Here is a 946,765-nt window from a genome sequence, read left to right as displayed (position 1 = left end):
TTTTGCTGTACCTATTTGAATTGGATTTCGGTAAATTGATATGGTTTGTTTATTTGTGTGACATAAGAATACTAGAGAGAATTATAAAATACGTCGAAACATCACATAATGTGTTGCTTATTTCTTCATATCAAAACAAAAGCGCCTGAAATAAATATGGCTTCATAAATAGGTTAATTTATCATGTAATTTTTATGTGTTTTAGAAAACGAGAAGGAGGTAACAATACCCATCAAGTATTTAAATAAAGTGTTATTATGCCTAGAGCCAGACGATCAACTGGTCAAACTGACTAAGGGTTCTGTAAATCATATCGATTTACTTTGGAAACTAATCGATGAACATCCTAAACTCAACATTGAGTACAGCGGGGTTCACAGCTGTCAAGTTAAAATAGATGCCGAAATATACCCTAAAACAATTATTGCTGTAGTCGCTCCAAAGCCACTAGAAACCTCCTCTCCGATACCAATGTATTTTTTTGACACTCCTTTTCCGAATGAGGAGGATGTGGATGAATTCCCCAACGGGCTGTTTCCCCTTCGTAGTCATTGGCAGTCTTTGAAATATGCATTTAGCCATTATTTGACGACTCATGGATACCAGAGGCTGGTGATTGTGTCTGATGACTCGTATTATAGTGCAGCGTTCGAGGCAGAGCTTATAGAGCATTTTAAAGATAAGGAGTTCGTGTTTGATGTACAACGAAAACCTAATAAAGGAAGCTTCGATCCGGTGAGTATAGCGCTAAATCTTGTTGTTTTTAGGATTCCGTACCTCAAAAGGAAAAAACGGAACCCTTATGGGATCACTCGTGCGTCTGTCTGTCTGTCTGTCTGTCCGACCATTCCCCCTCCGAAACTACTGGGACTAAAATTAAAAAAAAAATACACTAAATAGTTCTTTACCTTTATGATAGGAAAACCTATTAGACATGTGCAGTCAAGCGTGAGTCGGACTTTATTACTTAATTTTTGATCCGGACCCTACGGGTCTTTTAAAGACATTTCATTCACGCTGCACATAAAAAAATACATTGTTAAAAATTGGGTAATTTACGGAACCCTTGGAACGCGAGTCGGACTCTCATTTGACCGGTTATTTAAAATAAAAGAAACACTTGAACCAATAATTTTTGATTAAAGTGTCTCTTCTGATCTTAGAGGATATAACCAACGGAGACGCCATGTCTATAATTTTCGGTACAAAATAGTCTGCCGTTTTTTGCGGGGGAGGGGCACATCAAATGCATACGTAACGTAAACTTAGCCATGTCAGATAAACGTCACTCCATACATGTGGTTGACATGTCGTTGACCATTGGCCGCCTATTTTCGACAGAGGGGAACGCCTGTTAATAACCACTCCGTTTGGTTATATTCTCTAAGCTTCTGGTGGTCAAAAATCGTGGGTTCAAATCTCTGTTCTTTTTTTTCAGGTAATGGGATACATAAAAGACAACAAAGCGTACATAATAATTGTGAACATCGACAGTGTGAACGCGCACAAGCTGTTAGAAGCTGCAGAGAAACGCAGATTGTTGTCGAACCGATACTTGTGGCTCGTCAGGGATTGGCCATTTGACAACCTCAAACGAGTAAGCCCATTCATAATAATAATAAAAAAACGAAACGAGTAAGCAACGAACTAGACAACATGTGTCGACACCTTTGCACAGTCTCCCTTTAGCTGGTTTGTTACTGCACACCGTTGTATGGGGACCTTGCACTTTGAGACTATGCGCTGAAACTTGGCACAGTTGATTCGTAGCTGGTCTTGAGCAGATACAGACCGGGAGCCGTCGAGAGCCACCTCTCATTTAGTGGGGGGGAGGGGGGAAGTTCGACGCTGCCGCGCTTCACTTGGAGCAACATTTCTCCAAAACTATACCTATTAGGGCATGTAATATATCATTTTAGGATAAATTAAGGATGAGGAATCTAGTTTTAGAACAAAAACAATGCACTTTCTAACAAAAAAAAAACCACTTTCTAACATAAAGTAGAAAAGACTAAAAAACGTATTTTTGATTTTTTCATAATTACCAATTTTTTTTTAAAGTGTAGCAGGAATCTGAAAACAAAAAATACAGTCGTAAAGCTACACTTATTACGTTTAAGAAAATATATAGTTTAATATACAAAACTGTTGATAAATGGGAGATAAAAAATAATATTAAGCGTGGGTCAGAGTGATCTCAATACAAAATATTATGAACGTGGGAAAGTTACTTATAATTTGTTCTACAATCGTTTATTTTTCTTGTTTTTCATAAATAACTCGTAAACGGTAGCCCACAGCAAAAAAATATCTTTTACGTAAATAATCTGTTTCAGATTTCTTATAAAATAAGTACTACTGTTTTTCGCTACCATCAATATTAAAAAAAATATTGAAGGGAGAAAATAAATACTTAGGTCCCCTTTTTTAGTCATTCGTAAATAACTCGTAAACGATGGCCAATAGCAAAAAATTTTTTAGTACATGAATAATTTACATAAAATTTCCTACAAAAAAGGTCATTCAAACTTTTTCGCTAGGATCAATATTAAAAACGATATTAAAGAGAGAAAATAAATTCTAAGGTCCCCTTTTTAAATATTGATCCTAGCGAAAAAGTTTGAATAACCTTTTTTGTAGAAAATTTTATGCTAATTATTCATGTGTTAAAATATATTTTGCAATTGGCCATCCTTTACGAGTTATTTACGAATGACTAAAAAAGGGGACCTTAGTATTTATTTTCTCCCTTCAATATTTTTTTTATATTGATCTTAGCGAAAAAAAGTAGCACTTATTTTATAAGAAATCTGAAACAGATTATTTACGTAAAAGATATTTTTTTGCTGTGGGCTACCGTTTACGAGTTATTTACGAAAAACTAAAAAAATAAACGATTGTAGAACAAATTATAAGTAACTTTCCCACATTAATAATATTTTGTATTGAGATCACTCTGGCCCACGCTTAATATTATTTTTTATCTCCCATGTAACAACAGTTTTGTATAATAAACTATATATTTTCTTAAACGTAATAAGTGTAGCTTTACAAATATATTTTTTGTTTTCAGATTCCTACTACACTTTAAAAAAAAATTGGTAATTATGAAAAAATCCAAGATACGTTTTTTTGTCTTTTCTACTTTATGTTCTTTTTTTGTTAGAAAGTGCATTGTTTTGGTTCCAAAAAAAAATTCCTCATCCTTAATTTATCCGAAAATGATATATCACATGCCCTAATAGGTACAGTTTTAGAGAAATGTTGCTCCAAGTGAAGCGCGGCGGCGTCGAACTTCCCCCCCTCCCCCCCACTAAATGAGACGTGGCTCTCGAGGTCTCCCGGTCTTTATCTACTCATGACCAGCTAAGAATCAACTGTGCCAAGTTTCAGGGCATAGTCACAAAGTGCAAGGTGTCGTGCACTAACAAACTAGCTACTTTCAGGGGACCCGCATTCGGGCCGGCGCTGCGGCTGACCAGCGGGCCGATTTTTGAATTTCGATCGCTCGATTTCGTCACTCGAAAATCGGTGGAAAACGGCGAAATGCTAATTTTTGAAATACGAGCGATAGAAGTTTGGAATCGAGTGGTATTGACCACTCGTTTTCAATTATATTAGTAGAATTTAAATGCATAGTAGTGGAGATATTATTGAACGAAATACCTACATGAAATCGGCCCCCAGGCCCAAGTAGCTCAAGCGCCGCAAAACTCGGCGTTGCTCAACGACTATGAGTTTGCGGCGCTCGCGGTTGACACCACAGGGGACCCCGGAGGGCCTACGTTCGACGTGTTGCCTCCCTGTCATACTTACGACGTACGAATTTACAAGTGCGACAGAGAGGCAACACGTCGAACGTCGTTCGCAGTCCTCAGGGCTGGCGCGTAGGTACCTCTCAACGTATTTCCCTTGCGGTACTTACAGAGAGTTAACGCCGCCAGTGTCATGGGGTCCATGCCGCAGTCCGACTTGTTAGAAGGGGTATTCTCTTTATAATTGGTTTGGTTTTTATAGGTAAGTATATTTTATAGTCTGTGTTTTTATTTTAATTCTAGGTATAAGTACTTTAGTTTTAATATTTACATTATGTATACATTAAAAACTGTATCGTTAACTATAGGGACATCTTTACTTAGCCGTTTTTTTTTGTTTTATATTTTTATTTCAAAACTACACGTGTGTTTAATTAGTGCTTTAATAAGGTACACATTTCGTCCTGGTAGCTCGACGTAAAGCATATGGTTTGGACGAAATTTACCCAATCCTCTCGAGTAACAATAGCGAGTGCTGACAAATACTAGAAGAAAATTTGCGGTTTGCGATATACTTAACGATACAGTCTTTAATTAGTAAAGGATTGCAACCACTAACAAGAATTGAGGGCTGTAACCGCGAAAATCGAAGTTCGCAAATTGCGGGAATTTTTCTCTGTCAGTCTAATTACGCCTTCATTGGAGTAAAAGAGAAAGATTAACACAACTTTTTGGTATTTATCTTTTTCAATTTAGAATGAAATTTGTATTTCAGAAATTCAAGCTTATGATTTCAATGACGCTATCGCCCTACCCCATCCCACATTACAAAGCTAAATATGCTCATGATGGACCTAACCTGAACAGTGTTACGCGAGGGTTAGCGCTCATATCTGACGCTGTGGAGAGTGTGACGAACGTCACTGTAAAGGAACGCATTGATTATTACTACAAGTAAGCTTATAATATAAGTAACTGTAGGTATATTTAACCTTTTCGACGCCGTGTCATACCCAAAAGCTGTCACTCAGACGCCACGTCACCCAAGTGTCAAAACTGAATTGAACTTTATGCATATGCACGTAGATCTATGTTGCTCTGTGGTCTGTGACCGATTAATCGGTCTTTGGCGTTAAACCTGCGGTGCGGATATATCGGTCATTGGCGTCCAAAAGGTTAAAGGACTTTTTTACCTGAGCAACTCGAACAAGGGTACTTTGTTACTTAAAAACAGTGAGCAATATTGCATTTTGCTCGCAGTTTACAATGTGTGATGAAGTATAATTTCTGTTTTTACAATTTACCTTCATTCCGATTGTAACTCTTAATTCTAATTTAATTTTAAACCTTTGTTTCAGTGAAATATACAAGAATATGAACAGGTCAGACAAAACTGACCTATCAAAGGCGTATATACGTAAATTTATATCTGGCGGATTTGTTGGCATCAAAAGTATAATTATCCACGACTCAGGCCGCATTGACTCTCCTTACGAGAAGGACCGTGAATTGACGGGGAAGGATTTTTCCGATTTCGACTTGCCAGAGCCTTGCCTCCAGAGGTCCAGGGCCTTCAGCACTCCTTGTAATGACACTAATATTGTGATTATTTGTGTGGTGTGGCTCATGTTCATCGTTATGGCGATTTTGTTAATTTTCTTCTTTAACAGATGTCTTGTGTGGACGTAGAGTAGGTACATATCGCTAGTAATCCTATTTTTTCATTTAAAATACCATATTTCAGAAGAAATTGCAAAAATCTCTTTTTTAATAAATTTGCGATATGTATAACTTTATAACTAAGTTTTATTGTATTATTTCTAGACCTAGTCAAAAAACGCCAGAATACGAGTAATATTATCGTTAATATTAATATAATTTTCATCTTGGCTACAACTACAACCTCTGATTTTAACTTTGATAAAAAAGGTAACAAATCATTTGAGTCGCTTATTAACTTCATACTCGGGTAAATCCATAATATATGTGATGTCAGATTATGCGATTATGGTATTTAGAAAAGGTAATAGGATAGATATTTGTTGAGAGGGCCGAATGGATTTACCCGGGTTTGAAGTTAAGCGACACATTTTTACAAATAAAAGTTGTAAAATCGGACCACGCTAAGTTTACGTGCCAAGTGCTACGTCAAGTAAGGAGCTTATAAGGATATGTTATTAACATATAGAAAGGAATAAAAAATACGAGTGTCGTGCGAAACATCCGACGGAAGATTTGACGATCGCGCGGGTTTTAACGTTTTTCCTTAATAACTTTGAAATTATACTTCTGATTATATTTCGTCACACAAAACCCTCGGCTATGGGTATTACTAGCTATTTTATACTAAAATTATACTGCTATGGAATGCAGAGTAATGATATACAATTGAAAATAAATGAAAATTAGACATGATTTCGTAATTTTATTTCTATCAAGCCAACTTTAACCTTTTAAGGTTTTACTTGCAGTCTATAGCCTAGAAAATATAGTCTAGTTTCTATATGAATTTCTTCATTGCATTTGCCCTTCGTTAAAACTTGTAAAAATTCAAAATAAAAACTGCAATTTTGCGGGCGAGCTCCCGCTCTTAAAGCATTTATTTATCCAAGGTTTTTGATTAATTCCTTGAAGAAGCGGAGGTCCTGTTTGTCCCCTGGGCCCGTGTCCTCGCCGTCCAGGAGGTCGGGCGCGGGCGTGCGGGTCGGGGGTCTCTTGTCGGGCACGCTGCTGACGAACTGCAGGATCTACACACATGGGCATTTTCACTTAAAAGTGTAGGTACCATTTACGTTATTTTGAAAATCCATTAACTTTTGGGTTATTTGTACAGTCAACAACAGAGCTATGAATACAGGCAAAGTGCCAAAAATATGTATACACGACCTTAATGTACAGGCAATAAAGTACTGTATACATATTTTTGACACTTTGCCTGTACTCATAGCTCTGTTGTTGACTGTACTCAAAACCACGAGGACTATCGATTTAAAAAGGAAAAAAAAGTGTCCCCAAAAAATGACAGTTTTGTGACGCATTTGACCGTCACAAAACTGACACCCAAAATTTGTATGAAAAACTGGGGCCACTTTTTTCTTTGTCTCATTCAATAGTACTCGTAGTTCTGAGTCTAAATAACCCAAAAGTTGATGATTTTTCGAAAAAAAGTAAATGGTACCATTTTTCTCTGAAAACCCACACTTAGGTAGGTACACATATAAAATATATAAATACACGTAGAGCCCGTCTAAGTTAACCTTTTGGACGCCAATGACCGATATATCCGCACCGCAGGTTCAACGCCAAAGACCGATTAATCGGTCACAGACCACAGAGCAACATAGATCTACGTGCATATGCATAAAGTTCAATTTCAGTTTTTACACTTGGGTGACGGGCTTTTGTGTTTGACACGGCGTCGAAAAGGTTAACTGCACTGACTTTGACAAACAAAGTGTGCTAGTGTAATGACATAACTACTATGTCTAACAGTGGACGTCCTCTGGCTAATATGTAATGACATAAACGTCCAGGGGGCCAATCGTTTGCGCTACGACCATAGGCTACGACAACGTAACGCTATCTGTTTCTCTTTCGCACTAATATGAAAGAGTGATAGAGATACCTACAGATAGCGTTGTCTGGTTTCACAGATTTAACATTTTATGATGATTTAGTAACACTTTGTTATTACAAAGTTTGTGCAAAGTCGGCTCGGTCTGACTCTATCCATGTTATCGTCATTTCGTGATGGGTAGGTTACGTAACATTTGTATAACTATTGACATTATTAAAGTAAATTTTAATAGTTATTAGTGTTATTACCCTGTGGCTAATATCGCGTAGACCCTGGAGATTCTTCAAGGCCATCCTTTTTTCGTGGGGAGGGTATGTGTGAAACTCTTCAAATGACAGCTGGAGCTAAAAAAATACAAGTATCTAATGGTGTTTTCAACTTTGACACTAATGATTTGTGTTCAGAGGGCCTACCGCGAGAATTGGCAAATTTCTCTTTTACTCCAATGAAGGCGTCCATTGGAGTAAAAAAGAAAGATCCCTGTAATTTGCGAATATCGATTTTCGCGGTATACCCTCGGGTCTACTACTTATTTCAGGCGGTTACTAAAGAAATTGCACGGTAATTACTGTCGAAAGTATTAATTTATGACCCATTTCGTACCTGTCACAGTGACAATTAATAAGAAAGTCGCTAGACCTCATACTATTGGCACTGTGACAAGGTACAAAATGGGTCATACACGGGGCCGTCTTAACCTCAGCTGAGGCTCCTGGGCACATAAGTATTTGGGGCCCTTTTGGAAAGTAAAGAAAGCTAATTAAACTAACATTTAACATTTTACTACTATGACCTTCTATTTATTAAGGGCAAAGACATATGTAACTTCGTATAAGACGAATAAAGCCTAAGGAAAAAACGTGCCTCGGAATTCAAGTAAAAGTCATTCTCGAATAGATGCCGCACACACCTTTAGCCTATCCTCGGCTAGATGGCGTGACGACACCGTTTCATATTTAACAATTTTAACACATAGATATCAGTGAATGAACATGGATCAAAATGATATAAAAATAATAAAATCATTTATCCATATATACACATTTTTTGATAACTTTATACGTTTTCATTTTGAGTTTTACTCGTGTGTCGATAGATGGCAGTAAATTTACAGTGACTACAAAATTTACAATGACAGGACCCCTCTATACTATCTATTCTTTTTGTAATCAAATATACTGTTACTGTCTGTCCTTCAGGGCCCCCTGAGGATAGGGGCCCTGGGCACGGGCCCCGTGTGCCCTTATGGTAAACACGGTACTGGTCATACATTAAAACTTTCGACTGTAGGTACCTGTCTGGTAGAAGTTAGCCGGTTTTTGCGATTTAAACTAGTTTATTACATTTTAGGTAGGTACAAAGTAGAAAGGTAGGGCAAAAACATTCTAGAGACCTAAATATTCTAAAAGAAGACAAGGATGCATTCTGTCTGTTGTTAGTATAAAAAGGTGGCATTCTAAAAGATGTACCTAAGGCGCTAAGGGCTCTTATACAAAATTTGTCCTGTCGGTGCAAACTGTGGGTACTCAAATTCGTAGTGGTTTAAAACCATGCCCAGAATGCGCATTATCAATTTTAATAAAGGAGAAGTGAACAACAATAAATTCAAGTTCCTTTATGCCATATGGCATAAAGCAACTTACATGAACTTACTATAAAAGATATGAAAAGTGATGCTATTTCTCCAACTCCATTGAATATTGACAAAATGTTTGAGCAGCATTCAAACCTTTTCGAACAAAAAAACACTCATTCTAATGCGAAAGATGATGAAATCAGTAACAGTAATAATCTAGATATTAGAAAGAGAAACGTGTCCAAATTAACAACTAAAGAACTGATACAGACGCACATATTCATTAGGTATAGGTATATACCTATACCTAATGAATATGTGCGTCGTAATGGTATTTTCCTGTATGTGATAGGTATAAATTATAATAAAATGGAACTAGGAATTATTAGGCAACGTGTATGTACATGTTCTAATCATGTAGTGTCCCTATACCGCTAGAATATGATTTTGTCAGCACAGCCACGTAGAAAGCAGCCTCACAATCTACGATCACACCGAAATTTTTAAATGCCTAAGCTACAGTGGATATACTCGTATAATATTCTAATAATTTTCAAGCTACTTATTCTAAGAACAAATACCCGTTCTAGCAAGCATTTAGCGTCCCTATAACGCTGTAAGAACACAATAGGCGTGACCAGTGCCGCGTAGAAGGACACCTCGCGGTCCACCGAATCCATGCTTTCTGATAACCTGTTGATTGTGACCCGGTATCGTTGGAGGAGCGCAGCATTTCGGTGCTCGCGGTCAAAACTGCAAATTTACAGTAGGTTACATTATTTACGTACATTTACATATTTCGTAGTTCAAATAAAATAAAACATATACAAAATAGGTAGGTACATTGATTGATTTAATTAAACTAAAATGTTTGGAAAGTGATAAAAGTCGCAGACGAAAACTCTATACAGTTTAAGGTATTAATAGGTAGTAAAAGTTTTATAACAAAGTGTCTAAAGCGCTATCGCCAATTAAGTTTTTAAAGTTATGTAAATTAGCTAATATTAAGCTAATTCGTTAATGCGATTAATTCGTTTTAGTTGTTTATAAGTACGTAGAATCGAAAGTATACATTTAAAAAGTATATTTAAGTCTATTTTTCGACCACTCATACCGCCTCGCTTGTCAAAATATTATCGAGTCCAAAGCAAACATCACGCCTGACTAAGTTGTGTTGTGTAACAAAGCCATTAAAATGCAATTTCCTATTAAATTTCGGCTTGATGAAACGCAAATATCCGACCGTGTATTCAGGCAGTGTTTGTACACCGTGATTACACCTTTTAAGCTCTACATTAATTAACTGCGGGTAAAAATATTTAGCGCCATTTGCACCATTCCACTAACCCGGGGTTAACCGGTTAAACCTGGAGTTACCATGGTTACCAGTACAATTTGACACTGGGTTAACGGTTTAACCGCTTAACCCCGGGTTAGTGGGTTGGTGCAAGTGGCACTTAGAGTACCTAACGATGAATGGTTTTCTAGTGGATTATTTGCTTGTAAGTCTTTAGGTACTAAGCATACTGTTTTGCACGAAGGCACCGAGTAATAGTATACCTACTATACAGAATAGCCGTGCTTACCTTAGGGGATAAATTACATCCGGCAATCGGGTAAAAATGACTCTACTTACTACGGTATTACGGCACAGATCCGCCTGACAACGTCTCTAGGCGTGGGTTTGATCTTCTTGCACCGCGACCATGGTTCCAATGTGCTGCTTGTCCTATCCTTCCATCCTCTAGGCAATTCTTTTGGCATCAGCTCGTGGTCCAGGTATTGGCTTGAGTTTGGTAACTGGAAGATTGGTAATTTAATTAATTTAATTTATATCTCTCCTTCTTTTGGGTCTTGAGATTAAATAGTCACTCAAGTATTTTTAAGACGGGTACTTTCAGATCCTCAGATGTCAATTTTTATCATGATTAGAACAAATTTGTTTAGCTCGGACGTACCGTTTTCGATCTACAAGCAAAAAACTAAGAAAGAGCTTTTTATGCACACCTCCTGGGATGGAGCAAACTCGGATTACTCGCATTTAGGACCATATGATGGTATTAAAACAATTTACAGCTTCCTGGGAATTAATTCTTCGTAAAAATCTAATTTGATGGACCTTCGTAAAAATACCTAGTCGTTTAAATCGCACGTTTTTCTAAATCAGAAACTACACCAACTTACCGTTAGAGCCAACCAAAATATGACATGGTATAATTTCGGTCCCATCTCTATGTTCCCATTTTGGTCTCAACTACTTACATAATTGTTATTCGATTTTGAGATCATGTACTCTGACTAAATTGAGGTATTGATTTGCAAATTTATTACAATTGTAATAAAGTAATTATAATAAGATGCAGTGTTTAACTTTCATGATTTTCTGTCAATATTGGTCAACATGACAGCGAAAAGGTGGAGGTGATCTCAACACTTACTCGGTTAGAAAAAGAAGTATCTATGGAAAAGGTGGAGGTGGTCTCAACACTTACTCGGTTAGAAAAAGAAGTATCTATGGAAAATACAATCTTATTACCAGAAAGTGATTTCTGTAAACGATAAATTTAATTATGTAATACGTATTATTTCACAATGTTAACTTTCCGATATATCCGGAAGGCTCTATTACAAATAAACCGTCGGTAAAAATATCTTGACTGATTGTAAGTTATAAACTTTTTTGTGAAATGTTCTTGAGACGTGTTTTATGTGGTAAAAAATGCTTTTATTAATATCACTGTCAGTTGTTTTCGGTCATCTACAATCAATCGGAATTATTACGAGAATATTAGTTATTTATAAGTTTATTACTGTATGTTCTGCTAAGGGGAATTATAGTAAGCAAAATGTTATCTAAGTGCTAGAACTGCATCTTAGGATCCGACGCGATATCGGCCGTGTCGCCTCCGACACCGATATATCGGCAAATATTTTGGTGGTGGTGGATACGACTCGATACCTACACAGTCGTGTTCTTATGTGCTGTACATTGGCTGTACATGTATTATGTGTGGTGCATTGTTTTGTTATGTGATGTGATGTGGATAGTGCACTGTGTGGTGGTAATGAATTCTACGTATGCATTCCAGCCTGAAGATCCGACAGTATGTGCCACTTGAAGGTAGGTTTTTGTAAGTAGATTACCCCCATTAAAATATATTTCAAAATATCGTATACTTAATTTATGAGTAACACTCAGTTGCCATTCGATTTCCACTTTAGGATTGACGGCCCTGAAAATCTAAATTACTAATGTAAGTATTCATTAATTTTAATTCCATGCGAACGGTACAACAACTATATTAGGGGAGCCCACGATGGCCACGATGCTAAATCGGGATTTACTCGAGCGCTGCGATCATATATAACCATGGATACCGCCTTTAGGAACATTACCGTTCAAATTCTCGGGCCAAATTAGCACACATACACAATTACGCCTACATTCAAATAAGACGACGCGTTTACAGAGCCTGTAATCAAAGCTGGTAAACAAAATAAGAGTCATCTTTATTACACTAATGGTACATAGCTAAGTGTAGATGAAATGCATATAATGTCAATAACTACCAATCAGCGACATTAATCCGCTAATAACCTTCTTGCTGTACGTACTGGCCGCTGAGAGTTCGCGGTTCATATTTGATTAGAATATGACTTGGACAGGGATAGGTTTATGCCATACAGTGAAGAACCAGTCAAATAATTCACGTATAATAATTTAATGCAGATTAAAAGATAACTAGTTAAAATGTATTCCGCTATAATAAGTATTTTGTATATTTTATTATCAATCTGCATGGCAGTGCGAAGTCACGTTCAGGTATAGTCTGTCCGTTTTTCTAAGATCAAGTACGCCATAGTAAATGTATGGCGAACTTGATCTTAGAAATCGGTCTGGCTATACAGTCTGCAAAATTTACATGGGTACACGAATCGGGTCAAAAATATTTGAACAGGCGGAGTCACAATAAATCCCCACTTTCAGTTCAGAATATTTTATATGTATATAGCCGGTCAAGCAAGTTTGTCAGTAGAAAAAGGTGCAAAATTAAAATTTTGTATAGGACCACAGCCGTTCGCGCGCTTACATTTTCTAAATTTGCCGCTCTTATAATATTTTAAACTTTCGCGTTTTGAACACATATTAACTCACATTATACGAAACGAAACTGATTTACGTCGGTAAATCAAGCTAATTGAATATAATTCGCGTTAGACCCGTCTATAATGTGAGTTAATATGTTTGCCGCTCTTTTCTACTGACGGAAATGGCTTGAGAGAGAACCTACATATATGTGACAGTAGAGGGTGGATTCAAATGATCAACATTTTCAGATAATGTGTGTATTTGTTAAATTAATTCAGTGAAAGCATGATAGGAAAAATGTATCTACATATAGGAGACCGGGTATGATTATCTCACGGGTTATATCTCATGAATAGAACATATTCTAGATATCTTGCCAGGCATCCACTCAATTTCATGTCTCTCTAATTGGACAGCTTTTTTCCATAGTTCTCTGCGAATAGCATCTTGTGGGAATCTGAATGGAAAGTAATGTAAAATGACAATACCAAATTTGATTATTAATTTGAAATAACTAGGTAGTTTTTTTATAGCTCCATCTCATGAAATAAAAAAGGAAAATACAAATCTGTAAGAAGGAATTTATTACTACATTTATAATTATATAGAAAATACCTAAACCAAACACAAGTTAATAAAATAGTCTACTTCATTTAGCATAACACCATCCCTATTATCCTCCCAATTTAAAAAGTCGTATGTTGTTATGAAAGTCGTATGCAGTTGTTACGTTTTAGCTTAGCACGGTAGTATTGAAAACAAATCGTCATGTTTTTTCCAAATTCTACTGAAGTTATCTGTTTACTACAAGTGAAAAGTGATTCCACTGTCCTTGGTATGAACTAAAATAACTTCTGCACCACTTCACGACACATGAATATATTTTTAATTACAAAAAAACGTTGTTTTTATAAATCAATTTAGCCATTTGTCACTGACTGTCATCTCGGTGGTACTGAGATTGCCAATCGAGCAGTTTGTAAGTACCGCCTATCGCGGGGTAGTTTGCGTTGGGTCACTCATAATTGAGCGGACAGAATACTTCCATGTATAGCATTTCGCTGCTCGAGCGTCATACAGACGAATTGGAATCGAAATATTAGATGATAAGAAGGAAAAAAGTTATATAAATTTTTTTTTCAGCGAGCCGGAAAGCGTCTACAATTTTTTTTAAAGGACCATGGGCAGAAATGTCCCCACCCACCAACAGAAATGAAACATGTCTCATTTAATAGATCTTAGCAACCTGATGATTTTTTACTATGACGAGGATTAAAACCAAAATATTACTTTGCTAATCCGCGAAAAGATAACGTGCTAGTCAATCAGTGCTAACCCGTTATACTTACTTGCGTATTTTTACATGCAATTAATATTCCCACCCTCCCACCGCAAAAATAAATACGCAAATAAATATAACAAACCACCACCAAAAGAATAAACCTCGACAAGTGTTTCGCCTCTCTACGAGGCATCCTCAGGAGTTGTTGACGGTCTGACGCCCGGCAACGGAATGACCTGTCTAGAATGGTCGGCCATATTTATACCTTGACCACTCCCCGTCCCGTGCAAGTGTGAGTGAGATGGAAAAATTCGTAATAACGGCGATGACGCAACATTCAATTGTTCGTTAAGAATCATGCCCCTATTGTTGTACCTAATTATTTCCAGTTGTTCCAGAACACCCAAACGCAATCCCTTTTCGCAAACATGTAAAATATCGAAAGAATGATTCTCAGATAAAGTGTGACCTGTATCTAATAAGTGCTTTGCAAAATTGGACTTCTCTGGATGGTTATGTCTATATGACGCAACATGCTCTTTATACCTAGTAGTGAAACTACGGCCCGTTTGCCCCCACATACACTTTATTGCAATCGTCACAGGTAAGCTTATAAACTCCAGACTTTTTCCCATTCTCGATCTTATCTTTGCCATTGCAAAGCTTCGAGTGCAAAGTATTATTTGTCTTAAAGGCCACAGGAATGTCGTTAGACTTCAAAATTTTGTAAATTGCATCAGACAACTTGCCAACATAAGTTATGCTCGCTTTATATTTCTTAATCGGTTCAGAGGATCGTGCCGCATACAACATAGTGTTGACCATACTATTCCGCTTTTTCCTGATGATACCATCCACAACAGACTTATCGTAACCATTCAAAACTGCTAAGTGATAAATATTATTTAATTCAATCTGATAGTGTTCATCAGAAAGAGGCACAGTCAACATTCTATGCACATAACAATGAAAAGCAGCCAACTTATGCAACTTATAAAGGCAACTGCATTGTGATTATGGAGAAGGGACAGTATAATCAGAAAGTACTAGACCTTATTCAAGGTGACGGATTTTCGAGATTGCAAAGAGACCCAACTCCAGGGTTCCAGAAAGATCTTAGACAAGCAGTTAAGAATTCTTCATTTGTTTTTGAAACCGAACATCAGAAGAGTATGGTTGTGCCTATGAATCCACGAGCTCCTATTCTTTATGGACTTCCCAAAATTCATAAGGATAATATCCCAGTTCGTCCAGTGGTCTCATATTTGGGTGCGCCAACTTATAATCTGGCAAAAAGGTTGAATTCCATTATAAGAGACAAGTCCCAGTTCCAGCCGAAATATTGCTTGAAAAATAGCTTGCAGTTAATAGAAAAGATCCAGGACATTAACATACCAGATAATGCTGTTCTTCTTTCATTGGATGTAGACAGTTTGTTTACAAATGTGCCATATGGAGAGACTTTGGAGATTATTAAGGGTCTTTTTGAAAGGCAACGTTTACATCCAGGGGAAGTAGATGAATTGATAGATCTAACAGCGATTTGTATGAAACAAAATTATTTCAGATTTGGGGGACAGTATTATTTGCAAAGTGATGGTTTGGCTATGGGTTCACCACTAAGTCCTTTAATGGCTGATATTTTTATGGACCATTTTGAGAACCAGCATATTGCGGGCAACAATAATATATTATACTATTTTAGATACGTGGATGATTTGATTATTTGTTGGACGGGTAGCATGGGCCTGTTGGATGCATTTATTGCTGAAATTAATGGTAAGCATCCAAAAATTAAGTTTAAAAAGGAACTAGAGCAAGACAACTCATTGAATTTTCTAGATTTAACAATCACTAAAGTAAACAACAGGCATCAGTTCAAAATTTACCGTAAGCCTACACATACCGATACAGTTATCCCGGCTTCTTCCACGCATCCGTGGCAGCATAAGTTGGCTGCTTTTCATTGTTATGTGCATAGAATGTTGACTGTGCCTCTTTCTGATGAACACTATCAGATTGAATTAAATAATATTTATCACTTAGCAGTTTTGAATGGTTACGATAAGTCTGTTGTGGATGGTATCATCAGGAAAAAGCGGAATAGTATGGTCAACACTATGTTGTATGCGGCACGATCCTCTGAACCGATTAAGAAATATAAAGCGAGCATAACTTATGTTGGCAAGTTGTCTGATGCAATTTACAAAATTTTGAAGTCTAACGACATTCCTGTGGCCTTTAAGACAAATAATACTTTGCACTCGAAGCTTTGCAATGGCAAAGATAAGATCGAGAATGGGAAAAAGTCTGGAGTTTATAAGCTTACCTGTGACGATTGCAATAAAGTGTATGTGGGGCAAACGGGCCGTAGTTTCACTACTAGGTATAAAGAGCATGTTGCGTCATATAGACATAACCATCCAGAGAAGTCCAATTTTGCAAAGCACTTATTAGATACAGGTCACACTTTATCTGAGAATCATTCTTTTGATATTTTACATGTTTGCGAAAAGGGATTGCGTTTGGGTGTTGTGGAACAACTGGAAATAATTAGGTACAACAATAGGGGCATGATTCTTAACGAACAATTGAATGTTGCGTTATCTCTCACTTGCACGGGAGGGGGAGTGGTCAAGGTATAAATATGGCCGACCATTCTAGACAGGTCATTCCGTTGCCGGGCGTCAGACCGTCAACAACTCCTGAGGATGCCTCGTAGAGAGGCGAAACACGTGTCGAGGTTTATTCTTTTGGTGGTGGTTTGTTATATTTATTTGCGTATTTATTTTTGCGGTGGGAGGGTGGGAATATTAATTGCATGTAAAAATACGCAAGTAAGTATAACGGGTTAGCACTGATTGACTAGCACGTTATCTTTTCGCGGATTAGCAAAGTAATATTTTGGTTTTAATTAGTATGGATTTCCGCAAAGTAACGCCTGATTCTATTCACTATGACGAGGATGTTGGTGGGTGGGGACAGTGCCCATACAAATTTGCCCATGGTCCTTTCGGGAGGTTGGTGGAGGGTTAAAAAATCGTTAAGCAGTTTGTGGGTTTGGTCGTTTTTGTCCACTTTAATGCTATATTTTTTCTATAACTTAATATAACACTTATTTGTAGGCATTTTCTTAATCTGACGAACACAAGTTTGAAGCCTAGTTTTTACATTGTAACCGTCAGATTAAGGAAATGCGTGCAAATAATTATCAGATTTAGTAATAGCACAATTATAGCGTTAATTTGGACTAATATGACCAAATCCACAATCTGCTTAACAATTTGTTGAACCCCCCACCAACCCCCTACCAACCAAGGGCTCAACATAGATAATGGATAAAAGGGGTAAAGGTAGACTAAACGGGGTAGCAAGATATTCATATCTTAATCTGACGCGCTCGAGTAAATACAAAAATCCCCTCTTGGGCTCCCCTACCACTACGAATGCAATTCCTAGCTCTCGATAATTTATTTACTTATTACGTACGGTCAGCCAAGAAAGTGGTTTACCACTTTTCGACTCTATCAATCAGATGATAGAGTCACAAAGTGGTAAACCACTTTCTTGGCTGACTATACTTATGTACTTGAAGTTTGTAGTGACACCTATCTAAACATTGACGATATTAACCTCTTGAATAAGCTGTAATATTTCACGTCAGGGTTAAATAACTTACTCCGATCTTTCTCAAGCACTAAACTATTGATCTACACTAAAAAGACATATTGACAATATTTTCAAAGCAAACATACGCCTTTATAGAATAAAATGGCACCCATAAACAGCTCGCTACTTGATACCGTACTTATAACTTAAGATAAGTAAGCTCCGAGCTTTTAGTTTTTAAGTTATTTATTTACTTAGCGCAAACTTTGGCTGCAGAGTGGAAATTAGTTTCAGACCATTTCTCATTATCGTCTTTACCACGCTGTACAGTTACGGTATTTGAATTAAGCAGGTATTTATGAAAATATCTTGTGTTTGGTTTAAAGATAAACTTTGTTATCAATTACGTTCTAGACAAAGAAAAGGAGAAAGTACATTTTCACCACACCAGCGCGAAAAGTCTCACTTTACCTATTCTTCCTAATCTTAATCATAATTTGATGAAAAAGTTGCATTTTAACCACAAGAGTGACTTTGAGTGAATGATTGTAAATGAACAGTATTTAATAGCGTTCTTTTGATGAATATGAAGATTAAAATAAAACGAACTCGTTAATGCCAGAAAGTTGGATACATCTTTATTAAAGACAACAGAAAAATCGTTAACCGAAATGAAAGCCAGGTCAAGGTGATATAAAATAGGTAACGTATATTTACAATAAATAAAATCCTTTCTATTTCAGTTGAGACACTTAAGTGTTATATTTCAATATTATATCAGGTGTGCTCAGGGAGGAGTATATGGCCGGGTGGCATGGTTATATATAGATACTATATATTATGTTGGCTGGGATATGTATAAGTGGTCGCTTAAGCGCTAGCGGCTTGAACGAGGGCGGACTTGGCGATGGCAGCGGCTTGAGCTGGGTTACCACCTGAAGCGACAGCGCGGAGGAACTGGAATAAAAAAAGGTATACTTATTAGTAGTTGTGCAAGACTCACTGGCTTATCACCAGATTATTTGAACCGAGAGCCAAAGTAGGCGCTTCGCTTCTCTTTTACGGGCAGAATTTTATGTTATTCGGCTATTTTCCCGAGTCGGATCTTTCAAGCCGTTGTTTGAAGACGCACGCAGCACGCAGTAGTTCATCCCATATAAGATTTGGGTTGTATTCCCTTATATATAATTCCCTTTACTCCTCTTTGGTGGATGTCATTAATTATAGTAGGTAGGTAGGTTAAATATCCAATCCTTATAACTTAAGTATTTTACACGTCCTTTAGTCGTTAAATGATAACATAGAGAATACAGATAAGAGACCAAGTTATTACTCGGTTTGGAAAAAAACACTCGTAAATACAAGGGTCTACCCCGTTTCATCTCTATCACGCGATTATTGTAGAACGGACTTCGTGGTTAAATAAAATTAGAGTAACAAATACGTTTTTGGCAAAAATTTAATTTTTGATACAAGCTTTTATCGCTGACTGTACTTTTCTTTCCACAGGCAACTAATACTCATCGAGACAATTCTAAAAACCCCAAACACAATTAGGTTTCGTTGTTTTATCACAGAGTTCCTATCGCCACCTCCGGTCTTCATCATCATTTCAGCTCGATGACACCATAATATTGCATTGTCACCCGACTTACGTATGTATGCAAAATTTCAGCTCAATCGGAAACCGGGAAGTGGATCAAATTTAACTTGCAAGATTTGATTACAGACCGACAGACATAGACAACGGGACAGGTGAAACTAAATAAAAGCTTGTAAAATACATAAAATCTCTATAGTTTCCTTCGAGTACCAGGAGTGCAGAAGTCTGAGAAGCGCTCCTGTAGTTTGTTAACCACTATGACCAATATATTAAGAGCTCGAACTATGAAGAACTATAAAGCACTCACGTTGGCAGCTGGGGTCAGAGCGCGTCGGATGACGGCCACGACTTGTGGCACGGACGCGGCGGTGACGGCGGCTCCGACGTTGTTGCTGCGGCTGTTGAAGGCGCTGTACAGACGCTTAGCGGCGCAGTACTCCTCGTTCACGAGTCTGGGGGTGACATTACAGGTGTTAGGTTACAGAAAAATAAGCTGAGTAGGTGAAAGAGGATAGAAAGGTCAGTTCGGCAAGTTGAGCTCACATGGCCGAGTTTTAGAGATGAAGTCCGATCATCAGAATTGAGTTAATAGTATATTGTCAATGAAAGGATATTGCTTTTACTGGAGCATGTCTGTGGATGTACTGTACATTCGCTTGGCGCCGCAGTAGGTACTCCTCGTTGATAAGTCTGGAGGTGGGACAGCTGCGTTAATTCTTAGCGTAGGGCGCTAAAATGGACCCTTGTATCAATTATGATGCAAACGAGAAAGCGATAGAAAAGGATGATGTCTCTTAAGTTACTTACGGGAGAGTGTATGGGCTAGCAGCGTTAAGGACAGCATCCCAAGCTGCTTCGAATTGGTAGGCTCTGCCGCCACCAACGCAGTTAGAGCGTGGTCCAGTCTGGAATCACATTTAAATTTCAAAGATCATCTTTTTGGTGTTCAATTACCGGCTTCTCAATTTACTCAACAAATGAGAAGTATTGAGATCCAAAGCCAAATCAGCATTGGTACCTCTTGGAAATTCGCGGAACTGGTGATTTCTAATAACGCGGCTGGCTCTTCTTGTTGAAACCTTGCTGACTTACCAATGTAGCAAGATAAAATGAAGGCACTAGTGTCTAAATGCGAGTCCTCCAAGCGATAAAAGACACACGAAGAATTAAGGCCAGAGTACACCGGCTACGTATGCGTAGACGTGCACGTGCGCGTTATATTAATAAAAAATTGGTATCACATTGACTGGTGATCAGGCGGTGAAAAGACCATTTATAGGAAAACCGATAGGACGCCGCTCGGTCGGTCGACCTAGGTATCCATTGGCGGATGTGGTGGACGCTGATCTGCGCGAGCTCCAGGTTGAAAACTGGCGAGGAACAGCACAGGACCGGGATCAGTGGCGAGCAGTCGTGTTGGAGGCCAAGACACACTTTGGGTCGCTGCGCCAGAGGAATAAGTAAGTAAGTACATTGACTGGTACAATGTGTCTCTTCTTAAAAAAAAACAGGATACCTGTAAGTTACGTCGACAAATAAAAACCACAACTAATCATATAGTCTTACACAGAACTTACAGCATAACGGACAGAGTTAGGGTTGTTGGCGAGTTGCACGATCAGGTCGATGCTGGTTTGCAGACGGCGGATGAAGTTGGCGACGGCTTGTCTGATGGCGCCGGCGTTGCCGGAGGCGACTGCGTTGGCGACCTGGACAGGTTAATTACGTTCTCTTTTATATGTGACGTTCCACGGCAAAAGGCATCTTATGGCGGTTGGCGCTTACGCTATTATTAACGCCGCTCCATTATTATTGCGGCGCTATGCGACGTAAGCGCCAGCCGCCATAAGGTACCTTTACCCGTGGGACATGTGGATGTGGACGTGGTGATATAGGCTTTCGCTAAGATCCCCACGTCACAGGCTGAGCCTAGTGTGAGGATCACTGTACTGCCTCTCTTGTAATATTAATTTCTGAAATAATTACATTTTGAAATTTCTTTTTTCCTTTTTTTTTAAATATAGGCTTTCATAGGCAATCCGGCTTTAATCTATTATTATGCTTAAAAAACTCTATACATGTTCACTTCACTAAAGTCAGTGAAGTAACATGAAGTCATGAGAATCAAATAAACACGTGATTTTTGGTGTTACTCATGTCATAAAAGTATTTGTCAAAAGACAAAAAAAATCGTATCATTGTACCAAAATTCGAGGACAGAGGAAATTTTAATATATGCTCGTATTGAAGGAAAGACATTGACTTTCTAATGCCCATTCTTCATTTGGCGGTTCGGAATCTGCAGTAATCCTGATTGGCGCATCCTTGCAAATGCAAGCGATGTAGATACGCCAATTTCGCCATTGCGTTTCGATCGCTACGGAGCGTTGGCGATTGGCATATTGTCCTTGTCTCCGGGGCCTGCTGTCACGCCGATTCCTCATTGTTATAGGGCAAGGAAGTTTAAAGCTGGATACTTACAGCAGCAGCTTCGCAAGAGTCACCAGGGTTACCGGTGGCGAGCTCTCCGAGAACGGCGATGGTTTGACCCACGGCCAGGGCTTGGCTACGGGCGTCTTGTTGGTTGGCGAGGTCGTTCAGGATTTGTTCTATAGTCAAGATGTAGATGTTGGTGTCGCCACCGTCGACAATCTCGAAGGAACGGTCGGTCAGGTAGCTAAGAAAAAACGTTATTTAGAAAAGTGCAGGTATGAATGGAACAGAAGAGACATCCAAATTTAGAATTGCTCACAGTTTACATAATTCTGTATAGAGTTCCCCTTTTCAAAATTAGAATTGAAAAAATGAATGTCCTGAGAACAATAAGCACAGTTCATCTGGACTGTGAACTATGTAGGCATGTGTCAGGTACAATTAATTTAGCGTCGTTGGAATCTGACCATCACAAAAATGAGCCTGGACAGCTAGTGTGACGCTTAGGATTGTTACCGACTTTATCATTTATGCAACAGGTATATAATTAATAAGTGCTTCGCTTTGTTACGTAACTGTTACCTTGTTACTTTGTTACCTTTAATTTGTAGCGGTGTACCATTCTATACAATATTTTTTTCTATGGCAGTAAAATACATTATTTTAATTTAAGAATTTATTGCACAGACGCGGTCCAAACCTCCCGCTTTCTGAACCATCGTTGAGGATTTGCCCTCTTAGCTTACGCGCTAATTAATGTAATACTAATTTTGTTTCCCCTAGAGATGTCAAAGAAAGTACCGTATTGGAAAGCTATTCCTTAATGCTGATCTCTTACATATACACACAGGGGCGTATTTACCCTAGGGCCATCCGGGCCATGGCCCGGGGCGCCAACCTCCAGGGGCGGCATATGCCGCCCCTGGCGGATTGCATTTTGTTTTTCTTCCTTGACTTCTGGGCGGCGAAACGTATTGGCCCGGGGCGCCAAATTTCAAAATACGCCCCTGTATACACATAATATACAGTCAGCCGTAGAGGTAGGTACCTGACTACCCTTTACTTTTATCCAAGGGCCCATTTCTCGAACGGTATTAGACTAATATTACTAGTCCACGAACTGACTGTCAAATCGTATGGGTTACCATCGCTACATACTAATAAATATTAGACTAATACCGTTCGAGAAATGGGCCCCAGGGGTATCAGTCATTTTCATTTCTATAACCAAAAAGAATAGATAGTATAGAGGGGCCCTGTCATTGTAAATTTTGTAGTCATTGTAAATTTACTGCCATCTATCGACACACGACTAAAACTCAAAGTGAAAACGTATAAAGTTATCAAAAAATGTATATATATAGGGTCAGTTGTCCTAGGTTGAAACAAGCGGACACAGTAAAACTTTGCGATATCTCGGAAACTAGGTGTTACCAGCTAGTGCCGTCTGTCAAGCAAGGGCAGGCTCAGGGACCCCCAGCACCTCACCAATACGCGAGCACGCCTCGGAGAAGGAGCAAGTTGCTACGAGCGTTATTTATTTATTTATTTATTTATTTTAATCTTTATTGCACAATACATGAAGGTACAAATGGCGGACTTAATGCCTTAAGGCATTCTCTACCAGTCAACCAATGGGTCAAACCAGAAAGATTAAGTAGGTGCAGTGTCTTTAAAGTAAATGAATTTGTAAACAAGACTCTATATGAATATAAACTATGTTGATAAACTTACACATATACTTAATACAAATAGACTTACATACATAATATACATAATTATATACCTTGTGTGAATAATTAAGTTGACGAAGAAGAAAGTTTGTCAAGGAAATGTTTGCGCATGCTTGAATGTGAATTTGGTCTGCGCTTGTCTGATAGAGAGTGGGAGACCGTTCCAAAGCCTGATAGCCTGGACAGTGAAAGAATTGGACATGAAACCCGTTCGATGTTGGGGGACAATGAGCTTAAGGCTACGGGAAGAGCGGAGATCTGTGCCTGGACGTGGGGTAACAAATTTAAATTTCGAGCGGAGATACTCTGGGGCGGACGGATCAAACAAGATTGAGTAGAGAGTACACAGAATACGAAGGGACCTACGATCTCGTATAGGGAGCCAATTAAGTTTTCTACGAAAAGCAGAAATATGGTCATACTTACGAAGTCCAAAAACGAACCGAATGCAGCTATTAAGTAGCCGGTCAACTTTATTTAAAGAATCTTGAGTGAGATTAGTGTAACAAACATCAGCATAATCAAGGACAGGCAGAACAAGAGCTTGGACAAGGAGAGTTTTTGTGCTGACCGGAAGAAAATGTTAATGGCGATAGAGTGCTCTTAACGTATTAATTACTCTACGACTAACGTCGGACACCTGTGGTTCCCATGTGAGCCCACTGTCAATTGTTAGCCCCAGGTTCTTCACTTGCGATGAAAGCGGAATAACTTCAGTTTCAAAGAGAACTGGCGCCAATTCCACAGTGTTTACCAAAGAGAGTAAGCGGGTGCTGCCAAGTAATATGGCCTGGCATTTAGCTGGGTTGACTGTGATACCAAAGCAATGTGACCAAGTGGAGATATGGTTAAGGTCTAAGTTTATTTCAGCGATTGCCTGGTCCAGATCCTTAGCACTCGCTTGGGTATAAAGCTGCAAGTCATCAGCATACAGATGGTAAGAGCATTTAATTTTAGAAGTAATAAGGTTAATAAAAATCGAGAAAAGAAGAGGTGAGAGAATTCCGCCCTGTGGAACTCCAGAAGTGAGAGTGCACCAGTCAGAAAACGTACGATCAGAACGAACCGCCTGACGACGGTCCTGAAAATACGAAGAGAACCAACCAGCCGCAGATGAAGATATATTCAGATGCCTAAGAGTGGCCAGTAACAGATCATGGTTAACAGCGTTAAAAGCATTAGAGAAATCGATAAGGACCAACACTGTCAACAATGAGGAGTCCATGCCGAGCCTCACGTCATCGACCACTTTGAGCAAAGCGGTGGAAGTACTGTGGCCACGACGAAAACCAGACTGAAATGAAGAAAGTAATTGATTGGAATAAATGTAAGTGGACAGTTGTTTATGGACAATAGCTTCTAAAATTTTTGAAAGAAAGGGGAGAATAGAAATGGGTCTAAAATCTTTAAGTGCACTAGGGTTGGAAACTTTAGGCAGAGGAATGACATAGGCGTGGCGCCATAACGAAGGAAAAACCCCAGAAGACATAGAGAAATTAATAACATGCGTAATAACAGGGAGAATACATTCTAAAATGGAAGTAATCATAGTTCTACTTAACTCGTCATGGCCAACAGCATTCGTTATTGTGAATTCGTGCGGCAAAACTATTTTTTTTTCATTTACGTTTCGCAATTTTTTACCAAGATATAGAATAGAGTTTGGCGTTATTTAATTTTTTGTTGTGTTCTATGTGTATTAACGTTTATTTGGAGCTATATATTATTAAATTTAGTTCACTCTTTGGTGAAGTTTTTTTAAATTGTTTAAAAAAACACCCCCTAGTCTCACAATGAATCATTTGTATGTAGTATACAATGAAACATGATGTTCACTGAACACCATATACCAGTGCACAATGAAACATACTCATTATTTTTTTGTTATAACTAAAGAATATGTACGAAAATTGTGAAAGTAAAATATCATGGAAATTGATAATAATTTGTCTATCATATGGCAAAATATAATATACTTAACTTTAGAAACGGCTGAGATAGGATGGTTTATATGTTGAATGTTTCATTAATGGCAAGGTATAGGTCACATGTCTAACATTGAAACAGTCGTTTATAAAACACTACTTGCCAGAAAGTGTATGATATCAAGCATGGAGATGCTCAAAACCCTCCCGCGTCCACTTAGTTGGCAATCATGGTCCGTTGACATAAAAGACGCAGCATGCCGTACGTGCCGACCAGATTTTCGACTCACAATGAAACTCAGGTGTGTGTACAATGAAACAAGTCTTTCGCTTTTATATATTTCAGCAATCTTATAATAATTCCATACGTCGGAAACATTTTAAATAACCAATTTCAGCCTACCACTATTTTCTCCTTTCCTTTCTCATTAATTGATTGAAAGCATATATGTATTAATGTCACTTATTGATTACACCGTTTCAATGGTTATTAACGATGTTTCATGGTAGACTATAATTATTACATCTGTTTCACTGTAAAAAATTGAGTGTTTCATTGAAAACATGCCCAAGTACACAATGAAACAAAACTCATTTTTTTAAAAAAGGTTTGTAATACAGAAACTGTAAAAGATAAGTATAGTTGAATTATCGAGAAGATGGAATTGCATTTGTAGTGGTTGTATGCTGATAGTACAAGAAAATAGAAAATTCAAATATAGAATGCCTGTAAACAAACAATACTACTACATATGCAATTCCACGCTCTCGATGATACGACTATAGAAACCAAGAATGCCATACGATAGCCAAATAAATTGTTTATCTTCATTTGAAATATCACACTCATAACTTTAAAAACACCAGAGATAGGAAGGCTTGAACTTTTAGTGTTTCATTGATCAACAAGTTACCCTATGGATAAATGATTTTATTATTTTTATATCATTTTGATTCATGTTCATTCACTGATATCTATGTGTTAAAATTGTTAAATATGAAACGATGTCGTCACGCCATCTAGCCGAGGATAGGCTAAAGGTGTGTGCGGCATCTATTCGAGAATGACTTTTACTTGAATTCCGAGGCACGTTTTTTCCTTAGACTTTATTCGTCTTATACGAAGTTACATATGTCTTTGCTATAACCCAATGTACAAGCAAACAAAAAAAAATGTTCTTTAGTTACCTGGAGACAAGCCTGCCATTGTCTCGGCTTGGAGCGATCTCGTTGATTCCATATTGGGATACAGAGACTGATGGCGCGGCGAACGCGCTCTGAAAAAAATACGACACAAATTAAAAATCAGTCTTTAAGTTTTTCCGGTAGCTCTGTTGTCTATTGGCAACAGAATCGTTTGTTTGCAATAAAATAAATTCTCAACTACCAAATATAAACAAAGCTTTTTACTAACAATCATCGGGAAATATCGGATATCGACTTTGCCTGTCAAGCGGGCAACAGTTTTCATAACTCACGGGGGATCTGCATCTGCATGATGCCAATTACGTGTGGTTGTCGAATGTTGATCCGGACGTATTGCACTTGAATGAATGTTTATTGCAGTATTTGCCGGCTCTAAGTGAATGAAGTTTACAGTATACCTAAGCTTATCACGTAGTTTTTTTTTAATAAATACGCATGCTGATTTATTTTGGATAGTTTGGTCTTTTTCTGCTCGTAGATAATTTTATTAATTTTGTTATTGACTTATAGTCATCAAAATATTATTTAAATTAATCTTTCACGAATCACGCAAACGTTCTAAATGTCTGGAGAAACAAATACTTAAATGAATGTAACATACTACGCGGTGTCCCATTTAGTTTTTTTTTTGTAAATAAATACGACAAAATGAAACTAGTTAAGTTTAACTCTTTTCCCTATTCACCGTAAAGGTAACCTTACGGTAATATAAACAAAATTAAAAAAAAAATGGTACTCCGTAAATACATTTTTAGTTAGGTGTGGTCTATAAAAAAAAACTGCAAAACTATATTACGTAAATATCAGATTATAACTTGAGTATAAAATAAAAAGTTACTAAAAATAATGAACTGTGGTTTGCGATATGAATATCTACGTACGTAACTACTTTCAAAGATTCATAGATAAATTTCATAATACAAAAAACTAACATTTATTGCATAATATATTTTTCCGTTTATATCATAGGCAACACATTATGTAAAGGGCAATAAGTATGTTTTATTCCTTCAGTCTTTCTTTACAATGTTACAGTTAAGTAAAAAATGCAGACAAAATTGCGCAACGTTGTCACCCTAGCGCCTCAAGCGGGAGCGGGACGTCAGCAGCAGGACACTATTTCACACGCGTTCGGCGAAATCCAAAAATAGTCCTGACATTTTCAAGCATTTGTCGATATTTGGCGAGCATTTTAATAGTGCTAGGTTTAAGAATTTTAGCATAGAAATGGCGCGCTTTGGCACACACAGAACCTATAGGTAGCTTTAGGTAGCTATAGGAACCTAGCCAAATTTTATTTTTTATCTGGGCGCTGTTTGACTTAGAATCCATCTACTTTTCACCGATTTGAATAGAGCAAAGTGCGAGGTTGTCATTAAAATATCATTATTTTTATTGAAATTTAATATTAATAAGTTTTTGGCAAAAATTTCATTTTTGGTACAAGCTTTTATCGCTGACTACTTTTCTTACGACAGACAACTAATACCCATCGAGACAATTCTAAAAACCCCTAACACAATTAGGTTGCGTTGTTTCATCACAGAGGTTCTATGGCCACCTCCTGTCTCCATCATCAGATCAGCTCGATGGTACCATAATATTGCATTGTCATCCGATTTATACATGCATGCAAAATTTCAGCTCAATCGGAATCCGGGAAGTGGATCAAATTTAACTTGCAAGATTTGATTACAGAGTTAGTTTGGTCCGCCTCTTCTTCTTCTTCTCAGCATATTTGCGTCCACTGCTGAACATATGCCTCTTTCATGGATTTCCATGTTGTTCTGTATGCGGCGGTTCTATGCCAGGTCGGCCCTGCCGTCTTTCTAATGTCGTCCGACCATCTGGCTCGTGGTTTTCCGTCCCTCCGGCTTCCCAGTCGAGGTCTCCAGAACAGTACTCGCTGGCCCCATCGGTCGTCATCCCTGCGGCAGATATGGCCGGCCCATTCCCACTTCAGTTGCGCAATTCTTTTGGCGATGTCGGTAACTCTCGTGCGTTGGCGAATGTCCTCATTTCGAATTCTGTCTCGCAGGGAGATCCCGAGCATCGCGCGCTCCATGGCTCTCTGTGCCACTTTTAGCTGGCGCACCCTTCCGACGGTCAACGTCCATGTCTCGCATGCGTAGGTCATCACTGGGAGGACGCATTGGTTGTAGACCCTGGTTTTCAGTGACTGTGGGATTTTGGACTTGAAAACATCGCCTAGCTTTCCAAATGCGCCCCAACCCAATTGAATGCGCCTACTAATTTCGGCATCCAAGGGGTTACCGTCAAGCGTTATTTTCTGGCCCAAATATACGTAATCGCTTACTCTCTCCATCGTTTTGCCTTCCAATGAAATGGTTGCCTTTTCAGCGGTGCTCATCCACTTTGTTTTCTCCATATTCATTTTCAGGCCAACTCGCATCGATGCCTGGCTTAGATCATTGAGCATGTGTTCGAGATCTTCAGGTGTCTCTGCGAGTAAAACAATGTCGTCAGCAAAGCGTAGGTGGTTTAAGTACTCTCCATCTATCTTGATACCTCTGCCGTCCCAGTTACAGTGTTTAAATACATCTTCTAGTGCATTTGTGAAAAGTTTTGGAGATATTACGTCACCTTGACGCACTCCTCTTCCGAGTGGTATTGAGGTTCTGGAGCCTTGAATTTGCACTGTCATTGTCGCTGAGCGGTAAAGGTTTTTCAACAGCTGGATGTATCTGTAGTCTATTCGGCAACGTTTTAAGGAGTCAAAAACTGCCCAATGCTCCACCGTATCGAACGCCTTCTCATAATCCACGAAGGCAAGGTAAAGTGGTATATTGTACTCAAGTGACTTTTGTATCACTTGCCTTACTGTGAAAATATGATCGACTGTACTAAAACCGCTCCTGAAGCCCGCCTGCTCTTTAGGCTGGTATTCGTCCAATCTTCGTGATATTCTCGATGTGACAACTCGTGAGAATACTTTGTACACTTGGCTTAGGAGGGCAATAGGGCGGTAATTCTTAAGACTTGTCTTGGCGCCTTTCTTGTGAAATAATGTGACCATGCTATTCTGCCACTCTTCTGGTATTTCACCGGTGAACAGAGCTTCGTTAAAGATCCATCGCAGTTCTTTCAGTATCGGGCGTCCACCTGCTTTGAGCAGTTCTGTGGTAATGCCATCTTCTCCCGGAGCTTTGTATTGCTTAAGTTGTTTCATAGCCTGCTTAACTTCATAGGTACTAATATCTGGAATGTCTTCAGTGTAATGTTTTGTCAGAGTTGCACGTGAGCACTCTGTACCGCCCGTCAAGTAGTGTGTATTTTGTGACTCACATAGTTTCCCATAGAATTTGGCTGCCACGTTTAATAGCCCTGGAGTGTCCGTTACTATATGTCCATCTTCGTCTTCCAGTTTGTTAAGCTGGCTAGTGCCACTACTCGTGGCCCTCTGAAACACCTTTGGGCCTCGATGCTTTTCTATTAAGCGATGGATTCTTTGTGTGTTTCTTCTCCTGATATCCCGTCTTACTGCCTTGGATATTTGCCTGTTTAGGCTCCGGTGTTCCGGGGAGTTGTACTGCTCCGCAGACATATGTTCGCGCTGCTTGAGAAGCAAAAGCGTATCAGGGGACAGTTTGTCCTTATCTTTAGGCACCCGCCCGAATATCTCCTTGGCGCTGCTAGTGACGTTTGCAATAAATGTGCTGTACTTGTAGTCTAGGCTCTTTTCGAAGTAGTCAGCATCAGAACGAGCAAGAGTTAAGTTAAGCTCTCTTTCAAACTCTTCGTGAACTCCTATGGGGATTTGTAGGTTAGCCAGTGGTTTTGATACCAGTTTCCTCCTTTCCAGCTTGGTGTTGATGCATATCGTACTACGCACGAGGCGGTGGTCACTCATCTTAAGTTTCTTGAGGACTGTAACATCTGTAACTACGCGTTTCTTGTCCGCACATATAAGGTCAATTTCATTCTTTGTTTCCCCGTCCGGGCTAGCCCACGTCCACTTCCTTTGTAGTTTTTTGCAAAAGAAAGTGTTCATGGCGAAGAATTTCCTCGACTCCAGGTAGTTAACTAGTATCTGCCCCCTGGCATTCCTGCTCCCAACTCCGAATGGGCCGATATAGGTTTCATCATCGCTCTTGGTCCCTAGCTTCGCGTTGAAGTCCCCCATTACGATGTTAAATTGCGCTTTTACGCCTTCTCGCAGCGCTTTGTCGACGTCGTCATAGAAGGTTTCGACTGCGGCACTATCGTGAGATCTAGTGGAGGCAGGAGCATAGACTTGGACTATCTTAATAGAGTATCGCGCATTTATTTTTATAATGGCGTAGGCTACACGTGGTGAGATACTTCCAAGTGCCGTTACGTTGTTGATTAGTTTCTTGTTTATTAAGAAGCCCACACTGCCTACTACTGAACTTGTAGACCCTGTATGGAAGAGGATATTTCCGGAATTCAGTTTTATGGTATCCTCCCCTTCACGCCTGACTTCGCTTAGCCCTATGACATCCCACTTTATGCCAGTCAGATCTTCTTCTAACTCTTCCAATTTCGCTTGCAATCTCAAGGTCCTTGTGTTATATGTAGCCAAATATAGTTTTGTGTGACAGCCGGGTCTCTTCCAGCGATTCTTAGCACCCCTGTCCACCCTGTACTCGAGGCCGCTCGAGGGCGCTGGTCCGCCTCTAACACTGCCCAAGTAGCATGGAAGTGTCGGCAACATCAATATAGCAGCCAATTAAGAACTTAGAGTGATTTAAGGGACGTATAAGAGTGTCAGAAAAGATTTAAGCTGTATAAAAGGTACTTTACAGACATTATACAGCTCAAGCTGTATAAAATCATTATAAAGGATTCTGCGGAAGCATGGGGTGCTTTATCAGAATATAAAAAATCTACTATAAAACTAAAAGTGTTGTGAGAGACTACAAGCTAATTCTATCGTAAAAGCTGTATACAGGCTGTATTGTAGTAACACTTGGCACTTTTAGCTGTACAAAAGTATCTGTCAACTCCGTTTTAAAACATTAAGTGTTATGAAACACTACAAGCTAATTTTATCGTAAAAGCTGTATACAGGCTGTATTGTAGTATCACTTGGCACTTGTAGCTGTACAAATGTATCTGTCAACCCCGTTTTAAAGCTATTTCTTATGGCGTAATCTTACTCTCCTATAAGAATAGTAGTTGTATAACTTCTGTCTGTAAGGGTATTATAAAACCAAATGAATAAATGGCAGCTATAGTACAGCTTTTTTCTGTATTACTGATAGAGTCGCTTATAACAATCTTTTGGCGTAATTTTACACTCGTATAAGTATAGTAGTGTAATGATTTCTGAAAATAAGTGTATTATAAAACTAAAGGAATATATGACAGTTACAGTCTTCTTCTTCCTCGCGTTATCCCGGCATTTCGCCACGGCTCATGAGAGCCAGGGGTCCGCTTGACAACTAATCCCATGATTTGACGTAGGCACTAGTTTTAGTTTTTTAGTTTTTACGAATGTTTTTAATGAATGACAGTTACAGTACAGGTTTTTTATTTGTTATACGGATCTCTAAAGAGAATTATAACTTATGTACGGAGAACCGAAATACAGCCAAACGAATACAAATATTCTATTATAAAGCTGTTTTAATTACAAAAGCTGTAAAAGATACTCTATTTATTACACAGCACAGCTACTAAGATTATAATGCTCTCCAACTATCCTGTAGGCTGTTTAAAAATTGTCGCCAGTTTACAAGAAATAAAAAAACGTATTTGTAAATATAATTAAAGAAATACTTGCAAATATTTAGCAGACTAACGCCGTGTTATGATTACCAGCTAAAATAAATTGTTTAGCCTTAGAATTAATATTTATAAATATTTTTGATACTCTAACCTTAAAAACAAACAGTAACTTTGCCGATTTTTGATATTTTCCTTATGGTTTCTCTTTGTTATTTTGCAGTCGCGTAAATATTTTGCCAGAAAAGATACACAGGTTCACAATAAATAATAATCCGCACTTACCAATAATGTAAAATTCCATTCAAGTCCTGTATAATATTTACTTTTACTTTTACCATTCACTATAACACTTTATTGTCGCCATTACTATATTACGAATGAACAAGATTAAGACATTTTAGTTTCTTAAATGATTATTATTCTCTTGTAATTCTTTCTTATAACTCATTTAAGATTATCTGTAGTGTTAAGGTTTCCTGTTACACCGAAATATAGCTGTAATGCAGCTATTATGCAGCTTATGTATTGCTTATACAGCTACTCTACAGCTCTAATAACGCCAAAGTCTGTATAATTTGGGCCCTTTTTTTACTTATAAGGGCTGTATAAGCGCTTATACAGCCTTTGTACAGCCTAACTGTACAGCTTATAGTATACAAATAAACTTTAATACAGCTTATATACAGCTTGCAATGCTACTTGGGTGTCCAGTATATCCGCAAGACCAATAAATACATCAGAAGGCTTACCTAGCCAATCGTCTATCGAAAACGCTATATATTTGAAACTTAAATAATGTATGGAAATGACCACTTCACTTTTCGTTCGAATCTGATATCCCAGCAATACAATTTTACTTTGCGTTATTTTTTTCCCATAACGGCTTTTACTCCTCGCAAATTTTAGCAAGGTGGATTCAGCCAATGTAAAGGTGTGGACTTTTGACCAATGGGAGAAGGGAATGTTCGGTTAAATTTTCACTTTTCGATCGGCGTTTTCCTATAAACTATTGTCATCTTGTTTACATCCCTTGTTTGTCAGTAAGCTGTCAAATCAGTCAGATAATACTTTCATGTAAGATTAAATATCGCTAGCTAATTTGGAATATGAAGAAAAATTAAAATAGAAAAGAACTTACCGAAGCGACGAGTAATACCAAAGCGAAAGACAGCATTTTGCTGGTCTTTTATTGACCACACGGTATATACTATACGCAATCCATACTCGCTGCCACTACTATATATACATGCGTTGAGCAAACAGAAGTCGATGCATCTGTGTTAACAGAAGCAAGTTTGCGAACTGCTGGCAAACATATTTACAGTCGAATGCACCTGGATTGTTCCTTATTCTTTCCATAATACGGCATAATATCATTTGTTTTTTGATTAATGAACTGACGATGTAAGTTTGCTGATTGAACTGCTGGCAAAGATATATTTACAGATGTATGAGTTCGAGTGATATTTATTGTCTTATGATTAAGGTTGGTATTCTCTTGTTTTTTGGATATGTAACTGAATGTATAAGCTTGCTGACTGGACAGTTGGAACAATGGTTTTAATTGGGACGTGTTTGTCCATGGTTGAGCATTAACGCAAATCGTCTTTATTGAAGACAATGCAAAATTAAGATGTTATTTTTATGTTTAACGTCATACGTTGTGTATATTGGGACATGTTCAAGGGTGCTTCAGGGTTATTCAAACTTGATATGTTTTTTTAGATATTGTAGGTTTAAGGGTAATAATAGTCAACAAAACAATATCCCCCACGCCACACAGTCACAGAAATTGGAAATTGGATTGGAGCCTAGCCCTTGGCTCTAAAATGACACAGAAGTCTTGTAAGAAAATGCAGGAACAATACAAGACGAACTTTGATTAGTTAATTTCGACAATGCAAGGAATCAAAATCTATAGGCTACATCCCATTGACCTAGAACTCCTAGAACTATGAAATTTAGCAAACTTATTATTAAGGAGTTAAAGCTTTTATTTCACAATCTTTAACTCCCGCAGGAACAATAATACAGGGTGGGCCAAAAGGGTGTTGGTAGTTTTAATCTTGAATTTTTCGAAACCGCTTGGCGGGGTGCGGCGGGGGGGGGGGGGGGGGGTATGTTGCTATACGCCTCGTTTCGTGGAAATCTAATCGGCATAGAGCAGTACACAGGAGCGGAGCCTGCATTTTGTGTATGAGCTTTTTACCAAATCCCTAAATCGGTGATTCACGATGGGTGTATTGACAGGAATACCATTTACGAGATTAACGTGAGGTTCCAAGTGTTAATGTGATACGCAAATTGATCATAATGGTTTAAACAACCGGCTCGACCATAGCAATAATGCTAGGCGGACGTTCAGCCTCTGAGAGAACGGCCGACATTGTGGAGCAAGTTCGACGTTCAGTTCGGCAAAATCCGCAACAATCAACGCGTAAGAGAGTTTGGGCTATGGACAATAAAAAACTCAACATTGCGACAAGTTTTGAAGCATAATTTGCATCTTAAGGTTTAAAAGATTCAGTTTGTTTATGAATTAAAGCCAAATGATGCGAATAACCGACTTCTTTTTTCCAATCAGATGCTCTAATCTCATTTCCGAAAGGAATGATAATAACAAATGGCCACCACCCAGCCCCGATCTCGTTCCGTATGATTTTTTTTCTGTAGGATTACCTCGAATCTGTAGTCTTTGACAAAAATTCGAAAGATTTTGAGCAGCTCAAAAGGAAAAAATCGGATAATCACCAATATCCCCGAGGGGAATATTTCGAAAAAAAAATCCAGAATTTGTGACTTATTTTGCCTAGAGTGCCAAGAAACTCAGGTGGGCCACTAATCTACACATTATTTTTAGTCATTAAATTCCCATAACTTGTGTTTTTAAAAGTAGTATTACAAATGTTGTACGAATTGAAGTTTTTTTTTAATTTTCAAACTGCCAACACCCTTTTGGCCCACCCTGTATATACCTAGGCCTTTTCCCTTCAGTACACCTGCATGAAATAAGATCTTTTTCGAGCAAGTGTGATGAAAAGTAATCTATTCTTTTTAATTAATAGGAATTTCCGCAAAGTAACACCTCACTCTATTAATTACAAGTATTACAACATTTACAATTGATAGGTACTGACGGACGACCTAACAGTGTTATAGTCTCCAAACAAAGTCTGCAGCGGATTTGATAGCCCACGCAGTGTAAGTGTTATGTATACGTCATAATTTTATAGAAGTATGACGTTTAAAATGACACTAAACTTGCACTGCGTGGGCTATCAAAATCGCTGCAGACTTTTTACGGTCTGACTATAACATAATACTAAGGTTAGGTATTTCATTTTGAATTCCAAAAAAAACGGTAGAGTTGAGAACTTCCCCATTTTCAGAAATGAGTAGGTATTTAAGAGAATATATCCAACTGAAAATAAACCTACGTCCATTAATAGTTTTACCATTAATTCCACATGCTGCAACATAGTTACCATGCAGTTACGACTCACCTAACGTTTTGGTCGCTCGCATTTCCACTGCTCTCCTTCCAAACCGCTTATATCATTCAAACGTCATTACAAAATCAACCTTGATTCCATAATTATAGAGTTCAAATTCCAAAAAAAAATTAAACGAGATGAGAGGTTGATAAGGTAAGCGTTCGATTTGCAGTTAAACCATAACTATGGAAATAAAATGGCGGCTAACAGACATTTGACACTTTGTATGTTGCCATTACGACAAGTGTTTAGTAAGTCGCAAGCGAATGCAATAAACGGTCTTAGAGCGTTTAACTTTGTGCTTAACGTGAAATGTAGAAATCCTTTTAGAAAACCCGTCTGAGTACAAATAACATATGAAGCTCTACTGTAGAGCTGGGTCGTTTCGAGTTTTCCGTGAAACGAAACGTAACCGTTTTTTTAAATCACGTAACTGTTTTCAAAAACAGTTTCTAAAATAACTGGATTCCCAGTGTGTGTCGAACGAAACGAAACGAAATCGCATTGAATTTAGAAACGTACGTACTAGTTTTTAAAACAAAATTATACAATCAACTTCCCTTCGTACTTTGTTCAGGCTTAGGACTGACCGCAAGCGTTTTTACATTACAGGCGTACTTAAAAGTTGATTGTATATACATAATCAATTTATCATATGTACATATTTACAGTTCTTCGTATTTACAATTTTAAACATATTTGGACTTTTATATATTAAATCTATTCTCATCTAAATTAACATTTAGGAACATCAGTTGGCGAACTTTATCACTTTTCAGACTGGACCGCCTGTCAGAAATTATGAGGCCGGTCTTGCTAAATAATCGTTCGCAAGGAACGGATGTCGCCACAATATTACAGTTAGTTCTGTAAATTTGCGCCAAGTTCGGGTATATATGGCGATGTGCCTGCCACCATTTTCTAGGGCAGTTTTTGTTGCCCTGGCTGTCCACACGCAATAAAATGTCATCTTCAGTGTACATCTGGACTTCTTTGATGGCTTTTGATAAAGGTGTGCCTTGTTGTGATGCTATTTTGTCGCACATAAATTTGTCAAAGACGTCCCACGCCGACAGAGCCTTCGTGCTGGAGGGGGCGAGAGGCTCGGCAGGTTCTACCTGACGCTGCCTAGCTATAATTTCTTGAACCTTATCCTGTACCCTTCTTTTGGTTTTTAATGCCTCGCTCTGGTCCTTGAAGGCAGCCATTTTAAATCTGGGATCCAGAAACGTACATAACGAAAAGGATCCGCTTTTTTCGACTTTGTCAAAACGCTGATCGATAAACTTATCTAGTTCACCAATGAAGGCGGTAATTTGTGGAAGAATGTTGTCCATTTTGTATAGTTCTTCGCAAGTATTCTTTAATATTCGAGTAGTCACTATCACGTTCCCTCCTGTGACATACTTTTCGCCGCTCATCTCGGTTGTCATTTCCTCAAATGGCCTCAAAATTGTGCACAGTTGACTGAATGCCTCCCATTCCTCTTCAGATATTACTGGCAAATTTTCTCTATTTATTAGTGCCATTGTAATTTTTATTTCGTCAGATAGTTCCACGAATCTCTCCAGCATGTAGAATGTGGAATTCCACCTGGTTTCCACTTCTTGTATGAGATGTTTTGGATTTTTATTTCTCAATATTTGTTGTTGTATCAGTTTCTCCATTCCAATGCAACTTTTTTTAAAGTATGCAACTATCCTCTTAACTTTACTTATGCTGTGCTCAAACGTTTTTAGTGAGTCAGATAAAACTAAATTGAGCTTATGCCCATAAGCCATAGTGTTTCCAACGCAAGTGGTCATTGACAGCATTGGTTACATAACCAGCATTGTCGGTGACCGCAAAGTTTATTTTGTCTGTGACCTTCCACTCATCGGTTATTGCCCGTATTTTTTCGGCTATATTTTCGGCCGTATGATGTCCACTAAAATTGCAGCAGTCTAAAAGTATGGTTTTAAATTGAAAATCCTTATCTATATAATGGCCCGTCACTCCTAGGTAAGGCTCGGTTTTGCGTGACGTCCATAGGTCGAATGTTATGCACATTGCATCACAACCCGATGCTACTTCGGGTTGTATTGTGTCCTTGGTTTTATTGTATAACTTAACAAGTTGGCTATTGGACAACGTTTTTCTAGTAGGCAATTGGTACCCAGGTATCCATCTCATTAATTTTCGAAACGAACGTTCTTCAACAATACTGAATGGATGGAAAGAGTCTATACATAATTCCAAAACATCTTGGTCTATCTTTTTTTTTTGCTCCGTTGATATTTTTTTTGGGATGTAACTGTCCATAGTATTTTGTGGTCGTTTACGTGACACTTCCTGTGCTTGAATACGAGACGCAGGAGTAAACGTGCTACATTCAGCTTGAATTGTCGGGTTGTTCTGAGAGCTCGTCGCGGAATTAGTAGGCTCTTGATTGAAAGAAGCACTTGAACCTGAAGTCGACGGTATTTGTGAACTTAGAGAAGCATATTGTGCTATATGTTTCCGTTTCAAATGAGCTTTTAAGTTAGCTGTTGTTGACTTGTAACTAAAACTTTCATGACATGTTTTGCACTCGGCTTTGTAATCATCACGTTTTTCAAAAAAGTCCCATACTTCGCTAGAATTTTTTCTTGGCGCCATTTTTACACTTTTATACAATCAAGTTTACGAACACAATCTAATGATAACTAAAAACTAACCTAACCTAGGAAATGTTTTCTAACACTAAACTATTTACGAGTAGATATTTACAAAGTTTTACGTAGGTTCCCTACACTTCACAAGTTTATATACACATGTATCCAAAAAGGTCAATATTTTTGAATAAAAACAAAACTATCACAATACTCAAACTCGAGTAACTCGACAAATACAATCATATTAGTTTCTTATTGTCACGAATTCCCGCCAAGTCGCGAAACCAAAACTAAAACGATCTGCAATTCACATTTCAAAAAAACCTAATTTGCATCGTCTCACAAATGTCTAATATAACTTGACCCCTAACTTCAGTACTTTATAAAGATAAATCGATAGGTCACACATAAAATGGCCCCTCAATTCGTGATGCTAGGGAGTGTTTGTTAAGCGTCGTGAATTATTTTTAACGTAGTCCAACTGGCGCCAATTTGCCAATTTCGCTACTTGCTTTAATTTTACGCATTAAAAGATTCCTTAATTTAAACCCTAATGCTTAGAAAATAGAGCACTTATTTATCTAACGAACATTGAAGTTTTTGAATATAATGGCCTGCTAAAAAGCGCGATTAGCGTCTACCTGACAAAGCTCAATACGTTTCGTTTCGTTTTTATCTCTATCTCGCTCTTTCGTTAGCCGATAACCTATATCTGTCCCTGCTCATCGGAAAACGAATAAAACAGTTTTAGAGCTGCGTTTTGCTTTGCGATAGTTGCGTCCGTTATGCGAGGTTATGCGCGACTATGTTATCGTATGTCGCCGCCTCTTTGTCATCGTTTTTATAAAAACAGTTTGTCGTTCCTACCACAAACTGTTATTTCGTTACAGCACAAGAAAGTGTTTTTAAAAACACTTACGGAAAAAAACGCTCAGCTCTCAAGCTCTAGCTTGTAAGATAAACCAATTTGCGCTTTTGAATTTGGAACTTTCTTTTGTTTATATAAGTTCAAAACTGTTTGCACAAGTATGGGCCACTTGTGAGAGAAAGTCGTGAAAGAAAGAAAGAAAACCGGCCAAGTGCGAGTCGGACTTGCGCACGAAGGGTTCCGTACCATTACGCAGAAAACGGCAAAAAATATCACGTTTGTTGTATGGGAGCTCTTTAAAATCTTTATTTTATTTTTAGTATTTGTTGTCATATAGCGGCAACAGAAATACATCATCTTTTAACATTTCAACTGTCTAGCTAAGTATCAAGGTTCCTGACTTACAGTCTGGTGACAGACGGACGGACAGACGGACAAACGGACAGACGGACAGCGGAGTCATAGTAATAGGGACCCGTTTTTACCCTTTGAGTACGGAACCCTAAAAAGTAAGTACTTTAAGGAAACATGGAAAAAAATGAATTCATATTAGATTAACCCGGCTTTCTTCCAATACTTAAGTAGATATTGACACGTTCACAGCCAGCGCGAGCTACGCGCTACGAGCGTAGTCGATAACACGGGAAAACCCGTATGTAGCAACTAGCGCCTACGAACAGAGAACCCGCCTAGCGGGGTGGCGGCGCCTCAAACAATATTCGTAGGCAAGCTAATTTGTTTTTTATTACATTATATTAGCTGTAGGAAAAATACTTAATTACCATTAGAAGTATTTGAACAAATTAAATTATTTTTCAGTAAATATTTTAATTTGTTTTTATCAAGTAGAAACACTACTATATAAACTATAAACTGAAATAAATGTCATATACTAAGAAAAAGTGACCAAGGCCTCCAGTGCCCCAGGCTGGAATCGAACCAGCGTCCTCTGCTATCGCGGCAGGTGCCTAAGCCCCTCGGCCAAGGGGCCACAGCGGCATAGGTCGAATTTTCCAAGTATATGCACTTCTAATAATAATAAATAATTTAATTTGTTCAAATACTTCTAATGGTATTGATTGGCAGCGCCATCTCTCTCGCTAACTCGGTATCACATGAGTGATCCAGTTAGAAGATCCGAACCATACTGTTCTACCTTAGGAAGGCCAGGGGGCGCCATAAGCCTTCAGTAAGAAGTGCATATACTTGGAAAATTCGACCTATGCCGCTGTGGCCCGGTGGCCGAGTGGCGTAGGCACCTGCCGCGATAGCAGAGGACGCTGGTTCGATTCCAGCCTGGGGCACTGGAGGCCTTGGTCACTTTTTCTAGTATATGACGTTTATTTCAGTTTAAAATACTTAATTGTCTGAAAAATAGGCAAGCCGGTGGAGGTGGACATTGAGTTCTTAAATAGCCTCTCGCTATTGACCCGCCACGCGTTCTGCTATCTGCTTACAGGTAGGCTGTATGTTTTCTACTGTCGTAATATTAAAAAAGGATCAACGCAGATTAAATATAGACATTTTGCTTTGTGCATTGGGCTCATTGGGGTACCTACTTATTAAATGGCATATGTATCTAAACAATCAGAAGCACTTCATATTATACTCATGGACAAATTTAGAGAAACGCAAAAAAAGGTTTACTACTGGATTACATAACTTAGGTTCTGTAATCCTAGTAAGCCAGCCTAGTAATGTCAAAATTAGTAATTAAACTTTTTTTTTCCGTTCCCCTAAATTTGTCCGTGAGTGTAAAACGCTCACCAAGCCAAGCCATCTTGCTTACTGTTGCTACAGTAGAAAGTGATTCTAGTTTAGTCGATATTTGCCATTTTCAAAATTACCCCGCGTTCGTAGTTAACAAAATGCACCCAAATCATTCCAAAAAAAATTCCAAAATTCCAAATTCTTTATTCGTTCATCACAGGTACATAAATAGGTGATAACTTAATATTCTAAGGAACAGCCGTGATGTGCCTTTTGGCGTACGAAATAATTTCTTATTATCTAACTATATACATTTTTTTTACATTATTTACATGGGTAATGAGATTGGCATATGCAAATATAATTTATTGATACAATTCATATACTTATACAAAAATAAAAATGACAAATGTTCATGTTATAACTTTGCTCCGAAATAATTATGCTAATAGATTACAATTACAATTCACTACTTAGGCATATGTCAATATCATTAAAATAATCAGTTACACTATAATAACACTTATCTAGTAAGAATTTAAATAATAAGGACTTAAATTTATGTATTGGTGCCGTTTGCCATGATTCTGGTAACTTATTAAATAACTTTGGTGCCATCACCAGTACGCTTTTTTGCATCAAAGCTGTCGTAGTCCTACTCACTAATAGCGCTGGCTTTCTTGGGCGAAGGCTGCAAGTTCGCTGTTGCTCTTTGAAAGGAAAGAAATTTAAATTACTTTTGACAAAAACGCAGCACTCGAAAATATATAGACATGGAAATGTCAGTAACTTTAGCGACTCGAAAAGAGGCACGCTACTCTCCTGAGGGCTTAGACCACAGATAGCCCTTACGCATCGTTTTTGTGCCCTAAACAAAGAATGTCGATATGTAGAGTTTCCCCAGAAAACTAATCCATAACGTAGAGTTGATGAAACGAAACCATGATAAGCGGTTAGTACGGTGCTGCGGTCGGTAGTTTTCGCTAATCTGTATAGAGCATATGAAAATCGGTATAGTTTCTTACATACTTCTTCGGAATGAGTCTTCCACGACATATCGCTATCGATTGAAAGACCTAGAAATTTTGTAACACGCACCTTATCAACATTTTTGCCTTGATATGTAATATCAAGTGTTGGCGCTTTTTTTCTTTGACTAAATTGCATAATCTTAGTTTTTTCTAAATTAATTTTTAAATTATTACATTCTAACCATTCAATAATATGTCTTAAATCTGTATTTATTGCATTTTGATAGTCTATGTCGCTGTTTTTCTCTATAATAACGGTGCTGTCATCAGCATATAGTACCATTGGATACTGACTAGCTTTAACGATGTCGTTTACATACACTAAGAATAATAATGGCCCCAATATACTACCTTGTGGTACGCCGTACAGAATATTTCTTCGATTAGAAGTGTATGTTATTTCGTTTTTTGTACATGGACATATCTGTGACAATTCCGTGTAATGTACCCTATTTTCTAAGTATGACTTCATAAGGTTTAGAGCATTTCCACGGATCCCATAATGGCTTAACTTGTTCAATAATAGCTTATGATCCACGTGGTCAAAAGCCTTCGACATGTCCATATAGATGGCACAGGATGGTTTACCCTTGTCGAGACTATTGACAGCCTTAGAGACTAAGTCGTAAATAGCAACGTTTATAGACATGTTTTTTCGAAATCCCCTTTGCTCGTCAATTAGTATACTGTACTTTTCAAAAAAATTGTATAATTTGTTACAAATAAGTTTCTCAAAGACCTTTGACATTACTGGTAACAAAGCGACCGGGCGATAGTTGTTCGGGTCTGATTTATCACCCTTTTTGTGTAATGGTTTTATTACAGCTACTTTTAAGTTGCCAGGAAAATAGCCAGTAGTGAGGCTGAGATTTATTATATGAGCCAGTGGTGATGAGATGATATCGCTTACATATTTAACCACAGCAGTGCTGATACCATCAAATCCAACGCTATTTGTGTTGTTTAAGGAGGTTATAGTTTTCCTTACTTCTTCCGGTGTAGTTGGACTCAGAAAAATAGAGTTAGGATTCATAGGCATATTTATAGATTTTTTGCTATTATTATTATTTTGTGTAATTCCATCAATGAAAAAATTATTGAAGACATTTGCAATATCTGATGGATCTGTATAAGTTTTCCCATGAGCTATTAACGTACTTATAGGCTCCTTTGGTTTACAAGTTTTGGACTTATTTATGATTTGCCATGTAGCTCTTGTCTTATTTCTAGATGTCGACATAAAAAACTTATTTTGAGCTCTTTGGGTCAATGTTATTATAGTCTTAAGTCTCTGAGCGTACGTCTTATAGGCATTTTTATTTTCGCTGGATCTGTTAAGTCGATATAGCCAGAGAGCGTTTCGTTTCTTTTTACAACACAATCTGATTCCATTAGTTATCCATTTAGGTCTAACCTTTAGAGATTTCTTAATTAGCACATAAGGAAAACAAAGATCATACAAGCACTTGAAAATATCGGAAAAATTATCATAAGCTTTATCGGCATCATCTAACAAGTACACGTCATTAAAACTTAAACCTTTAACATGTTTTCGAAATAATTCAAGGTTTTCTTCTGTATAAACTCTGCGTCTGATGCGCCACATTTTTAATGAGCCATTTTCATAAATGTTTCTTTTAACAGAAAAGGTTAGAGTTTGGGCAGTATGATCTGATAGACCTGAATCTAGTACTTTACTGCTGTGCCCATTTTTTAAATTGTGAGCAAAATTGTCTATGCATGTGTTACTAGCCAGTCTCGTAGGCTGTTTTATTTCTAGATCTAAATTATAACTAGAGAGAAAATATTCTAATTGTAACGATACACTGTTTCTTTTCAAAATATTAATATTAAGATCTCCACATATGATAATCTTCTTATTGCTATTATTAGATATATTTTTTAAAATAATGTCTAGTTTGTCGTAAAATATGTCTAAATATCTAAGACCAGGAGTTCTGTAAATGCACATAATAACTGTTTTTTCAAGAGTTAGTTCAATCGCACAGCACTCAAATATTCCACTTACAGAATGTTTAGCAATATCCAACAGTTCCTTAAATTGATGGCCCGTTTTGACCAATATGCACGCTCCACCACGATTTTTTTCACGCGCGAAACACGCACCCAGTCGATAGTTTGGCACTGTTAAAAGGTCTTCATGGCCGGCTGTTATAAAGTGTTCTGTTATGCACATCACATCAACATCAATATTTTGTGTTCTCAGATTATCAATAAAGACAGCGAGCAGATCGGATTTATTTAACAGTCCTGCGATGTTTTGATGGAATATGGTCATCTCTGAATTAATATTTTTACTCACGAAAAAATGACGACTCGTTTTCAGTATCTCTATGTTCATCTTCATCGTAATCTTCTTTGTTATATTTTTGTACAGTCTCTTTATCTTCTTCGTAATGTTCTTGTTCAGTTTCTTTATCTTCTTCGTTATAGTCTTGTTCAGTTTCTTCTTCGTTATATTCTTGTTCAGTGTCTTTATGTTCTTCGTTATCATCATAGCCACCTGGGATGCAAAGTTGGTGCAAAAATATGGTTTCAGCCACATTATTAAGAATATTTTGTACTCCTGTATTCAGAAGTTTACCAGAAAAGTCGGAAAAAAGATCTAAAGTTAAATTCTCATTCGAGTCAAAGAACTGTCCATAGTTGTGGATTGCCATATCACGATTTAGGAGTGTGTTGAAAACCTCTACTCTATAGTTGTATATTGGTGCTCCGCAAACATATGTCGGCGCTGTTATAATTATATTAGTATTGGTGATTTCGTGTAGAACAGCTCTTATGGTTTCAACAATTGCTTTATAGTCTTGTGTGTCAATGAAATCCGTTTCTCCCGTCATCACTATACAGTAATCTTTTTTTGTATATCCAGATAACTTCTTGTGTATGTTTTCAAGTAAGGTAAGTATACCAGCACCAGGAGTAAGATAATGGCAGACCTCGAATCTATCGTAAAAACGTTGCCTTTTTATGTTTTGTAATAATTTCAATCGTTTGTTACCTGATAATATACATAGTTTGTTCAACTTCTTGTTATCTGATCCTATATCGTTCATGCTTGGCTTCATTGTTAGTTTAACGTTTCCTTCAGCATTCCTACTTTGTGTTCTTTGGTTTGGTTTTGATATAAGCAGCTCTTTCTCAAGATTTTTTATTGTATTAAGTTTCTTTGAAGTATTTAGACTGTTTTCTAGCTGGCGAATATGCTCTCTTAAATCTGCCAAGTTATTTTCCAGAAGTGTAATTTTTTTGTTCGTGTCATCAATATGAGAAGTTGTTAATTGCCGAATATTGCCCGTTTCAGTTTTCGTTTTTTCCGTGATCGTTTTAATGCTATCGACTTCAGTTTTTAGAGTTGTATAATTTTTGTTTAATTCGCCTATATTACTTTCAAGTTTATTAATTAGGCAGGTGAATTTTTGCTCTTGTTGCTCTAGTTGCATTGTGATTTGAGAGCGAAAGCTTCTCAGCTCTGTAAGGATAGTTGTAGATATCTCATTATTTTGTTTTGTAATATCACATTGTCCCTTTAACTCATTCAAGGTATTTTTATTCACACTTTGTTTAGGTCCGTCGTCTGTAGGCGGGCAAGTGGACGAGCTCTCCAAGGTTGTGTCTCCTAAACATGAGACGTTACTTTCGTCTAATGACATATTTGTCTCCTCTAACAGCTGTACCTGTCTCAATCCCGCAGGAGTTGCAGGTGTGTCGTCGTCACGGCGCCTGCGCGTAACGTTGTCACATTTAGGGCATTTCCATATCTTCCTTAACTCATTTCCGTGCTCTCTCATAAACGCTGAGGTATAATTAAAGCATGTGTAATGGTAACAATCTTTGCATTGAGAGCAAGACAATAATTCTCCCCTATCAATTTTCAAATGGCATCCTAGACAATTCATTTTTAGGGTTCCGTACCTCAAAAGGAAAAAACGGAACCCTTATAGGATCACTCGTGCGTCTGTCTGTCTGTCTGTCTGTCTGTCTGTCTGTCTGTCCGTCTGTCTGTCCGTCTGTCACAGCCGATTTTCTCCGGAACTACTGGACCAATCAAGTTGAAATTTGGTACACATATGTAAGTTTGTGACCCAAATACGGACATGTAACGTAAACAAATGAATTTTAAACATGGGGGCCACTTTTGGGGGGTAAATGAAAAAATGAAAAAAATTAATTTTTCAAACTATATCATGTTACATATCAAATGAAAGAGCTTATTGTAAGGATCTCAAATATATTTTTTTTATAATTTTCGAATAAACAGTTTAGAAGTTATTCAAGAAAATAGGCAAAAAATGACCATTCCCCCCCCCCCCCCCCTTATCTCCGAAACTACTAAGTCTTAAATTTTTAAAAAAATACATAAAATAGGTCTATACCTATAGATGACAGGAAAACCTATTAGAAATGTACAGTCAAGCGTGAGTCGGACTTAATTACAGTTTTTGATCCGACCCCTACGGATTTTTTAAAGAGATTTCACTCACGTTTCACATAAAAAATACATTGTTAACAGTGCCGGATTACTTAAGAGTAGTAGTTTTCTTAGAGTAATTGGTGATAATTTTCTGATAAGATAATCATTTTAAATATTTAACGGTCTTACCTACTTACGAGTAATTGTAAGGTCAAATTAAAAATAATGTTTAAAAAAATATGTTAAATTGAGAGCTAGCTCAAAGTTTTTTGTACTCGTCGACTTTAATGGTTGAATTAATAAAGACTTTGTAACCAATAAGCAAAACAAGCACGTGCTTACGGCACCACGTTCAGGGGGGGCACCAAAATGCCAGGTTGAAAAAGGTGAACAAATTTTAAAATTAGGGACAGACACATCGTTTTTACCACACGATTTTTTTAGCTGTCCAGAAGCTAATTTGCAAAAATAATGGCGCGTAATTCTTTGGGAAACAATCGGTAGCAGTAGAAGAGTCGTGATTACATGCATAGATTCGATTTCAACCCACTCTTTTGCGGTTCGGCGTTAGGTCTTATGCGAGGCCTTCTGCCTTACGGCAAAGTTGATCTTCTGCCTTAATTACACTTGGGCGTGGATGCAAATCCAAGCTTTCCTCTTTCGCAGCTGGGCCTACTGCCTTTCTCACACTTCGCCAATTCAATTCCAAGCTCTCTGCTTTCTTGCATATTTTATGCATGAAAACAACCTCGCTGAGACCCTTAAATATCGAGCCCTATGCGAAGCTAGGCTGATAGAAAACTGTCCCATCCCTTCTCTGTATGAAATCCTGGATTCGCGCCTGGTTGGGACTATAACTAAAATTGCGTTTTTATATCGAAAAATTTTCGCGCTCACTTCGCTCGCGTTTTCAATAACTTTATAAGGTATGATAAAGGTGACATTCGGGTGGCGACTGCAGCAACATTACTCTGTTGCAATGTTACTGCTGCAGTACTGTCAACTTCCGTGATAAAATGATGTGACTGATTTCCATACTAAAAGTAAAAATGTACAACTGTCTATCATATTGCGTTTTTATATCGAAAAATTTCCGCGCTCGCTTCGCTCGCGTTTCTATTACTTTCTAAGCTATGATAAAGGTGACATTGCAACATTACTGCTGCGGCACTGTCAATTTTCGTGATAAAATGATGTGACTGATTTCCATTCTCAGCTGTATTTAATGCGGCAATGAACTTCTCTCAATTTACCAAAAAATCAATGTAATCTTGATGACCCTAGGGAGAGGGGGCACCTAGAAATGCTTAGGGCATCAAAATATCTTAATCCGGCACTGATTGTTAAAAATTGTGTAATATACGGAACCCTTGGAACGCGAGTCCGACTCGCACTTGGCCGGTTTTAATATTTAACGCGCTAACTTCAACCGATAAAAAGCAGGCGGGCGCTCGATACAGTCGGCACAGGTCGCGACTCTTTCCATCAAATAAGCACTGTGTCGCGCAGTGCTTGGGCCGCTCTGCGCTTGCACCGATGACTCACCGATTGACACGGACGGCACAGAACCCGATCCGTTCCAACAACTGCACACTGTGTCGCACTGTGTTTGATTTGCTTTGTCGGTAATCACTAAATTTAACTTTTGATTCCTAGTTATTCGAAAGTTTAACGTCCTTTTTTTATAGTTTTTTCACAGATCAGTCACATTTTATACGGGGTACACATTAGTGTACCAGCATATAGGCGGCGGTAACTTTTAACACTTTTTTAGATTTTTATTTACGGAGACGGTCAAATGCAAGTTATCACGGTAGCTCGCGCGCGCGCTCTCTCATTGACATTGTTAACTGCTATATTCAGCATAAATCCGTTACTATAAGTATGTAACTTCAAATATTTTAGTTTAAATGCAAGTGTCAGTCACAAAGCTATCCATTTCCAACTGTAACCCATCGATTACCTATAATTGAAGTGACCGCACGTCGCGGATGTTCGTGAGGCGCACAATGCATTCCAAGTACTAACTTACTTCATCCATCATTCTGAACCCCTATCTATATACCTATACCTATAGGTAGTTCGTTTTTTTAGCATTAGAAAAAAGGTAAACAATCTTGACGTGTCTTTTTATTGAAAAACACTTTTGAAAAATAAGTCACGGCAAATATGTATCAATTATGAATCATATACGATTATTTACATTCTTTGGCTTTCATAAGTAATAGTTACTGATTTTTAAAACGCGTTTTTCTATTAAAAGACAGTCAAGATCGCGTAGTCTTTTTCTAATGCTAAAAAAAACGAACTATACATAGTCTAATAAAACATGGTCTTCCATTCCCAGAGTGACACGGGCCTACGTCACAACAACATGGCCGCTATATATAGCGCTATCGCATATTATCATATAGCGCTGTCGCATGATGACGTAGGCCCGTGTCAGTTAGGTGACCTAGAAAAGACGGGAATGGAGTACCAGGCGGAGTATATTATTATACCATGGAACTATAGTGTATGGAGGACTGTTGTCGTGTGCTAAATTTTTGAAAGATTTCTCAATTTCAACCAAAGGTTTAGTAGCCTAATTAGTACTAATATCACCCTAATAAAATTTTCAAAATATTTAGGTATTTATACATTGTTGTAACTGTAAAAACAAAATCTTTCTCTAGCGAATAGTTCCGACAATTGAAAACAAAGAGCAAAATCATCTCAGAATGGTAGTAAGTATGCTGTGAAAATATAAAATATTCCATCGAGATATCAAAGTTGCTGGAGATTTGTGTAATAAGGTACTCCTGAAGATATTTCTATAGTCTTACAAAGTCAAATCCTTCTGGATAAAGGTGTGGAGCGTCTTATAGCGGATAAATCACGACGGGAAAATAATAGATATAATATAATAGTACATTATTGTCGAGGCTCGGAAGTAGCTACTTGCAGGCTGAGGATTCGTTTTAAACGGACGACCTTGGGAGTCCGTTTAATTGAATCCGAAGCCAGCAAGTAGCCTTCCAGCCGAGTCATATATAGTGCTTTTCTCAAAAATGGTGCAAGAAATATAAATATCATAGAAATATTTTACAAAAGCAACGTTCTTACGTATATATTTACACAGAAAAAAGTAGAAACAATTGAAAAAATTAGCTATGCCGCCTTTTTATTTTTTTAATAAAAAAATAGAAGTGTATTTTTCTGCCGAAAATACGCCAACCTATTTGAGACAGCTAAATAGTCGCGGTACTAAAGTAATTATCTGTTTGGCTGTTTAATGGGCCTGTGCCTTCATTTGATATGGCCATTTTAACTTTTAAAAAGTTTGGAACTCGACAAATAATGGAATTTGTATGCAACATTACAGTCCCAAAATCGAGACTGCAATGTTTTTAACTTTTTAATTTTTGACTGACCATAAACTACGCGCTTCGCGACCTATTTTTTAAACGGCAAAGTCGACTATGCCGTCCATTTTTGAGAAAAATTAGTTTGTTTCCTTCACTACATTACAGTGGTTTCTATATGTATAGTGTGTGTTCCTGATTGGAGGGTAGATTTAGGTAGCTTAATATTGTGATATTAAAATTTGTAACGCTCGACCTATCCTAGTTCCCTCCTGGTTGCACACTAAAATTGCATTATCGTGAATTTAAGAATGGTGAACATATTTAGATCTGCTCGCTTAAGCGGTTTTCCGAATACGCTTGGGGGTAACCACTAACCACTAACCAAGTAGGTACTTACGATGCCGTCTAAACATATCGCAAAGGATTGAACAAATATGAATGTGATGGATTCGTATTAGATTGATTATATTGTAAGTATTGCTTTTAAATATAAGTTCACTTACAGTAAATACATTTTAGATTTTGGCTTCTTTATTTCATTATTATGTAATTACCTCAAAGTTTAACTCGAAGATAACTTGTTGTAATTACAATTTTCTGTTAGTCTGTTCGGGAAGAGAGGAGTCGTGAAATGTATTGGGATACAATCCACGAGTCTTCTCTTTCCGCACAGACCTTACTATGTTTTAGTGTCTTTTTATTTACACTAAGCACATATTCATATTATATACGTACTTTAAACTCTATCTACAATTTTTAAATTGCATTCTGGGAACGAGATCGATTGATTTGTTTAACTTATTTACACAAGTGTATCTCTTTATCCACCTCCAATGTTGCATCATCAGTGTGTATTATGTGACAAATACATTATAAATAACAACTGATGACAGTGACCATGTACGAGTATATATTAATGGTGTGTTTGACGTGTCACAAGTACATTGTCACTTGTAATGCCACACCGCAGGCATGCTAGATATTACATTCTAGTTGCGACAACATTGCTGCATGCTGTGCGGATATTATCCTGGACATTTCCAGCAGTCGTGCAGTCGCTTGCAAAGATACGTTGCGTTCAGGCTCCTTTCTAAGAAAATCTTGGTAATTGCTTTGGTAATCTTAAATTACTCGTACCCATGTAGGTATGCGTTTTTTTATTCCGTTTTAATGAGAAGAAATCTCCGTAATGAAATTTGAACGTGGAGTCATCGAGAAGCCAAGTCGCCATGGAAATTACCAATGGGAGGCGTAAGGGAAAGCTACCGCGCTCACATAGTGATTATAAATATTAGTGAAATGTAAGGCAACCACCAAAATTCCTATCTTTCCCTTCCCTTTGTATCAAACAACATAAGCCTGCTGGGGGCCCAATGGGGGCACTCCAAGAGAGTGTTGGGTACGTGACGTAATTTATTAACACTTCTAACAAAGCTATGAAGCCAATATTTGGCGAGATAACGTTAACTTAGCTTTAAACTCAACGGTACTTAATACTGATTTCTCCAGGTTATTAAGGTAGCTGGCATATAGTTACGTCACGTCTTTGAGAAAGTAGACCTTTATGTGAAATGTCCCAATGGCTGGCGACGCTCTTGCAAGACACCCGGAGACGTCGACGTCCCCGCCGACACTGCGGCCACCTCCCAACAAAGACGGATAATCCCGTCTTTCCGGTGGATCTTCTTTGTGATTGCAAACTGGGACTTTACTTCGCAAATAAAGAAACTAAAGGTAAAGTCGGGATTACTTTGATGCCAAATATTGTTCACTTTGTTCGGTTTAAGCCAATGTCTCCTTTGTGCGCCTTAGTTTCCATGGCAAATCGTGCCGCTGGTAACTAAATTCATCTTACTATTATACATTACTTTACTGTTGCTTTTCGGTGAAGGAAAACATCGTGAGGAAACCGAACTAATCTCAATAAGGCTAGTTTCCCCTCTGGGTTGGAAGGTCAGATGGCAGTCGCTTTCGTAAAAACTAGTGCCTACGTCAAATCATGGGATTAGTTGTCAAGCGGACCCTAGGCTCCCATGAGCCGTGGCAAAATGCCGAAATAACGCGAGGAAGAAGGAGACTATTGAACATTACTTAACTATTGAAACTTGAATAGAAGGCAAGCAGATTTCATCGTGATTAAATTTGGAGCAACCTAAATAAAATAAACTAGTGGCTCAGTGAGCTGTTTACAGTAGCAACACCGTCCTAAACATCATAGCTAATAAGCTAGATTATTCTCTGTAATAGGTTACTAACATAAATGATAAGCAATAATAACTAAAAAAAAATTGGACTATTATGATGTCTTTAATAAAAAAAATATTTAAGTTAGCATCGCGAGTTTTTGGTACGAATGCCAAAAAAAACGCCTTCAATTTTTATACGAGCGATCCAAACCTTGGAGCCTCAATTCTTACAAGTAAGTTTTGCTTGTCTGTTAGGCAAAAATGTAAAAAAAAAACATTGAATACAACACGTCAAAATTCCGACTTCCCATTTATTATCCAATACCATTAATACCACTATTCGACGAGTCATACCAGTTAAGCCATTTTCTCCAGGCAACCCGTTTCTTCCCGTTATTCTTCATTGAGAACAACTTCATTAAGGGGTTGTAGTGGTGCAGCAGAGTAATGATGGCACGTAATTTTTCTGTAAACAAAAATATATTAGCGACGACCGGTCTAGCCTAGTGGGTAATAGTGACCCTGCCTGCAAAGCCGGTGGTCCTGGGTTCGAATCCCGGTAAGGGCATTTATTTGTGTGATGAACACAAATATTTGTTCCTGAGTCATGGGTGTTTTCTATCATTTCTATGTATATCAGTAGGTATGTAATTATCTATGTAAGTATGTATATCGTCGCCTAGCACCCATAGTACAAGCTTTGCTTAGTTTGGGGCTAGGTTGATCTGTGTAAGATGTCCCCCTAATATTTATTTATTTTATTTTATTTATTTTATTAGCACAGAATAAGTGATAAGTAGTATACTGGAAACTCAAGGGAAACGCTAAAAATTTCGTTTTAAGGAGATTTCGTCTCATGGAGTGCATCAGTACAGTGCAATCGACTTAAGGGAAGTTCTAATAAGTTTTTGTTCGTTTTAATGATGTTTCGAGTTACTGAAGGAAAAAGTAAGAAAAATTTGAATTAGAGAAGTAATTCTACAAACGGGTGAAGTACAATTTTTACAGAGGTTAAATTTCTTTTTTCGAGTTATAAAGCTGAAAATTCAACTGGACAATCGTGAAGAGGTTCGTTGTTTACATCGGCTTAATGAGGTTAAATATTTCGAGTTATGGAGGTTTTCAATTTAAGGGAGGCTTTTATTTCATGATAATGAGGATTTCGCCTGATCGGGGTTCGAGTTATCCAGGTTCCACTGTATAACAGACGCGCTTCACCCCGCCCCAAATAGGATTATAAGTACTTCACTCGCCGCACTAGATTGACAGAATCTCAGTTCGGTTAGCAACACGATGACGGAACGTTCGAAATGCGTGTGTGTGTGTGTTGTGCCAAGTATGCCGCTTGCCTTGTACGCCGAAAAATACGTATTTTAGCAATGTCCGGTAATACCGAAAGTCAGGTAATTCCATCCTATTAGAAACGGAACCTATCTGACAATCTACAGTATTGAATTCTATTATTAATTTATTATGCCATTATTCCTGTTGCCATCGGTAACAACCAAGGCTCGGAACCGGGTTTCTTCAAAGACCCGAAATAAACCAATATTTTTTATTATTTTATGCTCTTTACGAAGGACTTAATCATGTATTTAGGTAACAACTTCGTGTTATTAGATTGCTCCGTTAAAAATGGAATAATAAAACAAAGAACGGAGAAGAAAGTAATAATACCGGTATTTTTTGTATGAAGAAAATACCGGTTTCGAGCCTTGGTAAGAAATTAACAACGCAGCCATGAAATTAAAACGTTACCGATCACTAGCTGTTGGTCAATACATATATGTACTCATATGTATGATATTTTTTCTCAAATACAGTTTTAAAGACCGAAATGTTTTTACCTTTATCAATTTTTCTTGGTTTGCCAGTTTTGCGACCACGACCTCGACTACGATACATATTGTAAACGCCAACATTGCTATTGCTAATGCCATTTTTGTCATCTAAATCATCATCGTTAATATAATTGTCGATAAAAAGGCCGCTTTCAGGCATATAATACACATCTTGGCCTACGTATATTTTGATCATGCCATCACCATCGTTACTGTCATCTCTGGCTCTGAAAATGCCATAGTCGTCATTGTAAATATCATCATTGTTTCTGTAATATTTGCCTTTATGAACGGCGTCAAGGATGTCATCGTAATTGTTAATGTCCTCGTCGAAAATGGTCCTATCATGATCGTCATGATCTGCGTTCGAACCGGTAATAATCTGAAAATTATTTAAAAATATTTAAGGGTAAACTACACACTAGTTGGCTCCGAAAAGTACCAGTAATTGGTGTCTATTTTTGTAAAAAAGTCACCACTGCTGGCTGGTGCTAAAATGTGAGTTTAGAGCACGCCGGCTGCGGGTGTGTAGACGGGGCACGTGCGTGTGCGCTAAAATGTTGGAGCCGCGCACGCACACGTTACGCAAGCGGTGTGCCGTCTCTCATGAGGTTCTGTAATTTAGATACTTATTACCTTAACTAGTTTTTTTTTATTAGTTCTTACTTAAATAATATGTTAGAATAGAGTCCAAAGTAACAATTAAAATAATATATTCGGTATCAAACCGTATGGTAGATATAAAAACGCAAAATTAAACACATTAAAGGTAAGGTCAAACTCTTAGGGCCACTAGCACCATCCCACTAACCCGAGGTTAACGGGTTAAACCTGGAGTTACCATGGTTACTAGTACAATTTGACATTGAGTTAACAGTTTAACCGGTTTACCCCGGGTGAGTGGGATGGTGCATGTGGCGATTACTGAAGTGGTTTTATTTAATGTTTTTTAGAGTCGTAGAAATTAAGTCATAAGTCGATATTACCAACTCCATACTATATATGTCGCAGTCAAAAGTGTGAACTGGTCAAAAGAACTTTTAACCGACAAAAACAGGCAAAACTGCTTTTGACTGAGCATGTTGGTCAAAAGTAGTTTTACCTGAAAATCATTGGTTAATAGTAATTGTGACTGTTACTAGTGTTACTATCAGTCAAAAGTACTCGCAGAAATAGGTAGGTTAGGGTTATTTTTTTTTTGCTACGCCCTAAAAACGAAACTGTTGCCAGAGATAGGTAGGTTAGGGTTATTTTGTTTTTGCTACGCCCTAAAAACGAAACTGCTGCCAGAAATAGGTATGATTTTCAGGTAAAACTACTTTTGACCAACATGCTCAGTCAAAAGCAGTTTTGCCTGTTTTTGTCGGTTAAAAGTTCTTTTGACCAGTTCACACTTTTGACTGCAACATAATTATATAAATTTCAAAATCTTAAAAAAAAACTTACCATGAGAGCAACCATGCTGCAAAAGCAGCGAGAGACAGCCATGGTTCCGATAAAAACTTACATTTCAGACTGAAGGAACGGTAAGCGTACGTAATTTTATGAGGCCAGCCAGCGCCGTAACGAATTAAAACATTAATTCTATTAAATCATTATGTATAAAAATTAAAGTGTGTACAATAAAACACAATTCATTAGTACGTTCACGAACAAGTTTTTTTTATTAATGGTTATTTGAAAAACATGATCCGAGTGAGCTCGGATAAATAGAAATAGTTATCTGGTTAGGATGTTCTTTGGAAAACAGTCATTTCTAATTAATAACACTGCGAACAGATTGTTCTCAAGTCAAGTAGAAAGTGGTGTGCTTACTAGGTAGTCATAGTCAATAGTTAGAGCACGGTATATAGTTGAATGCTATTTATAATACAAATCTTTGATTTAATAAAAAGTCGACTTTTTCATTTTTACGCGTTTCAAGTTTGCAACTCGAGAACTGAGCGGTTAATGGCTCAAATGCGATACCTAATTGAGTAGGTATGGTCAATGAGCGTGACAAATCGGTTTGCCATGAAATCAGAGGGCCTCGCGAACATTCAGATAAACTCTGGAATGAAATTATCGCCTGCGTTATTGTCGGACCGACCTTCAAGAAAATAACGTAGGTATATCTTAAAGGCCGGCAATGTACTTGCGACCCCTATGCTATTACAGAAACGGTATCATGGTCGCATTTTTATCACCTGTCATGCCATGCGTCACTTTTGCACTTGCATATTTGTTAGAACGTGACAGGCATGGTGACAAATGATAAGGAGCCGACCATCTTAGCCCTACAGGTGTCCATGAGCGACGATTATTTATCATCAATTCATCAGGGGATTCATCTACCCGTTTGCCTCTAGGTATATCATAAAAAAAACACCGAAAATCGAACGTGCATCAATCTCTGAATACCGCTTAGGTACTGATTCCAGAAAAATCGTATAGCATGTTGCAATAACATTAGTAAACCATAATATTACCTACTTTAATTGCGGATTTCAATTTCACTGTATAAATTGTAAAAGGACTAAACATGAATTGTAAGTTGGTTATGACTGATTTGACGCAAATCGTGTTAGTTGGTTTGTGTTAAAGTTTGAGTCTAAAATTAAAGATCACGACTCGTTTCAACGAGAATCTGAGCGTTTAGGTACAAAAATACAAATTGCAACGTGATTTGCCTCTCTTATCTTATCTTGTATTTGAAGTAATTTTTGCTTGACATACCTTAACTTTTTTTTTATTCTTAGTATATGAAATTTATTTCAGTTTATACCTTAACTCCACGGCCGATTCGGCCACGGCAACTGGCCGGTTGGAAATAAAAAACTAAGGGTTTCGCCATCTTTTGTTTTTTTCTTCGTAAATTTTTCCTTTGGAAATGTTGTCGGATATAGCACAATTCTGTAATTATTATTTTAATGCGACTGTATGGTTATAATTAGTGATAAAGTTTAATACTAGGGCTGCCACTAATGCAGGTAAAGTTTGTATAATTGTATATATAGCATTAAGTTTAGGTTTATGTTGAAATTAAACCTAATCCAAGTCTTATTTGTACGAAATGTACGTCACTGGTTCTCGTAACGGAATAAGGCTCGGGTTAGGTTTCGACTACAAGTCTAAGAACGTACGATTGTTCCAGCCCTTCCTTCTACCTTTAAATTGAAGAGCTACTTATTACTGTTGCTGCTTATTATTTGGACGTTTGCTGCTGAAGCTTTTCTTTACCCACGGACCTCGCTGAGCCTGCGTTGCCGATGCTGATTCCCGCACCCGCGGCCTAAGTTGATCGTACGGTTCGACAAAGAATGGGATTCAAGAACGTTAAGGCCAGTGACGATATTTTATTGGTTTAGATTCAAGTACTGACAGAAACTAGTGGCTCTGTGAGCTGTAGACCTCGCGAGCAGAGCTTTAAATAACATGGTGCTAAGAGCTTTAAATATAGTAAATCAAAAAAAAAACAATACGAAATTTATGTGTAAAAAAAAATACAAAAAGTTATAATATCCCAGCATACAATTACTAGGAATCGAACCCAGACCCTCTGTGCAAACAGAAAAAGCGAACGTTTACAAACTGAGCCAAATAGTTCTTAGACGGGTTGACGAAATTTAGCTACTCCTTCTCAAATTAAAATTAGTTAAAATTAAATATCTCAATACCTCCGAAACCAGCGAAATAAATTTTCTGAATTTTAGGCCATTTAATCTATAAACATATCTCAAAAAGAAAACACTCGTATGGTACCGATACCACTATTTGTTTAGGCGCGAGCTATCACAACTCCGCCATTTTAAAAAAATTCAAAAAACCGGACGGACAAAAAAAAATTATTTAGACATAGAATCCAGTCACAAAATTTCACGAGATTCGGTTAAGAATTGCGACTTGTAGAGGAGAACATCCGGACATACAAAAGCAAAATGCTCCAGTCGAAACGTAGACCTTCGCTACGCTCCGGTCAATTAGTTTATTTTATTGTACATATTTTCATATTATATTATTTACTATAAAGAACCTAGTTTTCATTTACCGCTCTAGCTAGCCGGTTACATTAAAAAACAAAAGATGGCGAAACCCTTAGTTTTTTATTTCCAACCGGCCAGTGCGCGCGGTGGCTGTACATGCAGGTTTGCCATGTTACAAACTCCGTTGCTGTCTCTACGGAAGTAGGTACAGTCACCAGCAGTAATATGTTACACAACGAAGGCAGCAAAAATATCTGACTTGATGTTATTTGTATATAGCACAGTAAGAGCGCGTCACAAATTTTTGCGGCCTTCACACTTCTACACAAGTAGGTACCAAACATATTATTGCAGGTGGCTGTACGTATGGTAGCTGAGCTGAGGTTAAGAGGATAATGGATGAACGCTTCCCAAACGTAGTCCCCTTTTTCCCCTCTGGATAATACATTATGGAAAGCGCAGCGCGAAACCACCTTTCCATACAAACTTAGTCCCCACACCATTTTCTTGAAGGGTGGTTCACGTTTGTATGGGAAACATTCAAACTCTAGCTAGAAGAAGCGGCACCCTCTCATTTTGTTACACTTATTATGTTGACTAAATATGCCAAGTTTTGTAATCTTATCTCAACTACAAGGGGGTGCTCAAACACTTTGAAATTTTTCAAATTTGTATAAAATCCAAAAAAAACAAGTTATTATTTTTTTGAGTTTTATGTAAGTAGTAGTTTTCACATTATTTGAAAGTGTGATTAAAAAGTTTTTTGGTGAAAAAACATTTTTATTTCTATTTTTTTATGATTTTTTTAGGTGAAATTCTAAAAATCTTACTTTTGAAAAATAAAAAAAAATAGAAATAAAAATGTTTTTCTACTTAAAAACTTATAAATCACATGTGCAAATAATGTGAAAACAGATACTTAAATAAAATTCTGAATAATAATTATATACTTGTTTTTTTTTGGTTTTCATACAACATACAAAATTTTCAAAGTGGTTGAGCACCCCCTTGTAGTTGAGATAAAATTACGAAACTTGGTGTATTTTATCAGCATAATAAGTGTAACAAAATAAGGGGGTGCCCCGTCGGAAAATAAAAAAAAATGTTTTTTGAACCACCCTATTCTTGAAATTAGTAAAATACATATTAACACTATTAAAAATCGTTTTAATTGATAATAGACCTTACTGTAAAGACATAACATCCATCAAAGGTCCCTTAAGATGCCTGTTATGGAGGCTGCATCTAGGCTGGGTGACTCTGACACCGGAAGCTTTTAGCTAGATGAGATATCCGGAAGATTACGGCGGCCATCTTGTTTCCGGAGAATTTAATGTAATATTTAATACACTGAGATTAAGTACGAAAAACATCTTGGGTAAACTTAATAAATAACGTTAAGTTGCGTTGAAAATTCTCGCGATTTGAGGCCTATTTTGTGCAATGGGTGCAATTTAACTAGCCCTGTTAGAACCTATGTAAGTTTGTTAGTGTGGGTCAAATCTTGGAAGCTAAATTTGACCCACATCCCGATTTCCGATTGAACTGGAAATTTGCATACATAATGTAAGTCGGATGACAAAGCAATATTATGGTATCATTAAGCTGCTCTGATGATGGAGACAGGTGGCCATGCTGGAGACGGAATAGTCCCTATGACGGAATTAGTCACATTGACCTTACCAAAAACTAAATTTTGCCAATAACACTTTTATTAAGCCTAATTGACTTTATCGCCATACGATTAAATAAGTAAATACATAAAAAATTCAGACCAATAACACCAAACAAAACATGCACGTTTCCACGGTTTTAAAACTGAAATATCTTCTATTTCTAAACCAATCAAAGCTTTTTGCGCTGTGATTAATTAAAACTCATAGAAAACTATTTTATTTTTCGATGTTAGATATCTTGTCGGTACCCAAATTTTGGAGCACGTTTTGAGCGTTACCTTTTTTTTTCATTCATTTATTAACACAAAATATTTATATACATTCAAAGAATTATGACAACGAACAAAGCCCCCTGAGGCTTAACTGCCGCTGTCATCGCTCTTAATTACTCTTAATTATTATATTAAACTATGGAGTATTTCATTTCACGAAGTCGGCAATCATTACTCAAGTCATCAATCATTTACAATAGCTATTTCTTAATAAGTACCTTTCTAAACGAATGAAACCAAAAAAATATCCTCCTAAGGCCCAAGGTGCTACCTATAGTAGGTACTTATTCAGTTCAATGAATTTTAAATCATATTCGATTGGAACAGAGTTGCTTTTGCTTTGTTTCGTTCAGTGTTTGAACAACGCAAAATCAATTCTATTTCCTACATTGTAGGTTCAAAATTTCTGATTTGATAGCTGTTAGTCCAAATTGTAATTCGTCCAAGTAGCGATTTGTCCATTACGTGGTTCGTCAAGTATCATTTACGCCGTTCGCCCATATCGCGATTCGTCCAAGTCGCCATTTGTCCAAAACTTAGTTCGTCAACTACGTGGTTCGTCAAGTATCATTTACGCCGTTCGTCCATATCGCGATTCGTCCAAGTCGCTATTTGTCCATTTTGTTTCTGCCGCAGTGGAAATGGAGCCTAATTAAACCCATTTGTAAATTATATATAAAAATATATATACATACAAGCTACAAAATAATTGAATGTATATATATTTTTTATATAATATTTTCTTACTACTGAGGTGAAAAATTGTATGTGTAACACGAGAGCAAAGTTATTTTACATCTCGTGTTTTTGTGTCCCTCACTACGCTCAAGATTCTAAATGAGAATCACTCGCTTCGCTCGTGATTCAATGATAGAATCTTTCGCTTACTCGGGACTCAAAATAAACACTCGCAAGAAAAACCAACTTTCCTCTCTTGTTGCACAAATAACTATTTACGCACCTTTCCCGCACCTATATACAGGATGTATTTTGACGTAAAGCGTGTTGGACGTAATGCGTGTTGGACGAAAAGTGTGTTGGACGTAATGCGTGTTGGACGAAAAGCGTGTTGGCCTAAAAGCGTGTTGGGCGAAAAGCGTGTTGGCCTAAAAGCGTGTTGGACGAAAAGCGTGTTGGGCGAAAAGCGTACTTAAATTCATTTGGACGAATCGCGTTTCGGACCAACAGCTATCAAATCAAATTTCTGTGGCCAATTTTGCATTTTTCATTTGTATGGCTGGGCCTTAGGAGGATAAAATAGTCTGGAAAACCAATTATGTCAGTAGAAAAATGCGGCCAATTAAAAAAAAAGAATGCGCAGACTCGATGTTCCATAAAAAAAATTGAGTTTCGCCTTTTTCTACTGACGAATTGATTTGCCACTTGCCAGACACACCTATTTTTATTGTGATCTTGCGACCACACACTGCGTACACAGTAAAAAATTAATAATGAAGTTGCTTTCAATGATGCCAGATTTTAAGATAATTAAGTTAAGAGGAAAGGTGACGACCGCTTCTCCATACAAACGTAGTCCCCATTTTCTTCTCTGGATATTGACGTTATGGAAAATATTTTTATCTAATACCTTTAAACGAGCAATTCTTGTTTATTTATTTATATATATATACATATATTTCGGGGATCTCGGAAACGATTTCGATGAAATTTGCTATATGGGGGTTTTCGGGGGCGATAAATTGATCTAGCTAGGTCTTATCTCTGGGAAAACGCGCATTTTTAGAAGTTTATTATTATTATGTCTTTCCCATCACGGAACAATGGTGTTCCGGACCTTTGGGAGGCGTGCGCGGAGCCGAAGCCAACACGTAGATGCCCTTTTGACACTTTAATGAAATGTAAGGGGTACACCGAGCGGATGCTGCCCTTGCCCGTGTCATGGGACGCACGCAGAGGCAGCACCCGCCAGGGTGTAAGGGCTATTGAGAGTTGATGGAATCTAAAATGAACTAGGTTATTGGGTGAAAGCGATGGACTAAGTACTGAGCTATGGGGTAAAAAACCGGACGCCTGCCTAATAAAACGGTATGCAATTTTATTTCCGGCAGACGGTGACTCGCCCTCACAAGATGGGCCCCCACAAAAAGCGACATCTAGGATGGCTCAAGGGCAACACCGGTGTGAGCGGCTCAGGGGTGTCGAGAGGTGTGCGCCGCTTTTTACCCAGTGGCTGTTAACAGCCTGGAGCTTATAGCTCTAACGACTCCACTCTGGCCGGCCGGCTAAGGCAAGCCAGAGGCAGAGAATCCTGTCCCACCCACCCTCCTTGCGGGTAACAGAACTCCCCAGGAGCACTCGGGTACGTGAGGTCGCTAATCCCCAACAGCTCGCCACAAGCTGCCCTGCGTTGACTGATTGCACTGGTAAAACCAGCGGGCGATGGGGTCGTCACATCCCTACGCCTATTATTATTATTATTATTTTTGAGTTTTTATATGTTTTTCGAGCAAAGCTAGGTCTCTCAGATATTATTATTTGATGTAAATTAACCATACCTATGCCCCTACGTTTGACTTTTTCGATTATTTGATTATTGTAAAAATTAAGAACGAAAAACAGCTTTCATACAAGTTTTTTTATGCTCCTAACTCTTATAATAAATAAAAATTCTAAAAAACAAACGTAGGGGGCTGTAGTTGATATACCTACAGCAAATTGTATCAAAATATTTCCAATAATGTTAATATCCAGAGAGGAAAATGAGGACTACGTTTGTACGAAAAGGCGAATTCGCACGGGTCCTCCACTTTCGCCTTAAGAGTCTCTCTTTCTAGCTTCTAGCAACAAAATAAAAGTGTAGCCAGTGTAGAAGCCCCTTTATAGGTCCTGCGAAGTTTTACTGGCATTCTCTTGAGAAAGACAACCGCCGGTATACATTATTTATTAATATATCTGCAGGCACGGGTAAGAAGGCTTTGTTCGAGCTTCTATCCGGTTAACCGGCATTCATTTGTTTTTTGTAAGAGCACGAATTAGGGTAACATTCCATTTCTACCGCAGCTGCACTACTAGTACGAACGCGTCAGTGTTATTGTCAATTTCCATAGTAAAATGAATGGTAGTGCTGCTGTCGTTGGAAATGGACTATCACCTTTAACCTAAGATACTGTAACTTTTAAAACCTATACCTTTGTAAACTTATATCCGATTGTACTTGGTACTAAATTATTGTATGGTCGTCTGTATTACATTTACCTACTTGTAGAGTATCGAAACTAATTTTGGATGTAGGTTAATATCCACTTGCAAGATTTTATTACATTGTTACAAGTGAAGATAATTAATTAATAAGTGTATTACGAAACGATTTCGAGGATAGGTATTTTTTGCTAGATAATTTAATAATTATGTATGTATTAGGTATACCAAAAAGAAAAGTGAAATTACATATTAAAAATAAAACACTGATTATAATAATTGTTTTAAGTCATAGCTTAAAACGATTTGTCCCAGACAACTTTCGGATTTTACAAATACGTAATTATACATAGGCGTGTAAGATAGCTACAGGTAATGTGATTTTGCTTTTTAAAGTTGGAAAGTGATATAGCACACCTTAGGTATATTAAATCCAATGTTAAAATTATTTTTTGGGCGTTAATTCTAGTTCCACAGAGGTACAGGCAAAATTGCAATCGTCGCTGTAAAGATATGATTTGTAAATAAAATTTCCATAGAAAAAACTTCCACCAAAATAGCTGGTTAATAATTGTGTAATGTTCAGTTCGCTCACGTACTGTCCCTGTAAAATAAAATAAAATTAGACCCTACATTAAATAAACAGTGGACCATATTATAAAAGGTACTTAAACTGAAAAACGTAATTCAAGACCAAAAAAAGTAAGATAATGTTGCCATTGCAATAATTTATTTGTAAAATAGTAAATTCCTTTTGATGAATAATCACGCCAAGATAATTTATTTATTGGTAATTTTACTCCTACGATTTAAAAAAGTACTTTTATTTACTTATTTTTACATAAATACAAGACGCGCTAGTAAAAAGTGGCAACATTGTCTTACTTTTTTTGGTCTTGAATTACGTTTTGCAGTATAGTGTAGGCGATGGTAGGTATCCTGTTTTCTATAGCCAGTCAAACAACTTTGTCAGTAGAAAAAGGCGCGAAATTCATATTTTCCTTGGACCTATTACCCTTCGCGCTTACATTTTTTTTAATATGCCGTTTTTTCTCCTACAGTGGAATACGTTTATTATGACTGCGCTTATACTGACCAACCGCTTACTATGACGTAATTACTGTGCGAAGTCTGGTTTTCATATAAAATTCTTTGTGACAAAGTCGGATAAAATGACTTCTCTTATAGTGACAAATCGCTTACTATGACCTATAAAATTATAAATCCTATTTTTATGAAATTATGTCCGGTTATACTGACACATTCGCTGGTTTTCGTGGCCATCCCCACGGGCCACGTCTCTCTCTGTGAGGACGTTTGGTGCGTGCGGTGTTTTAGTTTTGATTCTCAGTGATAAGTTGATAATTAGTACAAGGTTAATAAAATTCATCTCTGACAGAGGATTTAGAAATTAACTTGGAATAATAACAAAAATAAGAAGTTAATCAACTATGCTTTACTTATATGAAATCCGCTTATTATGACGGATTTGTCACTTCCCTTCGATGTCATTATAATTAAGGAAATCATTCAATAACTAAGGAAATCATTTTCAAATGCAGAATTGCAGATTGACATGCTTCTCGGTGTGATCTATGGAGTAGGCTGTCCAATCTAACTTTGCGCCGACGAAGTGTGACAGTGCCATTATGAACGTCATATTTTTAGTGTTAAAAAAAAAGGTGGGAAGTAGCTGACTCGCCCGGTTTAGGGCGAATATTGTACGTGCCCACAGGCTTCGGTCCGGTCACATTCCATTAAATAAGTTTGCTCATCTGATGGGGAAAGCAGAGTCGCCCAACTGCGATATCTGCGGCTCCGTCGAAGATGTACAGCACTTCTTAATGGAATGTGTCCGGACTCGAGTCAAGAGGGCACAATTATTTGAAGCTGGGGGCTATAAAGAAATTGATGTTGGGATTTTTCAGTCGATTTTGGCGGAACCCCTGTCTAAAACTGCAAAATTAGTGTACCATTTTTTTGTTAACTAGTATAACATTTATTGAAACTCATATAATGTAGAGGCCCAGCGGAGCCGACATGTCCCGTTTGATAAAGGTTCCTTTTAAAATACGTAGATTTAAAAAAAAAGGTTTCTATAGTGTCCACACTCTGTCGGTTGCTTGTGCAGGATAGCTTAAATAGATTGACTCTTTCTAGGTACAGTCGCCATCTGCAGTGATCGTACATTTTCCAGCATTTTTGGTGCAGCAGCAGTGATCAGCAGTGATCGTACATTTTCCAGCATTTTTGGTGCAGCAGCAGTGATCAGCAGTGATCGTACATTTTCCAGCATTTTTGGTGCAGCAGCAGTGATCAGCAGTGATCGTACATTTTCCAGCATTTTTGGTGCAGCAGAGTGAGTTAACGGAATTGGTATAGATAATTTCAACTGAAATGGTATATTAAGGTTAATATTAACGTAATTAACGCTAATTAATCATTAGGGTTGAAATTATTTATACCAATTCTGTTAACACCACTCCACTGCACCAAATATGCTGGAAAATGTACGATCACTGGTCATCAGATATATCGGAGCGGTCAAGGCGCTCACAAATATCTGAACACACCTCTATTGTTAAAGCGTTAGGCGTTAGGCGAGTGTACCACGAGTCACGATGTATTAAATATATTAAAACAGGTCACTCGTGTATCATATCGTATCGTGTATAGAAGGCGAAGATGGCTTGATACTTAGAGAATATAACCAACGGAGTGGTCATTAACAGGCGTTCCCCTCTGTCGAAAATAGGCGGCCAATGGTCAACGACATGTCAACCACATGTCGTTTATCTGACATGGCTATGTTTACGTTACGTATACATTTGATGTGCCCCTCCCCCGCAAAAAACGGCATACTATTTTGTACCGAAAATTGTAGACATGGCGTCTCCGTTGGTTATATCCTCTAAGGCTTGATATGTTACGTTTGTATTCAAACCGATTGTATTCAATGTGGCCAATGTGTTATTAAACACGAATGCGAATACAGTAAAATAGTTGCTATAAAGTCTGATTTCTTGTTATAAAAACTAAATGAACGTACCTACCTTCAAAATCTCACACTTTTTGGTGACATTGTACATTGAATCAAACACACTTCTAATAAGTGCATGGTGGCACGGGTTAGTCATCTGCAGTCTAGATACCTCTTTACCATTTGCCGACATTATTATCTTTCCCTGAAAATAAAGTGAAGATTATCATAGGTTTTTTTTTTCAATTTTTAATATTTTCCTTATCGTTACAAACCATTATGTAAAAATAAGTACATATAGCTGGTCAAGCAGATCTTGTCAGTAAAAAAAGGCGCGAAATTCAAATTTTCTATGGAACGATATCCCTTCGCGCCTACATTTTTCTAATTTGCCGCCTTTTTCTACTGACAAGATCTGCTTGACCAGCTATACTGCCCTCCTACGCCGAATAGCGGTATCTCGAAAACAAATGATGTTGAAAATTGAATTTTTAGATAAAGAATGTAAGGTAATTGTTTGCATTAAATTTTTATCTGAGATACAGCTTATTGGCTTAGCAGGGCAGTATAGTTATAAAAAAAACCGGTTAAGTGCGAGTCGGACTCACGTTGTAAGGGTTCAGTAGGTACATTCTACTCAATTTTTAACAATGTATTTCTTATGTGTAACGTGAATGGAGTCGGATCAAAAACTAAGTAATTAAGACCGACTCACGCTTAACTGCACATTTTTAAATTTCTAATACATTTTCCTGTCATCTATAGGTAAATAACTATTTTGTGTATTTTTTTAAAATTTTAGACCGAGTAGGTTCGGAGATAAGGGGGGGGGGGGGGGGATGGTCGGACAGACAGACGCACGAGTGATCCTAATAGGGGTTCCGTTTTTTCCTTTTGAGGTACGGAACCCTAAAAATTAAGTAAATAAAAAGTCTGTGCCGTGCCCTGCCTTTTAACCCTAATTACCTTAGTTGGCGAGCAGGTTTTAAGAACAGTCGTATTGACAGCAACGCTGGCAGGCCCTGATATACGAATATTCAAAACGGTGCAGTCCGTAGCTTTCGGTGAATGGCATACCTTAAACGATGTTACTCGTAACGCAAAAGGGCCCTTAAAATAAGTAAAATAACTATAGTACTTCAAATCTTCATTAAAACATTTTGGCAACATTTGAAAATACATATGTTATGTACAGACGCCATCAGATAGGTATATCAGAGCTGCCGGGGTGGTCAAAATTGTCTGAATCTGAACATGCACTTTAACGCCTTGACAATAGAGGCGTGTTCAGATATTTGTGAGGGGCTTGGATGCTCCGATATATCTGATGATGACTGTACCTATCTTGTCATCCATACAAATATGTAAGTAATTAGAGGAGTCAACACAAAGAAAATTATTAAAAAAAATGCAACTGTGTATGATTTGCATGAAGCATCCGAGTGGGAATGCTGCAATGATGAACTTTGCATAAGTTTAATTTTAATAAATGAAATATTAAATAAATACTAATATATTTCACACAAAACTTACATAGGCTTTGTTTTCCGCACATAGTACCATTGGTGCGGATATAATCATATAAAATATATTTATTTTTAGCATTTTATATGTGCTTCAATAACAAGCAACGAATTCAAAAATGGCCGCGATCTTTTTTTTAATAGGCTAAATAATATAAAAGTAAACGTTTACCTTATCTGATGATTTCAGGCTTGGTTGATTACAGACTTGTAATTGAGATGATTGATGACACGTGTTGAATTATAACAATGTAGTTAAATAGATAAAAAACAATGGGTTGCATTCCGGGAGTGCCGGCAGAAGTGAAAACTCAATGACATTGTAACAGTTTTTCGATCAGGTCACGTGTCCGTCTTACGGTCACGTGACCTGTCGCGAGTTTAACATTTTTTCCCCGCCACAAAAAGTCCACAGCGCCGCTAAATAAGTTTTCACTTCATAAAATTGGAAACAAGAAAAATAGGGCCCACGACCTCTAAGTTTCAAAATATAAGTAGGAATTTTAATTTACAAAATGAAAAAAAATAATGTACTTACTTACCCAAATTTTGACTGATGCGTATACTCGCAGTATTACTGGAGTATTTAGTAGGTATGGTAAATGCGGCCAAATCCGTTAAAATTTTGCTTTAAGCAAAGTTTAAATAAATTAATGTTTATATTTAAATCTATGATTAATTGATTATCTCTAAAATCTAGTCTTATGTTACCGCGGGTCATTTAATAGTATCTAAAACTGTCAAAAGATAAAATATTTCCGAGCAAACAAAAAACTTAAATGGTTTAAAAATATATTTATTTTTCAGTTCTAATATTTTGTAAATTCTTTCACCATTATTCCGATGTGGTTTCAATACTTTCAATGATCACTTTCTATTACTTATCAAAATGATCACTTTCAATTATCAAATAGTAGTCCGTGTCGATGTCCATTCTTGGCGTGGATCTTCTATCTCTCTCCATGTTACGTGGGGCTGTAATTATGTTATATAATATACATGGAGGCCGATTTCAACTTATATTTCGATATAAACGAGGTCATTTTGTTACCAATACATGTACAGTCACCTGCAATAATATATTACACAACAAAGCCCGCTACAGTATCTGACACGAGCTTATTTGTAGAGCCATAAGAGCGTGTCACATATTTTTGCGGCCTTCGAAGAGTAACATATTATTGCAGGTGACTGTAAGAACAAATACGAGCGAATGATATGATAAATAACAAAATAACTTTGTTTTGATATCGGATAGTACCTAAAGGGGCCCACTGATTAACAGTCCGCCGGACGGTATCGGCCTGTCAGTTGTTCGGAACTGTCAAAATCTTGTTCTAACTGACAGGCCGATACCGTCCGGCGGACTGTTAATCAGTGGGCCCCTTAAGTTTGAATTGGCTTCGGTGTCCGAGCATTCCATGAAATTGTCTACCGTTTGTCCCGTACAAACGCGAATTTTCTGAAGATTTGCAGGTACAAGAGTTTCCTTTTCTATGACAAATGGTCAAAAAAATGCACAGAAAAATAATCGCCCGCTTTAAATGCCGAAAAAAAGTCGCAACACAGGAAATAAAATGCGTTTGTACGGGACAGCCCGTCGAATAGAATGCCTTTGTCGCGCTATGAACCGAATTAGATACATCAAACATAATCAAACATCAACATTTATTCAGCAAATAGGCCATAAGGGCACTTTTACACTGATAGGTAGGTAACCCCAAAATCATTATTTTTTGCTGAACAATCAGACACGTGGGTCCAATCACTATTATTTTCCTCTATCGTTGGCCTTCATTTGATCTGCAACATCGATACCGTATAAAAACTATCTACCTACTATTCTGTAATAACTTAAGAGAAATAGATACATACTTATGTCGCGCGTCCCTTTGTTTCCCATAAAGTTTTAAGTCATAATGTATTGTTTGTCATATTATCGGTAGTCATAAAACTGAAATCGTTAACTTTTCAGGATTTTCGTAAGGTTATTCTATAGATAGGTTAGGTTAGGTTAGGTTAGGTTTGTTTTATGGCAATCCTGAAAAGTTACGCGTTTCTGAGAAAAACCAATAATGACTAACGAAAATTCGGACAATACATTATGACTTATAACTATTTGGGAAACAATAGAGACCCACTTATGTCTCTAGAATCTCTAGATTCTCTACACTGTGAAACTTTTGAACGCGAACTGTAGAAATGGATCTCTATTCCGAGGAGTAGGTAATCTAGTATTCAGTTAAATAAGCATTCGCTACTATTCACAGTCGCGTTCCGTGATTGTTATGCCATTGAGGGTTCTAGCTAGATTGGACATTCCATGGCGTAAGTACGGAACAACCAATTTAGCTAGGACGCTAAATGGCATAACAATCGCGCAGCGTGATGGTGATGTTACCTTTTAACCTTTCGTAAGCTCGTGTCAAAAAATTTCCATTTATATAGCAATCATGACAACTTAAGGAGAGGAGAGGCTTAGAAAATTGTGGCTTTCCGATACTTAATAATTTCGTTTTCCTCGATTATGTACCTACTTCTTTAATTTCTTTACTTTTCTGGTTCGAATTCATATCTATTTATTTATATTTTATATATTTATTTTTATTTATGTTATATTAAAATATGTATGCATTCTTGTATTGTTATATTTCTATTTATGTACCTATAAGTATTTCTATTCAAAACTTGCATTTCATTAATTTTAGTTATTGTACACTTTTGCTTTTGTTTGTTCATCGTTACTTCTGTCCTACTAATTTTCTCAAAGGTTAATTGGAAGAGAGAGTTCGCCTTTGTTGTATTTAATTCATTCTGCAACTGTGTTTCTTGTGTTTTTTTCTATGTACAATAAAGTATATACATACATACATACTTAATTTTTAAGTTGAATATATATGATGGAGTTAGGGTTACCAGATACAAATTTGGGATTACCTGTCAAAATTCCTGATTTGCGAATATTTTTTCTGACGCTCATATCAGCGACTTCCTGACATTTTTGAGAATCGGCCGCATTCCTGACCGGCCAAAATTCCTGACATCTGGTAACCCTATATGGAGTAGATCTGCTCCTAAACATATCAGAGGTTAATAATATTTACCTTGTAGAGCTTCTCTAATAAGTCGTTCTATATAATTGTCCGATTCTTCTGACACTTTCGGTTCGTAGTATTCACTCCTCGGCATATATTTGTACTTGAAATGTGAACTAGGCTTTCCAAAATATTTCCTCCATGAGACTGGTACGGCGATATGTACGGCTGTAAAGTATATGCCGATTTTTATTTTGATGTAATTTTTTTTTCGTCAGGTAAGGTGGGGTTAGACCATCACTTGCAGTGTTGCCAACTTGGCATAAAATACGCCAGATTCTGGCATATTTTCACTCGCTTTGGCATTATGGCGGTCAGCAAAATATAATCAGCATATATTAGATTGGAGCACGCGCTGAGCCAGTTAAGATAATGTATATGTATCGCCGCAGATTAGAGATGTGATGTTAAGATAACATGATGTATAAAATGCTTAGTTATGATGGAATAAATGAGTCTAGGTATACCCGTCAACGGGACCTGTTACTCACCAAACCCTGTTCCTCTAAAGGCATCAACATGTTTTAAGCATATTTCAAAAAACTTTAGCATACTTTTTGGCATATTCTAGACATTAGTCTAGCATTTTTGCAAAATCCGAGTTGGCAACACTGATCACTCATACTGTTTATCTTGTCCCGAGCCAAATAAACTATGTTAGTTTTACCCCACCTTACTTTAATTCGATATTTTGTTTGCTTTAATTACTTACTTAATAATTATTCTTACCATTAATTTGCGAGATCGGCAAAGCTTCCAAGGGTAGTGCAATCTGAAATTTTAATAAAGAAGCGTTTAAAATATGGAGCCGGACCAAACTAACTATGCATTTGTAATGACAAAGTGTTACAATCATATTAATGACAAATTACTATGAAAATATCACATTTATTCTCCCACTTTTTTCTGTTCAATTCGGTGTAATGTCAGCTTAGAGAGATTATACTCGTATGTTATAATAATTCCATGTAGGTATGTCACTTAATTTGACGATCATTAATTCATTATGGGATACTCATACATATTTATAAAGTGTCATTCTATGGAACTTGCTAACTATGTAAACAAACCGCCATCGCCATATTGAATTTGGTATGATGTATTTACTAGTGACTTTTGTTTATATAGTTAGCAAGTTCCATAGAATGACACTTTACCTAGGCATTATTAGCCATAATAATTATAAATAATGTTTTCATATTTGAAGTTGTTAATTTAAATTAGATTTTTGAAGAAAATTGTTATACGTAATATATGGCTTGACATTAATTAGCAGAAATCGCGAACCGTCTGGTTGACGTAACTGGTGACCGGAGAGCTGGCGGCTACCTCGCACAACGTATCAACATTGCGATACAGCGAGGAAATGCCGCCAGCATCCTTGGTACAATGCCTCAAGGGCCTATTTTAGATTTAAGCTAGTTATTAATTTATTTTAGTGTTTTTATTGTAGTACCTCTGTATAATTGACTATGTAAATAAATGGTTTTTAGTTTTCCAATTAAAAAAAGCAATAGTTATTATCTTTTACCCTTTTTATCTTTTCAAAAGTAGTTTTAGTTCACTCGCTCTCTTTAGAGATTGTATGCAGGCGCGATGCGCTTATAATATACTCACGGACAAATTTACAGGAACGCAAAAAAAAGGTTTAATTACTAGATTACAGCACCTAAAGTAAACTCAAAATTAGTAATCATACTTTTTTTGCTTTCATCTACAGGGTAGAAGCAGGCTAAGCGAACAAGAAGTGCCCCCAACGACGGATTTGGTCATTCTTTCATGTGGTGTACTGGCAGGTCCTAAGAACTCTCTATGCTTAATATCAGTCCTCGATCTTCTTTTGTTCGCTTAGCCTGAAAGGATGACCAAATCCGTCGTTGGGGGCACTTCTTGTTCGCTTAGCCTGCTAGACCCTTTGTCCATGAGTGTAGTTGCAGGTATATGCGATATACAAAGTCTAAGACAATATTCTATGTTATCTTACACGTTGTGTATCGCATATGTTCTGAATTAAGTAAGCACAGTTAAGGTATTAAATATCTATATCGACACACACAGCGCGTATTTGCGTGTGTGTGTTTTCAAAATATATTAAACTAGAAGTATTTTAAAATTACCAGGAATGCTATGACACCAATAGTTAATAGTCCCATATTTCTCTAAACTAAGCTTGAATTCACTACATTTGGATAGCACATGAATTTAGTCTTAAATACCTACATTTGAGATAATTAGTCAATGGCAATTATAAAAAACATGAAAGTAATTTCCGTGGCATGTATTGTATAATTACCTCATTTAGTTAAAACTGTTAAAACATGTGTGGCTTGCCATCAGAGAAGGTGCTTTGCGCAGTGAGCATAAGGACCCTTTAGGCGTGGAAGCATGGAACGCCACATATATACCTTTCATTTCATACCTTGAGCTAGCCGAATATGAAAATAAGGTTTAAGGGGCTACCCGAGGTTTTAATCGATTTTTGACAAGTTTTGAATCGTATCTCCTTTTTTTGCACTACAGATAGAATTATAGGACAAACGGTTATCGGTTTTTCAATCTTTTATCTCCGGTTTTGTCCACCGGAATTTGAAAAAAATGTTTACTTATTTTTTTATGAATTTTTTAAACATTGTATAAAAAAACACTTTTTTCGTCTCTAGTTTGCAGTGAAGGATCTTACAGGTACGAAATTTACATATTTGGGTTTGTCTTTGAGGTCTCGGAAAACGTGTCCAGGGTTTTAATTTTAAACTAATTAACGCAAAAGTTATGGCCAGAAAATCAGTTTTTTAGCCTAAAATTGTTCAACTTTGATGCCAAATATCTCGAAGACAATGAACTTTGAAGTAAATATGGGAAACTATGTTGCTTAAAGCCGTTGCTGTTAATATAATAATTAATAAGATACAAAAAACATTAGAAAACTAAGGGATTCAGATCGAAGGTCAATTGGCGTGGGGTAGCCCCTTAAGTAATTTAAAAATAATAAGTAGGTAGGTAATAGGTAAATTAGCGATATAAGACATACCTAAAACAATAATTATTTTGAGTAGAACAAAAATGTACTTAGGTATATGATTGATAGTTTTGCTACGATCGTTCGCGCTTATCGGTGCGCGCAAGATGCACTTGCACTGCAAGTCGTTTCATATTAGATGTATAACACGTAATATTACTGCACCAGCTCTTTTGAATGGATTGATAATGTGATAATGACGTAATATTAATACGGTTATCACCTTCGAGCAACACCGGCTTCCGACACATCGGAAGGGAGGGGCCCAAGCGATATCTCACCGTACAAATCTTTCTGCCATTTTTCGCGGGGGGAAAGGTGCACACAGTCGCACTTCTCACACACTTACATACAAAATCCAATCTGTAATGACGACACAAATACATAGAAAATGACACACGTCAAAGACAAATCTTGCAAACCTCGATCTCTTTTTGTGTACGGACGAGTGACAAGTGTCACAACACGCACACTAACACATTTTCGTTGAAGTATGTTATTGTATTCTGAGAGATGAGAAGTCGGATTTGTCGCTCGACCGATCCGCAATTAGTACTGAGCGAGCAAAATCGATAAATCCAACAATTACATGAGACTAAAATATAATAATTGTGTTTGAATGTAATTAAACGTATGATATGTAAAAAAAAATATTACATGTGAAATGTAACACTTTCTTTTTGTAAATTTGATGTCCCTGACCTCTTTTTATAACAAAAAACCGAGCAAACAGGCATTTTTGTGCTGCAGTGTTCACGCGCGCGTCTGGACTCGGTCTAGTGAAAAATCCAAGTGCAACTAGTTTTATTACCCGCGCTAGATTAGATTGACGCGCTAATCTTGTACCTCGGCAGAGGGGAAATAGTGCGAATGCCGCCTCCCTTCCGTGTTGCTCGAAGGTTATCACTGTTCATGCGTCAACAACTTAACATTAATTAGAAACCTATTTATACTCTAAGATCATATATGCCACTAAACGTCGAGACTCTTCGCTATGAGACCGTTCGCTGACACGACTATCGGAACAATGTTCGTCGACTTAACATCCCACATGGCGGTAATCTCGTGAGCCAGGTCTAGGTACTTACTGGATTTGTCCTTCTCGGCTTTCACGAGATTCTCATCATGGGGGATGGTGACGTCGACGAGCACGGCCCGGCGCAACAATATAGTCCTGTCAGTGATGATAGATCGATCCCAATTGAGCGTAGTACTTGTAGCATGTAGGATCGATAATTACATCAACACATATTTTATTGGTTATTTTTCTTTTGCTTTTTGCAAATTTACTTAGCAACATCTACTTTACCCTATATCTAACAAAGTACTTATCATTGACCGTAGTTCTGTAGAAAGCGACTAACTTTCTATTTTTGTCAAAGTGACTCACTGGATTTGGTCGCTACCTATCTGTAATACTAAATATTGCTAGACTAAGTCACAAAGGGATCTGCAGCTACACCATTATTTAAAGGGGCTACAAAAACTTTGACAGATACCAACTTGAATCAGAAATATCTCAAAATACTCCTGGGGTTTTCAGAAAAAAAAAATCATACCTATCTGAAATGTACCTACGGGCATGTGCACTGCACCACACAAAACCGCTGACGCCACCTCCGGGTACACTGCATTACTTATTTTTACACGAAAATTGCGCCAGCCGGTACACTCGGCCGCAGCCATCCGTCACGCCACCTGCTCTTTTATTAAACGTACAGTCGACTACAATTTGCTCCGTAGTAATAGAATTGTGAACGCTTGTGGAAGTGTAATTTTGAAATGCCGGGTTTCTCGTAGGTGGAAGCAAATACTATTTTATTAAGATGTGAACTAGCTTTCCAACTGGGTCTCTATTGTTTCCCATAAAGTTTTGAGTCATAATGTACTGTTTGTCCGCATTTATATATGTATGTTAGTGCTTTCTGATACTTTATTGAATTTGTTTCAACCCTATAAAAATCTTATCACATCGTTGTTATCCAAGGGACAAGCAAAATGTCCTACGGACCACCACTTCCGTTGTCCAAGTGTCTAGTTATCTAAAACTTCTCTAAAAATTTGAGCCGTATAATAAATACTAAAGATTGCTTGTGTTTATTTCACCCTTCCGGTAAAATATATGTAAAATGGTATCTGGTACAATACAATTTATTGTAATATGTTAAGTATTTATGTATTTGTGTTAGTGGTCCGATAGACATATAATAAAGCCACCCACACTCTCCTACAGTACTCGACCGACTGACGCCGCGAGTTTCGTGTAATCAAAATGGCGGGTAGGCCTATCTGCATACCAGAACCTTGAACTTGTAGTCAAGTATCTTGCTACGTTATCTATATTTAGATTTGATAACTAATTTATGGTTGTCCAGTTGACCTGCATGGCGGGGATAATTCAAGGGAGAAAATTTAAACGCAAGAAATTCATAAACCGTTACATGAAAATATAACAAATCGGTATGTTTTATTGATGATACTTATTCATAAAAATGATTATGTGTTTAAATATCAATTCCACAACAGTATTGTTTCATAATACAAAGTTTTATGGTGCAATGTTGCAAGGGGACAATCTGTCCTACTATGGAAAACCAACTTTTGGTCTTTTGGACAACCAATAAAGAACGGGTAAATTGTAAATAAAATGAAATGTTTTGTAATAAAATGTTACCATAACGGAATATTAGAAAAACTCATACTTTTATATACATTTGTATTATCGATTAGGGACTCTGTACGTGTGATGTTGAACACATAAAAGTTGATTCACCCTTTAATTGTTTTCCATCGTATTTTCACGGAAACGTACGAACGTGTCTTGCTATTTCAGTCAGTCTCGGTACAAAAAGTACCGAGGTTGACTGAAGTAGCATGACAAATACTAACGTTTCCGTCCGTCCGTTCCATTCCCTGAAAATACGATGGAAAATAATTCTGCACTACATCTGTAGCCACTAGCTGGCATCCCCAGGGTAGTCGAGGCAGAGGCAGACCGAGAAAGAGATGGCGGGACGACCTGGATGCATTCCAGCGGGATTGGCGGGATCTTGCTCAGCACAGGGAGGATTGGAAAGGGAGAGGGGAGGCCTTTGCCCAGCAGTGGGACACACACATAGGCTAATAAAAAAAAAACATCTGTACCAGTACCAGCCATACCACGCCGGTACTTACACATTGTTTAGTCATATAGCCCTCTAGGTGTTTTCGAATTGCTCAGGAATCCCTAATAAAATTCACATTTGTTCCAAAAATTCACTAGTGCCAAATACTTTCAGCCTAGTTTCATCTGAAAGCATGCAGCATTCCACGGAGTTTATCACCCGAGCGTGTTTAGTGGTACACCGTTACGCTGTTAGTGCATTGCGGTATTGCGGATATGCACCTGCACCCTATGTGCAGCAGCCTGTGAAAAATGTAAAAGTGCCGCCATAGGGATGATGACACAATGAATTTTACAATAAAATCTAGTAAAATAGATAGCAAATGAGCAATTTATCATAATAATGTAAATATTAAAATAACATATGGAAATAGTAAAAAAATACAGGACTTGAAAGTTTCAAAACTTAAGTTTTTTTTTTCACTTTCAAAAAGATAAAAAGTAATGGTACCATTCGATTTCTTGCATTTTATCTAATAATAAATTGTACTACAATTATATGCATAAAAGCAATATCTCACCGACAAAATCGCAATTTTCTTGTTTTCCATACTAAGATGTGTTCTCAGTTGGACCGTGACGTCCGTTCACTTATCGTTTTGTGTTCTTTCGCGAGTGTGGTACGACTGTCGGACTTTGACTATCATTTCTGACTTTTGTAATGCTTTAGTTTAATGCAATCCTAAAAACAAACCTGATCGACTGATACTATAGTTCGTATTTTTTAGCATTAGAAAGAACTTGAAAGAAGGCAAGCGATCTTGACATGTCTTTTAATTGAAAAACGCTTTTTAAAAATCAATAACTATTACTTATGAAAGCAGAAGAATAGAAATGATCGTATTAGATTCATAATTGTTACATATTTGCCGTAACTTATTTTTAAAATGTGTTTTTCAATTAAAAGACACATCAAGATTGTTTACCTTATTTCTAATGCTAAAAAAAAACGAACTATACTAACAAAAAATTGTCATCAGGCCTATTGTATGACTATCTGTCTATTTCTATAATCCTACGAATCAACAATATTTCTTCTATGCGGTAACCAATTACCTATATATTTTGCTGCACGTTAACACGCGATACATGCTGCCCAGGAAAAATACGGCCCACGCGGGCAGTTAATTCCCAAGCTTCATCACCCTGTAGATTTATAGCAGTCAACCGCTGAAAGATTGTTTGTGTACAGGATGCTTTAGTTTTTATTTCTATGTCGAATAAAAATTTATGGACGAATAAATAGGATTTACGATCGGGAAAGCTGAAGTGTAAACGTACTTTTGAATAATACATAATATATAAAATGTGAAAGGAGATTTGAGGTGTCAGTATTTCGATACGTGTAGGTATCTACGTGTAGGTAAAAAGTGAAGCTAGCTTTGCTGCACGTGCGAAATTAATACTTCATTTACACAGATCAACCTAGCCCCAAACTAAGCAAAGCTTGTATTTACTATCGGCTCGATTCGGGAAATGAAATAGAGATTCACTAGATATGAAATAGTAAAGATTTGTGACGTTCCACGACCAAAGGTACCTTATGGCGGCTGGCGCCGCAATTCGGGAAATGAATTACTTAGAGATTCACTAGATATGAAATAGTAGAGATATGGTACGTTCCACGGCAAAAGGTACCTTATGGCGGCTGGCGCTTACATCGCATAGCGCCGCAATAATATTAGAGCGGCGTTAATAATAGCGTAAGCGCCAACCGCCATAAGGTACCTTTATCCGTGGGACGTCACATATCTTTACTATATCGTATCTAGTTAATCTCTAATTCATTTCCCGAATCGCGCCGTATGAGTGCTAGGCGACGATATACATACTTATATAGATAAATACATACTTATCTGACTCAGGAACAAATAAATATCTGTGCTCATCACACAAATGAATGCCCTTACCGGGATTCGAACCCAGGACCATCGTCTTCACAGGCAGGGTCACTACCAACTAGGCCGGAACGGTCGTTAAAAAAATTTGAATAGACTTGTTAAGTATAGAAGTATTTGCATCTATAAAGGTGTCCATAAGTTCTGGTGGCCTAGTGGTAAGTGCGTGCGACTTGCAATCCGGAGGTTGCGGGTTCAAACCCCGGCTCGTACCAATGAGTTTTTCGGAACTTATGTACGAAATATCATTTGATATTTACCAGTTGCTTTTCGGTGAAGTAAAACATCGTGAGGAAACCGGACTAATTCCAATAAGGCCTAGTTTACCCTCTGGGTTGGAAGGTCAGATGGCAGTCGCTTTCGTAAAAACTTGTGCCCACGGCAATTCCTGGGATTACTTGTCAAGCGGACCCCAGGCTCCCATGAGCCGTGGCAAAATGCCGGGATAACGCGAGGAAGAAGAAGAAAGGTGTCCATAAGTATCATTGCTTTTGTGGGAACAGTCACTATGTCAACTACTTACTTATGTGCTATGTTTTATAATGTACCGGTAACCTGGGGCAAACTATTAATCGCTGAGGAAAATTGATAATCTATTTTTAAACTATAAGGAATTGGTTTCTGAATGTATTTGTGTTAAGGTTGCCAACCACATCATAAAATTCTTAAGCTTGCGTTCAAAAATCAACTCCCTTCTCAAAAACAAATGATAATCTATGTTTCTCCGCGATTCAAAGTAAGCCCAGTTTACGGTACAAACAGCGACACTCTTAACTGTCCATCGGTGGACCTTATTACAAAAGGCATAAGGTCCACCGATGTACAGTTAACTGTGGGCGATGGTACATGAAAAACAAAAATGTTATGTCAAAATTAACACACAAAGTGAAATAATTTCTGCACTCAAACATAGTTACTTATAAGTAAATGAACATTGAAAGGTATTATTAAGTACCTACTTATTTTGTGTATTTTCAGCCGTATTCGAACAATGAGATACGTCAAATACTAGATATTGAAACGATATGGATCCGATATATCAGTGTCAAACAAGTGTCAAAATTGACGTTACCTACTTCAAACAAAAACGTCACTTTTGACACTTGTTTGACACTGACATATCCGATCCATATCGTTTCAATATCTAGATTTGACGTATCTCATTGTTCGAATACGGCTGTAAGTCGCATTTTAATCTACAGTGCTCCCTTCCAGGAAAACTTGCGGGTCTCATTGACCGTAATAGTGTGGGGACATAAATCTTCGCACCCTGTATATCCTTGACTCCCGGCCTGTGTACGATGTGTCTTATGGGCCTTTATTTGTCTTTTTGTTGTTTCGCGTTATTTGTGGTTTCGAATGTGTATTTATACATTTTACATGTAATGCTTTTATGGGAAATATAAAATAAATGGACCATTTTATATACTGGCTGATAAAGTGTCTTGATCTTGAATATCAGAAATAAGATGGTTATAGTTGGTCAAGCAAATCTTGTCAGTAGAAAAAGGCGCGAATTTCAAATTTTCTGTGGGCCGAAAACCCTTCGCGCCTACATTTTTTAAATTTGCCGCCTTTTTCTACTGACAAGATTTGCTTGACCAACTATAGTTGATCATACTAAAAAAAGAAACCACAAAAACAATCTAATGGACACCTGAGGACCCGAAGTAGACGAAACGTAACTATGGGCCCAGGGGCATATTTTTTCACGATTTTAATACCGGTCCCATGGAAAACCTTGTTTAGTATGACCTTCTTCTTCCTCGCGTTATCCCGGCATTTTGCCACGGCTCATGGGAGCCTGGGGTCCGCTTGACAACTAATCCCATGATTTGACGTAGGCACTAGCTTTTTTACGAAAGCGACTGCCATCTGACCTTCCAACCCAGAGGGGAAACTAGGCCTTATTGGGATTAGTCCGGTTTCCTCACGATGTTTTCCTTCACCGAAAAGCTACTGGCAAATATCAAATGACTTTTCGTACATAAGTTCCGAAAAACTCATTGGTACGAGCCGGGGTTCGAACCCGCGACCTCTGGATTGAAAGTCGCAGGCTCTTACCGCTAGGCCACCAGCGCTTGGTTAATATGACCATGTTAATAATTTTTTGAAATTCGGGGTCACGACCCCAAAATCACCCAGTGACGTTTACTGGAAAAGTAACGGGTTTTAGTCTATGTATAGTAACTGGGAGACCGAGCTTTGTTCAGAAAACATATAAAAACACAAAAATGCGTGTTTTCCCAGAAATAAGAATTAGCTAGATCGATTTTAGAATTGCTCTTTTAAAGATATGCATGTACTTACGTAGTTAAGTACTTGAGTCGTTTTTATGAATGAGGTGGTAAAGTCGGACCAAAGTAACTCTGCACAGACTTTGCAACGACAAAGCGTGGGAATTTGGGAGCGACAAATATAACTCTTTGTCGGTCCAAAGCCGGTCGGTGCAAAGTTAACTTAAATTCAATCTAATTTTCAATTCATTTTTATGGCATTTTAATATAATATGATGGTTAATTTAATGAAATCACTGCAGTATTGTGAGTTTACTGCGACAAAGCACTAAAACCAGCAGCATGGTTCCAAGCCGTAAATCTCCACTAGGGCAAATTAAAATCCCGAAAATGCAAGCCGCATTGCGTTACTGCGACAGGAATAAAATTCATTAGGGACATCTGTTACCGGGGCCTATGGGACTTGCTTGTACATGTACAGTCAGAAGCAGAAGTTGCTAAGCGGCCTAGGTGTTCAAAATGATCTTGACGCGACTTTATTGTTAAGAGAATAAGAGCGTGTCAAGGTAATTTTGAACACTTCGCCCGCTTTAGCAACTTTTGCTGCGGTCTGTACAGAATCAGAAGTAAATAAGCGGGCCGGGTGCTTAAAATGACCTATACACGATCTTATTATCTAAATATAAATAAAACAGTTCAGTAATAGGTAATATAATATTGAAGGTTCTTGAAATTTTTAAACATAATAATTAGGTATCCATATCGTTAGGTAACAACCATTACCGTAAAACGGGGTCAACAGAAATCGCGGGGTGAATAGAGAAATTTTGAACTTTTTGTTTCAAGTTGTTATATTTAAAAACGTACATCTCTAAAATTTGATTTTTTGGTATACGTATATAGTAGACTATTTATGCTCTACATTGATACCAAAAGAACTTAATCAACCTGCCTAAAAGTTAGATTTTTTTGACTCTAAAGTACGCTCTCGCCGAGGTAAGAAATCAAGCCTGTCTGAACTTTGTTCTAGCAGTAAATGTTTTGACATTAACTAAGTAAAAGTTAGCTAACCTGGTAATATAGTATCTGTAGTACCTAATAAATAAATAATATCACTAATTTTCTCTATAATAAAGCATTTTTTTTGCAAAAAACTAATAACAAGCAATTTTACGCGATAAAGGGGTCAATGGACACCCGTATGGGGTGTACAGTTACGCCATAGGGGGTGATCAGATACAACAAAGGGGTGTAAAGAGACGCTTTGGGGGTTAAAAGACACGAAAAAATAATTTTGTGTCAAATAGCTGTTTAACAGATATATATACCATTTGCCAATAGATATCTATCAACATAATAACGACCAAATTCGATGCCTATGACAACTAAAACTTAATATTTCTATTCACCCCTTTCTTGTGTCTATCGACCCCGTTTTAAGGATATGGAGAAAACAGGTAGTTTTCTCTGATTTTCTCTGAATTGGGTAGGTAAACATTTATTTCACAAATGCAAAAGTGAAGAAACTAACCAAGACTCAAAAAATGATATCAAAATTTTTACTTTTATCATTTAGATTATTGGCGAAAATCGTCCTTGAAGTTGAAAATCGTGTCTTTTCACCCCTTTTTACGGTACTAATTACGCTAGTACTCTTTATTATACTGTGCTAATATGTAGTAATTTTTACTATCACAAGAGCCACCGAACCGTGCTAGTACAGTACCTAAATAAGGTTAATTTTTGTTTAATTATATTTTTTGCATTTAGTGAGTTTTGGGAGTCACGTGACGCCATATATGTTGAAGCATAATTACCCAGTGGGGAGCAAAGTAGGCACATTTCACGGAACTTCGGATTCATATAAAAACAAGATTTGTTTCGTTTAATTCTATTTGTTTAAAATAATTGGAATTATCCGTCTTCGGCTATCCACCCACTCCATTTTGCTCCAGTTGCTTGAATGGAAATCAACTTTTTTTTTACTTTTCCCTTTGAGAAGCAACACTTTTAACATCGGTTTTCTTCCCCTTCCGGATCTCAGGCTCTTCATAACACCAACGAAATAGGTATCTGTACAAAAGCATATTTTTTTATAATTCTACCGTTTTACTTGGGAAGGCGTCGTGGTAGAATATGTTCACGATCCTAGGACGCCCATGGAGGCCCAAACGGCACATTGTGGGGAACGCCAGTATAGGATTGGTGGGTAGGCTTCTCCTCCTCTTTCTCAGTAGAAAGAGCCGGGAGATGAGAGCACCCCCCCTCTCCCCCCTAAAATAGGTCTTCCGTGTATCTGAGTCGGTTGGTAAGAAGTTATTATGGCCAGATATGAAAGGCTATACGCGCCATGAAACTGATTTGTGCTAAATATGTTAAATAAATATGAAATACCTATGTGCTAAAACTTAGCAAACTTTTAAGGGGCGCTTGGGCCACTGATTACCAGTCCACCGGACGATGTCGGTCTGTCAGTTAAACGCAAAATTTGACAGCTCCGAACAACTGACAGGCTGATATCGTCCGGCGAACTGGTAATCTATGGGCCCCTTGAAGCTTGAAGGAGCAAGCACGCACCGCATGCCCTTAGAGTTGGTCAAAGGCGCCTTTGGGACGGGTCCCGCCGTGGCCGGGTGGTCTAGTGGTCAGGCTGAAGACGCGGGTTTCCCGCCTCGGCCACCGCCGGTGGACTTGGTCACTTTTTCTTAAGTGTATGAGCTATTTCAGTGTATACTTAAAGCTATGCTAAATAAAACGATTTTAATATTATTTATTTACCATGGTAACTTCTCGTGTCAGAAAAGCCAAAGTGTGATATCGCCTGGAATTGGTAAAATTACCATTATTAGTATATTTAAATATTATCACATGATTGCTGTCAATATTATCGAATAAAAGCGATGTTTGCACCAAGTTCCCAGTGGTGTAGGTTAAAACTTGGGTCCTTTAGTCTTCTGATTTAAGACTACTCAGACTCGTATGTAATTTACAACTTAGTCATGCAGAGACCCGAGTCTTTTGTACGTAGAGTCCTGAGTCTTTTTCAGAGAAGTTTTCATATAATTTTTGTTCAAAAATACTCAATAAAGGACTCGGGACTTACAATACTCCGAAGTTGTTTGAGCGCAGTCACGTAAAAACGAGTAGAGTTCTTCAAATTTAGAGTCACAAGACTAGCCTGCTAAGTCCCGAGTTCCTTTAAAAAGAACAAATTAAAATCGAATTCTGAACTATAATGGAATAAAAGAAGGTTCCAAATTCAAAACTGCAAAAATGACTCTGGGTCTTAGGAGGCTAGAGTTCCTATCAACACTAATTAGCCAGCGCCAATACATATATGGTAGCACCATGCTTAACAAGCACTTGGCGTGTAAACTTAACTACTATTCTCGTATTACTTTTTACTAGGTATAAGGGTCAAACAGATCACTGTGTTATGTCTTTCCTGTAGACATACACAAGAGTTAAGGGCTATAAAGGTTAATTTTCTTATTTAACCCTTATCCACGTGAAAAGGTCCTCCTTTTATTTAGAGAACTATGATAAAATCATTACTTACATGCCCACAAGCTCTTAACTATTGCCCACAGGAGAGAAAAATGTGCTGTTCGCGATAACACACTAGTTTTCTCTCCTGTGGGCAATAGTTAACAGCTTAGATTTCTCCCACTTTTATTATTATCTACTTGTCTTGAAATTTTTGGTAATATTTATGTATTTATTTTTATCGTTACGCCAATATGGTACTTTTATTTAAGAAAAATGAATACTCACCAAAATAATGAATACAAAAATCACTGCAATCTTCATTGCGCTTCAAGATAAGACTGAGTGACGCAGCATTGTGATGGACAACATCGAAGACGAAGAGACGTAACTAAACCCGTGTAACACTCGAAATTCGAACTTCACTAGTTGTATTAAGGTATAAATTTGAATAGAGATTAATTAGGAGTTGTAGCTTTTAAATTTAGCAACGCAGTTTTTGTACTTGTGTGACAAATGTGATGTCGCGTTCAGTTGAAAACTTCTTAATACCATATGAATAAGGTTTAATTATGCTTGGCTTACTCAAAATTTATTTACTTGCGTATGTAAAAGCGATAGGGTATAATTATCGGATTTATAAGGTATAAAGTTATTTTTCTTAAGGCTCTTACTAGTTTTCTGTGTTGTTTGCTTTAATTAGTATTTGTACGCGTGTACGAACGACATATAAGCTAATCCTACTTTTGTCTGAGTTACTCACCTACATCATCTTCCTCGCGTTATCCCGGCATTCTGCCACAGCTCATGGGAGCCTGGGGTTCGCTTGGCAACTAATCCCGAGAATTGGCGTAGGCACTAGTTTTTACGGAAGCGACTGGCATCTGACCATCCAACCCAGAGGGTAAACTAGACCTTATTGGGATTAGTCCGGTTTCCTCACGATGTTTTCCTTCACCGAAAAGCGACCAGTAAATATCAAATGATATTTCGTACATAAGTTCCGAAAAACTCATTGGTACGAGCCGGGGTTTGAACCCGCGACCTCCGGATTGAAAGTCGCACGCTCTTACCGCTAGGCCACCAGCGCTTGTTACTCACCTACATGATTACAAGAAAATGGCGATAAGTTTTTTATGAACTAATGTGTTTCTGATACAAGGATTTAACGACTACTGATGTACTTTTATTTTAAAACGTTTATCATTTACTCATGAGAGCAATTCTAAAAAGCCTAAACTCAATACGGTTGCGTCGTTTTGATACAGAGTTCAAATCGTTACCCTAGTTCACAATCGTACTAATTACGGTGAAAATGTTGTTGCAATTAGCACTATAGTGCACAAATATTAAGGTCTTTATTACAATCAAATTTTCCGCGTCATTAAGAGCCCATCAACGTGTACACTAGCGTTACTGCTAATTAATCGTGATTATTTAAATTTACAGACAGGTATTTAAAAAGGGGGGGGGGGGGGGGCTAGGTACTGTATTGTGTATTTCAGTACCTTTTGAATAATTCAAACTAGTTTTTATGTTGCTGGATTCGTCAATCTATGCATCCAAAGTTAAAACGGCCGTTTTTGTTTTGAGGTCCTAGTTCGACGAATCCAGGAACATAAAAACTAGTTTGATGTATTCAAAAGGTAAGGTTCTCAACAACTCCCACGGTTAACATTCGCACTGAAATAATTTAAGTTTTTTATAAAAAATACACATTTTTCTTTGATTAAAAATCAAAAAAGACTTTTCATCGTCCATCAACAACCGTCTAAATGGGCCTTAATCTTTAAATTTTGAACTCCTTTTCCTTACTTAACATTTCATCACTACGAAATTTTTTTTTTATACATTTATTGAATTAAATTAGAGTATCAACGCAGGTCTCCCAGCACTTCATAACCCCTGGGGTGTAGGGCATTATAGTAGATGATTCATCTGAAGAGGTAGTTTTCTCCCCTTTCCTTCGCCTATTTTGGAGCCTTCTTGAAACCTGTACACAGATAATATTATACATATTTTTTTATACAATTTACATCATGTAATAAATGCACATATTACAAATTATACATATAGAAAACACCCATATATGAACATATGTGACCCAAGGGTAAAGGTGCCTTATGGCGGTTGGCGTTTACGCTATTGTTAACGTCGCTCTAATACTATTGCGGTGCTATGCGACGCAAGCGCCAGCCGACATAAGGTACCTTTTCTCGTGGAACGTCACATATAACCTATATCAGTATTTATATAATTATAACTATATACATACTATGTAGTTACTTTTACGCTGCACAAATGCGCTCCGACCATGAATATTCAGAGTAAACGTTAAAATTTCTCAACGAGAATTCAAAATTTAGTATCAGGTTTCCGAACGCAACGTCTGCGTTCCCGCGCACAGCTAGAGCTGTCAACATCATTGTGTTTCTTCATGTCAGCCTAAGACCATTAGGGTTTAATAAACTAAGATAACAGACTAGGTAAAATAAGGGTAACCTCCAATTGTAAGTCCGGCGAAGAGCGAAGGGCGGTAGTTACTTCGGAACACTGGCATGTGCAGAAGTCGAGGTCCACCGGCGCGTTTGGGAGGCAGTTGTTGGAATTTACTGTAACAAAGTGCTTAACTAACTACTGAATTTTTTTTATTCGTTCGTCGTTAGTAACTACTAGCCGCCCCTACTCAGCACCCATCTTATCTATAGACTGCCGCCCCTGAAAATCTTGCAGCTCCAGGCCCGGGCCTACTGGGCCTTACGGCAAATCCGCCACTGCCAATAAATGTTATAACTACCCGAAAGTGTACAAATTGTATGTTTACTTTTATTTAAATACCTAGAGATATACAATATGTCGACGAGTACGTTTACTTGGGCCAGATAGCATCCTTCGAGAACAGGCGGTCTATCGAAATCGATAGACGTATCGGGAACGCCTGGAAGAGCTTCTGGTCCATGAAAGCGCTAATGAAGGGCGACCTTCCCTTGTGTCTTAAGCGCAAACTCCTTGACATGTGCATCCTGCCCATCCTAACTTACGGTGCACAAACTTGGTCATTAACTGAGGCTCTAAAATCTAAACTCAAGGTTTGCCAGCGTGCGATGGAGCGTAGTATACTAGGTGTTGGCAGAACTGATCGAATCAGAAACACGGAACTACGCTCCAAAACTAGAGTTGTAGATGTAGGCGTCAAGACCGCTAAGCTTAAGTGGGACTGGGCTGGACATGTCTGCCGCATGCACCCAGAAAGGTGGGCCAAAATGATTACTGAGTGGGTTCCACGGAACACAATAGACGGTGCAGGTCGGGGTTTAGGCAGACCGAAAAGGAGATGGCGGGACGACTTGGACGCATTCTGCCCCAAATGGTGGGAAAATGCCGATGACAGGGTCGAGTGGAGAAAACGAGGGGAGGCCTTTGCCCAGCAGTGGGACACCAAAGTAGGCTAAAAAAAAAACCTAGAGATACAGAGTATATATATAAAAACATACCCCAGTCATTTAGTATATCCTCCTGACAAATGCAGTACAACAAATTTACTAATAAAGTAAACAGCTGAAAAAGAAACAAGTTGCGTGAAAAGATTATTAATATGTTTTTATTGCAGACATAGGGCCGATACAGACGGACCGCAACCCGACTGCTATTTGTATGGGAACTGCACGCCAACTGCAACGCCGGCGTGCGGTTCCGATGCAAGTTGCAGTCGGGTTGCAGTCCGTCTGTACCGGCCCTAACGTGTTTTGGAAAATCTACGGGTTAAGTATCACAGTGGGCCAAAAGTTTTATGCGTCTCATCCCAAAATATAATAAAATGCTATTTTTATGTTTTCATTTCATTCAATATCTATATAATAAAAAACCGAAAGAAATCATGGCAGAGGAATCTTAAATTAAGACACCAAAATCTTTTGACGCGGTTGGTTTTTATGACCATAAACTCAATGTGGACCTAAATGGTGTATTGCGGACAGGGCCGGATTAAGCATGTCGGGGCCCCTAGGCAGTGCGAGGCTCGGGGCCCCCTACAGTCAATTCTGCACACAACATATTCAGTACAGGGAAATAAGTGCACTCGCAGTGCTAGTGTCATTTAAACGTCAAAACTTCTATACAATTATGACATATAAATAACACTTGCACTGCTTATGCTATCAAAATCATTGCAGGCTTTTTTTGGTTTACCTCTATTCATACACCAGTCAAGCTAACATGTAGATGATACAGGGTCAACTAAGGAACCAAAAATAAACGCGAGCGCAGCGAGCGCGAATTTTTTTTTAACTACTTATATCGCAAATTATGAAAGCTTGTTAAAAGGCCGGGTATTGATCTTCATCTGAGCCTAAAAGTCCGAAGTGCCCCAGTGAGGCGAGCCTTCATGCGAAGTCAAAGCCGTGCTTCATCAGGCTTCAGGATAAATAGTTGAGCACAGACACGAACCACTGTCCATTGTATTAAAAAGCGAGACCGCAGGCCGAGCTTGGCGCAGCGAGGCCAAAGGCGACTCTGAAGTAGAGATGGTACAAACCAATGGGTAAATTGAGGTAAAAAGTGAGGCTGAAGGTCGAGCATTCCTATGAAAAACTGGGGAGACGTTCGTCTTCTTTCTTTTTCTTTGTTTTAACAATAGTCCTCGTGATTCTGAGTCGAAATAACCCAAAAGTTGTTGGTTGTTCGAGAAAAAGTGAACCATTTTTCCTGAAAACCCCTATTATTACAACTTTACAACAGGTACGCAGAATACGCCCCGTAAACTGTAACGTATTGCTTAAATTTTATTGCAGTAAGTATTTCATTAATTTAAAGAATGGATCGAAAAAAAAACAAAAACAAAGCATACTCATTATTATAAGAATAAAAAATGTACTCATGAATTTTGACCCTATGGAACAAAATTTTTTTTGGTGCGCGCTGAGCCGCCGGGCCCCCTAGCCGAGGCGGGGCCCCTAGGCAGTTGCCTACTTTGACTTAGGGTTAATCCGGCCCTGATTGCGGACTACATCATTAGATCAGCTATGTACTTGCATTTTTAATTATGGCTTTCCCGGGCCGGGACAATGAAAATATCGTGCTTGAAATACTGGACATCCCGTAAAATACGGGACATTTGGTCACCCTACTTTCCCCTCTTGTGTGTTTTGGCAGGAGGGATTTTGCCAATGGCGACGTTTTCAGACTTTTAAGACGTACCAGGCACGAGAAGAATGTTCGGTGTATAATTAACACATTCATTGCCACTAAGTGCTACGGGTTACGCTCGTAGCGCGTAGCCACGGTTTCGCCGTATGTAGCGCGTAGTCGCTACGAACAGTGTACCCGACAGTCGGGTTCTTGGCCCTGAATGTTTTGATTTAGTAAAAGGAAGTTTGCATAATCTATTATTGCAAATGCTTGTTGTCTTAAGTACAAACATTCATTGGGTCAATCGGAAATTATCATTTAGTGTAAACATTTTTTATATAACTCCGTATGTACGACGAGATACTTAGCTATTAGTTTATCAGTAATAAAAAAAGACAATTTTTGAAGCCTTTTACTAAAAAAAAAACCGTTTTACTATCGCTAAGATAACACTAAAATCTTACCAGAGTATAGAAATGTAGAAATTTCATTTTTATACCGGTGTTTACAATTTGTTGATAGTATAACGAATAAGTTAAAAACTAATTGTGATTTTCACTGCCGCATAGTTAATTGATTTATTACCAATTACTGACTAATTAATATGAGTAATAAGACATTTGATTAGATTGATTGATTTTGAATTTTTAATTCTCACGAAGTCTGGTTTTTGTTAAAAATTTCGAAAAATATATTAATGGTAGGTGCATTTTTAAAAGTAACCTTTCCTAAGATCTAATTATTAATATTTCCCAAGGTCAGGATTACATTTTTTTTTGGAAATTACATATTTGACCTATAGTTCGTTTTTTTAGCATTAGAAAAAGACTACGCGATCTTGAAGTGTCTTTTAATTATAAAACGCTTTTTAAAAATCAGTTACTATTACTTATGAAAGCAAAAGAATGTAAATAATCGTATATCCCTTCAAGTGGCGCCAGCGAAAACGCAAAAAGTAGTCAAGTGGCGCCGCGGATTTGCGCAAAAGCAGTTACGTGGCGGGGCCCCGATGGGTGGTCAGCGCAGATTAAGCGAATTTTACAATATTGTCGATTGAAGCTTTTCTACATTTGAAAGTATTTAATATCACATATCGTTAGAATCAGCGTTAAATAGGCTATTTGAATATAGTATTATATTATTTGAATATTTGAAATAGGCATTTAAATTATTATAATATTTATACATTGGACCAGGCCTAATCAAACTCTGGAAGAATGACAGTTTTCCAGTTTCCTTGTTAAAAATGACTACTACCATAAAACAAATTGATGATTGGAGGTAATTGCTACTTAATTATCAAAGTAAGACTATTATTTTTAAGATTAAATCATTAAAAGCGAGCTAATATACAATTATTTTTGCAAAATAACCTTACAAACAATCAAGACTGAACTCGCACTAGGCGGTCGCTCCCGAATGAATGGTTCTCACCAGCAAATTTTATACCAAGTGTTTTTGTGATTCTTACGGTAAGCTATCTTTTTCTAACTCGCTACCTAATTTTGGGCGCTAGAAGAGCGTAACTATACTTAAATGCGTTTAATTTCACCTCTAAATACGGCAACACCTCATTAACTACTCACTGGTGGCCGATAGTTTACTGGTTTTCGCATCGACCCGTGAGTAGTGGGCCGCCAGTTTACTGCTTTTCGATGCGACCATTCTGGGGTTGACCGCCACTTCAAGGGATATGATTCATAATTGTTACATATTTGGCGTGACTTATTTTTCAACTGTGTTTTTCAATAAAAAGACACGTCATGATTTTTTACCTTTTTTCTAATGCTAAAAAAACGAAATATAATTAAGTACTGTCGTATTTGTAGCAATTCAATATTAACTAAAGATTTTTGTGACACTTATAATAACATACCTACTCGTACCAATCACACACTTTTATATTTATAATATAGGTAAGTTATAAAATTAACAATACCAGCGTCGGTCCGCAATAATTACCAAATATCCAGAAATAACAAAATCGTAGAACCTAAAAATAGTGATTGGAAAATAGAATTTCGATGCAGCCTTTTCAGTGTAAAAAAGCTGTGCTAGATTTTTTAGAGCCGGTATGATTTTCGCTTTGACGATGGCGGAGTGAAGGAAAATTGAGTAGTGGCTCACTTACGGCTAACTGTGTACGCGCTGTGCAGTGTGCACCTAGTGCCAAAGGTGTTGTAGGGTTGCCATTATATGGTTTTAGTATTTATGATATTTAGAAAGTCAATATTAATAGGTATAACTAGTTCGTTGCGCTAACCAAGTTAGGTGAAAATATATAAAGAGTAGGCAAGAAATATCTCTAGCCAGTATCAATGTAAATAAAAGTAGGTACACATCGTCATCGTCATCGTCATTTTTTAAGGTTAATTTTAAGGTTATCAATTCGGTTGTATGTTTTTTTTTTATAAAAACATATGGTGGTTAAAATGTATTTTTTAGCAATTATATTAGCAAACAATGTAACCGTTAATAGCAGTTAATGAATATACTTTGGCAAGCCAACTTTGGGCCCGATTCGGATTTTGAAATAGACATCTATTAGATATCTTTTAGACATCACCAAGATATGATAACGATATGTTTAAAGATCTAACCTGTCAAATATGACATTTGCGCGATTCTGGCGATACTCTTGAACGATTTCCTCAGGATATGACTTAGAGATCCAATTCACATCTAATAGATATCTTACGCCATCTAACGTAAAAGTGACATTGGTTGCCAGAATTGCGCTGCAAAAGACAACTAGTTGATATCTAAACTATAACGTATCTAGAATGGATGTAGTACGTGTCGTCTCTTGTGAATATCTTGAAGTTTGAATACGGCAGTTTATCAGTAGATAAAAGCGCGAAGTTTCATTTTTTTATGGGAAACCGATTCTTCGCGCCTACATTTGTCAGATTTAGTGCCGTTTTCTACTGACAACGCTGGCTTGCCAGACTATTTATATACTCTTGTATGTATATATTATTTATATTATATTATTTACTGTAGCAACCCTACTGATATGAAACGGAATTCCTAAAAAAATTCGATACCGAATATTCTGCGTTCAAAAAACTTCAACCGGAATGATATTAAGGCACGAATTCGCGGCGAAAGGCAGAGGGTCGACGTGTTGCCTCTCTGTTGCACTTGTAAATTCGTACGTAAGTGTGACAATTAGGCAACACGTCGAACGTGGTTCGCGGTAGGCCCTCAGGCTTTAACAAATTAACATAATTACGATACCTAGACTTACCCAGGGATATAAGAGTGGAAGTTATTAAGTACATTTTACTAAATAGGTTAAGCGCCACTTGCACCATTCCACTAACCCGGGGTTAATCGGTTAACCCTGGAGTTACCATGGTTACCAGTACATTTTGACACCGGGTTAACGGTTTAACCACTAAACCCCGGGGTAGTGGCATGGTACAAGTGGGCCGTATCTTATTGCCGTACAAGTAATATAATTAATTAGGCATATAACTTTTCTGGTAAAAAAAGGCCCTCTTTTTTACCAGAAAAGTTATAACGTTAAGGTAACATCGGTAACAGACATGTCAATACCGACATCCCGACCGATGTCTGTTATCGATATTACCTTAACGTTATAAATATTTTCAACATTGCTAAAGAACTTTTGGTAGTAGGTAAGTACATTTATTGTAAAAATAAATGAGAATTAATTAGAATGTTTATTATTTTGAAAAAGATGGAGAGCTTTACTGCAACGTAACACATAATAGTTATTTACGATACAAGTGCGGAAAAGAGGAAATTCGAAACCAGTGGCGATAAATTAAAACACGACCGAAGGGAGTGTTTTAAATCGACACGAGTTGTGAATTCCCTATTCGCACGTGTATCGTACAACGTTTTACAGTACATATGGCCCTTTAAACTTTTGACATACCTACGCACGAAAAGTGTTATTTTACGCACTAGTGCGGGAAAATAGGACCATATGTACTGTAAATAATATTATCAATACAGCAGCAAAAACAAGCATTAATTAAAATGAACGCGCACGCTTGAATTGAATTACGCAATCCAGCGCTGAACACTGTTTTTGCTTTATCAAATTAGGTACACTTGGCCCGAAATGTAGACACAATTTCATTTCCATATTTGTTTTTTAGAAACAATGCGAGGGAAAGTCAAATATTCCCATGGCTTTATTAAAAGTTTTCAGTAGCTACCATGAGTTTACTTAACAATGAGTTAAGTATATTATTGTGAATGTTTTTATTGTGCCGCGAATGTTTCCGCCATATCGCTTTTGAGAACGTATTGTGAAAGTAGCACCTATTCAACATGGAAAGGCACAGAGTTCATTATTAATTTGAATATAGGATGTCTATTTGAACCAGGGACTGAATACCGGTATATTATTATACAAATTAACCGGTATTCAATTTCGGTATCTTGTTTGTATAACTAATTTGATCAATCATTATCCTTACCAAAAACCTACTATATTCTATAATATCAAAGAAATAATGTGAAAGCTATGAGATATTTTGATTTTTAGTTACACCGGTAACGGTCCCTGATTTGAACATGGAAAATTGATATTATTGTGATATCATACGCAGTGCATCTTCCTTGTTTTAAATAATTGGCCAAGCACGAAGTCAAGACTACGGTGTTCAGAGCACCGTTCTCTATACGCCTTACTAACTCTATGTGCTCTATTGTAAAAAAAAAAACACAACGACAGTGAAGAACGGAATTCTTAATTTGTTTTTTTTTCAGATAAACTGCAATAATAAATATGATTCTTACTGGGCACATTGAGATAGTCAATTGGTTGGAAAGCCTGTTCGAAATTTAAACTTATTTGCAATATAATAAGGTTGTATTTTGTAGATCTCTCTCATACTTATAGTAGGCTATTCAGAAAAAAAAAATATCCCACAAAAATAAGCAAGCAGAATTAAACTTTGTATCAAAGACATAAGTCATAAATTTCAATGCCAAAGTTTTAACTAAGGATCTTTCTCGCAAAAACTACTTCCTAATATGAAATGACCAGTGTAAGCATCAGTTAGCTAGCCCTAAGCAACCAAAGATCAGGCTGCAGTTGAAAAACTAATAAAGATAAAGTTAAGCTGATAATTTTCCCGCCGTCTCCATGCTTCTTTAAGTTGGGTATTGACTGGTCAGCTGCCTGTTAGCTATAGTTTTCGCGAAAATCGCCAGGACAGAGGTGAAAATTTTTGTATGAAAACTTGCAACTTTAAATGCATTTTTTATCGAAACTATTGCACTCTAAAATGAAGTCATAATCAGTCCATCGACTCAATTTTTTGCAAGCTTTCTAATGGTACCCCACACGATTCTTACAAATAAAAAAAAAATCAAGCTACCCCTCTCAACCCCCTAAATTTCCCCCTAAAATCAGAAATAAGCAGTTTTGACTTATTCACAGTGTTAGTGATGGTACTTGCCATAACTATTCCAAATTTTAGGTACCTACATCAAACGGTCTTTGAGAAAAACGCATTTAACCGATTTGCAAGACCGAAGTGATCCCATAAGAGCACCGTGAACAAAGTTTTGTACGGTGCTCTAATAACCGATTTGCAAGACCGAAGTGATCCCATAAGAGCACCGTGAACAAAGTTTTGTACGGTGCTCTAAAAATCGACAAGTGCGAGTCGGACTCGCCTACCGAGGGTTCCGTACCTTTTTTAGTATTTGTTGTTATAGCGGCAACAAAAATACATCGCTATCACGGTTCATGAGATACAGCCTGGTGACAGACAGACGGACAGTGGAGTCTTAGTAATAGGGTCCCGTTTTTACTCTTTGGGTACGGAACCCTAAAAATGCCTACTTTGATGTGATTACCTAATGGCGCTGTTACGACCGGCGAAACACCTACATCTCGTGAACGTTTGTTCAGCAAAGAATTCATAAGATTTTAAGCTTGTTTTAATAAAGATACGTCTGATTACAATAAAACTCGGTGTTTGTTTTTGGCTTCTGGTGTTGGCCACAGTATTTAATATATAACAAAGGAATTTCGTAACAAAACAATTATGTAGCTTATGTTATGTAAGCTAAAAGTTCAATGGACAGGGCGCCACTGAACAAAATGTACTGATTCGTCTCCTTTCGTCTTAATGACATGAACGGATGACAAGAAACATTTTGCCTGATATTTTTACGTGCCCCGTTATCTAAAATATTAGGCAGGTACTGCAGGAGCTGTGCAAGCTTCCGTGCAGAAGTTATTTTATCCACAGGACTTTATCTACTGGTGCCGTTGCACGTCCCGACCGTTTGGCAGCGCCGAAGGATATCCTGACCCCGTTGGAGTCACGTCCTCAGTGTATATGCATTCTCGTGCCAGCAAAACAGTCTTTCATTTTTCATGTTCTTTTCAATCATTAAAGAGGCCCAGTGGAACTCTATTTACTACACCATCGGCAAATATTTCGTTATATAAACAAGAAAATGATTTGGCGTGTGAAAATTGATTTTTGCGGTGATTTCTACATGAAGCTAGTCATGGCGTTTTAAGATCGGCATGAGGTGCTAGCTCCTAGCTAAGAATAACGGTCAAATTTACCCACATTTCTTTATTTCGGCAATCACAGGAAAATTATAAACGGGTCAATTATTTTAAACGGGTTACTTCACGTATTAGTCGAATAAACGCTTGACATGTTCCGACCCAATTTTTGAGGATAAAATGGGGTTACCTCAGGCCTAGGGGGATGATGCATAACAGCATTCCCACACCGATAAAAAAGGATCTTCTTCTCGGAGCACCGATTGTAGTGCGCCTTTACTGGTAGTGGTGTTGGGTTACTTGTGGTGGTAATTTGAATATAGCTACATATTCTTACCCATTTCGTTGTGATAAAGACACACATAAATAATGCCTTTACCAGGATTTGAACCCGAATTTTATAAAATTTAAACCTTAAGTACCTATCTAAAAAAATTAAGTGAACACCTCGTATATTCGATTAACAAGTAGGTACTGTGTTAGAGAAGATTAAGTAAGTACCTACATATTAACTAAATTCTGTTCACTCACCTGTGTTTTATAGCTATATCGTTAACAAAATTAATTAAGTTTCTTCAGATCCTCTAGTAGGTACCGAAATAATATAGATAAGACTTCTACTTAAGGCTCACCACCTTAAAGTATCGAGTCGTGCAATTATGCTTTTATGTTTTTTTTTTGGTCAAAATAAAAAAAATTAATGATAAGACATGCGTCGCTTAATGACATAATCCGTCGGTCTCTTGCCACCATCAATGTGCCTGCTCTTCTTGAATCGACTGGCATTATCAGGGATGATGGCAAGAGGCCCGATGGGGTGTCCTTGGTTCCTTGGAGCTTGGGACGGATGTTAGTGTGGGATGCTACCTACGTAGACACACTGGCACCATCCCACCTCCAACGGACTAATGTAAAAGTGGGCGGAGCGGCGGAAAGCGCCGAAATTTTAAAACGTAACAAATTTAAGAGCCTCGGTTGAGTACCATTTTGTACAATTTGGAGTTGAAACTCTCGGTCCATGGGGTTCCAGCGCGCACAAGTTGTTCGCAGAAATCGCGAAGTGTCTGGTTGACGTAACTGGGGACCGAAGAGCTGGCGGCTACCTCGCACAACGTATCAGCATGGCGATACAGCGAGGAAATGCCGCCAGCATCCTTGGTACAATGTCTCAAGGGTCTATTTTAGATCTAAGCTAATTTTTAATTTCGTTTATTAATACCTCTGAATATATATTTTTGGTAAATAAATGATTTTTAACTATTTACTTCCTGCTGGAATTCTTGCTGTTTTGTCTATCACCTGTACCTCTAGTGTTAATTTCATTCGATAGCGTGACGTGATGTGTACGCGTTTGCGTTCAGTGTCATTTAGTATGAGATTTTGAGTTTCCAAAAGGTCCCGCTTGGCGCGCTGTTCAAAAAACCGGGCAAATGCGAGTCGGACTCGCGCACGAAGGGTTCCGTACCATAATGCAAAAAACGGCTAAAAAAAAAACGGTCACCCATCCAAGTACTGACCCCGCCTGACGTTGCTTAACTTCGGTCAAAAATCACGTTTGTTGTATGGGAGCCCCACATAAATCTTTATTTTATTCTGTTTTTAGTATTTGTTGTTATAGCGGCAACAGAAAATACATCATCTGTGAAAATTTCAACTGTCTAGCTATCACGATTCGTGAGATACAGCCTGGTGACAGACGGACGGGCGGACAGCGGAGTCTTAGTAATAGGGTCCCGTTTTGTCCCCTCCCCCGTCCCCTTTGGGTACGGAACCCTAAAAACCATATAAAAATAGACATAACGCAAACGCGAACGCTCGTCACGCTATTGCATGAAATTTACTGTGAAATGTACAGTCGCCATCAGATATATCGGAGCAGCCAAGGTGTTCATAATATCTGAACACGCGCCCTAACGCCTTGACAATAGAGGCGTGTTCAGATATTTGTGAGCGCCTTGGCCGTTCTGATATATCTGATGGCGACTGTACACTAGGGGCTCTGGTTATTTTTCTTATAAAACGTTAATATTTCATGATACACCTGCCCTTAACATGACCGTTTCTCTTTAAGCCGGATCCTAATTAAAAATACCTTATTTAAGGTGCAGTTCCTTTGCCCGAGACTGCATTTAATAAGGATTAGTCGGCATTAATTCTCCCAGAGGAATTACTTATCTTTTTGTCTCGTGTTGCAACTTTGAGGAGATTTAGTAACTACGAGCATAATTATAGGTCTAGCATAACTATATAGTCTGTTAATACCTATAAATGTATTTTTAGGGTTGAAAACCACTTAAGTATTCGCAAATTCAACAACGAATGTTAGAAAAAAGTTCAGGAGATGAATCCAACTTACAGGCCTATTCGAACGAACACTGACATCAGAATTATATCTGAATGATTTATGTATCGTCCGTCTCGGTTGCAGCAATACATGTACAAGTACGAGCCATATGCGCCCGTGAATGACAACCAGACATCTATGTCTGGTTGTCATTCACGCGCGCGTTTTTGCCACAAAAACTTCTAAGTTTTTGTGGCAAAAACGAGTGTTTGAGAAAACAAAACATCGATAAATCTGTTACCGATAAGTCATAGCTAGATTAGTATTTGAAATATGTAACTTCTACTTGCTGTAGGTAAGTTACCGAGAAATTTCAATAATGCAAATCAATCACAAAGTGGTAAGTACATAATTTCATAAAAATTAAAACGTAAATTGTAGTATAGTGCCAAAAGAATAGAAAACTACCAACATATTAAAAGAGAAGAAGATATCGAACGTGTTGTGTATTTCGCAGTAGCTATTTTCTTATAAAAATATATTAAATATCTAAGTATAACGTTAAGGTAACATCGATAACAGACATGTCGATATTTCATTTTGTCAATCACTTTATTTTGCCACAAAAACTTCTATGTCTGATGACAACTAAATTACACCATTTAAATATCATTTTGATGCCAAAGTGAACGTTAGAATTGGTCTTCAGGCTAATAAAGATCGTCTTTTTTATACAAATGTCCTCCCTTTCTCTGAATTTACAACTTGGAATGCGGCGGACGTTTTTTGGCACGGTCCCTAGAAGTTTTTGCATGGTGAATTAAATAGACAGATTAAAGAACGTGGCGAAACTGTTACGGCTCGGCCACGACATTGCGCGACAGGCGAGGGCGGCGGCGGCAGCCATAGGTTGGAGCCAGATACAGCGATTGGACCTTTCGGTCTCTTTCTGCCGCCGGTCGCGCAAAGTCGTGGCCGGGCCGTTAGACAGTCTATAATAAGGCGTAGGTACAATTGAAATGGCCGAAATGTAAAGAAGCTACCACGACTGCCTTAGCAGTCTTAGACATTTTTGGTAACATCTGCGTAACTTACTTTATATACCTACATCTCGCTCGCATTAATATCTAATCTCTCTCTTTAACTGAAATCTTAAACCTAATTAAAAACATTTCTCTAAACTTAGTTATTACTTTAAACTTAGTTAAAAGCACACTCGAAGCAAACTTCGGGAAGTATAAACTGCCATCAAAAATAAACCGACCAGTAACTTTGACTGCGCAAGTATCCGGCCATAATTCGGGGGCTTAATAACCGGTTATAACCGGCTATAACTAGAGTAGTGATGAGCCGTGGTAAACCAGTGGGTAGGTATTCGGTACCGGTACCTGAAAATTTCGCCCTATACCGGATTGTTGGAACTGCCGTATTGATAAGCGAAGCGGTGATCCCCTACAATCCTCGGAGCTTGGTCTCCATAGCCTTACATACCTACGAAGCTGAATGTCTTGGGTTCGAATCCCAGTTAAGTAAGGGCATTTAATTGTGTATTAAACATGCATATACTCGTACATATGTTTTTGAGTTGTGGTTTTTTTCTATGTGTTGTTGTACTCGTATGTAAGTCGGCGGCAGATAGTAAAATCGGGCATATCGAAATATTCCTAGGCATATCATGAAACGCCAGCATTTCATGATCTGACTAGCGACTACCAGCCATATCGTTCAAACCTCAATGTTTGACGATTTGCCTGGCGACTCGAATAAAGATATTCCTAGATTCTCGATATGCCCGATTCTACGATCTGCCGCCGACATATATATAGTCACCGTACCTCTAGTTCGACCGTTGCATCTGTATAAGATTGTCCCCATTTTATTTCTTTCTCGAAGTTGCACATCACTAATCTGGACGCAGCCGATTCCACCCGGTACGGAATGATTCAGTACTGGAAATCCGCGGCCTTTGCCAAATCCACTTAGCGTAAGTGCACTTACTGTTTTTTTTTCTGTGGCAAAAGAGTAATCGGGCGGCTTAAGCCGGAATACAGATTAATGTCTTAGGGTAATTTTCATTTTATTTAAATCTGAAAATCTAGATTATGTTTTTTGGGGATTTTGAAATGGGGGCGGATTAGCGGAATATTCTTTGATGCTTTTTGGGTTCATGTGTTGTTTTTAAATCTATATTAGTGTGTAGGTTTTGATTAAGAAATATACACTCGGGTGCAAAGAAATCGGACCACCCCAGCATTTTCAACATTTTTTCAATTTGTGTAAAAACTGTAAGCTCGATCATGATAATTCAAATACCACGTGGTAGATAATTTTCTGCCCTATCAAATGACATCAATATTCAGGGGTGGGGATGGATATTGTGCAAAATATGGGCCTGGACATCACCCCCCTCCAACTGCCTCATTAGCGCATGCACTAATTGACCGCTTATCATTAGGTATAAAACCAGTCATTATCGTTGTTTATGCATCATTCGTGATTGGTACGTCTTCCTGAACACTACTCTCATCGCCTGAACCTGGAAAAACTGGAGAAAAATGGATACTACCTCGACTGAAGCCGGCCAAGCAGTTGCCCTATTGCAGGGAGGGCTTAGTCAACGTGCAGTGGCTCGACAACTCAACCTATCGAAGTCATCGTTTCAACGTGTCTTCCAGAGATTCCGCGTAGATCACACGTTATCCAGAAGACCCGGAACTGGCAGAACTCGCATCACTTCTGAGAGAGATGACCGTTTCATCGTTATTACCTCGCTACGAAATCGTCGACTGAATGCCGTTCAGCTTCAGCAGAAGCTCCTAGAGACCAGGAATGTGTCTATCAGCCGATGGACAGTTAGAAGACGACTGAAGGAGAAGGAATTGACAGCTCACAGAGCTGCAAATGGCCCGAAACTCACCCCAATACATCGTGGACAACGACACGTCTTCGCTCGCGAACATGAAGAATGGACCCTTCAGCAATGGAGTCCCGTACTTTTTTCCGACGAGTGCAGGATAACTTTGTTTGGCAATGACGGACGGGCACGAGTCTACCGAAGACCTGGGGAGCGGTTCTCTCAATGCTGCATCGAGGAACGTGTTGCTTATGGTGGGGGATCAATCATGGTCTGGGCTGGTATTTCTTTGGAAGCGAAGACGGACATTGTGTTCATCACAGGGCCAGGTACCAGACCGAATTCAGGTGGTTTGACTGCACGTCGGTACGTGGAGGAAATTCTGGCTGATCATGTGGTCCCATTTGCGGGTTATATCGGCGATGAGTTCATCCTCATGGAAGATAACGCTCGGCCGCAATACAGCCCGGATCACTAAGGAGTACCTGGAGGAGGTCGCCATCAGAGTCATGGAGTGGCCAGCCCGCAGTCCTGACCTAAACCCGATCGAGCACATTTGGGACGAGCTGAAAAGAAGAATTCGGGCCAGAAATCCCGCCCCTGAAACCTTACTGGAGCTAAAGACTGCGATCGAAGAAGAATGGGCGGGCATCCCTCAAGACACTGTAAAAAAATTCATAAGATCAATGAAAAACCGTATGACTGCATGTCGTAGGGCTAGAGGAGGCAATACACGGTATTAAAATGCTGAAAATTGTTTTAATTTTTCCTTGATTTCCTTAGAATCGCAGTTTTCCCATAAGTTTCACTCCAGTACGCATTTTTAGGGTGACAAAGTTCTTAGCCCTGAAAGCCTGAAAATATTGAAAGTAAACCTGTGAAAGGCACATCAATTTATAGAGGAAAAGCCAACCTTTCATTAGGTATACAATATGTCACAGTAGCACTTACAGTTTTTACAGAAATTGAAAAAATGTTGAAAATGCTGGGGTGGTCCGATTTCTTTGCACCCGAGTGTACATAAGTACATAAATGTTGAAACGACATTTCGTGGGCAATTTCAAGCTAACCAGACTGTATAAGTATGTACTTCTCTAAAGTCATATTCTACTCTGGTCCTGTAGAGAACATGCCAATCGCTAACGCTCCGTAGCGAACGAAACGCAACTGTCACACTAAAGGTTCCGTGGACGAAGCCTTAATATGGAAGAGTGACAGAGAGACACAAAGCGATTCGATGGCGAAGCGCAAACGATTATTGTCACCTTGGTTCGGCCGGCTGGTCATCATATCAAGTCTAAAAAATATGACGATTTCAGTCAATTGATTGAAATGCCATAAACGGAGATGTGGAAGGTTCTATTGAATACTATTAATTGACAATTTCAGTATCTAAAGTTAAAATTCTCTTTAACATTTAATTACATCGATCCTTTTTCAAGTTACTTTCGAAAAGGGGCCGGTGTACCACGGTGTATTGAAAATATAGATAAGAAACCTAATAATATTAAGGCTATTGGTAAAAAGGCACTGATAGAGATAAATGTAAAAAGACTCAGTAGCATGTAAAAACACTTAATGGTAATGTTCAATAATTTTGATAGGGGTTGCTCCCCATGTCCCTTAGTTCTAATAATCTTAAAAATGTAAGATTAGTTCTTCAAGTTAATTGTATGTTAATTCTATTTTAAAAATAAAGTTTAAATTTTTTTTTTTTTTTTTTTTTTACGGATTCCTGATGGCCGGGATCGGGTAGGCAGAGTTCCATTTTCTTTACAGTATTAAGCGTAATTTCACCGTATCTCCTAAAAAACTTTCAGTTTCAATGAGTTTCGAAAAATTCTGTACTTTTTACCACAATACCAAAATAAATACATTACATTACTTTCGTACCTAACTCAACGGAAAATTACTTTTTGTTCGGGTAAGTTGTAATTTCATGTTTATCCCGCTCAAAATGAGGAGCTGTTCAAACAAACCAAATTTGATCGGAGTCTAACGAAAAAAACATCGACAAAAATAAATAATCGGCCCAGAAATATAATATTTTCTCACCTTTACGAGTGTCAGCAATGGCCGACTATAAGTGACAAAACGTAACACGATTAATTGAACCGGCCCGCCGGTCGCACCGCAATTGATTGCCATTGCAATTGATTGCTATTAATTTAAACTGTGAACTAGACCGGCATTCACACAGAACATATAACATCTATAGTCTGTATATTTAGGTATTTAAATAAAAGTAAATAAAAAAAAAAAATCATTTTTGGGTACTTATAACATTTATTGGTTAACCGACCAATTAACAAAATGGTCTGGATCAGTCACAGGTCACAGAACGACCTGACTTTAACCTACATTATTTGATCGTGTACTTAATGTTTTCATCTACCCTCAACTGGCTTAACGAGCCATTTTAGGGTAGATTTTGTTTACTTTTATTGAAAAACCTAAAGATACAGAGTATAGGTACTGCGTGATTTTGGGGTCGTGATCCCAAATTTCAAAAATCTATAGATGGTCATACTGAACCAAGGTTTCCCATGGGACCGATATGAAAATCGTGTAAAAAAATATACCATAAATTTCGTCGACGCTGGGCCCTAAACATCCATTACATTTTCTTTCGCGATTTTGGGGTTAGTTTAGTATCTTAATACATTTTTGACATTCAGCATCACGACCCCAAAATTACCCAGTAAGGTGTATTCGAGTAAATCCGAATGTCGAGAACTGTCGGATAATTCCGAAAAGAGACTTTTATTATGATGGAATTTTGGGTGATTTTCATCTGAATTTCGGAATTATCCGAATTTCGGAATTACCCGAGTAAACTTTATAAAACAAGATTAGGGTCATCAATGTCATCATTATACCCCTAACTTTGTCCAGGCATTTTTGCCACGGCTCACTTAGGGTGCCTTGCGGTCCGTTTGGTAACTTAACTCAAATAATTGACATAGGCACTAGTCTTTTCGAAAGCGATTGCCATCTGACTTTCCAAAGTTATGGTAGTGCGTAGTGACCCTGCCTATGAAGCCGATGGTCCCGGGTTCGAATCCTGGTAAGGGCATTTATTGTATGATGATACAGATATTTGTTCCTGAGTCATGGTTGTTCTCTATGTATTTAAGTATTTATATATTATATATATCGTTGTCTGAGTACCCACAACACAAGCCCTCTTGAGCTTACCGTGGGGCTTAGTCAATTTGTGTAAAAATGTCCTATAATATTTATTTATTTAGTTGAGGTCCGGAATCCTGAAAAGCAAAGTTCAGAAATCATATCGGTGTGAGTGGCGCCCTAAGATGTCGACCCCTTTCAACGCCAATTCCATTCTATTCTACTCGGCAACTTTGAGACTAGTGCTAACTTAGTTTTAATAGAGCTATCTATTAGCACTTCTATTCGACATTTCCAGGATAAACGGGGTTGAGTGATCAGTTGAACAAATCGTTAGCAGAACAGTCATTATCTAATAACTGTAGATAGGTGATAGGTAAATATGAATAGTACCTACACTAGATACCTATACCATTTACTTTTTTTACAAGTAAACATTATTTTTGATGAACAGCAATGAACGAACGGGGTTTGATCCTAACCTTACAGATGTAGGTAGTGCATAATTGTTTTCCATCGTATTTTCTCGGAAACGTTCGTATTTGTACTTGCACAGTACTTTTGTACCGAGACTGACTGAAATAGTAAGACACGTTCGTGTTCTTACGTTTCCATGAAAAAACGATGGAAAACAATTATGCACTGGATCTGTACTTACCTATAGTCCTATAGTCTGTATCTTTAGGTATTTAAATAAAAGTAAACAACATCTACCCTCAAATGGCTCCTTAAGCCAGTTGAGGGTAGATGAAAACATTATATGACCAATTAATAATGTAGGTTAAAGTCAGGTCGTTCAGAGACTGATCCAGGCAGTTTTGTATTTGGTTGGTCAACAAATAAATGTTATAACTACCCGAAAATGTACAAATTATTTTTTAAATACCTAAAGATACAGACTATGATTATATAAACCCAAAGTCATTAACCTTTTTCATTATCGCAACGAGCATTAGCTTTAGAGCTCGTAAAAATAAAGCGAGAAGCCCCGATAAGGTATAAAATGAGATTAAGCTCTAGTGCTGCTAGGTGACCCTAGGTTACATCCAGACAAGATAGTGCACTTCGCGTGAGAGTAGAAAAAGTTAAATGTATAAGTACATTATTTTAACGAAACTATCGGCTCGATAGACCCGGATTTGGACCCGGATATGTCCTTAAACTACGTCCAGGACCCGGGTATGTCCTTAAACTACGTCCAAGACCACCGGTGGACGGGGAGCAGCGTCCCTCAAATTCGGTGTACTCGACTGCGATCGCCAACCCGCCTGCCAAGCGTGGCGATTATGGCATACACCCCCCAAAGGGGGAGGCCTATGTTCAGCAGTGGACGTCTTATGGCTGAGATGATGATGATGATGATGATCGGCTCGATTCGGAAAATGAATTAGATTTCTACCAGACTTCAACAAGTTACGATACGGATAATTTAAAGATATTTGTAAGATAGATATGTCAGATTTGACGTTTCCGCGATTCTGGAGGTCCTCTTGAACGATTTCGACAAGTTATGACTTAGATATCCAAGTCACATCTAGTCGATATCTAATGTAGATCTAGTTGATCTCTAAATCGTCTCAAGATCTTGTGATTATCTCGAAATCCGAATAGGCCTGTGTGCCTATTTCGGGTTAGAGCGTTTTCAAAATGTCCGTTCCGATATCGGATGTCGGATGATCTTTGGAGAAAAAGATCATCCTTATGTAAAAGTTCAAATTTCTTCAACTTCTTCCCGCCATGTAGGTACGGATATCTTTTCAACTGGACTTTCTTTCGTTTTTCTATATGTGCCACTAATCGCCTTACATTAGCTGATCGATGCTTCCGTTCTTACAAATCGACTCGGAGCCAGGACCGAATTAATCTACGTTCCTTATTGCATAGTCGACTCCACTAAAATAAAGACCAATACTTCCGCTTCCTGTAAAAAGCGCTGGTAGCCTAGCGGTAAGAGCGTGCTTTCCGGAGGTAGCGGATTCAAACCCCGGTCCGTACAGTCACCTGCAATAATATGTCACACAACGAAGGCAGCAAAAATATCTGACACGAGCTTATTTGTAGAGCCATAAGAGCGTGGCACATGTTTTTGCGGCCTTCGAAGACTGACATATTTTTGCTGGTGACTGTACCAATGAGTTTTTCGTAACTTACATACGTAATGATATATATCATTTGATATGATAGTTGCTCTCCGGTGAAGGAAAACATCGTGAGGAAACCTGCATGTTACATCGGCGAAGAAATTCAAAGGTGTATGTGAAGTTCATTGATAAATTTTGCCCCCTTCCAAAAAACAAAAAGGGTAAATGACTGTATTTAAATTAAATTATTTTACACCATGCATGAAATAAAGCACCAGAAGATTTATAAAGACAGCAGTTATTTTTAGACACAATTTCTATTTTAAAACTCGTATAAAACTATGAAGAGTAAGTAATTTGATTGTGACGTCACATGCTAGTGTTTCATATAAATTCTACACCGTATTTTTCTTGAATTCCGTTAACTTCGGGGTATGGTTAAGTACGTTTAAGAGAATTAATTGGCATGGTTAATTTTCAAAAATAAAATATTTTTCCATTTTTTGTAAAAAAAAATTAAGTTTAAAAAGTAATTCAATGTAGCATATAACGTTGTTGTAACATGGGCATTACATTTAACTCAACCAAACAATTGAAATCTGTGACATATCAATGTTATTTCGAACATCGATCGACCGAGATTGTACTTGAGTTTAGTAGCAAATGTAGCAACTCATTCTAAACACTAATCAATATGTAAACCGGCCCTAAGGCAAGTGTACACGCTTGTAGAGGCCTTATAGGAAAAAAGTAAATTATTGATTATCTCCGAAATGGAGTTAATTAGAATATCGGTGTCTTTGGGAAAGTTACTTGATTTAAGCTCAGGAATGCACCCTTGAAATTAACGGAAATAAAAAAAAACACGGTGTATAGTAGCAAAATCGTTTTGACAGTTCGAAAAAAGATGCTGATTTGAGTAGTACTCAAAAGCCCTGCCCCAATTTCACCACGGTGACAGGTGCGACAATTGTAAAATCACTGTTGCTGACGTCACAGGCATCCATGGGCTACGGTTACCGCTTACCATCGGACGGGCCGTATTCCTGTTTGCCACCATCATTGTATTATTTAAAAAAACTTTATTATATCGGAAAAAAACAGATATTTCTTTTGCGAAGTTTCTGACAATTGTCAAGATTTAGAAGAATTGTAGGTAATTCTTGACAGGTAATGAGGTATATGTCGGAATTTCGTGACAATTGTAGTGTTTCTTGTGACAATTGTCATAAACTTAGCAAGAGAAATATCTGTTTTTTTCCGATATAATAGTTTTTTTTAATAAAACAATGATGGTGGCAAACAGGAATACGTCCCGCCCGATGGTAAGCGGTAACCGTAGCCCATGGATGCCTGTGACGTCAGCAACAGTGATGTTTTACAATTGTCGCACCTGTCACCGTGGTGAAATTGGAGCCAGGATGTCAGAATGACTGATAAGGACAAACGATTATCAAGGGCTTGTTAGAGTTGAGAACCGTGTATGAACAACACCAATAATAAATACAATAAGTAATCTGAACTAAAACTAAAAATAGCCCCCGCAGTCTGTTTATAAGATAAGAAGTGAGTCTTCTATCAGTCATTTGCCTTACGGCGCGATTCGGGAAATGAATTAGAGATTCACTAGATATGAAATAGTAAAGATATGTGACGTTCCACGGAAAAAGGTACCATTGCCCCGACTGCATATTGGAGAGGCGTTAGTAATAGCGTAAGCGCCAGCCGCCATAAAGTACCTTTTTCCGTGGAACGTCACATATGTTTACTATTTCATATCTAGTGAATCTCTAATTAATTTCCCGAATCACGTAGAATTAATTATTACCTACATCATATCCCTGCTATGAACTATTTAGGTACCTACCTATTAAGTGCGAGTACATATACGAACTTTAACTACTACCATTATGCGGTGATAAATTAATTAATTTGCTTATTTTGCAATGTGTTCAGGAAAAATAAGGGATAAAAATCGTCTCCATATTACAACCCTAAAATTTGGTAGGTCCTTACATACTTAAAAGAATTAAAATATTGAATATATTAAGAACGGGTCACTCACGGAAGTTTTGCAATTAAAATATTGTTCAGAATATTGGCAACAAGTAGCTCTCAAAACTATAATAATACGTATTTAATAAAAAACAAACTTAAATATAGCGTGCTTTCGAAAGCGCGCTCCCCTAAGGCGTGAGTGTGATGACGCGATGTGTGAAAGGGATAAACTAGGTCATGCGTACTAGAGCTTACGCGGATACCGATCGTAACTTTCAGTCGAGCTTCCGAGCGGTCCCATGGTGTAATGGTTAGCACTTTGGACTCTGAATCCAACGATCCGAGTTCAAATCTCGGTGGGACCTTCTTATTACGTCTCGTTTCTTAGGAGTTTTATGTCGTTTTCGTTTTTAGTTTTTTTTTTCATAAATTAAAATTATCATATAGAGAAAAAAATGAGAGTCTGTGCGGAAAGAGATGAGTCGTGGAATGTATGGGGCCCAATACGTTCCCCGACTCTTCTCTTTACGAACAGATTCTAGCTTATTTTTGTTAGCTATTATGTGCCCTGTTTTGTTAGGTAGATAATAGTTTATTCATTGTTTATTTATTGTTTGTTTTAGCTTGTAATATTTATGGATTTTATGGACAGGATTTGTTTTTCTTCTGTTTGGTTTATTATAACATAGTTGTCCATATATTATTTGACAGCGGCGGGTTGTGACAGCGACCCTTAAAATTTTCTGGGTTGAGCTTGTATGTGATAAATACAATGTTATAAATTCATTGTACCAAACTTTAACACTCATTAATTTTCTCTATAATATGTCCCAAAGTCTATCATATCATATAATAGGTATTGTTTTTTTTACGGATGATGTCACTCATGATAGTGCTGGTAGTGGTGGTAAAAGCGCTGGTGGCCTAGCGACCAGCGCAAGAGCGTGCGACTTTCAATCCGGAGGTCGCGGGTTCAAACCCCGTCTCGTACCAATGAGTTTTTCGGAACTTATGTACGAAATATCATTTGATATTTGCCAGTCGCTTTTCGGTAAAGGAAAACATCGTGAGGAAACCGGACTAATCCCAATAAGGCCTAGTTTCCCCTCTGGGTTGGAAGGTCAGATGGCAGTCGCTTTCATAAAAACTAGTGCCTACGTCAAATCATGGGATTAGTTGTCAAGCGGACCCTCAGGCTCTCATGAGCCGTGGCAAAATGCCGGGATAACGCGAGGAAGAAGAAGGAGATGTCACTCATGATATATACTCATGATAAGAAATATTGATTGGTTTAAGCTTTATATAATGAGGTGTAATAAATAAATAATATATTATTTCTTGGAACGGATTCTTAATAATCTGATCCACATAAATCAAAATCTAATTGACTCAGGAAAGGAATAGACAGACGATTGATTTAGCGCAATAAGCCCCCGTCGACTTATAAGGCGAGGCAATTACGGAAGCACTTCAAATCAGGAATCGGAAAAACGGGAGTTAAAAATAGGTACCTAGTAGTGCGAGCGGAGCGGGGCGTCCCTGCTAGGGCTGATGCAGACGGACTGCAACCCGACTGCAAGGGGTTGTGCACAAATCACGCGAGGTGTTTTCGGCTACTCTTTGACCTCCCTTCCCCCTTGGTGATATTTGGTGAGGTTTTTGGCTACCCCCCCTCCCCCACGTAACCCCACGTGTATTTTTTGAAATTTTTCAATCCGACGGGTCTAAGCCACGCGCTCCAATATTTCGTAAAATAGACTTGCTATTTTGAAGTGCGGAGTGAAGTTATGTTTGACAAAATAAGGAAAAAGTATCTACTCATGTGGTAAGTATTTTTACTTAGTTTCGTTCACTGTAGAAAAATACACGTGCGTTCTCCTTATAACCAACGTGATCTGTGATCGTGATCGTGATTTTTTCGTGACCCCCACCCCCCCTTTCGAACCTCGCGTGATTTGTGCACAAGCCCCAATTTGTATGAGATTTTTTATTTTATTTATTTCTTAACACAAAACTTATACATACAAAAAATTATGACAGCGAACAAAGCCCCCTAACGCTTAACTGCCGCTGAACTTGCACTCTACTTAGTGATAATTAATAATTATGCCTACCACATAGTGCGCTGTTAAAATAGAAAAGTTGTATTATAATTATGTATAATATAAATAATCGGTTACCTATTCAACAGGTAGTAACTTCACTCGCAGTCTTCTCTACAGATCGCAATTCTCAACCGATTTTCGTGAAATTTTGTAAGCAGGTAGGTAGTAAGCAAAAAGAATAGATAGTGTAGAGGGGTCCTGTCATTGTAAATTGTGTAGTCACTGTAAATTTACTGCCATCTATCGACACACGACTAAAACTCAAAATGAAAACGTATATAAAGTTATCAAAAAATGTATATATACGGATAAATGATTTTATTATTTTTATATCATTTTGATCCATGTTCATTCACTGATATCTATGTGTTAAAATTGTTAAATATGAAACGGTGTCGTCACGCCATCTAGCCGAGGATAGGCTAAAGGTGTTTGCGCCACCTATTCGAGAATGACTTTTACTTGAATTCCGAGGCACGTTTTTTCCTTAGACTTTATTCGTCTTATACGAAGTTACATATGTCTTTGGTAGTAAGTAAATAGTTTTTTTTGTCAGTTCATTTCTTTTTTCAAAATTAGTAGCCATAAATTTATTAAGTTTTATTTAAGTTATGCTGGCTAGTTGTACAGTTCACAGAGCCACTAGTTTTTTCCTTCAATACAGGAAAAAATTTGGCTGTTTCATACATTTTGGCTGATCCATTTTCTTTGGGAGGGTAAATCTTTTTTTCGCGATTTCTGGGTTGGTTCCATAGTAAAAGTTGCTTAGTATAATCCCAATACCTCCCTAGCAACGGGAATGCACTTATTTTTTGGCCATCTATATATTCTTTTAAGTAGTATAAGGTAAGAAAGAAAGTGCGACCCCACCCCTACGGCGATTTAGTCACTCCCGAGAAAGAATAGCTGCCATCTTTGCATTTTTATTGGACATTCCCTCGTCTTTCGGATTTGAATAAATACCAGGTAATACTGTTCCCACGCGTTGACAGAACTTGCCAGAAAGAATTTCCAATTATGGCCATATTATTGTCAGGATGGTGATGATGTGCAAATATCCGATTCTACGGGGCAAAATTTAATGACAGATAGGGAGTAGCTATCGATGATGATGATGTGCAAACATCGGATTATACGGGGTAAAATTTAATGACCTGTACCTATCGATAAACTCAATTAAGGTCACTGTGGGTAAGTCCGTCTACAAGGCAAGTCCGTCAACACGTTATAACTTTTGAATTTGAAGGCGTATGCGACTTTGGAGTCCAGTCGATTAACCAGTTCTTCACGCTAGTTCCGTCACTGTAAAACAGATGGCGCTCTGACAACCAACTTCAGAGCAATCCGCCTCAACAAGTCATTTCGTGTTTTGAACTCGAAGTCATAGTGCGACAGCCGTTCGAAAAAAATTTTTTTTAAATAGTTTTTGAAAAGATTGTGCATCAAAAAGTAACTACGTAGGTAGCCTAAGAACCAGTTGTCTTTATTCTATTTTTAAAATATCAGAAATTAGCTTAGTTTTGTAATTATACGTTCCACAATTAATCATATTAAAATTTGACTAAGTTGGAAAGTCCGTCTATTATGTTCAAGGCAAGTCCGTCATATGCCGGACTTTCGTTAAATCAGAGATTACCAACTGTTTGTGCGACTTTAATATTATAACGATTTGATAAGGTATCAAAAAATCCTCCTGACTTTGCGCATGATGTTACTTAATTAAATTTTGATCTCAGTAAATTAAAAGAAACGATTAAAATTCATTTTAAAATTACTATTGATCTTTTATTTCGGAAATAAAAAAAATAATTATGTTTAATTATTTGCCAAAAAAGGTTTACCACCCCATTTTGGTAGTATATGCCGGACTTGCCTTTGTTTTAGAAAAATGGTGTTTATTTCGAATCTGAACCGTATATTAACAAGTTTAAAATACACTTTTCATTGTCTTGATCCGTTCTTTTTAGGAATTTGTCTACGAACATATACACTCCCATAGATTGGCTGATATCATAACTAGACGGACTTCCCTTAAACTGCACGGGAAGTCCGTCTACTCGCCGAATTTTAAAAAATGCCATTGTTTTTGCTTAATTTGTGCTTGAAATGATCTGTCACTAAGGCTAAACTATTAATTATTAAATTCTTCATCGTATGCGATTACAAGCAGTAACATAGGTGAATAATTAACGGAACTAGATCACTCCAAAGTAAAAAAAAAAAAAGTATGCCGGACTTCGCCACATTGACCTTATGCTTCTTTCAACTAGTGATGGCTCAAGATTTAATTATTTGTACAAACATAATTTTGTTGAAAGTATTAACGTGAATGGGATTTTTGAAACTTCATTCATCATGTTTTTTGTATAAACTTTATCAACGACCCCAAAATAATACATAAGTACAAATAATATACAGTTACAAAGCTGGAGGCGATAGTATCGATAATTTAATTTAGCGATATAGGAACTCCTAACTCATTAAGTCATAAAATTTTGGCCCCTAGAATCCGATATGGTAATTGCGTCAGTGTATCGTCCAGTGCCAGTTTCCGTCCACTTGACGGATTAGCAGCTATACATTTCATTTTTAATTAGCTACTTGCGAAATATAATTTTTATGTAGATAGATAAATTGCAATAAGTCCAAAGTACAGCAATGAAGGTTTATATTCAAATTTCGTCAAGTGGACGGAAACTAGAGCCGGACGAAAACCAGCGCAATGACCCTATGTCTGATGATTTAACTCGCCGCCGACACGTGCCGAAAAATCGGGAATTCACACAACACAATAGTAAAAACAGATGTAGTGGATAATTATTTTCCATCGTATTTTCACGGAAACGTACGAACGTGACTTGCTATTTCAGTCAGTCTCGGTACAAAAAGTACTGAGGTTGACTGAAGTAGCATGACAAATAAGAACGTTTCCGAGACAATACGATGGAAAACAATTATGCGCTACATCCTGTACCCCGTTTTGCGTTAAGCAAGCAGGACTTGTTATTCTTCCTCGATTTCTCATGACTGAGGGTCGCGACCATATGAGGTCGTTATTTTGTGCACCAAGGCTCTCCATTCTGCACGATTTTCCGCCTTCCTAATAATAGGCGCCAGTGTAGATCCCTGGCAGGTCTTCTTTACAGTGTCCACCCAGCGGGTTGGTGGATGTCCACTACCCCGTCCTCCATCCACCATGCCTACCGTAATGCGCTTTTCAAAATTGTCCGGCTCCCAGCAAGCAGGACACAGCACGTATATTGATAGCGTTGTCTCTCTCAAACACGGGAGCGGACGACCGTGTGATAACCGCGTAAGTGCAACCATCGTACGGGAAACAAAATCCTCAAAATATGCTAAGATTTTCCATTAGAGCAAGCTACTCGTATTATAAATGGAGTTTGGAGAGGTTCCCAAAAAGCTTTTTTCAATAACGGCCAGAGGGTCCATAAATTAAGGTGATATCGGAGTCAATTCCGGCACTCTCGTCATTAAACTTTTAAATCCAGCTTATTTAAGGTCAAAACAGGCTGGCGACGTAGATATTGAGTTTCAGAAGTCGGCAATTGCAGGTCTAAAATAACACTCGGCTCCCTTCTCCCTTAATTTGGCTGAAATCCCGAAAGGGCATAAGATCAAAGCTCCTCGGCGCTCAATACGTGGGTCATACTGAAAGTTTCTGGATTCTGATATATGAGAAGACTTATTTTTTCTAAGTGGCCAGTCCAGAATTTTCAGTATGCCCTAAGTAGTAGGTATCAATGGTTCTGGTTACGAAAATCAAATACAAAAAGAGGGTCAAAGATTTTGTACAGTATTTTGGACACTGCCTGCCTGCAATTAAGGGCTAGAATCACCGCGCAACTTTCTTTACCAACCGCCTGATAAATATGCAACACTACTGTACTAAATACATCATCTAACAACTAAAGAGATCATGCCTATAACAAAAATTGGCCTAAAGTTTATGAAATATATTTTTTTAAGGCATAAGTTGTCCCGAACGGACCGAATAAATAGGTTGTGATATTTCCGAATAAATAGGTAGTCGCAGTTAGTTGTATTTTATAAAACTGTATGTAAATTCAATGTTGACGTGTAAGAGTGTTTGTTGCCTATTTGCTGAATAAATGTTGAAGTTGAAGAAGTTCAGCCCCCGTAGCACGGTCGCGTTTTTATCGCTTGTCACCATGCCTGTCACGTTCTAACAAGTATGTAAGTGCGAAATGGACGCGCATAGTGATAGGCGATAAAAATGGAACCGTGCTGAGCCCGCAGGATTGCTGGCAATATGAAAATTGGTTTGTCGAGTGTTATTAAAATTTTGACCGGCAAACATTTTACATAGCAGTGGTGCGCTTATTAAAAATATTGACAAAAAAAGTTGCACATCAGTAGATTCTGATTGACATCAGAAAAAAATATTTTTCATGCAAACAAAAATCGCCATACAAAAAAGGCTTTGAGAGAATGAGCCATACGCGTTTTAGGGTCATCTTAGCCTAATGAAAATGTATACAAACAAAGTCCCCCGCCGCGTCTGTCTGTTTGTGTGTTTGTTCGCGATAAACTCAAAAACTGCTAAACGGATTTTCATGCGGTTATTACCTATCAATAGAGTGATTCTTGAGGAAGGTTTAGGTGTATAATTTGTTAACTGATGCTCGATGTCTCGGTCGGGTCGCTAGTGAAAACAAAGAGTGACCGCCTCATTACTACAGTTTTCTCAAAACTTTCAGTTTACCCCTCATATAAAAAGGATACTAATAATAAATAAATATTTTCCTGGGACTCAAAATATCGCCATACCTTGTCCAACCGGAACCGGAACTGATTTAGATGAAGATGAATAATTCATACTTATTGATATGATATTCTCTTTCATACCAGCCGAGATTAAATTCTGATATCACTTTCTGTCCTTACATTTCACGTAATTTGTTAAGTGTCCCCCCCCCCCCCCCAAATCTCTGATGCGATATTATTAAATTGAATAAAGTAATTGACTCCTCAAAGGAAATCTCGTCTGCTGGCATTCGATATTAATAAGTTATTTAACAAAACTCATATCTCACACAGTGGTCTTGATGCAAAAACCACCCAACGGCGTAGCAGTTACAGTTTAATTTTGAATGAAAATTGAAGCTCCATTAGATTTAATTGAAGGTGATTCGATTCGTGGAAACGTACCGTAAAACAGCGATGTTAAAAACAACTTTTTCCGTGTACAGCTATAGTTCATCCAGTATAACTGTGAATTCGTGATTCATATTATAGGTCTACCATTTAATGAGGCGGTTGGCAAGAAATTGTGAAGAACCTGTAACCCATTAAATAAGGTCCCCCTTCCAGGTAAGTAACTGAACCTTGCTTTCGCAAAAACTAGTGCTTGATCTAATCTTTGGAACTAAGACAAGGATTTTGCAAGGCCAAATTAAATTACAACAAATTGATGTAAGTTGATCCCATTTTGCTGTCATTGTCGAATGTCTCCGCTTCAGGGGTCACAATTATACTGTTTACTGGAGGCAATGTGCTTGGTAAAGGAGAATAATATCAGGCCAGGATTGAGTTCAAAGGCAGGCAATAACAATAACGGACTCGATAAAAGCAAAGAGACCAATTCAATTATACTTGAAAATACGGGCGGTCAGATTCAAAAAGTTTTCGTACCGAGAATTTTAACTGGAACGGTATTCGACATTTTAAATGACGTTTGGGTGCGGAATACAGATTTTAATATGAGTAACTTCTGCCCGCGTTTTCTTCTTCTTCTTCCTACCGCGCGTTTATCCCGTGGCCACGGGGATATGGCCACGGCTCATGGGAGTCCGCAGTCCGCTTCTGCCCGCTTACTAGGCAAATGCCTACCGGATTTCCCGCAAATATACAGTCATTGTACATATTTTGTGTTAAATGACCTCGGTTTAACGCAAAATAGTGCTAACCTAGAGCTACTTAGGGCTGCTCTGACCACCCCAGTTCCATAAAACCTAGCAAGGTTTTCATGTTGTTAACTGCCTCCTTTACCAAAAACTCTCTCTGCTCTGCCTCCTTTAAAAATTACAAGCCTGTCAGTTGTTCGGAGCTATCACCTTTTGCGATTAACTGACAGGCTGATATCGTACGGCGAACTGGTAGATAATCTGTGGGCCCCTTTAGTGTCCGGGTACACTATGGCCATAGGTAGCTGGTTGCAGTCCAGCAGAATGTGTTTTATTCCTCTGTTTCCGCTCTGCACATGGAGCGTTTCACTGCATATTCGTAGCATGTACGTTTAAAAGTGACAATATCACCGGCGTATTCTCGAGTTTAGTTCAACGAAGTATTTGACAAATCTCGGGATTCTGGTAAGGCGAAGTCACGATTTAGAAGAAACAATGTGAAATAGCTCCTCTGTTGTAATGTGCTAAATTTCGTTTATTTTTTTTGTCCAGATTTGAATAAAACGTCTGTTTTGACCTAAATCCTAAATCTACAAAATAAGGAAAATAAATTAGTTATTTTGTCGCTACAATTCAAGCTTAGCAAAGAAAATGTTTTCGAACTCAAAAGGATTGGTATGAATTTATGGTGTATTTTTTTTTGCCAAACCGAAATCAATGTAAGAATGAACGTAAATAATATGTATTATCTAACCCAATCTAATGAACAAAATATAATGTACTGTATAATGTATATGTATAATGTAAGTACTAGGTAAGGTGCATTGGGGTAACTTCGAAGGCGGGATAATTTTTAAAATAGCAAATATGTACCTATCTACTAAACTAGAATCACATTCTATTACTATAGCAAACAGTATGCAAGATGCCTTGGTAAGCGTTGCATTTAGCGTGAGAGTTGGTAAATTATAGTCTGACAAAAAGAGTAGAAATTAAAAAGTGGCAATACTAAAGTGTCGTCCCGTTTTCTTAGATTGGTTTGAAAAGCAGGACACTACAGTACCTATTGCCTGTGCTTCTGGTTTAGTTGCCATTTTCAAAATTGCCCCGCCTTCGAAGTTATCTCAATCCATCTCACTAGGTACAAAAAATGAATTTTAGACGCACTCACAATTGAATAACGTACTTAACGAGGAAATATGAGTTTATATTATAAACCTTTTACCCCAGAAAAATGCCTGACGGCAAAAAATAAACTTGTTAAGCTAGAGTTAGTGTCGCTTTTGACGTTTTAAATTATAAAACATAGCGCAACTGCAATGTGCATTAAAGCACGTCTAAGTTATTAAAAAGCAGTATAAAGTTAATAACGAATGAAAGAACTGCTTTTTAATAACTTAGACGTGCTTTAATGCACATTGCAATTGCGCTATGTTTTATAATTTAAAACGTCAAAAGCGACACTAACTTTAGCTTAACAAGTTTATTTTTTGCCGTCAGGCATTTTTCTGGGGTAAAAGGTCTTAAGCGACACGGGCGTTTAATGGACATACGACGTTTTGTGCAAAATACTTTAGTATTTTCCTTCCACAGTGTAATCAGCAAGTTCTAGCAAACAGTGCAGGTTAACAACTGAAATTAACAATTCAATTTGCAGGTGTTTTATTAAACCCCATTTTTACGGGGTTGAAACAACAGTATTGTGCGTGAACAATGGATTGCCAGGCTTTTTGTGGCTGTGGTTTGCATTGGACTTGATTGTTGCCGGTTTTGTAGTTAAATTAAACGTGGAAACCGTATTTGAGAGTTTTGTTGTGAAAATGCTTTTGTAAGTACGCTATTGTAATGTTGGCTTTAATAACGAGTAATTTACGGGTTGATCAAATACGAGTACTTATGTAACCGACGTCACGGACATGCTAAATATTTATGTATTTTAAAGTTTTTAACGGAATGAGAAAAATATTATTTCTTATTTGAAAATACAGTTTTAATTTACCTATAGTTTAAAACATTAAATACTGTTAGAGGTTTTTTTATTTGCAGCACTATCCGTTGATAAAAAAACCTCTATTGTTATTGGCATCACTAAAGTCGCATTAACTAAATAAATCGAATGTAAAATCAATTTCCCGCAATTTGAACCAGTGTTAATATGAGGTTATATAATCACTGTTTTTTAAAAGAAAAAAAAATATTTGCTTAGGAAAGAAAATATTTTAAAATATCCTTATCTCTGTTTGAAAGTGAAGATTGCCTTTAGGTACCTTAACCTCAAAGTAAGGTAAAGGCAATTTTCACTTTCAAACAGAGGTTAGGATAGTTTAAAATATTGTCTTATGTACTGTGCCCTGACCGAATTTTTATTAGTCATCATACGGCGCGATTCGGGAAATGAATTAGAGATTAACTAGATACGATATAGTAAAGATATGCGACATCCCACGGGTAAAGGTACCTTATGGCGGTTGGCGCTTACGTCGCAGTGTTTCTCTAATTCATCATCATCATCAGCTAGTGAATCTCTAATTCATTTCCCGAATCGCGGCGCCAGTCGCCATAAGGTACCTTTTGCCGCGGAACGTCACATATCTTTACTATATCGTATCTAGTTAATCTCTAATTAATTTCCCGAATCGAGCCGTTTGTGCTTGTTTTTCGAGAACGATTTTTAATGCTCTATATACAGCACGACCGATATTTAATTATTTAAGCCCACGAATTTAGACCACCACACAAATTAACGGTTGATTAACCTTAACAAATTACAACAAGAATGATTCTGATTAAAAAAAAAATAAACATTAGAGTCTGTTCGGAAAGAGAAGAGTCGTAGAATGTATTGGGCCCCATACATTCCACGACTCTTCTCTTTCCGAACAGACTCTTACAAACGCGATGCACCACCGAGGTTCAAATGAGTGAAAAGTTGAAAACCAACAATGTCTCAATATATACGCCCGTCCACCCCAGTCAGTTGAACTGTCACACTCATTCCACCATAGCAACACAAATCAAACTTTAAGCGGTGGGAACAAGGTTTAATTTGGAAAGCACATGGGGTTTTGGTCATTAAAATATATGTCAGACGCAGGATCTTACGGTTGGTGCCCGTGGGAAAAAATACGTGAGAATTCTGTTTGTAGTTTGCGGTTTTGTTGTTATTACTACCAATAACTTATTAGGGTGGTGTGTAGGTAAATACATGTTGCTATTGCTACTAATTAATTGTTTTTTTTTTTTTTTTTTTACATAGAAATCTGAGTCGGCCGGCCCTATTTCTCATTACCCTAAATTAACTAATTGGTCACTTTTTACCAGATAGAAAAATGTGACTAATAGAGTCCGTGTAAGCTAGTTGTGTAGCTTGAACCGATTTACAGTCATTTTATAAACATGAGATTTTCATTTAAAAAATGACATTAATGGCGACATATTAAGTACTTATTATATTTTGCCATTGTAAAAACCAAGCAGAGTTAGCTTGGTTCGACTTTAGAAGCAATCATGTGAATGAAGTACTTTAATTTTAATTAGGTCATAGAAAGAGTCTGACTGCCTGCATAAATACATATTATCTATTTATTTTGTTGATATTTTCCAGAACTATTCGATTATCCGTTTCTCTACAAACTTGTCCAGCTTGTCCTGTTGCTGTTGTCCTGTTGTTGTTGTGTTGTGTCCTAAATTCCTAATTGATAACATAACCTACCTAACTTACCTTATCTGATCATTTGACGTATTACATGTGCATAATTTAAAACAGTACTTTTAATACAAAAAAAAAAACGGAGGTACCTATTTTAATCCCGATAACTTTAATAGGTAGGCATAGGTATAATAGGTATTAATATAAATTATGAAGCACTTAAGTATAAATCTCTTACCGCATATCAAAGTTAAATTTTAACTAATTCGTTAGAAATAATGACCGCCATTTAATCTTGAGGGTTTTATTTAATCACGTTTAATTAAAATGTAAATTGCTCTCTTACTTACGGCGGCGAAATGGGATCGTGGTAGCAATTACGCTTAGTAAACTAACAATAATATTATTATAGAATAATCTAGGTACTTAAGTGTTGAGTAATATTTTATAGGCGAATGCTTAGGATACCGTGGACGGCCAAGCGCACAAATGCGTCTATTCTTTCCCAACAGGCCGCGTAGCCAAGATGCCAATCGCTTACGATCCGTAGCGATCGAAACGCAACTGTCACTGTCGCACTAATATGGAAGAGTGATAGAGAGACATAATGCTTTTCGTTGTCGAAGCGATAGCGATTGTAACCTTGGCTAGGCCGGCTGGGCATCAAAACACGTTTGTCCACTATCTGCCGACATCGGTTGCTGGTATACTTTGGCCATGTAATGCCAAGAGGAGCTGAGAGTCTCGAGAAACTGGTCGTGATTGGTGGAGTGGAAGGCAAGAGAGGTCGCGGTCGCTCGCTAACCAGGTGGACTGACCAAGTTAGAGAAGCCACTTCCTCGAGCAAATTCCATCAAGCAGTGAGGGCAACAATGGATCGAGACCGATGGAGACAGCTGATCAAGGATGTGAAACATAGTGATCACGATCCTCAGGAATGAGGGAACGACTGAAGAGAGAATATTTTATATGGCAGAGGATTAACTAAGTCTTAAACTGACGACCAAGTGGGAAAGGGTGTTAACGAAACTGAACTTGCAATAAAAAATAATGCCTCACTTAAACCTTTTCTTGTCTAAAAGGAATTGTCCAGCAGTGGGACGTAAATATATAGGTTGAAAAGAAAATGCAATTGAAAACCCCAATTTATGTCTATAATATAAAAAATATTTATCTTCAAAATCGTGGAGAAAAAGCATAAGGTGCAGGGGGCAATTTCGACTGTGGGGTAATTTCAACTAATCGAAATATCTTCCATGTTTTACATTATTAACTAGAGTGCCATATAAATATGTCCAGATGAAAAAGATGTGTTGTGTGTGACTCTAGTTAATGCATCTTAAACAAATTCATTGTCAAGAAAAGGATTAATACTACTTATCCATAAATCATAAACAATAATGCAAAGGATACATTCCATACAGCATAGCATAAAAATTAAAAACCAGTAAAAATTCCCCCAAATGAAATTCCGCTTCAACACTGAACTCAACACATACGTATTACCATAATGACAGGCAGGCAATTGGTGGACTCGCGCGCACCGCGGCACGCGCCTCGCCACGCAGTTATTTGATATATCCCACATCACGGTCAATGCTTTACTGTCAGTATTTTAACTTAGCTCTGACTTGGCGTAACATTTTTTTTATAGAGACATTCTTACACAAATTGACTAAGTACCACGTTAAGCTCAAGAAGGCCTGTGTTGCGGGTATACTCAGACAACGATATATATAATATACAAATACATAGAAAACATTCGAACCCAGGACCATCGGCTTCGCAGGCAGGGTCACTACCCGCTAGGCCAGACCGGCCGTCAAACATAAAGTCAATGTGGAAAGACAAGCATATAAAATGTTGGCTTGGGAAGACCGTCGGGAGGGCAAGAACTCTCGTATTTGTATACGTACTTCGCTCAGAGCTTCGCTCCTCTTGGTCCGATCTTCTGTAAGTAAGTGGAATAATTGTATACAAACTCGAGAGTTAAAAGCGACAAAAGAGCTTTTGCAGACGGTCTTACTTATCTGATAGACGGTGACCCCAAATTAACCCAGTTTTTGTCTATACTGTGTGATATTGTCAAATTACTTATTAATATTTAAAATAATTTTTCTTCTAGTCTTAGAATTATTTTATACCTTAAAGGTGTATTTAGTCAGATTAAAAATAAATATATGAAATTCCCACTCATTTTAAAGAAATGGAATTGTTGCATACCTACCAAATTTGAAACATTGAAGAGTTATACCCAGTTATTGCAAATGTTGTAAACTAAGTTTACTTTAAGCATAAGTTTTTTTAATAAATTTCTTTAAAATAATATAATAATTCAGCCTATATACGTCCCACTGCTGGGCACAGGCCTCCTCTCGTGCGCGAGAGGGCTTGGGCTATAGTCCCCACGCTAGCCCAATGCGGATTGGGGACTTCACACACACCTTTGAATTTCTTCGCAGATAAACCAAAAAATATTTTCTTTATTTAGTATAAATAATACAATAATATTTACTTTAAGCATAAGTATGTTAAATCAAAATACTGCCTTCATTACACCGTTCCAAAGCTCCCAGTTCCCACGCGAAATATTCAGTTCCCTTGTAACCCTTCGTACTTCGTATCTTGTTCCCTTGATTGACATGTTCGTTTGAGCTCAAATATTTACGGCGACAAGGTTGCACAGATAATTCTTTTTTTTGGAGTTGCAAGGACGTGGGAAGTGTGTGTGTTTGTTTATTTATTAAGGAAGCTTAAGATTGGAAGGATTTTTATAGATTTATCAATATGTATTTGTATTTGATTGGCTTATAAAGAAAATAAATTTCATTAAAGTCTCTTTATGGTTAACTCTGAAAAATATAGGAGGAATATATATGGATTTTTAAGTATGTATTTGTGTTTAAAAAAATATATACATGTGGAATTTTAAACGTTGTTAAGTAAATGAAATTTCAGCTTTTTTGTAACAAAAATCTAAAACAAAGACATTAACTTATCATTTATTAAACGAATAAATTAATTACTAACATTTTTTTTAAATAACTAAATAGGTACCTAGTTACCTATCGAAAAGTATGTATATTATATTTAAATACCGCACTAATTTTTATTAAAAATCCTTACTCTCCCCCTTTCCAGTCGTTGCATAAAAACAGAAACGTTCATTAAATTTGCACAAGCATCCTAACCACTTTAAACTAAAAAAAAAACATTGCATTACTTCCCATTCCCATCCACGGTGCGTGTGAAATTCCGTTACCGGGTGAAGGTTGAACCATTTTTTCTGACCCCATCATTAAAAACGACACATGTTCACGTCACCGCGCTTTAGAAAAATGAGTCCTATTCACAGTGCAAACAGTTTATTTTCAAATGTAAATGGAATATGGTTAGGCTGTTGTTTTGAGTGGGGGATTTTTTGTGGGGGTCAAGTTCTCAGTCCCATGGATCGTGGGATGCGCCGGCATGGGAAAATATCTAGTTTGCTTGAGATATCTGCGACTTGAATTTGGTAAATATGGGTTATTGAATTTAAATATGCATTTGGGTTATCTGCCAGCGTATTATGGATGGCTTTATCCACGATTATCCACGTGATAAAATAACTGTCATGTTTTAACACCGCGGGATAGTAAGTGACGGATACCATTTTATCACATTGTTGCGTAGACAAGAACGACCATCATATCCCTGCTGCTTGTAAGCACAGTCAAAGAATTTAATTTCCGACCCATTTTGTACTTATCTTGTCACAGTGCCTAGTTCTAGTGTTAGCCAGTTCCGTATTGATTGCAACTGTGACCATGGTATAATAATATACTCCGCCTGGTACTCCATTCCCGTCTTTTCTAGGTCACCTAACTGACACAAGCCTTCGTCATCATGCGACAGCGCTATATGATAATATGCGATAGCGCTATATATAGCGGCCATGTTATTGTGACGTAGGCCTGTGTCACTCTGGGAATAGAAGACCATGTTTTATTAGACCATGACTGTGACAAGGTACAAAATGGCTCGGAAATTAAATTCTTTGACTGTGCAATTTTGTACATTTGACACTTTTGTCAAATGTACAATATACAACAAATAGGTAAATAAATTTTGAATTTTCTCCTGAAAGATTGCTATAATCATTATAACATATGTACATGTACACATAGGTAATAAAAAACGGTCGACATATGCAAAGAAAACTGCTATTATCATGTTGAAATAGTTATTTCCGGTTTATATTCTTATTATTCTGTTTATTATTCTTCGTTTATATCAATTCTCAGGATCGTAACATTTTAATAAATACCAATGTCTTTCTTACGGTATAAGGTACTTAAAAAAAGATCCCCTAATATTTGCCAAGGGGTTCAAATTGGTTGTGTATTTATTATAGTACCTGTAGGTACTCGTTGAATAGTCGAATTAAGACATCCTTTGTGACGTTTATAAAGGTACCCTTGGCACGTGCCATTATAGTCCCTTGCCTTGTGTATTGTATCACCCGGGAACCGAACCCACTTCCCACAGGAAAAGTAACCGACAATCCAGTTCACACGGACAATTGCGATATTTATGCGGCGTGTAATCGGACACGATGGAAATCATATTTCTGACTCATGTAATTGATCGTACGTAATTCAATGTATTAATTATATTTAGGAAAAAAAAACATTAATATTCTTAATTAGTCTTCGGAATAGTCTCCCTGTTAAAGTAGGTAGGTAGGTGTGTCCGAATAGGTTTGTCATTGATAATTATTTTGCTGGCAGAATCAAAAATTCTTAGTGTTTCTGTTTTGTAAGTTTCATCTGATATCTTATGTATTTGAATGTATGTATATTGTATGTATTTGTATGAATATTATATTCTGATATATGTATGTATGTCTACGTCTATGCATTATTTAAGTAGGTACTTACTAGTAGGTATATCACTTGTATATGTAGGTAATAATATGTTGCACCGCCTACAAATTCTCTGCTTTGCCCAAAGGTTGACTGGTAGAGAATGCCTCATATCATTAAGTCCACCTTTTTGAACGGTTGTATTTTCATTTGTGCAATAAAGATTAAAAAAAAAGACTTAATAAATCATTATCTCTCTATGACTTTTGACACGTGTAAGTTATATGAGTAGTAAATATTTTGGGGTCCCTTTGTTTCCCATAAAGTTTTAAGTCATAATGTATTGTTTGTCAGTTTATCATTAGTCATAAAACTGAAACCGTTAACTTTTCAGGATGTTCGTAAGGTTATCCTATAGATAGGTTAGGTTAGGTTTATTTTATAGCAATCCTGAAATGTGACGCGTTTCTGAACAAAATAAATTATGACTAACGAAAATTCGGACAAACAATACATTATGACTTAAAACTTTTTGGGAAACAATAGAGACCCTAAATATTTTAGTTTGGGTACTCCGTTGATAAAGTCCCCCTTGGCGCGTGCCGCCACAGTCCCCTTCTGTGATCACCCGGGAATCGAACCCGCTTCCCACAGGAAATGTAACCGACTATCCAGTTCACACGGACAAGTGGAACCTTTACGTTTCTCGTTTTATTTATTCGTTTATTGGGATTTAAGAAAAAAATGTTAATTTTCATGCGAATTGCGAAGTTTCATGTAAGGTCAATGTGGCTAATTCGGTCATAGGGACTATTCCGTCCACTAACGTTTTTCTCGAACAATGAACAACATTTATAATTTCGTCGACAAAGCAGCGATTGCTTTTAGCTTCAGCAATCAAAAGCAAATGGTTTTTTTCTACGATTGAAAATCAAATATACGCTCGTGGACGGAATATGCCCTAGATGACGGGATTAGCCACATTGACCTTAATTTATGCGTGTCGGTTTAAAATGAGAGCGTAACATCGATTGTATGGGAGCGGCATTCTGGCAAAGGGTACGTATTACTCTTTAAAAAAATATCTCTTCTCAGGTCTCTTGCTACACAAAGGTTGCAGGTTAAAAAATAACCCAACTAATAGCGAAATCGGAAAAGCAATATTAAAAACCACATACCCTAATAAAATATGATTCCACACCCACTTTATCAGAAGCCGGTGTTAACAACCATACGTTAAGGGCGAGCCCTTAGGGATACCATACCATTATCATATCGGAACATATCCCTCTGCTACAACACACTCTAAAACCAACTTTAAAATAATAACAATAAGGTTTATTTTCCAGTAAACGAGAGTTGTAAAAGTGAACTTTTGTTTACATCGCTTGGAAATGAGACTTTATACACAGAGGGTTAGGGTTCGATTTTGGTTGGAATGATTAATTAATGCATTGAATCGATGTTACAGCAATTATTTTAATGGGTTCTCGATGCGGTTTTTCCTCTGGGATGTGGACGTGATCAAAGCACGGAATGAAAAGAACAATTGATTATATATGCAGATTAAGAAATATACAGGATGATTCATGAGACGTGAGCAGGACTAATCCTGCACACTCAGTAACTGATAATTGATCGATCACCGTCGTATTTAGGAGAAACAACCACACTTTTTCCTTTTTTTTTTACTTTTTGGTGAGGGCAAATTTAATTCTCAACAATCATGGTCACCCTACAGGATAAACATAAAACCTCTTTAACCATTAAGGCATTTTGATTACGAAGAAAATAAACTGTCAAACTTGAGTGAGATACGAGTTTTCAAAAGTAACCAGACCGTGATGACAGTAATGACATTCAATTTGACACAGAATATCGGTAGTTTAGTATTCCAATTTTAGGGTGACCATGCATGTCGTAAAAAAATTAATAACTTTTTTTTTCAACACGACTAGAAAATTAACGTTAACCACACTAATATTGATACGAAACAGTTGCTTATAATTAACGATATGCGCAGTGTTAGTCCTGCTCACGTCTCCTGAATCACCCTGTATATACTTAGGTACACAAAGTCAGTATTTTCAGTAGGCATATTTAAATATTCTATTTATGAAAACAATTTTAAGTAGTAATATTCATAATCGTACTATGATTCCATTAAATGTATATTACCAACGTACTGCCTTTAAAATTCATTTTATTTGGTTCTGATACCCAATTTTTGAGAGCTTCTTTTGACGAATTAATATCTATAGTATCATGTGAATTTATATTCATTAATGTACCTAAATCGCAGGATTTAAAAAATGTTACTCTGTTGAAGTAAAAATTAAATTCCCAGTTAAATTGATTGAATCAAAGTCCTTTTTATTGTATCACCTTTTGATATGATAAAGCCTAAACGGATACCCAAGGGTTGTGACGTAACAACAAGCCACAACCCTCGATATGGTTATTTTTTAAATTAGCACTTAAGCCGTTAACTACCGTTAAAAATACAAACTTGGGGTCTTCCCGTTCCCCATTCAAAAATCGTATAATAACCAACTATTTACCACTTAACGAGGCACGCGCCAATGCCTTGACAACGAAAGATCTTAAGTACATACAGTGTCATTGAAACTTGTTACTTTTTGGAATGTAGGGGTAAAATGTCTCACGGGCCCTAAGTCCTGGGAACGGGAATGTTTTGACAAATTCACACGCAGCCTGGTGGGAAAATATCGGGACCGTGGGAGTTTCCGTTAGTGGGAATTTTAGGATGAAGATGAAGCGATGGTAGTGAAGTGATGGTGGTTTCACAATGTTGTCTACCTAACCGATTTATTATTAAATAAAAATAATATAATCACATCTAAGAACAACCTCTAGGTATACTTAGAAACATCATCCTAATCGGTTTACCCATTTAAGAGCTACCGTAACAGTGCCACAGACAGACACACACACATAGCGGTCATACTTACAACCCCTCTTTTCCGGAGGAGGTTAAAAAATGTAGAGTACAAAGCTGAAGTCCAAAAATACTGTAATTTTAGAAGCCCCAATCTTGGGGAGAAAGGAGACATTTAGACATACAGACCGAAATCTACGCAAGAAGAACCGCAGACACAGCTAATATTTAACATAAATTAACCGTTAAATACCGTTAAAAAGCATCCCGAGTCCCTATTTTTTCTGAATAAGCCAATACTTAAAACTATTTGCCGCTTACCGAGGCACGCGCCATAGTCGCAACAACAAAAGAGCTTAAGTGCCTACAATATTGTAGCAGCTTTTGGTCTTTTTGTCTGTTAGGTTAGGGCAACTGTCACACGGGCCCTAAGTCCTGGGAACGGGAATGTTTTGACAAATTCACACGGGTGGTGGGAAAATACCGGGACCGTGGGAGTTTCCGTGCGTGGGATATTTGAAGTTTGGGGTTAATTGGGATTTGATGTTGTATAAATATAAACAGTAAACTAACCCCGTCTGTGTACCTATTGAGGTGATGCTGTTTGATATAAACTATCCTATTCATTCATCAGTTTGAGCTTGAAGAGGTAACAGACAGCCATCGTTACTATCGCATGATTAGTATAGAGATTTACAAAACAAGGAATTTTATTTATGTAGGTACCATTCTGCTTAATTCCTTATCAAATTGAATGTAACTCGCAAAGATATCATATTATTTTCACTGTTCACAAGGTACGAAATAGTATATTTAAGTAAATTAAATTCTTTGACTGTAAAGAAAGATAGTATGTAATTCAATTGTTATTGTGGTACAGCTAAAGTACTATACGCTTCATAGTTGGAAATGATTTCATTATTTGCACTTCTACTTCTATGTACTTAGTGTACTTACCTACTGGAGAAAAAATAGTTTTAGCATTATGTCTACTTTTAGTAACTACCTAACTCGTCTACTTTAAAAAAAAGTAAATGCGCTCTTCAAAATCAAAAATCAAAATCAAAAATGTCTTTATTGCAAGATTATGGTACATTTACAATAGTAAAGTAAAGTAAAGATGTTACAATGTTTATCAGAACACATAATCTACCCGTCAGAGCATGCAATAGGTTCATCTCCTTCATCTCTTCAGTACTGAATAATACCTATAATAATATCTAGCATTTTTACATTTAGATTAGAGGAACATTAATTATTACATGAGATAATTAAAATTATAATCAAAATATTCATTTAGATTATAAAAACTTGCTTTTATGAGTATGTTCTTTAATGTAGTTTTAAATGTTGTTCCTGACATCATTTTAATGTAGTTTGGCAAATGATTGTATATTTTAATACTAGTGTAATACATCCCTTTACGTACCATTGTCAACTTTGAGTCAGGAACTTGTAAGTTGAGTAAATACTTATTTCTAACAGGCCTGTTTGTTTGTTTAACATGAAATTCAGAGGCGTTGTTTTTGATAAAAATACAGCATTGCCAAATGTAAATACTAGTTAGGGTTAGTAAACCTTGGGTCTTGAATATATTCCGACATGAATCGTCGTCTCTCAATCCAAAAATAATTCTAACACATCTCTTTTGTAGGATGAAAGTTGATGAGGCATTTACAGAGTTTCCCCAGTGAATGATACCATAGTTTAGAATGCAATAGATATAACCATAGTATGCTAAAGTCGCAGTTTTTGTGGTTGATACATTTACAAGTACTTGCAGTCCATAACAGAATTTTCTTATTTTACTATTAACCATCTCAATGTGTGAGATAAATAATCAAAACACTACTTGATATTCATCTTTTTTCACAGAAAACACATTAAATCCAACTCTTAGCTTCAGCCACACCTACCTACATCATCAACCCAAACAACTAATAAACAACCCTGAAATGTTAATAATAACGCCCCTTCCTGGCCCGTAAACAAAGTCTCCATTTCTTGCGAGTCCCGTTCCTGGCCTGGCCCTAAGGGAGATGTAAACGGATTTCAAAATGGAGGCAGGATGTATTGAATTATTTAGCTGCGCTTTTCGTGTAATAGAAACGGTATTGTATTCGTCTTGTCGTTATAATAAATACTTAAATGGGTGTAACTACTTTTTTTTGTTATTCTGTCTCGTCAGTCAGGCGACAATAGTAGCATTGTTGCTGCGAAAAAATATGTGTAGTAAATTATTTTTTAATAAGCAGAAACGTCTGCGAACGATGCTATTAACAAGCAGAAACGTCTGACGATATCTTGTCGAACGATGCTATTATGCTTAGAATAAATTTAAAAGTGCAAAGCAAAGTGCAAGCACAGAATAACTAATAGTACTACGTGCAAGGCAGTAATTTTTCCACTTTTAAATTTATTCTAAGCTTAATATGTGTGGTATGTATTTTAAATATCATGAATTTAAGATTTTAAGAAATTAAAAAAAGATTTTACAGAGGTTTGTAAGCGGTTGCTAAGTTTTATGAATAAGGGAGTCATCATTACCAAACCAACTCGATTAAAGCAGCCTAAATGTTTTCTACTCCAAACCTTTACTGAATTACAGTTAACATAACATAAATATAATAAAAAATACTTCCAACTTCCTTGTCCGATGTTTTCAACCGCACACGCCCACGTAACCAAGACCCCAATCAACGAACACAAACACAAACAGCGTGCTATCAAGCTATGGGTCGAATCAAAATGGCCGATTCCTCAGTTCACAAAGGACGTAACCGCCATATCATCGCCCACACTGTTAATAACTAACAGTTCGTAAACCTTATTACAAAATGCATAAGGTCCATCGATGGGCAGTTAAGAGTGTTGCTGTTTGAACATATCCATTGACATACAACATTTTGTAGTTACGGTTAGAGATGCCACGAATATTCGGCAACTATTCGGTATTCGGCCTATTCGGCCACTTTGCCAAATATCCGGTATTCGGCCGAATGTTGCCTACTATTCGTTGCCTACTGTTGCACCTATCTAAAAAGAAAAATTTCACAAAAAAATAACCAAAAACTAGGTACGTAAGTATAAGAAAAATAAAATATTTTAGTACGAAAGGATCACATATTTAAAATAATTTTATTGTGAAGAATTTTATTAAAATTTATTTGAAAGTAAACTATTTTGGTGTATTTAATATTTAAAATGTATTCTTGGAAAGTGGTTAAATACGAAGGCACGGTTTTGAGCATTTGTTGATTCCAAAATATTTTATTTTTATCATGGGTCTGATTTGATTGACTCTAACTACATTCATTAATTCTGTTCAACATAAAAATATATTATTATCTTAGCAAACGTTGTGCTTTGTTGGCGAACAGTTTTCGTAATAATTGTGACTCAAAATGTTCGCATGTCATGCCAAAATTCGGTCGCCTAATATTCAGTATTCGGCCAAATTCACTATACGGGGCATCTCTAGTTACGGGCATTCTAACCTCAGTTCACAAAGGACGTAACTGCCATATATTTGCCATTAACATACAACATTTTGTGGTTATCAACATTTCATCACTTGAAAATCAATCGCATACTGCGTGAAGCCTAAGAGGATTAAACTAACTCTTTTGAATGGAATTTGTTCGATTGGATTCTGTGTGGAATAGGAAAACTGTTTTTAACAAACTAATCCAGTTTTTAACATGTATAGCTAAAACCTGAATGGGATTTTCGAATGGATTTTATTGTGAAAGTTTGTGAGTTTATGTTTCGCAAAATTGCCTTTAGGTATTTACGAAATATCATTTGATATTTACCAGTCGCTTTTCGGTGAAAGAAAACATCGTGAGGAAACCGGACTAATCCCAATAAGGCCTAGTTTACCCTCTGGGTTGGAACGTCAGATAGCAGTCGCTTTCGTAAAAACTATGCCTACGCCAATTCTTGGGATTAGTTGCCAAGCGGACCCCATCAGGGTCCCATGAGCCGTGGCAACGCGAGGAAGATGATGAAAGTTGCGTTTATTTTTCATGACCTAAATAAATAGGTGCCTACTTACCTACCTATAGGAAAAAACGTTATACCTAATCACTTTGTCTTCTTCTTCTTCTTCGTCGTTCCGTCATGGCTGAGGATCGTGACCATCAACTATGTCCCTCCATTTATCGCGAACAAGGGCTATGTGGGCTACCCTCTGCATGGATGGAACCACATGAATCCGACCATCTTGCAGGGGCTCTTCCTCTAGCGCGCTTGCCTTCAACTTGCCCCAGTATGATGTCACGTTCGAGGCTGTGGTGTGGCGACCGCATTATGTGCCCAAAGAATCTAAGAGCCCTCTCCTGGCAGATTGTTGAGAGTCGCTTCACGTCGACTCACTTTGCCACGACAGTTAAAAGTAGGACAGACGAAAAGGAGCACTCGTGTAAAATAATTATATAAATTTTATTGATTTAACGTTTTCATCCCATAATTTCCCTGATAAGTATTAGGGAAAGTAATTTTATAACTGAAAAGCTAAAATTAAATTACCTATTTACTAACCAGTTTTTGATAATTTGCCTATGTATAATATGTTACACAACGAAGGCCGCAAAAACATCTGACACGATCTTAATTGTAGAGACATAAGAGCGTGTCACATATTTTTGCGGCCTTCGAAGAGTAACATATTATTGCAGGTGACTGTACTTTATGTGATGAATTATGAAATTGCCCCAATACATTGACGCGGGAACATATGAATACAGGGAATACAAAATTTTTATGAATGTATTCTCATCTGTGCCCGGCCGGGACAAAAACACACACTGAGAAAAAAAATCGTATAAAACAATTGAAATTGCATTAACGTTTAATGCTTTAAACAGTTCCATATGAGCCTATTGAACCAAGCAGTAAACTTTACTGTTTGTACGTTACGTACGAACAAACGTACATTAGTTGATATTGTAATAGCAGTTAATCTTAATGAAATAATTTTAATGTGTGCGCGATAGCTCATATTTTTTTCAGTGCAGATGAAATTACATAATAATATATACCTAGTGTGTTGTGCGCCACTGAAATAAAGAAAAACAACTTAGCATCCTCACGAAAATAAATAGCGAACATCATTCCTCGTCTTATAAGCTAACCTTTCGTTACCTTACGAGTATATAGTTACATACAATGGCCGACCTTTTTCACCATCTTTTTACTTAGAAGTGTAATTGTAATCGCTTAAAGAGATCGTGATTTTGAGTAGCAATAACAAAAATTTCGAAAATTGAAAATAAAAGAGGACTTTTTTATTTAAATAAATATTATAGGACATTCACCATTAACACTTTCGGTGTCGGGCGCTCCGCTTCCAGTAGCGGCCGAGGTGCTCAAAAATATCTGAACAAGCACTCTAACGCCTAGAGTCTAGGCCCTAGACACTAGAGCCGTGTTCGCCTTGTGAGCGCCTTGGCCGTTCCGATATATTTGATAGCGGCCTCCTAGCCTAGTCGGTAGTGACCCTGCCTACGAAGCAGGAGGTCCCGGGATCGAATCCTGGTAAGGGCATTTATTTGTGTGTTCATCACAAATATTTGTTCCTGAGTTCTGGATGTTTTCTATGTATATAAGACAAGTATTTGTATATTATATATATCGTCATCGTCTAGTATCCACAACACAAGCTGTGAGCTTACTGTGGGACTAGGCCGATCTGTGTATAATTGTCCTAAAATATTTATTTATTTAATTATTATTTATTTGATAGCGACTTTACCTAACTTTAGACTGGTTCACATTACTCAACTCACCTGAACTCGTGCAACCAATAGTAACACTCCGGTATTTACAGCACATCGACACTGCGGTCACATTCGGCGGAGTGTGACATGTGACAAAACTGTCACGCAACGGTCGCACGCGAGACCTTTGTCACGGCTTTTAAAAAAGGGGGCCATAGAACTGGCGGTATTAGTAAGGCGCAAGCGGAGAATGTAGCGGGCAAAAATGTGTAAATGGTTAATGGTGTTCCCACATCGTGTGACAGGGACAACATAATGAAACGCTATGAATACTATATTGGTGTCCCTGCTACAATGATGTTATATAACATTTTATATGAGCCAATGTGTGAGCACCATAAACGGAGGATTAAAAAAAGCGGCCAAGTGCGAGTCGGACTCGCCCATGAAGGGTTCCGTAGCAACAAGTAACATAATAACGTTTAACGTTAATAACGTTTTCTGCGTACTCTCTTCAGGAAACTGTACGGGTACTATCCTTTTATGTATCCGACAGCCTACCTGCAGGGCACGCTAGGATACAACGCACTAGTGACGCGCAGACTGTTCGACCAGCTGATAACCGTGCTTCGTATCCTGCGTGGTTGCCTGGACTGCCCCGAGTTAGTTGGCCAGGCGTGTCGACTATTTGTCCCGGACGAGCGTACCCGGTTTCGTGCTGACCGGCTGCGTCTCTTCGCGGTCCCGCCTGCCCGCACGGTCTCGCGGCGCAACTCGCCCGTTTGCCGAGCGCTGAACACGCTCAATAAGCTCGGTGCTGTACAACACTCCTGCGATTTGTTTGCGGACGGCTGGACGGTTATTGAGAAAGATTGTTTGAAAATATGCGAGTTACTAACCAAATGATTTAAATGTTTAAATTCGATGTATTGTATGACATGATCTGTATGTAATCGTTTTGTTTTAGTATTATTTATAATTGAACTTAGGTATAAGAAATGTAATGACTTAGGCTAGTCCTGTAAAATTGCATTTTGCGTTAATGAATTGAAATTGAAATTGAATAATAAAATTGCGGTTTACGATTTATGACGTATTAAAAAAACTACTTACTAGATCTCGTTCAAACCAATTTTCGGTGGAAGTTTGCATGGTAATGTACATCATATATTTTTTTTAGTTTTATCATTCTCTTATCTTAGAAGTTACAGGGGGGGGACACACACATTTTACCATTTTGGAAGTGTCTCTCGCGCAAACTATTCAGTTTAGAAAAAAATGATATTAGAAACCTCAATATCATTTTTGAAGACCTATCCATATGATAGATAATACCCCACACGTATGGATTTGATGAAAAAAAAAAATTGAGTTTCTGTTCTAAGCATGGGGAACCCCCAAAAATTATTGTTTTTTTTTTGTATTTTTGTGTGAAAATCTTAATGCGGTTCACAGAATACATCTACTGACCAAGTTTCAACAGTATAGTTCTTATAGTTTCGGAAAAAAGTGGCTGTGACATACACGGACAGACAGACAGACAGACGGACAGACATGACGAATCCATAAGGGTTCCGTTTTTTGCCATTTGGCTACGGAACCCTAAAAAGTAGCGTACAAAATAACGAAATTAGTGTGTAGGTAAGTATTATGCAATGATTTAGCAAAAACTGAAATAATTGTTTAATATGTTTTCAAGACAACATACCTATACCTACGTACCCGGGACATGGGGGTCATGGGGGGTTAATAATAGGTACTAGACTGTGATTTAAGTACTCGCGGGGTCATATACTAGAGATAGCAAATTGTCTTGTTTCCGTCGTATTAGACAAAAAGGAAATATTTAAAATCTTGATTTATCAGAAAGGTTTTTATTTATTTTCATATACTTGACCCTCTCACATCATTACTCAAACTATTATGATAGGTATTATAAAATTAAGAGTATTAAAACATCCCAAAAGATATCTGTTTCTGTATTTGATTTCTCTTACTTTATGGCCGAACACATAACTACCCTCCCAACAATCGGCTCAGCAGCATCCCCGTAATAGGCGGTAGTGGGTTAAAAAAAATATTCACACGAATTCTTTACGTTCTTGTGGGAATTCTTTTTTTTGGGTCAAGAGGGATGCGTTAATAATTTGTGAGGCTGGGAATTGATGTTTTGAGAAAGTTTTGGTGACAATTTGTGTGTCTTTGTAATTTTGGTAGGCTAGATAATATTTTTTTATAATAGGTAGGTAATTAAAAAAAGATATACGTCGGATTATAAAATGTCAGCCTGTTTTAATTCAACCGCTACACTTTTTTTTTCTTACATACATCCATACATACATCACTGGCTCAGTGACCCAAAGAGGATCTTGGCCTCTGACACAAGAGAGCGCCACTCTGCCCTATTCTGCGCCACTTCGCGCCAGTTGGGTATTTCGAGGGCGGACAGGTCTTTTTGGGCTTTTTTTTTCTTAGTAAAATTAAATTGAAAACTTGTATGCATGGACATGATTTTCACACTAAAATCCGATCAATCAGCTTAGTCGTCGGTTCTTTTCCCACGGGACATGGGTTCGGTTCCCGGGTGAGCGCGGCTCGGCGCGTGCGCACCGGAACCAATAGAGGGGTAGTCAAGTGTGTGTGACACTACTACTTAAGGGCTGATTTAAGCCGGGTTCCCACGGCCCGTTGTTTCACAGATCTGACAGCGCCTTTACAGGCCGATAGATCGTGGGAACGGTCGCATCCGACGAGGCCTGTGGTCGCCTGTCGTCACCCGTTCGATCCGTCGGGAGTCGGTAACTTCAAAGGCGCGGCGCGGCGCGGAGCGACCGTGCCTGTCGCGGCCTGTAGGGGCGCGTCTGCGTCGGTTCATTTCACCTGGGACAGCGCGTGCGCGTACAGTACACGCACACATGTTAGATTATCGGTAACGACAGGCGGGTACAGGCCGCCTCGCACCGTTGGAATGGCTCGGCGCGAGACGTAATCAACCGCACAGGCATCCACAGGCGTGGCGCGATCCGGCCTGGCCTGTAATAACACGGGCCGTGGGAACCCACCTTTAGACGGCGCGCGAACTCGCATGCGATTTTAGTTACATTGCGGACTGTTGGTTACGTCCAATTCAACCGACCGATCAAAACCCGCAATGGTATGAAACTCGCATGCGAATTCTCGCATCGTCAAAATCAGCCCTAATTCAGGCGGTTGGTTAGTTAGTTGCGGGGTGGTTTTCTAGTAGAAGTTAGTTTAGTTTGAAGTTAAAATGGATGTTTTCATTAATTTTTACCACTTATCGTAATAATACCTAATTAGATCGTCGCCAAGCGTCTGGGTGATTAGGTGTCTTATTTACCTCTACGCTAAACCATAAAACTAGATAAAACATTTTTGAGAATATTAATTGTAATACATCTAGTTTCAACGTTTTTATAAGAAGGTATATGTTTTCGATATTTTAAATACATATATTATTTAAATATAGGATTTCATAGATACGTTGTAACGAATTCATCCTTTTTAATACACCCTGGGCAATTTATTGTTTGTAATCAAAATTATTAGTACAAAATATTAATAACTACTTAAATACATAATTGTAAATTTGATTACCTATGCCTCATTAAGTGTTCTATCACAAAACTCCTTAAATCAATATGATACATAAAAAAGGGGTCATTAAAACAGCTACCTGCTCTCGGACAGAAATCGACCCTGTTACCCTAAACCAAATTATCTCACAGAACCAGGAATCCCACGGTTATGGTAGATTCCCACCAAAAGGTCGTGTGAATTTGTTAAAAATTCTTGAAATGTAACTGTCATAGGAGGCAAGGGGAGGCAATATGTAAATGCAAAATAACAAGAGGCTAAACTGATGGTGATATACATTGCTTTTCGTTCAGTTACATACTGTATGTTTATTAAAATTTGAATCAGGCGATACGGGCTATATTACAAATACATTATATGTAGATTAACATACATATGCATATAAACTTCATAAACTTATAGGTAACTGAATATTTCGATTACGTGGAATACCTAGGTAAACTTTAGGCACTTTTTAGTGATACTAAAATTACAATTACAAGTTCCTTGAATGTGCAATTAGGTGAAGCTTATATTTTGCTTTTATAATTGCCAGTTATTATTAAACGCATAGCTGCCGTAAGTGCTACTGGAAAAGTAATTAAATTAAACAATTCAATCTTGGTTTCTACCATCGCTTCATATTCATAATCGTTCAATCCTAAAATCCCCGCTAACCGCTAACTCCCACGGTCCCGGTATTTTCCCACCGCACTGCGTGTGAATTTGTCAAAACCTTCCCGTTCCCAGGACTTAGGGCCCGTGAGACATTTAACCAAAACATTTAAAAAGGTAACAAGTTTCAATGATACTGTATGCTCTTGGGCTCTCTCGTTGTTGAGGTACGGGCGCGTGCCGTGGTAAGTGGTAAATAATTGGTTATTAGATTGTATAACCGCACCCTTTTGAATAATAGGATATTAATATAGCAATGTTAGTTTCCTTTTTAGGGAATATTTTTCTTATTTTTGGTATTAACAATTAATGGCAAGCAATGAGAAAAAGTTTGTTAGGTCAAATAGGCTTTCCTTACCCTTGTGCTGCCAACTGTGCAGTGCGCCAATGTTTATTTTTTTATGTGAGTGTGTACAGTCACCTGCAATAATATGTTACTTACACAACGAAGGCCGCAAAAATATCTGACACGATCTTATTTGTAGAGTCATAAGAGCGTGTCACATATTTTTGCGGCCCTCGAAGGAAAATACCAGGGGAAATAAGCCAAAACTGCTTAATTAAATCTTCTATTAGGTATAGCATACATATAGGTAGGTACACATTTACTTTTATATTATTAAGTTTTTCAAAATGATACCTACCTGTTTTCCGATTTCTTATTTTGCCCTATAGCCATGACATATTTTTCCCTTCCTGCAGTTTTATTAAAGGTAAGTATACAAAATGAACTCCACTTTGAATTGTAAATTCCATTTCATTTAAAAATGTTTAATGTAAAGTTAAACATTTCCTTCTGAAGTAGTTTCTTTCTTTTTTGATCCATTTGAAGAGCGTATGTTTTATGAACTGAAGCTTTCAGGCTAAGTGTAGCCCTTTGAACGTTTTTCATTTGCATTATTCCTTTTACACTCTCCTGAGCTACTTAGGTACCGAGCATTTTTAAAATGATCTTAAAAATTATTATCTTAAAATTTGGAGTAATTTCGGTATTTCACCAACACCTGTAAATTTTCTACCGTTGTATGCATTAAAAGTTGAATGTCCTATTCGTCCTTTGTTTTCTATGTATTTAATAAAAGCTACTACAATTTGTTTTAATATTATCAACAAATTAAAACGATGGTTTTTTGCTCCAGTCATGGGATGTATGGCGCCATTAATTTTCAAACTAACAAGTAGCAATGAAATATTAAACTTAGTAGTACTAGTAGAAGTAGTACTTAGTAATCACTTTATTGTACACAACACAGGTTTACAAAAATAAATTACAGTAATGGAAGTACAAAGGCGAACTTATTCCTATAAGGGATCACTTCCAGCTTACCTTCGAGTAGATGAGAGGAACACTCCAGTTAGGTCAGATAGACAAACTTAAACAGCTGTCTGGCTCTTGTTTATGGTAAAATGTTGCCACTGTTAAAAAACTGATACCTACTTGTTTTACAGGATTTATCTATACAATCCCATTACTGGTGCCAGTGCCATCATATTAGGGGCGTTTACTATACGTGTAGGTATGCATCTTCTTCTTCCTCGCGTTATCCCGACATTTTGCCACGGCTCATGGGAGCCTGGGGTCCGCTTGACAACTAATACTATGATTTGACGTAGGCACTAGTTTTTACGAAAGCGACTGCCATCTGAACTTCCAACCCAGAGGGGAAACTAGACCTTATTGGGATTAGTCTGGTTTCCTCACGATGTTTTCCTTTACCGAAAAGCAACTGACAAATATCAAATGATATTTCGTACATAAGTTCCGAAAAACTCATTGGTACGAGCCAGGGTTTGAACCCGCTGAGGGATTAGTGTGTGGGGGGTGCTACGGACAGGAAACCTCCTAGAGTGCCGAGTCTCTTGTCATTCCTCTTGATCAGTTGATCCGGGGGAAAGGTAAGGGTTCTTGGACGGTGCGCCCCGGGGGCAACGGTAAGTAATCTCTTGGTTTTCAAGTAATTCCTTACCGGTGCTGCCAATGTCCTGTCGTGGGGGGGTTGAGGGGGTTCCGCACAGGGTGTCCTCTCAATGAGGGAGAGTTCACCCGAGTGTGTGCTGGAGGGGGCCTTCTTGCCGGGCGTCTGCGGTCGAGGATGGGGCCTTCGGGCACGTGAGGGCACAGGAATGCCGCTGACCTGTATAAAACTGCAGTCCCCGTAATTGTCTAGGCAGAGGGCCTATGATGACGGCCGGGGGGGTTGCCACTGCTGGCCGGCGCCGGCGTGGTGGCCACGAGGATGACCACCTCTATAAAAAATCGCTAAGACAACCTGAGGGGGTGGAACCCGGGATTTTTCCATCTCCTCCCGGCGTGGAGGTTGTCATGAGGGATCAGTGTGTGGTGTCGCCCTGCATACTACCTTCGAGAGGGGGAGCTTCAGTTCCAGGGCCTTCGGGTCCAAGGAGGGGTCAGCATCGGCTGTCGGCAGCAGGCGGTGTTCGCGGTAGAATGCTCTGCGATCCCGTGTTCACCGTCACCATTGCTGCGAGACGGGCATACCATGGAGGGTTTAGTCGGTATATGGCCCCTTGGCCACGAGTCCGACATATCCGTCCTTGTTCCCCGGCTAGGCGGAATGTCTAAATGCATTACCCCACGTAATAAATAAAAAAAAGGGTTTGAACCCGCAACCTCCGGATTGAAAGTCGCACGCTCTTACCGCTTTTTTGTCACAGTGACTATCAATATGAAAGTCGCTAGAGACCTCATACTATTGTCACTGCTACAAGGTACAAAATGGGTCATAAATTAAAATTTTCGACTGTACATTACCGCACTAATGCACATAATTAAAACACTGAAAAGTAGCTCTTAAGATGGCTTACCTACTAACATACATAACACAGCAACTACCACATCCTTTTTGAATCCCGGAGGATATGTTAATTTCACAACTATTACATGTTTCAACTGTGTCTGACATCGTAACGATGTATTTACCTTAGAGTAAACGTTGCCCATTAGTTACAATATAGCCCAAGTGACTAAGAGAAGGCATGCCACTTACGCCTTTTTAAAGAAAAGAAGAGTCTAACTTATTACGAGGAAGTGGCGTAAGTTCTTAGGAAGAAACGAGTCTCTTATGCCTGTTTTGAGAGAGGGGAAAAGAAAAGCATAGGTATACACACTAGCATTTCTTGCCTGCGTTGGAGGTTCTATAAAAATCAAGGGATGCATTTTCGCTATGTGATTGAAGTCTATTGTCACACTCTCAGGCAACCTCATTTGTTGTTTTTATGATTTTAAATATTATACATATACTCATGGACAAATTTGGAGGAACGCAAAAAAAGGTTTAAGTAATTATAATATAGTATGGAAGTACAGATGATGATACACGTTGTATGAAGGGTGTTATATAATATCATTATAATTATCATTGCCATTAGTTTCTGAATACAGCCTCATACACGTAGCCGCCGGAGGCAACATTGTGCACACCCCCTTAACTTTAACGGTTATTTCCTGCCCTTTAAGACCGTTAAGTGTTAACTTGCGAACGTAATGTGGTAATAATCCATTAGGATACATCATCGTTTGTGTTTTAGTTTAGAAGCTATCAGTACTTCAGTAGGGATTGCGGGTTATAAATAGATTAACGAGTCCTAATGGGATACATGAATCAGTTTGATGGAGACATTAAGCATTGGCATTTGTAATCATGAACATATATGTACATAAGTAACTGATAGTGTGGAAACCTTATTGCAAAGGAGTAAGGTCGTCTAACGGTCAGTTAAAATATTGCTGTTAAAGCTCTGGTTTCCTAGGATAGCGGTGCCGTAATATAGCGGCCGGGTCAAACACAAATCTGTGTTCGCGTCTTTCCTGTAGACATACACAAAAGTTAAGGGCTATAAAGGTTAATTTTCTTATTTAACCCTTATCCACGTGAAAAGGTACTCCTTTTATTTAGAGAAGTACCTATGATAAAATCATTCCCTACATCCCCACAAGCTGTTAACTCAGGAGAGAAAAATGTACAGTTCGCGCGAACACACTAGTAAAAACGGGACCCTATTACCACCTATTACTAAGACTCCAATGTCCGTCTGTCTGCCACCAGGCTGTATTTCATGAACCGTGATAGCTAGACAGTTGATTTTTTTACAGATGATGTAGGTAGATATTTCTGTTGCCGCTATAACAACAAATACTAAAAACAAAATAAAATAAACATTTAAGTGGGGCTCGACTCGCACGTGGCCGGATTTTTTTCTTTTTATAAGTTGTTACATTACTCATAACGCACTAAATTTAAAGGAATGTTTCTTTAGCTTACATTACCCGATATATACTTTTTGAACCATATGGCCATGTTCAAGCTTCTATAAATAGAAAATATTTGTAGGAGCTTGAACTTTTACAAATCATCTTAAGTCTATAATAGATTCTGAATATTTGACTTGTACGCTTTGGGAAGTACATTAGACAACCTGTAGTAAATCCCAATTCCGTTAAATTTTCCTCCTTCATCCTCCACTATATTTTGGGTCTCAATTTGCCCTCTCGAATACATTTCACGCCTCAAAGTTTCTTCGCACATCAATAAAGGCTTTTCAACCTAATGTTGAAGAGATAAAGTTGTGTTTTCTTTGGCAGGGAACTGACACTTTTCGAGTATGTTATATGCCTCGAAGTGAGAAATTTCATTTGAGACGATTTTGCGATTTCTTATACATGTTCCCTTGGGTGTTGGCCGTTGATTTATCTCCAAGAATATTTTCTTTTTTTTGTGTGTTAAAATTTGTTTTCTGTTACGCACTTTATGAGATGTTCTTTGAAAGTGTAATGTTCTCTGCGAAGTGTGCGATGCGTGTTTTATTATAAGATTTGATGTGCCATTTTGTTTCGGGACTTTGATTGGCATGCTTGTACGTTTTTAACTGGCTTTCAAAGGGAGGACGTCAATTCTACTATATGTTTTTGGGCGTTATTAGAGAACTATGTAATTTTTAGGGTTCCGTACCCAAAGGGTAAAAACTAAGGGTAAATGGTAAAGACTCCACTGACCGTCTGTCTGTCTGTCACCAGGCTGTATCTCATGAACCGTGATAGCTAGACAGTTGAAATTTTCACAGATGATGTATTTCTGTTGCCGCTATAACAACAAATACTAAAAACAGAATATAATTAATATTTAAGTGGGGCTCCCATACAACAAACGTGATTTTTTAAAATAAACAACGGGTTGCACTGCGTTGCCGGGAGTGCCGGCAGAAATTAAAACTCAATGACATTGTAACAGTTTTTCGATCAGGTCACGTGTCCGTCTTACGTCTTACGCATCTTACGGTCACGTGACCTGTCGCGAGTTTAAAATTTTTTCCCCATCACAAAAAGTGCACAGCGCCGCTAAAGAAGTTTTCACTTCAATAATCAGACGAATCGCCTGATGGTTAGCAGTAACCGTCGCCTATGGGTACAGTCGACGTCAAATATATGTTTACATTTTTGCACCTAAAAAAAATGTACCTAAACATATCTTTGACATCGACTGCACCTACAACGTAATTTAAGGTGACTGGTGACCGAAGAGCTGGCGGCTACCTTTTTTTTTTTTTTTGACGCAGGGGTAAATGCATTTAGGCATCTCACCCCCAAGGGGGAGGGGGTGGTATGTGGGACTCGCTCCTCCCATAACTCCCTCTGTTAAGCAGAGGGAGGGGAAGAGAATACCCACTAACATCCCCTGCGGCGTTGCCCGCGTTACCGTTATTGGGGGACGCCACGGGTTCGCAGACCATTCCACCGTGTCGTCCCCCCGGCTGCCCCGGATACAATACCGGGGGCACCCTCACTTCATTCGAGGGAAGGATCAGCAACGCACTGATCCTTCCCCCAGACGTCGAGAGGGCCCTTTAACGTGGGTCCCCAGCCCACAGGCCCTACTGGCGGAGTAGGCGATTGATATATTGTAACCGCCTTCTCCCCATCCGTCTACGCCGGAGCGGGTGCGCATTTGCTCGCTCTTCGCGCTCCCGTTCCGCTACCTCTTTTTTCTGCAAGACCTCTTCGCAGAATTTTGAGACGGCATCCCACGATCTCTCGCTGCTCAACATGCTAGACACCACACTGTGCAGAGAGAGATCATCCACCCCCAATATCGCTACCATTTCGTGGCGCTCTAAAACCCAGCTTGGGCAATCCGCAAGGGTGTGCTGGGCAGTGTCGTCCTCCTCGCCACAGTGATGGCAGACTGTTGACGGTTCCCGCTGAATTTGGTACAGATAATGACCAAAGCAGCCATGTCCAGTCATAACCTGCACCAGCCTATACGTTAGGCTCCCTCTTTTCCGGTCCAGCCAGTTGTCGAAAGACGGGAGAAGCGCCGCTATGGTGCGGGTACCATATCGGGCGTCCTCCAGCTGGTCTTTCCACCGGTCCCGCTCCCTTTTGGCTGCCGCCTTTCGCCTCGCATCTATCTCTTGTGGAGCCAGACGATCGTCATTGTTTCTGGCCTCCACCCGTTCTCTGTACCGCTCTGCCAAGAGCCTGGCGTCGAGCTCCCATGGCAGAGTGCCCGCGAGAGCGCATGCAGCGTCATATGCCACCGTGCGATAGCTCCTATTCATTCTCTGGGCTATTATCCTCTGCGGTCTTCGGAGGAGCGCCCTTGCTTTATCTTTTAGGCGCTCTGCCCATATCGGCGCCCCATATAGCGCCATACTTCGTACCACCATTGCGAAGAGGCGCCGGCATAGGGTTTGGGGTCCTCCCACGTTTGGCAGCAGGCGGCCCAATGCCGATGCCGTGCCGACGAGCCGAGGAGCCAATTGTAAAAAATGCTCCTCAAAGTTCCACTTGCGGTCCAGAATGAGACCCAGATATTTTATGTGGGCCTTAACCTGGACCGCATCTCCCCCAACGGGGAGCGCCTCGTTGGGTCGTAATCGCCAGCCCCTTCCTCCGAAGATCACTGCGTCCGTTTTCGGCAGCGCCACCCTTAGCCCCAAGAGGCTGATTCTCCCCACTGTCAGCTCTGTAGCAACTGTTGCCCGCCTCAGAGTCTCATTATAGTCCTTCCCCCTCACGGCCACCATAGTATCATCAGCATAGCAAATGGTGACCATGCGGGGGAGTTGTGCACCTCGTATCGCCCAGTCAAAGCCGACATTCCAAAGGAGGAGCCAGCTGGCGGCTACCTCGCACAACGTATCAGCATTGCGATACAGCGAGGAAATGCCGCCAGCATCCTTGGTATAATGCCTCAAGGGCCTATTTTAGATTTAAGCTAGTTATTAATTTCGTTTAGTAGTACCACTGTATATATATTGTATGTAAATAAATGATTTAAGGTAATTTTCTCCAAGTTCCATACCTTACTATTTTTCACCCAAGATTCAATAAAGCGAAACACAGACAGCGAAAACGAGACAAAACAAAACACAAAATAAATAGGTAAGGAATAATAAGCCACTTGCCGGAATGAGGAAGGCCTCTTTCCTATAAATCCTGTAAAACAGCCCCTAAAATTTTCATACCCCCGTATCTTATACCGCACCGGGATAATCACCCATAAATGTCTGCCAACTTATTAAACTAGCTCTTTAACAGGTCCCTTAACCACTATTATAGCACTAGCCAATAAACCAATAACTTTCTGCGGTCTTACAACGGCTTTATACAACACAACAGCATTATACTTTTATACAAACTTAAAAAACACCCTATAAAATATAAAAACACTCTTATTTATAAAGCTGTAGGGATTAGTTTTCAATTATTGGAATTTAAGTGACCGTAGAGTTATTTTTGTCGAACAGAGGACGCATTGGCCTCTCGGGGGTAGTATTGCCTCATAGTGAGACCACAGGTTTCATAGTTGTTGTTTTATATTGAAAAATATGATGCATCGAGTGAAGTAGAGTAGCTGGTATTTTATGGTGTTATTTAATGCATGAGAGATGGCACCAGCAGCGTTGTAGCAAGACCTGTTCGGTACTTTTGTATATGTACGCACAAATACTACGTATTTTCTTTTCATTATTTTTAAATCGGTTAATACTTTAATCGACTAGCATATTCCAAAACGGGATACGCCTGCAACGGAACGCTTTTTTGAAAGCGCGCAACACTGGAAGCTCGAGTGTTGCCATATACACATTCCTAACGATATCAAAATCGAAAACGCCGCCGCTGACTGCTCGCTCCGTAAGCTTGAGCCATATAAAAACCAAAATCAAAGATCAAAGTGTTCAGCACAAATAGAAGAAGTCTAACGACGCCAGCCTATGAGATTACTACATTCATCATCGAAGGACAGGGGCCCCTGGGTAGCGGTATCCACGTCACACACCAGGTTAGTCCCAAATTCTGGATTATGCTAGTCTAGATATCAAATTATTCAACATAATTGTGTTCGAACCGGATATTACTATCTGGGGCCTATTTCTCGTACGTTACAAGTTCACAAGTCTACAAGCTTACATTTAAAATTTCATTGTACAAGTGTGTTTTAATTCTGTTTCTCGTAGGAATGATTACTACAAGTGCTACAAGGCGGCTGTCTAAAGTTAGAAAATAGGTTTGTTTACTATGCAAAAAGGAAATGCAATGGCCATTATAAATGTTATCTTAATGTCAATGTCACTATTATGCATCATCATCTTAATAAGAGGAAAATAAAATGGCTGACTTGTGTTTTCGGAATATACAAGCGTATAATAATACAAGTAGTAATGAAAAGCGTTTCTCAAAATTATCAATTACAAGTGTAAAATCAAACTCAGTTTCGTCAGTCACTCTATGAATGTTTACAAGCTTCAGGGTGGGTCAGTTTTTTTTTATAATACGGGTGAATTCGTTAGAAAATTATTATGTTATTGGTCATTTACTGGTTCTTTCCCAATTATAATAATTTCATACGAATGAGTTTACTGTTTTTTTTTTGGAGAATAAAAGCTAAATTTAAATAATATTACTGATTTTAACGAAGTGCATTCAAAACTTACACGTTTGAGATCTTAAAAATGCAATATCTTCATTTATTTATTAATCGATTTTTACCAAAAACGCATATTAGCAGTTTATAGAGACTCCTCATTATTTCGTGATAAGTCACAAGCTACAAGTATAAAGTACAGCTTTTGAGAAACGAAATTACTATTTTAGTATATAATATCTACTAGTGTTTGTCAACTTGTGAAACAACAACACTTGTGAAAACTCTTTTATCCCCGCTCTTGTAACAATTATACATTTACGTGAAACGGAAACTTGTAAAAAATATTGAAATACAAACGTTACCATAGATACACACTTGTATTACAAGACTTGTAACGTACGAGAAATAGGCCCCTGGTATAGTTGTATACTTAATATTTGTGCTGTACAATAGTAATTTCAAGTAAATTCCTTTGTCTTTGTTCGTAAGCTTGCGAGAACCTACCTCCGCTTACAATTATAAATATCGAGTTTCCGACAACGTCGTGCGATATTTCTCAAAAATACTGATACGTACAGTTAGATCTCGGGTTAGTATCGTTTCGTCTAAAAAGCAGCTGGTCTATGTAGCATCTGGTCTAAAAAGCAGCTCGTCTATATTGCATCTGGTCTAAAAAGCAGGTGGTCTAAAAATCAAATCGTCTAAATAACAGCTCGTCTATGTAGCATCTGGTCTAAAAAGCAGCTCGTCTACGTAGCATGTTGTCTAAAAAACAGCTCGTCTATGTAGCATCTGGTCTAAAAAGCAGCTCGTCTATGTAGCAACTGGTCTAAATAGCCACTGGTCTAAAAGTACCTCCTCCTGCTCAGCCTATATACCTACGTCCCACTGCTGGGCAAGTGGGCACAGGCCTCCTCTCATGCATGAGAGGGTTTGGGCAATAGTCCCCACGCTTGCCCAGAGCGGATTGGGGACTTCACATACACCTTTGAATTTCTTCGCAGAAGTATGCAGGTTTCCTCACGATGTTTTCCTTCACCGAAAAGCAACTGGTAAGTATCAATGATATTTCGTACATAAGCTCCGAAAAGTTAGAAACTAGGTTTGAACCCGAGGCCTCCGGATTGAAAGTCTAGCGTACTACTGCCACGCCACTAGTGCTCGACAAAAAGTACATTTTATAATTACTAAGTGTTTTAAAACGCTGATGATGTAATTAGCAAGCAGTCTTAAAGTAACCAAGTCCACTCTGTATCCAATAAATCAATCTGTTTGCAATTCATATTGAAACTCCTTTACATCGGAAACATACTGGCCACTTTAGACTACATACTGATTCCGTATTTGATTAGATTAATGACAACTACATTCTATTATGTGCTGTTTTCCTGCGATAATGCAATATTATTTTATGGTTATGTGAAATAGTTAACATAAATTATGAATCCCGGACCGAGTAGTGGAGAGCATACACAGCAGGAACTGGTATTTATAGAGAGCCAGAGAGGAGGTAAATCGCTATTACATGACGGCTATAGATACAATTTGAATAAAACTAATAAAGACAGCACTACACTATGGCGTTGCGTAAACCGTGCCGACTGTAGTGCATCTATAAAATTAGGCCCGCAGCGAAACAATGTGAGGACACCCCCAACTCCACATTCCTGCCGAAGAAACAAATTTAGAAATGAAGTAGATTTGATAATTGATTCCTGTAAAAAAGAAGTATGTAAGAATTATGCCCCCGTTAAACAGATTTTTGAAGAACAAATAACTAAATTGAATTTACATGAAAAGTCAAAAAGAAAAATAATAGAAATGGATATGTATGTGTCGAAAAAAGATACACTAAATAGAAAACGAAGAAAATTTCTAAATTTACAAAAAACCAACCCCCTAAATTTAAATGACGTCGAAGTACCTGAAATTTTGGCCACAGACTTTTTGGTATGGTGTGATGGAGACAATAATGACAAAATATTAGTATTTTGTACCAAAAAAAGTCAAAATACAATAAAAAACATTAAGGGCAAACAGTTTTTCGGAGACTCCACCTTCAAAAGAGTTCCCAAACCCTTCAAACAACTTTTCACGTTACAATTGGATATTGGAAGTAACGAAAACCATACGAATATTGTTCCAGTTGTCTATGCCCTCCTCCCTGACAAAACAAAAAGAACATATATCAGATTGTTTGAGGCACTTAAAAGAGAATTATCGCTTGACATAGACTTTTTCAAATGTGACTACGAAGTAGGCCAATACAAAGCGTTCAGAATGGTATTCCCTCAAGCTAAGTTGACTGGATGCTACTTCCATTTTAACAAAAATGTATGGGATAAGGGTGAAGAAATGAATCTCACATCAACAAAGGAAGGACGCCACGCTGTCAGATTGACCGCGAATTTACCATTGATTCCCACCGCTTGTATAGCCGACGCTTGGATTAATATTATACAAATAACACCTGATACGGACGAAATGCGGGATTTCCATCGGTATGTAAACAAGCAATGGCTTTCATTACCCATGATAAGCTGTGCCAAGGAAAGACATCGCACGACGAACAGTGTCGAAGCTTGGCATAGAAGATTGAATAGTCGAGTGGCCCGAAAGCCCACATTTGTTTATTTCTTGCAAAAAATACGCGAAGAATCCAAAATCCAAGACATTAAACTGTGTAAAAACATTTTCAACGTCAACAACAGAAAAAAGGTTGATATAAAATTCGACACTGAATATACTAAGCTGTTGACTGCGTTGGAGGAGGGTTTGATTACGCCATTTGACTTTCTGGAGAAGGTTACAGAAGTGAAAAAGTATTTAAAAATATACAAACGATAGGAACGGGATAGGTGATGCAAGAATATGAGAAATGCCACATTAGGAGCAAGAAAGTTTTTAGTTTAATAAGAAGCATTCTTTAGTTTAAAAAACGCATTTTCTCTTTGATAACAAGCATTTTAGTCCAATAGTTTAATAATAGTTAAATTATTAAACTATTGGCAAGCATTTTAGTCCAATAGTTAAATAATAGTTTAATAACGGGAAGCGCCCGGACGGCTTAACGCTGGTTCCGTGGGCCAAAGGCCGCTGCTTGCTCTGGGATGCAACCTGCGTGAGTACTTTTGCGCCTACTCATGTTGCTCCCGGTAGCCGGCTGGCAGGCGCAGCCGCGGCAAATGCCGCGAGGCTCAAGCGATTAAAATACGCCAACCTGGAACCAGCGTACGATTTTGTTCCGGTCGCGGTGGAAACTGCGGGGCCGTGGTGTTCGGAGGCCAAGAGGTTGATTAGAGACTTGGGGCGGCGTCTACGTGACAGAGGAGGCGATCCCCGTTCAGGCTCCTATCTAGTCCAACAGATATCGCTTGCCATCCAGCGCGGTAATGCCGCTAGCATCTTTGGCACTTTTGGGCTGGGTGGGGGTCGGAATGGGGCTGATAGTGTAAGTAGGATAGTATATTAGTAATATGTTTAGATTTTAAGTTAGGAAATTGCATGTAAATTATTTAAGTAGATTTTAAGATTGACTTTGTATTTGTATTTGATGATTTCTGAAATTTTATATAATATATTTTTTACTAAAAGCTGTTTTGTATGGAGTTATAAATTACTAAGAAAAAAAAAAAAAAAAAAAAAAAATAGTTTAATTAAGAATAAAATGTTATTTTCACCTACAGCCTGGCGTATTATTCTTATTTACCTTACTACAGTCGCCATCAGTCGCAAATACTTCTGAGCAGCGTTAACCCATTCATTGCCGACGCTTCATATTTTTAATCATCACAGTGCCGCCTCCTTCCACGCGACGACGCGAATTCGCGTCCTCGGTATCACGTTTAGGCATAGACAGGACGCGAATTCGCGTCTTCGGCACTGAATGGGTTAACGCTGCAACCGGGCGACGATGTATATAATATATATTGACGAACACAAACACAGAAAACATCCATGACTCAGGTACAAATATCTGTGATACTTACACAAATATATACCCTCACCGGGATTCGAACCCGGGATCTCCGCTTAGCAGGCAGAGTCACTACCAACTAAGCTACGCAGGCCGTCAAAGTTATTTCTAAGTTTCAACTTACGCACTAAAAAAACACTTTTCATATTAAAATCAGTAGGTATTATTTATTATACACCGAGGCCCTGAGGAACCCAAAAGATTTTAACAGCGTACTTCAGATGATATTGATATTACTATTAATTAATGCCTTTATTGATAATAAATATGTACACTGTACAGCAAACTAACTACTTAAATCTAGAAATATTAACTAGCTTAAATCTAGAAAATTAAATAAAAACTTTAATTAATGTTATATCCAATTAAGTATTTTAACAAAATATTGTTTAGAACCAAACTAATTAATAAAGCTAAGCATGTCCATGTGAACAAATCATTAGATGAATGAAAGAAAGACAATACTATCCCTAGGCGAGAAACACGTCCCAATAAGCGGTTTCTGTAGCCTGTGGACGCCTGTGACGTCAGAAACACAATTTAGACAAAATGCATTGTAGACTACTTGCATTAAAGACGAATAGCGTTTTAGACAAGTTGCGTCTTAGACGAGAGGTATTTTTAGACCAGTTGCTTCTTAGGCGAAAAGCATTTTAGACCAGTTGCCATGGGCGTTTTAGACAAATTGGTTTTTAGACCACCTGTTTTTTAGACCAGATGCAATATAGACGAGCTGCTTTTTAGACCAGATGCTACATAGACCAGCTGCTTTTTAGACGAAACGATACTAACCCTTTATTTCCGATAACCGGGCGGTAGTTCCATACAACGGCGCGCGAGGGATCATTTGCCTAGTTGTAATAGGTCTAAATATAATTTGTCGCAACGCATTTCGTTATTTTGTACAACGTACATTACATTACATTTAGTATTTACGTACTTAAGTGTAATTTTAAGGTTCAGGTATAACGTACCGGAAAACCAAGTTATCGTTTGCTGTCACAATTACAGTATCGAATAAACTGTCGCTCGTATTGCGTACGGCACAGAGTTCACATTTCTTTAGCTCGGGTTCTACCGACAGGAAATACTATCTTTGTCTTTAACATTGCATGTTCAAATACAACTTACTTTTAATTTGCGACAAATTGTATTATTATTTTATTAACTAACTAACACTTTGCTAGTACCTAGCCATTTTAGAGATCTTAAAACTTAACATAACGTATATACTATACATAGTTTAATCATCTCTTATCTCGTGATAACATTATTATTTTACACAGTATAATAACTCAATTTCTTACAAAATGACCGCTATGGAGATTGAACAATTGACATTCGAACGTGATTTAGCGATTAACAATATTCAAAAAATTGTAGACTGTTCGAATAATGCAGCCGAATTCCGAGTTCGAGTTAAAGAGTTAGCCTCAATCAAAAAATCATTTTTCCAAGTTCAAGCGAAAATTGAAAAGTTATCGGCAAAGAATGAGTCATTCAACCGCGATGATAATTTAGCTGTTAGAAATCAATTCGATTCCTCGTATTTTAAGGTGCAAGTTGCCTTAGATACATTTAAGGAGGAGCGTAAACAAAGCATTGCGTCATTTACGTCTGCTTGCGGCGGACTTAATGGGGTGTCACATGCGAGTTGCTGCGCTCAGCAATCAAATCAATCGCATATTCGTTTACCGCGCTTATCGCTTCAAACGTTCACAGGTGTTCTAACTGAATGGAATGCTTTCTATGATTTATTTAAATCACTTGTACATGACAATGTCACTTTGACAAATGTCGAACGCTTCCGGTATTTGTTATTGTTTTTAAAAGATGAACCGTATAATCTTATCAAGTCTATTCCTGTTACGGATTCTAATTACGAAAATGCCTTACATGTATTAATTTCGCGTTATGAAAATAAGCGAATTATTTCAACAAAACATTTCGACAACATTTTTGACTGTGAGTCAGTTAACGAGAAAAATGTTGAATCAAGTTTACGTAACTTGATGAATAGTTATCACGAGAATATAACTGCCTTAAAATCCTTAGGTTTACCAGTTGATGACTGGAGTTTCGTACTTTTAAATATTTTGCTACGCAAAATTACACCTAATATTCGTAGGCGTTTTGAATTATCATTGAAAACTTCATGTGAAATTCCTGACGTGACCGAATTACTCGATTTTCTCGATAAGGAATTAGCGGCATCTGAAGTGATGACCGCGTCCGCGCGTACTGCAAGTACCTCCGCGGGGCCTGCGCAGCGCGCGGCGCCCGCGCTCGCTGCTGCTGGCGGAGCGGCCGGCTCGGCCCGGTCAGCTGCGGTGACGTCATCGCGCCATGCTATGGCGGGAAAACGTGCAATGTCGCTTACTCGCGCGCACTCCGATGTGCAATATAATGCACCGCGCAATACTAATTCTTCTTTTGCGCGTAACTCGCGGGCTATGAGCATACATGCTACAACTGCGGTGGATTATTTAAATAAAATTAAATGCGCGTATTGTAAGGAGAATGCACATCCCTTATATAAATGTGAGAAGTTTAATACGCTCACTTTAAAGGAACGAAAACATTTCGTGGAACAAAATAAACTTTGTACCAATTGTTTATTTAGTGGTCACGAGTCTAAAGACTGCAAGTCGCGCCATGCTTGCCGCGTCTGCACTCAAAGGCACCACTCTTCATTGCATGAAGATGCGCCTCCTCCAAACATCTTACTGACTACGGAGTCTTCTTCTTCCCCTGAGTTGCGCTCAGTAGCGGAAATTTCCACGCCCACTCCATTACATGGAGCTACGGGGCAACCTTCGAGTAAGAACTGTACGGTCTTACTCACGACTGCGCTTGTAAATCTACGACCCTTGAACCAGGGGCCTTACACGCCGCGGTCCGTGCGAACCCTTGTGGATCAAGGTTCGCAGACCACACTCATTTCTGAGTCGTGCGTCCAACGTCTCGGCCTGCCGCGGTACGCCGCGCAGCCGGGTACCACTCTCTCCGGTATTGGTGGCGAAGTCCGACCACGTGGTTACGTGTTGTGCGAGGTCACACCCCACAATAAACCCGAACCGAAGCTTCACATCGAAGCTTATATCATACCGGACTTGACAAGCTACATAGCTTACATTCCTAAATCGATTGGGAATATTCAGAAGTTTCAACACCTTCAAAAGCTTGATCTAGCGGACCCAGAACTGCGTTCAATGCGGCCTGTTGAACTGCTACTGGGATCTGATTATCTGGATAGCATACTGCTACTGGATAATATCAAGGGTCCACCGGGCACACCCGTGGCCATCAACAGTATTTTTGGTTATTTGATAGGTGGTAGAATTTCATATGAAAGTATGAAACGACTAAGTGTCAACTTGAGCACTTGCCAACTTGACATGAAACTTCAAAAGTTCTGGGAATTGGAATCCATTCCAGAACATCCACATCTTACAAAAGATGAATTACACTGTGAGTCGATCTTCGTCGATACTCACACACGAGATGCAAATGGGAAATATACAGTTTCTCTACCCTTCAAAGAAAATGCTCCGCCCTTGGGCGATTCTCGTGGTATAGCTCTCTCACGTTTATCTAAACTAGAGGCACGTCTGTCTCTCGACCCTGCCTTACGGGAGAACTATAACAAATGTATCCAAGAATATTTAGACTTGGGACATATGGAGCCAGTCACTGATTCAACGAGTCCTGGCACTCCCCCCTACTACCTACCACACCACGTTGTGGTGAAGAGTTCCACATCCACTACGGTTACTACGAAGTATCGTATCGTGTACGACGCTTCATGTAAGACTACGTCAGGTCGTTCTCTTAACGATAATCTTCTCACGGGTCAGAAATTGCATCAAGACATTTCTGAAATTTTATTGAAGTACAGACTTCATAAAATCGTCTTTACGGCTGATCTCAAAATGATGTATCGCTACATCGGTCTTTGTAAAGAACACCGTGACTTCCATCGGATTCTTTGGAGATTCTCTCCACATGATCCCGTAAAGGAATATCGTATGTGCTCTGTCACATTCGGCGTCGCTTCCGCGCCTTTTCTCGCTTTGCGAACACTTCGTCAATTAGCAATTGATGAAGCTGCTAACTTTCCACTTGCCTCGCAAGTACTTCTCAACGAAGTATTCGTTGATGATGTCGTTACTGGAGTTGATACAGTTGAAGATGCTATCACTCTTCAGCATCAGCTAACTTCCATTTGCAAAGCAGGAACCTTCGAACTCCGCAAATTAATAATCCTGAGTTTTTATCGCATTTAAACGATGATGCTTCCAATCACGATGACGCACTCATTCTGTCAGCACTTGACACTGACACGTCCGTCAAGGTCTTAGGGCTCAAGTGGAACCCTAAATCTGACGTTTTTTCCTATCAAACGGATGGAGTAGCTAACTCACGCAAATGTACAAAGCGTATAATGTTGTCAGAAATCGCTAAGATTTACGATCCCCTCGGATTTCTAAGTCCAGTGACTGTATTCGTGAAGCATTTAATCCAACTTTTATGGGTATCAGGCTCAGGTTGGGATGCTGCCCCTCCACAGGGTATCTGTGACTTGTGGTTTCGGTTCATCGACGAACTGCCGTTGCTACAAGATATTGCGTTACCTCGTCACGTGCTTCCTAGCACACATCAAGTGTCACTTCATGGTTTTTCAGACGCATCTGAAAAGGCGTACGCCGCCTGCGTCTACATTCGTGTCGTTGATTCGAACGGTGCCATCAGCACCCACCTTCTCATAGGCAAAACAAAAGTTGCGCCTTTGAAACGGCTCACTATCCCGAGATTGGAGCTATGTGGTGCTCATCTATTATCAAAATTGATAAAAAAGGTCCTCACTGCTTACAGCCGTAGATTATCTTTCGACCAAGTCTACGCTTGGTCCGATTCCACTATAACTCTTGCCTGGTTACGTTCGTCTCCAGACAAGTGGCGGACATACGTGTCTAACCGCATAGCGGAGACAACAAGCAACGTGCCTGCCTCGCAGTGGCACCACGTTCAATCCGCAGACAACCCCGCAGACCCAGCGTCGCGTGGTGTTCTCCCATCTCAGTTGAACCCTCAACTATGGTTCACGGGACCTGCTTGGCTCAGTAAAACTGAGCCTAAGGCTAACGTCATATGCCACACCGACGAAGAACGTCGCAAGCATGTTCTTCTCACACAAACCAATGAACCTAAAAGCTTAGAGTTCATTGAGCGATTCTCATCGCTTCCAAGGATGCTACGCGTCATTTCGTATATGTTACGATTCATAAACAAATGTCGTAAAGCCAATAGTCCTACGACTAAACATGTCACAGTTCCTGAGACGAAACAAGCTTTCAGTCGAATTATATCACTTGTCCAAAGTGAATGCTTTTCTGAAGACATCTCTCGTCTCAAAGACGACGACAGATGTACAAAACGTCTTCAGAAACTGAAACCTTTCTTGGACGAGGCCGGACTCCTCAGGGTCGGCGGCAGAATAAATCGGGCCAACGTACCGTATGATGCCAAGCATCAAATTCTGTTACCCAAGAAACATCATTTCACGAATCTTCTGATAGATTTCTATCATAAAACACATTTACATGTGGGACCTCAAACTTTACAGTTTGCCCTCGCACAGACCTACTGGATCCTGTGTGCTCGCGATGCTGTGCGTATGCGTACACGACGCTGCGTATCTTGTGTTCGTGCACGACCTGTCGCACCACAGCCATCAATGGCTCAATTACCTACTACTAGGGTTCGATCACTTCGTCCCTTTTTAAATACTTCCGTTGATTTTGCGGGACATTTCTTTCTTAAATCAAGTAAACTTCGTAACGCGAAAGTTTATAAATCATATGTATGCGTGTTCGTTTGCCAATCAACGAAAGCAATTAATCCATTTGGAATTAGTTCCCGATCTCTCAACCGAATCTTTTCTGAACGCATTACGTAGGTTCATATCCCGACGCGGGTATTGCAAAGCAATCCGTTCCGATTGCGGACGGAACTTTGTAGGTTGCGACAGGTATCTTTCCGAACTTTTCACGTTTCTGCGAAACGAATCAAATCAGACTGCTATAAACAGCCAGCTGACAAACATGCAAATCACCTGGCAGTTTAATCCTCCATATGCTTCGCATTTTGCCGGTCTCGTCGAACGAGCCGTAGGTAGTCTGAAACGACACTTACATCGTGTCATAGGTACACTAAAACTAACTCAGGACGAATTTAATACTTTAATCTGTCAAATTGAAGCGGTCTGTAATTCAAGACCCCTCTGTCAACTCAGTAATGATCCGACTGATCCATTACCCCTTACTCCTGGACATTTCCTCATCGGGGAACCATTAACATCTTTACCTGAATTCGACTTGTCTAACGACAATCCAAACCGCCTCGCTAGATGGCAGGTTATTCAACAAGCTGTTCAACATTTTTGGAAACGCTGGAGCGTAGAATATTTACACCAGCTTCAACCAAGAGGTAAATGGTTCCACGACAATACTAACACACCCCTTCGGGAGGGTTCTGTAGTAGTGTTAATAGATAACACACTGCCACCATTGCAATGGCGTCTCGCGCGCGTGCATCAACTGCATCCCGGCGCCGACGGTATTACCAGAGTCGTAACTGTACGCATCGGTAATACTCTTACAAAGCGACCTGTAGTTAAGGTCTGCCCACTGCCTGTTGAATAGGCATCTCTTAGGTATAGCATTACATGTTTTTAGTCCTAAGTTAGAATAGCATTCTGTATGATAGTTCTTAAATAAAATAAGCATTATTTTATGGCCGGCGGCATGTTCGGTACTTTTGTATATGTACGCACAAATACTACGTATTTTCTTTTCATTATTTTTAAATCGGTTAATACTTTAATCGACTAGCATATTCCAAAACGGGATACGCCTGCAACGGAACGCTTTTTTGAAAGCGCGCAACACTGGAAGCTCGAGTGTTGCCATATACACATTCCTAACGATATCAAAATCGAAAACGCCGCCGCTGACTGCTCGCTCCGTAAGCTTGAGCCATATAAAAACCAAAATCAAAGATCAAAGTGTTCAGCACAAATAGAAGAAGTCTAACGACGCCAGCCTATGAGATTACTACATTCATCATCGAAGGACAGGGGCCCCTGGGTAGCGGTATCCACGTCACACACCAGGTTAGTCCCAAATTCTGGATTATGCTAGTCTAGATATCAAATTATTCAACAAGACCCTTTATAAGTAATTGCAAAACTTACAGCGACGTAAGCTGACTCTTTTAAAATAGATTGACTTTTTTTTAATTTAATAGCATAAATTAGGTACATATTAACTCAATTTATAGACGGGTCTATCGCGAATTTACTTGACACGAGTTTCACTGGTTGTGGTGATAAATTCGCGATAGACCCGTCTATAAATGTGAGTTGTATGTGTCCAAAACGCGAAAGTTTTATATATTATAAATTAGGTAAGTAGTCTCAAAACTATTAAGGTGTTTTCCCATACGTTCAGTACCTAAAGTTAAAGTTATACTTACCTAAGTGTCATAACCACTTCAGTTTTAGACAAACGGTAATTAAATTTAAATATAATAATAAAAATACCGTAAGTATTTCACTTTGCAGCATTTGTAAAATTTTCTTCATCTCGTTATTTATATAACAAAAGGGCACCGAAAATGGGCCTCTGATTTTCAGTTCATTAGTTCTTTGAAATATTTCAAATATTGTGCCCGAGAGAGATTCTTCTCACATTTTGTTTAGTCATTTCTAGATTACTCACTGTTTAGGTACGAAGAAACCAGCGGGTAAGACAACTTTGGAAATTTTGGATATGATTTGCATTTTCTCTGGGGACGCCCTTGAGTTTGCCTTGGACGCACAATGGTTCAACGGCTATGTTAGTGTTAAAATAATTTTAATTGTAAGTAAGCCTACCTATATTTTAGAAACTATATCTATAATTGTATTGTTCTCAATAGAAATGAAAACGGGTCACTATTTCCATTCAGATGGACATGTTTTTCTTTTTATTGCTCTTGCGTAATCAAAGTGACATTTATACTTGTTTCGATACTCATCAATTTGTAAAACGTAGTTTGGAAGATCGTGTTAATACGATGGGCAAACATGAGATCTAGCTCAGATATATGGGTTTTTCGCCACTGTCACATATAGTAAATTATAAATAAGTACTCATTAACAATAATGATGTTTTGTAAAAATTTAACGGAAAAATATTTTTTTGTAGAAACTAAATCTAATCAAAATATTGTATTAATTTTAGCTCTCGCGTCAAATGATGGTCTTTATGACAGTTCATATTTAATATGAACTGTCACGTAAAATTTATGTAGGAATTTTTAGGGAGTTTAGCACACTAATTAATAATTACTTTTTTAATATTAAGCTCAACCAAAAGAGACTTGAAGGAACTGTCATAGGGACTATCATTCAACGCGAGAGGTATAGGTAACAAGCATCTTGAAATTAGTGTAGGCCATTTTAATAAATTGTCTTCTAACCTTTAGGTATAGGCGTCGCCAGTTTAATAAAAAAAATATAGATGTTTCTGTCCAGCTTTTCTTCTGAAATCACGCACTGTGCGAGATTTTTCAGGCCTATGGGACGTACATACTAACACACAGTTTGATTACGTCCGGGCATTCGGGGAATTTCGCGAATTCGCAAACAGAACGGCTGACTTGACAAGATTTATGATGTGATTTAAAAAATCGTGACCGTGAATTGTGAATATATTTGTTTTTTATTTCAACGTTTGCTGTGTATATTTTACTGCTCACTGATGCACATGTTATATGGAGAAACAAAGAATTTGAAAAATCCAGATACGGGAGGTCTAATTAAAAACGCCAATAGGTGGTGATTGGTGTCCGGACTTTTGTCATTGGTATTCCGTTTTTTCATATGACAATCCTATTTGTATCACATATAACTTACAAGATTCTGAGCTGTAAGGTTAGGTTAGGTTAGGCAAAATGGTTAGATATAGGGTCTCTTATTGTTTCCCATTAAAGTTTTAAGTCATAATTGTTTATCGTTTGTCCGCATTTTCGTTAGTCATAATTTGGTTTTTCTCAGAAACACGTAACGTTTTAGGGTGATTCTTAAATTGTGTCCAGAAAGTATTTTTTAAATATTTTTTTTTATTTTTCATATATTGTTATATATATCAAAAGTATATACAAAAAGCAATTTTTGATGCATATGGTGAAGCTTAAAACCCGCAGGCAAGGTAAATAAAATTAGTACATAAACACGGTTGTGACAAACTGTCCCTCAGTCGTGACATTTCGGCATTTTGGTGGCCAACTCGACTATTTTGATTTAAGTAGGTATATAGTAATTTTAACATAGCCTAAGTCACTCCTATGACTACGACAAACCTAATGATAGCTCATACGTTGAAATCCGTCAAACTAGAGCGTGAAAAAGAATTCTATACACATCATACATACATACATACAAGCGAAAAACATTTTTTTGCTTTGGCAGTCGGGCAATAATAACATATGATCTGTAGCTAATAAAAATCCATTTCTGAAGAGTGCATGTGCCTCTAAATTACTCAAGCGAATTAAGAATGTCGCGACCACGTGTCTATATGTCACGAACGTGGACTCAAAAGTCCGTGGCGGTGACAGATTTTTGAGGCCACGGTCGTGATAATTTGGAATATGTTCGATATTACATAAACATTTCCTTTGATTTTGCTAATGTTAAATAATTAGTTTAATCTGCAATGTATGAGTTATATCTTATGTTACAAACAATAACGTGAACCTGCTACTTATTTTTAAGATTCAAACACGGCGATGACGCGTTAAGGTTGACCGTTTTTCAAATGAACACATATAAATAATTTTCGACAAAACTTCTCAAAGATCATTTTCTACCGAGTACCGCATGTTTATATTAGCCACACGCGGCGGTGACACGAAAACTAATCACAAAATGCATGTTGTTAAAAATTATATAAAGTCGTTGTATCCATACACATTTTAAACAGTGTTGTAGAACAGGGATTAGTGTTTTATATTTGATATAAATTATTGCAAATACACTTCATATTTTTTCCAAAAAAAATATAATATCACAAAATCCGGGGAAGTCACACTACACGGTCCGTGACATTTCGCACTTGTAACTTTTTTTATATGTTTTTAATAGTACTCTTAGGACAATACATTTAGGTTGACCTAAAACTAGAGCTAAATTACTAAGTATATTGATATATAGTTTACTTATTTTCTTAAAAATAGATGCTATTCTTACATGTAACACAAAAAAAGGACACAAGAATAAGAATTACCCTTTAGGGTTGCCTTAAAAAAACCTAACCTAACCTATCTATAGGATAACCTTACGAAAATCCTGAAAAGTTAATGGTTTCAGAATTATGACTAATCATAATCTGACAATTATTACATTATGACTTTCAATAATTATGCCAAACAAACGGATACGTGGTTGGGTAATGTAAATCAGAATAGGTTTGGAAAACATAATTACCTACCGATTGCACGGTTAATAAAATCGCTTAATGTTTTATCAAACATATCATAACACTATCAGATAAACCACTATTTACGTAGGTAATGGGTTTACGGCGGTCTTCACATCGAATGAGGATTTGCGGAAGAGCGGGACATCACTATTATATATACGCGCATAGTCTGTCATGCTCATACACCGGAGTGACGTGGGTATCCGCGTGAGTTTGATAACCGCGTATGTGTATGATTGTATTATCAAATACTTATTATATTTAAGCAAACGTACCAACCTTGTACCTATTATTACAAACTAGCAACCCGCCCCATCTTCGCACGGGTCACACAAAACCATAACTAATTATACACCTAAACCTTCCTCAAGAATCACTATTGATATGTGAAAACCGCATGAATATCCGTTCAGTAGTTTTTTGAGTTTATCGCGAACATACGTAGGTACACACAGGCAGACGCGGCGGGGGACTATCTGCCCGATTCGAACTTTAAGATACGTCAATGAATAGATCTAGAAACGATATGGATTAGATGTGTCAGTGTCAAAAGTGACGTTTTTGTTTGAAGAAACGTCTCATTTGACACTGATATACCTAATCCATATCCATTCTTTATTTATATATTATATTATTTATTATATCATGACATTTTTACATGCCTGTCAAATCAAATATGATTTATTTTTATACAGAATATAGTGCATAATTGTTTTCTATCGTATTTTCTCCGAAACGTTCGTATTTGTCATGCTACTTCAGTCAACCTCAGTACTTTTTGTACTGAGACTGAAATAGCAAGACACGTTCGTAAGTTTCCGTGAAAATACGATGGAAAATAATTAGGCGCTATATCTGTATCTGTTTGGCAGTAGGTTGTTTACCTATTATGTGGGAAAAGTATCACGAGTTACCGCTTCTTGCAAGTACCTACCTTTTGTTCATGATGCTATTGATGCTAATTTAAGTGTTATTGAAAAATGAAAAATATTGATTACATTAATTAAAATGTACATAATAAGGTAACAGGTTGGGACTTCCTATTAAGTATATTATACCTGGAGGTCCCGCTCCTCCGTAGCAACAAGTTACTAGGTTTAAGAAATATAACAAACAGAAAGAACATTTAAGCTCATACAATTTTATCTAAATTTGTGTGTGTGTGTGTGTGTTTGTGTGTTACTTTTCGGAACTTCTTCGGAACGGAACTCTACAATAGGTACTGTAAAGCATAATATTGATATTTGTTAACCTATTAAATCGAACACTGCAAAAAAAATCTTCAAAAAAAAACACAACGATTGAAAAATGTATCATATTATATTTTTCAATAATACATATATCACTACAAATATGACTTCAAAATAATCTCACGTGATATTTGTTTAGTAATATCACAGTCTTTTTCAAAAACAGAACTGGCTTTAATTTTAGTCATAATAAAATATTTTATTTAAGTAGCAAAACTTAAATAAGTCCAAACTCAAAAGCAGTATCAATAATACCCAAGATCTTTTCTCTTAACTTAACAATAGTCGATACATCCAATAATGAGGCGTCCATCTGCGCCATTGTATCTTCCATCAGCTTCTCTTTATCGCCAGTCATTTCTTTCATATCCACTGCATCTTTAGAATCCCTTACTATTATAGACGAGAGCATCACGCTAAGGCTAACCATCAGTTTTCCATATCTCCTAAGGTCTGCGTCGAGTTGGTCTTTGGGAAATACGCGGTTGGCTTTAAGACCATAAAGGTTTAGTGAGTCGTCGAGAATTTCGTGGTAATAGTCGATCCATTCTTGGTAGTGCTTCAGTCTGGTGGCGTGGTCTGTGCAGTTGAATATAAGATATAGAAGGTCGGCAGCAGGATTGCCTTCTCTTGACAGCTGGTAGTCGATCATTACGTCATCAACTGACTTGCCGTCCTGGAATTATACATTTTTAAGTCATAGGTCATCATAACCAAATTCTTAGAAAAAGTCTCCTAAATCGTCTCTAACTCTATCTTATACCTTTAAACAAGCAATTCTTGTATATATGTATATACACATATTTCGGGGATCTAGGACACGGCTTCAACGATTTCGATGAAATTTGATATTATGGGGGTTTTCGGGGGCGAAAAATCGATCTAGTTAGATCTTATCTCTGTGAAAACGCGCATTTTTTAGTTTTTACTTGTTTTTTGAGCAAAGCTCGGTCTCCCAGATATTTATATTACCTACATATTATGTAATATTTCAAGAAAAGTTTATTCTAAAGTAACAATTAATTTATTCATAAAGTATTTGTTCCTCGAATTCTGAACATTAAAATGCTTCAGCAAGATTAATCATAGTTGTTCCTATTAACAATGCAAACAAAAATCAAAAACTTACCTCAAGCCGGAACAATATATTGTTATTCCAACAGTCACCTTGCTGGATTACAGAATATTCTGAACCCTTTTCGTAACTTTGCATTTTCTTAGCAATCGGAGCAATCTGTGTCAACGACCCTCTTAATACGTTCTTGTACTTGTCACTCACATCATGCATCATTTTGAGAAGATCATTCTCGCCCTTTTTTTTAAATAACTGATGTGCTTCAGGTTGAGCACCCATTATGACCCACATATTTAACAGTCTGTTTGAATAACTTTCATATATTTCCGGTTCAGAATTTTTGAACACATAAGAAAGTGAATGGTATTTGGCCAAATCTTTAACGACTAAACGAACACTTTCATTGGTTAAGGGTTTCATTCTGTCCAGCATCTCAAAACCTGCCTCGTTTAAATCTTCAAGCAGAATGAATTCGTACGGTTCTTCAGTCACAACTCCGTAGCAAGCGGGGAATCTTACCTTTACATCGTCAGTGGCACCGGCTGAGTTTTGAATATCATTCAGCTTAGGCAAAACTAGGTTGTACATAACGATTTCGTTATTAAAGAGAATCATTGTTTTCATCATTAGTCTTAATTGTTCGGCTACAGGTGCAACTTTTCCGATCATCTTAAATGTAGTTCCATCTTCCGATTCGTATATGAATCTCTTCACGTGTGCAATGTAATTATCCCCTTTTTGACCCACTTGTTCTACAACAATTTTTCCACTTGTGAATCCCTTTTTCTGAAGAACATTTTCAACTAGTTTTATTTGAGGGTCAGCAAGGATTTCAATATCGCCTTCAAATGCGAATTGCGCCATTTTCCTGTACTCTTTGAGCAAGTCTAAAATTAACATTACTTCACAACGCCTTTTATGCTTAGTGATAAAATATCAATAACAATTTGTTTTTGTGGGTAATTAAGATAAATAGGTAACGATAACGCAGGAGTTATCTCTCTGACAAATAAATGTTTGTTACCGAGTTTTAATAACTAGGCATGTCATACTTCCTACTACCTAAGTAATTATCCCTATTAAAACAAAATAATATGCATGTAATATTATGTCACGGGTTTTTCTGTAACTAGTGAGAGAAGAGTTTATTATTTAATATTTATTCGAATTGGAGATTTATGTAACGCTAAAGAAAAAAACATATGATTTGTGAGATTTTATGGAAAGTTGCAAACAGGGGCCAATTTTCATTGAATGTGTATAAATAATGCAGTGCCAACACTTGTGACTGCAATGGATTGGTTCCATTAATAACCGGGTATACTTATAATACTGTTATCTGTGTAAATTATGAAATCTTTTTGTAGAAGATACGAATGGGTAGGTATAGTAAGTTATGCTTAAAAGATAGACATACACCATCGTGGACTTTTTTGTAGACCAATGAAAGAGAGACAATCCCATCATACATTGTGTTGTTATACCCAAACGGATTGTGCAGCATTTTCGAATAAAGCGTTAGCCAGCGTGATTTTTTCCTGACTTCAATAACAAATATCGTCATATTTCAACCAATTTACACAAAATCTTAACAAATTATACTTCTTAAACTTTCTCAAGAATCACTGTTTTTTTTAGATAAAAACCGTATAAAACTCCGTTCAGTAGTTTTCACTGAAATTATTACGATTTACTTACTTCTGGCTTATTTAAATGAACGCACGGTCCCAATAAGATTTATGCTCGCGAGGTCTACAGCTCACAGAGGCACTAAAGTATAAAAATATCTTTACGAGTGTGTGTGAGTGTGTGAGTGTTGACGACCGGTCTGGTCTAGTGGGTAGTGACCCTGTCTGCTAAGCCGATGGTCCTGGGTTCGAATCCCAGTAAGGGCATTTATTTGTGTGATGAACACTAATATTTGTTCCTGAGTCATGGTTGTTTTCTATGTATATAAGTATGTATTTATCTATACAAGTATGTATATCGTCGCCTAGTACCCATAGTACAAGCTTTGCTTAGTTTGGGGCTAGGTTTGATCTGTGTAAGATGTCTCCTAATATTTATTTATTTATTTATTTTATTTTTATTTAATCGAACTTTGCAGAAAATAAACTTCAATAAAAAAATTAACTGCAATTTAAAAATGTTATATATTATATTTTTCATCAATACCTATACATGCATATATCAACATAAATATGACTTAAAAATATTCTCAGGTGGTATTTGTTTCACAGAGAAATAACTCAGTCTTTTTCAAAAACAGAACCGGCTTTAATTTTAGTCATAATAATTTAATTTATTTAAGTAGCAAATCTTAAATAAGTCCAAACTCAAGAGCAGTATCAATAATACCCAAGATCTTTTTTCTTAAATTAACAATAGTCGATACATTCAATAATGAGGCGTCCATCTGCGCCATTGTGTCTTCCACCATCTTCTCTTTATCGCCAGTCATTTCTTTAATATCCACTACATCTTTAGATTCCCTTACTAATATAGACGAGAGCATCACGCCTAGATTAACCATCAGTTTTCCATATCTCCTAAGGTCTGCGTCGAGTTGGTCTTTGGGAAATACGCGGTTGGCTTTAAGACCATAAAGGTTTAGTGAGTCGTCAAGAATTTCGTGATAATAGTCGATCCATTCTTGGTAGTGCTTCAGTCTGGTGGCGTGGTCTGTGCAGTTGAATATAAGATATAGAAGGTCGGCGGCGGGGTTGCCTTCCCTTGATAGCTGGTAGTCGATCATAACGTCATCAACTAGCTTGCCGTCCTGGAATGATAGAATTTTAAATGATCGATATTAAACTTTCGTGAGACATATTTTAAATTGTTTATACGACAACGGTTTCACTCACTTGAATTTTTAGTCGCTATTGGCGACATATTGTTAAAAATTCAAGTGAGTGAAACCGTTGTCGAATTTTAAATGATATAGCATCATAAACAAATTCTTGAAAAAAGTCTCTTAAATCGTCTCTAACTCTATTAAGTATATTATACATTATCTAATAAATATATTCTGAAAAGTTTATTCTAAAGTAATACCTGTATAGTATAAGTTTTACATTGTTTTTTATGGCTTAATATATCCGTGAAGATTTAAATGAAAACATATTAGAGTTAGACACGCAGTGCAAGTGTCATTTATACGTCATAATTTCATAGAAGTCTGACGTTTAAAATGAATCTTGCACTGCGTGTGCTATCAAAATCGTTGCAGACTTTTCTTGTTTCAACTCTATGTATATTTTCCTCGAATTCTGAACATTAAAATGATTAAGGAAGATTAATTATAGTTCCTCCTATTAACAATGCAAACAAAAATCAAAACCTTACCTCAAGCCGGAACAAGATATTGTTATTCCAACAGTCACCTTGCTGGATTACAGAATATTTTGAACCCTTTTCGTAACTTTGCATTTTCTTAGCAATCGGAGCAATCTGTGTCAACGACCCTCTTAATACGTTCTTGTACTTGTCACTCACATCATACATCATTTTGAGAAGATCATTCTCGGCCGATTCAAAAAACCGCTGTGCATCAGGTTGAGCACCCATAATGACCCACATATTTAACAGTCTGTTTGAATAACTTTCAAACATTTCCGGTTCAGAATTCTTGAACACATAAGAAAGTGAATGGTATTGGGCCAAATCCTTAACGACTAAACGAACACTTTCGTTGGTTAAGGGTTTCATTCTGTCGAACATCTCAAAACCTGCCTCTTTTAAATCTTCAAGCAGAATGAATTCGTACGGTTCTTCAGTCACAACTCCGTAGCAAGCGGGAAATCTTACTTTTTCATCGGCAGTGGCACCGGCTGAGTTTTGAATATCATTTAGCTTAGGCAAAACAAGATTGTACATAACGGTTTCGTTATTGAATAGAATCATTGTTTTCATCATTCGTCTTAATTGTGCGTCTACAGGTGCAACTTTTCCGATCATCTTAAATGTAGTTCCATCTTCCGCTTCGTATATGAATCTCTTCACGTGTGCAATGTAATTATCCCCTTTTTGACCCACTTGTTCTACAACAATTTTTCCACTTGTGAATCCTTTTTCCTGAAGAACATTTTCAACTAGTTTTATTTGAGGGTCAGCAAGGATTTTAATATCGCCTTCAAATGTGAATTGCGCCATTTTCCTCTACTCTTTGAGCACGTCTAAAATTAAAATTACCTCACAACGCCTTTTATGCTCAGTGATAAAATATCAATAATAATTTGTTTTTGTGGGTAATTAAGATAAATAGGTAACGATAACGTTGGGGGTTATCTCTCTGACTAATAAATGTATGTTACCAAGTTCTCATAATTAGGCACGTCACACTCCCTAGTACCTAAGTACCTAATTGTTATTAAAATAAAATAATATGCATGTAATACGGAATTAGAAAACTTTTGTATCACGGGTTTGTCTGTAACTAGTGAGAGAAGAGTTTATTATTTAATATTTATTCGAATTGGAAATTTATGTAACGCTAAAGAAAAAAACCTATGATTTGTGAGATTTTATGGAATGTTGCAAACAAGGGCAAATTTTATTTAATGTGTGTATACAGGGTGGTCCAAACCTTGACGTCCAAAAATAAATTTTAGATTCCTCACGCCGTGGGCTGTCAGAATATACCCCATGTATGTTAACCGATTTTTCGTAGTTTTCGAGTTGTGATTTTTTAAACTTTTAACTTTTGTTATGTAATTCCGGGGTTCCCATACAGGGTGGCTAAAAAATAACTGCATTCCTGTTGCCAGGGTGGTTTTGGGATTATACTGAGCAATTTTTATTATGGGACCAACCTCAAATCACGAAAAAAAAAATATTCTGATAGCCCACGACGTGAGGAATCTAAAAAAAAATTTGGACGTCAAGGTTTGGACCACCCTGTATAAGTAACGCAGTGCCAACGCTTGTGACTTAAATGGATTGGTTCTAATAATACCGGGTATACTAGTGGTATCAATAGTGGCATGCGAACATTTGAATAATGGGGTTGGCCGGTGGAAGTTTTTAGCAGATGGCGCCATCATAGCTTGCCCCGTCAATCCCTAGAATTGTGTCAAATTTTTGTTTTTTTAATACCCTGGATGCCAGCTCTTTAAGCCAAATCTCATAGAAAAAGGGGCAAGCTATGATGGCGCCATCTAGGCAAACCTTTGACAGTTGCCAACCCCATTGCTATAGTATTATTTAACTGAAACATTAAGGAACAAATAAATATAAATATTGTATCAAAACTTATAAACTAAACGTAGGTAACTAAGTTATAGTGTTTATAGTAGGTATCCTGAATTATTATGGTATATAGTGATCATAGCTTAAAGCATTAATTAATCAAAAGTAAATAACCAATACTAAATTAGAACCACATAGAGAACGATTATAAAACTAAACTAATATTAGAAATTAAAACAGCTTTTGAAAAGAAAAAAAAGGATCCACTTTCAAAACTATGCCTTGAAATGGTGAATTTGCAATATAAATTAATTGAAGATGTCAATACTTCTTTAAACAAAAAATATTTGTTTACTGAACAACACATTTTTTAATATCTATTTTATAATTTAACTAAAACCAGTTTATTTTGATTGTACACTGTCATCAGCATCACTGTCATCGGTGTAGTATTCTGAAACACAAACAAAATAGGCATAAACTAAAGATTGTTATTTTTTCTTTTTTTTTCTTAGTAAATTACGACCTAATGAAAATGTATGTCAAGAAAACGACGTAAATAAAACTTTTAAGTTTTAACATTTTTATATGTATATCAATGTATGGAGGAGACAGTAGAAGTTACATAAAAAATATAGATATATATATATATGTCACAGTCAAAAGTGTGAAATGGTCAAAAGAACTTTTAACCGACAAAAACAGGCAAAACTGCTTTTGACTGAGCATGTTGGTCAAAAGTAGTTTTACCTGAAAATCATTGGTTAATAGTAATTGTGACTGTTACTATCAGTCAAAAGTACTCGCAGAAATAGGTAGGTTAGGATTATTTTTTTTTGCTACGCCCTAAAAACTAAACTGTTCCCAGAGATAGGTAGGTTAGGGTTATTTTTTTTTGCTACGCCCTAAAAACGAAACTGCTGCCAGAAATAGGTATGATTTTCAGGTTAAACTACTTTTGACCAACATGCTCAGTCAAAAGCAGTTTTGCCTGTTTTTGTCGGTTAAAAGTTCTTTTGACCAGATCACACTTTTGACCGCAACATATATATTTCTTGAGGGATTTTCACTCTTCAGTATAATGTTCAGTAGAGGATTCCTGCTCCGTCTTCGCATTCAAAAGCTTTGATACGTCGTCTCGTGCCTCTGACTCTTTTTGTATGTATGTACCTACGTTCGTTTGATATGATTGACATTTAAAATGACCATTTTGCGTGCAATTAAGGGATTTCTAATAATCCCTACAATTGAATGTTTAAAAAATATTACAAATGCAACTTATTTGTATGAAATACAAATTCTTTCTTTATTTTTATCAATAAAGCTTCATATTTATATTATAACTATATTTGTTACTTACATAACTATTCTTTTTTTATAAATAAAAAGATAAAGGAAGTTGTTCAACATAATTAATGTTAATCAATCTCTCTTAACCTTCGAATTCCATAATATCGATCAATAATATCTTATCAATATGGAAAACTTTGATTGCAATTACATTGATAGTAATAATGTTGCAATGATTACCTTGTTTTTTCGGTCTTAATTTAGATTTGCGCCTTTTTTTAGTATCTGGAAATAAAATCAAATAATTGAATTATATTTAGCATATTATGCTCCTGTTTCAGAGTACAGGATATTTTAGTCTTAGTTTTTTTTTAGCTGGATATCTACTTGCAACTTCAGAGGTGTCAAAAGTGCATTGCCGATCCTTTATAGCCTATGCCCCCTTACACCTCCATAGGCTATGATTATAAACTACTTCTATCTATCTAATACCTTTAAACGAGCAATTCTTTTTTATTTCGGGGATCTCAGAAACGGCTCTAACGATTGCGATGAAATTTTCTATATGGGAGTTTTCGGGGGCGATAAATCTATTTGGCTAGGTCTTATCTCTGGGAAAACGCGCATTTTTGAGTTTTTATGTTTTCCGGGCAAAGCTCTGTCTCCCAGATCTATAATACGAGTATGCCTTCAGACAATTCTGAGGGACTACCCCGAAAATCGAAAGTCGCAAATCGCGGGGATCTTTCTCTTTTATTCCAATGAAGGTGTAATTAGAGTGACAGAGAAAGATGCCCGCAATCTGCGAACTTCGATTTTTCGCGGTTATAGCCCTGTTTAGCATGTTTTGAGTGATTGAGTGCAAACCTCCAAACATTGAAAGTTTTACATTCACGTGTAATATCCCTACTAATAATAAAAGTGAAACTAACTCTGTCTGTCTGTTATCTCTTCACGCTTATGTAATGTAACGTTCATTTCAAACAAATAGTCCATATACATAACAATAAATTACAAACAGAATTAAAAAAACTTAAATAATTAATCACAAATTCATTAAAACAACACACACCAAGTCGAACAAATTAAACTAACACTTAAATCGTAATAAAATCAAAATTCAAATTCAAAAATTCAAAATTCACATTTAGAATGACAAAGCTGAAGCTACTCCGATTTACTGAGATGAAAGTTGGTATGGAAACAGTTTGAAGCCGAAGACGTAGGATAGTTTTTATCATCATCATCATCATCCCACGCAGAAAAAGTCGCGGGCAGAAACTGGTTAGTACCTATATATACTGGTTAGTACCCAAACGTCTGCAATCCATTCTGGTGCAGGAAGAAGTGCCGTCGGCGGCGCAGACGCAGTGGTTACAGTCGACCTTGAACACTGTGAACGGCTTGCATTTCGGCCCGCTTGCTGCAAAATAAATCATAAGAGTGTTTTATTATTTGGGTTAATCAATTTTTTATTGTCACTAGTTGCCATGGTTACGGTCTCCTGGGTCACTCTTAAAATATTAGTATTTTCGTATTTAAATGAACCAAACTTGAATTTTTTGGTAGTTATAAGGTCTTTCCATAATGGGAGATCTACCAAGCACGTTTGTAGAACATGGTACGGCAGTTCTTCTAATAAACTATGCTACTGTTGTCTCCTGGCTGATGGGACAGAATAACAATAAGAAATAGTTGATCGACTTATTTATTAGCGACCCGCCCCGGCTTCGCACGGGTTTATTATTAAATACACCTAAACCTTCCTCAAGAATCACTCGTAAAAACTGGCGCCTACGCCAATTCCTGGAATTAGTTGTCAAGCGGACCCCGGAAGAAATTTGTAAGGTTGCTGTTTTAGAAATATGACTTCATGTTTTATGTACCTAGTACCTAGTACATATTTACGGCAGAAATTCTTACAAAAATACGAGTATAGGTAAGGCCTGAATTGCTACTCTTAGGGCCACCCCACATCTAGCGTCTTTCGAGCGTCGGCGTCTCGTCGGCGTCTACAACTCTATGGCCCTGCTCGACGCAACGTCGACGCAACGTCGACGAACTGCGCAGCGACGTCATTTTCCATAGCGCTGACCGACGCCGACGCCCGAAAGACGCCAGATGTGGGGTGGCCCTTAGTACAAACAGCAATACCCTTAAATGTCCATCGGTGGACCTTATGCATTTTGTAATAAGCGTCATTGCGCCTTTTGAATTTCAATCAAAATAGATGTACTGATGTATACTCGTAATAACTGAGTTTTAATATTTGACTTGATGCATAATAAATGAGTTTTAATACTTTTAATATTTATGTGTATATAGTTGTTAGAGTTTCGTTTTTATTTTCATGTTTAGTTTAATTATTTTGATAATACTGTTTTGCTTTCAATAAACTTCTGTATTATATTTGACTTGACTTGCATGTACTTACATGTGGTTAAAGAATTTTTTACTTACATCGTTTCCAGAATAGGAGCATATCCTCTTCAGCCAAGTCTATTTTAGTCGTTTTTGTGTTGATTTGTTCAAAGTAAAGCTGAAATTAAAATTACAGTTGACAAATGGATTAATAACAAGATCGTGTTAAAATTAAAAGTTGCGTATGACTAAATAATTATGTTTCTAAGCATACAAATTTCAGGGTCCAGATTTCACAATGCAATTGTATAGGTTGCGTACTTGGGCTCAGTTTCTCCCTATCTTTAATGTCCACATAGATTTAGCAAAAAAATTGTAAAGACATGTTGCATATTGCACAATTACGTACGTTCTACAGATGGCACTTCTTACGAAGATAATCTGATGATAACAGGATTTTACGTACGTTCCAGAGATGCCACTTCTTACGAAGATACTCTGATGATAAAAGGATTTTACGTACGTTCCAGGGATGGCACTTCTTACGAAGATACTCTGATGATATCAGGATTTTACGTAGGTACGTTCCAATGATGGCACTTCTTACGAAGATACTCTGATGATAACAGGATTTTACGTAGGTACGTTCCAGAGATGGCACTTCTTACGAAGATACTCTGATGATAACAGGATTTTACGTAGGCACGTTCCAGAGATGGCACTTCTTACGAAGATACTCTGATGATAACAGGATTTTACGTAGGTACGTTCCAGAGATGGCACTTCTTACGATGATACTCTGATGATAACAGGATTTTGCGTAGGCATGTTCCAGAGATGGCACTTCTTACGAAGATACTCTGATGATAACAGGATTTTACGTAGGTACGTTCCAGAGATGGCACTTCTTACGAAGATACTCTGATGATAACAGGATTTCGATGGTGCCCGTGTGATTTATTTCATGGAAATTGACCGTGATAAAAATGTGTAAAAAAATAATGTCTTAGTTTAGTTTAGTTTATTTATTTCATAATGATAAATTACAGTATACATTATTCTTACGCTAATCTACATGGTGTGTCTGACCATGGGGCTTTAAATCCAGGGCTTGATTTTACTCGCTAAACTGAGCTACTTTTACTATGGGACCAACCCTAAAATCGGGGAAAAATTTTTGGCTTTTCCATTTAAAACGTCGACATCTGATCAGCCAAAATGTATGAAAAAGTAAAAAATTTTTTCGGGATTTCGGGGTTGGTGCCATAGTAAAAGTAGCTCAGTTTAGCGAGTAGAATCGAGCCCTGGATTTAAAGCCCCATGGTCAGTAACACACAGTATATGAATTTACATTATGATCGTCAATAATTTAGCATGCAAACGTAATTATACAATGTCAACAATGATAATCAAATTACAAATATATAATTTAAAAAGAAATTTGAGAACAATCGTCAAATTGAAAAAAACTCAATAAATAACAAAATACATGTCTAATATATCATAATGATCGTCATACTAAAACTAAGAGCGGTAATCATAGGTAATAAGTTCAGAACGAATGTCAATCAATTTTACATAAGCTAAGTATAATGTCAAATAGTTATTTCAATTTTAATTCCATGTATTCGTCCACTGAATATAATGTGTTATTCAATAAAAAGTTCCTCAGTTGACGTTCAAATGCTTCGTCAGATATAGTTCTTAATTCGGCGGGTAGACGTTCGTAATAAGTTGGGCCCATTACTCGCGGATTATTACATGAAAGTGCCATGCGACGCGGCACTGTTCGCAGTCTTCCCGTCGATCTGATTTGTTTGCCGATGACTTCGACACGTTTGAACATAGACAAGTTTTTTCTCACGAACATCAGAACTTGAAACATGTATAGTGAATAATGCGTCATTATGCCATTATTTTTAAAAAGTTCCTTACAGTGGTGCATTGGCGCCATTAAGACGCGTTTCTTAAGTGGTCAATTCAGAAACTTCTTAAAGCGGGTTTTACTTTGTGTTGAAAATGAAATAAAACCTTACCAGTAAAATACACAATACGGCGCACTGAAAACGCATGCTGAAACTGAATTTTATTGCCAAGATAAAGCAATTCGTCACCTTGCGAATGGTTAATTGCGTTATGTAAGCTGGAAATACATACCGGGTGCTTCTAATATTTGTATCCTCGAATGATGATCATTACTGGAACTGAATAACTTTTTATGATGATGACAAAGAATCTTAAATTTTGAGGGGATAGTTCTGAACAGATTCCTAAGATCTTTACTAAATTTCAGATTTTCGTTAGGACAATAAAAAGTTATCGTCGAATAACAGAAAATTCTCTCCTTATATATGGCGTCGTTCCACAGTGCGATGTTCTGCTCACACACGCCGTAGCGTCGTATGGACCCGCAACATCTACAGTGTGATAAAAACGTACAGTCAGGTGCATAATTATTTTCACGGAAACATACGAACGTGTCTTGCTTTTCCAGTCAGTCTCAGTAGGTACCTACTGAGACTGACTACAAAAACTACTGAGGTTGACTGAAGCATGACAAATACGAACGTTTCCGAGAAAATACGATGGAAAACATCTACATCTGTAAAGTCTAGGCTTCGGTAGCGCATAAAAGTAAGCACTGTTTGATACAACACACAACAGGCAAAAATTGCAGGCTGTAGAGTATAAAAGCCATAGTTCGCCGTTAACCCTGTTTCTATGAGAGCTACATGGAGCTAAAACCCAATTATTACACACAGCAGCCAGCCGAGAACTTCGATAATAGCCCTAACTAATTGGGATCTATCTAGAGAAGATTTTACCAATCGTAGGCTAGTTTTACAAGAAACGAGCGAAGCTGCTCTAGCTCAAGCTACATAACTTATATCTTTGACATAGTCGTTAACTCTGCTTAGCATTTAAACTGAGAAAAACGCATTTAACTGATTTGCAAGACCGAAGTGATCCAATAAGTGTTCCGTGAACAAAGTTTTGTACGGAACACAAAAAAATAGCACATGACATGTAAGATTATTACATTGTTATACTACGAGTATACTACTATACAAAGTAGTCCTACCTAGCTATAAGAATACTTGCTATACCCTTTATAGGGTGCCATGTGATTCTATGTTTTTATTTACCAACTATGTACCATGGTTTGCAAATAAACGATTTCTAAACGATTTCCTGCAAATAAACGATTATACATGTAATTACCGTAAAGGCTCTTTTACTTTTGTGATACCTAATCTAGCAACAGAGTTGGAAAAAGACGGATCTTGGACGCCTATTCCACCTATCCCTACTGCGATATCCCCACCAGTGTGGACATATGGAATATTTTTCCATTTAGTTCTACTGGTAGGGATATTATTCCATTTATCCCTACTGAAATCCACTGCGGTAGGGACTCACGGAATTATTTCCAACCATCTATACTGGCTTCCCCCCTGGTGGGGACTCGCGGAATTATTTCCAACCATCTATACTGGCTTCCCCCCTGGTGGGGACTCGCGGAATTATTTCCAACCATCTATACTGGCTTCCCCCCTGGTGGGGACTCGCGGAATTATTTCCAACCATCTATACTGACTGCCTACCTGGTGGGGACTCGCGGAATTATTTCCAACCATCTATACTGGCTTCCCCCCTGGTGGGGACTCGCGGAATTATTTCCAACCATCTTTACTGACTGCCTACCTGGTGGGGACTCGCGGAATTATTTCCAACTATCTATACTGACTGCCCACCTGGTGGGGACTCGCGGAATTATTTCCAACAATCTATACTGACTGCCTACCTGGTGGGGACTCGCGGAATTATTTCCAACCATCTATACTGGCTTCCCCCCTGGTGGGGACTCGCGGAATTATTTCCAACCATCTATACTGACTGCCTACCTGGTGGGGACTCGCGGAATTATTTCCAACAATCTATACTGACTGCCCACCTGGTGGGGACTCGCGGAATTATTTCCAACAATCTATACTGACTGCCTACCTGGTGGGGACTCGCGGAATTATTTCCAACTATATTAACAGGCATTTATATACATATAACGAAATAATAGAAACAAAACCAAAAGAATAGTTTTATTTATACACAGTTAACATGTTACCTCAGTTACCTTAACATATCTAAGAAATGGCCCACTGTTATATTTCCTGCCACTAATTGGTTTTGAGCATTCTCAATGAACTGATCTCGAAGTATGTATTTCATTCCTCTCTTTTTAGGTGCCTTTTTTTGTACGGTAATTGCCAAATAGGTGTTTCTATTAACAACAGAATTTTTGTACAGTTTTTTTAAAAGGGCATACAAACTAATTTTTCTGTTATTTTTATCGTTTATTTTTAAATGCCACGCTTCTGCGTAGTTATTGGTTCTGTGTCTATATCTGAATACACACCACTGTGCGATGAAGTTATCATTTTTGAGCCAAAATGTTTTAAAATAATGTTGGAAATCTTCCATTTTCAGTTCTCTTCTCATTTGCGATTCAATATAAGACCCTTGATTCCCTTGATTTTGTGAAAGGGCAGCAATGGTAACGCAGCTGATAGTGATATTATACGTCTCATTTCTTTATTTTTAGTTAATTTTAGCTCCTTGCCCATTTTCCATATAGCTTTTGTAAAATGATAATAACATCCGTCTTTTTTAATGCCTGGTAATACGTCCTCCATGGCCTTGGTAATAGCTGGTTCAAAATCTGCCATTATTTGCGCAGGATTCCAAGCTGGGATTGCAGATTTAAGAAGTTTAAACATGATTTTATATGTTTCTGTTTTCTTGTCTGGCAATAATGCATATATCGTCGGAATTATTAATGTTGACTCCATTGAACTTCCAAGATCGCAATGCATTGTTACCAGTTGGGTAAACGGTTTAGGGCAGATTTTGAATGTTCCGTCTAGAAAAAAAACTTTACGCTCCGTCAACAAATCTTTTGCCCACTCACCCCCAAATATAATTATTCGTACGCCATTGTGATGATAATCAGCAATGAGGAATTTGTGATATGCAGGAGGTACTTCTAATTCTTGCAAGTTGTTGAAAAACATTTTCCTTGTTCCTGCAACTTTGTTTCTGTGGTTGTACATTGCTGATTTAATATTTTGGAATTGCGGAATATTTCCTACCAAGTCTAACCCGTCGTCTTCAATCCCGGCGACGATGTTTTCAAATATTGTCGGAACCGGAATCTCAGGGCTTGCAGCAATTTCTTTTTTACAATTACTTAGGCGTATGTCAATTTCATTTTTCGCTACGTCTTTCAAACACCATGACGAATGAGCCACTTCTTTTAAAATAGTCCGCTCCTAGAATAAAAAGGTTTACATTACTTTACTTATAGGAAGCGTACAAGTAACTTATTGAGTCAAGCAGACAAACAATTAAAAACCATAACGAAATAAGATGAAACGGAGTTCATAAAAACTTACTTTAATTGTTACCGATCCGACACATTTTGTACTTTTAGTCTTTGCACACTTCCAGTATTCGGCATTTTTGTAGATTTTTTTACGGTGATATTGATAACCATCGCTAAGTAATACTTCGCCCCGACCCCTTTGTAATATTATTATTTCCCTAGGCATTGTACATAAAATGCGTGTTTCTATAAATACAAATTTCCATTAAACGATATGACATCTGTCAGTATGTAAATTATATTATTGTTTATCTACTTTTAAATGACGTACTTGTATTACTGGCCATATTTCTTTATCAGCACTTACTTGAAACCTTTTTATTACCTACTTATATAAATTAGAGTGTTTATTTCGCGTCATCGTCAGTTAAGTCTAATATGTAGAGTAAAACTGATATCTGAAATATCTAAACATACATATATTAACTCTTTTGGCCCTTACTTATTTGCACTAATCATGAAAAACCTGTTGAGATGGGTTGGGAATCTAAATTTCAACTTTCTAGCTATCACGGTTCTTGAGATACAGTCACATGTCAGACGGACGGACAGACGGACAGCGAAGTCTTAGTAACAGGGTCCCGTTTTTTTTGTATCCCTGCCAAACAGCAAGTAAAGTCGGACTGAGTGGAGAAAATTCCATATTGCCCTACCAAACAGCAATTAGGTAGGGCTAAGTGGAAGAAATTCCATGTATCCCTACTAGGGGGAAAGTGATTGGGCTAAGTGGAAGAAATTCCATGTATCCCTACTAGGGGGAAAGTGATTGGGATAAATGGAATAAATTCCATCTTGCTCTACCATTAAAAACTGGGAGGGACAGATGGACGACTCGATTCCATGTATCCCTACCAGTAGAACTAAATGGAAAAATATTCCATATGTCCACACTGGTGGGGATATCGCAGTAGGGATAGGTGGAATAGGCGGATTTGGACTGTCGGTAGACACCTGATATATATTTCTTTGACATTTTTTTTTATTGACCGAGCGTTTTAGCTTGGGCAAAAATACTTTCGTATGTCCGGATATTCTCCTCTACAGGTCGCAATTTTCAACCGTTTCTCGTGAAATTTTGTGAGCAGGTTCAATGATTAAATAGTTTTATTGTCGATTAAGTTTTTCATATTTTTTTTTCTAAATGGCGGAGCCATACTTTTATCCAATTTTCAGTTCTTCTTGCGAGATCTACACCTCACAGAGAATATTTGATAACTCGCCAAAAACGGCATTAAAGGTGATTCAATGTAATAAGAACATTTGAGTAATAAGATAAAAATACGCTAAAAACATTTTTTTTACATTAAGCCCAACCAAAAGAGACTTGATGGAACTTTCATAAGGACATGATTCAACGCGAGAGATATAATAATACCTACTAATACTGGGTTGTAGCACCATGTAGGTGGTAATAGCATCTCTATGTGGCATTACAAGCATCTTCAGACCCGAGCGTCAGTATTGGCGCGCTGTAATTTTTCGAGAAATTCTAACTAATTACGCCCGACTACTCGCCCGCTATTATTCTTAGTTGAACTACTGCAACTCCTGAACTTTGCGCGGAATCTTCGCTGCATTAGGTGCTGTTGGGGAGTTTTACTTAGTTCAGCTTCTGCTTGTGAGTTTCTTGCAGCGGGAAAAATTGGTTGATAAAATGTTATGACATTTTTCATAGTTATCTCTTTTGTGTTAGGTGTACTCTAACTAGTCAAAAACATGTCATGTATTGTGTCTTTTTGGATTAATTTTTGCTAAGGCGACAGAAGTTGCCAAGCAAATTTTGGTGGCAGACGTTACCAAAAGTTGCAAAATTTAGCATCTAAGTTGACTATTTGGTAAGTACATTCAAAGTCACATTTTTCGCGACTTTTAGCCCTCGTTTGTGCGACAATATGCGTGACACCTATGTTTTGGTCGTGAATAAGGAAATTATTCTACAAATCCAATCCCCTCCAATTGAGGGGAGATTTAAATCTTCTCGAGACAGAGGTGTAGGGTTGGAGCCGGTGTAGCTTTATTTGACGTTCATAAACGCACTGTAATATGCCTACTTAAATAATTAACTATCTTTATCTTATCTTAAATTTTGAAACCTAGCTACTACGGTTCCTTGCACTTTTCCAATCAAACTGAAAGTTTATTTTAAAACTCATAACACAAACTCCAGACTTATTTGAAATGTATAGACTTAGAGGTTTTCCCATTCGACTTGAAGCGCAGTGACTGGAAGAGTGAATGGAGACCGCATGAAACTTTCATGTAGTGTTCCATTCCTTTCATTCGTTCAAACACTCTGCGTTACATTCGGCAACGATTGATTTTCAATGAAGTTTACTAGAATCTGTAGTATCTATTATATTCAGACTTCTAAGTAAGAATAGTGCTTTTGACTGCGCTCTATGTACAAAGAGATAATGAAAATGTACAAAAAGAAGTGAAAGAAAAAAGTAGGGGTCTGATGTATGTTTGGCCAAGTGGTTGACTTGTAGAGAAAAGTGAGAAGTGTTTTTCAAACTGTGGGTCGAAGCCTCTGTCAGCTTTAAAACAATGCGTAGGCGAAACATTTTGTTCGCAAATAAGGGCGTCGCGTCATGAAAAAGTATCTGATAAACCGAAATCAAACAATGGGCTACTTGTCATTTAAATGCTATCTTAGTTCACTACATTACGATCACATATACCATTATATCGCAGGGCTTTAACCCCACAATATGGCGTGAAAACCGAGTTTTACGATGAATATTTTTTATTACCCCCGATAATACACTGAATATCAAAGGAGCCTATTGTGGCCGGATTCGAACCCACTGCTCAAAGATTCAGCGATAAAACTTTACTATTGGGTTTTATGATTGTACGAAAGATTACGTCTATGAAAAGATTTACATAAAGTTTGGCGAAAATTACTTTATTTTATCTGCGACTATAAAATTCTAATAAAAACATCTGGTTTGAAAGAGTCAGAGGGTCAATAAGCATTTCGTATAAGATTAGATCAAAATGTTTTATATTTATTTATTTATTTATGTATTTATTTAGAAATTTAATTCAGGCAACAAGGTTACAAATTATACCTTACAGACTAACATACATAATATGTATTTTATAAACTTAAAACTAAACACTATTTAGTCGACAAAACGGCGTGGCTCCGTTGCATCGGCTGCTCTTGTGTCAGATTCGGCAGTTTGCCCCGGAACCTCCGAAACACGACACCTTTCGGCCAGAAGTCGGCGTACTCGATGGTCCCCGGCAGCGGTCGCGGCACGCGCACCACAACAATTCAAGAGTTGAAGTGCACGTAGTGGCGCAACGCGATCGACGCTGGAACACCCTCAGCGTGTAGTGTATATACAGTCAGCAAAACAATGAACAAAACATTAAAAAAGCACAAAAATAAAAGCACGGGGGTGATAAGCTAATAATATTGCTGTCTGTACATAATTCTGTATGTATCTACGTGTGTATAAACATCTACTGGAGAGACAGACTTCCAACGTATCTTAGGACAATGCAATGACTTACAAAATATTTTAGAAAATTTTATAATTTAGAAGCTATAACACCTGATGCTTGCATTTCCGTTTTCTTTTATATTGCTTTCTTTTATTGAGGTGTGCAATAAAGATCAGTTGTATTGTATTTTTACTAAATTTAGGTAAACTATGAAGATGATGAATCTCAAGTGACATATGAGGAACACGATGATGAATTGATGACTCCATTTTATAAAGCGCTACAAGTTACAATTTTACAAGCTACAGTTTACAAGTGTAAAACGACATTTTGACACGAGCTTGACCAACAGCGAGTGGCGTTTTGGTCTGACGGAGACTTGTAAAATAAGACTGCGAAGGGATTGCGGTGTATTGAGTAAAAAATATAATCAAATTAGTATTTTTGACACTTGATAGTGTAGATATTTTTGCAACTGCACTTGCAAATAGTTATACATTCCGCTATGCACATGCGATTGTAAACTGCGTCCAATCACGATGCAACCGCATTCGTCCGTGTCCGGAAATAGGCGGCCGTTCTAGCATTCTGCATGCACTTGCACTGAAAATAAGGTCGTCAAAATTATCTCTGCCTCGATTAGCAGAATAGCTATAAATTTATCAGAAAAATTACGCAAAAAATGGTAAACACCGGACAAGTGCGAGTAGGACTTGCCCACCGAGGGTTCCATACTTTTTAGTATTTGTTGTTATAGCGGCTACAGAAATACACATGTCATCATCTGTGAAAATTTCAACTATCTAGCTATCACGGTTCATGAAATACAGCCTGGTGACTGACAGATAGACGGACAAACGGACTGTGGAGTCTTAGTACCTATTAGGGTCCCGTTTTTACCCTTTGGGCGTATGAAACCCTAAAAATGATAGCCGACATGTAGGAAACTTTTTCGAAAATGTATTTCAAGGATATCGTTTTCTAGCCATTTTTGAATCCAAGATGGCTGACATGTAATTTTTGGTAAAATCGTTTGGTTATCGTTTTTTAGGTTGAAGGGGTGCGGATTTCGAAAATTATGACAGCCATTGACTGCGGTACGAAGTACGCCAGGACCGCCAGTAAATAGGTATATATTTACTAACGCCATGCTAGCCATTCCCACGATTAGATATCGACCAGGCGAGTTATATTACTACCCCGCTGAAAGTCTGAGTTAAATTTAACCACTTTCCCTTTGAAATAGCGGGCTATTTATACCGAACTCTCATTGAGTGGCTATTTTAGAACAAGGTTAGTGTTGTAGCCTAGAATAGTTGTGGTTACGATTGACCGATAAGAAGTCGGTTCAAGAATGACTTGATTCGTAGGTTCAGTGGCTTACAAATCAGAACACGCATCTATTGTCATGGTGTCAGAGTGCGTGGTCAGATATTTTGAACACCTTGGCCGCTCCGATATATCTGATGGCGACTGTTCATCCTTGAATTATGTCAAAACCATTGCCAGGTTGCCTGGTTCCTTCAATCACAATCATCATCATCGTCGTGATGAATTTCGGACCGATACGACCATCAAACTCTCAAGAAAAGAGTGCACTCCCATCTTAAAGGCTGACAACATACTTGCAACCTTTCTGGTGTTACGGGTGTCCATTGTGTCACGGTAATTGCTTACGTTCATGTGATTTGTCTGCCTCATATATCATTAAAAAAGTTATATTCTAAGATTTTATACATGATTTACTCGAATTATACAAGTATTTCAGACAAATCCTTAATAATAAGTACCTTAATCACCCCCTTGACACGAACCCCCCACTTTTCATCCTGGCCGATGTCGGATCTCGACTAAGCCGCGACTCGTGTCGACAAACTGCATTAGCATATTCTTTATTCCGCATAATGTTGGCATATTCGCGCCGCAGATCATACATGTCAGTGCAGGGCCGACTTTCCGCCTGGGGCCACAAGCCCCGGACCTAGGGGCCCAGACAACCTAGTAATGGTTTTTAGATGGAGAAGCCCCCCCCCCCCGCCTAAATACTTAGTGCCATACCGAGTGCCTAAAACCCGGGCCTGGTGTATGTGATGAGCAAAAACGAGAGATTGACGAAATGAAATATCGACAAACCTGTTATCGATAAGCAAAACAAGTTGTTGCCCCCGAAAAACTGGGATATGTTTATAAAACTGGGCAATTTTAACAAACCGTCTGGACACGTCATAGGTACATTAAAAATTGATATGCAAAGTAATATTTAAATATGACGACCAGTCTGGTCTAGTACCTATGAAGCCGATGGTCCCTGGTTTGAATCTCGATAAGGGCATTTATTTGCGTGATGACACAGATATTTTTTCCTGAGTCATGGGTTATGTATTTAAGTACAAATTTATATACGGTACGATATAATATTATACATATCGTTGTCTGAGTATTCACAACACAAGCCTTTTTAAGCTTACCGTGGGGCTTAGTCAAATGTGTAAAAAATTTCCTATAGGTAATATTTATTTATTATTTATATTAATTACAATTTTTCTGTTACCTGTATTACTTATGTAGAGTTTTGGCGGTAGTTATTCTAATGTTCTCAGTGTCAAGAGTTTATTATTAAGTATAAAATCTGTAACATGAAAGATCTGTACGATCATACGCCATGCATGAAATCTCAGTGGACTCGTACGCCTCAGGCAATACATTGAAACTTGAGCCGATCCCCACATTGAATATTCGAGCGATGTATCAAAAATTAGAAAATGAGAAAATGTGTACAGGCAATATTTTTATTTGTTGTCGAATTTTTTTATCAGATTTTGATAAAATTGGGTAAGTTACGAATACCACACGTTTTTGTTTTTTCTATCAACAATTGTCATCTTGGCTATGCTCCCGAGGTAAGTAAGTAAGTAAAGAGGTGTCACGCGCATTGGTATTATTTCTTCTGGCATTATGTGCATGTATCATGTTTTTGCAAACTAATTTCCATTTCCAAAATGAAAGTTTCCCTTGTTTCATGTGAAAAATCCCTGAAATTTGCTAGAAGTTTCCCAACTTTTTATAAACTTTCCACAACTTGCACTATGGGTATTCCTAAATTTTTGAAACTCAGATAGACACTATGACCTATAATTTCTTATTTATACTTAACACCCTGTCCTAAGTTTCCAGGTCTTCGCCGGGATTGGCGATTTCATGGTGTAGGTCAGGTAAGCGATTTTATTAGGTCTTATTAAAGATTTTTAGGGTGTCAATTATACATTTTGTGTAGGTACTTGATAAAGCAATCGAGTGTGTCTTCTATTTCGATAATGCGTTTTATAGTGTACGGTTCTATGTCGTTACATTATTAATAGTAGGACAAGTCTTGTATTGTACGTGTCACCGTTGGGACGAAGTTCGACGTCGCTAAAACAATTTCTTGAATAGATTAAAACTTGGGAATGGCTATTTCAAGCACTTTACATAGCAATGAGGAACTATTGTATTAAACTATGTAATACCGCTTTCATATTTATGAGGAAATAATGGACTCTTGGGGAGTATTGGAAATATAAAGGAAAAAAATCGTAAGGTGCATTCTGCATAATTTGTGTTCATTTTTGTAAAACAAAGATCATTAGGGTGCAACAACTACTGGGTCGTTTATCTAGTATGGGGGTGCGGTGAAAAACCCAGTGTAATTTTAGCCTCATGCATAAATTTTTGGAAGATTTCAATATTGTCAATAAATTAGCGAGTAAGTGCAGTAAGCAGCTGAGATAACTGTACATCATTAATGTGTTTTAAAATAGTTATTTACGATACAAGTGCGGAAAAGAAAAAAAAATAAACGAGTGGCGATAAATTAAAACACGACCGAAGGGAGTATTTTAAATCGACACGAGTTGCGAATTACCTATTCGCACTTGTATCGTACAATGTTTTACAGTACATATGGCACTTTAAACTTTTGACATCGCACGAAAAGTGCTATTTTACGCACTAGTGCGGGAAAGTAGAACCATATGTACTGTAAATACTATTTGTGATTGGACAAGCGAAGAAGTACAGTTAACGGTAGGTATAGTTTTAGCCCTAAACTCTGCCCTAACGGTGAAGTTTTTACCGTAAACGCTGGCCGTTGTACCGTAACGTATGTACGGTACACATATGATCGGCTTTTCAATACTGTTCAATAAATCCGTACAATTTCAGCCATTCCGATTTATTTCTTGGCGATTCAGGCTACGCTCTATTAATGCTGTTAAACTTGATTTCTACGTCGAGTACATTGAAAATCTAACTCACAACAGTGTGCCGGAATTCTCTAAAAATATAATACAAAATAGATTTAAAAATAAGGTAATACCAATGTTAAGGATTGTAGTCTTAAAATAATTTCGCCTGGCAACATTATCGTTCAAACTTTAAAAAAAAAAAAAAAAATTATACTTCCTGCTTCTCGTATCGCGAATGTAAGATGTCGGAGCGCGCCTCGCTGCGCTAATTATTATTTTCGAATATTATCGTCTCGTTTCATCTAAAAGATTCAAGTTCATCTGTAAATTGTGTATAATCCTTGTGGACGGCTAATCAGTTGAAAGAAGCACTGCTCCTGCTCCGTTTCGGTGTCCACGCTGGTTCAGGTAACTCGGATTCGAGGTAAGTCTGGACGAGCCTAGGGTCTGAGCAGCCTACGCCAGCCACCACCGAGAGCTGCACCGTCATCTACAGCTCAGCAAGGTGAGTGCTTTCCACAATTGATCTAGCCTGTCCTAGGTTCGTATCGTATATCGTTTCGTGTCTCGTCTCGTAATTCGTTGAATACAGTCCACATAATTTTAAAATATCGAAGTAAAATAATCCCATTAACATTTTTTGGTCCTTCGAGCCGGATAATTTGTAAGGTGACCGTGGTTATTTTCGCTTTAAAAACCAATTTTCGTCAATAAATTGTTCATTGTAAAATCATAAAAACTTTGGAGGGTAAGATTGAAACACTTGGCTTGGGTGTTTTTCCGTTAGTTAAACTATCGAGCGTTTAGTTCATAAACTAAAATTTTGTGTCGAATTAGTTACGTTTCTGAACGCAACTTTTAGCTGTCATTTTTTGACAAGTGTCAATTGAAAATCATAACCTTATCATATCTGTGTTATCGAATCAAATAGTTTTGTTGTTGTTTTAGTGAATTAGTATACATATTTTACAAAATAAACATGACAAATGGTGCGAGTTCGTCCGAAAGTTTCGACAAGAGCCGTGTAGGTCGGGATTATGCGTTTGTGCGGATGGAGTATATAAAGAGTTCCGATCTGCAAGGTTACTGTTTACAAGATGTAATTAAACTTGAAAGTGAATTTCATGCCTTTCAAATTGAATTGCTTTCTGCGATTTCAGCTGGTGATAGGTCAAGTGAATTAGAAATATCTTCACAGTTCGAACAAATGGTAAAATCCATAAAAATACGTTTAGCGGAAATGAAGACTGATGTGGTAAATAAAAGTGACAGTTGCGGTTCAAGTTCGAGTGTTAAATTACCTAAAATTAATATAGTTCCTTTCGATTCGAAAATTGAGAATTGGGTGTCATTCATCCAGATCTTTGACTCGCTGATTCACAGTAAAAATATCCCGGCAGTAGAAAAGTTGCATTATTTGTTGTCGAGTGTGACCGGCCATGCTTTTGACTTAATTAAAAATTACCCATTATGTGATGAAAATTATTTAATGGCCTATAACACACTAAAATTACATTTTGAGAAGAAAAGAGTTATTGCCAGTATATTCTATGAAAAAATATTAAACTGTGAGGCGGCGAAGTCCAAGACTGCATCAGAATTAGTTAGAGTATGTCGAACCTTTAAGGAAAACTTAGAAATTTTATCAAAGTATCAATTGCCTGACAGGAACTTTATGTTATTCCATGCACTTTGGTCAAAATTAGATGTTAGTAGTAAGGAAGCTTTTGAGTTGCAACTTGAATCGAACACAGAAATTCCTAGTTATGAGAAATTAATTTCGTTTATTGAAAAGCGGAGCCAAGCATTAGAGAACAGTGTTGGTAAGTCGTTAACATTACCTAGTAAACCAGTGTATAGTAAGCCAGTGTCGAATAAGGCTAAGCCTGCTCTCCTTGTGCCGCCAGTGAGCAACTGTGCCATGTGTTCCGCACCGGGACACAAATTGGACAATTGTACTAAATTTTTGGAACTGCAGCCATTGGAAAGGTTTGCTCAGGTTAAGGAGAGGAGACTTTGCATACTTTGTTGTAGGCCATCCCACTCGGTTAAAAATTGTAAATCATCGGTGACTTGTGGCATCTGTAAGCACAGACACCATACATTATTGCATTTCAATAAGGATAAGGAGTTGGAACCAACAGCTCAGCCGACCCAAGTGGCATTGGCTGTGCATAATGTAAATGCACCAAGTTTGTTCTCGACAGCTATCGTGCTGATAAAAAATAAATTTAATAATTTTGTGCCAATCCGAATGCTGATGGATAATGCTTCTGCTTGTAACTTTGTATCATTGAAGTGCGCTCAAAAACTGGGAATACCAATTAGAAATAACTCACCAACGGTGAATGGTGTTGGTCTTTCGTCGACTGACACTTTTGGAATTGTCGATTGTGAGATAGTTCCTTCGAATGGGGACTCCTCATGCAAATTTTCGTTTGAAGCGTTCGTGCTTCCCAAGATCTGTCATGATATGCCACCAGAACCACTGAATGTCTCTTCTTGGAGGCATCTGAAGGATTTAGATCTCGCTGATCCGTCTTTTCACAAATCTGGACCTATAGACATGTTGGTTAACGTCAACCTTTTCGCTGCTGCACTACAATCTGGCGTTGTCAAGGGCAACGCAGATGAGCCCATAGCTGTCCGCACTGTTTTCGGCTGGTTGGTGATGGGTGAGTGCCCTATAAACGTTAACACTTCTCGTTCTCGTTGTCATAAAGGTTCAGAAGGTGATACTCAGAGGTGCTATCTCGTGTCGAGTCTATCGTTAGACAATAATATCAAGCGCTTCTGGGAACTGGAAAGTGTAGATCCTCCCAAAAATATCGTTTTGTCGAAATCAGAAATGTCGTGTGAAAACCAAATGGAAACTTCATATTGTCGCACTCCTGAGGGTAGGATGGTAGTACCATTAACTTATGTCGATCCTCAGGATAAACCCAGGTTTTCAAATTGTCGTGAGATAGCTCTCAAGCGTCTCTTAAATTTAGAGAGGAAATTCAAATTGAATCCTCAGTTTCGGACAGCTTATGTCAATTTCATGGATGACTACCTTAGTTGCGGTCACATGGTGGAAGTTGATCCTCCCTTGTCGTCTGAAGGTCAGTTTTATTACATCCCCCACCACGGAATTTTGCGCCCTGACTCCTCCACTACTCCTCTTCGTTGTGTTTTTGACGCCAGCGCCCAAGATTCTTCAGGGAAATCCTTGAATGATACACTGCTCGCCGGCCCTAAATTGCAAAATAACATATTTGACTTGTTGGCTCGTTTTCGATGGCATGCAGTAGTGTTCACCGGTGACATCAAACAAATGTACCGGCAGTTCCTTGTCGATTTGCAGGACTGCGACTATCAGCGCATTTTGTGGCGTCCGTCACCTGATGACCCTGTGAAAGATTATCGTTTGCTCACAGTGACCTATGGTGTGTCCTGTGCTCCATATCAGGCGCTCTGGTGCATATCGAAATTAGCAAAGGAGTTTTCGTCTCGTGCTCCTCAAGGTGCTGCAGTGTTGGCTAGGGATGCGTATGTCGACGACGTAGTTTCAGGTGCAGACTCAGTCGAGGATGCGTTAGTGTTACGACAACAGTTGGTGCAAATATTATCGTCTGCTCAGCTTCATCTGCGCAAATGGACCTCTAATAGCCCTGAATTCTTAGGCAGCTTGCCTGGTTCAGAGCTGTATTCAGATCAACTTCACAATTTCGAAAACGTCCATGATTTATCGTTAAAAATTCTCGGTTTGTCGTGGCTTCCTAAGGAAGATACTTTCACATTCAAGACCTCCTTGAATGATTGTCGTTGTACGAAGCGATCGATCCTCTCGGACATCGCTCGTATCTTTGATCCTCTAGGTCTATTGTCGCCTGTCGTATTTTTCGCAAAATATTTAATTCAACTTCTATGGGTTTCTGGTGTCGATTGGGACAACGAGGTTCCTATCGCTATCGCTCAAGAATGGCGTAAATTCAAATCGCAATTGGCCGAAATGAGCTCGTTGTCCATTCCCCGTAGAATGGTTGTATCTTTCGTATCGTTACAGCTTCACGGGTACTGTGACGCCTCGGAGAAGGGTTACTGTGCTGTCATTTATTGTCGTGTCGTTCAAAATGACGGATCCGTTGTCGTGCGTCTTTGTTGCGCTAAAACGAAGGTGGCCCCCCTTCGTAAATGCTCTATTCCGAGATGCGAGCTGTTAGCTGCTGTCTTGTTGTCGGACTTGATTGTCTCGTTTACCGAAGCTCTAAAAGATTTTCACACCTTTGATGATATCCACGCTTGGTCAGACTCTACTGTCGCGCTGACTTGGATTCGTTCGTGTCCATCAAAGTGGAAAACTTTTGTGGCTAATAGGGTTGCGCATATACAAGAAAACGTTCCCCCTGAAAATTGGCACCACGTTTCTGGTTCGGATAATCCAGCAGATTGCGGCTCCCGCGGTTTGTTACCTGCTGATTTAATCCAGAATACGCTATGGTGGGCGGGGCCTACTTGGCTGTCTAATCCTCAAGAATCTTGGCCGCAATCTGAGATCTTTTCAGATCAAGCTGCTTCGAACGAGCAAAAAATCTATAGTTTGTTCACAGACTCTAATATATCGTTGATTAACAACATGTTGAGCAGATTCTCGTCTTTACAACGCATATTGCGTATTTTCGCTTATTGTTTTCGGTTCATGCATAACTTGCAAAAATCATCGTCGAAAATCACAGATCCGAATCTGTCGTCTGAAGAAATTACGAAAGTTCTTCATTTTCTCGTGAAACGTGTCCAGGAGCGAGCCTTCGCCTCAGAATTGCGGTGCTTGTTGACAGATAAGTCGACCCACTCTCTATCGAAACCCATGCGGAAATTGGCGCCGTTTGTGGATGAGCGTGGAATGCTCAGGGTGGGCGGTCGCCTTTCTAAAGGAGACCTGTCGTTCGATGTGAAACATCCACTGTTATTGCCTCGTGATCATAGGTTGACTACGCTGATCATTGAGGATTACCATCACCGGTTTATGCACCCTGGATTGCAAACGTTGCAAAATTTATTAGCCCAAGAATTCTGGGTTCTATCGGCAAAAAGGGCTATAAATTCGGTTATTTCATCTTGTATGAAATGTTTTCGCGCTCGGCCTAAAGTGGCATCTCCGCCAATAATGGGCAATTTACCATCGTTTCGCATTAATCAAATCAAACCATTTTCGTCAGCGGCAGTAGACTACGCTGGTCCCTTTGACACAAGTTTGGCCCGGGGCCGTGGTTTACGCACATTTAAATCGTATATTTGTGTTTTCGTATGCACTGCCACCAAAGCAGTACATCTTGAGCTGGCTTCAGAGCTCACCACAGAGGCTTATCTCGCAGCTCTGCGCCGTTTCATTTCGCGCCGCGGCCGGTGCTCTAGGTTGATCTCGGATCAGGGTAGAAACTTTATTGGCGCATCCAATATGCTCCAAGAATTCATGGCCAAGGCTTCACGTACAGAACAAATAAATTTCGTTTTTAACCCGCCCGGCAGCCCACATTTCTCGGGGTTAGCCGAGGCTGGTGTAAAGTCAGTAAAGACACATCTCGCTCGCGTCGTGGGTTCTCAGCGCCTTACATTCGAGGAATTTTATACCATTTTGACCCAGATTGAGGCGATGCTGAACTCACGGCCTTTGTCCCCTGTCAGCTCAGACCCAAACGACCTGTCAGTGTTGACCCCCGGACATTTCCTTACTTTGGAGCCGCTCACCATATTGCCTGAAAGCAACATGGTCGATGCGAAATTAGGTCCACTTCAGAGATGGAAATTGTTACAAAAGATCCATCAGGATTTCTGGCGTAAGTGGCACGTCGAATATCTGCACACATTGCAGCAGCGCCACAAATGGTTCGATAGCCAGAAAAACATTGTCGTCGGGACGCTCGTGCTTATTGTCAATGAGCAATGTAGCCCCATGAAGTGGAAAATTGGCCGGGTAGTACAACTCCATCCAGGGAGTGACGGAATTTGTCGAGTTGTCACAGTTCGCACAGAATCGGGCGAACTTAAACGTCCGATAGTTAAACTGTGTCCCTTACCTTTGCAAAACTAAAGTGTTAATTCACTATCTTATAGTCATAAGTACTAATTTTATCGTAGCTTTAGATTAAAGAAAAAAAAAATAGTAATAGGAAAATAAACCCTAAGCCATATCGATTCTATCTTATCCTCAGTTGACAATAATAGTACAAACTTGTGGAAAATACGTTGTATTTTGGTGAGCGGAAAATGTTAAGGATTGTAGTCTTAAAATAATTTCGCCTGGCAACATTATCGTTCAAACTTTAAAAAAAAAAAAAAAAATTATACTTCCTGCTTCTCGTATCGCGAATGTAAGATGTCGGAGCGCGCCTCGCTGCGCTAATTATTATTTTCGAATATTATCGTCTCGTTTCATCTAAAAGATTCAAGTTCATCTGTAAATTGTGTATAATCCTTGTGGACGGCTAATCAGTTGAAAGAAGCACTGCTCCTGCTCCGTTTCGGTGTCCACGCTGGTTCAGGTAACTCGGATTCGAGGTAAGTCTGGACGAGCCTAGGGTCTGAGCAGCCTACGCCAGCCACCACCGAGAGCTGCACCGTCATCTACAGCTCAGCAAGGTGAGTGCTTTCCACAATTGATCTAGCCTGTCCTAGGTTCGTATCGTATATCGTTTCGTGTCTCGTCTCGTAATTCGTTGAATACAGTCCACATAATTTTAAAATATCGAAGTAAAATAATCCCATTAACAACCAAGGTAATACTCATTGTATAAAGGTCCGGATCCCTTTGTTTGACATAGGTAATTATTGAAAGTTATGACGTAATGTTTGTCAGATTATCATTAGTCATAATTCTGAAACCGTTAACTTTTCAGGATTTTCGTAAGGTTATGCTATAGATAGGTTAGGTTAGGTTTGTTTTATGGCAATCCTGAAAAGTTATGCGTTTCTAAGAAAAGCCAAATTATGACTAACGAAAATGCGGAGAAACAATACATTATGACTTACAACTTTATGGGAAACAATAGAGACCAGTAAAGGTCGTATAGCGAATCGCACAGTAGCTCCCTATGACATTTCTCTGTTGTGGTTAAAAGTAATGTAAGCGCCTGCCGGATAGCATTAGGCAAAGTTCACGACGCATAACACTGCACTGTTTTTTCACCTAGGCATACACGTATTACTCGCAAAACTCTCTAAACTTGTTGTTAAAAAGTCTGAATAAAGTCTAATATTATGCATAATGTGTACTTAACATTCCTTTTGAATGGGTGAATTTATTCTACTGGGCAAAAACGAAAAACTACGCAAAATGGAAGCAAAATTTTGGTAGAAAACTTTTAGCCTTTGGAACTATACCTGCATGTAATTATAACCTACGTTTGGCCGTGTTTGAAGTTTGAACATTATTTTTGCTTAAATCCGTGGGATTTTTCCCATTTCATTGCATTCCCTTTCAATGGACAAGTGTTATTTCATTCCCATTTTATTTCACTTTGTAAAGGAAGTCAATTTAGAATATTATTAGATCGTTTTTAGGGTTCCGTACCCAAAGGGTAAAACGGGACCCTATTACTAAGACTTCGCTGTCCGTCCGTCCGTCCGTCCGTCAGTCCGTCCGTCCGTCCGTCCGTCCGTCTGTCTGTCACCAGGCTGTATCTCACGAACCGTGATAGCTAGACAGTTGAAATTTTCACAGATGATGTATTTCTGTTGCCGCTATAACAACAAATATTAAAAACAGAATAAAATAAAGATGAAGCCAACTTACAGCGAGCAAGACTGGCAACCACAGAGATTTTTATAAAGGCGGGCATTCATAAAACTTCCATCCTACTACTGCAAGAACCTTACGTGGGCGCAACAGGTGAACTCGCCCCTCTCCAAAATGCCAGAATCGTACAAGCTAGTGGAGCAACTAGAGAAACACCTAATAAGGCTGCAGTAGTAATAACAGATTCCAGACTAAATGTCGAAATAAACCCCAGCCTGCAGACACCAAATATCGCAGCAGCAGTAGTTGGTTCACAAGAAGGAAAATATGCAATGATTTCAGCATACTTTGAGCCAAATAATCCTATTGAGCCACTACTTGCACAGCTGCGAGGAGTAGCAGCTAAACTGCTGCAAGAGACACCAAACTTATTATTGGGAGGCGACTTCAATGCCTGGAATGTATGGTGGGGTAGCTCGAGAACCGATGACAGAGGCGAAGAGTTGGTATCTTTGTTCCATGAGCTGGACCTCCAGATACTAAATGAAGGTACAGAGCCCACATTCCAAGTCTGCCGAGGATATCGTGCGTATGAAAGCAGGGTAGACGTAACAGTTTGTACTACTCCAATTGCACGCCGAGTAACAGAATGGAAAGTCATGCCTGAACTCACTTCCTCTGACCACAGTGCAATCATCATGACCATAACTGCTGTCATGCCCCCTTTTCCACCACCAATCACGACCCGTATCTACAATACTGCCAAGGCCGATTGGAGTGAGTTTGATGACGCTCTGAAGCACCAACTTGAAACACATGGCCTGGGAAATGCGGAGAGACTATCAATAAATACTACGGAAGAGGCAGAAATGGCAGTGAAGTCATACTCGGAAGCTATAGCTGAGGCATGCGATGCCACTATACCGCGACGAGGACACTCCAAATTTCGGCTGAAACCACCATGGTGGACGGAGGAAGTTAGAAGGAAACGGGATCATATGATGACCTGCAAAAGGCGCATTCGTTGTGCTGCCCCACAAAGAAGAGAAAGTGTTGTGACTGAATATTTGAAAGCTAGAGAGGAATTCCTTAATACAGCAAACACAGCGCAAACAGAAAGCTGGAAGAAGTTTTGTACCACAGCAGAAAGAGACAATCTTTGGGACAGAATCTACAAAACACTCCGAAGAGTAGAACCACGTCGACCTGACATTCTTCTAAAAGACCACACGGGCACAGTACAAACAGCCCTTGGATCTGCCTGTCTTCTAGCCGATGCTCTGTTTCCAGATGACAATTCAAATCAAGACACCCTAGAGCACCTTGCTATTAGACAAAAAGCAGACTCACAACAAGTTTTAGCACCAGATGATCCACCTCTTACCAGCCACGAACTCCGTCAGGTGGCATTGAGCTTTTCCCCAAAAAAGTCGCCAGGGGAGGACGGACTCACGGCCGATATATGCGCTCGAGCAGTACTAAGTGATGGCGGAGTTTTCCTGGCGCTGTTGAATGTCTGAAACTGGGTGTATTCCCTAAGATCTGGAAAGAAGCCACGGTTATAATCCTCAGAAAGCCGAATAAAGATCAAATGTTACCAAGGTCATATAGGCCAATCGGGCTCCTCCCTGTCTTGGGAAAATTTTTCGAAAAGATGTGGATCACTAGGGTGAAGTGGCATCTCCATAAAACTCTGGATCCGCACCAGTATGGTTTTATGCCCCAAAAAAGCACGGAGGACTCTCTCTACGATCTGGTGAATATACTTAGACACCATATTAAAGAGAAAAGAATTGCGATACTCATTTCACTAGACGTAGAGGGAGCTTTCGATAATGCTTGGTGGCCAAAAATCAAAACAGAAATGGCCGAACGTAAATGTCCGGGGAACCTTTTAAATATACTAAATTCATATCTTGACCATAGATTAGTAAAAATTAGATATGCAGGCGAAGTAGTACAAAAGACTCCGACTCGAGGATGTGTACAGGGATCGATAGCCGGCCCAGCCTTGTGGAATATTCTCCTAGATCCACTCATTAAACACTTTACAGAAAATAAAAAAATACACTGCCAAGCCTTTGCAGACGACATAGTGCTCGTAATCGCAGGAGACAAGTTGACAGAATTAACAACACTTTCAGAAGAAGCCCTCAATTGGGTATACAAGTGGGGTAAACAAAACAAACTTAACTTCTCACCGGCGAAGACGAGCGCTATGGTCCTGACGAGAAAACATATAGACAAAAACACTGTACTAAAAATGAACAACATCACCATTCCAATCGTCAAGGATTTTAGATTGCTCGGCCTCCATCTGGACGATGGGCTTACATTTGAAACACATGTTGCTCTACTATGTCAAAAATTAATAACGTTCTATCAAAGATTGGAGAGAGCAGCAAGAGTTACTTGGGGACTAAACCCAAATATACAAAAAACCATCTATCATGCAGTAGTAGAGCCGATAACTCTCTATGCAGCCAGCGTGTGGGCACCAGCAGCACATAAGCTTGAAATAATAAAAAAGCTGAGAGGAGTTCAGCGAGGTTTTGCACGTCGCATATGTCGAGCATACCGTACTGTCTCATTACCACCTACCCTGGCGATATCTGGTTTGCTTCCTCTGGACTTACGTGTTATAGAAGCTGCACGTCTGTATGAAGTAAAGCATGGTAGGCCACTAACAAATCTACCGGACAGGGAATACGAGGCCCGGGTATCACACTTAAATACTCCGCACCCGGCAGAACTAGTCCCGTTTACCTTCGAAAAGGTTGAAGACCTGTCGGAGGAAACGGTAGCAAAACATCAAATAAACGGGCTTTGTATTTACACAGATGGTAGTAAGATAGAGGGTAAAGTTGAGGCAGCAATAACGGCTTGGAGAGACGGACAGGAAATCAAACAATCCACGTTTAGGCTAGAGGATTATTGCAGTGTCTATCAAGCTGAACTCTTAGCGATCTCAAAGGCGGGGGAGTTAGCAGAAAAGCTAACAGATCAAAATATTAATATTTTAAGTGACAGCATGTCGTCACTGCAGGCTATTTCAAACACAACTTGCCTTCACCCATTAGTCTTTGAGATCCGCGAAATATTCAATAGACTGAAACAAAAGGGAAAAACTCTCCGTCTCTTCTGGCTAAGATCACATTGCGGAACCGAAGGCAACGAAAGAGCCGACGAATTGGCCAAGTACGCGGCGCTGCGGAAAAAGACCAGAGCAGCTTATGACTTGTTTCCAGGCTCATATGCCAAGCGGAGAATCAGGGAGGAAACTCTGCATGTCTGGTGCAAGATGTACATGAAATTAACAGAAAATAAACAAATCGCGGAATTCCTTCCTGATGCTCTAACGGCATACAGATATGCAACAGGCCACACACCTGACAATCTACTTACGCAAGTACTTACAGGACATGGCGGAACAGCATACTATTTGAACCGATTTAAATTAAGGGACAGTCCGTCATGCCCTTGTGACCCTACAAAAATAGAAAACGTAGAACATATACTGACAGAATGCCCACGCTTTGACCAATATAGACTTGACACTGAATTTAAAATGAAAGAAAGAATTGAGAAAAAGGACCTCCACATATTATTAGTAGGCAAATCCACAAATGAAATTTTCTCAAAATACTGCCAAACGATAATGAGAAAAGTATGTGCACAAAATGGAAGTACTGCTCCGTGGGCAAAAACAGACCAGTAAAATTAATCATAAATCAGTAAAAAAAAAAAACAGAAATAAATGCATAAAAATAAGGAAATGAACATAAGTTATCAAAAAAAAAAAAAAAAAATGATAATAATTATTTAGTGACTTAAAAACAGATAAGTTAAAAACACAGTAAAATTAAAATGAAAGTAAATAAAAATAAAAATATAAATAAAGCAAATAACGAAATTGCAGAAAAAGTCTCGGATAAATGTCCGGGGATCAAAGAAGCAGATAGTAATCAAACTATCTGCAACAACCATAAAAAAAAAACCTAACCTAAACTTAACTTAACTTAACTTAACTTAACTTAACTTAACTTAACTTAACTTAACTTAACTTAACTTAACTTAACTTAACTTAACTTAACTTAACTTAACTTAACTTAACTTAACTTAACTTAACTTAACTTAACTTAACTTAACTTAACTTAACTTAACTTAACTTAACTTAACTTAACTTAACTTAACTTAACTTAACTTAACTTAACTTAACTTAACTTAACTTAACTTAACTTACCTTACCTTAACTTAACTTAACTTAACTTAACTTAACTTAACTTAACTTAACTTAACTTAACTTAACTTAACTTAACTTAACTTACCTTACCTTACCTTACCTTACCTTACCTTACCTTACCTTACCTTACCTTACCTTACCTTACCTTACCTTACCTTACCTTACCTTACCTTACCTTACCTTACCTTACCTTACCTTACCTTACCTTACCTTACCTTACCTTACCTTACCTTACCTTACCTTACCTTACCTTACCTTACCTTACCTTACCTTACCTTACCTTACCTTACCTTACCTTACCTTACCTTACCTTACCTTACCTTACCTTACCTTACCTTACCTTACCTTACCTTACCTTACCTTACCTTACCTTACCTTACCTTACCTTACCTTACCTTACCTTACCTTACCTTACCTTACCTTACCTTACCTTACCTTACCTTACCTTACCTTACCTTACCTTACCTTACCTTACCTTACCTTACCTTACCTTACCTTACCTTACCTTACCTTACCTTACCTTACCTTACCTTACCTTACCTTACCTTACCTTACCTTACCTTACCTTACCTTACCTTACCTTACCTTACCTTACCTTACCTTACCTTACCTTACCTTACCTTACCTTACCTTACCTATTACCTTAGCAGCACAAAAAATAGTATTTTTGCAACAGGTATACATACCTGTTGCAAAAAATACTATTTTGTGTGCTGCTAGCTATACAAGGCGACATAACAAGGCAGGTCGATAAGATAAATTATGACAATCCTTATGATTCGGTCAAGTTGTGTTCTAATGTATGGGGAAGACAAACAAATTATAGCCAGCATTCAATGAATGTAGTATGATACCTTTGGGTATGGTGCTTTACGCACACTAGTGTTCCATGTCCCTGACGCAACCCCCCTTTTAGCATGAAATATGTCCCGGTTGACAGATTTTAAATTTTTTGGGGAAAGTATACAATATAGGAAGAAAGTGTCAATGAAAGAAATAATCCCTATTAAATTCTTAACAAAAAAGGTTATATAAATTTGTTTGATATGACGCACCATACTGGCGCACCACCACCATTAGAATAGAAGCGGTGATCGATCATCTGCCCACACAATTCCATTTACCTGACCAGAATCGTATCCGAACCAACTTATCCCTTCTTTAGGTCACCGGAGCTCTATTTAACGACGATTTCACCTTGGCCGTACCGCAATAAAAGATTCGCACGAAATGCGAAATTGTTTCCCGAAACCACAAAGGAAATCATATTTTACTGTCCCAATGTCCGACCGAAAGTTTTTAGATAAAAGTATTATTGATAGGTGCAAAATGGAGGTAAGTTTTCGTATTATAGGTACGAGTAAGTACCTATAGTTATATAGTTAACCCTTAAATGCACGTCGTTAAATAGAGCTCCGGTGACCTAAAGAAGGGATAAGTTGGTTCGGATACGATTCTGGTCAGGTAAATGGAATTGTGTGGGCAGATGATCGATCACCGCTTCTATTCTAATGGTGGTGGTGCGCCAGTATGGTGCGTCATATCAAACAAATTTATATAACCTTTTTTGTTAAGAATTTAATAGGGATTATTTCTTTCATTGACACTTTCTTCCTATATTGTATACTTTCCCCAAAAAAAGCACGGTTTTGACTTCGCATAAAAGTTCGCCTCACTGGGCCACTTTGGACTTTTAGGCCCAGGTGAAGATCGGTACTCGGCCTTGCGATATTGTTAACAAAAAATTTCACGCTCGCTGCGCCCGCGTTTTTGGTTGGTTTTTTGGTTGACCCTGTATCTACCTACATGTTAGCTTGACTGGTGAATGAATAGAGTTAGACCAAGAAAATTCTGCAATGATTTTGATAGCATACGCAGTGCAACTAGTGCAAATGTTATTTATACGTCATAATTTCATAGAAGTTTTGTCGTTTAAAATACTTGCTAACTTGCACTGCGTGTGTTATCAAAATAGTTGCAGAATTATCTTGGTCTAACTCTAGTAATTTTCTTAAAAAACTGCTTAAGTAACATCAATCTCAAGGGCATTGGATGTTGACAGCCCATTGACAGCCCCATAATATAGTGCGTAAAAGCGGTTTTATGTCATTTTTTCAACGATTTTAACAAGTCTACAAAAGTTTCGGTTTCGGTTTCGGTTTCGGCCGAAACTAGAGCCAAAGCCGAACATTCGGTTTCGGTTTCGGTTTCGGCAAAAAAACATGTTTCGGTCGGACACTATCAATTGGTTGGAAAGCCTGTTCGAAATTTAAACTTATTTGCAATATAATAAGGTTGTATTTTGTAGATCTCTCTCATACTTATAGTAGGCTATTCAGAAAAAAAAAATATCCCACAAAAATAAGCAAGCAGAATTAAACTTTGTATCAAAGACATAAGTTATAAATTTCAATGCCAAAGTTTTAACTAAGGATCTTTCTCGCTAAAACTACTTCCTAATATGAAATGACCAGTGTAAGCATCAGTTAGCTAGCCCTAAGCAACCAAAGATCAGGCTGCAGTTGAAAAACTAATAATAATAAAGATAAAGTTAAGCTGATAATTTTCCCGCCGTCTCCATGCTTCTTTAAGTTGGGTATTGACTGGTCAGCTGCCTGTTAGCTATAGTTTTCGCGAAAATCGCCAGGACAGAGGTGAAATTTTTTGTATGAAAACTTGCAACTTTAAATGCATTTTTTATCGAAACTATTGCACTCTAAAATGAAGTCAAAATCAGTCCATCGACTCAATTTTTTGCAAGCTTTCTAATGGTACCCCACACGATTCTTACAAATAAAAAAAAAAAATTCAAGCTACCCCTCTCAACCTTCTAAATTTCCCCGTAAAATCAGAAATAAGCAGTTTTGACATATTCACAGTGTTAGTGATGGTACTTGCCATAACTATTCCAAATTTTAGGTACCTACATCAAACGGTCTTTGAGAAAAACGCATTTAACCGATTTGCAAGACCGAAGTGATCCATAAGAGCACCGTGAACAAAGTTTTGTACGGTGCTCTAAAAAATAACTTCGATTTTCATTGCGAAATCAGTGTTAGAAGTTGAATTGGCTAAATCATATTTATGTAAATATGTAATTTTCAGTAATAGATATACGATTTTTTTTACTAACTACCGTTAGAAAGGTACACTATTTGTGATATACCTATGATAAAGTTTTTAAATATAAAATAATTACAAACCCCGAAAACACCGTTCAAAATCACATAAGTACTCAAAATTATCAACTTCTGGATTTTTCCAAGCTTTCCGACTTTTCGTCTTAAAACGAATGTAATTTTTATAAATTAAAATATGTATATTGCGTAAATTTAACCCTTAAATCATCAACCTACTACTTGACGTTTGGTATAAAGGTGCGTTCAAGAACGTAAGCTTTTTTATTAATCTGTGAGCTGTCTTAGATGCTTTGTAGACATTTGGCAACACTATGCATTTAAGGGTTAAGACTATTTCCATATATTATTTGAGTTTCGATTGGCGTTTTCTATCAACGAATGTAATCTTGGCTAGGCGAAAAAGAAATATATTTTTGCGCCAATATTTACCTCTTACAAATAATAGCTATTAGGCGAGGAAAATAACTCGCAATTTGCTGCCAATTTGTCGAATGTGTCCATGAAGGTTAGAAAAGTGAAACGCTTGATTTTATATGTTATCTCTTTCTTTTATAACTTCGTGAGCTGCTTCACTGAGATATAATTTCGTAGCGATGTCGCTACGTCGTAGCACGTAGCAATTATTTCATGTTGTGTCGCAAAGCTTTTTTGTAGCCCATAATCTCTGTGACATCACGTCATGGCCAGTAAAAGGGTTAGATTATTTATGCCATATATCTAAACAAAAAAAAAATTATGATCATTCAATGAACTCCTATTAATTACTTACATTAACCATTAAATGTTTATATTCTTGTCCTATTATAGTCGTGGGTATAGAATAAAGAAGGAGATAGGTACACAGTAAGCAAAAAAGATTTATTTATTTATTGGCTTGCCGAAATAAATACCGCTTCTCGACTCAGGAATTTAAATAAGTTTAGATTTATACTTAGATAACATTTACTTTCGTCGGTGCATTTCGCTCAACAATATCTCGAGCCAAGCTTACCAGGTGCCTGCATTTTAAAATTTCTTCCACGCGACTGGGTTTAGAGCTTTCCGATAAATTCTTAGATAACTTGGATTTCTGTATCGAGAGCCTGCAGTCACAGATTACTGAATACTGGATTAGAAATACAACTTTGTATGTGTCTCTCTAGTGTGAGGGCCTCCCAACTAGCAAAATAGTCGTATAAGAATTGATTTACTCAGCCTGTAATCGTATAACAGCCGAGTTACGGTTGTTGAAGCACCAATATATCGTATAATAGCGGTTAACTCGACTATTTAGCAATTTTCGCTAATTAGTGCTATAATCATGTCGTATAAACGTTTATAGCACTATCTTTTAGCACTTTTATTCCACCTTTTAATAAATGCTGAGTTAGCGCTACTAAATCACTTTTATTCAGCATAATTGTTCTATTAAAATCATATAACAGCTATAGATTAGCTAATTGTCTGAATAAGGCGCTTTAATACAACTGTTACTTAACTCTCTTCTCTGTTGCTATAAAAGCCTATTAAAAGCAATCAAATAACCATTTGGCAACAATGCTGCTGTAACAGCGCGCTTATATCATAAATCGGGTAATGGGGTTCAAACCGCTGTTATAGGAGCTGAAGTGTATTTACAGGTTTTATTCAAAATGTATTCAGCTTAGAGTACTTTTAAAGAGTTTTGAACTACATTAACATCACAAGTCAGCCATGTTGACGTTTCAATATAGTCCGGTGGCCAACTGCATGAAACCCTACCTGACAAAAAAATAGAATAATCCTACTCTGTAGGGGTAGCTGACTTTTAGTAGCATTAACTGTTCTTGGTCGGCCGCGGCTTAATTTGGAAAATTTTGCGCTAATGGCAAAATAGTGGCACAAAAATTCATAAAAAAAACCCCATCGTATAATAGAATGAAACTTGCATGGTAGGATAGCTGCCTTTGAGGACAGCAAAACAAAACTGGTCAGCTACATCCTGTGTTGGCAGGTTCTTGTGTCCGACCGAATTTGTGGTACCACGTGACAGCTACAATTTACCTCATCGAAAAATAGAATCAAAACAACTGATTGTAATACCTACATTAAATTTGTTGACATATGTCTTGGTCGGCCACACCTTAGCCTGACAGCGTTTTCAGTCCGTCCGCATTAAAAAAAAAGTCAATGACAGCTATCCTACCATACAAGTAGGGCTTCCAATACCGGGATCCCGGGATCCCGAAATACCGGGATCCCGTCTGTGAAAACGCATTTTTTAATACCGGTATTTTTTAATGCAATACCGGGATCCCGGTATTTTCAAAAACAAGGAAAATGTGCCGATTATACCGTTTAAAATCCATTAAAATGAGTAACTTCGGCTGTATCAACAATATTACTTGCCCATTTAATGAAACAAGATCATTTAATTGGACCAAGGTCGGTGCATATGCATAGATAAATATTTGGTAATGAATTCTGATGTTCAGGATATGATATTAATATAGTTAGTTCTTAAAATTATATCTAAGATTGGAAACTAATGAGCAAGGAATTGTAGTATGGCAAACGAATTTTTAGTGGCAAATTTGAATATAGTTGGCTGGTTAATAAACCAGCCAACCTAATAAGGTTGAACTAAAAATGTGACTGGTAACAGTGGTGAAGTTAACAAGGCGGATAAAATGATTGCCAACCTGGGGGGTGAAATGATAATACATTGCAGTAATACTCCCTAGTATTACTGCAATGTTCTACCGCCAGAGTGCAACACTAAGTTGTTTAGTAAACCATAGAGTAACTTATACATACTACGCCTTAACCAGTTTTTTGACAAGTTTTACTATGACATTCATGCATCAAGGCGGTTTGTTTTAGGCGGCAGGTGGCTTACCGCGAAACGCGAAAATCGTAATTTCGTTATCTGTTTCTCTATCGATCGAATAAGCAAGAGTGATAGAGAGGTAGAAACGGAACTTTTGATTGTAGTGTTTCACGGTAGGCCATGTGATTGAGTTAGTGACGTCCTCTATGCAGAGTTTTGCGTAATATTCCCTATTATTGCAGACGGCGATTATTGTTTAATATCCTAAGCTAAAGACATACATATCTGGTGTTACAGTGAGCCTTTTTATAATAAAACTCAAATATTTTAAGCGATTCATAGTCAATACCGGGATCCCGGGATCCCGGTATTGATGAAGACAGTTTCGGTATTAATACCGGTATTGAAAGAAGTCCGGTATTTGGAAGCCCTACATACAAGTGACATTCTATTTTTCGATGAGGTAAATTGTAGCTCACTTGGTACCACAAATTCGGTCGGACACAGGAACCTGCCAACACAGGATGTAGCTGACCACTTTTGTTTTTTTGATGAATATTTGTACCACTTTTTTGCCATTTGCGCAAAATTTGCCAAGTTAAGCCACGGCCGACCAAGAGCAGTTGAAGCTGCTAAAAGTCAGCTACCCCTACAGAGTAGGATTTTTCATTTTTTTTATCAGGTAGGGTTTCATGCAGTCGGCCATCGGACTATAAATCCATAAACATGGCGACATCATGTGCTATAAGTGTAGCAGTAAACGCAGTTACTCGACTTATAGTCGAATTAATGAGATATAACAGAAACTAGATCGTGTAAGCAAATTTTTACTTATTTTTATTAATATTTTTTTATTGAAATTTAAGAAAATAGGCGGCCCATTAATATATATGAACCAGTGCCTTTGGTTTTATCAATAAAGTATTTTTCGCGCTGGGTTTTACTGTATTACGTGTACTTACAGACAGTAAAAACTTATGTACACAATCACGGTAAAAATAAATGTCATGGATGACAGCAGTAAAAAATACTTAAGTACCTTTTTGTTTTATTAGACACGCGAAGAAGATTAGGCCTCAAACTTAATCAAATAATTGAAATATAATCGCTTACCTGAGATCGTTTTTAGCACATATTAGTTGAATAAAAGCATTTACTGCACTCTTACACATTTAAAATGCCGAGTAAAAGCAATCCGGCTACCTTTACGAAACATTTTTGCTGAGAAAAAGCAGTGCGGCTGCTTTTATAGAACACTTTTACTGAGTAATAGTAAATTGCTAATGTTTATAGAACAAATAGTCGAGTAAAAGCACTATCGTTGCTATTAAAACACTAGAAGTGCTTTTATCCACTTTTACTCAACTCTTACAGCATCGATTTGCTTCTTATACAGCGCTTACTCGATTTTTATAACACTTTTAGTCTGTATAAGTGCGCCTTTTCGCGTTGAGTAAACGCTTACAGGACTTTTACTCGACTGTTTTTACACCGTTTATAGCACCAAAAAGCGAAAATAAAAACGTGCTCTCAACTTTTATAGCACATAGATTTGCTAGTTGGGCTGGCATTAGAGCGCGCACAGCGCGCACCGTACTTCGGGCTACACCCCACTCTTTTTTGGTCTTTTTTGGCGCCCGGCATTAGAGTGCGCGCCCCGTGCGCCTCATACTAAATATGTGTGACTATGAACTATTCATCAGCCTCAATCAGCCTTCATTTTCTTCTCGTTTTCTAAAACTGTTTTTTATATTGCTGACCGTCAAAATGCACATTATCCACATTTGTGGCTTTCCATCAGAGAAGGGTTCTTATGCACATGGAGCATAAGGACCCTTTAGGTATGGAACTCCACATTTAATTTTTGTGAACTCCGTTCAAAGATGAATTTCGCCCTTAGGTATCTTTGGTCGGAGCCTAACACTACAGTATACTCATGGCAACCACTGGAAAGTCTAAAAGGCCCTTTAAATAAGTAGATTTACTTTGCAACTCACCCCAAAAGCTTTTTGTTTGTGATTAACTGCATAAGTTAAGTTAAGAGAAAAAATGCATAAGTTAAGCAATTTTGATAATTGGTCACTAACAGTTTATGTACACTGCCGATTTTTTTCTAAAAGAAAATACCTACCAACCAGCAAAAAAAAAAATTGCGTTTCACTTATTGTGGGCATTGGGGCTGCTACCCAACGTTCCTTAAGCACGTTACGTTGGTTAATTAATTACGTTACGTTGAGCCCGTAGGTGCAATGTCACTTAAACTGCATGCAGCTCTGTGCATTATAAACGTGCATTGGTTATGTGAATTTTGACAGAATACTCATACGCATTGAGCTGAAAAACGCAGCTATTTTAAAGGATGATTTTGTTAGAAAGTGGAAAAGCCTAGTCGGACAGTAGAGTCGGACCAACATAACTCTGCATAGCATTTGCAATGAAAAAGTGTGCCAATGTTATCGATAATGTTAAATTAATAATGTTATTTTGTATGAAAATACGACGTTTCGGTGCAAAATTAGCTTAGACGGAGTCTAATACAGCCCTCCTGATTATAATTGGTCATAGCCATTTATACCCCGGTTTGATGGGTGCAATTTGATATATGGGAAACGACCTTACAAATCACCAGTGTAAAAAAGGTAATATTTGCAACGCGCTCAAAAATGCGCGACATCTACCGAGAACTCACCAAAGTTTCTACCTAAGGAACCTGCGCCAAAGGATCCTGCGCAAAGGAAAAAGCTCGGTTCTTAAGCTTGCCTACCTTCAAAATTTCATAGTTGTCTTCTTCTTCTTCTTCCTCGCGTTATCCCTTCATTTTGCCAAGGATCATGGGAACCTGGAGTCCGCTTGACAACTAACTTTTATATATAAGTGTGAATGGGTCAAAATTCTGCATATATGTTCGCTAATACCACAGACAAAACTGCAAATTCATATTAAAAATAAGGAAAACGAAAAATTTAAATTATAATAATGGGCCTTCTTTGGGGCAGGTCTCAATCCATCGCGCAACGTACAGCGCTCCCATTTTTCACCAAACCAGTGACTCTGTTGCTTGTTCATGCAGAGATTGGAACACATTCTTATGCAACGACGATTGACAATCCCAATCTCGTACTTCATTTCACTACGCCGCTGCATTTTCAACTTTACCACTCGCTAATAAAGTCCAGATTTACCGGGCAGAGTAAATGTGAGGAGTACTTGCGTAAGTAAGATGATGGTTCTACGATGTAAGCAGATATTTTATAGGTCACACGGTGTGAAGTGACGTGGAAACAATGCAGCGTTGGAGATTGAATACAATATGAAAGCGCGATATTGGGATAACGTTGTCGTATTTTGTGAAAACAGTTTGTTCTGTATTTACCAAAATCCATACCAATATTATAAAAGGAAGTCTGTCTGTCTGTTACCTCTTCACGCTTAAACCGCTGAACCGATTTAGATGAAATTTGGTATAGAGATTGTTTGAGTCCCGAGGAAGAACATACTAATAGGATAGTTTTTATCACAGAAATCATCCCTTACAGAGGTAGAATTTTGTATGAGGACTTAACAACAACTGTACAACAGACTTTGTCAATAGGAACTGTCCCGCCCGCGCAGTGTAGCACCGGCGCTGGTGCAGGATTTATTTGAAATTTGGTATAGAGATAGTTTGAGTCCTGGGATAGGACAAAGGGTAAGTAGTTTTCATTCAACAAATCACCCTTTAAGGGGGTGAAAAGGGGGGTTGAAGTTTGTATGGGGAATCAACAAAACGCAGATTGAATAAAATAATAGCTACCTACCTAAATTAATAATTCCACGCTGACGAAGTCGCGGGCAAAAGCTAGTAAATTATATCGAAAAAAAAAAACATATGTGCCGTAATAAGTTAATAAATTACAGGTAGCCTGGTAAATAGGTTACCATCGTAGAAAACCCGTCAAAACCCGAAGCCAGTGCGTGTCGCTGTTAAATTTTCAGTGCGCTGTAACAGATGCATGGCTCGGACGTTGTTGACGACGTCCTTGCATGTTTGATGCGTTCGGGACGAATGTTCCTGGCCGATTTACTGAAATTTTAAGGCGAGGTCGAGTTTTAGGTTCAAAATCACTTGTTAAACGGTTAGGTATATATGGCGACACGACGAAAGTTATGTCGACGAGTCAGCCTAAAAGTACGTATGTAAATACTTTAGGTAATAGGAGCACTATCGGCCCGGCTGGTTGACACCACAGGGGACCCCAGGGCTGGTGCGTACCTCTCTCAACGTATTTCTCTTGCGATACAGAGAGGTAACGCCGCCAGTGTCATGGGGTCCATGCCGCAGTCCGACCTGTTGGACGGGGTGTTCTTTTTATAATTGGTTTGGTTTTTTGTAGGTAAGTATATTTTATAGTTTGTATTTTTATTTTATTTCTAGTTTTAACTTTAGTTTTAATATTGTATATTGTATCTTTGTGTAGTTAAATTTATAATTTAAAATTATAAAATTATAGAATGTATTATTTATTAAGTTCATGTTGATTTTATACAAATAAAACAGCATTGATTTCAAAAAAAAAAAAAAATATGCTGTGATCAAACTTTAGGTAATAGCATTCTCTAATAGCTTTAGAAGAATGGTACATATTTAAAACGGATTGCAAGTCGCACGCTCGTCTCCGCTAGGCCACCAGCGCTTCTACTGAGGAACAAAATATCTGTGATAAACTCAGATATAAATGACCTTACAAGGATTCGAACCTGGGATCTCCTGCTCCGTAGGCAAGGTCATTACGGACTAGGCTAGGATAGGATGCCGTTATATTAATATTTTGTTTCAAGTGAACATAACCATCAAACTCGACGCGAAACCATCGGTGAAGAATGAACCAACAAAGCGCGCGCCGGAAGTAGCGGGATCAGCTCCCGGAAGCGGCGGCCATCGCCACGCAGATCCATTTCCGGTTTCGGACTCCCGGCCGAATTTCCCACCCCGTTGGATTGTTTGAGGCTTCTATTTGATTTAGGGGTAGTTTTAGGATGAATTGATTATTCTCTTTCTGTGAATAATTTTACGGTCTAGACTCACTTGTTTTTAGTCACTCGCGCGACATGTTTCGGAGAGCCTAGGTCTCCTTTCTCAAGCACTAACATTGCGAGCAGCGTTCACGGCGGCCGTGTATCGCTTACAAAAAAAAAAGTGTAAAATCTCACAACAGTTTAAATTCGATTCTCTTTCTCTTTTAGGGTTCCGTACGCAAAGGGTAAAAACGGGACCCTATTACTAAGACTCCACTGTCCGTCTGTCCGTCTGTCCGTCCGTCTGTCTGTCACCAGGCTGTATCTCATGAACCGCGATAGCTAGACAGTTGAAATTTTCACAGATGATGTATTTCTGTTGCCGCTATATAGCAACAAATATTGAAAACAGTATAAACTAAATATTTAAGTGGGGCTCCCATACGAAACCGTGATATTTTTTGCCGTTTTTGGTATGGAACCCTTCGTGCGCGAGTCCGACTCGCACTTAGCCGGTTTTATTAAGCTTTACCTATTTGAAAGTTCCTTTGTTTTAGTTGGATATTGTGTTTGATCATCTGTCGTGCCGTTACGTGGAAAGTTTTCAAAATAGCGAAGTTTCCACTTGGAAATGTTTTGGAAACTTCTTATAGGTACATTTATTTAGGAATCGAAATTCTCCATTTCCAAAGTTTCCTTTGTTGCCTGTGCCGGAAATTTGAAACGACAAATTAGATATCCAAACCTCCCAAATAAAAACGAATAATGTCTGAGAAGTGGAAAGTTTACATATAGGTACCTACGAGGTTACCTAACCTAAGAATTTTCTTTAGCCGCGTTTTCATTTAGGGCCTCTTGGACCATCCCACTAACCCGTGGTTAACCGGTTAAACCGTTAGCCCAGTGTCAAATTGTACTGGTAACCATGGTAACCCCAGTTTAACCGGTTAACCCGGGTTAGCGGCATGGTGAAAGTGGCCCTTAGTGTTCTGAACAGTTCTGAGCGAGCGATCGTTCGGTTAATGAAACACTTGCTCCAATAGTAAATGGACAAAAACAAACATTTGCTCAAAATTAAATGTTTGCTCAGAACACGAAATGAAAACGCGGCTAACAAGACTACAAGTCGGCAACTCACGCATGGCCCTTTGTAAACTCTCCTAACCTTCACAAGGATAACCTTTACAGAGTCTGTCGGCCCGATTCTAACTTTAAGATACGCCAATTAATAGATTTAGAAACGATATGGAACCGTAAAATTATTCAATGTTAGTATGTCTCACAACAGTTTAAATTCGATATGGATTAGATATCATCATCATCATCATCATCATATCAGCCAGAGGACATCCACTGCTGGACATAGGCCCCCCCAAAGAGTGCCACAATGACCGGTCTTGCGCCACCCGCATCCAGCGGACTCCCGCGACCTTTACCAGGTCGTCAGTCCACCTTGTGGGATTAGATATGCCAGTGTCAAATGTGACGTTTCTTCAAACAAATACGTCACTTTTGACACTGACACATCAAATCCATATCGTTTCTAGATCTATTAATCGACGTATCTTAAAGTTCGAATCCGGCAGTATCAACCTTCACACGTTTAACCTTCACAAATTAACGTTTACTCGGCGACACGCCCAATCATAATGTAAATCCTGTAACAGTGTTACCTACTCCATTCATCTCGAGCTCTAATGATGTTTGAGTTTCTTTACCTAGGGATGGGTAATCGGTATCAAATGTAAATGGGTTTCTGATTAAGGTATGTGCTGGTTGGAAAAATCTAATTTAATCATACGTGTAAAGTGTCATTCTATGGAACTTGCTAAGTATGTAAACAAGCCGCCATTAAATTGTCTCTGAATGATGAATTTACTAGTGACTTTTGTTTACATAGTTAGCAAGTTCCATAGAATGACACTTTACATCTGCATTTTGCCGTAACTCACGCAATTTCATACACAAGTGCGAGTAAGATATGCTTTACATGCAGAATGTTACACTGCGGGTCTACTTATAATGCATGCAAATGTACACCCAGCTGCAAAATTGCATGGCCATTTTATGACTGAATTCCATTTATAATGTATCCACGATTTTTTGCTTGCTGCACGTATCTATTCTATATATAGGTTATAGACCAAAAGGTCACTTTTTAACATTGCCCGGTAGAAAGAGACGGACCCTTTGTCTTGCCCGAAACAAGAAAAGTTTTAAGTCTGTTCGGAAAGAGAAGAGTCGTGGAATGTATCGGGCCCCATAAATTCCACGACTCTTCTCTTTCCGCACAGATTCTATTACCGTCATGTCCCCACACTGGCATGTTTATTACCTATTACTTACTTGCCAGTGGCGCTGACTGGTGAAGAGACAAAAAGAAAATAATAGTATTTATGGTTTCAATAGATACAGAATTTATACCCAACACTAAACCAGCGGCGTTAAAACTGTTTTCTTGTACGCAATAATAATTCGTTTTCCCTAATTTAAATTACGCTTTTAATTCGAAAAGTTTCGGCTAAAGAAGCTATTGTTTCGTCCTATGTTTAATTAATATCCAGATCCAGAGCCTACATTCGGCTGGTCTTGATCTAATCCATATCTAATTCTGACTCAATCGGATTTTTTGTGCGTCGCACTGGAACACAATTGTACCAATATTATATCAATATGAGAGAGTTTTTTTTTATAATAATAAATTATAAATGAGGTTAAATAGGTCAATCAAATTAGATCCAAAAAAGCGTTTTAAGGAATGAATTCCCAGAAAACCTAATTTGATTAGCCTAAATTAGCCTTGAACAATCATAAAGAAGCGGGTATTTTGTAGGTACCAATGTGTCGTCACGTCTGAGAAAATTAATCTTTGCGCCGAAGAAAATGGCTTCCAGCCGCGAATGTACTAAAGCGACGTTTCGTGATAAACTAAATTATCGTAAATCAACAGTTAGGTATTCGATTGCTTTCCGGTGAAATGTTATTCCATCGCTTTTATTATATTTTCTTGTACTATTGTTACAACTTTTGAGCACGCAAGAGGCAGTTTTTCATTTTTTAATGTTGTATTAAATTTTCGGTAGGTACATGTGTGGCATCTCGTCTGTGGTCGATGACGTACTAAACGCAATGAAGTGCATGCACTTCATTGAGATGCGGAAACATTTTGTTCGAGATGCCGACTCTAAGTATATACCTCAATGACTAATTTACTTAAATTTTTCATATGATAATTTTTTAGAATTTACACTTACATATATCAATTTATGCCATTTTGGCTGTGATGCCGCTGATTTCTATGGGACAGCCAAATTTTTATGAACACTGGCCCATGAACCAATAAGAATAAGCGACATAACGGAAATGTTTTTTTATATACTCAAAATAACGTGACACAGAATCGTTGACAATAACAAAACCTTCATGATCTGCGATACAGGAACGTAGTATTTAAAAAAATGTCACGTTTCAACTCACTATTTTTGCGGCTAAACTTTTTTCACAAAAAGATTTCGGACTACCTGCCATAGTAAAAGTTGTACAACTTAGAATAACCTAGCCGGTGACATACCGCTTGCCCTTATTGGTCAAATGCGCCAATTAGCCCACCTTCCTTTAGAGCAAAACAACAATAAAATTGTTTCACGTACATCGTAAGGTATCTTCAATGTATCATAAGGTATCTAATCTATTACCTATTCGTTTCATAAATAAAAAAATAAAAAAACACATTAAGAAGAAACTCATAAATTTTTAAGTCTCCCGTCTCTCCTAATCAAATCGAATATCTAAATACTTTTGAACAAGTGTACCCCGTATAGTAATTTTGAAAATTAGGTCTTAAATCTTTTGACATTGAGTTCAAATTGCAGGTAAATGTTGCAGTTTGAGAAGAGATTTGGAAAGTAACTCGGGATGTTCATTATTACTCGAGTGCCGAAAACCTTGAGTTAATGACGTGTTAGATTTACATTGGAATTGTTAAGGTTTGTACACCTGTGCTTTCGCATTGGATGCGGGTCTAATGTGCAAGCGGGACATCGCTATAATACGTGCATAGCGCATTTTCGTTCACACACCTGAGCAGCATACGGGTCCGATAGTGTGATAATCGGGATACCCGCTTCTTTATGATTGTTCAAGGCTAATTTTAGGCTAATCAAATTAGGTTTTCTGGGAATTAATTCCTTAAAACGCTTTTTTGGATCTAATTTGATTGACCTATTTAACCTCATTTATAATTTATTATTATAAAAAAAAACTCTCTCATATTGATATAATATTGGTACAATTGTGTTCCAGTGCGACGCACAAAAAATCGGATTGAGTCAGAATTAGATATGGATTAGATCAAGACCAGCCGAATGTAGGCTCTGGATCTGGATATTAATTAAACATAGGACGAAACAATAGCTTCTTTAGCCGAAACTTTTCGAATTAAAAGCGTAATTTAAATTAGGGAAAACGAATTATTATTGCGTACAAGAAAACAGTTTTAACGCCGCTGGTTTAGTGTTGGGTATAAATTCTGTATCTATTGAAACCATAAATATTATTATTTTCTTTTTGTCTCTTCACCAGTCAGCGCCACTGGCAAGTAAGTAATAGGTAATAAACATGCCAGTGTGGGGACATGACGGTAATAGAATCTGTTCGGAAAGAGAAGAGTCGTGGAATGTATCGGGCCCCATAAATTCCACGACTCTTCTCTTTCCGCACAGATTCTATTACCGTCATGTCCCCACACTGGCATGTTTATTACCTATTACTTACTTGCCAGTGGCGCTGACTGGTGAAGAGACAAAAAGAAAATAATAGTATTTATGGTTTCAATAGATACAGAATTTATACCCAACACTAAACCAGCGGCGTTAAAACTGTTTTCTTGTACGCAATAATAATTCGTTTTCCCTAATTTAAATTACGCTTTTAATTCGAAAAGTTTCGGCTAAAGAAGCTATTGTTTCGTCCTATGTTTAATTAATATCCAGATCCAGAGCCTACATTCGGCTGGTCTTGATCTAATCCATATCTAATTCTGACTCAATCGGATTTTTTGTGCGTCGCACTGGAACACAATTGTACCAATATTATATCAATATGAGAGAGTTTTTTTTTATAATAATAAATTATAAATGAGGTTAAATAGGTCAATCAAATTAGATCCAAAAAAGCGTTTTAAGGAATTAATTCCCAGAAAACCTAATTTGATTAGCCTAAAATTAGCCTTGAACAATCATAAAGAAGCGGGTATCCCGATTATCACACTATCGGACCCGTATGCTGCTCAGGTGTGTGAACGAAAATGCGCTATGCACGTATTATAGCGATGTCCCGCTTGCACATTAGACCCGCATCCAATGCGAAAGCACAGGTGTACAAACCTTAACAATTCCAATGTAAATCTAACACGTCATTAACTCAAGGTTTTCGGCACTCGAGTAATAATGAACATCCCGAGTTACTTTCCAAATCTCTTCTCAAACTGCAACATTTACCTGCAATTTGAACTCAATGTCAAAAGATTTAAGACCTAATTTTCAAAATTACTATACGGGGTACACTTGTTCAAAAGTATTTAGATATTCGATTTGATTAGGAGAGACGGGAGACTTAAAAATTTATGAGTTTCTTCTTAATGTGTTTTTTTATTTTTTTATTTATGAAACGAATAGGTAATAGATTAGATACCTTATGATACATTGAAGATACCTTACGATGTACGTGAAACAATTTTATTGTTGTTTTGCTCTAAAGGAAGGTGGGCTAATTGGCGCATTTGACCAATAAGGGCAAGCGGTATGTCACCGGCTAGGTTATTCTAAGTTGTACAACTTTTACTATGGCAGGTAGTCCGAAATCTTTTTGTGAAAAAAGTTTAGCCGCAAAAATAGTGAGTTGAAACGTGACATTTTTTTAAATACTACGTTCCTGTATCGCAGATCATGAAGGTTTTGTTATTGTCAACGATTCTGTGTCACGTTATTTTGAGTATATAAAAAAACATTTCCGTTATGTCGCTTATTCTTATTGGTTCATGGGCCAGTGTTCATAAAAATTTGGCTGTCCCATAGAAATCAGCGGCATCACAGCCATAATGGCATAAATTGATATATGTAAGTGTAAATTCTAAAAAATTATCATATGAAAAATTTAAGTAAATTAGTCATTGAGGTATATACTTAGAGTCGGCATCTCGAACAAAATGTTTCCGCATCTCAATGAAGTGCATGCACTTCATTGCGTTTAGTACGTCATCGACCACAGACGAGATGCCACACATGTACCTACCGAAAATTTAATACAACATTAAAAAATGAAAAACTGCCTCTTGCGTGCTCAAAAGTTGTAACAATAGTACAAGAAAATATAATAAAAGCGATGGAATAACATTTCACCGGAAAGCAATCGAATACCTAACTGTTGATTTACGATAATTTAGTTTATCACGAAACGTCGCTTTAGTACATTCGCGGCTGGAAGCCATTTTCTTCGGCGCAAAGATTAATTTTCTCAGACGTGACGACACATTGGTACCTACAAAATGGATGTATACGTTGTTGGTTAATTGCACAAAAGTTACGAAATATATATTTTTCTCTATATATTCTCGTCGTATAATACTGCAGGTCAAAAAAAATATAACCCTGTACGTAGGCAGAATACGAGTATGAGCAGTTGTCATAACAGTTTTTCCTACTACGCTTATTCTTCACCTGAGTGACAGACGTCAAACGCCGAAAATGGCGGACACAATTTGATCTCGATAGCTGGTCTAGTACGTAGTACCTACATACAAGTCAATGAAATTAGTGCGTGGAAATTCTGTATACCCTTTTGTTACACTATACTAAATCGTATAGGTATTGGTAATATTGGTATCTAAGTCAAGTTCAATCACGTTTCTTATCCTCACAGTTATTTATTTATAGGTACGCTGACTCAGGAGCTATTCCTAAACCAATGACCTTTTATTTATGTAGACGTGTGACGTTCATAGTTGACAAAACTAAAATTTGATCCAACGATTTTGACAGCTTGACAGGTTGGCGTCACCCATACGACTAACTAAATATAGGTTCCGGAACCTATATTTAATGGCTCACGATCGTGCGCCTGGTACCATATCTACCTCAATTTACTTACATCTATGTCCTAAACAAATCAAATGGGGCATGCTACGCCCGGTTTTTTTCGAAGGCTTACAGGGTATTTTGTTAGTCAACTCTCGGGGATGATTCTATAGTCGCAAAGTGAATGAAATCGCTGAGTCATAAGCCTCGCTGACTCAGTCTTGGGTGTAGAGTATTTTTAGTACAATTTGGGGTTGTTAGTCATGGTATGTCATGAGTCAGAAAAAAAAACCGGTCAAGTGCGAGTCGGACTCGCGCACGAAAGGTTCCGTACCATTACGTATGGCAAAAAATCACGTTTGTTGTATGGGAGCCCCACTTAAATATTTATTTTATTTTGTTTTTAGTATTTGTTGTTTTAGGGGCAACAGAAATACATCATCTTTGAAAATTTCCACTGTCTAGCTATCACGGTTAGCTAGTTACAGCCTGGTGACAGTCAGACGGACGGACAGAGGGACAGACGGACAACGGAGTCTTAGTAATAGGGTCCCGTTTTTACCCTTTGGGTACGGAACCCTAAAAAGACAGTCTGTACGGTCAGTATTAAGACGTTTGATTGATTGATTGATTAAGAGTACTAGCGTATGAAACAACGCCCTAAAAGTATGCGCCACCCTCGAATACTTTTCTTTATCCAGGTATTTTTCGATTCTTTAGGTACAATCGCCCACACTGTTTACTGTCCATCTGTGGACCTTATTACCAAAGGCAAAAGGTCCACCGATGGACAGTTAAGAGCGTTGCTGTTTGTATATTAGACGCAGCAGTTAGATTGTTCTATACAGGGTGATTCAGGAGACGTGAGCAGGACTAATACTGCGCATTGCGTAGATTATAAGCAACACTTTCGTATCAGTATTAGTGAGGTTAACGTTAATTTTCTAGTCGTGTTGAAAAAAAAAGTTATTAATTTATTTACGACATGCGTGGTCACCCTAAAATTAGAATACTAAACTACCGATATTCTGTGTCAAATTGAATGTCACCACTGTCATCGCGGTCTGGTTACTTTTGAAATCTCGTATCTCACTCAAGTTTGACAGTTTATTTTCTTCGTAATCAAAAATTAAAGAGGTTTTATGCTTATTAATTAGGTCTTGTAGGGTGACCATGATTGTAGAGGATTAAATTTGCCCTCACCAAAAAGTTAAAAAATAGGAAAAAATCTGGCTGTTTCACCTAAATACGACGGTGATCGATCAATTATCAGTTACTGAGTGTGCAGGATTAGTCCTGCTCACGTCTCATGAATCACCCTGTATATATAAGGTGCTAACAAATTAGTCACGGATATTTTAGGAGATAATACATTACATTAAAATAATTAACTTTTAACTGTAATTAAGGAATCTTTGTATATCATTTTTTTTGTTTTCATTTACCGAACAAAAAAAAATTAATTAATTTTTAAAATAATCACCCCTATTAAGCTCTTGTCAAGATGTTTAGCACTGTCTGTCATGTCACGTCACGTCAAGTTTAAAAAGGTTCTAGAATGTCTAAAGAGGTCTCATTTAATTATCTTATTAACAGGGTGTTTTAACGTAGCAAATTTGTTTCCTAGTTTTCTAAAAAAAAATGATGTTTCATACTTAAATGGACTCCGAGAACCGAGTATTATCAGCTGTAAAAATATCCGTGACTAATTTGTTAGCACCTTATATTATTTTATATGTATTTATTTATTTATTTTACAAGAACGGTTTACTTAGTAGACTTAGTTCTATTTGTGTAAACACACATTCCTCACACTGTCTCGCAGTAAGTGAGGCATATAGAAACGTAATTATATTTGTTAAGTATTAATTAACAGAAACATCCATTTTGTGTACCTATCCATTAACGCGCGAACGCCTTGATCTTAAGAGTAAAGCGGAGTACAATCAATATTAATAGACATGACACAGGTACTTATCTATTTTAAATATACAATTTTGTATCTTATCACCAACGCATAAGTTCCATAATCCATTTTTAAATATACTTACGATCAGTGGCGTAGCTAGGGGGGGGCGGCGGGGGCGGTCCGCCCCGGGTGTCACCCATTTAGGGGTGACACCCGACCGCAAACATCAGTAGTGCCACCTATAAAAATTCGCAAAATGAAAGCGATGGAGTAAATCCTGAGCTATTTAAGATAAATTACAATTACTCTTTTTAAATATATTTTACAATTTTGATTGAATTTTGGGGTGACACCCACAATTTCCGCACCGGGTGCCACCCATGCTAGCTACGCCACTGCTTACGATAGTTTAGACCTTAGCGAACTCGGCGTCATCGACTGGAAAGAAACGGCTTTGGACAGAGTAGCATGGCCTTCTTTGGTGTCGGAGGCCAAAATCCACTTCGGGTCGTGGCGCCACTGCAGTAAGTAGGTAAGTAAGTACGATAGTTTTAGTTTCTCTGAGTAAATTGGATATTTCCTCATTTTCCGTTAACAAGATGGATGTGTCTAAAAAAGTAAATGTTTCAGCAACTAATTTTCGCGTCCAATTTAGCCATAGACGCGACAGCCGGTGACTCAGCGGGTTTCCCACGGCTCCTGCACGCTTGGGAAAAGGGTACAGTAGGGGGGAGATAATACAGGGTGCTTTAAACTCTTAGTCATACTTTCCCAGATGAATCGACAGCTTTTAGTACAGGCTGGCTCAAAATAAATACATAAAACATTTTTAGGAATGTTTAGGAATTATTACAAAATTTCATAAAAAATAAAACTACAATTATTTAACTGGATATAAACGTATCATCTTGAAAATATTGTCCTTTAGCTTTGATACACTAACGTAAACATAATATTTATGGCCCATTCTGTTTTTAATACAATTATGCTTTATGCTGGGTTTTCTCGGTTAATGTACACTCAAGAGTAGGACACTAGTCACTATACTATACCTACATATGTATAATTCTGAACAAGTACCCGTTTTCCATGCTCTCAGGTGTATCCTAAGCCGTAATGCCAAAAATAAATTATTTATATAGGTATACATGGAATCCGACAATTGGTGGTGATATTTACATAATATTTTAACGTTTTTTTTTGTTACCACTTAATCCCCAGTATTATTTTGATTTTGATGGTACTAGCAAAATTTCACACGAATGGTAGTGTTAAAACGATTTGGATTGAATTTAATTGAACTAAATTAAATTTTAAAATCGGACCTTACTTGTTGCAGGTACATTAGAGCTTAAGACCAGGCGGCCTAGCCAAGGTGAGGTTACTTGCGCTTCAACATCGAATCGCTTTGTGTCTCTCTATCGCTCTTCCATATTAGTGTGACAGTTGCGTTTCGTTCGCTACGTAGCGTTAGCGATTGGCATGTTGGCTACGGGGCCAGGTTCTTTAGTGTTATAGTTCGTTTTTTTTTAGCATTAGAAAAAAGGTAAACAATCTTGACGTGTCTCTTTATTGAAAAACACTTTTGTAAAATAAGTCACGGCAAATATGTAACAATTATGAATCACATACGATTATTTACATTCTTTTGCTTTCTTAAGTTACTTAATGATTTTTAAAAAGCTTTTTTCAATTAAAAGACTCGTAAAGATCGCGTAGTCTTTTTTTAATGATAAATAAAACGAACTATAACATTAGTCGGTAGTGTGTCGCCGCCCTAACCGACACACGCCCTCGCAGGGAATTACGTCACTCATGGCTGACATTATTATACCGAGGCTTCACTCATCAAACATTCAAGCAGCATTTTATTATTAGCCTTCATCATCACATGACAGAGGTAAAGGGATAAAAAGGCCGATATTTTCCTATAGGTAAGTATACACTCTTCTTCTTCCCTCGTGTTATCCCGGCATTTTGCCACGGCTCATGGGAGCCTGGGGTCCGCTTGAGAACTAATCCCAAGAATTGACGTACCTACGCACTAGGTTTTATTTTACGAAAGCAACTGCCATCTGACCTTCCCACCTAGAGAGAAAACTAGGCTTTAATGGGATTAGTCCGGTTTCCTCACGATATTTTCCTTCACCGAAAAGCAACTGGTAAATATCAAAAATGATATTTCGTACATATTAAGTTCCAAAAACTCATTGGTTTTAAACCTTCGACCTCCGGATTGAAAGTCGCACGCTCGTACCGCTAGGCCACCAGCGCTTACTATGTACTACTTAGCACAGAATAAATAATAGTACTAGGTACAGAAGACTCACTCTCTAACAAAAAGCGTCTGTTACGATCAGGACAGATATGGCCGCTCGGTGGCGACAGCGCCACGCGCGGCTTATGGCTAATAGCCACCAAAATTGGTGTGGAACGAAATCGCGGAGTGAGCCACGCCTGGTACTACTTACAAACTAAGGTAGGTATTTTTCAAGCTTTTCGTTGTTCGTTTGCCCTCTCGAGACCGGTCGAGAGGTATGTTAAACTTCTAGGAGCTACGAGGTATGTTCAATCTCGCATGAAGAATATGTTGGAATGAGATGCTGACCTTACGTAATAAATACATACATTTTGCTTAATATCCTATTAAAGGCGAGATAGTAACAGGTAGCACATAGTCCGCAAGTCCCATTTTTTATGTAAGTTGTAACAATATACAGAGTGAATGCTGGAAATCGTGTGAATGGGGCACTTAACGCTTTTATGAGCAGCCAGAAGGTGTCGCAAAAAGCACGGCTGGCTGTTCATAGAGGGGTGTTGGTGCCTACACTTATGTATGGTAGCGAAAGTTGGGTATGGCAGAAGAGGCATCAGAGCCAAGTGAATGCAGTGGAAATGAGAGCGCTGAGAAGTGTGTGTGGTGTGAGATTGCAAGATAGAATTAGGAACAGTGTGATAAGGGAAAAGTGTGGACTGAATGTAGATGTAGTGACAATAATTGAGAAAGGTATGTTGAGATGGTTTGGACATGTGGAAAGAATGAGTGAAAGAAGGCTAACAAAGAGAGTGTATAAGGGAGAAGTGGAAGTGGGAGTTGGAAGGGGTAGACCTCGGCGGACTTTCTCTGATCAGATCGGGGAAATCCTGAAGAAAGGCCAGGTCAAGAGCACCCTAAACCGGCGAGCGTGTATGAGGAACGTTATGAAAGTGAAGAAAGCGAAAGAGGTATGTCAGGATCGTAGCAAGTGGAAATCCGTGGTCTCTGCCTACCCCTCCGGGAAATAGGCGTGATTATATGTATGTATGTATGTAGTAACAATATATTTATTTTGTTACTGTCGTTTAGTAGTAGTAGTAAACTCTTTATTGTACAAAAATACATACATATTAAAAAAACGTACAAATAGTGCATATTAGTGTATTATTATTATGCATATATTTCCATCCGTGTAACACTTAACTTCTCTTTCGGGTACCATCGTTATGAAGATTACTTAATATAACATAAATGTATGCAAATTCGTGTAGACAGTAGGGTGTTGCTTATTTCGTCGAAATTTAAATTTTCTATGTCTCACCCCCTTAAATTGTTCTCTTTCACTAAAAAACAAATGTGGATTTTTTTCAGAATTTTCAATTACGTTTTAGGGGTTGCTACTGAATTTTGAAAATTTGGGCCCTCCATACAAGATTATTTTTTTTTGGTTTTTTTTTCTCGTTTTTTTTATGAGACAACGGGTCAGGGTGTATTAATGTGCAGTTTAACATAAAATAATACCACTATTTTTTTAAAGCTTATTAATGTGTGTTTTAGGTGTTCTAAATAGTGATTTAGCAGTGCGCACTCCTAAAACAGGAATAAAAATATATATTGACTATACCTACCTAGTACCTATAGTATTGAATTACATATAAATAGCTTCCATATACTTTGACTCCGTGTCTCACTAAAAAAAACAAAAAAATTTAAAAAAAAACCATCATGTATGAAGGATCCAAATTTTCTAAATTCGGTAGCGACCCCTAAAACGAAATTAAAAATTCTGAAATAAATCAGTAGACAGTACCTACCGACGAGATAGTAATTTCATATTTCCCCCTGTATTGCATTCTTATATCCACAGCTTAAATGAAAGCAGCGACTGTAACAGAATAACGCCGTAATTTCCTGACACACGCAAAGCGCGACCGCGTCCGAGGTTTGCGCCTGACAAATTGCAGGGACAGGCGGAACCGCAGGCCTGGCACAGTTACAGCGTACGTCGGTGAAGGATGTTCACTTTGAACAGTATATGAATAAAAAAAACAAGTATAGATTTCAGATTTCATGTAATATTTATGATAATATTAATCAAAAAAATCATAATTTTCCTTAGGTTAACTTTGGAAATAAGGGATAGATAGATAGATAGATATAATACTCTTTATTGGCACACCTCAGTAAAAAGATACAAAAGAAAAGAACAATTGATTAAATGTAGAGGCAGACAACAGGCGGTCTTATCGCTAAAGAGCGATCTCTTCCAGACAACCTTTGGGTAGCGGAAACAGAAATAATCAAAAAAGTAAGTAGGTGTTGTCAAAACATTATGGAGCCTGCGTTCACACACACAATCACATTGAATAAACATACACATATACGAAAATACAAATAGACATACATAAACATACATATATAAATATATACAAAATAAACCGGGATATAACTAAAAATATGACAGCAACATGTCAGCCACAGAGTAACAATAACTATGTATATACTATAATATAACACTAGGGGAGAGATAAATAATTTTTGTTGTTAACCTTTTGGACGCCAATGACCGATATATCCGCACCGCAGGTTCAACGCCAAAGACCGATTAATCGGTCACAGACCACAGAGCAACATAGATCTACGTGCATATGCATAAAGTTCATTTTCAGTTTTGACACTTGGGTGACGTGGCGTCTGAGTGACAGCTTTTGTGTTTGACACGGCGTCGAAAAGGTTAAGAGGGGAGCTAAGTAATGGTTTTTTTCTGAATCATTTTTTATTCACTGTAAAAAAAATAAAAATACGTTATGAATATGCAACTCAAGCTCTTTCAAATGTTACTACACTTGACCTACTAGGTCAAATAAAATTAAACTGAGATTATAAAAAGAGATATCCCGTAAGTGTTCTTTCTTCATCTAATATGTCTGTAACTGTTCCAACCAGCACGTTTCACTCACGCGTCATGGCAAAGCCTTCATTGTTGCACTGTATTTACTCACGGTCGCACTGCCATGTATAAAATTGAACACTGTTCTGAGCTGCAGGAAATTAAAGGCACGAAGCTTAGAGATCTTGCACCCGGAGACCAAAATTAAAGGCACGAAGCTTAGAGATCTTGCACCCGGAGACCAAAATTAAAGGCACGAAGCTTAGAGATCTTGCATCCCGGGACCAAAATTAAAGGCACGAAGCTTAGAGATCTTGCACCCCGGGACCAAAATTAAAGGCACGAAGCTTAGAGATCTTGCACCCCCGGACCAAAATTTAAGTAATAAAACTCTACCTAGGGCCTCATTCTGATTTAATAACTTGTTACGTTTTTGATATTATTTTGATACGACCCTAAAGATGATTTTGGTGATTGGTGCACGCGAAATGAAGTGAAAGTTGGGCGTGAGATATCGCAAAAATGGTTAGAAATATTAACGTGATGAGGAATAAAGTAGTTAACCTAAACCTAAACAATACCCGTTTGCGTAAAGTCTGAAGAAATCTCGTCGTAAGGCGTAGAAATCTGAGTCGTGCTCCATGGCAGTAATGTTTTTTTAGAATTTACTCTTCAGTCTTACGTCCGTTCAATAAAGAAACAAACTTATAGGAGCCTCCCTCGTCTGCCAACAAACCGGTCTGTAGTTTGGCAGAAGAATGCATGTATTTATGTAGTTGTAAGATTGAGAATAAACGCTTTAATTTTTAATTTTTTTTTCACAACTTGGAATGTACATTATTAAATACCAGTCATCAGTGGCGTAGCTAGCATGGGTGGCACCCGGGGCGGAAATTGTGGGTGTCACCCCAAAATTCAATCAAAATTGTAAAATATGTTAAATATGTTTAATATTTTACAATTGTAAAATATGTTTAATATTTTACAATTGTAAAATATGTTTAATATTTTACAATTATAAAATTACGTTTAATATTCCATAGCTCACAATTTACTCCATCGCTTTCATTTTAGATTCCATGAACTCTCAATAGTCCACACCCTGGCGGGTGTTGCCTCTGCGCGCGTTCTATGACACGGGCAAGGACAGCATCCGCTCGGTGTAACCCACATTTCATAAGTGTCATAAGGGTCTACATGTTGGCCTGGGCTCCGCGCACGCCTCCCAAAGGTCCGAGTCATCATTGTCCCGTGAAAGATATACAAATAATTTACGTTAAAAAAAAAATTAAAAACTTTTTTTTTGCCAAGTGCGCGATTTCAAAGAGATTCTGTAAAATCCCATTTCACAATGAATTTCAAATAGTCCAGTGTCACCCAATTAGAAAGTGACATAGCTTCTCAATTACAGATATAATCACATAATAAAAAAAACTTTCTGAATAAAAAAACCTACGAGGCACCAACATATTATTGTTACATACCAGGAACCCCGAGAGATTTTAACCATGCATTTCTGAGAATAAGGACAAAATACTAAAAGAGTTTACGTCAATTTCGCCAAAATAAAATTATTTTTCGATTTTTTGTACATAAAATGTAAATGCTATAATTTGTAAAACTGACACCCAAAAATAATTTTTACTTTTTTTTGTCAATTACAGAAATAATCTCACAATTAAAAAAAAACTTTCCAAATTTGCGAAACTTTCCACATGAGAATTTCTCGTTTTTCGATTTTTTGTACATAAAATGTAAATGCTATAATTTGTAAAACTGTCACCCAAAAATAATTTTAACTTTTTTTTGTCAATTACAGAAACAATCACATAATTAAAAAAAAAACTTTCCAAAGTTGCGAAACTTTCCACATGAGAATTTCTCGGTAACTTCTGAGAATGTTCTCGAGAACGAGAATTTATTTATGTATCGTAGTTTATACCATGAATATTCACGATAGTTTAGGTGTAGTATCCTTACCCCCAGAAAATTCCGGCTTTTGGTCTACCGCTTCCGGTCAGAAAAATGTATGACGGCCCGGCCAAACGGTCAGACCTAGGTGGGGGTGCTCGACCAAATGTCATAGAGGGACCCTGGTAGTTTTTGACGCCGCCATGTTTTTTTTTTTCAATATGGCCGATTTTTTTTTTAAATTTTTTCAAGTTAAATTGCACTAGCGCGCTGAAATTTTGGCCACGGAATCTCGGGGTCCCCTAAATACCTATGAAAAATTGTTTTTTTGGAAAAATACTACAATTGCGGGAAAACTGGCCACTTTTATTTAGTATGGCAACTTTTAAACGGTGCGTGATAGGTGGGGGGTGCTCGACCAAATGTCATAGAGGGCCCCGAGATAAAACAAACTGCATTAAAAAAAAATGGCCGAGTTTTTTTTTTTAATTTTTTTCATATTGGTGCGAGCGCGCTGAGATTTGGCATGGCGGGAGATAGAGGCCTCTAGATACCTATGACAAAATCATTTTTTTGGAAAAAATCCAAGAAGGCGGAACAATAATTTCCATGTTCTGAGAACATTCTCGAGAACGTTTCCGCTTTTTGGGAATGTTCTGCAATTTGTACATTGCTATGCTGGTGGTACTGGACTATGAAATATAGGACATTTTAGTCTTTAAATATGATCAGGAATATTCTGTCAAAATCTCTCGGGTTCCTCGTGGGCATGTTGTATATTATTTCCTTAATGGCGGTTGTGCAATCTGCCACAGTTTTACGAATTTTTATAGATGGCACTACTGATGTTCACGGTCGGGTGTCACCCCCCAAATGGGTGACACCCGGGGCGGGCCGCCCCCGCCCCCCCCCCCCTAGCTACGCCACTGCCAGTCATATCATAATCATTGTTTTTATGGCACTACAAGCAAGTGGCGAAGCATTTTAAAATAGTGTATTGTGTGTAATTCTTGATCACCCTGTTTTTATGTTATTTCGTGAAATACAACCAAAATTAAATAAATTAAAATTGAATAAATAAATTAAATTGTAATTGTAATTTTATGTTGTGTAACGTTTTGTTATTTGTGTTATTAATTTATGTTATGTTTTGTTATCATTATTTAAATACCATGTAGATATTAATTGTACCTGTACTAACACATTATAGACCACAATAAAACTCGGCTTGTTATGTTTATTTGACCAACTATGTACATATATATCCTGAAATGATAAACTAATAGACATTAAGTATACGATGCCAATTTCCCGGACATTAAGTACCTAAACTAAAGCAACAAAGTCATAACTTATATACTACTAAACATACGGTTAACGTCTTCTTGCTTCTAACTGTAACAATAATATACGAAGTTAAGGAAAAATATCGGTTGTTATAAACAAAACTTGCGTCTTTACGTCTTTTGGTTACCAAGGAAAAAAATGTAATAAAAACGCAGAAAGTCTTAAAAAAACATGTAATTTTTCGTCAATTCGCTTTTGACAAGCTGTGTAATTTGATATTGCTGTAAAATGACGCTTATTGTCATGAAAACAACGCTTACCTTTATATTAATAAAGGTGTTTTTGGCTGTGTTCCGGGCAGTCCGAGTGAAAAATGCGATAACTTCGCCACTTATCGTTGTTTGTTGTTTTATTGCCGTGTAAGCGCTTTATTTGGCCACTCGGTGTCCCGAAAACTCTAACAGTTAACCGTAATATAATACTCGAGCTTATAGTTTTATCAGTTTTTTTTTAAAGATATGTTGCTTGTTGATTCTTTCAAGGTTGTTCTCGAGTTGCTTGTTGACTCTACCATGGCGTTCATCGAGTACCTGTCATTAATCTACGTTATCGTTTTGCTTTTATCAATAGTCTACACATAAATTACTGAAGAATATAATATACTAGCAACCCGCCCCAGCTTCGCACGGGTTACACAAAACTTTAACAAATTATACACCTAAACCTTCCTCAAGAATCACTCTATTGATGAACGTCTACAGGTGAAAACAGCATTAGAATCCGTTCAGTAGTTTTTGAGTTTATCGCGAATATATATACCGTCATTATAGTCAACTTTGCCACCAGGGGAAACTTTGCCCAAAACGACAATTTTAAACAAATTCGTTAATGTAGAAAAAATTTAAATACCTATGGCCACCCTGCTATTTTTAGCAGAAAATAGGTTAAATTTGTGACAAAACTATATACCAAACATGTCCACAACTTGATTTGGGAATTTTTAGCGAGTTGTCAAATATAGGGTATATTTCGGGGGGCAAAAAATTGTTGAATAATGAATGCAAGTAGAAAAAAATTGAGAACCCTTTGACAAATATTTCCGGGTTTCAGTTATAAAACATGAAGCATAGATTATGTCCATTAAGGTTTAATCTAAAAACGCCTAAAGACAAAAAAGTTTTGACGGTGGGCAAGGTAATCTGGTAATTTACAGTCCTATGGATGCCAACATTGCCCACCACCAAAAACGGCTTAGGGTTGTCACTTTTGACAAATTTACCCAACTTCTCAAGTAAAAGAAGGTGTTTGTACACTAAAGTAAGTTTATAAATGTATACTGTATTTGATTGGTCTTATTATCCTTTATTTAGATTTTTTATCCCTTTAACGCATGAAAAATACAGCAAAACTCATATTTTACGCCATTAAACTATTGTAACAGGTTTTTTCTAAAGTGACAACCCTAGCCTTTGTAAAATGCTTAGGTGAGTCTTGTATGGAAATGGCCAAAAAGGGGTAGGCAACATTGCCCACCAAAGGACTATGCGTCAAAATGGTCCAAAAACCAATAGAGTTGAGAATTAGGTAGTTAGATAGGTATTTCTATGAACTTAATTTCGTTCTATGGGCACCAAGCCGAATTCCATTGCAGAACTGAGATATTGGTATTATAGTAAAAATGTCTTCCTCCTTATTACCTAGGCAAAACAGTTCACCGCCGGGCGCGCGCGACAATCCCCTACGCCGCGCTCGCCCGGCGGTGCGCGAACATCTACCCTGCAGCATTAATTTACTTACTTGGACTCTATTGCCCAGGTTGGACACGATAGGGTGTCCCACCCCATCCTACTAAATCAATTATACGCTATGGGAATCAGGGGTTTAGCATATCAGTGGTTAAAATCATACTTGCAAAACCGGTACCAACAAGTGCAGATTGAACAGTACCACAGAGAATCGAACGAAATTAGAACAGTAAAATCGGAAATGCGTCTAGCTACCAGTTCTGTCCCTCGATCAAGGATCGGTAATCTCTTGTCTGCTATTTATTGCATATATCAATGACCTACCGAAAACAATAGATACAACATGTATTATGTTCGCCGATGACGTGTCACTACTTTTAAAGACTACAAATAGCACGGAATGTACCGACCACCTACGGAAAACCCTTGAAGACGTAACTAATTGGCTTACAGACCACAATTTACAGATAAATCTCAAAAAAACTAAAATCATCCAATTTAAACCAATACAGAAACAACACTTGGATATCAAACTTGAAATAAACGGTCAGACTATTGAAGAAGTTAGTGAATTTAAATTATTAGGTATAACGGTAGATAGTAGCGTTAACTGGAAAAGCCATATTCAAAATGTAAAAACTAAATTATCACGATTTGTCTATGCGCTAAATATTCTAAAAAGAAACACAAATTTTGAGACTTCGCTAACAGCTTATTTTGCATATGCGTATGCGTGGCTCCGATATGGTGTGGTTTTATGGTACTCAAGCACTGACGCAAATGATTTGTTTATAATGCAAAAGAAATGCGTCCGTATTCTGACGAACACACGAATACCAAACAGCAGTCGCCCGCACTTCGTAAAACATAGATTACTTACGTTACCGTGTATATATATACTTGAGTCTGCACTTTTTGTTAGAAACCACTCAGAATTGTTTAAAACCAAAGGAGAAGTCTGTAAAACTAATAGTAGATCTAAAAATCAGCTAGCCTTACCAAATACCAAATTAGCTATGTGCAGAAAGGGGCCCTATTACCAATGTATTATAATTACAAATAAACTCCCTGACAGTATAAAACAGGAACCGAGCGACAAACAGTTTAAAAATACGCTTAAAAAGCTTCTTCTAGAGAAAGCATATTATACAATAGACGAATTTCTAAATGATCAAACACTGGAATAATGCTATACTATGTACCCAAATTAAATTATTTAAATTATTATTATTTAAGTTTTATTGAAATATTATTGTAAACATCTATCGACATTCATGCATTCTCTAAAAACGACTTAATAGTTAATTAATTAATTGATTAATTAATAGTGACTATATTGTCTATTGTTTATTACTTGAATCTATTTATAAATTAACCTGGACATTTAATATAAATAATCATCATAATCTTATTATTTTACTAGCTTTATAAATGAACTTGACATTTAATACTGCATAAACGTCGATAAAATATAAAATATTAAAATTATGAATATAGATTTTATTGCTATTGGTATAAGATGCATGCATGTACTAAATACTTAATACCTAGACTTAAGATATATTGAATGCCCTTACAGGGTGTCATGTACCTACTATCCTCAAATTGTAACACCTAATGTAATTATGAACATGACTGCAATACAATAAAGAATAAAGAATAATAAGGGTGACGACATTTCGACTAAAATACCAATATCTCAGTTCTGCAGTGGAATTCCGCTTTGTGCCCATATAACGAAATGAAGTACATATAAATACCTATCTAATGACCTAACTCTCATTTCTATTGGTTTTTGGACCAGGCCCCATACAAAGTTGCCCATGGTCCTTTATTCAAAAGTTTTTACACTTATCGCCAAGTTATTAACAGAGAACGGTAGAATTGCCCAAAACCTTTAAATGATCCTTAGACATCATCAATTCATCATCATACGAGCTGTATTTGAACACCAAATTGACGTGGGCAATGTTGGCGCAAACCCCGGATATCTTTGCCCGCCCTCTAAAACGCCAAAAAAGTGGGTAAAACAATGATTAAAATTTTTTTTCTTCAATTAAACTGATGCGTTTGATCACTATGGACGTGCTGAGCAAAAAAAAGTCATATGATGTGATATAATTTTGTTGAGAATTTCGTGTTTTTTCAAAAAAAGCGGGCAAAGTTGGCTATAATGACGGTACACACAAACATACAGATGCGGCGGGGGACTTCGTTTTATAAGGTGTAGTGATTTCACCTCAATATCTAGACTACGCTTCTACCTACGAGCCTAAATTGGGTTTCGCAGCCAAATTTAGTTTCACAATCACGAACAAAGGTTACGACGCAGGTTCCCTAAATAACCTAAATAGGTTAGGAACTTTATGCCCTCAGGTGCTCTACTTTTGACGTGCGCAAGATGAATGTAGCCTAACCCTCATTTGCCTTAGATTGAACAATTTTCAAGGTACCTATTTTGGCTACGAATATATAATAAATAAATAAATATTATAGGGACATTCTTACACAAATTGACTAATAAGTCCCACGGTAAGCTCAAGAAGGCTTGTGTTGTGGGTACTCAGACAATGATATACAAATACTTAAATACATAGAAAACATCCATGACTCAGGAACAAATATCTGTGCTCATCACACAAATAAATGCCCTTACCGGGATTCGAACCCAGGACCATCGGCTTCACAGGCAGGGTCACTACCCACTAGGCCAGACCGGTCGTCATAATAGTGAATAGCATTAAATTATGTATAAAAATAGAACATATTAGTAGGTAATAAAATAATTGTATGAACTAGGAAACGGCGCGGTGATTCGTAGATGAGTTATATTGTCGGACGAAGCAAATTTAACTTCGACAAATGAAATATCTACAAAATTCCCGTTTAAAGTGAAATAGTTTCCAATTAAAGACTTAAGTTGATATTAATTAAAATACTTTTATTCTCAGTCAATATGTATCGATACATGTAGGTAACATGAAAATTCAAAGATCAATCGTGAAAAAGCTTCAGTCTAACTGTCTTTTAACATTCCGAATTGGCGCCAAAGCAAACTTACTTTTAAAAAGTTAAACAGTTCTCGCTGGCAATAAAATAGCATAAGAAATAACAAACTTATAATAAAATTAAATCAACTGAAATAATAATATTAACAGTATTTTGTACATTCTAATATTTATATTATTATTTCTATATTATTTAGTCAATCAATTAAATATTTGCAATTGTAACTTTTTTTTAAAAGTCATACCATTATTGGCATAGACCAGAATATTGATATTCTGCCAAAAAACATTGATCTCTATTTCCATGACATTTAGGTTGTTTTCACTTTGGTAACAATAATGCTGTAATAAGTTGGTTGTTACTCGAATATAATATTAATTATATATTTTTTTTTTTTTGATTTAAATGTTTAATAATAAATCTGTTTACAATATTAATAACAAACTTAGAATAAAAAGTAACCTAAAATTAAAACTACCTATAAAACTAAAACTAATACCTAAAAAATATAGAACTACCTACAAAACTAAAACTAAACCTAAAAAAAAAAACCTAATAATCTATATCTAGAGAGGGCCCCTGGGGCAAGTGCCAAGAATGCTGGCAGCATTTCCTCGCTGGATCGCAACGCTTATGCGTTGAGCGAGGAAGCTGCCAGCTCTTTTGTCCCCAGAGACCTCAACAAGCCGTTTCGACAAATCTGTAAAAAGACTCTGAGCTCCCGGGCCCCACGGACCGAGGGTCTCGACACCGAAAGGGATAAATTTGTAATTATCGTCGAGACCCCCGTATTTACGCCTTTTGAGGAACTCGGCAGCTTCGGCAGCGGTACCCGCTTTCTTTGTGGTACCGTGAAGGTGAGACGTGTCCACACAGGTCGCGTCCCACACTAACACTCGTCCCATCCTCCACGGAATCAGCGACATACCATCCGGTCTCTTGCCATCGTCCCGGGCCATACCGGTCGGCTCGAGTATCGCTGGCACGTTGACGGTGACATATTTAATTGACAAAACATACATCAAAAACATAAATAGCACCAACTTTTAACATATTATTTTTATGAATCTTACAAAAGCTTAAATGGGTATTTGTTTTATACTTTTATATGCGAGCATTACCTCGATGGTATTAACTATAAACGTACTTCTGTATTATTTAATTACTAACTTAATGGACAACTTGCCAAGCGGATCCCAGGCTTCCATGAGTCGCGGCAAAAAGCGGGGACAACGTAGGAAGAAGAATTCGACTATAATTATATTGGATAAACATCATCTTGTCTTAATTTTTACCGACCAAACTTAAATTACACCTGTCATTCCCTCCTCCTTAAGTCGTTCCCTCACTGCTGAGGATCGTGGCTTCGACGGAAACGTTGCAATAGGCTTCTCCATTTATTGCGGTCTTCAGCTTGATGGAGAGCCTGTGACATCGGCATCTGCAGTTCTTTGGAGACCTGGTCTGACCATCGCGTGGGACTGGGTCCTCTTGGTCGCCTACCATCAACCTTGCCGGTTATAATTAGTTTTTCTAGATTATCAGTACTCCGACGTGCTATGTGGCCGAAGTACTGAAGTATCCGGTGAAGACATATTGTAGAGAGGCGCTGTTGTGTGTCTAGCTTAATTTCCTTGAATATCGAAACGTTAGTACGGCGTGCCGTCCAGGGAATCCGAAGCATTCTTCGCCAGCACCACATCTCGAACGCGTCGACTCTTTTCCTATCCGCCGCTTTCAGAGTCCATCCCTCACAGCCGTACAGAAAGATGGGAAAGACCAGTGTTCTGATTATGTATACTTTTGTGTTTCTCTGGATGTTGTGGTCTTTCCAAATCTTATTAAGCTGAGTCATGGCGGACTTGGCAATACTGATGCGTCGACGAATTTCCTGCTCACAACCGCCCTTATTGCTCACCTGTCATTATGATACCAGAATTAAACCATTTCAAATTCATCGTTATTTTAATTTTCGTATGTCACTGTAAAGGCTGCCGCACACCGCAGGTTGCGGTCGTCCCGTCGTGTGAGCGGGCTTTATGTGCCAGCGGCACGCCTAGAAATGTATGTGTATCCGGCCTTACGAAGATTTATATATTGAATCTGTGGCGCTGGCGCTTCAATGTTAATCTATGTTAATCTTCAAGGTATTTTATTAGATTAGGTACCTGTACCTACATTGTCAATATGGTAAAATAGTGTCCATATGTTAATGGACGGAAATGATCTCAATAATATGTAGTTAAGTCATTTAGTAGGCGTATCCGTAACGGAGCGATGATTATTGGGAAACTTGCATTAAAGGAGCAATATTTGTTTAATGTACCTATAAGAATAATATAATTTTCTGGAAACGGCTGTGACGATTTTGAGGTTTACAATATAGAGGCAATATAGAGGCTTGATTGAGAAACAATCATCTAAACATCCAAAGTCATCAATTATGCCATCATCATTACTTATGTAGGTACCTACTTACAAATTCTGAATAAATAGTATCAAAACAACAACAAACATTTAAATAACATCATAACAACAACAAACGATTAATCTACCCAAATCGCAATAGTTTATAAATAGGTTTAGAAATAGATTTAGTTTAATCGCAATGACCAGACTAACTAACATAAACATCATTAAAATATCGTTAACATTTTTACTAGTCTATCCATATAAAAGGCAATGTTCAAACTTTTTGGTTTAGTAAAATCCACTACCTACTCGCTGTTTCGTTTCATGGCTTCTGTTAAGTTATAAAAAGTTATACTTTGTACATTTGTTCTAAACATTTGCACTTCTCCAGGTGTTCATAATACGTAATTATGAAATTGCTTATTTTAACCTATACAACAATATTATTTTGTAACTGTTTCTGTAAACTATACCGAACTAATGTCACGAGTATAGATAAGTGTAAATACCCAGTACCACCTTATATGGAACCTCTTCCTTACGATCTTGATATTGAAATCTTCAAAGGAAGCAGAGGTTACAATCTCATAAACCTAAACCTAACAGTGCATAATGACATACCAGGCTTCAACAAACAAGTAGTCATTCGGATTGGTAAACAGTTAACTGATCATATAAAATGGTTGATAGTGGTGAATCAAGTTAGTTGTGCAGATAAGCAAAATATTATCGCCAAGCATTTGTTTGATCCTCTACGACCGTTCATCAATACGAAAGGGTGCATTCTCAAGAAAGGAAACTATATTGTGAAGGATATAGACATTGATGCTCTGGATTCTACTGTTCCTGGTGTTGGACGCGTTTACGGCGTGTATGTCGTTAAAACAGCAATAGTTTCGAAAACAAATACATTCCATTGTTGGACAAGCTATATAAGTATCTTTCCTACCAAACCGAAATAAAATGTTGGCGAGTCCGACTCGCAATTTTCCGGCTTTTTTATTTTAATTTCGACTATTACGGTTACTAAACGATATGCAATTTGCCTGATCTTTGTGATATGTATTAGTAAATATGCCGGGTTTTATTATTGTTTCATAAACAATTTTAGTTATTTTCATGTTAAACGACCCGTGATAATAAATAGTTAGAATCTCGAAAAATTAAAGTCACTTTATTACCGATCGCGTTTTTGAAAAGTACTCAGTGAAATGAAATCCTTACCTATAATAATATTATCCATTTTGGTTCACTATAGCTTTTGCAAACCATACAAAGTAGAAATAATCAGCATAGACGAATGTAAGAGTCCTCAACCACCATACATCAGACCGTTACCGTACAACCTGGAAATTGAAATCTACAAAGGTATTAAAAACCAGTCCCTCATCAGAGGAAATCTGACAGTGCCCAAAGATATATCGGGATTAGACATAGAAGAATCTCTTTTAATTGGAAAAGGAAAATATGCTAATGTCAAATGGATAATGACGATTAAGGAACTGAATTGTAGGAGCCCAATGCTTAGAACTTTTTTCCGAATATTTGGTATTCCGATTGATGGATGTCGTCTTAAGAAAGGGAATTATCATGTAAGTGGCGTAGACATTGATGAAATTGATTCCACATTTCCTGGATCAGGTAGAGATTACGGATTGTATGTATCAAAATTTTCAATGTATCGTAAAGCTAATACGATTGGTTGTTGGGTCTCTCAGTATAGTATGCTGCCTTTAAAGAAAAGTATACCATAAGGTACTACGAGATTTTAAAGACCGTCAAAAAACGCAAGCTACAGTACCTTGGTCATATCATGCGAAACGAGAAGTATGAACTCCTTCAACTCATTATACAAGGAAAGATCCAAGGGAAAAGATCATCCGGACGAAGACGTAACTCATGGCTTAAAAATCTCCGAACATGGTTCAAACAGAGCACACTCTCATTATTCCGCGCAGCTGTGTCTAATGTTCGTATAGCCCTCATGATAGCCGACCTCCGGTAGGAGATGGCACTGGAAGAAGAAGAAGAAGAAGAAGAAGAAGATACCATAAGGTAGTCGGGGATTATTTCGATTACAAAATATTTCAACTATGTCGAAGACTCATATACAATTATACATATACAGTGTGAAAATCCAACACGGGTGATAAATTAAATCAGAATTATAATTTATCCGTGATCATTCATTTAGAAGATTTTTAGTTTCACTTATTTAAATATTACCCCGCAATACATTTTTTTTTAATTTACCGAGACGCAATGTACTGCAAACATTACGAGACATAACATGACATGACATTACGAGATAAAACAAGCTCGTATAGTTCGTAGCTTCCTAATAGAGCCCGACGGCTAATCCTATTGTCTATTGTTAAGAAAAACCGCACGTGCTACTTACCTGCAAAAAAGGGTCTTAATTATTCTATTTGGCACCTGAGCGCGGGCTAGTCCAACACTCAAAAAACCAGTGTAGGTGCGCTCTCCGATAACGCGCCTTTGTTACGCATTTCGATGACACATTTTAGACTGGTTCTGTAGCGTTCAACTCGCTGGCACTCAGTAACCCAAGTATAGTATGTAGCTTTCAAATAGAGCTCGACGGCTAATCCTATTGTCTATTGTTAAGTAAAACCGCACGTGCTACTTACCTGCAAAAAAGGGTCTTAGTTATTCTATTTGGCACCAGAGCGCGGGCTAGTCCAACGCTCAAAAAACCAGTGTAGCACCGCTCTCCGATAACGCGCCTTTGTTACACATCTCGATGATACATTTTAGACTGGTTCTGTAGCGTTCGACTCGCCGGCACTCAGTAACCGAAGTACGTATTTTTTATGCAGGTGGTTGTGGCACGTGCGGTTTTACTTAACAATAAACAATAGGATTAGCCGTCGAGCTCTATTTGAAAGCTACACACTATACTGGGTGCCGGCAAGTTGAACGGACCACACACAAAGTAACAAAATTAGTTCATTTGGAATCTTATCGCAATTTCCATAGGAGTTGTAATTCAATTACTTGGGTAAAGTGAACGAACGATTTTTTATGCAGGTGGTTGTGGCACGTGGCACGAGCGGTTTTACTTAACAATAGACAATAGGATTAGGCGTCGGGCTCTATTAGGAAGCTACGAACTATATACCTCGTAATTTGTGTGTTGCTTTACATTGCGGGCCGAATTATTTTGTATCTACCTTTGTATGTATGTAATTTTTTTCATTGTAGGTATCTCTAAGCAAAATTTATCTCCATACGCTTCTTAGGTCGTATGCTTAAATATTACCACCATTTAAATATTCGCCCGTATTGGATTTACACACTGTATATTGTTGGAGTTTTACATATTTTTTATGCCTGTTTAATAAATTTTGCCTAATTATTGAACGAATGGTTCGCTGTATGTCTTGCTTCGCATAAAAATACATGTTTGTATGACTAATTTTGTCCTTTTTTATTTTAGGTTTTAGATGTTTTAATTTCCTCGGTATTGTGATACCTACAATACGGGAGATATAAAACATTTGAAATCGAGTCTAAAACTCTTCGTGAAGCATTTTATATTTTAATACTTAAGGTAAATCTGTCAATAAAATTGCAACTATCTCAACATTGTTTACAATCTTATCGCTGTGTTTATTGTGTCCACAGCCGGTAAAACGTCCCATATTGTCCCTTGCCATGAAGGACGAGATTTGCTTGTATCTTTATACGAATAACATGTTAAAGCGTCCTTATGGCAAGCGACAAAGTGCACTGAGAAAAAAAATCGCTTAAAACAATTGTAATTGCATTTACGTTTAATGCTTTAAACAGTTCCATATGACCCTATCGAACAAAGCAGTAAAGTTTACTGTTCGTACGTTACGTACGTACGTAGGTACATTAGTTGATATTGTATATAGCAGTTAATCTTAATGGAATCACTTTAATGTGTGCTCGATGGATCATTTTTTTTCAGTGTGGGACGTTTAGGCCGTGGACACATTTTTTTAACTTATTATGCTTAATTTGGTCGAAGAACCGGGCCTTAAAGCTTTAATATTGGCCCAAAAGCTTCAAAAGCTAACGTGCTAGTATACGCGAATTTAACAGCAATTTGGGCCCAATTATCCAGTTCACCGCAGATTCCGATCTGGTCTAACAGCTTGTACATATTAGCTGCTGGTTAAGCGTTAGCTATCGCTACAAGGATTAGCTTCATAACAATATTTCCTTTCAAATTAGGATTATCGGTGCATTATGGATTTTTTTATATTAGGTAAATACGAAGACTAATTTTTGGTCATCGCGCCAAACTAGTAAGTAAGTAAGTAGGTACAAGAAAAAAGTGCCCCCAAAAGTCTCGTCCTTTTTTATTCAGTTCGTTTTGTTTCGGTCATAGAACGTTGTAGGTAATGCAAAATGTAATGAAATGGAAAAATGTGGGCTTTTTTTTCGTTAAGGGTCGAAAGTGACCGTGATTCTGACTAGAAATAATATGGAAACCAATTCTTAAGCAAAATTGGGTGTACAATCAGCACCAATAGTAGCGAATGAAACAACGCACCAAAACTATCTGCACCCTGGAATACTTTTCCAGAAATACAGTTCTCTACAGTTCGCGTTCAAAAGTATCTGGGACAGTGTAATTGTTCTACATAGAAATTAGAAACATATCTCTTTATGTATGTAAAGTTACTAGAGAATGGTAGACTCTACTATTGATGCATAGTCTGATACTTTACTATTGATGCTGCCTGTACAGTCACCCGCAATTATATTTAACTTTTCGAAGGCCGCAAAAATATGTGATACGCTCTTATGGCTCTACAAATCGTGTCAGATATTTTTGCGGCCTTCGTTGTGTAACATATTATTGCAGGCTGTTCATGTACAACTTTGAATAGAAATGTCCAATAACGTAGCGAACTAACCGCTACACATTGGAACACTGCCCACCCACTGATTACCGGATACTGAGCCATCCAGTTCAATCGATAAACAATCACGTTCTCCGCTTGGCTGGCGGCTTTTGGTAGGATAAATCATTGGCTAAATAACTAAACTGAATATACGAACGGGGAGTATATACCTACAGCGTTGGTCGAATTTATTCTGCCAGACGCTCCTATCATACAAATCACGGAACCTTTTATCAAACATATCATGAATTTAGGTATATGTATTGGTACCTTTTACTTAAGTTATTTTTATAATGACTTACTTCACTGGTAGGTAATCTGTTGCTTTGACGTTTTTAGATGAAATCGAAATTCATTATTAATTAGCATATCCTAATACTTACTTATCTTTTTATTGTCTTCAGTCTTCTTTTGTTTAGGCGTTGAAGTTTTATGAACTTAAAACTACGAGAAACTTAATTTCAGCTTACGTACGGTTAAGGTACGCTTATAGTACGGTTCTTAAGTTTTATACTTGAAATAGGCGTTTTCAATAGCTTTAACAAAGACCATCTCCTGCCGCTTGTCTTGGCGCACATCTGTTTCAAAAATGGTTGCTATGAAATAAAAGGCAGGCGCTTATACTATTAGACAAGTACTGCGTGGTGTCAGGTGAAACTGCAGGCGCTTTTACTTTTAAACAACTGCTGCGGGGTGTGTTTGTGTCATTGTTGTGCCAATGCATGTTGTATGATAATGATGTAGAATCTTGGTTCCAAAATTTTACTTACACCACAGATCATATCTTACACTTATACTAACACGGCAAGAGAAAATCAAGGATTGTAATAAAAATCGAACGCCTTTCTTCTACATCCCATTTTGGGGTGGATTATAATATTATTATGAAAGTACAATGACTTGTCGAATATGGTCGTTTGTATGAAACATAAGGGTTCAGAAAGTTCTAAGGTATTCTATCCTAAGATTGTTTGGAAGAGATCCTTTATAGGATAGATATTAGGACGTTCTTCTGCTACCTTGATACACATTGTAAATTTGTTTCAGATTTAGTATTCTTAAAATTGGACACCGAAAAATCTAAAACTGTTTATTTTATGTTGATCCTTACGAGTAAGTACAGTCACCTGCAATAATATGTTACATGACGAAGGCCGCAAAAATATCTGACACGGTCTTATTTGTAGAGCCATAAGAGCGTGTCACATATTTTTGCGGCCTTCGAAGAGTAACATAATAATATATAGGTATATAGGTGACTGTACCTACTGATGTGATGTGCCGTCGGAAAGTTACCAAAATAGATAAATTTTCCCATTAAAAATTACGGAAAATTAGTAAATTTCTAATATAAGAATCGAATATTCCTTTTTAAAATGAAACTTTCTATTATTTCCCGTGAAACTTTCTTGAAAACCCTATTTGTAAACTTTCCACAACTTGTACAGCAGTACGTTTGAGAGGATTTTATTACCGATCACACAACAAACATAAACATTATAAACATCCTTATTGATTAGCAACATCGGACATTGCATTATAATTATAGACCAACAATTAAATCGGCACCACCCCGTTAATATTCATTGAAATAGTCAGAACCGCATATGTATGTCACTAGAATCATCTGATTTTAATAATTCAGTGATTTGGCTATCAGCCCGATTTCGAATTTAATTTCTAGTCGTGGAACTGTTATGAATTTGATCTTTGAGCAGTCAGCAGACATTTCTGGTCCTAAAATCCAAAAAAATAATTCATAACAGTAAAGTAAAAGTAAAAATTATATGATAACCAAGAAGAATTGTTTAAATAGGGTAGACCGAGGCGAATCGGGTCATTTTTTGTTTGACGGTCAATAAATAAAATTTTTAAGGTGATACTGTTTTTATTAATATTCAGTTGGATAAATTATTTATTAATGAACAGAATCCAAGGTTCAAACATAAAATCAAACTTAAATATGATTTATGAAAAATAAAATCCAAATCTCTTAAAAAATCCGATTCGCCCCATTTTAAGGGGTAAAACGGATCAAAAAAACTCTGTCATAAAATCTTAATTAATAATAGTTAACAATGTTAATCATATGATTAAGAATCACAAAGGTCAAATAATTGAGATCAACTATCATTGGTATCTTTAATGTTGCATTTGAGCATTATTTTTATTCCTCCTTTCTAGTTAAATTTTTTATCACGCCACCTACAGAAAGCGCAACATAATATCACTCCTATATGCTACTATATATTTTAACAATAAATCCAAAACATGCTAATGGCCATTTAGCAACAAAATCGAATAACTTAAATGAAAATAAACAAAAACTGTAAACTTTTGCAAACCAAAACATGAAAAATCACACATATCCGATTCACCCCATATGAGAAAATTAGTTCTTGGTAACAAAAGACTCTACGTAGGGACAGCGGTTTCGTTAAAACCTTATTAGCAGCTGTAGTCATATTTTCTCCCGACCATTCCCCCTGATACCTCTTCTTTTTATACGTACGCACCATCTACAACATGCGAACATAAAATAAGCCAAAAAAAACGTACAAAAACCTTGTTTTATAATGTGATCCTAATCGCCCCCAATCAGATGATCCGAATAACCCCATATCATATGTTTGAATTATTTTCGCTTAACGGAAATATACCTTTAAATACAATCAAATCAGGAAACACTATGCGCCATTAACAATAAGTAACAACAATTACAAACCTTTATCCTTTTGCGTTTACTTTTATCACGGACTGTATTTGCACATTTTTTACATCGGCGGTAAAATCACAATACACCTGTACGAGCGACTCATCGGGAAGTGTCACCGTGACCGACGCGTGAGTCTTTTCCAATGGCAGTAACTGTGGCGACATGCGTTAGGAACAGAGCGAACGCGGGACGCTGATTGACTGGCTGTAACTAACCGCGATCTTTCAAATTTTACAGAAATGCTTATTTTGATCCGATTTCCCCAGTGATCCGAATCGCCTCGGTCTACCCTACAGTAAGTATGCAGATTATCGACGACTTCCACATTAGACTATGCCTGTGTCATGAAAGTCAGCTACATGCGTGAAACAGCGTCTTGAAAAATCAGATAAGAACGTAGGTACCTACATATTGCATGCAAATTAAGATGCAAACTAATCTTACAACTAAGTATTAAATAATACAATTAAAATCCGAATCGGACCCCACTTTGGCCGTACATGATGTCAGGGATCGGATACCGGTATTATTTGTTTGGGAACGAAAACGGTATTTTTTCGTTCTTTGTTAATTATTTCATTTCTAATTGGGCAATCTAATAATACGAAGTCGTTACCTAAATACACAACTGAGTCCCACATTTCGAGTAAAAATGATTAAAAAAAAATGGTTATTTCAAAAATTTTTGCAAAAACCGGTTCTGATCCCTGCATGATGCATTCATGGTTCCCTTATTAGAGATATAGTGCTCGTAGAAGAATTTTCCACTTGTCGCGACCTTGAGCGGCTACTTCCGTACATAACACAATAAAAAAATTCTAGCCTATTTGAGTGTCCCACTCCCACTGCTGGGCAAAGGCCTCTCCCATTGAGTTTCACGACTCCCAATTTGCTGTTTCCCCCACGCCACACCCACATGCCACACGGAGATGGTGGCGCGACCTGGACACTGGACAGCTTCCTGATCAATCAAATTACCTATAATATATCATTGAAAATCAGCTTCGTAAATTATTCAGCTAAAGTTTGATGACGGCATTTTGCATATGACGACGGTTATTACGAATACCATGACGGTTTAATGCCAAAAACCAACAACGATAAGACCACAAATAAAAATAAAAAACTGCGGGAATCGTCATTGTCATGAAAAGTTTTGTGTTTCACTCGGTGGCAAAATTTGTTAAGCCCTCGTGCCTTGAAACCCTCGCAACGCTCAAGATTCCGTTTTTAGAAACCACTCGCTACGCTCGTGATTCAATTTTGAATTAATTCGTTTGCCCGGGTATCAATATTAGCACGAGGGGGAAAGATAAAGATAGATAAGATAAGATATAAAATATTTTATTGCACAGAAAGAATACAGTGGTAACAACTCGAGTTTCTGGTAAGAGCTGTGCATAACTAACTTGACATTCATTCAACAACAACTTTGGCCCCTTGTAAAACAAATCACTATTTTATATTTTAGTTATTTTCGTATACCTAAATACTGTCTTAAATTAAGATCTTTTAGAGTATTATGACTTTAAGATAACGAGTGACGCATCGTGTGCATGATGGCCGTGTCGGTGTGCAGCTACGCTCCTGAATGTGAGCATTGATGACGATTATTACAAAAATATATAAAATTATATTTATAAAACCAACGCATTCATACACTAAAGATACAAACGTCAACTGTGAAGGTGTACGGTGAACGGCACATCAAGGACGAAGCCAATAATTCCTAACTGCCATCACGATAGACTTATTTCGCATTACGAGTTAATGCTAGCTTCGGATCTTAGGCAATTTAGGTACTAATTCGTGCCAAGCGTGATTCATACCATCGTCCGCGCTTTTAACTAGAGATGCAACGGATAGTTGTTTGGCCGGATACCGGATGTTCGGCCAGACCATCGGCCGAATATTCGGTATCCGGCCGAGGCCGGCGGAACTATACCTACACTTTGGGGTTTTCAGGTGTTGATTGTACAGTTTTGACATGTTTCGTAGAGAACGATCGCACGGACTCATTTTTATGTTCGAAATGAGTGCGCGTGCAAGTGAGTGGAATGTTTAATTGTTTTTAAATAATAAACAATTACGATTATGACCGTGACTGTTTCTTAAATCCAATTTGTTTACTCAGAAATCAAGCAAAGTAACTATCCGGTATCCGGCCGGATAGTAGGTCACTATTTGGTATCCGGTTGGAAATTATAATAAGGGCCGGATAGGCCGGATACCGGATAGTAACCGAATATCCGGTGCTTCTCTACTTTTAACTGACATTTTTAATAAACCTTGTTACAACGACATAGGCTTCACCAATGGTCAGTTATAAATGTTTTTTTAGGGTTCCGTACCAAAAAAGTAAAAAATGGAACCCTTATAGGATCACTATCTGTCCGACCATTCCACCCCTTTACCTATCTCAGAAACTACAGTAAAGGGCCATAAAGTTTGCACATCGGTATTTAGAAAGAGAATATTGGAGGCAACGAGAATGAAAGAGACAACGCTCTACGAAGCCGAAATTCCGATGTGCAAACTTTATGGCCCTTTACTGTACTGGGTCTAAAATTTTGAAAAAAATAGGTACACTAAATAATTCTTTACCTATAATAATAGATGACACGAAAACCTATTAGAAATGTGCAGTCAAGCGTGAGTCGGACTTAATTACTTAGTTTTTGATACGACTACTACGGATTTTAAAAACATTTCATACACGTTCCACATAAAAATAGTTATTTGTACAACAAGATATCAAAGTTTGATATTTCTTCGAGTGCTTATTTTGAGTCCCGTGCAAGCGAATGATTCTAATTTAGAATCTTGAGCGTAGTAAGGGACTCAAAAGCGCACGAGATGTAAATAACTTTGATCTCGTGTACTAAATAGGTACACAAAATTTTTCACCTGAGCAGTGAGAACATACCTATTAGACAACTTGAAAACTGTGATCCTTCTTCATCACTTAATACCTGCACTCATGTTTTCTTAAGATATACAAACAATTAAGTTTAATTACCGCAATCGAACACAAAAAGAAAACGTAATAATAAATTTCAGTAAAATAATATGGAAAAAACGAACATCAACTGACATTTCAATCGACAACTTTTTTTTGTAAAAAAAAACTTTGTAACATACGGTCCGAATTGCGGATACGTAGTATTTATCAACTATGGTAGAAATTCTGAAAAGTAAAATTATTAATTTTGCGTGATAATCTGTGTATTTTTTGAGTTCATTATTTTAATTGTACAATAAAATACCTAAAATATAGTATTTTATCAGTTTTTACCAAATCTTAAACTTTATTTTTATTAATTAATTATTAAGAATTCATACTCGTACATGGTTTGGAACGATGCGGTCTGAAGTTTTCGGGGGTCTATTATAAACCCTCAATATACCGTTGAATGTCGTTTTAACTTATTTTGTCTGTTTATTTTTGCTAACAGTGTGAAAGGGACAAAGATAATAGAACCCAAGTATTTCGAACTTGTATTAGACCCCGCATGTTGAAATGACATTTGACTATAAAGGTCACTTGAATGTCATTTTGTCTCACTCAGTGAGCAAAATCGCATTTTGCTCACTATTTTTAAGAAGCAGAGTACCCTTTTTCGAGTTGCTGAGGTGAAAAATACATTGTTAAAAATTGGGTAACGTAAAGTTTTACATTGAATATCGGCCCTTAACCTAGCTAGACTATTCGAAATAGATAGGCACATGGTGAGGAGGATTGTCTCACGGCGCCCCTCTTTATTGTCTACGGCGCACCAGCACAGAATAAATAATAGTACTGCCGTACAGAAAGGAAACTTCCTACAAAACCGAAGTTTGACAAAGGTTCAGGGTCGAATCATGCTGTCCCTTTCTAATATATGGCACTATCCCTTTCGGCTATTTAGGGTTGTCAAAATTCAAGCCATTATCTTATCTGTGGTCGAGCACGCAAAGGGACGTCCAGTTGTGTTAACCCTAATAATTGCTCAGAACAAATTCTGAGCCGAGCGGAGCCGAGTATCGGCTCGATACGGACAATGAATTAGATTTCTACTTGACTTCAACAAGTTACGATACGGATAATTTAAAGATATTTGTAAGATAGATATGTCAAATTTGACGTTTCCGCGATTCTGGAGGTCCTCTTTAACGATTTCGACAAGTTATGACTTAGATATCCAAGTCACATCTAGTCGATATCTAATGTAGATCTAGTTGATCTCTAAATCGTCTCAAGATCTTGTGATTATCTCGAAATCCGAATAGGCCTGTTTGGCCGAAGTCAGGATTTTCGCACCCCTGGCACCAGGCCCCGTAGACAACATGCCAATTGCTATCGCTCCGTAGCGAACGAAACGCAACCTGTCACTGTCACACTAATATGGTAGAGCAGTGTTTTTCAAACTTTATGGTGTCACGGCCCTTTATGACCATTAAATTTTTTTCGCGACCCCCAAACCCCGTTTCTACCTTTTTCTATCTACATATATAGAGTCTGTGCGGAAAGAGAACAGTCGTGAAATGTATGGGATCCCATACATTCTACGGCTCTTCTCTTTCCGCACAGTCCATCAATGGTCGATATCAAAACAAAAAAAAACCGGCCAAGTGCGAGTCGGACTGGCAAAAAAATCATGTTTGTTGTATGGGAGCCCCACTTAAATATTTATTAAGTATATTCTGTTTTTAGTATTTGTTGTTATAGCGGCAACAGATATACATTATCTGTGAAAATTTCAACTGCTATCACGGTTAATGAGATCCAAAAAAGCGTTTTGAGGAATTAATTCCCAGCAAGCTGGTAGTCATTTTAATACCTTCATTTGGTCCTAAATGCGAATAATCTGAGTTTGCTCCATCCCAGGAGGTATGGATAAATTTTGGAAGCCTTGGGAGAGACATTTTACCTTGGATTGACAAAACCACTCGAAATAGAAGGAACCCACCGTCATAATTAATGTCACTACCAGCAAGGTTGTTGTGGATCAGACACTGGTAAAAATAATTCGGATTTTAACACGATTTTACGAATAAAAAACAAATTCAAAGTGGCGGCCATTTTTTACAATGTTTAACTAGGGTAGATACTAATTAATATTAAGGTACTTTTCGGATCCTCAGATATCAATTTTTATCATGATTAGAGCAAATTTTCCGTCGGACGTATCGTTTTTGGACTACAAGCAAAAAACTGAAAAAGAGCAGCATTTTTTCCACAACTCCTGGAATGGAGCGAACTCGGATTACACTAATTTAGAACCAAATGAAGGTATTAAGACGATTTCCAGCTTGCTGGGAATTAATTCCTGGAAAAATCTAATTTGACTGGCCTGACAGATAATAACTTATTTTTCTCAAACATGCAATGAAATATTGATGTTATGTTCCTTATAATAGGCTGCGAAGTATGACGTTTCAGGTGCGGCTAGGACAAAAGGTCGTTAATGGAATTTCATACACATCTTGCAGGCCTAGGCCGGCAAAGTCCTCTTTTTTAATTTTCATTTCACAGATATTTGTGACACAGCATCGTGGCATTCATCCATTAAAAAAAACTAGAGGCAGTATTTGCTTTATGGTTCGTAATGACACTCTGCCACTACGCCTATAAAAAAAAACAAAATAATGTTTGCTATAATTTGCAGTTTTATTTGTATAAAATCAACATGAACTTAATAAATAATACATTCTATAATTTTATAATTTTAAATTATAAATTTAACTACACAAATAAAAACATTTAAAATCTTTCATCTAAACGTTAGCGGTAAAAAGGTCTACTCAAACACGCGTAGTTATATTTTTTAAATTGTTATGGAGGTAAAGTTGAAAAATATTAATTCTGTTTTATTGGATTTATGGTGCGTTGTTGATTTTTTGACTTTAATATGAGTTCCGACGAAATAATGAAATTAATATTAATTGTAATCGTAGGTGTTGGAATTGGCAGCGTAAGCAGAATTGATTTTAATAACTTGCTGCCTCTGCCGCCAAGTCAAAGACGAAGTATGTATATGGTTGCTTATGGCAATTTTATTATTTGAGAAACTCAGAAAAATGGCTTACAGTTTATTAGAAACAGTTTTGTGGCATATTTTAAATGAATGTAACTACAAATTCGTCAACACTGTGGAAATTATACTTATTTACTCCATGCATAAAGCAACGATGTATGTGAAACATGATATCAACATGAAAGACTATGTAAACTTATGTGACGAAAACGACAGTCAGACGGATACAAGGCGAAAAAATCAAAGATACATGAAAATATACGGGTAGTATAAATACATGACTCGTGTAAAACATACGCGTGATAATGATATAGGTACGTGTTGGTTATATTTTGGGTGTAGTTTACTTTTAGTTTTTTGTATAAATAAAACTTGGTCGTGGATTTTTTATTTTATTTATTTCATTGCATGTTTGAGAAAAGCACTATACATACCTCGGCGGGAAATGGGGTTGCCCGCGCTCAGACCTATTCGGCCTCGCTTCGCTCGGCCGTCTATATGTCTTCGGCCGGCAACCCCTTTCGTCCCGGCCTCTGTAGTAATGTACTATAACTGTTTAATAAGTACAGTTTACCTATCTAATAATGTTTTGTTTTATTGATATGTACGTTAACGACCATTATATTTTAAAAGATTGGATTATTTTAAGTTAAAAAAATTAAATCTGCTTTCCAAAAGTTTCTTTCAAAGCTGAGCTTCGCGACCCCCTTAGACAAGTCGCTGGGGGTCGCGACCCACACTTTGAAAACCACTGTGGTAGAGCGATAGAGTAACACAAAGCGATACGATGGCGAAGCGCAAGCGATTGTCACCTTGGCTAGGCCGCCGGGGCGCCGCGGCGCACATTTTGGGAACCCCTGTTATATGTACAGTCAGCAGTAAATAGTTGCTAAGCGGGCGAGGTGTTCAAAATGATTTTGACGCGACTTTATTGTTAATAGAATAAGAGCGCGTCAAGGTAATTTCGAACACCTCGCCCGCTTAGCAACTTCTGCTGCTGACTGCACTATAACTTCGTTTATTTACATAACACTCAGTACGGAAACAATAACACAGGGCAAACAAAGAGAGCGGATACAATGTATTCCAAAAATATTTCATTATTGTAGGAAATAGGAAAAATCGTAACTTCCCTTCAGTAACAAGTTTGACGGCGTGTAACATTTTCATGAGAAACTCGATTCAGTGTTATGAATTTTCGAGCAATAAAAGTATGTTCAATATTACATTACTAGCCATGGTCTAATAAAACATGGTCTTCTATTCCCAGAGTGACACAGGCCTACGTCACAATAACATGGCCGCTATATATAGCGCTATCGCATATTATCATATAGCGCTGTCGCATGATGACGTAGGCTTGTGTCAGTTAGGTGACCTAGAAAAGACGGGAATGGAGTACCAGGCGGAGTATATTATTATACCATGATTACTAGCGTTTGCCCGCGACTTCGTCTGCGTGGAATTAGTGACAGCAGCTAAAGTAGGTATAGCGCCTGCATAATGCTAATAGCAATCACTCAATTCGCGCATTGCTTACTTCAATTATTAGGCAATGCATTAACTCTTTCAATTCCACCCCCCTTTGCACTCTCTTCAGGGATGATTTCCGACATAAAACTATGATATGTCCTTCCCCGGGACTCAAACTATCTCTATGCCAAATTTCAACTAAATTGGTTCAGCGGTTTAAGCGTGAAGAGGTAACAGAAAGAAGAGTATGGATTAGTATGGATTAACTAGTATTTACGTTTTGGGACTCTATGTATGTATATATAATATACAAATACATAAATATAAGGTACCTATAACCTATGTTATAATCTTTAGTCATAATATTAGTAATATGAATAATTTGCTTTAATTACTTACTGAGGCTGACCTCATTAATTAGTTAATTAATCCAGTTTCATTAAATTGGGTGCATATTCCTATCTGCACTGTTCGTAAATTACACTTTAATTGCTTCCGTAAAACCGACCTCCGAAATTGATTGCCGCGAAATTAATTGTGTTCCTTTTATCATCGCCTTCCTCGCGTTATCCCGGCATTTTGCCTCGGCTTATGGCCTGGGGTCCGCTTGGCAACTAGTCCCAAAAATTGGCGTAGGCGCTATAGTTTTTACGAAAGCGACTGCCATCTGACCTTCTAATCCAGAGGGTAAACTAGGCCTTATTGGGATTAGTCCGGTTTCCTCACGATGTTTTTCCTTCACCGAAAAGCGACTGGTAAATATCAAATGGTATTTCGTACGTAAGTTCCGAAAAACTCGTTGGTAAGTACGATCCGGAGTTCGAACCCGCGACCTCCAGATTGAAAGTCGCATACTCTTACCGCTAGGCAACCAGCGCTCTACTAATTGTGTTCTTTTTATATCTGCTTAAATAATTATAGGTACCTACAACTGAAAGCAATTGATATTGTTGGGAGAAATTGCCACGACGTACGTAAGTCGGTATAAAGCTAAACAATTAGGTATCTAGAACGAATGGAATAGCTACGTCCAATTTAAGTAAACGAACCGAAACAAAACTACAATATTTGCTCAACAGCTTAAACAGGCGTTCGGACATGGTGTTTGCATCGCTTATCACCTGGCTAATATGGTGCCTCGGTGACTCACTTGATAGCCCACACTCTGCACCATACTGATAAGCTGGAAAAGGAAAAAGGACGCCCAACCCCCAGAAAATACGTAGGAATAAGCGAGAACGCACCAATTTTCCAGTTGCGTTTCCCTTCGCCGAGCCGGCAAACGCTTCCAGCCGGCTTTTGTTTTTTTCACTCAGTATTGGTCGCGCCATCGAGGCAGACTGTGTACTCTGCTCAGCGAAAAACACTAAATACGCTAAAACAGATGCGAATTATGTACATTAAGACAGTGTTTAACGTTTAAATACGATCTAAGAACGTTCGGAAAGCGTTGTCACTTGGGTTTTCCGTTCCGTTTTACGTTTGTTTTCCGTTTTTAGTTTTGTTTTTAGCCGCGAAAACGCCGGCTGTCAAATTCTGTGTGTACGCAATAACGTTCAGTGTACGTGTTGTGTGACGATCTGGACCTACTGGAGGCCAGTTTGTATTAATCTTGTGTGTTTTGGTTTTGTTATTTACCGGGAGGTGTGGTTGAGCACGTGTCTTATCGATCGCCGGCTTCAGAGGTGAGTTTACATATTCAAATTTCGAATGCGATGCGATCGAGCAGACACCCAATGTTTTCCTAGTTTTTGTTAAACAGACCTACTGGCGTAGTTAGTCCTGCCAATACCGGGAGATAGAACATAAATATGGTAGACTTCCGTAGATCGATAAACAGCTGTGAGGCATGACGTAATGTTTCTCGCAACGAGTGTGGCAGACTCGCTCCGGTTACAACACCGCCTTGTCAAAGCAAAAGGACCTATGTTAGTATAGTTTATGAACGCACTTGAGACGGTTTTTGATTGGCAGGGAAAATGTAACGTACATGGCTATGTGCGCTTGGTACCTTAAGGTGAATGTTGATGTTTGGTATGGCTTCTTAAGCTAGTATTACAGGGTAATTATTGTTAATGCTAGGCTTACGTGTGTTATAAACTGTTGTGGGAAGAAATGGTAAACTAGATTCAAAAAGGTTAGACATTATGGTAGAAATATGTCGTTCACTAGAACCCTTTAACCATTTGACATTCCTTTCTAGTCATACGATTTCGAACCGTAATTCTTACAGTAGAGATGCGTTTTTGTTTTAAGCATGATGGCAAGTACATATCTGCCCTCCTAAGCTAAAAAGCCGTATTTGCAGTCAATTTGTATGAAAACTGAATGCAAATACGGCTTTTTAGCTTAAGAGGGCAGATATGTTGCCGCTATGGACTAAAGGTAGGGTTGCCAGATCAAAAGGCGCTATTATCGGGAAACGATATAAATTTTTCGGGATTTTGGGACTTAAGTCGGGAAAAAAAAAACATTCAATTTAAAGTAAGTGTATTAAAAACAACGATATTTTACATTATTGGCACTACGTTCGTCGCTCGCTCGACGACAGTCCGGAACTTGAAATTATTGTTTTATAACGTGAAGCTGTTTTTCGGGACAATTTTCACTTTGTCTGGAATCGGGAACACATGCTAAAAATCGGGAGAATCCCGCCAAATCCCGACCATCTGGCAACCCTAACTAAAGGGCTAAGTCATCGATAAACTTGCGATGGTAAAAAAACACTTTATAATACGAAAAGAAAGGAATATTGGTTAGGTACATCAGGTAAAATATAAATGTGTAGTAGAAAGGCGAACTTATCCCTATCACTTCCAGTTAACCTATTTTTGGTTGTATGTACAGACGCTTTATATGTAGGTACATAAGAGAGATTAAATACAAACACAATAAAAACGAAATATGTACAATGTAGGTACAAAGGCGAAGTTCCCTATAAGGGATCTCTTCTAGTCAACCATTGAGCGATTTGGTTGCCTGTAACCTTTTCTGGAATTAAATCCATTCTGCCGCTTTTCGCATCTAAGGCGTTAAAAACTTTAGGCTGACACGATATCGCACTCAAACTACTTAATTGGACTTGAATTACAATTAGTCTGATACATTGACAATTGCCTGGAATTTGAACCTGGGACCTTCATGCCTTGGCCTTGGCCTTGTCGCCGACGAACGTGCACTGACTCTTCTTCCTCGCGCTATCCCGGCTCATGGGAGCCTGGGGTCCGCTTGACAACTAATCCCAAGAATTGACGTAGGCACTAGTTTTCACTAAAGCTACTGCCATCTGACCTTCCAACCCAGAGGGGAAACTAGGCCTTGTTGGGATCAGTCCGGTTTCCTCACGATGTTTTCCTTCACCGAAAATCGACTGGTAAATATCAAATGATATTTCGTATACCTATAGGTAAGTTCCGAAAAACTCATTGGTACGAGCCGGAGTTTGAACCCGCGACCTCCGGATTGTAAGTCGCATGCTCTAGGCCACCAGCGCTTCATCGGACTGCATCGAACGTGCACTGACATCAGAATGATATCTAAATGATGTCATTTAGCTATCGTGCGTCACACTCGCGCTAATACATGAACCGATAAGTGCGAGCGAAATACATGATTACTAAATGACACCATTTAGATACCATTCTGATTGGCCTGATAAGTGCGAATAACCGCTGCACGCGTCAGCGTCAAATTAGCTAAGGTTAAGGTCTCCTATAAACGCCATTGGCCGCTTACAGCGTCTGCGTCATAATACTTACTACTCCTATAGACATGTATTGTATTGTATTGTATTTCTTTATTTCAGACTTTGTTGTCCATAGGGTTATTAACTTATTAGTATTACACAAAACTTACGACCATGTTAGTAACACAATACGAGACAAAACACTTAATAAAATAATATAAACATTAAACTACAGGCCTTACATATACTTATAAATATTACATCTGTACTCTAAATGAATAGAGTTCCAGTGTTTGATTACTTTACTGGCCGGATCAGACATAACAGCGGCCAGGAGACTGTTCGGACTGCCGCACATTCCACGCATAAGAGAGGCAACTCTTTTACGCACAATCGCACTAAAGCCGTCCGTGTGTGCCTCCGCAAACATTGCTGATGCGCTACAGAAGCGCGGCAGTCCCAACAACATCCTGAATCCATGTGGTCTCTTTCACACGTCGACGTTGGCGTCTTTTTTGGTCATAGCCGGAGATCTAAGGTCCACCACCTTGCATTTTGGAGACAAAGCAAACCGCTTGGAACAGGTGTTCCTGGGGGTGATCTGAGCTGATTAAGCCCGGTTGCCAAGAGGTTCCCCCCAGCAGGTGGGCAGGGGAGGGGGGGTAAAAGTGCCTCCGGCGCGCCTCACTCTAAGCTTTATATCTGCATACATCTCGCAACTATATCAAGTTTGGTGTCTTTTTCGTGTAATTCGAGGATGAAGAATTCATTTCTGTGACTAAATTTTCACTCACCCATACAAAAATTCGAGAAATTCAAAATAATAAAAAAAATCTTTAGATTTTTTTTTTGTAATTCCTTTAAAAAATTTAAACTATGAGGATTTGCTCTAGAAAAAAAATACCTGTGAATAGCCCAGTTATCCTACTATACAGAATAGTAAACTTGTCAAACATTTTTTTTCATAACTCTGTTAAAAAAAATTTTTTTGTGTCGCGCGGCGCACCTGCATTGTAAGAGCGGTATGCAGCGTTTAGGATTTTTAAGTATGTTTAGATGATTTCTGATAAGTTGTTATTCTTCTGGTTGTAGATTACATTAATAAATTACTTCTGGACGTGATATATATACAAATATAAATTAAATATATAAATAAAGATGTTGGGAAAACTTTCGCCAACAGAGTTAAGTATTATAAATGTGATAAAATTAACATTATTATTTGTATGTCTTTTCCATATCTCGGGACCATGGGCTCCCGGACCTTTGGGAGGCGTACGTGGGGACGAAGCCAACAGCGCAGAGGCCCTTTAAGGCACGTTAATCTAAAAGCAAGGGATACATGTGGTGGATACTATCCCCGAACGCACAATGTGATACATCCGGAGATGGTCCCCGCCAGGTGCAAAGACTATTGCAGTGCAGCACTTTTGTGCTGCGATGGGAACTAAGGTCATGGGCTATAGATTTGAAAGTTGGATGGACTGGCTAATGGGCTATGGGAGAGACTAGCGGACACCTGCCGTGACAATCAGTCTCAAGATTGTAAATGACAGGTGGTGACTCGCCAACTCATTGGCTCATCGGCTCATTGTTCAATGGAGTGGCAACACTTTGGAGTGGCTGTGAGGTTGTCGAGAGGTGAGTCTGCGGTAGCCAGATCCCGGTAATCCGTTCAGCAGGCCGCCGGCGTTATGACATTTTACATTTCCAACCTGGAGCATAGGTCCCGCTCTTGCGTCTCCATTCTGGCCGGCCAATCAAGGCAAGCACAGAGGCGAGGGCCAGATGACAGGGCCCTCTGGAATAGGGGTCCGCGGTGTCGTCACTCACCGTCAGCTCGCCACAAGCTGCCCCCGCGGCCCTTTAAGTTCATTACTAATGCCCGTTGCATCCAGAAAGTTCCAGATTCTTTGGGCCGTAATGTTTTGTACCTCATAGGGTTGCACTACGTGTCGCCCTAGGGTGCCGATTGTCACGGTAGGTAGGTACTTCTGTTTGATATTAGTAGTCCACAAGAACAGAGAATGTGCATTGCAGTCTCCTCTGACTCCTGACAGAACCTGCATGTCGCATCTTCTTTCTTGCCAATTTGAAACATATGTTTGTTCAACTTGCAGTGTCCAGTCAGTATTCTGGTCACAGCGCAGGTTTTGTGCCTTTTGAGTCTTAAAAGCTCCTTAGCAGTTTTGCTGTTGAACCCTTTGATCAGAGCTTTCGAGTGTTCTTGTCCTTTAACGAACTTCCACCAATCGCATGCTCTCGTTTTTTCTAAGTTGCTGAGCAGAGAATATGCATCTCGTTTCGTGCTTCAGAAGGGTTCTGGGCCGACCAAAGGTGTGTCTGCGCCCTTTCTAGCAAGTTCGTCCGCTTCTTCGTTTCCGTTAATGTTGGAGTGCCCTGGTACCCATCTAAGTGTAACTTTGTTGGAGTAAGCCAGTGCAGTTAGGTTTGCTTTACAGTTCTGGACTAGTTTTGAGTTTGACTCAAGGGATTCTAGTGCCAGCGGAGCAGCCTGTCTGAGTTGATGTAGATAAGCTGGTGTCTTAGGTTACTATCCAGGTTGATCTCCGCACATTTGTTGATGGCGAAGACTTCTGCCTGGAAGATTGAGGCCAGTGTGCCCATGCTGACGCTAGCTCTGACCTTAGATCTCTCACCATAGATCCCACATCCTACATCATTGCCTTTCTTGGAAGCATCTGTATACCAGATGTGGCTTCCCTCTTCGACGTACATTTGGTTGTTGATCCATTTGTCTCTAGGAGGTATTTCTACTGTGTACAGTTTGGTGAGATGACATTCGGTGTACGTGTCATCAGTGGGCATGCTAAGGGCTCTATTCGCAAAAACAAAAAGATTGGTTAATGCCTGAGAGCGCCATTTTGGCCTGTTTAGCGTGCATATTCTGTAGACGCACTGCTTGGCCTCCTTTTGCACCTGCAAGTGGAGTGGTATGATGTCCAGCAGTGCATCTAGGGCCGCTCTCGGTGTCGAGGAGTAGGCGCCTGTTACTGTTAAACAAGCCCTGCGTTGCAGGCTGTTTAGAGTGTCTATTGCTGTCTTTTGGCTGGTTTTGTTACACCAGACTGCGGAGGCGTAGGTGACAATTGGCCTCACTACCGCTGTGTATAACCACATAGCAATGTGGGTCTTAAGCCCCATCTTGCTCCTGCCATTCGACAGCATGACCACACGGCCATTTTCGCTTTTTGTATAATGCTTCTCAGGTGAGGGTTCCAAGTTAACTTTTGGTTGAAGGTGACCCCTAGATACTTGACCTCTGCCGAGAACGGTATTATTTATCCATTAGGTCTTGGTTTTGTGAGTTTATCGAGCTTCCGTTTCCTTGTAAATGGTTAAATGGCTATTACAGTCTTGCTCGGATTAATGGACAAGTCATTTTCTCTACACCATTTGAATATTGTGTTTAGAGCTCCTTGCATTAGGTTGGATATTGTGTTGAGGTAAGGGCCTTTGACGATGACTACAAGGTCGTCGGCATATCCTTGTGTATCAAAGTCTTGGCCGGACATGATTGCAAGAAGTTGGTCCACTGCTAGGGTCCATAATAGTGGGGATAAAATGCCTCCTTGTAGGCACCCTTTACTGGTATAAAATTCATGCTCTATATATAGTATTGATGGTCAGAGTGGCTACTCTGTTCGAGAGCATGCTATGTACCCATCTGGTGGTTTCGTCTACTCCCTTTGATTTCATACCATTGAGTATGGTCTCTGTGGGCGTATTGTCGAAAGCACCTTCAACATCAAGGAATGCACATAGGGCGGTTTGCTTTTCCTCTAGGGTTTTCTGCAGGTTGACAAGGTGCAGAAATTATTTCGGCGACACGGCGGTTTTCAGTTGTGTCGCATGTTCCGGTGTAGGATTTGGTCTATGTTTGGGGACATATTATAGCCCCTCAGCAACAGCCACCATGCCCTGCTGACTGGGGCTGGTCCAAACAACATGGTTAATGGGAGCCCATATGGACAAGCCTACCTGCGGCGGCTGCTGCTTGTTTAGAGCTTATTCGTTGCCGCTGCAAAACAAAATGCGCAGGGAGGTGCAACTGCGTTAAAAAAACCTAAAATGCACAGTCCCATGGGCATGTAATGGCAATTACGAACAATATATATCTTATTTTAACCCGCATTTTTTGTCAAACATCTCCTATGTTAATTTTATCACATTTATAATACTTAACTCTATTAGTGAAAGTTTTCCCAACATCTTTATTTATATATTTAATCTATATTTGTATATATATCACGTCCAGAAGTAATTTATTAATGTAATCTACCACCAGAAGAATAACAACTTATCAGAAATCATCTAAACATACTTAAAAATCCTAAACGTTGCATACCACTCTTACAATGCAGGTACGCCGCGCGACACAAAACATTTTTTTTAACAGAGTTATGAAAAAAAATGTTTGACAAGTTTACTATTCTGTATAGTAGGAGAACTGGGCTATTCACAGGTATTTTTTTTCTAGAGCAAATCCTCATAGTATACTTTTTGTAGAGGATTTTCGAAAAAAAAATCTAAAGATTTTTTTTGAGTTTTGAATTTTTCGAATTGTTTGTATGGGTGAGTGAAAATTTAGTCACAGAAATGAATTCTTCATCCTCGAATTATACGAAAATGACACCAAACTTGATATAGTTGCGAGATGTATGCAGATATAAAGCTTAGAGTGAGGCGCGCCGGAGGCACTTTTACCCCCCCTCCCCTGCCCACCTACTGGGGGGAACCTTTTGGCAACCGGGCTTAATCAGCTCAGGTCACCCCCAGGAACACCTGTTCCAAGCGGTTTGCTTTGTCTCCAAAATACAAGGTCCCCTTAGAAAACGGGACCTTAGATCTCCTGCTATCAGGAACGTTGAGCGCCGCGTATAGCATAAAATAGGAGACCAAGGCCTTAATGCATGTATTTTTGGAAGATGTCTATCGATTCTACTTCCCGTGATATTCAAATGTTTCCAATAAACCGGCCATGTGCCCTAGAAATTTCCAAATTATTATAAAATAAATGTGGCGCGCGCACAGCGAGTATACACGCCCCATGCAAAAAGCGCACCAAAATATATGGAAAGAATCCTGAAAAATAAGTTTTTCGTTATTATGTTAATAAGACATAGGTACTACACACTTTTTCCTTGTTATTACATTTGGGCAATAAAAAAATGTATTTTTAAACTCCAATATCCATGACACAAAAATGTAACAAAATTACGTAACTACCAATTTAATTTTTTTGCATTAATTTTGTGTTTTTGAACGTGTTTATTGAATAAACATTATAGGTACATTTTAACGAGCGCAACTTACAACTACCGCCGTGAAAACCACCGGTAATTGTTAAAAATCGCGTTTAAGATACGTTATAAGCTATCTCTCCATTATCTGAACACAAGTATATAATTAATTTAATTAGGTAATTAAAAACAAAGCAAATTACGCTCGGCTTCATTCAGAGCGAGGTCGGGACAACCGGATATTTATTACAACTTTGCATGAGTATTTTCGTATGGAGTATTCACATACAACCATACTTAGCGGGGATTTATATTTTACCTATTGTCGAATTTTATATCGTCATATTTCGATACAATTTGGTGTCACTTAGAGTTTCCTATTCTGTAGGTACAATATAAACACAATTTCACCGTTTGTCCTAAAAAAAGGGTAGCTAGGTATAGGTACATACATTTATCGGGACAAGTTTTGATTTCGTACCTATTTATTCCGCCCCGAATGTGGATCTGTTCAAACCAGCCAAATTTTATTAACGATTTTTTTCTTTCATCAATAAAATTCTCTTATCTATAATTTGACATATTCTCCGCCCGGAGAAAAAAACTAAAAATATTTTCTTACCTATGTTTTTTGGTGGCTCCTGTTCCTTAACCCACCAACGTAGCGGCAGCTCATATATTATTGTTAAAAAGATTTGCATTTCGTTACTTAAGCAACGTGATAATAAAAAGAGATTATATCTTTAGGTACCTTTATGACGGAGACGTTTAGTAATGACATCGTTAAAAACGCATTTGCAGTTTTATTTTTATTTAATGCATTTAAGTATTGGGCTATATTGTCAAGAAAGAAGACATTAACTTTCATTTTTAGTTGGAGCTATAGTTGAGCACTTATTTACTTGTCATTGTCACATACAAATTTTACTATAAAATATAGGATTAACAATCCAACCGCATTATGGGAAAATTTGGGACATTATGAAACTTAAAGCTACTTGGATTGAAAAAAAATGTTACTAAATGATATATATATCTCCAAAGGTCTCAAGCTAAATGGATTTATATCTCGCCTTACCAAGGACTTCAAAAACTTAAATGTCTTAAAATATTTATACTGTTCCTTGGTCAGAAGCACTTTAGAGTACGGATCTGTAATATGGGCACCTTACTATAAAAGTCACATTGACAGCATAGAAAAAGTGCAAAAGCAATTTCTTAATATCCTTAGCTACAGGCTCCAGCTTGGTCGCAGTCTCAGATCTTATGCCAGCAGGCTCAAGCACTTTAATATGCCATCGCTTACAAGTCGTAGGAAATGCAGCGAACTACTAATACTTTACAAAATTATACACTCCCAAATTGACTGTCCCTCTCTTCTTTCTCTTCTCAATTTTATCACACGTTACAAATCTCGCAACCCCTCGCTCAAAATATTTCAACTACAGATTTATAAAAACAACACCTCATACTACAATCCAGTGACAAGAATGTGTCGATTATACAACGAAACCGTGGCCGAGAATCCTTCCATAGACATATTCGAACGCAGCTTAGCCACTTTTAAAAATAAAATACTTAAGACTTTCTGTACATAAGCTGCGCTCGCACTCATCTTATTAGTCTAGTTTTAAAATGTTTAAATATTTTATCTTGTTTAGTTTTAGACCTAGTTTAATTAGTCTTATCTTGTTTAGTTTTTAGACCTAGTATAATTAATTAGATAACTCAAGTAATGTGTAAATCTTACTACCATTTATATAATTTTTCTTGACATCTCATCCCTCTAGCGTTATATTCTAACTGAATGTTCATATCTTTCCGTGCACACATGTTTGGAGTTATAGTCCAGATCTGAACTGTAAGCTTATTAATGAAATTCCTGTAAATGTCTGTAACTTGTTTTGTGAGCCAAATAAATAAAATAAAATAAAAAATAAATATATATTTATTTGGTAAAGCGTTACTATATTTTACTAAATGATATATAATTATTTGGTAAAGGTCCCGTATTATCGGATGGACTGACGAAAACATAGACTAGGAATCCTCTAGACGGAGTTTAGAGCAATTATTTCATGCAACCGATGCTGCCAAAAATGAGAGGGTGCGTGGGACGAGGTTAGCGAGATCCCGTGCCGTGATTGGTCCGTTCAAACGACGAACGAGTTCACGGACGTCACACAAAGACACTTTCGACTCGAACATGGAGTAAATTTACCGTATGCGTGGCAGAGGGGGTAGCGCGACTATGCTCAGTCTAGAGGATGTTTTGTCTGTGGACGAAAATGACGAAACTATAAGGATTCCGTATTTGCCGTTTTCGCTACGGAGCCCTCAAAACGATATACTTACCTATAATTTGCCATCATCATCATCATCATAATTTAAGAGCTTTGCTCTTGTCGGTGGAGTAATCGCCACTCATTTCTTTCTTGTGCCAGTCTTTTAATGTCCTCATAGGACGTATAGTTTTTTATTTGGATGAGATAAGTAATTCTAGGTCTCCCTACTTCTCTTGTTTTTTCAATCCTGCCTTCCAGGATGTTTAGGAAAAAGTTGTCATGCCATATAAGGTGTCCTACCATCGTGCCTCTCCTATTTCTAATTGCATTTAACAAGCATCGCTTTTCTCCTATCATACTCAGGACCTCTTCATTCGTCTTCCTTTCAGTCCAGCTAATCCTCTCCATCCTCCGCCAACACCACATTTCGAAAGCTTCCAACCTTTTTCTATCTTTTTGTCTCAGTGTCCATGTCTCACTCGCATACAACGCAATGTTCCAGATAAACACCTTTATCAATCGTTTTTTTTTTTTTTTTTATTGCCATTAGACTTGTAAATCACAGATATCAGAGATAACATTCTTAGGAATATAAAAAAAAAATCCCTGGTTTACTCGGTCAGATATTATTAATTATCTGTTGCTTCACGATAGCTCCATTAGAAAGTCCACACATTAGACATCAAGAGGCATATTCGAAAATTAAAAACCAAAACTTGATGGTATCAATCAATATGATTAGAACATGACTGGACTCGCAGTGTGTTTATTGGTAAAGTTGACGAAATTTACAGCCGTATTCGAACAATGAGATACGTCAAATACTAGATATTGAAACGATATGGATCGGATACGGCTGTAAATTTGTGGTCCGACTTTTTTCCAACGTTTTTAACACGTCTATAAAAGTTGCGCTTTCGGTATCGGCCGGAACTTATTCTAAACCGAACCTTTTCGGTTTCGGAAAAAAGACCGGTTCCGATCGGACGGCTACAAGGAAGCTAAGACGGTGACCTCTTGACATGCTAATTTCGGACGCACACGGGTTCGAGTCAATGACCACTCGGCCCTTGAGTTTTGATTGTGTGGCGCGCGTAAATACGAGAAAATCGGAGTCATAATTTTGGCGCGTCGTAAAGTCCGTGGTATACCTATACCACGATCATATCAATAAAAAATCAAGTTGAGATTTTTAAAATTCCAATAGGCCTTCAGGTATTAGAGTAACGAACACCCGACGTTGCACACCTGTGAGGTTTAAACTTTCAGCTGATATTTACAGGTGTGTTCACGGCAGTATTCATTATGAGTTCGGTAAAATGGGCCTAGGGCTTATGTTTCATGCAGGCATCACGTGATGTTTCACCAAAGTAATGAAAATATAGTCGCCACCACAGAATAAATAATAGTACTAGGTACAGAAGACTCACTCTCTAAGTAACAAAACGTGTCTGTCACGATTAGAGCCTCTACCATCAGTTTTAACATTGACATAACGCTCACGTCTACGTAATTTACTTTCTGTACATCTCGCTTCCACTATTGCTCGCATATGCGAGTACGAGCGAGATGCATAGAAAGTAAGTTACTTAAACGTGAGCGTTATGTCAATGTCAAAACTGGTGGTAGCCGTACAGGACAGATATGGCCGCTATATATAGGTTCGCCACCTATATATATAGCGGCCACGCGCGGCTTATGTAACTCGGTATACGCCTTATACATTGTAACCACTTTACCCGACGGAAGATTTTACTAGTCTAAATAAATAATACCTATATGTTTTTGACGCCCGGTCTGGCCTTGTCGGTAGTGACCCTATGAAGCCGATGGTCCTGCATGGGTACGAAACCCAGTAAGGGCATTTTGGATTTTATTAAACGGGGCACTGAGAGCAGCTACCAGATCTCGTGCTACTACGCCGAAATGATCTTAGGTGACCTTCCCTAACTTTTAAATTGACGCCGATTGGCATTTACTGATCTTGGAAAAAAGTACAATCAGCGACATTTTTATTTCTGCCGAAATTATACGAAAATCAACGTGTAGCTCGAAAATGGAACAGGGATAGAAGTTTTATATGACAGTTCATCATTATCATCATAAAGAAACGTCCACATCATAAAGACCTCCCCCAAGGATCTCCACAGTGTCCACTGCCTTTATCTTACCATTTTCCACGTACTTTGTAAGTACATGATGCCTGGCGGCTTAGCACGGTCGCGTTTTTATCCCTTGTCACCATGCCTGTCACGTTCTAACAAGTATGTAAGTGCGAAAGGGACGCGCATAGTGATAGTCGATAAAAATGGAACCGTGCTGAGCCTGTTCAACCGAGCTTTCGATTATTTTGAGTCTTGTTCAAAGTTTCTCACAAACTAGTATATTTAGTATCTTTGCCTCATGTTCTAATACATATTCCTATATTTTCCAGGTAAATACGGCATACAGTGGAACAAAGGGGTCTAACAATTAAGTATTATGTACCCAGTGTGCCCTGAGGTAATACGCTGTAAATGTATGTAGCTTTTGCTCAAAGCCTTATGCTAGGGTTGACGATGTGCTGTTATTTTTTGTAGATTTCAGAAATATATAAATAGTTATTTGTACAACAAGAGATCAAAGTTTGATATTTCTTCGAGTGCTTATTTTGAGTCCCGTGCAAGCGAAAGATTCTATAATAGATTCACGAGCGTAGCGAGTGAATCTAATTTAGAATCTTGAGCGTAGTAAGGGATTCAAAAGCGCACGAGATGTAAATAAGTTTGATCTCGTGTAGTACACAAAATTTTTCACCCTAAGCAGTGAGAACATACCTAGAGGGACAGAGATAATAGAACCCAAGTATATCGAACTTGTATTAGACCCCGCATGTTGAAATGACATTTGACAATAAAGGTCACTTGAATGTCATTTTGTCTCACTCAGTGAGCAAAATCGCATTTTGCTCACTGATTAAGACACACTCAGTGAGCAAAATGCGACTTTGCTCACTGTGTGAGACAAAATGACTCAGTGAGCAAAATGCGATTTTGCTCACTGTTTTTAAGAAGCAAAGTACCCTTGTTCGAGCTGCTGAGGTGAAAATATAAAACCTAGAGAGTCGAACCAAGCTAACTCAGTATTACATTTTCAATGACAAAGTGGGGAAAAATTCGAGTCGGTGCAAAGTTAGTTAGACGGGCTTTACATACAAAGATACAATCACCATCACAAGAAAACGCTCTCATTTATTCAATTTAAAAGAACTACTTATAATTATACATATAATTTATTTGAGAAATCGTATTCATGCATACAAATTTTGATTCGTTTAATGAAACTGCTCTTGCGGTTAATTTAAGATTTTTTTTCTCATGCCGTCGCTCAGAACGCGTGCGCTAAAAACGAACACAAATACGTATGAAGGGGCGTTATTCTAATCGTTTTGCTGACTGTACCTAGTTTATAAATTGATAGTTTAATGCCCAATGTCTTTAAAAACGATTATTTAGAGTTAACCCCCGAGTGGCAACCCTAAACGCTCGCTTCTTACTCCCTCAAGCCAAGGGCAAAAAGTTCCATAAAAACAGCCGGCCGGCTTAAGGAGGTGACTTCTGTTACACTGAAATAAATTACAACCGGTTATTTTCTCATCTTTTACGCAAATATTTTGCAAAGCACCGTGATTCAAATAGCTACGTTATTAATAATATATGTGTAATAAGGGAAACATGAAATTGTTAACTAAAATCAAACAGAAGCCCGTACTCGAGTCCATTTACGGACTGGAAAGATGGCGAATTTGAAATAATTTATAATTGCTGATGTTTTTGGTTAAACGGATATGTGGATGCTGTTAACATACATGTGTCAAACCACATACATTTTGCAATAAAATGTTAACTTTAAAGGTCATTTTTGGAGTTGACATATCTTAGTGTTAAGTTAATGTGGGTTAACACATTATTGCTTATCAGCAATTCAGCATCCATATCATGAGTCTTATATTCTAGTATTATAAACGAACTGGAATCCAACAAAGTATCGTTATAATATACACGGTGTAACATGAGTAAACCGAATAATTTTAACAGCGTATTCCTGATCATATTTAGAGACAAAAATGTCCTATAAACTTTTTTTTAAAAACGCCTATTTTCAGAGATAATATTAATTTAAAAATAAACAAGTTTTTGTTGTTACATAATGTAAAAGGCTTTTTTGATGGTAATGTTGCTGCTATGGGACGTAGTCTAAATATCCTTATTGATAGATGTCAAAAAGTGACAAGTACCACTTTGCAAAAAGAAGTTATTGCGAAAAAAAAATGTAAAAAATAATTTTAAGTAACAAGTTCACCAATAACATTTATTTTTTATGTACAAATACATTCAAAAAATTGAAAACAAACAACACAAAAAAAAATATTTTTTTGGCGAAATTGACTCAGAAATGCGTGGTTAAAATTATTCGGTTTCCTCATGTTACACCGTGTATATTATGCTTTCCGGTACAAGTATGTACGCCCCTTTGACGAAATGGTTTTTCTGTGGGATTTTCATGAAAATATTTATCTCTTCTAGGTCATATTAAATATATTAAGAACGGGTCACTCACGTATTTTAAGTCGAAAATCGCTCGACATGTTTCACTCCGTACCGAGGAGTGTCATCAGGAGCTTTTTCGACTTAAAATACGTGAGTGACCCGTTATTAATATATTTAATATATCTGTGTCTCACGCAAGTTTTGTTATTGAAATTGCTCATCTAGGTGGTTTATTAAGCAACTGACCAAAGTACGACAATTTTGTTAAAATTTCAAACTATTAAAGACATAAATTACAAAATACAGTAATACAGGACGTCTAGATGTAGCATATCTAGGCCGCCAACAATGGTTGGGCAACAGTAAGAGGTGCGGGGGACGGAAGGCGACAAGGCTGTGTTGCGATACGCGATTGATCGCTTGTGTATGGAAAGGAATAGGATAAAGTAATGATTGGCACTTGGATGTGCCAGTCATTGGCAGAATTATTCATTTTAAGGTTTTCATAAGATTAGGTATGTTCATGCTCATTGGGACGCGTGAAATTAACTGCCTATTATTAGTTATTAGAGGCGCACTAGTCGGTGCGCGAGAGTTTAGTACTGCGAGTAGCGACAAGGGTGCCTAGCCAAGATGGCAATGGTAATCTTACATCGATAAACGCCAAACGAAAAGAAAAAATGTGTTGGGATGACACACGCAGCACACGCTACGAAAAATTACGTGACTAAATATCTCCATATTATATTATTCAAGTTTCGGTTTCGGTTATAATGATGTATATGGGACCTGTACTTATATATATATATATATATATATATATACCTATGTTGGACAAATAAATGCTTTTGACTTTTAACGTTTACTTTTCTATCAACGATTGTCATCTAGGCTAGGTCCTTAAGTCATAACAATATGAAAACGTAGCTTACTTCTGCTGCTTTGAAATATGGTTTAAGGTCCCAAAGAGTCAACTATACGGAGAGTTTACTATTTATACACATTTTTTATGAAGAAAATGCATGCAAACCTAGGAACGTATAAAGAAAGTACAAAATGTGCAAATTTGTATTTACAATTGATAACAGTGCGACTGTACTACAATGCACCAAAATAACACAATACCTACCTATTTATAAATGTGATAAAAAAATTGTTTACCACAATATTTTTATATACTAACCTATTCTAAAAATATCGCACAAAACATAAATTTCGTAGAATTGCATTACGAGTCTCGCTCGTCGAGATTGGAGATTACACAAAGACATTCAATCTTCGAAGACAAGATTATTATCGGTCTCCCTCGTGCGATATCGTACGTGCAGATTTCGTTACAATGTATTTTTCTAGTACCTGGGGGTTTTCAGAAAAAATGGTACCATTTACTTTTTTTTGGGTTATTTAAACTCAGAATCACGAGTAGATACTATTGAATGAGACGAAGAAAAAAGGGTGTCCCCAGTTTTTCATGCAAATTTTAGGTGTCAGTTTTGTAACGGTCCATACGAAATATAAGGGAAAATGCGTTACAAAACTGATTTTTTTTGACACATTTTTTTTCTAAGTAGAAATAACCCAAAAGTTATGTTCGAAAAAAAGTAAATGGTACCTACACCTTTAAGTGAAAATGCCCACCTACATATTACGTTAATTGTAATAACTGTATTAAGATCAATACGGATAAGTGTGACTGCGGGATAAGTGTGGCTGGCCATCACATTGGGGGCCTGTTTACACATTGTTTAGTGTTTATTGCGAGTTGCCATTTATCGCAAATAGCAAATGTGTGAACACTATTAAATCACAATAAACACTAATGTTAGTGTCAAACGTTTGCATTAGCTATAAATAAACACTAATCAATGTGTAAACCAGTCCCAATGTGAATTCTAGTCACACTTATAGTACGACATAAAATAGTAGAAATTAAATAATGAGGAACTAAAAAACCATACTACCTATAGTCTGACAAAATAGAGTAGAAATTATCATGTGGCAATACTGTACTGTACTAGGAACATATAGATTGATTTGAAAGGGACGACACTACAGTATTGCCACTTTTTAATTTCTACTCCTTTTTGTCAGACTATAAATTGTTGCCATGTTTAAGCATTTTACCTCAAAAAATGAGACAGTTACGTAGGAAGTGGCGCCCTCAATAATTTTCTACAATTTCTTGTCGAACTATACACATATTGAACTTAATGTATGTTTGGAGCAAAACAAAAAACTTGTTCCATTCAGATCGCTCGCTTGCGCTTGGTAAGCGATTGACAGAGCTTAGGTGAATGACCACAATGTATACTATGCGTTCTACGTCGTAGTATCCTGTCCTGCTCCCTCTTATGCGTTAGTGTTCACGCGGGAGAGTGAAGGATGCTAGGCTATTTTTGCCTGGTTAGGTCGTGACTTTAGTAAAGCTTAGCTGAGGTATAGTCAACTGTGAAACGATGCCTATGGTTGTCAAAGCTACTGTGTATGCGCAACCATAAGCTTCGAATGTGGTCGCATTAGGCGTATTACATGAATCTTGGCCCACATGTCATTTTACTACTTAGGTAGCCTGTAAATAAAAAAAATTACAGGCTAAGTAGTAAAATGAGTAATAATCCATTATTCCTTTATTTTTGTACAATAAAATGTTTACTTACTTACTTAGGTACTATGGGAGTTATTTGTTAGCCTATCGCGAACCACGTTCGACGTCTTGCCTTCCTGTCACACTTACGTAAGAATTTACAAGTGCGACAGAGAGACAACACGTCAAACGTGGTTTGCGGTAGGCCTTCTGTTCATCCAAATCGTATTTCGTTATTCGTACGTACCTATATGTATTTATATAAAGTGTCATTCTATGGAACTTGCTGACTATGTAAACAAACCGCCATATTGAAATTGTCTCTGAATGATGAATTTACAAGTGACTTTTGTTTACATAGTTAGCAAGTTCCATAGCATAGAAGGTAGGATCGTATAGAAGTGGTATACGCGTGCCTCAGTGAGGGACAAAACATACGCAAATGCGACACTGTGATTGGTCGAATTCATTTGTTGCACACCATAATCCATACTAAAAAACGGTGGGGAACAAATAAAATGTGAAACTGTGACAAGGACAAACAATAATAGCTCTTTCGCTGCTACTCCTACTGAAAGATACATATATAAGACTATCCTGTTTGGTCACTTCTCCCCATCCTCATAACAGATCCAGTTTTAAAACTAGATTCATGTTCCATAGAATGACACTTTAGGTACTACCTACGCAGTTCGCGTATTGACGATACGCATTTCGTTCTAATCGCGAGTCGTCACTCCGAATTTCGTTCTATTGCGACTTAAATATCATTGCGCAGTTCGACCATTTCGCTATTTATCGTTACGTAGTTCGTCCACCTAACACAGTTTATTCATTTACGAGCTAATCTCTTTTTCCTCGCGTTGTCCCGGCATTTTGCCACAACTCATGGGAGCCTGGGGTCCGCTTGACAACTGATCCCAAGAATTGGCATAGGCACTAGGTTTTACGAAAGCGACTGCCATCTGACCTTCCAACCCAGAGGGTAAACTAGGCCTTATTGGGATTAGTCCGGCTTCCTCACGATGTTTTCCTTCACCGAAAAGCGACTGGTAAATATCAAATGTATTTCGTACATAAGTTCCGAAAAACCATCAATCAATCAATCAATCAATTATTTATTGATAACAAGCGTTACACGTCATTTAACATTTTCTGTTTACACAAACTTTACATATCGAGAAAGATTTACAATGATAAAATGTCGTTATTGGTTTAGGAATTAAATTACATTATACAATCTAAGATTAGTATAATAATTTTTTTATAATTTATTTAACAGGTGGATAGATGGGTCAGTGACTTGTAGCAGTTTACGAATTCGTCAATACTGTAGCACAAACTCATTGGTACGAGCCGGGGTTTGAACCCACAACCTCCAGATTGCAAGTCGCACCCTCGTACCGCTAGGCCACAAGCGCTTCTCATTTACGAGCTAATAATGACACGAAATATAGAAGTTTGACGTTTAAAAATAACACTTTCACTGTGTGTGCTATCAAAATCGTTGCAGACTTTTCTTGGTCTAACTCTACCTACTTAGCTCCCTACTTTGTTACGGTCTGGCCTGGCCACGACATTGCGCAACTGGCTTCGTCTAAGGTGAAAACCGTAGGTGGGAACGAAAGGTCCGATCGCTGTGTCTCGCTCCAACCTATGGTTGTCGCCTTAGCCAAGCCAGTCGCGCAATGTCGTGACCAGGCCGTTATGGATATCGGTACCTCCAGGGTATAGGTATATGACTTTGCTAGAGTTAAACCAAGAAAAGTCTGCAGCGATTTTGATAGCCCACGCAGTGCAAGTGTTATTTATACGTCATAATTTCATAGACGTTTGACGTTTTAAAATAACACTCGCACTGCATGGGCTATCAACATCGCTGCAGACTTTTCTTGGTCTAACTCTACCTACTTAGTGTATAAATACTTCGTTCTCACGTTTATTGACATATAATACCTAACAGCTGTATTCTGTTATATTTCGCATCGCAATTTGATGTTTACACAGCTGGCAATTTGTCTATCTCCGAGTCTTATTTACTTATACTTATACAAATGAGTAATAAGTTTACAAACGTCAAGATTACGTTTGGTATGTTATGATTTTCATAAATACCGTCATAATATGCTGAAAATTAGTCATCGTATATTTGTCTCAACAGCGTTGTATGTTGTTCATGTAGCAGCATCTCCGCGTTACGGTGTTGTTGTTAGATACCTACGTAGACATGGGATGGACATGGGCACAAGTGAAACAACCGGTAGCTAGTTATGCACTGGTTTATTGACGGATAGGTATCGTGGTGGGCGCAGCCACGCACACATGTAAGCATACGCTAGACGTATATATATATCAGTTGTGTTTTGGGGAAACGTCTCTCGTAGCATCTATGGTAAGTACCTACTTATGCAAAATTTTGAATGTATCTTAGTCTTGTATTTAGAGATGGGTAGGGGTGAGTAAATACTGAGTATAGAGTTACTCAAAGCACCCGATAAATACCCGTATTTACTCATTTAGGTGGGTAAAAACGATTGGTTATAAAATATTCAAAAAGTGAGATTTAAGAACAAAATTGTCTTTTATTGAAGAGTGCTAACGTGTATTAACAATATCTATGAAATAAAAAGCATATAAGACGCTTAATTTAGGAAAAAAGGTAATTATTAGTGAGAGGCAAATTGTTATAATGCAATAGTTAACAATTTTGATTTTAACGTATCTAAAACCAGTTATTTACCAGTATTTATTCTGTGTTTCTAGGTTTGATTAGGTATAATTAACAAATACAACAGAGAAGATAACATAAATGTAACCTAAAATTAAAACTACCTACAAAACTAAAGGTGTTTAACAATTGTTTTAAATAAGAAGGTATTTACTTTAAAAATATGATACTTAAATTCTATCGATGTTCTAGATAACTACATGTCGCGCAAAAGTGCGTGTTTACGCGGCACTTACGACCTTTTATTAAGGGTTTTTTAAAGAAAACTCAAAAATGGCTCAAGCGATGATGTTCAAAATATTGTTTTTTGTACTCTATTATACGGCTAATCTCTCGATATGTTTTCATATTTTTTCTGAACTTTGGTTCTAAAATTATAGAGAGATAAAAATTATTTTGAACTTTCGAAACGGTTTGTTTCCAAAAATATTCAATTTATCCAAAAATGTTCTTAGAACCATATCAGTTATTTTTAAAGACCCATTTTATGATGTGCAACACGTTGGTGGTTTCTGAAAATTTTTTTTGTGACAATTAGTTATGGAGTGCCCCCCTTAAAAATACATTTCTTACAATTTTGAGTAGTTAATCCAGTATCGGCTTACAAAATACACCTATATTTCAAATTTATATGCCCCTTTCAGCACTCTAAATAGTTTATACCCACCAATTTGGGTATAAACGAGTAAATACGGGTATATTGAGTAAATACTGAGTATTTACTCGGTATTTACCCGTGAGTATTTACTCGCTACCCATCTCTACTTGTATTTATAAAATATTTAAGAGCTCGTACGAGAAGGTATACAATGCATGTTTTACAAGGCCACAAATAATAACTGTTAAAGTGTATATATCTGTTATTGTTATTAGTCCTAAGATTTACAAAAACTTAAGATGTTTAAGCTGAAGTGCGTCGAAGCAGATAATTAAATTTTTAAATCGTTTTCCTATCGAGCTCTCTTATTTGTACAATGACATCGTGTAGGTACAGTCACCTGCAATAATATGTAACTTTTGGAAGGCCGCAAAAATATGTGACACGCTCATAAGAGCGCAAAAATATCTGACACGATCTTATTTGTAGAGCCATAAGGCTCTACAAATAAGATCGTGTCAGATATTTTTGCGGCCGTCGAAGAGTAACATATTATTGCAGGTGACTGTACGAGTAGCCATATAGCAATGCCACTAGTTCGGAACTTAAATTAATGTCCATCACCTCAAAGGTAAATAAAATAACGGTTTATTAAGCGGTTTCTTTCATACTGATAAGAATACTCATGTCATGTTGATGTCGCAGTCGGATCGTATAATCCGCCGTATTACATTACGGCTAGCCGTTTTCAAAAACAGGGGCGTTTTGAAATGCGGCGGTTTAACGATTAGCCGGATTGAATGCGGCTGAATGAGAATCCGCCGGAATGTATTCGGCGCCATACGTTCTTCAACACGGCTAGCCGTAATGTAATACAGCGAGTCATTAGCCGCCGCTTTGACAGTTTTTAGTTCCCATTTTTAACACCCGTGGCGCTGCCTGACAAACGCTGGGGTGTCCATCAAATCTGGAGTTCGTCGGACTGTTTCTTTTCAAAAAACATTTCTTTCGCAACTTAACTAGACGGAGCCCCGCTTCGCGGGGCTCCTATTTCTGAGCGGTTTGCCCTTCGGGCATCTGAAGCTACCTAACGAACCTAACCTACCTACCTATTGATTTAGTGAGACGTCCGTGAAAACATTACACTTTGGGGAAAAAAGCGTAGGTAGGTAAGTAGGTTAGGTTCGTTAGGTAGCTTCAGATGCCCGAAGGGCAAACCGCCCAGAAATAGGAGCCCCGCTTGCGGGGCTCCGTCTATTTAAGTTGTGAAGGAAATGTTTTGGAAAAGAAACACATGTAGTGCGGTGGGACCATGGTAAAAATAAATTAAATTGCAAACATTGTCAAACTCCGGTTACGTAGGCGACCGAAAGAACTGGTCACTCTACAATCTAAAATAGTAGTACGATGCGGCTAAACGTTGGCCGCCTTATTGAAGAACGTATCGCAATGACAATCCGGCTAATCGTCGAACCGCCGCATTTCAAAACGCCCCTGTTTTTGATAACGGCTAGCCGTAATGTAATACGGCGGATTATACGATCTGACTACGACATTGACACACAGATTACTATGTTTACCTTCTTATCATACAAAGAATACCTACTTCATAATCAACCAATTTACTCACATTACCAACATAACGTATACTGATATAATCATAATCAGTCCAAATTGTTTGTAGATAGATATCAATAATGATTCTAGATCTTATCTAAATATGGGTCAAGAGTTGATTCAAGTGCCTAATAAATATTTCGATCATTTTCAGTTATTCTTGTTATATTGCTGCGACTATAATGTTTCGTGCCTTTTTAGGGTTCCGTACCCAAAGAGTAAAACGGGACCCTATTACTAAGACTTCGCTGTCCGTCCGTCTGTCACCAGGCTGTATCTCACGAACCGTGATAGCTAGACAGTTGAAATTTTCACAGATGATGTATTTCTGTTGCCGCTATAACAACAAATACTAAAAACAGAATAAAATAAAGATTTAAATGGGGCTCCCATACAACAAACGTGATTTTTGACCAAAGTTAAGCAACGTCGGGAGTGGTCAGTACTTGGATGGGTGACCGTTTTTTTTTGCTTTTTTTTTTGTTTTTTTTTTTTTTGCATTATGGTACGGAACCCTTCGTGCGCGAGTCCGACTCGGACTTGCCCGGTTTTTTTATTCCTCGTTAGTGATTGCTTATATATTTATTTGCCTCGGCAATTTTGCGCTTACTAGAGTTAGACCAAGAACAGTCTGCAGCGATTTTGATACCCCACGCAGTGCAAGTGTTACCTATTTTAAACGTCAGATTTCTATGAAATTATGGCGTATAAATAACACTTGCACTGCGTGGGCTATCAAAATCGCTGCAGACTTTTCTTGGTATAACTCTATTTAGATAAGTGTTTTTTCAAATTTTTCATGACGCGACTGCCTTGTCATGAAAAAATAAATATTGTCTCTAAGTATATGAAGAACAAATAGACCTATATGTCAAGCTGTGGCAGATACTAAGCAAACTAAGTATTATCACTATTTGGAAAAACATTCGAGGGCGACAGATACTTTTGGCGCGACGTTTCATCCGCGAGTTTTGATTCTAACTGTACTGCAACAATTACTGAAATATAGAAACCCTGCGCCAAATTTGGCGAAGTTGCCATGCATATGAATACGTAAAGTCTGAAACAAGTTGTTGTTTGTTAAACCAAGACCGACAAGTTCGGGACAACTGTTGGCCAAGTTGATTTTTGCTTGTAAAGATAGAAACATAAAACGTATTTTACATTAAAATACTTGGTTTACTTTATTTACGCATTAACAATTTAAATGTTAATATATTTTTCCTTTTTTATCGTGTGACGTACCACATTATTACAATCTATAAATTGTAAAAAATGAAATGAAATGAAATGAAAATGTTTATTTCAGGCAACTAGAGGCGCAGCATACATAAATACCTTAAAACTAGTATGTATTATAAAAATATATTTTAACTAAACACTACAAATCACATTATGGCTGCGATGCATTAAAAATATGCATTAGTAAATATAGATGTCAATCACAATGAAAAAATCAATGGATTGAGGAATTGGTAACGCATTGGACCGGCAATCCAAGGATGTGGGTTCGAGTCCCACGTTGGCCAGAGTTGGTCATCGTTGATTTTTTCATTGTGATTGACATCTGTATTTACAATTTATAGATTGCATTAACAATTATTTATTAGCATCTAATTACTTTTAGGGTAGTTTATTAGGGGCGAAGTTTATTTATTTGTTACCTTCTCAATATTACATAATTATTATAAACTGAAATAAATGTCATATACTAAGAAAAAGTGACCAAGGCGTCCAGTGCCCCCGACTGGAATCAAACCAGCGTCCTCTGCTATAGCGGCAGGTGCCTGTGCCATTCGCACATAATAATAGTAGTGTTTCTACTTGAAATAAAAACAAATTAATTTTTTTTCTGAAAATAATTTAATTTGTTCTAATAGGTACTTCTAATAGTAATATTACATATTGTCAAAAGAAAGGTAACAAAGTCAGAAAGATCTTAACTAGTATACCTCGCAGGCTGAAAAAAATGTACAGCATTAAAGCTAATGATATGATGTCGTGTCAATTTCACTGTTATTCTAGTTACACAATCATGGCATGAGTAGGAGTATAATTATGCGCTGGCAAACAATAATATTGTAACATTGTTGCGCCTTTGTGGCCTTTTAATTGCTATTTCCACCAGCATCCGTGCAATATAGTGCAGCTTTTGAACAAAGGTACCATTAAATGTATTAGAAAATTAATGTTACTAAGAAAAAATAAGGATGATAATAATTAATAGTTTAAAAAACACTAGAAAAACACGCTTTGTCCATTACGTGACCTTTCTCACAAGTGCAAACACGACTATGATACGATATTCCATCATGGAATGCCAGTGCCTATCTTCTGGCTTCATCATCAGACCTTGAAACCTAATCGTGGTCAAAATTCATTACAAGACTTTCTAACAAATCCAAACACAGCTATGATTAATGTTCCATCATGAAGTTCCAGTTCATATCTTCGGGCTCCATCATCAGATCAGTTCGACAGTACCATATTATTGTATTGTTATCAGAACTACATACAGCTGCCAATTTTCATGACGCTACGATCCTTGGAAGATGGTTAAATTAGTTACGTTAGATTCCATTACATAGTTAGTTACATACAGGTCGACCTAATAAAAGCGTGTTAAAAAAGGGAAATAGGGTCAAGTAAGTAAAATCTGCTTCTTTTTTCAAACTGGAAGTGTACCTACGATGATAGATGTCAATTCAATACAATTTTGCGACTTATTTGGCATTTTTAGGTTATAAATAGTATGGAGATGACATCTATCATCAGACCCTTCCAGTTTGAAAAATACTATAGCCACTATGAAGTTCAAATGAAACACATACATGTGACGTCATGGTCAAGTTACTCGTACCTACTTTCTTGCAACACATTCTGATTAATGAAATACAAAATGTCATAATATAACTTGCGATATATATTTTTCCAATAATTTTCTAGTGGTCCCTTACCGAGTTACAAGAGACCAAACTGAAGGTTTGCCAAAGAGCCATGGAGCGCAACATGCTTGGGGTGAAAAGGATTGACCGGATCCGAAACACTGCGTTGTGCACCAAAACAGGCATCGTCGACGTTGGGGTCAATTGGGACTGGACATGTACGACGTCTGCACAGAGGTGTTTGCGTGGTAGCCACGGAGTGGGTGCCACTATGTAAACGCCGGCAGGATCGGACTAAGAGGAGATAGCGGGACGACCTGGACACATTTCTCAGCAACTAGACACTAGACACTAGACGGATGCTGCAGTTAATCGGGAGGATTGGAAGTCTAGGGGGAGGCCTTTGTCCAGCAGTGCTTTATTTTGTGTATGGTGTCATAAAAAAGTCCCGATTATTGGTTATATTATTTTTGTAAAAAGCCGAATGACTTAATTTTATTTGCCAGTCTTCATATTCATATTTCTTGATTGCTTCTACTCAATTAATTAGTTAATTGCAAATGAAACAACATAAACACAAAACAGGAGCTTCAAGGGCACCTGGTATTCTACGTAATAATTAATTAACCACTTACATCTGACGAAGTTGGCAACACTGAAATGTGAAATGAAATGCGTATTCATTAGGGAGGCATTAATCTTCACGTTTAAACAGTAGCTTTTTGGGCTTCATCAACTTTGTTATTCATTGAATCTGTGAATTATCATCGCTGTAGAGATTTGAATACCTTAGTGGTGAGTCGCAAGTTAGGTTTTTGTTATTAAAAAAAAAATAGAACCTACTTATTATAACGGCACAAGTCGTGAATAGTTTAAGAGAAAATTTGAAGTATTTTTAGGGCGGAAAGGAGGAGGGAGCGAGGAAAATTTGTAACCAAATGTATGGCCCTTCTTCTCCCCTTGGCCATCGGCGTGCGTTGCGCGTTTTGCTCCGGCTCATAGCCTGGGGTCCGCTTGGAAACTAATCCAAAGAATTGGTGTAGGCACTAGTAGTAAAATTATTACGAAAGCGACTGCCATCTGACCACATCTAACCTTCCAACCCAGAGGGGAAACTATTCCTTATTGGGATTAGTCCGGTTTACTCACGACATTTTACTTCACCGCAAAGCGACCGGTAAATATCAAATGATATATCGTAGGTAGGTAGGTACATAGTTCCGAAAAACTCATTGGTACGAGCTGGGGTTTGAGCCCGCAACATCCAGAATGAAAGTTGCACACTTTTACGGCAAAGCAGCGCTTTCAATCGAAAATAATATTACGAATATTTGCAGAGTAGGTATACTGGTAAATACTGAAGAGATGATTGTGAACGTATAACAAAGCTACCAAAAACAATCCCCGCTTTTAGTGGATAAAGGAAACATTTCTCAAATTTTAATTGAAATGGAATTGTAATCAAAACGCTGTTAGAGAACTCGTCAACCCGGGTTCGAACCCAGTGCCAAGCGTGAATGGCCAATAACAACATCTTAGGGATGATTGATAGACTGCCTGAGGGCCCCATTTGGTAGTTACGTAATACAAAGGGGATGGGAAAAGTTATCGATGCTTTGGGATTTGATGAACGGATTCAGTGTCTTGAAGTTCTTGGACGCGTGATTATAAAAGTTTTGCTGACTTTCATTCATTGCCTTTTTTATATATACCACATCGGTGGCATACAAGCATACGGCTCGCCTTATGGTAAGCAGTCGCCGTAGCCTGTGGACGCCTGCAACACAGACATGCTGCTGCAGAGGTGGTACATGCGCGTTGCCGACCTTTTAAAAACCTGTACACTCCTTTTTTGAAGAACCCCATACTGTAGACCCTCGGAAGGGAGCTCATTCCACAGCCGGAGCGTCCGTGGGAGGAAATTCCTCTTAAATCACACAGTACGCGACCATTTAGGTTCTAGGGTGTGAGGACGAACCCTGCCGACGGCGAGCGGTGCGATGATAGAAAGCGGCCGTTGGCATCATGTCAAACAATTCCATTTGAATGCGGAAAGCCGCATAGGCATACCTACGAAGTACGAACTCCTCTGAGTTTTGAGAGAGAACGCTTATATTATATTGTATAGTTTCGTACAAACAAAATAGTTATCCCACAGAAAAAAAATGATTATCACGACCACATGTGGTCTTTGCTTTATGAAGCCCTCCGAATTTGCATACATTAAATGTATTACATAGAATGTCTTCCGGAGTCTTGTAAAGATTCTTGGCATTTATAACGACATCAGTCTATCTTCAAGCCTTCAAGAAAAGAGCGTATCTCCCATCTTAAAGGCCGGCGACGCACTTGCACCCCGCTGGTGTTGCAGGTCTCCAATTGTCCATGGGTGACGATAATTGTGTTTACCATCGGGCGATTCGGCTGCTCATTTGTTTCCTATATCATGAAAAAACTGGTAAACAGACAAAGCAACCACAAGAGCAGGAGCCACTCCGCGCCGTTTTGTCGCCTAAATAGTGTTTAGTTTTAAGTTTATAAAATACATAAGGTGGTGGTACTGGTGCTTGACGCGGTCCCAATACATGTCATCTTGAAAGTCATTGTCAATAGAGGTGACAGCAGGGTGTCATATATTGGGCATTAGCATGTCGAGCACTAGTACCACCACCATATGTATGTTAGTCTGTAAGGTATATGTAATATGGGCTTTGTTGCCTGATTTCAATTTCTAAATAAATAAAAGCGTATCTTTTATCGATATCGATACTTCTTAAAATGTGCACCCCTCAAGATCCACTGGTGAGAAGCCAACTTACAATTCAACGAGTAGGCTTTCATTTATGTAACGCTCTCTTATCTCGGCCTCACCTTTTAAGAGCGTTACTCGATGCCCAAATTGGAGGGAGGGTAAATGAAAAGTGGTCTTTATGTAGCTTTCAGATAAAATGAATGTTAAGAGGTACTCTGTTAGCCGTATTTAATATGATTATTTTGTTATTTGCCATGAGCTTGTTTTATTACAGATGTTAGGGTCGTGTTAAGGTCATATAGAAAACTGAGTGATATTTTGGCTTTGACTATCACCGGAGCAAGACAAACACTTGTATGGAATCCTCATACTGTTTGTCTTGCCCCGAGCAAAATAAACTATGGTTCGTCTTACCCCACCTTTTTTATTTAATTTATTTTCGCACTCTTTTATAATTTTATTGACTATTGTAATCAGTGCATTTTTCTATTGCTCTTCATCAATTCTCACCTATTCAAAGATTACCTGGAAGAAATCCCTTAAAGGGTTCGCCTTTACAGTACTGCCTGTCCTGTGCCATATTTGTGTGTTTGTGTTCTGTACAATAAAGACCTCATACATACATACATATATACACAAACTTACCTAGTGGTAAATTGTTCTGAGCGGCAACTACCCTGGACCCTAATAATATGCCAACGTAATGAAGACGAATAGGACGAGATAAACCGGAGAAGTAAATCGGCATGATTGCCGATACAAACGCGGCCTAGGCCGGTACTCCATTCAATGAAGCAATTAATACAATTGTTTATTTATTATTTCATTTTACCCAACCCACATTGGGCCAGCGTGGGGACTATAGCCCAAACCCTCTCGTGCTTGAGAGGAGGCCTGTGCCCAGCAGAGGGACGTATATATTAGGCTATTTTTTTTATATTATACTTTTAATTTAAAATTGAAATCAGGCAACAAGGTCATATTACAAATACTTTACAGATTAACACACATATAGGGTCAGATGGGGTAAATATAAGACACGGGTAAAACTAAGACAAAGCTTTTAACACTCACAAACTTATTCTATTTCATACCTATTCCACTTAAAAAGAAGTCTACACACAAGGCCGACCACGGTTCACCTGACCATTGATGCATTTTATAAACTTAAAACGAATCTCTATTTAGGCGACAAAACAGCGTGGCGTAACAGAGTGGGTTATGTTATCCAACTTGAGTTAATGTTCGCCTCATATAACAGAGACTAAATAAACTTTTGCTCCTAGTATGAAATAGGAAGAATAACTGGTTCTGATAAAAAATAAAGTGCCAAATTTAATGTACCGGGATCAAAGCAGGTAGTTATCAAAATAATATTACGCTATGTACTTTGATTCTTTGCAAGGTAATTCAGCCTCTTAAGAACACAACAGAACTCAACTAGGATAGAACAGAGGGACCAAAAAAATGTATCTTCGTGCTTTAAACCGGTAGACCTCGTTGATTGGTCGGTAAAGAACGCAAAACATTTATTTTTGGTACTTACGTCGAGACGCACATACATCGTCCTTATCGCCGTCTTCAGGTACGCGGTTAAATGATTTAGACACACAAATGTATCAAATCACAAGTGACATTTCCAATGAATACGTTAGGAGAGGCTTGTTGCAAATTTATTTTTTTGGGAATCAGTTAAGATTGGTTACTTATACCAAAGAGATAGTATAGAGGGGTCCTGTCATAGTAAATTTTGTAGTCACAGTAAATTTACTGCCATCTATCGACACACGACTAAAACTCAAAATGAAAACGTATAAAATTATCAAAAATATGTATATATGTATATGGATAAATGATTTTATTATTTTTATATCATTTTGATCCATGTTCATTCATCTATGTGTTAAAATTGTTAAATATGAAACGGTGTCGTCACGCCATCTAGCCGAGCATAGGCTAAAGGTGTGTGCGCCATCTATCCGAGAACGACTTTTTCTTGATTTCCGAGGCACGTTTTTTCCTTAGACTTTATTCATCTTATACGAAGTTACACGACGAACGATAACGTTACGAAGTTCTTTGCTTATACTTACACTGAAATTACTTTACTGGTTTAAGTAGTCACACTACTAATAAATTATGAACTAAATATACGTTATATTTTTTTTTGTCTATGTGTGTGTCCCACTGCTGGGCAAAGGCCTCCCCCTCTCCCTTTCCAATCTTCCCTGTGCTGTGCAAGATCCCGCCAATCCCGCTGGAATGCATTCAAGTCGTCCCGCCATCTCTTTCGCGGTCTGTCTCTGCCACGACTAAAGAAAGTCATATAATAAAGAAAAACAAGTGCGAGTCGGACTCGCCCACCGAAGGTTCCGTACTTTTTAGTATTTGTTGTTATAGCGGCAACAGAAATACATCATTTGTGAAAATTTCAACTGACAGACGGAACAGACAGACGGACAGTGGAGTTTTTAGTAATAGCGTCCCGTTTTTACTCTTTATGTACGGAACCCTAAAAACTAAAACACGTAACAAAATGATTACAACACGAAACACGAATTAATCCAATAACACTAAGCTGTGAAAATAGCTAACTTTATTTGGAAATTTCCACTGATTCAATGCGATTGTTTTTGATTATTATTTATTCATCAGACCAGCTCTCAGTAATTAGCAAACAGGGTGTTCGTTATAACGGGCTCCACAAAACAAAATTCACAATTTCCGGGAAAAGGACCAATTTTCTAATTCTGAGAATTGTAAAAACAAACAGGACGCAACACCGGATCACCAGAGTTCTGAAAACAAATTTGATGGCTACGTACCCCAATTGGGAGGGTTGGTTATTGTTTTCATTAATTAAATTTATATACCCTTTGATCGTGGTAGGGATCGCGTCTCAAAGGATCCCAACATGCCAGGACCTATTAAGTCACAGAAGCTAGATATTATACCTAATACCAAAGACATATGTAACTTCGTATAAGACGAATAAAGTCTAAGGAAAAAACGTGCCTCAGAATTCAAGTAAAAGTCATTCTCGAATAGATGGCGCACACACCTTTAGCCTACCCTCGGCTAGATGGCGTGACGACACCGTTTCATATTTAACAATTTTAACACATAGATATCAGTGAATGAACATGGATCAAAATGATATAAAAATAATAAAATCATTTTATCCATATATATACATTTTTTGATAACTTTATACGTTTTCATTTTGAGTTTTAGTCGTGTGTCGATAGATGGCAGTAAATTTACAGTGACTACAAAATTTACAATGACAGGACCCCTCTATACTATCTATTCTTTTTGCTAATACTAAGAAAATACAGCAACTAAAGTGCCTATTAAGTCACGATGCTAGAAATTTTAAGTAATACAAAGAAAATACAGCAAGTATTAGAAGTTATTACACATACAAGCTTGTACTCGCTGTATTTTCTACGAGTATGTACAGTCAAGCTCCGTGATTGTTATGTTAAATTGGACATTCCATAGCGGCAGTATTGAAAAAAATTGGTTGTTCAATACTTCCAACCTAGGACCCTAAATGGCTCAACAATCGCGGAGCGTGATGGTACTATAATTACTTACAATTAATTAAGTAGGTAATAACAAAATCTTATACCAAAATACATGTATACATAAAGGTTACTTTAATGTTCATGCCAAGTTTCATATTATTTCAGTAAATCGTTTTAAATAATATAACATATTTTACAGTACATATGGTCCTATTTTTCCGCACTAGTGCGTAAAATAGCACTTTTCGTGCGTATGCCAAAGTTTAAAGGGCCATATGTACTGTAAAACGTTGTACGATACACGTGCGAATAGGTAATTCGCAACTCGTGTCGATTTAAAACACGCCCTTCGGTCGTGTTTTAATTTATCGCCACTCGTTTCGAATTTCCTCTTTTCCGCACTTGTATCGTAAATAACTATTTACCGTGAGCCCAATTTGAATTTTCATTTTGATGTCAAAATGATGTCATTTTGTTATGATTCGCCAATACAAGTACGAACGAAATGCACGCGAATGATAACAAAATAACATCGTTTTGATATTAGAATGTAAGTTCCAAATGGCCTCCTTCCATTTAAACCACAAAGCTCCAATCTTATATGCAACACCTTTTGTCAAAATATCAAACGGGTTAAAATGAATTTTCGCTGTAACCCTCTCAAATGACTTCCGGTGCCCTTTACCCCGTTTAAGATTCAAAATTCATTTCATTCCCCCGATCATTTCGTGGAAATAAATGACTCGTGACGGCTTGAAAAATGACGTGGCCCGGCTTAGACAGCTCCGTTTGTTCAGACGCAAATTGTATACTTTTGTGTGTATCCAGTGGGTAGTATAAACAGCAACACACACCTGTACATCTGTGGACCTTATTACAATAGGGATAAGGTCCACCGATGTACAGTTAACATTAACAGTGTGGGCGATGGGATCCTCTTAACTTATAACAAATGGTGCTGCGTGTCTTCTTGTCGTCCTGTTTGTATTGTGGCTACGAGTTGTTACGTTTCTTGGTGTGGAAATTTGTGTTGGTGTGGAAGTTTAACCTATAGCCACTATACAAGATTTTTTCATCGTGTTCTTTTTGCTTTAAAATTACGACGAAATTGGGATAGGACAGTGACGTTATAGGTTAAAAAACGCTACGCTAGTGGAGATTCATCACAGAAATGTTTTGTCGTTTAAGAAAGTTCTTCTTAGATGACGTCATAAATTACTCGAAACTCAAAAGATTTTAAGAGTAAATATTTAGGTACCTATTTATTCGAAATAAAAAGTAGGTATGTTTTATTATAAAATATATTTGTAAACCTCTCCAATTCGGGTACGACTAACAATAACAAGACAAGTGCGAGTCGGAGTCGCCCACCGAGGGTTCCGCACTTTTTAGTATTTTTTGTTATAGCGGCAACAGAAATACATCATCTGTGAAAATTTCAACTATCACGGTTCACGAGATACAGCCTGGTGAGAGACAGACGGACAGATGGACAGACGGACAATGGAGTCTTAGTAGGTAATAAGGTCCCGTTTTTACCCTTTGGGTACGGAACCCTAAAAAAGAATTATTCCATTTTGTAGAAATCCTAAAAGGCATACAATTTATCCTGACACAGCTGAAAGGCGAAAGACAGTTGAAAACCCTTTTGATTTTATGAATTTGAAATTCGGAAACAAAAAACAATTTACGTTTTAGTAAAACTCGGATCATGAATAATCCGCCAAGGCCCTGATTTGCATACCAAAGACATTTAGCTTTCGACAAAACAAATCGAGAAAAATATGTCGAGGAAGCTTCTGTCAAATGTCAATAGGATTATTTTAATTTCTTTTAAAGTTAACATTTAAAATTTTCACGTATTGCACACAGTCATACATATTATTCAACTTTCATATGTAATTAAATGTATGTGGTGGTCTAAAAATCAAATATAAGCGCTGGTGGTCTAGCGGGTAAGAGCGTGCGACTTTCAATCCGGAGGTCGCGGGTTCAAACCCCGGCTCGTAGTGCCAATGAGTTTTTCGGAACTTATGTACGAAATATCATTTTAATATTTACCAGTTGCTTTTTGATGAAGGAAAACATCGTGAGGAAACCGGACTAATCCCAATAAGGCCTAGTTTCCCCTCTGGGCCGGAAGGTCAGATGGCAGTCTCTTTCGTAAAAACTAGTGCTTACGTCAAATCATTGCATTAGTTGTCAAGCGGACCCTAGGCTCCCATGTGCCGTGACAAAATGCCGGGATAACGCGAAGACGAAGAAGAAATAGAGCAAAATAACGTTCTAGAAAAAAATGCTACATGATGACTTAACATCGGTCAGCATCCTTACTGTACACAGACAAGAGGTTAAATCATTATATGACATTTGGTTTTGACATGATGCTGGGAGTCATACGCGAACAAGCTAGTGCAGCCTTAGAGGAAACCCCGGTAATAAAGGTAAACAAAATTAATTCACGATAGTCTAATCTAATATGTATTTAAAAGTTACTATCATTTAGGACAATTATCCTTTCGATGGAAATTTAGTCTGACATTGTTCAATACGTAAACGTTTAAGCTATGAAATTAAATTTAACAAAAAACCGGACAAGTGCGAGTCGGATTCGCCCACCGAGGGTTCCGTACTTTTTAGTATTTGGTGTTATAGCGGCAACAGAAATACATCATCTGTGAAAATTTCAACTGCCTAGCTATCACGGTTCATGAGATGCAGCCTGGTGACAGACGGACGGACGGACGGACAGCGGAGTCTTAGTAATAGGGTCCCGTTTTTACTCTTTGGGTACGGAACCCTAAAAAATCAGCTTCGTAGTTTCACCAGGCAGGTGGCAGACTGAAGGATTGCTGCTTTAACTTAAATAAAAAAATGCCATTGTTTCCGAGATAGACAATTTACTTCATTCTAATCACTGCATGTTCATCACCACTGGAATTTGTTCATCACCACTTCTTCCTCTGCTTCGTTGATAATTCTAAATATATCCCTTTTCACACGTATTTGGACGTCTTTTGGAAAGGTTTTGACTGTCTCTCCTAAATTAGTGAAGAAAGTTACCACTGTGTCAGTTCTAGGAACTGTTTCGTAGTTCCTTTCTAGCACTAGCGGGTCTATTGGATTAGGTTCTACAGCATATATTTCTGTTTTCCTAGAATGCCCGGCACTGTGAGTGTCGACTTCTTCATATTCTATTTCTTTTTGGTCAGCTATGAACGTCATTATGTGTCCGTGTTTGATGCGTTTAAGTTTTTTGATGCCTTTGGCTTTCTGTGTTTGACGCAGTTTAATTGCTTTTCTGTAATTTTCACGCAGTTTTTTCCACCTTTCTTTGCATTCATGAGCTGAAAATAAGAAATGTATTTACTGAGAATTCCCCAATTGCACTCAATATACGTTTATACAAACAGCAACACTCCTAACTGTACATCGGTGGACCTTATTACAAAAGGCATACGGTCTACCGATGTACAGTTAACTGTGGGCGACGGTACAGATTGTACAATCTGTAAATGGGTTTGAATTTTCTCTCTCCGCTCACCGTTTGACTCTGACCGCAAAATCGAAAATCAAGTTTTCGTTACCTGCCTCTGTATCGCTTGAATATGATAAAGAGTGATAGAGAGGCAGATACGTATCTAAAAGTTGTACAATTAACTTTTTTTAATTGGGAAGTTTTAAGTTATTTCCCCCTAGAATCACGAGCTCTAGGAGAAAAAAGTGTCCCAATAGTTCCATACATCCGTTCCTTCCATTCCGTTGCCGTCGTACAAATTCTATGAAACACAGCAACAGAATGGAATTAAAAATCCTGGGACAATTTTTTCGCCTATTACGCTAAATTGCTCGTCATTCTGAGTAGAAACAACACAAATAATTAGAAATAAAAGAAAAAAGCGTAGTGGACAACTTAAGAGCCACCCCGTGATACATTAGCGCAGCGGTCGGCAACCTTTTAGCAGCCAAGGGCCACATAGCAGTTAACGAAGTGGACGCGGGCAGCACTTTGTTAATATTTATGACTATCAGACATTGTCATATGTCAATATTACATACAAAATAGCCAGGGAGGCTCGCGGGCCGGAACTGAGAGGTTCGCGGGCCGCATGCGGCCCGCGGGCCGCTGGTTGTCGACCGCTGCATTAGCGTTTCCCGAGCGTCGGCTTCTAGTCAACTCTATGGCTACTGTTCTACGCAACTTTGGCTAGACCGGCGCCTATCCAAGGTGACAATCGCTATCGCTTCGCCATCGAATCGCTTTGTGTCTCTCTATCACTCCTCCATATTAGTATGAAAGTGACAGTTGAGTTTCGTTTGCTACGTAGCCTTAGCGATTGGCATGTTGTCCACGGGGCCTGCGTAGCGACGCCATTTTCCATAGCGCTGACTAGACGCCGACGCTCAAAAGACGCTAAGTAATATAATAGTGTGGGGTGGCCCTAAAATGTAATTACACTAATTACCTTGCATCTTCATCTTGTTAGCGATCTTCTTCCAAGCCAGTTCCCTCCTGTGTTGATCCCGGTACTGTCTGTGCGCCGGGTCGTATAACTCCCCGTGTTCTTTCACCAGGTTTATGAGCATTTCATAAAATGGCCCACAAATGTAATTACCTTGCATCTTCATCTTGTTAGCGATCTTCTTCCAAGCCAGCTCCCTCCTGTGTTGGACCTGGTACTGTCTGTGCGCCGGGTCGTATAACTCCCCGTGTTCTTTCACCAGGTTTATGAGCATTTCATAAAATGGCCCACAAATGTAATTACCTTGCATCTTCATCTTGTTAGCGATCTTCTTTCAAGCCAGCTCCCTCCTGTGTTGGTCTTGGTACTGTCTGTGCGCCGGGTCGTATAACTCCCCGTGTTCTTTCACCAGATTTACGAGCATTTCATAAAATTACCCAAAACTGTAATTACCTTGCATCTTCATCTTATTGGCGATCTTCTTCCAAGCCAGCTCCCTCCTGTGTTGGTCTTGGTACTGTCTGTGCGCCGGGTCGTATAACTCCCCGTGTTCTTTCACCAGGTTTATAAGCATTTCTTCATCCATGGCCTAGAACAGATAGATAATAGACACTCTTTTAATACCTATCAACTTCGTTATCAATGTTGCAATTCGAGCTGCAAGAGATGCCACGAATATTCGGCAACTATTCGGTATTCGGCCATTATGCCGAATATTCGGTATTCAGCCGAATGTACTATTCGGCACATCGGCCGAGAGAGGCGCCGAATATTTGGTACCTATTCGGTAAGTATACGGCCAAAACCACTATTCGGGACATCTCTAAAAATCAGGGTTCAGGGCCGGCAAAAGTAGGTATTAACCGTTGGGAACCCCAACTTTGGGGCTCTCCATAAATTACCTACGTCATCGTTTTTTGACGATTTTTGACCCCCCCCTCCCTAAAATCATCCAAAAATCATGCTTCGAATGACCCCGTTTCCTCCTACGTCATGCTACCATACCATCATCCGATGTCCAGACCCCCCCCCCCTAATTTTTTTAAATGACGTAATTTATGAATAGCCCCTTTACCCAAGTAAAATATGTATGTATTACTTAAAATAGCTAATAATTTTACCAAGAAATCGGGAAGAGAAGAAGTTGATAACTCGAGGTGTAAAATTGAAGAAATTTCAACCTTATGTAATTCTATTTTAAGTTCAAATTTCTTCAGTTTTGTGTCTCGAGTCTCACCTTTTTCACGCCATGAGAAGTTGATAACTCGAGATATAAAATTAAAGAAATTTGTACCATAATAATATCGGCGCGATTCGGGAAATGAATTATAGATTCAGTCACATATCTTTACTATTTCATAGATTAGATTTAGATTTAGATTTATTTATTTCATAATATGAAATTACAATATAAATTATTTTACACTAATCTATACGAAATCTCGAAATCGATATCTAGTGAATCTCTAATTCATTTCCCGAATCGCGGCGCCAGCCGCCATAAGGTACCTTTTTCCGTAGAACGTCACATATCTTTACTATTTCATATCTAGTGAATCTCTAATTCATTTCCCGAATCCAGCCGTATGTCATTCTATTTTAAGTTCAAATCTTTTCAATTTTATTTCGTGAGTTATCAACTCCCGCCGATTAAATTCACAATATAATGACCTGCGTAAAAATAGTAGTGTCCGACCGAAACATGTTTTTTTGCCGAAACCGAAACCGAAACCGAATGTTCGGCTTTGGCTCTAGTTTCGGCCGAAATCGAAACCGAAACCGAACCTTTTGTAGACTTGATAAAATCGTTGAAAAAATGTCATAAAACCGCTTTTACACAAATTTTATGGGGCTGTCAACACCCAATGTCCTTGAAATTGATGTTACTTAAGCAGTTTTTTAAGAAAATTACTAGAGTTAGACCAAGATAATTCTGCAACGATTTTGATAACACACGCAGTGCGAGTGTTATTTTAAACGTCAAAATTTCTATGAAATTATGACGTATAAATAACATTTGCACTAGTAGCACTGCGTATGCTATCAAAATCATTGCAGAATTTTCTTGGTCTAACTCTATTCATTCACCAGTCAAGCTAACATGTAGATCAAATACAGGGTCAACCAAAAACGCGAGCGCAGCGAGCGCGAAATTTTTTGTTAACAATATCGCAAGGGAAGTAACGGGAGTGGAAAACCGAGAAAAAGGTGGATGGACTGTGTGAGAGATGATATGAAACGAACGCAAGTGAATGATGAGATGACGGGCGAGAGAGAGGTATGGAAGAAAAAGACATGCTGCGCCGACCCCAAATAAATGGCATAAGGGCAAGTGAATGACGATAATCGCAAGGCCGGGTACCGATCTTCAGCTTGGCCCAAAAGTCCGAAGTGCCCCAGTGAGGCGAACTTTCATGCGAAGTAAAAGCCGTGCTTCAGGCTTCAGGATAAGTAGTTGAGCACAGACTCCAACCAATGTCCATTGTATTAAAAAGCGAGACGCGCAGGCCGAGCATGGCGCAGCGAGGCGAACGGCTAAGTTGAAGTAGAGGACATGTGGAAGACAAACCAAATGGTAAATTGAGGTAAAAAGTGAGGCTAAGGTCGAGCATTCGTATGAAAAACTGTACTGGGGACACTTTTAAGGGTTTTATCTTCGTTTTAATCAATAGTCAGAAAATCAACTTTGCAGCACTACTTGAGTGTAGCCTTTAGCCTCGCTTAAAATTTGCCATTAGAGGTAGATAGGAAAGTGACTGAATAAGAGCGAAAAAGACATCGTTCGACTGGGGCCGAGCTGATACTCGGCCAACGGCTACGTGCGATAGTGCTATCTCATTCACTCCGATACAATGTGTGCGATAGACAGTGTGCGCGTTATAGGTATTGACAGCCTCATAAGACTGCGTTGACCGTCCAGTGGCGCCCTCATTGGTGGAATTGTGTTTTATAATATACCTATACATGAATCAGTAAATGTAGGCTATTACTATTGTTGTCCTACTTATTCCCCAACTTTTGGTCTTTGTCCGAAGTGCCATTTCGTAAGTTTCGGCCCGGCCGAAAGGTTCGGCCGTTTTTTGGCCGAAACCGAAACTACAGCCGAAACATGATTTTTTGGCCGAAACTGGCCGAAACCGAAACCGAAACCGAACCTTCGGTCGGACACTAAAAAATAGTAAAGTAAAAAAAAACTAACTGTCTCGCTCACACAGAAGCAGTGTGAAAAATACAACGCTACTGTCGAGGACAGAGTCAATAAAGTACGCCTCGTTTCTTTAACATTGAATCGCACGGAACGCGGAGCATCGGAATGATTCGGTACAAATTACAAACAGCAACACTTAACTGTCTTGGTGGACCGTATTACAAAAGGCATAAGGTCCACCGAGGGACAGTTAACAGTGTGGGCTATGGTACTGCGAGACCATCTAATCCTATGCGAGAATTAATAATGTCATAAATGTCTAACAAAAACCCAGCAACATAACACTAAAAAGCTATATTACAAAGTCTAAAACCAATTTTCTATAGAAAGCGTACTTTAAACATAAATTCAAGTGATTTACCTGCAAAATAATAGTGTTTCCACCGCGGAATTCGACCGAATACTAACGATTCGATGGAAGCGAGACGCGGCGAGTCGGACAAAACGAATCGCTCGGTTTTAGTCGGGAATATTCGGAAACCGACCTTATATCAATGCGATAAGGACGACCTCAACTGCAATAAGATTGATGTTTGTACACGGGCCTACCGCGACCACCGCAGTTCGCAAGTTGCGGGAATCTATCTCTTTTACTCCAACTGAGGCGTAATAAGAGTGACAGAGAAAGATGCCCGCAATTTGCGATCGTCGGTGTTCGCGGTAGGTCTTGTCTCAAGGATAGGGCGTTATCGGAGAATGGACTGTCAACGTACGGAGCTAAAGTGTCTTTTACAACGCGGAATGCGCGGACTGGGCGGTACACGAAAATGGAGCGTTAACTAGTGATTCTGATTAAACATTTGATTTACAATGAGTAAGTTGGATGAAATTTTTAATGTTAATACATACATAATTGATGTATTTCATTTGGCAACATAATACGCGAGTAACCATGACCACGATATGGATGCAAAACAAAATACTTAGGGCAAAATTGCATAATACTTACTTAATTGTGAAAACTAATACCTACATAATTTGCGCACTCGGTAACAACTACGTAACCTGCTCACAGTCATTTTTGAGAATCAGTTGAGTACCTACTTACCCTAAAGTGTATTCAAGAAGGTACTTACTTACCTAGTATTTCCGAACGTCGGGTGAATCCGAAAATCATTAAGTACCTACTAAAATTACTCATAATTCCATCATCAGAGTCTATTTTCGAAATCATCCGAATACACCGTTAGTTAGGTATAACGTATCCATAATCGTAGGTTTTTAGGGTTCCGTACCCAAAGTGCAAAAACGGGACCCTATTACTAAGACTCCACTGTCCGTCCGTCCGTCCGTCCGTCTGTCACCAGGCTGTATCTCATGAATCGTGATAGCTAGGCAGTTGAAATTTTCACAGATGATGTATTTCTGTTGCCGCTATAACAACAAATACTAAAAAGTACGGAACTCTCGGTGGGCGAGTCCGACTCGCACTTATCCGGTTGTTATTAATATTTTATTGTCCTGGCAGCTGCCTCCGTATGCCTTGGTATGCCTCATCAGTCTCATCACTGAATCGCCAGACGAGTATGAACTTAATTTCATTATCACTAACAAATGTGTAGCAATTAAAAATACACCTTAATCTTAAACTCTTAACGTCTCTTTTCGATTAACTCACGGTCACAATAAACTAGCGGCAACGTGGTGTGTTGGCAACGCTCGAGCGTTTTACGTACACTGCGCGTTCAGAATACGACTTTATTAGTTTGTAGTAAAGTCGGATTCGCAGTGCACGTTGGTAAGACAGGCGCGTTCCGCTCCGACCCGCCGAGCCCCGCTTCACTTCGATCCGTTAGTGTGCGTCCGGCCGCGGCGACAAGCAGTGGGTGTTATTATGCAGGTAAATACAGTGTTTCTGTTAAAACATGCTTTTTTTTTAGAAGAAGATATGGTAATTCGATCACAAATTGTGTGTTAAATTGATTTTTAGTCGGTTATTTATACGTCGTCAATTTTAAAGCCTTTTATTCGACTGTTTTGTTCTTGTAAGATTAATATTTTAATGCGCGTGGTGATATTATGCGTCACGAGTTCCCGGCCGCGCATGTGCGTACAAATATAAACTTTATGTATGAGGAATAACATTCAATTTCCAGTAACATCATAGTTTGATACCAGTTGCATTGTTTTGATTCTACTTTAAATGCCGATAACTCAGATAACTGTGTAGATTTTTTTAAATTTAATATAAAATTAAGGTTTTAATTAAAACAGTGAACTTAGGTACCTATTTATTATTCAATGAACTTGGAATCAATATTAAATTTAATAGTAGGAAATAATATTGATTCTTAAAGGTACCTATGTATATTTTTAACGGATTAATATAACATTAAAATAAAGGTAGTGTAGCTAATACAATACAGCTATTTTGAAAGCGTATTATGGATTAGGTAGGTATAATATTTATCGAGAAATTAGTAGGTGATCTAATTTATATCAAGCAGATACTTACGTCTGAAAACTTGAAGATTCCGCTACATGACGCTAGATGGCGACTACGAAATAACGCGCCTTTTGATAAGAAAACTGATGGATGGAGTTACCACTCTTTCTTTATATTACTCTATGCGAGCGGTCGGCAACCAGCGGCCCACGGGCCGCATGCGGCCCGCAAACCTCTCACTTGCGGCCCGCGTACCTCCCTGGCTATTTTGTATGTAATATTGACAAATGAAAATGTCTGATAAAGTCATAAATATTAACAAAGTCCGGCCCGCGTCCACTTCGTTAACTGCTATGTGGCCCTTGGCTGCTAAAAGGTTGCCGACCGCTGCTCTATGCCCTCTATGGTATAACTTTTGAACAAGCAAATTTTGTGACGTTCCACGGAAAAGGTACCTTATGGCTGCTGACGCTTACGTCGCATACCACCGCAAATAGTATAGGAGCGGCGTTAATAATAGCGTAAGCCAACAGCTATAAGTCACCTTTACCCGTGGGACGTCACATTTTGGGGATTGATCAATTTTCTAACGATCGCAGCGCCATCTGAGTATAGCGTTTATCCTCATCAGAGTCCGGAATTCTCGTACAATTTTTGAGCTGTCATAGGGACTTCTCGTTTATCGACTTCCGATTATACATATAATATATCGATAAATACAGAATACAATATGTAAAACAAGAATTGCATCGAAGTTGGTATACAAAGGTTATCTCGAAGAGATCACTCATTCGCGATAAGACTGCATGTTGTTTACTTGTACTCGTAATCATTATACATTACATATTGTATTCTGTATTTATCGATATAAGTACATATGTATAATCGGAAGTCGATAAACGAGAAGTCCCTATGACAGCTCAAAAATGCTACGAGAATTCCGGGCTCTGATCCTCATTAAGAATATATATTTTTAGAATATGGATGAAGAATTACTTATAAACCTGGTGAAGGAGCACGGTGAGCTGTATGACTCTGAACACAAGCAGTATGAAGACCAGCATAGGAGGGAGGCGGCTTGGCAGGATATTGCTAAGAGAACAAATCAAACAGGTAATACTTAAGGCATACTGCCGGGCTAGCACATGATTGTCGCGACAGTATCTCGCGGCGAGATAGTCGAGATACACTACCCGTCCCTCTTTTGTTAACATAGAAAAAGACGGGTAGTCTATCTCGCCGCGACATACTCTCGCGCCAATCATGTGCTTGGCCTATTGAAAATTCCTGGACTGGCCACTTAGAAAAAATAAGTCGTCTCATATATCAGAATCCAGAAATTTCAGCACGAAAGGTTCCGTATCATTACGCAAAAAACGGCAAAAAAATCACGTTTGTTGTATGGGAGCCCCGCTATTATTAATTTTATTCTGTTTTTATTATTTGTTGTTATAGCGGCAACAGAAATACATCATCTGTAAAAATTTCAACTATCTGGCTATCACGGTTCATGAGATACAGCCTGGTGACAGACGGACAGAGGAGTCTTAGTAATGGTCCCGTTTTTACCCTTCGGGTACGGAACCCTAAAACGTAATTTGTAAAATAGGTAAATTAAACATGGAAATTCATCCTGTAGCGTGATTTAGACTTGAAACTTATTCGACCCTGGTGAATTTTTCCATGAGTTCATTCTTAGTTTACAAATTTACAGGTTTACATGCCTCAAGGTCACGCGTAACCACATTTACCGCAAGAATACGGCCCTTTCTAAATTAATTTGGTAATAGTACATTACGATACAAGTGCGCAAAATAGGAAATTAGCAGCGAGTGGCGATAAAGGACCATGGGCACTTTAGTATGGAGTCTGGTCCATATCCTCAATACTTATGAAACCTATGCCAAATGATAGCTTTAATGCTATCATTTATTTCATACTATGACAGTTAAGTCGAAGTCGCGGGCTAACATGGTCTTTTTTATATAAATAGAACCCAGTACGGCAACGGTTTCACCATAGTATGTTTTATTATAAATAGAAAGAAAACGACACGTTATGCAATATTGCATATATATATATATGCAATTTAATATTGTAGGTAGGTAGATACCTATATAATACCTATGTTATTTTTTGATTAATATAAATACAATGATAATAAAATGCATAACGTGTCGTTTTCTTTCTATTATAATATAACATACTATGGTGAAACCGTTGCCGTACTGGGTTCTATTTATATAAAAAACCGGCCAAGTGCGAGTCGGACTCGCGTTCCAAGGGTTCCGTATATTACACAATTTTTAACAATCAGTGCCGGATTAAGGCGCTCTTATACTCGAGTTTTACGTTTTCAAGGGGGTGAAGCAGACGCGTGGTAGAACGGGCAGGCGGGCGCCCCGCGCGGCGCACCGCACCATTCCCGCGCAGCACGTCTACGTCCTTATTCTGACGACATCGGTATTCTGAATTGTTAGTTCCGGGATTTTTTCCGGCAATTAATATTGAACAAGATTTATTAGCAAATTCGAATTTTGATGAGTACTTAATGAAATTAGTTAAAAATGGTAGGTAAGACGGTGAGTGTAAATAATTATTAATTATATACAATATGAGTGTATACCGCGACAAACTGAGAATCTAATCAAATAATACCAAATTAATATGAGACAAAAAATAGTACTTAGACATTAAAAGTTTAATAGAGCTAGACCAACAAAAGTCTGCAACGATTTTGATTGCACACGCAATGCAAGTGTTATTTTAAACGTCAAACTTCTATGAAATTATGAATAACACTTGCACTGCCTATGCTACCAAAATTGTTGCAGACTTGGTCTAACTCTCAATTTCGGGCAAGTAGGTAGTGAAAATAAGGAAGAATACTAGCAAAGTTAAGATAATTTGTGGGACTATTGAGTTATGCATAGCTCCAATAAGTAGATAAAATTAGCTATCTTCACAAAAAAGAATTATTACTCTAACTGTAATTACTTACCTACTATTATTCTCAATTTTGAATTGACGAGTAAAAGTCAAGCATTTAAAGATTGTAATGACAAAAAACACTTCTACTTCGACATTCCAGTTAGTTAATAGCTCAAGGAAATAAAAAAAAATCTGCGGAAACAATTCGTATAATTTTGAAAATTGGCACAGTTATACCTTGTGGTGTCCAGATAACCATGCTTAGCGGGTGTGCTGAGGGTGTAGGGGGGAGGGGGGTAAAGGTACAGAAATAATCGATCTGAAAAAAAAAAAGTGTTTTCCCCTCTAGTTCCCCTAACTTTTTAACCATATGTCCAAAAAATATGAAAAAATCGTGAAAGTGCTTAGTATACTTTCAAGGAAAAATATAGCAAACCTGAACGCTCCAGCCGTTTTTGGGTTTTGCCACAGAATAGTTAATAGTACTACCGTACAGAAAGGAAACTTCCTACAAAAACGAAATTTGACAGCGGTTCAGGGTCGAATCATGCTGTCCCTTTGTAATATATGGCACTATCCCTTTCGGCTATTTAGGTTTGTCAAAAATCAAGTGATTATCTTATCTGTGGTCGTGCACGCAAAAGGAAGTCAAGTGGTGCCAACCCTAATAATTGCTCGGAGCAATGCTGAGCCGAGCGGAGCCGAGTTTGACCGAAGTCAGGAGTTTCGCACCCCTGGTTTTGCAATCACTCAATCAGACTATTTTGACGTACGGGTAAATGCGGAACCCATACTGATCTTGACCATTTTTTTATGTTTCATGAGCAGGTCGCTAAGCTTGCTTATTCTAAACACAAAAAATGATTTATGATGAACAATTACGAAAAAACGTCGTTTTCTTAATTCGTATTTTTTTGTCTCTTTGTTAACTTCAACCTGTAGCTCCTAAAGAAATAACTGCTAGATATAAAAATCACATTTTTCTTCCTGATTTCGAGGGTGTCAATAACTCAATTTCGCAAAAATTGTCACTTATGGTTTTTTTCCTCAAGGCGGCAGAATTGTACTTACACTTATTTTCCTTAGAATGTAAATACCTAATCCAATTAAACACAAAACCATTATAGCCATTTTTCGACCACTTCTACAAAAACGCATGTAGGTATCTCGGAAACTAAAAGTGTTGAAATGGTTACCACCATACACTAAACACTCCCACATATTTGAATCCTGTATATCTATGTTTAAAAATTATTCAATCTGATTAATTTTATAGCCTTTTAAAATATGTTTACACAATTTATCAATCGTGACTGAATTCCGGATTGGTTAGATGGGTGTGTGCCTTTGCTGCCCAACTTGTTATAAAATGACAATATGACGGACGAATGTCTGAAATGTCACCGTATTTAAGAATTATCTTGCTTTTCTTCGTAAGTATGTTGAAAAACATTGTGTGTAGAACATATTTGCATATTTATACTGTGATTACCCATTTTATGAAACGTCCGCTAAACTAGCATAGGTCCGACGCTGACAGTGGTCACGGGCGTACTGGCGTAAGGAATGGGCGCAAGGTATTGCCGCGTAGGGTGTAATTTAGTAGGTAAAATGTTGAATTCATCAAATGATGAATGAAAAAATTATCGTATCGATAAAAGGACAAGCAATAATGAAGATTTACTTAAAAGCTATCGACTGAAGTAAGTTTCATATACATTTTCGTCGTAGTACTTCTAACATAAGGAAATAAAGAAAGTGTTAGGCATGTTTTCAACTTAAGATTCTATCGAGAAAATAATGAGCCGTCGTGTTTCTGACAAGCAATAACATAGTTCAAGGACTGAAGTAATACATACTAGAAAATAATGCATGAAATCCTTGTAAAAGTCTGTAAATATGGTGACAAAAAAGCGCTTTTTACTACACACCGCGCCTTAAGATATGTTGATGCCCTAAGGATTTCTAGGTGCCCCCTCTCCCTCGGGTCATCAAGATTACATTGATTTTTTGGTAAATTGAGAGAAGTTCATTGCCGCGTTACAGCTGAGAATGGAAATCAGTCACATCATTTTATCACGAAAATTGACAGTGCCGCAGCAGTAATGTTGCAACAGAGTACCTAATGCTGTTGCAGTCGCCACCCGAATGTCACCTTTATCATAGCTTAGAAAGCAATAGAAACGCGAGCGAAGCGAGCGCGGAAATTTTTCGATATAAAAACGCAATATGATAGACAGTTGTAAATTTTTACTTTTAGTATGGAAATCAGTCACATCATTTTATCACGGAAGTTGACAGTACTGCAGCAGTAACGTTGCAACAGAGTAATATTGCTGCAGTCGCCACCCGAATGTCACCTTTATCATACCTTATAAAGTTATTGAAAACGCGAGCGAAGCGAGCGCGAAAATTTTTCGATATACAAACGCAATTTTACTTTTAGTCCCAACCAGGCGCGAATCCAGAATTTCATACAGAGAAGGGATGGGACAGTTTTCTATCAGCCTAGCTTCGCATAGGGCTCGATATTTCTTAGGCTTCGATATTCGAGGTTGTTTAAAATAAAATATGCAAGAAAGCAGAGCTTGGAATTGAATTGGCGAAGTGTGAGAAAGGCAGTAGGCCTAGCTGCGAAAGAGGAAAGCTTGGATTTGGATCCACGCCCAAGTGTAATTAAGGCAGAAGGCCTCGCATAAGACCTAACGCCGAACCGCAAAAGAGTGGGTTGAAATCGAATCTATGCATGTAATCACGACTCTTTTACTGCTACCGATTGTTTCCCAAAGAATTACGCGCCATTATTTTTGCAAATTAGCTTTTGGACAGCTAAAAAAAATCGTGTGGTAAAAACGATGTGTCTGTCCCTAATTTTAAAATTTGTTCACCTTTTTCAACCTGGCATTTTGGTGCCCCTCCTGAACGTGGTGCCCTAAGCACGTGCTTGTTTTGCTTATTGGTTACAAAGTCTTTATTAATTCAACCATTAAAGTCGACTACAAAAAACTTTAAGCTAGCTCTCAATTTAAATTTTTTTTTAAACATTATTTTTAATTTGACCTTACAATTACTCGTAAGTAGGTAAGACCGTTAAATATTTAAAATGATTATCTTATCAGAAAATTATCACCAATTACTCTAAGAAAACTACTACTCTAAGGAATCCGGCACTGTTAACAATTTATTTTTTATGTGAAACGTGAGTGAAATCTCTTAAAAAAATCCGTAGGGGTCGGATTAAAAACTGTAATTAAGTCCGACTCACGCTTGACTGTACATTTCCAATAGGTTTTCCTGTCATCTATAGGTATAGACCTATTTTATGTATTTTTTTCAAAATTTTAGACCTAGTAGTTTCGGAGATAAGGGGGGGGGAATGGTCATTTTTTGCCTATTTTCTTGAATAACTTCTAAACTGTTGATTCGAAAATTATAAAAAAAATATATTTGAAATCCTTACAATAAGCTCTTTCATTTGATATGTAACATGATATAGTTTGAAATTTTTTTTTTTAATTTTTTCATTTGCCCCCCAAAAGTGGCCCCATGTTTAAAATTCATTTGTTTACGTTACATGTCCGTATTCGGGTCACAAACTTACATATGTGTACCAAATTTCAACTTGATTGGTCCAGTAGTTCCGAAGAAAATCGGCTCTGACAGACGGACAGACAGACAGAGAGACAGACGCACGAGTCATCCTATAAGGGTTCCGTTTTTTCCTTTTGAAGTACGGAACCCTAAAAAAGACCATGTTAGCCCGCGACTTCGACTTAACTGTCATAGTATGAAATAAATGATAGCATTGAAGCTATCATTTGGCATAGGTTTCATAAGTATTGAGGATATGGACCAAAAGTACTCATTGTCCTTTAAATACGGAGTGTTTTAAATCGACACGAGTTGCGAGTTACTCTTTATGTAACTACGTAAGCAAAAGGTACCACTTCCTTGCTTACCATAAGGACGACATTTTCTTGTATCTTTATACGAATAACTTGTCAAAGCGTCCTTATGGCAAGCGCCAAGTGGTACCATTTGTTGAAAATGACACAAATACATCTAATTATAACGACGATGTTATTTTTAGCTCAAGAGTGCAGAGACAGATGGAAACGACTAAGAGACAACTACAGAAAAGCCCGAAAACTACGTCAAACAAAAAAGGCACAAGGTTTCAAAAAAATAAAACCAATAAAGCACGAAAAAATATTCGCCTTTATTGACTCTATAATAGATAACAGAGAAAGAACGGATCCCACCGAACCAGACGACGACACTGATAGTGCTTCATCAACGAATATAGACAAATTTGTAGACGTCACAGAAAATGCAGTGCCAGAGTTTGAGAGAAATAACGAAGAGACTACTGAAAATAATACATTGGTCAAATTCTTTGCAAATTTAGGTGAAACCGTAAACACTTTTCCACCAGAAGTGCAGATCAGAGTGAAAAGAGACATTTTTAAAATTATAAACGAGGCTGAAGAAGAAGTGCTTACTAATAGGTTAAATATAAGAGGAGTGAGAAGAGTAAACTTGCAAGATGTGAACGTGAAGTTTGAAACGTCAGATTTTGATTCAAATTTTTAAGATTTTCCGATTTAAATAGTTTATAATAAATTAACATAAATATCCATCGGTGTAGTTTTATTTAACAATAAAAGAAAAATAATGGTTAATTTCACAGACAATGGAAATTTTGTGCCTTCATGAAAATGGAAAAGGGAGGTTTTTAGTAATTTCTTAAATACTGCGATGGTTTTCATTTATTCAGAATCATTTTTGTTTAAAATATTCTCAAAGCACTGTTTATTACAATATTGCCATGTTTTTGGACTGGGCTGTGCAGATTTTTAGAAAAATTACTACGACAGGCATAAGTAACAAATGCATCAAACGCACATAAACCAAAGTTCCCTTTTACACGAAACTTCACAATATGTAATGTCGTTATCTATGAAAAGGGACCTTATTGTCGATGGCGCTTACGCCATTATTAACGATGCTCCGATATTAATACAATGCCGCGCGACGCTGAGCAGCGTAAGCGCCATCGACAATAAGGTCCCTTTTCATCGATAATGCCCCAATTATATACTCGCAAACCATAAAACGAGTTAATTACATTTTGGTTCGAAATAATGTTAAATCTTCGTTTTTCTTTAATTAAAAGTCTGATAAAATTCTCAGGAATTATCTCGTAACGGAATATTTGGCCTTTGATAAAAGATGTTATAGAAATAAAATCGTTCGGATGCTACTAAAGAAAGAGGACTTCAATTTTAATACAGTAGAAATATAAAAGATCCCTGAAAAACAGTATTTAATATCGGAAAAACTAAATGAAAAATTCTTATCCAAGGAATTCTAATTATTCAAATAAAATTGGACGGACGTCTTACAAATCTATTTGTAAGTCGTTCTTTAAGATATAATGATTATCTGAGGAATAATTGTTCGGCCATTAGGAACTGTAATAATGAGAAAGTTCTCATTCAGAGTTTGCTATAATATCTTTTATTACAAGCTTTTATTTACTTTCACCTGACCGTTGTCTGTCTGTTTGTCGGTCTGTAATCAAATCTTGCAAGTTAAATTTGATCCACTTCCCGGTTTCCGATTGAGCTGAAATTTTGCATGCATGTATACATCGGATGACAATGCAATATTATGGTACCATCGAGCTGATCTGATGATGGAGACAGAAGGTGGCCATAGGAACTCTGTGATGAAACAACGCAACCTAATTGTGTTAGGGGTTTTTAAAATTGTCTCGATGAGTATTAGTTGTCTGTCGTAAGAAAATTACAGTCAGCGATAAAAGCTTGTACCAATAATGAAATTTTTGCCAAAAACTTATTATTATGTATATACAATTCTCCACGAAAGTTTGCTGATATTCAGAGGCAGGGTCGCTTATAGTATGTTTCAAACTGGAAAGGTACGGTAATAAGGTAAACGTACTGGTGCTCGACGAGGTACCACTACATGTCAACTTGGAACTTAAGTCATTGTCAATAGAGGTGACAGCAAGGTGTCATCGATTTCATCGAAATTCAAATAGAAAATTTTCTACGGGACGATAACTCATCGCGCCTACATTTTTTAAATTTGCCGCTCTTTTCTACTGACGGAAATGGCTTGACAGAGTATAGATGACAATTCAATCCAATTTTGGGACATTTGGCATTTTTAGGTTATAAATTGTATGGAAATGACTAGTGTACGGACAAGTGGTGGCATTTTGAACAGAGCGGGAAATGGAGTCGCCTAGGTGCATTTTATGATTGATGAATAACGATTAAATGATTTTTCGAAAACATATTTATTACACTTTTTCATTGTTATTCAAGTAGTGCCAAAGTTTATTTATTTATTTATTCAAGTATCTGCTGCAATGTTTACCTAATTGTGCTAACACAATTATTTCACATGATATACAGTACACGCTATTGTTATCGTTATATACAAGATTATCGTATTGTTCAATCCACTTCAAAATTGACGATTCTGGTGGGTCATTCATATTGTTTCATTTACATTTCTGCTGTCGTGCTGTTTTCAATTATTAGCCTAGCGTATTACAACAACAAATATAGCAAACAGTTGTCTAAATCGACATCATCAAATTATTTTGTCGTATCTATAGCTTATAAAGTTTTTGGCCAGTAATTAATTAAGGTTGTTGTGTACCCTTTTTAACCGGGTGTGTAATGCTTAATATAATTATAAAAAAACTATCATACATTTGTTATAACGCCATTTTATATATTATTTTATATTATAATGTAATTTTTATTATACGTTTCCTTTGTTATATTATGATTTCATCTAAACTGTCATTGCTATAATGCCTATTGTAATATATTTTTTAAATAGTTTATAGACATATTTTATAATGACATTTGTTATATTATATTTTTGTATAACGTAATATTTCATACAATTTTATCAAGTATAAATACATATATTGTATAACATTTATTGTCATATTTCATTTAATAATAAGATAATAACGTAAAGTTTTACATGTTTTTTATAACTAGTACGCAGGCTTACTTCTTTTGCTAGCTATTTTATTCTAGGAAGGTCGCAGTTCTAACATAACCTAACCAATTTTTTCACGGTTTTCGATCCTGCGGGGCCCGCAGTTCAAATCTAACATAAAGCACTTTTTTGCTAGGTATTTTATTCTACCGAGGGACAAAGTTCTAACCTAACCTAACCCATTTATGTCATTCAACTATAATGCCACACAAATAATTATGTGATGTCACTTGTTATAATAAATAATATGTTTTAGAGTATGTAATAATTATGGCAATGTATATTAGACCAAGTGTAAATATACCTTATGACCATTATACCAATTATAATATTATGTATACCGTTAATTAGGTATTATGGCAGTATGCCATTTATTACGTTATTCAAAATAACGATATAACAAACTATAATATATGAAAAGTAATTATAACAAATGTAATGCACCCGGTTAAAAAGTATACTGATTGAATGTGAGAGAGCAAGAGAAATAGATTTTATAAGTAAAGTAAATATCATATAAAATTTGAATTTATTCATTCAATCATAAAAAGTTAGTAGATAATAACGACTCCATTTCCCGCTCTGTTCAAAATGCCACCACTTGTCCGTACACTAGAAATGACATATATCATACCCTCCTGGTTTGAAAAATATTATAAAAAACAGGCCCTACCGCAAAAAATTCTTTAGAGTTAAACCAAGAGAAATCTACAGCGATTTTGATAGCACACGCAGTGCATGTGTTATTTTAAACGTCAAGCTTCTATGAAATTATGACGTTTAACGGTTTGACGCACTTGCACGGCGTGTGCAATCAACATTGTTGCAGACTCTTGATCTAACTCTATCAGCATTTATATTGTTCGAATATGTATACGTACCTACCTATATAAAGCAGATAACGAAATTTATTTTTTATACTTAACGATATTTTTTACCGCGTAAAATATGACTAGCTTAAAAAAACATCATTTATTACAATTATTACGGCAACAACATTCGTAATAAATTCATAAACACTGCAGATCCTGCATCAGAGCCTGTGCCAAATCCAAAACCGAAATGGCGCGTGCAACAATAGAAACACTTGCCATACAGCCTTTGACCGGAAACAGAGTATAAGGACAATGACAGTAAACTGTCAGCGAACACTTCGAAAACAGGCTATTTCCATAGGTACTGTCGATTTCACCTAACGTTCCAAAATATATGTAAGTCTATACACGCCTCTAAGGGTGGTATAATGGTATTCCACCTGTCGAAATTCTTTGTCCAATGTCATTGCGTCTCACTCTCTCGTTAAGCACAATGTGAGACGCAACACACATTAGATAGGTGGAAACTGGAATACCACCCTAAAACACTGATAATAAGGTCGTGTAAATAAATTTTTGAAATGTTGGCTTGTAAAGATGTTTGCTAACTCGACCGTTCAAATCCCCTACATATTTTAAACATACACATTTTTTTTTGTGTCTTAGAAGCGTATAAATATATTATTGGAACAAAGGATTGCAAACATGTATGTGAACTCGACTATTCATGCCTATAAGGGTCAAGAAAATTAGGCTTTAGACCCAGATCTAAGGTACAGACCCTGACTTAAAAGCTTCTCGTTACTCGATATTTGTTATTCTTGCGAGCGCGTATTTTATTTCGTTTGAAGATGGACTACTCGTCTACTTAGTACTTATATATTCTGCCAGAATTGTCCCCTTGGCCTCAGCCCAAGCGATCTGTCACCGGGACAAATTAATAACTCTCCAACGAAATAATGTCAATGAAACGTTTGGCTGGATGCTCTGAATGGTTAAGTTATTATAATGGCTTGCGATTTATTTGTGTTGTTTTAAAATTTATCTTTACTTTTGCTTTGTAAATTTTCTCTCAAAATGATGACATCTATTCTGCAAAATTTTTGAGCATACCGAAGTATTGCATCTGAATTGCAAAGCTAACAAGTATCTATTTGCAACCCGGAAGAATACTAAGTTAACACAGGAAGCATAAAAATATTTTTTTAGCAGTCTGTGTAAAAAAGGGTAAAATAATCAAAGTTTATTAGAAAGGGGACAAGGGTAAGGGGGTAAGGGTACATCATCACATCAGCCGAAAGACGTCCACTGCTGGACAAAGGCCTCCCTGAATGATCTCTGCAGCGTCCGGTCGCATCCAACTTGTCCCTGCGATATCCCTAGGGGGGGTACATTGCTCGCAGAACTGATAGGTGTTGGAGCAAAAAATTTTGTATACCAACAATATACATAAACGCAATATTTCACCGACAAAATCACAATTTCCTTATTTTCCAGATATCGAAACGGCCTCTAACGTTACATGGTGACGTCACGATACTCACGATGTATTGTCATTTTGTTCGAAGCGTTTCGTCAGTAAAGTGCTGGTGCCAGACTTTGACCATCATTTGTGACTTTTATATTTCATTAAGACACCCATACAGACATTTGATCTTCAAAACAAACCTGATCGATTGATACCATTCATAAAAAAATGTCAAATCCCTATTATTATAGTTCGTTTTTTTTAGCATTAGAAATAAGGTAAACAATCTTGATGTGTCTTTTAATTGAAAACCACATTTTAAAAATAAGTTACGGCAAATATGTAACAATTATGAATCTAATATGATCATTTATATTCTTCTGCTTTCATAAGTAATAGGCACTGATTTTTAAAAAGCGTTTTTCAATTAAAGGACATGTCAAGATCGCTTACCTTCTTTCAAGTTCTTTCTAATGCTAAAAAAACGAACTATAAATTGTGACTTCTTTATATCAAAGTCTCTAAATAATAACTTTGAAGTGTATGAATGACACATTTATGAATAGGCGCCATTACTCATTTTTTATTATATTTGGAGTTCAAATCTTTCATTTTATCTTTAAATTCCCAACTGGCAACGCTTAGATTTTTCAAGATAACAAATTTCAATGAAAATCTGACAATATTTCAATTCCTTTCATAAATGAGGGAACTTATTCATAATCCGTCCGTAACGCGAGGAAAATACTTCATCACGGAGAATAGGTAATTGACAGACGTAAATTACTATTGGGGGCGTCTTCAGACTTCAAAAATACAATATTATTTGCTTTAATCTTACAAAGATCGACTTATCCACAAACTAAGCAGAGGTATTGTTGTATGTTGTATAATGGGTATAGCCAGCAGCAATAGTTGCTAAGCGGGCGAGGTATTCAAAATGATTTTGACGCGACTTTATTGTAAAGAGAATAATAGCGCGTCAAGGCTGACTGTACTAGGCAACGATATACATAGGTACTACAATATAACTACATCCCTACTTATATTATGCGAAAGTAACTGTTTGTTTGTCTGTCTGTTACCTCTTCACGCTTAAACCGCTGAACCGGTTTATATGAAATTTGGTATGAAGATAGTGTCACACTCGGGGAGCGATGCTATGTGGGCCATAACAGCCACACGTTGGGTCCCACAAATTGTAAGGCGTCACGGTAGATCTCGTCGAAGATGGCGGGACGAGCTTGACGCCTTTGACAGAGACTGTTGGGAGACTGTTGGGTCTGGTGGAAGACTTCAGGGGATAGGGATACGTGGAGAAATAAGAGGGAGGCCTTTACCCAGCATTGGGATAATATGGGCTGATAATAAATCTTACAGATTTCGATTAGATTTTCGTTACAGATTTTGAGGTCAATCTTACATTGGTAATGCCGATGTGATGCCTTCGCTAAGCAATGACAATAACAACCTTAGTAACAAGATACCTGGCTTTGTCAGAAATTATTAAGCGTCTAGCGAAAATCCGTTTATCTACACAAGCTCGTAAGTTATTACACTCTATCTTTTACAAAAGCAACCTTGGTTTCTGGAGCATAGCGTTCATTTTCGATGTTAGAGCTATATAAAATGGAGGAGCTGAACAGTCGATAAGTCGACCTTCAAAGATGTCCTGCCCTTGAAAATTGTCTCAACGCCGCTTTAATTTAAATGGACTCTATGCGATGGTAATAGGGACTGAAATCCAGCATCTAAGATTGTGGTACCCACGTAAGAAGTGTGTTGGTACGGGCGCCTGAAACGGTTTTATCGTGCCAAAAACAAGTTTTCTGCGCTTACTGCTGGTACTTTAGCCTACCATACGGAATCAGCAGATCGTTTGAGGAGACTGTTTTACAGGATTGAATTAGATGTTTTTTATGGCATTATGGTACAATCGACTAATATGGAAAAGTAATAAAAAACCTTGCCGTTTGTTTGGGTAATTTTACAATACAAATCTATTAGCTACTTATTATTTTTTTCTTAAGTGAGATAAGCAAGGAAACTTGTGTTAAATAATTAAGAAGTGCTATTTTTTACTGCTTAAAATGTATGCTGTACTATTTGGGTAAATTAATTCAAGTTTTGGCATGTCATTTAGGTTTTGATTTGGAATTATATTTGATTAAAATTATAATTTAAATTGGAAATTTATTGTATTTGTAGTCTCGCCTATATTATTTCAATGAAATGGTTTATTTTATCAAACGGCCTTATTTATTTTAGAAATTAAACCGGCTATTGACAAACCTATGTCAAAGCGCGTACTAAATTAAAATTATTTCAATGAACTGCCTTTGTTTGTATAACTTGTTTGCATTTATGAGACCTTTCAAAAGTTGCGAATGGGGGCAGTTTGAACTTCAACAAAAGTCATTAATTTGCTAGGAATTAAAAACCATGATTAAGTGTCACTTAAGAATGAACTGTGTTAATACAGCGCCGATTCCTTTTTCGCTTGCGTCGGCGTGAAAATCTACGTCATTTATATGCTGAAAGGACCTTTATGGAGTCGTCGCTGGAAAACGGGCGGAACGTGCGTAGGGCTATTATTATCATCGCTTACTGAGTAGGTACTTCTCATATAAACCAGTATAAGACTAAACTTAAGGTTAAATCTAAGCCTACACGCGTCGCAATCAAACGAGCGGTGTTATGAGAAATGTAGCTCAAACGCACGTAAGTATATCAACACGCGTCTTCTTATTTTGAGATTTCATAAAATTATAATTTATAATAATGAAAAAATGGGCCCATAATATTTACTGAGTGAGTTTCTTAACTATAACAGCAGGACCTTTTAAAAAATAAATCGGCTCGCATCGACTATTCGTCAAAATTTAAGTACATGAAGCGCATTTGACGCTGTATTTTTCGTATAAAACAAAGTGATTTTTGTTGGTGCTTTAATATTTTTTTGTTTTTTTTTCTTACCTAGTTGTAAATATGTTTACTTATGGACCTCTAAACACCCGTCACAGTTTGTCGTCACATCATGTACAACGGCATCTATTTTTAGAGCTAAGTTTTTCATTCCCTTTCCTAAAACCTATCCTACCCTACTAAGGGGGTAGCTTAGTTAAAACTGATTTTGTTTTCTTATAAGAAACACAAACACAAAGTTTGTTGGGTTTTATGAACATTTAACGTGGGATTTTTAGAAGTGGATTGTTGGATTTTTACAAATTCTTAAACTATATTGGAAATTGTCAGAATTTTAAATTAATATTGACACTTAGCCCAATATTCATAAAACTTAGCAAACATTTGTAAAATTTTGTCCCTTTATAACAAATACAAATGTCAAAATAACCGATAAGGACAAAACATTATCACAGGCTTGTTAGAAGACTTAACAGGATTTTGTTAATGTTCTACACCCACACTTGGTGGTATCTCAAAGCCGTAACAGACTACCGCACCGCACCATGACCGGGGCACGGCGACCCGTACGTGCGTTTTGACCGCACGTACTGTCCACAAGGTGGGCGCACCTTACGGGCATTTTCATTTAACTTGTACTTTAAAGCGCGACTTAAATCGTGTTTCAGTAACATCTAACCGTTACATTCCTGACAAAATGTATGGGATTTGACATTGACCGTCAGTTTTGTGACAATTACTAACCGGCCGTTAAAGGTGCACAGTTAAGTGAAAATGCCCTTACACACTATCGATACGTGCGCCGCACCACGACCTTAGTGCGGTAGTCTGTTACGGTATCTTACAGCAAACACTCTGTACGCGGTAAGAATGAACGCGCAGTTCCTATATTTCCGGAGCTTAGGGTTGCCACGGTAATTTGTGTTTCGCAAATGGAGCCAACCTCCTACGTGACAGATTGGAGGTGAGTCGTCGGCAGAAACGATGCGAATAAAGGTACAGTTCGGATTCAGACTTCATTGTCTAATCGATTTTCGACATTTGCGGCAGCAATACAGTCGGCAGTAATGTCGAGCTGCAATACTGCAGCAGTATTTGCTGGTATAGTCTGGATCCGATTAGTACCTTAAGGAAGTGTCATGTCTCTTGGCTTGTTACAGCATTGTTTTGTTTACAGCACAGCTCTCAGCTGGCATATTATTATGCCATTTTGGTGTTGTTTGAATTACATTTCTTGTCATTAAGGTACTTTGATTCCAAAGTTTATCAAATCAAACCTTTGGATTCGAATTGCTTATTAATTAAGAGGTTAAAAACAAGATACATCTATCGGTTTCTAGGAAAAATATATACGGGGCGTCATTCTCTTGTACGAAACGAACACTTCAACACAATTTTATAAAGTCGTTTTTTAAATATTACAATTTAACGGACTCCTGTTCTGTACAACTCATTTTCATGATACAATCGATAACCAAGAAGGAACTCGTAAAAATTCTAAAATCTAAAAAATATAGGTTAAGTACATATTTATAACGGTAGACGCAGCCCTACTTACCTTTTCAGAAGCGCTGCTTCCATACCCTAGCTGAACGAACCACAACTGCACTCACAATTAATTAGTTGCTCAGTCGACTAATTTGCAAACACCAGACATGAGATCTGGGAAGTAGGAAGCGCACAACTGTACAATGTATGTTACATATATATTTCATAAACTTAAAACTAAACACTATTTTGGCAACAATACGGCGTGGCTCCGTTGAATCGTCTGATCTTGTGTCGGATTCGGCAGTTTGCCCAGGTACCTCCGAAACACGACACCCTTCGGCCAGAAGTCGGCGCACTTAATGGTCCACTGCAGCGGTCGCGGCACGCGCACCACAAAGGAGTTGAAGTGGACGTAGTAGCGTGAACGACGCTGGAACACCTTCAGCGTGTAGCCGGTCTTGTGGTGTACATACTCCACCACATCAGCAGCCGTGGCGATGTAATGCAGGAGGCGCGACACATACAGATCCCTACTCGGTGTAATAACCTAATAACCCGCAAGCCAGAATGAGCTGGTTTTCAGAAGCGCAGCTTCCATGCCCCAGGTGAAGGAACTGCAAGTACTGCAAATGCACTCACAATTAATTAGTTGCTCAGTCGACTAATTTGCAAACACGAGACGTGAGATTGCGCTACCATCCGGGAAGTAGGAAGCGCATAACTAGGTTAACTTAGGACTAGAGGGGTAATTATAGATTACCATTTTTTTAAGTACCATAAACTGGTGTACTTTAAATTGCGGGGAAAAATTTATCGTCGATTTTTAATACAATAAGGACTAGATTATTGAGCGCAAGCTTAAGATGTCACGTGACCGCTTTACCAAACAAACATAAAGTTTCTCGTGCACTTCGGCCTTCTAGTTCAAGCTTTCAAGCACTGCAAGAGCACTTACAATTAATTAGTTACGAAGTCGACTAATTTACAAACGGCAACACACGAGAACATCTGAGCTCTGACCATAGACCATAGACTTAGAATACTTTTGTAACTCGCGTGTAATATTTTTAGGGTTCCGTACCGAAAGGTCAAAATCGGGACCCTATTACTAAGACTCCACTGTCCGTCTGTCTGTCACCAGGCTGTATCTCATGAACCGTGATAGTGAACCATGAACTGTCTAACGGCTCGATTCGGAAAATGAATTAGATTTCTGATAGACTTCAACAAGTTACGATACGGATAATTTAAAAATATTTGTAAGATAGATATGTCAAATTTGACGTTTCCGCGACTCTGGAGGTCCTCTTGAACGATTTCGACAAGTTATGACTTAGATATCCAAGTCACATCTAGTCGATATCTAATGTAGATCTAGTTGATCTCTAAATCGTCTCAAGATCTTGTGATTATCTCGAAATCCGAATAGGCCTGTAACAGTTGACATTTTCACAGATGATGTATTTCTGTTATGCCGCTATAACAAAAAATACTAAAAAGTACGGAACCCTCGGTGGGCGAGTCCGACTCGCACTTGTCCGGTTTTTTTATGAAGCAGTGAGGCTGGTTGAAGCCACTGACTTCAACCAGCCTCACTGCTTTAACTTATTTTTTATGAGGCTTTCGAAAGATGATAATAATTCCTATTTTATTGCAGGAAGGTACATGTGTCATGCCATTTTTGAATCTGCATAACATGCTCAATAGCTTGACGTTATTTGCTCATTACTTTTCTAGTATTTTTTTTTCACGACAAGTGGTCAAAGTCGAACTTTTTGTTTCGCTGTGAATTTAATTCAAGATTAAACCAGTACATTTTCGCATTTTACATTATTTATCGATAAAATAACTATTCTGTTATCTTAATTAACTATTCATGATGCCGTACACATAAAAAAAACTAACTTCGAGACCTTTCCGAGTGCACACGGGCACTAACATTGTTAAAAACGGTCAAAAGTCATGAAAAACCTGAATTTGGCAATAACTCGAAAACCGTGCCACTTTTACTGGGGTCATGTTAAGTTGGTTTGGGTCCTCTTGGCCTGGTCTACCTCCAGTGTCACTGTGACGTGTCACTTATGGGACACCCTGTAGAAGTTGTGGAGCCGAAAATTGGAATTGATTTTGATGAAATTTGGTACCTATAGATATAGTTTCAGGCCAGAGGAAGGACAAATAATAGTTTTTTATCGATCATGATCATCATCCTATGACGAGTAAGTCGCGAGCAGGCGGCTTAGCACGGTCGCGTTTTTATCCCTTGTCACCATGCCTGTCACGTTCTAACAACTATGTAAGTGCGAAAGGGACGCGCATAGTGATAGTCGATAAAAATGGAACCGTGCTGAGCCCGCAGAAGCTAGTATGTACTTGTTTCTCATTTGAACCAGTGTACGTGAGATTGGCATGATAAAAAAACAATGTCATTGCAACAATACAAAAACAAATTCTCTCATGAGTTCTAAAATACCTACGCACGTTTTTTCGTCAAAGCTACATTTTTTTTACTTAAATGCCTGTAAAAAACAATTAACGAAGTTAAAAGGCACCCAAACTTCAAATGGAGTTTTCCGACAAGAATATCCTCGAAGTAACTTGTTGTTACTTTTAATAATCCCCTGTACAACCTTGAGTTTCACAACAATGGGTGCTCCAACCACTTGGAAATCTTTCAAGAGTTTCGCGGTCCTTTATTTTCAGGTTTATTGAGAAATGTAAGAGTTCATAATTTGTTTCCGAGGTTACACGTTTTTATACGCACTTTAGAATAAATTTGGCCCTGAAATTTCCCAGAGACCTTTAAAAAGGCCTCCCGTTTCATTGTATGTTGTGTTTCGTTGCGTAATGCATCGCAACCATAATGTGATTTGTAATTTTGTAGTGTGTAGTTTTAAAATATATTTTTATAATATCTATGCTAGTTTTATGTATGGGCCACTAGTTGCCTGAAATAAAAATAAAAAAAATAATACCTATCATTCATTGTATTTTAAATCTTTATTTTGAAAAATCATGATTGCATTTGTTGAAGTTTTAATTCGTGGGCGGTTAGAGGTAATTATTAATGGTACAATCAGCAACAGAAGTTGCTAGGCAGGCGATATGTTCACAATCATCTAATAACCAACTCAGACTGGGGCCTTACCGTGATGTCCTTATTGCGATTCTGTTTAGAACCTAAACTGAAATGCTAAGGGACGGAGTTATGCGACTTATATAGCTCCGTCCTTTAGCAATTCAGTTTAGGCCCTAAACAGAATTGCAATAAGGACATCATGGTAAGGCTTACGCTATTTTTGTTGTACTTTTTACGTCGCTAAAGCTGCGCCTTCACGGAACAAAGAAGCTAAATTAATACAACTCGCGTAAAGAACAATGGCTAGGGACGTCCATTCGGCTAAAACGATGGAAACAAAAATTGCCATGAAAAGTTGGCCGGTATCGGAACTTTGAAGCGGGATTTTGTCGCAAAATGCTTTGAATTTTTCGCGTAAACGGTGTCCGTAGCAAGACCCAGCAGTTTTAATTTTTCCTAGTACCTACACGGTAAAAGTTCGCTTGAAAAGTAGCTGTGCACAATTAGTCTAGTGTGACTTGTTCGTGTAGTATCAATTAAGCTTTTTTTTCATTGGATGAAAAAAATTAACACTTTAGAAATGAGAGCCAAGGTTAAGATTTTATTTAGGGTATTAATAAAGCTATAAGAAAAATAATGTAATCATTTTAATATAACTGCTAGGTATTCCACTGAAAAAAATTACATTTGTGAAATTGGACGTGTTCAAAAATAGCTCTATACCTAACAGTACCAAAGGGAACAATAGGAACCTCCAAAACCACGAGTCTAAAGGCACATTACAATCCGTGTACGAAACCGATACCAAATTGATGAGTGATTGTACAGAATGCAAACCGCTTTCCGCAAAATATCGCCAGTGATTTCTTCACTGCGATATCTCCCGATTCTTTGCGGCGTTTTTGTTTTATTTACGCCCATTTCGGCCGAGTAATACGTTCTGAGCTTCAGTGATTCGTTTTTGCAACAGACCCTAACGCGGCTGCCCTAAGCAGAAAACAAGTAACCCAGTTTTGACAACTTTTTGAGGAGAGCAAAAAAACGTAATTTGTCAGTTTTGTTAGGTATTTGGTCTAAAATGTAACATCTGTTTATACCATTATGTTAAAGGCTATAAAAATAAGTATATACAGACTTTATTTTTTGTTATTCTTGTATATTAAACTTTGTACAGGCATAAAATGTTTTCTGTGTAGTTTACTCTCCGAAAATCTCCGAACCATTCTACACAAATTCAAGTATCTCGTGTTTAGCTTGGAAATAGCAAGCACTTTAGCTTCTTAAATACTAAACATATTTGGCTCTCCGCTCAATAACTTTTCCAATTTTCATGCAATTCTGAAGGATATGGTACCAAATGAAAGCTAATAACATAAGCTACCGAAAACTGATTTTTATTTCTTTCAGGTTTATCGACTTCAAAATCCCTGTTAGATAATAAAACGCTTGAAAAAAAAATATTTTTTTATATATTTTAAAGTTCTTTTCTATTGGAAAATAGACTGTTTTTAATTAGTGATTGATGTTGCCATCCTCGTACCTTCTGACACATGGTTATTGGTATCTATTTCATCGATTTTATTTATTTTCAGAGATTATTTTGTGATACGATGACCCATTCCTTCAACAAACCCTCTGTCTTCGTGGATGGGTGGTACCTACAGGATCCTGCTTCCAAACTTTTCTTTTATAGGGTTCCATACCTCATAAGGAAAAAACGGAACCCTTATAGGATCACTTTGTTGTCCGTCCGTCCTCCGTCCATTTGTCTGTCAAGATCATTTGTCTCGGAAACGCGTGGAGGAGGTATCGAGTTGAAATTAAAACCATATACTCAGGTCTACATTCCCTTTGTAGCCGAGATAAATTGAGAGCAACTTACATAAATCCAGCAGCACCTTGGCGTACCACGTGGTGGTCTATGTATGATGATTGGGAAATCCTCTGCTTTATCGACAGCTGCATATATCCATAAGGGGCACTGGGTCACTAATTAGTCTCTGGTTGATTTTCACTTAAATCGCAGCGACGGGAACCGATATATGAATTATTTTAATCGGAGCGCGGGTCGAACGCGGCCATTCGTTTTAACGGCAGGCGAAGAGCTTTTATCCTCGCTAGGTGGCGCGGTTGTGTCGCGCCGGAAGGGCTTTTGAGATAAATGCAGTTGCCAGTTCAAATATCTAGCTACTACACGAAAATATATTCTTTCCTAATTGTGTTGCTTTGTATGTAAGAAAAATACCTATTTAAATATGCATAGAAAGTAATTAATACTAATCTGTTCCTCTACGGAACACCCTTAAAGATGTAGAAAAAAATCAAACATCTACATTAACGTAAAAAAAAAGATACGGTGGTTTATGCCAAAATACGTAAGTATATTTCGACATTCTCAAGGGATTCAAAATTTAAAGGGTACCTAAGTAGGTGGGTAGTAGGTAGCTAGGGCAACGAGAAGTCCCGTTGCCCTAGAACTATGAAATTTGGCAAGTAATATTGTATTACATTATAAATACAGGGAATAATCTGAAAACTATAAATTTGTAGAAAAAAAAAAACAATAACTAAATTTGTAAGGAACGCTCGGTGGGCGAGTCCGACTTGCATTTTTTTATAGTCCTATTTGACAGACGTGTTTGATAGGAATGAGGCAGGTGCATGGAATGGTGAGAGCTGGTGAGTTCATAAAAATCAATATTTGGGGACAATCTTACACTGATTGACCTAGCCCCAAATTAAGCAAAGTTTGTACTATGAGTACTAGGCGACGATATATACCTACATACGTGTATAGATAAATACATACTTAGGTACATAGTTACTTTATTTACTATTTAACTTTACTTGTAACAAAGTAAAAATCTAATAAATCCTTCAAGTCAGTTTTACCTATTTCTTATAAAACCATATCGATCTGAAATTTTTCTGATATACACCTATTAATATGGTAAGTAATTGGTGGATCTCTTTAGTGGCTAGAGTTAAACCAAGAAAAGTCTGCAGAGATTTTGACAGCACAAGGTCAATCTCGAGAAGTCTATTAGTAGAGTTAGACCAAGAAAAGTCTGCATAGATGTTGAGAGCACACCAGTGCAGGTGTTATTTTAAACGTCAAACTTCTATGAAATTATGACATATAAATAACACTGGCACTGGTGTGCTCTCAACATCTCTGCAGCCTTTTCTTGGTCGAACTCTACTAATAGACTTCTCGAGATTGACCTCAGATGATTCACTTTACCACATAATAATTAATAAGTATCTTTATAAAAATTCAAATTTTGGCATTATTCCTGGATTAAATATTTCCCTTTTGGTCAATTGAATACAGTCAGTTGTTGTTTGTTTCTAATTTTTTCCAAAACCTTTGGCACGGATACGGCATAATTATGATTTTCTCTTTCTTTGGCGTATTCTAGTGTTCTGTTTTCATTACTGTAGAGTCTACGGGTCAAACAGATCACTGTGTTATGTCTTTCCTGTAGACATACACAAGAGTTAAGGGCTATAAAGGTTAATTTTCTTATTTAACCCTTATCCACGTGAAAAGGTCCTCCTTTTATTTAGAGAACTATGATAAAATCATTGCTTACATGCCCACAAGCTGTTAACTATTGCCCACAGGAGAGAAAACTAGTGTGTTATCGCGAACAGTACATTTTTCTCTCCTGTGGGCAATAGTTAACAGCTTGTGGGCATGTAAGCAATGATTTTATCATAGTTCTCTAAATAAAAGGAGGACCTTTTCACGTGGATAAGGGTTAAATAAGAAAATTAACCTTTATAGCCCTTAACTCTTGTGTATGTCTACAGGAAAGACATAACACAGTGATCTGTTTGACCCCTACAGCAGCGGTTCTCAAACTTTTTTGGTGACGGAACCCTTTTGAAAAGCGAAATATTTGACGGAACCCCAAATTAAAAATTTTCGTTCGTCACTGTGGACCAGATATACACCTATAGAACAGCTGGTTTTTTTCTTATTATTACAAGTATTTTCGCGGAACCCCAACAGAGGCTTTGCGGAACCCTAGGGTTCCGCGGAACACACTTTAAGAATGGCTGGTCTACAGTATAGACAATACATATAAATTTTAATTTTTGTAACAACACTTTTTCTTTAAACTTAAATTTCACAGACTTTTCACCGTTGACAGGAATATTGCTAAGCAAATTTGTTTTCTATGTATGTCTTTAAACAAGGTACCTTTTGTATAAACTATGTAACTACTTTCTAACCTAAATCGCAGATTGTGTTGGGAGATACTTGTTTTACCATTGTAATAAACTAATTCGCAGTTACGAACATCTACGCTAAACTCAAGTATCTCGGTCATCTATATGAATTACAAGTATCTCTGTTTAGTTACTTGTATTTAGCGTAGAAATGGGGCATATACTTGAATTTAGCGTAGAATACAGGGTCAAAAAAAGATACTCGGATTTTAAAAACATGAATATTTTGAAAACTACACATTATTTTACAATTATTTTTTTGGTGAAAGATGCGCCTGAAATTGTAGATTCCGAAAATCCAAAAAAACCTTTTTTGAAAATTTTCGAGTTACTTGTTTTCTGCTTAGGGCAGCCACGGGTGCTGCGCTCAGCACTTCAAAATGACTGCCCTGATATTTAGCAAAGCTACGTTTCTCGGCGAATTGGAATTGGAACGTTTTGTTTCTGCCATAGGTATTGTTTATTGTGTTATTATTGACTGGTATTTTATAATAGGTACCAACGATAAAAATATGGTATGTAACAAATTATATTATAGTTTTCATGTTATTATAATATCACAATTTTAATTTTAATCGTCTTTATCGTTTTAACAGTTTAGTTACTTATATACTTATAGGTCCCAGCGCTTCAAAATGATCTATGTAAATAAATGGACTACAACCCATGATTTTAAAATGATCATATAATATGTACCTACCTATACCTACTAATAATTATGAACAAATGTTTTCCATGATTTCTTATCGATGATGACTTGGGATCTATTTTCACCTAGTCAGTGGATATAATTCTTCCACTAGATCTTCAGATATTACTCCAATCTATCGTTTTTTTGCATTAGAAAAATACTACGCGATCTTCACGTGTCTTTTAATTGAAAATCAGTAACTATTATTTATGAAAGCAAATGAATGTAAATAATTGTATATGCTTCATAATTGTTACATATTTGCCGTGACTTATTTATCAAAAGTGTTTTTCAATAAAAATACACGTCAAGATTGTTTACCTTCTTTCTAAAGCTAAAAAAACGAACTATAACTACTAAAAACGCTAAAAGGAGATGGAAACGTAAAGTGTGGCCTTAAATCCTCTGCAATATTCCCACTAATTTACTATAAAAGACGATTCGAAACTCGTTACAAACTGGAGCTTTAATAAAATGAAACAAAAGAAAATAGCAGAACTAGTGTTCAACTCAAAGTCTGTACTGCTATTCGCAAAGCTGACTGGGAATTTCGCTACGGCGGACCAGGCCGCGTAGCCAACATGCCAATCGCTTACGCTTCGTAGCGATCGAAATGCAACTGTCACTATCGCACTGAAGAGTGATAGAAACACACAAAGGGTTTCGTTGTCGTAGCGATAGCGATTGTCACCTTGGCTAGGCCGGCTGGTTTATTCTTTTTTTTGTACATATGTTCTACTGACTGCGCCAATTAGCCTTCTTTAGACAATCGGTCATCGTCCACACAGTACTGACAATTAGGTATCCTTATTGCAAGGATATAAAGCACACCGATGATCAGTATTTTTTTAAATTATTTTATAAGTAGATACTACATTATACTGCTTTTTAATTTATTGGGTATCGATTCGATACTATCGAATTCAAGCACAATCAGCTAGTAATAATTAATTAAATTAAATATGCGTAGAATTAAATAAAAAAACTAAAACTACACATAATCAGTTGCGGTTTAATAATCAGTTGCGGTTTAAACCTTAACATTTTGCCTTCAAATTGAAAACGGGAATGGAAATAAGTGTTGTCCTGGAATCCAGGACAATTTACCCAATTCGATAGCTAAAAATCGGGAGCAACGAAAAAGCCGGCATTTACTCAGAGCATTTAATGACAACTGTATTAAAACAAAAGGTAAAAACAAAATACCATAAAGACATAGACAAAAATATGTATAAAAAGTATAAATAACATATAAAACTTTATTACTCGTATATTAGTCCTCGTCAAGTGTACCTACTGTTTTCATGGGGTAGAAAAATCTAGTAGGTATTATACCCTATACAAAATAAACACTAGTGGCTCTGTGAGCTGTAGACCTCGCGAGCAGAGCTTAAAACTGAGTAAATGTATGGCGCCGTTGTTTAGAAGAATTTAGAAAATCTAATTTGACAATTAAAACCTTATCTATCGAACCTGCTTACAATACGCTTAGCCCGCGCTTGATAAATACGAAGTTTTTTTTTTTAATAAAAAAATAAAATAAAAAACAATAATTGATATGAAATTTAAGTGTAAAAAAATACAAAAAGTTATATCCCAGCATATAATTACTGGGGATCGAACCTAGACCTTCCGTGCAAACAAAAAAAGCGAACGTTTGCAAAATACACCATGATAGTTCTTACATGAGGTGACGAAATTTAGCTACTCATTCTCAAGTAAAAACTAAATATCTTAATACCTCCAAAACCAGCGAAATAAAATTTCTGAATTTTTGGCCATTTAATCTGTAAACATGTCTTAAAAAGAATACACTCTTATGATACCGATACGACTATTTATTTAAGCGCGAGCTATCACAACTTTTCCATTTTGAAAAATTTTCAAAAATCGGCTCGACAAATTTTTTTTATCGGTTCATAGAATTCGGTTACAAAATTTCACGAGAATCGGTTAAGAATTGCGACCTGTAGAGGAGAACATCCGGACATACAAAAGCAAAACGCCCGAGTCAAAACGTAGACCTTCGCTTCGCTTCGGTCAATAACAGTCAAGTTCTACCAGGGATGAACTCATAGAGTCAGACCAAACTAGCTCTGCATGCCATTTGCAATGACAAAGTGTAATAATGTCATCATTCATGTCAAATTTCTATGAAAATATGACATTTATAAATAGCTAGTTTGTTAGTGCACGACACCTTGCACTTTGTGACTATGCGCTGAAACTTGGCACAGTTGATTCTTAGCTGGTCATGAGCAGACACAGACAAGGAGACCTCGAGAGCCACGTCTCATTTAGTGGGGGGCAGGGGGGGAAGTTCGACGCCGCCGCGCTTCACTTGGAGCAACATTTCTCTAAAACTGTACCTATTAGGGCATGTGATATATCATTTTCGGTTAAATTAAGGATGAGGAATTTTTTTTTGGAACCAAAACAATGCACTTTCTAACAAAAAAGAAACATAAAGTAGAAAAGACAAAAAAACGTATCTTGGATTTTTTCATAATTACCAATTTTTTTTTAAAGTGTAGCAGGAATCTGAAAACAAAAAATATAGTTGTAAAGCTACACTTATTACGTTTAAGAAAATATATAGTTTATTATACAAAACTGTTGATAAATGGGAGATAAAAAATAATACTAAGCGTGGGCCAGAGTGATCTCAATACAAAATATTATTAATGTGGGAAAGTTACTTATAATTTGTTCTACAATCGTTTATTTTTTTAGTTTTTCGTAAATAACTCGTAAACGGTAGCCCACAGCAAAAAAATATCTTTTACGTAAATAATCTGTTTCAGATTTCTTATAAAATAAGTGCTTCTTTTTTTCGCTAAGATCAATATTAAAAAAAATATTGAAGGGAGAAAATAAATACTACGGTCCTCTTTTTTAGTCAGTCGTAAATAACTCGTAAAGGATGTCCAATAGCAAAAAATATTTTAACACAAGAATAATTAGCATAAAATTTCCTACAAAAAAGGTTATTCAAACTTTTTCGCTAGGATCAATATTTAAAAAGGGGACCTTAGAATTTATTTTCTCTCTTTAATATCGTTTTTAATATTGATCCTAGCGAAAAAGTTCGAATGACCTTTTTTGTAGGAAATTTTATGTAAATTATTCATGTACTAAAAATGTTTTTGCTATTGGCCTTCGTTTACGAGTTATTTACGAATGACTAAAAAAGGGGACCTAAGTATTTATTTTCTCCCTTCAATATTTTTTTTAATATTGATGGTAGCGAAAAACAGTAGTACTTATTTTATAAGAAATCTGAAACAGATTATTTACGTAAAAGATATTTTTTGGCTGTGGGCTACCGTTTACGAATTATTTACGAAAAACAAGAAAAATAAACGATTGTAGAACAAATTATAAGTAACTTTCCCACATTCATAATATTTTGTATTGAGATCACTCTGACCCACGCTTAATATTATTTTTTATCTCCCATTTATCAACAGTTTTGTATATTAAACTATATATTTTCTTAAACGTAATAAGTGTAGCTTTACGACTGTATTTTTTGTTTTCAGATTCCTGCTACACTTTAAAAAAAAATTGGTAATTATGAAAAAATCAAAAATACGTTTTTTAGTCTTTTCTACTTTATGCTTTTTTTTTGTTAGTAAGTGCATTGTTTTTGTTCCAAAACTAGATTTCTCATCTTTAATTTATCCGAAAATGATATATTACATTCCCTAATAGGTATAGTTTTAGAGAAATGTTGCTCCAAGTGAAGCGCGGCAGCGTCGAACTTTCCCCCTCCCCCCCCACTAAATGAGAGGTGGCTCTCGACGGCTCCCGGTCTGTATCTGCTCAAGACCAGCTAAGAATCAACTGTGCCAAGTTTCAGCGCATAGTCTCAAAGTGCAAGGTCCCCATACAACGGTGTGCAGTAACAAAGCAGCTAAAAGACACTTTGTACACTTTAAGTGCATGGGTGCAAAGTTAGAGTAGACGGACTCTAGCGCTAGAATACAAAACATTTTGCGAACAGTTTCTGCTAACAAGAGGCACCTCACAATTGTCCTCATCCACGTATTGCCTTGAATTGATTCTGGTCGAGCGTCAGTAACGTACTGGGACTAGCAACAGTGCGGGAAATTCTATTTCCAGGGCATTCACAGGCCAGATTGTTACTTGTAAGTAGATTCTTATTGCGTCCGGGAAATGGTAGTCAGTATTTAACTTTACCTCTTGTTAAGGAAAGGACTCGAGGGACGTGAAACTTTCTTCTGTACTTATTGTTAGTTGCTAAAACGTTATGTACGGTTGAAGACAAAAAAATAAAGTCCGTATCAAGGCTTGTATACTAACGTCTGTGGCAAACAAGCTTACGGCCTCCTGATGGTAAGCAGTCACCGTAGCCTATGGACGCCTGCAACTTTAACTGACGCTGACTCACGAAATATTTATAAATATAAATTTAATTACATACGAATATCAAAATAGCTTTTATTTTATTTTACATGTATTTCCCATATAGTTGGAGTACAGTGACAGCTGTAATCTGAATACAATTTATGCGTTTAAAAGTTATAGATTTGGTAAAAAAAGGAGATGACAACTGTCAATCGTACCCGAGCTTTGTGAAAAAAATACTTTAGGTACGGAAACATTGCATGGCGCTTCCACATGATATATTACTTTGAACGTTTAAAACGCACCCAACGAACAATAACAGTTTACGAAAGGCAAAAGATGTCGCTATTGTTTAATATGGCTTCCTTTTAGTATTTTATTGAAAGATACTTGAAATGATTCTTCTGTCTTCGGTCTGTAAAATTTCAACGTGTACCGTTATTGTGGACGTTCGACTGTCCCTACCTACATCCTCGGATAGTCTCGCAAATTGCAGTGTAGTGTACCGTGCCGTGTCCGAGACGTGTGCATTCAGCTTCGGCTGATTCGGTTTCTATATGATATTTTATTTATTTATTAGCCAGTTGTGTCCCACTGTAGGGCAAAGGCCTCCCTCTCTTTCTTCAACGCGTCTCGTGATTCGGTTAAGTTGTGTTCTATCGTATGGGGAAGACAAACAAATTATAGCCAGCCTTTTATTAATGTAGTATGATACCTTTGGGTATGGTGCTTTACCCACGCTAGCGTCCCCTTCCCTCCCCCTGCCGCAACCCCCCCTTTTTGCATGAAATATGTCCCGGTTGACGGTTTTTATTAATTTTTGAGAAAAGTATGAATAAAGTGTCAAGGTAAGAAATAATCCTTACTAAATTCTAAACAAAAAAGGTTATATGCAACTTTTTGGTAAGACTCGCCATATTCATGTATTAACTTGTTGAAGTTCAATATAACATAGTACGTGATAGTACTGAAAGAAATCTTATACGGAGAATAAGCTTGCAAGGTTATTCTCCGTGTAGGATTTCTTTCAGTACTATTACGTACTATGTTATATTGAACTTCAACAAGTTTTTCAACGGTTAAATTTTGTCGAAGTTCATCTAGGCATAACATGAATATGGTGCGTCATATCAAAAAAATGAATATAACCTTTTTTGTTCAGAATTTAATAGATATTATTTCTTTCATTGACACTTTTTTCCTATATTGTATACTTTCTCCAAAAAATGAAAAAAACTGTGAACCGGGACATATTTCATGCAAAAAGGGGGGGTTGCGGTAGGGGGAGGGAAGGGGACGCTAGCGTGCGTAAAGCACCATACCCAAAGGTATCATATACTACATTCATAAAAGGCTGGCTACAATTAGTTTTTTAAAAAACACAATTTGACCGAATCATCGGTCTATGATAATATTAGGCCAATCTTTCCGAAAGACGTCAAGATCGTGCCGCCATCTTCGTCTAGGTCTGCCGTGACGCCGCACTATATTTGGTGTCCACTCGGTAGTTTTCTTGGCCCACAAGTCGTTTGACATACGGCAGATGTATCCGGCCCAGTCCCATTTCAGCTTAGCGGCTACGTCGGCTACTTTGGTTTTGGAGGGCAAGATGGAATAATATTTTATAACAAGAATATAACGAGTGTGACTCCATTTAGTATCTGAGTTTTATTTTTAATCTTATACCTTTAAATGAGTGATTCTTGTTTATTTATATAAGTATGTATATATTGCAGTCAAAAGTGTGAACTGGTCAAAAGAACTTTTAACCGACAAAAACAGGCAAAACTGCTTTTGACTGAGCATGTTGGTCAAAAGTAGTTTTACCTGAAAATCATACCTATTTCTGGCAGCAGTTTCGTTTTTAGGGCGTAGCAAAAAAAAATAACCCTAACCTACCTATCTCTGGGAACAGTTTCGTTTTTTGGGCGTAGCAAAAAAAAAATAACCCTAACCTACCTATCTCTGGGAGTACTTTTGACTGATAGTAACAGTCACAATTACTATTAACCAATGATTTTCATGTAAAACTACTGTTGACCAACATTCTCAGTCAAAAGCAGTTTTGCCTGTTTATGTCGGTTAAAAGTTCTTTTGACCAGTTCACACTTTTGACTGCGACATATATATTTCGGGGATCTCGGAAACGGCTCTAACGATTTCGATGAAATTTGCTATATGGAGGTTTTCGGTGGCGACAAATCGATCTAGCTAGGTTTTATCTCTGGAAAATCGCGCAATTTTGAGTTTTTATATCGACGGTGGAAATTTCAAATGTCGTAGGGGTCATGTTGTCGTATGTCCCTTACGACATTTGGAATTTCCACCGTCGATATGATTTCCGCTTGGTCTCCCAGATATTTAAGCTTAAAGGGTAAAAATCTCCGGGGAAACCAGCGTACTAAATTAGAAACATAACAGAGTTATATTTGTATTCAATTAGGCGTGGGTTTTAAATGTCATTGATTTCGATTAACGTTGTATTGATTCTGTAAACGTTTGTAAATCCTTCGTAACAATTTGCGACTGGCAAAATCTGCCAGTAGCAAAACATCGATTAAATGTCAACATTTCAATTAAGCTGACTATTCGTGAATAGATTTGAGTGATAACTATATTCCAACATGTACTGACCTACTGTTTGAATGTCGACATGTATGTAATCTCGTTATTTAGATACTCCGTTGTTAAATACTGTTGTTGTTGTGTTTACTCTTTGTAAAACATCAAAACGATTTGTTACATACTTTGAAGTTAATGAGAAACGAAATACTTCGAATTTCACTGTGTTTTACTTACAACATGACTTTATTCAGTGCAGTAGGAATAATGAACCATTTTACAATAGTAGGTATGGCTAATGTAGGGTAAGATCGAGGCGAACCGGGTCAAACTAAAAAAAAAAACGATTTCTATATTATATTGAATTGCATCGCAAATTTTATAAATACTGAAGGGTTTTTTTATCGTGATCCGATTCACCCCGTGATCCAATTCTCCTCGGTCTACCTATACAAAGCAATTACAGCTGTAGTGCATAATTGTTTTCCATTTTATTCCAATGTCGGTACTTTTTGTACCGAGACTGACTGATATAACAATACACGTTCGTAAGATTCCGTGAAAATACGATGAAAAAAATAATGCAGTTCATCTTATCACAGTAACCGCTATAAGATAGTTATTAAAGCCCTATTTTATCTTATGACATAATTAAAAGTTTAAAAATCCAAGTTCCTAATAAAACATCCTTTGTTTCAGGTAACAACACTACCTTTCTCTTCAAGGCTGGTTAAGTAATCACTTAAAGAGATAATGGCTTAAGTTTTAAGGTAAAATTCTCGCGTATTTCATTTAAGTCTGCGAAATTAATTACTCCGCCTAACTCGGATCGCTTTGATATCCCTGACAATAATGAGGTTGGGAAACTGGCTTTATACATATTATATACTTGGTAATAGATTGTTTTCATGGTGGATATCTGTAAAGTTTACGATAACAAATAGGTACTAATTGTATAATCAAACGGTATTTGGACTCAGTTTAGTAATATAATAATATATAGAGTACAATAATTATGTAAGAGGGTAGAACCAATTCTCGGCGACAGCTTAATGTATACCTACATATCATCGCTCTCTTTCACTAAATGGTTGTGTTGTTATTAAGTGGACGTGTCTTGTGCTTTCTCTCCCTTCTAGAAGTTCCTGGATTGCTAGTGCAACTTAATATAGGTACTTCAAGTTTAGCGAAAAGTATTCATGCCCTAAAATTTGTCATTTAAATAATTGACTATTGTTTTTGACAGAGAGTTCAAAGGCTGACAAATTGCAAAACAAATTTAAATGTAGGCCAGTTATGCCTTGTTAAATTGTAGATAGGTACTGAAGCTGGTCTGGTAACTTAAACATTTAAATAATTACAATTTCGCTTTACAATACCATTAATCAACCTGTGCACACCTCGCCTTATTAAAAAAAATATAACGTTAAATCTGCGAAAACGAAACAATTATGTACCTACTGTTTTTTGTTTCAGTTAGGTATCAAAGTAAATCCTAACAGTGGAACCTCGATAATTCGAACCACGCAAAAAACGCAATAAAAGCGTGTTTACAAAATGTTCGTCCTTAGTCCGATTTCTCGAGGTTGCACTGTATTTTTAAGGGATAAACCCCAACTACATCGGGGTTACCAGCTATCCGTCTATTTGAACCTACAACAACAGGAATAAACAGACTGGATGAAAATAAAAACCCTTTTAGTATCCCATAGCGAGCAGAATCCTTGCGTAATCGTCTAGCAAACTAGTAAAAAGGCCCGGCAATATTTTCTCGTGTTTACGGCGTTCCTCGTTTTTTCTTCAGTTCTCGGCCGTCCGCCTATTTGCTTCGAGATTGTCTCATTTCAATACTGGGCACCCCGCATAACTGCCGTAAGAACCATTGAAGAACTGGTTTGAATTTGGAATTTGCTGCGCCATAGTAAAGTGAACAATTGAATGAGTTTACTAAAGGTTGTTACGACTATAATGTCTGGGTAGAATGTGAGTGTAGTTTTTTTTAATTTAAATTCAGGCAGCAAAGCTTCATTTTATTTCTTTCCAAATACCTTATACATTAACATGGGTATAGGTATGAAATCAAAACCACCTAAAAGCTATGTTGTTTCATGTAAAAATTAATTATAGAACTCAATTCGATTCGAAAACCTGACGTGACAGAGTTATCATACTCATATTTCAGCGGATATGATGGTCGTTTTTGTCAACGTGACAGCGTGATAAAACTGTGTTCGTCACTTTCTATCCCGCGGTGTTAAAAAGTGATAGTTATTTTATCACATGGATAAAGCCATCCAGAATACGCCTGCAGCTTTTTATATTTATTTAGGTAGAACTGTCAAAATTTAAACGTCGACAGAGTATAGCGGTACGTGACAACTTTTTTATTGCAAAATAGACAATTCGATCGTGGTGGTTATAAAGCTAACATGCACGGTAACCAAGACATGCCTATTACTAGTATTACTAGCCTATAATAGACATGGATTAGATAGAGAAACATGCTCCCAACACAGAATAACAGCCGTATTCGAACAATGAGATGCGCCAAATATATATAGGTATTGAAACGATATGGATCGGATATGTCAGTGTAAAACAATTGTCAAAAGTGACGTTTTTGTTTGAAGAAACGTCACTGACGTGTGACACTGACATATCCAATCCATATCGTTTCAATATCTAGTATTTGGCGTATCTCATTGTTCGAATACGGCTAGCGCCTCTAAGTTGTAAATAAGCATAGTCTAATAAACCATGGTCTTCCATTCCCAGAGTGACACGGGCCTACGTCACAACAACATGGCCGCTATATATAGCGCTATCGCATATTATCATATAGCGCTGTCGCATGATGACGTAGGCCCGTGTCAGTTAGGTGACCTAGAAAAGACGGGAATGGAGTACCAGGCGGAGTATATTATTATACCATGTAAATAAGTACCTATGAGTACCTATGAGCCAAAGTCTTAATGTTCTTAAAAACGTGTTGTAGGGTGAGTGCACCCTGTAATGGTCTCAGGATGGCGGGAACAATAATGCTTAGTCCCGTTAAGTGCTGGCCGGGGTTGCTGCACTAATTTATTGGAATCTGCGGTCTATGTTATAGGAGATTTTTTTTCACATTTTTTTTTGGTCGCCAGTTCGTGTAGAAACCGTTAACTTTCGAACTTAATATTACTAATTTTCAATGCCTATTTTAACCCCTAAGCGGGATGAAAGTAGCCTATCGTCGGCTAAAAGTATGTTAAGTTTATTTTTTGATATAAGTGCCTAGAGCAGTTTCTACCTATTTTTATATATAATAAAGTTAACAATACTTAAATTTCCACAATGGATTTTAATTCTGACCTCGCTAACATTGCACAAACCCGGCAGTAAGAAAGCATACATATCCCTATAAGCTCCATACTTGACGTAGCACCTGGCATGTTAACTTAGTGTGGTCCTATTCTACCAGGTTTACTTACACTCATAGCAAACGTTGTGAATTTTTGGGTTAGAAATATGTATGTATTTTTTTGTTAAGTGAAATCTTTTACTTGTTTTTGTGTTATTGAGCTACAAACATAAAAAAGAGCACTTAAAAAATTCTGATTAGCACAGCAAAATGCTGTTTTGTTGTGCAATTAGATTTTATTTACTCATAGTATTTTTTGCTGATAGTTTATATAGAACCCGTAAAAAATATATTCCCCGCTTGAAGTTTGTAACTTGCACCAAGCCCCGGCCTACCTCCATCTCTCCTCCTGTTCCTTAAGTGGACCTGGGCATTTATTGCCAATAAACCGACCGATGCGAAGGGCAATACATGTACTATTTGGGCTATATAGCCCATATAAATATAACTACACATACGTACGTTAGGTACAGGAAACAGACGTACATTTTTCTTGGAAGTAACTTAACAGTAAAAATAATACAATATCCTACCAGCTTTTCTGGGAAGGAAAATATCGTGATAAAACCGGAAAAATCATAACAAGTTTATTTCTTCCTTGAGCGGAAAAGTCAGCTTTTATATATATATAAAAGCTGACTTTTCCGCTAACAGCTAAACAGCCAAGCCTGATATATATATCAGGCTTGGCTGTTTAGCTGTTTTTAATGCATAATTACACTGATTAAAGTCAATGCGGCTAAATCCATCTGCGGAAAATACCGGACTCGAGCGCATTTTTAAAAAACAGCGCATTGTTGTTAACATAATCGATAACGCAGCGATTGCTTTTAGTTCCAGCAATCAAAAACACGCAGTACAGTCGCCATCAGATATATCGGAGCGGCCGAGGTGCTCAAAAATATCTAATCACGCACCTAGCGCCATGACAATAGAGGCGTGTTCAGATATTTGTCAGCACCTTGGCCGCTCCGATATATCTGATGGCAACGGTACCTTACGCTATCGCTTACGGTTGAAAAAAAAAATGCTCGCGTAGACGGTTTTTCCGCATATTGATAATTTAATCATTTAATCATTGCAATTGATTTGGCCGAATCGACCCTTACTTACAAAAGTTACAAACAAGTGTAAAGGGGCCCACTGATTAACAGTCCGCCGGACGGTATCGGCCTGTCAGTTGTTCGGAAATGTCAAAATTATATTCTAACTGACAGGCCGATACCATCCGGCGGACTGTTAATCAGTGGGCCCCTTAAGAATCATTTATGTGTAGGTGCGTAGCTTACGGATGCCTCACTACTGCTATTTCGATTTCGATTTCTTTATTTCAAGATAAAAATTACACTTTAAATTTGCTACATTCGTCAAAATTATGTTTATCTGAACATCATGATCGTCAAAAATTACATTATAAATTTAAAATAAAAAATAATAATATTAATTTTATTGTGCCTCCCAATAAGGACCTATATCGTATTTACAGCGAACTAGTTAAACTAACAAGTCCAGCTACCAACTTTATAATTTACGACGTCAGACAATGGCCTCTATTGTCCGTTCTGTTACGCCATGCTTGTCAAAAATGGCGTAACGTATAAGAAGTTCAATGGCGGTTACGTCGTTTGTAAATAAGTTAGTCGAGTTATGCCTATGCGCATAGTGCTTTGGTATGCTACGTAATGGGGATAAATATGCAATGATTTAGGCGTTAATGTGTGTTGTGTGTTAGGCGCGTTCCTTGTTTGTAAGAACCCTTATTATTTTAATTAAGGAAATATAACCAGGAAATTAAAGGCAACAAATGCAACAATAGTTACTTGTTTTACAAGGGGGCAAAGTTGTTGTTTAACCGCTCGTGCTAATATTGATACCCGAGCAAGCGAAAGATTCCAAAATTGAACCACGGGCGTAGCGAGTGGTTCGAAAAATTGAATCTTGAGCGTTGCGAGGGTTTCAAAGCACTCGGGGGCACAAAATTTGCCCCCGAGTGAAACACAAAATTTTTCACCACACCAACCCGAAGCAAATATTAAATGTAAAATATCAAACAAAATCTAACCAAATCAAATTCAAATGAATGTTATTAAATATTTATCATCCAAAATCATCATTTAAAAGTCAATTCTACCAGCAAACAAGAAAACAACTCAAAATTTGCATTTGATTCCTTTGCCTCACATGTGAATTACTGATAGCAAAGTGCAACTTTGCTAGCCGTTTTTGAAGTGCAAAGTAAGCCTTTCCGAGCTGGTGTGGTGAAAAAGATAATTCTGATTTTACTATCGGCCGCCATACATATAAGATTTAGCGAACGTTTTAACAGTCACAAACGGTGTGAGACAACCCTAAAGGTGAACTCCGTTTTAGGACATTTTTCGTTCTTTATTAGGTATTATTACGCACGATTTGACAGTAACCTTAACAATTAGGTACCTAAGTACTTATACATCATGTCTGGAGATATGTTTAAACGGCCCTGACCCGCCCGTACATTTAAATACAATTAAGATAACAAAAGACATTACGCTTAAAGTACAGTCAGGATTAAAAATGTTACGGTGAGTTTTTTAATTCGTTCTACGAAAATCGAAAAAAAATGGATGTCAATTCAGCATTCGCGGCTGAATGTTATAAATGAGCATTGGGATATCTTCAAAAGCAGTGTAATTTGGAAAATGGCAAAATCTACTCAACTAAAAGGACTTTCAACTGTAGCAACGATTAGCAAGATGCCTTGGTTACAGTAGCATATATCGGGTGGAACAGAACGAAGGACTTTTATGCAGACGGGGAATTGTTTAGGCTACGTACTTTATTTTTCACTTATTAATCACGTCAATATTTCTAACAGTTTTTGAGATACAGTTTGTTAAACATTAGTGCAAAAATCTGTATGTTTCAACCCTACCAAGATGATTCTATTAATGACATGCCATGTGTCAATTTAAAATGTAAATAACTTTGTAGGGTTGTCACTGATATAAAAATATTTCATTGTAAGGATTTTGTTTTACTTTTTAACCAGCTTTACGATTATAATAATTAGAATGTAGATCACTTAGATAAAACTCTCATCAGCTCAGTCCCTAGAAATGTTCCACCCTGTATAGGTAAGTGTTGCTAAAGTAAAAAGTGCTTTTGATTTTGTAGATACTTGTCATTTTCAAAATTGCCCCGCTTTTGAAGTTACTTCAATACACCCAATTGGTTTGAACGAGATCCGCTGCGTACGTAATAACATAACAATACAAGCAAGCTCAAGCCTTATTGAGCTGATACTGTGGAACTAGGTCGATCTTTGTAAAATTGTCCTATGTCCTATAATATTTATTTATTATTTAATAAGAATCTTTTAAAGTTCAAATGTCTAAATTGGGAAAATTTATATAAAATATTCGATGTATATTTGGATATCCAATAAATTTACAATCTCATAAATTTATTTTTCGATTCGCAAACCTGAAGAAAGCAGCGCAGCTATCATAAGAAAATCTCGCAAAATTATAACTTTTTCCCTTGACTGTACCCGAACACTTGTCATTAGTCGCGGCGATAACGATTCGTCTTGAAAGCTTTATTAGTTTATGTAAGCGGTCACAATTAACATACTTCTATTTAGGGATTGGGATAGGAAAGTTCATGTTAAGTAGTCCAAAGATGAAGAACATGTTTGTACTAGTATTAGGACCGTGGGACGCTAGAAGTTTATACTTCAAAGTGACGTTTTGGTTTGAAGAAACGTCACTTTTGACACATGTTTGAGACTGACATATCCGATCCATATCGTTTCAATATCTAGTATTTGACGTATCTCATTGTTCGAGTTAAGGGTAGATGCAAACATTACATGATCAAAAAGTCAGGTCGTTCAGTAACTGATCCAGGCGGTGTTTTATTTGGTTGGTTACTTACCCGAAAATGTACATATAGTTTTTTTACTTTTATTTAAATACCTAAAGATACACACTTATAGAGGTTTATATTTCAACTAAGAAGCATCAAAATCTCACTTGTCAAACGAATCCAAGTCTTGGCGTGTCCTTGTAAGTTATCGGCGGACGATTGAAGGACGAACGGTCGATACCTATATTGGTATCTATTCTCATTTTTTAAAAGGGTGTGTAAATAACTTATGTACCTACAAACTTATTATAAAAATAACTAATAATTAAAGATATCTTACAACATCATTAGGGTGTGCTCTTTATGCCTATATGTTTAAAAAAAAACAAAGACCAATTCAAAACAGCCAGACAGAATGTTCACAGTAATTTTAGAAATAAGGTTTACATGTTAGTAATTAAAAGTAATTTTAGATATTATGACAAGAGTTTAAACAACGCAGTAAGGGTGTATAATAAATTAGATAAAGATATAAAGGAATGCCAGGATACAAAAACATTTGGAAGAAAACTGAAACAATATTTTATTAGTATAAGCCCTAGCTCCATTAAATAATACTTAGCTAGAGCTTTAGTCGAATGAGCGAGCGAAGCGAACGAAGTTCTTACATTCAACTTTGAACACGCGGCTGGCTAGCGGCACGTCCCGGCATTTCGATGTTTTTAATCTGAACTGTCAGAAGATAGTTTGATACTCAATGACTAAAGTAAATTTGTTCTAATTTAAATGAAATTGGGTAAACATGTAGTCGAGGGCATTATATTTTAGTGATTAAATTATGAGCAGGCTCGATCAAGAGGTTATTGAGCTAGAAAAGCTTAGAAGGCCAAAAAGCTGTTTGTGAGGGGGCTTCCTATTCTGGTCATTTTATTTGCAAGAAAGTATGGTCGAGTTTGGTATCAAATGAAAGTGCTCGGCTTACACTTTTATAATATCGTTTTTAAATTTACCATTTTGAAACGATTAGCAAGATAAAAATAAACATAATATAGGTATTTGACATTTGACAGGAAATATTTCGGTTTACCACAGATACAGTTTATTTTAATTTATATGGTGACTTAAATCCTCCTGTGAACGGTGACTCCTTAGAGGTCGGTTTATTTTTCTTAAAAATTATTTTCTACTATTTTACGTCGCACTATACGAGTAAGTAGGTGCAACAAAATCGCTCTATATAATTTTTGCCTAACCGCGAGTTCTCAGTTCGGGGCGAACTACTAGTTAGATTAAATTAACATCTGGCATTTATATATTAACTCTGATTATGTGTTCTCTCTTGTATTTCTTCTGTTTAACTTATTTTCTTAATTTATTGGTAATCACTAATTAACTGACTTAGGTATTTCTTTTTTATTTATAAGTGTTTTTATTATGTTATAAAAATGTTATGAATAAATAAACCAAAAATAACTGACATTACAGTACATATAATTAAATTTCTTACTATGTTTTTAATTGTAATCGATTTTTATTCTTTTGAATTTTGTAATAAATTTTGACATTACCGATGGTGTAATCTTGTGACATACACATGACCTGTCGCGAGTTTAACATTTTTTTCCCATCATAAAAAGTGCACAGCGCCGCTAAAGAAGTTTTCACTTCAAAAATCAGTATCACTTTAAATCAAGAATACGCTATAAGAGTTTGAATGCGCTCAAATATGTCATGATCTATTATTTCATTAGTCTTATCTACATAATGTGCAATTCGCACATGCGTTGTAGCGTTATCACCGGAAGACTGCATCAATTATATCGATCCATTCATTTTGAGCATATGTTTTGAGTCATAATCACGACGAGGCAGGATATTGGCCACATTGTTGCAAATTGACATTTGACTTTATATGGCGCCATGCGTAGGTATCTTAGAGCATTTAATAACTGGAGTGGCCTTACCCCTCTGCCGAAAAACCTGCACAATTGTGCAAACTTTTGTATGGACCGGACTGACGGTATCGTCTTGGGTCGTCGCCATTCGTTTTTCGTCAAGTTCTTAAATTAGTCCTATTTTGCTTTCGTCACTCATTCTACATTGAAAGCCACCGACGATTGTGACGAATGTAGAATGAGTGACGAAAGCAGAATAGTACTAATTTAAGAACTTGACGAAAAACGAATGGGACGACCCAAGACGATACCGGATTGACATGGCTATTTGTACGTTACGTACAAATCATGTAGAAATAGCAATACATTTGACGTCCCCTCCCCCGCAAAAATTGGCAGACTGTTTCGTAAAGAAAATGACAGCGATGACATCTCCAGCAACAGAAGCAAACGAAGTGTTTGGAATGATGAACTGTTGGAATACAAAGAAGCAAAAGAATATAGGGCTTTGGCACGTCACTGTTAATTGACTTTTAAACCTAACTTACATTAAGTGACCCCAAAAAGAACGCAACCGTTGTTTCAAAAATTCAAACAGGAAGTGTTGAATATTTTCGGGGGAGGCCTCTATGCAGAAGTGTACATCTTTTATGTCATTACTTTGCGATAACATAAAAATTAGTACCTACGCTGGCGGCTACCTACCTCGCACAACGTCACATATATTATCAGCATTGCGATACAGCGAGGACATGCCGCTGGCGTCCTTGGTACAGTGCCTCAAGGGCCTATTAATTTTTAGATTTAAGCTAGTTATTAATTTCGTTTGGTGGTGCCAATATCTTGTATGTAAATATGTAGGTAAATGATTTAGTACCATGGAACATTTATGGAATTGTTTAATTGAATATTTTGATATGTGTAATATCACAGCTGACAGTATAAATATTAGTGAAATGCACTTTTAGTTTCGTGTCAGACAGTTTATCCTTTAAAACACGGAACCAAATGCAGTGGGCACAGCAACTTACATAGCACAAAAATATCTCAAATTAATATATAGGCTTCTATCCTCAGATCATAGAATATCTATGCTTCTACGACATAGCTTATACATATTACCAAGGGCGGTTTGATTGTACATAATATTAAGTCATGTTCGTAACTGATGGCGATACGACATAGCAATGTGATATGTGATGTATGTCCCGCAGGCAACGGATGTACAAAGCTCACACATTGTCCGATGCGTCGTGTATACATGTGTATGTTTATAATTGTATATGTGTTTGCAGTGGCACTTCGGTTTGTAGAAATCTTTACAAGACTTCAGAGGTTGGATGAGTCAAATCCATGCATAGGTACATAATGATTGTGTGAAACACACATAAATAAATATTCGTTTAAGCATGTAAAAAGTCTCCTGCGTGTGGTTTTCTTTGTCTTTTCTATCCGCTGTCATACAGGTAACATCGGCGAAATATAAGATTTTCTATAGTTAAAAAACCTAGTAAAAATATTTTTAATTCCAAAGTCTCTCCATACCTACATAAAACCTTTACAATATTTACATAGGACAATGTTGATAAAAATAAAAATATGAATAAAAACTTTCTAATGATAAAGTATGTACGAATTTACTGTTTTATGCTTACTTAAAATTACACTACATATTCTTATTTGAGAAAGTTTCATTTGGTGTAACAATTTATTTCATTTATGTTACGTACCATTATGTTGATAAAATGTTGCGTACCTAAGAAGGGGGATAGTTGGAGATTCAAAAAGATCATGAATGCCCCCCTTTTTTTTTAACATGGCTTGAATGCCCCCTTGCAACTTCTACTTTGACTTTCTAGCGTTAGTAAGTACACGCAGAATTAATCGTAATTAAATATAATACAAAAGAAATTATACAGTTATTCAGATATTCGAAAATGAGTAAGTATTGTCGAGTCAACGGTTGTGACGATCTCACTATAGGGCTAAGATGTTATTCCTGTCACGTTCTAACAAGTATGTAAGTGCGAAAGTGACGCATGGCATGACAAGTGATAAAAATATCACCATGATACCGCTTCTGGCTTCGTTGTTCAGCGACTTTTAATCGAGAAACTGTGGTACCACCGCTATCGCTAACGATTCTCCGGCATTGTTATGTTGGTACAGATATAGCGATAACTACAGGGCATGCAACATTGCATACATGACTAGGTATGCCGTAACTATTTGACTTTCTGACACAGCACGATATAAAGAGACGGATGGACTAGGGAACGAATCAAATTATTAATTATAAATGGCACGTATTTAACCGGTCAACTAATTAATCGAATTTGAGTAGTTTAAAAAATTAGAAATGGGTACTAAAATTTATAGATTGGCAACAAAAACAGAGCCTTAAAATATATCAATATTAGACAATATTTTAATGCCATACAGCTTTTGTTTATTTTTAGGCAGGTACCAAGTATTTATTTGGCAACTGAATTTATTATATTGGAGACCATTTATTGAGCAAATTTTAAAAGAAAACGGCTATCTATTAATTAAAAAAAAATAGTTTTTTATACAATATTTTGATTGGTCACTACACGGTCAACCTAACACGCTCCTCCTCGCTTCGCTCGTCGTCGCAACTATCTTTTGACTCTTGCAGAACACCGTGATAACTATTGAAATTAGTAATTAAAAATTTAAAGACCTAATGGTTTAATGGCCATTAGGTCTTTCATGATTAGGAAAATTGACCGTTGGTAAATAAATTTGTGGCGTTTTGTGGATTAGGAAATTTGTCAATTTAAAGTACTAGGTATGCATAGGTATGTTTAAATTATTCAAAAATGAAGTATTTAAAGCTTATGAATATAGGTATCTTAGGTATTCTGTATATGTATATATATATATATATATACATATAAACAACCAAATTTTATGATCTCTTTACAATATTAGTTGCCAACTTATTATTTTAGACGCCAACCTATCAATTCAAGTTCCCTATAATTTTTTTGGGTGGCTTGATTTTGCTGCTAGTTTTGTAATAATATGATGCTTAAATTTTAGGCTAATATAAATTTATTGGCGCTAAAATATTAATGCACAGCCAAATTATATTATTATTTGCCCAGTGAAAGTTCCTGTTTAATATTTTAGTTGCCCGGTTAATAATAAGCCATTATAAATTAGTTGCTTCAAGTAGTCACACTATAGATTTTGGTGCCATTCTAAAAAAAGCTTTTTGCTAGTAGGTACATAAATTTATTTTATATCTACGGTTGGCGTTGGCGATAACTATTGAAATAGGATTGCATTTAGTCTACAATGCGATGTGTTTAATATTTCGTCGCTGTGCGTGCAAAAGTCGCCATGTGTTTTTAACCTACTTTACAGGAGACACAAAAAACTGTTTATTTCGATAATTATTGATCATATACAAATCAATATTTTTATGACAAAAGTATTTGCACTTTTACATATATTACGGAATTATCTGAAATGATAGTTTAGTTTCAATAGCGTGAAAAAATTTTTTTTTCAAAAATATGTTACATAGCGATTTTTGTTTGAGTCGTAAAAACCTCTAAGTGTCTTAACCTGTACATGGCTAGATTTAATTATTAAGGACCTTATACAATTTGTGTGCTTTATCGTCACATGGTTATTTAATAAAATGATGTGAGTGTTCAATAAAACAGAAAAAAAATATTTAAGACGATATAATGGAAATTTTATCATGAATGAATAGTTTACGTATTTTTTTTTATTATAACTAGATATTACTACATATTAATATTTCCTTGCTTGTAGGCAACACAAGGGTGACTGTGGTATTTACGTGGCTTGTAAATTGAAATTTTGTTGTCTTCTAATATTTCTTTAAACTTCATTCTCCCAACAGCATACGAATAAAGGATTCAAACGACTCTGCTACATATTATATTTTGGTACTAGTTATTTATAATTTTCATTTGAAAAGGTCTGATGTTTACTACTTTTTTTCCATTTATTATCTATAAATTTACAATATTAAACACGACACGATATTGTCTAACTGAGTTTTAGCCGAGTTGAAAATAAACAATTGTCTTTAAGATAGCGACCTTGCCTGTGAAGCCGATGGACCTGGGTTCGAATCCCAGTAAGGGCATTTAGTTGTGTGTGATGACACAGATATTTTGTTCCTGAGTCATGGCTTGGTCATGGTTATTTTCTATGTATTTAAGCATTTATATATTATATATATCGTTGTCTGAGTACCAAAAACACAAGCCTTTTTGAGCTTACTGTTGGACTTAGTCAATCTGTGTAAGAATGTCCTATAATATAATATAAAAAAAATGTCTTTAAGTAATGCATAAACGCACTACATGTTCATGTTATAAAGTACATTGCGCTAACTTTATACATTTTTTTTATTAGATATAAATCACAATTACATAATATTTTGATCCAAAAGCATCGTTAAACCAGAATGGTTTATCTCGATACTCCATTCCGCAGTACTTAAATACTTAAATATACAATAGACAATACATATTTCTATCTTTTATGTAATTTTCCATTCACTTATTACCTTTAAAACTGCCAACAACTTGTAACGAAAACTCACAAAACTCAATTATATGTACACACACGTAATTTATTTTGCTTGATGACTTTTTAGTGCCAAATCAATCATGATACACTTTAAAATGAACATGTTAACGTGTTTAGTATACAACTTGAGGGTAAGTAAAAGTACTTACCTATAACGTAATTACGGTAGACTGATTCCGCCATGTGTCGTAAAAGGCACGGCCTGGAAACATAGCCTCGACTCCAACCAGTACAAAAATTATCGCTATGTGCGAGAAACTACATATCGGGCGCAAGCGCATCTAATCATTTTTCAATAAACTTGAAGAAAATATCGCTATGTGTCAAGAATGACATAGCGAGTGCACGTCTGTAATTGCTGTTCAAATAAGCTAATGTAGTTATGTGATTTATTCCAGTTAGCGATTATAGGAAGAGCATTCATTGTATAGGCATCACATACCTACATTTGTTAAATCCTTAAATATTGGAATAAGCTCAACGCTGTTTTCGGAGCATATGCGTATGGAAATAAGGTTTAAAATGGCATCAAAACCTAAAAATCGACAAAAATCACATAGCGACTTTTGTAGGCACAGCGACGATTTACAATGTAAATAAAGTTAGCAACAGACGGTCAAACAAGGGTAGGTTAGATTAAGGCTCATTTAGACGGTGCGAGAACTCGCCTGCGAGTTTTTCATTACATTGCGGTATTTGATTGGTCTGTTGAATTGCATGTAGCCAATAGTCCTCAATGTATAACTAAAATCGCATTCGGGTTCGCGCGCCGTCTAAATCAGCCTTTACTAAGTTACCAAAATTGTCATTTTTCTAATTTGAACCAATGACCTCTGGTTTAAAGTTATAATTATTATAATCGTTTCACTTCCGCAGCCTACAAAATGTAAGTGCTCAACTAACCTTTACCTAAAGGCCTTTGGGCAATTAACATTAAAAAGTGACCCGTTTCGGTGACATTCGCAATCTAGGGCCATTAAAGGGTCAGGGGTCTGTTATCAGTGACCCTTTCTTATCAACGGGGACCTTCATACGTTTGTTACGCATGAAAAAATATCTCTACTAATGACTGCGGTTACATACAGTGGGTTTCTACTTCTACCATCGCCTACACTGTTACAGATTTAGTGCATAATTATTTTCCCTCGTATTTTCACTGAAACGTACGAGCGTGTCTTGCTATTTCAGTCAGTCTCGGTAAAAAAAGTACTTAGCATGACAAATAATTAGGGATGTACCGACTAGTCGGGAAAGCCGACTATCCGGCCTCATTTGTAGTAGGCGATTAGTCGGCAAAAATGGCCGATTAGTCGGCACTTTATAAGTGATAGACAATCAGGGCAAAAAGAAATAAACAGCAAATATTTACCATAAACTTTTCACCTATTTTACCCAAATTCCTATTTAGGGTGCTTATGAAAACTTTTGTTCGAATTATTGACCGCGTGGTCGCTTTCTTGTCAGGTTGTCGTATGAATAGCCTTAGGATTTCTTTATTTATATTATTTAATTTTTTAGCGTTACTATAATATGATGAATAGCGCGACGCAGGGGGAAAAACGATTGTTTTTTAAGTGATCTGAACCGAACTTAAACGAAACTAATGATCTGGCCGACTAGCCGACTAGTCGGCCGACTAATCGGCCATCCGAGCGCCGATTAGTCGGCGAGTCGGCTAGTCGGCCAAATCAATAGTCGGTACATCACTACAAATAATACGAACGTTTCCGAGAAAATACGATCTAAAACAATTGTGCACTACATCTGTTACTGTACATCAATGGACCTTATGCTTTTTGTAATAAGGTTCACCGATATACAGTTAGGAGTAGACATAGATATTTTTCTAGCACGAACGAGGCATTGCTAGTGACTTCCTTCCGATATTTAGTTTATTCTCGTTCATTTATTTCCTAATGTGGCCTTTGTATATGAAACGGAAGTCACTAGCATTGCCTCGTTCGTGCTAGAAAAATATCTATATCTAGTTAGGAGTGTTGCTGTTTGTACTATGGAAAATGTAAATGTGGAAGTATGTGAACATATTGTATGATTATTTGCTTTGATTAGTTTCATTGCACTTAAATATCATACTACCAGTATCCTTATTTTTTCTAAATTTCAAAATAACTTTCTCTGAAAAAGCCTAAACGTGAAATTGTTACCTTCTTTTATTCATATCGTCGAAGTCTCAAAATACTCAAATGTTGAAAAGAGTTTAGTATGTTCCATCAAATGCCGAATTGTCGATTGAAGCATTTTGAAACTTGTCCGTTTTGAGCTCTACGAATTTTGGTAGATGGGTAAAACGAAATTAAGATGCAATAAAAGTAAAGCGAAATTTCACTCAAAATCTACTGGGCAGATTTAAATACATGAAAATATTTACGTGTTTGAGTGTAGGGTTGTGTAGTTATTTAGTTACTGATATAATAAAGTTTCCATGTGTAATATATAAACCTAAAAACACATGCAGTGTACATATTTTGCTAATTGGGGCCATAGCATGGGCATCCGCGAACCAAAAGTAAGCGCTCATGGGCCGGCCCGCGGACCACAGTTTGGAAGCCACGGAGTTATTCCAGTACAATTCGTCAATACCTACTCCCCAGCCAGTGTTACCCAAACATTACGGCATTGCTAACACTCATGCAAAACATTGGTAACAATTTATAAGCAAAGCCAGTCATATAGACAATGAGCTAGCTGCGTACAATAACAGCAGCTGTTATGGACCAGCTGGGCCCGTGACTAATACCTAGGTACTGATAGATTTATAATACATCTACTGTTTAAGCTGTGTACACATCGGCGCTATTTGAAGCGAACGAAGTTTACAGTAGGATGTAATTCTAAACTTTAGAATTAAAGTGATCAAGCCCTCTAGTGGGCCACCAATGGCCAATGGACCACCTCACGTCGCACATACAACGTCCACCCCCATGGGATTTGCTCTACGCAGATGATATAGTTTTGATAAGCGAAGACGTAAAAGAGCTGCAAAACATTCTAGAAACCTGGAGAGCAGCCCTGGAGGACGGCGGACTGCGAGTAAGCCGACAGAAGACTGAAGTGATGCACTGCAACTTCAGTGGTGCCAACATCCGCAGCACAATTAACTTGGACGGCAATCCTCTGAACGAAGTAACGAGCTTCAAATATCTTGGTTCGAACATGCAAAACGACGGATCTATAGATGCAGATATCGTTAACCGTATCAACACTGGATGGGTGAAGTGGCGTGAGCTCACGGGCGTTCTTTGCGATAAACGAATGCCAGTTCGTATTAAGGGCAAAGTTTATAAGGCAGCTGTGCGCCCGGCAATGACATACGGCTCTGAGTGTTGGCCACTCAAAAAAGACCAAGTCGCTAAACTGCATGCAGCGGAGATGAGGATGCTGAGATGGGCTGGCGGAGTAACGCTGTTGGATCATGTTAAGAATATCCACGTTAGAGGCAGTTTCAGAGTAAGGCCAATCGAAGAAAAACTCACCGAAAATCGACTCCGATGGTATGGCCACGTCATGAGGCGCCCACCAGACCACATGACGAGAAAGGTGCTAGAGATGAGTGAGAAGCCTAGGGGTCGCGGGAGGCCCAAGATAACATGGATAGGTCTTGTAAAAAAAGAACCTTAAAGAAAAAAGAATACCACCAGAGACGACCCAGGACAGACGCTCCTGGCGACGCCATATAAGGAGAGCCGACCCCAAGTAAATGGGATAAGGCTAGGAAGAAGAAGAAGCCCTCTAGTGGGCATTCATTGCATGTAAAATTACGGGTATAACGGGTTAACAGTGATTGACTAAAACGTTATTATTTCGCAGATTATTAAAGTAATATCTTTGTTTTAATTCTACGTTTATATTTTTAAAGTAAGCATTAAATAACCTATAAAACCTGATTTAAATTTAGATAATTAACCAAAAAGTTATATTCGTACTTCTTCTATTATAACAACACTGCTTTTTATCCTAAGACGGCAGGGTTCAGACTAATAATAATTTATCTTAATGGGTTAATTGAATTTTCAGACATTCTTAGAAACGGATGTTGATCACATGTCTCGTTCCAATTTAGCAGTGACTCAATGACAATGAATGTTTTTGACGGCTTGATTAGGAAATGACTATCTGCCGTATTCGAACTTCAAGATATTCACAAGAGACGACACGTACTAGATCCATTCTAGATACGTTATAGTTTAGATATCAACTAGTTCTCTAAAGTTCTCTTTTGCAGCGCAATTCGGGCAACCAATGTCACTTTTACGTTAGATAGAGTAAGATATCTATTAGATGTGAATTGGATCTCTAAGTCATATCCTGAGGAAATCGTTCAAGAGTATCTCCAGAAACGCGCAAATTATTTGACAGGTTAGATCTTAAACATATCGTGATCGTATCTTGGTGATGTCTAAAAGATATCTAATTGACGTCTATTTCAAAATCCGAATCGGGCCTTATGTCTATTAGTATAATGATTAATATCTGGGAGACCGAGCTTTGCTCGGAAAACATATAAAAATTCAAAAATGAGTGTTTTCCCAGAGATAAGACCTAGCTAGATCGATTTATTGCCCCCGAAAACCCCCATATAGCAAATTTCATCGAAATCGTTAGAGCCGTTTCCGGGATCCCCGAAATATAGGTATATACATATAAATAAATAAATAAACAAGAATTGCTCGTTTAAAGGTATTATATATGTCGGAGAATGGCTGAAATGTGCCATCTATCGCCTTCAAGAGGCGTTTTGTCATGCAAACCTTGACAAATAGAGCAAACTAGGGTGTTACGTACACTTGAGTGGCGTTCGACGCAGTTCCGCCAAGACGTCATAGAGTGCGCTCTTAAAACAATTGAAGTCCAGAACAATTGAAGTTATGCTGTCAATCAATCTTCAGAAGGAGCACGATGAGAACGAACGGGAGAAGATGACGTCTGTGACGGCTCCTGGGTCTAATCCACTGGTTTGCTTAAGATAAGAAACGTAACGCGTGCTGTGATTTGTAATGAGTCTTGTGCAGTAAAGATTGTGAGTTGAACATCGTATTTCATTGAAGGCCCTCGTCATCCACGATTGAAGGTTCTGATGTGCTGCCGATAGTATGATACGCCCACAATTCCCGACATCAGAAGTGTGGCCGAACACACGGAATTCGCTACGGAATTCCTCTTAGAAGCTCAAATTTGCCAAATGAAGGTGGACTGAAGGTCCCAAAAATTTACCCTGATTTTGAAAATCCCTGGCATTCCTTAATTCAAGAGTTTTAAAGGCCTTAGAAAATGAAGAAATCTCATGCTATCGCTGGTGGAAAATAAAGAAGTATCGTGATGGAAAATATTTGAAGTGAAATGACAGTTGACATATTTGATATTTTATAAATTGTGATCCAGTTTTTGCATTGCTTTTTATGTTATGTTGTGTGAAATTTTCGTGAATGTTGTTAATGTTGTAACTCTAAGTAATACGTTTACAGTCCTTTGCACCATGAAGAATGAAGATAGTTGCTGCGAGATCTCCCGTCTCGCACGGGTTGGAGCTGCGGTTGCAGAAACGTGGGTGCCTTAGTTTGTTTACAGAAGCTGAGAGGAGCTGCATATTTACTGGTTGCCAGACTGTCGCTGGAAGTTGGAAATCGCGTGAGTTGCGTCCATTGTTTTATGATTTGTAACTGTGTTGAGTGTACCTCACAAAGCCGGCGTGATAGAATAAATAAATAATAATAATAAGGCTGTTTAACGATTTTCTGAGCACTATGGCATGTAATACCGTCACAACTTGAATAGCTTCTAGCAAAATGCACCTTAATTTTTTTGTGTGGAGACGTACTATTTCAAATTGTGTCGTGGACCAAATAATATTATCGTGAGAAGCGTCACGAGTGGTTGATGACATTATTCGATCACACTGTGAATATAAAATTCTCACCTTTAAGTATGATTTCTATTTTGCTAGCTTGTGCCTATGATGGTGGTAAGTATGTGCGTGATATTTTTTTGATATGAAAAGTAAACCGAGAACTTAGTGGTAAAGTTCATGACCGTTGACGGATAGTTCTGACTTAGTTTTAGTCATGTGCAATTGTGCATTCCTTTGATTACTTAAAATGACTTCACATCCAAAATTAACTAGTCAAAACGAAACGTAAACGTAATGAGTGAAAATTGTGTTGAAGAACCTAAATGGTGATTATTTTAACCGCATCGAAGCCGAAGGAATCCTTTTGTGGTCATTTTTGCAGTCAGATTTTAAAGTTTACAGTACCTACAGAACAATTTTAAATTTAGACCCGACATTTAATTTTTCAATAATTCTGTGATTCAGTGATATGTTGTTTGCGATGTGTATCTGTCAAAGGGCCATTATGATTATCAAATTGAATTTGATGAACAATGATAAAATAATTTGAAATTAATTGATTAACTTTGGATTCGATTTGACACTTGATTTGACTTACTTATCATTATCACTCAATGGGTTAAGATAATTTTGCATATTGCATGAATAATAATAGCTGAGTAAGCAGTTTGAGAAGGATATTATTCATTGATTTATTAAAACACTACCTATTTAAAGGGACACATTTTGGGATTAGATTTCTCTATGTAGGTATACCACTTTCCGCGTTGGTTTTATGACATTGTCGTAAGAAACGAAACGTGAAGTTCATGCCTCTTTGAGGATAGTTTATTTGAGAGGTTCATCACTTGAGTTGGCGGTCGCAACCGGAACCTGAGTTGTCCAGAGGGCGTTTGAGGGCTGGGTGCTGGAGGGCACAGTCCTATTCGTAACTGCAATTCATGGGGGTTTCGGACCGGGCGATGAGGCTAGCTGTGTGTTGGAACCAAGCTGTTGTAAAACCAAGGTGTTGGCACTGTTATTTGGAAGTTGGTGTTGACTTGTAGGCATTGGTTGATGTATGTGAAAAGAAAGTATTAATGATTAATTATGTGTGTATGCCAAAGAAAAAAAAACGTGTCAATGATTATGTGCAGATAGACACATTTTTAGTTTTTCGCTCGACACTCAAAGCTGTGCGCGCGTGCGTCCATTAGGGACAAAACACACGCAACGTGATTTAAAAGAAATTTTAAAATTCCTCATATTATGGTTAAAATTATTGTTCCCCTTAAATGTGAAGGCAAATGACAGAACGGTTTTGGCATGCTATTTTAGTATTTTTCGGTAGAAGGCAGCAAAAATGAGACTTGAAAAAAAGGTTAAATAACGCTTTGTCTATTACACTTATTATCCAAAATTATTAAAGTATGTTACAACGTACGCTATTACGCACGTTATGGAACTAGTACAAAAAGCTGTTCGTACTCCTTACAGTAATTATAATGTTCCTTATGATCTTTTACGAAACTAGTTGTCGATGTTTAGCGAATAGAGTCGAACGCATTTATTTTCTGTTTGATCGATAAAGAAGTTAGCAAAATTTGAGTACCTACAGCGGTTTGATTTAGAATAGAAATTCTGCCACTAATACCTGTTACGCTAGATCGTTCGTTGTAAAACGAGTTGTGAACTTCATTATTAATTTCATGCATGTTCAACCTTTTTGAACCTCTTTGAGAGCTATTTGGTTTTTGAAGTATTGTGTCAGTCAGCTAAAGACAAGTCGTGTCAGTGTGTAAATATCACATAAATCATAATGATCAAGTTTTCTTGCCCTTTTCTTAACAAAATTATGAAAGCGATAAAAAAAATACAATTTGGTTTTCGTAGAAAGTATAATACTTACTGGATTTATCTGATAATATATCAAGTTTTGAAAATTTCTCAAGCTGTCTTGTAAATGTGTTGTCCGTACAGAAGGAATAAAATAGAGAAGTCGGTTTAAACTGAACTGAACGCAATTTTGGTACGTGTTTAAACTATTTAATATGAGAATCGAATAAGTAAACTGTCGTAGTCCTATTCCGAAACTTAAAATTACGTGTCGATTAATTACAATATGCTTCTTTTTGTTTATGGAATTAATGGTTGTGTTTTCCGAATACACAAATAATTAATGGTGCCAAAATTTAATCAAAATATTCAGGGTATGGTAGAAAGCTGGTTTGAAATCAATTGACCTGGCTCAATCTTTTTATACTTAGGCGGGTGATCGAACGAGCGAGCGAAGCGAAGTGAAGTTCTTACATTCAACTTGGAACACACGGCTGGCTAGGGGCACGTCCCGGCATTTCGATGTTTTTAAGCTGAGCTATCAGAAGATAGTTTGATACACAATAACTTAAGTAAATTTGTTCTAATTTAAATGAAATTGGGTAAACGTGTAGTTGAGGGCATTGTATTTTAGTCATTAAATTATGAGCAGGCTCGATCAAGGTGTTATTGAGTTAGAAGAGCTTAAAAGGCTAGAAAGCTATTTGTGAGGGGTCTTGCTTTTCTGGTCATCTTATTTGCAAGATAGTATGGTCGAGTTTGGTATCAAATGAAAGTGCTCGGCTTTTATAATATTGTTTTTAAGTTTACCATTTTTAAATAATTAACAAGATAAAAATAAACATAATGTAGGTATTTGACATTTGACAAGAAAGATAACGGCTTACCACAGATACAGTTTCTTTTAATCTCTATGGTGTTGTGATGGGCTCCGCAGACCTTGCAATAAATCACATGCGGTTTTCGATCCTTTGCCGACTAAGTAGTAGGTTCATTAAATTGATCTAACTTTTTGGCGAACCGCGAGTTCTCAGTTCGGGGCGAACTACTAGTTTAAATCAAACTTACTAAACATTTTAACCATGAGATAACGGAGATGATACACGCGTCTTGGGTGAGAGGCCATTGTGTGCGTGCGGCCAAGTATCTTTCAAACGGATAAACTAATTTCATAGCTGTTTTCTGTGATCCTAGCTAACATTTTGAGGTAATGATTAAAATGGCAAATAGATCTGGATCAAGGTATCAATGAAATCAAATAAGAAAATCTATTAGTGGGAACACTAAACTTTTAGGGAATACTAAACGTTTAAGTAAAGAATAGGTGCGCAGATAATGTTCATAAAATCAGTTAAATATGGAAAACCATTTATTTTCGAGAACTCAATTCAAGATGTGTTTCAACTGAGGGGAATCTCTGTGGTGAGGTTCATTTAAAAGCTAGTTTGTATTGTATCTTTATAGTGATATTATTTTCACGCTGTTTGGATTATGGTGATATTATTTTCACGCTGTTGCATTTTAAGTCTCTTAATGAATTGTTCGAAATATATCTCTACCCCATTTCCGTTGAAATATGGCCTGATTGAATATCGTGATGCTACTGATGCTGAACTTGTTCATTCACAACAATGATCTATGTGCGTGTTATTGAAAGAGTTGAGTTGAGTTGCCTGTCAGTATCCAAAAGTTATGGAGGAACTTACTTTGGTCAGGTAGGCCGAGCAATGAGCTTAGATACCTCAGATTGTTGTATTCTGTCCGCAGATGTATGCAGTGATGCATACAATGTCAGGATGCCGTGGAGGTGCAGATGTTCTGCGCTCTACAGTCTCTTTTGGGAGAAGAAGATCTCATCTTCGCTCTAGTCTACCAGTGAAAATCATAAAGGGGGATGGATTACGTACGGAGGGACCCGTACAATGTCAGGTTGGCCGTGTCGGAGAATGGCTGAAATGTGCCATCTATCGCCTTCAAGAGGCGTTTTGTCATGCAAACCTTGACAAATAGAGCAAACTAGGGTGTTACGTACACTTGAGTGGCGTTCGACGCAGTTCCGCCAAGACGTCATAGAGTGCGCTCTTAAAACAATTGAAGTCCAGAACAATTGAAGTTATGCTGTCAATCAATCTTCAGAAGGAGCACGATGAGAACGAACGGGAGAAGATGACGTCTGTGACGGCTCCTGGGTCTAATCCACTGGTTTGCTTAAGATAAGAAACGTAACGCGTGCTGTGATTTGTAATGAGTCTTGTGCAGTAAAGATTGTGAGTTGAACATCGTATTTCATTGAAGGCCCTCGTCATCCACGATTGAAGGTTCTGATGTGCTGCCGATAGTATGATACGCCCACAATTCCCGACATATATATTATATATTATATATATATATATATATATATATATATATATAGATAGCAAGGCTTTTTTCGCCGAATAAACTATACGTCGAACTCTATCGGCTTGGTCGGCTTCTTCTGAGGCGAATAGCGGTAATTTAAATATGATCATCCAGCGGAGCGGAGAAGAGATGTGGATTAGAACCACACTGAGAAAAAAAAATGTTTAAATTAAATTAAATTAAAATTAAAATTCATTTATTTCAAGTATCTGTGACTCATAAACAATTGAAATTGCATTAACCTAAGTATACTTTAAACAGTTCCATATGAGCCTATCGAACAAAACAGTAAATTTTACCGTTGGTATGTTACGTACTTACGTACGTACGTACATTTGTTGATATTGTATAGGTATAGCAGTTAATCTTAATGAAATCTCTTTAATGTGTGCTCGATATATCATATTTTTTTCAGTGCAATGTTATTGTTATTTCACGTCGCCTCTCATTTCCGCCTCAGTGGAATGGCAGCCTTAGACTTAAGTTTTTGAGTTCTTATAAGCGTTTAAAAAATTAAGCCAAACAGTTCACAAGGTTCAACTAACTCGAGTATATATTTTTTTGGTTCTAAGAAGACCAAATTTAATACATTTCTCGCTAATAGGTATGCCTTCAAGAAAACACAGAAATAATTAGCGCCTATTAGGGCGATGTTAACATAATTCTTATGAGATTAATTAGCTTGTCTGTCATAAATAACCTCTGGTCATAATTTCTGTACTACAGGACCAGAACGGCGTATGTCCCATATGATCAATAGAAATATAAGACCTTATAATTCTGAAAGAAGTAATTTCTTGTTTGCGTTGCGCTCATTTATCATCCGTTTGTTTAATACCATTTTTTCTTTTTCAGGTACTGTTTGGAGGAATAGTCGATATTTTAGTTAAACAGAGGGGGAGTATCGTGAGAAGCATGGTATAATAATATACTCCGCCTGGTACTCTATTCCCGTCTTTTCTAGGTCACCTAACTGACACAAGCCTACGTCATCATGCGACAGCGCTATATGATAATATGCGATAGCGCTATATATAGCGGCCATGTTATTGTGACGTAGGACTGTGTGACTCTGGGAATAGAAGACCATGTTTTATTAGACCATGGTGAGAAGTAAGTTTATAAAGTAAGGCGGGATCGATAGGAACCTACAGATGTAGTGCATAATTATTTTCCATCGTTTTTTCACGGAAACGTACGAACGCGTCATGCTATTTCAGTCAGTCTCCGTACAAAAAGTACTGAGGTTGACTGAATTAGCATGACAAATACGAACGTTTCCGAGAAAATACGATGGAAAACAATTATACACTAGGACCATCCATTGTTAATTTGTTATTAATCTGCAAAAGCGACATAATTAAAATGGGTCGCGCGAATTACGGCTTTACAGCTAGTCGGAAGCGCTGCAATACAATTTTTTCTAAACTTATTCAGTAAAAACTAGTCGCATGACCTGAGAATTCAGCTAAAAGTGTTGCAAATTTAATACAATATGAAGATAATTCACTTTACTAATAAAAAATATATCTGTTTCGGTTTCGACACAGATACTGTATTTTAATACATTTACACGTTTTCTGCCGCTGTCGCAAGTTAAATATCTATAAGTTCAATAACTACACTTTTTATTTTTTATCCTATTAGAAAACTTAATGTTTTTAGAAGCTAAAAGGAAATTATAAGCTTTACGTAATTCCATCGATTGGAAGATAAAGTAATAATTATTATGGAGTAGCTTCAAGCAGCGTCACGACAGCTGGCTTGAAAACCGCCTCATTTACACCCAATCTATTCCAATTATTCAATTATAAACCCCCTTGCGTGTTCGATACAACTTCTAAAAGGATCAATTTTCAGCGGGAAATCACGTGACTTATAAAATGCCTTTAAGGGCGATTTTGTTTTCGTAGGTACGGCGTCATCAGATATATCAGAGCGGCCAAGGTGCTCACAATTATCTGAACACGCCTCTAAATATTGTCAAGGAGCTCCGATATATGTGATGGTGACTGTACATATTTAAGAGATATTCATAATTCAGAGTTTTCAGGCATTTCTTGGAATGGCCTTAGTCTAAGTGTTACTAAATTGAGAAAAATCCCACACCATATGCCACGTCCATTTTAGCCAATTTCTATGGCCAACATTATCGAACTAGGTGGTTCAGTGAAGTAGGTAGGTAGGTAGGTATACTATAGTGAAGCATATAGAGGTTTTGATCGCAATGCAATTTTAAAATACAACAACCAGTTTTACCTTAATAAAAAAATATTTTTACTCGGATTATAAACGATATTATGGGTCAATCCTTTTAGACAGGCAAATGAATCACACCCCGCACACACATTTCGGATCCATAATGGGGGATTACAGTAATAATTCCGTAACACGCGAACGGCCGGCAACAGGTGCGATTACCTCATTTCGTTGTCACGGAAATGGTCAGTATTGTTTTATAGTTTGAATCGGTCGCTAACTGCCTCTGACACATTAACGAACAATGAAGTCACCTCGTATACTCTAGGACAATGAAAACGGGAGTGTTCGGTAGGAAATTGATATACAACGTTGCTCGTGTTAGTTGCTTTTGAGTATATTTAGTTAGCTACCTATTGCTGTTAATATTTTTAATATAAAGCGGCTAATGCTACGTTTATGCACACGCGAGGCGGCTCGCTTGACTTTACGCGACTATAAGGGATGGTGCATGTAGACGGACTTCAACCCGACTGCAACTTGTATGGGAACTGCACGCCGACGTTGCAGTTGCAACAGAACAGTTAGTTCCCATACAAGTTGCAGTCGGATTGCAATCCGTCTGTATCGGCCCTTACTCTATATTTAAAATTTTAAAAGACCCGATAAATAATTTTATAGCGCGCCATCTAATGAGTTAAAAAATCAAGAATGTTTCTAAGTTTGTTGATATTGAGTTCCTAAATAAATACAATATATACCGCTCAGTTATTATCTTTTTATCAACGAGATAAAAAAAAACCAATAAGTCATCAAACGTTGGACGAAAACTGTTCGTAGGTATTTACTTTACAGTGTAACGAATTCATTTTTTTTAAATTAAATGGCTTCAGTCCAGTGGGACTATACGCCAGTGTCAAGGTGTTAGGAGCTTTAAATACGACTAAAATTGTACTGTTAGTACAAGACAGAAAACGATAGCTGGACTTTACAAGTAGCACGTGGACTACTGGCCGTTGACTTCACAATGGTTGTTGAACGCGTTTCAAGATTAATTCTCCATTCACTGCACTGCACATTAGTTTACTGTATAATAAGCTATCGATACTACACTTTAAACAATATTAATGAGCAAAACAAAGGAATTAATCACGACGCGTGACTATCAAGATGGCGCTCGAACCGGAAGTCCAGTCTCACGAAAACAGCTAGTGATCCAAAATACTCGAGCCCTGCGAGCCTTTTTTTAGGGCTCGCCTCATTTCTTGACGCCTAAAAGGCTAAAAGCCTTTTTTATTTCATTAGTAAAATAGGCTTTTAGCCTTTTAGGCGTCAAGAGATGAGGCGAGCCCTAAAAAAAGAGCTAACAGGGCTCGAGTCTTTTGGATCACTAAAAACAGCCGACAACATTTTTCATAATTTAAACTTTCTGAAAACTTATAAGGCGATGGCCGACCGTTTAACATTCGAGACTAAGACCGTTTCTCCCCTCCGATACGTGAGATGATTCCCTAACTAGACTGTCCGTAGTATCCGTGGCACGGATGGGTCATGTAAAGAAATGTGACATGTCAATGGTTATATTTCAACGTGTTTTTGTCCCTAGAACTGTGGCAAGTGTAAAGAAATTATAGAACTGAATACCTAATTATATGTTGCTTGTCTCCGATTAACTACGAGGACAGTTGAGAAATTTAATTTTTGTAACTTTTAGGGCCGGTACAGACGGACTGCAACCCGACTGCAACTTGTATGGGTACTGCACGCCGACTGCACGCCAACTGCAACGTCGGCCAATTGCAGTCGGGTATGCAGTCCGTCTGTATCGGCCCTTATTCCTTTTGGACCTTTTCAAAGTGACAATTAATGTGCAAGACGCTAGGCATGCCATACTATTGTATTGTCACTGTGACAAGGTACGAAATTGCACAAAAATTACATTCCTTGACCTCCGTACGCCTCTATAGTCTGTATCTTTAGGTATTTAAATAAGAGTAAACAAAATCTACCCTCAAATGGCTCCTTAAGCCAGTTGAGGGTAGATGAAAACATTACACGATCAAATAATGTAGGTTAGTCAGGTCGTTCAGTGACAGATCCAAGCGGTTTTATATTTGGTTAACCAATAAATGTTATAACTACCCGAAAATGTACAAATTATTTGTTTACTTTTATTTAAATAGCTAAATATACAGAGTAAAGGCTTAGCACAGGAGTTAGACTTTTAACTGCCCGTCCCTCTATAGTCTGTATCTTTAGGTATTTAAATATAAGTAAACAAATAATTTGTACATTTTCGGGTAGTTATAACATTTATTGGTTAACCAACCAAATACAAAAACGCCTGGATCAGTTACTGAACGACCTGACTTTAACCTACATTATTTGATCATGTAATGTTTTCATCTACCCTCAACTGGCTTAAGGAGCCATTTGAGGGTAGATCTTGTTTACTTTTATTTAAATACCTAAAGATACAGAGTATAATTAATACGGTTAGAAATAAACGGGTATCTATCTCGCCCGTGTCTGTATCAATAATGATGTTTTGCCAAAAAACCTTAGTATTTCTATCCGGTATCTGGCTGTTAAAAGGTTTCTCTTAGTATTTCATTGCACATATTCCAAGCACTGAACAATATTTATGCCTGCTTTTGACTGGAAAGCGAAAGAAAGTTCTCATTTTCCCAACAAACGTTTTTCCGCATGATTGGTTTTCCCTGACCTGTGTGCTTATTCAAGCGAGTCTAGGATCTAATACATAAAAACCGGCTAAGTGCGTGTCGGGCCACGCATAATGGGTTCTGTTCCTTCATAGGATATGAAAAAGTTGTTTGGAAATTACTCATTGATCACTTAGTTTCAGATAGAAAATGTGGCAGAGTTTTTCTACTTAAATTTACTTATCTTTAAAATGTTCCGCAGAGCTAACATAACCTACTTACGGATAATATACTACTCTAATAAAAATTCAAATATCTCACAAATTATTAAACACGTTCACATAACCCATTAATAACCGTGTGCGTCGCTGCAGTGGACTCTAATAAATCTGTGTCCGTGAACCCAGCGGGTCTGCTTCCTGAATCACTAAGCCGGAATTTAGTGTACTCTATATTACTCGAGATATCGCCATTGTCGTTGTAAAAGACGTTTTGCGGGAAATATGGCATGAAACTCTCGTGTTTTATTACGGTATTTTACTATAATAATGAACTGCATTAACATAAATGGCACATTGTGGGCGAAAAAATTGCCAAACGTAGAGTGAATTAGAGACAATTGGGTTTGTCGATATATTCGATATGTCGACAGGAACCCTCTACCTCCCATTTAATTTTGTCCCCAACAATTCTATGTCTGCACATTACGTATGTATTTAAGATCATCTTATACCGATCTTAAGCGGCCCACTGATTAACAGTCCGCCGGACGGTATCGGCCTGCCAGTTAGAACAAAATATTGACAGTTCCGAACAACTGACAGGCCGATACCGTCCGGCGGACTGTTAATCAGTGGGCTCCTTAAGTAAATGAAACAAATTAAACTAAAAAGATTTTTTACGATATATTTTGTTACAACAAATTATACATAATGATTTCATCTATGCCACGCTAGAACTGGACTGGTTATGGATTTAACTTTCTTACAATGTGGCGCCGAAATACGTAAGTGTAATACACAAGTAAATAGACAATATTTTCGAATTTAAACTGTTGTGAGACTACTAACACTGAATAATTTTACGGTTTAGACTCACTTGTTTTTAGTCGCGCGACTGACTAAAAACAAGTGAGTCTAAACCGTAAAATTATTCAAAGACAATATTTTACTCTACGGCATATTGTGGATGATTTTGACATAAGTTTGCGTTTATGTATCAAAGCCAAAGGAGAATATTTCGATGATAATTAATAATCAAACGAACTTACCTGTGAAGTTTGATTACAATTATACGAGTATCCAAATCCAAGACAACAATATAATTTACTGAGCAGCAGTACATGGAATCATGCCGTCCTTGTCACACATTTTAGAGATATAATATTAAAAAAAAAACAAGTTCGCACTGTCCCTCTCACTCGCTACGCTATCATCCCCCGCCATCCCACTCCGACACCGCTCCTCAGATACCCGTCATTATTTCAGAGTGAATCTTTTTGTGTTATGCACGGAGACTATTTTATTTTTATTTTCGGGGTTGGGGGGCGGGACTTTGTTGTCTTGGATTTGGATACTCGTATAATTGTAATCAAACTTCACAGGTAAGTTCGTTTGATTATTAATTATACTTCCTATCCAAATCCAAGACAACAATATAATTTACTGAGCAGATGTTCAGAGCCTTGTATCTAAATACAGATGCGAAAATAAAATGAAATATCGATATCAAATCAGTAAGTTACGTATACCGTTACTGATATTACTGATTTCAGCTGAAGAGAACAACGGTGTCTCATAAGAGGTACATATTAATTTATACCAAAAATTTGTAATTATGTATCTACCTACAAATGTAATTTTATGTAGATATATATATCATAATAACATTATATTATAATGATGGGCGTCATTAACTAACTTAAATTATTATTCTTAAATTACTTGAATCAATATTCCTTTGTGGTGAAAGTAAAAAACAAAAAAGTAGGTATAAAACTTTCTTTGGTTACATTGTAATACCTATTGGTAAGTTGTTTAAATGTAATTTTGCCATTGCTTATGTACTTAAACCATTACGCCATTGAAAGGTGTGTTCAATCTTTAGTTAGCTCTCAATCAATATTGGACCCATTATATTATTGATATTTCAATTTCATTAAAATACGAGTATACAATGTTTTAATTTTCAAGATTATAATAACTGCAACGGTTGAGGATGTGTGTTTTCTGTCAGACACTATACTTATAAATAAGTCGTTTTGTATCATTTAGATTTTTCCAACCACTCACTGGATGTAATTATTTTATGCGTTATGATTTAACTATGAATGCGTGTCTTTTTAAGTATTGACACTAAAATATAACTTTATGACACTTTGCAATGAATATTCAATACAACAATAAATACCCTCTTCTATACACAGCTTATAGATGTGGGTAAAGGAGGTTTTTCTTCATTGCAAGGTTGTCATTGAAATCAAGTTTCTATACTTTTAGACTAAGTCCGGACAACGACTAGTAGAAAATCCTGTAGGTATTGTTTTGAAACTTATCATTTTTCAAATTTTCAATTATAATTCAGCTTTAAAATATAGATTTATATAGTTGGTCAAACCAATTTGTCAGTCAGTAACAACCAGGAAAACTATACTCATCCTTTTCTTTTGGGTACTAGTACTAGTGTAAGATAAAGATAGTATGATTCTCTCTGTCCTTGATTGAAATAAGACAGTCACATTCTCAAACAATATGTAAATAGCTAAATAATATATATAGATAGACTACCTTTATTAATAAATAAGTCGTCTTTCTTTACGTATCTTACGTATCTGACCGATGACGACTACACGTGATACAAGTGGTAAGTAAACTTTGGTAGATTGTAGTGTAGGTAGGTGTTAAATTATGATATTATATTTGTGAACGAAATATAAGGCATTTACTTGAAATTTAACTTTCAAGGAGTAACCTATAGTAACATTTTTTAACGTTACAATAAGACTGTGCAGCGTGCACAGTATTCTTGTGATACTTACACAACCAACAATAATTAGAAAAACACAGATAGAAGTTATTTTTAAACACAAGTTCTATTTAATAAATCAGATAGAAATATAAAAATTAGGTGAGTTGACCGTGACGTCACGATGTAAATGTTTTATGTAAATTCCATATTATTAGCAAACCGTTTTGACAGTTCAAAAAAAGTAGGAAAATACCCTATTATAACTGTACAGCAAGACAATATGACAACCTAGAGCATTTAAATTAATGACAATATTAAATTTTATTATTGTTTAAGGACATCAATCCTTTATTGCGATTGTCAATCTAGCTATTTAGCGAAAGCGATTCATGTAACAGGTTACAGCATTTAACTCTGGTTGCAAGGTTGTACAATTGTGCATATTGGTTTTCAGCTGAGGTTTCCAGCGTTGATTTCGCGTCGTGGGATGTATGCATCAACCACGGCGCAGCCCTTGATAGTTGCGGCGACGACGGTCCCCTGAAGTTTAGAGCCGAGATAACCAGTAAGCAAATCGTACTGGATTTGTTACGAGTAGGTAAATTGGGCTCGTTGAGATGGTATATATTTGACTGCAGGTCAAATATTGAATGCAAAATCGTTTAAAGGGTTCCATATATCACTTTCCATATATTGTTCACTCGTCATACAACACTGTTTGTGTACATTTTGTTACCAGGATTTTAGCCTGCATTAATACCAATTAAATTACTTCAACATAACTAAAATCTCCTCTGTATTTCACATACGTAAAGCCACAGTCACATCACTATTAAAGTGGAGTCAACATAAAGATCTGGCTACAGACTATGACAAGTACATTACATTGGCGTCAACACTGTTACAGTGGAGCAACGTTATATATCTTTGACTCAGTTTACAACGAGCAAAGCGTCTGCAGACCAAACATACCGAAGAGCGTAAAGACCGAAGAACGAAGTGACTGAAGAACGAAGTGATCGAAGAGCGAAGCGGCTGAAGAGCGTAGCATCCGAAGAGCGAAGCGACCGAAGAGCGTAGCATCCGAAGAGCGAAGCGACCGAAGAGCGAAGCGACCGATGAGCCAAATGACCGAAGCAATCGAAGAGCGAGTCAATCATTATTATGTAGTTTTAGATATTACGCAATAATCATCATAAATCTTCAACACAATAAATGTGGAGTAAAGATAGCCTCGTCACTATTAATGCGGGGCAAATTGAACCTCGACGCTGTGAAAGCGGAGCTCTCGACACAATTACTGTGGAGTAAATATAGTCTCCTCACTATTAAAGTGGGGCAAAGTTACCCTCAACGCTGTTAAAGCGGAGTTCTCGACACAATTAATGTGGAGTAAAGATAGCCACGTCACTATTAAAGTGGGGCAAATTTAGCCTCAACGCTGTTAAAGCGGAGCTCTCGACACAATTATTGTGGAGTAATGATGGCCTCTTCACTATTAAAGTGGGGCAAAGTTACCCTCAACGCTGTTAAAGCGGAGTTCTCGACACAATTAATGTGGAGTAAAGATAGCCACTTCACTATTAAAGTGGGGCAAATTTAGCCTCAACGCTATTAAAGCGGAGCTCTCGACACAATTATTGTGGAGTAATGATGGCCTCTTCACTATTAAAGTGGGGCAAATTTACCCTCAACGCTCTTGAAGCGGAGTTCTCGACACAATTAATGTGGAGTAAAGATAGCCTCTGCACTGTTAAAGTGGGGCAAGTATAACCTCAACGCTGTGAAGGCGGAGCTCTCAACACAATGATTGTGGAGTAATGATAGCCTTTTCACTATTAAAGTGGGAGAAATTTTGCTTTTAATCTCGTTTTTAACTAAATATTTATGTGATATGAATTTTAATTTATACGTGTTAATTAATGTGCAATATTATAAACTCTCCTTTTGTCATTGACTTTTATTTGGTAACACGTTTAATACCGAGTACCTACCTGTTTGATGATCATCTTGTTGCATAGTTTACCTAAGCTTGTAAAGTACTCACTCTACTTAAACTACCAAATTCTGAATCCCAGTTGTCATTAGAAGGTTTTACTTATATTTCCGATACGATTTACGCATGGGTTAACGATTCTCGACGCTATTGTACTAGCGCAGTATTATTATTGGACGTAGTCCATAATATTACACTAATCAAGTACAGCTATACTCTGTCCATGATTTATTTCATTCTAAAATTACATTGAGTTGATAATGTGCAAGTGTCTAAAAAAATTATGTATGCACATTCATGAGGTTTACACGTACAGAGTAGGTACTATTGTAGAAAGTAACTAATAACTGGCTATGTGATGTTTAGCTTATTATAGCATTGGTACTTAATACTGTCAATCAAGAATGTCTAGTTATCACAAAGCAGGAGATTAACTGATGAGCAAAGGGAGGCGACCACACCGACTGGACCCAAGACTCGACGATACCGCGATGTGCGATTAAAGGAAGTACCTAATCCGTTTTAATCCTTACGATCCATTCACTATGTCGGTATCGGAGCACGCATAGCGCGTGCTGGTTGTATACATCGGTTACTGGCATTAAACACTTTAAACAGTCGGTCAAACTATTCTTCAAGTATCTTGTAGATTGGTATTTAATGAAATTTTTCATTTTACATATAAATGTAGGTACCTGTAGGTATCTTCATAAGATGGTAATTAAACTTGTTGGTTACAGAATATGTATATTTGCACAAAGACACATTTGCTACCGTTCATAAGCACTTATTACCAATCGGCAAGGATTAATATTGTTACCTATCTTTTTTATTACACGGTAGGGTAGATCGGACATGGTAAGGGCCGTTTTCTTGGAACGATTACGTAGTACGTATAAATACCTATATAAAGTTTATTCAATTCAGATATGGTTTGTATACTAGTATACAGTATATAAAATCTGTAGACGAAAGCATGTCAATATAATATAATAATATAGTGTTCGCATTCGTAAACAATTTACTGAGCGAACATTACATAGTATGAATGTACCATTTTTTATTCAAAACATGAAATGTAAGTAATATCTACATATTACTATAACCTTTAGATTTTGGATTAGTCATATAACTGGGTTAAAGGTCATTTTGTGATTTATTTATAGCTCCGTACTTATTTTATTCTAAAAATAAGGTAGTTGTTGCAAGTGATTTCGTACGAACGCAAAGATTACTTACTTAGTTGATTTCGTAGGTAATGAGTTTATTACGCTAAATGAAAATACGATTACAAATTAAAGTATACCAGCCATGTCAAGAATTGTAAACGAGACTATACTTGCCGTGCCGAAAAAACATTCATTTTTCGCTCGGGGGTACGGCGGCGGCCGGCATTACAAATAATGTTTTAATTCTATAATTATTATCATTCAGCGCTCAATAGACATATTAAAATTACTCACCTTAACTTCATCAATCGAAACACACACACAGATATTTAGAGGAACACTATTTTGGCGAAAATACGTGTGACTCGGACTAACACAAAAACATGTAATGACGGGTATCTGAGGAGCGGTGTCGGAGTGGGATGGCGGGGGATGATAGCGTAGCGAGTGAGAGGGACAGTGCGAACTTGTTTTTTTTTAAATATTATATCTCTAAAATGTGTGACAAGGACGGCATGATTCCATGTACTGCTGCTCAGTAAATTATATTGTTGTCTTGGATTTGGATAGGAAGTATAATACGTTTTGTTTTAGGTAAATGATTGTAGTTTTAATTACATTTTGTAAAAGGCTCGTAAGTAATAAGACAAATATCCCAAAAAAATCTTTGCCAATGTATTTTTCCACCCTTGCCATTCAAAGTTTAGTCACTTTTCACACAAAAAATGACATGACCACTCCCAGAATCAGCATCATTGATGCTTTAAATGCCATTCCACCGCTCGGCATGGCGCCAAACCGCCTCATCTGATGGATAATATCCACGACAGAGTCCATTGTCTCCAGTCCCGTAGGCAGGATCTGTTCTGGTAGGAGAAGGAAACCGTATTGGAACCGGTCTCGAAGCTCGTAGCAGTACACTATTGGGACGTGAAGGTGCTCCTTAACCCACTCGTCGGTGCCTCCTGTGGCTTCGTCTGAAACGGTTTTCAAAATATCGTTTATTTTAACCTTTTCGACGCCGTGTCAAACACAAAAGCTGTCACTCGGAACTAAAACTGAAATTGAACTTTAATGCATATGCACGTAGGTCTGTGTTGCCCTGTGGTCTGCGATGGATTAATCGGTCTTTGGCGTTGGACCTACGGTGCGGATATATCGGCCATTGGCGTCTAAAAGGTTAAATACATAGGTACTTTACTATCTTAAGGAACACTGCTAAACTAAAATGTACACGCCATTTAAATCAACCCAGGAGAACCAATATACTCCCAGAATGTTCCATAAGGCCATTGAGATTAAGAAATATCCAATTTTTAATAGGGAAGATGGCTTTTCTTCAAGATGGATCCAGTAGTCCATCTAATAAGTAAAGGAGCAAGCAAGACACTATAGGGCTGTGAGACCATGGTGTGTACATTTTAGTAAAGTAGTGTTACAATTAAAAAAGTTATAAATAAATAAACCATGTACTTACATAAAACTTCTACGATGTTGCCTGTGACGTATTCTGTCCCGTATCGGACGGACAGAGCACCCATAGCACGTCGACCAATGTTCATCTGAAAATTTTTTCAACATTGATTTAGTAAACGCATTCATTTGATTTTATCTAGCAAATTCTGCTGCTGACTGTACATTTATGGGCTGGTAAAAAACGATGGCAGGTGTGGTGAAATACGGGCCTGATAGTAAGGCACTTGTCAATTGAACTACGAGTAAACTTACCGCTTCGTTATAATTTGCCAGAGGTTCAGATGTGTTCCCGAAAGGCAGCAGCAACATTTGCCCATAGGAGTGGAATGAAAGGAATATTTCCATTTGGTCCCCAATTTCCCTCATGTATCTGGCCATGGACCTCGTTTCTATCTCTGAGAATGGACCAGGACCGGCGTAGACGTCGGAGCTTGGGCTGGTGCTCGCACCATGTGCTGGAGAAGAATAAATAAATAAATATTCATCATCATTATCATATCAGCCAGAAGACGTCCACTGCTGGACATAGGCCTCCCCCAAAGAATGCCACAATGACCGGTCTTGCGCCACCTGCATCCAGCGGACTCCCGCGACCTTTACCAGGTCATCAGTCCACCTTGTGGGGGGTCTACCCACGCTGCGCCTCCCGGTACGTGGTCACCACTCGAGAACCTTTCTGCCACAATGGCCATCTATTCTACGTGCAATATGCCCCGCCCAAATAAATATTACAGGACTATAATTGAATTGAAGGATACGCATGCGATAAAAATAGAAAATGGCAGGTCAATGTACAAAATTCTGCGTGCTTAGCGTCCTTAGTTTAGTTGGGGGACCTAATAATTAGGAAAAACCGGCCAAGTGCGAGTCGGACTCGCGCACGAAGGGTTCCGTACCATTACGCAAAAACGGCAAAAAAAAATCACGTTTGTTGTATAGGAGCCCCACTTAAATATTTATTTTAAATTGTTTTTAGTATTTTCTGCTATAGAGGCAACAGAAATACATCATCTGTGAAAATGTCAACTGTCTAGCTATCACGGTTCATGAGTTACAGCTTGGTGACAGACAGACGGACGGACGGACAGACGGGCAGTGGAGTCTTAGTAATAGGGTCCCGTATTTACCTTTTGGGTACGGAACCCTAAAAACGTACCCAACCAGTTACTGTTCCAGTTTCGATTTAAGTCGACTCCGATGCCCTCGCTGAAAACACGTCGGTTCTTACGCCAAAACCTTTCCTGAAAAAAAGAAAAAATAATAATTTAGGTATTTATCTTTTTTGGACTCCTTCACAGTGAATGAACTCATACAAAGAATTGGACTCAGCGAAATCGTATGTACTTCACAATATTCAATTTTATCCTTAAATTCAATCAATGTTCAATATAATTTCCCTTATTTTTTTCTTATGACGTCATAGTATGGATGCATGAATCGGCATGCCTTGTTATGTTAGTATTATGGTTGCTTCCTACATCTAGATCAGCGAATGCAGGTAGGTAGCTACATTACATACGTATTACAAATTTGTATAAATACTTACACTTTCAAAAGAAAATACGTATCCGTCAGGATTAGTAACAGGGAAAATGTGCCAGTCAAAATCCCTAGCAGCATCCATGATTTCTTGCACCGGACTGGTCAACAACTCATTAATAATGAAGCAAACTGTCGGCGGCGAAATCCATTCTCTGGCATGAATTCCACCTTCTATGAAGATATTTTTCTTGCCCTCGCCATGGGAGATTTTAATTCCTACAATTTCTCGACCTTCGTAAGTTTGACCCCCGATGACTTTTGTGACAACGTTGGGAAATTGTGCGACTACGTCGTCGATCCAGGCGTAGATGTCGTCTAGACTGTAATAAGCGTCCCACGTCATGCTTCCGATATTGTTTCTTGTGTAACGTTTTACAGTTTGCTTGTCGATAAACCTAAAATAGTAAACAAATTTAATATTAATTACAGATTCTAAGGCGATCTTAAAATTATAGATCTATCTTTTTGACTTGACTTCAAAAATGTTTGAAGTCAGGTCAAATAGGACGAGAATGAACGGGTGGACCAATTTCGCTCATTCTTTTTTTGTTGATTTTGTTATTGTCAGAAGGTTCTTATGACAGAAAAAATTAAGATTTAATTAAAATTGATAAAGGTGAAACGAAGTTCGCTGGGTCATCTAGTAAGGATATAAAACAAATAGGTACCTACCTAATTAATAAATATTGTACCTATATAATACAATCATCTAAAAACATTAACGAAATCCATTATTACGTTCAATAAGGCTTGTTAGGCTTGTATTGTAGGCACATCAAGAACAAATTTGCTTGATTTACACAAAGACACGCAATGCATGCATGGTCTCTAATAACTATCCTAGTTGTTTGGCAACTAATCGGAAAACACTGATTTCTTTTCATTGTATTACTTACTCTTGCACATTATTCATGCTGATTTCTGCATTCATATTATTTTCAGTCAATAATTTTTGCAGATCAGCTCTATCGTCCGGACTAGCCATAACTTGCACGAAATTTGACGGATGATCCGGGTGCGTCCAGAAATCAAACCGGAAGTCAGTGTCTTGTAGATCTCGCAGTAGTTTCACTTGTTCCGAATTTTCTATATGAATTTTAAACACGGTGTAGTTGTCATATCGCAATTTTTCACTTAACACACTGTTTGAAAGGTAAACGAGGAGTATTAAATATATTACAAGCTTCATTTTTATTAAATTCTTAACGAAATTATTTTCAATGGAAGCCAGTAAGCGTTACCTTACTGACTTAAGGTGATACTGACGTACTGACTATCACGTTATCATGATGATTGTATTTGTTATCTTCAGATATTTAGATTGCTTCGGATTATTTATTCGTAATCAATTTTTTATCACCATCAATCACATTGCGGAAAACTATTGATTAATGATAAGTTAATTAGTCCCAGACATTTTATATGTCTGTGATGGTGTTATTATTATAAAATTTATTCAGTAGAATTAGTAGAAACAACTGGAGAAAACAATTAACATGAAACAAAATATAAAACTAATTAAAAACTAAACTTAATCACTAAACCTAAATAAATAAATAATAAATATTATAGGACATTCTTACACAGATTGACTAAGTCCCACAGTAAGCTCAAGAAGGCTTGTGTTGTGGGTACTCAGACAACGATATATATAATATAATACAAATACATAGAAAACACCCAAGACTCAGGATCAAATATCTGTGCTCATCACACAAATAAATGACCTTACTGGGATTCGAACCCAGGACCATCGGCTTCACAGGCATGATCACTACCTACCCACTAGGCCAGACTGGTCGTTAAACCAAATGGACAGGTGTGCGCGTGCAAAGGTTTGCGTCGGGGGCAGTTTAGTTTAATTTAGTTTATAGTTTTTTTTATACATATTTAATTTTAGATACATATAGGTTTTGTGATAAAGTTTACTTTTTAATTAGTTTTATGTTAATTGTTATGCCGGCGGAAGCTTTGGTTTGGTCTACAGTTTGGATTTACAATTATCAAATACAACATCTCGATTTTCCTCATTGAGCTCACGGTACCAAGTAAATCAGAGCTGCCTTGAGCTCGGCTATCACAAATAGGGAAATTCAATAGACGGTTAGGTATCCGATACTCTAGAATTCTAGATTCTAGAGTCTAGAATAACGTGTTCAATTGCAAAAGCATTCGCTATCCTATCTAACTAGGTGATTTACTAAATGTTGTGTAATCGCCTGTAAGGTGACTAATCAAATCGGGCCCGTAGATTTCCTTTTTTATAAAAAGGTCAGAAAACTGTTGTGCAAAGTTTTAACTTAATTTACATATTTTAATAAAAAAAACATGTCAATCATATAACGTTAATGACTACAACACATATACTACTTGAACTACTTCACTTCAAATTGAGATTCAGATAATATAGTCCATCTAAAACTGGTCCATACAAGCATGAGTTGTGTTGTGAATAGCGTCGTCTTGAAGCAAGCTTAACATATCCAGATCCAATAGTCGGCCCACGACACGGGTATTCTCTCGAGGGTCCTCCATGAACTAGACCGGATTGCACTTGCTGTGTTCACACTGCTAGGCCGAGCGTGGTCGAGACTAGGGTTTTAGGTTTTTTTTTATATACGTTTAATAAAAAAAAGATTTACAGTCCGTCCCAGACTATCAACGCCTGAATGATCTAAGTCCTGGATTGATTATAAGTATTTATTAACTCGTGCTCTGTAGACCGGACATTCCGGACAACCACCAGGCCAAGCAGGGTCTCCGCTGGCACTCGGCTGGCAGTAGACGGTCGGGGAGGCTGATCAGTTAAGAAGGAGGCTGGCTCAACTGGACTCGGCTGGAAAGAGCTGGAAGTAGCCGCTCTAGATCGCGATAAATGGAAAATTTTACTGCGAGCCTGTCCCTAATGAGGGATAACAGGAATGCATCACCATTATTTATTAGCTCTGATAAATTCGGCTAATGGTCCCGTGATTCTGTTCGATAGAGCTATCTGCTTATAGATGTGATTGTTTGTGGTCAGGAAAATTTGTCAAGTCTTCCTGAAGGTCTAGCCAAGATGGCAATCGTACATCGACAAACACCAAAAGAAAAGTAGTGAAGTCGGTTAAAAATGTATCGAGATGGCAAATGCTACGAGAAGTGACGTGACTATTTCCATACATTATTTAGGCCGCGGACTAGACCCGAGCGGCGCGTGGCGCTGCGAGCGGCAAATCAAGGTCGTTCATACATTTGTTGCTTTCCATCAGAGAAGTGTATGCACTTGGAGCATAAATACCCTTTAGGCATGGAACGCCACAATTGGCCGAGCGCAATGTCTTGTATCCAATCCGCGGCCGTAAGTTTGGATTTAGCTCTGAATTAAAAAATGTCTATGAAGGTCCTTATTGGTTTTCGTACGCGTTCAACTCGCCGGTGCTCGGTGACATATTGGAATATCACTTCTAGTAACGGAGTACCGGATTTATTTCAGACGGATTGAAGCCTGATATTTGAATAGCTTTTGAAATTTAAACATACCAGTACAAATAAATGTCTTAACATAGGTACCTATAGTTATTTAAAAGTACATGTCTTCTTCTTCCTTGTGTTATCCCGGCATTTTGCCACGGCTCATGAGAGCCTGGGATCCGGTTGACAATGATTTGACGTAGGCCCTATTTTTTAAGAAAGCGACTGCCATCTGACTCCAACCCAGAGGAGAAACTAGGCCTTATTAGGATTAGTCCGGTTTCCTCACGATGTTTTCCGTCACTGAAAAGCAACTGGTACTTAACTATTAAATGATATTTCGTACATAACTCCAAAAAACTCATTGGTACGAGCCGGGGTTTGAACCCGCGAGCTCCGGATTGAAAGTCGCACGCTCTTACCAGTAGGCCACCAGCGCTTCTTATTTTAGAGTACATGTATATCTAAGTAATCTTGTAGGTATAGTTTATGTTTTCACTGAGTGCATGACGGGTAATGCTCTTACGCTGTTTGTATATCAGAGATCACTCTTAAACAGCATTGTATATGTCGCAAAAAAAGAATACTGAACAAATGCTGACCAAACACACATGGTACATAACAGTAACAATGACCTCATAATTATAAATAGGTAGAACTTACTACTATTTCGTATGATAGCAAACTGTCAATATATCCCAAGCAACCAAAAAAAAAAGACGATTTTTTTGAATTCTCATAGGAATGAATTGCGGGTTTTGTGTTTTCGGAATAACCACGAAACTTTATTTAGGAAATGAATTCGATGCCGCGATGTAATCTCCCTCTCAACTCTTGGGAATAAGTTGTGAATGTGCAACATTTTCGTTTTCCTCATACTCGTATGATAAACAAAAACGTTAAGCAGTGAATAACTTAATTAGAGAGAGGATTTCTAATCAATACCTACCTACAAATTAATGCTATATCTGATAAAATATTACTTATCGCATACTTTTGAATATTATCTTTAATTTTTTTTTATTTTTTTTTATCAATTTAATTAGTATAATAAAGATAAATATAATTTACTTGTCAATCATAAGTATAATTTAATATAGTAGTCCTTCATGCTTCGTCTCTCGGCGTCCAAATACATATCTATCTATACTTAACATACCCTACCAGTATAAGTAAAATAAAATTCTACTTCATGTAATGCAATAAACGTGTCCTTTTAAAACATAAGTAAGTACCTACATCCAACAAAACCAGCCAGGATCAGACGTAATTAAATGCATTATATTCTGTTCTATTCTAAAAGCCTACAAGTCAGGTATATCATTATACGAATTACTTCAGAGTTTCGCATTCTGCCAAAAACTTCGTTATATTTTAGAATTCTTACAAAATTCCCACACGCGAACGTCGAATCACAACATATATATACTTTTTACAGACATGCAGGGGCCTATTTCTAAACGCTTGCCGACCGCCAGAAACTTTATCTTCCAGACAAACCAGTATAAGAGTCTCACGGCGCGATTCGGGAAATGAATTAGAGATTAACTAGATACGATATAGTAAAGATATGTGACGTCCCACGGTAAAGGTACCTTATGGCGGTTGGCGCTTACGCTATTATTAACGCCGCTCCAATATTATTGCGGCGCTATGCGACGTAAGCGCCAGCCGCCATAACGTACCTTTTGCCGTGGAACGTCACATGTCTTTACTATTTCATATCTAGTGAATCTCTAATTCATTTCACGAATCGCGGCGCCAGCCGCCATAAGATACCTTTTGCCGTGGAACGCCACATATCTTTAATATTTCATATCTAGTGAATCTCTAATTCATTTCCCGAATCGAGCCGTCAGATTACAAATAACTCTTACGGATCAGGATAAGCTGGTTCACATAGAAGTCGCTCGCTGTGCGTGCTTGTGAATCAAATAAGAATGCGACGTACTCGTACAGTATACGCGTGGAATCCAAAGGATTTCATCTATCGGCAACGACCCTTGAGAGTCCAAGATGAAATTGGATTGTCAGCTGCTACGGATCCGGGTTAGTGCGGAATTCAGTTCAAATTTCACAGAAGCTAGTGCATGGTTATGACGTCTGAAGGATTACAAATGAGTTTTGAGAGGATATGCAAAGACCACTGAATAGCTAGAGCGCTAAGGCGCACGAAATGTCATTAAATATTTAAATGTTACTCCTCGGGAAAAGAAACAAAGCGTGTGAAATTCTGCATAAGTACATCTTTAAAGATTATATAGAGAAATTAAGGTATCTGTAAATTTTCTCGATAAATGATTGATTATTAATTTTCAGTCCATCATTCGATGGATTTAAATAGTTTAGCACTAAACTTGGTACCTACATGCAAGCTAGACGAGCTGACAGGTAGTGGGCCTGAAAAATAATTAAGTACCTACTTACCTACGTGTAGGGACGACAAACCAATTTGTCAGAAAAGCAGCAAATATCGAAAAATGTAGTCGCGAAGGGACGATCTCCCATTATAGTTTGACGACTTTTTTACGTGTAGTATGGTACAGGATCCAAATTAAACAGCTGATGGCGTATGACTGATTTATTAAATATTCATTATGTATATCTTTTTTTAGCCACCGTGTTTAGACACACCTTTAAAGTGTCATTCTATGTAACTTGCTATGTAAACAAAAGTCACCAGTAAATTCATCATTCTTTGACAATTTCAATATGGCGGTTTGATTACATTGTTAGCAAGTTCCATAGAATGACACTTTAGTACATTCTATTCCATGCTAGTGTTTAGAGATTCAACAATCATAAAAACTCTTACAGCACAATAAAGTCACCGGCAGTAATGACCATGTGATGCCACGAAATTTGTTATGAACGAATGACGGATTCCAATATCACTTGTCCATAAAAATGTTTACGTCCGTATTTATGTCGGGCGTCGTAAACCCCCTGATAATGGTTTTTAAATAAAAACAAGATGGCGGCTTTAACGATTTTGGAGATCGGACGACCTTAATGTACTTTTTGCAATGATATACGGCCCAATTCGAACTTTAAGATACGTCAGTTAATAGATCTAGAAACGATATGGATTAGATATGTCAGTGTCAAAAGGAACGTTTCTTCAAACAAAAACGTCACTTTTGACACTGACACATCTAATCCATATCGTTTCTAGATCTATTAATTGACGTATCTTAAAGTTCGAATCGGGCAGATACTCTTAGCATCTTTGGCTAAATCGGGACAGCAGCTCAGAATCCTTTCTTCGATTCACATACTACCTACCTGCTTATGACTTTCGACGTATGATAATATATTTGCAATATGAATGAAGTAAGTACATCTCTTAGGATTATGGCTATGGTACAGTCATTAATATTGTTCGCTTAGCACCTTTGTATACAAACTTCTATGCAGGGGGGTGACTTTTCTCTGCAGCTGACTGTACACAAAGTATCCCTGTCCATGTCTTTTGGGGAAAGTTCCTATTGTCTAAATCCCCTTGTACAGTTGCCATCAGATATATCGGAGCGGCCAAGGTGCTCACAAATATCTGAACACGCCTCTATTTCCAAGGGGTTAGTGCGTGTTCAGATATTTTTGAACATCTCAGCAGCTCCTATATATCTGATGTACAATGGGATAAGGCCGGTGCCCAATAATGGGTCATACAAACTGGTGATGGCGGTTTCATGCATTATTGAACCAGTCAACGCCAACGTCATTTATTCTATGAAATACTGCTATAAATAAAAATAATATTAGGTGTAGGACATCTTAACACAAATTCAAGAAGGCTTGTGTTCGACACCACCCTCAAGTCCATACAAAGAATAGAAGTCTTGTGTTGTGGGTACTCAGACAACGATATATGTAATATATAAATACTTAAATACATAGAAAACAACCGTGACTCAGGAACAATAATTAGAATAGATAGAATACAATAACTTATAGCTAACTTTATGTTTCGATAAAAATAATTTATAGTTATTTAGTTATCATGCGTTACTATATGAGAACAAAAAAACCGGGCAAGTGCGAGTCGGACTCGCGCACGAAGGGTTCCGTACCATAATGCAAAAAAAAAAGAAAAAAAAAAGCAAACAAAAAACGGTCACCCATCCAAGTACTGACCACTCCCGACGTTGCTTAACTTTGGTCAAAAATCACGTTTGTTGTATGGGAGCCCCATTTAAATCTTTATTTTATTCTGTTTTTAGTATTTGTTGTTATAGCGGCAACAGAAATACATCATCTGTGAAAATTTCAACTGTCTAGCTATCACGGTTCGTGAGATACAGCCTGGTGACAGACAGACGGACGGACGGTCGGACGGACGGACGGACGGACGGACGGACGGACGGACGGACGGACGGACGGACGGACAGTCTTAGTAATAGGGTCCCGTTTTACCCTTTGGGTACGGAACCCTAAAAACAGACAGAAATTAGAATAGGTACATGCTAAGAAATTAGAAATTAGAAATGCAACACAGAAAGAAAAAACAACAATATTTTAACAAAAATAAATGCTTTTACCGGGGTTCGAACATTTCGAACCCAGGACCATCGGCTTAATAGGGTCACTACCGACTACCGACAAGGCTATACTAGGTCGCCTATAATATTAACACATTACCAGGCGTGGCTCACTCCGCGATTTCGTCGCTTCCCAAGTAGCACAGATAGCTCTATAACTACTCACTTTTAGTTCTATCTAACGCTCTGTGCGTATTAAGACACTTATAAGAGCACACTCGTGGTCCTACAGCTGTATAATAGATCTCAGTGATATTTATATAGCTTAGGGCTGATTAAAAGCTGCATTACGGCTCTGAAAACTACCATTAATATGCAAAGAGTGATATAAAGGTATATTTGCTACGACCCTATACAGCTTTAAGGGTTATCAAATGCTTTAACCGTTATAAGGTCTGTTTAGTGGATAAAATTACGCCATGTGCTGTATAAGGAGGTAATTGTGGACTTTTATTACGTTGACTTATTAAGGGAGCACAAGTGAACTATTATGAAGCTAATAGACGTATAATGGAACACATGTGGCACATAATACAGCTTGTCGCTTAACATGATTACCGCTAAGCAGCTTTTATTACACTGACTTTTAAGGGACCATGAGTGAACTAATATGAAGCCAATAGACGTATAATGGAACACAAGTGGCGCATAATACAGCTCATCGCTGAACGTGTTTACCGCTAAGCAGCTTTTATTGCGCTGACTTTTTAAGGAAGCACGAATGAACTATTATGAAGTCAATAGTCGTATAATGGAACACACGTGGCGCATAATACAGCTTATCGCTGAACATGTTTACCGCTAAGCAGCTTTTATTACGCTGACTTTTAAGGGAGCACGAGTGAACTAATATGAAGCTAATAGACGTATAAATGGAACACATAGGGCATGGGCATAATACAGCTTATAGCTGAACATGTTTACCGCTAAGCAGCTTTTATTATTCTGACTTTTTAAGGAAGCACGAATGAACTATTATGAAGCCAATAGACGTATAATGGAACACATGGGGCGCATAATACAGCTTATCGCTGAACATGTTTACCGCTAAAGCAGCTTTTATTTCGCTGACTTATTATAAGGGAGAACGAGTGAACTATTATGAAACCAATAGACGTATAATCGAACACATGTGGCGCATAATACGGCTTAGCGCTGAACATGTTTACCGCTAAGCAGCCTATTATACTACCATTGGGACTGTCTGCATAGCGGCTGTTTAAACGTTCACAAGATGCCTTATAATTGTTTAGAGGTTCACTCGTGTATCGAAATAACGACTTGGACTGTATAGTGGTTCACTTAAGTATCTTTGTCAGATATATAACAGTCGTATGCTGCATATTAGAATTTTAAAGGTTCACGTTGCTTTTTAACATTGACCGCCATTTTATTGTATATAACCTACAAAATTGAAATTGCTTTTCCAACTTTTAAGGGTAACAATAAGGTTTTGTGCCTGAGTTCTTAACCTAAATCATTAGTTTAGTACTTCCTATAACGTATTATTAACTTTTTATCTCATAATTCTGTCCAAACCACTGAAATAGTTTTTACACATAGCTTATTTATATCATTTATTTAAATAAATACTGATTATTTTCGTGGCGCACTGAAATTTTCTTAGATAATGTATATATATAATGTCAATAAACTTGCATTCCCAAACATCTTTCTCGCATTAATATATAAAAGATCATGTACAAACATTTAACTAAACACTTTAACAAAATGACTTATGGTGTCGTTGCGCTTAACGTTTTTGTTTCAATATAAATATGTTCACCTCTGCGTTCGTCGTCACTATACGAAATATAATAGCTGATTTTTAAGGCAGAGGTGTAAAAGTATGTTATTAATTATCTTTTATTCAGCCCAACGTCAATCTTTCCCGGTATTAGGGCGCACATGTGAAATATTAGCTGAATAAAGGGTAACTGGTGGTCTCTTACCCAGTCAATATACATCTCTTATAACTCCTGTTACCCCTTATAATTCCGTTAAATTGCTGCTACAACGCTCTTAAGTAGCTATGTGAACTTAAGGCTGCCTAATTTGTGCCCATTTAAGAGTTATAAAAGCTGAAAAGACGCTTATACAGCTCTTATGCAGCTTTTATATTCCAGCTTCAAGCGTATTCGGACTTCATTATGCGGCTGCTATACAGCTAATCTGTGCTACTTGGGTTTGCACAGGTACATCCGTTCCACACCAATTTTGGTGGTTAGCCATAAGCCGCGCGTGGCGCTGTCCCCACCTAGCGGCCATATCTGTCCTGATCGTAACAGACGCGTTTTGTTAGAGAGTGAGTCTTCTGTACCTAGTACTATTATTTATTCTGTGACATTACATAGTTCAAATAACAACCATGCCAAAGTCTAAAATATCCTTAATTGGAACTGTTTAGGCTTCACACAGTGACTTGGACTTGGAAGTTCGCAAACAATTTTAATTAAACAACCTATTTTCCTTACTTGCGTAACGCTTGTAGTACTCGTATCTGGTACAGATCACTTGCTCGATAGACGAAGCATTTAAGGCGCAATTCTTCTATAATAATAAATGAGGAGTTCATGTCCATGTTTACGACCTGTAATTAAAATTATGTACGAAACTTGAGCTTCGCGGGCTTTTGTAACTTAAATTGTAATTGAATGGAGCGACGAGCACCACAGTGTTTAGGTATTAGGGCGCCTATGTGACTGGTAACCTCACCATGAGTTTTACGCTAGCGAAGCGTCAACTCAAATTTAATGCAATCTCGCTTACACTCATTTCAGTACGAGGAAGATACATTATGAGTTATTTTACGCAGTCGCTAGCGGATATGTCGTGGTATGGACACAGGTACTGCACTATCAGCCGTGCATTTAGGTATGCGGTCGCGGGACATAGTAAAGGTCTCTCGGAACTTTTGCATTAAAATCAAGTTGGTCTTTGCGTGGTGGAAGAGAACGTCCTGTGAAAACCAACATACACATGATAGGTACTCTTTCTACTGGGATAAAATAATTAAATAGTACAAGAGGGGTTAAATTTAGAACGAGTTTACAATCAGTGTTACGGCGGGATTCCACCAGTGTGCGGCACTGCGCGGCACAAGCATATTCAGTACAAAAATGCTTGTGCCGCACACGGTGGAATCTCGCCTTTATGACTTCTACAAACAAAGGCGTGGGCAGAGACTAGTGCTTCATAAAGTGGCGTCTACGGGAAGTAGTCTACGAGTATCGGCATTCGAAGCTGCAGTGAAACCCGTAAATCAGCCTTTATGCAACTGGTTGAGACCAGCTGGCAAACTCGGCTCCATTCTACTTTCTACGACTTGTGACTATTAATATTGTGTAATTGTTGTGGGTTGGCGCAGTGTGACAAATTGTTAAGTAAACTATAGTTTACAGGACTGTAGGGGGCTTTAAATGTCTTTTATGAAGTTATTTGGCAGTTAGTAAGAGATTTGAAAAAGGGGTTGTTCTACACTACTGTGCATGCTCGAATCTAGTTACGATTATTTTTATTTCTAGACATTTCATGAAATTTTCCATAATTATACCTACTCATCAATTTTTTAATTGATATATTTACTGGATAAAAAAAAATAAAAATATGATTATTTACCACAAGCGTAGCTATGTTTTGCACATTCAAATTTACGCTAATAAAATATTGCAGGCATTGATCGATAAGGCCTCGTATTCTGATTGTATAATAGGTTATGAATTCGATCTGGATTTGTAATGGATAGTGGTATCCTAGTGGTAAACCGCTGTCACAGCAACCCCAACCTATTACAAAAGCCAGGACCACGTGGACAAGTACACTTATAGTTTATAGTACAGTCGCCATCAGATATATAGGAGCGGCCAAGGTGTTCACAATATCTGAACACGCGCTCTAACGCCCTGACAATAGAGGCGTGTTCCGATATTTGTGAGCACCTTGGCCGCTCCGATATATCTGATGGCGACTGTACCCACTTATACAGACCTTGCACAACAGTTCCTAGATAATGCCAGCGTTTCAGAAGTCGGACGTTTTAAGATTAAACGTTTACTTACTATTTGTGTCAGGGCGATTCGGTTCTCTAGGTTTTGTTCACGATTTTGCCGTAGGCAGTTTTTATGCTCGGAAAAGGCAAGCACCACTTACTAATATTAAGAATGGAATGATCAGTTATCGCTATTTCATGAACAAATAATTCACATACAAAATCTTGTTAACCTTATGAAGAATCGGAGAGATTGAGTAAGTAGAATTTTTTTGTTTACACACGTACAGTAGGTATGTACCTATACACTTCTGATTGAAAAACAAAATCTGATTATCTTCTTCTTCCTCGCGTTATCCTGGCATTTTGCCACGGCTTATGGGAGCCTGGGGTCCGCTTGACAACTAATCCCAAGAATTGACGTAGGCACTAGTTTTTACGAAAGCGACTGCCAGCTGACCTTCCAACCCAGAGGGGAAACTAGGCTTTATTGGGATTAGTCCGGTTTCCTCACGAAAACAAAATCAAAAACACAAAAACAAAACAAAACTAAATCAAAATCAAAATCTGACAAAATCTGATTATATATTATTTACTTAAATCGTCTTTCAATATAGTGAATAGAATCAGGCGTTACTTTGCGGAAATCCATACTAATTAAAACCAAAATATTACTTTGCTAATCCGCGAAAAGCAATCTTTTCGCGGATTAGCAAAGTAATATTTTGGTTTTAATTAGTCTTTCAATATATTTCGCTTATTCAAAGGAGGCCTGCGTAAGAGGCTCTTTGACTCAAAACATTATAAATTGATGTATTTTGTGTAGCGTACAGATGTAGGTACGTCTTATCTCGGAAACAGGATACCAAACGAAATTACTTTACGGCCCCATTTCAGGGGTGGTCGTGCATTTTTGACCTCGTCTCTATTTAATATCTACGTTGGAATAACTGCCTCAAACAAGTTATTGTTGTAAGGTTACCTTAAGATCCGATTGTTCGCCAGGACATGCAGTTTTGAGCTAAGAAAGTTTCAAACAGTCGAGATCCAATCCCAACAATGCATCCTTTGTTATCTCTAATAGGATTTGATCCTCACTGAGAACTGTGTTCGTTTCGATTGAAAATGTCCGTCTAGTTTCTACCGGTATTTACCGGTATCTGTGTTTACCGGTTTTCCTCAGTATTTTGTGTCGGACGGGACCGTCGATTGGATTGAAGCAACAGAGTTAGCTGTCTTTCGAATAATGGTGGCTGGAGGTAACATAAGGTTTGTTTCTCGTAGATACTAATACGGACTGCAAAAGCGGAGCAAATTTCTTTGCTATTTTACCCGAGTTCTCATAACATAAAACAATTAACTTTTTTGCTACGAGTTGATGGACCTTGACAATTTCTTAAACTTTTCACACATATAATTAAGAATTAGAGTTTATTCAAACGGTATTAAATTGTGTAAATTTTCATGTATATTACCTGGCGTTTGGAACTTTATGTTAAATTTGTAGTCTCAGCTCACAAGTACACTGGCGAAAATATCAAACAGCCCAACAGTTCAAAATAGCTCCACCAGACTATGTAAGACTAACTATACTTCACTGATTTAAACTTTCACGATTATTAAACATTATCAAACTGCACAACGGGACTTAATCGCGTATTTAAGTTTTAAGATTTACCTCCGACGTTTCGAGGACGGCGTTGTCCCCGTGGTCTCGGAGCAGACTGGCTCAAGTTGACATCAACATCTTCTAGCCGCGCGAGTTTTTCGAACTACCCGCACTTGGTCTTGTTTATCAGTTTGTTTGTTTGTTTGTTGTTTGTTTGGTTTGTTTAAAACTTAAATACGCGATTAAGTCCCGTTGTGCAGTTTGATAACTATACTTCGTTTTGTTTTTCAGCATTAGGAAAAGGGTAAACAACCTAGACGTGTTTTATTGAAAAATACCTCAAAAAAATAGTCACTAATACTTTTGAAACCAAAATAATACCGTGACATATTTTTTGTGTTTCAATAAAAATACATGTCAATATTGTTTACTTACGTTTCTATTGCTAAAAAACGTAGTATACTTAGTAATTCATATCCACAATAAAAATAGTTTTCTCAGTCTAAGTAATTCATAAGACAAAGATACAAACAATGGTACGTTTAAATTAAATATAAACAGAAAAAATGCGTGCGAACAATGTAATTTGTAACAGAAATTATGTTTTCTGAATAATTATTTACTTTACATCTACAATGTGTTTTGTTCTAGACTGTTCAATAAAACTGTTTTTGTTTACAAGACTAACAAAAGTAAATTGATCGAAACGTTAGCTTTTCATCACTTAAAAGTATATTTGTGACTTACCTTTGAATAATTTTACGGTACTCACTTGTTTTTAGTCACTCGCGCGACATGTTTCGGAAAGCAGTACGCGATACACGACCGTTGTGAACGCTGCTCGCACTGTTAGTGCTTGAGAAAGGAGACCTAGGCTCTCCGAAACATGTCGCGCGTTTGACTGAAAACAAGTGAGTCTAAACCGTAAAAATATTCAATGTTAGTAGGTATGTCTCACAACAGTTTAAATTCGAAGTAATTACCTTGAATAATCCATTAGCCACGAAAGCTTGTCAATATTTTTAGACTGTCATTTTTAGCTGTATTTTGTCTTCTAATGAATAGATTTAGGCTTCTCAAGGGTGCTAAATATATCCTAGCCTCTGCTTTCGTATTTTGACCCGCCTGTTCTTGTTTATGCGCGTACGACAGAGCTATATATATGAACAGGGTCAATAAATGAAATCCGTCGTGCTTCCTCCTCTCTCTCTCTCTCCTCTCCGTTGGCTCAGCGACCCAAAATGAGATCTGTACGGTTACCATCAGTTTGTCACTGACATAAACGCCGTCGAGAACGTAATTTACTTTCTATACATCCCGTTTGCACTAATATGCGAGTGCGAGCGAGATGTATAGAAAGTAAATTACGTTCTCGACGGCGTTTATGTCAGTGACAAACTGATGGTAACCGTACTGGCCTCCAATACAAGACAGCGCCACTTTTCTCGGTCCTGTGCGACCTCCCGTCAATTGTTGACTCGAAATTCGCGCAGATCTGCCTCCATCATGTCGCACGAGCGATACCTGGGGCGTCCGATAGGACGTCTTCCTGCTGGGCGGCACCGGTATGGTCTTTTCACGTTCCGATCTTCATCCATTCTTTCAAGGTGGCCTAACCAACGGAGTCTGTGAGCTTTAGTCTCCCCCATGATATTAGGTCGTTGTGCTTTGTGTCCTTATTTTATCTATTAGTTTACCAGGTTTAAATAAGCATACCTACCTATAGAAGGAGACAGATGAAATTAAGTAATTAATGTACCTACTCCTCAAACGATAAAACGTTTATTCAAAAACTTTTAAAAATTATGAACTCTAGATTTTATCTTTCTCATACAAATTAAGGAAACTTTGTGTGATTTATCATTTATTTTTCATTACTCACAATTTTAAGTGAAAATCTGAATTATACGGAGTTGTTAATTAATGTAATTTGTTATAATCCTGAACTGTCCAATTGCTGACTAAATTGCGTATTTAGTTGGGGCCAAGTTTGATTAGCGAGATGTCTCCGTTAAATAAACAGCCAAATTATGATTTCATTCCATTTCTGTTTGACCCAATTTTAGAAAAATAACCTCCGCCCACGACTTCGCCCGCGTAAAACCCGTAAATAATTTTTCACCACACCAGTTTATTCTTCAAACACTGATGAGAAATTTGCATTTTGTCCACAAGAGTGGCATAGTAATTTCACGATGATTTCAATTTTGAGTTTTTTTTTAATGATATAGGAGGCAAACGAGCAGACGGATCACCTGATGGTAAGCGATTACCGCCGCCCATGGACACCCGCAACACCAGAGGGGTTGCAAGCGCGTTGCCGGGCTTTAAGATGGGAGTACGCTCTTTTCTTGAAGGTTTGAAGGTCGTATCGGTCCGGAAATACCGCTGGCGACAGTTCATTCCACAGTTTGGCTGTGCGAGGCAGAAAGATTCTGGAGAAACGCACAGTTGAGAACTGCCAACCATCCAAGTGATGGAGATGGTAATGTTGTCGCGTAGGGCGATGGCGAAAAGAACCCAAGTAGCATTGCAAGCTGTATATAAGCTGTATTAAAGTTTATTTGTATACTATAAGCTGTACAGTTAGGCTGTACAAAGGCTGTATAAGCGCTTATACAGCCCTTATAAGTAAAAAAAGGGCCCAAATTATACAGCCTTTGGCGTTATTAGAGCTGTAGAGTAGCTGTATAAGCAATACATAAGCTGCATAATAGCTGCATTACAGCTATATTTCGGTGTAACAGGAAACCTTAACACTACAGATAATCTCTTATAAGTACGATATAAGAATATAAGTTTTAAATGAGTTTTAAGAAAGAATTACAAGAGAATAATAATCATTTAAGAAACTAAAATGTCTTAATCTTGTTCATTCGTAATATAGTAATGGCGACAATAAAGTGTTATAGTGGATGGTAAAATTAAAAGTAAATATTATAGAGGACTTGAATGGAATTTTACATTATTGGTAAGTGCGGATTATTATTTATTGTGAAACTGTGTATCTTTTCTGGCAAAATATTTACGCGCCTGCAAAATAACAAAGAGAAACCATAAGGAAAATATCAAAAATCGGCAAAGTTACTGTTTGTTTTTAAGGTTAGAGTATCAAAAATATTTATAAATATTAATTCTAAGGCTAAACAATTTATTTTAGCTGGTAATCATAACACGGCGTTAGTCTGCTAAATATTTGCAAGTATTTCTTTAATTATATTTACAAATACGTTTTTTTATTTCTTGTAAAATGGCGACAATTTTTAAACAGCCTACAGGATAGTTGGAGAGCATTATAATCTTAGTAGCTGTGCTGTGTAATAAATAGAGTGTCTTTTACAGCTTTTGTAATTAAAACAGCTTTATAATAGAATATTTGTATTCGTTTGGCTGTATTTCGGTTCTCCGTACATAAGTTATAATTCTCTTTAGAGATCCGTATAACAAATAAAAAACCTGTACTGTAACTGTCATTCATTAAAAACATTCGTAAAAACTAAAAAACTAAAACTAGTGCCTACGTCAAATCATGGGATTAGTTGTCAAGCGGACCCCAGGCTCTGTGGCTCGGTGGCGAAATGCCGGGATAACGCGAGGAAGAAGAAGACTGTAACTATCATATATTCCTTTAGTTTTATAATACACTTATTTTCAGAAATCATTACACTACTATACTTATACGAGTGTAAAATTACGCCAAAAGATTGTTATAAGCGACTCTATCAGTAATACAGAAAAAAGCTGTACTATAGCTGCCATTTATTCATTTGGTTTTATAATACCCTTACAGACAGAAGTTATACAACTACTATTCTTATAGGAGAGTAAGATTACGCCATAAGAAATAGCTTTAAAACGGGGTTGACAGATACATTTGTACAGCTACAAGTGCCAAGTGATACTACAATACAGCCTGTATACAGCTTTTACGATAAAATTAGCTTGTAGTGTTTCATAACACTTAATGTTTTAAAACGGAGTTGACAGATACTTTTGTACAGCTATAGTGCCAAGTGTTACTACAATACAGCCTGTATACAGCTTTTACGATAGAATTAGCTTGTAGTCTCTCACAACACTTTTAGTTTTATAGTAGATTTTTTATATTCTGATAAAGCATCCCATGCTTCCGCAGAATCCTTTATAATGATTTTATACAGCTTGAGCTGTATAATGTCTGTAAAGTACCTTTTATACAGCTTAAATCTTTTCTGACACTCTTATACGTCCCTTAAATCACTCTAAGTTCTTAATTGGCTGCTATATTGATGTTGCCGACACTTCCATGCTACTTGGGAAGATACCAGCCAATATTACCTCATGTTGGCTGGTAGGATGTAGGATTGACTTTTTAAGTGATGACTTTGAAATTTTTTGTTTCACTCGGTAGCAAAGTTTGTTTAACCCTGTAGCTAAAAACCCAATTTTCCCCACTTTAGGACTTACATTTCCAAAAAACCTTTCCTATTAGTGGCATTCAATATTTAATGAATATGTTTAAAATTTCAAGGTTACTCAAGATTCCGACCTTCAATGGTTAAGATGTACAGTCAGTTGCAGGGATAACTACCCTGCAATCCCTGGGTAAACTATCTCTGCAGCCGACTGTACGTTGTCTGTTGAGACTGTTTTATATAAGATAAAGTATTTCCTGTGTGTGATAGTTAAGTAGGACGTAGATGCTAGACGCAGAAGAGTAGACTTGGGGTATCATTATCTCAGCCATAAGACGTCCACTGCTGAACATAGGCCTCCCCCTTGGACCTCCATACGTGCCGGTTGGAAGCGACCCGCATCCAGCGTCTTTCGGCGACCTTAACAAGATCGTCTGTCCATCTTGTGGGTGGACGTCCTACGCTGCGCTTGCTAGTCCGTGGTCTCCACTCGAGCACTTTTCGACCCCATCGGCCATCTTCTCTGCGTGCAATGTGGCCTGCCCATTGCCACTTCAGCTTGCTAATCCGGTGGGCTATGTCGGTGACTTTAGTTCGTCTACGGATCTCCTCATTTCTGATTCGATCACGTAGAGAAACTCCGAGCATAGCCCTCTCCATAGCTCGTTGAGCGACTTTGAGTTTTGAGATGAGGCCGATAGTGAAAGACCACGTTTCGGAGCCGTAAGTCATCAGTCAGTCAAGACTTGGGGTATATCATACAATATTTACCTTTTTATTTAGGCAGACAATGCCGAAAGTATTATAAAATACGAATACGTCATTACCAATCTTAAATGGAGCTGGGCGGGACATGTTGCCCGGCAGAGTGATGGCAGGTGGGCCAAAATGTTAACGGAATGGTGGCCGCTTACAGACGAAAGGAGTGCCTGGCGTCCGTCGGCTCGTTGGGTGGACGACATTCGGAAGACTGCGGGTCACTTCTGGATGAGATTGGCTCAGGACCGGGATAAGAGGCGTACTCGAAGAGAGGCCTATGCGAAGCAGTGGGCGAAAAAAGGCTGATATGAGGATGATGATGATTATAAAATAGGTATGGAAATACCTCCAAAGGCTTCAGATGTTTGGCCGCCAGAACATGGACAGGAATGAACATCAAAGCAATAAGTACGTAATCCATTCATTTCATAATATTTACTTGCATACCCCACAAGCGGAACTACATACAGCACACAACAAACCAGATAATATAGGTATCTATATATAAGTAGGTACTATATGTATCTCGTCCAATTGACTCAGTGGCAACGATCGGGCTGGTCACGCTTGGGGTCAAGAATCGCGGAGAGCAGCGAGCGGCGATGTTACAGATACGACCATCCGTAGCCAAACGTTTGTAGGTAAGAGAATGAAGCCTCTGAGAGAATTGTATCGTGTATCGTCAGGTAGGTAATGTAGGTATATACGATAAACGACACCACTTCCGCGTTTAATTATTTTTCTTCTACTTTACTTTTGATAATGGTGATTAATTTGTAGATCTCTTATCGTAGTTTACAAATATGTTGTTTCTAAATAATTTAATAGCGCTCCTATTACTAAATAATTTAATTACCTACCTAATTGAAAAAATAATAATTAGGCTATACGTCCCACTGCTGGGCACAGGCCTCCTCTCAAGTACAACAGGGTTTGGGCTATATAGTCCCCACGCTGGCCCAATGCAGGTTGGGGACTTCACATACACCTTTGAATTTCTTCGTGGATGTATGCAGATTTCCCCACCTACCCAACCTACCTAATTGAAAAGACAGTAAAATATAGTAGTACATATATGTGGCTGGAGTACGGAGTAACTGATTTAAATCATGGTTAAAAATCCATGAAAATAACATTGCTCTCCTTTAAATTACTGTATCTATTTAAAACCCCGTTTGTAGGTAAATAATGACTCATCAATACCTTCTGTACGCTTGAACCATTGGTATTCTATGGCTGCTCACGCCCTGCGTCCGATGCCCTTGTTGAGGTAGGCTCTGCTTTGCTTTGTGTTTCATACAGTACAGTACTCTGCTATAGTGCATCATTCTGTACTTTTAGGTACCTACTTATGGGTCTAAAATGTTCGGGAAAACCGGCATTTTTTCTATGAACATTAAAAAGTTAGCGATTTTGATACATTTTTCGAAGACTTTCAAAATACAAATTTCAGGAAGTAGAAGGTTTTAAGGTTTTAGGAAGGAAAGGAAGTGGAAGGATAGAGTACGAAAATTTGCCTATTAAATCCGTTTATTTTTAAATGTCCACAGGAAAGTCGCATTACCTACTCATACTAAAAACATATATTCTTTTACCTTTACACTATTGATTTTATTTTTTATCAAACGCATTTGCAAAGTTAAGTGAGATTTGTAAATATAATTCATTTTATGCTCGTGTTTACAAACTCGTTAGCGCATAAGTAATACATAAGTTTATAATAAATAAGAGATGTAAAGAAATACAGTAGGTAAGTATAAACAGTAAATATTAACTTTTATTTAATTGAATCACGTGGGATGCCAATTATAATTTCCAAGAAGATAGTGACTTTATTGATCTACGTTTTATTTACTTACACACATTAGTACCTAGGTGTTATAAATACCTATAAAAATATCTAAACAAGGTTACGAGGGCTGATCCGAAAGTTGTTAGTTGCTCCGGCTCTACTCATGCGATTGCAATATGATTTATAGTTATACCATTGTGAGGGATATTTCAATGCTAATTATGGCCATTTTTTTTTTACTTATATGTTTATTTTTTATATAATATATTTTTTACTAACAGCTGTTTTGTATGGAGTTATAAATTAATAAGAAAAAAACGATTTTTTTCTTAGTAATTTATTGAATTTCGTATTGAAATCTTTAAGATTGAACTTATATTTACAGAGTGTATATCATAGTTTCGGACACGTACTCTCGGAGTATCCTGCTGTCGAATGTTCGTTGATTCGACTGTCGCTGGATCGAATATTCGCTGGGTCGAAAAGCGTAGAAATAATAAATTGTAGAATCGAATCTGAGGTTTCGATTGTCATCCCGTAGAAGATCTCGGGTACGAATGTTCGTTGATTCGACTGTCGCTGGATCGAATGTTCGCTGGGTCGAAAAGCGTAGAAAAAAAAATTCTTCCAGGGTACCTCCCGAACATGTGAAGAGGGGGTAATTTTTTTTCGGTTAAACCCTAAGGTAAAAACCTTTTTTTTAAATCGGTCCAGTCATTTTGGAGTTCATTCGTTACAAAAAGAAAAATCCTAAAATACAAATGTTTTCTCTTTAATATTAGTATAAATATAGCTTTGTTTTTTAATCTGAACATGACACTAAAAATCATTAGAAGTAAAAAAGGATGATAAAATAAAACTCTTGATTACTCAATCATTTTAAATTTACTATGCCATACCCAGCGAACATTCGATCCAGCAACATTCGAATCAACGAACATTCGATACACAACAAATCGAACCAATACAATTCTAGATTACGATTTTTCGATTATGCATAATTCGGCCACAAGTATTTCGACCCAGCGAACATTCGATCCAGCAACATTCGAATCAACGAACATTCGACAGCAGGATACTCCGAGAGTACGTGTCCGAAACTATGATATACACTCATATTTACACGGGTTTAATTATTCGGTTCCTTCTGCTATTTTCGATGTATAATGGATAAATAATTTTATATGATAAAGCACATTTTTGAATAAGTATCTGTGAAATGACTCATTATTGACACCTATTAAGTCATAATTAGGTTTACTCAATCAAAATGATTTTTACGTAAAAAGACGATCGAGATTCGCAATTAGCAGCACCTAAAAAAATGATATGTTTTAAACTAAAAATGTTTATAGAATGATACCACATAATGGAGTCTCAATTACTAATCATCCTGGGCTGATGGTTAGGCTTCGGCACGTCGCAGAATTTTTTTTTGAAAAAAAAAAACTATGCGTTTTCTAAAAACGAATTGACGTCACCTCTTTACATACTGAAATATCCCTCACAATGGTATAAATCATATTGCAATCGCATGAGTAGAGCCGGAGCAGCTAACAACTTTCGGATCAGCCCTCGTATTGATGTGGATATTGAACTTTTTATACGACATCGGTGCAAACAAATATCATCTGCTGGTAACCGGTTACCGTAGCATAGGGACGCGCAACACCACACCACATCACATGCATGTCACATGAGCGTTCCCGACCCTTTAAGAACCTGTACGACTGTACGTAAACCTTTTTTTTTACAGTCTGGGCAATGAAAGTGGAATTTTAATAACAAAACTTCCGTGAGACACAGACATATTAAATATATTAAGAACTGGTCACTCACGTATTTAAGTCGAAAAACGCTCGACATGTTTCACTCCGTACCGAGGAGTACGAGGAGGAGGAGGAGTGTAAAATACGTGAGTGACCCGTTCTTAATATATTTAATAATGAAAGTGGAACTTGCATAAACGCGGCAATTAAAAAAATGGGTTGCTGGCAACTCTTTGATAACAATGACTGCATAATTTGATACTTTTTATGGTTTCTAGAATATAGAAAATACTGGGGATCAGTAGGGATATTAAATTGTAACCTACGTAATATATCTGTGCAAGACTTTTCGTTATGTATATTTATTCGCCTGTTTGCAACAGTGTATTGGCATTTCACGATGTTTTGTGTTGAAAGAAAACACGTTTTCGAAATAGTCAAGGTAAGGAAGAGAATAACATGTACGAGTGTACCGACATCCACACAGTTGAACCTTATTGTTAATACTTTAAGGCCTAAATAATATCAGTACAGGGTATTAAAGATCTTAGTAAAATAAGCTATAGGTATAAAATGAATAGGTAATACTATTTCTAGAAGAAAATTGTAGACAGCGGTAGAGTTAGACCAAGAAATTTCTGCAACGATATTGATAGCATGCAGTGTAAGTGTTATTTATACGTCATAATTTCATTGAAGAAGAAGAAGAAGAAGATAGAAGTTTGATGTTTGAAATAACACTTGCACTGCGTGTGCTATCAGAATCGATGTAGGCTTATCTTGGTCTAACTATAGCATATTGGTTTAAACGTGAGAATTTGAATCAGGAGCGTCATGATCTCGAATTTTGAGTCAATGCCCTAAATTGCATTTAATATATTTATTGCCGTGATAAAAAAAAAAGATTATGAATAACTTCAATTAGCGCAACGAAACGCGAATAATGTAAAAAAAAATATCGACATGTTTCTCTTCAAAATCGCGCCGATCATTTTTCTGAATGTTGGGACCCGTAGGTACTCGCACTAGTCGCACTAATTGAGAATAATGAGTGTACTGTAGAACTGTGGACAAAGTTAGAAAAGTAACGTGTCAAAGCTTTGTGAGCATTAATTTCACATGACTCCCGTGAAAGCGCTTTTTTTCACACTTCCTTCGTGTTTTGAAAATGTTTCATAAATAAGACAAAAAGTAGTTGGTAGGTATGACATTAAATTGAAACAATGTTTAAGTATAACTTTAAATTTTAGTCAGCTTGCAGCTACGAAGAATTTTGGGTTAAAGAATTGATTTAAGGTTGTACAAAAAACTTAGGTACGTACCTACGAATCGATTTGTTTTTTTTTTCAGACTTTATTGATAATAAAAAATTTATTAATTATCTGTAACATAAATTCTCATGCTACCGCCAGGAAATAATCTTGGAAGGCCGACACCCGACAGTGTAGAATTAAATAAATTTTACTCGGCGGTCTCGCAATACCTACTCTCATACAGCGCCACCTCATTATCTCTAAGAGCCTCTAGCGCCCTCCGCGGCTCTTGCTAAGAAGAACTGTAAGAACTACCCGCTGACCTAGAATCCTTAATCTTACTTTTATTTACGGATTCTTACAAGTTCTATTGTCTATATCTTTAGGTATTTAAATAAAAGTAAACAAAATCTAACCTCAAATGGCTCCTTAAGCCAGTTGAGGGTAGATGAAAACATTACAATATGATCAAAATAATGTAGGTTGAAATCAGGTCGTTCAGTGACAGATCCAGGCGGTTTTGTATTTGGTTGGTTAACCAAGAAATGTTGTAACTACCCGAAAATTTACATTTTGTTTGTTTACTTTTATTTAAATACCTAAAGATACAGACTTTAGGTGTATTTTCCGAGATATGAATATGGTTAAGTAAGAGAAAAAGTCGGATATTTACAAGGAAAATATTTTAATCTGAGTTTTTTTTTGGTTAATCTGCAGCACTAGCAGTGCTGTGGTTACATTGACTTATCTTCTTTGGATGTAAATTATGTATAATTATATATTATAATTACTTGTTTATATTTTTCAACCATTTTTCTTAATTTAATGGCCCCCTGGCCATACTTAAGGTAGAACAATATGGTTCGACCTCCTAACCGAATTAACTCAGGTGGCACTGAAATTTTTTTTTTTAATTGTACATGTTAAATATAAGTAATACGAGTAGATTCTCAGATTTTTAGGGAAAACGAACTGTTTTAATGCAATAAAATAGCAGACCAAAAAAATTGGTTAATTCCTCTCACGACTGATGCGGAAACAAAAAAAAACAAAGTAGCTACGAAAAACCACATCCTTTAAAAAGGACAAACCAACCCTCAGTCCTCAGCACGCTCTAATAAGCACCCACAATTCAAAATAAAAACTAGCATTACGAGAAAGCGCGATTTTAACACAAAGAGCCTTTGTGACAGAAGAAAGTATTGTTTCTGTAACAAAACGCGCCCTTATCGCCAGTGTAATGATATGCAAACTTAGCTGTTGTTTGTATTGCTCGGCTAGCTTTCGCCTCAACGTAGTCAGACCAAGTTAAATCTGCATGGACCTTGGAAAATGGAATTGACACCATAAACGTGAAATTTCTATGAAAATATGATGGTTATGGTGGCACTTGCACACTCTTGCGACTCTTGCTTTTACGGCGACTATGCGGGAAAGCGGTGTGAACGATTTTGAAAGTTGCCATACAAATTTTGCTGTCACTACGGTATTCGATAAAATCCCGTATAACGGTACACGGGAAAAAAAAATAGCGCCGTGTGAACCTAGCCTAAAGGTTACATTCAGATTGCGACTACAGCAGCTACCTTTCCATATCCGCCTCAGTGGAAAGGCTGAAAATGAAAAAGGGGTGATGTCACAATCTCTTTGAATGAGTGACGAAGTTGAGCGTTCCGATCGCAACAGCAATATGGCTACGACAGCGACACCTATCAATTTTTTTTACAGAGATCATCATTAGCTTTTTCCCGCTGCTGCAACATTGTTGCTGCATTAATACTGGTGAATCCTGTTTATGTATCACAAAGTCATGAAGGGCCTTCTCGTCGCGCCCCATCTCGGGTGACCCGGGTTCGACTCGGGTCTACTTTTTACCCGAGGCGATGCGCTCGCCAGGGATAAGAATTAGTCCTTACTGTCGCCCGTTTGCTAGCGTCATTTATATACGAGTAGGATCTTATGCGACTGTCACTTTTATCTTTTTGGTACCGTAAAGCCACCCAACTAGGTCCTAAATTAACTTGAATATCTTTGTTTAGGTGAGACTATTATTACTATTATTTGAATCAGGCAGTTCTGAGCCAAGATGTCACACAAGCTTTGTTCCTTTCAAGATCGCAATGTTTAAACCATCTCATATTCTATTCTTATTATTCTCATTTGTTATTTAATACCCTCTTATTAGTGGCATATTCAGGAGGGTATTATTTAATACGCAACTAATATTACAATTTACAGAGATATCTTTCAAATATGCAGCTTAGATTGAAACATGATGTATAAACTTAAATGTAAATTAAGATTTCGTATCTGGTTTAAACGCGAAAATTGAAGTTCGAAAATTGCGTGCATCTTTCTGTCACTCCAATTAAGTACCTACGTCTTTATTGGAGTAGAAGAGATAGATCCCCGCAAGTTGCGAATTTCGGTTTTCGCGGTAGGCCCTCTGCCGGTCTGGCAGACATTGCTGCCAACCGAACGAAACGGTCAAGATCGACGCCGGTTATAGTTCGTTTTTTTTAGCATTAGAAAAAAGGTAAACAATCTTGACGTGTCTTTTTATTGAAAAACACTTTTGAAAAATAAGTCACGGCAAATATGTAACAATATGAATCATAGACGATTATATTGTTTTGCTTTCATAAGTAATAGTTACTGATTTATAAACAGCGTTTTTCAATTAAAAGACACGTCAAGATCGCGTAGTCTTTTTCTAATGCAAAAAAAATAGGAGTTGAAGTTAACGCGGTACTATGTGCGTAATGGCGGAATAAATACTTTGTTAAACTGATGTGATGATGGCACAAGTTTATTTCCTTCAACAAAGAATTTCCTGGAGTGTACAGTAGTTCAAATAAAGAAATTGAAACTTGACTAGATATGGAGCCTAGGTGGTAAATAGATCATCATATCCGCCAGAGGACGTCCACTGCTGGACATAGGCCTTATATAAATAGGTAAATAGATATGGACCTGTATATTCGAAACTAGGAAATCGTAATTTTGAATAACTATTAACTGCAACATTACTTTTTTTTGTTTCAGGTAAGTGTCACCAAAAATCAAAAGTCATCAAAAAGTCAAAGAGCTGGCGCAAGATAGGAAAACCTGGAAGATACTCCACCGACAAGAGAATGACTCTAAGTTACTAGTAAATTCATTCATTCATCAAGTTTGATTACATAGTTAGCAAGTTTCATAAAAAGACACTCTACCAATACGACGGTTATGTCAATTACACAAACGTACACGGTGCGTAACGGGATGGGTAAGTAATATATAATAATAATATAATTTTATTTGGCGTATTAAGCGGGACGCGAGTCGTAATAACCGTGAATTTACGAACTCCACTAAATGCATGATCTACTCATACTCAAACAACAAAATATCTGCAAACAAAAGATATACTAGTATAGCGCCAACTGCGCGCCTCTGGGCTGTATGTTATTCTTTGAACCTCGTGGCGGTGCAGCGATACAAAATTCACATACGATCGCAGTGAGCGGGGTAAGCGGGTGGTGCGGGTACAGAGCGCTTAGCTCCACCCAGACGCTCAAGGGCATTGGGCCTACCTATCGTCTTAAGTTAATGATGATGAAGTGTCACTGAGCTTCGTATTACGAAATGTAGATCTTTTCAAAGCAAAATAAAAAGGTGAGTATTTAAAAATAATCTAAAAAAGTAGGCGTTAACCTTGTCAATATTATCTATATATCAGGCCAAACATTGCCGATTCGAAAAAAATAGTTGTTCTCTATCAATCGTATGATTTTTTTTATATGGACGTTATGTAACAAAATATCACTATCACTACACCTTATAAAACAAAGTTCCTCGCCGCGTCTGTCTGTGTGTATGTATGTTCGCGATAAACTGAAAAACTACTAACCGGATTTTCATGCAGTTTTCACTTATCGATAAAGTGATTCTTGAGGAAGGTTTAAGTGTATAATATGTTAGCCCGTGCGAAACCGGGTCGCTAGTACCTATGTAATGAACAAATCAAATGTCAAAAACCATATGCCAATAAAGAGCTTTAGAGCCTTCCTACTTTCAGATCTTACTCAAATAAAAACGTTTTAAATATCCAACATTAAGTTGAAAAATCTCAAGAAAACAGTCGGTGAATTTCTTTATCACTCCCCCTGACGTCTAAAGCCAGCATTACTGATTCTAGAGCTTACTTCCAAAACTGACTGACTTCATTAATCATACTGGCTGTTTTCTGGCGAACGACACATATGCGGTATAGAACCGATATGAAAAAAAAAATGGTTTATTTAAATTTGTCAACAATAAATAGTACTATTTCTTAAACCTACTCGTAGTTATTATGTTTAACATTAAAGATTTTATTAACTAGATAGCGCGAGGGACTTATTATCTACTCTTAAATTATAATAATTTTACTTTAAATATGTATGTATATATTAGAGATGCACCGGATATTCGGTTACTATCCGGCCTATCCGGCCAAGATTTTAACATTCTGCCGGATACCGGATAGTAACATTGCTTGATTTCGGAGTAAACAAAGGAATAAGAAATAGGCACGATCATAATCGTACTCGTTTATTATTTTAAAACAATTTAAACATTCCACTCACGAGCACTCATTTCGCACCTAATAAAAATGAGTCCGCGCGAACGTTCACTAAGGTCAAAACCTGCAAAATGCGCACCTGAAAAACCGAAATGTAGGTATAGTTCTGCCTGCTGAATATTCGGCGGCCGGATAACTATCCGTTGCATCTCTACTAATCTCCAGTGGATATATATCTCCATGTTCATGTACCTACCTATTATATTTGTGTTTTTAACTGCTTACTAAACTAATTGTCAATATTGTACTATGCTGTTGATACCTTTTTAGGGTTCCGTACCCAAAAGGTTAAAAACGGACCCTATTACTAAGACTCCACTCCGTCTGCATGTTACCAGATATCTATGATCTGCTATAGATCTCTGATGATATGATATGATATAGATCTCATGAACCGTGATAGCTAAGTAGACAGATGTAATTTTCACAGATGATGTATGTATTTCTGTTGCCGCTGTAACAACAAATACTAAAAAGTACAGAACTCCGGCGGGCACTTGTTTATCTAATATATATTTATTTTTATTAGGGTTATTATTATTATCAATGATATATAGGCTGTAAAAAAATAACGGTGGTCAACCGTGGCGTGACCGGTAGCTGTCATGGTTTGCTTACGAGTTTTGTCACTTTGGCAGAGTCAAAATTAAACTGGCAAATTTTGGTACCAGTGGTCATAACGGGGCGCTTAACCAATTTAAAATGTACTGACATACGAAACATCAATTTCTCATTCCCTATGTAATATCGTTAATATCTCGCTCTGCGCATAATCCCTCCGCAGAGATTACGCTCCATTGTTCACCCACGCGCTTGCAAAACCGGCGCAGACGCCGCGGCTTGCGCAATGCCACAGTCCGCTATGCCGCAGTAGATCAACGGGATAACTACACTAAATTTTACACAGAGTTGTTTTAATACGTTCCGTGGTAATATACTTAGCGCCATTAGCACCATCCCACTAACCCGGGGTTAAGCGGTTAAACTGTATAGTAGATCAACGGGGTAATTAGAGACGTTTAAATTTATACGATCCGTGGTAATATACTTAAGTAGAATAGGAGCATTAGGAGATTTTAGGTTAAGGAGCTTTTTTAGAATACTTTTTTGAAATAAAGTGTAAATTTTATTTTTTGGAGATTTGTTTGATAGAATTTATTTTAATCGTTTGGCGTGTGATAACAAAATAAAATATTCAAGTTCCGAATTTAAAATCGGTTTCCAATTTCGATGTAACGTTTGCCAATTACTGACTCAATTTATACAGCACAATTTTTGTGCACGATCGATTACTGTTTTTAAATTACTATGATACCGCTACAATTGAGAATGAGTGACGACTCCATTGCAATTCTATTCTGTGTTTATTATCCTTACTTTATCACTTGTAAAAAAGTGCATACGTTTTATCCACCTAGTAATAAGACGGATTTTCGATTGATTAACTACATATTCAAACGAAATAGACGGCTTGCTTATGTAGATAGTTTGCTTTGCGGCGGACAAAAAAAATGAGTGTTTATTGCAAGACAGATAAGATTGAAACTTCAACCTTTTTGACTGTATTCTTAGCAAAATAGCATTTTGCAGATATGAAAATTAGTAGGTAGTGCGTTTGTCAAGAGTGAGTGATTGTTATAAATGATACATGATTTCGATTGATTTGCTTGAATGAATGTAATTAACATTTTCGTTACGTAAATAAGTTTGGTTTTAGAATAGATTTAGATTTAGATTTAGATATTTATTCTCATAATATTAAATTACATTATAAATTATGCTAGACTAATCTACACGAATTACGAATATGCACGGAATTTGTCGAAATATCAATTATAGGTACGGTAAAACCTCCCAACTATAGTCCAGTACTGCAACTTTGATCCACAAGTTCAATAAGTAATTAAGTAATACTGATGTTCTTTTTGGTTATGTATGAGTGTATGTTTCCATTTGCCTTACAATTTAAAAATTAAATAAAAGTCACACCTGAATTAAAATATTAGAGTTAAATTTGGACCATAGTTGGGAGCTTTTAGACTATAGTTGGGAGGTTTTACATTCAACTGATGTGTAATATCTGAGTTAGACACACAACTATGTCACCCGAGACCTAGCAAAACGCATATACCGTCACCGTTACATTGGTACAAAACAGTTGTGTTCTCAGTAGGTAATCATAAAAAAATACGCCAGTTAGCCTTATTTCTATGTCATTCCTCTGATAAGCTTGTAATCAGTTGCCTTATCATTACTTTTATTGATTTTCCCTCTACCACGCGGAATTAAGTGGAATGTTTGAACGAGAGGTCTGTGGATATACCTCTACCTGCAGAGACAGTGAGTTTGCTATCAAATCAAATCAAATATCATTTTATTTCAGGCAACTAAAGCCTACCTACCTTGCAAACATAGGTACAATAAAAAAAAATAAGCTAAACATCAATGTTGGCAACAGTTTTCTGCTATGGTGTAGGATCGGCAGATTCCCACGGAACCACCGAAATACCACACCCTTCGGCCAGAAAACCGCGCTCGCGATGCTTTCCAGTAGCTGTCTGTAGCTTTATATTTATTTAAGAACAACCACTGTACTATACTTTTCTCAATAAATTATTTGTATTTATTTGTATTATATATATGTATAGCAGGATCTACGTAACAGTTGTTGTAGGTATTATTGTAGATACTGCTTATACCTGTAGAGTGTATATTAGCATCTAAATAGTTGGTGTGATTGTGATCCAGGCCTTAGGCACTACTTGTAAAAGTCTTCGTACATTTGTTACGGAGACTGACGGGAAACAGTCTAGTCAACTTTCCTATTCACATAAACAAAGAGACAATTTAAAAAAAGAAAGATTCACATCAAGACCCTTTATCGCGGGAACGCGTGGATGGACGTATCGAGTTGAAGTTAAAACCATATACTCAGGTCTACGGTCCCTTAAAAGCTGTGAAAAAATCAAACTTCTAAGTTAACGTTAAAAAAAGATACGGCCGTTTATGCCGAAAAAAAACGTATATTTCGACACCCTCAAGGGAATCAAAATTTATAGGGTAGGTACTTCTCGTTGAACTAAAACTATGTGATTTGGCAAGTAATATCGTCTCACACTACAAATACATGGAAAAATCTAAAAAATATAAATATGTCAAAAATAAAAGTTAAATTTGTACGGAACCCTCGGTGCGCGAGTGTGACTCGCACTTGGCCGGTTTTTTCTAGTGACGGAAATAGTTGGCGAGACTATAGCCTGATACAATACGTCGGACGCACTGTCTAGCTGATGACTGATAATTTTTGAATGATTTAAGAACAGGTCGCCGACCGCGATAGTATCTTGGTCACGATTGTCGCTATTGTTTGACTGTTTGGTCAAGTTCAGACAAGTTCAAGGTTGTTTTCGTCGCTTTGTTGATCGAATATTTGGGGCATTATCTATGAAAAGGGACCTTATTGCCGATGGCGCTTACGCCGCGCAGCGTCTCGCGGCATTGTTTTTATAACGGAGCATCGTTAATAGTGGCGTAAGCGCCATCAACAAAAAGGTCCGTTTTCATAGATAACATCTCATTTGTAGGCAGCAGGCGTATTCAGATTTCAAAAAATATGATATTGTTTTGATATATTATTACTTACCTACTAAAATACTTAGGTACCAACAGTCAAATAATTTAATTTACCATTTCGTACCTTGTCAAAGTGACAATCAATATGAAAGTAGCTAGGGACCTCATACTAATGTATACCGTAGGGCGTAGGTACATCACGATTGCACTCATTGGTAAGAGGGACGGAATGAGGCAACAAATGTCAATTAACTAATTTTAACAGGTAGGCAACATTGCCTACTCATTTTGTACAAAAGATTACATAGGTACCGTCAGGAAATCTACGACTAGCCGTTATCCAGAAGTGGTCATTGTTTCAACGACCTACGAGTCGTATTTCCATACGATATCAACGTGCGCAATGTTGGCAAAAAACTTTACCCGCCGTCGAAATTGCCAAAAAGTGGGTGAAATGATGACAAAAAATCTTTGTGCTAATAAACACGGAATCATGCGTATAATTCGGAAGATTGCGGGTCACTTCTGGATGAGATTGGCTCAGGACCGGGATAAGTAGCGTACTCGAAGAGAGGCCCTATGCTCAGCAGTGGGCGATAAAACGCTGATATGATGATGATGTAAGTATAATCACAATGAATGCACTATGCAAGCAAAAAGGTTAACTTTCATATTTTTTTAATCGTGTTTTTTTTAATGGTCAAAGTTGGCTAGTTTGACGGTACTTTACTTCATATCTTAAAAAGGTCAGAGCAAAAATTCCAGCTTCAAATCCTATACCCCGCAATCGATCGACACCTTTCAACCATACTCAACTCAACTCCCTATTGTGCCCAACCTTTTGACGGAATTCAAATCGCTATCTGCACTGAGCAGGCGGCCTTTGTGAATTTTTGATGGAATTTCAGTCGAATACCCATCAATTAAAAGCTTGATATAGGTAGGTACCTAGAGGATTTCTTCGCGAATGTTCTGGATTTTTGTAGTAGTTGGTAAATACTAATTTGACCAACAAACTATAATAACTATAAAAGTCTTACTAGAGCTCAAAAATGAGCTTTATTGTGCCTCGAGCGATTCAGCATTACCGTGAGCATGAATATTTTCAACACGCCGCCACAAATATTACCACCCAACTGTTTTGTGTTGTCAATCACACTAACTAATTTCTAGTTTTACTTATTGACATTGTCCCGACTCCCGACAGTAATCCTTAAAGCAAAACAGAAATTATGATCGTTAATATAACCTCTAAAACCAATATACACATAAATTACTGAAAATTCGGCACTAGATTAATTGAGGTATATTGGACATTCGAAAACTAACGACTGACAGAAGCCACTGGCTTTAGTGTGTATTGAGGCGGCAAAATCGCTTTGATCAGCCGCATCGGAGTTTTCAGGGCATTCCTGAAAGCATACCGACCATTAGTTATTTGGACCAATATAAGCAATATAAGTACCTGATCTGCATTTGGCCTGCGTGGGGACTATTCTAAGCCAAAGCTTCTTGTGAAAGGAAGTCGGTACCCAGCAGTGGGATTTAAGCTGATCTGTGATAACCAGACATACAGTTTTTATGACATAAACGAGTGTTTGAGAAAATGAAATATCGATAAATCTGTTTCTGTTATCCATAAGTCTGTAACAGATTAATAGTTAAAAGGTATAACATCTACTTGCTGTAAATTACCGACAATTTTTAAGAACGCAAACCAAATTACAAACTGGTACATAATTTCTTTATTACTATATTTAGTGTACCTACTTAAAAATAAAAACGTAAACTGTATAGTATACAGTTCCAAAAGAATGGAAAACTAATAAAAGCCTTTATAATATTTATTGATGGATATTATTGTACATTCCTTAAGTTTGTCTGTCAATATAATTAGAATTTTCACTTATATACTCAAAGGTTAGCTGGGAGAAAGCAATCTCTTATAGGGATAAGTTCGCCTTTGTACCTCAGTTTCTGCGTTTCCAATAATGAATTAGCGCGTTTCCAATAATGAAGTGAGTGAACACCTATTATGGGTCATTCTCCAGATTTATTTGTGCCTGCGTCTAAACTCCATCAAACCATACTCCATGTATGAAAAGTTTGACGGAGTCGAGTCTGACCGCCAGTGTTGGCCGAAAGTTAATCCAAATTGAAAATGCTGGCCATTAACCATTATAAATTGAACCGTAATCTGTAATCGTCCGTCACGGTTTAAGGTTCAATTTATAATGGTTAATGGCCAACATTTTCAATTCGCATTAACTTTCGGCCAACACTGCGTGACCGCAACGTCATTTGAGAATGACCTTATATCAGACACAAGTTTCAAACCAAACTCAAAACGCTTTGTGAATATACCGGCTCGTGTATTAATCAGTGTTCAAATTGGATTTGTGGACATTGGCAAATAAAGCGATATTGACTATTAATATTATAAAGGTAGGTTAAAAAGCTTTCTAGTCGTTTCGATTTATATCATTGAGCAATAGGTACATTACAAGAGTTTAGCACAAGCGATCTTACTAAATTGGCTTATCACTTCAGTCTCCTCCAAATGTTCAATTAAATTATCGTATTTTGTCAGTATGACGTATAGATGTCAGCGACGGAATATACCGGGTGTGGCCTGTAATATGAGCAAAAAATTAAACTGTAGGCTGTATTCCTCATACTGACCAACATTTGTTCAGCGACTTTTTAAAATAACTTGTGGTTTGATTTTTAATACACTTTAAAGTTTATTCTAAGATGCAATGTATTGCGAATTTTGTTATGTTTAAGGCGTGCATGACAAGCAACATCAATCACAATGATATGGCGTGGCGATGGCGTCCATTGAAGATAATATTTATTTTGTATGAAAAATAGGGAGTGTAAATACTTTATAATTTTTAAAAGTTGTTGAACAAAAGTGTCACCGTTTGAGGAGTACAATCTATGTTTTAATTATTTGCTCGTGTTACAGGCCACACCCGGTATACAGACGAAGCTCTCGGTATATTTTTGACTTCCGAAAACGGTCCATATGACTGACACATACCCTTCTCTATAAATATACTCGGCCCCCAGCTTTGAATATTACCCGATACAACGTATCCGGTTACCCTTAATTTGGCAGTATCTAAAATAATGTTCAAAATATTTGGCCGTCTCTTTGTATTTTTTTCTTAACCTTAATCGTTTGAACTTACGACATTCCGTGTTTTCTGCCAAATTCAGGGTTAAAAAAAGTTGGCAAATAGTGCAAAGAACATTTTTTTTTAATTCGCACATTCGAAACTTTCGAAAGGTATTCAAAATATATAAATTTATGTGAAACATGCGATCACTTTTTTTCGCTCTTGCATGACGTGTTAACCTCCTTTAGGTCAGATCATTTCCGAGTTAAAATAATTCGCGACGCACGAATCGAATGTATTCCTATTCAATCATCCATAATCATCATGGTCTTATCTATCAACTACACTGAGCAAACACTCTAACACTAAAACAAATGAAGTTTCAAATTCTGTTCCAATGAAAATGGACGTTCGAACTGAAATACTATTCCATTCATCATCCTTATCCACAGATAATTTACGCGCTAGATTTCGATCAGACGATGCCAGCCGCTGGTGTTAGTGGCAGTAACATCATAATAGATGCGATTATGACGTTACTGCCGTGATTGTGACGTTTATTCCGCTCATTTTAGCGGTGGCAACAGCGACGTCCGAACGTCACCATCACCTTTACCACGCATTGGTGCCATCATCATCATAATCTTTCTAGCATTGTCTCGGCGTTTTTGCTCATCTGGGGAGCCTGGGATTAGCTTGGCATCGTAATTCCACGAATTGGCTAGAATCTACTAGTTTTTACAAAATCGATTGCCATCTAACCCTCCAACCTTGAGACGAAACTAGGCTTTATTTTTTCCTTCATAGGCAATTGGTGAATAGAGATTAAATTATTTCCAATATTACTTGGAACTCCGGAAGCCGTTTAAATGCGAGATTCTACTAGTGTGCGGCACTGTGCGGCATAAGAATTTTTGTACTGAATATGCTTGTGCCGCACAGTGCCGCAGACTGGTGGAATGCCGCCTTAAGAAGTGTAATTCTCTTCGCTAGGCGCCTCCCTATTGCTCATATGAGTGATATGGTTTAAATATTCGCTGTAATCGAGTGAAATCTCGGTAGCTCAGTTGGCAGAGCGATGGGATAGTGATGATAGTGATGGAATAGTGATTGGTCAGCTCATCTGTCTCATATATCATAAAATAGCCGGCCAAGTGCGAGTCGGACTCGCCCACCGTGGGTTCCGTACTTTTTAGTAAGTATTTGTGGTTATAGCGGCAACAGAAATACATCATGTGTGAAAATTTCAACTGTCTCGCGGTTCATGAGATACAGCCTGGTGACAGACAGATAGACAGACAGTGGAGTCTTAGTAATAGAGTCCCGCTTTTACCCTTTGGGTACGGAACCCTAAAAATGTTCAATAATGTGGAGCATCTGTGAAGCCGTTAGTAGTCTATGTCAGTATTTGGCGGATTTGCATTCGTGAATTCGTACGATATTCTGATTACTTCTGCAATTCCTTTTTCCTCGTTAGTCCTGCATGAATGGGATTTGTTCGATGAAGATTGGTATTATTAATTAGTGGAGTGGTTAGGATTATTCGTTAGTCTGTAAGTACCAATAAAGCCAATATTACTTTCTCGAAATTTGATCAGTCCTTCAATCTACCAGTTCGTTTACGGAGCCTAGACAATTAGAAACGTAATTGGTCCGATTTTTTATTTAGTGTCGTCGTTCGTTTTTCGTTAAATTAAGATAAAATTCGACTGGTTTGAAAAGGAACACTCTGTGTGGAATAAATACGAAATCACAACTTGCCGCGGAAACAATGTATGGAATTTTCTGTTGACTTATGAAAATACCGCGATTGAAATCTGGAAAAGCAAAACCGCTTATTTAAGGTAGGTACTGTAAAACCACCCATCTATAGTGTAAAAGCTCCTAAGTTTCTATAACTAATGGACCTAAATTAAATCGAATATCTGTCTTCTGGTAGTTCTGGTGTCACTATTATTTGAATGTTGTAGTTCTTAGGCTAAATATTTCTTTAAACAAAGAAAAACTCGAAAAAATAATAAAAGTTCATTGTATTGATACTTATTTGCATTTTGAAGTCGTAGACGATAAATTGTAGGTAGTTGTAAGGTGCGTTTTCATGACGGGTAAGATGAAAAGTCGACCGTAATGCTTCGGACGATATTTTGTCTTACCCCTCATGGAAAACTCTGTCAATCTTACCCCAACCCGCCTTATATGTTTGTCTCTTACTTTATTAACAGCTAATCTAGACACTGAAAAATAGCGTCGTTATTCGGAACCCTTCACGGGAAATAGAAAAATATTTCACAATCCGCCCCATTGTAAGAAAAAATATGTTACGCACTATAATGTTAAACGATATCTCGTTAGGGCACATCCCAAAATAGTTGGTAGATAAATGGAGAGATTTCACGGAGTGTTAACTCGAATAATTTTCCCGTTTTTTCGCTGCCCGCCTTTTTGTGGTGTCTATTCTACAGTGTGATTATAATCCTGTTTTCTCGAGCTCAGACGTGTGACATTGAACAGAGGTCGTAGGTTTTTAGGAGCTTGAGCTCTTGTTGGTAAAGGTTTTTCATGAGAACACTGAAATAATCTCTTGATTCTAGTAATCTAACACTTCGTTTCGGGTTGAAGAATATTATGATCGTTGATTATTAAAGCTTCGATCGTTAGTTCTTCGGAATCGTTGATTTATAGGCGATCTGTCTGGCCTAGTGGGTAGTGACCCTGCCTTTGAAGCCGATGGTCCCGGTTTCGAATCCCGGTAAGGGCATTTATTTGTGTGATGAGCACGGATACTTGTTCCTGAGTCATGGGTGTTTTCTATGTACCCATATAAGTATGTATTTATCTATTTAAGTATGTATATCGTCGCCTGCTAGCACCCCTACGAGTAGAACAAGCTTTGCTTAGTTTGAGGCTAGGTCGATCTGTGTAAGATTTTTGTGTTGAAATATTTATTTATTTAATAACTGGCGTGCCTCGCACAGGTAAAGTGGAATGAACTGTCACCCAAGATAAGAACGTACTCCCATCTTAAATACCGGCAACACATTTGCAACCCCTCTGGTGTTGCACGCATCCATGGGCGCCGGTAATTGGTTACCATCGCACGATTCATCTGCTCGTTTGCCTTCTCATAAAAAAGGTTAAGGCAATACCAACGTCCGTTTTGCAAAATGCAACTACATTATTCGGTTAAGCAGACCGTTTTCTTGTTGTCTGGAAATAGTAAAATACAGTTGCTATTTACGAGTTCTAGTTCTTTAGTGCTGTTATATCGCTTGCTAGTCGAGCTCAGGCGACTTGTATGCTTAGCCGGTTGGAACCAGCCGTTTTAGAAATAGTAGTTTATGTGACTACTATATAATGAAAGGCATTAAAACTCGAGTGTGGGTTTATGAAACAAACGAAGTGAGTTTCATAATAGGATCACATGAGTGTTTTAATGCCTAATTATGTACCTACAGTTACATACACTGCTTTCTACACACATATTATAAACTTTCTATGATATATTCACTAACCTCATATTACAGCTGATATTGGGGCACTTTGCTCTCTGGCGGAACTCGCGGGTATGCGGTGGCGATTGATTGTAGTTGATTGTCACTGTGACAAGGTACGAAATGTGTCGGAAACTAAATTTTTTGTCTGTACATTAGTAGTGTTCTGACGAAGATAAAAACCGGACAAGTGCGAGTCGGACTCGCCCACCGAGGGTTCCGTACTTTTTAGTATTTGTTGTTATAGAGGCAACAGACATACATACCCCCTTATTCATAAAACTTTACGGGCCTGATTTAGTTAAATTATGTTTTATCCCTTTCTGACAAATACATAAGTTAAAAAGACAGATAAGGACAAACGATTATTAGCTAATTGAGGTTTGTAGCACGTTTATGAATAAGGGGGTTAATCTGTGAAAATTTCAACTGTTCATAAGATATAGCCTGGTGACAGACAGACGCACAGACGAACGGACAGACGGACAGTGGAGTTTTAGTAATAGGGTCCCGTTTTTACAGTTTGGGTACGGAACCCTAAAAATGGAACGTAGAGCGTAGGTACCTACTTATAGTGGTTTATCTCAGCGTTCGCTTCGTCCGCGCTAAGAGGCAATTGGAATAACTTTCTTGGTGTGGAACTGTTTACAGAAGAGAGAAATTGTATTGGAAGATAAATGTGTTGCGAATTAAAGATATATTGCCGTAAAATCGGAGAATTGCTGGCGAAGAGGGTTTGCCAAATATATTGTGTGTGATTGTTGTAGTGATTTTTGGTGGCAAAGTCGTACATTCAATTTTATAATCGATGGACTAAAAACCAATTGATGACGTAGATATTAAACCCGTTACTCTTCTTTTGTCTGCCTCTGCCTGTTTGAGTTGCAGAGCGAGCTAAAGATATTTATTTAGCTCGCTCTGACTATTGACATAGAAACTAATTACGTAGACCGCCTGTTGTTACCGGGTTCTATTTTTCGTTACAATTTCTTTGTAGTTTTACATGTATGTAAAATGTATAATTATTGGTGCAATAAAGAATATTTACTTACTTACTTACGTAGCATGCATTCGAAATAATTAACCTCTAAACTTTTCTTAAATCTTTAGAGTAAAGTGCTTTACGTAACCGTGCTTAAAAAGCGCTTAAACCCAGCTGCATAAGTTCATTTCTTCAGGATCAGCATTATAGATTTTTGGGCCTATAGCATAGGTCGTTTTGGTAAATTTCGTTAGTCTGAACCTGGATGTTTCGAGTATACCTCTGTTCCTGTACCTTAAACTTCTTAGGTTTTATAATATATAAAGCATTTATTATAACAATCATAAGTAATACATAGGCAAAGGGTTAGATAATACATAGGTAGGGTAGAAAAGGGGTTTCAATCGATGTGTGGAAGGGCGGCACCGTCGTCGAACCACCTGGCAGTGGACTTAAATGCGTCAATGTTGGTTCATACGAACTTCACGATGTTTAAAGTGTACTGCGATGGTAATGTCATTATTCGTAATGATATAAATAGTTGTCGAGCTGGTGAGCCAGGTTAATAAAAAGCCATTCATCATCATCATCATTTCAGCCTATATACGTCCCACTGCTAGGCACAGGCCTCCTCTCATGCGCGAGAGGGCTTGGGCTATAGTCCCCACGCTAGCCCAATGCGGATTGGGGACTTTACATACACCTTTGAATTTCTTCGCAGATGTATGCAGGTTTCCTCACGATGTTTTCCTTCACCGAAAAGCTAGTGGTAAATATCAAATGATATTTCGTACATAAGTTCCGAAAAACTCATTGGTACGAGCCAGGATTTGAACCCGCGACCTCCGGATTGAAAGTCGGACGTCATATCCACTCGGCTACCACCGCTCTGCCAGCCATTAAAGAGATTTAATTTATTTCCTAATACAATCAAAAGCTTGAAATAGCTTTTAAAGATTCGAGAATCGAGAATTGTTAATTCGATTAAGAATTGATCTAAAAAGTTCTAGGATAGCCAGAAAACTAAATACTGAGTCTAGAATCCAATCTAAAGCGTCATTCTTCTCTGTCTTAAATTCTTGTAAGTAACTTGTCTTTGTTCAATCTTCGAAAATTAAGAGTCTCGTTAAGAAAGTCTGCGAGATTAAGACACAAAATAAGTATTTAACGGCCCGATTCATACTTTAAGATAGGTACGTCAATTGATAGATCTAGAAACGATATGGATTAGATATGTCACTTTCAAATGTGACGTTTCTTCAAACAAAAAACGTCACTTTTGACACTGATACATCTAATCCATCGTTTCTAGATCTATTAATTGACGTATCTTAAACTTTAAAGTTCGAATCGGGTAGAAAGTCAGTTTATTGGGGTCGTTGTAGACGCATGAAGTCATGATTGTGTGTATTGTGTATATAAGCTTGGCACAATTACACTACCATGAAACTTGGTGTTTCCCAGTTAGCGCTTAAAAGGTGTATGGTATATGTTTGTATATAGGTGATTTCGTTATTTCTGACCAAATACTGAGGGGTGAATAATTGAATATGAAGGCCATGCTGAACAATTTTTGATTCACCGAAATGTAGCAAGTAGCTTATAAACACACAACAGTTTTGTTGCGGTTTGGTAGATTGGCCTAATAGTAAGAAGTTGTTAACAACCTATGATTTGTTTTCACCCTATCAGACTAAGGTCAGAGGTTATAAAAAAAAGATATGGAGAAGCGCACGTCCCCTTTCCTCTTAAGGTGACATTCGGATTCGGAGTCGGAAAACGACTTAAATAGCTACAGTTCATACGTCAAACCGATTCGCACTAAATACGATCGTATCGTCCCTTTCGTTTTCGATACTACGCTATCTGCTTTCCTTTTCACTGAGACCGGTTATGCGCAGTGTCATGCTATGTGATAGTTAAGCGATGATAAAATTTGTTATATATGATTATGATGTGTAATAGCTTAGAGGTTGAGGGTGATATTATAAAAACCGGCCAAGTGCGAGTCGAACTCGCGTACGAAGGGTTCCGTACCATTACGCAAAAAACGGAAAAAAATCACGTCTGTTGTTTGGGAGCCCCACTTAAATCTTTATTTTATTCGGTTTTTAGATTTGTTGTTATTTGTTATAGCGGCAACAGAAAAAAAAATTCAACTGTCTAGCTATCAAGGTTTATGAGTTACAGCCTGCTGACAGACAGACAGACGGACGGACAGCGGAGTATTAGTAATAGGGTCCTGTTGTTACCATTTGTGTACGGAACCCTAAAAATCATGAGTCCAGCAGCCATTCTTATCATTTATCAGTATAGATAATTGATAAATGATAAATCTCAAGGTAGGTACTTCTACTAAAGAAATAAAATAAAAAAAATTAAAAAATAAATCATTTATTCAGATGAAATAAACCCTATTTTACAAAAGTTTTTTCACCTCAGCAGCTCGAACAAGGGTACTTTGCTTCTTAAAAACAGTGAGCAAAATGCGATTTTGCTCACTGAGTGAGACAAAATGACATTCAAGTGACCTTTATAGTCAAATGTCATTTCAACATGCGGGGTCTAATATACTTGGGTTCTATTATCTCTGTCCCTCTAGGTATGTTCTCACTCCTTAGGGTGAAAAATTTTGTGTACTACACGAGATCAAAGTTATTTAAGTACATCTCGCTGCGCTTTTGAATCCCTTACTACGCTCAAGATTCTAAATTAGATCTATTATAGAATCTTTCGCTTGCACGGGACTCAAAATAAGCACTCGAAGAAATATCAAACTTTGATCTCTTGTTGTACAAATAAATATTCTTCTGCCAAACTGCAGGGCAGTTTGTTGGCAGAGGGAACTCCCTTAATACATTAGATGGGTAGACTTAGCTAATTGCCTAATTAATTGTTAACTTAAGTACATCTTATTGCTTATGCTGGTAACTTTAACTTAATTTTGTATATCATTGTAAATGACTGTACCGTCCTTAACCCTTACTTATCTGAAACAACTTGCTGATTGCAACACACCATTAAACATCTTAAAGAAAATAAATACTGATTTTACAGCATAAATAGTTAAGGCGCTTTTTCAACCCGCATACCACTTGATTCCGACCAATTGTTGCGTTTAAAAGCTATTAGTTACATGACCATTTATCCAGACTCGTTTCTGGAATGTGGTCCATCCCGGCGTGGGACGGGTTACGTTATTACTAGTAGATCTTTACTCTTAGACGGAGAGCTAGCCCTGTAAATCCCATCCCATCCCATCAAAAACACACATGTAAAACGATAAGTTCAATATTAAGAATGTGCGTCGTAGTCGTAGACGTCGTAGTTGAGTTCGCCGGCAAAATAATTGAGATCTATTTATGGGAGCCAAGTTCTAGTTTGCTTGGGATGTAATTAAAGTTCAGGAATTAAGTTGGCTAGTTTTATTTATATTTTTTAGGAATATTTTTCTTACTTGCACGTTTTTACAAAATGTCGTTAAGAATTGAAACTACAATCACTTTACTGAAACAAAACGAACTATCCTCAAAATATCAATCCTTTGACGCAAACGCAAACATTTGTTAAAATTATCAACAATACGAGTATGCTCAGAAAAGAAATATTTTTCACTGTATTTTTGGACCACCCTGAGGTCGGTTAAAGAAGAAATCCAGTAAAATCAAAATGTATGCCATAAAGACAAATCGATAAATCGTACTTTGTACATTTTTCTACCCTTTTCCAGTGCTAGCTCTTAGACCATCTATGTATAATAATATGTACTTTGAGATGGCAACGAGCCCTTACGGAATTTTACTTTTTTTCGCTCGCGACTTCTCGTGACATGGCTTTGACAACTTGGACTATAATTTACGATCAAATAGCAATATGTGACAGTTTGTCCCCTGTGGCCCCTTGGCAAAATGGTTGCTTTATTAATACCGCCATAATTTATCTTTTAAAGCTTTATTATTATTATTTTTAAAGCTTTGCTTAGTTTGGGGCTAGGTTGATCTGTGTAAGATGTCCCCTAATATTTATTTATTTATTTAACTGACGTGTTTGAAAGCAAATATATATCCTTAGAGCATAGTCTAATAAAACAAAGTCTTCTCTTCCCAGAGTGACACAAGCCTACGTCACAATAACATTGCCACTTTATATAGCGCTATCGCATATTATCATATAGCGCTGTCGCATGATGACGTAGGCTTGCGTCAGTCACGTGACCACGAAAAGACGGGAAGAGAGTACAAGGCGGAGTATATTATTATACCATGTCCTTAGAGAAAATACACTTTTTAGGGTTACACTACGGGACTGCCAAACTTTAACTTAAAGTGTGTAATGTTTTGTATACAAACAAAACTCATATTTCATTTTGCGTAAAACTAATTGCATATTCGCACAGCCATCTCGCTTACGCTTACTTAGATTGAGAGAAGAACATGAACCTACGTAGCCCGAATTTGTTTTTTTTTATGTAGTCACACTACTACGACAAATTATAAACTGAAAAATATGCCGTTCACTAAAGAAAACGGGCTTGGTCACTTTTTCTTTAGTAAGTACATATATGAGATCTATTTCAGTTTATAAATCACCTTCGCGCGAGGTACAATCATGTTAAAAAAGCCATAGGTACAAACAGCCGATACAACATTCAAGCGTCGATTGAGAAACTTTTTACTGGACAACCCATTATATTCAATAAGTGAATTTTTTGACATAACTGTATAATTTATATTCGCATACCTATTCTTGACATTGTCTTTGTTTATTATTGTTATTATGTGACGATCCTTCTCAGGTGATTTTTTTCATATTATGTATTATTAATAGGGTTTGCAATCCGGATCCGAAATGTATGAAATTATCCGGATCTGGATCCGGATCCGCGGATCTTCCCATACATTTCGGATCCGTCGTGCAAACCCTAATTATTAATGAAATTAATTTATTTGGATTATCTTGCTATTATTTAAGTTTATTTCTGACGATCACAATATAGATTCTTATAAATTGACATTAATGTAATGTGTACTGTTATCATATGTTGTGAAAGAAATAAATCTAATCTAATCTAATCTAATCAGCAACAATCCTAACTATACATCGCTGGACCTTATGCTTTTTGTAATAAGGTCCACCGATGTATAGTAGTACAGTTAATAGTGTGTGCGATGGTACTAGCCTTTATACTACTATTAAAAAGCTGGCTGGTTACTGCCGGTTGGGTAAGGTCAGGCATTCACGTTTCTGAACGTAAGCCAGCACCTTGTAATTACCGCCTCGAACGGGTATTATTGAGCTAGTTTTTAGTTTCAGCTGTAGATCGAAGGTTGGATATAGTGTTACAAATTGTTAGGTTACTGAGGCATTTGAGCTAGAAATAGGTTATTATTACGGCGTTTTAACGGTCTCACTTTCGTGGTAAATTTCCGACGAACTTGCTAGAGTTAGACCAACAAAAGTCTGCAGCGATATTGATAGCCCACGCAGTGCAAGTGTTATTTTAAACGACAGACTTCTATGAATTTATGATGTATAAATAACACTTGCACTGCGTGTGGGCTATCAAAATCGCTGCAGACTTTTCTTGGTCTAACTCTATAGATTTTAATGATGATAATTTGGTTTATTTGATCAAATATTTTATTGTTGTTAATCTGTCTCGTAGTATGCGTTCCAGCGGGATTGGCGGGAACATTCTCAGCACAGAGAGGATTGGAAAGGGAGAGGGGAGGCTTTTGTCCAGCAGTTGGACACACACATAGCCTAATAAAAAAAATCTGTCTCGTTGCCCAGCGATACCAAAAAGGAGTTAAAGTGCACGTAGTGGCTCGATCGAATCTGGGACACCTTCAGCTTGTAACCAGTTTTCAGGTGTAGGTACATACATACTCCACCAATTCAGCAGCCATGGCAGTGTGATGCAGGCACGACACATACAGCACCTAACTAGGTGTAGCTATTCGCAAGCCGGAATTAATCGGCTCGGTGGTACCACACAGTCTTACGAGGCGCATTCATTTAGGTAAATAGGTATATTGGCATTGACACGTTTGCGTTTTATTTGTGGCGTGTCATATCTTGGCATATTATTAGTAACATTTATATAGCATTCAAAAGGTTAAGTAATAACACTGTTGTAACACTTGTTGAAAGCCATCGCAATCCGATTTTCACATCATCTAGCTGCCCACACATCAAAAATTGCCAAGACAAATGCAATTTTAATTTGTCACAGTAAATATTCAAAATATAGGTAATAGAATGGAGACCTTATCTAGACCTCTGGGCGGCTATGGGGAGCTCAACCAAATGCTCTTGGGTGAATATCCCAAGCAATAAAATTTGATGGCAAGACTGAAAACGCTGGTGCAGAAAGTCAAAATAGTCATATACTATTTTTTTTTTGGGAACATCTCTTAGCTATCGACCTCGGGCAATAACTAATATTAAAATATGAAATAATTTAATCATTGAAAAAAAAAGATAAAGGCCCAATTTTTCATTCAGGTGGGTTGTCCGGAACCCAGTTATTCTTGTTTAATGCCGCATAACTCTAAAACTATACAAGATATCAAATTAGTTTTTAGTTCATTATAATACCATATCAATAAAGAACCCTTTAAAATATTGCTTGCTTACTAACTCTTTAATAAACCCCCTTATTATGCGTAAAGAAATTTGTCCGGCAAAATAATCCTTATTACCGCGGACAAATTTCGTCGACGGTTATTGGCTAAGTTTGATTTCGTACGCCCCCCCGCCTCCTGCGCACTTTGAGAGTCAGTTGTGCCGCGGCTCTCACCGCAAGAAGACGTCGACGTGATGCCGAATAGATCCGCTACACACGTGAGTCATGTCATTTCGATGTTACGGGGACAAAAAAAATATCATTCCGGAGTTTGCTATATGTTTTTTGTTTCATATTTGTTATTTTTCAAATATTTACAGATCGTGTATTTTGTACTTGTGAGTTTAAATGTCGCGATAGTTAAAGAATGTGGGATTTAGTTATTTTTTTATAATTTTATTTCACCTCGGTTTATCATTCCACCAATTTCATTCCGGTGATTTCGGTGTAGTAAAATGGCTTTAATACCCACCAGAATGAAAATAACACCGGAATGATATCAAAAGTAGCTTCACTTTTGTGTTTAAGTATTATTTGGGGGCACTGCCATGCCCCCGCCAAGTCCAACAAAATAAGATTCCGGCTGTACCTTGGCGCCAAAAGTTCTGTGTCATCTTCTGTACTAACTGCCATCTGGTAAGTATATTGACTTTTTTGTGTTCGTAATTTAAGTCTGGAACACTGACCAAGGGCTCACCCACTAAAAAATGTCCTGGCGTCAGTGGGACTCTTGTGGTACTGTCTATTTCACAAAGAGGACGACTATTTAGACATGCCTCGACCTGGGTCAACAGAGTCGCTAATTCTTCATAAGTCAGTTTAGTATCCTTATTTACTCTGGCTAAATGTCGTTTGGCAGACTGAACTCCCGCTTCCCACAGGCCTCCGTATGAAGGCATTCTTGAGGGTATGAAGTGCCACGTTGTCCCTTCAGTCGCTAGCAGTTCTGCCACCTCGCTGGCTAAATTTTTATTCCCAGGTTCGAACATGTATTTCAACTCTTTAGCAGAACCAATAAAATTGGTACCATTATCGCTCCAAATATCTTTACAATGGCCTCTGCGCGCAACAAATCTTCTAAAAGCAGCTATGAAAGCTTGTGAAGTTAGATCCGATACAGCCTCAAGATGAATAGCTTTCGTAGCCATGCATACGAACAAACAAATGTATCCCTTGGTCGCATGATGTCCTCGGCCTTTAGATGTTCTCATTAAAATAGGTCCAGCATAGTCAACGCCACTATTTAAAAAGGGACGATTTTGGTTAACTCTGACTGTTGGCAGCTGGCCCATGAACTGATTCTTGACTTTAGCTTTGTCTACAACACAGGTCTTGCAATTGTAAATGCATTTTCGAATGGATGACTTTAAGCCGATAACCCAATATTTGGTTTTCACGTAAGTCATCATTAACTGGTACCAACCATGAAGTGTTCTAGTGTGGGCCTCATTAACAATTAATTTTGTAATATGTTGGTTGCGTGGAATAATAATTGGATGCTTTGTCTCTTCAGACATTGAAGCATTTTGAAGACGTCCTCCCACTCTTAGCAAACCTTTCTCGTCTAAGAATGGTGCAAGTGTGATTAGGGTACTTCTTTTCTTAACTCTTCCATCTTTCTTCAAATCGTTTATATCTTTTCCATATACTAAATTTTGATAGAACCTTATACATTGTTCTTCCACTTTTTCCATTTCTTTAACTGTTATGTGTTTATTCTCTTCTAGTTCTCTTTTTCTTTCGGTCAACATTCTTCTACAATAAGCTAGCACTCTCTTCATTCGTGACATTGTTGAAAGTACATGACATGTCGTTTTTGATTCTAATTCTGTTTGTGCAATTTCTCTTTTTTCATATTCAACTTGATCTCTCTTAAGCCAGAAGGCCCACTCCACCACAGATCTTGTGTAGCTAATTCTTGAGCTTTGACTCCTCTTGTCGCGATGTCCGCATGATTGTCAGCAGATTGCACATGTCTCCAACGATCATTATCTATCAATCGTGTAATATCTGCTGTCCTATTTGCTACAAATGTTTTCCAGCGACTAGGTTGAGATTGCAGCCAAGCTAGTACGACCATTGAGTCCGTCCAAACAAATATTTTATTTTTATGAATCTTCAGAATTTCTGCGACATCACTGATCAATTCTGCTAATAAGGCTGCACAGAAAGCTCTAATTTTGGAACAGAAAGTTGCTTCAATGGTGCGACTTTAGTTCTAGACGCGATCATAGAGACGTGTACTACACTACCTCTAACAACCTTCAAGTACGTCACGGCTGCATAAGCTTGAGTGGATGCATCTTAAAATCCGTGCAGCTCAATGTGATCATCTTCTCGTGTCATGTTTAACCAACGCTGAACCTTGACGTTTTGTAAATGTATCAGTTGTTCCCTATAGCAAATCCACTCGTCTGTCAAGTCCGATGGTAACTCATCATCCCAACCCAGATGACTCAACCATAACTTCTGAATTAAAACTTTAGCAGTTATTATTACAGGTGCTAGCCACCCAAAAGGGTCGAACAGACGAGCAACATCAGAAAGTACAGACCTCTTTGTTATAGGACTTCTCATCTCAGGTAAGTTTACTGTAATTTCAAACGTATCGTCTTGTCTATTCCAGGTGAAACCAAGAATCTTTATTATTTTGTCCATTTTGATTTCTAGCGTGTCTCTTGTACTATTATCTTCTTTCAAATATTCTAAAACTTCATCGGAATTACTAGACCATTTTTGCATTTGAAATCCTGCTCTTCTCATTATTTCTTTGATTTCTTGGCACATTTTCTTCGTTTCTTCTATGTTTTCATTTCCTACCATTAGATCATCCATGTAAAACGACTTCTTTATTACTGGCGCAGTTTCAGGAAATTCGTGAGCTTCATCGGCGTACTGTACTTTCTACTGTATTGCTTATTTCTATAGGCTTTGTATTGCGGTAACTCAAATGGAAATTCTAAAATTGTACCTATTAAATTTGTGGGACAATTTTTTCGTTTTTAAATTGAAAGAGCTTGTTATCTCGAGTAGAAGTACCATAAATTGTGCCCATAATTTAGTAAAAGTGGCACTTTTTAAAGAAATACTCGATATGCTAGATAGAACATGGGCATTCGAAAATTTACTTACATCTATGATTCGAAATAAATTTTCGGTTAATTATTGAACTTGGCTGATTTAGGCAGTTCTTAGCATTTTTCTCATTTTAGTGTATAGATATCATTCCTGTGTTTATTTTTTTCATTCCGTTGGGAAAAATGACATTCAGGTGGAGTGTTATATCATTCCTTTGCATACTTATCATTCACGTGCGAGTCATTTTTTTCATTCCGGTGGAAAAATGTCATTCAGGTGGAGTGTTATATCATTCCTGTGTATACTTATCATTCACGTGCGAGTAATTTTTTTTAATCTCCGATAATTCTCAAAAGGCTTAAGATATCAAGTGCTCTGTAAGAGGCTTATCAAAGAACAGTCTGAGGTGTCGATTGACATTAAAAGAATCATCGAAGAAACGTAAATAAAGAATTACACCGGAATGACACAAAAAACTAGTACTGTTGAAATTGACCCTCTTAGAGGTAGAACAAGAAAAGTCTGCAACGCTTTCATAGCATACGCAGTGCAAGTCTTATTTATACGTCATAATTTCATAGAAGTTTGACGTTTAAAATAACACTTGCACTGCTTGTGCTATCATAATCGTTGCAGACTTTTCTTGGTCAAACTCTATAACCTCTTTATCGAAATTTAGGTACCATATGTTAAATACCCCCGGCACTATACTACGTGAGCTCAACCGATCGAACGTTCTAGAAACCCTACATCATGTTGCGTTGCTGGCGAACGTTAGGCAAAATTACAATCCTCTAAAACACGGTTCACTTGATTTATAGCTCATATATGCCCTTATTTTTTAGAATTGAAATTCGGTAACGTAATGCCTTGGTACGATAAACAGTTGCTTTGCATATGTGCTTGTAGGGTATGTAGGTAAATATCAACGTGCCACAGGATAATAAAAAGCAGTAATACCGTCACCTAATAATTCTGTGTGTTACTGACCATGGGGCTTTAAATCCAGGGCTCGATTCTACTCGCTAAACTGAGCTACTTTTACTATGCCACCAACCCCGAAATCCCGAAAATTTTTTTACTTTTTCATACATATTGGCTGATCAGATGTCGACGTTTTCTATGGAAAAGCAAAAAAAAATTCTCCGATTTTAGGGTTGGTCCCATAGCAAAAGTAGCTCAGTTTAGCGAGTAAAATCAAGCCCTGGATTTAAAGCCCCATGGTCAGACACACCATGTATATATAATAGTCACCCAATGGGCTCTACGGAAGACCAGCGCTGGTTTCATAGCAAGCATTATGCTGAGTTGGGTCCATTTCGTGATGCGCACTTCTAATGTTCTACTATTTGTCTGCATTTGTTGTTCGTACATGTTCGTTCATGTTTGATTGTCAAGAATTGCCTTTTATCTTGAGTTTTATTTCAAAAATGTTGTCAAGTATCAAGTAAAGGGGCCCACTGATTAACAGTCCGCCGGACGGTATCGGCCTGTCAGTTGGTCGGAACTGTCAAAATTTTGTCCTAACTGACAGGCCGCTACCGTCCGGCGGACTGTTAATCAGTGGGCCCCTTAAGTAAATGCGACCTATTTATGTGGAAAGGTGAGATGCGTTCAGAAAACTCTAGCTCTTAATTTTTGGGTATAGAGATTTGAACCTAAATATTGTTTTTTTTTATAAAGGTAATTATATTCCGCAAATATTTATATCAAAAGATTTCCTACCTGTTAGCTAACTTGATTAGTATTATTAAAATAAGGTAAGTAATAATTAGACCAAAATATAAAACTATTATAGGTACATATTAATCTCAGTCCATCTTACCCACTTCAATATTTTGTTAGCGTAAACTGGATTAAACAAAACCGTAGCTAAACACAATGTGAGACATAAAATAACTCACTCCATGTAACTGAAATACGTAACACAAATACATTTCTTTTTTTACCCAGTAAACCATATAATTCCCAATTTTGCCAACAATGGAAACGTTATCCAAGGGCCATTTCAAGTAACTTTTTATATAATATCGTTTGTTCGTATGGGTTCCGGATGTTGTCTCACGATGTTGTTCCTTCACCGAAAAATTACTGGTAAGTATCAATGATATATCGTACATAAGTTCCGAAAAATTCATTGGTACGAGCCGGGGTTTCAACCCGCGACCTCCGGATTGAAAGTCGCTCGCTCGTAAGAGTTAGCTAGGCTACCAACGTTTCTCACGCATCAATTTATACTTAAATAGCTATAACTTCATACAATTACGTAGCAAATTCTATATTTCATGCATTCATTTCCCAAATCGAGTTACTCGTCGCACTTAGGCTCTCAACGGTACCCTAAAACGAGAAGCACATTTCTGCTACTAAATTCACTTTTCGCCCGAGCCGCTGACGACTGCTAGAACCATGTATCTGGCGCGGTGCCAAAAAGTAAACAGCGTGTGAAACTGATAAGTATGCCACGCGCCGGAATGAATGGTTCTGGCGTGTTAAATTTAATGTTATTTTATATTAAATGATATAAGTTTTAAGAAAGAGCAGTAATTTTTGTTTCAAATTTAAAAGTGAATTACTGGTTACGACTACGCTACGACCCTTTTCGTAACGCACCTAGTATTAGACCCCTCTAACCATACAATCATGTTAAAATTGTGGGTTGAATAACGTAACAATTTCTAAAGGGACTAACTAACAGTCCGCCGGACGGTATCGGCCTGTCAGTTTTTCGGAACTGTCAAAATTTTGTTCTAACTGACAGGCCCATACCGTCCGGCGGACTGTTAATCAGTGGGCCCCTTTAAAGGAGCTGATTGCAGCAATATCCTGATGTAAAATCGTGGAGGAATGGTCAATCACAAGCAATTTATTGTGCTAAAATCCTTACTCCGATATGGAAGGATCGCTAGGATAGTTAAATTATATCAACTATCCGATGGATAGTTAAGTCAAATATATTAACTATCCGAAGGATAGTTGTTATAATTGACAAGAGCAGGGTTATGAAAAAACGTTTGAGCTAAAATAATCTAGCTACACTCATCACGTTCGCTACGTGATTATCGAGTTTTGACATTAATTTAATAAAAAGCCACGTATCTCGTTATAGCAGTGGACAGTGTCATTGAATCCGTCTCCCCTGTGGAGCCTTTCAATATCTCGCTCGGAAGTACAAAAAGAAAATAAATAGTCCGACGGCTAATGCGCGACTCATATTATACTTTTACTCAACTTTTAGATTGATCGAGCATTTGAACTTTAAAAATATGAGCTAAATATGACATTTTATTTTGCATTACTTGCACATTTTGCTCAAGCCTAATTAGTGGGATGAAGAGCACTTTGAGCCATTGCTTGCGGAGTACTTGTCTAATCTATAATGCCGGGGCCACACTATCCAAGATCACTATGCGTGTGTAAAGTACTCATGTAACAATACCAACTAAACCGTGACGTCACAAACGGACGCGAGGCGTTTTCGCGCGAGGTTTAAAGTAGCTATAAAAAATGTAATTATTTATGTTAAAACTTATGAGTATAGCTGAATATTGTGTTTTTCGGAACCAATACAAGTGTATTAATAAGTTTTTGGCAAAAAAATTATTTTTGGTACAAGCTTTTATCGCCGACTGTACTTTTTTTCCACAGGCAACTAATACTCATCGAGACAATTCTAAAAACCCCAAACACAATTAGGTTTCGTTGTTTTATCACAGAGTTCCTATGGCCACCTCCGGTCTCAATCATCAGATCAGCTCGATGACACCATAATATTGCATTGTCACCCGACTTACGTATGTATGCAAAATTTCACCTCAATCGTAAACCGGGAAGTGGATCAAATTTAACTTGCAAGATTTGATTACACACACAGACAGACAGACAACGGTCAGGTGAAACTAAATAAAAGCTTGTAAAATCAGGCCAATTGCAAGTCGTGGTTTACAAAACACTTTGTGGGCAATCTAGACTTCTCTCTCCTCTCTAGATCATAATCTAAGTCTAATAAGTCTCAGCTAGCTTAAAAAGCTCCTCATAAATTACGTGGATGACAGTTGGCACAGCTGCTGCAAGTTTAAAGTTCTCCAGGCTCTTAGAACCCCCCTGAAAGCCCCCTACTTCTACAAGCTAGGATAGTTTTGGTGCATCAATCAGATTCAGAAAGTTTGAGTTATGAATTTAGTCCCTCGTGTATATTTATGCATTTTTAGTACCTTAGTACACCGTGAATCGTGGGCGTTATATTAGAGAGAACACATTAGATCCAATCGTGGACGATGAACATTCAATGGAAGACGATTTCCAATTCGCAGTCTTTATAGGGCATCACTACACCTTATTAAACAAAGTCCCCAGCCGCGTCTGTCTATTTGTGTGTTTGTATGTTCGCGATAAACCCAAAACTACTGAACGGATTTTCATGCGGTTTTCACCTATCAATAGAGTGATTCTTAAGGAAAGTTTAGGTGTATAATTTGTTAACGGCTGCTATTTAACTGATCACCAGATTTAGTAAAATTTAATACCAAAAAAATCTATTTTACCACCCTAAAATCATGAATGATCACCAAAATTATAACACCATTTTAATGTGAAATGATTACCAATTTTATTACATTTTACTATACTTTTAAAGGAAATGACACAAAAATAATCATTATTAACCCAAAAAAATAGTCAATGATTACCAAATTTCAATCCCCATTTTAATGTGAAATGATAACCAAATTTTTACATCTTGCTATCCTATTAAAGAAAATGACACCAAAATAATCATTGTAAACCCAAAAATAGTAAATGACCACCAAAATTAGAACTCCATTTTAATGTAAAATGATAACCAAATTTTTAAATCTTGCTATCCTATTAAAGCAAATGGCTCCAAAATAATCATTGTAAACGCAAAAATAGTAAATGATCACAAAATTGTAACCACATTTTAATTAAAAATGTGCAATCATTTAATATATCGTTATCATATTAAATTAATTAATCCACTTCGTCACCTTTTTCTAGTAGCATTTTATTTCTGTAACAGTCGCAGCTCTAACCTAACCTAACCCACTTTTCTAGTAGCATTTCTTTTCTGCAAGGGTCGCAGTTCAAACCTAACCTAACCCACTTTTCTAGTAGCATTTCGTTTCTGTATGGGTCGCAGTTCAAACCTAACCTAACCCACTTTTCTAGTAGCATTTCTTTTCTGTAAGGGTCGCAGTTCAAACCTAACCTAACCCACTTTTCTAGTAGCGTTTCGTATCTGTATGGGTAGCAGTTGAAACTTAACCTAACCTACTTTTCTAGTACCATTTCGTTTCTGTAAGGGTCGCAGTGCTAACCTAACCTAACCCACTTAACTGATAGCAGTTTAACTTACTTTTCTAGTAGCATAACGAAATGCTACTAGAAAAGTAGATTAGGTTAGGTAGGTATGCGGTGCGGACTACGGGGGGTTGAGCGGGAGGGGCTAGTAATTTTGGCATCAGTTTACTTTATTTGGTAATATGTATAAATTTTTTGGTAATCATAGTGGTTTATTTAGGTGAAAATATCGCATTAATTTGGTCTTTAAGATTTGGTGATCATTAAAGATTTTTGGTGATCATTCAATATATTTGGTATTTGAATACAATTTGAAGTGCAGTCGTAATTAAAGTGGTGGTACTTTTGTATTTTTAGGCCTTATTTTTTTGGTGTTCAGTAATTTTTTTTGGTAAGCATGATTTTTTTATTTAGGGTACCAAAGTATTTTTTGGTGGTCATTATATTTGTAGCCTTTGTTAACCCGTGCGAAGAAGTGTTCCTTGCTCGCTCTTTCCCACTCATGATACGAATGAGCCGGCCTAGCGTGACGAGCGAGTGAGCGAGTGAGACGATGTGAATAGGTTTCGGAGTGGTTCGGAAGAATTCGGAGGGTGTCGGGAAAACATGGCGGGACCGTATTGCGTGATTCTCCATCTTGGTCGCACTTATGGCTGTGTGTATCTGATTGATTGACATCTCTCTCTACTCACTCGTGAATAATATAGCTTACCTACAGATCCACTGAGCGAAATGAACGAAATGAGCGAAATGAGAGATACTATATCACCGCGAGCGAAAGATGAATCAATCCTTTCAACTCAGTGAAGCGTTTTGCGCATCTCTAATTATCACTCGTTACGTTCCCCAAGCTGAGCAAACCAATATCATGCTGAGATGAGACCTTTTTTTTCTTGGCCCACAATACGTTTGACATACTGTAGATGCTTGCCAATTAATATGTAAAACTTATAATACGAAACAGTGAGTAAATCTAATTGAGGCATAAAAGTGAATGCATTAATTTATTCTCTGATCCCAATAGCCTAGAAACGAAACGGTGTCGAAACAGTGAGCGGCCCAAGGATGGCAGACAATTGGAGACTGGCAGCTAGTACTTTAGTACTTAGTGTTGCAAAAACTAGATAAACTTTACTACAATATAGTTGTACAAAGAATTAGATTTACGTACCATTTCGTACCTTGTCACATTAACTACTACCAAAGACATATGTAACTTCGTATAAGACGAATAAAGTCTAAGGAAAAAACGTGCCTCGGAATTCAAGTGAAAGTCATTCTCGAATAGATGGCGCACACACCTTTAGCCTATCCTCGGCTAGATGGCGTGACGACACCGTTTCATATTTAACAATTTTAACACATAGATATCAGTGAATGAACATGGATCAAAATGATATAAAAATAATAAAATCATTTATCCATATATATACATTTTTTGATAACTTTATACGTTTTCATTTTGAGTTTTAGTCGTGTGTCGATAGATGGCAGTAAATTTACAGTGACTACAAAATTTACAATGACAGGACCCCTCTATACTATCTATTCTTTTTGCTACTACTATTGTACAGAAATTAACTTTCGTAAAACCATCTAACTATGGTCCAAAGTCTGTTAACTATTATCAAAAAAAAAAACATGAAAATGATTGAAAATAATTTAGTTTGTGTTCTCTAGTATTGAATAACTTGGTTAAGATTCAGGTAATTATTATTTGAGCGCAAGAGCTCTGTGGTAAAACATTTTAAAAAATGGCAGAAAAACTCAGGCACAACCAAATAACATTGGTATTCATATCTACCTAATTACTCGTACCAAAGACTTGTAATAGAGAAGTAAAGTCTATGAAAAAAACGCGCCCCTTAGTTTGACATCAAAAACAGATGGCGCTGTACTGCGCCATATTATGTTTTGCTATCATTGAATGTCAAACGTCAACTTTTGACAATCAGAGTTACCGCAAAATGTAAGGAGCTGCATGGCGCCATCTCGTTTACCTGTCAATACCAAAGCACGAAATTGTCTTAGATTTTACGCATCTTACTTAATCAATGCATCTTTGCTTGACCCTATGACCCTATCACACTATATTTTCATGGTACTCAAAAATATGTTAAAGTTGTCAAATAACAAAAGTTGTATTTATAAATGTTCAATACAATATACATAAATAAAATTTACGAAAAATTCATTCGTAAACATAAATCACCAAATATGGTTAACCAAAGCGATAAAAATACGTTCCATGACACCGCATTAAATATCCGATCGCTAAAAGCTCTTTAACCGTTCGAATGCCTGTCCCATGTTACCCTGATTTTCCCGCACACAAGCAGTGAAAGCGTTAAGCGCAGTATTAAACCAATCTACTTAGTCCCTTTTATAGGACATGGAAATTTCGCGCTCATCTACATGTGAATGACGGCCTGTCACGATGTCGGCCGACACGAGCTAAAAGAGTCATAGATATCGTCCATAAATCACTTCACGTCCGTTCTGACGGACGTCATTGGGTGTCACAGCTCCATATTTGGCGGTGAATTCGCAGGGTAGACCGCGGGAATGTGGAATGTTTATGTATTTTTTTGATTTATGTTATGTGTTATATAATTTTGAGATAGTGACATTCGGATTGCAATCGCAGCTGCATTACTGTTACGATATTTCTGCTACGCCGTTGTCGCGGGCGCACATTGCTCACTGTCAATTTTGTTGATAAAATCTCGAGTCTTTAAAATTTCCAGAAATTTATGAAAATATGCTCTTAAATTTCTTCTTTATTTTTTCTTCTTCCTGAATAGTATGTGTATATGTTATGTTATTATATTATATATTTTATTTGATTTGCTTTTGCTGTAGTAATTGTAACACCGCCCGCAATCTCTCTGCTTCGCCTTTAGGTTGACTGGTGGTGCCTTATGGCATTACGTCCGCCTTTTGTACTTTAAGGTTTTATTTCTTTTGTGCAATAAAGGTTAAATTAACAAATGAATAAAATTTGTGTATGTATACCTAATTATCTCTATGTATAATCTGTGTAAGAATGTCCTATAATATTTATTATTTATTTATTTACTTAGGTATGTGATTTTACTCTATAGGTACTGTGCTTACTAATATATTGCCTTCAATTTATCTACTAAACTGCTTGTGTCGATAGAAATACCAAGGAGCCATCCCCTGTAATATTGCGGGTAAATTTTCAGCTCCAGTGAATATTACGTGTTCCCACATAACAGCTTGTAATATAATAATATTAACATTACCCAAAACTTTAGATCGAGTGGCGAACTTCTATGTGAACTTACTTTCTACGCTTGGGCGATATTAAGGAACAGAGTTAGCTGCCTACGGAAATTTCCATTATATAAGTGTACTATAATTTACGGGGTGAATATAGGTCATACTGAGCAACTTTTACTATGGGACCAACCCTGAAATCACGAAAAAAAATTGGCTTTTCATATTTAGAAGGTTTGCTGATTCATATTTCATATTATAACAAACACTCAAAAACCACGAAAAAATCATTAGTCGCCATGTCCTATGTAAGTTAAGGTGGAGGGGATGCCGATCAGCCAAAAGATGGCGTCAGTGTGCACAAATTGTGAATTTTCACCATTTTTCCCAAAATACAAACAGTTTCATAAGATGTGTTGATATAGGTATTGGCGAAACCAATAAAAAATATTACGTCCAAATCGAAACATGTTTACACTCAACACTGTCTCATTTCATTATTATCTGAATAAAACTGCAAAATATTGCATTTCTTGCATTGCTCAATTACCGGTCGCATTGCCCTGAAAAGTATTTATAACTAAAAAAAAACTTGAACGCCAGAACTTATCTCTCTAAAAAATGAACTGCACATCGTTAATATTTCCCGAGTTAGTGAAAAGACGTCGCATTAGCGGGCCACATTTATCAACTTGACAGATCATCCCCTGAGGCTCTTAGCCGTGACAAATGCCGCGGTCAGGTAAAAACCGTTTAGGAGTTTCACTTAAACGATGTCAGGAAGTGTCTGAATGGAACTGCGTGTTAGGTGCGAGCTGCAAGGTGTGCTGTACTAAAGACGCTTGCGTCTAAAAATCTCGTGTTCATGCAAAAGCAGATTGGGGGTTGTGCACAAATCACGCGAGGTGTTTTCTGTCGTGATTTTTTCGTGACCCCCCACCCCTCTATCGAACCTCGCGTGATTTGTGCACAAGCCCTTGGATATCTGTTAGAGTGAGAAAGAAGTAGATTGTAATCTTAATCCAGCTTCTAGCTGATAGTTGACGTCTACTTTAATAAAGTGTTAGTTCTAATGACCCAGTTTTGAAACCGAGTTCTTATCAATATCATCCTTAGACTAACCAATCAGCTTTGTCCTCAACAGGTTTGAACGGCTGCTGGAAGAGGGCAGCACATGACATTATGGAGATTATTGGTAGAGCCTAATCTAAATATACTGGAAAACATAAAGGACAATGTACCTAAACAAAACAACTCGCGAAAATAAAATTTACTTTATCCTAATTAAAATATGGTACTGATTACGCCCTTAGACAGATAACCACCGTTTTATTAGGGTTCCATACCCAAAGGGTAAAAACGGGACCCTATTACTAAGACTCTACTGTCCGTCTCTCCGTCTGCCTGTCTGTGATGGCTGTATCTCATGAACCGTGATGGCTAGACAGTTGAAAATTTTCACAGATGACGTATTTCTGTTGTCGCTATAACAACAAATACTAAAATCAACATAAAATAAGTATTTAAGTGGGGCTCCCATACAACAAACATTCTTTGATTTCTCTATTTGGTCCGAGGGTTAACTGGTAGAGAATGCCTTCTGGCATTAAGTTCGCCTTTTCTTCAATTTTTACTGTGCAATAAAGTTTAAAAAAAATCAAACGTGATTTATTGCCGTTTTTTTGCGTAATAATGATACGGAAGCCTTCGTGCGCGACTCCGACTCGCACTTGGCCGGTTTTTTACACTCTGTTTGAATCAACAAGACACAGACGACAACAAAACATGTTTTTCCATGCTAGATAACATAACGGAACGCAATACACATGTACATGGATGTACTTACAATACATATTGTAAATAGTTTTAAGACCTCTTTGTAGGTAAACCCACTATTGACAAATAAATGATCAATCAATCAAACGTATAGGTAAACCAGAACTTTGGGAGTATTGTCAAGAGGGCGCTCCTTTTGAATTTTATATAGCAACAATTTGTATAGTGGGGAGAATGGAAATTGGCAGATGATTTTTGTTTTATTCCGACAACTTTAATAAGTGCGAAGTTTGATGTTTGGATATTTCTTCGGTTTTTACGCTTAAATGGCTGACTCGATTTAGATAAAATGAATAGCGTAAAGTCAATAAGTAACGCAAGAGTTATAAGTAAGAATTTATATAGATAATTTTACAAATAAAATTATTTAACGTACCAAATATATTCTATTCAGCATAGTTGAAATCGGGATCTAAATATTCTTCAGTCATCAAGGAATTTGACTCGTTCTCAACATTATACTCAAAATCGGGATCTAAATATTCTTCAGTCATCAAGGAATTTGACTCGTTCTCAACCTTATACTCAAAATCGGGATCTAAATATTCTTCAGTCATTAAGAAATCTGAATCGTATTCTGACTCTGACTGACTAGACTCGCTGCTAGAATCAGACCCAACCTCAATAACAATTTTTTCTACAAAGGAATCAATTGCATGATCTGACTTCCTGTAGTAATTTTCGACTTTTATTACATGATCGCAACATTTTTTCCATGTTTCAGCAGTTATTTCCTTAAAAAGAAAAGCACTTTTAAAAGTTATTAAGGATGCGAAACAATCGTGCAGTTAAAAAAGTCATTAGGTGCGTCTAAAAGAGACAGCGGACGGACGTCTGGCAGACAAATCCGTGCTCAATTCTCGCCACACATGGACGGATGTGTCCGCCGGACAGATCTGTCGGACACATCTGGCGGTCAAATCCGTGCGTGTATGGCTAGCTATCATCTCCCGATTACTAAGCTAGCATAGTAAGTACTTAATGCCTACATTTAATGTGGTGGTACCTGAAAACTGCTTTTCACTAAATCTAAAAAACCTTCTCCGCCATGTGCGACATTTTTCGATGCAACTTTATTTTTGACTATGCCCCATATCATTTCGATGGGGTTGAAGTCACAGTGATACGGTGGTAATCGCATCACAGTATGGCCATGAGCCTTTAATAGTTCGTCAATTTCATATTTAGGATCGGGCTTATTTTTCCTCACGATAACTAGCAAAGTGGCTATAGTTGCTTTTCGCGGATAACTAATATTATTGTCATCGAGCCATTTGACAATTGTTCCCTTCTTCCATTGAGTGTTAGGTGCTTTATTGACCTGAAAAGAATGATATCTTGCGTTGTCCATAACAACACAGGAATTTTTGTCGAGATTGGGAATAAGTTTTTCTGTGACCCACTTTTTAAAATTATCTTTATTCATGGACTCGTGGTAGTCACTTTTTTTTTCTTTGTCATTATATAACAACAATGCGTCTGGAACAAAACCTGTGGCTCCTCCAGCATGTACCATTATAAATCTTTTTCCTGTCGATACAGTTTCTGCCACACCCGGTTCCTCATTACTTTGCCAGCATTTGTTATAATTTATAGACGTATGTATAAATGATTCATCTAAATATACTATAGGTCGGCTTTTTCGTCGAATGCTGTCAATTTCAGTTAAGTATTTTTCACGCCAAGCAACAATATCAAATCTTTCTATTAAAATTTGTCTCTGGCTTCGGCATTTTTTGAATTTGTACCCCATCTTGTGCAATAACAGTCTTAATGATTCTCTACCCCCTGGGAAATTTATGTCTACTTTTAAAACAGTCCACAATTTTTTTATTGTTGGTATTTCTTTTTTTACGCTATAAAATTCGTGAATTTTACGACGTATGACACATAAATCAAAATCATCCAAATCTATTTTCTTTTTTTGTTTTCTTTTTTTTTAGGTTTGGTCGTTTAATTCCGCCCTTACGCCCTTCGCTAGCAATCCGTGATACCGATGCATGCGATACACCTAATACACAAATCAAATTATTACAAGACATCAACCAAATCGTGACGACCTGACTATAGTGACATTTGTCCATAAGTTTGAAACTTACCCGTCAATTCAGATGCTAATTTCGTTATGTTTTCTAATGGAAGAAATTTCTCTCCGCAACGTTTTTTTCCAATAAATAACGATATACACTATTTACAACTTTTTTCTCTGTAAAATCTAAAACTTTCGGCATGATTATTGCAGTCTAATAATAATTCACACGAAACTAGACAAAGCAATGTTTACATTGTCAATATTGACAACTATCATAGAGGGTAGATGTTGTCTATTATTAAAATTGTTGCCATTGCTAGAAATTAGTACCAACAAATTTCCGTAACATGGTGCACCCTCAATAGATCCTGGTTCACCTTTAGACTTGTAGAGCATAATTATTTTCGTTTGAACTTTAAGATACGTCATTTTATAGATCTAGAAACGATATAGATATTTCTAGATCTCTTCATTGACGTATCTTAAAGTTCGAATCGGGCCGTGAGGTTGATTGAAGTAGCATGACAAATACGAACGTTTCCGCGAAAATACGAAGGAAAACAAGTATCTGTAACTTTGTAAATGTTACGTTAAATTATTTCCTACGCAAATCTAATTTCTATTTAATGTTTGTTTCAGGAACGGAGGCAGGGGCAATAAGGTGAAAACATGTTTTCAATAAGTAAACAAGGCGACGGCATTCCTTTGATATTGTAGCATTCCTTTGTTTTGGCCCGCTGCTTAAAACTAAAATCAATATATTCGTGCTTACTTCACATTTACATAAAAATATGTTATGCGAAGCGCTATGTTTTAATGGCTTTTATTTTTAGGCCCCTATTTCTCTATAAAAGTGTTCTGAAATAATAGCTATATACAGGCCCAAAAATACTGATAATTTTACCAACGTTTGCGTTTGTGTATCAAAGCTAGAGGAAAATATTTTTAAAATATAACGTTTTATTTTCATAGTTAGTGTAGTTTACATTTTCAATTACATTTTGTAAAATACGCGTAAGTAAAAAAATCCGCCAAATTCTTTGTAAACGTGTTATCTGCTATTAGATAAAAATACCTAAGTGCCAGACAAAAACTTTTAACATATTGTCTGGCGCACGAAGAAACTTTACCTAATCTAATAAATTTACAACTTTGAGCAAACCCAACAAAAGTAGGTACACGTCTAAAGTAATTCAATAGAACTTTATGTTTACCTAAAACCGTTTGAGGGATATTCCGCGGATCCAGCTAAATGTATTAAAGCTTAATTGCTTAAATAACTTTAAAGTTGTACCTGTTAAGTTATATTTTAATCATAACTGAGTTATTTCAGAGTGGATGTGGATTAAATACTGTTTTGAACTGAAAAGCTTGTCAATGTACAGTAACATACATATGCAGGGGATGAATACCTATGTATGTCACCGTAAAATTGTAAACACTCGTCAGTTTATAATATCGCTAGTTAAATTATAAACTGACGGTAGGGAGATTACAATCGAACCTAACCTAACCTACGTTAGATTGTAAACTAACGGGTTCACAATCTTATGGTGTCATATACAATGCAATGCAATGCAATGCAATGCCATGCAATGCAATGCAATGACATGCAATGCAATGTCATACAATGCAATGCAATGCAATGCAATGAAATGCAATGCAATGCAATGCAATGCAATGCAATGCAATACAATGCAATACAATGCAATGCCATGCAATACAATGCAATGCAATACAATACAATACAATACAATACAATACAATACAATACAATACAAATCAATACAATACTCTTTATTCCAAACCCACACAGTTTAAAATACATATAAAATCAAATAAAGACACTTGGATAGAGGTAACAACGGGCGGTCTTAGCGATCTCTTCCAGACAACCTTTGTATACCTTCACTTGAAAGTAACTGAAGCGCGCTATTATTTGCGCTTAATTTTTTTACAAATGTTATGTCAGGTTCACTTCTGTAGAAGCATGTTGAAGTGTTAGTTTTGCAGGTTTTGCTCAATGCTTGCCTATAATTATCTTGCCTATATCGTTTCGGTAAAATTTCAGCTTTCACAGTAATATAACCTGGCGGTCTAGCCAAGGTGACAATAGCTTGCGCTTCGCCATCGAATCGCTTTATGTCTCTCTATCACTCTTCCATATTAGTGTGACAGTGACAGTTGCGTTTCGTTCGCTACGGAGCGTTAGCGATTGGCATATTGTCTACGGGACCTGATATTTACTCGTAGGTATTCGTAGTAGTCTAGTTTACGGGTACCTATTAATTATCCCAAAACATATTAAGACTGTTGATATTATGTATTTACTTAGACTATCTCTAAATAATACGTAATGTATAGGTACCGCACACATTTATATATACATCATGTCATTTTATGTACAGGAAAGTGATGAAAAACATCTCAAACTCGGAACAAGATTTCGTTCTCGTATTTAGATGCAATTTAAATTACGTAAACAAATTATCAGGGCGAGCTACCGTCCGCGCCTGTTCAACAGGTGTTCTTAATTTGAAATCCAAATAAACGTTCGCTGAGCGTTCTACGCTAAATGGGGGCCATTATTAACGAAACGTTGGGGCTCGGTCAGACGGTACAATTTGAAAACGGCAAAATTGTCACAGTTAAATTTATTACTAACATAATAAAATTTGAAATAAAATCTTAACCAAGTATTAGTTAGTTAGTTATATTGGGCATTTTCCGCAAATCGACAACCATTGTGCCTATTTTGCGTGAAAACGAGGTGTTACTCTAGCCACCCCAGCTCCTTCATGAAACCTAGCAGTGTCTTCAGGTTGTCTTCAGGTAAGCAACTTTTAAGACACTATTAACTTTTAAGACAATTTAAAATCATTATGGAGAAAATACTGTCATACTACGCTAAGACGACCTCGTATATTATATAGCGATTTTAAATAAAATGCTTTATTGAAAATTGCAAAGGTTCTGTCTGCGTACGCCTTCAGGTGAAAATTGTTATAGTCAAAAGGTACTTTCCCATAACACCCTTTAAGCTAATTTGAACCTTGAAATAAAGAGGATACAGTTGTTATTTAATGTAAAAGTTTTGGATATGCGTCATTTTGGTATGATAGTTTAATCATGAATGTAGAAACGTGGGTAACGTCATTTTCGAATTGGAACAACAAACAACTGTTCATTGTTAAGCATTAAACAGTACAATAACTAATTTGGATTACCTAGTTTAATTTAAAATTGGCGTTGTCTGGTTGAATTCCGCGTTCGAAATTAATTATGTTTATTCATTTTATGTGAATTTATGCACATTCATTTTAGCAGTTCAGGAAATTGAGTTGTTTCCACCAAACTGTCTATTAGTTTGTACTAATTTGCTACGTATCGAATATTGGACATTTCTCTACGGGAATTTTGCCATGTAAATATTGTAATAATTTCCCTAAATTGATATCATGATATGTTACAAACGGACATGTACAATTTAGGTACAATTTAGTTAATATTAGTTTTTTCTCTGAAAATATACCATGTGGGGTATGAAAAGAAAGGGCTTTGTCAGTAGATAACAAATATATAACACACTATAGCATTTTCAATACTTGGACCAACATAGTTTTAGAAAACGCCAACATTTTTGTGCAAGCACTTATTTAGCATTTTCAAGGTGATTGAAACATATTCGCATTTACATTTGTAATATGAGTAGGAAGTATAGTTCGTTTTTTTAGCATTAGAATAAAACAACGTGATCTTGACGTGCCTTTTAATTGAAAGACGTTTTTAAAAATCAGTAACTATTACTTATGAAAGCAAAAGAATGTAAAAAATCGTATATGATTCATAATTGTTACATATTTGCCGTGACTTATTTTTCAAAAGTGTTTTTCAATAAAAATACGCGTCCAGATTGTTTACCTTTTTTTTTAATGCTAAAAAATCGAACTATAGGACTGTGGTATTTTTCGCAGCAAGAAAATATTAATCAAAATAGGTAGGTAAGTAGGTATATAAGTAAAAACACGTACGATTTTCTTCAGCGCACTTGCGAAAATTGTTCCAAAACATTCAAAGCAATCCATTAATTATCCTTATTTACTCGGGAAACGACGAAATAAAGTAACAAAATGCAAAGCAATCGTTCGAAACAAAAAGTTTCGATACGGGGATGTAGGCTCTAACGAGACTTGTTTCTAAAAGGTTTCACGGGAGTTTCGTGTTTATTTGTGTTCCTCCCATCCTATTCAGTATTCTAACTCAACATTTAGTAGGTTAGTTACGTGATATTTTTGAAGAAAATGTGACTGACGGCATTGATATTACATATAACTACAGAAATAGGTTATAGGTACTCATAGTATAGGTATCTACTCTCTTCTCAGTCTTAGTATTAAGTACTTCTTCTTTACGTATATTTACTTCATTACCTACGAATGAATCTGCTTTTGTTGATTAATTAATGTTCGCATACCACTCATCCTTGTTACACTCGTTATTGAACATAAGCTTGTCTCTTTCTCTTGCAGTGTGCAGAATCACATTAGCACGTGCGCAGTTATAGCTTGCCTAGGCGCGATTAAAAAACAACTGTACAATTTGTACAGTTGAAGCGCTTCAATTTTGGAACGCCTATAACTTCTGGAGATATAATACCTATCATTGATTAACGGTCACATACCAAAAGCTTACTTTAAGTAAACCCCAAAAGATTAAAAATACACCCTAAAGGTGGCCACTGACGAGCCTTCCAACAGTCCAAATAGCGTGGCTGCAATCCAAAATCGGTCCGTGAATGTCAAAATCGTTCAATGTTTAATATTAGGATGCCGTCCATTTGGATGAATCCATTGTAACGGCATCCATTTGGAAGGCTCGTCAGTGGCCTGCTTAAGAAAGATATAAAAAAAAATCTCCTTGTTTAATTTCCTTACAAAATGTTGAACTGGCAATTATGATACCCCGAATTAGTAAGGTAACTAGGTATTTACTTATAAAATATTCTATTATAACTTTTACTATTTGTTTGACAATAAATCAATAAGTAGTGTTTTTTTACTGTGTGGCCTGGGGTTTATACTTATATTAATCTCATTCCACAAACCACAATTTCTTAGGCATATCTTCCAATTTAATCGTTTTAAACTACCAGTGCAAGTTTAGGTGATAAATTGCCTTCGGCACAGCGTAGTTTGAAACTAAACTACGTTGATCGTATAAATTGTACAGTATCGACACGGTCTGGCATGCGCCGGGGAAATTATAGCATTTCATGTCACCAATGCAGGGCTACGTGCGCAAGTGAGGCAACTGTGTGAAACTTATGTGCTGGAATAATAGCATAACGGAATCAACGGATTTTGTGCTCCTAGAATTCCTTGGGGTCTAGCCAAGATGACAATGATTGTACATCGATAAACGCCAAACGAAAAGAATAAATGTTTATGGGTGACTATTTCCATACATTATTTATTAAAGTTTCGATTGAGATTTTCTATCAACGATTGTCATCAAACACTAAGCTTTGCTTATCGATGTGCTCTGAGAGTAACGCTCTCTGTTTGAGGCCCTTAATTCGACTTTCCTATTATAAATCAAAACCCCACGGTAAATATTAGCCTTTTAGCCCATGATCTCCAGTTGATAACATACTCGTACATATCTAATATCTATAGCTTCATCACCTTATAAAACAAAGTCTAAAGTTTGTGTGTATGTATGAGCTTCTCGATAAACTCAAAAAGTTGTGAACGGATTTTCATGCGGTTTTCACATATCGATAGAGTGAGTCATGGAAGCTTTAGGTGTATAATTTGTTAAGATTATGTGCGAAGCCGGGGCGGGTCGCTAGTATATCATATATTGGATTTTTTCAAGTTGTATAGTTTAACTAAGCCAAGCTAAAATTGTAAATTCCTTAGTAGATATCCATTTATTATTAAACAATAATTAAGTTCAAATGCAGCAAGAGACCTGGGGCCTAGTCAAAAAGACACTCGTACATCGATAGACGCCAAAAAAATAAAAAATAGGTATAGGTATGACAAAGTTTTGCCTCTGCATTTAAACTGCGAGTTCAACATTCAACTTTTGGAACCAATCACACTCGAGGTTAAATTTTTTTTCAATTCAATTCAAGCGGGAAACAGAAACTTTACTAACTTGTATAACAATAACTATTATATTTATACCACATCAGATTTTTAGGGTTCCGTACCCAAAGGGCAAAAACGGGACCCTATTACTAAGATTCCGCTGTCCGTCTGTCTGTACGTCTGCCTGTCACCAGGCTGTATCTCATGAACCGTGATAGCTAGGCAGTTGAAATTTTCACAGTGGTGTATTTTTGTTGCCGCTATAACAACAAATACCTACTAAAAACAGAATAAAATAAATACTTGAGTTGGGAGTTTTTGCCTAATGGTACGGGACCCTTCGTGCGCGAGTCCGACTCGCACTTGGCCGGTTTTTCGTATTGTTTCGTTATACAGGTAATTTAAATCAAAATACACAAATGAAGCCTTTGTTTTTCAGCAAAATGAAGCCCTTACCCGGGCCATTTCAAATTATGACGTTAACCTTTTCACCTCCCGAAAGCTCTGCCTGTTTTGAAGCAAAGGCGAAATTATTATTATGAAGCCATTACGAGTTTAGCAACAATTCCTAACCCTCTTTTTATTTATCCTGTATAATATTTTAGTACTTTTCAGAAAATGGTTAAAAACAGTTCATCTTTAATGTTGTAAATAATGTACAATAGTAAAAATATTTTCTAAGAATAATCGCGAAAAATAAACCAACCAAATGTGTAGTTATTTACAGTCAAGGTCAAAAATATCGACACGGGCAAAGCGCCAAAAATATGTGTTACTCCTTAGACATGAATGTAGTTTAGGGTATTTAACTACCAGTCAAATCAGTTTCTTTTTTTTATTACAAGCTTTTATTTAGTTTCACCTGTCCCGTTGTCTGTCTGTAATCAAATCTTGCAAGTTTAATTTGATCCATTTCCCGGTTTCCGATTGAGCTGAAATTTTGCATGCATGTATAAATCGGATGGCAATGCAATATTATGGTACCATCGAGCTGATCTGATGATGGAGACAAGAGGTGGCCATAGGAACTCTGTGATGAAACAACGCAACCTAATTGTGTTAGGGGTTTTTAGAATTGTCTCGATGAGTATTAGTTGTCTGTCGTAAGAAAAGTACAGTCAGCGATAAAAGCTTGTACCAAAAATGAAATTTTTGCCAAAAACTTATTACGATTATTCACAACGATTTGCTACTATGGAATTTATATGAAACACTAGCATATGACGTCACTATCAAATTACCTACTCTTTATAGTTTCATACGGGTTTTAAAATATAAATTCTGTCTATACATATGCTGTCTACGTTCGTTTCTATATTAATCTTCTGGTGCTTTTCTTCCATGGTGTAAAATGATTTATTTTAAATACAGTCAAATACCCTTTATTAGTACTTTATAATATATACCTAGTTGTATAAATCATCTTATATAATAAGTAACCGTCTTATGTAACAAAGGCCTCTAAATTCATCCGAAAAATTCCAACCAAGACCAAGTAAATAAAGAATGAAAATTCGTTATTGTTTTTTCTTTACAAAAGAGACCGCAGCTCCGAGTTTCCACAATGCTTATTATCCTATATTAGGAAGTAGAGATGTGCCAGAAGGTATTTTAGTAAATGTTGTTATCGATATTTTATATTTTTATTTAATAAAATGAAAAAATGATTTATTGCACACTACAAAAAAATGGTACATAAGTATGAACAGGTATAAATATGTAGATAACAACAGGCGGATTTATCACTTACAGCGATCTCTTCCAAACAAACCTTTTCCTTTTTAGTTGTAAGTTTTACTTGTTCTTTGTTTGATGTTTTACTAGTAAGTTCACGCTGGGTATAAAACATAATCATGATCAAACCAACTCTATTTTTTTTCATTATTAGTTAGTTACTGACCTGACCACATAACTTGTCCTTGTCCTTTGGGGTCTTTTTAACACTTCACACTATGAGAGACTTTTAAACCAAATCATGTAAGATATAGGTACCTACCCGTTTATTGTACAATTCTATCTATTAGCTACGGAAGATATTATCGGCAAGTTTATTTATGTATGTATACATGCGGGATTCCATTATATAAAAAAAGTAAGTAGTAAGTATAATTATACCTGTCACATAATTAAAGCACCACAGCCACCACACGACACGTCAGTCCATTAAAATTCTGGTTTAATCGATATCGATACACGATGGATATCGCAGACCCATCCCTACGCACCCGAATATTAGGCATTATATTCATCTATTTACTTCTACACCTGTTTGCGCCCTTCTGATCTCGCCGAATGTTTTCATTAAACTTTGTTAATTTTCTTTTCTTCTCCTTGTCCGAGACCGCGGCCGATTCCGTTATTACAATTTGTTACGATTGTGTTCCCATTTTGATACGACCTTGACGGCTTGTACAGACGGACTGCCACCCGACTGCAACTTGTATGGGAACTGCACGCCGACGTTGCACCGTTGCAGTTGGCGTGCCGTCGGGTTGCTGTCCGTCTGTATCGGCCCCGAGTCGTTTCAACAGGTATCTCACGCGCACCAATATGAGGGCAAAATGCTTTATGACAACACGCTGACAATTGACAACTGACAGTTTCCAATCCATTTCTGGGTCGATAAGCAACGGTGGCACAAAGAGTCAATATTTACTTGTTGGGCCAGCACTGTACGGCAAAATGTCATTGTGGTGAAATAGGCACTTAGCACACTACATCAGAGCGAGATGTCGCTATAATACGCACATAAAGAAATCTCGCTCAAACATCGGAGCGACGTGCGAATCGGATGCAGTGTGTCATGCGCCATAGGGGCCTGATTGCGTTTCTTTAGCAGAAAGTGTGGGCCGCTAACTCTGAATGGTGCTCACGGTAAAGGTCGTATCAAAATGAAATCAAACCCATATCAATTGGTTAAATCAGAATAGGCCCCCGTAATGCAACTTGGTTATTATTTCCCGATGAGGTGTAAAAGCCTTCGGGTTTCGTTAAGGGATCCGGATTAAATACTTAACGAGGGGTTTGTGATTTCTTTTGACAGTTATGATTTTGGGGGTGAAATGTTACGGCGTAGACTATAGGTATATACTTACACAAAAACTTGATTGTGGTGAAGTGGTGATTTCAGTTTTTGTGTTACTATTATCTTAAAGCTACTCTTGATATTAATTTTCTTGTTAAAAACTTACAGTGTAAGTGAAATCAAGTTGCATATAGAAAATGTATGTCTGTTTATAGTTATAATGTGTTAATGAGATGGCGAAACGGTATAGTCGCGGACGATGTAGACTAAAAGTGATATAGGCAAAATATTACACTAGTCATTTTGCGTTCTAGACCATCCGCGAATAACACGGCGAAACGACCTGGACTCATTCTGTGGCGCCTGGGGGGAGCATGCACAAAGCCGTGACGAGTGGCGAAAGATAGGGGAGACCTGCCCAGCATTGGGACACAATATAGACTACCTACTAAAAAATAAAATATGTAGTTATAATTATTTTTGAGCTTGATACTTTGTTTTGTGATTTCTGATCACATCTCAGATTCTATCTCATATTTATTTATCGGAAAAACACAGCATACATACTACTATCTACTAAATAATGCGAAGAATCAAAATGCGAATACCGCAATCGCATTAACAAGTACTGTCCACGTAATACGACTCTTGTGTGAAAATTTCTATGCAAATGACAACAAAGACTGTAATAGCATAATACAGGGAATGGGTTTCTAAATGCAATTGTGCCGATAGGGGTTGGGATATGGTGATAGCAGAGAGCGGGGGCGGAAGCGGAAACCAGCACGCCTATTATGGATGGCTTTATCCACGTGACAAAATATCCGTCACTTTGGCAGGCATTGACTGAAAAAAAATTGTTTTCACATATTCATGTGATCAACTGACGGTCTTTCCACCGCGATACAACCGGCTGACTATTTTTTTAATTCACGATAGCATCTAAACTATCATCTGACAAAGTATCAAGCGGGAGGCGATGACTGACGATATTTGCTCCTGGCCCGCGGTCTATAACCGGACCAACAAAAAGAGAAGACTGATTAAGTACAAACCCTCAAATCGAAGCTTAAAGGCTCATTTAGACGGTTCGAGAACTCGCATGCGAGTTTCATTACATTGGGGTTTTTGATTGGTCGACTGAGTTGGACGTAACCAATAGTCCTCAATGTAACTAAAATCGCATACGCCGTCTAAATCAGCCCTTATATTGAAATCAGCGTACATTTTCGCAATATCAAAACCGCTGTCGCTGTTACTATGCCCATGCCCTACACTTAAAGCTAATACCAGCGTTAAGCTTCCGCTTTTATTAAGTTTTAAAGGACTTTAGTTCACGACGTTATTGTGTTTGTAGCTTACAATATACCGGTTTATTTGTAATACGTATTTAACTATTCAAAAGTCGCTTTGGGCAGTAGAATAATTAACATTAAGAAACGGAATATTCGTTGTTGTAATTATAGAAAATGTAAAACCGTAAAAGACAAGTCTAATAATTTTGATTTTACTTAGACCGTTTTTTGAATATTTTTTTCCGCGTAACTTTTTCCATCATAATATATCGTGTAAGTATAAGAAAATATGATCTTGAAAACGGTTAAAATATTTTTAATTTCACAATACAGGAGTTTGTACACAGGCTAAACATTTGTATGACAGATTTTTATTCTTGACACAATTAGTTTAAAAAAATTTAATGCAGAAAACAATAAATGATAACGGTAGACGGGTCTAAGCTAACTTTGTACCTTGTACGAGTACCCAGTGTGGGAGTCATTATAAACGTCTTATTTAGATAGAGACATAGAAATTTGACATTAATCATGACATTGCTACACTTTGTCATTGATTACAAAGATTTTTTTAACCAAATTCAGCCCAAGATAACCTGTACGGATATCATGTCTACGTGACAGCGTAATAAAACGGTGTCCGTCACTTTCTATCCCGCGGTGTTAAAAAGTGACAGTTATTTTATCACGTGGATAAAGATGGATAAAGCCATCCATAATACGCCGTCTGATAAATATTACCCTCAACTCGTCAACTTGCTATTCAGAATCGTCATGGCGTATCGTTTTTCTCCTATAATTCAATTCCGTGTCCGCTTCTTGAATTTGGTATAATTTACGCAACTGTTTCTGTCTCATTCCGTTTCTCGTCACGTCCGTGACAAATTCTATCGGATGGGGGATACGGATACCGCCGAATTTAGACCCGGCAGTGGACAAGGAGGGAGGGGAGGGGAGGTGGCAATGCGATAAACAAAATCAAGGTCAACTAGGTCAAAACTGGAAAGGGAAATACTTTTTTTTTACCTATCTATAATTGACAAAGAAATTCGTCAATAGAAAAAGGCACGAAGTTCAAAGTCTGTGTGGAAAATAGAACCTTTGCGGTTACATTTTTCAATTTTTTGCCAACTATACTGACCTAATTGTCTTTCCAGACTATATGAACGAGTACCAGAAATTCCAGATTGAAAAATCATATTTTTGTATGGGGATATTTTCCGTTACCAATATGAAAGTCTTCTTATTTTCCTCTCTAATTTTCCTGAAGTTTTCCAACTTATTTTAAAGTTTTCCGTAATTTAAATATCTGTGTTTACGAATACCTATAATAATCTTTCTGCATCCTCATGAGACCCAGGACAATTGTTGCGTTTTTGAATTTTAACCTTCTTTAATTTTTATGAGAGTTATAAACTAAAATCTAAGTCACAAATGAACTACTGAACCGACCCTTATCTCCATACAATTATAATTGTATTACGTACCAATAGCTAACAAGATTAATGTGAAAAGTGTACGAATACCGATAATCAGTCCACGTGCATAGACGTTCGTGCGCACACGCAAGTTACGTAATGTATTATTGAGTAGTGTTGCGGTTTTCATAGTAATAGGCAAGTCAAGGCGGTTTATTATCAGTATGATTTCTCATGAGACTTGGCTGTCCTTTAAACATGCGAGTAGCTAGGCGATTAACAATGCATCATAATAACTAATATATCAATCTCGGAGACCAATTTTATTGTAGGATGTGTAATGTAAATTAAAAGTAACTGCATACGCCAGCAATAGAAATACAAAAACAAAATTCTTTATGTCTTTAAAATACACATGACCATGATTTAGCGGATGGAGCCGCCTGGGGCGTAAGCAAAGAATTGCCTGTGTTGGGAGACACCGCTCTTTTCTAGGTTAACAACAAATAAACTATTTATACAATAGGTATAGGTATTAATACGTAAAAATATAATTTCTAAAACTAAAATAACAAAAATAGAGAGAGAGAGAGAGAGAGAGAGAGAGAGAGAGAGAGAAAGGTTTTTTTAATTTAACACCACAAACATTTAGATTACACGTTATAATGTAGTAAATAAAGGTAGTGGACCCCGCAGTAATTCCTCAGCCAGAAAAAACTTTACAGTATGATAAAGTATCAATAAATAATAAGTATTGTATAAATATCCAAAGAATAATAATAATAGAATTAAAGTAAATACCTAAAGTCTCAAATCGTTAGTATCTTTTTACAGAAAAATGCTCCGTTCAAACTTTCTTCACCGGACATATTCATGTAACGTATTGCAACAATATATGAAATATCCAAAAAAATATCCCAGCAGAAATACCAATATTAATAAAATATAATTTTTTGGTGTGTCTTGGACCGGAAAATTGCTCAGTCTAATTTTTTCACTGGAATGCCAGCTTATTGCCGTTTTATACCTACAAAATGAAAATCCAAAAAAATTACCATGTAACTATACTATTTTCAGAAATTGCCTTTTTACTCGCTGTGGAAAATTTCTCTATCCATTTTATTTATTGAATTAAGTTCACAGTTTTCTTTCCATTCATCTATAAAAACATCCAAAAAAATTACGAGCGCATTAAAAACGAAACATAACGGGAACAGTGTGTAGGGAGCGGAGTACAAGCGGGGTGCGTGAGCGGTACCGGCCGCCGCCCGCGCGCGCGCCGCGCCTCGCCCTATACTACCCGGCGGTGGCGGCTTGCTGCTTTTCTATACTAAAAAACGTAATTCAAGACCAAAAAAACTTATTACAATGTTGCCACTGCTGCAATATTTTTTTTGTAAAATATACTTGGTCAAGCAAATCTTGTCAGTAGAAAAAGGCGGCAAATTTAAAAAATGTAGCGAAGGATTATCGTCCCATAATTTTTTTTTATCGTTTCAACCTTATTTATTTATTTATTAAAAACTTACACATAAGTTAACAGTATAGCACCAAAGCACTTATGCGGTATATACATTTAAGATTCAAAATTGGAAGAACAAACACCACGGGATGGATTTATCTTCGCTTCCAAAATTTCGGTGTCCTGGATGATATTTCTTTTGGATATTTTGGATTTAAGTGTATACGTGACTACTCAGTATATATTTAAAAAGAAATCAGGCTGAGAAATTTTCCACTCTCAGTTTTTAATAGTTCTAAAATACATAAATTTGGGTATGCATTTTTTTTGGATTTTCTTACCCTACGCTAAATTATATTCTAAGATCATATAAGAAGAAAAAATTGACAGAGCAATTTTCCGATGAAAATGAGCACCAAAAAAAGGAATTATCATAAAAAAATATTCTCATGTTTGACAAAAGTTTTTGATTTTTTTCTAGTATCACATGCTGATACAAATAACTTATTTGGTAAAATAATTTTGGACGGAGGAATTACTCGGTTCAATATATAAACAGATTTGTATTTTTACGTATAAAAACCTAACTTAGGAGTGTTTTTTTTTTTGGATATTTCATATGTTAGTTTCGGCTCATACTATACAATAACCAAGCAAAATTTCATCGACTGAGGAATTAATGCATGGGTCTCCATACAACATCTTGCTTCGTTTACTCCACTATTAGACATGCTTATAATTAAGTATAACATTTATTTGCATCAAAATGGAAAAAGTCTAAAAACTTAGCGATTCGTGATTTTATACAAAAATTCTGAACGTTTGAATACAACGAAAATGTTTTTAAAGCTGGGCACTGACTATAAAAAATAATTTTGTAAAACTTGTTTTCGTACAAATTGAGTCGACCTTCTCTCTTCACCGGTGTGACCAATAAAGTATTGTTGTGATAAATAATGCAGTGACCGTCCACGGCGTATTGTAGAGATATAGGATTAACTCTCAAATAACTCGGCGCGTCCACACTTTTCATGGAGTCCAGCTTCTGTTTCTTAAAGGTTTCGTGTTTTATTTTAGGTGGACTCATAAATAGGGAAGAGTAGGTTTGTTTGCTTTTTATCGATTTTGTAAAAGGAAAATGATTATATTCTGTTGATGGTGCGGAAGGTTTCTTTGTGTATTTTCTTTATTTCTCGCCTTCCTCACAATACAATATGGGTTTTATTTCTTTTCAGTGTTTATGTTTCTAAGTAAGTCAATATCTATTAATTCCGATATTTGGGCGTTTTCTAAAATATTGAAAACCCGATTCTTTCAAACCTGGACATTCTTGGGCTCATTCTACTCAGAATAGACGCGATTTTCCATCCTACCATTAAAAACCGGCCAAATGCGAGTCAGATCGCCCACCGAGGGTTCCGTACTTTTTAGTATTTGTGGTTATAGCGGCAACAGAAATGCATAATCTGTGAAAATTTCAACTGTCTAGCTATCACGGTTCATGAGATACAGCCTGGTGACCGACAGACGGACAGACAGACGGACGGACAGCGGAGTCTTAGTGATAGGGTCCCGTTTTTACCCTTTGGCTACGGAACCCTAAAAAAAATGTCCATAAATGTCCATTCCAATACACGGATGATAACAAAATTACATCATTTTGATATCGGAACGCAAGTTACAATTAGCCCCATGCCCTAGTTGACACGACGATGAGTCCTTAATCACTGTCTCAATGCAAGAATTCAAACCACTAACCGATTGTTACGAATTCGCAATCTCAGCTATCTCATCCACAACTCCACCAGCATAAGTTGATCCCTTGGTCCATAAAGATTGTACAGAATCGCAGCTCAAGCTTATATTGGTTAGTCTGCCATATCGCAACGGTGAGCTAGTGGGTAACAGTGTAATCGTATGTAATCGGTGCATTATATCATCGTGGAAACGGTGTGCAATCGATTTTGAAATTAAAAAAGTACAATGCATTCGTTAAACGACATAGCGTAAAGTCGATAGCACACTAGTGATGGATTATCGATATCGATACTTGGAATTAATTGGCTATATGAGTACCTATGTGTGGTCGGGAAAGTAAAATCTTGTACATTCGTGAGTAAAAACTGTCAGTCTGTCACGCTGTTTGACATATGTCAACTATCAAATGACTAATTGTGGCTAATATAAGCCGATTACTTTTTTTTAAATGTTAGTACGATTCGTAGGTGAAGTTAGTATAGGTGACAATAATCCTAAAAAAATATCCTTAACATTTGCATTACAAAATTACAAAGTCTGAACATATTCAATGTGTTTGTATATGTGTCTCAATGTATTTGTATATGTTTCTTTGAACGAGGGTTGCTAGTTGCTAGTACAACAATACAGGTCGATCTTCAATGAACCTGTAATTAAAATAATAATTGTCTAAAGATTAAGTTAAATAGCTTAAAAATTACCCACTTAATACTCCAATAAATATTGTAGTTAACTTTAAAAACATAATATAAAGATAAAGCCAATAACAAATAAAATAAAGATAATTTAATAATTATAGTATTGCTCTTAAAAACAATAACATACTTTACACGTGACGTGACAGGTAGAACTAACACGATAAGAAAATTTATTTACATACGCTCAAGAGCAAAAAAAAATGGTTATATTGTTTAGAATTTTCTTATAAAGTGACTTACTTTCATTTCATTGCTTTCGAGCATACTGTATTTGTTTATTTAATTAGATAAGTTACAGCCATCAAACCCCTGCGGTATATAAGGTCAAGATCAGATAAAAAATACATTGTTATTATGATATTATTATATGCTAAACTATCATTACTTGGCCTTTAACACTTCTTGAGATAATTATTGACCAACTTAACTTGCTCTGATCATTAACCCTTTGAAAGCCACGCAACATCATTGGCGGTCAAGGGGTTAACTACCTAATTATTTGTTAAGTTTACTAACTAATGCGTTTATTATTGGATTAAATTAATAGCAAGCATACGGTCATTCACCTTTTAGATAACATTGATTGCACGTTATCATTTGTGATTATGTTGTATTGCGTTTGTTTACAATGATTGAACTGTGACATTGTGATTATTTTACTATAAATACTTTTGGCGTTATTCATAAACGCATTACAAGCCTGAATTTGCTATGAATCGTTTGTCTTCATCTGTCATTTGATTTATGTATTTGTAAGAAAGGGATAAAACCTAATTTAACTAAGTAATTCATGGTCGTAAAGTTTTATGAATAAGGGGAATTAATATTGATGGTTGCGGCAAGTAAATTGATTGTATGAGTTTGTAATAATTACCGATAAGTAAATAAATAACGTATTAAACAACAAATTAAAAAACATAAACACTGTCGACAAAAACTATTTTTATGATTAGATGAGACACATTAAAAATGAAGAAAAAATGGAAGTGTAATTGATAATTATTCGACGCCTGTGTGTGTCCTAAAGGGGCTAGATATTAAGGAATTTCAGAAAGACTCTTGTTAACAACTGTAACCACATAGGCCTCGTTGCACAATGCACTATAAATCACCTAGCAATGCAGTAAGCATCGATAACTGATCGATCCCACCACTAACCGAGTAATCGCTCGTTTATCGTTCATTCAAATCGTCGACGTCGGCCGCGCGCAAACTACACGCAAACCGGCCAGTGCTAACGTTCTATTCGAATTTTTAAATCGTTCGAATGTCGAAATTCGAAATTTAAATTCCTTGGCATGTTTGAGTGAGTGCTTTGAAGTGATTAGTGTTGTCATGGATTTTACCGTTGGGATATAAAACAAGGTAGAATTTTGCTCTTTTTTATTATGCATGACAGTATAATACTGAAATAAGTTTAGCGCCTTATTGTGAGGAATTTCCTCGGAAGCCATGGTAATAAAGGAGCTTCCGCAGTTTTACGCAAATATTATCCCGAAAAATCGCGAACTGAGAGAATGCTGGAATTTACATTTATAAAAAGCCTAAAGAAGTTGGACTGGGAAGTGTCAAAGTGAGTCCGTATCTACGGACGTATTCAAATTTGCGCCGTGTTACTCGAGACGAACGTCAGATAAATTAAAAGCTTTGTGATATTGTGATTTATTTAAAAGATATTTCCGCTTACGTGTTTTTGAAGTTTTAAGGACTAACGGCGCGATTCGGGAAATGAATTAGAGATTAACTAGATACGATATAGTAAAGATAAGTGACGTACGACGGGTAAAGGTACCTTATGGAGGCGCTTACGCTATTATTAACGCCGCTCCAATATTATTGCGGCGTTATGCGACGTAAATGCCGGCCGCCATAAGGTACCTTTTTCCGTGGAACGTCACATATCTTCACCATTCCATATCTAGTGAATCTCTAATTCGTTCCCGAATCGCGGCGAGGAGCGACGTGTGAATCGGACGCAGTGTGCCATTGCCCCTTTAACAGATTAAGCGCCACTTGCACCATCCCATGATCCCACTAACCCGGGGTTAACCGGTTAAACCATTAACCCAGTGTCAAATTGTACTAGTAACCATGGTAACTCCATGTTTATCCCGTTAGCCTCGGGTTAGTGGGATGGTAAAAGTGGCGCTAACAGTGTTCGACTGTTAATTTCTATAAATACGATTGAAATATTGTTATAACATCTCATAAATATTTGTGACGTCCCACGGTCAAAGGTACCTTATGGCGGGTATGGAGTTATGCATACCCCAGTAATCTACAATAAATAAGCTATCGATAACACAAAAGATCAACCTTCTAGGTTGCGTAGTTACAGAGATATGATTTTTTGAAAATAATGTTGTGAAATGAGCAACTTTACGATAGAGAAGTTTTAAGTTTAGCCGCCTAAAAAACTATGTTCCTGAAGTAAGCTACATAGTTGACTACAAATAATAATGCCTTATATATCTGAGATTAAAAAAATATTGCGACTTGTTCTGTAATGCAAATAGAAACTTTTGATATCGACTGATTTATGTGTATACTAACCAATCTCTTGAAAATAAAGTTTTATTTCATTTTCACGATTGATTGCAATGAGCTCTCAAGATTTAAATTTTATCTATTAGAAAACGACACTGACAGACAGTTTAAGCAAAAAACAATACCGATTTAGAGGTGAAAATGTATTTTCTGACTTTTTCATATAAAATCACAAAATTGAATATTTTTACTTTTAATGTGACACACAATCAATTTTTCTGAGCACATATGAAAGAAATTCTGTCATTCAAATGAAATAAATCCTAAAACCCCAACTAAATACTATATTTAACCCCTTATGCCACTTTAAACTTACATAACAATAACAGTATTTGCTCCATACATTTACGAAAAGGTACCTTATGGAAATAAATCTAATAATACATCACTACAAAATATCAATCATATTATAGTTTATCTTTTATGAATAGAAAATATTAATTTACATTAAACTGCCCCCAATTTAATTAGTTCTTCGTCATAATAATCTTAAAAAAGACCAATAATTTGTATGTAATGAAAAGGTACCTTGTGGTCAAGTTACATGATGAGGCATGATGATGATGGAACAGTTAGGATAAACTAATAATATTTTGGGGTTAAGATGGTATAAATCGTCTATTTCTTATCAATAATATATTTCGGTTGCTATTGAAGATAAGCGGCATTGAGGTTCAATGACCTCAGATATTCCATAAGGTAATGCGTCGGGTATTGGCATTTTTCAGCAAACCAATGGCTGATTTACTGCATGCGACCAAACCAAATGAAGATTATTCTAGTTAAGAAAGACTTGACGAGAGTAACTTTGGTATAATAGCAGTCTACTTGGATTTGTGATGTCGGTCTATGTACGGTTATAATATTTGCGAGGCGCCCCAACCAGAACTGAAATTATCAAATTAGTTTTGCAGAATGCTAATACAGTTCTCTACCAAACTTCTTTTCCCGTATTGACTAGTTTTTTTGGGAATTTTCAATCTTTTTTCCATAAGGTACCTTTTCTACTAAACTCTGAGACGACATTACTAGGCTTATAACTAACTTATAACAAAAATAAAAACAGGTAAACAAACGTTACGCATTAAGGTTTCAGATCACACAATAAAAAAAAAATGAGCATTTTTTCACCTCTTTACAAAACATTTAATATCTCCGAAACTAGAAACCCTCATAAGGTACCTTTTCCCGTGGAACGTCACATTTGTAAACAAATCATTATCGTTCTATTGATTATGACTTATGATCCACTGTTTGTTATCATTGTTACTGTCATAATAATACGCCCGTAATTATGCCGTTGACACCGCAATATAATTATCTGACATTGAAATATCCTAAATCTTAAGAGTCACACGATCCCGCCGCTAAAACGCCGCTCCCGTACAATCGAGGTCAAAAACTACAGACACAACAAGAGGTACAGTCGACTACAAAAAGCTTAGAGAATTTAATAACCGGAGTCGCCATTAAGAGCTTACCCCTTGCCGAAAACCTTGCACATTGTGCATACTTTTGTATGGATTAACGTTTATCTGACATGGCTATTGGTGCGCAAAAATCGGCAGACTGTTTTGTGCAGAAAATGACAGGCAAGGCGTCGCCAGTTACTAAATGCTCTAAGAGATAAAGATTAAAGATGCATCCATTTCTTCACTTTATTACAAAGCAGTAAGGTGCAAAGTGGATACATCTCTTTGTAGTCGACTGTACGAGTAACATCACCACATTCAATTGTTTCGAACACGGAACCTGAACCAGCGTCATTATTCCGAAGTAATCTGCATACAAAAACCTTCACAACACCGAAAGGTCTTATCTAACAGCAATTCCATAATAAAAACAGCCCTTTTTACAACCAAATTAGTACTGTGGTGCACCGAAAACTGCATATGCAGATTCGGCACTCAGCATAGAAAATTGCGATGCCGTGATTGGCCCAAATTATAGCGGCCATTGGATGGAATCGGATATTTGGAATTTAAATTTTTTGTATCACGAGTGTTAAGGTGGGGACAGACTGATGCGTCAAATAAAATAAGTATTTTTGTTATAATTTTCTACCTTATTAAAAAAAAACAATATGAGTTTTTTATTACCACCTGGTATTGCTAATGTTTATTAATATAATATATAGGTGTATTAATTGTTTAAAAATATTTAACTTAGTACCAAGTAACATTTATTATGTAATATAAATAAAAAATTAGTGAAAGTAAGAATGGAGGCAAAATTTAATGACGGGTAATAAGTTTCTATATCGATAAACTCAATTATGTATACTTCTTTCATATACAGTCGCCATCAGATATATCGCAGCGGCCAAGGTGTTCACAATATCTGAACACGCGCTCTAACGCCTTGACAATAAAGGCATGCTCAGATATCCGTGAGCGCTCCGCTCCGATTACTTCCGATATATCTTATGGCGATTGTACTAGTGATCACTCCAAGTTTTTCATGTAGAAATGTAGAAATAAATCTTTTTTAAATGCATTAATGTGTACCAAGCTTTATATTCCCCGGAAATAAGAATTAAAGTGACTCTGGCTTTAAATTAAGGAAGCGTAAAATATAGCCCGCGGCCCTCGGCAATAATTTTATTGTTGTAGCGTTTATGAGGGCGATTAAAATGAAATCTTGGCACGGGGATGGAATAGTAATCTACCTTCATTTAAAGTCTTTAACAACGTTTAAAGTTCAGTTAAATTTTACGTCTACCACCAGTTTTGACATTGACATAACGCTCACGTCTACGTAATTTACTTTCTGTACATCTCGCTTGCACTAATATGCGAGTACGAGCGAGATGCATAGAAAGTAAGTTACGTAGACGTGAGCGTATATGTCAATGTCAAAACTGATGGTAAACGTACTTTGGTCTGTTGGTTTCTGCCGGAGAAAATTATGGCGTTAATTCGGTATCGTCTTGGGTCGTCCCATTCGTTTTTCGTCAAGTTCTTAAATATAGTCCTATTCTGCTTTCGTCACTCATAATTCTACATTGAAAGCCACCGACGATTGTGACGAATGTAGAATGAGTGACGAAAGCAGAATAGGACTAATTTAAGAACTTGACGAAAAACGAATGGGACGACCCAAGACGATACCGTTAATTCATAAAACGCGTTGCTGGCATGGATTAGCTATGAATCGTTTGTCTTTATCTGTCATTTTGACTTATGTATTTGTAAAAAAGGGATAAAACATTATTATTAATAAATAAAGAGGTTAAAGTCTAGAAACATTAACCTACAATCGGGACGCCAAATCACTGTACCTTATAAAACAAAGTCCCCCGCCGCATCATGTCTGTTTCTGTGTATGCATGTTCGCGATAAACTCAAAAAATACTGAACGGATTTTCATGCGGTTTTCACCTATCAATAGAGTGATTCTTGAGGAAGGTTTTGGTGTATAATTTGTTAAGGTTTTGTGTAACCCGTGCGAAGCCGGGGCGGGTCGCTAGTTATAAATAAAGTCAAAGTGGGTAAAACGAGACCTATACGGTTAAGCCGTCTACAAATTCGTCGATTCTAACTCTTGCGATTGTTTCTTTAGCTATGACATAGAAGGCAAACGAGTAGACGAATCGCCTGATGGTAAGCAATTACCGTCGCCCAAGGACACTTGTAACACGTAACTAAACTATTATGCACGCCCTTCAACGAGCACACTAGCGCCACTGCTAAATAATCGTGATTATTTAAATTTAACTTAACTCAAAACAAAAACGGCCGTTTTAACTTTGGACGCATAGATTGACGAATTCAGCAACATAAAAACTAGTTTGATGTATTCAAAAGGTACTTAAATACAAAATACAGTAGCGGCCCCTTTTTTTAAATACCTATCGTTAAATTTAAATAATCATGATTATTTAGCAGTGTCGCTGCGCACGTTGATGGGCTCTTAAAATGATGTCATATTGTAATGTATTGAAACAGTGCGGCAATTATCCACTTAGTAAAACACTTTCTGGGCAATAAAAGAAAAAAGTTATAATCTGAATTAAGTCGGCGTCTTAACAAATTGAAAACGAAATAAAATTTCTTTGGTACCTAATTTGATAATAAGTAATCACCGTGTAAAAAACGTTCGAAAGGTCTGTGTTTCCAACCCTGTCTTTTTTCAATTAAGTCGTATTTCAAATACCATCAGCTTTTCGAGATAAGAGTTCTCTATATTTCTGGCAAACCTTTAAATCGCTTATACTCTCAGTGCAATTTTAAACTGTATCAAGTTTTAGTAAAGTCGCTGTTTCAACAAAATACTTTGTGATAGGAGCTTGCTACATTAACCAAAATTTTTCTTTAAGTTTTTCCTTTTCCATTGTCAATGGCCTAATAAAATTCAATTACAATCAAATGCCCCTCAGATAATTAATTCCGATTCTCAAGTGTTAGGGTGCTTGTAGATTTTTATGCTTGTCAAGATATCTTGGGCGAATATTTCTCTGTAAAATAATGTAATTTTGACTCGTCAGAGCGAAATTGCTTTTGACCTTTCTTCGCGCGTTTTAAAACAATTTGTCACTCGAAAATTTGTGCTCGAAAAAAGTTAAAACGTGCACGTCATTTATCTACTTTAATAAAAATAAGTAATGTAGGTACAGTCAGCAGTAGAAGTTGCTAAGCGGGCGAGGTGTTCAAAATTACCTTGACACGCTCTTATTCTCTTAACAATAAAGTCGCGTGAAGATCATTTTGAACACCTGGCCCGCTTAGCAACTTCTGCTGCTGACTGTAGGTACATATAATGAATATTAGATATTTACATTTTAAAGTTGAATTCATCGATGTAAACATTTCATTTCCAAAAATATGGTAAAGCGTAGTAAGATTCCATTTGACCTTTTCCGTGTATCGTTTTTCACTTTTTGTTACCTACTATATATCATCATCATCCTCCTCAAATTGTCCCGGCTTTTTGCCACGGCTCATTAGAGGACCCCAGAGTCCACTCTGGCGGGGATCTAATGGCAAGAATTAATATAAGCACTTTATTAAAGTGACTGCCTTCTGAATTTCTGACCTCCCGACCCAGAGAGGAAGTAGCCCAGTTTCCCCACGATGTTTTTTATAGGTACCTACCTAATTAATACGGCTATCCCCAGAGTGACACTGATATGTTCGCTAACGTCTGCGTAACTTACTTTCTATACATCTCGCTCGCACTGGCAAGTACGAACGAGATGCATAGAAAGGCACACGCTAAGCGAATATGTCAGTGTCAGGTCAGTGTCAGTAAGGCTAAACAAAAGCCGAATCTGACATAAAGTTGATACCTACAGGTTTTTGTTCTTATAAGAATGCTTTAAAATGCTCGAAAGTCGGATTTATTTTAAATGCATGTCGATCCAGCTAATAGCAGATTTGAAAGTGAGCCTATTCAGCCTTAAGTGCCCAATTTAACAGTTCCCCTAATCCGTAAGCCGATCCTTGTTAACGACTCTAAATATCGGATAACTTTAAGTAGTATTCAAAATTAAGCTTTAAGTTTAAGTTCTGTTAAGACGAACGAATGTAAGTTAGAAAGTACACCAGTTTTTTATTATTTTAGATAAAATAAAATATATCGCAATGAAACAAAGTCCAAGTCCAAGTAATATTTACGTTAATGTTCAGGTGAAAATTATCGAGTTTTATTTTACCTATATCTATTTATATCCCAAAAAGGCTTGGAAAATATCATTTAGTTTATACTAGGGCACAGAATAAATAATAGTACTAGGTACAGAAGACTCACTCTCTAACAAAACGCGTCCGTTACGATCAGCACAGATATGGCCGCTAAGTGGCGACAGCGCCACGCGCGGCTTATGGCTTTCCCCAAAATTGGGGCGGAACGGATGTACTTTTAGCTACCTACCTGTAGCAAAGCGACGAAATCGCGGAGTGAGCCACGCCTGACTTGGGGTTATCAAATCTCTTTCGATTATAAAGTTTCATAAATAACCTTTTTAGTTTTCATTATGAATCGATAGTACATAACAACTGTAATTAGTAACTAATTTTTAAGCACGCACGAAATCTTTTTATCTAACAGCCGGGCTAGCACATGATTGGCGCGACACTATCTCGAGTCTCTTTAATTAATACAGCTAGAAAAATACGGGTAGTCTATCTCGCAGGCGAGATACTGTCGCGTCCCTGAGCTAGGCCTACACCTAATACAGAACGAAAAAAAAAAAACAGTCCATTTTACGATTGTACTCTTTGATCAAATGCAATCTCCCTAACACATTTCTATTCGGTCAAGCACTTTACAGCACTACATTCATCTCAAAATCCTTTCAAGGGCTGTTTTCACTAATTAAATGTAGGTCAAAGGCTTTTTCGTTTTACTAGCCAGCTTGCCCTAAAATATGCCTTTTACCGTACTTTTGAATAGGTACCTACTTGACTGGGGTAAAAAGGTACGTATAATTGGTAGCACTTCAGGACTTGGCCTTTGATCTATGTTGCGTTAGTCATTTTTATTTTATTTAAAAATGGAATTAAGTTAATATTAAATTTATTGGCTAGGTTTCGGATAAAGGACACACGGGACCTTTAAATGTTGTGGCTTTATTTTATAATTTGACTTTATGAATTGATTCAGAGTGACGAAAAGAGTTAACATGATTTTGTGTGCTCAATAAGGGAACCTAGATTTTTGATATTATATCAATCTCCGAAAAAGGATGCCGAAAACCATGCAAAGTGAAGTTAAAAGGAAGTAGAAAAACAGACTCTTAGAGCTACGTAACAGGTTCTAAAGCTAAGGCAACTTCTAAGAGCGTGAAAGTAATATGTACATTCAATTATAATATTTATTTGACTAAAATACTATATCGATTATGAGATTACACTATTACTAAAACCTTCTTTAATATTACTCTCACTAAGTATATTGTTAATTAATTATTACCCTTTCACACAATATTCCATGCAGCTAATTGAAGTTAGCATCCAAACTTCTAAAACCCATTCACGAATAAACGGCTAATACGTCGGCAAGGGGAATCCCAGCGAGTTCCCAACTCGACTTCCTTCCGGCAGCCAATATGGCCGCCCAAGATGGCGGAACACACGGCCGGAGATGGCTGCAAGTTTCTAAGCAGCGTATTAATAAGTTCAACTGCCGAGATATCTATTTTAATATAAATTTGAATCGGTAATGTTATTGACTTGTTTCTTCGTTCGGTTAATATTATTCTCGTATTACCTACGGAGTAAATATAAACATTTATTGCATGTGGGTTTAGCCTATCTGTATGATGAATTTCACCCGTTTTCTAATCAGCCGCTTTTGTATGATTGAGTTAAATATTACTATTAGTTGATGGTGTTTAGCAATAATGTGTCCACCCACATTAATTACGCAATAAATGTCAACTCAAAAAAATAACGCTTAAAGTTGACAGTTTATTGCAAAATGCATGTGGGTTGACACATTTTTGCTAAACACGATCCCTGTTATACTTGCACATTTGTAATATTCGTAAAATTCTCGTTGATGAATATTACATTACGTATGTGATTTTTTTTAATGTTCAAAATTTTTGAATAGAATGTTAAACATTCAAGCAGGCTTCTCCACATTATCGACCAATCTTTTCCAGCCATTCCATTCATTCCAATTTGGCATGCCTACTGCCTCTCAAGTTTAAGTCATGATTTAATGACAAAATGCGTTTTAATTTAAATAGAAAGAAAAAACCGGGCAAGTGCGAGTCGGACTCGCGCACGAAGGGTTCCGTACCATAATGCAAAAAAAAAAAACAAAAAAAAAGCAAAAAAAAAAACGGTCACCCATCCAAATACTGACCACTCCCGACGTTGCTTAACTTTGGTCAAAAATCACGTTTGTTGTATGGGAGCCCCATTTAAATCTTTATTTTATTCTGTGTTTAGTATTTGTTGTTATAGCGGCAACAGAAATACATCATCTGTGAAAATTTCAACTGTCTAGCTATCACGGTTCGTGAGATACAGCCTGGTGACGGACGGACGGACGGACGGACGGACGGACGGACGGACGGACGGACGGACGGACGGACGGACGGACAGCGAAGTCTTAGTAATAGGGTCCCGTTTTACCCTTTGGGTACGGAACCCTAATGACCATATTATATACCTATAGCAGTGGGGAGACACTCCTGACTTCGGGCAAACTCGGCTCTGTTCGGCTCAGCATTGCTCCGAGCAATTATTAGGGTTGACACAACTTGACGTCCCTTTGCGTGCACGACAACAGATAAGATAACTTGAAATTTGACAACCCTAAATAGCCGAAAGGGATAGTGCTATAAGTTAGAAAGGGGTATCATGATTCGACCCTGAATCACAGGAAGTGTCCTTTCTGTACGGTAGTACTAAATATTACTTGTTCTGTGCCTATGATACATGATCAAATCATCATCACTAAAACTGAAGTCTTAGAAACTGTCGCAAGCCGTGCGTGCTATTGTTAGGTAGACACCAAAACACAAAACGAGCGATCTTCTAGGAATAGCCTAACATACTCGTATACGCAGCAATAAAATGAAAGTGAATGGTCTAGTCGTAACGAAACCGCACAGATACGTGCGAAATGACGGGAAACTTACGAAATTTCGATAGCACGTGACAGCCATTCTGGATTCTATGTAGCGCTTTAGTGTTTGAAATTTTAGGTGATAATTTAACTAGGTATTTTTTATTGATTGTTTTAGATAACAAGTGATTTTGGTACATTGATATGATTATAAGCTTGTATTGTCTTAATACATATATGGTATAAAAACTCTCACGTAGAGATGGAAAATCTCTCACATAAAAACATCTCTTTTACTTTGAAATTTGCAGCATTTTTCCACGTAATATCCTTTCGTGTGTCTCTGTCATTAGACAACTAATTAAACTATCACTTCTGACAACTTAATTACAGATCGTCTGCAATGTAGGGCCCTCAGACTAATAAGGGTGTCACCACATTTGTCACCGCCGAATTGGCTGAGGACGTTCAACAAACTCTGTCTAAGTATGTCGTAAGAGCGAATAACCTTATCCCGTATACGAACCACACAATTTGGACTGTAATTTACAGTTACAAGGTTATTAATTCAGTAGCAAATTTTTGACACAGAAGGAAAGAAGGAAGGAAGGAAGGAAGGAATGAATGAAGGGTTTTTTTCCCGAAGGGTTAAGGGTGCGTTTCGACTAGAGATATCCGAGGACGCGTTGCGAGGGATGTGTTTATAATAACCAATAGAATCACTGCACGCTGAGTGAGGAAAACATATGAAGTGATCCTATTGGTTCTTAACAAACACATCCCTAGCAACGCATCCTTGCAAATCGGTTCTGTGGTAGAAACGCGATCAAGCGCCATGCGGTCTTCGATGCTACCAAAAGGTCGCATAATACCTATGCGTCGGTCGGTACCACTAGAGACGCGTCATATGCTTGTCGAATCGGCGTCTACAAGTGGTGGTAACACCCTAAAACGTGGTAAAGTTCTCTCAATGCTAATTTAGCTAAAAGTTAGAATAAGTTGATAAGTTTAGACAGTAATGAAAATTGAAAAGTTTAGATGAATATTAAAATTAAAGTACCTATTTTACTTAACATTTCTTTTTGGAAGTAGGTATATTCTATAAGTTTATAGAGACGGTTTGACCTGCAATTAGATATAGTTCACTTAATGTTTTGATATTTTTGTACTTTTCTGATCTATTAATATTCTTGTACTTACCTACAAGTTAACGGAATTAGACCGCAAGGCGTCAGTTTGCATTAATTCCGGAATATGCGGAAAAGAAGATGAAATGAGATGATGAGATGAGAGAAGATGGGAGGATATACCGTTTGTGCCCAAATAAACATTAAAGCTTGGCGGAGTAGGTATGTACACAGCGCAGCATATTTAGAAAAAGTGTTAAAAAAAATCCACATTAAACTTATTTTCATAAAAATAATTAGTTTTGGTTTACATGTTAAATTTTTTTAACAAATTTTGGAATCGGATATCTAACGCTGCTTATAGAAGACATGGTGCCCATGATTCAATACATACTTACACACATATTCACATGAACTAATTAATCGTTTTGTAGACTTATATCGACCGGGTTATGAACCGTGATTACCTTTTGTATTGTTTTCGAGCTCCCTCCTTCCTTCTTCCTTCCTCCAATCCTTCCCCCTTCTACCTTCCTTTTCCTATCCTTCTGTGTCATCGAACGTCACGCAAATAAACAGACGCCGGAGGTCACACTCACATCAAACGCACACATTCCCCGTTTTAATCAATTAAGTGGAAAAATCCCTAACACATGACGTCCGCACTCTAAAACCTAAAGCGATTGACGTAAGTACCCAATCCTGGGAATGTTGAGGGTGGTACAAGTAAAAAATGGGAGCGAGTTAAATGCAACGCAACGAAGCCACGCCGTTTTGTCGACTAAATAGTGTTTAGTTTTAAGTTTATAAAATACATATGTATGTTAGTCTGTAAGGTATTTGTAATATGGGCCTTGTTGCCTGAATTAAATTTCTAAATAAAAATAAAATAAATGTAATACATTTTGAAGTTTCTTTTTTATTTCTGAAACTGTAGTAACTGTTAGGTATTTATTTCTTTATTAACTGTTCTAATTTTCCAATTTAAACTGTCGTGAGTCTAAAATTAAACAAATTTAACGCTTTTTTTGCCCGAGTGACTAAAAATACGTGAGTTAAACAGTAAAATTAGCTTAATGCTTATAGCTTTGATGGACGGTGTTGAATGAATGAATGAACGAATGAATTTTATTTGCGGAAAACGGGTTACATAGGGTTGGTATAAACATAGGGTTGGTGTTTCCACATACCAACAACTTTACGTATGTACTTTTTAATCTTCCTACTCTCACCTCGTGCCATTTATAGATAGATATACCTTAGGAAAATATGTATAAAATATGAATGATGGGCGCTGAAAAGGAAAGGCCAAAAACCTCGCCGTCTATTCTGCGTCTGAAAGCTTCTACATACGTACAGTAAGTGCAACCCTAAATCGTCTAGCATAAATGGAAATTGTCATGACATTAATAAAATAAAAAATCGACTCCCTCCTCCTCCTCGCGTCGGTTTCCTCAATGATGAGGGTAGTGAGGGTCGTGACCATCTCGTCGAAATAGTTTTGTGCGGACCACTCGGCGCCATCCACTTCTATCTGCTGCCTCGTGTAGAGCGTCGTGTACGGTAGTGTCGAAAAAAACGACCGTGTCGTAGCAAATGGAAAATTATGATATCTGCTTATTGGTGAATAGGCTGTAATGTACTGTACGGTCAGTCAGGGTAGGTCCTGGTATAAGCGTCGTTAAGGAAAACTCTACTTTAGAAATAGCCTAAATGTAGAGTAAACTTTTTATCGTGGTTACAATCTATCTCGACTGACTTTAATAACACATCCGCTGCCACTTATCACGTGGAACACCTTGAAGGGGAAAGACTGGAACACTTGGACCTACAAGATTGGTTCTCGAGTACCATTGGGCCGCTTTCACGAATTCTGGGTTTTATTAAGCAAAGGCTTATTTTTGCACTTTTATCTCACGGCCTTTCTAGTTTCTGTAATTACTATTAAATTGTTTTCTACTTAATTTTCTTTTATTTGCTTGATTAATCAGCAAAGCATTTTATAGTAATAGAGGGATAACGAAACTTCCTCCTAACTTAAACGGTTTCGTGGTCGGTATTGACACTATTAGCGACCCTGCCTACAAAGCAGGAGCTCCCCGGGTTCGAATCCTGATAAGAAGATTTATTTCTTGTGTTTATCACAGATGTTCGATCCTGAGCTATGGATATTTCTATATATATTTAAGTATTTATCTATATGTAGGTATCTATTATATATACCCCTATCGTCGTTTAGTACCTGCAACACAAGCCTTATTGAAGTTAATGTGGGACTAGGTCGATTTGTGTAAGATTATCTTATAATATTTATTTATTTTATGTACATATTTGCTATTTATTTGGCATAGTGAAATGTTAAAGGCTAGCTGTAAAAAAACCTTGTTTTAAGTTAATCCGTGTCCGATTTAATCCCTGAATTCAAATTGATTTATTTGACATCTTAAAGGACTACAATCCCTCTCGTTAAGAATTCAAATTAATTCGTGATTGGTGTCGCGTTGCTGACGAAATTGTGAGATATTTCAATATACTTACGTGCCATAAGGTCATAAGTTAATAGAGTCTTTAAGTAAAATACAACACTTTAGTCATGTTGTATACCCAATGTTGTCGCGAGCGTTGGTGAGGGACCAGTATAAAGTTCGTGCTGTTTATCGTTGCAAGTGTTGGGTGACCTAAACCCACCCGTCACCGTGCCCGCCTGCAACGGCAGCGGAAGACCACCCCAACCGGTTATTTCATCGCGCGCCCAGCGCGCTTCGCGGCGAGCTACAGTACGCGGCGCGCGGATATCGTGAACACTACTCATGCACTCTTAAATAGTGGTTAAAAACGGTTTTACGACCCAGAGAGCACGGTTTAAAGACCCAGGCTCTCCGAAACATGTCGCGCGAGTGATTGAAAATATGTATGTGTATGTTGATAAGTATGTAAGTTAAGTGGGTAGAACACAAGAAGATAGAGAGCGCTTTATCCGCCAACAAACTGTCCTCAGTTTGGCGGAATATAAAAATGTAAATACCATGTAAGTTTTTTTGTGAAAAAAAAAATACGTTAGTTAAACCTTAGTCAAACTCTCGTCGACTGGGAAACGAAAATATCAAAACGGTTAGCGTCGAAATTGAGTTCATCGAATTGAAAGGCGCTACGTTTTCTATTAGCGCGAAGTGGAGTTCCGAATTAGAAGATCAATTCGAAGTTTGAAATTCTCAACTTGATTTCTTATTGATATGATATTACATATAAGCTTTGTACTAGAAGAAGAAGAAATACATTTATTTAACATCTTAATTGAGTATAAAAAATAACACAAATTACACAAACTAGATGCTAAACAGGATCCCCATTCAGCATAATTCCACGGCAAGCCATAACGCTACATAGTACTCGCAGTGCTCTAAAGGATCCGCCATCCAAGTATATACTTGGATGGCGCTGCTAGCGTTAGGGTGACGTTCGGATGGCCACTGCAGCTGCATTACTGCTACCGCCTTGACGCGGCCGCTGTATTTGTATATTTCCTTGATAAAATTAGTGATAGATTGAACGATCTAATCGCGGCTGTAATGTGGTTAAGAACGTCACTCATTTTATCAATGAAATTGACAGTGACAACGTCGCAGCAGTAATTGCGCAACAGTAATGCAGCTGCAGTCATCATCTGAACGTCACCTTTTCTGCTACGGCGTTAACGCGGACAATGTCACTGTCAATTTCGTTAATAAATTGCATTGCTGTCGCCATTAACTTCAATTTGTCACTCGTTTTATCAAAGAGGTTGTCAGATACATTGCTGACATCAACTCTGTACTATTAACGCTGCAACAGCAGTCACTAAACGAATGCAACCTTTTTAGGGTTCCATTCCATACTCAAAGGGTAAAAACGGAACCCTATTACTAAGACTCCGCTGTCCGTCTGTCCGTCCGTCTGTCTGTCACCGAGCTGTATCTCATGTACCGTGATAGCTATTAGACAGTTGAAATTTTGAGATGATATATTTCTGTTGCGGCTATAACAAGAAATACTAAAAACATAATAAAATAAATATTTAAGTGGGGCTCCCACACAACAAACGTGATTTTTTTGCCGTTTTATGCATAATGGTACGGAACATTTCGTGCGCGAGTCCGACTCGCACTTGGCCGGCTTTGTGCACGCACGCGCGAGTTGCACTGCATCATAATCGTATAATAACAAATCGTATAATGTCATTCATAATAATGACAAATCAAGTTGATATTTTTATCTTCGAATAGTCCTCTAGGTCTCATGTTCGAATGAAATTAGATCGTCGTTATTTATGTACAGGCACAATGTAGGATTTTAAAAAGCAATTTGTACGTGAGACGTTTCCGATGAAATTTCCCTTTAAAGGTCTCGTAAATTTAGAGAAATGTCCGTACTGAAATGTTTACCATTATTATACGAAGCCGCAAGGTGTAGGGCATTATTATGCAAAGTCAATAGTTGAAAGACTTCGTTAGTAGGAAGATATAGACGGTCATTCCTCTATATAAGCGTATTTTTCCGCTGATAAAATAATACACCTATTTCTAAAATGAGGAACATGCAAAACTGCGAAAATTGGTTTACTATAACACCAACTTATGTAAATAATATAATATAATTAAATGAGTGAAATTAAACTGCCAAATTAAGGCAAATAAGCAAATTTTTGAAATAGTGTAGTGAAATAGTAGTAGTAGTGAAATAGTAGTAGGTGTATTGTTCGAAAGATGGTGAGAGAAGAAGAGAAGGTGATAAAAAACTATGACTATTGTGACTAGGTATTACTAGTATGTAAGTATAGCACTGTCCAAAAAAAAAACAATAATCGCTTGACGTTTCCAATCATTTACTTAACTGCACAATTTATAATAAATTGTTGATCTAAAGTAAGCCAACATATTATATAAGAATTTAAAAAGATATAATACTTTTTAAGACTTTTCTACCACTATGTATATCGTATAGGTACCTACTCCATGATATTTCAGCACGCTTTAAACTACCTACTTAATTTGTCACTTCTGTAATTCGACGTAAAAACTATTTAAAAAAAATGTATGTTGCTTGTTTAAGACTACTCTACCACAATACACCTTGCAACAGTTCATTCACCAAATCCACTGTTTCTCACTACGTAACCCCATATTTATGTACATTAGCAATTACCGAACGAAGTGTTAACCCGTTAGTGCTACGCTAAGTAGTCCATTCACTCCATCTGAGGCGTCATTGTGTAGGTTACGTAACTCTAAAAACCTAGAGTTTATTACCCGTAAATAATACAGTTATTCTTCTCAGTCGTTAAATATACAAAATTAAAAAAAAAATTCTGTAAGTAGGCTTCAAGGGATTTTTCACAAGTCAATACAACATTTATAGTGACATCATATAGTGACATGAAAAATATATAGCAATATTTATAAATACAATACCTAGTTAACTGAAAGAGATTAATTTGTCATTATGTAGGTATTATGCAGTAAAAGCGGCCGAATAAATTCTCTGCAGGACGATTACAGAGTACCTATTCATTTATATATGATCATATTATAACTCAATAATCCTAAGAATCAATATATGATCAACAAACACACCAAACTTCCTTGCGTCACTAAAATCGTCACTATACCATCCACTGCAAAACCAACCCTATTCCACTTCCATAAGATTTATATTGGCTTGATCTCAATCTCAAATCAAATGCTAGGGGAAAACGGGCATTATTTCCAAGGAGTACGGTGCAATGATTCGTCAATCAGCGCGTCTATGCAGTTTGCATATTAATAGTTTAATCTTGGGTGTGGGACGTGACCGCTCGTTCGAATCTATTGTCTGGTAACGTTGAGGCAGTCCGAGTATCGTTGGGTGATTCAACCCGACTAGTGAACCTAGTTGTTCAAGACTTGGACCGTGCGCATTGGAAGGCCTGCCAATATAATATGCGTTCTTAATCGAATAAGTAGGTATATTCCGTCGCTGATTAGGTGCCTCTCTGGCTCCCCTCCAGTTCGCGGTCACCACTCAAAATGGGGGGTTTGACATAAAGTTTTAAGTCATAGTTTATTGTTTGTCATAATTATCATTAGTCCTAAAACTGAAACCGTTAACTTTTCAGGATTTTCGTAAGGTTATCCTATAGATACGTTAGGTTAGGTTTATGGCAATCCTGAAAAGTTACGCGTTTCTGAACCAAACAAATTATAATGACTAACGAAAATGCGGACAAACAAAACAATTAGGACTTAAATCTTTTTGAGAAACAAAAAACAATAGGGACCCCTCAAAAATATTTGTGCCCCGACGATCATCGGTTATCATAGCGAATTGTCGTTTGTCTGTTCTAATTTCTAATGACTGATATAAAAGGCCATGGCAGGATAAGCTAAGTGAATCTGCTCCCAGCGAGTTTTGGCTTGTAATTTTTGTCGATGTGGCTTTGTATTGGTAACAAGTATGCAAAATTTGAGATCCCAAAAGTTGATAGTTTTAAAATAAAAAATAAAAAACTAAATATGATCTTTTTTCAATATTTTATTTTCTAGCTAGCCGATTTTGACGTGCGTCACGCAAAAATATAAAATATAATAAAGACAATATAGAAAACAATATGAATATAGTAAAGACAATTATATGTCGCAGAGATGGTCCTAATGGCGGTGGGCGCATGGGCGTAGTCCCTCGATGTATCACTTCACAGCTAAATTAGTATGCTACCACTGCTACCAGTGCATGAAATAAACATTCGGACTCGTTAACCATACTAGCGCCTACTATATTTCAGTACATACTAAATGATAAAAATAACTAATCACTATTAAGATTCATGCGGATGCATTTTAAAATAAAAAGATCACATAAAACGTTCAAATCTTTATTCAAGTCAAACTAGGCCGGCTCCAACCCTACACCTCTGACCTGAGAAGATTTAGCCTAATATGGGACCGGCAACAAACTCAGAGGGACACATCTTTTCAAAACAACACATAACACATCCTTTCTTTATTTCACAAAAGTAAGCTTCTAATGAAACATAAGAAATCAAAATAACACTTGAAATAAAACACTTAGCTAAATGGTTAAAGAACATTGGATTCTATAAGCTTTCAGAATAATCCTTCAGGTATAAGCCTTCAGGAACGTGGCGAGTTAGGCACGAGGTATGGCTAACGATAACGTCCGATCTCTAGCGCGGTCCGATCAAGAAGAAACAGCCAAACACACAACACACACACTTAGGTGGAGCCTCGCTGCTCCCGCCTCAAAGTCAAGTTGGCTTACCTGCTTGACAAGTCTACCAACATAACAACAAAACTGCCACCTCGTACCGAACTTCAACCCAAGTTAAAACCACTTGACGTTCCAAAGCCTTTTACCTGTCATCTTAGTTCAACAATACGCCACTAGAGGGCGTAGCCGTAGCCGAATATTGCTAATCGATTTGATACAGGCGTCTAAAACTATGAACTATAAAGCTGCAATACGTCCTTCTGGAGTCACGCGCCGACATATATGACATTAATTATCGGATATATTGCCATACAAAAATGAAAAAAAAAACAGAAATTTATTTTTTTCAAAAAAATTTTTTTATTACTTTCACGTCAGCGACACCTCAAAATTTTTCACCAAAGCTAACCTCTTTAATAAGTTACAAAATTAATGTATTTACTTCATTTTATCTGTCGTAGAACAAGGTGTTTTTTTAATTGAATACATCACTCTACATTTTCTATACCCACCCGCTCGTCAAAACTACTCGATTAAAAACTCTTTATAGAAACGTGCATGCTTATAATGATGAACACTGGCCACGTATAAAATAAAAATTAAAGAAATGTCCCTCTGTGCCGGTTATTCACATGAACTTCGAATTTTTATAGTAATTAATTGTCTTTACTATATGCACATAATACGTGACGCAAGTCAAAATCGGCTGTCTAGAAAAAAAATATTGAAAAAAGATCGTTTCGTTTTTTTTTTTTACTATAAACTTTTGGGGGCTCAAATTGTGCAAACTTGTTACCAATACAAAGCCACATCATCGAAAAAAATTACAAGCCAAAACTCGCTGGGGGCAGATTCACTTAGCTTATCCTGCCATGGCCTTTTAATTTAACTCATTTTATTAGCCAGTCACAAAAAAAACCAGAGCCAAACACAGTATCAGTACCGCGCGGTCCAACCGTTAGCGAGTTCGATCCCTGCAATTAGACTATGTTGCAGATTCGAACGTTAGTTACGTTGCACTAAGGATTCCAGCATATGGATGTGTAATTCTTATTGGCCGGGGGCAATGTGGCAAACTGGGTCATTGTGTGCAGTTCACGTGATCGGTAATGCGTTGTGTTTAAGTAACGTTAACACACTTAGCGCCACTTGCACCATTCCACTAACCCGGGGTTAACCGGTTAAACCGGTAACCCAGTGTCAAATTGAACTGGTAACCATGGTAACTCCAGGTTTAACCGATTAACCCTGGGTTAGTGGGATGGTGCAAGTGGCCCTTAAAAAAATAACTAGCCGAACTCATAGCCGAACAAAATAATTGAACTTAAGAAATGATATGATAAGAAATGAATCTCTATTTCATCATCGGGTCATCTAGTAAAGAAATAATTTTATATACTTATCTTAAAACCGATTTTGTTGTAGACTTAACACATAGTTTGCTAGTGCCATTTTTTGTGTAAGTATGTAGTAACAAAATATTTTGTCACTGTTATGCAAACATTTCTTTCAGTATACGTTAAGGTACCTGCAGATCCGAAAGGGAGAAAATTCACCTACTTTAGGGGTTAGGTTACCCACCGTGCTAACTAAGCTACCGAGACTTAGCCGACTGCGGCGAACACTTGCTTAAAACCCCGGCGGTTTTCTGGTTTTACACGCTTACGAGTTAAGAATGACTCACGCTAGACCGAGCCGGGGCCGGGCCGGAGCTTCCAGTGCTTCGTTTTCTATGGAGCATGGAGCATCGTCATAGAGCATGACATATTGGACGCCTCGGCCCGGGCAGGGCCCGGTCTAGCGTGAGTCATCCTTAATGGCTATGTTCGTGTGAGTCTCTAAAACAGAATTTTTGATTGACGTCACCGTATGCTCGTTTCGCTATGTGATTGACAGTAATTTCTTATAATTAATTTTATTTACGTTTTACCTGAAAACACTGTTGAATAATCTCAATATCCATTATCCTCGTAAGGCCCAACGTCCCATTTTTAGGACTGAGAAATGTAGTCCTTCCGGCCCAAGCAACTATATTAATTTATCAATTAGCGGCCCAGAGTCCTAAAATTAGGTCATTCACTTCTGACACGTACCGATCCTAAATCTTTGCGTGTAAAGAAACCTTTATTTCTTAAATATGGCGGAACTGAACGCAGCTATTATGGTTACCTGTCAGTTTGACGTTTGACAATCAAATGACAGTCTTTTGGCACGCGGATGTTGGGAAGATGGCGTCCTCGCGAAAACGTTGTAAGTAAATCCGTTTTTTTCACCAGAATCTTAAATTATTTTAACCTAAATTTAATTAAAAATACTTATTTAAGCTTTGTATTATGACGATCACTAAAAATTTTTTTCCGCTATTATTTATTTCGAGCAGGAGATGCGAGTAAATTTCGATGTCCTAAAATTAGGTCGATGGAATGTTATTGCATTAGTACAATATAATTGTTTTGTCATAAATTTGGGACTTCGGGCGTTTATTCCGAGTGTTGCATTGTTACAGGCTTGAGGGATGCAGAATTAGAAAATTATTTAAATCTAAACGAATCCGACTTAGAAATAAGTGATTACGATGATGACATATTTGATGCGGATTTTCAACCCCCGAGACGTGATCAGCCTTCTTACTCCTCAACATCTTCGTCACCTGAAGATGAAAATGAACTAGTTCCTCCAGAGACCCAGATGGTTACTGCTTCGGTTGGAAATAAAAATGTCACGCCTGCAGAATCTCACATTTCACGCCGTTCTCGTGGAAATTCAAGGACTCGAATTTCTTTTTTATGATGTTTAATTGTTTATATAAGTAATGTGAGAAACTTGATCTCATCCTTAATAAAGTGCAATTGTTAAACAAAGTTGAGGCTGATGTGATAATATTTTAGAAGAAAGTGCTTTTTGTTGATGTTTAGAATACATAAGTTTAGATTTTTTGTACAACTGTAATGTACTACCTACATAAATAAAAATAATTATGAAATATGTATGTTCGTTTTTATTTAATGATTCACAGCTATTTCATTGGTTTATTGCAAATGTAGTGACTAGATAAAATAACAAATATTCACAAAATATAATCCCAGTGACCTAAAAATAGGACATTTTTTTTTCGAGTAATTTTAAATTAATTTTATTCATAATACTTACATTTACAGTACTTAATAAGACTTCAGCTAAAAATATGCCAATTTCAGATTTTATAGCAAGTAGAAGGTCTGGGCCGCTAGTATAAGTACCTAAAATTAGGCCCTTGGGTAGATATGATAAACGTCCTAAAAATAGCTTGGGCCTTACGAGGTTATATTCATGTATTTGACACTCCATTATCCTGAAATGCCGTTTGGTTTGCATAGTTTCCAGCGCATCGCATACCCTAATGACCGATCATTTAACCAAATAATATCTGTCTAATCTTCCTCTATAATGTAGCTATGCACTAATTCCATTGTGCATTATTCTTTTAAAAGGACATTTATGAGTGAGAAAGGAATTGAGTTAAGACCTTTTAAGTCAGTAGCTTGCGGTGTTTGGACACGGTTGATTAATTGCTTTTCGATCCATGGTCTATTGAGACACTGGCTAATTGCTAATCCATTTTCAGACAAAATCTATATATGCTAATGCCTGTTTGTATCATCATCATCATAATGATCATATGTCATCATACTGGTAATAAGAAAAACAGGATATACATATATATCTCTACTAGAGTCGTTAACTTTTATTGTATTGTCCTTAGAATTGACCCCGCGACGCAAAAAGAGGGTGTTATAAAATCGACGCCAATATCTGTCTGTGTGTCTGTGGCATCGTAGCTCATATACCTGTCTGTCTGTCTATCTATGGTATATCGTAGCTCACATACAGATGGATCGATTTGATGCGGTTTTTTACGTGAAAACGAGTTTCCCTGCGGTGGTTCTTAGCTATGTTTGATAAAAAACGATCCAGCAGTTTGAAGTGAATGAGCTATTTTCCCTAATGATAGTAGGCATTATAAATGTGTTTGATCTACCTAGATCACTCGGATTCCACAGCAGCTTAGAAACTACTAGAAACACTTACCCATATTAATAAGTTTGAGATCACTAAATGTAACATCAAAGCCTAGATCTGCGCAGATATATTATTCATTGTATCTCAAAGCCACCGGTATATACAATTCTCTGTGACTGTTTCCTTCAGGCCAATTCGAACGTACAATTTGACATTAAAATGATATTTAAATGATGTCATTTTATCAGTCGCGCGTGCATTTCGCTTGTAATTGTCCATACTTCTATTGGCACGAGCGAGAAGCACGGGGAAATGAGAACAAAATGACATTGCTTAGATATCATATTGATGTCAAAATGTAAGTTTGTATTTACCTCCTTGCATGTTTCGGTTCTGTATGTACAAGTTGTCTGAATACCTAATTATGGTAAATGTCCTAGTGTTTGTCAGTCTACTCCAAGTGTTAACAGTTTGTCACTTCTATTGCTAAGAATTACGTTTGTGGTAGTGTCAAGAACTGTATGAGACTGTATGAGAAGATATCTAGTCCTCTTACCACCTGATGGTAAGAGGACTAATAAGTATATAGTCGTTTCTCGTTTACAACTTCAGTGGTGTAAAAGTGCGCGTTGCGCGTTCCTTGTTTTTGCATCATGCAATCATTCAAATGATTACATGTATAACTAATAAGAAGGATAGGTGTATTACTAAAACAAATATTTTTCTGACTCCTATTGGCTATACGCGAAGTTTATTGGTGGACAACTTCAAATTCAAGCAACGACAACGCAAATCATTATACTATTCTAGTTTCATACTATTTTGACAGCTATCTACGACGATCAGATATGTCGCATTGCCGCCATGGTGGCGCCACAGTCATCCTATCCATCCACAAAGCTAAAAGTTTGATCACGAACGCATCGAGTCTCAGATATCCTCAGAAATGACGCTCAGACTTACAATTGCCTCGCGGAAACAATCTAACATGTCCTGAATTAGAAACATTGCAACTATCCATTGATGTACCCCACATAGTTGCAACAAGCGAACGTAGGCGATGCCCCTCGCATGAGCAAGTGCTGCCCTTGTCTGGTCGTTGTCATCACCCAGTCATTCGCATCGCCAGGAATGCAATGTCATGACACCAGTCTGAATCTTCCACGTCAGTAACCAACCTAAAAACAACCTTGTCATCATTCCCTTGAAGTTGTTTTTAGATTACGCGCGCACGCAACGCTTACGACATTTAGTTTTTGAGTGCTCAGGTATCGTAAACGAACGTGAACGGTATTCTGAAAGCCAATAAGTTGAAATTCGAAGAATGGTAACGACTAACAAAGGGCATTATCCAGGCTCCGATGGCTCCTGTGCATGCATTCCTATGACGATGCTCGAGTTTGAACTTTACGCACTAATGTCCTTGAGTTGAAATCAGGTTGATGGAGACTGAAAGTTGTAACATTTATTGGGTTGAGCAGTCTTGAATGGCGATGGTAGTTTGTTGCCAGAAGGACATCTCGTGAATTAAGTAGTCGGATAATTCTGGATTTTATTCATGTGGTTTTAAGGTTGGTATTGGGTTGTATTTTTTTAAGGTCGACAGCTTGGGAGTGCGTCGACATTATAATTTTAGCCCGGATGGTTTCATGCAGTTTTTATTGTGGTAGGGTCATAGGCCTCGCTTTCATTTTGTTGCGTATGTGAAGGATTTCTGCGAGCGATAGGTCGGTCTAATTAGAAAAATTTATAGCAATTGAATTATATAAATTGCTGTGGGTTGTTCACCCCGTTTCTCTAGTCATTAAGAGATATTGCGTGTTGGTATTTGGACGTTCGACTTTGTTTCATGTTTTGTTTTCATAATTGAATTAATACACTGTAAATAAACAACGAAAATGCGATAACAGGCGTAGAGAAAATGTAGGCAGTTTTCCTTGTCTTGCCTTGGCAGATAAAGACAAGTCAAACTCTATAAAAGGTAACGTCCTTTGTCTGTGTGTAGATGACGCTACTTATGCAGCTCTTCAACTACCTTTAATATCCTAACGTCATATATTGAGCTACGTGCACAGGTTACACAGGCACCGCATTATGAAGCGTTTATGATATGACGCAGGTAAGATGAGGCCATCCGCAGCAGCACAGCAGAGGGCCTACCGCGAACCACGTTCGTTCGTGTCAAGTAGGGGTACTGATAGTTCCACTACTTGACGTTAGATGTCGACTACGAAATAACGCGCATTTTGGTAAGAAAAATGATGTAGGTATGGAGTTACCACTCTTTCTTTACTTATATCTCTATGCAAGTACTGTGGGATTAATATAGACCGGTATATTTCTGTCGATGCGTCTGATCGACTCTTTGGCCCAAAATAGAACTCCGTAATGTAACATTAATTCATCATTTCGGTAGGAAGGTCATACTCGTACCAACGGCTCATGGAGTATTTTCGTTCCAGAGGATCTACCGCCAACCACATTCGACGTGTTGCCTCTCTGTCGCACTTGTAATTCGTATGTAAGTGTGACAGGGAGGCAACACGTCGAACGTGATTCGCGGTAGGCCCTCAGAACCAAAGTAACCGATGTAGCCCTCCGAATCGCTAAACTTAAGTGGCAGTGGGCGGGGCACATTGCCCGTAGAACCGATGGCCATTGGGGCGGAAAGGTTCTTGAGTGGCGACCACGTACCGGAAGGCGCAGCATGGGTAGACCCCCCCACAAGGTGGACTGACGACCTGGTAAAGGTTGCGGGAGACCGCTGGATGCGGGTGGCGCAAGACCGGTCATTGTGGCACTTTTTGGCGGAGGCCTATGTCCAGCAGTGGACGTCCTCTGGCTGATATGATGACGATGACGCAGGTACTCATAGGTGCTATAGGTACTTGTTGTAAAATATTGCGAGTAGCACTACCCTAAATCATTTTACACTACAATATATGCTCCATATTGTTGTTGAGGTGATTTGGGGAATCCGTGGCTATAATAACTAAAACCTATGTAGCTTTTAAACTGAACAATCAGTTGAGCTCAGGTGGGTTTTTTGCTCCAGAACAGACAGATATTGACATAAATTCGGTACCATATAAAATCAATATTAAGTGGTATACAGAAAACTATAGGTACTCTTACTCCAAACATACATACTCGTAAATGGCGTTATTTATAAATCTCTGTCTAATATCTGTTGAGTTTTTGGAAGAAGCAAGTTTTATGAATAACATGGTAAAACTATATAAGTATCTCAAACTCTATCAACATTAACATGGCGACACGTAATCGGACCGGCGCGTGCGACGTTCTTTTATTTTTAAATTTTATCCTCATTCGGGCCATGAACTTGGCCATAAATATTCCCAGAACCACACTTGGACACAAAGGCGTTTCTCTAACAAGTGTTACGTTTAGTACGGATCAAACGAAGGACAGTGATAGAGGACCTTTAGATGAGACTGATGAGAGAAGTCGTGCGGGAAACAACCAAAGCGTTGGTGCTCTTCTCGGCGCTATTGGGGCGCGTTTCCTCTCAACCTCACCTTTGCCGAAAGGCAGCCTTCGAGCTACCGATTCGACTCCCACGCACGGTCAGCAAAAATTTATGGTTTCGCAGAGATCATCGACATTTTAGCTCCACACCTTGGAAACCATCGGAACAGTTTTCGGTCAAATGAGTCAAATCTTATTAATATGTAGCCGATTCAGGTTTCTCGACCTTTAAGTAATAGGTAGAATTTTTGTAATTTTTGGATCTTTCAAGTTACAAAAGTTAATTTAAAAGAGCATAATACACATACACACATCAAATCGGTAGCTCTGAAAGTCGTATATGATGATTGTATCTAATTTGAAACCGACACCGTGTATAAACTCATTGACTGACAGGCCCAGATTTAGAGACCCAGGGCCCCTAGGCACTCGGTATATCACTTGAACTCTCTATTGTTTCCCAAAAAGTTTTAAGTCATAATGTATTGTTTGTCTGCACTTTCGTTCTTAGTCATAATTAATTTGGTTCAAAAACGCGTAACTTTTCAGGATTGCCATAAAACACACCTAACCTATCTATAGAAATATACCTGACGAAAATCCTGAAAAGTTAACGGTTTCAGTTTTATGACTAATGATAATATGACAATCAATACATTGTGAACTCAAACTTTATGTGAAACAAAGGGACCCCCACTTGGAATTTAGGGAGGGTTCTGCATCTCAAAACCATAGGTTGCCTAGACCCCTAGGCCCCCACCTTGTGAGTCTAGGCGTAAATCCAGCACTGTCGACCGACTAGTAAGCATCTAAGAAAATTATGGGATCGATTTTAAATTCGTAACCAAGACCTCCATCTTGATGTAACACACACGCCATACTGCAAAACTTCTAGCGCTTGTAACCAGCTGACCTCTGTAAATGTTTAATGAACCTCAATGCGGAATCGCCACATTATTTTACACGAATAGCAAGCTGAAATAGAAAATTTACAAAGCAAATTTTGGCTGGAATAACCTACATTTGCTGGCTAAATATTTATTGTGGGAAAATAGTGGAAATAATATTAGCTACGTGCGAAGTGCATGGTGGGTAAAGTAAAGCGAACGCAGCGCATGCGATGGTGAAAATTGGAACTAATGAAGGATAGCGTCTTTTACATTCCATACAAGTTTATATGGCTCGAAATGGAACTTTAATTTACGATTACTCCTGAGTTAGTTATAGATGAAAATCGTGTGAAAATCTGTTCAGTATATTTTGAGTTTTGGAGTAGTTTTATAAGACGTAGTGAATTGACGTTTTCCTCTAGATTTGCGGATGCTAGGTTGCGTGACAGTCGTGCACGAAGCGAATAGCTTAACTACAATTTCAGTTTTTAGTTGCTATAAAATACTGGATAAATTAATAATGATACAGAATACTGGGTTTAAATTGAATCGTGAAATGACATATGAATGAAAAATTTACCTCGTTCGTTTCGTTCCTTTCGGTAATAGATATAATATGGTTATGAAATTTTTATTGTCAATAAACTGCTATATGTGTTCCTTGTGAAATTCCATGATTCATCATTCCATGGCGAAAATAGAAATATTACACAGGTGACTGAAAACGGGCCCGTTCTGATTTTGTTGTGGATTCTTTTTTCGTCAGATTAAGATAAGGATAGATAAGAGTTTCCCATCCTGTACTTAATAAGCGCATATTCAGTTAGCCTTAATAAATCTTCCACTAAGTTACGAAAACGTACGTTATTTTTGTAAACCACTGGAAAACCTACAGTTATTTTTTGTCCCATATTGGGATTAGGATTTCGTATTTTCGTACCCCAACGCACCTTATATAGGTATGTACCCGGGTCGTTAACTTTTGATGTTTTGTTCCAAATGATATTTTGTACAAACTTTAAAACTAAATTCACCTACTAACCACATTTTTCTATATAATTACAGGCTCCAATTTCACCACGGTGACAGGTGCGACAATTGTAAAACATCACTGTTGCTGACGTCACAGGCATCCATGGGCTACGTTTACCGCTTACCATCGGGCGGACCGTATTCCTGTTTGCCACCATCATTGTTTTATTAAAAAAAACTTTATTATATCGAAAAAAAACAGATATTTCTCTTGCTAAGTTTATGACAATTGTCACAAGAAACACTACAATTGTCACGAAATTCCGACATATCACTCATTACCTGTCAAGAATTACCTATACAATTCTTCTAAATCTTGACAATTGTCAGAAACTTCGCAAAAGAAATATCTGTTTTTTTCCGATATAATAAAGTTTTTTTAAATAATACAATGATGGTGGCAAACAGGAATACAGCCCGCCCGATGGTAAGTGGTAACCGTAGCCCATGGATGCCTGTGACGTCAGCAACAGTGATTTTACAATAGTCGCACCTGTCACCGTGGTGAAATTGGGGCCAGGTAATACATAACAAAGCCAGCCACGTAAGTAAGTAAACGACATCGATCATGGCCGCGGAAAGAATTTAACTTGCAGTCGACAAGTTCAAACAAAGACAGTTCTTTTATTTCTGACTTAATAATGTCTACTGCGCCCGTAGTTTCAGCATAAAACCGGCCAAGTGCGAGTCGGACTCGCGAACGAAGGGTTCCGTACCATTACGCAAAAAACGGCAGAAAAATCACGTTTATTGTATGGGAGCCCCACTTAAATATTTATTATATTCTGTTTTTAGTATTTGTTGTTATAGCGGCAACAGAAATACATCATCTATGAAAATTTCAACTGTCTAGCTATCACGGTTCATGAGATAGAGCCTGGTGACAGACAGACAGACGGTCAGCGGAGTCTTAGTAATAGGGTCCCGTTTTTTACCCTTTGGGTACGGAACCCTAAAAAAAGTTTAAGTAGCTCGGTTTAGTATAAAAGATTGAAAATGTCAGGAATGAAAGACTGAAGTTGGTCTTGTTAGAAATAAAAGAGATACTACATTGAGGGAGACGATCGATACTGCTAAAATAAAATAAATGTACTTACAGCTAGACTAGTTTCTGCCCCGACTTCGTCTGCATGGAGTGATGATGATTGATTACACAGATTTAAATATACCATAGATGACGCAAATGCATCTACTTCGCGTGTCCGAACCCCGACCAAGCGTCAAGGTTGGCCGTCGCTATTGACATTCCACGCGCGGCAGTTGTTGCAGCCGGTCGTCCGTAAAAAATTAAAAAATGCCTCGTTGCGTGATAATTAACTGCAACAGCCCAAAAATTGCAAGCACCCAAGGGCAAGGACATATTTCCTATCACAGGTAAGTAATTTTAAAATAATATTATGCGTAAATTCATTTTAAAACAATTTTTTAAGTATTCCTAGTTGTGATTCCAATAATGTACCTAAGTAACTATAGATTAACGTTACAAAACTAAATTTATTAAACACTGCGCGTTTGCTTTGAGCGTTTGATCTGACGTTGTGAGTTAAGAGACGATGAATTTCGGAACTAGCGATACTGTCGCGCATCGCTTCAACTTCGTGGTACAGGCCGTTTATCATTCGTCTGTCAAATTTAGCGACTAGTGTTGTTCGTTCTACCGATCGCTTCTAATAATCGATTTTAATCGATATCGGACAGGTGAATGATATTAACTATTTAAAAAAAAACTATTAGTAGTTATTGATAAAAAAAATCATGTCGTAAATTTACACGACACCTTTAAAAAGAAGGGTAATTTAAGCACTTACGATTATATGTCTGCCTATATGTTTAGTAGGGTTATACATTTCTATTGTGTTAAAAAAACTTTCATTATTTATGTTTTCCACATGATCCAGTCATAGATTTTGAAAATACCAGTTTCATTGAAGGGAAAAGTTGGGAAGAAGATCATTCGTCTGTTTTTATCATTCGTCTGTCTTTATCATTCGTCTGTCAGAAAATCGATGTCATTCATGACAATCGATTTGTGATTTTTGGCGTGGTTCGCGGGGGAGCGGGGAGTGAGCGAGCGAGACCGCAGATATAAAATCTATGAGTATGAGCAAGACAGTTGAATCGTAGCGGGGCAGAGGGGCATCGGTGTCTTTGAATCGGTTAGGTTTTCCCATCACTAAATTGCGGCTGTGACGTCACAGTAGGTGGTAAAAAGTCGGCACGCTTGGTTTCAATACAAATCGTGATATTTGCTTCATCTATGGTATATTTAAGTCTGTGATTGATTATCTTTATGTCCTTCCCTTATAACTCTGTACTTTTAGGTAACATTTAAATAAAACTTAACAAAATCTACCCTCACATGGCTCTTTATGCCAGGTGAGGGTAGATGAAAACATTACACGGTCAAATAATGTAGGTTAAAGTCAAGTCGTTAAGCAGATCCAGTCGGTTCTGTAATTGGTCGGTTAGCTTCTGCCCGCGACTACGTCTGCATGGAATGATGATGATGATGATTATTGAGAAAAACTACCCTATGTCCTTTCTCGTTGCCTTAATATATATCCATACCAAATGTTGTCCAAATCGGTTCAGCGGTTTAAGCGTGAAGAGGTAACAGACAGACACACTTTCGCATTTATAATAATAATATATGTATGGATTACTAGGGATTTGTTATAGCATTCAAAATAAAACGAAAACCCAACTACAGTGTCTGTGTTTATTTATCTAATACGTAAGGCTTTCGGCATGCGAAGCTGCTGGTCGCAAGATGGCATCATTTTCGTCAAATTGGCCTCCGGCCGGCGCGAGCGCGTTGGATCTGAAGAGGATATAGAGCGCCTGAAGCAGCCAATTAGCAGCGTACAGCCACCGCTGTCGTCTTCTACTCCCGAGCCCGGTGCCGCTGCTGCGTTGAATGCCGGGTCGGGTACCCTCGACTGTGAAACCATCAAGTCCAAGCGCAGATGAAGTCGATGTGTTCATTTGATATAATTATGCTCGTGTTTTTGCCTACTTTTAACTTTGTGTTGATGCTATTTATTTAATTATCTCGTTTTTACTATGGCAGCAAGCGCTTGAAGCGCTTTTTGTATAACATGTTGAGTAACTTCCACTCGCTAACATTTATTTGTTCTTACCCACTTTATTTTTGTGATTTCTCTTTGTTTTTCATTTGATTATTTGACGTATGACGTTTGTGACATTAGTTACGTCAACCTACTAGTAAGTTTGTTTGAGACTTTGTTTAAACCTCTTACGTTATATTATCTCACAATATTTAATTCTAGTTGCTGTCTTAGTGTAAATGTATGCTGCCATTTTATTTAATTTAATTCAATTTATTTCTTTAGGTAATCTAATTCTGTATCTTTTTCCTTGTTTGTGATCTCACAGGATAACCAGCAGGATAAGCGGGATTGTGTGGCCATTTTGTAACCACAACTTCATGCTTTATTAATTATTACTCTTGCATTTACATTTAGGTATATTTTTAGTTATAGCGTATATATAGTATATTTTTTTTTATTATATTCATTTATTCTATATTTATGTCAGATAACGAAAACGAATCCTTTTATTCTGCTAGCGATGATAGTTCTATGTTCCATTCTTTATGTTCCCCCGATAATTCTCTTACACTGGGTGCTCTTGTGGCTCGCGAATTTCATAACTCTCGTCATTTCAATGTGTGTCACATTAACGCCCAGAGTATCCCCTCTCACTATAATGAGCTTTTAAACAGTTTTCAAAGCGGATGTGTGCATGCGATTCTTGTTTCGGAGAGTTGGTTGAAACCCACCCTAAACTCAACGTCTTATGCCTTGCCTGGTTATGTTTTAATCAGAAACGACCGGACTGGCAAGGGCGGTGGTGGTGTTGCCATTTATCTCAGAAGTTCCATTCCGTACAAAATTCTATCTGTAACTCGTTCGCTGTACTCTGGCAAAGCGGAATGGATATTTCTCGAGATAAATGTCAAAGGGGTTAAAGCCGTTTTGGGCGTAGTTTACTGTCCCCCTACCATTGATTACTTCTCTGATCTAGAGCACATTCTCGAGTCCCTGAGCGCAGATTACACACATCACCTGATCATGGGTGATTTAAACACTGACCTTTGCAAAGACACTCCACAATCGCGTAAATTGAAATCTATTCTTCATTCAGTTAGTTTTTCTGTACTACCCCTGGCTCCTACCCATCATACTGTCTCTTCTGACACCTGGTTGGATGTCATTCTTACTTCATCTCCTGGTCTCATCGCAAAACAGGGTCAGCTCTTAGCTCCTGGTTTTTCGCACCATGATCTCATATTTGCTTCGTATAAAATCAAGCCACCTAAATGTAAACCTGTACTGATAAACATACGTAGCTTTGCTAAGGTTGATTCTGCTGCTCTTTTAAAGGACGCCGCGTCCATTGACTGGTCACCTGTGCTCTCCGCCTCAACAGCTGACGCCAAGGTTTCTCTTTTTAACGCTGCCACTCTGAAACTTTTTGATAAACATGCACCCGTTCACACCGTACGAGTCAAGCGGCCGCCGGCCCCTTGGATCACAGAGAGTGTCCGTCTGGCTATGAGGAAGAGGAACCGAGCTTTTAGTCTCTTTAAGCGTGCTCGCACTGACGAGAACTGGAAACTTTTTAAGATTGCCCGTAATCGCTGCAACCAGGTGGTGCGTACAGCGAAGCGACGGTTTATTCATGACAATGTGTCCTCCTCGTCTATGGCCGATGTATGGAAGTTTATCAAGTCACTTGGTCTTGGAAAACCTGCAAGTGGGTTCAGCAATGATACTTTCTCACTTAATGATCTCAACAGACACTTCTCTTCTGCTGTTACTCTCGACAATCGGATTAAGGCTACCACTCTCTCTAACATTTCGTCTCTTTCCTCCCCTGTCTCAGATTTTTTCTCTTTTTCTCCCGTTTCTGTCTCTGATATAAAGACCATAATAAAAGCAATCAAGTCTAAAGCCGTGGGCTGGGATGATGTCAGCCGTTTTATGATTCTATCCGTTCTCGACTGTGTGCTTTCTACAATAGCTGACATCATCAACTGCTCACTGGCCAATGGCGAATTCCCTTCCCTTTGGCGTAAGGCTTTTGTTATTCCACTGCCAAAAGTTAGTAATCCCTCCACTCTTAGCAATTTCCGGCCAATCTCTATCCTCCCTTTTCTCTCTAAGATAGCTGAAGCGGTGGCTCACAAGCAATTGTCCCTTTTTATTCACTCCCATAACTTGTTAAGTCCCTTACAGTCAGGTTTCCGTCCTAGTCACAGCACCTGCACTGCGCTTCTTAAGGTGACGGAAGACATCAGACAGGGCATGGAGAACCAAATGGTCACGATACTCGTTTTAATAGATTTCTCCAACGCATTTAATACCGTAGACCATGATATCCTCCTTGCCCTGCTCAAACATCTGAATGTGTCTCCGACAGCCCTTAACTGGTTCGCGACTTATCTGGGTGGTCGCCAACAAGCGGTTAGGCTTGACAAGTCTCTATCTGATTGGTGTGATCTTGCGACTGGCGTGCCTCAAGGCGGAATTTTGTCTCCGCTCCTTTTTTCCACCTTCATAAATTTTATCACACCTGGCCTTCGTTGTTCCCACCACCTGTATGCCGACGATCTGCAGCTTTACGACCAGTGTGAAGTGACTAATATTTCGAGTTCGATTGATAGGCTCAACGTGGACCTATTGCACATCCAACAGTGGTCTGAGCAGTATGGCCTTTATGTGAACCCGTCTAAGTGCCAGGCCATCGTTATTGGCAGTTCTCGACAGGTGGCCAGACTGGACTTTGACACTATTGCACCAGTAAACTTTAACGGATCACCAATACAATTTAGTCACAGTGTTAAGGACCTAGGCATTATGCTCGACAGTTCGTTGGATTGGAAAGCGCAGGTTTCTGAGGTCAGCCGAAAAGTTATGGGTTCTCTTCATTCACTAAATAAGCTAAAGCACTTTTTGCCTATCAAGACTAAAATTCTCCTTATAAACACTCTAATTCTACCTATAATTGATTATGGTGATGTGTGTTATCCTGACCTAACTGAAGAACTTCTCAATAAGTTGGATCGCCTTCTCAATAACTGCATTCGTTTCATTTTTTGTCTGCGTAAATACGATCATGTCTCTTCATACCGCTCCCAGCTTGGCTGGCTTCCCATCCGTCAACGACGCAGTGTTCGCATGCTGTGCACTCTATACTCTGTCCTCAACGATCCACACTCTCCTGTATACCTCAGGTCCCTCTTTCAATACTACGGCGTTTCTCGCAACCGTCAGCTTCGCTCTTCTGGCAATATGTCCTTATCCATCCCTCCACATCGCACTGGCTTTATGTCAGATTCGTTCTGCGTGCAGGCAGCGCGCCTTTGGAACCGACTCCCCCTTAGTATTAAAAATGCCCCAAACAAGTTCGCTTTTAAGAAATCGTTACGTGCTTTCCTTGCTGGTAGAATGAAGGATTCCTAGTTTTAGTTATATAAGTTATATATTTTATTGTATATATTTAATGTTAGGTATATATATATATATATGTATATTTATATTTTTATTATATGTATATTTATATTATATGTATCGTGTATATTTTGATGTACTTGCGTATGTATGTTAAAATTCTTTAAATTAGCGTTGCGTCCTTATATTAAATTGTGTTAGTAGTAGTAGCAGTTGCACCGCCCACAATCTCTCTGCTTTGCCTTAAGGTTGACTGGTAGAGAATGCTTTTGGCATTAAGTCCGCCTTTTGTACGATAAGTTTTCTTTTGTGCAATAAAGTTTAAATAAATAAATAAATAAATAATACCTTTAAACGAGCAATTCTTGTTTACATATATATTTCGGGGATCTCGGAAACGGCTCTAACGATGTCGATGAAATTTGCTATATAGGGGTTTTCGGGGTCATAAATTGATATAGGCCTAATAGGTATTATCTCTGGGAAAACGCGCATTTTTGAGTTTTCATATGTTTTCTGAGCAAAGCTCTCTCCCAGATAGTTTAGTTAAAATCAGGGGGCCAAGATGACCTTTGATAGAAAACGGTAATCGACACTAATGTACCTATTTAAATTTTCACGTAATGTTTTTTTTTTATCTTAAGTATAAGAAGAATTTCTCAAACAAAAAACTTAACGCAACAAATATCCTCAGTACGGATATGGTCGTTCTTGTCTACGTGACAGTGTGATAAAACGGTATCCGTCACTTTCTATCGCGCTCTGTTAAAAAGTGACGGATATTTTGTCACGAGAATAAAGCCAACCATAATAGGCCTGTAGGACAAAAGAGTCCCTGATAATTTCCAATTTTGCGGGAAACCTTACATTTTCCATCACGATCCGTCAAGGACTGTAATAACTGTTATCTCTCCGGGACAGCCCTCTTATCACTTAATAACGACAGATACATTTACGTTCGCATAAAGAAATAATTTACGTGGCAAATCCGAAACGTGTGGTTTAACTCATGAGCGGGAGCGGTTTTACAAAGTTAACTTTTATACGACGGTGGAAAATAAGCCAAGTGCGCCTTATGGCGAGAGGCTTACATATGTAGATCGGCGGTTCTCAAACTTTTTTGGTGGCGGAACCCTTTTGGAAAGCGTAATATTTGACGGAGTCCCAAATAAAAAAAAATCGTTCGTCACTGTGTACCAGACATACCAAATACATACGAAACATGCGTTTACGAAGTATTTTGCCTACATAGCGAGAAAACCATGCTGTTAGTTGCAACGTAGGGCTACGGGCCTAGCAGTAAATGGTACTTAAGTAAGTTTGTGGTGTTTAGGTGGAGGTATCGCGGGATGCAATATTACGCTGTACCAACTTTGTAGGAGAGCTGGTTATTTTTCTTATTATTACAAGTATTATCGCAGAGCCCCAACAGAGACTTTGCGGAGCCCTAAGGGGTACTATAACTTCAATTTAAATAATCAAATGAGTATTATGCGTACTAGTAAAAATGAATTAAGAATTGAAATATCTAATAAATGTGCCAAACAAATTAACTACTTATATAAATAAATTGAATTTGTGTCTATTCTGAAGCAATAGATACTCAAATTAATATAAATTTTAAAATTATCAAGCAATGTAATACACGAAATGGTTTGCATGTTAAAAATAGTAAGCTAGATAAGAAATGCATGGTAAAATATATATATATATACACATACATGTAACTAGATACTAAGTATCAGAAATAAAGGCTAATTGAATTGAATTGAATTGAAGGGGTCCGCGGAGCACACTTTGAGAATGCCTGATGTAGACATAAAGAGGTTAAGCTACTCTTAAAACGTTCAATATTGCTTGTGACTCACAAGTTGTGAGTCTGGATGGCGTCGCCAAAGATACACCTACAGTCATATGCAAATCGGCGATGTTAAGCGCCGTTAACCAAGCTCTGAACTCTAGCGACATTCATTAAAAAAATAACCATATTAAGTACATTAACGCTGCACAGATCCCTATGTCGCTTGACGCTACGCTCCCCGCCCCGTCAAACGCTACGCTGAACACTCGCCGCCGGCGCGCGGCGCCGTAGTTAACTACATTTTAATACTTGCTACATCCAATTATAGCCGGCCAGATATACACTAAACAGAGACCAGTGGAAGAAGAGGGGGAGGCCTTTGCCCAGCAGTGGGACACAGTGGGCTCTGAATAATAATAATAACATCCAATTAAATCTATCGGCCTGATTAGAACTTTAAGATACATCAAAACTTTGCGTTTTCAAACAAAAACGTCATTTCAACACTGACATATCCGATCCATATCGTAACTTTAACAAATTTTTGACTTATCTTATAGTTCGAATCAGGCCGTATGCCTGTGGTTCGTCTAATAGCTCATGGTCTGTGTGATAGAAACAAGTTTAATTAACTCAAGTGCTGAAACGGAATGGCAAATGGCCATCAAGACCAAGACTAAGTTGGCTAGCTCTAATTACTTATTGCCTAAGTTTAGGCTTCACATTACTACTATCTGCTAATTACTTGAAATCTTCATGATGATGTTAATATTTTTGACATGTTGCTAGAATAAATAGGTATATAGAAATATGGGATATAGTCAGTAGATTTATTTTTGGCAACTTTTAAAATTACCTATTACGTTTCTTGAACATGTAAGAAACTTTCTATGTTACATTATACATCTACGTGTCTACATAAACGTGTCTACGTGTCCTCCTCACTGGAAAAATATGTTAGTCTCCATGCTAAGTAAGTACTTTACGTAGACATTTGTCATTTTCGCTGTAGGTTTTCGATTTTCATGTATGAAAACATGCTGTTATGTCATAATTAGCTGTAAATATATTAATAAACCACTAAACAAAAGAGTTAGTTTTTATTTAATAATTATTTTTTGCTGAAAAAAAGATTAACAGTGTTACGAAAGATACCTAACTTAAAAGGCAGACATAATGACAAAACAAATTGTTTTAATTATACTTACTTACCTACGTCAAAGCATCGTCCGCGAAAACTATCAAAAACGAAAATAATTGCACCACACTCCACAAAAAATGGGGATTTACGAGAGACAGCCTTTTAGGTGAGATGTGATCGAGTGCCGTGACTTGCGCCTTGGATTTGTGTGAACTACACTTGCATGGTGCCAGTGACAGCGGATTATATCCGCTACTACGATGGTTCAATGTCCACAAAGACTTTTACGTGAGATTTGATCGACTGCCGTGACTTGCCACTTGCGTTTGTGTGAACTACACTTGCACGGTACCAGTGACAGCGGATTACATCCGCTACTACGATGGTTCAATGTCCACAAAGAGTTTTACGTGAGATTTGATCGACTGCCGTGACTTGCCACTTGCGTTTGTGTGAACTACACTTGCATGGTGCCAGTGACAGCGGATTATATCCGCTACTACGATGGTTCAATGTCCACAAAGACTTTTACGTGAGATTTGATCGACTGCCGTGACTTGCCACTTGCGTTTGTGTGAACTACACTTGCACGGTACCAGTGACAGCGGATTACATATCCGCTACTACGATGGTTCAATTACCACAAAGACTATAGTGAGATGTGATCTACTACTGACTTGCGACGCGGGTTAGTGCGAACTACACAAGTGTTGGGTGCCAGTGACAGCGGATTGTATCCGCTACTACAATAGATCAATGACTGACCACAAAGACTTTGAGATAAGACTCGAATCAGCATTTGCGACTTGGCTTTGTGTGAACTACAATTGTTCAGCTACCAAACAAATTTTATTTGAGATGTTATAGAGTTCCTCGTATGACTTTAGTAGTATAAGCGTGCGGGTTTTTTCCTAATAGCGTCACGAGATATTAATTAATCAATGAGTAACTACTTTTTTCAACCCTAGTAGAAGTTGCGCAAGTACTTATAGCGTAATAGGGCATTTCCTATTGTAGCAATAAACATACTTTCTTTTGTAGCAACAAATAATATGTAATTAGCCCTTGAATCTTCGTTTTAAAGACTGTATCGTTAATTCTAGGGACAACTTTACTTAGCCGTTTTTTGAATTGAATTGAATTGTCATTTATTCACAAGAACATGGTCCATGAGATGTTACAATAATGATATTGAACCTTAATACATTCGGCCGTTAGGCATGTTTTTTTGGTATTATATTTTTATTTCAAAATTACACATGCGTTTAATTAGTGCTTTAATAAGAAACACATTTCGTCCTGGGACCTCGACGTAAAGCATATGGTTTGGACAAAATTTACCCAATCCTCTCGAGTAACAATTACGACTGCTGACAAATACTACAAGAAAATTTGCGGTTTGCGAACAAGACAATATCACACAAAAAAAAATCGTACTATGTAAACAGCAATTACACATGATTCGTATAGCGAAACATCTGGATTCTGGACATAGTCTAAGCATTTGTTTTCGTAAAAAAAAAAGTTTAGGATCTGTGCATGGTGGCCTTTTAGACAATATGGCATGCTACTTACGACAACTATGACTTTGACATCTAATATAACTATCATGGAGTGTTTCTATCGACCCGCTCTAGCGATGGATCAACGCCATAAATGTCCGTTAGGCTTTGGTTTTAAGCTTATTATTCTAGCTCTCTCCGTCATTACGCTTGCATCAGAAATTGAAGGGATTCCAAAACGTGGGGTGAAAAATCGTTTTTATGTAAAAATAAAAATTCACCACATTTATTCCGCAGCTGCTCAATTGAACAGTCATGAAGAGGACACTTAGATAACATGTTTTGGCAGCATATTAACCTGTTGTTACTTTAAATCGTACCAAAGAGTCGGTGAAATAGTCTCAAATTCAGCTAGATAGGCTTGTCCGGACTGTATTTCCTATACGGTATTAAAAGCATCATAAAGTCCCTAAAACTACTACTACTACTACTATGTACTATTTAACTAAACAGACTTGTAACAATTGTTACCAATAAACTTTCATTTTCATTTTCATTTTCATTTTTAAAGTCTTTACCCTACAATTTACAATAAACGATTGATATAATAATTATACAATCCGCTTATGAAACCGCTAACACTGGTTCGCCGTTCAATCTACGCTATAGTGTTGTCCAAGTCATTACGACAACGACTCAGGATATTATATACATTTGTTTGACGCCTTGGAGGAAAGAATTGTTATTTTTTCTAAGTGATTGAATTATTTCAGCACCGAAAACCCACCCTATTATTAAAGTGTTAGGGCGTAGTTTCGAATGGGTAACGTGTGTGGTAACGAGATTGTAGTTTCGTTGACACAAGCTCATAATCATGAAATGATATGGGTGTAGTATATTGTGCCATTATTTTGCCCGTTTAGCGAGCTTAATACTAGTTGAAAATTATGTTTTGGTTCATCAAATAATGGACTGAATGATTGGGAACCTTGAAAGAATAGATTTAATGTGTAGGTAATATTTGAATGTCATCATCATTCGCTTGCCCTTATCCCATTCATTTGGGGTCGGCGCAGCAAGTCTTTTTCTGCCATATCTCTCTCTCGCCCGTCATCTCATCATTAACTTGCGTTCGTTTCATATCATCTCTCACCCAGTCCATCCACCTTTTTCTCGGTTTTCCTCTCCCGTTACTTCCCCCCCTGTAATGAACAATATTGTCAGGACTTATTTTATTCTTTTAACAATAAAGTCGTTTTTAGTCATTTTACATGCGTTCCCGCTAACAATCTTCTACTGCTAGCTAAACTACGTAAAAGGATAAAGAAACGTATTACAAATGCAATAAAATGCCAGTGAATAAATAATTTACTTTAACTGACTAAAAACCATTTCAATTTTTACGAGTGACTGTATAAATGTGAATGATTGCGATCTGTGTTCATAAATATTTTAATTAGTCAATTTAATTCCTTGTCAAGTGCGGATATTACTTTCCCACTGAGGGACTATCATACATTTTAGTGTCTATAAATGACAAGAGTTGAAAGATCGGCAGCCCCTTTAAACTTTCCTGAAATTTCTGACATATTTTCCAGCTTTTTTTGTAAATTTCCGCTACTTGTAGGTATGTACTTCGAGGAGCACCGTTCTCATAATTATTACGCTATCATTTTCATTCCAACAATTCAAATGAAGTACTTTCTTTCATTTAATCTAAATACAATGAAACCTAGATAGTCTCAAGTAAATAATGTTCTTTGTTTATAAAAAGAAATGGGGTCAGATACTAACACAGTATGCTTCTTATGAAGTTGCAGTAAAAAGGACCTTGTGCATTGCCAAGTTTCTAGCTCACTAGGACATGACAAGGACAGAACAAATGTTTAATACTTTACATTGCTGCACCGAATCCTTGAACAGCAACACGACAACAAGTTTAATAATGATACAACCAACGTTTACTAATACTTAACTAAAATTAACACGCAAATCCTCCAATACAACCTTTAGCCGCCCACGAATTAAAACTTGCCAAGACAAATGCAATTCTGATTAGTCAAATTAAAGATTCAAAATTCAATGGAACGGGAGGCTTTTTTGCGTACGGAACCCTTCGTGCGCGTGTCCGACTCGCACTTAGCCGTTTTTAGGGTTCCGTACCCAAAGGGTAAAACCCCTATTACTAAGACTCCGCTGTCCGTCCGTCCGTCCGTCCGTCCGTCACCAGGCTGTATCTCACGAACCGTGATAGCTAGACAGTTGAAATTTTCACAGATGATGTATTTCTGTTGCCGCTATATAACAACAAATACTAAAAACGGAATAAAATAAAGATTCAAGTGGGGCTCCCATACAACAAACGTGATTTTTGACCGAAGTTAAGCAACGTCGGGCGGGGTCAGTACTTGGATGGGTGACCGTTTTTTGCATTATGGTACGGAACTCTTCGTGCGCGAGTCCGACTCGCACTTGCCCGGTTTTTTTTTTTCATTATGGCACTATTTAACCTTAGATTCCACCTTCAAAGCGGCATTGCCATCCAACGCGGTAATGCCGCTAGTATCTTTGGCACTTTTGGGCTGGGTGGGGGTCGGGATGGGGCTGATAGTGTAAGTAATAGAATTATATATTAGTAATGTGTTTAGATTTTAAGTTAGAATATATGTAGATTGTTAAGATATAAGTAGATTTTAAGATTGACTTGGAATGTACCTACCAATAATGTTTGACCTTCAAATAATTGTCACATCTGAACGAAAATATTCAAGTTTCTTTTGGACCATAGTTTCCCAACTACCTTTAGTTGGGTGATTTTATGGTACCATCGTCGACACTGGTTATTAACTCCTCGTAAACCTTATCCCAAAGACATAAGGTCCACCAATGACCAATTTAGAGTTGCTGTTATACGTATTCCGATAATCGGGTCACCGTGTGCACATACCTACATAATTGTTATCGCCTATTGTTCTCGTGTTTATCGACCTTTGAAGCAAATAAAGCAATTATGAGTAACCTCAAACCTGCGTACTGATCTGCGATGGAGGAGCTGAATTAAGGTTATTTAATAAAGTCCAGACAGGACATCTTAGGCTCGAAAATTGTCAATCAGAGCCATCGATATCGCATTATTAACCTATTTTTCTCTATCACTCTGTATTTTTAAGAAGTGTAGTTTTTATATAAAATCTCGGATCTAGAACCAAACACAGTCATTTGTTGACTGTTTTTGATTATAATTATGTTTGCTTCTACTATTAAGTACATAATTCGTCAGATGAAAAGCAAAAGTCACTAATTACTAAAAAAAAATTAAACAAAAATCGACCTTCTTTTAGTAGTAATATGGTTCACTATGGCTGTGAACTTGTGGTGGTACTTAGTGACTTTTGCTTGTCATCCGACGATATTAACTTATATTTGTTTGCTATAGCCAACTATAAAACTCTTAAATCATGTTTTCTGACCCGTAAATATTTTGACATCGATAACTAAACATAGGTATATGTGAATAGTTAACGAAAATGCCTTTGGCAAACCGTTGCTAGTTAATCTAAAAATGTTGTAACCTTAAGGAGCCCACTGATTAACAGTCCGCCGGACGGTATCGGCCTGTCAGTTGTTCGGAACTGTCAAAATTTTGTTCTAACTGACAGGCCGATACCGTCCGGCGGATTGTTAATTAGTGGGCCTCTTTAAACGATATCAGTGGATATAATTCGTTATTGTTCTAATTTTCTAAATTAAGGTTTTTTTTATTTGTAGCGCCTTTACAAACAATGTCCAGAGAGTAAAAGCAGGAAAAGAAACAGGGACCTACCCTTAACCTGCAGCCTTTCTGAAAATACTATACAATATAGCCGTTTTGTGTTGGTATAAATGTAGTATTTATAAATAGTAATATGTGACGTTATCTATGAAAAGTGACCTTATTGTCGATGGTGCTTATGCCATTATTAACGATTCTCCGATATACATACAATGCCGCGCGACGCTGTGCGGTGTACGCGCCATTGGCAATAAGGTCCCTTTTCATAGATAATGCCCCATATTGATATCATTCACGTAAGGACGAATTCATATTGGTATAATAGTTTATACGCCGCCGTTAAGGTCTGTATATAGTGTATAGTTATACTTACCTACTCAATAAATAAGCACTGAATTGTATTTATGTATACAGGTACTATCCATTTATAAATACAATTGAATAATATCCATTTGGCTGCTTTAATTAAAAAAATATAGTATCTCTTGCAGACGTATCTAGGGCGCGATATAAAATAGGAGTATAGTCTCAAATAGATTTGAACAGTTTTCAAAAACATAACATTGCGGGATGTTAATACTACCTATAAGTAGTTTTACTACCCTTAAAACATTCTGTACGCACTAATCTACGTTATGCATATGTGTTACGTATTCAGTTTACATAGATCAAGGAAATGGGTTAGCACGTCCTCGGATTTAGTACATCACATAAGGGGTCATCCATTAATTACATCACACGTTTAGGGGTGGGGAGGGGGTCAAGAAAATGTGACATGTTGTGACAAGGGGGAGAGGGGAGTCACAAACTTTGTGACGTCACTTTAACTTCATCAGTAACCAAAATTTTATTTTAATCGATAATCGTTTTTATTTGTGTAATTTTTTTTTCATAATCAGTTTTGGGTTATAAATTTACTAATATTTTGACAAAAAATTAATAATACTTAATTCGATTTGCCGATTTCGTTGAAAAAATGTGACGTCACACCAGGGGGGGAGGGGTTTGCCAAATGTGACCAAGTGTGACAAGGAGGGGGGGGAGGGGTCAAAAAACCTTGAAATTCGTGTGACGTAATTAATGGATGACCCCTAATGTCTAAGGAATTTAGTACAAGGACGTTTGATATGTGACGTAAGATTGTCATATACTCGTATGTACCTATCGAGAGCATATGGTGGCATTCCTATAATTCGTTTTTTATAGCATTAGAAAAAGACTACCTACGCGATCTTGACGAGCCCTTTAATTGAAAAACGCTTTTTAAAAATCAGTATCTATTACGTATGAAAGCAAAAGAATATAAATCTCTGGTCTTGATGGCTGTAGCCGCCGTGCAGGTCAGGATCTCGACGACTCAAATAAAAAGCTTCGATTTGAAGTAAACTATTATAATCTTTCCAAAGTTACGGGTTTACAAGGGTTCCTTGACTAAACGGTTAGATGTAGAAGTGGTGTGGTGATTGTATGGAGGTTGATGAAAGAGTGATTTGCATAATTTGAAAGTACAAAATGGTGGTTTAGATTTAGATGCCTCTAATTGGCCGCGGTACAGGGTATGTGGAGCGCTCCTATTGGTGCTTTAGAAAAAGCTTCCAAATACTAGCCGAACCCGACGGCTGCGTTTAGCTACTGCATTAGGTTTATACAAATAAAGGTTGCGTTCGCAACAATGGCTTTAGCATTTAACATTCCAGATCGATTGTTTTCTAATAGCCTGTTATAGTGTCCCACTGGCCCACTGCTGGGCAAAGGCCTCTCCCTTTGATTTTCACGAGTCCCGTTGTTGAGCTTTTTCCGGCCAGTTATTAATGAACGACTGAATGAATGACGACTGACACCAATCGTCCCGCGATCTCCGCCTGGGCCTGCCACGTCCGCGCCTGCCACGTCCGCGCTTATTTTGCGGCACCCACTTGGAGTCGATTGTTTTAGACATAAACATAAATTATTACTGCATCCCATGCGTACCTAGTTATACCTATTTGATTGTATCTTTGCTAATTGTAACCTAATTGCTTTTCCCAAATACCATTTTTTTTCTGAACTCATATTTTGACGACCGATCTGGCCTAGTGGGTAGTGAGTGACCCTGCCTATGTAACTGATGGTCCCGGGTTCGAATCCTGGAAAGGGCATTTCATTTGCGTGATGAACACAGATATTTGTTCCTGAGTCATGGCTGTTTTGTATGTATTTATCTATATACGTATGTATAAGTATATCGTCGCCTAGCACCCATAGTACAAGCTTTGCTTATTTAGTTTGGGGCTAGGTCGATCTGTGTAATATTGTCCCCAAATATTTATTTATTATTTATATTTTTACTTTTTTTTAAAGTTACCTAAGCCTCGTTGACACCGGTTTAGTACTGGCATAGATAAACTGACGCTGGCTTACTTGCAGTTTTCGCGTCCCCCACGTTATTTAGTTTACGATAGCTACAAAGCAAGATTAATAGGGTGCTTGCTCGTTAACTGGACCCTAAAAATGTAGTTATTTTTAGTTACAGCACTAAACTTCTGGAATACTGTGGCTTTATTAACTGGCTGACTGGAGAGATGAGAGACACGTTTTCTTACGGCTGGTACAGTCAACTGTAAAAATATGGGTGTAGATAACTTACTCAAAAATATGTCCCATAGTTCTTAATTCGCTGTCATAAGAGCTTGGGACATATTTTTCAGTATGATTTGTATATTTTAGCTAAATGACGCTTTCAAGCTATATTTACGTCAACCACTCGAAATTATCTTAAGCAACTTAAATCCTCTGTTCGGTAAATATTTTCCTTTCGTCCAATTTCGGCTCGACTTTGAGCGCGCGTAAAATGTGACATGAGTTTTATTATGTACATTCGTTAGGGTTAGGACGCGGGAAGTTGTTTCATATAGGATAGCATTTTGTTATATTATAGGAAAAATGGAAAATATCAGCTCTTTGCACCGGTCAGATCGCTGCCAACTGCTTTACTATAAACTTTAAACTTCAAAAAAATATTTTAAGCGGCTTTTAAAGTACAACATACTTACTTAATCAAATTCAATATTTTTAACAATAAACACAAAAAGCCACTGGGTAGAAAGCGGCGCACACCTCTCGACACCCCTGAGCCGCTCACACCGGTGTTGCCCTTGAGCCATCCTAGATGTCGCTTTTTGTGGGGGCCCATCTTGTGAGGGCGAGTCACCGTCTGCCGGAAATAAAATTGCATACCGTTTTATTAGGCAGGCGTCCGGTTTTTTACCCCATAGCTCAGTTCTTAGTCCATCGCTTTTACCCAATAACCTAGTTCATTTTAGATTCCATCAACTCTCAATAGTCCTTACGCCCTGGCGGGTGCTGCCTCTGCGTGCGTCCCATGACACGGGCAAGGGCAGCCTCCGCTCGGTGTACCCCTTACATTTCATTAAAGTGTCAAAAGGGCCTCTACGCGTTGGCTTCGGCTCCGCGCACGCCTCCCAAAGGTCCGGAACACCATTGTTCCGTGATGGGAAAGACATACAAAAAAAAACACAAAAAATACAAACGTCAGTATTTTTAAAAACCTCCTTCCGTTAGTGTGAATTGGTGATATACTTAACAAAAAAAGCTCGAACTCCCGAGTTAATTATAGCTTTTTTTTTTCATAATCCACCGGGGGATTAATATAGGCATTTGACCAATAATGAAATATTTATTTACTTGATTCTGTTTGTTTAATAAATTATATCGACTTTTAACCCGTATTCCCATCCCTAGTGACTCCGCGCGAATCAAACGAGGAAGCAACGAGCACCCGAAAATTCCTCAAAAGCAAATTGACAGGAGAAAATAAATAAAACAAGTAGAAAAGGGTCAAAGGCAGTTTAGGCAAATATACAATTGTGCACCGTCTTTGATATGTAGGCTCTTTCACACGGAGGTGAGATAAAACATCTAAGAATAGGGTTAGAGAGTACATTCTCTAAATTGTGTTTGTCTAGGACGAATGTTTTGTGTATTGATTTTAATAATTTCAGAGGACCTATTTAACTCGTAAGCCTCACACTTACCTACACGTAACCGCGTGAGTCTAAACCTGAGTTACTTTTCAACTTGTTGGAGACCCGAGTCTATTGGAGAAGCCTGAGTTTTTTTTTCAGAAAATTATAATTGTATTACAAAAAAAAAATCAAAATGCATTGTAGGTAATCATGTAACATTTCAGCAGAACAATTCAGGTTTTCGACTAATCGACAGTGAAACAAACTATTATTTTTAAATTATAAATCGATTCGATATTGATTCGATTTCGATTGATATTGTACATACTCGATTATTTTTTGCCATCCCTAGGGCAGTTTTAGCGCATTCCGTTTGAATAATGAAATGGCTGTTCTGTGTACGGGTCGCTCACTAACTTATTCGAAATGTGTACCGTTGCCAGTATGCCAGTATGATCGATTAATTGTCAATAAGGCTTGTCTCTTTTCAACTGTCTGTTACTTCACGCTTAAGCTACTGAACCGATTTAGATGACATTTAGTAGAGATTGTTTGACGCCCGAGGAAGGACATCGGATAGCTTTTATCAATCATCATTATCATCATCCCACGCAAACGAAGTAGCGGGCAGAAGGCAGTATCTGAGGGCTTGCCGCAAACCAAGTTCAACGTGTTGCCTCCCTATCACACTTACGAATGAATTTACAAGTGCGACAAAGAGGCAACACGTCGAACGTGCTTCGCGGTAGGCCCTCTGGAACGAAAATACTCCATGAGCCGTTGGTACGAGTATGACCTTACTACCAAAATGATGAATTAATGTTGCATTACGGAGTTCTATTTTGGGGCAAAGAGTCGATCAGACGCATCGACAGAAATATACCGGTCTATACATAGACTAGGAATCCTCTAGACGGTGTTTAGAGCAATTATTTCATGCAACCGATGCTGCCAAAAATGCGGGGGTGCGCTGGACGAGGTTAGCGAGATGCCGTGCCGTGATTGGTCCGTTCAAACGACGAACGAGTTCACGGACGTCCCACAAAGACACTTTCGACTCGAACATGGAGTAAATTTACCGTATGCGTGGCAGAGGGGGTAGCGCGACTATGCTCAGTCTGGAGGATGTTTTGTCTGTGGCTCTATATTAATCCAACAGTACTTGCATAGAGATATAAGTAAAGAAGGAGGTAGGAAGGTAACTCCATACATCAGTTTTCTTACCAAAATGCGCGTTATTTCGTAGTCGACATCTAACGTCAAGTAGTTAGTGGAACTATCGGTACCCCTACTTGACACCAGTTGTCACAATTGTAGCTACTAACGAAACATGTACCTACTACTAAAACAATTTACAACTTATATTATAAGCAGAAGGGATTGAAAATAGTGTATGTACTCCTAACTTTACCAAAAAGGGCGTTCTTTATCAATGAAGGAAATAAACAACCAGTCACAAATAAAGCCAATATATTCAAAATAATCCCAAACCCTTATATACAATCCCAATAAAAATGTCGTTAGCGCGATGTAGAAATCGCCACTCCCGGTACAGCGCCATCTCGCGTGATATTCGGTAAACATGTTTGTATGAAACCTACATTATGGAAGTACGGACGCGAACATGCCGCCCACCAAGAACTACAGTTCTTAACCCAATTTAGAACTACATAAAACAGAATAAACTTAACACATCATATTTAACAGAAATTTCAATTTTGAACAAGTAACTAAAACATAACATTTAGTCGTTGAAAAACTACACTTTGAAAAACTAAACCATAACATTTATTCGGCTAATGGCAAAACAAACATTTTTGAAGTGGACCTTTTTATGAGACTAATCTTACATGAGATTATCAACTCGCGTTACCCTGTCCAAACCTGAATGCGTTTCAACCACTTGATTGCCATATAGCCATATAGCTCTTTCACCAGAACTACATCCCCTACCTCTAGTTCTGGAGTTTGCAGAGACCACTTGTATAGAGTATTTTCCTACCCTTGTAAACACGAATATTGTTGTGCACGGCGTAATCTACCCCACTACGTACAAAGGGCATTGCCATATTCACCCTGGGTGATGGTAATTCCCTTAGCAATTTATTCCGATTGTTGACTGCGGTCCGAACACATGGAATACATTTATTGACATAAGCCTTTGCCAAATTTTTGAGACCTGGGATACAAAACTTGGCCCTTATATTGTTAACCATCAGCGGTGGTCCTCCATGTAAAGTCTGGAAATGCGCATCTCGAAGGATAAGCCGAGTTAACGACGCTGATTTCTGCAACAACATTGGATGCTTTTCATCATAATTTATGTCAGCACCCTGGAGCCGCCCACCAACACGAATTATTCCGAATTCATCGAGTTGAGGAGTAAACGAGGTAAGTTGACTTTTCTTCTTTAGTTTACCCTTTTTAATTTCTTCTATTTCTTTCGCATATGCTTGCTGCTGACTCTTTTTTACCATGATTGCTAAAGCTTTTTCAACAGATAAGTATGACTTTTTCTTTTATTTTTCAGGAATCTTCGGCAGTACGCAACAACTCTCAACAACTTGGTAAGTGAAGAATACTTCGACCATATAGAATCTTCGCCGTCCGATCGAGTTACTGCAGTTTCCAGGTGAGTATGTATTTTTCTTTCTGCTAACTGAGTATGCTTTGGTTTTGATACTTTAGAGTCAATCACTTTCTGTTTCAGCCCTTCAGGTCCGTTAAACCAGAGTTCTTGTTTACTTACTTCGGATGCTGAGATCGGTTTTGACTTATAATCTACCATATTTTGCTCCGACTGTACGTGACTTATCCTTGGCTGATATATAGGACCTATCGTTATGTCACTGTTTAAAGTATCCCCGTTTGTGCCCTTGTACAATGCTTCGAGGACTTTGCCAACCTTACTGGTATTTCGATCTTCACCCACGATGGCATTGTAAGGTAAGTATAGTCCCTTTTCCTCAGCTTGTTGTACTGTACTGTGTAAAGGTTCCATGTGATTAAAAGCCTTATGTTCATGAAACACTTTTGTATATTTTGTTTGCAGGCGCTCATCAGTTTGAAGCTTTCTTTCCAGAGAGTGAAATCTTCGCAACGGTATCTCTCTGGACCCACTATTTACACAGGCTGGTTGTTCATCCCGGAACGGTAACCTAACAAAGTGGCGTCCGTTCTCATCCCGTGCAGTAGTCGCTTCGTTTATCTCCTCACTCCTCTTTTCCTCAGGTGTTAAGATCCTTGGATTGTTGGTAGGTTCTGATTTAAGTTCCCAATATGACCTATCCAACTGTTTCACCCGAGTGTGCATGCTAACCAGCCTGCAGGAGATGTCAGCCTTTAAACCAACGTCACCACATATAATCCATCCTAGAGACGTCTTTTGGGCCACCATAGTCTCTTGAGGTGATTTGATTAGACCTGGTTGAATGATTCGAGCATAGACCTTAGCTCCCAACAAAATGTCTATTTGATTTGGAGTGTGATACTCAGAATCTGCGAGCTCGACACTTTGTAACTCAGGCCAGGAGGTGATGGTTACGTTTGCAGAGGGTTGGTTCGTGGTAACTTTGTCAATCACATAAGCTGTTACTTCAATGACACTGTTAGAATCGGTGCGTGATGCAATTGTGACTTGAACCGTTGACTTCAACGCTGTAATCTGCTGACCTCTCAATCCCGTTACCGAAACCTTAACTGCGGTTTGTTTTAACCCTAACTTCTTAACTGCAGCTGCGGTTATAAATGAGACCTCTGAGCCCGGATCTATCAATGCCCTTATTTGATGATGTCTTTCATTTTCCCTTGATATGGCTTTCACTACCGCGGTAGCCAGTAACCCTTGGTGTGAGACTTCATTCACGAAGTGATTTGAAACACTGGTTCCCGTTGAATTTGTGACTTGCTGTATATGATCCTGTGATTCCTGTGCCACAGCTTGACTGGCTGATGGCTCCCTATTTTCATTGGCTTGCGTGTCCCCCTTTTGATGTAGCAGCGAGTGATGTCGTCTGTTACAGATTTGACAGTTTGTTGTCAATTTGCAGTATCTGGCAGAGTGATTATTACCCAAACAGTTGAAACACATCCCGTTGGTTTGAACAAAATTACGCTTAACATCCACATCTAAAGCATTGAAGTCTTTGCAATGTATTATCCTATGCTCACCTTTACAGTAATTACAAGATACATTGTTGGTGATATGCAGACTACTAACTTTTTGCACCTGATTGTCCTTGACCTGACTGAAATTCCCCTTGTAATTACTCACATATTTAGGCTGTTGGACAAATCCCGATTTCGGTTCCAAAAATTCCAAAGAATGGTATCGCGTTTGCAAAAAGTTCTTAAATTGTTCCAGTGTCGGTAACTGTTCAGACAGAGATACAGATTCGCTTACTTTACATTCCCAGTTTTTCCGACTTTCTGGATCCAATTTATGACTGACAATGTAAATGATAATAATATCCCAAGTGTTTGTATCAATTTTGAGACTAGACAATGCGTTCAACGTTTCTGTGGTACAATCTAACATATGCTTAATGTCAGTGGCAGACTCAGTCAGAAGAGTCTTTTGTCCAAAAAATCTCTTTAAAATGCAATTCGCCAAATATTGCTTGTTATTATAGCGACTCTCTAACTGGGCCCAACACTGGTCATAACTTTCACTAGAAATGGGTATGTGTCTTAGTAGCTGCTCCGCTTCGCCTGTCAAATGCGCCTTGAGGTAGTGAAGCTTCTGGATGTCATCGATGTCCTGATTTTTGTGGATGAGTGAAATGAACAAATCCCGGAATCCCATCCACTCCTCATACTTTCCCGAAAAAGTAGGAATCGTGATCTTAGGGAGCTTCACATGACTCGATTTTGACGTTGATGCTGTAGTTGACAACATGGGACTAGTATTGCTGGGTGTTGCCGTTAACTTGCTCATAGCGTTCTTAAGCCCGCATTTGTAATCCATGTATAACTCGTTGGTCGCGTCATACACATCGTCTTTCATGTATGCAGTGTCTTGTAGCACATCTTGCTCTGGCAACATCAGTATCTGCATATGCATACGTGAAAACTGTTCCCATAGTTGCTCTAAGTTTTCGAGTCTGGTTTCTACGTATGAGATGGTAATCCGCTCCTTCGGTGACTTTTTGTAGTTATTGAATGCCTTAGTAATGCGAACACTTTGATCCAGTTGTAAGTTAATACTGGCTTCCAACTTATTACTCATCTTGAAAAATTACAAGTCCCAACAAAACTAATCATGAATTTTCAAAGTCCCAATTTAGTTGCTCGTAAATCTGCTAAGTCCCCAGTATAGCAAATCTTGAAAAAATCACAAGTGTTTGGCTGATGTACCTCGATATGAAATCGGGCATAGGTTCCCCGTAGGTTCACTTTTCCTTAAATTATTCTAAGTCCTAAACACTTTGAAAATTTCTACTTCAGTCTTATGATTTTTACTAAGTCCAAATTTGACACTTGACAGTTCTACTTTCCAAATAATGACACTTTGCACAGATAAAACATAAATGTACTCACAGTTTAAAATCTTCTTACACTTTTATTTCACTAGTACTTGAACCTCAGTTGAATCTTCCCGCCAAGTTGATCACCGTGACGTCACTCAGGGTCACGGCGCTGCTGACTCCGTCGACTGCTCCAATCCGCTGCCGCCCTCGGAGACTGCACCCTCGACAACAATCCGTTGCCACTTGGTGCAGGAAGCACTACTAAAAGCCCACAGTACATCCCGGTTCGCTAAGGACCAATGTATATACTCCTTACTTTACCAAAAAGGGCGTTCTTTATCAATGAAGGAAATAAACAACCAGTCACAAATAAAGCCAATATATTCAAAATAATCCCAAACCCTTATATACAATCCCAATAAAAATGTCGTTAGCGCGATGTAGAAATCGCCACTCCCGGTACAGCGCCATCTCGCGTGATATTCGGTAAACATGTTTGTATGAAACCTACATTATGGAAGTACGGACGCGAACAAATAGACTTCCAGTTAATCCGGTTATAATATGAGCTGAAAATTGTTGAGTATTTTAGAGTATTCGTTCGCCGAGACATCTATTGTCAACTAGCTGTAGGTACTGACAAATTCCGCTACTTGACGCTAGATGTCGACTACGAAATAACGCGCGGTTTGGTAAGAAAACTTACTTATTACTCTATGGTACTTGGAAACTATGGTGTTATTCACAAACGTTTATCAAATGTAACAAACCGTTGATATCGTTGGTCCCTGTCCGTCGTCTTGACATTTCTGTTTATTAGAAAAAGATAAAATCTATCAGAGATTTGTAATATGTAGCTAAGTTTTATGAATAAGGTGGTCAAAAAGGGCCAAAAGATTATCAACGGAAAAAAGATATCACTCTAAGTGCCATCACTTGCACCATCCCACTAACCTGGGGTTAACCGATTAAACCTGGAGTTACCATGGTTACCAGTACAATTTGACACTAGTTTAACGGTTTAACCGGTTAACCCAAGGTTAGTGGGATGGTGCAAGTGGCGCTAAGGGTTTACCGGCCTAGTGTTAATAAACTAGCCTCACTTCGCTCGGCCTTTTATTGCTCACTCGATCGACAAACTCACTATAGTATCCCGGGTTTGATAGTAATGTGATTATTATGATGCGAACAGCAAATACAACAGGCGCTCGCCAATCCGGCACACCCAGTAATCCGGCATATAGCGACTCAGGTGACCCGCTCTATAATCCGGCAGTTAAGACAGCCGAGCGCCGGATTACAGAGCGGTTGCATTTGATATGTCCGTACAATTTATTCTCTATCCATACAAAACATTATTTACCATACAATTCTAACAATCCGGCATACTGGGAAACTTTTAGGCGCCAGATTACCAAGCGCCTTCTGTAATTACCATATTGACGGTTATACATATCAAAGTGAGTTTAAGTCATCGTATTATCGTATAATACTATCAATTTTAATTAAAGAGAAAACCTTTGTCATTACCATTCGACGCAGATTGTATACTAGCACTAGATATGCAACTCTCAAATATAACGTATCATACAGAACACATCTGTCACGGTAACCTATAACTTGGTCTTGGGGATCGAATTGCGTATCAATCGCACGAAATGCTTTGCATCTTTGATATTTAGCCATGGATAATCACAACATTGCGTTATGATAACATAAGGCGTACTACATGACATCAAACCTGTCTTAAGCGGCCTCTGCGATGTTGGCTTCAGGCCACAGTCGCTTCCTAAAGATCCGGGACCCCATGGCCGCGAGATATAGTAAGACATATATCAGATACCTTTCTTGGCATAACAACATGGAATACTAAATATACGTTATTAAAAAAATATACATTCCCGAAATATTGTTGATGTAATTTTCTTAGGTGGCATATCTGATTTTTTACATTATCTGCTCCGATATTATCAACATGAAAATGATGTCAATTATCTGTCTCAATTGAGTTTGCTCCCGATGCCGGCGTATAAAATAATGACGTTAAAACTGTTTTGAAATTGTTTCGATAGTGGGAGTATTGCTATTCAATCAATCAATCAATCAATCATTTCAATTCACCTAAAAATGATTACATCACACGCGGAATTTAAAACTAAATTAAGAAGTTTGCTGTTAGAAGGCTGTTTTTATAGTATTAATGAGATATTTCAAGGACATAGTTCATAAACCTGTAATATTATATACTTTTTTATTATTATTATTTGATTTGCAATTATCCTTGGATTATAATTATGTAATTGACATCGTATATGCCATGATTTTTGATTTTTTTTTTTGTTTTCCTAATTCATATATTTCTTAAGATTCTGAATTGTATAAGTATTTCTATATTTCTTGACATTGTATCTCACTTTTTTGACATTTTTAGTGATGGCTGTAATTTTTTTTTTTTGTGTATAGCTTTTTGACATTTTAGTGACGTTTGTATTTTTTTTTTTTTTTTTTAGTGTATGTTCCTAATATAATATATTATACTGTACTGTATGACTACCTAATGTAAGTTAGCATGTAAAAACTTTTCAAACACAATACTGTATTGTTCATGAAATAAAGAATTGAATTGAATTGAATTGAATTGATTTAAAAAAAATTGCAAAAATGGCAAAAATTGTATTAAAATTATTTTAACAAGCTTTACCAGTTATGCTTAAATGCTTAAAAAAAAGCGCTGGTGGCCTAGCGGTAAGAGCGTGCGACTTGCAATCCGGTCGTGGGTTCAAAACCCGGCTCGTACCAATGAGTTTTTCGGAACTTTATGTACGAAATATCATTTGATATTTTCCAGTCGCTTTTCGGTGAAGGAAAACATCGTGAGGAAACCGGACTAATCCCAATAAGGCCTAGTTTACCCTTTGAGTTGGATGGTCAGATGGCAGTCGCTTTCGTAAAACTAGTGCCTACGCCAATTCTTGGGACTAGTTGCCAAGCGGACCCCAGGCTCCCATGAGCCGAGGCAAAATGTCGGGACAACGCGAGGAAGAAAGAAAAAGGGATAGTTATGCTTCCGGCAGCTCTCTGAGTACAAAAATAATGGATGAGTTCGATCAAAAATTAAATAGCAAATTGTTTGGATGCAATTTTTATAGGTATTTATTGCTTTGGTGTAAAAATTGTTTTAAATTTAGGTGCGTTTTAGACCTATGTTCGTGATTTTTTTTCTATCGAGCAAAAGTTAAGAAATCAGGTTTGATTGATGAAATTACTTGAGAAAGGTTTCAAGATTGCTACTTAAATTATTGGCAACCGTATTGTGATCTAAAAAATCGCTGCGATATTTTTTAACTCTACTGGTTGAACCTACTGCACCTTAATTAAGATTAGGTTATTTTGGATTATTTGGGTAATGAATATGGCGTGTCACGCTGAGTGTGATTATTTATGTATTGTAATAATGACTCTCAATAGTGACGTTGATATAATTAACTGATTATCAATCGTATAGCACGTAGTAAATGCATTTATGACTAATAGCATGATAAAATAATATGAATACCTACATACTTAAATACGGCCACGAAAACATATAAACACGTACGGTCAACAAAAAAATCAAAACAACAAGAAAAGTGCTTTAGTTTAGGTTAGAACTGTGACCTCCACAATAAAATCGTCGTCAGAAAATTGGGTTAGGTTAGGTTAGAACTGCAGTCTCCGTTGTCTACTGTTGCCAAAAAAGAGGTAAGGTTAAGTTTGAACTACGATCTCCACGAAAACAAACTGTGGCCAGGTGAAAGGGTATAAATTAATAAAAAAAAAAAAATTAAAACATTATTTTCCTTAATTTTTAACATATTTCTATTTTTGACTAATGTCACATATTTTTTTCAATGATACTCGTAACTCGTAACTTTCTAATTTGTTAACGGTCATATTATTTACGATGACCTACTCGTATTTATTTGTATCATACAACTGTTTAGAGATAAGTTATCGCTATTATCTTATTTACTTACAAATACAACTAATCATCATAGATTGCTAACTATAAAACACGGAGTCACACTTATTTTAATTTTAGAATTGCATGAAGCATCATGGCGCAGTTCACATTCCCAAGTAGCATGGAAGTGTCGGCAACATCAATATAGCAGCCAATTAAGAACTTAGAGTGATTTAAGGGACGTATAAGAGTGTCAGAAAAGATTTAAGCTGTATAAAAGGTACTTTACAGACATTATACAGCTCAAGCTGTATAAAATCATTATAAAGGATTCTGCGGAAGCATGGGGTGCTTTATCAGAATATAAAAAATCTACTATAAAACTAAAAGTGTTGTGAGAGACTACAAGCTAATTCTATCGTAAAAGCTGTATACAGGCTGTATTGTAGTAACACTTGGCACTTTTAGCTGTACAAAAGTATCTGTCAACTCCGTTTTAAAACATTAAGTGTTATGAAACACTACAAGCTAATTTTATCGTAAAAGCTGTATACAGGCTGTATTGTAGTATCACTTGGCACTTGTAGCTGTACAAATGTATCTGTCAACCCCGTTTTAAAGCTATTTCTTATGGCGTAATCTTACTCTCCTATAAGAATAGTAGTTGTATAACTTCTGTCTGTAAGGGTATTATAAAACCAAATGAATAAATGGCAGCTATAGTACAGCTTTTTTCTGTATTACTGTATACTGTCGCTTATAACAATCTTTTGGCGTAATTTTACACTCGTATAAGTATAGTAGTGTAATGATTTCTGAAAATAAGTGTATTATAAAACTAAAGGAATATATGACAGTTACAGTCTTCTTCTTCCTCGCGTTATCCCGGCATTTCGCCACGGCTCATGAGAGCCTGGGGTCCGCTTGACAACTAATCCCATGATTTGACGTAGGCACTAGTTTTAGTTTTTTAGTTTTTACGAATGTTTTTAATGAATGACAGTTACAGTACAGGTTTTTTATTTGTTATACGGATCTCTAAAGAGAATTATAACTTATGTACGGAGAACCGAAATACAGCCAAACGAATACAAATATTCTATTATAAAACTGTTTTAATTACAAAAGCTGTAAAAGACACTCTATTTATTACACAGCACAGCTACTAAGATTATAATGCTCTCCAACTATCCTGTAGGCTGTTTAAAAATTGTCGCCATTTTACAAGAAATAAAAAAACGTATTTGTAAATATAATTAAAGAAATACTTGCAAATATTTAGCAGACTAACGCCGTGTTATGATTACCAGCTAAAATAAATTGTTTAGCCTTAGAATTAATATTTATAAATATTTTTGATACTCTAACCTTAAAAACAAACAGTAACTTTACCGATTTTTGATATTTTCCTTATGGTTTCTCTTTGTTATTTTGCAGGCGCGTAAATATTTTGCCAGAAAAGATACACAGGTTCACAATAAATAATAATCCGCACTTACCAATAATGTAAAATTCCATTCAAGGCCTGTATAATATTTACTTTTACTTTTACCATCCACTATAACACTTTATTGTCGCCATTACTATACATATACTATACATACTATACGAATGAACAAGATTAAGACATTTTAGTTTCTTAAATGATTATTATTCTCTTGTAATTCTTTCTTATAACTAATTTATAACTTATATTCGTATATCGTACTTATAAGAGATTATCTGTAGTGTTAAGGTTTCCTGTTACACCGAAATATAGCTGTAATGCAGCTATTATGCAGCTTATGTATTGCTTATACAGCTACTCTACAGCTCTAATAACGCCAAAGGCTGTATAATTTGGGCCCTTTTTTTACTTATAAGGGCTGTATAAGCGCTTATACAGCCTTTGTACAGCCTAACTGTACAGCTTATAGTATACAAATAAACTTGAATACAGCTTATATACAGCTTGCAATGCTACTTGGGTTTGAAGGCGATTTTGAAATCCTTGGAGATCCACAAATCAAACTTATTGAAAATGTTCTTCAAAAACAAGGATACACAAATGGAAAGGTTTTAGTGGAACCAGTGGGCCAAAAAGGAGATAACTACATTGCTCATGTGAAGAGATTTATATATGAATCAGGAGAAGGATCCACATTCAAGATGATCGGAAAAATTGCACCTGTAGCAGAAGAACTAAGAAATATAATGAAAACAATGCTACTATTTAACAATGAAATTGTAATGTACAATTTGGTTCTTCCAAAGCTAAATGATTTACAAAACTTAGTTGGTAACAATAAAGATAAAGTAAGATTTCCAACCTGTTATGGAGTTGTGAATGAAGCACCGTACGAATTCATTCTGCTTGAAGATTTGAAAGAATCAGGCTTGGAAATGTTGGACAGATTAAAATATCTAACAAATGATAGTATTAGAATTGTTATTAAGGATTTAGCCATATATCATTCACTTTCATATGTGCTAAAAATACTGAAGCGGAAATCTTTTATAAATTCGCAGACAAATTGTCAAATATTTCGGCTTTGTGGGATGCGGATCCTGACATGAGACAGTTTATTGAAGCAGCTGAGAATGATCTCCTCAAACTGTTGGGCGACGAAAGTGATAAATATAAGAACCTAGTGACTGGATCAATTACAGAAATACCTTCAAATGCAAGAGATATTCAAAATGATGAAAAAGGCTCAAAATACACTGTGATCCAGCAGGTTGACTGTTGGAATAACAATATTTTGTTCAGGCTTGAGGTTAGTTTTTTCTTTATTAAAACAGTCTTCTGAGACGAAACGTAACCTAAAAGTACTGAATTGTTTGACTTCCATCAATCTATTTCGAGTATGGTATGATGTTTTTCGAGAGCAAACTTGAATAACTTTGGAGCTAACCCAAATTATGTGGGGACCTAGATTTTTGAGGGTTCTCTAATCATCAGATTTGCATTCCGAATGAATATATTGGGAGTATTAATATCAAACTACATAGGTAATATAGTTCAGTTTATTGAGGAAATAAAGAATTTCAATAAATACTGTTTGATTGAAATCTCCATAAATTCTAGATTTAATTAACACTACATTACTGATTTTACTAACTTGCCATTTCAGGACGGTAAACCCCGTAAACCTGTAGGAAACGTGATGATCGACTATCAGATGTCAAAAGAAAGCAGCCCTGCCGCCGACATTTTGTACCTCTTATTTAACTGCACAGACCATGCGACAAGACTGCAGCACTACAGAGAATGGATCGACTATTACCACAAAATTCTGAGCTCCACATTGAAAAAACACGGTCTTGAAGCAAATCTTGTATTTCCTAAAGACCAGCTACTTGCAGATTTAAAAAGATATAGTAGAATTTCTATTGGTTTTGGTTTGTTCCTCTCATCCATGTTAGTGAGGGAGTCTAAAGACGTGTTCGATTTCAAAGAAAAGGAGTCGATGTTAGTAGAGGACGTTATAGCAAAGATGAATATGTTGTCTTTGGATAAATCTACGACCAACAGATTGAAGGGAAGAATTATGGGTATTATTGATACTGTTCTTGAGTTTGGACTTGTTTAGACAAAGCGTTCATGTCTTCTTGTGAATTTGCTGTTCGTCTATAAGAAGTGAAATCGAAGGCAATTTATTGGAATACAATACTTACGAAATAGCCTTTTAATTAAATGGTCTTGATGTCATTGTTTTGTTTTTTTTTTTTTTATAAAAGTCCATTTTGTGTGCCACTGCTGAGCGAAGTCCCCTTCTTCTAAAGTTTAAAAGTTAGGAACAAAAAACAAATTATTATTCATGTTTTTTTCAAAGCTCCTTACTCTAATTATTGTATGATGTTTTTCGAGAGCAAACATGAATGACTTTACTCCAATTAAACTCTAATTAAAAAATCGAAAACTATCAAACGCAGGGGCATTACTGTGGTAAATACTAATCAAATTTCGTAAAACTGTTCTGTTCGATAATGTTAATTGAGAGGAAAATGGGAACTGCGTTTGTATGTAGAAGCAGCCACGTGACGTCGTCCACTTTCCTTTTAACAGTAAATATGAATAATAAACTGTTAAATCACATCATAAGCAAATTTATTTCTGAATTTTACAATTAAACTAGAATAAACACGTACTGACAAGAACATACGTCACTGACTATCGGTAGTCCTTATCTCGTTAGTATAAAACTTATAAAAAGTCATTTAACTGCTTTGACGATGATACACAATGAAACATACAACTGTGCAAATCATTAGGCATCGGTCACTGAACTGTGACGTCACTAAATTAATCCTTATACAAGTTATATATAACCGACTTTACCGCCAGGAATTAAGGTTCAAAATAAATTGAAACGAATGAGCCATACGTTGTCACCATTTGCTTAACAATAACGAATTGCCTTGTTCGACTAATTCCCTTGTTTTTACGATTTTAATGGATATTAACTGTTATTTCTGTTTGTTTAGGTACGTTTGCCTGAAATGGAGTTTTGGATTGGCTAGAATGGCTACCGTGTTTTACGAATACGGTACGAGAATTATTTTTTTACATTTTTAAAGAAAAACCACCAAACCGCCGGGGTAGTTTTATCCACAAGGATTTAAGCTATAATTTAGCCAGGAAAAGAATCTAAAGTGCAAACGAAAGATAATTGACGAATCACATCTAAACAACTTACTCGTTCAAAAATCATTAGGCATCACAACTTTAGTCAAACCGTCCATCAGAACGATTTGACCTTAATGACATGAATATAAAGTCGAGATTTGTTTAAATATCAGTTTGCGAAAAGCAAATGATGCTCGGCGAGGAAAGGCTCCTTGATCCTTCAACAGCGAATGATCAAAGATTTCAGCGATCGGCAGACGATGTAGAAACAAAAGTTTTACCGGGAAAAAATCATTCATGTGTTTTGTTGGATTGCACACAAAGGTTTTTGTATTTAATATATTTGCTATGTACCTACAAAAAAATCTGGATACATCACTTTTCTTGTACCTTTATCGACGTAGTTTACGCACGTACCTCCTTAACCCATTAGCGCCCACATTTTTTGGAACCCTCAATTTTTTTTAATGCTATTAGGTATAGAGTTACAGTAGAAAATCGAATCTAACACCGTAACCCAGGTGTGGCCAAGCTACTTGCAGATCTAAAAAGATATTCGACGAGCTGGCGGCGTAGAGCTTTTTTTTCAAGAGGGGAAATGCTTTACGCATACCACCCGGCGCGGGGACGGGCCAGGATGGTATTAATTTAATTTAGTAGAACCACTGTATATATCTTGTATGTAAATAAATATTTTTTTCTTATAAAAGATATTGTATTGGCCGACATCTTATCACAAAGCAACTTAAACAAATTTAAATTTCAGTTAAGTACAATTAAATACGCTATATCCATTTTTGATATATTTATTACTTATGCGACTTCATGATAATTTTTGATTTCTTTAAGTATTAATTTGTGTTTGTTTGCCCATTCACTTTCACTATCTTTGCAATTTTACCAATTAAATAGGATTCATAAGTTAAATTTAATTTGAAATGTAAAACAAGGACAACGTGACGACCGGAGACATGATTCAAATGTAGAAATTGTAGAATCAGCTAAAGATACCTAAAAGGAACAAACCTAATAACTACCTACGGACATTGTCTGGGGAAGATTACGATTTCAAATCAGAAATTGATGAATTTAAATATAGAAGTCGTCAGTCATAATTGCTCCATTTGTGTGCCAATCAACATTAGCAATTGTTATAACTTCTCAGACGTCTGTGTGGTTCGTGAAATTTAGAAGCAAGATTCGAATTTTGGAATTAATCGTCCTTAATTGCTCGTTGTTATTAGTGTTATTACGTTTGAATCAAATGGACGGGACGACGGCAACGGGTAGAAAGGGGTTGTCGTTTCTATCTTTCATATATTGCAGAATTTATGGTGTAACACCGAAATTACACCATTTTTGGTGGCTCTATCAGCGAGTTGGCAACAAGATTTGGTGTTATTTCAATTACCAGACTACTAAAATACGATTTTTTCATCGCAATTTTACACGGATCTAATTTACCAATCCTAATGATACATTTATTACCTTTTCCGTATTACTAAACACTCATATATAAACTACAAAAACACGAACGAATTGATTTCGTGCAACAAATATGAAATTAATAAAATATAAAATTTAAAAATTATCATTATAGAAATATCCGCATTTGTATCGTAAATAACTATTTTACGCTAAACGATTAAAACAGCCATCATAGTTACAACACTATTCTAGCTACCTATAATTAACATATAAAATAATCTCTAGCAATTAAACAAAAAACAATACAATAAAATTTCAAAACCGAATGAATCTATAATTGCACGTAGGTCATCAGCACGAACAATTTAAAGAAACAAACGCGGTTGGCAAAAAGCCGTTAAAAACGTTCCTTTCGCAAAAAAATCCGTTGCAAATTGAACGCGTGTTGGGTCTTGTTCCAAACGCTTATGAAACGCAGGCGAGCTCACGTTTAGAAAAACTAATATACGCGCGCTGTCCAAACATTCATAGTATTATGGATCTTGAGGTCACAGAACGTTCCATTCGCCAGTAACCGGTAAGCAATGAGAAATACACGTGCAAATACACGTGCTGTTGCGCAACTGCTAATCGCTAATACCGTGTAACGGATTGCGTAACTTCAGAGAAAATAGCCGTGCGCTGACATTGGCATTACTTAGTGAAAGTATAGCCTAGAAACTTCTTGCAGACGGTTCTGTGACTTATCCCGCAAATGATAAAGTTTAAATTCGAAGAACGTGATACGTAAATGTCACTGGGCATCGCGGTCAATTAAGTTCTCTTTTCAAATGGGATCTATTTGTCGATGTTCGGTAAATACGTTTAAAATCAGAATGCACAAGAAGAATTTATATTTAAACTGTTCCTTCGGTTTTTGTTAATTTTTACACGCCGTATTTTATTTATTTGGCAGTATTTGTTAAATTCGGCTGCCTGAGGCCTTTATCGGACATGTAAATATTTCCAGTTTGCTGACGATATAACAAGTCATAATAATCCAGTCCATTTTATTTCTTTTATTAATCGAAATCGATTTTTTTGGCGTTTACGTGGTTAGCTCCATAGAAAGGTGTTTTACCGGAAAAATCTCGTAACTTACATATATTTTTAGTCTCCTCGACATCCCTAAATATTCAAATAGACGTCTCTAAAATAACCTTCCACAATCTCAAATTAAACATTCAAGTGTTCTCGCAAGCATAACCTTCTCGAAATCCCGAGCAAGTACATAAAACAAGGTAATATGTCAATAGCAACCCTTTCTGCTTGAATTTTATTGACATTGCGAAGTGTACTTAGGTACCTACGGTCTAATTTAGACTCTAAGACGACGTAATAAGGGTTAAAACGTGTGTTTGTCGCAGCAATGATTGAGTTGTCTTTGTTGATGCGGATTGGTACTGAAGGTCGAATGGGTCGGCAACGGCATGAAAGGTTCTGGACTTTTGTTTGCAACTGTACTATACTTCAATATTCGCTGATTAAACGTACAGTCAAGATCACTAAAAACGGGCTAAAGTTGTATGACAGTGATAACGGGTATTTATTTTACCGCCGGCATGAAATAATGTTAACCCTTTACCAGGCTGACAGTTCAAACAATCGGATGTCAGTCTTACTCATTGAATATAGAACACAAGTTTGAAGTATGTGGGAAATATATCTCCCTTAGCCTGGTAAAGGGTTAAATTAAATACTTTCTCATTATGAAGAAAAGATAGCATGTAGAACTTGTAGAATTACCAGGTACTTAGCGCTGATCACGATACACTATCCATTCGCCTTTACGAATAATTTTCGCGTCATAGTCATACCGGAAAATCTGCTACAATCTACGCCATAGCGCTATACTCGTAATCGTATTAGTTACTTATTTTTGAAAAACTGTTGTGAAAATTAGGTATTTGTAAAATAAAGTAAGAAAGAGATGTTCATGACATGAGTGTTTTATTCGAAGTAAGGTAACTAGGCAAATTTTAAAATACATGTATATCAAAAATAGAAAATAGAAAACTTAACAGTTGTCTGCACAAAAGAGGTCAACTACAACAAAAACAAATCCGACAACGAAGAACAGTCAACACACACATGGTCTAAAAACTAAAAATATAAAAAAGTCGAACATCCAGTTTCAACGAACAGTTGTTTCTGATGTCCGATATTCCGATTTCTATTTACTTTAGTATTATACTTTTTGCCTACTCCATGCCACGTTGGACAAACAAAAACCTGAAACAGGGAATACAATAGAGATGCCCCGAACAGTGGGTTTGGCCGAATACCGAATATTCGGCCCCTCTCTCGGCCGAAGTGCCGGATATTCGGCATGACATGCGAACATTTTGAGTCAACGTCGAAGCGCAACGTTTGCTGATATATTTTTTGTTGAACAGAATAATGAATGTTGTTAGAGTCAATCAAATCAGACCCCTGATAAAAATAAAATATTTTGTAATCAACAATTGCTCAAAAAAGGGTCTACGTTTATAACAACTTTCCAAGAATACACTTTATATATTAAATATAAGTAGGTACCTAGTTTTTGATTATTTTTATTATGTAATTTTTATTTTTAGGTAGGCGCAACAGATATTCGGTATTCGGCCGAATAGTAAGCAACATTCGGCCGAATACCGAATATTCGGCAAAGTGGCCGAATAGGCCGAATACCGAATAGTTGCCGAATATTCGTGGCATCTCTAGAATAAAATGTTATTCACGCGCAAAAATGTAGGTCAATAGTGGTAAACAATGCCAAAGAACACAGGTGATAAAAAAGGATTTTTGAAACCTGATTATTTTTCGGCTGTTTTTTGTGTATTCTTGGTTATAAACATATATTTGTGTATAATATTTTACGTCGTCTACAACTCACTCCCAGCTTGATATATTGTTATATTTTATGTAAGTTTCAATCTCGCTGGGTGGACTATATTTTCATTTTGCACAATATTTGTGATTATTAACAATTTAACATAAAAATTTATAACGTTTTCTTTATACGACAGTAAGAAAACGGTCGCCGCAGCCTATGGGCGCTTGCAGCTCGAGTAGGTAGATTCACAAACTTGTTGCCTACCCGTTAAGTAAGTACCTATACAAAGATTCGCTGTGATGATTAGAATGATTAGGTTAATACGGTCATCACAATGATGCGAATTCGCGCGTCGCTCCGCTGTATGAGCGTGACGGCGCTATGTGCGATGTCCCACTCGCACACCTAAGCGACGCGAATTCGCATCCAATATGACTGTCTAAGGAACAAATACTTTTTTGCAAGTCGTGTGCCTTTTCATAAGTCCACGTTTTATCAAGAGATCTTCATTAACTATTTTAGTTCATAGGTACATTAAAATCCTGGTTTCCACAGACAGAGTTTACGACGCAATTCTGTTTCCCGTAAAGTGACTTCCGCCGCGATTGCATGCCACTATGTTGCAACTCGGATACTTAGCTTCATGGAGCTCTTCAACTTTTTAACTGTGTAAAATCTTATTTTACTACTCTTTGGACCACTGAGCACTTTGTTTTCGAGGTAAAATGGATGTTTTGATTGAGACGTTGGAAAAGTCTTTAGTTACACGAGTATTGCCTTAGTAAAGAACTAAAGTTTTGACGACCGGTCTGGCCTAGTGGATAGTGACCCTGTCTGCTAAGCCGATGGTCCTGGGTTCGAATCCCAGTAAGGGCATTTATTTGTGTGATGAACACTAATATTTGTTCCTGAGTCATGGTTGTTTTATATGTATATAAGTATGTATTTATCTATACAAGTATGTATATCGTCGCCTAGTACCCATAGTACAAGCTTTGCTTAGTTTGGGGCTAGGTTTGATCTGTGTAAGATGTCCCCTAATATTTATTTATATATTTATTTAAAGTCAAGATATTTGCATACGATTGCATCCCACATTGTTGCAAGTAGGTATTGCAGCATGGATACCAAGTTTATTGTATTAAATTTAATTGAAAAGTGAATAAAAATATGTGAGTAAAACCGTATTAGTACAAGTTACCATAAAAGTGCGAAAAGTAGGAAATTCGGTCGTGTTTTAATTTATCGCCACTCGTTGTACATATATGGCCCTTTAAATTTTCGACATACGCACGTATAGTGCTAGTTACCGCACTAGGGTAAACTATTAAACGATTATAATGTATTTTAATAACAAAACTTCCGTGAGACACAGACATATTAAATATATTAAGAACGGTTCACTCACGTATTTTAAGTCGAAAAACGCTCGACATGTTTCACTCCGTACCGAGTAGTGTCATCAGGAGCTTGCGTTTAAATACGTGAGTGACCCGTTCTTAATATATTTAATATGATTATAATGTATAGTCACGAGAGCTAAAATACAAGAATTAAAACACTTTTTTTTAACCAAAGTCTTATGTTTAAGTTGTAGGTTTACCTGTGATTATTATATTTACCTAGATACCTTTTATTTATCATCTTATTTAGATTATGAAAATATTTAATTGTTTTCCTTTATAAAACTTTACATAATCTTTCTTCACTTGGCCACATTTTCCATGGAAACCTTTTTATTTGCAAATTTTCGTGTTACGATACTCACAAAACCAAACATACATCCACAATTACCCTAATTACATTTCCCTCCACTCGCCAATATTGATATTTGCCTCGTTAAGAGCACGACTCATCCTTCCAGTCCTTAGAGTATATAACCAAACGGAGTAGCCATTAACAGGCGTTCCCTTCTGTCGAAAATAGGCGGCCAATGGCCACACATTGTATGGACTGACGTTTATCTGACATGGCTATTTTTAGGTTGTGTAATTCGCCAGTAACTGGCCACCGGCTAAAAACTGGCCACCCAAAACTAAAAATGAATTCTATGAATAATAAGGTGGCTAGTTATTGAAGGCTGGCCAGTTATTGAAACCTTATACTAAAATGAATTCTATATATAGGTGAATAGAATTCATTTTTAGTTTAGGGTGGCCAATTACTAACAGGTGGCCAGTTACTAGCGCATTACCCTATATTTGACGTGCCCCTCCTCCGCAAAAATCGGCAGACTGTTTTGTACAGAAAATTACAGACAAGGCGTCTCCGTTTGGTTATATCCTCTAGTTCCAGTCATAAATCCACGCGCGGTTTGATTGCTTGTCGTTGCGTCAGCCCGAAATTGACTTTACAATTTTGCGACAGAGTACATATCTAAGACAGTAAGGCCACTTGATTATAAAATCGTTGTGTCAGAGAAGGTTAAAAGCTGTAATCCTTTTAAAATTTTAAATTGGTTATTTATTATCGTGTTATAAAACGTAACCAACATTTAAAAAAACAAAATTTTTAAGTAGGTGATATTAGGTGTCCGCCATCTTGGAATCAGGTTAGGTAAGGTAAATCATACAGTTACCTATTAGCTTACGTAAATTAAAAAAATATAATCTTTTCCAAATCCGTGCTCCCCAAAACCTAGAAAGCGATATCAATTATTACGATGAGTTTTACCCAAAAGTGTTCGCGATAACTTTCACCATTTTATTTCGTGTTTTTTCGATGTTTTAAGAGTTATTCCGCTGGTAGAGGCGAATTTGACAAATCAAAAATCATTAAAATCGGACCTAAATCCAACAGCAAACTGTAAAAATTGGAAGTTATTCTATTTTTACCATTTTAAAAGCTTTATCGGATTTAGTGTAGGTAACAAAATAAAATGGCATAGACATCAAAACCAGATGCGATATTTCCATTTTTGCTATACACCGAATATTTAACATTATTTGGTTTAAAACGGGCGTTTTTTACTCTTGCCCTTGACTTTTTCATCCGTATCTTGTAACTAGGGTGGGTTTAGGGGGAGGTTGTAAAGCCTTATTTACAACGGCGTAGGCTTCGCTGCTCAAAATTTTACGAGGCTACGACTGTGTTCCGGATTTAGTACTCTGGATGCGGTATTTTATAGAGAAAATAACCTTGAGAAATTACCTTAACTAAACTGAAGTTGGGTGGGACATGTTGCCAGGCAGAATAGGCCTGATGACAAATTTTGAAATCCCTTTTATTATTGTCGGTACACTTGTATTGGTTCCGAAAAACACAATATTTCAGCTATACTCATAAGATTTAACATAGATAATTGCATTTTATTATAGCTAGTTTAAACTTCGCGCGAAAACGCCTCGCATGCCATTTGTGACGTCATTATTTAGTTGGTGGTAGGGTGGTAGACATTGTTTACATACTTACAGTTACGAATTTCCCTTGAATCCGAATGATATTGTTAATTCAGCACCATATATTACGATTAGGGATGATAAATACATTACAACAATTTATCACAATAACTCATTTTATACAAAAACTCTCACACGGTTGCAGTTTAAGATGAATTATTTAGATACATGTAAATTTTGAGTGAAAATCACCGAGCGCCGGTTTTACTTTTTAATTTTTCATTTTTTCTAATTACGACAGCCAACAAGGCAATGATAGTTCCATTCAGCCAAATAATTAAAAAAGTTTGTTGTTGAAATATCGTATTATTTAGCATTTTATTTAAATAATAACAAATAGATATCTATTTTATATCGTGTAATAATATTTATTGTACGTAATAAATGTTTAGTGGCGAAATAATATTTTTTTTGCACCTTTCGAACTCTTTGGTGAGGACGTATAGATTTCGGTCAATGAGGTTGTCTATGTTGCTCTAAGAAATATGTTATGGATTGATGACGTCACTGTTTGGAACGCTTCTGATTGGCGTTTCAGTAATAATGGCCGATTGGAGAATTTTGCACTTTTATTTTATTGAATATCTTAATAATCCTTCAGTTTATACTGAGATTAGGCCATTTTTTAGAATCATATTAACATATATGTTTCTTTGAAACCATTATTTCCATGATTCTTTGTTACTTGCAACAGGCCTATGATGGTAGGTGAACTAAATTGTTGAATAGATTCAAGCGTAACTTTGCGGAAATCCATATTAATTAAAACCAAAATATTACACGATTCATCTCCTGAACATGCCTCGTAGAGAGGCGAAACACGTGTCGAGTTTGTTTTTTTGGTGGTGGTTTGTTATATTTATTTGCGTAAGTATTTATTTTTGCGGTGGGAGGGTGGGAACAAGTTAATTGCATGTAAAAAATTCGCAAGTAAGTATACACGGGTTAGCGCTAATTGACTAGCACGTTATCTTTTCGCAGATTAGCAAAGTAATACTTTGGTTTTAACTAAAATGTTAACAGAATGGTGGCCGCTTTCGGACGAAAAGAGCATCGCGTTTGTTGGCTCGTAGGGTGGAGGGCGGAGGTGCGGTATTCAGTAGTAAGTTAAATTACTAGATGTTTGTTTTGTTTTTGCCGGTTAATAGTAGCACCGCCACAATCTGCCTATTTGACTGGTAGAAAATACCTTACGGGATTAAGTCAGTGTTTTGTACATTAAGGTTTTCTCTAGTGCAATACAGTTTAAATCTAGAAATAAATAGTTAATATTATTATAGGACAATCTGACACAAAAACTGACCTGACACCACAGCAAGCTTATAAAAGCGTGTGCTGTGGGTAAATACATAGAAATCACCCAAAACTCTGAAACAAATATTTGTGATACGAGCAAACAAATTCTCTTTATCTCTTCAACAGGATTTGTTCCCGGCATCTCCTTCTTCGTAGATAAATTAAGAGAAAAATAACTGGTTGTTAAGTACCGCTCCAAGTACGCTCCCTGCCGTATCTAGTAAGTGTAGGTATAGTCTCCTTGGCCCCACTTTTTATTTATTTTACTTCCACCACTGCGGTGTTTGCTGGAACATTCGGTGTTTGTTTCCGTAATATGTCGCCCCATATTTGCCGAATAAGACCACGTAATATATTTTATGTTAAGCGGTCTATTGGATTAAAATATTTGACACTCATTGCACACATAATATGGTCTCACAGTTTAAAAAGCGAAGAATATAATCCACAATTGGACTTACGAGACAAGTAAGGTGTATTCGGGTAATTTCGGAAATTGTATAATTTCAATTATTTATTTAATTCAAGATAACAGAGATCCCATTGTGTTAGTATTACATATTATAAGGCTTAAAAACTATATTAATACTTATAAGTTATATTATACTTAATTAATTTAATTAAAGGCCATAGTCGGTTTTCCATAGTAAGTTGGCCCTTAAGTCAATTTGATTCGGGTTTTTTTTTTGTGAGTACCACTTATGGTGAAGGATATTTTTGCTGAGTATCAACATCCTACTAGTGACAGTTTTTGACTTATGATTTTATTAATTTTTTTCTTTAATGTATTGTTTTTCGGGATGTATTCAAGCGATTTGCTTCAATTTTTTAAATAGTGTTCTTTATTTAGACACTCAAAAAACGAATACCAGTTGTCATATAAAAAAGTTGTCATTAAAAGTCACTCATATACTATATCATAAGTAAATAAGTCTCGTTTCGGAATTATCCGGTGCTTTTTAGTATTTCTTATTTTCGTAATCACCCGAATACACCTTGTAAGTGACTTTTAAGAAATTTCGTATCATGTCAACCTAACTTGCATAATTTTTCTATTTCTCAACTAGAGCTGTAAATATTAATTGAAATACGTAATTTATATTGATTAAACCTAGCTGCTTCAACTAATAAGCTATTTAAAAAAATTGTCAGCAATATAATATTTATAGTTATTAGCAGAAATACTCATTATGCTTATGAAGCTTAAAGTCGCTAGTAAGTACTTAATTAGCCCTAGACCAGTAAACGGGTATTTAATTTCAGCTCAAGAGGTTATTAAACTTGATCCCATCGCCAATATTACGTTTTAGATTCAAATTTAAAGATAATGAATAATATTGCACGTTTGAGGACATACCCAGGTATATGCAACGTTGATATTAGTATATTTAAGTTACCTCACTCATTAGTATTCCAGTATAGGTAAATATTTTTACCTGCAAGAAATTCGTCCAGAATTTTACCAGCACAAGGATATCCTCATATATAAGTCTACCAACCATTAGAATCATAACTTATTATAAGTCGACATCCAGGCTACGCAGCCAACCGATCGCGTCAGGTGTCAGATTGGCTATGGATGACCCCTATAGGTCCTCCGGGCCGCCATATAATCAGACATCGTAAATTTTATAGCATTTTTGGTGCAGCAGAGTGGTGTTAACGGAATTGGTATAGATAATTCCAACTGAAATGGTAAACTAAGGTTAATATTTATGTAATTACCGCTAGGTAATTAATCATTAGGGTTGAATTGTTTATTACCAATTCCGTTAACACCACTCCGCTGCACCATAAATGCTATAAAATTTACGTCAGCTTATAATAAGTTATACTATTAGCATATATTGCCTACAATAAGGTAATAAATAAATTAGAATCATAATATAACCCATTAGCTTTGTTATTATAGGCCAATGATTGAAAATTTGACTACAATATCCGCAGTTCACCGAGGCCGCCTAACTCCACTGAATTCGAAACAATCGAATTAGTTAGGCATTTTATTCGATTATTAACTTCGAAAATCGTGACTCGACCAAACAAAATTGGACATTCACATTGCTTAATATAAATACGAGTCAAATTTGTTCATCACATTCGGTCGTAAAGGATTATTTGTAGGTAGGTACAGTCGCCAGCACATAAATTAGAGCGGCCAAGGTCACAGAATAAATAATAGTACTAGTTACTCACTCTCTAACAAAACGCGTCTGTCACGATCAGCACAGATATGGCCGCTAGGTGGCGACACCGCCACGCGCGGCTTATAGCTTTCCCCAAAATTGGTGTGGAACGGATGTACTTTTAGCTACCTGTAGCAAAGCGACGAAATCGCGGAGTGAGCCGCGCCTGCCAAGGTGCTCACAAATATCTAAACGCGCCTCTATTGTCAAGGCTCCAGAGAGCCTGTTCAGATATTTGTGAGCACCTCAGCCGTTTTGATACATCTGATGGCGATTGTACCATGTAGGCGTGACATCTGAGATTCTACCGCGAACATCGAAAAATCGAAAATCATTATCAGCCTCCCTAGCAATGTATGCTTTAACAGGTAACTGCCTCCTGATTTCCGGTTAACTGTTACACTGGTTTTGCCGAGAGTTCAACTCTCGCTCAGTAAATAAACAGTCAGAATCGGGTTAACGAACCAGGAATCAGTTTTTGCTCGATAACTATCAACGTGCAATCGCTTCTATTCGACGCTATTCGGTATAGGTATTTGTTAGTTTGGGTTAGTAAGTACAAAGGATTTTATAAAAGTTAATAAGCTGCATCGATAAGGTGCGTCCACACCGTTGTTAACTTTTGTGGAGCAACACTGCCCATTAGGGCCATTAGGTAACTTTAACCTTTCGTAAATATCTAGGTATGTGTGTGGCGACTAAAATCGTGGGATCAAATCTCGGTCGTGCCGTACCTACCAATAGAGCACAAAAAAAAATCTCGAAAAAAATGCATTAAGTTGACTAAAAATATGGTCAGGATCTTTAGGTATCATACTCAGACGAGAGGTTAAAAGCGGGAGTTTCAATATCATACAAATTATGTGTTGAAAACGATTCGTTCTAAATCAACTTTTTAGAACTCCGTTGTTCATTTAGCCGATCTTGAAATACATCAAATCAACCTTGTTTTTGTACTATGTTTGGTTCAATATGACTCTGAAGCTTCTCTGAAGTTTTATATCTGACGATACTTATATACTTGTACCTTATGTTAATATAATTACGTACCAACACCAACCAAAACCCAGATCTAACCATAATTATCAAACTAAAAACAGGTAAAACATTAAGCTACTTACTGTATCCAGACTCGCAAACTTTAATTTAAATGACAAATACAAGCAAATTAACTTTTAGCTGAGACATGTGTCGTGAATTGTATTTCGCTAAGTGCTTCCGAGATGTTTACACTTTCCTAGGTATTTGAATATTGGGGGCCGGCCTGGTCGTTTTTATTTGAAGAAACGTCAGTTTTGACACTGACATCCGATCCTTGTATATTTAGCAAATTGTTGATGTATTTTAAGAGCCCATCAACGTGTACACTAGCGCCACTGCGAAATAATCGTGATCATTTTAATTTAACGACAGGTATTAAAAAAGGGGGCCGCTATGTACTGTATTGTGTATTTAAGTACCTTTTGAATACATCAAACTAGTTTTTATGTTGCTGGATTCGTCGATCTAGGAACTCAAAACAAAAACGGCCGTTTTAACTTTGGACGCATAGATTGACGAATCCAGCAGTATAAAACTAGTTTGATGTATTCAAAAGGTACTTAAATATACAATACAGTACGTAGCGGCCCCCTTTTTTTAATAGCTGTCGTTAAATTTAAATAATCACGATTATTTAGCAGTGGCGCTAGTGTGCACATTGAAGGGCTCTTAAAGTTCGAATCAGGCCGATAGATATTATTATGTTACTTGAATGTCTATGCCAAGTTTCAAGTCACATTAGTATAGTTTCAAAATGAAAGATAAACTTTGATTGTATGGCGGCGGCTAAGATCTTGTCTTGTAACTCTTAGCATAATTATTAACCTTCTTCTTTTCCCTGCCCTTATCCCACGTTATGTGGGGTCGGCACAACATGTTTTTCTCTTCCATTCTCCTCTGTCTTTCGTCACCTCAGCACTCACTCCTTTCTTTCTCATATCCTCTTTCACAGAATCCATCCATGGCTTTTTGGGTCTACCATCCGCTCTCCGTCCATCAACATTCATTCTTAACATTCTTTTGCCTATATGGCATTCATCCCTCCTCATTAACCATAGATTGTATTTAGGTACATTGAATTTGTGGTCAATACCAGCCTCCATAACCCTAACATTGCCTCACGAGACAGCCGTAAAGTCTATTTATTTATTCGGTAGACTAAAATGACATTTCCTAGTATGAACATAAAATATTATTTTGTAGCCGAGATAAATTGAGAGCAACTTACATAAATCCAGCAGCACCTTGGCGTACCACGTGGTGGTCTATGTATGATGATTGGGAAATCCTCTGCTTTATCGACAGCTGCATATATCCATAAGGGGCACTGGGTCACTAATTAGTCTCTGGTTGATTTTCACTTAAATCGCAGCGACGGGAACCGATATATGAATTATTTTAATCGGAGCGCGGATCGAATGCGGCCATTTAGTTTTAACGGCAGGCGAAGAGTTTTTTATCCTCGCTAGGTGGCGCGGTTGTGTCGCGCCGGAAGGGCTTTTGAGATAAATGCAGTTGCCAGTTCAAATATCTAGCTACTACACGAAAATATATTCTTTCCTAATTGTGTTGCTTTGTATGTAAGAAAAATACCTATTTACATATGCATAGAAAGTAATTAATACTAATCTGTTCCTCTGCGGAACATGCCGCTCACCTTAAAAACACGTAGTGTCTTTTAAAAGAACATGCGAAAGTTCAACAAGATAAAGAAACTTATACCTAACTTAAATGCTAACATTAAAAGTCGTAACGATTGTAGAAATTATTCTAAGGGTAAGGGACAGACCTTAACTACGGGTCGTTTGAACAATGTGTTCCCACTTTTTAAAGTTACGACGCGACTAACTTGATCAGTGCCCGGATGGACAGCATGAACGCGCGCGAGTTTCCACTGTAACGGCGGCAAGTGGTCATCGCATACCACAACAACAGTGCCTTCACGGATAGCGGGACCGCGATCTTGAAGCCACTTTGTACTCTGCTGCAGTTGATGGAGATATTCACGACTCCATCTACGCCAGAAATGCTGGACAGCTTGTTGTACCCAGCGCCAGCGCGTAAGACGACTAGGGTTTTCGTCGATCAAAGAAACGTCCGGTAGGGCCGTTAAGGGCTCGCCGATTAAGAAATGAGCCGGCGTAAGAGGTAACGGATCGGAAGAGTCTGAACTTAACACGCAGAGAGGACGACTGTTAAGTACCGCTTCGATTTGACAGGTCAGCGTGTGCATAGAATCATATGTTTGCGTCTGTGTACCTATTACGCGATATAAATGGGTTTTGAAACTCTTAACAGCCGCTTCGAATAGTCCACCGAAATGGCTAGCATACGGTGGCTGAAAATGCCAAGTTAATCCTTGTTTTAAAGTTTGTTGGTTGAGAGCGCTCATGACCGAATCGTTACGTAAGAACGTGTATAATTCTTTAAGGTAATTATTACAACCAACAAAGTTACGTCCGCAATCGGTATATATATCTGTACAATATCCTCGGCGGGACGTGAAACGTCGCAACGCAGCTAAAATCTCACTGGTGCGGTTAGAGACAAACGTTTTCCATTCGTGCGGGGGTGACTTAAGCCACGCGAGCGCGACGGAACTATCTGACCACGCGTACACTTGATCGGGGCGAATGCGATCACCGTAAATGCGCATTACTCTTTCTATCAATTTTGACAGGATCACGCATCCCATTAATTCCATTTTCGGAATAGTAAGGCAAATCCGAAGTGGAGCTACGCGGGTTCGAGCTATGACTAAATAAGTTTGAACCTTACCGGTATTGTCCGTAAGACGTATATAAACACAGGCGGCATACGCAATTTGACTTGCGTCTGCAAATCCGTGAATTTCGATTGAATCGAAGTCGTCAGTATTAAAAATATGACGAGGAAATGAAATTTGAGATAAGAGCGGGAGCTCGCTAACAAAACTCGTCCATGAGTTAACTATATCGATAGGGGCTTCGGAGTCCCAAGGAACCTTTGCTAACCATAGCAATTGAATTAAATGTTTGGCAAACAATGTCACCGGAGATAATAACCCGAGTGGGTCGTAAATTTTTGCAATTTCCGAGAGAATAGCCCGCTTCGTACAGGCCCGAGAAGTACTTTGTACTTTGAAACTAAATGAGTCTGATCCCGGATTCCATTGAAGTCTAAGGACTTTGACCCCTTTGTCATTTTCCATTTCGGCAAAATGAACATTTTCGCGCCGCTCACCATGAGAATCTGGGGATCGCGTAACAGCGAGAATAGCTGGCGAGTTACTTTGCCATTTACGTAATTCGAACCCGGCCGTGGCACAAATACCTATCAGCTCCTGCTGCAGAGCGAGAGCCTCGGCTGTGGTATCTGCACCGGTTACCACATCGTCAACAAAGACGTCATTGAGTAAGACTGGGGAGGCGCGCGGGAAACGCTCACCTTCGTCGTGAGCTAGCTGTTTAATTGTGCGCAAGGCGAGATAAGGGGAACTACTTATACCGAAGGTAACGGTACGAAGCCTATAATCGCGCAGAGGCTCCTCGTGCGATTGGCGCCAAAGGATGCGCTGATAATCCCTATCACTTTCACGCACAAGAATATTGCGATACATCTGTTTGATGTCGGAACAAAATGCAATGTTATGCACTCTGAATTTTAGAAGAACGTCAACAATGTCTAAGTGTAACTTAGGACCTGTTAACAAAGTGTCATTTAACCCGTGTCCACTTGTCGTGCGACACCCAGCGTCGTAAACTATGCGTGTGCGTGTAGTTTCGGAAATTTTTGACACACAATGGTGGGGTATGTAATAACTCGCGCCAGCGGGGGGGTTATCGCCCGCGAGCTCCATGTGCTTGAGATCCACGTACTCCTGGAGGCAAGCGTGATAATCCGCCTTCAACTGGGGGTTACGTTCTAGACGGTATTCCAATTTATGGAATCGTGCTAGGGCAATTTGCCGAGACTCGCCGAGCGGCGGTGCATCGGGCTTGAATGGCAGAGCGACCACGTATCGCCCTGTTTCATCACGCGTATGCGTCTTTTGAAAAAAGGATTCGCATAGCTTTTCTTCGGGAGTGTAACTCCGCAACTCTGGTACTGACTCCAGCTCCCAAAACTTCTGAAGATTGTCGTTGTCAAACGACGTAAAGCAAGTATGGCGTGGAGTCGAAGCATTGGAAGTAAAGTTCACTTTACCTCCTAGCAAATAACCAAACACACTATTAATTGCGGTGGGCGTGCCAGGTTTACCTCTGACAATGCCATCGCGAACAATATCCATGAAAATGTCCTCGCCGAGTATCATGTCGACCGGCTGAGGTTTGTGAAATTCAGGGTCGGCTAAAGCGAGTCCCTGCAAATGAGGCCAATCAGCGAGAGGTGCTAGTGGTACACTAGGCATTTGACGGGTTAACTTCGCCAGAATAGACGCCTCTAACGGAATGATTGGATTTTGTTTGCCCTTAGGCGAAATTGAGCACACGAAGGTACCCCTAGGTTCCAGCGGCAAGTCGCCGACACCGACCAGCGGCTCGCTAACATGTTGTCGCGGTAAATTGAGTCGTTGCATACACGATTCTGTAATCAGAGCTGCTTGTGAACCCCCATCCAACATACAGCGAATCGTAGCAACTTTGTTGCCTTCGTAATAAAGGTCAACCAACGCTGTTGATAATAAAACCGTGCTAGGTTGTTTCCCTAAACTACCTAAACTCTGTTCATTCACGCCGTGAACTGCTGACGGGCTGCTAGGGCCGGGCTGCTCCGTAAGAGCGAGCGAGACGGCAACTGATTCCGTAGCTTCCTTGATAATCGGCTGCGGAATGTTTGATTCTAAATGAATTAAAGTATGATGTCGTTTATTACACTTACGACATTTAAAACTTGATTTACAATTCCTTAAGTCGTGCCCGGGGCATAAACAATTGTAACATACATTATTTGTTTTAACAAATGCAAATCTATCTGTCACCGATAGGTCTAAAAATTCTAAACATTTATTAAGGGAATGCATTCCTTTACACTTCAAGCAAGATCGAACCTTATTTGTATCGTCGTAAGGTCGACTTTGGGCTGACGCCGTATTTGTTGCAAAAACACGCTTGGGTGTTATTTGATTTGAATTTATATTTGTATTATTTTTACTACTTAAGGAATTGTTTCGAGTGGACTGTGTATGGGAAACTGAAATCATCTGTTCCGCTGAAAGTTCGCGTTCGAGGAAAGTAATTAGGCCCTGAACTTTAGGTATTTCGCCCGGGTTGGTTAAGGAACGTTCATATTCTTTTCGCGTATTCACGGGAATCTTACGTAATAATAAATTTAACAGAACGAAATCCCATTCCTTAACCGGAAAATCCATGACTTCGAGCGCCTTTATATTTTCGTGATAAACATTAAGTAAATTTCTCATGGCAACAGCTGATCGCGCGGAACAAATATCTATATCGAACAACTTATCTAGATGTTGTGATGCAATAATGCGTTTATTGTCATAACGGGATTTTAGAATATCGAGCGCAATTGCATAATTACTTTCCGTTATGGGAATTGACTTAATTAAATTATGTCGCTCGTTTTTGACAGAAAGGAGCAAATACCTAAACTTCTCCGCATCCGTGTAAGCATTGTTATTGTGTACCAGCGATTGAAATAAATCGAAAAAGGCAGGCCAACCAGTCGGTTCGCCGTGAAATTCGGGAAGCGATAATTTTGGTAAATTTCGACGATCGTTGCTAAGCGTTTCGTTGGGGGTAAGCGCGCGGCTCGCGCGACGCCTTTCTACGTCTACCTCCTTTAGGTTATTTAAATGTGTAACTATCGCGTAATACAAGTCATTAAAATCGTTACGAATCTTAATATTGGCTTCTTTGTTGAAGCTTTGCAATTTAATTAACGCTTTTTCGATTTTAGTTTGAATCTTAGTAAACTTTCGCTGATGCACTGTTAAATCTGTCGTTCTTGAACGAAATTGATCTGTATTTGTCGCTGCGAACTGTAACGTTCTCTTTAATTCGTCGAGAATTAGATCTCGTTCGAATATGTCTTGTGTAATACACGATGTGTCGGCTTCAGTATTGCCGTCTGTAGGGTTAGGAACCATTTTGCGAGACAAAGATGGCGACAATGACAATACTAAATTGAACTACAAACGTGTCTAAACGAAAAAACTGGGTACGAAATACCGCAAAAATCGCAAATACAAAAGCAACACAACCAGAGAAAGAAAAATCCGGATCGAACGGATCAAAAAACTATGTAGCCGAGATAAATTGAGAGCAACTTACATAAATCCAGCAGCACCTTGGCGTACCACGTGGTGGTCTATGTATGATGATTGGGAAATCCTCTGCTTTATCGACAGCTGCATATATCCATAAGGGGCACTGGGTCACTAATTAGTCTCTGGTTGATTTTCACTTAAATCGCAGCGACGGGAACCGATATATGAATTATTTTAATCGGAGCGCGGATCGAACGCGGCCATTTAGTTTTAACGGCAGGCGAAGAGTTTTTTATCCTCGCTAGGTGGCGCGGTTGTGTCGCGCCGGAAGGGCTTTTGAGATAAATGCAGTTGCCAGTTCAAATATCTAGCTACTACACGAAAATATATTCTTTCCTAATTGTGTTGCTTTGTATGTAAGAAAAATACCTATTTACATATGCATAGAAAGTAATTAATACTAATCTGTTCCTCTACGGAACATATTTCATAGTATGAAATGTCATTTTAGTCTACCGAATAAAATAATAGACTTTAGATGCTTTATATTACGTTGATAAGAAGTAAAAACAGTGATATTAACAAAGAACTCGTTATGGGGCATCAATAACGGCGCGTTTACGGGCAAAGAGATTAATATATCTGAGTACTCGGTTGCTGAGAACGTACCCTATTTACTATCAGTAGTACAATTGAGATCTAAATTTCTGAAATGATAAGATTTTTGCATCTTATTTCACTGTAAAAAGGAAGAAATTGGTTAATTATACCACGTCGGTGGCAAACACGCATTTGCCTGCCTTCTGGTAAAAAGTTACCGCAGCCTATGGACTAAGCCTTTTTTATGACTGAGGCAAACGAGGAGACGAATCACTTGATGGTAGGCAATTACCATCGCCCAAGGTCACATGCTACACCAGAGGGGTTGCAAATGCATTCCCGGCCAGGTAAAAAATTGTCCAGACCGGCGTTTTAACAGTGGTAACACCTCATTTATAACTTGTATAACGAAGTTTATTTATTAAGTTACAGGATTAGAACAAGATACAAAAACTTTATTTGTGTTTAACAGTAAACTTACACGACTAAATAATATAATAATATTATATTAATAAAACAGAGATTAAATAACAAAATAAACAAATCATAAATCTGGTCCTAAATTAGCCTGAGGCATTGTTCCCAGGACGCTGGCCGCGTTCCCCCTCTGCACAGTGAGGCTGAGTTTTTGTGCAAAAAATGCGCCAGCTCGTAGGTCGCCAGACACCCAGACTAGTTTGGTAGAAATTTCTTTTACGACTAAATTCACAATTTCTTAAAACATAACATACTTAGAAAATATTGTCCAGACCGGCGTTTGAAGACAGTGTGCGGTAACAGCCTAAAAAGATCGAGGCCTGTGCGAGGCCGATACGAACTTCAAACGTTCCAGGAAAAAGCGTACGACGTGGCTCTTTTTAAATTTTTTTCTCATCATAATAGAATAACCCTATATTATAATTTTTCGCGAGCACTCGACCCTGAGGAAGGACCCCCGACGGGCCCGAAACATGTCGCCAATAGCGACTAAAAATTCAAGTGAGTGAAACCGTTGTCGTACAAACAATTAATGAAGACATTGACACACTGTCATTGCGTATGCCATGCAAAGTTAGCTTGGTCCAACTCTCTAACCTCTAGCCGCCCATACGTCAAACCTTGCCAAGCAAAATGAAATTTTATTTTGTCAACACAAAGTTCAAATTAGAATGGAGCAGGAGACCTTTTTATAGGTCTCTGGACGGCTAGAGGATATTACTGGACCCAAGCGTCTGGTAGTTGTTAGTATAGCAAACATAATGACATGTTTCGTTGCTCTCATTATTATTTATTTCATTATGGTGTTCATATAATGTTTGTTTACAATTTCATTTCCTTTAAAAGACCCTGTACCAACTTAATCTCTTAACTCTGGATTAGCCCGTTGGTTGGCTGGAAGAGAATGCTTCAGGCATTCCGGGCATTCAGTCAGGCATTCCGGGTTTTAAGTCCGTCATTTGTACTATTATGTATTGTGCAATAAAGATTACAGTTTTCCGGGGCCAGCTCTTAGTCTATTACTTTTATACCTCGAGCATTTCTTGTAGGTATGCTGCTTATTACTTTTTCAGTCGTGAGGTAAGTGGCAGCAAATTTAAATGTAACTTTGAATTTTTATTTTCAAAGGAGTTTATCTGAAGTATATAGAAGTGTAGTGTAACCTCTTATCCAAGATTACTTGTTCTGAGTGTATAGGTATGTACGAGAGCGGTGGAAATATTGTATTTTGTATAGAAAAATGAAAAATGTCGAAATCGAAGAACTCGTAGCTGAACCGAATATACCTGTAATGGGTGAGGTGAGACCAAAGCACATCGTCTCCGTTGGCTGGGCCACCTCGAAAGAATGCGTGAAGATCGTGCTGTAAAGACAGCATACCTACTTGGGTCGACCGACTGGACGCCGTCCTGTTATAGGTCGTCCTAAGTATCGGTGGGCGGATCGAATGGAGGCAGATCTCCGGGAGCTCGGCGTCAGTGAAAACTGGCGTGAATCCGCGCACGAGTAAAATGGCGTTGTGTTGGAGGCTAAGACTCATTTTGGGTCATCGCGCCAAACTAGTAAGTAGTAGTACCTACCTAAGTATAGAATCCCAACAAAAACATAAATGTGAAATGAGAGCCAAGTTCAATATTAAGAATATGTGTCGTTGTTGACTCGCTGACAAAATAATTGAGATCTATATGGGTGTCAAGTTCTGTGTTGTGTAGAAAATCCTGAAATTATAAAGGATTTGACTTGGCTAGTTTTTACCAACAAACCAAATTTAATAAAGTAGCCTATACGTAAAAACTAGCCAAGACAAATCCTTTATAATTTCAGGATTTTCTACACAACACAGAACTTGGCACCCATATACTTAGATCTCAATTCTTTTGTCAGCGAGTCAACAACAACACATATTCTTAATATTGAACTTGGCTCTCATTTCACATTTATGTTTTTGTTGGGATATCATTACTTTTTGTACAGAAATTACTATAGTAGGTATTCATCATAAAAGCAGTTTGCCTAAGCTGAAAAGGAGACCCTCACTAACGCGCGGTCAATTGTTAAAAAGTTTCAGTTTTCAAATATTTTTTCTTTTTTATACGCCTAATAGTCTACCTTCATGCCAAATATCAAGCTTCTAAGTGATCTAGAAGTGGGTTAGGTTTTTGGTCTATAAGTTAATACTTATAGACCAAAAACCTAACCCTAATTAATTTTTAATCTAAATATCAATAATTTCCCGTTTTCAGATTTTTCCCTCTATATAAACCTAATAGTCTACCTTGATGCCAAATTAATTAATTAATTTTTTTTTCCATCGAAATATCAATAATTTACAGTTTTCAGATTTTTCGCTCTATATAACTACACCTAATAGTCTACTTTGATGCCAAATATCAAGTTTCTAAGTGATCTTGAAGAGGGGTTAGGTTTTTGGTCTATAAGTATTAATTATTATTTTTCCATCGAAATATCAATAATTTCCAGTTTTCAGATTTTTTCCTCTATATACGCCTAATAGTCTACCTTTGTGCCAAATATCAAGTTTCTAAGTGATCTAGAAGTGGGTTAGGTTTTTGGTCTATAAGTATTATTTTTTTTTTTCCATCGAAATATCAATAATTTCTACTTTTCAGATTTTTCCCTCTATATACACCTAATAGTCTACCTTGATGCCAAATTTCAAGTTTCTAGGTCATCTGGAAGTGGGTTAGGTTTATGATCTATATGTCAGTCAGTCACAAAAATGCCGGTTTTTAAACGTTAATTTATCAGTAACTGTTTTAGCTACGTTTATGAAATTTTGTATTTTGGACAAGCTAAGGGGCTTGAATACATGTGCCAAATTTCATTAGTGTAGGTTAAGTAGGTTTCAAGTTGTGAAGGGGTCAAAAGTAGCTCGAAATGGTTCGTGTAATATTACACATGGTTGCTGCGTCGCCAGTTCCTTTTTCTTTGAACTTGGCTGGACACGCTACCGCGTGTCTAGATAGAATAGTAATCTGAATAGTAAATTGCGGCGTCATCGTCATTGACACGCCGTTGTAGATACAACACATCGGACACATAGACAGATGTCAATGTCATTAAAATAAGTGACGGAATGAAGGTCATAATCGCGGCAGTAATGCGGCGGCGAACGTCACTCATTTTATAAAGGAAATGAACAAATACAGCGACGGCAACAACAGCAACGTCATTACTGCAGCTACAGTTGATATACGAACGTCACCTTTAAGCTCCTCAGGATTCGTTCCTCAATGAATGAATACTAACGTACATGAATGAATACTGAATAGGTACTGATATCCACGCGCTTGCAGGAGAAAATTCCTCTAAAATCGCAGTATGGCATAGGTTTTAGAATGGCTTGATTGAGAGCAATAGTATACTTATAGCTTGATATACTTCAACTATAGTAAGCACAATTTAGCATGAATAATAGCTGTACGAGTAGGTACATCTCATTTAAAATACTCTGTATTTAAAACACTTCGGGTCAGTTGTACCATACCGTGTGTAAGCAATGTCACCATTAAAAGTTTCGCAAAGTTTTTTGTAAGGGATGTTTCATACTTCACTGCTGAATGACGTTAATCAGTCTGTTAATGAGGTTGCTGCAAACGGTTCTAATTTTTATTTTATTTATAGGTAGTTTAGGGATATATCTTAACAGCTTGTAAAACTATTATAGAGTAGTAGATAATCGCGCTATTAAATGCTGAGTGTACTGAAAAGTTTTGATATACGCCAACTATTACGCGGGACAATAATGCTAATGGCGCCGTATATTTCACGCTAACACGCTCCATATTTACGTTATTGGCGTTTAATGTAGGTTTACGGGCGTTTGAGTCTAAAGCTGGCGTGACATCATTTATATAGACAAAATATAGTATAGTCAACTGTAAAAATATGGGTGTACAAATCATCTCAAAAATATGTCCCATATCTCTTATGTCAGTGAATTAAGAACTATGGGACATATTTTCGAGTAAGTTGTCTACACCCATATTTTTACAGTTGACCGTAACTACCCAATGTTGGAGGTAAATGGTTTTTAAACTGTTATGTTATAAAATATGACGTTCTCAAGCAAAAGATACCACATTATCGCATGCCATAAGCACGCTCGGACATATATTCGTATATAGACGGAGAGCAAATTTCGTCCTTATGGTAAGCGACAATGTGGTACATTTTACTGGAGAACGTCACATTACACATATATAATACCATAATACATATATATTACTGGCCTATAATTTTAACTGAAACGGCACTTACTTTTATTACACGGCCTGACGTTTCGAACGTGACATCACGTTCGTGGTTGCAGGCAGACTCAAGTAACGACCGTATTCGGTCAATGTTTATAAGATATCACAGCGATACGATACCGATCTGTCAGTGTCAAAAGTGACGTTTTTGGTTGAAGAAAAGTCACTTTTGACACTGCCAGATCGGTATCATATCGCTGTGGCAATGTCTTGTTCGAATACGGCCGTAAGTACGTGCAAGCGATTAAATCCCGTTTCAGTTGAAATATTATTAAATATAGTGAGTTAAAAATCGTGTTAGTTGAAATCAATATACTGTTTAGCGTAGTTGGTAGATTTGAATGTGATCCTACCTATGTAGGTCCTGTGTTCAAATTTTGTAAGGAAATTTTGTATGGGTATTTGTTCACAAGTTATGGATGTTCTATATACATTTGAGTACCAATTTATCTGTTTATATTACAAGGTATAATATTATTATCGTCTTTTACCCACACCCACAGCATTGGCCTTAATTGAGCTCTTCATACTATTTGTTTACTCATATATCTATAGGTATCCATCGAGCAATGTAAATAAATAAGTATGACGTGTGTTGTATACCTTTAATATTTTTACTATGGGGCCGTAAATAAAACGTACCCTGTTTTATTTATTCCATTATTATATCGAACTTGGATGTTACGTCAACGAAATAAACGTAACGACCATGAACGAATACAGGGTACTTTTGTTATTACTTATTACTGACACCTTTTACTATGGGGCCAACCCCGACATCGCGTAATAAAATTCTACCGTCTCGTACATTTCGGTGAATCAGAGTCAATGGTTTCTATAGAACAGCTGATTTTTTGTTTTCGCGATTTCGGGGTTGGCCCCATATTGAAAGTTTTCCAGTATGACCTACATATTCACCCCTCAGAGTTTGGTCAGTGATAACAGAAGGACCCTGTATAGCTACTAATAATTGTATAATACTGCAACATAATATAATAATATAACTAAGTAGAAAATGAGATTGATACCTGACTCCACAGTCAAACCGAATGTAGGCACTTTGTGCAGTTGTATTCAACCTGTAAATATATAATTAAAACTTTTCAAGATCACGTCAAACGGTCGGCAACCTTTTTTTGCGTAGTTTTAGTAGCGTAGTTAACGATGAGTAAGTTGACGCGGGCCGCACTTTGTTAATATTTATGACTTTATCAGACATTGTCGTTTCTCAATATTACATAGCCAGAGAGGCTCGCAGGCCGCAAGTGACAGTTTCACAAGCCACATGCGGCCCGCGGGCCGCAGGTTGCCGACCGCCGACGTAGACTATATACTTGGAAATATAAACTCGCTTTCCATTAAGTCAATATAGTCACTAGTTAATTCGATACTAAATATTAACGAAGAACCCCCAATGTCTATCAGATCAAGCCCCCTCGTTGGGGGTTTTACGAGTGCCATAAAAGTCTCTAATATACTTAGTTCAAGTGCCACGTACACGTGATCGCCATACGTTTCGAGGTATCTTCCCCGTTGGCAAGTTTCCGATTCACTGAAGTAAAAATTTCGATAGGATTGAAACATAGTAGGGGCGTAAAAATATTTCCTTCTTATAATTGGCAAGGCGTCAAATAAATCTGTAGATACATTTTTAACCTCTCGCCACTCGAAGGCCTGAAAAAGACGTTATATTTCATTGTATTTTCTATCTATTTTCAGAAATATCAAAGTTTTATTTATCTTTGAAAGTTATAATTTGTACATGGCTGGAGGATTGCTGTAGTTTAGGTAAATGTACGTTATTATTAAAGTTTGTTTTCTTATTTTCTTATATTCGAATACCGACTAGAACCTATTTTTATCATTGTACGATATTAACTTACGAAAAAAAAAATAAGGGAGAAGTGGAAGTGGGAGTTGGAAGGGGTAGACCTCGGCGGACTTTCTCTGATCAGATTGGGGAAATCCTGAAGAAAGGTCAGGTCTGGAGCACCCTGAACCGGCGAGCGTGTATGAGGAATGTTATGAAAGTGAAGGAAGCGAAAGAGGTATGTCAGGATCGTAGCAAGTGGAAATCCGTGGTCTCTGCCTACCCCTCCGGGAAATAGGCGTGATTATATGTATAAAATTCTTGTGTTTTGTATTAGACTTGCGAATTCTACTATGTACCTAACACGATAAAAAGTGTATTTTTAAGTTGCTGTCCAATCATACAGTTGCTAACAGTTAGATTGTATTGAGTTGCCACTTGATCATTCGGTAAAATGAAATTATTTGAAAAACCGGTTACGAAATGACATTCGGCAAAATAATTTTCGGCAATAATTTAAAGAACATCTAATACCTAAGTGACCAATTAAAAGAGCCTCTTTAGAGCGAACCCAAACGGGACGGACCCAGAATCGAAGAGGTTTATTAGAAGTCCGGCCCCATATTAATGCTGTTTCCGTAAAGTAACAGGGTAGTAAAAGAACTAACTAGAGCGTTAGAGGAGTCTTTAGGCGTATCTTGCGGGGTCACTTAACTTTGTTACACCACCTTTTTATTTGGGTGGGAGGACTTTGGTAAGGCCTTAGTTCGAGGAAATACAGAAAAAACGTGCGTGTACAATATAAATAGTTTGACGGAAGTTGACTGCCGACAATTTACCGAAAAAATATCTAAATATTGACTCAGGACAATCAGTAAATATCGACCCACTGACGTTGCTCTGACATTGGACTTAATAGTCATTTGCGGAAGTGCCGCACTCTCTTATGGACGCTGTTTAAACCATAATCTTATTGATGTTACAGGCCAATGACTGACCGATTTACTTATATACACATAAGTACATTCTGTTTTGTGTGGTGGTATAAGCGGTATCTTAAAGTCGGCAACCACAAGGGGTTGCAAGTGGTCATGGGTGACGGTATTACTTTGCCTATTCGTCAGGCAATTCGTTTGCTCGTTTGCCCCTTTATCATAATAAAAATAAATAAATAAATAAATATATGTATAACTATGTACCTAAATAACAATTTCGTTACTTTTAGCAGAGAATGCAAATCCTAAACATACCTGGAAACACCTTTAAAACAAACATTGAAACATAAATATTCTTCAGAGGTTGTCGAGACTAAGGGGGTGATTATGGAGTTCAATGTTATTACATATTATGCCACATACGTGGCGGTGGTGGTGGAATTTTAGTGGGAAAAAGCTAGATTTAAATTACGCAACTCAAATCAAAGTAGTTCTGACCTAGGCACGCTTAACCTTGCTCAGAATTGTTCCCATAAATAAATAAATAAGGTCCCAGATTCGTCTATTCAGCTCGAATTGGCCAATTTGGCCGCTTTTGTCCAACGAAACCGAACCCAGGACATTTCCGAATTCGAAAAGGAATTGGGCGCCATTGACAAATGTAATAAAACTCTTGTGGAGTCCGGATATCGGAAATTTGGTGAGGTTTTATTCAATGTTATATCTAAACTTTGGCAATACATGTTTAGGAAGTATTACGTGTTTCCGTGTGTTTTAATTTTGCTACTTTGATCTATCGACCACCTTATCTGGCGGAAATTTCGCATTTTGTTATATCCAGCCCAGCCCTTTACTAAGAGGTGAATATGTAGGTCATATACCTACTGAACAATTTTATGGGGCCAAACCCCATTCTCAAATATCTCTTCACTTCATTAGTTTTATTGTCATCATAATAAAATAACCCTGTATTATAATTATCATCATCATCGGTCCGCAACGACCGATTTCGTGCTGTCTTCATCCTACTTTCTTCAACTAAATGGTATCCACCTAAGGCTCTTAATCATTATTTCATAGTTTGTTAAAAAAGTCTTATCTTATTCGTCTTAAGGATCTTTTTTGCATGTGTGTAATCACAAGACCTATGTAATTTATATAAAATATTATACGATATTCGTTATACCATACACGATCGGCCGATTTCCCATATTACACCAAAAAGCCTCAAATCGAATAATGGTATAAGTAATATCCTCATTGTACAAACTCCAGTCTTCCCAAATAGACGCTTACTCGTCAAATCTCATATACCAACCTAATAAACCTTGTTCTAACATCCGCGAAATCCGCGCCCCGAACTGCCGACATTCACATAACGTCTAGTGATGTGCCGAAGGAACATAACCATTAACATTCCCAAGGGGCATGTTACTTGCCAATGTTTCTGAGAATCGAGAATTTCCCTGAGCGAGACATGAAATGTAGCATGCTTGTTTCGTTAAAATAGGCACTGTTTGTGGCAATGTCAAAGTGACCGATAAAGAGAAAGAAATATAAACAGCGTTCAACTAAAATGTATGCTTAAATGTGGTCGTTTAGAAATTACACCATAATATTTTTTTAAACAATGCCGAATATGTTGTATTTAAAACTCGTCTAATGTTTAAGAGAAAATCCCGAAAATATTATGAATAATCATTGGACTTGTGAACCCCCTAGAATTATTTAAATAACGAGGATATTGAGGATATCTTTGAAATATTACTTATTGCTTTTTGAGTCAAGAATAATTTGGAAATTTCTTCCAAAATATTCCCACCTCAAAAACATCACATATTCGCATCACTCACATCGACAAAACACATGTCTTATTGAATTACAGAGTTGTGGCATAATCAGTTTACGGGGTAATATTTTATTGTTCTTGCCATTTCTGAACGTAATTGCGTTGCGGGGCCTCGTAGCTTGGGAAATTCTCTTATAATAACAATAAATTGGCCCTATTCGTTGATGTCAACGAATCTTTCTATCAAGCTGAACGTGTATTGAATTCGTATCTGGCCAGTGGGCATTTCTTTATTTTCTATTTAAAGTTGTACCACTAAGTTGCATTTTAGATTTTTAATTTTTAGGATTTTTCCACTCAGAATCACGAGCTCTTTCGATTCTTATACGAGAAAAAAAGTGTCCCCAAAATTTCATTAATTCTTTTGTCCGTTTTGTTACGGTCATAGAAGGTTGTATTGACTGACGCAATATATATCTATCTATCTAATAGCCTTAAACGAGCAATTCCTGTTTATTTATATATGACACCGTAAGACTGTGAACCCGTTAGTTTACAATCTAACGTAGGTTAGGTTAGGTTAGTTTGTAATCTCCCTACCGTCAGTTTATAATTTAACTAGCGATATTATAAACTGACGAGTGTTTACAATTTTACGGTGACATATATATATTTCGGGGATTTCGGAAACGGCTCTAACGATTTCGATGAAATTTGCTATATGGGGGCTTTCGGGGGCGATAAATCGATCTTGCTAGATCTTATCTCTGGGAAAACGCGCATTTTTGAGTTTTTATATGTTTTTCGAGCAAAGCTCGCTCTCCCAGATAAATATTCTTCATAAAATGAGTGACGGATGAACGTTCAGACGCGGCAGTAATACGGCTGCGGACGTCATTCATTGACAGTGACAGCGCCCTCGTCAACTCCTCAACGGCAGTAAGCCGTACATTTTGTAAAGGTGACAGTCCATTTCCAACGACAGCTGCACTACCGTTCATTTTACTATGGAAATTGACAATAACACCGACGCGTTCAGTACCAGTCGTGCAGCTGCGGTCAGAAATGGAATGTTACCCTTACACATTCTGTATTTAAACACGCGCTTACTTCACACACTACGTAGACATGGAACGCACACAATGAACAATTGTTTTAGGTAGTTACATAAATTAATTTATAAAGCCGCTCTGAAAATATTGCTGAAAGTCTTGTATTTGACATAAAAGAAGATTTTCGTTTTTCACGACGTCTTACCAAGTTTTATAGCAATAATTTATCGTTTTAATCTCAGCCAGCTTTTTTATGTTATTATTTTTATACAACATTTTCCTGAGGCCTTTATTTAGGGACTCATTCATAATTAATAAAGTGAATATTCTTTAATGCCAACACAGTCAAGTTTTTACATGATCCATCAAAAGTTATAGGTCCAGTAAGTTTGACGTAGACATATTTGTTTAGGCACTAAAGTAGATTTTTCTTAAACTGTTTTGTCTAGATAAAAATGGGATATTGTGATATGACTGATATTCTAATAAATGTGTTAACATATTAAGAATATTTAAAATGTGATTGGCTGTGACACTCGTCCTTTGTCTGACAAAAAGACACAGGGCGCCTACGCTTCCTGACAGACGATGAAAAAGTGACTAGCTATATATAAAGGTGACGTTCGAATGGCAACTGCAGATGCATAACTGTTGCGACGCCCTGTGTCTTTTTGTCAGACAAAGGACAGCCAAATGACAGGAGTGTCACAGCCAATCACATTTTAAATATTCTTAATATGGGAATATTTTTTTGACCACTCTTAAGGCAGTTTCCTGAAACACTAAACTATAATTATTTATTAAAGCACTCTATATTTACCTATACTGTTTTTATTAGTATTGAACTCTAACAAAATTTTGGTGGTAACTACTGGGAAAAAAATTCCCACCTTTTACCAGTGGTAACTACTGAAAGAACTTGGTGGTAACTAGTGGGAATAACCGATGTCTGCTAAGAGGCGCGCCCGGGTGGACCGTCGCGTCGCCGGCGAGAAAATGCGTCCAAGATTTTGAATTTCGAACGAGGATTATAAAATGTTTGAAGTTGGACTACTGGGTCTAAAAAGACACCTTCTACTGTGGTATTAGTGAGCGTTGGCAAAAGACACTTTCTCGGAAAGGGAAGGTGTAAGTAGGTATGTTATTGCGAAATTGCGAATAGCAAACCTGTCTTCTGACACTTCTAACTGCCCTGCTGATATATAATCTCAGCAACATCTTAATAACCACGGCGAAGGCATTAAGTGGCCGGCGATGGATTTAAAGCCCCGTAAAACAGGGAAATACAGGCAATTTAAAGCCCTTGGTAATAGATGCATTAGCCGGCGCATAAAATGTTAAACATAAAATAAGGTGGGGTGAAAGCGAGTGGAGCGTTTGCTTGTGTCAAGTTACTGGTCCCGGAGTGGCCGATATTTTGTTTTTTTTTTTCATTGATATCCAAGACAGTCATCATGTACTTATATACAACTCAAGGGCAATGAAAACTAGTCATTAATAATAATAATAAACGAGTCATTATATTATGGATAATCTCGTAAAAACCAGTCCATTTCGTTGTTATATACACTATACAGGTATGTAGAAATAGACAGCAAATTTGACCACAGCAACCGTCTTTCCCCTTTCCCCCTCTCTTTTTGAGGGCAGCAAGCAGCGGCAAGGGCATTAGATTAGCTTAGTGTGGAACAAACGTACTAAGCGGTGTACCCTGAGACACAAATACATACTTACTGCCATTATTTCCCATACTCTATAACAGGTCAGACGAGCTAGTAGAAACGGCGGGTCCAAAATGGCTAGAGACAGCCCAAAATAGAGAGGAGGGGAATTCCTTGGGGTGGCTTTTACTCGAAAGGGGCCCACATATTTTTTAAGTTAAATTTTAAAGTATGAGTTTTTGAAGTATGTATGTGTGGAAGGAATAAAGCTTTTTTATTATTATTTTATAACATGTCTTTTTGACAATATATGCAACCATTTTCTTAGCGCTAACTTCAGGTATTTTTAATTTATTTTTCTAATGGCACAATTCCCCTGGATTCTCCCTATCAATAACGCCATTGAAAGTTCATTGTCATTACCTACTTCACTTCACTAACTTTGAATCAAAAAAAAGTTACTCGAATCCTTCTAAGATAATAAAATTAATTTGCCTTTAAAATGATATTAGCTTTATAATAGGTTTTGAAAGGTACAAAAACGTGCCCGGCCAAAATTAATCAAACCGGTAGGCGGCGCGGATTACATTATTGATATTGATTGATATTGAAAGGGTGCCGCGTTAGACGTGGGTGGAGGCGGCTTGAGGAAAGTGAGTTGTAAGACATAAGCGAAAGGCTCTTACGGCCTGGCAACGACATTGCGCGACTTGCGACGGCGGCAGCGACAACCATAGGTGGGAACGAAAGGTCCGATCGCTGTGTCTCGCTCGAACCTATGGATATCGCTGCCGCCGTCCCAAGTCGCTCAATGTCGTGGCCGAGCGTCCGTTTGCTGGCGCGGGTCCACGGAACAGGGTGCCATTGTAGGGAAAATCCGTCGCACGCGTTACTTATACTATTTTTCGTTAACCCGCTAGCCCGCTCCGTGCCACCGTGTCAGCTAGCGGACGCCCTTACGTTTCTTGCTGACCTAGTAGTACTTACTCAATCTACTCATGGTTCCTTCAATCGTATACTAGGAGAAAGCATAAAACTTGGTAAGCATGTAGCTTTTAGGTACATTCACCCCAAATATCCTCCATACAAATTAAATTCTTACGATATTAAAACCCTTCTCAATACTTCCAATAAAATCAATTCAATCGTTTTTGCGATTAGATGCACAAACATTGACACAAACTTGCACACGCACCACATGTACCTTATGTAGGTACTTATGGGTTTGTGTATGTGTGTGGGTGTGTTTTACATGTACCTGTATTAATAATCGCAGATGTTGGGAATCCCAATAAAGTACCTAGCCTATGTCCAGATATAAAAATGTGAAACTCATCAAAGTGGCTTAACGCATTCACTGCCAGGGGGCGTGGCCTAGGAACAAACTTGTATGACGGTGGACGCACATGTGCGTCGGGGGCAGTGAATGTGTTAATTATGTTTGTCGTAGAAGTTAATAATATGTACTACTGTACTTAGTACCTATGATTAGAAGTATGATTTGTCAGATACTTTGCATAACTATTTTTTTTCTCCCAAGAGGGACCAATATAACCAAATCTATCCGCTTGCGCTTGTATCTTGCACCGCACCTGGAAAAGCACAGCTTTATTAGACGCGATAGGGCACGTCATAGGCAATCGCGTCCCGCCTTTACTTGCCGGATATAGCGGAGATAACATAAGATTCCACACTTCTTTGAGACGTGGGTTACGTCACATATTTAGGTAGGTTAGCTTATTTAACATTTTGAACACGAATCATGTGCGAAAAAGTAATAAGTGCTAAATATAGATTTAGATTTAGGTGTAATTAATGATAGCTGGATAGGTATATCTTAGGCCCTCAGCACACGGATCGTAAGCCTAAGAGACGCGTAAGAGTATCTTAAAAACGTTACGAGTACGAGACACGTAGAGTTCTGGGCACCAAGCGTCGCGTAAACGTAATCGTTGTTTGCATACAAGTTCTTTACGCATACGCTACGCTTATGACTGTCGAAATAATCTCATACGCTACGCTACGACTACGCTTCGTGTGCGGACTTGTTTGGACTTGTACCTGCTTGTAGCATTCTCATTCTACGCGCGTATTACGATACGCCTACGCGTCTCTTAAGTTACGACCATGGATGTTGCGAATATTCGCATCCGCATCCGCAACCGCGGCACTTCCGCATTATTTTCAACATCCGCATCCGCATAAAATCGATGCGGAGCTTATGCGGATGCGGATGTCGAACAAGTCGGTACAGGAACGTCTTAGCGGCGGCGAAAGTACTAGGTAATTTCGTCATTACCTATAACGAAATCGTCTAGATCCAGAAAAGTCGGCCAAGTTACTGTTTATTAAACATGACACACCTATATTCTTGCTCAAATACTAAACGTATCGTTTTTTTTTTAATAAAAATTACTAATAATGTAATAATGTTTTTTAAGTACCTAATCTTGACATCCGCATCCGCGGATGTGAGCCGCTCTGCCTTTAAATATCCGCATCCGTATCCGCGGATGTCAAAAAATCTGCATCCGCAACATCCCTATTCCCTGGTTACGACGCCGTGTTCTGAGGGCCTAAGTGGTTATCGCGTAGGTTAGCAATCAGGAGTTCACTCTGCATTATGATAATTTTAGGCAAATTGCCTCACTATTCCGTATTGCTGAATTAGAATATGGTTAGATATGCAAATTAAATTGTGGTATTGCTTAATGCTGTGATCCACTTTTGCTGTTGAGTATAACGTTGAATTTAATCATACTCTTAACTGATTATAGAGTTGAATGAAGAAATCAATTCTTACCCGAATCAACTTAATGTCACTAATGTAATGTTAATGTGTTTAATGTGTGTGTAATGTTAATGTGTGTTAATGTGTATGTGTGTAAGATCGCTGTTACCTTCGTTAAATGAATCAATTGAAATTGAATGTAAATAAATAATACACATTTGACGGCCTCCTAACCTAGTCGGCAGTGACCCTGCCTACGAAGCAGGAGGTCCCGGGTTCGAATCCTGGTACCATTTATTTGTGTGTTTATCACAAATATTTGTTCCTGAGTTACGGATGTTTTCTATGTATATAATTTATATATAATTATATATTATATATATATCGTCGTCTAGTACCCACAACACAAGCCTTATTGAGCTTACCGTGGGACTAGGTTGATCTGTTTAAAATTGTCCTATAAGATTTATTTATATTTACACATACAAATACCTACACTTTTTTGTATATGTACAAACCTGTACATCGGTGGACCTTATTACAAAAAGCATAACGTCCACCGATGTACAGTTAACAGTGTGGGCCATGGTACAAAACGCGCGTACGTATAAAAGTTTGTTCCCCGAGGCACCCTCTGTAATTTCTGGGCTTTGTTGACTTTTCCTCATATTCCTATGTGACATATGTCATATTTCGTATAGAAATTGCGACAAAGGTGATAAAAGGTACCTACCTACTTATCACAAGATTTAAGATTGTAATCCTGCATATGATTAGTATTAAAAAGTAATACATACATACTCGACATACATATGTGTGCAAAGTGCAGCCGTATGTTCGATGTAAGAGCTGTTTACCACTGACGTCCAGTTTTTTGCGGGTACGGTTTTTTGCAGGATCCCGTTTTTAGGGTTCCGTACCGAAAGGGTAAAACGGGACCCTATTACTAAGATTCCCCTGTCCGTCCGTCCGTCCGTCCGTCCGTCCGTCTGTCACCAGGCTGTATCTCACGAACCGTGATAGCTAGACAGTTGAAATTTTCACAGATGATGTATTTCTGTTGCCGCTATAACAACAAATACTAAAAACAGAATCAAATAAAGATTTAAGTGGGGCTCCCATACAACGAACCTGATTTTTGACCGAAGTTAAGCAACGTCGGGCGGGGTTCAGTACTTGGATGGGTGACCGTTTTTATTTTGTCGTTTTTTGCATTATGGTACGGAACCCTTCGTGCGCGAGTCCGACTCGCACTTGCCCGGTTTTTTGTAGTACGCATGCAGGATCCCGCAAACAGAATCCTCGTGTGAAAGTTACTATATTAGCACCTATACTACTAAAACGGGATCCTGCAGAAAACCGTACCCGCAAAACACTGAACGTCAGTGGGAAACAGCTCTAACGCCTCAAAGTGCTACGCCGTAGCTCGTAGACGGTCGTAGCAATTCTCGGAAGAACGGTATTGATTGACGTCTACAATTGTAGCAAAATCAATGGTCTAATGACAGTTTGATGAACGGCAATTATATGGCAAATGTTAATGAAATTGAATTGAATTCTCGTACATAGGTGAATGTATAAAACTTGCAAACATATTTTGAATATGGGGGTAAATACACGGGTAAAAATAAGACAAAGTTTTTAACACTATAACGTATTATATTTCATTCATGTTCCATTTCAAAAGAAATGTACACACAAGGCTTCTTTTCAAATGGAATAGGAATGAAGTAACTAGAATAAGTTTTTGACTGTTAAAAACTTAGTCTTATTTTTACCACACCTGACCCGACCCCTATTGACGCAAGACCTTGTGAAGAGCCTACAATAGTTACCTTGCGAACTATTGATCTACATGACTATATATGTATCTATTCAAAGTGATATTACTTATAGGTTGGAATCTATCACGATACATCTATCGTAATAGTTTTTTTTTAAACGTAATCATTTATTTAACAATCCAAATATTATATAAATCATCAATACATCCGATTAGAAATTAAAACTTATATTAGAAACATACTCAATCAATAACTAAAAACTTAACTAATTAACACTTAGTTAAGCGTAATAGATTGGTAGTCTTTTTGTATATTTTCATCTGCTTTCTTATCAACAAGCGCGTTCACCGAAAACAAAAGTCTATTTTAAATTCAATTAAGTATCAAAATTCGTAGTAAAAATAAGCGATAAAGCATATTTGGCCCTCAGCGGCGGGTAATAAAGGCGGAATTACCGGGGCTTGTTAAAATTAATGAACCACATGTGCTGACGCGGCCGTCCGCGCCGAGTCAACACAGCAGGTCCACTTAACGATGATTTTTTTCTTCTTTTTCCAGTGGCATCTCCTATAGAAAGAGGCAGGCCTCAGCTTTATTGCACATACACTTGTGTGATAGCAAATGAAGGCTGAATTAATATTGTACCATTTATTTTGTACCCATATTTGGGTCATTTTTAGGATTCCGTATCCAAAGTGTAAAAACGGGACCCTATTACTAAGATTCCGCTGTCCGTCTGTCCGTCTGTCCGCCCACCCGCCGTTGAGACGGGTAATAAAGGCGAAATTACCGGGGCTTGTTAAAATTAATGAACCACGTGTGCTGACGCGGCCGTCCGCGCCAAGTCAACACAGCAGGTCCACTTAACGATGTTATACACGGTGGCCAAAAAATAAGTGCATTCCCGTTGCCAGGGAGATTTTGGGATTATACTGAGTAACTTTTACTACCAACCCCGAAATCGCGAAAAAAAAATTACCCTCCCATAAAAAATGGACCAGCCAAAATGTTTGAAACAGCCAAATTTTTTTTCGCTATTTCGGGGTTGGTCCCATGGTAAAAGTTGCTCAGTATACAGTATACGGGTCTAACGCGAAATTTATTCAATTACCCGTCTATAAATGTGAGTTAATATGTGTTCAAAACGCGAAAGTTTTAAATATTATATTGCTCAGTATAATCCCAAAATCTCCCTGGCAACGGGAATGCACTTATTTTTAGGCCATCTCATATATAAAGAGGCAGGCCTCAGCCTTGTTTGAAAGAGACAATTTCCAAAGTAATGACGTCATCAAATGCCTGCCGCCTTATTAACAACAGTACAAATCGCATCCAAACAGTTGATTGCACATACACGTGTGTGATATCAAATGAAAGCTGATTAAATTTTCTACCCATATTTAGCATAGTCCACGCTAAAGCTCCGAGCTTTTCTGAGTTAAAGCAATACCTCGTTTTCCCCGTAGACTGTTGCCCAGTTGTTAAGAAATAGATAGGTACCTACGTACTTACAAGTCGTCCCGCCATCTCCCTTACGTCGCCTACTCGTCGCCATCTTGTGTCGTCTACTGCATGGAATTTTTTCGTGTATCATTACATCATATCACCCGAAAGACGTCCACCGGACTTCAGCGGGTTTTCCACCGCGAACGAGTAATGACCGAGAGATGGTTAAGCGGAGCGGACTTGGTTGTTAAAAAATAGGTTTGCGTTTCCACCAACAAAGAGTTTAGTTGTTTGATTCCCACCGCAAAAGAGAAATGAAAAAGAGGAATGAGCGGAGCGGGCTGAACGGAAAATGAGAAATAGAAAATGAATAGTCGATTTCCACAGAGAGCGAGTTCAGTTGAAGTTTTGAACTGGTTGCGTGTGGTCGACGTGTGGAAACGCGCCTATGTAATTTACCATTGCGAGTTGACCGGACTCCGTGATGACACCGCTCCGCTCTCACGAGCTGAGCGAGCTCATTTCAACTCTTTTTGCTCATTTTGTCATTTCCGCTCGACTATTTGTTGGTGGAAACACAAGTACGTAGTTTAGTCTTGCGAGTTAAACTGAGTCCTTAATGAGTCCGCTCCGCTCGCGGTGGAAAACCCGCTGGCCGCAAATCTGCCCATCTTGTTATGGGTCCTTTCTGGTATCGTTTCTGCGCCATCGGTCCACTTTAACTTAAGTCTGGCAACTCTCTTGCAGAGAAACCCCGAGCATAGCTCACTCTTTGGCCTTTTGTGTAATTAGGGTTCCGTACCCAAGGGGTAAAACGGGACCCTATTACTAAGACTTCGCTGTCCGTCCGTCCGTCCGTCCGTCCGTCCGTCCGTCCGTCCGTCTGTCACCAGGCTGTATCTCACGAACCGTGATAGCTAGACAGTTGAAATTTTCACAGATGATGTATATCTGTTGCCGCTATAACAACAAATACTAAAAACAGAATAAAATAAAGATTCAAATGGGGCTCCCATACAACAAACGTGATTTTTGACCAAAGTTAAGCAACGTCGGGAGTGGTCAGTACTTGGATGGGTGACCGTTTTTTTTTTCCTTTTTTTTTTGTTTTTTTTTATATGGTACGGAACCCTTCGTGCGCGAGTCCGACTCGCACTTGCCCGATTTTTATTTGAACTTTTTTATGCGAATTATTGTGTCCCTTATTCGTGCCTTCTGTATGTCCATGTGTACAATGAACACGGTTAATGAGAACAGGTCAGAGTGACCCGACTCGTGAGGGATAACCTTTGGCAATGTGTTGAAATTATGCAGATTGCGTACCCTCTATGTCCCTCTGTATTCGCGTAACGCTTCGTATGAATTTGTAGCGGGAGTTAAATAGAATATTTACTTTTATAAGCGGTTTTGTTGACTGTTAATTGGGTTGTTGTGCTGGGGGATTAAACCTGCCGTGCCGTGTTGCCTCTCTGTCGCACTTGTAAATACGTACGTAAGTGTGACAAGGAGGTAACACGTCGAAACGTGGTTCGCGGTAGGCCCTTTGGAGTAGAGAATGTTGCCCTACTTCGCGGAATAACTGAAGCAGCCATCGGTACACTAGTTTGTAATTAGAATTTGATACGCGGGATTTCGATAAAGAATTCTTCTTCTTCTTTTCGTGTCGAGGTTCCTTTTTTATACGATGGATGCCCAGTAGGCAGCGGTGTTGGCAGTCCTGGCTGTCGCGTCCCTCAGATCCAGAGGGCCTACCACAAAGCACGTTCGACGTGTTGCCTCCCTGTCACACTTACGTACGAATTTACAAGTGGAACAGAGAGGCAACACGTCGAACGTGGTTCGCGGTAGGCCCTATGCTCCGAGCAGTGATGCGGGCATGCGGGCACGCCTGTAGATGTGCCATGGTTTGCGTTGCTGTGTCGCAGGTAGGTACACTGAGTCGAGGGACTACGGAGCATTCCCCAGTTTGCCATGTTCTGCCTACAGCGACCAACTTGGGACCTGAGCCTGAAGGGGCCCACTGATTAACAGTCCGCCGGACGGTATCGACCTGTCAGTTAGAACAAAATTTTGACAGTTCCGAACAACAGACAGGCCGATACCGTCCGGCGGACTGTTAATCAGTGGGCCCCTTAAAATAAAGAATTGACGGCCTGATTCGAACTTTAAGCGTAAAAGTCCTTCGTTGTGTTCCACCCGATACTTTTAATATACAGATTTTAAAATTTGTGGTCAATATTGATATGATCGATCGCTCGCACTGATTCATGTGCACAAAATACACTACGAGTCGTATTGCTATTTGTAAGTAAAATTTTATTTGACATAATATGTCAATTTGGCCGAACCGTTAAACACGGTAATTAACCTAAACTAGTCAAAGTTCGGAATTCGTGCATGTTTCATCAAAATGCCGATTAATTTTTGGTTTTACATGCGATAGTGGTTGGAACTCAATCTAAACGCAAATTGATATAATTTTGGTTTGAAACCAGCTTGTTACAATTATTCCGTAGATAATTATCATTTGATAACTAGCGTTGTTTTAGAATAATTCGAAAAGTGTTATTCCCAATTGATTACAGAAGAAAATTAAATCAATTTTGTATGAATTTGATAAAAATCTTGAAAAAGATGAGCCCCTCTTTCTTTGTAGTTTTTTAAAAACTAAATTAACATTTTTAACCCACTTCACCGTAAATTACCTATGTTTTAACCTACTATTATTCTAAAGCTTCTCCTAATATTTTGAGTAAACTTTATACCAACATTGTCTTGCTAATGAGAATTTCCAACTATCTATATACAAGCCCCTTCGGTAACAGGGCGAAACTAATTTGAATCCAAATTTAATAACGCGGCTGCCATCTTCAATCCCCTAGATCAGGTTAAATTAATATGACCCAGCGGCTCGAACTGACCCCGGACAGATTACGGTGAGGGTAGTTTAGCTATTACAGTGTTGTTTACATATCTAATTGGTTCTCGTTTCATTATATTACCTACAGTCACCTGCAATAGTACTCTTCTTAGCGCCACTTGCACCATTCCACTAACCCCGGGTTAACCGGTTAAACCAGGAGTTACCATGGTTACCAATACAATTTAACACTAAGTTAACGGTTTGACCGCTTAAGCTCGGGTTAGTGGGATGGTGGAAGTGGCCCTTAGGCGGCAAAAATATGTGACACGCTCTTAGGGCTCTACAAACAAGATTGTGTCAGATATTTTTGCGGCCTTCGAAGAGTAACATACTATTGCAGGTGACTGTATTTATTATGTACCTGCCTAAATGTATGACGTGTAAAAACACTGTATCTGTTTTACCAATAAATAATCTGAATCTGACTGTAGAAGATTTTTAAGATAACGGAAACCCTTAGGAAATAAACCACAAATATTATTTTGCTAATCTGCGTAATAATAACGTTCAAGTTGCTAGTCAATAAGTGCTAACCCGTTCTACTTATTTTTACTACATACAAGTACAAATACACAAAAATACAATTACTTCAGCTCTGCACGTAATTCTATTTTCAAGTTGATTGATGTACATTATTACATTAATATATGTAAATATTCGAGAACAACATGTTTCTGTTTTGACTGTTGATAATTACCGAGGCATCCTAACAATATTCAAATATCTCGCTTGTATCATTTTTATACTCTCCGCCCTCTCCGGTCATTCAAAAATACGCCTTTATCCCTTTACAAAAGGTTGATATTGGTGTACATGGTTTAGTGGGTATTTTAGGGGCCAATCAAGCGAAACAACGTGGTCGTGATTAAAATCAGCTGCGTTCTGCGGGATTGGACCATTGGTACGTCACTAATGGACTAAATTGAGTTGTTCAGTCTGTTTGTACACTGCGACCTTTGTTGTACAAATGAATACGTGCTAACAAGACTGCGCCGTTAAAGCGGTCTTCACATTGAATACGGAGCCGCAAAATGATAGGATACGTGCGGTAATCCACCGATATCAGTTGTAATCCAGCGGGGTGGAGAAGAGAACTTCCTTCCACTTCCTCCCTCTGTTACTAAAATACTCTCCACAGTCACAGAATAACTAATAGTACTACCGTACAGAAAATTCACTCCTTCACAAAAGTCAGATTTAGGTATAAAATTATACCTATACTCGCCGTCTGCAACAAAATTGAAACTTATAACCGCGCGCGAACCGTGAATTTTCTTTGCGCGAGCGCCACGTGACACGACTATCGTGCGGTCGAGCGGCAGCCCACTGCCATACGCATGCCCTGCCCGGGAGGCCGCCGGCCAAATGAACCTAAACTGCGTAGTGACACCCCCCTGCCACAGTTTAACTGTGGCGTTCCATACTTAAACAGCATACCTACAATACTCGTACGGGCATCACGCGTAACAGTGCGAAAATACGAGAAATAATTGTTTTTAGGGTTCCGTACCCAAAGGGTAAAACGGGACCCTATTACTAAGACTTCGCTGTCCGTCCGTCCGTCCGTCCGTCCGTCTGTCACCAGGCTGTATCTCACGAACCGTGATAGCTAGACAGTTGAAATTTTCACAGATGATGTATTTCTGTTGCCGCTATAACAACAAATACTAAAAACAGAATAAAATAAAGATTTAAATGGGGCTCCCATACAACAAACGTGATTTTTGACCAAAGTTAAGCAACGTCGGGAGTGGTCAGTATTTGGATGGGTGACCGTTTTTTTTTTTTGCTTTTTTTTTTTTTTTTTTTTTGCATTATGGTACGGAACCCTTCGTGCGCGAGTCCGACTCGCACTTGCCCGGTTTTTTTTCTGTTCAAAACAATTGAATGTTATAATCGTACATGGTGGGGCACTGGGACAGCGAATATATATCAACATAAGGTGGTGGTACTGGTGCTCGACGCCGTCCCAGTACATGTCATCTTTAAGTCATTGTCAATAGAGGTGAAAGCAGGGTGTCATCTATTGGGCATTAGCATGTCGAGCACTAGTACCACCACGTTACCCACCTGGGAAATATTTCCGTTGGCTTTGACACTGTACGTCTTTCCCATCACGGAACAATGGTGTTCCGGACCTTTGGGAGGCGTGCGCGGAGCTGAAGCCAACACGTAGAGGCCCTTTTGACACTTTAATGAAATGTAAGGGGTACACCGAGTGGATTCTGCCCTTGCTCGTATCATGGGACGCCCGCAGAGGCAGCACCCGCCAGGGTGTAAGGACTATTGAGCAGTACTCTAGCTATGGGAAAAAAACCGGACGCCTGCCTAATAAGACGGTATGTAATTTTATTTCCGGCAGACGGTGACGCCCTCACAAGATGGGCCATAAAAAGATCTAGGATGGCTCATGACACTATATTATTATTATTCACCAAAACACTGAAGTTCCTATTGCTTCTTTGTAGCATTTGACAGTGCATGTATAAAACAAAGCCTTAATTGTTTCAGGTACGGACGAGCGTCAAACCGAATGGCCGACGGACGTGAATTGGACACCGCATTGACGTTTGTCGGCCACCAGGCTTATTGGTTTTGTAATTTACTGCGTCACACGTCACACGGATTGAAAATTACGGAGCCGTGTGTGGGGGCCTTTGTTTTTTGTTCGTACCAGTGGCGAAGCTTCCATATTATCGATTCCCACCTTGCCTATTTTTAGGTAATTTGAGAGCCTACAGGTTTTATTTTAAAGGAAAATCAGGCCCTATTACCAATGCATTTTGTGCGCCGTAAAGGTATCGTTCAACAAGTATATTACATATTTTTAAAATTCTTCGTCTTATCACAAAATTATTTTCATTAAAAACTACACTATTCTACAAGCGATGGAGTTCGGGTTCTTGTCACTATACCTTGATTTCTTGGCATCGCATGGCGATCTTGGAATCGATCATTTCATGATGAGGTAATCGTTTCATGAAATTATTGGTTGACCACATCATGAAAAAAATTACGGGTTACGTGACTGCCGAAGGAGAGTTATGATACTAAACCATATTATGTATATCTAATTCCTTATTAATTTATTTTTAATCTTTATTCCACAATACCTACCAGTCTACCAATTCTTTGACTCAGCCTGCCAATAGACGGATCACCGGGATCATATTGAATAATTAAAATAATTATGAGGATTATGAGGTCGGGATAAAATAATTATGAGTCAAATGACATGATCATGACAAACAAAATAAAATGATCATTAGATTCGTCTCAGTTGTGGAATGACTTAGTAATTTTTTTCATTTGACTTATGTACAGTTCCGACTATTAAACCATGAAACATCTCTCGAGTGTAGGCGTTTACTGCGTTTTCGCATCAAAGTCCCATAATTCCAGCATTAATATCATCTTTCACCTTAATCCCTGCGTATCTTACACCAACAGGTACAGCCATCGACTCGGAACATATTAATTAGTTCATACGTAAGCCATACCTGTATACGAACGCATTTGATAACTTGATCCTTCCCAAATTGATATTTGACAGGCCTATTCGAGTTTTATAGTTATCCGATCTGTTTCCGATATGATATATTCATTTTTTCAACCAAAACCATCACTTTTGAAGTTTTGACAGTGACAGATCAGTATCATATCGGGAACACATCTAATCACTAAAACTCGAATTGGCCTATGCGACTACGACCCATGCAAATTTCACCTCTATTTCATTAACTTTACGCGCGCTTTCGGCTTGTTGCAACAGCCTGTGTTTGTTATTCATTTGAATGGTGATATATACTTTCTTGATCCTTGGCCTTGTGATGAGTAGATCGTAAAAACGGGGCGAATATAGCTTATGTTATTTGATGTATAAAAGTTTATGTGACACTTTTTTGTTTGATAAGGACTCGAGTAGAGCTCAAGTTGTAATAAAAGAACAAACTTATATTTTATGGTAATTGTTACATAAATCATCATTCGACACCCTACCCATACATTTGACGTCGGCGCAGCATGTCTTTTCTTCCATATCTCTCTCGCCCGTCATCTCATCATTCACTTGTGTTCGTTTCATATCATCTCTCATCTCACACAGTCCATCCACCTTTTCCTCGGTTTTCCTCTCCCGTTACTTCCCTCCACATTCATTCGTAATACCTTTCTCGTCACATGACTTTCATTTCTCCGCATCAAATGCCCGTACCACGTGATGTGACACTGATACTTTTTTTTCTTTTTAAATGAATAGTCCTCGTGATACTGATTGGAAATTACCCAAAAGTTGATGGTATCTCGAAAAAACCGGACAAGTGCAAGACGGACTCGCCCACCGAGAGTTCCGTACTTTTTAGTATTTGTTGCTGTAGCAACAGAAATACATTATTTTTGATAATTTCAACTGTCTACCTATCACGGTTCATGAGTTACAGCCTGGTGACAGACAGACGGACGGACGGACAGCGGAGTCTTAGTAATAGGGTCCCGTTTTTACCCTTTGGGCACGGAGCCCTAAAAAAGTAAATGGTACCTACACTTTTTTCTGAAAATGCTCACTCACTTCTTTCTTGAAAACACAAAGTAACTGTCAGTACTTTCTCCGTGTTTACTTAAAAAACCGGCCAAGTGCAAGTCGGACTCGGGCACGAAGGGTTCCGTACCATTACGCAAAAAATCACGTTTGTTGTATGGGAGCCCCAGTTAAATATTTATTTTATTCTGTTTTTAGTGTTTGTTATTATATCACGGTTCATGAGATACAATCTGGTGACAGACAGACGGAAAGCGGAGTCTTAGTAATAGGGTCCCGTTTTTACCCTTTAGGTACGGAACCCTAAAAACATTCGCGATTCGAATGACATACAACTTTGACTTCGTTAATAGTTTCCGCCATTAAAAGTTCGGACGAAATTCGTTATTGGAGACTTGTTCTTCATTGTCTTTTCTTTGTGTTGCCGGTTTGAGTTGTCTGCCGATCTGATTAAATAGTTCTAGTTTGTTTTACTCAGTTATAATTACATTTACTCGTATTATTTTTATAGTAAATATATTTGATCTGTATTGATATTTGATCTTTATATATAACTGTTTATTGAATTACGTAGTTGTTTTAGACTAATTTTGGTCTAGGTACTTGTTGAAGTAACAAAATTGATACCGCCATCAGATCTGATGGTGTTCATACACATTTAATGTAATTTATCCAGCATACCAAAATATTATTGGTATGGTATGATAATGATATTCAACAACTGTACACTTTATATATTCATTTTTGTTTTACAGAATTTTTGCAATTTTTTGTAAACTTATTAAATATTTGTTTCTGTGGAAATACGAGTAGAATGCATGAAAGAAATGCATTTATATTAAAAACGGGATACTCTTTACAGCCTGGTTAAAATCGTTCAGCTAAACCCCAATGTATCACATCCGCAATGGATACGGTACAAAACAAACCATGCTATTAAATTTATGCAAATTGCATAGGAATTAATGGTACTGTGGATGATAGTTAGTTGAAATAACCGATCCTATTAAAATATGGATGATATTAATAATTGCTGGATTTGGTTTCAATCTGTGTCGCTAAATGCTTTTTGTTGATTAAGCTTGTTCGATATCTGGGATTACCGGATTATGTTTATGTTACTACAAGCTTTTTAATTTTATAAGAGGTAACATTTGTGTTTTTTACTATAATTGACAAGATTTAGATGAGGGAATTTCAGTTTGTTTCCCAGAATCCAAGAATGAAACTTAGCTAGGTAAATTTTTGTGATGATATGAAGCTCAGCTAACCTCTTCATTTTAATTTTTCTAAATTTAGGCACACATTATTAGCCATGTTAGTATTTAAGACATACAATTCTAGGTATTTAAAATACTAACTTATTTCCCTTAAGTATTTCTTTCTACTCCTTTAGATATTGCAAAACTGTTAATTGGAACCAACTGAAAGACTACCTACATTTTATTTTCAAAACGTTTCCTGTTTGCTCCCAACCCAATTCCGGTTTCAAAGAGTTACGAAATTGACTGCAAACGATATTTCTTTTAAAAAGTACGAGTATTCCCGCATTGGCTTTGTGAACGCGTCGGGCGTAATTTGACGTTAGCGACGTACCCTATCCGCAACGATGGCGATGCAGCGCCGTAAGGCTCGGTCCTCACCTAAGTATTTTATAACACTTGAAAATATGGGTCGATCTACACAAACCTTACGTGTCAAATTGATGGAAGATGTTTATATATTTATTAGCCTATTGTGTCCCACTGCTTCGCAAAGGCCGAAGATGTTTTTACTTTTGTTAAAACGATTACTGTATATGTTAAGCAAGGCAATTACTGACTTTTTCCATGTAAATTAAGATAGGATAGATCAGATTTAAGTTCATTAATTAAGTATTTATTAAGTTTCGACAGTGATTTAAGTCACGACAATAACGATGACGTACATCAGTCGTACACCAAAATCTGACAGATAGATATCACTACCTCTTATAAAACAAAGTCTCCCGCCGCGTCTGTCTGTTTGTGTGTTTGTATGTTCGCGATAAACTCAAAAACTACTGAACGGCTTTCATGTGGTTTTCATCTATCAATTGAGTGATTCTTGAGAAAGGTTTAAGAGTATAATTTGTTTAGGTTTACCCGTGCGAGGCCGAGGCGGGTCTCTAGTAAAATAATAAATGAAACAGTAGGTACTCACGGATACAATAAATTAAAACGAAAATCCTTCGAATAGATTGAAACGAGTTGCTATAGTGAACGTCGTTCCTTACGTACTCGCGTTCCGATCTCCTGGGAAAATAATATTCTTTACGTCTTTGCTAGGTGAGTAGCTGAGAGGGTAGTCTGCTTACAGGAAATAAGTTTAAATAAACTTTTGTAGTGCGTCGAAGTGCATTGGAAGGCCTTAGTAAAATGAGTTTGCAATATCATCCTATCAAGGTATCTGGTTTACTGAAATTGAATTTAAACTCGTCACTATTCAATATATATAATGTATGTATTTTCATAGCATTACGATTATTGCAATTTCTTTATTTTTAAATTTGATCTTAAATCTGAAATAGAGATAAACTGTTAAAATCTTAGGTATAGGTATAATCAAAAAAATTACATTTGACACCTTGGTACCTTGTCACAGTGAAAATCAATATGAAAGTCGCTAGAGACATCATACTATTGTCACTGTGACAAAAAACAAAATAGGTAGGAAATTAAATTCTTTGACTGTACTAAAAATATTTCCAACGAAACTTATAAACTCGAAATGTTTTTTATTATTCTATGATAAAAACGAGTACGAAAGACCTTTTATTCCTTTAAGTCTCATCTGGAGCAATCCGTGTGAATCTTATCTTTTGACTTTCACTCAGAACGCATAAAAGAATACCAACATATCACCTAAAAATACTAAAATATCGCTGCAAGAGGTATTTTTTTTAGTTGTGCGCCTTATTTCGTGACAATAAGGCAAAATATATAATAAGGCTAAATATATAAGCGGTTTGCTGCATCGAAAATTTAGATTTTTTGTAAAAGGCATGTAGTCGGAAAGTTAAAAAAAAACCATTGTCATGGAATAAGTAAATAAAATTGATTATCTTGTATTACCTATAAATGCAAAGAGAAATGCATATCTGCATTCTAATCATTAATTTAAACTATCGTAAGTAATAGTGCCGAACGAGTAACTATAAACGCTTAAGTTAAATCGTAATATAAATTTAATGTTTGGCTTTTATGACCCAAATACTATTACTAAAACCACCATGAAGAATACTTTTATATTTCAAGAATCATCCCCTCAAGAGTCAGAGGCAATGAAATGATAATAGAAGTTAGTAGAGACTATTCCTCTGGGGAAGACAGTTTAACGACTTTCGCAGAAGTCGCAAGTAGGGGCTAGTAAGGTTATATTTTTACCATATTCTGGGAATATCCTTAGTTACGCTTGTTATTGCAAGAAATCGACATTTCTAGAAACGCTCTCATTGATTTTCACATCTGATTAAAAATTGTTACTCGTAGATTGGCAAATAACTATGTTCATCCATATGCACATTTCATTAGAATAATCACAATTTATTCTGTATCATTTGTTTTGAACCCTCTTTTTAGCTTCATCCATAAATGCTTGTCTCGGTTTTTAAACGGTCTGTTACCTAATTCTGTAATGTTGTTCTTTTACTATATTATTATCTTTATCGTACCTTTATACCATATATCACGCCATAATATATTGACTCTTCTGACGTCAAACTTCTTTTGAAACTGTTTCTAACTCCGAATTGAAACTCTTGAAAACTCTTGAAATATTCTAAAGGGTTGTCTATTGTTTGTCCGAAAATTATATAAAATAATACTCATATGCCCGAATTTTACTTGCCCGAATTTCATTTGCCCGAATTGTTTGTTTACCATAAAAATTATGTGACATACTCTTTGTTTACCCGATTATTCGATTCCAGAACGTACGAGTGCCATACGTGTTGTTGTCCATATTATTAATTGTAATAATATTATTTAATAGAATATTTAAACGCCATACTAAATATGGTTTTTCCCCGAATCCATGCATGCAAACAATGCATTTACTCACTATATTCCTGTAGGCGCTCTAAAAATATTTATAAACTTGTAATTATTAAACATGTGGTGGGTATGCATTACATTTCGTAGGCGATATTAATTGACATTGATATGTGCTTGGTGCAATAGTTCGCTGTTGAGTCTCCGCTCCGCTTCGCTCCGCTTCGCTTCGCTCCCGCCTTAGACTTCTGAACCTAACCTATCCGAGTCGGAGTGCCCCGGAAAGTCTTGCTTGCTCGCTTCGCTCGCTCGCTTGTTCGCAGTTCTAACCTAACCTAACCTACTTTCTGGTAGCCGTTTTATTTTGTAAAAAGAGCCGGAGCAAGGCGCGCAAAAAAAAAGACCTAACATCGAAGTCTAAGGCGGGAGCTCCGCTTCGCTTCGCTCCCGCCTTAGACTTCTGAACCTAACCTATCCGAGTCGGAGTGCCCCGGAAAGTCTTGCTCGCTCGCTTCGCTCGCTCGCTTGTTCGCAGTTCTAACCTAACCTAACCTACTTTCTGGTAGCCGTTTTATTTTGTAAAAAGAGCCGGAGCAAGGCGCGCAAAAAAAAAGACCTAACATCGAAGTCTAAGGCGGGAGCTCCGCTTCGCTTCGCTCCCGCCTTAGACTTCTGAACCTAACCTATCCGAGTCGGAGTGCCCCGGAAAGTCTTGCTCGCTCGCTTCGCTCGCTCGCTTGTTCGCAGTTCTAACCTAACCTAACCTACTTTCTGGTAGCCGTTTTATTTTGTAGGAGGTCACAGTTCTAACCTAACCTAACCTACTTTCTGGGAAGCAATTTGAATGGCAAATTATATTATGGCTAGTGATAATTATGGCTTACAATGATGATGACAAATGATATTATTGAAATTGATTTTATGGGAAACAATGTTTCTGGCACGTGACTAATATAGTAAACAATAAGTATTGCATATGTATATTATGGGAAACAATATAATGGCTGTTGACTATTATGGCAAATGAAATTATGGCAAATGAAATTCTGGCAAGTGGGTGTATACCATTCTAAAGCTACACGTACTACAAGTACTAGAAATAAATTGTTTTCAAGATAAAGTAAGCATACATAACAATGTCAGTATCTTATTATGTTCCCTATGTGTGCTAACGTTGTACCTACCGTGGCGTTCTAGCATAATCTTTCTCTGCCTCACTGAGTTATACTTAAGCATCCTGTCGATATTATTTCATTTCTAAAGATACAAGAACTGAACTAAATTGTTTTCAAGATAAAGTAAACATATATAACAACATCAGTATTTCATTATAGTTATTATGTTCACTATGTGTGCTAACGTTGTAGGTATGTGGCGTTAGCATCATCTTTCTCTGCCTCACTGAGTTAATACTAAGGCATCCTATCGATAATATTTCATTTTCTAAAGATACAAGAACTGAACTAAATTGTTTTCAAGATAAAGTAAACATACATAACAATGTCAGTATCTTATTATATTCAGTATGTATGCCCTAGGGATGCCGTCTCGATTTTCGCCAGACCGCTCTCAACTTTTCGGGCTTGTTAGTCATCTATCTGTCCTAAGCGTCCCGAGTTGCGTAACCGTCTAGATTACGTCGCTCCACAACGAACTGACGGATTATATAACCTGCTCTGATAAGCTGGGACACACTGGTAGCCAAAATGGCACGCAAACGTTGTCTGAGATCAACCTTGCCCCAAACTAAACATAGCTTGTACAGTTATGGACACCACACGGGATTACTCATACACATACTCATGCTCATACTCATTTATTAATAATATTCTTAAAATATTACATGTCAACATCAGAAAATAAAATAGTTATGCCTTTTAAGGTTCTTACTAAAATGGTAATTCTATAGCGTAGGTATTAAACAACCAATTTAGCTAGGCCCCTAAATAGCGCAACAATCACGGAGCGTGATGGTACTATGGGTACTAGGCATCAATATACATACTTATATAGATAAATACATACTTAGATACATAGATAACATCCATAACTTAGGAACAAATGTTCGTGATAATCACACAAATAAATACCCTTAACGAGATTCGAACCCGGGACCTCCTGCTTCGTAGGTACTGTCTAGTGACCGATTAGGCTAGTAGGCCGTTAAATAATTACTATTCTTATATATTATATTACTATAGTTTTTATGGAAGCGACTGCCATCTGACCTTCCAACCCAGAGGGGAAATAAGGCCTTATTGGGATTAGCCCGGTTTCCTAACAATGTTTTCCTTCACCGAAAAGCTAAAAGCTAAATAATTACTATTATTCATGCCAAATAGAAGCTCCGTGAGTATACACTCGCAGCTTACATAAAGTCGAATGATCGGCGCTGTAACACGACCGCCCTGCTGATAACGGAATTGACCCTTTACCTCCACAATATCACTTGCGTAACTTCACCTATTTAACTATAATAGTTGGTCGCTGAGCAGAAGGCTGAAGGGTAGAACTTATAGGTAAATCACTTCAGACTTCGCTTGTAGTTGCGTGTATGAGATGTTATTATTTGACTTATGATGTAAAGCTTTTGTTTTTATTAACGTGTTCTGTAGGTAATTTACGGGCTGAGCACGGTCGCATTTTTATCGCCTGTCACCATGCCCGTCACGTTCTAACAAGTATGTAAGTGCGAAAGTGACAGGCATAAGGACAGGTGATAAAATGCAACCACGCTGCCACCGCTACTCGCATATGACTGATTCAAATAAATTTAATTAAATGACATAAACTGAAATAGATGTCATATACTAAACAAAAAACCGGTCAAGTGCGAGTCGGACTAAAGTACTATTTTGTGTATTTTTTTCAAAATTGTAGTCCCAGTAGTTTCAGAGATAAAGGGGGGGGGGGGGGGGGAATGGTCGGACAGACAGACAGACGCACGAGGGTTCCGTTTTTTCCTTTTGAGGTAGGGAACCCTAAAAATGACCAAGCCCTCCAGTGGTGGAGGCCATAACCGAACCGGCGTCGTCAGCTTACGCAGCTAACGACCGGGGGCCCGTTTTTCAAAAGCTTGTAACTTGTAATAAAACTGGTTGTCACTTTTTGACAGCTTTTGTTAGAAAGGGACTCCCACCTGTATTACAAGTGACAAGCTTTTGAGAAACGGGCCCCGGTACTTCTAGGCTATACTCGGCCACGGCGGTACCCGTCCGAATTTCTCGAGCACCTTTGAAAGACTAGGCGTCTTTGACCAACTCTAAGGGCGAGCAGTACGTGCTTGCACCTCATATGTTACGAATCCTTAACGGTCCCCGCCACTGGAGAGATGGTCACTTTTTTTAGTAACTATATTCTGTCAAGCCATCTCCGTTAGTAGAAAAAAGCGGCAAATTTAAGAAAATTAGGCGTGAAGGGTTATCGTCCTATAGAAAATTTGAATTTCGTACCTTTTCCACTGACAAACATGTTCGACCGACTATATATGACATTTATTTCAGTTAATAATTACTTGTACAATGTGTAAACAGGGCCCAATACGAACGCCAGCCATACTTAGGTACTCTTATGCCATGCTTACCCATATTGACCTTAGCTAATATTCAAAACAGTTCTACAAACAGTTCTGAGACTAAAAAAGGTTATCCTAAATTGGTACTATTTTTTAAAGTATGTGAACAGTTGCGAAACTCTAAGAAGCACCAGCAACTATAATAGGGGCGCGACACACCAAAGTTGTAACTGCCGTAACTAGAACTCGTTTACGTTGTGTAACTAAGGGTGATTTACACTGCAAAGTGATAAGAGCGGGCAAATGTGCGCAAGTAAACGTGAACCGGTACTTGCACTTAGTAGTTCGCACAATGCACTAGAGCAAGTTAGAGCAAGTAGTCGGGAACAACTGGTAATTTGTGTTTCATCTGAAATGCGGCCAGTGCCGGGCTGAGCGGTGTTATGCATGGTTTCTCTGAATATACAGGGTGTCCCATAAGTGACACGTCACAGTGACACTGGAGGTAGCCCAGGCCAAGAGGACCCAAACCAACTTAATATGACCCCAGTAAAAGTGGCACGGTTTTCGAGTTATTGCCAAATTAAGGTTTTTTAGGAATTTTGACCGTTTTTAACATTGTTAGTGCCTGTGTGCACTCGGAAAGGTCTCGAAGTAATTTTTTTTATGTGTACGGTATCACGAATAGTTAACTAAGATAACAGAATAGGTATTATATCGATAAACAATGTAAACTGCAAAAAAGTATTGGTTTAATCTTGAATTAAATTCACAGCGAAACATTAATTTCGACTATGACACCTGTCGTGAAAAAAAATTACTAGAAAAGTAATGAGCAAATAACGTCAAGCTATTGAGCATGTTATGCAGATTCAAAAATGGTATCACACATGTACTTTCCTGCAATAAAATAGGTATTATTGTCATCTTTCGAAAGCCTCATAAAAACATTTTTTTACAATTAAACATTGTTAATACAATTTAACATTTTTTTTACTGCGGCATATTGTTGTAAACTTTAACAAACGTTTGCGATTGTGTATCAAAGCTAAAGGAGAATATTTTCAAGGTAATAATACATTTTGTTTTAGTTAAATAATTGTAGTTATAATTTTTAATTACATTAAAAAAAGTGTATGTAAGAAAAATATTCCTAAACATTCGTTGTCAACGTATTCTTGGAATACCGTATAAGAACGTTTACATCTTAATCTACTTAGATTACTTATTGGGTTTCGGTCATCTAAGTATCGACCTAAGGTTTTTTTACGTCTTTGTCAATCAAGGAAATCTTCAATACCGCTCAGTAATGTCACCATAGTAACAGTTGATGGCGAACGTCACCGTAACGGTAACATTCCATTTCTGACCGCAGCTGCACTACTAGTACGAACGCGTCGGTGTTATTGGCAATTTCCATAGTAAAATGAATGGTAGTGCTGCTGTCGTTGGAAATGGACTGTCACCTTAATGCTACCGCAGTCGTCTTTCAAATGCCACCTTAAATGCGTTTGTCAATTGTCTTTTCTACACTAAGCATACCTACCTATTATAGGCACCTAAATAAATTAAACGGCACCATTAAAATAAGTTAAATCAGTAGTTAATGCTATCCGTTTAAATGCTGAAAACATTACATATTGCAAATATTAATCGCTGCTCCGTCAGGAAATAATTTAGTCTGCAAATTGATATTCTGCATAATTTAAATCTGACTATAATTAATTATCTGTGGCTTCCACTTTATTTTAATTTGAAATTCTGTCGACAGATGTTGTTTGTATAATATGCATTTTAATCCAGTTTTGCTGTAGTAATTTTAGCTGTTTTTTGACTCTCAACGTTTTCAGATTTCTGTATTTTGTGTGGTAGAAAATTAACCGTTAACAATTAAACCGCATCTACACATAAATGTATAGCACATACAAAAATATTTTCTATCACTTCTATCTATTGACAGTCCTAAACTACATTGTATTAAGCAGAAGCGTCTGAGAACGATGTTATTAAGCTTAGAAGTGGAAAAGATTACTATCTTGGGTGGGATTTGAACCCACGACCACTGGATCGCCCAACGCCCAACCCAGGACTGTGAATTATTCCACTTTTAATATGATTAGTCCTATGCATAGTTTAAACAAACACATTATAGTGTTTTCACTTCTCATGCTCAAAAAGTGCACCTTTATGTCGTGCGTAGACGACATAAAATCGCATTTTATGCTCTAGAACATAAAAGTAAAATTTTCTTCCAAGACTAAGGTAATCGGTCTCAACAGCCAAACAGTTAAAACATATTGCACAATTTTACTGAGCAATAAAATTGTGTAGATGACGAAACTTGTTATATTATTTTATTTTTGCTACAATTTATTAGAAATCCGTATTTTCTGTCATTAAATTTAGTAAATCACATAAAATATAGATGGTCAAGCAAAACTTGTCAGTAGAAAAAGGCGCGAAATTCAAATTTTCTATGAGACGATATCCTTTCGCGCCTACATTTTTCAAATTTGCCGCCTTTTTCTACTGACAAGATCTGCTTGACCAACTATAGGAGTCGATTATCGTTCAAAAATGCTCCGAAATGTTTGACTTGGCAGAAAACCAAGCGTCTGAAACTCTGATCACATGCTTCGCTGAGACCAAAAAATTGCCTCGGGTATAAATGGGCCACTTTATGCCCTTGTTGTACAATCTACTATTCTTACGTATGGTTCGATTCCATCCGTTTAAAAAAAAAAACTTTGAATAGGTACCTAATTAAAATACCTACAAGAATATAGAACTTAGAATTTAAACTTGTCGTAGTCGTACTTTTTTAAACTTAATCCTATTTTAAGATACAAATGTTAAAGTAAATATCACGTCACATCACGTACCTATTACCTCCTATTGTGTGTGTAAAAAGACAAAATCCTTTTATAAAATATAATGGCATTAAAATGGAACTATCCGTACATTGGCAACGATTAATCTGCAAGCGGAGATTCGGTTCAGTAGATATTAATCCGATATTGAATAATTAGGGGTGGTGGTTTCACGGAAATGAACAAATTTCCACTAGTGAAACATGTTGTGTTTAGTACCTACTGACATTTTAATAGGTTGTAATTATTATAAACAGCAGGGATTTGGCCCAAACGGGATGAAGCTTGTTGTTGGCTTTAGCTAAGGGAACTCAAGTCAACAGAGGTTATGGACTTGGTCAAGAAGATAATACCTAGTAGATCGACAAACGCCAATCGAATAATTAATCGACAGGTTTAACATTGCTTTTTAGGTTAATAGATAAATAATAAATAAATATAATAGCCTCCTAAGGCCCAAGGTCCTACCTATAATACCTCTTCAGTTCGATGAAATTTATATCCTATTCAATTGGAACAGAGTCGCTTTGGCTTTATTTCGTTAAATTTTTCAACAACGCAAAATTAACTCGAGTATTTCCTTTATTATAGGTTCAAATTTCAGTGGCAAATTTTGGATTTTTCATTTGTATGGCTGGACCTTAGAAGGATAGGACAATTTTACACAGATATACCTAGTCCCACAGTAAGCTTAGCAAGGCTTGTGTTGTGGGAACTAATACATACAGTATTACAACATCCATTATTATAGAAAACATCCATAAATCGGGAACTGTAAATAAACTCACAAATAAATTTCCTTACCAGGATTCGAACCCGAGACCTCCTGCTTTGTAGGCAGGGTCACTGCCGACAGGGTTAGGAGGCCGTTAAAAGGTTAGAGCGACTTAAAGTTACAAGTTTAAGTGAAATGATTCTAGTTATGTTTTTGTATTCTTACTCGGTGCCTAATACTCTGACAATTATTATTAATTTATTTATTCCATCATCATCATCATATCAGCCAGTGGACGTCCACTGCTGGACATAGGCCTCCCCCAAAGAGTGCCACAATGACCGGTCTTGCGCCACCCGCATCCCGCATTCCCATGGCATCGGGGCGGAAAGGTTCTCCAGTGGCGACCACGTACCGGAAGGCGTAGCGTGGGTAGAACCCCACAAGGTGGACTGACGACATGGTAAAGGTCGCGGGAGTCCGCTGGATTTATTTATTTATTTAAACTTTATTGCACAAAAGAACAACTTAATGTACAAAAGGTGAACTTAATGCCATTTTCTTCCAGTCAACCTATCAGTCTAGTCAATTTATCAGTTATACATAGTGTTCTGGCGACCCTGCGTCGGATTTGGGAATCGGTGGCCACTCATAAGCCGTACAGGGAAACGCTATTATCTGACACGATACCCCTTAACGCCGGACCGATACAATTTAATCCTTTATTGTTCACGCATATACAGATTGCTTGCAACATACTAGCTTATAATATATATATCGCTATTATGCATCCCTGTAGGCCAAACACATGATTAGCGCGACAGTATCTCGCTAGATAGAAAAAGACGGGTAGTCTATCTTAGCGAGATACTGTCGCGCCAATCATGTGCTAGCTTGGCTGATACAATAAGAAGTATAAAAACAACATTTCACAAAACCTGTATTTAAGGTTCCGTATATAAGTATAGCATAAATAAGTTTGACCATGCAAATAAACAAACTTTCAACATGTCATCCTGCACAAACGTACTACTTACAAGCTTGTCCGGGGTTCTAATTAGTACGCTACTTATGTACCATCTAGAACTAAGGAACTTCGACCGCAGTGACTTGAACTAACTTCTGTAAGATACGTCCGTATACCTTCAATGGCACACAGTTTACAACTAGGCACATACAGGCTAGTGCATCAAACTTGGAAGGCGGGAGTGGCTCTTAATTAGTGGACCAAGTTAGGCCAAGTTGCGTACTAAAGAGCCCAACTTCATATGGAAGTACAGGCGCTTAGTACCTTTAGTTTGAGTTCAAAAGTTGGGTCTTAGAGAAATTGATAGTCGATAGTTTCGGGTCAGGTGGGCCTTGTTGCGGCTTGTATGTTATTAGCAGCTACTGTATGGGGAATTCATTTGGTTACGTTACATGCATAAGGTTACTGAAAATTGAAGGTGGTTAAAATAGGTAATCTATCCTAATTTTGGCCTCCAATCTCTTCAACTTATAGGATAGATAAGTAGCATTGGTGACTTTTTTCCAAAAATAGGGGCGATTTAATGTTTGGTGGGCCAGCCCTTGGGTAGTTAACCCTGAAATGCGATTAAAACAATAGTTTTAGTCTAGTTTATACGTAGATTCTTTCGGATACATTCTGAAGAGTGTTGAATATTCTTTTTTTTTTCTACCAATGAACTTTGCCAATATATATTTTATGTAGGTAATTATATTAAAAATTTGCAAACCACTACGTCCACTACCGATACCTACAGAACAACACTTCAAAGTGTAGTGAGTTATGAAAGATTAGGGCTTAAGGCCCAAAGAAAGAAGTCATGCAATGCAATTTTTTCTACTAGATTTTGCTTGTTAAATAGCTAAGAGACCAGTCGGACTTAATAATATCTGCAACAGTTAAAACAGTGTAAGAAAATAATGGATGAGAATGGAGACGATTCGTCACGGGTGCCATTGTGAACTAGGTCAAAAGCTTATTTAAATTATTCGCAACACAAATATGACGCAGTGCTCTTGAAAGTTAAATGTGTGTACGCTTGACGTTGTAACTACTAAACTTACGCTATGCTGGGTGTCCATGGCGTGTGTTTAAACTTTAAAGTTTATGAATAAATTAAATGCGAAGTTTGTGAACAACTGTGCTAATTACGTAAAGTTTGAGGTGCAGCGAACTTATTTACTCGCATGGCCACAGCTTAAAGCTGTGTTTGTACACAGAAGTTAGGATTTTTCCGCGAGCTGTTGTTTTTATTTGGAACATGTTATTACGAGGAAAGCAAGTTAGTGGATTAAAAGCCACAAAGTCGGTTGTACAAACGAAAAGTTGTTTTAGAATGTCTCTTTGACCTTAAATTTGACTCGGAATTTTGCTTCTGTGTAACTTTTACTTGACTGATTAAATAAATAAAAAAACGAATACTTTCTTGACAATTTCAAGTAGGCAGGCTCTATTAATTTACTTTTTTCGCATTTTTTAATTCTAAAACTGAAATACCCATACTTAGGTAGTAATTAAACATGGAGGAGGAAAATAAAGAGAAGGAGGGGGTGTCAGAAGGATAGTTGTTAAATAATATTTTTTACGCATTATGAACCTACATTTTTTCTTTGCGCGACATACAGGTAAACTTTCTTGTTTCTCTAGTAGTAGTAGTAGTAGTAGTTGTTCCGAGTAGTAGTAAAAGACTTGTACAAAAAGAAACATAAAACACGAAAAAACACACATCATTTGTACAAAGGCGAACTTATCCCTTTCAGCTTTTCCGAACTTTAATTCCGAACAAAAGGAAAACCACTCCAAACTTTGTGTCATTATAATATGAACAAATGTCATATTTCAAAAGTCACATTTTAAGTACCATAATAGTACATTACCATACAATTGCGAAAAATAGGAAATCCGAAACGAGTGGCGATAAATTAAAACACGACCGAAGGGAGTGTTTTAAATCGACACGAGTTGCGAATTACTTATTCGGACATGTATCGTACAACGTTTTACAGTACAGATGGCCCTTGAAATTTTTGACATAGTTGCGTAATGTGCTAATTATCGCACTAGTGCGGTAAAGTAGCCCATATGTACTGTAAAGTTTATTATGGCAAAGCGCAAAATTCCTCAACATTTCCTGTACCAGCTGTCCAATCCCATGTAATGCCCATATATTTCATTTCTAAAAACCTTTATAAATATTTGAGGTACACTGGAGCTGCATGCGAGATGCTTTTCCCTCTGAAATATTGAAGAGGTGCGGCTCTCTACAAGCGGTAGCGTGGGACGATCAATCATTTCTTCTTGTTGGAGCACTAATATTTTTACCTACATATTTATATTACATACTAGCTTTTATATTACTTATATTTTACTAGCTTCCTTAGCATTTACTTTATAACGTGGGCCTTAAACTAGTTAGACCAAGAAAAGTCTGCATCGATTTTGATAGCACACGCAGTGCAAGTGCTGACATTTTAAACGTCAAACTTCTATGAAATTATGACGTATAAATAACACTTGCACTGCATATGCTATCAAAATCGTTGCAGACTTTTCAAGGGGCCCACTGATTAACAGTCCGTCGGATGGTGTCGGCCTGTCAGATTTTCTTCTAACTGACAGGCCGATACCATCCGGCGGACTGTTAATCAGTGGGCCCCTTAACTCTATCTCCATACTAAATTATAGGGCATTCTTATCTAGCCGATAAACGTCATGGGTTGGCACACGAATGTTACAGAAAGGTAGCCAACAGGGAAAATTGGCGGCGTGTTGCGAAGCTTTTAGCGATTAGTGACGAATCGCTACAATGATGACCACGACAAGAGTGAAACGACAAAAAAACAAGAAGAAGAATGCCCTCTTTTAATTGTTTTCCCGCGTTTCTTGCATCCAAAGGAGGTAAACCAAATAAAAAAAATTGTCGCTGCAACTCGAACCCCGCCTACGCCCGTACCCATTGGCTAAGAAGCGCTGCGCCGGTCTTTTCAACTTATTAAATTAAGGGATATTGTTGTTCGCGCAATTTCGTCAAAATGGCCGCCGCCGTCCGTGATGAAATTGCTACTAGAAACAACGATTATAACGGCGAGATTGCGTTTACCTCTTGACGGTTTTCTTGAAATATTGTCAAATTTTGCTCAGTTTTGGAGTATATTTACAGTAGGAGACATGGGTCGGCTACCGTTTTGATGATAAGAATAAGAATTTTTTATTACAAAAAAAATAACATGCAACTAAAATTGATTTATACCAACAAAACATAAATATTTGTGCTAAAAGGTCTTACTCAGCTTCTTGTCACGTTGTGTACCTAGGACACGCAACGTGACGCTGATTTTCAATGAGGCCTGGTAAAAAACTAAAACTAGAAATAACACTAAAACTAACCTACGAACATATATATATCCAAGAAAACGATATGATAGAAAGATTGCGAAAAACTCCTGAATGAAAGTAGTGCACCTTAAGGTTACATTCAGATGCTAACTGCAACTGCATTACTGCTTCAGCCTTGACACGGGCTCTGACACTGTCAATTTCCTTGATAAAATAAGTGACGTTCGCCCCCGAAATACTGTAAATACTCTTAAATATTATCTTATCTTAGTAACGCAGCTGCAGTTCCGAATGTCACCAATAGAGTTAACCAATAGGCTTCACAGTTTGATGAACGCGTTTTTTAACCTTTTGGACGCCAATGACCGATATATCCGCACCGCAGGTCCAACGCCAAAGACTGATTAATCTGTCACAGACCACAGAGCAACATAGATCTACGTGCATATGCATAAAGTTCAATTTCAGTCTTGACACTTCGGTGACGTGGCGTCCGAGTGACATATTTTGTGTTTGACACGGCGTCGAAAAGGTTAACATAAAGATGAAATTCTATGACAGATAACTTTTTTTTAAATGATATGCATTGAAAGGAAATAAAAGACAAAATTGGCAAAGATAAGCAAATTCTCGCCATCAAAGGCTACATACCTACATTATGGCGAAGAGGCTCTTGTGGAGGCATTTTGGTGCCCGAGACGAGTGGGTTTATTCAAATGTCGCCCCTTGAACCAGATCGTGTTTGTTCGCCTCTGTATATAGCACCTCTTTGACACTCTAAGAGCTGGAGATCCTTTTGTATGCTCGGTAAAAGTGTTGAAACTTAAGAAAATATTAAAATTATATTGAGATAATTATGTAAATACCTTGGCTAAAAGCTTTGATATATAAAATGTGTAGATTTAATTATATTAATTTCATAGCTATATTTAGTATTAAAAATAGCAATGCAGATGGCATGTACATAATAAAAAAAATAAAACAAATAAAAGGCAGTTTCTGATGAATATACTGTACAATTTCATATTGTATAAAGGTATCATATCTAAATACTTTTGCTGGCCTATATAAGGTCGAGGAATTTAATTTTAGTACCATTGAACCTTTTCACAGATTTTCATATTGATTGTCACAGTGACAAGGTGCGAAATGGTATTGAAATGAAATTCTTTGACTGTATACCGGGTGTGGCCTGTAACATGAGCAAAAAATTAAACTGTAGGCTGTACTCCTCATACTGACCAATATTTGTACAGCGACTTTTAAAAATAACTTGGCGTTTGATTTTTAATACACTTTAAAGTTTATTCTAAGACGCAATGTATTGCAAATTTTGTTATGTTTAAGGCGTGACAAGCAACGTCAATCACAATGATATGGCGTGGCGGTGGCGTCCATTGAAAATAATATTTATTTTGTATGAAAAATAGGGAGTCTAAATACTTCATAATTTTTAAAAGTTGTAGAACAAAAGTGTCACCGTTTGTATATACAAATTATATAGGCATTAAATTTAAATTTAAACACATTCAACTCTCGCACTGAACACAGCACATGCTTAGAAAATCTTCCTTACAAAATTACCTAAAACATTTGAAAACTTCCGACTTTTTAGCTTATTCATAACATTATCTCTCATTAGCCATTCGGATCCCGTATGAAATTATTTTCCGAACTCGTATTTAACGCAAATAGACGCCACGGCTCGAATACGAATCACGTACAGATGGTTTTACATTAACAACATACACATATATATTATGGATCCTATCTGTAGGAGTAAATAAACATATTAACTGTAAGTGGAGACGACCGTAGGATTTTCCGTGTGACTTCGGTTACAGGAGCGAGCGGGATATGGTAAAAAATTAATTGGTATTCAAATTATCAGTACATGGCGCTAAGAGTCTTAATGAAATAAATATTTTTTAACACTCCAAAAGTAAATAAAAAAGGCATACATAATATTTTAGGTAAACACATATTTAACATGAACGCTGAAAAAAAAGCAACTGCTTTAATAAAATTTTACTTAAGAAATATAATTCCGCTAAACGGTACTGTGCAAAAATGTCTAGTGTTATTGGGTACGTGATTAACTGATTAATTTAAAGGTAATGAAAGACTTGAGTGGCAATGCTAACATATAGGGATGCGTCAATAAAACTACGTGCTCGAATCAAGACTAAGTCATATATTTCTAGCACTAACCCACAATATATTAATGTAAGTTCACACAATTTTTTTATACAAAATCACAGTGAAGGCATTGAAGAGAAAAAAATATACGTGTTCACAATAGTTATATTTAAATTACTAATTAACACTAAACAAATAATAATATGTAATAATTTTACTATATATCTTTATAGTATAGGTTCTGAACTATCTAACTAATAAGCTTGAAAGTATGATTCGGTATAAAATTACCTACATAATTTATCATCCTACCGACTGCGCCATATTAACACATAGGGATGCGTCAATGCCATAATAGCCATAATGTGATTTGTAGTGTTTAGTTTTAAAATATATTTTTATAATATGTATGCCAGTTTTAAGGTATTTATGTATGGGCCACTAGTTGCCTGAAATAAAAAAAATCATTTCATTTCAATAAAACTACGTGCTCGGATCAAGACTAAGTCATATATTTCTCGCTCTTACCCACAAGCATATTAACAATAATCACAACCTACCCACAGGCAAAATGTCCGGAAAATATTGTGATTATATCCTTACGATTTAGTGGTATTATTTTACCCAGAAGATATCTTAAAAAGGACCTCAGACCTCCCAAAGGTACCTAACCTACCTTTTTACTCAGTTGCCCTCTATTGCCTGTGAGTGGCTACAACCAACAAATGCAGGTTGTTTGGCAACAATCTTGTCACACCACTGCAGCTCTAAGCGTCCACAGGACACGCTGCCCGCTCCATCAGTCGAGTACACTTACTACGTACACTTATGTACACTTTTTAGGCACCGTAGAATTATAAAAAAAGGATTAAATTTAATCTCTCTCTCCCGCCTCTGCCTTGCACCTCTGCACTTCAAGCTACGGCGCGTTCCCTGAATGTTTAATTTTATGGAATACTGATCGATCCCACTCACATGGCACACCCTTTCCAGATGTTTGGAAACGTTCCCCCTTTTTCCTTTTCTGTCTGCAGTTATTGCCATATTTTATTTGGTTTGTAGCGACCCTTGATTAGGGGTGAAGGCTCGCGGGGAATGCCGAATGGTATAAATGCGGTATTTAGGATAGTGCAAAATGTTGTTGGTGGAATATTCCGGGTTTACTATTATAATATATACACTTTGTGACATTTTTAACAAAAGGGACCGTATGTAATTAAAAATACAATACCTAGGTACATTTAATCTTTACGGCAGTATCGCCTTAATTGGTAACCGACTATAACAATGACAGTACCTAAAAGGGTGCACTGATTACCAGTTCGCCGGACAATATCATCCTGTCAGTTGGGAACTGTCACCTTTTGCGTTTAACTGACAGGCCGATATCGTCCGGCGGACTGGTAATCAGTGGGCCCCTTAACCTTCATATTCCAACCATCATAATACGCGAATATTTTGATAACGTTACGATACTTTATGTTTTACTAGCCTATTATAGTGTCCCACTGGTGGGCAAAGGCCTCTCCCCTTGTCCCCTTTCCACGACTCCCGACATAGTGCCTCCTCCGGCCAGTTGTTAAGAAAGGTGTCTAGGTCGTCCTGCCATCCTGCCGCCTGCCGCGTCCGCGCCCTTCTTCTGGCATCCACTTGGTAGCTACCTTACTATATAGGTACTTAGGTACTCGTACTTTAAAAGCCAAATTATTATTAACTATAAATAAACAACTAAGACCGATTTAAAATGGGATCAATATTTAATAGCCAAGACGACAATCTAAAGGGGCCCACTGATTAACAGTCCGCCGGACGGTATCGGCCTGTCAGTTAGAACAAAATTTAGACAGTTCCGAACAACTGACAGGCCGATGCCGTCCGGCGGACTGTTAATCAGTGGGCCCTTTAAAAGTTAAAATATATCGGGATTAAAGATGCGGACGAAAAGTCTCGTGATCATTTTTATACATTATTTCAGTTTGATTGGCGTTTACTATTATTAAAGCTTGTCAGGCGATTTAAGTATCAATCAGAAAGTGAAAATAAGATTATACACTCGAGCAACACCATACAATACATTTATGTTTCATCGTAAACAAACACCCATAGTACATTTTGAACGAAATATTTCTCTAAGTTATTGATAAATTTGCGTATTTTAGCGTATCTACCTATCGATTATGCAAACCCATTGTAGCTTAGTGAGCTTTTGGCTGCGCTAGTTTCAAAGGCTTTTAACCTAACCAAACAAAACCCATTAGACCTAAAACAATCTCCGTTTACAAGCTTTATGTGTTGTTAGTACATATGTAAAAATACGTAAGTCGCTGATCGCTTCTTAGGATGGTATTCCATCTGTCCAATATATTGGTCCAATGTCATTGCGTCTCACTCTCTCCATTAAGCAAAGTGTGAGACAAATTACAAATTGGACAGATGGAATACCACCCTTATACGTGTACCTACATCTAGTGATCGTTATCGATGTAAAATATGGTAGGTAGGTACAGTAGATTATTTTACAAATTAAGAACTCAAATAACCCATTTATTCGTTTGAAGCATTTTCTTCTACTGTATGTAAACTTTATAACTTATTTTTTTTATTATACCAACATATATTTTTGTTATTTAATATTGAATACGTTTATAAGAATAAAATGTGATTTTGATTTGATTTTCACTACCATTATTACCGATCGATATTAATATTGTTTTTAGATTTTGTATAATTTTTGTGCTTATACTGTAAATTAAAGTGAAATACAAGTAGGTATATTATCGTACATATCAACAAATTGTCAATAGCAGCATGTACGAGCCCCGATGCATAATGTTATCGTTTAGTCAGACCATTTTTTGAGGTTCTCGCGTTTGTACAAAAATAATGTTTCAATTTAAAAATCACTAATATTTAATGCTTACACTAATGTAGTTTAATTTTATATGGTCATATTCTACAATAACTAAATCCAAATAAAAGAAATACCGCTTTGTACTGAACGAAAAAAAAATAAACAGATGTGAAAAGGGCTATTATTAGGGAAAGCAACACGGCTCTGCCAATGTACTGACAATTTTGTTTCGAGCCCATGCATGCAGCAGTGATGTAGGAGAGGACAATATGCTTTGGAAAATGTTTTTGAAAAGTACGTTTTTTCAGCAATAAAAGTCTCATTCAGTCTCAATTTTATTATAAGATCAAAATAAACTAAATTAAACATTACTATTCTAGTTCCCATTACCGAGTCATTTTATGTTCATGTGTAAAATGTATTAGAATAAACAAAATTGTTGTATGGAACTAGACGAACTAATTTGCATCGGGGCTCGTAAATCCTTGCAATCATGAGCAAGTAATTTTTAACACAGACTCGACAAAGAATGCTTTAAAATCCAATATTCCCCAACAAAAGCGGTGTTCTCAAATTAAAGATTTATCTTTTTTAAAGCAAAAAATGCTCTTTTTTTAAATCAGCAGCCATCCTGTTGCGTTTCATTTCCGCTGCTGATTGCAATCATGCTCGATTAATCGTTCCCTTGTTGACGTGAGTCGATAATTTTATTTTAATTCGATTCCTTTGTTCGCAGGTATGTCAGCCGGAATGTCGAGTAAATTATTTAATCAGTATGTAAGTAAATAGTAGAGATGCACCGGATACTCGGTTACTATCCGGTATCCGGCCTATCCGGCCACTATTCTAACATCCGGCCGGATACCGGATAGTAACATTGCTTGATTTCGGAGTAAACAAAATTGGAATAAGAAACAGTCACAGTTATAATCGTACTCGTTTATTATTTTAAAACAATTTAAACATCCACTCACTTGTACGTACACTCATATCAAAGCTACGGCGCGATTCGGGAAATGATTTAGAGATTCACTAGATATGAAATAGTAAAGATATGTGACGTTCCATGGTAAAAGGTACCTTATTGCGGCTGGCGCTTACGCTATTATTAACGCCATTCCAATATTCAGCCGGGGCAATGGTACCTTTTGCCGTGGAACGTCATATATCTTTACTATTTCATATCTAGTGAATCTCTAAATCATTTCCCGAATCGCGCCGCTAGAAATGAGTCCGCGCGAACGTTCACTACGAAACAGGTCAAAACCTGCATAATGCGCACCTGAAAAACCGATATGTAGGTATCGTTCCGCTGGCCGAATATTCGGCAGCCGGATACCGAATATTCCGCCGATGGTCAGGCCGAATATCCGGTATCCGGTATCCGGCCAAACAACTATCCGTTTCATCTCTAGTAAATAGGTACATTAACGGCCGCGGGACTCTTCTGTTCATGAAAATTTAAAAATAATTTCGTGATAAGTTTACATTTGTTCGCAGTAGCCGAGTTCGTATTTTGTTTAATATCACCAACTGATAAACGGTTGCGTCAAATACCGTTTAATACCTAACGTTTACTGATAACTTCTTTGATTAGAATCTGTGGTACAGTCAACGGTAAAAATATGGGTGTAGACAACTTACTCAAAAATATGTCCCATAGTTCTTAATTCACTGACATATTTTTGAGATGATTTGTACACCCATATTTTTACCGTTGACTGTACTCCCTCCGCATAATATTTAACCGTATGAAGAACATATGAGGTATAAATTGGTAGAACTATAACTAAACCTACATACATACAGACAAACCTAACTGCAGCATAATTGGATTGGCTCACTCTGATCTTTCATTTTGTATTTTGTTGTTTCAAACACAATTGAAATTATGAGGCACTACACAAAAAATCTACTCCTCTCGTCTGCGATTAATGCATTTGCCAGCCGGGCTAGCACATGATTGGCGTGACAGTATCTCGCGGTGAGATAGACTACCCGTCCCTCTTTTGTTAACATAGTTAGAAAAAGACGGGTAGTCTATCTCGCCGCGAGATACTGGCGCGCCAATCATGTGCATGGCCTACAGTCAACAGCAACACAATAAAATTACACTGTCGCGCGTTATATAAGGATTATATCTTCCTCTATCCATAAAACTATTGTAGACGTCAACAGTATTTTGAATGTATAGCACAGAACATCTCAAGTTACAATCCGCAATACTATAGGGATCTTGTTACCACTTTCTACCCAAAAGTGTTTTATTTGTTGCCACAGATGAAGTGAGAAAAGATACCGCAAAATGTTTATTTTAAAAGTAACATATAGGGCGATTTTGTGGTGCTTGGCAACAGCGATATAGTGAAATGTTTATTTTTATTACCTATTTAAAGTTTTATTATACTTGTGGCTATTAAATAATTGAATAATTCCCTTCTTTTTTAATTTATTTAGGTAATAGTAACCAGTTTGATGTAAAAAGTCAATGTCCTATTGTTGGAAAATTGACCCGTTTCCACTAGACTTTTACGATTAAGGTTTTGTATCAATAGGTACTCGTTTTATAATCGTGCCACAATAACCCCGCAAAATTTTACTTACTTCCATCACATAAGTAACACAAACCTGCCTCAACATCGAAGTTATAGATTTTATGAGACAATGCTGCTGTTTAATATTTATCATATATGTTATTTATTAATTCTGTTAACGATTAATAAACATCACAGTCACCTTCCAAGGGTTTCATGGTTGGAAAGTTTATTAAACAGGTTTTATGTTTCTAAACTTAAACTACAGTTGCCACTCCTGCTCCCAGTTGCTCCCAGAACCGAAGAGTATGGCGAAGTTTAAAGAGAAGAGCCGACCCCGAATGAAATAGGATGTGGCTAGACAAAGAAAGAGAGAGAGTACACTACTGCAGTTGTCACATTTTCTCAGCAAATACCTTATCTAGTTACTCAAAATCTGCGGTTTCTACTACATCGTTTAAGAGGCATGAATGGGAGCTTTAACTCGTACAAATGCGCGCTTTTATGATATCATCGGGCCAAAGCTCGCGTAAGCTCAAGAATTATCAAGTTACGTAAGGAAAGCTACATTTCTCATTGGCGTTTCTTCCTGCTCGCTTACGTAATTGGTGTTACAGTAGGGCTAATATGGTCGGCTCTTTATCATTTGTCACCATGCCTGTCGCGTGACGCATGGCATGACAGGTGATAAAAATGCGACCATGATACTGCTACAGGATCTCAAATAGTAAGTTTTGAGCCAGCTTAATTTATGTTGTGGTTATTGGATGACAAAATGAATAAAATCAGTCAATCACAACATAGTTTCCAAATGGGGACAGATAAAAGAATATGTGAAGAAACGTTCTCTTAGCGTCACTTGCACCATTCCACTAACCCGGGGTTAACCGGTTAAACCTGGAGTTACGATGGTTACCAGTACAGTTTGACACTGGATTAACGGTTTAACCGGTTAACCCCGGTTTAGTGGAATGGTGCAAGTGGCGCTTAAAGGTAACGTTCGGATGTTAACTGCAGCTGCAATTTCCTTGATAAAATGAGTTACGGAATGAACGTCAGAAGTGCGGCAGTAAAGGATGACTCACGTTAGACCGGGCCGTGTCCGGGCCGGAGCTTCCGGCGCTTACACAATTCTATGACATGACAGGCGATCACGTGATGCTTTCTATAGAAAACGATACTCCGGAAGCTCCGGCCCGGACACGGCCCGGTCTAACGTGAGTCTTAAGGATGACTCACATTAGACCGGGCCGTATCCGACCCGGAGCTTCCGGCGCATCGTTTGGTATGGAAAGCATCACGTGATCGCCTGTCATGTCCTAGAAAAGTAAGCGCCGGAAGCTCCGGCCCGGACACGGCCCGGTTTAACGTGAGTCATCCTTTAATGCGGCGGCGGCGTGTGATTTTTTTCTACCCAAAGTACCCAAACACACTCTTTAAGTCTTTATACAACTTATGCATTAACCACCATATTATACCGTCATAATAAATATTTAATACAATACATACTTCAAACATCGTTTCCTCCCATTCTGTCCCCGGCGACACTTGTCGGGTCCTTGCGAAATAAAAAACACTTTACAGAGTACGACATCCATTTACTTAAAGCAGGAATAAACATGCATTAGCCTGCTTCTGGCGAGTGCTCTCGAAAAGGGGGGGTATTGCGGGCGAGCGATATCTTGGCGAGTGAAACGTGGTGGGGAAGGTCAGGGATTTTTGTGTTGGTTAAATGACAGCTGGCTTGTGACATGTGAGGTATGCATTACAGCCATAACGTGCTTTGTAGTTTTTAGTTTTAAGATTATTTTTTATAATATGTAATTATCTATGGGACAGTAGTTGCCAAAAATAGAGACAATAGGGTATTACACTGTATTTAAAATAAATTATTTTACACCATGCATGAAATAAAGCACCAGATAATTATTAGAAAAACACAGATAGGAGTTATTTTTAAACACAAGTTCTATTTAATCAATCGGATAGAAATATAAAAAGTAGGTGAGTTGACCGTGACTTCACGATGTAATGTTTCATATAAGTAAATTCCATATTAGCAAATCGTTTTGCCAGTTCTGAAAAAGTAACTAATTTGACTAGTAAGAAAATACCCTATTCATTTCATTTTATATGTATAGTTTTGTAAAGTGTCCGTGTAACGGAAATGACAACATGTGACATACCTATATTATCGTGTATACATATAACGGCCTTTAGAAACGCTCAGGTCAGTGCATACTGTGAAATTTAGCTATTGGGAATACATAATATGTTACTCGTATAATTTCGTGTAACAGAAAATCTAAACAGAAACTTTAATTTGTATCTTACTATTCTTACAATACCTACTTGCCAATTTTGGATATTGTAATAATCAATATTGTCATATTGCCACCTATCTACGCCTTAAAGTTCCTTTTTAAAATTGGATTGGAACAATCCTTACCTATAAGTAGAATAGGAATGACTGAAAGTCAAATCAGCTCCTTTTATCGAACTGTCAAAACGATAGACAGTTATAGAGCGTATGAATTCATTCATAAAATGGCCATGCAATTTTGTGGCTGGGTCTTTATATAGCATTAATCTGATGATCTTTTCAGATATCTAAAATGAATATTAAATTTTCGCTAAAGTAAGTTTTAACCCTTTTCTTGGCAATGTGTCTTACAAGATACATAGGTAATTTTACCCCCCTCTTTTTTTTGTTCTAGGAGCATTTTTTTGCTCTATCAAGTGCAATCGATCTTGAATTCACGATTTTTTAAATTTTTCAAGAAAAGGGTTGTATTTTTTTTTAATAATATATAAAATCGACGGAATAGTCCCCGTATGACCACCTCTTTAAGCTCATCCGGAGCGCGGAGACAGTTAAGTGACTCGCGGCACTTACCGGCGTTTGCCGCGCGAATGTCGTGCACTTTGACAATACTGACACTTTGCTTTTTTCACTTTATTTGCTTGTTCTCTTAGTTAATCATCATCATCATCATCTCAGCCTATATACGTCCCACTGCTGGGCACAGGCCTCCTCTCATGCGCGAGAGGGCTTAGGCTATAGTCCCAACGCTAGCCCAATGCGGATTGGGGACTTCACGTACATCTTTGAATTTCTTCGCAGATGTATGCAGGTTTCCTCACGATTTTTTCCTTCACCGAAAAGCTAGTGGTAAATATCAAATGATATTTCGTACATAAGTTTCGAAAAACTCATTGGTACGAGCCAGGGTTTGAACCCGCGACCTCCGGATTGAAAGTCAGACGTCATATCCACTCGGCCACCACTGCTATAATAAGAGACATAAGCATAGTTAATATATATCAACTATTTCTAATGAACATGTAACTTTACAAATATGTATTTGAAAAAAAAAAAAACCCAGCAGTTATTTAGACAAAAATATTACACACGCTTTTAGGACTTTTTGAAGTCCGTTCATTGCTCTTCAGAGTAACTTCTTAACCTAAGTGTAATTTTAGTATCGGCTACCTTCACCGGTACCATTAAATAGGTATATTAGGTATGCTTATTTGGTGTATAGTATGTTTTAGATCCTCGCCTCCTAATAACATCATTAAAATATTTACACATTGATTAACTTTTTTTTAGAAACCTTTACTCATAAAATTGCATTTTGAATACCTACAATCCAGAGCTACATCATGACATTCAAACATGAATAAATCTACAAATAACAGTAAACCTTAACTCACAACAAATAGCGTTCTTAATCATAAAACTTTTCTCAACATTATTACAAAACTAAGTTAACACTTAAAAAATACAAAGGCATTGCAATTTAGCTCTAAATACTTACTAAATAAAGATTATACAGTAATAAATTCACGGTAAAAGTTGTTCTATTGGAACTTGTCAAGTGGAGAAGATGATCTGGACGACCATATGGTGGGTTGGTGGGCAGTAGGTTGAAAAGTGAAAGTTTATGTAACCTTAGCTAGGTTTATGTCGTGTAGGCGAGTGTTATTTAATCGAAGGCAGATTATCATTTATCACGTGATAAAGACAAATGGCGTTATTCATAATCGCGTTACTGGCCTGAATTAGCTATGAATCGTTTGTCTATATCTGTCATTTTGAGTTATGTATTTGTAAGGAAGGGATAAAACATAATTTAAGTAAATCAGGCCCGTAAAGTTTTAGTAATAAGTCTGGTTTTTACAATTACGTTAAGTAAATAAAGCATTCGAAACATTTGTCTTCTTCTATTAACGCAGGTAAAAAAACGGACACTTTTATCATTAACATGCGATTGCAACAAACAATCAAATAACTTAAGTGTTTCAGAAGCACAGAAGGTAGGACCCGTATTCTTTATCCCCGCTACCCCGCTGGGAGCTTATTGTATATTCTAGGTCCTACATGTGACATGATTGTGATGATTTTTTATTTAGATCTGACTTGGTCAGTCTAATAGGATAATAATAGTAGGAAATAGTCCTAATCGGCAACCGACAATGTCGCCTTTTGCTTAAAAACGTCACATTCGGGTAAACCAAGCCTTATGGTAACAACGTAGGAAGTGCCCAAGGTCAGTGCAGTGACCCCGTCAAGCGCGAGCGGTCAACGACTCGCCCCGTGCCATGCCATGGAAATTTACTCGCTTTTTGTCAACCTAGTTTTTCTAGTCTTTTGTTCTAGTTGGTAGTTTAGGTTTTTTACCAGGTTTCTTATTTTACCAAATAGTGAAATAGTAGAAGTTTTTACGGCAGGAATTTTACGAAGAAAATAACTAATTAGTTAGGTACAAAACACTAAGTAAGGTAAGGTACCTACACTACCTACAGGTACGTGTGGCATTATTATTTAAAATTGCCGACTACAAGCTAGTATCTCCTCAGAATCATGAGCTCTTTCGATCCTGTTAGGAGAAAAAAAGTGTCCCGAGATCTTTATTTATACCTTGTCACCATTTTTCACACTTTGTATGACTTTAGCAGAATAGAAGGAAAGAATAAAGTGAGGAAATTTTGGGACATTTTTTTCTCCTACAAATGTAATATAATAAAATATCCAAACAAAAAAAGTGTAGTGTACGAGTTTAAATAAAATGATTTTCAAAATGTATGGATTGTTTTTTATTTTAAGTTTCAAGTACGATCAGAAAAAACGCGTGTAAAGATTGCTTCGCCGTTTTTGGGAAGTACTTTTTTGATATTTTAAAGTTTGAGTGGTCATAAAACGTGGGTTCAGACCTTCAGACCTCAGTCGTGACGTAAAGCAGAAAAAAATGTTGAGTAATAATTTAGTCCGGATCCTTATCATATTACACAGACGAGAGGTTAAGTCATCTCTGCAAAAAAACAACAATTAAGACGCGTGTTTTTTTTTATTTTATTTAGGTACTGTATTTATATCCTGCCTCCATTCAGGCTTATTTTTTACCACATAGTGACAAGCAATTTTAAACTATGCGTGTTTTCCGGCCATTTACTTAGTCAGTGACAATAACTCTCCGTCACGAAAACAAAACAGCACAATCACCCTGTATGTATTTGGCTCTAAGCACTTTTAGTATTATGTGTATAGGCATATAAAACAGGTCGACGAACTGAATGTTCTATCGTATTATATTAGCACGGTGACCTGTAAGGCTGATTTAGACGGCGCGCGAACTCGCATGCGATTTTAGTTACATTTTGCGAACTATTGGTTACGTCCACTTCAACCAACCGATCAAAACCCGCAATGTAATGAAACTCGCATGCGAGTTCTCGCATCGTCTAAATGAGCCCGTAGGTACTAAAATAATTTGTAGTGAAGAGCTGTAGAAACATTATTTGAGCAAACCCATTATATACTAAGCTAGGCACGTGTGTGAGTAAGGCGTAATACACACACTACACATGTACCTATTTGCCCCTTACGGGATTTCATATTTAATCCACTCACAATGAGAGGCTCTGCAAACCAACCAGATTTTATCCAAAAATGTATTAAGTCCGCCTTCTGTGGTCGGTCCAACCGGCCCCTAAAGCTTCGACAGCTAAAAATTAAAATTAGGTACGAGATAAGCGTAAAACAGCCTTGTAACCATTTCCATAATACGTTACCATGCTTAAATTCCCAAACGCAACGGCGCTAACACGATATCGGAACGATAACGTTCCGATAACTCGACGATAACCGCTTTCCGATATTTAACCGCGATTAAAGAAGCCCAATAAATATTTATGAGCTGTTGATGTGATCGAGATTCCTCGGAATGGTTAGACAGCTAATTTTACGGTTTAACACGCGTATTTTTACAAGCTTTTATTAACTTGCTATGTAAGTACGAGTACATGCCTAGTATTGTACATGCCAGGCATGTAACTATGTTTGTAAGGGTCAAATCTTGCAAGTTAAGGTTGACCCACTTCCCGACTTCCATGAAGCTGAAAATTTGTATACATACTTATGTAAGCCGGGTAACAATGCAATATTATGGTACCATCGAGCGATCTGATGATGGAGACAGGAGGTACCTATAGGAACTCTGTCATAAAACAACGAAACCTAATTGTGTTTGGAATTTTCAGAATTGTCTCGATAAGTACCTATTAGTTGCCTGTGGAAAGAAAAGTACAGTCGGCGATAAAGACTTGTTCCAAAAATTAAAATTGGACAGCCTAGGTCTCAATTTTCAAGCACTACCAGTGCATGAGTATCCATCACCTAATGAGTTTAATCGAACGTTAGTCGGTATGAAAGAGACAGTTCGAATGCTTAATATAAACTATTGATAGCCTTTGATAGTTCAAAAATTTATATGAAATAGCAGAAATAGCGGGAAGACCACATATTGCCCAAGAAATGTCAGTTGTATCCGTAAGTAAAAGGTATTACGGCAAGGGGCTCGCGTTGAGTGATTGCTGTAGCACTACGGCTCGCTGACGTCTCATGATTGTCCGGAAGGTTGACAGCACAATGCGAGAATATAACTAGATGTTATGAGAATCGGACGAGTGACGCGCTTCTCGAAAACAATTTTATTTTTTGAACTACAGAGTATAATTATTTAGTGCCCTAGATATACAATGAAACCTTGTTAATTGGACCTGGATAAATGGGAAACATCAATAATTGCAACCAATAGTCCGGTCCCTTGGAACCTAAAGGCCTCTATAATTGAAATTATTAAATCTCTTTATATAAAAATTAGATTTTATTGTTTTTCTTAATTTTGCCTCTGTAATTCGCATCGCAAGAATACCTACATTACTCTTTAATTGAAAATGTTAATGGTTCCGTTATTTTAGCCCTTTTTATAAAACGTTTCGTAATTCTAAAAAATATTTTAACTCGCTATCGCGGTTTCCATTTTTCACAATTCTGAATAAATGTAATATTCCACTACTAAATTACCAAATATAAATATTCCCGCGTCATATTAGGGGTGTGATTTATCGCGCCTCAGTCTGCGCTCGGCTACAAATCAAGGAGTGCTAAAACCTGCGAGTGTCAACCCTGAGATAAAGCCCCGAGGTACGTCCAGAGACTTATTTTTCTCGCGTTTATAAGATTCGGAGTGAGCCAGGGGCGTTAGCGGAGAACGTCTTAAAAGGAGCGTAAACCCAATAAATAAGAAGGGGACAAAAATATATGTCGCGCCACGTGAAACTTGCGACGTAAGATATGCGCGGACGGGTTTTTACCTTTTATCTAAATTACTCTTCTTCTTCTTCTTATCGTGTGAATTGATCATAACTAAATAGTATTTTGCCAATATCTTGCCACCTCTAACCCCCGGGGGGTAGCTCTTATGAGGTCTTCTGTAGTGCACATAGTTGGACACAGGGAACACTGCATCATATGTTGCGTTGTTTGTAGGTCGCCACATGCGCATAGTGCACCACTTTGTCCCGAGTTGATTCCCTATTTCAGGAGGTTGTCTTTGGATCGGCCAACTCCCGATCTTAGTCTATTTAGAGACTTCCAGATCACCCATTTTTCTCTTGCGCCAGGTGGTAAGCGCTCGTTAGGTGTTATGTTTAGCGAGTCTTCATTCAGCTGCGATTTCCATGCTACAAGACGGGCCTCTTGTGGCGTTTGGTACTAGAGGGCTGGATTGGTGACAAAACTCCTGCGTGACTTTAGCCTGCCGGTTATAGGAGTATGCGAATGTAGTGGGTTTCGGGAATCACGCAGTTGTTTTGCGCGTTCTACAGCGGTTGCCACGTCTATCTAAATTACTCTAAAAATATACTTCTATATAAAGTTTTACTCGTCAGATCCCTCGTCAATATTAAATATTAACTTAAGTTAGGACTATTATCTTACCAGATAGCAATCAAATACTAGTATTTATCCAGTTATAGTACCTACCTACTCATATCTGTACCTAAGTCACATTATCATTTGTGAATTTCCGTCCGTTAAGCCCTCAGCCTACAAACCTATAACAGGTTAGACCCATGGATGTAAACATCACAATAATAATTCTTAGTTCAAAGACCGATACCATTAAAGACAGGGATGTCAAAACGCCATCAGCTCATGTATTAGCCCCTCATTCCCTAGGTTATAATAGTTTTTCCCATCTCCATTGTTCGAAGGAGGCGTGGACGGGACGAAATAAATAACACATGTTACGTTACGCACGCGATATATTTGTTTACATATAGCGTAAGTAAATAGCTGTGTGTGTGTGGATTAATGGCATGACAGTGGTTATACTGGCAATTAAGGAGATGCCCTGATAAAATGTTAAATGGTGATGAGCTTACCCATTTTGTGGGCTAGTTCATGAGTTCACGTATACCGTTGTATAATGTTAGTTAGTGACAGAAATAAGACATAACCGGCCAAGTGCGAGTCGAACAGGTTTGACGTAACAGCGTTGATTTTACGCCTACATTTACGTAACATGTATATATATCATTTATGTACCTATATCAGGGGTGCGAAACTCCTGACTTCGGCCAAACTCGGCTCCGCTCGGCTCAGCATTGCTCCGAGCGATTATTAGGGTTGACACAACTTGACGTACCTTTGCGTGCACGACCACAGATAAGATAATGGCTTGAATTTTGACAACCCTCAATAGCCGAAAGGGATAGTGCCATATATTAGAAAGGTACAGCATGATTCGACCCTGAACCACTGTCAAACTTCGGTTTTGTAGGGAGTTTCCTTTCTGTACGGCAGTACTATTATTTATTCTGTGATAGTATGAATTATCTCAGATGAATCTATTAAGACCACCCTGATTGTTCTCTGAATGAGTTTTACATAAATTTGAACTTTAATACTATCAGGATAGTTGCTTTTTAAAGACATGGTTGCTTTGGCACGTGCTGAAGACTGTTCTTAAAAGAAACAAAGGCTTTTGTTTAACAGATTAGGGTCCGAGTCCGAAAAAATCATCTCAGATAATTCATACTATAACGAAGGTTTAATTATGGAATAATGTGTTATTTTTCATTTTCTTATCTGCAATAAACCATAAACGTGCGGTCGGATTTCTAAATATCTTTTATTTAGTTAATATATAGTAAGTAGGTACGACAACGAATGCCGAACAGTTCAAAAAGGCACCAACCCCATATAGATCCATAGTTATTTACTACGTTTTACACTCGGCCGCATGTGAAGCATTCTTGCGTGCGTCGAATACATTAACCCGAGGAAAATGTATAGAGAACTCATAAAAAGCTTATGCGTAAGTAAAAGATACCGATTTTTACCAAGTTTCGTAAAAATGTACGGATTAACTGAATTTGGAGAGCTTTAGTAGCTGAGATATTTGTTTTTTTTTCTGTCGATATGTATATGTCGCAGCTAACAAGCTGGTTAAATTAGCCAGATGATTAGTTGGCTGAAGAACAACCAGCAAAGTCATTGATCGCAACGTTTAACCAGATGGCTGAACGTCGTGTAGTCATTTAGTTACCTCTTACGTAGTCATTTGCTTACCTGTGACGTAGTACAAAAAAGACATGAGTAGAATATCGCATTTCATGTTTTTCCGCACCACCAAATCGGCAAAAGAAATTGTTGTCGAAGTTCATGCTTAGGCAATAATTTCTTTTGCAATGCCACAGAAGATCTGCCCAGCAATGCTCAAAGGTTAACTGGAAGAAATCACTTAAAGGAATAAATTCACCTTTGACTGATCTTTCACGAATTATCTGTTTTTCTCTCACTGTGTTTCTTTGTACAATAAAGTGTTTTAGGTATGTCTATTTACCACTTAGATAACTACCTAACTCAAATGCAATATTTCCAGTTTCGCAATATTTACAAAGCAATAAAAGGATTATTAGGAAATATGCCCCCGACCTCCAACTTCATAATTAGGTGGGCAACGATAAAAACTAATGAAGCGACCCTGCAATAAAAGACACCCGGACCCTGGAACCCATTCGGCAGATTTCACTTTATTTCTTTCTTTCGGATGCTTTTGTTTTATTTACGCGAGGAGACAGGATAAAACGTGTTTCCACTTGTGATTTTATTGAGATGAGTTCCGTTTACTGTAGAATCATTTTCAAGAGAAAATTTTTCTTTGACATCTTCGTGTTTGCTTTCAAAACAAACGTTTTCGTTAATGAATTGACGTTAACAATATACTAGTAGCCATTATCTTCAGGAATTTAGAATGTTTTGACAATTGGATTTTTTGACGTGATAACGTCTTATAAATCGATGAACACCGGTAGCATGCACGAAAAAGTGTCACGTTGTGGACAGATCTCCATGGTACCGTTACGGCAATTTTTCATCAATGTTTTCTTATGACGTTATCACGCAAAATTATCGTCCGTAAACCGACTTTACAGACAACCATATTTCTATGAGTTTTTTTTATCACGTCGGTGGTACAGCCCGCCTGAAGGTAAGCAGTTACATCATGGAGCAATTTCAATTTCTTTATTGTTGGTTATTTGTATAGTCTTTTTCAAACTCGAAGCTTAGGATGACACATGTCAAAAAGTAATTACATATATGATTGTGAGAGTGACAATGCTAATTAGAAACGATTGTTTACGATTCTCGATTTAAATGTGCAAAGGCCATATAATAATTCAGCCTATATTATACGTCCCACTGCTGGGCACAGGCCTCCTCTCATGCGCGAGAGGGCTTGGGCTATAGTCCCCACGCTAGCCCAATGCGGTTTGGGCCAAGGCTATATAATCGATTCTATTGGTGATGATTTATGATTTACCTACGTAAAGCAGTGTATGTAACTGAAGGGTGCACGGGTAAAACATGTCTAGCACTCTGACAACATTTTGAGTTATCGCGGTTTGAAAGGAACGAGGAACATAATTAACCATGTTATTTTCGTGTATAGGTGTTTTTCCGGAAGACGCAGCGTGGGAAGGCCCCAGACTAGATGGAGCGACGATCTGGTTTAAAGTCGCGGGAAACCGTTGGTTGAGGGCAGCTAATGACCGTTCCCTGTGGAGATTGGGAGAGGCCTTTGTCCAGCAGTGGACGTCTTTCGGCTGAGATAATGATGATGATGATGATGTGTTTTTAAAGTGAGAAAAAAGGAGTTATATTTATGATTACAGAGGTAACAGAAGCTGTAACTATTGTTCATCGAGAGCTCTAAATTTTGAGATTAAAATCTCATTTTTCAAAAAAGTGACCAGACGTGTTCATTCCGTGGACCCTTCAACTGTACATAATTAGGTATTATGTAGCAGTCACATAAACTACTATAATACGCTATGATACAATGACATACAAATCGAATCATCAAAACAATACTATTTGCGCCGTAATACCTCTTAATTTATTCACACAATACTTACGTTTCCCACAATATATGGTGAAGTAGGAAACACGCATAGCCATATAAACCATAGTTCGTGACATTAATGTGTAATACATGACCTAAACGTGGTTAATGTATGTTAATGTATGTACATAATCGTCTGTCAGCTTTACATATAGGCTTTAAATTGTGAAAAGGATGCGTCATGTGCGTTATATGAACTAATCTACATAGTTATCTTGCAAGGTTAGGTTGTCTGCACGACAGACACCTTTTAAACTATTTAGACAATTTATTCGAGTAATACCACTTAGTAAATATTTAAATCACACATTCGAATTGAAACTGTAGTGAGTCATATTACTTATCATTCATTATTATTCAAACGGTTTAACTCACATGTTTATAAGTAGTCACTCGCGCGACATACTGCCCGATTTGAACTTTACGATACGTCAAATATTACGTCTAGACACGATATGGATTAGTTATGTCTGTGTTAGCCAGTATTTGCCAGGCGACGGTGGCAGGTCAAAATGATGATTTTTAGGGTTCCGTACCCAAAGGGTAAAACGGGACCCTATTACTAAGACTTCGCTGTCCGTCCGTCCGTCCGTCCGTCCGTCCGTCTGTCACCAGGCTGTATCTCACGAACCGTGATAGCTAGACAGTTGAAATTTTCACAGATGATGTATTTCTGTTGCCGCTATAACAACAAATACTAAAAACAGAATAAAATAAAGATTTAAATGGGGCTCCCATACAACAAACGTGATTTTTGACCAAAGTTAAGCAACGTCGGGAGTGGTCAGTATTTGGATGGGTGACCGTTTTTTTTTTTGCTTTTTTTTGTTTTTTTTTTTTTTTTTTGCATTTTGGTACGGAACCCTTCGTGCGCGAGTCCGACTCGCACTTGCCCGGTTTTTGCAATAAACCAACAAACACTAGCGATATGCGCCGTAATTATAAGTTACCTGTTCCAAACTGACACGCTATTTTAGGTACAGTCCGCATCAAAAGTAACGGATCAGACTACGCGTCAAAAGTATTCTCTAATAACTTAACAGACAGGGATACCTATGTCTCTATATAGCAGTGTCAAGGAGGAGTTTTGGCCGAAGGGTGTCAAGTTCCGGCGGTTCCGCGGCCGGCTCCCTGACACTGCGGGGTTGCGAACTGCATCGCAGCCATAATTGTGTGTTTTTAGTTTTTAAGATATATTTTGTAATAATATGTATGCTAGTTTTAAGGTATTTATGTATGGGCCAATAGTTGCCTGAAAATAAATATTTTATTTTTTTTTATATGTAGAACAATTTAGACTGTAGTTCTGATGCTGACTGTGCATAACAACCACTTGGTCTAAACCAATTTAACGTTCATTTTTACAAAAAAGAGACTTATTAAACAGCTCCCGTTAACTATAACTTCGTCCACATCTGTTCGGACTATAAAACTTATATTTAATTATATAATTAAGTTGCAATACTAATGTAAAACACACATTTGATTAATTGTTATCTGAAACTTACTTAATGAACAGCTGAAACTCTATGCCAGCGGCAAACAAAACAAATGGCAGGTTAAAGTTACCCAGTGAACTAGCGATCAAGTTCATTAGTGTAACGCGAGTCGTTAGAGTAACGTTTTGCGTAACGACAATTTGTAACGAGCTAGTGCTACTCGTTACCGATGTCGTCAGCCTTAAATGCTTGGCTTCTTGGCGGTGTCGGTCCCGTTCGGCTACCGTTTCGTTATGCTGTTTTATGGCTTAAGTTAAACATACTTAGAAACAATGTAAGTTGTGAATAATTTATTTTATGCTCCACCACGCATAAAAAATGCAACAGCCATTGGAAAAACAATTTTAATTTTGAGTTTATTGCGCTAAAATACAGTTTATAATTCTAAGAGTTGTTCAATTGTTGTTGCGGCTGTTATGCTTAGTAGGTCAGAATGGTTCAGCAGCTGAGCTCTATAGTCATTCAAAAATACCTAGTATCATACAATAAAAGCCAATTCTACTCTTTATTACTGTATAGGCCCATTACCATCTGAGCGTCGGGGTAATAAAACTCGCTGCCAACAAGGATGTCCAAAAACTACACGTGCTTATCTATAGTGATATTTATTTATTTATTTTATTAGTAAACATGGTGGTTTTTTTAATTAGTAGGGTTAAAAGTTCGCATACTGTCTCCTTTCAGCTCTGATTTTAAAATAGAAAGAGTATTGTATTTAACAGTCAGTTGAAAATAATAAGGACCCAACGAATCGCACGCCATGGCATACGGGAACCGGCCTGCACTTGAACTGCCGAAGCTTATCTGCCATGTACACTAATATTAGTTAGACAAGAGCCTGGCTCGGGAACTATCCACAACTTTACACGATAATGCCGACGCGCAAATTGAATCGGGAACTTTCTACCTACATAAGAAATAGCTATGTAAAACTATGTAAAGTGACAAAGAATTTTCGTTTCCCTCTTCGGCTTTGTTTTTAAAATGAGTTAATTAACCGTTACTTTACAAATCCAGCAGCGCAATAGAGATGTATTATACGCTATTTTATACTATAATAACCCAAGAACACCCCTAAAGTTTAATAATTATAAATATTTTTAAAATACTCGAGTAGTGGTTCTGATTGTGGACGCAACTGAAATAAGCGGTCGCTCTGCCATACTAAATTTGTACGGGAGAGCATATGTGTGGTGACCTCGATTGACTTATGTGCTCCGTCTAGTAGTTGAGGTGTATATGGGCGACACACATTAAGCTCCAAAAAAGCCTTAATCACGCCTCCTAAAAATACTATATACATATAAATATACTCTAGTCATTGGATTGTGGAATTGCTCTAAATTCTAATTCAAGAACTCCTATGTAAGTAAAAGCAAGGAATGAAAAGCACTCTAAAGAAAGGAATGCACCGTTTTATACCTGAAAATTTGATGTCACGAACCGGTAACATTGAAAAGTTAAATTTTATACCACAGGAGTACCGGAGAGGGTTGTCTGGTAAGCAGACACCAACGTACAGTAGGCGTGACTGTTTTACTTAGTATTTTTATTTCACGGCATACATAGTTTTATACAGTCCAGACAAGAAAGCGTAGGTAAGGTACATTTAGATAACTTCGCACGTGGGATAGTTTTGAAAATTATTTAATACTAAACCAGAAGAAGTTCATACTTTAGCACCACTTGGGCTACTGCAACCGCTTACTATGGTATCTTGCTTATTCTTGCTATAATTCATAGAAAGTGCTTCTAGTTTTCTAAATTGGCCCGCTTTTGAAATTACCCTTATGCACCTTACTCGATTAAAATTGAAAAAAATAGCTTAGTAATAAAATAATCTGTGTATCAGAGTACTCTCTGCGTGATACTCTTAGCGCTATTTCCACCATATCCCACTAACTCGGGGTTAACCGGTTAAACTGTTAACCCAGAGTCAAATGGTATCGATTGTATTTATTGTATGCCTACTCATGTTTTTTGACAAGCCACTTAAATCTGATAATAAACCATGGGCCGATTTTTATTAGGTGTATACAAAATGTTGAGAACATTTGGAGTTCTTGAATGCATGAGCATTCATTTTGACGACCGGTCTGGCCTAGTGGGTCACTACCCTGCCTATGAAGCCGATGGTCCCGGGTTCGAATCCTGGTAAGGGCATTTATTTGTATGATGATACAGATATTTGTTCCCGAGTCATGGTTGTTTTCTATGTATTTAAGTATTTATATATTACGAGTATATGTATCTTTGTCTGAGTATCCACAACACAAGCCTTCTTGAGCTTACCGTGGGGCTTAGTTAATTTGTGTAAAAAATGTCCTTTAATATTTATACATATTTATCAGCTGACCCACTGTAGCTATGGTACACTGTGCTGCTGTAGTACGTGACCTTGCCTTCAGCATTCCACTGCAGTGGATACTCGCCGGCACACACGTCGAACATGCAATGAAACCCATTTCACTCTAAGTTTACCGTGCAATATTAAACTTTATCTAAGGAATGGTGTTAATATTGTTGTGAACATATTGTGTAAGAATAAGCTTTTAACGTTGTAGGAGAGAACAGGTTTTGAAAGACAGGCGTATTCCAATTTTAACTGTAGGATATGAATTCGATCTGGATTAGATATGGATCAGATCTGTCAGTGACAAAAGTAACATTTCTTCAACCAAAAAACGTCACTTTTGTCACTACTAGATCCGATCCATATAATATGGATAGGATCTAGTTATGGATAACCTCTATCGTTTGAAATTATTATCCAGCCCTTTCTACAAGCATATCAAATGAATTCATATCCTATAATAGATAACTAAAGTTATACGCCTGAGAGCCACTTGCATTATTTTAATAGTTTCAGAACGAATTTTCTGTTAAGTATGTTTTTTTAAAGTCACAATACTGATTTTCACCTACAAACATTTTTGCTCTTTCAAAAGCTGGCTCCTTGATGCCACTTCTCCCCTAAACATTTGATATGCTTGTAGAAAGGGTTGGATAATAATTTCAAACGATAGAGGTTATCCATAACAGTTATCGTTTCGTTAACGTTATTAATATGCATTATCAAAAGGCGACTGACCCAAATAATGACGTCACTAAGTTTTAGTTTCGAACTTTGATCGATTTGAACCCTTTGATCACCAATAATGCCTAATTATGGTAAACTTTCATGATTGAAATTTAATCAACGGCTATTACGGCTACGGTAACATTGTATCATGTCAAACTTAAAAACAATTTATTAAGATTGACGTAATGCTTAATCCCAAAACACGCATTTAACCGATTTGCAAGACCGATGATCCCATTAGAGCTCAACATGACATTGGCGAACGCTCAACTAACAAGCTAAGGGTCTATGAGACTTCAGAACTAACCACTGAGACGCGAACATATGACCCCAAACGCAACCCTTCCACTGTCGTCTACAAAAGGTCATAATGTTATTAGTTTATATCAGGCGCTTACGACCTTGTCTATTCGAAGCAGTTGCTTAATACGATCACATAAAAACAAATGGTCTCAAACGGTTAGTACGCAGTTTGGGGTCGGCACCGCGGTAGGTATTAAAACAGCGGAAGTGACAAGAAAAATTAAGAAGGGAATTTATTTGTAAGAAAATATATTTCGCTTTGTATAAATGAACATAATACAAAATACAGCGCGGCGATGTCAACAGCCTTCTGGGCACCCTACTATCTGGCGCCGAGCTAGCCCTAAAAATAAATATATGTATAGATGTTCCGCTAATTTGAGTGTTATTGTTGGTTATTTTTTTAATTTTTATTAATGATTAAAAAAATATACAAAATTAACATGCTTAACATTTCGACTAACTTAGCTTTATATTATTACAAACGTCGTAATTCCATTTCAAGGACGTTAGGATTTGCAACTTGAACCAATAATACCTAAAATTGCAAACTTCCTAACTCCTTTGGAAGAGAGAGAGAGATTTGCGACTTAAGCAGACGATAACATAAGCCCTTTTTACTAACAACATACAGCTGTTTCACCTACGAGTTACCTAAGTAGGTATATAATGTGTGATAGCTACACGCGTTCTGGTTCCGTACACACCATTTTGGTTAAATTAGGGTATTTATAACTGCTAGTTAGGACAAAGCGTAATTTCAACTCGCCAATTCACAACTTTTGTGATTTTGAACCTATAAAAAAAATGCTCAACGATTCATTACAGTTTTATGATAGAAACATGCATCAAGGGGTTCTTCATATTTCAACAAGATTGTGTCCGCAAAAATACACCCTACATTTGACAACTCTGAATATTCTCGAGTTAAGTAAGAGTCGAGTTAAGTGTAGTTATTATATAGTGTTGTCACAAACATAACCAATTTACTACTAAAAATGGTACCTAGTGTTTCTATAATTCTTATATATTTGGCTACATAAACGAATTAGTGTACAACTAGAGGTCAATGTTAATAGTAAGATTAGGGGCCCACAGATTACCAGTTCGCCGGACGATATCAGCCTGTCATGTAAACGTAAAAGGTGACAGTTCCGAACAACTGACGGGCTGATATCGTCCGGCGAACTGGTAATCTGTGGGCCCCTTAAGTACCTATGGTAAGATAACCGAAGCTCCTGATTTTAAAAGTCGCCAATAACAATTTCAATTCAATTTTCAATTTCAATTTCAATTTTATATAATATAATTGTTTGTTTTTATATGTTCTTTATTTTAAAATATATATACAATATACAAAGTAATATGCTGTACATTAAACCAAGCACTTACAAATCACGGATACACAAAATTACTTTCTCAGGCTAAACACCTATAAAAGTTTATAACATACATTTTTGGATATATTTGTTTAACATGGAATAAGTATTTAAAAGAAACTAACTATAATATAAAGGTATGAACTTATTAGTAGTAAGTTCACTTATAGCATGACACTTTATTTCTTATGGATTAATTTATGCAATATAAAAGCAATGCAATAATTTTTTTACTCATTGACGGTTAGCGAACAAAAATGCACATGCCACGCTACTCGTCCAGTATAAGATGAGCTGCTTCCATTACCACGGTGCTATGCGTGTAGCCGTTGCGAACGGGGGTCTTATTGCACCGGACGTGGCGCGCTAACCCTCGTCGCTACTACAATCGTTAGGCGGGAAGAGAGAATAGTGATGGGGCAAGCGATAAGTACCATACCTATCGACATACGGCAAATCGGATATACGTGACTGCCCTATGCATGAAATTAAATTATTTGAATGATTTTTAAGCTTAGGATTATTAAAGAATTTGGAAGATAATCTAATTATATAAGGTCGTAGTGGGACTAGTCCGATATCAACATGCAATTTAGCCAAATTTGTCCGAAAAGGTGTGTTAAAAGCTATTTTGACTGCCTTATTTTGAATGGTTTGAAGAATATTATAGTTACTTGGGCATGTGCTATTCCATGCTGGGCATGCATAAGTTAGACATGGACGAATTAAAGTAGTATAAATTCTTAACTTAGTAAAAGAGCTAAGGTTACTTTTCCTCTTCATAACTGGATGCAAGGCTCCCAGCGCCTGAGCGCCTTTAACGCGGAGATTTGTTACGTATTTGGTCCAGTTGACTTTACTATCAATTGTAACACCAAGGTAACGCACAGACTTACTCCATGATATTGCGTGGCCAGCAATATTGAGAAGTCTATGTGGACATTTACGTTTACGCGTGAATAAAATAGCCTCCGTTTTGGTTTCGTTCAGCTTAAGTTTCCATTTTGTAAAGAATTCGTGTAGACGTTCAATTGATAGCTGTAATCTACTTATAATGAGATCAATATCATCCGATGAAGTAAACACTTATATATAATATAATATAATAACATCCATTGTGTTACAATACAACCGTTGGTACCTACGTAGGTGCGGTGGTCGCATATTTTTCTATACCAACAAGGCAACATGTAAGCCGCCGACTGCTAATTTTCCACAATCTTGCCACGGGTAAACTGTAAGATTAGGTATTTAATATAAAAACTGCTAAAATGTATCGTATTTTATACATCTACCATTTGATTAAATTGCAAGATTAACTAATCTGCGAAAATAAATAAGCGTATGATTGCTTCTTAAATTAGATTTGCAAAATGTATTAAGCTGTTTTAGACCGTTACGCAGTTTTTTTTTTAGGATTTCGTTGGCTTTGATTACTAAAAATGTAAATGTATACCTAATCCCAACGCAAGAAATCCCTTCGGTCGTATTTCAATTCATCCCCACTCGTTGCGAATTACCTTTTCGCACGTGTATTGTACAACTTTTTACAGTACATATGGGGCGGTAAAGTAGTACCATTATACACTGTACATAAAACTTTACGGGCCTGATTTAGTTAATTTATGTTTTATCCCTTTTACATAAGTCAAAATGACATATAAAGGCAAACGACTCGTAGCTAATTCAGGCCAGTAACGCGTTTATGAATAACGACATTAGAAGGTATTTTTTGTCATGCGGGTTAAAAAACGTTATCAAAGTTACATAACGTTACTAGCGATCCAGAGAGATGAACCAGTTTAAAAAAAATTATCGAATAATAAAAAATGCAATTTACTTATTTATTTCTATATTTATTTTAAGTTAGACTTTTCCTTTGTAATTTCTTTAAAGTTTTACATGTAAAATGTATTATTATTAGTGCAACAAAGAATATTTACTTATTTACAATTTAATTATTTAGATCGATAAGATAATTACTAATAAATATCGGATAATTTCAATAGTCTTTGCCACTTGTGTTAACCGCAAATAAACATGTCTTACACGTGCCGCGTCACCCACTTCGGCGTTTCGTAGCCTTGCCCGAGACACAGTTTTGGCCGACCTTGGTCGGTATCTACTTTCACTTTATCGGTCGGACCTTGCCAGTAATAACTGTTACGACGCGAAGACATCGACAAGATAAGGAGGCCTTTAGGACGCATAGGGTTACCGCACGGAAACGGTACATTGGGTTTAGAAATTCAGTAGGTACCGTACGTACCGGTTCTCAGCCCTTGAGTATATTTAAAAAAGTTTATTTATGCATTATAGTATAGTGACCTGTAAAGTGTCATTCTATGGATCTTGCTAACTATGTAAACAAACCGCCATATTGAAATTGTCTTTGACAGATGAATTTACTAGAGTCAGTCCATGAAAAGTCTGCAGCGGATTTGATAGCCCACGCAGTGCACGTGTTATTTTAAACGTCAACATTCTATGAAATTATGACGTATATGACACTTGCACTGCGTGGGCTATCAAATCCGCTGCAGACTTTTCTTGGTCCGACTCTAGTGACTTTTGTTTACATAGTTAGCAAGTTCCATAGAATGACACTTTAGTGAGCCGGGGGTTATTATATAGTAGTAGTAGTAGTAAAACACTTATACTGTACAAAAATCAAAACAAAACAGGAAAAATAACATTCGTCATTAGTACAAAGGCATAGTTATAGGCATAGGTATAGTTATAGGTTATTTCGATGTTCATCGTAAATATATCATTGTTCCAAAATATAATACGGCCATACACATTACCTCCCCAGCCTCCGCAATTAAGTGTACAAGCCGTGGCAAATTTCACGAACATTTGCCTCCGCGACGTTTTAGAATAATGACCGTAGTAAATTATTGTCACCTCTTTCAATCTCGACTAATCAGGTTTATTATGTCGAGTTAATTCGTGACTTAATGGCGAGAGATTAGGGGGAATGAGATAACATGTTACGTGAAGTACCTAAGGTTAATTATGCAAAAGTAAGTCAGAAAAGTTTACCAACCTCTCATACATTCATACGCTAGGCTAAATGGCAATAATAATAAGTATACTCGAAGTGTAAGTGGGTGAATAAACTTGTCACACATTGCCATGGTTACGGTTGCATGGGTGACTCTTAAAGCCGTGGTTTTATCGTATTAAAAATGAAAGGACATAATTTTTTACGGCAGTTATGAGCTTTTTCCATAATGGGTCGCCTACTTAGCATATTAGTAGAGCGTGTTATAACATTTTTCCTAACAAACTGTGCTACTATTACTATATAATATATATACTATTTTTTGTCCCACAGGGATCTCCTATTATCATTATCTGCTCTTTCTTACGTAAGAAAAAAAACGCTACCTGCCTATTTAGCTTACTTGAAATTTAAATCGAAGATTTTTTTATGTGTTCTCAACTTTTACAACAAATCTTAGTTATAGTTTAATATCTTTCTGTTTCTATCAAATGATATTTAATCTTGAAAGTACTTAATCGAAGACATTTGATAATGGTTATACCTAAATAAACATTAATAGGGATAAGTCGTTTGGCTAAAATATTTGTCCCTAGTTTGATAAACTACTTATTAAATGTTCATTTAGGTACACTTGAGTCTTCTAAAATCTTAGGTTATCTCATTCAATAAATGAAAGCGAAATCGTAGTCCCCGACAACCGAGTCTTGGTCAAGGTTATCGTCAATTACTTAATAGTCAGCGGAGGTTTAAATTCTACTTCGGAGTCGGATTCTAGTCATTGGGATAAAGTCGGCGACAAATTTCGACTGTTAAAAAGTTTTACGTTTAAGTAATGGTCCAGAAATCTAAAGTTTGAGTTTAGAGTTTTTTCTTGTAGGGAATGAACTTCTGAATGAAGAAATTAATGGATGGAGAAGAAAATATTCATTCAATTTTAACTTTGTTTATTTACTTGTAATGTGTAATAGTTGTAAAGGAACAGGAAAGTTTTGCTTTAGGAATATGATTTGCAACGACTTATTTGGGGCAAAATTGTACAACTCGCTTCCTGCTATACAATATTCGATAAAAAAACTCAGAGCACTTTTAACCGAACTGGCGTGTTACACCGTCGACGACTTTGTTAGTAGGGTAGCCAACCCAACCACATAAAAAATAATCAGATACGTACGAATTTGTAAAATGTATAAAAATATAAATTAATTAGGAATAATTTAATTTAATTATTTATTATATTGTAATAATGACATCTAAAATACTAAATTTTCTTAATAAATATCTGATCTGCTTGGGCAAAAAAGGATTTTGTACATCTGTCCAGCTGTTCACATCTGCACGCCACATTTCTCAAATTGCTCAACTGATTTTCGTGAATATTTGTGAGTGTCAGGACCTATCAGATTCTATAATTGTACAAATAAAAATTATGTCAACTAATTTAAATGGCGGAGCCATACATTTATAAAACGTATAGTTTGTTTATATTCATTTATTAAAACAATTAAGTCTCTAATTTGTAATTAAGGTGATTAGACGTCATCGTAATTGGCTTTCTGAATAATTAACTTTTATTTATTTATTTTCTTTATTTAGGATTACCAACTTACCAACAACTTAATACATCTTACATGCTCTTAAATCTATATAACAATCATGACTGATGCTTATCTAATTATAGGTAACCACAACTTATACAAGTGTCTTGTATCTGTGAACAATAGTAAACATGCAATAAACTTATGGTTACCTAAATGAATTAGTAGGTACCATTACATTAACTAATGCTAGTACTTGACATACTTATATACAAATATTTTCTATAAATATTTAAAAAACTATCTTTAAGGCATCTGTGAATCTGTGGCTAATTACTAGGTACACATGGAATATGATTTTTCAAGGACGATAATATAACAGTCAATAGACATTTACATAATTACAGCCAACAACAGGAAGCCTATATGTAGATATAAATTTATGCACTGTCTAGGCATTTATGCCGTTGTATATCCTTATTTAGCGTTATATGCGTGTATTTAATGGTTCTACTACTGTTACGTATTATTATAAATATGTTATGACCAAGCATTGACCTTTCGATTCTCACGCGTAGTAAACTTGCTTATGTTATAAACTAGGTAGATATCCTTTATAAACAAAACTATAACCCTTTCTTTCATACAATTCAAAAAACAAATATAAAAATTACTGTCTGAACTGAGCTCCTAGAGGGAATTGTGTTAAAATGTAGGTAGGCTAAATTCATAATTTTACTAGCTTCGCAAATCGGCAAACAAATACACCTAAACCTTCCTCAAGAATCACTCTATTGATAGGTGAAAACCGCATGAAAATCCGTTCAGTAGTTTTTGAGTTTATGGGGAACATAACTATAAACACACAAACAAACAGACGCGGCGGGGGACTTTGTTTTATAAGGTGTAGTCATGTAGTGATAATTTTCCCTGTGTATGTTACTGCATGGCCTGTATCTGTTTTTCCCCCAATAAATAAAATAAATATGTAGACACATAAGGACAGACGATTATCAAGGGCTTATTAGACTTCACAACATGCCATAATAATAATGTCAGAAATCATCTCCTGAGTAATGCACAATTTATCAAAATGGTACTTAGTTGTAAGGTACCTACAATATAAAATGAAAGACATTTTATTTTAGGGTTCCTACTTATAAGTACTTTATGCACGTATTAATTCGTACAAACTAAAAAAATATTAAATTTTCTATTCGATTTTCCGTCGAGCAAAGTATATAAACTCGGAACTACCTACTACACACATGTAACAATATAATCAGTCACAAGTTCGGACCTAAACCTACCATTATTTTATAAATGTAGGTAAGTATTGTTTCGAAAGCATGACTTATCGGCCGCATCATGCTTAGAAAATACTTCAATACTTCAGTATTGTGTACCCACAATAGGACAATAGGTACATCACAAACAAAATTGACAAAAACGCATCGCATACTTGCGTATAAGCTGTCACGTTCCGGTGTACCAATTTATGTACCCGATCTACCCGTATACTCGTAGGTACTTATAAACCATTGTAATCAAATTGAGATAATTCTCACCAATTAATCCCCGTCGGCCCAAATTGACAACCCTACCGAGAAACAAACAGCATCCATAAAGAATACCAATACAAATGTAGCCATTACAGGGCTGTGCCAATTTTAACGTTCGTTAACTATACAAACGAAGACACAGTAAAGATTTGTAATTGTAATTAAAATGGTTGAATTAACGTTGTTCTTTGAGCCTCTTTTACACCGTTATGAATATATAATTCTAATTATACGTGGTGTTTTTTTAGGGAAACGAGATATTTATCGTAAAAATACGTATTTAGTGAAAACGTTTTCAATTGTTAAATCTAGTTTTCCGTATCGCCTCAGTGAAAATGCGTTTTCACAAGTTAAAACTAGTTTTCGCAAAACGCCTTATAGCCGTATTCGAACTTCAAGATATTCACAAGAGACGACACGTACTAGATCCATTCTAGATACGTTATAGTTTAGATATCAACTAGTTCTCTTTTGCAGCGCAATTCGGGCAACCAATGTCACTTTTACGTTAGATAGAGTAAGATATCTATTAGATGTGAATTGGAAATCGTTCAACAGTATCTCCAGAATCGCGCAAATGTCAAATTTGACAGGTTAGATCTAAACATATCGTTATCGTATCTTGGTGATGTCTAATAGATGTCTATTTCAAAATCCGAATCGGGCCCTTATTGAAAACTAGTTTTGCCTAATTGTTCAAAAGATTATTTCAGTGAAAACTAGTTTTGCCTAGTTGTTCAAAAGATTATTTCAGTGAAAACTAGTTTTTACTAGACGATGCAACAACACAAAAAAAAAGTTTTTTCTTAGCCACTCACATGCTTGATATTTTTCAGTGACCTCTATTATTATAATAAAATAAGGGTGACAGCTGGTAGCTACAGTTACCAAAAGCAAGTGAGTGGCTAGTTAACTTTATAAAATATTTAAACTTAAGGTTCTGACGCTCACCTACCGCTGTAGATTTTTGTGTTTGTATTTTACTTTTATATTCATAGTTTAAATTACGTAGCCTAAGAATGAAAAAAAAATTATAAGTAATATATATGTAATAATTATTTAGTAATTAAATAGTTACTGTAATTTTCCTATATTATTATTAATTTATTAATGCTATTGTTTCAGGTACTTTAATCGATAATCATCACGCAAACCAGAGGTTGTTTTTTTACAAAGGTAATTAAACTATTGTTAAACTATACTTCAGGGTGCCTAGGCAAGATAATAATCATTCGAAAAACGCCTAACGAATTGAAAAAAAGTATCAGGATGACAAATGCTACCAAATGAAAGAAAAGTTCCGGGATGACAGATGCAACGGAAAGTTACATGACTATTTCCATACATTATTTAAGTTTCTATTGGCATTTTTTCAACGGTTGTCATCTTGGCTAGTCCCTCGGGTATAACTAGAATACAAAACACACAAGACACAGAATACAGCAGTTAGTGTTTTAGATCAAGACTAATAAGAGTTTGTTTGCCCGGCAATCTTAAAATCAGTCAATTTTAATATCAGAATGATACGGTCTCTTATCACCTAGAAATGCCAAATTTCGCAATATTGTATTGAATTGACATCTGTCATCGTATCGTACCCTTCCCGTTTGAAAAATTTTATAATAGGCCTCTTTTTAAAGGCCTGGGTCACATTTTCTTTGGTTCATGCCATTTATTTCAGTTTAAAATGACTGAGTTACGTTACGTTGTAAATGGTAAGTGAATTAAGTAAATGGGCGCGTTCGAACGTTTTCGTGTATTTGTCTTCGCATGTGGAGTTTGAGCGAGTATTTACATAAATTAAGGTATAAAATCATTTACAATTTAAATACATAAATTACAGCGACTATAGAGATAATTTCAATGCTATATTCACCCGAATTCAAGGCAATGCGTTGAAATGCAAATTTTAAGGTGGTTCGCTTTCCATACAAACAACAAAAGGTTTTATTTTTTATCAATGCAGTACCAAAATAACGTTGTTTGCGTGATTTCTGTATAAAACAAAGTTTTACTATCAATTTAGCGCAAATAAACATTTGAAAGTAGATAGATGCGCACATATTTATGTAGTAATAGTATGTAATTACTTAATATAACGCAATTATTTTTTTTATGGAAAGCGAACCACTCTAATATAGTAGTAGTAGTAGTAGTAATCACTTTATTGTACACAACACAGGTTTACATAATATTTACAGAAATAAATGTACAAAGGCGAATAATCTATTTAATAAAGTTAGAATAAAACAAGTAGGTCTAAGTATCCTATCTCGCATGAGAATACTGTCGTGGAAGTGTGCCTGGAGTGCAGGGAGCAATATTTACAATAAAAATATTTGTTTAATTATTATTTGTAATAGGTACATACATCTTACCATAACACATTTTAAATTTTAAAACAAATACACGTAAATAGATAGAAAATAAGCAATTTATCACAATAAATTGGTCACTAAAAAAATATGGTTATCATACAAAAAAAAGAACGCCAAATAAAAAGTACCATTTTACATTCCTTACATTTTATTGAAAAATAAATTGTATGGCAACTATAAACGCAATATACCACCGTCAACATAGCACTTTTTTTTGTTTTCTATACTTCTTCTATTCGAGCATGACGTCACGATCACGTACCCTTTAGAAGGGGAGTTTCGTGCGTTGTGTATACGATTGTCAGAATTTGTCTATTGTTTCTGAATTTTTTATTGCAATGGGTCCTATATATAGACATTTCATCCTCAAAACAAACCGGATCGGCTGATACTATTTAAAAAACTTATTATCTAGCCCAGCGGTCGGCAACAGGCGGCCCGCGAACCTCTCACTTGCGGCCCGCGGGCCCCTCTGGCTATTTTGTATGTAATATTGTCAAACAACAATGTCAGATAAAGTCACACATATTAACAAAGTGCGGCCCGCGTCAACTTCCTTAACTGCTTTGTGGCCCTTGGCTGCTAAAAGGTTGCCAACCGCTGAATTCTAGCCTATTCCAAATTGCACATTAAGTTACCTAACACCAACCTATCATCTAGAATATTCTAGAATAATAATCATCCCTCTTTTACCTGCTCCATTAAGGATTTTAAAAGGGCATAAATATTCGCGTTTGATTACTCGGCGTTGATAACCTCATAAAAGCTCATTTGCTAATTAGAGTCCAAGGTTAATGAAAGCTTCATTAGAAATACTGCTGGATAGTAAAACTTCTATCCGTGGTTTCAATCTAGATACGACTAGACGACTTAACGGCTCGGCCATAACTTTGCGCGACCGGCGACGGCGGCGGCGGCAACTATAGGTGGGAACGAAAAATCCGATTGCTGTTTCTCGCTCCAACTTATGGTTGCCGCCGTCGCCGGTCGCGCAAAGTCGTGGACACGAACCTGCCGCCATACAATTTAATACAATTTTAAGCAACGAAAACTAGATACCAGACATATATTTGTTACGTAAACGTACATAGGTACCAAGTTTCATGTAATTTAAGCATCGTTTAAAATGGGAGCGTAACTTTGATTGTATGGGAGCGGTTTTTTGGCTACGGGTTTATATGTGACTCCTCGCTCTAATTTCTTTGAATTACAATTTCCAGCAACGAAAACTATAGTTCGTTAGAAAGAAGTCGATTTTTAGCATTATAGTATAAACAACATTATTTGCGGTATTTGACGTCTGTCACTCACAACAGCAATACTACGTAAAATGTCTTGCACTTCGAAATCCCAAACGAAAACAACTGCACTGCGAACGTTTACGTTCTACGTCTTTTTTTTATTTATTTTAGGGTTGGCCGGACACCACCGTTATGAATCGGTAGTCGTCTAAGTAAATCGATATGAATATTTCATTTTAGGTCGCAACAAAGCATTATTAATAAAATAATTAAATGCATTTACCTTGCGGGAAAAACATATAATTTTAGCTTTATTTAAATCTCAAATAAAAATTAATTATACGTCACAATTCGATACCTCAGTCTACGTGCCATCCAATCGTAATCGCTTGCCGTGACAATCGATTTGCGTTAGTTACATCTCTATATACGTCAGTCATAATGTGTCAAATACCGCAAATAATGCTGTTTATACCATAGAAAGAAGGTAAACAATCTTTGACGTGTATTTTTATTGAAAAACAGTTTTGAAAAATAAGTCACGGCAAATATGTAACAATTATGAATCGTACACGATTATTTACATTCTTTTGCTTTCATAAATAATATATACTGATTTTTAAAAAGCGTTTTTCAATTAAAAGACACGTCAAGATCGCGTAGACTTTTTCTAATGCTAAAAAAACGTACCAGACATAGATGTACTCGTATGTTACTTAAATGTTCATATCCAATTTCTTGTTATTTAAGAATGTCGTTTTTTCAATTAAAGCGTCTTCGATTGTATGGCGGCGCCGGGCGGCTAGGCTTGTGTGACTCTAGACTAGTTAGGTACAGTAAAATCTGCTTACTAGATTTATACCGACCGGGATATGGACCGTGATTACCTGTTGTATTGTTTTCGAGCTCCCGATATTTTGACGCAGTTACAGGCATCTTGTTCACGGGTAACTGAAGATTGCGGGTGGGTGTCAAAGTTGCGTAGACCGAGTGGTAACGTTGAAAGCGAACGCAGCCGACGCGCACGAATGAGGGTAGACCGAGCGCGGTCTACGCTACTTTGACACCCACCCGCTATCTTCAGTTACCCGTGAACAAGATGCATGTACATAACTGCGTCGAAATATCGGGAGCTCGAAAGCAATATAAAAGGTAATCACGGTCCATATCCCGGTCGATATACCCTAAGTCTAAACTAACCGTGAATCATTAAAAACTGTTAAAATCTGTTTATACGTAAACTCGTACAAGTATAATATATTCCCATGATCATTAGATAAAGGTAAAAGAACAAGGTTATTTCGAGAATGTCAGGCCACATCTAGCCAATCTGTGTCCACGTAAAGCTCATAAACCTTCTTTGCGTCGTAATAGGTACCCAAGTTTACTTTCATAGTTGCGCGTTCTATTTCGGTAATCTGTATCAACTTCACTTTACGACTTAGGGGATATATATTCGTTATTCATTTTTGCACGTCGTGACATGCCAATTTTGGTGTGTTTTAATAATGTCATAAAATTTTGTTATCTACTTTATACGTACATTTAGGAATGCATTTTGATGTGTGAAATATTTTTTTTAAAACAGAACAGTTTATTGACCGAAGCGAAGCGAAGGTCTACGTTTTGACTCGGGCCTTTTGCTTTTGTATGTCCGGATGTTCTCCTCTACAGGTCGCAATTCTTAACCGATTCTCGTGAAATTTTGTAACCGAATTCTATGAACCGATAACTTTTTTTTTGTCGAGACAGATTTTGAAAATTTTTCAAAACGGAAAAGTTGTGATAGCTCGCGCTTATACAAATAGTTGTATCGGTACCATAAGAGTGTATTCTTTTTGAGACATGTTTACAGATTAAATGTCAAAAAATTCAGAAAATTTATTTCGCTGGTTTTGGAGGTATTAAGATATTTAGTTTTGTATGTCCGGATGTTCTCCTCTACAGGTCGCAATTCTCAACTGATTCTCGTGAAATTTTGTAACCGAATTCTATGAACCGATAAAATTTTATGGTCGAGCCGGATTTTGAAAATTTTTCAAAATGGAAAAGTTGTGATAGCTCGCGCTTAAACAAATAGTCGTATCGGTATTATAAGCGTGTATTCTTTTTAAGACATGTTTACAGATTAAATGGCCAAAAATTCAGAAATTTTATTTCGCTGGTTTTGGAGGTATTAAGATATTTAGTTTTTACTTGAGAATGAGTAGCTAAATTTCGTCACCTCATGTAAGAACTATCATGGTGTATTTTGCAAACGTTCGCTTTTTTTGTTTGCACAGAAGGTCTGGGTTCGATCCCCACTAATTACATATATGCTGGGATATAAGTTTTTGTATTTTTTTACACTTAAATTTCATATCAATTGTTGTTTTTTATTTAATTTTTTTATAAAAAAAATTAAAAACTTTGTATTTTTTATTTATCAAGCGCGGGCTAAGCGTATTGTAAGCAGGTTCGCTAGATAAGGTTTTAATTGTCAAATTAGATTCTCTAAATTCTTCTAAACAACGGCGCCATACATTTACTCAGTTTTAAGCTCTGCTAGCGAGGTCTACAGCTCACAGAGCCACTAGTCTTTAGTACTCGCCTACTCGTATATATGATATTTATTTCAGATCACAATGTAAATTGATAGTGTGACTACCAGAAAATAACACGAATTAAAGATATTCAGTAGAAAAAAATTATTACCTACATAAGGCACTAGTTGTATAGGGAAGTTATTACTTTCTTAAACGAAGTAGGTAATATTGTTATTACTAGTGATGTAGGTACCGACTATTGATTTGGCCGACTAGCCGACCAATCGGCGCTCGAATGGCCGATTAGTCGGCTGACTAGTCGGCTAGTCGGCCAGATCATTAGTTTCGTATAAGTTCAGGTGAAAAACAATAGTTTTGCTCTTTTGGTTGCGCTATTCATCATATTAGCTTGGCTAAAAGGTGTTCTCTACAGGTTCAAAGACCTAACACAAGAATCCTCGTTCAATTTCTGGCTTTCTTTTATTTTGCGATCCTGAGCAGACCGTCAGTACAACTTGTAGGAGGTATTTCCAAGGCTCTATTTCCCGTACGTAGTCGCCAGTTAAGAACCTATCCCCTGTGGTCAGCGTCTTTACGAGCAACGTGCCCTGTTTATAAGTCTCTAAATTTTGCAATAACATTAATAGTTCCCCATGTCTCCACCATTAAGAAAAAAACCAACTACGGAATAATAATAAAATCATTTAACTATAGAACTTGACCATGAAATTACACGATAATCAGTTGAGATCGATCTGTAGAGGAAAACACCAGCCCACCAACATACGGTAACGATCAAACGGTCAATTATATGAACAAAAGTTTTCGTATGCACCCTGAATAGGTATTTTGGTAAAATAGACATAAAACAAATGGTAAATATTGACTATTGATTTCTTTTTTTCTGTTTTCTTTCACTAATAAAGTGCCGACTAATCGGCCATTTTTGCCGACTAGTCGCCGACTAATCGCCGACTACAAATGTGGCCGAATAGTCGGCTTTCCCGACTAGTCGGTACATCCCTAGTTATTACTATAGCTTCTGCCCGCAACTTCTTCTGCGTGGAAAAATGATGATGCTTGAAAAAATTGCCAAATTCCATCTCAAGTATCTCAATCGATTTTGCAGTGTAAGCGTGAACATGTAACAGACAGAGAGACATACAGTTACTCTCGCATTTATAATATTTGTAGGGATATCATTAAACAGGTCGAATTTTCCTTCGAAACTATCTAGTTTACGACTGAACTTTACCATTTGCGAACTTAAGATAATAATTTGTTGTTACAATAAGGCTTCGCGATAAATTTAAACAATTAAGTACGGAGGTTGTTATGAAATACTTAAGTCAATAATAATTACATTTTATGGACATAAGATAACATCTATGGCCGCGCCCGTTTCCTTTTTGACTATTTGTGACTAATAACTAGGAAAATCCATTTAACACTCAAAATAATATTTTTTTACACCCACCCAGCACAATAAATAAGTTTATAAAATGAAAATGATTGTAACGAAGTTTATGATTACAAAAAGCAGAAAAGCTCGTTTCTTCTTGCTTGAAAAAAAGTATCACGAAGCCTTATTTTACATTACATTACATATAGCCTTTATTTCGGAGTCTACAGTGAACATTTCTTATTCCATTATATGTATTCTATCATTTGGGCCTTGGCCACTTTCTGTAGATCCGTTTGTCTCTCGACAAAGGCCTCCTCCAATCTATTCCATTCTTGTCGTTCCATTGCCACTTGATGCCACGTTACTCCAGCAACTTTTTTTATGTCATCATCCCATCTGCTCAGCGGTCTGCCTCTATATCTTTGACCTTCTCTTGGGTACCACTGAGTGGCACAAGCCTTATTACACCAAATTATTACCCCAACGTCGCCATCCGCTCGTAACCTTTAGTACATCAAAACGAGTTTCCGAAAGAAAATGCACGTGTTAACGAAAACAAAGGCGCCACGGACGCGATGATTGATTATGATGGAGGGCGCAAGCGGTGCACACTTTATTTTAGGAGAATTTATCACTATATTTTTACTTTTTCCGGAGAATTTTTCACGCTTTTCAACATTTTTGTGATGACAATGGTGTATTCTGCATTGTTGTAGTTTATTATTGGGTAAATTGATTGAGCGGTCATGGTTGGTGATTCCGCGTTTAAATGCTTCCATTGTTTTTTGTAAAATTTAATACTTCAATTTAAATTAAAATAAACAGGAGTTTACAATTTGTTATGGTATTAAATACGACTTTGAATATCGCTTACGCTGAGGGCCTACCGCGAACCAAGTTCGACGTGTGTCTCCCTGTCACACTTACGTACGACTTTACAAGTGCGACAGAGAGGCAACACGTCGAACGTGGTTCGCGCTAGGCTCTCTGATTCATGCATGCGAAATTAAGATCGTGCGTAAGATACCCGCAAATCAGGACGATCGCCAAGGTCATGTCAAAACCATAACAAAATATGAAATCTGAATGGGGCTCCAGTTTATTTATTTTAATTTTAGTAATTTATTATGTAAGGCTGATTGATCGATTTACATTCAAGAGTACCTAAGTATCAAGAATTGGTCACTTGTAATTGTTTTATACAATAGGACCCGTTCTTCTTCATTGAGTGTAAGTAATACATCGGTAGTTCGCTACGACGGTTTTCATTTTTTCACCATCATTACAAAATAAGTTATTTTATTTATTCCTTGGGTAAAAACTATAATTATGTTGATAGAAACAAAATAATTAGAGATGCACCGGATAGTTGTTTGGCCGGATACCGGATATACGGCCTGACCATCGGCCGAATATTCGGTATCCGGCCGGCGAATATTCGGCCGGCGGAACTATACCTACATTTCGGTTTTTCAGGTGCGTGTTGTGCAGGTTTTGACCTGTTTCGTAGTGAACGTTCGCGCGGACTCATTTCTGGGTTCGAAACTTCGAGCAACACAGAAGGGAGGCGGCATTCGCACTATTTCCCCTCTGCCTAGGTACAAGATCAACTGATCTAGCGCGGGTAATAAAACTAGTTGCGCTCGGATTTTTCACTAGACCGAGTCCAGACGCGCGCGTGAACACAGCAGCAGAAAAAATGCTTGGTTTTTTGTTGTAAAAAGAGGTCGGGGACATCAAATTTACAAAAAGAAGGTGTTACATTTCACATGTAATATTTTTTTTACATATCACACGTTTAATTACATTTAAACACAATTATTATATTTTAGTCTCATGTAATTGTTGGATTTATCGATTTTGCTCGCCCAGTACAAATTGCGGATCGGTCGAGCGACAAATCCGACTTCTCATCTCTCAGAATACAATAAAATTCTTCGACGAAAATGTGTTAGTGTGCGTGTTGTGACACTTGTGACTCGTCCGTACACAAAAAGAGATCGAGGTTTGCAAGATTTGTCTTTGACGTGTGTCATATTCTATGTATTTGTGTCGTCATTACAGATTGGATTTTGTATGTAAGTGTGTGAGAAGTGCGACTGTGTGCACCTTTCCCCCCGGAAAAAATGGCAGAAAGATTTGTACGGTAAGATATCGCTTGGGCCCCTCCCTTCCGACGTGTCGGAAGCCGGTGTTGCTCGAAGGTTCGAAATGAGTGCGCGTGCAAGTGAGGGGAAGGTTTCAATTGTTTTAAAATAATAAACGGGTACGATTATGACGTGACTGTTTCTTAGATCCAATTTGTTTACTCCGAAATCAAGCAATGTCACTACCCGGTATCCGGCCGGATATTAAAATAATTTCCGGATAGGCCGGATACCGGATAGTAACCGAATATCCGGTGCATCTCTAAAAATAATACCTCATCATTAATACAATTTACGACGAATAAACGAATAGGTATTTAGTCCACATATTTTTATTAATTATTGTAAAGTAATGAAAACTTGTCTTATCAAAATTTACAAGTTTTAAGGTATTTTCCAATAAATAACAAATACCTCCATTAATTAAGTTTCCGAGTATCTTGTTAAAACACGATTACATTTCAGTAATAATAAGCGAACATTGTGCGATGTTCATTTTTGCGGGCACTGTTTAATTTGGCATTTTAAAATGAAAGCGGAAATTAAATACCACAAAAAATAAAAATAAAACATGCATTTACACTCAAGAATACTGAAAATGGGTCACATTCAATGGAAATTTCCATGTACATTAGCAAAACACACGCTTTTCATCCTAATTCAACAGCGCATTTACTCGTGAAGGGTCCGCTTTAATATTTTAATTGACTTGCTGACCGTACGAGGCGCATGTTAGCGAATTTTCCTGTGGGCCTGAGCATACTTTTCATTTCTGTTTTTTGTGGCTCTTAATTAGCTGGATGTGGCACGGATAATCACTATTATAAAACAAAGCCCCCCGCCGCCTCTCTCTGTTTGTGTGTTTGTTCGCGATAAACTCAAAAACTACCGAACAGATTTTCATGCAGTTTTCACTTATCAATAGAGTGATTCTTGAAAAAGGTTTGGGTGTATAATTTGTTAACCCGTGCGAAGCCGGGGCAAGTGGGTAGTTGATTGATAAGACCGCCTGTTGATAAACTCTTCTTGATTATTGAGGTGTGTATTAAAGAGTATTTGTATTGTATAATTGTTTATTTTCATCGAGTTGTCCATGTTTCAAGTTTGTTTCGAGAGCTAGGTATAAATAAAATCAAGATACAAAACGAAATAAAATGAAGTTACTGAAGTGCGAAAGTAAATTTTAATGTTGACGTATTTTGGGCCAGCATTTATTTAATGTAGTTATTACATAACTCGGAGTGCACATCACTTGACATCACGCATGCTTGCTTTTACATCTTGTGCAAGGAAGATGTAGTACGAGTAGTACGACTGATGTCAAAATGAAATGAAAACGAGATCAATCTGTGAAGTTCCAAGAAGCCTCCTTGATTTAGGCAAGTTTAACGAAATCAATGAAATATAAATTTGGACGTCGATCAAAAGACACCAGTTACGAGAATCCCTCAACGATACGATATAGAAAGAACAATGCTGTTAATTAAAGAAAAAAAAATGTAGAGAATGTTTTCCAATTTATTGTTAGTCAAAGACATTACGTGCTGCTCATTTCAAGCGGCGATATCGTTTAATTAAAGCGGGCGTAATTGTTTAATAAAAAGCTAGGTATTCGAAATCACCATTTTATATGTCGGAGAATTGTGCCATCAATCGCCTTTAAGAGGCGTTTTATCACGCAACCTTTGACAAATAGCGCAAACTAGGGTGTTACGGTACACCTGAGTGGCGTTCTGCGCAGTGCCGGCGTCAGAGTGCGCTGTCAAAACAAATGAAATCCAGAACAATTGAAGTTATCTTGTCAAAGAATCTTCAGATGAGAACAAACAGGAGAAGATGACGTGTGTGGCGGTTCCTGGGTCAAATCCACTGGTTTGCAGTGTAACGTGTGCTATGATTTGTAATCAGACTTGTCCAGTAAAGGCCGTGAGTTGAATATCTTATGTGTCCCGATTGAAGGTTCTGATGTGCATCCGATAGTATGATATGCCCACGATTCCCGATATATAAGATTTGACGTCATCGGTACTAAATTTGAGCCCTGCCAATTATAAATGTGTATATTACATACAAACACAACTCGTGAATCTTTTCTCGCCGCTGAAAACTAAGCGCTCCCTCCTTTTCCTGCCGCGTTTTGTTTACCTTGCTTTCAAAGTAATGGATGCACGAACGGCACGCTTTTTCATTGATTCCTTTAAGTGCATTTGGGTGGCATTGTCTCGATTGCGGCTCGTTTAGTGCTTGTTACATTAAGTGATTGTGTTTTTTAGATGTAAAATGTGTGCTATTAAATGGGACAGGTGCTATATTTATTCAGCGTTGCATGGCGTAAAACCAGAATTATTTGCACTAAAATATATAATCTAATAATCATCATGATTAGAAATAAAATTACAACCGTTTGAAATTTACAGTTTTTTTTCGGCACTGGCCTTATATTATGATTATTATGAATGTGATTAGGGTCAAAAACAAAACTGTGTTTGCGACTTTTCTGTAGACATACACAAGAGTTAAGGGCTATAAAGGTAATTTTCTTATTTATCCCTTATCCACGTAAAAAGGTGTATTACCTTTTATTTAGAGAACAGGAACAGGAGAGAAAACTAGTGTGTTCGCGCGAACTGTACATTTTTCTCTCCTGTGGGCAATAGTTAACAGCTTGTGGGCATCTAGGTAATGATTTTATCGTACTTCTCTAAATAAAAGGAGTACCTTTTCATGTGGATAAGGGTTAAATAAGAAAATTTACCTTTATAGGCCTTAACTCTTGTGTATGTCTTACGTACAGAAAAGACGCGAACACAGTTTTGTTTTTGACCCATTAGGTATTTGTATGTTTTTATGTTTGTGACGCAAAACTGCATTTAATATAACTTTAGTTTGTAAGGTAGATTAACAAAAATTACTAAGTGTGTCAGGATTAATCACATAAGGAGGTAAAATAGCCGTACATAATGTAAGTATATATAAATACAGAACGAACATGGGGCCTTCCCCATCTGCCTTCAGTTTAATGAATTATACGCAAGGCAAAGTCGTGGGCGAGGATAGATGAGGACTTTTGCAACTTATGTCCTAAGATTATCTAAAAATACGGGTGTATTTTCAACCCTTAGCCAAATGTTCTAAGGTCATACAGCTCAGTATCAAGTATGACCTATATATTCACCTCGCAAAGTATGGCAAAGGCATGAAAAAACAGCTTGTATTTAAAAAAGTTAAAGATCAAAGTTTCTATAAAATTGCATAAAGCTTAAACGAAATTGCCTGCATTTTTAAACTTGCTGAACTGTCTCACCAACCCTGTGCGTCAAGCAGTTAACCACGTTAACTTTTCTCATAAAGTAACTTTTTAAATACACAGTGACGCTTGTGAAATTGTTGCTTACTCCGCTAGGGTTGCAACTTTTAGAAATTTTAAAGACTGAAGTGAATTGATAGGTAGGTTTCGTTTTTAATACACTTCAAAGAGTATGTACTTAAGTGTCTTAAGTATGAGGTTCTTTGTGTAGTTTGTATTTTAAATAATTAATAATAACTCTGGTTTTCTTGTATTATATATTTGATCGTTAACGTCACCGCAAAACAATCAACTTATCATACAAAATTAAGGCCGATCGATTGAATATTACACTTTCTGTACAAAACACCTAGTAGTCTGATTCATTTATCCTACACAATATCATTGTTTGTTGTCTGAAATAAATTTATTCATTCATACTTAAGGTGCAGTGGGTTCAGAAAACGAAGTTTTTAAAAAGCCGTAGCTCTTTTTTGGTTCACAATACGGCTGCCATACATTCAATTAGCAATCTTGAGGGCTTTTTCTAGTGACTTCCGTGATTCGAATCCTAAGTTTTTGACTTTTGCTCGATAGAAAACGATCACGAACATAGGTCTAAAACGGACTTTATATAAACATTCGTAACAATTTGTGCACAAAAGATAAAAATATGAAAACTGCTTCTAATAACGCGCAATTTTATGCTTGAGCGAATTCCGCGATTACTTTTTTTTTTATTTTAACATTAAATAAATAAGTTCAAAAACATGATATCAGCGGTCCCGTGCACGCAACTTCTTTGATCAGATGCCCGCTGGGCTTGAACGAAGGCGGTCCTATCGCGGGGCGCACTAAACTGACAGTTGTGTTTTGCAATTATTTTGACATTAAATCATATACGTATACGAAAAAGTATACCAGTAGACAAATTGTATTTACAAAAATAGGGTAAATTAATTATCATCACATAGAGCTCGAGTCTCATCTTAAATTTGATTTGTTGTTGTTTACGGGGGATAATTATTGAAAAACGCAGTAAACTATCTTAAAACAATACGGTTCTAAAATCATTTAAGTAATTTGCTCCTTGAAACCCCGCTTAAAATGAAAAAAGTTTGAAGACTCATACTTACTGATTGGAGTTAATTTTCATTATGCTGGTATTACCTAATATTGCGTAATTTTAAAAACGTACCCATGTGACTTCTGTACGTCAACGTCAATGAACTGATTGTGATGACAATTTTGTGATCTTGTATTTATGTTAGAGAACTTTTGATCTTCAAATATTACCTATTAATACGGAACGATATGTAAATATTTCGTGTACTACTTGAAAATCTTGAAGCGGTACACCTATTTTGTTGCTGTGAGGTCCGCCCAGATATATAATGCGGTTACGTGCTGTTCTGCAAACCTTCATGAAATCAAGAATAAATAAACGACTATGGTCTAGCCTCAGTCCTAGTGAGTTTTTGCGGCTCGTGAGGCCGAGATATACTTGCCTACGAGGCTTACAGGCCAATACCGTTGCGGACTGGTTTACTGTGATTGTCTATGTATCGGTTGTTATCCAAATTTACTATAAAATAAAACTAAGTTTCTAGTTCAATTATATTCTGTGCATATTTTATTTTATTTTTTATTATTATTATGAGTAGGATCTAGTGTTATTTGGCTGCAGATTTCTGTAAGGTTGAGCTCTGCTCTAGATCTGGAATGACATCCGCTGTGCTGTGTCCTACCACACAAAGCGAGATGTAATTCACAGTGCCCATACCTCTCTTTTGGACGTAGTTCAAGTACCAGAGGAATGTCCATATATCTTCGTTCAGTATTTTCGTACTAAATAACTACACAGATTCAGATTCTGAACATATAACCGTAAGTTTACCAAAAATTTGGCGTAGCTGTACAGTCAGATGCAGAGAAAAACAATCCGCCAAAATTAAATTTCCACCCTGCCAGGACTTTATTTATTGATGAAGATAACGATATGTTTGCAAAAATGTAGTGATGAACATAGGTGGACAGTAATTTTGGATGCGTAGGGGAGAGCGGGGAGAAATGCAACACTTTGTACTTTGACCTTAGTTTCTGGCTAACCGTTATTATTTTGATGAAATTAAGAGCGCTCTTACAAGAAAAGTCGAAATAATGCAAAATTGATGATACTAGTCGACGAAATTCAGGACTTTGCGCTCATTATTAGAAACAATGAGTACTTGTTCCAGTAAAAGCGTCTTCTTATCTTTATAAATGTCGTTGTAAATATTAGAAAAAGGACTTATTAAATTAGTAATGATTTTTTTTCTGATGGTCGTTTCCGAAAAACCCCGTGAAGCACTGAATGGCGAGCTCTTATTTGGAAATGTTGAGAATTTTACTCTGCTAAACCTGGCTATTTTGTATTACTAATACCCTGTACTTTAGGCATATCAAACTATATTTTTCCTACATACCTTTGAGAAAGAGAAAATCAAAGTAAAACGAACTCGATTTTCTCTCCGAAACAAGTGTCAATTCCTACGAAAATCTACTTAATATCGAAGTCATTTTCATACTCAAGCAATCTGCAACGTTTGCTTATACTGTTGGTATACATTAGTGTTTATGAAATTCTACTATAATTTTTTGGCAATTTTTTGAAAACTACTCTATATTACCGATGACGCGCGCTGCGCCAGCTCAGTGCCGCGGCAGAGCTTGTAGAGGCAGGACGTGTGTCGGTCGGCTCCGCACATTTTCAACGGCGACGACGAGGTTTTTTATCATTGTGTGCGGCGGGCGCCGTGTAAAACGCTATACTGTGTGCGTGTAAACCGCAACGAGAGACTTTGATCCTAGCACCGTTTTTATAGTATTATAATTTATAATGGTACAGTTTAATAAACTACCGGACAGGATTAAAAATATTTGAAACGACCTGACATTCTATATGTATTTATTTGACTCAAGATAGTACTCAGGGTCTGATGATGGAGCCGGAAGGTGGGCACCGGTACCAATCAACCATGCCACTAAACCACTTTGTGTTTAGGCTCGTTTTATTCATCTCAACAAGATCTTTGACACAAGATAGTACTCAGGGTCTGATGATGGAGCCGGAAGGTGGTCACCGGTACCAATCAACCATGCAACTAAACCACTTCGTGTTTGGGCTCGTTTGATTCGGCTCAACAAGATCTTTGACTTAAGATAGTACTCAGGGTCTGATGATGGAGCCGGAAGGTGGTCACCAGTACCAATCAACAATGCAACTAAACCACTTCGTGTTTAGGCTCGTTTTATTCGTCTCAACAAGATCTTTGACTTAAGATAGTATTCAGGGTCTGATGATGGAGCCGGAAGGTGGTCACCGGTACCAATCAACCATGCAACTAAACCACTTCGTGTTTGGGCTCGTTTGATTCGTCTCAACAAGATCTTTGGCACAAGATAATACTCAGGGTCTGATGATGGAGCCGGAAGGTGGTCACCGGTACCAATCAACCATGCAACTAAACCACTTCGTGTTTAGGCTCGTTTGATTCGTCTCAACAAGATCTTTGACACAAGATAGTACTCAGGGTCTGATGATGGAGCCGGCAGGTGGTCACCGGTACCAATCAACCATGCCACTAAACCACTTCGTGTTTAGGCTCGTTTTATTCGTTTCTATAAGATCTTTGACACAAGATAGTACTCAGGGTCTGATGTTGGAGCCGGAAGGTGGTCACCGGTACCAATCAACCATGCAACTAAACCACTTCGTGTTTAGGCTCGTTTGATTCGTCTCAACAAGACCTTGGACACAAGATAGTACTCAGGATCTGATGATGGAGCTGGAAGGTGGCCACGGGTACCAGTCTACCATGTAACTGAACCACTTCGTGTTTGGGCTCGTTTGATTTGTCGCAACAAGATCTTTGACACAAGTTAGTACTCAGGGTCTGATGATGGAGCTGGACTGTGGCCACGGGTACCAGTCTACCATGTAACTGAACCACTTCGTGTTTGGGCTCATTTGATTCGTCGCAATAAGATGTTTGACACAAGATACTACTCAGGGTCTGATGATGGAGCTGATGATGATAGACAGGTACCCGTCGCCACCTTCGCGCTCCATCATCAGACCCTGAGTACTACCTTGTGTCAAAGATCTTGTTGAGATGAATAAAACGTGCCTAAACACGAAATGGTTTAGTTGCATGGTTGATTGGTACCGGTGACCACCTTCCGGCTCCAACATCAGACCCTGAGTACTATCTTGTGTCAAAGATCTTGTTGAAACGAATAAAACGAGCCTAAACACGAAGTGGTTTAGTTGCATGGTTGATTGGTACCGGTGACCACCTTCCAGCTCCATCATCAGACTCTGAGTATCACCTAGTGTCAAAGATCTTGTTGAGACGAATCAAACGATCCTAAATACGATGTGGTTTAGTTGCATGGTTGATTGGTAATGGTACCTTCCAGCTCCATCATCAGACCCTGAGTACTGTCTTGTGTCAAAGATCTTGTTGAGACGAATCAAACGAGCCCAAACACGAAGTTGTTTAGTTACATGATAGACTGGTACCCGTGGCCACCTTCCAGCTCCATCATCAGACCCTGTGTATCTTCAGTGTCAAAGATCTTGTTGAGACGAATCAAACGAGCCTAATCATGTTACTACATGGTTGATTGGTATCCGTGACCACCTTAATCATCATCAGATCCTCAGTACCAGTTCGTTTTGAAACCCTCGTTGATACAAACTTTACAACCTATAGGTACCAAATGCAATGACGAAACATGTAAATGAGCGAGTAGGTACCTATAATTTCTTTCGAGTAATATACCTTCATAAGTACAAGTATGGGGCTATTCATAAATTACGTCGTTTCAAATGGGAGGAGTGGGGGGGGGGGTCTGGACATCGGATGATGGTAACATGACGTAGGAGGAAACAGATTCATCCGAAGCTTGATTTTTGGATGATTTGAGGGGTGGGGGGGGGGGTCAAAAATCGTCAAAAATAGATGACGTAATTTATGAACAGCCCCTATGTACATTTGCACTGCATTTAGTATTTTCGTACTTACCAAATAACAGTTTTAGAACTTTAAAAGTTAAGTACAGTTAGTGTTGTTATGGTTGATTTCAATATGCTTCGCGAAGGATCAAGAATGTTTAATCCATCATTGTAGTGCGAGTGTGGTAGAAGGGATCGGCGTACTGAGCTCGCACGGCCTGCCGCAGCGCGTAAAATACCTAAACTCGCTCAACGCCGAAATGTAATAGCGCTCTTAATGTAGTCATATATAACTTCATTGCATGTTCTGTACATTAACATCTTGATGAACCTTATAATTGTGTATTTTGTATGTAAGTACCAGAGTGGCTAAAAAATCGTCTTTTGTTACTCATGACCCCGTTGGCGTGCAGAAAGTAACACGTGTGGGTCAAAAGTAACAAGATACAGTGGGCTGTAATTAATATAATATGATAGGTATATCAAATCAAAAAGTACTGATTAAATATGTAAATATTATTGATCACACACTTTAATATTTGCATTTTAACTACATAAACATTAGCATTTTAAGAAAATAAATCAATATTAAGTCCTCGTTAGAAATTGTTTTTATTTCAAGTGATGAGATCAATTATTCTGTTATAAACATGTTTTCTACTCAGATAATTCAGGGTCAGAGTTTTTTCACTCACAAATATGGCATACATCGTTTAAATCATCATTGACGCATTAAGCATGTGACACCATATTAGATTCAATAGGTATATATTGTATGGGATGTAAATGTTACTTTTGTACCTATACGGCTTTGTTACTTTTGTACCCGACCGCATTTTTCTGAAAACATGAAAGATATCTTTGAAACGGAACGTGCTCGAGAAAATAAATTGCAATCAATCTAATAAATAATCAATATCCCTTCGGGTGGCAGGGCCTCCGGTTGAAGGGTAGGAGAAATGGCGCGGCCATTTTTTTAAATATGCCCCTGCGTGGCAGAGGGCGGGAGCCGGACACTTCCCTAATTGGCGGCGAACCGGGAGACGGTTCCGTCATAACAAGCCCGTGAGTGGCAGAGACCGTCTCCCGGCCTCTGTGCGACATCGTATTTCGCGCCTAAAATAAAACCGTTAAAACTATGCCTTGCTTGCTCACTCTTGCAAGATGCATTTGTCAATAAACAAGGATGGTATTCCTTAACGGTCGAATTCCCGCGTAAAATAAATAGTCCGGTAGCAATAACTTTTAAAGTTATAAGATTATTAATGTTGCATATTTTTTACATATAGTTTCCAGACCACATACTAAACCTAATAATAATAACGTTTGTCCCCGCTCTCCCCTACATTTCACTTGAAAAAGCATGCAAAATTTTCTTATTAGCTAGGTACTACAACTAAATATATACAGATTGAAGCTAAGCTAAGGTAAGTAAGTTATATAATAATAACATCATCGGAATACACATATGATTTCAATGAAATTGTCATTGAATTGATTTTGCGCCTTATCGAAAGCCCTATTGAATAGAGTAGTACCTAAATAACGTTTTTCATCTGACGACTTCTGTATTTATTCGGTTTATTTAGTACGCGTATCTAATGAATTCGATTTTAGTTAATTTACATTTAAATACGTCACATGTGACATGAACAGACAAGGAGAGTAAGATAAAATATATTGTTTCTCTTCCTTCTTTCAATGGAACTTTTTTAGAGTTTCTCTTCCTCAAAGGAGGCTAGTGGTTAACACGAAACTTAAAATACTCTCATTTGCATCTTAAAAAAAACAGGATGGGTCACTGACCTGTCCCAGTAAAGTGAGGTAGTGTGCGTGAAGTGTGCTTGTGTGTGAAATGGGGTAATTTGACAGAATCTGAAAATTTTCCTCGGGCATACCTCGCCTTAAGTTAAAGTGACAATGTAAAATCAAGAGTTATTTGTGAAGTAACACAAAATAAATATTTACAAATAATTTAAATATTCAAACAAACCTTGTTTTATAATATAAAATAATAAAATGTAAGCTGATTAAACCTAAAATAAATATTTCAAATATCTCGTCTTACTTATAATAAATACCTACCAAAGTTGTCGATAATAAATTAAATTACTGAACAATATTCATGTCTAATCTTATTTTAGAATATAAAATAATATTATGTAAGCTCATTGAGCCTCCGATATTCAAAACGTCTCGTATTTCTAAAACACTTAAGTAAGTATTTATCACAAATCTTGAATCAACATTAATTTTAATAAGAATATCTTACAACAAAGTAGAAAAGTCGCTGGAAATACAATATTTTACGACAGTGCTTTTTTGATGACCGGGACGGGATATTTTGCTTCTATAATAAAATGTTTCGGCTATATTTTACAACATCGTTTAGTCTCTTGATGCACATATAATAATAATTTTAGAGTATTTATATCAACAGAGTTTACGTTTTGATCTCAGTTTTTCAATTTAAAATTAATTTCCAATTCCACGCCACACATTATACATTTATATACTTTTAAGTTTAGAATAAATTTAAGATTTGCTGGCTATGGATGAGGTCTTGGTGGCTTAGATGGCAGAGCGCTGGAGTATCGATCCAGAGGCCGTGAGTTTAAGTCTCACCCAAGACAGTAATTTTTCCACTTTTAAAATTCTAAGCTTAATAGCATCGTTCGCAGACGTTTCTGCTTGTTCAATTTAAAATTTGTATGGTCGTAGTAGTTAGTATAATCCCAAAACCTCCCTGGCAACGCGAATGCAGTTATTTTTTAGCCATCGTGTTTAGCCTGGAGCTGATCATGAGTTTATCACCTGACGAAGCCTGCGTTGCGGATATAAAATTATAGTCTCTGAATAAAATGTATTAAAAAATATATATCATAAAGACTTATCTGAACCAAAGGTCACGAGGTTTTTTTCCTTATACGACGGTGAAAATGCAACGTACAAGACATTTTTACTGCGTATACGCTGCGTTAAATTTAAGTGACATTGGTCCTTATGTCCTAGTATTGTATGTGGTTGCGTCGCATAGTTGTAGTACAAACTTAAGAAAACTCTTAGCGCATCAGTGAAATATATTATACTTACTAAACATTTTGCCCTAGTTCCCAGAGATGGAAGAGTATTTGCAAACTAAAGTAACTTACTTATACAGTAAACGTTGAGATCCAGATTTTCCGACAGCTCTCCTAGAATAGGGGGAGACATTCAGAACTGATTATATTTATGCATGTTAGTTTGGGAGGTTTATATTTTTTATTTGACGACCGGTCTCAGTAATGACCTTGCCTATGAAGCCGATGGTCCTGGGCTTGAATCCCGGTAAGGGCCTTTATTTGTATGATGAGCACAGATATTTGTTTCTGAGTCGGTATTTTCTATGTATTAAAGTATTATATATCGTTGTCTGAGCACCCACAACACAAGCCTTCTTGACTTTACCTTGGGGCTTAACAAATTTGTGTAAGAATGTCCTATAATATATATTTATTTAAGTAACAAAATATATACAGGGTGTTTGGTACATCGTTTGCCAAATTAAAACGGCAGATAGGTTGAGTTATTTGCTATCTTTTCAGGCCTAGAAATTTTTAATTTGGCGTAATTTTTTTTTTTTCACTTGTATGCCAGTTTTTCGTAAATTTCAAATTTTTACTTGCATAATAGTAAAAAAAAACCATGGCTAATTTTGAGATTTTCCGACAGCTCTCCTAGAATAGGGGGAGACATTCAGAACTGATTATATTTATGCATGTTAGTTTGGGAGGTTTATATTTTTTATTTGACGACCGGTCTCAGTAATGACCTTGCCTATGAAGCCGATGGTCCTGGGCTTGAATCCCGGTAAGGGCCTTTATTTGTATGATGAGCACAGATATTTGTTTCTGAGTCGGTATTTTCTATGTATTAAAGTATTATATATCGTTGTCTGAGCACCCACAACACAAGCCTTCTTGACTTTACCTTGGGGCTTAACAAATTTGTGTAAGAATGTCCTATAATATATATTTATTTAAGTAACAAAATATATACAGGGTGTTTGGTACATCGTTTGCCAAATTAAAACGGCAGATAGGTTGAGTTATTTGCTATCTTTTCAGGCCTAGAAATTTTTTATTTGGCGTAATTTTTTTTTTTTCACTTGTATGCCAGTTTTTCGTAAATTTCAAATTTTTACTTGCATAATAGTAAAAAAAAACCATGGCTAATTTTGTTTTTCTAGGCATGAGTAGATAGTAAATGACTCAACCTATCTGCCGTTTTAATTTGGCAAACGATGTACCAAACACCCTGTATAATCCAAGAAACAAGTTACATAAAAAGAAACAGTAAGCAAGACGTACAATTAGGTATTGTATGTAATATTTAGTTCAAGTCCAATTAAAATAAAAAATCATTTTTAATAAATGTACAATTGTACCTAAATAACAGCGACATGTCGAATTGCTGAACTTGATAGTTCAGATATATCATTATCAAAAATGTTGCGACAGAAATGGCATTAGTCGGCTTTTTTTTCCTAGCCTATTTGAGTGTCCCACTGCTGGGCAAAGGCCTCTCCCCTTAATTTCCACCCCCTCCCTCCACCTTCCCTTAATTCCCTAATTTCTTAATTTCCCTTAATTTTTAATTAGTAGGCTTATACTTGGAAAAAAGAAACAATGTAACATAATAGAATCTGGGGTAGAATTCTACCTCAAAATGATTACATAAGTACTCCTAATCCCCCAAAAGAAAGGTCGTTTTTCGTTTACAAACTTTGCACAATTCGACTTTCATCCACATTTTCTTTCAAAAGTTGTGGAGGTATGTCGGTCTGCCGAGCGACAAACAAAAAGGATCAAGTTTATTGTTTTCTTCTTGTCTGGGAGTGAAATAGTTTCTCGTATCTTGTAGGTTTTTTGTTAAGGGATTATTGGAGAAAGGCAACTGTTTTGTGTTTAGTTTTATCAGGTCTGAAATAAGTGAAGCCGGTTTTTCTAGTTTGAACGTTGAGTTATATTTACTTTCTTTAGCTGAACATATATAAATAGCTATAGTTTTAGTATAACATCCTGTCTTATTTAAAGATTACATTTATTTGATCTTTAGATTTATGGAACAAGGAAAATTAACATTCTTTATCTGGCGCAATCAGTGGGATATGTTACATATGCTTTAATTTAAAGTCAAAGTTATCGATTGTCTACTGAAAATATCATTTTTCTATAAATTGTCAGCATCCTCTCAACATTTTCATTGTAAGTTTGTTTATCTATACATAGTTATGCTGAAATACAGCTTAACGTAAGGACTTGCTTGACTTATTAGTATAAACTTGAATAATTCGACCTAGTTTTAAAAGACTTCGCGCTAAAAAAAACTCCCTCTTTGAGTCGTAAGTGAAGTCGTTTAAACGTCAACTTCTTAATTTTTATATCGCTCTGACATCTCAATGGATGAATAAAATTCTCAAGAACTTCGTTTATCTAAACTGTGAACTTTAAGGAAAAACAACAAATCTTGAAAATTGTGCAACAGATCTTCAATGAGTTTAAAATATTTCGTTTCAATTAAATGTCCTAAATCTCGTATTAACACTCCTTGAGTATCCTCCTCCATATCAAAGAATTTTCTTTACCAACACGTAGATCCAGTATCTCTTTTTGCGAAGCTATTAGAGAACGGTAGATACTTTTGCCGCGTAGTCTGATCAACTACTTTTGTTGCTAACTGTAACTACTCGCCTTGTTGCACTCAAACTAATATTCCATTCAGGCCAGCAAGACACGGAAAACCTCAACAAAGTATAACCGTGGCTAGATCTCGTTACACAAGTCCATCAGTAAGGTTTAACTTCGAGCGCACTAGTTTGCCTTCATAATCCAGCGAACCAAACTAGGGTCCTATATAGACCGCGGGCCAGGAGCAAATATCGTCAGTCATCGCCTCCAAATAAAAAAATATTATAAATAAATAAACCGTCAGCCGGTTGTATAGCGGTGGAAAGACCGTCAGTTACTTGCATGAACATGTAGAAAATACGCGCCTACCCCAAATCCGTAAGGCGTTTATTGAAATGCCTGATCAAATCCTACATGCAAAGATTCATGATTTAGTTATAACTATAATAAAAAGGTTGAGAGTTGCCAAGCATAGACAGGAATGGAGAAGGTTGGAGGAGGCTTTTTGCCAATAAGTGGCACACAGACAGGGCAAAAATACGCAAGAACTGTAGAAAAAATTAAATTTACTGTCTGAAATAAAGGATTATTACATTACATTAAATAATAAAAAGGTACAGCGCTTATTTTTTAATTGTAGCTGACGGTCTTTCCACCGCTATACAACCGGCTGACGGTTTTTTTTATTTATAATAACATCTAAATTATCTTCTGACAAAGTATCAAACGGGAGGCGATGACAAAATTTATTATATTTTTTACATGTTTCGGTGGCTGCCATTCCTCAACCCACCAACGGAGCGCCAGCTGACGTCCATGAGAGATCAACATACATAGGCGTTAACCAATATACGAGTTATCGCCCGGGAGGCGATTGGTCATGGAAATCTGTTCGTGGCTCGCGGTCCATTATGGAGATTGGAGACGTGGAACTTGGGTAATAGATTCGTTTAATTCTCGGCTCGTGAGTTTATGTAGATTATTGGCATTCATAAATGTCTGTCAAATCTAATATGCCTTTGATCGTTAGTTTCTTTCGGTCATTTGAACATTTAGATAGAAAAGACGATTATAAGGGCTTTGCTATTTTACACACTTTTTTATGATATAGGAGGCGAACTAACAAACGAATCGCCTGATGGTAAGTGGTTACCGTTGCCCTTGAACACCCGCAACACCAGAGAGGTTGTAAGTGCGTTGTTGGGATTTAAGATGGGAGCACACTCTTTCAACTAATAGTATTGGTTGTAATCCAGCGGAGTGGGGAAGAGATGTTGAATTACAACCAATGGTTGATTTCCGCACGTCTCCTTTCAGTGGAAAGGCAGCCTAAGGCTGGTGTTGCGAGTAATAGACTGCAATATAAATAGCCGGGTCCACACAGAGCGAGCATACGCGCGAGGAAATTGCCTCGCACGAATGAAGTCATCCGTCAGAGAACTAATGTCGTCGACATAGCCCATCGGATTAGCAAGCTGAAGTGGCAGTGGGCCGGTCATATATTAGCCGTAGAACCAATAACCGTTGGGGCAGACGAGTTCTCGAGTGGAGACCGCGCATCGGCAAACGTAGCGTAGGACGCCCTCAGACTAGATGGAGCGATGACCTTCGCAAGGCGGCTGGCAAGAACGGGATCAGAGTTGCAGCAAATCGTGCTCAATGGCGTGCAATAGGAGAGGCCTATGTCCAGCAGTGGACGAAAGTAGGCTTATGATGATGATGAGGATCAGATGATGTATGTTCGCTCTGTGTGGACCCGGCTAATGATAATTAATTAGTTCAACTAGGTAATCCCTTACTTGTAAATGCTGTTAAATTAAGAAATGTTTGTATCTAGATATCAACGAAACTAAGTATAAACATAGCTACGACATTGAATATTAATATCAACGTAATGAACACACTAGTGAGCTAAATTGGGAACACTCGCTTAACCTCAAGTTTCCGCCTGCAAATATTTGTTGCATACTAATTGCGGGGGCGGATTATGAAACACTGCATAAATCTGAATCTTAACTAATATATGATAATAATTTTACAGTAGGTACATATGGTGCTACTTTACAGCACTAGTGTGGTAATTAGCACATTACGTAACTATGTTGATAATAATTAGGACCCATGTAATCAATCTGGTTGCATTCACATATAAACATTTACAGCGTCTGGTAAAATATATGAGGAGAGTCTCTTCAAAGGGTTTCTTTCTCTACGAACACCATACAAAAAGAAGTCCTGTTGAAATGACACTATATGGTATGTGGTATGCATAATTCTCACTACGCCGGTTAGATTCGTTTCGACAGTGATACGATCATATATCTATTTATGGATGTTTTTTCTCAAATAACAAAAAAAGAAACGCATGATAAATTAACCTTAATCTACCCACCACGGCAAACTTTTCTCACCAGCCGCTGCCTGCTACAGTGGTGGTTCACGTTTGTATAGGAAAAATTCAAACTCTAGCTAGAAGAAGCGGCACCCCCTCATTTTGTTACACATATTATATTGACAAAATAAGTTTTATAATCTTATCTCAACCACAAGGGGGTGCTCAAACACTTTGAAATTTTTCAAAGTTGTATGAAATCCAAAAAAATTAAATTATAATTTTTTAGATTTTTATGTAAGTAGTAGTTTTGACATTATTAGAAAGTGTGATTGAAAAGTTATTAAGTAAATAAACATTTTTATTTCTATTTTTTATGATTTTTTTAGGTGAAATTTAAAAAATCTTACTTTTGAAAAATTATAAAAAATAGAAATAAAAATGTTTTTCTACTTTAAAAATTATGAATGACGTGCAAATAGTGTGAAAACAGATACTTAAATAAAATTCTGAATAATAAATACTTTTATTTTTTTGGATTTCATACAACATACAAAATTTCAGTGGTTGAGCACCCCCTTGTAGTTGAGATAAAGTTACGAAACTTGGTGTATTTTATCAGCATAATAAGTGTAACAAAATAAGGGGGTGCCCCGTAGGAAAATAAAAAAAAATGGTTTTGTACCACCCTACCGGGCCCGTATAGGATCCCTACGGGGACCAATATCCAGTAGCGTGCACAGAGATTTGGGACTGGGTAGGCAAAATTATATCAGAAAACCGGGCAAGTGCGAGTCGGACTCGCGCACGAAGGGTTCCGTACCATAATGCAAAAAAAGGCAAAAAAAAAACGGTCACCCATCCAAGTACTGACCCTGCCCTACGTTGCTTAACTTCGGTCAAAAATCACGTTTGTTGTATGGGAGCCCCACTTAAATCTTTATTTTATTCTGTTTTTAGTGTTTGTTGTTATAGCGGCAACAGAAATACATCTGTGAAAATTTCAACTGTCTAGCTATCACGGTTCGTGAGATACAGCCTGATGACAGACGGACGGACGGAAGGACAGCAGAGTCTTAGTAATAGAGTCCCGTTTTACCCTTTGGGTACGGAACCTTAAAAAATGAGAGCTACTAACTCACCAAAAAAATTGCGTGATGGTTTTCATTTTGTTGTCAAGTCTTTTCAATTACTTCTTTTTTTGGCTAAACGAAAGCTTCGAAAACGCATCATTTTTAATAGTTTGCACACACACACACCCACACCCACACCCACAACTTTCACAGATAAAATTATCCATTTTTTCACTAATCGCACTTTATAATTTCCGGCAACTGTTAACTGTTATCTCATAAACTCACCAAAACAAACAAACAATGGCGACCGAATAAAAAATGTAAATAAACTTAACCAAATACTGTAAACGAATAAAAAAATAGTCTCGTTTTTGCACTAAATTACCATAGCAAATGCTACTTTTTAAAATAGTCACGTAAACATCGGAACTATTCGGAAACTTTCGGGCGTCATTCGTTTATGTTTGGTACGAAAGACACTGCCTATTGCGTCTAAATGTGTGCGTTACTTGTATAATTGTGTGCTCGTACTTATAGGAAGGCCCACTACACTGTAACCGCGTAACGACGATTCACGGGGAGGCACACATAGAAAGATTTAGACGGAAATGTTTTCTGTCTTTGCCGTGCAAGGCACGTAGCGGCGCTAGTGCCGCGTGGTGTAAACTTCGTCGCGTAGAATTATTATAGATGATGACTTGATGACAAAGCTTAACCGGTAGATGGAGCGCTTATTAATTTTTAGAATGTTTTAAGTTATATCGATTACTGATAGTACGATCAGGTATAAATTAAATTAAGTAGTTTAAGAGGATAGACATCGGAATTATAGTAGGGTAGGCAGTGCCTTTTTGCCTTTATGAAGTGCACGCCACTGCCAATATCTGAAGTAAGAGACTACATTACGGAAACTAAAACCGTTTCCTTGGCACAGAACACAAGTAAGAAACTAACATGGAAATTAACAATAACCAACACATTTTATTCACTCGTTTGCATCGGATTACGAAGCCACTGCGCCAGCATTAGCGATATTACAGTCATATGGAACACGATCTTATGACCCCGAGAGGCTGATTCTAATTTAAGAATTTGTTATGTTAATCTGGTTTTGACACGACATTGAATGTGTTATTAGCCATCTTGCTCGCACATGATGAAAATGCTACACTGCAATGCTACAGGTACCTACACTTGTCGCAAAACTAAGTGGCGAGCTGCGAGTCAGGTTGTAAATCGTCGTCATCAGAATCATGCTTACTCTTTCGTACTTGCCCGACATTATGGAGCGGGACTCGCAACAGTAGTGCAGGTAGTATTATCACGCATAAAAGGTACGTGTATAATACTCAAAATTAAACTTTCGTGAGAAATATTTTAAAATATTTATATTACAACGGTTACACTCACTTGTATTTTAGTCGCTATTGGCGACATGTTTCGGGCTCGTCGGGGGTCCTTCTTCAGCCTCGAGTGCTCGCGGCGGCGGCACTGCGTGCACTACGCCAACAACATGTCACCAATAGCGAACTAAAAATACAAGTGAGTGTAACCGTTGTGATATAAATATTTTATGTATAATACTACTCAAAGTAGTAACAATGTCATAGGCGTTCTCACGCACATCAATAAGTGCGAGCGAGACGTCTAATGAGACGACTCACGATTGCATTCCTCGAGCACCAATCAACTTGAACCGCTAACGCCTATTGATGCTCGTTGTAGCAATGACACGAGTCAAGGTCGTATCAAAACAAGGTGACAACTTTATCAAATGATTACGTCAGAAACAGCCTCCTTATAATGAAACGTACGTGATTAGGAATGGAAATACGTTTTTATTTCATGTACGGGTGTAATGACGAAACCTTTTGTTAATAAGGAGATTTAATTATTTTATTATGCGTTTGGGTCGGATTACTAAAATGATTGGACCTTTGTGATGTGTCTTATTAATACCTGTTGTGCATACTAATATTATAATTATAATATATAATATTATAAAGGCGAAAGTGTGTCTGTCTGTCTGTCTGTCCGTTACCTCTTCACGCTTAAGCCGCTGCACCGATTTAGTTGAAATTTGGTATAGAGATAGTTTGAGTCCCGGGGAAGGACATAGGATAGTTTTTATGTCGGAAATCATCCCTGAAGAGAGTGCAAAGGGGGGTGGAATTGAAAGAGTTAATGAATTGCCTAATAATTGAAGTAAGCAATACGCGAATTGAATGATTGCTATTAGCATTATCCAGGCGCTATACCCAATACTTTAGCTGCTGTCACTAATTCCACGCAGACGAAGTTGCGTGCGAAAGCTAGTATTTATATAAAGTATTATTGGTACAGTTAAAAAGACATGGCTTGTTGGCATACGAGTATACTTACACTGCGTTTCGAAGATAGGAAACCTGAAAAAACAATCGCTGCTTTTTCGAGGAAATTACTAATTGTGTGCTATTTAAGAAAAAACCGTTTGTTGACGGAATTTGTCTGTTATTTAAAAATATGGTAGTCAATTAGTCACTTTGTCGATCAGTCGGTCAGCACTGAAGTTGGATAGGTACAGTCGCCATCAGATATATCGGAGCGGCCAAGGTGTTCACAATATCTGTACACGCACTCTAACGCCCTGACAATAGAGACGTGTTCAGATATTTGTGAGCGCCTTCGCCGCTCCGATATATCTGATGGCGACTGTACATATATACCCACTGGCAGATATTTAAAGCACGAATAACATTATTAACAGAAAATTACCTTACCAATTCCAAAGTCTCGCACCCAGAAATGCATTGCATAATAAGATATTCCAAGCAATATTCCACTCTTAGTGTCCACTCCAGGCACTCGTATATATTACCCTGCACAGAACAAAAGAAAATTTAATATGCCCGCGTACGTAATGCGAAAGTATATTGTTTGCGAAAACTGTCGTGGGTCATGGAATTTAATACAAACCCCGGAGATACGTCTAATCTAATATGCAGACTTCGAATAAGATTCGTGGGTAAGTTATTGAAATTTTCATTTTTAACGTTCCTAATTCTGTGCTGCTTTTCTCTCTCTGATGGTATTTTATTGCAAGCGGACAGTTTATGAAAATTGTCGTTGAAAATGAACATGAAACTTGATTACAGTTGTTACGGGTAGGTACATATTGTATATACATAACAGTGACCTTACTGACATATAAAACCTTCGCAAGATTTTAAAACCGACTATTGCTCATTTTCTTTATAAGAATTAATATTACAAGTTAATGAAAAACTTAGTAAAACGAAATGTTCCAATAAAAGAACCTGAATTTTTAGATTTCTTCGTAAGTCTGTTGAATCTTTTAAGATTATAAATTCAATCAAAAGTTTTTAGAACCGTTACTCAAAAACGATCCAAACAATCCTACATTCTTTATAATTTAAACATAGTAGTGCGACAACTTATAACGACAAATCATATAATATATTAATTAATATTAATATTATAATTAATTCATATTAATAGGTACTTAAAATACATACTTAAATTATATAAATAAGTAATACTTTACTATAGATACAAAATATATAAATCATAGATCTAGCCCTAAATTAGCCTGTGGCATTGTTCCCAGGACGCTGGCCGCGTTCCCCCTTTGCACAGTGAGGCTGAGTTTTTGAGCAAAAAAAGGGGCAGCTCGTAGGTCGCCAGACACCCAGACTAGTTTGGTAGAAATTTCTTTTACTAGTTTTTTGGTGTCTGACGACCAGGGACCGAGAGTTTCAATTGCAAGTGCCGCAAATACATAATTCGGTTTCAAGAATGCGTATTTGCGACACTTGGTAATTTGGGCGTCGTCTGCTGCCGTCCCCGGCCTCCTGGCAGAGCCCAGGACGTGGGATGGGGCCAGCGTATCAACACATGTTACATCCCACGCCAGGGGCCGTCCCAGGAACCAGGGTACGAGCGAGCAGCCGTCGGGCCTTTTGCCATCCGCCGCAGATAAACCGACTGGCTCCTTCATATTAATTAATAATACATATAATAATTTGATTTGTTCCCTAGTTGTATGGATGGCATCATGCACCATCTCTCTCGCTATACCATAATCCCGTAAGGGATTCGTATAGCCTCCTAAGTCCTGAGTTCCTTTAAAAAGCACAAATTGAAATCGACTTTTGAACTATACAATGGAATAAAAGAAGGTTCGAAATTCAAAACTGCAAAAATGACTCTGGGTCTTAGGAGGATAGGAGGAACAAGCACGTACCTACTACCTACTGCTCGCCTTTCAGAGTTGGTCAAAGGAGCCTAGCCTTTCAAAGATTGCATATATGTACTAGAAAATTTGGTTTGATTTGTTCCCTAGGGCCTATTCATAAATTACGTCAAATTAGGGGGGGGGGGGGGGTTGGACATCGGATGATGGTAGCATGATGTAGGAGGAAACTGGGTCATTCGAAGCATGATTTTTGGATGATTTTAAGGGGGGGGGGGGGGGTCAAAAATCGATGACGTAATTTGTGGATAGCCCCCTAGTTGTAATTTTCTACAAGTAAACATTTAATTGCTTGTTCTCTTTTATTTTTAGTCTTAATAAACAAGAAAATAAAGAACTAAGAGCGAAGCTTTTTGCACCGTAAAGTTTTAATTTGTCCACTTCATCGTGCAGAACAATATATATGTGACGTTTTCATCCAAAAGGTACCACATTGTCGGTTATCGATAAGGTCGATTTCAAATTAAATCTATATGGAAATAGCGCCTTATGACAACCGATAATAAGTACCCTTTTGGTTGAAAATGGCACGTATGTGTATACCTAAAAAAATCTACACATGGGTACCTACATACACGAAAATCCATACTAATATTATAAAGGCGAAAGTGTGTCTGTCTGTCTGTCAGTCTATCTGTTACCTCTTCACGCTTAAACCGCTGAACCGTTGAAATGGGAAAGGACATAGAATAGTTTTTATGTCGGAAATCATCCCTGAAGAGAGTGCAAAGCTTAGTGCAAGTGTGGAATTGAAAGAGTTAATGAATTGCCTAATAATTGAAGTAAGCAATGCGCTTATTGAATGATTACTATTAGCATTATCCAGGCGCTATACCTACTTTAGCTGCAGACACGCAGACGAAGTAGCGGGCAAAAGCTAGTATGTGTATATACCTCAAAAAATCTAGACATGGGTATACGAAAATATATAGTTATAATTTAACATTAAGAATTAAGAATATCCCCACAACCATCAACCTTAGCAGAAAGCGTGTTAACGTCGCCCTTTCTCGGAGTCCTCACGCGTGGCTTATCTGCTCCATAAAGAGGTGAAGGTCGCAGACTTGCGTTTATAGACAAGCAAGCACATCACGTCACGTATTACTTATATTAAACTGTAATATATATGTAACTTTGTGGTACAGTCACCTGCAATAATATATTACTGTTCGAAGGACGCAAAAATATGTGACACGCTCTTATGGATCTACAAATAAGATGGTGTCAGATATTTTTGCGGTCTTCGGTGTGTAACATATTATTGCAGGTGACTGTACAATGTTTGCGAGAAAATTTCTTTACCAAGGCTCGAAACCGGTTTTTTTCTTCATACAAAAAATATTGGTATTATTACGTTCTTTGGTTTATTATTTAATTTTAGATGGGTCAATCTAATAATACGAAGTCGTTACCTAAATTCATGATTCAGTCCTATGGAAACATAAACTTATTATATTGGTCTATTTCGGGATAAAAAAAAAAACGGTTCCGAGCCCTGCTTTTTACATTCACCAAGAGTTCATGTTCATGTATAGGGTTACCAGATGTCAGGAATTTTGGCCGGAATACGAAAATGTCAGGACTTTCAGTGAATGAACAGACTTTTCTGTTATGTACCTAAAAAGGTACATTATTCAAATTTACTTACAAAACAACTCAAATTTAAACAATGTATCAAGCATACATAGATAGAGAGTAGAGGCGCTTACGGTTCTTCAACCAAAAAACCGATAGGCCGATAGCCGATAGACTACAATCATTCTCTATAGATCCAAAATGGATCTAGTGAAACAACTTTTTCTTCTAAGCTCCAAAATGTATGTTGACATTTAGAAACTGGATCTATAGGGAAAATATAAATATCATTAGATCCATTTCATTTTACTATGAAGAAAATGGATCTAAAGAGAATTTTTTTTTCTCGACAGATCAAACTTGCAATACCTACTACAATGTCAGTTTCGCAAGCCTACCTTGGGCACAAAATAAATGACAAACGGAGAGTCCTATTATTTTCTCTCACAGGTTGATACATCGCTTCCGTCATTCGATATGTTCCCTCTGTCATTTTCCGCCCTGTAATCAAACGGGCACGTTCATTCTTTCCCTACTTTTTACGAATATTTTGTTACAGTGAAATTTGGTGGAAATGGTGAAAAATATTTCCCTTTTGGAATCATCGTTATATGATCTGTAATGTACTGTTATATTTAGAATTTCGTACCATAAAAGTATAAAAATTTTGCCCTTTAACATAACTTTGCCCACCGCGTCACAGATCAGTAAAAGCGAAATATGTAACTTAAAAGTAGTTACATATACAAGTGTATTTTGTGACACTTTACTTTTCACTATGTTCTTTTTATGTGTGTCTAATATTGTCTGTGTGTTTACGAATAAAAAACTATTCTATTCTATATACATTTTCTGAAGAAAGTGAAGAAAGTTTATCTGTAACTACTTTTAAGTTACTTCGCTTTTACTGATCTGTGACGCGGTGGGCAAAGTTATGTTAAAGGGCAAAGTTTTATACTTTTACGGTACAGTGTCGTTAGATTCACAAACGATGTTTGCGATTAACTCATAATAAGGACGAAATTTAATGGGTAGATAACTAAAGGCCAGAGCACACCGGCTACGTGCACGTGCGTTAAACTGTTGGAGCCGTGCATGCACACGTCACGCAGGTGTGCCGTCTCTCATAACGATCTGTATATTAAAATCTAAACTACTACTACGCATCCTGTGTGCACAGGCCTTTATTGTTTTAAGTACACTACGTCGTAAATTCGCCACCCATTAAATCTATCAAGTGTAAAATTAACTTCTGTCGTATAAAATTAAATGTTCTTATTATCCGATAAGACGAACTTATCCTAAAAGGTAAAAATAAATTGGTTTCTCTGTATGTAATAAGTAGGAGTTTCACGCACTGAAATTTGATAAAAATACAATAAGATAAACGTACTAGTGCTCGACATGCTAATGCCCAATATATGACACCTTGCTGTCACCTCTATTGACAATGACTTAAGTTTCATGATGACATGTACTGGGACCGCGTCGAGCACCAGTACGTTTACCTTATAATGCTCTTAACCTTCACCTTCCACCCACAAATCATGTCATATTTTTGTGTCTGAAAATATACTTTCAATGAATCATTGATGATTCATAATATAACTCCCCAGCGCCGAAACTGAAATGAGTCACGAGCTACGAGCGAAAGCCTACGACTCCTACAAGAAGCCTACGCGCTACGACGGCGTAGCCGCGTAGGTGTCAGTGGACTGTAGCAATGGTTATGTATTTCTTTAACATACACGATTTAAACAAATATCACTTATATAGTTGGTCAAGCAGATCTTGTCAGTAGAAAAAGGCGGCAAATTTGAAAAATGTAGGCGCGAAGGGATATCGTCTCATAGAATAATTTCGCGCCTTTTTCTACTGACAAGATTTGCTTGACCATGTATAAAACAAAGTCCCCCGCCGCGTCTGTCTGTTTGTGTGTTTGTATGTTCGCGATAAACTCAAAAACTACTGAATGGATTTTCATGCAGTTTTCACCAATCGATAGAGTGATTCTTGAGGAATATTTTGCTAATGCACTAGATTAGACATACTAGAATTATTTACTGAATTATTATAATAATTTTATGTTAACTTATTTTAAATGTAAATACTGTTTTAATGTATATTTGCATGTATACTTGTATACTTATAGCAAATAAATTATATGACTATGACTATGAACGTTTAGGTGTATACTTTGTTAACCCGTGCGAAGCCGGGGCGGGTCGCTAGTCAAACATAAAGATAAGAAACTACACAAAGTTAATGAAGTCATTATGTATTTTAAATTCAGTAAATTAAGCCATTATTACGAATAAAAAAAATCAGTAAATCCCTTTCCATAGTTTTATTTCAATTTCTAAGTTGACAATTCCTAAATCGTCGTGTACTTTAGCGTCATAAGAGCGTTGTCAGTAATGTCGGTGTGGACAGCGCTGGCGCGGCGCCAACACGTCGCATCACCTAAGTCGCGTGTGGATCGCCCTTAACGACGTGGACTCAAGGGGAATTCTTTCAAATGTTCAAATCTCGTAATATTTTTCTTTTAACTACACTTTTTTATTTAATGATCAATTAACTTATTACTGTAAATTATTACAGCAGCTACAGCTTGCTTATTAATATATATAAGATTTTAACTTTAATAACGTTGGCGTAGCCTAAGGACTATTTACGAACATTTAAAAAACATTTTCATTTCATACAAAGTTAAGATTTTTTATACGTAAATTCAAAAAGGAAGTAACTGTTTCCCGGCCAATCATTGTCTATGGAAATATAGTTTTAAAAAGTATATGAGATAGGCCACCTCTTTGTTTCATATTTGTCTATTGCAAAACTTATCTAGTGACCTTTCTAAAAGTAAATATCCATAGTTATGTAGGAAGTATTTAATTTTATACCCTTGGCCCGTGGGGTCCTAATGCTCTACAACGTTTTAAAGAGCTATCAAAAAGGCTAATCGACTTCACTGGTTACCGAAGAGCTGGCAGCTTTCTCGCTCAACGTATTAGCATCGCAACACAGCGGGGAAACGCTGCCAGCGTCCTCGGCACCATGCCAAAGGTGCCCAATTTCGTAGTTGTATTTTAAATTTTAATTTTATTTAGTATTATTTTTTAGTTTTAATTTAGTTTTATTTTATAGATAAGTTAGTTTATTTTTCTTTTTAATGTATTTTATACTATATGGGGACATTGCTCCATTTAAAGCGGTTAGTTTTAGTACTTTTAGTTTGACCATACAAATACTTAAAGCAAACCTTTTACTCAAAACTGTTAAAAAACAATTGGGAAGTTCACATAAGCCATCGAGCACATTAGCGTCATAAGAGCGGTGTCAGTGTAGATAACGTGGCTGGCGAGGCGCCAGCGATCCGCACCTGTAATGCCGGGTCTGAAACAGCCTTTATAACATTTTTTTTTTGAGATAATTTTATGAATAACTTTGCTTTCAGGCTACTGTTGGCCCACACAGGCCAATTCGAACGTGCACCTGACATCTAACCGATATATGAATCATATTGGAAATTGACATCATATAAATAAATAAATAATGAATATATAAATATTGGGGACATCTTACACATATCGACCTAGCCCCAAACTAAGCACAGCTTGTACTATGGGTACTAGGCGACTATATAAACCTACTTATATAGCTAAATACATACTTACTCGTATATACAAAGAAAACACCAATGACTCAGGAACAAATATCTGTGTTTATTACACAAATAAATGCCCTTACCGGGATTCGAACCCAGGACCATCGGCTTCGCAGACAGGGTCACTACCCACTAGGCCAGACCGGTCGTCTATTATCAGTTAGCTGTTATTCGCGTGCTCATTTCACTCAGACTGGTCCGCACATGTATAAATGCGAACGAGACGCCCGCGTGCATAACAGCTAACCGTGGTATTTTCGACTCTTCAACGAGCTGGTGAATCGCCTGATGGTAAGTTATCACCTTCGCCTATGGACACCTGGTTGCAAGTGCGTTGCCGGCCTTCAAGATTGGAGTAGGTAGTTACGCACTTGAAGGTTTTAAGGCTTGAAGGCTTTAAGCGAAATGTTTATGTTTCGATATATTTGAAGTCAACGGTCTACCGCGATATACTTTCATTATTTTTACCTTAAATTCCGACGTTTCAGCTGAGTTGCACCAAAAGTTGGTGTTGCTGAGTTAAATATGTGTAGGTACCTACAAAACGCGAGAGTTTAAAGTTTTATAAGTCAAGGATCCCTAAAATCGATTAGACAGTGAGTGCTTCGTGCCGTCGTCGTTTGACTTCCGCGAACTGACAAATAAAACCTGCATTTAACTTTACTGCGGCGGACATCTTGAAGGCCTTCCCGCCCGTAAAATACATCTAGCCGTAAAGATCGCTGAAACCATAGAGAAATAAGTATTAGCATAGAGTGCTCACTCCATATGTCAGTTTTGTTACCGAAATCAGGCGTGGCTCACTCCGCGATTTCGTCGCTTTGCTACAGGTAGCTAAAAGTACATCCGTACCACACCAATTTTGGTGGCTAGCCATAAGGGGCTACCCTACGCCAATGACCTTCGATCTGAATCCCTTAGTTTTCTAATGTTTTTGTAGCTTATTATATTAACAGCAACGGCTTTAAGCAATATAGTATCCCATATTTACTTCAAAGTTCATTGTCTTCAAGATATTTGGCATCAAAGTTGAACAATTTTAGGCTAAAAAACTGGTTTTCTGGCCATAACTTTTGTGTAAATTAGTTTAAAATTAAAACCCTGGACACGTTTTTCGAGACGTCAAAGACGAACCCAAATATGTAGATTTCGTACATGTAAGATCCTTTACTGCAAACTAGATACGAAAAAAGTGTTTTTTTAGACAATGTTTAAAAAAATCATAAAAAAATTAGTATTAATTTTTTTCAAAATCCGGTGGACAAATCCGGAGATAAAGGATTGAAAAACCGATAACCGTTTGTCTTATAATTATATCTGTACTGCAAAAAAAGGAGATACGATTCAAAACTAGTCAAAAATCGATGAAAACATCAGGTAGCCCCATAAGCCGCGCGTGGCGCTGTCGCCACCTAGCGGCCATATCTGTCCTGATCGTAACAGATGCGTTTTGTTAGAGAGTGAGTCTTCTGTACCTAGTACTATTATTTATTCTGTGCCGAAACGCCTATTATTTTCGTAGTTGACATCTAGCGTCAAGCAGCGGAATTATCAGTACTGCTACTCGATACTAGATGTCACGTGTGTCGCGACTGACGAAAAGTGTATTGCTCAACAATTTACAACTAATATAACGTAAACGTACTGGTGCTCGACGCGGTCCCGGTACGTCATCTTGAAACTTAAGTCATTGATATCAATAGAGGTGACAGCAAGGTGTCATCTATTGGGTGTCGAGCACTAGTACGTTTACCTTAACATGCAGAAGAAGTTGAAAATTGTTGGGCATTAGACTCTCCGTTCGTCGCGACATCTATTGTCGAGTAGCATTACTCATAATTCCACAACTTGACGCTAGATGTCGACTACGAAAATAATAGGCGTTTTGGTAACAAAACTTATGTATGGAGTAAGCACTCTATGCTTACCCATTTCTATGCATTTCTATGCTGAAACCAAAGAGAATAGAGTGTATAGAGGCGGATTGTCAAAGTAAATTATGTAGCCACTGTAAATTTACTGCCATCTTTCGACAGAAGATTAAAACTGTTAGAACGCCAATTGTCTTTGATCCTTATTCTTTCACTGATATGTGTTAACTTGTTAAATATTATTATTAACGCCATCTACTCGACACTAGGTCAAAGGTATGGTGCAATCTTTTCGATGGCGATCAGCCTACTCTATAGTAGATGGCGTTAATTTTATATTTAACAAGTTAACACATATCATCAGTGAAAGAACAATGATCAAAGTCAAATGGCGTTCTAACAGTTTTAATCTTCTGTCGAATGATGGCAGTAAATGTAGGTACCGTAGCTACATAATGTACCATGACAGTAACTCTCTATTTGAAATTCTCTTTGTTGAAACTAAGACGGGAAATAAAACTTGCGCACTTAAAGGCCACATGATTTGACATTTAATATCGCTGGTTTATGGTATCATGAAATTATTCATATGTCCACTGGCTATTTGTACTGACGCTATATTTGTGGTTGGGACATAATAGGTTTTAAACTATTTGCTGTTATGCGGCGGTTATGGAGGGCTATTTATAGGGTTGCCAGATCGAAAGGCGCTATTACCGGGAAACAATATCTATATTTCGGGATTTTGGGGCCTAAGTCGGGAAAAAAAATACATTCAAATTAAAGTACCTAATTGTATTAAAAACAAGATATTTTACATTATTGGCACTACATCAGCTCGTTCTCTCGACGACAGTTCGGAACTTGAAATTATTGTTTTATAACGTGAAGCTGTTTTTCAGGACAGTTTTCACTTTGTCGGGAATCGGGAACACATGCTAAAAATCGGGAGAATCCCGCCAAATCCCGACCATCTGGCAACCCTAGCTATTTAACATTATCGTAAAACCACCGAACTGTCCAAAAGCTCCCACCTATGGTCCAAAACTAACTCGAATATCTTATCTAGACTATTATTTGAAAGTCGTAATCTAAGGCAAAATGCCTTTTCGTTCCATAGATACCTACATTTTTAGTATACCTAATGAAGAAAAAAAATCTATATTTTAATTTGATGTCAAGCATCACACATTAGGGTAGCTACGAATGCGGGGTAATTTTGAAGTTTTTTTTTGTTGTCGCATTCGCATTGTTTGTCGCATGTGAGAAGATTTTTTTTACATATTGGTGAAAAAATAAATTACAACAAATATGTAAAGTTTTTTTTATTAGACATAAATCTTACGAGTTTCTTTCAAAACTTCGATGTCTGTCAGTAGGTTTGTCCTAAACCAAGTCACATATAGTGGCAGCGTTGCAGCCAAAAAGACATTTATTACCGAGTTATCATCCAAACAAATTTTCACAAGAATTGTCATTATCTCTAAAACAACATCGAATTCAGAAAACTTTTAATAACATTTTAGTCTCTAAATGCGGTCAGGAACACACCTTTAAAATCTGCCGTATTAGTCACGTGTGTTTCACAACCTGCATTATATAGACTATATAGTCATCTTCGCACCTTGTACCATGTCTCAAACCAAACAACGCTATAATCCCGAACACTTACAAAACTCATCTCTGCTGACCCCGTTTTTCTAAACCACTTACCCGTGTTGTTTTTAATTTTCACTATTACATCAGCTCCGTAATAACGAGATAGGGTACAGTCAACTTCAGAAGCTAAGCGAATCATCTGTATAAGGGGTAGTGGTTTTATATTTATGTAACCTCTTGGTAGCGAGAAAAGTTCTTGAGTTTTCAAGTCGAGAGAAATAAATTCGGCACTGTAAGTATTCGGTTTTGTTTATAGAATAAGGACATAAAGTTTTGCCAGATCATTATTAAATTACTATTTACGCTTAAGTATACGAGATTAAGTCATGTTATAGTAATTAATAATGTGTGAAAAATGTGAAAGTTTCAGTCACACACAGACACTTTTTAGTCTTTTCTGCTGAGTTACTTAAGGTCAATGTGGCTAATTCCGTCATAGTGGCTATATATTCCGTCCACTAGAGTTTTTCTCGAACAACGAACAGAATTGATAATTTCATCGACAAAGCAGCGATTGCTTTAAGTTTCAGCAATCAAAAGCAAATGATTTTTTTTCCTACGATACAAAATCAAAGAGATATACGCTCGTGGACGGAATAGTCCCTATGACGGAATTAGCCACATTGACCTTACAGGAGATGAAACTAGATGAAAACTATTTAACCTTATTAAATTCTCCGCTTGACAACTTTTAGAAAGCACTTATTGATTAACCGAGCGTATTCCACAACATAGCGCGCTTGAACGATTTTGAACAAGTGGAGTTCTCTACAAACAGTCCACGTCTATAGTCTCGTAAGGCACATTTAATAAAGTCTTCTTTTCCTTGCCCTTATCCCACGTTACGTGGGGTCGGCACAACATGGTTTTCTCTTCCATTCTCCTCTGTCTTTCACCTCAGCACTCACTTCTTTCTTTCTCATATCCTCTTTCACACAATCCATCCATCGTTTTTTGAGTCTACCACCCGCTCTCCGTCCATCAACATTCATCCCTAACATTCTTTTGCCTATATGGCATTCATCCCTCCTCATTACATACCCATACCACGCTAACCTACTACTCCTCATCTTCTCCGTTACTGGTGCTTGAAAACGTTACCAGGCGTGGCTCACTCCGCGATTTCGTCGCGTCGCAACAAGTAGCTACAAGTACATCCATCCCACACCAATTTTGGTGGTGAGCCATAAGCCGCGCGTGGCGCTTGCGCCACCTAGCGGTCATATCTGTCCTAATCGTAACAGACGCGTTTTGTTAGAGAGTGAATCTTCTGTACCTAGTACTATTATTTATTCTGTGACGTTACGAGCACATTTAATAAAGTAAAGTTTAGAAAACACCTCAAGCTGCCAACGGCAGACCCCACACGACCTACAGCTGCGAAACTTGCCCACAATGTCCACGTCACTGAGAGATTACCCCAGTTCACACTTTATTATTTACTAAACAATTCCCACCTTACTCCAGTAGACAAAGAGCCAACCTTAAAAACTGGTACAAAATATTGAATAGAAAAAAACGGAGAGCTAACCTCGAAAAATTTTAGGTACGCCCAAGTAACACAAAAGTAGCTGAATATTGTTTGAATAATAGAGCATTCCGTACTGTATGCTGAATAAGGTAGCTGTATGACGTCTGTATAAGCGCTTATACAGACGTTATACAGAAGGTTTGGGCGCAAAGTGGGCTAGCCCACGCCGCTTATTACTGAATAACAGTAATGTAATAGCTGTATAAGTGTGTGCACACACATTGAATCGCTGAATAACACTTGTATAGAGGCTGTCAAAAGCTTCTATACCGCTTTTAAACCAACGTTATCCAGCTTTGTATAGAATGACTCAGTTAGTCACACGTTATGCAGCTTTTGGTTCAAAAGTGCATTGTTACAGAAAATATATTCAGCTATTTGTGTATGATTTGTCTTCCATTTCAATTTGTGAACTCGTGTCAAAGTGTAGTGTCTGAAGTGAATACAAAATAAGGAGGACATTACCCATATATTGATTTGATGTTTACATAACATCAATTTCATTGCGCATGCGACTTTACTGTTAATATATATATATACATTTTATTTAAAAGCGCCGCGTAAATAATGCACTGTTTAGAAAGTAAATATAGAAAATGTAGTACTCCACTTTTAAATTTGTAATTTTTTTGCGGTGTTTAGATGTTTTAGTGATAGAAAATGTACTTTAACAAGTTATGCTACGATAAAACTAGTTTTATAAATGAATATAAATGGGTTTTTCAGTTCATTTTAAATTCCTATTTAATTTTAGAGGTTAGAATATGAGCAACCGTAATGGCGTCCGACTGTGCTGAATATAAGCTGCTGCCACAGCTATTACGCTATTACACGCCTAATGCCGCGCCACGATGTGACCCGACCGGATGGTACAAGTTCGATCGGTTAATCCGTGTACTTAATTCATCTCTTTTTTGTATTAGCTGTGTAAAATGTGTGTAATCAATTTTTCGGTTTATTTTATGTTTCTTTACTTATTTTTTTGTCTGTTACCTTCCGTGATTATTTCTCACTTGATGGTCTAATCGGAAGATCAGCGCTGGAAGTCGCCAGCAACATGCTGAGATGGGACCATTTCGTGACACTTTATTTTTCACTATGTTTTTTCAATGTATGTCTGTTGTCTGTGTGTTTACGAATAAAAAACTATTCTATTCTATTCTATTCTATCCTATTCTATTATGTGCTAAATTTCTGAATAGGCATTCACATTATTCAGGTTACTAAGCTACATGTTAGATAATAATGGTTTTAGAACAACAAGTTTTGAATAACATCAGTATTATAGTAATTGTTTTCGCAATCTTAAAGCATATTAGGGTTCTATACACAAATGGTAAAAACCACATAGATCCTCACTAGTTTGATGAGAAACATTATAGGTATGTAACACGGGCAATATTCAATCCTACTTCCTACTAATATTATAAACGCGATATAATATTTAAGTTATATGATAAATCTGGGGGCACGGCAGACTACACAGTTATTTTTTCCGTTATCAGTTCCGACAAATATGTAGTAGGTAAAGGTATACGCAAAGATGTACGAAGTGAGTACGAAGATGTGTATAGTATGAGTATGGTGCGGTTACGAGTATGGTATGAATATGAATATGGTATAGGTGCGAAGGTGCGGGTATATTAGTAGCGGGTATCACGGGTATGAGTACAATTATAGTTTGGTATGGGCAGTATTGTTTAGGTATGAGTACGAGTATAGTGTGGGATGGGTATGAGTAGACCCACTTGAAACCTAAAAACAGTCCGTTCAAAATCGACAGGAGAACCGATTTCGCTATATTTTAATGGGGGTGATTATTTTATTTTTCACATACCCAGTCCAGTCTACAAGTTTTTTTATGCAACAATATCAATAACTAGCATTTGCCACCTTGTTTGCAAACTAGCAACAACCTTAAATGGCCATTGGTAAACTTTATCTCGTTGCAGTAAGGTATGCAATATAGCTAGCAATTGTTTTACGTCATTAAAATGACAATGCATCTTGTGTAAAATAACCAATCGAAGAGAATTGTTAAGAAAACTAAACCTCGATTTTTTTTAATAATGGTTGGATTAAAGAATAAATACGCAAGATGCGTTCAAAATAAAATAAAAACACGCTCAAGCTCAAAGCAAACAGGCTCAAGTAGCACTGTTGACCGTGTATAAACTTATAAAGCTACGGAACCCTCTCCACCGCGCATTTGTTGATACTAAGCAGTAGTTTGAATAGCGCTGCTCATTGCGTTCATTTTGCAGCTTTTAGCAAGAAAAGATAGTATATGTGTACTAAAATCGCTATAACTTAAGTATAAGTGTTGTTTTAGTATTTATTATTCAGACGTTATGTCTATAAAAGCCATAACTAACCCATATATGCAGCTACTGAATAACAAATAATATGTGGATTTCATTACAGCTTCCAGTAATAGCGTCCACCTTTATTCAAAAACTAGCATTAAAACAGAAACTGCAACCGCTTTTATACAGTTGAAAGTCTTCACCGACGCTTCTTTTCAGCATTTAGTAGCCACTATCACATTTTTCTTAATATTGTCTGCTTAATATCTCACGACACAAAATATATACAGCTAATTGCTGCTAATGCTGCTATTATGGAGCTTTTAGTAACCACAAATGCTTTAAGCTGAATAATGGCTGACTAACTGTGTAAGAAATAAGTATTATTCAGCTTTAATATGCAAAACCGATACTATGCAAAATTTATTCAGCATTTAGGCCCCACCAGGCCCACATATTTTCTTATTCCGAATTTAGTAATTTCCACCGCTTATACACAAAATTTATGCAATCTTAATTTGAATAAGATGATAATTTTACTCTATTGTCCTGCTTGTGTGTTACTTGGGCGTACATACTAAATAATAAATATAAATTTATTTTAAAATTTATTTGTAAGCACAAACACAGAAAACACAGTCGATGAAGGTCAGAAAAATAGCAAGCCAGTTGACTTTATGTATAGTTATTACCTGTGATTTTTATTTCAGCTGGTCTGTCATTTTTAACCTCCACCGAGGAACAGCTATCCAGGGATCCAGTAAATAAAGATAATATACCAAACTGTCAAATTTCGTTGCTCTCATTATCATGTATCTTCCGGGGCTAGCTCTTAGTCTATAGGATTAATACGGTGTCACAACTAACCCGATAGTGGCGCCATCTCTTGACGAAGGTCGGGTGCTTAGCGAATTAAGTGAAAATGTTTGTCGGTTTTAATTGTTAGTTAATTAAATAACTTTCGCCAACAACATAGTACTATTACGAGTATAAGTAGTATAACGTTTAGGTAATTCAGTGAAAATATGTTATGCAGACTTTTCTGAAAAACAGAGCAGTTAATAAAGACAGTATGTTTTTTTTTGTTACACTAGTCGCACACATACAGTACATACATTTATTTTAAAACTATGTACTTTTATTAGTTCAGGGGACTAATTTATTTTCACTTTTGCTCATGTTAAAACTTAAATTATCTCTAAAATTTAACTTAAACTTAAATTATCTTTATATAGGTATTTATAGTGTCACTAAATTTCATTGTGTCAAGTTGAATGTAAGAACTTTGCTTCGCTTAGCTCGCTCGTTCAATCATGCTAATGTTTTTATTGATCTAAATTGTATAGTATACAAACCATTATGTGCAAATCACAAACGCCTTGAATCATAGAGATAGAAACAAAAATAAGTTTTTGAATTGTCAAGAATTGTCTCGATGAGCATTAATTGCCTGTGGAAAAAAAGTACAGTCAGCGATAAGAGCTTGTATAGTCAACTGTAAAAATATGGGTGTAGCCAACTTATTCTAAAATATGTCCCATAGTTCTTAATTCGCTGACATTAGAGCTATGGGACATATTTTTGAGATGATTTTTGCACCGATATTTTTACAGTTGACTATACAAGCTCTTATCGCTGACTGTACTTTTTTTCCACAGGCAATTAATGCTCATCGAGACAATTCTAACAACCCCGAAGACAATTAGTTAGTATTATTTTATCACAGAGTTCCCATGGCCACCTCCTGTCTCCATCATCAGATCAGCTCCATGTCATCATAATATTGCATTGTCATCCGATTTACATTTGCAAAATTTCAGCTCAATCGGAAATCGGGAAGTGGGTCTTGCTTCCATGATTTGAACCACAGTAACTAACAAAATATACTAACAAGGCAAGTTAAATAAAAGCTTATAAAAACAGGTTAACTGCGTGTCAGAACAAGGAAATCCTGCAGACTTTTTTCAATTATTAACATTTTTCCATTTTACTAAAACTCCGGCTCGTTAAAACGAAGGTTTAATATTTATTTCAGTACTTAAAAAGAATATAATGATAATAAACGTTAATGCTTTAGCATTTTTCGCTCTGCAAATTTTATCCAAGTATCGCCTGCATACTACTATTAATTTATATGAAACTATTTTACAGTGCTTGTATTTATTTTTTTAAATTCCCGGAATAAAACCTGTTTTCAAGCGCACTATGATCTTTACTATTAACTATTACAGTAGGTAATAATTTTTATACTACAGTGATTGTCATGTAAAATATAAATCAATACAGTTTATGAATAATACACGGTACAGAATATTATAATACCTACATATTAATGCTACTATAATATAGATTTGCCTTGTTATTTGTCAAAACTTTATTTTTTAATGCAAGCTTTTATCGCTGACAACTTTTCTATCAAACCCAATCACAATAAATGCGTTGTTATATCACATAGCTCCTATGGCCACCTTCTGTATCCATCATCAGATCAGCTCGATGGTACCATAATACTGCATTATATCCCAACTTACATCAATGTAGGTATGTGATGTTTGAGCTCAATCGAATAATGGGAAGTGGGTCTAATATAATCGAATTTAAACTGTTGTGAGACATACTAACACTGAATAATTCATTTCATTCATTTTTAATAATTTGTATCGCTACAAGTATTAGGTGACCCAAGCCCAAACACATCACTTTGCCCGCCTACAATGACAACGGAAGACCTCCCCCAACCGGTTTTCTCGGCGCGCCGCAGAGTAATGAAATTATGTAATCGCTGCAGACTTTTCTTGGTCTAACTCCTCGTAGGTACGCGATACACGGCCGTCGTGAACGCTGCTCGCACTGTTAGTGCTTGAGAAACCGTAAAATTATTCAATGGGTCTAATATAGCTTGCAAGATTTGACCCTAACGTACTACAACCATTGAAGCCAAGCTCGTAAATATAAAATAAATTGTTAGGATTCCTAAAGTTTGTATACCTACGGTAACCCTATCCCTATCCACACCTGAATCCATAATGACAAAAGTAGTTTCGACGTTAAGACGAAAGTGGAGGACCCGCGCGAAATCGCCTTTTCATACAAACGTAGTCCTCGTTTTCCTCTTTGGATATTAACTTTATTGAAAATATTTTGACACATTTTGATGTAGGTATATAAACTACAGCATTTGATTTTATCGAATTTTTGATTATTATAAGAGTTAGGAGCATTTAAAAAATTGTATGAAATCTGTTTTTCGTTCCTAATTTTTACTATAATCAAAAAAAGTCAAACGTAGGGGCATAGCTATGTTTCATATATATCAAATTATGTAAAAAAAATCCATAATATCAATATCCAGAGATGAAAATGGGGAATACGTTTGTCGTAGACTACGTTCTATGTTTTACTCTTAAACGCGCAAAGTATTTCCTAAGTATTTACAAGTATTCGCAAGTTCACACGTACGTCATTAGTCAACAGTGCGCTTAATTGGAATACTTGCGTGTTAGACTCTTGTAGAGCATTGGCTGTATTGGGTAATTAATTATTTGTGGGAGGGAGACACTTCACGGTGTTAAGTGCAGAGCCATTATCAAAATATTGAGAACTTTTGTAGCTAGGAAACTTCCTTGAGACAGTCAAGACTCAAATATATGAAAATATTTTTGTAATGTAGTTAATTTGTAGTTGCTACCATGAAAACCCGTTTTAAGTAAAAACGTTTTTTTTCCTAATTAAATGTTTTCCGTAACACCTCGGTGAAAACGTGTTATCACTAGTTAAAACTAGTTTACCGAAACGCCTTGGTGAAAACTAGTTTTGATTGCGATTTTTCAGTCAAAACTAGTTGTCACAAAGTTTCACTAAATACTAGTATTCACTAATTATTAAAAAAGGTGAACCTATATTCTTTATTATCTGTCAAAATCTCGTACACCGCAACAATGCAAAACTTTCTATACAACCGTGACATTATAAAAATCTGCTGAAAAACTTGGTACTACCAGAAACACCGCTGGCAATCTAGAGCAGTAGCTGCCAGCGAAATATCGTTGCCGACTACCTATATTTAGGGCAAACTGAGTGGAATTTTACAAAAAATTTTCACTTAAGTTAAAAATTAAGCGACGAAGCGACCTAATGAGATACCCAGCGAATGAGGTCGGCGGTAGCACAGTCAAATGATAAAAACAGTACGTTGTTTCTGATAGAGTAAGATCCTTATCGCACTCTTTAGAAAGGTAGTATTGAGTATGTGATAGTGAGCAAGGTTATCGGAGCTTCTATAAAACTGTGTTGATAGCGAAAGACCGCAAGCGTCTCTGTTTGAGAAGAGCGGCAACACTGGCAGCTGTGCTTTTTCAAGAACCCTCTGATTGGTCACTTTGTCCTGCCAAGTTATGCCTAAAATGTTGCGTAGACAGCGCATGTGAAAAGTGTTGATTCGTCGCTCCTGTTTTGCATACGTCGTCCAGGTATCTGCTCCGTAGAAGAGTATAGTTAGAACGCAATGTGGGAGGTCGTGCCGCTCACGCATCGGCCTCTACGTCACCAAACCCGTTGTCTAAACAGCAATGCATAAATCATCTGCAATAGACGGAAAAGGCCTGTGAGCGAAGGACCAGCATTTTATCACTTGAACTCAGCAGATAAATACGCTTGTTTGCCACTGTAGCGATATTAACAATTTAACGTAAATGCTTTTAACTAAAGTGTCATTCTATGGAACTTGCTGACTATGTAAACAAACCGCCATATTGAAATGGTCTCTGAATGATGAATTTACTAGTAATTTTTGTTTACATAGTTAGCAAGTTCCATAGAATGACACTTTATTTGAATTTATTACGAAAACCCTAAAAAGGCTTTCATTTAAAATTTAGTGACATAGACCACACTTAACCTACCAATAATACAAAAAACAGATATAGTCTTATCAGCATTACCTACTGAAAAATTTACTAGCTTAATCGTGATAACTATTAGGTATATTAGCAAATACAGTATATCTATCATTCATAGGTAATAGATTTTTTTTTTGTACTCTTGTTCGTACTGTTATTATCTGAGTAGTGCACCATCGTCCTCTGCGCTGACCTTACTGAATAAAACGGTATCCGAGAAACTCTGGGACTCATTATATGGACAACGCTTTGAGAGAATATCTTTACGATCTTAATCGAACTTGGGATAAGGTTTGCTTGTGAAAAAGTAACAAAAACCTTTTGTTTTACTCCCTTAGGAAATTTACTCAGATTTTCTAAATATGATTACTACTATTTCAGTGTTTTTTTTTTTGCTTGCGCTAATACATCTGCTGTATTACAAATAATTATGTATGTCTGTATGTAAGCAATTTATTGTACATAAGACAGATAAAGACACAATAAAACAAAATATGTACAAAAGCAAACTTATCCCGATGAGGGATCTCTTCCAGTCAATCTTTGATCAATTTATTTTATATGTAGGTACTTTATCTTACAAGTTGTTGAAATACTGCGTAAAAAGTATTAGGGAAGCGCATACATTTTTTATAAATATATTTAGATTTGATATCAGTTTCAATTGCTTATGTATTGGTTCAGCGATATAGCAAAATAACATCATATTTAAAAATGAAATAACTCGCAAATTTGTGCTGCTTGTATAATCGTGTTCATAAATAAATAAATAATAAATAAACATTATAGGACAATTTTACACAGATTGACCTAGTCCTACAGTAAGCTCAATAAGGCTTGTGTTGTGGGTACTAGACGACAATATATATAATATACACATATATAAAAATTCTTATATATGTACATAGAAATCATCCATAACTCAGGAACAAATATTTGTGATGAACACACAAATAAATGCCCTTACCAGGATTCGAACCCGGGACCTCCTGCTTCGTAGGCAGGGTCACTACCGACTAGGCTAGGAGGCCGTTCATGTTATAACGAAGAGTACAGGCCAAGCCTAGACGCCAATCGCTTACGCTCCGTAGCGATCGAAACGCAACTGTCACTGTCGCACTAATATGGAAGAGTGATAGAGAGACAAAGTTTTTCGTTGTCGAAGCGATAGCGATTGTAACCTTGGCTAGGCCGGCTGTTACACTAAAATAGGTGCAACGCATTCAATAAAATTTCTGGGAAAATTTAGTATCGAAATGCGTTTCACAGACTTCATGTATGTAATTGAAACATTTGTATTTTTATATAATCAATATCCCTGAAATTTTGAATAGTGAAAATACCGCGTTTAAAATTATAAACTATGTATAGTATTGCAGTTCACTTAACACTCCAAACTGAATTAAAACCTATAGAACTTAAAACTGAACGGACATTTTAAACTGAAAATTGTAATAATGAATTCATGCAAGCTGTGGTGGAAGTTTGCTGAAAAGCTGAGCTGGATCGTTGTTCACAAAGGTTTCTGGGTTCATTCATAGTGTGACTGGCCCCTCCATAGTAACTGCTGGCCACTTTTAACAAGGCAGACAGTTATTCATTCGAGTTCATACTTCTATTGCCTTGTCTCTTTCTTCCTTGTTAAGAAGGGCCAATTACTATGGACCCTGGACCTCCTGCTTTGCAGGCAGAGTCACTACCGACTAGGCTAGGAGCTAGGCCTTAAATATTGTATTATAGAGCTCTAGTTACACTGGCAGCTTACAGTGGAGTGTTGTTTTTGAATGTTGACAGCTTTGCTGGGTCGTTGTAAGAGCGGATTAGCATAGTGCTGTTGCGACCAGCCGATAAATTGGGCCGTTGGTCGCAGGCGGTTCTTTGCAGGCAGAGTGCTAGGGATTAAGAGCTGGTTGCACCAAACCGATTTTAATATTTTTTTATGTGTAAATACTCGGAGTCAATGACTAAATGATAGAAATAGTGTCTATTATACATAATAGTAGTGTTATATTTAGAAGTCGTATGTGACATCGTCTTACCATTCCCATCCCATCATGCCATGGACGATTTTCTGCTCCTAAACGGAGGTCTAATTGTAAAGATAATCCGAGCAGAATTTTAGTGATACGTAATTCTCAGATATTTATAATAACTAGGTCAATAGCCAACCAAAAACGTAATGCTGCCACGCTGCAGGCGTATTATGGATGGTTTTATCCACGTAATAAAATAACTGTCACTTTTTAACACCTCGGGAAAGAAACCGGACACCGTTTTATCTCGCTGTCACGTAGACAAGAACGACCATCATATCCGTACTGGGCACCTTAACGCACGGACGACCTGGAGAGTATTTTTTATTTATAAGTATATTTTAGAATTTATTATAGTTTAATTTGTTTATTTGAATGATTCGTTCGTACCTATATTAAATTTATACGAGGTGTAACAAAAATAGCGGGGATCCGTTTAAGGGCATATTCAGTATCATGTTCTGATAAGGAAAAAATAGAAGAAACTTTTTTTGGCGCGATTTTTTTTTTATATGGGGCATGTCGTTTAAATCGGCTAACCCCCCATATCTACTTTATCGTAATCAAAACTTACCGAATATCCCCACTAGTAAGTTATAAGTTAACAAATCCCCATTGCATTGTCAAATAATTGCCGAATATACATTCCAGACAGAGGTAAGAAATAACCCTCTTACATTTCCAGCGATACATTTTCAAAACTATCTTTGCTCCACTGAAACATGTTGTGTCATCCCAACGCCTTCGGTAAAATCGTAAAGATCAAAAGCCGTGTCATTTGGCTCACATTCATGCAACATCTGCCTAAAGAAGTACCGCTTTATTCGAGTTTCGGAAATAACAGCGGTTTTATAGCCGGGGTTTTGCTGCTGCGGTAGTTATTGTATACTAGTAGTAAAATATCTAAATACTAATACAGGTTACCTAGTTAAAAGAAAAATAATGACTCTGCAGCTAAAAATAATGTCATACAGCAGTTTATTATACAGGTGGGCCTAAAACAGCGTTTAACTTAAAACAAATTTTGGGAATATTTTGAATCACAACTTTTACAAAATGTCATTAAAATCATTGAAATAAAATTCTGTAGTTAAGTCCATTAGTTTTTAGTTTTGATTTAGTTTTATTTTATAAATAAGTTAGTTTATTTGTAAAGTTAAACCCAGAAATAAAATTTAAAATTTGCAGTTATTTACGAAACAATAAATAAGGCTATACTTGCAACGTATTACATAAATTAGTTTTACCTCGGATTTTTTGCATGAATTGCAAAGCTTTTCCCGTTTTAACTATAACGTAAAACACAAACTACGACACGTTTCTCTTTATATTTCATATGCAATAACGCAGTCAAGTGAATATGTTGCATTTTTACGACGCGAAGTCACTCGTCATTAATATCTATACAACTGTGAACCTTAAACTTACTTACATAATCAAAAGAGTGTACACATATTTTTTGACTCGAATCGGATTTTGCACGGAGTGCGCCATCAAAGGATTTGGATGCCCGTTAACGGGTGCATATGAAAGTTTTAGGAATTTTAAATCGGCCATTTACGTTTGAAAGCTGGAGTTTGTTACACAAAGTCGTCGTGAAAAGGCTGCGAATACATACCTGTAGGTACCTTTCATCGTTTAATGTCTTTGTTGCAGTAAATCGTGTGACTGTATGATATTATATTATAGCTATATGTTTTCTAAACGATGAAAGTTGAAGTTATTAAATTTGTGTCTTCAACAACTCAACTTTTTAATCAGTCTTTGAGCAATAAAAATAGTCTTTACGAGCTGATGTGGTGAAAAGTCAATTTTTTTATCAAGCTAATTGTTAAAAACACTATCTAACAAAAAAACCGTTTACCATCTAGTTAAAGTTAAGACATTACTGCGAAAAAAAGCTCCAAGCCGCCCGGGCCAAACAAAACAAATTAAAAAAGAGTTAGCTAACTAAACAAAGGAGAGAAATCGCTTTATTCTAAATGTAAGTAAAGTTTGGAGCTATGCAACCGCGTGAGCTTAACGGACCAAGGAGATTATGGGAGGATTTAGCGCCAGTAAAAGCGATTCTGAATTTAGATATTATTTAAACGCCCTTCGCGCCAATTTATTTTAGTTGTATACTACCCTTTTTTAAATTTTAGAATATCTATATTATTTCTACTTAGAACTACGAGCTTTTTCGGTCCCATAAGGAGAAAAAAAGTGTCCCGAATTTTCCATACTTACCTACCATTCCATACCATAAGAAGCGCTGGTGGCCTAGCGGTAAGACCGTGCGTGTGGTAAAGGAAAACATCGTAATGAAAACCGGACTAATCCCAAGTTCTAGTTTACCCTCTGGGTTGGAAGGTCGGATGGCAGTCGCTTTCGTAAAAACTACGCCAATTCTTGGGATTAGTTGCCAAGCGGACTCCAAGCTCCCATGAGCCGTGGCAAGTGGCAAAAATCCGGGATAACGCGAGGAATATGATACTTAGGATCCAATGAGGTCGTGATTCTGAGTAGAAATAATATTAACATTTCAAAATTAAAAATAGTGTACAATGAAATGGCCTTCTTTGAATAAAATGGCCACTTTCCACATGTATTTCCCGCTTATACTGACACTGTACCCTACATGCAGAAGCACGCAGCGCACCCACAAAGGGCATCCTATACCAGTCCCACGATGAGAACTGCATTGCAAGAGGGAATTTGTTTTCCCGCCATCTAATCCGGGTGGGAAAACAGGTTAGGTCTATTCTAGATTGCTATTTACTTTGAAGATGCCAAGGAAATCAAGGAAAAGAGTCTTGTTCTAAGGAATAATTTCCCTTTGTGGCTTAGGATGCTAGGTTAAATGATAGTTAGCCTAGAATTCTAGCTTTGCAGATGGAGATTGTCTCGGAATTATTGAAAGCGCATACGCTTGTCGTATATGCGCAATAGTAGTTGTAGCATATTGCGAAATAAATCAACTACGCTTTGGATGCTGGCTGTGAAATTAACAATTAACCTATTCAGATGTATTCCCTGTGGAACACTATAAAGTTCTAATAACTCCTAAAAGCTTACATCATGTTTATGGATAAATTCTCTATGCAAAATGTTAGTGCAAATAAATCAGAAACGTAATAAGGAAAATCTTTCAACATGGCACTCATTATGGGGGTCTTTTGGATTCAATCTTGGAGGTGTCTTACCTCTTCCACTCTTGGTGATGTGATGTGAAGGTAAAAGTCTTTATTCTTCAATTTACACACAACCTCAGCCCCGAAAAGACGCGGATGTACTGCATAATTATTTTCCATCGTATTTTCGCGGAAACTTACGCACATTGACTGAACTAGCATGACAAATACGAACGTTTCCAAGAAAATACAATGGAAAACAATTATGCACTTCATCTGTACTGGCAGAAGAACGGCGAACTCGGCGGGACGTATTTTACAACCATGATGATGATTGATGTTATACAAACATTCACAACTTTCATGTCTTCGAATGTCATTTTAACAGTGGCTGACTAGGGAAGTTACTTATTATAGCTTTGTATGTAAGAATTACCAAATCTCATTGTGACGTAACTGAATACAATCTCTAATAATCTCCGTTTAAATTATTTTGTATGTCCGAATATTCTTCTCTGCAGGTCGAATTTCTCTAGCGATTCTCATGATAAGTACTTAGTGAGACGCTACTTATAGACGAAAAAGAAGTAAGTTTACGGATCACACACGTGTCGTTATGAATACGGCCATTTTTGGACGTAGAGCATCTATCCGTAGCTTAGACCATTTAGTAACTGGAGTCGCCTTTAAGAGCTTAACCCGCTGCCGAAAACCTTGCACAATTGTGCAAACTTTTGTATGGACTGACGTTACATTTGCCATACATTTGACGTGCCCCTCCCCCGCGAAAATCGGCAGACTGTTTTGTACAGAAAATGACAGACTTGCGTCTCCAGTTACTAAAAGCTCTAAGACCCGTAGCTATGAAAGTTATTCATAAAATAACGGTTCAATTATTCACAAAGCTGTCAAAATGTGTCCCTAACCTCCATCCCTAACCGTCACCAACATGTTATTTTAAAACATCTCGACTAATCCAATTACAGCGACCTTCAAACAGTTTGACACGGTTTCGTCGTTTATAAACCCCAGAGACTGTCAAGAATTCCCATTGTTTATGACCCTAACCGGCTTAAGGGTGACCTGTGAACTTTAAACAGCGATATACAATCGGGGGATCAATTTATATTGGCCTAATCAAGCAGTATTCGAGGTAACTCAAGGTCATGTAGTTTTAAATGAAAATGGAATTAGTTATGAGGGTGGACAGGCGAGCCAGTTGTATTATTAAAGTAATTAGAGCTAAGTACTCGAGTACCGCAACAGTTCATGATTGCTGTAAAGCAGCTAATCTAATAAGTTTTATGCGGTCAGCGGTCACCACACAGACACATCCTAAGTAATTAATCAGCGTTGATTAAGTACTCGTACTTAGGATGTGCATTACAGCACTACTTAAGCGCTCTTCTACCTCTTTTTTCATTCGATAACTCTATTGTAGCGCCGTTTTACAACCCAAGGTGATAAAAATATGTGCCCAATCCAGGGGTATTAGTAAGGAGCTAAGGAGTTAAAGCCGCTTACGAGTATAACTCCTATTTTTAGAACATGAATAGAACCTCTGGAGTAAACAAACGCTTATGTAGATCTCTTTTAACCCTATTAATCCAGTAACTTTGTCGAATTTTGTAATGTGGCTCTTTTGCGTCAAATCCGGTAGTTCTGATTTTTGCAGACTTATTTATGATGTTGGCCCAATGAATAATCCAAGTTTGTGACCTCGAGCGCCGAACGCAACTTTGTCAAAAATCGAAAAAACCGCGAAAATTTCGGTTTTCTTTTAGATTTGGGCGATTATAAGCCTATAAGTTTTTGATAGTACTTTCTCAAGACGATTTTAAAGTAGACTAAATTTGCTACAGTACGACACTAGAATGTCTCTGTACATCTAATAGTTTCCGAGATAAAGCCTTAAGTATTACAAAAGCTGGCCCGGTAGCTATGAGATCGTACCGTGGCCCCAAAAAGGGGCGGAATGTGTCGGCTCCCTAGGTCCAATCTATGCTATATTTCTTCCTGCTCTTAGCAACTAGGGCAAGTTATATATAATTTTCATATAATTTAGGGACGAAAATATAATATTCATACTTTTAAAACGCCAAGTTAAGTGTTTTGTTTTACATTTTTAACCTTTGACTTTGGCCATAATTACATTTCTATGGAAACCGTCACTCAATCCGCTACATATTTTTCCAAAAAAATGTATGACTGCCTGCTTTGAAGTGATGCTTTATAGAATAAGGAATTCCTAAATTATATGAAAATGATATATAGCTTGCCCTAGTTGCTAAGAGCAGGAAGAAATCTAGCATAGATTGGACCTGGGGATCCGACCCTTTCCTCTCCCATTGGGGGGGTAGGCACGGTACGATCTCGTGGCTACCGGGCGAAATCAGCTTTGTTTGACCTTAGATACCATCATGCCAAGCGGCATCCCCTAAGACAAAAGTACATACTCACTGCACTCACTTAGCCTACGAAATTCAATCTCAAAAAATTATAAATTTTGTAAGGCTATATCTCGGAATCTCCTAGATCTACAGAGACAATTCTAGTCTCGTATTGTAGCAAAGAACCGTGTCCCGGATAGTATGGGTTCTGGGCCATGACGCGTCCCGAAGTAACTTATATATCATTAGATAGTGCATATGCCTATATCGATAGAATACATCGTTCTTATGAGCGTATTTGGTGGGCATACCTTGTTAGCAAAAAAATTCAACTGCCTTACAATAGGGTGGCAGAAACCCATTTCATTTGTAAAAATTACACCTGTAATTTATCTGTAAAATATTAAAACATCGTATTCATATTTTTCAAATCCCAGATTCAGTTTTTTTTTTACATTTTTAATGTTTGACTTTGGCTATAATTCAATTTAAATGGAAATCGTCACCGCCACGCGCTACAAATTATTATTCACAAAAAAATATATTAGTGCCTATTATAAAGTGATACTTTTGTAGAATGAGGAATAAATGAGCTAAATTGTCCAATTTTTTATTTAGTATAAATCGCCACACTGTGATTGTAAAGGCCAAAATTATCCTAAAAAAATACATATAATTTTCATTTATTGTGCAAAAATCAGTTTATTTGTTTGAAAAGGTATAACGATTATTTCAAAAATGAATTCCTCATCCCTAAATTATACAAAAATGATGTATAACTTGCCCTAGTTGCTAAGAGCATGAAGAAATATAGCATAGATTGGACTTGGGGAGCCGACCATTTCCCCTCTCCCCTTCTTTTTGGTACACGGTACGATCTCGTTGCTACCGGGCCAAATCAGCACATTATTTGGTAATAAGGGTATGCAAGGCATCTAACACAACCAATAAAACCTCCATGAATAGAAATGGGAGACATATTTTATAAGATTTGACAGTATCCATGAAGAATCTTCAGATATATAAACGGCAATTAAGCCACCAGTGTTGGGTTGCCTATAATTATATGCCCACTTCAATTAACAATGAAACTATTTTTCCATGAATGTACTCGTAAACCCCTATCCGTTAGTATGCGATTCATTAATGGACGCACCATGGCCCAAATCGGGACACGGTTCTTTAGCCTACTTTAAAAACATCTTGAGAATATACTATCAAAAACTAGTCCTTTAGGGTTATAATTGCCCAAATCTAAACAAAATCCGAAATTTTCGCGATTTATTCGATTTTTGAAAAAGTTGCGTTCGGCGCTCGAGGTCTCAAACATTATTCATTGGCCCAACATCATAAACAAGTCTACAAAAAATCAGAACTACCGGATTTGACGCAAACGCAAAATGTATAAAATTACTGTATTATATATTTAGCACCTAATGTTAGTTGGGACATATATAATTTTCTATACAGTTACATAATTTATGTTCGTAAACAAATAAAGTAATTTCAATTTCTTTTATTCTTTCAGGTAAATTGAACATGAACAACATCACAGACGTATTTTATAACAAAGGAGAAACGGCAAGTCGTTTCAATACATTTTCCCTTATAAGTAGCTTTTATTTATTGAAATATAATTTAGTAGGAAGTTTCTCTTGAAGAGGAACTACGTCAACTGCGTAAGTAATAGGTACAATGATGCGCATAATGCTAAAGAGGGCATTGGAAAATTTTAGTTTTTATGTTGAATTTCTACACGTTTTAATCTAGGGCAAATGCCATGGAAAAAATTAACATTTAAACTAGACTATATGTATAAAAAAAACAACCAAAATTTCAACGGGACTCTATTACTAAGACTCCACTGTCCTTCTGTCCGTCTGTCTTTCTGTCACCAGGCTGCATCTCATGAACCGTAATAGCTAAGCAGTTGAAATTTTCACAGATGATGTATTTCTGTTGCCGCTATAACAACAAATACTAAAAACGGAATATAATAAATATTTAAGTGTGGCTCCCATACAACGAACGTGATTTTATTGCCGTTTTTTGCGTACGAAGGGTACCATACCCTTCGTGCGCGAGTCCGACTCGCACTTGGCCGGTTTTTATATTGAATTTCTACACGTTATCAAGGGAATAATGCCATGAAAAAATTAACACTTAAACTAGACTATAATATGTATAAAATTGCCCTGGGTCTTACGAGGCTGAAAGTAAAATAAATCATTTCTTGCACTTTTTCCTTCCTATGTTTTTCTTTTTTGGATATTATTTTCTTCTTTGTGCTTATGAATGAATAAATTCTATTCTATTTGCTATTTAAATAGGGTAACTCGCCAGTAACTGGCCAGTTTTAGTATCTGGCCGCCGTAAACTAAAAATGAATTCTATTCACGTATAAACAGAATTCATTTTATTATAACTGGCCACCTCATACTAAAATGGATTCTATTTATAGGTGAATATAATTCATTTTTGGTTTGGGGTGGCCAGTTGCTAAAAGTGGCCAGTTACTGGCGATTGAAATTTATTTTTAAAATAATATTGTTTACTTTAATTGGAATATCAAGGTGGTGATTGCGCTGTGTCGTATCAAATCGGTCTCTAGGACAGTAAAGTGGAAGGTCGAGTGAACTGGCGCAAGTCGCTCGCTCGTAACATTGAACTTGACGCGAGTACTCGTTCCAGCTAGTTTGGCAGACGACAGGCTTACTGTGGACACGCCCAACATTTGTGGAATACCTACTAACTGCCCGATTTCGAACTTTAAGATACGTCAATTAATATATATCTAGAAACGATATTTTCATTGCCTTTTATTAGTTTCATTTAGTTTTATTTATAACTGATTTCGCATATTTAGTGTAACCTCTTACTAATCAGCTGAACCTAAGCCAAGATAGGTACTTTTTCGTGCTTCTATATAAATATATGTTTAACAAAAATGGAAACTATAGGTCTAATTAAGAGAAGAAACTTGAACAATATTTGTATCAATTTGTACGACCGTTTGTTTCATATTTAAATAAATAAATAGATATGAATTAGGTGGACACACCTAAACTTGTTTATGATGTTGGGCCAATGAATAATCCATGTTTGAGACCTCGAGCGCCGAACGCAACTTTTTCAAAAATCGAAAAAAATCGCGAAAATTTCGGATTTTGTTTAGATTTGGGCAATTATAACCCTAAAGGATTAGTTTTTGATAGTATCTTCTCAAGACGTTTTTAAAGTAGGCTAAAGAACCGTGTCCCGATTTGGGCCATGGTGCGTCCATTAATGAATCGCATACTAACGGCTATATAGGGGTTTACGAGTACATTCATGGAAAAATAGTTTCAAAAGTGACGTTTTTGTTTGAAGAAACCTGACATTAGACTCTTACATACCTAATCCTTATCGTTTCTAGATCTATTAACTGACGTATCTTAAAGTTCGAATGAGTCCGTAAGTTTTAGTTTACCTACGTAAAGATCTTGCTGCAATTGGAAGCGGAGACAGTACCTGAAACTCCAGGGACTTTTTTATGATGTAGGAGGCAAACGAACAGACGAATCGTCGGATGGTAAGCGATTACCGTCGCACATGGACACCTGCAACACCAGAGGGGTTGCAAGTGGGTTACCGGTCTTTAAGAAGAGAGTACGCGCATTTATTTAAGACTTCTTTTTTAAATTCTTACGTCAATCTTCCTTAGTAAGAAACTGCAACTCACGGCACGGAATTTACCACGGTAAAACCTGCAACCTTGTCATCTGCTATAATTGAGTCGGTTATTAACAGAGTTTTGCTTAGATGCTAATATACAGAAGGCAGCTAAGTAAAAATGTGTTAAAATGTAAAGGTGTATCCTCCTTAGCTAGCGTTCGCGTCGTGCCAGCCCGACCGTCGCTCCCTCGGACGCATTCGCACGGAACGCACCTTCCTGCCCTTCCCCAATCCTAATTGAGAACACTTACAATTTTGAATTTATTCAAATAAAGAACGCCGGCGTGAATGTTAAAATGTTAAATAAGACGGTGATGCTCTTTTTAACCGACTTCCAAATCTCAAAGAAGGAGGTTATCAATTCGGTTGTATGTTTTTTTTGTTTTAACGAAACAGCCGTTTTAAAGCTGTTCGAAGCAGTAGCAGGAGACCTGCCAAGATGACAATCGTAAGGGCTCAGACGGTGCGAGAACTCGCATGGTTTACATTGCGTTATTTGATCGGTCGGCTAAATTATTGTACCCTCAATGGGCCGCAATGTAACTAAAATCGCATGCGAGATCGCGCGCCGTCTAAATGAGCCCTTCGACAAATGCCAGCAAGGGAACAAAATGTAGATATCGGGACGACAGATACTACGAAAAGTCACGTGCCTCTTCCCATACAATATTAAGTTTCGATTGGCGTTTTCCATCAAATATGTCATCTTGACTAGGCTCCCCTGGTCTTTCTTATAGATTTCTTTTTACTTATAGGGTAGGGTATAAGGGACACAGTATAAGGAGAAGTCTTTTTAGACTAGTAATCTTCAACATTCCGAATTTTGATCTTGGGTACCTACATTTATGTTCTCTTGCGTAATGACAGTCTACACACACTTTAGGAATTATGGCTTATCATTATCATGGCTAATTCATATTACTACCTAATCCTCAAATATGTTATTCTGTATAAGGAGCAATGAATACTCTTTCAAATATAAACAATAATAAAATGAAACAAAAACTACGCGTATTTTAAAAAGCACCGAGGAACTTTAAAAAGTTTAGATTACATAGATTAATTTTTAGTATTCATAAATCTTCGTACATACTTAATTTTAATCCAGCATAGAAAATTAATACGCGAAAAGCTGTTTCAAAACTAGGTTTTTAACTAATCTAATTGGTTTTACATATTTAAAACAAACTCCAGTTATATAATACGATTTTCAAACATAGAATAAAATTCATTTGCGAAATTTGCTCAAATGAACTAAAATGAAACGTGGAATATATTTTTTACTGACATACATTTTGTGTGGCTGAATAGATAAAACTGCTACAGAATTTTTAGAATTTAAACTAGTTTAAAATTAATTTTAGAGACGCTTGTGGCAACAAAAATTGTTCGACATATTCAATAAAGTTAGTAGTTGTATGTAAGCTGAACTCGGAGATTTTTATGCTAAAAAAACAACGGGTTGCTCTCCGGGAGTGCCGGCAGAAGTGAAAACTCAACGACATTGTAAATATTAATAACAGCGCCATCTAGTGCAAAATGTCTGCAGCACTATGTATAGTTGAGGTTAACGCCATCTAGCGTTATTTCGTCGCATTACTTGAAACCCTTAAGCACATCACTGTGAATACTACAGTTATATTAATACCAGTGTTGGCGACTGGCTGGCATGCGACCTATTTTATACTTTTAATTTGTATACTTTTTGAATGATTGCTTGTCAATCAGTCTGCCTGTCACCGCCTAACTATTAAGATCTTGTGCTCTGTTTTAAATAAATTATTTATAATATTTGTTTAATATCTGCGTGTTTGCATTATATCTTCGATTCATCATACAGTCCACCCCATTAGCTATCATTTTGGTCCATTCTCGCCGTAGTTTTACCATTCCATCGAAATTAAGTTGTCAAATTTTTTCACGTAAGTCATTGTAAATTTTCATTTCATTGTAAAACATTGTTTACATTAATTACGTACATTTTTCATCATGGTGGAAACACGTAGTAAGACAAAGGCAGACCCGACGGCTACGGAATCCGACCGGGTGCAGCGCGAACGGCGTGATCGTTCACCGCGCGGCGCCCCGCCGGGTTTAGCCACGAATAACGAAGGTGCTTCGGCATTGCCTGGTAGTTCGAACATACTAACGATGGGCGACATTCCAACCAGCGCGGCACAACCCAAGCCCGCTGCCGAACGCCCAAATGCTCGAACTAGCTCGCTTACGCTCGCACAAGGCGATGTCAAGGCACCAACTGAAAGCGCTTCTAGTGTTCACAGTAAGCAATCGCATACCGTGCGCACACACTCAACGCGTTCTTCGGCGACCGTTCGCGCACAAAAGCTAGCTCTTGAAGCGGACCTAATGCGGCGTCAGGTGGAGCGCGAGCGCGAACTCGCTCAACAACAAGCGGACCGCGATCGGGAGCAGGCGGAGCGCGAGTTTGAACTCGCGCGTCAACAAGAGGATCGCGAGCGCAAGCTCGCAAATCTCGAGTTCCAGGCGGAACAGACGGAGCTGCAAGCAAGAATCGCCGCTCTGGAAGCTTCAGATAAGTCTGCCAAATCTCGTAGTTCGTATTTTTCTGATCGCAACGCCGAAAGGCGCACTGCGACTTGGGTATCCGAACAGAATGCTAACATGACTACAGCAACTCATGGAAATATGCCTGGTGGGGCACCGATTGTCACCTCGAGTAACGCTCGAGGACCTAGTTTACAACCGGGAGCCACCGCCAACTCGGTATCTTTCAACGTGCCTATTGTCAACCAAGCAACCCTCTCGAAACCCACTCAAGCGCCCTTAACATATAACTACGACACAGTGGCACCACGACTACCAGTATCATCTGAACGTTCCTCCTCAGACCCTATTACAAAACTTACCCAAGCTATAAATTCACTTTCGAACAGGCCAAAGAAGCCCGAGCTAATTACGTTCTCGGGTGAGACTTCACAGTGGATGGCTTTTAAAAGTAGTTATGAACGAACAAAATGCAATTTTTCAGCTGCAGAAAACTTAGACCGTTTGAACCACGCAGTCCGCGGACAAGCGTACCAGTCCGTCGCGTCGCTCATGTGGACCTGCGGGTCACCCGACGACATCGTGAAGGCCCTGGAGCAGACGTACGCCCGTCCGGAACTTCTGGTCGCCCGCGAGGTTGCCGAGCTCCGCAACAGTCCAAAGCTAAGTTCTCCTCAAGATTTAAATGGTTTAGCAAATAAATTGCGTAATTTTATTACAACGCTCACTTTGCTCAAACAAAATGAGTACTTATCATCCCCAGAGCTCCTTCGGTGCATTTTGGTAAAATTGAGTGAGCACACTAGATCTCGTTTTACAGACTACGCATCGGCTCACGCGCCAGAGCAACAAAATGTAACAAAACTTGAATTGTTGTCACAATTTCTCTTAACCGAAGCTGACAAACAGTTAAAATATAATTTTATTGCTGACAGTACGATTAAGGCGCCAACGACACCAACGCATTCAAATGTACCACGCACTAATGCTCCGAAATTCCCGTTAAAAAAGGAAACAATACACGCTACGGTATCTAGCGGGAATACATCTGAGCATTGCGCATATTGTAAACAAGGATCTCATAAGATAAAAACATGTAAGAGTTTTTTAAAGCTAACATTTGACGACAGATGGCGCTGGGTCCGAGAAACTAAAATATGTTACCGTTGTCTCAAGTCTAACCCACACACGTGGAACAATTGCCGCGCGAAACGTTGCGGTGTCGATGGATGCCCTAGACGTCATAACGCGCTCCTCCATGGGACAGGGACAGACGACGGCAATCCCGACGCAGCTCCAAGCGGACAGAACATCTGTCTTCAGACTTCCTCTGTCAACCCTACATGTCCTGTCAACATAAATACTACTCATAACGAAATCGAACCTTCCGATAAAATTGCGAATACTACTGATTGTTGAATTAATGCAACAGGATCCTGCCCATCGACTTCACGCCCACATCCCCGAGGCCTGCTGAAAGTGGTCCCGGTCATAGTCGAGGGTCCTGACGGCGCGTTCGAGACAACAGCAATGCTAGACGACGGCAGCGTGTCATCTCTCATTGACGCCGAAGTGGCAAAACGCATCGGCGCGAAGCCAACCCGCTCGGAGCGTCTTCGCATTGAAGGTGTTTGTAATATGACGGCGGAACTTGACGTAAGTTATGTTGACTTTTATGTACGTGGTCGCGACCGACCCGATCGTTACCTGATAGAACACGCGCGAGCCGTGGAACCCTTAGGGCTTCGCGCACGATATCCAGACACGATTAATATCACGGACTACGATCATCTATCAAGTCTAGCAAACGAACTTTCACATGACGTTGCTTATCCCACCGTTCTAATCGGCGCGCCTGACTGGTATATATCCATAAGTCGCGAAGTGCGGTGCGGAAAAAAGAACGACCCTGTTGCCTCCAAAACCTTATTAGGCTGGGTACTCCATGGCGCACACTCTTTGTCGTCGAAGCCATTCGAATTTGTCCATCACGTCACGGAAGATCTGGATACACTTATAAAATGCCAATACGACATCGACGCCTTGGGTATCACAAAAAAGGCCCCACGTCAAAACAGGGACGTGTAGACATCATGGAATCATCCGCTCACCAACTTGATGATAGCCATTTTGAAGTTGGCCTCCCTTGGAAGGAGGACCTACCGAAAATTATACCAGATAGCTACCCACAGGCACTCTCACGCTTCAAGGCCCTCGAGCGACAGATGTCAAAGGACCCAGCGTTCGCCGCATCCTTTCAACAATTCATAGATGACATAATCAGCAAGAACTATGCCGAAGAGTGTGATTCGAAGACTTACCACCATCGACCCGCACCAAATGCCTCTTGCGTCAACGCAGATGGCTCCATTCGCTGGTACCTGCCTATCTTTGGCGTCTATCATCCTCAGAAAAAGAAGCTGAGAGCAGTCCATGACGCGGCTGCCACAACAAAAGGCGTAAGCCTCAACAGTCTGCTTCTGCAAGGTCCTGACTTATTGTCGCCTCTACTTGACATCCTGTTCCGTTTCAGAGAAGGTGCGGTGGCCTTGAATGGCGACATCAAGGAGATGTTTCCCCAGATCAAGATTGCCGCAAGGGACAGGGATGCTCAACGTTTTCTCTGGCGTGACAAGAACGGCGACCTCAAGGAATACCGCATGTCGTCAATGATTTTTGGCGCAGTTTCGAGTCCTTTCATCGCCCTCTATATAAAAAAACAAAAACGCGAAGATGCACGAAGTCGACTATGCCGCTGCCTGCAAAGCAATCATTGACGACCACTATATGGACGACTACCTTGGGAGCCACACAAACGTTGCTGACGCAGCTCAACTTGCCGCCGACGTTGTCACGGTGCACAAGAATTGTGGTTTCGAGATGCGAGCGTGGACGTCTAACCATCCAGAGGCACTCTCTCTTGTCCCGAAGGAACTTCGTAGCGACGCAACTTCTGACGTTTACCTGCCTCCCAGTAGTGACGTCGGCGTCTTGGGTGTTAAATGGAACCCACGTCAAGACTTCTTAGGGTTTCGTGCCGTACCCCAGATACCGACCGGCACTATGACAAAACGCATTCTTTTATCGAACGTCATGAAAGTTTATGACCCTCTTGGTTTTTTGATGCCGGTCGTCATCTGGGGTCGTATTTTGATTCAAAGATTATGGCGGGCAGGCGTTGGCTGGGACACAGACTTACCTGAAATGTACGTAAGCGAATCTAAAGACTGGTTTGCACAGCTGCAGATTGCAGCCAATATAAAAATCCCTCGCTGGTACATGGTCAGGTCAAACGTGTCCGATGTCCAGCTGCACGTAATCGCCGACGGTGGCGAACAAGCCTACGCCTGCGTCGCCTATTGGCGTTTCACTTACAGTGATGACTCTGTATCGACAGCCCTCATCGGTAGTAAGGCCCGAGTCTGTCCCCTGAAACCGGTTTCCATCCCAAGATTAGAATTACAAGCCGCGCTTATCGCGTCGCGTTTTGCGCAAACAATTCTGCAAGCTCACCGTTTTGAGCCCTCCGCAACTATTTTCTGGACTGACTCAACCACAGTCCTAAAGTGGATCCGGAGTGACGCTCGTGCGTTTAAACCTTTCGTGGCACACAGGTTGGGAGAGATATTGGAAACCACCAATCCATCCGATTGGAGGTGGATCCCTACCTCTCTCAACGTCGCTGACGATGCGACAAAACCAAAACGAACCGACTTTACCGCAACTCATCGGTGGTTCACCGGTCCACAGTTCCTTGTTGAACAGTCTTGCACTTGGCCGACCGAGCGCGTCACCGACGAGGGAGAGACCTCATCAGACCCCGAGTTAAAATCGAATCTGATGGTTCTGCTCCTCGACACCCCACTCTCGAATTCGTTACCACGATCCAACGCGTTTCAGCTCCTGGCTACGTTTACTACGTGCCACCGCCCGTTTTCTCCAGGGCGCACGTCTATTCCGGCTTAAGCTGTCTCGGCCAATAGATCCAAATTCCAAACTCTACATTCATAACACCACGTCTCCCCACCAGCTTCACGCGTCAGACATGATAGAAGCGGAGAAGATGTTGGTCTGTCAAGCACAAACAGAGAGTTTCCCTGAGGAATTATCGAACTTACGATCTTCGAAGCCAGTGCCCAAGAATAGTCGGATTAAGAAATTGGCGCCTACACTGGATGGAGAAGGCCTCATGCGACAAGACACGCGCATAAGTTCCGCACCGGAAGTGAACGACGAGATGAAATCACCCATGATTCTCGACGGCCGCCACTATATCTCACGACTCTTGATCCTCCACGAACATGTCAAAGCCGCGCACCAATTTAATGAGCTCGTTTTGAATGAACTTCGGCAAAGATATTCGATCTTAAGAGCCAGAGGAACCATCCGTAGCGTAGCAAGCGCCTGCTTGAAGTGTAAAAGATGGAACACGAAACCTATCCAACCTCAGACCGGTAACTTACCACCAGAACGTCTTGATCACCACAAAAGACCATTCACCCACGTAGGCCTCGATTACTTTGGCCCGATCCTAGTAACGCTATATCGACGGAGCGAGAAACGATACATCGCCTTATATACGTGTCTCACAACCAGAGCGCTTCACCTCGAAATCGTAAACTCACTCACTGCAGATAGTGCTATAATGAGCCTCAGACGCTTCATTGCTCGCCGAGGATCGCCCACCACCATATTTTCCGATAACGGGACTAACTTTGTTGGCTCTTCCCGCGAACTGCGCTCCCTACATGACAACTCGGTCGTAGAGTATGCCACTAACCACAAAATCGACTGGCGCTTCATACCACCGGCATCCCCGTTCATGGGCGGTGCCTGGGAGCGGCTTGTGCGGACAGTGAAAGCAGCCCTCAGATCTTGCCTAACAAATCAACCACTGAAGGAAGAAGTCTTGTCAACACTCCTACTCGAGGCTGAATCGATAGTGAATTCCAGGCCACTCACATACGTCCCGTCTTCCCCAGATGCACCAGAGGCGCTAACACCATTCCATTTTATCCTTGGCTCCTCATCAGTCGTTCCATGGACCACGTCGCTGACAGACGCAGACCTATCCCGACGATGTGACTGGCGGAGAACCCTCCGCCTAGCAGATCAGTTCTGGGCACGATGGCTACGCGAGTACCTACCGACGCTTCGAACGAGGGGACCCAACAACAACGCGTTAAATCTTAGCGAGGGTGATGTGGTGTTGATCGCCGATCCTACCCTTCCTCGTGGTTTGTGGCCACTAGGAAGGATAGCAAAGGTTTACTTAGGACCCGACGGAGCGGTCCGCGTGGCAGACGTCCACACCAGAGGAGGCGTGCTGCGCAGACCGGCCCGGAAACTAATTCTGATGGAGGCCGCACCTCAGCCAGTAGCCACCAGTGGTTAGTGTTCCACTGGGGGTCCGGTATGTTGGCGACTGGCTGGCATGCGACCTATTTTATACTTTTAATTTGTATACTTTTTGAATGATTGCTTGTCAATCAGTCTGCCTGTCACCGCCTAACTATTAAGATCTTGTGCTCTGTTTTAAATAAATTATTTATAATATTTGTTTAATATCTGCGTGTTTGCATTATATCTTCGATTCATCATACAGTCCACCCCATTAGCTATCAACCAGTTTGAGGGAAACTCACTAGATGGCATTTAAATCAAAAAATGAAAAACACAATGGCATTGTCCGTCACACGTACCTAACGTCACGCAAGCGCCCTGCGCCGCCTAAACGAAACAGCAGGCTCAGTCATACATTTTCCCCGCGCGGTAGAAAGAGAAGGTTACGCCTTACACCTTACGCCTTACGCTGTCTGGAGTTTAAAAAAAAATCCACACCTCAAAAAGTGCACAGCGCCGCTAAAGAACTTTTCACTTCAAAAATAAAATGTTGAGACCACAATAGTAGAAATACTAGCAAGTAACGGAATTTACATATTGTCTATTTGACCTAATGAAAGAAGGCTTTATTAACCACAAATTATTAAAGTCATATTTAAAGGCTGTTAGTACTTCAGGACATGACTGGCCTAAACCATTCGTAAGGTAAGGACACTGAACTGAGTACCAACTAAAATATAAAAGGGTGGATCAACTATTTATTATCGTTATTTTGTCCCGTCAGCCAGGAGACAATTGTAGCACAGTTTATTAAAAGAACTGCTGTACAGTCACCTGCAATAATATGTTACTCTTCGAAGACCGCAAACATGTGTGACACCCTCTTATGGCTCTACAAATAAGATTGTGTCAGATATTTTTGCGGCCTTCGTTGTGTAACATATTATTGCAGGTGACCGTACCGTGTTCTACTTACATGCTAAGTAGATGGCCCATTATGGAAAGGCCTTATAACTATAAACTACCACAAAAATCTTTTTTTTTTTAATTTGAAAAAAAACTAGGATTTTAAGAGTGACCCAAGAGACCGTAAATATGGCAAGAAGAAAATATTGATTCATCCAAAATAATATTATGTATCTTGGAAATGAATCCGGTACATCACATTCGAAATCGAAATAACTAGATCACTGTTGGATAATATATTGCCCGACGAACTACCTACCTATGATATGTATGTTTGTCATCGACCTACATACCGCATTTTTCTCGCAGCACTCGACAAATATTAAAAGAAAAATCAAACGAGTAAATAGAAGCCAAAGCAAACGTGTATAGAAACGAAACGCATTCAGGAACCTATACATCAGTTCACAGAATCCGTTGAAACGTGCACGGCCGACTGCATTTCCATCGATACACGTCCTCTCGTCCGGAACGCACTTCCCGCCGGTCCCAGATGTCGACCATTTTGTTTTACCCGACTCGCCGCTTGAAATTTTTCCTTTTTAATGTTTTCGAGCGTCGGATTTTGTAGGTACGTTCCGTTTTTGCATTTCCGGGTGTTTGGATTAAAAATCAGCGCAGTTGTTGAATGGGCTTTTTTTATTCAAACATTTTGTATACTGGAATGTCATCGAGGTCGATTTTATCGTCCAGATTGAATTGAATAATTTATTTACAGTTTTGAACTCTGGAGCGCTATTTTAAAAGTTATTCATAATACCTACATCGATAACTACTTATTAAATAAAAATAATCACAAACCCCCCAGGCTATGCTAACTAAAAACCATATTGTGCCAAAAATACATTTTGGAAAAGAGCTGATACACTTCAAACTGCTATTAGATCCATTATTATCAAACATAGCTAAGAACCAATGTAAGGAAACTCGCTTTCACGTAAAAAAACTGCATCAAAATCGCTCCATTCGTTGGAGAGCTAAGATGCCACATACAGACGTAGGTACAGACAGACAGACATTGGCGTCAAACATATAACAACCCCCGCCTCTTCTCATATTTATTGCCGGCGACGCATTTGCAACCCCTCTGTTGTTACAGAACGTGATTGCTTACAGGCGATTTATCCGCTCATTTGTAGTATCATAAAATAATGCTTATGTACGTAACAGGGTGTAAATCAATATTGAATAGCGCGACAATTAAAAAGTGACAATAATTATTTCACGTAAATAAACTTTATCACGCCATCGACATTAAGTAAGTATACAAATGTGGCGTATCTCCCCGCCATCACTACCTACCTACCTATGTACCCATAGTATAGGTAATATAGTATAGGTTAGAGCGGACATAGTAAACGTTAAAGGCCTGTGCACAACGGCTGCGTGTGCGTGACGTGCACGTGCGCGTGCGGCGTTGTAGTATACAGATCCTTATGAGAGACGGCACACAGCTTGCGTGACGTGTGCGTGTGCGGCTCCAAGCTCCAACATTTTAGCGCACGCGCAAGTGCACGTCACGCACACACAAGCCGGTGTGCACAGGTCTTAAATAATGAACACTTTTAATTTACCGTACCTTCTGAACCCACATACCTACATACATATCCGAACATACATACCCAATACATACATTCATACGGTAAAGTTGTGACCCCGACGTGATTTGAACAAATAAGTCAATTGTAGCTAAACGAACAAAATATTTAAAGATACAATTTATCTCATACAATGTACATTTAACAAAATAAATCTAAAAATGGCTCTTTAGCCATAGCACCTACCTACCAGATACTGATAAAGTAATAAATCATATAGGAGCATATTAACCGGGCTATTTTGAAATATTTGACTAAGTTTTCGGTTTATCGATTTGTATAGATAACGACACAAATGCCTAATGAAAGTTCGAAAACAATCTAATCTTAATTAAATTTAGGACGTTACCAAGCTATAGATGGAAACCCGGAGATAGAATTGAAATCCTAAATTGAGTAATGGATGTATTCGACAGATATTACTGGACTTGATTGTGTAACTTAGATCTCTTATTTAATCTGTAACTGGTTCCCCGCAATAGAGGCGTAGCCTAGTGCGGAGACCCCTATAGAGGCCGATTTTTGAAATTCGACCGCTCGATTTCGTGTATTTAACATTTACATACATTTTAATTCTACTAATAGAATTGAAAACGAGTGGTCAATACCACTAGATTCCCAATTTCTATCGCTTATATTTCAAAAATTAGCATTTCTCCGTTTTCCACCGATTTTCGAGTGACGAAATCGAACGATCGAAATTCAAAAATCGACTCCCTGACATATTCTGTTATGTGTTCTTTTGAAAATAAACTTATTCTTCGTCTTCTATAAGGTATCTTACATATCAATTCTACATAAAAAAAAACCTTTTTGTTTCAATTTCAGTGCAAAAGTTTCATCACGATTGGAATACAGTGAAACCTAAAAAATTAAACTCAAACTCAATTAAAACTTTAACTATCCGGCTATTAAATAAACGTTGCTAAATAAATCTATCAATTTGTACAGACGCCATCAGATACATCAGAACGGCTAAGGTGCTCACAAATATCTGAACACGCCTCTATTGTCAAGGCGCTAGCGTGCGCGTTCAGATATTTTTGAGCACCTCGGCCGCTCCGATATATCTAACTAGCTTTTGCCCGCGACTTCGTCTGCGTGGAATTAGTGACAGCAGCTAAAGTATGTATAGCGCCTGGATAATGCTAATAGCAATCATTCAATTCGCGCATTGCTTACTTCAATTATTAGGCAATGCATTAACTCTTTCAATTCCACCCCCCTTTGCACTCTCTTCAGGGATGATTTCCTTCATAAAAACTATCATATGTCCTTCCCCGGGACTCAAACTATTTCTATACCAAATGTCAACTAAATTGGTTCAGCGGCTTAAACGTGAAGAGGTAGCAGACAGACAGACACACGCCTTTATAATATTAAAGTATGGATAAATAGTATGGATGGCGACGGTACTGCATTGCATTAAACATTTATGGCCGCGTTGCTAGGGTCTGTTAATGTTTATGTTTATCGTTAAAATGGATGTCAAGTGTGTAAACATGGTTTAAGTGGACCACACGCGCGACACGCGGCGGGGTGAATACTCCCCTTGTCTGAAAATGAGTTTGTTGTAACCCTCGACGTACCCAGTTGATTATCATCATTTGTGGCTTTCCATATAAAAAGGGTCCTTATGGTCCATGTGCATGTGCAAGGACGGAAAGCCACATTTATGTCATGAAATTTTTCTGCTTATAACTAATTAATGTGAGATAAGAGATAAACTAGTTTATGTATCACAAAACACATTAAGCCAAGATTTATAGTAATTTATGTACATAGTTACCTAATTAACGTACTTATTTACATCAACGTTAAAATGCCCCATGTTTGATTATTTATTTTGATTAAATAATAAATTATCATTGGAAATTAAATCAAAATAATGTTGATATCTTCGTCTTCGACCAATGTGTGTTGCCAGTGACGACATATGGAACTGAAACGTGGCCGCTTACTGTGTGCCTCATAAGAAGGCTCAAAGTCACCCAAAGGGCAATGGAGAGGGCTATGCTTGGAGTCTCTCTGCGTGATCGCATCAGAAATGAGGCCATCCGCAGCAGAACCAAAGTAACCGATGTAGCCCTCCGAATCGCTAAACTTAAGTGGCAGTGGGCGGGGCACATTGCCCGTAGAACCGATGGCCGTTGGGGCGGAAAGGTTCTTGAGTGGCGACCACGTACCGGAAGGCGCAGCGTGGGTAAACCCCCCACAAGGTGGACTGACGACCTGGTAAAGGTCGCGGGAGACCGCTGGATGCGGGTGGCGCAAGACCGGTCATTGTGGCACTCTTTGGGGGAGGCCTATGTCCAGCAGTGGACGTCCTCTGGCTGATATGATGATGATGTTGATATCACTGGGGACAAAAGGGCTGGCAGCTTCCTCGTTCAACGAATAAGCATTGCGATTCAGCGAGGAAATGCTGCCAGCATCTTCGGCACTATGCCCCAGGGGCCATCTTTAGATTTACATAGATATTTAGTTTTTAATTAGGTAGCAGCATTCGAACTTACACATCACAATTGAATCATTACTTAATCTGATTCTGACCTCACTAAAAGCATGCATCACTGCCAGTGATGTAAAAAAAATATCAAATTGTGACCATTTTGTACAGCTCGATACTCCAGCGTCGTTAAAGCGGCGGGCACGTCAAACGTTTTATGTTTTATTGGTTCGGCTGTGCATCCCTAGTAAAAGAACATGAAAACATCCAATCAGGGACGATACATACAAAAAACCTTTTGGAGGAGCCTCTATCTTGATGGTGGTTCCACAATGGCTGTTATATAAAGTTATGTAGTAACGTTGTGTGACATCCCACAACATAATAAAACACCAATAATATCAGGTTGTGCCTGTGACGATGTTATGTAGAGGCCCAGCTACGTTATACCTATAACAGCTAGTGTGGGACCTCCATAATAATCAAAAAGACAAACACTTCCTTCTGTACTCTTATTACTATTAATTAAACAAATAAGAGCCCCTATCGGCTTTTTATGTTATGCTTGGTTGCTCTGGCAAATAAGTCACACAAAACTAGCCGCCGCCATACAAGCTTCGATTGCATGGGAGCGGGATCGTTGTATTTTTGGCGGGTTTCGTCTTAGGGTCGGTTGCATCAAACCGTCTGCCACAATATAAGGGTTCGCTAAATTTTATTGTATGGGAGGTTTCATAGATCTCGGCTGCGTGACGTTGACCAGTCTGTTAACTACTTATGGTTGGTGCAACTGGCCCTTAAAAAATATAAAAAATAACGTAAAAAATATATATATAAAGTCAAATATATATATATATATAATAGTAAAAGTAAAAATATATATGCGATATTCGATACTCACTACTATATATATATATATATATATATATAATAGTAAAAGTAAAAATATATATGCGATATTCGCGAATACTGGAACACAATTTGTGTTCGGGGCTCCTTATTCGGGTAAAGGTGCTTATTGAGGACGTTCGCATAGTACAAAAGAGCTCAGCAAGCATAAAAGGGCATTTATTACTTTGAAAGAGCGAGTACCTATTACTTGCGAGAATTCGAAATAGAAATACATTTATTTATGGAACTAAGCTGATACAAGGCTCATATTAGTTACAGGTACTAGACTTATATCGACCGGGATATGGACCGTAATTACCTTTTGTATTGTTTTCGAGCTCCCGATAAAACGATACAAAAGGTAATCACGGTCCATATCCTGCGGGCTCAGCATGGTTCCCTTTTTATCGACTATCACTATGTCCGTCACTTTCGCACTTACATACTTATTAGAACGTGACAGGCATGGTGACAAATGATAAAAATGCGACCGTGCTACTAGGGCTAGTCGATATAAGTCTAGTAAAACTAACCGTAAATCATTCAAAACTGAGTTACAGGTTTTCATAAAACTTGGCAACCTTACAAACCTCCGTTAAATTTTTCTCTATCTAAGAAACAGAAGTACCAAAATATATAAAGATATAGTTTTATGAAAACCTGTAACTCAGTTTTGCATGATTTACGGTTAGTTTCACTAGACTTATATCGACCGGGATATGGACCGTAATTACGTTTTGTATTGTTTTCGAGCTCCCGATAAAACGATCCCGACAAACATTAAGTTGTCATTGGCATTTTACTCTTAAATACGACAACCTGATAAGAAATCGCAAACATAATCGAAGAGTTTGTATACTACATTGAAAAACACCGATTGAGAACAGAACTTGACCACACACATTGCTAATTTTTGACAGGAAGTACCGTTTGGAAAATTTTGATATTTAGGCAAGGAGTAGGTCAATGTCTGGCCTACAACTAGAAAAAAAATTAGAGGTGTCACTACTTCACCACGGCATAAAAAAAATGTTTTATGTTTGTTTTACTTTTTTTCCTTTTTTTTATATGACAACTGGTATTCGTTTTTTGAGTATCGATGCATACCTAAATAAAGAACACTATTTAAAAAATTGAAGCAAATCGCTTGAATACATCCCGAAAAACAATACATTAATGAAAAAAAATTATAAAATCATAAGTCAAAAACTGTCACTAGTAGGATGTTGATACTCAGCAAAAATATCCTTCACCATAAGAGGTACTCACAAAAAAAAACCCGAATCAAATTGACTTAAGGGCCAACTTACTATGGGAAACCGACTATGGCCTTTCCATACATTTTTCAAACTTTTTTTTATGTTACCGGCGTTATGATAACACAATAGGAAAAAAACTCTGGGACATTTTTTTATCCCATTTAGAGATGGGTAGTGAGTAAATACTCACGGGTAAATACCGAGTAAATACTCAGTATTTACTCAATATACCCGTATTTACTCGTTTATACCCAAATTGGTGGGTATAAACTATTTAGAGGGCTGAAAGGGCCATATCAATTTGAAATATAGGTGTATTTTGTAAGCCGCTACTGGGTTAAGTACTCAAAATTGTAAGAAATGTATTTTTAAGAGGGGCACTCCATACATGTAACTAATTGTCACCAAAAACATTTTCAGAAACCACCAACGTGTTGCACATCATTAAATGGGTCTTTAAAAATAACTGGAATGTTTCTAAAAACTTTTTTGGATAAATTGAATAGTTTTGGAAATAAACCGTTTCGAATGGCCAAAATAATGTTTATCTCTCTTTATCTTTCGAACCAAAGTTCAGAAAAAATATGAAAACATATCGGGAGATTAGCCATATAATAGAGTACAAAAAACAATATTTTGAACAATATCGGCTGAGCCAGTATTGAGTTTTCTTTAAAAAACCCTTAGTAAAAGGTCGTAAGTACCGCGTTAACACGCACTTTTGCGCGACATGCACTTATCTAGAATATCGATAGAATTTAAGTACCATATTTTTAGAGTAAATACCTTCTTATTTAAAACAAAATTGTTAACTATGCATTATCACAATTTGCCTCTCACTGATAATTACCTTTTATTCCAAAATTAAGCTACCTATATGCGTTTTATTTTATAGATTTTGTTAATACACGTTAGCACTCCTCAATAAACGACAATTTTGTTCTTAAATCTCACTTTTTTAATATTTCATAAGCAATCGTTTTTACCCACCTAAATGAGTAAATACGGGTATTTATCGGGTGCTTTGAGTAAATACCGAGTAAATACTCAGTATTTACTCACCCCTACCCATCTCTAATCCCATTAGGATCGGAAGAACTCGTGATTCTGAGTAGAAAAAACACAAAAGTGGCAAAAAGGTCACAATATATAAAAATGGCACAAAATAAAAGAAACGCTCATTTAAGGGTTGATAACAGGTTACGAATTAGATCTGGCTTGGCATCGACTCCTTTGTTACTGTTATTATAACTATTAGATATTATCGATTGACTGCCAGTGTCCCCGCCCTAGCGGTATCGGTTTATAACTAAAAGCTATTAACGTCCCTCATTCACTTAGTGTCTGGACTACAAAGCCCTCATTTGTCTCGCACAAAAACGCGGCGACGCGACGGTCAGCTGTGAATGTTTTTACTCGGTTGGCTTTCTGACTTTGAATCACTTATATCGGTTTGACGTTACTCTTAATAACTCGCTTGGACCAATGAGTATGAGCGAGAGCCACTGAGATTAATATTAAGTCAAGATTAGGTTTTGAAGCTTCGAATGCCGCTTGAGTCTGGACGCAAGTGTAGTGAACGTTTGAGCTTTGATGCTAAACGTTTAAGAACTTTGAGTAAGATTTTGTAAGAAAGTGTGTGTGTATATATTGAAGGTAAATGTCTGGCTAGACAAAATCTGTCTTTTCATCAGGCTTGATGAAAAGACAGATTTTAACATATGGTCAAAAAGGATAAGTGTGGGTTTGGGATAAGTGTGGCTGGCCTTCACATTGGGGCCTGTTTACACATAGATTTGTGTTTATTATTGCGAGTCCATACATTTACTGTGCTTGTTACTTTCGTTTAGTGGCATATGTACTTACCTACCTACCGCATACAATGCCATATATGGCGGATGTGATACCTATTCTACTCTATTGACAGCTATGCCTATTAAAGTTTAAATTTAAACAAATGTTTTTATTAGATGCAGTTAGGGGTTAATCAATGTGTGAAGGTCAGTTACACTTAACCCGCAGCGACACTTACCCGTATTGACCCTAAAATATGTAGACCGGACTACGTCAAGGGAGGACCATGCGGGCTTTCTTTGACTGTAGGTACTTCTTATACAAATAAATGTGCATAAGTATAATTGTAAAAGGCATTCTCATTTTCTTAACAAAAACAATCTAAAGTGACACAAAATTGATTTTTGCTTACAACCCTTTCATTGTTCCTAATAAAATTAAATTCTTTGACTATACGTCGATCGACAAACGAATAGAAAAAATGTGTCGGGATGACAGATGCTACGAAAAATCTCATATACAAAAATTATTTAACTTCTACCAACGACTGTCATTTGGCTAGGCCCTCATGTTATGTCATGCGTCACTTTCGCACTTACATACTTGTTAAAACGTGACAGGCATGGTGAAAAATGATAAAGAGCCGACCATCTTAGCCCTACAGGAGACACAACACTGACCTTCAAAGTAAGCTTAAAATGCTAGAAGAAATTCGCTAACTTATTTTCACTTATAACATTTAAAACTTCCGCTTTTTGAACACATATTAATTCACATATTATTTTCACTTCTCAGAACTGCTAGCATGGAAATAAAAGAAATGCAAAGTACAGCAATGAGAGCATATTTTCTTCGTCAAATTAAATTTGTCCTATCAGATAGGACACGCTTTGTTAACTACAGATTCTGTAGTTAACAAAGCGAGTTCCAGCGGAGAGCGAGAATTTATCGCGCTCGCATTTGAAATGGAAATCACTATGCATATGCAGAGTGTTTCATTCATTTGCACTGGGACGACTTGTAGCGATTAGTTTGAACATGTTCTAATACTTTTTCACCACACCAGCTGGTAAAGACTCTCTTTATTCGTCAAAACTGATAGAAAGTTGCATTATATTCACAAGAAAGGCAAAGGCAAAGGTAATTAGATGACATTTTTAGTTGTTTTGTTATGTTGGCTGGCGAAATTGACTTTCAAATGATGATTTTGAATAGTAAATATTTAACTGCGTTCATTTGGATTGAATTTTTAATGATTTTCAGTTGGTATTTTCCTCGCGTTGGTTGGGAGCAAAGTTTGTTTAACGCTCGTGCCTTAAAGCGCTCACGATTCCACTTTTCAAACCACTCGCTACGCTCGTGTTCTGTTTTGAAATCTTTCGCTTGCTCGAGTATCAATATTAGCACGAGGGGTTTAATAAAAACTTTGCCTCCTTGTATACAAATTTAACTATTATTATACTTAAACCTTCCTCGAGAGGAACCCGAAAAATGTTACCAATAAAAATATTGCAGCTTCGATTACGATTACTACGATTTTTGTATCAAGCATAAACGTCTGCGAACGATGCTATTAAGCTTAGAATAACATATAAAAATTTACTGAGTTGAAGTCTCACCCAAGACATACTTTTTTTCCACTTTTAAATTCAGAAGCAAATCTCATAGATTCAATTTTAACGACTACAGGAACATAAACTCATTAACACTCATCAATTCAGTTAAAAGACAGTATCGAACCGCCACAAATTGCATCGTAGTCTGGTCCCCCAGTGATTTCATTAGTGGACCGCAGACCCCCTGTCTCGACGTCTAGCCGTCTGTCTGTCTATACCGCGTTTGCATAGCTTACCTACTGCGTTTATGTACATTGGGGCGATACGTTTGCGAGGTTAGACGCATTTTTTCTTTACAAAGTGAAGTCCCATATTGTACGCCTCTCTGACATGACATGAAGACCGTTTTGACCTTTCAACGTCCATCTGATCTGTCTTGTTTGTAATTTAACTGATTTGGTTTGACGTAAATAAGTGTATTTTCTTTCTTTATTTATTTCTTCCTTTCTTTTGTTCATTAGAATAACATATCCGTAACTCAAGACCATCTGATTTTGATTTTGAAAAACAAGAGATAGCTACTTTGTTTAGATTGTTTCCTCCTTTTAAACCTGACCAGACCTTTACCTTAGCGTGCGTTTTTCAATCCGGAGGTCGCGGGTTCAAACCCCGGCTTGTACCAATGAGTTTTTCAGAACTTATGTACGAAATATCATTTGATATTTCCCAGTCGCTTTTCGATGAAGGAAAACATCGTGAGGAAACCGGACTAATCCCAATAAGGCCTAGTTTACCCTCCGGGTGCGACTGCCATCTGTCCTTCCATCAGATGGCAGTCGCTTTCGTAAAAACTACTGCCCACGTCAATTCCTGGGATTAGTTGTCAAGCGGAACCCAGGCTCCCGTGAGCCGTGGCAAAATACCGGGATAACGCGAGGAAGAAGAAACCTGACCAGAAATATACACCGTGGACCCATATAACCCAACAGATTTTAATCACGCATCCCTGAGGAGAAAAACATGTTATATGACTTTTGGTCAAATTACTGTCTACCTGTCTGTTACCAATTTAGATGAAATAGTTTTAATAAATCAGACGAAGTCACGGGCAGGAGCTAGTACATATATGCATTGTGGTCAGTACATGGCACGGGAATCTAATGTGGTAACTTGGTAAGTTCTGTGTTTGTATGTGGTTACGTTATTGTGGTTTATCATACGAACATCAAACTGACCAGGTACTACGTATTATTGCAGTCTTGCAAACCATCTGGTTTTAATACTCGTAGTGTGTGTGTTTTGCTGGTTTGGGGTTGATGCGCTTTTAAATAGGTCATACATATTTTATAGTATGCTTAACTTGTTGGCGTATTTGCTGTAGACATCGGAAATTAAAGGAATCAAAAGCTAATTTTTGGACAAGCGGAATACATTTTTTCACCTACTTGAGACTTAAATAAGACAAATAACTATTATTGTAGTGTACAATAGTTTTGCTGACTGTACACAAAAGTGAACTGTGTAAAATGTTTGACTATTTTAGACTCGCGTTATTTCATGCGTAAGGTCGGTTATTATAATTATAAATATATTACAGAATACACAGACACGAATACAGAATAAGCAGTCATCATTCTTTCGCTTGCCCCCAACTCAAAGTAAGCAAGGGATAACCCTTTCAATTGGGGTCGGCGCAGCATGTCTTTTTCTTCCATACCTCTCTCTAATTCGCGAGCACATTTATCGAAATTTTTGGGCCGCTTATGAAGACTTTTTACGAATAAGTCTAAACTAATTACACCCGCCTATGTAGAAAAAAAAACAATGTTTTGTTTCTACTCGCAGCATCACGATTATATTATATATTATATTATATTTAAAGTTGTCCCCCACACTTTTTTTTAAATTGACACTTTTTTTCTCCAATTAGGATAGAAAGAGCTCGTGATTCTGAGTAGAAATAACATAATAAATCCCAATTTTGAAAAAAAAGTCTAGGGGACAACTTTAAATAAAATGGCCCATTTTTAACCTTAAACTCCAGACATATTCTTACGACATAAGACAAACATATAGAACATACATCGTAAGCAGATTTACCTGCGTACAGTACAGCGTAAAGGCGAGCGTCGTAAATCCCACGTCTCAGTGATATATATGTCTGGAGAACTTTGCGGAGTCTAAAGTCGTAGTTAACTGTAAAATACGAGGTGCTTCCGACGTTTTGTGCTTGTAGTAGGTGACTACACTACACTAGATGGAGCTTAGGGCCACCCCATACTAGCGTCTCCCTAGCGTCAGCGTCCAGTCAACTCAATGGCTGCTTTTCGAGGCAACGTTCGCGCAACTACGCAGCGATGCAATTTTCCATAGCGACTAGACGGCGACGCTCAGAAAACGCTAGTGTGAGGTGGGTCTCATAAGACTGGCGCTTTCCACGCATAGGAATTAAGCTCTTATTATACTAATTAAATATTACGAGTATACTCGAGCGTTAGGTCAATACGAACGTACCATATTTTGATATCTAAATGTGTCATTTCATAATTCGCGCGTGCGCTTGTAGTCAGCTACATTCCTGCAGCAGTATTGCAGCACGAGATTACTGCTGAATGCATTGTTGCCGAAAATGTCAAAATCGATGTTGCTGTCTGGGTTTTTGACATATACTGCAGCAATGCAGACCGTAGCCATCGCTGCGGCCGCCATTGCGTGCCGCACTACCGCAGCACTAATGTTGGTGTAGTCTGAATTCTAACGGTACCTTAAGAGTGCTTATAGTGTGATAAACACAAGTAACCGTATTTGATTTATACTTAATGCGGAATCTACGGGATGGAATCTCGAAAAGGCAACATATACTCGTATGTCTAAGGCTAAGGCGTATGTGGCTGCATTTTAGCTGACGCAGTTTAAACTAGTGAAGGCGTGTGGACTTACTGTGCTTGTACTGTATAGAGGCGTGTTCAGATATTTATGAGCACGTTGGCCGCTCCAATATATCTAATGGCGACTGTACAGCTATACCTATAATAAAATAGAACTTCGATACGCTACCGTTCGAACGACAGAATGTAAACGCCGAAAAACTAAAAACCCGCATGTCTCTTTCTTGTATTAATAGCCTGTAAGATAAAAATCTCTGTAAGGTAGACAATATCGGTACGATAAACCCAAAAAAACTGTAAAATTTCAATAAGAAAAGTCGTATATTCCCGATTTTCTCGGGTAATTGAAAGCGAGTAACGCGTCAGCGGATAAATGGTTTTCTTGAACTTGCTACGTAGGAGGCCGATTCCTCAACAATTTGATATGATTTTCATCTTTTTAGGGTTCCGTGCCCAAAGGGTAAAATGGGACCCTATTACTAAGACTCCGCTGTCCGTCCGTCCGTCCGTCCGTCTGTCACCAGGCTGTATCTCACGAACCGTGATAGCTAGACAGTTGAAATTTTCACAGATGATGTATTTCTGTTGCCGCTATAACAACAAATACTAAAAAGTACGGAACCCTCGGTGGGCGAGTCCGACTCGCACTTGTCCGGTTTTTTTTTGACCTTGATGCGGCGAGCACCGACCGAACAGCGAGCAACGTGAGCCGCTAAGCTAACAGATGTAGTGCATATAATAGTTTTCCATCGTATCACACCGACACTTGTACCGAGACTGACTGAAATAGCAAGACATGTTCGTACGTTTCCGTAAAAATACGATGGAAAATAATTATGCACTACATCTGTAACACAGATTGGTGCTTACGATCAGAATCAGAATCAGAATTGTTTATTGCACTCATATGTGACGTTCCACGGGAAAAGGTACCTTATGAGGGTTTCTAGTTTCGGAGATATTAAATGTTTTGTAAAGAGGTGAAAAAATACTCAATTTTTTTTTATTGTGTGATCTGAAACCTTAATGCGTAACGTTTGTTTACCTGTTTTTATTTTTGTTATAAGTTAGTTATAAGCCTAGTAATGTCGTCTCAGAGTTTAGTAGAAAAGGTACCTTATGGAAAAAAGATTGAAAATTCCCAAAAAAACTAGTCAATACGGGAAAAGAAGTTTGGTAGAGAACTGTATTAGCATTCTGCAAAACTAATTTGATAATTTCAGTTCTGGTTGGGGCGCCTCGCAAATATTATAACCGTACATAGACCGACATCACAAATCCAAGTAGACTGCTATTATACCAAAGTTACTCTCGTCAAGTCTTTCTTAACTAGAATAATCTTCATTTGGTTTGGTCGCATGCAGTAAATCAGCCATTGGTTTGCTGAAAAATGCCAATACCCGACGCATTACCTTATGGAATATCTGAGGTCATTGAACCTCAATGCCGCTTATCTTCAATAGCAACCGAAATATATTATTGATAAGAAATAGACGATTTATACCATCTTAACCCCAAAATATTATTAGTTTATCCTAACTGTTCCATCATCATCATGCCTCATCATGTAACTTGACCACAAGGTACCTTTTCATTACATACAAATTATTGGTCTTTTTTAAGATTATTATGACGAAGAACTAATTAAATTGGGGGCAGTTTAATGTAAATTAATATTTTCTATTCATAAAAGATAAACTATAATATGATTGATATTTTGTAGTGATGTATTATTAGATTTATTTCCATAAGGTACCTTTTCGTAAATGTATGGAGCAAATACTGTTATTGTTATGTAAGTTTAAAGTGGCATAAGGGGTTAAATATAGTATTTAGTTGGGGTTTTAGGATTTATTTCATTATAATGACAGAATTTCTTTCATATGTGCTCAGAAAAATTGATTGTGTGTCACATTAAAAGTAAAATAATTCAATTTTGTGATTTTATATGAAAAAGTCAGAAAATACATTTTCACCTCTAAATCGGTATTGTTTTTTGCTTAAACTGTCTGTCAGTGTCGTTTTCTAATAGATAAAATTTAAATCTTGAGAGCTCATTGCAATCAATCGTGAAAATGAAATAAAACTTTATTTTCAAGAGATTGGTTAGTATACACATAAATCAGTCGATATCAAAAGTTTCTATTTGCATTACAGAACAAGTCGCAATATTTTTTTAATCTCAGATATATAAGGCATTATTATTTGTAGTCAACTATGTAACTTACTTCAGGAACATAGTTTTTTAGGCGGCTAAACTTAAAACTTCTCTATCGTAAAGTTGCTCATTTCACAACATTATTTTCAAAAAATCATATCTCTGTAACTACGCAACCTAGAAGGTTGATCTTTTGTGTTATCGATAGGTTATTTATTGTAGATTACTGGGGTATGCATAACTCCATACCCGCCATAAGGTACCTTTGACCGTGGGACGTCACATATTAGTATACAGTTCTTAAAAACTACTAGTATAGTTCCACATGAACCCTGTAAGGGTATAGCAATATACTTAACACTAACTTATGAGATAACATGCAAAAGGCTTAAGCCAATTCCTAAGGGCTAATGTATGATTTATAATGGTCTCTCTTGTAACCTTTTTTCCAAACATATCTCTTATCTGTGCTGGTAGGTACTGCCAGTAACGTTATTCATCCATATTTTCGTTAAAAAAAATCATTTAATGTGTAGTACGCTTTTTTACTAGGTAAGTTTTTAATGCATTTTTAAAGTTAGTATAATTATTTATTTCTTTGATTTAGTTTGGGATTTTATTATATATTTTTATGGCCATGCCAAAAGGGCCTTTATGGATCATCTGTAAAGTAGAGTTTTGTGTGGCTAGTCTAGTCTTAGGTCGTAGGTGGGCCGGTCGCGAGTATTGAGGAAAGAGGTTTCCATTATTCTTTACGAATAGACACACTTCCAATATGTACATGGAGATTAAGGTCAGGATTCCTAACTTTATGAAGTAAGGTTTGCAGCTTTCCAGTTGATCCAGTTGATACGATTGATATGAAATGCAATCAGCAATGCCTTCCTGATGCCTGATGCCTTTCGATCTCACTTATTGGTGTCAATATAAGATCAAAACCTTATCTAATTACAAAACAGAATAAGCCTCCAGACTGAGTCGCTGATTCGGAATAATTCGCAGTCTTTTGTCCTAAAGGGCACGATTTTAGGGCAGGTGTATACCGTTAAATCGTGCAACTTTGCCCAAGAGAGTACCTACATAATTATAGTGACTAAAATAGTGGTGATCCGTTATAGAGGCATAATCGGTATCGTATTCCGACTAATAAAATGTAGAAACAAAAATTATGCGGAAAAAAATGTATGCAAGTTGATATATTTGGAAGACCAGCCCCATACAATTATTAGCTTTTTTTCTTAATCAGAATATGATACCCTCAAACGTATCACCACTATAGTTCATTTTTTTAGCATTAGAAATAGGGTAAACAATCTTGATGTGTCTATTAATTGAAAAACACATTTTAAAAATAAGTTACGGCAAATATGTAACAATTATGAATCTAATACGATCATTTATATTCTTCTGCTTTCATAAGTAATAGTTACTGATTTTTAAAAAGCGTTTTTCAATTAAAAGACATGTCAAGATCGCTTACCTTCTTTCAATTTCTTTCTAATGCTACAAAAAACGAACTATAATTTTGTTACACCTGTGTGTCGCAACCTATCAATACCAAGGAGATTAATGGGAGTGAGTAGGTACACCATAAATATCCTAAAATTGTCAATTTTATCCTTCGTTTAATCCTTTGTCAATTGCCAAATTATGCAGCCAGGTCAATAAATGAACTGTTCGACGATAGGTAATTAGGTACCATTTTCTACGCCGTCATACTACTGACAGAGTTGTTGTGGCCGTGCTGTTGAGAAAGCGATTGCATGCGGAGCATGAGGAGCGATTTTTGTTTTGCCTGCCTGCCTTACGGTAAGCGGTCACCGCAGCCTTGGATGCCGGCATCTCCATGGGTATTACATGCGCGTCGCTGACCCTTTTAAATCTGTAGGTATACTTTTTTTTGAAGAATCTCAATGTAGCGTAGCCCCTTGAGAAAACCGCGGCAAGGAGCACAATCCACAGCCGTTGCGTTAAACTAAATTGATTTTTAGTTGATTTTGGATCATATTCACATACTCGTAGTAGTTAACTATTAGATAGTATAATTGGATTTGTAATAAAAAAGAAATCATATACTGTCTCATATCTAAAAGCCTCATGAAGAGTTGCGTAATTATATGATGGCACTAAACTAGAACCCCTTATGGCCTAGAACGCTATTTTGTATTCGCCTGTGAGATCAAAGATGACCCGAGACTCAATTACGCCGCATCCCAATGATCAAAGGGTGTGCATGTGACGTCCTGTAGCCTGTAGTAGAAACGTCCTGTATGGAAAGGTCCTGCAAGGATAGTTCTGTCTATCTATCCTAGAACTGAATTACCTACTTTATCCGAACTTTTAATTATCCGAACGCTGCACCCGTTCATCAATTGAAAATTGACGATTTTATTAAAATAATATATAACGAAATCATAAAAACGTATAGGTACGTTATATGCGTGGCAGTACGGACTTTTTGTTATTATCAAATGTACAATTCATTGTGTAAAGTTGTTTTAAAACATTTGCAGGCACATATGCTTCGCGATAGATCCGCTTACAAATTATGTGTTCAAAAAGTTTTATATGCTACGCGTATAGCAAGCACGCGCTATGCGCTATATTTGCATTGAAAATTAATATTAGTAGGTATGCAATGCCCACTTAATAACTTTTTCTGAATATTTCCACTGCCACGGTGTGTACTAAGCTTAGGTATGTGCATGAACTTCGAACACGTAATAAGTTCGATGTATGCGTGATTTTTGTCTGGGGTCGAAGGTCCTCTTATTCATTTATACATTTGAACCTAATTTAGAAGTCTAAGCCCTAGTAGAAAAGCTGAATATATGAATGTTCGTTGATATAAAGTACCTATATATTCAGCTTAAGAAAGTAACTACATCCTACTTGGGTAGGTGGATACAGATCGTCTGAGAAGAAGTAATGAGAAAGAATATGAAGAAGTTAGAGGCGTCTGCATTCTAGATCATATACTTAATGCAGTAAGGAACTTGGTTAGTGGTTAAGGGAGGCAACAGGGGACTCTCGCGCAGGCAGCTTTCTCGCGCAAAGGATTGCGATCGCTATACAGCGCGGGAATGCTGCTTGCGCGATGGGCACTATGACTTTGAATGTATGACACGACCGTAAAAATACTTTTTTTTCTAAAGATATTGAAACACCTATTACCTAAGTACCTATAATGGAAATAATCTTATTTATAATAAAAAAAACTATATTCACACATCTAAATTTTGGTCTATTATCATGTTGTTTAATCCAGATTGAAATGTCAAGTGATTATTAGTATCTAGTTATTTACTCGTATTTATATCTAGGTAGTTTTAATAATGTACAAAAGAGTACCTATGCAAACTAAACACGAACTCACTTATGTAACTAAGAATATGGTTCAGTCAACGATATTGTACAATCGTATTTAAATTGTCTTAAGTCATACTAACACTAAATTAAATTAAATATCATTTATCATCAGGCAGCTAAGGCCATAGATACATACCTTACAAACTAACATACATACAACAGTAAAAATATTACAAGCAGAAAAGTATTTCGGCGACATGGCGGTTTTCTGTTGTATCGTATACATATATCGCATGTTCCGGTGTAGGATTTGGCAGATTCCCACGGAACCGCCGAAGCACCACACCCTTCGGCCAGAAAACAACATACAACACAACACAACATGTCGCGCGAGTGACTAAAGTTAAAGCGTATAAATATCTGGAAGACCGGGAGACCTTACTCGGAAAACATATTAAAACTGCACGTTTACCCAGAGATAAGACCTAGCTAGATCGATTTTTCGCCCCCGAAAACCCCCATATAGCAAATTTCATCGAAATCGTTAGAGCCGTTTCCGAGATTCCCGAAATATATATTATAAATAAACAAGAATTGCTCGTTTATAGGTATAAGATTAGCTTAGTGTTACATATATTGTACAAAAAATATCTACAACTGAACTTACTAAAAAATAACACGAAGTCTCTATCTGTCAACTATTAGGTCACACATAATAACAGTCAATAAAATTCCCCCAGCTGAGACATATCTAATCTTATGTAAAAGCCGGCAAGCTAGACAGCAAAATAATTCAGCTCTTATTTGTTTCAGGTAAAACAACACAATTGTACGGAGTAGCAGAGTCACATATGTCAGGTGATTGATGAATTGGTTCAACAAAGAAAATCCCTCGTCCCGGTGACGCCTAAAGGCGTCCTTTTGATCTCACTACGAGAAGCCGCTGACGCTTAACGGCTTCAAAGCGATTCCATGATCTTTACGTATTACATGCAGCTTCAACAACAACCAACCAACCTCTAATAATTTTACAAATAGAGATGCTTAGGTATATCTGGACAGTTCGCTTTCAAAAGTATAAGCCACACTCGTGTCAACCGGAACTACTAATTCTGAATTTCTAATCTAAGTAGATAATAAGTCTCCGTTTTGTGAGCCAGCCAGTTTATATTTTGTTAGCAGGTTGATACCTTGACGCACATTCGAGGATCAGGTAGCCGCGGTGACGCCTATTGGCATCATAATATATGTTATCTTAGGAGGCATCGGCATCTCTGCAAGTTATGCATCAGGGTGGTGGTATTGTAAGAACCTCTACACTAATGAATCGTTTCACAGCAGACATGAAATCGAATTTACGGAAATGAACTTAAACAACAATATAAAACATGTTTTTGCGCTTTCAAAATCAAAAACGTCATATATAAAGTTAGTACGAGAAATGCAACTGTGACGCCATAATGAACGATTTACTAGTCCAACGACTGACTTCATAATCACTGCTTTGACGTTTTATAGAACTTCCCCAGCAAGCATAAAGGAGTAACAGCCATTTGAAAACGCATTCAATTGTTTACCTTATTCCCGGGCAATACGTTCTAAATTTAAACTGGTTATCCAATGATGCTTATGCGTGTTTATAGTTAGAAAACTAGCTTATTTCCCTCAGTTCATATGTAGTTAACAGTTGTCATATTCACAAAGTTACTAAGACGAAGGTTCGTAGATTAGCGGGAATTGAAATAAAGGCCAAGGTCGGCAAACAAGATTAATTAGAGGATCTGTGCTAAGCGCGTTTTAGCTAATTAATTAGTTTATTACACTTCGTAATTATTTAGGGCCTGTCCGAGTGATTTGTTGAGTTCACTTGCAGGTTTTGCGATTTGGAAAGAAATGCGGAGGCAAAACAAAAACAAAGCGGCTGAAGGGACCGTTCGAATTCAAATGTCGCAAATGTCAAAAACCCAGGCAGCAGCATCGATTTTGACATTCGCGACAGCAATGTCGCGCTGCAATACTGCAGGAAAAGTCATATTTCATACAAAACGTCTCGACAAAATGACATTTTAAAAACCACTGCACGTAAAAAAGGTTTTCTGTGATTTCATCATCCGACAAAGTTAATGAATAGAGCAATGATATGAAAATCATGTGCTATAGGGACCGTGCGCGTTGGAGCGTCTGCCATCTTGTGGCCTGAATTGGAAACATATGTGCACATGTACCTACATTGCCAAAGCAAGTGCTACCATCTACCGTTCTCGTTGGTACGTTTCCTTGTGCATAAGTAGGTTCTGCCATCTTGTGGGCTACATCGGAAGCATAAACGACACATTTACGCCTCGCGCTAAAAATCTGACGGCTTATGCTATAGTTCATGCACGGGGCCTATCTTGGTATACCAAGTCTTTGCCCTCAATTTTTTTGCTGAACAAAAATAAAATAAACAAACGTCTGATAGGTACTCGGCAAGTACTGGCTCCAATTTCACCACGGTGACAGGTGCGACAATTGTAAAACATCACTGTTGCTGACGTCACAGGCATCCATGGGCTACGGTTACCGCTTACCATCGGGCGGGCCGTATTCCTGTTTGCCACGCTCGATGGTAAGTTGTAACCGTAGCCCATGGATGCCTGTGACGTCAGCAACAGTGATTTTACAATTGTCGCACCTGTCACCGTGGTGAAATTGGGGCCTGGTGTAAAATACAAATCAAGTCTGAACCACCATGAGGTAGGTAAGGTGTGGTTATCTGCCATGCTGTAGCTTTAAAAAGGCATACGTATATCTAAACACTTATGGCGTTATTCACTGGCCTGAATTAGCTATGAATTGACTTTATCTGTCATTTTGACTTATCAATTTGTAAGAAATAAGGGATAAAACATAATTTAACTAAATCAGGCCCGTAAAGTCTTATGAATAAGGGGGTTAACTGTTACTCTGTTTTGACATTGTAAACACAGTGATAAGGGATATTATGCAAACAATGGGTTAAGATTAGAAGTGTTAAGGCGAAATAAGTCCAGACTTCAGAGTAGCATTAAAGACTTAGAAAATTCTACTACGTTTTAAATTAAGCTGTTAATTTCTTCTTCTAATTACAATGAATATAAATTATGTATATGTATACCTACATATATTCGCGGTATAGGGACCGTGCGCGTTGGAGAATCTGCCATCTTGTGGCCTGAATCGGAAACATATTTGCACATGTACATTGCCAAAGCTAGTGCTACCATCTACCGTTCTCGTCGGTACGTTTCCTTGTGCATAGTAGGTTCTGCCATCTTGTGGGCAACATCGGAAGCATAAACGACACATTTACGCCTCGCGCCAAAAATCTGACGGCTCCTATGCTGCCCCCTATAGTTCATGTACGGGGCCTATTACAGTGAATGAATATTGATATTTACCGAATAACGATAAATAAAACGTCCATAACTCAGGAACAAATATTTGTGGTGAACATCAGTCAAACAAATGCCCCTACCACGAATAGAACTCTGAACTTCTTGCTTCATAGACAGGGTCACTACTAGGCTAGGAGGCCGTTATACTACGTAAGTACAGACGGCCTACCGCGAATCACGTTCGACGTGTTGCCTCCGTGTCACACTTACGTACGAATCTACAAGTGCGATAGAGAGAACACGTCGAACGTGGTTCGCGTTAGGCCCTCTGGCCTCTAACGACCTTATCACTTCAACAGCCTGAGTGGATTTCACCTTAAGTAAGTTTAATCTTAAACGTTATCGCTTCTTATCACGATCCCTTCCTTCCTATTTGGATTAGGTTCATAGTGGGCATCTTAAACCTGGGTCACTCCGTCGTGATATCATCTCACATACTACACAGATACCGGATTATGAAACGTTTACAAACAATGATATTATAACTAAGGTGCAGCGGGACAATTTCGACTGCGGGGTAATTTCAACTAATCCAAATATCTTCCATGTTTTACATTATTAACTAGAGTGCCATATATGTCCAGATAGCGAAAATGATGTGTAGTGTGTGTTGTATGTGACTCTAGTTAATAATGTAAAACATGGAAGATATTTCGATTAGATGAAATTATCCAGCAGTCGACATTGACCATGAGTTGATGTTGTTTTAACAACAAACCATAGAAGCGGAGCGTGAATCTCGCGACCTAAACGCGTAAGCGCCATGAAATTAACGGCGCTTACGACGTTTTGGTCGCGTGTTACAGGTTGCGATTGCGACAATTTCATTGTTTGGTATACAGAATATAGGTACTTACCTACTTAATGGATTGTCGAATAAAAATATTCTTAATTAGCGTTCGTATGTGTCGTCTCTGAAACAGTAGGTACAGTCGCCATCAGATATATCGGAGCGGCCAAGGTGTTCACAATATCTGAACACGCGCTCTAACGCCCTGACAATAGAGGCGTGTTCCGATATTTGTGAGCACCTTGGCCGCTCCGATATATCTGATGGCGACTGTACACAATTAGTACTGAAACTAAAATCTATCGCTACTTTGTTGAGGAAATTACCAATTGTGTACAGTTTTAGAGAAAAACCGTGCAAGTGCGAGTCGGACTCGCGCACGAAGGGTTCCGTACCATAATGCAAAAACGGCAAAAAAACGGTCACCCATCCAAGTACTGACCCCGCCCGACGTTGCTTAACTTCGGTCAAAAATCACGTTTGTTGTATGGGAGCCCCACTTAAATCTTTATTTTATTCTGTTTTTAGTATTTGTTGGTATAGCGGCAACAGAAATACATCATCTGTGAAAATTTCAGCTGTCTAGCTATCACAGATCACGAGATACAGCCTGGTGACAGACGGACGGACGGACAGCGGAGTCTTAGTAATAGGGTCCCGTTTTACCCTTTGGGTAAGGAACCCTAAAAACGCTTGTTGACGGAATTTTCCGTATATTCAAAAATCGATGATCAATGTTACCACGCAATTAAAGTAACTTTAGTTTATGGTACAGTCGCCATCTGATACATCGGAGCGGCCAAGGTGCTCACAAATATCTGAACACGCCTTAATAGTCAAGGCGTTAGAGTGCGTGTTCAGATATTTTTGAGCACCTCGGCCGCTCCGATATATCTGATGGCGACTGTGCAATACAGAGCGCACTAGTTAAAAGTCAAAATATCTCTTATTATCGTAAAATGGCCTGTCATCGCTTCCCTCTAGACTTCATTTGTTAACGCTTCTAATTCGCCGCTTTCCCGAAAACAGCAAAGATTAATTTCACTCCGTAATAAACTCGAAACTTTACATCAGCCATTAATCTAGTTTCCCCGGGAAAAGTGTCAAAAATTTTCCACATTGTTGCACCCTATCTATAATGATTTTCCCTAAACAGCATTGGAATTAAAGGATAATGCCCTGTTCACATCTATTCCAGTAGCATTCCAGTCCAGTGATCGAATCTAGCACTGGAATATTACTGGAATATGGAACGTTTCATTCACGAAGACGCGAGCCTTGACTCGTATTGTCATGTTATTAAAGGTTAGATTTGACAAATCTGCGCGTCATCGTGAATGACACGAACTATAATGTAAACCGGAATAAGTATACTTATTCCAATAAATATTCCAGTCCAGTGACTACATGATGGACTACCTACTTTTTGATTCCAGCTCGCCCAATCCAGCGTCACTGTGAAGTGAAGACAGCCAATCTAGTGCTGGGTTCAACGTTAAATATGTACTTAGTGAATTCGTACCTACCTATTGTTTTTTTTAAGTCTTCATAAATTCACTGGATGATGAAAATGACTGGAATTAATGTAAACTATTCGATCCAGTCCAGCGCTGGATTCGATCACTGGACTGGTATGCTACTGGAACAGATGTGAACGGGGCATAAGAATTGCTGGCCAAGGGCGGAGTGCTTTTACAAAATGGAGAAGGGACTGTAAATTAAAATTATTTAGTTTTGTTTAAAAATTCATGGTGTTTATGGTGGTTACCTAGAGCACGATAATTTTGTAAACTTAAGATAAATTAAAACATGTCAATTTATATGAACATTGCAATATAGTAACCTATTTTAATTACTTTTGAGTGTACCTATATGAAATGAAAAATAGTGCAATGTTGGCTTGCGGTAAGGCGTTAGGCGACTTTCAATCTGGAGGTTTTGGGCTCGAATATTAGTCGCTAATTCCGAAAATTATGTTACAAAGTATGTACTTATTACTCTATAAAATAACGTATTTGGTATGTACTAAATCTTTTTATTTTTATTTACAACACATAGGTATTTAAATGAACAAACCGATGCTACATTTCTTGATGGATGTTTCTATTTGGTTTTATTAATGTTGAGTTACAATTCAAAATCGAAACCGAAATTGAAATATCGCCACAAAACGTCATTATACAACAAAATATTCTCCCACCGCAACCCAAAATGAACTCTAATGAAAGTTGGGCATGGTTGATTATCGATCGCACCAAACTGCGGGGTCCAAATCACGCTGTGGTAATGCTATTCATAGTTTTCATAAATGAATGTTAACTTTTTAAAATAAAACACGACTTAGATAATATCCGTCACAACGCATCGTCGTTATGGTTCACCTATTATAACAATGAGATGGATGTGTGCGTAATAGCTAGGGTTGTCACTGTCGAATAATTAAGATCACTTTTCTTAAGAACAATAATTACCAAAAACTACTGAATACACATACATAAGATAGTACCTATTTTCAACACATAGGAAATATGTGAGACCAACACTTAAGCGTTCGTCTTACATATTTCCTGTCTTATTTTTTTTTTTGTCGTTTAATTGAATGTTTTTTTTTTATATTTATTGTCCACAAAAAGTAATCACATATACAAACATATTAAAAGTTGTACGTCACAAAAAATAAATCACACTTAAAACTAATTACTGCTATTTAACCTTAACCTACCCAAGCTATAACTAGATAAAACTAAAACTAAAACGTAACTAAATGTAAAAAATCTCCCTCAACTCACCCGCTTCCGGGAAACTCCCCAAAATGCTGGCGACATTCCCCCTCTGAATCGCCAGGCCTAGCCTCTGAACAAAGAACGAGCCCGCTCTTGGGTCGCCTGAGACGCCTACCAATCGAGCCGACACTTCCTTCATAATTTTTTTCGTGTCGGTCGACCAATAAGGATCCAATGTTTCCACTGCAAGCGCCGCAAACTCGTATTCGTTTGTTAAGAACGCATACCTACTTGCGGCGCTTCAGTGTCTGTGCCTGGTCCGCGGCTGGCCATGCCGTCCTAGAGTGCCCACTGGTTGGGCGCAGCGACTGCACGCATGGGCCTCACAAATTTTCATGCCCAGACGAATGTCTTATTGAAAAAAAAAACAACAAAATGTGAACCGTGTATGTGATCCATCGCATTTATACCTACTATTTCTTATTTTTATTATCTTTATTTGAGATACATATAACACAAGTATGTGTCAGTCATTGTGCATTAGATGTGTAACCTGAAACGCTTTCACTGGTCACGTATTTCATGGTATTCACCAAATGAAAGCATATGATACTTTTCACAAGCATTTTACGCCTCAAACGCCCCATTACTATTATACTACGGTCGGTCGCTCGTGAAAAGTCGCTTTAAAAAAACACCGCTGTGTAAAACCTTTTAAAGGCTGAGTTCGAGGGATTCTCTATAATATGTTTTAAGTGACAACGGTGCACGACAAAGGATACAATCAAAAATTTACGAGACATGGTGGTGATACAAAATGCGTGATACGGAAATAGCTTGGACAGGAATCCCCGTCAAGTTTCTTATTATCAAGTAAAAGTTAGGATGTGCACGTGTTTTGGGATAGGATGATTTTTTATTATTTGACATATATACATGTACATGTATCGATATACATGTATATGTTTAGCTTAGATTTTATTGCTTATTATAGCCGTAGGTAATTCTAATTTTGTCAGTTCTGCCGTGATATCACCACGTTACACCATGATCTAACAATAATAAAATAATATATCCTATAATATATCATGGTCAAATAATATATCCTGGAAAATTGTATAGCACTCCTGATTGTCGTACGGAACATTATAGTCCGTCCGTTTCGGGTCAGCGACATTTAATCGCTCAATAATTCCTAATTTAAAATTAAAATCAGAACACGTACGTATTAGCTCGCAGTTTATCACAAAGAAGCGTTAAAAGAAATTGCATAACATTATCAAGTTACGGTAGCGTCACAATCAGTGAGCACATACTTTCACCTTGACCCCAAAACGATATAGTTTACGAGTCACTTTCGTGTTTTAATTAAATGTTACAACTAGGCCCGAGGCAGTCTAGCCGTGGGCGACAAAAAAATCGTTAAATTGGACGGCATTTATACATTTAAATGCTGCTGAAATGGCTGTGGTGAAAATGTTTTAATAATCTTAATTATTCATTCAATCGTCGATTGAAATATTCAATTCGTTTTCGTTACATTTGGTAGGTACTATTTTTAACAAAACTAACCAGCGATTCACCCCACTTAAATGAATGGAAAATGACGGTACAGCTTCGAATGATATTAATAGCCGCTATATTATTATAATTTTAGATGAAAACTATATAAAAAAAATCAATTTAGCTGAATTCACGTTTATAATTATTATTAATAGGATGCGTTGGTGTTGTGACAGCCCTGCAGGTAAAGGGCTCAATTTTTTTAAATGTAAATGTACCTCACTCACACAGCGTCGCCGACCGTGACATTCAGGTATCAAGACACAGGGTGTCCCAAATCGTTAAGACATTAGGATCGGGAGCGGGAGCTTCGGGAGTCTTGAATATTAAACAAACGGTCTCTTTAAATAAAGTTTTTCCAAGTAATTATACTAATTATATACTTTTTTAATCGGATTGCATGTTTTTTACAAAATGGGCAATACATCAGATACAGTTTTATCGCGAAATAATAAAAGAGGTCAGTAATTAATTATGATTAATCCTTAGGGAACGAAGGAATCTAAATACCGATGAACTGGTGTTAGACAAATAATCGTAGATTCATTGGTTGTGTAGGTAGGTACCTATCCATTACTAATTCTTTTTCCCCTACTGACAAATAATGTTTTTTTTCTTAAGTAGGTAGTTGTGTCTAAAAGTATGTGTGCATCTGTGCGTGCGTGTGTGTGTGTGCGTGTGAAAACTTTTGATACCTACATAATATTAACGTCAATATCAAGATATTTGAGATATAAACACATACATGAGATACTAAAGTAGGTACATACTATATGTATATAAAAGTAGTAGCAATCGATTTTGGTAAAACACTTTTTGAACTCCAGCTCAAAAAATTGCACAAAAAGCTATTTATTTTTCAAAAAGGGAACATGAGTACGGCCTTGAATATGAAAGAAAAAGTCATATTTCCTCAAAACCCCATGGGTATCTAAGGAAATGCGATTCTTTACATCGGACGCCATGAGAAGTTCGGGTATTAGTCACTGTCAGTCGTGACTCGTGAGGGAATGAGAGGTCATTATTCGGGCTATCTGTGGCGTCATTTCACTGTACAAAGACGCAAATTATTAGCTGGGGCTACGAAATGATATTTTCCGCCATATTTTGTTGGTAGATACCAACAGATCTTTAGGTATTCAAAAGTAACGTTATTTCTGACGACTTATTATAGCTTATAACAGCGAGTTTAGTAAATAATTGTATCGATTGTTATACATTAACGTCAATAATAATATTAATAATGTTCATAAGCCTTGACTTGCGTTTCCGTGATTCAAATAGGTTTATAGCAAAATCAACATAGGTATTTAAATCACAATTAAAATGTTATATTTTTGATTCTGGAAAGCATTGCTGACTTATTTATACGCATTTGACGGAACAAACGTCCAAAATATGCTGTCGCCGGGAGATGTATTAGCTTACAAGTTCTGCACTGCGAAATTGTACACAAACAAAAACTGCGACACGACACGAACGAACACAGGACTCGTTGTGGCCTTGTTGCACAGAAATAACGCGTCCTTTTCTGCTCCCATTTATTTTTATTTAGAAATAGTCCGCCTTCCCGCTCTGAACGCCATTTTAATTACGACTCAAGAAATTAACGAGACTGTCAAAGTTATTCTTAAACTTGTGCATTGGGGTCGACTTTAAAAATTCAAATCTTAACAGATTACTTGTTTTGTGTGACGCGCATCTTTTTATATCAGTGCCCGTGGCAATGACCGGGCGCGAGTTCATGGTCGTCTAAATCGCGCGTTTTAAACGATCCAACCGCGTATGTTGAGCGTTGAGCATCGAACGTACTAAGCCGCTGAATGGAAACTGAATTTCCACTGCGTATTCGGCATTCAATATCTAGAGAAGCGGCAGTCATATATCTGACGAATGCACCGGCTTTATCCACCCTATAGTTAGTCGAAAATAAATACACGGTTGCCGGGGCGCGGGTGTCCGTGTGTACATGTGTGCGTCGGTCGGTGGTTGTCGGTTGGGCAGGGGCTGGCACCCCTACACGGGCACGCACGCACACAGCGGCGGCGGGGCGAGAGGGCGCTAGCCGCCGCTCGCCGCACTCAGTCTCGCCCCGACCAGCGTACGGGCCGTTCGCCCGTTCGATCGACGCGCTCGAAAAATAAAACTAGTTTGTTCCTATGCGACGTTACCCAGTGTGTTATAGACAAAAAACTGTTAAGTGTACGTGTTGTTTTTTATGGTGAACGGTTGGTATCCCTTTTTCAGTGTTTTTAACGTGCACATGTTCTTTGTTTACGTCCCTAGATATATTAATACACACATGTTTTTTCTAAGGGTTTTTAACGGGTAGTCCGCGTATGAATCATGGCGTTAGTCGTAATAAGTCGTTTCTATTTCCAGGATAATACTATTGGGATTGATTCGAAGCCGTTGACTTGTGGAACAAAGACTTAAGTTTGTCGAAAGGTGAACGCTCTTTCGAGCCTTTTGTCAGGTACATTTGGTGTCGTACCGTACCGTACAGCTGGGTACATACCTATCTAATTAGTCTGAATAGCCGATCAGTTCTCGTATGGCTAAATTATCTGTGCATCTGCGAGAATCGTGAGTTTGTAGGTCGGTGACCCCGTTAGGCTAGGTTACTTTTTATAATGCTTGCGTAATACGTATTAGTTAACAAGTTGCATGCCGAATCGCGTCTGTGTTGACTTTTGCTTGACATTTTGACAGCCTTTCTTGACACAGTAATTGTTTTACTACCTTCACATTCGACCTTAACGGCCAAAATGGCTGTTACATTTCGGCATTCAAATCTATGAGGCCGTTGCTACAAATAAGTATCTACATTTAGGTAACTACAGACAGGAACGTTCAATAGGTAAACATTTCAGGCAGGTAGGTATTACTTACTAATGTTTTTATTTTTTTAATTCACTTCAGTCTTTGTGACATACCTAAACGTTTTAAAATGAACCTATTATGCTTGTCAACATGTTAAATACGAGGATAATATGTACAGGATGTACTCGTACTACTCGTATTTGCACTGATTAACAAATTATTCTTTGTAAATATTGTGACAATGGACCAAACACGGACAATAGGTATTTTATGAACGTTGACACTGTCAGATGTCATGATATAACATATCAAACTTGCCATAACATTGGATTAGGCCGATTAGGGGCGATTTGAACGACCTAAGTTCACATACTTAGCGCCACTTGCACCATCCCGGGGTTACCCGGTAAAACCGCTAGCCCAGTGTTTAATTGTAGTGGTAACTCCAGGTTTAACCGGTTAATCCCGGGTTAGAGGGATGGTGTAAGTGGCGCTTACATATGTATGATATCCGCTTACACATGAGCGTGTAGGCATAACATATGATTGTAGATTAGCTCTATTGTCATTGGGCGACCACGTGACTATAGGTATATGCCTACAACACATACCTATCTGTCTATAATGTTGATATTTTCATTATACCTAGGTATGTAATAAATAAGTATGCATGCTTGTATGAGTAGTAAACGTTAGAGGTAGGTAGCTAACTACCTATCAATAAAGATAAGGTCAATTAAGTTTATTTGACGGAAAGTCGTGTCAATTTGTTTCGCTTGACGTAGACGAAATGTCAATGTCAAAATTCGTGTAAAGCCTGACCATTGTACCAGCCTGACCAGTAAGCATGAATCTAGGATATACCTGGATCTGGCATGAGTGGTGGGGGTAACTGACAGAACGGGATAGTCTTATGTATCTTTCAGTAGGAGTAGCAGCGAAAGAACTATTATTGTTTGTCCTTGTCAGTCTCACATTTTTTTTGTTCCCCACCTTTTTTTTAGTATGGATAATGGTGGGCAACAAATGAATTCGACCAATCACAGTGTCGCATTTGCGTATGTTTTTTCCCTCACGGAGGCACGCGTATACCACTTCTATACGATCCTACCTTCTATGTGAGTAAGTAATATATGATCAGTATGATCATTGATCACGCGCCATGTTGCGAAATTTCACTGGAACTAATTTTTTTTCTATTACTTATCTATACCCCTATTACTGGTCAGGCTTTAAAGAAGAAAAGAGTAGTAATGTCCTGACCTGACCAATCTCGTCGTTGTCAGGTCAGGGCTCGAAAATAGGGAGGTACTTACCTATTAACCTTTAGCCCCCCATAAATCAAAACTTACCAAGACAAATAAAATTTTGGTATACATATTTGACAAAATTAAGATTCAAAATACAATGGAGGCCTTTTTGTAGGCAGCCTAGACTCCATAGGTACCTAATTTGAAATGAGAACGACTACCTACATCTTGTCAAAATGATTTCTGAATGATGTCATTTTGTTTTAATTCGTGTGTGCATTTCTCTCATAAGTACTTCTTCCTTCATGAACCTAGGTAGGTATTAGCGCTAGCGAGACGCACGAGGGAATGCTAAAAAAATTACATAATTTTGACATCGAAATGTAAGTTTGAATAAAATTGGCCTCCTGTGCGTTTTTTGTTATTAGGTATCTGACTTCAGTACGTCTACCACCAGAGCCTCTACCATCAGTTTTAACATTGACATAACGCTCACGTCTACGTAATTTACTTTCTGTACATCTCGCTTCCACTATTGCTCGCATATGCGAGTACGAGCGAGATGCATAGAAAGTAAGTTACGTAAACGTGAGCGTTATGTCAATGTCAAAACTGGTGGTAGCCGTACTGTTTTGACATTGACATAACGCTCACGTCTACGTAATTTACTTTCTGTACATCTCGCTTGCACTAATATGCGAGTACGAGCGAGATGCATAGAAAGTAAGTTACGTAGACGTGAGCGTATATGTCAATGTCAAAACTGGTGGTAGACGTATAGTTATAGTTACCTACTTACTACAGATGTCGTGCATAAGTAATTATTTTCCATCGTATTTTCACGGAAACGTACGAACGTGTCTTGCTATTTCAGTCAGTCTCGGTACAAAAAGTACAGAGGTTGACTGAAGTAGCATGACAAATACGAACGTTTCCGAGAAAATACGATGGAAAACAATTATGCACTACATCTGTACTTAGGTACGGAACCTTCGGCACGCGTCAGTTTTTAGGGTTCCGTACCCAAAGGGTAAAACGGGACCCTATTACAAAGACTTCGCTGTCTGTCCGTCCGTCCGTCCGTCTGTCACCAGGCTGTATTTCACGAACCGTGATAGCTAGACAATTGAAATTTTCACAGATGATGTATTTCTGTTGCCGCTATAACAACAAATACTAAAAACAGAATAAAATAAAGATTTAAATGGGGCTCCCATACAACAAACGTGATTTTTGACCAAAGTTAAGCTACGTCGGGCGTGGTCAGTACTTGGATGGGTGACCGTTTTTTTTTTGCATTTTTTTTGCATTATGGTACGGAACCCTTGGTGCGCGAGTCCGACTCGCACTTGCCCGGTTTTTTTAATAATTCCGTTTACAACACGTTTTGTTATCTCGCCACTTGTTGATATTCGTGGGAACCTTGACTCGACACCATACAATGTCACCCGATTACTGACCTGACATTCAATTACATTGATTTTATTATTGTCACCGTTTTAATAAGGTTTTATTTTTATTTAAGTAGTTATTTGTTTCTTTTTATCGTTATTGCTATGTATTGAAGGCATTGCCCTATTTAGGTGCAGCCGCGACAACGACCGTATTAAATTAGTTAAAAAAACCGGCCGAGTGCGAGTCGGACTCACGCACGAAGGGTTCCGTACCATCATGCAAAAAACGGCAAAAAAACGTACCGTACGTAACATTTGTTGTATGGGAGCCCCACTTAACTATTTATTATATTCTGTGTTTAGTATTTGTTGTTATAGCGGCAACAGAAATACATATGAGAAAATTTCAACTGCCTAGCTAACACGATTCATGAGATACAGCCTGGTGACAGACAGACGGACAGCGGAGTCTTAGTAATAGGGTCCCATTTTTACCCTTTGGGTACGGAACCCTAAAAACAGTTAAGTGTGCGTCGGAATCGTGATAGAATGTAACTGAGTTTTGGGACTAGGTATATTACCAGGCGTGGCTCACTCCGCGATTACGTCGCTTTGCTACAGGTAGCTAAAAGTACATCCGTTCCACCCCAATTTTGGGGAAAGCCATAAGCCGCACGTGGCGCTGTCGCCACCTAGCGGCCATATCTGTGCTGATCGTAACAGACGCGTTTTGTTAGAGAGTGAGTCTTCTGTACCTAGTACTATTATTTATTCTGTGGTATTACCCCGGCCATATACTCGACGTCTAGCATGGGTAGTAGTGAGACTAGGGAAGGAAGTAGGGCAGACGTAGTGTGGCCGCGCTACTCGTCATCGGCCGCCATACTTCCCTCACTACTTCCCATACCACTCTTAGAGTGTGCAGTCCCGCCATATACTACATACCTACATACTTATTTAACATTGCCCTTGCAAATCAGCTCCATTTATCCAAGTCTACGATCAATCCGTCCTTAATAACTGAATATAATTTCTCACCAACGACCTCTCTCTTCAGTCGTTCCCTTATTCCTGAGGATCGTGATCACTATGTTTCACATCCTTGATCAGCTGTCTGCATCGGTCTCGATCCATTGTTGCCCTCACTGCTTGATGGAATTTGCTCGAGGAAGTGGCTTCTCTAACTTGGTCAGTCCACCTGGTTGGCGAGCGACCGCGACCTCTCTTCCAACGACCTCAGTTACCCCCTTATTCATATAACTTTACGGGCCTGATTTAGTTAAATCATGTTTTATCCCTTTCTTACAAATACATAAGTCAAAATGACAGATAAAGACAAACGATTCATAGCTAATTGAGACCAGTAACGCGTTTATGAATAACGCGGTTAAATTGTAGACCTCATGTATGGTGTAGATAAGGCCCTTAGGTCTTACATGTCATGTCTCTATCAAAAGGCTGGGTAATGAGATTGTTAATACATCTTGTACAGTCAGCAGCAATAGTTGCTAAGCGGGTGAGTAGTTCAAAATGATCTTGACGCGACTTTATTAATATAAGAGCGTGTCAAGGTAATTTTGAACACCCCGCCCGCTTAGCAACTTCTGCTGCGTATATTATTACGATTAAGGAAGGAATATAAACATAATTGGGTTACCAGGAAAACTTCTCCAAAAAATGTTCCTGATGGAAGATGGAAGGATAATATATTATGTAAGTATAATTTGAACAACATACATTTTACCAGCGCTATTATCGAATTTCTTACTTCGTGGAATTTAATTGCGATAACACATAATGTTTAAAATACTAGTGTTTAGGAACTGATTGAATTACAGATTACATTTTATATGTACGTTTGTTTGATTTTCGACTGTGTGTGTGTGTCACAATGTCTAGGTTCAAATAGTACATTTATATGAAAATAATTGGGAATGAATTGAAAATTTCTAATAAATAATTTTATATATACAGGTACTAGGGCTTCCAATACCGGGATCCCGAAATACCGGGATCCCGTCTTTTTAAACGTATTTTTCAATACCGGTATTTTTAAATGCAATACCGGGATCCCGGTATTTTAAAAAACAAGGAAAATTAGCAGTATAAACCATTTATATCCATTACAATGGTCATATTCGGCTGTATTAAGAAGCTTACTACACGTCAGACGCATCTAAATTGCATCTAGACCTTATTTTATTATTGAAATAAGATCGTTGCCTGAACGTCAGATAAATATTTGGTGATTGGTGGTGGATGAATCCTGACAGTGAGACTAATATAGTTATTTCTTAAAATTTTATCAATAATTTTAAAGAAAAGAGCAAGGAACAAGTAACTGCAGTATGGCAAACTAATTTAGGCGGAAATTAGAAAAAAAGTTGGCTGGTGGGTTGTTGGACTAAAAAAGTGACTGGTGAAGTCAACCAGTTGGATATAGTTATTTGTACAACAAGAGATCAAAGTTTGATATTTCTTCGAGTGCTTATTTTGAGTCCCGTGCAAGCGAAAGATTCTATAATAGATTCACGAGCGTAGCGAGTGAATCTAATTTAGAATCTTGAGCGTAGTAAGGGATTCAAAAGCGCACTAGATCAAATAACTTTGATCTCGTGTAGTACACAAAATTTTTCACCCTAAGCAGTGAGAACATACCTAGAGGGACAGAGATAATAGAACCCAAGTATATCGAACTTGTATTAGACCCCGCATGTTGAAATTACTTTTGACTATAAAGGTCACTTGAATGTCATTTTGTCTCACTCAGTGAGCAAAATCGCATTTTGCTCACTGAGTGAAACACGCTCAGTGAGCAAAATGCGATTTTGCTCACTGAGTGAGACAAAATGACTCAGTGAGCAAAATCGCATTTTGCTCACTGTTTTTAAGAAGCAAAGTACCCTTGTTCGAGCTGCTGAGGTGAAAAAATTATTGCCAACCTGGAGTGTGAAATAAAATAAAAAACAGATGACGACATTGATTGTTTATTGCTCTAAAAGCTTTTAGGACATATCTGGTGTTACAGTAACCCTTTGGAATTCCCCTTTTTCAATAAAACTATATTTTTTTAAGCGATTCATATTCAATACCGGGATCCCGGAATCCTGTGACATTCGGATGACGACTGCAGAAGCGCCTACCGCGAAAATATATTTAATATACATATGTATTTTTAATTTATCTAATAAATAAAATAAATATTGGGGACATCTTACACAGATCGACCTAGCCCTAAACTAATCATAGCTTGTACTATGGGTACTAGGCGACGATATAAACATACTTATATAGATAAATACATACTTAACTATATACATAGAAGACAATCACGACTCAGGAACAAATATCTGTGTTCATCACACAAATAAATGCCCTTACCGGGATTCGAACCCAGGACCATCGGCTTCACAGGCAGGGTCACTACCCACTAGGCCAGACCGGTTGTCACTCATTCATTAATTATTTTATCTATTTCATTCGTTTTCTTTTTTACTATAAATTTCTATAACCATTCGACGTAGTATCGTTTTTAATGTGTTCTATCCCTAAAATACCCTAAACATATGTTAACCTAATTAGTTTGCTACTTTACTAGTCTTATTTAACCCAATTCTCACAGTTCTTATATTTAATATAAGAATGATTGTATTTCATTAGTAAAACGACATCCCGAAAACCTAAGAAAATACTGCGAAAAAGATATTCTTGCGAAGATCCTAATTAATACCAAGTCTTATCCCTAAAGTAAATGAAAGTAGCTAACCTTATTAGAGATAACACTAAGATGATTCGTATCCCGAACGTGACTAGTGACGCACTATATTCTAGACCATTCAGAATCATGTGCTTATATTCTCTTCGTGCTTTCTTATTATTTGTAACAAAGGATAACCTACCCTTATCTGTTAATGAAACTTGCCAACAGTGTATTTATTATGTGCAGTTTCGTGACTCCATTCTTATAAGGGCCTGGCCTCACTGGTGTTGCGTTGCGTCGCGTTGTTTCGTCACCAGCGTCGTCGTTATTTTACACATATTTTTTATGACATGCCCAATTAAATGCGTTGCGACGACGCGACGCGACGCAACACACCCTCTCTAATTGAACAACTTTAGCTAAATAGCTACGCTGTAAGGACTGATTGAAGAGGATTGCAGATCGCAGAATTTAAACCGAAACATACCTATAAAGATTTTTTTAATTATACTAGAACTGTAACGGTAAAAAGTTTACGTCTCCATTTTCTGTTGTCACTCAAAAATAACCTATCTCTTTGAGGAAATATTACATTAGTTCCCCATTTTCGCTACGAGTTTGGCATTAGTGTAATCAAAACCAACCTAAATAATGTATTCATTCTCATATTAAGCCGTTCTGACCTGATCATTTACTGCACTAAAATTAGCTGTAATTGATTTGATAAATTGCTTGCCCTATTGTGATTAACCGCCTTTTGCAAATCACGGTACTGGTTACTTATACTGTGTTGCCAAGCAGTGCAGAGTCATCTATCTTGTTAATAATGTATTGTGTTCAACACCTGTATACCTGGACATGTTGTAATTGATTATTGGCAAGCCTTGTGTTCACCATTATCCAAGATACCATGACATTGCGATATTGCCCGAGAGAACGTCGAATTGCCGAAACGAGATTTATTTCAATTTCTTTAGTCTGATGATTTGGCAAAGATGTATTTCTGATAAGTGTTGTTAGTGGTAAATAAAACGTATTAGCAATACAGCGGGGAAATGCTGCCAGCGTCCTCGGCACCATGCCTAAGGGGCCCAATTTCTTAGATATATTTTAATTTTATTTAATATTAGTTTTATTTTATAGAAAAGTTAGTTTTTTGTACCTGAAACAGAAAATAAACTAGGTACCCATTTTTGTAATGTAAAAAAAAACTAATTTATAATGGCAATAGACTTATTTATTAATTTTAGACAGGCGGTTCATTTGTTGCTTTTGACGACCGGTCTGGACCTGGACCCTGCCTATGAAGCCGATAGTACCGAGTTCGAATCCCGGTAACGGCATTTTATTTGTGCGATGAGACAGATATTTGTTCCTGAGTCATGGTTGATTTCTATGTATTTAGGTATTCTATTAATTATATATTATATCGTTGTCTGAGTAACCACAACACAAGCCTTTGAGCTTACCGTGGAGCTTAGTCAATTTGTGTAAAAATGTCGTATTAATATTTGTTTATTAATATTTTCTTCAATTGTACATTGTTGTTGTGTTATTAAACGACGGAATTTTCCCAAACATTCTGAATTGCGATAACAGATGCTAATAATACATTCAAAACCCGATACAAGCCGTCGTCAACACAATTGGCTGTAACAACCGAAAACAACGGTCAACTTAATGGAGCGAGCACATTCCCATGACATGTCAAACGTAAACTGACAGTCATGTCATTTATGGGGGTGCCGTTAAACCACATCCCGGCTGCAATTAAGGGCAATCATCCAATTTGTGAGGATCCGTCGTTATGGTTACGGGCGCAAATGTCAGGGCTAGCCCATGGAAAGGGCTTTTTAAGCAGACTAGGACAGGACACAGAAAACATAGGTTTTTCAAAGAGGGGCGCGCTACTCGAACCTTCTAGTGGCTAGAGTAAACGCGAAGTTTTTATTACATTTATGTTAAAAGCCGCTAAGTATGCAGGTCGTACATTAGACTAACAAGGAGAGTATGACACAACCCGAGTTACTATGAGACCAAAATTATCAAAATGATGAGATTATATAGCTCAAATATCCATTTAACCTTTTGAACGCCACAGACGGCAATTGACGTCAACGCAAAATCGTGACAAGGACGCCAATGACGGCATTTGACGTCGATCGTTTTTTGATGAAAATGTACAGAAAAACACCCCACTTTTAGGTTGGCATTATTTATTCGCAAAACTAAATTTTACCCCCGTGGCGCCAGTGGCACGGCAAATGGATGCGCCGATTGGCGTTCAAAAGATTATATTCTGAAACATACTGGCAGCAACGGAAAAAAAATTAAACCTATGACCGCCAGACGTCCACTGACGCGCGCGGCTACAGCGTATGCAATAACAATCTTCGTGCATTCCGACAAGGTTCAAGATTCCGTGCCACGCACGTTAGGCGTGGCGGTCAAAGGGTTAAGAAGGTCGCAAAGGATCAATGGTAAATTAATTGACGATAAATCAGCTTCAGAATGGCTTCAGACAAAGACCACTTCGTCAACTGTTAAACAGATTAATTGCGTCCTTGTAATTATGTAAATAGCGCGTTATTGACAGCAAAAAAAAAAATATATACGCGTGGACTTGAGAACCTCCTCCGTTTTTTTTTTTCGTCGGTTGAAAAGCGGTAGTATTGCGATAACATTTTACACAATTTAAAAGTGCGTTCTCTTACACGTAATAAATTTCAAAGAATAGCCCCTTACGCACTACGCGTGACCCGAGCAGAGTTGAAGCGTGACTGAAGCGAGTTGAATAAATTGAAAATGTATAGCAACTAACGCCTTATACCGATGATACGAAATAAATATCGTTTAGGTATTGTATAAATTTAAAGTACAGGAGACACAAAAAACATTTTTGACAGCTCAAGGCGCGTAGCAAACTCAACGACCATGACCATACATTTAGTTCATCACCCGCGCACGCTATAATCGATGTATGTATTTGGATACTATACACCAAAACCTCTTAACATCAACACCATATTGCAACATGTAGTCATACTCCGGTCCGCGGGCAAAAACAATTGACGAGTGACGACGTGTTTGAATTAGCCATGATAAGTTGATAAGCCATGATTTACAAGGAGCTGGCGGACTGTCGTACCTAGTACCTACGTAGTTACTAAAGATTTGAATTGTATACTGTTCTAAAAAAATTCATTATGATACTCTAAAAAATGACACGTGTATTAAAAGGACATGTTGAGGCAACTAGCACTAGATATACACACATACATGACACACACTATCTTCACACTTCATTTCATTACCAATTAATACACCTTCGCTCCATTAACACAGCGTATCGCTAATTGCACCTGTCATGTACATTTCTTCATTAACGTAAGATGCACTAGCAATTACGTCTCGCAATGGGAACGGAGTCCCCTTCATTTGTTACATAACCCATACAATTATGGAAGACCTCTAGACCTTTGTTGCTGAGGTGTTACTAAAATACCTTACTAAGTGCATGCAACTCGAACTCTTTGTAAACCAGTTTAAGCGCGCTCTCTGATAACCTACATTTATTTTGGATCTCAAGATCATGGTTACACTGGTTAGAAGAAGACTTCGACTGTCTTATGCTCGCTAATACTTGGTATGCTTACGTTCTAATTCAAAACGGTCATATCTACTGCGAATTTGTACATGGTTACATCGTTTTAGAAAGGAACATTCCAGGTGTTTTCTTGCAGAGGTCACGGTATGTTGGGTAGACGAATTCTCAGCGTTATCATATAGTCATTCGCCGTAAGATTCTCCCTTTTTTCATTGTTAAGAGACCGGAACGGGCACGCAAGTCGGTTCTCATGCCGCGTTTGGTTTGCGTTACTCATAGACTGGCCTCTGGGTAGTCACTGGCGTCAAGTCAAGGTCGGATTTAGTTGCGTATGGATTAAACAATAATACTTCTGTCTGTGTACATGCTGCAATTCAATCAGTACCAATTTTGTGTGAAAAGTACAAATGTTTTTTGTCTGTCTTAATTATTTTATACTCAAAATTGCAATTCGTATGTATTTAAACCTAAAACCTCTTTTATATTTTAAATGCAGACAGTTTATTAGTTGTGTAACTGTAGTTCTATTAACTACACAAGTACACATCTGTTTTTAAGATGACGAAAGCCAACGCTGAATTGTCAAATTGAATTTTATGACGCATTTCGTCCAATAAATACGAGTATTTCATTTTACGACATGTGCGCTTATTATGTTCGAACGCTTAGTAACGATGGCAAAGACGCACAGACGATTGTTTAGTTTTACTTTTACTCCTAAATGGGCTTAGGCATAGAAGTGTTATGATATGAGTCAATGAATCTCATCATGGTGAAATACTGTAAAAAATTGCTGTTTGCCAATTTCGCTTTTGTATGTCGAAAACGAGAGGCGTACATTTTAACTAATTAGGACATGCTGAGCATTGAATATTATTATCTTGAAATTCCTTAACAACTCCAATGCACTTAGGTAATTTAATAAGTAAACTTGCAAAATATACTGTGCAATCAAAATTTAATTTACACAGTAGGTAATGACAACGATGCGCACTATGGCAACCAAGCGAAAAATTCTAATACATTTTATTACTAAAGAAATATTCTACAACATTATAGATATGATCTGCGTTGCACAATGCCAGTAGCGTGTAAAGTAAACGGATCTTAGAAATGAGAAACATTTCCTAACTATGCGAACTACCTTCACTGGTTAACCTTGCTGGTGTAAGGTAGTTTCCTTGTGAACTGTTCCGCCATTTATATCGCGAAGTTATTAAGCCATACGGAGGTAATAAATAACATAAACCTGCATATTTATTAGTGTCTAATCTTTCATTCAATGGTCAAAAATCGTGGGTACAAAAATCGATTGTACTGTAAAGAGCAAAAAAAAATTTCAAGAAAAAGATGATTAAAAATTCGGTCAGGATCCTTATTACACAGACAAGAGGTTAAACGTGCACGTGTGCGTTGTAATATACAGATCATTATGAGAGACGGCACACCGCTTGCGTGCGCGGCTCAAAAATTTTAGCGCACGCGTACGTGCACGTCTACACACACGCAGGCTGTGTGCTCTGGCCTTAAGGCGTAAAAAGGGGGAAGGAACTTAGCAATTTTAAGTGAATACGTCGGCGATGCCGAGACGAGCTAAACTTCTTTTTAAAGGAATGGCCGAAGTTTGCACAGAACCGGGGTAGATAAGGTGGGGGAGACCTCTCCCCCAGGAGTGGGACATCATAATAATAATGTGATATTTTGTCTCTGTCGCATGTTTCCACCGTTCGGCAGACAACGCCTGGGCATGGCATGCCGCGCAACGATTGTGTACATATTCCGAGAAGTCGAGTATGTGCGATGTCGGCTCGTGTGTCCGAATGAATGACATTGCCTAGATTGCTAGTTCTAACGTGTGAGATGGTTATTATTCTGCACTTCTTGTGACCTTTATGTTACATAAAGATTTGAGACGTGCACTCAAAATCACCACCATCCTTTTTCAGTTACATTCTAGAGTCTGTTCGGAAAGAGAAGTGTCGTGGAATGTATTGGGCCCCATACATTCCACGACTCTTCTCTTTCCGCACAAACTCTAACAACTTACAGCGTTCTTCACAAAACATAAACGTCTGTCAAATCTAACACGCCATTGATAATCGTTTGTCCCTGTCCGTCATTTTGACATTCGAATTTGTTAAGAAAGGCTTGACGCAAAATTGTGGTTACTATTCTTATTGAATTTTTACACGTTTTAATCTAGTGCAAATGCCACGTAAAAATTAACACGGAAACTAAGTACCTAGACTACCTACTACCTATATTTGCAAGGGCAGACGCCAACCAAAACGGTAAACCCGAGGGTTGTAAAAGGGACACTATGGGCCCGATTCGGATTTTGAAATGGACATCTATTAGATATCTTTTAGACATCACCAAGATACGATAACGATATGTTTAAGATCTAACCTGTCAAATTTGACATTTGCGCGATTCTGGAGATACTCTTGAACGATTTCCTCAGGATATGACTTAGAGATTCAATTCACATCTAATAGATATCTTGCGCTATCTAACGTAAAAGTGACTTTGGTTGCCCGAATTGCGCTGCAAAAGAGAACTAGTTGATAACTAAACTATAACGTATCTAGAATGGATCTAGTACGTGTCGTCTCTTGTGAATATCTTGAAGTTCGAATACGGCAGTACCTCATGAATAAGAAAATGAAACTAGTTATATTAAAATACTTCTACATTTATAAGTCCAGTCATACCTTGTTTATTGGTTACGGCGTTTGTTTACTAAACACCTAAATACCTATTCTTTGAACATAAGCACAATTGTTTCCTTAAAATGACAGCTGATTCAACGCGACAGACAGACAAGTTCGACGCACTGATTTTGTACAAGCCATCCCACACATTGTTTTAAGCCTTTCGGAAGAAATATGAAGGTACAATATTTAATATATTTTTTTGTAAAAATGTTAAAATTAATTAGAACAAGGCCGAAATAAAACTTGAACGAAATCGTTAACATTTGAGTAGGTATTATATTATAGAGTCATAGTATTAGGAGCCCTTTAACGCATGAAGTATCAATACTATCAATAGGTACTACATACTACATTAAGAATTTATATCGTCATAACAAAGTCTTATTCCAAAATAGAACTGGTTGGCACTTGTCTTGTTTCATTTACAATATTGATATTTCATGCATTAAAATGACGCATGTGCTAAATGTGCAACCCCAGCGATACTTTAGTGTCATAACTACCTAAACTCTGTCTGTTTGTGTGTGTCTAAAGGCGGGATTCCACCAGTGTGCACCACGAATCGGTGGACGGGATTCCACGGATTCCACCGATTCGTGGTGCACACTGGTCCTTAAGATTATTTTAGAGCGCACCGCCAACAAACTGCTTTACAGTTTCGCGAAACATTAGATTAAGGTACCTTACAATGTTGTAATTTTTGTTGAATTTTCAATAAAAAAAAAACTTAACATTGGACTTAGCGAAATTGGCAAGCGTATGTAATGGAGCGTGGATACCCACTCGTTTGGGAAACTCTGTTCACTATCATTGCGTAATAATTTCAATGGTCGATATTTGACTGTTACACAAAAGGGGAACTTCCTCGTTTTCGTGAATAAATTATATACATAGGTATTTAGGAACATTTCCGTGACTTCGTTTATCCAAAGCTAGGAAAAAATGTGTGTCGTGATTGATGTGTGCGCTTGGACGTTGACAGTGTTGACACCGACATAATTTCCTATACTATCTTGAAATGGTGGAGACCGTACATAAGTACCTAGCATGTGATATATAATTTGATTCCTTTTCGCAAAATGATCGTAATTTTCTTTGTATAGTCTGTCAAGCGTCAAGCCATTTCGGTCTGTAGAAAAAAGCGGCAAATTTAAAAAATGTACGCGCAAAGGGTTATCGTCCCACAGAAACATTGAATTTCGCGCCTTTCTCTACTGACAAAGTTGTTTGACCAACTAATTACATTCACGATATGAGTCACATTGGGACTTGGAAGACTTAGCCATAATACCCATAATAATACTAGCAAATGTTTTACACGACAGTGACAAACGCTCTGCGCCTTTGCCGACGCAACGAGGACAAGTGATTAGGTTGTATTTTGTAACCGCGACGCTAAATTGATTCCAGTCTGTTGCGATTGTAAGCGGACGAAGGCCTTTCAATGGGTTAGCTTAGAAAGGATTAAGTACCTTAGTACACAAAGGGACTTAAGCCCTATCTAGCTTTAGTATTACCCAACACGCCATAGAAGCGGCGGAAATGCCGCGAACACATGCGTAGTATAAATACTAAACAGTTTCTAGTTCGAACTCAGCATGGACATAGGCATTATTAACGTATCCAGCTGAGGTCAATGACACTGCTTAACAAATATCCTCATGGAAATTGCCTTCGTATCTTGTTTTTGTCGGCCTGACAACCATATGGTTGTATAAGTCGCGTGTTTTGTTCTTGATTCAACGCACATTTCTCAAATATTTTTTTATGGGATCAGTTGCAAGCATTCATAAGCTTTGGTGTACACTTCCCATTAGACTCGGCGTACGATTTTTGGCATTATACCTACGAGTTACATATATCACAGAATAAATAATAGTACTAGGTACAGAAGGTTCACTCTCTAACAAAACGCGTCTATTACGGGAGATACAAGCGCAAGCGCTAGCAGGCGTCTGTTCCATAGCGGTGCGCGGCAATACTACTGCTAGACACCAAAACTGGTATGACCGCATGTACTTGTAGCGATGCGACGAAATGCGGAGTGAGCCACGCCAGCCTATATAGGACCCTACTCAGAAAAACTCTTTGATCACAAACCCACCGCATCAGAATAGTGGCGTCGAAAGTGTGAACAGACTTGCTAATTCAGTATGTCTACTGTGTAAATAGGTGATTTATTTACGTCAAAGGAAGTTGTAAAATCCTGGCCAGTGCTCTTATCAACATATTGAATGTATAATTAGATATATTGAGCGGAAAACATAAACCTGCCTATCTATTTAGCAGAACATAGTTCACGTTAGTTTTCGGTTTATTATGATCATATTATTATCATATTTGATAGCTGGAAACGTCAACTCATTAGAATTACTTGATAATTTCATTCCGTCGTTAATATCATTTAACACACATCCATCATACATTCAATTTATATTTATAAGGGCAGGGGCGATGCGGGCAAACCCTTCTAACGATAATTTTACTACCACATAAAATGAGAGGCATAACTTTATATCCTTAACGTTTCGTAACTAAGCACGCCTACGTATACATTCGAAATATTATTCGCTCGATTACTTACCTTTAAAACTTGTCCCTCTGATGTCTCTACTATGAATGTCTCAATCCTACCTTATACAAAGCGCAATAACAAATGAAGACCGCACCTTGAATTCGTCGTACACACGCTATCAAGCGTAGGTTGTAAGAGTCGAGAGCTCTGGAGCGGCACGACTAAATTTCGGTACATAGGTGTAACTACTCTAAGCCAGAACGCTCGATTACTTACCTTTAAAACTTGTCTCCCAGATGTCTCTACTAAATGTCTCAATCCTATCTTATACAAAGCGCAATAACAAATGAAGACCGCACCCTGAATTCGTCGTACACACGCTAAGGTTGTAAGACTCGAGAGCGCTGGAGCGATACGACTAAATTTGGCTACAGTGTAACTACTCTAAGCCAGTAATATAGTGATTTATGATTGTACATGGAGGTTAAGGATATAAAGGTCAGAGTTACTCTAGTTCATTCGAGCACTCGACTCTCCTGCAAGCAATGTTTAATATGTACCGCTTAGCCCGTAACAACGCGGTAAGGTACCGGCGATTCCTAACGATTTTTAAGTGCACACGAGACAAACCAATCTAACTGCGACCAACTTAATATGTATAGACGTTCGTGATCAGAGATCGCACTCACTAGCTCGTCTGAGCGCTCGTGCGTTGTTAACGCGCGGAGTTGACGACCGCGCCCGAAGGCCGACCAATCGGTCAGACACACAAATGTCACGGCCGTGCGCGGTACGACAGGAAAAAATGCGTCACAAATGAAAAAAACGTGACTCACTTACCACACGAACCGAATTAGCGAAGCATACTTATATTATACTCTCTTAAGGTCGATTCACTTTGAATTATCTCACGATGAATACCTACGAGTATGTACCTTAAAAGAGAGTATAAAAATTCATCCACATCCGTACCAACAAAGGATGTTTATCTAACACAGACACTGTCATTATCACGCTGTCACGTAGACAAATACAACCACCATACTTGTACTTTTCCGTAGGTACTCTCGGTTTTCACTCACTTCTCTAGCTAGAATAATTTAACTTCCACACTCTTGATCTTGACAACCCTGATGGACCTTCTGCTATCACTATCAAACATGATGTCTTTAGACAGTGAAATTTTTGTGGAATTGTTTCCTATGATTTAAAAAAAAAATCTAACCATAGCATGCCGAAGCTACAGATGTATTAGTGCATAATTGTTTTCCTTCGGAAACGTTCGTATTTGTCAGGCTACTTCAGTCAACCTCAGTACTTTATGTACCGATATTGAATAAAATGGCAAGACACGTTCGTATGTTTCCGTGAAAATACGAAGGAAAATAATTATGCACTACATCTGTACAAGGTTTGTACTGATGACTGATTATGTGTCTTTCTTGAGCACATCCCCAAGGTCGCTATTGCATATGGTCACATCACCAATTCTCCTTAGCATGTCTGTACTGTACTGATGAGAGTGTTGAGCATTGCCGGCGTACAAGTAGTACCTAATGAAGTTACCCAAACTATGTCGAAGCTTCGTTGCCTAAGTAAGGTACGAGATTGAAAAGCGTGATTATATCAGTATTGTATACAATACTTTTTCTACGACTTAACAAAAATAATACTTTAAACTAGTAGAATCATACAAACAAACCAAACCAAAAGTATACAGCTAAGATACGCGATCAGCCGCGATACCTTCATACTGGTATGCGCCCCGGCCGCCGCGGCTCGGCGGGCTGGTCAACGACACCTTCTCGTAACTCATGAGGCCCTGGTACTTGCTCCGCGCTAAATTCAATTTTTAGACAGTTGTTTTCTCGATTTTGGCCACCGTAGCCTATGGAGACTAACAAGCAACACTGTGGTTTTCGTAGTCTATGGATGTTGCTATATTAAGGGTGTCACATGCGCGTTTCTGGACTTATAAACCAATTGTTTCTACTATACAACCTAAAATAAGTAATTAATTAAGGTTTTGTTTCGTCATCTTTCTTGATCGCGGCGAGCTGTGATTGGTCAATTTCGTTATAGTTGATTAAACTGTATCGAAATAAATATTATAGTTGAGTTGGGAGCCCATACATTAAAAATACCCAATTGCAGTTTGGTATAAGAAATCTTAATTCAAGAATTACAGTCGACGAGTAGAAAATAGTTATTTGTTTTACAAGGGGGCAAAGTTGTTGTTTAACCGCTCGTGCTAATATTGATACCCGAGCAAGCGAAAGATTCCAAAATTGAACCACGAGCGTAGCGAGTGGTTCGAAAAATGGAATCTTGAGCGTTGCGAGGGTTTCAAAGCACGAGGGTTAAACAAAATTTGCCCCCGAGTGAAACACAAAATTTTTCACCACACCAACCCGAAGCAAATATTAAATGTAAAATATCAAACAAAATCAAACCAAATCAAATTCAAATGAATGTTATTAAATATTTATCATCCAAAATCATCATTTAAAAGTCAATTCTACCAGCAAACATAAGAAAACAACTCAATATTTGCATTTGATTACTTTGCCTCACATCTGAATTACTGATAGCAAAGTGCAACTTTGCTATCCGTTTTTGAAGTGCAAAGTAAGTCTTTCCGAGTTGGTGTGGTGAAAAATGCTTTATTTGATGATAATTGGTGTATTTAACAGTACGGAACCCTAAAATGGTGAAACGTGGCTCAGAACCACACGAATCAAATTATCGAACCATATTTATATATTTTCGCATAAGGCCGTTTAATTAGGTTCGAATAGGCGGCCTCGGCGACCTTGGGAAGTGAACGGCAATGACATTGGCTCAGATTCAAGTCGGGAAACGGAAGAGCTTGTGCTATTTAATGTGTCACTGTTCTGTTTGTCACGGTTTCAAGCAAAAGGGATTGTTGTTAGTCAATAAGGAGTTTAGTGTCATTAATATGAAATTGGAAATCAGCAGCGATTTTCTTCGATCGAAAAAAAATATTCCATACAGTTACAGACTCACTAGTTCACCTAAGGACATCCGTTGAACCAAATAGACGTAAAACTATATTATTAAAAAAAAATTAAAAAAGTATTTATTAAATACACTACCATAACTAAAGTAAGGACGCTAAGTACGAAGAATTTTCGTACATTGACCCTATAGACAAAATATGTATTGGGTTATTGATATCGTTACCTAGTCCTCCCTGAATAAGAATAAGAATAATTTCATTAATTCATGGCAAACTAAAAGATCAAAACAAATAAAGATCTGAACTAAAAAAATTGCATACTTCCAGACCCACTGCGTAGGCTTCGTCATCATACAGAAAGTTCACCCACCTTAGGTATCGTCAAAGTAAAACGACAAAATGTGCATTTACACATACGTCATCTGCAACACGCATCGTCAAAATGAAAAACAAAGAAGTGATTGCGATAAAAAATAAATTGATTCCTATAGATTGATTCAATTCACTTCCTACACTTACTTTTAGATCAGAATTTCGTACAGTAATATCTCGCACCAGCTCTTATGAAAGTTATGAAACCTATACATCTTGTAAAATCTACTCTCCCAGTTTCCAGTGCCAATTGAATACTCGTCGTAACCGACAGGCCGATTCGAGTTTTTGTTATTCGATCTGTTTCCAATATGATACTGGCGGCCTAGCCAAGGTGACAATGCTTGCGCTTCGCCATCGAATCGCTTTATGTCTCTCTATCACTCTTCCATATTAATGTGACAGTGACAGTTGCGTTTCGTTCGCTACGGAGCGTTAGCAATTGGCATGTTGTAAACAGGGCCTGAAATTTCACTGTCAAAAGTGTCATTTCTTCAAACAAAAACGTCACTTTTGATCCTGACAGATTAGTATCATATCGGAAACAGATCGAATGACTAAAACTCGAGGACTTCCGCTTCGAGCGCCATTTTGATTTGATAGTCACGCGTCGTGATTAATTCCTTTGTTTTTTGCTCAGTAATATTGTTTAATTTAATGTGTAATATCGATAGCTTATTATACAGTAAACTAATGTGGTAGTGTGCAATGAATGGAGAATTAATCTTGAAATGCGTTTAACCACCATTTTGGAGTCAACGGCCGGTAGTCCACGTGCTTCTTGTAAAGTCCAGCTATCGCTTTACAAGAGCTAATAAAATCACCGTACACTGTCTTGTACTAACCGTACAATTTTAGTCGTCGTATTTAGCTCCTAATACCTTGATACTGGCGAAATAGTCCCACTGGACTGAAGCCATAATTTTAAAAACAATGAAAACATTGAACTAAAACTCGAATTGGTCTATGAATTCTTTGAAGCGCCAGCATTGTGCTATTCCAACTCGTAAACTGAAATAATAACTCGGGATCGACGCTTTACGACTGTCAAAATCGTATTTCTAATAATAAAAAGTCTCAATTTAGGAAGCTAATGTTTTATTACAGGCATAAAGAGGTATAAAGCATTTTTTTTTATGTTGCTCGTGCGTTGTTGGTTCGGCTTAGTTTTGGGTTCGTGACCCTGTAATTACTGATTCTGTAGGCTTAGCACATGAGCGCCGCGACAGTATCTTGCCCGCGAGATAGACAACACGTCTTTTTCTAAATGTATTACTTTGAGAAGGACGGGTAGTGTATCTCTAAATTGACAGATCCAGCGGTAAACTCATATAAAAAAAGAATATCTCATTTTGTGAACCTATTACAGAATGGTAGATACATTTGACGCGAAGTCTCATTCGCTATACTATTAATATAGAATTACCTACCATATCGCTTCCAGTTTCTTCACCTATCACTTTGCACGTAATGAATATATATCTTCTGTGTATTAATTATTTCTTATTTTTGTTTCAGGTAAGTTCCACATTACGTTGGATTAAGGCGTGCTTTTCCCGTACGAGCTAAGCGAACCAGTTTTTTGAATCCATCGGAAATATAAGAAACAATGTTTTAAAATTGTGAAAAAAATATATCTTATACTTAAGGATCTGGCAGATATGTTTTGGATCTCAAAAACATGATTAGATAAACTTTGCTCGATAGAAAAAAATTCCAAAGTTACGCCTTTTTTTAACAATAAATCAATCTCAGAGCTACAATACAAACTTTTTTGACTTGTTTTTTACATAAATGTATAGGTAATAAGATAATCTAGATGATTTGGATCACTTTGTCTCGGTAACATCATTAAAATAATTTCTATGTTTCAATACCTACTAAATCCGCAACCGCCATCACTCGCGAACGCACTTACGCCCTCTTCAGTCGCGCGGCAGCGCTTGTAGAGGACGGACCTGCGTCAGTATGTTCCGCGCGGTCACGTGATTTTACCATTTACAAACAATGGGAAACAAAGCATATGAAACGTAAGAAAAAGTCACTAAGTGCTATAAAAACACACTTTCTGATAACAGAAGCATCTAATACTTTACGAGGTGCTTGAAAGCGCCTAGCTTTCCTACATCAACAGTTAAAATATTTCAGTATTTTCACTAGGTCAGCAACCAATTTCAATGTAGGTAAATAATATTATATTCCTAGATAATATAATTGTGAGTATGTAAGTATGATATATTTACAGTATTTCACCTTTACTGATATACCTACATCCGATCTGCAAAATGATTATATTAATTCGTGCTCTTTGACTCCTTTGAAAATCAGAAATTATTTATTTGTATTGATACAGTATGGGGATGTTACAATATATGTATAGTGTTACGCTTTTAGTATGAGGGTGCCGAAGGCGCCCGGCTTTGGATCGCATGCAACGCGCTACGCCCGTCAAGCGTGCAAATTCATCATCATAATCATAAATTTAAATAAATATAAAATGTCAAATTGAAATAATTGAAAAAATTACCCTAATAGGCATATCGCAATACAATTATTTAAGAACTAAATACATATCACTAATTTTAATATTTGACCACGGTCGACATGAATTAAATATAATTGAGAGTTCAAGGTGCCTACAGGCAGTTCATCTTGCGCTTGGTTGTATTAGTCTTGTTCGAGAAACTGAACACGGTGAAAAATAGAGATAATACTCCTAAAAATACGTGTGATACCTCATTAGATTCGTCATAATGCCTAGAAAAATGCATTCGAAGCGTGTAGTGGCACACACAAAATATCAAAAGTTATAAGCAAAAAAAGGGGGAAAAAGTAGAGATCTTTAATTTCCCCAATATCTCAAAAAGTATTCATATTACGGTGATACGGTGCGAGATGGGTGGAGGGTGCTCGACCAAATGTCATAGAGGGCCCCAAGACAAAACAAACTGCATTTAAATTTTTTCAAAATGGCCGACTTTATTTTTTATTTTTTTCAAGTTGGTCCGAGCGCGCTGAGATTTGGCATGGCGAAAGATAAAGGCCTCTAGATTCCTATGAAAAAAAATTTTTTTGGAAAAAATCTAAGATGGCGGAAATAATGGTCATTTTAATTTTGTATGGCAACTTTTAAACGGTGCGAGATGGGTGGGGGGTGCTCGATCAAATGTCATAGAGGGCCCCAAGACAAAACAAACTGCATTTAAACATTTTCAAACAGGCCGACTTTTTTTTTAATTTTTTTCAAGTTGGTCCGAGCGCGCTGAGATTTGACATGCGGCGAGCTTGGGGGCCCAAAATTACCATGTGAAAAAAAATTTTTGGAAAAATCCAGAATGGCGGCGGACACGGGCCAAATTCAAATTTCCAAGTAGGTTAGGCGAGCCCGAAGGGCGAGCTTCAGGCTGGGAGGCCGAAGGCCGACCCCGCGGAGGGCCGTCAGGCCCGGAACTTTATCTCGAATGTCCAAGCATGCTCCACCCCCAGTAATTTTGGGCGAGGCCGAAGGCCGAGCTGCGGGAATGACGAACAAAGCAAAATCCTATACAAAAAGTGTGTTAAGCGAGCCCGAAGGGCGAGCTTCAGGCAGGGAGGCCAAAGGCCGACCCCAGTGGATGGCCGAAGGCCCGGAGCCTCCACCCCGACTCCCAAAACGCGAGGCCGAAGGCTTAGCTGCGTGAATGCAGTTCCTCCAAACGTCCTACAAAGTCAACTTTCTTGATAAGCGGAGCCGGCGGGCCGAAGGCCCGACGGCGAAGCGTCAAGGCTCGCGAAGGCCGAAGGCCGAGCTCCGCGTTGGGCCGAAGGCCCGAAGCGTCACACGTGTGGAGGAAGTTGGAGCTGAAACACGACCCAATAGGAAAAGTTACGATTTCCCAAGCACGCGAGGCCGAAGGCCGAGCTGCGGGAATGAAGTTCTCGCATGCGGATCTTTTCTTTCTATCAAAAGTACAACTTTATTTATTTCTCCCTTTGGAAAACAAACTACTACACAACAATAACAACAGCAGGAATGGACTGCTACCAACAATGTGGGTTAGGTTAGGTTAGAACTGCGACCCTCACAGAAACGGACTGCTACCAGAAAAGTGGGTTAGGTTAGGTTAGAACTGCGACCCTCACAGGAACGGACTGCTACCAGAAAAGTGGGTTAGGTTAGGTTAGAACTGCGAACCCTACAGAAACGGACTGCTACCAGAAAAGTGGGTTAGGTTAATAGTTACAACAGCACAAACAACAGTAACAACAACACGTCAACAACAGCACCAACAGCAAACAACACGCGTACCGCGGGGCCCTCGGGCCCCGCGCACAGGGCAAAATCTAGTTAATATTATTAAAGAGGAGGATATTTCCAATACAACATTATATACTTGCAGGACTGTATCTCCATTATTTATACTTTTTATTCAACGCTGAACACAGTCCTCCACGCCTCATTTTCGGCGTGAAAAAGCGATTACGTAACACTCAATATAATTTTAAAGGTATTAAATATTCATTGAAAATTAAAAAAAAATTATGGTGTATTTAAAACATGTCAATAAATGTACTACTTGTAGAAATTTATCTTAAAGTTATTTAGGCAATTGTTAATTAACAAAATTTTCTCAAACTTCCTTCTTTATTGAAAACGAAAAATAAATTATAAATAACTATCGTAAAATTTTGTCGCTCTTCTCATATAAATGCTTAATAAGATCACATTATAAAAAATTTAATACGTTTTAAGACGCTATTTTGGGTTTTACACATTATTACGCGATCAAGATCATAAAAAAAAACATTTAGTAAACTTTACTAAATCAGATTATTTGTGAAGGGTGCGGAATACGGGGTGTGATTACAGGGAGTTCAAAATAAGGCGGGTATAAGACAATTTTTTTTAATATTTTGTGTTATTCAGTCAGTTACGTGGTCTTTCACTATCGGCCTCATCTGAGAATTCAAAGTCGCTCAACGAGCTATGGAGAGGGCTATGCTCGGAGTTTCTCTGCGTGATCAAATCAGAAATGAGGAGATCCGTAGACGAACTAAAGTCACCGACATATACTGTGTGCATATTTATTTGCGTTATTTGACATCTGTCACTCACAACAGCAATACAACGTAAAATGTCTCGCACATCGAAATCACAAAGGAAAACAATTGCACTACGAACGTTTACGTTCTACGTCTTTTTTTTAATTTTAGGGCTAGCCGGACACCACCTTTATGAATCGGTAGTCGAGTAATCGTAATCGAGTAAATCGATATGAATTTTTCATTTTTCTTTTAATAAAAATAAGGAAAAGGTGGATAATCAACTGTAAATATGGATATATTTATCGTCACCTAACAGACAACAAATTTGACACAGAAATAACATAAATAAACTTTAAAATAGATCCCCAGTTAGTTTAGATTTTGACGATGGGTGCGACCTACTCGGTCGGTGTATTAAATGCCTTGCGCGAAAACCATATAATTCTAGCTTTATTTAAATCGCAAATAAAAATTCATTATACGTCACAATTCGATACCTCAGTCTACGTGCCATCCAATCGTAATCGCTTGCTGTGACTATCGATTTGGGTTAGTTACATCTCTATACAGAATGTCCAGTAATTAATGGACAACCTTCTAACCATCGACAGGGCAGCTTAGGCTGGTCCAGAAAATGCACTTATAGGTCTAGTAAAAGTTTCGTGGTTTTCGAGATAATCGCACTTTTGTTTTTTTTACTAGTTAGCACCATACTTCACTTTAAACACCATCTAGGCCATATCTTTATTTGTAGAAATGTAAATAGCATGTGTGATACCATTTTAGAATCAGTATTAGATAAACTATTTTTAAGAAAGTTGGCCACTCTGTTCTCCATACATTTTTTTTTCACCACAAGCGACCAGACTTCTTGAAAATGTTATATATATATATATACAGGGTGAAATTTAAATCACTGGCCATATTCATTCCAGGCACTAGGTTACACTTAAGGAATCTATTTAGCGAAAAAAAAGAGTACATTTTTTTTTAATTTTCATTTTTCAATTTTTAAATACTTTCCACGAGTCGTGGTCACCCTATTACCACAAATGTAAACAAACCTAATAGTAGGTTTTAACAACAACATCAGCAAAACCCTTATCTGACCTTCACTAAACCTTATAATCGTTGCAATAGGGTCCACCCAGTTAGTGTTGGCGATGGTAGGCAGGTTTATCAATTTCGAGGGTAGTTCCGCAACCATTCCGCGCTAGCGGTAAACATAACGGTAAGCATAAATGATTAGTCACTCGTCACTCGCCAACCTTAAAATAATAATCGCGCGCGTACTAAGGTTTAAAAAAATGTTTTCGAACCGGGAATATTAGGAAATGGTACGGTGTTATTTATTAAGTGGTGAGTGTTTACGTGGTGCACAAAGATTATACGAAATGGAATCAGTTCCACGCCTTCGCAGACAAGGATTGAATCCAAGAGTACCATCTCGTGGGACTTTCGTTAATTGCGTCGACTTTTAATCAAATGTAAGTACATAAGATGATTCAATTTTTTAAATACGCCTGAATGCAAAGATTCCTGACCTAGTTTTTACTCATTGTTTTTAAGCCACGGACGTTTTGTTAATAATCATTAGTCAGAAATAATATTTTAGATTAAAAATGGGTTGCCTTTGCATTTTGACGGCTCTAAGCCCGTTAAAGTATGAAGGAAAAATTAGCAACTTATGTAGGTAAGCGTCTTATCTCGCTGCAATATGGTTCATAATTGGTGACGCGATTGCAAACAGCGGGAGGGGCGGGGTGTCAATGACCTTAACTGATAAGAGAGAAGCGGGTGTAGTGGGTAGTTGTCGGTTCACCATAACGTACGAGGTTTTTAGGACAACTTGATGATGAGTTATTTCGAAAAAAATGTACTGAGCGGTATTAAAAGAAAAAACACGTGTTTAATATTTTTTCGAGTTCTTTCGGGTGTTTCAATTTGGCCAGTGAATTAAATTTCACCCTGTATATGGGCAGGCCACATTGCGCGCAGAGAAGATGGCCGATGGTGTCGAAAAGTGCTCGAGTGGAGACCACGGACTAGCAAGCGCAGCGTAGGACGTCCACCCACAAGATGGACAGACGACCTTGTTAAGGCCGTCGGAAGACGCTGGATGCGGGTCGCTTCCGACCGGAATGGAGGTCCAAGGGGAAGGCCTATGTTCAGCAGTGGACATCTTATGGCTTATCTGAGATGATGATGATGAGTCAGTTACAACTTAATTAAAAAAAATATATATAATGTACTTAATAAAATGTAGGTACCATCGGTGCGCGAGTTTGACTCGCACTTAATTGAATTATTTTCTTGAAAACATTGTTTCGTTAAAATTGTGTGATCATTAAAGTAGGTATAAAGTCGATAGGTATTGTAAACAATAATTTATTAAGTTAGGCAACAATAGTTATTTGTACAACAAGACATCAAAGTTTGATATTTCTTCGAGTGCTTATTTTGAGTCCCGTGCAAGCGAAAGATTCTATAATAGATTCACGAGCGTAGCGAGTGAATCTAATTTAGAATCTTGAGCGTAGTAAGGGATTCAAAAGCGCACGAGATGTAAATAACTTTGATCTCGTGTAGTACACAAAAAATTTCACCCTAAGCAGTGAGAACATACCTAGAGGGACAGAGATAATAGAACCCAAGTATATCGAACTTGTATTAGACCCCGCATGTTGAAATGACATTTGACTATAAAGATCACTTGAATGACATTTTGTCTCACTCAGTGAGCAAAATCGCATTTTGCTCACTGTTTTTAAGAAGCAAAGTACCCTTGTTCGAGCTGCTGAGGTGAAAAAGTATTGGAAATTGTGATAATGAGACCCACCAAAAACATTTTCATGTAAAATGTTGCCAAGAAGAAACCATAAGGCTTGCACTGACAAAAAGTTATCAGAAATTTACTTTGAAACTGTTTTTTTTTGTTTTTAGAGCTTATAAATAAGTACTACTGATAAGTAACAACGTTTTAATTTCACGGCAGCGTTATTGAGTTAAAGGAATCTGTAAAGTAAAATTATTGATTAAGGTTAATAACCTTTATAAATAGAACCCTTAATTGACCGTCTCCTTTAAAATTGTTACTTTCCTTTAGGTACTTTAACTCGAACACGCTGCCATGAAATTAAAACGTTCTTTACTGATCAATAATAAGTACACATGTCTATATAAAAATAATAATTCTACATGAAATGATCAGAAATACGCAATGCAAAAAATACATACGTACATATACAATAAAAACTCTAAAACGTGACCATTTCCCGGTCTAGTTAAAATACTGCCATCATAAGATCATTATACTGTGACCCGTCTGCTATGTTTACCGTGCGCGGCGCGCGCTCACGATCTCGGCGAACGGGTCGCGGGACGCGCGGGCGGGGCTTCACAGTTTGCCGCGCACCTCACCCCCTCAGATTCGTTGATGAGTCGAATCATATCGCCTTAATGAAATAGAAAAAAAAGGCATAGGTAACTACTGATATTTACGACAAACATGATTAAAACACCTGTATCTGGAAATTCTGGAAACCATGAACAAGTTTTATAAACGTGTCAGCGAAGATAAGTAAATAACGAAGACTGTCAAGTTAAAGTCTATTTCAATAGAACTTGCTAACTATGTAAACAAACAACGTAACTTTGTTTTATCACTGTTTCTCTTTGAATTTTTACACCACCTCATCAAATACCATTGAAACCATACACATATACACTATTGAAACGGTCCGCTCCGTAAAATACATAAATATATAACTGTATCTTGGATATTCAATTAAAAGTTTAAAATGGGTTCATAAGTTAGGTTATGAGGACCTGATGGAATGACGGTTTTGTTTCTTTTAAATTCTACAATTGCCTATGATGGGTAGTGTTGTGACTAAAGTTTGTGATATAAACCCGCTACACACTACCCAACCCATGATCTGTACCTACCGCCGCGGTTATAAAATACATCAATACATCATTCTTAAGTACTAATTTGTCTTCTGATCGTGATTAAACAAATTAAAAATATGTAACTACTTGTTTTTTACTTTTGGTATTTTATTATTCGAGATGGTTTGACATTAGTAAAGTAGTAAGTAGGAGTCTTGCCCATCACTAGTAAATTCATCATTCAGAGACAATTTCAATATGGCGGTGTGTTTACATAGTTAACAAGTTCTATTGAAATTGACTTTATACAATATACGAAATTCCGTGTCTCATCGATGTTTTTTTTTTGTGAATGACGACATTTAAAATCTAGCTACCATTCTTGCAGAACTAAGTACTAAACTTAAAAAACATGACCGTAAAGGTGACGTTCGAATGTCAACTGCATTTGTCTTACAGCCACAGTAATAATGCAGCTGGAGTTGAGATCCGAACGTCACGTCAAGTGAAATTTGGTTAAGGATAGTCTTCTGGGTGGCGCCATCTACTCGTACAATAATGAAATGAAATTTAAATCTTTACCTACGAGCACACTCTTGACATCGGTGAAATCTTTAACTACACAAACGGGTCTACCGCGATATAATTTCATTGTTTTTACCTTAAAATCCGACGTTTCAGCTGAGTTGCAACAGCTGCTGCGTGGTGGTACTGCTATAGACCCGTTTGAAATCATCATATTTGATGGGAGCCAGTTTTGAAAAGAAGAAAGTTGTGTCTAAATTATTTTCTTATCGCTTCAATTGCGTAAATATTTACAACGTACAGGTCTAGACGACGCATGTGTCATATTCGGCAGTTATTTCTTATCTCAATACGATAACCTGATGAACTTAACACGTACAACATTAAATAAAAGATAAGATTATTTTTAGTATGACAATGACCGTAAGGGAATTAATGTTTTGCACTGACTAAAATGTATTCGAAGAAATTGAAGTAAATATTTCCTGATGCACTAATGAATATTATAATTTGTAATGTATTAAAGTTAGCTGCAATGTTTATATTCCTCGTGATCGAGTAATACTTTAGGTAGCTATTCAATTTCTCTATTTACCCGTTGCAAATCGTAAATACGATAATAACCATGCTAAAAAGAGACAAAAGAAACAATCGAATGGAGTTGGTCGAGAACTATGCCAAATAACTCCTTTTATGCTCGGCAAGGCAGTCCGACTGGTCTCACGTCTCACCGACCGTCAGAAAATAAACAAAACAAGTTCACAGCTATTTGTGGCCCTTCATCTCCCCACTGTACCGTCAGCAGCAATAGTAGCGGATGAAACGACGCGCCAAAAGTATCTGCCACCTTGGAATACTCTTCTATGGTTCGTTTGTTAAGCATTAGTAAAAAGGTAAACAATCTTGACGTGTATTTTTGAAAAATAAGTCACGGCAAATATGTAACAATTATGATATACGATTATTTACATTCTTCTGCTTTCATAAGTAATAGTTGCTTACTGATTTTTAAAAAGCGTTTTTCAATTAAAAGACACGTCAAGATCGCGTAGTCTTTTTCTAATGCTAAAAAAACGAACTAATAATAGATATATATTTCTACAGTTCACGCTCAAAAGTATCTGTGATAGTGTAATTAGTGAGTTTAATGACATCACTTTTTGTCATGTTATTAGATACAATCGATACCTAATTTTCGAAATTATATTGCCGTGAGACACTAACATTAAGCTAATTTTATGGTTTAGCTATTAAGCTAACTCACATATTTTTAGTCGCGACATGAGAGCTAGAGGTGTACACGTACGTGCGTGTACGCGGCGCGTGGCCATCGTTAGCGCTACTCTCGCACTACTAGTGCTTAAAAATGGAGACCTAGGCTCTCCGAAACATGTCGCGCGAGTGACTAAAAACGTGTGAGTTAAATCTTAAAATTAACTTAATGGTTGATATTAACGCGCAGTCTGATCCGTTGTTTTTGACGCTCACTGTACACTCGTCTTAATAATATTTGATACTTACAACGTTGCATTTGCCTTATTGAAGCTCCAGTGGGATCTTTTGTGTTCCCCTAGTTGCACCTACTGGCTTATTGCGGATTCCATGTCCATGTTGCAGATTACGAAGCTCCACACGCTTTGAAGTCCTTTGAGTCTGGAGCACTGAATAGAATGTTACATAGTACTGTACTATGTACTGAAACTGTATCATACTATACAGAAATCTCACTGTTTAACAGAACCGATGTTCGATGCATTCTACTACGACTCTCTTTCGACACATTCTCTAAACTCTGAACAGTCCACTCTTTAATCCAATGTGAGGGCCAGACACACTTACCCGTATGCTACATTTACCCGTATTGACTTCAATGTGTCCGGCAAATAGGCGTTTCAAAATCTATTAGAAAAGAGTAATCGTAAGCAGTCAGTGTGTATAACGTGGACGGTTTATCCAAAAATAGTTTCACCGGTATTTAAATACTCCACACACAATCTAACACCATCTCTCAACCAGCCTGAAAACACTTCCAACGCGTGATGACATATGAATCAACCACTGAATCATTTAAGACAATTTTCCAACTAACATAAACTTTCTCAGTAATTTCCAAGATAAGAAGACCTTCCTAGAAAACAAAATGGCCGACGGGAAGAGATTATAATGTGCTGTCACGTTTTTATTTTTGTTCTGACGAGCGGGAGTGTTTTTCTGTTTTTTGTCTGTTCGAGGCAAGACCATTTTTAATACTGCTTGCGGCGCTGCGTGTACGTTAATTTGTTTTAATAAGATTTCCAGGCCTTGACGGGGACGGTTTTTTCGTTCAGAAGCTCATTAACAATCTACTTGTACATTGTACGTTTGCTTTGCATCTTTACTTTATCTATTGGAAGAGAATCTCATCTTAAAAAAAATTAATCAACCTTAAAGATCATTTTTTTTTCATTATCGCCCGTGGTGTCTCAAATAAGTCTTATACATAATATGTCTTGGAAAATAGATTACAATCTGACAGCATAACGTATTATTTAGTTTTACAGTTCACGGATAAAATGGTCGCGCTTTATCGTGTAACCTTCCATGAGCGAGAATGCTTGTTAGAACGTGATGTCAACAATAAACCTGCGACCATCATAGGCCCACTGACGTACCTGTTTTCACGATTGTATGGCCGTTATATAACTCCACTCTGAATATTATAATACCTGTTCAGGCCCCGAATTCGCTCAACCAGGTAAAGAACATTGAAAGCGGTCGTTACACTGCCCGCGTCACGCAGTTTTTTTTTTTCACTAACTACCTACGTGATTAAGTTAACGTACTTTAGTCTGAATATGAGATGTATTATGCTAGAACGTTATTTGATGTTTTGGATACGGTTATCAATTACCATGAACCACGACAATAAAGACAAATAGTATCGGGTATTTTATTTCCGATTTGTTTCCACTCCACTTTTGAATACCTATTGGAACCACTACAGCGCTCAGCTTGAAGAAAATATATCTAAGTAGGTATTAAAAACTGTATAAGATTTATATTCTATACATGATAACACGTAGGTACACGTCTGCAAACGTCATTTCACTCTATTTTTATTTGATAAGATACGACGAAAAGCGCTACTGATAATAAAATTGTTGATCAACACCTACGCTGGCGTGCTAATACTGTTAATCACCTAATCGCCATTTCCAAGATATTGACAATTGACTCATGTGGCAACACAGCGAGGTCATCGACCTCGGGTCAGCCCGCACTGACATCGGTCCCGAACTTTGATTAAACTTGTAACTGAATTTGCTAACTTTTTCCGATTCCGATGCTCATCATTCTTATCAGCATTAGGGTTACAATTTGCGAGGGACGAGAGTAGACGGATAAAATAGACAAGTTTTTCTTCTGGGTAGTTAGCGTTTCTTGAAAGTTTTTATTTGACGATTCGATGCTTTCAGTAAGTAATTAGGTTTTAGGAGTGGGCTGGCTAAGATCCAAAATTATAATTTCGATAATCCGAGCCACCAGCATAGTGTATCCGTGGGACACGGCACAAATTCAAACCCATCCAAAATTTCTTCGGCCTTAATGACGGTGCAGCCCTACCTAACCCGTCTACCTCCAGTCTGCACTAGCGCCATGTTTTTGTTGTTGCTCATTTTGTTATTTTTTTATAATTTTACATTTTTGATGAATAAATAAATTATTACCCCGTTTGCAAAAAAAAATAGGTTTTAGGATAATGTTTATTACAGCAGAAGCGACGAAAAATGTTTCATTTTGTACAACATAGTGAAAAACCTATGTTGTACAAAATGTATTACATAGGTACATGTATCAAGCCTAGCTATTAAGATCTTAGGGACGGTACAATGAACTGCACCCCGGTGTAATTTGTATAAGGTAGCTTGTATAGTTTCCATGCAAGTTTCAGCCGAGTGCAGTCTGTCTGTACCGGCCCATAATGATAGTGTTTAAGGGCATTTTCATTTTAACTTGTACAAAGCGCGACTTAAGTCATGTTTCAGTAACGTCTAACCGTCACATTCCTGACAAAATGTATGGGGTTTGACATTGACCGTCAGTTTTGTGTCGATTGCTAACCGGCCGTTAATGGTACACAGTTAAGTGAAAATGCTCTTTAAACATATCATGAAACTGTCAAAAATTTAAGGTGAAATACTCGTAACGTCCAAATATTTATAAACCCTCATGATTTTTCGATAGACAAATTTTATCTTTTGTCAAACTTTACAAACTTGCACCGTATTTCGTTTTTATTATACCATTAAAAATGCATTCACATCATATTACATCTTCACGGAACGCCGAGTAAGAGGAATGCTGTAGTTCCCTAGAACAACGAGTGATACGTGATAAAATTATAAAGTTTTTCTACGTCATTTTATCTCCGAATCAAAACCACGATGCCCGGGCCAAGAAATATAGGGTACCGCAAATAAAAATGGAAACACCAAACCTTTTTAATAACACAGAATTCCCCGCTTTTGCTAACATTTACTAATAATGGGTACTAATACGTTTTCATCACACTCGCTCAGTAAATGTGGAATTGCACGCAGGTTTAGCGGGAGTTATAGAAAAAGCGTTCTCCCTAGGGAGTTATGAAGTTTCTAGTGCCATAATTAACAGGTTTTTGTCTTTATACTTAATTTTTGTATCGCAAGTGTGATGAAAAACATTGTGTGTAACTCGGGGCGTAATAATATTGCAAACTCGAGTCTATAAATCGCTCCGGCAAGCCGTCGCGATTTAACTTACTCCCGTTTGCAATATTCAACTTACGCCCCATGTTGCACAATGTACTATTATATCTTGTATTCTTAAAAAATACTTCTTATTTATTCGTGTAGATTAGTTTAGGATAATTGTAATTTTATTTTATATTATGAGTATAAATATCTAAATCGATTAAAACAAAAACGTCAACCTAACTGCATGCATTGGATAATCAATATCTCGCAATTTAAGTCGTACGTGAGAAAAACTCTTATTTTTGTACCAATGAGACAAAAAGGAAGGTAATACAGTCTGTCGCGACTTAGGTTATCACAGGCCTAGACAAGATGGCAATCGTTGAATTAGGAAACGCCCAACGAAACGTAAGTATCTTTAGGTATTTAATAAAACCCTCAAATGGCTCCTTAAGCCTGTTGAGGGTTGATAAAACATTACACGATCAAATAATGTAGGTTAAAGTCAGGTCGTTTCAGTGATTGATTCAGACGGTTTTGTAATTGGTCGGTTAACCAATAAATGTTATAACTACCCGAAAATGTATAAATTGTTTGTTTACTTTATATATTACGTTAGGCCTGAGTTACACAAATAGCGACAAATAGCTTTGTCCCTACTTACGTAAGTAAAACTTACAAGTGTAACTCAGGCCTTATAGCTTCTAGGCCTTCTAGCCGTGCTACGAGTATTCCTGCAGTCTAAGAATCATATCAAAATGAAAGTGAAACGCTTCTAATATGTTAAAATCTAATAAATACCCCAAAGGGCCAGATATTTTATAGACCCTTGCTGCTTATTATCGACTCGCGCTTGTTCAGTTTTTTGTACATTTCGATCCCTTAATTTCCCCTAAAGGGGGCTCGCTACCTGCCGTTTTTTTGACGCTACCTGCTATAGTGAGTCATTGTCGTCAGGCAACAAGGAACGGAGATGACTGGTTTAAATCAACCCCGACGATGTTTTGGTATATAATTCATTCGTCTTAAATTACGGAATAGGGTTTTTTTATACCTCATCGGTGGCAAACAAGCATACAGCCAGCCTGATGGTAAGCAGTCACCGTAGCCTATGGACGCCTGCAACTACAGAGGTTTATTTTATTTATTTATTTTTATTTAAACTTTATTGCACAAAGTATATACAAAAATGTACAAATGGCGGACTTAATTCATTCTCTACCAGTCAACCATTGGACTATCCCGTCCCGTGTTTGGTTGGATTATCCCGTGTCAACACAATTATGTTTTGGAATCATAGAACCAGATATTTAGGATTCTTTATGAAAAACATTTTAAACGAACTGGATATTAGTAGAAGTAATCGTTTTCAAAGTAAAAAATATATCCCTCTTAGTGCCACTTGCATCATCCCACTAACCCGCGGTTAACCGGTTAAACCGTTAACCCGGTGTCAAAATGTACTGGTAACGATGGTAACTCCAGGTTTATCCGGTTAACCCCGGGTTAGTGGGATGGTGCAAGTGGCTCTTAAGGATTTTAGATATATATTATGAATCTTGCATACAATAGAATTATTTCTCTTTAATATGTTAAAAAATGGAAAACATATCACCTTCGTAATATTATGAAGGTGAACGGGTACATCGTCTATGACATATCGCCGAAAAACATGGCATGTCTCGCATGTTTTTACAATTACAGTTGTTTTCCTATCTTTTGCAAGTATGTACATAATTTTAAAGTAAATACGTAAACATTGCACCTACCTATAAGCGACATATCAAAATATCAATAGAGCAAGACTTCGTCGACTATGACTCCTAAGGTAACAGTTTATACGCCACGATACTTCATATATGGTGTATGTATATCTGTACATTGAATTTGTAATATTTCCGCTTAATTGCTAAAAAACATGTTGTGTACACTAGTTTTCGATCTCGTGCTAGTTTTTAAGCCATAATTGTATGTTACCCATGATATTGTACGAGATCTGTTTAGTATGAGACTAGCCCAGGACCGGGATAAGTGGCCTACACGAAGAGAGGACTATGCTCAGCAGTGGGCGACTGAAGGCTAGAATGATGATGATCTGTTTAGTGCACCTACCTAATAAAGTAAAATAAAATAAAACTTGTTGTCAGCTCAGTAGCACATTCTAGAAGAACCGTTGATCCACTCAACAACAAAAGATCCCCATTAACATATCTGACACTTGAGTTCATCGTGTAGTTTGCTTACGAAATATGATTTCAATTAGTGCAATAAAGTTCAACGACTTTGTCACGTTGCCTCCGTGACTCATTTTAGTCATCTTGTATATGTATGGGAAAATGTGCGTGTAAAATCTTAAACATCATTGTGTTTGTGTGCTAAATGAGCTGGTTTTGTATCGATACCAGGGAATAAGGCCCAGGATACGCTAAATTGCGTCATATATCTATTTTCCCTGGTTAAGTATTTTTTTTTTACTCTAAATCTCTAAAGGACAAACAGTTAAATAAATTTAAACCTTTTTATTAAACGCATTTGTTGACTGGCAGAGGATTAAAAGCTGTCATATTTTGTATGATGATATAATCAGTGTTGGCCGAACGTTAATTGCAATTAACCATTATAAATTGAACCGTAAACCGTAACGGACGGTTACAGTTTACGGTACAATTTATAATGGTTAATGGCCAAAAATGGTTAATTGCATTAACGTTTCGGCCAACACTGGATATAATATACCTAATACCTAACCATAGGTCGACAAAAATGTTGAAGTCAGTTTATGTGACGAAGCTTACTTCTTCGATGTACTTGTGCAAACAATCCCAGCAATCCCTATACCTATTTGTTTCAAGTTGGCCGTTAACCTGGAGCTTAGTACTGGTACATTACAGCGACGTCATTATGCAACTGTAAACTGGAAGTGAACGGGTAGTACCCACTTGTGAACTCGACGAAACCTATAAAATACAAAATTATACCTCAGGTATAATAAGTATGTATTATCATTCAATAACCTATTAAAAAATTTACGACTCTGTTGTGTTTATTCAGCGGATGTTCTTAATTAAGATTCATGATTGTGGTATTTGGTATTTACGTAGGTATATACCCCAAATTAGGTATGAAGGTGTATTGAGTATTTTGACCTCAGCCGTGTAACTTATACCACGTAAAATAACCTCAAAATTGCCTTAAAATTGTCCCATGTCAATGACCCGGAAAGTGTTGGAATAAAATGCCTAACGTCTGAACGAAAAAGTGAGCTAAGTCAAAAAAGATAATGCGATTTTGCTCACTGAGTGAGACAAAATGACATTCAAGTTACCTTTATAGTCAAATGTCATTTCAACATACGGGGTCTAATACAAGTTCGATATACTTGGGTTCTATTATCTCTGTCCCTCTAGGTATGTTCTCACTGCTTAGGGTGAAAAATTTTGTGTACTACACGAGATCAAAGTTATTTACATCTCGTGCGCTTTTGAATCCCTTACTACGCTCAAGATTCTAAATTAGATTCACGAGCGTAGCGAGTTATAGAATCTTTCGCTAGCACGGGACTCAAAATAAGCACTCGAAGAAATATCAAACTTTGATCTCTTGTTGTACAAATAACTATAGTACCGTGGAAGTACAGGATAGTTTTTATTGTGGAAGTCATTTCTACGCAGATTTAGTCGCGGTTAGAAGCTAGTAATTATATAGACAATTATGACGAGACTCCGTCTCGTCGTCAAAAATTATGTACATATTATATAAAGGGTTTGAATCAAGGTTTAGAATTCGAAAAAAAATGACTGCAAAGATCAAAGACAAAATAGGGAATCTTTCAAATTGGGAATTGGGGGAAGTACAGGATAGTTTTTATTGTGGAAGTCATCATTCTACGCAGATTTAGTCGCGGTTAGAAGCTAGTAATTATATAGACAATTATGCCGAGACTCCGTCGTCGTCTTCAAAAATTATATCCAAGGTTTAGATTTTAGATACAAAAAAAAATGACTTCAAAGATTAAAAACAAAATAGGGAATCTTTAAAATTGGAGGTCGATTATATTATAAAGCCTATGAATACTGTTTGCCAAAGTTAGTGAACGGTTTTGCTTAAATACACAACACAATAAAATTTACAAAACCCACACGTTTGACCCTTAACTATATCTTTATCTTATATTTCGCTAACAGCTTAACCATATATTTTCGCCACTTGTAGCCCACAAGTAAATACAGAGATCTTATTTATCGAACTACCCACAACAGGGGTGCTGTTTTATTTATTATGTACCCGGGCACCTGCTATGCGTATAAATTGCTCCTCGGTCCGTCGTTAATATCTATCGGATACCAGACCTTTGTTTTGACGCATTTGGTTTAGATTCTACGTGAAATAACGCTTTTTTCGTATCCTACTTCTGATAATGTACTCCTATCTTCAAAGAGATGACGATCAACAAGCATACGGCAAACGTCTTTTAAGGGCTTTTGCGATTTTAGTTACATTGTGGACTGTTGGTTACGTCCAATTCAACCGACCGACCAAAACCCGCAATGTAATGAAACTCGCATACGAGTTCTCGCATCGTCTAAATGAGCCCTTATGGTAAAAAGTTATCGTAACCTAGTACGATCTTTAACCTTCAACATGTATTCAGCAAGGCCACGCGGATACTTTTACACGTCAACATGGAATTTATGTACATACAAGCAAAAAAAATATCAACAATTATAAAATACAACTGACTTCAAATATCAATTCAAAATAAAGTATTGCAAGGGCAGACTCCACTTAGAACCTTAAAGGGTTAGGCCTGATTTAGACGGCGCGCGAACTCGCACGCGATTTTAGTTATACATTGCGGACTGTTGGTTACGTCCAATTCAACCGACCGATCAGAAACCGCAATTTAATGAAACTCGCATGCGAGTTCTCGCATCATCTAGATGAGCTCTTAAAATTGGCTTAATACAAAAAATCACGAAAACATGTCTACTTTACATTTATTTTAAATTGAATATCGTTAGCATGCATAGGTACCATACCAATGGTTAAAAAAGCGCCGTCTAGGTACTTTCTGTCGATGTTAATATTAATAATGTAAAATAACTAAAATACAATAGTGCCCTAATAACAAACATAATTTAGTTACATGTCGGCCGAGCCAACGGAGGGCTGTCGCCTCTGGAGACATAATTACTATTATTGTTATGAGAGGATCGATAATAATTGTAGTTATTATCCTTTGTGTATGTAAGGAGACGGGTTTACTCTTATTTGTGATTATCAAGGTTTCTCAGATAGCAAATACCTACACATATAGTAAGAGAACTTATTTGTCGGGTTGCCATAATTTACACATGTTGATACAATTCCTCGCCAGTCTGCCTGTGACCACGAACGTAACGTCACGTTCGAAACGTCAGTCCATAAATAAACGTGAGTTTTACGCTATTAAGTCCCGTGTTAGTTTTATAGTACATTGTAGGAGAGGACGGAAAACCGCTAAAAGATGGACGAGTGCGTTTGAGGGCCGACACGTTAGTGGAGGCCTTCAAATAATACGAGTCCATCTTTAGCGTTTCCGGCCGAGGCATAGCGCTTTTCACGACTACTGCGAGGAAATAAGAAAACATTTGCATAACTATAAGTACTAGCCCGCGATTTCTCTGGTAGCAAATTACTAGCCACTGCATGTGCTGTCTCTTAATTTCGGTAGGCGTCAGCGTAAGAATATCATTTTCTTCACTAGAATAACTCATTTTTATAGCGAGCGTAGATACGTGTTTCTTGTATTTTGAGTCAAACACAATTTACACTATCCAATTCAGTAAGTATTTTCAGATCCCTCCTTTTTTACTTTTTTTATCACTTTTAAGAGGCGTTTTTCTGTTATTTGCTTTAAACGCAGCGTTTTTGCTAAAAAAAACCACAAACAGCTACAAAAGTAAAAAACGCCTTAAGCGTGAACTGAATGGATAATTGTAAAAAAATTAACTGAATGGTTTTGACAGTTCTTTTTGTTTTAAACAAGAAATTGGTCCTATAAATAACCTAATTTTATTTTTGAAGGAAAAAGTTGCGCCAAAAAAGACCTTTTATTGATTTTTATGTTTTCAATTAAATGATAGTCATTGCTGTAGCGAACCGTCACCAATGACAGATGATGATAACAATGAAACATTATAGTTGTGGTGGTTCAGGTACTACAGCTATTGCCTACTTTCCAGCTTGGTTTTAGACCATCTATTGCCACATTTCCGAACAGTGGCGTGAAAAAGTTATTAGTTACAACTTTATTGTTTACTTTCCTTTTATAATATTATGCTCGCGTTTAGCTGTTGAATGTGTGTTAAATTCGTACATTATTGTTTCAGGTAAGTTTCGCACTATTTTGAACTAGACAGAAAGAGGAAGATCGAGGTAACTATTAGTATTATCCTGGCCAGGGCCGGATTAACCCTAAGTCAAAGTAGGCAACTGCCTAGGGGCCCCGCCTCGGCTAGGGGGCCCCGGCAGCTCCTTTTGTTCCATAGGGTCAAAATTCAGGAATGCTCGACCTTCAGCCTCACTTTTTACCTCAATTTACCATTGGTTTGTGTTCCACATCTCCTCTACTCCAGCTTAGCCTTTGGCCTCGCTGCGCCAAGCTCGGCCTGCGGTCTCTCTTTTTATTAATACAATGGACATTGGTTCGTGTCTGTGCTCAACTATTTATCCTGAACCCTGATAAAGCACGGCTTTGACTTCTCATGAAAGCTCGCCTCACTGAGGCACTTCGAACTTTTAGGCCCAGATGAAAATCGATACCCGGCCTTTAACACGCTTTCACAATTTGCGATATTGTTAACAAAAAATAAATCTTTATGTCCACGCAATAAGAGCGAAAAAGACATCGTTCGATTTGGATCGTCTCGGCCGACGCCTGAAGGTTGAAATAAAAACGCAAACTTATTTCCCTGTACTAAATATGCTGTGTGCAGAATTGACTGTAAGGGGCCCCGAGCCTCTCACTGCCTAGGGGCCCCGACATGCTTAATCCGGCCCTGATCCTGGCCACAGGATTTCTTCCTTCTCTATTGTACAAATGGGTTTGATTTGTCACTAGTGTCTCCTGCTAAAAATTACTTTTTCCCGGAAATATTCCCTATGAGTAAATAATGTTTTCTACTATTTTATCAGTAACTTTCCCAAGAATTTATACTCAACATTCCTGCAAGCTACGGAGCGACGAATAGTTGACAGAAACGTTCATAAAACCTATGAGATTGTTGAATCCTACGCGTTTGCAAAACACAATACCTTGAATACGATAACAATATGAACTTACCAATATCGAGCTCAGATTTGTGTAATTGGGAAATTTCCCGGAATATACTTATAGATAAATTTCTCGGTAACGCACAGAATTTACTTCCCGAATTGCTATATATTTCCTCCTGATGATCATTTTACATAATCAACAAATACAACAACAACAAAACAAACCAAAACAGCTCTAAATTATGATTGGAATCATTGAATTGGCAGAAAATTTATTTGAATTCATATTTGATTTGCCTTTGTATGAATGTTATTTATAGGGTAACAATAAAAAAAACCGGGCAAGTGCGAGTCGGACTCGCGCACGAAGGGTTCCGTACCATAATGCAAAAAAAAACGGTCACCCATCCAAGTACTGACCACTCCCGACGTTGCTTAACTTTGGTCAAAAATCACGTTTGTTGTATGGGAGCCCCATTTAAATCTTTATTTTATTCTGTTTTTAGTATTTGTTGTTATAGCGGCAACAGAAATACATCAACTGTGAAAATTTCAACTGTCTAGCTATCACGGTTCGTGAGATACAGCCTGGTGACAGACAGACGGACGGACGGACGGACGGACGGACGGACGGACGGACGGACGGACGGATGGACGGACGGACGGACAGCGAAGTCTTAGTAATAGGGTCCCGTTTTACCCTTTGGGTACGGAACCCTAAAAAATAGAAGTAACAAAGTTGAATTTGTTTTAAAATTAAGTAAATAAACACATTATCGCCTTCAAAAAATACCACCAAATACTTTAATATACTTCCTACTTCTCGTAAAATGTCTTATATTGGTAAACAGGCGACTGGTAGTAATAGGATACCATGAGCACAGCTGAGATACGGAGAATGCGTACTCAATGCTTTGCGCTATTCGATACCTATCTACTAGGATAGCATTGCGGACAGTCAAAGCAAGCGCGTGCGAATAATGTTATTTGGAAATGTAATTTACCAAAATGACTGGAATTGCAGTAATTCTGTTCAAAAATCTGCCTGACATATAGCATGGCAGATCTTGCCACAAAATAAACAAACGGCACATGCCATAGTGATATGATTGGTTTACTTTGTGCAAGATGAATATACTCATTTTAGTTATGTCATACTGAACTAGGGGGCACAGTACGAGATCGCGATCCGAAAAAACTTTGTTTCATACACCGGTTGTTTGTTTAGATCTATTTAGTTTTTTTGCAACACAAAAATTTTCCGCACTTTTGGGAACGACTCCTAAAAGTTGTTCAGCAGGTATCGCCTGTATAGCTCTAGAAGACGAAATCTTTCTACACGCTGCAGGAGGCGTTGTGTATAAAAATTTCAATAGACTACCGCAACCAATAAAAGAAATATAACCTTAAATAGAACAGAATAGTAAAACCCTATTTTTTTCAAAAAAGCACTTAGTGTATATCTAATAGACAAGTCTTTCTACACACTGCAAGAGTTTTTTGAAGATATAATGTTTAATTAATATGTTTAAAATAGGTAACTTAGCCCTTAAGTACTACTATATCTGAAATCAAAATCAAAAATATACTTTATTCATGTAGGCCTAGCAACAAGCTCTTATGAATCGTAATTAATCTTAATCTAATTATCAGAGCAATTTATTGATGTTAATATTATTCCATAATAAAATTGGATTATTATACATATCAAATTTAACACTAAGAATTTCACAAAAGGATCGTCAAACATTAAAAAGATTGTATAAAAAAATACTAGTCTAGAATTTCTAGAATAAAATCTAAATGTCTTATATTAACTGAAATAATTTAATGTAAACTATTGTACAGTGCAGTGTAGGTTTTATTTTGTTATTTAATTGTAAGATTCCTACGCCTTTGCTGGGTCCATATTATGTAATTATGTACGTAATATGTTCGCAATAAATGCTTTGTTTTTGTCTCGCCAATGACTACCCGTTGAAACATCTATGCCGTATCGAGCCGGTGTAGCTTTATTTGACGTTCATAAGCGCAATGTAATATGCCTATTACTTGAATAATAAACTATGTTTATCTTATCTTTATAGCATGTTTTGTGATGACCTTATGACGAGCATGTCACAACATTTTCGATGTCAAGGCTGACAGATATAATTTTGAATTGAGAGGATCAGCCTGTCTTTTTTAAATATATTACTGTTTGTTCGAAAACGCATCAAATCTTGAACCGTTATAGTTTTGAACTGCGTTAACTGCAACGGTCGTAAACTTGGGACTGTTCAATTTATTTTAACTGACTGAAATAGCCCTCGCTTCCGGAGGGTTAAGGGCAAGGGATACAACACATGGCCTGCTCTAAATATGAACGCGTCTTACTGCCGTATTCGAACTTCAAGATATTCACAAGAGACGACACGTACTAGATCCATTCTAGATACGTTATAGTTTAGATATCAACTAGTTCTCTTTTGCAGCGCAATTCGCGCAACCAATGTCACTTTTACGTTAGATAGAGTAAGATATCTAATAGATGTGAATTGGATCTCTAAGTCATATCCTGTGGAAATCGTTCAAGGGTATCTCCAGAATCGCGCAAATGACAAATTTGACAGGTTAGATCTTAAACATATCGTTATCGTATCTTGGTGATGTCTAAAAGATATCTAATAGATGTCTATTTCAAAATCCGAATCGGGCCCTCAGGTTTGCTTGTTAGGTGCAACGTTTTAGAATAGAGCAGAGAGTGGCAAGTTGCCTATATTGAATGCACGTAGACTGCCGAACCAAAATAGAGTTTATTAGTCATAATGCTTTGATTTCTTGACAGTAGGCAAGTGGCAGTTTAGTTAGACTTCTTTTGTCGTCTTTCGGTTATATTCGTATTCATTTACTATTTTAAATTTAAATACCTACAGTACATTGATAATTCACATGATTCGTAATAGACTTAAGCATTAGTTAGCTGCAGACAAATTTGATTTCGAGTTATGAAGTATTCGCAGCCATCAACTGCGCGATCTTAGACACACGATAGACTTTTAAAAACATGATCGGTCGCGTTAGACCCGTCTATAAATGTGAGTTAATATGTGTTCAAAACGCGAAAGTTTAAAATATTATATGATCGGTCCTTTTCGCTTTGACGTTGTTTGGTAAAAATTACCAAAAAAAATGTGACAAATTTAATAAAGGAAAAACTCGCGCACGTAAGGCTCCGTACCATTACCCAAAAAACGGCAAAAAATCACGTTTTCACTTCTCATGCTCAAAAAGTGCACCTTTATGTCGTGCGTAGACGACATAAAATCGCATTTTATGCTCTAGAGCATAAAAGTAAAATTTTCTTTCAATTTTCGAGCAATAAAATTGTGTAGATGACAAAACTTGTTATATTATTAAATTTTTGCTTCAATTTATTAGAAATCCGTATTTTCTGTCATTAAATTTAGTAAATCACATAAAATAGGAGTCGATTATCGTTCAAAAATGTTCCGAAATGTTTGACTTGGCAGAAAACCAAGCGTCTGAAACTCTGATCACATGTTGAAAATTAAAAAAAAATGTAAAAAGTTAGTTGGCGGGAATTGGTTATGTATTATGTTCTTTCGCTTTACGACAATTTCTTGGTGTAAATTGCCGTGAAAAATATAATTTTATTTTCCTCGCAATCGAAGTGAAAAGCAGAGTGTACAACAAGGGCATAAATGTCCATTTTTACCCTCGTCTACTATTTTAAAAATGGGTCACTTTATGCCCTTGTTGTACAATCTACTATTGTTGTATGGGAGCCCCGCTTAAATACCTGTACCTATTTATTTTATTCTGTTTTAAGTATTTGTTGTTATAGCGACAACAGACAACATCTGTGAAAATTTCAACTGCCTAGCTATCACGGTTCATGAGATACAGCCTGGTGACAGACAGACGGACAGCGGAGTCTTAGTAATAGGGTCCCGCTTTTACCCTTTGGGTACGGAACCCTAAAGAGGCTGTTTCTGTGTTTTCAGTGGTCAGGTTCGAATAGGCCTTCAGTAATCCAGATACCGCGTAGCCACGGTAATGTTATTGATTTTTCTCAATACGATACACTTAAAACGTTAATAGCACTTGAGACCATCACACGATTCGTGTTGATTGACTAATAGCAATAAACCTTTGATGATCAGGATGCGGCTGGTAAACATCTGGAAATAATACCATTTTACTGCTTTAATGTTTTATTAGGGCAACAATAATTAAATTGTATTTATATCTGAATAATTTTTTTTTATTCTTCAAGTATATCTTAAGAGCCCATCAACGTGCACACTAGCGCCACTGCTAAATAATCGTTATTATTTAAATTTAACGACAGGTATTTAAAAAAGGGGGCCGCTACATACTGTTTTTGGTATTTAAGTACCTTTTTTTATTATTATTTGTATGTCTTTCCCATCACGGAACAATGATGTTCCGGACCTTTGGGAGGCGTGCGCGGAGCCGAAGCCAACACGTAGAGGCCCTTTTGACACTTTAATGAAATGTAAGGGGTACACCGAGCGGATGCTGCCCTTACCCGTGTCATGGGACGCACGCAGAGGCAGCACCCGCCAGGGTGTAAGGGCTATTGAGAGTTGATGGAATCTAAAATGAACTAGGTTATTGGGTGAAAGCGATGGACTAAGTACTGAGCTATGGGGTAAAAAACCGGACGCCTGCCTAATAAAACGGTATGCAATTTTATTTCCGGCAGACGGTGACTCGCCCTCACAAGATGGGCCCCCACAAAAAGCGACATCTAGGATGGCTCAAGGGCAACACCGGTGTGAGCGGCTCAGGGGTGTCGAAAGGTGTGCGCCGCTTTCTACCCAGTGGCTGTTAACAGCCACTGTGCCAACTCGCGTCTTATGCATATTTCACTTCCACCCCTGGAGCTTATAGCTCTAACGACTCCACTCCATTATTATTATTATTATAGCCTTTTCTTCCATATCCATTTTAGTTTGGTTATGTATTTTTGAACTACATAGTTGTTTTATTTGTTTATATGGATCCCTCTCTAGGTGAAGGCCTCCTCCAGTTTTTTCCTTTAAGTACCTTTTGAATACATCAAACTAGTTTTTATATCTTTCGTTAAATTTAAATAATCACGATTATTTAGCAATGGCGCTAGTGTGCACGTTGATAGTCTCTTAAGGGGCCCACTGATTAACAGTCCGCCGGACGGTATCGGCCTGTCAGTTGTTCGGAACTGTCAAAATTTTGTTCTAACTGACGGACTGTTAATCAGTGGGCCCCTTTAAGTTACTGTTTTAAGTTTAACTTTTTTCCGTAATTTAATACTTTTATGTGTCAGATGTGATCCAATTTTCCAGAATTTAAAAACTCAGTGCGTGAAGGTGTCGATTTTATTAATTATTGATTGACGATTCAGGAATAAACAAAATAAAATAAAATGTTTTTTCGCGCCACCTTAGTGTTTATACTGTAATTTCTTTAGGATCTATTTCTTAATTATTCTGTGATAATACACCTCTATAGAAAATAATTGCATTTCAACCGTGTAGGTATCTGTATATATGTCGTAGGCCGATCGTAAGATCAGGCAGATCGTAATGTTCCTGTGTAATGTTTTGACGATAGTCACATTAAACCAATAAATACATAGGTAGGATAGGTTCATTAGGTTGCTTCAGATGCCCGAAGGGCAATCTGCCCAGAAATCCGTCGACTCAGGGAACGAGTCAAAGATTTTCACGTTTCACGATATGCCTAGGAATTTCACGATATGCCTGATCTTACGATCGGCCGCCGACATATAGACCGAAATCCAAAAGCAATCAAGGCATGCATGAGTATTTCGCTCCTCGAATGTAATTTGCAAGTCCGGCGAGATCGCACGGGGGTGGCCCTTGTGACCTGTCTCACACATGAGTCCATCTCGAATCTCGGTAGTGCGGGCCTGAGGTTAGGCGAAACCGATACCGGGATTTCGGTTAAACTTAATGTTTGTTAGTACCATGAGGGGCAAATTTCTCGAACGCTGTACTAGTCTAAAATTATTCGTCTGCGTCTTCTAGATTAGAAATAAACAATGTAGTCGAGCCTGCATTCGAGAACGTTTAGGAAAAACATGTGAAACATTTAAAAGTGTCTACTAATTACTATACGCTGTGCCCTCATGCTATACCACTAGTGTAAATAGGTAACTACGAGTATCTATAAACTTTTATTAGTATTATTACCACCAATATTCGGTAAATCTATGTCGACGACAAACGTGATTTTGCGTAATATTTGACACAACATGACTTTGATTTTGATTTTTTGATGACGCAACATGTGTTGCGTATATTTTGACTGATTATATCTCGTAGTTTTCTACAGAGCAGCAACATTTTTCGACTATTTTGGAGTCAGTCTCAAAGTAAGTTTATTATGACCTACATAATCCACTCACAAAGTATATCGTGACTTAAAAAATACCCTATAATTATACGAATAAACATCAAATTGCAACTTGCAATTCCGTTTTAATCACTTCCTGAACAAGGGTCCTTGTGTAAAACGTGAAACTTGCTTCGAAATCGAAACCCAAAGTAGGCGAATACCAACCCTAAGCCGCTCTAAATTCAAGGAAGAACATTTAAATAACAATCGGTCCGTCAAGCGCTCGTGACGGGGGTGCTGTCGCGGGCAGAGGGTTAAACCCATTGTTAGGGTTCCGTTTTATCTATTTATAGGTTTAAGCTTATACGATATGACGTAAATTGTACGAAATCTTGGGCTGTTACGTTCTTTTGTATTCTGTTTTAAGGGTTCATTATCGGAGTTACTGTCTTACTGATAATAAGTTACTTTGCTGCGTCGGTGCCTTTGTCTGTGCGAATAAATCATATACATATCTGATATACTTGGTACTTAATAACGTTTGCTTAACTGAACTTGAGATTATTTAAATGTCAAAATTGTATGAATACATTTAATTTATGAAGATAGAGTTTTGCTTGGAAACTTTAAAAAAATATAAACGCAAGAAATTATATTTTGAAAGTTTCGATCCTTAGATGTTGCCCAGTAGTTGCGTAGGTAGTTCTTAAGATGGAGAGGCATGGAAAGTTATAGGTACCTAGTGTTATATTTTGTACGCAGGTAGGTACCTACTACTAGCATTTAATTTTTTGTATAACCTTAAAATTAGACCACTTTCATATAACTGTGAACATGATGTAGGCGTAATAAATCGGTCATACCGTACGCGTATCTTGTTTGTCGTACTACTCACAAAGGCTGTTTAACATAACCCTGATAACTTTAGCACACTCGCATCTCGCCAAGTTAGCTCGTTTATAAAACAACTTTGTGTTATAACCCGTATGGTTCAGTTTTCCGTATCAGCAACGCATCATATAGGTTATCCTTGGCACATTTAAAACTTGAAAACAATATGATTCATTTAGTTCTCCCGGATTTATTGCACGAAATTGAACCTTCATGTCTTTATAATAAGAGATTTTGATTGACACTTGGGTAAGGATTGCACGTGTCGACAAAATAAAATTATCGAACAATGGTACTTGATTTATTTTTAATAAGGAATTAGTGATGTTCAGATATCGGGTATCTCTGTCTTTGTCTGATGCTTGGTTTGCTTTGTCTCTGGATGTGTTATGACATGAATCACATGTGCGTAAGGAAATATTACTGTAATATTGATTTAATAATAAGTGTTTTTATTTCATTATTAACTGGTTTTATGTGTGTTTTTTTAAATTTTTAATACTTGTTTTTAATAAAAAGACATTCGATTTTTTTAAAGATGTATCTATTGTATTATATCTAAGTATGGTGACCTCGAGCTATATGTAGTATATTTGAAATATATCGGTGAGTAAGTATATTATCATAGCGGTCTTTACTTGTGTCTATTCCCATATCCACTCTCTACAATCCTGCACCAAACTAATTGTTTCTGTTGAGCCCAATGGTTGACTGGTAGAGAATGCCTTAAGGCTAGGGTTGCCAACTTGGTGGAATATAGTATTTTCCAGAATAAGGAATAAAAATATAGTACATTCCAAAAAAATATTAGTACTTTCAGATAAAATACTAAACATTAGTGTAATATACGTAATCGGAAATATAGTATTTTAGCGTACTATATATTTTTCCAAAAGTATATAGTACAGAGAGCCAAAATATAGTACAATACTATATAATATAGTACGGTTGGCAACCCTACTTAAGGCGTTAAGTCCGCCATTTGTACTCTTCTTAACAATCTGAAATGAAATAAATAATGCGACTGTGAGTAGATTCTAATATTTATGTAGGTGGGTCAAAATTATTTTCGATTTCTTGTTTTTTGTCCCCAAAAAATTTGACGGAGTGTAGCTTTTTGTATGGGGTGAAATTTAGTTTTTAATTTTTCTCAAGAGAATTAAAATCTACAGTTAGAAAGACATGCTCAACTTTTTTATTTATTTTATATATGACAAAAATAGAAGCGTGACAGAGTGATCAGAAACAAGACAACAAAAATAATTTTGACCCCGGTACCTACCTTTTTTTTTAATTCTCTCAACTTGTTCAATCGATAATCCCTAAGCTGCACGAAACCGCTCTAGAACCGTCTACACAAGTCAAAGCGTGTTCAAATTTCGAAGGAAAAACGACGAGTCAAACCCGTCGTCCGCGATGGAATATTTAAATTACGTCTGCGCCTTAAACAATGGCGAATGACAGCCCGCCCTGCTCTTTGTGATGCTAAAATTAGGGACCGGGCCCGTTGCTTCGATAAATGCACGTTTCCTTTGCATTCCTGATTCGAATCCGGATTTTGGAATTATCGAGAATGATGAGCTTATATTCGTTAAGTTTGTAACTAGCTAACAAATTTACTTTAACTAAATGATCTCCATACCAAATCTAAATCGGTTCAGCGGTTTAAGCATGAAGAGGTAACATACAGACAGTTTCTTTCGCAATTTTTATTAAAGTTGGGAATTAGTAGGGATCTAGAGATAAGTAACTGCTATTTATCGTATTTATTTAACTCCATTCGTAACTCCCCAGCATTGTACAGTTACTCGGTTACCTTGGTTACCAAATTACAAATTCGCTAATAATTCAATGAAGGGTAGGGTTTGGCCTTGTTTAGTTTCCAGTGTAAGACAATAGTTTGACAGACGGCTCTGTTCCTGAACTGTTTTGTCTGTTACTTGTTTATATTAGATTTATTGTCATTAAATATTGAACTGAAGCCCGTTTCTCCTTTACTATAAGATAAATTTTAATTTTATGATAACCCACTTCTGCGCTATTTATTGTAAATATGTATTCCAATTATTTTTTTTCAAATCAATTGAATGTCTGTTAGATTTATACAAGGCGTTTCTGCTAGGCGTTTTTTATTATGGTTTTCTTTAAGTTTTGATAAAATTGGTGGACAGATAGAGTTCCCTATTTTGTACATAATAAGCGCAGTTTCCCCGTAATATGTCCTAAAAAATGCTTGACCCAGTTACGAAAACGTATGGTATTTTAGTAGTTTAACGGAAAATTACATACATCACTTTTTCATCCGAAATTGGCAACTGTTGTCGTCTAAACAGTTTAAATTGGCAACTCTTCAAACCAGCCAAATTTTATCCAAATCTAACGAAAAATAAATCAACAACAAACTAAAAATCTGCCCACTTATGCTATACAATTTCAAATCATGATAAAAAGCGTTAAAATCAGTCCACTTTTGCTCTCATTGCAACAATAATGTCATTGTACAGTCGATGTCAAAGATATGTTTTCATTTTTGGCCTTATTACAAAGGCGTAAGGTCCAAAAGTGTAAACATATTTTTGACGTCGACTGTACAGCGAGAACGCGGAAAGATGCAGTGAGGAAAATCTAGCATTGCCCTCCGGAACACTAAGATGGGCGTGGATCAATCAGCCTCCATGACGCAATCAAGATAATAATGATGTTATAGACCGCGGGCCAGGCGCAAATATCGTCAGTCATCGCCTACCGTTTGATACTTTGTCAGCTGATAGTTTAGTTTAGATAAATAAAAAAAATCGTCAGCCGGTTGTATAGCGGTGGTAAGACCGTCAGCTACTTGCAGAAACATGTAAAACTAAAGTATCATCTAACAAAGTATCAAACGGGAGGCGATGACAAAATTTATTTTATTTTATTACATGTTGCGGTGGCTGCCATTCCTCAACCCACCAACGGAGCGGCAGCAGACGTCCATGAGGGTTCATCATACATAGACGTTAACCACTATACGAGTTACACCCGGGAGGCGATTGGTCATGGAAATCTGTTCCTGGCTGGCGGTCTATTACAGTGTTTACAATATAAACGTAGTCTTGCTATTTTACACTCGCGAGCAGTTAATACGGATCACATTTGTATGGAGATATTGGAACATATGTAACTTCTAGCGGCCCACCATACAAGAAAATTCGACCAAAAGCATGTTGGGCCATGCTTAGTGTATAGGGTTCCGTAATTATTCTTCTGAACGGGGGCTATTAGTACCTAAGCATCATTACATTACAAGAATAATGGACCTTCGCTTGTTTGTAGGTACGTCTTTTTACTAAGAAGGGAAGACTTTGCTATTGCAGACTTTGAGTTGCGACAATATCAAATTCGGAACTATTAAGCTCTTGAAAAGGGTCGTTTTTTTCCGAAAATGTGAAATTGTGGTTATATTTATTACAGTGTAGCCAAATATAAGTTAGAAATAATTATATAATGTTTGACATATATTAATATTTGTGACGTTTTGGCTTGTTAGCTGTAAGTTACAGATGTAAATAAAATGAACAAATAAAAAAAATATATTTTCTGTAATTGAGTACAAATCCGTTCTTGTTAGTTCACGGTTCCCAAACTGTGTGGTCACGAGGTAGATCTGATAAAGTTCAAGCGCCTCGGATGATGTCATTACAATGATGTTGCTTCACCGTAACTAGTTGAATACGGATACGGCTGTCATATACCTATTTACGTACCTACCTATTATTGTATTCAGCCAGTAATACAAATATACATACTAATACCTATTACAAACGCGAAAGAAAGTTTTTATCTTAAACTCCGGAAATCATCCCTTAACCTCTAACCTTTTAATCTCTGGTGAAAAGGTCTGTGGAATTTACTATGAATGGGGTATTATTAAAATACTAATTCCACGCAGATGAAGTTGCGGGCAGAAGCTATTACAATATGATTAAAAATAAAAACTAGGAGGTTATGAGGACCGTGGAAATATATATCGATTCTATAAGATTGGCGCTTTTAAAGCCTAAATCACGAGTACGTCTACCATCAGTTTTGCCATTGACATAACCCTCACGTCTACGTAATTTACTTTCTGTGTATACATCTCGCTTGCACTAATGAACGACTACGAGCGAGATGCATAGAAAGTAAGTTACGTAGACGTGAGCGTATATGTCAATGTCAAAACTGATGGTAGACGTAAAGGTCACGACTCGACACCAATAGTTTGACACGTACATACTTGAATATTGAACATCTAAACTGACCGTAGTTCTGTAGAAAGCGACCAGCTTTTTATTTTTGTCAAAGTGACTTACACCCTAACTCAGTAGCTTTGGTCGCTTTGTGTATTGATAAAAAAATCGTTTTCTGCATACCTATGGTCCGAACCCTTAACTTTTCGATGAGTAGGGAGACCGAGGTGAGTTGTGACAGAGGAGAGTTGTGACATCGTCGATTTTTTGGAATCTATTAACTAGAAACTAGGTCGCAATAGCACGCGTTTGTTATTTGAAGTTACGAGCTAACAAACGCACACTGTTGCGACCTAGTTTCTAGTTAATAGATTCCAAAAAATCGACGATGTCACAACTCTCCTGTCACAACTCACCTCGCTCTCCCCTATTAAGGAAACTATCGTGGGGAAACAGATAAATTACGAGTATCCTGAGGAAACCATACAGCTGCGAAGAAAGTACCTAAACATAATATTTTTATGTTCAGTCTTATTTATTGCTGTGTGTTTTTTTGTAGGTATTATTCATCTAAATGAAATATTAATTGAGTATAATTATGTTTTGTTTACAGGTACTTATTGAAATTCTACTGAAGGACTTCATATGTTTATTAAGGTAACTTTTATTTTAATATTGTAACTATCACTAAGAAGTATCCTAATCAATATGTAAAAGTACGCATTGAATCTATGCCCAGAGGCTAACAACACGTTGTACATATATATGTGTATGTAAATTATAAATTATGTTACTATAGATAAACTCCCACGCTATCATTGTCTTACAGACTTGCACAATTGTTGCACTCACGTGACTTACCTTAACTGAGGTATCAATCGTGTGAACTGCTGTTACGTCAAATGCTACATAAGAACGGTACACGATGTATGAACAGGGCAATTACAAAACTTTTAGAGCGATGGCCGTTCCTTTGAAAACTTTGAATAACGAGGGCCAAACATTCGCCTTAAATATTTATAGATGGATAGATGATAAAATACTATACATTGGCACATCTCAGTAAAAATACAAGTTAAGGAAAAATACTATTGAGTAAAGATAGAGGTAGACAAAAGGCGGTCTTATCTCTAATGAGCGATCTCTTCCAGACAACCTCTGGGTAGCGGCTTTGGGTATTTCATAGCCATGGGTTAGGTATTCATCAAGTTACTTTGTGAAAAATAATTTGATTTACAGAATTTAGTTTTTGTGCAAATGTCGCTACAAAACAAATGCATTTCTGGCCTTGAATAAATGTAAGAAATGGATAAGTGAGGTATAGCGTCAGACATAAGAAAAAAGTAAGTAATAAGAACAGGAATGGTTATTTTTGAAGCTGACAACATAACGCTCATAGGTACCTACGATTAAAAATAGCTTACCAAAACAAGTTTTACTTTTCTACGCGCCTTAGGTATTATTATATATGTGACATTTTAAGAATATACAACGTTTCGTACCTATGTCAATAAATACTTAAGACGGGTTGATAGATCAAACGACTCTTTGAAAAGCTTAACATTTCATCTAGCCATTTTTACTCGGCGAAGTAAATTGACATGACTTTGTTCTTGGAGTGCGAATGTTTCTTCAAACTGATGTATTTCGCACACAACACACATGCATATTAGTTGTTTAAAAACTCGGAGGTTCACGCACTCGTCAAGTTCGTTTTTTGCCCGTCGATGTGTCAACGACATTAGGCGGAAACACGGCTTGTTGGCATGGCGTCATTTGTCGGTTTTCTAGTTTACTTGCAAAAACAATTGCGGAGCGACCTTCAGGGGTACACAAACTTGGCTGCCCATTTTCACAGAAAAAAAAAGGTTTACTCATGATGCTATGTGAGCTTATCAGATGTGTCTAAGACAATTGTAATGCCGCGTCCAGACGGCTGTAACGTGTATTGTAATGAATCGTGTAATGTAGCACAAATTCCGCGTGTGGACCTGTGAACGGCACTACGAGCATTACATGTAGGTAGCGCTCGTGCCGAATCCATCGCCTGTCGGTTCTTAGCGCGCGTCCACACATTGACGCTATATTACACGTAATCTTACATTACACGTTACACCCGTTTTGATCCGGCTTAATCACAATACAACTATGTCTTAGTCTTGCTTGGTTACTGTGACTAAAACAATTGGGGCTCATAATAGATGTTACACCAATATTATATATAATAGTTCTCGATGAGAGTTCATGTATCGTGTGGGTTTCCAATCACAACGCACTAAATGTAAGCATACCCCGGTTTGAAAGGATCAAACAACATAATAACAATTGTGACCCTCGTTATAAACGTTATTAATTGAAAGTGTCAGCTCTGATTACCTACTTGCAAAGCTTTTTCATTTATTCATATTAAAACAAATATCCAACATCTGAAATTGATTCAAGTCACTCTAACAAAAGTTTAAAATTACGTGAAATATAAATTTAATTAATATATATCGGCGGCCGATCGTACGATCAGGCAGATCGTAATGTTTTGACGATAGTCACATTAACTCAATAGATAGGTAGGATAGATTCGTTAGGTTGCTTCAGATGCCCGAAGGGCAAACTGCCCAGAAATAGGAGCCCCGCGTAGCGGGGCTCCGTCAACTCAGGGAAGGAGTCAAAGATTTTCACGTTTCACGATATGCCTAGGAATTTCACGATATGCCTGATCTTACGATCGGCCGCCGACATATATACCTAATCACGAATATAATATTTTAGAATGCAAAATGCTCTTGTTAAATTCAAGTTTCTGACCTTGAAAGCCCACCAGGTCGTTGTCAGATACTTGGAAAACTATGAATGTTTCGGATCTTTGTTTTATTTTTGAATTTTCTTTTTATTTACGAATAGTGTAGTTTTGTAATAAAAATATTAATGTAAACGAATAACTCTTTAGTACCTAATTGAAAATAAATCAAAAACTTATGATCACACTAAGTATACTGATCTTTCAAAGCCACCGATATTACATATTACCCAAAGCCTGATTGCCTGTAATATTAGCCCATATATCCCACAGTAATCTATTCAAGTAGGTACCTACATTACTAATTATACAACAGCGTATACGATTTCACAGTAATAAAATTAACTTGCAATCCGGGCGCAGACAGCTATGACTATTGAGTTACACTTCATAATGCCATGGCTTACTACAGCTCAGGCACTGAGTAATAAAACGCTAATTTAAGTTAATGCATTTATTAGTGATCTTAAAACATCTATTAGTTATAAGTAAGTACATAACTAATTATACAACAGCGTCTACGATTCCACACTAATAAAATTAACTTGCAATCCGGGCGCAGCAGATAGCTATGTATATTGAATTACAACTCACATGTTATAGCTTACTACAGCTCACGCACTGCGTAATAAAACGCTAATTAAAGTTATATGCATTTATTAGTGATGCTGACAACATCTATTATTTATAAGAATGCTTAATGGGCTATAATGTCTAATGGTCATTAATTTGTCGTTAAGTTACGATTACGATATTATTAATGTTAAGTTTATTTACTACATACCTATTCATATATATAGTACGTTATGCTTAATTTCGTATTTCTGCACAGCGTAGACAAGGTCCTAATTTAATTTTAAAATCTAAACATTTGTCTACGTATTTTTTGTTTATCTTATTTTACGCAGGAAGCGAGTTATCAGCGCGTTTAATAATTAAAGTGCCCCCTTTGTACACAACGCTGTGCTTTCAGTAAACGTATGTAATTTCAATATGTTGTGTGAACCTACGTCTTTTACTTTTACTTTTTGTATATCACTTGATTAAGTATATATATATGCCATAAGAACGCTTTGACAGGTTATTCGTATAACGATACAAACAAATCTCGTCCTTACGGTAAGTGACAACGTGGGACCTTTGACTAGACTTCGACGCATATATAGTAAGATACTTTAATATGGGATTGAGTGGGCTGAATGCAAATAATTGTATACAACCTAAAGCGAAAAAAGAAATTCTTTATTCCTCCATCAAATAAGTAATGGGCTTTTATTACCTAAAATGTACATTATAAATCGAGAACGGGCCTAATTTTAGCATAAGTATATAAAGGATTTCAGTCGAATTCTGCTTGAATACATTTAACATTATCCACCGACGCGTATTCGTTTCATTTTAATATTAAAAATAGATAATATTCGCAAATCGACTGCGAAAGAAATTTTTTAGTACAGTCGAAAAATTATATTGTAACAAGATAGCAAGAGAGGCGTTCATAAAACTCGAATGCCACCGGCTTTGAAACCGGGTTTTTTTCTAGCATATATGAACGAATTATGAATTTATTATTAATGGAATCTTTTAAACTGTTTACATTACGCCACAAATGCAGATCATGACGATTTAATTCCTTCAAATCAAAGATCAAACCAGCTGCCAATCACGTATTTAACTTTATCTGCATATTACCTATAATTTGATTAATTATTGCCGTCAATCTTGGAATGATGTTATACAAATCTGATAATCACAGGCCAATGAGTAACGATGGACATTATCTAAGCCACAATATTTTATTTTTATACACCCGTTTCGTTTACTCTCATCAGTGAACGTCTGAACGTACACGCATTAGTTATAACTCTAAAAAATATTTGATTGCCTCAACGCCCCACTATAGATATTATAGACGTCAAGCGACCTAATAAATAATAAGTCACGCTTGAAAATAAACGAAAAAGTGTCCCCTGATTAATGCCCAAGGTTTGACAGGTAAAAAAACTGACGCGACGCATCATCCCGACCCGAATCAGGGTCTATTCAACTTGACAATAGAATTTCTATACAGCACGGTTGACCTGAAACCCACTTTATTACTTATCACGGGGAGTTCATTTTCCATTGTGCGTTTACCCGCAAGTTTGAAGCTGTATTACAAGTGCGTTAAGGGGTATATTTGCGTGATGGGGGAAGAAAGGAATTTCAATATGGCGGCAGTGGAAAGGATGCGTCAGGATATAAAAATCACGGTTGGATGAGTGCGGGTGGCCCGAAAGATACGAGTCGCATGTCGAAATTTCGTTTTCATGTAGGAAGGTCGATGAAAATCTGGAAATATCGCACCTTTCTTAGGCGAGTCTAAAAATAAATCCTTTAAGTTAGACGTCAGGTTTTTATCTCTAGGCCGGAGAGTAATCATTTCATATTGATACGGCGTACATTGCTTTTAGTCCCCTATCAAGTATCACGGAGTTCGTACTATGTACGGGTATGTAGCCAATATAAAAACTTAGAAATAAAAATCGAAGATTTTTTGTGATGTAATTAATGGACGACCCCTAATGTTTATTTTCAATAAGCTCGATATTTAATCAAAGCTAATTTACTTAATTTTAATAACTTTGATGAAATAAAATAAATATACGTTTAAATAAATTTATTATTCAACTAAATAAAATCTTTGATATCACAGAACGTGGAATTTTAACATTGAAGAAAGGCTTATTTCATTTCAATAGAAGTCAAACCTCAATTTACTTTTAGTCTCAGAAGGGTTTTGAAGAAAAAGAAACATGTGTAAACATCTCACATATCGGCGTATACCTATGTTTAAGGCTATTTCAAAAAAGTCAATTTCACAACTACATATGTATGTATATTCTTATTTGGTTTTGACCTTTTGGTTAAAACAGTAATTACTTATACGAAAATGGAACTCGATCCATTAAGAAGGTCTATGACCGAAGGTCCTTCATCTCTCGTTAAATGTAAGTATACAATATACATATGTAAATACATGTAGTATACTAAATACCAACTCATGTGCCTCTGTATATGTGTGATGAAACTTTAGTATTTTACCGAACTGAAGTGTTTTGTCGTTTCATAAATTTCTTACATGTGTCTGTGGGTTTAGCACAGGAGCCCCGCGACAGTCAGGCCAATTCAAACGTAAATTGATATCAGAATGATAACTGATGCCATTCAACTATTGTGCATTTCGCTTGCACTTGTCCGTACATGTACGAGTATTGATACGGGCGAGACGCGCGACCACGCGCGAGATGCGATTACTAAATAACATTCAAATATCATTCTGTGTCAGTGTATTTACGTTCGAATTACGGCACGGATACTCTACTTCGCGGGGGAGATACTGCGCTCCTGTGCTAAAGTCTACTCTCTTTGTCTAAAAAGGTACCTACATTAGTGCGGTTATAGCTTGTTTTGCTTTAATAAGGTCACTTTTCTCAGAGAGCGACACACTAAAACAACATAAGTGTAAAATGTAATTTCATAAACACGAAGACTCACTCAACGCCAAGCCATTTATTCGCATATTTATCTAATACACCCATCTAACCTACACTTAATGACATAATTCCGCTTAATACCTTTTCCGCGTAGCCTAATCAAATTTACATGTAGATGTTTAGATATTTTCGGAAACAGACGGGCGTTTCCGTTACCAGAGGAGCCCATTGTAAAATAATCGTTTCCGTCCATTGAATCATCTCGTTGATGTATGCAAATGTCTGATTTTGATGTTTTTTTCGTTGATTTCATTGAAAGATCGCCATTGGCTTGCATTACAATAGCCCTTCCTGAGTTCTAATAACAAATTTGGGACTAAACTTTTAAATTATTGATGTAGCTTTATAATGCTTTTTATGTTACCATAACATCGCTAATTCAATACGACCCTTTTCCTTCAGCAAATTGCTTACAAAAAGTTCTTTGTTGTGTATAATATATCTACGAATATGTCGCTTTGCCTTAAGGGTGAAAGTCTTTTATTGGATCTTTAAGGAAAAGGAAAACTTGGATATTTTCAATTCGAGTGAATAAGGCACTTTCTTTGAGGTGCGATGCGAACGAAGCTAAAACTCTGCACTCAAATTGAGTCTAAATAATTCTTAGATATGCAATCATATATATTTCGTCACATCTCTACTATTAGCAATATAAAAAACTGGTAAAGTGCGAGTCGGACTCGCGTTCCAAGGGTTCCGTACATTACCCAATTTTTAACAATGTATTTTATTATGTGGAACGTGAATAAAATGTCTTTAAAAAACTCGTAGGGGTCGGATAAAAAACTAAGTAATTAAGTCCGACTCACGCTTGACTGCACATTTCTAATAGGTTTTCCTGTCTATAAGAAAAGAACTATTTTGTGTATTTTTTCAAAATCTTAGACCCAGTAGTTTCGGGGATAAAGGGGAGGGGGGGAATGGTCGGAGAGACAGACACACAGACGCACGAGTGATCCTATAACGGTTCCGTTTTTTCCTTTTGAGGTACGGAACCCTGAAAATCACAACAATAGCACAATTTTACAGTGCGTTAAAATAAATAATATTCAGCGCTAAAAGTAGGTACCGAAGGTCCTATTTCTAAAAAAACCAAAGGTCACGAAAATCACGGAATGTTGCCCTTTCACCTTGACACATAACCTCTCTTTAGACTCACTAGGGGTCAAGTTGCGTTTTTTGCCTTGCCCGAAATGTTGCCTGAATGCGTTGTCATACCTACGTATTAAAATGTCAATACAACAACAAATGCAAATATCATAAGGCCAATCAATACGGGATACGGGTAAGTGTGGCATACGGATAAGCAAGCCGGCCTTCACATTGGGGCCTGTTTAAGTGTCTATTTGCGTTTAGTGGCAAATGTATGAACACGCAATAAACGCTAATAAATGTGTAAACAGACCCCTTTGTGAAGGCCAGCCACACTTATCCCGCAGCCACACTTATCCGTATTGACCCTACTAAATTATGCGCTGCGCTAGGCGTTCATTAATACTAAGTAGGTACAACGAGTGAGAACCGCCAGAATATTTGTAGCAGTTTCAGAGCTGAGCTTACCCGAACTTTTAAGTAAGATAAGATAATATTTTAGATAAGATAATATTTAGATAAGATAAGATAACAAAAAGTGATAGAATTAGACCAAGAAAAGTCTTCAGCGATTATGATAGTCCACGCAGTGCAAGTGTACGTCATAATTTCATAGAAGTTTGACGTTTAAAAAAACACTCGCACTGCGTGGGCTATCGAAATCTCTGCACTATTTTTGGTCTAACTCTACTTCCCTGAGTACGAGAAAATTGTAGCAGTTGTAATAAACTTTAAATCATATCTTTTTCGTTTGTGCAGCTGAAAAGCGGTCCACAATTAAATTCTGCTACATTTTAATTCCTTCGACAAAATTAAATACGTCTGCATAAAGTAATGTTCGTCACGATTAGGGTTGTCATATGAACAAGTAGAATATAATGACTGAAGTCCAAACATCAGCCTAAAATCGTGACATTTCCTAGACGTGACATGACCCAGTGGGCTACTATTAGCCCCTTAAGACGAAACGAATGTGCTGTATAATTTTGCGTGGTATCTTTTGTTATTACTAATAATACTATTGTTCATGCCTAATGATGGTCTCACGTGGAATCGGGCCATGGTGCGAAATGAATATAAATAAATAAATAAAATAAAAAGCCTTTATTGATTCTCTACATGGTACATAAAAAGTTTAAAAAAATGATTTGAATAGTTAAAAAAAATATATATTATTATTTTGTAGAGACCCCTCTTCGGGTGAAGGCCTCCTCCAGACTCAGCCAGTTTTTCCTGTCCTTTGCCTTCTGTGACCAGTCTTGCCCGGCTGTAGCCACGATTTCGTCGAGCCATTTTTCTTTAGCCTTCCCTCTATTCCTTGTCCCCGCAGGGCCCCGCCATTGGGTGGTTATTTTTGCCCACCTGTCTTTATGCATTCGTGCTGTATGGCCACACCATTTCCACTTTAATTTTTGCGCAAATGATAATGCGTCGATTACACCAGTTATTTGCCTTATGTCTTTGCTCCTCTTTCTTTGGATTAATTTTATATTAAGTATGGATCTTTCCATGGCACGTTGGCAGCGTTGTATTTTATTCCGCGCTTGTTGGTTGTATATCCAAGACTGGCACGTATATGTCAAGCTAGGCAGCAGACAGGTATCGAGTACTCTTTTTTTCAGCTTCATTGGCAGACTTGATTTTAAAATTTCTTTGTATTTCCAGAATTTAGACCATGTAATGGCGATACGTCTTGATATTTCATCGATGTTTCTGTTTTTGTTGAAGGATATTAGTTTGCCTAAATATACATATTCTGCGAAATGAATATAGCTACAGCATAAACCTTCCCTTTCCTCTGCCCAACTTTAGCCAGACGTGGTTCACTCCGCGATCTTGTCGCGTCGCTACAAGTACATGCAGCCCACACCAATTTTGGTCTATCCATAGTAATCGCCGCGCACCGCTACTAACCGGACGCCTGCTCGCGCTTGCGCCACCTTTTTTTTGCGTTGGGAAAATGCTTTTACGCATCCCGTCTCGAGGGGAGCAAGACGGGTATGACGGACTAAAGGGTGAGGACCTACTACCGTCTAAAACCCAACGAGTGTCACCTCCGCCTGTAACGGGGCGGCGCAGGATCGCGGTGAGCATTCAACTGCGACGCTCTAGCGGGCAGCCCGCCTATAGTACCTATAGTACTATTGACCTTGACACTCGCCAAGTCCCCCCGCAATCCTGACAAAGGACCAAAAATCCTGACGTCACGGGAATGGCCTGACGTATGACAACCCTAAATTCACAATTGTAAAACCGAGTATAGTACAGTCAGGCGTAACGATCCCGCAGATGACTCATTTGTGTATGTAAATGAAGTTAAAATTCAAAACGTCAGCTCCAACTTTGGGTTTTTGAATTTCAAATTCGTCTGTCGGTGTGAGCCCAAATTACAGTACAAGAATACCTAATTGTTTTATGGTTCGACAAAAGGCCCACCCGGGGACTCGGGGCTTCATTTTTCATTTTAATCGTGCGTATAGTGGTTGTTAAGTGTTGCGAGTCTTCTTCTAATGACCTATTCTTTCTTTTTAATGATGTCCTTCTAATTTATCTTAAATAATTAATGAATGATGTTGTGTTTAAGGCATTTTTACCCCCATTGCTTTTCTGTTTGTTGTATTTCGTTTTCAGTATAAATATTGGTTATACAAGTTTGAATGTGTTAGTTAACTAACTTATGAGATCAGAATCAGATCATTTATTTACTTTTCACGTACAAATACATGCAAATACAGTTATAAAATATACTTACTAACTTAACTAGGTACAACTTAACTAGGTACGAGTATACCTCAAAGTATTTAATTTTAAGGCTTATGATATTATTTAATTAATTTAAGTTATTTTAACTTAGGTACTGTTTTTTTTTAACTGTTTACTAACCAACGCTATGTGTATTAGGGTCGTTCTAAAATTTTATGACTGCGGTCATACTCAACTCCGTCAAACTTTTCATACATTTAGTATGGTTTCACGGAGTTTAGACGCAGGCACACCTCTGGAGAATGACCCATTACTAACAAGAATATGGAATTTTTTTAATCTGAAATAAATATTATTCATTCATTCATTCATTCATAACCAATATTTTTACATCAGTGGGCAGCTTTTACCATAACATAAAGGCTTGAAAATAAATTTGTTAATAAATATTTATCACACGCCTTGAAAGGGCTGCCTCGAAGTAATTAAACCGAAAATTCAAAAAAAGGGAATAAAGAACTTCTCTTGAATCCTAACGAAACCTTTCAAGTCAAGGGCCCTTTAAAATATCTGATGAATAATTAAATTCAATTCAAATATTTTGCGCATTATTCTGTTTTTGAAAGTATACTTAGAATATTTGGATAAATAAATTGTAAAGAGCTACAAAATGCCAAGGCTTTAGTCACAAGGTCATAATGTTTAATTTTGCACACTTTTTGAAAAACGTTTTTTTTTCTTCACAATTGCTCTGCTGCTACACAATTGAAGTGACTTTAAACATTCAGGTTAGGAATGAGAAAATCTTATACCCTCAATATACAAGATTTTCCTCACTTCGGCCTAAGCGCTGAAAGTTACGTGAGTTATAGGTACACCAACCTTTAATTAAAACCACATCACACATTATTTAAGTTTCGCTTGGCATTTTCCATACAGTATTTAAGTTTCGATTGGCATTTTCCATACATTACTTAAGTTTTGATTGGCATTTTCCATAGGTACATTATTTAAGTTCTGATTGGCATTTTCCATACATTATTTAAGTTTCGATAGGCATTTTCCATACATTATTTAAGTTTCGATTGGCATTTTCTATCAACGATTGTCATCTTGGCTAGGAACCCTGTTCACTTTCGCTGCGGATATTTATTATTTATTTAATTTTACAAATGGTGGTCTTAATGCCTCATGGCATTCTCTACCTGTCAACCATAGGGTAAAACAGATAAATGTCTAGGTGGGTGCATTGAGAACCGTTTACCTTCATATGCTAAATCTCTGTACTTATTGGCTTATAACAGATAAAAAAAGTTCCTCAGAAGCTCTAAGCAGCCTTCAACAATGTAACTGCATTTAAAAATACCTCATTTCCTCCATATAAATCTCGGTGCGACATCTAGGGTTAATTCCGAGGGTTATAAATCCGTTGACGTCAGGTAGCAGCTTTATTAAGGAGTTAAATTTCTCACTCATACAGCTACATTGCCCTCGTTACTTAGAAGGTCGTAAGCGACGAGGCTTTACTTTGAATATACGCCTTTATAAGCAGGTAATACGACTTTGAAGAAATATAACGTTCGCTTTTAGGGGGTTTGAATAGCTGGATGTGAATTTACGGGCCTTGCTGTGATATGTGTGTGAATATTGATGATGCCAAAAAAACCGGCCAAGTGCGATTCGGACTCGCGCACGAAGGGTTCCGTACCATTACGCAAAAACCGGCAAAAAAATCACGTTTGTTGTATGGGAGCCCTACTTAAATATTTATGATATTCTGTTTTTACTATTTGCTGTTATAGCGGCAACAGAAATGCATCATCTGTGAAACTGCCTAGGTATGACGGTTCATGAGGTACAGCCTGGTGACTGACAGACAGACGGATAGCGGAGTGTCAGTAATTGGGTTCCGTTTTTACCCTTTGGGTACGGAACCCTAAAAAACGATTTAGGTTCTATTGGTGACTTATTCTACGTCTCCTTTGTTTTTATGTACAAAGGAAAGAAATGCTAAATGCGACGAAATGAATAGGTAGGTACTTACCATGAAAAATATTTAATATAATGCTTTGAGAAATGAACAGAGTTTCAGAGCGCAACCATCCAGAAAATTGTTTCTAGAGTTAAATAAAAATAAATAATTTTTACCTGCATACATCCGCGAAGAAATTCAAAGGTGTATGTGAAGTCCCCAATCCGCATTGGGCCACCGTGGGGACTATAGCCCAAGCCCTCTTGCGAGTGAGAGGAGGCCTGTGCCCAGCAGTGGGACGTATATAGGCTGAATGATGAACGATGATGATGAAATCATTTTTATTTTTAACCTCTGAATAAAGCACATTCAGTAGTAGGAGTAGAACATTGTAGTGTAATTACTGAATGAGTATGAAGATGAGTATGACTTTAATTTTAATGTTAATATCGACTCCATAGCTCACTTTAGTCTTACCGTGCTATGAAAACTGGTAATTTGAGTCTTATGAAAACACCAAGTCTTTTGTTACGCTAGAAGTCTCCATAATAATATTTATAGCAAAATATAAAATCTGATGACCATGTTAGCTTACAGACATAAAACAGTTTACAACTTATTTCATACTTTATCGTAGCGTAGACAGTTTCGAGATTTACTCATTTTCCGTCGCCATAATGTCATAAAAGTTTAAATCCATTAAACAGGTACTTGGTATAGTGACGTCACACTCAAGGCGCGGGATCAGGTACTTGCACTATTCTCAGCGCTGGTCAGTGACCACGGAACCTGTGGGTGACTGTAGCACCAGCTTAATAAGACCCCCCTCTTGCCCCTCGCTTATACAGCTTCAGATCACCTTACAGGATCTCAGGGATCTTTTTAAAATGGTCAAGGATTCTTAACGGCCAGTATAAAAGGAGCTACATAAAAGTCGGGTAACCGCTTAGTAAGCGTTCTTTGAGTACTGGTTCAAGTTTGTTACTGTCTTTTTTCAACCATATGTTTTGTGGTCTTTTTGTTAGTTGGTATGTCTGGTAGGTGAACGTCTCCTGGCATTTTATGTGTTGGTTTTGTATTATTTATGAGTTAATAAGGTTAAATATTTGAACGTTTGACTCGTGTTGTTTATAATAAGTTGTAAGTGTTGTAACTGTGTTTAATTGATTTGGTTGACGTTTATTATGAAATATTTATAATTACATAAAATGATTACGCAGTATAATATGAATGTATCTATAAAATAGATGTAATTTACATGCCTTTTTTATGTAATTCAATTATGTATGTAGAAACGTTTTGCATTGATTAGAATTTATGGGTGAAGAGCGCTAAGTCAGTAAAGTACACGAAAATAATAGAACATTTTCATTCGATGTTATTCGTATAGCCACATTGAAATGACTTTAATTTTAATTTGATATGTACCTACTGTACCTAGGATTGATAATAAGCTTATTTAAGCACTAAAAATGATTTTATACTAAAAAGCAGCTTTTAGTTGAAGTTGGATTTTCTATTATTCGAAATAAGTATGTCTTATGATCTTTTTAAGATTAGGCTACATTACACCTAATTAGAGAATTTATCTAGATAATCTTATCTACAACTTTGATATTCCCCTACCAATTTTGGAATTTACTCAAGGAAACTAGTTTACAAAGTAGCGCTTGTTTGACTCAAGACATAATTTATGTATAACGGCTCAATAATACACGTCTACGATTATTTAGCAGCCCCCAACGGCCCCAACCTTGCCAGACGGAATTCCTAAAGAAAACGAAACGATTTTTATATCATACCAGGGTCGAAAAAAACGCAAATTTACCTTTACATCCACGTTTACCTTAACCCCTCTGAATAAGGTTTAAAATCCCTTGCGCGGTAGTAATTCTGGTGGCGGCCCGACGGGATAGGAAAAGTGGTCAAAAGCGGTCGAACTGGTTTCGTGATGCTGTTTTGTCTTATTTTTGTGGGCAGGAGGCACTGACCACGACAATAAAGGTCCGTGCCGTCCGTGGGCTGTTTTAAGGTCTGCGGAGGCGTTGGCTTGACGCCACGATAGTTGATATTCAAGTTTAAACACAGAATAAGTATGAATTAAGTTAATCAATAATATGCCTAAGGAATTTATTAATTTGCGTGATAGACTATTTATAAATATTATTTTACACTTGAAATGTGTTCTTTTTTACGAAGGATGTTTTTCGGGATTATTATTTTAACGAGCGATTCTATATTTACGAGAAATATGAGTAAATGGGCTTTTTATTTTATTAAGTATTAATTAATGATTAAAAGCTAAGTTAAGGCAAATTTATATTATGTTCATAACTCTTCGTAACGAGATTAACAACCTTGTAACTCCCAGAGCGATTATGAATTTGTAATTATGTAACATTTTGTTTTGTTTTATAAGAGTTTTAAACTTGAACGCGTAGGCGGTACGGGGAACTTGAACCAATTAATAAAAAATGTGCCAAAATATATAAGTTATGTAACGTATTTTATACTACAATAGGTTATATAAAAGGTATCGTTACGAGTAGGTCATTTAGTTATTAGTTTTAAGACAGCTCAGTATGCCTCTCGCGCACTTGACGCTAAAGTCACCAAAAGAGCAAAGGGCACCAGCTGCCCAGCTCAGAGAATCCATGTCAAAAAAAAAGGTCATTATTGGGGTGCAGAAGAGATAAATAACCATTTTGATTTTGGCACTTTTAGCCTCCCGGACTCTCTCTACGAAGATAATTATCCTATAACTACACAGTTAAAAACCTAATTCCTTATTCAAGCAGTTTACATTACACCCTGTTAGAAAGTAATGTAATTCTGTTAGAATGTTAGCTTAAAGGTGTGACATGCCTTAACAGGGTTGTTGACACATGTTGAATGTTATAACTAAATCTAGTTAAATAGATAGAAAATGTGCAATTTAAACTTAATAAATATATGGGAATAATAAAAAAATACATGACCTCAAAGTTTAAAATTTATTTTTTAACTTCCAAATAAAAAAAATATAATAGTAAGTACCATTCGATTCCTTATATTTTATTGAAAAAAAATATTGTATACCAAAAATATACATAAACGCAATATTTCACAGACAAAATTGTCTTTGTTTTCTATATATCGAAACGACCTCAGTGAGTCACAATGTAACGTTATGAACATAATATAAATTTGCCTTAACTCAGCTTTTAATTATTAATAAATATTTAATAAAATAAAAAGCCCATTTATTTCCCCACAAAATTTTCTTTGTTTTCTATATATCAAAACGACCTCTAACGTTACATGGTGACGTCACGATGTATTGCCATTTTGTTAAAAGCGTTTCGTCAGTAAAGTGCGGGTGCCAGACTTTGACCATCATTTGTGGCTTTTGTATTGCTTTAAGACAATGGGTCCCATACAGACATTTGATCCTCAAAACAAACCTGATCGATTGATACCATGAATAAAAAAATGTCAAATACCCTATTAAGGAAACAGCGTACCCCCATCTTAGGCCGGCAACGCACTTCGTAAACCCTCTGGTCTTGCAGGTGTCCAGTCCACGGGCGACGGTGATTGCTTACCATCCAACGATTCATTCGCTCGTTTGCCTCCTATATCATAAAAAAATTATAACTAACGGATATTTTTATTAAAAATGTTTAATATTAAATTTTTCGTACTTATTAATTGTATTGCACCTATTACTGCTTGTTCTCTGTTTGGCCCGAGGGTTAACTGGTAGAGAATGCCTTCTGGCATTAAGTTCGCCTTTTGTACAATTTTTACTGTGCAATAAAGTTTAAATAAATATTTTTAAGCACTGGGGCACTAAAGCTATATTTAATACGAAACTTACGAAGCTATACCCAGGTATATCATGATCATGGTGTTTCGTAACAACTTGGCCTAGACCAGTTTGGATTAGCTAACAATGGCATGGCCTAAGGGAAGTTTTACGCAATCGGGCGATCGCTACGCAGTACGAGAAAGTTGGAGCTACTTATCTGGTACGAATTACGGCCGGAAGATGGCGGGAGTAAAAGTAAATTATGTGTGAGGATTGTTATAAAATACCTATATTTTATTAATTGTTACTTGTTACTAGGTGTGTGACCTATTTAGGACTCCTCTAAGAACCAGGGAAATTTTCGTGCTTTTGAATATGGAACCATTATTTCTTTAAAAATTTAAAACTCGAATTTAATTTGTACCTAGTTGTTATATTATGGAACTATATTTATGTAAGTATGTAGCTACCTCTATATAGAGAGGTATGCCTATGCCTCTTTGTTTGACTTACATATTTATATTTTTTAGTTACCTATTATTAAAGTTTCTCATAAAGCAAAAGCATTCGTTACAACTCGCAACTGCGCTACAAAACAATAATATACATCTCTCGTTGATCAATAAGGGGCCCATTGATTACCAGTCCGCCGGACGATATCGGCCTGTCAGTTGTTCGGAGCTGTCAAAATTTTGTTCTAACTGACAGGCCGATATCGTCCGGCGGCCTGTTAGTCAGTGGTCGGCTATACACTCCAATATTCTGTTATAAATCCAGCCATAGACTTCAAAAGATTCAAAAACCGAACACAAAAACCAATGTAAACACACATGCAGTAAACCAAGTTCATCTTTTTATAGCGCAGCCCTATGCCGAAAAAAAAAGAAAACTGTACCAAACGCACACACATGTGCTCTATAGCCGGTAACTAGGGATGTGCCACGTCCTTATCGACTAATTTATGTCAGTATTACTTTGTTTCGTATGTTAGGTATGTGGGCTTGGTAGGTGTATATGGCTCTACAATAACTTATTTTTACCATTTGGCCACACTAGCATAGTCGGCGGTGGTCAGTGCCACTGACTTAAGGGGCCCACTGATTAATAGTCCGCCGGACGGTATCGGCCTGTCAGTTAGAACAAAATTTTGACAGTTCCGAACAACTGACAGGCCGATACCGTCCGGCGGACTGTTAATCAGTGGGCCCCTTTAGTGGTCAACATGTCATGCTTGCTAAGTTGATGGCCCTACTGGGTTCAAAGTTCAAATTCTTTTAAAAAGGCATATTGCGCGATGAGCAACGTAGTAGGTAACGGCAACTTGAACACCAAAAGTTGCACGGCTATAAGAGTGATTTTGTCATTTAAAATAAGACGACCGACTCTCATTTTCTGATAAGTATTTACGTGCGTAAGTACTTGCTTACATTTTTTTTAGCGATAAGACCGCCTGTTGTTTAATCTCTACTGGGAGTTCCGTATTCTTTGTATTGTTTTCTGTATTGAGGTGTGCAATAAAGAGTATTTGTATTGTATTTAGTGCCTGTGTTTTCCGCCACGATAAAAATGCGGCCATAGATCCGTGGGGAATAATCTTCAGTCAACCATCGACAACTGCACCGAGCAACACTATTATTTATCCATCTATTTATACCCGTCCAAGTGTTCGGTTCATTAGTTGTGAACATATTGCGGTGTTTACGCGGTATTTCTGGAGCCGCCTGCCACGTGGGACTGCGTGTGGTATCACTGCATAAACATGCACCACGGATACCGGCTTATTAGGGGCGAAAGCGGTTTAAAATCGGTGAATACCGGTTTATTCTTGCGAGCTTTTTTACGAAGGATACAGCGGCTTAGAAGTGAAATCGGATTAAAACGTATGGTAAATACCGGTTTAAATATCTTTGCCAACTTTTTTGGAGAACACGAAGTAGGTATTTGACCTAGATACCGGTTTATTATACAAATAAGGAAACAGGCAGCAGACGCATCACTATTAAGTAGAAGCGTTGCCGCATATAATTATTGTTTATAACCGGTATTTATTATTTTAAACCGGCTCACAAAAAAACAGTAAAAAACTGGTTGTCGTAACAAAATCGAGCTTAATCGGAGTCTTGCTTATTAGTACATTTAAGGTATTAAAAATATCAACACGGACAAAGTGCCAAAAATATGTACACTACCTTAATGTATGGTCAGTAAATATGTGTATACATATTTTTAGCACTTTTATTTAATACATACATGGACTGTACGAAGTAAAGCAATGTCGGGGTTACTTTCTGGATGGGTGACCGTGGTCGCTTCGAATGACTAATTTATAGTGATGTACCGACTATTGATTTGGCCGACTAGCCGACTAGCCGACTAATCGGCTCTCGAATGGCCGATTAGTCGGCCGACTAGTCGGCTAGTCGGCCAGATCATTAGTTTCATATAAGTTCAGGTGAAAAACAATAGGTTTACTCCTTTGGTCGCGCTATTCATCATATTAGCTTGGCTAAAAGGTGTTCTCTACAGCTTCAAAGACCTATCACAAGAATCCTCGTTCAATTTCTGTCTTTCTTTTATTTTGCGATCCTGAGCAGACCATCCGTACAGCTTGTAGGAGGTATTTCCAAGGCTCTATTTCCCGTATGTAGTCGCCAGTTAAGAACCTATCCCCTTGGTCAGCGACTTTACGATCAACGTGCCCTGCCTAAGTCTCTAAATTTTGCAATAATATTAATAGTTCGTCAATATATAGTTACTATAATATAAAGGCGAAAGTGTGTCGGTCTGTCTGTTTGTTACTTCTTCACGCTTAAGCCGCTGAACTGATTTAGTTGAAATTTGGTATAGAGATAGTTTGAGTCCCGGGGAAGGACATAGAATAGTTTTTATGTCAGAAATCATCCTCGAAGAGAGTGCAAAGGGAGGTGGAATTGAAAGAGTTAATGAATTGCCGAGTAATTGAAGTAAGCAATGCGCGAATTGAATGATTACTATTAGCATTATACAGGCGCTATACCTACTTTAGCTGCTGTCACTAATTCCACGCAGACAAAGTCGCGGGCAAAAGCTAGTACTGAATAATAATAAAATTTAACTATTTAACTATCGAACCTGCCCATGATATTACACGAGAATCAGTTGAGATCGACCTGTAGAGGAAAACACCATCCCACCAACATACGATAACGATCAAACGGTCAATTATATGAACAAAAGTTCTCGTATGCACTCTGAATAGATATTTTAGTAAAAAAGACATAAAACATATGGTAAATATTGACTGTTGATTTCTTTTTTTTCTGTTTTTCTTGCACTAATAAAGTGCCGACTAATCGGCCATTTTTGCCGACTAGTCGCCGACTAATCGCCGACTACAAATGTGGCCGGATAGTCGGCTTTCCCGACTAGTCGGCGACTAGTCGGTACATCCCTACTAATTTATTTTTATTACGCAAGTGGCCACACCTTTAATTACCCTATAGCCAAACTAATCAACCATAACTTCTGAATAACCTTCTGAATTAAGGTTAAAGGGTGACACCCTTTAAATAATTCCATATCATCAGAATTTTCATCGTACGGAAAATTGTATAAACAAAACTTCATACTACAGGAATTATATTAAGCCTAAAGCTGCATTCAGCGGTAATAATTCAATTCGATTTATTGAAATCAAATCAGCAGCCAGCGCTCTTGTATTTTTTCATCCAATCCAAATATGTCAAAAGCAGATACGCGAATGTACCCACATTATCACGGGCGCTTGAATCGTCGCATTTGACATATAGTCAAGGTATTCAATAACGACACACTACACGACAAACCCATCCCATTCGACACCAAGGTAAAATACCTCGGGGTCACGCTAGACCAAAGACTCACATTCAGACCACACATAAATAATGTAAAAGCCAAGGCCCAGTTTGTCACTGGCAGACTGGGTCCCATGATCAGTAAGAACAGTAAATTATCTATAGAAAACAAACTACACCTCTACAAAACTGTTATAAGACCTATTTTCTCATACGCCTGCCCCACATTCACATTCCTAGGGGAAAAAAGACTCCAGCCACTACAAACGATGCAGAATAAACTACTAAGACGCTTTTTAAAAGCGCCCTGGTACTCACGCAACACTGATAACCATTTCCAATCTCAGATCCCCACAGTCTACGAATTCCTACGAAAAGCCTCCCGCCACTATTTTGACAACGCCCCCCACCACCCAAACCCCCTTGTCCAACAAGCCATCAACTACCAAACTTACCCAAAACCCGACCCACCTAAAGACACACGACCCGCTCCGAGGCCGACCACCGCGAAACACAGATACTCTCCACCACGGCACGTCGCTACTCGGTGCACCTGCACCGAGTAGCTGACAATACACTACACTCCACATTTATCATAAGACAGATAGGTAAATTCCAGACACACCCACACACTGTCTCGGAGCGCCCGCGCGCTGTAGAGTGCCCGCGACTTCAAACATAGCTTCTCTATCAGCGGTTCGGGAGGCCCAAAAAAGTAGTCCTCCCAATCGCAGCCAAGACCTCCAGCTAAATTCCTAGGAATGCTGCAGAGCACAGTACAAAAAAAAAAAAAACACTAGCGCCACTATTAAATAATCGTGATTATTTAAATTTAACGAAAGATATTTAAAACAGGGGGCCCGGTTTTTACTGTATTTTGTATTTAAGTACCTTTTGATACATCAAACTAGTTTTTAAAACGGCCGTATTTGTTTTGAGTTCATAGATCGACGAATCCAGCAACATTAAAACTAGTTTGATGTATTCAAAAGGTTCTTAAATACAAAATACAGTACGTAGCGGCCCCCTTTTTTAAATATCTTTCGTTAAATTTAAATAATCACGATTATATAGCAGTGGCGCTAGTGTGCACATTGATGGACTATTAAAGTCGTGGGTACATATATTTGGCACTTTGTACGTGTCGTTATTTCATACATTGTCTGTACAAAGGTATCGATTAGTTGTACGATAATGGGACTGTCGTGTTATCGTTGTTATCTCGATCTGGAAGCCACGGCTGAGTTCGATGACATTCTGATCCATTTTATGAATGGGTACATTAGGTAGGTATATGTACCTAGTTTGCCGAAAATGTTAATAGTACTACGGCAAAAACTAATTCACTGAGCATTTTCAGTTAAAAAATATTCATAAACCTACTAAAAACAAAAATCTATTTATTTAGATATGTCAGTTCCGTTATATAGATACTGACATTTTTTTGTGACATATTAGGTATTATAATTAGTTTTTTTTATCTGGTTATGTATTGAAAAAAAGAAAAACAAAATATAGGTATTTAATTCGTAACTTGATGTTACAGAGGGGCAGTATATTAAATATTAATTTAGTGTTAGCTGTGTATTTTATTTTTATGGTGATTATTAACATGTGTTGTTTTGACATTAAAGATATTGAAATTGACTGTAGGTACATTCAGTTAATATGTACGCCTAAAATCGCACATAGAAACAAGAGAATTATTCAACCGCTGTGGCTACCCAATAAAGGAGAGCGCGGCCGGTCTAATGAAAAACTAACAACAGCGAAAGCAATTCAAATGAACTAAAAACGAGTTTCTAAAAAAAAGCTGTGAAAAGTGAGTCGGGTCATGAAAACTGAATACTAAGGAAAACTGTATTCAATTTAGTTCGTTTTTGGTTAGTGAGTGAAATTCTAAATTTAGGTGAACATAATAAGGATCGCCTTTGTACTACTGCCTATCCTGTGCCATAAATTTGTGTATTGTGTTTTGTACAATAAAGAGTTTATACATACATACATAATATAGCTCAATATATTAATCGCCTGTAATTTAATCCTTTATCTCGTATAAAAAGCCTTCCAGCTCTATTGTCCTAATGATTTAATAAAGAAATACCTTTATTATTTCATTTTAATTAATGGTTATTATAAATAATTATGATACACGATTATTATAGGTAATTACGGTGTAATTATTATACTTTATAGCCCTAGGACAATAACCACTATTAATATTATAAAATGCGAAAATAACTCTGTCTGTCCGTCTGCCTGTTACCTCTTCTCCATACCAAATTTCATCTAAATTGGTTCAGTGGTTTAAACGTGAAGAGGTAACAGACAGTTACCTAGGGGGCTGTCCATAAATTACGTCATCGATTTTTGACGATTTTGGACCCCCCCCCCCCTATAATCATCCAAAAATCATGCTTCAAATGACCCCATTTCCTCCTACTTCATGCTACCGTCATCCGATGTCCAGACCCCCCCCCCCCTAATTTGAAATGACGTAATTTATGAATAGCCCCTAGGTACTTTCGTATTTATGATATTAATATAAAATCGGCTACGCAAGCCACACGCTGGCACACGAACGTCTTCAGTAGCGGAGTTGAAACACTGCCGTATTCGAACTTCAAGATATTCACAAGAGACGACACGTACTAGATCCATTCTAGATACGTTATAGTTTAGATATCAACTAGTTCTCTTTTGCAGCGCAATTCGGGCAACCAATGTCACTTTTACGTTAGATAAAGTAAGATATCTATTAGATGTGTATTGGATCTCTAAGTCATTTCCTGTGGAAATCGTTCAACAGTATCTCCAGAATCGCGCAAATGTCAAATTTGACAGGTTAGATCTTAAACATATCGTTATCGTATCTTGGTGATGTCTAAAAGATGTCTAATAATGTCTATTTCAAAATCCGAATCGGCGCCTGAGTCGCCGTGGTCGAAATCGGCCGGGAGAGTATATAAGATATTGTAGGGATTACATGTCATTACTGTCATTAGGTTAGGTATACACATATATAAACATACGTAAACTTTTTTTTCGACGTTAATTCCGTATCATATTACATTACCTACTAAACTAAGTGTCCACTCATACAAGGGACCGGACTTTATTTGACGCTGTAGAGTTTTGGTTATATGTATAAAGATAAATTAATATTAAAGTAAAGCAACTTTAGCCAACAAATGTCGTATATGGAATTTACACTGTATTTAGAAATGGGCTACTTATTTTTTTATATTTTTATATGTATAAAAGCAAACATAATGCCACCTAATATGTTACCCATCTCATCATCATCATCATCATTATTCTTAAGAGCCTGGCTCTTGTCGGTGGAGTAATCGCCATTCCGTTCTTCTTTCACTGTTTTGAGCTCCTGATACGTCACTACGTTGATTTTCTCTTTGGCCATCCAAATACGCACGTATAACCATAATATAATATGCATAGTATATGTTACCCATTTCCCAGTTTAAACGTTTCCACGTCACCCTTCATATCCATACGTAACGTTTACATTTGTTTCCAGGTAAGTTCCAGTGAGTGAACCCATCGGTTTATTCCCGGCACTGTTTACCTTACCGCCGCACATACGTGAGTATATGACGAGCATGTGTAGGTGTGCTTATGGTTGAGGTGTATTCGAATGCTTTTGAATGTTATATATCAGGAGTACTTGCATAACTGGGCCATTTAATTTAACGTTGTACTTAGGTACACTTTTTTTATTTGGGACCTTTTATGCTATACTCGTATTTAATTAGAATCACGACCTCTTTCGATCCTGATAGGAATAAAGGAGTCCTGGCTGACTTTTTAACTTTTTGTTTTATTAAATCGGAGTAAGTGTTTAAAAGCAATGGTGCAGGCCCTTTATCAAATATTATCTGGGAGCTCGGAAAACATATAAAACCTCAATAAACGTTTTCCCCGAGATAAGACCTAGCTAGATCGATTTTTCGCCCCGAAAACCCCCTATATAGCAAATTTCATCGATATCGTTAGAGCCGTTTCCGAGATCCCCGAAATAGGTATACCTATATATATAAACAAGAACTGCTCGTTTAAAGGTATACGGTATATTATTATTATATTTACATCCTTAAATAGTTTTTGGTCTAAACTCCTTGAGGTTACATGCCCTCTCTCCTACTAATTGTAATGTGTCCCCATATTCACATTAAAATTACTAATTAAGTGCTAATTCTAGAATCAAAAAACTCCCAACATCTAGAAAATTCTATTTCCAGAGCCCCATTATACCAAAGCCCAGGACGTCCATATTCCGGGCATTATAATTAACCCGGGACAAATATTTGGCCCGCCAAGATTGCAGGCACCTAAGTCAAAATTTGATGAAAAAATTCCGCTCTGTGTTTACCTCGATGACGCCGGGATGAATTCGTTACGTTATATTTAATGTTGTCGTTGGCTTCTGTATTTTCCGGGGTCACAGTACAATTTTTTTACAAATTTAGTTACTTGGTTGCTGGGTAACTATTTTTTTATTACTCACGGGCTGACCCTGATGGGAAATGACGACAGTGGCATTTTTTTATTTAAAATACCATTAAAGTAAAATAGATAAAAGACATTCAAAGTCAATCTCACCCTTCATTAAGAAAGACTAGGCAAATTGCTTTCTCTGAAGAGCAATTGTTGTGTGGTAACCTGGTAACACTGTCAACATTGTCTGGCGCCTGTGGCGTGAGTATTTGAGTAAGCTTCACCTTTCTAGGACTCCCTAACTGCCGATACTCCACATATACTTATAATATCTAAATAATCCTCATTCAAATTTTGATTCTGTCACAGAGTTAAATTTAAACTGGCATTAGATAGCCGTATTAGTGTCATGTTCATCAAAGAGGTAAGTAACACGGAGAGGGACGGCAGGAGCGTAGCATAGGCATATTATATTGTAATAGCAAAAATAATAGATAGTATAGAGGGGTCCTGTCATTGTAAATTTTGTAGTCACTGTAAATTTACTGCCATCTATCGACACACGACTAAAACTCAAAATGAAAACGTATAAAGTTATCAAAAAATGTATATTTCAATTCAATTCAATTCAATTCAATTCAATTCAATTCAATTATTTATTTCAAATCCAGAGATCCATAATATTGTTAGTAGGTACAACAAATCTTAAAATTAATTAAAGTTAGTTACGTTAATTACAAAATATTAATAATAAACCTATCTACATACTAAAAAATAAATATAACTAGGTAACCTAAATGCACCACTTCTCAGCATCTGTGGCTGCCACATGCAGTCCATTCCAGTGCATGAGCAGTGGTGCATCCATCTTACCTGCCAACGTTTATATATGGATGGTATATATATGGATAAATAATTTTATAATTTTTATATCATTTTGATCCATGTTCATTCACTGATATCTATGTGTTAAAATTGTTAAATATGAAACGGTGTCGTCACGCCATCTAGCCGAGGATAGGCTAAAGGTGTGTGCGCCACCTATTCGAGAATGACTTTTACTTGAATTCCGAGGCACGTTTTTTCCTTAGACTTTATTCGTCTTATACGAAGTTACATATGTCTTTGGTAATAGTAAATCAGGACAACCCTATTGGAATGGAAAGTTGCTATTAATGTATGCCGTGTTGTACTTAACTATGAATGTGTGAGTTTGACAACGCTGGTTTTCATACCTATATATACATAAAAAAGCTGTCATTTCATATCCACTAGTTTATTAATTCGTGATCACGACCGTGTTTAAGTTCTGTGTTTATCGATCGTGATAATTGGAGTTGGCAAATACCGCTTCGCTCTTCCATACGAATTAGAATAAGACATGATTTAGGACATTTTTAGCCAGCCCCAGGCCGTTGGATTTTCAAGACTAGGTATAAAAGGGCTTCAGTTTTATTGCCATTAATAATTCATCCGTAATCCTACGACCCTAGACTTTTACGACGAAATTAACACGCATAATATATGTTGAGCATGTTAAGAAAGGTTGAAGGGGAAGAGCAAAAATAAGTTATTTTCGATCTCAGACAGGTCTCTAAGCCTATATTTGTATATGTATACTGGGTGATTTTGGGGTCGTAATCCAGAATGTCAAAAAATTATTACGATGGTCATACTGAACAAGGTTTCCATGAAATGAATGATGAAATGCCATTTCTGCAACCAAAAACGTCACTCTTGAAACAGATCGAATAACTAAACTCGAATTGGCCTCTTACCTGTAGTTTGAGAATAACATCTTACGTAGGTAAAGCCTGACCAGTAATACATATATGATCATTGTCAAGGGGGCGCTGTTATTCTCATTTCTCATGTATAGGGTAGTTCAGTATAGTATGAAAAAAATAGTTCCAGTGTAATTCCGCAACATGGGGCGTGATCGTATATTCCTGGTCAGGCTTTATATTATATTATATATATATATGTATATATCCTTAGTGTCTTGTATCGGTTGAGATATTAGGTTACCAGAAAAATGGGGCAAGCAGGTAAATTCTATTTCTGAATGTTTAAACTAGCATCTGTCGCACAAATGTTCTGCGCAGAGGCACATTTTTTTCCAATCTGGGTATAAACAGGATCTTATGTTTACATTCATATTTCGGTTTAAGACGTTTTTGTGACGTTAAAACTTTGAATACTGACTCAGCTAAATGCACGTCATAAAATATTTATTACTCCTCTTATGCAGATAATACATAAATAAATGCTAGATATGCATAATAGAGTTAGACCAAGAAAAGTCTGCAGCGATTTTGATAGCATACGCAGAACAAGTGTTATTTATAAGTCATAATTTCATAGAAGTTTGACGTTTAAAATAACACTTTCACTGCGTGTGCTATCAAAATCGTTACAGACTTTTCTTGGTCTAACTCTACTAGCGCTTGGCGTCCGTTGGTTCGTTGGGTGGACGACATTCGGAAGATTGCGGATCACTTCTGGATGAGATTAGCTCAGGGCCGGGACAAGTGGCGTACCAGAAGATAGGCCTAAGCTCAGCAGTGGCGATAAATGACTGATATAATGATGATGATGACGAGATGATAATTTAACGCAAGTGTAATGCGGGCTGTACACACTCGTGTCGAACGACTGTGTAAAGTACATGCTGCTACCTTCTCGTCTCGCTATTCCTCGTCTCGCCTCGCGCTTCTCCGATTGGATCGACATTAGATGTCGACTGTACCAGTAAGAAATAATCTATGGATTGTTTTTCACTTTCTTTACTCTTGGACAGGTCATCAAACCGAGGCTTAGTATAGCAACACAGTCATTTATTATTGAAATCAGGCAGCTGTTCACAAAACACTTGATACTCGGCTGCCCTATGATCTCATCCTTATTACTAAGTATGTATTATTACGATTCATAACATTAGTATTAGTTATTAATATTTGGTGCCGTTCGGATGTCAACAGCATACTGCTTTACTGTCGCGGCGTAGTTGCCGGCGCTGTATATAGTCCATTTCCTTGATAAAATGAGTGACGTTCGCCGCCGCATTATTGCTGCGATTATGACCTTCATTCCATCACTCATTTTATAGAAAAATACGGTGCTCTAAAAATCGTTTAAAACAATTGAAATTGCATTTTAAAATTTAATACTTACTTTAAACAGTTCCACATGAGCCTATCGAACAAAGTAGTAAATTTTACCGTTCGTACGTTACGTACGTACGTAACGTACGGATGTGCATTTGTTGAAATCACTTTAATGGTGCTCGATAGATCATATTTTTAGGGTTCCGTACCTGAAGAGGAAAAAACTCGCACTTGTTTTCAGTGTAGCAACAGTAGCCTTGCCTAATTTTAATGCGCGGAATGAATGTTCACACTTTCACAGTCCTTATACCTAAATATCTGTCATGCATTGGTTACATGTTTCATAAGCTCTTATCGACAAGTAAACATCCGTACCTAAACAAACATCCAAAATCGTACTTCGATTCTGTGGCTTAAGCTATACATCCAGAAGACGACCTTATGTCCCTAAAAACATAGTTCAATTTTGTGTAACTACGTTATGTACAACAGGAAAACTGAATGTAGGTTAAACAGTGACTGAATCGGCTTTATATACTCAGAATTTTATGTTTTAATTTATAATTGTTTATATGTAATTGTTTTCCTCCACGGGTTTCTAGAAAAAAACATTGATAGAACAATAGAGTCCGTCAAAGTAACTTTGCACCGACTTGAATAACAAAGTGAGGTGTGTCATTATAAACGTAAACGAAAATATCTTAAAAATTTACATAAATGATGACACTTTGAAATGAAATGAAATTTTTTATTTCAGGCAACTAGTGGCCCATACATAAATACCTTAAAACTAGCATACATATTATAAAAATATATTTTAAAACTAAACACTACAAATCACATTATGGGACTTTGTCCTTGCAAAGATAAGATAAGATAAGATAAGATAAGATAGTTCTTTATTGTACAACCGTGTTACAGAGGTGTTATTTAGTACATGTGAGTTTCAACGGTAACCCAACTCGGGTATACAATGGACACTTAAAACTAACTTAAAACTAAGAAACACATAACTATTATACACATACATAGCATATATGAATTATTGATATTGATATTTATTATTAACAAGGTTTTTTCAAATAAATATTATTCTATTCAATTCTATATCTATCTATACAGAGTAGACAGTATCATGATTCATGAAGAATATAATTCAAAGAAATCCTTGAGAGAATAGAATTCATTCTTTATAAGCCATTTTTTTAAACTACGCAAATCCTTGTAGAGTTAGCTTGGTCCGATTCTACTGGTTTTTTTTTTATGAAATCAATTAAATTACATATGTACTATATTTTGCTGATTGCTAATCGACAATCTTAAAAAAATACATAAGGTAAACGTACCAGTGCTCGACATGCTAACGCCCAATGGATGACACCTTGCTGTCACCTCTATTGACAATGACTTAAGTTTCAAGATGACATGTAGGTACTGGGACCGCGTCGAGCACCAGTACGTTTAGCTTAATCATTTATCTTCGTCAAACACCCCACATTATAGAGACTAACATCACAACATAGAGCTCTCATATACTATGTACGTACCTACTTGTGTACTCTAAATATATTCCACATTCCTGTAATAATTTATAACTCATAAGAACACATATGGGAACCAGCATAATTAGATGACATAGTTTTTTCAGTGTCATTAACATCCGTCACATTATTGCAACTACATAGAAGCCATCAAGAACACCTTTATTTTATGCGCAACGAAAAAAACTCAAGCATGAGGAAGCATAGGGGCTCATTGAAACTAAAGAATAAACATAAAAACGTCATTAATTGAAGCGACGTGTTAAAAGCGAGAATCTCAATACATATGTGACGTTCTCATACAAAAAAGGACTTTAATGCAGCATCTTTCACATACAATACATCGCAAGAGGTGACGGCGTATACGCCATTTTGTATGCACAAAGCTTCCCGTTCACAATAGTTCCCGTTGTCAACGACAGATGGCGTTCGTTCAGATAAGCCATGCGGGCACTTCAGTGGAAGATAACTTCTGTGCGTTATGGGGGACTTTAGTGTTTGGGATAAATGCGTGTGTAAAGTTTGAGAAGCACAAACTTTGAAGTGCGTTTTATAATAAATATTAACAGGTGAGTTTTGCTTACAAGTAGGTAAAGAACGACAAGTTTATAATAGTCTCCTTGTCAATACTTTCCTTGAAAGAGAAAGGAAGCATATTGTCACTTACGGGGGTCGATTCGGATTAGTTATAAAATTATAAGTAAACAAAAGCTTTTTGGCGTCACTATTTGCAAATTAAGTATGTATGTTTTTGTTACTTACTTAGAGTCCGTCTAAGCTAACTGTTCACCGACTTGAACAAAGTGAGATAGTTAGAAACGTATATTTTCATAGAAATTTTACATAAATGATGACATTTTTACACTTTTTCATTGCAAATGCCTTACAGAGTTAGCTTGGTAGATCGGATTCTATCGTTTTTTTAGGGTTCCGTACCCAAAGGGTAAAAACGGGACCCTTTTTCTAAGACTCCGCTGTCCGTCTGTCTGTCACCAGGCTGTATCTCATGAACCGTGATAGCTAGGCATTGACATTTTCACAGATGATGTATTGCTGTTGCCGCTATAACAACAAATTTTAAAAACAGAATATAAGCGTGATTTTTTTGCCGTTTTTTGCCTAATGGTACGGAACCCTTCGTGCGCGAGTCCGACTCGCACTTGGCCGGATTTTTCTACTACGTTTGATTGTTACCGCCTAGTTGACGAAATCAATACAATCAAATTACCATAATTTGCAGATTGCAAAATTCCTATGACCTAATTTTGTCTTCACGTCTAGTGCTTTATAAGCTACATACATAGTTCTGTCTTACCTTTTGTACTGTAAACTGTAAGTTAAAGTTCAGGCTTTTAGAAGAATACAGTTAAGTTTTAAATTTAATCTTATAATAATTTACTGATTCTATTGTATTTAAAATTGAATAGTTTTAATTACAATATTCAATGTTTTGAATCGCATGGTCACCTAGATGAGGTTGTTATAAAAGAATGTTCACTGAAAAATAAAAAACTTCAAACTTAATTATATTTTGTCTTACAACCTTATTTATCATGTATGCCTACCTAATCAAAGATCTTCTTTTAATCGAAATGGCATAATACATCGCCGATTTTGACAGTTACCGTGAAGGTCAAAAATATGTACTTTTACAATATTTCATCTTATTTCAACGGATTAAGGTGATGAAACGTGTACACACGGACTGTTCCACAAATTTTCTTAGTCTTGTTATATTAAGTACAAAAATAACCACTAACCATTAGCTGGGTCAGTGCACAATTTAACTATGTACCGACATTGTTCACTGTTTTGCGTATGATTTTTCTTATCACTAGGACAGACCGTATTGCTATACCGCTACATTTTATGTTCTGCAATGTTATCTACAAAGGAAATTACTGTTACAGAATTACTCAACAAAACAATGAACCGCCTTTTTTAAAAAGATAATTACTATTTGGAACGTAGACTTACATATAGTCATTAAGGGAGATATCACGAAACAGTTTCTCCTCACGCGACCATACCAAGAAAACTTACATAAATAACATAAATATTGATATAAAACATTAACAATTATTTTAAGAGCCGATGTTTCAGTCCCTAGTTAAACAGACGGGTAGGACTTATTCCATTGATAACACGATCACGATTCTCATATGTCATTCTCATTACTTAATTCGTTGGAATAGCTATCGGATTACTTGAAATGGTAATTAAAAATCGGTTCTAAAGCTTTTAAAAACCAACAGAATATTATACCGCGTTCCATATTTCAAAATTTGAATATACGTCACGTGAAAACAGAAAAGGCGTTTGCCAACGACCATTTTAACATAGACACTTCATTATGCATTACGCTGAATATTTATCACTTGTTTAATATTAAGAGCAGGAGGGTTGAGAGGTCTAGCTTTATTGGGCATTTGATTCGTTACGACCTGCCAAGACTGCAGGTTTCAACTAGGACCTTACAGAGTCGTAATAAAGTATAATTTCCATTAAATCCAGCAATCTCTGGACGCGCGGTTTGTAGGAAATGCCAGAAATGCTTCTGAGCATAGCTAGCGTTCCATTAAGGAATACAAAATTAGAGTTGAAATGATGTAATGAAACATTGCTGGCGTTAGTGCGCATTGTTTGACTCCTAGGTCAATATAAATAAATATTGTGGGACAATCAATCATACACGAATTTTCCTAGTCACCTTATTAAGAAACTCAACTGTAGCCCAACTCAAGACTTGAGTTGGGCTACAGACTCAATAACATTTGTAGGATTTCTCTAGCATTTTAACATTTATTATTGAATAATATATAGTTACTTGGAGAAAGAAGCGCCATTACGTAAAATCGTTATATTTACTAAAGTGCCTATAGAAAAAATCTAGATCTAGCAATAAAACTGACAATAGAACTAGTCGGAGTAGAATAATAAATGAATAGCGTCGGTTATTCTAACAGTTAACTAATGACGTGCTTAATATAATTTCCAATAACTTGGTTTTAATGTGGAACATTTCTCTCCGCCCGTAGAGGCCCCTCGGCTTCATTTCACGGAACAGAATGTCAATTACACAAATATATCGTTCCATTAGGAGCGGAACCCATATTTACATAATCCATTGAATTTTAACGTCCTAAACCCTGAACCGACCAAGGTTAATTCGGTCTTTCCTACCAGACGTGACTCTAATGCTAACTCGTTAAGGGGTAAAGTAGTTTAATTTTAATCTCGCCGGCAGCAAACATCTTTGTACACACACGAGGATACAAGTGGTTATGAAGCCCTAACGAGTAGGTAGTGCACATGTGCGAGCATAGGGGCGCCCTCTAGTTCAAACAATACCTTCATTATTACATAACATTAAATAGGACATGCGACCTTATCTCTCCGGCAATAAGTCTGAAACTTGTTCAATTTAATCCTGGAACAAAGGCGAGTTTAACAAAGAAAATCAACAGATGTCTCGGCGATAAAGTTGAGGCGAACGAAGCGTATTCATTATGAAAATAAAGGGACAAGTTGGTGAGTTTGTTTGACGTGATAATTTCGTCGGGACATGGAGGATTAACAAACAGATTAAAAACAAATGGAATGGCTGTGATAATTAACCGTCTTCACATTTCCATATATGTGACGCTTACAATCAAAACGTACAAAATAAACGGTTCTAAATAAGGGCGTGTTCTAATCGCGTAGGTATTTATTGACAAACGACTATAAGTTATTTGAAAACAGCACATATTTTTTAACTTTAGAGACACAGTAAACAACACCAAAAGGGATAGTCAAATAAAGAATCTCGGAAAGTCCTAACCGGACAGTGTCTTAGAAAAATGTTAATTGTAAAACCATCATCATATACATACTTAAAATGTAAACTCTTGTCGGTGAGCGATTTCCATGTGTGTCGGTCCTCTGCCTTCTCCTTGGCAGCCTGATACGACGGGACGGTAAGTTTTTCCTTTAATTGATCCATGTACAAACACTCCTAACTGTACATCGGTGGACCTTATTACAAAGGCATAAGGTCCACCGATCTACAGTTAACAGTGTGGGCGATGGTACCACGCTCTCCTTGTAAAGTAGCCAAAAAAATATTGGTGAAACTGAAAGTGACGTCGTGAAGCGATTGATTGACTGATTTGATTTCCCGGAATCCGCAACTTGAAGTAACAACCGAAATGAAACCTTTTTCCGGATCAATGGAGTATCACTAAAACACTCCTATGGGATACAATTTCATGAGTACCACATGTGAGATTAATATTCCTATTTTGTATCATTACAAGTATTTATAAATATAAAATGCTAAAGGTGGTATTTTGTTTGATATACTTACGTAAATAAATTATTGAAGCTTTTCTAAAATAAATTATGTTTATTTATTATTTTTATTATTTACAAGGGAACCTTTGACATTACAACAACAATGTTACACAATGTCTATGTATCATTATCACCTCACAATATTTCTACATTAAACCCCATAGGATATTGAGAATTGTATTTGTTGGAAGCTTGACTCATTTACAAAGAAAAATGCAAAATGTTGGGTCTTCTACAGATGAGGAGTGTCTTTTCAAAAATGGCTTATCTTATACAGGTTCTCATTGAGGTACGCTTAACACATAATATGTAGTAGTAATATGGTTTTCATTGGGAAATAAGCCCTTTTAAAAAGACACTCAGATATTAAGTTCTGCCTATGCAAAGTATGGGCTAAAAGCTCTAGTCATCAAAGGAAAGTTCCCCTTTAATTCTTGACAAGCCAATTATATTTATAGCTGACTGCCTCCGAATATCTGACGACATGTTCTAAGTGACTTCCTAAGTTAAATGATGAGTCTTTTGCAATGTCTCTTCATGCGAGAGCGATGGCAAAATTGGGATTGTTGAGATCGTTTGCATGTCCCTTAACTGAACAAGTATCTTGCCCTAAAGGCTCGAGAGGTTTTCCCGAACAACTTCTTTGTTTTCTATTTTGATAAAAAGCATCAAACGCTAGACAGTTAGCAAATATTAGTTATCAATTTAATAGGCAAAGTAAAGAAGAGACATATAATTGTATAACTAACATGGAACTTAATCGCATAAAACTTACGTTTATTTATGCCCCGACGTTTTGAACGTGACGTTATAAACGTAAGTTTTACACGATTAAGTCCCGTGTTAGAAAATTATGAGTGAAAAAGAGGCCTATACTCAGCAGTGGGAGGATTAGATCAAGGCTGAATTTTGAAATTGAAAGAAAAAATCAATTTTATTATTTCTTCACTTTGGCCAATTTATAGTTGCGAAGTTATTTCTGATTTTATACAACTTCGTCATCTAATTTTGAAGTTAGTACATAACTTTCTTAAGAACCATTCAAAATAAAGTACTGTTACAAACAAATATATTTTCTTTCTCTCCAGGATTTCATGTCAAAATCTTTCCCAATGTTCCACGTTTCTGTTTGCCGAACGTAACATACAGCACCTATAGCAACATCGTGCCATAAAAAGTAATTACAGCCCTTTTCCTCCGTTATCTTGAGTGCTTTCTTCTGAAAGGTTTTCCATTTCTTCTTTTCAATTGTTAACGTGTGGTTACACATTGATTCACAGTATTCGGGCCTCGAGAACCTTCGGAAATTGCCTCTTTATTGGTATTCGTCTTTGTAGAATAATGGGGCAAACATTTTGGGAAAATGCGTTGGGAGCCTGATGGCGTCAGTTCCCCTAAAGATTTCCAATGATACGAAGTATTTTCTTTTGTATTTATTAATGTTTGTAACGTTTATTTTGGTTTCAACAACTGTTTCAATCGTATATAAAGTAATCTTAAACTTTGACATTAATTTAGTTCTGTCAACATAATTGTAAGGGGATTGAAACTGTTGGGACATGCGTACCGTATTTGGGTGTATTAGCAAGTTGTGATTAATTAACATATCGTCTTTAACTAACGGAACTAAATAGATATTATTATAGTCGCGTTGCTCACGAAGGATGCGGCTATTTTTTATTTTTAACGTTTTGATTTTGAAAATTTCGCTTGATTGGTGTAAAAAGGTGGCACAGCTTTAGAAATAATCAAGCAAAATTTGAATTGAAATTCCTGATAAGAACTCCAAAAAAATGCTAAAAGATAACACACTTCAGATAACGATCCAAAAATTCAGAAAATTTGTCGGCACCTAACATTAAAAAACCCTTGGCTATTACGCATCGTCAACTCCACTAAGAAGCTATAAACCAAGGAGCACTTAGCTGATCCCTAGTTGTCTCAATCTCCAGTTGTCGGGGCCGTAAGCGGACCAACGTTTGCGACATTAATCCCTTTAGAAACCGGCCAACACTTTGCACAGAACTCTGGCCAATCAGAAGTAAACTCTTGTCTTGGGACCAACAACATAACACTAATGAAACAAGAACTTTGCTTGCCAAATTGAAATACAAATATTTGGGGACGGCTGGCCGTGATTGTGTTTTCTACCTGTCTTGTTTTAGCGTAACGGTTCAGAGTGGATAGTGGCCCCTCAGTGTACAAACAAATTAATTGTTGGATATTTCATTATAAACTTTCCTTGTGGTTATGGATACGCTGTGTGTAACAAGCCATAGATAAAGATCTGTGTCGTTTACCTTTTTTTCGAGTTCATCCGGAATGATTTTATTGTGCTCAATCGACTCAAACTAAATTTTTCGTTCTTCAACGACAAAAACAGTGTTTCTGCTCTTTTCACGCATATAAACTCCGCACACGAATACAATTCGCCCGTTTCATTCCAAATTAATTACCTAACATTATGTTCAGCGTGTTATTTAATTAATAATTTATTCGATTCCACCCGAGCTCGGTAATTAAGGCTGTATCGTTTTGCATTTAATTCGTTCTCCCACCTCCATTGTTTTGAACGTGTTTTTCAATCTAGGAGTTCCTGATAAACAATTGGGGTGACGTGATTCAGACCAGTACTTGCGAAGAAACATTTTTACCTTTTGTGGTTGCTCTGTAATCTGTATAGAGCTTGCGTTTAGAAAATCAATTGTTACAGTACTTTTCTCCTAAATTTCATAGCTCAAATACAAGCCAATTAGTTTCAGGTTTAAAATAAATCTGAAATAGTACAATTTACAAGTTATGAAGTTCAGCCTTGGTATTGTATGAAATAGACAGTAATAAAGGTTTTAAAACAGATCATAAAGCTCCAAGATCTAATGTCTTTAAAGAAAATTCCTCTCTTTCTGGGTATCTTCTTGAAAAGATTTTTCTTGGGCCTTTTCAATCCTTAAGTCACTCGACCGGCATGTTCTTAAAACTTGGCAACCTTTTACAAACCTCTGTTTAGTTTTATCTCTTTCTAAGAAATAGAAATGTCAAATTGACGGACAGGGAGAAACGATTATCAACGGTTTGTTAAATTTGACAAAAGTTTATGAATAACTCCACTAGTTTCCATTTTCAAGCACTAAGTATGTTTAAGTAAGGAGGAGTGCGAGTCGAAAGATCTAAGTATATCCCTCGTCCTCAAGACGCATCTAACACTTGTCAAGTTTGTGCTGTGATAATTCGTTATAGTCTGTATCTTTAGGTATTTAAATAAAAGTAAACAAAATCTACCCTCAAATGGATCCTTAAGCCAGGTGATGGTAGTTGAAAACATTACATGATCATTGTACAAATTATTTGTTTAGTTTTATTTAAATACTTAAAGATATAGAGTATAGGTATCTCCTTTTTCATTTTTCTTGAGCTCTTTCAATCCTTGGAGAAGTATAAAGACCAAATTAATTTGGCGGTTTAACTCACATAAATTACTCTTGTGTCCGACATCATTTCTACAGCCTAATAGGTGTCTATTTTCATTTCAAGCCCTATGAACGCTGAGAGGCCCTAACAGTGCTGAGAGGGAGGAAGTCTAAAGATCTATCCCTCGTTCTCGAGAGACATCTAACACTTGTCAAGTCAAGCAGTTTGTGCTGTGATAATTCGTTAGGTTGTTGACGGTCCGAGTTAGTCGAGTTAGCCCCGCCTGGCTCGTTTGCTTTATGTAACTTTGTTAGGGTGTTTGGAGTAAAAAGTTACTGCTAACTTTGAGTTCATATTTTGAGGTCTTCCGAGTTATAGACTGCGTAAATTTCAAACTCTCTCTTGTAATTCTATTTATTATGAAGCTTTAATAATTGTTAATATCCGCAATGCGGGCTTCATCAAATTAAACTTAATATTGACTGGCGTTATAAACGCACTACAAGCATTAGCTATTAATCGTTTGTATTAATCTGTCATTTTGACTTACGTATTTGTAAGAAAGGGATAAAACATAATTTGTGTAATGAGGCTTGTAAAGTTTACTGTGTTTAATACTGTGTTTTCTGGAAATAAATAATCCTATATCCTTGTGTCTGGGACCAAGTGATTTATAGGGAAGTCCACTCCACTTAAAATAAATTATTTCACACCGTGCACGAAATGAAGCTCCAGATAATTATAAGAAAAACATAGATAGCAGTTAGTTTTAAACACAGTTTATATTTAATAAATCGGATAGAAATATAAAAAGTAGGTGAGTTGACCGTGACGTCACTATACTCGTTTTCATATAAATTCCATATTAGCAAATCGTTTTGACAGTTATATAAAAGAAGCTAATTTGACTAGTAGGAAAGTAGCCTATTCTAATCTCGTTATAAGGAGTACCTACTTTGAAATTACATATACAACAACATGACATGACATCGTTTCACGTAAAATAAATCTCATATCACTATTACATCATTTTATTCCATAATCCAACGCCATTCATTAATTAAGTACGAGCTCCCAGCGTTATCCATTCATTTAAAAATAACCTGAATAAGCCATCCCACACACCTGCATTACGCAACCGGGATCAACGGCTGGACGTCACGTGTCGTCCGAACGGGCTATAACTTCATTCATAAATGTGACTATCATCGTTTTCAGATTAACGAATATACTTGTTTTTCTGGTGCGTAAAGGATTTGTTGACCTAATTGCACGGGAGATGTCGCTGTTGCGAGCAAAGTGATTACTATATCGCGCTATCGTTTGTGTCACGTTCAGTTCAGTTAAGACTGTATCTTTAGTCAACAGCAGAAGTAGCTAAGCGAGCGAGGCGTTCATAATAATCTGAACAAATGTTTGTTGACAAGACAACAACCGCATGTGCAGATGATTTTGGTATTTTTGGTAAACTAACTTAAGTACTCTTAATTGTCTTTTAACTTAAGCTTTATTACTTCGGCGTCAAATTACATATTAGAAAGCACTAAAACTTTCCGTTTTAAAAAGTTAATTAAATTAAAACTACCTTATTATAAGTATATGCATATTATGTTGATCAATTAATACCCCTTTTACCGTGTTATTAAATTATCATTACGTAATCACAAGAATCACAAGAGCACATAATATGATGTTATTTTAAAGGCACATTACATTCTCGACGCTCGAACAAATAATCGATCTTTGGCGCGTTAGAGCATTAGAGCAAAATCTGACCAGCTTATCCTGCATCCATCAAACACTTTATCCCATCTACAAATGAGCCATTTTTGCTTGGTTTACATCATAAACATCTTGGTAAATTATGATGTAACAGTTCAACCAGGTTACCAGCGCAGTGCAACGGACCTTATGTAGGATGAATAAAGGTTATATTTGCTTGATTCAAGTCAACGATAACTTGGTTGCAGTACAAAGGCTTTACGGAAGCGTAGCGTGCGTGTAACGGATCACTGGCTGCTTTGATCTAACAAGTATCAAACACTTGCTATTGCATATTGATTGTATTGGAATGACATTAGGGTTCCGTTTCACTTAAGGTTTATGTAGAAACGGGACTTGTTCGCCTGCACTTACGTTTATTATTTGGCCTGACGTTTCGAACGTGACGCTATCGTGGTCACTGGCAGACTATACTTTAATAGTGGCAATGACAATGTGAGCTGTAGACCACGCGCAAAGAGCTTAAAACTGAGTAAATGTATGGCTTAAAAAAAAACGGCCAAGTGCGAGTCGGACTCGCGCACGAAGGGTTCCGTACCATTACGCAAAAAGCAGCAAAAAAAAAAACGCGTTTGTTGTATGTGAGCCCCTCTTAAATATTTATTTCATTCTGTTTTTAGTATTTGTTGTTATAGCGGCAATATAAATACATCATCTGTGAGAATTTCATCTGCCTGCATCATGGTTCTCGAGATACAGCCTGGTGACAGACAGACGGACAGCGCAGTCTTAGTAATAGGATACCGTTTTTACCCTTTGGGTACGGAACCCTAAAATCATAAACTGAATCGACATAAAAACATCTAGTTTAACATCGAACCTGCTCACATAATTTCACTAGAATCGCTTAAGAATTGCTGCGACCTGTAGAGGAGAACATCCGGCAATAAGAAAGCATTAAATGCTTTCGGCAATTTGTTTGCCAAAGCTTAAACGGAGACCTTCGCTAGCGCTCGGTTAATTATGAGTCTGCCTGTGAACACGACGTACCGTCACGTTCGAAACGTCAAGCCAAATAATAAACAAAGGCACGCGATTAAGTCCCGTTTCAGTTTTAAAATTAAGTCGCTTAACTTGAAACTCGGGTAAATCTATCTGTCAGATTATGCTATTTTGGTATTAAGAAAAGGTAATAGGGTAGATATTTGCTGAGAGGGTCGAATGGATTTACCCGAGTTTGAAGTTAAGTGACGAAATTATGAGTGAAAATCGTGTTAGTTTTGTAGTAATGTATGCTTGTAACGAAACGCAACTACAGACTGTTTATAATGACCCAATGCATATGGAAGTAACAGTGACAGCGAGCGGCATTTGTTAAGTACAGACGCTGTTGAAGGAGAATGAACTGGGTAACTTTATGGGGAGCGATACAGGACTTACTGATAGATGGATGTTGTTTGAAGACTGTAAAGATATTATAAAATTAATTTAATAAAACTCAGTGTCAGCAGCAAGTGGTTTTTATTACTAAACATTACATGGCGCAGTCGTCAATCTAACATACGAAGATTTATTCTGAATAATAAAATACGGAGGACAAGAAAGGCCTTAGAAGCAATAATGTCGGGTATAGAATTTAAAATGCCTGCACCGCTGCAATTAGATTCAGTTGGTGATATGTTATTAAAGTGGACGAATTTCAAGCAACAGCTTCAGATTTTTATTACGGCCGCTGGATTAACAAATGTGAGTGAGGCTAGAAAGTCGGCAATTTTATTGAATTGTATCGGACAAGAAGGACTGGAACTGTATTATAACTTAATAAAGGGCTCGGAAGACACCACAAAATTTGATGATTTGCTCAAATTGTTCGATGAATATTTCAAACCCAAGCAAAATGAACTCATCAACACTTTTAATTTTAATAACAGAAAACAAGAAGATGGAGAGACTTTTGACAACTTCTACATTGCAATCAGGAAATTAGTAAAAAATTGCAATTTTAAAGACCTAGAAGACAGAATGTTGAGGGACCGAATTGTCATGGGCATCAGGGACAAAAAGCTGCAACAGAAATTATTGGAAAATAAGGACCTCACTCTAGATCAAGCTGTGGATAAGTGCAGAGTCGCTGAGCTGTCGAAGGAACATGCACAGGTGATCCAGAAGAAAGAACCTGTGTCGGTTGATCTTGTGTCAAGTCAGCCTAAGCATGAAGCTAAGTATTTTAATAATACTAAGAAAAACGTAAGGTATAATAGTAAGTTTTATAGGTGTCTGAAATGTAATCTTGAACATGGACCATCTGAATGTCCAGCATTTGGTCAAACATGTTATAAATGTAAAAAATTAAACCACTTTGCTAAGGGTTGTAAAAATAAAAATGTAGCATCAATTGAAGTGGAAAATACTGAGGATAATAACCTAGTACATGATTTGTGACTAGTAAAGTTAGTTCACTCTATAGGAAATACTAGTAAGATTAATAATAATGAATGGTTGTCAGATTTGTTCATTGAAAATAAACAAGTAACCTTTAAATGTGACACAGGGGCTCAGGTAAATGTCATTTCATTAAAAGATTTAAAAATGATTGTCAATGATGAAAATCCTAAGTGGTCTGAGACAAATATAATATTAGAAGTATTTGGGGGTAATAGGCTTAAGCCGTTAGGGAAAATAACATTGAATATTGGGGTAAATAAATATGAAAAAGTTGACACTGAGTTCATAATAATTAAGAAAAATGTAAAACCAATTTTGGGTTTAAACTCATTAATTGAATTAAAATTACTACAAAGTAGTAGCATTAACAGCATTAATATTAATAACAAGGAGGCTATTGTTAACAAAAATTTGTCACTTTTCCAGGGAGTCGGGGAATTTCAAGTACCTCTCGAACTACACATTCAACCAGGCGCACAGGCGGTAGTAAAGCCACCTCGGCGAGTTCCTTATGCAATAAGGGAGCGTCTGGCTTGTAAATTGCAGAGTCTTCAAGAGCAGCGAATTATTGAGAAAGTCGAACATCCGAAATCCTTTGTAAGTAATCTTGTAATAATAGAGAAAAGTGATGGTAATTTAAGAATATGTCTCGACCCACAGGAATTAAATAAGGTATTAATAAGGGAATATCATCTCATTCCAAAATTAGAAGAAATGCTTACAAAGTTAAGTAACAAATCTGTATTTTCGGTACTTGATCTGTCAGATGGTTTTTATAATATTAGATTAACAGATAACTCAACAGATCTGTGTACTTTTAGTAGTCCTTTTGGTTGCTATAAATTTTTAAGATTACCTTTCGGTTTGTCAGTAGCTCCTGAAATTTTTCAAAAATATAGCGAACAAACTTTTGGTGACATTCCTGGTGTGGTCATATACTGTGATGATCTGTTGATTTGTGCTGATAATGAAGATGAACATGATAAAATATTAGAACAGGTGTTTGAAAGAGCCAGAGTGAGCAATGTAAAATTCAATAAAAGAAAGTTTCAATATAAATTAAAGGAGGTTAAATATTTTGGTCATGTGTTTTCAAAAGAGGGAATGAAAATTGATCCAGAGCGAGTAAGAGCATTATTAAATATTAAAAGCCCTTCTAATAAATCTGAACTGCAATCTTTTCTGGGGATGGTTAATTATGTAAGAAATTTTATTAGTAATCTGGCAGATTTAGTAGCACCTTTACAAACATTAATGAAGAAACATGTGGGTTGGCTTTGGACAGAAATACATGAAAATGCCTTTTGTAATATAAAAAAATGCATAAGTGCAACACCTGTATTAAGAAATTTTAATGTGTCTTTACCTGTGACAATACAATGTGACGCTAGTAAGGACGGTTTGGGTTGCTGCTTGATGCAGCAGGGCAAGCCGGTATGTTATGCATCAAGAAGTCTTACCAGTGCAGAAAAAAATTTTTCACAGATTGAAAAAGAATTGTTGAGTGTAGTTTGGGCCACTAAAAAGTTTCATTATTACATCTATGGAAAAAAATGTACTGTACTTAATGATCATAAACCGTTGGAAACTCTATTAAAGAAAGGTATCCATGAAATCCCCTCTGCTAGATTACAAAGACTTAAATTGAAGTTATTAAAATATGATATCGATTTTAAATATTTAAAAGGCCGCTTGATGCATATTGCAGATTTGTTGTCACGTAGTTATTTAAATGAAGTAGATGAAGATCAGTCATATATGTTTGAAGTTATACATTGTATTGGATTAGGGAATTATTTACAATGTACAGATGAACAGAAACGAGAATTAATTGAAGAAACTTCAAAAGATGAGACTTTATCAACATTGTTATTGTATACACAGGAAGGTTGGCCAGAGACTATTAATATAATACCGGATAATGTTAAACATTTTTTTAAATTGAGACATGAAGTTACTATAGATCAGAAATTGCTTTTTATGAATGATAGATTGATTGTTCCAAAGTCATTAAGATTAACAATTTTAAAAAAATTACATGAAGGACATTTAGGAATAACAAAGATGAAACAAACTGTTAGGGGTTTATATTATTGGCCACAAATGGATGCTCATATTGAATCATTTGTTAAACAATGTTTCATCTGTCAAACGTATCAAAATAATAATATAAAAGAGCCATTATTATGTCATGATGTACCTTCTTTACCATTTGTAAAAATTGGAATTGATATAATGGATTTTAAGAGGAAAAGTTACTTAGTTATTTATGATTATATGTCAAAATGGTTAGATATTAAACCCATTTCGAATAAGTCCTCTCAGTGTATAATTAATGTTTTAACAGATGTGTTTAGTTGTTTTGGCATACCATTGGAAGTAGTAGCAGATCACGTTCCATTTGATTCATTTCAATGCAAACAGTTTGCAAGTGAATGGGGTTTTAAATTCATTTACTCAAGCCCAAGATATCCACAGTCCAACGGTATGGCAGAACGTGGTGTGCAAATTGCTAAAAAAATGTTAACAAAATGTAATGATGATAAAACAGATTATAGAATTGCTTTGTTAAAATATAGGTCATCTCCTGTATCTGGCACACATTTTACACCTTCTCAATTAATGATGAATAGGAATTTAAAAACAAAACTACCTTGCACTTATAAATATTTGAAACCTAAGTTGAATCATAATACTAATATGGAATTTGATAAGGTTAGGAATAGAAACATAAATAATTATAATGAAAATACTAAAGAGAAGCCTCATTTTCAAGTAGGCCAAAATGTATGGTTTAAAATAGACCCAAGTTCTAAGAAATGGTTGTTGGGTAAGATTGTTAGCAATAATAAATTTAGGTCTTATAATATTGAAGATAGTAATGGTTGTAGATATACTAGAACTTCATTTCATGTTCGACCTCAATAATTCGGTGTTACTTTATGGTTTAAGAATGTGTAGTGCGGGAGCACTGTATTTTTATTGTTGTAACTTAAGGTTATTTTAAGTTTGTTAGATTGTTAGTCTTCTTAAGTTATAAAAAAAAAAAGTTTTTTTTTTTGTTTGTAAAAGGGGGATGATGTAGTAATGTATGCTTGTAACGAAACGCAACTACAGACTGTTTATAATGACCCAATGCATATGGAAGTAACAGTGACAGCGAGCGGCATTTGTTAAGTACAGACGCTGTTGAAGGAGAATGAACTGGGTAACTTTATGGGGAGCGATACAGGACTTACTGATAGATGGATGTTGTTTGAAGACTGTAAAGATATTATAAAATTAATTTAATAAAACTCAGTGTCAGCAGCAAGTGGTTTTTATTACTAAACATTACAAGTTTCAATCAACAGATTATGTAGAATTTGCACTGTGTAAGTATTAAAGAGAATAGAGTGTATAGAGAGTGTCATGGTAAATTATGTAGCCACAGTACATTTACTGCCATCTCTCGACAGAAGAATTAAACTGTTAGAACGCCATTTGACTTTGATCCTTATTCTTTCACTGATTTGTGTTAACTTGTTAAATATTAATATTAACGCCACCTACTCGAGAGCAGGTTGAAGTTTATGGCGCCATCGCTCGAAAAGTTGTACCATACCTTTGGCCTAGTGTCGAGTAGATTGCGTTAATATTAATATTTAACAAGTTAACACATATCAGTGAAAGAATAATAATCAAAATCAAACGGCGTTCTAACAGTTCTAATCTTCAGTCGAAAGATGGCAGTAAATTTAGTGTGGTTACAAAATTTACTTTGACAATCCGCCTCTATTTTATACTAGACGGGCCCGCAGCTCCGCTCGCGTAAATGAAATAAAGAGTTTGTCTTATGTTTAGTTAAATACCGACATTATTATGTATTCAATCCTGCCAGGGTTTATAACTGTGATAGGGATTTCTTATTTGTAGCCTTTATTTGGATAACTTACTTCCCAAATTTCTCAAAAATGATGTGATTTGATAAAAGGCAAGATTGTATTTTTTCATCTAGGTAGGTATTTATTTAAAACTTGTTTCAACATAAAATTATTATTTATTTTTATAAGCCTAGTTGCAAAAACGTTCATTAGATTAATGTCCGCCTTAAGACGAATATGGACGACCACCGCCCATAAATCGCCTTTTCATACAAACGTAGGTAGTCCCCATTTCCCTTTCTGGATATTAACATTACTTACTAAGGCTACGGTGACGCAACGACCCAAAGTGAGTCCTGTCCTCCGACACCAGATCACGCCATGTTTCTCGGTCTTGCGATAGCTCTCGCCAGTCGCCATGGCCGAAGTTGAGCAGATCTTGAGCAACTACGTCGTTCCAGCGGTACCTAGGACGTCCACTCGGGCGTCTCCCATTTCGTTGTCCCAAGTACGCTCTCGTCACGGCACGATCCTCTCCCATTCTCTCTAAGTCTCCGACCCACTAAAGCTTAGCCGCTTTTGTCTCTCAATATTTCGCCACTATATCGGTACACATCCTTACTTCTATGGCAACAAAGTTATATTACGATATTTGGCTGACTGTACATTTGCTTATTTTCATCACGTCGCTCAAAAATATCTGATCATGCACTTTATCTACCTACATTATAACTTGCTATCAACTTTGTATTTTTGGCCCATCTCGGCAGCCCGTTCTCCGGACGAATGACAATGTTTGCCGAAGCTGTGAAAGTGATTGACTTTCACAGCTTCAGCTGAATAATATAACTCAAAAAGAAATTTAAAACAACAAAATACAAATTATTAATAATATGATAATATTAATTTGATTGATAAGTCATATATGACATATATATATGGCATAAAGTCACTCGTATAGACTAAGGTTGAGGTTGACAGCACTTTTTATTTTACTTCGTGTGAAAAATCTCCGAAATAACTGTATACCAACATGACAAACATAATTGTAGGTTACTATAACTTACGAATAATTTGGTCTAGTCTGTGGACAACCGAAACGAAACCGAGAGTTGCCGAGAAATGGCCGATCGTCGTAAAATGAAGATTGTTATGAAAATTTCTTTTGCTTATTGTAAATTAAATACGCATCGAAAGCGATAGTTTTTATGCTCTAGTTCTATTCTCATATTTAGATAATAGATTGAAACAGTTTTTTCTTATCATACGTGCGTCGTATTCGAGAAACGTGTCAAAAACTTTTTTAGAAATTTGTAAGGCGCCATCTAGCTTTGTCCCTCGTTTTTCATCCCGTTCTGGTTTTTCAATTTTATATACAGGGTGATTTCGGGGTCGTGGAGCAAGAGAGCCAGACATCATACAGAATCCAAAGATGAGCCTAATGATGTTGTTAATTATAGTTTTTCACCAATAATGATGATTATTTTCCACATGGTAAGTAGGAAAAAACATTTTTGCATACAATTTGGTGACCCTACTCAATGTGACGTCTTGTCGCTTGCCATACAGCGTATGTCAAAAGTCATAGGGTGACCATAATTACTTAGTATAACATTAATTTTACTTGAAAAATAAGAATAATTCAAATAATTATCTTTTAATCAAATACTACCATATGATAATGTGAATCATTTACAGAGTCAGAAAAAGTGGTTCTGGATCACGACCCCGAAATCACCCTGTATATGATTCTCTTTGGTAGTATTAAGGCCACCTTAATACTATATTAAGTATAATCTCTCATGTAGCATTATATTGGAGGATTAGGCCAACACTAAAGCTCAGACTCTAGTTTAGACTAGGTTTGTCTAGACTAGACTCAAGACTGACAAGTGGGCTTAGACAAAGCCTAATTGAACTCTAGTATTTAATGAAATCTGAAGCTCTCTTGAATTAATCTGTAAATTACATTGGATATACAGTCAGCAAAACATAGTCGATTGAGACCATGGAAAAAGCTAAAGTACCGTAGTGTTATGGGTAATGCTGGTGCAAAGATTAATAAGATTATACATGCTGTTCTTGTTATCTCTGATCAAACTCTGAGGGGTGAATATGTAGGTCATACTGAACAACTTCTACTATGGGGCCAACCCAGATATCGCGAAAAATTATTCTGCCGTCTCATACATTTCGGTGAATCAATGTTTTCTATAGAACAGCAGATATTTTTTTCGCGATTTTGGGGTTGGCCCCGTAGTGAAAGTTGTTCAGTATGACCTATATATTCACCCCTCAGAGTTTGGTCAGTGATAACAGACGCAACCTGTATAATCTTTGCACCATTACGCTTAGTTAGCAGCTCTCCAAAATGTTGCATAAGCTATTCTCTGTATCTTTAGGTATTTAAATAAAAGTAAACAACATCTACCCTCAAATGGCTTTTTAAGCCAGTTGAGGGTAGATGAAAACATTACATGATCAAATAATGTAGGCTAAAGTCAGGTCGTTCAGTGGACTGATCCAGGCGGTTTCGTAATTGGTCGTTTTACCAATAAATGTTATAATTACCCGAAAATTTACAAATTGTTTACTTTTATTAAAATACCTAAAGATACAGACTATATGTACTTATATAAATTTTAACCGAATTTCCTCCCTTTGATGTGAATTTGTCAAGTAATTGATACGGCGAGTACCCGGATTTCCAAGTAAATATGGAAGTTTGGATCCCCTTCATTTACTTGAACGTAATTTCGCCGCTTTTGTATGATTTTGTGTATAAACATAATGGTATTTAGAAGCTCTTTGAAGTTAACTTTGGGTAAGTGATTGAGAGTTATTTATGTTTAGTACTTATTTTCAATGGATAAGTTTCTTCATAGCTCGTTAGAAACTTAGATACGCCACAGTTTTCAATTTCTGTTTATGTAAATTCTCAGTATAATACCATTATAAAATGATGATGTTATTTATAAAAGAGAATGAACTTGCCGCTTACGAGTGTAATGTGCCAAGGTGCTCACAAAACACTGAACACGTCTCTATTGTCAAGGCGTTAAAGTGCATGTTCAGATATTTTTGAGCACCTTGGCGGCTCCGATATATCTGATGGCGACATTGGCGACTGTACAGTCGACGTCAAAGATATGTTTACACTTTTGCACCTTACTCCTTTGTAATAAGGCGAAAAATGTAAACATACCTTTGACGTCGACAATATGTGACGTTCCACGGGAAAAGGTACCTTATGAGGGTTTCTAGTTTCGGAGATATGAAATGTTTTGTAAAGAGGTGAAAAAATGCTCAATTTTTTTTTAATGTGTGATCTGAAACGTTAATGCGTAACGTTTGTTTACCTGTTTTTATTTTTGTTATAAGTTAGTTATAAACCTAGTAATGTCGTCTCAGAGTTTAGTAGAAAAGGTACCTTATGGAAAAAAGATTGAAAATTCCCAAAAAAACTAGTCAATACGGGAAAAGAAGTTTGGTAGAGAACTGTATTAGCATTCTGCAAAACTAATTTGATAATATCAGTTCTGGTTGGGGCGCCTCGCAAATATTATAACCGTACATCGACCGACATCACAAATCCAAGTAGCCTGCTATTATACCAAAGTTACTCTCGTCAAGTCTTTCTTAACTAGAATAATCTTCATTTGGTTTGGTCGCATGCAGTAAATCAGCCATTGGTTTGCTGAAAAATGCCAATACCCGACGCATTACCTTATGGAATATCTGAGGTCATTGAACCTCAATGCCGCTTATCTTCAATAGCAACCGAAATATATTATTGATAAGAAATAGACGATTTATACCATCTTAACCCCAAAATATTATTAGTTTATCCTAACTGTTCCATCATCATCATGCCTCATCATGTAACTTAATCACAAGGTACCTTTTCATTACATACAAATTATTGGTCTTTTTTAAGATTATTATGACAAAGAACTAATTAAATTTGGGGCAGTTTAATGTAAATTAATATTTTCTATTCATAAAAGATAAACTGTAATATGATTGATATTTTGTAGTGATGTATTATTAGATTTATTTCCATAAGGTACCTTTTCGTAAATGTATGGAGCAAATACTGTTATTGTTATGTAAGTTTAAAGTGGCATAAGGGGTTAAATATAGTATTTAGTTGGGGTTTTAGGATTTATTTCATTTGAATGACAGAATTTCTTTCATATGTGCTCAGAAAAGTTGATTGTGTGTCACATTAAAAGTAAAAATATTCAATTTTGTGATTTTATATGAAAAAGTCAGAAAATACATTTTCACCTCTAAATCGGTATTGTTTTTTGCTTAAACTGTCTGTCAGTGTCGTTTTCTAATAGATAAAATTTAAATCTTGAGAGCTCATTGCAATCAATCGTGAAAATTAAATAAAACTTTATTTTCAAGAGATTGGTTAGTATACACATAGATCAGTCGATATCAAAAGTTTCTATTTGCATTACAGAACAAGTCGCAATATTTTTTTAATCTCAGATATATAAGGTATTATTATTTGTAGTCAACTATGTAACTTACTTCAGGAACATAGTTTTTTAGGCGGCTAAACTTAAAACTTCTCTATCGTAAAGTTGCTCATTTCACAACATTATTTTCAAAAAATCATATCTCTGTAACTACGCAACCTAGAAGGTTGATCTTTTGTGTTATCGATAGCTTATTTATTGTAGATTACTGGGGTATGCATAACTCCATACCCGCCATAAGGTACCTTTGACCGTGGGACGTCACATATAATGTAGTAAATAAAGGTAGTGGACCCCGCAGTAATTCCTCAGCCAGAAAAAACTTTACAGTATGATAAAGTATCAATAAATAATAAGTATTGTATAAATATCCAAAGAATAATAATAATAGAATTAAAGTAAATACCTAAAGTCTCAAATCGTTAATATCTTTTTACAGAAAAATGCTCCGTTCAAACTTTCTTCACCGGACATATTCATGTAACGTATTGCAACAATATATGAAATAACCAAAAAAATATCCCAGCAGAAATACCAATATTAATAAAATATAATTTTTTGGTGTGTCTTGGACCGGAAAATTGCTCAGTCTAATTTTTTCACTGGAATGCCAGCTTATTGCCGTTTTATACCTACAAAATGAAAATCCAAAAAAATTACCATGTAACTATACTATTTTCAGAAATTGCCTTTTTACTCGCTGTGGAAAATTTCTCTATCCATTTTATTTATTGAATTAAGTTCACAGTTTTCTTTCCATTCATCTATAAAAACATCCAAAAAAATAACGAGCGCATTAAAAACGAAACATAACGGGAACTGTGTGTAGGGAGCGGAGTACAAGCGGGGTGCGTGAGCGGTACCGGCCGCCGCCCGCGCGCGCGCCGCGCCTCGCCCTATACTACCCGGCGGTGGCGGCTTGCTGCTTTTCTATACTAAAAAACGTAATTCAAGACCAAAAAAACTTACTACAATGTTGCCACTGCTGCAATAATTTTTTTGTAAAATATACTTGGTCAAGCAAATCTTGTCAGTAGAAAAAGGCGGCAAATTTAAAAAATGTAGCGAAGGATTATCGTCCCATAGTTGATGATGAAGTGTCTTTCAGTTTATAGTGCAAGTTTCATCAAAATTGGTTCAGTAGTTTTAAAGATCTTGACGGTTAAGTTTTAAGATATCGCAATTTATTAACGGTAAGCATACGATAAGTAATCTTTATTACGTGGCAAAAATTCTAGTACGGCTACGACCAGTTTTGACATTGTCAATGTCAAAACTGGTCGTAGTGGTTTAGTAGTGTATTTGATGTCGGTTGTTATTAACGTCTTTAGCGTGATATTATTCTAATCAAAGTTATATGAAACTACGTTAATATAATTATATTATTCGGTACAAAGAAAACGCAAAAAATCACTAAATGTAGTGTAAATAATCACACACTAGTGACAACGACAACTCCCTTCTTATGGCTCCTCTACAGCTCTACACGATGGGCCAGCGCCGGCCACTCCAAGGGACGCATTTAAGCGTTAGAGGGAGCAAGTGATATTGCTATCTCATTCTACCGCATGGCTGCGTCCCTTGGAGTGGCCGGCGCTGGCCCATCGTGTAGAGGAGCCATTAAGTGCAGGCTGCGGGTCACGCGGTCGGGTCGTACTAGAAGCACAAGGACGCTAATCTGCACTAAACTGCTAAAGGAAGACGGTACATTATTGCGTAACCGCGGGATGGATTTATCTTCGCTTCCAAAATTTCGGTGTCCTGGATGATATTTCTTTTGGATATTTTGGATTTAAGTGTATACGTGACTACTCAGTATATATTTAAAAAGAAATCAGGCTGAGAAATTTTCCACTGTCAGTTTTTAATAGTTCTAAAATACATAAATTTGGGTATGCATTTTTTTTTGGATTTTCTTACCCTCTACGCTAAATTATATTCTAAGATCATATAAGAAGAAAAAATTGACAGAGCAATTTTCCGATGAAAATGAGCACCAAAAAAAGGAATTATCATAAAAAAATATTCTCATGTTTGACAAAAGTTTTTGATTTTTTTCTAGTATCACATGCTGATACAAATAACTTATTTGGTAAAATAATTTTGGACGGAGGAATTACTCGGTTCAATATATAAACAGATTTGTATTTTTACGTATAAAAACCTAACTTAGGAGTGTTTTTTTTTTTGGATATTTCATATGTTAGTTTCGGCTCATACTATACAATAACCAAGCAAAATTTCATCGACTGAGGAATTAATGCATGGGTCTCCATACAACATCTTGCTTCGTTTACTCCACTAATAGTACAATAAAGATTGAATAGCAGTTAACCTGACAAACAAGAAAAACCATAAAACTCAAATTCAACAATAGACCGTTAACTCACCTAACGTTTTAATTCCTAACTTAATTCACAAATTAAATCGTCCAATACATTTGGTGTTAATGTATTTGTAGGCATTTGGTTAATGGAATCGTTCGAATTTCAGAATAGCTGATGCCGTCTCTGTTCTACGTTATTACGGTAATAGGTGAGAAAGGGAGGGGTTTAGTGCCTCGGTTTAGAAATGATGGCGTGGGTGATAATGAAGTTCAAACGACGCCGAAAACGCGACCTTCCTTCGTTGTATTCCCATCGCACCCAGCCTCAATATTAGTACAAATTACGGTTAATGTGACAGTCCATTTCCAACGACAGCAGCACTACAATTCATTTTACTATGGAAGTTGACAATAACACCGACGCGTTTAGTACTAGTAGTGCAGAGCAGCTGCGGTCAGAAATGGAATGTTACCCTTAGGCAGAATTTGGTAGCCAATACATTCTGAATTTTATGGGATAATCTATACTGTATCTATATCTATATCTGTATCTTTAGGTACTTAAATAAAAGTAAACAAATAATTTGTACCTTTTCGGGTAGTTATGACATTTGTTGATTAACCAACCAAATACAAAACCACCTGGATCTGTGACTGAACGACCTGACTTTAATCTACATTATTTGTCAACATTAGTTTTCATCTACCCTCAAATGGCTTCTTAAGCCAGTTGAGGGTAGATTTTGTTTACTCTTTTTTAAATACCTAATGATACACTATAGTACCTACATATGATATAATAATTAGTTAATTGTTAAACTAATTATTATATATTGTTTATTTGTTGTTTGTTTGTTCGTTGTTGTGTTAATTGTTTTGTTTAACTTTGCATTATTATTTAAAAATGACGAAGCCTGTTGCGGATATCATCATTGGCAGGCGTGGCTCACTCCGCGATTTCGTCGCTTTGCAACAGGTAGCTACAAGTACATCCGTTCCACACCAATTTTGATGGCTAGCCATAAGCCGCGCGTGGCGCTGTCGCAACCTAGCGGCCATATCTGTCCTGATCGTAACAGACGCGTTTTGTTAGAGAGTGAGTCTTCTGTACCTAGTACTATTATTTATTCTGTGTCATTGGTTTGTTTTGGACGAAGCATGTTGCTGATTTGCATTTGTGACCCATTCATGATTAACTATTTATACTGGTTTTTCTAATGCTAGTACTTAGCTATGGGAATATCAGCTAGTCTTTTATGGAGGTTATTTTCGAACGTCTGGTCAATTTGAATAATTTAACGCCGTTAATGTTAAATGATTCGTAGATTGGATTTTAACAAGTTGGTATTATGAGTTTAACGCTTTTGTTGAAATACCGCGATTTATATTAGGGCATTTATAAATAACAAGAACTTGATTTTAGTGTGTGTAACCTTCGCAAAACTAAAAGCTTTTTTTTCAAGTTGGTCAAAGGAAAAAAGAACGATTTATTTACTGACGATAGGCTACTTATGTTAAAAGTTATAAGCTACTACGCCTACTAAAACTTATCTTTTATAATATGAATTGTATTATTTTATAACATGTCATGATTGGCGTCTAGGTTGCGGGCACCATACATTTTTGGGGCATAAATGTAAACATACAGAAACAATGCCAACATAACCACAAGTATAAGTACCTACATAAGTAAAAGTTTTCTGTTTGACCCAATGGTTGACGGCTAGAGAATGCCTTAAGGCATTAGGGGTGCCATTTGTATTTTTTTTTATCGTGCAATAAAGTTTAAATAAATAAATCAATAACCTAACCTAACAATAACCTAAATACCACGACTTTTTCTCCTAATGCTGTATCGAGTCAAGAATCCAATAAAGATTTAACAAACTTATCTATACCGCTGTTCAAATAAATAACTATCATTTCTACACACAGTCTCTTGTCTAGCTTAGATAGTGTCGCCGTTTTCGACGGTAAACTTAACTTTGTTAGTTTTAAAGACAGTGATCCTTATCTGCTATTCCAAAGCGCTGACGAGTCGAGAGCTAAAAGTACCAGTGTATTTACGGTTATCGGTCGCGTATATTTTTTATGAATGTCGAGGTCGTCTTTAAACTGGTTTTCAAGACCTTTCGGTTCAAATGCGCTCTGTAGGCAATTAGAATACTTGGACTTCTCCGATCACGTCGGTCGGTTGCTACCTGAGTTTTTTCGGCCCAAGGCCGAGACGGTTGGTAATAGTCCCAACGGACGTGTCCTGTGTTCTGTTATTGAATAGCATAACGCTTATTTCTCTGTTTTTTGTCGGTAGTAGCCGTTAATGCAGATTTTAAGGCCTGGGTTATTGTGTATGTATGTATGTAGGTACTTACAGTTCGGTTAGTGATTATACTTACAATACAACTCCAATCGGTAAGATTTCTGCACAGGGGTGTAATGTACACGAAGTAACACTTCACCTCTGCGCACTACTCAAATAGCAGCATAATAGAATAGATGCATTGTCTATGGTTATTTTATAGGCCTTTTGTATAATTCTGTCAAATTTTGCCTGTTCAAAACATGAACTTAATGTTAACATGCTTAAGTTCTGTTCAGTGCTTAAAAAAAAATGTTATTTATTCGGGTATTAATATTAACCCATTACATTACATTACAATAATAGACTATAATTAAAGCTATAAATTAAAATTAAAAAGTAGGTACTAATTAAATAGGTGCAGCGGAAATCTTGCTCATATAGTAGCAGGTTGTGTACACTACATTAACAATGCTGTTCGTCGAATCACTCACTCTCCCGACAAACGACCAGTGCCTTTTACGCTTAATAATTCAGCCTATATACGTCCCACTGCTGGGCACAGGCCTCCTCTCACTCGCAAGAAGGCTTGGGCTATAGTCCCCACGCTGGCCCAATGCGGATTGGGGACTTCACATAAACCTTTGAATTTCTTCGCGGATGTATGCAGGTTTCCTCACGATTTTTTGCTTCACCGAAAAGCAAGTGGTAAATATGAAATGATATTTCGTACATAAGTTCCGAAAAACTCATTGGTACGAGCCAGGATTTGAACCCGCGACCTCCGGATTGAAAGTCGGACGTCATATCCACTCGGCCACCACCGCTTTACTCGGCCACCACCGCTTATAGCGTAAAAATCATCTACTCTGTTCTCGGCGAACATATGTACCTTAAGTATACTAAAGGATAATAATTCGTTCTACGTTTTGACTTGCGGGATCTCACCTTTTTTTTAATTTAAAAAAAAAACGCATTTTTATCATGGGTTGAATATTTCAAGTTCTTACTTATTCAGCTCGTGTAGGGTATGCACCTCGAAAAAAAAGTAGGTCTATGCAGTTGACGTTGTAAAGAATGCTATCCAGTATCCTTACCACAAGTTTGACACTGACATATTCGCTAGCGACAAAAGTAAACTAACTCACAATGTATCTCCCTCGCACTGACATTGGTGCAAGCGACATGCACTGCGTTTGAGTTGACGCAGTGGCTAACGTTTAAAGCCGCGTAAAACTAAATCAATTGAAGTTCTTCTACTTCTTTATATTTAAGAGCTGTGCTCTTGTCGGTGGAGCAATCTCCAACTCGTCCGGTCCTCTGCCAACTCCTTAACCTTCTGGTATGACACGACCTGAACCTAAATCAATTGAAGTTCTTCTTCTTCTTTATATTTAATAGCTGTGCTCTTGTCGGTGGAGCAATCTCCAACTCGTCCGGTCCTCTGCCAACTCCTTAACCTTCTGGTATGACACGACCTGAACCTAAATCAATTGAAGTTCTTCTTCTTCTTTATATTTAAGAGCTGTGCTCTTGTCGGTGGAGCAATCTCCAACTCGTCCGGTCCTCTGCCAACTCCTTAACCTTCTGGTATGACACGACCTGAACCTAAATCAATTGAAGTTCTTCTTCTTCTTTATATTTAAGAGCAGTGCTCTTGTCGGTGGAGCAATCTCCAACTCGTCCGGTCCTCTGCCAACTCCTTAACCTTCTGGTATGACACGACCTGAACCTAAATCAATTGAAGTTCTTCTTCTTCTTTATATTTAATAGCTGTGCTCTTGTCGGTGGAGCAATCTCCAACTCGTCCGGTCCTCTGCCAACTCCTTAACCTTCTGGTATGACACGACCTGAACCTAAATCAATTGAAGTTCTTCTTCTTCTTTATATTTAAGAGCTGTGCTCTTGTCGGTGGAGCAATCTCCAACTCGTCCGGTCCTCTGCCAACTCCTTAACCTTCTGGTATGACACGACCTGAACCTAAATCAATTGAAGTTCTTCTTCTTCTTTATATTTAAGAGCAGTGCTCTTGTCGGTGGAGCAATCTCCAACTCGTCCGGTCCTCTGCCAACTCCTTAACCTTCTGGTATGACACGACCTGAACCTAAATCAATTGAAGTTCTTCTTCTTCTTTATATTTAATAGCTGTGCTCTTGTCGGTGGAGCAATCTCCAACTCGTCCGGTCCTCTGCCAACTCCTTAACCTTCTGGTATGACACGACCTGAACCTAAATCAATTGAAGTTCTTCTTCTTCTTTATATTTAAGAGCTGTGCTCTTGTCGGTGGAGCAATCTCCAACTCGTCCGGTCCTCTGCCAACTCCTTAACCTTCTGGTATGACACGACCTGAACCTAAATCAATTGAAGTTCTTCTTCTTCTTTATATTTAAGAGCAGTGCTCTTGTCGGTGGAGCAATCTCCAACTCGTCCGGTCCTCTGCCAACTCCTTAACCTTCTGGTATGACACGACCTGAACCTAAATCAATTGAAGTTCTTCTTCTTCTTTATATTTAATAGCTGTGCTCTTGTCGGTGGAGCAATCTCCAACTCGTCCGGTCCTCTGCCAACTCCTTAACCTTCTGGTATGACACGACCTGAACCTAAATCAATTGAAGTTCTTCTTCTTCTTTATATTTAAGAGCTGTGCTCTTGTCGGTGGAGCAATCTCCAACTCGTCCGGTCCTCTGCCAACTCCTTAACCTTCTGGTATGACACGACCTGAACCTAAATCAATTGAAGTTCTTCTTCTTCTTTATATTTAAGAGCAGTGCTCTTGTCGGTGGAGCAATCTCCAACTCGTCCGGTCCTCTGCCAACTCCTTAACCTTCTGGTATGACACGACCTGAACCTAAATCAATTGAAGTTCTTCTTCTTCTTTATATTTAATAGCTGTGCTCTTGTCGGTGGAGCAATCTCCAACTCGTCCGGTCCTCTGCCAACTCCTTAACCTTCTGGTATGACACGACCTGAACCTAAATCAATTGAAGTTCTTCTTCTTCTTTATATTTAATAGCTGTGCTCTTGTCGGTGGAGCAATCTCCAACTCGTCCGGTCCTCTGCCAACTCCTTAACCTTCTGGTATGACACGACCTGAACCTAAATCAATTTAAGTTCTTCTTCTTCTTTATATTTAAGAGCTGTGCTCTTGTCGGTGGAGCAATCTCCAACTCGTCCGGTCCTCTGCCAACTCCTTAACCTTCTGGTATGACACGACCTGAACCTAAATCAATTGAAGTTCTTCTTCTTCTTTATATTTAATAGCTGTGCTCTTGTCGGTGGAGCAATCTCCAACTCGTCCGGTCCTCTGCCAACTCCTTAACCTTCTGTTATTACACGACCTGAACCTTTTCTTTTCAATGGAAGTTGTCTAATAAATTATTGTTATTGTTACAGATTTCGCTCAGCGGCGCCGACGGACGCGGCGCGTTGAACGGCAACCATGCATTAGATATCGCACAAACGATATCGAAACGTGAGTGTTAAGGTGACAGTCCATTTCCAACGACAGCTGCACTACTGTTCATTTTACTATGGAAATTGACAATAACACCGACGCGTTCAGTACCAGTAGTGCAGCTGCGGTCAGAAATGGAATGTTACCCTTCAGCTTTCCTTCTCTTAAGAGTTCTTCGTTTACGAAGCAATATGTTTTTGGAAACCGACGGTTATAATAAATAGTGACGATTTTGTGCAACCGGCCCTAACCGGGCTAACACATGGATGGCGCGACAGTATCTGGCCCGCGAGATTAGATACCGACCGCTGAATGGATTTACATGTTTGGTATGGAAACAGTTTGAAGCCTGGGGGAGGTCATAGTTTTTATGTGAAGCTAGTAAACATATAACTAAGGGCCAGTTGCACCAACCACAATTAACAGACTGGTCAGCAGAGAACTATGAATCTTTCCATACAAAATTTAACGAATGCTAAAACGGTGACAGACGGTTTGGTGCAATCGACCCTAAGTATGTGGTAACACACCGCCTACCTACTAGATATCATTAATCGGAGCCACAGACAAGACATCCTCCAGACTGAGCATAGTAGCTCTACCCCCTCTGCCACAAATACGGTAGATTTACTCCATTTTCGAGTCGAAAGTGTCTTTGTGTGAGTCCGTGTCTTTGAACGGACCAATCACGACACGGGACCCCGCTCACCTCGTCCCCCGCACGAGGTCCCACGTATTTTTGGTAGCATAGATTTCATGAAATAATTGCTCTAAACTCCCTCTAGTGGATTTCTAGTCTTATGATCGGAGCTTTCGTGATCAAAGAAACCCTAAAAGAAAATGCCGATGAACATGAGATTTGGCAACAAAAGCGAAACTCATTGTTTGAACATCAAATTAATCCATTGTATTAAGTTTTACATGGATTCTCCATCTCGAGCTATTGTAATTCTTATAATGAAGATTTCGCGTTAGCTTGGATCTTTCTGCGAATTTGAGGTACATTGCTTTACGATTCAATGTTATTTTGTAACACAATATCGTAATTGACGAAAAAAGAAAAACAAAAACCGGCCAAGTGCGAGTCGGATTCGCGCACGAAGGGTTCCGTACCATTACGCAAAAAACGGCAAAAAAATCACGTTTGTTGTATAGGAGCCCCACTTAAATATTTATTTTATTCTGTTTTTAGTATTTGTTGCTATAGCGGCAACAGAAATACATCATCTGTGAAAATTACAACTGTCACTCTAGCTATCACGGTTCTTGAGATACAGCCTGGTGACAGACAGACAAACAGACGGACAGACTGACAGTGGAGTCTTGGTAATAGGGTCCCGTTTTACCCTTTGGGTACGGAACCCTAAAAACAATCGTTATACTCTGTCAAGCCATTGCCATCAGTAGAAAAGAGCGGCAAATTTAAAAAATGTAGGCGCGAAGGATTATCGTCTCATAGAAGATTTGAATTTCGCGCCTTTTTATACTGACAAACTTGCTTGACCGGCTATATTTTCTTCGTCAAGTGGACATAAAACAAAACAGCTACAGGCTTCGTGACCTGCTAGCGAATGATGTAATCCGCAACAGGCTTTCACATATTAATATATTGCATTAGGTTTAGGCCTTTTTGATTAAGCTTTGTCAATTACTGACCTAATTTTAACTTGTATTAATCATTAAATACGTTGTGGTCACTATGAATCTCAATTTCATGACGCAAATTTCCACGAATTGCCTAAACACCTCACAGCAACATATTGATCCAACAGGTTGAACACAAATACCTATGTATATGTCGTAGTCAGATCGTATAATCCGCCGTATTACATTACGGCTAGCCGTTATCAAAAACAGGGGCGTTTTGAAATGCGGCGGTTCGACGATTAGCCGGATTGTCATCGCGATACGTTCTTCAATAAGGCGGCCAACGTTTAGCCGCATCGTACTACTATTTTAGATTGTAGAGTGACCAGTTCTTTCGGTCGCCTACGTAACCGGAGCTTGACAATGTTTGCAATTTAATTTATTTTTACCATGGTCCCACCGCACTACATGTGTTTCTTTTCCAAAACATTTCCTTCGCAACTTAAATAGACGGAGCCCCGCAAGCGGGGCTCCTATTTCTGGGCGGTTTGCCCTTCGGGCATCTGAAGCTACCTAACGAACCTAACCTACTTACCTACCTACGCTTTTTTCCCCAAAGTGTAATGTTTTCACGGACGTCTCACTAATTCAATAGGTAGGTAGGTTAGGTTCGTTAGGTAGCTTCAGATGCCCGAAGGGCAAACCGCTCAGAAATACTCCGTTTAGTTAAGTTGCGAAAGAAATGTTTTTTGAAAAGAAAAACAGTCCGACGAACTCCAGATTTGATGGACACCCCAGCGTTTGTCAGGCAGCGCCACGGGTGTTAAAAATGGGAACTAAAAACTGTCAAAGTGGCGGCTAATGACTCGCTGTATTACATTACGGCTAGCCGTGTTGAAGAACGTATGGCGCCGAATACATTCCGGCGGATTCTCATTCAGCCGCATTCAATCCGGCTAATCGTTAAACCGCCGCATTTCTAAACGCCCCTGTTTTTGAAAACGGCTAGCCGTAATGTAATACGGCGGATTATACGATCCGACTGCGACATATACATCACACACGCTAACTGATTGTCGTTAGTGTGTACTTGTTAGAATTATCGCCTATTCACCTACATGTCGTTGACCTACATGACAATAACGACAACTGATCAATCCTAGTCGTTATGCCCTTGCATTAAGGATTACGAATGGTCAAATCGTGTTGATATCTAGATTAATTCACGACGGTTAGCCAAGAATCATTATGTAAAGTTTGACCTCTGATTATGAACTGTCGCTATAATTCTTAGAGGCCGAGTTAGACTAGGCCTGAGATCATAGTCGAGGCAAAATGCTTTTATGAATTAACAGTTTGTGTAGGATGTACTAGAGATGAGGGCGCTATGATACCTGTAAATAGTTTTGATAGAACGCCTTTGATTTGAAATTGTTGTTGTTGTTGTTGTCTGTCCTAGGGCACCCCGGAGGTGCATAGGGCCTCCACAAGATCCTTCCACGCCTTCCTGTCTAGAGCAACCGTCTTGGCCTCGTTCCAGCTCAGTCCTACGGCTGTCAGCTCGTTCTCTACGCTGCGCCTCCAGGTGTGTACAGGGCGTTTGCGGGCTCGCTTCCCGCCCTGAGGCCGCCACTCGAACGCGATACTGGCGTTGTTCGTATCCCCTCCTCGCAGGGTATGACCGATCCATCTCCACTTCCGCAACGCTACTTCTTGGACGATCGGAGGTTGTCGGCACATACTCCACAAATCCTCATTTCTTATAGTCTTCTGCCAGAATATGCGGAGGATCGACCGGAGGGACTTATTGACAAACACTTGTAGCTTGTGTGTCAGCCCTTTTGTCACTCTCCACGTCTCACAGCCGAAGAGCAGCACGGACTTGACGATGGATTCGAAGAGGGAAATTTTTACGCGGCGAGTGAGAACGTTTGAGTCCCAGACAGGCTTGAGTTGAGCAAATGCAGCTTTTGCCTTCTTGATTCTGCTCTCGACGTCTTCGTCTGCACCTCCCCGACATGTTAGTGTACTGCCGAGATATACAAACTTGGAGACCGATTCAAGGCGATCGTTTTTGAGCAATAAAGGATCCGTACAATCTGATTTTACTCGCATGTTGACAGTCTTCCGTCGGTTGATTCGCAGGCCCATGGCTTCAGCTTCCTCTTGAAGGCTCTCAAGTTTCGCTTTAAGATGGGCTAACGATGGCGAAATCAGCACGATGTCATCGGCGTAATCAAGATCATCCAGTTCCTTAGTACCCCAGTTAATGCCTCTTGGTGTTTCGATCACTTTCCTCATCACGTCGTCGAGAAGAATTATGAATAACAGCGGTGACAGGAGGCATCCTTGCTTCACACCGGCAGTTACACTTATAGGCGCTCCCATTTCCTTTTCATGTATCACCCTGCATGAGCTCCCTTCGTACAAGGAGCGGATTATGCGGATGATACACTCGGGTATACCCCTGCCACGAAGGCTGGACCACAGCGCGCTCCACTTCACGGTGTCGAAGGCTTTCTCAAAGTCCACAAAGGCTAGGAACAGCTCCGACTGCCATTCGACACATTGTTCAATAAGGATGCGTAGGGTGTTGGTGTGGTCTGTGCAGGAGTGACCAGGGCGGAAACCTGCTTGCTCGTCTCTCAGCGTCTCTGCCACTCTTGGAGCAATGCGATTTAGCAGAATCTTAGCTAGTACTTTTGCGGCAGTAGGTAGGAGCGTTATGCCGCGCCAGTTGTCGCATTGCGATAGATCCCCCTTCTTTGGGACTTTCACCAGGAGACTTTGCTTCCACTCATCGGGTACTCGTCCAGCTTCCCAGATACGGGTCAATAGGGGAAACAGCAGAGTTGCAGACGTCGCAGTATCGACCTTTAACATGTCTACGTGGATGTTGTCAATGCCCGGCGCTCTCCCTGGTTTCAGGGACTTCACCGCTACCAACACTTCTTCGAAGGAGGGTGGTGCCGTCGGCACACGCAAAAGCTCGTCTGGGAGGTCGGTACTGGAATGCTGACTGTCTGGGGATTGGGCTTGCTCCAGCAGGCTCGAGAAGTGCTCGGTCCACCTTTTCAGCTGCTCGCTCGAAGTACACAGGAGACTGCCGTCTTTACCTTTCAGCGGTTTCTTCGCTGCACGTGTCCGACGGCCGCTAAGTCGGCGCGTGACGTCGTACAGCTCGCGCATGTCGCTGCGGCGTGCGGCGGTGTTGGCGCGCTCCGCCAGCTCGTCTGCGGCTCTGCGGCGGTCTCTGCGCGCGAGTTTCCTGATCCTCGAACGGAGAGTGCTGTATCGATCCCGGAGAATGGATGTTTCTGGTTCGGTAGAAGATTGTATCTGCATATTTATTCGGTGCCTATCTTCTATAAGTTGCCATAACTCTGCCGACATCCAGCTCTCCCTTGTCGGGAGTGAGTATCCGAGCACCTCCTCACCGGCTCTCGTATACGCGGTGCGAATGCGGTCCCAGGTTTCGTCCAACTGCTCATCTTCAAGTTCCTCTAGAAGGTCGTACTGATTCCTGAGACAAAGGCGAAACTTCTCCCGCCATTCTGGGTTCCGGAGTTTTCGTACTTCGAAACTTTTAGAGATCTTCTCGGACTTGCGGCGTGGGATCGCCAGTTTGAGACGCACTTCAGCGACGACTAGGTGGTGGTCGCTGTCCACGTCGGCTCCACGGCGGTTCCGCACGTCCAGCAATGAGGACCTCCAAGTACGGCTGATCGCAACATGGTCAATTTGGTTGCGCGTTACGCCGTCGGGGGAATTCCACGTAGTCTTGTGGCACTCCTTGTGCTTGAATAGTGTGCCACCCACTACAAGGCTCCTTGCCGAACACAGCTCGCCGAAAAGTTCTCCGTTCTCGTTTATGTTTCCGGTGGCTCCATGCGGGCCCATGTAGTGCTCTCTTCCCTCATCGTCGCTGCCCAACTTCGCGTTGAAGTCGCCCATCAAAATCACAATGTCTTGTTTGCGAACGCTTCTGAGTGTGGCCTCAAGTTGACCATAAAAGGCGGCTTTCGACTCGTCAGTGGCGTCGTTCGTCGGAGCGTAACACTGTACGACGCTGATCTTACGGGCCCGAGAGTCAAACCGCGCCAAAATGATGCGCTCGGAAATCGGCTCCCAGTTCAGCAGGCTTTTCTTAGCACAGCGGCTGAGGAGAAGGCCAACTCCATATTCCCGGCGTGCGCTCTCGTCTTCCTTGCCGCTAAACAGTAGTGTGGTGCCAAAATCTGCCTCTACTTCGCCAAACCCGTTCCATCTCGTCTCGCTCAATCCTAAGATGTGGACGCTGTAGTCCCTCATTACTTTAGCTACCTGGGGCAGCCTTTCAGGTCGAGCCATGGTTCCAGTCCGTCAGCCATCCAATCCGTGTCCGTTGTTTCATGCCAAGGGTCGTCGTTAAAAAGGGGGTCCGGTTTCTTTCTTCTTGTGTAGGTTTCATAATCTATTTGGTTTAAGGGCGTGCAGGTGATTAGCCCACAGCACCCCGATCACGATGATGGGGCTGCCATCTTTGCGTTCGTGCCCGTAGAGCCAGACTTTTAGGGGGTACCCCAAGGCTTCTGGTAGCCTGTATGGTTTCATACGGAGTGACCTTCTCCGGCCTGTTGGTCCGCGGGAACTATTTTATTTCATTCCTACCCTGCTACTGTGAAGTAGGCGGGCATGCCCCTATCCGCCACCTGGGGACGCGTCTTCTAGGAGTGAGGCTCTCCCTTGATTTGAAATGGAATACCTTAAACAAGGTGTATTGACACAAAATGTAATAACGAACCTTTAAACGAGCAATTCTTGTTGATTTGAATATTTCGGGGATCTCGGAAACGGCTCTATCGATTTCGATGAAATTTGCTATATGGGGGTTTTCGGGGACGGTAAATCGATCTAGCAAGGTCTTATCTCTGGGCTAACGCGCATTTTTTATTTCTTTTTTATGTTTTCCGAACAAAGCTCAGTCCCCAGATATTATCAATTATCATTTATTAAGTAGGTAATTAATTTTTCATCAATACAAAAGAGTGTCCACTCTTACTACGTTCAATACGTTTCTTCCTTTCGTTTGGCGTTTGTCCATGTACGGTTATCATTGATAACTTATCAATATTATCATCTTCACTAGGGCCCTGACATGCACAAGTTTAGTATCCTAACATACTTAAAACATCAACTTACCGCCCTCCGCGGAAGATGTAACCCATCGCATAACCAAACTCAAAAACTCTCGAAACTCCTATAGACATCCATAACTTCAGAGGCGCCGTGTGGTAGATTAAATTATTCATCGTGGCTCTGAATTCATTATAATCCGTATGAAACTTCAACAGTTTGGGAGTAAATGCGTTATGTAGTTTACAACTCGGGGGATTAATTTTTAATAAACCTTTGCCGTGTCTACGCTTCTATTTTCTTGTTTATTTTGCCTTTCGGTTATTAAGTTGTTTTGCAGGCGAGGTTTTTGTTCGCTTAATGTTTTGGGGGCATTGTTGGGTTTGGTTTGGAGATAATAATTAATTCTGATACAGATTTCAACCGAGGTATATTAAATTATGGCGCTGACACTTAAATGCCAACGTTTGTGAAAACTGGTGTTAAGGCTGGTAAGGTGGAGATGAGGGGTAGGGAAACCAACCAATAGCAATTGGTTGTCTTCTGCGCTCAATCAATGCTATTGGTTGCAATCAAACCTTACGGCCCGATTCGAACTTTAAGATACGTCAGTTAATAGATCTAGAAACCATATGGATTAGGTATATCTCTGTCAAGTGTGACGTTTCTTCAAACAAAAACGTCACTTTGGACACTGACACATCTAATCCATATCGTTTCTAGATCTATTAATTAACGTATCTTAAAGTTCGAATCGAACCGTCTGACAGACTAGAAAAATACTTTAAAATAAACCTAATAATGGGATAATGACGTCAGTGCCTACGATAAACGACGCTCTTTCGCTACGTGATACGTTTCGTAGCTCGTAGCAAGATTTTCCCACGACGTAGCGAAAACTCTTCGTAGCGCTTCGCTGTGATATTGCGTCAGACAGTGAAATACTGAAATTATTTATTTTGTGATATTTATTTAGTAAACCCATAAACCAAATGTCACAGACTCTAAAATATTAAATTTAACTTGAAAATAAATTGCGTTCTCACTTTTATCACTATTATCATTTATTTCTTTGTCTGCACGCACGAAAGTAATTATTGACTGTATAACTTTCATGATTACTTCCATTAAGTCGAAGCTCAAATAATAATTGTATTGGTATTAACAATGTAGAACCAGAATCCATAAATTCGTTAACCAAAAAGTTCATTTAAAACCGAAACCGCTAAACTACCGTGCAACATTGAAAATTAATTTCAAGCTTAATGATTTATACTTTTGGATTTCCGAATAATTTTAGAGCAAAACCGAACGCCAGCTCTAACCGCACCCTGTTGGATGTAATATTAATTTAAATATTCATTCGGAAAAGGTATTACTGCTTAATTTACTATTATAATTAATTGTGTCCGCATTTTACGAACGTATTGGCTTTCCTTTCAGTGTCGCTGAATACTTTCATTTAATTTTAATCGAGAGCTATTTTTTATTTGATGTTGTATTTTTATCCCCTCATTCATGAAACTTTAGGGGTCTGATTTAGTTGAATTATGATTTATCCCTTTCTTACTAATACATAAGTCAAAATGACAGATAAAGACAAACGATTCATAGCTAATTCGGGCCAGTAATGCGTTTATGAATAACGCCATTACAATATTAGGTTGTTTTAAATCATTTAACCCTTATAAAGCGTTTTAAATACTTACTCGTATTGAAGAGAGCCCTGTGCTTAGGCGATAAAGGCTGATGATGATGATAGAACGACAGTGGACCAAGTTTGCCTTTGAATTAACTAATTTAAATAATGAGTAATAGCATAATTAATAGCCTATCTTTTCGAAGTGATAAGAACATTTTACAAGAATATTATTTGCATCATTTCATTAAAATACTGAAAGCGTCCGAATCTGAAGCAAATAATTTAAGACACAATTTTCAAACTAACTTTTCAGTACAGATAGACAAGTCTTAATTAATCTCATATTAATTACGTAAGACGAATTTCTCGTGACTTTGGACAACAATAATTTAAGGACTATATGGGTAAGTTTGGCGTTCATATCGGGGCCTTTTTTTTGGTATATCTAGGAATTGAATACTTTTCCCTATCTTATCCATGCACTGACGCCGGGATGTCCCGGACATCCCGATATCGGGGTCTGTTTACACACTGATTAGTGTTTAGTGCGAGTTTATACATTTGCCACTAAACGCAGGTAGTAAACTTATCCCGCAGCCACACTGCCACACCCGTTTTGACTTTTTGATTTGTGTATTCGTAATGACAGCAGGCGTGGCTCACTCCGCGATTTCGTCGCGTCGCAACAAGTAGCTACAAGTACATCCGTCCCACACCAATTTTGGTGGCTAGCCATAGGCCGCGCGTGGCGCTTGCGCTACCTATAGCGGTCATATCTAGGGTTGCCAGATGGTCGGGATTTGGCGGGATTCTCCCGATTTTTAGCATGTGTTCCCGATTCCCGACAAAGTGAAAATTGTCCCGAAAAACAGCTTCACTTTATAAAACAATAATTTCAAGTTCCGAACTGTCGTCCAGAGAGCGAGCGACCCGTGTTGATAATATAGGTAGATAATGAGAAGACATTTTTTTTGTTTGTTCAAGATCTCAAAGAATTTATACTATTTTTATATAAAAACGTCTATGGGCAGAGCAGCTGACGTAGTGCCAATAATGTAAAATATCGTTGTTTTTAATACAATTATTTTAACTTTAATGTTTTTTTTTCCGACTTAAGTTCCAAAATCCCGAAAGATTGATATTTTTTCCCGATAATAGCGCCTTTCGATCTGGCAACCCTAGTCATATCTGTCCTAATCGTAATAGACGCGTTTTGTTAGAGAGTGAATCTTCTGTACCTAGTACTATTATTTATTCTGTGATGACAGTTATGGTTAATCTCTTCATTCTATTTAGAGATAATACTATTCATTTATCTGTCTATTGCCATATGCCGCTTGAATGAAGTGCTAAGTGTAACTGGAAATACTTCAAATTCATTCATAACTGTGTACTCGAACGTCAAAGCTATGAAAAACTAGTTCGGGGATTAGAACTTAAAGTCTCAAGTGATCACTTCAGAGCCGACACACACCAGCCGTTCTGTCATTTTAAAGAACGCCATCTGTGTAACACTGTCCATATGTGGAACTTCTTACACATTGCCGAATAACAATCATTTTCGTTCAAATTACATCTTTACTGAAGAATGTAGAAAGCTCAAATTGCAATAACAAATATAGTTCGTTGTCTGCTCAATGATTTCAACTTTCATCGGGACCGAACTGTTTCATTCATCTTTTTTTATACAAAAAGTCAAGTGCGTGCTTAGAAAATGACAAAAAACAGAAATTACAGTCATTAAGGAGTGACAGTTCCGAACAACTGACAGGCTGATATCGTCCGGCGAACTGGTAATCTGTGGGCCTCTTCAAGTATTGTCAAAACATTAATGCATATTCGGATATTGATTAATCTATAAAACTATTCAATTAACATTTGTAGAATATTCAGGAAGTAGACTTGCTATTCGAAACGTTTAGATAAATGTTTGCGTAGATACGCAGCCTAGCCTTCCAAGCCTAATTAAAGACTTGACACCAGGGCGAAACTACATGTCTCCAGTTATAATTAACACTATTAACAGTAAGATAGTTCTCATACATGTGATTAATGAGTACACACTTAAAAGCCGCGCAATACCAATACCACAGCGTAATTACACCGTTTCTATCAAAGGTATATCAATTTTGTATTAAGAACACGTAAATGCAATCTACTCCGAGAACTGCAAATATATATACACGTACTTCAATTAATGCTCGAGATGGGACGGGTGGTGATTAAGTACTAGTCAAAATACGTGGTACATACGATGTACGTTAGTGTCGAATAGTGCGTGACGACATATCATGTAAATCATATAATACATATATGAAACAGTAATGGAAAAATTGTTACCGACAATTTTAAGACTTTTTACATGCTAGTTTCGTAGCAAAGTTTAATGTTTGAACTAGTCTATTTTCTGGATAATAAGTGTAAATTACAACTATTTATTTTATTTATTGTATGGCTTATAATTCTCTTCTTATTTTTTTAAATTATCAAACTTAAAATAGGTATGTGAAATACCATTAAAATAAATTTGATAAAAGGGACTCTTTTCTTGTACTCTTCATTTATTTTTAACTAGATTACTCCATTTAGTACGCGTAATGTAACATGCGGAAACATACTGTAGTTTCTAAAAGCTTTTACCTGAAAATGGGACTGCATAACCATTCCCTTGAATCTCACTACTACTTATTTATTTAACCTATGTGTATACATATGTATGTCCAGCGAGCCAACTGTGGCATACAGTACGCATGAATACAATCCACGTGGGTAAGTTCCCTGGGTATTGAACTACATTTTAATACGGCGAATTTATGTATTATATCATAGAGTATAGAAATAAGTAAAGAAAGAGTGGTAGCAGTACTGACATATTCCGCGACTTGATGGTAGATGTGGACTACGAAATAAAGCGCATTTTGAAGACTGATGTATGGAGTTACCACTCTTTCTTTACTTTCTATGACAATATTACGTCACTCACAGCCGCTCGATACGAGTACGCATAGCTTCAGCCGACTCGCCTCCACATCACTTATTAATATACATAACAAAGATTCGCAGTACACCCCCATTTACATAATCTCTCTGGGAATTTCGCTTTATGTCATAATTTATACCTTAACCTGTATACCTTGCTAATGAAGTAATAAAGTCTATATTCGAATAGCCGTGTTAGAAAGCGAGTCGTGTGTATTCAGAGCTTACAGAGCGCAGGCTTTCTATTGAAGTTAGCCAGTGTAAGAGTAACTTTATAATCTGTAACAGCTATGTGTTATGTGTGCGCAGTTATACTAGTTCGATTCTGTATTAATGGAATATAGTTCTTTAATATTTGATGAGTCAGATGGCAGGTTGAATGGAGTTAGTAGCTACACTATGATAAAAGTATTATCATTTAATATTACTGTCGAACTAAAGTAAACCCAAACGGCTTAAATCAGGTCAGTCTCATACTTAGTGTGGGTTGCACAAAACCGTCTGTCAACGGTAAAGCGTTCGCAAAATTTTATTATATCTATTTCATAGTAAACCGCTGATTGACGTTGATCAGTCTGTCAAGTGTGGTTGGTGCAACTGGCCCTTAAACGTGCAAGTTGGTACATTAACATAGGCATTAAAACCGGATGTTTAAACACACGTGGAGCATCAGGCTGATTTCCCGTGGGCGCGTGCAATCTTAATTCGCGCATTCACTTCCGGGTTGATTAAAGTTTTAGTGGTAGTTGTAAAGAAAAATTTTACCTGGCGGAAAACAGCCGAGCTGTTTCGTACTTAGGTATAGTTAGACCAAGAAAAGTCTGCAGAGATTTTGCAAGCACACGCAGTGCTAGTATTATTTATACGTCATAATTGCATAGAAGTTTGACGTTTAAAATAACACCTCTACTGCGTGAAGTGCTGTCAAAATCTCTGCAGACTTTTCTTGGTTTAACTCTAGTAAAGGGATCTAGGGGCTGTCCATAAATTACGTCATCGATTTTTGACGATTTTTGACCCCCCCCCCCCCCCTCCCTATAATCATCCAAAAATCATGCTTCAAATGACCCCATTTCCTCCTACTTCATGCTACCGTCATCCGATGTCCATAGATAGATCTAGAAACGATATGGATTAGATGTGTCAGTGTCATATCTAATCCATATCGTTTCTAGATCTATTAATTGACGTATCTTAAATTTCGGATCGGGCCGTACAAATGTACATTAAAGTGACATACATAAATGCATGAATACATATAAGTACTTAAGCAATCGTTTAGTTAGGCTGCTCAAGATTTAAATTTCGGCACCGTATGGTCTTTTTCATAGGGCAAATTTAATTTGAATTTTAAACTTTTATAGAAACGAACACGGTTACAAATCAAAACGATTGTTGTGTTTTTTGAATTTGGAATTTCTTCATTTTAGGCATATGAATTCAAACCTCGATTTTCACTTGTACAAGTGAGCGTGAACTTCCAAGGTAATATAAAATAAGATAATAATAATATGGGAATGTAAATGTCATATTTCTAACCCCTTTTCCTTTACCAAAGAATTCCTAATGTCGAAACTCTACAAGTAACCTTCCATAATGCGATTACACTGAGCTTTCAACGTTAATTATCATTACACCCTTTCAGTCGGCATATTAACAACTTTTCCTTTTAAGCTCACTGGAGCTTCTTTATAAGGCTTTAAAAGTATATGCGAAAGAGTTCTAAGACTTTTTCGCACTGTTTAAATGCAATGTTTACATCTATAGTCTGTATCTTTAGGTATTTAAAAAAGAGTAAACGAAATCTACCCTCAAATGGCTTCTTAATCCAGTTGAGGGTAGATGAAAACATTATATGATCAAATAATGTAGCTTAGAGTCAGGACATTCAGTGACAGTGTATTTGGTGGATTAAACTATAAATGTTATAACTACCCGAAAATGTATGACTTATACCTATAGTACTTATTACACATCTAGTTTATAGCTACATGTATTAAATTTATAAGAAAACAAGTTGTTAATCATTAATTTGGGTTATGAACTTAATTAAGTATTAAAGATTATTTTTATATTTTGGTTAATTTAACTTACAATGATCATATGTAAGTATAACTATAGGACGGACGTACATTATCCCAGCCACGGCTCACTAATCCCAAGAATTAAAGGCACTAACTTTTGCAAAAGAGACTGCAATTTAACCTTCCAAACAAGAGGGGAAACCAGGCCGCATCGGGATTAGTCCGGTATCGTACATGACAATTTAAACAAAAGCAGGCGTGGCTCACTCCGCGATTTCGTCGCTTTGCTACAGGTAGCTAAAAGTACATCCGTACGGCCCCAATTTTGGGGTTTGCCATAAGCCGCGCGTGGCGCTGTCGCCACCTAGCGGCCATATCTGTGCTGATCGTAACAGACGCGTTTTGTTAGAGAGTGAGTCTTCTGTACCTAGTACTATTATTTATTCTGTGACAAAAGTACCTACCGTCGGCGATAATATCTTGTATTAAGCTCCATTTAGAAGATTCAAGAACTTGCATGCAATATTCGATAGATTGCTAACTACAGAGTACAATGTACCTATATTCAGTCGATTTACCAAATACCGCATTGTAACGAAAATCGCAAACAAATTCTTGAACCGTCTAAATAAGGCGAAATTTTGAACAAAACACTTATAAAAAATTATATTGTCTTTGAAAAAATCAGGCACATTTTCACAAAAACAGCCTCCTTAAATCATCTGTCGCCATCTTGCGTACAGTTGATCCAATTATCGCCGCGGACGAACGGAATGACAAAGTGGGGATTACCGCTTTTGTTGACAGCCCTAATAGTATTATGGTGCGTTTGTCTTACCAGTGTACTAGCTTAAGTCAATGTCGAGTTACTTGACCGAAATGTTGTTACAATATATTTCACTTTAAACATCTAGTATTAATACCGGATAATGTTATGAGAAGTTATATTTAAAGTTTAACGTAGGTACAGGTACCTATTAAAGTTATTTTTTTATAATATCTGGACGACCGAGCTTTGCTCGGAAAACATATAAAAACTTAAAAATGCACGTTTTCCCAGATATCAGACCTAGCCAGATCGATTTTTCGGCCCCGAAAACCCCCGTATAGCAAATTTCATCGCAATCGTTAGACCCGTTTCGAGATCCCCGAGATTTAAGAATTATTCGTTTAAAGATATAAGATATAATTAACAATTTATATTACCATCCAAATATTTTAATCATCATCATAATTAAATCATCTGCTTGTCCTGCCTAAAATTTTCTATACGGTTGTTTAATGCTTTATACCTACGTAAAATATTAAATGTAGGTATTTTTTGCAGAAAATGTAATCTTAATATCATAAGTATCATAACTAAGTTATGTATCACTATGCCTAACACGTCTTTGCACTTCAATGCAGTCATAATCACTTAATGCTGTACCATTGAAAAGCTAATTTCATGCGGCGCATAGCTGCAGTGTTAGTTTCGCGAATTGCCTCGTTTGGCTTTAATGAATTAGGGATTTGTATGCTAATTTTACGTTATTCCGACTCGCTGCTGCATACATCATTGTGTTCATGTCGTCACATGTAAATCATATATTAATTAGATACATTACGCTTTAGAATTTCACACTAACGTAGAAATGACCTACTAATATAAAAACCGGCCAAGTGCGAGTCGGACTCGAGGGTTCCGTACCATTACGCAAAAAACGGCAAAAAAATCACGTTGTATGGGAGGCCCACTTAAATATTTATTATATTCTGTTTTTAGTATTTATTGTTATAGCCGCAACAGAAATATGTTATATGTGAAAATGTCAACTGCCTAGCTATCACGGTTCATGAGATACAGCCTGGTGACAAACAGACAGACGGACGGACTCGGACAGCGGAGTCTTTTACGGAACCCTAAAAAGTAACAATTTAAAATTAAAACAAACAATATCTTTAAGAACTGACAAATGTCAACAATTTTATTTGGTGATTTCAAAACAATGATTTGCACACTCTAAAAAATGAAGACCAACTAAGAGCAGTTTCTTCTTAGTTGACGTTAAGTTAATTACAACAATTACTATCTTATATAAATCAAAGAAAGCTGATTACTTAAAATAATAAGTGTATCTGTGATTGAACTAATAAAGTAGGTATTGATTAATCCTAACAATTGTATACCTTGCATCTATTATTAACTTGTTGACATAATTATGTAACGTAGGTTGATTCAATAAATATCAAGCTTAGTTGATCTTACTAGGGTCAATTAGTTAGCATAATTCTTTTTCATGTATATATTGAACAAGATCTTAGTTGGCTCAGTTACATAGCAATAGTAAAATCAATCAGAATTACCTTATTTGAAATGTCGAAGTCCTTGTTAGGCTCGTATGGAATCAAGATGCTTGATTACGACTATCAAAATATTGATAGGGCCAACCAAATTTTTTTTAGAGTGCACTGTCAGTAATCAGTTATTCCTTACTTTCGTTTTTTTTTTTCTCAGACCATATAGGTAAAAAAAAATCAACACTAATCGCTAGTTTGATAAATATTACTTGTTTGATACAAACGGACCATCGAATTATCTTACTGTATTGAACATTCGAGAACATTAACGCTGGAAAAATCTTTGTTATTTGAAACAAGTGGCAAAATTATGGGTAAGCTTTTATACTTCATAATTGGATATTTCTTAGACAGATAAAGTTTAAATAGCCAAGATGAAGAAGTTTCAAGTCTTTTCTAAAAGCTTTTTCCAAAATTTATTAAAGTAGGCACTCGAGCGTTTGAGCACCAGTATTTAATTTAATTTTGTCTAGCGAGCACTTTTAGAGTTTAATACGATAGCTTTTGATTATTTTTCTATCTACAAACTAGATTAAAGCAGAAAAGTAATAGCGATCTTCATGCGTACATTTGTTTTCTTTAAGGTACAGTCGCCATCAGATATATAGGAGCGGCCAAGGTGTTCACAATATCTGAACACGCGCTCTAACGCCCTGACAATAGAGGCGTGTTCCGATATTTGTGAGCACCTTGGCCGCTCCGATATATCTGATGGCGACTGTACGTGATTTAGGATATCTTAGGGAACAGTGTACTTACATACACAAACAACTAATTAACACCGGATTTGCTTATTTAGATTATTGCATAAAGAGTAAAATAATTTAATTTCGTTTCGCACTAAAGATGTACTTAAATTCTTATGCAAGACGCCAAATACAATCTCGCCCAGTACAGTCGCCATCAGATATATCGGAGCGGCCAAGGTGCTCACAAATATCGGAACACGCCTCTATTGTCAGGGCGTTAGAGCGCGTGTTCAGATATTGTGAACACCTTGGCCGCTCCGATATATCTGATGGCGACTGTACATATTAGTTTAGTAGGTACCTACTAACTATTAGTTACTATAGTGGTGAACCGAGACGCAATATATCTACATACAGACTCAAATGGACGAATTTAAGGAATAAATGTGTTGATTCAAGATTACAACATGAATGAATGTAAAATCTTCAACAATTCCATTCGTTTGACAATCAAATCCATATCCAACAACTGACGAAGCGGTTAAATCTGTTTTATCAGTGTAAACCATTCGTTATGAACGAACGGATTGTCCCGAAAACCATTGTTCATTTTGAATTCGACTAAAATTCCGACCAAGGATATCTCGAGGGTTCTTTGAAGATCGGCCAAGGGTCCTGTTTTGTGTAAGGTACTATAGCCGCGTACTTTAAACACAACTTTGAAAACGACGACCGGTCTGGCCTAGTGGGTAGTGATAATGACCCTGCCTATGAAGCCGATGGTCCCGGGTTCGAATCCTGGTAAGGGCATTTATTTGTATGATGATACAGATATTTTTTCCTGAGTCATGGTGGTTTTCTATGTATTTAAGTATTTATATATTAATTATATTATATATATCGTTGTCTGAGTACCCACAACACAAGCCTTCTTGAGCTTACTGTGGGGCTTAGTCAATTTGTGTAAATTGTCCTAATATATTTATTATTATTTATTTATTTAAAACATTAACAAAATCGGTCCGTATCATTCTTGCCATTGATGTAAATATGCCATTTAAAACACTCGAGTTTCCATTATTTGATTTAACTTGGGTATTTAATTTAAGATCTCAAAACGTTACAATATAAATCTTTCTCTTACACAAATTTCATCTAGATTTGTTATGAACTTTATTTTCTTAGTACCTAGTTTATTTACTTATCTTTATATATCTAATATTACAATGTCTTTGTTACAGGTAAGTTGTTTGCAGTTTTCGCAGAAAGGGTAAATATAAATAAATTGAATTTGAGTGTTTATCATAAAATAGAAAATACTAACTGTTTTATAAAGATTAATAGCATTAATGGCACTCAAGTGAATATCAATCGTAAAACATTCAAATATAGGTACTTTAAACAAACATAGGCACACTTCGATATCGATACAATATAAAGATTTCCTAAGTTACCTAATAAACTTAAAAAATACTTGCTAGAAATCTTTATATCATGCTTTTAACCTAGCTTATATTTTGTTTTATAAAATAGAAGCGACAGCATAGCATTTTTATAAAACACAGTTTATGCACGAATAACCTGTAATATATGGACGGATAGATGGACCCTAGTCATTGCGCTAGTTTTCGTCCGGCTCCAGTTTTCGTCCACTTAACGAAATTTGAATATAAACCTTCATTGCTCCACAAATTTCAACCTATTGCAATCGTTAATATCGAAACAATTTATCTACATTATAATTATATTTCGCAAGTAGCAAATTAATAATGAAATGTATTTTTGCCTCGGAGTAAATATCTATGGAGCGGCCATTAACAGGCGTTCCCCTCTGCAAAAAGATCGCGGCCGCCGGTCAAGGAGGTTATATAAAACTAGTTGCCACACGTCATACGCCATTCAGCAAACGTCAGTCTAAGCGGAATGATAGGAGCCGAAAATGCCGAATTGCAGCGTTTTCTCGTGCAAAATGAGATCGGAAACGTCTAGTCTACAAAAAGAACACGTTTCTTATCATATGTAAGTACTATTACATCTAAATATTATCAAATAGTGCATTAACTTTGCAAATAACTAAAAAACATTGTCAATCTGACAGTGATACCAGTGATATGATATTAGATCTAATTTAGGGTAATTCTAAAGAAGACTTTCTAAATATTAATTAGGTACGAGTAGAATTTCTAATAGGAAATATTATGCGAAACTCTGCGTAGGGGGCGCGACTACCACAATCCATCACAATCTGGGGGTCCGCCGCGGAACAAGAAAATATAAATTTCGTTATCTAACCTCTCTATCACTATTGCATATTTGAACGATAAAGAGAAAAGAGAAAATTTACTAGCTAGCTTAGTGCTACACTCTGGCGGCAGAACATTGCAGTAATATGCCCTATTTGCGTTGCTTTTTGTTATTATAATTTATGTAACACATTATTTTTATATAACACCTTAGTTTCATATCAACCTAATCTATTTAATCAAATAAATAGATCTATAAGAATAATGAAAAGGGGGACGGGGGATCAAAAAGTAGTCGAAAACATCTCGCGTGATTTGTGCACAACCCCTAAATAACGTAAAATTACCGATAGACTCTTTTTTTTTTAATAATTTTTCCTTTAGTTTCTACATATAGCTGGTCAAGCAGATCTTGTCAGTAGAAAAAGGCGGCAAATTTGACAAATGTAGGCGGGAAGGGATATCGTCCCATAGAAAATTTGAATTTCGCGCCTTTTTTACTGACAAGATTTGCTTGACCAGCTATATATTTTTATTTAACATGTCAAATATTTTATTAATTTAAGGTATTTACGGCTGTCACTTTCCATAAATAGGCACTTTTAATTTATTACTCTGGTATCACCGTACCAATATTAGTGATGGGACACCATAAAAACCAATATCGGTAAAATCGATATAAACATAATGAATAATATACAGATGGTCATGATGCCTAGCGAATACCAGCCATATCGTACAAACCTCAAGGAGTGATATTCCTAGGCAGATGATGATCTGCCTAGTGACCACCAGCCATATCGTGCTAACTTCAAGGTGTGATATTCCTAAGCGGATCGTGAAACGCCGGCATGTCATGATCTGACTAGTGACCACCAGCCATACCGTTCAAACCTCAACATTTAGGCATATCGAATGAGTAGGATGTCCTAATTTTAGCAAATGATAACCATTGAAATGGATTGACAGCCTACTTATAGTACGTGTTTGGGTAGCGTATGATTTTAGTACCTACCTAGTACCTACGCATTCTGCTCCAAATGCCACATAGAATGCAGCACTAGCCGTGGCAAAAAATGCAAAAGGCAGATTATTAAACGGCGGCGTTTCATGATATGCCTAGGAATATCTCGATATGCCCGATTTTACGATCTACCGCCGATATATATGTATACTAATTATCCCCTACTCAATATCCCTTAAATGACATCCTATGGCCGCGTTCCATCTCTGTCATCAGATCTGCATGCTCGATAGTATATTGCATTGCTTTCAGAAGTAAACCAACATGTAAAATATTAACTAATGAACTGATAATAAAAAATCATTCTATATCAGCTTGCAAGATTCGCCCTAAACAAATTGACAAACTATTAGAAATAACATCTAAATCATCATAAGTTAGTAAAATGCTGGTACAAAGACTTGATATTGAATTATTATTATAATTGATAAAATCAGAAATTAAAATTCATTGTCAATTTTATCGACAATATTATCGGCGCGTCCCTCGCACTATCTAGGTTTACTTAGAACTGACGTCATCTCGTTCACGGACAGGGTTGTCTGTGTTTGTTCTTGTACTTGTGTGAATATAGTTTTTGCTAGTGTTTGATAATTTTGTCGTGTGCGTGTGTAGCGATGCATGCTAAAAATGCATTAGTGTTAACATTATTTGTATGCGTTACCTCGTCCCCCGCGCCAAAAGCGACAGAATTTTTCAGATAGAAATTAGTGCGCGTCTCTACTCCATAGATATTTACTCCGAGATTTTTGCTAATCCGTCAAGTGGACGGAAACTGACACTGGACGGTAAACTTACGCAATTACCCTATATTGGATAGGATATGACTGCACTATAAGAATTCCTTCTTTAACATTTCGGCTATAAAATTAGGTAAGAATCAGACGATTTAATAGGACAAACATAGATATAAATAAATAGTATTGTACATAACTAACAAATATGGACTGTAATTTTGGTCTGAAATAAATATATATTGATTGATTGATTGATTGATAGGTACTCAATCAAAAACACCAAACGTTCCAAATGGAATCTGTGCTTCGAAATTCAAAACTACGATGAACGTACAATTCCAAAAATCGAACAGCATCACAACAGAGCTAATATTCACAAAGCACCACTACACCGTAAACGAACCGGTATCTTCTTATCTTTATAACACAATTGTTAACATCCTTCGGGTCTTGTTAAACTAGACACGAACTTGCCGTCGAGTATTTTGTACTTTGTGAAGGTGTCGCGGACAGCGCCCTCGGTTCCGCTGTTCCGAATGCTTACCGAACGGCCAGCGGTCAACACTACCGCGAACATCGAATTCTTAAAATAGTATATCACCATCCTTATCACTCGGATATTGCAAGAGCGTTCTAAGTTTAGGTTCACCAGTATTGTTTCTTGCGCACGACAGTGGCGTCACCTAGCGGTTATTGGGTTGATTATTTTAAAATGTCCAATAGTATGAAATTATGAGCTTATTACAATATGGCATTCACATTTGAGTTTTGCGTGCATATCTACATGTGACACATCTCTTGATAGGCGAAGATGTGAAAGTTCAGTTACATCACGTTAGATGGCGTTATTATTTGTTACGAATTTGGAATGAATTGTGCCACAATACCTACGGTAAATAATGGAACGATTTTTCCAATACCTGTTTCGCCCCTTATTCCTGGTATCATTTATTTACTTCATTACACAACAACGGTTTCAGTATGCCAGTTATATAATGGCTCGTTTTCTCGAGGTCCCAGTTACACTGGCCCTAAAATGTCCGGGTGCGCGGGAACCCGGCGGGGCGGGGCGGGGCGGAAGTGACGAATCCCGCCGTTGCCGCGGCAACCGCCGTGTTTACCGCGCCGTATCGACCCGCCGGTGCAATGTGCCATGATAACGTGCAGTGCCGTTCTCCATTTCAAATTTCGAAAATCGAACCTCGCTAGAAACTGTAGTAGAAATGGGTATGGACGGAAGTGTTTTGTTATTTTAGCGACGAAATCGTAGAAATCGAGCGAATAATCAAACATGTTTGCAGTCTATATTTTGCAATGTAATCATTCAGGACAATGCTTTGACGAAGCCGTAAAAAGTAAAAATGTATGAAAAATAATCGCATGTTATATGGATTTTGGGGCTTCCCGGGTATCGATCTGGTAATGTGCGCGGAATGACGTGCAATGCTATAACCGTTCTTTCAAATTTTGAAAATCGAATCGTATTGAAATATGTTTTGACGTAAGTTTGACATGAGCAGGCGTGGCTCACTTCGCGATTTCGTCGCTTTGCTACAGGTAGCTAAAATAACATCCGTTCCACACCAATTTTGGTGGCTAGCCATAAGCCGCGCGTGGCACTGTCGCCACCTAGCGGCCATATCTGTCCTGATCGTAACAGACACGTTTTGTTAGAGAGTGAGTCTTCTGTACCTAGTACTATTATTTATTCTGTGACATGAGGACATGACATGACGCAACTATAAGACCGTTTTTGGTATTTTAGAAATCGAGCGAGTAAAAAACTTACGAGGTAGGTATAGGTAGTTACTGTCAGTTTCGCAGAATATTATATATATCATAGACCATGAGTCGTACATTTTTTTATGTGGATTTTGGTGATTTCCTAGTATCGATCAGATCGATCTAGTGCAATGTATGTATCAGAATAACTTCCGTCCTATTCTCTGTTCGTTCTCAATTTGAATATTAAAATTCATTTCCTGCTTTTTGAAAACGGTATTGTCCTAACCAGCCAAATCAGAAACAATTACACCTAGGAATCATCCGCTTCCATTCCTAGCTACTCACATAGCGGTTTGAAACGACGACAGAACTTTGCACGTCATACCTATATAATTATTTTGGGGTTTACCGGGCCGTATCGACCCGCCGTCGCCTTCATATCCAGGATAACTTGCTACGTGCAATGCTACGTTCTTGATCTGAAATCATTTTGAAATTCGAATTGTGCTTTTACAATCCAATAAATACATCATTAATAATAGTGAATGTAACAACGCCCCAAAAGTATCTACCACCCTGGAGTACTCCAAATAGAGGCATACCTATTTCTACAGTTCGCGTTCTAAAGTATTTGTCACTAATAATTGTTTTACATGTGTTTTGTTATTAGATATTTTTTGACGCGTCTGATCCGTTACAGCCTATATGTTACGTCAAATCAATTCGCTACTACGAAATTTCCTAAAAAATATAGTAAAATAGACTTCTATTTTTGATCAAGCGTAGAATAATGATTTAATTGGTAGCATTTGTATCCTATTTAGCCCATTGAGTTACCAGAAATAAAATGGGTTCAGAAAACATTTCAATGAATGCTGAATACAGCTTAAACGGTTTTTTAGACTTATTTATTTCCCCTTTCCCACCAGTATCCTTTCAAGTGTCATCAATTATATAAACGGGATGTTAAGCATTTTCCTCGAATAGAACCTGTTTCAATTTTTTTTTACCGTTGATGAATACTTTTTTATTACAGTTTTAGCAGAGTACCCTTATATTAAAAACGGTCAAGTGCGAGTCGGACTCGCATTCCAAGGGTTCCGTACATAAGTCCGACTCACGCTTGACTTGAAATTTCTAATAGGTTTTCCTGTCATCTATAGGTAAAGTACTATTTTGTGTATTTTTTTTTCAGAAGTTTTGGCCCAGTAGTTTCAGAGATAAAGAGGGAGGGGGGGGGGGGGGAATGGTCGGACAGACAGACAGACGCGCGAGTGATTCTATAAGGGTTCCCTAAAAATGACTGAATCACCTAATTTGACTTGATAGAGCTATTTCATCAGACCGTACCACACACTATAATAGACCTGACATCACTGTAGTAGACAAAATAAACAAAACAGCCCTTTTAATAGATATCGCAATCCCGAACACCAATAATTTTCAAAATACAATAGCTGAAAAAAAAAAACAACGGGTTGCACTCCGGGAGCGCCGGCAGCAGTGAAAACTCAATGACATTGTAACAGTTTTTCGATCAGTACTACACATTTACCATTACCAATTCATCTCATCAAAATCGCAACCTTAGTTCACCATTCATCAATTTTATTCATCTTAAACTTAATATGGGCACAGAATAAATAATAGTACTAGGTAAAGAAGACTCACTCTCTAACAAAACGCGTCTGTTACGATCAGGATAGATATGGCCGCTAGGTGGCGACAGCGCCACGCGCGGCTTATGGCTAGCCACCAAAATTGGTGTGGATCGGATGTACTTTTAGCTATTACCTGTAGCAAAGCGACGAAATCGCGGAGTGAGCCACGCCTGGTATGGGGTGCAGGTGCACTTGGCTTCGGCCCGTGTATTCCATTAAGCCAGTGTTCCCAGAATACTGAGAATTATAAAAAAATGTAAAAATAATAATCTATATGAAAGCAGCGTTGAGTAAACTCCACATTGGTAAAAAGATCCTTTACACGGTGACATGGCACTCCACGGGCCCCTTTACCGCCACGCTCCAGCTCTTATTTTTCGCGTGGCAACAACGATTTGTTTTTTAAACGCGATTGCGTGTGGACCATTGCTTTTAATTTAAGTAATTGTTTCGTCAATCCTAGAAGATTTATTCTCTCTTTTGTTCGCTTTCCTTCCTTGTATTAACCGAGCTCGTGGTGACGATAAATTTGGCGGCGTTCCTTTGTGTGCCTATTTATTATTGGACGCGGTTTTTATTTAAAACACTCTGAAAAAGGGGAGTTTTTAGGGTTCAGGGCAATTGAAATGCGTGTAGAATGACGATGTGAATTTATTTTCAAATAGGTTTGTAATACCTTAATGCACAGGTCACCAATAAAGTTTCTTCAGGGGTCCGGTTTTTAAAATAAAATGGCCATCGCGGTCCGCCATTTGACGACCCCTGCTTTTATATTTAGCATGTAAATCTTTCGAGTTAATTTGTCCCTTCTTAGTTTTATTTTTGGACAAAGCGATTTCAGTTTCAAAAAGCGCCTTTGTACCTACTATAGTACATTGTAGGAGAGGACGGAAACCGCTAAAAGATGGACGAGTCGTTTGAGGGCCGACAAGTTAGTGGAGGCCCTCTAATAATACGAGTCCATCTTTAGAGTTTCCGGCCGAGGCATTAAATAGTGCTTTTCACGACTACTGCGAGGAAATAAGAAAACATTTGCATAACTATAAGTACTATCCCGCGATTTCTCTGGTAGCAAATTACTAGCCACTGCTTGTGCTGTCTCTTGAATTTCGGTAGGCGTCAGCGTAAGAATATCATTTTCTTCACTAACTCATTTTAATAGCGAGCGTTGATACGTGTTTCTTGTATTTTTTAATCAAATACAATTTACACTATCCAATTCGGTACCTAAGTATTTTCAGATCCCGCCTTTTTTACTTTTTTTATCACTTTTAAGAGGCGTTTTTCTGTTATTTGCTTCAAACCGACTCTAAACTTAGAAGCGTTTTTGTTAAAAAAAACCACAAACAGCTTCAAAAGTAAAAAACGCCTTAAGCGTGAACTGAATAATTGTTAAAAAAAATGAACTGAATGGTTTTGACATTTCTTTTTTTTTAAACAAGAAATTGGTCCTATAAATAACCTAATATTATTTTTGAAGGAAAAAGTTGCACCAAAAAAGACCTTTTATTGATTTTTATGTTTTAAATGATACTCATTGCTGTAGCGAACCATCATCAATGACAGATGATGATAACAATGAAACATTGTAGTAGTGGTGGTTCAGGTGCTACAGCTATTGCCTACTTTCCAGCTTGGTTTTAGACCTATTGCCACATTTCCGAACAGTGGCGTGAAAAACAATTAGAAAACTCGTGTAACATCAATCAAAACCCCATCCATGACTTTCTTAAGTTTTTTTTTAACAATGACATGAGATTACAATCTCCCATTTACATATTGCTACATTGACAAGCCGGACATCCTACCGTCCGTACATAATTACATAGGCTTTATTCAAGGGTTAGGTTACTAGGCGGTTTTTGCCATAGTTATCGCACCTGCCTAACCGCATCGCCACCTGGCGTGGGATTCAAATCGTTCTAATCGTAACGCATTTAACGGTTTTATTTGTATACATCAACCGCTTTAGATATCACGCTATACCGAGGACTGAACGCTAGCGGCGCGCGGCGCGGCTAGCGGCAAATCAAGGCCGTTCTTAATTTTTTTTTCGTGCGCCATGTATCAATCTTTGGTCAGTGTATCAGGCTTTGATTTGCCATTCGCTGCTCCGCGTAACGATTGCGTCCAGTCCGCGGCCTGACGTCCGCACGCCGCCACTCCGTGTCTACCACCTAAACGACGAGACAGCATAGGCCGGAGCCCCACTGCTGCGCACGCTACATCCACGGCCCACGTTTTAATACAAACCGTGGGCAAGCCCACGAAATTTTGTATAGGAACGTGGGTCGTGTACATAGCGTGCGCAGCAGTGGAGCTCCGGCCTTTGCATGTATAGCGATCTCACGCTCGCCCATCGGGATCCGCATCCAATGTGAAGACAGCCAACTTTGTTTTGATATCCCGGATAAATTCCCGGTTCGGTTGCCCCTATTTGCCCAATCAATCTATCCTTTTCGTATAAAATTGGTAAAAAGCACCGTCACCATTGCTGCGAGACGGGCTGTAAGGGTGCAGAGTTAAAATTAGCTTTAGCTCAGATTCCCTTACAAATTAGCAGAAAAGACGCGAACGAGTTAAGCATACTATAAAATGTGTATGACCCATATCGCCGTTCAATTTTTATACTACACCGACTTCAATAATTTTAATAACAAACGAAATCCGCAATTGTTCCCCGTTCGGGTTTCGTATTTAAAATGCGATCGTCTCGTGTTTACTTTTCCGAAGAATAAATTACGTTTGACATGCCATGGACCGATTGTTGTTTGCTTATTCGATTCATTTTATTATGCGCTATTGAAACAGTATTTTGTTTTGTTAACGAATTGCGTTTGTTTTGGTTGCAAATTCGCTAAAAGAGTAAATTTGTTTAGGTTAGTAGTTGTAGGTTAGATAGTACATGCTTTTAATAGTTTGTGGAAAATACCGATATCAACAAGTATGTAGGTCCTAAATTTTGCTAGAACATAACATATACGTACTTACTTTGCTGTCACGATGACCCAAAATGAGTCTTGGCCTCCAACATAAGAACACACCACTTTGCTCGGTCCAGAGCGGTACCAAGCCAGTTTTCGCCGACGGCGAGCTCACGGAGATCTGCCTCCACTGCCCAACCCCAACGATATTTAGGATGACCAACAGGACGGCGTCCAGTGGTCGACCCATTTAGGCCGTTTTGGCTACCCGATCTTCACCCATCCCAACATATGTACAGTCAGCATTAATACTAGTGAATTTTACAACGCGTAATGTACCTATCTGTCACCCTGGAATTGATATATTCCCATTTTCCAAATGGGAATATATCATTACAGTTCGCGTTCAAAAGTAGGTATCTGTTGTCAGTGTAATTGTTCTACCGACCTATAAAGAAATATCTCTTTTTGTTAAGTTATTAATGAATGCGTAATATAGAGATTATCGGCCCGATTCGAACTTTAAGATACGTCAATTAATAGATCTAGAAATAATATAGATTAGATATGTCAGTGTCAAATGTGACGTTTCTTCAAACAAAAACGTCACTTTTGACACTGATACATCTAATCCATATCGTTTCTAGATCTATTCATTGACGTATCTTAAAGTTCGAATCGGGCAGTATATCTATTTGGAGAAGTACTTGAGCGTGGCGAATACTTTTGGCGCGTTGCGCGTTCCGCTACATTCGCAGTCTAACAAAACTGGCAAACTGGTAACACTTGCTATCAGTTGGCCGTATCGTGGTAAATCCAAGACAGTCAGTTACGATCGAGTACATTGCACGGAGCAGACCTATTTAAACGGAGACCACGTTCTGGAAATGTGTTTTCCAACTCGGAGACCATACAGTTAAATAAGATTAAATTCAGCTATCGACATCGAGAAAACACTTCCCGGCTATATTTGCAAAAAGAACTTATGTCCCTTGGTCTTTCTACCAACATAGGTCTTTGGCCATTTAAAACTTACTAAGAAGGGCGTAAGCGCCAGGGTTATCCCAAAAACATGTGACGTTTTAGGAAGGAAATACCACGTCGAAACCACTTTACAAGGTCCGTAGGAACTCGTCCGGAAAATTCGTTTTCAGCGTCCGGGTATTCTTGAATTTCAATGCGGAACGTAGGGGAACTATTATGTCGGTGGGTTTCAATGGGTGTTCGTTGCAGGAATTTCCTCGGGGCGTTTAGAGATTTAAATAAATCGCGTATGTGCACTATTTCGTAGGACCGGGCGTTGTTGGGATATTCTCGGAGCATATTGTTCTGCAACAGTGGCGCCTCGAGATTCAGAATTGCAGAGAAGAGTAATAACATTTCACGTGCGCCTCTCACCAAGCAAGGGTCTTTAGATTACCCATCACAGAAAGTGAAGTGTCGGACGCCACAGCCCAGGCTTGGACCGTACTAAAGTCATCCTTAATATGGCGACGGCAGCTCATCCCTAGAGAACTTTTCATAATGCCGTTGACATACGGTTTGGTGCTAGCTATGAAAAGCGTCATATGGACTCTGGATTTTGGCCACAGTTGATCCAATCACCAGCAGACGTTTAAACCATTGCCAATAAATCAATTGCGTACAGATAACCTCGCTAACTGACACCGGCCGGGTCCGGTTACGGCTGGCCGTATCGGTGTCGCGGTGCAACCTGAGACCGAACGGAAGGACTCCTCGGTTAGATTACCCATGTCATACAAAAGGTCGAAAGGGACAGTCATTTTTGAACAAGATAAGTCGTTTTATTTGTGATGCTTAGAGCACGTTCACACTGGCGTATCTTGTCATTCGTTTTTGTATGGGACTGCGCTGCCGCGCTAAATACGTCAGAGTATGCACAAGCTCTAAGGCTATAGTTGGACCTTAATTGGGTTTGTATTGTATTTGCGTCAATGTGAACCGAAGGTTGATATTGGGCAGGCGCGTGTATCAGTTGACGTCTTTGGTGGTCATTGGGTTAAGGAATACATATTCCGCAAGAGTGTCCCTTTTTGGATCCCAATTTGTGGATGAAATAAAGTCATAACACCCTAAACTACTCAGGTATTTTGTAAGTTATTGTAATTAACATAAAGTTTACAAAAGTCTGCTTTATAATTTATGAGAGCCATGTGTAATTTTACCTTGGAGTCGTGACTGTCAACAACCTCTATCATCACACCCATCGATTAAACACGTTGCTAAATTATGCTTCAGCCACTGATCAAAATCAACGAGAACGTGTTAATGAAGCCCTCACATAGGCACATATGAATATACAATTACACATATTCCTTATGTCGTACGAGGAAGTAATTTGAGGGGCTAAATCCACACGTGGCTTAATCAGAGGAAAATTGAACCTCACATATGCAGATACCTAGTATATGAGATTGGTATAGATTAACTTGGTTTTATAACCTTAGCACGTTTGACTTTGAGACGCTAATCGACATCTCTGATCGTTCGAGATCGTGACATTGTCAGATTTGTGATGATACATAACATAATTGAAAAAAACTGCTAAATGTGACTACTTTCTTTGAGAATGGAACACTGAAAAGTTACTGTTTGCTCGCTAAATGATTCCTTTTGGACGGATTACTGGTAGCACAATCAAATTTCAGAGTACATGTTGGTGGCTACATATTTAATTATATTACTATTAGGCATCATGTAACCACTAAAGAGCTAGAATAAAATGAGCGTTTTTTTCTGTGAACATCATAAAAACGGATTTTAAAATTTAATTTTCACATTTTATCCTTATATGCATGCTAAATACTTTAAAATTATACTTATAAATAATTAATGTATTAGAAAAAATACACAAACCATTAACTCTTGTAATTTCTATAGAAAAGGCGCCGGTTTTCCCGAATATTATTGATCCATTTCGTGAATGTATGAGCTTATAGCTTAATAATAATAATATGTCTTTGTGATAATAGATCGATCGCAACGTCGGGCCGTGCTCGTTGACATCACCATCCCCCATGATGAGAATCTCGTGAAGGCCGAGAAGGACAAGTCCAGTAAGTACCTAGACTTGGCTCACGAGTTAACCGCCATGTGGGATGTTGATTCGACGATCATTGTCCCGATAGTTGTTTCAGTGAACGGTCTAATAGCGAAGAGTCTCGACCAACATCTTGAGAGACTCTCGCTAGGTGGTTGGATCAAGGGTCAGATGCAGAAGGCGGTGATCTTGGACACGGCGCGGATAGTCCGCCGGTTCCTCTCTCTGCAGCCCTGGCCACCGGTAGCTTGGGCCTTGCCCCGCTGCTGGCGGCACCCTAGGTTAGGTTTTTTATAATGTGTTTATATGTATTTTTTATCGTTTTGTAAGTGTTTTTATATTTTACTTTTATATTCATATTATAAAAACCCTAACTTAAGACGAAAAATAAATAAAGAGAATCATAATATGTCTGTAATATCACAACATTTTCAATGCCATACATTGGAAAAGTATATGTATTCGAATAGCGTTCCTTATTCACTCGTGAGCCGAGCGGTGAATGTAATTAATTGCACGTACACTGCAATTTAGATTCTAAATATGCTGTCATAAGTCTTAAAATACATTGTCAACAAACCGTCAAAATGTTAACAATAACCCAAACCAAATATTGATTGACGCGCATTTTTGAAGGATCCAAAGGTGTAAATCATTACTGTAACGACCTTTTGTTACATACAAACTGAAGACCATACATGAGTCATACACACAATGGTCGTAAATGATGACTCCAGTCATCTAGCGGGGGTCATTCACTCGAACGTTGACCCGGTGTTTTCCTGACGGGGTCTGTAAATTTTTTAAGTGGTTGTTTGTGGGAAAATCTATGTTTTTGGATGAAGGCTTTTAAACCATGGCTCGTTTCGGATTATTGTCATATATCGCTACATTCGCTACTCATTTGGAATTGAGTACATTTTACACGTGTATTACATAACAGGTTATTATATAATGTAAACTTATTGAAAATACACATTTATTGAACGTATTTAACTGATTTACAAAGACCGAAGTGATCCCATAAGTGTTCCGCGAATAAAACTTTTGTAGGGTATACTAAAAACATCATTACACACAGAAACACAACACACAAGAAGACATACAGACAGCTAAACTTAACTATAATAAACTTTTAAAACCTACTTAAATGTCGTGGGAAATTAATTTTCTCGGATCTGCTTAGTACAAAATCAATTTGGCCAGGAAATTAATCAGCCTAACCATTAATATTTAAGTGAGCTGTTAACTTAGTTCTCATTGAAATAATTATATAAACAATAAACAAAACATAACAATCCGTAGATAGGTACAGTAACATTGCTGAACATGTATTAATAATATTTTGAAAATCTTCCTCTTTTGAAGTCGGTCAAAGAGTCAGCATATTAAATCGATTAAACATAATTGTTATTACACCTTTAATGCAATCATTTTTCTGGTTGCTGACGCAAATAAAAACAACAGTGTCGTGTACTCCATTACACGTAGCCCAATCAATGTGGCCGTAAATACGTATTTAAATTTAATATTCCATTGACGTAGCAAAATGATATAAAAAGTAAATCATAATATCGTCGTTGCGCTTTTCAAAGCTGATATGTGTTCGAATTTTGATTGACAAATAGTTACCTAGCAACAAAATACATAAGGTATTAATTCATTTGATTAAGATCTCGCACATATAAGATTTGGTAAGCGCAACGACGATATGACGGTATCAGTATCAATCAGAGTTACAGTTTTTATACCGGTGAAATTAAATATTACATAGTCAAGAAAAGGTCTAGTTATAGCTTTTCGAAAACGTAATCGGAATCACCCTGAAGTGATATAGGCACAGTTTTTTTAACTACCTGTTATGTTACATTTTTATTTTCTTATTATTATTTTTTACATTTTCTAAAAGGTTTTTCTAAATCGTACTGCATACTTCTTGCCGTGCCCTATTACCATCTTTACCAGAGACAGCAGCAGCGAGGAATGAGATTTTCTTTTCTGTGCTTTTATTTAATCTTATTTAAAACTAGAGTCGGACCAGGCTAACTATACATGGTATTTGCAATGTCAAAGTGTAATGATCTAAGGATGTCATCATGAATGTCGAATTTCTATGAAACTGACGTTTATAATGACACCCCCTCACTTTGTTCTATTCAATTTGGTGCGAAGTTAGCGTAGACTTTAATTTATCGTAACTACATACATGACGAATTGTATACCGTAAACCGGTTGATTGTGACGCTCACTAACCAAATAATATTGTAACATCTGTAAACTGAAATGCACAATCTGACAATAAATGATTACTTACTTACTTAGATTTTTTAATTTAGGTATTATAAAACCTTACACCGTCCTCATTGACCGGGCTCGCTCTCAAAACGGTGCTGACTGTTTGTTCCGCCCAACCTTGGCCGACTGACTCTGTTCCGTGACCAGATGCAACTCAATTGACTTTTCGTTTACGACCGGTAATTGTTCTTGTTGTTTTGGCGGTTCGGTAATTCCATGTTTACCTCTCATTACGGTTCAAAATATGTTTTTTTTACAAAGAAACCTGTACAAATATAGACTTGCTGATCTTGATAACAAATGTGGTTGAACTAGTCAACAATTTGAACTATTTGGTAGCTACACTAGCTACTGTATTGTGTTGCTTCAATATTCTCGAGCAAACAAAATCTAAATTGAAACTTGTTTTTAACACTTGAAGTCCTAGACCTCTCCAAAAAGAACATTTGCGGCTGTTTGAGATTCCAAAAGTTGTGATTTCTAATGTGGTTGGCTCTTCTCAAGAGTTTGCCGACCAATGACCTATAAATATATATGTATGAGTAATGAAATATGTAATATATGAGAGTGAAATTAAAATTCAATCTACAGGTCTTGTGTATCTTAAAATAATGTGAAATGCTTTGTTTTGTCATGCAGCGCGTTAAGTAGACTTTTTTTAACGACTTATTTATAGAAACGATTTATTTGGAGTCATCTATTATTCTATTGCGTAGAACACTGAATATTGACCAAATATAGTTAATTAATAAAGCGTTGTTAGTATTTGAATTTTTTTCGAGCGGAAATATACTGTAGTACTACATATGTGTATTGTATTGCGTAGTAATCACTCGTGATTTGTGCCGTCGCGTCGGTGCGAAGTTTACGTAGTGATGATACATTTCGTGCATTCATTAGGCCCGTGGAAATGGAATATGTGATTGTATCTATTCACACTGCGTAATCAATTGTGTTAATTATTTCTTGAAATCTTTAACTTATAAAGCCTCCTCCACACTCGTGCGCGAATCGCGGCGCGAAGCTGCGAACGCGAGTGTGGAGTCGATTTTCGCAGACAGCGAAAACGACTCCACACTCGCGTTCGCGGCTTCGCCCGCGATTCACGCGCATAGTCTGGAGGGGGCTTAACACGTTGTATTTGTGAGACGTGACGGGAACGTACTGCTGACCCATACAATGTACATATACAGGTATAGTTTAGGTATTTATAGCCGCATCCTGCCGATGCGTGCCATATGCGACATATATGCGCGTGCGTTTATGCGCGGACTACTTTACGTCAGGTGTTACTGGCGTTCGTTCGTTTTATCGAATACAAATACTTTAAAAAAAATCTATAGGTACTTCAAATATTTTGAAGACAAAACTGAGAAAAAAATGTACTTACTTAACTGATAAAAACTAAAGTTTGTGTAACGAAAATTATCAAAATCAAATCCAATATACATAATTTACCTGCTTTTAAATATTTTTTTATTTTTTAAACATTGCAGATGCGTACGCGTCATTCTTCAATTTTTTCCTTTAATATAAAAATTGCAAATAATTTTTTTAATGATTACCGATTGTAAGTTTTATTATTTGTCTAAAAGCTACCCGTTTTCAAGCAAACTTACTAGATCTTGCCTACCTACTCTTTTTAGGTATTTTTAGGGTTCCGTACCCAAAGGGTAAAACGGGACCCTATTACTAAGACTCCGCTGTCCACCCGTCCGTCCGTCCGTCTGTCACCAGGCTGTATCTCACGAACCGTGATAGCTAGACAGTTGAAATTTTCACAAATGATGTATTTCTGTTGCCGCTATAACAACCAATACTAAAAAGTACGGAACCCTCGGTGGGCGAGTCCGACTCGCCCTAGTCCGGTTTTTATATATACTTCCCGCCGTATCAGCTTTCGCCCTTGCACCTTGCAGTATACATATTTAAACCAGTATAAATACTCCTCGATTTGTTTAAATTGTTTTGCAAAGCCTAAGAAACTAATATAGTTAATTATTAATAAAATTATCACATAAATGTATATTTTTTTATTTAATGCCTACATTACCATAAGTTGAATAAACAGACACCTATGTCTGTCTTTCGCCCTTGCACCTTGCAGTATACATATTTGAACCAGTATAAATACTCCTCGATTTGTTTAAACTGTTTTGCAAAGCCTAAGAAACGAATATAGTTAATTATTAATAAAATTATCACATAAATGTATATTTTTTTATTTAATGCCTACATTACCATAAGTTGAATAAACAGACACCTATGTCTGTTTATCCGACTTCACGTAGATGTTATGTACAAAATATAACGTCATTAAATATCTGGTTGCAAGTTACTGTAGGTACCTACATAACTTTCCTTGATATTTGAAAATACATTTGCTTTGCTGAACCAATTCTAATACCAATCGTCAGTTATTTTACGATATCGAGCACGCAGGCCACTCAACCCTTGTTTACTTTACAAAATTATTGCCGCGTGTCGTGTTTATTTGTACTTAAACGTTACACAGAAACTGTATACTACAGTTTGGGCTTCCAAAACAAGGAACGAAAGGGACAGCAATGTGAATGTGACACCCCTTAAATTGCAAGCTGTAACCGCATATCATCAGGCGGAGCCGCATTGGCGCAAGCTCTAGTTTTTACAAAGCGACTGCCACCGGACCTCAAACCCAAAGGGAAAACTAAGGCCTTAATGGAAATAGTCCGGTTTCCTCACGATATTTTCCTGTACTGAAAAGCAATGGTACGGGCGTCCGCTAGCTGGCACGGAGCGGGTGAGTGGGTATGCGAAAAATTGTATGAGCGACGCTAACTGACGCGGACGCGTGCGGCGAATTTTACCTACAATGGCATGGTACCTGCGTGCGCCCGCTCCGTGCACCCGCCTCAGCCAGCGACGCCCTACAACATCAAATAAAATAGTATGTCGGCTCGATTCGGGAAATGAATTAGAGATTAACTAGATACGATATATGCAGTAAAGATATGTGACGTTCCACGGCAAAAGGTACCTTATGGCGGCTGGCGCCGCGATTCGGGAAATGAATTAGAGATTCACTAGATATAAAATAGTAAAGATAATACATATATCTTTAATACTATATCGTATCTAGTTAATCTCTAATTCATTCCCTGAATCGCGCCGTGTGGTTATTTCGTTCAAAGTTCCAAGGAACTGATTGGTACGAGCATTTTAGCCACCGCAAACTATTAAAATACTGTTTATAATATTTTCACCGTGCCAACGCCATATGGGAGGCATGTGCAAGCATGTTAAAAATCCGAAAGCACTGGACCCCCGCGATACAGACCAGCACATGTCGTTTTGCGGACCGAGGTGGCCGTGACGTCATCTTCTTTTGCAACCAAGGGCCGTTACGAAAAATTTTGTTGGAAACTCATGATTACGGTTTCGCTGATTTTTATACATATATCTCATTCTATATATTATACACGCGCTTATAATACGTATATATATAGCTAATATCTCGAGTGGCGTGTCACTCTAGTTTATTTACTCTTCTATTTTACACGTGGAAGTTATTTCTCCTTAAGTTCTATAGACTCCGACCTGGATTCAACCACAAATGTACGGCACCAACTGTCTGGCTACCTGAAACCCTTTGATAACAGGTACTCGGCTAAATACATTTTTTTGCCGACTTAAAAGGTTTTTTGGTATTTAACTATTTAAGTATCTTAAGGCGACACCCATAGTATAGTATAGACCTACCACGTTAAGATAACAATAACGTCTAAAATCGTCTTATATTTGAATACCTAATCGGTTCGTGCCTATTCCCATATTCCTCTTAATTTGGCAAAAATCATGGAAGATCGTGAGTTCAAACTTCAAACGTCCTCGGCGTTCAACAGTATCAATGATTCTGTTAAATAATAAAATACAGAGGGTATAAGATTGTGTACAGTATTTTGGACAGTGCCAAATTAATGGATAATATAAAATAGCGAGAAAAAATAGCGAGTGTAGGTTTTTGAGTGCGAGTGTAAAGTGACCTAAGGATCCGTAACGGTTCGGAACAACCCCCTGGTCCTAGCCAAGATGACAATTGTTGGTAGAAAACGCCAATCGAAACTCAAATAATGTATGGAAATAGTCACGTGAATTTTCGTAGCATCTGTCGACCCGATACACTTTTACTTGCGACTATCTACTAGTGGATAAATCCTAATAATGATACTTAGCATAATGTTTCTTCTTCTAAATAATTTCTATTTTTTTTTCTAAATAATTGTAAGTAGGTATGTTATTTTTTTAATACAGTTGCTCAAAAAGTGCTACTTTACGTAGCTGTTTAGCGTGCGGAAAGTTGGTTATCTCGAACTAGTGCTTTTTACTTTTCCAATTTTTTTAAATTTATACTTGTTCCAATTCACGACTACTTATTGATGAGTGTTAATATTAGTTTCCTTTAAACGTCGTAATCAGCATAAAAACCTACTGTTAATGTAAGAATATGAAAAATATACATATTTCATATTTTAATACTTACCTCTTCATCATTATAACACGTTTATTTTTTAATATTGAATATTCCGTTCTTAATAAGTTGTCTGAATGGAACGGAATAGCTGCCAAACGCCCATAGATATAATATACTTAAAGACGATGTCTAAGCGAGCTGTCACTGTTACCACTTTTGTTTAGCGTACGATTAACAATGTTTTACTTATTTTTTCGCAACTGTATTAAAAAACGTCGTTCGATACACGTGCGGAAATGTCATTCTTCACTCGTCCCGAGTCTTCCCACTCGCCTGCGGCTCGTGGCAAGATATCTCGGTACTCGTGAAGTAATGACATACCTTCCGCACTAGCATCGAAATGTACTATTCTATGTGTCTAATGTTTTTTTTACTTGTTACAGGTAAGTTCCGTATTCCTGTGTAAAGTGTAAAGTACTTACCTAAATAATCATTTCAGCTCAGTTATTTAGGTGTTTTTTTATTTAATGATTTTGTGTAAGTGGGTACTGTTTTTATTAAATACAGTAGCTTCTTTCCGCGACTTCGTCTTCTTGGGTTGATGATGATGATGATTGATAAAAATTTTCCGTATGTCCTTCCCTGGCATCAAACTATCTCCATATCAATTTTCATGTATAAATCGGTTTAAACATGAGGAGGTAACAGATTATAATAATATTAGTATGGATTTTGAACAAAAGGGTAGGGACAGATGTCTAATGTCCACTTGCTACGAAGCTGAGTGCCTACAGCTAACCACGTTCGACGTGTTGCCTCTCTGTTGCACTTGTAAATCCGTACGTAAATGTGACAGGGAGGCAACACGTCGAATGGTTCGCGGCAGGCCCTCAGGCTACCTCTTTATTTCACTTTCATAACATTCACCCATAATCGTCTGTTTTTGGGGTACCCTTGGTCTGACCTTTTTGCACGAGCAATAGTTTCACCTACACGGTTTTCCATTATCTGCCCAGAGGTCAGGGTTACGGAGTATCCTTTGATTGTTTCATGGTTGACTCACACCTGCGCTATTTGGCGGCGTTACCCAATAAAGTTTCGTTGACTAGACGGCCATTAAAAATGTTTCCTAGAAAATTACCGGTTTCAACTCGTTTAGGCTGGTATTTTCGTATTGACGGTTTTTCGAAACTTCGTTAGAACTTTAAAAATCAGTTATTGACAATGTTGAGTCACGTTAGGTTAGTATTATAAATACGAGTACTACCTGTTATAAATACCCAGGATTATAAATACGAGTGATATAGGTACTGGGGCAAATGATATCAAAATGACATCATTTGTCACAGGAACAGGGCTCTCTGTTCTGTTTAAACGTTAGTTAATAAACGGAAATAAAAAAATAAGTATTTATTTAAAAATTACGACCTGCCACATAACTTTTCTAAATATTTGGGGCCTACTTCACCACAATTGACACCTGACACTGATATTCCTGTCCATTTCTGGGTCGAAAAGTAACGAACGGTACCTAGCCTCAATATTTACTTGTAGGACCAGCAATGTACTGGCAAATTGTCAAGTGACTATTGTCACGATGGTGAAAGAGGGGAATAGTTAATATAATTTTACGAAAAAAAGAAACATAGACTAGTAATGTCGCTTCATTAACTGGTCCAACGTCGTCCCAAATTACAGAAATGCCGCAAAAACAATCCACAATGCCCGAAATGTCCCTCGGACAATAGCAAACTTTTATCGACAATTACTGGTCACCAACTTTTCCATCCAAGTCCTATTTCCCGAGCGTACCATATTCCTATTACGATACTATTGGGGTACGTCAGTTTTCTCCCGAGGGGCCAAGATTGAAATTACATAAAGGTCGTGTTGTCGGTCAAATGTAACTAATGTAAGTAGCTGAGTTTAGGGGCCAAAAATGTTGAAGGTTTGAGAATTAGTGAATATATTATAGACGAATGAAGTGAACATATATGTATATACCTATGAGCCACATACATAGAAGCAATGGTCAGCAATATCCACATTTTTATCTGTGGATATAATACTATTTATTGCACACTACAGTAGAAGATACAGCTTTAGGAAAACAATTAGATGCTGCTGACCCTGCTTCTATATCATACAAGCAGTAGGTACATACCTACTTAGTGAAATTGATTTCCATTTTAAGAAACAAACCTACCTGCAAGTCGTGTAAAAAATATCAAATTGCAAATTAAAATATCATCGATTTACTCTCACAATTGAAAATAAACGTAAACAAAAAAAACATATTTTATTTATGTACAAACTATAATCCATCAGCAGTTGCTATACATAAAATCAATTAACAACACAACAATACGTTAATCACACCCACACACACACACGGCATACACACATGTGCCCGCGCATGTGTGCGACGGCAGCTGCAAAACTCGAATCCCGCCGCCCGCGGTTCCCAAACTTTTATTATTAACTGCAGGGAATACGATGAATTGTGACTCGTGTTTTGTGTTGCTTTGAATTTACTGCAACTGTTGCGATCGTTTTATTAATGTAAAAAAGCATGTTGCTTTTTAATGTGTGTTGTTTTTAGAAGATGAATGTGTTCAATTTAGTATATTGAGCTTTATATTCAAGGGACAAGGATAACAAGAATTATGTATGTATTTCTCTGTTAATGTGATCTATTCTTCAGTTATAAAAACGTTAACATACACCGTGCATTACGCATATTCTACTTAGACCCGCTTTGGAAATATATATGGTTAATTCGTAATATTAAGTGCAATAAATAGTTAGGTACACATCAACTCTAGAACACGTCGTCTTATCTATCAGATTACGGCCTTGAACATAACACGTTGCAGAAACGAAACCCTACAAACGTGGAATGACAATAGCAAAACTATGTATTCTGCGGCCGCAGCCAATAACACGTTGGCAAAGATTTACAAATTCACCCGGCGACTCCAACTGTCAATGCCACGTCAGGTTGAGGGTTGCCACAGTGAAAAAATATACACCGTAGGCTAGAACACATCGACTTTGTGTATCTAATACCTTTAAACGAGCAATTCTTGTTTATTTATATATATATTCGGGGATCTCGGAAACGGCTCTAACGATTTCGATGAAATTAGCTATATGGGGGTTTTCGATAAATCGATCTAATTAGGTGTTATCTCTAGGAAAACGCGCATTTTTGAGTTTTTATGTTTTCCGAGCAAAGCTCGGTATCCCAGATATTAGATTTCTATGTAAGATTGGAATATATAAAGTTACATTACATCTGTAGGTATAACAGTTTTTTATTGACTAATTTATTTTGCGTCAGATAAATCGAAATTGAGCAATGAAATATCATAATTTTAGTTGAATCTCGTTTTCTGTATAAGTTTATGTTTAGTTTCTTATTAATGTCAGCTTAGCATAGAAAAGCAGACATTTACTACTTATCGGATATTTAAATGCTTAGTAATATGAATCAAAAAACTTTGCAATAATTATGCTGACTACTATTTTACGCAAGCATAATTAATGGACAGCCTCTGGCAACCCTAAATAGGTGACAATGTCCCTTACTTGATGCGTCATTCACCCACGCCCGCACAATAAGGGCTAAGTAAATAAAAACCTGACTAAAGGCATAATGAGATATTAATTCGTAAAGACCATGTTATCGTAGGAAAGAAGATTATTCCGAAAATGTTCTATTCTTTCCAAGAAATGTCTTTAACCATCACATATTGAGGTCGATAAACCCGACAATCCCCACGTGTATACAAATCCGTGTCATTTACCTGTTTCATACGTTAACAAAAACAATTAAACTCCAGGTAACTCAACATGGAGAAACAAATAATTGGTGGGAGGCTAATTTGGCGTTAGTCTAAATATGAATAACAGACTGATTACATCATAATCTAAATCACTGCCTTATACCATAATAGGCCGCAACATTGAATATAATCGGCACAACGACATTCGTTTAAAGTGAATAAACCAAAAAATAACACGTCCATAAAGTTTAATCTGTATACGAAGTAGAATAACTCCTCGGTACAATGAACGCGGGCCGATTACCTTGAAAACTTGTATGCGAGTTCTTTACTAAAACAAAAAAATAAGTACGTTATTATAAACGATACGAAAATAGCACTGGACTACAATACCTTCGCCCGCCCGACAAGTCTCAAGTCAACGTGCGTGGATCAAAGAAAAAAACTAATCTCCCTTAATATTATGCATAGACACAAAAAAGTAATTAACACTTACACAAACAGATGTTTGAGAACCGTCAGTTTTCGGTAATATAACTAGTAGGGTACTTTTTGTTGTAGTCATCTCGTCCGTAACGTATGGGTGCCTTGCCTGCATTCTTTTTTCCAAAACTTGACCCCCTGTTTCAGTTATGATCCGACCGTTGCCGCGAACGGTTGTGCGCTCGGAATTCTAGTCAACGCCAAATTGTATTTCTAAGTTAGTGTCGTGTAGCTTAGTTTAGTTTTAATTGTGTAGTTTGAATTGTTTTTAAGATTGGAAGAAGAATTATTTGCTTTTCATGAACGGATTTGGATTGCTTTGGTGAGTTTGTTTGTTTTTCTTTGTTAACGCCGCGTGTGCCGGTTATAAAAATACCAGGTATTCATCTTGTGTAATACCTACTTGATATTTCATTTTGTGACTTTATATAAACGGTGTACAAAATTACCTTAATCAAGTAACGGTTATTTATAAAGTTTAATTAAAGTAGAACTTTTTGAATATTAGAATTTTAATTGAGAATTTTTAAATATAACTCTGCGGGACTTCCAAACAAGTTATTCCGAAGTTCGTTAGATTAATTAAAATGTATTAAATCCTACAGAAACAAAATGGCCTTAAATATTTGGAATATTTTTAGTGTAAGAAATATAAGATTGCCCTCGAAATTTTATTAGGCGCTACGCAAGTTAAACTTTATTATCTTCGGAAAACTAACTTAGATCTTTACCACAAAAATTCGTATATTTTTTCGTTAGCTTTTTTCTTGATGATATTCGTAATTGCTATGAATGAAATAGCTGGTATCTACAGAATGTAAGTGACGATGTTTTGATTCAACGATTTTTTGATCTACCTGCTTTATGCAAATAAATATTCTATAAAACTACATGGAAACACTGTATATTTTCTCAACGTAGTTCAAATTAATAAATACTTGATCAGATATTAAACGTTAAATCTTTAGGCTAACTTGAAAATCAATTATTCTTCATCATTGTCTAACTTTACGAAAAAATCTAAAGCTCCTACGTATAAAAGATTTCTAACCCAAGGAAACTCCGAATTCCTTTTAAAGATATAACTCACTTTACCTTTCGTAACGAGAAACGTATTAGTCCGCCAGTCTGTGCGTATCTTTGAAACTGAACCTGCCTCCGAAAGTGATTGGCCGAGAGCTCTCAACAAATTACTTCGCCGGGTGTCTGTCTTTGTTCCGCCGCGGGTCGCTTTCAGAAAAAAAAACCGGGCAAGTGCGAGTCCGACTCGCGCACGAAGGGTTCCGTACCATAATGCAAAAAACGGCAAAAAAAACGGTCACCCATCCAAGTACTACTGACCCCGCCCGACGTTGCTTAACTTCGGTCAAAAATCACGATTGTTGTATGGGAGCCCCACTTAAATCTTTATTTTATTCTTTTTTAGTATTTGTTGTTATAGCGGCAACAGAAATACATCATCTGTGAAAATTTCAACTGTCTAGCTATCACGGTTCGTGAGATACAGCCTGGTGACAGACGGACGGACTGACGGACGGACAGCGGAGTCTTAGTAATAGGGTCCCGTTTTACCCTTTGGGTACGGAACCCTAAAAATAAGACTTACTCGAGTATGACTAAACATTCCGAGGATCGGGTCTGTCCGTTTTAAGTTTTAAAAGGTGTATTCTTTTTTTATAGTGTCCATGTCCAACCGAGGTTTCGGTGCCAGATTACGGCATAAAAATCATGTGTCGACCGAAGATTCGGTTTCAAAATCATGTTTCGCCCGAAACTAGAGCAGAACCGAACCTTCTGTATCGGCAAAAAATCCGGTTTCGGTCAGACACTAGTTTAGTTGGATGATTGAAAAAATAACCGTGTCTATCTAAAGGCGCGCTTCCAGGATTCCGTACCATCATAGACTTTTTTCTATAATGCTATTCTGCCTGCTTATGTATTTGTCTTTAGAATAGAATAGAATAGAATAGATTTATTCGTAAGCACAAACAATCGGAACAGTACATAGTATAAAAGAAAACACAAAATAAGATTAAAGTGCCACGAAATGGCCCCATCTCAGCATGTTGCTGGTGGCTTCCAGCGCTGATCTTCCGATATCTTCTTCTTTTATAATCCCGCTAAGTTGTAGATTTGGAATGCCCGCACTGAGAGAAAAATCACCACCAGGAATTAATAAACAGTTCTGTACTGGAGGAATAAATGAAGTTTTAGTAGTAATCATGGAAGTTTCACTATTTCTGTAAAATTTATTTATTTCTACAAACAGCTCAGTAATACTAAATCTAATTTCAGCAAACAGACTTTAGTAAATGGAGCATTAAACAAAGTTCAGTATTTGTTAGGGGTCATCCATTAATTACGTCACACGTTTAGGGGGAGGGAGGGGGTCAAGAAAATATGACATATTGTGACATGGGGGAGGGGGGAGACACAAACTTTGTGACGTCACTTTAACTTCATCAGTAACCGATTTTTTTTTTTAAATTATTTTATTCGCTGTACATTTAAATAACAAGTTTTTAAAACGATAATCGTTTTTATTCTTTTAATTTTCTTTCCTAAGCAGTTTTGGGTTATAAAATTACTAATATTTATATCGTCAAAAATATTTTGATAAAATATTAATAATACTTAGGTACTTACTTAATTCGATTTGGCGATTTCGTAGAAAAAATGTGACGTCACACTAGGGGGGAGGGGTTTGCCAAATGTGACCAAATGTGACAAGGGGGGGGGGGGGGAGGGGTCAAAAAACCTAGAAATTCGTGTGACGTAATTAATGGATGACCCCTTACAATCCATTTTTATTACTACTAAAATTCTCCGATTTTTACTAGTAAAGTTTGTGATTTTTGGAAAAAAGCATCTGTGATTTGAAGTTATGATTTTAGTAAATGTCTCACTTACATAGTTTTGTAATATCTAAAAAACGAGTTCGCGGGAATAACATTACCCCATTTAAAATAACAATTCAGTTGTTACTATAGCGACATTACAAAGTTTACTGGTATTTAGTAGATAGACTTGTTGTGTTTATGTTCATTGTTGTACCAATCACTAAACGAGTTTTGTAATACCAACACAGCTACTTGCTACGTTCATTTGGTTAGAGTTAGTATTGTGTCGGATGTCGGGCGGGCGTGTCTCGTGTCTTCTTTGTTTAAAACATACTTAAGTTAAATAATAAATTTAGGATATATTGTGGGCCATGGACATATTAACCCGCGACCTACTGTGTAGTTGGGGTCTACAGGAATATATTGTTCTGCAACTTCGAGCTAGCTGTTGTTATTCTAGTGATAATGACATCAAAGGTAAATCTAAACTGTTTGCAATTCCAACCTCCCTAGCACAGGTGCGCCGCGAGAGCATGTTGCGCGCGTAATAACTACTAGTCTCTTTCTGACTGTATGAATAAGAAAGGAATGGGTAGAATATCTCGACAGGCTTTTATAGTGCCTCTTTAGTACAGAGATATACTACCAAATGCTTTTTTATTCATACAGACAGAAATAAAGACGGGTAGCTACCACGCGCGCGACATGCTTTCGCGGCGCCCGTTTGCTAGGGGCGGAGGAATTGCAAACAGTTTAGTTTTTGCCTGTGACGTCATTATCTCTAGAATAACAACAGCTAGCTTGGAATCGCAGTACAGTTTAGTAAAACCTATGACGTCATCGTCTCCGATATTGCTAAAGCACGCTTAGAATTACAAAACGGTTAGTTTTCACCCATGACGTCATCACCTCCGATATTGCTAAAGCACCTCTCGGAATAACAAAACCAAATTTATGAAATTACTCTAGCATACTTCAAATTACAAATATAGAAGTTGTATTTCCTACTAAATGGAAATTGCAAAAGTCAATTTGTTCCTATTAGTTGACTCTCCTTGTCCCCGGATTAAGTTTTATTTTTGTAATTCTAAGTGTGTTTTTGTTAGTTTTTTCTCTCAGTGCGTATGTATGTTTTGTTGGTCGATATATTAAATACAACAAATATAATAATCGTGCTTAATTATAACGTATAATTTGCAAAACAATAACGGTTGTATTTAAGGGTTGTTTTTTATGTTACGTAGGTATTATAAATAAAAGGGTATTTTAGCTTAAAATTATATTTAAGTAGCACCAAAAACTTCCCTTAAACCTATTTAAATATAGACAAAAATAAAATACTTTTATTACAAAAATTAAGATTGAAAAGAAATAATAAATAAAGCATTAAAAGAAGAATAGAGTTATAAGTTCACCTTACCAAAAAGATTAAGTGTGGTGAATGTAGGCCAGGTTGCGATACTAAACGACCCGACAATACTGTTTCATTCTAGATTCCATCTCAAAGCGTGCATCGAAATCAGTCCATCACTCACAGGTTAGGTAACAACATGTAAACAAACGGTCATTATTATTTTAAATTTAGGTCTTATATATATAAGGATAAGGTTTAATTTTAGTTGTCTGCGTGATTTAAAAGTCTTGGTTCAAATGTTAAATAAATGTTATGAAACCTACGCACTAGGATATATATTCCAATCGATCGCCGACCGCAGGTGAGAGTCTGTCTCGCCTCTAAGCGTAATATTCCACTACACATAGATTTTAGGATTCTTGAGGTCACGGTTATATGGTCCGAGTTGGACTGTAGAATGTAGATTAGCGATGGGAATTGAACTTAGTCTGATGTGACGTCTCGTTAGTGTGAGTAAAACCTGGCTTGGTAAAAATCTGAACGATAACGCTTTACTTTAGTGTACTGGATAGACCTTCTGGATTTAAGTCGAGAACAAAACAGTAGATTATAAGTTCCACTTACAAATCATTCAAGAACTATCGCAGTTCATAAGGAGCATTCCATGAAATTGTCTACCGTTGTCCCGTACAAACGCGAATTTACTCGAATAGGTATAAGAATTTCCTTTTCTATGACAAATGAACGAATGATTTCTATGTTATATGAGTGTACAAGGAAAACTAAAATAAGCCATTTATTTGATTTAGGACTTAATGTCCTAGTGCATGAAACAGCTCCAATATTTGCCTTATTTAAACACTGATAAAACAACAACATTCATACGTAAATAACTTATTTAATAATTTAAATAATCAAACATTTGTAATAATAGGAGAAAATGTCTACAAAAAATATCAACCATATATGTATTTTCCTTAAGAAAAAAAAATAAGTTGTATGCAGTGTATTTTCCGTGCATACTACACTCAAGAGCATTAAAAATTGGCCTTAAGTGTCTTCATAAGAAAATCCATACAAAAAGATTTGTTTTCATTGTTCACAACTTTATGTTGTCGTGACACCCGTGACTGGTAGTTTCCGGCACGCTTATGGGATATTTTCAACACATTAGCGCCATGTTTATTTTTATTAAGCTTAAAGTGAAGTCCGGAAGAGGCCTATTACTTGGCAGGGATAAGTAGCTTTGGCCCTGGGGCCAGCGTGGCAACCTGTACGCCCAATCAGGTAATGTTACACTTCGTGTTCTTTTTGGCTTATGTTAACTTGAGCATATTGCAGATTTAAGGAACGAAATAGTGTGTACAGATGTAGTGCATTAATTATTTTCCATCGTGTTTTCACGGAAACGTACGAACGTATCATGCTGTTTCAGTTAGTCTCGGTACAAAAAGCACTGAGGTTGACTATACATCACAAATACGAACGTTTCCGAGAAAATACTAAGAACAACAATTATGCTCTACATCTGTAGTAGTCAGGTAGTAGTGGGTTCCGTTTTTCCGATTACAACATTAATTTTGTCAATGCTTTGATTGTTCGCTTTTTATAATTGTTTACTCGGGTAATTCCGAAATTCGGATAATTCCGAAATTCAGATGAAAATCACCCAAAATTCCATCATAATAAAAGTCTCTTCGGAATTATCCGACAGTTTTCGACATTCGGAATTACCCGAATACACCTTACCAACTTTAAACATTTAATTAAGATTGTATTACAATCACAATAAATTTGTTATTCTGTATTATGTTTAGACAACGTCCGGGAGACAACAAAATACGAAAAATTATGTACTTTCATGGTAAATACACACTCAGCTGTGTGTATATTTTCAATTTACTACTTACGAGTGCGGAAGGGTTATTCCCACTAGTTACCACCAAGTTCTTACCAGTGGTAACTACTGGGATTTTTTTCCCACCTTTTACCACTGGTAACTACTGGGAAAAAAAATTCCCACTAGTTACCACCAACTCGGCTTGGTGGTAACTACTGGGAATTTTTATTCCCAGTAGTTACCACTGGTAAAAGGTGGGAATTTTTTTCCCAGTAGTTACCACCAAAATGTTGTTAGAATTCAATACTAATAAAAACAGTATAAATAGTATAAGTACTTAGTAGAAATGTAGCGTGCTGTAATAAATAATTATTATGTGTCAGTTAGTGATTCAATAAACTGCTCTAAAAAGTGATCAAAACTATTAAAACAGTTTTACCGGTATAAGTGTAAAAACTAAAATAGAAGAGTATCATTCTAGTTAAGTAGAAATTAACTTATTATCCGGATTAAATTTATCTTATTACATAACTGTAAATTGAATCACATATTTATACAAACGAACAAACAAATCAGTCAAAAACCGACAGAACTGATTTCGTTTTATTATTTACAGCTACTTCATTTCGTTCTATTATAACACGACGCAAAGCTGGAATATGTAGGTATTCATAATTTGTAGTCAGGCTATATAAATAACTACAGGGCATGGTTGTTATTAAAACCGCTTAGGGCGCGCTTCGGATGGGCTGACTGCTCGGACTAACCAGCATAGGCTCGCATTCCAATTACGCTCGGGTCGGTCATGTTACGCTGGTTGGCTCGATTGCTTAATCACCCACGCTAGCGGGATGGTAATAACACTCTACCAGAGGGGCATCAGGTACTATTTGTTAGGTAACAAGATAAATTTAATCCGGATAATAAGTTAATTTCTACTTAACCAGAATGAGACTCTTCTATTTTAGTTTTTACACTTATACCGGTAAAACTGTTTTAATATTTTTGATCACTTTTAAAGCAGTTTACTGAATCACTAACTGACACATAATTATTTATTACAGCACGCTACATTTATACTATACTATTTATTATGTTTTTATTAGTATTGAATTCTAACAATATTTTGGTGGTAACTACTGGAAAAAAAAATTCCCACCTTTTACCAAAAAAAAATTAAATAATAATAAAAATTCCCAGTAGTTACCACTGGTAAGAACTTGGTGGTAACTAGTGGGAATAACCCGTGCGGAAGCCTAGAATTAGGATTTGTAGATGTGTAACAGAGTTATCCTCAAATTTGATCTTAAGGCAAGTCGAACAATTTATTAATCGTGTTAAAAATACCAAATAATCGTTATTCTTCGTCTTAATCCACGCCTACAAGTCTTATTTTGAGTAAACAGGAAATGTATCTCGTAATATCTCAACGCCTTCTATCTTTGAACTCTTAAACAATAGTATGATGATTCATGTCCAAATCTATTTGACCCGATTTTTCAATATCGATGTCAAAAATAACTGTACATATTTGCACCTTATTCCACTCTAATAAGGCGACAAATGCATAGTTACTTTTGTCGTCGACTATTATGATATGTGAAGGTAATTTTGAGTACTCCTTGTAGCAATGCATTTTGTAATGAGTGCGAGCGGGATGCGAAGTAAACTCGAAAGTTATAGCTTGGTTTATATAGAATACGTGATGAAGATGGGTCTGCGTATAGGCAATCTATGTGTAAATTTGACAAACCAAGCCTTTAGGCTATACCAAGATTAGTATGAGCAATATTGACGTTGATTTCATGTACTTACGTATATTCTTTATTATTGTCCAATCTGGCGTAAGTAAACTAAACTAATTTTCATAATAAGAGGTAAACTAAACTAATTTTCATAATAAGAGTAAACTCATCTTTTTTAGTTCACCTATAAGGTTAAACACGATTAAACGAGATGATAGTTATGAGATAATAAGCAATTAAAATATGTAAAAAGTACTATTTTTATTGACATATAGGTAAACAGCTATTTTAGTGACAGCAGTTCAAAAGTTCCCAATCTCGTGTAATCCATAGTTTTAAACAATCTATCGTTATCCAAATAGCCCCACGCAATTATATTATAAACATAAACATTCATATATGTTATGTTTACACATGTCGTAGTATATGAATTAATTGCTCTACTGGTCTAATTTTATGTCTACGAGTATACACGGTGTTTCTTTAATGTCCACATACATACATATTTTACTAGAAGAATGGGCAGGCGTTGATAGGGTTGCTATACGTCAGGATTTCCTCTGACAAGTCAAAATGTTTGGTCCTTTACCAGTTACCAGGATTCCGGGGGATTTGGCGAATATCAGGGTTTCTTTAGAAACCTCAACTAATCACTATAATAGTGGCTAGTGGTAGTAGAGAGTAGACCTCGCGATCCCCCATGGCTCTAATTGAATTTAACCCAACACGATTTTTACTCATAATTTTAAAACTAACACGGGACTTAATCGCGTTAAAGTTTAGTTTATTTATGACGTGACGTTACGTTCGTGGTCACACAGGCAGACTCTTCCATGACTCTGCCATTTTGATTAAATTCCAAAAACCGAATTGTACAAAAAAAAATATCATCCACGAGAATCGTTTGAAAAATGCGCCATGTGGACGAGAACATCCGGACATACGAAAGATTTTTTCCCAAGCTGAAATCTCCATTTCAACCAGCCTTCGCTTTCGCCAGGTCAACTAGAAACTAGCTAAAAGTTTGGTTAGGTAAGGTTATTCTGCAGCTACAGCACAGCATATGATGGCGAGTTTAGGGGGCTAGTGGCCTAGGAAAGGGTTAGATTTTTGGAGAAATTACCGTCCAGGAAAAATCAGGGTGATCTTCGGATTTGTCCGAATTCAGAATATTCAATTTTTTCATCAAGCCACCCTAGACTAGACCAGTGGGGACACACTCCTCCTTTCGGGCATTCTCGGTTCCGTTCGGCTCAGCATTGCTCCAATCAATTATTAGGGTTGACACAACTTTAAGTCCCTTTGCGTGCACGACCAGAGATAAGATAATCACTTGAATTTTGACAACCCTAAATAGCCGAAATGGATAATGTCATACATTAGAAAGAGACAGCATGATTCGTCCCTGAATCGCTGTCAAACTTCGGTTTTGTAGGAAGTGTCCTTTCTGTATAGAGTCACCTGCAATAATATGTTACTTTTCGAAGACCGGAAAAATATGTGACACTCTTACGGCTCTACAAATAAGATCGTGTCAGATATTTTTGCGGCCTTCGTTGTGTAGCATATTATTGCAGGTGACTGTACGGTAGTACTATTATTTATTCTGTACCTAGACGTTGATTAAACACCCTGTACGTGTAAAGAAGTGTCTTTTCCCACAATGACGTCATATGTAACCTTAGCTTACCGATGGGAATCTAATATTAAGCAGTTTGCTCGCGTGAACTTTGTACCTAATTGTTATTGTTGCTTTATTTTCCTTGCTTCATTTCTTGCTCGTTTTTTTACCGTCTACCGTATCGTATTGATTAGAAATATGTATTGATATGATTATTCCTTTGGGACATTTTGAAATTGAACTTTTTTAAATAGTACGCAATAGGTTCTTTACAGTCCTACCATTTAAATGTGACAGTTTTTTAGCGGAATATATAGCTTTGGTTTTATTTACTGAATATAAATCAGTTGAACATGACCAAACCTCAAGTACCTCAACCACAAGAAAATAACTTTGTGCCGAACCGTCTTAGTTAAACGGTAGACCTATTAAAAAAACCTATTTATTAATAATTTATTTGTTTTGTTTCAGGTAAGTTTATCTAATTCCTGCGTCACAAGACAGCCCTGAAGATCAATATTCTTGTATATTCAGTATGTATGTGTATTTATAAATCTGGGTTATCAATGGTTCCCAATTATCCTATAAAGCCGATCCCTTAAAGCAAGCCATCAACTATTCGTACCTAGTCCGGAGCCAGATTACGGGCAGCGTCTCGATTGTAAACTCAAATAGTTATTAGTACGGCTTGGTCATTAGTGGGGGTATTTAGTACCAAGAGACGCGGGTAGCGTTTACCCCGTTTAGACCGCGGGCAGGAGCATATATCGTCAGTCATCGCCTCCCGGCTGATAGTTTGTCAGATGATAGTTTAAATGCTATTATGAAAAAAAAAATACTCAGCCGGTTGTACCACGGTGGAAAGACCGTCAGCTGGTTTCAAGCAGGAGGCGATGACTAAATTGATTTTTTTACGTGTTTCGGTGGCTGCCATTCTTCAAGCCACCATCGGAGCGGCAGCTGACGTCCACGAGAGTTCATCATAAATAGCCGTTAACCACTATACGAGGCGATTGGTCATGGAAATCTGTTCCTGGCTCGCGGTCTATTTGAACGCCACGCCTCTATCGTGTGCGGCGCGTCATCGTGAACCTTGTCGGAATGCACGAAGGTTGATATTGCCTATTGGCTATAGCCGTGTTTGTGTGTGTGTTTTCGTGTTTGTTGTGTGCGTGCGTGTGTGGTGTGTGTGTGTGTGGATGTAATTGGCGGTCAAATGGTTAAAGACGGTTAACGGTTTTCCCACTAACCCGGGGTTAAGCGGTTAAACCGTTAACCCAGGGTTAATTTGTACTGGTAACTATGGTAACTCCAGGTTTAACCGGTTAACCCCGATTTAGTGGAATGGTGCAAGTGGGCTTTAGTGTCATATAAGGGGGTTTTTAGTGTTTTTACAAAATAGTGTACCCAATTAGCGTAAGTAGTTAAGAAAAGTTAATCTCTTGTCAGTTTTGTGACGACTATTAACACGAAATCTTTATGGGAATCAACTTTTTGCCTTTTTTTACATTGTAATTATGGTTTATAAAATGAACACCAAAATCAAGTTTTTATTATTGCTTAATTATCGTCACAAAACTGACAGTGATGAACTTTTTCAGAAACGCTACCCGCTCCGCTCTTCACCGTGCGAGTTATAAAACAGCGACCGTCGAATTTGCTATTCAGATTTCAGTTAGCTCCGCACCCGATTTGATTAATGGCTTTAACTTGCACATGTACACTAACTTTCCGCAACTCGTACTCTCGTTTTCTTGGAATGTGTACTTTAACTTGATTGGAACAAGGGCTGTTATGCGATGAACGTTTCGAATGTGCGCATTTTGCTTAGTTCTTTGTGCTATTTTAACATTTTGAGAATAGAGTCCGTCTAAGCTAACTCTGCACCGATTTGCACCATTTTCAATTGGATTTCCTGTCGAACGAAAATCTGCAACCATTTAGTAATTAGCATACTTTTGAACCAGCGACATTACTAAATGTTTACTCGATTGCATAAAATTTGCTCGATAAAAAACCGAATCCAAAGAACCTTGTCATAAGTTAAACATGTTTCCAAAACGTATTCCATCCCATAGAACACAATTACCATCAAAGGGATCCTTTGTTCGTCCCGCACCGTTCATTTCTTTAAAAAGTTAAGTGCTTGTAAATATAGATAAACGTCAGGTTGAAATGGTAGGGTGGAATTTCGTAAACCTCAATGGAATACAATGTTTTTTTTACTTTAAGGAAGCTAATATCTAATATTACATTTGAAGAGGCGCTCATAGAACGTGTTTTGAACTTTATAAGCAAATTATCAGGTTATATTTTTACCATTTATCTACCTTCAATAGGAAAACTCCTACAAAGAATTGAATACGCAAGTGCTCACGTGCTCGAGAAACAAATGAACAAATTGAACATTTGAGCTAAATTGCTATGAGCAAACTGACAGGCGCTATTCCATAATTAATTTTTGACTAAGCATTCCAAGTAGACATTCATTTGACAGTTCACCGGTGACATTATCATTTTTAACAAGGGTTCATATGCCTGTCGTGTCACGAAATGTCATCAAAACAAGTCGAATAGATGTCAAAAGGACCGACGCCGGTGAGGACGTTCCGTAATTAAGCCACAAACACCCGGGAGTGTGACATCTATAGCCAAATCATCAAATAAGTAATAAATTGCCACTCGCTTTTTGCTGAGACCCGTAATTAATATGATTAATATCCCCCATGAGTAATGATGTCCCGATTCATGTTACGACGCGCAGACGTGACCGATTTGCTTATATATTAGCTAGTTAATCTAAAAACGTATCCGTATAGGTTATATATGTGATATGCGACATTTTGACGATAAGGGTACCAAAGTTCACTAAGCATGGAGACGCGACTGAGCTGCTTACTATTATATCAAGACCTCTTGATCTGCAGAGTACAAGTAAGAAAAATATACCTACTTAAACTGGTTTGACTGCGGCAATGCGCTAAATGAAAATTGTGAATAATGCCCACGGCGGCATTTTCATTTCAATAGGGCAGTAAAGGACAGCAAGGAGCTCCATTATGAAAACATTGACGAAACGCTTAGAGTGTAGTCGGGTTTTTTGTGATAGCAACTTACCTGATGTTTCTAGAGTTTACTCGGTTTTGACCGAATTATAAAAGTAGCTTCAATTCCGTTCAAAGTTCTAGAGAAGAAGTTTATTGAAAACGTCTTGTAAAATGTCGGGTAATCTTTTCGAAGACATTCAAACGTGCGTTGCGCATTTTTTTTATTTATTTATTTTCTTAATGTTAATTAATATATTTATTTTATTGTATGTGACACGAATTGCCGAAACACTCCCAGTAAAAAACGCCATTATTAAAGGGCCTTTGCAAATCCCAACTAACAAATATGTATAGAATTGTCTTGCGTTGTTAGGATAGCTTCTAAATGACGACCTAGGTAGCCGTTTGAGATCCTGATACATATAGGTAGATAAGCTCTAATCGCCACTGTTCTTATCACAATAGAGAAATAACTAAATAAGCTTCTTATTATTCTCTAAGTACTTACTCTATTACTGAAACTTCAAATAGAGTCAAACCCTTTATTGCCCACTTGGCACGTCCTTTGCGCCGCAATATTCCATATTAACGTTATTACGTATCGACGTCACAACCAGATTACGCGTAACTACGTTACGTTGACGTCGCGTGACGTAACTCTGTTACCGATGTACTGATTTACGGGAAAATGGGTTAGCTTACATGCCAAGTGGTCTTTCAACCCAAGTGGGTTGGTTGTTTTCGATTTGGAACTTGAATGTAAACAGTGAAGAAATACAGTTGTAAATAACAAGTTTCAATTAAAAATTTTAAACTGTACTCTTTTGCTCTTCTCGCACTTAAAAAGATACCAAACGAATATAGGAAAACTCAAATGAGACGAGATGTGATGAGAGATGAACAAAAATGGGAGCTTTTATTATTTTTAAATGGAAAAATCATTAGATATAATAACATTCAAATTCCCTCTTTTAAGGGATGAACTTCGCATGAAAGTAAGTACATATTTACCTATATTGTGCGTCATATTTCATTCAACTCCGTTAAGTTGTTTTATAGCCATCCATTCGTAGGAAGGATAAGCATGCCTACGTACGATTTGTTGTCTGACGGAATATACATAGTTTCAAGTAATTTTCTGACCCTTATTCAATATTGACTAGGTACCAATGTACCAACTCGAAGACCAAAGCGAAAAAACTCAAACGTCGTAGGCGAGAGCGGCATAATTGCGTAAAATTTCACAACTAACGTAACCATAACCATGCACAACAGAATAGTAAATAGTACGTTTCGCATGAAATTTTCTCACGAATAAAACAAATTAAGATTAAACAACAATGGCCCTGCGACAAAAACTGAATAGCCCTCATACGTATCCATGTCTTGAGTTAACCGTTAAGAACATTAAACTATTCACTTTTCACAACCCCAAAATACCTTAAACTTACCCTCTTCTATGAACCGCTACTAGCCCGCATATTCTCACGATCAGGTGCCTTTTTCTATTTGAAAATGGAACAATAGATCCTAGGGTTGGACCTGTCCTTTTGAAATCAAATCTTAAGATGGCGGACTATAACGGACTTTTTTCACTTGAACGTTTTACAATTGTTTTGGGAATGTTGTGATTCACACCTATATTATAATGACTTTTGTATTTAATAGAAATAGTAGATTTTCTTTATTCTTAAACACACAAACAGTCATGTGACATACATAAAAGAGAACATAGTGAGAATAAAGTGTCACGAATTTGTGCGGTAGTTTTTAACCACCACTATTCTTGACGTTTTCAAGTCACTTCTCGCGCTTTTTCTGTGTTATTTTTACATATTTCCCTTAGTTCTTAGTTAGAGACCTAATCAGAATGACAGATGGCAATGTGGTAAATCTAGTTTTATGTATTTTATAACAAAAGTCATATAGTGGCGACGTCAAGACCTATAACTGTCGAGTCGAATGTACCTCCAGATCCTTTGTGCCTTTGAGGTTTCAAATGAAATTAATCAATAGTCTTACAAATGTATCATAACGTTCGTATCACATTATCGTAATAAATGGTTCAGTTAACACCAAATCGCTCAGAAATGCAACAATAGGCCACTAGTTGATCCAATGTAAATATCTACTCAATTTGGAATGTCTAATGAACAATATCCATTAGATATTAACAGACAGTAGCATCAACGACACACTCAGACTATTCGTATACATTGCCTTATTACATTGTGTTAAGGTCTTAAATCAGTCTTATGGTCCTCCTGCGTGTACATATCCTATACAATATTCAAATAGTTTCATGCGGAAGCGTCGATCTCAGAATTATTTATGGTCGTTGCGGCTAAAGACATTGATGTGTGTCACTTATGACATGTGTGTACAATGTGTGAGCTTTAAGACGTGTTTCGCGTGTTTTCATGTGACCATGTCAATCTATATTTAATCTAATTAACTTGCATAGGAGCGTATTGACTTATATATGTATCATTAATTTAATATAATTGTTTTGTTCCGCTAATTGTAAATAATTTATGAATATGACGATGTACAATTAAATCAAATAAAATATATTCTATAGCATTAATTTAAAATAGGCTCCCTTATCGCTTATAGAATTTTACAATACATATGGTGCTACTTTACCGCCCTAGTGCGGTAGAGTCTGTTCGGAAAGAGAAGAGTCGTGAAATGTATTGGGCCCCATACATTCCACGACTCTTCTCTTTCCGCACAGACTCTAACTAACACTACACGCGTATGTCGAAAATTAAAGGGCCATATGTACAGTACAGTACAAGTACTGTAAAACGTTGTACAGTCACCTGCAATAATATGTTACTCTTCGAAGGCCGCAAAAATATGTGACACGCTCTTATGGCTCTACAAATAAGATCGTGTCAGATATTTTTGCGGCCATCGTTGTGTAACATATTAGTAGTAGTAGTAGTAGTAATCACTTTATTGTACACAACACAGGTTTACATAATATTTACAGAAATAAAGGTACAAAGGCGCCTGTAAGGGATCTCTTCCAGCTAACCTTCGATCTTTCATATTATTGCAGGTGACTGTACAATACACGTGCGAAAAGGTAATTCGCAACTCGTATCGATTTAAAACACTTCCTTCGGTCGTGTTTGAATTAATCGCCACTCGTTGCGAATGTACTATTGTGAAATCGGTATTATATTTATACAATAAAGTCGAGATGCATTATCCGGTCTAGCAGGACAATCAACTCATCTATCTAAGCTACAAATGCTGGCGGCTACCTAGCACAACGTATCAGCATTGCGATACAGCGAGGAAATGCCGCCAGCATCCTTGGTACAATGCCTCAAGGGCCTATTTTAGATTTAAGCTAGTTATTAATTTCGTTTAGTAGTACCACTGTATATATATTGTATGTAAATAAATGTTTTAAAGCTACAAATAGATATGTTGGACATTAAAATTCATCTTTACAAATTCACGTCTCGTATATTGTGTTTTCGACATCAGAACGTAGTGGCTTGCGTGTTAGCATGCCCCTAAACAGTCTATTTACAGCCCTGTTAAATATTAGGGTCCTTTCCGCTGGTAAAGGTTACTTTCCCGCTGATTACATTTACATACTTTCATTCCCTGTCACGGGGTATCTTGTTGAAGGACAAGAAGGCCGATTCGAACGTACATTTTGATGTCTTTTAGATAACTAATCTAAGAATGATAACATTCACGCGCGCATTTCGTTCGTATTTGGCCGTATAGGCGCCAGTGAGATGCACGGGCGAATGAGAGCAAAATGACATCATTTAGATGTCTAAATGTAACTGAATTGTCCTCAAGGTTCAGACATGTTCCAATTACACAAATCCGTATTTAGAATAGGTACCTGTAATAGAATGAAGATCGTACGTGACTTGTAGCGCGTTTGAGGTAGACGTGAGTGTGACGTCAGAACACTGGTGAGGCCTCTCGTTTATATCAAGAGATTGAGACAGATATTTGATAGATTGAGATGATCCACTTTACGTCTCGCTTTATCAGATTACGCTGTACAGTGAAAGCACATAATCCATACATATTTGGAATGTTCGAAATATATTAGGTCGTTTCGAAATCATGATCTAATTTGTATGCCAATAATGTTCCTTTAAAAGGATACGGGACCTGAGATTTAAATATGTTAGGTAAATATATCCGTCTAGCTAACGGAAGCGGCTCCTACAACTAGTGCAATAAGGGCAAGGTGAAAAATCCTGCGTAAAAATCTCAAAAAACCTAATGAGACGAAATGAAATGTAAATGTTAATGAAATTATCTGTTCCGGCGGACTGATTTGCTTTTTAGGCTAATTGATGTCGGTTTTGTATACCAAGCTTCTCTTTGCGGCTTAGTAAATTAGGCCGTTTTGCGAATATTTGAAGTGCTCTAGCGCCTTAAAAACAAATATATCAAAAAAAAAAACAGTCCCACACAGAAATTAATAAATAATAACATGTGTTGAAAAAACCATTACTCTAGCTTCAAAAACCACGGTGGAAACAGTCGAGTACGTTTACATGGAGAAATGACCACTCTTCTTGCCTCTTAACAGAACCTCAAAATTCTATTCCATCTTTCACGAACTTTAAAGTATTGCTGTCAGCCAGTCCTAGAATCATTAGTGATTCTACGAAACGGATGATTATGACAAACATCTGGTAACTTTGTCTTGACTAGATTAGCAAGAAACAATAACGTCATTACAATGGAACTTCCTTTCACATAAAGTTCTTATATTTCTTAATCTTTTATACTTTTTGCTATTCTATTGTAAGCTTTCTATGCGTAAATAGAACAACTAATTTTACTTATCAAGTTTATGGCCCACCAACGTTTAACCGTGTTATGTTAGCATTATCGACCTAGCCCCAATCATCTACAACTGCCGAACAAATACACATTCGTAATAAACACACAAAGAAAAGCTCTTACAGGGATTTGAACCCAGGACCTTCAGGTTCGTAGACAGATTCACTACCGACTAGGCTAAGAGGCCGTTAAGAACAATCCTACCTTCTTACATATTTTTATTTTCCCGATCGATGTTCCGTAGTCACATGTATGAAACTCGCACCTATGCGTTCTCGCGTGATTTACCCAACAAATGTATTCCTAGTAGCGTTATAAAGTATTATACATAATCAGTGACCCATCGAGCACCCAATAGTGTGAGACATTTATGCGATCGTAAACAAGCCGCGATAGCATCGAATCTCGTGATACGGCGCTGTAAAATTAGGCTAGCAGGAACAAAGGGGTAAGGGTCTATTGGCTAGGGCAGGAGCTGTACATTATTTCTTTACAATACGTTGTTAGTTCAATATAGAGCTTGAACGGTGTGGCAATAGTTTAATGTACTATGGACTAGCTAGTGTTTTTAAACCGCTGTTCATCTTCAATCAAAAATATTTAACCCTTAAATGCATAGTGTAGGATGCAGCCTACACAACAAAAACATCTAATTTTGTACAATAATTAGATACAATCTATTTGTTTCTGTATATTATTTCAATAGTAAAACTAATCCGTTTTCCGAATTTTTACTTGAATTTACGCAGTAAGTATTTTAATTTATAAAAATTACATTCGTTTTAAGACGAAATGTTGGAAAACTTGGAAAAATCCAGAAATTGATGATTTTTAGTACATGTGATTTTGGACGTTTTTTCGGGGTTTTATAATTATCTTATATTTAGAAACTTTATCATAGGTATATCACAAATAGTGTACCTTTCTGATGGTAGTAAGATTTTCCATATATCTCTTACTAAAAATTATATATTTACATAAGTAAATATGATTTAGCCTATGCAACTTCTAACACTGATTTCGCAGTGATAATCGATGTTATAATTTTTTTACTATTTTTTTCATAATCAGCAAACAATTACGTAACACATAGGTATATTAATTTCGGGCAAAAAGAAAACAACATGTATTTAATGTATGGTTAAACCATGGAGGTTGCTCAAAAATATATAATATACCAACCACATAACATGTTGTTTTCCATTATACTAAAGTGATCGATTCCTAAGTTGTTTTATTAGGTGTATCTTAAAAGTACTTTTTTAAATTGTAACTTAACTAGTTTTCTAAATTAGCCCCATTAAAACTTCATTGGAATTCATAATGGCTTAACTTTAGGTATATTTATATTCATCTAGTTTAAAGATTATTAGAGAAAAAGAAAGAGAAAAAAATAGTAACAACACGATGCAGACTTTAAAAAATAAGAAACGGATTGATCAAGTAAAGTTGTTAAACAGTCACGACTCCCAGCCTATGAAAAGTCATTGTAACGAATCTAAATGTAGATGAATTTGGGTGAATTGTGGACCTAATTACAAGGGTGCACGGTCGCTTTTCCTCTGGTTTAAATTTTAATTGAGGCAACCCTGTCTTTAACATTACTTTTGAGTTTGTGAAAAATTACGGATATTTTTTATTACCAGATTAAGAAAAAACTATACCGCTTACTCGAATGAATTGTTTTCTTTTTGTGATTGACGCGCCACTGTCACGATTGGTTTATTTACATTACGTTTTTGAAATGAGGTCACACATACTTATGTAAATAAAGGAAGTTAAAAATAATATTATGTTGAAGATTGGTCGGTAATATGACAATACTCGTAAGTGGTTCAAAATTATTTTCGTTTCTTGTCTTGTTTCTGACAGTGGTCAGAAAGCCAAAAATAAAAGCGTGACAGAGTGCTGTCTCGCTTCTATTTTTGTCTTTCATCAAATCAATAATAATAGTTGAGTGCCGTTGCATGTCTTTCTAGGTGTAGATTATAATTATGTTAACACAAATTAAAAACTTAATTTCACTCCATACAAAAAGCTCCACTCCGTCACATTTTTTGGGGACAACAAACAAGACAACGAAAAGAATTTTGATCCAAATACTATTAAAACGAATCGGTGGAGGAGAACCAAACGTCTTAAAAAAAAAGATTTATTTATTTATTTATTTAGATTTTTTGCGTTAATTCGAAGAAAACGCACAAACATCAATACTGATTGCTCAATAACAGCGAAATTTTCATAAATCTGATTGATATTGCAAATTAAATTTTAGTACCCTAATTGGCCTGTTTGCGGCGGGCCTAAATTGCCGGAACGTGTGTGTCGGAACTTAGGCCATTACACTGTATACGTTTTTAATTCCCGCCCTCACCCCTGGGTTAATGGACTTTTATCAACCCTAATTGGAATTTATAGCGCATTATGTAACGTTTTAAAAAGCATTTTAAACTTCTTGGAAATTGTAAGGTGTCTGATAATTTTCGCAAACTCGTAGGTATGCCTGCAAATCCGTTATGTGAATTGATATTTATGACAATTAATCTTAGGGGGGTACCCCTGCCTCATTGTATGTAGGTACTTACTTAGATAAAATACAGTTTGTAAGTAACGCCATCTGTACATTGGCAGTAGAACTAAGTGGACCTACATTATTTAGTCAATTAATTGATGTTTAGGTATCGATCAACTTAAAACAAACGTTTGTTCTTGGAAAACAAGAAAACCGTATAATTTGTCCAGATAGAAACTGTTATTACACTGTAATTAACTAAATGCTAGCTTAGTTTCGTAGGTTTAGGTAAGTATAATGCCTACGCAGTTATAAAAAGGTCGCGTGCCCAAAATGTTAGTATTTGTAGCCATAGTTAGTTATAACTAATAGTAGATAGGTGGTGGAGCCAGAAAGGATATAAACAATACATATTATAAAACGAAGTCCCCTGCCGCGTCTGTCTCTTTGTATGTATGCGATAAACTCAAAAACTACTGAACGGATTTTTATGCGGTTCACACCTATCAATAGAGTGATTCTTGAGGAAGGTTTAGGTGTATAATTTGTAAAGGTTTTGTTTAAATTGGTTGTACTACCCATGCGAAGCCGAGGCGGGTCGCTAGTGACGTAATAAACGAGATTGTCGAATTTAAACTGTTGTGAGACATACTAACATTGAATAATTTTACGGTTTAGACTCACTTGTTTTTAGTCACTCGCGCGACATGTTTCGGAGAGCTTGAGAAAGGAGACCTAGGCTCTCCGAAACATGTCGCGCGAGTGACTAAAAACAAGTGAGTCTAAACCGTAAAATTATTCAAAACGAGATTGTCATCAAATCCAGGCAATTAGGCCGATACTTTAATGACTAGGTATTTAAAACTCGGAATTACCATTTTAGTTTCAGCTAATAACTAAAGTAGTTCCATTTTAGAATAGTTATGAAGATCGATATAACTTAATTACCGTTATGTAAACGTAAATCCATTGAGATCAAGGGAGTTGTTTCCCAATTTAATTTGGTTGCCTTCGAAACGTGACGTAATTTCCTTTACCGGGATCTGCAGTTAATAGTAAATGTGTTTACTAATTTACCGGAAAATCCATGGAATAATCCCTATATATTTGGCATTCAAGGTTCTCGTCATATATTTAAGAGCACAGTTCTATTTGGTAGAGTACCCACCATTCATTCCTTTATTTTCACGACCGGCCTAGTTGGTAGTGAACCTGAGCCGATGGTTCTGGGTTCGAATCCCGGTAAGGGCATTTATTTGTGTGATGAGCACATACATTTGTTCCCGTTCCTGAGTTATGGGCGTTTTCTATGTATTCAAGTTTTTTTTGAGAAGCACTCTGGCATAGTCTTCCACGTCGTCTTCTTTCTTTCTCAGTTCTAGTTCTATATTGTATTATATTATTTTAGGGGGACATCTTACACAGATCAACCTAGCCCCAAACTAAGCAAAGCTTGTACTATGGGTGCTAGGCGACGATATACGTACTTATATCAAAGACATATGTAACTTCGTATAAGACGAATAAAGTCTAAGGAAAAAACGTGCCTCGGAATTCAGGTAAAAGTCATTCTCGAATAGATGCCGCACACACCTTTAGCCTATCCTCGGCTAGATGGCGTGACGACACAGTTTCATATTTAACAATTTTAACACATAGATATCAGCAAAGACATATATAACTTCGTATAAGACGTATAAAGTCTAAGGAAAAAACGTGCCTCGGAATTCAAGTAAAAGTCATTCTCGAATAGATGTCGCACACAACCTTTAGCCTATCCTCAGCTAGATGGCGTGACGACACCGTTTCATATTTAACAATTTTAACATAGATATCAGTGAATGAACATGGATCAAAATGATATAAAAATAATAAAATCATTTATCCATATATATACATTATTTGATAACTTTATGCGTTTTCATTTTGAGTTTTAGTCGTGTGTCGATAGATGGCAGTAAATTTACAGTGACTACAAAATTTACAATGACAGGACCCCTCTATACTATCTATTCTTTTTGATATCAGTGAATGAACATGGATCAAAATGATATAAAAATAATAAAATCATTTATCCATATATATACATTTTTTGATAACTTTATACGTTTTCATTTTCATGAGTTTTAGTCGTGTGTCGATAGATGGCAGTAAATTTACAGTGACTACAAAATTTACAATGACAGGACCCCTCTATACTATCTATTCTTTTTGCTTATATAGATAAATATATGTCGGAGAAATATACGTCAATCGGCATATTCAGCCATTCTCCGACATATACATACTTATATACGTAGAAAACACCCATGACCCAGGAACAAACATTTGTGTTCATCACACAAATAAATGCCCTTACCGGGATTCGAACTCCGGACTATCGGCTTCCCAGGCAGGGTCACTACCCACTAGGCCAGACCGGTCGTCAAGTTCTAGGTTCTAGTTAAGTGTTTTCAACTTTAAACATGCACATATTCCGTAGGCGCTAAAGTAAGCATAAACGTCAACATATTTACTACAAAATCCCTCGTGAAATAACCCTTAATCAACCCGCGTAAACTAATGAATTTTAACAAGATTTTGGACAAGCCTGGCTCGATTTACTTGGTGAGGTTTGGGCACACTGTTGGCGGCGCTTGGAGTCAGTTTTTAATTAATGAAGGGCATGACGGGCGTGTAATTAGTTGTCACATTTAATTTGAAACGTGGCCGATTTATATCAGTAGAGCATACATAACCTAACATCGTAGAATGCCTGCCTGAGCGTCGAATGCTTACCTTATTTCATGTGTTGTGTGAAACATGTAACATACCTTCTTCATCTTTTTAGCGTCAACTTTGTAATCTCTCAAATAAATATTCAGAATAGCCCGCGACGCTTAGGTTGGATTTGCGCTAACACGATCCGATGTGTCAATTTAAATGTAACATAGCAAAACGTATTCAATTAAATTCCAAGGACCACTCCCATTTCCATGCTTTCATTGTATACTCGTACTAACGGGTTTTCCTTTTTTTTGGCTCATTCCGCACTCGTTCTAGCGTGAAATCTCTGAAACGATCGCCGCTGAGATAAAACGAAAATTTATGTGATTCCCACGATGGTGCCACAGTTCCACACCTAACGCTGCACTTTTAGTTTACCTACATATGTATATTAAATCACAAACTTTTGAACTAATAGTCGTGCAAAGTCGAAAAAGTAAAGTTCGCTCCAAAATGTTTGCCTGTCAAATGATCTTCAAGTTTTATTGGTGTCATTCCTCTTCAATTTACTTAGAGGATATAACCAACGGAGACGCCATGTCTAAAATTTTCGGTACAAAATAGTCTGCCGTTTTTTGCGGGGGAGGGGCACATCAAATGTATAGGTACGTCATGTCAGATAAACGTCAGTCCATACATATGGTTGACAAGTTGTTGACCATTGGCCGCCTATTTTCGACAGAGGGGAACGCCTGTTAATGGCGGCTCCATTGTTAATTACTCCGAGTCAATTTAACATGAAGGAGCTAGTTTTACTAAAGCACAAAAAACTCTCGAACTCGCGGAATTTGCTCCACAATCCACATCGCCAGTAGAATGATCGCTTTAACTATTTGCCAAGTACAGTACCCAGCGATAAAGATTGCACATCGGTCTTTAGAAAGGGAATATTGGAGACAACGAGAGAGAAAGAGACAACACTCTACGAAGCCGAAATTCCGATGTGCAATCTTTATCGCCGGGTACTGTAGGTACATAAGTACCTACATACGTAGGTATGTGAGCCCTATGTCCACTCAGAGATATTTGCGAATATAGTGACTATATTATACTTAGGTAACTGATCAAAGCATGACACGCGGCAATTACACTTGTCAGCGATACTCGCCTTTCGCGTATTCCCTTGACACAATACTCTATTATACCGTTTTTAGGGTTCCGTACCCAAAGGGTAACCCAAGGGGACCCTTCTACTAAGACCCCACTGTCCGTCTGTCTGTGACCAGGCTGTATGTCATGAACCATGATTGCTAGCAGTTGCAGTTGAAATTTTCACAGATGATGTATTTATTTCTGTTGCCGCTTGCCGCTATAACAACAAATACTAAAAACAGAATAAAATTACTATTTAAGTAGAGCTCCCATACAACAAACGGTATTTATTTTGCCGTTTTTGCGTAATGGTACAGAACCCTTCGTGCGTGTGTCCGACTCGCACTTGGCCAGATTTTCCTAGTTTCTCGCTTTCGCTTTGGGTCTGCTAAAATCTGACACGTGTTGGCGCCAATTGCATGTAAAAGGTTATTTTGCTGATACATTTGCGCTATTAGAAGCTTTGTAATTTATATGCGATTAATTTCTTTCGTCACAAGTAGACTCCTTTAAGTGCGCACAGATAATATAAGAATACCGTTGGTTAGTCCATGTTGAGGTTTATATGTATTTCCCAATTTTGTCAATTATCTTTTGACTTTGACAGTTCTTTGTTGATTAGCGACAATGGTGTTTTTAATACTCGTACGAACAATTGTTATAGTCAGATAACAATAATCTGCTTGGTGAAGGGCACAGTTCCATAGTTGCTTGCATTCCACCGACACCCTAACTAACCTATAAATAAGGAATAAAGAAAGACACATCTCCGAACATAGGAATTCGCGTTCGACGTTCAAATCTCGATAAGTTAATCCTGACTAGGTGTGCCGTTGTACCGTATATCGACATTTGTTTTTCTCGCATTCTGCGCCCAGTACCGTCTTTACCATAAGGGCACACGGGGCCCGTGCCCAGCAGGGCCCCCATCGTCAGAGGGCCCCGAAGGACAGACAGTAACAGTACATATGATAAATAGAAGATCGTAGTAGAAAAATGTTAGTTTAATTCGCTTTCTTTACTTTCCGAAAGGGCCCCAAATTCTTATGTGCCTATGGGCCCTAGCATAGTTTAGGACGGCCCTGCCTGCGCCTTTACAGGTACCTTTGTTAGCATAGCTAATAAAATACAAAAGAGTATGTTCAATACTGACGCCCGCTCGCACTGGCCCGAAGCCTCTAAAGCGTTTGTCGTCACGTCTCAGATTCTAGATAAGACGCAAGTATTTAAATCATTCCCGCGACTTCCGACTGCCGCCAGCCTTAGCTGAACCTCCCCTGCGTTTAACGAAATATATGTGTGTTTGTGTTAAAGTACCTAAATGCGTTATGCATTAACGCCGTTTTATATTGCGGCTTTATACATTACGCACGAATGAGGCATGTATTTTTTGAGGCGGCGTCTACATATTTATATTTGAATAAAAGAAAAATGAGCGCAACCCATATTGTCAAATTATCAAACCTTTACTGTCTGGGTACTGTTTTTAATATGGTGGAGGGTTATATTTCACAAATAGTTTATTATTTTGAACTTAAGTTAGTACGAAATTTGAAATAGGATCTTTTTTATACAACCACTAAAGTTTATTTAAGAAATTTGTATTATATATTAAAGCTGACTATCGCCTTTATTCTACATTTTCCTTTAAAATTTAACACATCAAATACATCCTAAATTAGAAAAACCCGTAGGTATTTGACGTTCATTCTTTTACGCGCTTAGAATATATAATGAGAAACGTTAAATCGGACACAATTATAAATTATAACATCATATTGACATGAACAATTGAACATGACTCATTTCCGCATTTACAGTTTACACGACTAACGTTGACCCGTACAATCACCGCCATCTATAAACAAATTCCAAAACTAATTGTATCTCCACAAATCAATAGATGTCGCTATCAAAGTATTTAACCTTAATCGCTTCTTACAACCTGTTTACGTAACGTGCTTCTATTTTTAACGAAGTCCAAGCTTCAGTGGTCCTCAGGCTTACAGAGTTCATTAATTACTTTTTTAACTTGAAAGGAAAGGGCTGGTTTTGCGGCCGGGTGAAGAATGCTTTGAGTTTGTTTCCTTCCACGTTTTTTATGGAGTGGTTAAGTTTATCTTTTGTTTATTCGTAACATTTATAGGATTACCATTAACAGCTTGTTTGGAAACATCTGGGAATGCTTATAAATACAGAAATAAAAATTTACTACCTCGAAATCCGGATGTGCTTCTGACCGTAACGAAAACGGTTAGTTGGAAGCTTTGAAGTTACCCGTAAAGCTAGTTAACATTCAGAATTTATCAGATCAACTGAAAGTACCTAAGTAATTAAAGTATCTCGCAAACTATTCCCCGGAATTTAACCGAGAATTCTCTACAATTCAAAGATAACTTATAGCAATCCAACTTTTTCAATGAATCAGCTTAAATTATCGATATTCGAAAGACAACTTAGTTCAATATATTATCAAGTTAGACCGTTTTCAGCACCATTGGTTGGCACGCCTCATTCAATCGAATAGGCATCGATTTTAATTTGTTCGTACGTATAGAGGCGCCGAAAGAGTTGGCTTGGAACTAAACTTATGAACTTTTAATATCAAGAATATCAAGCGTTGTGTATGGGTATATTTATCGTTCGTAGGTAAAAGATACGAATTTTTAGTTGTCATTAAAGGAGACTTCTAAGACTATATATACAGCCAGACAAAAAGTACACGAGGAGACTTTTTGCATGAGAGCAATACATACGTATTTTTACTCCTTGAATATTTGATCTCATTTTATTATTTATCAAGATACCAAGGACAAGAAAGCCAAAAATCGGGTCGTCGCGGGAAAATACTTAAGCCAGTAAAATATCGCCAGAATCATTTTTAATGCCTACCTATATGTTTTAAAATCTCGTCTTGAGCTTATTCAGAAATGTACATTCAAATCACGAATGTAGGTAAATCTGCAAACAATTCCCGTTACCTAACGCGCGTTTTCTAATACCCATTCAGGCCGGGAAACTCGACTTTTCTTTCATTTATTTTCTTTACCTCGGCGCTCGCGGATGCACGCCTCGCTAATGCGATGCGTCCAGTCCATTTATTTTGTAGACCTTACACGAGCTTGTGTTTACGCCTCTTGAGTTGAAACAGATATAAATAATTCATAAAATCATAGTGCAAATTGAAACAAAAAAACAGTACATCATCTGAATCCGATTATAGCTAAACTCAACTATAAATAAGACAAAACCTAAATCTAAAATAGCTACCTAACTAATAAGAATTGAATTGTTTTTTAATAAAAATAATTATAAAATGAACCCTCAAGTCAAAGTACCATACAATTCTCAATTTGAAACGTTAACGTTACCTACATATTAAACAAAAAAGTAAGTGAGTAAAAGTAGAACATTGGTGGCTTTTATAACAGTATTGTAAACATATATAATTAGATTATATGAGCTAATATTTGATATAAAAATATAATGCCACCTATCCATAGAATGAATAAATAGTCTACCGTGTGTATATTTAAGCATTTAAATAAAAGTAAACAAAATCTACCCTCAAATGACTTCTTAAGCCAGTTGAGGGTAGATTAAACCATTACATGATCAAATAATGTAGGTTAAAGTCAGGTCGTTCAGTGACAGATCCAGGTGGTTTTGTATTTGGTTGGTTAATACACGAACATGCATAAATAAATAAACGGGCTATTTACAAACAAATAATACGTATATCGTTGTATATAAACATCCCTGGCTGGAGGCATACCTACAAAATACCAATTTCCTATTTTGATGGAACGAAAATGTCAATTCCGATGTACTAACAGAAACGTTATGCGTACAGGGTGTGCAAAACAAATACCCTATTTGGTTACCCAGTAGGGTTGTCAAATAAAAACGTACCTTCTATTTTTATACTTATTATAGATAAACAAACTATCGACGAAGACATTTTAAAATACGTCGAGAGAAGATAAAAAAGTGGAAAACCTGTACTCTAGACAAAAGATACATAAAGATTATTGACTGGTTGGATTGGACGGCCTTTATATACCTTTTTACGTTCTCAAGCACATTGATTTTATTTCATTTGTCTGAAAAATGTAAGATCAATTATTCACCATTGAGTGGGTTTAATACTTTTTTCTAGATTCCATTTTATAGGCTATTCAATGAGGCAGGTGGCACAACCCGCACAACGCAAAGCTTACCAAAGCAATTTATTTTTATCTAGGATTCTAGGGCATTTCCTGAACAATAGGAATTTTAGAAGTCTATATTTGAATGTATTCGCTATTCATTATACCCGTTTAAGCAAAGTAGTTTTGCGTATACCGGGTGTGGCCTGTAACACAAGCAAATAATTAAAACATAGATTGTACTCCTCAAACGGGGACACCTTTGTTCAACAACTTTAAAAAATTATGTAGTATTTAGACTCGCTATTTTTCTAAATATTATCTTCAATGGACGCCATCGCCACGCCATATCATTGTGATTGACGTTGCTTGTCACGCCTTAAACATAACAAGATTCGCAATACATTGCGTCTTAGAATAAACTTTAAAGTGTATTATTACCATACCACAAGTTATTTTTAAAAGTCGCTGAACAAATGTTGGTCAGTATGAGGAGTACAGCCTACAGTTTAATTTTTTGCTCATATTACAGGCCACACCCGGTATAATATTCAGATGCCTCATTTTGACTAGGCTTTACGTGTCCAATGAGGTACTTCTTTTTATTGTTAATAAAGTACCATCGCCCACACTGTTAACTGTCCATCGGTAAACCTTATTACAGAAAGCATATGGTCCACCGATGTACAGTTAAGAGTGTTGCTGATTGTACTACTGGCATAAAAATGCTATTGGAAGTTGTCCAATAAAAAACGATGCGGTTAAAAAGCCACAGTTATATAAAACATGTATGGTTATATAAAATGGCATGTACCTATTTCATTGCTGCCGGGACTGAACATATAGTTCGTTTTTTTTAGCATTAGAAATAAGGTAAACAATCTTGACGTGTCTTTTAATAGAAAAACACATTTTAAAAATAAGCTACGGCAAATATGTAACAATTATTAATCTAATAAGATCATTTATATTCTTCTGCTTTCATAAGTAATAGTTACTGTTTTTAAAAAGCGTTTTTCGATTAAAAGACATGTCAAGATCGCTTACCTTCTTTCAAGTTCTTTCTAATGCAAAAAAACGAACTATATGTTTATTATTTACATTTACATTATGTTACATTTATTTGGTGACAACCCTGATGATTGTCTATATATAGAATACAACAACAAGTGCCCTAATTGTTTGCACAAAAAGCATGTTTGCTCCACGCCCTACAGCCATGAATCACAAGTATATGAACTAGTGGGGTTGATAGGATATAGTGGTGATCAGCGTTGTTATACTATTAAACATTAGTGTAATATAATAATAGCGCCAATGTGTGCTATAATAATAGCGGGGCTACAAAATCTACGGGTAATATATTATGGTCCATCCTTTGTAATTAAAATTTGATGATGGCCATTTGAGATCGTTGAGGCTGAATTTATGTCGATTTGGCTTAAGGGCCACATGTGAACTTCGTTACTCGTCTTTGTGACAAACTACAAAATCACGGGAGGGGACTAATGATAAATAAATAAATATTATATGACATTCTTACACATATTCACTAGGCTAAGCCCCACAGTAAGCTCAAGCTCAGTAAGGCTGGTGTTGTGGGTACTTAGACAACGATATAAACATAATATGTAAATTCATTTTTATAAGTATGTACCTACATAGAAAACACCCATGACTCAGGAACAAATATCCGTGCTCCGCACACAAATGAAGCCGACCACTGACTAACAGTCCGCCGGACGATATCGGCCGGTCAGTTGTTCGGAACTGTCAAATTTTTGTTCTAACTGACAGGCCGATATCGTCCGGCGGCCTGTTAGTCAGTGGTCGGCTTAAATGCCCTTCCTAGGATTCGAAAACTAATGTAGTTGTTCTTATAGCATTAGCTATACGCACAACAGACGTCTGCAGGTTAAGTCCGCTTGAGGAAGACTAAAGTTAATGACATTGCCACACTTGTAGATATCGTCATTTCACAGTCATAAATATTAAAGGTTTTTTTTGTAACGCACGAATACAAAAATTAAGAACCCCTTACCCTCGTTTCGTATCCGAACCGTATTACTGCTACTGAAAAATGGATTTTTCAAAACTCCCTGTCCGACTTTCCTCCCTGCCTCGCCCCTCTAAATAATGTATAACAAATTCGCCTTTGTTTCCCCAACATACATATATTTACCTATCTATTTCTTACCTTTCATTTACCGGGGGCAGGTGCGAGGCAAAATAGAATCCAGAATTGCGACAGACTCTCATAGCTTACAAATTGACCTCGATTGAGCCTGCTTACCCATTCCCTATATATTTAGCTTACCTATTTCCTATATATTTAGCTTACCTCCAGATTGTTTCATTTTGTGAGTAAAGTCGGGAGAAATAAATAACAATTAATTTCATGGATGGTGTTCCGCGAAATCAAATCATCGCTATATGATTTCACGTTCTTTCTTTCCACCGTTTATACATATTAATCCGTCGTTCAAAATACTCTGATTAAAATAGGATCAAAAATTTGTCATAAAGTTGATTATTGTATACTCAACAATACATCAACTCTTTCACAATACGTCAGAGTTATCAATTAATTGCTTTTAAATCTATAACACTGTACAAGCAATGTCACGTAAAATGACAGCGTATTTCATGGCTTCGTAGACCAATACGGGACACATGAACGTAATAACTAACGTACATAAAGTTAATATCTAATTGACATCGAAATTAAACTTTCGTGAGACATATTTTAAACTGTTTATACGACAACGGTTTCACTCACTTGAATTTTTAGTCGCTATTGGCGATATGTTTCGGGCCCGTCGGGGGTCCTTCCTCAGGCTCGAGTGCTTGACCCCGAACACAACCGATTCAAGTGAGTGAAACCGTTGTCGTCTAAACAATCTAATTGACAGTCAAAAACATAGTGACCTGAATGGTCTAAAACGCTCTAGAGTCAAAATAAACAAGTGGAGCACACTGAACACTTTGTCCACACTTTAATTAAACGTTTCTTAAAAACTCCGCCACCTGAACGACACTAGAATATTAACCAAGTTTAGAATTCTAAACACAAACCAAGCTGAGGGCCTACCGCGAAACGTTCGACGTATTGCCTCTCTGTTGCACTTGTAAATTCGTACGTAAGTGTGACAGGGAGACAACACGTCGAACGTGGTTCGCGGTAGGCCCTCTGAAGCCACAGGTGCTTCACTTCAGCTTGTATACGTAGTTTAACTCTGACAGTTTTCCTTTAACGGAAAAGGATTGTGTTGAGTTTGTATTGTAAACTAAGCTTCTAAGAATGTGATATGAACGTGCTTATAAACTTATAGGTACTTGCTTTAAGCAAACCAGTTGGTTAATTAGTTAATTTTAATTTAAGACAATTTCGTGCTTCGTATTTGATAGGTTAACAAGATGGCGCTGTACAGCTCCATTTATTTTGTGGTAACTCTGATTATCAAGTTGAAAATTCAGTGAGTGCAAAAAATATGGCGCAGTACAGCGCCATCTGTTTTGGGTGTCAAACTAAGGGGCACGTTTTTTTCTTAGACTTTACCTCTATTACAATCAATTCTATTTGAAAGTACTGAAGATGAGATTTTCTTTAATATTATTCCAATCAAAATAGCGCAATGCGTTTGTCTCCATATAGACGTTTTAGTAATAGATATTTTCATTTTACTTTTCTTAACTACTTCGTCAATAAAAAGCTTCTAATAAAGCACCCAAAAAAATAACCTGAAAGAAAGAAATGTTGAAAGATTTATTAAAATATGAGAGTAGAAATCTATTAAAGAAAATACTCAGATGGCATTTCATTATAAATGGCAATTATTGGATATTATTTCATATTATTTTTTCAATTTCTCAGCCAATTTATTAACCGTCTAACATTGAATTTAGTATTCTTTATAAAGCGAATTTTGTCCCAAAAATTTATTCGTAATTTTAAATTATCAATCCGTTGTCATTAATGTAATTTTTTTAAAGTGCGATAGTTAGGAAACACCTGGGGGGCGATTTTTCAATTTCGATCGCTCGATTTCGTGTATTTCGTTCAATAATATCTCCAGTACCCGGCATTTAAATTCTACTAATAGAATTGAAAACGAGTGGTCAATACCACTCGATTCCCAATGTCTATCGCTCGTATTTCTAAAATTAGCATTTCGATGTTTTCCACCGATTTTCGAGTGACGAAATCGAGCACTCGAAGTTCAAAAATCGGCCCCCCGAATACAAAATTAATTGTTTACTTAATGTTAACTAGACTCTTTCTACAGTTATAGATATTTAGTGCTAAAACTGGGGTCCATACAAAATTGTCCCCTAGACTGAATAACCTTATCTTAAGCTCCAAGCAATAAGTACTAACTGAAATTTAATTTGAGAACCTATATTTCTTTGGTTGTTATTTTCCTTGCTATATTCTTTTGAAATTAAAAAAGTTAATTTGATTTTAGTGCTGACTGGAATTCTTATCCCTACGCAATTTTCTGTAAAGCGAAAAATAAAGCGACTTTTAGACGTTAGGTATAATAATATAGAATGAATTAACTAGATTTGCCATATATGTCCTATCTGGCTCTCGCACTATAGTTAATAATGTAAAACATGGAAGATATTTCGATAAGTTGAAATTTCCACGCAATCGAAATTGTCCCCCTACACCTTACATATATTATACCTTTAAACGAGCAATTCTTGTTTATTTATTTATTTATATATGTATATCTCGGAAACGGCTCTAACGATTTCGATGAAATTTGCTATATGGGGGTTTTCGGGGGCGAAAAATTCATCTAGCTAAGAATAAGAATTCTTTGGGAAAACGCGCATTTTTGAGTTTTTGTATGTTTTCTGAGCAAAGCTCGGTCTCCCAGATACCTATTACCAATTATTTAAGAAGGTGCGCGTGAACATTCTAGTCAGGCTGTTCACCATTTCATTGCAACCGTTTAATATCAACCCGCATCCGAAAAATGCCTATTCCGGGCATTCCCTTAACGATCTGTAAGATTCCAAGGGTTCTTTACGATCTTGTCATGATCGTCGATCCGCCTTTAGCTTACTGGCGTTGCGTTTTCCGGTACGTATTCCACCGCGTGACCTTTACTGACGTTGCGTTTTCCGGTACGTATTCCACCGCGTGACCTTTACTGACGTTGCGTTTTCCGGTACGTATTCCACCGCGTGACCTTTAGATTCTTTGAGTAAGGTGCTTTGCGCACTCGCACTTAGCCTCACAATTTTCTGAGGTATGTATTACATAATAAAAAAACCTATACATCAACTGTTAATCTTACATATTCCGCATATACTAAAGCTAAAAAGGCAGACTTCCAAAATTCGTTTGAAGCCCCGTTTTCATTTATACACAACAAAGTGATTGCAAAGCGCCCGATAGGGTAATTTCCGTACTTTTTATTTCACCTTTCTCTTAGAGAAGCAGCGACGTTGGCGTACTGCCAAAACCTTGGATAGGCTAATACGGATTCGCGACTGCTTCGCCCTATGTTCACTCGTTTACCGATATGTTTCACGATTTCATTCCTTGTTCCGTTGGAATAAAGTATCAAAATGTGGGGCTGGAAAGTTGGCGGTTCGATGAAGAGAACTCATATCGCAGTTAATTGTGCTTTTAGCGTAATAAATTGGAATTCTGATCTTTTCAACGTTTTCAGTTTCTTAGTACGTACCTAAAATTTAGCTTATACATTAACAAGGACATAACTAGATTTGATGAAACTATATATCTCTAGGAATAGAATATAATTACAGACCATTATTCCGATTCTTTCGATAATTTCCCGCTCCACAACCGTAGACCTTCGCGTAACTTGAATGCGTAATAGAAATTCCAGCGAAAGCAATTAATTTTCAGCCATTAATTATCAATCTGAGCGTTCCAGACAATTTATTATTTTTTTCTTTGAAATATATTAATAATTTATTTTCTTTTTCCAGGTAAGTTCGAGCAATTTGGAACGTATTCCGATATAAAGCACATGAGGTACAAAAGGAACGTAGAATAATGCTAATTTGCGATATAATAACATGCGGGATGAATTACGCAGGAAAATTCGCCCGGGGCTCATCCAATTAAGCAGAATGCTGAGTTCGACACATTTTTAGGGTTCTGCGCATGTTAGAGCGAATTTACAAAAACGTTTTAAAACTGTTATCTAGAAAACACTTTGAATATAGGAAAACTAAGTGAAGGCTGGTCTCTAGGACAGTTATGCTTTCAGGTGCCCTAATATACCCCTTCTGTTTTCAATCGTTCTCAGCAGGCATCTCTTCTCAACTACCAAATCTCTTTAGTCTCTTCTCTTTCCAGCTTATACCTTCCATTCTTCTCTTCATTCTCGATATTTATCCACATTTCAAAATCTCTCAATCTTTTTCTATCACGCTGGGTTAATGTCCACGTCTCGCTTCCGTATAACGCTATACTCCAGATGTAGAGGTCTTGATACTCGTAAATTGCTTTCTGATGTTTTGAGACTATAGGTAAAATATTCTTGTCAAAAAAGTATATCTCCTAAGTAATTAAAATTCAAAAATTCAATATTCAATATTCAATATTGCATATCACATTACACATTATTAGGTGGAGCTTATAAGTAGGTGGGTTTACATGACAACCTGCACGGGCACAGCAATATACTTAAGTAAGACTTAATTAGTCTAATTACCATATGTCTTACCAAGATGTCATTGACAAATGGAAACGACGCCTCATATGGACACAATAAAGAACCCTCCCTACTTTTCCTCGGTAATTCTTTTCCCATCGTGCTCGATTGTTCCGTAAATTCGATTATCGAAAGTAACTTGGATAAAAAAACGTTGAAAAGTAGCCAGACTACTAATTGAAAATTAATTAATTCTTAAATTGTACTCAATCTTAAGTAGGTAAGTAAACACGCGGGGTTTGTTTGACGTTTGTTTTCTATAATAATTGTCGCTGATCTTTGTAGGTACATCTGAGCTTCATATTTAAATACTAGGTACAGTATTTAGGTACGTACCTGTACCTAGTCATTCTAGGAGACCCTGTTTTCGGTATAAATGAGGTGACAGTAGCATTTAGTGTCAATGTATAGACTTTTTACGTATTTCCATATTTAAATTCAAAGAACATTCATGAATTCTTCGCGTCATGAATGTCCAAATTCAATAGCAGGGAGGTTGAGCGGAAGGGATGCGTGCGTCCCTTAGAAATTGTCATTTGGCGCGAATCCCTTTAGGGGATAAGTTGAAAAATTCATGTATCCTCTACTATTTAATTCACCGTATAATTCTCATTCAATCTGATACATTTACCACTTTTATCGGGTCCAGGCGGGTATATCGGATTTTTATACATTTATTTCATAAAAAGCGGTCGGACATCGAAATTTTTTGTCCACACTACATGGCATTAAATAGCCCGTACTTTTCGATTCCTGTCTGTCGTTTTCTATGCTTATTCGTGATCACGTGATGCTTTCTATAGAAAACGAAGTGTCGGACACCTCGGCCCGGACCCGGACCATTCTAACGTGGGTCATTAACGTGGGTCTGATTTACTAAGACAAAGTACGATAACTTTTCATCTAGATCATGTATTATCAAGTAGTAGTTTCTACACAAAACAGTCATATAAAAAGGATACATGTATACTTAGGGGCTATTCATAAATTACGTCATTTCAAATTAGGGGGGGGGGTCTGGACATCGGATGACGGTAGCATGATGTAGGAGGAAACTGGGTCATTCGAAGCATGATTTTTGGATGATTTTAGGGGGGGGGGGGGGGGTCAAAAATCGTCAAAAATCGATGACGTAATTTATGGACAGCCCCTTATATTTTTTCCGAAATTCTGTATTATATAAATCGTATCACATAACAAAAGTATTGTTTTATAACACATCGTATTGTGTGTTGGACCCTCCCCCAACAAACGTATTAATGCCGTTTCAATAGGTCGATAGATTCGTCATCCTTTCTTTTCTTTTACTTAAATGTTTTTCCGTACCAAAGGGATATTTATTCTATTTATAACTGAGTAAATTTTGTCAATTTGGGTCGAGGAAAGCTAAAAGCTTCTAGGGAATCAACTTATTAATTTAAAGTAAAAGTCTGATTAAAAAAAATAATGCCATTGTTTCGAACTGATAAGAAGTAGGTAATATCAGCTAAGAGATTGCAAGTATTTAGATTTTATTTCTCGTGTCTCATCTCTGCGATGTGTTTTGACCTTACTTGTGTTTTTGATCGCATATCGCAAAATGTTCACTCTTCATGTAATAGGTTAAGATACAATAAAGATTATAAGTATATGAGTCTACCTTTATACATCATCGTTTATTTTCACTGTCGACCTTACAGTCAGCAGCAGACGTTGCTAAGCGGGTGAGGTGTTCCAAATGATCTTGACGCGACTTTATTGTTAAGAGAATAATAATTTAAGGTAATTTTGAACACCTCGCCCGCATAGCAACTTCTGCTGCTGACTGTAGAAATACAGTTATAATGTAACACTAACTAAATCAGCTGAATAATAAGCGTCTAATAAACGTTTTGAGACTGCAGTATTTCCATATACTTGCTAACTTTTCGGTTTTCGCCATTTAAAGCAGGTCAACGCTGCTCCATTTTTCGCATACTTTATTCGCCGACCTAAATATAACAAAGGAAATTACATCTGGGATTACATTTCCCTGCACCTATTTTTATCAGATTTGGAAGGTGGCCACTGCAATAAAGTTTGGTAATGCTCGCTGCAGCTAGGAGTTACATTTTTTATTCGTAGTTACAATATCATTAAGGCTAAATTTTTCGGTCTTACCTATAGTACTAAAATACATAGAAATGTAACGAATGGTGTTATTGTGTTAATGTCATGAAACCCTCATCTGATGTACCATTATTCCTTTCTTTTCTTACAATAAAGTTTTTACTTACGTACATACCTATCCGACATGAAAACCGTAGTAATCAACAGTATTATTTATTTGCCCAACGTTCATAACCAATCATACGTAGATAAAATAACGTATTATTACACTCCCACCGCCCAACGCTGTTATAAACCATATATAACGGGACCCAGTCACATAACAATCGCGATTTAAACGCATAAAAAAGATCTACTAATTTACGAGCTACGCCATTACTTGAAAATACGATGTAATAAAATTACATTGTGTTTGGGGGTCATCAAAAATATCCCCTTAGTGTGTGAGACATGCGCTCTATGGGATTGAATAGAATGGGGATGAAATACCCCTGAGCCACGTCAACCCTGCACGTGACGTGGTTCAGTAGTTTAGTTTAGGGGTGAAATAGGTACCTACTTAATTCTGGCAGCGTTTGCCTCGTTATATTTTCTAGGGATCTAGTCTTTGCTAGCTTACACGTACCTAATATTTGTTTTAGTTCTTACGTGTTGTCACCAAAAAGCATATTCTTAGTGAATGCTTATTTACATAAAGAACCTACAGACAGTATTTCGTCGCTAGTTTCAACAAAATTATTGCGTTTACTATGTATGAGTTTTCTGAATCTACTTGAACAAATCAAGTCCCAGATGTTATAGGTAACAAACTGTTGTTAAATCTAAATAAAACAGGATTACTATCGCCTGCGTCATTACTACACTATGTACAATGTACCTACATACTATGTAAGTTCGAAAAATAATTAAAACTCCATCCCTCTCCGTATTATTCCGAAGCGTGCGCGCAAATCCAATAGGATCTAAAACTCAAACCAGAAACGTCGTAAGCGCCTTGAACTCCGTATATCGTACCCGGCGTTTTATTATAAAGCGTGTGCCCCTTGCACCGTGTCTAACCAATCGCCCTTTTGTTCCGTAATCCTATTACGGTCCTGCTCTTTTAGATGCGAGTAAGCATAGTGAATATAGTTTTACAGCTACGTATTGTTTAACTATCCACCCCACGCTCTACACGAACACTGTGTTCTACACGGTTTTAATCTGTGAAAATAAAAACGTGAGCGTGCATCGATTATGGTAGATGAATGAAGCGAAATGAAATAGACTTTTAACTGTTTCATAAAAAGTACATCTTGAAATGTTTCTTGAAATTCTTTGATGTATCCCGCTTGCGTTCATAAGTAAATTGCAACTTACACAAAAAAGTAAGTAACCTATCTCTTACTTCACGCAAAATCAACTAACGACTTTCTACTAAATTCTTACAGGAGTTTAATATTACAGGATACTTTCAATACTTGTACAGTACGGATATGATGGTCGTTCTTGTCTACGTGACAGCGTGATAAAACGGTGTCCGTCACTTTCTATCCCACGGTGTTAAAAAGTGACAGTTATTTTATCACGTGGATAAAGATGGAGAAAGCCATCCGTAATATGCCGGCAATATGCATAATTGTCAAATAAATAAATATCAAATAAAAAAAAATGCGTATCTTGTCTTAATATTACGTTTAATAAAGTACATAATTATATAGGTAGGTATAAAATGTAGGAGTTTATGCAATCATGTTGTGTAAATATTGCCATCGTTAAAACAACTCAATTTAAAAAATAAAAATCCTTTTTATATTATTTTACGTAACACTTTATACGCCTTGATAATTTTATCGTTTAATTATATGCAAATAAACGGCGTACTTTTTAATTAATTCTCGAACATGTGATAGACTTTACCTTAAGGTACAGTTTTCTTTAAAATATAAACGTGTTTATTTTATTACGTTTGTTGAGATTTCAAATTGCCGCATAAATGTACGTACTCTAAATTAGTTACTGAATTGATCGCTAGATGTCTCTTTTTAAAATGCAAACTAACTAACGGTGTGTTTTTCAAAAACAATGGAGTCGAACAGTTTCCATGGTCAAGTTAAGTTAGTAACCAAAAATGAAGTGACAGTGATACAGTGAAGTGAAGTATAGTAGTAGTAAAAGTAACAGTGTTTAGTGATAGGAACGTTAACCCTAAAGTTCAGTGTTTAAGTGCGGATTTACAACAGCCAGGTGCGAACAACGTTAAACGAAACAATAACCATCCGTTAACATCGATTTTCATCTCGAATTGGTCGTACTATATGTTCAACTACATGGTACAGTGGTATATAGGATATTCTCTCGGATACATATCGTATATCACGATGGAACAAGAAGGAACCTAGCCTGTGCCTCTTGGACTGCGCGGTCGATAAAACTGCGTTTACGTCGTAATTCGGAAGCACAGTCAAATTCGTTGCTAAATATTTAGTGTCATACAACGTCTTTTATATCATTAGATAAATCTCAGTCCATCCTATTCTTTCAGCAGAATCAGCTATTGGGCATGGCAATATATCGTAACACATTTTTTTGTCCAATGTTTCATTTGCCAAATGTTCATTTTACCGAAAGCGTTCTTTTTCCGTACCTACCTAACCATCAAGTCAAATTACGTCACATCTGAGAATCCAACGGTTTTTGATAAGGCGCGTTCGATGAAATGAAAATTTGGCAAATGAGGTAACTATTGCTCGCACTTACGGGGCCCACTGATTAGATACCATCTGGCAGATACCATCCGGCGGGCGGACTGTTAATGAGTGGGCCCCTTTCGACGACCCAAGTCTAGGTCACAGCGGCTTTATGAGCACTATTTTATGCAAATACGCAATTTCCCTTTTATTGCTTTTAGCTAACGTGTTTTGTAATTACGTTGGAAGACCGCTTTTTATAGACACTTTTTATGAAGCCTTTGTTCAAAATTTAAGACATTAAAAATAATGTTCTTCTTCTGTGTTGAGTATTAAATAAATATTATATGAAAATTTTACACAAATTGACTAAGCCCCACAGTAACAGTATTATATTTATCTTGTGTATTTTATTATGTCAGTTGTGGATATAGGCAATGGTTTTATTTGTACATATGAATAAATTTAATATACATGATACCTATACGTATGGTTTCATAATATGTCGTATAGTATGTCTTAGAAATTGAAAAAGCCCGGGTATGTTCGTAATAGACTTCAAGATTATACCTAAATTTTCAAGCCTGCTACATAATACTATAATAGTCAGCGTACCGTAGTCAATTATATGTGGTATGTGACTGAACAAGCTGAAAGGGGCAGCAAAAAATAACCCAACATATACGAGTACATTTTATATTTCGCCAAAGAATCGCGTATCACACATAAAACGTATGTAAAAAATGCGCTCCAACCCGAAGCTTATTTGGCCGGCTGGCACTCAAAATGGTATACAGAGAATAAAAATATTACGCTTATTTGTATCTTTTATAACTGTTGCATAATACTTAGTTTAGAGGTCACTGTTTACACTGAATTATGGCCTTGTTACATTTACGTAATTGTAGTTCGTTAACTAGCTTTGTACGGCTTCCAAAACAATCGACATAACATGGCAATTGAAATTAATATTCGTATTTGCAATTGGGAAACGTTATTAGTGTACATGTACAATCAGCTACCCCTCCGGCCATTTTCTATTTGTCTGAGTTAACTGTTAAAGTGTGTTTTAGATTTTTTTTTTATTGCACTCTGAACTAAAATGTCAAACTATTAACTCGATTTTGGTGAATGAAGGGTTAATCGATACGATTTAATTCGATCGAAACGGTGGACTAAATTGATATGTAGATAGGCAAACATTTTAACCGACTTTGGAAGAGGTGTACCTACCTATTACAAAAAAAACGACCTCGAGTTTACATGAAGAGTTAACGGTCATGTTCAAGCCTCGTCGAAGCTCAATAGCGCTAATGCTTCTTATTTAGTAGGAAATAGAATGCAAAAATACTGTCAAAGGTAATGTTTATTTTGTATCCCGTTGCCAATGATATTTGAATATATCACAGTTAGATGAAGATTTTACAATATGTACTTAATTATTTTAATGTGAACTAAAAACAGAATTATATTATGGACGGTAGAGGAAGGACGACAATCTGTTATGGCAGAACTGTTGCAAAAGTGTCCAGCTGTCACCTATAAATAATAGTTCCTAATCTCTCCAGAGTAGCGCTAGAGTAGCTCAGAACGTAGGCGTTATCGTCGGAGTGAAGTGCGCTGTCAATGATTTGAAATTTTTTATCAAATATTCTAGGTATTGTGGCGCCACCTATTTAAGGTTTTTTAACGAAAACTTTATGATACATGGAGATTGATATTCCTTACCTTTCATAAATCTTTTCAAACCTTTTACTTGTTCTGACATGTGCGTAATCCCGGAGTTCAGAAACAATTCACACTTCCCTCGATATAGGGCCGAGCCGAACCTTCAATAACTCAATGATACCTACTGCCCTATTCGAACTTTAAGATACGTCAATTAATAGATCTAGAAACGATATGGATTAGATGTGTCAGTGTCAAAAGTGACGTTTTTGTTTGCAGAAACATCACATTTGACACTGACACATCTAATCCATATCGTTTCTGGATCTATTAATTGGCGTATCTTAAAGTTCGAATCGGGCCGCATGTCGGGCGGGCATATCCGCTCTACCGGATTGATCCACTCGGGTACGATTCAATAGCCCTGACCTTGCGAGAGTCTTATCCGAAAACTTTATATATCTTATAAAGTTCTATAAAATACAATAGTTATATGCATTAAACTTAACAACAAATAAATAAATAAATATTATTGGGCAATCTTACACAAATTGACCTAATCCCACAGTAAGCTCAATAAGGCTTGTGTTGTGGGTACAAAGAGATGTATCCATTTTTTCACTTTATTACAATGCAGTAAGGTGAAAAAGTGGATACATCTCTTTGTAGTCGACTGTACAATTTAGACGACGATATATGTAATCATAAATCATAGATAGGTACATACGAGTAGAAAACGTTCATAACTCATGAACAAATATTTGGGATAAATACACAAATAAAGGCCCTAACCAGGATTTGAACCCGGGACCTCTTGCTTCGTAGGCAGGGTTACGGGTTACTACCGACTAGGTTAGAAGTTACATTTGTTTTCCACTCGAAGGTTAAAATTTTCTTAGTGTAATGTTGACATCGGTTAATCATATACATTAATTACTTACAGATTTTAAAGTAAAAAACCGGACAAGTGCGAGTCGGACTCGCCCACCGAGGGTTCCGTACTTTTTAGTATTTGTTGTTATAGCGGCAACAGAAATAGATCATCTGTGAAAATTTCAACTACCTAGCTATCACGGTTCACGAGATACAGCCTGGTGACAGACGGACGGACGGACAGCGGAGTCTTAGTAATAGGGTCCCGTTTTTACCCTCTGGGTACGGAACCCTAAAAAAATATTTACATGAAAATTATCAAATCAATTTGAATTTATTGGTGCTTACTCCTAATCGAAAAATGTTTTGTGTAATAAACCTAAACTAAACTAAACGATATTTAGATATCTATCTTAAAATTGAGTATTATCTATGAAAAGGGACCTTATTGAATTATTGTCAATGGCGCTTACGCCGCACAGTGTCACGCGGCATTGTATCTATATCGGAGCATCGTTATTAATGGCGTAAGCGCCATCGATATCCATAGATATCGTCATAAATGTGGCAACATAGTAAGTAAATCAAAAGCTGCGTGAACTTATGTAAAGCTCAATTAGTAAATGTTCATTACGTTGTGAGAGAATGCATTAACATAACACACACATGTATATTAACCATATTCAACCAATCACATGTCATTAAAGTATCCATTAGTAACCCGCTCCCGATCACAGACAATATTAACACGTCTACTACATCAAAAATTTACGAACTACCCTCGATTCTAACTTAATGGCGTTTTATTTACTTCTACAAATATATGTCACAAGCTATTATTACGTTCCAACCGATAACTTTCACAAACTCTTATCACAAAAACCTTTATTGAAGAAAACTAGACCTTGATTGCACGAAATAGAGCTCTAAAAAGAATAAACAGCGAAACTTGATAGGGTTTATTGAAAGTAGAGTTCGTCGTGTTTTTGTTTGACCAAAACTTCCAATTTGAAATGTGATGGGTTCTGTTTTTTCTTTTTTTATTTACACACAGGCGCGTAAAAGCTTCTGTTGGTATATTGAAGCGGCCTTTTCTCTGAAAGGCGATATATTTTCAGTGTTTTTACTGTAGACAGTATTGTATTTTTCTAGGAAATAAACGGCTAAATTCGGCAGTGTATTTTGTACCTTCCATTTCTTGATGAAACGTAATTGTCTGTACTATACGCGCGCTACATTTTGCAAAGGGCGCGCCAATACGCACTTCCAAAAACCGGACAAGTGCGAGTCGGACTCGCCCACCGAGGGTTCCGTACTTTTTAGTATTTTGTTATAGCGGCAACAGAAATACATCATCTGTGAAAATTTCAATTGTCTAGCTATCACGGTTCATGAGATACAGCCTGGTGGCAGACGGACGGACGGACGAACGGACGGACAGCGGAGTCTTAGTAATAGGGTCCCGTTTTACCCTTTGGGTACGGAACCCTAAAAATGAGCTTAATATACGCGCGTATAAACGCTATTCTCAAACCGCCCTAAATTAATATCCATACTAATATATATAATATTATAAATGCGAAAGTGTGTCTGACTGTCTGTCTGTTACCTCTTCACGCTTAAACCGCTGAACCGATATAGTTGAAATTTGGCATAGATATAGTTTGAGTCCCGGGGAAGGACATAGGATAGTTTTTATGTCAGAAATCATCCCTAAAGAGATATTGAGAGAGTTAATAAATTGCCTGATAATTGATGTAAACAATTAAAATGCTCAAATTGAATGTTTGCTATTACACTTTATCCAGGCGCTATACTTACTCTAACTGCTGTTACTGATTCCACGCAGACGAAGTCGCGGGCAAAAGCTAGTAATGTATAATGTAAAATAAAACATATTCATTGTGACAGGTAGGTATATTGCCCACTTTACTGTTTTATTATTTTATCATTTTCATGAAAGTTAATGGTTAATGGTAACGCGAGTTCGGACACTGTCACATTCGACAATTAAAATGTCATTTGCCTACACACCTGTATTTCCGGTTGGTTCAATAAATATCAAAAACAACGATAAAATATATGTAAGGCAGACAGTGCGCTTAGCAAATTCACATGCATTATAGAACAATCCAATAATATTTATTGCATGGATGCATAGTACGATTTATCGACCACATACGCGCCACTAGAATTTCAACTGTAGCATCCCGATTTAAGATTCAAATTAGATTGCACTCTTGGGAAATTTGAGTTGTCTTCAAATTAATCATCAAAGCTGGATTAATTGGAATATATTTGGATTTTTCGGGAAAACCTTGTAGATTGGTGCGGCCTGGAAAAGGGTTAAACACAAAAAACAATTGTTACAAAAAAGTTGCTATAAGAAACACATTAGGCGATTTTCTCGCTGATGAATGATCTCGCCCAAAAAGTTTAAGAACACAGGCACATTAGAAACTAAATCTGTGTGAATATGACCCATATCATATCTACCCGTTTTGCGGTTTAAACTAAATGACCGCTTACCGGTGTAAGTTACTTGTCCGTAAAGCCACATATGGGGGTGCGTAGCAAACCGTACGGCAATCGGAACAGAATATACCAGGCCGATATAGTTCGTTTTCTTATAAAATTAGAAAAAAGGTAAACAACTTTTAATTGAAAAATACTTTTTAAAAATAAGTCACGGCAAATATGTAACAATTATGAGTGTAATACCATCATTTATATTCTTCTGCTTTAATAAGTAATAGTTACTGATTTTTAAAAAGCGTTTTTCAACAAAAAGTAAAGATCGCTTACATTCTTTCTAATGCTAAAAAACCGGGCAAGTGCGAGTCGGACTCGCGCACCAAGGGTTCCGTACCATAATGCAAAAAAAAACGGAAAAAATGCAAAAAAACGGTCACCCATCCAAGTACTGACCACGCCCGACGTTGCTTAACTTTGGTCAAAAATCACGTTTGTTGTATGGGAGCCCCATTTAAATCTTTATTTTATTCTGTTTTTACTATTTGTTGTTATAGCGGCAACAGAAATACATCATCTGTGAAAATTTCAACTGTCTAGCTATGACGGTTCGTGAGATACAGCCTGGTGACAGACAGACGGACGGACGGACGGTCGGACGGACGGACGGACGGACAGCGAAGTCTTAGTAATAGGGTCCCGTTTTACCCTTTGGGTACGGAACCCTAAAAAAACGACCTGTAACCGAAGTAAGCGCAGAAAAAAACGGTCGTCTGAAAATGCACTAACGATAACTAACTACAATAGTCAATCGTCTACAACGAACCTTGTCTACAAAAGTTGTCTGTGTACTTTTTTAACTCCACATAAATCTCTAGAATCACGTAATAACCGTCAATTTATTTACTTGCAAAAATGTACAATAAAACACTAGAAATACGTTTCCATCTAGACTATCTAGAGAATTCTGTTTGATTCACGACTTACAGCGCTGCGCACTTAGCTGCTTTATTGTGTTATGTCTGGACAAGTGTGCCTGTATCTTAAATGTAGCATCATATTTCAACTTTTGTTTGAAGGGACGGAGGAATACTATTCGACCTTTTCTTTTGTTGTGTGCTTTCTTCTTGTTATTGTTGACCTTCACATTTTCCAGATAAGAATTGTCAGTGCTACGTAATTTCTATTTTTAACTGTATCATTATGTTCTACATTTGCTATCCAAATATGGTATAGCATTAAAATAAATACGAATTCATTATCAAAACAGAAGCTTCACAACAAACCAAGCTCTGTTTGACATAGCTTTGTTATTATACAAGACCAAAGACATACCGCCCCATTAGATTTAACTGGTTAAGTCACCGTGTCGCCTCCGGGCAACCGGCGGCGACATGGCAACTGAATTTAAAACAAAAATTACAATCCAGTAATAATAAGCCGGTAATAATAATGTATAATTTCGTGAAAGCAACGCGTGCCGTATTATAATACAGTACTTTAAAGCTTAAGGGGAGAAACGACAGCTGCGTGTGAAACAACACATCTGCCAGCCCTAGTGCACACTCGCGCGCGATCAACACACACGCACACATCTTCCATCGTAATGACACGCACTGTCACGCACACAAGTACACATTTAGTCGTGCGTATAGCACACAGCTCCGTCACTCGGTTAGGGCGCAGCCCCATTGTATAAAACAGTGACTGGCTCCAGGGTTGCCCGATAACAGTTATTTTTACTTGTTGCATGTTTGATGGATGACGGACGATGATTGATTGGACACGTCTTTTAGATTGTGTACAGTCGTAATAGATTTCGTGAATGCGTAAATCTATTCGTGTTTGTTAATGGTTGTGTCAAAAAAATACATTCTCGTTTTAGGTAAGAACATAATTCGAGGTTACCAATTGATGTCTATCTACGATAGAAATTTTGTTATATTTCTCTTTGCTTTTAAAGGAAGAATCGAGTCAGCGATCAAGAGATAACATACATAGAAATATTATTTATTGCATAAAGCTTAAAAATTGAGGTAAAGCCATTACTTCCAGCTTGCAATTTGTAGGTAGATAAAGAACAAAATTTTATTACCTTAGCACCCAATATTAGTGTGCAAAATACCTAACCAAAAAACTTAGCAAAAGGTCCATAAAATTCGTTAATACGTTACAATTCCTACAAACAAATATCTGTCAAAGCCTAACAAAAAGCTTTTAACAAAGGTCCGGCCGCTTTTAAAAGGTACAAAGTCACAATTAGTCGACACGGGCGTAAAACTCCCCTTTACTTTAAGCTATTAATTTAACCGAACGGTGGCAACCCTCGTTGCAATTTAATCACGTAATGTGTCATTCTGCTGGGTTTTTGGTTAACTACCTGCACCGTTTCGTATATCGTTTTCCTTGGCTCACGATCTGATTCCCCGTTTGCTTGAAACTTCGACTTTGTTCTCATATCAGTAAAGTCTCTTTTTAAACTGACACGTATTCTAAGATACGATACATGGAAAGCTGCGCGTATTGCTTCAAAGTATAACCCCAATTTATTACTGCCATTACATAGTGCGCGAAAGTATATCCATCACTTTTTATCCCGTGTAATGTGAGGTATGTGCGAAAGGGAAATTTATCGCGTCGTTTTTAGTGCGATCTTGTGTATTTTAAAAATGCAACACATTTAATTCGCACATTCGGTCTGAAATTTAATGCATGTCTTATGACTGAATGACTGAACTGATTTAAAAAAAATTGTGCCAATTTTCGCACCTGGAAGTGTATATGTCAAGTTTCATGCTTTTTGTCGAATGGTAACATTGATTGAAAAATCTAATTAATAAAGAAAAAAGTATAATTGGACGACTTCGATTATTACTAAACTAAGGACTTAAACAACTGCGTTTTTTTAACGCGCCGTCGACGCGCGTTTTAGGAATGTTTGCGTATCGCGTGTGTATCGGTACAAACGACGAAACGGCTCGTTAAAGTAACATTCAGAATCAGAACACACAAAATCAGAAAAATAACATCTGCGTTACCCATTATCGTCATCCGTCAAACGTCATTCCACCCCAACGTAACAAAATTCCTGTCACCGTGTACGATGAACCCCCGCGTGTGCCCTCACTACACTTGATAACACGCTGGGTTAGAATTACGAGTACATATTGATTGATATCAAACGTGTATTCATTGTGTTTTGCGAACACGTTCCAATTTTGCCGAGGGCTCATTTAGACGATGCGAGAACTCCCGTGCGAGTTTCATTATATTGCCGATTTGATTGGTCAATTAAATTGGACGTAACCAACAGCCCGCAATGTAACTAAAATCGCTTGCGAGTTCGCGCGCCGTCTAAATCAGCCCTTAGGATTATTGTAGTGCATAATTTACATTGATTTAAAAGTAATTTATATTTCAATTAATAATCCTCGAAACGAAGTTAATTGATAACTGTCTTTAAAACATAGGTATTGTTAAATAAAAAAACGTAATGCCAGCCAGTGAACACTGTTACCATCAGTTATTTGAGTAAAATGTACATAATACGAGTTTCTCGCCTCGAAAATCCGATAATAGCAACACGAGAAAAATTAAACTACACTTGTACTCGCACTATTCCTAGACAGTTACCATAAAATTTTACGACCTAAAATTTTTACCATATAAACTGGCCTTAAAAAGGCAGATGTAGTTAGGGCCGTCTTAAACTATGCTGGGGCCCTTGGTCACATAAGAATTTGGGGCCCTTTTGCAAAGTAAAGAAAGCGAATTAAAGTAACATTTTTATACTATTATCTTCTATTTATTATGGGTAATGTTACTGTCTGTCCTTCGGGGCCCACTGAGGATGGGGGTCCTGGGCACGGGCCCCCAGTGTGCCCTTATGGTAAAGACGGTACTGGATGTAGTCTAGAATCCTGACAGGATGTCGAGAAGCGGCTCAAGATTGACTCCACCGAACCCGAAGTTACAGAGTGCAAGTTAAACAGGAACGTATTCTGAATATTCTAATAAAAGTGCTTCAAGAGTTTCGAAACTATCAAGTTCGTAGGTTCGTACAGTCAGCAGCAGAAGTTGCTAAGCGGGCCAGGTGTTCAAAATGATCTAGACACGACTTTCTTTTTAAAAGAATAAAGCATGCAGGCCACTGACGAGCCTTCCAAATGGATGCCGTTACAATGGATTCATCTAAATGGACGGCATCCTAAAATTAAACATTGTACGTTTTTGACATTCACAGACCAATTTTGGATTGCAGCATATTAGGCCAAGAAAGGTACGCTCGGCTAGTATGGCGGAATGGAAATAATTAGTAATAGCTGAAATTTTCGGTGTATGGGACAGATAATAAATCTAGTGATTACGTCGACACATAATCCAAATAAATATATTCCATTTAGGTATTTAAAAAAAAATGTAAAAATATAAAAAATCACAGAAAGTTTGTAAAAAATATTAATAACATTTTTTAAATTTATACTCATAGAGAAATATTTGCTTTATGACATTAAGCATGAATCACACAAAAAATAATTCTGTATCCTACATTTAAAGTAAGTAACCTACGGTTATTATTAAATTCAGTATATTTCCGTCCTCAAAAATGGTAATAGGCTATTTTTTCTCTCATTATTTCCAAATTACAATAAGTACAAGCGTTGCAATTTAATCGTACACTAAATAATACCGTATGGGAGGTTTTATGGGGTTGTGCATTAATTGCCTGGTTAAAAATGGTAATAGATCAATATCATATGGGATTTTTATTATGAGTTCTCCTTCATCGAATACTGTAAAAATCGGCTTGAAACATTATGATTCGTAACACAAAAAACCATCAAAAACGTTATCGTTGCTTTAAAGTTGCCGCGCACGAGCCAGCGAGCTAACGCGATTGGTCGTTGCATGGAGCGGGGCGACGGAACGATGAAACTTCCATCGCCCCGAGCGCGAATATTTAAAAAAGTATTTAGTATATTTACTATTTACTCGGTCAAAACATATGTACCAGTGAACGTACAAAATATGGGAGACTAGATTCGAACTAATTATCAGCTTTAATCTGGGCAAGAGTGCTGTAAATAAGAAAGTAAATTTTACGTAATTGCAGGCTTTCCGTCTTTGCGTGCGCGTTAAATTTAATACAATAATAGGCCAATTATATAGGGCTATTATACTGACACACACCCAACTTGATAGCAGAAAAAGACGCGAAATTAAAATTTTCTTAGGGAAATCAAATCTTCGCGCCTATAAGTTTAAACTTTAGGTTTCAATAGCGGTCATTTAAGTACCACCCCTCACCACTAAAATGTAATTATCAAAAACGACAGTTGCTAATGTTCCCCAAAGTAAGCATTTCTAGTTAATGCTGCAATACAGTGGTACCGGGCACCTTGCGACGCAAGGCCGAGCAGGAATCGCAAACCTTAAAATATTTGCACTAATTAATTGAGTTAGGATTTTGTTAGTACTCTTTAATTGAATAGCAAAAAATATAAGTTATGCATTAGAAATACCGTTTTTATTCGATTTTTAATTAAGTAATTATTGTTAAACTTATTTTTACCGTGTGGTGTCGGTTAAAATTTCACTAGTAACATCATTTGGCGACTAGGGCAATAAAAGTCGACACCACAACCAACAAATTAACAAACAACAATAACCAACAAATTAACAAACAACAAAAATTTGCAGTAATATTCCAAAACTCGACTGAACGCAAGCGCACCGAACCGTGTCGCTCCCCTGACGCGACTCAGTGTCATAAAACGTAAGGCCGTGGTATTAACGACAGCGGATAGCTGAGCGGCGAGCGGTGACTGCAGGCGGCAATAAGGTGTTCAGTTAATGTTTTTATAATTTGAAATGACTTCGTTTCCATGTAGAAATAACCAAACAGACTTTAGAAGCATTTAATATTTTATTTGTGGCCGTATAAATTATGTTTTATTGGTAAATTAACTACAATTATTCATATTTGTGGATAAAACAATATACATACTATAATTAATACTAAATTAACATTAAATAAATACATTATTTATGACATAAAAATACATTGCGCGTATTTAACTACTTAGCACTGTTTAATTACGATACTTGCAAGCAAGTAGTAAAGTATATGGCTCCATCCTATCCTGTACCACGATATACAAGCGATAACATTTTTGCGACAGTTTTGTATAGATAATGGATTTGTCGCTAGAAAATTACGATATCGAGATAAAAGTCAGGTCTCTGAGCGCTATTGAAACCTAACGCTATACATGTTTTAAATTTGACGCGCTTTTTCTAGTCAAGCTGAATGTGTTTCACTATAGAATAGTAATCGAATTGGTTCAGATTTAACGTTTAATGCATATAAATAACATAATTAGTAAATAATATAATTAGTAAATAACACAATTTTGGACTAAGTACATTATACATACCTACATGACATCAGGCTATGGTTTGGCGCACCGTGACCCTGAACGGCGCGGTAATGTGTTACGGCTGTTAAATGAAGTCCAGACGGGATGATCAAATCGACCGATTTGATCAGAAATGAAATTGGGGTCAATCTCCAAATTAAGCAACAATTAAACAACTGTACCGATATTTGGAACCTCAGAATAATATACCCGGCCGGATACCGGATAGTAACTTTGCTTGATTTCAGAGTAAACAAATTGGATTTAAGAAACAGTCACGGTCATATTGTACATTACTCGTTTATTATTTCAAAACAATTTAAACATCCACTCACTTGCACGCGTAGGTACCTACTCATTTCGAACATAGAAATGAGTCCGCGCCAATGTTCACCACGAAACAGGTTAAAACCTGCACAATGCGCACCTAAAAACCGAAATGTAGGTATTGTTAAATTTAGTTTGTAGTTAATTAGTTTTTTGGTGTAAGTGTAAGGTCTGAAATAAATGATTTTTTATTTTTTTTATTGTTCCGCCGGCCGAAGATTCGGCGGTCGGATACCGAATATTTGGCCGACGGTCGGGCCGAATATCCGGTATCCGAAGTGCAAAGTAAGCCTTTCCGAGCTGGTGTGAAATAAATAATTAAATTTTTCACGCCACTGTTCGGAAATGTGGCAATAGATGGTCTAAAACCAAGCTGGAAAGTAGGCAATAGCTGTAGCACTTGAACCACCACTACTACACTCGCGTGCAAAAGTATTGCATCACTTTGCATTTTTTCGTCCGCACCCAATATCTTTGTAATTCTATACCCGATTCTGAAAATTTTGGTATCAACTGAAAGCTTATAATGTAACGCATTAGAAAAATGGTAAATTCAATGAAATTTCGAATCTGAAGACTATAAAAAATCATAAAACTGAAAGTAGTCGCATAATGCTCCAAAAATAAATCCGGAAACTTGAGAATAAAAGTCATTTTTTTAATACAATATCGTTAATTATTATTAAATTAATACTTGGTATTGCCACCTACAGGCCTCCTTTCACAAACCAAGTGGTTTTTCATAGACGTAATTAATTTTCTAATGTGATCATGAGAAATAGCGTCCCACTCCTCCAGCAAGGCTCCCTTCAACTCCTCAACATTGACCAGGGCAGGATTCCGCTTTTGAACCCTCCTTTTTAGGTAGTCCCACACGTGTTCAATGGGGTTAAGGTCCGGGCTCATCGCTGGCCAGTCCATTGTGTCGATGCCCACTTCGAGAAGGTAGGCTGCGGTGGCCCTAGCGGTATGACACGGGACATTATCCTGCATTAGGATGAACCCCTCATCAAAAATACCGGCATAAGGAACAACATGTTCCTCCAGGATATCAGTGATGTACTTGGCAGCGGTCAATCCACTGTCACGGCCCCCGCCAGGCACGAAAACCAGTTCTGTCCGCCCGTCGTAGGAAATGCCGCCCCAGAACATTACGGATCCACCGCCATAGGCGACCCTTTCGGAGAAGAAACATTGAGCGAACTGTTCTTCTGGCCTTCTGTAGACTCTTCCTTTTCGGTCACATCCATTCAAACACATTCTGCACTCTTTCAAGAAGGGAACTGGGGTTCATTGCTCAATGGTCCAGTCCTTGTGATTTTCAGTAAACTCTCTTTAGGCTGTACGGTGTCGCGCCAGCAATCTGGGCACCGCTGCGGGCCTCCTGGGTGTCAAGTTCGCTTTCTTAAGTCTTCTTCTTATTGTCTACTCACTGGCAGCCACTCCTCGTACCTCACGCAGACGCTGCTGGATGGCAATGTTGGTCTGGTGTCGATCTCGGAGAGATGGTGTGACAAAGAAGCGGTCGTCCCTCTCTGATGTACACTCTCTGCGGCCGCTTCTTGGTCTTGAATTAAAGGATCCAGTCCCCTGGAACCTCTGGTAAACTCTGCAAACTGCAGATTGGCTTAAATTCAGCTCGGCAGCTACTGAACGTTGGCTACGCCCCGCTTGCAGGGGCTGGATGATTTGGCGGACTTCAGCTTCAGTGGTTTCCATTTTTCCAGGTCTTTTTCACGGGAAAATACGCGGAGATATGTAACGATCGACTTCTGATAAGTGACTGATAACAACCCCTTCTCTACCCCCGTTTTATAAGGGTCAAGGGTAACGCAACTCGTGCGCGTGATAACGTGAAACCGCTCACAAATCGGGAAAATGCCGATAATTTGAAAAATACTGGGCCGATTTCCATGTTTTTTTACTTTTCGTAAAGCTAAAACTTCAAGGAACATGATTACATTAAAATAATTTAGAGAAATTAACCAGTTTACAAATATATTGGATGCGGACGAAAAAATGCAAAGTGATGCAATACTTTTGCACGCGAGTGTACAATGTTTCATTATTATCATCATCTGTCATTGGTGACAGTTCGCTACAGCAATGAGTATAATTTAAAACATAAAAATCAATAAAAGGTCTCATTGGCGCAACTTTTTTCCTTCAAAAATAAATTTAGGTTATTTATAGGACCAATTTCTTGTTTAAAAAAAAACGAAATGTCAAACTATTCATTCATTCAGTCAGTTCATTCGATTCACGCTTAAGGCGTTTTTTACTTTTGTAGCTGTTTGTGGTTTTTTTAGCAAAAACGCTTCTAAGTTTAGAGTCCGTTTGAAGCAAACAACATAAAAACGCCTCTTAAATGTGATAAAAAAGAAAAAAGGCGGGATCGGAAAATTCTCACTGAATTGGATAGTACTATAAAATATAAGAAACACGTATCTACGCTCGCTATAAAAATGAGTTCTTCTAGTGAAGAAAATGATATTCTTACGCTGACGCCTACCGAAATTCAAGAGACAGCACAGGCAGTGGCTAGTAATTTGCTACCAGAGAAATCGCGGGCTAGTACTTATAGTTATCCAAATGTTTCCTTATTTCCTCGCAGTAGTCGTGAAAAGCACTATGTAATGCCTCGGCCGGAAACGCTAAAGATGGAGTCGTATTATTCGAGGGCCTCCACCAACGTGTCGGCCCTCAAACTCACTCGTCCATCTTTTAGCGGTTTTCCGTCCTCTCCTACAATGTACTATAGTTGTCCGTTAAATTATCTAGCAAATAAAAACGATCCGGAATAGTGATGTGAAAGTGCAAGAGGATATTAGAAAGAGAGATGCCTAAGAGTAGCATACCATAATGAATACATGTGTCTTAGCTGTATATTGTATTGTTATAAATAATGTTAAAAATGCTTTATGTTGTTAATGTGTTCCAAATTGTGCTGCTTTGGCATTAGCTGTAAGGTGCAATTTGTTATTTGAATTAATAAATAAATACAATAAATGTTAATTTTACAAAATGTACCTATCAAATTGTATACTTTACTAAATATCTCTCTCCTCACAGGTGTTACAATAAAGGGTGTACGTACTACATTATTAATTAAACACTCATAATATAATTATATTACATACACATAATAAGTATATCATAGGATATGTATAATCACATTGGTTTGGCGTCTTCCCACCACCAGGCGATAACAAACATGTTTCAATATTATTCTTAGGTTCCGAATATCGGTACAGCTGTATAATGACAGCATTTACACAAAAATAAAACGCTAATTAAATAACTTATCATATTCGGAACTACAGATGCAACGGATAGTTGTTTGGCCGCATACAGGATACGGGAGGTACGGCCTGACCATAGGCCGAATATTCAGTATTCAGCCGCCGAATATTCGGCCGGCGGAAATATTCAGGTTTTTCAGGTGCGCATTGTGGAAGTTTTGGCCTTTTTCGTAATGAACTTTCGCGCGGTATATAGGTCTATCACTAGGTACGAAATTAGTGCGCGAGCTAGTGAATGGAACGTTTAAATTGTTTTAAAATAATAATCGAGTACGATTATATTCCGATATCAAGCATAGTTATTTAGTACCCTTATTTTAGTATCCGGTATCCGTCCGGATATTAAAATAAGGGCGAGATAGGATACCGGATAGTAACCGAATATCCGGTGCATCTCTATTCGGAACCTAAATTTTTAATCCTGCATGGTGCAAATATTATAATATTGAGACAATGACTTGAAAATTTGTCTTGTATAACTGACAAAGCAACCTGCCTGTGTGGTAGGAGTGTGGGGTAGAGAGGGAGGTATATGCTAGAAAAAGACAATACGACCTAGGGGCTGTCCATACATGACGTCATCTATTTTTGACGATTTTTGTCGCCCCCCCCCCCCCCCCATAAAATCATCAAAAAATCATACTTCGAATGACACCGTTTCCACCTGCGTCATGCTACCATCATCCGATGTCCAGACCCCCCAAATTTGAAATGACTTAAATTTATGAATAGCCCCCTACGACAGTGTTGCCACTCTCAATATTATTTATTCTTAGGTTCCGAATATGGTAAGTTATTTAATTAGCGTTTTATTTTTGTGTAAAACGCTGTCATTTTAAAGCCGTACTTTTCGCCTTATTGCAAAGGAGTAAGGTGCAAAAGTGTAAACATATATTTCACGTCGACTCTTATTATACTATGTTATACTTATTATGGAACTTACTATGTTATACTTATTATGGAACGTAAACTATGAATTGAAAGAGCACGAAATAATCAATATAATACGTTTGTTGAAAAAAAAAGTCTACAGACGCTTAGGCGCGAAGGGTTATTGTCTCATAGAAAATTTGAATTTCGCGCCTTTTTCTACTGACAAAGTTGTTGGATAGACGTTAATATCAAATTAAAGAGTGGGCCTACACACTTCGCTGTGACAGAATGTGAAAGTGTCACCAAAACTGTCAAATGACTACGATAATAAGTATTCCTTTTATAATGCCACTCCACACTATGCCATTCTGAAATAAAATAAGAACGATAGATAGTCATGCGCAATTTTTATTTTTGTAGTGGGTCATAATTGACGTATATAATTACGAATATAATTTGAACATCAACCAATAATATTGGATATGATATCAGTTATTTTTAATCAGCTATCATTCACACGCGCGTTCATTTTGCTCAGACTTGGCCGCACAAATATTTGGTGCGAGCGAGACGCCCGCGCACGTTCGAATTGGCCTGTCACTTGTAGCAACTTGTAGGTAAGTACATACTTACCTACATACTATCCACGCGTCCTTGGCACGAACTCCCGCCACCGCCCGCATTGAAACTGTCCCCGCGCGCCGCAAGGAAATGTAATCCTTAGCATTAGCGCAAAGAGTTCAAATTTGGTAGTTTCATTTAGCGAATTTGATAAAATGCACATATTTATTACATTGACCATATTTTTGTGTGATTATGTATTGACTATCACTTTGAACGTTATCAGAACAAAGTCTGCAAGAAATTATATCTATAACCATTTTTTCTAGCATGTTTAAGGCGTAAATATATATACAAGTGATACAAATAATATTGATGTCGGATTCTCGGATAAATAGCTTAATGAGGTAGTTTTATGGTAATTCAATCAAAGACCTAATTATTACTTTTTTTTTATATCAAGTCACGACGTATATCCGTGAGGCCCCGCCATTTATTGAATGAGTTATTTTCCGTGTTAATATTTTGACTGATTCCATTGTCGACTCATTATAAATATTATTTTCGTCACGTTTACGAACTAAAAATACTATTACTATTTTTAACAAACAAGAACGGCTCTTTTTTTTAACTATTTTTTTTTACCTACTTCCGGACAGAAAGTTTTTTGGATTCGAAAATAAAGTATCTTAAAATGATCTAAAGAACAGGAATAAAAAAAAAATTGCCTATTACTAATTAATGTTTAACGTAAGCGTATCTTTACTGGAGTATATTTGGACTGTTGGAAGGCTCGTCTGTGGCCACCTTAAGAGCGTGTCAAGGTAATTTTGAACACCTCGCCCGTTTAGCAACTTCTGCTTCTGACTGTACTTCGTGAAAAATTCTGGATGAGAAACGTACAGTCGCCATCACAAATATATGAACATGCCTCTATTGTCAAGGCGTTACAGTGCTCGTTCAGATATTGTGAACGCCTCGGCCGCTCCGATATATCTGATGGTGCCTGTACAACGCCGCGTACCTTATTATTATAAATGGCGCTATTTGTCATGTTTACTATAACATTGTGCCTGTAATAACTGGCAACTCAGGGATATTTTTAACTTGTCAGGTATAATTTGTCCAGTTTTATGTTTTAGGTTAAAATATAGCAGTGTGATGCTATTGTCAGATGTCAAACTGCAGATTTAATAAAGCCGTCCATATACTAGGCACACGATTGTTTGGAGATTATCAGTGTTTTGTACTTGCTACTGATATAAACTACATCTTTTTTCATTTTTTTCTTACATTGTCATATCTTTATAATTGTATTGTAGAAGAAACTGCATGTACAGTCAGCAGCAGAAGTTGCTAAGCGGGCGAGGTGTTCAAAATGATCTTGAATAAGAGCGTGTCAAGGTTCTTTTGAACACCTCGCCCGCTTAGCAATTTCTGCTGCTGACTGTACATTTAATTAGGGTAAGTAACCATTTATCCCACCATTAACGATCCAAGCGTAATATTCATTTTGTGGTTCTTCTTAATAAAAAGTCTAGAGAATATTCTCTCCGATATGCTCTTCAAGAATATATTATAGTCCATTTAGCATTCAGAACGATTTTAAATTCTGCATCGTATTCTACAAGTTAAAAGCACTATTTTTCCACAAACCTCCTAACATTACATTGTCGTTAACCCCACCTGGACTAAATCTACTTTTAACTGCGTTTACATTGAAGTTTTATTGCAGTTTTATCCGAATAGGGAGAACGTTTCCGAAACTTCGTCTTGTGTCTCGCTTTCTGCATGAGTGTGAGAGAGAGAAACGTTTAGGATTAGGTGTTTCGCCCTCACGTTTTCTCTACGTGATGTATTTGCACCTAATTGACGTTTGTTTTAGGAAAGATGTTAGATTTAGTAACGTTTTATTACCAAGCCATGTTCATTATTGACGTTATTTTGTGTATAGCATGGTTTGGGCCAGATAAAAGCATTGCATTCAGGGTTTCCAGAGAAGGACGCGGCCGTCTATAAGAATAGGACATTAGATACCAATTATACTTTTTGATTAATTTGATAGCCAATAAGGTACTACATATATATATATGAAATCAATTATTATTACCAAAATAGGGAAATTATTCTACCACTTTTTATATTCATCACTTTCAGGCCAATTCCATCGTGCAACCTGACTAGACGTGTGTCGTTCACGAGTGAGTGATTTAATGAGTGAGTGATTTAAATGAACTATCTTTTGATTGAACTCGCACACTCTTCAACTCACTGATGATTTAACTCGCTCAGTCGCTCATCTATCTCAGTGTTCCTTGCGCGCTCTTTCCCACTCATGATTCGAATGAGCCGGCCGAGCGTGATGAGCGAGGAGCGAGTGAGACGTTGGGAATAGGTTTCGGAGCGGTTCGGAAGAATTCGGAGGGTGTCGGGAAATCATGGCGGGATCGTATCACGCGATTCGCTATCTTGGTTGCACTTATGGCTGTGTGTATCTGATTGATTGACATTTCCCTCTGCTTACTCTTGAACAATATAGTCTACAGATCCACTGAGCGAAGTGAGCGAAATGAGTGATATATATCACCGCGAGCGAATGATATGAATCAATCTTTTCAACTCAGTGAAGCGTTTTGCGCATCTCTACACCTGACATCAAATGATGTCAGTTTGTTATCATTTGCGCGTTCATTTCGCTCAGACTTGTCCATACCTACTTGCAAGCGAGACAACTAACTGACATTATTCAGATATCGTTTTGATGTCAGGTGCACGTTCGAATTGGCCTGTTTGTTTAATTAGTTTCAGAAATGTTTATTTCTGTATAACTAAACTCATTTCAACAACAAAAACCCCAATTAAAATCTTACAGGAACAATTCTTATTACAATCACAGACAAGTCTGCAACTTGAAGTATGAAATCTTAATTTATTTTATAATTGCTAATTTCAGTTGTGAAACTAGTTTCCTTAGATTAGTTTTGCTTTCAAAGAAGGGCTTTAACAGTAAACCAAATGGAACTTTGAAACTTATCAGGTTTTTTTATCAAAGTAAAATTCCTTGTATTTATGTATTCATATCATCGTAATATGTACGAGAGAAACACAAAAAAATTAAATTAAATCATACTCAATTAGCTTAAGTATTAGAAGTAGTATTAGTAGTATTAGAAGAAAAAATTCATCAAGCATGTACTATAATAATACTGATAATATTGTAGGCATACAATATTTTAGGCAAAGGAGAAGTAGTTCAACAGAAGTTAAAGAGTACCAAACTTATAGAGATAGGTAAACTTACCTAGTATTTAGGACCAAGTAACCGCTACCGGAATACTTTTACACTTATCAGTATTTTGTACCAAATCTCCGTACCACACATCCAATGTTTCCCAAACAAATGTATATGTACGTACCTACCTTTAATTTGCAGCCAAAACGGAAGGTCCGGATTTCGTACTTGTTTGACTTGCGTCGACAGAGTCTAACAAATTGAAACGAATATCATTATGTTGCCCAACATGATTTAATTCCCGACTCATTTTATCAGCCGAAAATTTCAGGAGCTATTTTCCGTTGAACAAAATAAATGTTGCCTTCAAGAAATATGGCGTCGCAAATGAAATAATAGCGAAGTTAATAAGCGATATGAATTATTAGTACGAATAATGCCATCAATTCACGGAACGTGCATAGCTGTGCAATTTTCATATTTAAAATTCGAGTTTACAAAGAAAATTGCATGTCAAATGACCTGAATGCAAATTATGCATCATTATATTCTACAATTAACGCCCTGTGGATAATATATAAACTACTATGATAAATTTACTTGAAATTGAACCTTATTTCATTAGATTTCGAGTGTACTTTATCAAACTTACTTCCTCGATTCAAACTTTGAGCATTCGGTGAATATAGATAAATTCATACGGAAAATTTTGAATTCAGAGACTTATAACTTTTTTATATGCAAAGTTTAAAACAGAATACGTGATATTATTGCTACAGGAGTAAAACAAAATTTATAGGATGACCAGCAGCGCTAAGGACCGTGTCCGTCTTATACATCTGAGACCCTTAAGATATTGATTATATATTTTTTTATTCTAATTTCTAGAATCAATTTTAAGGTTAAGGTTCTGGGATCCAGGTTAATGTCTTGTGTTTTAATTATAACCGTCGCGTCGAATGATATAAGTAATAAAAATACGGCAAACACATAAATTATTTTTTAAATTAAACCCAACCAAAAGCGAAGTGAAGGAACTGTCAGGCGACAGGTATAAACGTCTTGAATACATTTTAATTTATCATATTACGCTCTAGAGCTATATCCTAATAAATATGTTATCAATAACTGAACGTAATGGAGGCTTTGCGTGCACCGCGGGCAAAACCACCGCAATGCAGTGCCGTCCCTAGGGATCTAGTATAAGGCTGCTCGAACCCCGAAGATGGCTTCTACCTTATTCAAATAGGAAATGCCGGTCAACTCGTGTCTGTATCGTTTACTGACCCTAAATAATATGTTCCTATACGGAATACCTATAAGAATGCGTATTTATTTTGCGAAATACAATATATCGTTGACAATATAGGTACGGCTACCACCAGTTTGGCACTGACATGTTCGCTAACGTCTGCGTAACTTTCTTTCTGTACATCTCGCTCGCACTAATATGCCAGTACGAGCGAGATGCATAGGAAGTAAGCTACGCACACGCTAGCGAATATGTCAGTGTCAAGCTGGTGGTAATGAGGATACTATTATGGATTAAATTCGCCGCCTTCACTATTTTAGGTAATAAATTATTTTAAGACAATTACAGTCCATAGTTGTTAGTATTAACTGTTAGTATTACACTTAATAACATAAATGAAATTTTCTCAAAAATGGACGGCAAAGTCGACTTTGCCGTTTAAAAAATAGGTTGCGAAGCGCGTAGTTTATGGTTAGTCAAAAATTAAAAAGTTAAAAACATTGCAGTCTCGATTTTGGGACTGCAATGTTGCATACAAATTCCATTATTTGTCGAGTTCCAAACTTTTTAAAAGTTGAAATGGCCATATCAAATGAAGGCACAGGCCCATTAAACAGCCAAACAGATGATTAGTACCGCGACTATTTAGCTGTCTCAAATAGGTTGGCGTATTTTCGGCAGAAAAATACACTTCTATTTTTTTATTAAAAAAATAAAAAGGCGTCAAAGCTAATTTTTTCAATTGTTTCTACTTTTTTCTGTGAAAATATATACGTAAGAAAGTTGCTTTTGTAAAATATTTCTATGATATTTATATTTCTTGCACCATTTTTGAGAAAAGCACTATATATGACTCGGCTGGAAGGCTACTTGCTGGCTTCGGATTCAATTAAACGGACTCCCAAGGTCGTCCGTTTAAAACGAATCCTCAGCCTGCAAGTAGCTACTTCCGAGCCTCGACAATAATGTACTATAGATAACTTACATAATAGGTACTTAATAAATTACTGATTATTGTGGCCGATCTACCGAACTGCATGTAATGACCAGACAACAATTTTTAAGAAGTCCAATATTACCCTTGATTAACAGTTGTTTGATGGATTCTATTTCATCATCATCATCATTTCAGCCTATATACGTCCCACTGCTGGGCACAGGCCTCCTCTCATGCGCGAGAGGGCTTGGGCTATACCCAACTAGCAAATCTATGTGCTATAAAAGTTGAGAGCACGTTTTTATTTTCGCTTTTTGGTGCTATAAACGGTGTAAAAACAGTCGAATAAAAGTCCTGTAAGCGTTTACTCAACGCGAAAAGGCGCACTTATACAGACTAAAAGTGTTATAAAAATCGAGTAAGCGCTGTATAAGAAGCAAATCGATGCTGTAAGAGTTGAGTAAAAGTGGATAAAAGTGATTCTAGTGTTTTAATAGCAACGATAGTACTTTTATTCGACTATTCATTCTATAAACATTAGCAATTTACTATTACTCAGTGAAAGTGTTCTATAAAAGCAACCGCACTGCTTTTTCTCAGCAAAAATGTTTCGTAAAAGTAGCCGAATTGCTTTTACTCGGCATTTTGAATGTGTAAGAGTGCAGTAAATGCTTTTATTCAACTAATATGTGCTAAAAACGATCTCAGGTAGGCGATTATATTTCAATTATTTGATTAAGTTTGAGGCCTAATTCGTCTTCACGTATCTAATAAAACAAAAAGGTACTTAAGTATTTTTTTACTGCTGTCATCCATGACATTTATTTTTACCGTGATTGTGTACATAAGTTTTTACTGTCTGTAAGTACACGTAATACAGTAAAACCCAGCGCGAAAAATACTTTATTGATAAAACCAAAGGCACTGGTTCATATATATTCATGGGCCGCCTATTTTCTTAAATTTCAATAAAAAAATATTAATTAAAATAAGTAAAAATTTGCTTAGACGATCTAGTTTCTGTTATATCTCATTAATTCGACTATAAGTCGAGTAACTGCGTCTACTGCTACACTTATAGCACATGATGTCGCCATGTTTATGGATTTATAGTCCGGTGGCCGACAGCATGAAATCCTACCTGATAAAAAAATAGAATAATCCTACTCTGTGGAGGTAGCTGACTTTTAGCAGCTTCAACTGCTCTTGGTCGGCCGTGGCTTAACTTGGCAAATTTTGCGCAAATGGCAAAAAAGTGGTACAAATATTCATCAAAAAAACAAAATTGGTCAGCTACATCCTGTGTTGGCAGGTTCCTGTGTCCGACCGAATTTGTGGTACCACGTGAGCTACAATTTACCTCATCGAAAAATAGAATGTCACTTGTATGGTAGGATTGCTGCCATTGACATTTTTTTTAATGCGGGCGGACTGCAAAAGCTATCAGGCTAAGGTGAAACCGACCAAGACATACGTCAACAAATTTAATGTAGGTATTACAATCAGTTTTTTCATTCTATTTTTCGATGAGGTAAATTGTAGCTGTCACGTGGTACCACAAATTCGGTCGAACACAGGAACCTGCCAACACAGGATGTAGCTGACCACTTTTGTTTTGCTGTCTTCAAAGGCAGCTATCCTACCATGCAAGTTTCATTCTATTATACGATGGGGTTTTTTTTTGATGAATTTTTGTGCCACTATTTTGCCATTTACGCAAAATTTGCCAAATTAAGCCGCGGCCGACCAAGAGCAGTTGATGCTACTAAAAGTCAGCTACAGAGTAGGATTTTCTATTTTTTTATCAGGTAGGGTTTCATGCAGTTGGCCACCGGACTATATTGAAACGACAACATGGCTGACTTGTGCTGTTAATGTAGTTCAAAACTCTTTAAAAGTACTCTAAGCTGAATACATTTTGAATAAAACCTGTAAATACACTTCAGCTCCTATAACAGCGGTTTGAGCCCCATTACCCGAATTATGATATAAGCGCGCTGTTACAGCAGCATTGTTGCCAAATGGTTATTGGATTGCTTTTAATAGGCTTTTATAACAACAGAGAAGAGAGTTGAGTAACGGTTGTATTAAAGCGCCTTATTCAGACAATTAGCTATTCTATAGCTGTTATATGATTTTAATAGAACAATTATGCTGAATAAAAGTGATTTAGTAGCGCTAACTCAGCATTTATTAAAAGGTGGAATAAAAGTGCTAAAAGATAGTGCTATAAACGTTTATACGACATGATTATAGCACTAATTAGCGAAAATTGCTAAATAGTCGAGTTAACCGCTATTATACGATATATTGGTGTTTCAACAACCGTAACTCGGCTGTTATACGATTACAGGCTGAGTAAATCAATTCTTATACGACTATTTTGCTAGTTGGGTAGTCCCCACGCTAGCCCAATGCGGATTGGGGACTTCACATACACCTTACGAAACTGTACGAAATATCATTTGATGTTTACCACTAGCTTTTCGGTGAAGGAAAACATCGTGAGGAAACCTGCATACATCTGCGAAGAAATTCAAAGGATTCTATTTGACACTAAATATTTAATACCTACCAGGGCAACAGTACATTAAAGGGTTCTATTTAAAACAACCATGCACGTTTTACTAGAGTTAGACCAAGAAAAGTCTGCAGCTATTTTGATAGCCCACGCAGTGCAAGTGTTATTTTAAACGTCAAACTTCTATGAAATTATGACGTATAAATAACACTTGCACTGCGTGGGCTATCAAAATCGCTGCAGGCTTTTCTTGGTCTAACTCTAGCGGACGTTGGTAGGTTCATACTCAGTAGGAACATACTGGTGTAACTTCATTACACCGGTATGTACAAAATTTGTTATTATATTCATAAGGGATCCTTTAATATTTGACTAATGGCTAGCAATTTGTCAAAGCAAACATTCCCCTCCCAGAGGTCGTCCATTATTATATATTAAACCTTCTTAATTTTACAAACGGCGGCATGAAACCGCAAATTCCCAGCGAAATTCTGTCAAAACTTCCCTCTTAAAATCCGTGACTTAATTTTGCTTTATGCATACGAAATCGAATTTTAGTAGGACGGGATAAAGTCCAAACAAACGGAAACATTTGATACTTTAAATACGACTGATGCAATGGCCTTCTGAATAATCGAATGCATTGGATTAAAATTTAAATCTGAAATGTATTGCCTTTGAAGTTAATTATTTTGAACATTCTAGTTTACACATATCGCATGGACGTTAAGGGGTTCCGGGAAATATTCAAATTCAATTCACGTGCAAATTTTACTGCACGAAAATTGAATAGTCACATAAAAATGGAAGCTGAGATTATTACTCGTGATAGTGTTTATTTAACATTTTCCGTCGGTCTTGTTAGTTAATCGCAATTTTAACGAGCTTTGTTTCCGAACGAACTCCTCCTGTTAAAATTTTGAAATGCGAACCGCAAAATACAGCTTATAAACTTGGCCAGTTCAAATTTCGAACACGACGTCCGCATTCGAATCGCGTGCAAGCCTGAAGGTATTATACTTTTTTATTGCAAAACGAGATCTAAAACTACTATTCTGCCAAGTTTTACAATAGGTTTAATGTAACAAGTCCCAAAACACGCGATTTGTGCATAAGTAATCTTAACAAAATTGTAATTAATTTTTGCAACTAGGACATTTGACCTAAATCTCATCTTTGTTGAATGTTTTTGCCGCAGTATTACTACGTTTATACCTACAAATACCTACGAGCTTCAGAGTTCATTCCCAATCGAAAGCGGCCTCATTAGGTGACGAATGAAAAATTAAAATCGCCGATAAGGACGGCGTTATACAGTGGAAAGAGAGGGCGAAGGCGTCTCTCTAACAGCCAATATCCGCTCTATCAGCTGACGGAAACAGCTGGCAAGTCGAGTGAACGTCATTCATTCTCCTTTTTTTTTCAAGTGACTAACGATTTTTCTACTGTAACGAATTCGTCGCCATTTATTTTATGTCAAAATTGGCATCAGGTCGGGTGTTTGTCGCAGTTATGGGCGTTTAGCAGTGATTTATATAAATGCCCGTTAGCGTCAGGCTGGATCGACTTTAATGGTCCGCGATGGGTTTAACTAGCCATGTCTGAGTATTCTAAGGGTAACGAAGCTTGTACTTAACAGAGTACATATTAGGCATACGTATAATTATTTAATACAGTCTGGGAAATCGCACTTAAGTAAGTACATCAAAATAAAACATAATTTTCTATGTGACGACAGCTGTCATTCCCGATTTAGATTTAAAATGTTCACGCCCACTTACTATCAAAGGTTAACTGGAAAAGATCCCTCAAAGGGATCAGTTCGTCTTTGTACTTTTTACTAATTTAATGTTATTATTAATATGTCTTTGTGTACAATAAAGAGTCTACTACTACTACTGTAAGCTTATTTGTGGTTCAGCTCTGATTTAGATGGTCACTGGTTAGATAGGTGCGCTTACAAATCATTTCTAAAATGTACATCATACGTATTAGTACGTTGCTTCTGGAAAAAAATATATGGAAAACTTGGCATAATTAATAGAAGACTTTTTTCAATTGGGATATGTACGTTATGGACCGAAGTTATTTTTCATCAACCCTCCCCAACCCTCCCCCCTCTGCGTCACCCCCCCACACCCCCGCAAAGGGCCCGAAACACGGTTTTTCTAAATTTTTAAGAAAACCATTCAAGATATAGAAAAAGTGTGTAGGAACGAAGTGATCCTTAGTAAATTTGCTATTTATCTCTTATACACACTATAGTGCTATCACTTATAGTTTTTGTGAAATCTGTCACCATGTATGCAACTTTTTTAGAATTTACGTTTTTTTTTCTTTTGTAAGATAACTTTTCTCAAAATATACTTACGATATCGCCAAATTTTGTTTAATTTAAATAAATAGTTAATACGTTCTTTAAAATGGTGTATTATTTATTATTAAACTCCTTCATTTGACGATGCTATGCCATTTTGAACATACATCGTCTTCAAACATTTTTAAGCTCACCGAACATCGTTACTATTAACCACTTGACTGTGAAACAGATCGCACGGTCGCGTTTTTATAGCTTGCCTCACACCTACCTTCTAGCCTATAGAAGTGGTGTGCGCGTGCCTCCGTGAGGGACAAAATATACGAAATGCGACAATATTAAAAACACGTTTTACATTCCTGACAATATACCAAAAACAATAATCTAGGTATTTCGGTCGGGTTATTGAAATGAAATGAAATGAAAATTTTAACCCATACTAAATTTATGGTGGGGAACAAACAAAAAGTGAGACTGTGACAAGGACAAGCAATAGTACCGCTTTCTTGCTACTCCTACTGAAAGTTCTATAAGTGTATCTCTTTCGGTCATTTGGCCCCTCCCCCGTTTCCTCTCTATTATTGTACCTCTATGTTGCCTCACCATGCCTGTCACGCTCTAACAAGTATGTAAGTGCGAAAGGGACGCGCATAGTGATAGGCGATCAAAATGGAACCGTGCTGCGCCCGCTGACCGAATTTTATACAACACAAACGAGGGTGAACTCACGATTTTTGACCACCACACACATGAAAAGTTCATCATCTTCTTCGCGTTGTTCCCGGCATTTTGCCACAGCTCATGGGAGCCTGGGGTCCGCTGGCAACTAATCCCATGATTTGACGTAGACACTAGTTTTTACGAAAGCGACTGCCATCTGACCTTCCAACTCAGAGGGGAAACTAGGCCTTACTGGGATTAGTCCGGTTTCCTCACGATGTTTTCCTTCACCGAAAAGCGACAACTAACGCGAGGAAGAAGATGTGTGTGGTGATCAAAAATCGTGGGTTCACCCTCGGTTGTGCTGTACCTATAAATTTCGGTCAGGATCCGTTTCATATACAGACAAGTGGTTAATAACGATATTAGCTGACATTGAAAATATTTGAAGGCGATGTATTTTAAAAATGGCATAGGATCGTCAAATGAAGTAGTTTAATAATAAATAACACATACATTCATATAATCACGCCTATTTCCCGGAGGAGTAGGCAGAGACCACGGTTTTCCACTTGCTACGATCCTGACATACCTCTTTCGCTTCCTTCATTTTCATTACATTCCTCATACACGCTCGCCGGTTTAGGGTGCTCTTGACCTGGCCTTTCGTCAGGATTTCCCCGATCTGATCAGAGAAAATCCGCCGAGGTCGACCACTTCCAACTCCCACTTCCACTTCTCCCTTATACACTCTCTTTGTTGGCCTTCTTTCACTCATTCTTTCCACATGTCCAAATCATCTCAAAATACCTTTCTCAATTTTAGTCACTACATCAACATTCAGTCCACACTTTTCCCTTATCACACTGTTCCTAATTCTATCTTGCAATCTCACACCACACCCACTTCTCAGCGCTCTCATTTCCACTGCATTCACTTGGCTCTGATGCCTCTTCTGCCATACCCAACTTTCGCTACCATACATAAGTGTAGGCACCAACACCCCTCTTTGAACAGCCAACCGTGCTTTTTGCGACACCTTCTGGCTGCTCATAAAAGCGTTAAGTGCCCCATTCACACGTTTTCCAGCATTCACTATCCTTTCAATGTCTTTATCATGCTTACCGTCCCTAGTGAACAAGGTTCCTAGATACACAAACTCTTTCAATAAATAATACCCATTTTAAATAACATATTAACTATTTACTTAAATAAAAAAAACCGGTCAAGTGCGAGTCGAACTCGCATTCCAAGGGTTCGGTACATAAGTCCGACTCACGCTTGACTGCACATTTCTAATAGGTTTTCCTATTATCTATAGGTAAAGTACTATTTTGTGTATTTTTTCAAAATTTTAGGCCCAGTAGTTTCAGAGATAAAGGGGGGGGGGGGAGGAATGGTCGGACAGACAGACAGACGCACGAGTGATCTAGTGATCTTATAAGGGTTCCGGTTCCTGTTGAGGTACGGAACTCTAAAAGCGTGAAAGATATCGTAAGTGTTATTTGAGAAAAGTCATTAGAAGAAAAAAAACACTGAAAATGCTAAAAATAGCATCTTCCGTGACGTATTGCGCAAAAACTATAAGTGATAGCAATATAGTGTGTATAAGAGATAAATAGAAAATTTAATGAGGATCACTTCGTTCCTACACCCTTTTTCTGTATCTTGAACGGTTTTCTTAAAAATTGAGAAAAACTAGGTTTTGGACCCTTTGCGGGGGTGTGGAGGGGTGACGCAGAGGGGGGAGGGGAGGGGAGGGTTGATGAAAAATAACCTCGGTTGACAACGTACATATCCCAATTAAAAAAAGTCTTCTATTAATTATGCCGTAATTTTAGCTAATTTCACTGAACTATATATATTAAACAGTTACTCAACCAACATGTGCTACCATGCCAAGGCCCCTCATACGTAACTCTTATTACTCTTATATAGCGTTTATACAGCTCGTATTATTAATTACCTGTAACGGACTCGTAAAGCTCCAATGTTAATAGCAAACGTCATTATATCATTTAATGATGCATCATGGTGGAAACGACTTGCATTTAATGATGTTATCAATAAATAGTATTTCATACTGAGTACTTACACGAGTTACTTCGGATAGCCAAAGCTTTAGCTGATTGACGGTAAATTAAGGACATTTGTATCAGTATTTAAAAGCAAAAGAAAATAGAGCGCTATAGGTATATTATACAGAACGCATACAATCATATAAGGACCTCGAGCATCAGAATTAAGTTACTTTAGCAGTAGCTGTTTGAAATTAAAGTGGAGGTATTTATTCTTCAATTCAGGCATGTTACAATGCACTTATGGATGTCTTAAACTACCACCGGGTCTATTCTAACACCACAGCCCCAAGAAACTAGGCGGGATACATTAAAAGAAACATACTCGTAAAATCATGTAAATACGCAGTTCTTCCAGAAAAATAGTAGTATTTACCCACAAGGCAGTGTACAATGTCAATCACTAAAATCTGTGTGTATTTTGTGTAGTAAATATGTACGAGTAAATATACATTATCGAACGAGCGATTTATAAGGATTTTTTAGCCTATAACTGATGTACCTAATCCAATATCATCATTACTGTTAAACTTTGTCTCACATAATCATTTAGCTATTGATCTAAAGTTCGACCAAGAAAAGTCTGCAGTGATTTTGCTAGCCCACGCAGTGTAAGTGTTATTTAAACGTCATAATTTCACAAAAGTTGGACGTATAAAATAACACATGCACTGCGTGGGCTATCAAAATCTCTGCAGACTTTTCTTGGTCTAACTCTACTGTGTTATCAAGTTTATTTCATTGTAAATTTAAAAACACAATGGCGCCTATATTTGCTACGCTATCATGTATGGATAATGTAAACGAACCCCTCAAACAAATAAACCAATAACAAATTATTGCGGGCCAATAAATAATAATTGTCGTCTCGATTAATGTCCCGTTATTATTTTAGTGGAAATTTGGCCTGTTACAGCAACGCCAATAATTGGCAGTTAATGAATATTTATCGCATTGTTTATTTAATATGTTACATGTAATTAATTATCGAGCTTATGGTATTATTTTAACTTAAGCTGCGGGTCTATGATGCGATTTTATCATCAGTCACCGAGGCCGTCACATTGTAAGAGCTTGTGCACAAATCACGCGAGGTTCAAGAGGGGGGGTGGGGGTCACGAAAAAATCACGACAGATCACGTTCGGGGAGGGGGGTATAAGGAAACCTCACGTGTATTTTTCTACAGTGAACGAAACTAAGAAAAAATACCTACCACATGAGTAGATACTTTTTCTCGGTTTCGTTAAACATAAATCTTCACTCCGTACTTCTAAATAGCGAGTCTATTTTACGAAGTTTTGGATCGCGTGGCCTTACCGGTCGAATAGAAAAATTTCAAAAAAATACACGTTAGGTTATGTGGGGGAGGGGGGTAGCCAAAAATCTCACCAAATATCACCAAGGGGGAGGAGGAGGTCAAAAAGTAGCCGAAAACACTTCGCGTGATTTCTGCACACCCCCTAAGAACTATGTAAGTAAGGGCAAGAGTTTTTATGACACATTTAACACCAACCAATTTAATGAAATCGCAACCAACCCTACTGGTGATAGAAATGTTGTTAACAATGCGCTAGTTTATTCAATTATTTTATTAAAAAAAGAATCGGCCACCGATCAATTTACGAATTTTAATTCTGTTTCATGTTTGCTGCTTCTGTTCTTGATTCAAATTTCAAACTCACAAATCGAGATCTGTTAGAATCGAGCCGAATAGACGATTTTAAATGAAAATTGAAAATTCCAAAGAAAACTTGGGCACCCGCCAGGGAATTAGGATGACTTTAATTAAGAAACTCGATCCTCATTGTATCAGAAAATCAAATTTTGTTTCATATTCTCGACGTCAACTTCAAAAATTCCCTTAATTAGACAATTTAGCTTAATTAAGCACGAATTTGTTCCGAAGCCCAGCGGAATTTTAATTTGAGCCAAAACAAACTGCCCGAGGCGGTTTCTGCATTTTTTCCCCGCTTTGCGAAGTTTAAATTCACGTCATTCAGTAACTTAATAGGAACTTTTATGCGGAAATACTTGAGTTATTGTTTCACTTTCTTTGATCCCAGTTTAGCCTTTCAATATTCAAAGTGCACTTTAATATAAACTTCGACATTATAACTTTAACTCCTGCCTTTTTTCGTGAACGAAATAAATTATACATGTACATAACCGTATTTAGTCTGGCAAGCCTACTTTGTCACTAGGAAAAAGCGTCAAATTTTAAAAATATAAGGTGAGTCAATCCATACACATTTAATTCCACGCCTTTTTAATACTTTTTTTTTATTTATTTCATGACCATTAGATTCTAGTCATGATCTTAAAATTTATACTTGGTCTAGCAAATCTTGTTAGTAGCAAAAGGCGGCAAATTTTAAGAATCGCGGGTTAGCAACACTGTTTTCGAATATTTCCAAAATAGCTTGTCATCTGTGTTTTATCTGTGAAATGTGGATTGCGAATGACAGCCATTTTGTTTGTTTACATTCTGAATCGTTGCTATTTCAAGAGAAATTTCTGCTGTCACTATTAAATACCATGGTGCTCGTTGATCATAAGTATTTGTAAAATTTGAGGTTATGATAATTACATGTTTCGGTTCGCTGTACATTGCTGCTTTTCTTAGCGCAATACTGCTCTTTGAATGTTGCCCTACTTCACTTTGCTGTACATTGCTACTGACATACTTTGCTTGACAGACTATACCTTTATTCTAAAATTGTTCTGCCAGACTATTAAAGTCTTTTTAAAATAAACAGACTGTCTTCCAACACCAAACAGCATCAAATATTTAGGGTATCTACCACATATAAATTATCGAAAAAATATTTTTCACCACACCAGCTCGGAAAGGCTTACTTTGCACTTCAAAAATTGTTAGCAAAGTTGCATTTTATTTTACATGTGAGGCAAAGTAATCAAATGCAAATTTTGACTTGTTTTCTTATGTTTGCTGGTAGGATTGACTTTTAAATGATGATTTTGGATGATAAATATTTAATAACATTCATTTGGATTTCATTTGGTTTGATTTTGTTTAATATTTTACATTTAATATTTGCTTCGGGTTGGTGAGGTGAAAAATTTTGTGTTTCACTTGGGGGCAAATTTTGTTTAACCCTCGTGCTTTGAAACCCTCGCAACGCTCAAGATTCCATTTTTCGAAGCACTCGCTACGCTCGTGGTTCAATTTTGGAATCTTTCGCTTGCTCGGGTATCAATATTAGCACGAGCGGTTAAACAATAACTTTGCCCCCTTGTAAAACAAATAACTAGTCTCAAATCACGTTCGTATTCCAAATTCAACATTACAGAGGGCATAATTTAAATTTGGAACGTGTCAGTTTGAAATGTGAATGCAGCTGACCGCGCCGAACTGAAAGGGCTAAAGTTCGTTCGAAATTTAACCGCAGAAAAGCCTTTCGGATTACTTGGGCAGTGCATAAGCCGTTCGTTCGGATTACTTTTGTTTACGAACACAGATGTTGGGAACAGTTCGGTAACAGCCGTTATCTCAATTTTAACGATTCACTTGTTTTCGTGTAAGACTACGATAATATTAATTGAATATTCAAATTGAGAATTTCTGTTTGTTAAAACGAACGCAATTTATAAATTCACAACCGTTGGGTACAGAAATATAAACAGAGTATACGTATGGAAGTTTTTTGAAACAGAATAGGTATTCTTATTTCAAGTATATATGTTTATGATTTAAAATTTATTTTTTCAGTTAAAGCAAGTATTCAAATAACGAATTTATTTAGCTTCATATTTCACGAGAAAACTGACGGTCTCAATATAATACATAGTATTACATAGGTACCTACCAAAAAAAAACTGACTATAATTACTTTTTTAGCCCTAGTCCAGCTGTTTTTACAAATGAATGATTACATCTCGCTCACTCATCTCAACCATGAGTGAGAGGCAATTAAGCAGTCACTTGACACGACCTCTCGTATGCAACGAAATGTTGGGCTAGGTCGTGATACCGCAGTTAAAAATAAATGACCAGAAACTTGGTTAGTTTTTAGGGTTCCGTACCCAAAGGGTAAAAACGGGACCTTGTTAATAAGACTCCACTGTCTGTCTGTCTGTCACCAGGCTGTACCTCAAGAACCATGATAGCTAGACAGTTGAAATTATTCAGTACTTCTGTTGCCGCTATATATAACAACAAATACTAAAAAGTACGGAACCCTCGGTGGGCGAGTCAGACTTGCACTTGTCCGGTTTATTACGATAAAATTACATATTTCTAAAGATTCCTTTACAATGTCGACGTATCTATTAGTTTTTAAGCTTCTAGACTAGACAATAGACTTAAGTATTGGAAACAATAGCTCGTTCAATATTGGAGAATTTTTTTACCTCTAAGTATTTAAGTAGCGTTGGAAAATGTTCAAAGCATAATGGCGTTTCTTCCTCATCTTAGTATTAATTTGGTTCTTTTCTTTACAGGTAAGTATCCTGACTCGACATGACTCCCTGGACGGCAATGAAGGTAAAATGTCGTTTAAAAACACGTCAAGAATGAATCGGGATCATGCCACTGGGGCTGATGCCGTTACCATCAAGTGGGGTAACTAGGGACAGATGGGGTATCTTTAGACAATTGTTTATGAGTAACGGCCGGTTCGAACTTTAGGATACGTCAAATATTACGACTAGATACAATATGGATTAGATATTTCAGTGTCAAAAATGACTTTTTTGTTTAGAGAAACGTCACTTTTGACTCTGACATATCTACTCCATGTCGTTTCTAGCCGTAATATTTGACGTATCTTATAGTTCGAACAGGGCCGTAAGACTATGAACTAATCTAGGAATTGACCTTAAGACTGGTAAATCTTCATTCAAAGATGATGGGATTATGTATTACCTTTGTCAGGCGTAGCTCACTCCGCGATTTCGTCGCTTTGCTACAGGTAGCTAAAAGTACATCCCTCCCACACCAATTTTGGTGGTTAGCCATAAGCTGCGCGTGGCGCTGTCGCCACCTAGCGGCCATATCTGTCCTGATCGCGACAGACGCGTTTTGTTAGAGAGTGAGTCTTCTGTACCTAGTACTATTATTTATTCTGTGCCTTTGTCTAATGTTATCCTTCTTGTCCCCAGTCATCCCACTTTGTGGTAATCGAATCTTGAGGTAGATTCTAATTTAGAATTTTGTTATGGTTTGAAACTGGTTTTGATACTGTCAGTATTTATATGTGGGTAGATTGAGATGTAGGGTAGGTTGTATCGGCATGCAAGAAAAATAATAAATCAGTCTTTAATCAGCTGAGATGGATTCATTGTACAGTTCCTAATACTTTACATGGCGCAGCCGGTAGGATACGTACCTACGCTCCCAAACACCTAATACTTTGCAGCAGCGGTCGGCCCTCTCGCTTGCGGCCCGCGAGCCTCCATGGCTATTTTGTATATAATATTGACAAACGACAATGTCTGATAAAGTCACAAATATTACCAAAGTGCGGCCCGCGTCAATTTCGTTAACTACTTCGTGGCCCTTGGCTGCTAAAAGGTTGCCGACCGCTGCTTTACAGATACTTGAGAACTTCGAGACGATCGCCTCGGTGATTGGCGCGCATCTCACGCACGATTTTCACCTTCACACTTCACTTTCACACTGACCTTCAAGGTGGTATCAGAATAAGATCAATACCGTAACAAGTTCTTAAATCAGAATCAGCTCCTTGTTGTAGGTAGGTACTTAGAACATTTATACAAAATGTCAATATCTATACTCAAGGTCACTGTGGATAATTCCGTCATAGGGGCTATTTCGTCCACGAGCGTATATTTCTTTGGTTATCAATCGTAGGAAAAAAAACATTCGCTTTTGATTGCTGAAAGTAAATGCAATCGCTGCTTTGTCTACGAAATTATCAATGTTGTTCTTTGTTCGAGAAAAACGCTAGTGAACTGAATAGTCCCTATGACGGAATTAGCCACCTTACATATAATTAATTTTTAGCCGCCCTGAAGCCTATAAAAAGGTCTCCCGTTCAATTCTAATTTGAATCTTTAACAAATCAAAATTGCATTTGTCTTGGCAAGTTTTAATGTCTGGGCGGCTAGAAGTTAAACCAGCAGCAGTCCTGAAAAATCATGCGCCGACCACTGCTACTTTTCAGTGCCAATCATTAAGTAGTGTTTTACCCTAACGGATCTCCAAACCGATAAAAGTCTATCAGACGGTTAAAGCAGAACGGATGAGCAGTGCTCGTCGTAAAACATTGCGCGTCATTTGTTTTACGGACTTAAAATCCAGCCCGACAACGTGATTTTCTCGCTCAAGAGTATTAAGCACTCTTTATTCTCTCAAATTAGGTACCTTGAGTCTGTTACTTTACACGGCCGCTAATAAGAACTATATAGGTGAAGTTATATGCTTTGTCTTATGCGTATTTAATTTGATACCCGACACGTATATATGGGCAATGCATAGTTTGGGAGCAATATGCAGTATTCGCGTCGAGGCGGGAGTCATTTTGATGACGTCATTACGTTGGATTAGATGGCCTACTCTGTCTTTTGGTAGTTTTTTGGGGTCCCAACAACATACTAAAAGTTTTGAGCAGTTACCGGCTCTGAACTATGTTTCCACTAGAGAGGGCACAAAAAATCAGAGACAACATTTCAGTTTTTTAGTTCAGTAGCTTAATTAGTAGCAGTAGTTAATAGTTATGCCAGTCGTTCTGTACGCGTAATAGGGTTTTGGTAAGCGCTAATTTTGGCGATTTCTCTCTTACAGGTGGAATTTCCGACATTAAAGTACCTACCTAGCTTATGTCCTGGGTAGAACATAAGCTTTATATATACTTAACATTATTAAACAGTCACTTTTGAATTTATTTTATCTAAGTTATAGATGTGGATAGGTAAACACTTTTTATGAGGCAACTTTATTAAGTCGTTAAATTACTTTAATAAGTATAATTAAATAGATTCGATTATTTATAATTACACTGTGTTTACGCCTACAACATTAACCACTAGCTTTACGAGTATTGACACCTTACTTGCCTTCATGCGTCTTAAACACCTTCCATACCATCTTACTATGCCGGCGCCTAAACAAGAAAAATACCTTTATTTACCTATCCATAAAACCATCAGCGATATATTTAACTGAATAACCAACTTGGTAATTGTAAACATGAAACAAAAAGGTCATTTATTCAACTCAACTTACAAATAAAATTAAACCTTAATTGCATAGGCGGTGGGTCGTAGATACAACGCCCACGTTTGGTTATAGGGAGGTGTTGGGTTTCGAAGCTTGCATTAGGGTGCCCAATGCCCGGGGATCGAATTGCTGCCCATTAAAGGCGGAGACAACTGCGCTCGTGTAAAACTGTTGTTTTTAGCTCGATATTTTGACGTTGAACGATCTCCCACTGTGTTTGTGGTTAAGTAAAAATAGTGACAAATACTTAAAAGAATAGTGGAAGCGATGGAAATTGGTTTTTATGGCATTTTATAAGATATTGCCTCTATAAGGAAAAAAATACCACCCGGAAACGTCAACTTTTTGTACTTTTCCCTTAAGGTGGCAATGAGGCTTGAATTGAGGATTTCATATAAACTGTTAAGAGGGTTAAGCAAGGTTTAAGGTTTTATTCAAAATTTGAGTTGAGGGTGTATACATGTTATATGTACAAACAACATATAACAAGAATATAATCATTATTTGCTATACTTATTGATATTAAAATACAATCTGAAATTTTCGTTAAACGATTAACTCATTTGCTATCTGTAGTTTTCACTTCTATAACGAATACCACAGAATATTTAGTAGAATTTTAAACGAATAGATTAATATTGTTCTTTAAAACCTCACACAAACACCCGGTTATGTAAACACACTGGTTTAATAATTAACTTGCTACTCCGGCTGCCATTCCCGCTGAGTAAGCTATTTTAAGACGCACTTGCTTTACTATGCCCTTGACATAAAAATAAGCCCGGTTCTCATGTTTACCTAAAAATAACATAAGTATTTCACTCCGACACACACACATTGTTACTTCTGTATTTTATTCGATTATAACCGAATTTAATATGGTTATACACCACCGTAAAAACACCGCGCTAACTACGTTTGACTGAAAAATCCCAGATTTAATTAGTTTAAGCAGTGAAGACGCGTTTTCACTGAAAACTAGTTTGTACGGTTACATATGTAAAACTTTATTACGACAAAGTAAAAATACAATATTAAACACAACTTTAAACTTATAAATAAGTTAACTAATATGCCTGGCCAGGATGCCATTCTTTGATAGAAAACTTTAAACGAAACTTAAATTTCACGTGACTCTTCGTAGCATCTGTCATCACATCACGATATATTTCTACTTTTCGTTTGGCGTTTGTGTATGTACGTTTGTCACCTTGGCTAGACCCCCCGAGTCTTGATCGCTAGGCAGTTCGCCCAAAAGGCTGGCCGTGGCCGCATTACCCCGCTGGAAAAGGCAACAAGGCAAAAATAAGCAAAATATTGCCGCTGTGCAAAATATTGGCCAGCTGTCTGGCCCCAATTTCACCACGGTGACAGGTGCGACAATTGTAAAATCACTGTTGCTGACGTCACAGGCATCCATGGGCTACGGTTACCACTTACCATCGGGCGGGCCGTATTCCTGTTTGCCACCATCATTGTATTATTAAAAAAAACTTTATTATATCGGAAAAAAACAGATATTTCTTTTGCGAAGTTTCTGACAATTGTCAAGATTTAGAAGAATTGTAGGTAATTCTTGACAGGTAATGAGTTATATGTCGGATTTTCGTGACAATTGTAGTGTTTCTTGTGACAATTGTCATAAACTTAGCAAGAGAAATATCTGTTTTTTTCCGATATAATAAAGTTTTTTTTAATAAAACAATGATGGTGGCAAACAGGAATACGGCCCGCCCGATGGTAAGCAGTAACCGTAGCCCATGGATGCCTGTGACATCAGCAACAGTGATGTTTTACAATTGTCGCACCTGTCACCGTGGTGAAATTGGAGCCTGGTCACTAGCGTTGATTTGACATCATTAGTAAAAGCCTAATTATTGCCTAAAGCCTAAATGGACGGATTACCTTTAGTTGCCTGTAGGCAATAGTTGCGGCGACTAAATTAGAATGTTTATCCGACAATTAGGTCGTGTTGGGGTCTCGTGATTGACGGCGATTGTGGTCGGGATTATAAGCTTTGATGTCGCTAGTTCCATACTTAATTCGATTTTAGACTTCAACTTAAGTGTACTTAAGTAAAAGTGGTTAAAACTACCCTTTCATCCCCCCATTAATACTACTGTACCTACAAAGCGCCACTTGCACCATCCTACTAACCCCGGGTTTAACCGGTTAAACCTGGAGTTAGCATGGTTACCGGTACAATTTGACACTGGGTTAACGGTTTAACCGGTTAACCCCGGGTAAGTAGTATGGGGCAAGTGGGCCTAAGGGGATTAATTAATACTTATACCTAGTAGTGTTTCTACTTCAAAAAACACAAATCAAAATAATTTTTATATTTACAAATAATTTGATTTATTTTCTAAGTAAGATTGACTCCCAGGTGAGTTTCAGGATAAAAAATATCTATTCTAGGTATCAGGTCTAGTTTATGTGTCTAGGTTGATTGACCACGAACGCTGTAAAGGGTTAGAAACGTCAGGATGTATGTATTATAAATTCATTATGCGCGATATAATCCATATAAGGGCCACTCAAGTGGCTCAAGCCATCCAGGGTTAGCCACTAATTCGGGGTTAACCGGTTAAATCCGGATTTACCAGTACAATTTAACCCTGCGTTAACGGTTACCTCCGAGTTAGTGGCTAACCCTGGATGGTGCAAGTGGCCCTATATAGTTTTATTTCATGAATAACTATCGCGGTAACCGAAGACAATATTCTGATTAATTGAATTATCTATATCTGTGATGGATTAATTATATGTTTAGAACATGATCACAGACGGTAATTCAACGATCAGATTCAATCACGTAGGTGGATAATTTCGTCTCACGATCTCAGCCAATTATAGTATCTTATGCCTGATATTTACTTCTTACTTATATTATTACTGGGTATATCTAGACTTAAATAAATATTTTTTCTTTGATACTGCTTAATGTGTAAAAACATTTATGATTTCTCATGAAAGCATTACTCACAGCATTTTATTAAAAAATCAAACCTAGAATTTTTTCATTCATAATTGGCAGCAGAAATGAAATAAAGAAAAGCTTAACTTATTTTATATAAAGTAGGTAACTATAAGGCTTATACATAAATGAATCAAAATGAAAACTATCATAGTAAGCTTTATTATTTTAGGTCTGGGCCGATTTCAAAATATTAACTATTAGTTAATACTGTATAATATTATGTCGAGTTCTATTTATTTGAATTAATTAAAGCTCTCTGAAAAACGGAAACCTACAAAGCGAGCAATATTATATACAATGTAATGTAACAAAACAAACCGAATTACACAAGTAATTGGTAATTAACGCGGACCAAATATTTATTCAAACATGCTAATTTGTACAAACGTTTGCCGCATATATTATTATTGTGTTGGTTTAAGTTAATGTTTAATTACGTCTCTGACTACTCTGCCGTGTTACACTGCAGACTTACTGTTAATATTAATACAATGCTAAAACTCTTTATACCTTTAGACGTACTCGGGTGAATCAACTTTTACAACACTGATTTGGTGTCCCTAGACTCCCTAGCAAAGAAAAATAGTTTTTACAGTACATATGGTCCTATTTTCCCGCACTAGTGCGTAAAATAGCACTTTTCGTGCGTATGTCAAAAGTTTAAAGGGCCATAATATGTACTTACTGTAAAACGTTGTACGATACACGTGCGAATAGGTAATTCGCAACTCGTGTCGATTTAAAACACTCCCTTCGGTCGTGTTTTAATTTATCGCCACTCGTTTCGCATTTCCTGAAGGCATCTTGGAACAAGAAAGGAAATCTAAAAAACATACCTGCAAACATGTAGTCTGTGTCAGTGTGTCGTATTTACACCTTTCAGATTTCAGATCATTTATTCGTAAATATCACATACATATTTATAAGTCACACAATAGGTACACACAGTTCATAATTAATTAATTATTTACATTATGCATTAAGTATATTATCTTAAAATTATTTATCTACACACATATCATAAACTGTCTATGATGCCTTCAAAATCCGTAAATAATGGCCCACATTACGATAAACTGTTTTGTTACAGCAAATTTCTTATCTGTGAAAATGTGGTAATAGCTTCATTACTATATCAAAATCGATTTGGTAATGCAATTCAAATTTCGAACATCTCTGAAAAAAAAAGTAATTTGATTTGACCCCTATTCTAATATCAGTCGAGATGACGTTTTATTCGAAATCAAATGACAATTGCATACAATATTGACAAATCTCGCATGTAAGTTGGTATCGGACGATATGGTAATCGACCCCGACTCTAGTTTGTCTCTGAATTAAAAAAAAACTACGGATGCGTGACGTGCGTGAAAAAAGTTTTCATTTGCCGCCATTTGACGTACAATTTATCTTTTAATTAGTTTGTAAGTAAAAAATAATTTGTTTTGTTATTTTTAAAGAAACTATAACAAAAGTTTCATGTAAAATGTGCGATAAAGATATTTCGGAGACGCCATCTCATATCCGCGAGTTCCGCCAGAGAGCAAAGTCGGCTGTAATATGAGGTTAGTGAATATATCATAGAAAGTTTATAATATGTGTGTAGATAAAGCAGTGTATGTAACTCTACATAATTAGGCATTAAAACACTCGTGTGATACTATTATGAAACTCATTTCATTCGTTTCATAAACCCACACTCGTATTTTAATGCCTTTCATTATGTAGCAGTCACATAAACTACTATTATTACATTCCTTTGTTTTTAGTAAACATACCTACAGGTTATGATTTACATATTAGGTATTTGATGTGTTAGGGTCAACGGGTTGGCTTTATGATGAATTTACCTATATTATTGATTATTAAAGTTAGTAATACAATTATTACCCTTAAATGTCATTCGCAAACAAATACCAACGAAAACATAGAGAACGTAAGTAATCTCAAACAATTTATATGTAAGTACTCAGTTAGATTGTGTAATAATATTCAAAGGCCAATAACATAATATAAACAAAACCGCATTATCTATCAACAGCATCTCTTGCTAAACCCCAAACACGCAAATTGGCCCATTTTCCGCCAGGGGCCCATTAAAGAACAATTTGTAACTATCAAATTCGATTTCCAAATGTCGCGCGTACACCTTACCTCCGAAATTCAAATTTGGAATGCCTCAGAATTTTAATGGAGGCAATTTATGGCGTCTCGCGACGTCATCTCGACGTAATCGCCTTACGCTATAATTGTCTTTAGCCACAATTAATATTACTTGAGCGTTATTGTTAATGAAAGGGCGTTTTGGAACGTCACCGTCAGTAAAACGCGAAGCTTCGCGCTTCCTTGGCGTATGCTTAATGGTACCTATTTCGATGGTTTACCGAGTCAAAGCCAACCAGCGAGCTATTCATCATTATATTTTTTGATTTGAGTTTTCTAAGTCACTCTATAATGGAGTATTTTTCAAACTCTATGGGAATGACAGCTGTCATTTCATTACAGTTTTGTAAGATTTGGCGTTGTTAGATTATAAATTATATTGAGATGACACCTGTAATCCTATCCATCGAGTTTGAAAAATACTGTATATTAACTGAAATAGATGTCATATATGTACATATACTAAAAAAAGTAACGGAGCTGTCCAGCGCCTTCACCAATGAAAGGCTTCGTCACTTTAAGTATTTGTCTATCTCAGGTTATAAGCAGGTACCTACCTAACAGATTGTTCACTGGGACTTTTGTTGTCAGTTACTTTGACCGTTATTTGAGTCGCTTAACTTCAAAATCGGGTAAAGCCATCTGATTATGCAATTTTGGTATTAAGAAAAGGTAATAGGGTAGATATTTGCTAGTCGAATTCAGTTCAATTTCCCATTTTTAAGCTACATGTATACCATGTTTCATGCCATCTGTCTAATGAGCTATAATTTTTTATAAGTGTAGCTAAAGTCCCCGATGCCGCATAATCTCGATGTCTGGTTTACACTAGTTCTCATAGGTACGCGACCAAGGGGACAATTTTTTTAATTTCGATCGCTCGATTTCGTCCGTCAAAAATCGGTGGAAAACGGCGAATTGCAATTTTTTTTTAATACGAGCGATAGACATTGGGAATCTAGTGGCCACTATTGACCACTCGTTGACAATTCTATTAGTAATATATGTGTGGAGATATTATTGAACGAAATACATGAAATCGAGCGGTCGAAATTCATAAATCGGCCCCCAACTCTACGCTCGCCATACGATGCTAACATTGTGAATACATTAACTTGACAGCAATGAGTCACCTTGAGGTTTGCCTTTAAAAATTACAACTTTAAAGCTATACTTCAAACATGGACACGTAACACAGGCCGTTTTAAACGCCATTAAAAAGCAATTTGCAATGTTATGTCGTTTGTGGTTTCTTTATATTTGCTTATATTTCTTCAAATGCCCTTTGTCCTACTTATCTATTAGGATATTATTTTTCACATCACCCATTCGAAAAAGGGCTTTTTCTTTCCTGCTAGGAGGGATCAAAGTGGCACTTTTCTTCCCTGTAGAAGGGATGAAAGTGACAATTTTCTGTTCCAAGACACGATTTCTTTTCTATACAATTTTTTTAGCTTAAATAATATACAAGCTAAAGTGGGACTGGGCTGGTCATGTCTGCCGAATGCCGAGTGAGCTGTGGGCCAAGATCGTCACAGAGTGGCAGCCCAGCTCAAAACGAGGAATTGGCAGACCACGTCGGCGATGGCGAGACGAGTTAGACTCCTTTTTAAGGGAATGGCCAGAGACTGCACAGGATCGGGAAGACTGGAAAAAGTGGGGGGAGGCCTTTGCCCAGCAGTGGGACATTATAGGCTCCCAATAATAATAATAATAATAATAAATAATATACAGGGTGGAAAGGCACGACGATCCTTTCCGGAAATGGGAGATAGTTTAGCCTAAGCTCTATATTTTCTCCATAGAAACTATGTTAATATGGGCAACCGTTTCTAAATTATGACCTTTTAAACATCCACGCAAAAAACTACTTTGTTCTAACCCTAACAGGTGACAGGGTCAATGAACTTACTTGTAAACAATCAGTATTCGACAGGAAATTATGCTAATTTGTTGCCATCTAACCATTTTTAGGTCTGCTTACAGCACGGTAAGAATCATTGCAGGATTTTCGCTTTCTTAGTGGTTCCACTTGTTCAATACTTGAATGAAATAGTTATGTTATTCCTTAATATTAATAATACTAACCACAACATTGTTTACAACGACAGTTCAAATGGTGACATTGACAACCACTCAAAAGTACGCAATCGTCTTATAAATATCTCTGGTTTCCTTGACTGATAAAAAGGTTTTAGTTTCTTAACACGTTTCACAAAATTATTTTCGAATAATTGGAAACTATCTAAAATAATTAAAAATAACAAGTAGGTTGTGTTAGTTGCACCAAATGAACTTGCAAAAATTAAATACTAAGAATAAATCAAGAATAAATACTTCTTCAATACCAAACTAACAAACCTTCTTGCGTGGTAGGAAATAGACAAGACGTCTGATGTTTGAAATTAAATTTTCATTGAACTATACTTATTGAATGTCATATTCTTCAAATAAAAATGTTAGATTCTCGTGGCTATTTAAATTTGTGGGGCTGTGTAAAAGATATGGTGTACCAAACCAAACGGAATGTGAAACTGCGGACGAAATGAGACAAAGGCTAATTGGTGCTTTCTGCGGAGGATAAATGACGAAGAGCATACACTATATCGCATGTGCATCGACATACTCGGGTACGGGCTGCGGCGGCGTTGTAATACACGGAGGTACATTTGAACACCGTATGTGAAAAGAAGATAGTATTAAATATTGGAAAAAAGTAATTATCTAAGAAAGTAATAAAATTGTTTGTAATATTTTTGCATGCATTTGACATTTATGCGTCATTCATACATCATTGCGATACTGTCAACGATCGGAAAAAAGTGTAAAGTCCCGAGCTTTCCCGACGGAGATCCTTAATCTAGCCGTCATGTGCACATGCTATAGGGTTATCACCACAGTTAAAAAGTAGTATTTTTGCAATTTTTATTTTTTACTCAATTAACGATTCTTACCATTACCAATAGTCTCTGTATCACTTAAACGACCTAATACTTCCGGGAAGGATCGTCGTGCCTTTCCACCCTGTATAATATGTAAAAAGCAGTACCTATATGTCACATGGTAGCAAAATTATTTCCACTATGGGCGTTGAAACTTGAATCCCTCGTGTATTTTAGAATCCTTCGCTTCGTTAAGGATTCAATCCCATCACGCTATTTTGCTCACGATATGTAATTTGCTCCCTTGCGACACAATCTATTTTTGTACCCTTATTTACCTACACATTTGCATAAAACAAATATGTCTCAGCCAAAAACCTTAAACAAGAAAGTACCTACGTTTAATCTTTAATATTGAGTGACAAGACGAAACTTGTTCAATAAAGTGGAATCATGCAAATCTCCCGTCCCTTATTAATATTATGTATGAAGCGAGACGGCAACTGTTTGCAAGTTTGAAAGATTGCAAATTCTTGGAAATCTATTGGAGCAAAGTTTTACCAGGGGTTTCTTGGCACTTTGGCTTTTTTTGTAAAACACTTAAACTAGAAAAGTATGATAGTTAATTTATGAGGATTTTAATGCATTTTACGCTTGTTAGAAAAAAGATGATATCTGGTTAATAGTAGTTTAATGAAATAAAACACTATTCATCATTATCATAAGTGTCAAAAAGTCCACTTTTATGCAAAGATAAAGAAAACCATAACTAAGCTAAGTTAGCACCAAATAAATTACGCTACCCGGGAAATACCGCTTTGAACCGCTAAAATGTTACGGGGAGCCAACGTTAAAATCCAAACACCTCAGTGTGACTATAAACAAATCTGTAGTTTGTTACTACATTACGATACAAGTGCGAAAAGGAGGAAATTCGCACGTGTATTATACAACGTTTTACAGTACATATGGCCCTTTAACTTTTTGACATAGGCACGTATTGTCCTTAATCCCGCCCTAGGGCAGTAAAGTAACACAATATGTACTGTAAAAAAATTTCAACTCACTCGGAAGATTTCCTCTAAATTTGCCCATGAGTGTATTTACTATTTAGCCAATCTTAATCATGTACTTATCTGTAATATTACATAACGTAAGCCCTTAATGATTCAGATTGTGCGATAAATATTGCGTCAAACCGTACGTGTTCCTTGTTTACTTTAAAAAAAAGTCCCGCCATACGCATTAAGTTGATTCGTGACGTCGTAAACGCAATGTTGCCACTCGAAAAAACGCCATCCCGGACATGTGCTCATGAATTTTAACTTCTCAAGTCTCCCGGCATATTACACATGGCAACTGGCAACCCGATACATTATATATTTGGGTTTATGAAACGATTTTCTTGAGATACCCAGTTTTTTTTTTATGGAGGGGTGAAACGCGTGTTTTATCTACATATAGATATGTCGTTTATGAAGTAAGTTTGTCGTATTTGTATAGTCAATCAGTTACCTTACGGTTAATATAAAAAAAAATCAATAACTACCAAAGTTGACTAAACGTATTTAAATAAATAGCAAACAACAGCGCTCTAATAATAGCACTGTTACTTTAAAAGTTAAACAATGTAACACCGTTAATTGGAATACCCAGCGTACCCTAAAAAGGTTAATATCGGCATCTGTCCCCGCCATCTGCGTTAGATGAGCTGCCGATGCTCATTATTGCCGATTCCCTATCATTTGTCGAATTAATAAAGCTCAAGGTCCATGGGCTAAGTCCAGAATGTTCGTTTGACATATTGAAAATAATGACGAAATCGCATTGGTTTTGTAAGCATCTTACACATCTTACGTAATTAATTTAGTATAGAATTTTTCTTTGTCACGGCTGAAGATCGCTCACTACTCACAAAGGTCTTTTTTCTCTTTTTTCGCATATCATAATACTTCTACTTTTCGCTATGACACTCGCTAGACATCTATATTCCCTTTCAATGAAAGCTCGCAGTTGATCTTATTCAAATCGGCATTCTATAGACGCTGCGAACAGACTTGAATTTTTCAATTTGCCCAAGCCAAGATCATCCCTTGCGCAAACTTTATGTACAGCGAGATCAGAAAAATCCAAAGTTACCTCAAGGTAATGTAATTCCCAAACAATACTTTAGCCTCAGATTATTTATTGTGCACTCCAACTTGACGCGCAACCACAATTCACCGACGGTGCTAAAATGCTCTCCCTGTCCACCCTTACGTTTCAATTCTCATTAGCCGTTCCAAGCTATTATCAACTTTAATTTCTGCACGTTTGAGTCGGTTTTCATCTGCTCCAGCCTGTGATTTACGACGAATCAGGAAACCTTTTCGGTTGCCGTAATCTGCTTCGACCCAATCGCAATTAATGAGGTCCCAACAGCGCGGAGTCGGTTCAGGCGGTCTTATTGCTCGCACTGGGAATACTGGACGTGTTTGCAAACTGATCCTGGTTTTAAACTCTTCGCTGTACAACTAAGATTGTGCAATAAGTAATTTTATTATAATTACGTACTGTTAATTTTCATGCAATTATACGTATAGGTTTAGGTTTAGTTCATTGTAAAAGCAACATGAAACGCAATGAATGACACTTTCCAGATTTGTTATTGCTTTTTTTTTCCCTGTATAACGTAATTTGTAATTGTAAACCATCTTAATCATTGGTAGAAAAACTAGAAGCAAATAGGTTACCTGCCTATCCCGTTTGTATCCCGCTCTAGAAAGCCCAAATCACATAAGATTATGCACATAGTTGTCTACACAACTCGACGGTTTTGAAGCAACATCACCAAGTCAAATGTCCACATTCTGATGTTAATCCCCGCGATGTCACCGTTTCCATTCCACTATACATCAGCGGGACTAAGGGCTACTCCCCGGAGAGTGCCAGCAACATGCCATACATTTTCAAGTATATCCTAACCTCGATTTCGCTACAAATATCCTTAATAATTCGAAATATTTTACTCGAAATCCCTTACATCGGAAAATAATCCAAGCTTGTTAAAATCTGACGAATTCGCTGGGGTTGCTGTTGATTTAAAAATATGTTTCTGTCAGGCAATTTCTGAAGGATTAATCGTTCAATCTGTATCCAATTGTTAGTATTTATTGATTCTAGCGAGCTCCAAGAGTAATCAAAAACTACGTAGAGGGCCTTTTGTCTCGTGAAATTCGGATTGCAGCCGGAACCTATTTTGCCTGGGCTTTGTTCGCAACAATGTGTCTGGCTCGTCGTATATCTACCGTATCTCGATCGAGCTATACATCGGGGACGGAACTGCAACGCAACGATGGACGTCTAATTGCTCCGTGCGGGGAAACGGCTCAAACTTCGATTGTGCTCAATGCTGCTGGCTGAGTTACGGTTACGAGCGGGTGCTTGTTCCCAAATAGGTTCTAAAACAGAAATTGTATGCGTTGCTAACAATATAACGACTCACGACAGTTTAACTTCAATTAAAAGGGTAGTAAATACAACATTTAATTTATGTGTAATGTGTATAGTAAAATACAGGTATTGGCACATACCTATATCGATAATAACACATTTTTATAAAGCTTTTGCAAAGAACCTTAGTTGAATCAAGTCCTCTATGTAACCTAACACATAACAAATAACAATATCTACCTTCCTTGAACAAAAGCCACTGTAACTGTATCCATGTAAAACCCTGACACAATAATCCAGTGTCAGGCCTGAAACATCGCCCTGCTTACAAATAAACCACTTTAATGCATGCTGCATCGCTTTGATATCTCAAAGGGAATGTAGACAACGATATAGTTACCGAATGGCGCTTGCAAATTTTATCATTAGTCGCCGAGCCAACGTGGTCATTTCGTATGCAGAAGCGCATAGGCAATGCAATCGAGCCGTCACTGTCACTGGGGACTAAGCGGGCCGCTGTAATGTATTGCGGATGCTGCCCGTAAATTCCCATATTACCAGAGCTGCACTATCGGAAATTAGAACCTGTTAGGGATGTTAGCTACCAACCTAATTAAGCACGAGTATTCCGGTTTATCTCTGTACCTTTTTGTCGAGAGCAATTTTGACTACCATCTACAAAACAAGGCCATTCACCTCGCAAATATCTCCCCTTAGGTACACTTCTAAACACGGGGGAGTCAAAATAAATTTCCACCCTCACCCTAATTCGAATGAGCGCGATCCCCTTTCGATTCGCCCTATGCGTTGGCATGGCAACGGGCCCTTTGTAGGGAGTGCACCGCCGATGTAAACATTCCAGAGGCGTTCCTGAAATGCACTTTTCGGCTACCCGTCGTTATTGATGTTGCTCCGCTCCTTCCGGCATGCCGCCTGCTCGTAAATGGCTCCAAAATATTAAGTTAAGCTTGTCTATTTATCACGTTTATGGCGCTTGTATCTACGCTACGGGTAAGGTCAGGAGATGCATTTACGTTATAGCGCTCTAAATTGATATTAGAATGTTGAAACGTGCCAATATACTTTAACGATTTTCTTCGGTCGTAGATATTGGCTCAAACAAGGTTCCAAGATACTTATTTATCAGATAAAATGGTGTTTGTATGTATAAAAACTCGTTTTCTTCATAATTTAGAGATATTGGTTTCTATCTATCCATAGTTATTACACTGAGAGAAAAAACTAACAAAAACACACTTAGAATTACAAAAATAAAACTTAATCCGGGGACAAGGAGAGTCAACTAATAGGAACAAATTGACTTTTGCAATTTCCATTTAGTAGGAAATACAACTTCTATATTTGTAATTTGAAGTATGCTAGAGTAATTTCAGAAATTTGGTTTTGTTATTCCGAGAGGTGCTTTAGCAATATCGGAGGTGATGACGTCATGGGTGAAAACTAACCGTTTTGTAATTCTAAGCGTGCTTTAGCAATATCGGAGACGATGACGTCATAGGTTTTACTAAACTGTACTGCGATTCCAAGCTAGCTGTTGTTATTCTAGAGATAATGACGTCACAGGCAAAAACTAAACTGTTTGCAATTCCTCCGCCCCTAGCAAACGGGCGCCGCGAGAGCATGTCGCGCGCGTGGTAGCTACCCGTCTCTATTTCTGTCTGTATGAATAAAAAAGCATTTGGTAGTATATCTCTGTACTAAAGAGGCACTATAAAAGCCTGTCGAGATATTCTACCCATTCCTTTCTTATTCATACAGTCAGAAAGAGACTAGTAGTTATTACGCGCGCAACATGCTCTCGCGGCGCACCTGTGCTAGGGAGGTTGGAATTGCAAACAGTTTAGATTTACCTTTGATGTCATTATCACTAGAATAACAACAGCTAGCTCGAAGTTGCAGAACAATATATTCCTGTAGACCCCAACTGCACAGTAGGTCGCGGGTTAATATGTCCATGGCCCACAATATATCCTAAATTTATTATTTAACTTAAGTATGTTTTAAACAAAGAAGACACGAGACACGCCCGCCCGACATCCGACACAATACTAACTCTAACCAAATGAACGTAGCAAGTAGCTGTGTTGGTATTACAAAACTCGTTTAGTGATTGGTACAACAATGAACATAAACACAACAAGTCTATCTACTAAATACCAGTAAACTTTGTAATGTCGCTATAGTAACAACTGAATTGTTATTTTAAATGGGGTAATGTTATTCCCGCGAACTCGTTTTTTAGATATTACAAAACTATGTAAGTGAGACATTTACTAAAATCATAACTTGAAATCACAGATGCTTTTTTCCAAAAATCACAAACTTTACTAGTAAAAATCGGAGAATTTTAGTAGTAATAAAAATGGATTGTAACAAATACTGAACTTTGTTTAAGAGCGCTATTACATTTCGGCGTTGAGCGAGTTTAGGTATTTTACGCGCTGCGGCAGGCCGTGCGAGCTCAGTACGCCGATCCCTTCTACCACACTCGCACTACAATGATGGATTAAACATTCTTGATCCTTCGCGAAGCATATTGAAATCAACCATAACAACACTAACTGTACTTAACTTTTAAAGTTCTAAAACTGTTATTTGGTAAGTAAGAAAATACTAAATGCAGTGCAAATGTACATAGGGGCTGTTCATAAATTACGTCATCTATTTTTGACGATTTTTGACCCCCCCCCCCCCACCCCTCAAATCATCCAAAAATCAAGCATCGGATGAATCTGTTTCCTCCTACGTCATGTTACCATCATCCGATGTCCAGACCCCCCCCCCCCCCACTCCTCCCATTTGAAACGACGTAATTTATGAATAGCCCCATACTCGTACTTATGAAGGTATATTACTCGAAAGAAATTATAGGTACCTACTCGCTTATTTATATGTTTTGTCATTGCATTTGGTACCTATAGGTTGTAAAGTTTGTATCAACGAGGGTTTAAAAACGAACTGGTACTGAGGATCTGATGATGATTAAGGTGGTCACGGATACCAATCAACCATGTAGTAACATGATTAGGCTCGTTTGATTCGTCTCAACAAGATCTTTGACACTGAAGATACACAGGGTCTGATGATGGAGCTGGAAGGTGGCCACGGGTACCAGTCTATCATGTAACTAAACAACTTCGTGTTTGGGCTCGTTTGATTCGTCTCAACAAGATCTTTGAGACAAGACAGTACTCAGGGTCTGATGATGGAGCTGGAAGGTACCATTACCAATCAACCATGCAACTAAACCACATCGTGTTTAGGATCGTTTGATTCGTCTCAACAAGATCTTTGACACTAGGTGATACTCAGAGTCTGATGATGGAGCTGGAAGGTGGTCACCGGTACCAATCAACCATGCAACTAAACCACTTCGTGTTTAGGCTCGTTTTATTCGTTTCAACAAGATCTTTGACACAAGAGAGTACTCAGGGTCTGATGTTGGAGCCGGAAGGTGGTCACCGGTACCAATCAACCATGCAACTAAACCATTTCGTGTTTAGGCACGTTTTATTCATCTCAACAAGATCTTTGACACAAGGTAGTACTCAGGGTCTGATGATGGAGCGCGAAGGTGGCGACGGGTACCTGTCAATCATCATCAGCTCCATCATCAGACCCTGAGTAGTATCTTGTCTCAAACATCTTATTGCGAGGAATCAAACGAGCCCAAACACGAAGTGGTTCAGTTACATGGTAGACTGGTACCCATGGCCACAGTCCAGCTCCATCATCAGACCCTGAGTACTAACTTGTGTCAAAGATCTTGTTGCGACGAATCGAACGAAGCCAAACACGAAGTGGTTTAGTTGCATGGTTGATTGGTACCGGTGACCACCTTCCGGATCCATCATCAGACCCTCAGTACTACCTTGTGTCAAAGATCTTGTTGCGACAAATCAAACGAGCCCAAGCACGAAGTGGTTCAGTTACATGGTAGACTGGTACCCGTGGCCACAGTCCAGCTCCATCATCAGACCCTGAGTACTAACTTGTGTCAAAGATTTTGTTGCGACGAATCGAACGAAGCCAAACACGAAGTGGTTTAGTTGCATGGTTGATTGGTACCGGTCACCACCTTCCGGATCCATCATCAGACCCTCAGTACTACCTTGTGTCAAAGATCTTGTTGCGACAAATCAAACGAGCCCAAACACGAAGTGGTTCAGTTACATGGTAGACTGGTACCCGTGGCCACCTTCCAGCTCCATCATCAGATCCTGAGTACTATCTTGTGTCTAAGGTCTTGTTGAGACGAATCAAACGAGCCTAAACACGAAGTGGTTTAGTTGCATGGTTGATTGGTACCGGTGACCACCTTCCGGCTCCAACATCAGACCCTGAGTATTATCTTGTGCCAAAGATCTTGTTGAGACGAATCAAACGAGCCCAAACACGAAGTGGTTTAGTTGCATGGTTGATTGGTACCGGTGACCACCTTCCGGCTCCATCATCAGACCCTGAGTACTATCTTAAGTCAAAGATCTTGTTGAGACGAATAAAACGAGCCTAAACACGAAGTGGTTTAGTTGCATTGTTGATTGGTACTGGTGACCACCTTCCGGCTCCATCATCAGACCCTGAGTACTATCTTAAGTCAAAGATCTTGTTGAGCCGAATCAAACGAGCCCAAACACGAAGTGGTTTAGTTGCATGGTTTATTGGTACCGGTGACCACCTTCCGGCTCCATCATCAGACCCTGAGTACTATCTTGTGTCAAAGATCTTGTTGAGATGAATAAAACGAGCCTAAACACGAAGTGGTTTAGTTGTATGGTTGATTGGTACCGGTGACCACCTTCCGGCTCCATCATCAGACCCTGAGTACTATCTTGAGTCAAATAAATACATATAGAATGCCAGGTCGTTTCAAATATTTTTAATCCTGTCCGGTAGTTTATTAAACTGTACCATTATAAATTATAATACTATAAAAACAGTGCTAGGATCAAAGTCTCTCGTTGCGGTTTACACGCACACAGTATAGCGTTTTACACGGCGCCCGCCGCACACAATGATAAAAAACCTCGTCGTCGCCGTTGAAAATGTGCGGAGCCGACCGACACACGTCCTGCCTCTACAAGCTCTGCCGCGGCACTGAGCTGGCGCAGCGCGCGTCATCGGTAATATAGAGTAGTTTTCAAAAAATTGCCAAAAAATTATAGTAGAATTTCATAAACACTAATGTATACCAACAGTATAAGCAAACGTTGCAGATTGCTTGAGTATGAAAATGACTTCGATATTAAGTAGATTTTCGTAGGAATTGACACTTGTTTCGGAGAGAAAATCGAGTTCGTTTTACTTTGATTTTCTCTTTCTCAAAGGTATGTAGGAAAAATATAGTTTGATATGCCTAAAGTACAGGGTATTAGTAATACAAAATAGCCAGGTTTAGCAGAGTAAAATTCTCAACATTTCCAAATAAGAGCTCGCCATTCAGTGCTTCACGGGGTTTTTCGGAAACGACCATCAGAAAAAAAATCATTACTAATTTAATAAGTCCTTTTTCTAATATTTACAACGATATTTATAAAGATAAGAAGACGCTTTTACTGGAACAAGTACTCATTGTTTCTAATAATGAGCGCAAAGTCCTGAATTTCGTCGACTAGTATCATCAATTTTGCATTATTTCGACTTTTCTTGTAAGAGCGCTCTTAATGCTCCATTTACTAAAGTCTGTTTGCTGAAATTAGATTTAGTATTACTGAGCTGTTTGTAGAAATAAATTAATTTTACAGAAATAGTGAAACTTCCATGATTACTACTAAAACTTCATTTTTTCCCCCAGTACAGAACTGTTTATTAATTCCTGGTGGTGATTTTTCTCTCAGTGTACAGACAGATGCTTTAGCGCGCCGTAGTATTAGTGTATTTTGTAATAATACTCGGTTTTCTCTCATCAATTGAATATATGCATAAAGTATAACAGAGTTTTTCAGTTTAAGCAAATCTACACTCAAATATGGTGCTCTACTCTAGTGACCTTAAATATCATTTTAGTAAAGGTTATTTTTAAGATCGGTTTATTAGAGCTGGCATGAGATTTGTACATCGGTACCGATATGACATTTTTTAATAAATACTATAGCTTTATATTTGTTTTGGAATTTGGAACCTTGTCTAATAGTTAGGGAGGCGAATAGGGGAATTTTCGGCAATACTCGAGCGTGGCAGTTTAAGATATGAGAGATACCTTAGACCTAATAGAATAACCTTGTAAAGTATTTAGCTCTATATGTAGTGACGCGCGCCTAGGATAGACGATCAGATTAGTAAAAAAAAATGGATAGTCTGAAATACTCGAGCGCCTCAGATTAAGATATTGGGGGTTGGTTTTAGTGTTTAAAGACTAAATTTAACTAATCTGACGATAAGTCCTTGACGCCGCCGAGTTATAGGGTCGCGAACTTGTAAAAAAAAAACGTTAATCCGGCATTCTCGAGCGCGATTTTTTTATTTTTTATTTTGAAGAATATTATCTAAAACTTACTAAAAATACAAAATCTGCCGGTTTCCGCATGACCGGAAGTGTGGAGGAGCCATTTCGTCTTCCTAAGAACGCGTTGCGGCATATAAGTCGCGAACGATACATTTTACAAAAAAAAAGTTTAAATAAACAAAAAAGGTAATTTTATTTTACACAAAAAAGGTCTCTTTACATTTTTGTCCAAAGTTAAAACTTTTTGACTTGAAGCATCATAAAAACTCAAACTCCCGGTTTTTTGAGTATATCTCGAAAACTGAGGGTGTTAAAAAAAATTGATATGAAATAACGATGATTAAATTATGTGACTTTTATTATATCTCAAAATTTTTTTTTTCTAAAGTATCTCGACAATTTTCGTGGACTCGGAAAAAGTTACGCGTATCTGTATACAAAAGTATTATTAACATGTACAGTTTCATGTATGTGTATTATTCAATAGCCTGTTGATTCTCAAATTGTTTTTTGGACGTACCGTAAGTTCCCCGTTTTATCAAGGAGAAAGAAAGGAAAAAAAAAGAAACCAAAAAACCTTTTTCGGTCAGATTAAGAGAACCCACCAACATTTTTGTCAGATTAAAAAAATATGCTTTCAGGATACCGAGATAAACCTCCCCTATGAAAATCTGACGCGCTCGAGTATTTCAAAAAAACTTTTTTTTATTGCATTTTCAAAAATTCATCGTAACTTATCGTCACGCCGAAATCGTCAGTTTTTTTAAAGGAAGCTTCCTTGGGGCCTACTTAACACCCCTTCCGAAAATCTGACGCACTCGAATAATTTTTTTTTTTTTTGCATTTTTGACTACTTTATATGCCTACCCCCACCACGCAAACCGGCAGATTAGTATACCGTTGTTATCAGAGGCACTCGGGGCATACGTAGTATGAATATCTGACGCGCTCGAGAATGCCCAAGTAACTGTTTTTTTTAACATTTTTGAAAAACCGTACACGCCAAACCCACCGCTAAAATGGTTTTTGCCATACGAGCTTTTCTTTTCGAAATTATTTTATCTTTCGATTTTGATAGGTCTCGACGGCGCCGTTGAATTACGCCATTTAGCTACCTCGCCTCCCTAACTATAATTTAACATAAGTTAAAAGCAAATGTTCTAAAAAGGCCTTAATATAAGGGCCTCTAAGACTCAGGAGGACAAATAGTCGACGCCAGATCCTATGAATTAATCGGGCGCAGTTCGATTCGCCAAAATGACAAGTGTGACGTGGCTAGAGTTTGTGCGGAAAGAGAAGAGTCGTGAATTGTATGGGATCCAATACATTCTACGACTCTTCTCTTTCCGCACAGACTCTACCATGCAAGTTTTTAGAGTAAATTTACGTACTAGATATGTTAAAGCCACGTCACGTCACTTTGAAGATTCGAATAGGAAGACAATATTTCAAACCTTGCGAGAGCTAATAAGAGTATAATAATATGATTTTATTTTATATTAATTTAAAACATTCCCTTTTGTAATGACTAACCGTGTCTGTTCACTTGTTCCAGGGATGCCGGTTTCCTGAAGATGGCCTCACGCACCCCGTCCCTTGAGTCGCTGCCCGGTGCCAACTCGATAGGTTCGCTGGAGCGTGGCTCCTTATCGCCCCTGACCCTCAGCGGCTCCTCGCCTCCCGCGAGCGACTCCGCTGTATGTGACCTTCGCGAGTTCGACGGTCTAGACACCACGTGCGCCATTTGCCGGGAGACATTCGTCGACCCGAAAGTACTCAACTGCTTCCACACCTTCTGCCGCGGCTGCTTGGAGCGCGAGCAAACACACCCGGACAAAGTAACCTGCGTGACTTGCCGCGTGGACAGTCAGCTCCCGCCGGCTGGCGTACCAGGCCTGCTCACGAACCTCGTGATCGCCGCCGCTGTCGAGCAGGACGCCGATCTCCTCCCGTCCGCTCGCCAGACCAACTCACCCTCGGCCCGCTGTACCGGTTGCAAATCAAAGGAATCAGACGCCGTAGCGCGTTGCGTAGACTGCGCCAATTTCCTGTGCCCAAACTGCGTAATGGCGCACCAATTCATGCACTGCTTCGAAGGCCACCGAGTGCTGGCGTTCACAGATCTGAAAGATGACAAGGGCATGCTCGGATCTACGCTCACGACGAGCGGGGACAAAACCGCATTTTGCCCACGACACAAGAATGATATTCTCAAATACTTCTGCCGCACATGCTCAGTGCCGGTGTGCAAGGAGTGCACCATCATCGAGCACCCTGCCGCGTTGCACGACTATGAGCACTTGTCCGACGCTGGGCCTAAACAACTAGAGCTCATGCAGGTCGCCGTCAATGAAGCCAAGACCCGCGCCACGGAGATCAGGCACGTCGTCAAGACTGTCGAACACGCTGCTGGCAAACTACAAGTCCAGTACCACAAAGCTCAAAACGAAATTAATGATACGTTCCAATTCTACCGTTCTATGCTAGAAGAACGCAAACAGGAACTGCTTAAAGAACTCGAAAGCGTATTCTCAACGAAACAGATCGCGTTGACGGTTGTAGGCCAGAAAGCTCAAGAGACTGTCGACAAAATTTATCAAACTTGCGACTTCGTAGAGCGGCTAACCAAATGCGCCAATTTAGCTGAAATATTAATGTTCAGGAAGTTATTAGATAATAAACTGCAGACCTTGATGCAAACGAACCCAGAACAAAGCATGCAAACAGCATCTGAACTCGAATTTGTGTCTAACTATCAGGCAATACAAGTTGGAGTACGAAACACATTTGGATATGTCCGCTCGAACCCCGAAAATGTAGGGCCCACCAAGCAACCGCCTATTGCCCGTCCTACGAACGGCTCACTTTTGAATGGGGGCTCATCGTCTAGCAGCAGTAGCGTCAACGGAAGTTCCGGAAGCTTAAACGGTGGTATCCACCTCCCGACTGGACTCAACGGCGTTTTAGACCGTCCTTACAGCAATGGCCTTCTTGGACCCACCAGCCAGTCCACGTCACCTTTCGAATCCAACATCATCTCCAAGAGATTTAATAATGGCGCAAGTCTTGGACCATTCTCTACCGCTATCGGAGACATCAACTTGAATGGAATTAATCCCTATGAAAAATGGTCAAATGGTGGATGCGACTCGCTCTTTCCTCCCTCCAATAATGACCCTTACTCACTCACCACTGCCGCACACAATGATCCTATATTAGATCTGACGAACAAGTTAATTTCTACAGCCATTTTCCCACCGAAATCTCAAATTAAACGACAAAAGATGATTTATCACTGCAAATTCGGAGAGTTCGGAGTTATGGAGGGCCAGTTCACGGAGCCCAGTGGCGTCGCTGTCAATGCTCAAAACGACATCATCGTCGCCGACACCAACAATCATCGCATTCAGATATTCGACAAGGAAGGCCGCTTTAAATTCCAATTTGGAGAATGTGGCAAACGCGACGGGCAACTGCTATACCCTAACAGAGTTGCCGTGGTGCGCACATCTGGCGACATTATCGTTACTGAGAGGTCCCCCACGCACCAAATACAGATCTACAACCAGTATGGCCAATTCGTGCGTAAATTTGGCGCCAACATTCTGCAGCACCCTCGCGGCGTGACCGTCGACAACAAGGGCCGTATTGTGGTCGTAGAATGCAAAGTAATGCGCGTCATAATCTTTGACCAAGTAGGCAACGTGCTCCAGAAATTCGGCTGCTCCAAGCATTTAGAATTCCCCAACGGTGTAGTAGTCAATGACAAGCAGGAGATATTCATTAGCGACAACCGCGCGCATTGTGTCAAGGTGTTCAACTATGAGGGGATCTATCTGCGCCAGATAGGAGGCGAAGGTGTGACTAACTACCCGATAGGTGTAGGAATTAACGCCGCCGGCGAAATCCTGATCGCGGACAATCACAACAACTTTAACTTGACGATCTTTACTCAGGACGGGCAACTGGTGTCCGCTCTTGAAAGCAAGGTGAAGCACGCGCAGTGCTTCGACGTGGCCTTGATGGACGACGGCTCTGTCGTTCTCGCCAGCAAGGACTACCGGCTCTATATCTATCGCTACGTGCAAGTGCCGCCTATAGGCATGTGAGCCCCCCGCTCTGATCACATCAGATCGGATTGACCGATGAACTATAAGCCAAAAAACCATTTGTTGAATCGCAAATAACTTGCAAGTGAACGGATCGGCCAGATGTGTCAATTTTTGAATAGTTGCATGTGACAATTTTGATGTGAATTAATGGTACTTGATAGTTTTTGTAAGTGCAAGTGTTGCGGCTGTCTCGATGTGATCAATTCAACTAACGATGGGAATTCTTAAAATAGTTTTTGGCATAAAATCTCTGTATGTATTATTTTGGAACTGTAATGAGATTAGTCATAGTATTGACATTGTTATTCGAGTACCTATTTAAAGGATGGAGATTATTCCGTTGAATCGATCCAAGCATAACGAACGGTGTTCTCGACCCTATCATTTTTTGATCTATTGAATAATATTTTTTCATATCCCACATCGTTAAATTAGGGATGAATATTAAGGGCATTTGTATTATTTAGCCCATTTGTTGGACCAATATTTTAACTATTATTACTTAACAAATTGTTAGGCGTTAAGCGTGTGATTTTATCGTAATAAGAGAGCATCGAGCGGTATTGTTGTTAGTTGTAAGATATTCTTCGGCACAATGGCACTTCCTGTTTTTGATTAGCACTTATTCTGTGTCGATGGAAATATGATTATGAAACTAAGTAAGAAGTTGTTACATTATTATTAGGTAAGTGTTAAATTGATTGAGCTAATGTGGACAATCATTAGTTACTACCCTCTTGATGTAGTTACAAAATCTAGGGAAAGTGATGGTAGGGGTTTTATCAATGACAAAGTTGACTGCGGCGTTCCTTGGACACTATGTTAACTCGAGCAATGCTACAGGTCCTTTCCTCCTTATGTCGTTCTGCATATGTGGAACGGAAAGTTTTGATGCCACAAAACTGTGACTGATCGAAAATGTTTTATAGACCTCAGCTCAGTTCCGAATTAGATACGCCACTCCTCTTCCAACATGAACCTTGAGTATTATAAAGCATTTTAGATTATGATGTTAATAAGTTATGAATGAAATGGCTGTAGTTTCTTTATATTTGTTGGAAGACTTCTGTCCCGACCGATGTCAGTACCGCCTAGTCACTGAGAGCCCACGGACCTGAAATTCATGTTTTCGTTGTTTTAAAGATAAGTAACATTTGGTTGATAATAATATTGTTCGTTTTTATACAAATCTAGTAATTGAATATGTTTTTAGTAATTGGACACGGTAGTAACTAGTAGAGCACTTTAGGAAATGGTCGTCTCGCTAGACTTTTTTTAAATAATTATAATTTTTGAGATTTCGATACGCGTGTAACTAGCGTTTCACTACTTACTGGAGTATTATAGCTCACTTGGTATACAAATAACTATGCAATTTGTTATTCTGGTAAGATATTTTTTTATGTGGAAACAACTTTATTTTTGTAGCAGTAGTATTATACGGTGCATGTGTAACGTTTACTTTTTTGTATTTTATGAATATTATACTATTATTTTTTACTTCATTACCGTGTGTGAGTGTGTTAGCAGAATTATTTTAGTTTGATTTCAATAGTTTTGGTTTTCTTAGTGAATAATCGTTTTTAGTTATTTTTAATCGCTGAATCTATGACAAGTGAAGAGATCTGATTCGATCCGTCTATTACGGTCGGGGGATCTATTTCTTAATTTTTGATCTGCATTAGTATATTGCTTAGGTTATGATGAGTTCGGTGATATTCCAATGGTCTACAGTTAATCTGTTTAATGATTGAAGGCGCGTCGCGAGGGCTCGGGCCGTGGCCTCGCCTACCTGCAACACATGTGCCATACAACTTTGTTGTGATTTAATAAATAATATTTAGTATCGTTTGTAAATATGTACCATACAACTTTGACTACGGAATCTAATTATAAGCCTCCGATGAACTCGATCGTACATCTTACTCGTTAGTGCAATTGTGTTTCGATTATTATGAACTAAGTATTTAGTCGCTACATTTGGTTCGCATTTTATTTTAATTCATTTTATCTTTTGCACACTTGCACTATCGTTAGCATTCTGAAACAGCAGATTTTCTTTATGCTTCTTTTTTTATTCAAAAATTGCGACCCACGCACGTACTGCCAATCACGACGCGTCTTCGATTCAATAGTAAAATTTCGTTTTTAAATTTGGATACTCACTAGATTAGGTGAAGTAGAATTTATTTTCAGATCTCTAGAGTCGAAATTTCAGTGATGAGTCACCAATGATTTAATGTAGGCTGCCCTGTTCCTAGTAAATTATTACCATTCCTAAGATCGGACGTTAATATTGTATTTCACTTAATCTACTGAATCGAGTTGAGTGAAGGTCTATTGATTGCGATTTTAGCTGCCGTAGCCTGCTTCATCTCACTCCATTTTGATGAATTGTTCCAACATACTTCATTTCATTCCAACGTGTCATCTGATAAAACCTATAGTTGCTTTACAAATCTTGACCGATTATTTTAGTTTATAATACTATGCACAATTCATCTTAATGAACTGAGGTTATGCGAAACAAGGTGAATACGATCATTTAGACTTTGCAAAAGTTTCATTCGTAAAAATTACGCCATCATTGTACCTATACAAAAAAATATCCGATCCATCTACGTTCTACATCATAAATCCTGCCGTAATGTTTACGAATGACTTCAGTAACTACATACGCTTCTACTTATTTGAGATCGTTACAACGTATTATATTTATATTAAGTATAGAATAGTATCAAAATTTTATCGTAAGATTTGCAAATTATGACAACTACACCTACACCTACATTGTAAAGCAGTGTAATCCTTTCGAACATTTTTTTAATTATGACGGTAATGAGTTAGTTATTTTATTTTTAACCTGATATGGTATTATAAGTTATGCCTATTGATTTATTATTACAAATTTCGTTCACATTTAACTTTTTGTGTTTTTGCATAATATAAGTTAAAAAAAATGATTTTCTGTACGAAAAACATTTCATTCTTAAAATTGCATTTCTAAAGCTTGAGGACTGATTAAAATTTGAAATATGTTTTGTCTTTAAATATATTTTGTCGATGTTTGTTGTTATAATTATTATATTTTTTTAATTATTTGTATAAACAATTGTTCTTTAAATTAATGTACATCGTTTTGTTTTGAATTATTTTTGTTGTATAATTGCTTTTTTAATAATACCAATTCATTGCAGTTTTAATGTGTGTTTTATTTTGATTTTGCCCGAGTAGTGCTTCAGTAGTGTTCCTGTTCTCGGTCGCAGTTACTTTAGCTGTAGCTAAATTAGCTGCGACCGATTAGAAAAAAAGCGTGTTTGTGCTAATTAATCTACCTATCTGCTATATTTTATAGAAGAAAACAAAACACATTATCCTAGATGTTTCCTCTGTTATAATAATACTAGTAAAATAAACACATTTACACATTGTCTAATATAACCCTGCACTACCTCTATTTTTCACTACAACAATATTTGAATCTGCACTTCTACCACAACATAATGACAGTCGCTACTTACGCCAATATTTTTAATACCTTTGTTTTAATACCTAATAGTTTTACGTCAAATCGATTTTTTAGCACAAACGTTTTGGTTTATTTTACAAAACTCTATAACTTTTCACAAATAATATTTATGTGGTCCATAATGACAAAACCTTAATATTTTGAGTTTTGTAAAATAGAACCAGATGGTGTGGTGGTAGGACCGTGTGCGTGTGTGTTTGATCGTGTGTGTGCATTTGATAAGTATTACCTACTTTCAAACAGTTGGTGTTGGGGAACAAGCGTTGGCATGAGATTCGTAAGTATTGCTTTAGTATTAAGTACCTACGTTACACATTTATTTATAACATTCACAAAGCGGCCAAAGTACTGCGATGAAAATAAATACAAACTATTGCGTCTTACTATTATTTATATTTAATAATAATAGTGTTCAGTAACCTAGTTCATTTTAGATCCCATCAACTCTCAATAGTCCTTACACCCTGGCGGGTACTGCCTCTGCGTGCGTCCCATGACACGGGCAAGGGCAGCCTCCGCTCGGTGTACCCCTTACATTTCATTAAAGTGTCAAAAGGGCCTCTACGTGTTGGCTTCGGCTCCGCGCACGCCTCCCAAAGATCCGGAACACCATAGTTCCGTGATGGGAAAGACATACAATAGTGTTTCAAATGACGTGTAGCTATTTTTTTTTATTTAAGCAACTCATCTTGACAATAAAAATAAACGCAATTGTTAGTCATTTGAAAATCGAAGCGTCCATGGATTTGTATTTATTTAACGTTGCGTATAAGTCATGACTTGACACTATGGCCCAAAGGCATTCCAGCTTTATGATACCTTCGGAGCACAAATTTAAGTAGATATTTAAAATTGTATAGCCAAAAAACAATAAGGTTTGCGAGGAGCATTAATTTTTCTTGGATTCGAAACGGTGTTAGCAGCACTGTCTTTATTGGACAGTGAGACTCCCAAACTAAATACTTAATAAAATTATAGTCACGTGGCTTTCTCCTCTTCTTTCTCTTGTCATATGAGAAAATTGAACATGTGAGAAAGGCAGAATGACGGGACTCGCGTGCACGTTATAGTTACTTACTTTTTTCAGTACTAGAGCATAGTTTCCTGTAATAGTAACTATTTATTCGCTTACTAGTTTTTTTCTTTTATATTATCTCATCAAAATTGGCAAACTAAATATTTCGTTTGGGTAGATGTAACCAAAGGAAAGATGCTAATGATGTTCAAACGAAAAACTTTGTTACTATTGCTATATTCTTTATGCGGAAAGGAACAATTATTTAAGGTCTTAGCTTAGCATATGTATCTAATTTGTCATGTAATGGTAGTCAAAGTATTGTCTACATATTTAGTTTGCCAACTCGATTTTAACCAATCTTCTCAGTGAATTGGGCGGTACGACATAATTGTTCACAGAACTCAAGTAAAAATACATATTCTTATGATTATAGGCTATAATCTTCGTGATAAGAACTATTTGTACTACTTAACATAAGTCTTAACTTTGTAACCCGAATAAGCTTTACTTTTCCATTTACTAGACATACCTGATTTGGATTCTTGGATGCCCTTCAGCACCTGCTTTTGAATGAAAAGCGCTAACCAAAACCACTATTTCCAAGTCAATTACTATAGGGAACATTTTACTACTAACTTTAGCACCTATTAGATAAACGTAAGCACTAACTAGGCTTACCCAATTGTTTATAATTTTATACTCAGCAGTTTTCTTAAGGTTAAAATTTAAGATACAATAAAACCATTATTTGGTCCAGTTTATTTTTCATCAAACTTTATATTGTATACGTTTCCTTAATTAATAGTCAGTGTACAAATATCACATTCATTACAATCATTTGTAACTTTATTGCACTGATATTACAAAGTAAATTAACTCTGCTGCTTTTAACTTTCAAATTTTCTAAATACAATTTAACCGCTTTGAAGTCATGAATCTAAAATGCATTAAAATTTTCCAAAAGTCTTCATGCTCATTGATGAAATTTCAAGCTTATAGCTACTTCGTCCCATCATCATCCAGAAAATTTATTTCCAATATCAACATCACGATTGCCAGGAAGTGTGTAGAAAATAATGTAAATATGTTAGATAATGTCATTCTTAGGATTAGTGGTAGAGTAACGGAGCCGGGCACAGAACAAGAGTAAAGGTAAACAGCAGAATGAAGGACGCTAAGAATTAAAGTGTGTATTTTTTTATGAATAACGAGTCAACGATAGGTCGCTAATTAATAAGATGTTATTTAGGGTTGTTGTTAGGGACATACTTTAGCGAGACATTGAATTTGTTGTTGGGGCGACAGTTCGGCCTCCAGGTTCGACTAAGGGTCTACCGTAACCATATCCGTAGGCGTATACTCTTAACATTGTTTGGAATCGATACCTTTGTGGCAGTTAATAAATACACCTGTTAATGTATTCATCAAGGTAGAAATATTGTAGCGATGTTAGCTTGTCAGATTGTATGTGGTTGACGGTTTGGTCATTATTATATTACGTAGAGCGTCGTTGAATTTGATAGAACTTAACGGTACGTTGATATGTATTATGCAAAGTTTGTAAATATCATTGTCGCTTCTACTGTCGCGTACTCTCGTATGCGCAAGCTCAGGAATTGCATTCATTTTCTTATTAAATTGTCATTGTATTTGATTAATTGTAATATTTAAACACCGCTTTTAAGGAATATTGTGATTTATAATACGGCGGTGTTGTATCATTGTTGAATTCCATTTCGCTAATTGAATAGTTTAGTGAATTGCACAGAACGTTGGTATTTCACTTGATTTTTGGAGTATTTTTTCTTGAAAGAATGTATTCAATGATTTTACTGAAATCGATGACTGACGTTGTTTTAAAGTGAATGAAAGTAAATTCATTAAAAGGTGCGGGGTGGGGACGCGGCCGTGGACGGTCCCGACGGGCAATATTAGTGTCCGCGGCTCTCCTCGTCCGGACACTCATGTCAAAAATGTGATTGTTGTAAGTTAAGGAGAAATTTACAAAGCACACACGAGCACAAACCATCCATCCTCAGAGAAAACTACGCTGTTTTAACTCGCGTTTGAATTTTATGATACATTTTATTGTAAAAAATATTTTACTATCGCTTAAGTTAGTTGAAACGTTTGCATATAATAGTATTTATTTTCTCAAGAGGAAAGAAATTTTTTTAGTGGCAAAGTTTTGAGAGTTCGTGGATAATATGATATGGATTCTACCATGATATTGATAGTATATTTAAATATAGGCGTACATTTTATGGTTCTATGCGTTTCGTTGCCCCTTCTTCTGCCATAGAGATCGATGATGACAGATAGTAGTTGTCGGATGTCACATTCTCCAGAACGAAAGAGACGGCCAATGGAAATGATCACCATCGATTTCGATGTTTTTATGACGTGTTAGATATATTTACTACTATTGTAAGATGTGTGATTTTAGTTAAGAAATAATAATTTTTGTACTGGAAAGATTCCAAATGAAACTGCATAGAAAAATTATGGTGTAGCTAATGACATATCAAGTAATGTTTTATTATGAATCGAATGGAGTGAGGATGAGCACGTGAACGGTTAGTGAAGTATTTACGAGAAATTGAAGTTTTTGTTTGATATTATTATGGACAATACTACTCAGTTTTGGATTACGCATGTTAAAATAATAAAAGATTTAATAGGAAATAGTCCCCGCCGTCGGGACGCACATATCTTCCACTTAGTGGTGACATTTGAAAATTAAATAAAACTAATAGCACAAGATACCGTTTTCGTTAAGGAATGATGAAGTATTGGTGGGGCGAGGCGAGCAAGGATTTTGGAATCTTTCTTAACGGAGCTAGTCGCCAAAGATAAATGCTTTTAGATAATTAAATGTAACTGTGTATGCACGTAAGTTTTAACCTAAATTAGTTATATGATGCTTAAATTGTCCACACACAAATCGATTTTACACATTTAATTAATGCCATCCTGCCAGTTGTAAGGAGAACACAATGCTTATGATGACTAAAGTAAATTATATCCTACTTAGTGTATGGAGTAGTGTGTATTTTTAGATATCGCATTGTCTATGTTAGTTTAGTGATTAAGGCACATCTTGAGCTTCGAACCGTGTGAGTCTGGCACCAATATTTTTTATGGACCTAGTAATAACAGTCTTCAAGCCATGCTTTCCCGGTAATGTAGTCAGGAATACCCTTAAGAAGCAAGCGCTCGGTTCTAACTTTTCCACGAGAAAAGTGCTTTTGCACTACTTAATTTTAAATGTAACACGCGATTTCGCTTCATACTCGAATCAGACTTGCTAATCAGAGCAACGTACGGTTATATATCGCATGCACTGCACTGAACACTGTAAATAAGGCCAGTCATTAGTATTTAATGACATCTAATAACTTAAATGTTAAATTCAGTCTTAACTTTAATCTACTGAAACACCATTTTGCGCCGTGGCCTTAAATACGAAGGAATGTGTTATCCTTTTATTAAAAAGACATTTGAATTTTGTACAGATTAAAAATTTCACATTTCAATATGAAGCATTATCAAACTGTTTATTGTAAGTGCTATATCTTAACTTGTATGGTAACCTTCGTCTAGGCTAGATGTTGGTAGAGTAGGATCGCTATATCTACATCCTATGTCTTAACTTAATGATAATTGTTGATTTCAATATTTCGATTCGTGCATATCCCCATTTAACACGTTTGATAACTTGTTACCTACTCATTAGTTACTTTGAGACTGTTCAAGATGTACTCTATCGAGTTTTCTCTAAGGGAAAGGGCTGTTTCAGCAGATATTTTTGATACTTTGAGGATAATCGAAGGGAAACAATCGCGAATTGTAGATAAAGGATTGTTGGGGGGTACGGGAGGGGAGGGGAGGGCAGTCTGCGCCGGCGACTGTTACTTCACATCTATACATTGTAAGCGTGAAATGTTACTGTAACGAAAAAACAATGTTGTTCTAATAAGATATGCGATGGTTTTCGCTGATAACTTGTTGTTTTTCATAGGTATTCATAAAATTTCCTTTATTTTTTGTACTCTTTAGTAATAAGATTAATATTAAAATGAAAACTATTCAATGTTGATTACTCTAAAACCAATAATGTATGTGTTAAGTATGGTGTAAACTAGTTTCCCCGAGAGCCTTACTAGTGGAGAAGAAGCCTTTTCCTTAGACAGTTCAAATTTCCCTTTCCCATTTTATTGTAGTGATGTACGGTGGTGTGGCAGCGAGTCCCTACGAAGGCCATTTAGCATAATCAGACAGACAGATCGTCTATACTAATATTATCTACTTTTTATACTTATCTCCCTCAAATAGCTCTTGACACACTTCCACTATTTATATAAAAGTACCACACAACCTCACCTCAAATTCCGAAGTTATAGTTCTGGCCTAGCAATGGTTTAAGGTAACTTTAAGGGTTCATCATTTCTTAGTTAGATGGTATGACTCAATTTTAAGACTGATCACAGAAAAAGAAAAGTGAAAAAAAAAGAATAATCCTGGATAATTGTTTTTATCGGTTAGGTAAGCTTCAGTTTGCTTCGATACTGGGGTAGTCTACAAGCCGATGGGGTAGGTATTGAATTAATTGATTAGCCAAATTTGTATGAGGTCTGCTGGTGGACTACCTGAGTGATGTTACATTATCTATTTTCATCTTCTGTCGACTTCTCTGTCTCCTATTAAGACGATGAATCTAAGCGATAAAAGATTGGAAAAATCCGCGGTAAGGATAATGATAACATTGATAACTGTGCACAGACAACTGATTGTCATTGCCGTTCTGAATCCAAGAATACTTTGCGGCTATCAGCAGAGTCACCACAAAATGCATCTTAACACCTAAGTGACAGCCACCAGTATTTTCTTTGATTCCGAGTGTGTGATTACAGTTGCCTATGCTGCAGCAAAGTCAACCGTTTGATCGACGGGATACTGAACAAAAATACTATTTGTTGCCAAAGTGTTGTTAGGGATACATGTAGTTATAAAAAACGGTTGTCACATGCATAATTAAGATGTTCTTGGGTGGTTTGGAATTAAGGAGAGAAGTTGAAAAATATTTCCAATGATATATTTTTTCATAATGAACTTGAATGCTAATCGGTACATTAAGGTTTATAACTGTGTAGGATTTAAACTAAACGTGTGGTATTCATCATTGCCACGGATCACTCGCTCTTTGATTTTTCTCTGGATCAGCTAGCATTTGCTCAGTTCTCGGTAACTGGAGATACAAAGCAGTTTGATCGTGGCAAATGATTTAGTTGTTAGTGTTCATGTTTTAGATCGTATCGACAGTCCTCGAACTGACCTACCTTACCTACTACACTCCGCCTATTGCACATCCATGTATACCCACCTCACGGTTCCTTTCCGCACTTCTGTTATACGCACCCATGTTATCCCTTCTGAGTGGTTATTTTTTTGTTGAATTCGGATTTCTGACTTCTGCTGTTTGTCTATCTTCGTCGTGGACCTGCAAAAACCCGCTTGATATTCAACTGTTGTTATAATGTTTCTTAAATCTTGTGAAATAGACACCGTTACACAATCCAAGAGATATTATGAGAATGAAAAGAGAAGTTATTTTGCCGGAGTTATATAATCCCTCAGCATTATTTTATTTATTCTAATACGAGTACATGATCTTTTTGTCGAAATAAACTGGACGAATGTAGACCAAATAATAAAGAACAGAACACATAACTTGTCTTCCTCTATCGTTGAATATTGTGAAGACTTTCCATATCGCGTGATAGACATGCAGAAGTCACAATCTCAAATTCTGTAGGAGATAATATTTATTTGTATTTTGCTTACTCGAAGCTAGTCAACTTCAGATTAGGTTAGCTACTAAGTTACTTCTTAGTTTCACGAGCTACGTTGGATAAGTTTCGTGGTTCCTTTAATTTCGTTTCACGGAGTCTTCGAGATACTTCTTTCTCTAGTCACTGTCGGCCCTGCCGCCATTTATTTTACCTCGTTGTTTGGTTTCCTCTATCGTTTCCGAAACATATGTGTATCGACGGGAAATATGTAGAATCTGTGTTAGTTGATGGTTGTCGAATATAGCTGAGTGTTTTGTTTATAGCCATTACGGAGAAAGAGTCTTCGTAAAATTATGTTCAACGACTTAATGCGTTTTTCACTATCCCTTGTTTTTCGTGTGAACCAGCGAGTTTGTGTTTTTGATAATTTTATTATGTTCATATTTAAGATCGACTGTATGTAATCTACTGATTTGTTTCTAATATTATAACCGAAAAAGTTGTCAAAGTCTTATGTTTTCCAATTAATATTTATAATCTGAACATTCCAATTTTTAAGGGTTTTAAAAATAATAAGACTTTGTTATTGGTTGATTTGTCTTCGAATGCGAACTGAACTGTGTGGGTTGAACAACTTTCTACTAATTATAATGGTTCATAGATCGTTTATAATGTATCCATGGATCATTCAGGCGCAATGGTGGGCCGCATT

At 37.4% G+C, this 946,765-nt stretch overlaps 12 protein-coding genes, 6 long non-coding RNA genes and 1 other non-coding gene across 30 annotated transcripts; 6 read left to right on the top strand and 13 right to left on the bottom strand.

Moving 5' to 3' along the window:
* Window positions 1-5,693: 5,693 nt before the first annotated feature.
* On the bottom strand, window positions 5,694-11,137 carry LOC134795122 (uncharacterized). The gene is made up of 5 exons (XM_063766955.1): window positions 11,093-11,137; window positions 10,545-10,708; window positions 9,490-9,661; window positions 7,581-7,676; window positions 5,694-6,502 (listed from the first exon to the last, which is right to left on the bottom strand). The coding sequence occupies exons 1-5, from the start codon at window positions 11,135-11,137 to the stop codon at window positions 6,359-6,361; spliced, it is 621 nt and encodes a 206-aa protein (XP_063623025.1). The 3' UTR covers window positions 5,694-6,358.
* Window positions 11,138-18,505: 7,368 nt separating this feature from the next.
* LOC134794785 (fibroin light chain-like) lies at window positions 18,506-33,728 on the bottom strand. Its single transcript, XM_063766572.1, has 7 exons — window positions 33,640-33,728; window positions 26,772-26,860; window positions 21,974-22,169; window positions 21,070-21,201; window positions 20,300-20,397; window positions 19,800-19,944; window positions 18,506-18,846 (listed from the first exon to the last, which is right to left on the bottom strand). Exons 1-7 carry the CDS (start codon window positions 33,673-33,675, stop codon window positions 18,760-18,762), a joined length of 783 nt encoding a protein of 260 aa, XP_063622642.1. The 5' UTR covers window positions 33,676-33,728; the 3' UTR covers window positions 18,506-18,759.
* An 18,754-nt stretch (window positions 33,729-52,482) lies between these two features.
* LOC134794975 (uncharacterized) lies at window positions 52,483-55,981 on the bottom strand. Of its 2 annotated transcripts, XR_010144735.1 has the most exons (4): window positions 55,862-55,981; window positions 55,493-55,630; window positions 54,053-54,428; window positions 52,483-52,671 (listed from the first exon to the last, which is right to left on the bottom strand). It is a non-coding gene; the product is annotated as an uncharacterized LOC134794975 (long non-coding RNA). The 2 variants fall into 2 exon arrangements; XR_010144734.1 differs by lacking the exon at window positions 55,862-55,981 and having other exon boundaries at window positions 55,493-55,642.
* A 153-nt stretch (window positions 55,982-56,134) lies between these two features.
* Window positions 56,135-60,902, top strand: LOC134794987 (uncharacterized). The gene is made up of 2 exons (XR_010144746.1): window positions 56,135-56,328; window positions 59,480-60,902. It is a non-coding gene; the product is annotated as an uncharacterized LOC134794987 (long non-coding RNA).
* LOC134794978 (uncharacterized) lies at window positions 60,798-62,402 on the bottom strand. The gene is made up of 2 exons (XR_010144737.1): window positions 62,260-62,402; window positions 60,798-61,838 (listed from the first exon to the last, which is right to left on the bottom strand). It is a non-coding gene; the product is annotated as an uncharacterized LOC134794978 (long non-coding RNA).
* Window positions 62,403-68,406: 6,004 nt separating this feature from the next.
* LOC134794951 (uncharacterized) lies at window positions 68,407-72,945 on the bottom strand. The gene is made up of 4 exons (XM_063766822.1): window positions 72,831-72,945; window positions 71,443-71,485; window positions 70,723-70,881; window positions 68,407-68,593 (listed from the first exon to the last, which is right to left on the bottom strand). Exons 1-4 carry the CDS (start codon window positions 72,864-72,866, stop codon window positions 68,496-68,498), a joined length of 336 nt encoding a protein of 111 aa, XP_063622892.1. The 5' UTR covers window positions 72,867-72,945; the 3' UTR covers window positions 68,407-68,495.
* A 9,957-nt stretch (window positions 72,946-82,902) lies between these two features.
* LOC134795042 (uncharacterized) lies at window positions 82,903-85,877 on the bottom strand. The gene is made up of 4 exons (XR_010144773.1): window positions 85,615-85,877; window positions 84,802-85,276; window positions 83,806-83,848; window positions 82,903-83,100 (listed from the first exon to the last, which is right to left on the bottom strand). It is a non-coding gene; the product is annotated as an uncharacterized LOC134795042 (long non-coding RNA).
* A 407-nt stretch (window positions 85,878-86,284) lies between these two features.
* LOC134794952 (uncharacterized) lies at window positions 86,285-90,225 on the bottom strand. The gene is made up of 4 exons (XM_063766824.1): window positions 90,105-90,225; window positions 88,008-88,071; window positions 87,016-87,125; window positions 86,285-86,506 (listed from the first exon to the last, which is right to left on the bottom strand). The coding sequence occupies exons 1-4, from the start codon at window positions 90,129-90,131 to the stop codon at window positions 86,375-86,377; spliced, it is 333 nt and encodes a 110-aa protein (XP_063622894.1). The 5' UTR covers window positions 90,132-90,225; the 3' UTR covers window positions 86,285-86,374.
* Window positions 90,226-108,793: 18,568 nt separating this feature from the next.
* Window positions 108,794-108,865, top strand: Trnaq-cug (transfer RNA glutamine (anticodon CUG)). Its single transcript has one exon. It is a non-coding gene; the product is annotated as a tRNA-Gln (tRNA).
* A 30,073-nt stretch (window positions 108,866-138,938) lies between these two features.
* LOC134795041 (uncharacterized) lies at window positions 138,939-139,353 on the bottom strand. Its single transcript, XR_010144772.1, has 2 exons — window positions 139,246-139,353; window positions 138,939-139,068 (listed from the first exon to the last, which is right to left on the bottom strand). It is a non-coding gene; the product is annotated as an uncharacterized LOC134795041 (long non-coding RNA).
* A 23,315-nt stretch (window positions 139,354-162,668) lies between these two features.
* Window positions 162,669-168,529, bottom strand: LOC134795121 (uncharacterized). The gene is made up of 4 exons (XM_063766954.1): window positions 166,932-168,529; window positions 165,910-166,365; window positions 163,641-164,507; window positions 162,669-163,187 (listed from the first exon to the last, which is right to left on the bottom strand). Exons 1-4 carry the CDS (start codon window positions 167,736-167,738, stop codon window positions 162,729-162,731), a joined length of 2,589 nt encoding a protein of 862 aa, XP_063623024.1. The 5' UTR covers window positions 167,739-168,529; the 3' UTR covers window positions 162,669-162,728.
* Window positions 168,530-169,100: 571 nt separating this feature from the next.
* On the bottom strand, window positions 169,101-174,843 carry LOC134795040 (uncharacterized). Of its 6 annotated transcripts, none has more exons than XR_010144771.1 (5): window positions 174,461-174,557; window positions 172,524-172,602; window positions 171,356-171,486; window positions 170,304-170,348; window positions 169,101-169,227 (listed from the first exon to the last, which is right to left on the bottom strand). XR_010144771.1 is itself a non-coding variant. In XM_063766888.1 (5 exons), exons 2-5 carry the CDS (start codon window positions 172,543-172,545, stop codon window positions 169,178-169,180), a joined length of 228 nt encoding a protein of 75 aa, XP_063622958.1. In that variant the 5' UTR covers window positions 172,546-172,602; window positions 174,582-174,843; the 3' UTR covers window positions 169,101-169,177. The 6 variants fall into 6 exon arrangements, 5 of the variants coding, with proteins under 5 accessions (XP_063622958.1, XP_063622954.1, XP_063622956.1 ...); XM_063766888.1 differs by lacking the exon at window positions 174,461-174,557 and adding an exon at window positions 174,582-174,843 and having other exon boundaries at window positions 171,376-171,486; XM_063766884.1 differs by having other exon boundaries at window positions 171,376-171,486; window positions 174,461-174,551.
* A 60,553-nt stretch (window positions 174,844-235,396) lies between these two features.
* Window positions 235,397-236,058, top strand: LOC134795039 (uncharacterized). Its single transcript, XR_010144770.1, has 3 exons — window positions 235,397-235,456; window positions 235,698-235,759; window positions 235,971-236,058. It is a non-coding gene; the product is annotated as an uncharacterized LOC134795039 (long non-coding RNA).
* Window positions 236,059-249,075: 13,017 nt separating this feature from the next.
* On the top strand, window positions 249,076-298,103 carry LOC134794938 (uncharacterized). 2 transcript variants are annotated; one of them, XM_063766807.1, is made up of 3 exons: window positions 249,076-249,711; window positions 291,518-291,653; window positions 297,562-298,103. In XM_063766807.1, the coding sequence occupies exons 2-3, from the start codon at window positions 291,521-291,523 to the stop codon at window positions 298,062-298,064; spliced, it is 636 nt and encodes a 211-aa protein (XP_063622877.1). In that variant the 5' UTR covers window positions 249,076-249,711; window positions 291,518-291,520; the 3' UTR covers window positions 298,065-298,103. The 2 variants fall into 2 exon arrangements, with proteins under 2 accessions (XP_063622877.1, XP_063622876.1); XM_063766806.1 differs by lacking the exon at window positions 249,076-249,711 and adding an exon at window positions 289,880-289,994.
* LOC134795120 (uncharacterized) lies at window positions 283,371-285,545 on the bottom strand. The gene is made up of 3 exons (XM_063766953.1): window positions 285,384-285,545; window positions 284,950-285,167; window positions 283,371-283,830 (listed from the first exon to the last, which is right to left on the bottom strand). Exons 1-3 carry the CDS (start codon window positions 285,530-285,532, stop codon window positions 283,412-283,414), a joined length of 786 nt encoding a protein of 261 aa, XP_063623023.1. The 5' UTR covers window positions 285,533-285,545; the 3' UTR covers window positions 283,371-283,411.
* Window positions 298,104-357,673: 59,570 nt separating the features above from the next.
* On the bottom strand, window positions 357,674-361,224 carry LOC134795037 (zinc carboxypeptidase-like). The gene is made up of 6 exons (XM_063766883.1): window positions 360,892-361,224; window positions 360,000-360,390; window positions 359,610-359,694; window positions 358,706-358,908; window positions 358,455-358,539; window positions 357,674-357,954 (listed from the first exon to the last, which is right to left on the bottom strand). Exons 1-6 carry the CDS (start codon window positions 361,182-361,184, stop codon window positions 357,692-357,694), a joined length of 1,320 nt encoding a protein of 439 aa, XP_063622953.1. The 5' UTR covers window positions 361,185-361,224; the 3' UTR covers window positions 357,674-357,691.
* Window positions 361,225-420,425: 59,201 nt separating this feature from the next.
* Window positions 420,426-452,223, bottom strand: LOC134795119 (uncharacterized). Its single transcript, XM_063766952.1, has 2 exons — window positions 452,107-452,223; window positions 420,426-421,352 (listed from the first exon to the last, which is right to left on the bottom strand). Exons 1-2 carry the CDS (start codon window positions 452,221-452,223, stop codon window positions 420,426-420,428), a joined length of 1,044 nt encoding a protein of 347 aa, XP_063623022.1.
* LOC134794888 (brain tumor protein-like) lies at window positions 438,438-938,917 on the top strand. Of its 5 annotated transcripts, XM_063766726.1 has the most exons (5): window positions 687,577-687,801; window positions 740,423-740,466; window positions 796,893-796,971; window positions 910,940-910,982; window positions 933,158-938,917. In XM_063766726.1, the coding sequence occupies exon 5, from the start codon at window positions 933,177-933,179 to the stop codon at window positions 935,709-935,711; it is 2,535 nt and encodes an 844-aa protein (XP_063622796.1). In that variant the 5' UTR covers window positions 687,577-687,801; window positions 740,423-740,466; window positions 796,893-796,971; window positions 910,940-910,982; window positions 933,158-933,176; the 3' UTR covers window positions 935,712-938,917. The 5 variants fall into 5 exon arrangements, with proteins under 5 accessions (XP_063622795.1, XP_063622792.1, XP_063622796.1 ...); XM_063766724.1 differs by lacking the exon at window positions 910,940-910,982 and having other exon boundaries at window positions 687,579-687,801; XM_063766725.1 differs by lacking the exons at window positions 687,577-687,801; window positions 740,423-740,466; window positions 910,940-910,982 and adding an exon at window positions 438,438-438,582.
* On the top strand, window positions 496,088-497,703 carry LOC134795118 (uncharacterized). Its single transcript, XM_063766950.1, has 3 exons — window positions 496,088-496,664; window positions 496,706-496,887; window positions 497,245-497,703. The coding sequence occupies exons 1-3, from the start codon at window positions 496,088-496,090 to the stop codon at window positions 497,701-497,703; spliced, it is 1,218 nt and encodes a 405-aa protein (XP_063623020.1).
* Window positions 938,918-946,765: the final 7,848 nt, after the last annotated feature.

This window comes from Cydia splendana, chromosome 11, assembly GCF_910591565.1.
Source record: "Cydia splendana chromosome 11, ilCydSple1.2, whole genome shotgun sequence".
Taxonomy (NCBI): domain Eukaryota; kingdom Metazoa; phylum Arthropoda; class Insecta; order Lepidoptera; family Tortricidae; genus Cydia; species Cydia splendana.
Note: the sequence above shows the minus strand (reverse complement) of the source record. Positions and strands in the feature narration are given on the sequence as shown.

Excerpts from the sequence above, each read along its gene's own strand:
- LOC134795040 (XM_063766884.1), bottom strand. The coding sequence starts at position 174,496 with ATGCGTTTTCAGTGCGCCGTATTGTGTATTTTACTG. Across the intron at positions 172,603-174,460 it reads CCGTATTGTGTATTTTACTG|CTTTACTTTGAACAAATCAA; the intron begins GTAAGGTTTTAT and ends TTTTAATTTCAG. Across the intron at positions 170,349-171,375 it reads AATGGATTGCAGACGTTTGG|ATACTAAAAAAAGGCGCAAA; the intron begins GTACTAACCAGT and ends TTTTATTTCCAG.
- LOC134795120 (XM_063766953.1), bottom strand. The coding sequence starts at position 285,532 with ATGGATGAAGAAATGCTTATAAACCTGGTGAAAGAACACGGGGAGTTA. Across the intron at positions 285,168-285,383 it reads CAAGGTAATTACAGTTTTGG|ACAGTACCAGGTCCAACACA; the intron begins GTAATTTTATGA and ends CCCGGCGCACAG. Across the intron at positions 283,831-284,949 it reads TAACAAGATGAAGATGCAAG|CTCATGAATGCAAAGAAAGG; the intron begins GTAATTAGTGTA and ends TCTTATTTTCAG.
- LOC134794951 (XM_063766822.1), bottom strand. The coding sequence starts at position 72,866 with ATGGGACTATTAACTATTGGTGTCATAGCATTCCTG. Across the intron at positions 71,486-72,830 it reads TTGGTGTCATAGCATTCCTG|ATTGCACTACCCTTGGAAGC; the intron begins GTAATTTTAAAA and ends TTAAAATTTCAG. Across the intron at positions 68,594-70,722 it reads TATTAGAGAAGCTCTACAAG|CCCCACGTAACATGGAGAGA; the intron begins GTAAATATTATT and ends ACATAATTACAG.
- LOC134795119 (XM_063766952.1), bottom strand. The coding sequence starts at position 452,223 with ATGAGTAGTGTTCACGATATCCGCGCGCCGCGTACTGTAGCTCGCCGC. Across the intron at positions 421,353-452,106 it reads TGCCGTTGCAGGCGGGCACG|AAAATAGATTTGGATGATTT; the intron begins GTGACGGGTGGG and ends AAACAAAAAAAG.
- LOC134795122 (XM_063766955.1), bottom strand. The coding sequence starts at position 11,137 with ATGGGACCGAAATTATACCATGTCATATTTTGGTTGGCTCTAACG. Across the intron at positions 10,709-11,092 it reads TATTTTGGTTGGCTCTAACG|TTACCAAACTCAAGCCAATA; the intron begins GTAAGTTGGTGT and ends CCAATCTTCCAG. Across the intron at positions 7,677-9,489 it reads CTAAATGCTTGCTAGAACGG|CTCCAGCTGTCATTTGAAGA; the intron begins GTATTTGTTCTT and ends GTATTTTTTTAG.
- LOC134794952 (XM_063766824.1), bottom strand. The coding sequence starts at position 90,131 with ATGAAATTTCTACATTTCTATACTCTG. Across the intron at positions 88,072-90,104 it reads TTCTACATTTCTATACTCTG|CTGTTTACTTTATTAGTAAA; the intron begins GTAAGATTTTAG and ends TTTCTTTTTCAG. Across the intron at positions 86,507-87,015 it reads CGCCGGACTTACAATTGGAG|GTTTCAAGAAGGCTCCAAAA; the intron begins GTTACCCTTATT and ends ATCTGTGTACAG.
- LOC134795121 (XM_063766954.1), bottom strand. The coding sequence starts at position 167,738 with ATGGCGCAATTCACATTTGAAGGCGATATTAAAATCCTTGCTGACCCT. Across the intron at positions 166,366-166,931 it reads ATATCTTGTTCCGGCTTGAG|GACGGCAAGCTAGTTGATGA; the intron begins GTAAGGTTTTGA and ends CTATCATTCCAG. Across the intron at positions 163,188-163,640 it reads ATATATTGTTCCGGCTTGAG|GACGGCAAGTCAGTTGATGA; the intron begins GTAAGTTTTTGA and ends GTATAATTCCAG.
- LOC134795118 (XM_063766950.1), top strand. The coding sequence starts at position 496,088 with ATGCTACTTGGGTTTGAAGGCGATTTTGAAATCCTTGGAGATCCACAA. Across the intron at positions 496,665-496,705 it reads TTGTCAAATATTTCGGCTTT|CTGAGAATGATCTCCTCAAA; the intron begins GTGGGATGCGGA and ends TTATTGAAGCAG. Across the intron at positions 496,888-497,244 it reads ATATTTTGTTCAGGCTTGAG|GACGGTAAACCCCGTAAACC; the intron begins GTTAGTTTTTTC and ends TTGCCATTTCAG.
- LOC134794785 (XM_063766572.1), bottom strand. The coding sequence starts at position 33,675 with ATGCTGTCTTTCGCTTTGGTATTACTCGTCGCTTCG. Across the intron at positions 21,202-21,973 it reads ACTCTTGCGAAGCTGCTGCT|GTCGCCAACGCAGTCGCCTC; the intron begins GTAAGTATCCAG and ends TAACCTGTCCAG. Across the intron at positions 20,398-21,069 it reads CTAACTCTGTCCGTTATGCT|ACTGGACCACGCTCTAACTG; the intron begins GTAAGTTCTGTG and ends ATGTGATTCCAG.
- LOC134794888 (XM_063766722.1), top strand. Across the intron at positions 796,972-933,157 it reads CGCACAAACGATATCGAAAC|GGATGCCGGTTTCCTGAAGA; the intron begins GTGAGTGTTAAG and ends CACTTGTTCCAG.
- LOC134795037 (XM_063766883.1), bottom strand. The coding sequence starts at position 361,184 with ATGAAGCTTGTAATATATTTAATACTCCTCGTTTACCTTTCAAACAGT. Across the intron at positions 360,391-360,891 it reads AGCATGAATAATGTGCAAGA|GTTTATCGACAAGCAAACTG; the intron begins GTAAGTAATACA and ends TTACTATTTTAG. Across the intron at positions 358,909-359,609 it reads CTGGAACAGTAACTGGTTGG|CACATGGTGCGAGCACCAGC; the intron begins GTACGTTTTTAG and ends ATTCTTCTCCAG.
- LOC134794938 (XM_063766806.1), top strand. Across the intron at positions 291,654-297,561 it reads TAAGAGAACAAATCAAACAG|CTCAAGAGTGCAGAGACAGA; the intron begins GTAATACTTAAG and ends TGTTATTTTTAG.